Source organism: Trichosurus vulpecula, chromosome 2 (genome assembly GCF_011100635.1).
Source record: "Trichosurus vulpecula isolate mTriVul1 chromosome 2, mTriVul1.pri, whole genome shotgun sequence".
NCBI classification, from domain to species: Eukaryota; Metazoa; Chordata; class Mammalia; order Diprotodontia; family Phalangeridae; genus Trichosurus; species Trichosurus vulpecula.
Window position 1 is genome coordinate 461,877,948 of NC_050574.1, and position 1,153,433 is coordinate 463,031,380.

Genomic DNA, 1,153,433 nt, shown 5'->3' on the forward strand with positions numbered 1-1,153,433 from the left:
ATAGTTTCACATGTGTTTTTCCCCTCTGAAAACAATTATTTTGTTACTAAATAAGCCCATTTATGGCTTTAGAAATGTTGAGAATTTAACTGCTGAAACTACAAGAGAGAAAACATTTCACAGCAAATTATTAAGTAAAAAATGGTCCCTCTGCCCTTACAGTGGTTATTCTATGTAGTATTAAGTCCATTATTTTTTTCACAAGTAGCTATCAAGAGATTATGCCTGGAGACTTATCAACTGTTATTAGGCACTAAAAATGCTTAGACATAAAGGCTGTAATAACACTGAAGTGATGTTTAAATAAATACCTTTATTTTCCCTTGGATAAGGTGTTTCTTTAAAACATGGGCTATATTAAACTACATGCCTCCTAAATTATTAATTTGTAATTACCTAGAGGCTTTTTCTTTTCTAGCAAGCACTGCATTTATAAATTCTCCATATTACTTTTGTAACTTTGCTAGTAAGTTTCAATATTTATTCATTAAACTTTCATTAAGCACCTACTGTGTGCAAAGCACTGGGGACATGGCAATTCATATGGTAGAGACTGTGTTCTCAAAGTGCTTACAACAGGCGTATATCTAAGTTTCTACCATCAGCAGCAGCAACATCATTTCCAAAGAACAAACTCTAAGATTCAAAGCTATTCATACCCTAAATGACTTGAACACTGTGGATACGAGACATGGGTGTTTGGGTTTCAGAGAAATGGAAAAATAGACATAGTGGATGGTAACAGAGAAGAATGCTTCATAAGAGGGAAGAGTGGTTATTGTTGTTGTATGGTCGTTTTCAGTCATGTCCCTGTATTTGTGACCCCATTTGGGGTTTTCTTGGTTAAGATACTATGATGCTTTGTCACCTCCTTCTCCAGCTCATTTTACATATGAGGAACTGAGATAAATATGGCTAAGTGACTTGTCCAGGGTCACAGAGCTAGTAAGTGTCTGAGGCCAGATTTGAAATCAGGAAGAAGAGTCTTCCAGATTCCAAGCTGGGTGCTCTGGTCCACTGATCAACCCAGCTGCCTTAGGGAAGAGTGGAGTGTAGAAAGCAAATTTTAGAAAATGCAAATTCCTGGTAAAAAGTTGTCATCAGGGTTCCTTATTAGGTTTCTTATTAGGAACCATGAAGCAGGTAAGTTGAATGGTTGTTCACAATAAGAAGAAAGATAGATTATAAGAAATGCAGCATTCTGAATTTTTAAATTTTAGTAATGTTCATGACATCAGTAACCACAGATCTTTCTTTTCCTGAAAGCACTTCATTTATAAAACAAAGCAATTAAACCACTCTAAAACAGAAAGGGGAAAAAAAAACTCCACAGCTTTCAATGGGATTTGGATAATTTTGAAAAGAAAATTATTTGTGATATAGATTTGAAGGACTCAGATCTTGTCAACACTAAATCAGCGTGACGCCTTGATTGGTGGGAGCAGTTTGATATCATAGGGATTTGGGGGGAAATCTTTTACATATCACAAACTAGAGAAATGTGAATGAAGAAACCTTTTCAAGGATTCCAAATAGACAGAACTTGTGTAAGAGACTTTAGAACAACACCAATGCTGGCTACTTCAGCTAATTCACACATTTTGTTATACATAAGGAGGGTAAAATTAAGACCATGAGATACCATGTAGACATCCAAATCCCAACATGTGATTAAAATTGACTATTGATTAGGTAAAGGAATTTGGGGACTTTTAACTTTTTAAGTAAATGTAAGTCTAAGTCAAGAGGTTCAAATATAAGCAACTCTTTAAAGAGTTACAGTCTTATCAGACAAACAAAAATTACAGAGATACAAAGACTAACAAACTGGTGGAGAGGTGCAGTTATGATAAGTAAGAGAAAGAATAGCTTAATTAAAATGGAATGATAAGAAACAGAAGAAAAAGAAGGGAAATGATAGGGCAGAGGAAGAAAGCAGAAAAGATGTGATATGGGAATTGGAAGGAGAGCCAGAGAAAGGACAAGTTGTTGTTGGCTACCCACCAAAAAAGCCTTCACAAACCATTCTGTGTCATACCTTTGGACAAAGTAAATGGCTTCTTTCAGCTTTATGGTGCTCGTGGAACTGGCAGTTCAATTTCTATACATCACATAAATGGATACATTGTGTAAGGAGAATAAAATATAATCAGAGATTTTAAGACTTTTTAGATACATGAACTTCTCCAGAAAGGGAAAACATGAAGCTCAAACCAGAATGATTCAGCATTGCACAGGTCAACCTTCTAAAATGGCCAAATGAAATGGAGCGTGTCATGTACATATTTTTAAAAAGCAACCAGTATCTTTAACTTGAACCTCTTCTAATATGGACTACTATATTTAAGTAAACTTAAAATGATTTAGTGCTACTTATTCCCCACCCCCTCAGGGTATGGGAAGATGCTTGTACAGAAAACTGAATTATAAGCTTCCCCAACCTTTCACTATCTTCAATCATCCTTTTGAATGGTATGAGTGAAGACCAACCACCGTGCCAAATTGTGCCAAATTGCATGTTGCACTTGCATCACAGGTGGTGTGCCAAATGCCAGGGTTAAGGAATTGAATTAGATATGGTTCGTTTAGATTTCAGACCAAATCTTTATAGGGAGAGATGAAAAGGAGATTTCTTCTGCATCTGTCATGTCAGAATAAGAAGCAAATGCCAACTGTCTGTTAGAATCAAGTGCATGAATTAAAGTGACTTCCTATTAATTTGGTTAACACACAGATCTACTTTTAAAACTGGCAGGAATTTCTTGTTAAGTAAAGTGCCCTCTAAAAACCCAAACAAACATGCAGAAGGATCTTAACAAGAAACTTCTGTAAACATAATGCTGCATTTCTCCAAAACAAAGCCTGCAGAACACCACAGTATATGGAATTCTCTGTGAAAATGTTATGAAATCCAAATTTCAACAGCAACTGTCAAGCTGCATCGCTAACTCAGTCCATCAATGCAGTAAAACACCTACATATCCATCTGCTAAAATGACGCTTATCTTTTACTCTAAAAACTAGGAACATAACATAACTAGGAACAGATTTCATGTGAGAGCGACCTGACTGAAGTGAGTTTTTGGTTCAGGGGGGTATTATTTGTATTTTTTTTACTTGGGGGAGGGGCGAGGAAAGACACACAAAAAGCAGCCAGAAACAAAAACAAACTAAAATCCAAATTCACATTTGAGATCTTAGCTCTTCTTTAACCATAATATCAAATGAACATAAACTAGCCACATATGATTCTATTTTCAAAATTCTGCTTTTCATACTTTTTCCTTAACTTTTTTAACATTGGTAATTTTGTAGACACTATGTTAGGTTTAGGAAACAATGGTCTTTTCTGGGTGAGGAATAACATTTTCTATGTTTCTTATACTACCATATCTTGAAACATGATTGACATTACCATGTTGCTCCAAGAAATATGTTTAACCCATTTCTAAATTAATATCCAGTTATTCTTAGGCTCCTGTAGATGGGACATATTTATTTTTAAATTTCTAGTAATTTCTAGTAATTATGCGTTTTTACATGTAGTTATGAAATAGCTTGTGTTCATTCCCTAATTAGTGAACACAGGAGCAGGTAGGTGGCACAGTGGATAAAGTACAGGCCTCAGACACTTACTATCTCTATGTGACCCTGAACAAGTCACTTAACCCTGTTTGGCTCAATTCTTCATCTGTAAAATGAGCTGGAGAAGGAAATGGCAAATAACTCTAGTATCTTTGCAAAGAAAATCCCAAATAGGGTCACAAAGAATCAGATACGACTGAACAACAATAGAAGGAGAATACAACTCATTGGTCTAGGTTTTGAGGTCCCAGTCATGCACTAAGAAAGGTCATTCATTCTGTGTCTTATTATGTTCTCATGCTGCAAACCGGGCACCATAAAGAACAGTGTCAAGACTATAAGTCTTTATGAGAAATAATATCATATCCTGCAAATGTATTCTTTAACATAATTAAAACAAAACAAAGTAGGGGTAAGGCAAGGATTGCTCTTCCTTGAATCTGATTTTTTTTTCCTTCTGCATTCCTGCTATTGGAGTGAGTACAAGTGATGAAATAAAACTTGATCACTTATCTCTTCACTGGAGCATTTAGAAGCCATCATAGATGGAAAATAAAGGTGGCCATGGACAGCCTGTTGCCATGGGATAACCTCACCCTTTTCCTCCTCTTCCTTCAAACATCAGCCATAGCAGCACATAAAAAACCCCACCTTGCCTTCTGAGGACTAACCTCCAGTTAATTTCTTTTCTTTTCAATAACTACAAACCTCAGGGGCGTCATAGCCAGGCACTTCTTTGTAGAGGTGTATATAAGGAGGATTTTGTCATCCTGTAAGAGTTCGGTTCTCAGGATCCACGGCCACGGCAATGTCTAGTTTCCAGCTGTTAGATAATAACTCCCAGAATAATCCCAAGGATCCTAGATAGTAATTTCTAGAATCATAGTGATAGGCCGTCCTACTGAGGCTGTGCCATGAGATATAGAGGTGACATAATTGACATTTACTATGCTTGCGCAGAATGACGATATTGCTAAAGTTAACTTGTAAATTTAATGTTGTCAAGATGCCTTCTTTGTCTGTTGCAATATAAAGCAAGTGGGCACTGGTCAGTGATTGGGGAATACACAGGTAATACATAGAGAAATGCCTGCCTCAACCAGCCCCCATTGAGGCTTGAGAGGATTTAGGGGAGTGCACAAGCTGCGCTTGTATCGATTGACCCTGTGGAGACATGGGGTAGTTGCCCCCACTTCTCACCAGCCCCTGAGAGAAGAGTGATTAGGGAATGCTGCAGGAGTTGAACTTCTCAGCAACCCTTGTGAGAAGAGAGGACTAGAATAAAGCTGATTATTAACCCCTCAGAAGGTATCTGCCTGTCTGACCAGATCAAGTGTGAACCTGTTAGAGACCAGAGTCTGAAAACTCCACTGCGTCCTGTGCATTATCTGTGAAACAAGAGGTTAATAACTAGTATTTTGTTCAAATACTTTACTGAAGTGAATGTAGAACATAAAAAGAAAAATGAAAATGCTATATTATCTTCTAAGATAATTTCTCAAAGCATCACCAAATGATCACGTTTTCTTAGGAGATAAAACTGATGCTGGAAAGTATTCTTAAGGCAAGAGTGTCAACAAAAAACATATTTTACAAGATAAAAAAAATCACTTATAGTGTATTTATTTATTTTGGTAAAGGAGACGTGAGCAGAACAGTTCCTGTGATTTCATCTGTGTAGGGAACCTCCAGTGAGGAAATTTCCTCCATGAATACTGATGTACAACACACGTCTTTGTGTTGGTAAGCAAAATGGCCTTTGTTTTCTTTGAGTAACTCAGTTTATTTCATTAAGCCTTACTAGGTGCTGGGCTCTTGGGGCCCACGGTAGGGCTAACTCCAGGGAGGGCCTAGTTTACATGTCTGGGACAGCAGAGACTTTCAGACCACGTGGGTTTAAGTCCGCCTCTTTGTGATGATTCATGGGGCTGGCTAAGGGGGGGTGTTAACTCCAGAGCCATGCCCTATTGGGTGTTAACCTAATCTACGTGGAGGTGAACCTCCCAGGGTCCTAAGGAGAGGGGCCAACTCAAGAACCAATCGGCTCTAGTCATTCAGACGACGCTTGATGATGTCAAAAACACTATAAGAGGAAAGAAGACAGCTTGAAGATCCCTTTTCCATTGGAGCAGCAGTTGTGGTGAGCGTGACTCTGGGCCAGCCCTTGTTCCGAGCTCTCGGGCTGAACCTAGATGTTGGTAACTATGAATTGTATTGGGTCTGTCTGTTGATGTTTGTAATTTGTATTTTGTTCTGAAGTTCAGGGTACTGGTCTCTTCCCCTGAAGTAAGTGAATGAATCTGTATTTGGTCTATCCGTTGATGTTTATAATTTGCTTGTATTTGTTCTGAAGTTCAAGGTGCTGGCTTTTTCCCCTGAACTAACTGAATGCTGTCTGTATGCTCTCCTGAACTAAGTGAATGCTGTCTGTATGCTGGATTAAAGTAAGCTTGTCAACCCCTTCACCTTGCTTTCCTTGGTTAAGCAGATCAAAAGAACCCGTGCTTTCCTGGCATGCCTGCAGCTTTCTGGGTGCTGGCTGTGGGTGGATCTTACACCCCCACAGAAGCTGCTAGCCGAATTGTTAAAACAGTCTTAGAGCACTGTGTGAGTGAAGAGAAGGTAAGAGACTTGCTATGGTCAAATGGCTTGCTGTTGTTTAATCTTTTCAGTTGTGTCCACCTCTTTGTGACTCCATTTGGTTTTTGTTGTTTTGGCAAAGATACTGAGGTGCTTTGGCATTTCCCTCTTCCAGATAAGGAAACTGAGTGTGTGAGGCCATATTTCAACTGTCCATTGTACTACCTCTCTGCCAGTCACCTGGTTAATATGCATCATATGTACTTAACTAGGCTCTAAGACCAGCTCTCTATTCTCTACCAACTTGCTTCTCTGCTCATAGTTTAAGGAAAAGGGGAGAATCCTCTATTCCAAAGACAGTAACACCTTTACCTTAGTTAAATCAGTTTTCTAAAGTCTTACGAACATTGGAGTAAGAAACAGCAGAAGAAATGAAATATCTTTTTTTTAAATCATCTTGAAAAAGGAAAAAAGGCAAGAAGAGTAGGTAGGAACAACCAAGAGATTCCAGAGCAGAGAGCAGAATAAATGTAAGCCTCTAGGGCACAAATGAAACTCCTGGAGAATACTCTGACTTCAGCTTAAGCCAAAGCAAACTAGATGCAGCAATTGTGTTTGCATACACCAAAAGAAAACTACTCTATTGTATTTATGAAATTATTTACTTGACTTGTAGTTGAATACCCTAATGCAAAAGGAAAAGTTATCTTGACATCTATTTCCCATAGCTGTGATTTCATGAGAATTGGAGCTAATTGCCTGAAGAGCTGGAACAAACTTTCCTCTTTAGACAGAATTGTTTGAGAATAGAGGAAGCAGAAAAGGAACCAATAGGAAAAAAAGCAATAAACCTCTGGGGAAATGTATCAGGTAAGCAGGCTAAGCTAAAAATGACTCAGCAAAATAATACCATAAACAACAGACTATTGAGCTGGATACACATTTCAGAATAAGCAGCTCCCTAATGCTGAAAGAAAACACCCATACTTGGATATGCACATTCTGGCCACCCTCTGTCCTCTAGCTTAACAGTCTCTGACAAAGAAGGTACTATGCTAGCTGAAGTTCCCAGTGATGGTATCATACCTTCCCCTGTGCTGTCTTACACTGACTGAATCTAATCTTGCACAACATTAGATAGGATGATAGCAGCATACAAAGCAGGTTGATGTGGTACATAAACTATGCATGCCATTTCAGGTTTTCTTTGAGAGTTTCGGCAGTCACTCCTTCTCCTCCCACCTTTTTATATTAAAAAGATAGCCAGCCATCTTCTCTAGGACACAATCAGCTGCTCCAAAAATAAAGCAGCATGCATCATGCATAGAAACAACCTCAAAACGGTCATCATTCTTCACCCGGGTCAATGAAGACAATCTATTTGGGGTCATCTCTTAGAAGTAAGCTAGAAACCTAGAAATATTAGCATGATCCTGGATACCATTTTAAAATGTTAGATTTCTATTTTGAGATCCAAAACAGCCTTGATTCTTAAAGCCTTTTTATATTATCATTAATCTGTCCTCAGAGCCATAGAAGAAAGGAAGAAAAGGAAAAAAAAAACCAACTTTTAGCATTCTAGTTATGACAAAACAGTAATATTTTCTTAGAAATGCTCATATTGACATTGTAGATCTCAGAAATTCCTCATCAAAAAAGGATCTCTAAATAATTTAAGAAATTTATTAATAATGATCTCTGTTTCTTCTCTAAGGGACAGATGAATACACTATTTGCCTGAAATGATTTTATTCTTATCCTCACATATCTACAAGATTAAGGCTTTTAAAAAAGTTTTAAAATGTTCATCAGGTCAACACTGTAAAATGCAACTTCAAATATCATTTTTAGTGAATATAAAAACAAATTACAATCACATGACCCAGCTTTATAGTCATAGATGGAGGGCTGGAATAACCTTTGAAATTAACCAGTCTAACACCAGCTTTTAAAGATGAAGCAAAGGAGCCACAAAACGATCACACCTTTGCCCAAGGTTACAGAGGTACTAAAGTTGCAGAGTTGGGATTCAAATCTCTGTCCCCAGATTAAAAATCCAGCCCACTCCTCTGCTTGTTACCACATTAATACCTACCAAGTATAATCCTTCACTAATTGTAATCACAATGCAGAGGTATCAATTGTGAATGCATTAAAATGTACCCCCAAAATATCTGAATAAACAGAACAGATCTTTTTTTTTATATGTCCTGAATCAGACTTCTCTTTCTATTCTTTATAGCACTTCCATTATAATCAACAATCCTGAAGTTCAAGCCCTTTCAATGAATAATGGAGAAAATTTGCAGATTAAATTTAAAGCTTTTCTTTTTAGATAGACTATTCACAAAATCACAAAACCTTACACTTAGGAAGTACCTAAGAGTCTGCCTAGTCCAACTTTCATCTGACCAACAATCTTTTTTTTATGATATTCCTAGTAAGTATCTAGCCTTCATTTGAAAACCTCAAGTCAAGGAGACACTATTAACTTCCAAGGAAGACCACTCCATGCCTGTAGTTAGGAAGAGACAAAGGGCTATTCACATAAAAATGGATATCTGGTCAGTAATCAGGATGATGCACTGGTATGCCAAAAACGTGAGGAGAAAATAAGGATGGTCTCAGCATATTGGGTGGGCTTCTCCATTGGTACATATGGACGGGAGCCCCCTACGTGAATGGATGGTTTTCAATATGCATTGATTTTAGTATCATCCAACTTGATGAGATCACAAATTCATTTGAATACTGAGAATACCTTCATTAAGCCAAAACATTTCTACCCTTTGTTCCTAGTTCCGCCCTCAGGGGGAATACATGTACCAAGCAGAACATTTCCAATCCCTTGTCTGTCGGATGTCTCCTCAAATACTTGAAGATAACTTGAGTCTTCTCTTTTTTGGCTAAACAAGTCTACATCCTTCAACAGGTGTTCTTTATAAATGTGACCTCCGGCCCCTAAACTGGTCAAACTCACTTTTTAAATGCTTTTGAGCCTTTGATATCCTTCCTGAAATGCAACACCAGAAATGAATACCATATTTGAGATGTGGCCTGATCAGGCCACTGTACAGGGGGACAATCATAATCTTGACACCATTTCTAACCTAAATCTGTATTGTTTGTGTTGTAGTGTTTGAACTTTGAACTTCTGACTGATTTTGAGCTTACCAAATACTAAAACCCCAACTTTTTTTTTTATTTGAACTTGGAAAGTATATATTTACAACAAATTGCAAGACTTTACTTTTGTCTATATTAAAATTCATCTTAGTTGAATTCTATTTAATGTAGTGAACTATTGAGGTTTTTTTGGATAGTGTCATCCAACACATTAGCTTACTCCTCAATTATTCATGTGATCTGCAAATCTGATAAGGATGCCATCTAAGTATTTATCCAATCCTGGGTAAAAAAAAATGACATAATGCATTTCTGAGGCACTCTAGTAGAGACTAGATCCAAGATGAAACTAAGCATTAGCCAAGAATCTTTGAGTCTTTTTATCCAACCAATTCTAAATCATAACTATTGTGGTCTAACCTACACCTCACCATCTTATCTGCAAAGATAAAATGAGTATTTGTTAAATTATTTGCTGAAAATTATGTATTCCATATCTACAGCATTTACTTGACCTGCTTGTTTATTAACCCTGTAACAAATTTGAGGGAAAAAAAGTTAGCCTGCTGGGACCTGTACTTGACCAAGCCAGGTTGGCTTTCAGTGATAACTGGTTCCTTTAACTAGATATTTGTTAACCATTTTGATAACTCAAACTCTTTGGTATCTTGTTTTCAGACTGTACTCTCTTCTTTAAAAAAAAATGTCTGCCTTTATTTAAGATTGCAAACACAATCATATATATGTTACTTCACACAATATGCTTAAATGTAGTTCATCTGGACCTGACCATGAGAAGAAAAAAAAAAGCAACCACTTCCCCCCCCCCCCAAAAAAAAAACTAAACAAACCAAAACTAGGTGTTCTCTCAATATCTCCACTCTTACTTTGGATATAAATTCTTTCTTAACCTCTTCTTTTTGCTTTGTTTTGTACTTTCTGATCCCAAGATTATTCTCTTTGGCTATGAAAATAAAAGAAAAAAGTGAGTCTGAGGTAGGGAACCTGCCTCCTCGAGACCACATGTGGCCTGCTAGGTCCTTGGGTGCAGCCTTTTGACTAAGTCCAGGTTTTATAGAACAAATCCTCAAGTGCGTCCCTTTGACTAAATCTAAACTTCACAGAACAAATCCCCTTCATAAAGGGGATTTGTTCTGTAAAAATGGACTTAGTCAAAGGGCTGCACTTGAGGATCTAGAGGGCCACGTGTGGCCTCAATGCTGCAGGTTCCCCACCACTGGCCAGGAGTTCTGCCTTATCTCCATCATGGAATCAATCCCAAGCAGTAGGTCATCTCCATTTCTTTGGTACAGGCTTCTCTTCTGCTTAGCATATAGAAAGAACTCTTTGTTATTATTGCTGCTGCTTCTGCTTCATTATTCCTAGACAAGCTCAACTCATTCTGAGCTTTAGAACTGCTTACTTTATCTTCATAGGACCATATCACACATTATTCTGGTATTTATACTGTTACTTTCTTATGATTTGATCCTCTCTGCATATCTTAAAAAAGAAGCCAGCTTTCTCAGTGATTTTCCAGTGTATCATAGTGAACTCTTTTGTCAGCTACCCACAGGGAGGAAATTAATACTCCACCCTAGAGTTTGTGATAAAAGAGAGAAAATCTTAGAAGATGATGACATGTACCACAGATTTTGGGAAAACAGATTTTAAAGGGTTAAGAGGACAGATATACAGGGTCCCATGGATTAAAATTAATCAGGAGAAGTCAGCCTTAGGTAGAAGGGAGAGGCTCAGGAATGAATTTCTGAAAATACAATTCCCAAAAGGAGGAAAAAATAGGTATTAATCTGAAGAGAATGATGGACGTGCACAGGGAACTCAGCAACTAATTTAGATTTTTAAAAATGTACAGAAGATGGAAAGCAAGGTCAGGTAACAAGGATGAATACAAGAACTTGATACAGTCCTGTAAAAAGAGTCAGGAATATTTAGTCCTACAAAAAGAGTCAGGAGTGTTAAAACTCAGAATGAACTTTTGAAATCTATTGGGGGAAAACAATGAAGATCAAAGAAGGATCTCCTTTTGGTTAGGGTAGATGAAATGAATGTAATTGACCACACAGATAAGGCAGAGCTTCTCAAATCTTCATTTTTGAATTTAATTGTATTATGAATTTAAACACAAAAATTACATTCTATATGCATGCATTCTATATGCATATGTGCATATATACATATATGAAACAGTAAATCTCTATTAGGTAGATACTGATTTTCTTTTTAAATATATCATAAATTCAACTTGAAACTTCCAAAGTTGTCCTACTTGTCTTTAATTACTTCTAGCCTTTCTTCTCTTACCTTTTGTACAATAAATAAATGTTTAATTACTCTCTAGACTTTATTTTCTTTTTCATTTTTTGAACAACTTTATCCTTATGCTCTTGCTCACTTCCAACTCCTCTGACCCATTGAAAAACGAACCACTTATTAGAAATATGCATGATTAAGCAAAACAAATCCCAATACTGGCCATATCTGCAAATGCATGTCTTATTTTACATCTTGAGTCCATCAAGTCCATCACAGTGAAGGGATGAGCGATATGTTTCATGAATGATTGGTCCCCTGGAGTAGTGGTTATTCATTGGGTCAATTAGTGTACTTAGGTCTTTCAAAGTATTTGTCTTTCTAAAGTTATTTTCATTATATAAATTAGCTGCTCCATATTTATTTTGTTTCTGTTTTCTCTGTAAAGTAGAAAGATTTTTACACAGAAAATGACAACAAAATTACCAACAAGAAGTGGATTTAACAGAAAGTTAAAGAGAGTATAAGGATGCTTCTAGTTCATCTTAGTGAACTAAAGTCACTTGCCCAGATAGACTACATCCTCAGCGCCTGAAAGAACTAGTCCAGCAGTTGCTGGACCACTACTGGTGATGACTGAAAGTTCATGGAAGATTGGAGTACAAATGTCCAAATTTTCAAAACGGGGAACAGTGATTTCGGATCCTGGGGAACTTTTTGAACAGATCATATTCAAACAAATAGAAAATGTAGCTGCATTTATTTGTTTATTTCAATACCTATTGCTCTATGTAGCTAGCTAGCTGTTGGCTGGGTCTCATTTTCTCACCCAGGTAAGAGGTGCAGTAGTCTTTCATGTGTTCAGTAATGATAGCTAATAATAGCACTTGCTATGTTCCAGGCACTGTGCTCAGAGCCTTTCAATTATTGTCTTCTGTGATCCTCACAACAACCCTATGAACTAGAGGCTATTATGATCACTGATGAAGAAACTGAGGCAAACATAGGTTGAGTGACTTGCCCAGGGTCACTTACCACCTAGCTGCCCTCTGTTCAATCCCAATATGAATCAGTACTAAAGCTTTAACAAGCTCCATTTTTTCCTAATGTGGGCTGGCTTGTACCTCTTTAGATAGCCACATATTCTTCTACTTCCAAAGAGCTCATGATATTAGTGCTAGACTTAGTGTGGACACCAGTTCAGTTTTAGCTTACTATAACTCTGAACTTCTGAGTTCAAACTATCGGTCATCTTCAGCCTCCACCAGTAACAGAGATCGCATGTGTGTACCCCCATTTATAAGAAAGTTGTGATTATAAAGAGTAAGTATAGCTTCATCAAGAACAGGTGATGCAAACTAACCTGATTTCTTTCTTGGCCAGCCTACTAAACTAGAAGAAATGTGGGCTAGTGGATAAAAAACGAACAAAACAAAACAAAAACTTGTCCTCACAGCTAGGAAGATTTGTCTTCAAGTCCTTCATCTACCATATATTATCTGTTTGACATTGGGCAAACCATTTAAAATCACTGTATTCTAGGCCAGAGGGGTCAAACATAAAACCCGTAGGCTGGGCAATTCTGCTGAGTCATATTAAAATGTAATTGGGAAATATTTAACAAAATAAATAAAAATACTATATATATATATATATATATATATATATATATATATATATATATATATATATATGTATGCATGTATATAAACATTACCTTTTAAAACTGAGTCAATATGTTATATATGGGAATCTTTATGTATACATTAATGATCACCATCTCCCCATGCTATCATAGGTCAGTCCCTAACTCCTATCCTACTGAGCTGATATTTGTAAAGCATTTGGAAAAAGTGGGCACTATATAAATGCTTATTTTCTCCCTTTCCCTCCACTTTTCTGACTAGAAGATGAGAGGTGTACTGTGGTTAATGTTTGCTAAAGTTTTAGCAAAGATTTTGCTAAAGGATCTCATGCTATTCTTGTAGAGAAGATGGAACGATGTGGATTAGAGGAAATTACAATCAGATGGATTTGGAACTTATATTTGTCAGGAAGACTCTTGAGGATCAATCTAAGGATCTGTCCTTGGCCTTGTGAGGTCTAATATTTTTATCAGTGACTTTGATCAAGACACATATGGAATGCTCTTCAAAGCTGCAGATGAAGCCAAGCCAGGATAGAGAGTTGAGACAATGGGAAACAGAGTCAGGATTCAAGACCTTGAAAAGCTAAGATTGTTAGGCTGAATATGATTAGAATACGTGTAACAAGGAGAGATGCCTAGTTTTGCATTTGGCTTTAACTGAAAAATTAACTTCACAATAAGATAAGGGAGGCATAGATAGAAGTAGTTCTGAAAAGGATATGTGGGTACGAGGGGATGGCAAATTCAACACGACTCAGCAGTGTGGTGTGGAAGCCAAAAATGATGATGCAATCCCGGGTTATATCGAGTACAGTGTAGCTTCCAGGAATAGAAGGGTGACAGACCTACTGTATTCTACACTCATCAAACCTTATCTTGAGCGCTAGGTTCACTTCCATGTTCTGCGGTTTAAAATGGACAACGGTAAACTGAAGAATGTTAAGAGGAGAGCAAGCAGGAAAGTGAGGCACCATCATGGTACATAATGATAAGCTGAAGGCACTGAGCATGTTTTGCATGGATAGGGGAAGACTAAGAGGGCTTGATATCTGTCTTCCAGTATGTTAAGGGTGTCAAATGGAAAAGGGATTAGGCTTGCCCTTTGTGCCACACAAGGCAGAATCAGGAGGAATGAATAGAAGTTGCAAAGAGCCCAGTAAAATGATTTCATATCAATAGAACAGTTAGTTCAAAAGTGTAACTGGTACTTTGATAGATGATTTTGCCCTTCTGTGGGCATCTTCACCCGGAGACTAGAAGACACCATGGATTCTTTTCATGTATGGGGACGCACTGGATGGCTCCTGTGTTACTTTCCGCCTCTCAAATTCTGTGATTCCATAATGGAGTTTGCACTCCATTAGAAGAATAAAACATAAGGACACAGAAGTATAATAAATACTACTGCATGAAAAGAGAGGTAAAAGACAAAGTGCTACATATTTGAAAAGATTAAAATCTCTAATTGCTTTTAAAGTGACTAAATTGCTAGAGTCTAAGAAAAAAAAAAACTATAAAAATCTTCAACAATTATTTCTATCCAAAGGCAGTCCCTATACTTTAATAATTAAATTTCTCTTCTTATGTGTGGGCATATGTGTATGGATGCACCTATATACATAAATACATATGTATATCTCTCTCTCCATATATAATTATTTTACTTATAGTGAAGCCGGATTATTTTTTCCAAAAGAGATAGATAGAATTCACATTATAATACATACATATATATATGTATATATATATATATATATACACACAATATAACATTTATATATGCATCCATTTTATCTTACATTAAGGAGGAAGATCCTCTGTGCCTCGTGGGGTTTTAATTCATTCATTCTAGCAGTAAATAGCATTTGCAAAAGATTATAGTTTATAAATTAGCAGAGCTTCTAGACAGTAGCCCTAATTAAACTCACTATGAAACACAGGAAAGAAATTTAATAATGTAGTTTTCCATGTAGGAAATATGCCACTAATTCAGTAAAAATGTGAAATTGTACTCTAAGTATAATACAATTTAAAAAAAAAAGAAAGAAAGAAATCAGAAACAGGCAATCCTTACTATCTTTTGCGAATTATATCATACTCAAATGTCCTTCCATTAGATTGTTAGTTTACATGAAAAGTAATATTAGCATAATTAATTATAATGCCGGTGAGTCACTCTCCTGATAATAGACTTAGCAATATCTGTCATAAAAGAATCTTCCAAAATCCCCAACAGCCAAATGGTCTTAATTTAGAGTGGATTAAAATTCATATATATGTGCACATACAGAGTTTACCAAAGACCTGCCACTTCCCAACTAACAGCAAATAGTCAGATAAAGTTATTATGACATTAAGTGTCGAGTGAAGGAAGAAGAAAGGAAGACGTATGAAATGTTATGGCAATTCTGAGAAATAAAATAATTACTCAGTTTTCAAGAAATCTATATACCATCACTGTTTTGATTAAAGTTTGTTTTGAATGAGTTGGGGAAAGAAGAAAGTTTTCTGCAGTTGAAGGGAAGAAAGGGCTGACATCATCATTTGTATTCTCTTCCCATGAAGTTCTTAATCTCCAAACTGGTTATTTTTTAATCCTTGTTTCTTTCTTTTATGAAGATGATTTTAAAATTTCAAAAACAGATCCTACTTTCTTTTGGTCTTTATGGCCATCTTTTCTCAGACAGCATAAGAGTGTAATAATTGGTCTTTTCCCCTCTTAAAACATGATAACTCTTTCCCCAACACCCTCATCTTTACCCTATCAACACTCTTAATACAATTTCCTGGACTCATTCACAATCTATCACCCATGGACAGCTGATGGTTATAACTCTTGCTTAGTAAGCAGCATCCCTCCAGCCCACCCTTCCCATAATAAAGAAGCTAAGAACAAAAGAGGAATAACAGAGGGAAATACCAGAAGCTTATGCTAACAGAAGGTCTGAATAGCAATTCTAGAAGTTAATAAGATGAGAAAAACCTTTAAAACAAACTTTCTGGTAGGCAATTTTAAAAAATAAAACCTTGAAAAAAGTAAACATCCATTTGGTTTTTTCTACACAAATACAAATAAATAAAAAATAAGAATCATAGGATCTAGAATATTAAAGATCATCTAAATCAACTGTTCCACTTTACAGATAAAAATACTGAGGCCTAAATGCTATGCAATGACTTGGAAAAGCTCAAAGGGATAGTTAGTAGAAAAGAAAGTAGTAGAGCACGTCTGACCTCCTTCCAGTGTGTTCTTGCTAATCCAGCATATTGTCTCTTCACTATCTACATGTTCTTTTTTAAAAAAAGGCATGAAGCAAATTGAATAAACGTCAAAAACTAAGTATTCCCTTTGGGAGGAGGTAGACCTCTGATTTCATCAGTGAAGGAACTCCTACTGGGGAAACTCCATTTAACAATGCAGATTAGCAATCCTCTATCATCTATCCTAGGGTTAAGGGATTAGCCTTGCTAGACAGCCCAATATCTATCAGATATATGACTCGAACCCAGGTCCAGTGCCCCTGTCTCCAGGACTTACACTCTAACCACTGTTCAGATCTTCATTACTGCTATTTATATGGGGGTTGATACCCTTTTATTAAAATTAAATCAGCTTTAAAATGATTTTAATGATACTTTTTAAAAAGCAAACTTTTTTGTAAAGTTAATAGTTGCTATACTGATTCATAGGTCTCCAAAGCACTTTAAAATACCTCATGTTTCCATAATCCCTTGGCCAAAATATTAGGCCCCGGGGTCCTTTATTGGGTTCTAGTTTCTGATACTGATAATAACGTTTTGATGTTTTGAACTAATCCTTTCACCCAAATGACAATATCATTAGATACAGTTGTTCAGAAATACTTTCTGCGGTCCTAGAATATAATATTGTTGTATTTTCCATACACCTTAGATCAGCATTGAATGCCCTGAGAAATCGGAATACAATTGTGATAATCCTCCCAACGGTATATATAAGTAGCTACAGAAGCACATTTAATTGCATTCTTTTAAAAATATATATTTAAAAAAACTGAAATAATTCACTAATGATGGACTTCATTTAGGCTCTGATGATACTCCCCAGCAATGGTGATAGGAGATTATATATATGTATGTGTGTGTATATATATATATATATATATATGAAATATATGTATATGTATGTACACACGCACACTAAGCCATCCACATTCTCTCACTAAATTTCCCAATTTTTATACTGTACAAAACATGTATTGTTTTGATTTGTTAATAAAATCAAACTTCTAATTTGATTAGATTAATTCCGTAAAATACAGGTTTTCTTTAATAACTCTCTAACTAGTATTAGATCTATGGGCATGGGGGTAGAAATGGGGTACCCTAGGACTCAACCATTAAGTATGTGCTCAGTTCTTATGCATGCCTATGAATAAATTTGTCCTGGTGTAATTTAAATGGAGAAAAAACTTTTCTCACATATCTAGAGCATAGTTGCATTTTGATGAAAATTAATACATGTGCTAAAGTATTGGAGAAAAAACCCTAATTCATTCCTTTTCCATCTCTTTTCTATACTTTTGAGTACTTAAGTGAGAAATGCTTAAGATACTTCAAAACTAGACAGACTGAAGTTCTATCTTTGAACTGACTTGCTATTCTTAATATTTTATTTCTTTGACTCTAACATGAGACACAGAAAGAATAAATCTGAAAACATAAGAATCTACCTTTTTTGCTATATGACTGTTAAATTTTTCTCCACATTTATGGCTGTATAGAGAAAACTGAACATTTTTGCTTTGGAAAGTCAATGTTTTGAAAGTATGTGTTCCTCAGGTAAATGTTATGAATGAGCTTTGAGTATTTTAATACAAAAAGATGATTTGTCTATCCCCTTCTCTGCACAGATATCAATTTTTAAAAATTTCTAAATATTAGAGAAAACAAGGTAGAAAGACTGTAACCAAAAAAAAACCTAAAAATGATCACTTGGAAGGACTGTTTTATATCTGTGAGAAACCACACTAATAATATAAATAATAAATAAATTTTACTAAGAAGGATAATAAAAACCCTCAAAATTATGCTAACATCTGTAGAAATGTGGGATATCACAAGCAAATTAGACTGCTTTTCTTATTAATGCAGATTCTTTGGGGGGAAAGCACACACATAGCAAGTCTTATAAAGATCAGCATATTATGGTACTAACCTGGAAATTCAGTGCATCTAATGAATGCCACCAAGAATTCACTATTCCTTCCTTGGATTCAGGAAAAAAAAATCCTTTCAAAGATCAAGATCTGTAATAGGGATAGCAAGAACTAAATTTGCCAGGATTGCAAAGGTGCTGCTATCAATTCGAAGCAAGGAGCAATTTTCTGCTGTTATAAAAAGCAAAACAACTAAGGAAAAACCTCTTTGTGCCTAAAATTATACAAAATGGGCTGGCTGGTTGACAACAGAACTCATTTTCTTCCAGTTTTACGTGTTGGATTTTATTTCAGTCTAAGATGGATTAAAATGGAATGAAAATTATTTCTACAAAAAGAAAAGACTTCCTCGTGGATAGTTATCTTCTCAGTTGCCTCTTCTGCCTCCGTTTAGTTTTATTTTTTTTGTTCTTCCTCAGTGAGCCTCCCTGTTCTCTTCTTATTTCTGAGCCAATAAGAAGAATTTCCTTCAGACCTTTCAGTCTTGTATCTGTTACCATAGAGACAGTCAGCACAAGAGAGCTGCTCAGTAGCATCCTCATGGAAATGAAGTAAGAATCCAATACTGCTATTTCCAGGGCAACTGGTGAGCAGAAAGGATGTCCCTCCCATGAGAAACAAAACAAAACAAAAAACAAACCAAAACTGGATAACTTTAGTTGCATAATTATAGGAAAGAGAGGCAATTTAATTTAATGCTTTATGCTGGTAAATTTAGGGTCCTTTGAAACTAGTGTTTATGATTTTCTATACTGTTCGAAAGAAATGTTACTACCCTCTCACTCCTTGCAGGGAAACTTGTCATCACCAAACTTTCAAGTCTAATACATACTATTTATATGCATATTCCTAGCAGACTTTCATGCCCTAGTTCTTTTAGAGTCTGTATTTATCTATCTTTTAGGAAGAATCAGGATAACAACCACAACTTTGGGGCAGGTAAATATTTGAGAAATAAGCTCACTTTGCCTTTTCCAATTGTAAAATATGTAAAACCCACTTTTTTGCAAGGTAGACACAACTTGAGGAGTATTTGTGCCTTCTGAGGTTCAAAAAATAGAATTAGAGGTGATTGCTCATTGCTCTGACCCTGGTGTCTTACGTTTTTATTTTTTTTATTTTTTGACAATTGCTTTATCCAGAGAGGACCTACATAAAAGAAAAGCTTCAACAAACTAAATAACTGGCTTTCAGCAAGGACAGAATTCCAGAAAACCATAGGGTTTAGCCAAAGTGATTATTATATATAAATAAGTGACATAAAATTCTTATAAAATCAGAAATGATCCTTCGCCATTATCAGAATCTCCAAATTTGGATGGAAAGTATGACGGGAGAATGCTGACTTCCATTTTGGTCATTTGGGGTCCTTTTAGTGTCTGTCTGAGTCCTGAGCTTCTCCATCTGTGTGCAAGACCTCAGCTGCTATTTAACTTAAATTTAATATTCTCTGAATCCTTGACCTTAAACAGCAGTATCTCATCATAGCACAACAAACTCAAACAGAATAGTGGGAGTTGGGAGGTGGAGGGAATCAAAGCCAAATCTGAGAAAGTAGTAGCTTCCCAATAAACAGAGGAGAGATCTGAGACGGCTGCCTGTCATTTTCATGCAGAAAAATTGTAGAGACTATCACCCTGCAATGCTTTTAGTCTTTTCAACTACCCTGATTCCTAATGAAATCCCATGGTGCAGGAAAACACTGTATATATGCTCTGGAAATATTGCATTAAAAATAATACTAATTTGTCTTTCCTGAAGATATGTGACCCTCAATTTTACTGCCACCTATCTGCCAAGAACAAACCAAAAATCCTAGGGGAATAATTAAGACTTGTTGATAGAGGAGAGGCAGAGTAATATAGTTTTAGCCACTGAAAAACCTAATAAAGAGGAAAGAAGGTAGGTACAATGGGTATAGGTATAATAATTTCTACACACGTCTACTTAAATGAATCAAAACAAAGGACAAGGGTTTTATTAAGAGAAAGTTTTTGCTAATAGCCACTGTCAACACTAAATAGCAAGTTTTAACAGCCATTTCCAGTCATCTTACCACCCAGTTGGTCATGATAACCAAATTTTCAGTATAGTATATGGGACTGTCCTATATTTCAGAGGCTTCCACTGATTTTAACTAGGTCAGGACCCACAATAGTTCAATATTTGAATCTGGGTCATCAAATGTAACCTATATTCTCTAAATAAAATCTGTGTTAGCCTTCAGAACCCAAATTATCAATGGCAGGAGAAGTGAGTTTCCCATGAAAGACATAATAAAATATAATCCCTGCCTTCAGTGAGTTTATTATTTAGAGAAAACAGCCTCAAAAACAGGGCTAGAACACTTGAAGGGTACATAAAAAGAAAGGGAAATGTCAAAGAATAAAAAATACTCATATGACCTTTTTGTTTGTTGGATTCCCTTGAATTTTTCATATTCCCCCGAAGTGTTCAAATTATTACCAAGACGTTAGCATTGATCAAATGCCAGTTCAATGCTGGCCCTTCAGAAGGGTTTGTTCCCATTCATGAGAATATGCATCAAGCCCTAAATTTTTCACTAAAAATCATTATTGTCTCTGCAAAATAAAAATTCAGGCAGGTACCTCGTAGTAAACATATTCTCAGCATCCATTATCTCGGTTCAGCAGTTTAGTACTGAGACTGAGATGTGATTCTAACAAGGCAGAAGTCACTAGTTCTATTCCTCTTGATTTCTCTGTGTTCTAAAGTCAGTCAGTGTGGTGTGAAAAGAACATCAGACTCAAAGTAGGAAGAAACCTGAGTTCAAGTTCCAGCTCAGGCCTTTAAATGTAGGAGCAAGACTATTTACTTCTCTCAATCTCACTGTGCTTATGTGTAAAATTGCAATAAATAATACTAGAACTATTTAATTTGCAAGATTAAGATGAGCAAATGTGCTTTACAAGCTTTAAAATATGAGCTATTATTATTATTTGTTTGGGACAGACTGTACCAAGATCCTCAGGGAGGCACATTGTTAATGTACACCCTTAGTCATAAAGTGAATGGAATACCCACATCTATTGACCAGTGCACGGAGAAATCATTAGAACCCATGCCTTAGATCAAGATCATTATTTTTATCTATAAAAGAGAATACTTCAAAGGCAACCCCCTTTATAACATCATGCATTTACATATGGAGTCTTCATATGGTGCTCATGTGAATTTGGTAGTGGCAGATCATTTTTAACAAGGACAATGAAGAAAATGGAGAGAAAACATGTATTACATCATATTTCTATTGAGGACAACTTCATAGAATCTTTGCAATACAGTTATTTTTGTTCCACTGAGCAAATAGGGGTATTAAAACAGAACATTTATTTTTATAGAATTAAAAGGGTAGCAAAGCCTATTTGGCTTTTGCATAACTTGGCAACAATATCTACAGATATCTGGGCAATGAAAACCTGGCAAATGATAGTCCTAATTAGAAAATATATCCTAAACTTGATAGTCTGCCTCTTTTCTTTTCCCTTTCTTTTTTCTTCTTCATATATTTTCCTACCTTTCCAAACACATAAATTCCTCATCTGATTCCAGAATTCTTTTTCAAACTAGTGAGTAGAAGCAGGGATAGAAAGTTGGAAGAGAAGGGCCCATACAAGTCAGCCATTTTGAATACCAAAGTTTTGCTAAACCCACCAAGATTGGCTTATACTTTTCATTATAATAATATGGCTTATAATAAAAGTGATATTGCTTTCCAGGTGTGTTATCCTAAGCTCTTTTCAGTTCTCTGAAAAATCAACTGCTAGCTCCACCTAGTGTCCTCTTCATTCATTAATGAGATGAACTACACAATCACTTTTAAGTCTCAAAATAAACGAAGTCATAAAAATAATGGTTTTAGGTAGCTGGGTTTAAGGGTCATTTTAAATTATGACATCACAATTGAAGTACATGCCTTTAAAGTAATAATAATAACTGAAGCAAGATGTTAGTTAGAAGCAAGAACTATTTGGACAAGGAAGAGATTGAATTCTCATGGCAACTAATAAATATTTGTAGGCACAAGAGTTTTTACCAGTGATGTGAGATGTCACTTACTTTGTTGACAAGAGTTAACCCTCAATTTGGTAACTGCAAAATGAGTGGACCAAAGTCAAATCCACATTCTCAGAAATATCTTACTGATAAAGTTAATTGTTATCAACAAATTTTGAAATAATTCCACTACAGGTGAATAGAAGCATTGGCTGTCATTTTTCTGTGTTCCCTCACATTAACCAAATACTGTAACATGCTATTCTAAAAACTTCAAAAGAGGTCTGATTAGAGCATGACATGTAATATAACTGATTAACTCTTCCTTGTTTGACATCATGGACAACTTGCTTGCTATTAACATCTCAAATCTATGTGGGCTGCTTTAGTGTTTCTTCCCCTGTACTGACGGAGTATATATTATGTAGCCAGAGTCATGGATATTTCAAGGTTAAAAGTGTTCATCTAAGTCCTTTGCTATTCACAAATACATTAAGTTGCTGATAATCTGGAAAAATCCAAATGCTATAATCATCCCTCAGCTTTTATTCAAGAGTACTAATAAACACATGGCATTTTAATTCATTCTTAGGAGGAATACGTAATTGAAAAACATGGACTAACATTCAGGGGGAAAAGTTATATAACAGATTGAAGTGTTATTTGGCAAAACGATGAAGACATTAACATTTTATAAAGAATAGATAGCATCTGTGAATAAGAGTATATATTAAAAATAAAATTAGTATGATTAGCTGAAAAGCTATTAACTTTGCTGTTACTTACATAGAATATTTAGAAGGGGTAGGAGAGACTTCTAGGAGATTTTGGAATTGGCAGCTAGTTTCTTAAGAGACTTTTACTTTGTTCTCCTTAGGACAATCAATACTAATATTATCTGACAACTGTTTTAAACAATCATCTGTTAAAAATTGCTTCAGGATTCTTTTTTCACCCTAGTGGTGATGAAAAAAAATCAGTATATCCAGTACAATATAGACTTACCAGCTGATCATCATGGCAATTAATGTTAATGGTACAGGAAAACGAGGTTCATATTCAACACAGAAGCTTGTAATGTACCCTAAGCCCAACTTTTTTTCTAGAGTCAGTTAAAATCCATGCTTATGAATTGTTTATCTTAAAGTATTTTTAAGTTCAATATAAAGGTTTTGTAGGAAGTAAAAATATTGCAAGGCAAAATACAATCTGACAACAGAAATTCAGTAAACAATATAAGGAAATAAAACCTCAGTAAGGTTCCCACCCCTAATAAAAAGGGACTGCAATTAAAAAAAATATTGAGCAGTTTCTGTCATTCCTCATTAATAGCTTTCAAAGCTTTATCTGAAATAAGCTGATACAGGGGAAATTAAGAGCAGTGATCAAGTGAAAAATGACAGACCAGATGGGTAGATATCAACTTGGCAAAACGTGAATACAGTTCAATAGCTGAAACAGATGCTAGAGTTGTTGAAAAACCCTGCAGGAGATACTGATGTATTTTCTTCACATAATACAGAACAACTGAATAAATGTCAAGAGCTAAAAACTGACGAGAAGACTGACAGCCAAACTCTTTTCTGAAACAGAAACCCACTCTAATGTTTTTCATCCTATGTCAACATTCCATACATGCATCTTCATTTCTCTCACTGTCTGAATATGCCAACATATCAATCACCCTCATGCAACTACGCTGTATGAGTCTGGCTAGTGGCAGAATCCTTGAGGATTTTGTTTTTCTTCTATTATCATATACCTAGAGCTACCCAGACTCTGAGGAGAGACTTTATTCCAAAATTTCCTAACAATAATTTCTATAATAGAAGTGCTTCCTAAAGATGGGAAGCAAAGCACCCTCCCCCCAAAAAGAATCTAACGCAGCAGAATGCAATTTAGAATTCTATTCTCTGAAAGGAACATTGTTTTCAGAGTTTTGGGTCCTCAGCCGCAAACCCTTAACCAACAACAGCTGCTTGTTCTAACAGATGCTTTGTCATGGTCAGTTCCTAATTGTATTCATAATGATGTAATAGCTTTAATAATCCTACCTTCCATTGCCAGCTGCTTTTCCTGTCACTCCATCATGCCAATAAGTTGGCTGCTGTAACAAATCAAGATAGTGCAAAACAGCATCTTTTCCCTGATTCTGTCATCTTCCTGAAAGCATTCTATTACTGCCGACTGCTGGGGACCAGAAAGTCTATTTGAATTCCAACAGCTCCCCTTTCGCATGATTCAAGTTAGGTTAGGTGGGCATGCCTAACATGATTCTCTCAGTCATTTATTATGCAGCTGCTACATCGTCAGTGTGGTAACCACTCCGACTATCTGATACGTCAGTCTAACAGAACCTACATCTCCGTGCAAACACACGAACCACAGCAAGCATCCTGCCTGCGTTTAATGGACGAACATTCTTCCTGCCTCAGAAGCAGGGTATCTGCAAATCTCTTCCAGTTTCTCTATGTTCACTCTGTCCTCCACACTGATGCAATGGTTTTGCATTGTGCTCTCTAATTACATGGGAAGCACAGTTCTTTTGGTACACTCTCGGATTATATATGCTTAAGTCAAACGTGGGCTCATTCGTACTGAATTACACTATACCCTCACTGAAAACTCTCTTCTGATTGTACTTCAGAAATAATGATTCTGGTGTGTTCAGCACCTTTCAACTCTACTTTATGAAAAAAAATGTCTTTAGAGTATGTTGGTTTACAAATAACATGTGTTCTAATAAAGGTCTTCTTAAAGAGGAAAAAAAGTTTTTGCATATTTTCCAGGACAAACGAATAATAGTTTTATAATAAAATAAATTTAAGGCTTATATTTGTGTTTTCTCCAAAGGACAGGAAAAAAAAGAAATACACAGATTTTTAGAGGTAGGAGGGACTTGAGTCTAATCACTTCATTTTTCAGGTGAAGAAGCTGAAGGCTAGAAAGATGAAATAACTTACTCAAGGTCACACAGTCTAATTAGTGGCAGAGGTAAGACTACAGTTCTGGTCTCTTAGCTTCAAGTGAAGTACTGCTCCCCTTAGAGTAGAATTTAAGCATCAATGATTTCAAACTCAAAATGATATTTTTACCACATAGAGTGGTACTGTGAACCATATACTTCTAAATTAACTTCTCTCAAATAGTGTCTTGAAACTGTTAGAATCTGTCTTGTGGTCCCTCCCCCTCCCCATCCCAGGGAATGAGCTGCTTGGGCAGAAGCTTCAGGAGACAGATTTCAGCTTCATTACAAGAAGGGGAGGGGACTTGCTGAAAATCAGATTTATCCCAAAGTAATTTCCCTTCTTGTAGATCTTTAAGGGATGGCTGACTGCTAACAACCTTTCAGAAATGTTTGTTGAATTAAATATTGTTTAGCTATTAGTTGGACTAGTTAGCCTCTGAAGGCATTTATAACTCAGATTTTGTGATTCTCTCATTTATGCTGAGAAATCATCAAGATTGAATATAAAACTTAAGATATTTCTTACTTTAGATCACAACTATCCAATCTTACAAGGGATACTATATATATATGTATACATATATATATATATATATACACATTAGCATGTTCACAATAAAACACATAGAAAAGGAAATGTCTGAATGTCTTCCTCACTAGAAATAATTTTTTTTAAGCAGGACAAGATTTTATCTTTGTGTATGTCTTTCTGTACCTTTGTTTTATGTAATACACTTTTGCCTTCATCCCCAAAGGGAAATAATTTTATGTACCTTGAAAGTAGACATCTACAAAATTCTTTATCCAGAAATATAGACTGTCAGCACCTTGCTATTTGTTGTTCATGTCATGTAAAAACTCTTAAAATAAATCAAAATAGATACCTTGAGTCCATTTTCAGATGCACAAAGGTTGTTCTTAATATCATATACATGTATCTGCATCACATATTTGGAGACATTTTATCATTAACTTATTGTTGCTTAGCAAAATAATAGTTTGATTTGACTACATACATATATTTCAAATAATTTTCAATGAGTTAAAATTTGAAATGGATCTATGATAAAAAACAGAGTCAATATATACCATCATTATTCTATGTAGGTCCAAACTGTAACAGACATATCTCTGCTTAAAAGAAATTCAACTAACAAAATTACAGCTTATGGAGTAATTAATGGTACTAAATATAATCTTAAAAAAGCACTCTGTATATATAAGTGATAGATGCCACATCATGATCTTCAGAGTGAGTATGTCACAACTCAACTAAATGGCCCATCATGCCTTTTCTCATTGCCCCACAATTCTATATTTCAGCAGACATTGGGATCAGCCTGTTTTGCCAAGAAAGGATTTAGAAAGTTGAAGTTTACCAGCAGTTTACCTAAAAATATAATTTCAAACTACACAAGCACTATTAGGGGAGGATGACTTTAAAGAGTCACAATTAAATCATGGCGTAAAGATTACCTTGAATATCAGGTAATAATGGTAAAGTACTCCAGGGCTTGTGAATAATTATCCAACACACAGGAGCATTAGGTATTACCGTTGCTGTGATGAGAACAATGTGATGAAGACATCTATAATTTCAATGATTCTGAGGCTATCTGTATTTTCATCTACTTTGAATATTACTGTTATTATTTGGCTGTCCATATGTGAATTGAAAATATTCCCAATGTTCTTAAATATAATTTTATCACAACTGAGCGGCAGTTTTTCTACAAGAATATATCTCTGATTTAAAAATGTGACTTTGTGTAAATGAAGAATTCTCTTAAAAGAAAGTTAATTTTATGCAAATTGGATGACATGTATCTAGTCTACTAATCAACAGAGAACTTTTCTAAACACAAGCACACTACATACTATTTCTTTTCAGTTCTGCTGCCTGAAAGATCTAGCTCTTATGTTGTCAAAGCATATTCTCTGGCCTAACTCTTTAAACTTTCACTTCCCTTGGAAAGTTGGGTTCCCAGGGGGAAATGACAGTTTTCTCCTTGGGCTTCTTGGTTTAACCATCATCATCAGACTGGAGTGAGAAATGGTTTTCTTTTTTTTAATCATTAATTATTTATTTAGTATTTTTAGTTTTCAGCATTTTCACAAGAGTTTGAATTACAAATTTTCTCCCTATTGCTACCCGCCCCCCACTCCAAGATGGCATATATTCTGATTGCCCTGTTACCCAGTCAGCCCTCCCTTCTGTCACCGCACTCCCCCCATCCCCTTTTCCCTTACTTTCTTGTAGGGCAAGATAGATTTTTATGCCCCATTGCCTGTATATCTTATTTTCTAGTTGCATGCAAAAACTTTTTTTTGAACATCTGCTTTTAAAACTTTGAGTTCCAAATTCTGTCCCTTCTTCCCTCCCCACCCACCCTCCCTAAGAAGGCAAGCAATTCAACATAGGCCACACACGTATCATTATGCAAAACCCTTCAACAATACTCATGTTGTGAAAGACTAACTATATTTTGCTCCTTCCTATCCTATCCCCCTTTATTCAATTTTCTCCCTTGACCCTGTCCCTTTTCAAAAGTATTTGCCTTTGATTACCTCCTCCCCCTATCTGCCCACCCTCCTATCATCCCCCCTTTATGATCTTCTTCCTCCTTCTTTCTTGTGGGGTAAGATACCCAATTGAGTGTGTATGTTATTCCCTCTTCAGGTCAATTCTGATGAGAGCAAGATTCACTCATTCCCCCTCACCTGCCCTCGTTCCCTACCAACAGAACTGCTTTTTCTTGCCACTTTTATGTGAGATAATTTACCCCATTCTACCTCTCCCTTTCTCCCTCTCTCATCCCTTAATTTTTTTTTAGATATCATCCCTTCATATTCAACTCACCCTGTGCCCTTTATACACATCATCTTTCCATGTAGGAATGTAAACAAAACAGTTCAACTTTAGTAAGTCCCTTATGATTTCTCTTTCTTGTTTGCCTTTCCATGTTTCTCTTGATTTTTGTGTTTGAAAGTCAAATTTTCTATTCAGCTCTGGTCTTTTCAGCTCTGGTCTTTTCACTGAGAAAGCTTGAAAGTCCTCTATTTTATTGAAAATCCATATTTTGCCTTGGAACATGATGCTCAGTTTTGCTGGATAGGTTATTCCTGGTTTTAATCCTAGCTCCATTGACCTCCAGAATATACTATTCCAAGGCCTTTGATCCCTTAATGTAGAAGCTGCTATATCTTGTGATATTCTGATTGTGTTTCCACAATACTCAAATTGTTTCTTTCTGGCTGCATGCAGTATTTTCTCCTTGATCTTGGAGCTATGGAATTTGGCGACAATATTCCTAGGTGTTTTATTTTGGGGATCTTTTTCAGGAGGTGATCGGTGGAGTCTTTCAATTTCTATTTTACCCTCTGGCTCTAGAATATCAAAGCAGTTCTCCTTGATAATTTCTTGAAAGATGATATCAAGGCTCTTTTTTGATCATGGCTTTCAGGTAGTTCAATAATTTTTACATTATCTCTCCTGGATCTATTTTCCAGGTCAGTGGTTTTTCCAATGAGATATTTCACATTGTCTTCCACTTTTTCATTCCTTTGGTTCTGTTTTATAATATCTTGATTTCTCATAAAGTCACTAGTCACTTGGTTTTCTATCACAATAGCTCATACACTCTTACAAGCTTGCATCCTCCTGTTAATTAGCTGTTATACTCAATCTGCCAGACTTAACTCACTTTTAGAAAGGGATATTTATTAATGTGGTATAGAAAAAAAAATTTGAACAAACATCCCCAAAGGTGTGTGACAACTAGAAAAATGCAAATTAAAACAGCTCTGAGCTATCACTTTATACCCCTCAGATTTGCTAACCTGACAGAAAAGGAAAATGAGAAATGCTGGAGGGAATGTGGAAAAAGTGGGACACTAATGCACTGTTGGTGGAACTGTGAACCAGTTCAATCATCCTAGAGAACATTCTGGAACTATGTCCAAAGGGTTATAAAACTGCATACTTTTATATACATACATACATACATACATACATATATATGTAAAGTGCATCCTTTTGATTCATATCCTATACTAGGTCTGTATCCCAAAGAGATCACAGGAAAGGACGAAGGACCCATATGTACAAAAATGCTTATATAGCAGCTCTTTTTGTGGTGGAAAAGCATTAAAAATTGAGGCCATTTCCATCAATTGGATAATGACAACAAATTGTGATACGTGATTTTGATGGCATACTGTTGTGCTGTAAGAAGTGACATAATGGATGGTTTCAGAAAAACCAGGAAAGACTTACACAAGTTGATGCAAAGTGAAATGAGCAGAACCAGGAGAACAGCAATATTTTTTGGGCAGGGCAACTGGGGTTAAGTGACTTGCCCAAGGTCACACAGCTAGTACATGTGTCAAGTGTCTCAGGTCGGATTTGAAATAGGGTCCTCCTGACTCCAGGGCTGGTGCTCTACTCACTGCGCCACCTAATTGCCTGAGAACAGCAATATTGTAACAATAATCAACTGTGAAAGACTTATCTACTCTGATTAATACAATGATCCACAACAACTACAAAGGATTCATGGCGAAAAATGCAATCCACCTTCAAAGAGAAAAATGATGAACTCTGAATGCAGACTGAAATATATTTTCTTTTACTTTATTTTTCTTGCTTCTGTTTTCACATGGTCAATGTGGAAATTTGTTTTACATGATTTTATATGGGTATATGGGTCACATATCTCCACTTTTATTATCGGTGGGGGGAGGGGCTGTGGTGAGGCCAACAACTTGGAACTGAAAATAAAAATTTTAAGACTTTAAATGTAAAAACATTAAAAAAACAAAGGTATGCTTCATAGTGTTTCACCAGCACACACAGAATCCAAGGGAAAGTGTGCTAAAGTTTAGTGCATACATGTACAAGAGTGATTTACAACTTCTGGAAGTTCCTGTTCTTTTCTTCCGTTCATGTGGAATTTATCAAGTTCCCCTTAGGTATGGTATAACTTTCTGCTCAGGTTCTTACAAAGTCTTAAAGCTGACTCCCCTTAGTGTGTGCACTTTGTTCTCAGCTCCTAATGCCAGTAGCCACAGCTATCCTGGGAATGCTGCTAGGGTGCTGATCCTACAAAACCTACCAGGTCCTTCTCTTGGATCAACAGTAGGGGGAAGCAGAGAGAGGCTCCAAGTGGTTGCCTCTCATTGGGATGACTTCTTTCCTCTAACTTTTAGCCTGCTCAAATGTTGGTATCTGAATTGGTTTACTATTTTATTTTGACTGAATTTCTTCACTCAATCCCAACACACTTCCTGTAACATCTAGTTGAAATGTGACATTTCTTTTCCTGTGGAAATGTCGAGGCCTTATGAAGACCTAGTCCATACCTCTGATTGATTGAGTCAACAGAGAAATGACTCCAGCCCGTACATCACTGTAGTAAAATTCAGGCAAATAGCTACAATCCAATAATGATAAATGCAACAACAAAAGTTTTGATATCCTATCAGTACCTAATGGGGAAAATAATAAGAGGTCAGGTAAAATGCAACTAAATTTATTTTTTTTTAAATTATCAATATACAGGGTGTTCCTAAAGTCTGGACACATAGGCAAAAATGCATATTTTCAAGAAATGAAATGAATGAAATTTTCAACAACATTTTATTTAATTGGAATATTAACAAATAACATCTTCAATATGATTTCCATTATTGTGATGCAAAGGTTGATCTGCTTTTGCAAGATTCATGTGAATTCGATGCAATAACTCCACATTGCCTACATGTCCAGACTTGAGGGACAACCTGTATACAAAGTCCTCTAATTTTGTGATCAGATGTTAGTTGGTTATTATGCTACAATTTGCTCCAATAGACACTGGGGTAATTTTTAAATGTCTTTAGTTTTAATACATATCAAAGAAGATTAGGTTAAGATTCTAGAGATCTGGATGCTAGTCCTGGCTCTGCTAAAATTCCATATGTGTATCACTGGAAGAAAACATTTTGAGAGGATACTTTTCTATAAACAAGGAAGTTTGATTATATGACTTCTAAGATCCTATTTATATCTAAGGTTATATGATTCTATCTTTACAACAACACAAACTTTTAAAAAAGTGTCTATTAAGTACAATGCATTTTGCTAGTTAATAGGGATACAGAGGTTAGAAAAAAAAGATAGTCTTAGGAAGGAGAAAAGTCAATAAGAAAGGAGGAGGGGAAGGTGAAAAGAGAACAAGAATTAGGGAAGTCCACCAAAGAAGTAGCAACCAGGCTGTTCTTTTAAAGGAACTGGGAATATTTAACTGGGAAAGGAGATGATCTAGGTAAACGATGTTTATTTTCCAGTTCTGAAGGACTGTTGTATGGAAGAAGGCTTAGCCCTGCTTTACTTTGCTGTAGTGATTAAAACTAGGAGTGATTAATAAGTTAAAGTTGAACAAAAATAGATTTTGGCTTAATATATTTATGGAAAAACTTCTTAATAATTAAATGTACCAGAAAGTAGAATTAGCTTTCTTAAGCCTGCGTTTGTTGAACTTCAAAACAGGTCTTCAAGAAAAGGCTGGACTTAGTAAGGAAAATTGAAGGGGGAAGGGTTTCAAACCAGACTGACCTAAGGCTCTTGAGGTTCCTTTCAACATTGGGATTCTGAGACAAGTTAGAGTATGAGGCAGGAGTGCATTCCAGTCATGAGGGATAGACTGTGAGAATGCTTATAAACAAAAGAAAACTTATCAGGTTTAAGGATCATTTAGGAATCTAGTTTAGCTGGAATATTGAGTGTAACATGAAATAAGGCCATGAAGGCAAGGTGGAGCTAATGTGTAGAGGGTCATAAGTGATAGGCCAAGGAATTTGTATTTTATACTAGTGATGATATAGAGCTATTGACAGTTTCTACATAGAAGGATGACTTTGTGAGACATTTCTATCAAGAATGTTATTGATCAATAAAGGATAATTTGAAGAGAGGAAAGACTAATGAGTAGATTATTATAACAGAGCAGGTAAGAGTTTATAGGGTACCTGAATTAAGACAATGGTGGTTAGAGAGGAGAAAGGGGTGCATTTGAGATATAGTAGAGGAAAATTTAACTTTTAAAGTAGTTATCAAATCTAATCTTCCTTGTACAACTAAATAGTTAATTTCTTGGCCACTCTACTCCTTCCTGGAGCCCTTGCTTCAAGTATCAGTAGTTGATTCCAAATCTTATTGTCAAAAATTGTTTAATTAATTAATTAATATGGAAAATACCATAGGATTTCTACCATTATTACATATATATTATATATTGTATAATATATATGGCACTTCTGTGAGCATTATAGTAATATCCTATTATGTTTGGAGTCCCACTCTGATTTGAAGTCATAGGCCGGATGTTCTACACCAGACATGTTAAACATGTGGTCTGAAATACTCCTAAACCAGATTAAAATGTAATTGAAAACTATTTAACAAAATTAGTAAAAATAGTATAGAACATAGATAATAATAACATGTAGCTTAGTTTAATAAGTCAGTATGAGGCCTGTAAGGATCATCATGTGTGGTTTAGTGGCCCCTGCTTTGATCTGAGTTTGACACTACCAGTCAACATCATGTCTCCTCTGCCAGCAGGCTGCCTGGGACTGTGGCAGGCCCTAAGTTATATTATGCAGCCTATTATCATTTTGTTCAGATGACTAGCTAATGAATAATCCTTTGTAGAAACAAACAAATAATGTGAGACCTCATTATTATGGTTGCTGTTGTTTTCATTACTTCTATTTGTAATAATTATAGCAATTTAAATATATTGCATGACATCATAAAATATGATTATAACTAATATTAATATTATTAATAATAAAAACAACCAATATAGATATAATTTAGTTACCTTGTTCAAGCTTTCCCAGTTATTAATGAGAAGCATATGAGAACTCATGAAGGCTGGCTAATTCATTGGTCTTACCACTGTACTTCCATTTTATATTTCTGCTTTTCTGTCCATCTTTTCTATTCCTATCAGGCAAATTTGATTAATGGCCCACTGTTATCTTATCACTGCACTACTTCTTCCAGGCCTTCTCCCAAAGTATACCTTATGACTAGGATTCTCTTTCCTTCAGCTGTCTTCATCCCATCATTCAGAGTCCTTGAAACCTTTGTCCTTCCCTTACTAATTACAAGAGGGGCAAGGATTCCCTGGATTATAAAATTCTAACATTTATCAGTCTGCTTGTGCAAAAACACTTGTTTCACTTATTCCAATGATTGCTCCATATCTATCTATCTATCTATCTATCTGTATATATATATATATATATATATATATATATATATATATATATACTTGATTATTTATGGCTAGTACTTTGTGACTTAACAATTAAAATCAGACGGATTATATTTAACTTGCATTGCATAGGGATCACATAAGGAAATGTACTAACCTGCAGTATTCTGGTGATAATGATGTCAGTAACATTATGAGATGATTAGAATATGTGTTAGCTGCTAATGAATAAGTGCTGACCATAGGGTTCACATACTGAATGAGTAAATTTGGCCTCAGTATCCGTTATTCCCCTGTCCTCAAGGACCCATGAACCAAATTAGTTGTCCCTGCTGCCTTGACTAAAATAATATTTTACTCAGTTTTGTTGATTCTTTTCTCTTTTAAAATATTTGTTAAAAGGGAAGTTTCTTTGAGAGGGGAGAGTAAAACCTATAGGAGAAATTTAGTCAATAAAAATAAAACATAGTAATAAAATTCTTTGTAAAAAGAAACAAAATAATTCTGTAAACTAACCATAGGTTTTTGGAGGCGTGTATTTTGGAGAACATCTTTTCCAGTATTTACATCTTACAGGTATGGTGTAGAGTGGAAACTTGCCAATAGTAGCATGGTTAGTTGTGAGAAAGCCAGGATCAGAACTATGCTCCAGATTCCTATGCCTCTGAAATTTTTGTTTAAGATTTTACTTTAATTTTTTTAAGTTAATTCTAATGAGGAACTCCCCAAGTCAGTGCATATGGGCACCTTTTCCAGATGTCATACTCTTAGAAAGCTTCATGGTGCTCTGAGATGTTAAGGACTTGGCTAGGGTCAAACAGCCGGTAGATGCCGGAGGTGGAAACTGAACCAAGCATGTTGCCCCAACTGTGGTTACCTGGAGACAAAACTATTCAAAGGAATGACTTTTATGGTAGAAATTACAGAATGATTGGAGAATAAATAGTTTAGTTCCATGGAAATAGCTTTAAATCTGGAGATAGTCTAGACTTTGCTATATACTGATGGTATAACCTAAAATTTAATCCTATTATCTTATTCAGTCACGGCAAAATAGACATTTGGGCAGTCAGAGCCTTGTAGCAGGGCCTTGCTGCTAAGTGGTACAGTAGAAAGTGTGCGGGACTTGGAGTCATGAAGATCTGAGTTCAAATGTGACCTCAGAAAATTAGCTGTGTGACCCTTGGCAAGTCGCTTAATCTCTGCCTACCTCATTCAGTTTCCTTAACTATAAAATGGGGATAATAACAATATGTACCTTTCAGGGTTATTAGGATCAAATTAAATAATATTTGCAAAATATTATTTAGCACATTGCCTAGATGCTAGGCATCCTTCTGTTAAAGGTTTGGATTCAGTCAAAGGGTTGCACTTGAGGACCTAGAGGGCCACAAGTGGCCTCCAGGCCAGAGGTTCCCCACCCCTACTCTAGCACATAATAGGCACCATATAGATGCTCATTCCCTCCCCTTCCCTTCATATAACATTAATAAGCGTTCACTTATTCTGAGTACATATGTTTTCTTGTTACTGACAGTTTAAAATAGAAAACACCATCACAAATCATCACACATTCCCTAGGAAACATTTCATTACTATGTATCTTCAGTGTTTACTTATTAATTAAATCTCAATTTATTTAATCTCTGATGCCTTACTGGAACTACTGCCTTTTATTAATGCCTTGAGTATACCTGTGATTTCACTGGTACAGAGAATTGCAGTAACAAAACTCCCTCTACCAATAGCCACTTGATCTGTAACTTAGAGTTAAGAAACTTGCTCAGGCTCATAAAACTAATTTTTGTCAGAGGTGAATCTTGTTTTCCAGAATCCCATGTTGCTTCTCTAAATCTGAATGAGAATATAATATCTATGTGTTTACATTTTTATCTCTTGCCATTAAATTAAAAAATCAACAATTATCCTTTCCCCATTACACAAATCAAAAATTAAATACTCCTTGGAACATAGTAGGCATTTTAATACTTGTCCCACTGAACTAAAGTCCTTAGTAGTCATTTAGGGAAATAGGAGTCAAATATCTCAAACATCTCACTCTTTTAGTGTTTTAAATAAACTCAATTCTTTTTAAGCTGATAGAACACATAAACATGTCTTAAAATGGAAATTTTAAGGAGTCATAGAACTAGAAGAAAGGCACTTCTGCCACAATGAGCAAAACAACCTAAGATTACATTTACTATGAGTAGTGAACACTGTGTATTAACTTTATAATTACCTTAGAATAATTAATGGCTGTGATCGCTTTCTTCTCCACATCTCTACTCAACACAAGATTTATTGTAAATAAAAGATACAATTTTGACTTACAGGTAATTCCTCTTTGCTCCAAGACTGAATTGTACCCACCCGAAACTACTTCTCCTTCCTGTTCTTTGGAACTGAAGCTCATACCCTCTGCTATCCTGAAACCTGAAGCCCTTGCTTTCCTCTAACAAGGATTACAATTGATTGCTGGATCCTTTATCTGTAGACACGTTACTAAATTTGCCTTCTAGAGTCATTGCTTCATTTCTTTGTCACTCTTCTTGCTGCCTTTGGACTTATAATGATTTAACATCAGCAAGAAAGGAAAACAAATTACAGGGAAAGGAGCTGAATGCATCAAGGATGGCCTTCTGCTCGATCTGGGGAAAGCTGATGCCCTTTGTAGTTTCTGTAAACAAAAGTAACTGCTACTTAAAAATGGAATATGCCTTTGATTCAGTGTGAACATCTATTCCCTATGCAAAATGTGAATTTTGATTTCACTTAAAGATGCTTTTTTGTATTTGTGTGTGTGTATGTATATGTTCATGTTTCATGCACCCAAACAAGCAAGCTGAAACATGAAAAAAACCTGCATAGAAAATCCACTTTAAGTAATATCTATAACTCAGAGATTTGTCTTCTTTCCAACTTCTAGGTGCGTTGGACATTTTAATTTGTAAGATTTCTCACAAATTCAGGGCTATCAACTTGATCCCTTACCCAAGCAAAGAGTTGCAGTTGGTTTGTGAAGCAGCCAATTTGTTTTCATGACTTCGATTTATGTGACAAGTCTGAGATTTGTTTTTAATTTAAAAAGTCAGATTGGGTGCTCAACTTCCTCACTTTCACTCATGTTCCCCCAAGGTATCAAAAAAAGATGATAAAAGTAGGTAAAAGTTTCCATAAATATGGGGGTTTCCTATTGGCCAAGCACCCCAGGTAATCAGCTTAAATAGGAAGCAGAAGATACAGCTGGAAGTGAGATGTGCACAAGATTTTTCCTTTATGATAAACAGTAGTGTCATGTTTATCTTTGTAGCTTTATTAACTACTGATGCAATTCACTGCGTGAAATCAACACTTAACAAATGTTGAAGACTTTTTCCTTTTGGTCCAGAATTATGATTTCGTTGTTAAAGGAGCTGTCTGGTGAGAATATTCCTTCTACCAATGCAGATTAATGACTGTCCTGCAATTTCTAATTCTTTCTTTGCCACTGAGAAGTGATGTCAAGGGTCGCATAAGCAGTAAAAGTCAGAGGCAAATCTTGAGTCCAGCGCTTAACTCCCGGCTCTCATTCCACTGTCCCATACTCCCTCCCACTTAGTGAATAAATGAACTAATAAATCTACTTGATAATTTAAAGAATTAGAGATATTTAGCTGGTTATAACTCATACATATACAAATATAATTATATTGAATTTCTGCTAATACCTCTAAACTTTGAGACATCATCAGTTCTCTTTAGTCCATTTATTCAGCTCCCTCGTAGGGCTTTTTCTTTAAGTAACAAAAAAGTCTATAAAATAAAAGCAGGCAAGCAAGTCTAATCAGAATGTGAGTGAGAACCTGCAGCTGCCTGCTTTCGTACTCTCTATTAACACTATTACTAGACAGAACACACTGACAAACACTAAAGCACTATTTTGTAATAAGCCAGACAGCTTTCCCTAATTCTTTGACTTATTGGACAAAAAATCACTAGGAACCACTACTTAAAGGCATTCTGTCAAATGAGAAGAGAGAAAGCTGGGGAAAACCCAGCAAAGCCATCACGGGAAAAGGTTAGAGAAAAGAATGAAAACATAGTTGTGGTAAGTCACCTTGTATGTCCCAAATATCTGATGTACGTGCTACTGCCCGAAATGCAAGCTGACGTAGGCATGCAAACATATAGCAAATTCATTTTCTGTAATGGTTAAGTAATGCTACACTGTTTCACGCTTTCATGATTCACTACATGTAATAGGCAGCTGAAGAGGAAGTGGATAGAGTGCTGGGTTGGAAATGAAGATGCCCTCAGTTCAAATTTGACCTCACTCAGACATTTCCTGGCTTCTGGCCGTGGGTAAGTCATTTAACCTCTGTTTGCCCCAGTTTGCAACTGTAAAAAGGACTGTCATGAACACCGAATAAGATAATATAAAAGTGCTTAGCACAGTCCCTGGAACCTAGTAGGCACTATGTAAATACTATTTGTAGTTTTATTTCTATGTTATAATACAACTTAGCAAATACTAATTCTCTTCTCTTCTTTCCTTTCACAGTTCAAAAGTATACTCACACATTCTCTCTAGACAACAATTAAATCACAAATTTATGAAAATTTGAATTAAATCTGACACGCGACATGGATATTCCATCACACACACACACACACACACACACACACACACACACACACACACACACACACACGTATTCCCCTCAGGTCTGTGCACCTGTGATAATTCATAGTATTGAAATGCCATGTAAAGAATGAAGGACTGAGATTCTTGTATCTTCACCTAGTCTTGGCTCTGGTTCATATCAGTTACATAATCTTGCACCCACCATCTATTCTAGTCCCCTCATTTTACACAAGTAATCGTGATGCCAAGGCAGCATGGTGTTATAAAGAGAACACCTGATCCGAATTCAAAACTCACCTTACTAGTTAGTGTGGGCAAGTGACCTGTGCCAACTAACTTCACCTGTCTGGGCCTCTGTTTCTTCGTCTGACGAAAGGGATCTTTGACCCTACGACCGTGTGATGTGAAGTGATTTGTACAAAGTGCATGAGTGGAAAATATCAAAACTGGGATGTGAACCTTGATCTGATTTCATGTAAAAGGCCTCACTTTGTCCATATAGAAGGATTAGTTGATCTCTAAGGTCTCTTACTAGTTTCATTGACTATGTTCTATATTCTGTGACCTTTAAGATCTTGAAGTATCTTAGAGACATGACTATAAGCAATTATTACAAAACTTTAGGACTTCTGGGAGCCAAGACGGCGAAGTAAGCAGTAAGTTGCTCTCACTCTCTCTTACTGATCTTGAAAAACCCAGGAAAAATCCTGGAACAGTGGAGCCAACAGACAGATGGGGTTTTTTTAGCTTGTGAGGCTAGGGGGATTAGCGGGAAAGATCCCTCTTGCTGTGGCTGAAGGGGACCAGGTCAGAACGCGAGGCTTCCCGGCACGCCAGCAGCAAGCCCCACCTAAGCAGACCAGCAGGAGATCCTGAGCCCCAGGGTGGTGGAGTGGGCAAGAGCCAACACCAGGGACCTCCCATGTACCCTCACACAGACAGGGGAACTGGCAGAGAACCACCACTTGCAGTGCAGATGGGTGTCCAGCAGTGCCTGAGCCTACCCCTGCTTCAGCACAGTCCCGGTACCTCCAGCGGTCCGACGACAAATATAGTCAATCCATAACGACCTATGCTCAACAGAATGTCAAAATAAAAAAAATACTGAGTTAAAAGACCTCATCAGGATTTATATGACTGTAGGATAAATTTTTAAAAATAATCACTTACTAATTACCTACTACGTTCTAATCCATGTGTTACTTTGCTAAGAACTGAGGATAAATGGGCAAAAAATGAAATTCTTTGCCTTCAAGCAGCTTAGCTCCTAATATTATCATAATGGCAGCTTCTTGGCGTGCTGGATAGAGTTCTAGATTCAGAGTCAAGAAGACTTGAGTCTACATTCTATCTCAGACACTTACTGGCTGTGTGACTCTGGGCAAGTCACTTAACCTCTTTCTGCTTCAGTTTCCTCTTCGACAAAATAGGGATAATAAATAACACCTACCTAAAAAGACTTTTATGAGAACCAAATGAAATAATTTACATAAAATTATTTGCAAACCATAAGGCATTAATGGTAGATATAATATCATCATCATCCATACTGATACTAGCCACTTCACTAGAATTATATACCCAGCAAAGGCTAGTTTATCTCCAAGTCACAGATAGAAGTGATATCCTCTGGCATTTGCGCCAAAATTTAAGCTCAAAATAAAGCTTTAAGGCTGCAAATTTATTTCTGAACATTGACTGGGTATGAATTAAATATTACCAAGCAATGATGGAACTTATGTCCAAAATAACACAGGAATTCCCTTAGTGCAAACTCTAGGTGGAATATGAAAAATTAAATGACTCATAGTTGGAATACAGTGCCATGATAATAACACCATTAAAACAATTTGGTTTAAATCAGCATCTCTGGCAGTCTCTGCTCGAGGGTGCCCAGGGCTTAAATAGTAGCTCCAATGTTACATGTATTTACAGAAATTCATAGCAGTTTACCCAGATTGTATAAAATGAGTTTTATTTAGTACCTGCCTTAGTTGACTAAAAAATCTGAATTTCTGAAAGCTTATTATTCCTTTAAATCTCATAGAATCATAGGATTTAGTGATGGACAGAAATCTAGCATCATCTAATTCAACCCTCTTATTTTAGAGATGAGGAAACTTGGGTCCAGTTATCTTGTATGGCTTATCCAAATTCACAAGGAGGACAAGTAGCAGAGCCAGGATTGAAGTCTAGGTCTTCTAAGCCCAAATTTAGTGCTAATTCCACGACAATATTTTGCCTACATGTACTTTGAGTTAAGCACATTCCCACATCGTTCTTGACCCTTCCTCTTTCAATCACCCATATCTAAATACTTTAAAAGCATCATCAATTCTATATGCACAAATCGCCAACTTTCAACTACTTTCCCCCCGCTTTCAAAGTCACAGCCTTGGAGCAAACCCTCATCATCTCTCACCTAAACTACTGCTTTAGCCTCCTAATGATGCTTTCAGTCTCCATCTTCTCTAATCCATTCTCCACACAGAAGAAAAATTAATGTTCTTAAGAAATAGGGTTGACCATGCCAGTGCATTGTTCAAAGAATTCAGTTTCCCTATTGCCGATAGGACAAAACAAAATACTTCAGTCTGACATTTAAAACCATCCATACTCTGCTTCCATATAACCATAGAGACTTATTTCATATTATCCATTTTCACACAATAAGTATTAGATGCAAACTAACCTTCAACTCCACAAATTCTCTACCCTGTACATTTTGGCAGTCTAAAATTTCATGTTTTGAAAGTCTCGCCTTCTGTCTGTCTGCCTCTTAGAATGATGCCTGCCCGTTTTTGCCCAGATCAGGCATTATTTACCCCACAAATCTTTCCTGATTGCCCCCTCCTCACCTTATCAGTTTTCTCTTCATCCTCAAATTATCTTATATTATTAGTGTACACCTCTTCGGAGCAATGTAGATTATTTGAGATCAGAGACTTTAATGTTTGTGTTTTTATCCCCAGCACCTATTACACTATCTTAGACACCATAAACACTTAACAAAGTGTGCTGAATTGAGTACAGAGAAGTTTCATTTACACAGTAACATCAAAAAGACTGTGTACAATGACATAGAGAGGCACAGGACATCACTCTTCCCAGTGAGCCACTTTACTCAGTTTGTAACTAAAGCTCTAACATGGTGATGGAGAAGGATAACAGCCAGTGTTCCACACTTGTGCCCTTGATGTCCCTCTATCTGTTCTATGATTTTGTTTGCCAAGAGTTCTCTCTGTACCTCTCTGTCAATGATCTAGGGATCCACCATGATTACCTTTTACTTTGGGCTTGTATTATGAGTCCATATTTCAGTATTATCACTCAACTCCAATACTTCTGCCGTGTTCTTTAAACATGATGCTCCTTACCATCTCTGTAGGGTATTAACATAATGTTATAGGTTTTTCATTTCCCTAACTCACATTTCTTCAAGAATTTTGAAACTGATATGGCACAGACAAGGCAACATTTTTGGTTACTATGCAAGTTTATTTGCCACAGATACACATCAGAGGGATTTATTCTGTTTTCAGAGCAGTGGATCCCAAAGTGTCAGAGAATGGGCTATTTATGCAGTTATAGATATAAGGTCATGATCATGAATGGGAAATTAACAGGCTTTAGTGAGGTCAGAAGCAGAAAGAAGGGTGGGGGATGAAAGGACAAATGTGGTTCTCATCCCAGGGGTTCACTGATGTCCTAGGAAGTGGCAATGATAAGTAGAGGGGTGTGCGACAAAAATGTACAATTCATCTGTCCAAACAAGATAAGGGCACATTTGTGATTCCATGTATGGGAATGATGGGAGGTAGATAGGTACATCTAAAAGATTCTAAATTCTTGAAAAGCTACAGTTGAGGAAGAAACAGTGGTCATAAGTATTTGTAAGAAAAGCAACAGTTTTAAAAACACTAAAGAGAGAAGAAAGGTACAACAAGGGTTAATTAACTTATCATCTCAGCTAATCTGATTGTACAAATAGAAGACCATACAAACATGGAGGAATGGATTGGTAAACTAGAACTACTTAAAACTCACTTTCATCTGAATAGGTCAAAGCAGTGTAAAATGTGCACAGGCAAAAAAAAAGTGTGTGTGTGTGTGTGTGTGAACATACCGTCAATTCAACAGGGAAGTTAAACGGAACTGGTAGAAAAGAGGAAAGTATGACAGGGAAGGTTAATCATAAGCAGGCGGATTGTGATGAGTGATTAAAAATCAAAAAACCAAAGACTAGGAACAATCATATGGGGTCTGGGAAAGGGGAAGAGAAGAAAGTTGGCTGATTGCAAGCAGACCGAATCAAGAAGTGATTGCCAGTACTGAGCACATTATTTCTGTCACACTATTTTCTTCTTTATATAGAAGAGGTGGGAAGGGAGGAAATTATTTGAAAAAGTACAAATGAAGAGGAGGAATGGAAATAGACAGTCAGTGTTCATAACTGTGGATCTGAATGGGATATATTTGCTCATCAAGTAGAAGAGGAAAGCAGAAAGGATTAGAAAGCATAATCCAATGATATGCTGTTTATATGAAATACTCTTGAGACACAGAGATTCACATAGATTTAAAATAATGAACTTGAAAACAATCCTTTATCTTTCATCTTAAAAAACTTAAAAAAACTTAAAAAAAGCAGAGGGGGTATAACTTCCAAGAGCCAAGATGGTGGAGTAAGCAGCAAATCACTGTGGCTCTCCCATATTCACTTCCAAAGAACCAAAAAACCATAAAATAGCACCCTAGTGCAAATCCTGTAACAGCAGAGCCAGCAGAAAGATGGGGTAGAGTGGTCTTTTAGCCCAGGAGACTTGGAGGATCAGCAAGAAAGTTCCATCTCACTAAGGAAAAAAGGGAGCACATTCCAGGACAGGAAGCATCCCAGCAAGCCAGCAGCAAGCCCCACCTCAGCAAACCATCTGGAGATCCTGAGCCCCAGTGAGGAGGAGCAGGCAAAGGCCAACACCAGTTAACCCCCCATGCCATAGCATATCAAGGGGAAGTGACAGACTCCAGATCCAAGAACCACCACATGCTTTGGTGCAGTCCCAGGAGGGCAGGCATCCTACAGTGGCCAGACTTCCACATACTTCAATGTATTCATGGCGAACCACAGAAAAACCTCACTGTGCCTTGGCACATGCCAATCACTACCACTAGGACCCCAGCTCAGCACCAGGTAAGCTGCCAAACCCCTATGGCCTCTAGCAGCACCAGCCAACCCCAACCTATTCACATAGCACAGCACCAGACACGAAGGTCCCCCATGCACCTCAAGGCAACATCAGTGCAGCACCAGGTAAAGAGTCAGGGCCTGCAGCCCCCAATACAAGAAGACAGCAATTGCCCCTTCCACCCTGGGAGCAGAGGTCAAATTGAAAAGAAAGCAAAAAGGCCAAAAAAAGGGTGGGGATGAGCAGAAAATAACAAAAAAGAATCTGACCATAAAAAGTTATTATGGTGACAGGGAAGAACAAGACAAATTCAGAAGCGGATACCAATGTCAAAACACCTATGGGCAAAACCCCAAAGAAAATTGGAAGGTGTTTCAAGCCCAGAAAGAATTCATGGGAGAGCTCAAAGAGAAGCTTAAAAACCATATGAGAGAGACAGAAAAAAAATGGGGAAAAGAAATGAGAGTGATATAACAGAATTATGAAAAAAGACCCAACAGCTTGGAAAACTGCTTAAAAAAGTAGAATTGGCCAGACTGAAAAGGAGATACAAAAATCCATTGAAGAAAACAAGTCCTTAATGGATACAATTGGCCAAATGGAAAAGAAAGTATAAAAGTTAATTGAGGAAAACAACACCTTAAAAGTTAGAATTGGGCAAATGGAAGCTAATGACTCTATAAGACATCATGAATCAAACAAGTTCAAAAGAATGAAAAAAATGGAAGAAAATATAAAATACCTCATGTTAAAAACAACTGACCTGGAAAACAGGTCCAGGAGAAACAATATTAGAATCATTGTACTACTGAAAGCTATAATCAAAAGGAGGACATGGACAGCATCTTTCAAGAAATTATCAAGGAAAACTGTCCCAATATCCTGGGACCAGAGGGCAGAATAGGCATTGAAGGAATCCATCAACCACTTCAGAAAGGGATCCCAAAATAAAATTCCCAAGGAACATTATAGCTAAATTTCAGAACTATCAGGTCAAGGAAAAAATAATGCAAGTGATCATAAAGAAACAATTCAAATATTGGGGAATCACAATCAGTATCACACAGGACTTGGTAGCTGCAACATTAAAGGATCAGAGGTCATGGAATATTATATTCCAGAGGAAGTGAAATTAAGCATAATACATCAAGGGAAAAACGGTCATTCAACTAAATAGAAGGATTTCAAGCCTTCATACGGAGAAGACCAGAACTAAACCAAAAATGTAACATCTAATACCAGTAGCCAAGAGATGCATAAACAGCTAAAAAGTGAAAAGTAAACAAGGGATTCAATAGAGCTAAAATGTTTACATCCATAAATGGGAAGATGACACCTGTAACTCTTAAAAATTACATCACCAACAGTACAGATAGAAGGAATACACATAGACAGAGGGTATGGGTATAAGGCATATTTGAGGGAAAGACATAAAAAAATAAAGGATGAGAAAGAGGAGTAAAATGGGTGCAGAAGGAAGGGAGAGGTAGAATGGGGTAAATTTTCTCACATGAAGAAGTGAGAAAGATCTGTTACAGTGGAGAGGAGGATGGGGGTGGTGATGAGCATTGCTTGAAACTTACTTTCAGTTTCTTTTTTTTTAAATTTTTTTATTTAATATATTTAGTTTTCAGCATTGATTTTCACAAGAGTTTGAATTACAAATTTTCTCCCCATTTCTACCCTCCCACCCACGCCAAGATGGCATATATTCTGGTTACCTTGTTCCCCAGTCAACCCTCCCTTCTGTCACCCCACTCCCATCCCATCTCCTTTTCCCTTCCTTTCTTGTATGGCAAGATAAATTTCTACGCCCCATTGCCTGTGTATCTTATTTTCTAGTTGCACGCAAAACTTTTTTTTTGTTTTTAAACATCTATTTTTAAAACTTTGAGTTCCAAATTCTTTCCCCTCTTCCCTTCCCACCCACCCTCCCTAAGAAGTCAAGCAATTCAACATGGGCCACATGCGTATCATCATGTATAACCCTTCCACAATACTCATGTTGTGAAAGACTAACTATATTTTGCTTCTTCCTAACCAATCCCCCTTTACTGAATTTTCTCCCTTGACCCTGCTCCCTTTTCAAAAGTGTTTGTTTTTGATTACCTCCACCCCCATCTGCCCTCCCTTCTATCATCCCCCCTTTTTATCTTCTTCCTCCTTCTTTCCTGCGGGGTAAGATACCCAATTGGGTATGGATGGTATTTCCTCTTCAGGTCAAATCTGATGAGAGCAAGATTCACTCATTCCCCCTTACCTGCCTTCTCTTCTCTTCCTACAGAACTGCTTTATCTTGCCACTTCTGTGGGAGATAATTTACCACATTCTATCTCTCCCCATCTCCCTCTCTCAATATATTCCTCTCTCATCCCTTAATTTGATTTTATTTCTTTTAGATATCTTCCCTTCATCTTCAACTCACCCTGTGCCCGCTCTCTCTCTCTCTCTTGCTCTCTCTCTCTCTCTCTCTCCATACATATATATATATATATATATATATATATATATACACACATACACATATACATACATACACACTCACATATACATATATATACATAAACATATATATATATATATATTATATATATGCATATTCCCTTCAGCTACCCTAATACTGAGGTCTCATGAATCATAAACATCATCTTTCCAAGTAGGAATGTAAACAAAACAGTTCAACTTTAGTAAGTCCCTTGCAATTTTCTTTTCTTGCTCTTTTTCTTGATTACCTTTTCATGCTTCTCTTGATTCTTGTGTTTGAAAGTCAAATTTTCTGTTCAGCTCTGGTCTTTTCACTGAGAAAGCTTGAAAGTCCTTTATTTTATTGAAAATCCATATTTTCCCTTGCAGCATGATACTCAGTTTTGCTGGGCAGGTGATTCTTGCTTTTAATCCTAGCTCCATTGACCTCCGGAATATCATATTCCAAGCCCTTCGGTCTCTTAGTGTAGAAGCTGCTAGATCTTGGGTTATTCTGATTGTGTGGATTCTTTCAATTTCTATTTTGCCCTGTGGCTCTAGAATATCAGGGCAGTTGCTTGAAACTTACTTTCATGAGTATTGGTTCAAAGAGGGGATAAAATATACAATCAGATGAATACAGAAATCTATCTTACCCAACATAGAAGTAAGTAGAAGGGGAGGAGATTAAATAAAGGGGTGGGGCAGGGTAGGGACTAACAGGAAGGAGGGCACATACAGGGAGGTGGTAGACAGAAGTGAAATATTGGTGATGTGGGACAGGGTGAAAGGAGAGAGAGAACAGACACGAGGAAGAATAGGATAAAGGGAAATATACAGGTAGTAATCATAAATGTGAATGCGAATGGGATGAACTTTCCCATAAAATGGAAATGGATAGCAGAGGGGGTCCAAAACCACTATCCTACAATATACTGCCTACAGAAACCCTTGAAGCAGAGAGACACATACAAAGTAAAGGAAAACCAGGAGACTTGTGCAAACTGATGCATAGTGAAATGAGCAAAACCAGGAAAACACTATACACAGCATCAGAAATATCATGTGATGATCAACTATGAAAGACTCAGCTTTGCTCAGCCACAAAATGAACCAAGAAAGGTACAAAGAACTCATGAAGGAAAATGCACCCATATCCAGATAAAGAATAAATGGACTCTGAATGCAGATCAAAGTATATTTTTTCACTTGCTTTATTCTTTCTCATTTTTTTTTACTTTTGATCTGTTTCTTCTTCCACAACCATGATGAATATGGAAATATATTTTACATGATAGCATATGGAGAAACAATGCCAAACTGCCTACCATTTTCAGAATAAGGGAGGGAGAAAAATTTGTAACTCAAAATCTTGTAAAAATGAATGCTAAAATTTGTAATTGTGGGGAAAATGCTATTAATTAGCATTAAGAGAATAATTAAGAATCATTGAACTACCTGAAATCCCTGATCTCACAAAAAAAAACAATAGCTAAAAGTGCGTTTGACTAAAAGGAATAAGAATTAAAGAAGCAAATTACATTATGCTTAAAGTTATGTTACTTAACATATGTGCATCAAAAAACATAAAATATAGAGATGAGTAAGGGTAAACCAGTTAAAAGGAACAATAGATAGTAAGTTAATAATTGCTGGATATCTCAATGAATCCCTTTGAGATCTAGACAAATCTTTTAAAAAATAACAAGAAGTTAAAAACCTGAATTAAATTTTGGAAAAGTTAGATAAAAATAATTATAGAAAGGGGGTAAAAAAGGCTATCTACCAAAAAAGAAAGAAAAAGAACAACGAAAAACAACAGGTATGCCTGCCCCAACTCCTAAAGGGTCTCCTCAGTGGCTCCATTTCTTTAATCTTAAACTGGGAGCACTTGAAGTAAAACGATACATTGCTTATGGCAAGCATGGCCTGATAAATTCATAGACAGCAAGCAAGGGCAGGCTGCCGAACCACATGTATCCTCTCAGGAGATTTTTTTTCCTTTCAGTCACAATAAATAAATTAATAATTCCATAAATGAATTGATAATTCATAGCCAAATAATACTTTAAAAGAAAATTTATATTTCTAAACACTTTCATAATCAAAAGACAGAAAGAGAAAATTAGGCATGCAACTAAAAAAAAACCTAGAAAAGCAAAAAAATTTTAAAATCCTATTAAATCACAAATCAGCAATGGAAGCCCTATTGTCCTGGCTCAGCAGGCCAGTGGCATAGCAGGTCAGCTGTGAGGCCTCCAGTCTTAGAACATAAGGCAAGCTGCCAGCCCTGGAACCCCCAGGAAAACAATCACAACTAGGCCGGGCCACCCCAGCTCAATGGGCAAGCCGCCAGCACTCAAAGCCCCAGAGCAGAATGCCAGTGACCTGGCTACTGGCTCCCCACACAAGAAGCTTTGGAGAGTATCTCCCTGTGTCCCTGGAGCAGAGCTCAACCTTAAAAGTAACAAAATAGGTTAAAATGAGCAAAAAAAAAACCCAGAGCTCTGACCATAGAAATGTACTATGACAACAGGGAAGATCATAAAGCAAACTCAGAAGAGGACAACATTGTCAATCTGCCTATATCCAAAACCTCAGAGGGGAATATGAATTGGTCTTAACCCCAAAAAGGCTTCTTGGAAGACCTAAAAATCAAAAAAGTGAGGTAGAAGAAAAATGTGAAAAGAAATGAGAGCTATGCAAGCTTGGGAAAGGAACGGTAAAAATTTACTGAAGAAAACAATTCCTTTAAAAGTACAATTGGCCAAATGTAAAAGGAAGTACAAAAGCAAAGTGAAGAAAATAATTCCTGAAAAATTAGAATTGGGCAAGTAGAAGCTAATGACTCTATGAGACATCAAGAATCATTCAAACAAAGTTTTTTTTTTTAAAATGAAAAAATTAGAAGAAAATGTACAATACTTCATTGGAAAAACAACTGACCTGGAAAATAGATCCAGGAGAGAATAATTAAGAATTATTGAACTACCTGAAATCCATGACCAAAAAAATTATCCTGGACAGCACTTTTCAAGAAATTATCAAAAAAAAAACTGCCCTGATATCCTATAAACAGAGAGTAAAACAGTCATTGAAAGAATTCACCAATCACCTCCTAAAAGAGATCCCAAAATAGCTCTAAGGAACACTGTAGCCAAATTCAAGAATTACCAGGTCAAGGAGAAAATACTGTAAGCAGCCAGAAAGAAACAATACAAATATCAAGGAACCACAGTCAGGATTACACATGATTTAGCAGCTTCTACATTAAAGGATCAGAGGGCTTGGAATATGATATTCGGTAAGGCAAAAGAGCTTGGATTACAACCAAGAATCAACTACCTAGCAAAATTGAGTAAAATGTCTCAGGGAGGAGATGTACATTCAGTGAAATAAGGGACTTCCAAACCTTCCTGATGAAAAGACCAGAGCTGATCAGAAAATCTGATCTTCAAGTACAAGATTCAAGACAAGCATAACAAAGTAAACAGGAAAGAAAAAACAAACAAGTCATTCAATAAGGTTAAATTGTTTACATTCCTATATTGGAAGGTGATACTTGTAACTCTCAAGAACTATATCTATTTTAGGGGAGTTAGAAGGCATATACATAGAAAGAAGGTGTGGTTTTAAGTAGATTTTGATGTGATGACAAAAAAAATCAAGTGGTAAAAGAAAAGGATTACACTGGGAGAAGAGTAAAGGGGGAGGCAGAATGGGGTAAATTACATCACATGAAGAGGTATGACAGACCTGTTATGGTAGAGGGAAAGAAGGGAATGGGTGAGCTTTGTTTGAACCTTATTCTCATTGGGTTTGGTCCAAAGAGGGAATAACATACACACTTGGTTGGGTGTAGAATTTTATCTTACCCTATAAGGAAGTAAGAAAGGGGAAAAAAGGGAGGGGGATGATAGAAAGGATGGCAGATTGAGGGAGCCAGTGGTCAGAAACAAAACACTGGTGAGGAGAGACAGGGTGAAAGGAGAGGGGGAAGTATAAACAGGAGGGGAAATAGGATGGAGAGAAAGAGACAGTATGACTGTGAATGTGAATGGAATGAACTCTCCCCCAAAACAGAAGTGGAAGCAGAGTAGATGTAGTAGCAATTAGATTTGAACATCTTTCCCACCCATTAATAGGCCATGTGACCTGCTTATGTCACGAGAAGCCTAAGTTACTTGTGGTGGGAGGAGCTTCCTGAAAGGAAAAGGAAGTTATATCACAGAAAATGCTGGGACAGACAGGTGTTATGGCTACGAATGGCTGCCAATGGCCACCCTAATGATATTTAGAACTGAACAGGCTGATTTAGCTGTACTGTGAGTTTGTCTTTGGGGAGACCCCAGCATGGGGTTTGAGAGGTTTGGGGATGGCAAGTCTACAGTCTGTTATATGGTGTTTTAAGTTCCTTGCTGTTATGAAAATGTGGACTGACTGGCTGTGAGAACTGAGCATTTGGTTATGAGATATGGTTCTCTGGCGTCTGAATAAATGGTTTACTTCTTCTACCTTCTATGTGGAAAGTCTCATATACTTTGCGATACAGAACTACATAGGCATTTTGACAATTATCATCGACATTGTTATTATTGCCTTACTGTTTCAGTAGACTGAAAAACAGAATCCTACAATATGTTGCTTACAGACAACACATTTGAAGCAGAGAGATTCATACAGAGTATAGGTAAAAGGCAGGGGCAGAATATATTATGCTTTAGCTGAAGAAAAAGTAAAAAGTGGGGGTACCAATACTGATTTCAGATGAAGCAATGGCAAAAATAGATCTAACTAAAGGGAAACTATATCTTGCTAAAAGGTACCACAGACAATGAAGTTATAATAATACTAAATATGTATGCACCAAGTCGTATAGCATTGAAATTCTTAGAGGAGAAGTTAAAAGAGTTACAGAAAGAAATAAATAGCAAATAAATAGCAAAACTATACAGAAAAACTATATCAGTGGGGGATCTCGATCCACCCCCTCTCAGAACTAGATGAATCTAACCACAAAACAAAAAAGAAATAAGTTAAGGAGGTGAACAGAATTATATAAAAGTTAGATATGATAGATCTCAGGAGAAAACAGAATAGAGATAGAAAGGAATGTACCTATTTTTTCAGTGGTACACAGCACCTAAACAAAACCTGACCATGTAATAGGGCACAAAACCCTCACAATCCAATGCAGAAAGGCAGAAATATTAAATGCATCCTTTTCAGAGCATGATGCAATAAAAATTATATGTAAAAAAGGGCCATGGAAAGAGAGATCAAAAATTTATTGGAAACTGAACAATCAAATCCTAAAGAACAAGTGGGTTAAACAACAAATCATAGAAACAATTAATAATTTCATCAAAGAGAATGACAATAATGGGGCAATATACCAACATTTATGGGATACAGCCAAAGCAGTACCTACGGAAATTTTCTGTCTCTAAATGCTTACATGAATAAAAGAGAGAAAGAACAGATCAATGAATTGGGCATGCAACTAAAAAAAGTGAGAAATAGAACAAATTAACACCCCCCCAAATTAAGTACAAAATTAGAAATTCTGTAAATCAAAGGAGAGAATAATCAAATTGAAGGTAAGTAAACTATTGAACTAACAAATAAAACTAACAGCTGGTCTTATGAAAAATAACCCAATAAAACAGATAAACCTTTGGTTAACATGATTTAAAAAAGAGAGAAGAAAACCAAATTACCAGCATCAAAAATGAGAAGGCTGAATTCACAACCAACTAAGAAGAAATTAAAGCAATAATTAGCAGCTATTTTGACCAACTGTATGCCAATGAATCTGACAATCTAAGTGAAATGGCCATTTATAAAAACATAAATTGCCCAGATTATCAGAAGTGGAAATAAAACAAATAACCCCATTTTAGAAAAAGAAATAGAAAAAGCCATCACTGAACTCCCTAAGAAAAAATCTTCAGGGCCAGATGGATGTACAAGTGAATTCCACCAAACATTTGAAGAACAATTAACCATATACCATAATAAAGTCAAAATGGGTTCATGATTTAGGAATAAAGGCTGAAACTATAAGCAATTTGGGAGAGCAAGGAATAGTTTACCTATCAGATATATGGAAAAGAAAAGAATTCATGACCCAACAAGAGATAGAGAGCATTACAAAATGCAAAATGGATAATTTTGATTATGTTAAATTGAAATGTTATTGCACAAAAAAAGCCAATGCAACAAAGATTAGGAGGGAGGCAGAAAATTGGGAGAAAATCTTTACAACTAGTGTCACTGATAAAGGCCTCATTTCCAAAATATACAGGGAACTGAACCAAATATATAGGAATACAATTCATTCCCCAACTGAGAAGTGGTCAAAGGATAGGAACAGGCAGTTTTTGGAGGAAGAAATTAAAGAGATCTATAGGCATATGAAAAAATGCTCGAAATCACTACTGATTAGAGAAATGCAAATCAAAACAACGCTTAGATGCCATCTCTCTCCTGTCAGATTGGCTAAAATGACAAAACAGGAAAATGATAAATGCTAGAGAGATGTGGGAAAATTGGAACACTGTTATATTGCTGGTGGAGTTGTGAACTGATCCAGCCATTTTGGAGAGCAATTTGGAACTATGCCCAAAGGGCTATAAAAATGTTCATACCCTTTGACCCAGCAATACCACTCCTAGGGTTGTATCCCAAAGAGATCACACAAGTGGGAAAAGGACCCATATGTACAAAAATATTTATAGCAGCTCTTTTTGTGGCAGCCAAGAATTGGAAATCAAAGGGATGCCCATCAACTGGGGAATGGCTGAACAAGCTGTGGTATATGAAGGTAATGGAATACTATTGTGCTATAAGAAATAGGGATGATATGGACTTCATAACAACCTGGAAAAACCTACACGACATAATGCTGAGTGAGCGGAGCAGAGCCAGGAGAACATTATACACAACGACAGATACATGGATTCTGTGATGACCAACCCTGACAGACTTCGCTCTTCTCAGCAACACAATATGCAGAGACAGCTCCAAAGGACTCACGATGGAGAGTGCTATCTACATCCAGAGAAAGAACTATCAAGTATGAATGCAGATCGAGGCATATGTCATGCTTGCCTTTTTCTCCCCCCCCCTTTTTTTTCTCTTTTTTATTTGTCATTGGGTTGTGGTTTTTTTTTTGTTCTGTTTCTTCTTTCTCATGATTCATTCCATTGGTCATAATTCTTCTCCACAACTTGACTTGTGTGTAAATTAATTCAATGCAAAGTTAGACATGGAAGTTATATGGGATTCCATACCGTCTTGGGGAGGGAGGGGAGGAATGAGGGAAGAAAATCTGGAACTCAAAATTATGTAGAACCGTGTGTTGCAAACTAAAAATAAAAAGAAAAAATATATATAAAAATAAATAAAAAATAAATCTATGATCCTATGACTCAACAGTAACAATAGCTAGCAATTATATAGTGTTTGCCATGTGACAGGTACTGTGCTTACAGTTTTATAGTCATTATCTCATTTGAGCCTCACAATAATCCTGGGGGGTTGGTGCTATACTAAGGCAGAAAGAGGTTAAGTGACTTGCCCATTGTCATGCAGCTAGTAAATATCTGAGGCCTGATTCGAACTGAGGTTTTCCTGAATACAAGCTCAGAGTTTTAACCACTGCACCACTTAGTGACTAGATGACATGTAAGGTCTCTTCCACCTTTAAAATCTACGATACTGCTCTTGGTGCTACAGTCGTTGTTTTATTTGTTTGTTTTTTAGTCATTAAGCACCTATTAGGACAAATAAGAGGTAGCAAAGGAAATAATTTTCCTCATGAAAGATTGCTGTTCCAAATAACTAGGATTAGAGAGGGAGAAGGTAAAAATGTGTAAGTTATAAGTTTAGGCAAGTACCAAGTATGGAGAAGCTTGTAAACCAGATAAGCCTAATGTGTCTGATGAGAAAATCAGAACTCTCTGTTGATGTCATCTCTAAGGTGCTTGATGTAGCCAATGAGATTGTGTGATGAGAGGGACAGTGGGTTCTGCTCTTAGGTGTAACTTTGCTGTTTCATCTATCCCATGTCCTTGGGGAGAACGTGTGCTTTCAGTAATAAGCCACCGTCCACAGGGACCTGTTCCAGCATGGTGAGGAAAACCTGTTCAGTAAAGGAGCAGCCGTCACTTCTCTTCCGATCCATCTGCTCTGCCATAATTTTATTTCTGAAGGATACTGCAGATTATGCAAGGACAGAGGAGGGACATTAGAAATCATCCTGCCCAACCACTTCATTTTATAGATGAGAAAAATGGGCCCAGAGAAGTAAAGAGACTTGCCCACAGACACACAGCTAGTAAACAGCCCAGTTGGGATTTGAATGCACAGTTTCTTGACTCCTGGCATCCCTGTCCTTAACTGATCACTTGGTAATCTCTGCTAGCCCAGCTCTCTCATTTGATGCTCTCAAAAGTAAAAACCACCATAGACTTTAATTTACTATTCAGGGCACCCCACCTAAGGATCAATAAGACAGGCATATATATGAAAACAAGGTCTAAAGTTAAGTAATTTGCTCAGGGTCATCCAAGGAATGGAACTTTCAGTCCCTGCCAAGTGCTATCTAATTAACTCTACCAGCATATGTAAGCAGGGCAGAGATTTTTTTAATTACAAGTAGAAATAAGTTTGGTATTCTTAGCACATATTTCCATGTCAAATTTAGGAGACATCAAATCCCAGGAATCCAACCCTCTAGCTGTGATTTGCTATTTGTGATGGCCAGTTGGCTCATTCAATCACAGAAAGATCAAGCACATATTAACTGCTAAAGGGCAGAGTTGTGAGGTAAGAGCAAATAGTCAGACAAAAATAGAAAGGATGCTTCCCCAGATGGCCTTGATGGTCAATAAGATTTTTGAGAAGGTGCAGGGAACTGTTTATATAATATTCAAGAATATCTCATCAACATGTAATGTGGGAAAACTCACCGACAGGCTCTATTCCTCAGAGCATATATAGATATTCCCCGCTTGATTCTATTTAGCTGCACAGAAACTCAAGGGCTGGAGAGCCTACCTGTAATCATGCATGACTAACGGGCTTGCACTTGGTGATGATGAAGAGTTCCCTAATTGGCTATTGAGCCAGAACTCGTTAGTAACAGACAAGAGGCAACTCATCCCTCTGTCATTCTCTTTCCTTCTCAATAGCAAAGGAGATTCGACTTGTTTGAGCTTCCTCCTGAGAAGTGGGGAGGGGATGGGCAGCTGGTCCTTTCTCCCTGCTGGCATGGAGGTTGTGAACACATGGCTGCCCTGTCTTACGTGTTCTTTCCTAATCTCAGGCAAACATGGATCCCAAGATGGCGTGTCCAAGTAAAACTGTGATTTCTGAAAGGTCTCAGAAAGCCTGTGAGACAGAAGTGGCAGTATCCCTGGAGAAGCAGTGGCAAATGCTCAGGAAAGTCTTTGCATCAACAAAGCAAAGTCATAGTGATAGTCACCAGAGGAAACATAACCTTGTGGGAGGGAAAAAATGTCAGCTACGGGCTCAAGAAAGGCACAATTTTTTGGAAGCCAGCTAAGCAGCTGACCCCAGAGACAACTATAACCATGGTGTATCATGCCTCTACTCAGAAAGGCCTTCTACTACCAGGACTTGTAAGTTTCTACCTGAGCAACCTAGTTCACATATTCTCCCTCCTCTTGACTCACATAGCTGTCATCCTAGTACAGGCCCTCATCACTTCTCCCCTGGATTACTGCAGTAGCCTTTTAATTGTTAACCTTGCCTTATACCTTTCCCCACTCCAATATACTCTCCATTCATCTGTCATAGTTATTTTCCTAAAGGATGGTTCTGACCGTGTCATCACACTCATCCCCCTAACAAAATCCATTAGCTCCCTATTGCCTTCAGGATCAAATTTAAATTCATTTGTTAAGGCCATCATGGTCCATTCCAGGGGTGGGGAACCTGTGGCTTGGGGGCTACAAGTGGCCTTCTAGGTCCTTGGGTGTGGCCTTTTGACTCAGTCCAAGTTTTACAGAACAAATCCTTTTATGAGGGTGATTTGTTCTGTGAAGTTTGGATTTGGTCAAAGAGCCACACTTGAGGACCCAGAGGGCCACCTGTAGCCTCGGAGGTTGAAGCTTCCCCACCTCTGGTATTCCTTCCTTTGCAGTGCTCTACTTCACACCTTCAATAAACACTGATCCAGTTCCCCGGCCTATTTGCTATCCATTCCTCGCACATGTCACTTCATCTCTCCAGACAGCCAGGTGGTGCTGGGGATGGAGTCAAGGGCCTGGTTTCAGGAAGACCCAAATTCAAACGTGACCTCTGACACTTACTTGGATGTGCAACGCTGGGCGAGTCACTTCACTTCTGTTTACCCAAGTTCCCTCAACTACAAATTGCGTAATAACAGCACCTACCTCTCAGGGTTGTTGTCAAGACCAAATGAGAAAATATTTGTTAAAACCATTTCGGGAGGAGTGAGATGGCTGACGCTAGCTCTGGCGGAGCAGCGGGATCCGAGGTGGAGAAGGACCTGGGAGTGCAGCGCCCCGGTCCTGCGTCAGAGAAACTGAGCCCGGCCCAGAGGCACTTTGTGCGGCAGGTGGAGCTCTTCCTGTGGCAGAAAACGCTTCTGCAGCGGCCTGAGCATCGGGGTTTTGGTGTTGCCCATTTACGGCTACGCATTCTACTCAGTGGCCAAGAAGGGGGTCCTAGATGATTTGGAAGACAAGGCCAAAGGTGCCAGAGTAAAAGCTGCCGGAATCAACAGCCCCTAAAGCCCAAGTGGGTGCTCAAACTCTCTCTCTACCCTGGATGGAACTTCTTCAAAATGAGGATGGATACCTCCACCTTCTGTACTTCCCCTCCTCTCTGAAAAAAAAAAATAGACTTCCACTGGGATAAGGAGTGTTTTAACCTTGGGATGATGTTTGGTTGTGAAGTCCCACCCTACTTGGGGAATTTTGTATGCAGCCAGTTTGATAGGAACACCTGTATCCCCCCCCCCAAAAAAAATAAAAATAAATGGAGCCCTTGTCACCATAGGGAGGAGGCACAGCTAGGACACCCCAGCTTTGCCAGTAGCGCCTTATTCGCGTCTTCATAGCTTCTTTCCACTGTAGAGATTTGAAGCCATTGTTGGGGGCAAGTTCCATACCTCTCTCTTTGTTGAAACCTGATATGGCCATGATGGTGGTCAGGTTGAGGGCTGATTCACAATAAAGCGAATCATCTGTTCTGCAAAAAAACACACTTCGGACGGTACCTGGCATGTAGTATAAACGCTTATTCTGTTGTTCTCCCTGGGAGAGCTTTCGCAGTAACTGTTTCTGATACATGTAGCCATTTGGTTCCCTGGCTTCCTTTAACAATCAGCTCAAATCCCACTTTTTTCAGGGCTTTTGTAAATCGGCCCTCCTTGCCTTTCCTCAGCTTCTAGTTCCTTTCCTCTGAGATTACTTCCTACCTACTCTGCATGTGCATTCAGCTATGTGTGTCTATATGTGTGCCTGTGCGTATGTGTGTGCGTGTGTGCGCGCGTGCATGCACACACACACACAGTGCACATATGTATGTATCTTCCCCATTAATATGTGAGTGCCTTAAGAGCAGAGTCAGTGTTTCTTTCTTCGCTCCCTCTGCCCTTAACAGTGGCACATAGTGAAGGCGTAATAAAGGTTCACTGACTAACTGCTATATGTTTTCCATACTTACATGCCTCACTATTTTTCTCTAAGTTTCATCCTACTTTTTTCACTAACACTGCATGCATTTGTGAGACAGTAATCCCCAAGTTTATGAAGGGAACATTTTGCACAAACTATTCATATTGTGCTATCTTAGTAAATCCTTTTCTAAAAAACTTTTTTAAGTCTTGGATGGTTGTTGGGGGAAGTGCATCGGTGGGGGGACTCACTAGTCATAGACCCGCAGGGCTATCCCTGGATCGGTTAAGAGTCCTTGATTTGTGGAGACCCCAAAACATGTATGAGTACATTTAGAGTAGTATCCCAAAAGGGAATGCTACTTGTTTATAGTGGGCTTGCCTTCCATGGTGTAGTCCCACTGGCAAAATTAATTTAGGGAAGAGGGGAAGGAAGGGAAGAAGATAAGCCTTTATATAGCTCTAAAATGTGCTAGGCACTGGGCTAAAGGCTTTTCAAATGTTATCTAATTTGATCTTGACAACAGTCTTGTGAGATACATGCTGTTATTTCCATTTTACAATTGAGGAAACTGAGATAAACAGAAGAAGTGATTTTCCCAGGGTCATGCAGCTACTAAGTGTCAGATGCTGGATTTGAACTCATCTTCCTGACTATAGACCCAGCATTCCATCCCTTTTCAAATCCAGCTGTTTATCATGGGGAACCATTCTGATTTAATGATACCATTATGTGTATAGACTGACAAACTATATCAGACTATGAAAGACTGCCTATAATTCTATTCTTTTTTAATCAAAAAGTTTCTTAACACATATATCCTTTTTCTAAAAGACAAAGTAACCAGCAGAGTACAGGCACCAGTTACCTACATACAGGACTACTTTTCCATATGCTTCCTCAAGTAGGTGCCAAAACCACACAGAGACAACAGCTGTCAGTAATGTATTTGAAATATGAGAGAACTGAGAGAATTGTGTAACCAAACTGACTCTATCTTGTAAAACTGACCCTATTTTGAGACTTAAATTTCATTTTCCTATAAATTCCACCTTCTTGCTGATAAGAGGATTAAGTGACATCCTATTTCTAAATTAGTATTTTCTTCAGTGGTCTTTTGGACCTCCTTTTCCATTTGGCTAATTCTGCCTTTCAAGGCATTCTTCTCCTCATTGGCTTTTTGGAGCTCTTTTGCCATTTGAGTTAGTCTGTTTTTTAAGGTGTTGTTTTCTTCAGTGTATTTTTCGGTATTTTTTTGGGTCTCCTTTAGCAAGTCATTGACTTGTTTTTCATGGTTTTCTCGCATCCTTCTCATTTCTCTTCCCAATTTTTCCTATACTTCTCTAACTTGCTTTTCCAAATCCTTTTTGAGCTCTTCCATGGCCTGGGATCAGTTCATGTTTTTCTTGGAGGCTTTTGGTGTAGGCTCTTGCACTTTGTTGACTTCTTTAGGCTGTATGTTTTGGTCTTCTTTGTCACCAAAGAAAGAATCCAAAGTCTGAGACTGAATCTGGGTGTGTTTTCGCTGCCTGGCCATATTCCCAACCCACTAACTTGACCCTTGAGTTTTTCAGTGGGGTATGACTGCTTGTAGACTAACGAGTTCTATGTTCCACATTTGGGAGGCAGGTGCCAGCTCAGTCAGACCTGCACTACTCCTTCCCCAAGAACCCCCAGTCCAGACTGGGCTTAGATCTTCAGCAGGCTGTTGCACTCCTACTCTGATCCGCCACTTAATTCCTCCCACCAGGTGGGCCTGGAGACAGAAGTAACAACAGCTGTAGCTGCCCCACCTCCGCTGCCTCCGGCGCGGGAAGCCGAACCTTGAACTCCTTCTACTCCCGCAGCTTTTCCCACTAACCTTCTCCACAGTCTTTGGTGTTTGTGGGCTAAGGAGTCTGGTAACTGCCGCAGCTCACATATTCAGGGCGCTAGGGCCCCCTGCGCCCGGCTTCTGGTCTGGATGGTCCACGCCGTTCAGGCTGGGTTCTGCTCCACTCCGTTCCCACCTCCCAGCTCCCAGTTCCGTGTGGGATAGACCTCACCCAGAGACCATCCAGGCTGTCCTGGGCTGGAGCCCTGCTTCCCTCTGCTGTTTTGTGGGTTCTGCCGATCTAGAATTGGTTCAGAGCCATTTTTTATAGGTTTTTGGAGGGACTCGGTAGGGAGCTCACACAAGTTCCTGCTTACCAGCCGCCATCTTGGCTCCACCCCCCGACATCCTTTTTCACATCCAGGAAAGTCTACTTGCTGGTTCTCCCCTCTCCCAACTCTCAAAACTCACTTATCTCCCTCCCCACTCTGAAAATCCTTTTTCTTTCTACCAATTAGTAATCAGATTACCTAGTCGTCTACCCTGATTTGTCCTGTTATTTTTCTTTTATCGCACACAAATCTGTCTCTTCCTATATATGAGGTCCAATGCCAGCTGAGTGGCCTGGTCCCAATTTTGTTTTGCTATTGTCATGCATTGTTTAATAAATCAATATACTTAGAAGTTTGAACCTTTGTTTCCTCAGTTATTTAAGATTTCATCCGTCGTAATTTTTGGTGAAGCCAACCAGGTCAAGATAAGACTCAGATTACCAGGACGAGGTTTCAGAAAAATTTCCTAGAGCACTCTGGACTTCTCACTGAGGGACTTCTTTGTGAGAGACTGAGCTAGAGGTTGGACTACCCTGCCCCCCCCATTCAATCTCAAATTCTCCCAAGTTAAGGTAAGGTTTACCCCCACATTGATGGGGATGGTTTATCTTAATCCTGCTGGAGAACAGACAATCTCTTTAACAGAATGATGGGTTCTAGAAATAATAAAATATTTAGAATTCCCTCTGGAAAATTTCTTTTCACCCAGGACTAGGAAAAGAACATTCCCTTAAGGACATCCCTTTATTTAATAAAGTCCTCATTGGCCTGGAAACAGACATAGCTTTTCCTAGAAGTGGAGAAGGTGACTAAAAGATAGAACTCTCAAATTATGCTAAAATACATAAAAATTCAAATGGGTCCTAAAATTGGCCTGAAAAAGGGACTTTTAATTATGGCAAATTAAAGACTTTCAGATTAGACATTCAGTACAAGATAAGGAGGCTAGCAAGTATGTATTTGTCTTATCATTTTGTCAGTGTTTATGTTTTTTTAATGCTCAGAAAAAATTGTCTTGTGTTTGTATATTTTGCTACCTTGAAAGATTTCTAATGGGAAAATGCAGCCAGCCACAAATATTGCTGAAAAGCTATAGCCAAAGAGTTTAGTATACTGGGGAAAATCAATGAAGTTTCCTATTTGAAGCAATTCTCCCAACTTTCTATAATCTGATGCTAAACTTTCTGTCTCAGTAAGCAGAACTAATTCCCACTTTAGGCTTTTAGCAGGAGATTGGGTTAAGAAGAAGAAAAAAATACTCCAGAATACTTTCTTTCTGTCATTTCAGCCTTGGTCAGATTGGGGTTATAGACATAAAGTCAGATAATCAGAGAAAGGAAAACTTTTTCTTGGTTTGTAGAAATTTATGGCATTACAAGTGAATTAGAGAATGAATTTGTAACTGAAATATATCTTTACAGTAGATTTCCAAATTATGGTGCTGCTAAAAACATTGTACTAGATTTTAGAAGTTTGTAGATTAGGTTTAAGCACCTTGCTCCCCTTTGTGGAAGCAAGGATTTGGAGTCGGGAAGAAGTCTGAGAAGGGTTTATTAATGTTACAGGGAAAACTTAGACCTCTTATCACTCATTCCCTGGGACTGATAGGGCTGTTGTTTTAGGGCAATAATTTCAGTGATCTACAAAGAAAAAAAATGAAAAATGAGTTTGCAGTGAGTTTAAATTTAGCCTTTGCTTAAGAATTTCCTCTTATTAACACTTTCTCGACCACAAAAAGAGAAAAGCTTGCTTAAATTGGGGAGCAACTTAAAAATGATTAAAATTTAATTGAAGTATGAAAATAGAGATTTTTAACAAAGAGGAGACATGAGGTGAGAAGACCAAACCCACCCCCACCTCTACTGCCTAGACCCAGACCCTGTTCTGGATAATGGAGATAGGTATTCACAGTGATGGGAGGGAAAATGTGACCAAGAACTAGCCAAGTCTTTGGGGAAGTCTTAATTAGAATTTTCAAAGTCTTATATAACAGAATTAATTATTTAGGTAAATGAGAATCAATGTCGCCAAAGAATACTGGAAAGAAAAGGGTCTTAGAAACCCCAAAAGGCAATAATATTACAATTACTTGGGATTGTTTGAAAATATTTTACTAAATTACAGAAGAAAACTACAATAAGATTAGTTCTTTAGATATTCTGGAATATGATTGGTAAATATGGAACTTTGCACAATTTTAAGGATGAATTCTAATCTGTGAAACCTCCCAAGGTCCAAATCATAGGATAAGAATTCCAGGCAAAGCTTCTACTTGGAGCCGTTCCCTATCTTTCACTTAGGGGTTGAAACTGAAAAAGCCTCAGGAAAAGGTGAGAGGATGCAGCTTGGTTATGAACATAAAAGGAACTGATCTGGCTTTTTTGGTGATTTTTTTTAAATTTATTTTTTTATTTTTAGTTTGCAATACTCAGTTCCACAAGTTTTTGTGTTCCAAATTTTCTCTCCCTTCCTTTCCTCACCTCTCCTCTCCAAGACAACATGTGATCCGACATAGATACTACGTATACCTTTGCATTAAACTTATTTACATAATAGTCAAATTGTGAAGAAGAATCATAACCAATGGAATAGATCATGAGAAAGATGAAATGAAACCAAAAAAAAAAAGAAGGAAAAAAAGAGAGCAAATAGTTTGCCTCAATCTGCATTCAGACTCCATAATTCTTTCTCTGGATGTACATAGCTTTTTCCATCATGAGTCTTTTGGAGCTGTCTTTGAACTTTGCATTAATGAGAAGAGCCAAGTCTATCCAAGTTAGTCCTTACAGGTACCTTATGTCTGTAATCGTGTTTAATGATCTCCTTTTTCTGCTACCCTCACTCAGCATCAGTTCATTTAAGTCTTTCCAGGTAATAGTGAAGCCTGTCTGCTCCTCATTTCTTATAGCACAGTAGTATTCCATTACAATCATGCACCACAATTTGTTTAGCCATTCTCCAATTGATGGGCATCCCTTTGATTTCCAATCCTTTGCCACCACAAAAAGAGCTGCTATAAATAGTTTTGTACGTACTGGTCCATTTGCCACTTGTGTGATCTCTTTGGGATACAGCCCTAGAAGTGGGATTACTGGGTCAAAGGGTATGCACATTTTTATGGCCCTTTGCAAATAGTTCCAGATTGCTTTCCAGAACAGCTGGATCAGTTCACAACTCTACCAACAATGTAACAATGTTCCAATTTTCCCACATCCTCTCCAGCATTTATCATTTTCCTGTTTTGTCGATGTGATACCTAAGAGTTGTTTTGATTTGCATTTATCTAATCAATAGTGATTTATAGCATTTTTATATGACTATAGATATTTTTAACTTCTTCCTCTAAAAACTGCCTGTTCATATCCTTTAACCATTTCTCAATTGGGGAATGACTTGTACTCCTATAACTTTGATTCAGTTTTCTGTATATTTTAGATTTGAGGCCTTTATCAAAAAAACTGGTTGTAAAGATTCTTTCCCAATTTTCTGCTTCCCTCCTAATCTTTGTTGCATTGGCTTTGTTTCTACAAAAACTCTTCATTTTGACATAACCAAAATTATCCATTTCACATTTTGTAACACTGTCTCTTGTTAGGTCATGAATTCTTCCCTTCTCCATAAATCTGACAGGTAAACTATTCCTTTCTCTCCCAAATCGCTTGTAGTATAAGCATGTATTCCTAAATCATGAACCCATTTTGACTTTATTTTGCTATATGGTATAAGATATTGGTCTATTCTGCCATACTATTTTCCAGCAGTTTTTGTGAAATAGTGAATTCTTAACCCAGAAGCTGGACTCTTTGGGTTTATCAAAGAGTAGATTGCTGTAGTTGTTTACTGCATCTTCCACTGATCCCACTGATCCGCCACTCATTTCTTAGCCAGTACCAAGTAGTTTTGGTGACTGTTGCTTTATGATACAGTTTAATATCTGGTATGGCTAGACCACTTTCCCTAGCATTTCTGCTCATTAATTTCCTTGATATTCTGGACCTTTTGTTATTCCAGAAGAATTTTGTTGTTATTTTATCCAGTTCTGTAAAATAATTTTTTGGGTATTTTTGTTGATTTAAAAGGAAAGAAAGAAAATGTTGTAGGGAACTGGGAGTAGTACTGAGAATCTTTGTACTATAAAATTATGAAGTGCTGTCAACTAACAGCTTTTGGGAATTTTTTTGAGATTGTAAATATTAATATTAGTGACTAAAAATCCCTGATTTATTTAGATGAAATTTTGTTCTAGAACTAAATAGGATAATTGTGGTAAATCAGAAACTAATACAAGCTGCAATTATTATGTGACATTAAGGAATTTATTAACTGTGTGACTTTAAGCAAGTAACTTTACCTCTGTTTACTAATTTGTAAAGGGGATAGGATTAGCACCTACCTCCCAGGGTTCTTCTGAGGATCAAATTATATAATGATTGTGAAGTGATTATCATATGTCAGGCACAGATTTTAGCAGAATTATGTAGGAATCTCTACAACTAACTTGGGACCAGAGATGCAGAGCTCTTTTTAGAGCTATCTTGGAAATGAGACCTATTCCTGAATGTCCAAGAGAAGATATTTCCATGGACCAGATGACTATATGGGCCACCTGGGACTTAAGACAAAACGTACTGATTAAATGGACATCAAGAGTGGGTTTGTAGGATAGAAAGAGCCTTGATGTTATTTAATATTGATTATTTTTTGGCCTTTTGCTTCATGGTGTTTATGTTTACTGAAATTACCTAAGTGACATGTAAATCTCCCCTCTCAAAATTAGTCTATTATGAGCCCTCTAAGTAGTTTGATCTGTAGCCTGACTTAGTTAATTTATAGCCTATTTAACAAAATTTGTCTCCTTAGAGGGTACCATCATCATCGTTATTAGGCTTTGTAGTAGCTGTTGTACTAAGCTATTTGATAGGTTGCTTCCCAGTGGTCTTTCCTTGATACAAAAAGTTGATAGCGAGCATGAGAACATTAGAAACCTTATAGATCTGGTTTATAGATAAGTGACTCAGAAGGTAGGTGAGTGGGCTAGCCTCCTTCCCAATGAATTAAAAGGGGGGTTGGAGAGAATTGTCAGAATTGTGTGAACCAAACTGACTCCATATTGTTAACTGACTCTAGTTTGAGACCTAAGTTTCATTCTCCTATAAATTCCATCTGTTTGCCAATAATGTGAGTTGAGTGACATCCTGTTTCATATCTGGGAAAGTCCACTTGTTCTTTCATTCCCTCTCTTAAGTCAGGAAGTTCCTAATCTTTCCTCCAGTTAGAAATCAGATGACCAAATTTTGCATCCTGATTTATATTCTGTCAATTGTTTGCCTTTAACGCACAAAAATGTGTTGTCTCCCGTACTGGGGTCTGGTACCAGCTGAGGAGTCTGGTTCTGATGTGTTGTTGAAGTAGGCATGCATCGCTTAATAAATCAATATGCTTGGAAGCTCAAACCTCTGTTTTCTCAGTTATTTCAGATTTAACCCTTCACAAAAAAACATTTCTGAAATACTCCATACTGAAGATTAATTTCCAATTCAAATCAGAACATAGACCCTTATTATAAAAATAGCCCCAAAAGAATTCCCTGATGTGTATTAAGTAGCACACATCTTTTCTGCTGTGCACTTGCAGCTTGCAAGATTTTCTTTCCTTTTTAAAATATTAGAATTTAACTATGATCTGTTTCTGTAAGATGGATCATGAAATTTCTCTGATCAATATCCTGAGTGTTTTCTGAATCACAAGAAGCATGATGTCACAGAAAATGTCTATATTTGGCATCAGAAAAGCTAGATTAAACATTCCATTTCTAACAATGCTTATCTGTGGGGCCGGAGGCAAGTAATATAAAGTCTCTGAATTTCACTTTTTCCAATCATGAAATGAAGAGCTTGATCTAGATAAACATTAAGGTCCCTTCAAGCTCTAAATTTAAGATATTATGAATCAATGTCATGCTGAACCCCCTCCCACTTATTTTACATTATCTGAAAAAATCCATTGCTTATATAAAGTAAGGTTGTTTTTAGTTAATTTTATATTCTTCATATTTTTCTACTTTTTATGAAAGGACAACTTCCTGAACATTAGGTAAATCTTCTTTGGAGAATTCATGGGATTATATAGGGAATTACATATTATAGATAACAAAAAGGCATGAAGAGAGAACAATAAGTATGATTGAAGGAAGTACTTATTTCTTGAGAATACCAATTTTTTGAAGTATTAATATAAGTCTTTTTGAAAATCCATTTTACTTCCCATCAGTGTTGCCAATGTGGTTTCTGTGGGGTATGTGAGGAGCCTATACCTTCCATTTTCTCATTCCACTGTCTTGATGGAAATCTCCCAGCAGACAATCTTCTTCCAACAGTCTAAGTAGTAAGTGAAAAGGCATAAAAAATAAAGTCTAAAGTGTAGAATTCCGCTTTGAGAAGCCATTGTGTTGAGATAACTGGACATCTTTCGGGTAAAGAACTCATCTCTTCCCTACACAGTGATTAGGTATTTAAAGTAACAGTGTTATTTTCTTCTCATTTTGTATGGAAATATTAACAAAAAGGCATGCTCATTAAAGCATGGAGACAGATAATCTGCAAACAGAAATGTGACATTCTGGTACTTAATAAACTATGGTATTTGAATTGTCTTCAATCTTTTATCAAACCCTAATAAACTGAAAAATTATTTCTAATCTTGATGATTTTAGAAACTTTTGTTTCATCTTAAAGAGAGCACTTTTTCCATGAAAATGAAAATCAGAAAAAGTGTCAAATACTTGTTCTAATCTGAACATGTTCAAGGGATACTTCTATTATATCTTGATGCTGTAGCATCTACTTTGTCCTTAAGAACCCATGATTTCATCAGTGTGGGACTCTGCCTGTGGATATAGATTGCATCCTCTTCCATACTTTTGTAGGTGACATTCATGAATTGCTATGTATCAGAAAACACTTGCTGGTGAAGCATAAGGACATACAATCAGGATACTGGTACCATGTTTCTGACTGCTATGAGATCTCTTGTGCATTGAGGATTTGGGGAATGCTTTGATTGAGAAGGCCCTAGTTTCAAACTATGTTTCTCCATGGTGCCTGAAATTCTACCAAATACTTACTAGCCTTAGGAAACATTCTCTTTTAAAAATGCACATATCTTGAGAACTTAATTTCACACATTTCTGGAAATTAGTTTAATCATATTGCTTGTCTCCAGGCTACTGGTTTGGGGGGATGTGATCTTTAATTATAGGGAAAGTGGTTAGAGAAAGCCTGGGTAAAGGTGCTGAAGTGGAAGCTTAAGGCGGCCTTTAGTCCCTGGACATCTAAAGAGAGAGGCCTTAGCAGGGTAAGAAAGTTAATTAGTTGAAGGGGATGTGCAAGTAGTAATAGATAAAATTTGCCATGCATAGACATCTATATGTATTTATCTTGTCCCTTATTAGACTGAAAGCTCCATGAGAATAAAGGGGGGGGGTTCTTTTTGTTTCCCAAGTCCCCAGAATAATTCCTGGTACATAGTAAGCACTTAATAAGTTCCTGCTTATTTGAATAATTATACTACCACCACCATTGCTAATGGTACTGCGTGCTTTTCTAATATTACTACTCATTACATCTTACTATTTTTATTCACTTAAAATAACTTCTCTTATTCATGCTTACTTTTGTCCATAGAACTAATTGAATAAAAGTAGCAGGGTAGGGTCTTATCCCACAACCTTTTCCATCTGAACCCCCATGGGGAAAAGAGATGAAAATGAGTTGATGATAAACAATTAATGAAAAAACTTATTAATCAGAAAGTCTCTTCCCTCAAAGGGTTTACATTCTAACAGGGAAGATAACATATAGAGGAGGGGTGCCAAGGGAGGGTTATTTTGCTTTGGAAAGTCATAGGGACGGGCAATAGAGACATAGGGGAGTTGATTGTCACACACTCTTTAGTAGCAAAGGTAATATTAATTTGATTATAGTTCCAGATGCAGTTTGATGAGGCAATCAGAGGAGATCAAGACCTCATGGCATAAATCCTAGAGCTGAAAAAAATTAAGGTCTTCAGGCCATCCTTCCTGATTTTCATCAAAAACTGACTGGGGAGGTAGAGCCAAGATGGCTTAAGCTCTCTCCCAAATCACTCCAAACACCTGTAAAAATGTCTCTGAACAAATCCTAGAGCTCAGGAACCCACAGATAGCAGAGGGAAGCAGGTCTCTAGCCCAGGACAGCTGGGAAGGTCACTGGGAAGGGTCTATCACACTGTGCTGGGAGTGGAGGGCACTCCAGCATGGGCTGTGCCAGGACCAACCAGACCAAGAGTCGGGTGGGCAGAGCAGGCCATAGGGCCTTGATTCACTGAGCTGTGGCAGTTACTAGATTTCTCAACACACAAATGCCAAAGACCACAGAGCAGGTTAGTGGGAAAAATGCTGGATTGGGGTGAAAGCAGTCAGGTCCCAGCCATGGGGGCAGCAGAGGTGACATAGTGGTGGCAGCAGTGGTGGCAGCATTAGGAAGTTCCTGTGACTGCTTCCAGAGCTCCACTGTCAGTTGCTTCCAGAGTCCCTGGCCCACATGGGGGAGGAATCAAGCGGCAGATCAGAGTGGGAGTACAAGGAATGCTCTGCTGTTGCAGAGGCAGAGTTCTCTTGCTTTACCCTGCTTGGGTCTGGGTTGCAGTCCTGGTTGGCAGTTCTTGGGGGAGGAGAAGCGCTGCTGTGGCAGAACTTGTGGTGATGGTGGAGTAGAAGTAGCTCTGAAAACAGCAGCACAGCCCCTAAAGCTTGGGACAAAGCACTCTCTACTCTACAAGCAGTCATACCCTGACAAAAAGTTCAAAAGTCAAGTAGTTGGCTGGAAACATGACCAGGCAGAGCAAAAGGATTCAGATTCAAACTCAGACTCAGACTATAGAATCGTTTTTAGTGACAAGATCAAAACACACAGACAGAAGTCAACAAAGTCAGAAAGCCTACATTAAAAGCCTCTAAGAAAAATATGAATTGGTCTCAGGTCACGGAAGAGCTCAAAAAGGATTTGGAAAAGCAAGTAAGAGAAGTAGAGGAAAAATTGGGAAGAGAAATGAGAGTGAGGCAAGAAAATCATGAAAAACAAGTAGACTTGCTAAAGACCCAAAAAAATACTGAAGAAAATAACACCTTAAAAAATAGACTAACCCAAATGGCAAAAGAGCTCCAAAAAGCCAATGTGGAGAAGAATGCCTTGAAAGGCAGAATTAGCTAAATGGAAAAGGAGGTCCAAAAGAACACTGAAGAAAATACTACCTTAACAATTAGATTGGAGCAAGTGGAAGTAGTGACCTTTTGAGAAACCAAGATATTGTGAAGCAGAAACAAAAGAATGAAAAAGTGGAAGACAATGTGAAATATCTCATTGGAAAAAACACTGTCCTGGAAAATAGATCCAGGAGAAAAAATTTAAAGATTATTGGACTACCTGAAAGCCATGATCACAAAAAGAGCCTAGACATTATCTTTCAAGAAGTTATCAAGCAAAACTGCCCTGATATTCTAGAACCAGAGTAAAATAGAAATCGAAAGAATCCCAAAAAGAAAACTGTTGCCAAATTCCAGAGTTCCCAGGTCAAGGAGAAAATACTTCAAGCAGCCAGAAAGAAACAATTTGAGTATTGTGGAAACACAATCAGGATAATACAAAATCTAGCAGCTTCTACATCAAGGGACTGAAGGGCTTAGAATATGACATTCCACAGGTCAATGGAGCTACGATTAAAACCAAGAATCACCTACCCAGCAAAACTGAGTATCATGCTCCAAGGCAAAATAGAGGACTTTCAAGCTTTCTCAGTGAAAAGATAAGAGCTAAATAGAAAATCTGATTTTCAAATACAAATATCAAGAGAAGCATGAAAAGGTAAATAAGAAAGCGAAATCATGAGGGACTTAACTAAAGTTGAACTGTTTTGTTTACATTCCTACACAGAAAGATGATGTGTGTAATTCATGAGACGTTTCTCAGTATTAGGGTAGTTGAAGGAGATATACATACATATAGATAGAGGGCACAGGGTGAGTTGAATATAAAGGAATGATATCTAAAAAATAAGATAAAATTAAGGGCTGAGAGTGGAATATATTGAGAGAGGGAGAAAGGGAGAGATAGAATGTAGTAATTATCTCACATAAAAGTGGCAAGAAAAAGCAGTTTGTTGGAAGGGAAGAGGGGCAGGTAAGGGGGAATGAATGAATCTTGCTCTCATCAGATTTGCCTTGAGAAGGGAATGACATGCACGGTCAATTGGGTATTTTACCCCACAGGAAAGTAGGGGGAAGGGAATAAGAGAGGGGGTATGATAGAAGGGAGGGCAGATCGGGGGAGGAGGTAACCAAAAGCAAACACTTTTGAAAAGGGACAGGGTCAACGGAGAAAATTGAATAAAGGGGGACAGTATTAGATGGAGGGAAATATAGCTAGTCTTTTACAACATGATTATTATGGAAGTGTTTTGCATATTGACACATGTGTGGCCTATGTTGAATTGCTTGCCTTCTCAGGGAGGGTGGGTAGGGAGGGAAGAGGGGAGATAATTTGGAACTCAAAGTTCTAAAAGTGGATGCTCAAAAAAAAGTTGTTTATGCATGCAACTGGGAAATAAGATATACAGGCAATGGGGTATAGAAATCTATGTTGCCCTACAAGAAAGTAAGGGGTAAAGGGATGGGGGTGCGGAAAGTGGAGTGACAGAAGGGAGGGATAACTGGGAATGGGGCAATCAGAATATATGGCATCTTAGAGTAGGAAGAAGGGTAGAAATGGGGAGAAAATTTGTAACTTAAAATCTTGTGGAAATCAATGTTGAAAACTAATATATATTAAATAATAAAATATGAAAGGGTGACTGGCAGAAGATGGCCAGGGAGTGATGAAAGCTGACATCTATGCAGCATTTTAAAGTGTACAAAGAACAATATATACATTATCTCATTTGACTCTCACAATAATCTCATGAGGTAGGTATCATTATCCCCATTTTGCAGATGAGAAGATGTAGGATTAAAGTGGTCAAATGATTTGCTCATTGTTCATTAATTGACAAAATAAATAATCTATTTTATATCAGTATATTTCAATATATCCAGTGTGCCCAATACAAAATGGGTCTGAAATAAAATGCCTCGATTAACTTCTTTGATTAAAGATAGGTGACTTTAAAATGAAAGCTGAGGGGCAAGCCAGGTGGTCAGAGGTCACAAAGGCCAAGGCAAGGAGCTGAGTTGTTTTAGGTTCATATTAGGCAATAAATGCTCACTAAAAAGCATTTGTACATCCTCTACTGAAACTATCCAGACTTGAAGGCTATGCCAATGGAACACGAATTTTGGACCGTCCTATGAAACTGTAATGGTTTAGAATATAACCTTGACAGCAGCTTATTTGTCATAAGAGCATTAGCCTAATTAAGTTTGGAAGCATAACACAGAAGAGAACAGAACAAAATTCAGAAGAAAATGGAGAAGAGCAAGAAAACTGGTAAAATAACATGTTGCATTTATTATATACTTTAGAGCAAACTGTAGATAATAGAGATTTGTAGGTTCATATATAATACTATTCTCTCCCCCCCCACCCCATTGTATTCTGCATATGGAAATTTGATTATTTGGGCTAATATTTGGTAAGTTCCAAATGAAAAAAAAATTCTAAAAAAGATGCAAAACAAAAAAAGTTTAGAAGTATAATCTTCGAAGGGCAATAATTTGGGTGGGAGGATTGGAGGATAAACTAATTCACAGAAAGCACTGGAAAAAATACTAAACTTGGGGTCGCAATACCTAAATTCGAATCCTTGCTCTGTTACTATGTAATCTTGGGACAAGTGACTTAGCCACACCAGGCCTCAGTTTCTTTTGTCAAATGAGGGGCATAGATCAGATGAACTCTGATTTCCTTTTTACCTGTTTATGGTGATTGGTGGTTATTGGTATTAATTGAGGGAGCATTCACTCTAATCTTTTGAAATTTTGATTTCTATCTCATTCAAATAGAGCACACAGCTTTGGGAAAGAAATACATGGAGCAAAGAAGAAAAACGACAACCACTGAGCCAGGCGGCTCAGCCAAATCAACCCCAGCAATCAATTCAATGACAGATGTCATAGCCAGACCTCCCTCACATCTGCCCTGACATTTTCAAGTACTGTTGTTATCTAACACAGTCCTAAACATCATGAGAAGGAGCAAAGAGAAAATTAGATACTTTTACTGCTGGGTTCCTCCAGTAGGACCACTTCAGACTCAAGAATCTTCCTACTGGAAGAGAGCCAGTCATTTCCCAGCTTTGCCTACACTGGCAGAACACCACTGGGCTGTGGGTTCACAAGTACTGCAGTGATATTACAAATAAATGCAGCATCATTACGAAGTCATGTCATACCACCAGCTGAAAGATAGACTTGGACTTAAGCCAGTGGAGCTTTTTAAGGAGATGTCTCCTGGCAGGATTTCAAATACTCAGACTGATACTCATGAAGTTTTTTGTTTTTTGAGAGAGAGTAGAGAAAGTGAAGGGCATTGGTGTTCCATGTCTTATGCTTCCCCACCCTATGTTTAATTGAGTTCTCATAGAATGCATGAAATAGCAGCAGCACTGTATCAAAGTGCCCAAATATAGGCAGGAACATTGCAAACCCATAACTACACTCTATATTTGAATTTTTATGACAAAAATGTAAAAGCCTACTCCTATTTGATGGCTGCATGGATTTTTAAGCTGAGGATTAGAATATGTATAAACTAGCTCTGGACCACAAATAACAAATGTCCACAAGAGAAAGGTGACAACTGTGGAGCAAGATTGTAATCATTAAATTACTAGCTCCTTGGAAACAGGGACTGTCTTTTGCCTCTTTTTGTATCCATAAGCAATTAGAACAGTGCCTGGCACACAATAGGTGCTTAATAAATATTTATCAATCATTGATTAATTAATGAGAATGTTTCAACATTTACAGTATCAGGTTAGAATATAAGATCTAGGAATTCTGAGAAGCATTTTCAAGTTGTTTAAGCTGTAGTAAGCTTCATTTCTAGTCTAGGAAACCCTGTCATTCTGTTCCTGGGCAACTCTTAAGCAAAAAGATGCCAAGATCACAGTTGTTTTGGATGAAACTGTTACAAAGGGGGAAAAGATCCAAGTCAACACCTTGAATTTCACCCAGGATGAGTTTGGTATCTGGGCTGGATATAATTCACAGGAGTTGCATGCTCCATACCCTTAGCCTAACCATCTGTTCTGCATCATTCTGATTTTGTGTAGGGAGCAATTCAGTCAGTTCATTCTCAACCAACCATGCAAATTGGACACTGGGATCATAGGGCCAAACCATCTGACTTAAATGAGCAAGTCCAGCTTGCCTTGGGAGAGCATAAGTGTCTGATGTGAATGTTTCTTGAGCCAAAACTGTCTCAGCTTGTTGCTTTAGAAAAATAAAGTTGTGCATTTATCATCACTTTCATTCTTGGATTAGCAAGATCTTAGAGATGAAAGAGACCACAAAAGTTATTTGGTCTAATATTCCAATCAATGCAGCAATCCCCTTTCCAACACTCCAGAAGACCTTATTCCAACAATTGCTGTTACTAATACTTATATGCTACATCCATAAATCACTTTATAATTACAAAAGGCCTTATACCCATTGCATATTTTGATCTTCACAACAACCCTGTGAAATAGGCAGCATAATTATCCCTCTGATATTGTTCCATAGAGAGGTTAATGTCAAAGTTCTGTTAAATATGGACAGTGATGCTGTACATAGCTGGAGGAAGTCCTGCAAGTTTATTAACTGGGTACACACCACCATCTATGTAGTATTCCAATTTTCAAACCACAGTCATCCTTGCCTCTTCGCCTTACTAGTCTTCACATAGCTAATCAATTGCCACATCATGTCTATTCTGCCACCATAATATCTCTCATACCCAGTCCTTTCTCTCTACATGCATGATTGCCACTTTAATTCAGGGCCTCATCACCTTATGCACCTTGAAAAGTGCAGAAGTGTCTTGATTGATCTTCCTGCCTCAACTATTTTTACCAGTCCGATTCAAACTCCATACAGATTCACAGCAATCTTCCTAAAGTAGAGGCCTGAGTATGTCAGTATCCTGCTAAATAAACACCAGTGGAGTCCTATTACCTTAAGGGCTAAATAGAAACTCTTGCTTGGCAATAAATCCTTTCACAACTTGGCTCCAAACTGCTTCCTAATAGTGCTAGTTTAATTATACATTATTCCCCTTTATTCACTCAACTAGAAGAAATCCAAGCTTTAGCCAAACTGGCCATATTGCTGTTTCTCACACATGGTGTAGAATCTATCATCTATATGCCTCTGCGCAGACTTTCCTAGATGCCTGGAATCCACTCCCTCTTTGCCTTTGCCTCTTAGAACCACTAATTTCCTATAAAGTTTAGGTCAAGTGTCAGGTCCCCAGCTACTGCTGCCTCACTCCCTAAATTGAATTTTTTAATTTTATTTTTAGATGTTTAAATATAAATGTACATTATTTTATCCTCACATAGAATATAAGCTGCTTGAAGTCTGAGATGGTTTTAGTTTTGACTTTGTACTCACAGTATTGGTTGTCACACATTTTCTAGAAACATAGGAGGCATTTAAGTGATTATTAATTGACTGATGGTGAACTCACTATTTAATGAAGAAGACTGTTCCACTCAAATCAAGATCTGTCAGGAAATTCTCCCCTTAACTAAGTTGAAGTCAGAAATCTCCCCTAGAACTTGTATCCATTTGTTCTAGATCTGTCCTCTGGAAAGAGACAGAATACATATTGTTTAAGCATTCTTCCACATATATTTACAAACATAATAATTTTATATCTTAATTATGTTTTTTTCACCTGACTTAACATTCACAGTTCTTTCAGCAGGTCTGCATATGACATGGTGCTGTCAGGCAAGATTGGTAGCATAGGTGAAGCCCTGATGGCCCCATACTTGGAATGTGGGCATATTCGCTAATTACCAATTTCTCCTTTTAACGTACTTTAGAAGCATGACTTTCCTTCAGTTAATGCCTGCACTCAGTCTCTCATTATGGAGAGAGCAATTTCACATGAAAGGAGATAGTGAAGGGACTAAAACCTGCTTTCACCAAGCCCTTACAATGTTGTTGTTCTTCAGTTGTTTCAGTTATGTCTGACCCATCATGGCCCCTTTTAGGGTTTTCTTGGCAAAGAGACTGGAGTGGCTTGCCATTTCCTTTTCCAGCTTGTTTTATAGATGTTAAGTGACTTGCCCAGGGTCATATACCTGGTAAGTATCTGAGCCCAGATTTAAACTCATGAAGAGGAGTCCAGCATTCTATTCACTGTACCACCTAGCTGCCCCAATGCCTTATATGGCACATGTCTGTTGACTCAAGACTCAGTACCCTATGAAAGAAGATGGTCCAGAGTTGTTTTGTTTTATATAAATTTTAAAGAAGAAGAAGATGTAGTAGTAGTAGTAATAGTAGTAATAGTAGTAGTAGTAGTGGTGGTGGTGGTGGTGGTGGAGGAGGAGGAGAGGGAGGGAAGCAAGCAAGGAAGGAAAGAAGGAAAAGATCCCTACCCCCACACTGGAGAAAAAAGACCATGGAAACAAATGTGCATATTTAAGCAAAACAAATTCCCATATTGGCCATCTAGAAATGTGTAGTGGTTTTCTAATCTAACCCTTGATTTCATAGATGAGGAAACTGAGGCATGGAGTTATTTCTTTAGGGACATTGAACTAGTAAGTGTGAATTAGTCTTGCCGAGCTGTTTCCCTCCCTCTCTCCACCACTTTATAAAAAGACAAAAATCTTTATTATAAAGAATGCCACCCTGAGTTTTGAATCTAGCTCCTCTTGGTTTGATTTCTTTCTATTATAACATATGATTTTTCTTTTCAATCCTGCAATTCTTTTACAGATTTGGTGACCATATCTTCTTCTTTTTTTTCTTTCTAAAAATATTTTTACATTTTTAAAGTTTTGAGTTCCAAATTCTATCCTTCCCTCCCTTTCCTTTCCCCCTTCAGATGGTAAGCAATTAGATATAGGTAATACATGTGCAATTATGTAAAACATTTCTCATAGTAGCCATTTTGCACAAGACGACTAAAAAAACCCATGAAAATAAGGAAGTAAAAAATAGTATGCTTCAGTCTGTATTCAAACAATACCACTTCTTTCTCTGGAGGCATATCATTAGTCCTTTGGGATTGTTATTGCTCACTGTATTGCTGGGAATAATGAGTCATTCATAGTTCCTCATCAAACAATATTGCTGTTACTGTGTACAATGTTTTCCTGGGTCTGCTTACTTCACTTAGAATCAGTTCACATAAATCTTCCCAGGTTTTTTTTTGAAAGCATCCTGTTCATCATTCCTCAGTAGCAAAATAGTGTTCCATTACAATCATACACCATAGCTTTTTTAATCATTCCCCAATTGATGAGCATCCCCTCAATTTCCAATTCATAGCCACCATGAAAAGGTCTACTATAAATATTTTTGCACAAATAGGTCCTCTCCCCTTTTTTGGAAGTCATGTTAGCCAATCTGATAGGTGTGATGTGGTACCTCAGAGTTGTTTTGATTTGCATTTCTCTAATTAACAGTGATTTAGAGCATTTTTCATAGATAGTATTAATTTCTTCTTCTGAAAACTGCCTGTTCATATCTTTTGACCATCAATGGGGGAATTATTTGTATTCTTATAAATTTAACTCAGTTCTCAATATACTTGAGAAATGAGGTCTTTATCAGAGATACTCGTTGCAAAATTCTCCCCTAGTTTTCTGCTTTCCTTGTAATTTTGGTTGCATTGATTTTGTTTGTGCAAAAACTTTAATGTTATATAATCAAAATTACTTATATTTTGTAATACACGTTATATCTTCTTTGGGCCTAAATTCTTCCCTTCTCCACAAATCTGACAGATAAACTATTCCATGCTGTCTTAATTTGCTTATGGTATCACTTTTTAGGTGTAAATCACATACTCATTTTTACCTAGTCTTGGTATATGATGTGAGATACTGATCTATACCTCATTTCTGTGATACGGTTTTCCTGTTTCCCCAGCAGTTTTTGTTAAATAATGAGTTTTTGTACCAAAAGCTTGAGTCCTTGGGTTTATCTTGTACTACTTTACTATGATCATTTACTATAATGTATCTCATCTATTCCACTGATACACTACTCTATTTCTTAGCCAGTACCAGATTATTTTGATAATTTTCATTTTACAGTACTGTTTGAGATCTGCTCTGGCTAGATCACCTTCTTTTGCCTTTTTTCGTCATTGATTCTCTTTATATCCTTGAGCTTTTGCTTGTCCAGATGAATTTTATTTTTATTTTTTCTAGTTCCATGAAATCATTTTCTGGATAGTTTGATTGGATGGTAGGTAGGCTCCCAACTATTTAATACTACCTACAGTTATTTATTTATTTACTTGTTTGTTTGTTTTGTGAGGCAAGGGGATTAAGTGACTTGCCCGGGGTCACACAGCTAAGAAGTATCAAGTGCCTGAAGCCAGATTTAAACTCAAGTCCTCCTGACTCCAGGACTGCTGCTCTGTTCACTATCCTACCTAACTGCCCCTTTACAGTTATTTTAAATGGAATTTTTCTTTCTATCTCTTGCAGCTCGAATTTTTTGGTAATACATAGAAATGCTGATGATTGATGTGGGTTTGTTTTGTATCCTGCAACTCTGATAATATTGTTAATAATTTCAAGTAGCTTTTTAGTTGACTCCCTAGATTTTTCCAAGTAGGACATCATATTGTCCACAAAGAGTGATAGTTTTGTACAAAATATTTTTAGATGCATAAAATATATGATTTCAAAGGAAACAACACATAATGATGTATTTTTAAATTAAAAAAATCTGATCTAGTTTAATCCTCTCATTTCACAGATGAGGAAATTTAAGCGAGAACCATCAAGGGACTTGTCTAAGGTCACAATGCAGTTTATAGCCCCCTATATTATTGACTGTGCTGGAGTAATTTTTGCATTTTTAAGAATTAGATGAACAGGGAAAGGTACTCAAATAGAAATTAGAAAGATTTGAAAGATGTAAATTGCTGAAAAAAACTGATATTAAAACTGGTTACATTATTGTAAATTTGCCTAAGCAATTAGAGGACTTGGACTATTGTGAAACAGCAAGAATTCACAAATGTGCAAAAGGTACAATAGAAAAGTCTAATTCACCAAAGTTTTAATTATTTACTCTTCAAAATTTAAGCCACATTCTGATATGGTTATAACAAAGTAGACTGCTGCTTAGTACAAACACTCATTTAAATTGCCAATACTTATTTTTATGCAAAAGAGTTGAATTTAATGACCTCATTATCAGTGATAAACAATTACTTTGCAGATTTCTAGACAAGCTATGTCTTCATTTTATAAAAAAAAGATGCTTTTTTTTTTTTTTTACCAGTGATAGGCATCTGAATTAACAAAAAAATGAAAACCTCCAATCAACATGAGCTGAATGTAATGAATGGGTACCACTGTCTACAATGCAAAACTGATAAGTGGTTGAAATACTGAATATTCTGTGTTGCTATATCTGGCTGAAAGCATAATCAGTCACAACAACCCACTGTAAAGTGAGAAGATACTGGAAAGTTAAATGCCTAAAATAAATTCAATGGCAAAAGCTTTTGTCAGTGGATGGAAAGATATCCTTTTTCAAAATCAGATATTTTCAAATCTATGATGGCTTATTTTGATAGAAACCAGGATTTATCTTGTAATATCTCTGTAAAAACTGGTGAGAATTGAGGATTGGAGACTGAGAGATCCTAGCTGTTCTCATTTGCCTACTGATAATTCATACCAATTTCTGGGAGAGTAAATATATAATTAGGGTGGTGGGAAAAGGAAACTTGGGGGAGTGCAGGAGGAAAGGGTTGGAGGAAAGGGAACTCATAAGACCATGGAGAGAGAGGTTTGTGAGTGCCTTAAGGAGAGAATGAGAGGTTAACATTCTTCTATTTTACATTGAGGGAGAGTGAAGTGTAAGAACCATTGAAGGTGATGCTATGTAGCTGGCTAGGACCCTAATTTCAAGGTATGACATTGAGTAGAATAGAAACAATGGGTATCCATCAGTGAGGGGCTTCTTTTTAATCTCCATCTTAAATATTCTACCCTTCTTTACCCAGAATTATCCTTGTTTGCTGTCTTATTAAACAACTTCTGGATACAGAGCTCCAGGAAGAAAGAGATGGGCTGATGTTACCCTTAGAAATGTGCTTGGAGAGTTTTGTTTTTAAGTTTTGCTTTAATCCTTCTCCCTCTCCCTCTTCCTGTACCTCTCTCTCTGGGGCTCCTTCTCCCTCTCCCTCTTCTCTCTCAAACAGACACACTCAAACATACATACACCCACACACCCACACACACACAGACATAGTCACAAAATCCTATAGGGCACATTTACAAGACATGTTATAGCCAACATCAAAAGATCTATGAGATAAGCTTTATTGGAGACTAATTCATTACTATTACTGTTATTTTGTTAATCTGGGCACTCCTGGCAGAATGGAAACTGGATGGTAATAGTCCTTTGCTCTCTATACTGACAGTGTCACATACACCCTTTCTTACCTAGCCTCCTGTCAGTAATCAATCAGTAGATATTTAAGTACACATAGGTGAAGAGCATTGTATAATATGACGCTCTATAAGATTACAGAGAAATAAATTAAATTCTCAGTTATTTCCAGGAAGAAAAAAAAATCTGATATCCTTCCTAATGTAAGTAAGCCCTGATTAAAAACAATAAAATAAGTCAAATATGAGTAGCCTATAATTATCCTGTATATAAATATACTAGAAAATACCTTATTTGCAAAGTTAGCCAAAATTGCCGGGCAAATAAAATGATTAGCTCTTTAAACAAATCAAATTTGATCACATGCGGAAGACTACTTGACACAGTCTTAAGTTAAATTTAGGGGCATCAGTACAATTCTTCACTTCCAGAGTAAGATCAGAGTGCATTATCATGTTTGGGGACTTTAAGTTCATAAAAAGCAGAGTACTTTCTAGACATATGATACTTTTATAAAATACTGGGGTATGATTCCAGTCTAATGGTATTGTTCTAGGATGTCTAATTTTCCCATATTTTATTTATTATGCTCTAGGCATTAAGAAACCAGGGGATATAAATAGGATTCATGAATATATATTGAAATTAAAATTTGGTTATATGCAAATTTATGAAATAAAAAAGTGCCACGTTTCTCAAAGCAAGGAGCATATTTTGTCCATGACATATATACATAATAATGTATAGATCTGAAAGCCAAAGAAGTTGTGTATGAGAAAATGAAAGTAACCAAATGGAATCCTTTAAATGCCAACATGCTGTAACACAACATATTAAAACTTGGGGAGGGAGATATGGAGAAAGCTCCTATACTTTATGAGGTTTTAAAAGCTTTTTATACTTTTATGTAATTAGTTGGTAAATTTCGTCCATTAAAGAGAACTCAATTTACTTCAACTGGACTTGCACTGGGAAAAAATCCTACTAAGTTTTAGAGATGAAGACACATTTATAAAGATAAAGTGGTAGCTGTATGGTCAGAGTAGGTTTGCAGAATAGTATAGCCTAGCAATTGGATCTTTCCCCCCTTTGTAATCCTCCTTCTCCTAGCCTGCCAACTTTGGAGTTCTTTTTCTTTTTTTTTTTCTTTTTGAGTAAGGGTGATCTTATTTGGAAGTACAATTACTACTCTACTGCTGATGAGCAAGGAAGTTTTGACCTGCTCTGCTTGCTATGCCTCCTTAGGCAGAATTGTACTGCCTACATCCTGGGGCCTCACTGTGGTGTTGCTGGACTATAATGCACATGACATCTTAGTGTTAGACATACTGGTACTTAAAACTCCCAAATAAAGACATCTATCAGTCTCAACATCCACCAGCAACAGGGACTATGAAGGTATACCACCATATCTGGCTACTTCAATTGTTAACATTATGAAGGGATTATGAACTAGAGCATTGCCCAATGATCCAGCCCTGAAAGAGTCTCACCATAGATCAGCACAGAATAGTATTTAAATAGAGTAGTCTTGCATTATGCAGGTTAAGTTAGAGGTGAAGGAAAAAGCAAAGGAGAGTTAACAAATGTTATCACCCTTATTATTACAGTAGGTGCCACTTATAATCTTCAGAGTTCCCTTTGTTCATTTGGCTTATCAATCTCAAGTACCTCTTTACCATATTTCTAGTATATATCGTTGATTATCAGAAGATTTTTTTTGAAGAATGAACTAAGACAAAAGAGAAATTCAAAATGTTTCAACATCATCCATAGTGACAATGAGAATTTGTCCTTTTTGCTAAAACATGGCCTAAAAATATTGTTCCAACAGTGAAAGTTTTTCTAAAACAACAATCCTATGGCAAAATAACAGAACTACAGTGGTATTTTGTCAGTGGAAAAAAAATTAGGGAAAAAAATTGTTACAGTAAAATTGCCCTCATTAAAATAAACTCCTTAAATTCTAGATGGGAAAAAGGATTAAAAATAAACTTTCACAGTTTGCTCACAAGGAAAAAAGGATTAACATACTGATTTAAAATAACAAGGAACGATCAAGAAAATAGAGAAAGAACACCTTAACGAATTGGACATGCAACTAAAAAAAGCTAGAAAAAGAAAAAAAAATAAAATCCCCAGTTAAACACCAAATGGGAAATCCTGGAAATCAAATGAGATATTAATAAAACTGGAAGTAAGAAAACTGTTGAACCAGGAGCTAGTTTTATGAAAAAAGCAATACAATAAACATTTCGTTAATCTGATTAAAAAAAGAAAATCAAATTACCAGTATCAAAAATGAAAAGGGTGAATTGACCATCAATGAAGATGAAATTAAAGCAGCTATTAGGAGACATTTTGCCAAATTATAGGCCAATAAATCTAACAATCTGAGTGAAATGGATAAATATTTATAAAAAATGTTTAACCCAGATTAGCAGAAGTAGAAATAGAATACTTAAATAATACTATCTTAGAATAAGAAACTGAACAAGCTTAAATGAACTTCTTAGGAAAAAATCTCCAGGATCAGATGGGTTTACAAGTGAATTCTAAAATATTTAAAGATCAATTCATTTTAATACTAGATAAAGTATTTTGAAAAATAGGCAGTCACACCAAATTCTTTTTTTATGACAAAAATATGGTTCTGATACATAAATTAGAAAAAGTGAAAACAGAGAAATAAAACTTAAGGCTAACTTCCCTAATTAACATTGATGCAAAATTTAAAAAGAAATACTAGCAAGAAGAATATAACAAAGATTATGACCAGATAGGATTTGTGCCAGAAATTTAGGGCTGGTTCAATATTAGGAAAACTATGAGCATAATTAGCCATGTCAATAACAAAGCCAACAGAAATCATATGATTACCTCAGCTGATGTAGAAAAAGTTTTTGAAAAAAAATACAACACTTAGCCCTATTAAAAATAAAACACTAGAAAACAGAAGAATGAATGGAGCTTTCCTTAAAGCCCTATATGATATCTATCTAAAACCATCAGCAAGAATTATCTGTAATGGGGATAAACTAAAGGCCATCTCAATAATATCTGGGGTGAAGCAAGGATGCCCATTATCACTACTGCTATTCAATATTGTACTAGAAATGCTAGCTATAGCAATATGGTGAGGAAAATAATTTTTTTGGTATTTTGTTTCCTCAATTACATGTCAAAACAATTTTAACATTTGTTTTCAAAACTTTGAGTTCCAAATTCTCTCCCTCCCTCCCCACCTCCCTCACTGAGAAGGCAAGCAATTTGACATAGGTTATACATGTGTAGTCACGCAAAACTTGTTTCCATATTAGTCATGCTATGAAAGAAAACACAGATTGCCCCCCCCAAAAAATCTTGAAAATTAAAGAAAGTTAAAATTACACACACACACACACACGCACGCACGCACGCACGCACATGCACACATACTTTAATCTATATTCAGAAATCATCAGTTCTTTGTCGGGGGATGGATAGCATTTTTCATCATAAATCCATCCAAGCTTCTTGGATCATTTTATTGTTAAGACTAGCTAAGGATCATGCTACAATATTGCCGTTACTTGGTACACAGCACATTTCACTATGTATCAGTTCAAGTAATTCTTTTCAGATTTTTATGAGAGCATCTTGCTCAGCATTTTTTTACAGCACAATAGAATTCCATCAAAATCACACAGCGCAATTTGTTTAGCCTGTCTTCAATTGATGGACATCTCAGTGTCTAATTTTTTGCTGCCAGAAACAAGCTGATGTAAATATTTTAGGACATATAGGTCCTTTCTTTTTTCTTTTTGATCTCTTTTTGGATACAGACTAATGGTGTTATTTTTAGGTCAAAGAATATTCATGGTTTTATAGTCCTTTGGGCATAGTTCCAATTTGCTCTACAGAATGGTTGAATCAGTTTACAACTCTACCAACAGAGCATTAATGTCTCATTTTCCTCACATCCCCTCAAACATTTCTCATTTTTTTCTTTTCTGTCCTATTAGCCAATCTAGTATGAGGTATACCTCAGAATTGTTTTAATTTTCATTTTTCCAATAAATAGTGAGTTAGTTTTTTTTAATATGGCTATAGAAAACTTTGATTACTTCATCTGAAAACTGAAAAAAAACCCACCAAAATCTTTTGACCTTTTATCAATTGAGGAAAGGCTCTTATTTTTATAAATTTAACTCAGTTCTCTATATAGTTGAGAAATGATGCCTTTATCAGAGAAGCTTCCTTCAATTTTTTTTCACAGTTATGATTGCTAAAAGTATTTCCCTCCATTCTATTTCCCCTTTATTCTATTCTTTTGCTTCACCCTCTCTCTTCTTAAAAGTGTTTTGCTTTAACTGCCACTTCCCCCAATCTGCCCTCCCTTCTATAACCCCCGTTCCCTTATCCCTTTCCCCTCCTATTTTCCTGTATATTAATATAGATTTCTATACCTAATTGAGTGTGCATGGTATTTCCTCTTTTAGCCAATTCTGATGACAGCAAGGTTCACTCGCTCCCCCCAACCTCCCCCATCTTCCCTTCCACTATAAACGCTTTGCCTTTCTCTTTTATGTGAGATAATTTACCCCATTCTACCCCTTCCTTTCTCTTTCTCCCAGTGCATTCCTCTTTCCCACCCCCTTAATTTTATTTTTTTTACATACAATCCCTTGATATTCAACTCATACCCATGTCCTCTGTCTATATATACTTCTTCTACCAGCCTTAATAATTACAATTATTTTATGAACTACAAATATCATCTTCCTATGTAGGAATATAACAAATTTAACCTTTTTAAGTCCCTTATGACTTCTCTGTCCTGTTTATCGTTTTATGTTTGCTTTGCATCTAGTATATGAAAAACAAATTTTCTATTCAGCTCTGGATTTTTCATCAAGAATGTTTGAAAGCCCTCTATTTCATTGAATATCCATCTTTTCCCCTGAAGGATTATACTCTGTTTTTCTGGGTAGGTGAATCTCGGTTGTAATCCTAGCTGTTTTGCCCTCCAGAATATCATATTCCAAGCCCCTCAATCCTTTAATGTAGAAATTGCTAAATCTTATATTATCCTGACTGTGGTTCCATGATACTTGAATTATTTCTCTCTGGCTGCTTGCAATATTCTCTCCTTGACCTGGGAACTCTGGAATCTGGTTATAATATTCCTGGAAGTTTTCATTGTGGGAACTCTTTCAGGTGATCCATAGATTCTTTTGATTTCTATTTTACCCTCTGGTTCTAGAATATGAGGCAGTTTTCCTTGATAATTTCTTGAAAGATGATGTCTAGGCTCTTTTTTTTTAATCATGGCTTTCAGGTACTGGCTAAGAAATAGAGTGTTATATCCATGTAATAGATAAGGAACACAATGCAGAGTAGTAAATGATCATAGTAATCTTATTTTTGCTAAACCCAAAGATGCAGGCTTTTGGAACAGGAACTCACTGTTTTACAGAAACTGCTTAAAAACTGGAAGTTTGAGAGAAACTGGTGAAACTAGTTGTAGAACACCACCTTACACTGTATACTATGAAAGGTCAAAAAGAGCACATGATTTAGACATAAAAGATGACACATTAAGGAAATTATGGGAGAATGGAATAGTTTGCCTGTCTGCTCTACTGGTAAGGGGAGAATTTATGCCCAAACAGGAAAAAGAGGGCATTATGAGATGTGAAACAGATCATTTGAATTATATTAAATTTAAAATTTTTGCATAAACAGAACTGATGCCACTAAGATTAGAAGGAAGGGGGGAAGCTGGGATTTTTTTTTTACTGCAAACATCTCTGATAGAGGCCTCATATCTCAAATATATAGAGAAGTGACCAAAATTTATAGGAATATAAGTCATTCCCCAATTGAAATATCGTCAAAGTATATGAAGAGGCAGCTTACGGATGAAGAAATCTAAGCTATATATAGTCATATGAAAAAGTGACCTAGGTATTGATCAGAGAAATGTAGATTAAGCCAACTCTGAGGGACCAATTCACAACTATCATATTGGATAACATGACAAAACAGGAAAATGACAAATTATGGACTGGATGTGGAAAAATATAGTTTGTGGAGCTGTGAACTGATACAACAATTGTGGAGATCAATCTGGAACTATATCTAAAGGGCTATAAATCTGTGTATACCTATTTACCCAGCAATAGCAGTACTAGGCCTATATACTAAAGAGATGAAAATAAAGGTGATAGAGATATTTATACAAAAATATGTATAGCAACTCTTTTGCACTGGTGAAGAAATGAAAATCGTGGGAATGCCTGAACAAATTGTGGCACATTATTGTGATGGAATATTATTGTGGTGTAATAAATGACGAGGGGGATGGTTTCAAAAAAAACAAAACCAAACAAAACATAGTAAGAACTTCATAAACAAATGTAAACTGAAGTGAGAACTGGGAGATAATGGTGCACAGTAACGGCAATGCTGCAATGATGACCAACTGTGAAAGATTCCACTACTTTCATAAAGGAAATGATCCAAAACAATTTCAAAGGTTGAATAATGTAAAAATGCTATCCATATCCTGTAAGAGAATTGATGAACTGTGAGTACAAATTGAAGCAAAACTGTCTCACATATTTTCTTGCTTTTACTAAAAAATATAGGCAATATAGGGATATTTTTACATGATTTCACATGTATTATGGATGTCATATTGCTTATCTTCTCAGTGGATAGGGGAGGTGATGGCATGGAAGGAGGGAGAGAATTTGGAACCCAAAATTAAAAAACAGACTGTTGAAAATAAATATTTTTAAAAACAATTTATGGGAGGAAAGAGAAAAGAAAACTAAACTAGTGGAAGTCCCCAACTTTCCCATCTTAAAGGCAGATAAATTTAACCATAAAATAAATGAGAAAGAAGTTAAGGAGATGAATAAAATGTTAGAAAAGTTAGATATGATTGATCTCTAGAGAACACTAAATGGGAAAAGAAAAGCTATACAAGCAACTCTGCAAAAAGTGACCACATATTGTAGCATAGATACCACATACAATAATACAGAAGAGCGGAAACATTAACTACACTCTTTTTAGACTATAATTCAATAAAAGGCTATAGAAGAGAAGATTAAAAATTAATTAGGGGGAGATAGGTGATACAATGGATGGCCCTGGAGTCAGGAGAGCCTGAGTTCAAATATGATATGAAATGCTTACTTGTTTTGTGACCCTAGGCAAGTCACTTAACCCAGATTTCCTCCAAAATAAAATTACATTGAAAACTAAATAATGTAATCCTAAAGAAATCACGGATTAAAGAACAAATGACAAGACCAATAATCCCATTAAAGATAATGATGACAAGAGACAACATAAAATTTGTAGTATGCAGCCAAAACAGTATTTAGGGGAAATTTTATATCTCTAAATGCATATATAAATAAGGGGGGGGGAGAGAGAGAGAGAGAGAGAGAGAGAGAGAACAGATCGATTAACTGGGCATACAACCAAAAAAAGCTAGAAAAACAATTTTTTTCATTTTAAATATTTTATTCTTCCCCAATTACATGTAATAACAATTTTAATATTTATTTTTGAAGTTTGGGCCCCTAATTCTATCCCTTCTTTTTTCTCCTTTTCCCCCTTCCAGAGATGGTAAGCAATCTTTTATAGGTTATAATATGTGCAATCATGTAAAACATTTCTACCTTAGTCATTTTGTGGAAGAAAACTTGAAAGAAAGAAAGAAAAAGTAAGAAACAGAAGAAAATGAAAAAAAATAGTATGCTTAGGTTTATGTTCAGATGCCATCAGTTCTTTCTCTGGAAGAAGATAAGCATTTTTCTTCAGGGATTCTTTGGATCACTGTGTTGCTGAGACTAGCTAAGTCGTTCATAGTTCTTTGTACAATATTGCTGTTACTGTGTACAATGTTCTTCTGATTCTGCTTACTTCATTCTGCATCAAGTCATGTAAGTCTTTTCAGATTTTTTTTTCTGAAATCAACCTGTTTGTCAATCTTTTTGTTTTTTTTTTTCTTTTTTTCAAGGAAAAAAAGACAAAGTTTACTGAAGATTCACCATATTGGGTTGTCTTCAGAAATCTTATTCTTTGTGATGCTTGTTTTCACAAGTGGGCCAGATTCAATCTACTGAGCTAGATTGCATCTGAGACTGTCAATTCTTATAGCACAGTAATATTCCATTACAATCGTATACCACAACTTGTTCAGCCATTCTCCAATTGATGTCATCCCTTCAATTTCCAATTCATACCACTACAAAAAAGAATTGGTATAAACAATTTTTAATGAAAAGGTTGAAAAAGAACAAATTTAAAATTTCAGTTAAACACCTGCATGGAAATCCTGAAAATTGAAAGAGAGATGAATAAAATGTAAAGAAAAAAAATGAATGAACAAAAACAGAAGCTGACTTTATGAAAACAAAACCAATAAACAGATAAAAGATTAGTTATTTTGATTTAAGAAAAAGAAAGATGAGCAAATTACCAGTATCACATATAAGAGGGTAGCTACACCACCAATGAAGTTGAAATTAAATTATTAGGACTTATTTTGCTAATTATATACCAGCAAAATAGACATTCTAAGTAAAATGGATGAATATTTATGAATTGCCAAGATAAATAGAAGAGGAAATAGAATACTTAAAAATCCTATCTTATACAAAGAAATTGAACAAACCATAAAAGACAAGGTGGATTAACAAGTGAATTATACCAGAGAACTTAATTAAATTTAAAAGAATACAAATTATTCCACAATTGATATATGGTCAAAGGATATGAATAGAAATTTTTCAGATGAAGAATCATATGAAAATATATACATAACATATATACATAATCATATGAAAAAAGTTCTCTAAATCACTATTGATTAGAGAAATGCCAGGTAAAACAACACTGAAGTACCCACATCACATTTATCAGATTGGCTAATATGACAAAAAACAAAAATGATGAATGTTGGAGAGAATGTGAAAAATAGGGACACTGATACAAACATTCTGGACAGCAATACAACTGGTGGGTTTTTACCTCAAAAAGATTTTAAGAAAAGGAAAATTGTAAAAAAAAAATATAGCAACTCTTTTTATGGTAGTGAAGAAGTGGAAATTGAGGGGATGCCCATCAATTGGGGGATGGCTAAACAAGCTGTGGTATATGATTGTGATGGAATACTGTTGTTCTATTAAGGAATGAAGAACAGGATGTCTTCAGAAAAAAAAAAAACAGAAAGATTTACATGAACCAATGCGAAATAAAATGAGCAGGAGAACATAGTAACAGCAATATTGTATCTTGATCAACTGTGCACAATTTACCTATTCTCAGAAATACAGTGATCCAACACAATGCCCAAAGGACTCATGATGAAATATGCTGTCACCAGAGAAAGAACTTACATGATATGAATACAGACTGAAGTATATTATTTTTCTCTTTCTTTCTTTTTCTTTTTTTTGAGTCTTCTTATACCAAATGACTAACATAGAAATGCTTTATATGATTTCACATATATAACTTATATCACATTGTTTGTCATCTCAAGGAGGCGGGAGGGAAGGAAAGAAGGGAGAGATACAATTTAGAACTGAAATCATTAAACAAGTTAAAAATTTTTTGAACAAGTAATTGGGGAAAATAAAGGTGAATTATACCCAACATGTAAAGAAAAATCCCAATATTATATCAACTATTTTTTAAAAAAGGTACCAAAAGAATCCTACAAAATTATTGTTATGAGACAAATATGGTGCTCATACCTAAACCAGGAAGAGTGAAAACAGAAAAAGAAAACTTCAGACCAATTTCCCTAATGAATATTGATTCAAAAATTTTAAATAAAATACTAGCAAGGAGACTACAGCAACATGTCACAAAGATTTACCAGACAGGGTTTATATGAGAGATGTAGGACTGGTTCAATATTAGGAAAACTATCATCATAATTAACCATAACCATAACAAAACGAAAATCATATGAGCATCTCAATAGATGCAGAAAAAGCTTTTGACAAAATACAATACCCATTCATATTAAAAACAGTAGAAATCACAGGAATTATCAAACCCTTCTTAAAATGATAAGTAGTGTCTATCTAAAGCCAAGAGCAAGCATAATCTGTAATGGGGATTGACTAAGAACTTTCCCAATAACATCGGGGTGAAGTAAGGATGTCAATTATCAACAGTATTTTTTGGTATTGTACTAAAAATTCTAGCTATATCAAGGCAAGATACATAAATTGAAGGAATAAAAGTAAGCAATGAGGAAACAAAACTATCACTCTTTCCATAATAGTATACTTAGAATACCCTAGAAAATCAACTCAAAAAGACCAGTTGAAGTAACGAACAACTTTAACAAATTTGAAGGATATAAAATAAATCCACATTCATCATCAGCATTTCTATATGTTACCAACAAAGTCCAGCAGCAAGAAACAAAGAGAAATTCCATTTAAGATAACTGCAGTCAATATAAAATGCTTAGGAGTCTGCCTGCCGAAATAACCCAGTGATGATATTAATACCACTATAGAACACTTTTCACACACAAAAGACAGATGTGAAAAACTGGTTTTGGTAGGCTAAGACATGTAATAAAAATTACACTTCTGCATAGATTATTACAACTATGCTTTGCCATACCAATCAAATTACCAAAGAATTATTTTATAGAGCTAGGAGAAAAATAACAAAATTCACCTGGAAGAATAAACTGTCAAGAATATTAAGGGAATTTAAAAAAAAATACAAAAAGCTGAAGGATGATGGTCTAGAAGTGCCAGATTTCAAACTACATTACAAAGTAAAACTGATCTGACACTGGGTAAGAGATAAAGTAGTGGATTAGTGGAATAGATTAGTGATACAAGACACAATAGAAAATGATCATAATAATCTGGTGTTTGATAAACCCAAAGATTCAAGCTTTTGGGTCAGGAACACACCATTTGACAAGGATTTTTGGGAAAATTGCAGGGCAGTTTGGCAGAAACTAGGCATAGATCAACGTTTCATACAATATACCAAGATAAGATCGAAATGGGTACATGATTTATAGGTAAAGGGTGATATCAGAAATAATTTAGGGGAGCGTGGAAAAATTATCTGTCAGATCTATGGGTAAGGGAAAAGTTTGAAAGCAAACAAAAGATAGAGTGTATCATAGGAAGTAAAATTAATAAAATTTGATTACATGAATTTTTTAAAAAGTTATTTTATGCAAAAATAATGCCAACAATGCCAAAATTAGAAGGAAAGCAGGAAACTGGAGAAAGCTTGGATAGCAAGTTTCTCTGAAGAGGCCTTCTTTCTCAAACATATAGAGAACAATGCCTAATATATAAAAATAAGAGCATTCTGTAATTGATAGTCAAAGGTTAGGAATGGGCAATTTGCAGAAGAAGACGTCAAAGCTACGGATAGTCATATCAAAATGCTCTAAATAACTATTGAGTAGAGAAATGAAAATTAAAAAAAGAACTTTGAAGTACCAGCTCAAACCTATTATATTACCTAACATGACAGAAGAGGAAAGTAATAATTGCTGGAGGGGTTGTGGATAAATCATTTTACTAATGCATTGTTAGTGGGATTGTGAAATGGACCAACCCAGAAATACCACTACCAGGATTATATCCCAAGGAGATCAAAAGAAAAGGAAAAGGATTTCTATGTACAAAAACATTTATAGTAGCTCTTTTTGTGGTGGCAAATAATTGTAAATTGATGGAATGCTGATCATTTGAGGAATGGCTAAGTGTGTTGTTGCATATGATTTTTTATGGAGTTGTTTGTCTTTTGTTTTCAAAGAAGTCCAATGGCATCATGGGGTGCTTTTTTGATTCACATGTGAAATGGAATTAAGTGATTCAGAGTTTCACAAAACTGTCAGCTTCACTCTCTCTTCCTAAGTCATCAAAATCCAGTGGGAAGATCAAAGTGAAGATGACTGGCCATGGTCTGGAATGCAGTGGATTATCTTGTCATCTTCAGTATCTGAGAGAGCTCTAAGCACTCAACAGCACCTGCCTCAGTCACCTTTATGGTCATTGGAATGCACTCTTCTTATTCACCCTTTTCACTGGGGAACATCTTTATATAATGCTTGGGTTTGACATCTCCTTAACTCATCTTCCTGAGATTAAATCTGGCCTCAGACACTCATTAGCTGTGTAAATCTGAGCAAGTCACTTGCCTCTATTTGCCTCAGTTTCCTCATCTGTAAAATGAACTGGAGAAGGAAATGGCAAACCACTTGAATATCTCTGCCAAGAAAACCTCAAATAGGGTCATAAAGACAAGACAAAAAACACATGAACAACTATAAAAATTAATTGATGATAAAATAAAAACACAATTGTAGGCAATTATTTCTGATTTTTGAGTTTTCCTATATACTGGGAATACCATAAATTGTCAGAAGTTTTAACTCTTGCCCTCACTGTCTAATCAACAACCAAAGCTTCCAAAACTTCTATAGTGCTGAATATCTAAACTTATATGATATAATTTTATTCTTAAGAATTACTAAGGAAAACCAGATAGAGGTATCATCATTATGGTATAATGTTAGTTACATTTTAAATAGAAGTAAATGCCATCTAACTGATAGGCATTCTGATAAACATCAGAAGACTAAATGTTACAACTGTACTTTTGAAAATGAAGTTACCATTGCTCATTTTAGTGACTTTCAAGGATACCATGGAATTGTTAAAGATGGATTAGGAAGTTTGAAACGGACAAATATGTTGTGTTTGTAATGTTCCACCACAAGGTAATTGATAGAAAGCCAGAACATACATTTTGTAAATAATAATAATAATAATGCTATAAATGCTGATTTAGGAAGCAGAGATATAATCTGGTTATATTATACTTTTCATTTGATTCCGCCCAGATTTTCATTGCCATATGTCTGATGCCTCCAAACCAAGAGTGTTCTGTAGTCATTTCATGCCTGCTCATGAGAGTTATTTGTTAAGTTTTCATTATGAGCATTTAAACTTCAGAAATATGCAAATGCTACAAATCAGGGCTTGATATATTGTTTCGTTAATTGTCTAGACTTAAAGTGATGAAAATGCTAATAAAGCAGGTTAAATTTAAAAGTATGCCAACTGTGTATTTTTTTTCCTAGAGAGCTGGTTTTTAAAATATTTACCAGCATACCATTACTCCAAATACACTCATGTCTCCTGCATACTTGGAAAAAATAAATTCATTGGGTCCTACTCTGTCCTCTGTCATTTCATATTCTCTTCCCTTTCTCAACTAAACTCCTTGAAAAGACCATTTTGGCTTAGTGCTCCCTCTTCTTTTTTATTTATTCTATAGAGTTTACTAAATCGAACTGAGGCTCAGCTAAGTCTGAATAGTTTCTCCCTCCTGAGATTTCAAATATATAGACTTCAGCCAGTTAGGAAACTGGAACTTTCTAGACTGAGAGCTTCTAGTCAATCAATAATGCTTTATTAAGTACCTACAGTGTATTGTGTACTTTACTAGGAAATGTAGATGCAAATTCTCAATTGAATCCTGGCCTTGAAGAAGCTTACATTCCACTGGGAGGATATGAAAGCTTCATAGATCAATAAATATACGATAGATGAGAAAGAAATACATTGGGGATTTGAAAAATGTGAACACTGACTCGTACCTGGAGGAGTCAGAAAAGGCTTTTTGAAGGAAGGTGCACTTGAGCTAAGCTTTGAAAGAAGTCATCGATTCCAAAAAGTGGATGGGGGGGGAGGGGCGAAGGAAGGGAGAGGCTAAGAGAGGGAGGGAAAGAGTGGAGAATACAATGTAATGTAGGGGAGTCAAAAAGTAGGTCAACCTGATTAGATTGTAAAGCATGAGGAAGCTAAATGTAAAATCATCCTGGTTACATAGGCAGGAGACATAAAGTAATTGAAATATTCAACAGGGGAATTTTTATTTTATCCAAAAGGAAATGGGGAGCCATTGTTGTTTCCTAGACAGAGAAGTGATATAGTAAGACCAACACTTGATAAATATGTTTGGTAGTGATGTAGAAGCATAAAAGATTCATTTGTGGCTGTGTAGTCTGTTGAAATGTCGGAAGGGTGTGAAGAGATGTGGCTAGAGCCTATGCAAACTGTAGGAGAGACATAGATCAGACCTGAAAAATTCATCAGGCTTTTACAAACTATCTCAGAACTGTCTTTGAGAGGAAATTCATTAAAAAGGAAGAACAGCCAACTCTTCATTTGGTCACAGAACAATTCTACATCTGGACTACCTCTTCATGCGATACATTGAGGAGAAGCTTGAAAGGAGAGAAGAGGAAATTTTTGGGCAACTGACTTATCTTTTTTCTCTTGTTAGGTATGGGACTAGGTCTTCAGCTGAGATACGGGGTGTAGGGAGTGCTAAGATAGGCTAGAGGAGAAATGAGAAAGTTTTAAAACAGTCTGGCGATAGGGCATAGCAAATAATTCAAGGAGGAATAACAAAATTATTTTTGCTGCAGTGAGAGCTCACTTGAGGTTAGAAAATATAAATTTGTAAAGGATCTATTTGGGGTAGTTTCGTATCTTCCAGCTTGGGCTCAGCGGCACACGCATAGAAGTGGAAGACTTTCACTCCAATAATGTCTGTCATGCTATTTCCCGTTAGTCCCTTGATTTTCTCACATGAGCATACCATAATCCCAGTCAGAATATAATAGGTGCATGAAAGTCCAAACACTGGAACAAGATGTGATATTTATAGAGGGAAGAATCACATCTAGCTGGAGGGATCTGGAAAAGTCCCTGAGATGGGCTTTGCAGAACAGGAAGGATACTCAATTCATAAAATACTGCCTGTCCTGAAAAACAAACAAACAAACCAGCAATGCAAAGTGAACTTTTCCAACATTTTCCAAATAATAACCTCAATATTTTAATGATATAGAAGCATCTTAGAATTCTTAACACTATCATGTTACTAACATTTACTTTTTTTTACAAGGAACTAGATTTTCCCATTGTCTACATTCAAGGTAGGATCTAGATATTTTTTGAACTCAAAACATACATATTTAATTATCCCTTCTTTGTTCCCTTCTCTTCAACAACTTGCTTTTAAGAAAGAGAACTGAGTCAGGATATTCTATACTTGGGGAGGAAATAGGGAAAGCATCCAAAGAAGGAAGAAGAAAGGGAAGAAGTCTTTTGACTTTATATGCCCTTCTAACTGCACATGGCTAAGACTCCATAGAATCTTGTTTATTCTGGCCCTGCCTAAGCAGTTCCTCTCAGAAAATTAACATCTTCTGAAAGTTAACATCTTAACTCTTTCAAATGACTGAAGTACAGACAGTTCAATAAGTAACTTGTGTGTACTAATTGTTAATCTGGGAGCTTGTAGAAGTTACCTCAGATTCAAAGCCTTTATAGAAGAGAATAAGGCTTATCACTGTTAAGACCTGAAGCATTTTTGTTTGAACATTTGCTAATACCTAGAATCAGTGTCTCCACGTTTACTTGTAGTTTTCTCCAGGTCACAGTATAATTCCAGACACACAACATCAAAATGTCCCTGAATCACTTATCTTGCCATGGCATGTCCTAGGGAGCTCATGCCCATTATTTCCTTAAATTATTTAGTAAGTGGGTTTGTCAGCTTTTGCTAACCTGTGATTTTCTATCACTCCTTTTCTTGGGAATGTCACTAAGAATGAAAATAATAGGGAAGGAGGAGTGGAGCTTTAGCTCATTCTATTTCAGACTTGTCAATTACTTTCCCATGAGATCTAGTCTGTTGATCAACTTGTTAACAGGAGCCCAGAAAAGAAAACAACATACAAGAACATGTGGCCAAGGTAGACTGATGACATTTAGATGATATTTCCTTGTACTGTTCATCACCCTTAATTGGCAACACAAAGCAGCAGAAATAAACCAACATTGCAGGGCTTTTTGTGTTTGGAATAAAAATGGCATTTATTTTTCTGTGAAAATATGTATAGTAAGAAATAATTCATCTCTGCCATAGGTAAAATTTCCATTTTCATAATTTATTAAAAAACAGCGTACCCATCCTTAGTGTACTGGTGTCTATAGTTTTTCTGTAGAATCAATCGATGCAGATACACTTTCAATGAAGCAAAACACGACCAATGAATCATTTCTTGTAGATTTCCTTTAATAAAACACTAACTCGAGACATTCTTCTAGGCATTTCCACATTTCTTGGAATCTAATGAAGCACTCGTATTTTCTATTCCCTGTTCCATACCTTAGATTACATAATGAACTCAACTCCTTTTCTCAGGACATGTTTCCTCGATGATATACCAGTGGAACATTCTGGCTGACTCTATTATCATTCATTTTTATCATGTTAATAGCTCATCTTTCTGCCGCTTAATTTCTTGATGTTATCCTTTGCTTCTGTTGTTTTTTTTTTTTAGTTTCTCATTGGTTATATGCTGCAGCCCACACCTCTCCACTGCCTTCAGTGTGATACTTATAATTGGCATTTTTAGTTCTTTAGAAAGAGTGTTCATCCACATCTCACTCACATGTAGCAACACCATTAAAATGTCAGTATTGAAAAGATGGCCCTTGGGGGAGCCAAGGTGGTAGAGTGCAGAGACCATTAAATTTGAGCTCTCCCAACACTCTCTTCATAACTAATTTAAAATAACACCTTAAATTCAATTCTGGAGTGGTATAGCCAACAAAAGGTCAGGGTGAGACATTTTTTTTCCAGCTCAAGAAACTCATGAGGTCAGAAGGAAAGATCTGTGATACTGGGGTGGAGGCTGGCCTGGCGCCAATGTAGTGGCAACACCAGCTATGGGCTTTGGAGGCAGCTGTGAGAACAGAAACTCGCAGCCCAGAAATGGCAAGGAAACTGGAAAAGTGGTCAGGAAGATATTCCAGAGGAATCTCGTTCCAGCACTGGGCGCAGGGCTGGATGCTTTTTGGCGACCCCATTGTCTATACAAATCCCAGGTCAGATTCTAGAGTGGAGAAGAGTGCTTTCAATTACAAGGCAGCAGGGGTTCTTCCTATGTAAGGACAAGAGTTCACATGAAGAGAGCGGTGACAGAACCTCTCCCCAGATCACACCAAATTTTAGGCATCAAAAATGTACAACATCAAGATAGAGAGTGTTACAAAATGCAAAATGGATAATTTTGACTATGTTAAATTGAAAAGTTTTTATATAAACAAAGCCAATGCAACAAAGATTAGAAGGGAGGCAGAAAATTGGGAAAAAAAAGTCTTTACAACCAGTATCTCTGATAAAGACCTCATGTCTAAAACATACAGGGAACTGAACCAAATTTATAAGAATACAAGTCATTCCACAATTGAGAAATGGTCAAAGGATACAAACAGGAAGTTTTTAGAGGTAGAAATTAAAACTATCAGGGGCATAGTGAGTAGAGTACTGTCCCTGGAGTCAGGAGGACCTGAGTTCAAATGCGGCCTCAGACACTTGACACATGTACTAGCTGTGTGACCTTGGGCAAGTCACTTAACCCCAATTGCTCTGCCCCCCCAAAAGAACTTAAAGCTATCTACAGTCATATGAAAAATGCTCTAAATCACTATTGATTAGAGAAAGGCAAATCAAAACAACTCTTAGGTATCACATTTCTCCTGTCAGATTGGCTAAAATAACAAAACAGGAAAATGACAAATGCTGGAGAGGATGTGGGAAAATTGGAACATTGCTATACTGTTGGTGGAGTTGTAAACTGATCCAGCCATTCTGGAGAGCAATTTGGAACTATGCCCAAAGGGCTATAAAAATGTACATACCCTTTGACCCAGCAATACCACTTCTAAGGCTATATCCCAAAGAGATCATACAAGTGAGAAATGGACTTGTATGTACAAAAATATTTATAGCAGCTCTTTTTGTGGTGGTAAAGAATTGGAAATCAAGGGGATACCCATCAACTGGGGAATAGCTAAACAAATTGTGGTAAATGAATGTAATGGAATACTATTGTGCAATAAGGAATGAGAAATAGACAGCCTTCATTATGACCTGGAAAGACGTATCTGAACTGATGCTGAGTGAGGGGAGCAGAAACAGGAGATCATTATACATGTTTAAAGACACACGGTATCTGTAAGGACTAACTTTGATAGACTTGACTCCTCTCATCAATGCAAGGTTCAAAGACAGCTCCAAAAGACTCATGATGGAAAAAACTATGCACATCCAGAGAAAGAATTATGGAGGCTGAATGAAGATTGAGAGAAACTGTTTGCTCTCTTTTTTTCCCTTCTTTTTTGGTTTCATTTCTCCTTTCTCATGATTCATTCCATTGGTTATAATTCTTCTTTACAATTGGACTATTATGTAAATATGTTCAGTGTGAAGGTAAATGTAGAACCTACACTGGATTACATGTCATCTTGGGGGGGTGGGGTGAGGAGAGGGAGGGAAAATTTGGAACTCAAAAACCTGTGGAACTGAATGTTGTAAACTAAAACTAAAACAAAACAAAACAAAAACAAACTTTCAACATCCCGGAGGTAACTACAATAACAGCAGAGCAAAAAAAAAAGCCTGAAGCTTGGGAGACTCTATCCTCTCCACACCCCATATCAGTTCAGCAGAGCCAAACTTTAAGATAAAGTTCAAGGTCAGGAAATAGACTGCAAAAATCTGTAAATAATCACTACTGCAACCAAGTACTTGATCCTAAAAACATACTATGGTGACAGATAAGAGCAAGGTATAAACTCAGAAGGTGACAACAATGTGGAAAGAGTCACAAGCAAAGTATGAAAGACAACTGCAGATTGAACACAAGACCAACAAGAATCCCAGGAAGAGCTAAATAAAAGGGGACAAAATATTAAAAACAAATAAATTCATTTTGCTGAATTTTTCCTCTTCTTTTTTCTCTTTTTTTGTATAGTTATTTGTCATAAGGGATGGGTCTCTGGTAGAGGCACAGGGAAGAGGAAATCTGTGATTTAAAAACAAAATATATTAATAAAATACTTTAAAATATAAGAAAGGTACAGTACATCCATTACATTATATTATTTTAGTTTTTTTTTTGAGATTATATTTCCCTCTTTTGTCCCAGCAGAGAGATCAACAGCCACTCTAGATTGGCCATTTCCCATTGTTGATCTGCATTGGAGCTTTGAACTACTCAATTTCCAATATGGGTCTGATTGCCCCTCCCTAGGCACTTTTTTGCCTCAACCTCATGCCCCCTATCTTAGGGGCTCATGATATTGGTGGCTCAACTTACTATGGACACCTTATTGGGTTTATTTCATCTCAAAACTCTTGAGATCATTTATTTTCAACTGCTTTCTGGTAGTTCTTCTTGCCATTGATATTACTATTCTCTTACCATTTTCCCCGCTTGGCCTAGCTCACTTTGCATCAGTTCTTATTTTTTTCTATGCTCCTCTGAGGTCACCATATTCAACATTTTTACAGCACATTAAATTTCATTTATAAAGATTGGTTTAAGCCATTCCTTAGTTAATGGTGTTTCCAGGTCTTTACAACAACAACAATGCTGCTACCAATATTTTCATATATATATATATATATATATATATATATATATATATATATATATATATATATATATACCCTTTCTTTTTGTCAGTGACATCCCTGGATTATATCTGTAGCAGCAGAGTTTCTGACATAAAGAGTATAAACCTTTTAGCCAATTTATCTGAATAAATCTAAATTGCTTTCCAGAATTGCTGTGGTAATTTAAAGCTCCACCAACAAAGCATTAGTGTCCACATATCCTGTCTTTTGTAATCTTGCCCAGTTTTCTTGGTGTGAGATGAAATTTCAGCATTTTTATTTGAATTTCTCATATTCCCTTCTTATATTTTAATCAAGTATATGATTGAAATATGTGTAAATAATGAAGAATTTTAGAGGAGAGAATGAAAGCAAATGACTTAGTAGATATTTATGTTCCCTACTAGAAGTACATTTAATTAAAATATATGAGTCTATCCTGCAAATATCTTCACATCCCTATTAAACTTCACAGAAAAGAGGTTAAGAATAATAATAATTATAAAACAAATATCAATTAATGACCAATCTAATAAATTTCAAATTACAGTTTTCCCTGAACTCATGATTTGATGACCTTTTCCAAGATATTCTTCAAGAAATCCTTTAATATGGAATGAAATCAATGATTTTGTTTGGCTATTCTTTCACTAGCATTACCCATTCTATGACTTCCTCATTATGCACACTGATGGAAACAACCTATTTCTTGCCATCCAGTCGATTTCTCTGCTTGAGAGAACTTTAGTCAGACAATAATTTCAGTCTTTAAAAATCCTTCACCATTTCATTTCCAAATTAAAACATTCCATTTCAAATGTCAAAACACATTAAAACACGCAACACTCAGGCTGGAAAATTATTCTTTTTAACAGTAGTAACATATCCATAATTCAAAGTCCTAAGCTAATTAAAAAACAAAGAATCCTTGCTACTCTTTTGCCTAATGACCTTGGACACATGTATGTATCTCTCTCAAACAAACACACAGATATACAGACAAACACACACAGATATACAGACACACACACACACACACACACTTAACTATGAAAGAATTTGTACTTTTATTATGTGATAGATGATGATAGTGGAGGTTTGATTTGAATATGTTTGCATGGAAAAATAACTTTTTTGGGGGGCTGGAAGAGTCAAGATGGCAGAGTAGGAGGTCACAACTGCCAAAAAACCCCAAAACAACAAACTTTTTCTACAATAAGCACAGAAAATGCACCTAACTGAATCCTGAATGAAAAAGCCAAGAAAAAGTTAACAGTAGGTGACTTTTCCAACCCAGTACAACTTAGGAAGACAGAAAGAAGGGTATACAGACATCAAGGTTGGTGCTTGCCAGGAGCACAGAACAGTATAAGTGGCACCAGCAGTGGTGGCAGCACTGCAATGTGGGTGCCGAAGTAGTGGCAGTATCTGCCCATGACCCAGTTTTAGTAACAGTATTGAAAAGTGAAGCAGAAATAGATTCCAGGGGCTCCATGTATTAGTACTGGTGGCAGGATTGAGTGCCATTTAGCAGCTCTTTCGCTCATTACCCAGTTCTTTGTCTGTAAGGCCAATAAGTAAGTGAATAGGCCTCAGGTGGGGCCAACAGAGAGTAAAAGGCCACACCCTTTTACTAACTAGATGTGAGGCCTCAGGCCCACACCCTTTTACTAGTTAAGCCCATGTGGGCATGAAGCCCTCAGGGCCCTAAGGGGAGTTGCCAGAGCCAATGGTATGTGCACTGAGGTCTAGTCAATCAGATGCTGGCTAGGACTTTATAAAAAGAGAGCCCAGAACTGAAAGCAGTAGAACTGAGAACAGTAGGACTGAAAGCAGCCTGATTCAGGAGACATCAAGAGGACACTGAGGCAGCAAGAGCTATAGGAATCAGAATTGAGCCCAAGCAGAAGGAGCAAGAACTCAGAGTCTACAGAGCTGCAGAAGAGAGTACTGAGCAGAGTTAGGATTCATGAGTGATTACTTACAGGAAGGCCCTAGCAGGGGGGAAGGTTACTGGATGACTTGGCTCCTTGCTATAATATTGTGTTACAATTTCCTTGTTGCTACATTGAGGTGGGCTTACTGGCTTTGGAATGTTATTGCTGCTATACAGAATTGGAATTACTGTTCCTGGGATTGGCTTCTCTCCTGTCTAAATAAATGTTATACTTCCTCTGCCTTCTACCTAGAGAATTTCTTATAATTCGTGATTCTGAACCATTCAGGCATGTTCATAGTCATCCTCGAGGTCGTGCATCTTGCCTTACTGATATAGGGTCACACACAGTTCGAGGGTAGAAAGGAGCCTTCTAGTTTGAGAGGGAAGGGGCCCTACCTGTGTATGTACAAGAGCAAAGACCATGAGACCAGCGCATAGACATCTCTTTAAATCAAAAAATGTTGCAGCACCCCCCCCCCACCCAAAGCTGTGAAAGCAGTTGTTCAGTCGTTTCAGTAATGTCTGATTCATCATGACCCCATTTGGGGTTTTCTTGGCAAAGATACTGAAATGGTTTGCTATTCCCTTCTCCTGCTCATTTTACATATGACGAAACTGAGGTAAACAGGGTTAAATGATTTACTCAGGGTCACACAGCTAGTAAGTGTCTGAGGCCAGATTTGACCTAAAAAAAGTGTTCCTGACTCCAGGACCAGCATTTTATCCACTGTGCCACATACCTGCCCCGTGAAAGCAGCAGCAGGACAAAAAAATCAGAAGATCAGGTCAGATATTACCCATAGACGTGAGCAGAGCCCAACTCTGACATAAAGGCCAAAGTCAAGAAGTGGGATAGGAAAATGAACAAACAACAATAAAAGAATGAGATTATCGAAAGCTATTATAATGACAGGGAAAGCTCAAGGCACAAACTCAGAAGAAGAAAATGACTGAAAAACATCTACAAGCAAAAGCTTAAAGAAAATTCAGATTGAACAGAAGCCCCATTTTTCAGAGGTAAAGAAAGATCTTTTAATAGAGAAAAAGAAATTTCAAATTAAGAGCAGCAGAGGAAAATGTTTCAAAAAGAAATCAGAGTCATGCCAGAAAATTATGAAAAGAGAACCAACAGCTTGCAAAAAGTCACAAAAAATACTGAAGAAAATAACTCATTAAAAATCAAAATTGTCCAAATGCTTAAAAGACACAAAAATATTAAAGTAAATAACTACTTAAAAATTAGAATTGGTCAAGTGGAAGCAAATGACTCCATGAAAAAATAAAGTGATACATAATCAAAAGAATGAAAAAAAAGCAGAAAATATGAAATGTCTCATAAGAAAAACAACTCATCTATAAAACAGATTGAAGAGACATAATTTAAGAATGTTTAGTCTACCTGAAAACCACAAAAAACAAAAGACACTTGATATCATATTTCAAGAAATTACAGAGGAAAATTGTCCAGATATCTTACATCCAGATGGCAAAGTTAAACCCAAAAGAATATACTGGTCACATTCCAAAAGAAATCACAAAATGAAAACTCCCAGGAATATTAGAGTCAAAATTCAGAACTCCTCAGTCATGGAGAAATATTTTATCCATCCATAAAGAAAGAACTTAAATACTGTGGTGCCACAATCAGGATCACACAGATTTAACAGCTTCCACAACAAAAGAATGGAAGGGAGGAATTGGAGTGTGATGTTCTGGAAGGCAAAGGAGCTAGAATTAGAACAAAGAATAATCTACCCAGAAAAACTGAATATAATCCTACAGAGGAGAAAAAATAGACATATAATGAAATAGAGAATTGTCAAGTATTTCTGAGGAAAAGACCAAAGGAGAACAGAAAATTTGACATTTAAACACAAGAATCAATAGAACCATAAAGTGGTAAACATAGAAATAAGTGATTAAAGGTTAAACTCTACATTCTTATGTCATAATAATACATATAACCCCTAAGGACTTTATCATATCAGGGCAGTAAGGATTCCGCTTAGAGTGCATAGATATGAATAAATAATTTTGGGAAGATCTCAAAAGAAGAATGAAAGTATGAAAAAGAGGAATGCACTGGGAGAAAGCAAAAGGGAGAGGAAGAGTAGGAAAATTTTTCTTATATGAAAGAGTTTATACAATGGAGAGGAAAATACTTGAAGGGGAGCAATAAATGCTTGAGCCTCGCTCTTGTCTGAACTGCTTCAAGGAAGTATATGTGTGTGTGCACATGTATATATGTGTGTATGTACATGTGCACACACACACAAAGCTGGGTACAAAAATTCATCTTATTCAGTAGAAAAGTAGGGGGAGAAGGGGCTAAGAAGAAGGAAGAATAAGAGAGTGGGTAGATTGAAGGAGGTTTAGAGGCAAAATATGTTTGAGGAGGGGGCAGGGTAAAAAAAAAGAGAAAAAATCATAAAAGAATAGAAAAAAGGCAAATACACAGAGAGCGATCATAACTGTGAATGGAATGAACTCACCCACAAAATGGAAGAAGGTAGCAGAATGGATTAGAAGTTACTGATTGATTGAATCACAATCCAACAATATTTTCTTTACAAGAGACACGTGGGAAACAGGAAAATTCACACAAAGTTAAAATAAAGGGCTAGAGAAGAATCTCTTATGCTTCAGTTGAAGTAAAAAAGGAAAAAATAGCAATCATGACTTCCTACAAAGCAAAAACAAAAATAGAAGAATTTAAAATAGATGATCAGAGAAACTATATCTAGCTAAAAGCTACTATTGAAAATGAATATCAAATTGCATAGCATCCAAATTCTTGAAAGAAAAGTTAAATGACATACAGGAGGAAATAGCTAGCAAAAATATACTGGTGGGTAACTCAATTTTACCACTCTCCCACCCAGGTAAATCTATGTATAACATAAAAAAGAAAGAAAATAAGGAGATCAACAGAATTTTGGAAATTTTAGATATAATAAACTTCTAGACAGTACTGAATGGGAATGGCAAGGAATATATGTTTTTGTTCATTTGTACATGGAATCTTCACAAATATTGATTGTGCATTTTGACAGAAAACATTACAAACAAATGCAGAAAATGAGAAATATTAAATCTACCTTATTCAGACTTTAATGCAACAAAATGTATTTAAAAGGTTCTTTGGAGTATTGATTAAAAATTAATTGTTGTTTAGTCATTTTTAGTTATGTCTGACTCTTTGTGATCCCTTTTTTGGGGGGACTTCCTTGGCAAAGATATTGGAGTGGTTTGCCATTTCCTTCTCCAGCTCATTTTACAGATGAGGCAAACAGTATTAAATGACTTGTCTAGGTTCACACAGCTAATAAGTGTCAGAGGCTGGATTTGAACTCAGGCCTTCCTGATTCTAGTCCCAGCACTCTATCCACTGCACCACTTAGCTACCCTTAAAAAATTGGAAGCAAAATAATCTAATCTTTAAGGATGAGTGTATCAGAGAACAAATCATAGAAAATCATAGAAAAAATTAATAATTTCATTCCAGATAATGGTAACAAATGAGACAATATATAACACTCATGGGATGCAATGAAAGTGATTTTTAGTGGAAATTTTGTATCTCCAAATCTTTTGTTAATAAAAGAGAGAAAGAACAAATAATTGGGCATGAAATGAAAAATCCAAGAAAATGACAAATTTAAAATTCCCAATTGAATGCCAAAATAGAAATTTTGAAAATCAAAGGAGAAATTTTAAAACTGAAAGTTAAAAAGCAAAAAAAAAAACCTCCAAAACTAGGATATCATTTTATGAAAATTTAAAAAAATAGATAAACCTTTGGCTAATTTCATTTTTAAAAAGAATTTAAAAAGAATTACTAGTACTAAAAGGAAAAAATACATAAATGCACAACCAATGAAGATTCAAGAAAAGCAATTGTTAAGAACTATTTTTCCCAAACTATATACCAATATACCTGATAGTCTAAATGAAATGAACAAATATTTAAAAAAATATAAATTTCCCAGATTAACAGATAAGAAATAAGACACTTAAAAAACCCTAATCTTAGAAAAAGAAACTGAATTTCATAAATGGACTTCCTATGAGCAAAACCCCAGGATCAGATGGATTTACAATTGAATTCTACCAAACATTTAAAGAACAAATTATTTCAAATACCATATACCATTTTTTTTAAAAAAAGAGTCCTACAAAATTCCCCTTCTATGACACATATATGGTTATGATACCTAAACCCAGGAGTGTAAAAATAGAAAAAAATAAACTATAGACCAATTTCCCACCATGAATATTTTTTTCTTTTTTTCTCAGGAATATTTACATAAAAACTTGAAATAAAATACTAGCAAGGAGATTACAGCAATATATAGAGTAAAGTTCATATACTATGATAAGACTGGTTCTATACCAGGAATTCAGGGCTGCTTAACATTAGGAAAACTATAAGTATAAATTATCATATCAATAAGATAGAGCAAAAATAATTTCATTCTATCAATAGATGCAGAAAAGACTTCTTGAAAATATATAACACCTATTCATCTTTCAAACACTATCCATTCAAACATTCATCATTACTCCTGGAAGTTCAAGAAGGCAAGTTTAAAACCTTTAGACTGTGGGCTGCAAGCCTCAGGAGTAGTTGTTCTTGCAGCCTCAGGTGCTGCACTGCTTAGGACCAACTTTTTGAGAAATAATGTGATGGGTAGTTCTGTATGGTCTTGAATGACTCTCTCTCTCTCTCATTCACATACACATATACACATGTACATACATACACACACACACACACACACACACACCAATATAAATTCCTGAGTCAGGAATGTATAGTAGATAGATCATTAGAAATTCCCATCAGGAAAACCTGGGTTTAAATTCTGCCTTAAGACCCATATGTACAAGGATATTTATAGTGGCTCTTTTTGTGGTAGCCAAGAATTGGAAATCAAAGGGATGACCATCAATTGGGGAATGGCTGAACAAGCTGTGGTACACGAAGGTAATGGAATACTATTGTGCCATAAGAAATGGGGATGATGCTCTCTCCTTCTGTCGGCGCTGCCCGTGGAGGGGCGGCTATCTCTTCGCCGGCGCCATGCCTGCCCTCAGACCCCTCGTGAAACCTAAAATCGTCAAGAAGAGGACCAAGAAGTTCATCCGGCACCAGTCCGACAGATATGTCAAGATCAAGAGAAACTGGCGTAAACCAAGGGGCATTGACAACAGGGTGCGAAGACGATTCAAGGGCCAGATCTTGATGCCCAATATTGGTTATGGAAGCAATAAGAAGACAAAACACATGCTCCCGAGTGGATTCAGGAAGTTTTTGGTGCACAACGTCAAAGAGCTCGAGGTGCTCCTGATGTGCAACAAATCTTACTGTGCTGAGATCGCTCACAATGTATCCTCTAAGAATCGGAAAGTTATTGTTGAGAGAGCAGCTCAGCTCGCCATCAAGATCACCAATCCAAATGCTAGACTGAGGAGTGAAGAAAATGAGTAAAGAGCTTTGCAGATTTTTATTTGTGTTAAATAAATCCTGGAAATGCTAAAAAAAAAAAAAAAAAAAAAAAAAAAAAAAAGAAATGGGGATGATATGGATTTCATAACAACCTGGAAAAACCTACACGACATAATGCTGAGTGAGCGGAGCAGAGCCAGGAGAACACTGTACACAACCACAGATATATGGATTACGTGAGGACCAACCCTGACAGACTTCGCTCTTCTCAGTAACACAAGGTACAGGCACAACTCCAAAGGACTCACGATGGAGAATGCTATCTACATCCAGAGAAAGAACTATGAAGTTTGAATGCAGATTGAGGCATACTTCATGCTCGCCTTTTTCTCTTCTCTTTTTGGGTTGTTTTTTTTTTTTGGTTTGGTTCTGTTTCTTCTTTCTCATGACTCATTCCATTGGTCATGATTCTTCTCCGCAACTTGACTAGTGTATAAATTAATTCAACGCGAAGTTATTCGTGGTAGTTATATGAGATTCCATGCCGTCTTGGGGAGGGAGGGGGGAGGGAGGGGAGAAAATCTGGAACTCAAAACTATGTAGAACCGTCTGTTGTAAACTAAAAATAAAAATAAATATTAAAAAAATAATTTGACATACAATTATTTTAATAGGATAAGAAGCTGCTCTAAAATATAATTTGCTAAAATAAAAAAAATAAATTCTGCCTTAAATACTTGCTAGTGAGGTGACCCCAGGAAAGCCACATTAATTCCATGTGCTCAATTTCTACATTTGTAAAATATAAAAGTTGGATTTGTTGGCTTCTAAGGCCTCTGTTAACAATACATTTATTATCCTGTGATTACTAAGATAAAGGCTTGAAAAAAATCAAAAGTGACAACTTTCCTTTAATACATCATTTACTAAAAGTGATTAATGTTAAATTACTAATTAGATTTTAAGACTAATAAAACTGAAACTCAATAATATTCTCCAAAATGTTTCTCATATCATTTTAATTGAACTAGTTGCTTCATTTCAGTTAAATTGATTTTGGATTTAAATCCTCTCATGAGCTTTTTATATTTCATTTAAATGTTAAAAGTAACTGTTTGCAAACTTTTTTAATGAATAGGTTACTATGATATCACTAGATTATTTTTACCCTTATTTCCAGGAAGAATGGAAAGCCAAGAATTAAATATTTTAGACTCCCTCTTTGAAGTAATGAATTTGGTGTTTCCTTTTCAGGATGGACTCTATAGCCTTAAAAATAAGTATTCATTGGAGGGCGGAGCCAAGATGGTGGCTGTAAAGCAGGGATTAGCATGAGCTCCACCCCGAGCCCCTCCAAAAACCTATAAAAATGGCTCTGAACCAATTCTAGAACTGCAGAACCCACAAAATAGCAGAGGAAAGCAGGGTTCCAACCCAGGATAGCCTGGATGGTCTCTGGGTGAGGTCTATCCCATACAGAGCTAGGAGTGGAGCAGAGCAGAAGGGAGCAGAGCCCAGCGTGGGCAGCGCGGACCAACCAGACCAGGAGCCAGGCCAGAGGGGCCCTAGCGCCTTGAATCAGTGAGCTGCAGCAGTTACCAGACCTCTCAACCGACAAACACCAAAGACAACAGAGAAGGTTAGTGGGAAAAGCTGCTGGGGACAGAGTTTAAAAAAGAGTTCCCAGTTCGGCCACCACCCCAGGGGTGGAAGAGGTGCAGCAGCTACAGAACTACAGCTGCAGTTGCTTCCAGCCCCAGGCCCACCTGGTGGGAGGAATTAAGTGGCAGATCAGAGCAGGAGTGAAGAGCCTCTTGAAGATCTAAGTCCAGTCCGGGTTGGGGGTTCTTGGGGAAGGAAGAGTTCAGGTGTGGCAGAGCTGGCACATCCCCCCAGGCTTGGAACATAGTTCTCTTAACTCTACAAGCAGTCATACCCCACTGAAAAACTCAAGGGTCAAGTTAGTTGGCTGAGAATATGGCCAGGCAGCGAAAATGCACCCAGATTCAGTCTCAGACTCTGGAACCTTTCTTTGGTGACAAAGAAGACCAAAACATACAGACAGAAGAAGTCAATAAAGTCAAAGAGCCTACAACAAAAGCCTCCAAGAAAAACATGAACTGGTCTCAGGCCATGGAAGAGCTCAAGAAGGATTTGGAAAAGCAAGTTAGAGAAGTAGAGGAAAAATTGGGAAGAGAAATGAGAAGGGTGTGAGAAAACCATGAAAAACAAGTCAATGACTTGCTAAAAGAGACCCAAAAAAATACTGAAAAATATACTGAAGAAAACAACACCTTAAAAAATAGACTAACTCAAATGGCAAAAGAGCTCCAAAAAGGCAAAGAGGAGAAGAATGCCTTGAAAGGCAGAATTAGCCAAATGGAAAAGGAGGTCCAAAAGACCACTGAAGAAAATACTACCTTAAAAATTAGATTGGAGCAAGTGGAAGCTAGTGACTTTATGAGAAATCAAGATATTATAAAACAGAACCAAAGGAATGAAAAAATGGAAGACAATGTGAAATATCTCCTTGGAAAAACCACTGACCTGGAAAATAGATCCAGGAGAGATAATTTAAAAATTATTGGACTACCTGAAAGCCATGATCAAAAAAAGAGCCTAGATATTATCTTTCAAGAAATTATCAAGGAGAACTGCCCTGATATTCTAGAGCCACAGGGCAAAAAAGAAATTGAAAGGATCCACCTCCTCAAATAGATCCCCAAAAGAAATCTCCTAGGAATATTGTCGCCAAATTCCAGAGCTCCCAGATCAAGGAGAAAATACTGCAAGCACCCAGAATGAAACAATTTGAGTATTGTGGAAACATAGTCCGAATCACCCAAGATCTAGCAGCTTCTACATTAAGAGATCAAAGGGCTTGGAATACGATATTCCGGAGGTCAATGGAGCTAGGATTAAAACCAATAATCACCTACCCAGCAAAACTGAGTATCATGCTCCAAGGCAAAATATGGATTTTTTTAATGCAATTTATTTATTTAACATATTTAGTTTTCAGCATTGATTTTCACAACAGTTTGGATTACAAATTTTCTCCCCATTTCTGCCCTCCCCCCCCACTCCAAGATGGTGTATATTCTGGTTGCCCTGTTCCCCAGTCAGCCCTCCCCTCTATCACCCCCCTCCCCTCTCATCCCCTTTTCCCTTCCTTTCTTGTAGGGCAAGATAAATTTCTACGCCCCATTGCCTGTGTATCTTATTTTTTAGTTGCATACAAAAAGTTTTTTTGTTTTTGAACATCTGATTTTAAAACTTTGAGTTCCAAATTCCCTTCCCTCTTCCCTTCCCACCCACCCTCCCTAAGAAGTTGAGCAATTCAACCTTGGCCACACATGTATTATTATGTATAACCCTTCCACAATATTCATGTTGTGAAAGGCTAACTACATTTTGCTCCTTCCCAACCCATCCCGCTTTATTGAATTTCCTCCCTTGACCCTGTCCCCTTTCCAAAGTGTTTGTTTTGATTACCTCCACCCCCATCTGCCCTCCACTCCATCATCCCCCTGCCTTTTATTTTTTTTTTATCTTCCTCCCTCTTCTTTCCTGTGGGGTAAAATACCCAACTGAGTATGTATGGTATTCCCCCTCAGGCCAAATCTGATGAGAGCAAGGTTCACTCATTCCCCCCTCACCTGCCCACTCCCCTCCTCTCCTAGAACTGCTTCCTCTTGCCACCATTATGGGAGATAATCCACCCCATTCTATCTCTCCCTATCTCCCTCTCTCAGTAAGTTACTCTCTCATCCCTTAATTTCATTTTATTTCTTTTAGCTATCTTCCCTTCATCCTCAACTCACCCTGTGTCTGCTCTCTCTCTTTTACATATATATATATACACATACATACACATACATACATATACACATAGATACATGCATACATACACATTCACTTATATATATACATAAACATATATATATGCATATATATATATATATATGCATATTCCCTTCAACTACCCTAATACTGAGGTCTCATGAATCATACTCATCATCTTTCCATGTAGGAATGTAAACAAAACAGTTCAACTTTAGTAAGTCCCTTGCAATTTCCGTTTCTTGATTACCTTTTCATGCTTCTCTTGATTCTTGTGTTTGAAAGTCAAATTTTCTATTCAGTTCTGGTCTTTTCACTGAGAAAGCTTGAAAGTCCTCCATTTTATTGAAAGTCCATATTTTGCCTTGGAACATGATACTTAGTTTTGCTGGGTAGGTGATTCTAGGTTTTAATCCTAGCTCCATTGACCTCCGGAATATCGCATTCCAAGCCCTTCGATCTCTTAATGTAGAAGCTGCCAGATCTTGGGTTATTCTGATTGGGTTTCCACAATATTCAAATTGTTTCTTTCTGGCTGCTTGCAGTATTTTCTCCTTGATCTGGCAGCTCTGGAATTTGGCAACAATATTCCTAGGAGATTTCTTTTTGGGATCTATTTGCGGAGGCGATCTATGGATTCTTTCAATTTCTATTTTGCCCTGTGGCTCTAGAATATCAGGGCAGTTCTCCTTGATAATTTCTTGAAAGATGGTATCTAGGCTCTTTTTTTGATCATGGCTTTCAGGTAGTCCAATAATTTTTAAATTATCTCTCCTGGATCTATTTTCCAGGTCAGTGGTTTTTCCAAGGAGATATTTCACATTGTCTTCCATTTTTTCATTCCTCTGGTTCTGTTTTATAATATCCTGATTTCTCATAAAGTCACTAGCTTCCACTTGCTCCAATCTAATTTTTAAAGTAGTATTTTCTTCAGTGGTCTTTTGGACCTCCTTTTCCATTTGGCTAATTCTGCCTTTCAAGGAATTCTTCTCCTCATTGGCTTTTTGGAGCTCTTTTGCCATTTGAGTTAGTCTATTTTGTAAGGTGTTGTTTTCTTCAGTGTATTTTTCAGTATTTTTTTGGGTCTCCTTTAGCAAGTCATTGACTTGTTTTTCATGGTTTTCTCGCATCCTTCTTATTTCTCTTCCCAATTTTTCCTCTACTTCTCTAACTTGCTTTTCCAAATCCTTTTTGAGTTCTTCTATGGTCTGGGGCCAGTTCATGTTTTTCTTGGAGGCTTTGGTTGTAGGCTCTATGACTTTGCTGTCTTCTTTAGGCTGTATGTTTTGGTCTTCTTTGTCACCAAAGAAAGAATCCAAAGTCTGAGACTGAATCTGGGCGCGTTTTCGCGTCCTGGCCATATTCCCAACCAACTAACTTGACCCTTGAGTTTTTCAGTGGGGTATGACTGCTTGTAGATTACAGAGTTCTATGTTCTACATTTGGGGGGGAGGTGCCAGCTCTGTCAGAGCCGCACTCCTCCTTCCCCAAGGACCCCCAGTCCAGACTGGGCTCAGATCTTCGGCAGGCTGTGCACCCCTGCTGTGATCCGCCACTTAATTCCTCCCACCAGGTGGGCCTGGAGCAGGAAGTAACAACAGCTGTAGCTGCACCACCTCCGCTGCCCCCGGGGCTGGAAGCCGAACCTCGAACTCCTTCCACTCCCGCAGCTTTTCCCACTAACCTTCTCCGCAGTCTTTGGTGTTTGTGGGTCGAGGGGTCTGGTAACTGCTCACATATTCAGGGCGCTAGGGCCCCCTCCGCCCGGCTTCTGGACTGGATCGTCCACGCCGCTCAGGCTGGGCTCTGCTCCACTCCGTTCCCAGCTCCCAGCTCCCAGCTCCGTGTGGAATAGAGCTCACCCAGAGACTATCCGGGCTGTCCTGGGCTGGAGCCCTGCTTCCCTCTGCTGTTCTGTGGGTTCTGCCGTTCTAGAATTGGTTCAGAGCCATTTTTATAGGTTTTTGGAGGGACTCGGGTACGGAGCTCACTCTAGTCCGTGCTTACCAGCCGCCATCTTGGCTCCGCCCCCCAAAATATGGATTTTTAATAAAATAGAGGACTTTCAAGCTTTCTCAGTGAAAAGATCAGAGCTGAATAGAAAATTTGACTTTCAAACACAAGAATCAAGAGAAGCATGAAAAGGTAATCAAGAAAAAGAACAAGAAAAAGAAATTGCTAGTGACTTACTAAAGTTGAACTCTTTTGTTTACATTCCTACATGGAAAGATGATGTGTATGATTCATGAGACCTCAGTATTGGGATAGCTGAAGGGAATATGCATATACATATATATACACATATCTTTATGTATATATATGTATATGTGAGTGTGTATATCTGTATATATGTATGTATATATATATATATATATAGAGAGAGAGAGAGAGAGAGAGAGAGAGAGAGAGAGAGAGAGAGGGTACAGGGTGAGTTGAAGATGAAGGGAAAATATCTAAAAGAAATAAAATCAAATTAAGGGATGAGAGAGGAATATATTGAGAGAAGGAGAAAGGGAGAGATAGAATGGGGTAAATTATCTTGCATAAAAGTGGCAAGAAAAAGCAGTTCTGTAGGAAGAGAAGAGAAGGCAGGTGAGGGGGAATGAGTGAATCTTGCTCTCATCAGATTTGACCTGAGGAGAGAATACCATACATACTCATTTGGAGGAAAAAAAGAAGGAAGATAAAAAGGGGGGATGATAGAAAGGAGGGCAGATGGGGGTGGAGGTAATCAAAAACAAACACTTTTGAAAAGGGACAGGGTCAAGGGAGAAAATTCAGTAAAGGTGGATAGGTTAGGAAGGAGCAAAATATAGTTAGTCTTTCACAACATGAGTATTGTGGAAGGGTTATACATAATGATACACATGTGGCCTATGTTGAATTGCTTGACTTTTTAGGGAGGGTGGGTGGGAAGGGAAGAGGGGAGAGAATTTGGAACTCAAAGTTTTAAAAACAGATGTTCAAAAACAACAACAACAAAAAAAAGTTTTTGCATGCAACTAGAAAATAAGATACACAGGCAATGGGGTGTAGAAATTTATCTTGCCCTACAAGAAACGAAGGGAAAAGGGGATGGGAGGGGAGTGGGGTGACAGAAGGGAGGGCTGACTGGGGAACAGGGCAACCAGAAAATACGCCATCTTGGAGTGGGGGGGTAGAAATGGGGAGAAAATTTGTAATTCAAACTCTTGTGAAAATCAATGCTGAAAACTAAATTAAAAATAATAATAATAACTGAAAAAGATGAGCATTCATTGTCTATTTTCTCTCAAAAGTTCTTTCAAATAAAGAGGCCCAAGGCTCTTTTCTCTTAAAAGATTTAGTGATTTTCATTCCTGACAATGTTCTCCACACTTTTCTGCACTCTTGATCCTTTCTGTTAATAGACCAGACGAATATACCCCTTCTCTGAGAGGTCGTAACATCTAGAATTTCCTCTATACTGTTCCTCACACAAGTTTCTCTCAGTAATATCTCAAATGATCTATTCTTTTCACAAAGTTCAGCAGAATCGTTTTCAACTGGAAAAGTGCTCCACCTTGCCAAAAAGGATTTCAGTTTTAATCGATACACTTTGTTAGCAGGATATATTTTGTTTTTATTAGATTCAAGTGTGTATCAGGGTATAATTACTAACCAAACATTCATTCCCAAGTCAACAGATTGCTATTAGGGAAAATCTGCACACGCGCACACACGCACACACACACACGCACCCACACACACACACACACACGCAACACAACCACATTTTCCCCTTCTACCCCCCAACACAAAGGAAAGAATAGATTTCAATATTGAAATTTTGTCCTAAGACATTTCTTTTGTACACAATGTAGAATGTGTTTGGTAAGTTACTTCAGGATGTATATCTTGTTTGTAGAAAATTCCTTAAGGGCAGCTATCCACCTTAAACATAACTGAATAGCCAAGAAAATTAATGAAATCTTAAAATGTATTTATTATTAAGAGAATTATAATGAGTTGGTGTGGTGGCCCACAGCTGATGAAGTTTAGGCTTCCAGATCACTTGAATTTTAGAGTTCTGATCTAATGTGGGTTTTGCTGATTAAATTAACCCCTCTCTCCTATGCAAAAAGCTACAGACACTGATTCTTCTCAATGAAATGAAAAAATAAAACAGGGACAGTGGGATGGAATTATTTGGGCTCAAAATCCGTTGTCCTGTGACTGAAGGTTTGTGCTAAGGTAAGGTCCTCCTAAGGCTGCAATAAAGACACCTCTGTCCAAATACCCTCTTCTGTCCTACTTCTCCCTACCCCCAAGAAACAGTAGGTGTTGATTTTTCCCAGTCAAGTGAAGAACAGGGGGAAAATAGTGAGAGGTATAGGACACAGCACTAATATGGGTGACAGCACCAGTGGGTGACTGCCTTCAGGTCTGAAAAAGGGGGACAAAATCCAGCTGCACTACCAGTTCCTTGTCTCTCCTCACCACTCTCCTCCTATCCTAGTTTCTAATGTTAAGGACCCAATCCATAAGTTCCACAACCTACTTGAAGAGGGTTTGCTCAACAATGAAGAAAGAAACAGTGAAGAAAGAGAAAGCAAGCTATAACTAGAGAAGAATGTAGAAGGAGAGGGAGAGGGAAAGAGAGAGGAGAGAGAGACAATGAGAGAGACATAGAGAGAGGCAGAGACAAAGAGAGAGAGACAGAGACAGAGAGAGAACCTACCCTCAAAGAATTAGTATTCTAATAGAGGAAGACAGGAAGACAACACATAGAAGGGGACTAGTGGCCACTGAGGGGGGCTTGGTCTGGAAATTTGCAGGGAGGGGCAGTGAGTAGAATCATAGGGCAATTAATTGATTCATCTTGTGAGCAATGGTGTTGATTTTTGAACACTGTTCCCAGAGGTGGAGATGGGAAGGGGGAAGTTTGCAGTATCCTATGTTGGTGCATGCCTGGAATAGCGCATAACATGAAAAGAGTGTTAAGAGAAAGATTTTGGTATGTCTCAGTTGTAGCTAAGTATAATGAGTGTTCACCAATGAAAACTCCAGGGATCCTTGTTTGGGAGGTGGAGTGGGTGAAGAAAACTACTGAGCTTCTGAATGGATCAAAAATTCTTATAAGATTACAGATGTCAGCTGTCTTCAAATGTTAGATAGTAGAAGTTTCTTGCACTTCCCCTTAGGTGGAGAATATCGGATCCTCATGGTTCCTGACACAAGTTAGGGGAATAGACTAGCCAACTGGACAAAAGGTATTTTCTTCATGGTGGGTCTTTCTTAGTGACTTTTGCAGACTCTGGTCTGGCCAAATGAAATCTTCTTCTAGATGACTCTTCCACAATTCATCATATCTTTATCTTTTTTTCTAGATGCTTTGGACATTGGATTGATAGTCATTTATTAAGATTTTATATTTCACTTGTAGGGTTGTGCTATTATATTTAGGACTAGATCAAACTCCTAGAGGTCATCTAATCAAAGCTCCTTCTTACAGATAAAGGAAACTGAGGTTCATGAAGGTAACGTAATATGCTTAAGGTTAGATAGGTAATGAGTATTAAGATAAGATTGGAATCAAGTACTGACTCGGTCACAGCACTGTTTTCACCTTGTCATGTTGCCAAGATGAAGATGACAGTTTGATATAGGTTATGACAAACTATTATGGAGATGGAGTTATGTCTACTATTAGGATTCCATGGCAAAATAATGTGGATTTTTACGAAATAGTCTACAACTATAGGTATTCCCAAAATAGCCAATCATTTACAACTTACTTTTGGATAAAGGAACAAGTGACTAATAGCAAGCATGTTTTACAACTGTTTCATGTGCGTGGAAATGACAGACATACTTCTGTGTATCTCTCTGGAAATATAAATTTAAGCAAGTGATTTTCTAGGATAAAACATTTATAGTTCATTTTGTAGACCTTATATATATCCTGCAGGGTTTAATTCCCAGTCTGAAGACAGGATCTAAGAGAATAATGAGCGCTTGTGAATGTCTGATTATTCCATTATCTCTTTACAGCTGAGTTTTAAAAACAGTCCGCTACCAGCAGTGATGAATTAAATTTTTACCACTAGATCCAATCTCTTTCAAATATTTCACTACTGTTTTTTCCCATCATACTAGATTCACTAGCCATGGACATATGAATACTGAGCCTTGCTCCCTTACTCTTTGTATAGGAATGACTTTTCCCTATTCATTCTTTAAAATTTTCATTAAGTATTTAAAATATTATCTCAAGTCTCTCAAGAACTTGAAGAGGTAAGTGTATTACTATTCTTATTTTCCAGTTGACTAAAAGGAAGAAAACAGAGGTTAAGAGACTTGAGCAGTGTCTCACAGCTAGTAAGTGTTTGAGAGAAAATTTGAAATCCAGTCTTCCTGACTTCATATCCAATATTCTATCCACTACACTACCAGACCAAAAAATTCACACCTATATGTGAACAGAATTAATGGCTCTATCACCCTGCCTTATTAGTCGATGACAATTTCTTTGTGTTCCTTGTGTTTGTGTGTGTGTGTGTGTGTGTGTGTTTGCAGTACAAACACACACACACACACACACACACACACAACAACAATACCTTCCACTAAGAAAGGTAGGATCACAGCATCAAATATGTTGACACTGACATTGACATCTATATATATATACATATACACATGAATATATATATATATATATACATACACAATACACGTACTCATACATATGCACACACACATACAGATCGATATAGATATAGATATAATATAAGGTACTCACAAAGTCTTAATGCAGTTTAAAGGTAATAAAGTTTTAGCAAGTTTCATTAAGTTTTGGAGATACCCTGTATACATGTGTATATGTGCACACACACACACATAGGAAGTGCAATGCTGAAATCAAATTAGCCCTGGACATGGAGTTGGGAAAAAGCTGAGTTTTACCATTAACTGAAAATTGCTCCTTGTGTGAACTGTAACTCATCTAACATGACTAAGCCTCAGAGTCTTCATCTGCAAAATGGGAATATGCATATTTGCAGTATTTAAGTCACAGAATTATTATAAGGAAAGGTACTTATTTACCATAAGATGCTTTTTATAATAATTTTATATGTAATATGTATGTACACTGTCATATTAGCCCCTGGATAAAGATTGATTAATCAAATCTATACAAACTCTCAAACATTGATATATAGTATTCAAGAAAGCTTTTTTTTACATGTCCTTATACTTTTTCTTTAGATGTCATTTTCTACACTGTACTCTCCATCTTTAAAAAAATTCATAGAATTTAAAAAGGGTTAAAGAGTTTGATTCCCAGTCTTTTCCTCCCATATCCCCATTTTATAAAAAGAAAATTTTTTCTGACCTTGATGTCAAAGTGTTAAAAACAAATTTCTGCTGCACTGATATTTCTTTTCTCTGTTTCTAAAAAATAACTGTTTAAACTTTCTCTACGGATTACTGTAATGATCCACTGACTTTTTTATAAGTACTAAAAAGGAATAGAAGAGATGCTTATTCAGGAAAGTGTTTTTCTGTTACTAGCACATTAAAAAAATATGTGTTCAGTGAGACAACCCTGGTAGGGGCATGTATAGTGCCTTAGAGTTGCTGGTATTCATAAAGATTTTCTATCTCTTGACAAATAAGAGTTCCTCTGATAATATTTTTTGATGATCTCCTACTTTAAATCTATAAAACAAACCTAATTCATAAAGGTAGAAAATAAATCTTAAATTGTTGGTTAGAAGCAAGCATGACTTTTGATTGACAGTTGTGCCATTGATAGAACAAAATATTGTCAGTAGTAAATGGAAAACATTCACTTTGTGATTTTTTTGTAATCATATGTTTAGACTACAAAATACATTTTAATTAATGCCAATTGTGTGCTATGAATAAAAATAGACCATGTAAAGTACAATCTTAATTTTTGACATACATACCCACATATAAATACACACACACACGCGTGCGCGCGTGCACACACACACACAATAGACAAAGACTAAAAGGCAAAAAAGGAAATGGGATGTGACTTGCAGAAGAAAAAAGGAAAATATAAGCTCATTTTTTAAATATATTAGCAACAAGAGAAATATTGATTTAGCTCAAACAAAACAGGATTTTATTGCTTTTGTAACCTTTATGCAAAAAGTCAATTGAGCTGGTATCCAGAATAGATACCAAAAGAAATATGATGGCAGGAAAACAGATATACTAGGGAAAAGCCTGCAGAAGATTTGGAGAAAGATTAATTTAAAGAACAGGCATATTAAAATCAGACAATCCTGGTATCCTAGAAGTCTAAAGAACTTTTAATTCTGAAAACCTGTGATGATTAGAAGATTTATTCTTCAGGTGGAGGGTAGCCAGTTTGTTGCAGTCTCTACTTAAACATAATAAGAGGGTATACATTTTAAAATGTTCCTGATATATACATTTATATACATATTCATACATACATATATACATACATACTATACACACATATATGTGTGTATGTGTATATATGTATATATACATACATATACACATATATACATACATGCATACATATATACATACATATACATATATACATATATATACATATACACACACATAGTACTATGAGGTTATTGACTAAAATCATACCGTGGGGAAGTTAGGGTAGCTACATGAAATAACTTTTTGATGATAGTGGTTATTAAATTTTGCCATGTTACCAAAATATGATTTCAAAGCACTCTTTTGGGTGGTTGATGAAAATAGTTAAGATTCCAGTTTGTCTTTGATGATCAATAAGATGTCATCCTAAATAATTGCAACAGGGGGATGGACTAGATGGAGCAATTTTAACATTTTATCTGTAAATCTTTGAAATTATGAATATATTTTGTATTCGTTAGATGTTCAGCTATCATAAACCATTTGATTTTAATTTTAAAAAAGAAACTGAAGGAGATTTGAGCTGTGATTACTAACTGTATTCTCATTGTTATACGATGTGGACTTTTTGCTTCAGAATAAGATCATTTTTCATCAGTATTTTGTGAAAATTAATGATAATTCACAGGGAGATGAATGAATATCCCAGTTCATAATAAAACACTACTAGGATGATAATAATGATACAGCCACATATAGAAATGAGGAATGGGCGATGAGAACAGCCTAAAAAAACACAACTGGAAAACTTTTGTCATATTTTAATATAGTTCCCTGAGGGCAAAGATTGTCATTCATGTCTTCATATTCTCAGTGTCTTATGCATAGTAGGTTCTTAATCAATATTTGAAAGATTGAGATGCTGAATCTAAGTACCAGATGATGCATCAGTTTTATTTTGGCAAACTACATAAACTTGACAATTCATGATCTATATTTCAATCTAAGCCTTACAAAACACTTTACTTATAACAATCCCAGCAAGCAATAGTATTATTTCCTTTTAAGGGATTAGGAAACTGAGTCTCAGAGAAGCAAAGTGACATATTCACAGTCATGCAGATAGGGAGAGTCAATGATATACCTCTGTCTCATGGTTCCTGAGATCACTATTTCTTTTTTACAGTTGCTACAGAGCCCCTCCGTATTCATACATTTCCCTGTATCATTAGGAGATTAGGAGGAGGAAGGGCGTGGCCAAAGAACTCCAATTTTCCTTAGATCTCAATTACACCAGGAATTGGAGTTTCTGACCTTTTTTGTTTCACATAAATCAACTGTCTTTCATTCTAGAAAATATAAGAAAGCACTGATATATCATTTTTATAAAATGTAATACTACATTTTCTTTCCTAATTTCGCTACTCCTTCACCATTGATTTTTTTAATGTAAAAGAGACAGAGAATGAGATTTGTTGATATTGGTTTCACAAGGGGAACCTGGAAGAAAACCAATTTTCAAAAGACCCCTTAACACATCTGGACAATCATAGTATGTAAAGCTAGAGATCTGAGTTTTAATCCTAGGCCAACTGCTTGCAACCTGGGTGTTTTTGGTCAAATAGCTTCAATTTTCTTGATTTCTATTTCTTAATTTGTAGAATAAGGGATTTGAATTATATGGCTGATGACTAAGGGAGAGAGGCAGGAGAGGAAAGAGTGAATGGGTATTAGTGCTGAAACCAATTATCTATGTGTTTGTATGGATTGACAGTTGAGAAAACATTATATATCTCTATCTCTATCATCCGTCTAGCTATCTATCTATCTCACAATAGTCAGACGTGTAGGTGCTACACAGAATAACTTCCTTAAAGAAATAAAAAAGTACCATTTTAGAAAAAAATAATATAGGATATTTTAGGTTTCACTTTCTGTAGGAATAAAATCTTCTGAAATACTAAGTATGAAATACTAAATAAGATTTAACTCAATTTCTCAGAGAAACTAAGTGATTATGATCTCTAATCCTATGATTTTTTTTACTTAAATGGCACAAAGGCACAAAAGCACGGACATCTACAGAGCAGTTGACTTATAATTAACTTCATGTCTGAACAAACAAAAAATCCAAGTTGCTACTTAAAAGTCTGGACAATTAAGATAGAATACTGGAGTCTGAGAAGGCTTTAAACCAGTTCTGAGAAATGTCAACAATTGACAGGTTTATAGTTTGAATTAAATCATTGTGGGCTTATGTGATAATCAGATGTGAGAATGAAGACATTGCATTTACTCTCATTCAGAATAGGAGACGTTTTCAGGACTGGATATGTCCAGATATCACCCAGATTTTCATAAAGAGAAAGAAGTGAATCATCCAAACTATAGGCTTGTGAGCTTAAATTCAATTTCTGGGGAAATTTGAAACATTATTGAAAGCATGGATTGGAAAAAAGTGAGCACTACAAGACAGTATGAGCTTGTGAGTACAAGTCATACAAGCCATGATGGGTTAAACTCATTTATTATGAGAGCAGGATAGGGTAGAAAGGTTACTGTGAACCTAATGGACATGGATTTCAATAATGGATTTGATAAATTCTATCCTGAGAGAGACTCTGGTCTTTGCAGGTAAGACAGAAAAACGTGTAATGGGTGATAGTAAAATTAAGCATTGTCAGAACTGATCCAGATTAGTGATGGTTGGGCCAACATTGACTTGGAGGGAGTCAATTTTGGAGTCAATTAAGTATTTCCCATTTTATTCAATATTATAATCAATTATTTTCTCAATGATCATGATAATGATAGAAATTCACAGATTTCACTGAAGTGGGAAGGAGAATTAGTGTGATGGATGATAGAATAAAGAACCCAAAAGATCTCAACAGTGAAATAATGGGTGGAATCTAGTAAGATTAAGTTTACTAGAGATAAGTGGACTTAAGTAATCAGCTAAACACATATATGATTGGAGATTTGTGCTTAGATTGTGGGTCATGGGAAATGAATCTAAGATTTTAGTGGTCTTGCAGCTCAGTGAGTAAAATGTTTGTCGTGTGACTAAAAATGATACTGCTGCTGACACTGATAATGAAAATCATAATAATATAATCTCAGACAGCAACAAATGAAGCATAACGTTCAGACCAAGAGAGAAAATAGTTACACTGTACTTAGTCTTGACCAGAATAAACAGAATATTGTGTCAAATTCAGGCCTCTACAATTTTGTAAGTATATTTTCAAGCTGAATAAGTCTGGACAAGAGTAACCGAGATACTGGGGGGAGAGAAAGATTGAAAGAAGTCCTTATAAGGTTCAGTGCAAAGAACTATGGAAATTTATTCAGAAGAATACATTGATCATGGCAGTTTGGATATCAAGTATTTAAGTTGTGCTTAATGATAATGATAAAAAATGACTAATAATGCTGTCCAAAGTAGAATAGACTGCTTCAGGAAAAGAAGCACACTGTTATGGAGGCTAAATGATTTGTTAGAGACATTGTGAGGAGGATTCCCATTATGTATCAATTATGGTAATTGATCATAGAAATCCATTTTCATGCTGAAATTCTAGATTTCTCTGATTCCTATCTCTAGATTTCTGGGACCTCTCACATTTGTAATCTTTTGGTTTTGGCCTTTTACTTGAATCTGTATGAGGAGGGAAATGCTATCTATTTGCTGCAGATAACTTATGCATGTTCTATTAACTACATGATGTGGTAAAGAACAATGAAGCAAAACACATAGGTTTTAGCTGCAAGAGAGATGGAAAGGTCCCATGGTCCTTGGGATGAAGCAGTGCCATCAGCTACCTCCTGTAGTATATCATCAGTATAAATTCTAATAATGTATGTATGTATATTTGTAACTTTACTAAGCAAAATATCTAATAACTGATCCCAGACTCTTTTAAACCACTTTTGTGGTAATTCTCCTGGAACATTAATCATGTAATGCTTTACATATGTGTAATTGGTTTATCTTTTCTGCTGTATTTTAAAGTTTTCAGGCCATTAATAACCATGTAATATTAATATTCATACCTAAGTCTTGCCACTGACCATTCTACTATAACCTAAGAACTTCAAGCATTTTAATTATCCTTAAACTGAACTCTATTTTTTTGTGTTGTCTCCTCTAGAGTAGGAGCTACCTGAGAGCAGGAATTCAGCTTTTCCATTTATATCCCCAGCACCTAGAAGAGTCTGGCAAAACAGTAAGCACTTAGTATTTTTTTCTTAATTCAGGCTCAAGAACTATATTTTGCCATACTTGTTCACACACAGACACATACACACATGCGCGGATGTTTTACGCCTGATCATGGTTGTGGGTGCATAGCAAATCACTGTGCTTGGTATTTAAAGAGGTATGAATATGACATGGACTGTGGTTTCAATGAGCTTCTAATCTAAGATATTGGTCCACTCCCAATATGTAAACTTCCTCTACTTATGCAAATGAGAACATTTTCCATAATTTAGTCTTTAAATCACATGGGGAACTAAGATGTTAAGTGAGAATGCTTTACTTATGTTAAAAGAGCCAGGATATATCAGAGGCAGGACTTGAACACAGGTCTTTCCAATGCCATGACCAGTCCTCACAGGGAATTTATGGCATGATGTCACTTTTTGCTTCAAAATTACATATTGCATAATTGAATAAAACTTTGAGTGGTGGAATATTTTGCTTCACAAAACAATATCCACTCACCATGGATTTTCCACTTCAGGCATTTCATGGTAAAACATAATTAGGAAGTGACTCACTGATCAACAGATTCATAGATATTCTCCCAAAATAGGAACAATCAAATCTCAGAGCCACAGAGTTAAATGAATGACAATGAAAACAAAAATTGTGTGTATGTGTGTGTGTGTGTGTGTGTGTGTAAAGAAGATTATAAAGAATGTCTCATTCATGCGTTTAAGGGAAAATAAGCCTTGGAAGGTAATTTTTCAGTACAATCTATGTTATTTGCTTGTGCATTTGAATCTACTAATGAAAATATTGTTGGCTTCTTACATCAGTGACCCTCTGCTCTGTCCTCTTGAGTATGTTTTTCTTTTCCTTAAATGAAATTATTCAACTACAATTACCTGGCCCTATGCCTGTTATTCACTCATCACTCACATCTACATCACAGAGTTTCAATTGTGTTCAATCAAGTCCTTGAAATGCTGATGCTTTGGGCATTTTGGACAAGTGTTTTTCTTCAGATTTCCATACAAAATCATCTTCAGTTTCCATTCTCATCACGTGTTGGACAAAAGTTGCTGTACAACAATGAGAAAAGCTTTCGGTGACTCTGAAGAGTGGTGACTGGAAAACTCTTACCACTTGAGGTGAAGTTTGTTTATTTTGAAAACAAAACTCTTCCAAAGCCTAGGGGTATAACAAAATGGCTTGCTCATATCTTAAACAAATATTGTGCCTTGGACAGCACCATCTGTATGTAGCCTTGCCTGAAGCTAAGTAAATGTACAGAGGTACTGAAGAATACTATTATTTTATCCCATGGAAGTTATATATTCATCATCTCTTTTTATGAAATAGGTGCACAGCAGAAAAATTGTACACAACAAAACATATTTTAAGTGTTGTTAAAGGATTCTGGTTAAAGAATATTAACTTGGAACTGTGGAATTTTATCAGCCTCCCAGCTACATATGTACATATTAAACATTCAGCAATTTTCTTCAAGGGAACGGAAATTGGTCCCCTTTCACTATATTTGTCTTTTTGTGCTATCCTGCAAATAGAAAATTTACAGCTGGTCTCTCTTATGCTGTCAGAGCAATTTAGTAGTGCTCTAAGGATTTGACAAGAGGGAATATTCTTGTCTTGATTGACATTAATAGCAATGTTACACATGTATGTCAATTGTGAATGAATCTCAAATGTTTTAAATAGGTTCATGTAAAGAAATGCTTTGAACAAAGGAAGCTGAAAATGACACCAAGGGAAGGGAGGTAGTAGTCCTCAGCCGCTATATATTAAACTATCTCAACTGAGGTTTTATGTGGCAAAGGAAGAAAAATAAATCACATCCAGTCATATCAGGCATATGACATAAGATTAAAAAATTACTCCTGGTTGCATATTTGTTTTTGTCTGGTTTTTTGTACAGAGATTAGAGGGATTTTAATCATGAAAAATGTCAGGACTCAAAAAAAAAGAAAATTAAGTCCTCTACAAAGATAATACTTTATACTTGCAATATGCTAATTCCTATCCTTCCTAAATCACTGTTTCTTAGTATTGACTAAAGGTCAAAGGAAATATACAGTCTGATCTAATCATTTTCTTGAGATGTGTATTCAAAGAACCATTACATTCATGCCTGATATAGAGGCAAAATTATTTGCTGCAGACAATTTATTCATGTTCTCTTTACTATATGATATAGACAGTGGTAGAGGACTATTAAGCTACTCAAAAATTTTGTGTTTTATCAAAGAATGAATGAATGAAATAATTAATTTTTAAAAAGCATTTCTGAGTCCTGACTATATAAATAGCATTGTGCTAAGAACTGAGGACACAAATGGAATGTCCATACTTTTAAAGAGATCACATTCTAATGTGGGAGACAACACATATGGAAGTTTTAGGTACAAGTCAGATGGAAAGGTCCCATGTTCCTTAAAATGAAGCAGTGCCATCTGCTACCTCTTATAGTTTATATAAATATCAGATCAGGTTTGAAAAAGATTGGTTTAACCATTCACAGTAGAAAAACAAAGTGAAAAAAATATTTTACAAATCACAGAATAGATATAGGATTGAAAACAAAATCATCCATCATCTATCCAACCCTCCTTTTATAAACGAGGAAACTGAGCCACTTGCTTGAGGACACTAAACTAGTAAGCATCAGAATCAGGATTCAAATGATTTCCTTTAACACCAAATTCAATCTTCAAACACCGAGTTAATCTATACATATGTGGGAAAGATTTAACATATAGTGAATGACATGGGCTCAGAATTACAGAAGAAAAGACCAGTTTAGATGTTATTTGCAAAAAACCTATACTGCTTTAAATGATCCTAATTAACTGGATACTATACAAGTTCATTTCTATCAAACCAATATTTTCCATATGTTGATAGATAGCCATGAAATGTGAAATTCCATGATTTCATTTCCTCTACACCTGTCATGATTTTATGGATTTCTGATCCTGCAATTAATTGGCACATTTTGTACATTTACTTACACTTTTACAGGTTTGTCTAGCACCCCTCCCAAGCACTTTGTGTACAATTTGTATTTACTTTTATGTGTAAAATGCCAGCTCTGTGTAGATAGGTACTGTAACATTTCTTTGTTTCTACCTTGGTGCCTAAAACAGTGTGTGTTATATGGTAGATGCTAATAAATACTTGTTGCTTACTGATTTCTAGACTCCAGGGTCTCTACCTTTTTTGAAGTCTATTCTAATGGGCAATATAAAACAATTCCTTTATTCTACTCCTTCATTTTTGATCTTTCTTTAGACATAGTAAACTAGGTAAAAATCTGTTCTGCAAATATAATGAATTATTGGAATTAGTATATTAACACACTATGGCATTCCATAGCCACACAACTCCATTTGTAAGTTTTGATCAAGAACAGGAAAATTGATACCTATGAAATTTCCCACCTTTTGCTCTAACACTTAGTACTTACTGTAAAACATATATTCTGCTTTGTGTCAGCTACATGATTTCATTACTATGGAAAAGACAGTGAAGATACTCCCTTCCTTCCCCCACTGGTATCATAGTCATGGTAAATTGCCTAGGCTACTGAGAAATGAACTGTCTATTTAGTGTCAGAGGGATGTGTTATTTAAACCTAAATTTTTCTCATTAAAAATGGACCTTCCATCTACATGTCCCTCCAAACTGTGTTATGACCCTTTTTATTTGAGTTGATTTAATGCTAAATATTAACATTTGTTTTCTCATTGTCATCCTTCTCTACTCCATATTAGCTCTTTGGATAATTTAGGTAATTTTGCACAGATGTTGTAAAATGCTCCCAAACTCTTGGCTAGAATCAACAGAATTCTAAATGTTCTTTCACACTTTGACATTGCATTTAAGTTTTTATTTCTAACAAAACATTTTCAGAAATTATTATACTTCTGTGAGTGAAATGATGGTTCAAATAGAATAAATAATTGGTTTCTCTCCAATGTAAACTTTTTTTCTTTCAAAGAAAGGGAAAGAGTGAGCATTATCCAAATTGAGAAAATGTTCTATGTTTACAAATGAATGCATTTTTTGGCTTGAGAGGAACAGCAAATAATCTACAATATATGCCATTTGTATATTTAAAAATATCCAAAATCTTTGACTGAATGAAAAATAATTTTATCATTGTCAAAGAAAGTTTGCCTATAGAATAAAGTTTAGGTGGATATCCAATATACCAATCCTTATTCAAGTGATTTTGTTTTCCCTTTGCATTCTCTAGTTTTAAAATATTTTCCCCTTTTCTGCTTTAGTTATTTTACTTAACAAAATGTCAAGGTCAAAAATCCTTGTTTGCTTTCCTATGAATCCTATAGTGTTTTCTAATACTCAAGATGCAAATGAAATATACATAATATGAGTCTCTATTAAGGCCAATTTATTAGTTTGCTTTCAAACCAATGAAAACCCATATATTCAAAGAACAAGATAAACAACTCAAACTCACAAACACTTTGTAACTGTCTTTTTCTTTACAAAAAATAAGAACTCTCTCATCCACCTGCTACCACTGACTAATATGGAATTGATTAAAATACCTTTATGATTTGTTCCTTCTCTGAATGCCTATAGCACTTTGCTTGATACCTGAAATCTCAAGCTATAATTAAATTTGTACATTGAGCTTATCCCACTCCTCTACTAATAGGATATGAGTGCAAATAGTACCAAATTTCTTCTTCCTACAGAGGTTGCCTTGTATATGCTTTGAAAAGATTTTTGCATTTATTTATCTGTACATATGCCCCATTGCTCTCTTACAGTGAAATAACCAAGGATTTTCATTTTTGCCTTTGTGTCTCTGGTACACAGCACAATGTCCAGCAAAAAGTAAGTACATCTCTGTATACTGTTAGTATCTAAAAGTTTTTTTTTCTCTTTGCAAAAATACGCCAAATTCAGGAGGAGCTAACTGGTACAGTGGATAGAAAAACTGGCCCTGGAGTCAGGAAGACTTTAATTCAAAGACACTTACTAGCTGAATGAGCCTGTGCAAGTCACTTAGCTCTGACTGAATCTAAAAAAGTGCCAAATTCATATTTAGCCCAATCATATGCCCATCTTTCCAAGGGATGAAAGACTATATAATATGACCTGGATAACTGCAAACTCACATCCATCCTTCATTGAACCTGACTTCTTTATCCTACAGTATAATTTTTATTATGTTCATTTTTAAAAAGTGAGACAAAGGGGGGCGGAGCCAAGATGGCAGCTGGTAAGCAGGGACTAGTGTGAGCTCCGTACTGAGTACCTCCAAAAACCTATTAAAAAAAAGGCTCTGAATCAATTCTAGAACGGCAGAACGCACAGAACAGCAGAGGGAAGCAGGGCTCCAGCCCAGGACAGCCTGGATGGTCTCTGGGTGAGGTCTATCCCACACGGAGCTGGGAGCTGGGAGCTGGGAACAGAGTGGAGCAGAGCCCAGCCTGAGCGGCGTGGAACAACCAAACTTGGAGTCAGGCGGATGGGGCCCTTAGCGCCCTGAATATGTGAGCTGCGGCAGTTACCAGACTCCTTGACCCACAAACACCAAAGACTGCCGAGAAGGTTAGTGGGAAAAGCTGCAGGAGTGGAAAGAGTTCCCGGTTAGGCTTCCAGCCCCGGTGGCAGCAGAGGTGGGGCAGCTACAGTTGCTGCTGCTTCTGGCCCTAGGCCTACCTGGTGGGAGGAATTCAGTGGCAGATCAGAGCAGGAGTGCACAGCCTGCTGTAGATCTAAGCCCAGCCCGGGCTGGGTGTTCTTGGGGAAGGAGTAGTGCTGGTGTGACAGAGCTGGCACCTCCCCCCCCAAACGTGGAACACAGAACTCGTTAGTCTACAAGCAGTCATACCCCACTGAAAAACTCAAGGGTCAAGTTAGTTGGTTGGGAATATGGCCAGGCAGCGAAAGCACACCAGATTCAGTCTCAGACTTTGGATTCTTTCTTTGGTGTCAAAGAAGACCAAAACATACAGCCTAAACAAGACAACAAAATCATAGAGCCTACACCAAAAAAGCCTCCAAGAAAAACATGAACTGGTCCCAGGCCATGGAAGAGCTCAAAAAGGATTTTGAAAAGCAAGTTAGAGAAGTAGAGGAAAAATTGGGAAGAGAAATGAGAAGGATGCAAGAAAACCATGAAAAACAAGTCAATGACTTGCTAAAGGAGACCCAAAAAAATACTGAAAAATACACTGAAGAAAACAATACCTTAAAAAATAGATTAACTCAAATGGCAAAAGAGTTCCAAAAAGCCAATGAGGAGAAGAATGCCTTGAGAGGCAGAATTAGCCAAATGGAAAAGGAGGTCCAAAAGACCACTGAAGAAAATACTACTTTAAAAATTAGATTGGAGCAAGTGGAAGCTAGTGACGAGAAATCAGGATATTATAAAACAGAACCAAAGGAATGAAAAAATGGGAGACAATGTGAAATATCTCCTTGGAAAAACCACTGACCTGGAAAATAGATTCAGGAGAGATAATTTAAAAAATTATTGGACTACCTGAAAGCCATGATCAAAAAAAGAGCCTAGATACCATCTTTCAAGAAATTATCAAGGAGAACTGCCCTGATATTCTAGAGCCACAGGGCAAAATAGAAATTGAAAGAATCCATCGATCGCCCCCTCAAATAGATCCCAAAAAGAAATCTCCTAGGAATATTGTCGCCAAATTCCAGCACTCCCAGATCAAGGAGAAAATACTGCAAGCAGCCAGAAAGAAACAATTTGAGTATTGTGGAAACCCAATCAGAATAATACAAGATCTAGCAGCTTCTACATTAAGAGATCGAAGGACTTGGAATGTGATATTCCGGAGGTCAATGGAGCTAGGATTAAAACCTAGAATCACCTACCCAGCAAAACTGGGTATCATGCTCCAAGGCAAAATATGGGCTTTCAATAAAATAGAGGACTTTCAAGCTTTCTCAGTGAAAAGACCAGAACTGAATAGAAAATTTGACTTTCAAACACAAGAATCAAGAGAAGCATGAAAAGGTAATCAAGAAACAGAAATTGCAAGGGACTTACTAAAGTTCAACTGTTTTGTTTACATTCCTACATGGAAAGATGATGTGTATGATTCATGAGACCTCAGTATTAGGGTAGTTGAAGGGAATATGCATATATATATATATATATATATATATATATATATATATATATATATATATATATATATATATATATATATGTTTATGTATATATATAAGTGAATGTATATGTATGTATATATCTATGTGTATATGTATGTATGTGTATGTATGTATATATATATATGTGTATATATGTAAAAGAGAGAGAGCAGACACAGGGTGAGTTGAAGATGAAGGGAAGATATCTAAAAGAAATAAAAAGAAATTAAGGGATGAGAGAGCAACATACTGAGAGAGGGAGATAGGGAGAGATAGAATGGGGTGGATTATCTCGCATAAAGGTGGCAAGAGGAAGCAGCTCTGTGGGAGGAGGGGAGAGGGCAGGTGAGGGGGGAATGAGTGAACGTTGCTCTCATCAGATTTGGCCTGAGGAGGGAATACCATACATACTCAGTTGGGTATCTTACCCCACAGGAAAGAAGAGGGAGGAAGATAAAAAAAATAAAAGGGGGGGGATGATGGAGGGGATGGCAGATGGGGGTGGAGGTAATCAAAACAAACACTTTGGAAAGGGGACAGCGTCAAGGGAGAAAATTCAATAAAGCGGGATGGGTTGGGAAGGAGCAAATTGTAGTTAGTCTTTCACAACATGAGTATTGTGGAAGGGTTATACATAATGATACACATGTGGCCTAGGTTGAATTGCTCGACTTCTTGGGGAGGGTGGGTGGGAAGGGAAGAGGGGAGAGAATTTGGAACTCAAAGTTTTAAAAACAGATGTTCAAAAACAAAAAAAAAAGTTTTTGCATGCAACTAAAAAATAAGATACACAGGCAATGGGGTGTAGAAATGTATCTTGCCCTACAAGAAAGGAAGGGGAAAGGGGATGAGAGGAGAGGGGGGTGATAGAGGGGAGGGCTGACTGGGGAACAGGGCAACCAGAATATATGCCATCTTGGAGTGGGGGGGACGGTAGAAATGGGCAGAAAATGTGTAATTCAAACTGTTGTGAAAATCAATGCTGAAAACTAAATGTGTTAAATGAATAAATTTAAATTAAATTAAAAATAAATAAATAAATTAAAAAAAAGTGAGACAAAGAACTGCATCTTTCAATTAAGCCGTGTAGTGTGATGTTTTACTGTAACCTAGGGGTGGACAGTGTAATATTTTCTGCTACCCCTTAAGGATGTGTTGTGCTAGGGAAGACCCTAGACTGGGACTCCATGCTGTGTAAATAACTATTTTGGGGAATGCTACTGCATTGATATATGATCATTGAATGCAATGATATATGGCAGGGCTGTCCAAAATACGGTGCGCGGCCACATGAGGCCCACAGTGCCATTTTATGTGGCCTGCCTGTGGGTTTTAATTTTCACAAGCAAAAAAATAAAATAATAATTTGCATGGAATGTGTATTAAATTTTTTAGTTACATCACTAATAAATTATCTCACTGATGTTAATTTTCTTTGGTGTTTTTAAGCAGTATTATGGACAGAACATATCGCTCAGAATTTTCAATCAATCTGTGGGATGCATTCTGTCTGTACAATGCAGACTAGTCTGTTGTGTTGTCACTTTGTTGTTTTGTGTTTGCTTTCATATGCCTTCACCTGTCATATCGATGATGCGCATTCCCCTACTTTCTATTAGTGTATTTTATTTTTTATTCTGGGTGGGGCCCTCGAATAATTATTTTATTTTAATGTGGTCCTAAGATGATCTAAGGTTGGACAGCCCTGATATATGCTATGCACCATATGATATACCGAGTGTTATGATATACATACACACACATATGTGTGTATGTATATATTATATATATATACATATATATATTAGATGATATGTTATGATTTAGTTTATTGAACAGTGCTTAGTGCTGAATAGAGAGTTCATTATACTATGCAATTAGACCCTTGAAATTATTCACAGCAGCAGCAGTCCTCAGGTGTGCTGCTGTGATTGGTATAACAGAAGAGAAAGGAATATACCTATTTCTTAGCAGCACAAGGCACCTACACAAAAGCTGACCATATATTAGGGCATAAAAACTCAAAATCAAATGTAGAAAGGCAGAAATATTAAATGTATTTTTGACCAAATGCAATAAAATTATATTCAACAAAAGGCAGTTGAAAAATAAATTAAAATTAATTGGAAAACAAATAATCTGATCCTAAAGAATAAGTGGGTGAAAGAAAAAATCATAGAAACAATCAAAATTTCATTAAAGAGAAGGACAACAATGAGACAACATAGCAAAATTTATGGGATACAGCCAAAACAATCCTTAGGGGAAATTTATTTCTCTCAATTCTTAAATGAATAAATTTGAAAAAGAACAGATCAATGAATTGAGCATCCAACGAAAAAAAACCTAGAAAAAGAATAAATTAAAAATCCTGAAGTGAGAACCAACTTGCAAATCCTGAAAATCAAAGGGGAGATTAACAAGATAGAAAGTAAAACAAACAAAAAAGCAAATGACCTATTGCACTAATAAATAAGTGTAAGAGCTGGCTTCATGAGGAAAAAAAATAGATATGCCACTGGTTAATTTTGTTAAAAAAGAAAGAAAGAAGAAAAATAAATATCCAGTATAAAAATGAAAAGGGTGAAATTACCACCTATGAAGAAGAAATAGAAGCAATAATGAGGAAATATTTAACATAATTATATGCCAATAAATCTGACAATCTGAGCAAAATCAATGAGTATTTACAAAAATATAAATTACACAAATTAACAGAAGAGGAAATAGAATGACTAAATAACCCTATCTTAGAAAAAAATTAAACAAACCATTAATGAATTCTCTAAGAAAAAATCCCCATCGCCATATGGGTTCAAAAGAGAGTTCTATCAAACATTTAAAGAATAATCCATTACAATACCATATAAACTATGTGGAAATATTTCTACAAACTCCTTTTATGACAAAAATATTGTGCCGAAACCTAAACCAAGAAGAGCTAAAACAGGGAAAGAAACTTATAAAACAATTGTCCTAACGAATGTTGATGCAAAATACTAGCAAGGCAATTACAGCAATATATCATAAGGATTATACATTATGATGAGGTAGGATTTATACCAGGAATGCAGGGTTGGTTCAATATTAGAAAAACTAACAACATAATTGACCATATCAATTAAAAAACCAAAAATTAACAGAAAGCATGATTATCTCAATAGATGAAGAAAAAGCTTTTGACAAAATAAAGCACCCATTCCTACTAAAAACACTAGAGAACACAGGCATAAAGTGAGCATTCCTCAAAATGGTAAGCAGTATCTATCTAAAACAACCAGCAAGCTTTATCTGTTATGGGGTTTACAATGAGCCTTTCCAATAAAATCAGTGGTGAAGCAAGGATGTCTATTATCATCACTATTATTCTATTCATACTAGAAATATTAGCAATAGCAATAAAAGAAGAAAAAGGAATCGAGGGAATTAGAATGGTAATGAGGAAACAAAACTTTCACTATTTGCATGATGATATGATGGTATACTTAGAGAACCCACGATAATCAACTAAAAAAACTACCTGAAAGAGTTAACAAGTTCAGCAAAGTTGCACGATGTAAGATAAAGCCACATAAATTACCAGCATTTCTTTACATGCCCAACAAAGCCCAGCAGCAAGAGATAGAAAGACAAATTCCATTTAAAATAACTGTAAACAATACTTGGGAGTCTACTGGCCAAGGCAAACCCGAAACTACATGAAAACAATTACAAAAAAACCTTTTCACACAAATAAAGTCAGACCTAAAAAACTAGAAAAATATCAGTTGCTCATGGTTAGACCAAACCAATATAATAAAAATGATAATTCTGTCTAAACTAATTTATTTATTCAGTGCCATACCAATCAAATGATCAAAAAATTATTTGATATAGCTGGAAAAAACAACAAAATTCATCTGGAAGAGGAAAATGTCAAGAATATCAAGGAATCAATTAAAAAAATACAAAGTAAGTTGGCCAAGCAATACCACACCTCAAACTATATTACAAAGCAATAAACACCAAAACCATCTAGTACTGACTAAGGAATAAAGTGGTGGATCAGTGGAATAGATTAGGTACACAAGGCACAGTCACCAATGACCATAGTAACCTAGGGTTTCATAAACCCAAAGACCCCAGTCTTTGGGGGAAGAACTTGCTATTTGACAAAACTGCTGGGAAAACTGGAAAACACTGGGACACAAATGATGTACACACACAAACACTCACATATATGTGTATATATGTATGTATGTATATACACAGATACACATACATGTACATGTGTATGTATGTTTATAAAACAAGATAAGGTCAAAATGAGTACATGATTTAAACATAAAGGGTGATACCATAAGCAAATTTGAAGACCATGGATCCTTTTTGTCAGACCTATGGGTAAGGGAAGAATTCATGACCAAACAAGACAGTACAAACAAAACGACCGCAACTAAGACTGGACAGAAGGGGCAGCTAGGTGGCGCAGTGAGTAGAGCACTGGCCCTGGAGTCAGGAGGACCTGAGTTCAAATCCTGCCTCAGACACTTGACACATGTACTAGCTGTGTGACCTTGGGCAAGTTACTTAACCCCAATTGCCCTGCCAAAAAAAAAAAAAAGACTGGACAGAAAATTTAAAGGTGGGAAATAATCTTTACAGCAAGTGTTTCTAATAAAGGCCTCATTTCTCAAATACATAGAGAACTGAGTCAAATTTATAAGAATAAAAGCAAAATCCCAACTGATAAATGGTCGAAAGATATGAACAGGCAGTTTTCAGATGAAGAAATCAAAGCTATCTATAGACATATGAAGAAGTGATTGAAATAACTTTTGTTTAGAGAAATGCAAATTAAAACAACTCTGAGATATGACTTCACACCTATCAGATATGGCAAAAAGAGGAAAATCAGAAATGTTGGAGAAGACGTAGGGAAATTGTGACACTAATGCACTGTCAGTGGAGTTGTAAACTGATCCGAACATTCTGGAGAATGATTTGGAAGTGCACCCAAAGGGCACTCCAACTGTGATCCAGCAGTATCACTACTAGGTCTGTATCCCAATGGAATCATGAAAAAGGGAAAAGGACCTACATTTGCAAAAATATTTATAGCGCCTCTTTTCACAGTGACAAAATGTTGGAAATCGAGGGGATACCCATCAACTGGGGAATGGCTGAATATATAAATGTAATGGAATACTGTTGTGTAATAAGACATGATGAACAGGCAGATTTAAAAAAAACCTGGAAAGACTTGTACGAACTGGTGCAAAGTGAAATGAGCAAAAGTAGAATGGCATTTTACACAGTATCGGCAACATTGTGTGACGATCAACTATGAAAGACTCAGTTCTTTTCAGTAACACAATGATGCAAGAGAAGTACAAATAACCCGTGAAGGAAAATGCTATCCACATTCAGATAAAGAACTGATGGACTCTGAATGCAGATAAAAGGATATTTTTTCACTTTATATTTTTGTGGGTTTTCTTTTTGATCTCTTTCTTCTTTCACAAATGTGATTAATATGGAAATATGTTTTACATGATAGCACATATACAATGTATATCAAATAGCTTACCATTTTCAGGAGGGGGAGGAAGGGATGGAGAAAAATTTGGAACTCAAAATCTTGTGAAAGTGAATGCTAAAGTTGTCTTAACATGTAATTGGGGAAAATAAAATGATAACAAAATAAGCAGAAATTATATTATTATCTCCACAAATGTAGAAAAAGTTTTTGACAAAATATATGATGAAGAATAAAGGAGATTGAGAAAAAATGTTTGGACACATGGGAACATAAGTGAGAGGGAGTAATGTCACAAAACAGCAGAGAGGGAGAGATTGTCTAGGAGGATAAGGCAGAAGACAATGTCCAAAGCAGCAGAATCAAGAAAAATGAGGCCTAAGACAAGACCATCAAATTCAGGAACTGAAAGATAACTGGCCACTAAGGAAAGTAGTTTTAGGTGGAAGATAAAAATGGAAGCCTACTTGCAAAGGAAGTAGAAGTGAAAGAAGATGAAATATAAGTTTTTGTTTGTTTGTTTGGTCTTTTTGGAGTTCGACAGCGAAAGTAAAGAAAGATAGACCTAGTGCAATAATTTCCACCAAATGAGGATCTCTTTAAGAGGGAGGATAGCTGGGCATGTCCGTGGAAATCAGAGAATGAGCCAGTAGATAGGGAGGGATTGTTGATTAGAGAAAAAGTAGGACAGGTTATAAGGGCAAACTCTTTGAGAAAACTAGTAGTTACGGTATTATCACTGGTCATGCCAACAAGAAGGGCCACTTCTTAGCTTATCAACAATATGAGCTTACCAAAAGTGGAATGTCTTGCCACAAGATGTGGTGTTTCTCCCCCTCCCTGGAGCTCTTTCAGCAGAAACAGGATGAGCACTGGTGATATATTTAGGGCTTCTTAAACTTTTTCCATTTGAGACCCCTTTTTGTACTTTGGCAGTGTTCACTGGTGCTGTGTGGGCATGATGGCACACGCAGATAGAACTGCATATGTTGTGTGTTAAGAACTAAGGCTGCAGTGAAGTTTTGTGATGCAACATGGGCAAGTCCTGCTAGAAACACCTCAGATTCGTTAGGCATTTGATTTTTAATTAATTTTTGGTTGTTGCATGTTCAGAAACCTTTTAATGTCGTCAAATGTTTTGTGACCCCATTGACCCACAGTTAAAGAAGTGCTGACATTTCCTTTATTTACTGAGTGGACTAGATGGCCACTGAGGTTGCTTCCAACACTCAAATTTTGTGATGCTTCATACAGAAATTATGTAAAGAGAGAATAAAGACTGATGCCAAGGGTTTTTGACATGCAGGATAAGGGAAAAGCGAGGGACTTCAAGACAAGTGGTTTCTATTTTCTGAATAAACTCTGAAGTAAAATACTCAGCTGAGAGTGTGAGGAGCGTAAGTGCAATGGAGACTTGGGGGAGAGGAGAAGTTAAAGGAGGGAAGGAAGAGAGGCAGGAAGGAAGAAAAGGTAAGAAGGAAGGAAGGGTTAAGAGAAGAGAAATCCTCTTGAAATGTAACCAGTAATTTCTATTTCAAGGACATATTTTAAAAATGTATTCTATTATGTGAAAGCAAAATGAAATATACTATTTGTGTTTCTCAGAATTATAATGTCTTAACCATTTTATATAGTTGTACAAAGAAAATTGCACTCATAGTTGCAACTGCTAAGGCAAATTTTAAAAAAAAAATGTAATTTAAAATAGTCAAGATATTAATCCTTAAAAAGACAGATGATAAAAATTATGCAATTAAAACCAATGGAGTAATAAAAAGAGAAAAATTACTTCTGTCTTAGCCTTCAATCAACATTAAGCAGTATCAATAAGAGCTGTAAAAGTACATCAAATCTTTTTTTTACATGAAAACTGTCTAAAACCCAAAGTTCTGACTTTTCCATTATTTAAAGTACTCTTTTATTTTAAAATCTGAATTATTTGGGGTTATACTTCTATGGATTTTTCTACATAATTAAGCATAGAATTATAATACCAAATAATTATACCTCTACTCCAATTAATGTAATCATAAAAGGCCCACACAAATATAAACTGATATTAATAGCTAGAATTTACACAGCATGTTGGAAAGAACTTGGTAAATATTATATAATGTTATCTTCTCAACAATCCTAAGTGGTAGATGGTACTACAAACCCATTTTATAGAAGGGGAAACAGACAGAGCTTAAGTAACTGAAAAAAATAATACAAACCTTTGAGCTATGTAGACAAGTAGCAAGGTAGTTTGGAGCCAGTCAGGCAAGTCAGGTTTGAATTCAGTGGTGAGAGAAATCTGAAGTCTGAAAAGGAGCTGTCCTCGGAGGATTAAAGAAGTTTGTTTCTTCCTTTCTCTTCCTCAATGGTCAGTGAAAAACTTTAGAATTTTTACAGGATTGCCCATTGAAAATGGTAGCAATGTATAACAAAGCCATATACTGTATAAAGGAAATATCTTCTGGATTGTAAAAGCGCCCTGAACCTCACAGCTCAGCAGGCAGCTACACAACAGGCACTTCATGAGGATTCTGCAAAGGGACAAAAAGATACCCGGTAACCAGGAAACCAGGAGCTACAGGTTTACCTTTCCGTAATCTCTGAAGTTTGAACCCAACTCTCCCCAGGAACTTTGAATGTGCAATGGCCGAGTTCACCTGGGGTTTACCGAGGTATTTCTGCAGCCGCTGTCCTTGCTACACCAGCTTAATACTATTTGTACAAGCTTTTGTGTCACGATTTTGCGACTTTTAGCTTTGTAAAAACTAATTAGTTAACGTGGAGCATATTAATTGGGGATGTGTGGGTGAGATTATTGGAAAACCCCATCCCCATTAGAGTTGGCCCTAAAACCACAAAGAGATTAGTAATTAACCGCTCTCTGGGGAGTGATACCATCAGTTCAAAGGGTAGCAAGGAAAACTGCCCCAGGGGAAGTGTTACATATGTTTCATCAAGAAAAACCCCATTGAAAATAAGTGTTTTCTGTTCTCTAGGATTTCTAAGTGAAGACAATGGCAGCAAAACAAAGCAAAAGCTCATCACAAAAGAGAAACAAAATTAAGTTGTATTGGTCAGTTCAGAGGCAAGGTGAGAAGCAGTAACGTGAGAAGCAGCGTGCCCAACTAAAAGCACGTTCAAGTGTGGAATAAAACAGTGAGTGTTAATTTGCTCCTCTCTAATTGAATGAAATCAAGTCTTAAGCAGCAATCAACCAAGTTTAAATATCCTTGGAAATATAGCAACAAAGGAAGAAAATGTGAGTAGTAAGCTTGCTAGGTACTAAAATGAAATTTTAAATTGTGTGTGTTTATAATATGGAAAAAAATCTGACAAAGAAGCTCAATGTATCTTTAGCTCCCAAGGCTATGGCTAAGTATGGATAAAACCTTAGAACGCCTCTTTCATGGAGAACGTTTTAAAAGGAGGTAGATCCGAACCCAGATCCCTCTGATTCAGGGTTCAGCTCTCAATGTACCATGTGATTCTTCTTCTCAAAGACATTTCACCAACGTAAAGCAATAATGATGAAAGAAAAAGAGCCTCAGCATACCTTAGTCAGCAAACACTTGATTTACTTGCCAAGTGGATCAATGTGGCTGTCAAGGGCATTTTAGAATATAAACTCCTTCATAAAATCTCACAAAGAAAGACTGGGAAAACTCATAATGCAGCAAAAATCAGCGGAAGGAAAACAAATTTAATGAAAGTTTGGCAGAATATTCAACTAAGAAAAGTCATCCTTAGCACATTTGCAGATGAAATAGGGAGAAAACAAATATGTGAAAAATGAGGGAGGGAGAAGTCTGTAAAGATTTTATAACAATCCCTCCATCAACAATGACATTGGAGTCACCACATTTAGATTCTGTCATCATCTTTCCACATGTGCTCACAGAAGAAGTTAAAATGGCGCTGGAGAAAACAAAGATGGCAAAAGCAGCTGTAATAGAAAATATATATACAGAGGAGGAGATGACACAATCCTGGAGACGCTTATAGATTGATTCTGAGGGTTGATTGCTAAAGGAGAAGACACTAAAAGGCATAGGGAAAACCAAACTAAACCAAACCAAGCTAGATTTTATTATCATAAAGAAAAAAAAAGTTGCCTGAAGGCAAAGCAGTACTGGCCACCAACTAGTAAACTAGTAAGCCTACTTTTCAATCTATATAAAATTTTCATGAATATATATATATATGTATATATATGTATATATATATGTATATATATATGTATATATATATATGTATATATATATGTATATATAGAATGTACCCCTCATGATAATATAAGAATTGAATAAGCAGGTTTTTGAAAGAAATATTCCCCTAGATGTTGTATCTTAACTACCACACAGTTAAATAAAATGATGTAGAGGACAAAAGATTCTATTGCACTTGTTTCCACATAACAAAATGCTATTTTAACAATATTGAAGATTCCTTAAAAGCTATAATTGCTTGTGAAATCATTACCAGCAAATGAAGAACAATATTTGGACATAAGCTGACATAAAGTGTTGGCCGTTGTTCTATTTGCAATTTAGTATCTGGTTTAATTGTAAAAGGGATTTCCTATAGAAAGTGACATCTTTCAGATGTTTCTCTGGCACATGAAACTATGCTCATTTCATCAAAGCCAAAATACTGTAGATAACTGCGGGACATATGAGATTCATATTTACTAAACTGAGTTTGACTTTAACTGTTTAGATACGGAAAAAAAAACAACCCTCAAATACCATATTTCCCCATGTATAAGACGCACCTTAATTTTGGGGCCCGAATTCGAAAAAAAGGTATTACATAAAGTTATTGAACTCAAGTTTTATTCATCTGCTCATAGCTTTCAGGCATCTTTTGGGCAAGTCTGGTGCATGTACACATGCTTAGTCCATTCTGTTTCATGAACCTGAAGCACCAATTGTGTCCTCTTTTGAAATCAGTAACTTCATTTTCATCAGCAATTCTTCTTGCCTCATGCTGAACCATCTTTGTGGACACAGGAATTCCAATTGCCCTTTGCTCTTCAATCCATATCTTTAATTCCCTCTCTAAATCAGGCCATTTTGCTGACTGCTTCTCATGGCCTCCTTCTGCCATGGAGTTTTCAGTAGGGTTTCTTCGTCCCGTAGCCAGTCTCAGATTGTTTTCTCAGTTGAAGGAGGACCAAACAGTTCAACAGCACGATTTCCATACACTTTTGCAAACTGGATCACTTTTAACTTGAATTCAGCACTGTATGAAAATCTTTTCTGAACCATTTCTGGCAGAATGTGGCAAAACGTAACCTAATATACCGGTAACAAATGTGAAACAATGAGCGCAAAGACAACAAGAGCAAAAAAGCGGGAAATGCAAGTAAAAAAATCTACAACCACTGTATAAGACACATCCAGTTTTTAGACCCCAAATTTTTCAAAAGACGATGTGTCTTATACCTGGGGAAATACAGTATATGATAAATGCTTAATGTCCACATGTATGGACAACCCATAGAATTTATTCATCAATATAAATGACTTGGAAAGAAACAGCATGTAGACAATAATTTGGGCCAGAGCTTAACAGAAGAAGAACAGGTGTGTTTGCCTCTGGGAAATTGCAGAGTTGTTTTTGTGACCCCAAAGGTCTATCTTGTTAATACCAATGTTTTCTTGTGCTACCATATAGTTCTGAGTTATGTAATACTACCATCTCTGAATACATGAAGTTGAAGATCAACCACAGGTTAATGGAGAGGGGCAGGGGGGAAATAACCAGTCTGTCACACAATATAAATAAGGAAATGTGGTGGAAAGGACACACACAGACACACACATATGCACATACATGCATAGATAATTATAGATATAACATCATATGTTACATATGTATCTATACATATATGTATTTTATACTATCATGAAGGATACATATACTGCATGTAATATATATATATATATATATGTGTGTGTGTGTGTGTGTGTGTGTGTGTGTATAAAACCAAAAATGTAGCAAAAGCAAATTTAGTTAAACAAAAACTTAGCATTTTCCATTTGTACCCCTAATGATGCAAAGAGAATCAAGGAAAACTCCTAACATATTGGGCAGGCTTCCTGTGCTGAGCCTATGAGAGGACATGGCCAAGGTTTATATAGGATAGGCAACTAGTGATGAACTTGTAATCTGAATGCTCACTTTTATGAGATTACAGATCCAATAGGATACAAAATATTTTGCCATTTCGCTCATAGAGAAAGCACTTTGTCAAATTTAAGACTTGATAAAAACATAATATAAAGTATTATTAATAGTATTAGAAGTAGCAATACTTGTGGTAGTACGAGCAATAGTTGGTATGCCTTGCAGTATACTTAATTTTTTCAGAAGATATCTATTCTACACAAGTAGTGTTATACTTTGGATGAAGTATTTATCATGGAGTCAGGAGTATCTGAATTCAAACCCTGTCTCTTACACTTTCTGGCTGTATGACCCTTGGCAAGTCACACAATTTCTCTGGGCCTCAGTTTCTTTAAATCTAAAATAATAAGGTTAAATATAGAGTTCCTAAGGTCCTTTTCAGGTCTAAATATATGAAATACAAGGAAAATTTTTACTCTGTAGAAGGCTTCCAATATCAAACCCTATTCTTCATCCACACTATAACCTCCAGTACCTCAATCCTTCACTTCTCCCTCGGGCCATCAACCCTACATGAGTTACACTCTCTTCCTTTCTTTATCTTGACCTTTTGAAGATCCAATCAACTTTACACTGTCTTTTTCTCTTGAGTCCACTGCCACCTTGCCTTGCCAACGCTCACCCCATTTATTGTGCACATGATACTAAACAAAAGGTGGAGAAAACATGAAACCTTGCTGACTGGGTCTACTGTGAATTCATGCTACAAGACCTCAACTTGGTCTTCACTGCTATAAGGAAATATTTTTATACCCCCTATTTAATTCATTACTCTCCTCACTACAGTACATCTTGTACCCCTTTTCATTCCTCCTCAAACTTCCCATCCCTTGGGGCGTAGCTGAGAACCCTGCCTTTTATTTTACTGAAAAATTAAGACTATTCACCCAAAGCTTCCTTTTCTCTCCTCCTCCTTATCTCACATCACCTAGATGCCTTCTGCCACTATCTTCTCCTTCAGCCCTGTCTCATATGAAGGGTGTCCCTTCTCACTGTCAAGGCTACCCTGTTGTAGGCAAAAGTGGAACTCATTTCATATCATCTTTTCCAAAAGACAGCCTCCTTTATCATACTCACTCTCTCATTTATTGTCAATCTATCTGTCTACTGCATGCTTCCCTACTGCCTACAGAGATTCCTATGTTTCCTCCATCTAAAAAACATCCAAAATCAATAATCATTGTTTAATCAGTCTGGGGTTAAACTTTTTGATCGGGATGTATATGTTAGGCCTTTCCACTTCCTCTCCTGTCACTTCTGCAATCGGCTATAAATGTCATCATTTAACTAAAACTCGTGGTGGAATTTAGCTGGTTTGCACCAGTTCAGCAGAACCAGTACCTAATTTTAGGTTGAGTTCAGTGAGCCAATTGTTAGCGGAGGTGGGGCCTGCACCCACCAAGTCAGTGGTGGTGGTGCCTCAGCTTGGTGGAGAACCGATTGTTAATTTATTTGAATCCCACTACTGAATAAAACTATGCATTCCAATGTCACTAGTATTTTTTTAAAATTGGCAAATCTAATAATCTTTTCTCAATTCCCATCCTTCTTGGTCTCCCTACAGCCTTTCATACTGTTAATCACCTTCTTCTTGTTATTATCAAGATAGTATCTCTATAGGTTTTCAGGACAGCACTTTTTCCTGATTCACTTACAGCCTGTAGGCCTTCTCCTCAAACTTCTTCCTTGGCTCTTCACCCAGGTCATACCGAATTACTGTGGTTATTTCACAGGGCTCTGTCCTCGACTGTCTTCTCCTTTTTCTTTATATCATTTCCCTTGGTGCTCTCATCAGCTCCTAAGGATTCAATTATAATCTCTGTGCTGCTAATTGTCCAATCTACTTATGAAGTCCTAACTTCTCTCATGCTCTCCAGCCCTGAATCTCCAATTGTTCTGAGTCAACATGCATGTCCAAGACATGTCAAACTCAAATACCCAAAACTGAACTCATTATTTTCCTCTCCAAATCCTCCTCTCCTCCACTAATTTATTGTTGTAGAAGCACCACCCAGATTCCCAAGCCCACAGCTTAGAGGTCATCTTCACTCCCTTTCATCCTCCCCATATCTAATCCATTGCCTGTCCATTTTACCTTTACGATATTTCTCACATATTTCCCCTTCTCTCCTTTGGCACTGCCATTACTCAGGTGCAAACCCTTGTCATTTCACACTTCGTTTACTGAAATAGCCTTCTGGGTCTATTGGCAAAAAGTTTCTTTCCATGTCACTCCATTCTAGTGATCTTTCTAAGGAACAATTCTCATCATGTCATGTTCTTTACTAAATAAACTCCTGCTGCTCCCTATCCTCTCCAAGATCTAATAAAAACATCCCTTAATAAACTGTCCCCACCAATTTTTTGGTCTTCTTACAACATATCCCATGCCACATACTTGACTATCCAGTGACACTGGCTTTTTGTTCTAACAATTCATGCTGTCTCCTGACTCTGGGCGTTTTTGCTGGTTCTCCAACATGTATGGAATGACCTCCCTCTTCACATTTGCCTTTTGGCTTTCCTGACTTCCTTCAACTCAGAGCTAAAACCACTTTCTACAAGAAGACTTTCCCAATCCCTCTAAATTTTAGTACCTTCCTGCTGATATTTTCTAACTAAACCTGTATATAGCTTGTTTGTACTTATTTTCATAATGCCTCCCCCAAGGAGATTATGAGATCCTCAAGGTCAGGGACTGCCTTTTACCTTTGTTAGAATTCCTAGTGATTTGCAAAATGCCTGGTGCACAATAACAACTTAATAAATGTTCACAGACTGACTGTCTAATATATTGAAGTATGCAACACGGAGTCATGAAAATCTAGGTTCAAATCCTACCTCTGATACTAACTGTGTAAGTTTACTAGGTCAAGTAATTTAAGCTCTATGTGCCTCAGAAAACTTCTTAGGTCACAAATAATTTATAATCCACATATTTGGGAGTGTTTCCCACCCAAGAATACCTTCTGCTGATCAGATCCAAAATTCTATATATGTGGATTGAATTTCCACAAATTCCAGTAATTTTATTTAAATATTTATTTAAATTCATATTTAAATTTTATTTAAATTACATATATACATATATAAATAATATTTAAATTTTGTAACAGCAACGTTACTTGCAACTACTGTGAGGTGTCAGGACAATAACACCAGCACACAGGAGGGTTACTGGCACAGGCTCTTTGATCTGCTTTTCTAATAGAAAGTAACTGTAAGGGGTTAACAATCTTACTTTAATTAAACATACATATATCATTCACTTAGTTAAGGGGAAAAAGTCAGCACTCTTAACTTCAGAGCAAATAGAAATAGAAATTACAAACGGAGGAAATAACACAAATCAAAGGACAGGCTTCTAGCTGTTGGACTATAGCAATACATACATAGTTACCAGACAGAAGCACCAACATCTGGGTTTTCAAAGCCAGGGGACTCCTTAGTGCCTACGCAGAGTTTTGTCTGGCCAAATCACATGAACACTCTTCCAATGAGTGAGCCCCAAAGCAAAATGCTAACCTTATTTATCCCAGTGATTTTATTTTTTTTCAGCCATTCTTTATTTTTTTTGTTTTTTTTTTTAAATTTACATTTATTTACTTAATATATTTGGTTTTCAGCATTGATTTTCACAACAGTTTGAATTACAAATTTTCTCCTCATTTCTACCCTCCCCCCCACTCCAAGATGGCTTATATTCTGGTTGCCCTGTTCCCCAGTCAGCCCTCCCCTCTATCGCCCCCCTCCCCTCTCATCCCCTTTTCCCTTCCTTTCTTGTAGGGCAAGATAAATTTCTACGCCCCATTGCCTGTGTATCTTATTTTTCAGTTGCATGCAAAAACTTTTTTTGTTTTTGAACATCTGATTTTAAAACTTTGAGTTCCAAATTCTCTCCCCTCTTCCCTTCCCACCCACCCTCCCTAAGAAGTCGAGCAATTCAACCTAGGCCACACATGTATCATTATGTATAACCCTTCCACAATACTCATGTTGTGAAAGGCTAACTACATTTTGCTCCTTCCCAACCCATCCCGCTTTATTGAATTTTCTCCCTTGACCCTGTCCCCTTTCCAAAGTGTTTGTTTTGATTACCTCCACCCCCATCTGCCCTCCCCTCCATCATCCCCCCCCTTTTATTTTTTTTATCTTTCTCCCTCTTCTTTCCTGTGGGGTAAGATACCCAACTGAGTATGTATGGTATTCCACCTCAGGCCAAATCTGATGAGCGCAAGGTTCACTCATTCCCCCCTCACCTGCCCTCTCCCCTCCTCCCACAGAGCTGCTTCCTCTTGCCACCTTTATGCGAGATAATCCACCCCATTCTATCTCTCCCTATCTCCCTCTCTCAGTATGTTGCTCTCTCATCCCTTAATTTCATTTCATTTCTTTTAGATATCTTCCCTTCATCTTCAACTCACCCTGTGTCTACTCTCTCCCTTTTACATATATATATATATATATACACATATATATACATACATATATATATACACATATATACATACATATATAAAAACACACACACACATATATATATACACATACATACACATACATACACATTCACTTATATATATACATAAACATATATATATATGCATATTCCCTTCAACTACCCTAATACTGAGGTCTCATGAATCATACACATCATCTTTCCATGTAGGAATGTAAACAAAACAGTTCAACTTTAGTAAGTCCCTTGCAATTTCTGTTTCTTGATTACCTTTTCATGCTTCTCTTGATTCTTGTGTTTGAAAGTCAAATTTTCTATTCAGTTCTGGTCTTTTCACTGAGAAAGCTTGAAAGTCCTCTATTTTATTGAAAATCCATATTTTGCCTTGGAACATGATACTCAGTTTTGCTGGGTAGGTGATTCTAGGTTTTAATCCTAGCTCCATTGACCTCCGGAATATCGCATTCCAAGCCCTTCAATCTCGTAATGTAGAAGCTGCCAGATCTTGGGTTATTCTGATTGGGTTTCCACAATACTCAAATTGTTTCTTTCTGGTTGCTTGCAGTATTTTCTCCTTGATCTGGGAGCTCTGGAATTTGGCGACAATATTCCTAGGAGATTTCTTTTTGGGATCTATTTGAGGAGGCGATCGATGGATTCTTTCAATTTCTATTTTGCCCTGTGGCTCTAGAATATCAGGGCAGTTCTCCTTGATAATTTCTTGAAAGATGATATCTAGGCTCTTTTTTTGATCATGGCTTTCAGGTAGTCCAATAATTTTTAAATTATCTCTCCTGGATCTATTTTCCCGGTCAGTGGTTTTTACAAGGAGATATTTCACATTGTCTTCCATTTTCTCATTCCTTTGGTTCTGTTTTATAATACTCAGTTTTGCTGGGTAGGTGATTCTAGGTTTTAATCCTAGCTCCATTGACCTCCGGAATATCGCATTCCAAGCCCTTCGATCTCTTAATGTAGAAGCTGCCAGATCTTGGGTTATTCTGATTGGGTTTCCACAATACTCAAATTGTTTCTTTCTGGCTGCTTGCAGTATTTTCTCCTTGATCTGGGAGCTCTGGAATTTGGCAACAATATTCCTAGGAGATTTCTTTTTGGGATCTATTTGAGGAGGCGATCGATGGATTCTTTCAATTTCTAGTTTGCCCTGTGGCTCTAGAATATCAGGGCAGTTCTCCTTGATAATTTCCTGAAAGATGGTATGTAGGCTCTTTTTTTGATCATGGCTTTCAGGTAGTCCAATAATTTTTAAATTATCTCTCCTGGATCTATTTTCCAGGTCAGTGGTTTTTCCAAGGAGATATTTCACATTGTCTTCCATTTTTTCATTCCTCTGGTTCTGTTTTATAATATCCTGATTTCTCATAAAGTCACTAGTTTCCACTTGCTCCAATCTAATTTTTAAAGTAGTATTTTCTTCAGTGGTCTTTTGGACCTCCTTTTCCATTTGGCTAATTCTGCCTTTCAAGGCATTCTTCTCCTCATTGGCTTTTTGGAGCTCTTTTGCCATTTGAGTTAGTCTGTTTTTTAAGGTGTTGTTTTCTTCAGTGTATTTTTCAGTATTTTTTTGGGTCTCCTTTAGCAAGTCATTGACTTGTTTTTCATGGTTTTCTCGCATCCTTCTCATTTCTCTTCCCAGTTTTTCCTCTACTTCTCTAACTTGCTTTTCCAAATCCTTTTTGAGTTCTTCTATGGCCTGGGGCCAGTTCATGTTTTTCTTGGAGGCTTTGGTTGTAGGCTCTATGACTTTGTTGTCTTCTTTAGGCTGTATGTTTTGGTCTTCTTTGTCACCAAAGAAAGAATCCAAAGTCTGAGACTGAATCTGGGCGCGTTTTCGCTGCCTGGCCATATTCCCAACCCACTAACTTGACCCTTGAGTTTTTCAGTGGGGTATGACTGCTTGTAGACTAACGAGTTCTATGTTCTACGTTTGGGGGGGAGGTGCCAGCTTTGTCAGAGCCGCACTCCTCCTTCCCCAAGGACCCCCAGTCCAGACTGGGCTCAGATCTTCAACAGGCTGTTGCACTCCTGCTCTGATCCGCCACTTAATTCCTCCCACCAGGTGGGCCTGGAGCCGGAAGTAACAACAGCTGTAGCTGCCCCACCTCCGCTGCCCCCGGGGCTGGAAGCCGAACCGCGAACTCCTTCCACTCCCGCAGCTTTTCCCACTAACCTTCTCCGCAGTCTTTGGTGCTTGTGGGTCGAGGGGTCTGGTAACTGCCGCAGCTCACATATTCAGGGCGCTAGGGCCCCGTCCGCCTGGCTTCTGGTCTGGATCGTCCATGCCGCTCAGGCTGGGCTCTGCTCCACTCTGTTCCCAGCTCCCAGCTCCGTGTGGAATAGACCTCACCCAGAGACCATCCAGGCTGTCCTGGGCTGGAGCCCTGCTTCTCTCTGCTGTTCTGTGGGTTCTGCCATTCTAGAATTGGTTCAGAGCCATTTTTATAGGTTTTTGGAGGGACTCAGGTACGGAGCTCACTCTAGTCCATGCTTACCAGCCGCCATCTTGGCTCCGCCCCTCAATCTCCTTCTGTAATTCTGAGAGATCTTGATTCTCAGTTCTCAATTCTCTGGTTCTGTTTTATAATATCCTGATTTCTCATAAAGTCACTAGCTTCCACTTGCTCCAATCTAGTTTTTAAAGTAGTATTTTCTTCAGTGGTCTTTTGGACCTCCTTTTCCATTTGGCTAATTCTGCCTTTCAAGGCATTCTTCTCCTCATTGGCTTTTTGGAGCTCTTTTGCCATTTGAGTTAGTCTGTTTTTTAAGGTGTTATTTTCTTCAGTGTATTTTTCAGTATTTTTTTGGGTCTCCTTTAGCAAGTCATTGACTTGTTTTTCATGGTTTTCTCGCATCCTTCTCATTTCTCTTCCCAATTTTTCCTCTACTTCTCTAACTTGCTTTTCCAAATCCTTTTTGAGTTCTTCTATGGCCTGGGGCCAGTTCATGTTTTTCTTGGAGGCTTTTGGTGTAGGCTCTTGCACTTTGTTGACTTCTTTAGGCTGTATGTTTTGGTCTTCTTTGTCACCAAAGAAAGAATCCAAAGTCTGAGACTGAATCTGGGCGCGTTTTCGCTGCCTGGCCATATTCCCAACCCACTAACTTGACCCTTGAGTTTTTCAGTGGGGTATGACTGCTTGTAGACTAACAAGTTCTATGTTCCACGTTTGGGGGGGGAGGTGCCAGCTCTGTCAGACCCGCACTACTCCTTCCCCAAGAACCCCCAGTCCAGACTGGGCTTAGATCTTCAGCAGGCTGTTGCACTCCTGCTCTGATCCGCCACTTAATTCCTCCCACCAGGTGGGCCTGGAGCAGGAAGTAACAACAGCTGTAGCTGCACCACCTCCGCTGCCCCTGGGGCTGGAAGTGGAACCGCGAACTCCTTCCACTCCTGCAGCTTTTCCCACTAACTTTCTCCGCAGTCTTTGGTGTTTGTGGGTCGAGGGGTCTGGTAACTGCCGCAGCTCACATATTCAGGGCGCTAGGGCCCCGTCCGCCCGGCTTCTGGTCTGGATGGTCCACGCCGCTCAGGCTGGGTTCTGCTCCACTCCGTTCCCAGCTCCCAGCTCCCAGCTCCGTGTGGAATAGACCTCACCCAGAGACCATCCAGGCTGTCCTGGGCTGGAGCCCTGCTTCCCTCTGCTGTTCTGTGGGTTCTGCCGTTCTAGAATTGGTTCAGAGCCATTTTTATAGGTTTTTGGAGGGACTCGGGTGTGGAGCTCACTCTAGTCCCTGCTTACCAGCCGCCATCTTGGCTCTCCAGTGATTTTATTTAAAAACAAAACAAAACTATCCTTTCAAATAATGGTCTCAGGTATCTTCCCTCCCAAAATTAAATTAAGAAGGTTGCTCATATTTTAAAATTATGTATTTTGTTTACTTATAAAATATTGATAATATTCAAGCTCCTGAGGCAGTTGAACCTTGATATTATGTAGATCATAATTATGTAGATTCACATACAATTGCTATGAAAATCATGTTCTTTTGAATAAATTTGATCAAAAGCATCTGAGTCAGCACTGTTCTATTTAACAATTTCAAAGCCTGCTTACCCTTTTGAACGCTCTAAAAGTGCCACTACCCAAGGATTTTAAACAGGCTTGTGACCTCATAAATGGCCAAAATGTAACTGAAGTTCTACAAGCAATAATATTCTCTATCTGTGCTATGTCCACTTTGAACATCCTCTTCCTTCTCCTCCTCTTTTACCTCTTCTTCCTCTTCTTCCTCTTCTTCTTCTTCACCTTCTTCTTCTTCATCATTTTCCTCTTCTTCTACTACTACTCCTATTAATAATAATAATAATAATAATAATAATACTCCTTCCTCTCCTCCTCCCTTTCCTCTTTCCTCATTCCTTTTTCTCTTCAACTTCCACCTCTTTTTCTTCTTCCTCTTCTTCTTCTTCATCATCATTACCAGCACCAGCACCATCATTATTATGGCAAGTTCTTGGCATATCCACAATACTAATATTAATACATCTCTGATTTTGACCTTAAAAGGAGCTTTGAGATTTTCTATCAAAAGCATCATTTGACAGATGAAGAAGCAAAGAATCAGAGAAGTAAAGTGCTTTGCCTAAGATTGTGGATAAGGACTGGGGAAAGCTAAAATTTGAAGACAAGTTCTCTTACTGCAAATTCCATGTTCTTTCCAATTTACCAAATGGTTTCTCAAATTGAAAACGACCAAGAAAATCACACTGTGTTGGTTATGATTGATACGTTTCCAAAAATGATTTGCAAAATTTTCACTTCTATTTTTAATTAGAATTTTCAAAATTTCAGCTCCAAAGTATCTCCTTACCTCCCCCCACAATTGAGAAACTAAGAAAAACAAAACTTATTACAAATTTGTACAGTGAATAAAAAAAATTCTTTCATTAGCCATGTCAAAAAAATAGGTTTCAATCTGCACATTGAATCTAATACCACTTTATCATGCACACAGTGGATAGTTCTCATCTTAGAGTTCTAAGTCTTTGAAAGTTGTTTGTCTCTACAATATTGTTGTTACTGTACAAATTATCTCTGGGCTCTCCTTACTTCACTTTGTTTCAATTCATACAGGTCTTCTCAGGTTTCTATATGACATTTCCCTTTATAATTTGTTAGAGCACAATGGTATTGTATCACATTCACATACTATAACCAGTTCAGTCATTTCCCAAATGATAGGTACTCCCCTCAGTCTACAATTCCTTGCCACCATGCTGCCCAAAATATTTTTGTATATTTGTATCGCTTTTCTCCTTTCTCAATCTCATCGAAGCAGAGAATAAGTAGAAAGCAATGTGCAACTTAATAGCTTCTTAAGCATTATTTCAAAATTGCCCTCCAGAATAGCTGGACTAGGTCACTGCTCGATCAACAGTACTCTAATATACCTGTTTGTTTGTTTTTTCTCACTTCCACTTCAATATTTGTAATCTTCTCACATTGTCAACTTTGCCAAATTGATGGGTGTGAGAAAGTTTCTAATGTGCATTTCACTAAATATTAAAAATGTAGATATAATATAATATAAATATATTACAAATTATAAGTTTATATTATATATAGTGAGAAATCATCCCTCACACCCAAATAGACACAGTAAATTAGATAGACTCAGGATGACTGAAGCAGTTAAAACTTTACTACATCTTGCAGGGTGGGTGTGGGTCCCAACAGGAGCTCCCACACACCCTACAGAAGCAAGAGTGGATCTTTTGTACCTGTTCTTGGCTGCCAGTTCCTCCTCTGATTGGTGAGAGTCAGCATAGTTCACAGGCTTCCCAGAATGCCTACTACATGTTCCCCTTAATATGTTCCCCCTTCCACCTCAGTTGAAGCTGTTCATGCTAACCCCTTCTTAGGAGTGTGTAAGTTAACATGCATAAACCATCATAAAAATGATGACACTTAACCTTTGTCCTACTTTTGTCCCCTGGAACCCCTAGGCTGTTTTCCTAGAACTCTCTCACTCTTCCTTTTATGGCGCCATCTCCTAATACGGAAAACATAGCCATTAGCCTAACAGGGCATATTGACTGCATTCCTTGTACAGATAACCTTTGTGGAAACAGAACTCATCCTGCTAACTCTTACATACACAAATATATATTATACGTATAATATAAAATGATATAAATAGAGAATTTTCTCATGTGGCCACTGATTGCTTCAGTTTCTTCCTCTGAAGACAATTTATTCATATCTTTTAACCATATGTCAGTTGGTAAATGGATCTCTTCTTACACGTTTTAATCATTGTTCTCTATATCTTAGAAATGAGACTTTTATCAGAGAAATTTGCTTGAAATATTTTTTCTCTATTTCTTGCTTCTCTTCTAATTTTAGTTGCATTGGTTTTATTTATGCAAATGTTTTTCATATTTTTGTATTCAAAATTTTCCATTTTTGTGAACATTTTTATTTCTTATTTGTTCATGCACTCCTTCCCTATCCATACGTCTGATAGGTAATCTTATCCATCACTAATTTATTTAGAATATTACCCTTTATGGGACTGCTAAGTGGTGCAGTGGGTAGAGAAGTCAGGAATACTCATCTTCATGAGGTCAAGTTAGATCTCAGATACTTAGGAGCTGTGTGATACTACACAAGGCAATTAACTTTTTACCTCAGTTTCTTCTTCTGTAAAAATGAGCTGGAGAAAGCAAGGGCAAACCACTCCAGTATTTTTGCCAAGAAGGCCCCAAAATGGGGTCACAAAGGGTCAGATGTGACTGAACAACAGCAAACTTTATGTCTAAATTATTTTATCCATTTGGAGATTACCTTGCCATATGGTGTGAAATGTTCTATACTTGTTTTCTGCTAGACTACCTTCCACTTTCCCTCACTGTTTTTCCTGAATAAAGAGTACCAAATTGATCCAAGGTTTATGGATTTATACTACAGTTGGATATCTTGTGTAAACTTATTTTTAGAGATGAAAAAAGGGTAAGATATGAATTAAAAGTAAATATCAAAGGTCAAGAGATTCTCATCAAGAAATGTTTAAAAAAAGAAAATAGGGAAAATGTTAGCAATATGGTCAGTTAATAAACATTCAAATATTCAGGATCTTATTTTTCCCTAATAAAGTTTTTATATACCTTTAGGAATGATAGCTATATCTGTTGGAACCTATATTACAATTAACATAATAGTCATTATCTGTTCTTTTATTAACCAGATATGCTGATATTAGGTAGCAAATATGACTGTTGACAGTTTCCTTTTTTATCCAAGAAATATCCAGAAGTGTAAGACTTAACACATAAATATGTGTAATATTTGTAAGAATGTTTTTCTTCCCATTTCCCTCAAGAGTGGCATATCATTTTCACTTATTTTTTTCATCATTTTTTTTCCTAAAGGTGTTCTTTTTTGAACAATGTTTCTAGCTTGGGATTTTGACAACTGAGGGCAATTTGTGCTTATTACATATCAGACTTAGAAGCATAAATAATGTCTTCTTATTAAGCCTTTGGACAGAAACCTTTCAGTGAATTAAATAAACCTGTTTTCTTGTCTTGCATATCTGTAGATTTTAATGGTCTTGTTGCTTTCGTATGGCATTAACAATAGTTCCATTATCACATATACCCATTATGAATTGAAAATTCACTTTCAAATCCACAGATTGATTTCACAGAACTCGATGGTATATGGCAGTGGTTTTCATTGTGCTTAACACTTTTCATTAATCAATGAGCATTTATAAGCAACAAATCCTAGGTCTTTTCTTCATGATACATTTTCTTCAAGGTAAGAAGTGAAATTTTCAAGACTGCTACTAGGTACCTATTTTTCCATCTTCAAAAATATGGTGGCAAGTAAGGAATCAGAAAATATTGTCTGCTCATTAACACACATATTGGAACCAGTTTGAAAGGGTTAATCTACTGATAAATAATTATTCCTCACTAATGCTTTCCCTCTCACTAAAAATGTGGTTTCAGGTAAAAAATAAAATATATAGTAAGTTGGTTAACTTGGAAATTTCAATGGATTGAAAAATAGATGATATAGATATTTATGATGAAAATTATAACATTCCAAAGTTAAAATCAAAACATTTATTAAAAAAAGTTTTTCAATTCCTTAGAAAGCTCTTTAGAAGGATAACAAAAATGTTATGTTAATGAAGTCCAAATTATTACGACCATTATACCTTATGTTTTTCTATCACCTTACATTTTACATGAGTTTAATACAGATTTTTTCATTTTTTTTCATTTTTTCATTTCATTATCATTCACAATAACCCAATGTTGTTTGCTAGTACAAGTATTAACCCCATTTTATAGATGAGTATCCTAATATTTGGAGTAGTTAAGCAACTTGCTCAAGTTCACAGAAGTTAATGTTAGAGATAAGATTTTTACCTAGGAATCATTATGCACACTTCACAGACAAGAAAATACAACAATTCTACACTGAGAATATTATGTTATAAATGAAACAATATTTTTATTTCCAGCCAAAAAACAGAAAAAATAAACAAACAAAATGCATAGGATCAGTTAGAAAACAGCATATAAATCTATTAATCCCTGTTGGGATTAAACAATTTCTTTGTATTTTGTACTTGCCAAACATCACATAATACATAATTGAATACTTACATGCTTCACTTATGGGTTTCAAGCATTTTCTCAAACAAAAGTGTAAGCCTTTTTTCTGTAGCAACCTAACTTTTTAGCATCAGAGTTAAAAATACCACTTGTCTGCCAAAAGAATAAGCCATCTTCATAAAACTAAACCGTTGGAGGAAGTCTTCCCCAAGTCAATTCTGATGAGTCCCTGTAGTACAAATTATTCAACTCCTATGGCATATTAGATAGATCATCAGTCTTAAAGTCAGAATCACCTGGCACTAAATCCTAAATCCTGTTTCTGGCACTGTGTGACTATGGGCAAGTCACTTAACTTCATTAAGTTCATTAAGGGTTCCTGTAATACTCACCAGATTGCTATAACAAGGATCTAATGAGATCATAGATGTAAAGAACTTAGCACAACCTAAAGTTATGTAAATGGCAGCTACTTTTATTGTCTATTCTAAAGAAGAATAGTGGTGTAACTAATAAAAAGTTTAGATAATTTAGAACAAAGGCTTTCTTTTATGTTGAAGGTAACAAATCAAAGATTTGATGAATTAAACAAACTACCTTTTTATACACGAGATTCATCTTTCTGATTCCACTTTAATTTTGTCAATATTCAGATTAGTTTGCATTTCCTAAATTATACCGTAGAGAGGAAGATACTTTATAGTCTGTTGGGATGAAGAAAGAAAGCGACCTAAAATTAAAAACTACAAGGAACATGTAACAAATCCCTCCATGGATAACTGAGAGTCAGCCTAATATACAGTTCAGTATTCCACTGCATTTAAAGAATTAGCATGTAACAATAAATACAGCCCTCATGTTTTTGTCTGTATAACCAACCAAGCTCTATTCCTAATTGCTATCAAACTCAACAATCGTGTATCCAACGAGGGATCTGAAAAGGCCTTTCTGTAACAATGGTCTATCTGTGAAAACACTGTAATAGAATAAAAAGTGTTTCCAAACTGTAAAAACTTACTGGACAGATTTATGATTTCATATGAATCTCTATGTACTCCGAAGGGAACATAACCAAGAAAACAAAACCCTTTCTGTTTATGAGATTTCTTGTTACATAAATTCTCCCTCAAGTGGTTTCACCCTGTGTGTGGGTGGATACTTATGTCTCTCCACACAGAGAGAGTTGAATATGAACTACATGTGAATAAACAGGAACTATTTTCCTCTCTCTAGCTGGCCTAGCACCCATGCCAAGTTTTCCTGTTTCCTGGAAAGTGTCTCTGGTCATAACCTAGTTTAAAATAGCTCTGGCTTTCTTTAGATCAGGGAGGGCTCTACTCAGAGAGTATAATCTCATTAAATCTTTGCAATTTGTTTACATTAACCCATGTAAGAAACCCACACGAATACATGTCATTTCAACTAATTTGATAGTGAGTTTATTCATAAAGATGACAAAATCTAGAGTTGATAGGGATTATTAAAGACCATCTGTTTCAACTTCTTCATTTTATAGATGAGGTAAAAGGCCCAAGAAGTAGCATGGTATAGTTCTGTGCTATAAAATGCAAATAGAAATGGGGCCACTATACCATACATAAGAATCCCTGCTGCTAAATATTGACTTAGGAAACCATATATTAACATGATCTTTGTTCTCTTCTTTTTATTTATTTTGTTAAATATTTCCCAATTGCATTTTGATTTGGTTCTGATACATTCCAGAGTTGCTACAGCATTTGGGTTGCATGTTTGAAACCTCTGAGTCTAAATGCTAGGTTTCTTCCATTACAAAACATACTGCCAATTAAGTAAAGGTATGACTAGAGAAATGAAGAAGCTGATATTTTTGACATTTATGTGCTGCCTTTTGGAGATGTATCTATAATAATTGCTATTCTAAAAATTTAATATAATTATTTAATATCAATAATTTATAATAACTAACTCACTATGTTCCAGGCACTGTGCTAAGGGTTTTAAAATTATTATCTCATTTCATCTTCAAAACAATGCTGGGAGGTAGGTGCTATAATTATCATCCCCACTTAACAGATGAAGAATCTGAAGCAAACATATTTACTCACCCAGGATCACATATCTAATAAGTAGCAGAGGTCAAATTTGAACTCAGGTTTTCTTGACTCCAGCACTGGCTAGCACACTATCCACCGTACCCCCTAGCTGCCCTAGCTGTAGGCAGAGGAAATCTGTGAACGATAGCAGTCCATTGGCTGAGGATACTTAGGGTCTAGTAGCTTAAAAAGTACTGGTTCCTTAGAGCTTATAAAGGTGGTAGAAATTTTACGTTTCATATAGAAGAAGGCAGAATTATGTTAAAATATGTAAAGGGAGACGCTGCTGAAACAGCATGAGATTGTTAGAATGCTGAAGAGCTACAAAGACAGGTGCATCTTCTCTCCCTGGCACCATGGGACAGAAATGATGACCAGAAAGAGACTGGCCAAGCTTGTCTTTTGTTGGGTGAGCTTCAGATCATGAGGAAATACCTCTGTGGGAGAAAGGTGGATGAATCAATGCTATTAAAGAACTGAGATAACCATTTATAACGAATAGAAATACCCTGAAGAGCTTAAGTACAGGGTCCCTGGCCTTATCTTTTTCATTGTTGTGTTGCTCAGGAAGTTGGGCTCCATCCTTGACCCTCTGGACTTCCACCACTATGCCATGGAAGCCTCATCACCCTGGAAGTTCCTTCGGCCCTTAGCCTTCTCACCCTGGAAGTTCCCTCTGGGCCTCAGCTTCTCACACTGGAAGTATATCCTGCCTCCACAAGCCCTTCCTCTGAAAGTCTCCATCTTAAGAAAAGTGCCCAGGCCAGCTATGTCTTTACAACTCTGTAATCTTCATTCTTGGCTCTTTCAGGATTTCATCCATCTTACTATGACACTCCAACAACAACCTCCATCCCCTAACCCTTTCAACTTCTTTTATGTGTTGTCTAGAATAGAGCTTCTTAAGGGAAGGAACTATCTTTCGTCTTGTATTTTCAGCGCTTAATACAATGCCTGACATAAGTCAGTGCTTTAAAAAATGCTTACTGAGTTGACTTAAACTAAACTGCCACTGCCACTCTCCAAGTGGTTGATCTGAGAAAGACCAACTAGGTTTCTGTCTCCAACTCCCATTTCCCCCCACATGTTTGTTATTAGACAGTGGTTTAATATTTGTTTCCCTATAATATTCTAAACTCATTTTATTGTTATTCAGTTTCTCTTCACTTAAAACATCTGTGGTCTATACAGAAATGTGATTTTTAACTTGATGGCATTCAACTATCTGAAAAACTCCTTTCCAGATTAACAGCAGTGGCCACTGTGAGACTTTGCCATCTATGCTTAGCTTATTTATTTACATATTTTAAAATGATTCTGTAAAATTCCATAGACATGACTTTAAAATGGAATATGAAGCCATTGCTTCTGGATTATTGAGTCTGTTGATATAATCTGGATTATACCAGATGGGCTCATTAAATCCCCAACTCTGAGAAAAGGTGAGGGGAAGAGATCATAGCTCAGGAACCTTGAGGAGAAAAATCTCCAAACCTCACCTGAATTGGCGGGGGGAGAGAGAGTGGGGGATCGAGATGGGAAATGGGAAGACAAGGGAGAGGGAATATAAGAATGGAAAGTCCCACCTCTGAGGTTGCCCGAGTGCAGGGTCTGGAGGGATTTAATTATGCCCCTTTCCTTGGAAGAAGAAGAGAGTACCAAATAGCAAAAATATCACCACCATTACAATTGCAACACCTGTGGATTACCTTTATATCTAGATGTGATTTGTTTACAAACATCTAATGACGATACGAACACACTGTTTATAATGTTGTATTGTTATACACGCCAGGACGTTCATTTCTGCAGCAGTAATGCTAGCCAGCACACGCAGCGTACAGCACTTTCAGGGAAGCAGGCGCTTTACTTGGGGCGTCACATTTGAGACTTGTGATAACCCTGGGAGTTGGCTGCTATTATCATCTCCATTTTCCATTTGAAGAAACTGAGGCAACAAAGTTTAAATGACTTTCTTAGTCACACAGCTAACGAGTGTTAGGCAGGATTCGAACTCAAGTCCTCCTGACTCCAGGCCCAGAACTCTGTCTACTATAACAACCACCTATTCAGGGAAAGATTTCTAGAGAAAGAATTCTTATGCCTTTATCAGGAAAGCTAAAGTGAAATGTGTATGGAACTGTTTAGTGCAGCTTCCTATGTTGTATATCATCTTGGTCCTTAAAAGTAAGGGAATGTTTATCATATGGAGATTATCAAAATAATTAGTAAAAAACTTAAATTATTCATTTGATGTGATTTTGTTTAAAGTAACAAGATCGAGAGCTAGAGGTGTTTTTGAAGGGAGTGAAGTAGGGTTTACAAAGGCAACTCGTTGACGTAGACTGGCTGTTGGTCCTGAAATGTTCTTAATTCTTTATGGCTCAGACTATTTTCTAATAAACGTTGCTGCTCTGCACTGGTAAAGGGAATCTCATCGTTAAGCTGTTACTATAACAATGAAATTGTAGCAGGTGTGTATGTGTGTAATACAGGTTTGTGTACATACAAATATATGTGCATATGCACACATGGATACATACATACATGCTGCACACTTACATGCACACACACATGAGAATATGTATCATTTGACTGTGAGCTCCTGGAGAACATGGACTGTCTTTTTACTTTTCTGTCCTTCAGTGCTTATTACAGCGCCTACCACATAGGAGTTATCACAGGCATACGTACATGGTTTTGGTGTGAAATGGTAAAATTTTTGCCCCAAAGAATGCTCCCATCTTCCAGGGCAAAGAGCTTGTTTTGTTTTCTTTTCTTTGTTCTTCATTTCTCCAGTGCTTAGCCAGGTGCACAGAAAGTTTTCGGCCCACTTATAACCGCTTGTTGACTGACTGACAAAACTGGGTTCATTATCCCACTAACATAGCACATGGGAAGCACCAACAGGAAGAGGAGGCTCAACTTTAAAGACCCAAGGTAGTAAGGCATGTGTCTAGAGCACACATATGCCCATTCAGCAGTAGCAATCCCCAACTCATGGTGATGTATGGCCTGAAAGTCTGGCCACAGTATAAAGGCTTCGAAATTTTTGGAAAGAGAAAATCCAACGAAGAATCCTAAGATGATGTCTTAAATCAACATTGATAGCCTCCATCGCTGTACAGATACTCCAGAATCACTGCCGGCAGTGGCTACAGTATCATCCCCTATTTGTCATTCATTAATGATCACATACCAGCCCTTTTTTATGAAGACCATGATGCTGTCGTGAACAGAATTCTTTCCAAAATGAAGGTCAAATGTACACAGTTTGATTTGTTTCTTGCTTCACGTATTATATCTACTTAAACTGAACACAATGAGGCCATCATTCACTGTTCCATTTTACAGGTAGTCGATGTAAAATATGAAGCCTACTGAAGTTGTAGATTAGTAACAGCAACCATAATTAAAAATGAGCCCTTAACTCACCTTTATGGTTTGCACATTACTGTATACGTTAACTCATTTGATCTTCACAACAACCTGTTGTTGTAGGTAGGTGCTATTATTATCATCATTTGACAGATAAGGAAATCGAGGTATAAAGGAAGGTCAAGTGACTTGTCCAGGGTCACAAAGCTACTATGTTTCTGAAGCCTTATTTGAAATCAGGACTTCCTGACTTCAATTCTCAGTCCTAACTTCTACTACCTAGATACAGTAGTACCTAAAAGTCACCAAATTGTATCTCTAAACATGTTTAGCATCTAATTAAAATTATATTTTAAATGAAAATTACATTATGTGACATTTTATAAAAGCATTTAAGCATTATCACCTAACATTATAAGGCTTTTAAATTATGGTCTATCATTTGATCCTCATAACGCTGTGAGTTAAGTGTTATCACCCACATTTTATAGTTAAGGAATCAAGTTTAGAGATTAAAAGACTTTGCCCATGGTCGCACAGCCAGTAAGTATCAGAGGCTGTAACTGGGCAGGTTTCTCCTGACTCCATGCCTGCCATTCATTCCACTCCCTCATACTACAATAAAGAGAGAAAACAAAATAAACTGTTTAAGACTTAAAAGCCATAAAACCTTCATACTAGTCTTATTCCTCTTGGTATATAAGCTCCATCATTATTTAATTTGTTCCTGGAACTCTATTTTTGCAATCCACACACTGGATCACAGGATCAAATTGTTATTATCACTTTAACTTAGGTGATCCTAACTAGATGCTAATTCAAAGCACACTTTTAGAATCCTTGACTTTATACTGTGTACTTAAAAAACTGCTTCAGTGAGAACAATTTTGCTACACCATTACTGAGGTATTACTGAAAAAAAAGCCCAAGGCAATGTCAGTGTGGCTTTCTAATACATCTGACATTTTGGTAATTCAAAAAGATAATGAACAGTAATTAGCTTGTAAGTGAGCCCTATACTAGTCACATCTCTTTTACTGAAAGAACAATGCGTTCCTGTCAGTTACAGTTTCTGCCCTAAAATCCCATGCAGTCACTTGGGAGAATTAACTGGGCCACTATCCTATTGTGAATTTCCTTCAGTAGGTGACCAACATCTATTACATCAAAGCATGTGATTAAAATATAACGTACCACCTCTGCCAAATCAGGTCTTCTACACAAATGTATGTCTGAGGTTAGCAGCTTATATAATTTCCAATGAATTGAGCCTTTAATTTGGAAGGCTTAGGCAACAACATAAATAATCTTATTTTAAGAAAGAAGTCATTAAACTCTCTATTATTCAAACATGGAGTTTTTTCTTCACTAATTGCTTTCTTGAGAGATTTCAAATATATCGTTCCCTGTTCCAGTCAGCAACTCAGGGAAAAATATGTCGAATGTAATTTGGAAAAGAAAGCAAAACATTTAGAGGCTGATAAACTCTTTGCATGTTCCATTTAATACAGGTAGTTGCAAGCAGAAACATTTCATTCCTGAATTAAAATTACCTGTGATAAGCCTCCAGATGGGGCACTAACAAAAAAAAACCTGGGAAAAGAGATCTGTAAATTACAGTTTACCCACTACAGTCAAACAATCAGTTAAACACTCTTTTCTCCCCGCATAAAGACAAGGTGGGAAAAAAAAAACTTCCGAATATTAAAACAATGCTTTTTTCCCCTTTAGGTGTTCATTTTAAGAATTTTATCACATTTAAGAAAATGCAAACACCCCACTAATTCTGCTTTTGCATTTTAAGCATGATAAGCCAAGCTTAATGATATATTTTTAAAAGACCCAATGTAAAATGTATTGAATTATTAAAGTAGCTAATTTTCTTAGTCATTATTGGTAACTGCTAAATGAATGAGTTTATAGAAATGGATTATGGGAATCCCAAAATGCTGATTATATATAATTCACTTTAACTTCATATTTAACTTATCTCTTCACCCCTTCTTGCCTCCTCCAAAAAAGTCTTATTTTTTAAGCTGATTTCATTTTGAAAGGTAAACTTGGGAGCCAGGATGGTAGAGTAGAGAATGTGGTTAGCTAATCTCTCCCAACATTCTTTTCCAAACTACTTTAAAATAATCCCTCAAATAGAATTCTGGAGTGGCAGAGCCAACAATAGGTCAGAGTGAGACATTCTTCTTGCCCAAGAAAACACGGGAGAGATTTGGCATGGGGGGAGGAGGCTGAACCAAAGCACATATGGATGAAACACGAATGATGGGATGAGGTGGTGGCAGCAGAAGCTTAGGGAGTTTAAGGGGACCTGGCAACTGGTCAGAAAGAAATTACAGTGAACTCCTATGCTAGCACTGGAAACAGAACCAGAAGTTGTTTAGTAATTTCATTGCCTATACCCATTTCTGTGTCATAGGTCAAGGGCAGAGAGGAGCAATTTTGGTCAAGAGGGAGTGGAAACACTGAGGAGCAACTATTTGGCACTCCACTCTCTATACCCACATTTGAGTCATAGTTCAAACGCAGACAGGAGCACTTCCATTCAAAAGGAAGTGGAAGCCCTGACGGACACTATCACTTCTGGTTCCAAGTTATCAGGACTCTGAGGAACAGTAACATTTCTGGTCTCAAGGGAATATGGGCCCTGAGTAGCAACATCAAATGTGATCCCAAGGGATGTGGAACAATTGTATAAACAATATAGTGCAGACCAGGAGAGCAGTGACCACACCTTTCCTCAGATCACACCCCATTGGAAGCACTGAAAACTTCCAGCCCCCAAGAACTAGCTCTGAAAACAGAAGAAGCAAAAAGCCTGAAGCTCGAGGCAGTGCTCCTTACCCTTTCACCCCCATGCCAGGAATAAATGTCAGAATTAACATAAAGTTCCAAATCAAGAAATAGGGTTGAAAATTATCCAAAAAAACTTTTGAAAGCCCAACACAGAAGAATCTGACCATAAAAAGTTACTATGTTGACAAGTAAGATCAAGACACAAACTCAGAAAAAGATAATGAAACCAAAACAGCTACAAAGAAGGCCTCAAAGGAAATGAAAAAGTGAATTGTAGACAAACCCAGCAAGGATTCCTGAAAGAATTGAAAAAAATCATTTTCAAAATTACAAAAGAATGGTAGAGGAAAAATTAGGAAACGAAATGAAAGCCAAGGACGAAAATTATAAGACAATTGCCTGGTAGGTAAAAGAGGCACAAAAAATACTGAAGAAAATAAAACTTATAAAACAAAATTGCTAAATGGAAAAACAGGTGGAAAAATTTCATTGATGAAAATAATCCCTTGAAAAGCAGAATTAGTCAAGTGGAAAAAGAGGTACAAAAGCTTAGTAAATAAGATAATTCCTTAAAAATTAGAATTGGGCAAGTAGAAGCTAATTACACCATAAGACATCAAGAAATAACAAAACAAAATCAAAGGAATGAAAATTAGAAGCAAATGTGAAATATCTCATTACAAAAACAACTGACCTAGAAAACAGACCAAGAAGAGATAATTTAAGAATTATTGGAGTACTTTAAAGTCATGATCAAAGAAAGAGCCTAGACCTCATCTTTCAAGAAACCATCAGGGAAAAATGCCCTGATATCTTTGAACAAGAGGGTAAAATAGAAGTTGAAAGAATCTACTAATAGTCAACTGAAAGTCCCCAAATGAAAACTTCTAGGAATGTTGTAGCCAAATTCCAGGGTTTTTTGGGCAAAGAAAAAATAATTCAAGCAGCCAGAAAGAAACCATTCAAATATCAGGAAGCATTTGTCAGCATCAGACAAGATTTAGCTGCTACCACATCAAAGGAGGAAAGGGATTGGAATATGACATTCTGGAAGGAAAAAGAGTAGGGATTCCAAACAAGAAAAAACTGCCCAGCAAACTGAGGATAATCGTTGACAGGAAAAAATGAATTGTTAACAAAATAGAGGACTTTCAAGAATCCCTGATAAAAAGATCAGAGCTAAAGCAAAAATTTTGTTTAGAAATACAAGACCCAACATAAGCATAAAAAGGTAAACATCAAATAAAAATAATAAGGGACTCAATAAAGGAAATTATCTTTCTATATTGTCAGATGAGATATGTATCTTACATAGAAAGTGTGGCAATGAGTTAATTATGTTGGTAATAGAAATACACACACACACACAGAGTCAACAAAGATGACCAGCAAGAAACAGAGAGAAAAATTAAACTTAAAAAATAAATGTAGACAATATGAAATAAACTCTGTCTTAACCAGATGGATTTATAGTTGAATTCTACCAAACAAAAGTATTATCTGTAAAATATATATATAATATATGTATATATGTATGTGTATATATATATGTATATATATGCATGTGTATATATATATGTATGTGTGTATACATACATATATATGTATATATATGTGTGTGTGTATGTGTATATATATATATATACTAGAAATGCTAACTATAGCAATTAGAGAGGAAAAATAAATTGAAGTAAATATAGTCAATGAGAAAACAAAACTGCCTGCATTGCAGATATGATTGTATACATAGAGAACCATAGAGAATAAAATTTTAAAAAATGTTGAAACAATCAACAATTTCAGCAAAGTTGCCAGATATATAAAAAACCCACACACACAGCAGCAGCATTTCTATATACTACCAAGAAAACCACAAGAGTTAGAAGGAGAAATTCAAATGAAGATAATGACAGACAGTATGTAACATTTGGGAGTCAACCTGCCAAGACAAATCTAGGAATTACATGAACATGATTACATTTTTCTCACTAAATAATTAGATAAATATTAAGTACTCATGAGTAGGCCAAACTAATATAATACAAATGACACTTATGCCTAAGTTAATTTGCTTATTCTGTGTCATATCAATCAAAATACCAAAGAATTATTTTATAAAGTGAGAAAAAATACTAATATACAGAAATATAATGTTTCTCTGATAAAACTCATTTCTCAAATATTTAAGGAACTGAGCCAAATATATAAAAATAAAACCTATTCCCCAGTTGATCAATTGTCAAAGAATGTGAACAGGCAGTTTTAAGAAGAAATTGAAGCTATTATTAGTCACATGAAAAAATTCTCTGAATTACTATTAGAGAAATGCAAATTAAAACAGCTCTGAAATACTACCTCACGGCTATCAGATTGACTAACCTGACAGAAAAGGAAACTGACAAATGCTGGGAGGGAGGTGCAAAAATTGGATCACAAACACTGTTGGTGGAATTGTGAAATAGTTCAACCATTCTGGGAAACAATTCAGAACTGTTCCCAAAGGGCTATAAAACTATGCATACCCTTTGACTCAGAGATATAACTTCTAGGTCTCAATCCAAAAGATATCAAACAAAAAGGAAAAGGATGTATATGTACAAAAATAGTCATAGCATCTCTTTTTGTGATGGCAAAGAATTAGAAATAGAGGGAATTTCCATCAATTGAGGAATGGTTGAACAAGCTGGGCATATAGTTGTAATGGAATACTATTGAGCTATAAGAAATGATAAGCAGGGTGCTTTCACAAAAACCTGGGAAGTCTTGTAAGAACTGATGGAAAGTAAAGTGAGCAGAACAAAGAAAACATTGTACATAGTAACAGCAATATTGTAAGAATGATCCAACTGTAAAAGACTTAGCTTCCCTGATGAAGACAATGGCCCAAGACAATTTGCAAAGGAACCATGATGAAAAATGCTACCCAACTCCAGAGAGAGAACTAATGAATTCTGTATGCAGATTGAAACATACTTTTCAAAAAAACTCTATTTTTATTGTTTTGTTTTTCTTTTCTTTGACAACATAGCTAATATAGAAATATATTTTGCATAAATTTATAGCTTTTATTGCCATCAAATTGCTTGCCTTCTCAGTGAAGAGGGAAAGGTGGAAAGGAAAAGAAAGGAAAAGGGAAAGAATTCAGAACTCAAAATGTGTGAGTTTTAAAAATAATCTACATGTAAATGGGAAATATTTAATGAAATAAAATTTTAAAAAAGGAAATCTTCAAAATCAAGGCAACTGGTAACAAAACTTCAGAAAAAGAGTAAGTTTTATCAGAGAGTAAAGAAAAAAAGAAAAAAATGGAGTGCTTATCGGAAGATATACAATATGAAGGTCAATTATTAATGTCACAGAAACAATTAGTGCCAGGGCAGAGCCAAGATGGCAAAGCAGAGGATGAATCTTACCAGAACTTGCCCAAATTTTCCTCCAAACAACTTTAAAATAATACCTCAATTGAAATGCTGGAGAGGCAAAGCCAACAAAATGTTGGGTGGCACACAAGGGTTGTGATCAGGCCTGGAGTGCAGAATAGGCCACACTGCAGCAAGGCTATCAGCAGGCCCTTATAATACCTACAGCAGTAGCAGCTGTGGGAGCTCTTAACACACAGATGGGAAAGGGCTCAGTCAACTGGTCAGAAAGAGATTACAGGGGACTTTTGGCTTGCACTGGGTTCAGGACCCTGTGGCATTGCTCAGACCCGGTTCTCATTCACAGTTGAAGGGCAAAAAGAAATAGCTACCAGAGAGCAGGGGCCCTAGTCTCAGTTTCAAGCCAGAAATGAGTTAATCAAGGTAAAATCTCATTGGACTGTAATTTGATATTATTCTGAGTTTGATTTCAGGTATAATCCTCCAAAGTGTCATTAAGTCACATGTGATACCCAAAGGGATTGCAATCTAAAAACTGATACAAGTTGATGCCTATGCCTGGGAAGGTAAATATTTATCCATTTCACTTAGAGTATCAATTTTGCTGGCATATAAATGGGCAAAATAACTCCTAATTGCTTTAATCTCATCTTCATTGCTAGTACATTCACCTTTTTCATTGTTGATTTTGGCAATTTGTTTTTTTTTTCTTTTAATCAGATCAACCAAAGGTTTATCAATTTTTTTTCAAAAAACTCTATTTTAATTTTATTTATTAGCACACACATATTTTAATTTTATATATCTCTGTTGATTTTCAGGATTTCCACTTTTGAATTTAAATGAGGATTTTGAAATTTGTTCTTTTTCTAGTTTGTTGTTGTTGTTTTCAGTTGCATGCCCAATTCATTGCTTTGCTTTTTCTCTTTTTCACTGAGGCATGCATTTGGAGATATAAAATTTCCCTGAAGTATTGCTTTGGCTACTGTTGTGTCATTGTTGTCATTCTCTTCAATAAAATTACTGACTATTTCTATGATTTGTTCTTTGACTCATTCATTCTTTAGGATTAGACTGCTTACTTTCCAAATAACTTTTTTTTCCAGAGGGGAGGTTAGTTGTTTTGCCTTTTCTTGTTATTTTCTTGTGCCTTTTTTTAGATTTTGGTTTAATTCTGTACACTAGGTTTACTGTTAAACCACACAACAGATGTCCTAGTCAGTGAATCTGGAGAAGTATCTTTGGAGTCAAGATTAGAGGAGAGGCTCCCTGTAAATGCCTATGCTAACGGAAGTGGTTAGGAATATGAGTGTATGGTATTCCACCTGGGATGGGCCACAGTGATTGGGAGAATAATGATTTGGGTATTCCTTGTTGTTTGTCTTTAACAAGGTCACTCTCCCACCTCAGTGGATGTTCCCTGATCAAAGCTCATATGCTACCAAGAACTGAACAGGGGTATCTCAGCTCTGGAATTCAAGTGCATGAATACATGAGCTGCAAAATAGCACTTTTAAAACATCAATCTGACAAATTCAAATCTGACTGTCATCCAGTATGTTTTTTGGCTTCTGTTCTCTTCTTTCTCTTTGTTTTTCTTTCTTTTTCCCCAACAGAAAAAAACCTCATACAGACAGTCTTTGGAGGGGGGTGGAGGTTGCTTCACTCCCCTTGAAAGATGAGGGATGGCTCGGCTCTCAGTGCACTTTGTATAGTTCTTGGGAAAAATGCTTTGGCATTTTGCCAGCTACTTATACTGGTGCTAATCACTCTCCTTAACACCCATCACCCATATTAATTTGTACTATAACTCACAGAACTGGCTATAACAGTTCAAATCATCCCCCTAACTCTACTCAGGTATGTATATATATATATATACATATATATATATATATACATACATATATATATGTATATAAAATATGTTGGGTTTCAAAATTCCTTGTCAAGTCTCTAAGGTTACCCTTTACTGTACTTGTGTCACATATCCTTTAGTTATGCTATTTCCAATTGACTTTTAATCTATGCTTCCACAGCTCTTTACTTCAGAACATGAAATTTTCCCATCTGGTTAATTCTAAGCCTGGCTTTTGATACCCTATGAATAATGTGGAACTTTGCTGCTTGATTTGCTGTGAAATATGTCTCATGTATGGAATCAAACAGAGTTAAGGGAGTTTTCCCTCTTTATGGCTTTTCTCAGATCAGTCTGTGCCCTTGAGAGGACAGTCATTCTATGATCATAACCATGTTCCTCTTTCTATTAAATAGCAAGTTTCTATAATCAGGGGAGGTGAATTGCAGGGTTTTTTTTCATTTCAACGTTATATTTATCAATATATTGATGCTATTAAGTCTGATCTATAAATATATATATATATATTTGTATTTTTAATCTTATTTTGCAGTCAGCTCCATATGCTAGGCAACTAAGTAAATGAGTTCTTAGTCTTCCCATGCTATTCATATATACGTATACACACACATATACACATACACATATATGTATGAATGCATATATATATACATACATACATACACACACACACACATATATCCTCAAATTGAGAGGGATAAGGGAGATGAGATGTAAAGGCTTTTGTTTTTAATTTAATAGAATATCAAACTTTGAGAAAGCAACAAGATTATATTATTTCTTTAAGAACTATGAGATTAGATACATATGATTAGGAAAGTGATATATATATATACACACACACACATGCATATTCATAAATAACACATATGTGTATATGTATGTGTGTATATGTAAACACACATATATATGTGTGTGTGTGTATATATGTATATACATGTGCTTATATGAATGATTGTTTTCCAAATATTTTTAGTGGAATATAATGGACTTGAATATGTTTTAGTAATAAGTTATCAAAACTGGATGAAGGTTTTTACATTTAGAATTACATTAAATATTGTCAAGGAGATTATAACCAGTGGTGGGATTCAACTGGCACCAGTTTGATAGAACCGGTACCTAATTTTAGATTTAGTTCTGTGAACTGGCTATTAGTGGAGGCAGAACCTGTGCCTGCCACATCAGCAGCAGGGGTGGTGCCTTGGATTGGTTCCATGGAGAACCAGTTGTTCATTTATTGAATCTCACCACTTATTATAACAATATTTGAAAAGGATCATACACTGTCAGCAGCTGGAATTTATACCAGGAAAGCAGGGCTGGTTCAATATTAGGAAAGCTATCAGCATAATTGACCATGTCAATAAGAACACCAATAGAAATCATGATTATCTCAACAGATGCAGAAAAAGCCTTTGACAAATTATAACATCCATTCAGAGAAAGAGAGAGAGAGAGAGAGAGAGAGAGAGAGAGAGAGAGAGAGAGAGAGAGGAAGGAAGGAAGGAAGGAAAGGAGCAAAGAAAGGAGAAAAGAAGGGAGGGAGCGAGGGAAGGAAGGAAGGAGGGAAGAAAGAAAGAGAAAAGTAATAAGCTTCAATCTGTATTCAGAAAAAGTCAGTTCCTAATACTGGGGATCATTATTGTATTACTTTGCCTTTTTGTTTCATGATGTTTGTGTTTGCCTGGAAGGGATATATACCTTAAATTCATTTCATTTATTGCTAAGAATCAAGGCAATTCTTCCTGCAACTTGTGGTCCAATGAAAGTTTTTTATTTATATTAATCTCACCTGACAAAAATGACTTATGGAATAATAATATTAATTTTCAACATTCCTCATGTAGAAGCCAATGGGAAGTTTGAAGCTCCCCAAAATGATTTAGTTATTGCCCTATTCAACTGTATAAGAGAAGATTTCTCTGACAATGAGTTTCTTGGCTACCAGGGATTGTGTGTTGTTTGTATTTACAATATCTCCTTTGTTACAAAGAACTGATGCCCCAGCCAACCCCCAAATTACAACCAAGAGAGATTAGAATAATACAGCTGAGGATAGAGGATCAATATAGGTCAATTGTGGTGCTGTGCCATGATTATGATTAACACCAAATGGAGGATTGTGGGAAAGTTAGCTATTGTGCTGAGTAAGTCACAAGCCTTCAATTTAAAACCTTGTTTTTTAACCTTGAAAACATGACAGACGGCTGCCTTTAAAATGTTGGGGTACATGCTTCTTAACTTCATCACCTCATTTGAAATACGGCCCTATCAAAATACTTCAGGAGGAGCTGAGGTGGCACTAAACCTACCTCCTCAAGCAAACATGATCCAATCAAAATATCTTTGCCCTTATATGGAAGACATTTGATCCTGTTTATAAAAGCTTGATTGGGTTGGAATGCAACTGGCCCTCTCAAAGCTTTGTTCCTTGGCATGTTGAATAAACTTCTTTTAACTTGCAGAGTCTTCCTCTTTAATCAGGGATAAGGACTGAACTTGGATTTCTTTTAACAGGATGAAACCAAGACTAGTCCTCTCCATGAATTCAAAGAAGTGAGATAGACTTAAACAGCCAAAAGAAATGAAGAAAAAAATAGAGCAATAGATCTTGAAACCGGAATGCTAACCTAGTGTATATGAACTATTTAAAAATAGGCAATTTTGACTCAGATTCAATCTAGCTCAGCTCAGATTGATCTGGCCCACTGGCATTAGTGTCACAAATGCTCAGGCTCCTTAGAGTCTACCCCATATGGCGAGTCCTTAATGAAGTCTTTTTCCTTGGCTGAGAAGGCTTGAGTCAAATTCATTCAGCAGTACCCAGTGTGTGGTTTGGGGTCTCGAGCACCCCTCAACCCTAAACCTCATCATTTTGATTCCCCGAGACCAGGAATACTGCTAATCTCAAGTTCTTCTCCAGCCAAGACTGGAAGATATGTAAACCTCCCCCACTCCCTATCCCCTTGTAGCTTTCCAAGTACCTTGGAGGTGTTTTTTGGGCCTGACCTTAGCAGGTCCCAGTAGGTCAGACAGGTAGGAGGCTGTTTTGTACTCAGCCTGATGCTCTCAGGTGGTTCTCAGTCCAGTGGTTATATCAGAACTAGGCACAGCTTCTGAAGCAAGGAGGACATGGACAGATGCCTCATCCAGAAGTGTATGCCAGATTCTTTCAACTCTCTTCATGCTAGGGAATTGGGAAACTCCAGCAGGTATGTTCTTGTGGGTTTTTTGTCTTGTTTTATTTTCTTTGTCTCTCTACACTTAATCCTAACTTCTACCTTTACTATGGAGGAAAAGACTTCCAGCCCAAAAGCCCCGAATGGGTCAATCCTTTTCAGTTCCTACAAGTTCACCTTTGGGCTGTCTCTTGCAAAACTGGGAAAAATCTAGTTTCTCTAAAGAACTTAGAAATAACCCCATCCTCAGAAAAGGTTGTAAGTTGCTTGTAGCTAGAGTTGCCCCATAAAGGGGCAATGGGGGTGAACAGCACGTTTTGGATGACCCCTTTCTTATGGCCCTCAGGGCTTCGGCCCCTCCCCCCTTGGTGACCCCTGCTCAGGTCCCAGTCAAGGGTCTTGTTGAGGTGCCTCCCTCTGTGGCTCCTTCCCCCGAAGAGACCCCTACTCAGGTTCTGGCCTAGAGGCCTACCTCTACTGCAGGCTCTTCAGTATCTACTACTGTGTGTCTTGCCCCCATGGCAGTCTCTGGAATATCTCCCCCACTGCCCTCTTCCCCTCCTCAGATGCCAGCTGACCTTTTCCCTTGCCAGCTGGATCCCCAGGTCTTGCAGTCCAATCTAGTTCAGCTGCTACCCCCCAGGTCCTCCCTCACAAGAAGCAAGACTTCTTATATCCCTCCCTAAGCCTCAGTTCCCACAGGGCCTTCAGGGCTTTTTCTTTTTTTTTTTTTTCAAATGATAAAAAGTATTTTTATTTTGACATCTGAATAAGTGTTGACTCCTCAGGACACGGCCTTTGGCATCTTTTTCAACTTATTCATCAGCTTGTTGCACTGTGCCTTTTTCAGAAACATAAATGCCATCCAAAAATTTTCTGATATCCTTGTTTTTGACTGTTGTGGCCTGTTGGATCAGGGCAGCTGAGTTTGAAACAAGTTCAATATCATTTCCTTCAAGAATTAACTCATCTTTTTGGGCTTGAGAAACAGCACAAGCAACACCTGGTCTCATGCGCACTCTTCGGATATATTTTTCACCCAAGAAATTTCTAATTTCAACAAGTGAGCCATTCTCTTGAATAACAACATTGATGGGGAAGTGAGCATACACAGACCTCATCTTGTAACGAAAACCCAGGGTAACGCCTTTGATCATGTTTTGTACATGACTACAGATTGTGCGCACGGTTGCAAGTTCTTTTCTATTTCCCCACCATTTGTCCACCCGGAGCCTCTTTTTCTTCTTTCCAAGGAGACTGAGCTCAACATTGATATGGTTGAAATCCCTACGGAGGATTCCTCTGGGCCCCTTCACAATGACTGTCCGACCCTTAAGAGAGATGTCAACATTTTCTGGGATGTCGACAGTCTGGTTGCTTAGAATGGTCTTCATTCTGGTAGCGAACGGGCCAAAGAGCAGGGCTTTTTCCCATCAGCTAAGTGCCTGCCTCACCGTGTGGGACAATCAGAGCACATGTTCCATTCTCCACTTCAGATCTCATTAGGGTTAAAGAGAAACTAGGGAGATACTCAGAAGACTCCAGTAAGTTTACTGAGGGTTTTAGGGATCTGTCCCTACAATTCGAGCTTTCTTGGGGTGAATTGCATATCCTCTTCTCCACCTCTTGTACTACTGAGGAGAAGAGGAGGATCTGGGAACAAGCCCCCAAATTTGGGGATCATTTGGCTAGCGATAACCCCACAAAATATCCCCCAGGTACAGCTGCTATTCCCACTAGTGATCCAGGATGGAATTATCAAAAGAGTGAGGATAGGGGAGAGACCATATGGTAATTTACCTGTTAGAAGGCCTAAGAGCAACATTTCAAAAGCAGATAAATTTTCGAAAAGTTAGGGAAATTACTTAGGGAGAAAAGAAAAACCCTGCCCTCTTCCAAAACCAGCTAGTAGAAGCTATTAAGAAATATACAAATTTGGATGCTTATTCTATAGAAGGGATGGCAATCCTTAGCATGTATTTCATTAATCAGTCTGCCCCAGATACGAGGAGGAATCTGCAGAAATTGGCAATGGGACCCCAAATACCTCAGGCCCAACTACTGGAGATGGCCTTTGGAGTCTTTAACAACAGAGACCTAATTGCAGCAGAGGAAAGAAAACACAGGGAAAGGGCTAGAGACAGAGAACATGCTCAATTCTTGGCTGCTGCCATGGCCAGGAAAAGACCCAAGGAGTGCCCCTCCAGAGTCTGGCAACTTGAGCAGTGGGGAAACCTGCTTTTGATGCCACAAAGAGGGTCACTGGTCCAAGGAGTGCCCCTCTAGGTTACCCCCCCAAGAGGAAGCCCCCATGATTGACACTTCCAGGACTGTGCCCAGCATGTGATCAGGAAGGACATTGGAGGAAGGATTGTCCCCAAGGTTTGAAAAGTGGTAGAGTTGCGTCCCAGTACCCTGTCCTCCAGTCTTCTCAAGACTCAGAAGGAGGGAAAAGCCTGGGGCATGGCAGCGCTCCCACTTTCTCCCCACCTCTCTCACCGAGCCCTGGGCAAAATTGAGGCCAAAGGTACGGTTACCCACTTTATTACAGCTACATTCTCTTGTCTTAAGTAATTACTCTGGCCCTACACCCCCTTCAGCCCATTGAGTCATGGGTATCGAAGGGGAAATTAAGGGATGTCTCCCAACATACCCCCTCCCCAGTCTACTTGAGGATCTGTTATTTGAACACTCCTTCCTTATGATCTCCTTTTGCCCTGTCCCCCTGATGGTGAAATTGGGAAGTCAATTTTCTCTAGTAAATCCTCCCACCTCCCTTTTCCCTGTGTTTAGCAGACCTCTTCATGTTTCCCCTGAGGTGTGGGAGACAGTGGAGCCAATTGTTTAGGATCAGGGAATTCCTGGGCAAGCTACTTCTGCCACCCCAGCCATAGTTCCCCTCCATTGCCTTCAATATCCAATTAAGCCCAAGGCTTGGGAGGGACTGCAACCAGTAAATGCTACTCAAGACCCAGACTCACTCCCTGTAGACTCCCTGTAGAGTGGGGCCCAGACCGGGCTAAAGCTTTTGAGACTTTGAAAGCTAAATTGACCACCACTCCAGCATTAGCTTTACCTAACCTAGAAAAACCTTTCACTCAGTATGTTGATGAAAGGAGAAGACAGGCTTTAGGAGTCCTAACCCAGTCCTTAGGACCTGACCCCAGGACAGTTGCCTGTTTTTCAAAACAACTAGACTCCCTGGCTGCTACAGCCATTCTAATTGAGGAAGCTTCTAAACCTCTAGTTGACCAGCCTTTAGAAGTTCTGAATCCCCATTGAGTTCAGAGCATCCTAGAAGCAGAGAGCCACCAGTGGCTAGCTAGCCACAGGCTCACCAAATATCAACCCTTGCTCTCAGATACCCCTGACCTAATTTGGATGTGCTACACACTTCTGGACCCCGAAGCAGTGTGGTACACAGAACAAGTGTTTAGGAGAGCTAGGTATGAAATAGTCATCTGCAATAACCTCCAGGGAAATTTCCCTTTCTCTATACTCCTAGACTTGCCTTTTTGGTTCTTGTTTGCTTAACCTCTTTGTCAGGTTTGTCTCCACCAGGCTCCAAGCCATCACCTTCCAGATGACTGCTCAGATGATGTACCCCTTGAACGGGACCCACTGAGGCAGGGACAGCTCTACACCCCTTGCCAGCAGGAAGCAGTTTCAGAAGCTGAGACCTTCATCCCTGACCCCAAAAGAATTTGGGTCCCATTCATTTGAGGGGGGAATTATGAGGTTTAGACTGTGGGAACCCCCTTGAACTCCACCCTGAATCTTCCTACTTGATCTGGCTTTTCATGCCCAAATAGCCTAGCCTAGCCTAGCCTAGCCTTTAATTGTCAGGCTACCTCTGGATTGCATTCTGACTGTTTCCCACCTTTGATCCTGATCAAAATATCTATACCCTAGCTCTGTTACCCTAGCTCTCTTATTGTCTATCATCTCTAGGTAGCCTTCAGCTATTTCCCACCCTGGAGTCTGACCTCACCCTAGGCAACGCAGTCAACTCTAAACCCCTCCTCTAGTCATCCCAGACTACTCAAGACCACCCCTCAATTCCTCACATAATCTTTCTGTATATAAGTCTCATCTTGCCTCCATGAAGGAACTCAGATTCAATCTAGCTCAGCTAAGATTGATCCGGCCTGCTGGCATTAGCGTCACAAATGCTCAGGCTCCTTAAGAGTCTATCCAGAATGGCGAATCCTTAATAAACTTTGTCTTTTTCCTTGGCAAAAAAATAGGTAATTTTGATAACTATTTAAATATAATTTGTTTTCTGTGTAACTCTGTGTTTTAGTTTATGCATTTAAAAATATCCTTCTGAGAAAGAGTTCATTGGTTCCACCAGACTGCCAAAAGGATTCACAGCACAAAAACACTGAAAACTTCTGTCCTAAAAAGATGCATAAATAGTTTACTGTCCTGTATGGCTTTTAGGTCTGCTGCCACATTTTCCCCACTTTCCTTGTGTTTTCAATAGGCCAAATAGTTTTAACCTCATCATATTTTTAGGCCATGTCCCTCACTTCCCTTTCCAATATTCCCATTTCAATATGGGAAATACTTCCCAATTTGAATTCTGGTTCTACTGGTCTATACAGTATCCTATTCTCTCTTGATTTTTACTGTCACTATTTCCTCAGATCAAAAGTTATTTTCTCTTCTTGCTTTTCATTTATATCCTATGTAATTTGTCCATCTTCTCTGTAAAGCCTTGCCCAAACACTCCTGTCCCCAATGATGTCTTCCTTCACTGAACGTAGAATTTATATAAACAAGAAGATACCAGGACAAGGCAGCCTATGATATGCCTGATCTTACTACCTGAGCAATAAGAGGAAGGCTTATGTAATGTATTTCATCTCACAGCACTCAGGAAAGCATATTTGAAATAGCAAACAATAAATATTTGATTTGAAGTAACTGAATACAGGAGAAAGTGTGTTGGCATCTCAAGAATAAAGCTTGAGTGAAATCTCTGATACTGAGTAGCCATTGTTACCTTGGTCCAGTCACTTCAAATTTTGTGAGCCTCAGGTCCTTTCTCCATGAAATAGGAATATTTTAGATAGCATAGTGGATAGAACAGTAGGCCTTGAATCCCAAAGACCCAAGTTCAAATATGGCCTCAGACACTGACTAGCTTGTGACCTTGAGTAAGCCACTTAATCTCTGTCTGCCTCATTTTACTCAGCTGTAAAACAGGAAAATAACACCTACATCACACGATTGTTATTAGGATGAAATGAAATATTTTTAAAATTCTTAGCATGGTGTATATCACATAGTAGGCATGTAATAAATGATTATTCCATTCCCTTATTCTCTTCCCCTTCCTTTCGCATAAGTCCTACCTCACTGGAGCACTGTGGGAAAATTCCCTGTAAGCTACATACAGCTACTGATGAAACTGGCATAAAAGAAAAACAGTGTTCTCTGTTCATAAGACCAATATAAATTTTAGAGGCTGAACAGAATTTTTGTTGATCCTATGTATTTTCTAAGGAACTTTCTTCGTTTAAGTGATTAGAGAGACTGGAGCCTATCCTAACCTTTTGCCTATCTTTCCTTGGAAGATATCTCTATCTCTTGTTAAAGATACTCTGTCAATTACTGCCAGAAATTCAAAGTACTACCCTCTCCTCTTTTCTCCCACTCTTTTCTTTCTTCACTCCATTTTATTCAGAAGTATCAATTTAAAGAACAAGAATTAGAATTTCATTTCAAAAACTATTACATCTTTGATGCTTATAGTAACTTATTTCAACAAAACCTCCAAGTAGCAAAGCTTTGTTGCTCCAACTACTTGCTTATTTTTGGAGTTGTTATTCCTGTGGAGAAGTTAAAGGGTAGCTTTATATTAACAGAACAGATTGAACTTGTATATCCCAAATGATAAAATTGAAAGTTCTGTACGCTGTCCTTGTTCAATTGTTTGTCATCAGACTGCAATGTCTTGTCTGTAATCCACATCTGCAGTATCTCAGCAGACTATCCCACCTCCTAACATTTTTCACTGCACATCAGTTTTCCTCACAGTATTCAGAATTCTCTCATCATGTTCTTAAAACTGACTTCCTTAGTTGCATTTTTCTGGATAGAAGCATATCAGCAAATTGAGGAATATTGTTTTTCAGGTTCATTCTGGGAAGATAAATTTAGTAATCTTGCAATCCAGAGATAGATAGACAGATATGATAGATAGACAAGTAAATGAATGAATGAATAAAGATATGTATCTATGCACGTATGTATGTGTGTCTGGTGTATACACAGATAAGTATAATCAAGTCAGGGTGATACATAGGAGAATTGGATTTGACATCCCAGGAGAGTCACAGAAACTCAATGCACGTATTTTCAGTTGTTCAACAGTTTAGATTCAATCAAGACAGACTACATTTACATGAAAATGCATGATAAAACATATTTACTTTTTCCCTTAAAAATACTTCCAATGAAGAAATGACAGCTAGCTTTGTCACAATGTAATCTATTTAATGAATCCTTATGGGAAAATGCAAAGCTATCTCAAAAGGAAAATCTTACAGGCTCTCAAAAAAGTAAATTGAATAATATCTCTCATGTTCAAATCCTTTTTAACATCCTTCAGAGATCTTAGTACATTGTTAGCTTTCAATATTAAATAGTAATGAGTTCAACCCTAACATCTAACAATATTCTTCCGACAAAAGTTAAACTCTAACTGAATCATTAGTCCAACTGAAGAAAAATACACCTTTCATGTTTCTTTTATTCCACTTGACTAGGATCTGAAAAATTTTCATTCCTTTCATAAGCTTGTTCATCACTTCCTATCAGCAAATTATTATAAAAACAAAACCTGGAGAAATCAATAGCCTTTACCCAACATATAAAATGTTCTGAAAATAATGGAAAGAAAAAAAACACCATCACAAGTCATCAATAATAAATTAGTTTGTCTACAGTAAAGTGACATCAGGCCAATCTAAGAGGAAAATACATTTTGATTATCTGAGCCTTTAAATATGATGAGAAGGAAAAAAGCACCTTCACATAAATAGCACTATTTGAGTGTATAACTGAATTTCCACCCCACCCTCATTTTTTCTAAAGTTTAGTGTCTCAATGTAGAAATAATTTTATGTGTTTTCAAGTTCTAAGTGTTAAGTCTCTTTTGCAAAAAGTAACTGGAGCCTCCATCCCAAATCACAGACAGGTCTAGGACCATGTCCTTCTTTAAAATAAGGTTTTATTGATGTTTTCTGTTTGTTATATCGCCTTAGCATCCCATATATTCCCCACTACCCCAGAGAATAATCACATATGAAAACAGTATTTTTTGGAAAGGGAAACAAAGCAAGCATAACTGATCAATACACTGAAAGAGTCAGAAAAAATGTGCAATGTGTAATAAGCATGCACCTGCCCCCTCCTCAAAAGGGTGGGTTGGGGGCGTCTTCTTGTGTCTCTTCATTTGAGCTGCACTTGTTCTTTATAATTTTGACTTTCAGTAGCCCCTTCAGTGGTTTCAACACCTTCCTGCCAGGACAAGTAGACTTTCAAGCACCAGATTTCCTAGGCCATATTCAATGTAAGGCCCCCATCTTCCTTCACTAATCATCCCTTCACCTACACAGGCATTTGTTAAGAGAATCTTCTACCTTCAAAGTAATGATGCCTAACTCTCCCCACCCCTTTTTAAAATTCTCCCCTTGTTTTTACCCATTCCCCTGTAGGTTTACCTCTTTCTGAGATCACAAAGGTCACCTTGCCCTCAATGCCAGCCCTTGATTTGACCAGACACATCACATACTCCTCCAATGACCCTGCCCCCCCTTTTTTATGTGCCCTCCCATGCTGTAACGTAGTCTGATAAAAGAAGCCTTCACTTGTAGGCACGGTGTCACCAGGTTCTGTCCATAATGCCTCCTGTCCACCTTTTCACTGTTACCTCTACTGGACTGCCACCTTCACTCTTGTTTCCTTGTGTATATTTAGAAAGAAGTCTCTTATTGTTGTGCTTGCCTGCTGCATTTATTTGGTCCTGCATTTCTGTCCTTTGGGCTGTTTGAGAAGCAAATAATCTTGTTAGTTCTGGTTTTCTTCCTAAAAATGTTTCAGATTCATTTTTATTATTGAATGTCCATATTTTTCTTATTTTGTTAAGATTTCCAGTATTGGTCACCCTTGGCTGCATCCTGAACTCTATTGCTCTTCAGAATACATTAGTTCATTCCCTCCTCTTTTTTCTAGTAGGTGCGGAATAGTTTTATTCTAATGTCCTTTCCTTAGTATTTGAAGGTCTTCCTAGTGATGGTCTGCACAACCTGTTTCTGAATTGAATTGTTCAATTTCACTGAAATGTCTCAGCATTTGTAGCTTTTTTTTGGAGGCAATCTGTGAACTCTTAATTAGCATTTCATTTTCTATGTCCAGAAGTTCTAGGCAGCCCTCTTCTTTTGTTTCCTTCATTATAGTGTTAAGGTGTTTTGTCTTGTTCTCTTCTTCTAAGAGATATATTATCCTCCTATGATCCTTAGGTTGTCTTTTCTCATTCTTTCTTTGAGATTAGTATGTTTGCTTGCATAGTAAGTATATTTTCTATTAACTTTATTGGTTTTTTTGCTCCTCTTCTTCTAGATTGTTCTTGGCTCCTGTGTATTTATGTTCCCAATCCATTGTTCTCTCTTTTGTTTCTTTGCTGAGGTTTGACACTGCAGATTCAAGGTTTTCTATTCTGTTTATAATTTTTGTGATGTAGGTCATAAATTCTGCTCTTATAATTCTCATTTCTCATTTGAACCACTCAAGAACTTCAGGAACAGTGTGTTATAGTTCTACGTTCTCCTCAAATTCCAAAGTCCCCTGTCTCATTTAATCTTGGATCATTTTCCTTCATTTTGTAATATTTATTCAGATAAACTTGTTTGCTAGATCTGGATATATCTTTCTATTATTTACAGCTTTTCATGTTGATGTATCTATTTATGTACAACATCTTTGAGATTTCTTTTTCCTGAAATCTGTGGAACTTTCAGTCTCCCTCTCCCCACTTTATTTCCTTTATCTGTTACTTCCTTATTCCCTCCCCTTTGTAGTTTCCTTGAGAGCTGGTTCTCAAATTGTTTCGACTTCCTTCTGTACTAGGCAATTCAGAGTTCGCCAGGTTTTTTTTTTAAATTCAATATTAACTTTAACAGCCTTTTTGCCAATTTGAATACATTCATAAGATGTCTCTGAGCACTTTGCCTGAGGCAAACCATGAGCTATGGGCAAACATCTAGAGGGCTTTTATGAAGGCAACCTAGTATAAGTGGTGTCTCTCCTGGTTTGGAGACAGGTTTCAGGGTACTTTTATAAAGGAGGAAAAGGATGGTGGGGAGATTTTTGTTACAAGGCTTAGTTCAATCAGGATTTATAGGCAGAAAGAAAACTGCTTGTCTCTTTGTCTTTTTGGGGGGGTGGGGTTTAAAGTCTAAGCCCTAAATGATTTTAGATAGTCAGAATTGGCCCTAGCTAGGTGCTATGGACATTTTCTCAGGTTTGCTGGAGTACCACACAGCATCTGGCATGCAGAGTGTCCTGCCCTGATAACCTGTCCCACTTGCTCTGTTTCTCAGTTCTTTGGCTTGGCACTGGCAGTTTAGAGGTTTGCAGCACTGGTGTTTCTAGGAGGACTCCCTTAATAGGTTTTTATTCCTGAAGAGCTGTGGCCAAGTTAGCTGTCTAGGCCTGAGCAAATATCTGCAATCTGAAGCTGGTATCTTCATGGCACTGGAAAGAGGGAGTGGGGATCAGGGTGCAGGGATGGATTTTGATGTAAACCTTTGGTCGTAGGTTTTGATGTAAGCCCAGGTCTTCTGCTATAGCTTTGCTGCTGGGAAGTGGGGGAGGTTTTCTGAGCAAGCTCAGGGTCAATGTGTGTCCTTTCCTGATACGCGTGTATTTTTTTCCTCAACCTTCTTTTGCATGCTGGGTGTCCTAGGCCATGGAGCTAGCAGAGGTTGTGTCATGTTTGGTGTATAATTTCTATTTTGGAGAGATCTGAGAGGTCATGGCTGTCACAAAATAGGTTTAGTTTGCCATCTTACTGGTAATATGACTCAGAAGATCATATGTGTTCTTTAGATTATGAAGTCAAAATATTGGAAGAATTGCTATGACTATTTCAGGCCCTTTCAGATTTCAGATGGGTTTCTTATACTTTGTTTCAGTATCAATGAGAAATTAGCCCACAGCTCATGACTATTCCTATCTTGACTAGACACATATTTCCCTTTACTTTCTTTTATTTGTTTGTTTTATTTTTAATTTATGGAGTAAAACAAGCATTTCCATAGCATAGTATAATTAAATATGATTGCACACAAAACTGCAAATCTATTCTAGACAACTTGCTATTCCTTTTAAATATAAAATAATCATGTAAATTTATTTTTTCTTTTTTTTCTTTCCTTCCCTCCCCACCCACTACAGAGATGGCTACTATTAGACTATATGTAAACACATGCACACACAAATATATACACACATGCATATGTACATACATATGCATATTACATACATATTATATATACATTACATATATACATAATACATACATATTATATATGTTGTGTGTTTATATGTATATGTGTGTACATACTACACCCATACACACATATGTGTAGTTATGTAACTTATATATAATTATTCTATACAAACTTCTATTTATTGCTTCTTTCTCTGAATGCAGATAGTGTTTTTCTTCATGTGTCCTATATAGTTAATTTGGAATTTTCTTGGTATTTTATAACATTCATTTTTAAAGCTTTGAGTTCCAAATTCTCTCCCTTCCTCCCTCCCACCCCACCCTCATCAAGAAGGCAAGCAATTAAATATAGGTTATACATGGATAGTGATGCAAAACATATTCATAATAGTCATATTGTGAAAGAAAATGTAGACAAAAAAATTCAAGAAAAATAAAGTTAAAAAAAGTATATTTCAATCTGTATTTAGACATCATCAGTTCTTTCCTCTGGGGATGGATAGCATTTTTCATCATAAGTCCTTCAGAGTTGTCTTGGATCGTTGTATAGTTTGGACATTTGTAAGAGTCAAAAATGAGTTATTCTCTTAATGTCATTCTTAAAAAAATTGCTGTTACTGTATACAATGTACTTTTGGTTCTACTCATTTCTCTCTTCATTATTTCCTGCAAGTTTTTCCATATTTTTTCCTAAGATCATTGAGTTCATCATTTCTTATAGTACAGTAATATTCCATCACAATCATATATGATAATTTGTTCAGCCATTGTCCATTTGATGGGCATCCCTGAAATTTCCAGTTCTTTCAACTATAAAGAGAACTGCTATAAAAATTTTAAAACATATAGATTCCTTTCCTTTTTCCCTAACCATCTTTCTTCTAAATTTAATTTTTTTCTTTCTGCTTCTACATATTCAGTTATCTTTTCTCTCCCTTTGCTCCAAGCACATAGTAATTTTAAGAGAAAATTAAAATATATAAAGAAAAGGAACCAAAAATTTATAGAGTATTTAGTGTTCAAAACAAATACAAATATTTCCAATATCTATCACAACATAAATCCATCCCATAATATATTGCATTCCAAAGTTCTTAAGGAACTTGGAGATAAGACCCAAAATTCTGTATCCAGAATTTTCTGAAAAAAAGTTTGGAGAACAAGAGGAAGGCAGATATTGTCATAAGTTTCACAAGGGAAAATGGAAAGACATTATCTCTACATACTGCATGTGGTTGATAATGACAAGTGGCAAATTATTTAACTGATTATTAAACACATGATTTTTGAGCCTTTAGAAAAGAATAACAGCCTTTTTTATAACCTCAAGATATCAATGAATTCATAAGTCCCTTTGCCCATCAATTCCTAATCACAAATCTCCACATCTTAGCAGACAGTTATTATGAGTTGCTATTTAGGGGCAGGGGGTGGCATGCATTAACAATGCTCACCCTTTTGGTAACAAGTGACTCAATACTTGGCTAGACTATATCCCAGATGAAAAGAAAAAGTGGGATGCAACATGAAGTTTGGCACATGTAATTTTCTATCATTGCTACAGACAATGGAAGATTATCTTTATGCTGTAAAAATATAGTGAGTAAAGCAATAATAGATTATGTGATCACAAGGAACTGGATAAGGTTCAAGACAAAGGAATCATCCCAAGGTAGACTAATTTTCATTTTTTAAATGAGTGTAATTTGGATAATACATCAAATATCATTGTATATTTCTTGATTTCAGCAAAATATTTGATTTCATAACATCTCTTAGTGATGGAAAAAGATAATATTTTTATGTGTACTTACAATCTTTTACAAAAATATACCTCAAGAGTCCAGTTAGTATTACTTGGTAAATTTGGTCCTGTATTATTCAATATCAATCAGTGATTGGGTCAAAAACATCAAAAGTAGAAAAGAATATATGACAAAACTTAGCAGAATAAAAAGAAGGCAGAATTAGGATTAAAATTATTTCAATAGGAAATTCAATTCTAGCAAAAATATAACTTAAGAGGGGTTAATACAAAGTTCTGCAATCAATTGTATGACTATACAATGCAAGAGAACTAGTTTTTGGCAATTCATTAGCTGTTGTGGAGGTGTAAGGCCAATAACACCAGCATGCAGGAGGGCTGCTAGCACAGGTTCTTTGATCTGCTTTTCTAAGGAAAGCAACATTAAGGGGTTTACAATCTCACTTTAATTAAACATAAATATATCATTCACTTAGTTCAGGGGAAAAAGTCAGGATCTTGAACTTCAGAGTAATTACAGACAGAAATTACAAGCAGAAATTTTATAAACAGAGCAAATAACACAAATCAGCAGACAGGGCTTCTGTCTGTCCATAGCAATACATACATAGTTACCAGAGAGAGAAGCGCCAGCATCCGGGTTTTCAAAGCCAGGGGGGCTCCTTAACAACTACGCAGAGTCTTGTCTGGGCAAATCACATGAACACCTTTCCAATGAGTGAACCCCCAAAGCAAAATGCTAACTTAAGAGTATATATACTGTTTCCAATCAAGGAAGCTTGATTCAATCAAAGACTCTTGACTCAAACAAAGGCAAGACTCAATCAAAGGCACTTCTGCCTTAGTGCTGAGAAGCACTCCAAAAGAAAAAGCAGCAAAAAGTTTCACTTTGCTTGCCATCACATTCATGTAGAATAGAACTAGGCACTTAAATTACAAGTTTCATATAACAGTGCAATGCGGTTGCTAAAGGCATAATACCAAATTGTCTTTATCATTCCTGGTATACAATTCTCCATTTACTTATTATAGCATTGCACTTTCCCTGACTGTTATCCATGTCTAGAATTAATCCTTCCTTCCTTAAGCTTCTTAGAAGCCCTTGCATTATTCAAGGCTTAGATCAATATCACCTTTACCTGAAATCTTTCTTGTTTTTACTCCTTCTTCCATTTCCTGGTGAACTTCCACTCCACTACAATGACCAAGTATGTATTTTTGTCTGTATTTATCTACACATATTGTCCTTTCCCACTAGATTATAAGGTCCTTGATGACAGAAAATGTACTCCTGTTTTTGGTATCCTCAGTATCTAGCATAGTAGGAACTTAAATAATTCTTGGTGTATTTACTGATTAAAGATAACACAGAATACATCTTTTTAAAAAATGTATGGAATTAAGCTTTTCTATATCATAGGACAATAAAAAAGATGATTGCACATGAAACTTCAAATCTACTATGCACAAGTTGCTATTCTTTTCAAATATATAATCAAGTTATCATGTAAATATCTTTTTTTTTCTTTTTTTCCTTCCCTTTTCCCCTCCCTAGAGGTAGTTACCATTAGACACTATATATCTATATATCTATATCTATATCTATATATGTGTGTGTGTGTGTGTGTAAAATTATTCTATACATTCTCCCATTTATCAGTTCTTTCTCTGGATGCAGACAGTGTCTTCACATGTACTTTATAGCTAATTTGGATATTTATAATAGACAAAATAACTTATTCACTCAAAGTCATTCTTAGAACTATATTGCTGTTACTGTATACAATGTTTTTTTGGTCGTGCTCATTTTGCTCTTCGTTGTTCCATGCAAGTCTTTCCAAGATTTTTTTTCCCCTAAAATAATTCAGCTCATTATTTCTTATAACACAGTAGTATTCCATCCCAATCATATACCACAACTTGTCCAGCCATTCCCCAACTGATGAGAATCTCCTCAAGTTTCAGTTCTTTGCCACAACAAAGAGAGCTGCTATAAACATTTTAGAACATACAAGTTCTTTTTCTCATCTTTTGAAATAGAAGAAGTGGTATTGCTGGGTCAAAATGTATAGGACGAGGTAATTTAATAACTCTTGGGGCATAACTCCAGATTGCTCTCCAGAATGGTGGCATCATTTTAAAATTCCAGTAACAATGAATTAGTATCCCAATTTTTCCACATCCTCTCTAACATTTATCACTTTCCCCTTCTATCATTTTAACCAATCTGTTGGATGTGAAATGATATATCAATGTTGTCTTAATCTGCATTTCTCTAATAATGATTTAGAGCATTTTATGATGAAAATTATTTTGATTTCTTCATCAGAAAACTATCATATCCTTTGACCATTTATCAACTGGAGAATGATTTATATTCTAATAGATCTGATAAAGTTATTTATATATTTGAGATATGAAACCTTTATCTGGTAAACTGTCAATAAAAAATTCCCCACAATTTTCTGCTTTCCTTCTAAACTTGGCTATTTTTGTTTTATTTGAACAAAACATTTTGAATTTAATGTAATCAAAATTATCCATTTTACACCTAACTTTGCTCTCTATCTCTTGTTTATTTATAAATTGTTCACTTATCCATAAATCTGATGAGTAATATGTTCTATGTGCTTCTAATTTTCTTGTCAAATCTCTATATCTAGGTCATATATCAATTTTGGCCTTATCTTGGTAAATGGTATGAGATATTAGTCTATGCCCATTTTTTCTCTACTGCTTTCCAGTTTTCCCAACAATTTTTTTTTTTACTAAACAATGAATTGTTATGCCCAAATATTAAGTTTTTTACACTTGTCATTATGTTTACTTGTTGCTGTAAATTGTATGTTTGCTGTATTCCATTGATCTACTTTTCTCTTTCTTGGTCAGTAACAGATAATTATGATAATTACTGCCTTTTTATATAGTTGAAGATCTGGTCCTGCTAAGTCTCCTTCCTTTACTCTTTTTTCCCATTATTTCCTTTGATAGTCTTGACTTTTTCCTAATGAATTTTACTATTTTTTTCTAATGCATTTTTTGGTAATTTAGTTGGGATGGCAATGAATATGTAAATTAGTTTGGTTAAAATTGTCACTTTTACTATACTGTCCCCATCTACTCATGAACAATTAATATCTCTCCAATTATTTAAATCTGATTTTATTTGTACAAAAAGTATTTTCTTTTTCTTTTTATAATTGTGTTTATACAGTTTTGGGGTTTGTTTTGGCAGGTAAAATATATTAATAGAATTCTAATGTCTTTATCATGAAAAGTACTCTCTGTGCTTAACTGAAATACACACACATATATGCACACATATATAATGTATATATATATATATATATATATACATAAATATATACATATATACATAATATCTGTGTTTGTGTGCGTGTCTGTGTATTCATTCCCGGTTACTAAGTGTTAAGACAGGCATTTACCAATTAGAATGCATTTAAAGATGGTCACTCAAGTTGTCAAGATGACTGGAAATCATATTATAGAATGAATGGCTGAAGAAACTGGGAACACATACCCTAGAATCATTGAATTTGGGCAGAACATGATAGCTGCTTATAGTTTTCCAAAAACAGGAAATTATATGACAATTTCACCTTGCTACATGAAAAATTGTTATTTCTAACAATTGTAACTATCTAATAATGTCCTGTCTTGTGAGATAATAAGCTCTCCATTACCAAATCTTTTCAAGCATCAGCTGAATGACCATCTATTATACATTATATAGAAAGGATGATTTTATTGGATGATAGGCTAAAGGATATGATTTCTAAAGTTCTTTTCAAGCCTAAGATTCTGTAAGTAAATTAGAAGACCATATATAATGTTGTATTCTTTTTATATACAAATTTAAATGAAAATACCAAATGAATACTCATCATAGAAAAAAAAACATAAAAATATGGTTTGGTAGCAAGTAGGATGACAATTTGATATTCAGCTACAATTCACATTAGCATAACCTTCTGTAGACCTGATATATTTTTCCCTTAATCTACCGTCAGTGCCACAACTTCGAACCAATTCAACGTCAATAAATCAGGAGTTCCAATTTCCCTCCTTTCTTTGTAAAACCAAAAAAAATTTAGCTTTTAAACCATTAACCAAAAATAACCTCACACACTTGGCCAACAATTCCAATATTTTTCCAGACCTATAGACCAGAACAGAAAGCTCAAAAAAGCTGGGTACTTAATCTGCTCTATCAATGAAAAGGGAAAAAATGTCTCATTCAATCATTAGTGACTCTAGAGGAAGGAAAGTTACAACCCCACTTTACAAAAACAGTAACTAAGATATGAGGCAAATATTTAATGTTTATACTCCATACACTAGTCTCCTACATAGGTAGTCACCTGATTTTATAAGTTTTTATATTTAGTGAAATATTATACTCAGTAAAGAATATACAGCTTTCCTTGGCTAACTCCAACCAACTTTTAATTTAACTTCTCTGCCAAGAATAATGATAGAATTGAGAATAGAGTCACTTATGGGTATATTTTCTTTAGTCGAGTTATTTTCAGAGGATACAATGTTAGAGATTTGTTTTCACTTTTATTATGAGCTATTTTTCTTTTCAGGCAATAAAAAAATTGAATAAGAAGCAGCATGGTATAGTGGAATGACAGATGGCCCTAGAGTTAGAATAACCTGTGTCCATGTCAAACAGCTGATACATAACTGTGATGCCCCTGGGAAAGGCACATACCCTCTCATAGCCTCAGGCAACTCTCTCCAACCACAAATTTCTTTAGTAGGAAAAGTTACACATTGGGGGTTCCCCTTTACCAATGCAATCAGAGGGGCAGAACAAAGCAATTAAGCAAACAGAACAGAATAAAAAAATCTATATATCTAACTTCCTGATTTATAGCTTCAGAGGCCCCTGTCTTGTCCTTTTGGGGCAGGACTTAGTCTCAAACATGAGATGTAAATGAAAATAGTTAAAGGTAGAAGTGGAACTTGAGATTGCTTTTAAAAAATAAGATTCACATCATCAATATCTCATAGTAATTTAATAGCTGGACATATGCAAATATAACTGCTCAAAAACAGAAAATAAAATAGCTGTTTATTATTATTGTTATAATTATTTTAAACATTCTTCAAAAACTAATTAAGATATAACCCTAAGAGGACCTCCCTAAACACACACACATAAAAACTTTTTAACCATATAAAGAAACAAGAATAACAGAAGTTTTAACTTGGTCCTAAATTTTTCTAAGATGTTTCAGATTTCCCAGACTTGCTTTATCAAAAAATCTAGAGATACTCTTAGTTAAAAGTGAAATGATGGAATATTCTTTTTTTTCTGGGTCATACTGTATTGGGGATCCTTGAAGAGTTTGGCCTTTGTTTCCTTTGATTAATTCAGTATCTTTGATTGAGTCTTACTAGGTGCTAAGCCCCAGGACCAAACCCCTGTCTATTAGGTGCTAAGCCTACGTTGGTGTGAATTGGTAACTAAGGTGAGGCTCCAGGTGGGGCCAATGAAGGGAGGTGTTAACACCAGAGTCAGTCATAGGAGCCTAAGTTCTGGTCGCTCAGATGATGTTTGATGACGTCTGAAATTGTATAAATGGAGAAGACAGAGCTATTTGCTTAAAGCTCTCACTCCTGGAGGCGCAGGACTCTGGGCAGCTGCTCTAAGGGCCTTCAGCCTGAGCTCAGATGTTGATGGTTTTCTTGGTAACTATGAATTATATTGGGTCTGCTTGTAATTTGATTTATTTGCTCTGAAGTTCAGGGTGCTGGCTTTTTCCCCTGAACTAAGTGAATGATACTTCTATGCTGGATTAAATTGAGATTGTTAACCCCTTATCGTTGCTTTCCTGAGTAAAGCAGATCAAAAGAAGCTGGGCTTGCAGCCTTCTGTGAGCTGGTTGTTGCTGGTAGCAGCAGCTGCTAGCTGGATTGTTAAAACATGTAATCAATTCTAACAAGTTTAGTAAGTCAGGCTCAGGATTAGAATGCAGTGAAGCACAGAGGGATCATAAAATTACTTTACTATTAAAGGATAAAAAAAGAAACATTTTCTACTATATAGAAAGATACTTAGTATTTCAAATAAAATACTACTACCTGCCTACTCCATGGGTAACTGGGCAAATAGGTAAGAAATGTTGTCATTGAAAGTAGCTAGTAAATACCCCTCTAAAATTGCCTTAGCATAAACTCCTTAGTCCTGTGGGGAGCCAATCAAATCCTGAGAACAACCTCTCTGCCCGTATAAAGGAAAACTAGCCCGGCCTCCATTGAATACATAATACTCCTGCTAGAATTTTGAAATTATTCTGTTTCATGTTGATTGGCCTTCATGAGGTCCTAAGTCTGATAAAGACAGAATCTCCTTTTTGATTCACAGTATATTCCTTAGCCAATTCATACTCTAAAATAATAGGTAAAACTTATTTTTCATGTGAATAAATCCAAAGATTAAATTTGGATGACTAAAATTAGCAGTGTCTTAGATATTTTTCTAAAATATTTTAACATATAAATTAGGATTGATCTTTTGTCTCAGTGGAATTATATTCTCAGATTAAATCTTCAATCATATATAGTCAGAACAGAAACTGAGTTTGAATAACAATTAAAAAAGTATAGATAGAAATTCAAATGGCTTAACCCAAGGGATTATATGATGGTAGAAATAACTTTCCTAGCCTATCTTTAATTCATCACACGGAGCTTAACGATTCAGAACTGTGTTCCTGGATGAGTTCTAATTAAGTTAATCATGTATGTAATAATTATAATTTATTTGAATGCATCCAGTCAAAGCTAGTTTCTAAAATACTGTAGGCTGGTAAGTAAATTATCAGTTCTTATACTTGTTTTATATTCAAAGTAGGACTATCTCCTCAGAACAGATCAGGCATATTTTTCACAATATTATAAGGAGCTTTAATGAGAGAGAACATGAAAATGACCTATTTTACCACATAAAATGTGTCAGTTTTGCAGAAGGTGTTCCCTAGAAATCAAGGATATCTAACAAGAGAAAACAGCAGTTAAAAAATATTGCTCATCTCAAGCCCTTATATACTTCTTTCAATACTGTATTCCATTTTTATTAGAGCATCCTAATTTGGCAAAAAAACAAATCTAAAACATTATTTAAAGTGGCATATCATGGTTTGGGACAATATATACTTTTGATTAACTTCATAGGATCTAACACAGGAAATAGCCCTAAACAGGATTCCACCTACATCTTATCTCCTTATTCAACAGATGGGAAAACTAAGGGCCGCAGAGGTAAAATGACTTGTTTAAGGCTAAACAAGTAGCAAGTATCAGAGTTGTCTAGGTCCTCCAATTCAGTGTTCTTTTTCTTACCCCCAGTAAAAGTTACGAGACAAAAGAAATTGGATAATCTTTATTTGAAAGTTGCTGCTCCAAGATGCTTGTCCAATAGTTAATGAGTAGGCAAAATTTTTGAAGAACTGAACCGTATCAATCTTGACTCTCTTGCTGTAAATTAAACCAATCAATCAAGTAGCATTTATTAAGCACAAACTGTAGTAGGCACTGTGTTTTGCCTCTGGGGATATGAAGACATCATTGTTATCATCATCATCATCATCATTATAATCTTGCTCTCTATTAGTTCTGTTCCTGGAGACAATATGTATATAAATAGATACCAAGCAAAAGCAAGGCAGTTAAATACACAGCATTTAAATGCAGAATTAATGTCCTTAGGGCAGGAAATATATAAAAGGTTGTGCTTAAGCTACATTTTGAAAGAAATGAGGGCCTTCATGAGGCAGAAGGGAAGAGGATTGCATTTCAAGTGTGGAGCTAGACACTGCAAAGGCACAAAATAGGAGATAGAATTCTAAGTGCATAGTTCAGGATGGCTTGTAATAAAGGAGATAAGCCAAGACAGTATGGTTGGATGGATCATTGGAGGGAAACATTCATGAAAACGACAACCAAGAAATAGTGTAGTCAAATATACAATAAACTTATATGGTTTCAAAGGTAAAGCTTGCAACAATTGGACTTTTTATCCAACAATTACTTGGGGTCTTTTCTCATCTTCTCTCAGTTTACCTGTTCAAACATCATTCTAATTTCTCCCTAATGGGAACCTCTCACTCTGGTTTCAGGATGTTCCACCCATGGCCTGCTTATTCCTCCATCTTTGTATTTTTTTCACTTGAGTATGTTTTGATGTTTCAAATACGAAACTAACAACAGATTAAGTCTGCTTTCTAGGAATAGAGCCAAATAAGTTCAGATAAGCTTTTCAATAGTAGGCTGCCATATGGATCATGGCATTTTTGGTCATGGCAGCACTTGAATCAAAGAAAAATCTGAAATTGTCCATAAAATTAGAATAAATGACTAAATCAGTCTATCATCTAGGCAAATATCAGTATCAGCTTTGTTATAATGTTTTAAAATACCCCCTTTATCATGTCGATTTTATGGTTCAGTATGTTTTTTATTGAACATTTTAATTCATGGATCTTGGTCAGATCACGGGTATGAAATTTACTTTCTTCCTCTTCCAACTCAAACTCCCTCTCTCTCGCCTTTATGACAATGACTTTTCTTCTTTAAGAAGATTTTTTCCTCTGGTTTCCTTATTTAGATTGTAAGAGAAGAAAACATAATTCATGGAAATATAATTCCTTATTAATTGGTCAATTAGAAGAAATAATAGCTATGCTACCTACATCTTAAAAATATATTTAGGTATTTTTATTGATCCAAAGAATATTAAATCTCTTATAACTATATGAATAAATTCTAATCTCTAATAGGTACATATTTTATGTGGACTTCATTAAGGACTTTATTTAGACAAACAGGAGCAAAATTCTGCCTAAAGCTGAATTGCATAACTGCCTAAAAATAGTGTTAGGAGATTTTATGGTTATTTTTTTCCCCCTTGCCACTGTGTGATGCAGCAGATGAATTCTATTTATAAATCCTAAAAATAAAGGCTAATAAAACTATCACTTAATATGATGTTCCTACTTTTAAAAAACAGTAAACTCAAGCACAGAATTAGTTCTAATTCAATTGGGATATGTATTTCTGTGACCTATATTGAGCTCCTATGTGCATACATTATTCACAGGCATACACATTAACCCATATTGATTTAATAGAGAGATATAGAGCTTCTACTTATTCAATACAAAGTTTAATTATGCAACTTTCATATAAGTTGATTAATATAAACTCTTTGCTATCATAGCCCTAAGGAAAACATAATAGTTAAGTAATGAAGGGTCAGTGTAGTTGAGCTCCAGAGTATTCAGTGTTAAGATTGACTTTAGTGATAGATCTAGGATTGGTAGACAGTAATTCCAAAGTGGATCAATAATAGGGATCCGATGAGGTTCTGTTCTAGGACATGAAATTCAGCATGAGTGAGAGCAGACCATTCCTACCTGGTAGATACATTTCAACACATCCTCCCCTTCCCTTTTCCTCTATGATCGTAGTGTTGCATTGGAGAAGTTGAGCACAAACACCGAGTAAGAGACCTGACCCCCAACTTTTTCCCAACTAAATTTGTATCAAGCTTAGTTTCACCTAATTTTGAGCTTATGAAAAAGAACCAAAAATAAAACTAACCCACAATATGGCCATCACACTAAATAGTTACTTATATAATTTCCTTCTTCAAATAACAACAAACATGATTTTAAAATGTGTATTATGTTTAGGAGTAATTATGTTAATGAAGATGGATTATGGAGTCAACATGCTATGTCCCACAATAATCTCTCTGTTCTCTGGCCATAGACCTTCAGTCAATCAACCCACAAATTCTTGCCTTTCAAACTTAGGAGTAAATAACAATCAAGGAAAAGCTGACATATTGTTATTGATCCATTGTGACTAATGGGAAAATAACTCATGTCCTACAAAACTGAGTGTCATTTGTATAATAACTTCATAAAGAAAAAAGGTTAAGAGTATTTATTTCATAAGACATAACTCAATACTTATTAAACTGGAAAATGACTACATAAATTCAACTTTTATGATAATAGATTTCTTCAAAATATGTTATAAAACTGTCACTATGTGATAGACATAAAGATATAAAATATGAACATATACAATATGGTGATATAAAAGTGACCTCACGTAAAAGAAAGGAAAGACTATAAAAATTCATTCCAACTTTAAGCCACAACTTTGTTTCATAGGCTATGTGAACTATCTGCTGGCAGATTCAATGTATAGGTTAAGAATCTTAAATCCTTTTGAACTGCATAGATCAAGCCAACATCTAAGACATAGACAGGCCAATATCCATCTTTCAAAAAATCAGTGAATATGTGTTAGTTATATTCAAATGTCTCAATTCGTTCAACCAAATCAATAAGCACTTATAGACTGTATTAGGCAGTGAGGTATTCTAGTCAACTGAATACTAGACTTGGAGTCAAAGCCTAATCCCAAATCTTGCCTCAGATACTTGTGTTTGAGCAAGTCATTTCATTTCTTTCAGCTTTCATTACCTCATCTGTAAAATGTTGGTAACAACTGCAGGGTAATTGAGAAGTGAAAATTATATTTACATACATACATACATACATACATACATATACATATATATATATAGACACATACACACACACACACATATGTACATTCACACATCCGCATGCACTCAACCACAAAAATAAACAAATAAATATATGGAAATTTTAAAGTTGTCTGGGGTGACTAGAGGAGGTATTTAGGGAGGGTCTTGAGGAGGAGTCTAAGGAGGATCATGATGGGACTGGGGTTACTAGAGGTCAAGGCTCCAGGAAACAAAAGAATGGGATTTTGATGGGATCAAGGGTGGGAAGCAGTCAGATGATAGCTAGGTAAAGATTTGGGCCTAGTGATAAGGAAAGGCTTATGGCCTAGGGGAAGGCCGGATCTGGTGGAAAGATTTGAGGAGAGTACAAGGGGGTTCCCAGAGGCTGTACCCCCATCACTGCCATTAAGTGGAGCTTGGGAAAGGACCTATTGTGGTCCAACCTATGACCTTCAGAGTGAACTGAGTCTAAGGTTTTGAGAAGGAAGGAAGGAAGAAAGGAGGGAAGGAATGAAGGAAGGAAGGAAGGGAGGGAGGAAGGGAAGAAGGGAGGGAGAGAGGAAGGAGGGAAGGAAGGAAGATTGCTACCCCTGCTTTTTTGTTTGTTTATTTGTTTAGCCAAAGCATATTAGTTTCTACTCCAGGGCCTTATTTGTCTTTCTTTAACAGGTTTCTCTAGCTCTTTTCAATTCTCAGTATTACCATCCCCACTATTCCTCAAGACCCTCTTCCACCCCACCCCCAATATACACCACTTTCACACCATGCCCCTTCCTTTTTTCTGGTAACTCCTCTTGAAAAAATATACATTGGATTCCAGTTGTCTATACCTTAACCAAACATTCAATGCCTTTAACAAAATGGCATCACTTTACCTTTCCAAAACTGTTTCACACTATTCTTGTTGATGTACTCTATGCAAAAACAAAACAAAACACCATCCTATAGCCCTGGTCATATTCCTTCTCACATCACTACCCTCTCCCCTCACTGAAACTTTCAAAAACTCTACTCATGTCATTTATTTTATTCCTGGAAACCTCTGTATATCTCCCTCTCTGCTCTGCCTTTGCAACCCATCCTTTCAAACCTAACTCAAATGAGAAATCCTAAGTCAAGTGAGAGATTCAAGATGGGCCAGAATCCATTTTTTTTGTTTGTTTTCTTTTTGCACCATCAGTTGATAGTAACATTTGCTTCTAACCTTACATAGCATATCTTTCCTACTTCTGTTATGCTATACTATTCATGAATTATAACTATTCCTATAGGTGCCAAATTTCCCTGCTGGACTGTAAAGTCTATTATGAGGGATAAAACTATATATCTTGTTCACTTCATGTTCAGTATTCTGCAAAAGGCTGGTGTTTAATGTTTGCCAAAGTGACCTGACCTGGATGTCGGGTTTTAAAATGGAAACAGGAAACCACATTATCTATATGCTGTTTCATTTCATCCATAATGAATGATATATAATATATGCATATATATATATACACATACACATATATGTCTATATATATGTATATATATATATATATTTTCCCCAATGAATATCTATCTATCTATCTATCTATAATTTCCCCAATGAATCCTGAGTCTCAGTAACCTTTACGTAAGAAATCCCATCACATGTCACATTATCATTGTAGTTTAATTTCTTACTAGTTTTTAATTTACTCTACAATTATAGAATCAAGGAATGTCATATATGGACATTATTTTCATCACAGTTCCTTTATATGTCACCAAGACAGTTTCTTTAACCACCAAGACATATCCTTTAATGGCTAATAACTCAGATTCTTTTTAAATGATACTGCATAATTAAAATCCTTGAAATAATAAAATAATATTGTCTTTTTAAAAAGGAAATATAAATAGAAAAATAAAATAAAAGGTGGTCAATTATTCTTTTGAACTATTTTCAATGGAAAAAATATTGGATTGTAATATAAAAGTTTCTTAAACATTTTGGCCAATATATTTTTTTTAAATAATATTACCTTATTAAGAAATGTTTTCCCTCCACAAAAGTTATCCATATCATGGAGGCCAAACATTGATGAGTGTGCCAGGAACTGTACTAAGTGTTGGGAGAATTGGATGAAAACAGAGAGAAAGCCAGTTTGGGTATATTGAAAAGTTCAAGACAGAGAGTAATGTACAGTGCACAAGGTTGTGAAAGGCTTTGAAACCTGAACAGAGAAGGCATTTCAGGTAACTCTATTGCTTAGTATCTGGTAGAATTTTTGGTAATTCTACTGCATAAGATGCTAGGGGAAAAAAAAATAACTATCGTCAAAGGGAAGCTGGTAAAATTTTGCATGCTATATAATACTAGGATTTTACTTTTTAAAAATTTATTTTATTTTCAATTTATGGAATAAAACAAGAATTTGGATAACAGTATAATTTAAAAATATTTCACATGAAACTACAAATCTCTTATGTATAACTTGCTAATTCCTTTTAAATACATAATAAAGTTATCATGTAAATGTTCTTTTCTTTCTTATTCTTCCCTCCCCACCCTAGACTATCATTTTTCAAAAGACCTTCTCTATAGCTAGGGGAAATGGATATGGAAGATCTAAGACACATTTGTAAAAAAAAAAATCAGGGAAACAGACTTCTTGATCTCTAGGTCCCATTTTAACTGTAGTAAATCATTGCAATGTCATTCAAGGCTTTATTTGCTACTGATCACATAAGATGGTAGTAAAGAATAACAAAGATTGTTTTCCCTAACCTTCATGCTACTACCCTATAACAGGAGTTCTCAGAACACTGGTAAGCTATACAAGCAGTACAATGGCTCATGCCTTAAGTGTACATATATTCAGACTGTGACAATTTAGATTCAGAGCTAAAAGAGAGCTTAGGCTCTTAACCTCCTAATTTTGTAGATAAATAAACTGAAACTCAGAGAGTCAACTTCTGATGGTTACATAGGTAATGAGACAAAGAGGAAGAATTTGAACCCAGGTCATTTGATGTCAAATCCATCATTTATTTAATTGCACTGCATGAGTTAGAGGAAAGATCACATACTCCCACAGAGACAACTATCATTGATTACTTTAGCCCAGGGGTAGGGAACCTACAGCCTCAAGGCCACATGTGACTCTCTAGGTCCTCAAGTACAGCCCTTTGACTAAATCCAAACATCACAGAATAAATCCCCTTAATAAAAGGATTTGTTCTGTAAAACTTGGACTCAGTCAAAAGGTGGCACCCAAGGACCTAGAAGTCCACATGTGGCCTCGAGGTCGTAGGTTCCCTGCCCCTGCTTTAGCCTATTAATCCCAATATGCTATCTCTTTGCAGGGTTATTCATAGATACATATTTCCAATCTTATAACCTTTTAGATCTTTAAAACAATTGATATACATTATACCTTCCTTTTGTTACAAACAATAGTTTTACAAGATTTGGCACTGTTTGCAAGATTGTGTGATGCACTTACTTTACTTCTTCATCATAAAATCAACCTTTTCTCACACCAGATAGTGAGCTAACCTTTGTCAAGTAGTCAATTTTCACAAGCCTACACTTGCATATAGCCCATAAATTTATAATAGGGATTAAATCAGATGAGTTTCCAGATCATTTCTTAACTTTTTATTATGTGTGATATACTCCAAGGCCCTATTACAGAATTATATTTCCATTTGGGTATTTCTTACTTCTTGAACAATACTTGTTTTTAGTATACATAATTCCTCAAATCAGTACAAAAATTTCGATTCAACAGAAATAAAATTTCCCAATTTTTATTTGGTTGTATGTTTTAAATAAAATCTACAAGATCTTGCAGATATGGCTTTGAATGAAAAAGAAATGAACTTCATCAATAAAAAAGAACTTTTTTCCAATCTTTAGTCTTCCGACATTTGTACTCTCTTGCCCATGACAAATAATATTTTTATTCTTAGCAGCTATTTTTTGTTTTTATCTTTATTTTTTTGCTTTTTGTCTTTTTTGTTTTGGCTGACCCGGTCATTCTTCCCAGAATCCTGTGCCACCCTGAAGAGGAATCAGTAACAACTTCTCCATATCTCAGCTACCTTGAAGATATTTTTTCTGAGGATTATTTAGTGAATTTCATTGTGGCAGTTTGCCAGTTCTTCATGGTGTTTTGTTTTTGTTTTTGTTTTTTTTTTAATTTACAACCATACTTTACACGGTGCTTTCAATGTCACTGGTTTTGGTTCATTGTATGCTTGAATTATTCTGCAAATGTTTGACTTTCTTACACCAATAGCCACTGTCATCCAACACTCACTGATATGTGCTCTTTCAGAACTATAACTTTTGTACATTTCTTTAGAGTAGTAGCCATTCTTTAAAATCACATTAAAACCAATTAAAAAAACAAAAGGGCAAAATGAAACATGTGCGCTAGGCATGAAATCTAGCATTCAAAAGATGCAGCATTAAGGATAAAGCAATTAGTTCAATAGTATTTAATCTGGTCAAAGTCATAAATATGTGTCAGCTTAGAGACTATACATACATATCCACTGCTGTCACAGAATGAAACCCTATCAATATCATTGCTTGACTCAAGAAATTCACAAACCACTATAATTAACCTTTTGTTTATGTGTTTTTCCCTTAAAAGCTTTTCAATTACTCTTTCATCCATGCAGAATTATATAAAATCCTTTTTTTCCCTTTTCTCACTTGTCTAGTCAAAGTAAAAATAAAATAAAAATAATCCTTTTGATGGGATAAAAGATTTTTTTCTAGTAGCTAACAAATGCTTTCTTTAATGGGAAGCTCAAAAGTTAAATTGAAGCAATGGGGAAAGAGTACTAGCTGTTTTCATCCATGAAATAAAAATGCCATGCAACTGTATGGTTAATAATGACATAGCTTCAAGGGGAGCCATATAATTTAAATACCTTATATGGCATTTTGAGAGGCAATTTTGTATATGAAAGAGGTGACCCTAATGCCAGGAAAACATGGATGTCCAAGTCCCAATTCTGATTGGATTTGTGAACTTTGGCAAGGTATTTCATTTCAGTGCTCTAGGCACCTCTCTAAGACTATGAGTTCCAGAAAAGATGCTGATCTATACATTGGTAGATGGATGTTCCTATTTTGAAAATTATCTAAATTAAATAAATTACAAATTCAGTCTGTATCCCCATGCAGAATTTTAACAATTAATTTTACAGTTATATTCAAACCCAAATGTTTTTTAAGCATATACTGTACCTTAGAACTATTACTGTCCCAAATTTAAAAAGTTATTACAAGCTAAAAATGATGAGACTATAAAGTATATAGAATTCACCATAATGATAAGGCTTGGAAATTCTATGTTAATGTAGTTCTATCATTCTTATTACTATCTAATTTCTACATATAGAGACATGGCCACCTTAGGACCCAGTGTTTAAGGAAAGAATTATTAATGTGCAGTCTATAATCATTACATATATATGTATGTATGTATGTATGTATATATACACACATATACACATTTGTATAATAGTATTTCAATAAAATTGCTATCAGTTGCAATACTATATATTTTATTTATTTAAAAAGTTTTTTTGAGAAGATTTCTAGAGATTTTAACCAGCCTACCTAAGAAATTTAGCACCTGAAAAGTTCCAAACCTCTGGTCTGAGAAATACTGTAGAGAAACTAGCCGCATCTTGGCACAATAGTAATCAGGATAGAGGCAGGGTTTCAAGAAAATTCCTGCTGAGGGGTCCTGATGTAATTATTTAGTGAGCTAACATTAATAATGAGGTCAGTTGCCTTTCTGGGACATAACTATTCAGGGCATAACTAAAGCCTTCCAAGGCATGTCAAATCTGATAACCTATATCCACTTCTGCTGAATCACATGAGGGCAAATGATATTGTCAAAAGAAAACTTGGCAGGGATTACAAAGCCCTGGGAAAGAAACTGAAGATTTTAGGTACTCCTTTCATCAGTATTATTGATTTAGGTAAGGGATATTGAAAGAGAAAAAACAACTTTGACAACTGAACGGTCAGTTCTGAGGTATCTTAGGAAATGATTTGGCTTTCTCTACTAAAACTCAAAATAATGGGATGTTAAGCAATGATTCAGTGGATCAAATGCTTTTAGGTAAACTTTTTATTTGTTTTTGCTTAGAGGCTTGGAAATATAATCAAGTAGTCTTTAAACTGAAATGGAAGAGGAAAAGATAAAACAATGCTTACCTATCATAGAGAGTAGCCACTGTGACATAGATATATGAATAGTAGGAGAAACATGCAGTCAAAAAGAGGAGACAAAATCCAACAAAGATATCAGAAATATAATCTACATCCCCATACCTACAGAAATTTTAGGAATTAAGCAGGGCAGACTATAGATCCTAGTGCAAATTTGACTTTCATGTGTCACTGATTCTTATAGCAGAGTAATCATGAAGAGAATATAGATCTTGTTAAATACTTTATTGAGAGGTATACCTTATATAGAAAGGAAAGTAACAGATAAAAAGGGATATAAAGGGGGGGGGAATCAAGATGGCAGCTGGAAAGCAGGGACTAGAATGAGCTACCCCTCAAGTCGCTCCAAAAACCTATAAAAATGACTGTGAACCAATTCTAGAACTGTAGAACCCACAAAATAGCAGGGGGGGGGGGGCTCCAGCCCAGGACAGCCTGGATGGTTGCTGGGTGAGGTGTATCATGCACGGAGGTGGGAGGGGAGTAGAGTGGAGTGGAGCAGAGCCCAGCATGGGTGGCTCGGACCAACCAGACCAGGAGCCAGGCGAAGTGGGCTCTAGCGCCCTAAATCAGTGAGCTGTGGCAGTTACCAGACTTCTCAACCCACAAACACCAAAGACAACAGAGAAGGTTAGTGGGAAAAGCTGCTGGGAACAGAGTGAAAGGAGTTCGCAGTTCGGCCACCACCCCAGGGGCAGCTGAGGTGGGGCAGCTACAGAACTGCAGCTGCAGTTGCTTCCGGCCCCAGGCCCACCTGATGGGAGGAATTAAGTGGCAGATCAGAGCAGGAGTGCAGAGCCTGCTGAAGATCTAAGTCCAGTCCTGGTTGTGGTTTATGGGGAAGGAGGAGTGCTGGTGTAGCAGCACATCCCCTCAAGCTTGGAACATAGTACTCTTTACTCTACAAGAAGTCATACCCTGCTGAAAAACTCAAGGGTCAAGTAAGTTGGCTGGGAACATGGCCAGGCAGCAAAAATGCACCCATATTCAGTCTCAGACTCTGGAATCTTTCTTTGGTGACAAAGAAGACCAAAACATACAGCCCGAAGAAGTCAACAAAGTCAAAGAGCCTACATCAAAAGCCTCCAAGAAAAACATGTACTAGTCTCAGGCCACGGAAGAGCTCAAGAAGGATTTGGAAAATCAAGTTAGAGAAGTAGAGGAAAAATTGGGAAAAGAAATGAGAAGGATGCGAGAAAACCATGAAAAACAAGTCAATGACATGCTAAAGGAGACCCAAAAAATATTGAAAAATATACTGAAGAAAACAACACCTTAAAAAAATAGACTAACTCAAATGGCAAAAGAGCTCCAAAAAGGCAAAGAGGAGAAGAATGCCTTGAAAGGCAGAATTAGCCAAATGGAAAAGGAGGTCCAAAAGACCACTGAAGAAAATACTACCTTAAAAATTAGATTAGAGCAAGTGGAAGCTAGTGACCTGATGAGAAATCAAGATATTATAAAACAGAACCAAAGGAATGGAAAAATGGAAGACAATGTAAAATGTCTCATTGGAAAACCACTGACCTGGAAAATAGATCCAGGAGAGATAATTTAAAAATTATTGGACTACCTGAAAGCCATGATCAAAAAAAGAGCCTAGATATCATCTTTCAAGAAAATTATCAAGGAGAACTGCCCTTATATTCTAGAGCCACAGGGCAAAATAGAAATTGAAAGAATCCATCAATCGCCTCCTCAAATAGATCCCAAAAAGAAATCTCCTAAGAATATTGTCTCCAAATTCCAGAGCTTCCAGATCAAGGAGAAAATACTGCAAGCAGCCAGAAGGAAACAATTTGAGTATTGTGGAAACACAATCAGAATAATCCAAGATCTAGCAGCTTCTACATTAAGAGATCGAAGGGCTTGGAATGTGATATTATGGAGGTCAATGGAGCTAGGATTAAAACCAAGAAACACCTACCCAGCAAAACTGAGTATCATGTTCCAAGGCAAAACATGGATTTTCAATAAAATAGAGGACTTTCAAGCTTTCTCAGTGAAAAGACCAGAGCTTAATAGAAAATTTGACTTTCAAACACAAGAATCAAGAGAAGCATGAAAAAGTAATCAAGAAAAAGAAATTGCAAGGGACTTACTAAAGTTGAACTGTTTTGTTTGCATTCCTACATGAAAAGATGATATGTATGATTCATGAGACCTCAGTATTAGGGTAGCTGAAGGGAATATGCATATATATATGTGTGTGTGTGTGTGTGTGTGTGTTTGTGTGTGTGTGTATGTATATATATGTATATATGTGGGTGTATGTGCGTATATATGTATGTGTACATATATGTGTGTGTGTGTGTGTGTATATATATATATATATATCGAGAGAGAGAGAGAGAGAGAGAGAGAGAGAGAGAGAGAGAGAGGGCACATGGTGATTTGAAGATGAAGGGATGACATCTAAAAGAAATAAAATCAAATTAAGGGATGAGAGAGGAATATATTGAGAGAGGGAGAAAGGGAGAGATAGAATGGGGTAAATTATCTTGCATAAAAGTGGCAAGGAAAAGCAGTTCTGTAGGATGAGAAGAGAAGGCAGGTGAGGGGGAATGAGTGAATCTTGCTCTCATCAGATTTAAGCTGAGGAGGAAATACCATACACACTCAATTGGGTATCTTACCCCACAGGAAAGAAGGAAGAAGAAGATTAAAAAGGGGAGATGATAGAAGGGAGGGCAGATGGGGATGGAGGTAATCAAAAACAAACACTTTTGAAAAGGGACAGGGTCAAGGGAGAAAATTCAATAAAGGTGGATAGGTTAGGAAGGAGCAAAATATAGTTAGTCTTTCACAACATGAGTATTGTGGAAGGGTTATACATAATGATACTCATGTGGCCTATGTTGAATTGCTTGACTTCTTAGGGAGGGTGGGTGGGTTGCGTGCAACTAGAAAATAAGATACACAGGCAATGGGGCGTAGAAATTTATCTTGCCTTACAAGAAAGGAAGGGAAAAGGGGATGGGAGGGGAATGGGGTGACAGAAGGGAGGGCTGACTGGGGAATAGGGCAACCAGAATGTATGCCATCTTGGAGTGGGTAGGGGAGGGTAGAAATGGGGAGAAAATTTGTAATTCAAACTCTTGTGAAAATCAATGCTGAAAACTAAATATATTAAATAAATTAAATTTTAAAAAAAGGGATATAAAGTAGTAAAATTCCATATAGAGAATACATCTGTATAGAAGTACAGGAACCAGGCTAGAGAATATTGGTGAAAAACATTTATGTAAAAATGAGAAAAGGTAGAAAGAAAAGCAATATCATCATGGGAGTAGACTATAGACTACCAAGAGGAAAGAGAATATGGATGAGGCATTCAAAAAAGAGGTCACGATAGCATCATAAAGATGTGACTGAATATTGCAACTTTCAAAGACTCGGATGGAATGTTCTGCCAAAAATAAAGCATTTCAAAAATCTTGACTTACCTTCATGACAATTTTATTCTTTGGCACATGCCTGAAACTACAAAGACAATTGCTCTTCTCAACCTAATCCTAATCAAAAGTAAGGAGACTGGAGCAGGTAGGTGGCACAGTGAGTAGAGCTGTGGCCCTGGGGTCAGAAGGACCTGAGTTCAAACCCAGCCACGTGACACACTACTACCTGTGTGACCTTGGACAAGTCACTTAACCCCAACTGCCCTGCCTTCTGGCCTCACAAAAAGTAAGTAGATGATGAAATAGAATCAGTATAAGCCTCGTGGGGTACATGAGCATATTAGATTTTATAATAATGAGAAAGGCTGAGAATAGTCAACTTATACTCTAAATTGTATAAGAGTAAATTTAAAAGAATTCAGAAAAAATGGCTAAGATTCTACAGGGAAAGTTAGTTTAGGAGGGATGGCATTTTCAAGAATGAAATTCTTAATATACAAACAGAAATAATTGTAATGAGAAAGAGAAGGGTCATCAGTCTAAAGTGGCTGATGTGGATATATAGGCAATTTATCAACCAGGGTAGATTTTTAAAGTCTGAAACAGAAAATAGAAACAAATGTAGTTAAACTGGATAAATATGGAAGACTACAACAATATAGTATAAAAATACTGTCAGAAGCATAAAAGCTCCAAATGGACTGAGGCTGCAGAGAAGCAATAAAGACAAATAAAGACCTTGCTTAAAACTACCTTGGGTAAAAAGATAAGGTCTAAAGAAGTGATTAATATATGGGGGAATGATAAAAGACTATTTAGGGAAGGCAGAACTACAACTATTATTTTCATTTTGCTTTCTCTGTAGAAAAGAATTATCCTTGGTTGGTGTGGAAAGAAAAACTAACTGTATATCAATTTATCATATTTAATGAATCAAAACCTAGAATTGTGGCAAAGACAAAAATGGTTAATTGGGAATCTAAACTCAAGATGAGAAATCAGAGTCTAAAGAAGCATAGAGCTACCTTGGGAAAATTCAAGTCACAAAACCTAGCTGAACTAAATTCCAGAATATGAGTTGGGGGTGGGGGATGGTGCATATGTTTGCTGAGGTAAAGCTGGTGATCTTTCCAAGATCAAGCAGAGTGGGACAGACTAATATTAGAAATGAGTAACTGCAGAGATATTCATTTTGGGAAAAAAAGAAAAATATTTCAATCTTCAAATTAATTTTCTGTGAGTTTGTCTTAGGTCCCTAAGCAAAATTCCATGTATAATGAAATACTACTAAAGGAATGGGTCAGAAACATTTAGAAAGAGAATCAAGAAGTCATGGCAGACTAATTTTGTCAGAACCTGACAAGGGTGATAAAATAAATTATGTTAATCTCATTAAAATTACAGTCAGTTCTACTATGTCATATATTTTAAAAATCAGAATTGATTCCATCAAGATTGAAATATTAGGGAGAATTTTGAGTATAATGCACATTTCAAATTTTCTTTTGAGAGAAATAGTGAGAATATAAAGCACTACAACACTTCATAATAACGCTCAAGCTGCAACCCTTCCCACACACGCTTTCACAAGCAAACTTCTAGTCTTTTTCAAAGTAAGGTGTTATGTTTATTTTGCATCTTCTAATGCAGTAGGAGCTATGAGAAGAGAAGTCCTGGCCCCCATTACCCCCACCTCTATCCTCTTCTACCATGGCCTCAAGCCCAGGACCAGAGCTGCAGACCGCACAATTTGCTAGTCCAGGCTGGGCTCACGCTAAGCAGAAACTGAAAGACATGGATGAGGTCACTGTTTATTGTGGCATTTATGTATCTCTTAGCCACTTACCATATATAAAACTATACTGCCATTTCATTATATATTATTACTATTATTATGCTGTTTTTGTTTTAATGTTTCACCTGTGAAGTTCTTGAGCATTATGCCCCCTCACTCATTTTCTCCATAAGATCTGAGGTTTTTATTGCCTGATTTTTCTTAGAATGGTGATTTTGGGGAACATATGTGTTATGCTATAACAGAATGGATTGTAAACCAATTTATTATATTTAATGAATCAAAACCTAGAATTATGGCAAAGATTAAAGTCATATTGTACATATCTACTGTTTCACTGCAATTTTATGTTCCAATTTGGATATGTGACCAGGGCCATAGTTTCCTCATCTACCAAATGACAGGTTTGGGCAGGATGATCTCTGAGGTCCTTTTACATTTTAAAGCTGTAATACCAGAATCCATGCTCTTGTCTCCACATTTAATCCAAACTGGTTCCTGAAACCCCAGAGCAAAAAGCAGTTTTAGCAATTTAAAGGGAAGTTGAGGCCAAGAATAAAAACAAAGCTATCTTCCCAACACAAATAAGATGCAGTGAGAAAGCTGTTACTGACTCATGAATAAATTTAGTCTTCTACTAAGGGAATATAAGGTAAACCTGATAGCAACAATAGAAGGAGCTAGAGTAGGCTTAAACACTATTGCCATTTTATGACCTATCCCGAAGACTATTCTTAAATGCCATCTCATTTCTTCAGGCCTAGAGTAGTCAAGTAATATCCAGAAATCCCTGGGAATATCAATACCATTAAATAAATATATATTTATATAATTGATGATGTTCTGGATTAAGGTTTAGAGAATCTGACACGTGTTTTAAAATATTCCATAAAAGTCATAATATTTTAGTTACTCCCTTTATTTCTCCGGAACACATTCACCTAGTAAAAGTTTGAAAGGATTCCCAATCTACCACCAGGGACTTAACTGTCATGCCGAAGAATTATGTGTCCCTTTTCCAAGTAGTCAGTTTGTAGAATTATTGGACGCGGATATGAAAGATGATTACAGTTTTTCTTTATGAGGTAGTACCATCCAACCATAAAGAAACAAGCAACAACACACTTCTCAATTTATGGCCAGTTATAATAATATAGATGGGTTACAAATACTTGCAGCCATGGGTCTTGCTAAGTGATTGATGCACCATTCTAAGGTGTTCATTTACACAGTAACCATTTATAATAAATCTGTTGCCACCCAAAGTAACTCATAGAAATAGGGGGAAAAATCATGACAATGGTAAGTTTCACACTGGGACCATTAATATGATTTATTCCCACTTAAAATTAAGCTTCAAATAATGAAACTTGATTTCTCATAACAGCTAGTTATAATTTGGAGTGCCAAGAATCAATCAAGAAGAAGTAACCAAGCAAGCATGAATGTTGCACCCCATGAAGCCCTTCCTCTGAACAGTATACTTCATATTTCACTTAGAACATTTTCCTTTTATTATACTTTTTGTAACTGTCTTATGTTTATGCTATAATATCTCACTTATCTTTCTATCTATATCATCTAGTCTTACATCTTGCACATCATAGGCGTTCGATAAACATTTCTTTAATTGCATCCCACGTCAGACAGCCTAGTATATTCCTCATATCACGATGGATAAAAAAAGTAGTAGAAGACAAAATATATATATCATTGACAAATTTGCCATCTTGTTAGTGAGAAAGGACAATGAGGATGAAAAAAATGACATTTTCTTTCCTAAAGTCAAAATCTAATGCTTCATTGCTGTGTAGAGAACATCCTAATGTATATATAAATTCTAGAAGGTTCTACCAAAATGGATGGTTTCTAGATGTTACCTATGTGGAAAATGTGTTTATTATCCAAAGAGGAGAAGCTTACCTTTTCTGTTGTTGTTTTGTTTTGTTTTGAACTTTATATACGTATTGTCATGACTTCCTATATGCACAATAAATGCCTGCTGAATTTATTTAATAACTTATCTACTTCTTTTGAAACCTGGACTTTTAGCCAAACCTTGAGCATTTTTCTTGAGAATTTCCTAACTGGCACTGTGTATCTGAATGAGGGCAGGAGTTGGTGTGAGAGTTTTGGAAAGGAACATTCATCACATTCTCTTCAAAAGGACGTAGCTGACTTATAATAGAAAGATGCACACAGAGTTAAAATAAAGGGCCAAAGAAGAATGTATTATACTTCAGATGAAGTAAAAAAAAAGGCAAAGGTAGCAAAAATGATCTCAGACAAAGCAAAAGCACAAATAGACCCACTTAAAAATAATCAAGGAAATTACATTTTCCTAAAAGGCATCATGGACAATGAAGAAATCTTAAAAAATTATAGCAAGCTTATTTCTCACATATATAAGCGAATGAGTCAAATTTATAAAAAAAAAATAAGAGCTATTCCCCAATTGATAAATGGTCAGAGGATAAAAGTTCAGAAGCAATTTTCAAAAGAAGAAATTAAAGCTATCAATATTCATATAGAAAATTAATCACTATTGACTAGGGAAATGCAAATTAAAACAACTCAAGTACCACCTCACAACTATCATATTGGCTAACATGACATAAAAGGAAAATAATAATGCTGGAATGGATGTAGAAAAGTTGGGACACTAATGCACAGTTGGTAGAATTATGAACCGGTCCTGCCATTTTGGAGAATAATTTGGAGCTGTGCCTGTAGGGCTATAAAACTGCCTTTGATCTACCAATGCCACTACTAAGTCTGTATCCCAAGGAGATCACAGAAAAAGGAAAAGAACCTATACATACGGAATTATTTACGACATCTTTTATGGTGTCAAAGAATTGGAAATTAAGGGTATACCCATAAATTGGGGAATGATTGAAGAGTGTGGTATATGATTTTGATGAAATACTATTGTGCTATAAGAAATGATTAGGGGGATGGGTTCAAAAAAGCCAGAGAAGAACAATATGAACCAATGAAGAGTAAAGTGAACAGACCAGGAAATCATTGCACACGCTAACAGGAATATTACAATGATTATCAACCGTGAAAGACTGAGCTACTCTGATCAATACAATGACCCAAGATCATTTTAATGGATTCCTGATGAAAACTGCTATCAACCTCCAGAGAGAGAGAACTGACGAATTCTGAGTGCATATTGATGTAAAACCTTTTTCACTTTAAAAATTTTTTTCTTGCTTCTTTGTAACAGGGCTAATATGGAAATATAGTTTGCATGATTTCACATGTATCCTTGATATCATATTGCTTGCCTTATCAATGGGGGGAGGGGCTTGGAGAGAATTAGACACTCACATATTTAAACAAGGATATCAAATAAATAATAAATTGAATGTTTTTAAAACTAAAAATTGAAATGTGTGGTACCAAACTCTTTGGGATCCATTCTAGATGTTTGGAGAAAGACAGACAGAAATGTAAGGGCAACTAGTTCCTTGACATATACCTGATTTCCATTCTACCTTCCTAGAGACTCTGGGTATTTTCTCCTGGGATTTGATTGGGTAACTCTTTCTTGGTTTTATTTAAAATTTCTCACTTCCAGCAGGAGAACTCATTAACTCCATATTTTCAGGTATATTTTGATCTGTATAACTTCTCAGATTTCTATTTCCTATCTTCTTGAATAAATGGGTTTGCTTACTATTCATTATTTCTGATAGTCTTTTATAAAACTGATGTTTGGCAGAAATGGGTCAAAGTGGTGAGTATAATTTGGGATCAGCCCTCCCCTTTTAAAAATATAGTTTCTAGGAGAGTATTTTTTTTAAATTGAATATGTACCAGAAACATATTGCAGGAGGGGCAGACAGATATAATTCTATTCTGATACCAACCTCAGAGACTGGAAAAAATAACATTCAATCTCATTGTCCTTCTGGTCCTCTCAAGGAAGGAGTCTCAATTTCATTTGGGGAAGGTTGGTCAATATTCCAGAGATATAAATTCCTGTTTCTGAGCTTCTTATTTACACATTTAGAAGAGGGATTTTTAACCTAGGGTCTTTGAAGCCAGGTTGTCTGAGAAAATAGATGGAAAAAAATATATATTTATTTTCACTCCCTTCTAACCAAAAGATAGCTTTTCCTTAAAATTAAATTTTAAGAGGGATCCATAGCCTTCATCAGACTGCCAAATGAGTCAATGACACAAAAAGTTGTTTCTGTGGTTCTGAAATCCCATCCATATTTATACCTATAATACCTGGACACACACCAAACTTATACTTTTATCAAGGAATATTGTTTGACTTTAAAATAGAATGAAAGCCCCAAACTCCCTCATTAACTAATGTTTCCAAAGAAATTTAATTAAAAGGGCAACACAATCCAACCACCCAGAAAAGAAACAGTCACCTGGATTATATGAGACTACTGAAGCATTTTATGCAGTCGCTGAATCCAATTGTTAATATTGTGAATCCATTAATTTCAGTTTATCATTATTTGGTAGTCAACACACTAATTTACTAAATATTACATATAATCAGAAGGTATGATTTTAAGTCTTTATTTTAAAACTTATTAGGCAAATAACTTCAGTCAAATTATGGAAGGTCATAGTTTCCTTATATATAAAATCCACGTAATCATGTATGTCATGAAAGGCAGTGAGGCACAGTAGACAGAGACCTGGATGTGGAGTTAGGAAGATTTGGAGTCAGTTCTCCCTTCTGACACAAAATGGTTCAGTAATCCTGGACAAGTTACCTAGCTGATCAATGCTTCAGGCAACTTTAACTTCCAGAGAGGAGTTGCTGATCTTTATTGATAAAGTGAGTTTCCTCCCTGAGGGATCCCAACAACGAGTAAACCACAGATCTAGACAAAAGCAGACATACTACATAGTGTATAAGGAAAGAACTTAGTAAAAGAGAAAACACTTTAAAATGCTAATTTTCTTATTATATTTAGAGAGAGGCAGTTGTTGTCATTGTGCTTGTCCTTCCTTTTTGAAGAGGACCATAACATCAGGGAAATCATGACAAGACTTGCAGTTGACTTTGATTTGAGTGAGGGAGGGCTGCGAAAGGTCGCCAGTTTCATTTTCTCCTCCAGAGACATCTGGATCCAGCGACCAGATATTCATCAGGACGACTGTAGATGACCCAGGATGCAATGGGAGACCCTGGCCCTTTTAGGCTCAGGCCTTTTCATATACTCACTTAGAGTAAGGTAAAGGACATTTCAGTGAACAGGCCTCTTTAAGAAGTGAGTCAAGGGATGGCCCTTTTAATTAGAAAAAAAGAAAAAAAATCAAGCCGGGAGGGGAAGACCCTCAGGGTTGCTGTTCCAAAGAGAAAGTATTAACATTAACATTCACTCAAAGCCAGGAGGGCCCAAAATACAGCCATTAAGTGGAAGTTGGGCAGGGACCTTTTGTGGTCCAATCTACGAGCTTCAGAGTGAACTGGGTTTAAAGTTCTGATAAAGAAAAGACAGAGAGAGAGAGAGAGAGAGAGAGAGAGAGAGAGAGAGAGAGAGGGGAGAGAAAAGAAGAAGAAGAAGAAGAAGAAGAAGAAGAAGAAGAAGAAGAAGAAGAAGAAGAAGAAGAAGAAGAAGAAGAAGAAGAAGAAGAAGAAGAAGAAGAAGAAGAAGAAGAAGAAGAAGGAAGGAAGGAAGGAAGGAGAAAGAAAGAAAGAAATCTAGCCAGTAAGCCCCAAGTTAAATGGGCAGCTTCTGGCCATCAAAATCTGCCTTTCTTTGGAGAGGAGAAGGAGATGAAGGGAGAGGAAGAGGGAGAGGGACAGGGAGATCACGAGCTGAGTTACCCAGTTAGCTGTGTCCCGTTTCAGGTAGCTTGGTCTACTCACAGGTTGTGCTTGTCCTTTGTTTTTGAAGAGGACCCTCTCCTCCTTCTCCTCTCCAAAGAGAGAGGCAGTATGACACAGCTGGACTCAGATCCTGGAAGCCTTGGGTTTGAGTTTTGTCTTTGTCACCTACTGGCTGTGTAACCCTGAGTGAACTAGTCCCCTGGACAAGTCACTTAACCTCTCAATGCTTTAGGCAACTCTCTAAAACCATAAATTGCACAGAAAGTGCTGACATTCATTGATAGAGGAAGTTTCCTCATTCAGGAATTCCCTTTACCAATAAAATCACTGGTCCAGTCTTTATCACTTTTATATCTAGAAACTGGTTGGTATTCCATTTTTTATAGATGAGAAACTGAAAGTCAGAGAAATTAAGAGATTTGATCAAGATTAAATAGGTAAGATTTGAATCCAAGTCCTTTGATTCTGAATCCAACATTCTTTCCACCACAATTTTGACAAAGGCTAAACAGTTTTGAATCCAGGTTCTGGAGGACAAGAACACAGATTCTAAACATTTGGCATCCCCATGGTGTTTAATACAACACAAAAGGGCATATAATACTTTTTAATTGGAAACTACAAACTGACAAATAACTGGGCACTCAGATAAAATTGAAATTGGAATGGGTGATCTGCTGGCTCACAATCATTTTTGTGATACCTTGATTGTTGAGCAGGGAATTATTTCTACCCTTCCCCCGCCCCAATTCTTTCACCTGATCCGTTTATTGCATATTTGTTCACATAAATTCGAGAGAATGTTGTTTTTTTCATAACAGTTTTATTCCTCAAAACAAGACAAGACTTTGACTTGTTCCTCTTACCACCAGTTGCTCACAAATGGGGCATGCTGCCAAAATACTCAGTGACATTCATAGCCTGCAAGGCCAGTGTGAGAAATCACTCTGAGTAGAATGGCTACAGCATACCTCTAAGGACTTCCAACTGTGCAACACTCTTTACATGGCTGCTTGAATGTCACTTTTTTTCATCTTAAAAAATAATGAAAGAAAAAAAAGTTCTAAAGAAGAAGGCAAAGTGAAGTGAATCTGAAAAATTCCAGAGGTATGCCTTCATGATACAGTGGTTTTGTTTCCAAATGCAGAATTCTGAGTATTTTGTTCACAGCCTCATTGGAATGACATTATTAATTTTGTTAATAAAGCAGTCAAATAATGAACATGATCAACAACTAAAAATAAGTACCCCTTTCATTGCTATATGGTATTTCCTTCCATTTTATGTAACAAAAGAGAACATTACATTAAGATTCTTTTTAGAAAAAAAATAGGTGGATAAAATTAGCTGTTCTCTCTTTTCCCCCACACTCTAGCAAAGTGTCTTCTACATTTTGGACGTATATGTCTTCTCTTTTTTTTATGCCATCTACTTCTACAAGACAGAATGCCAATGCAGTCCTATCAAAAAGGCCTATGAAGACATGTATTTCATTTTGTTCTTTCAGGTTTATAAAATTACATCTGCAATATTGAATCAGCACCAACCTCTTATAAGTTTTTCCTACATTGAAATTAGCTTTTGAACTGTAATGCCTCCATTTTAAGTGAAATATGCTAAGTTAAAATTGAACACATCTATGCAAACACTTCAGTAATGATGGTGCCGATAAGATTTGTTGACTTTCAATTCTAAAGTTACCCAGCTTGGAATCCCTTGATGGCCTGGTATCCATGGATACCTCAGACCACTACTTCTTTCATCATTTGACTAAACTCATGAATAGAGACTGAGGTTGCTATATTAATTAAAAATAGAGCAAAGTTTTTTTTTTTTCCTCCAGAATAAAGAAATAGGAATTATAACTTGGCATGACATAATTTTAGTGAATAGTTCATATTGTGAAATTATTTTCATGCAACGGTAAATGAAGCCTTTTTGTGTTTAGGGGAGGATGATTAAACCTCAAATACATTTTCAATACTAATACAAGGGCAATGATATTGAAGGATATTTAATAACTGACAGGTTAACAGGTTATAAAAATTTACCTTTGCTTTTCCAATCAGAAAAAGCCTAATTTTAACCTATTAAATATTACTTAGCTCTCTGTACAGCATTCTGATTTTTGTAACAGTTTCTAAGATGGAATATATTCAAATGGTTCACATCTGGTGTCTGAGAATTCCCATGGTTACCAGGTGAATCACTGGCAATATTTTTCTTCTTGGAAAAAGGCAGAAATACCTACCTAACTTTTATAATACTCCGTGCAGATAAGACTGGGCTCAATCCATAAGCAAAAATTATGTTTTTCCCTCGATCATATTTTAATTTATTACAGTATTATAGGAATAGTTTTACTGGCTATAAATAACATTCTTTGGTTGAATATTAAAATGGCCAAAATAAATGACCTTCCTGGTAATTACTACTCAAAACGTTGATTGATAATCAGCAGTACTGTTAGGATCTATGATTCAATACAATGGAAATCATTAAATTGCATCTAATAATTTGACTAAACAAAAACCAAGATTTCACAATATGAGGGGGAATACAGGGGCAGTGGTCATATCAGGAAGGAAGCTCACTACTTTTGATGTCAGCACCCTGGAGCAAAGCTTCATTTCCCAGGAGGAGACTTCTGACTGTCTTCTGTAAAGGCTTGTAACCACTCTTATCCTCTTTCTTATCCTACCTTCTCCTATCCTCATCTTGCCCTGTGTCTATCCTGAGATTAAAAAAAATAAAGGTAATATAATTGAAACTCAGACATCCAGAGATTTTGGGAAAGGGGTCGCTGGATTGTACAATCGTAAATATAGAACTGAAAGGGACTTTAGAAGCCATCTAGTCCAAATCTCTCATTTAATAGATAAGGAACCAAAGCCCAAAGAGGTCAAAAAAAAGTTCTAGACCAGGGCTGGGGAATGTGTGGCCACGATGCCACATGTGGCCCTCTAGGTCCTCAAGTGGGACCCTTTAACTAAATCTAAACTTCATAGAACAAATACCCTTAATAAAAGGATTTGTTTTGTAAAACTTGGACTCAGTCAAAAGTCCTCAACCAAGGACCTAGAAGGCCACATGTGGCATTGAGGCTGAGGGTTCTGACTCATACTGTAGGGCATATAAGATGTGAATAGCACAGCAAAGATTTGAACCTTGGTCCTCTAACTCTGTAGGCAACGTTCTTTTCTCTGATGAGCAGAAATATTTTCCAGATTGCTTAGAATGTAAAGCAATAAGTGCCATTAAAAAAACAGCACCTCATTCCTGCATAACACTTTGGATCAAAATATTTTAAAAATACATTACATACTTCTTATTCTCCTGGAAAGAATATATGAAACACAATTTATCCTTATCTTGGTGATTCACTACCATCAAGCATAGTTCTGAGCTGTCCTGATTGATGAGTGTAAATGTATTCCCAACTATATCTAGGCAACCCCTGCCACTTCTGTTTACCTGGTCATTTTCTTCCTACCCATCATGCCTCTATCTTCTCTGCCTTCATATGGTTCCAATTACCATTGCTGTCACTCTGACACCAGGGCTTCCACTCCCTTCTATGTGTTGTGTCCTTTTTTAATGGAAGATCCTTGAGAGCGGACTGCTTCATTTTTTATAATTTTTCCCCCTTCATACTTAGCATTATGCTAATAGTAGTTACTAAAAGTCATCCCCACCCATTCATTTTGTATTGAAGTTTTCATTAGAAAGGTCTCTGAAGCCTGGTTCCTCTTTCTACTAGTTCTTTCACCTTCCAATAGTCACTTATCTTCTCTTAAATGTCAATTTGAACCTTTGTGAGTAGGGATGATAAGATTTCTTCTCCCTTACCATGCAGTTATGGGTTCAAATGTGATGATATATGTGAAATGCTTTAAAAAATAAGATTTTATATGAAAGTAAGTTTTTACTTTTATGCTGAATATCACTTATTTTATTATACTGTAACATAGTCATTCTTCCAACTTACTAAAGTACAAAGGGCTGCTTGCCCAGTGCAAAAACTGTCACATATTAATTTTTTTGAGGTAGTAATAAACAATACTATTTAAAGCTTATCTTTCTTATTGCTGGATTGTGCCTTAACTTGTCTCTGCCACTAACATCTCACTCTTCCTCTGCCACCTACTTCACTTCAACAAAATGCTGCTTCTAATCAGCTATGGCTTTATGAAATGGACAACTGAGGTTTTAAATTTTTTCACAATTGAAAAAATGGCATCTGACAGAATGAAAGCTCCCTGGAAGCAAAGGGTATTTACTCTATTTTTTCTTCATAACCCTAACATCAATTATAGCAGTAGGGGCTCAAAAAATGCTTGTCTCTGATTGAAAGTCTGATTTCCTCTGCTGTTAGTAAATTCCAAGTGTGTTAGTCACTTCAGAATTCTTCAGCCTCCAATTCCTTCCCATTTAAGAATTAGTTAAGCTAAGCCATCAAATTTAGTTCATGCAATAGGCAACATATTTTACATTCCAATTAGAGGGACATGATATGAATTTGTAATTTGCACCCAGTGCTGTCCATTTTATTTGACCTTGGCTTTGGTTCTCCCAGTGATATTTTTGTTTATATTATTTTAGTCATTGTTCATATTGTTCTCCTAATTGTAAATCAGTTCATGCAAGTCTTTCCTTGTTTTTCTGGATTTTCACTTTCATTATTCCTTATGACACAACAACATTTCACTGCATTCACATACCACAATTTGTCTGGCCATTTTCCAATCACCGGGCACAAGTTTGTTAAGAGTTTTGACATTATAAATAATGTCATTATGAATATTTAGTTACATATGGGAACAGACTTTATGTAATTGACCTTTTCAGGGAATAAACCCATTGATTAATAGTTTAATGGCTCCTTTGCTGGATCCTCTTCCAGATCATGCCCTCTAACCACAGGTGTCCCTCAGGATTCATTCCTGCTTCTCTTCTCCCTTTATACTATTTCTCTTCATTATCTCAACAGTTCCCATGGATGTAATCACAATTTCTGTGCTAATGATTCTCAAATCTACTTATCCTGCCCCAAACATTTGGATGACCCCTAATATCATACCTCCAAATGGCTTTCAGACATTTCGAACTATACGTCCAATAGATATCTTAAACTTAGTATGTCCAAAATGAAGCTGCTTATATTTTCCTCTAATCTTCCCCCCTTCCTACTTTTTCTATTATTACAGAGGGAAATATCATCCTTTTAGACCCTCAGGTTCAAAATCTGAGTTATTGTAAACTCCTCACTCTCTCTAACACCCCCATGTTCATCAGCAGCAAAGGCCTGCTGATTTAACCTTTGCAATAGATCTTAAATATGTCCACTTCTCTCTTTTGACTCTGTCACCACTTTAATGCAGTCCCTCCTTATTTCACACTCAGACTAATAGCTTGGTAATGGGGCCCCCAACTCAAGTCTCTCTCTACTCCAATCCAATCTCTATTCAGCCACTAAAGTGCTCTTCCTAAATTTTAAGCCTGGTCATTCCAACCATCCCCCAACCAGATAAACTCCAATGTCTCATAGAATGTCTATAGAATCATACAAAATGCTCTGTTTGGCATTCAAAGCCCTTCACAACCTAGTTTCCTTCTACCTTTCTAGTCTTCTTACATCTTCGTAACTTTGATTCAATGAAAATGGCCTCCCGCCTATTCTATGAACAAGATACTTTACCTCTTGCCTCCAGTAATTTTCTCTCACTGTCCCTCACATCTGGAATTCTCTTCCACCTTTGCTCTCCCTACTCACCTCCCTAGCTACATTTAAATTTTTTTTAATTTAAAACAATATTTATTTTTGGTTTTCAACATTCATTTGCACAAGATTTTGAGTTCCAAATTTTCTCCCCTTCTCTCCCCTACCCCCCATCCCAAGAGGGCATACATTCTGATTACCCCTTTCCCCAGTCTGCCCTCCCTTCTATCACCCCCCCTTATCCCCTTCCCCCTTACTGTCTTGTAGGACAAGATATATTTCTATACCCCATTGCCTGTATATCTTATTTCCCAATTGCATATAAGAAACAGTTTTTAACATTTGTTTTTAAAACTTTGAGTTCCAGATTCTCTCCTTTCTTCCCCCCACGCCCTTGAGAAGGCAAGCAATTCAACATAGGTTATACAAGTGAAGTTATGCAAAACATTTCCAGAATAGTCAAATTGTGAGAGAATAACTATATTTCTTTCCATTGTATACCCCCATTTATTCTCTTTTCTTGTTTGACGCTGTCCCTTTACAAAAGTGTTTGCTTCTGACTACCCCTTTCCCAAATTTGCCCTTCCTTCTATCATGTCATCCACTCTTCTCCCCTACTTTCCTGTAGGGTAAGATACCCAATTCAGTGTGCTTGTTCTTCCCTTCTTAAGCCAAATCTGATGAGAGCAAGGTTCACTCATTCTCTTTCACCTCTCCCCATCTTCCTCTCCATTGTAACAGCTTTTTCTTGCCTCTTTTATGTGAGATAATTTACACAATTCCATCTCTCCCTTTCTCTTTGTCCTAATATATTCCTCTCTCACCCCTGAAATAATTTATTTTTAAATATCATTCCTTCATATTCAACTCACCCTGTGCCCTCTCTGTCTATATATATAGACAGAGAGGGCACAGAGAGAAAGAGAGAGTAGAAAAGATACTTCCACAAAGGCAGATGTAGAAAGAAATCTAGTTATATTATACTCCTAAACTCTGAGTATACATATATATATGTGTGTATATATATATATATATATGTATATATATATACATATATATATTCCTTTCAACTATACATACACATACATACACACATACATACATATATATGTATATATACACATATATATACATATATATGTGTGTATATATATGTATATATATACATATATATATATTCCTTTCAACTATACATACACATACATACACACATACATACATATATGTATATATACACATATATATACATATATATATGTGTGTATATATATATGTATATATATATACATATATATATATTCCTTTCAACTACACATACACATACATACACACATACATACATATATATGTATATATACACATATATATACATATATATGTGTGTATATATATATGTATATATGTATACATATATATATTTCTTTCAACTATACATACACATACATACACACATACATACATATATATGTATATATACACACATATATATACATATATATGTGTATATATATGTATATATATACATATATATATTCCTTTCAACTATACATACACATACATACACACATACATACATATATATGTATATATACACATATATATACATATATATATGTGTATATATATGTATATATATATATACATATATATATATATATATATTCCTTTCAACTACTCTAATACTGAGAAAAGTCTCATGAGTGAGTTACAAATACCATCTTTCCATGTAGGAATGTAAAAAGTTGTTCAACTTCAATAAGTCCCTTTTGATTTCTCTTTCCTATTTAACTTTTCATGCTTCTCTTTAATCTTGTGTGTGAAAGTCAAATTTTTTCATTTAGCTCTGGTTTTTTCATCAAGAATGCTTGACAATCGTCTATTTCATTGAAAATGCATTTTTCCCCTGAAGTATTATACTCAGTTTTGCTGGGGAGGTGATTCTTGGTTTTAATTCTAGCTCCTCTGACCTCCAGAGTTTCATATTCCAAGCCCTTTGATTCCTAAATGTAGAGTCTTTTAGATCTTGTATTATCCTAATTGTGTTTCCACAATACTCAAATTGTTTCTTTCTGGCTGCTTGCAATCTTTTCTCCTTGACCTGAGAACTCTGGAATTTGGCTACAATATTTCAAAGAGTTTTCCTTTTGGGATCTTTTTCAAGAGGTGTTCAGTGGGTTCTTTCAATTTCTATTTTACCCTCTGGTTTTAGAATAACAGGGCAGTTTTCCTGATCATTTCTTGAAAGGTGATGTCTAGGCTCTTTTTTTGATCATGGCTTTCAGGTAGTCCAAATAATTTTTAAATTATCTCTCCTGGATCTATTTCCCAAGTTTTCCAATGAGATATTTCACATTTTCTTCTATTTTTTCATTCTTTTGGTGCTGTTTTATAATTTCTTGATATCTCATAAAGTCATTAGCTTCGATTTGTTCCATTCTAATTTTTAAGGAATTATTTACTTCAGTGGTCTTTCGGACCTCCTTTTCCATTTGTCCAATTCTGCTCTTTAAGGCATTCTTCTCCTCATTGGCTTTTTGGAACTCTTTTGCCATTTGGGTTAGTCTATTTTTCAAGGTGTTAATTTCTTCAGTATTTTGGGGATCTCCTTTAGCAATCTGCTGACTCTTTTTTTATGATTTTCTTGCATTACTCTCATTTCTCTTGTCAGTTTTTCCTCTACTTCTCTTACTTGATATTCAAACTCCTTTTTGTGCACTTCCATGGCCTGTAACTAATTCATATTTTTCTTGAGGCTTTGGATTAGGATCTTTGACTCTTTGACTCTGTTATCTTCTTCTGGTTGTATGTCTTGATTTTCTTTGTCACCAAAGATTCTATGGTCTTATTTTTTCCTGCTGTTTGCTCATTTTCCCATCCAATTACTTGACTTTTGAGCTCTTTGTCAAGGTATGACTCTGCTTCCAGAATGGAAAGTGCTCTATCCCAAGTTTCAGGGGTTTTACACAGCTGGTGTCAGAGATACTTCTAGGCACCTATAAATTTTCAGTTCATCTGAGGTGATATGATCAAAGGAGAGCTGTTTACTCCTCTCCTGGCATGTGCTCCACATGTGACCACAAGCACTCTTCTTTGCCTTGGAACTGTGAGGAGGATTCCTTTTCCACAGCCACCACAAGCTCTGCCATGCCAGCAATCCTCCTCACCCCAGGACTGCCACCCAGAACTGTGATCCTGATTCAAGCAGGGCAAAGCAAGAGAATCCTGCCTCAGTGCCAGCAAAGAGATCCTTATGATGCCCCTCTGATCAGGCACTCAGTCCCCACATTACTTGTGCACTTGGAGCTCTTGGAGCAGCCACTGCTGCCACTGCCACCACCTCTGCCACCCTGGGGCTGGGGCCTGACCGTGCTCTTCTCTCACTCAGGTCCAGAAGAGTTTTCCCACTGACCTTCTCCTTTGTCTTTGTTGTTTGTGGGTTGAGAAATCTGGAAAATGCCACAGCTGCCACTGATTCCATCCCCGAGGCCTGTTCTAGCCCCATCTGTGCTGACATGCTAGATGCTGGACTGTGCTCCGCTTCTAGCTGGGTCTGATAGACTCTTTCTGTCAGCCTTCTAGGTTGTCTCAGGTTGGAAATTTGTTATACTCTGTCATCTTGTGGATTATGTATCTCTAGAATTTGTTTAGAGTAATTTTTACAGATATTTGGAGGTATTTGGGGGAGAGCCCGAGCAAGTCCCTGCTTTTACTTCGCCATCTTGGCTCCTTGTGTCCCTGGCTACTTTTAAGTCCCAATTAAAATCCTATCCTTTACTAGAAGTCTTTCCAATCCCTCTTAATTTTCTTGACTTCACTGTGTTAATTAAATCCTTTTTATCTTTTGTATAGCTTACTATATATATATATGTATATATATATATATATATATACACACATACATACATACATATATATTTGTTTTCGTGTTGTCTCCACTATTAAATTGTAAACTCCTTAAGTACAGGGAATGTCTTTTGTTTCTTATTGTATTCCTGATGTTTAGACCAGTGTCTGGCACATAGTAGGTGACTTAATAATGTTCATTGATTTTTTGATAGTGTCTTATTTAACAGGTCCAAATCATTTTTACAGAATATTAGACCAATTTAGAACTCTGTTAACTATGTTAGTGATGGGGTGTTTGGGTGCTTGTGCTTGGACCCTGATTCTAAAATCACATATCTCCCTAGCTTCAAAGCATTGGCCCTAGTAGATTCTCTCTGGTTCAAGGGCAGCATGCCTTAGCCAAACACTTATCTCTCCTCCTGATGCTGCAGCCAGCTGTACCTATAGAATTTATTAGTTTAGACTCCCTATGTATTGCTAATTGGCTGTGCACTGGGACATAACGGTATTTACTGCCTACTGACCTTACTGATATATATCTTAGACATAGTCAAATTTATACTCCCTTACATTAATCTTGACTAACAAGACACTTGATGGAAGCAAGCTGGATATCTTCAGCTAGCCCTGACTGTTGGCTGATTTAGTAACATTTCACAGACAAAACCACACCTCCTCCTAGCCCCTCTTTGGGCTACTTCCCAGTGAACTCTGGGTAATAAGCCTGCGCGATAGATACTAAAAGTGCATGTTCTTTAAGAACTAACTACTCCTTAACAATGCCTTAACCACTCCCTCATCCTACCCCAAAACAACTAATGAAGACACTTGACACGTTTCCCCCCAAAATTCCCTATATAAGATATGACTGTGTCCCCTTCTAGTTTGCAAGTTCCCTAAAAACTCTTGTCTGCTATAAAGCATAATAATAAACCTTTGCCAAATTGACTTGAAGATTGTGTAGGTCTGTGAATTCATTTCAGATGACCTTGCCCTGGGACCTGAAGTTTGGGATCCCTGAATCCCTGGGGTTTTTCCCCCCTCAACATTAGCATGCTGGTTGTTTCCATAATCTTTATAAAATTTAGTTTTTTCCATCTTTTACAAATTCATTTTTAATATGCCGTTATTATTTTACTTTTCCTTTCTCTGATTGTTAGAGGTTTTGTACTATTTAATGTGGTTGTTTATATTTTTATTTCTTTGACTGAAAAATGTATTATTAGTTCTCTTCTAACAAATTAGGAAATGCCTATTAGGCTTGTAGAAGTGTTTCAATGCCTTACAGACTTTGGATGTTAGGCTTTTATCACAGACATGTGAGACTATAGTTCCTTTCCAAAACAAATATTTTCTCCTTGTTCTGGTTGCCTTGATTTTACTTGTGCAGAGGCTTTTTAAATACTTCTTTTATAGAAAGTTCCCAGAATCACAATCTTCCATTATTTTATAACTTTTCTATTATGAATTTTTATATCTAAGATTGTTTATTCATTTGGAACTTATTGGGGTATATGGTATAAGATGCTATTATATAGCTATATTCTAGGTAAACCACTTTTTGGTTCTTCCAGGAAGTGTTATCTTTTTTCTCCCCTCCCTCCAGGAATTTTGTTATTGAGTTTATAAATAACTCCATTGTTGTTCATTCATTTTTCAGTCATGACCAATTCTTTGTGAGGCCATTTGGGATTTTTTTTGGGTAAATATACTGGAATAGTTTGCCATTTCCTTCTGTAGCTTATTTTACAGATGAGCAAACTAAGGAAAATATGGTTAAATGACTTGTCCAGGGTCATACAGTTAGTAAGTGTCTGGGGCTAAATTTGAACCCAGATCTTCCTGTCTCCAGGCCCAGCGCTCTGTCTACTGTGCCACATAAATGCCCCCTAAGAACTAAGTAGCTGTAGGTATTTGGTTCTAGATCTTTATTTTTTAAACATTAGCAGTAGTTTTGATGATCATCAATTTTTAATTTTATGACTAGAGACATTTAATTAATACATTTTCCATTATTTCTTTTAAAATTCTTGCCCTTTATTCTTCCACATGAATTTTATAATTGATTTGTTTAATTCTATGAAGTATCTCCTTGGTAAAATCACTGATGTAGTATTACATCTACAAATTATTTTGGGTAGTAAAGTTTTTATTGAGATCAGACTAGTCATGAAACTCTTGAAGTATTTAGTTATTTCTGAAAACTTATTTTGTAGTTACATTTATATGTCCAGTGTATGTCTTGCTAAGTTAGCTCCCAGGTTTAATGCATTTTGCAGTTATTTTAAATTAAATTACTCATTATATCTTTTCCTCCTACTTTTCTATAGCAGTGTACAGAAACAGTGAAGATTTTTGTGGATTTATTTTGTATCTGCTACTTTGCTGAAGCTATTAATTGTCTCAATTAATTTTTTCATTGCTTCTCTAGGGCTAAGTAAACCATCATATCATCTTACAAATAGAGATAATTTTGCCTCCTCTTTTCCTGTGCTTATTCCTTTAATTACTTTTCTTTGACTTATTGCAAAGCTAACATTTTTAGTATTATGCAAAATAATTGTGCAGAGGGAAGGTATCCTTTCTTCATGTTTTATCTTACTGTGAAAACCTCTAATTTTTCTCCATTACAAATACTGTCAGTTTAAGTTTTATGTAAATGATTCTAATCATATTAATGGATGACCCCTCTATGGCTTTATTTTTTCTGTAGCATGTTAATATAAATAAGTTCAGTATTTTGACAAAGTTTTTCTACATTTCAGGCTACACAGAAGCTATTGGTGAGAGATCATCTAGTTATGATCAGAGAGGGAAGAAAGGGATTAGTACAGGGAGGTGACATCCCACTCAGAGGTAATGAAGCAGCTATTTGTTGACCAAAAAACACAGAATAACATCTTGTCTTTTCAGGCCTCACATCCAATACATAAGAGAGAACCTCCCATGGTATATAAAAATAGAATACTACTTATCAATCCTAGAATTGCACAGGGGGAGCCTAGTGTCAAACAAATAAACTGAGTCACTTGTCAGTTGGGTTTAGGATTCATATAGAAATACATTTATTAGTTTTATCAAGTAATTACTTGGAGGATTTGTGGTCATAAGAGTCCCCATACCAGCCAAGAATCCCAAGGTCACAAAGCATGTCAAAGGTATTTATATACCCTCACAAGGTATTTTAAAGTAATTTTAAGCAGTTACATCAGGCCACAAGAGTCTGCAAATCAGTTAGGATATTTATCCAACAGAATGGGAAAAGAAAGATATATTTGCAATGGTAATTCATGATAAATAAGCAGCATATAACTTTGAGGACTCTGTTATGTGATAAAAGTGCTGCTAAGTACAGATATAAACAATTATGAATTATTAAAACAGGACTAATTGTATTTGGTCACATTCCAAAGATAGAATTCCCAGTACCTTGAGGTCTGTATCCATATTAGCACATAGGAAATTAATCTGGATCAAGAGGGAGTGATTTTATGTTAGAGTCCAGGATACATCATTAAAGGTAAAGGATCGTTTGCATTCCACTTTACAAGTTTGACACTTTAATATTCTGTGTCTTCGGTAGTAAATATTACCAAAGATTATAATGTACTGAGCAAGAAAATGAAGCCCATCAGGACATAGATTATATTTCCCTTACTGCTGTCTGTCCATTGAATACAGGGATATAATAAAGAAAATGTGATTTGGAAGTACACAGCTAGTCAAGAAGATGGTGTTGAACAATGAGATTTAGATATTGAGACCACAGATGCAGATATTGAAAAGACAGTATTTCATGACATTATGGAATAAAACTATCAAAGCTGTTAAGTGTGTGTTTTCCTGGAGCCATGAATATCTAAATAAGAGAGAGGGCTTTAAAGTCAGGAAAAGATGGAGGAGGAAGAAGCCTATCTATGTAAAGCCATCTAACTTGATTCTACGGAAAGTAGCTACAATGAATGAAGAAGTGAGTGAAATACCTAGAAGTTCACAGGGGGGAAATTCTAAGAAAGGAGATGGTAGTAAAATGCATGGGTCCAAATAGGTATGTAAAAAGTCCCAAATCTTAAGCAAAAGAGGAACTAGTGATCTCAATGGAAGAAGGCAAATTTATGTATATAGGTCTCATTGAGTCTTAGTTTGGTGAAACCCACGCATAAAATATGTATCTGAATGGGCAATCTTTTTTAAAAAAAAATAAAAAAACAAGCAAATACACAAAAAACCATGAAAAACAGGGTAGAGTAAGATTGGTTTGGTGGGGTTCTTTTGTATATTAAGTAATATTTATATAATATTTATATAAATCAAGTAAATTTTAATGGAAGGAGAAAAAAGTTATTTTGTCATCAGAATATACTGCAGACCATCTAGACAGAATGAAGAGATGGGGATGACTTTGAAAAAGAAGTCAGAAGCCTAACATAGAAGCATGATGTGATAGTGAAGCGTACTTCAAATATACAGAAATCTGCAGAAACTCTGTTTGCCAGAATTAGAGCAGCTAAAAGCACTTTGATTGCTCTCCCCAATGATTACATTATTCCAAATTAGTAGGAATCAATGAACTTTAAATTGTATTCTGTACACTATGACTTATAGGAAACTGAATGCAGGGGTGAAAAAAAAAAGTAACCTTGGGGGGAAGTGATCAGTGCTCCCTCTAGTTTTAGATAGAGTATGGCAGGAAAGCTAGGCATTGTCATGTACATTCTAGATGTCCCCCAAAATAAGCAAAGGATATCATGGATCCAAGTCCTACACAATGAGTCATATCAAGAAGTTTCAGTAACTCCTGAGAATTAAATTCTGAATATATAAAAAAGAAATTATTTCAAATAGAAAGAAAAAAATGGGAATTGTTTGAAAAGTCCAATGTGATATACAGGAATGCAACAATGAACTTATGTTTTTTAAAACATATGTGCATAGTAAGAAAGGAGTTGAAGCAGGCTTTTCATGAAAATCTGTACTTTGCAGATATGCTTGTTTCTGTAACATGGTAATATTCATCTTTCATTGTTTTATAGTTGTCATTTTCCCCATTTACAACATTGTAGCCATGTGTGAATATTTCTTTCTTGGTTCTGCTTATTTAAGTTTTTATCAGTTCACATAAGTCTTTCCATGTTTCTCTGTATTTATCATTTCTTATAGCATTATAATACTCTATTACATTCTCATACCACAATTTAGCAATTTCTCAATTAATGACCATGTACTTTATTTCCAGTTTTTTTTTCTATGACAAAATATCATGCTATAAATATTTTAGAATATATGGACTTTTTTCTTATCAATTACCTCCTTGAGTTAGATGTCTAGTACTGGAATTTCAGGATCAAAACATATGGAGTTTTCATCACTTTATTTACATAATTCCAAATTGTTTTCTAAAATTCTTATAATTTACAACTCCACTAACAATTAAAAAGCAGACTTATTTTTCCAGAAAATATCTTTTAAAAAATCAAAACTGGAGGGAAGAAGAGGATCAAAAAATGGAATGGGTCTACCCTATGGTGTAAATCAGATAATAACTGAGAAGTCAAAACTGCTCAATTCTTAATTCATTTCTGTTTTATCAATTAAAACAATGACCTTTTCCTCCAGAAGTGACAGGCAAAAATACTTAATAAAGAGTTGCTATTCAAGATAATTATTCAGCTAGAAAAAATGACTCAGCTACCCTTGAGAGAATCAGTCACCTGGACAAGATGAACTATAGATCTGGACACTGAAAGAATTGGTAAATGTGAATGTTAAGCAATGATCTGTGCTATCCGAAAGACTGTGGAGAATGGGAGATTTATTGTAGAAATGGAATATAGCAAATGACCATTTTTTTAACAGGAGAATTTATTTAATAGCAGCTGCAAATTATCCAGGAAATTTGATTACCAAGACCAAACATGGCTTCATCAAAAGCAAGTCATGACAGATTAACCCCATTTTCTTATTTGACACTGATTCCCAAACTTAGGGGAATACTATAGACACAGTTTACTTATATTTAGCAAAGTTTTGACTTCTGGGAGTGAAGATGGAGGACAAAGCAGCAGATCACTGTCCCTCTCCCATTCTCATCTCCAAACAACCAGGAAGATAGCAACCCAGAACAAATCTTGGAACAGCAGAGTGGGCGGAAAGATGGGGTGGAGCACTCTCTTGGTCTGAGAGACTTGTAGGAGTAGCGAAAAAGGTCTGTATTACCTGGGTAAGAGGAGAACACAGTCCAGGACAGGAGGCATCCCAGTGAGCCAGGGACAGGTTCTCCCTCAGCAAACTAGTGGGAGATACTAAGCCCCAGAGTTGTAGAGCAGGCAAACACCAACAAAAGGACCCCAACACACTCCTTAGCACAGCCAGGGGAACCAGCAGACTCTAGCTCAGAGAATCACTATGTTCTTTGGCATAGCCACAGGCAGGCAGGCATTTTCCAGCAGCTGGACCTCCCCCTGCTTAGGTGCAGCCCCAGGCAGCCAGCTTTCCCACAGCGGCAGCACCTCCACATGCTTCTGAACAGCCCTGGGTGGGAAGGTGTCCTTCCGCGGCTAGACCTCCACTTGCTTCAGTTTAGCCTAGGTCAGTCAGGCATCTTCTGGGTGCTGGACCTCCAGGTGCTTCAGTGCAGCTCAGGGCAAACAGGCACCCTCCGGGGGATCAGACTTTCATGCGCTTCAGTGTAGCCCTGAGGAAATGCAGAAAAACCCCACCTGGCCTCACCATATGCCAGACACCACCACTAGGATCCCAGCTCAGCACCAGGTAAGCTGCCAGATCCCTATAGCCACCATCTGCCAGCAGCTAAGGCTCCAGTGTAGAAAGCCAGAGGCCAGGCCCCTGACCCCCAGCACAAGAAGCTTGGGACAGTGTCCCCAGTTCTCCAGCAGGAGAGCTCAACTTTAAAAGTCAGGAATTAGGCAAACAAGATAAGGAAAATGTAAAACAAAACAAAGCAAAAACAAACAAACAAACAAAAAGCTTTGACCAGAGAGAACTTTTATGGTGACAGGAAAGTTCAAAAAACAAACTCAGAAGAGGACAACATTGTCAATATACCTGCATCTGAAACCACAAAGGTAACTATGAGTTGGTCTCAAGCCCCAAATACCACCTCAGAAAGGTCAAAAAGGATTTTAAAAGTCCAACAAATGAGATAGAAAAAATAGAAAAAGAAATGGGAGGTATGCTAGAAAGAATCAACAGCTTGCAAAAGGAAGGATAAAAATTGACTGAAGAAAACAGTTCCTAAAAAAGCAGCATTGGCCAAATGGAAAAGGAGGCACAAAAGCTAACCGAAGAAGATAATTCCTTAAAAACTAGAAATGGGCAAATGGAAGCTAATGACTTTATAAGACATCAAGAATCAGTCAAACAAAATCAAAAGAATGAAAAAAAGAAGAAAATACAAAATACCTCATTGGAAAAACAACTGACCTGGAAAATAGATATAGGGGAGAAAATTTAAAAATTATTGGACTACATGAAAGCCATGATTAAAAAAAAAAAAGTCTGGGCAGCATCTTTCAAGAAATGACCAAGGAGAGGCAGCTAGGTGGCGCAGTGAGTGAGTAGATCACTGGCCCTAGAGTCAGGAGGACCTGAGTTCAAATCCAGCCTCAGACACTTGACACATGTACTAGCTGTGTGACCTTGGGCAAGTCATTTAACTTCAATTGCCCTGCCAAAAAAAAGAAAGAAATGACCAAGGAAAATTTTCCTGGTATCCTAGAACCAGAGGGTAAAATAGTTATTGAAAGAATCTACCCATCATCTCCTGAAAGAGACCCAAAATGAAAACTCCAAGGAATATTGTAGCCATATTCCAAAAATGTCAGGTTAAGGAGAAAATACTGCAAGCAGCCAGAAAAAAAATACAATTTAAGTATCATGAAATCACAGTCAAGATTACATAAGACTTAGCAGCTTCTACATTAAAGGATTAGAGGGCCTGGAATGTAATAGTCCAGAAGCCAAAGGAACTTGGATTACAACCAAGAATCAACTACCTATCAAAATTGAGTATAATATTTCAGGGTAAAATATGGAGGTTCAATGAAATAGGACTTTCAAACATTCCTGAGGAAAAGACCAGAGCTGAACAGAAAATTCCATCTTCAAATACAAAACTCAGAGAAGCATAACAAGGTAAACAGGAAAGATGAAAAAAAAAACATTTTATTCAATAAGGTTAAATTGTTAAAATCCCTGCACAGTAAGATGATACTTATAAGTCTTAAGAACTGTATCTTTATTATAGCATTTATAAAAAAATTCATCTGGAAGAAGAAAAGGTCAAGAATATCAAGGGAATTAATAAAAAGAAATGCAAGGGAATGTGACCAAGCCATACCTAAAAGTGTGTTATAAAGCAGCAATCATCAAAATTATTTGGTACTGGCTAAGAAATAGAGTGGTGGGTCAGTGGAATAGGTTATGTACACAACACACAGGTCAATGACTATAGTAATCTACTGTTTGATAAATCCAAAGACTCTTACTTCTGGGATAGGAACTCATAATTTGACAAAAACTACTGGGAAAGTTGGAAAATAGCATGGCAGAAACTAGGTATTGTAACAACAGTGTTGCTTGCTGCAGCTGTGGCTGTGTAAGACCAACAACACCAGCCACAAGAAAGCTGCTAGTACAGGTTCTTTCATCTGTTTTTCTAAGGAAAGCAACTTTAAGGGGTTTACAATTTCACTTTAATTAAACATACATATATCACTCACTTAGTTCAGTGGAAAAAGTCAGCACCCTGACCTTCAGAAAAAACCCAAACAGAAATTACAGAGACTATATGAACTGAAACCCATTTTAGTCTAACCAATTCACAATATACATAGTTACCAGAGGAGCACCAACATCTGGGTTTTCAAGCCAGGGGGCTCTTAACAAGAGATGCCTAAAGTCTCCTCTAGTAAAATCACAGGACACTCTTCCAATGAGTGACAGCCCCAAACAAAATGCTAAACTCTGAGTTTATATACCCTTCTTAGGGCCCAAAGGCTTCATTCCTAATCAGGAAAAGGGTGTGGGCCTGGAGATTTGCACCTGGTAAGACTTAATCAAAGACACTCGATTACTTTATATTCTAAAAGAGAAAATAGTAAAAAAAAAAAAAAGTCCCATCTTAATTACCGATACAGGTATAGACCAATATCTTACACAGTATAGCAAAATAAGGTCAAAATGGGTATATTATTTAGACATAAAAGATGATACCATAACAAATTAGGAGAGCAAAGAATATTTTACCTGTCAGATTTATGGAAGAGGGAAGAATTTATGACCAAACAAGGGATAGAGCACATTATGAAGTGCAAAATAGATGATTTTGATTACATTGAATTAAAAAAAATCACACAAAAAAGCTAATGCAACTAACATTAGAAGGGAAGCAGAAAACTGGGAAACAATTTTTATAGCTAGTGTCTCTGATAAAAGACTCATTTCTAAAATATGTAGAGAACTGAGTCAAATTTATAAGAATACAAGTCATTTTCTAATTGATAAATGGTCAAAGGATATGAACAGGCAGTTTTCAGATAAAGAAGTTAAATCTATCAACAGACATATGAAAAAAGTGCTCTAAATCACTATTGATTAGAGAAATGCAAATTAAAACAGCTCTGAGGTACCACCTCACACCTATCAGATTCACTAATATGACAAAAAAAGAAAGTGATAAATGTTAGAGAAGATGTGGGAAAATTGAAACATTATTGTGGAGTTGTGAACTCATCCCATAATTCTGGAGAGCAGTTTGGAACTTTTGGGGGGTTTTCAAAGAATTAGAAACTATAGGGATGCCCATCAATTGGGGAATGGATCAACAAGTTGTGATATATGAAGGTAATGGGATATTATTGTTCTATAAGAAATGATGAGCTGTAGGAATTCAGAAAATCCTGAAAAGACTTATATGAACTGATGTTGAATGAAGTGAGCTGAACCAGGAAAACATTGTACACAGTAACAACACTGTGCCATGACTAACTCTGATAGACTTAGCTTTTACTTTAGCAATACAATGATCTAAGACAATTTCAAAAGATTCAAGATGGAAAATGCTATCCACATCCGTGGAAAGAACTATGGAGTCTGAATGCAGATCAAAGCACACTATTTTATCTTTCATTTTCTTTCTTGCAGTTTTTCCCTTTTTTCTGATTCTTCTTTCACAAAATGAATATGTGGAAATATGTTTAATATGATTGGATACATATAGCCTATATCAGTTTGCATGCAATCTTGGGGAGGCAGGAGAAGGGGTAGGGAGAAAAAAATTACAGCTCAAAATCTTATGAAATTTATTGTTGAAAACTAAAAAAAAAATAAAACTTAAAAAAATTTAAGACCAAAAAAAAAAACTTTGACAAAATATATCATACTGTTCTTGTAGGAATGTAGAGAGATTCCAAATAGGTCACACAATCAAATGGATTTAGAATAAGGTGAATGACTGAACTCAAAAAGTAGTCAACTTGTCAAATGTCAGTGTTATGCCTCAGGGATGTCTCTGACAAATATATTAAAGCATAAAGGGAATGTTTTGGTTAAAGATATGGATATCATGTTTATCAAATTTACAGATGATTAAATTAAGAGAAGGATAACTAATACTTGACAACAGAGCTAGGAAGCAAAGGGTATTGACAGTTTAGATAATTAGACTAAATCTAGTAATTTGCAATTCATAAAGGATAGAAGAAAAGTCTTATTTTGGGGTAGAAAATTAACTTCACAAGTACAGGATGTAGAATCATGGATAGAATGATCTAGAGGTTTTAGTGGACTATTAGTTCAATATGTATTGGCAGCATTTTGTGGCAACTAATGTGGTCTTGGGCTTCATTAAAAGAAGCATAAATTCTGGGAACAGGAATGTGATAATCCTACTATGCTTTACCCTCCCCAGATTACATCTCTAATATAGTGTTCATTTCTGAGCCACTTGCTTATATGAAGGATACTGATTATCTGTAGACTGCCTAGAACCCAAAATAGTGTTCTAGTATGATGATGGGTCTTAACTCAATGACATTTAAAGATAGGCTGAAATTATGTTTAGACTGGAGTAGAGGAGGACCAATGGGAACAAGATGTCTTACTTCAAGTTACAGAAGGGCTGTAATATGGAATGTGATTAAACTTGCTTTGTTTGGCTCCAGAGGGATGAACCAGGAGCAGATGTTGAAAGTCAGAAAGAGGCAATTTTTTTTATCTGAAGTCAGGAAAACAAAACAAAATATTTTCACAATTAGAACTGTCCAAAACCAAAATGGCCCCTTGGAAGAAGTGGTGGGTTCTACATCTGTGGAGGTTTTCAAGAAGATGCCATTTGTCAGTAGATGTTATAATGGGTATTCCTTCCATGGAAAAACTAGATGTCAACAGCAATCCATTTTAAATGCCAAATTCTGTGAAGATATTGGCATATTCAGGCAAGGATCTTCAAATTTTTCTTAACATGTATTTCAACAGTTAAAAATAAGTAAGGATATGCCCAGTAACTATTTATTGAAAAATCTCTCTCTCTCTCTCTATGTATATATATATATATATGTATATATATATATATATATATGTATATATATATATATATGTTTTACTATATGTTTTACTATAAATAATTATAAGCATTGTAAACTTATATAAAATAAAAAATTAAGATAATATGAAAAATATTTTGAAAATGTTACATTTATTCATAGTATAACATTTTTGCTTTTGCTAAATTATTAAGGATATTTTAGTGGGGGAAATGTGTTTATATATGTATATATGTATACACATATACATGAGCATATATGTATAAATGCGTATGGATGCATATATACATATATGCATATATACATCCACACATCCACACTATAAACTCTGCTTCAGAGATCTCAGCTCTGATGGGCTGGTTATGTTGTTCTAATGCAAAACATACACTTGACAAAAAGACTATTTTATGGAGAACTCACACAGGGCACGTGGTCACATGGTGGTCAGAAGAAGCAATACAAGATCTCTCTCAAGCAATACAAGGTCAAGGTCTCTCTCAAGAACTTTGGAATTGATTTGTGTGTGGGTTGGATAATTGTGAAGACTTCACAGGGTATGTCTAATGGAGAGGTTTTGGGATTTGGCCTTGTAATTTTGGGAAGGCATGCCCTTCCCTCTCTCTCTCAGATGTTAGAAGATAATGAACTTCCTGTGAGCTATTTGTTCTCTGCTCTGGGAAGGGTCTCTCCTTCCCCCATCCCATTTCTCCTCCTAGACTTTCAGATGCCACCCTGGCAGTTGAGTTCTGATAGGGAAAAACCTGAACGAACCGGATCAATTTTGGTCCTCTGTGTAGTTTTCGTGCCTAGACTGTAAGCCCACCCACCCCAGCCAATGGTGAGAAGGGATAGAGGTGGGTGCGAATCTTCTTCATTAAGACTATAAATTAAGGAAGGTTCTCTTTTACCTTGCCTCCTCCCTTATGGAGGTGTGCCCAAGTTTTGCAAGGTTTGTAGAATAAATTTACTAATAAATTTACTTTGTTTCTCTAAAGATGTCTCTCCTATTATTTAAAAATTTCTGTCCCATACATTTGTGACATGAGAGACACTGGCACAGGACTGTTGAGCATGGTGTTCCCACTTCAGAGAAGGTGCTGTGCTCTATGGGTAAAGTGGAATGGAAATAGCTCAAAGGAAACACAGGATGCACAGATTTAGAATATCCACCCCAAATGTTCACATGGACCATTTGTGCCTGACATGTGGTAGAGCATTCTGTGCTCATATTGGTCTTATCAGCCATAGTTGTACACATTGAAATTTTACTCTAGCATAGTTATATCATTTTGGTCCTCTTTAAGAATGAAGAACACCAACCAACCAACTATATACATATGTGTGTGTGTGTGTCTGTTACATATCTTATTTTTAAAACTTGGTTTAAAACTCTATCTATCCATCTATCTATGTGATAATTTGGTTTAACAATTTTTCCTTCTATTTGGGACAATAGTGCTGTTCATGAAAGCAGACCCCAAAATCTGAAATAGTTTTAGAAAGAAATTTATTAGATCATATGGTAGAAGAGAGAGATTCAGGAAAGGAGGTGGTGGCGCTTTCTTGTCCAGATTCTGTACAATTTATATTTTATAGGATGTAGTGTCTTATATCTTATGAGTGTCCAGACAGCAACTACATGTGCACAGTGAAGCAATTTTGCTGCAAGGGCAACTTGACTAAAACACAAGGGAATCCAAAACAGAAGTTTGGGTGGATCATAGCAAGTCTTGGGTGTGGAAACTGAAAACAAGAAGGATTCTGGTAGATCCAGGACCTGGGGGAACCCCAAATACTATAATCATCTCTAGATTTCCTAGAGAATTACTGTGCTCAGAGGATATTCTGGGTGTAGACAACTTTCTATCACATAGGATTGGACATAAATTTTATGATTTTTCCTCAGGAAATATAAAAAATCATTTTTCCTACAAATGTTAAATAATGCTACATGAATGAAATATAATATTAATATTTTTAAAATGATGAAACATTATTTTATAGGAAATTGGGAAGATCTCTATGAACCAATGCAAAACACAGCAGAACAAGAACAATTTCTATAGTGACAACATCTTAGTGAAAATGTTTTTAAAAGATTTTGAAATTATGATCAACAGTTGCTTTAATAAACCATAAATAAGAATGACTGAAGATGAAATAGTCCACTCACCTCCTGCCTTTGACATTATCCACTTGAAATTCAGATAGATATTCGTTTTAGGCTGAGTCAATGTGAGGATTTCTTTTACTAGACCATGCATATCTATGACAAGTGTTTTGTATTTTCTGGTCACTGTTGTCTTTTTTATTCAATGGAGGAGAGGCAGAAAAGGTCCAGATAATAAATATATGTAAAATAAATGAATATTTCTAAAGTAAATCTTGCTTTTATAGAGAGCCAAATGGAAGTATTTTTTGTGGTTACTAAATAACGATACTCATTTTCCAGTCCCATCCACCGATTTTGTGAAGGTTTATGTTGATAGTAGTCAAGTAAATTAGCAATCTTTGAACAGAGAATGGATTAACAATTTGCCTGGGATTTTAGAGTAGAGATAACTTTTCTTATATGGTTTGAAATAAATAGCCTTCCAATTCTGAAAAATTGATCAACAAGCATTTACCAATAAAGAAGCCTGCTTATTCTAGGATCCTTTATCATATATACTCATTTGGTTTGAGGCATTATTAAAGATGTTTAATGATCTTATTTGTGCTTAATTATTCATACACCTCACAGATACAATTAACTCATAAAGAATATTTTTGATATGTTGATGTTATCTATTTGATGACATTTAGCAAGTTTTTCATTAAATATTTATTACTTTAGTAATTTTTCCTCTTTTTTCCCTCTGATGTAGGTGTCAAGAGCATATTTATCTCATAAAAGAATTTTATTGAACTGACATCTTTTATTTATTTTAGAATAATTATTATAGTTTAAAATAATTACTTTAAAACGTACAATAGAATTTAATTTTAAATCTCTACGTATCAGGAGTAATCCAAAAATTCCTCATTCCTACTTTGGGAGACCATTTATGGCATGTTCAGTTTCCTGACCAAGAAGTAGTCTATAGATACACACATACAATATAAAAGAATCACATATAGGAAAAAGAAGAATCTAGAGCAATGAACTACAAACCTCCTGTTTCCAGAATCAATATTAGGAGTTTTGAAACACAGGGCTAATTCCAGATTATCACTCAAGACAAATGGCCCACAGAGGATCCTTAACTTGGGGAGGGCAGTTAAGTAGCAGATCAAGACCTCAAAAGATGGGGAGATGGAGATCCTGAGATACCAGCACGTGGCCACTGTCAGTGAAACAAAGGAAGGTCCAGGTTCTCTCTACTCTACAATCTGATAGCTTTATATTTCAAGTAATTATTTTCATGAGGGGTTGATCTCTGCTTTTTTCAATGTGGCTAAAGGATTCCAAGTACAGTTGGCTCCTTCTAAGTTTGATTCCCTGTAGTCAAGGAAATTAATGCCTTCCAGTTACATCCCCGTCTATCTTTCTTTCATAACCAAATGATCCTGAACATTGCTGTCAGATTGTTTCCTAATACATTACTGTAGTCTTATAATTCACTGGATCAAAACCCTGAAGTTTTTCTTTTACCTCAATAGAAACAAAAACAAAATTAGCAAATCTTTCCACATTTACAGCTTTGATTTTCACAGTACCCCTACCGTGTGAGCCTCCATTGGACTATTATGGAGAAATTATCACATTATACCGTAGCTTTTCCTCCACTGAGACCCTAATTGATTGCCTCATCATGGCATGAAGATAGGTATTGTTGTCACAGTAGTTGTTGTTCAGTTGTATAAGCCTCTTTATGACCCCATTTGGGATTTTCTTGGCAAAGATACTGGAATGGTTTGCCATTTCTTTCTCTAGCTCATTTTACAGATCAAGAAACCGGGGCAAGCAGAGTTCTGTGATTTGCCCAGGGTCACATTGCTAATAAGTGTATAAGCGTAGATTTGAACTTGGGAAGAGGAGTCTTCCTGACTTTAGGCACAGGACTCCATCCACTGAGCCATTTAGCTGTCTTAAGTAGACGGAGACAGGAAGCATTCAATTTTCAAAGTCTTTACTAGTGGATCATCCGCTCTGGCAGATTGTACACATCTGGAAAGATCTCTTTGAGGACTGAGCCCAGGTAAGGGACTATTGCCTGTTATGTGATGACCAGGCTAGCTAAGTTCAAAGCTGCTTATCATGCTAGATGTGGACACCAGCTGATGTACTTTTTTGATGATAGTAACTCTGGAAACCACCTACTGAAAGGATCAAGGGGATTGTAATCTGTCTCTGTGTTGAGAGTACACACACCCTGAAAAAATCATGGATCCCTGAAGTATAGAATTGTCAAAGCTTCTAGTTCACTTATAAAAACCCATGTACATGTGGTTCTATCACTTTAAGTATATATTTTCCATTTTAAGTTTGTGTTGTTGTCATTATGTAGCTGTTCTTAGCTTCTTAGAACTCCCTGTGTCTAAGAAAGAGGAAAAATACATAGAGTATTGAAAAGAATACTCTGCTAACTACTGCCTGATAAAGAGTCAGCATATCTTTTCTTACATGGAGTCAACTAGATAAGTTACCATATGTCCCACACAAACCTAAGATATTTCTTCTGTTGAAGTCTTTGCTCTGTGAATAGATATAAGAAATTCTTTAAAAGAAAATCTGAACATACATGGAGATATTTTTTCCTGAATCTAAAACAAAATTCATCACTCCTTATTCCTTAGATACCAATCATTTATACTCCTGATATCAGGCCCCCAATGTTGTGCCCTAATTAATTAAATGTGTCTACATACATTGACTTCTCTTCTCATTTTGCAAAGAATACACATATTGCACTTTGAATCAAATGATAAAGAAATTGTGTTTTGGAGTTATTGTGTGTAGCAGTTCAAAAGTGTTTTGTGATGCAGACTATTACAACTCATTCTATATGAGACAATGATCTTCAGACAGATTCGTACAGAAAATAAAATGTTAAAGAAATCAGTAAAGTATAAAACAAGATAAATACTTGTCAATACTATTTCTTTCTCATCTTGGGTCCTTATATTTAGAGAATTTCATTGAATTTTAAATTAGCTGCTTAGGCGGAGCCAAGATGGCGGCTGGTAAGCAGGGACTAGAGTGAGCTCAGTACCCGAGTCCCTCCAAAAACCTATAAAAAATGGCTCTGAAACAATTCTAGAATGGCAGAAACCACAGAACAGCAGAGGGAAGCAGGGCTCCAGCCCAGGACAGCCTGGATGGTCTCTGGGTGAGGTCTATTCCACACGGAGCTGGCAGCTGGGAGCTGGGAGCTGGGAGCTGGGAATGGAGTGGAGCAGAGCCCAGCCTGAGCGGCCTGGACCATTCAGACCAGAAGCCAGGCGGAGGGGGCCCTAGCGCCCTGAATATGTGAGCTGCGGCAGTTACCAGACCCCTCGACCCACAAACACCTAAGACTGCAGAGAAGGTTAGTGGGAAAAGCTGCAGGAGTGGAAGGAGTTCACGGTTTGTCTTCCAGCCCTGGGGGCAGCGGAGGTGGGGCAGCTACAGTTGTTGGTACTTCCTGCTCCAGGCCCACCTGGTGGGAGGTATTAAGTGGCAGATCAGAGCGGGAGTGCAACAGCCTGCTGAAGATCTAAGCCCAGTCTGGACTGGGGATCCTTGGGGAAGGAGGAGTGTGGCTCTGACAGAGCTGGCACCTCCCCCCCAAATGTAGAACATAGAATTCGTTAGTCTACAAGCAGTCATACCCCACTGAAAAACTCAAGGGTCAAGTTAGTTGGTTGAGAATATGGCCAGGCAGCGAAAACACACCCAGATTCAGTCTCAGACTTTGGATTCTTTCTTTGGTGACAAAGAAGACCAAAACATACAGCCTAAAGAAGACAACAAAGTCAAAGAGCCTACAACAAAAGCCTCCAAGAAAAACATGAACTGGCCCTAGGCCATGGAAGAACTCAAAAAGGATTTGGAAAAGCAAGTTAGAGAAGTAGAGGAAAAATTGGGAAGAGAAATGAGAAGGATGCGAGAAAACCATGAAAAACAGGTCAATCACTTGCTAAAGGAGACCCAAAAAAATACTGAAAAATACACTGAAGAAAACAACACCTTAAAAAACAGACTAACTCAAATGGCAAAAGAGCTCCAAAAAGCCAATGAGGAGAAGAATGCCTTGAAAGGCAGAATTAGCCAAATGGAAAAGGAAGTTCAAAAGACCACTGAAGAAAATACTACTTTAAAAATTAGATTGGAGCAAGTGGAAGCTAGTGACTTGATGAGAAATCAAGATATTATAAAACAGAACCAAAGGAATGAAAAAATGGAAGACAATGTAAAATATCTCCTTGGAAAAACCACTGACCTGGAAAATAGATCCAGGAGAGATAATTTAAAAATTATTGGACTACCTGAAAGCCATGATCAAAGAAAGAGCCTAGATACCATCTTTCAAGAAATTATCAAGGAGCACTGCCCTGATATTCTAGAGCCAGAGGGCAAAATGGAAATTGAAAGAATCCATCGATCGCCTCCTCAAATAGATCCCAAAAAGAAATCTCCTAGGAATATTGTTGCCAAGTTCCAGAGCTCCCAGATCAAGGAGAAAATACTGCAAGCAGCCAGAAAGAAACAATTTGAGTATTGTGAAACCCAATCAGAATAACCTAAGATCTGGCAGCTTCTACATTAAGAGATCGAAGGGCTTGGAATGTGATATTCCAGAGGTCAATGGAGCTAGGATTAAAACCTAGAATCCCCTACCCAGCAAAACTGAGTATCATGTTCCAAGGCAAAATATGGAGTTTCAATAAAATAGAGGACTTTCAAGCTTTCTCAGTGAAAAGACCAGAGCTGAATAGAAAATTTGACTTTCAAACACAAGAATCAAGAGAAGCATGAAAAGGTAATCAAGAAACGAAAATTGCAAGGGACTTACTAAAGTTGAACTGTTTTGTTTACATTCCTACATGGAAAGATGATGTGTATGATTCATGAGACCTCAGTATTAGGGCAGTTGAAGGGAATATGCATATATATATATATGTATATATATGTATATATATATGTTTATGTATATATATATATATAGGTGAATGTGTATGTATGTATGTATGTATCTATGTGTATATGAATGTATGTGTATGTATGTGTATATATATGTGTGTGTTTTATATATATGTGTGTTTATATGTATGTGTATATATATGTGTATGTATATATGTATATATATATATATATATATATATATATGTAAAAGAGAGAGAGCAGACACAGGGTGAGTTGAAGATGAAGGGAAGATATCTAAAAGAAATAAAATGAAATTAAGGGATGGGAGAGCAACATAGTGAGAGAGGGAGATAGGGAGAGATGGAATGGGGTGGATTATCTTGCATAGAGGTGGCAAGAGGAAGCAGTTCTGTGGGAGGAGGGGAGAGGGCAGGTGGGGGGGGAATGAGTGAACCTTGCTCTCATCGGATTTGGCCTGAGGGGGAATACCATACATACTCAGTTGGGTGTCTTACCCCACAGGAAAGAAGAGGGAGGAAGATAAAAAAAGAAAATAAAAGGGGGGGGATGATGGAGGGGAGGGCAGATGGGGGTGGAGGTAATCAAAACAAACACTTTGGAAAGGGCACAGGGTTAATGGAGAAAATTCAATAAAGCGGGATGGGTTGGGAAGGAGCAAAATGTAGTTAGCCTTTCACAACATGAGTATTGTGGAAGGGTTATACATAAAGATACATGTGTGGCCTAGGCTGAATTGCTCGACTTCTTAGGGAGGGTGGGTGGGAAGGGAAGAGGGGAGAGAATTTGGAACTCAAAGTTTTCAAATCAGATGTTCAAAAACAAAAAAAGTTTTTGCATGCAACTAAAAAATAAGATACACAGGCAATGGGGCGTAGAAATTTATCTTGCCCTACGAGAAAGGAAGGGAAAAGGGGATGAGAGGGGAGAGGGGGTGACAGAGGGGAGGGCTGACTGGGGAACAAGGCAACCAGAATATAGGCCATCTTGGAGTGGGGGGGAGGGTGGAAATGGGGAGAAAATTTGTAATTCAAACTGTTGTGAAAATCAATGCTGAAAACCAAATATGTTAAATAAATAAATTTAAATTAAAAAAAAATAAATTAGCTGCTTAAAATTTTTTTCTTAGATTATGGTGTTAGCATTAGGATCATGAACAAATAGATGACAAACTGAAAATAGAATAAATCTTCATGCTTTGCCTTAGAGAGTGATGGTACTGCACCTTAATTTTAAAAGGTAAAAGATGTTATGCAAATAAGCAACAACAATGACCATATGCAAAATCAAATAGAAAATTCCCAATAAAGTCATCCACATATTTTTTTCTTTTTACCCTTCTTCACAAACAAGGAAAAAGAGATCATATGTTGTATCTGTCTTATGAAAAGAGGTAATTTTATTTTATTTTTTTTGCTTGGCTATTGGGGTTAAGCAACTTGCCCAAGGTCACACAGCTAGTACATGTATCAAGTGTCTGAGGCCGGATTTGAACTCCAGGGCCGGTGCTCTACTCACTGTGCCACCTAGCTGCCTTGAAAAGAGATAATTTTATAAGTATATATACCTATATTGTATATATGCACATTTCATAGGAGTCAAGCTACTTTGTCTAAATTTTGTCTTTCCCCTATTGTTTCACAGCAGTATGTACACAATAGGTGATTAATATTTGTTGAATTGAATTAACACCATATTATATAAAATCTTCCTAATTGAGGAATATCTTTTATGACTTGTTATTAAACATAGACTAATGGACGAGACCTAGATCAGTGAGAGATAAGGAGAGTGGGACAAAAGTGATCCACCACAGTGAGGGTGAATTTGGATAGAATGTAGGTGGAAAAGCATTTATTAAGCACATACTATTTGCCTAAGCACTGCACTAAGCATTAAGAATAGACATAAAAATTCCAATAGTCCTTGGTCTCAAACAACTTACTGAAAGTGATTATTATTTTCTATTATATTAATAACGCATCATTAATTAGGATCCAGACTTTTCAATTTTTCATTCAGTAATCATTCCTTACAGATTAGTACCTCAGTCACTGAAGGACAAGGCTGCTTGATGAGATTGGTCTAATCCTCAGGGCACATGATTCATGATCTTGGGAGAGACAACACCCAAGAAGGAGATCTTACTTTTGTTTAGAATGTAATCAGAATCTAAATCTAGATGAATTCCAGCCCCAAAGCATCACATCTATACACTTAAAACTTTCCATTAGAGTTTAGAGTAACACACGTCACAAAGAAGAAAACCAACCTTAGTGGTCTGGGTGGGGATGAATTCCTTTGTCTAAATTACTACAGGCAGTTGAGTCTCATGATCAAGCAATGTTCTCAGCTGGAGAAGATAAAGACTTTCAATCCACATCCTCATGAATATGCCTATCCTCTCATTAACTATTCATCAATCAGGGTTAATTTTCACCTGTCAGGGGTACCCCTTTTCCTAAAGGTGTTTAAAAGCATTCATTGTCTCCATGTTTTTTTCTTTTGGTTACCAAGAGAAAGAGCTGACCATCGCTGTATTGATTATTAGTTAGCCTAATTAATAAATTGATTATTAATTGCCCAGAAACTCTATCTCCTGGGTTTTTTTATTTGACTTATTATATTCTAATTGGAGAAGATGCCACATATAGGCTACATATAGCTACAGGGCAGCTAGAAAGGCCCATGGCTTCTTAGGGTACAAGAAGCAACTTGTAATGCAAGATGAAATTTTGACTTCTCTGCCTTAAGGAAACAGACCTTTTGCTATTCTTAACATGTCTTTGTCTAAAGTTATTTTGAGAAATTTCTGTTAAGACTTCCATTCCACAACCACCCCCACATGCCACTTGCAGTAATGAAGTTTCCCATCAAAATAGTCAATTAATTCTGCTACCCTTTCTATCTACAATTCAGTCTCTCCTTTCTTATCACAAACCTCTTCCATGTTGTACTTTACACTCACTGTGTCCTTTGATTCTTACTTTCCTTCTTAATTTCCTTCTTTTTTTTCCTTTCCTCCAGTTCTTTCCCTCCTTCCCTGTCCTCTGAAAGAGCTGACTAAAACACAGTGAAGTTAATTGATTTCTCTAGAGTCACATGACCAGAATGCAGCAGTCAGAAGAAACCTGACATTTTGTTATATTTTGTTCCATTCAAGACCAGTTAAGATATCCCAAACATCCTTATTTTATTGTAGTTAGCACCAGTTTTTTGTTGTTTTTAAACAGAAGAAACTTTTTCAAGTGATGTCTTTAAGCAGTTAGTTACTCCTAAAAATAAAATTTAAAGACATTTTCTATATACATATGCAAAGAAGAGAGTCCATAAAATAAGAAAGAGAGAATAAATTCTTGGTGAACTAGTCTTTTTGTGTATTTAAAATATAGTTAACCACCATCAAAGACACATCTGATTTTCATACAGCCCTTTAAGGTTTATTCTCTACTAAAGCCCCACTCTGAAGTCTCCTTAAATCTTTAAGAGAAGTTTGTTCTTAAAGGCTTTGCCTATAAAGTGCAATTTCTAGCAAGCACTACAAAGCTGGAAAGCACGACTTTGCATGTCAATCCTCTGACATGCTCCTCCGAGGAGCAACCCAGCTGAGTATGGAGATCCTTAGCACAAGTTGGGACCTTGGATGATGGATTTTTGGTGACTACTATTCACAAAAACATCTAATAAGGTATAGAAAAGGTCAATCTGCATCTGTGCAAGGACTACACTGTTAAAATTGATGGTTCTTGGAGACTCAAAGTAGAATGTTTAAAGTTTGCAAAGAATTTTACATCCTAGATCACATTTGATTCTCACATCAATACTCTTAAATAAGTACTACAGGTATCACCATTTCCACAGATGAAGAAAAGGGGGTTCAGAGAAGTTACGTCACTTGTTGGTAATGTTATGTATCAAAAGCAGTTTGCAAGTCTAGATATTGCCTGAATCCAAGTTGAATCTTTTCAAGACCATATACTTGCTATCAGCTTACTTAATACAAGTTTATAGGCAAGGCTGAAGATAAATACTTATTTGCTAAACATTTATAAGATTAACTGGACAAAATTGGGGAAATAAAAGGATAAAGGCCTTTATCCTGCATGCAAATCAAATATAAAAGAAGGTACTGTAATCTATTTGGGATGACAAATAATAATATGATAAAATTTAAGTGAATACTACAGCGCTAAGATCAGATTAGAAAGTAGTCTGTTTCCTGGAGAGCCATGGGATTGTAAGTACACTCTGAAATGGTTCAGAGTATTCTATCTCAAATTGATTCCATGATATTTGCTATACATGATCCTAAATCATGAGGAATGCTCCAAAAATGGAGAGCAGTAAGATCTGGCAAGGAGAATGACCAAGGACAACTATGAATCCACCCTAGTTTAGTCATTCATCATCCTAAGGCCTAGGCTTGTACTATCTCAACACCTATAAGAATAGCTGGATATTTGCAATCTATCATGCATCTGACAATAAATCATCACATTGTGCCCAAAATCTGTCAATCATTGGTAGGAGCATTGTAAATGGAATTACTCATGGCAGCACATCCAATGAGTTCTCAATGCTTCACCAGATATAGTGGCTAGAGATAAATGCAATGTAAGACATAAATCCCAGAGCTTTGACATCTTATGCAGTTGCAGACAGGATACTTTAATAATAGATAATAGCTAGAGAATGATGTTGGACACCAATTGATCTAGTGCTATTTTGGGAGGTACAGGTTTGTGCTATGTAATGGGCATTCTTTGATCAATTTTTCCCTATTCAAAGCATATATACTAAAACTTTATTTTCATATAATGACAACAAGCATTTAGTTTTGAAGTCACATGATAAATATTTCCATATTAATCAAATTGCAAAAGTATTCAAAAAAGCAAAAAAAAATATAAAGAAAAATACATGCTTCAATTTGCACTCAAAGTCCATCAGTTTTCTCTCTGGAGGTGGATAGCATTTGTCATCATGAGTCCTTTAGAACTGTCTTATCAGAGCAGCTAAGTCTTTTACAGGTGATCGTTATTGCAATATTATTATCGTGTACAGTGAACTCACTTCGCTTGACATTAATTCATATACATCTTCTCATGTTTTTTAAAACCATCCCCCTTGTAATTTCTTATAACAAAATGCTTCACAAACTTACAACACAGATACAAGACATTTTGGGTGCTCAGAAGACTAGCACCTCTGGTGTGAGGGCTTGCCAAGACCTTTTCAGGGCTGCTCATCCACCTTTGGTGTCCACCTGGAACCCTTAACTCGTGGCTACAAGAAGCTGTAAAATGTGCAGCAGCCATATCCTGGTAAAACTGTCTCAGCAGACAGGCTAAGTCAGTGGGAGGTAACTGACAGGGCTCAAACTTGTTGGTGTGTTAAGAGGATGTCCACCCAAAGCCTGGGAAGGGTTGCCCTGGCAGAATGCCCAGATGACAACAATTGGTTCCAATGGCAATGAAGGTGGCCAAAGCAGGCAAGGTAGAGCATTTAGAGCTTGGTCAGAAGCTGAAGATTCCAAAGTCATCCATTGAATCTTGGGATATTGCCAGTAGTCTTGACTTTGTTCATGCCAATGAGTGTGATGACTCAGGAAGAGAGAATGAGACTGATGACTCTGTCCAACTCTGCCTCACTTAAATCCCATTCAAGTGTGAATCAAGACATCACCCCCATAATGTCATTGGTTCTCTTTGAAAAAAAAGAATCAAGAACAATTCCATCACAATCTTATAACACAACTTGATCAGCCATTCCCCAGTAGAATGGCATCTCCTCAATTTCCAGTTCTTTATCACCAAAAAATTGTTTCTTCAAATATTTTTGTGGGTATATATATATATGCACATATATGCAATGTCTTTTTCCCTATTCTTCAATCTCTTTGGGATACAGACCTAACAGTGGCATTCCTGGATCAAAGGGTATGCATAGTTTTATGGTCCTTTGGGCATAGTTCTAATTAGGTCTCCAATGGTTGGAATAGTTTACGACTCCATACCCTCCATCATTTGCTATTTTCCTGTCTGTCATGTTAACCAATCTGATTAGAGTGAGGAAGTACCTCAGAGTTATTCTGGTTTTTATTTCTTGAAAAAATATAGAGTTAGAGCATTTTTGTGGAAGTATTGATAGCTTTGATTTCTTTGAATGAAAACTGCCTGCTTATATCCTTTGACAATTCATAAATCGGGGAAGGACTCTTATTTTTTATAAATTTAGTTCAGTTTCCTATATATTTGATAAATAAGGCATTTATTAGAGAATCTTGCTGTGTTTTTCCTTAGTTTCCTCTTTCCTTGTAATATTGGCCATATTGATTTTAAGGAAAAAATAATTTCATTTAATCAAAATTATACATTTATCTTCCTGTGATCCTCTCTATCTCTTGTTTGGTCATAAACGCTTTCATTATCCAAAGACCTGACAGGTAAAAGTTTCCATGCTCCCCTAATTTACTTATGATACCACCAATCTGAAATGTTCTGTAATGAGGTTCATTTGCTGGTTATGGTTGATGGATATTTTTCTTAGACAATCACAGGATTCTGGAAATGACATTCTTCTATTTTTAGTGCTCTCTTAAGTGTATAAAAGTAATTACCACCCAAGGGGAAGGGTCCCTGATTGTGAGGAAGACCATGGAATCAATTAATTTGGGACTCCCTAACAAACCGATTAATCATAGTTGGGGTTCTCAATGATTTTGTTATAGTTTAGAATTTTCTGGCCCATGGTACTTAATATATTCTTGGTACTGAATTTGGTATATAAGTACAAAAAATGAAGCAATTCTGATTCTCAAGGAATTTACATTCTATCAAGTGAGATGAAGAGTGTGTGTGTATACACATATATTACATAAACATATATTTAACTGAATATATTTATATCTACATAAATATATTAAACATGAATAAAATTAAATGTAAATATGTACAAAGTATTTAGATACAAAACAGTTTGGGGATAAAAGGGCATTAGAGGTTGGCAGACCAAGAAAGACTTTCTGTAGAAGGCAGAATTTGAGCTGTGTTTTAAAGACAGATAAGACTCAGAGGGAGGAGTCAAGATGGTGGAGTAAAAATAGGTACTTGCTTGAATTCTCCCCCCCAAAAAACTGTAAAAAAATGACTCTAAACAAATTCTAGAGCAGCAGAACCTGCCAAATGACAGAGTGAAAAAAATTTCCAGCCCAAGACAACTTGGAAGGTCAACAGGAAAGGTCTGTTGCACCAGTCTAAGAGAAGAGCACAGTCTAGGGTGGGCCATGGCAGCATAGACAGGGCAAGAGCAGGCCTCAGGGCACTGAATAACTGGCAGCTTTTGGGGTTTCCAAATTTCTCAACCCACAAATGCAAAAGACAACTTAGAAGGTCAGTGAGAAAGGTCTTTCAGACCTGGGTGAGACTGGAGGCTGGTCCACTGCCTCCCATCCCCTTCCCAGGCAGTGATAGCAGAGGCAGCAGTGGCTGCCTTTGGAGCTCTAGGCCCACAGAGAGTGGGGGGATCAAGTGGCTGATTGGAGGGGGATTTCAGGGATCTCTTTGATGGTGCTGAAGCAGGATTCTCTTGCTTTGCTTGGATCTGGGTAGCAGTCCTGGGGTGAAGAGGAGGAGCACTGGTGAGGCAGAGCTTGTGGTGGCTATGGAAAGGGAATCCTCCTCACAGTTCCAAGGCAGAAAAGAGTGCTTGTGGTCACTCACAGACCAGGAGAGGAGTAAATACCTCTCCTTTGATCATACAACCTTGGGAGAACTGAAAATTTACAGGAGCCTAGGAATATCTCTGAAAACAACTGCACAAAACCTCTGAAGCTTGGGACAGCACACCCTCCACACTGGAAGCAGAGACCTACACTAACAAAGAGCTACAAAGTCAAGGAATTGGCTGAGAAAATGAGCAAACAGCAGAAAAAATCAGACTGTAGAATCTTACTTTGGTGACAAGGAAGATCAAAACACACGAGCAGAAGAAGACAACAAAGTCAAAGATGCTACATCCAAAGCTTCCAAGAAAAATATGAATTGGTATCAGGTGATGTGAGAGTTCGAAAAGGATTTTGAAATTCAAGTAAAAGAAGTGAAGGAAAAATTGGGAAGAGAAATGAGAGTGATACAAGAAAATCATGAAAAATAAGTCAACAGCTTGCTAACGGAGACCCCAAAAATACTGAAGAAATTAACACCTTAAGAAATAGACTAACCCAAATGGCAAAAGAGGTCTAAAAAGGCAATGAGGAGAAGAATGCCTTAAAAAATTGAACTGGCCAAATGGAAAAGGGGGTCCAAAAGCTCAATGAAGAAAATAATTCTTTAAAACTTAGAATGGAGCAAATGGAAGCTAATGATTTTATGAAAAATCAAGAAATTATAAAACAAAACAAAAGAATGAAAAAAGAAGACAATGTGAAATATTACTTTGGAAAAACAACTGACCTGGAAAATAGATTCAGGAGAGATATTTTTTAAAAAATGGACTATTTGAAGGCCATGGTCAAAAAAAGATCCTAGACATCAAAAATCAAGAAATTATCAAGGAAATCTGCTCTGATATTCTAGAACCAGAGGGGAAAATAGATATTGAAAGAATCTACCATTCACCTCCTGAAAGAGATCCCAAAAGCAAAACTCCTAGGAATATTGTAGCCAAATTCCAGAGTTCCCAGGTCAAGGAGAAAATATTGCAAGCAGCCAAAAAGAAACAATTTGAGTATTGTGGAAACCCAATCAGGATAACATAAGATCTAGCAGCTTCTACATTAAGGAATTGAAGTACTTGGAATATGATATTCTAGAGGTCAAAGGAGCTAGGATCAAAACCAAGAATCACCTATCCAGCAAAACTGAGTATAATACTTCAGGGGAAAATGAATTTTCAATGAAATAGAGAACTTTTAAGCATTTTTTATGAAAAGATTAGAGATAAATAGAAAATCTGACTTTCAAATACAAGAATCAAGAGAAGCATGAAAAAATAAACATGAAAGGAAAATCCTAAATGACTTATTAAAGTTGAACTGTTTACATTCCTACATGGAAAGATGATATTTATAACTTATGAGACCTTTCTCAATCTCAGGGCGGTTGGAGGGAATACACATATATAGATGGAGGGCGCGGGGTGAGTTGAATATGAAGGGATGATACCTAAAAAATAAAATTAAGGGGTGATAGAGGAATCTAGTGGGAGAAGGAGAAAGGGAGAGATGGAATGGGGTACATTATCTGACACAAAAGAGGCAAGAAAAAACTTTTACAATGGAGGGAAAGAGGGGGGAGATGAAAGGGAATGAGTGAACCTTACTCTCATTGGATTTGGCTCGAGGAGGGAATAACATACACACTCAATTGCATCTGAAAATCTATCTTACCCTACAGGAAAGTGGGGGCGGGGGTTGGGATAAGAGAGGGGGTATAATAGAAAGGAGGGCAACTGGGAGGAGTGGGTAATCAGAAGCAAACACTTTTGAGGAGGGATGGGGTCAAAGGAGAGAATAGAAGAATAGAATAAATGGGGGCAGGATAGGATGGAGGGAAATTAGTCTTTCACAACATAATTGTTATGGAAGTGTTTTGCATGGCTACACATATATAACGTATATCAAATTGCTTCCCTTCTCAATGAGGATGGGTGGGGAGGGAGGAAAGGAGAGAAAGTGCAACTCAAGTTTTAAAAATGAATGTTAAAAATTGTTTTTACAAGCAACTGGGAAATAAAATATACAAGCAAAAGGATATAGAAATCTGTCTTTGCCTAAAGGAAAATAGAAGGGAAGGGGATAAGAGAAGCGGTAGGGAGTGATCAGAATGCATGCTGGGTTGGGGTGTGGGGAGGTGAGAGATGGGGAGAAAATTCGGAACTCAAAATCTTGTGGAAGTGAATGTTGAAAACTAAAAATAAATAAATTAATAAAAAGAAAGGATTCTCAGGTAGATATAAGGATGAAATGCATTGTAGGCATGTGAAAAGACCAGTGCAAAGACATAGAACTGGGAGATAGAGTGCCATATGTAGAACAGAAAGAAAACCAATTTGCCTGTCTTCCAAGAGGGTGAGTAATGTTTAATGGGGACAGCTATATTAAGGCAAGATTGTGTAGATATTTAGAGGCTAAACAGAGAAATTTATATCTTATGCTAATGTCAATAGGGAAACACTGGAGCTAATTGTGTCAGAGAAATCATAGACGAAATATACAGATTTAACAAATATTTTTGGACATAGCCAATTTGAGATTTCTATTTTTTGCTTCATATTTGTTACAAGGGCATTGTTTATCTTCTTCATTTTTTCTTTTTCCCCCATAGGCAATGGAAGAAAGAGAAAAATGCAAATTCATTGAATATATATATATATATATATATAATATGTATATATGTATATACATATGTATGTATATATGTATATTGTGTATATATATTTGTTTGCATACATGTGTTTATATATACATTTGTAAAATATATATACATATATAAGTATGTATATAATTGTAAAATAAATGAACAGCTTGATAATTCCCTTTCTACTTCAGAAATGTAAAATGACCAAGAAGAATGCTTGTACCATATTGGTTAGACCATTTTGGTATATTTGTGGAAGAATATGAAAGAGAATCACACTTGGTAACAGATTACAGATAGGTTGAAATTTGCACTAATTGAAGGAAAAATCACATTGGTGAGAGAATAGATCATATAAATAATGAAGGACTCCCCATTACATGCTAATCAATTTGGAACTAGAAGATTCTTAGAAATCACTAAATACCATACCATTAGCTCAGATGTGGTAACTGAAACCCAGGAATTAAGTGACTTTCTTGGGCCTATATATTTACTGTGGCAAAGATAAGAATTGAAGTGTTGTAAACTCAGTAGCCTTCCCTTGTTAAGAATTCATGTCTAAGCTATTAAGTACATAATGTTTAAAGGAACCACCTAACCAAATTAATGTGATTAATAAAAGATATAGAACAGTATCTTTAGTATTAGCTTAGTGAAATAGGTGCTACACTAGTAACCTTGAAGCACCAAAACAGGTCCTATGATTATCCTCTACTTGCTGAAATTTTTTGCTTGAAAGAAATGAAAATTTTAGAATCATTTACTTATTCAAGCAAGACTTTGGACAGTGGGATATTTTGGACTACTGCATATTAGTTGAGACCATCAAGTATGCTTAATTACCCATGTCATTATCCAAATTATCAGAGCTGCAAATATTGATAATTATAGGATTATCCCAGAGTTAATTTTCAAAGCTTCATTTTACTCTGCCTCAACTTTCTGAAACAGAGAAACCTCAAGCCTGCAAAGAGTCATTTCTTTTATTGGTCATAAGAAATTACAAAATCATTGTCCTGATTTTTCAAGCATTTTGTGTATAGGAATTTCAAAAGAAAAAAATATATCTGCTTTATTTGCTGTTATAATTCTACTGATCCAACCCTTTTGTTGCAGATCCAGTTCTCAAACCCTTCTCTAAAGTGATTCCTTGAGGGTAGGATGCAGATCAAAGATTGTAGATTGAGGGATGCACTATCTCTGTTCCCTTAACTGGTTAGGGTCTAGTTAGGTGAAAAAACCTTGGTAAGCACCATAGAATACAATATAGCCCTTCCTCTTCCATTTTCTTCAAAGTAACAGGAATCATATTTTGGGACCTGTGCTTTCTTAATAAAAATATGTTTTGATCAGAGCCAGGTTGGGTCCACACTATTTATGATAAATTAAATAAATATTTCCTGGACAAGAGCTTCAAGTTTAGAACATCTTTAATGGGTACAAAAGTGTGGCCATATATGTCTTTTATTATTGATTCAATAATGACATTGATAAGCTTCACATCTAGAAGATGTGAGTGACAAACCTTGTGATCATGACATATGATTTGAAGGAGTTTGAAGGAGTGTTGGATGAAGAGAAATCTAGGTGGGGTTTAGGGGTCTGTGGATTATAACTGTTTTTAAATATTTGAAAGGCTATCACATGGAAAAGGTGGTCGATTGATTTTGTTTTGTACCAGAGGACAGATCTAGGAGGAGAAAAGAGAATTTTCCAAGAGACTAAAAATTTAAGCTTCATATGAGGAAAATGTTACCAACACTTTGAACTTTGCACAGGTAGAATTAGCTTCTTTTGGAGGTAGCCTTTTCCCCTTATGAGTTCTCAAACAAAGTTTTGGTGATTACTTCTCTGTTTTGTTTGTTTTTAAAGAGAAGGAATGAAAAAAGACAAAAAGAAAGAGAGACAGTGAGAACACAATTACAGGGATAATCTGCCAGAAGAGATGGGATCAATGGTGCAAGAAGAGCAAAGTCTTTGGACTTGGTGAGAAGGGTTACCTCTTTATCAGGTATTTAGAGTGAAGGAAATCTTATATGAAGGATTTGAAATGTAAATAAGAACTTACAGTGATCATCTTTTATTTTTTTCAGCAGGAAGGAACTTCTCAAGTATGGTGAAAGGTAGTAGCTAGATGTGTCAGTAGAGAAGAGAAGATTTAGAAGACCTGCTATGAGAAATGCCTTGGATAATCAGCAGGGAAGGAGAGAAATAATTGCCTTGTTTCAGTGAGCATAATAGTGAACAGAGCTGAATGAGTAATTAATAGAAAAAGATTTTTTTTAAAAAAATCTACCATTGCAGGGTGATATATTAAAAATCATGAAAAGGGGGGCAGAGCCAAGATGGTAGCTGGAAAGCCAGAATTTGCTTAAAGCTCTCCCCCAGGTCCCTCCAAAAATGTCTCTGAACAAATTCTAGACCTTCAGAACCCAAGAAATAGCAGAGGGAAGCAGGGCTCCATCCCAAGAAAGCCTGGATGGTCTCTGGGAAGGGTGTATCACATGATGCTGGGAGTGGAGCAGAGCACAGCCCAGCATGGTCCGCGCCAGGACCAACCAGACCAGGAGCCAGGCAGAACAGGCGGTAGGGCCCTGAATCATTGAGCTGTGTTAATTATCAGACTTCTCAACCCACAAACGCCACAAGCAACAGAGGAGGTTAGTGGAAAAACTGCTGGATCAGAGTAAAAACAGTGCATGGTCGGCCCTAGGGGTGGCAGAAATGGTGCAGCTCCGGGGCTGCTTCTAGAGCTCCAGCTACAGTTGCTTCTGGCTCCAGGCCCACCTGGTGGGAGGAATTAAGTGGCAGATTAGAGCGGGAGTGCAGAGCCTGCTTGGATCTGGGTTGTGGTCTTGGTTGATGGTTCTTGGGGGGGGGAGGAGCACTGCTGTGGCAGAGCTTGCTGTATAGAAATAGCTCTGAAAACAGCAGCACAGCACCTAAAGCTTGGGAAAAAGTACTCTGTACTCTACAAGCAGTAATACCCGGATAAAAAGTTCAAGCATCACATAGTTGGCTGGGAACATGAACAGGCAGCAAAAACAGACTCAGGTTCAGACTCTGACTTTAAAATCTTTTTTGGTGACAAAGAAGATCAAAACATACAGCCAGAAGAAGTCAACAAACTCAAAGAGCCTACATCAAAAGCCACCAAGAAAAATATGAACTGGTCTGAGGCCATGGAAGAGCTCAAAAAGGATTTGCAAAAGCAAGTAGGAGAGGTAGAGGAAAAATTGTGAAGAGAAATGAGAGTGATGCAAGAAAATCATGAAAAACAAGTCAATAACTTGCTATATATATAGACAGAGGGCACAGGAATATCTAAAAAAATTAAATTAAGGGATGAGAGAGGAATATATTGAGAGAGGGAGAACGGGAGAGATAGAATGGGGTAAATTATCTCACATAAAAGTGGCAAGAAGGACTTCCCAAGTTTTATGGGGCAGCTAGGTGGCGCAGTGAGTAGAGCACCGGCCCTGGAGTCAGGAGGACCTGAGTTCAAATCCGGCCTCAGACACTTGACACACGTATTAGCTGTGTGACCTTGGGCAAGTCACTTAACCCCAATTGCCCTGCCAAAAAAAAAAGCAAAAAAAAAAAAGTGGCAAGAAAAAGCAGTTCATTGCAAGGGAAGAGGGGGCAGGTGAGGGAGAATGAGTAAATCTTGCTCTCATTGGATTTGACTTGAGGAGGAAATAACATATACATTCAGTTGAGTATCTTACCCCACATGAAAGTAGGAGGAAAGGGATACGAAAGACGGGATGATAGAAGGGAGGGCAGAGAGGGGGAAGAAGTAACCAAAAGCAAACCGTTTTGAAAATGGACAGGGTCAAGGGAGAATATTGAATAAAGGGAGACAGGATAAGATGGAGGGAAATATAGTTAGTCTTTTACAACATGACTATTTATGGGACTGTTTTGCATAATGATACATGTGTGGCCTATGTTGAATTGCTTGCCTTTTTAGGGAGAGTGGGTGGGGAGGGAAGAGGGGAGAGAATTTAGAACTCAAAGTTTTAAAAGTAGATGCTAAAAAAAGTTGGTTTTGCATGCAACTGGGAAATAAGATATACAGGCAATGGGGCATAGAAATATATCTTGTCTTACAAGAAAGTAAGGGGAAAAGGGATGTGGGGTGGGGAGTGGGGTGAAAGAAAGGATGGCTGAGTGGGGAATGGGGTGATCTGATTATATGCCATCTTGGAGTGGAGGGGAGGGTAGAAATGGGGAGAAGATTTGTTACTCAAAAGCTTGTGGAAATCAATGCTGAAAACTAAAAAATTATTAAATAATAAAGTATGGAATTCAAAAAAATCATGAAAAGCAGGAGTTATTGGATAACTACTGACATATTCTGTCAGACATCTGTATGCCATGTATGTGTGACAAACATGAGACTTCATAGTTTAAGCAGGGTAAGAATCAGTTTTAGAGGGTCATAGTAAGACCAATAAAGATAGTGAAAGAAGTTAGTTATACAGTCAGTAAACTTAAGGCTTAATTACAATTTTCAATCTTTCAAGTATTATAATGAAAAATTTGCAAGGTGTTTCGTGACCATGATAAGGCAAAATGAAAGAAGGATCTAGAATCCAGGGTTAAATTTTAAGGAAGAAAAAAATTAAGGCTAGCACCTGGTAAAGAACATTACGCTTTTAATTTTTGATATGCGCTTATGACTCTTCTAGTCAAGACGGCAGGATTATCTCTCATTGATAATTTGTGTTTTATCCCATGTCTCTGTACACAGTAGGCTTTAAAAGAAATCAAATATGATTTACGGTTATTTGAGGGTGTGTAAAAAGATCACTCAGGAAAACATAGTAAAAATGAAATATTTCACACCATAGAAGGGCATTGGTATCAATTGTACTGGAATTGGAGGCAGAAGAACTGATTTTAAATCCTGGGCCCAGTATACAATCTGTGTGATCTGTGAAAGTCATTTAATTTCTTGAGGATTTATTTTCCATACTCTCCCTCTCAGCTACTGGTTCTGAGATTTCTGTTGGGCTAAGGTTTTTGTTTCTGCCCTGTGTTATTTATCCTGAGTTTTTCAGTGTTATCTATGGGAAGTGATCAGGATCAGACTGGTAGTTTGAGCCATGGTCACCCTGAAACCAGGATTCCAGGTAAAAATTGCAGTCAGCCAGCCCTGCAGGAAAGCCCAGAGGAGAAAGGTACATTATATCAATCTCTTATATGGTATGAAATGCTTGATTTATTAGATAGATACATACACACAGATATCTCTGTGTGTATGTGTGTGTGTGTGTGTGTGTATACACACACACACATATATGTATGTATATACATATATATATATATATGTGTGTGTGTGTGTATATATATATATATATATATATATATATATATATATATATATATATATATAAAATTTATTGAATGACTTTCTACTCAACACAAATAACCAGAAAGGGTGTGTTGTGGAAGTGGGGGTGGGGGTCAGAAGCAAAATACTTTTCAGGAGGGATAGGGTGAAAGGAGAGAATGAGAAAGATAAAAGAAAAATATGTTCTATAAGCAAATTAAGAGTGCACAGAAGAATTTACCTGTCAGGTCTATGGATAAGAAAATACTTTATGATCAAAAAAGAAAGAGCATTATATGATTAAAATGGATAATTTTGATTATATTAAATTAACTTTTCCCCCACAAACAAAATCAATGCAGCCAAGATTAGAAGGAAAGCAGAAAACTGGGGGTAGGGGAGAGGGATTTTTACAGCAGGTCTCTCTGATAAAGGCCTCATTGCTCAAAAATATAGAGAACTGAGACAATTCTATAAGAATATAAGTCATTCCCCAAATGATAGTAAGAGGATATAAACAGACAGTTTTTAGTTAAAGAAATCAAACCTGACTCTAGTCATGAAAAAAATCTCTAAATCACTATTCATAGAGAAATGTAAATTAAAACAACATCGAGGTTCCACTCCATACCTATCAGATTGGCTAATGTGAAAGAAAAGGAAAATGACAAATGTTGGAGGGGATGTGGGAAAATTGGGACAAAAATTGGTGATCCAACCATTCTGAAGAACAATTTGAACTATATCCAAAGGGCTACAAAACTGAGCAGTCCTTTTGACCCAGCAGTACCAGTGTTAGGTCTGTATCTAAAAAGATGAAAAAAAGTAAATGAACTTATATGTACAAAAATGTTTATGGGACCTCTTTTTGTGGTGGCAAAGAATTGAAAAATTGAGAGAATGCTCATTAATTGGAGAATTGCTTAACAAGAAGTAGCATATGATCCTGATGGAGTACTATTGTATTATAAGAAATGATGAAAAGGATGATTTCAGAAAAACCTGGAAAGCCTTACATGAACTGATGCAAAGTGAAGTGAACAGAACATTGAAAACACTGTACACAGTAACAGCAATGGTATATGCTAATCAATTATGAATGACTTAGCTGTCCTCAGCAACACAATAATCCAAGATAATTCTTAGTCTTATCATCAAAAATGCTATCTACTGACTGAGAAATAACTGATGGAGTCTGAGTGCAGATCAAAGCATACTTTTAAAAAATGTTTTGTTCTTTATTAGTTTTTTTGGGGGGGAGCTGTGCTTCTCCCCCAATATAACTAATATGGAAATATATTTTGCATGATTACACATGTATAACCAATATCGAATTGCCTTTTCATTGAAGAGGGAGTGAAGTGAGGAGGGAGAGTATTTGGCATTCATTTTTTAAAAGAGCATGTTAATTTTTTTTACATGGAATTGAAAAAAAAACAAAACATTTAATTTTTTTAAAAAGAAAGTGGGGGGGGGGGCAGAGCCAAGATGGCCGCATGAAGGCAGCATCTTACCGGAGCTCTCTCACAAGGTCTGTCAGATTCCTATAAAAAAGTGAATTTGAGCAGATTTGAGAGAGTCAGAAACCGCGAGGAGTCTGCGTGGTGCAAATTTCCGAGCCGGGAGAGTCTGAAAGGCCGGACGCACGAACCTGTAGGCTCAGAGAGTGCTCGGTGCGGAGCTGCTCCAGACCAAGGCGGAAGCAACTGGCCGGGAAATCCATGAGGGAGACAGGCTGGGAGAAAGCTGGGCACCCGAAACCAGCGGAGATCCCCAGGCCTCCCAACACAGGATGGCAGTCTGTGGAAGCGACGAGAGGCAGCGCAACGCCACCGGCCGTGAAATACCGTCTCCAGAAGTTTGTAGCCCAAACATATTAAACGCAGATTCTTGAACTTCCGGGACGCTTAATGGCCAGGTAAATAGCTCTAATCCCTCCCCTCCCCACCCAGAGAATCCCTCAGGGAAAAAAAAAAAGAACGCTAGAACTGAGCAGAAAGTAGTGGGGCTTCAGTGATCAAATAGCAGAAGTTCATTAGTCCCATAGGGGCAAAGTCGGCAGGGGTCAACGCCAGGAGCCCAGACGTAACCTTGTTCCCCCAGGGGAAGTGCCAGACATCAGCTCAAACAACAAACAGCTGAGACCATTGCTGAAAAGCAAGTGCTGAAGAGCACCCACAGGGAGTGAGATGCCAGGGAGCCAGCCATTTTGGAGAGCAATTTGGAACTATGCCCAAAGGGCTATAGATATGTTCATACCCTTTGACCCAGCAATACCACTTCTAGGGTTGTATCCCAAAGAAATCACACAAGTGGGAAAAGGACCCATATGTACAAGGATATTTATAGCAGCTCTTTTTGTGGTAGCCAAGAATTGGAAATCAAAGGGATGCCCATCAATTGGGGAATGGCTGAACAAGCTGTGGTATATGAAGGTAATGGAATACTATTGTGCCATAAGAAATGGGGATGATGCAGACTTCGTAACAACCTGGAAAAACCTATACAACATAATGCTGAGTGAGTGGAGCAGAGCCAGGAGAACGTTGTGCACAGCCACAGATATATGGATTCCGTGAGGACCAACCCTGACATACTGCGCTCTTCTCAGCAGCCTAAGGTGCAAGGACAACTCCAGGAGACTCATGATGGAGAATGCTGTCTTCATTGAGAGAAAGAACTGTGAAGTTTGAATACAGATCGAGGGGCACTACATGCTCGCCTTTTTTGCTTCTCTTTTGTTTTTGTTTTTGGGTTGTTTTTTTGTTTTTGGTTCTGTTTCTACTTTCTCATGATTCATTCCATTGGTCAAAATTCTTCTCCACAACTTGACTAGTGCATAAATTAATTCAATGCGAAGTTATACATGACAGTTTTATGAGATTCCATGCCATCTTGGGGAGGGAGGGGGGAGGGAGGGGAGAAAATCTGGAACTCAAAACTATGTAGAACTGTGTGTGGTAAACTAAAATAAATAAATAAATTAAAAAAAAAGAAAAAGAAAGTAGGTATACTTGTGATTATCCCTTTTGAAGTAAATATTTCTTTGTAAGAGCTAATCCAATTATTAATGATTAAATGGAACTGGAGTGCAGAGGACACCACCTACACTTGAAGGAACACCATCAGAGGTGACTGGGTTTATTGGAAGAGTGCTTAACTACTCCAAATTTCCTTAAGGGTACCTGAGAACCCTGGGGTAGGTTTGAAATGTAATATATTTGGCCTTGGCAGTAGGAAACAGGTAGTCAGTGTTTCATCAGTAATAGGAAAGTTGGAAAGAGAGAAAGGTTTTATGGAAAGGAAATTTATTTTTGCTTTTGCTATGTTAAGGTTGAGGTACCTATAGAATATGCCTTTTAAAGAGTCTAAAAGGCAGTTGTTAATTTAAGACTGGAGCTCAGGAGGGAGACCCGGTTTAGGTAATGGAATTATCTGCATAGAAATGATAATTAAGACCATGGAAACTAATGAACTAATCAGACACTAAAACCTATGATCCACATAAAACTTTTAAATTACAGTAATGAGAGAAAACATGGCAATAGTGTATGGAAAACTGGCCTCAAAGTCAGGAAGGCCTGGATTCAAGGCCTACTTTGATTTATACCTGGCTTTGTGATCTGATCAATTTACTCAAGCCCTTAAGTTCCTGGCAAATCTCCAAGACTATTAAGTTTCAGAGAAGGTGATGATTGCATTGGTATAGGGAGTTCTTACTGTAGAACATCGTATATTAATGAAATATTAAACCAAATTCAGAAATTGGATTAGGGGATGCAAGATTTTTGTAGGATCGTGTGACAGAAGAGTTAAAAAGCAGCACAATGGAAAATGGTTCTGGAAGAGCTTGGCATAAGACTCAAAGGAGGTAACAAAAAGACATTAAGTGTTACAGAACTGCCAGCATTTCTATGGACATGCTTTTCATCAGCAATGGCAATATAGCTATCACATTTGGATTCTCCCTCCTCAGTTTATGACATATTATATGAGAATAATATTAGTGCTTAGAATGAAGTTAGCAATGTACAGACAAAACAAATCCATGCTGAAAACAAATATAATTTTAGACTCCTAGAGATAATTTTAAGAGATCCCTAAGATGGGAAAATATCAAAGTTCAGAAAAGATCATGGATACCGTTATTACAATTAAAAATGGAAAACTGCTACTTACACATCTTCCTATATTTTTCTCTATGGAATAAGAAAAAAAAATTAGGCTACCCATGATGAAAATATTGAAAGCAATGGGAAGGCTTTTGAAAATAACTTTCCATAAAAGAATACACCTTCAGAAAAAGTAACTGATTAGTAGATAAAATGCAGCTCTCCTTAAATGGGTTATCTCCCATATGTTGAGATCATGCAAAATTTGATGACACATTAAACCATAGGAATAATTTTTAATGATATGGTAAGTAATATCATATAAGCCATGAGAAAGGAAGACAGGTGCTCACCATGTTTTTCAAGGTTATTGAGGATTACTTTGAGAAACTTGAAATACAAAAGGAAATCTCTACTGAACAATTCTATAGATGTTCTTCTTTGCTGTGAGACATTATACTGAAATCTTTGAGCCTCAGAAAACTATAAGGCCTGCTCTATGAAATCCAGTAACTCAAAATGAATTGGCAGAGAAAATTCCAGGAAGATGGTGGAATAGGTCAGAAAATTCCAAGCCCTCAAGATGTTCCCTGACAAAAGAGATAAAATAGCACTTCATGGAAAACGTAGAGCAGTAAGCCTAATTAAGAGTAGGAGCAGAACAGGGGTCCTCCAGGGACAATCAGAGAATATCTGAAGAAAAAGTGCGAGACAAGGCTTGATCCCTGTCAAGAGCAAATATCTCTAGGCTAGGATGGCTTAAACAACAAGTGGCAAGCCCTGAGGTTAGCTGGGTTGGGAGGCTGCTTGGCCCCAGCCACACGTACTTTTACCCTGGGGAAAGTGAGGGGAGTTGGGCATCTGAGCCCAGAAACATCAAGGGAACTTCTGCTGACAAGGAACACCAGACCCAGCTGTGCTGCAAAGATGCAGAAGGGGCGAGACAGAACCAGCACACACTCAGAGAACATAGATGCAGTGGGGTGAGAATATTCCTGGCTATGGGCAGTTACAGGAGGCTGGAGGTCTTTGTTTTGGTTCCAGCCCAAAGACGAGAACTGAAGGAAGATCTGAGACCAGAGGCACTATTCCCAATACCCCATGAATAGAGGTGATTACAAAAACTAAGCTACTACAAATAAAAATAAATGCACAGGAAAAGAAGAAAGAATCCAACCATAGACAGTTACTATGGAAATAGAGAAGACTGGAGTTCATCTTCAGAGAAGGATACTGGAGCAAAGAAACCCTCTTCTACCCCAAAGAATAATGTTGAATGGTCTCCTGCCCCAAAAGAATTCATAGAAGACTTTAAAAATCAAATGAGAAGGATTCAGAAAAAAAAAAAACTTCAAAAAGCCATCAAAGGAAAAAAATAAGATTACAAAAAGTAAGTCAACCAATTAGAAAAGGAGATGTAAAATCTTAAGGAAGAAAAAGTCTCCTTGATAAGCAGAATTGGGCAAGGGGAAGCCAGCAAAGTTCTAAGAGATCAAGAAACAATAAAATATAAAGAACGAAAAAATAGAAGAGAATGTGAAATATCTCATAAGACAAAAATGATCTAGAGAACAGATCAAGAAGAGAAAACTTAAGAATAATCAGACTACCTAAAAGCTATGATCAAAAAAAGAACTTTAATAAAAGAAATAAATTGTCCTGAAGCACTAGAACAAGAGGACAAAGTAGAAAAAGGAAAAACATCCACCAATCATCAACTGAAAGAGATCTTATGATGAATACCCAGAGGAATATTATAGTCAAATCCCAAAACCTTCGGCTCAAGGAGAAATATTATGAGCAACAAGAAAAAAAAGTATATATGGTGGCAACACAGGTCTTGGAACACTATAAATTGAACAGCTAAAGAGTTGAGGTTCTGGCCAAAAATATCATACCCAGCAAAGCTAAACTTAATCCTGATTGGAAAAAAGGATATTAGATGAATTATCAGACTTTCAGGACTTTGTTAAACAAAACATACAAAACAACTTGAATTTAATAGAAGATCAGACATAGAAGAGTGAAGACATACCAACGACTAGTTACAAGGCACTCAATAAGGACAGACTGTTTACCTTTTATATATATAAAATGTATGTCTAGGATTGGTATTAGTAATTGGGTAGTTCATAAGAAAGACTGAGGTAGATCTGAGCATGATATTATTTTCAAAAGTAAAACTGCTTAAGAACAGCTAAAAAGAGTAATTATACAAGTGAGGTGGGAGAGAATGAACTGATACAGAGGAATTAGATGGGGGAGGAGGGCTGCTAGTTCTAGAAACCTATTTTCATTGGGAATTGGTTCAAGAGGGAACACTACATTTATAGATAGATATAGATAAATACCTACATCTATCTATCTGTAAGAGTATAAATGCTTTCTAAATCAGAAAGAAATAAATGCTAAGGGGATAGGGAGGGGGAGAGGATAAGGGAGGGATCTCTAGAGGGTAGGGTGAGAGAATAGGTCAAAGGGGGGTATAGAAGGTTGTTTTTATTTATGAGAATGGTAGGATAAGGGAGGGATCCTTGGAGTGGTAGGTTAAGTAAGAAGAGACCAAGGCAGCAAGTAGAAATAAAGTAGAGGAGTTAGAAGGGATAGGAAAAAGAGATATACAAAAACACAAAAACAAAGATCAGGAGTAGAATTTGTTAGGGGAAGTATAGGTCTACATATGTATGTATGTATATGTATATATCTATATATAAATATATCTGTGTTTAATTGTAGCCTTCTTGGGGGGGAAGGGAAAAAAGAAAAAAGCCAAAAATGCACAGCAGAGAATAAAAAAATACTTGAAAGGAAGCAAAGAAAAGATGGATAACTCTCAACACAACATGAAGTATTTGTTATATAGATTTTGTTGTAATGGAAATTTATTGCTATATATTTTGAATCCTCTCTCATCTTCTGCTGTGCACACAACATAATTTTTTTGTTAATTTATGTTTAAGTTTCAATGTTTAAGTTCATAATATGTTTATTTGTTTCTTTTCTCAATTATATATTTAAGTCTAAAATTTAAAAAATGGAACAAAATTAATTGGCATACACATTGACAAGGAAAAATCAAATTGGATAACACATATGGCTCAAGGTTAACATCAACTTGATGAGTTAATCTATCATTACATGGACCTTTAACATGCACCACTAATGGATGATGAGTTTGTCCCAGAATTGAAGAGGAATTCAGATTGGAGCAAAACTGTCAAATTATCATTCAGGGGAAAAAAATTCAGTGGTTTCCCAGTAGCTCACTGCCAACAAAGACCACTTTCCAAGCCTCGATATTACTCAAGTGACGCTATATGTTTATGACTCTCATAACCATTCAATCTCAGAAGAATTACAATTGCAGATGACCCAAGGGGCAGGGGGAAAAATGTACTTTAACAAATGACAAGGAATTATTATGTAAGTCCATTACAGTCTGAAGTAAATTGCAGAGCTGTGTGTGTATGTGCATATGTACACACACGCATAAACACATTATGTGTGTATATAAATTTGTATATGTATATACATTACAAACACTATATATTATATGTACATACATATATGTATATGTACATTATATATATGTATATATAATGAGGTAGGTGGGAATAAGAGATAACCAATGAAGTAACAAGTATATACAAAATATTGGAGTCAGGAATCCTTCACTGTGGTAATTGGATTTTGTATGAAGGAATTAGAGAAAGATATGACTAATAATCATGTAAAATTAGAGGCCATGGATGAAACTGTGATTTATTCAGGGAACTGGAATATTCTATGCTGATGAACTTGAAGACCATTTGAAGTTTTATATGTCAAAAAAAATACTTCCTACCTCTCACAGTGTCAGCAGCAAACTACTCTAAATTACAGTGTGCAATCTAAAAAAGAACTATTTCCAGTTCAGTTTAGCTTTGTGTAATCAGTATGACTTTACACATTTTAAAAATGGATGAAGTAATTTTTTTTGTATTACCACTTGTGATTCTGATAAAAAGAAAGAGATTAACACCACCTTGAGGTTCAATAGGACTTAAGGATTATGGTAACCGATCAAGAATGCCTAGAACTTAGTACTAATAAGGCCAAGTATGGAGGGTTAAAATCCCTATGGCTTAGTAATTTTCACTTTGTTTTATGGCAACAGAACACAATTTAGTGTTATAGATGTGTTTTTGGTCATAAGGGAAAAAGTCAAGGCAATGTGGATAGAGGAGGATAAATCTATGGGAAAATATGGGTTTTGTTGACCATGGTGTCATTTGACATATGAAACCGATGCCTTTGAGAAAATATAGTATCTCCCAAAATAAAATCTAAATTTGATTCATTTTAGATGTGTAAAATGTAGTAGAAAGGGAATAATATAAAAGTACACACACACACATATAAATGTGTACATACACATGTATGTATGTGTGTATGCATGTGTGTATGTGTGTGTGCCTGTGTACGTGCATTCATCTTGCAATTGTCCATGGTATTCAGCAAAGCCTCAGTTTATAGAAATCCCTAAGATGGATACAATCTGCTTTTTGAACTTTTTGGTGTTATATTGAATTTCTCTTTTAGTAGGTTTACTTTCTTAAACATTTTCTTAGGCTAATGTTGAAATGCATTTATACTCTCTGTGCAGAGAGAAAAATTGCTGATTGGGTGAATGAAAAGTGATCCAGAAATACTAGATGGCAAAAACAAGACGACCTGTAGTTTATAAGTTTTATTGATCTCTATACATTGATAACACAGTTGACTGTAGCCCCCTCCTTTTTTTAAAAATTCATTTTCTTCAGTCACCACCTAAATTAAGTATTTCTCATTTTGCAACTTATAATTTCCTACTTGAAGAGTTTTCTCATACATACCTCCTGACAATATGGTCTATTCTGTACATTCTAAAGGAGAGAATACTATACTGGGGAGAGATCTGGATTCACATTCTACTTGGATGTTTATTGGCTGAATGACCTTGAGCAAATCACTTAACCTCTTTAGCTTCAGTTTCAGAACCACAGGGTTACTATGAGGAAGAAATGAGAATATATGTAAAGCTCTTTCTGAATACTAATTCATTCTATGTCAGCTATAATTGCTTTATAGATATTAAAGTTGGGTTAATTTTGAAATTAAAAATGATGTGTAAAGACCATGATATCAAAGAGAGAAAAACCTTCAGCATAGTGCATTGATTTAATACTTTGTTTGACTTTCTTTTAGGTTTTATTTGTTTGGTGGATTAATTTTAGGGCTAAGCTACTCTAGCCATAAAATACAAAAGATTATTACAATTATTTACTTATCAACAAACCAGCAGGGGATTCATATAACATTCATTAAGGGATCAAGGAATATATGAGGAACTAGGAAATTATATGCTCAGCTTGACTGAAGCTCTACTAAACTTTTGAGGAACTCAATAATAGAATTCTCAAAAGGGGGATCATATGGATGACCAGATATCTTGAAAGGAAAAAAAAAACAACAAATTTTAAAATAAACATCTCTCAAAGTCTATTCTAAACAACTTAGTTTAGGTACATAAAATATGGAGCTATTTAAGAAAGGCATTGTGTTCTATCAATCCTAACCAATTAACTTATTTTACCTGATAATGACCTCGGATTCCACAGATGTGAGATACTCTTTCCAAAAGGGAAGATCACAACACCTCCTCACATTCAATTCTTCTCCATTTCTTCTTGTAAATCCTACTGGGGGCAGGATGGGAGAAGAAAGGCAGGGGTAAGAAATCTACCCAGTCCGTTCATCACCTTTGTCTAGAGCTCTAGACAACTGGTCTGTAAAGCAGCTTATGAAGAGAATCTTAGAATTTTATTTAGGTTTAGTCTTAATCTTTCCACTGGTTAAGATTGATAGAACACAATGCCATTATTATAAAGCTCCATAGCTAAACTGGTAGTAGTAGAAATGAAAATTATTACTAATTTTCATAATTACTAATTGTAATAATAATAATAATAAGTAAAATAGTGACCAACATATATATAACACTTTAAGGTTTGCAAAATGCTTTACAAATATTGCCTTATTTTATACTCACAATGACCCTGGGATGTAGTGATATATCCCGAGGTGAGGAAACTAGTATTTGTTAAGTGACTTTCCCAGGGTGATACAGCTAAGAAAGTATGTGAGGCTAGATTTGAACAAAAGTCTTCTTGAATTGAAATTCAGTGCTTTGTCCACCGTGCTACCTAACTGCCTTTATTTTGTTTTATTAAAATATGAATTTATTTAATACATGAATTGCTAGTCATATCTTCATCTCACTGTTATGTCATAGAGTCAGGTGTCGTGTATGGTATGCAATTTATACTGAGAGAAGAGTCTGAGTCCCAGGACATGGAGGCAGTTGACAATAGCACCCTCAAATGGTCATACTCTTTCAGTATCCTGTGGTATACTGCATTTTTGTTGTTACTGAGATGCTTCAGTCATGCCTGACTCTTTGTCACCCTGTTTGAGATATTGGAGTGGTTTGCTATTTCCTTCTCTACCTCTTTTTACAGAAGAGGAAACTGAGGCAAACACAGCTAAGTGATTTGCCCAGGGCCACACAGTTAGTCTGAGGTCACATTTGAACTCAGGTCTTCCTGACACCAGGCATACATAGCACTCTATCCACTGTACCACCTTACTTGTGAGTGATTAAGAGGATTTTCAGATTACATTATTTAATTTCAACTAAACTGATCTTATCAAAAGAGCAAGTTTCTTAAAAAGATTTCTGCAAAGCAATCATTAATTTAGGATAATACTTGTTGTTATGTTTGTTGTTTGTTTTTGAAGAGGACCATGACATCAGGGAAATGATGACATGACTTGCAGTTGACTTTGATTTGAGTGAGGGAGAGTTATGCAAAGCCATCAGCCTCACTTTCTCCTCCAGAGCCATCTGGATCCAGTGACCAGATATTTATAAGGATAACTGGAGCTGACCCAGGATGCAATGGGAGACCCTGGCCCTTTTAGGCTAAGGTCTTTCATTGTACTTACTTAGAGTGAGGTGATACCCATTCAATGAATAATACTATTTATTCAAGCAAAGCAAACAGCAATAAAAATGTCAAAAGTTAGAGTTCTCCTCCTAATAGAGCTCTTCATTAGCCATGTTGAAGTAAAACAGTGACAATCTAGTTAGATAAACCAGACTGAAAAACACCACCACCTACAAAATCATCAACATCATTGAAATATGTATTTCCATCCAATCTTATTAATGATAAACTGTACTTTAATAGTACATTATGCCTTAAGATATTAGCTAAGGAGAATATGAAGCTATTGTTATCAGCAAAACATTTAAGAACTAAGCTTTTGCTGCTGGAAAAGGTACGTGGTCTTCTATAAAAATCACCTGCACATAAACTTGGAAATACACTATTCTGATATGTTCTAAAATCTTAATGAAGAGTTTCAATTGGGATCTGAACACTTTATAAAATATAAGTATGCAATATTTTCTTATTATTTTTAAAGCGCTAATTGACATTAAGGAAAAAGAAAATTCCCTAGATGAATTTCAATTAAAAAAACCCTACTGCATAACTGGTAGATAGGATTGAGAAATGGATAACATGATTTAGACTCAAGCTTAAATGATAACTTAGCGATCCTGAAACAGTTTTTGCTATAATATTCAAGATGTGCACCTCAGATACAGTGTAAATTTTTCTGCTGGCTTTCACTTGAATCTTCTGTTCATTAAAATCTGTTCTCAGCTCCTTAGCTTACAGATGCTCATTTCCAAACTAGCTTTATGACATTACCCAAGCACTGCAGAGGATGGCCAAGTCTCTCAATGAAATCCAAATGGAATTCCTTATATATCTTTTTGAAATACTTTGATTGAACAGATATTACTGACCTTAATCATAACACTTATTGGTTGGTTCAACAGAGATTGGTTTTCACCTGACAAAGATATCAGAGTAGCCTTTTGTCAGTTAAAGTGGAAAGGGGATAATTTGGTTGACTCAACCAACACTCACTCTTACATATGTATAGACTGACCATTTCTAGCCTGGAAAAGGCATTCTTCATCCATTTGTTTTCTTGTATTGGCAATTTGGAAGAAAAAAAAAAACTTTTGGATCTCATTGCGGAATCTCTGCAGTCTTTTTTTTCTTTTTTTGCTTGTTGAGCCAAAAGTCATTCACTAAAAAGAAAATTTGGAACTTATCTGTAGGACAGCCCTCTTCCACGTGGACTTTATGCTTGATACCCTCCAAGATAGTAGAAAATACTTTTGGTAAACATATGTTTCCCCATTTTGTGCTTTGTCTTGATAGTCCTTATAAAAGATTCATTAGGAAAAGAGAGCTTTGGTTTCGCATCTTTTAAATATTGGTAGGATTTTAACATGCACATGGGCTACACATTATATGCAGTGAGCTTTGAAGACAGTATTTTTCTTTAAGGAACCAAATGTTTTTGTTTGTTACTCTAGAACAATATTTTCCAAATGTATTATCCATGTGTGTATATAAAAATAAGCATATACACAAAAGTATATATTACATATTTAGAAACATATGTGTATTATGTGTGTGTGAATACATATGCATATATGTATATACCTAATTAAGCATGTATTTATTAAATCTGGATATCAAACCTCTTTTGTCAAATTTCTTTATCCTCTGCAACAGATTTTATCACAAATGCCACAATTTACCTTGACATGCTTCTAAGTACTTATCATAAGCACTGCAATACCAAATGACCAAATGTTCCATGGAACATTGTTTTGAATGCATAATGAAACCAATTCTGCCAATGCTTGTATTTGCTTTTCCCATAAGAGGAGTCATCCCTCCATAACTTCCTTTCATCTTCTTGTTTCGCTTACGAGAATGTCAATATTACTATCATTCAGTTCCTCTAGTGCTGTCTAGTCAGGTCACTGAATAAAATATCAAAAATCAATATTAACACAGTATCAATTATTTCATTAATACTTAGATATGGTCTAAAAACTAGATGATCCTTATATGTTCTAACTGTTCTCTTGCCATCCTGTTACTGACTGAGAAGAAGGAAGAAGGGACATTTGACTGAGGACCATTTAGTATTTTTATTTGTTTTATCAGGTGCTGGAGCTAAATAATTCATCTACTGTTGGTAAGCTTACTGGACCTGAATCTGTTGACATTTAATTAGGCCAGTTCTTGGAAGGCAGATACAGTCTTTTTCTGTGACTATATTCAGAACTTTTGTGCCATGATGGAAAAAGCCAGTGCTTGTGTTCCATTAGCATATGCTTCAGGAACCTAGGAGCTCCATATCATGATGAAGCATTGATACGGAATATTGTGGAGGGGGATTGGTCATCTTAGAAAAAAAGGATTAATATCTCCTGCGTCCATCCCAGACAGAGGTATCATTGCTAAACCTATTAAGTTGCTTTGTAAATATATACTATTCAGGGGGGTGGAGCCAAGATGGTGGCTGGAAAGCAAGGACTTTCATAAGCTCCCTGCCAGGTCCCTCCAAAAACCTATAAAAATGGCTCTGAACAAATTCGAGAACTGCAAAATGCACAAAATAGCAGAGGGAAGCAGGGCTCCAGCCCAGGACAGCCTGGATGGTCGCTGGATGAGGTCTATTGTGCACAGAGCTGGGAGCAGAGGGGAGCACAGCCCAGTGTGGGATGTGGCAGGACCAACCAGACCAGGAGCTGGGCGGAACAGGCCCTAGCACCCTGAATCAGTGAGCTGTGGCAGTTACCAGACTTCTCAACCCACAAACACCAAGACAACAGAAAAGGTTAGTGAGAAAAGCTGCGGGGGACAGAGTGAGAGGAGTTTCCTGTTCAGCCAACAGCGGGCAAGGGTGGGGGGGTGGGAGGCACAGCAGAGGGGCTGCAGCTACAGAACTACAGCTACTGTTGTTTCAGGCCCCAGGGCCACCTGGTGGGAGGAATTAAGTGGCAGATCAGAACAGGAGTGCAGAGCCTGCTTAAGATCTGAGTCAGGTCCAGGTTGGTGGTTCTTAAGGGAGGAGGAGTGCTAGTGTGGCAGAGCTGGCTGTATAGAAATAACTCTGAAAACAACAGCGTATCCCTTCAAGCTTGGAACAAAGTACTCTTTACTCTACAAGCAGTCATACCCTGACAAAAAACTCAAGGGTCAAGTAAGTTGGCTAGGAACGTGGCCAGCCAGCGAAAATGGACTAAGATTCAATCTCAGACTTTGGAATCTTTCTTTGGTGACAAAGAAGACCAAACCATACAGACAGAAGAAGTCAACGAAGTCAAAGAGCCTACATTGAAAGCTTCCAAGAAAAACATGAATTGGTCTCAGGCCATGGAAGAGCTCAAAAAGGATTTGGAAAAGCAAATTAGAGAAGTAGAAGAAAAATTGGGAAGAGAAATGAGAAGGATGCGAGAAAACCATGAAAAACAAGTCAATGACTTGCTAAAAGAGACCCCAAAAAATACGGAAACTAGTACTGAAGAAAACAACTTCTTAAAAAATAGAGTAACTCAAATGGCAAAAGAGCTCAAAAAACTCAATGAGGAGAAGAATGCCTTCAAAGGCAGAATTATCCAAGTGGAAAAGGAGGTCCAAAAGACCACTGAAGAAAATACTATCTTAAAAATTAGACTGGAGCAAGTGGAAGCTAGTGACTTGATGAGAAATCAAGATACTATAAAACAGAAACAAAGGAATGAAAAAGTGGAAGACAATGTCAAATATCTCATTGGAAAAACCACTGATCTAGCGAATAGATCCAGGAGACATAATTTAAAAATTATTGGACTACCTGAAAGCCATGATTAAAAAAAGAGCCTAGATATCATCTTTCAAGAAATTATCAAGGAGAACTGCCCTGATATTCTAGAGCCAGAGGGTAAAATAGAAACTGAAAGAATCCACAGACCACCTCCTCAAAAAGATCCCAAAAAGAAAACTCCTAGGAATATTGTTGCCAAATTCCAGAGCTCCCAGATCAAGGAGAAACTACTGCAAGCAGCCAGAAAGAAACAATTTGAGTATTGTGGAAACATAATCAGAATAATACAAGATCTAGCAGCTTCTACATTAAGAGATCAAAGGCCTTGGAATAGTGTATTCTGGAAGTCAATGGAGCTAGGATTAAAACCAAGAATCACCTTCCCAGCAAAACTGAGTATCATGCTCCAAGGCAAAATATGGATTTTCATTAAAATAGAGGACTTTCAAGCTTTCTCAGTGAAAAGACCAGAGCTGAATATAAAATTTGACTTTCAAACACAAGAATAAAGAGGAGCATGAAAAGGTAAACAAGAAAGAGAAATCACAAGGTACTTAATAAAGTTGAATTGTTTTGTTTACATTCCTACATGGAAAGATGATGTGTGTGATTCATGAAACTTCAGTATTAAGGTAGCTGAAGGGAATACGCATGTGTATATATATATATATATACATATATATATGTATATATGTATATATGTATATATGTATATGTGTATATGTGTATGTATATATGTGTGTGTATGTATATATGTATGTATATATACATATATATACATATACATATATACATATACATATGTGTGTGTGTGTGTATATATATATATATATATATATATATATATATATATATATATATATATATACACAGAGAGCACAGGGTGAGTTGAATATGAAGGGATGATATCTAAAAAAATAAAATCCAATTAAGGGATGAGAGAGGAATATATTGAGAGAGGGAGAAAGGGAGAGATAGAACGGGGTAATTTATCTTGCATAAAAGTGGCAAGAAAAAGCAGTTAATTGGAAGGGAAGGGGGGACAGGTGAGGGGGAAGGAGTGAATCTTGCTCTCATCGGATTTGACCTGAGGAGGGAATACCATGCACACTCAACTGGGTATCTTACCCCACAGGAAAGAAGGAGGAAGAAGATAAAAAAGGGTGGATGATAGAAGGGAGGGCAGATGGGGATGAAGGTAATCAAAAACAAACCCTTTTGAAAAGGGACAGGGTCAAGGGAGAAAATTAAATAAAGGGGGATAGGTTAGGAAGGAGAAAAATATAGTTAGTCTTTCACAACAGGAGTATTGTGGAAGGATTTTACACAATACACATGTGGCCTATGTTGAATTGCTTGCCTTCTTAGGGAGGGTGGGTGGTGAGGGAAGAGGGGAGAGAATTTGGAACTCAAAGTTTTAAGAACAGATGTTCAAAAACAAACAAAAAAAAAGTTTTTGCATGCAACTAGAAAATAAGATACACAGGCAATGGGGCATAGAAATTTATCTTGCCCTACAAGAACAGAAGGGAAAAGGGGATGGGAGGGGAGTGGGGTGATAGAAGGGAGGGCTGACTGGGGAATGGGGCAACCAGAATATACACCATCTTGGAGTGGGAGGTGGGGCAGAAATGTGGAGAAAATTTAAAATTCAAACACTTGTGAAAATCAATGCTGAAAACCAAATATATTGAATAAATTAAATAAATTTAAAAATATAGTATTCTGCAGACCATACGATGGGCTATCTGCTCTTCACACTCTCCATCATAATTCAGAGTATATAACCTGTTGAGGGTAGGTCAGTAGCATTATTTTCCATTTAAAAATAGTATTTAAAACTCTTTCTTGTTGTACTTGTTTAGTCATTTTCAGTCGTGTACAACTCCTCATGACCCCCTTTGGGGTTTTCTTGGCAAAGACCCTGGAGTGGTTTGCCATTTCATTCTCCAGCTCATTTTAAAAATGAGGAAGATGAGGCAAACACAGTTAAATGACTTTCCCAGGGTAACACAGCTAGTAAATGTCTAAGATTATAGCTGAACTCCATTCTTCTTTATTCCAGGGCCAGCAGTACTCTATCTACTTTGCCACCTAACTGCCCTATTTCAACCCTACTTTTTAAAAATTAGCTGAGTGCTAAGATTCCATGTATCAAGACACTATTTAGCTGAACAAATCACAGGCTTAGAGATAAATGTAACAGATGTCAAAAGAGAATTCATTTAGCTCTTTACTACTTTTTTTTGAATAGCAAATCAAAATGGATGTAAATTAAAATGGATGATGTCATGAGGAGAGACCCAAATACATTTGGAAATCAATTTTAATACATAACAAGTGCCAAGGGCAAAAATATGCCACATGTTTATGTTACAAAATCTGATTTAAAATGACTCCTTCAAAATACATATGGCTTTGGAGGCAGAGCCAAAATGGCAGAATGATAGAGAACAATGTGATAAGTTCTCCACAAACTCCTCCTAACAAATCTAGAAAATGCACCAGACCAAATCCTGAAGGAGGAATCCAGAAAAAGTCACAACGTGTGATTTTGTGTAGTCTAGGTCAGCATAGGAAGATGGACAGGGAGGTCTTCAGACACTGGAATCTGAGTTGGTGTTATGATAATTAGGGTGGGACTGTTTTATTGTTTTCTCTTTTGGAATGCTGAGGTAATCAAGAACTTTTGATGAGTTTTGCTTTTCAAATGTAATGGCAAGCAAAGTGGACTTTTTGTTGTCTTTGTTTTGGAGTGCTTCTCAGCACTAAGGAATCTTTGATTGAATGGGAGGGGTCGTGGTCTTTGATAACCTGCTTATGTCAAAGGAAGGCCTAAGTCACGTGGGTTTGAGTCACATGGTTGTAAAGTCCTTTGACCCTGAATAAGTATATATAAACTCAGAGGTTAGTGTTTTGCCTTTGGGGGCATGCTCATTGAAAGAGTGTTGGGGGCAAGACCCTGGGTAGCTATTGAAGAGCTCCCTGGCTTTGAAAACCCAGATGTTGGTGCTTCTCTCTCTGGTAACTGTTTATGTATTGCTTGGACAGATAGATAGAAGCCTGTCTGCTGATTTGTGTTACTTTGCTGTTTATATAATTTCTATTTGTAATTACTGTTTGTGTTTTCCCTGAAGTTAAAGGTGCTGGCTTTTCCCCCTGAACTAAGTGAATTTTACTAAGTGAATTAAACATGTATGTGTGTGTGTGTGTGTGTGTGTGTGTGTGTGTGTGTGTGCTTAATTAAAGTAAGATTATTAACCCCTTAAAGTTAACTTTCCTTAGAAAAGCAGATCAAAGGACCTGTGCTTGCAGCCCTTTTGTGTACTGGTGTCATCGGCCTTATACAACCACAGTAGCTGCAAGTAGCAGCATTGTTGTTACAGTTGGGCTAGGAACATGCTGCACAGATGACTCCAGCACCTAGGGAAAGCCTGTGCACCAAGGCCAGAAGAGATTTCAGACCCATACTAGGACACTCCCTGACCCATTGGGAATGTTGCCAAGTGGCAGATTTGTTTCTCAATACCTTAATCCCATGTGGAAGAAGGGAAGAAGGAATTAATTCAAGTGCTTAGGAGTCATGGTAAGGCTCACATACAATTTATCAGCCACTAATATAAAGGAACAGGCAACTTGAAATATGACATTCCAGAAGCCAATGATATGGGATTATAGGAAAGAATAACTTATCCAGCAAAATTAAATATACTACTACTGGGGTGGGTGTGGGGTGAGGGAATGGATCTTTAATGAAATAGAAGACTTACAAGTATTCATGAGGAAAAAACAAACACACACACACACACACACACACACACACACACATGAGCTGTGGAGAAACTTTGAAATACTAATACAGAAAGAAGAAAATATAAAAAGGTAAACATGAATGAACAATGATAAAATGCCAAAAAAAGGTAAACTTCTTTATTCAAATATAAGAAGATGGTCCATTTGTCCTCTCTCATCTCTGTTATTATCAAGATTCATAGAAGGAGTCCAATTAGACAAGGTCTGGTGATGGTTCTATTATGCCTTAATATTAAGAATGGAGAAAGAGAGGGGAAGAAGAATATACTGAGAAGCCATGAAAGGAAGGTTAGAGAAAATTACTTCACATAATTAGGGTGTTGCAACAATATGGCTAGCAGCTGTGTGGGGGTGAAAGACCAACACAAGCCCAACAACAAGGATGCTGCCAGCACAGGTTATTTTGATCTGCTTTACTAAGGAAAGTAACATTAAGGGGTTAACAATCTTACTTTAATCCAGCATATATATATATATACATATACATACATACATATATATATATATATATATATATATATATATATATATATATATACTCACTTAGTTCAGGGGAAAAAGCCAGCACTTCAGAGCAAATACAAACAAATTACAAACAACAACAGACAGAGCTTGCCTGAGTCAAATCTCAATTCATAGTTACCAGGGTTTAATAAAGTCCAAACATCTGGGTTTACAAGCTGGGGGCTCTTAACAGCTGCCCAGAGCCTCTTCCAGTCACATGCCACTCTTCCAGTGAGTGAGAGCTCCCAGAAAATAGCTCTGTTCTCTCTTTTTATACAGTCTTTGGGTGTCATCTAATGTCATCTGAGTGACCAGAACTTAGGCTCCTACTATTGGCTCTGATCTTAACAACTCCTCTTAGAACCCTGAGGACTTCACGCCCACATAGGCTTAGCACCTAGTAGACAGGGGTTTGGGCCTGGGGCTTTGCACCTAGTAAGGCTCAATCAGAGACAATCAATTTCATTTTAAAACAGTAAGAAAGTCCCACCTTAGTTGCCAATGTAGGTATACAAGTAGACATCTATACAAACAAGTAGGAAGGAGTGGGAAGGAGTATCTGATACTTGAACATCATTCTCATCCAACCTGGCTAAAAGAAAGAAGAATGCATGCCCATGCACATGCCCCTCCCCCCCCCCAAGTTGGGTACAAGAATACATTTCACCCAATAGTGACATTTCTTATCTGCATACATTCCTTTTGGACTTCTTTGGCTTCTCTGCCATGCCCCCAGTTAACGTATCATTGGGAAATCTCATACTCTTGCAAGATCCAATCAGCCTTATAACTCCTACCGCATTGGTACTTTTTGCCCTCTGATTGGATGATGGAGAAATAAACTCTGCTATTTAAAGAGAAAGGACAGAATAGACATCTCAGATATCTCCTTATTTCCTACCTGGTTGCAATCATTTTGTACTTTAATTTTTCCATTACACCTCCTGCAAGTGGTAACTCCCAGCTTTTCAACTTTCTTTTTTATGTTGTTTTCCCCCATTGGATGGTAAGCTCCTTGAGAGCAGGTATACACACACACACACACACACACACATCCTCAGTGCTTAACACAGTGACTAGTTGTAGCCACAATCTGCTAGCAGCTTCTGTGGCTATGTAAGACCCAACAAGACCAGCAACAAGAGCTACTAGCATAGGTTCTTTTGATCTGCTTTACTAAGGAAAGCAACTTTAAGGGGCTAACAATCCACTTTAATTAAACATACAAATATCATTCACTTAGCTCAGGAGGAAAAGATCAGCCCCCTGAACTTCCAGGCAAATACAAAAAATTACAAACATACACAATATAAACAGACCAAATCACAATTCATAGTTACCAGGAAAGCATCAATATCTGGATTTACAAGCCGGGGGCGGGGGGGCTGTTAGCAATGGCTGCCCAGAATCCCATGGCACTCTTCCAGTGACTGAGATCCCCAAGAGAAAACACCAAACTCTGGGTTTATATATTCTGTTCAGGATCAAAGGGCATCACAACATGCGACTCACCCATGTGACCTAAAAGTGTCACATACATTCAACTCAAACCCATGTGGCCTAAAAGCCTCAGGCATCAAAAACATGTGTCTCAAACCCATGCAAACCAGCTTTCCCTTGAGGCAAGAAGGTCATCAAAGACTCCTGATCAAATCAAAGAAACAAAGGCCAGATTCTTCAATGGCACTTGATTAAATAAGTGCTAAAAGAGAAGACAGTAAAAGAAAGTCCCACCTTAATTACTGATACACTAGTAAACTTGGATGATCAATAAAAGTTTATTGATTTTATTGAGGAGGGAGGAGGAATTGGAAATAAATTGTAGATTATGGAAGTGATTAATCCTAAGCAGGACAAATTCTAAAGATTTATAAACAATATTTACAGATTTTTTTTTGTTTTGGCAAAGAACGAGAATCTGAGAAGGTACTCAGATATTGGGCAAATGGATGAAAAAGTTAGGGTATATAAATGTGATAGAACACTATTGTGCTGCTCTCTTAACAAGCATAATGACTGGCAGAATTACAGAAAACTAATGATGAAAAATGTTACCTACCTCCTGACGGAGAGGTGAAGGACTCAGAGTGTAGAAAAAAAGAAATACTTTTAAAGATATAGTCAATGTAGAAATTTCCTTTGATTCTCTATACATGTGTGTAACAGGATTTTATGTGTACTCAATGAGTGAGGAAGGTTTAGGTGAGAGGGCAAGAAGACAGATCTTGGCTAATTAAAATAAAAAGTTTTTAATAAGAGAGAAAAAATTGGGAACTCTGATCAACACAATGACCAATTATAATTCCTGAGGTCTCATGATGAAATATGCTATCTCTAGACAGAGAGGTGATGGATTCAGAGCACAGAGTATGGAACACACACACCCTACTGATCCTTATTATTCTCATACTGAATATTGGTGTTCACCTATGCACTAAAATTTATTTGTAACCACCAAATCAATATTTGGCTTCCTTTCTTGGTCACTCCTGGATTTGCATAGAGAAGCAAAAAAAATGAGTGCAGGCATGATCCCAGATGATGCTGAACAAGGTGATGATCTGCCTTATTGGTTAAGTACTCATACTCTAGGTTTCAGGACACAACTCTCTCTCTCTCTCTCTCTCTCTCTCTCTCTCTCTCTCTCTCTCTCTCTCTCCCTCCTTCCCTCCCTCCATCCCTTCTTCCCCCTCTCTCTGTTTCCCTTGATCTGACCAGTCCCTCTTTCTTCCCTTTGCTGGATTCTTCTCCAAATCATGCCCCCTAACCATAAGTGTCCCTCAGAGTTCTGTCGTGGGTCCTCTTATCCCTCTCTACTACTTCACTTGGTAAGCTCATCAATTCCCATGGCTTTTGCCATTCTTATGCTACTGATTCTTAAATCTACCTTTCCTGTCACAATCTCTCTGCTGGCCTTCAACCTCATGTCTCCAACTGCTTTTCAGATGTTACAAACTGGATGTCTAGAAGACAGTTTAAATTCAGTATATTCAAAACAGAACTCATTAGCTGTCCTCTTATACCCCCTCCTCCACTATCCCTATCACTGTAAAGGACAACATCATCCTTCCAGTCCCTCAGTCTGGGAACCCAAGAGTCATCTTGGATTCCTCACTGTATCTTACCCCCTTCATATCCAAGCTGATGCCAAGGTATACCCATTTAACCTTTACACCTTCTCCTGAATATATGTCCTTCTCTCCTCTGACAACCTCCAGTCTAGTCCAGGACCTCATGCCTTGAATACTGCAATAGACTGCTAGTGGGTTTGTCTGCCTTAAGTATCTCCCTACTGTAGTCCACTATATTCAGCCACTAAAGTGATATTCCTAAAATTCAAATCTGATCATGTCAAATCCGTTTTCAATAAATTCCATTGGCTTCCTATGGTGTCCAGGTCCAAATACAGAATGCTCTGTTCCACATTCAAAGTTGATTATAACGTGCTCCCTTCCTTCCTTTCCAGTCTTCTCACACCTTACTCCCCAACACTTACTTTTTGATCTGGTGACATTGGCCTCCTGGCTGTTCCACAAACAAGACATTCCATCTCTAGGCTCCCAGCATTCTCTCCGGCAGGTCACCATGCCTAGAATGTTCTCCTTCCTCCATTCTGAATACTGGCCTTTCTGGCTTTCTTTAATTATCAACTAAAATTCTACCTCTTATAAAAACCTTCCCAAACACCTCTTAATTCTAGTTCCCTTCTCTCTGTTAATCATTTCCTATTTATGATGCATGTAGCTTAATTTTTATATATTTGTGTGCATGTTATCTTCTCTATTGGAATGTAAGCTTCTTGAGGGCAGGGACCATCATTTGCATCTTTTTGTTTCCCCAACATGTAGCCCAGTGCTTTGCACACAGTAAGCACTTGGTACATGTTTACTGAATTAATAAATGAACAGACAGGAAACCTTTTCATGGTTTATTTAGTGCCATTACTTTGTTTTGTTTTGGAATTTTGCCCATTTTATTGGTGATTTCACTGCTTAAAATGGCACCCAAGGGTAGTTCTGATGCATTCTTAAGTGCAAGAAGGCTGTGATGGGCCTTACAGAGAAACTAGTGTGTTAGATAATCTGCATTCAGCCATGAGTGAAAAAGCAGTTGGCTGTGAGCTCAGTGTAAATGAATCAACAATATTGTACATCTAGAAAAAAGAAGAGAAAATTTGCCAATTTGTAGATGATGTCACTCTGATAAGTGGTGAAGTAAATGTTGTGACTAGGGCCTCACAGAAACCTTACCCTGTATTTTCCCTCAGAACAGTAGTACAGTGTTCACTAAAGCAGTATTCCTGGGAGACTTTATAGAACAAAACTGTAGTAAATCACAAGAATTAACTCTCTAACACTCTCTCTGTCTCTCTCTGTCTCTGCCTCTCTCTCTCTGTCTCTCTCTCTGTCTCTGTCTCTCTTTCTGTCTGTCTCTGTCTCTCTGTCTCTCTCTGTCTCTCTCTCTTCCCACCTCCTCCCCAGCTAAGAAAATTTATTTTGCTTGAGTATGAATTCTGATAACAGGGGTTTCCTTTTTCTTGATTTCTCAATGGGAGGAGAGGGGAGAGAGAGGGAGAAGGAGAGAATTGATATTTGTTTTAAAATGAACTATAATATTGTAAATATATAATATATATATGAGGTTTCTAGCACCCATGAGCTGCTGCCATTTTCATTATTGAGCAGTATTGACCAAATTTCTTTTTTTATATTTAATTTTTTTTATTTTTAGTTTACAACACTCAGTTCCACAGGTTTTTGAGTTCCAAATTTTCTTCCCCTCCCTTCCCTCCCCACTCCCCCCAAGACAGCATGGAATCCGAAATATGTTCTACATATACCTTCGCATTAAACATATTTACACAATAGTCAAGTCATAAAGAAGAACCATGATGAATGGAGTGAGTCATGAGAAAGAAGAAACAAAACCAAAAAGAAGATATAGAAAAAAAAGAGAGAGCATATATATTTCCTTCAATTTGCATTCATACTTCATAGTTCTTTATCTGGATGTAGATAGCTCTTTCCATCATGGGTCCTTTGGAATTGTCTTTGAACCTTGTACTGCTGAGAAGAACCAAGTCTATCAAAGTTAGTCATCACAGAATGAATATGTTTGTGGTTGTGTACAACATTCTTCTGGTTCTGCTCCTCTCACTCAGCATCGTATCATGTAGTTCTTTCCAGATTATTATGAATTCTGTGTCTTCCCCTTTTCTTATAGCACAATGATATTCCATTACATTCATTACCATAACCTGTTCAGCCATTCCCCAATTGATGGGCATCCCCTAGATTTCCAGTTCTTTGCTATCACAATATGAGCTGCTACAAATATTTTTGTACCTATGGGTCCCTTTCCCCCTTGTGTGATCTCTTTAGGATACAGCCCTATAAGTGGTATTGCTGGGTCAAAGGCTATGCACATTTTTATAGCCCTTTGGGCATAGTTTCAAATTGCCCTCCAGAATGGCTGGCACAACTCCACCAACAATGTAACAATGTTCCAATTTTTCCACATCCTCTCCAGCATTTATCCTTTTCCTGTTTTGTCATGCTAGCGAATCTGACAGGAGAGATGTGGTACCTAAGAGTTGTTTTGATTTGCATTTCTCTGATCAATAGTGATTTAGAGCATTTTTTTCATATGCCTATAGATTTTTTAAAAAATTTCTTCTTCTGAAAACTGCCTGTTTGTATCCTTTGACCATTTCTCAATTGGGAAATGACTTGTGCTCCTATAAATTTGGCCCAGTTCCCTATATATTTTAGATATGAGGCCTTTATCAGAGACACTAGTTGTAAAGATTTTCTCCCAATTTTCTGCTTCCCACATAATCTTTGTTGCATTGGCTTTGTTTATATAAAAACTTTTCAATTTAACATAATCAAATTTATCCATTTTGCATTTTGTAATGCTCTCTATTTCTTGTTGAGTCGTGAATTCTTCCCTTTCCCATAAATCTGACAGGTAAATTATTCCTTGCTCTCCCAAATTGCTTATAGTATCAGCCTTTAATGCTAAATCATGAACCCATTTTGACTTTATTTTGGTACATGGTGTAAGATATTGGCCTATCCCTGGTTTCTGCCATACGATTTTCCAATTTTCCCAGCAGTTTTTGTGAAATAGTGAGTTCTCAGCCCAGAAGCTAGATTCTTTGGGCTTATCAAAGATTAGATTGCTATAGTAGTTGACTACTGTGTCTTATGTACCTAGCCTATTCCACTGATCCACCACTCTGTTTCTTAGCCAGTACTAAATCATTTTGATGACTGCTGCTTTATATCACAGTTTAATATCTGGTATGGCTAGACCACCTTCCTTAGCATTTCTTTTCATTAATTCCCTTGATATTCTGTACCTTTTGTTCTTCCAGATGAATTTTGTTATTATTTTATCCAGCTTGTAAAACAATTTTTTGATAGTTCAATTGGTATGGCACTGAATAAGTAAATTAATTTAGGTAAAATCATCATTTTTATTATATTAGCTCCGCCGAACCATGAGCAACTAATGTTTTTCCTTTTGTTTAGATCTGACTTTATTTGTGTGACAAGTGTTTTGTAACTGTGTTCATATAGGCCCTGGGTTTGTCTTGGCAGGTAGACTCCCAAATGTTTTATAGTGTCTACAGTAACTTTAAGTGGAATTTCTCTTTCTTTTTCTTGTTGTTGGGCTTTGTTGGTAATATATAGGAACACCAGGGATTTATGTGGGTTTATTTTATATCCTGCAGCTTTGCTGAAGTTTTTTATTATTTCAAGTAGTTTTTTACTTGGTTATTGATCAAATTTCTAATAGAAAAAAAGATGTGATTTACAGCTAACTCTATAAATAATACTGTTCAAGATTTGAGGAAGGTTTTAGAAGAAATCAAAATATTAGAAAAATATTATTTATTTTATTAGGAAAATGTGTACTCTATGTGTTTCCCTCCCATCTCCAAATGGTACTACAATATGTTTTGCCAATGTATGGATAAATGGGAGGGTAAACCTTTTAAATAAAATATGTACCTTAACATAAATAAATGAATTCCTCCATATTAAGGATATAGTCCAAAACTCATTCTTACTAGTATCACAGCTAGGAAAGTCATTAGAAGGCAGCTGGTGACTGAAAAGGAAGCCAACATGAATATTTCACTCTCAGTTCTCGCTACATTCATAGGGAATACTGGTTTTAGATATCCAGATTCTCACATCAAACCTAAGCAGTGAAAACTTCTTGACCTTTTACAAATGGGCAACCTCCTGTCATATTTAAGTCATGTGATTATTCTGATGATCTCAGCCATGGTTTAAAGCCCCTTGTGTGCAAATGCCTCATAAGCTTGAGGCCAAAAAATGGGTTCAACAGATTATAATTAAGGTGCTAATTAGGCCAGAAAAGCATATATTGAAAAAGAAATTGGCTAGTAAATTGGGAACTACTCTGAATTTTTCAACCTATTATATAGCTATATAGCTTATCTTTAATGTATTAAACATTTAGAGGAATATAGAAGAAGTTGAAGTGCTCACAATAGAAATTGGTATTTAATATATTAAAATGTATTAAAGATTTAAAAAAAAACATTACTAATATGGCTTAACTGTGAAGTAAAAAGTTTACACACAGAGAGAAGACAATGTCACTGTACAAGCAACTTATATTCATCTCTGACTCTATTAGCCATTTATAATTATTGTATGATATACACCACAATATAAACATTGATTTTAAATTGTATAATCAGAGAAGGAGCCAATATGGCAGAGAAAAGGTAGGGATTCCCCAGGGCTTTCTCTCAAACCACTCCAAATGCCCTTAAATGACTCAGAACAAATTCTAGAGCTGTAGAACCCACAAAAAGTTGGAGAAAAACAATTTTCCAGCCCAAGACAACTTAGAAGGTCAACAGGAAAGGTCTTTCACACCAGGATGGGAGAGGACCTCAACTTGCAGACATAGCCCTGTGATGTCAATCAGTGATTAAAGATCTTCCCCATCCATTCAATAGGCCTCAGATGCGACTAACTGAGGGAGCCTTGATTAGAGGCAGACCTATACCCTTTACTTGCTAAGTGCTAAGTCTCATTTGCTGATGGGGTGTGAGGCCCTGAGGCCTTAAGAAAAGTATGTATACCCAGAAGGTGGCCATTAAGGTCAGAATGCAGGTCAAGGAGAAATAAGAACTCTGAGATTACAGAGCTGAGAATCTGCAGACTAGAGAGCTACACAACTCAGAGAGCTGCAGAGAAATGAGAGAGAGCTGCAGAGAGAGAGCGAGTGGAGACCAGAATGCTGCAAGGGTGGTGGGAGGGGAGAATGTAGACAGTTGGGATGTGTGAGTGTTTATAAGAAGGCCCTAGCAGAAGGGAAGGTTACAGGATGGCTTGCTTTTTTTGTTTTGTTTTTTGTTTGTTTGTTTGTTTGTTTGTTTGTTTTGCTGTAATATTGTGTTATAATTTTCTGGTTGTTACATTGAGGTGGATTTACTGGCTTTGGGATACAACTATTGCTATGTTGGATTGAAGTTACTGGTTTTGTGATTTAATCCTCCGATTTCTAAATAAATGCTATACTTCTCCTGCTTTCTATCTAGAGAATCTCTTATACTTTGTGATTCCAAATTATACAGGCATGCACATGGTCATCTTCAAGGTCATGAATCTTGCCTTACTGATACAGGCCGCAGCGAACAAGAAGCAGGCCTCGGGATGACTGAATCAGTGGCACCAGTGTCTATTTCCAGACCTCTCAGCCCACAGATTGTATGGGGATTGGACAGTAGGTGGCAAGGAGATTTACAGGGGTCTATTTGCTGGAACCAGGGGCAGGACTGCCACATTTCCTATACTTGCATCTGGGTCACATTCCTTAGTGTGAGGAGGAGCACCAGCATAGCAGACCTTATGGCTATAGGGGAGCAGGGGCCTTGGTCACAGTTCCTGGGTTGAAAAGAGTGCTTGTGGTCATACACAAACCAGTGCACAGTATGGGAGAGTAGTAATCACAGCTCTCCCTATATCATACCACCTTGGAAAAGCAAAAAACTTACAGGTGCCCAGAATTACCTCTTAAAAGAGCTACATAAAATACCTGAAGCTTTGGACACTGACTCTCTATTTGGGAAGAAGAGCCCCACTTCAATATAGAGATAAGTCACAAAATAAGCTGAAAAATGAGTAAACAACAAAAAAATCTGACCATAGAAAGTTGCTATGATGACAAGGCAGATCAAAAGACATACTCAGAAGAAGAAAATAGAGTCTGTAAAATTAATATGTCCAAAGTCTGAAAGAAAAAAAACAAATTGGTCTCACACCAATTGTTTTTGAAGAGCTCAAAAAGGATTTTGAATATCAAGTAAGATGAAAAATTGAGAAGATAAATGAGAGTGACACAAGAAAATCATGAAAAAGGAGTCATCATCTTGGTAAGGGAAGCATGAAAAATAGCACCTTAAAAACCAGAAAAGGCTAAACGGTAAAAGAGGCACAGAAACCCAATGAGGAGAAGAATTCCTTGAAAAGCAGAATTAGAAAATTCACTGAATAGAAGAGGTCCTTAAAAAAGTAGAATTGGCCAAATGGAAAAGGAGGTACAAAAGTTCACAGAAGAAAATAGTTCCTTAAAAGTTAGAATTGGGCAAATGGAAGCTAATGACTTTATGAGACACCAAGAAACAATCAAATAAAATCAAAAGAATGAAAAAATGGAAGAAAATGTAAACTGCCTCATTAGAAAAACAAAAAAATATATAATGTAAAAAAACCTTGCTATCTATGTACAACTTATGTCCCCCAATTAAATGTATGCTCCTTGGGGATGGAGACTGGCTTTGTATCTACAGTGCCTGGCACATAATAGACTTGTCATAATTGCTTGTTGATGGATTGATTCCCTTCTCTTCGCTCCCCTGGTATCCATTGCTTCCATGTCAGATGTTCTTGTCCTCTCTCCTAACAGATCTTCTCAGCCATTTGGCAGTAACATCTATAGGGGATGTGCCTGTAGGATATAGTGTTTCTACAAGGACTGACAGTCCTAGGACCCTGTCTTGTTGGCCTCAATGTCAGCCAATTCTTTGATGGGCTGACCTAAGGATGTGATGCAAGACACAGGAAAATAGATCCAGTAGAGATAATTTAAGAATTACTGAACTACAAGAAAGTCATAAAAAAGAGCCTACACACCATCTTTCAAGAAATTATCAAAGAAAACTGCCCTGAAATTCTAGAACAAGAAAGTAAGATAGAAATGGAAAGAATCTATCCAACACCTCCTGAAAGAGTTCCCAAAATGGAAACTCCCAGGAATATTAGAGCCAAATTCCAGATCTTCCAGATAAAGGAGAAAATACTTAAAGTAGCCAAAAAGAAACAACTCACAGTTAGGATAACCCAAGATTTGGCAGCTTCTATATTAAAGGATGAAGGGGCTTGGCAAATGATATTCCAAAGGGCAAAAAGTCTAGGATTACAACCAAGAATCACCTACACAGCAAAACTGAGTATAATGCTTCAGGGGGAAAATGGAAATTCAATGAGATAGAGGACTTTAAGCATTGCTGATAAAAAGACCAGAGCTGAAGAGAAAATTAGACTTTCAAGTATAAGATGCAAAGGAGGCATAAAAAGGTAAACAGGAAAGAGAAATCATAAGGGATTCAACAGTTAAACTGTTTATATTTCTACATGAGAAAAATGATATTTATAGCTCCTAAACACTTCCTCATTATTATGGCGGTTAGAAGAAGTATATATAGACATAAAGCAGAAATGTGAGTTGATGTGATGTTATGATTATCTAAAAAAATGAAATTAATAAATAAGAAAGAAGAATGCATTGGGAGAAGGGGAAAGGAAAAGGTAGAATGGTGATAACTTATCTGACAAAAGAGGCCTCAAAAAAGACTACAGTATATTGGAAAATGGGGAAATTATGGAGGGAAGCACATGAATTTTACTTTCACCAGAATTGGCTGAAAGAGGAAATAATATTCTCACTAAATCAGGTGTAGAAATCTATCTTACCATACAGGAAAGTAGGAGGGAAAGGTATAAGAGAAGGGGGGGGGGAGTGGCTGATAGAAGGGAGGGCAGTTAGAGGGAGGTAAAGGTCAGAAACAAAATACTTTTGAGAATGGATGGGGAAGGGGAGAGAGAGAGAGAGAGAGAGAGAGAGAGAGAGAGAGAGAGAGAGAGAGAGAGAGCTCAGGAGAGAAGGATAAATGGGCAAAATAAGATGGGGGGAAATACATAGATGGCAATCATTACTGTGAAAAAAGTGTACTGAGTTTCTTTGATAAAGACTTCACTTCTCAAACACACAGAAAACTGAGTCAGATTTAGAAAAATAAGAGCCATTCCCCAAATGATAAATTTTCAAATTATATGAACAGGCTTTTTTCAGAGAAAGTGATCAAAGCTATGTATAGTCATATAAAATGCTCTAAATAATTATTGATGAGAGAAATGAAAATTCAAACAACTCTGAGCTACAACTTCACACCTGTTAGTTTGTCAAATATGATAGAAAAGAACAATGCCAAATGTTGGAGGGGACGTTGTATACTGATTCAACCATTCTGGAGAAAAATTTGGAACTATGTCCAAAAGGCTATAAATCCATGCATATCCTCTGACCAAGTAATACCACTCCTAGGTCTGTATCCCAAAGAGATAAAAATCAAAAAAGGACAAGGACCTATGTGTACAATAATATTTATAGCAGCTCTTTTAGTGTTGACAAAGAACTGGAAATTGGGTGATGTCCATCATTTGGGGAATGGCTGAACAAGTTGTTGGGGTCTTTAAGAAATGATGAACAGGATGGTCTCAGAAAAGCATGGAAAGATTTACATGAACTGGTGCAATGTGAAATGAGCAGAATCAGGAGAACATTGTACATAGTAATAACAATATTGCATGATGATCTACTATGAATAATTGCTATTCTCAGCAATACAATGATCCAAGACAATTCTGTAAGACTTATGATGAAAAGCTGTTTTTTTTTGTCACCAGAGAAAGAACTGGTAGAGTGTGAATGTAGATCAAATATCCTTTTTATTTATTTTTAAAATTTTTTTCTTGTTTTTTGTCTGTTTCATTTCATAGAAAGACTCACATGGAAAGGTGTTTTGCATGACTACACATGTATAAACTATGTCAAATTGTTTGACTTCTCAATGAGGGGAGAAGAGAAGGGAGTGAGAGAATTTGGAACTCAAAATTTGGGGAAAAGGATGGGGAAATTGCTTTTACCTGTAATTGGGAAAAATAAAATATTAAATAAATAAAATTATGTAATCAAAAGGATGATTAAAACTACATAAACCATTAATAATTGTTGTTTTTGAGTCACAGATGACTCTTTGTGACACTATTTGGGGTGTTCTTGGCAAAAATATTGAAGTTCTTTGCCATCTCCCTCTCCAGCTCATTTTACAGATGAGGAAAGTGAGGCAAACAGGATTAAATGACTTCTCCAGAGTCACACAGCTAGTGTCTATGGCTAGATTTGAACTCAGGAAAATCAGTATTCTTGACTTCAGACCTGGTGTTCTATCTATTGTACCACTTAGCTACCCAGATCACTGATAAATCACCACCAGAAAACATATCTTGTTATTTTAGCTAAGTATAAAAATTTCAATTTTATATAAACCTTAACACATCAAGTAACAAGAAAAAGGTAATGATGTTCACATAGGACCAGATAAATTATGTATCAACATGCCCTAGCCATGTAACAACTTAGGTCAAGGGTTCTAATCTTTTCTCTGTGTGTCATGGACCCATTTGGGAATTTGGGAGAGTTTGTAGACCACTTCCCAGCTTAATTTTCATTGCCTACATTCATAATTAAAAGAAATACCAAATTTCAGTTAGAGGTCCCCCCCCCCCACAGCCAAGTTCACAGACCTCTTGTAATCTCTTCTTGTTTTCTTGGGCAGTCCCTGTATCCCAGGTTAATACCCCCTGTCCTAGATGAAATTTCAATCAGTGTATAAATCCTCTTGACAAAAATTCATGACAGCATAATATCACAGCTTTCACTTCATCAAGATCTTAAAGAGGATCATATTTATGAAAATATGAAAAAAGTGAATGAATAAAGATATCAATTTATCCTATGCCTTTAATAGTTAAGCTAGTCCCTTTTGAAGTGTTTAACAATAACCACAGACAGAGTAGTAAGTGGAGAGAGATGCTATTATTGTATGTGTGGGGGGGGGTAGATTTTGACTGTAGACTGCAAAGGGCCTAGTTCATTAATCAATATTTCTGTTTTCTGATAACATATGAAGCTTTGCAGAGGAGACAGTAAACCAGCTTAAGAATCAGAAAAACCTGAGTTCAAGTCCTGCTTATGACACATACTGGACAAGTGATTTTGGACAAGTCATATAACTTCTTAGGGCCTCCAGATAATCCTCTGAGACTATATTTACAGAAAAGGTGTTGCATAGCACTGAATAAGTTAAGTTTCCTCCATGGCAGTTGTCTAAATCAATGAAATCAGAGGTTCATATCAAAACCAAATATAGCCCTTTAACATCAGGTGTACTGTGATGCAGAATACTTGAGTAAAGAAAAACTCTGCTTAATATATGTAAGTAGCATGTTCAGTCTACACAATCTATTTCTCTTTAATTAATGTATTTTTAATAAGGTGGGCATTTAAGTCTATGGACAGGGGTCCATGACTCATGGGTTAGGACCTATTGATCTAGAAGTTTGGAACAAGTCTTTAAAAAATTCTTTCTGCAATTGATATTTACAAAAGGATTCACTGCAGACAGCATTCATTTAATATAAACAAATACACTATAATTTGTCTATTTTGTAAGGTTAGAGCTTCACATGTATAGTTTTCTTAGAGCAGTGTATACTTCTATGGAACTATTTTTTATGTGCGTATGTGTGTTTTAGCTGTGATAAACTTAACTGCTTCTGTCATCTTAATGAGCTTCTGTTATCTTAATGAGGCTGACTTCAAGATTGCAACATTTTTTTCATTTTTTGTTTCAGTCTATGAACATGAGACTTGGCACAATGAATATTTATTCAGATTCTCTACTTGAAATATGGACTAAACAAGATTTTAGAGCTATGATTCTCAATGAATAGTTGGGTATTCGATCTCTGAAGAAGAAAAGGTTGAAGTTTGTATTTGCTCTTTCACTCCACAACCATTAAGTATCTGCCATACGTAGACACCTAGTGCTAAGTACTAGGGAAGATAAGAAGTTGAAATGAGACAGGTTCATGGACCGTACAATGGTACAGGAACAAGATAGAAAGACAGAAAGAGAGAGAATTACAATATCCAATAAAATATGGTAAGTGAAATTCGTGATTTGAAGAACCACTTGTGAAATTTAAAAGAGAATTTTGGGTGAAGAGGAGAGAGACACTGAAGGAAGACATTAGTAGTTTGAGACAGCATTCATTGTGAAAGTGTCTCAACAGCCAAGATATGCTCATTCTCCTTGGACGAGGTTTTAATGGGAAGAATCTCCAGGATGAGAAAAAGCAGTATGTCCTTTCTGATATGGCATTACAGGAAGATGGCTTAGAGGAGGACTTGGGCCATTTACACCCCCCACTCACTTTTTGGAGGGGGAAGCACATGTGTATTGTTGTTACTATCATTACCACTATCACGATACTATGACTACTGCAACTACTATGACTAATACTACTAGTACTTCTACCTTGACTATTGCAACTACTATAGATACACTACTACTGTCACCATTACTACTACTACTACTACTACTATTACCAATACTACTACTACTACTACTACTACTACTACTACCATTACCACTACTACTACCAGCAACATCACCACCAGTACTACTACTGTTGCTGCTGCTGTGGTTACTGCTACTACACCATAAAATGCTCTTTTCTCAAACAATATTCATGAGTAAAATAATGATGCTTACAGTTTTTTTCTGTTATGACTTTCAAAACTTTTATTTCATTTTAAAAACCAACAATAAATACAAGGTATTATCTCATTGGATTTGGAGACAGGATTTGAATTTTGTCAGCTACTTACCAAAAGTGTGAACCTTGGAAAAGTCACTTAAACTTCCTATGCCTCAAGGGGCAGCTAGGTGGCACAGTGAGTAGAGCGTAGGCCCTGGAATCAGGAGGACCTGAGTTCAAATTCCACCTCAGACACTTGACACACTTACTATCTGTGTGATCATGGGCAAGTCACTTAACCCCAATTGCCCTGCCTTCCCCTCTCAAAAAAAAACTTCCTATGCCTCAATAACTCATCTGTAAAATATGGAGTTTGAATTAGATGGACTCTAAGTTTTCTCCCATTTCTAATTCAATGTTCCTCTGGCCCTATGGAGATAAATATATAGGAAATATAGCTGAAATTTGAGAAATGACAGAGACTAAAAGCCTATAGATGATTCAGAAGCTTCCTTAATCATTGCTATAGATAGACTTCTAAAAGAGTTGGCGGGTTCTTCGAAAGCTGAGTACCTACAACATAAGAAAGAAAGAAAGAAAGAAAGAAAGAAAGAAAGAAAGAAAGAAAGAAAGAAAGAAAGTTAGAGAAATCAATTGTATCTGAATAGACAGGAACTACCAAGGTACTAATGGGAAATCTTATCAGAATCAGCAGTCTGTGCTGGCAGACTATTGAGTATTTAGAGAAAAGGTGGAAGACAACATTAGAGTATTGGATTCAAGAAAAAATAAATATGTAAAGACACTTCATAGATTTGCAGAAGTTGAGCTATCTGTAATGAATGAGTCATTAACACTGAAAGATGGGTAATAGAAATAAAGCAAATATGCCAGCATACTTATATTGCATGCCCTGCCAAATCACAACTGACACAAAACAGTAGACACAAAAAGGAGTCCAAAGAGTCACAAAAGCCACCTCAGCCAAAATCTTGATCTTCTTCTCAAGTGGAGTGATGTAGCATTCAAGCCATTTAGAAAAAAAACTTTCATTTGTAAAACACCATAGGAAAGAATTGCAAGTAATGAAAAACAGAGCAACCCTGCAAAACCTTGAATAAGAGAAATTAACACAAAACTTATAGAAAATTTACGTGAGATTGCTTTAGATCTCAGACATATCGTCCCAAGATCATTAATAGAGGAAACCAGCAAGATGATTTCAAATAGATGGAAAATAGAATAACTTTGACAACATTTTATAATGATCTATTTTCATCATCAGCAAGAGTGAACTACAATATTTGCATCCTAACCTTGTTGTTTCTCATGAGATAGATAGATAGAAAGATAGATAGATAGATAGATGATAGATAAATAATTGAAATAGCACTTGTTAAAGTCAGAAAAAAATAACTGAACCAAACCAAGCAAGAACAAAGGAATCTGCTTTGTAAGTGGTATGATATTAAAATCACTGAATAATTGTTTTACACTATATATGCTATAGAGAAGATATCAAAAGTTATTTGAGGAAAAGCCAATACCATTGCTGCCCCTCAAAAGCAGTTCAAATAAAACCTGCCCATATTTGCCTCATATTTTACAAAATTTGCCCCATATTTACAAAGTGATGCGTAATTGATTAAAATGTGAAAAAGTTAGGTAAGCATTTTAAAACTTTTTTATAGCAGACTGTGTTTTTTTTTTTTGGAGGGGGAAGGCAGGGCAATTTGGGTTAAGTGACTTGCCCAAGATCACACTGCTAGTGAAAGCATGTCAAGTGTCTGAGGCTCGATTTGAACTCAGGTCCTCCTGACTCCAGGGCCGGTGCTCTACTCACTTCACCACCTAGCTGCCCCTGACTGTGTTTTTTCAGTTACATAATTGACTAAAAGACATATAGAATAAAAGATCTTCCGTCTCGTTGTCTATGGATAAGGAGAAAGTACTCAACTCAATAAAAAAGCATGCATCTTTAAGGAATCTTCTCCAACAAGCATTCTGTTGTGTATATGTTGTGATCGTGCAAGATTACCTTCTAAATGCCATAACAGTGACTGTTTGATAAGTTGTTAACATCAAAGAAGGCATTAAACTGAAATAGACAAGGTCTTACCAAAGGTGTCCACTTCTGTCATAGAACATTTTTTTGCCCAAGTCCCAAATAGAATAAGTGATTTCCTGTGGTTAGAGAGGTCCTCCAAATTCTATTTTTGAATGTTATTGTACTGATTTCATCAACTGCTGGAATGTTATAGAGCCTTTTCAAAGAAATCCATGGTTATTTCAAAGCGAATGGGGAAAAATCAAAAGAGAAACAACTAAATAAACGAAACATGCTGTTATTTAAAACATGATATGAAGTTAGATGTGACTACATTAGTACATGTGCCCTGGCCAGCTACTAGAGAAGGAAAATGACTTGGGACCAGAAATTGATATCAAACTGGGTTATATCTGAGAAAATCACTCATTCTTTTAACGATTCTGAAATGCTCTACTGGGCACATGCCAGCAAAAAAATCTTCTGGTGATATGTTATGGCATAAATTTTAGAATGCAATGATATCTGTGGTATCAAAGTTGTGGATAAAAAAATTGAAATGTAGAGATGACTGGAGGTATAAGTAGGTAGTCTATAACTTGCATCTGTTGAAGTACATACACACAAAAATGTTGTGTATCTGTATCTGTGTATCTGTGTGTATGCAAAAAGATCTGCAATTGTGCTATCATATAAAGCTGTGTAAATCCTTATGTCGGGAATCCCTATTTTCAATCTCCAAAATAGTCTAGCCCCATGCTGTATTTGCAGATAAACACACACAGTATTTAACTCTTTTCACCACAAATCCATCACTTAGAAAATATTGACCTGAATGCCAGCCTATAGTTGCATCAATTTTTAGGGAAATGGACCATAAAAAAGAGGACAAAAAGAAACCCTAATACTCTATACATTACAGAAATAGTGTAACATGTAGGACAACCTACTATTAATCTAGTTTCAGATCTATACTGTAGGCAGCATAAATCAGCTCCATAGAACAAGGTGTACTTTCTTACCATGGCTGTGCTTCATGGATTATGTATGTAGTCTTTTTTCAATAATTAGAATTTTCATTAGAGAATCACTTACAAGAGAGTATGATTTAAACATGAAAATGGTATAAATATTTTATGTTTGTAAATTAAGAATATTCTATAATGTAGAACCCATTAGTTTTACCAATTAACCAATTTGCAAATTAAAAATTCCTCTTTGTACAGACCACCTCTTATCACCAGTCAATCAAATGAGATTTTACTACTGATTTTTACTTTTCTTCATTTTATAACTGAAAAAGCTATTAAACACACACACACACACACACACACACACACACACAAATTCTCTTAACTAAAAATCCTCGATAAAAACATGATTAACAGGAAAGCAATTCAGTGTTTCTATACTTATTTTCCCCAGTCTGTAGCTAAGTACCTTTTCTTATTAAGAAGCTAGTGGTATTACAAAAATCTCATTCCCCTTTCAAATGAAGAACGTTTATCTCAGGGTAAGTTGTGGAGTATTACCATTACAATTTCATAGGAAAGAATGAAAAGGAAGTGCAGCTTATCAAAATGATCAAATGGGGCCAATGCTCACCATAAATTCTATTTTCCAGTTAAAATGATGCAAAAAATAAAGGAATGAAAACTGAAAAATATAGAGCAGATGGCAAGAAGTTGCTGCCTTATTTGGAGGTTGTTTAAAATATGGTTTAACTGAAAATATTTTAACACAACAAAAGTCCCTATTTTCAATCATGACAAGATCACATGGTTGCATGGACTAATCTTTAGTTTAGACAATCAGGAGACCTAAGATTTCTAGTCCATTCAATTACTCAATCAATAAGCATTTATTAAACCTACTATATATTCTTTTCACAAGCGATTTGCTGGGCAAATCTGGAAATTATCAGAAGCCAAGACTCCACTTTTGCCCCCAACCCATCTGAGAAGGTAAGAATTTTGCCCTGTCTAGCTGGGAACCATTCTTCTTCAGCAGACTCCTTGCCATGCCTACAGGAAGTACCCTGTTTAGCACCCCTTTCTGTATTGACTTTCAGCAGAAAAATAAAACTTTTTGAACTCAGGGTCAGTCATGTTTATTTTTGCATGCCCATTGCTTGGCACAGTAGTTAGCACCAGAGACAGTACTTTAAAACATCTCTATCCATTTCTCAGTACTTGCTTGCTAACTTATCTGAAGAGTTTTTAAGACAAATAGTTTTCTTAGAAACCCCCATGAAAACTTCAGGGAAGAGGAGTATCTCCAAATAAAGTGGTGGTGATTAAAAAAAATAAATTGATCTCATTTATTTGTTTAGAAACAGGCCAATATAAACATGATTTTCAATATATCAAACTTCAAAAATATGATGAAATATAAATTATGGCTTGTGAATACTTATAGCGTTTGGCAAACTATACCTTAATAACTATTTTAGAAAAGGTTCACCAAAACAATCAGAACAGGGCCTGAGGCTGAACTTTAAGGAGTTTCCAGAGGTTTCTCGAGTGATTTAGAATGATTAAGAAAATAACTTCATCTAACCTCCAATATTGTGGCCCAAAATACTTCAGTTCTCTTCCGCTCTCATTTCAGGGGATTAATATACTAAGGCAATTAATTGTATAACAATTTAGAAACTGTCTTTTTTTTTTAAATTGGATTTGGTAAATTAAAAAAGCAAAACAAGACAAAAACACCACTTATTCTATTGTCTGATTTACATGAAAAATTAATCTTTAAAAATATATATATAAAAAACTACAATTAAAACTGCATTTAAGGCAAATGTTATTTTTAAAAAGCATACCTTATACCCTCTAAAAAATATAAATATGTATTTCAGTACCAAAGAATACATTCTTGGGACTTCAAGGAGCCAAGAGGGCAGAATATGCAGTAAGTCACTCTCACTCTTCCTTATTAACCTCTAAAAACCCAGAAAATATCACCCAAGGAAAAATCATAGAACAGCAGAGCTAGCAGAAAAACAGGGAGGAGCATTCTATTAGATTGGCAGGCTTGGTAGTTCATCAGGAAACATCCCTCTTGCTCTGGCGGAAGGGGTGCAAAGTCCAGGGACCAGAGGTGTCCCAGCAAGCCAGCACCAAGCCCCACTTCAGCAAAGCAGTGGGAGATCCATTTTGTGTTTTATAATGTTCTCTATCTCTTGTTTGGACATATATTCTTTCTTTCTCCACAAATCTGAACTACTCCTTGATCCCCCATCTATCTATAGTCATACGAAAAAAAAATGTTCTAAATCACTATTGAGTAGAGAAATGCAAATCAAAACAACTCTGAGGTAGCACACCACACCTATCAGATTCACTAACATGACAAAATAGGAAAATGACAAATGTTGGAGAAGATGTGTCAAAATTGGGACACTAATACATTGTTGGTGTAGTCATGAACTGATTCAACCACTCTGGAGAGTAATTTGAAACTATGCCCAAAAAGCTATAAAACTGTGCATACCCTTTGACCCAACAACACCACTTCCAGAGATGTATCCCAAAGAGATCATACAAATGGGAAAATGGCCCACATGTGCAAAAATATTTATAGCAGCTCTTTTTGTGGTAGCCAAGAATTAGAAATTGAAGAGATGTCCATCAGCTGGGGAATGGGTGAACAAGTTGTGGTATAGGAATATGATGAAATACTATTGTTCCGCAAGAAATGATGAGCAGACAGACCAGAAAAACCTGGAAAGACCTATATGAACTGAAGCTAAGTGAAGAACCAGGAGAGCATTGTATACATTAACACCAACATTGTGAGATGACTCACTTTGGTAGACTTATCCACATCCAGAGAAAGAACTTTGGAGTGCTCTGAATGCAGATGGATACATACTATTTGCTCTTTTGTTGTTGTCATTTTCTTCTTATTTTCTCATGGGTTTCTCCCATTGGTTCTAATTCTTCTCTACAACATGACTAATGTGAAAATATGTTTAATATGAATGCATACATATAACCTATATCAGATTGCATGCTGTCTTGGGAAGAAAATGCAGAACTCAAAATCTTATAGAAGTGAATGTTGAAAACTAAAAATAAATAAATAATATTTAAAAAATACATTCTCACTTAAAAAATTATTAGTCTTTCTGTCAATGATTTTTTATAGAAATAACTTGGGAAGAGAAAGGGTGTCAGGCAACACATACCAAGAGAGATACCTACTATGGTAGTCAGACTTTACTAGATCACTGCTCCCAATGCAGTACACCATTTGGAATGTGTGTTTGGGTGTGAAGTAAGTTATGTTCATACCTCAATATTATCTTAATTCATATCACATTCCTCATCTGTTGCCCCTCTATGACTGAAATGATTTTCCATATGGTCTAATAAGATGACAGCTCTTAAATGCATTTAGGAATTTGCGTTATTAAGTGGTTACTGGAGTGGCAGTGGGAACTTTGTCCACATCTAGATCACAGTGTTAATCTCTGGATATTATATTTTAAGAAATATTTTGATAAGCATAAACATATCCAGAGGAGAGGGTTCTAGGAATGTAAAAGGCCTAAATTTTGGCCATGTGAGAATAAGTTATGAGTGAAATAGCATAAGTTACAGAAAGGCAGATTTCTGCTCAATGTAAGGAAACACTTATAAACAATCGAGCAATCCAAAAATAGAATGCATTTCCTTAGGGTGTAATGGGTTTTCTGTCATTGAAAAACTTTAAGAGTAAGCTAGATGACTACTTGTCAGATACACAAACATACATCTATACACGTGACATAAATACATATCCATATATGTATATATGTATGTATGTATGTATGTATGTCTATGTAGGTATATGTGAATATACACACACCTATCTATCTATCTACCTAACATACACATATATACTATGTTAAGGGTAGGTAGGTGGTAGAGTGTTCAGAGTGTCAAGTCTGGAGTCAGAAAGAGTTGAGTTCAAATCCAGCCTTACTAGCTATGTGACCCTGGGGAAGTTATTTAATCTCTGTTTACCTCAGTTTCATCATCCCAGAAATGTTTTGTCGATCAAATGAAATGAAATCATAAATCACTTATCATAGTGCCTAGCACATAGTAATCTCTATATAAAATGTTAGCTATTACACACACACACACACACACACACACACACACACACACAGAGGGAGGGAGGAAGGGAGGGAGGGAGAGAGAGAGAGAGAGAGAGAGAGAGAGAGAGAGAGAGAGAGAAGATAATTTTTTAGTCAATGAGTAAAAAGAGGTTATTGAGGGTCTGCTATATGATATGCTAGATCCTATTGTAGATAAAAATGCAGTTTATAAAACAAACTCTACTTAGAAAGACCTTAGGTTAGATTACTTCAGAGGTCTCCTCCAACCTATTGATTTTATGATTCACTCACCTTTCAAAAACAAATTTGGACCTGACCTCTGATTTCAGTGCCATACAAAATTGCTAGTGGGGGCATTTCTTTAATGCCTGTCAGTATCTTCTCTGTAAACTATAGTCTTAAAGTATTCTAGTGCAGTAGAGAGGTTACGTGACTTTCTGACTGTCATATAACCAGTATGTGGCAGAAGCAATACTTGAAAGTATGTTTTTCTGACTCCAAGGCTGGTTTCACATCCACTATACAATCCTGTCTCCCATGACCACCTATACACAGATACCTACATACATATGCATGTATGTATGAGTACATATGAGAAGCATATACCTTCAAAAATAGCGTCAGAAACAGGCGTGTGTGCATGCATGTGTATATATGTACATATACATATATATGTACATATATATATATATGCCACACACCCAAACCCTCATCCACCCCCAAAGACACCCACCCCCACCGCCAGCCCTACACAAACACACACACACACACATAAGAAAGAAATATTGTTTACCTTGTTTAATCTACACCTGACCTAATATGAAATTTAGTTACTTTTTTTTTGGTAAATCAGAAATTTTTAAAGCTATAAATTCAGTGAGGGAACAAAGAAACTACAAAGAAATTAATATGTAGGAAGTTTTTTGAAAAGCATATAATTCAGAAATAACATAAACATAAGAAAGATAAAGAGTTACATAACCAAGGATGAATAAAAAGGGAAGAATGTGCTTTTAAAAAGTACCAGAAAGGTTAGCGCTCAATATAAGGCTATTAATACTAATGACAACAAAAAGGTTTTTTTTTTAAGTACAATTTTAATGACACACATTACTAGATCTAGCTCAGTGTTTGGGAGACTCTGAAGGAAAGTATGGGAGAGAAGAAGGTATTACACTGACTACCAAACTGAAGGCCTATGGAGCTATTGTACTGACCTCATTGTTGTATGCCTGTGAAATCTGGACAGTCTACCAGTACCATGCCAGGAAATTGAATCACTCCCATCTGAATTGTCTTAGAAAGATTCTGAAGATCACCTGGCAAGATAAAGTACCGGACACTTCTTAAGTTGAAGTATTCAAACTCTGTGACAGATAGCACCACTCTGATGGACTGGCCTTGTTATTCCAATGCCAAACATATGTTTGCCCAAAAGACTATGTTACAGAGAACTCTCATAAGGCAAGTACCCAGATGGAGATCAGAGGAAGTGATACAAGGACATTCTCAAGGTCTCTCTGAAAAACTTCGGAATTGTTTGACGTGGGAAACACGGGCACAGGGCCACTCAGCATGGTGTGCCCACATCAGAGAAGGTGCTGTGCTCTATGAGCAAAGCAGAATTGAAGTAACTGAAAAGAAACATGAAATGCACAAATTTAGAGAATCGACCCCAAGTGCTCACATTGGCTATTTGTGCCTGAGCTGTGGTGGTACATTCTGAGCTTGTACTGGTCTGATCAGCCACAGCCAGACACAAGATAACTTGACCCTAGTGTATTGGTGTCCTCTTAAAAAACCAAAGGACAACCACCACCACCAGAGAACTGAGTTGAATGCATAAAAATAAGAGCCATTCCATAATTGACAAATGATAAAAAAGATATGATCAGTTTTCAGATGAAGTAATCAAAGCTATCTCTAGCCATATAAAAATACTCTAACTCATTATTAGAGAAATACAAATTAAAATATTTCTGAAGCACTACCTCAGACTTATCAGATTGGCAAATAGGACAGAAAAGGTAAATGACAAATGTTGGAGAGGATGTTGAGAAAATTAGACTTTAATGCACTGGTGGTAGAGTTGTAAACTGATTCAATCATTCTGTAGAGCACTTTGGAACTGTGCCCAAAGGGTTATAAAACCATCCTTTGACCTAGCAAAAACACTACTGGGTTTGTATCTCCCCAAAAAGACAAAAACAAAAAGGAAAAGGATCTATATGAACAAAAATATTTATAGTAAGTTTTTTCTTCTGGGGGTAAAGAATTAGAAGTTGAGGGGATGCCCATTGATTGGGGAACAGCTGAACAAGTTGTGGTATGTGATTATGATGAAATATTATTGTACTATAAGAAATGATGAACTCTCAGAAAAACCTGGAAATATCTGCATGGGCTGATGAAAATGAAATGTACTGTGTACAAAGTAATACCAATATCGTAAGATGATCAGGTGTAAATGACTTAGCTATTCTCAGCAATGCAATGCTCCAAGACAACACTGAAAGACTTATGATGAAAAATGCTATCCAACCCCAGAGAAAGAACTGATGGTGTCTGAATACAGGTTGAAGCATGCTTTTTAAAATTTTCTCTACATTTCTTGACTTCTTTTCTATGTTTTCTTTCACAAAATGAGTATTATGTATGTGTTTTGCATGACTACACATGTATAACCTATATCAAAATGCTTGCCTCCTCAATGAGTGGGGGTGGGGAGGGAGGAAAGAGAGAATTTGGAACTCAAAAACTTTAAAACAAATGTTAAATATTGTTTTTACATGTAACTGGGGAAAAATAAAGTACTTAATAAAAGCTAAAAGCTAAATAAAAATATAGACTAAATATAAAGTTTATACATACAAAGTATCTTTATACATATAAAGACACAAAAGTAATTGCTCTTTGACTCAGTAATATTACTACTAGGTCTGTATCCCAAAGAGGTCAAAGAAAAATGAAAAGGACCATCTGTATGAAAATATTTACATTATGTCTTTTTGTGTTGACAAAGAATTAGAAATTGAGGGGATGTCCATCTATTGAAGAACAGTCAAACAGGTAGTGGTATATAATTTTGATGATACACTATTGTGGTATAAGAAATGATGAAAGGGATGATTTCAGAAAAACCTGGAAAGACATATAAACTGATACAAAGTGCAGAGAGCAAAACCAGGAAAACCTGTATGGTAACAGCAACATTGTAATCATAATCCACTGTGATTAATACAATTAGCTATGACAGTACCAAAAGACTCCTGATGAAGAATGCTATCCCATTCTTTTTTTGGGGTGAGCAACATGGCTAATATAAAAATGTTTTGCATAACTTTATATACATGCATACATACATACACATACATGTCTGTATGTGTATGTAGGTATGGATGTTTCATGTTGTTTGTCTTCTCAGTGGGTGAAGGAAGTGTTGGAGGGAGAGAGAAAGAATTTGGAAACCAAAAAAGAAAAATAAATATTAGAAAATTTATTTTTTTAGATACAGAAGTTTGAGAGGGAGGACCTGGTAATTAGGGGATCAGGAAAGATGGTAGCTGAGCTACTTTGCTTCATTACCTCTTCCTCATAGAGTCACTACATTAACATACTGCTGGACACCAACCCTTCCTCATTCCTCTAAGTGCTAGTGCCATCCCTCTCAAACTACTTTGTATTTAACTTCATTGTATGTTTGTATTCATCATTTTTGCATTTATGCTGCATATTTTTATATAAACTTTTCTCTCCCATTAGTATGTAACCCCATTTTGAGCAATCAATCCAAATTTATTGAGCCTCTTATGTGCCTAGCACTGTGATAAGTGCAAGGAAAGATTTGTTTCATTCTTTGTACTTGTACTCCCAGAGCCTAACAGTGCCGGGCAAATAGCTGGTACTTAATAAATTTAATTGCTAAATGAAAAAAACAACTGATAAAAAGAAGCCAAAAAGACAAGTAAAATTATTTGAACAAGTACTAGCAGATTTGTTTCACTTCTCTATAGGTATTAACAGGGCAGGTAGGTGGCATATTGCCAAACCTAGAGTCAGGAAGATTCATCATCCTGAGTTCAAATCTAGACTCAGACACTTATTAGGTATGTGACCCTAGAAAAGTCACTTAACCCTGTTTGCCTTAGTTTCTTATCTGTAAAATAAGCTAGAGAAGGAAATGACAAACCACAGTATCAAAATCCAAAATGGGGTCACAAAGAGTTGGAAACAACTGAAATGACAGAACAAAAACAGTAAATAGGTATTGACACTTCGACAGGGGACAATACCTTATCATAATAGGAATTAATTTTAATGAATGATCTCCAGACATAAAACACACATAGGTTATAGACATTTGGAGGGTTGGGGACAATGCATGGCCCATTCATCATCTCACATAAACAGCTATATACTTTGCTTATTTTAAGGATGACATTTTAAATCATAACAGGTTTGACATTAACTTACTCCAGAGACACTTAGTTATCAACAAGAATTAATTACTAAGCGCCAGAGCTTACAAAAATGTGATAGTCCCTTTTTTCAGGAGTTTACGAATACTATGATGTTAATACATGCACATACCTTGTATTTATTTGTGTATAAGTAAGAACTAAATGATTTCAAAGATGGAGGACACTACGTAGGGGAGTCAAGAAATGGGTCTTGAAGAAAGTGACACGAGTTGAATCTTGAGGGCATCCAGAGGCATCTAAGACATGGAACTGCAGAGGGAGAGCATTTAAGGCATGATCTCTGCAAAAGCATTGTTTTTGATAAAACAATGTCTTGTACGAATAATAGCAAGGAAGTCAATTTGGGTGGAATAAGGGATTCAGCAGGAGTAAAGTGTAATAAGTCAAAGGCAACAAGCATTCATTATGTGCTTACTATGTGGGAGTCACTGGTGATACATACAGGAGCAAAAAAAAAAACAGTTCCTGAAGTCAAGTAGCTTACATTATAAGGTAGGAAGACAACATGTAAAAGGGAGCTAAAGTGTGTGTGTGTGTGTGTGTGTGTGTGTGTGTGTGTGTGTGTGTGTGTTTTGGGGAAGGTGGAGCCTAAACAAATACACAGTGTTGAAGTTTCCTAATTCAAGCATTGCTGATCTGGGCCTTCCTTAAAATGGATGTTCTTGGAGGAAATATTGATAAGGTATAATTGACAAAACTTGACAACTGATTGAATATTGGGGATTGGTAGAATGAAGGGTCAATGATGATTTCTGAATTGTGAATATGGGAAGTTAGGGGGAAGGGTGGGTTTAGGCAGAAAGATAATGAGCTAAATTTTGGACATACTGAATTTGAGTTCCTATAGGGCAGCCACATAGAAATGTCTAGAAGGTATAGAACTGGAGCTCAAGAACAAAGATATGGGCTAGTATATCAACAATTCGGCTAGCAGCTGCTGTAGGGGTGTAAGACCAATAACACCAGCACACAGAAGGGCTGCTAACACAGGTTATTTTGATCTTCTTTACTAAGGATAGAAACTTTAAGGGGTTAACAATCTCACTTTAATTATACATACAAATACCATTCACTTAGTTTAGGAGGAAAAGCCAGCAACCTGAACTTTAGAGCAAATACAAACAAATTACAAACATACACAATATGAACAGACCAAATCACAATTCATAGTTACCAAAGAACCAACGGGTCTGGGTTAGCAAAGCTGGGGAGTAGTTACAATGGATTGCCCAGAGTTCCATGCCACTCTTCAAATGACTGAGTCCCCAGAGTCAAACACCAAGCTAGGATCTTATATATCCTTATCAGGGCCCTGGGGCACTTGATTACCTCAGTGCTGAGAAGAACTCAAAGAACAGTGAAAAGTCCCATTTAGAGTGTGGAAAAGTTAATCCCTAGTACCACCATATACAAGTCAATAACTCCTGATTGTTTTAGTGCTGAGAAACATTGCAAGACAAAAAGATCTCACTTTACCTGCCCCATTCAAACAAAGGCCAGAATCATTAAAGGCACTTAAGAGAAGAACAGCAAAACGTCCCACCTTAATTACTGATACAGTTGGATATAGATGTGGATAATGGTTGAAGCCATGGGAGCTGATGGGATCACCAAGAGACAAAGTAGAGGAAGAAAAAAAAAGTTATAAGACAATTACCTGGGGTTCCACAGAGGATAAGACATAGATGCTGAACCTTTAAAGGATACTGAAGATTATTCAATAAGTAGGGAAATGTTTTAGTCTTTATTGAGCAATAAAAGAGGACATTGGTGACCTTGAATAAAAAAGTTTGATTTAAGTGATGGAAAAGAAACCAGAAAATAAAGAGTAGAGATATAAGTGAGGGATAAAAAAAAAAGAGGAAACAAGGGATAGAGATAACTTTTTCTAGGAGTTTGGCTATGGAAGGAGTAAGGGGTATAGGATGACAGGATCAAAGATTTAGAGCTCAATAATATCTAAAAAGCCCAATCCCTTCATTTCACAAATAAGAAAATTGAAGTCTATAGCAATGAGGTAACTGGCCCAGGGTTACACAGGCAGTGAGAAGCAGAACCAGTGTTTGAACTTCCATTCTTTGACTCTAAATTCTGGAGCTCTTTCTACACTTTGAGGGAACAAGAGTCAAATGACTTCTAAGAATGGCTGAGATCTGGGGATGTTTATAGGAAGCAGGAAAATTGTCAGTGGATGAGAAAAGATTAAAAATTTGGAAGAGATGTTTTCAAGCTATTTAAAGCATGGATTCAAATTTATAGGAATAAGTGCCATTCACCAATTGATAAATTGATCTAACAAGATGAACAGGCAGTTCTTGAAGGAAGAAATCCAAGCTACATGTAGCCATATAAAATATTATATAAATTATTAATAATTACAGAAATGAAACAGAGATTCTGAGATTTCACCTGAAAACCAGTGGCAAAATTGATAAAAACAAAAAAAAAAGACATATGCTGGAGGTGATGAAGTAAAAAAGGTACAATAATGTACTATTGATGGATCTGCAAATTTATAGAATAATTCTGCAAAGCAAATTGTAATTATGTCCCCAAAGTTACCAAACTGTGCGTATTCTTTGACATAGAGATAACATTACAAGACCTAATACCCTAAAGGAAAAGGGAAGGCTCCTATATGTATGTAAGAAATGGGAGGAGGAGTTTTGTTTCCACAGAACTAAAGGTGTGCTTCCCTGCCCTCCCCCATCCCAGCTTTAGCAGAGACCAAGCCTCAAGGTTGATCAGGTGAGAGGTCAGAGGCTTGTACCCATGTGCATACTTTTTGAGAAGGCAGTCTGGGGAATTAGAGAGGCCAAACCCACTTGAACCTGTTCAAGCTTATCTAGGGTCTGGTCTTAGTCAAGAATCCAGGCCTACTGATTTGCATCACTTGCATATGTTAAAGAGGGAAAGTAGGGGAAGTAAAAGAAAATAGTTTAATCCTAAACTAAGACAAGGAAAATCTAATTAACTTCACTTTTGCTTCTGTATCCTTATTGTGCTATTTATATAAACTGTATAACCTAGGAAAACTATGTAAAAAAACAGATTGTAAACTAACCATGACTCTAGCAGGAGTGGAGGGAATGGTTACCCCTGCTCCTGCAGCTGTATCAGCGTGAGTGTTCCCATAAGCACTACACCCGCTCTCTTGAGGAGTGTAATAAAATGCCTTCCTCTGCCCATTCTGGTCCTGAGTTCTTTGGGTGTGAATGGGCAAATCACATGGATTTTCCTAAGGTCAAGTGAAGGGAAGCAACAGGCAGCAGAAGCTCGCTGGGCTTACTCCTGGATCTTGTCTTGGGGTGTCCTGTGATCCCCACTGCGGTGTTAAGAGGGCTACCACTCTGGATTCCGTTGGGGAACCCTGTGGTCTGCACGGCCTTCTTAAGGGGACATCACTTGGGACTTCCGGCCCTGTCTCGGGAGCTTTGTGATCTTACCACCATCCTAAGGGGCCATTGCTTGGGTCTTCCTTAGGGTCTGACCCCTAGGAGGCCCTGTGATCCCCACGGACTAAGGGATGGCAACCACTTGGTCTTCCTCTGGGAGTCCTGTGGTCTGTACAGCCTTCCTTAGGGATTATCATAGGGTTCTTCCTCAGGACTTTGGCCCTGCCTAGGAAGTCCAATGATCCCCAAAACCACGTTTCTCACAATGTAGAAAATATTTATAGCAATCCCCCGTTTCTTCTTCTTTTTTATATAAATTTATTTTCAGTTGTAAACATTCACTTCCACAGGATTCTGAATTCCAAATTTTCTCCCCATGTCTCCCTTTCTTCCACCCCAGGAGAGCATGCATTTTCATTACTCCTTTCTCCAATCTGCCCTCCCTTTTATCACCCACCACCCCCTTCTCTTATCGCCTTCCCTTCTCTTTTCCTGTAGGGTAAGATAGGTTTCTATACCCCGTTGCCTGTATATCTCAGTTCCTAGGTGCATGTAAAAAAAAATTTTCACATTGACTTTTAAAGCCTTGAGTTCCATATTCTGTCCTTTCCTCCCTCCCCACCCACCTTAATTGAGAAAGCAAGCAATTCAATATAGGTTATACATGTGTAGTCATGCAAAAGATTTCCATAACAATCATGTTGTGAAAGACTAACTATGTTACCCTCTATCCTGTCCCTCCCTCCATTTATTCTGTTCTCTCCTTTGACCTGTCCCTCCACAAAACTGTTTGCTTCTGAATTGCCCCATCCCCCAATCTGCCATCCGTTCAATTATCTCCCCTCTCTTATCCCCTTCCCCCGTGCTTTCCTGTAGGGTAAGATGGATTTTGATACTCAATTGAGTGTGTATATTATTGCCTCCTTAAGCCAAATTCAATAAGAGTAAGGCTCACTTATTCCCTCTCACCTCCTTCCTCTTCCCCTCCATTGTAAAAGCTCTTTCTTACCTCTTTTATGTGAGATGATTTACTACATTCTATCTCTCCCTTTCTCTTTCACCCAGTACATTCCTTCAACACTTAATTTTATTTTTTAGGTATCATCCCTTCAAATTCAGGTCACCTTGTGCCCTATGACTACACACACACACACACACATGTACACACACACACACACACACACACATATATACAAATAAATATTCACACATATGGATATACACATACACACATATACATATATATACATACATACACATACCCATATACATACATACATATGTACATACACACACACACACACACACACACACACACACACCCTCTAAATACCTTAATACTGAGGAAGATCTCTTGAGTTACAAATATCTTTCCATTTAGGAAAGTTAATAAGTCCCTTAAGGCTTCTCTTTCCTGTTTACCTTTTCATGTTTCTCTTGATTCTTCTATCTGAAAGTCAAAATTTCTTTTCAGCTCTGATCTTTTAAACAAGAATGCTTAGAAGTCCTTTATTTCATTGAAATTCCATTTTTCTTCTTATTTTTTAGTTGTGGTTGTTGTGTTTGGTTCATGTTTTGATTTGCCTTTCTTATATTTCAATTATTTTGGATGCTTGGAAAGCAATTAATTTTTTCAGATCTGATTTTCTATCTAGAAGTTCCACATACCAATGATATCATAGATCCAGTCTCTATCCCTGATAAGGAAGAATTTATTTGTTTGTTTGTTTGGGGGAGGGAATCAGGGCTAAGAGACTTGCCCAAGGTCACACAGCTAGTCACTGACAGAGATTGGATTTGAACTCAGGTCCTCCTGACTCCAGGGCCAGTACTGCCCCAGGAGCTATTTATTTATTTATAAAATTAGATGTTCAAAAATGGGATATTTATTTTAATTGTTGTTATTCAGTTATTGTTCAGTCATTTCTGATTCTTCCTGACCCTATTTGGAGGGATTTTTTTGGCAAAGATAACAGAATCGTTTGTCATTTTCTTCTCCAGCTCATTTTACAGATCAGTAAATTGAGGCAAACAGGGTGAAATGACTTGCCCCAGGGGCATACATCTACTAAGTGTCTGAGGCCAGATTTCAACTCAGGAAGAAGAGCCTTCCTGACTCTCTGCCTGGCACTTTATCCCTTGTACCTCCTAGCTGCCCCATTCATTTTAATAGTACAGATTAAATAATGTCTTCAACTTTGCTTTGTAATATTTAGGATGTTCTGTATTATGAACATTTTACCTTATGAATATTAAGTAAAACATAAGTCTCTAAAACATACTGGGGTACTTAATAAAATTTTAGGAAAAGTGAAGATAATATTATACATATAACATTTGCTCATTTGTAGCTGAAGATAATTTCAAATCTTGGAGTAAGTAAATAATATAAATTGAGTTAATTTATAATATATAAGTTCCTGATTGTACATATGAGAAAACTAAGTATCTGTCAAGCTAAGTGACTTGTGCAATTCTCAGATGTGAGAATTGAACCCAGGTCCTCTGACTTTAAGAGCCAGTGACACTGGCTTCCGCTATACTCTGCTATCTCATATAAATGACTTTTAAAATATATTCCTCAGCTAATCTCTTTATGTACATTTTCCTCATAACATGTGAAAGTTAGCGTTTTGGGGGCACTGGTGTCGTATTTCACTGTTGACTGAATTAGTGCTGATTCTTAATGAAACTATTCCTCTTTTTTAAAACAAGTTCCTATTTGTTTTTCATTAAAAATTTAAAGCAATGGTTATGAGAAACACTTAATATGAAGTCTTGCATACCAGGAAAATTTATCCTTTCTCTTTCCTCTCTTGCTTTGATCTTGTCTTCAACAATAGCTAATTATACATCTATCATATTGAGAAGTTACCAAGGGCTGCATACTTGAGATGTAGCAGTATGTATGTAGCAGTATGAGTCCTGGCATAAAATGACCAACTCATTTACTGGTAAGAAAAACATAGTAACAACCCACACCTTCATAGGGATTCATGGCAACCAACCCCTATACATCCACAACCCCTATACATCCACCAACCCCTATAATCCAATTTGTACTCAGAAGAAATCTGTGAGAAATGCATTGATAAAATTCTCATTTCCATTTCACAGATGACAAAACTGTTGTTCAAAATTACACAGGTTCCAGAAGCAGACTTAAGATTCAAACTTCAATTTTGCCTCTAAATCCAGTGTCACCACTGCTATATCACAACTTTCTACCTACTGTAAATGAAGAAATGGCATATCTGACTGCCACAAATAAGAAATATTTCTACTTGGAAGACTTCAGTTTTGATATATTCTCAGTTGTTTTGAAGATTTTGACATACATTTAAAGTCCAAATCACTAAGCAAAACTTAAGGAAGTTTTTCTTTTCACCCACCAACAACCTTACCATTGGCAGTAACTGACTTTCTTCATGGGGTACCAAGCATTTGTGAGTGGGAGATATTCTCATGAAGATTTCACAGAGGGAGAATATAGGAATTATTTTCTTTTCCTATCGATAAAATATTGTTGTATATATTGAGATAACATGTAAAAAACTATAAAATTTAAAGCACCAAATTTTATTATAATTGTTATCTTCAGTTATTATTGCAAATACACATTGATTTTTTCTGAGAATTGGGAAAGTAACACAATACTGCCTTTCCCTTCCCTTAATTTTGCAAGAGCACTCCATTGCTCAGGGGGCAGGAATGGGTCAGCAGGCAGGACACTTCAGCAGGTTCTTTTTGTGGCACTCTCCTTCATATGTTTTAGATGTATGTGACTTTCACTCAGTCCTAGAAGAGAATGCATTGTCTTTCTCCTATTTGAATGTGATATGAATATTAGAAAATTGAAGGAATTAAAGTAGTAAAAGGAAATGATGGAGTGAAATATCAAGGGACATTTATGGAAAATCAGAGAAAAATTCCTAATATCAGATATAGTGGAATAATGGCAAGTTCAATAATATGACAGGAGGGAAAAATAAAGATTATATTATAATAGGATCTAATATCAGGTCATGTAGTGTGTAATTGGCCTTGTGAATTATAAAGTCGTGACTAAATGTAGCAGAGACAATTATATTCTATTAAACTTAGAAAATCATTTTAAATATAAATTCTTTTGTTAAGGCAGCTTTATATTACAAGTAGCATATTCAAAGTGTCACTTTTCCTTTATTATCTGTTGTATAGCACACCAACAGCTACATGCTCAGCTAATATGGGAGTAGCAAAAGCATTAGGGAAAAACATAATCACCCCATTCTACTTGACAATGACAGCATAGGTCCTAGGTGGCATTAAAAAGTGAAGTTATTACAGACCCCTCACGCAGCATTTAATTGCACTTTTTCTAGTTCTACAAACAAGGATACATTACACAGTTAAATCTAATTTTGAGCTACATGATATTCGGGTAAATATACTGAATAATTTATGAAGATATGTTTAAAGAAAATGCTGAATGACTTCACCACTTTAATGGCTCATAATACAAGATCAGCACCAAAGTAAGAACTGAATTCTCCCCATGAAATAGAAAAGTCTCAAACTGCAATTAACACTCCACTTCTCTCAGTGACTTCTCACCCTGGAAGATAGCTGTGTCCCTGAGACCCCCTCCTTCCATTTATGAGTTACTACTGGAACTTCTGAGGAGGGAGAAGCACCCAGGCCAGTCCTCCTTCACTCCTTTCCTTTCAGTTAAGCACACTTCTCCTTTAGCTCCATTTTATTTGTTAAATTCCCCCATTGAGTGTAATGTCCTTAAGGGAAAGGAATGTCCTTTTTGTATTTGTATTGTCAGCACTTAGTACTGTACTCGACACATTTAATAAATGCTTGTGGGCTTGTTGATTTCTCCCGCATCTCAGCTGATGTAGTTACAAATCATGAGGTTTTACTGTGGGAAAAAGACATTAAATCAACTAAAACTGGGGTCATACCTTATTGAGGTAGAACAAGTCTTTTAAGTAAGTCAGAGGTGAATAACAAAGTTGGCTGAACACATATTGATTACTCCACTGGGAGTTTTAAATAGATAAGAACTGAAGGGCTTTTGGGATTCCAGGCACAAAGAGTGCTTTGGCGCAGAGTCATGGGGGTGGTGGTGGTAATTTTCTCTTCTCCCTTTCATTACTGACAGGGGTATCTGTAAACCCCTTGCACAGGAGGAGGCACCCTATCCATCAATCTGAGAGTGCATCAGTTCAAGAGACTTCGATTCATATTTGAGGGAACAGAGAACCATATTCCAGGCTTGACATATAAAAACAGTCATTTGTTGGAGGAATTAGTTTTTTGGAACAGGACCCCTAGCAGTAGAGAAGTGAGCTCGTCATTGAGAAGACCTTCAGACATCAACTGAACAACCTGCCCAACAAAGGTGATACACTCAAAGGGAGCTATATGAGTACTCTATGAGAAGAGTTAAAGAATTTCCAGTTACTTTGTAACTGTAATTGTGAATTACTCTTAACACTATAGATTTTGAATGAGTCTACTGACTGCCATTATACTCCAAGTTTGAGCTCTTTTCTTCCCATGGATGTTGGGTGAGAGAGGGCACACAGATTACTATTATCACTGTAACATTTTAGTGTAGTTTGCTAAGAGGCAAACTAGTCCATGCCTCTCCACAGTTTTTCACCAAGAAATCCTCATGGACAGTATGAGCCAAAGGATCACGAAGAGTCTGACAAAATTAAGTGACTGAACAGCAATGAAACTGTTAATGCAACACACATTGGAGGGGGCTTGTAAGCTATATTATTAGGAGTGCTGATTTAGACAGTTGCTACTAGAACAAGAGTTAGCAGCTACCTTCTGGGGACCCAACCTATGAACGTAAGTTGAATAATTCATAGCAGGTGCCAGATAAGCACAATGTCTAAGTTTTTACGATTCTGAGGGCCATTCATACACACACACAAACACACACACTCTTAAACAAAACACTTATATACATATACCAATATCAAAAAGAGAATTCTTAAAAGCACCATTAAAAGAAGAATTGGACATTTTGAGCTATTTATTTCAATAAAACAAAACAACAGCAACAAAAAATTTTGAGAATTATATCTTGAATTATAAGAATAACTGTCCAAATGTTCTGTTGGTCTTGGGAATTTTCTTTTGTGAACTTAGTGTTGTGTTAAATCTCTTCCTTTTTATAGAACTTTTTTTCCAGGACATAATTCAGTCTCATTCTTACCCTTATAAAATTGAAACCAAAATAAAACACAGTACTAAAAGTAAAACCAGAAATAAATGCAAGTGGGAAATAAATAGGAAGCAACCAAACTGTGCTTTTTATTCTGCCTGTTTAATTTTCATAATGACACATTCTTGTAGATAAAGAAATATATTGCCATTATCCTTTTATTTAGAAATTTGTTTCATGGTTCTTTTTATTTCTCTTTCTTCTAATGACTAAGTGAAGATATCTTAGGAGTAGCAATTTATTTACAGATTAAAATCATTTAAAATTTTGCCTTATTTCAAATTTTAAATAAATAAGAGTAAAATCACTACATATTTTTCAACATTTGCATCTACTTTTTGAACACAGATCCTAAAAGTCACAAATAGAATTTCCTTCTGGAACCTTTGTATGAGAAATATGATATAATTTTCGACTGGTGATCATGATTATTTTAATTGTTTCTTCTGCTGCTGTTTTTAAGCCTCCTCAAAATCCAGTCCATGTTTTGTTGGAGGGAGCAAGGGGAAATAACTAAATGCTACCTAGAATTTGTGTGTTACCCCTAAATTGTTTGATGACCAGAGGAGGATATGAAATGTTGTCCAATTGGGCTCTGGCTTTCAGATTACAGGAGTTGAACCAAAATATCTTAATAATCACTTGATGGTCACTGGAAATCAAGTTATAAGTATGTAATCTTTTTCCAGTGATATTAAAATGTCATGCAGTAAGTTTAAATACCCGAATGTATACTAAGAAAAGATAGAGACTGAAGGCTAAGAGCTTAAATGTTCAATGTATGAAGGTGACACCTATAAATCCTCTGGTCTATTCTTGGCAAGACATGTCAAACATAAAAATATATAGATTAGAATCAATTTCCATGGATGAAATATACATAAAATCAGCAAAAAAAATTGTCAACAAAAAAGCAACAAACATAGTTGAGTCACATGAATTTATTTTATCCCTTTGATCCAACAATATCACTACTCTAATGTGTATCCCAAAGAGGTCATAAGAAAGGGAAAAGCACCCACATGAACAAAAAAATTTATAACAACTTTTTTTGTGGTGGTTAAGAACTGGAAATTGAGGGGATGTCCATCAATTGGGGAATGGCTGAACAAGTTACTGCATAAGAATGTAAAGGAATACTATTGTTCTATAAGAAATGATGAGTAGGCAAATTTCAGAAAAACCTGGAAAGACTTCCATGAACTGATGCTCAGTGAAGTGAGCAGTACCAGGAAAACACTGTACATTGTAACAGTAACATTGTGCAATGATAAATTACGATAAACTTAGTTCTTGTCAGTAATACAATCATCCAAGAAAAATGGGAGAATTGAATCAATAAACTATACTAGAACCAAATTATTTTTACAGATATAACTATTGCCCATGGTTTCCTAATCACAAATCAATAAAAGAGAAACATTTTTATTAGGTGATTCCCTGCCAAATATTAATAGGTGTTTTCCCATCTTTTGATATTTCTGCATTTGAATTTGTGTTTATTCATAACATATATTCAATAGTATCAAATGAGTTTGAAGTGAAATCTTTTTAATTTAAAATATTTCAATCATTTATTTTTTCCTCCTCCTCACCTAGAAAGCATAAGGATAATGTAAGAAAGTGATGGAAAATGCTACCCACATCCAGAAAAAGAACTATGGAGTCTGAATGCAAATTTAACCATTTGATTTTCACTCTTTTGTTTATTTCTTTCTTTTGGTTTTTCCCTTTTGTTCTGATTCTTCTTTCACAACATGACTAATATAGAAATATGTTTTACATGATTGTACTTGTATAACCTACATCAGATTTTTTGCTGTCTTGGGGAGTGGGAGGAAAAGGCAGGAAAGAGAAAAATTTGGAACTCAAAATCTTATAAAAATGAACATTGAAAACTATCTTTACATATAATTGAAAAAGAACATTCTGTTAAGGAGGGGGAAAATCTGGAGAACTGAATAAATAAACTATACTGGAACCAAATTATTTTTACAGATAAAACTATTGCCCATAATTTCCTAATCATACATCAATAAAAGAGAAACATTTTTTTAGATGACTCCCTACCAAACATTAAAAATCTCCAACCTATATGGGGCAGAAATCTTTACGAATATGGAGACCAAGCACAGGAGTCGAAAGTAATATGGGAACAAACTGAGACAAATATCAACCTTGTTGTCCTGTCTGCCACTGGAATTGTAATAAGGATTCTTTCAGTAAGCCTATAGAGAATAAGCTTGTACTGTGGTATAGATTCTACAGTATTTTCTAATTTCTACAAAAATTTAAGTTTTCGATGAATCTTCTCCCACAAATACCCACATATACCATGTTTTTCTTCTTAATGGACTTGTTAATAGCTGTTCAAGGTTATTCTCTGAATAAAGACTTTGCAACAGTAATTACATTTATAAGCTTTCTACATAGTGTACATCTTCTGATGACTTATTACGTGACAAAGCAGTTGTTTTTAACAATCTGTGTTCAGGGAAAATTAAATATAAAAGAATGACAGCAGGATGGCAACTTGTCACAGGACCATTTCTTTCTGAATCCAATCAAAAAGGTGAAAATGAGAGAACAATATTAATAATGCACTTGACCTTTATGTATCATTTAAATAATTATCAACTGCTCTTTTGTATTGGTTCATTTGAGTAACCATAGTGACCCCTATTTTATTTATGGCAAACCAGGGGTGTGCTGGTAACTATTTAACAATTCGCTCTTTACAAAAAGAAAAAAAAATGCATGTTTGGCATACTTTTAGTTTTATTCAGCTACGTTATTCTATAACTTCTAAAGTCTAGACAAATTACAAAATAATAATTCCGTACCTGGTTTGTGCTATCTGCCAATTTCCTAAGTATGAATGCTTCCACTAAAAATTAATAATTATTCCTCATGAGCTTGTACAAGCTGCCTATGGGCCTGGGTAATCCAAAGATTAGAGAGAAGTATCTTGGCTTAGGATAACATAGCAGCTCTTTCGCAGCTAATGTTCTATCAAATGCTTTTCTACTTTTTTAACTGAATGATACACTGTTGGGGTTATATGTCTACCCTAGCCTAGTTTTCTTCATAGACTTCATAAACCATTGGGTCAGCCACATTGGCTCGCACATTTTATGGCCATTGACTTATGTCAACAGGATCATTATCTGCATCGATTTTTTTATGTCAAATTGTGTTTTCCTATCTTTTGATGTTTCTGCATCTCAGTTTGTGCTTATTCATGACAGATATTCAATACTATCAAATGAGTTTGAGGTGAAATCTTTTTAATTTAAAAGATTCCATTCACTCATTTTGTTCCTCCTCTTCACCTAGAAAGTGTAAGGAAGAAAAAAAATATTAATTGAGAAGCAGGAGGATAGGAATGGAGTGAGAAAAGAAAAGGAAAAGGAGGAGGAGGAAAAGGAGAAGGTGGAGGAGAAAGGAGACAGAGAGAGGCAGAGGGAAGCAGTCAGATGTAGTGAGCAGAAAGAATTGGAAAAAGAGATAAGCAGAGAGACAAAGACACTCACAGAGACACAAAGAGACACACAGATAGAGATAGATTGATACTTTTCAAGTCATGACTGAAAAGATGGAAGACTATAATTTTTTTTCCCTCCTAACTCCCCTTGACTTTCTCTTCCCCTCCATCTTCCCCTCCTAAAGGAATTATGTACCATAAGTAGAGCAATTACATTTTTCTTCACAGACCAAGAAACCAAGAAGCCAAAAAATATGTCTTATGAATTGATACTGGCAAATGTTAATCTCAAACTCATTCTTTCAGCACCCTCTCTGTACTCTATAAGGACACAAACTCAATCCACCATGTTTGTGCTTAGTGAGATTTTCTCATCAATTTCCCTGCTCCTACTATGATCTGACACAGTACACCCTGCCTCTGTCCTCACTCTCTGCCAATTTGTGCAATAAATAGTAAATTTCAGCCTATCAGTCCACTTGCAAAAGAAGAGGGAGAGGGATAGGAGGACAAGAATGCTCTTCCTGGGCTGGGCACAGAGATATACATGTAAAGAGGTGAAGGAAATGGAGAAGAGTTTCAGCATGTGGTGCTTCACTGGGACTGAAAGAAAGGTGATGGGAATCCAACTGGGGTTAGCTCTGTTCCCCTAGAAATCACTTGTGATGGGACTGAGGCCTATAAACAGAATTTTCGTAGGTGGCCAAAGGATGATATGATTTTGACATTCATTTTCAGGTGGTAAACCCACCATAAAAGGAGAAGAAGAAAGTGAGCTACCGGGGAATATAATGAAAATATGCTAAAATCACAAAGGGTTAAACAATGAAGAAAACTCATTTTAAAAGCTAGAGTAGAAGATGGCGGCTGGAAAGCAGGGACTAGCGTGAGCTCCATACTGAGTCCCTCTAAAAACCTATAAAAAATGGCTCTGAAACAATTCTAGAACTGCAGAATGCACAAAACAGCAGAGGGAAGCAGGGCTCCAGCCCAGGACAGCCTGGATGGTCTCTGGGTGAGGTCTATTCCACACAGAGCTGGGAGCTGGGAACGGAGTGGAGCAGAACACAGCCTGAGCGGCGTGGACCATCCAGACCAGAAGCCGGGCGGAGGGGGCCCTAGTGCCCTGAATCAGTGAGCTGCGGCAGTTACCAGACTCCTCAACCCACAAACACTAAAGACTGCAGAGAAGGTTAGTGGGAAAAGCTGCGGGAGTGGAAGGAGTTCGCGGTTCGGCTTCCAGCCCCGGGGGCAGCGGAGGTGGGGCAGCTACAGCTGCTGCCGCTTCTGGCCTCAGACCCACCTGGTGGGAGGAATTAAGTGGCTGATCAGAGCAGGGGTCCACAGCCTGCTGAAGATCTCAGCCCAGTCTGGGCTGGGGGTTCTTGGGGAAGGAGTAGTAGTGCTGTGACAGAGCTGGCACCTCCCCCTCAAACGTGGAACATAGAACTCTTTAGTCTACAAGCAGTCATACCCCACTGAAAAACTCAAGGGACAAGTTAGTTGGTTGGGAATATGGCCAGGCAGCGAAAACACGCCCAGATTCAGTCTCAGACTTTGGATTGTTTCTTTGGTGACAAAGAAGACCAAAACATACAGCCTAAAGAAGACAACAAAGTCAAGGAGCCTACAACCAAAGCCTCCAAGAAAAACATGAACTGGTCCCAGGCCATGGAAGAGCTCAAAAAGGATTTTGAAAAGCAAGTTAGAGAAGTAGAGGAAAAATTGGGAAGAGAAATGAGAAGGATGTGAGAAAACGATGAAAAACAAGTCAATGACTTGCTAAATGGAGACCCAAAAAAATACTGAAAAATACACTGAAGAAAACAACACCTTAAAAAATAGATTAACTCTAATGGCAAAAGAGCTCCAAAAAGCCAATGAGGAGAAGAATGGCTTGAAAGGAAGAATTAGCCAAATGGAAAAGGAGGTCCAACGGACCACTGAAGAAAATACGACTTTAAAAATTAGATTGGAGCAAGTGGAAGCTAGTGACTTGATGAGAAATCAAGATATTATAAAACAGAACAAATGGAATGAAAAAATGGAAGACAATGTGAAATATCTCATTGGAAAAACCACTGACCTGGAAAATAGATCCAGGAGAGATAATTTAAAAATTATTGGACTACCTGAAAGCCATGATCAAAAAAAGAGCCTAGATATCATCTTTCAAGAAATTATCAAGGAGAACTGCCCTGATATTCTAGAGCCACAGGGCAAAATAGAAATTGAAAGAATCCATCGATCGCCTCCTCAAAAAGATCCCAAAAAGAAATCTCCAAGGAACATTGTTGCCAAATTCCAGAGCTCCCAGATCAAAGAGAAAATACTGCAAGCAGCCAGAAAGAAACAATTTGAGTATTGTGGAAACCCAATCAGAATAATCCAAGATCTGGAAGCTTCCACATTAAGAGATTGAAGGGCTTGGAATGCGATATTCTGGAGGTCAATGGAGCTAAGTTTAAAACCTAGAATCACCTACCCAGCAAAACTGAGTATCATGCTCCAAGGCAAAATATGGAGTTTCAATAAAATAGAGGACTTTCAAGCTTTCTCAGTGAAAAGACCAGAACTGAATAGAAAATTTGACTTTCAAACACAAGATTCAAGAGAAGCATGAAAAGGTAAACAAGAAAGAGAAATCACAAGGGACTTACTAAAGTTGAACTGTTTTGTTTACATTCCTACATGGAAAGAGGACATGTATGATTCATGAGACGTCAGTATTAGGGTAGCTGAAGGGAATATGCATATATATATATATATATATATATGAATGTGTATGTATGTATATATCTCTGCATGTGTGTGTGTGTGTGTGTGTGTATATATATATATATATATATATATATATATATATACATATATATAAGAGAGAGAGCAGGCACAGTGTGAGTTGAAGATGAAGGGAAGATATCTAAAAGAAATAAAATCAAATTAAGGCATGAGAGAGCAACATACTGAGAGAGGGAGATAGGGAGAGATAGAATGGGGTGGATTATCTCACATAAAGGTGGCAAGAGGAAGCAGTTCTGTGGGAGGAGGGGAGAGGGCAGGTGAGGGGGGAATGAGTGAACCTTGCTCTCATCAGATTTGGCCTGCGGAGGGAACACCATACATACTCAATTGGGTATCTTACCCCACAGGAAAGAAGAGGGAGGAATATAAAAAAATAAAAGGGGGGGAAGATGGAGGGGAGGGGAGATGGGGGTGGAGGTAATCAAAAACAAACACTTTGGAAAGGGAACAGGGTCAAGGGAGAAAATTCAATAAAGCGGGATGGGTTGGGAAGGAGCAAAATATAATTAGTCTTTCACAACATGAGTATTGTGGAAGGGTTATGCATAATGATACACATGTGGCCTATGTTGAATTGCTTGACTTCTTAGGGAGGTTGGGTGAGAAGGGAAGAGGGGAGAGAATTTGGAACTCAAAGTTTTGAAAACAGATGTTCAAAAACAAAAAAAAAATTTTTGCATGCAACTAGAAAATAAGATATGCAGGAAATGGGGCGTAGAAATTTGTCTTGCCCTACAAGAAAGGAAGGGAAAAGGAGATGGGGGGGTGATAGAGGGGAGGGCTGACTGGGGAACAGGGCAACCAGAATATATGCCATCTTGGAGTGGGGGGGAGGGTAGAAATGGGGAGAAAATTTGTAATTCAAACTCTTGTGAAAATCAATGCTGAAAACTAAATATGTTAAATAAATTTAAATTAAAAAAAAGATAAAAAAAGCTAGAGTACAATCAGATAAAAGACACTGAAATTACAAAGGGAATACGGTTATCCAAAATATCCAAAAGACTACAAACTTCTCTAAATATTGTTACACTAAGAAAATTGAATCACCACCTACTGAAATATCTACCTTTGTGGATACCTAAAAAAATATGGAATGCAGCAGGATATTCCTGATTGTTTCCAGACAAAAAAAAATTTAAATATCATAAGAAGTTAAAAGGAAAAAAATAGCAGAAATTTTGGCCTGTGCAGAAGGAATAATTAGCAGAAAATAAACAAAAACTTGAAACCACGGTGGTGAGACACTCAAACTCTTAAAAAAAACATAAGTACTATGGAATACAATACAATAAGTTGAAGGACAATCTGGGAAAAGAGAAGGAAAAATCAATACTATTAAAAGGTGTCAACAAAGGACACATGAAATACATCCAGCCAGCCACCCCACCCCACCCCACCCCACCCCACCTCACACAAATTGATCCTGAAAACAAGGCATGTATACATAATTCAAAGTTACATGGCTCCCCAGAAGGACATAAAAAGTTTTTAAAAAGTGCAACATCATATTGTAAGCAATAATGTAAGAAAACTGACTAGAACTTTAAAATACAGAAAATCAGCACCAATTAAGTAGATCCATTGATCTCTTCTGGGGAGCGGTTGAACCTATACCTCAAGTTCTAAAAAAATCCAGTTCTTATATTTAAAAATTTCAATGACAAAAAACCCAACAAAACAAATTCCACAAACAATAAAGGGAAAGATCTTCAAATATAAAGGCAAGGGGTTTCAAATAGCATGTAACCATTGTACAATTATTGGAAATCCCAGATGGGAATTAAATAATATTTTATGAAAATCAAAGAAGCTCAAAATGCAATCCAAAATGATAGCATGCAAACTTGAATCCATTATAATAAAAGATGGAATTTCAATGAAAAGCAATATTTGAAACATTCTTTCACACAGAAAATGGACATAAGCTGATTATTTAACTTGCAAATACCCAAAACAACAGAAGCATCTTGTAAGAAATGTAAATAAATATAACTACCAAGGAAACCTGAGAACAAAAGATTTTACCCTATATTTTGAGACTAAACAACTAGAAAGAAAAAAGTAACCTGTGGCATTAAGAGATATCAAAAGATGGACCATTAAAGGATTTCATTCTAAAAGTACACAAGGGGATAAAGTTGAAAACAGTATTTAAAGAAATAGAAAGGGCACATTGAATTGCACCTATAGAGCAGGAAAGACAATGAGGAAACAGATGTTTATCTCCTCTGTGTCTATCTGAAGGTTTTATTATTTTGCTTAAAATAAACTGTGGCAAATTTACACATTGAAAAATAAAACATGAATTATATTCAGGTTACCAACCATTTGGCCTTCCCTTTATTGAAGTTCCCAATCCATTACTGTAGATAAAAGTTACACAGTTTAGAGACAACTGATAAAAATAATTATAATAATGAAATCTTTGAAGGTGCTTATAAAAATTCATCTGATAATATCCTAGTCACACTGCCATATGCAGCTTCCTCCTTTCAATAAAGAGTAAAATGAAAACACATACTCACAATATCCAGGTAATGCTTGTGAAATAGTTCTACTATTCCATTGCTTTGTTGAAATTTCAACTCTTATACTTGAAGAGTTTGTGTACATATATTAAAAACATTCCTTTAAAGAAGGCACTCTAGATAGGAGACTTTCAGGAGACAAAATGGCAAAGTAAGCAGTAAATCACTGTCCCTCTCCCATATTTACCTCCAAACAATGAAACAACCATCAAAAGCACCCCAGAACAAATCCTGGAACAGCTGAGCCAGTGGACAGACAGTTTAACTCAGGAGAATTGGAGGTATTTCTCACTTGGGTAAAAGGGAAATGCAGTCCAGGACAGGCAGCCTGCAGCAAGCTCCACTTCATCAGACCAGTGTGAAAGCCTGAGCCCCAGTGTAGTTGAGCAGGCAAATGCCAATACTAGGACCTCCATGTACCTTAGCATAGCTAGGGGAACTGGGGGACTCCAACTCCAAGAACCACCATGTGCTTTGGCATAGCCCAGAGAAGGTGTCCTCCGGGGGCTGGACCTCCATGTGCTTCAGTAAGAGCCCAGGTCAGAAATCCTTCAGGGGTCAAGTCTTCCCATGTTTCAGTGTAGACCCTGGGAAACCCAGAAAAACCCCACTGGGCCTCAGTACATGCTAAACACTACCACTAGGACCAGGTTAAGGACCAGGTAAGCTGTCAGACCCCCATAGCTTCCAGCAGCACCTGCCAAACTCCACCCCAGCACAGCACCAGACATGTGGGTCTCCATGGATGTCAAGGCAACATCAGTACAGCACCAAGTAAATAGCCAAGGCCTGTAGCCACTAGCACAATTTGCCAGAGACAATGCCCCTTTCACCATGGAAGCAGAGCTCAAATTTAAAAATAAAGGAAAAGGCCAAAAAAAAGCACAGGTAAGGGGAACAAACAGAGAATAACAAAAAAAGAATCTGACTATAGAAAGTTATTATGGTGACAGGGAAGACCAAGACACAAACTCACACAAGGATAACAATGTCAAAGTACCTATGGGCAAAACCTCAAAGAAAACAAAAGGGAAGTTTTTTCAAGCCTAGAAAGAATTTAAAGAAGAGCACAGAAAGGAGCTTAAAATCATATAAGAGAGGTAGAAGCAAAATTGGGGGAAAATGAGAGTAATGCAAGAAAATTATGAAAAAAAGACTCGACAGCCTGTCAAATGCTTAAAAAGTAGAATTGGCCAAATGGAAAAGGAAAAATTCACTGAAGAAAATGACTCCTTAAAGAGTACAATTAGCCAAATACAAAAGCTAATTGAAGAAAACAACAACTTAAAAGTTAGAATTGGAAAGTGGAAGCTAATGACTCTATGAGACATTATGACTCAATCAAACAAATTCAAAAGAATAAAAAATGGAAGAGAATGTAAAATACCTCATAGGACAATAACCGACCTGGAAAATTGACCCAGGAGAGACAATATCAGAATCACTGGACTACTTGAAAGCCATAATCAAAAGAAGGACCTGGACAGTATCTTTCAAGACATTATCAAGGAATACTGCTCAGATATCCTGGAACCAGAGGGCAAAATAGGTATTGAAAGAATCCACCAATCACTTCAGGAAAGATGAAAACTGCAGGGAATATTACAGCCAAATTTCAGAAATATCAGGTCAAGATAAAAACGCTGCAAGTGGCTAGAAGGAAACAATTCAAATATCAGGGAGTCACAATCAGGATCACACAAGACTTGGGAGCTGCAACATTAAATGATCTTAGTTGATAGAACATGATATTCTGGAGGGCTAAAGAGCTAAGACTACAATCAAGAATCACTTATCTGGCAAAATTAAGCATAATACATCAGTGGGAAAAAATGGTGATTCAATGAAATAGAAGGATTTGAAGCCTTCCATAAGAAGACCAGAACTAAACTACAAATATGACTTCCAAAATCAAGACCCAAGAGAAGCATAAATAGGTAAAAACAAAAAGGAAAAGGAATTCAATGGCACTAAACTGTTTATATCCCTACATGAAAAGATGATACTTGTAACTCTTAAAAAATGTATCACTAACAATACAGATAAAAGGAATAAACATAGACGGCAGGTATGGCTATAATGTACATTTCAGGAAATGATATAAAAAAATAAGAGATGAGAAGGAGGAGTAAAATGGGTGCAGAAGAAAGGGAGAGGTAAAATTTGGTCAATTATCTCACATGAAGAGGTGAGAAAGACCTATTACAGTGGAGAGGAAGATGGTGGGGGGTGCAGCACAGGCATTGCTTGAACCTTACTCTCATCAGTATTGGCTTAAAGAGGGAATAATATACACAACTGGATGAATATAGAAATCTATCTTACCCAACAGGGAAACAGGAGAGGAGGAGGTTAAAGGAGGGTGCCAAGGGAAAGGGAGGGCAGACCGGGGTGGGGCTGATAGAAACAAAAAATTGGTGATATGGGAAAGAGTGAAAGGAAAGAGGATACACAAGAGGAATAATAGGAGGGAGGGAAGCATACAGGTAGTAATCATAATGGGGAATGTGAATGGGATGAACTCTCCCATAAAATGGAAGCAGATAGCAGAGTGAATTAAAAACCAGTATCCTACAATATATTGCTTACAAGAAACACACATACAGTAGAGAGACACCCACAGAGCACAGGAAAACCTGAAAAAGATTTGTATGAACTGATGCAAGATGAAATGAGCAGAACCAGGAAAACACTTTGAACAGTATCAGCAATATCATGTAATGATTCAGCTTTTCTCAGCAGCACAATGATCTACAACAGGTACAAGGGACCCAGGAAGCAAAATGCTATCCATATCCAGCTAAAGAACTGATGGACTCTAAGTGCAAGTGGAAGAATTTTTTTTTCACTTATTTTATTATTTCTTGTGTTTTTTTAAATTCTTGATCTGTTACTTTTTCCATGATGAATCTACTGTGATGAATATGAAAATAATTTTTACAAGATGAAATGTGTATAAACTATATCAAACTGCCTACCATTCTCAGAAGAGGGAAAGGGGAGGAGGGAAGGAGGGAGAAAAATTTGGTGCATACAATCTTGCAAAAAATGAATGCTAAAAATTTTATTGATTAGTAAGTTTTGGAAAAAATAAAATACTATTTAAAGCAAAAATAAATAAATGAAAATGAAATAGCATTTGTACAAGTAAATATTTCCATTAAAATAGTAAGATACACCATAAAAATAAAACTAAGGTTGTGTTTAGTTTGATGTCATACCCTACTTACCAAAAAAGTCAAGGACCCAGAGACAGGGGCAGCATCATCCCTAATCAAACCCTTTGATATGTTCCATGACTTAACATGGGGCAACTAGGAGGCACAGTGGATAGGGTGCCATGCCTGGAGTTAGGAAAACCCATTTTCCTTTGTTTTCCCAACTGTATAATGTGCTGGAGAAGGAAATGACAAACCACTCCAATATCTCTGCCAAAAAAAAACTTCAAATGGGATCATGAAGAGATGGACACAACTGGAAAACAACTGAACAACAAAATGTCCGTATACATTCTTTAAGTTTCAAGGCAGCCCACACTATGATTCTTTCCCTAGAAATAGATACAACAAAGGACAAAAACAACAAACCAACAAATATAGCTAGACACATTCAATTGGTATAATTCAAACATGCCAAGTTCTTACCTAGCTCTTTTGCTCTATAGCCACTAACACGAGGGTCAATTTAGAAACACTCTCCAGAACCTTGAGTAAACTTTGAGCCCATGGAGAATTTTGGAGAAGTGGAAGAGGCTGGTACCTTTTTTAGTGTTACTCTCAATGACTGCTGTCCTTCTACTCCACAAATCAAATGCTCCACATTCCCAGTTGTACTTATACCAGATAGATAAATACAAATCTATAGCCCTCGAAATCAAGTAGGTAACAGGACTTAGGTCAATAAATTCTATTAGCAAAGCTATTAGTGAGTTTGAACAAAAGATCTATTACAAGGATCTTCCCTAACAGAGATCATAAATACTGAAATTGAGCCAGTCATGATCTCACTTCGTGATTCTTCAGCCTTCTAGCTTAGCAGGAGTTGTGGCTTGAATAAAGCAGAGGTTCAAAAGCAAAGACTGTGGGAGTCACCATTCCTGTCTTGAAAAATTGAAGAGGTAAGCTAGTACTATATAGTCAGATCGGAGCAGCAGGAATCAAACACAGAGGATAAGTAGGCTTTTGAGTGATTATTCATGTGTTACGACTATCATATTTGTAATGAAGGCTTTTATTTAGCTTTGTTGATTTCCACATGGAGAAACTATGTTCCAGAATATATATCCTATATCAAAATAAAGCATTTCTATTCATGCTGAATCTGATTAAAAGAGTTCATATAAATGAAAGATTAACATGTGGTTAAATTCAGTACAATTCAGTCATATGCCAAGAGAGCTAAAGTCATCCCTCCTACTCATACCCAATATTCTAGGAGCTTGACAGTCTTCAAAAGCAAGATTTGGATTTCCTTCGTTGGTGCCAATATAGTAATCATAAATATCATGTTAATCCTTCAAGGAGCCATGGTTTAATCATTATGAAGATTATCTCTACTGATGCAAATTATAAATTTATATCTTAAAAAACTTTTGTTAGTTGCACTGGAAAAACTACAAACAAGTGGATGGATGAATGAATGAATGAATAAATAAAAAACATCACCAAGTCAAAATTTCAATGGTTAAGAGTCTTTCTGAATTTATTTAGGCTAGTCCTTAGATGAAATACCCAGAGTCCATCATTATGTTTGTACTTTAATTCTCTCTAGTTTACAATGCAGGGGGCTATATTTAGGGAACACAGGGCCACTTCCTTTGCACAACAAGGTATTGACTATAGTGGATGTAGATAGATAATAATAAAGCAAATTGTATTTTACCAATTAAAGGTTGAGTGTACCAAGAGATATTTGCTAATGTACTACTTAGAGACTTCTTTATCATTTTTTTAGTAGACAAATGAATCAAACGTAGAAATATGGGAACAAACCACTAAGACACATTCTTCTTTCACATCATATGGTACATGGCACTGGTTCAATTTCAATCCTTTCTAATGAAATAAAACAATAAACAAAAACTTGAAAGTATTTTCTTCCTAATCAAATGATTGCCAAAAATTAAGATAAAAGTAATGTCTTCTAAGCAAAATAGCACCACAAAACAGTAGCAACTTATTTCCTCATTAAAACAACAACAACCAAAGTTGCTATATTCTATAAACCCACAAGGTTATCACGAAGCTCATTCCCAAAATAAAATAGCCAAATGATTCACTGTGACCAAGGCAAGACTTCTCAATTACTTTCCTTATTTTATATAATAGCACATACTGTTGCCAAACACAGGTCAGAACTATTCCTCAGGAAAATCTAGTTTTGTCTTTGAATTCAGGGCACCTCACACAGTTACAGTTACATAGTAGGTGATTTATAAATGCTTCTTGAATAAGTAACATTTGCTCTGTGCTTTTTAAAGTATTTTCTCCCCAGAGTTAAGGGGACATAGTGTGTATGGATAGGTATGGATATATATGTATCTATATCCATATATTTAATTTTAACAATGATTTCATTGGTATAGATAACTTTGATTGAGATACAACACCTACAGATATTTATAATTGCTTATTCAGTGTGTGGCTTGGATGAATGAGAGTTTAAGTGACTTGCCCAGATTCCATGGCCAATAATGTGTCAAAGATAGAATGTGAATCCAATCTTCCTGTGAATCTAGATCTATTCTATAACACTATGTATGCATATAAGCACGTGTGTATACATATGTGTATATATACACCCATAATTCAGTGCATATGTGTATATTCATACACATATGTGTATGCATGTACATGTGCTCACATGCACATATACAAACAGACATATATGGAACAAATATTTATATAGCACCTACAACACACCGGGCATTGTACTAAGTAATTTACAAACATTATCTCACTTTATTCTCATAGCAACTTTGAGGCAGGGTCTGTAACTATCTCCATTTTGTAGTTGAAGAAACTAAAGCAAACAGAAGTAAAGTGACTTCCCCAGGACTGTACAGTTTGTAAATATCAAATTCAGGTCTTCTTGACCCCAGGCCCATTGCCCCACTGTATCACCTAGCTGCCTTATATATTTGTGTACACATACAGTTTATACTATATATACACATATATACAATACATGTATATACATTCCATAGGTGTATGTGTATATGCACATGTGTTTATATACACATGCATGTATACATATATAAATATTGCTGTATGTATGTTATGTGCATGCAAACATGTTTATATACATATATTCCTACGCACTTACATGCATGCCCATGTGTGTATGTGTGTGTGTTACAATATCCTTGTTCCTCGTTGCCTCTTCCAGGCTCACCCTGTACCACCATCACTGTAATCTCTGCGACTTTGGAATATTTACCATCCAAATCAATCTTTTGGCAGTTGTTGTTTATAGACTTCTAGAGCATCCTCCTTTCCTCACTGAGTTTATTGCCTGGCTCACAGTCTTTCTATCCACCCCAATTCCTGCATTCTTACTAGTAAATTTCAATGTACATATTTCTACTCTCTCAAATGCTGTAGTCTTCTAGTTCCTCAACTTACTTTTGTCCCATGACTTACTCCCTCATGCCCCTTATGTCTGAACTGGTTCAACTTACTTCCCTTCCTTATCTTGACCTATTGGTGAATCAGTTCTGACCTCTTCTTTGAGGTCCTACACTGCTTTATCTTGTCAATAATCTTGTTATTCCATACCTCAGCCTTACATTACTCTCTACATTACATACCTTTGCTGCTACTTATTTTCTATTGAATGAATTTGGAGATCATCATCTTCTACATAATTTCAACTGTGCCCTCACTGAAACAAGGAAATAATTCTATATAACCCTAATCAATTCACTATTCCACTCACCACACCTTTTCCCAATCATTTCATCCTTCTAATTGCTAAGCCTAACTCCTCTACACATACAAGTGATACCATGTCTTCTGGTCTTTTCCAGGATTTTCTCCTCTCTACCCCCCAACTCTTGCATTAATCTTTATTTTCTTGTAATAAACTTCTTGTAAACAAGCTTTTTGTAACAAACTCTTTCCTGGTTCTCCAACTCTTTGGCTAATTTATCTTTTTCATTCCCATTCAATGGATTTTTATTCACATCAAACCTTTTAACTGTAGTTGTGCCCTCAAATCCTATCCTGGAACTTCTTTTTCCTCAATATTATTTCATTTGGTTATCTCTCATTCGCTTTCATGGATTCAATTATCATCTCTATACTGGTGATTCTTATATCTGCTAATCCAGTCCTAATCTCTCCGCTGACTTCTAATCTTCCATTTTTAACTTCCTATTTAGTAACTTGAACTGGATGTCTCCCAGATATCTTAAATTCTATATGTCCAAAACTGAACCCATTATCCTTCTCTCTAAGCTATCGCCTCTTCCCAATTTTCATGTTTCTGTCTTGGACACCACCATTTTCCCAGTCACTGAAACTCCCACACTGTAATGATCCTGGTCCAGGCTCTCATCATCCTATGCCTTGACTACTGCATTAGTCTGCTGTTTTTTATCCCTGCCTCAAGTCTCTCTCCTCTAATGCATCTTATACTCAGATACAAAGTTTTTATCGTCCTAAAACATGTCTGACTATGTCATTTAATCAGCTCCAATGACTCCCTATCACCCCCAAGATCAAATATAAAATTCTTTGCTCAGCATCAAAGTCCATCATAATCTACTACAGGCCCATACACAACTTAGCACAGTGTACTTTAACCTTATACCCCCACCCATATACAGCCTTCAAATTACATTGACTTCCTTGTAGTTCCTTAAAAAAGACATTCCATCTCCCAACTATGGGCACTTTCAGTGACTGTCCCCCAGGCCTGGAATTGTCTTCCACCTTTTTTTCATCCCCTGTTATCCTTGGCTTTCTTTAAATTCTAAATTTCCACCTTCTACAAGAATCCTTTTTTCTTTCCTTCTTAATAATAATACATTTCCTCTGTTTGTTATCTTCATTTGTTCTTCTATTTTGTTTATACATAATTGTTTTTAAGTTGTCAGCCCCTCAGAGTGTGTGCTCCTTGAGAATTAACACTCCCCCCCCCCTGCCCTTTTTTTGTATACTTGTCACTTAGCACATTTCCTGGAACACAGTACACCCTTACCAAACATTTGCTAATGGACAAAACCCCCATGACTATGGTATCAAAAATATGAATACCACTAATGGCTTCTAGAGTTCTGATATTTAAGTCAATGCTTACCATTGAACTTGTTTCAAGATAATACAACTGTGGAAATCTAACAGCAAACACTAGTGCCTGAGCATTCCCTACGTTGTAGAACATTTTATTGGGTAGCAGGAGGCTATATAAGGGATACGGATTGGATACATGATTTCATTAGTAGCAACAATTAACAGGTGAGGAATCCTCCCTCTGCCAATGCAGGTCATCACCTTTCCCTGAAATTTATTGTCTGAGCAAGTTGCCTAGAGCAGTGCTGTCAAACTCAAATAGAAATTGATCATCAAAGGCCACATAATGACTTAGAGAAATACAAATTAACATTATTTATGTTGTATTAACACTTCTCAATTGCAATTTAGTCTGGTTTCTGTGCACTCTGAAGTTTTATGGGCCTTGTGTTTAATACCTCTTCTCTAAAGCACTGAGTCTTTATGTGACTTGGCATAGGTCACACAGCCACTTACATGCCAGAGGTGTAATTTGGACTCTTTTTTTTTCACCCTTTGCTTCAGAGCTTTCTCTGTGATCACCACACTATGAAGCATCTCAACAAGGCAGGCAGAATAAAGATTTTCTCTATCTGTAAGATGTTTACAGTTTCATAGGCAAGACAAACAGAAATATATGTACATAGAAAGAAACAAACTTGTATACAGTTATCTGGGGGATTCCCAAAGTCAGTGCAGTTTTAAGCTGTATGCTTAAACTATGTTAAAAACTTAAAACTGTACAATGACTTTGGGGATGTCCTATATATTTTAAAGTTGAAATAATTTCAAAACTTATATCTACTTTGTACTTATCTAAATTATATGATATGGATATAGGGGTAATAGAAAGAATGAAAATCTTCTAGGCAGAATTCCTTTAGCCTAACAATTCAAGAAAATCCAAAAGCACACTTTGAAATAAAGATATGCAAGACTCCTAAATTCAGTTAGTTTGCTTATCACAAACTCCAGATAGCTTCATCCCAAGTCATGCTACTTGTTCTAAATATTTTATTCATGCCATCAAGATTTGCATTTTTAGACTAGGAGGGGAAGCAAGCCACATAGAAAGCATCAGCGTAATGGCTATGTGCATACATATATAAAATAGGTAAAGTACAAACAGAATACCACTATATTTTTCTTTAAATTTAAATCATTGACTCCAATTTCACTGGACTCCTATAACAATAGATATTAACCTTGAAAAATTTGGGAACTCTAGAACTGCAGACCTAGTTTAAAAGCATAGAAAAGAGATGTTAGTGTAAAAAGGTATACAACGAAAGTGAAATATCACATGCATAACTCCATACTAGCTATAGCTTCTGAGAGGAAAGAAAGGGTAAAAGTTGAACATTGCAAATTAAGTTAAATGAGTTTAGATCATTGTTCAAACTTAGGTGAGACAAATTCAGTAGCCCATAGAATGTTAGAGATGAAAGAGATTTTAGAGATCAATTATTCCACACCACTTATTTCTCAGATTGATGAGCTGAATTAAACTGAATTGAAATGACTTGCCCAACGGCCGGGCAATAGCTAGAATCTATATCTCCTGTCTCCTCACCCAGATCAGGGGTGGGAAACCTGGGCCCTCAAGGCCACATGTGGCCTTCTAGGTCCTTGGGTCTGGCCTTTTGACTGAGACCAAGTTTTTAAAAAATATATTTTTATTAGGATGATTTGTTCTGCAGTCAAAGAGCTGCACCTAAGGACCTAGAGGGCCACATGTGGCCTTGGGACCACAGGTTCCCCATGCCCCCACTAGACTACGCTTTGCATTCTTTTTCTCTCTCTCAAGAAATGTTGAGTACTTATGCTAAGGAGGACATTTGTAATAGATATAAAATACTGTTCTTATTCTTAAGAAGCAATAATAACCATGGAAACACAAATTAAAAACTAAGAGACTAAACAGCTTAATTTTAAACAGTGAGTGAGGTTAAAGAACAAATCATGGAAATAACCAATAATTTCATTAAAGAGAATGACGTCTATGAGACAACATATCACAACCTATGGGATGCAGTGAAAGCAGTAATCAGAGGAAAATTTATATCTCTAAATGCTTATATCAATAAAATAGAAAAAGAACAGAATAATGAATTAGGTATGCAAAAAAAATTAGAAAAAAGAAAAATTTAAAAATCCCCAAATGTACAAATTAGGAGTCTTAAAAATTAAATGTTAGATTCCTAAAACTGAATGTAAGAAAACCTTTGAATTAATAAACTACACACACACACACACACACACACAAACTGCCTAGATTAACTGAAGAAAAAACAGAATATCTAAATAGATCTATTTTAAACAAAGAAATTGAACAGGCCATAAATGAGCTTCCTAATAAAAAAAAATGGGACCAGATGGTTTTACAAGTGAATTCTACCAAACATTTAAAGATCAAATGATTCCCATATTTAAAAAAATCTTTAATAATAGTCAAAGAAGGAGTTGTACCAAACTTCTTCTATGAAACAAGTATGGCACTGATACCTAACCCAAGAATAGGAAATATGGAGAAAGATAGTTACTGACCAATTTCATTAATAAATATTGATGCAAAAATCCTAAATAAAATATTATCTAGAAGGCAACAACAATATTTACAAAGATTATAAATTGTGACCAAATGAGATTTATACTGGGAATGCAAGGATGTTTTTAACATAAGGAAAATCATTTATACAATTGATTATATCAATAACAAAACTAACAAGAATCATGATTATATCAATAGATGCAGAAAAACCTTTTTGATAAAATACAGCACATTTCTATTAAAAATACTCGAAAGCATAGGTATAAAGGGATTTTTTCCCTGTCAAATGATAAGAAGTATCTATCTAAAACCATCAGCAAGTATTATTCATAGTAGAGATAAGCTACAAGCCTTCCCAATCAGATCAGGAGTGAAAACACAGTTGCTCATTGTCACCAATAATATTCAATATCATATTAGAAATGCTAGCAATAGCAATAAGAGAAGAAAAAGAAATGAAAGGAATTAGAATGAGCAGTGAGGTAATAAAACTATCCTTTTTGCAGATGATATGATAGTATACTTAGAAAATCCTAAATATTCAAGTAAAAAGTTAGTGGAAACAATAATTTTAGTAAATTAGCAGGACATAAAATAAACCCTTATAAATCATCAGCATTTCTATATATTATCAACAAATCTCTGCAAGAAGAAACAGTAAGAGATACCCCCTTAAAATATTTGTAGACAATATAAAATACCTGGAAGTATCTCTACCAAAACAAAACCAGGAACTGCATGAATATAATTATTAAACACTTTTTATACAAATAAACTCAGATTCTAATATCTGGAGACATATTAATTTTTCATGGATAGGTAGAGCCAATATAATAAAAATGACAATTTTACTGAATCTGTTCAATACCATCCCAATTAAATTACCAAAAAAGTTTACTGAGCCAGAAAAAACTAATAACAAAATTAATTTGGATGACAAAAGGTCAACAATATCAAAAAATGTAAAGATGTAAAGGAAAGAGGCTTAGCAGATTTTAACCTGTAGTTTAAGGCATTAATTATCAAAGCTATCTGATATTGGCTAAGAAATAGAAAGGTAGATCAGTGAACAGAGAAGACATAGAATACAGAGCAGCAAATGATTATACTAACCTTGTGTTTGACAAATGTAGAGATTCAAATATTTGGGTGAGAATTCATGATTTGGTAAAAAAAAATATATATATATATATATATATATATATATATGTATGTATATATGTATATATTATGAAACTTGGAAAGCAGTCTGTCAGAAATTAGGCGTAGACCAACATCTGACACCATTTACCAAGATAGCGTCTAAATAGATACATGACCTAGATATAATGGGAGCTAGCATATAAAATTAGAAGAATATAGAACATAGTACCTTTTCAGACTTATGTATAAGAGAATAATTTATGAATAAACAAGAGATAAAGAACATTGTAAGATGTAAAATGAATATTTACAATTACATCAAATTTGAAAGGTTTTGATTAAATAAAAACAACATAGCCATGATTAGAAGGAAAGCAGAAAATTAGGAGAAAAAATTTATAGAAAATTTTTCAGACATGTAAAGAACATTGTCAAATTTATCAGAAGACAAGTTATTCCCTGATTGATAAGTCATCAAAGGATATGAACGGGCTGTTTTTATATGAAATCAAAACTATATATAGTAGAATGAAAATTGCCCTCAGTCGCTGTTGATTAGTAAAATGCAAATTAAAACAACTTTGACATATCATCTTACACCTATCAGTTTGGCCAAAATGAAAGAAGGGCAAAGCAACAAATGTTCAAGGAGATGTGAAAACTGAGGCACTAATTCACCTTTGTTTGAACCATCAACTGATCCAACCATTTTGGAGAGCAATCTAGAATTATGCCCACAGAGTTATGGAACTCCCTATACCCTTTGACCCAGCAATAGCGCTGTTAGGTCTGTTTCCCAAGGTGATTAGGAAAAAAGGGAAGGGATTTATATGTTCTAATATGCTGATAGCAGCTCTCTTTGTAGTGGCAAAGCACTGAAAATTGAGGGGATGGCTAAACAAATTGTGGTATATGATTGTGATGAAATACTACTGTGCTATAAGAAATTGTGAGCTGGTTGGTTTTAGAAAAGCATCAAAAGCCTTTGTATGAAATAATGAAGAATGAAAGAACCAACAGAATGTGATACAACAGCAATATTGTTCTAAGGACAACTTTGAATTACTAAGTCATATTGAGTACTATAAATATTCGAATCAACTACAAAGGACCTATGAAGGAAGATGCTACCCACCTGCAGAGAAAGAAATGCTAAATAGAAGTATGTACAGTACGGTTTTACGTTTTCATACATATACACACATACATACACACACATATTTGTGCTGATGGCAGCCTTCTCTAGGCTGGGGTGGGGAAGGAAGGTAAAAAAAATTAAAAGTGCACAGCAAAGAACAAAAAAACCTTAGAATGAATCATAGAAAAGCAGAGTAGTTTTGAAAATGATTTGTAGTATTTATTGCATAGTTGTTTTTTCAAAACAAGTAAACAATATGAAATGGAAATTCAAGGTTTCATATTGAGTCCTCTTTTTGATGGTTTGCTGTGTGCACATTTTTTATCTTTTTGCATTTAATTTCAAAATGAATAAATTTTTTAAAAAAAGAATAAAAGAAAGATATGTAGATATATAGAAGTACATATACATTTTTCTACCTGCATACATATCAAAACACACAACATACATATATATATTCTTTAACCCATATCACACTGGAATAAATTATGTACCAATATTTAACTAATAAAATGTTTCAATACCTGGGAAATGGGCAATGTTTCCAGAATGCATACTGAAGATGTCATGTGTAACTGTTTCCATTGACATGTATACTCTTTGACATTGATATGTACTTTCTCCTAACCCTTGTGAGAGGCTCCACTTGGTTGCTCTATATAGAGAGTTAGTAGCTGTCCCCTTCCTCCACCAGAGAGACTCCCAAAAATTGACATCCAATGTCCTTTCGCTCAAATGAATCAGAACTTGCTCAGTTCCATTTCCTGCACCCTTCACAAGTCAGTCAAAGATGAAGATTGGAACCTAGTTCAGCATAACACTTCTTAAATTTTGCCGAGTTCTGCAAATGGCATAAATTGTCTTTTTTGAAGTTCACAATTCATCAAATTTTAAAAATCCCTACCCAACTGCTAACCTATTATGTAAAATTAAATTATATTGCTTTAAATTTGATTTAGATAACATACCTAGATGGTTTAAAGATAAATGTTATTAATAGGTTGAGTTTTATAAAAATCTGGACCATTTACCCTCTTAAAACATGTCTCTGAATGTTTTACAGAATATGTCATTGTTTATTCATGCCATCATAGACTTGTCAATTTGGGTGATCTCACCAAACATGCTGTAGTTTCTAAGACTGAAACTCTTCTCTGCCACCTTCACTCACCCTGACTCTTTAACATTCATGATTACAAATCTAAGTCATGGAGGGATAATTTTACTTTTCCTTACAAGACAAATATAGTAGGACTCATTTATAGGAAAGAACACAAATCATAAATTACCACAGTTATTTGGGCAATAAGAGCCAAGGAAAATTATTTGTAACTATAGATCAATCAGTAATAACAACTTTGAAGATGTCTGAGTATATGTTCGCTATTACAAGAATATACCATTACGAAACTTTTATTGCCCAGAAGCAGTGCTAGTAGTTTCCAGGATATAAACTTTTGCTTCCTGGAGATTAGAACACATTATGTGAATGTCTTAATAGGACTTCATTTTCTGACTATAGTAATAATGCAGATGTGCACTACCACTTTTTCTGCTCCAAGCCAGACACCTTTAGAAATTACAGCTGTTTCATCCTAGATAGGCTTTCGATTGACTCAAAAAAAATAAATTATTCCCAATTTTAATTCAGGTCTCTTTTTATTCCAGAATTTTTAATAGTGGCAATTACACGCTGCATGAAATAAGGTGAGAGAGGGGATAGGAAAGAGAGACATTAGTAAAAACATATCCCAAAAGGCTTCTGCCTAAAAGGGAATGAATCCTTTGAAGTTGACTAAATTTTTATTAACTTCTTAATGATAATAACAAAAATTTATATTGTGATTTAAGGTTTGCAAAGCTTTTTACATATTGCCTCATTTGAACCTCACAATCTTATGAGATCAATTATCATTATACCTATTTTAAAGATAAAAAAGTAAGTCTGAGAAAGGCTAAATTTCTTGCCCAGGGTCATACAACAAGAAAGTACCTGAGGCATGATTTGAACTCATGACTTCCTAATTCCTAGTATATCTCTCTATCCATTTGTCCATCTACCTGACTACGCACTAGGCACAGGAGATAAAAAATCCAATATTTATACATATGTGCATATGTTTGTGTGCCTATATGTGATGTCCCAATTAGTGCAAATAATAAATCCCTTGAAGTGGCCCCATATATTCAAGTTTACATTATTTAAAATCATAATTATATAAAATTTAGTAATAATAAATAGTGTAAATTTGAATATACAACCACTTCAAAAGATTCATTATTCACACTAGTTGGCAACTAGATGTACCCACATCTAAGAGATTAGATATATACATATACATGTATATATATACACGCATACATACACATATATACATATGCACATGCATGTATATTTGATATATACATAAATGTGCATTAATATGTGATAAATTGCACATACATATATACTCATCTATTTGAATACGTGTGCATGTATGTGTAGGTATATGTGTACATATACATACATATATGAAGACACACTTTAGATTAATTTCTCTTTAGATGTCAATAGGTTCTCCACAGTTTACCCCTCGTTCTCCCCACAAGACAGATACTTTTTTTGTGCTTACATATTTCCTTGATGACATCCTTTAGATACACTTTTCAATAATTCCTTATTTGTAATGTGTTGTCTGTTTATCCCTGGGGCATGCCCCTCTTCACTCCATTCAAGTGACCCTTGATTCCTATGAAGGCATGTGTATAACTGATGTCATCAAGGAAATGAATGAGCAGAAAAAGTACAGGCTGATCCTGAGGGGAGAGAAAGGGATAAACAATGAAAAACTGATTGATGGGTGAGATGTGCCGAGAAATAGTGAAGCAGGTCTTTGACAGCAAAGTAGAGAGGACACAGATGAGAGATGCCTAAAATTACCAGGCACAGATAAGTTATGATCTGTATTATTGGGCATAATACTCTAATGACATGATGGATCCGATTGAATATACCTACTTTCTCAGCTTTACAAAATCATTGAGGATGGTCTTACACATGAGGGCATCCTTAACAAAATTGAGAAGGGAATAGGCAAGGTTTTGCAAATAAGTTGTTTTTTTTTTCACAGAATATGCCATTTTATAGTCACATAATTATCCAATACTTATAGTATCATATTATCATGCTTTTGTTTATCATAATCATAATACTACTAATTATTATGATTATTAGTGGTGTTTGGCTCAATAAGACAATACGTGGCCTTAATGTCTCTCCTCCAACAAGATATCTCCTATGATTATGGCAAAATTGATGAGCCTCCTTGAAAGAGGTAAGAGAAATATTTTTGTTTAGTTATCCTCTGATTTCTAAAACCAAGGTTGGTGCATATTCACTAACGATTTTTGCTGTGGTCACAGAAAGTGCATTGGTCAGGGTTGAAGTGGAAAAATTCCGTAGAGATGATAAAGTCGATTAATATTACAGACTTTATAATGATTGAATGAAATAAAAATCCTTATAAAGTCTGTAAAATTAATGGACCTCCTAAATGAGATCCTTAAATATTTAAATATTAAAGGCCCCCCCCATCTCTCTCCCTCTCTCCCTCTCTCTCTCTCTCTCACACACACACACACACACACACACACACACACACACAAACAACAAAAACAATAAAAACCTAAAGGCATAAAAAATTTCTTATTGGATTGGGATAATCAATTCAGATAGGCAATGAAAAAAGCTCATAATTAAAAGAAAAGTGTGTGAAAACCTGCATTTGAGACACTGTGCTATGCTTTTTATGGATGTCATCATGTTCCTGAACAAAACAAGCCAATATTTTTGAATAAGCATTTTCTCTTGGTGATGTGGTCATGAATTTTGGAAAACAGCAACATTCAAAGAAATGAAGCTGGGCAGGGGAAAAAACAAGGAAAATATGCATTAATCTCTAATGAAGACATCTAAGCAATAAGTGATGCAATGAATATCATTAATGAAAATGTCTATGAACAGACAGGAAAGTGGGCTGGTCATGTAGCTAGAGCAAAAGGTAGCAAGAATATAGACAAGAAAACTGTGCTTGCACTCACTTCCTAAAGGAAGGCCTTCTCCATGTCCACTGTTATCTTTGTGGAAGAGCTGTTTAAGACCTTCAAGAAGAATCACACAGGATAAGAAGATACGACTGCACTGGGATTTGTACAGATGGAAAGGATATAACCAGGTTCTGACTCGTATGAATAATGAAGCTTTTGAAGTGGTCCCAAGTATTTGAATTTTCACTATTTGAAGTTATAATTATATAAAATATGATAATTTGATTCAGCCCAAAGTAAATATGTAGTATGAATTATAATAATAGTAATAATAATAATACTAAAATATTTATATAGCACTCATTATGCGCCAGACATTGTGTGCTAAGTTCCTTACAATTATTATCACATTTAATGCCCATAACAGCCCTGGTTGGTAGGTCTGATTATTATTTTCATTTTAAAGATTATTAAATACAGGCAAACAGACTTTAAATGACTTACCCAGGGTCACACAGCTAGGAAGTACGTGAAATCATATTTGAACTCAGATCTTCCTTACTCTAGGGTCAATGTTCTATTTACCAAATCACATAGATGACCTCAGGGGATTCATTATTTTCCCTACTTGGGACCAATATGTATCCAGATTTGTGAGATCATGGAAGTATTAAAGTAGATTAGAGATGAGAAAACCAAGACTAGGAATATTAAATGACTTGCCAAAGGTAACAAGGCCAGGGACAGCTGGAGCTGGATCACAAGGTTCCTTAACTGTAAGTATATTACTTTTTTCTATTATACTCTGTGAACCTAAAGTATACAATGCACTGAAACTTGACTATAATGTTGTTCTGAAGTACAATGCATTAGTAATTATTGTATAGCCAAGTCTAGACTAAAAGTAAGGTTTTCTTTAATTATTAGAAGCCTGAAAGCTGTATCAAAGGGAAAATCTGATCAGGTCGCAAATTAAATATTCTTATGTACAAGATCTCATCCCAATTCAAGAGTGTGTATATTTTGATGCTTAGTCACATATACAATTTATCCAAATATCTAGCTCACCTCTGAGTATTACAAAAGAACTTCAGGCTCTAAATTTCCTATCTAGGTTTTAGACTATTTTTTGTAGTAGCTGTCCCCCATGTCAATCAGGTTGAATGTGGTCCCAAAAACTCTCAACTGCAGCACGAAACAAGTTAAAATCTGCTTTGATATTATTTCAATATGTTAATTTATTAATAAAGAAAAAATAGACAAACATATTGGTTTGTAAGTCAATGGGCAGGCCTTAAGGATCCTTATGTACAGTTTAGTGGCCCCTCTTTTGATTTGCATTTGACGCCACTGTTAATGAACACATTAACCTCTTCTGCCACTTAGAAATGTTTCCTTCAATATTTAGCTCAAGCACAACCTTCTATATGGAGCCTTTCTTGATGATCTCATTTGCTAGCACATTCCCCATAAAAATTACCTTGCGTTTACTTTGATTATCTCTGTATGTAGAACTCTTTCCTCCACAATAGAATATAAGATTCTTATGCTCAGAAAGTTTGTGTGTGTGTGTGTGTGTGTGTGTGTGTATCTTTAGCATAGTGTCTGGCACAACGTAGGTGCTTAAATTTTATCAATTCACTGATATCAACTCTGCTTTATACCAGAAAATTTCAAATCATTTGCTTTCCCACTATATTCATCGAGTTCCTAATAGGATGCATAGCATGCATTTAGTATATATTTAATGTCCTTAAGGTTAGGAGAATAAGCCAATGACCGAAAAGGAGAAAAAAAAGAAAGGAGACGAGCTCTCCCCCAAATCCCTCCAAATACCTAGAGCAGCATAACCCACAAAAAGACAAAATGAAACAAATTTCCAGCCCAAAACAACTTGGATGGTCAACAGGAAAGGTCTGTTGCACCAGGCTAGGAGAGGAGCACAGTTGAGGAGTGGGCTATGCCAGCACAGACCAGGCTCCAGCAAACCCAGAGCAGGCCTCAGGAGACTGAATAACTAGCAGCTGAGGCAGTTTTCAGGCTTCTCAGCCCACAAATGCCAAAGACAACACAGAAGGTCAGTGGTAAATGTCTGTCGGATCTGGGTGAGAGAGGAGGGTATACCAGCCTTGGTCCCAGTGAAGCCCCAGAATGGAGGTTGTGGTGACAGCAGCTGTTTCTAGAGCTCTCAGTCCATAGACAGTAAGGGGATCAAACAACTGGACAGAAGGAGATTACAGGGATCTCTTTGCTGGCACTGAGGCAGGATACTTTTGCTTTGCTCATACTGAGATCTGGGTCACAGTCCTAGATGGCAGTCCTGGGGTGAGGAGGAACACTGGCATAGCAGAGCTTGTGGCACCAGTGGAGAGGGAACACTTATCACAGTTCCAGGGAAGGAAAGAGTTCTTGCAGTCACTCAAAGACCAGAGCACAGGACAGGAGAGGAGCAAACTCCTCCCCTTAGATCACATGATCCTAGAAGAACTGAAAGCTTACAGGTCCCTAGAAGTATCTCTGAAGACAGCTGCACAAAATCCCTGAAGTTTGGGACAAGTGATTGGATGGGAAAATGAACAAACAGTGGGGAAAAAACCTCAGACTATATAATCTTACTTTGGTGACAAGGAAGATCAAAACATACAATCAGAAGACAAAGTCAAAGCTCCCACATTCAAAGCCTCCCAGAAAAATAAGAATTGGTCTTGGGCCATGGAAGAGATCAAGAAGGATTTTGAAAATCAAGTAAGGGTAGTAAAGGAAAATTTGGGAAGGGAAATGAGAGTGATGTAAGAAAATCATGAAAGGGGGTGGAGCCAAGATGGCAGCTGGAGAGCAGGGACTAGCGTGAGCTCCCCGCCAAGTCCCTCCAAAAACCTATAAAAAATGGTTCTGAACCAATTCTAGAACTGCAGAACCCACAAAACAGCAGGGGGAAGCAGGGCTCCAGCCCAGGAGAGCCTGGATGGTCTCTGGGTGAGTTCCATACTGCACGGAGCTGGGAGCGGAGCAGAGCAGAGCCCAGTGTGAGCGCTGCAGACCAACCAGACTAGGAGCCGGGTAGAGCGTGCCCTAATGCCCTGAATCAGTGAGATGCAGCAGTTACCAGACTTCTCAACCCACAAACACCAAAGACAACAGAGAAGGTTAGTGGGAAAAGCTGCGGGAGTGGAAGGAATTCCTGGTTCGGCTACCGTCCCTGAGGGAGGTGGGGCAGCTAAAGGACTACAGCTGCAGTTGTTTCCAGCCCCAGGTCCACCTGGTGGGAGGAATTAAGTGGTGGATCAGAGCAGGAGTGCATAGCCTGCTGAAGATCTAAGTCCAGTCCGGGCTGGGGGTTTCTGGGCAAGGAGGAGTGCTGGTGTGGCAGAGCTGGCACAGCTTGGAACATGGTTCTCTAAACTCTACTAGCAGTCATACCCCACTGAAAAACTCAAGGGTCAACTTAGTTGGCTGGGAATATGGCCAGGCAGCGAAAACACACCCAGATTCAGTCTCAGACTTTGGATTCTTTCTTTGGTGACAAAGAAAACCAAAACATACAGACAGAAGAAGTTAACAAAGTCAAAGAGCCTACAACAAAAGCCTCCAAGAAAAACACGAACTGGTCCCAGGACATGGAAGAGCTCAAAAAAGGAGTTGAAAAAGCAAGTTAGAGAAGTAGAGGAAAAATTGGGAAGATAAATGAGAAGGATGTGAGAAAACCATGAAAAACAATTCAATGATTTGCTAAAGGAGACCCAAAAAAATACTGAAAAAAATCACTGAAGAAAACAACACCTTAAAAAATAGACTAACTCAAATGGCAAAAGAGCTCCAAAAAGCCAATGAGGAGAAGAATGCCTTGAAAGGCAGAATTAGCCAAATGGAAAAGGAGGTCCAAAAGACCACTGAAGAAAATACTACCTTAAAAATTAGATTGGAGCAAGTGGAAGTTAGTGACTTTATGAGAAATCAAGATATTATAAAACAGAAACAAAGGAATGAAAAAGTGGAAGACAATGTGAAATATCTCATTGGAAAAACCACTGACCTGGAAAATAGATCCAGGAGAGATAATTTAAAAATTATTGGACTACCAGAAAGCCATGATCAAAAAAAGAGCCTAGATATCATCTTTCAAGAAATTATCGAGGAGAACTGCCCTGATAATCTAGAGCCACAGGGCAAAATAGAAATTGAAAGAATCCATCGATCGCCTCCTCAAATAGATCCCAAAAAGAAATCTCCTAGGAATATTGTTGCCAAATTCCAGAGCTCCCAGATCAAGGAGAAAATACTACAAGCAGCTAGAAAGAAACAATTTGAGTGTTGTGGAAACATAATCAGAATAATCCAAGATCTGGCAGCTTGTAAATTAAGAGATCAAAAGGTTTGGAATATGATATTCCAGAGGTCAATGGAGCTAGGATTAAAACCAAGAATCTCCTACCCAGCAAAACTGAGTATCATGCTCCAAGGCGAAATATGGACTTTCAATAAAATACAGGACTTTCAAGCTTTCTCAGTGAAAAGACCAGAGCTAAACAGAAAATTTGACTTTCAAACACGAGAATCAAGAGAAGCATGAAAAGGTAATCAAGAAAAAGAACAAGGGAAACAAATTGCAAGAGACTTACTAAAGTTTGTTTACATTCCTACATGGAAAGATGACATGTATTATTCATGAGACTTCAGTATTAGGGTAGCTGAAGGGAATATGCATATACATATACACACACACACACACACGTATATGTTTATGTATATATGTATATGTATAAGTGAATGTGTATATATGTATATATGTATGTGTATATATATATGTATGTGTGTGTGTATATATATATATATATATATATATATATATATATATATATATATATATACACAGAGAGAGAGAGAGAGAGAGTAGGCACAGGGTGAGTTGAAGATGAAGGGTAGATATCTCAAAGAAATAAAATCAAATTAAGGGATGAGAGAGCAACATACTGAGAGAGGGAGATAGGGAGAGATAGAAAGGGGTAAATTATCTTGCATAAAAGTGGCAAGAAAAAGCAGTTCTGTAGGAAGAGAAGAGAAGTCAGGTGAGGGGGGAATGAGTGAATCTTGCTCTCATCATATTTGACCTGAGGAGGGAATACCATACATACTCAATTGGGTATCTTACCCCACAGGAAAGAAGAAGGAAGAAGACAAAAAAAGGGGGGGATGATAGAAGGGAGGACAGATGGGGGTGGAGGTAATCAAAAACAAACTTTCTAAAGGGGACAGGGTCAAGGGAGAAAATTCAATAAAGGGGGGTAGGTTAGGAAGGAGCAAAATATAGTTAGTCTTTCACAACATGAGAATTGTGGAAGGGTTATACATACTGATACTCATGTGGCCTATGTTGAATTGCTTGAAATGGGGAGTAAATTTGTAATTCAAACTCTTGTGAAAATCAATGCTGAAAACTAAATATGTTAAATAAATAAATTTAAATTAAAAAAAACCACCACCACCACAACAACAACAACCATGGTTCTTAACTATTTCAAGCAAATAAAATAATTTAGTCCTGGATCTGAGTATCACATATAATCTAAAAAATTTTAAAAATCATGAAAAATGAGTGAACAGCTTGCTAAAGGAGACCCCAAAAATACTGAGGAAAATAACGTCTTAAAAATGGACTAGACCAAATGGCAAAAGAGGTCCAAAGGTGAAATAAAAAAAGAAAGCCTTAAAAAGCAGAGTAGGCCAAATGGAAAAGGAGATGCAAAAGCTCCTTGAAGAACATAATTCCTTTAAAATTAGAATGGAGCAAATGGAAGCTAATGACTGTATGAGAAATCAAGAAACTATAAAGGAAAACCAAAAGAATGGAAAAAATACAAGTTGATGGGAAATATCTCATTGGAAAAACAGTTGACCTGGAAAATAGATCCAGGAGAGATAAATTTAAAATTATTGGACTACCTGAAGACCATGATTAAAAAAATTCTTAGATATCATCTTTCAAGGAATTGTCAAGGAAAACTGCCTTGATAGTCTAGAACCATGGAGTAAAATAGAAATTGAAAGAATACACTCAACACCTCATGAAAGAGTTCCCAAAAGGAAAACTCATAGGAATATTGTAGTCAAATTCTAGAGTTCCCAGATCAAGGAGAAAATATTTCAAGCAGCCAGAAAGAAACAATTAAAGCACTGTGGAAACACAATTAAGATAACATGAGATTTAGCAGCTTCTACACTAAGGGATCAGAGGTCATGGAATATGATATTCTAGAGGTCAAAAGATATAGGATCTGGGTTTTCAAAGCTGAGTGGGCTCTTAATGGCTCCCCAGAGTCTCACCCAGCTGCATCACATGAATACTGTTCCCATGAGTGAGCCCCAAAGCAAAATGCCAACTTCCAAATATATATACACTTCTTCAGGGTCAGAGGGCATCACAACCTTGCGACCCAGGCTCATGTGACTTAGGTTTCCATGTGACTTAAGCAGGTCACATGGGCCTATTAATGGATGGGAAAGATCAAACAAAAAAATACATTAACAATACAGGTAGTTGGAGGAAATATATATAGACAGAGGACACAGGGTGAGTTGAATAGGAAAGGATGATATCTAAAAAATAAAATTAGGGGAGGAGAAAGGAATGTACTGGGAGACAGAGAAGGGGAGAGGTAATATGGGGCAAATTATCTCTCACAAAAGAAGCAATAAAAAGCTTTTACACTGAAGGGGAAGAGGGTGAGATGAGAGGGAATGAGTGAACTTTATTCTCATAGGTATTGGTTTAAGAAAGCAATAACATGCACAATCAATTTCATATGGAAATCTATTTTCCCTACAGGAAAGTAGAAGGGGAAGGAGATAAGAGAAGGGGATGATAGAAGGGAGGGCAGACTGGGGGAGAAGGGTCATCAGAATGCATGCTGTCATGGGGTAGGGTAAGGGGTGAGATGGGGAGAAAATTTGGAACTCAAAATCTTGTGGAAGTGAGTGTTGAAAACTAAAATAAATAAATTAATTGAAATGTGGGGAAAATAATTTTGTACCTCCTGTATTTATGGATGGGGCAGCTAGGTGGTGCAGTAGATTAGAATTCCAGGCCTGGAGAAAGGAAGACTCATCTTCCTGAGTTTAAATCTTGCCTCATACACTTACTAGATATGTGATCCTGGGCAAGTCACTGCAACAACAATGCTGCTTGCAGCTATTGTGGTTGTGTAAGGCCAATAACACCAGCACACAGAAGGGCTGCTAGCATGAGTTCTTTGATCTGCTTTTCTAAGGAAAGCAACTTTAAGGGGTTAATAATCTTCATTTAACTAAACATACATATATCATTCACTTAGTTCAGGGGAAAAAGTCAGCACCTGGAACTTCAGAGAAAACACAACAGAAATTACAAGCAGGAATTACATGCAGAGAAAAATAACACAAATCAACAGACAAGGCTTCTAACCATCTGACCATAGTAATATATGCAGTTACCAGAGAGAGAGAGAGAAGGGAGGGCAGATTGTGGGAGGGGATAATCAGAAGAAAACACTTTTGATGAGAGACAGGGTCAAAGGAGAGAATAAAATAAATGGGGAGAAGGATAAGATGGAGGGAAAGATAGTCTTTTACAACATGACTATTATGGAAGTATTTTGCATGATTACACATGTATAACCTCTATTGAATTGCTTGCCCTCTCAATGAGGGTGGGAGGGGAGGGAGGAAGGGAGTGAATTTGGAACTCAAAGTTTTAAAAAAACAAATGTTAAAAGTTGTTTTCAAAGCCGAGGGGGAGGAGGGGCTCCCTAATGGCTACCCAGAGTCTCAATTGGTCAAATCACACAATGCTCTTCCAGTGAGTGAGCTCCCAAAGCAAAACCTCTCCTCCCACAGTTCTGAGAGTTCTAGCTACCCTCAGAGTATATATACTGTTTTTCAGGGCCCAAGAGCTTCACACCTCTCAAGGGTTTCACACTTCTTGAGGGCTTCACACCTCCCATGACCTAATTAGCAAAAGGATATGGGCCTTCTTACAAAGGTAAGACTCAATCAATGGCATTTGATTGCCTTAGTGCTGAGAAGCATTCCAAAAGAAAAAAAGAGTAAAAAGTCCCACTTTGCTTGCCTTTATAGTCCTTGCCTTTAAGCCTATTAGCTTAATTTTTTTCATCTGAATAACGAGCTGAAAAGGAAATGGCAAACCACCCCATATCTTTGCCAAGAGAACCCCAAATGGGGTCACAAAGTGTCAGACATGACTGAAACAGCTGAACAACACAAAATAAAAATAATCTTTATGAATGTTGTTAAGGAGTCTTTCTCATTACATAGCAATTGTTTTAAGTAAATTGTATGTCTTCACCAAAAAAAAAAGAAGAAAACGAGAACTATGAGATAGGGGATATGCCAAGATTTAACTATCCCAGAGAGAAGTATCATAACTTTGAAGGTCCTTGGTGGAGATAGGTAAAGATATGTTATAATGTGTATATACAAACATCTATCTATCTATCTATCTATCTATCTATCTATCTATCTATCCATATCTATCTAACTATATGGATGAAAAATAAGTGGTTTTATTTTGCTTAGAAATATTTTTTGGTATAAGGATGTCAAAAGTTCCCCAGCCTGCTTTATGAAAACAGTCTAACATAAGAGTAAGCATGTTCTAATTGGTCCATTTGACTTAAGTACTGGAGGTAACTATGATTCATTATTCACTTTTCTTCATCTTAAAACTGGAAGTAAGACCAGACAACAACTTTTATCATACTCTGAAATTAATGATCATGGTAGTATTTGATATGCATCATGTTCCCAAAGAGATCGAGCAGTTTTCAGGCATTATAACCTAAAAAACTAAGAATTTAGAGACATCAAATGACAGTAATTATTATTTCAGTTTCAATTAAATTCCCAAGAATAAAAACTATATGAAAGGAAAATATTTTTAAAGGTCTTAGCATATCCTATTTTAATCAAAGTGTTCATCACCATAAAGCTATCAAAATGTCCATATCACATCTGCCTGTACATTGTTCTTTGAGATAGAAACTAAAGCCTAGGGAAAATTGGAGTATCAATTTATATGTCAATATCAAATGCCCATTCTCATTACCTTGACTGTATTACAAAATGTCTCTCCTAAGGATACCCACACCACATTTTATGATCACCAGGTCCTTTCAATTATGAGGACTAAATCAGTAACTATGAAAACATATGATTTAGAATTATGAGGGGAAAATAGAAATCAAACTCTGTCATGTTACACATGAGGGAATCATCATTCCTAACGGAGTGATGTTCTATTACTTAATCCTTAGTTTCACATGTTACTATTCTACCCAGTGAGCATTATTGATAAAATGACTACTTTTTTATAAGTATTTTGCAAATAATTTAAAATGAGTAACTTTATGTAGTTTTGAAAATTATCTCCTAGACTTCTGGGCACAGTGCCAATATGGCCGACTGAAGGAAGCAATAAGTTGAGTGGTCTCAACATTCCCCTCCAAACAACTTTAAAATAATGCCTCAAATTAAATTCAGGAGTAGTAGAGATAAGAAAAGGTCTGACTGAGACAGTCTTCCAGCCCAAGACATATTAAAAAGTTGGAAAGCTAGATCTGTGACATGGAGGTGGAAGCTGGCAACATCAGTGGTGGGACTAGGTGGTGGCAACAGAAAGAAGCATCAGAAGCGTTGGGAGCCCTCAAGCCAGAGATATCAAAAGAACATGGCAATAGATCAGTAAGAAATTACAGGTGACCCTTTTGCTAGCACTTGATGCAGGACCAGACTTTTTTTGGAAAATCCATTGCCTATGCCCTCTTCTGAGTCAAGGGCTGAATAGGGAATTTCTGGTATGAAAGGAGCAGTGGCCCTGGTGAGTGGTGTTGGTAGCAATCCCAAGGGAAAAGTGCTTTTCCTGAGTAAGTACCAGAGTGCAAACTAGAAGAGCAGAGATTATACCTTTCCTCACAGCACAGTACCTTGCAACTACTGAAAACTTCCAAACCTCCAGACCTAGCTCTGAAAACAGTAGTGTGGGGGTAAAAAACAAACAAAAAACATGAAATGCCTCTCTCTCCCAGTCTCCATGCTGGCAACTGAGCCAAATTTTATTATCAAGTTTAAAATCAAGAAATATGGTGGAAAAATGAGCAAAGAACAACAATGACAAAACCTGACCATCAAAATCTACAATGGTCACAGAAATGATTAAGACCCATCTCAGAAGACAATGAAGTCAAAACAACTACAAGCAAGACCTCAAAGAAAAATTTGAATTAGGCACAATGCAACAAAGATTCTCGGAAGAGGTAGAAGTTGCAGGATATAAAACAAACCAGCATAAATCATCAGCATTTCTAAATATGTGCCAACAAAACCCAGCAGCAAGAGAAAGAGAAATCACATTTAAAATAACTGCAGACAGTATAAAATATTTGGGAGTCTACCTGCCAAAACAAACCTAGGGACCTATGTTAACATAGCTACAAAATGCTTTTCACACACATAAAGACAGATTTAAGAAATTTTAGATATATTGATTGCTAATGCGTAGAAAGAGCCAATATAATAAAAATTAAAAGTCTAAATGAATTGACTTATTCAGTGACATATAAATCAAATTAACAAGGAATTATTTTATAAAGCTAGAAAATAAAGTGGTGAAAACCATCTAGATGAACAAAAGGTCAAGGATAAAAAGGGAATCACTCTTTAAGACAGAGAGAAAGAAGGCAGGGTAGCAATATCACATTTCAAACTATATCACAAAGTAGTAGGTATTTTTTCATATTAAACATATTTTCACATTTGTCATATTGTACAGAAGTATTAGAACCAATGAGAGGAACCATGAAAAAGAAGAAACAAAACAAAACAAAACAAGAAAAAAAAAGAGTAAGTACTATGCTTCAATCTGCATTCACATTCCATAGTTCCTTCTCTGGATGTGGACAGTATTTTCTATCATGAGTCTTTTGGAGTTGTCTTAGACCTTTAGATTTCTGAGATGAGTCAAATCTATGAAAGTTAATCATTGTACAACATAGCTGTTACAGTGTACAATGTTTTCCTGGCTTTGCTCATTTCACTCAGCATTAGTTGATATGAGTCTTTCCAGGTTTTATTTTTGAATTCTGCCTGCCCATCATTTTTATAGCACAATAGTATTCCATTACATTCATATACCACAGCTTATTCAGCCATTCCCCAATTGATAGGCATCCCTTCAATTTCCAATTCTTTATCACCGCAAACAGAGCTGCTACAAATATTTTTGTACATGTGGGTAATTTTCCCATTTGTATGATCTCTTTGGGTTACAGCCCTAGAAGTGGTATTGCTGTGTCAAAGGGTATGCACAGTTTTATAGCCTTTCTGGGCATAGTTCCAAATTGATCTCCAGAAGGATTGGATCAGTTCACAACTCCACCAACAATCCATTAAAGTTCAAATTTTCCCACATCTTCTCCAACATTTATCATTTTCCTGTTTTCTCATGTTAACCATTCTGATAGGTGTGATGTGGTATCTCAGAGTTGTTTTTATTTGCATTTCCCTAATCAATAGTGATTTAGAGCATTTTTTTCATATGACTATAGACAGCTTTAATTTCTTCATCTGAAAACTGCCTATTAATATCCTTTGGCCATTTATCAATTGGTGAAAGACTTGTATTCTTATAGATTTGACTCAGCTCTCTATATATTTAGAAATAAGGCCTTTATCAGAGACACTGGCTGTAAAAATTGGTTGCACTGACTTTGTGCAAAAACTTTTCAATTTAATGTAATCAAAATCATCCATTTTGCATTTCATAATGCTATCTCTCTCTTGTTTGGTCATAAATTCTTCCCTTCTCCATAGATCTAACAGGTAGTCTATTCCTTGCTCTCCTAGTTTGCTTATGGCATCAGCCTTTATATCTAAGTCAAGTCCCCATTTTGACTTTATCTTGGTATAGGGTATAAGATGCTGGTCTATGCCTAGTTTCTGCCATACTATTTTCCAGTTTAACCAGCAGTTTTTGTTAATTAGTGAGTTCTTATCCCAGAAGCTGGAGACTTTGGCTTTATCAAACAGTAGATTACTATAGTCATTGACTATTGTGTATTGTGTACCTAACCTATTCCACTGATCTACCAGTCTATTTCTTAACCACTACCACAGAGTTTTGATGATTGCTGCTTTATAATACAATTTAAGATCTGTTGTGGCTAGGCCACCTTCCCTTGCATTTCTTTTCATTAATTCCCATGATATTCTGGACCTTTGGCTCTTTCAGATGAAATTTGTTATTATTTTTTCTAGCTCTATAAAATAATTTTTTTGGTAATTTTGTTGTTATGGCACTGAATTAAGTAAATTATTTTAGATGGAATTGTCATTTTGATTATATTTGCTTGGCCTACCCATGAACAATTGACAGTTTTCCAATTATTTAGATCTGATTTTGTGTGAAAAGTGTTTTATAATTGTATTCATATAGTTCCTGGGTTTCTTTTAGCAGGTAGCCTCCCAGATATTTTATAATGTCTATAATAACTTTAAACGGAATTTCTCTGTCTCTTGCTGCTGGTCTTTGTTAGTAATGTATAGGAATGCTGATGATTTATGTGGGCTTATTTTATATCCTGCAACTTTGCTGAAGTTGTTTATCACTTCTAGTAATTTTTTTTACTTGATTCTCTAGGATCTTCTAAGTATATCATCATATCATATGCAAAGAGCGATAGCTTTGTTTCTTCTTTACCTATTCTAATTCCTTCAATTTCTTTTTCTTCTTTTATTGCTAAAGCTAACATTTCTAGCACAATATTGAGTAACAGTGATGATAATGGATATCTTTGTTTCACCCCCAATCTTATCGGAAATGCTCCTAGCTTATCCCTATTGCAATGATGCTTGCTGATAGTTTTAGATAGATGCTACCTATCATTTTAAGGAACACTCCATTTATCCTATGCTCTCTAGTGTTTTTAATGGGACTGGGTGTTGTATTTTGTCAAAAGTTTTCTTTTCTGCATCTATTGAGATAATCATATGGTTTCTGTTAGTTTTGTTGTTGATATGGTCAATTATGCTGATAGCTGTCCTAACATTGAACCAGTCTTGCATTCCTGATATAAATCATAAAAGGTCATAGTGTATTTATCCTTGAGATGCTGTAATCTCTTTGATAATATTTTATTTAAAATTTCTGCATCTACATTCATTAGGGAAATGGATCTATAATTTTCTCTGTTTTGACTCTTCCCAGTTTGGGTATCAGCACCATATTCGTATCATAGAAAGAATTTGGTAGGACTCCTTTGCCTATTTTCTCAAATACTTTATATAGTGTTGGAATTAGTTGTTCTTTAAATGTTTAATAGAAATCACTTGTAAATATCTCTTTTCCTGGATGGAAGATTTTTTCTCAGAGAGTTCATTGATGGCTTGTTCAATTTCTTTTTTTTCTGATATGGGGTCATTTTAAGTATTTTATTTCTTCTTTCCTTAATCTGAACAATTTATATTTTTGTAAATATTCATCCATTTTACTAAGATTGTCAAATTTATTGCAATGAAGTTGGGTAAGAAAGCTCCTAAATATTGTTTTATTTTCCTCTTCATTGGTGGTGAATTCATCCTTTTCATTTTTGATACTAGCAACTTGGTTTTCTTCTTTCTTTTTAATCAAATTAACGAAAAGTATTTATTTATTTATTTATTTCATGAAGTCAACTATTAGTTTTATTTTTTGTTCAGCAGTTTTCTTAATTTCAGTTTTATTAATCTGTCCTTTGGTTTTCAGAATTTCTACTTTGGTATTTAATTGGGGATGTTTAATTTGTTCTTTTTCTAGGTTTTTTTTAGTTGCATGCCAAATTCAATGATCTCATCTTTCTCTACTTTATTCATGTAAGCATTTAGAGATATAAAGCTTCCCTTAAGAACTGCTTTCATTGCACCCCATAAAGTTCGGGATGTTCTCTTACGATTGTCATTTTCTTGGATAAAGTTATTTATTGTTTCTATGATTTGTTGTTTTACCCACTGATTTTTTAGGATTAGATGATTTAGTTTCTAATTAATTTTTAGTCTGTCTTTCCATCGCTCTTTATCCTATGTAATTTTTATTTTATCATGGTCTCAAAGGATGCATTTAATATTTCTGCGTTTCTGCATTGGATTGTGAGGTTTTTATGCCCTAATACATGGTCAATTTTTGTGTAGGTGCTATACACTGCCAAGAAAAAGTATATTCCTTTCAATCCTCATTCAGTTTTTTTTCCACTACCATATTCAACTTTTCTAAAACTCTATTCTTCTCCTTAACTTCTTCCTTGTTTATTTTGTGGGTAGATTTATCTAGCTCCCTGAGGTGGAGGTTGAGGTCCCCCACTACTATAGTTTTGCTGTCTGTGTCTTCCTGTAACTCCCTTAACTTCTTTTCTAAGAATTTGGATGCTATACCACTAGGTGCATATGTTATTAGTAATGATATTGTTTCATTGCCTATGGTATCTTTTGGCAAGATTATCATTACCTCTTTTAATTAGATATATTTTGATTTTGCTTTGTCTGATTTTAGGATTACTACTCCTGCATTTTTTACTTCAGCTGAAGCATAATATATGTGTTTCTTGTAAACAAGATATTGTGGGATTATGGTTTTTAATCCACTCTGCTACCTGCTTCCATTTTGGGGGAGAGTTCATCCCATTCACATTCACAGTTATGATTACTATCTGTGTCTTTCTCTCCATCCTATCATTCCCCCATTTATGCTTTTTTCTCTCTCCTTCCCCCCATTCCCTCCTCACTTGAATTTTGCTTTTGACCACTGCCTCCCTCAATCTGCCTTGCCTTCTATCAGCCCCCCTCCCTTTTCTTCCCCTTTTCCCTTACTACTTCTTCTCTCCCTTCTATCCATCCCCTTCCTTTTCTCCCCTCCCACTTCCTATAGCGGTAAGTTAGATTGCTATACCTGATTATGTTATTCCCTCTTTGAGCCAAATCTGGTGTAAGATTCAAACAATACTCATCTCCCTCCCTTCTTTCCTTCTACTGTAATAGGTCTTTGTGCTTCTTCATGTGATATAATTTATCCTTTTCTGCCTCCTCCTTTCCTCTTCACCAGTATGATCCCTTTCCTCCACTTAATTAGATTTTTTATCATCACATAAAAGTCATCTTGTACCCATGCCCTCTCTCTACGTATACCCCTTTTAAATATCACAATAAAGATACAATTTAGCCAATTCTACTTTTTAAGGAGCTGTTTTCTACAGTCAATTTTTGTCATTCCTTTTCCAAGCTATTGACTCTTTCTTGTATACCTCTCATTTATTCTTCCAATTTTTCTTCTACCTCTTTTATTTGACTTCACTTTTTGGGCTTGAGACCAGTTCATATTCCTCTTTAAGGTTCCAGATGTGGGTATGTTGACAATATACCTCTTATGGATTTGTGTTTTGATCTTCCCTTTCCCCATAGTAAGAATCTATGGTCATTGTCCATTTCTGCTTTTTGCTCATGCTGTTTGCCTATTTCCAGGTTTTGTAAGTTGAATTCTCCTGCTGGAGCACAAGGGGCACTGACCTAAATTTCTTGTACTGGAGGTCAGAAAACTGGTAACTGGCTTTGTTTGCTGGGGCCACAGGTGCAGGCAGCTGGAGTCTGTGGGGGTCTGGCAGTTTAGCTGGTGTTCAGCTGGGGTCAGTAACACTGAAGCTCTGAGGGTAGGGGGTGGATGTCTGGCCCCTGGAGGATGCCTGTTGACTTGGGATGCTTTGAGGCATTGGAAGATTTGGCTGCTGTAAGATGCCTGCCAGCCTAGAGTTGTGCTTCCTGAAATTGTGCTGAAGCTCGGGGAGGTTTGGCTGCTGGAGGATGCCTGCCCACTGGTGCACATGGTGGTTTTCCAAGCTAAAGTCTACTGGTTCCCCTGCCTGTGCAAGGGAATTTAGGGGTCTGCTGGTATTGGCAATTTCCTATTCTACCACCTTGGGGCTCAAGATCTTCCTCTGGTTTGCTGAGGCAGGGTTTACTGCTGGTTTGTTGGGATGCCTCCCATCCTGCGTGGTTCCCCTTCCACCAGAATGAGAAGGAACTTTCCTATTAATACTCCAAGCTTCCAGGGCTACAAGAATGCTGCACCCCATCTTTCTCCTTGTTCAGCTATTCCAGAATTTTTCCTGGGGTAATATTTTTATGGGTTTTTAGAGGTCCTTAAGAGAGAGTGAGAGTGATTTGCTTCTTACACCACCATCTTGGCTCCCAAAAGTCACAAAGTAGTAATTATGAAAACAATCTTACACTTGCTAAGAAATAGAGTGAAGGGTCAATGGAATGAATTGTCTACATTGTGTGTGTGTGTCTGTGCGTGCATGTGTGTATGTGTGTGTGTAATGTTCAGAGTAATCTAGTGTTTCATAAATCCAAAGATCCCAGCTTTTGGAGTAAGAACTCACAATTTAAGAAAAATTGCAAGGAAAACAAGAAAGGAATTTGGAAGAAAGTAGGTATAAAATGACATCTTATGCTGCTTAAAAAGATAAGCTCAAGATGGATAAATGATTTAGATATAAAGAGGAGTGTTATAAGTAAATTTTGGAGGCATGTAAAATGTGCTTGTCAGCTCTATGCATAAGGCAAGAGTTTATGACCGAACAAGAGATAGAGAGGGTCACTGGAAATGAAATGGATAATTTTGATTATATTAAATTTAAAAAAGTTTTTCCACAAACAAAAATAAGGCAGCTAAAATAAGAAGGAAAATAGGAATCTGAGACAAAAAAATTTATAGCAAGTATGACAAAGGTCTCATTTCTCAAATAAATTGGAAACTGATCCAAATTAAGAAAAAAATAAGAATCATTCCCCAGTTGATTAATGGTCAAAGCTATGAAAGGCAGTTTTCAGAAGAAAAAAAATTGAAGGTATCAATAGTCACATGAAAAAATGAGCTAAAACACTAGCAATTAGAGAAATGAAAAGTTATACAACTCTGAGGTACCACCACATGCCTATCAAATTGGTCAACATGACAGAAAAAGATAATGGAAAATGCTGGAGGGGATGTGAAAAAACTGGGATACCAATTCACCGTTTGTGGAGTTATGAACTAATCCAACCATTTTGGGAAATATTTTGCAACTACATCCAAAGAGTTATAAAACTGCATATGCTATGACCCAGCAGAAACGCTATTAGGTCTGTATCCCAAAGAGATCAAAGAAAGAGGGAAAAGACCTATTTGTACAAAGGAATTTTTAACAACTGTTCCTGTAGTGGCAAAGAATCAGAAATTGAGGGAATGCTCACCAACTGGTGAATGACTGAACAAGCCGTGGTATATGATTGTGATAGAATACTATTGTGCTATAAGAAATGACAAGCAGAATTGTTTCAGAAAAACCTGGGAAGACTTATATGAAATGATGCAAAGGGCAGTGAGCAGAATCAGGAGAACGTTGTACACAGTAACAGCAACGTAAAAACAATCAACCATATACGACTTAAGTACTCTTATCAAGAAAATGATCCAAGACAATTCCAAAGGAATCATGATAAAAAATAATCCTCACACCCAGAGAAAGAACTGATAAACTGTGAATCCAAACTGCAGCTTACTTTAAGAAAAAAACCTTTATTTTTTATTCTTGTTTTTGTTTTGTCTATTTTCTTTTGCAACATGGCCAATATGGAAATGTTTTACATGACTTCACATGCACAATCAATATCAAATTCATTGCTTTCTCCAGGAGGGGGGAAGTTTTGGAAGGAGGGAGAGAATTTGAAATGCAAAATTTTTAAATGAGTGCTTAATTTTTTGCATGTAATTGGAAAATATTTAGAAATACAAATAAAAACATATATAAGAAAAAGAAAATTATCTCATTTGTTTCACTCTCTCCACCTTTCTCCATTAGAATACTTGTCAACATGGTTTTAGGGGAACAAAGGGGGACACATTGATTTTCAAAATCAATTAAAATTATAGGCAAATATGAATTTAACCCAGTAATTTATCAATTTCATGACTATAGTTTTAGGTCTTTTCTTATACAGGCCACATTTTATTTTATATCCTATATATAAGGTCACCATTCAATTTACCTAAACAAGTCCTGTTATAGAAGAGGCAAGATTACTGGGTGGTAAATAAAGGAAAATGAGATTTTGCTTCACATTTGCATAAAACAAAGTCTCCATAAATATTTCTAAAATTTCTTTACATTTTAGTTAGGGTTCAATGGCATAACAATATGGGGGTGGGGAATGACAGAACATGGTAATAAGTAATAGCAATATCAAAAATAATAACATAGCATTATTTAGATCCTACTATGTGCCAGGAATTGTGCTAAGTGCTTTAAAAAATTATCTCATAAGATGGCAGCTGGAAAGCAGGGACCAGCTTGAGCTCCCTGCCGAGTCCCTCCAAAAACCTATAGAAAATGGCTCTGAACCAATTCTAGAGTGGCGGAACCCACAGAACAGTGGAGAGAAGCAGGGCTCCAGGCCAGGACAGCCTGGATGGTCTCTGGGTGACGTCTATCCCACACGGAGGTGGAGCTGGGAGCTGGGAAGGGAGTGGAGCAGAGCCCAGCCTGAGTGGCGTGGATCAACCAGACCAGGAGCCGGGCAGAGCGGGCCCTGGTGCCCTGTGTCAGTGAGCTGCGGCAGTTGCCGGTCTTCTCAACCCACAAACACCAAAGACTGCAGAGAAGGTTAGTGGGAAAAGCTGCGGGAGTGGAAGGAACTCGCGGTTCCGCTTCCAGCTCTGGGGGCAGCAGAGGTGGGGCAGCTACAGTTGCTGCTGCTTCTGGCCCCAGGCCCACCTGGTGGGAGGAATTAAGTGGCAGATCACAGCAGGGGTGCACAGCCTGCTGAAGATCTAAGCCCAGTCCGGACTGGGGGTTCTTGGGGAAGGAGTAGTGCTGGTGTGACAGAGCTGGCACCTCCCCACCCAAACGTGGAACATAGAACTCGAAAAACTCAAGGGTCAAGTTAGTTGGTTGGGAATATGGCCAGGCAGCGAAAGCACACCCAGATTCAGTTTCAGACTTTGGATTCTTTCTTTAGTGACAAAGAAGACCAAAACATACAGCCTAAAGAAGACAACAAAGTCATAGAGCCTACAGCAAAAGCCTCCAAGAAAAACATGAACTGGTCCCAGGCCATGGAAGAGCTCAAAAAGGATTTGGAAAAGCAAGTTAGAGAAGTAGAGGAAAAATTGGGAAGAGAAATGAGAAGGATGCGAGAAAACCATGAAAAACAAGTCAATGACTTGCTAAAGGTGACCCAAAAAAATACTGAAAAAATCACTGAAGAAAACAACACCTTAAAAAATAGATTAACTCAAATGGCAAAAGAGCTCCAAAAAGGCAATGAGGAGAAGAATGCCTTGAAAGGCAGAATTAGCCAAATGGAAAAGGAGGTCCAAAAGACCACTGAAGAAAATACGACTTTAAAAATTAGATTGGAGCAAGTGGAAGCTAGTGACTTGATGAGAAATCAAGATATTATAAAACAAAACCAAAGGAATGAAAAAATGGAAGACAATGTGAAATATCTCCTTGGAAAAACCACTGACCTGGAAAATAGATCCAGGAGAGATAATTTAAAAATTATTGGACTACCTGAAAGCCATGATCAAAAAAAGAGCCTAGATATCATCTTTCAAGAAATTATCAAGGAGAACTGCCCTGATATTCTGGAGCCACAGGGCAAAATAGAAATTGAAAGAATCCATCGATCGCCTCCTCAAATAGATCCCAAAAAGAAATCTCCAAGGAATATTGTTGCCAAATTCCAGAGCTCCCAGATGAAGGAGAAAATATTGCAAGCAGCCAGAAAGAAACAATTTGAGTATTGTGGAAACCCAATCAGAATAACCCAAAATCTGGCAGCTTCTACATTAAGAGATCGAAGAGCTTGAAATATGATATTCCGGAGGTCAATGGAGCTAGGATTAAAACCAAGAATCACCTACCCAGCAAAACTGAGTATCATGCTCCAAGGCAAAATATGGACTTTCAATAAAATAGAGGACTTTCAAGCTTTCTCAGTGAAAAGACCAGAACTGAATAGAAAATTTGACTTTCAAACACAAGAATCAAGAGAAGCATGAAAAGGTAATCAAGAAACGGAAATTGCAAGGGACTTACTAAAGTTGAACTGTTTTGTTTACATTCCTACATGGAAAGATGATGTGTATGATACATGAGACGTCAGTATTAGGGTAGCTGAAGGGAATATGCATTATATATGTTTATGTGTATATAGGTGAATGTGTATGTATGTATATGTGTGTGTGTATATATATGTATGTATGTGTGTGTGTGTGTATATATATATATATATATATATATATATATATATATATGTATAAGAGAGCAGGCACAGGGTGAGTTGAAGATGAAGGGAAGATATCTAAAAGAAATAAAATCAAATTAAGGGATGAGAGAGCAACATACTGAGAGAGAGAGATAGGGAGAGATAGAATGGGGTGGATTATCTCACATAGAGGTGGCAAGAGGAAGCAGTTCTGTGGAAGGAGGGGAGAGGGCAGGTGAGGGGGGAATGAGTGCACCTTGCTCTCATCAGATTTGGCCTGAGGAGGAAATACCATGCATACTCATTTGGGTATCTTACCCCACAGGAAAGAAGAGGCAGGAAGATAAAAAAAAATAAAAGGGGGGGGATGATGGAGGGGAGGGCAGATGGGGGTGGAGGTAATCAAAAACAAACACTTTGGAAAGGGGACAGGGTCAAGGGAGAAAATTCAATAAAGCGGGATGGGTTGGGAAGGAGCAAAATATAGTTAGTCTTTCACACCATGAGCATTGTGGAAGGGTTATACATAATGATACACATGTGGCCTATGTTGAATTGCTTGACTTCTTAGGGAGGGTGGGTGGGAAGGGAAGAGGGGAGAGCATTTGGAACTCAAAGTTTTAAAAACAGATGTTCAAAAACAAAAAAAAAAGTTTTTGCATGCAACTAGAAAATAAGATACACAGGCAATGGGGTATAGAAATTTATCTTGCCCTACAAGAAAGGAAGGGAAAAGGGGATGAGAGGGGAGAGGGGTGATAGAGGGGAAGGCTGACTGGGGAACAGGGCAACCAGAATATATGCCATCTTGGAGTGGGGGGGGAGGGTAGAAATGGGGAGAAAATTTGTAATTCAAACTATTGTGAAAATCAATGCTGAAAACTAAATATGTTAAATAAATAAATTGTAATTTAAAAAAATTATCTCATTTGATACTCACAATGACCCTGGGAGGAAGGTTCTATAATTATTTCTATTTTGCAACTGAGAAAATTGAGACAAACACTGGTTAAATGATCTGTCCAAGGTTGAAGAAGTAGTAAGTATCTGCCAATGGATTTGACCTGAGTTCTTCCTGACTCCTATCTCAGCAGTTTTTCCACTACACCACTTAGCTTGCCTCCAAGCTAGCATCCTTTGTGCTAGATATAACCAGCCTCATCAACTTTTTTTATTTCCTTTTCATAGAACAGTGAATTCCAAGTGATTGATATTTGCCCCAAATTGCTCTTTCTTCTGTAACTTATCAATGTTCATCTAAAATATACTTTCCATATAGACTACCTGACAAGTAAGTACCTCAAGTAAGTAAGTTAACTTTTCTTCCCAGAATTTTAATCCAAGCCAAATCATAAGTCTTGTATGTAATTATAGTAGAAGTCTTTTCCAGGTACCACATTTCATTTAGCCTGACACATTCTCAAGTATTTGCAAAAAGAATAGCCCATACTAAAAGATAACATGTCAGTGAACAAAATATAAAGCCAAGCTTTCTATATATGTGGTATAAAAAGAGATGCTGTGAGTAAACACACATTCTTTGGGGGCTAATTTTAGCAATTATAAGAATTTTCCGTTTTTGATTCAGAAGATGGGTGCTTCTAAAAAAAGATGTGATGAAAATAATTGGCTATATATAACTCTAGGAGAAGAAACTATAGTTCATAAATAGGACCTGATATATTATCCTAAAATGAAATGTTATGATGGTGTATACTTGGTGTTAGAGATTTTTTAAAGGAGGAAGGGATGGTTCCAGATATGTGGTTTCATCAGATTAGGGAACTCTTTCCATTCAGGTTGGTGATTTGAGTGAATTTATCATTTTAGATTGTTACTTAGGGCAGTGAGAGATTGAGGGTTTTGTCTATGGTCATATAGCTAGTATGGGACAGAGTCAAGACTTGAACCCAGATCTTCCTTCTTGTAAGGCCTTCTCTCTCTATTAAATATGCAACATTGTCTATGGAGATTTTTGTATGCTTGGAAGAATAGCGACTACACTGCTTTTCAGCTCCCAAAAACCCAGCAAGGTGTAATATTATCAGATCATGTAAATTCACTATAATTCTCATAGTACAATCAGCATACAAGTTGGAGCAACACTGAATTAAATAACTGTACCAATACGCAAAATGTTGCTTTTTATTTCAGTCTACAGTCAATTCCATTAATATTTGACTTATAAAAACAGTCATCCAAATCCTAAGAGTCCATTGGCTTATTATAAGAAACAAAATTGTTGGGGCAGCTAGGTGGCGCAGTGAGTACAGCACCAGCCCTGGAGTCAGGAGGACCTGAGTTCAAATTCGACCTCAGACACTTGACACATTTACTAGCTCTGTGACCTTGGGCAAGTTACTTAACCCCGATTGCCCTGCTCCCCCACCCCAAAAGGAATAAAATTGTTTGGGTACTGGCTTATAAGTGACTCTATCCCATTGATACTCACCCTATGATCCATACATTCTCTCTGGTGTAACAATATTGGCTTGTTTATGAGTTGCCTGCATTTACATTGTTTTAGCTGTTATTTATGCCTAATATAATCTCCCTCCATTCATGTACATAATTGGATTTCTATTTTTCTTTAGGTAAACCACAAAAATGTACTTTTTGGAAGAATTCCTGATTTGATGGGTAATAACATATTTTTCTGGCCCAACATTACCTATTCAACACTTTGTAGGATCGAACATATACATCCCCTAGAAATGCAGCCTGGCACACGCTTCTGTGGGTACTACAACTGCAGTTACTGAAGATGCAAAAAAAGTTAATGCCATCAAAGTTCTTGGCTCTGTTGGATGGCTCAATATCAGGAACTGTTATGTCTCTATCAGCAGAAATCACATTAAAGAAGGGCAATTGCCGTGTATTTTGTGCTATACCTTAAGGACCATGGAGACTTTCCATCTGACTTGTAGCTGAAATTTATGTGTTGTCTCGCCTCATTAGAATGTGAGCTCCTGAGAGCAGGGACTGTCTTAATTTGAAATTTGTACTCCCAACACCTAGCACAATGGTTTGCACATTCTAAGCACTTCATCAATGTTTTTCATTCACTCATTCTCCAACATAAACTACTAAAGTGTTTCTGTATCACATATCAATTACTTTTGAACTCATTTCCCCTGGAGTCATGATAAATACCAACTTTAAGCATTAAAAACTATGTACAATTGGTCATTCCAACATTCCTAGACCAAAATTTGGCCCCAAGTATTCCGTCATGATGCACATAATGTACTTGTCTGCTGGTATGCCTGTACTTGTGGCCATCTGTCACAATAAAATTATGCTCATTTAAAATGAAAGTTTTAGAAGACCAATTGGAAGCATCTTTTGCTGGATTGCTTAACCAAATGCAAAATGTAAAAGGTAGTGCCAAGTGCCAAGACCTTTCTTGCCATACCAGGGATATCTATCCACCACAGATAACTCTTAGTCACCATACCGTGAACATATATAAAAATGATTTCTTTTAAACCAACATGTTAAAAAAAGGAAAAATATTGTAACCTGTCATAAAATAACCTGTCATAAAATAACATGAGGCCAACTGTAGAAAAATATTTTTTTTTCCATGAGAATGACTTTAAGGTGACAAATTATAAGCAATCTAGGTATTCGAGGACAGTCTTCAGTTTCTAAAGATCCATACTGTAGGCCAGGAGTCAGGCAAGACTAAGATGCTATTGTGTCACAGCTCCAGTTCATAAGGGATTTCTTCTATATGGATGACCTGGGATGCAAGTACAGGTTTCCGTGTAAGCAAGCATTCAATCGGAAAGGGTCTGCTGAGGAACATGTAAGGACTGCAAATACTTGTCATCTTCACACATGTGATACCTCTCACTCAGAGTGGACCAGTTTTCTCCTGGGGGTCATCGAGTACAAAGACAAAAGGAAAGTTATCAGAAACTGTGCTCACTACATTCTCTTTTGCCATCACGTAAGATCCATATTCTCTCTTAGTAAATCAACTGTTTACTTAAATACTAAGGCTTTGCATATTCTCCCCATTCCATGGTACCAGATCACAACCCTGGGTAGACTGTTTGTCAACATGCAATTAAATTAAGCTCCCTATCTCCTTATGTATTTTTTCCTTATCCATGAAATACTTCCATGAGTCACATTACACTTATTGAAATAACTGTAATCATTACGAATACAAATGTAAACTCTTCAATCAATTGCCTTTATGGAGGCTACAACCTGGAACAGGTCAAGGGGGAAATTAAAATCAAGGAAGAAATTGTTAAAGTGTAAGCAGCTACTAGAATATGTATAACCTCAAAGTTGAATTTTATTGATTGTTCTTACCCTTGACTCAAATATCTGTATGATTTAATGTTACCTATGCAATTCGGTGTTTTTAAAGGGGAAGCTGTGTTAGTTGACAGTATTTTTTAAGTGAAAAGCCAATGAGCTGTATTCAGTGAATGAATAGCACAAGTATATAGTTTGGTTCCTCCAAAGCTATACATCTGTATCCTCATTCTGGAATTAAAATGAAACAGCCCATATTCCAAGTCTGTGGTCTCTCCATTCCTTTAAAAAAAGTCACTCCTTCACATTTTGATAAATTATTCCATGCAGGAAATTTAAATTGTTCTGTTGAAAAATTCAAATATCTATCCTTGTTTCATTTATTTCAATTTGTAAAAAGTTATGTTTTGAGGGGAAATTAGATTACTTGATACTTACCAAATTGAATGATGTTGAAAAAAATGTAAGAGCCGCCATAGTATTTTTTTAACTTTCTCACAACAATTGGTCAATTTCAATCAAGCTTATTTATGTTATAAACAAGTAGAGCACATAACACAATGAGGACTCTTCTATGTCATGAACCTACCAGTGGAAAGAGGAGATTATGTCCAAATAGCCATTCAATGTGTGCCCTTTTAATTTTTAAACTTTGATTTGAACTGTTTTCAATGAAAAGATCAGATGCATTTTGTGGTTATTTTAACAGAAAATATCCAATAATTTTTCCTCCCTTCCCAGGTTCTTGCACTTTTCTCCAAGGGACAGGTACAATTATTTGAAAAGTTCTGGGCAATAGGTCATTTTAGTCATTCCCAATTAATTGAAACAGTGAAATAAAACACACACACATATTACACACAATTTAGCAGTTATATTCACATGACAAATGCAAAATTTGTAGGGTATGATTCTGTTAGGATTCATCAAGAACGAACAGGAGCAAAGAACAGGAGAAACCAATGTAGAGACATCATCAACCATTCCTGCCACCAGCAGCACCATCTACTGACCACCTGTCACTGACTGTCAAGGAAGCCCAAGATTCCCAGAAACAGCAATATCCCTCAGTCTCCCAGCTCTACTTCCAGTCTGGCCCCTACAGTCATCATACAGAGCAAGATGTCCAAGGCAAAGAAACTACCATCCCTACCACTACCAGCAACTTCATCTGCAAACCCATTGCCACTAATAGGGCAGGTGAACTAACCTAGGTGAAACAGCAAAGAATTCTGAGAATTAGACAAGGAAGCAGCATATGCTAAGCAGGTTCAATTATTGCCACCCCCTTGACCACCACACCATAGATATAGGTGGAGATAGCCCAGGGACCCTGAGCCCCAAAGCCCTGGGAATGGCAGGATTCTCCCCATCTTACCACCACTGCCCATTACCAAATCTGCTTCAAGGACATTCTTACAGTCATCTTCCACAGGAATGACTGCTGTGACGCTCAAACTCAGTGACTGCCTCTGAACGAGCCACAGCCCTTACCTCCTCAGCAACCAAAGCCACTGAAGGCCCAGAAAATCAAATTCTCACTACCATGACCAAGGTCCATGGAAAATCAAATGGTGCAAAGTCAGAAATGAATGTGACATTATCAACAGAAATTACATTAAATAGAATACGTTACTATCCACTTTGCCATTGACCCCTAATGATCACTAGGCCTGTTCATCTGACCTGAAGCTCAAATTTCCCATGTGCTGTCTCTCCCTATTTGAATATCAGCTCCTTGAGAGTGAAGACTGTCTTGTTTTCATATTTGTATGCCCAATGATTGGTGCTATACTTTGCACATTTTAAGTGCCTAGAAAATATTTTTTTCTGTCGTTCATTTATTTCTACCATACCAATATTTAGTAAAATCAAGGGTAGGGGGAGAGTGTTTTTATTTAAGTGTAGGTTTGACCTAGCAGTGAAAAGGCTCCCACAATTGTATCATACATGTACCAGGAACTTAACAATTTGCTGAAGATTTTCTAAGAAAATCATGTTCCTTTATAGGATCTATTGCTAGAATGAACTAGATATGATTATACTCCCATGTTTCATTTTATAAGCAATTGAAAGAATTGGCAGTTTCTGAATGGATGGTTTATTTAGAATATCTCTTGAATTTTTTCCTTTACAAAATATACTTGATTGTCTTCCAATATAATATTAAATCATTTCTGGAAATTATTATAAACTGAAGTGTCCTTTAGGAGTAATGCTACATTTTAAAAAAATCCAATTTAACTTTTTCTTCTGGTGTTTAACAATGATAGTTAAAAACTTCATGCCAAACATGTCAAATAAGCATTTAACCATTTTTTCTTATAAAAATTACATTCAGTATTTCTTTTCCAGTGTTAGAGTAAAGTATATGGAAGTCTCATTACACTAGGTCCTGCTCAGTTATAACCTTTGATTAACAGTGGTCTTTTCAGTATACGCTTTAAGGAAACTTAAGTACTTTACTTGTTAGAAAGGAATTTTTTGAAGAGGCTTATCTTAAAAATGAACAAAAACAAGAATGCAAGGAATAATCTGGAGGAATATTCTCCAAGGTCAGATTTCAAGGAAGGTATTCTAGTACATTAAAATTATTCTTTGGTGGAGGAGGCAGGTAGGAAGAACCCAAAAATTACTTATGAGTGTATCGAAATACTTAATAACACTTAATATTACTTAATGTAACACTTAAATAATACTTAATACTTAAACATATAATAATACTTAAACATAAACATTCTGCAAATATCAAGAACTGATTTTTAGCCATTAAAAATGTGAACATTTGGTTATTGAAATTTATTTTGCATAATTTGTAACCATTTATTGATATGTTTTGTTAACAAAATATCTACCCATAAAGCAAGAAGGATTGTCTAATAAAACATAGAGCATAAAAAGAAATACTCGGCTAGCTGAAGTTATATCTGATTTGAAGACATAATAGAGTTTTTGCTTTTTTGTATGTGGTTCCATCTTCATTTACAACAAAATAAGCTGCCAAAATTGTCATTTATCTTAAATAGGGACTACTTAAACATATAAAATCAATTAAACAGATCAATGCTTTATTTTTTTCTTAAGACATATAATGATATTACTAAGAATCAGTTAATGGAAACATTTTTTGAAGGATACTTATGGTGAATAACAAATTTACTTAAATGATTCTATAGTGGTTTACATAGGCCCCTACAACATAAATCTTCTGAAACAATTGCAAGAGACTAATAAAACTGTAGTTTCTGTAACTTCAGGCAGAAAGAAATGTCAAAACAATAATTGGTACACTACATAATTTATATTGGGCTTAGAATCCTCATCATGCATTGACCACCCAATTAAAAGCACTATTGTACAACTTGATTTGTTTTTATGATATAAATATATTCTCCAAGTATCATATCTGTACATTTTTGCATTTCCAAAATCCTATTAAAATGTCAAAAAGAAATTACACACAATAGCATCACTAAAAATCTCATTACCTCTCTTAGGTAAGGTTCATTTTCACATCCTAGGAGGTATGTTTGGTAGCAAAAGTTGACACTTTTGTGACTTAATGGGCTCTAAAACTATAAGGTATAAAATCAAAAGAGAGCAAGGAGATAAAAGAGGTACTGATATTTTGCCCAGATGTTATTAAGTTCCCCACTTTGGTGTCAGTCCTATATATTACATTTTTAAAAGTAGCTTATGCCTATCAATCATCTCCACAAATTAGTGATTGACCACTAGCAACATATGATTGTGAATGTTCACTAATGAAGCTGAAAGTCTCCTAAAAATATGTATATAACATGAAAAACATTAGGATACAAATTCTTACCATTTAATCTTTAAGATTAAAGAATTAAAAATTAAAAGTCATTAATGAAAGTATCCCAAAAGGTACATTCTATGCCTAGCAAATATTTATGTGACAACATTTAAACAGACTGTTCTGCTAGATTAACCATCAGAAAACTGTTTGGAATTATCAGTTAGAAGAAAGACTTTTCTACCAATTGTATCACAGGTGCAGTGTTTACCCCATTTGACTTTGTTTCCTTTCTCAGACAAACCTAAAAAAATAATCAAATATTAGTGGGCCAAACTTTATAAAAGTTGATACTTATTTTTTCTCTTTTTCTCTCTACAGAGACCAATTTCCCCCTTTGCTTCAGGTGTATTTTCTTTTTCAACAAAACATTAATAGTACCGCATACTTCCATTTCCCTCTCCTACCCCCCCACACACCCAAAATATTCTTGGTCAATGTAGATCTAACTGTAATGTTAAATAATTATTCTGACAGACTCTTTCTAACATATGACCTATTTCCAAACATTGGTCATATTCCCTTTACGTTAGGGTGAGGAAAATAACTGATGAAAGAAAGAATTAAATTAATCTTTATTCCGCATACTGTTTATTGAGATTAGAGCTTTTTGATTCTGACAATATTGCCTGTTTAGGCAATGACACATAAAACCCTATAAACGAAGTATAGATACCAGGTCAAACACTTGTGAGTGTCAAGTGTGTATATTTGGCTTTCAATCTTTAGTGGTCTTTTCTAGGGACTTAAAGAAAATAACTGTTTTTGGCTGATCTTTAATTTTCCCATATAATTAATTTCAGGGAAAAATGAATGGAAACTGTATTTCTTTGGGTCCATATTTACAAGAGTAAAAAGTAATTGTGAACAGTTATGAATTTATCTGCTGTTTATTCGTTGGTGCAATTCCAAGGGTAAGAATAGAAAATTCAGGCATCTGTGAAACTTTATCCTTTAGGGGAAAACCAACAGCTGCTTCCATTTACAACTTTAACGACCTACCCTCTGGTATACAACAGTTTGCATGTCTGCCATATCACCAAACATAGGTTTATGATAAAAAAAAATTTTGACATACAAAAGGGAGCAGGGAATGGGGGTGGGGGGAGGGGGAGGAGGTAGAGTAGAAATATTTCAAAATCCCATCGTTTATTTTTAAAGATCCTCTGACTTGATTACTACTCCTCAAACCATACACTTCTCTCCCTTACTCTGTTACCCTAAATTTCCACGTTTACCACTTCTGACATTTTGGTAATTTTCCTGGGCACTTCTATATTTAAAGCGTCAGGCACCCTAGCTTGTGTCCCTTCCCTTCTACACTCTAATCTTAGCCTCAGCTAATCTGTAATCACCACCACCTCGTCAAGCTTCTTGACTCAGGATGATTTTACCTTTACTTCTAGAGGTGAAAAAAATAAACGCAGTAATACGAGCACCTATCTAGAAGCTAAGACAATTCCCCATAAGCCAAACAAGCTAAAGCAGCTTCTCCAAGTGATGCGGCCCTCTCTACCCAACTTTGCACCCTGCCTGGGAGGCAGGCGGACTTGCGTTCCTGTTTCTGCAGGAGGGACGTCGCCTGTTCACAACCACACCCACATGGGGCTCTATGTCAACAGCCCTGGCTGGATGGCATCTGGGTGTAACCGAGCAACTTTCCCCAGCACAGCATCAGCTTCCAGGGAAAACCCATGGCAGGGGAACCCCGCGGCGGCTAGCGGATCACCAAGTCCCCGACCCCCACCCCGAGTCCCCGACTCCCTCGCTCCCTGTCCCTATAAAGGGGGACAGGATCCTACCGGAACGGATCTTGATTATATCGGTGAACTCGTCCCCAGCAGCATCTTCTTGAAGCTCTTCTGGCCATCCCCGCCGAGCCATAGCGATTCAGTGATTCCAAGGAAACCTCCCCCGCTATTTCTGGCTCCCCACCGACGCCCCGCCAAACTTTGAGATGCTGCTGCTTGGGTTGGGTTTTGTTTAGTCCGGACTCCTGCAGAACTCGGCAGGGGGAAAGAAAGACGGTGTGTCCAATGAACGGATTTACCTCTGCCCGGTTGGGTCCATGGGGCACAGGGGTGAGGGTTGGAGGAGGGCACAGAATGGGAAAGGCCAGGACTTGTCTCTTTTGGATGGGGTGTATGGGTGGGGGTGGCGGGTGTTGCTGTCAAAATGCCTAAACTTTCTTCTAAACGCGAGGAAACAGGTGCCGTGTACCCGTGTACCCAGCCCCAAAATAGAGCCTGGAGTCCGAGAAGGTGAAAGCAGAGGAGGTTGACTGCGCTCGATAAATCAACCCGCAAGTTGGCGATTCCGGAGACTGGCTGCTTCGTGGGCTCGGGATTGCAAAAACAGGAGCAATTAGGGAGCAAATTGCCAAAAGCAGAGCACGAGATCATGAATGATTTAGCATTGCAACTTAAGAGAATAATAGGAGGGAGGTCATTGGCTTTAGCACTGGAGATGGCTTGCTCAGGGTGAACCCATTGACTTCACTCCTTTTGCCTAAACTCCCCGAGAGGGGGACTTTTAGAGCTGTGGATGGCCAGTTACCTCTCAGGTGACAATCATAGAGAGAACTTGCGTTCAAGGCTTTCACAAAAGTGGTCCCAGTCAGTTATTTCTCAACAAATTCTGATTGCATTGAAGCTGAAAAGGGCTTCCCACACTTCACCTGAGGACAGAATCACCAAACACCCCGAACCAGCTTGTTCTCCTTTTTAACTTCAAAACGGATACATTAAGCAGCATATTACATTAATGTATAGAGAGCTAGCCACCCTAGCTAAGAAGACCTGGGTTAAAGTCTCACCTTCTACACATACTAGCTGTGTGAACTCAGGCAACTCACTTATCTTAGGGTTCTATAGAGGTTAGAGGTATCAACAGAAGGCATAAAACACTTCACCAGTGCAGCCAGAACTAGATTAAAATGTAATTGGGATTCATCAAACATACAAAAATACAATAAAATACTATTACGTTTTAAAAATAAGTCAATATGTGGCTGCAGAAATCCTTGTACAATTGGCATCTCTTCTATTAGAGTTTCACCTAACTGCTAAGATTGTAGATTGCTTTAGGGTCAGCCTTTATTGGTAAAGGGGATTTCTTCACAGGGTTCCAAAGTCCTTATCCTTCTATCCCTAACAGACACCTGGAGACTGCTGGCAGAAGGGCAAAGTAGCTGTACTAAAAGCTACCCTTTTTCCTACCCTCCTAACCTCCTGCTTTCACAAAAGGATAGATACCTGAACTGCAAATTCTATGAATAAAAAAAAAATTAGATGGGGAGGGTCTACTCCCAAATTGACATAAGGAACAGGAAAAACAAAGCAAAACAAGAAAACAAACAACAATCCCTTTTTTCTTCTTCTGGAATTCCCTTTCCACATACAGATTTCTCCTCTAAGAGTTGATGTTTAAAGCTATTAATCAAGAAATAAGGCCATACTTAGCTACACCTTTTCTTTCGTACAGCTGTGGAGTAGGCAAATATTAATGCTATAGACATTTCCTCTCCACTTTGTTTTACCAATTGCTTCTTTGATACTTAGGTACTTTGGTACACTTAGGGAAATCCTAAGTGAGAAAATTCCCTCTGTCAAAGTAGGCTAGAAAATTATTTTCAACTTAGAGTTTTAGAGAATTGCCTATGGAGCTCCGAGAAGGTGACTTACACAGCCAGTATGTCTCAGAGGGCAAATTTTGAACACACTAATGTTGTCTCTCATAACAACTATTTATAGCTATGAATATGATATCATTGTGGATATTTCCTAGTGAAACCATAAAATATGTGCAGGTGACTATAACAGTAGAAAAAAGTCAGTTTCTTTTAGAAATGGGTAAAGGAGACAAGCTTTTCCAGAAGTCTTATGGGACCCTGAGCTGGTGACGTTTGTGTTATTCCAAGAAATAAGTATAAGTAGTTAGCTATGAGGTGACCAGTTAATGTGTGTGTGTGTCTCTATCTTCAAAATGCCATTAGAGCTGGCAAACATGACAATAATATTACAGGTTTGTGGTTTGTTTCAATCAACTCACCAAAATGGAGAGGAAAAATTGAGTAAGCAATTTGGAGCAAATGTTTACAATGATTGGAGAAAAACAAACACATTCAACTGTGTAAGCACCCATAAAGGGCTATGACAAGAGTCTAAAAGTAACCAAAGATCCAGAAGTTGCTCCAAGTGATGCCGATCTAATAGACCACATGCTTAGGAAGTAGCTATTTCTGCTGCAGGGACACATCCTGAAAACAACCATCCTCAATTCAGGTTCCATGTCAATCACGAGTAGTACAGCTACTGTTCTTCCTAAAAAGTAATAAAGTACTCCTGCTGGCCTCAACTCTTTGAAAAGTTTGAAGACTTAATATTTATTTCATCACATATGCCAATTAAGCAGAGTTTACATTTGCTCTTCTGTACCATTGAAATTTCAAAGATAATGCATACTCTGCTGCATCCTTTCATTAATAAAAGACATTCTGCTGACTTTTTGTTCTCTGTTTGGAGATATTTGCAGGTATAAAGACAAACATCACTGTAAATCATATTATGCTGCATGGTTTCAGATTACTAAGTAGGTTTATTATATGATTCGGCCAACTAGAATATGGAATAAAAGGTATGATCAATAGAAACTATGCCAATCTATTTGATAAATAGCTCAGTACATCCTAGAAGCTATCTGATACAGTTCAAAGATGTTACATTTAAAAGCTATAGAGTAATCTTTTTTGTACCATCAGAGACTTATAGAATATTAGAGCTATAAAAGACATTAGAGAATTTCTAGTCAAAGTCCCCCTTTCAGCAGATGAGAAAACTGAGTGCCCAGAGTGATTATAACTTTTCCCAAAGTTTGCTGTAGTAGAGGACAATACTGAAATCTATCTTTGGTATACATTTTATGTACTGTCACTTTATTTTTTTTGCGGAGGTCCCTCTTGGTATCGGTAGAGAGGATCAGTATGATCGTGGATCGATGTGTTCATTAGGTGTCTCTCTTTTTTATAGGATGATTGCAAATAATGCAGTTAGAGACAAAAGTGTTAAAGTGTGCCTGGAAAATGCATTTTCCCATAAGAATAGAATTATGTATAACCCAAATTTGTCATCTTTTAAATTCCAGTGGCATATTCTGCAATTTTTCTAATTGGCATATTAAATTCTTCAGGCAATTTAAAACTTCATAGTTTCCTTTTCTCCCACATCTTTAGTTTCTTCAGTTTGTACCAGATGTGAACATGTTCCAGTAGATGAAGAAAATCTGCACTAGGAGATCAAGATCATTTGGGCCATGGTGTATTTATAACCAGTGATGTACAAATCCCATTCCAATTATAGGCAACCATTAAAAAACTCCAGTGGCTTAATTAAGCAAAATACCCCACAGATATTGACTTTCTCTGAACTTTTTTGCTTCAGGGGTTGAAGCAAAAGACAAAGGAAAAGGAATGAGAAAAGTTCTGAGAAAATTCTATTAGTAACTTTTTGGCTAAAATCCCTACATCTGGATATGTGTGTTTACACATATATGTGTACATCTCTCTACATATATACATATACACATACACATGTAAATATATTATACATGTAATATATTTCAATTGCTACCTTAATTTAAAAGAAAAGGACAAAATTAAAAAGTTTATTTTTCAGATTCATAGACTTAATTTACAGGATGAATTTTATATTTGTTATCTAATAAATGTGGATAAACTTTGAGTCACTGTGAAGAATATTTTTTTGTTCCCAAAGCATTTTACCAGTATTCCAAGTAAAAATATTTTATAGAAATATTGAATAGTTTTAAAATAACTTATTTTAAATCTCTTTGAGAGCTCATCCAGAAAAGAGAAAAACATATTTGGTATATTGACCAACAGCTAGCTACATGGTATTGGGGGGCATAAAGAGAAATTAAATCCATATCATCATAAACATATCTCCATTTCTTCATTTGTAAAGAGAAAAGGTTGGAATAGATAACTTCCAAGATCTTGCATCTCTGAATGTCAGTGGGCCTATCATTCTAAGATGGTAAAAAAAAAATAAAACAAACAAACAAAACCCACTTCCCCTGAAGGAGTTCTCTTCCAACTATGAAATTGTGCAATTTTATAATCTTGAAGGAAAGCTAGGAAATAAGACAATTTTAATGCTGGACAGTGTGTGTGGATGGATTTAAGACTGGTGCATATAATTTTAGGAAATCCAAGTCTGGGGATCATATTATATGCATTATCCCTACTATTTTACTAAATCTATTATTTTATCATTTGGTATGTTCTCTCCAATGATGCAGATCGAAAACCATCTTTGTCCTCTTGTGTAATTCCGTTCCACAGACTTTTATAAAGTCAAAAAAGATGGGTCCTGGGGTGGCTAGGTGGCGCAGTGAGTAGAGCACTGGCCCTGAAGTCAGGAGGACCTGAGTTCAAATCCGGCCTCAGACACTTGATACACTTATTAGCTGTGTGACCTTGGGCAAGTCAATTAACCCCAATTGCCCTGCCATCCCCCCTGCAAGAAAAAAAAAGATGGGTCCATCCAGTACGCTGATTTCTTTTCTCTAATTGTCTTGATATTGTCAGCTTACTGGTGAATCACTTGGACAGTTCATCAATTACCCTATCTTCAAACTTGACTGGCTGTCATTCAACTGGCTATATGTATACGTGTATATGTATATTTACATACATATACACATATATATACACATACATATATATGTATGTATATACATGTCCGTGTGTGTGTGTGTGTGTGTGTGTGTTTCCCCAAGGATCTCCTTTATCCTGTTTCTCTTATACAATATTTTCTCAATAATATGCGTGAATGTACTCACACCAACCATACACCTCTCTACTGCTTTTCGAGTAACCTTTAACTTTAATTCTTTGGAGTCTGTAGCTTTCCATGACTTAGAGTCATACATCATCACCAGAACAATATTGATGGGCCTTTATTTTGTACAGAATCTTGGAGCCATTAAAAGCATTACATAATTTTCCAAAGAGAATTTAGCCCTCACTTCTCCTCCTCCTATTAAATTCTGGGCCCAATTTATTGCACATTTGCAGGGCCTTTCTGATGGCAACTAGGTGTCACAATAGATAGAGTACTAGACCTGGACTCAGGAAAACCTGAGTCCAAATTTGTCCTCAGACACTTGATAGCTGTGAGACCTTGGGAAAATCACTTAACCTCTCTTTGCCTCAGTTTCCACAATTGGGATAACAATAGCACCTACCTCTCATGGTTATCGTGAGGATCAAATGAGATAAGAATTGTAAAGCACTAGGCACAGTGCCTTGGTCACAGTAAGTGCTAACGCTAGGCATTATTATTAAGCAATTTGCCATCCACTCGAATTTTCTTTTTATTTTGGTCAGAAGACAAGATATCATTCATTTTTTATTTCCCAAGTAGGATGGTAGGCTTTATCTGTTTTGATGGATTATGGATCTTACCTTATTTAAAAGGTTCTGAAAGGTTCCAGGACTTGATAAAACCAGCACATGACAATAGTATTACCATCTAAAGCAATTACCTTTTCAATTTGTTATCTTGCTAGATATTCTCCATTGATAAGCCCATGTCAACCATATTTTATGCCTCTCCCTATTACAATAATCAAAAGACCAAAGTTGTCTCCTTGTGGAATATTTTAAAGAACTTTGCATAATTTTAAAATATACAGTGAAACTCCTTGTTGGAGAAGATTAAAGGGTGGCATCTTGTTATACTGAATCAAATGAGTTGTTTTTTATAGACAACAAACAATAAGATAGCGGGATTTTCTATCTTTTATTCTTTTTTAATCACTGTGTCACTGTAAAACTATGGTCAACTATAAAATATTATTTGGGAAAACCTGCCTATTCCCTTTCATAATTTCATGAAAGATACCTTCAATACACATGAAATTTTCCCATAAAAAAGCTCATACTGATACATAAGTAAGTAGGCATTTGGTTTGGTAGCTAATATTCTCTTAGTCACTTTTTTCTACAACAAAAATATCTAATATTTTTTCCCTTCCAAGGCTTTCAGTTTCTTTCCCCTTTTAATATTTTGAAACTGAACACCTAAACAAAATCAAAATTATGTTGACTTTAAGTAAGGGCAAACAAAGTGGGACTTTTTACAATTTTTTTCTTTTGGAGTACTTCTCAGCACTAAGGCAATCAAGTGCCTTTGATTGAGTCTTGCCTTTGTAAAAAAGACCCACGCCCTTTTGCTAATTAGGTCACAAGAGGCATAAAGCCCTTGAGAAATGTGAAGCCCTCAGGAGGGATAAAGTCCTTAGGCCCTGAAAAAGGGCATATATATACATATATATATATATATATATATATATATACACACACACACACACACACACACACACACATATATACACACACATACACACATGTATATATACATATATATACATATACATACATATATACATATATATACCTAGAGGATAGCCATTGAACTCAGAATCGAGAATTTAGAATTGATAACTCTCAGAACTGCCAGAAAAGAAATTTTGCTGGGGGCTCACCCATTGGAAGAGCGTTCCTGTAATTTCTCCAGTAGAGACTATGGGTAGCCACCACAGAGCCCCCAGCTTCGAAATCCCAGATATTGGTGCTTCTCTCTCTGCTAACTATGGTGTTGCTATGGAAAGACAGCTAGAAGCCTGTCTGTTGATTTGTGTTATTTGCTCTGTTTATATTTTCTCTGTTTGTAATTTCTGTTTGTATTTTCTCTGAAGTTCAGGGTGCTGACTTTTTCCCCTGAACTAAGTGAATGATATATGGATGTTTAATTAAAGCGAGATTATAAACCCCTTAAAGTTGCTTTCATTAGAAAAGCAGATGAAAGAATCTGTGCTAGCAGCCCTCGTGTATGCTGGTGTTATTGACCTTACACAGCCACAGTAGTGGCAAGTAGCATTATTGTTACGCTTTAGTAGAAAACTTCTCAGTATACTTCCTCTGGTCCAGCTGCTCTTCCTACCTCAGTCCTAACCCTGTGTCTGTTGATTCCATTTCTGCTTCTTTACATAGCTTTTCAAGTTCTGTAACATGAGTCCTAATGTTACGGTTCCACTGTCATTGACAGTTAGAATAACCATAAAATCTTCACATATATTTAAAATTTTTTCTCCTTTGAACATCATCCTTAAGGAGTCTCAGGAAGATTTTGGTTAGTTGGGTTCTTAAATAAACCACGGTAATAAATGCAAATATATATGTGTATATGTATGTGTGTGTGTATATGTGTGTGTGTGTGTGTGATGAAAGCATGATGATTAGCATATTACACTAGCCCTAAGAAAATGATTTGCCCCCACATCATTTCTATTTAGATACATCATATTTCTCACTTTGGCAAATCTAGATAAATCTGTATAAGTAGAATTTTGTATAAGGAAAGACATTGAAAATCTTGAGAGCATACCCCTCATTGCCATGTTCTTGATTTTCTGGATTTTAAATTTGAACCTCCCTTAGTTACTTGAGTGCCCTCACCATGGAGTATCATCATCACTGTGGCCTGCTCACCATGTAATGTCTCTTCATGAATTGTGCCCCTTTTCTCCCATTTTGCAAAAAGCCTTTGTTTTGTAAAGAGGCCCAGGCCAGCCTGCCTTCATTCTCTTCGAAGCCCTGTTTCTAACTTGTTGTACTTAAAGCACAAAATACTTTACTTTCCCTCCCCACTCCCTTCCATTTTCAGCTCTTTTATATATTTCCTTTGTCCATTAGACGGTAAGCTTCTCTAGGGTAGGAGATGTTTTTCTTTTTGCTTGTGTTTGTTTCCCCAGCTGTTAGCACAATGCATTGGAACATAGTAAAAAACAGCAAATACTTATTTCCTCCCTCCCTCCCTCCTTCCCTCCCTCTCTTCCTCCCTTCCTTCCTTCCTTCCTTCTTTTCTTCTTTTAGGAAAGGCAACCCAGATAATAAAAGACACTGAGTTCATGACATATTAAAATCAATTTAAAGAACTGAGGCTCTTTAGTTTGAAGAATGACAAGGAAATTGGCTATTATTGATTACTTTGATTTATTTTGATTTTGATTATAGGATTAGACTTCCTTCTTTAGGAAAAACGAGGCCTAACAGCTAAGCCAGACTAACATAGATAGTCTCTGAAGTCTGGGTTACCTATAGATTTAGTGAATGGATAGATTGAGAAGACTATCATTTAGTAGCAGATAATTTAGAAGAATAAAATAATCAAAAGATTATAAAATGTTTTTAAATTAATTTATTTTTAGTTTTCAATATTCATTTCAATTTTAAGGTTTTTAAAAGGCTGGATTTCCCTTTCTAAGAGAAAGGAGGTTTGGCTAAAGGATAACTCCCCCTTTCCAGAGAAATGGGGAATGACTAGAGGCTGTTCCCTTTTCTGGCAGCTGGATAAAGGTTAACCAGAGGTTAAGTTTCTTTTTCCAATCTTAGAGGATAAGCTACCCCATTTTCCTTGAGCGACTGTCTAAGTTGAATAATGGAATCTTTTAAAAGGGGGGAACTGTTAACTATGGACCACAAATTCCTCTTTCCAGTACAATTTTTGGTTATAAAAGTCACCCCCTTGCAGGAAAGGACTTCTGGCAAAGGATTTAGAAAGTCTGGGAGAAGCTAACTATTCAGGTGACCTGTCTTGTCCGATTGAATTATGTTCAGTATAATTTTCTGTATGATTTTATTCCTCTTTTCTGTTATAAAAATCCATTTTGTAAATCACCCCTTGTCTCTGACCACTGAGGAGTCAGGTAACCTATTTTGATATGCAAAAGCTAGATTTACACATTAAGTCATAGGTGGCTCAGTAACTTTGTCTTCTAAACTTTTTATTTCAGATAATTTTAACAACAAGGAAAAAAAACTCAGCATGGATAGGGCAGTCAAGTATTTGAACATGGTTGTCATGGGGATGGAATGCATTAATTATGTTATATTTCCCCCCAGAAGGCAAAACCAGGTAGAGTTGCAAAGAGAAAAACTTCTTTCCATCATGAAAACTCTAATAATGATTGGTGACCAAAGTGGAACAGATGCTTGGAAGTCATCATGAAGAGGATGGATGTCATCTTAGGGTAAAGACTCTGCCTCAGGTGTGAGTCAGATTAGATGGCAACTCTAAAATTTTGTGTTTCTGTAATATGCCTTAAAATAATAAAATATCGACAGCATGCTTATAATGAGTAATCTTATTGTTCCCTTGAATACATCTGGTAACTTACAATTTGCCTACAACATTGGTAATATTGCCTCTCACCCTACATGGGCATATGTTAGAGTATTTCCAAGGATTTTCATAGAATTATCAATGTGATATGCACAAAAGCGATTATAATCTACATTTCTGAAATGAGGAAATTGAGGCTCAGAGAGTTTAAGTGATCAGATAAAGGAGTAGCCAGCCTAGATTATCAAACTCCTCATCCACTAAACTTTCCACTATTCAAGAGAAGATTAGGACAAAGATTTGAATAGTACACAGAAAGAGATGGTTTAAAATGACAAACAGGATGCTATGCCAGTACTCAGAAAAATACAAAAAGGAACTGGTTGATCAGTCTAAATCTCAGGCTTTCATGATTATACTATTTCAAATTAAAAAATTAAAAAGTGAGCTTTTAAAAATATATAGCACAGATATTTTACCCATCTCTACTTCCCATCTCCCCAAACATCCAGCCAAAGAACCCTCCCTTATTGTAACAAGGAGAAACAGTTAAGCAAAATCAACCAACAAAGAGATCTGACATCATTTGGCACATTACACAGCCATATTTACCCAGTTCAGCTGAGAAGAGATATGTTTCCTCAGTTCTCTGCCTCAGAGATTGTTAATTACAATTGAAAATAATTGTTGATTATTGAAAATAATAATAATTGGTAAGCCTTTTAATGTTATTTTCCTTTACAGTATTGTGGTCATTATGTATAATTGTCCTCCTGATACTGCTTACTTCACTCGGCATCAGTTTATATATCATCCCATGTTGTTCCCACTTAATTTTCAATCACATTTTACCTGTCTGTATCCAAAATACTTCTAATAAATTTACTCCTACAGACTTTCTCTTAAGTTTAAAATCCATAGCCAATTTTAAAAGTAAACCTAGGAGAATAAAGGTCACAATGGCAATTTACAAAGAAATGCTCTTGCTCATCCTACTGAAATATATAGTTTTACAAACTATTGAACAAGATGAGATAGATACTGCAATTTTTAGTGCTTTCATTATGCAAGCTCTTTCTTAATAGTGTGGTATATTAGTTTATTATACAGTTACAACAAAAATTACTTCCTTTTCCTTAGTTATAAGTATATTCTTGTGGTGCTCTGTCCTAAAAATGTGGAAATAGGATATCTTTACCATCTTTGAGTTTAATATTAACATTTACATATTTCCTGTTAACCTGGAATTTCTCACCAGACTGCCCTATGACTTCTCTATCATGCCACTGATGCCTTTTCTTCCTTGAAGATCACTTCAGCCCTCAGAATTCACACCCCAAAAGTATCCTCTGTTCCTACAAATTCTCCCTCTAATTGGAATGCTTCTCCCAGAATCTTCATTTAAGAGGTATCCAGGTCACCCATCATTCCTTTCTTTTCTGTCATGGTCCCACCCCATGTAACTGCTCCCTTTCTTAGCTTTCTTTTGTGTACTGTCTTCCCATATTAGAATATAAGCTTCTTGTGGGCAAACACGTTCTTTCTTTTAGCTTGTATTTGTATTCCCAGCATTTAATACAGTTCCTGGCACTAGTAAGTTTTTAAAAATGTTTGTTGACTGAGAAAATTTGCTGAAAATTGGTTAAAAATTGTAGCCTATTTACACATGAAAAGGAATACTTCTAACCAACCATTGGAGAAAAGTATGTTGCTATAGTGATTTTTCAGTGCGTTGCATTTAAAATATACTTAATACCTTTTCAGGAAGCTTTTCTAAAGGAAGAATTACTGGGTTGCCAGGAACTGGGATGCTGTTAGGCTAAAAGGGAATGGATGAAGGTCACCTGTAGATCTCCAGGGCTTTTTAGAGCATCAGAAAATAGCAAAAGTATCAGGGTTCAATTACGGAGATTAAGAAACTAGCCTGTAGGCAATGAATGAGGGAGAACAGAAAGAACATTAGAGATTATGAGTCCTTTCTAGTAACATATGGATTAAAAATTGCAGTGATTAAAAAGCCTTCTCAAGGTGTGAGTGCAAGGGAAGCCAAGTAGAGATTTTACGTAGGAGAAATAGGGAGTCAGTGCATGCTTTGTAAGTACACTGCTCAGGAGCTGTTTTGGTACATGGTCTGAGAAAGTCTATGTGTATCTATAACTCATTATAAATCACTTTCATTGATAAACTCTAGTCAAGTGAAACTGACCTGCTATTTCTCACATATGACACCCCACCTCAGCGTTTTCTGATTTTCACTAAATAAAATGCCAGTGATAAAAAATGATAACCATCATTCTCCTCAAATACTAACCGCAACACTGTCTTTTTTTTTCCTTAGGGAACTTAAAGTATTTCTTCGCCATGTTTATTAAACTATCATATGTTTGTAGCAAAATGTGAGGGGCAAGTTCTGAAACCATTGCCATTTGAAGTTGGGGGAAACTGGAAAGGAGATGAAGCAATTTGATCATTACTAATTTATTTACAAATTTGGACAGTGTAGTATGGAGAAAATAGGCTGAATTTGGGTTCCAGCTCCATTTCATATGACTTATATGTGTCTCAGTTTCCTTACTTGGTAAAGGGGAAGGATAACTTTTATGCTTGCTATCTACTTGGCAAGTTTATTGTTAAGTATATAAATATACATTTATGTATGTATATGTCTGTGAATGTAAGTGCAGCTGTGTACATGCATAATTGTATACATACACATACACACTCATACACACACATATACATATACTTGTAGACCATCTATCACCTATAAATACTAATTGTGAGATGTTTGGCTTCATAATAATAGTGTTGCATGTTTAATTTATTAAAAGATAATAATCAGTATGTTTAGGCTGCAAATAATCCTTAGTGCCATCGTAAGTCATTTACTCTACCTCTATTAAACCAGGAACATGTAGTTTTACATAAGCTACAAATCTTAAACAAAAATCACCTGAAAAATAACGTTCAAATCAGTCAATATTGTAATATTACCCTGTCACAGAAATAAACCTGAAAAAAGCCCTGACTGCATTTAGTAATGAGATTAGAAATCAGTGATCATCACCAGAATTAAGATATTGGAGGCTGAAAGACAATCATGACGTTGGATTCTGGGACCTTGGATCTCTTCTCCTACTATATGTTCCTATTCCTTTAAGTAGCAGGTCCTCTTGAACACAATTAGGTAGGTCCCCATAAGGAATCACAACAATTCTCTGTTTACCTGAAAAAGCTTCAATTTGCAATTTATTTAATTGTAGAATTTGTCTATCATCCTTGCTAAAGTGACTTTTATTCCTGCTCTCTTGGTTTGACTACTACCTTCCAAGAATTAGATAAACACTCACTACTTGAAATGATGTTTTGGTGAATGTGTGTGTGTGTGTGTGTGTGTGTGTGTGTGTGTGTGTGTGTGTCTTTGGTTTTTGTATCATTTACATTTCCCAGTGCATTCCTCCTCCCCCATCTCCCAGAAGGCAATGCCACATAATGAATATAGAAGAAAATTCACTACTCTGTTTTAGATAAAACATTGACAGAAGCAATTATTTTTTATTAATTTAGATTTTTATCATTTAAGCATTTCAACTTAGAGAGAAAGGACCAAAAAATGGAACAAAGCTACTATATAACTATAAAATTCTCTGACAAGCCCTTTCTTGGTTATAATTCATATATTCTTTAGTATCTAGTTCATGTTACAACATTTTAAAGCTCGGCATAGTGGATAGAGAGGCAACTAAGTATGCTAGATAGAGAGTTGGACTTGGAGCCAGGGAAGTCCTGCCTCTGACATACACCAACTGAACGACCTTAGATAGGTCATTTAATTTCTCTCAATCTCAGTTTCTTTATCTGTAAAATGGTGGTATTGGAATTGATGGCCTAATATGGTTCAACATTGGGAAATTGTATTATTCTATCAGTGCAAATGACATTAAAGATTATGATTTATCATTTTCTTTAATGCTGCATTCCAATGATCATGAGTTCTTTTCATCTGATTTTACAGTTGAAATCATCTTTCCCCATTAGAATGTGAGGTCTTTGAGAACATACTATTAACCAGAAATTTGTATTTCTATTACTTTGTGTATGGAAAGAGGTTAAGAGCTTCCTTCCTCCCTTCCTTCCTCCATCCTTCCTTTCCCCTTCTCTCTCTCTCTCTCTCTGTCTCTCTGTCTCTCTCTGTCTCTGTCTCTGTCTCTCTCTCTCTCTCTCTCTCTCTCTGTGTCTCTGTCTCTGTCTCTGTCTCTCTCTCTGTCTCTCTCTCTCTGTCTCTCTTTCTGTCTCTCTCTCTGTCTCTCTCTCTCTCTCTCTCTCTCTCTGTCTCTCTCTCTCTCTCTCTCTCTCCCTCCCCTCACAATTTTTATAGATTAAAAAATTCTGAACCATAAAATTAAACAAGGGATATTTATGGTACGACACAAGGAAAGTGCACTGGATTTGGATCAGAGAACTTGGGTTCAAAACCAGACTCTGCCCTTTGTTAACTGTATGACCTTAGGCAAGACAGTTAAACTTTCTAGTTCTCAGCTTCCTCTTCTGTACATTCAAAGAATCAGATTAATGACCTCTTCCGGCTTGAAACCTATGACACTTGAACCCCATACAACTCTGACCAGTTTCAAAGATCAGAAGGAAAATTTCTAGATCAAAAATGGTTAATAGTTAGGATTAGACATTTATTATTCTAACCAAGAAGAATTTTCTGTATTGGTGTGTATTCTCTATATTCTATCTACTGATTCATCATAGATCCAGAGCAGGTGCAATCTTTGTTAGAACCAGGTGGTTTGTCAGCCATTCAGTAATAATTTCTATAAGCATAATATGGAATATGTGCCTGCATCCTTGCATCATCCATAATCTGCCATTTGCTGCTTTGATGCTCATAAGTATTCTCCATATTCCAGAAACCAAAGGTTTTTCTCAGTTTTTTTTTTATTTTTTAAATCAGATATGCTGCTCAGCAACTAAATGGGAGCTGGGTCAGAAAAGAAGGATTCCTTTATACATCTGTTTCTGTTTATAGATTCCGGTTGGTGGCATGCTGAATGTGTTTAGGCTATAAACATAGCTTAAGACTAATAGCACTCAATCGAACTACTTACTCCTGTTGAGATGCCATCATATTGACAAATAAAAGTATAGCTGACTAGGTCTGCCAGCAAGAGAACTTCAAATGCTACAAATGGATGAAAAGAGGTGTCATTTCCAAAATATCTTACAAAGTCCTCCTTTCTCAGAATAGATTCTCTGATTCAATACATATTCCACCCACTCAAGGGGTGGGATAATTTAGTGATTCTCTTGCAAAATTATAACAAAAATGAATTTCACTAGTCGCATGGATGATATAATTGGGCATTTTAAACTCAATATGCTCTCTGTATTTTCCACAGCACTATACATTCACAAAATCACTATAATTAATCTATGCCTCTACATTCTCTGGACTAATTTAAGCTTTGTACTTCACTGATTTGTAGACTCTCACTAACATAGTATTTTCACTGTCCTTTAAAAGGGACAGGTCCAAGACACTGCATGGGTGAAGGGTAGATTCTCCGGAATGAAATTCAGTATCTTTCTCTTTTGTATTACCTAAAAGTCAGCCAGGTACAAGCATTTTGGTGAACAAACACAGATGGTATAGTTTTTGTAGAGTATACTTTATCAACCATATTGCTAAACTGAATTGGTTTTAAAAAATCAATCTGTAAATCCCAGTTTCTTAGAATAGAACAACTTTCTACAGAAAGGTAACTTTTGATGTGACATTAAAATGGGTATTCGGATTACCACTCCTTATTTTCTGTAAGAAAGTAGGTGAATGCTTTTCTGGGAGTTTGGATGAGAAAAAAAAAACTAGCTGGATAACCTAGTAAATTTTTTTTTGGAGGGGTGGGTGGAATCTAGTAGGATTCTCAATAGGGGAATGTGAATCTGAAGATCATTATAAAAGAATTCAATCATAGAAATTGAGTGGGAGGCATCCTAAAAAATATCTTTGAGTCCAAGGGTTCGTAATCTGGGACACATAAGCTTATTTTCAAAAATATTTTGATGACTGTATTTCTTTATTCTTCTCAAATTACATGCAAAAATAATTTTTGTCTTTCATTTTTAAAATGTTCAGTTCCAAATGATCTCTCTCCCTCCCTCTCGTTGAGAAGGTAAGCAATTTGATATACATTATACATGTGCAATCATAAAGAAAACATAGATCAAAAAAGAAAAAAAGAAAGTTTTAAAAAGTATGCTTAGATATGCATTCAGACTCCATCAATTTTTTCTCTGGAGATTAACAACATTTTTTCATCTTAAGTCCTTCAAAGTTATCTTGTATCCTTATGTTGCTGAAAATAGCAAAGTAATTTACAGGTGATCATCAAGCAATAATGGTCTTACTGTATGCAATGTTCACCTGGTTCTGCCCATTTTGCTTTGCATCCATTCATGCAAGCCTTTCCAGTTTTTCTGAGACCTTTTTCTTGTCATTTCTTGTACCAGAACTTGTTCAGCCATTTATAGGCATCCTCTTAATTTCCAATTCTTTGTAGTTACATAAAGGGTTGTTATAAATATTTTTATAGATGTAAGACTTTTTCCATTTTTTTAATCTCTTTTGGGTTACAGACATAGTAGTGGTATTGCTGAGTCAAAGGGTATGCATGGTTTTATCGCCCTTTGGGCATAGTTCCAAATTGCTCTCCAGAATACTTGAATCAATTTACAACTCCAACAAAAATGCATCAGTATCCCAATTTTCCCAATCACCTCCAACATTGGTCCTCTTTCTTTTCTGTTATACAAGCCAATCTGATAGGTACGGAATGGAACCTCAGAGTTGTTTTGATCTGTGTTTCTCTAATCAATAATGATTTGGATAATTTTTTTATATGATACTAGATAGTTTTGATTACTTCAATTGAAAACTGCCTGTTCATATCTTTGGAGCATTTAGCAGTTGGGGAATGGCTCTTTTTTGTATAAATTTGTCTCAGTTCTCTATATATTTTTAAAATAAGGCCTTTATCAGAGAAACTTGCTATATTTTTTTCATAATTATGATTACTAAATGTGCATTTCCCTCCAACCTATTCCCCCATATGTTCTAATTTCTCTCTCTGTTCACTATTTAAATCCTCAAAAGTGTTTTGTTTCTTACTACTCTCCTTTCTTTTAGCCTCTCCTTTCTTTTATCCTGTCCCTTCCTACTTCCCTATAAGGAAAGATAGATTTCTCTACCTGTGTGTGTATGTTATTCCATCTTTGAGCCAATTCCAATGAAAGTAAGGTTGAAGCTTTGCCCACCTCCTGATTTTCCCCTCTACTGTAAAAGCCCCTTTACCCATTTCTTATGTGAGATAATTTGCCCCATTCTACCTCTCCCTTTCCCCTTCTCCCAGTGCATTCTTCTTTGTCATCCTTTAATTTCATGTTTTAAGATAATAATCCCTCATACCCATGCCCTCTGTCTATGTATATTCCTTCTAGGTACCCTAACAATGAAAAAGCTTTTAGGAATTACAATGTAGGAATGTAAAAAGTTTGACATTATTAAATTCCATATGTTTCTCTTGATTTTGTATCTGAAGATCAAATTTTCTGTTCATCAGTGGTCTTTTCATCAGGAATGGTTGAAAATCCTCATTACATATCTATTTTTTCCCTGAAGGATTATACTCGATTTTGCTGAGTAGGTGAATTTCAGGTATAATCCTAGCTACTTTGCCCTCCAGAATATCATAATGAAAGAGGTCCAATACTTTAATGTAGAAGCTGATAAATCTTGTGTTATCCTTTCTGTGGTTCCACAATTTTCCGAATTTTCATTTTGGAGGTGATGGGAGAATCCTTTTAATTTCTTTTTTACTCTCTGGTTCTAGAATATGCAGGCAGTTTTCCTGAGTAGTTTCTTGAAATATGATCTCCAGCCTCCTTTTTTAAAATTTTGATCATGATTTTCAGGTAGCCCAATAACTCTTAAACTATCTCTCCTTGCTCTATTTTCCAGGTCAGTTGTTTTCCCAAAGAGATATATCAAGTTTCCTTCCATTTTGTCATTCTTTCGATCTTATTTTATTGTTTCTTAATGTCTTGTGGAGTCATTAGATTCCACTTTCCCAGTCCTAGTTTTTAAGGAATTATTTTCCTCATTGAGCTTTTTTTTTTACCTCCTTTTCCATTTGCTAATTCTACTCTTTTTAAGGGGTTGTTCTCTTCAGTGAATTTTCATACTTTTTTCCATTTGGCCAATTCTGCTTTTTAAGGTGTCCTCTTCACTGACTTTCTGTACCCCTTTTACCATTTGGCCTATTCTGTTTTTTAAGGTATTATTTTCAGTATTTTTTGAATACTTTTCCAAGACACTGCTCTGTAATGATTTTCATGCATCCCTCTCATTTCTTTCCCCAATTTTTTCTCTACCTCTTTTCTTCAATTTTTAAAATCATTTTTGAACTCTTTCAAGAATTGTTTTAAATTCTGACTAATTCATATTTTACCTCTAAGCTTTGAACATAACAATTTTGACTTTATTGTCTTCTGAGTTTTTGTTTTACTCTTCCCTGTCACTATCATAACTTTGTGTGGTCAGAGTCTTACTGTTGTTTGCTCATTTTCCCAGTCTATTTCTTGACTTTTAATTTGATGTTAAAATTGGGTTCTGCTCCCAAGGCTTTTTTTCCTGGCTGTTTTCAGTTCTGAGGTAGGGATCTGTATTTTTTTGGTCCTTCAAACGTGGTATTATCTAAGGAGAGATGTGGTAATTGCTCTACTGGCCTATGCTCTGGTCTCTGAGTGAATACAAACACTTTTCCACCCTTACAAGGGTTTTAGCTCCCCTCTGGTTGCCAGCTCTGATGTGCTAGTACCTTTCCTCCCCCTGGGACTGTGCCACAGGCCTGAGATCTGGATCTGTGTTGGTTGTTCTAGGTTCTCAAAGAGGACAAAAATGACATCTCTATGAGTTAATGAGGTTAATCAAGTTTCAGTGTGTCCACCTGTGGCTGATCAGACCAATATGAGATTAGAATGCTCTATTGCAGGTCAGACACAAATAGTCCATGTGAACATTTCAGGTGGATTTTCTAAATTTGCACATCATATGCTTCTTTTGAGATATGCTTCAATTCTTCTTTCCTCATAGAGTACAGCACTTTGTTTTGGGAGGGCACACCATGCTGGGCAGTCCTGTGCCAGTGTCTCCTATATCACACAATCAATTCCAAAGTTTTTAAGAGATAACTTGAGAGTGTCCTTGTATTGCTTATTCTGACCGCCATCTGAGCACTTGCCTTGTGTGAATTCTCAACGAAAGAATCTATTATGAAAGTGTACATTTGGCATTGAACAATGTGGCCAGTCCATCTGAGTTGTGCTCTCTGCAGTAGAGTTTGCATGCTCGGCAGTTTAGTTCAAGAAAGGACCCTAATGTCTGATATGTTAACCTGCCAGGTGATCTTCAGAATCTGCCTAAGACAATTCAAGTGGAAATGATTGAGTTTTCTGGCATGGAACTGGTATACTGACCAGGTTTCACAGGCATTTAACAATGAAGTCAGAACAATGGCTGTATAGATCTTCAATTTGGTAGTCAGTCTAATACCTTGTCTCTCCCACACCTTCCTTTGGGGCCTCCCAAACATCGAGCTAGCTCTGGCAATGTGTGAATCAACATCATTATCAATGTGCACTGGGAAGTATACTGCCAAATTAAGTGAACTTATTCACAGTATTCAAAACTTCTCCATTTGCTGTAACTGATGGTTACATGTATGGATGGTGTGCTGCTGGCTGATGGAGCACCTATGTTTTCTTGGTGTTAATTGTTAAGCTAAAGTTAACACAAGAGCAGAGAATTAATCCACACTTTGTTCCATTTCAGCTTCAGAGGTGACACTGAACACACCATCATCTGCTAACAAAAATAATCATGCACCAACAATCCCTCCACGTTAGTCTTGGCTTGTAGCCTTGTCAGTTTAAATAATTCACCATCAGTGTGGTAGCTGACCTTGATGCTGTATTTGTCCTCATTGAAGGCATCTGACAACATTGCTGAAAACATAATGCTAAAAAGCTTGGGAACAAGCACACAACCTTGTTTCACACCATTGGTGACTGGGAAAGTGTGAGAGCATCATCTATTATCCAGATCTTGGCAAGCATGACATGATGAAATTTATGCACAATACTGAAAACCTTCTCCAGGCAATCAAATTTTCACATAATCTTCACGACTAACAGTGTCAAAGGTCTTCATCAGATTGACAAAGCTATAGACCTCGATCCTGCTCCTGGTAATTCTCCTGGAGTTGTCAGGCAGCAAGCACCATATTGACTATTTTTTGGCCCTTTTTGAAGCCACATTGGCTCACAGGTAGATGACCATCTTCTAGGTGATGTATCAGCCTACTAAGGAAGACTGTAGCAAGAATCTGGCCAGCCATGACTAGGAGAGAGACCTCCTCTGATTGTCACAAGACCATCTATTTTCTTTACTTTTATAGACATGGACAAAGGAGACATCCTTGAATTCCAAAAAGATAACCTCCTCTTGCCATATAACAAAGAAAATTTCAGTCAACTTTTGTCTGAGCAATGTATCCCCTGCCTTGTAAATCTCAGCTGGATAGAATCACCACCAGGTATTTTGCCACAGGAGAAGAGCCTGATGGCATTCAAAACCTCTTCTTCAGTTGATAATTTCCCCAGAGAACAATTTACTTCAACCTGAGGTAAATGGTCAATGGCTTCAGCACTGATTGCTGATGTTCTGTTGGGAACACTATCGAAGTGTTCAGTCTATCTCTTCAGGATCGTGTCTTTATCACTAGTCAATGTGGCTCTATCAACAGTGAGTAGTTGGGATATACCATACATTTTTGGCCCGTAAGTAGCCTTCAGGGCATCATAAAAGTGCTTTGGATTGTTACTATCAGTATAAAACTGAATTTTATGTTCCTTCTTGCTAAGCCAAGAACACTTCCTCTCTCTAAGCTTCACTTGTACTTTACTTTTGATGGAGTTAAATGTTGCATTCTTAAAGATGGATGAACTAGACTGCTGGTAAATTCTGTGGATTTCTAATTTTTCATTTAGCACCTTCTGCATTTCCCTATCATTTTCATTGTCAGTGTTGATATTTGTAAGGGTTCCAACCAATATGAATATATGAAGTGCTGTATCCCATGTCTCTGAAAATTGCCCACTCCTTTTCTGTTCCACTGTTGCCAATCGTGTCTTGGCTTAACTTTCCCTCCAAGTAAACAATAAGCTGTCCTTGCTCAGAAAAATATTCTAATCTGTTGATATTAAGTCTTCTGATAGTCGTCTTGCCTTGGGTCCACCACTTTTGTTGAATGCAAATATTTAGCTTTGAGAGAATGTCTAAAATCAGGCCAGCGCTCTGCACCACACATTGCCCTTCATCACTCTCCCATCCTCTCTGTCTCTTCTCTTTACGATGATGTAGTCTATTAAATGCTGTTTGCTGTGAGAGTAAATGGAATTCCATTCCTCCCACCTAATCCCTGCTAAGTTTGGTAGTTGGAGCGTACTCTTGCATTAAAGTCACCCAGAATTATAAGCTTGTCCTCTTTTGGCAGGTTGATGATGAATGTCTCCAGGTCTTTATAAATTTTTTCTTTGACCACATCAGGGTTTGTCATTGTGGGCGCATATGCGCTGATGATGGCATCATGGATCTTTCCTTCAAGTGGTAATTAAAATGTCATAGACCTGTAGTTCACTCCTTTTGGTAGGCATACAAGTTTGTTGGCTAGATTGCAAAACCTATGCCAACTTCCTAGTGATCCCCTTCACTGTGACCACTCCAGAAAATGTGTACTCAGCTCCGACTTTGATAAGCTGTCTTCATTTGCCAGCCTTGTTTCACTCCGAACTGCTATTTGGATGTGATAGCTGCTGAGTTCTCTCATGACAAGAGCTGTTCATCTTTCAGGTCCACTGGATTTTGTGTTGTCCGTAAGTGCATGCACATTCCATATCCCTATGGTGAGAGGAATAATTTTTGCAGAAGTTTTTGTACATTGTTTGTGTGTGTGTGTGTGTGTGTGTGTGTGTGTGTGTGTTTTGACTGCAGGGTGGAATAGCCACTTGCCATAATAAATGGGGTAGAGTTGGGTAAGCAGACAATTTTAGAGTACTTTTTCTAGCCTCTTCCTCACTCTAGGAGGTGAGCAGTGTGGACTTTGAAAGGCTGCACAGACACCCAAAGGGTTGCCGAATCCCACTGCTGCTTCCAGTGAGAAGCTGACTGGCTGTACGGTCTGGGCCACCTGTGTGCAGGATTGTGACTATATATCACAGTGTATTCACACCTGCTGCTTTGTTACTTTCCTGTTGTCCCAGGACTTTGAGATAGGTAAATATGGGAATATGGTATGGTTGATGTCTTTTGATTTGGACATAAGTTGGATTTTAGTGAGGGAGAGTTACACAAAGTTGTAAGCCTCACTCTATCTTTCGGAGTCATCTCAGTCCAGTGGTAGGACAGAGTCAAGATGATTTTTGATGACTCTGGATTGCAGTGAACAACCTTCGTGTCTTCAATGTGTAAAAAGGCTCTGAGTACTTTACAGGGCCTTGTCAGTTTCCTTCATGGCCACTGGAACAAATTGTTTTCATCTGTCCATTGTACCAGGTTAAATCTTCACATGTGTTGGGTAGACACCCCACTTAATTATCAAAGGATTTGAGACACCTCAGTTACCCTCATCTTGGTTTTCCTGTCTGCCAAAATGGTTTGCTAGGATATGGCCATTGTGCATGCCACAGCTTCTTAAAGCAACAGGTGAGAGTTGGGTGAATTAGGTAGATATCAAAAGCAGAAAACAGCCCTTACACCAGAGGTACTAGTCTTCCCTGAACATGCCTTATAGCTCTATGTATTGGCAATTCAACAGCGTCCTCCCCCTAATGCAAGAAAATGTAATCTTCAAACTTCTTCTGATCAATTTTCCCACTTCCATACTGTTTGTGGGCTGAAAGCTCTAGAAGTCATCCCTGTGCCACTGCTTCAGTTGCCCCCAATCATTGCCGCTGCTGTGCTGGGGTGTGGCTTGAGCTGGAGTAGCCTGGGCTGTACAGTGATACTCTCAGCACAGTGGGACAGACCTTTCGTATTGACCTTCTAAGTTATCTTGGGCTGGAAAACTGTTTCACCCCATCCTTTTGTGGGTTTTATTGCACCAGAATTTGTTGAAAGTTCTTCATAGGGTAATTTGAGAGAGCTCAGGGAAGTACCTGCCTCTTCTCCATCATCTTGGCTCTTCTCCTTGAATGTATTTTAACATGATGTTTTACCTTTGTAATACTATCTATTTGATTGTATACATTTAAATGTATTACTCTGACTGGGAGTAGTGGCACACTCCCTGTTGTGCCTTGGGCAGGCTTAGGCTGGTAGATCACTTGAGGTCATGAGTCCTGAGTTGTAGGGGGGATAAAGCTGATTGGGAGTCTGTGCAAATCTTGTACCAATATGGGAGTAAGGCCATCAGACTGCCTCAGGAGGGTGAAACAAGCAGGTTAAAGCTTCTGTGTCGATGAACAATGGGATGTAGTTGCTGCTTCCATTCTGACAAAGTTCAGGAGATCCATTTTAAAATAAAGAAACAAATAAATAAACATTCTTCTGACATTGTTGCACAGTCCTGTCTAACTCTTTGTGACCTCATTTGGAGTTTTCTTGGCAAAGACACTGGAGTGGTTTGCCATTTCCTTTTCCAATCCATTTTACAGATGAAGAACTGAAGCAACCAGGTTTAAGTGACTTGGTCAGGATCACACAACTACTGTGTATGTTTGAGGCCAGATTTGAACTCAGGAAGATGAGTCTTCCTGACTCTGAGCCCAACACTCTATCCACTGTGCCCCCTTAGCTACCCCCTTTTACTAATAAGGGGATCATCAATTCCAACAGACTGCAAAGGGGTCTATGACACTTCCAAAAGTTTAAAGACCCCTGTTCTATTTGAATTGGTTCATTCTCTCAAATTACAGGTAAGGGAACTGAAGGTTAGGTGACTTAAATGACTTGTCCAAGGGTGCACAACTATGTATTAGCACAAATAACATTCAAAATTGTTCCACAACTCCATGTTACCTCCTGAGGGTGGAAGGCAAGGCAATTGGGGTTAAGTGACTTACCCAAGGTCACAGAGGTAGTAAGTATGTCAAGTGTCTGAGGCCAGATTTGAACTCAGGTCCTACTGACTCCAGGGCTGGTGCTCTACTCACTGCACCACCTAGTGGCCCCTGACAGCATACTTTTAACTACAATTCAATGTAATAATGAAAATTATGAAATAATGTAACATCACATAATCAACATAATATAACATAAAATAACAACACAGCAGCACAACATAAAACAAAGTCAAATTTTGTCTGTTTGTAATTATTTTAAAATTATTTGTTTATTTAATAAAAATTTAGTAATAATTAAAATCCTATCCCACAACTCCTTATATCTCCTTGATCATTAGTAGAGTATCTTAAAATAAGACAATGTCTTGATCTTGACATGAAAAGAAAAGAAGAAATTAAAAATATATACCATCCCAAGATGAAATGTTTGACTAAAATCTTCACTTGAACAGAATTCTCTATATTGTTGATTCCTTGTTCACAGAGGCATTATTTACAGATCATTTCTGAAGGATCAAAAGAATTTTATGAAATCTAATTCTTCAGTATATTTTAATTTTAAAATCAGTAACAATTCTAAATTCAATCTCATTCTTTCATGGTCCAAATTACAAATACTTGCTTAACAACTGATATGGTAACATATTTGAAAAACAAACAAAAATTCTATGAAAGAAAACATTCAAAGAGTTTCCAAAAATCACTTTAAGTTATGCAAATGACTTGACATACAATGTCTCATTGTTATTTACAACAACATTGTGACGGGGAGTGCCATTGTTTTCCTCATTTTATGTTTGAGGAAAACCATGATAGACGTAGTAAGTGACTTGTTATGGATCAGACAGTTAATAAGTGAGGTAGGCATTGAACCCAAGTCTTTGTAAACTCCAAGTCCATGTATCAGTAAGGCAAGATTCATACCCTCAAAGATGACCATGAATGTTCCTGTATAACTTGGAATCACAAAGTATAAGAGATTCTCTAGGTAGAAGGCAGAGAAAGTATAACATTTATTTAGAAACCAGAGTATCAAATCCCAGAACCAATAACCCCAATTTGACATAGCACTGTTTGTATACCAAAGCCAGTAAGTCCATCTCAATGTAACAACAAGGAAATTATAACACAGTATTACAGCAAGGAACCAAGTCATCTTGTAACCTTCCCCCTGCTGGGACCTTCCTGTAAACACTCAAGAATCCCAGCTTGATTGCCTGTGTTCTCTCCCCCTCAGTTCTCTGGTCTCCACAGCTCCCTGGTTTCCATTCTCCACTCTGCACTCTCTCTGCAGCGCTTTGAATCAAGTTATTACTCCTTCTCTTTGGCCTGAATTCTGAATTTACAATGGCTACCTTCTGGGTATATATACTCTTTTTAGGGCCCAAAGGCTTCATGCCTAATAAGCAAAAGAGACTTGAGGCTAAGTGGCTAATAAGTAAAGGGTGTAGACCTGCCTACAAAGAAATCTCTAATCGACCTTCCCTTAACTAGCCCCACCTGAGGCCTATTGAATGGGGGAGAGGGAAGGTCTTTAATCACTGATTGGCATCACAAGGGTGTAGGCCTGCCTCTAATCAAGCCTCCCTTAACTGGCCCCACCTGAGGCCTATTGAATGTGCAAGAAAGATCTTTAATCATTGATTGGCATCACATTCAGCCCCAAGATCTTTCATGTCCATTACATATGTACCTTGTGTCTGAATAGGTACTAACATTTCTTGAGTACAACAAAATCCCCTCAAAATAAACACATCACATTTGCAAAATACTTAACGTAATATCTCATCACCAGAGTGGCCACATGGCTCACTGTTGGCCCCTAGATCTTTGTATCCATTACATTGGTCAATGGGAAATTGGTGCCAACAATACCATAAGAGTTTAATAATACAACAAGGATAATGCAAAAATAGGTATACAGAAGAATATTGTCATTACCCCCCTCAAATGAGTAGGGCTCAAAAGATTGGGGTAAGGGGCCAAGCTCTTGTCTTCCATAGCTTCTTTCTTCTGAAGCTGGACATAAAACTGTCCCTGTCCCAAGAGGTCAAGAGTCCTATTTGAGAGATCAGTTCTTTAGCAAGTTGGCATCTGGAACTCGACACCAGATCCAGGGATGACACATCACAGTCATGGAGAGGGTGATGTCTAGTATTAGCAAAATGGGTCTACCAGACAGCTGGCCATTTAGTAGTCCAGGCCGCAAATCAGTGGGCATAGAATCAATGTATTAGTATCTCTCATGCATTGTTAAAACAAATAATATAGGAGTGTTGTATATGCCAGTTGGAAAAAGAATGAACTGTTCCCAGTGTAGTAACTGGAGAAATAGCAAGGGGAAAAGTTCCAGCCCAAATTTGGCGGGTAGATTGTATTGGACCACTACCCCAACATAAAGGATGTAAACATATATGCACTTGTCTTGGCACCTATTCAGTATCAATTCAACCTCACAGCCAAACTCAGGTGGGAAACATTTCTTTTCAAAAGGAACACAATGAGAAAGATCCCATCCTAGACAGAGCCTAAGATTGTCCTCACAGGTTTTTTTTTCCCCAGATACAAACTTCCACTTATTAATAGTACAGGAACACATTCCCTCTGAGTGGCTTGTGGCATTTATCAGCATTAGCCATGCTTCTGGAGTCCATAAGCCCACTACCAAAGCCCTGTTTATGGTAAAATTTATGAGTCAAGGGCACAATTTGGTAATTATCATTTCCTTAATAAACAACTGTTACTATATTGTCCTTCCCATGGGCCATGATTTCTGCAACCTTTGGAACATCATCTGGCTTCCATTTTACCCACACCTTAACTCTCAGTTTTTTCTATCAATAGAACCAAAACCTTCCATTCCTCTACTAGTTATTTTGGAAGAAGAGTCAGTTCTCACAATGGGTATTTTTTCACAAGGGATAATGATCACTTGAACAATTCTATCATTTCTACAAAACTATACAAGTTCTTCACCCAAATTCTGGAGTATCATATCAATTTCTCTTTGATAATTAGAATCTATCACTCCAGGCAATACATGTATTCCTTGAGCTGCTGATCCTGGTTTAGGTAATATCCATCCAAAGTGATTCTTAGGGATTCTCATACATATCCAAGTCAAGGTTTTTCTTATCTCTTTTCTATTGAACCTAAAGTTCTCTATACAATGTAAATCATGTCCTGCCAAACCAGGTATTCCTGGATGTGGTAGTGGGACATCTTCTCTCATAGTACAAAACTCAATATTTTGGATCTCATGTGTTTGCTGTTTTCTAATTGGGGTCATTTTTCAGATTTGGGGTCATCATTCTAGATAGAGGTTTACTTCCTCCTAAGAGTCTATTAATCAAATTACATAGGGCAGTAAACAAATTATCCTTCCAATGGTGGTACAAATTATTGGAGCTTAATTTTCTCATCTGTTCTTTCCACAATCCATTCTTTCAAATAACCCAGATGCTTGTGGGTAATACGAATATGATATACCCACTTTATATTATTCAATACACAATATCCCTTCATTTCATTACCCTTGAAATATGACCCATTGTTGCTTTGAATCTGCATTGGGATTTCCATAATATAGACTTACAATATCTAGGGTTTTACAAGTGTTTTTCTGAGTTGCATTCTTATAAGGACAAGCCACTTGTATACCAGAAGTGTGTGTGGGAGGAATGATGACATTGTACTGTGTACTTATTTTTGCATTATCCTTGTTGTATTATTATACTGCTATGGTATTATGGGTACCAGTTTCCCATTGACCTATGTAATAGATACAAGGATATAGGGGCCAACAGTGAGCCGTGTGGCCACTCTGGTGTCGAGATGTTATGTTAAGTATTTTGCAAATGTGACGTGTTTATTTTGAGGAGATTTTGTTGTACTTAAGAAATATTAATACCTATTCAGATACAAGTTGCCTATGTAATGGACATGAAAGATCTTGGGGCTGAATGTGATACCAATCAATGATTAAAGATCTTTTCTGCCTATTCAATAGGCCACAGGTGGAGCTAGTTAAGGGAAGCTTGATTAGAAGTTTCTTTTTAGGCAGGTCTACACCCTTTACTTATTAGGCACTTAGCTCTGAGCCTACACTCTTTTGCTTATTGGGCATGAAGCCTTTGGGCTCTAAAAAGAGTATATATACCCAAAAGGTAGCCATTGTAAAGTCAGAATTCGGAATTTAGCCCGAAGTGAAAGAGTAAGAACTTGAGTCAACAGAGCAGCAGAGAGAGTGTAGCACGTAGAGTAGAAACTAGGGAGCTGTGGAGACCAGAGAACTGAGAGGGGAGAGAACACAGGCAAGCAGACAGTTGGAATTTGTGAGTGTTTATGGGAAGGCCCCAGCAAGGGGGTGGGGGGGAGGCGGGGCAAGGTTACAGGACAACTTGGTTCCTTGCTGTAATACTATGTTATAATTTCCTTGTTGTTACATTGAGGTGAACTTACTGGCTTTGGAATACAATTACTGCTATGTTGAATTGGGGTTATTGGTTCTGGGATTTGATACTCTGGGGTCTAAATAAATGTTATACTTCCTCTGCCTTCTACCTAGAGAATCTCTTATACTTTGTGATTCCAAACTATACAGGCATGTTCGTGGTCGTCTTCGAGGTCATGAATCTTGCCTTACTGATAGAGCCCAACACTCTATCCACTGGTCTCTGCTGCTCTAGATAGAAATATACACTGAGTAGTTTGTTCTACAGTCATTTGACCTCTTCTATCACCTTTTTACAGCATATGTCCAACGTATTTATGTTCTCTTCACCAGTCATCAAAATTTGCTTTCAGATGTCATCCAGGCTTAGATTTACACTAAGGTAAAAATATTTATCCTCCTTTTCAGGAATTTGCATTTCAATGAGTGATAATAATTTAATATAATGGAATGGAACTCTAAAGGGGAGGCATTTCAGTAGTATAGATTGGTTTGAAAGGGCCTTCACAATCCCCTCAAATCATACCAAGGGCTTGGTCTGATGTGGTTTAAGTTTGGCACTTCTAATTTATCAAAATAAACTCTTGGAGTCGCAATTCAAAATTGTTCTGAAAGTCAATTGTATTTAGCAAAAATTTAATGATTGGGTTAGGTATGCAATTTGCATTATTAAAGGGAAGATTGATATTCCTGTGAAATAAAGAATGATTATGAAAACAAGAATTCTTTTTAAAAGTTAAGATTCTGAGTAATAATGAATATTTTATATAGTTTCACAAAAGATGAATTATGAACTTATAAAAATAGCTTTATCTAAGTAGACAGTGAAAAGATAAAGTGACTATGGAACATTAAAAGTGAACTTTATGATTAGCAAAGAATTTGGAGATTCAAAGTCTAATTTCATGCTTCTTCCTGGGAGAACACTATGCCTATTCCATCGTGGACAGTGGAAAAAAATTTTTGGAAATTTTTTTTTTTAACTTTCTAGGACCACTTTACTAATACGTAACCACTTTTAGATTTCCATAGACTCTTGCCAGCATCACCTAGCATCCTTTCTGTTTGATTTGCACTACTGGAACAACTGAAGAGGATTGGAAGATGCCTTGGTAGACAAGATCAATACTTGAATGTAAAATCTGCCTAAACATAGTACTCATAGTACACATAGAGCTTACTTCAAGCACTAAGCAAGTGGGAGTAAATGTCTGTTTTGATTTCTTCCTTCATGTCTTAATTGCTTGACTCTTGTTCTTGTTCTTGCTCCAGGGAATATCTTTATGTGACATTGTGATTCATGTACCCATTTTGACCTTATCTTGGAATATGGTGTGAGATATTGGTCTATGCCTAGTTTCTGCTATACTGTTTCCCAGTTTTCCCAGTATTTTTTAAATCAAATACTGAGATGTTATCCCAGAAGCTGGACTCTTTCGGTTTATCAAACAGTAGATTACTATAGCCATTTACTACTGTCTTGCATACCAAATATAGTCCGTTGATCAACCACTCTATTTCTTAGACAGTACAAAATAGTTTTGATGATCGCCACTTTATAATATAATTTTACATCTGTTATGTCTGGGTCACCTTCCTTTTCATTTTTCATTAATTCCTTTGATATTTTTTGACATTTTGTTCTACAAGATGAAATTTGTTATTACTTTTTCTAGTTATATAAAATACTTTTTGGTAGTTTGATTATTATGGCACTAAATAAATAAATTAATTTAGGTAAAATTGTCATTTTTATTTTATTAGCTTGGCCTACCATGAGCAATGGATATTTTTCTGATTTTTAAATTCTGACTTTATTTGTGTGAAAAGTGTTTTGAAATTATATTAATACACTTCCTATGTTTGTCTTGGCAAGTAGACTCACAAATATTTTATATTGTCTACAGTTATTTTAAATGGAATTTCTCTTTCTGTCTCTTTCTGCTGGCCTTTGTTGGTAATATATAGAAATGCTGATGATTTATGTGCATTTATTTTATGTCCTGCAACTTTGCTAAAGTTGTTAATTATTTCAAGTAATTTTTAGTTGATTCTCTAGGATTCTCTAAATATAACATCGTATCATTTCCAAAGAGTTGTAGTTTTGTTTCATCATTGCCTAGTCTAATCCCTTTGATTTCTTTTTTCTTCTCCTATTGCTAATGCTAACATTTCTAGTACAATACTGAATAATAGTGGTAATAATGGGCAATCTTGTTTCACCCTGATCTTATTGGGATAGATTCTGGCTTATCCCTATTACATATAATCCTTGCCAATGGTTTTACATAGATACTGCTTATCCCTTTATTCCAATGCTCTCTAGTGTTTTTAATGGGAATGGGTGCTCTGTTTTGTCAAAAGCTTTTCCTGCATCTAGTGAGATAATCATATGATTTTCGTTGGTTTTGTTATTGATAAGTTCAATTATGCTAATACTTTTCCTAATGAATCAGCCCTACATTCCTGATATAAATCCCACCTAGTCATATTATATTATTCTAATGATTAATTGCTGTATTTTTTGCTATTTAATTTAAATTTTTGTTTAAATTTTTTGCATTAATATTCATTAGGTAAATTGGTCTGTAATTTAATTTCTCTCTTTTGGCTCTTCCAGGTTTCAGTATCGTAGCCCTATTAGTATAATAAAAGAAATTTGGTAGAATGCTGACTATTTTTCCAAATAGGCTATATAATATTAGAATTGATTGTTTTTTAAATGTTTGGTAGAATTCAATTGTAAATCCATCTGTCCCTGGAGATGTTTTCTTAGGGAATTCATTGATGGCTTTTTCTGAAATGGGGCCATTTAAGTATTTTATTTCTTCTTCTGTTAACATGGACAATTCGTATTTTTGTAAATATTCATCCATTTCACTAAGATTGTCAAATTTATTGGTATGCGACTGGGCAAAAAAGCTCCTAATTATTGTTCTAATTTCCTCTTCATTGGAGGTGAATTCACTCTTTTCCTTTTTGATACTGGTAATTTTGTTTTCTTCTTTCTCTTTTTGTTAAGAAGTTTTTTCTTCAGTCAATTTTTGTCCTTCCTTTCCTTTCTTTCTTTTTTTTAATTGAATTTTATTTTACCAGAACAAAATACAAAATAAAGAAAAGAAAAAAAACATATCATAATCTTAAATATTGAAACTTAAATATGAAATAAAAAAGTAAAAAAAAGCATGTCATGTGCATAGCAGAACATAGGAGAGGGTTCAAAGTATTTCACAATAAATTTTCATTTCAAGAAAGCCTGTATGATAAATAATACACCTTGTGTTGAGATTGTCCATCTTTTCTTTGCTTCCTTGTGTTTTCTTTTCTTCTCTGCTGTGCACTTTTTAACTTTGTACTTTTTCCCCTCCCCCCACCCACCCAGAAGGCTACAATATAATTTAGATATTTCTTGATATATATATATAGACACACAGATGTATATATACACTTATACAAATATACATGCATATATAGACATATAGTTTCCCAAACATAATCTACTCCTGATCTTTGTTTTTCACATTTGTACATATCTTTTGTTTCCTATCCTTCCTGCCTCCTCTACTTTAGTTCTACCAGCTATATCACCTTCCTATTACTTGCCTAACCCCCTCCTCCACCAACCACTCTGCCCCCTTATTACTTGCCTTCCCCCCTCAAGGCTCCCTACCCTATCCCCCCATTTCCATTAACCTAAACTCCCTTTACCTATTCCCTCATCCTCCCCTCTAAAGATCCCTCCCTTGTCCTAATCCCTCCCTTGTCCTCTCCCCCTTCACTAAACCCCTACCATTTTAATTCTTCTAAATTTAGAAAACTTTTATACTATTCTAAATATATACATAATGTTCCCTCTTAAGCCCATTCCCGATGAAAGTACGTCACCAGAACTACCAGCCCTCCTACCCCATCTTAATCCTCTGTGTCCTTTCTTTTTCTTGCACCTCTGTTGTATAAAAGTTACTCTTTTTAGCTGTTTCTAAATGGTTTTACTTTTTAAATTTATATCATAGTCAGGTTTGTCCCCCTCTTTCTTATAAGCCCAACAATTATTAATAAGAATGTTAGACATACATTTTACATTTTATATTATATAAAAGGTAAGCAATTTATTCTTGTAAATCCCTTATAGTCAGTCTTTGGTATGTACCTTATGTGTCTCTTAGTTCTTGTACGTCAAATCTTCTATTCAATTGATGATTTTTTAAAAAAAAGTCTTGAAAGTCTGGGGGTTTGTCAAATGTAAAGTTTTTTCATTCAAAATAATACTGAAATTTGAAGGGTATGATATTTTCAGTCGGAGCCCCAGGTCTTTTGCTCTTCAATATGTTGTGTTCCAAGACCTGCGGTCCTTCAATGTCTCTGCTGCTAGGTCTTGTGTAATTCTAATTATGACACCATCATTTTTTGAATTGTTTTAATCTTGATGCTTTTATTATTTTATCCTTGATCTGGGGATTTCAGAATTTTACTATGATATTGCTATGAGTTTTTCTCATAGGATCTCTTTTAAGTGGTGCTCGACGGATTTTTTTTCTATTTCTACTTCCTTGCCTTGTTCTAATGCTTCAAGACAATTTTCTTTAATTATTTCTTGTATTAATGTATCAAGATTCTTTTTTTGGTCATGACTTTCAGTTACTCTGATTATTTTTATATTATCTCTTCTTGATCTATTCTCCAAAATCTGTTGTTTTTCTTATAAGATGTTTCACTTTCTCTTCTATTTTTTCATTATTTAAGTTTTGTTTAATTATTTCTTGATCTCTTATAATTTCACTGGCTTCACTTTGCCCAACTCTAATTTTCAAGGTGTCATTTTCCTCCTTGAGATTCTGGATCTCCTTTTCTAATTGGTTGATTTTCCTCTCATAACCTTGTTTTTTCTTGGATTATTATTATTATTATTATTATTTTAGTTTTTACTCCATCTCTGTCATTGGATTTTTAAAGTCTTTTTTAAGATCTTCTATAAATTCTTTTTGGGCAAGTGACCATTTAACATTACTCTTTGGGGATTTCTTTACTTCAATGTCCTCCTCTGAAGATGAACCCCGGTCATCTCTATTCCCATAACAGATTTCTATGGTTGGATTCTTTCTCCTATGCCTATGCATTATTGTTGTGGTAATAACTTGATTTTTATAATCACCTCTAGCCCTGGGGTATGGGAAATGGTGCCTCTCGCCCAGATCTTCAGTTCTGCCCTCTAGTCTGCAACCAAATCCAAACCTCCAACCTCCTGTAAGTGCCCACAGCCAGGGCCTTTCTGCCCCACAGCTTCTGCACACACCAGGCCTGTGTTGGTTCCTTTTCCCCCCACTGCTCTTCATATCACAGCTGGGTCTGGCGTTCCTGGTCATGAGAGGTTCCTGCAGTCCTCCTGGGCTCAAAGGCATGACTCCTCTCACTAATATGGGGTAAAAAGTTCCAGTGGGTGAGGCCGAGGCACCCACTCAAACCAACTAACCCCAGGGTTTGCTGCTTGTTGTTAAAACAGAACCTAGCTTGGAGGTGTTTACTCCTTGCTGGGACCAAACCCAGTCATGGGGTTCTTCTTCAGATCTTCTCAGACTGTCCTTGGAAGATCCTGGTTGTGCACCTATTCTTCTTTGTCTCCACCCCACTTTGTTTGCCCTAAGGTATATTTAACTCTTTTGTGGGGGAAAATTTTGAGAGCTTGGAATTTTCTGACCTACTCCGCAATCTTCCAGAATCCTCTTGTCCTTCCTTTTCTAAGTTGCTGACTCTTGTTTCATAATTCTCTTGCACAAATCTAGTTTCTCTTCCCAATTTTTCTCCTACCTCTCTTTTTTAAAATCCTTTTTGAGTTCCTCTAAAAGGACTTTTTGGGTTTTAGACCAATTAATCTTACCCTTTGAGGTTTAACATTTAGGCATTTTGACATCGTTGTCCTCTTCAGAGTTTGTGTTTTGATCTTCCCTGTCACCATAGTAGCTTTCTATGGTAAGGGTTCTTTTTGTTTGGTTGGTTTTTTGCTCATTTTATAAAGTAGAGCGTTAGGGTAGCTAGGGTACAGGGGATGCTGACCCAAGTTTCTTGCACCAGGTCAGGGGCCTGGTCACTGTTTTGCTGTGGTGGGGCCTCTGGGGCTGGTGACTTGCCCACAGTGGTACGGTGGCTTGGCCTGGTCATGCCTGTTTTGCCAGTGTTCCAGAGCTGGCAAATTGCCTTCTGCACTGGGGCTGGAGGCCTCACAGCTGGCCTGCTGTGCCACTGGCTTGCTGATCCAGGACAGCTTGACCTCAGTTGCTGTGGTTAAGAGGCTCCTGCTGGCTTGCCAGGACACCACCCCTTTTATCTAAGTGAGACAGACCTTTTCTGAAGTTCTTCTAAGTTATGTTGGACTGGAAAATTGTTGCACTCTGTCTTTTTGTGGATTCTGTTGATTAAGTATTCTTTTAGAGGCTTGATTTAATGATGTTTTGGAGGGAAATTGGGTAGAGTTCAGGCAACTTCCTGGCTTCTCTCTACCATCTTGGTTCTGCCTTTCAAGGGCCATATTCTTAACTTATAAAAGGATCAGATGACTTGTACACTTTTTTATGTTGTTTAATATTTTATGAGCCCCCTCCCCCTTTATTGTGTGTGTATCAGCAAAGTCCTGGGCTTCCAAGCACCAACTTCCTATATACTTAAATGCAGGTATTTTGTTTTTGTTTTTACTTTTTTTCTCCTTTTCTAACTCCCTTTCCCCTCCTTCCTCTCCCCCCACCCTCCCACCCTTGCCCCAGATCATAAGGTTCTCCAGGGTAGGGACACTTTTATTTCAGCCTTTATATTCAAAGTAACTAGCTCAATGTCTATCATATAGAAGGTGCTTATGGATTGATTGATTATGCTCTCTGTTTCTGGTTTCACCTGCCTGCATGTGTAGCATTTCACCTTTGTTAAATGACAGCACTTTACAAACACACACACACACATAGACACACACATAGACACACACACACACACACACACACACACACACACACACACACATTGAACTCCACTTGGCAATCCTCAGTTCTGCCTGGATAAACCCTATTATATCCCCTTTACTGTTTATACTTAAACTGCTTGAGTGTTAATGGAGAAATTCACAATATTAAGTTAATGTCACTCACTACTCATTTAATCCCATATAACCTCAGTTAAGACCTCACAGTAACTTCTGTATATAATCTATTTATAATCTTTCTATTCTACTTGTCATTGAGTTATCATATTCCAAAAGTGATTATTCCAAATCCTCTCTTTCCTCAAGCCCAGTATCCCTAAACTCAAGTTTAAAGAGCAAAAGTCTCCAATTAAACTAAGTTCCTTGTCCAGATTTCAAAATTTCTTGACTTTATCATGACAGAAGCATATTTATTTAAGCATCTATTATGTGCAGAGAATTTTCCAAAGTCTTCAGAGAGCAACAAAGTTTAACTTAGGCAGTCAGGTGTTTCAGTAGAGACAATGCTGGACTTGGATTCAAGAACATCTGAGGTCAAATCCAGGCTCGGAGACATGTTGGCTATGTGACTCCAGACAACTCGTTTAACCCCTGCTGCCTCAATTTCCCAAACCATAAAATGGCAATAAAAATGCCATAGGCTTCAGATATTTGTGAGGATCAAACGAGAACATATGTACACAGCTTCACAAACATGTAAGCACTATATAAATGCTAGTTATTATCATTATTATTTTCATCATAATAATTATTATTAACATATTGTCCTTGCCTTCATGGAGCTTTTAGTCTTGTAAGGTACTAAAACAGCAATATGAATAACCATCATGTGCAATAGTTAATAATGAAAACATCAAAGTTTCAAGACAAGGAACCATCCTAGTCATTGCTTCTTTTACCTTTCAATAAGCTCTGATTTTTAGTACTTAAGACTTGACATTGCACTTCATTTTGGACATTCTAATGCACTCATCAGTCCTTATTTTGTATTATAGTTATCTATTGTTTTTGTTACTGTTCCATCATTTTTTTAAGTAGCATTGGACTCTTTGTTATCCCCTTTAGGGTTTTCTTGCCAAAGATACTGAAGTGGTTTGACATTTCCTTCTTCAGCTCGTTTTACAGAAAAGGAACTGTGGGTGGAATTACGTGACTTACCCAGGTTCACACAGCTAGTAAGTGTCTGAGGCCACATACAAACTCATGAAAATTAGTCTTCCTGACTTGAGACCCTGTGCACCACCCAGTTGCCCAGATTATTTTCTATGCATGTGTCATATTGCACTAACAGTTCAATGAATCCAATGTGATATTTTATCTAAAATTTGCATCTACCCCCATGCTTAGCAAAGTGAACTGTGAGCACAAAGAATTAAATAAATATTTGTTAAGTTGAATTGATCAAACTAAATTGATCTCCTCATAGCCCCTTGGACAGAGCTCAGCACACAGTCATTAGAAATGTTTGTTGGTTAGCATTTCATATTTTACAATCGACAATGTCACATACTAGCATTCTCGTCCTGCAGTTTAAGCACATTTCTTCTAAAAGATAATCATGAAATTAACTTTGTCAAAAAGAAAAAGGAACTCATTATTTATAATCCTAACTAATGAAGGGGAAAAGTTGGACAGTTAATAAAAAATGAAGATTAATTTAAAACCATTATTGGGACAACAAGGAGGCCAGTGGATGCAATGCTTCAAGAGATTAAGAAAGTGTGTGTCACATTTATTATTACTTAATGTGTTTGGGTTTGCAAATGCTGCCCTGGGAGGGTCTGAACCAGCCCATGAATGGGATAATTTGTTAGGTGACAATGCTTTGAATTATGCCTATTTGGTCCAATGTCAGGCTTTCCCACATTATGGATAATTGAGAAAAGAATATGATCCATCGAATTATGCATCTTTTATGAAAGTATAATGTTTGGAGGAGTCAGAAGGAAGAAAGGTAAAATACAGTACCACTGAAGTCATGCATCAGGGAAACAACTGAAAGGGGGAGAAAGCATTCACTCCTATCAGAATTATTTTCTTTTTCGAGTTTTATGGAAAGCTTTTGTTTTCATATAACCTTTCTTTCAGAATGTGCCTTTGCTATACTGCCTTCTCTACCCCAACAAGCAAGCCCTAGCAACAGAATTAAAAAGATAAAGAAAAAAAGCAATGTAATAAAAGTTTGTTAAATCCTGCCTCAGACATTTAGTAGCTGCTTGAACCTGGGCAAATAACTTCTTTTTTCTCACACTCAATTTATTCATCTATAAAATGGGGATAAGAACAGCTTGCAAACAATATAGCATGTGAAATGCTTTGTAAATCTCAACAAGTATCAAAACTTCAAATCTCAAATAGTAATTATCAATATAGCTGATATTTGTGTAGGGCTTTGAGGCTCATCATCATGCTGTTTGATCCTTGTAACAACCCTGTGAAATATAACCCCCATTTTACAGATGAAAAGATCACTATACCACCTAGCTACCGTAATGACGATGACGACGATGATGATGATGAGTTTGAAATACTATGTATTATTATCATTATTTTCAGTACTACCTCTGAGTCTTATAGTATACATAGTGTTCCACACCTAGTCTTTCAAGAATGGATGGAAAAGTAGAGGGACATACATTTTTTCATGTCTTTTCTGGGCCAAACCTGGTCATCATAATCACTTAACATTTTAATTTCTTTTCTACTTTCCCCTTCCATTGTTTTATTCATTGTGTATGTCAGGAAATTAAATATCAGTAGTAGCATCCTCTAGGAACTACCTTGAGGCTAATTTGAATATAGCTAAATTATTAATTTGAACTAAATTTTTGCATTGTAATGGAACTGTAAAAATACTTACATTCCAAATCATTAACTGATTTCTGAAAAGCAGTACATTATAATGGAGAAAGTGTTAGTCTTTGAGTTAGGAAGACCTGGATTTAAATGTTACTGCTGCTGAAGCATGTGAAATATCCAAGAGTTTGCTGAAGGGAGCTTGTAATGTTAATGTGATTGAAGATCTTCCCCACCCATTAATAGGCCTCATATGGAGTCCATTAAAGGAAGCTTGATTAGGGGAGGCTTGTTTTGTAGGAAGGCCCACACCTTTTGCTAATTTCTAATTAGGCCCTAGGTCAGGAGGGTTGTGATGCCTTCTAGATCTAAAGAAGTGTTTACATACTCAGAGGTTAGCATTTTGCTAACTCTGGAAGAGTGTTCCTGTGATTTGTCCAGATGAGACTCTGGGTAGCTACTGAGAAGCTCCCCAGCTTTGAAAACATAGATTTTGGTGTTTCTCTCTCTGGTAACTATGTATGTGTGATGTTGCTCAGACAGTTGGATATGTCTGTTGATCTGTGCTAATTTCTCAGACAGTTAGAAGCCCTATCTGTTGGTCTTTATTTTTCCATTTGTAATTTCTGCATATAATTTCTGTTTGTATTTTCTCTGAAGTTCAGGGTGCTGATTTTTCCCCTGTACTAAGTGAATGATATATATGTTTAATTAAAGTAAGATTGCTGAACCCTTTAAACAACTATCTTTATGAATAAAAAAGATTTAAGAACCTGTGCTAGCAGGCATCCTGAGTATGCCAGGGTGGTTGCCTTTACATAGCTCCACCCAGCCTATAAGAGTAAATTTTCAGTTTGAGTATTTCTACCTTAGAAACTGGAAATCACTACAAATCATGACTGTTATTTTTTTCATTATCTAAACTCAAGGAAATGGAAATGATGCAGATTTAACTTGGGTGTTTGAGCATACATTTTTTCCAGACAGTTTGGTTGTTAAACTTTCACTAGCACACCCTTGTACTGCCCTACAAGCATCATTTGAGTGTACAGGAGTTAAGAAGAAGGATCAAAAGATAAAAGCCATCACTAGACAGGAAGCCTGGTGAGCATAGAATGATGATGATGATGATGATGATAGTAACACATTTATAGAGTGAGGTGTGCAAAGTATTTGAAATATATTATTTCATTTGAGCTTCAAAAGACCCCTGTATTTGACCATGGGAATGCCATTATCATACAAGAGCTCTTAGACAAAGAAGAAAGAAAAAAAAGGAAAAAAGGAAGGGAGGAAGGAAGGAAGGAAGGAAGGAAGGAAGGAAGGAAGGAAGGAAGGAAAAAAGGAAGAAAGGAAGAAAGAAAATCTACAAATCCTACTCAAGACTACCTAAATGCTCTGCATAACAAAGGGATACATCATAGCACAAAGTTACTGAAAAAACTTGACTTGGGTGCAAATCAATTGTGTTTTCCCACTATGTGTTATGGCTCAGCTTAGTAGTCTTAGAGTCATGGCTGAGGCAGAGATTCAGAACAACAATGAATCCGAAATGCCATGTTAAATGTATCAGAATGATCTACCAACAAAATTTGCTTCCACTTGAAATCCAAGTCCTTACCACCAACCCTCATCATAGCAGACAAGTTGAGAAGCAGAATAGTGATATAGATATAACACTCTATTCCCCCATTTGTCTTTCTGCAGAAGCAGTAAACCAAAAAAGACTCACAGTAATGAAACTTCCCAGGAAAGTCAAAGAGTATAATCATGCCCTTCGCAGGACTGACTTGGGTTTGAACCTTTTCTTGGAAAGAATCAATTTATCCTAAAGTCAAGAAAATTAGTAGTAAAGATGATAATAATAAATCTTGAACATGAGATGTGATAATGATTTTATCATGAGGAACAATTCATCATGGCAAGAGCTATGGTTTTGGAGTCAACGATCCTGGCTTCAAATCCCAGCTCTGCTGCTATTGGTATGAAGATGGGTAAGTTGCACAGTGGATAGAGTACTGGGCCTAGAATCCAGAAGATTCATCTTCATGTAGTCAACTTCAGCCTCAGATACTTACTTAGCTGTGTGACCCTGGGCAAGTCACTTCACACTGTTTGTTTCAGCTCCTCATCTGTAAAAGGAGATGGAGAAGAAATTCAAAAACCATTCCAGTATCTGCACCAAGAAATCCAAAATAGAGTCACAAAAATATTGGATACTACTGAACAACTGAACAAACACACACACACGCATACATATTGCTTCATTTTTCTGGTTCTTAGTTTCTTCATCTGTAAAACATGAAGTAGTGGAAGTAGTTCGAGGAGATGATCCTATTACAATATTAGTTTGCAATAACTATTACGTCAAAAGATTTGCTTAAAGGATACATCTTAGAAAGACACTGGCCTTTGCATAGGTATACCAATAATTTCTGAAGTCTAGGGAAGGCTGCTCTGACTTCCTCCTTCTGACTTGTTAGCTGAAATTTTACCACATTAATTATTCCTGTCCTATCCCTTGCCCCCAGTTAAAATGGAAATACCTTTTTGCCAGGACTAATACTTATCTATCTCTTACACCTGAATGTAAAAAAAATTTATCGCTCCCTTCCTGGAAATGTTATTTTGATACAGGGAGTATGAAGAGAACATGAGTCAGCTGCATGCCTGAGGGTAGGGGTTAGAGGAGACCTTGAGAATACAGAAAGGAGAGGCTGTGGATTTTTAAGAAAAAGTTTTCTTATTTCACAAATTTGCCTAGAGGTGACCTTACTCTATTACTTGCAAGTATTTTGGAGGAGGAACATGGGAAATGCTACCCAATTAAACTGAAACAAAGGAAAATGCAGTGATGACTTTTTTTTCCAAAGGAACATAGAAATAGTCCTAAAATTGATGTTTTAATTGGAAAAAATAATGAGAAACTGAGATTTAAGGAAAATGGAATAAGAAGCAATAAATAGAATGGTAGGGTAACCAAGTTAAAAAACAAAAAACAAACTTATAGCTGATCTTTAATAGTTATAAGGAACAACCTACAATTTATTTGGATTTAAGGGAAACATTTGACAGAGAATTACTTTTGTTTCAAGCAATATAATTAAAATTAACTGGATAGAAAAAGTGTTCGAATCATTTTAAAGAATATTAACACAGTAATTTAATGACATTTGAAAATATAATAATAATTATTATTTATATTTAATAATTTGAGTTTGCAAAGCACTTTGAATATATGATCTCATTTGCTCCTCACAACAATTTTGATACTCCATTTTATAGATGAGGAAACTGAAGCAAAAAGAGATTAAATTGTTTCCCTAGGGTCACATTATACAGAAGCTGTATTTAAATTTGGGTCTTTCTGACTCCAAATCCAGCATTCTCCACATTAAAACGTGTAGATACCTGCCTCTACAATTATTCAGTAATATCCATACCTAGTAATGGCTCACACTTATATAGAGCTTTATTTCAAAGCTGGTTTCTCACACAACCCCATAAGGTTGGTGATGTCATGGCATAATAGAAAGCTGGGTTTGGAGTTGAGAGATCTAAATCCCACTTTCTACCCATGACACTATTTGTGTGAATGGGGTAAATCACTTTGCCTCTAACACCAATCTTGGGCATCTAAGTGGCTCAGCGGAATATGGTGCCAGGCCTGATGTCAGGAAAACCTGAATTTAAATCTGGCTTCAGACACTTACCAGCTATGTAACTCTAGGCAGGTCACTTAATCCCATTTCCCTCAGTTTCCTCATCTGTAAAATGAGCTGGAGAAGGAAATAGCAAACCACTCTAAGATCTTTGCCAAGAAAACCCCAAATGGGGTTATGAAGGGTAGAATATAACTAAAATGATTGAACAACAACAAAAACCAATCTTAAATGTTTGTCATGAAAATCAAGAGGGTAACATATAAAGTTATTGGTCAACTTTAAAGCCCTGTGCTCTATTTAGGCAGTATGGCATAATTGATAGATTTCCTGCCCTGGAATTAAGAAGGCCTTGGTTCAAATCCCTCTTCTGACACTGTATAGCTCTGAAAGGTAATTTTTCCTCTCAGTGCCCTAGAAAATCCTCTTAGATTATACATTAGGTGCATATAAGGTATAGACCTACATCCCTAGAGGGAGTTTCCACTTAGAAAATGCCCCATACCACTAAAAATCACAAGTCTGGCACTAAATGAATAAATGAATGAATGAAATAAAAAATACATCATTATAAGTAATATTAATGGAACACTTTAATAACAATTTATAGTTTTCACTATGTTTTCATTACAAACACCTTTGGTTGATTTCTTTGGAGAAGGGAACTTCTGATTTGAAAACCCCCTCTGTCAATACAGATTTCCAATCATTCTGCAATTTATAGACTTAGAGAGCTGGCTGAGGCAGTGAGAGGTGAAGCATTTGCCCAAGGCAACACAAGAATGTGTCAGAGGCTGGGCTTGAAATTAGATATCACTGACTCATAGGCTCACTGTATAGGATTCCACCTCTCAAGTCCAAAGGTTATGGCACACATTTTAGAAAAGAGGAATTTAAGGCTCAGAGACATCAATTATCCAGCATGTGTCAAAGGTAGGATTTGAAATCGGGTTTTGTGGTTTCTGATGTAGTACTTTTCCCACCACAGTCACAGTATATTTCTGGGACATGAAGAAGACAGCTTGATATACACTGTGAAAATAAAAATGCTATTTGTGAGTGTGGGGGATGGCTAAAATTATGGATACCTAACCGGCTTTTCTACTGAGCAGCCATACAGTGTATAACAGTTAGCCTGAAATACAGCTTTTTAAAGTTCAATTTTAGAAACCAAGTTCAAATACATCTGTAGTGCTACATTTGGTTTGAAGTATAAATCCTAACAACTCACGGGGCACTCAAGAGAAATACGGATCATAAGAATGTTCATTTTTTTGTTTCTAACCTTAATATTCCAATGGATTAGTGCCCTAGGAAAAGCAAAGCAAAAAATTAGAATGTCACTGACACATGTACTAGAGAAACTTCTAGGAATGGTCTTAGGACTAGTACAAATTCAGCTAAGTAGTTAATTAGAGGTAGTGAATGCTGTGGTTTTTTTCTCCAAAATGCTATTATTGTAAAGAGTTGTAAAATTCTGGTAGCAACATCGTGGAGTGGTTAGAGGCTGGCCTCAGGGTCAAGAATAAGTAGTTTGAAGTTTTATCTCTTACACATCCTCCCAGCAAGACATTTACAGTCTCATTATCCCAAGGAAATCTCTAAGTCTCTAAATTACCGCCTGGTTGGTGAGCTTTGTTGGGGGATGCAGTTTCCATACTGGAAGATACCTACCTGTATAAAGATAGAGGTGTGAACTAAATATAAATTAAAAGAAGTATGACCCTCAAAAGTGAAGCACAGGTTGTCTCTTAGTAAAATGTCTTCCTGAATTTCTGTACCCAAAAAATTCATAAACTGGTTCCTAGGCCTCCTGGGTCACACTTCCTTCAGTAAGCTCTACTTGTCTTAGAATGTCATACAGTCTATCACCTGATCTTTGCAGCTCACTGGCACTTCTTAGGGTTGCATTCTGGGATAGCTTTCCAAAACCATGGTACAACAAGAGTTTACTCTGGACAAAATGATGATGTCAAAATTTCAGACAAGTCCAGCTTCTTCTAGAATCACCTCAGGATTAAGGAGAAATAAATCCAAAAGAGATGAGCCAAAAAAACAGGAGAGATAAACTAAAGAGAATACCAGTGACATAAACCCCCAAGAGAGATTATAAAGAGAGAAGTATAGAGAAAAAAACAGACAGAGATAACACAGAACAATTCTACAAGGTCCAGATCTTCACTAATACTGTGGAGCCTTCTGTCCCCTATACCCCACTATGAAGCTATATCCACCATTCTGGGAGGGGTCAGGATACAAAAAACAAGATTTTGGCTTCAGCATCTTAATCCCTATATCTTTCTTTTTTTTTCGAAGCAAAAGTGCTTATTAGAATATCATTCTAAGAAAAGTAGCAATGAAATACCTCCTCCCCCTCATACACGTGGGGTATACTCTTCCATATAATACACACTGAGTCAGTAGGAAGATCGGATGCCCATAGAGTTGACAAGTGGAGAGGCACCCATATGATGAATGTATGTTATTAAGGCAAGTTGTATTTACAGAATTACTGGTTGCCCTAATGTCTTCTTGGGATGTCCTTGCACTTTTCCTTATGGGATCTGTTGGGTAAGTCATTCCACTAGATGCCCTGGTCTTGGTCTTGAGTGAGACATGTGGTCCTGATGCTTGGTTGTGCTGTCTCTAGTGTATCTAGCTTTAGGATCAGCTGAAATCTTGGCTTAGGGTATTGCTATGCACATTTGGAAAGAACATAAACTCATAACTGAGGACCACTTGGACTCAGCTCTGTGGCCTGCTACCCTGAACAGGACTCCAGCTGTAGGTCATTGATTCTCAACTCCTCTTGCCAATTTCACTCAATTAGACTCTTCAATTGGACTTTACTGGGTGCTCTCAGGTGTTTGTGTTGCTAGATGCCAAAATCAGTAGAGCTGGGGGTTGGGTAAGGGAAAATTTTCCCTGCCCCTTGTTGAATTCTTTTCATGCTTCTCTTGATTCTTGTGTTTGAAAGTCAAATTTTCTATTCAGCTCTGGTCTTTTCACTGAAAAAGCTTGAAAGTCCTCTATTTTATTGAAAATCCATATTTTCCCTTGGAGCATGACACTCAGTTTTGCTGAGTAGGTGATTCTTGGTTTTAATCCTAGCTCCATTGACCTCCGGAATATTGTATTCCAAGCCCTTCGGTCCCTTAACGTGGAAGCTGCCAGATCCTGTATTATCCTAATTGTTTTTCCACAATACTCAAATTGTTTCTTTCTGGCTGCCTGCAGTATTTTCTCCTTGATCTGGGAGCTCTGGAATTTGGCGACAATGTTCCTAGGAGTTTTCTTTTTGGGATCTATTTGAGGAGGCGATCTGTGGATTCTTTCAATTTCTATTTTACTCTCTGGCTCTAGGATATCAGGGCAGTTCTCCTTGATAATTTCTTGAAAGATGATATCTAGGCTCTTTTTTTGATCATGGCTTTCAGGTAGTCCAATAATTTTTAAATTATCTCTCCTAGATCTATTTTCTAGGTCAGTGGTTTTTCCAATGAGATATTTGACATTGTCTTCCATTTTTTCATTCCTTTGGTTCTGTTTTATAATATCTTGATTTCTCATAAAGTCACTAGCTTCCACTTGCTCCAATCTCATTTTTAAGGTAGTATTTTCTTCAGTGGTCTTTTGGACCTCCTTTTCCATTTGACTAATTCTGCCTTTCAGGGCATTTCTTCTCCTCATTGACTTTTTGTAGCTCTTTTGCCATTTGAGTTAGTCTATTTTTTAAAGTGTTTTTTCTTCAATATTTTTTTCAGTATTTTTTTGGTTCTCCTTTAGCAAGTCGTTGACTTGTTTTTCGTGGTTGTCTCGCATCCTTCTCATTTCTCTTCCCAATTTTTCCTCTACTTCTCTAACTTGCTTTTCCAACTCCTTTTTGAGCTCTTCCATGGCCTGAGACCAGTTCATGTTTTTCTTGGAGGCTTTTGGTGTAGGCTATTTGACTTTGTTGACTTCTTTAGGCTGTATGTTTTGGTCTTCTTTGTCACCAAAGAAACATTCCAAAATCTGAGACTGAATCTGAGTGCGTTTTTGCTGCCTGGCCATGTTCCCAGCCAACTTACTTGACCCTTGAGTTTTTCCTCAGGGTATGACTGCTTGTAGAGCAAGAAGTACTTTGTTCCAAGCTTGAGGGGATGCACTGTTGATTTCAGAGCTATTTCTATACAGCCAGCTCTGCCACACCAGCATTCCTCCTTCCTCAAGAACTACCAACCCAGACCTGATGCAAATTTTAAGCAGGCTCTTCTCCTGCTCTGATCTGCCACTTAATTCCTCCCACCATGTGGGCCTGGGGCCGGAAGTAACTGCAGCTGTAGTTCTGTAGCTGCACCTCCCCCACTGCCCCTGGGGCAGTGGCTGAACCCCAAACTCTGTCCCCCACAGCTTTTCCCACTAACCTTCTCTGTTGTCTTTGGTGTTTGTGGGTTAAGAAGTCTGGTAACTGTCACAGCTCACTGATTCAGGGCGCTAGGGCCTGTTCCAGCCTGCTGCTGTTCTGGTTGGTCCTGCCGCCGCCCATGATGAACTCCACTCCCCTCTGCTCTGTGCCTGATAGACCTCATCCAGTGACCATCCAGGCTGTCCTGGGCTAGATCCCTGCTTCACTCTGCTATTTTGTGGGTTCTGCAGTTCTAGAATTTTTTTCAGAGCCATTTTTATAGTTTTTTGGAGGGACATGGCGGGGAGCTCACACAAGTCCCTGCTTTTCAGTCACCATCTTGACTCTGTCCCCAGTCCCTATATCTTTCAACCTATTTATCATTGTTGCAAAGGAGAAAGGAGCAGAGCCTAGCCCTGAGTATCATTCCAGTCTGGGACTGAAGGAATGCATAATCTTGGATATCAGGCTTAATTGCCACAAAACAAGGTTGCTATAGGGAATAGGACTCTATGGTTATACCACCTGGCAACTGTGTCTGTAGGTGCTTCTTGATAACTACAGCTACTCAAAATTCAGAAAAGAAATATCTTGATACCAAAATCCTTGGTATTGTCAAATGGTTTAAAATCAGAAAGGCATAATTTTTAAAAAAAGGTATATTACCATCTGCTTTAGTGATATACTCTAAAGATTGTGAGACATTTCCATATGAAACATCTTTTACATGTTGTTTTCTTCATCGGAATGAAAGTTGCTAGAGAACAGGATGTATCACTGATTTTCTCTTTGTATCTCAAATACTTAACAGTAATTGTGAGAAAATAAATTCTTAAGAAATGTGTTTTCATTAATTTGTTCATTTACTCATTCAAGAATTTGGTATCATTTAGACTTATTGCCTGAACTACTTTGGCCTGAGGATTGAGTTCCATGTTGCTGCATTTAGTCTTCCTTTCCCACTCCATGTCTGTCCCTGACAGAATAAAACAATAGCTCCAAATAGCTGTAAGTTAAAAAGAAACAGGAAGGAGTGGCACCTTTGGCAGCTAACTCTTGCAGAGAAGGCTGAAGACCTAAGCAAACAAAATCTAAAAGAAAATACAATAAACTACCATGGGTTAAAAGAAAATGAAAACAAATTCAGGAAGAAAAGGGTACAAAGATTACAAACACAACTGCAAGAAATAAATGGACAGGTCACAAGGACTAGAGGACAGGATGAATTAAATCAATAGACAAATCATGAAATTAAGAGCTTTTGGAAGGAGAATAAACAACCTAAAATAAAAACTGGAAAGTGTAAACAGGCAAATAGACACCTGAAAAAGCAGAATGGAGCAAACAGAAAAAAAACAACAGCAAAATAATCAAGGATATAACAGGAAATATTAGAACAAAATAAAAAGAACTGAAAAATCAGAAAAAAACAAATGACATATCTACTAGCAAAAATAGCTGACCTACAAATCAATAAAGGAGAGATCATTTAAGAATTAATGGAATACTTGAAAACAGTGCTAGAAAAGAAAATTTTGATACCAAATTTAAGTAAATCAAAGAAAACTGTTCTGAATTGCTAGAACTTGAGGGAAAATAAAAATAGACAGAACGGACAGCTTGATATCAGAAAAAAATAGCACATGCAGATTTGTTAATGCCAAACTTCAGATTTTCTAGATCAAGGGGAAAATACTCTGGAGGAGAAATAGATCAAGTACCAAAGAGACACATTCAATATCACACAGCATTGTACAGCCAATATCAGAAAGAAAAATAAATTGGGAGGTATTATTAAACTAGAACAAAATCAGAAAAGAGTGAATAGGATGCTGAAAGGATGCCAAACCATGTCATAAGAGATTTGTTGAAGGAACTTGGGACATTTAATATGGAAAAGACTAAGGGGGTCTGCAAATATTGTCTCCAAATATTTCAAGAATTGTTACCTATGCGCCTTCAAAGGCAGAAATGTATGAATAGGTGGAAGTTATGGAAGATTTCTGAGTGTTCTATTATAGTGTACAATCTAGCAAATACTAGATGACCATTTTTTTCTGGGATGCTGTACAAGGAAGGAGACAGATTCAATGAAAGCAAGATGAACAAGAAGTTTCTTGTCCAAATATTAGACAAATTATATCTCAAAATATTTGCGTTAATTTTTCCTTGCTGAATTGGTCATATATTTGGTGATCAGGACTGGTGGGGGTATAAGTCCATTTTTCTGAGGCTATTAGATGTAAACTTCACTTTGTCGGTATTTTCCCTTTCTCATACAAGGCAGAATTTTTATTGTTTATAGTCAAATATGTTAAATGTAAGTGTATCAAGTAAACAATCTGATTGACAGCATAGATAAAGTGGTAGAATAGGAGTCAATAGAAACTATGTTGAGTTCTTGTCATTTGTGATTTGAGTTTTTTGTTTTGTTTTTAAATTATACCATTGAGGTTCCAAGAGTCAGTAAATCTTTTGGGAGAGCACTACCATTGATTTTCACTTAGTTTATGGACTGCTATACTAAGGCTACATTAAAAAAAAATAATACCTCCGAGCATAAAAATCGCATGTTTGAGTTCAAATTTTTTGGACCAATTTATTATTACTATTTTTCATCTCTTGGATTTTTGCCCAGGTTTAAAAACTAAACTCTTGTGCTGATATCTTCTTGAGTAATATTCCTTTGTAAGAAAAAGGCATTTAGTGGTATCTAATTTTAATCTATCCTAGGTGAGTCCTTGGAGGAAGTATATCCCCTCCATAGTTTCATAAAGATAAATTTAAGGTCCTTGAATTTATTAATGAATGTAGGAACTGTAATAATTGACCCATCAGTTTAATGAGATAGCTCTGCTCCTTTGATAAATGTGATGTCATGTTAGTCCATGATGCTTACGTCTTTTAGAAACATCAAAGTTACCCAGACTTTGATAATGGTCTATTGATAAAAACTGGAGTGTGCCCAGAAGAAGACAACCAAGATGGTAAAGGGGCTTGAATTCACGCCACTGGGGTATCATTTGAAATAATTGAGGTTGGTAAGCTTAGAGAAGAGAATATTCAGAAAGATATGATAGCTGCCTTCAGTTACTTAAGGGGTAGTCATGTGCATGACACAATAGACATGTTCTGTTTGTCCTCAGGAGGAAGAACTAGGAGTACTGTGTGGAAGTTTGAAAAAGTCAGTCAGGTTTTATGTGAGGAAATCCCAACACTTAATGTAAAAGTGGAATGGGATGCCTCAGGAGGTAATGAGTTCCCTCTCACTGGATGTCTTCATGGAAATCAGGTAGAATGAATGGCTACTTGTTGGCTATGTTGTAATAGGGCTTATTTCTGAAGAGGTGTAAGTTGAATTAAATGGCAGGCTGAGGTTCAATCCAATTGTGAAAAGCTGGGATTCTGTGATATTTCCAAAATTGCTGCATTTTCCTGGTATCTGTTTCAGTTATGCATTGCCATCCTATTTCCACGATCAAATTAGACTGTATGTTACATGCTGGGTTATTTTTGTTGTTGTTGTTGCTATGGGATGCTGGGTAGTCTATTATCTCCCTCCAAATGCTTGCCTTTAAGGCTTCCCATGGTGCATCTTCTAGGGTTTCCAGGCCATTGTTTTTAAAATGTGTTTGGATCTTTTTCAGTAAATTGTTGTTAAAGTATTGTTTGTGAAGGAGCATAGCTTTAGAACACTACAATCTGTGCTGCTGGAGAACCATTTACAGTTACTGCATAGCTATTAGCAGTCAGTGGCCTTAACAGCTTCTTAGGAAATACCATGCTTTTTACCTAGTTAGTAACTGCTCTAGAAAGAATAGGAGAAGGCAACAATATTTCTATGTATGTTATGTATGGTTCCTCTAATCCTAAAGATTTAAAAGAAAATTTGCATCTCATTCTTTTCAAAAATCATTGTACTGCAGTAGTCCAGATGAGAAATGATAAGGGCACTGATAAGCTACATGGTTTCTAGAAGCTGAAATCATAGTATTCTGCTCAGAACAGTTATTATTCAGGAGACTGATAACTAGCCTTCTAGAAAAGGTGAAACCCATAACTTCTACTATGTGCTGAATCTTTTGCACTCTAAAATCTTTTGGAAGCCAGTACTTCTGGGTCCTATGGGCCCTTGTTCATAGCATTCCTGCAAAGACAAACCCCACAAAATAACTCTGGGTTGTATAGTTATAGTTCATTACAATGAAATCAAAGGAGGTTTAATATTAGGGTAAAACAATAAAATGTTAAAGTGTTTCTTAATATTCCTCCCCTAGACTATGTGAGAATGTTCCCCAAGGTTTTGGTTCCAAACTTCTTTTTATTTTTTTTATATCTTCTATTTTTGCTTCAATTATAACCTCTATGAAAATGATGCCAAAGTCTCCATCTATATTCCCAATCTGACTGGTTTTGTGTCTTTAGCAATGCTATTAAATGCCTTTAACTTTGGAAGCCATATGGGCATCCCTTCAAATCTTCTCCTAGTTCTTGATAAATGTTCTTGTTCAAGCCCAGCAAGTCAAAAGCTGAGCCTATCTCCTCCCTCTCACTTAAGCTGCCATTCATAGGATAATGTATTTGAGAATGTCCAAAGACGATTAGAAATAAAAGGAAAAGAACCTTTGTACTCTAAAATGTTTATAGCAGTTCTCTTTGTGGTAGCAAAGAACTGGAAATTGTAGGGATGCCCCTCAATTGGAGAATGGATGAATGAGTTGTGGTATATGATTGTGATGGAATACTCCTGTCCTATGAGAAATTATGAGTGTGATGATCTTAGAAAAAACATAGATACACTTGCACAAAATAGTGAAAAGCAAAAGAGAAGAACAAAGAGACTGTTGTATACAGTAACAGCAATATAGTTTTAAGAACAACTCTTAGCAAATATGTCATTTTGACTACTCTAAATATCCAAATTAACTACAAAGATCATATGAAAGAAGATGCTATCTGCATCTGGAGAAAGAACTGAAAAATAGAAGCATGTGTGGAGTGATTTTACATATGTGTTTGCATGTCTAATGGTAACCATCTCTAGGGTGGTGGGGAGAGGGAAGCGATAAAGGGAAAAAATAAAGAAGAAAAGAGAGAAATTTATATGATAACTATCATATATTTAAAAGGAATAGCAAGTTATACATAGTAGATTTGCAGTTTCATGTGTGATCTTTTTTTTTAATACTATGGTATGGAAATGCTTATTTTATTCCATAAGTTACAAATTAAGTAGATTATAATTTTAAAAAAGAATTGTAGGAAAATTTAAAGAAAACCTTGTTTTACAGATTAGGACACTGAAGTTCAAAGAAGTTTAAAAAAAAAACTTTCCTAAGGTCATACCAGTAGCAAGTAGAAGAGCCATTATTTAAGTCCAAGTTGTCCAGCTCCCAATATATCACTCTGCTTTACTATTTGTGTCCCTCTTCCTCCTTGCTCCTCCCTCCCCACCCCAAATTGCCCATTTCTGTTAATTGAGCTTATCAGTCACCCAACCTTAGAACCACAGTAATCTTTACCTCTTTCATGCACACTCTACCTCCCAGCCCCTAAATGTAAGCTCCTAGAGAAGAGGAACTGCTTGATTTTAATCTTTGTGACTCAAGTACATTGCACATTATGTAATATATCGGAGGTGATTAACAAATTTGTTGCATGAATGAATTCTACATTTGGACCACTCTCTCTTTTTCATACACACAGACACACACACACAGACACACACACACACATATATATATATATGTGTGTGTGTGTGTGTGTGTGTGTGTGTGTGTGTATACATGTTATAAATATGTTATGAATCTCCTTTTCTATTTTTATTCATTGCTTTTATTTCTTCCTTTTGGAACAAAGCTGATAAAGTCTCATCCCACTTCCAAATGGCAGATTGTCAACTACTTGAATATATTTCTCTCTAATTTGTCTCTAGTCCACATTCAGCACCCACAGTCCCTTTATCTTGGTTCCAATTTATGTTTCCAGGCTAATTATACTAGGCCTCTTAGGTATTTCATGTTCCAAACAAACTGAGCTGCTTAATATTCCCCAGTCTCATTCTACACTCACTTAATTCCTGGTATTTGTGTAGGTTCTCCCTAAACCTGAAATACACACTCTCTTCATCTCAGACTGTTGAAATCCATCTTGTCCTCCAAGACCTAATTCATCTGTTTTTCCTCTTCCACAAATCCTTGTCATTCCCCAACCCACCTGCAATCCCCTAGTTAAAAATACAACTCTGCGCATGTGCCTAGCTTATGCTCAAATTCTCTTACGTTACTTTATCTGCACTCCTGATTCATCCCTATAGCATTTAACCTAGAATCATGCTCATTTGTGTGCACATCACATCTTTTCTTTCTTTTCAGATCGGCCACTAAGTTGCTTTTCACATTTATATATCTCTGTCTCCTGGGAATGTAGGTAACAAATAATTGTTGAATTGAGTTAATTTCACAGAATCACAGACTTTAAAGGGTGTAAAGCCTATTATCGTGATCCTCTACACAGAAACCATGTGTTATAGTTGGAAGAACACTGAATCTGGAGTTAGAAGAACTAGTTAAAACTAGGCTGTGATATTGGTTATCTGTGTGACCTTGGGTAAGTCATTGAATTTCTCTGGGCCTCTGTTTCCAAATTTGTAGTGTTGAGCTGGACTAGTTTATTTCTAACTTCTTCCGAGTCATTGACATCAAGGGCCAAGTGATTGGATTTGGAAGCCTTAACATGCTGTCACATGTACGGTCCCCTCTTACCCTGGTTTGTTTCATTGAATCATGTGGTAAAAGCAACTACTATCGTGAGCTTGGGTAGGGTAAGGTTGCCATTATACCACAAGGGTAGGTGCTCTCAGGCCTAGTAAAGTGACTGAGTTTGGAGGTTATCCTTCTTCCTACACCTGGTAATGTTGTCCTGCAGTTGATAGCTATAATTTCCTGAGTTACTGAAATACTATAGCCATGCCTCACAAATGGATGAGAAAAAGGTGTATCCCTTTCCATTTCCATATCTATTTCTATTTCCATTTATTTCTCTCTAGATATCTATCTATAGCTTATTTAAAGTTCTATTAACTTCTTTAACTTTCTTATTTACTCATTTGTGTCCAATGACAGACATCTCTAAGGCAGGGTCATTAGTGAGTGCGTTGGGTGAGAAGGGAGGTAGGGAGGAGGAAAAAGAGAAAAAAAGAAATTTACATGATAATTTTTAAAAAAAAATATTTGAAAAGAATACCAAGTTGTGCATAGTCTACTGCAGTTTCTTTTGCAATCATCTTTCTTGATTGTATTATGTTATGGACATGCTTGTTTTATTTCATAAATGAAAAGCAAAATAAATTAAATAAAATACTATAGCCATCTATAACTCCCAAGTGGTAAGACAGCAGATATCTTGCTATACCAAGCCCAGAGTTTCAGATAGCATGCCTCTCTCTTCCACACCTCTGCCCAAGATCAGAGCATTCAGAAGAAGGACCTCAAATGTGAAGTGCGATGAGGAGCCAAGTATATGCTCTACAAACAAGGTATTCTCTTACTGTGTATTATTTCACGACATCTTGCAATGAGCCAGAAGAACTGGTACTAAATGTGAACTCAGCCAGTCAGTAAATAGATATTTAACAAGTCCTTACCACATGCCTGGAACTGTGCTAACTAGTAGATTTACAAAGAAAGGTAAAAAAATTGGTTTTTGACCTCAGGGAGCTCACATTCTAATGTGAGACAATATATAAAAATTATACATACAGGAAATATACAGTGTAAATTGAAGGTGATTTGAGACGGGAAAGCACTAGTGATGTGGAGTCGGGGGGTGGGTAGAGAATTAGAAGAGACCCTTGCAGAAAGTAGGATTGGAGATAAGTCTTGAAGGAAGCCAGGGAAGCCAGCAGGTGGTAAGGGGGCATTCCAGGCATGGGGGACAGCCAGTGAAAAGACACTGTGACAGAAAAAGAAGTATCATTTACTATGATCAGCAAGAAGGTCAGTATCATTGGATCATAGCACATGTGGAGAGAAGTAAAGAGGAAGAAGCCTGTAATGTTATGAAAGGGAAACATTGTAGGGCCTTAAAAGCCAGAAGAAGATTTTATATTTGATGCTGGATGCGAGAGGAGGGGCATTGGAATTTATTTGTTGAGAGGAAGAGTGTTACATTTTCACAACACTTTAGGAAAAAATCACTTTCAACTCACTAGGCTGGAGAGGGGAGGGGCTTGAGACAAGGCAAACAACATTTGGGCAATTCTATTAGTTCAGGAGATAGGGTCTATATGAGTCAGGAATTCAGTAAGTTAATCAACATTTATTAAGTTCCTACTATGTTTTAGGCACATTTCCTGGTATACAAATAGAAAAAAAGAAAATCTGTTCCTGCCCTCAAGAGCACAATCTAGTTGAGGAAGACAAGATACGAAATGGAACTGAAAAGTGAGAGGAAAAGAGAAAGTATCTGGGGTGGGATCATGATGGAATCCAGTCCAAAGAATGCAGCAAGTTGGGAAATGAAGATGTGACTGCTTGGTGGTGGCTTGGTGGTGGAATTATTTGCCCCATTCTCCAGCTCCCCAAACAGAGGGGAGCAGTGGGTGCTGAGTATGCTGATGAGGTATCAAAGTGTGAGTACCAAAGCTGTCGAAAGGTGGTCTTTGTGGGAGTGGAGAAAAGTGAATTTGTGTGACAGATGTTATGAGGGTAGAAATAATAAGACATGGCAACAGATGGGTGAAAATTGCACAAAAGTGCTTATCCTGGGTGACAGGGAGGACAATGGTACTGGTGAACTGATCACAGTGCGTTTATTAACCAATATTCTAATATGAAGTCCCTTCTTTCCTGATATTTTAGAGAGAACATTTCTAAACCTGTTCTTTTTCTTCAAAGGATCTTTGAAGCTGAGAGATTCAATAAAATGGCGCTGCCCCTCAAACTCCTTCTTCATCTTCTCCCATCATTGAATTGCAGCATTGGCATCTACTCTGGCTAAACCCTTACTTGGGATAGATAGACTGGAGTAAGATGTCCTGGTTGCAAATTTTGCCTCACATGTTGATTTCCTTATGTGACAATGGGCAAGTCACCACTTCCTGGGCTCAGTTTCATCATCTTTTAAAATTAAGAGGTTGGACTTAAGGACTTTGAATAGAGTTTGCTTCTATGTCTAGATCTGACTCTATTCTCCAGTCATCTCTATACTCTAACTTCATCCACTGTGTGCAAAGAGGGACTTTTTACTGTTTTATTTGTTTTGGAATGATTCTCAGCACCAAGGCAATCAAGTGCCATTGATTGAGTCTTGCCTTTGTTTGTAAGAAGGCCCACACTCTTTTATATATACTCTGAGGTTAGCATTTTGTTTGGTGCTCACTCACTGGAAGAGTGTTGTGTGACTTGACCAGACAAGACTCTGGGTAGCCATTACAGAGCCCCCCGCATTTGAAAACCCAGATGTTGGTGCTTCTCTCTCTGTTAGCTGTATGTATGGCTTTGGTCAGACAGCTAGAAGCCTCTCTGTTGACTTGTGTTATTTGCTGTGTTTATATAATTTCTGCTTGTAATTTCTGTTTGTGTTTTCTTTGAAGTTCAGGGTGCTGACTTTTTCCCCCTGAACTAAGTGAATGATATTTGTGTGTGTAAGAAAAGTGAGATTATTAACCCCTTAAAGTTGTTTTCCTTAGAAAAGCAGATCAAAGAAACTGTGCTAGCAGCCCTTCTCTGTGCTCGTGTTATTGGCCTTACATCTCCACAGCATTTGCTAGCAGCATCGTTGTTACACTATGCCCTTTGGAACACACCCTAATTCTAACTTTAACAATTTTTTCTTCATCTTGGATCTCTTCTTTTCATACTTCTTTCCATTTTATCACACCTATGGAAATCTAGTTCTCCCAAGAAGACATTATAAACCTAGATAAAACACTGGTTACACCTCATCTTGTGCCTGATAATGCAATGAACAAGGAGAAGTCATACTACTTGCTCCTCATTGCAGTTTCCAAACCTTCCTTCTGCCACTATCACTTAGCACTTATACTCTCTTTGAGACTGATTCATTCCATCTATTGACATCACCATGTCCAGATGTTTTTTTTTCCAAATATTTATTGGCTCAAGTTCATTCTGATGCTTTTTTTTTTTTAAAAAAAGGAGTTTAATATGTCGTTCACAGTTTTACTATCCACCTAACAAGTACCCTCATATTTGTGTTCTTCAGTAGGAGAAGGGAATGGAATAAACCTTTATTAAATAGCTACTATCAAATGGCATAACCTCTACTAAGTATTTTGCAAACATTATCCCATTTGATAACAATTCCGTGAGGTAGATGATATTATTATCCCCATTTTTTTTCCAGTTGAGGAAACTGAAGCAGAGATTAAATGACTTACCCAGGGAGGCACAACTAGTAAATATCTGAAGCTGGATTTGAAGTTGTGTTCCTGAATCCAGGCCCAACTGTTCGACCCAGCTACTTCTACACACACACACACACACACACACACACACACACACACACACAGAGCAAATATATACTTATACACAGACCGACCTGTATATGTCAGTTATATATGTTATACAAACATATATGCACTTATAAAATATGTATATCCACACATACTCAAGCACCTCCCATTTCATCAACTTCCCCAACTCTCAAGGCCATCATGCACAAACAGGAATGGTCAAACATTTATTCTAATCATTTCTTATAACTTTTCTAACTCCACGATCCAGAATGCAGAATTTCCTCCCTCCAATCACAGCATCTTATTCTTCTATTTCTTCTTCTACCTACTTATTCTTAAACTTATTTTTCTTCACTATAACCTCTAGTCAGTGTCCCTTCTTTTTCCTACTGCTGCACTCTGCCCTAATCTATCAGCCCTTCTCTAGCCTCATTTATTTCTTATTCCAGTCTGAACTCTATACTTTACCAGTTCAAATATATATTGTTTTTAGTTTCAACTGTTTTGCCAAGTTTCCCTTTAACCACTCATGCCATGATAAAACCTATCCCTGGTTATCCACTATAGTGGATAGATGGTAATGACCATCTATCCACTATAGTCTCATCTAACTAATGTCAAACATTGCTGAAGGAAATCACTGCCACCCTTGTCAATGCTTTTTTCCCCCTTGATTGATTCTCTGTTGCATATCCCACAGCAGTTATTCCAAAACTTCCCCCCTCTCCCCAAGCCTCCTTTACAACCTCCCTGCCATTTTATCTGAGGAGTTCACTTTCGACATTGATGAGAAAAACAGAAGGTGTCATGAAGAGCTCCCTCTCCTCTACCTCATAAACCTGTGACTGCCATCTCTTATTTTGTCTTACAACCTTTGCTTCAGAGACATCCAATCCTTGTACTTATGCCCTTGATCCCATCTCCTCTTCTATCTTTTGAGCCTTTGAATATTCTCCTGCTTCAATCAGTGATTACATACTAGATACTTTCTTGATTACTAAAAGCATGCCCAGGTTTCACCATTCTACAAAAACTTTTCCTTGACCTTGCCATCTCCCTCAAAATACCAGCTCTTTTTAACAACTAGTAGTAGTCAGGGCTTGAACAAAATTCCATGAACCCGTAATCTAGTTTTCTAGGCCACCAAACATCTCAGAGTAATAAACATTATCTAATTCTTCCCATCTTGAAGGTTTTCTTATTCAGGTTCATTTCCCTGAAAATTTCTCTTACTAAAATGAGGATTTCTTTAAAAAAAGAATCCTAAAAATCCTAAATTTAAGATGAATTTGAGGTTTATAATATTCAAATTACGTAAAATGAATTGTTGAAAATAGGCAATTTCTCCTAGATAATAAAAATGGGTCATTCTCCCAGGGAATTTTTGGTGCAAAATTGTTGGGAAATGACTTTTCTATATAAAATTTAAAAGTCATTTATTCTAAGGAAATGTGGACATAATCATCAAATACAAAATATCTGAAAGAATCTTTTTTTATGTAGGATAACAGTTATTGGTAGTAATTAAGATTTCCAGATTCCAGTAAAAGTGAACAGTTAGGTTTGAAATGATAGGAACAGATAGGACAGCAGGATACATAAAAATGTGACAGAAGGAACAGATGGCAGTACAAAAGTATCTCCCCAATTGGAAGGAAACTTTTCCTTTGGGAAAACCACTTTCAAGCTTATTTAAGTGTCTTTCATGTGAAATTGCATGAACAACAGAATCTAATTATAATATTCTTGAATCTCATATGAATTGAAAGGTCATTTAACTGGTAGATTTCAAAGGAATTCAATGTGTGCTTCCTGTTTCTATACTTCATGCCTAGTAGCACCATTCTGAATGTCAACTAATACTTATATACAATCTGAAAGTTGTAGGAGTTGTATCAGTAATTAAGGTGGGGCTTTCTTTTACTGTTTTCTCTTTTAGCACTTACTGAATCAAGTGCCATTGAAGAGTCTGGCCTTTGTTTCTTTAATTGGATCAGGAGTCATTGACTTGTATATGGTGGTACTAGGGTTTAACTTTCCCACACCCTAAATGAGATTTTTCACTGTTCTTCCTTTGAGTGCTTCTCAGCACTGAGGTAATCAAGTGCCCCAGGGCCCTGAGACAGGTATATAAGATCCAAGGTTGGCATTTGACTTTTGGGGAACACTCATGGAAGGAGTGTTGAGACTCTGGGCAAGTCATAATCGATCCACAGCTTTGTAACCCAGGTATATGTTGGTGATTCTCTGGAATTGTGATTTGAATCAGACAAGGTCTGTCTGTTGATGTCTATAATATATTTGTATTTCCTCTGAAGTTCAGGTTGCTGGCTTTTCCTCCTGAACTAAGTGAGTTTATATATATGCATGTTTAATTAAACTGAGATTGTTAACCCATTAAAGTTACTTTCCTTAGTAAAGCAGATCAAAAGAACCTGTGCTGGCAGCTCCTGTTGCTAGTCTGGTTGGGTCTTACACCCTACAACAGCTGCTAGCCAAATTGTTACAGGAGTGATGCTTTTGTTTCCTACAACTTCCTAATTTCTGAGATATTACTAAGAAAGCTTCTTTCAAGAAACCATTATAGAACTAGAATTGAAATTATATTTAAGACTAAAAACTTAGAGACCACACTACTGTCTCCCCCACACATACCTTTTCTGCATTTCAAACCAATTCATGTGTACTAAATTTGGGATAATGTGGGATAATAATAATATAAACCATGTTATTAATATATTTTGTCTTTATATCATATTTATTTCAAAGTTTTACCTTTGATTACGTCTCCCATTTTGACAATTATTTTTCTTACACAATTAAAGGAATAGACTATTTTTATATTTCTATTTCCCAGGTCATCACCAATCATCTTGACTTATATCTTGCCAATGGATTTCAATGAGTCTAGAGCAGAGAGTAGGGCTGACAACTTTGTATAGCTCTGTCTCATTTAAATCCAATTCACGGGCAAGTCAAGACATCACCCTCGTCCTCGTTAAGAACAAGGGCTAGCAACAATAATAAACAAACAACAAAATCTATATCTATAATCTATGGATGCCATTTTAGTATAAAGCAGTATCATTCATCTCTTTACATTTTTTACTTTCAATTAGGTTGGGATATCATCAGTGACATTTAATTTTCATGTGTAGGTAGCAGTAGGGTAAGCTTAACCCATTTTTTTTCTGTAAGAATCTGGTTTTTTTTTTCTGGAGTAAATACATTTTCTGTAACTAACATATTGTTTTATTCTGCTTTTTAATCCATTCTGAAACTCCTTCTCGCTGTTGTTGTTGAAGAGGTAATTCTGTTTACATCGTTAGGGTTATGTTTGAAAATTTGCTTTTAAATAATATATTACACAACTTATTAGGAAATATAAACTTTCTTATTCTCATTACTTCCATTATTGTCAATTTCATAAAAACATTCATAACAAAATTATGTGAACTTATATTAGTTTCACAGAATCACATGATTCTAGAGTTGGAAGGCCATAAAATTCAACCAATAAATGCAAAGAATCTCCAGTATAACACATCTGATAAGCAGCCATCCAGCCTTTGTGAAACCCTCCAGAGGAGGCTGAACTCACAATATTTTGAGGTAGGCCATTATACTTTCAGACAGGTAGCAAAGGAAACATTTATTAAGTAACATTTTGTGCCAGATGCTATGCTAAATCCTTCATAAACATTATCTAATTTGATCCTCACACCAGCCCTGGGAGGTAGGTGCTATTATTACCCCCATTTTACAGTTGACAAAACAGAGGCAGTCAATAAATCTTCTTCTTCTTCTTCTTCTTCTTCTTCTTCTTCTTCTTCTTCTTCTTCTTCTTCTTCTTCTTCTTCTTCTTCTTCTTCTTCTCCTCCTCCTCCTCCTCCTCCTCCTCCTCCTCCTTGTTCTTCTCACATGAAACTGCAAAGCTGTTATGTACAATTTGCTATTCCTTTTAAATATATAATAACATTATCATGTAGATTTCTTTTTTCCTTTATCTTTCTCCCTTCCTCCCCCCATAGAGATGGTTACCATACTTCTATCTATTAATCTTGATTCTGCCCTTTGGGGCCAAAATTAATAAATTCAATCCCTCTTTCACATGAATTCCCTTCAGTTACTAGAAGGTATCTATTATGCCTTCCCCAAATCTTCCTTTATCCAGGCTAAACATCTTTAAGTCCTCTAATTGATCCTTATATGACATGAGCATAAAACTACTCACCCAATTCCCCTTCTCTAAACATTCTATAGCTTATCTCTGTCCTTTTTAATATGTGCTGCCTAGAATTAAGCACAATTCTCCCCTCTATGAGGGAAGAAGGTATGCTTCCTTTAATGCAGTCTGAGGTCAAATTCAGGGGGTTTTTGACCACCACATCATACCGTTAACTCAGAAAATTTTCAGAAAAAAATGACATCCATTCATGCCTCCCCTGTATTGTATTTAGAAAACTTTTTTGTTCCTATGTTTAAGACTGTATATTTATGCTTAATGAATACCATTATATTAGATTAAGTCTAGTTTTGTAATATCTTTTGAGATAATCCAGCATTTTATCTTTCTCTCTTGGGCTCGTATCAAATTTGATTTCACTTTGTCCAAATCATGATAAAAAATGTTAAATAGTATTTGAGGCCCAACAGAGAGAAAACATTTCTGTCTCTCTCTCTGTCTCCATTCGTCTATAGCTATATCTATATAAATATAAATATGTTGATATATATGAATAAACTACATAGATATAGCTCTAGATATTAGCTTGGAATTTCCTTTATCAAAGACAGGAGCTTTCCTTTGAGATTACCTTGTCCCCACCCCCTCCTACCTCTATTTTTCTATATTTCTATATTTTTCTATATTTCTAGAGGTCCTCCTACCTCTATTTTTCTGAAATATACTACTAGAATATTTAGTAATTTAGCCAATACCATACTCTGGTTCTTGCATTTTGTCAGTTCCTAATTTGTTGTGATTTAAAAATTATTGTGAATTATTTTAAGTATTTATCTTTTTGGCTTGGAGACTTGATTGTCAGAATTCCTTGATGTGCACGTCTCTTTGCAAAATTTTCAAACTCTAAAGCTTATAAAATATCTGAATAATGCCTTCATGTTGTTGATATACTATATTTTTCTTGGTTCATAATTCTTGGGTTTTGATTCATAATTTATCTATGACCTTTGCCTCAATTTTCTTATACTGCAATTATCTGGTTGTTTAAAAAGCCTGACATGATATTGAATTATGCTCTTTGATATAATATTAAATTGTTATGTTTTTGCAGCTTGCAATATTTCTTTTATGTATACTATAGGAGTTTAATAAGAATAAGTGTAGGAGTTTTCTTTTCTTTGTTGAGTTCTTGAGCATTCCTGACATTTGTATAGTTCTCCTTGCTTAATTTTGAAAAAAAAATTGAAGCATTTCCTGGAATATTGTATCCAAGTACTTTCTGGGGGGTCAATTTCTCTGGATATCAGCAATGTAGATATTGTTGCATCTTAACTTTTTTGTGGGTTTGCCTCTTGAATCTATTTTCCAAGTGTTTTCCTTCCTGAGCTTTTCTTCTCCCCTCCCCAAATTTTGCCTTCATTGTCTGCAATTCTCTTTTCATTTGACATAAGTCTCTTTTGGCTATACATCTCTATTGAAAATAAATTCTATTAGTTAAGAATGTAATATTGTTTGATTTTTTCCCCTACTTTCTATAACCTGTTCCTTTATATCATCTCGGTATTTTATTACTCTAGTGTATATTCGTGCTGTCTATAAAGATGTCACTTTTTTGTTTAGGACATGTTTTAGTTTACCTAACATCATTTTTTTCCCTATTGACTTTGCTTCTGGTACTTTAGTTGACTTAATTGTTCTGTAGTATATTTTTTTCTTTTCTTTTTTTTTTCTTTCAAGAGCCAGGCATCTGCTAAACATCTGCCTCCCCCTTTTATGCCACTTTTGATATTGATAATCAGTAATTTTGGATTGTTTACTTTCTGTTTTGGATGATTTTAATTTTGTGTGTGGTTTTCAGTAATTTGTCTTCTTTTTGATATATACACCATATGTGCATATTTGCATATATATGCAGATATGCATGTATGTATATTATATGTTCTGTCTTGACTGGAAAATCTACCTTGACATTTCAATAAATTTTTCTTCTCTAATTTTGTGAAATTTTTACTTGTAAATAAAGAATCAGCTTTATCTTTGTACATTCCAGAGGTACCATCAATCTGGATGGCATTATAAGTGTGTACTAGGATTCCCACATGCTGGTTTCACTGTGCCTTTTGCTTCTGCCCTCAGTGTTCCCAGAACACTTAACAGGATGTGATTGATGTTTTCTGTCTGCAGATGTTTGTGGGGATGTCAAGGCATGGTTCTAGAATCTTTCACGGCTGCTACATAATGTTTTTTTCTCTGAGCACTTTGATTAGAAAACCTTTACTCTGATTAGCATATATTCTGACAGGAAGCCACACAATAATTATGTTATAAAAATTTGGCCATTGTGTAGTTACTATGATTTTGTGTTGGATAGGCATATAAAATTGAAAACAACAATTGTATTGATTGTTTCTACCTTTAGTTCACTTCAAGTGTCAAGATACCAAACATAATGCTTTCAGAGATTTGCTACTGCTTAATTTTCCCAAGTAAGCACTTATTGGCAGGACCCTTGCAATACCTGGAATGTTTTGCATTTTCTCTGCCTCTCTCTGTCTCTCTGTCTCTTTCTCTCTCTCTCTCTGTCTCCATCTCTGTCTCTCTCTGTCTCTCTGACTCTGTCTCTGTGTCTCTTTGTCTCTCTGTCTCTCTCTCTTTCTGTCTCTCTGTCTCTCTCACTCTCATCGATCCATCCATCCATCTATCCATCCATTTATCTATCTATCTGTCTATCTATCCATCTATCTACCAATGTATACAACAGCTACTATTCAGGGCTAGTAGCATCTATTATTTTCTGATACAGTTTTCACTTGATCTATATTCCAAAGTCATGGAGGATTGCAGGATTATTTTTGTAGTCATTTATCAGTAGACTGTGAGAGGCAATGATCATCTTTATATATTTTGCAAGTGGTCACATATTATTTGATGTAGTATTCCATTGATAAATACTAGTCTTGAAGTTTTGGTTTGTTTACAGCCACTCTTATACCAATTGTCTGGCTTTTAGTGAGCCAGGCTCACTCAGTTCATTGGAGTCCAATGTTGTTTTGGGTGTTGTTTTGAGTTTTTTGTATCATTTTGAGTTTTTTGTTTGTTTGTTTATTGTTGCCAGAATCTTAGGTTGTTTGACTGTAATCAGAATGGCCTTTGTTTTCTTTGAATGACTCAGTTTATCTCATTGAACCTTGCTGAGTGCTGGGCCCCAGGCCCAGAGCCCTGTTAGGTGTGGAACCTTGGTAGGGCCCAAGGTAGGGCTAACTCCAGGGAGGGCTTTGTTTACATATCTGGGACAGCACAGGTTGTTTGACCAGGAGGGTTTAAGTCCGCCTCTTTGTGATGATTCATGGGGCTGGCTAATGGGAGGTGTTAACTCCAGAGCCAGGCCCTATTGGGTGTTAACCTAATCTACATGGATGTGGACCTCCTAGGGTCCTAAGAGAAGGGGCCAACTCAAGAACCAATCGGCTCTGGTCATTCAGGCAACGCTTGATTATGTCAAAAACTCTATAAGAGGAGAGAAGACAGCTTGAAGAGCTCTTTTCCGTTAGAGCCAGAGACAGCTACAGCCGAAGCTGAAGCAGGAGCTGCCGGTAGCAGAGCTGACCCACGTGTGGACCGAGGAGTGCTGAGCAAGGACCTGAGGCCAGTGAGTAATATTTTTACTGTAGAGGGGAAGCATGTATATGATTTTGCTTTATACCACCATGCTTCTCTGTGGCCTCCTGGTTACTCTTGTGAGGCGGACTTAGTGGGCCTGGAAGCTTTTGATCAAAATATCAAAATGGGGATGCTGGTTCGTGGGTCTGTTACTTTGGAGCTTAAATACATGCTTTAATTCTTCTGCCCCCTACCTAGAGAATTCCTTATATCCTGCGGTTCAGAACCTTTCAGACATATATATGATTCTCTTTGAAATCATAAATTCTGCCTTCATAATACATTGACATCTGCAGTTTATTTCAGTACTAATCATCCCATTTCAACCCATGTATATGGGTTCAAAAGCAGATTGCTTTTCTCATTGATACATTTCATGGTATTTTATTACTGTGTTGACATGTCTTCTACCAGGGAAACTTGGGGAAATCCCTGCATACTGAAATTCCCTCTCCTCCCTTCAAACCCAATGTATACCTAGAATACCAACACCCAAACCACCTTTTACAAGTATGTGGTTCAAAATATTAAAGAGGTGAAGTTTTGTTGAAAGGTCAAATAAAACATATAGCTAAAATCTCATCTAAATCTATGATCCTATGAAACTAAAACTCACAAAAAGATGTCCAGGAAAAAAATAATAGCAGTTTCAGAGAAGTGTCAGAGTATTTGTATGAACTGATACAGAATGAAGGGAGTAAAACCAGGAGAACAATTTTAAAGTAATAATAGTGTAAAGACAAGTAACTTTGAAAGACTTAAGAAGTCTTTCATGATTCCAGAGGATGGATAAATGGATAATGAAGTATTCTACCTACCTCTGAAGGGGTGCTTGGGTGTCTGTGCTTGGGCCCCAATTCCAAGATCATATTTCTCCCTAGCCTCAAAACACTGTCCCTGACAGTTTCTCTCCAGCCCAAGGTCACTATGCCTAACAATTACTCATAAATGGGCCCCAGCAAAATACTTATCTCTCTGCCTGTTACAGTAACAAACTGTACCTATAGGATTTATTAGTTTGAACTGGCTTTGTATTGGCTCATAAAGATATTCAGTACCCACTGGACTATCCATAACAACTCCCTACCTCATTATATGCATCCTGGACATTAGACATATGTATATTCCCTACATCTATCTTGTCAAACATGACATTGATGGGTGGCAGACTGGGAATGCTTTAGTCAGCCCTGACTGCTAGTTGACTTAGTGACATTGAAGGCCTAAAAACCATACCTCCTTGTAGCTCAGTGAACTCTGGGTAAAGTGCCTGTGCAGTAGATCCAAAAAGTGCATGTTCCTTTAAGAACTGATCACTCCTTAACCACTCCCTAATCACACCCTAAATCACTTGGTTAGCATATTTGGCACATAAGTTTATCTTATATAAACTTTAACTGTACCCCTCTAAGGTTGCAAGTTCCCTAAGAACTCTTGCCTGCTGAAAAGTGTAACAATAAATCTTTACCACCTTGACTTAAAGAATACTTGAGTCTGTGAATTCATTCCTGATGACCATGTTCAGTATTCTGGTCTTTGGGGGTAGGGCAGACGTTCCCTAAACCTCTCCAACCCCATCACCTCCTTACATAGAAATGATGGAGTCAGGTTGAAGAATACAACTTTCTTCTTTCTTTTGTTTTCTTTTCTCTCTGTCTCTCTGTCTCTGTCTCTGTCTCTGTCTCTCACTCTCTCTCTCTCTCTCTCTCTCTCTCTCTCTCTCATCAAGATGGGGAGTTGTTTTGCTGTACTATAAATATTTGTTGTAAGAGTTCCTTTTTTTAAGATGAAAGGGGAAGGTGGTGGCAGAGAACATTGATTTTTTCCTTTAAAATATTAAAAGAAATTTAAGAAGAAATTGAACTTTCCATTGAACATCTTTCTATCCCAAATCTCAGACACTTATGGTCATGAAGCTGCAGGTTCCTTCCTTGATGCTCTCATCAGTGTTTGCCAGGAGCAGCTTTGCTGACAGTTCTGCAGAGCTTGCTATAGGTGGTTTCAGACATTGCTCTTTTCAGGGCTCTCAAGCATGTAATTAGGGGCACCTAGTGTTGCTCTAGGGAGTAGGTTATCCTTTTGCACTTCTTCAAATGCTCCTTTGAGATCCAGCAGGTGCTTCTACATGTTGCCCTCAGACCAGGACAAATGCTCTTAATTCTTTTGAGTAGTTCATTCTTTACCAAGATGGAGGAAAGGAAAGCCCCCAGCATTTTCCTTGTCTGGCAAAATATAATCTTCCCAGGGTTACAGGATTTTTGGATCATGGACTTCCTCTTACTAAGGCTATTGCAGATTGGTTTTTCCTCACTAGTCTCTTAGAGAGCAGAACCACACACCCTGTCTTTGAAAGAGTCACAGTCACTTAACTGCATGTCCAGGTTTGGTGACTGCACATCCTGAGCTCCTTTCTATGCATCCTAATCAAGTTTAGGAATCAACAAAGCACGCCAATTTGTTTCTAATTATTTCATTTAAGGACCAAAGAATATCTTTGAGGCAAGTAAGTGGCTTTATTCAATTCAAATTCAACCAAGGCTGTCACCAGCAGCACAGGAACTAAAAAAGGGGAGGGGAAGGAGAATATGTGCCTTTTCTTTGCTTTTGCAGCATTAATACCCTCAGGGAAAACCAGGGAGTGTGGGAGATGAGAACATGTCAAAATATGAACTTCACATATTGTTATATGGGAAAATGCCATAAGTGTTACAATTTAACTTTGGACCTTATCTTATAATGAGGGAATCATTTTAACCTAAAAATGACACTTCCCTTGAAGTGGCTGAATTCCTCTATTCTGGGATTTGGTATTAACTTAAATTGTACACCTGACACACTTTACAATTTTTATTATGCTTTTTTATTAAGAAACCCACCAGAGCTTAATACCCTATCCATAAAATGTCTTGGTGAGGTAAGTTTTGATTTGTAGTACAAGTCCTTCCAAATGTGGGTCCTTGGGGCCTTGTAGATGACAGAGCTATTTCTGAGTGGCTGCCAGGCTGTTTCGATGTTTGATGTGAAAGCTTTTATAGCTGGTTGAGGAGAATGGGAATGTTTGTGTATGTCTATAAACATTTCATACATGCAAACATGCATCCATATACATATATATGTACATACTTTACATATGCTTACTTGTGTGCACATATCCCCCCAGTGGCTTATCCTAGAACTTTTTTTCACACAGACATACATATATATGTATACACACACACATTCATACACAGTATGTATAAAGGCCACATGATGTATTGGCCAGAGAGCTGACATCACATCTGGATTCAAGTCTAACCTCTTATGTATACTGGCAATGTGACTATGGTAAGTCACTTTACCTTTCAGTATCCCCAGGTAACTTTCAAAAGCTAGAATTTCCAGAGATGTTAATGGTATGAATTTGTAAAGAAACTAACTCTTCACTAGAAAGTAAATCATTCAGTCAATAAATATTTATTAAACTATATAGCAGACATTATTCTAAGTTCTGGGGATAGAAAGAAAGGCAAAAATCAGTCCATGATCTCAGGTATCTCACAGCATGACTGGGGGAGGGGAGGAAGGTGATAATATGAAGCACAAATCTTATAAAAAGCCACACAGAAAAAACACATGAAAAAGTGTATGTATGTACATGTGCATGTGCACGTGCTCGTGTAAAATGTCTGTGCATTATATAACACATATATGTGCATATGTATATATATATATATGTCTCTATTTGTGTGTATGTATTACCAAACTGACTTATTATCCTGAAACTTTTGATCAAGAAGTGCATACAAATAATTTTTAGTGCCTTAAAAATAAGATAATTTAAACTTCAGCCTCAAAAATCTTTTATAAATTTAGTTATAGATGTTAGTAAACATTTTTGCAGATGGAAGCATACTTTTTTACTTTACTTTTGTTGTTTTTTAATTTTTAATTTATGAAATAAAACAAGCATTTCCATAACAGAAATTTTAAAAAGATGATTCAGCTTTAAGGAATATTATTATAAAATCAATTAATCAAAAGGCTAATCATTGACAATAGTGATTTTAAAAAATATATACAAAACTGGAAAACAGGTTTTGAGATTTGCTGCCCAATTTAAGTATTAAGGTGGCAGAAAGTAGAGTATTGGATTTGGAATCAGAAGGATCAGGGTTCAAATTCTTCCTCCAGTACTACTTTGATGTGTGACCATGAATAAGATACAACCTTTGTTATCAAGTTTCCTCATCCATAAAATCGGGAGAAAAATGTATATAGTACTTATCTCATATGAGTATGTAATGTGCACTTTGTGTCAAAAAGCACTACCAAATATCAGTTATTTATATTTATATTATTGCCTCATTTAAAGTTTTTCAGTGCATTTTAGAATTTTCTCTCGAAAAACACATTTTGTGGTATTTTATTACTCTATTGACATATCTTCCACCAGGGAAACCTGGGGAAATTCCTGTATACCGAAATTCCCTCTCCTCCCTTCAAACACAATGTATACTTAGAATAGCAATACCCAATCCACCAAAAAGTATGCAGTTCAAAATATTAAAGAGGCAAAGTTTTGTTGAAAGGTCAAATAAAACGTATAGTTAACATCTCATTTAAATCTATGATCCTACGAAACTAAAACTCCCAAAAAGATGTCCAGGAAAAAATAATAGCAGTTTTAGAGAAGTGTCAGAATATTTGTATGAACAGATACAGAATGAAGGGAGTAAAACCAGAACAATTTTCAAAATAACAATAGTGTAAAGACAAGTAACTTTGAAAAACTTAAGAAGTCTGATGAAGGCAATGGCCAGTCATGATTCCAGGGGATGGATAAATGGATAATGAAGTATTCTACCTACCTCTGATGGGGTGCTTGGGTGCCTGTGCTTGGACCCCAATTCCAAGATCATATTTCTCCCTAGCCACGAAACACTTTCCCTGGCAGGCCCTAGGAAAAGTCTATATCATTTTATAATTCTTTCATACCTAATGTTTTGCAAACTAGGCAGCTAGGTGGTACAGTAGATAGAGTGTGGAAGCCTAAAGTCAGGAAGACCTGAGATAAAATCCACCTTTATACACTTCCTAGCCATCTGCCCTTGGGCAAGTCACTTAGGCTCTGTCTGCCTTACTTTCCTCAACTCTAGCACATACCTCACAAAATTGCTGTGAGTATCAAATGAGATATTATCTGTAAAGTGTTTAGTTCAGCACTGCATCAGTGAGTCAAGATTCATGACCTCAAGGATGACCATGAACATGCCTGTATGGTTCAGAATCACAAAGTATAAAAAACTCTCTATGTAGAAGGCAGAGGAAGTATAATATTTATTTATACACCAGATGATCCAATCCCAAGACCAATGACTCCAATTTGATATAGCAATAAATATATTCCAAAGCCAGCAAGCCCATCTCAATATAGCAACAAGGAAATTATAATACAATATTATAGCAAAGAATCAAGTCATCCTGTAATCTTCCCCCCTGCTAGGGCCTTCCCTTAAATAATGGCTCATGAATCCTAACTGTCTGCTTGCCTGAGTCCTGTCCTGCAGTTCTGAAAGCCCTTGCAGTTCTGAGTCCTTGCAGTCTTCTAGATTCTCTTGATTCTCCTATCTCTTGATCCTGTCAGTTCTCAGCTGTTTCATCTCCACAGGTCTCTTGTCTGCACTCTCCCTTCTGCAATCTCTCTAGACTCTGGCTGCCTCAATGTCTTCTTGATGTCTGCTTCTCAATTCTCCTTCTCTCAATTCTTCTGCTCTCAGTTCTGCTGCTCTCAGTTCTGCTTCTCTCACACTCTGGGCTCTCCTTATATATAGTCCTAGCTGGCATCTCATTGGCTAGAACTCAGTGCACATACAATTGGCTATGGTCTTAACCCCTCTTCTTAGGTCGCTGAGGGTTTTGCACCTCTCATGACCTAAATGGCAAAAGGGTGTAGGCCTAGGGCCTCACACCTAGTAAGTAAAGGGTCTAATTAAAGGCCCTACTGAATGGGCAGGAAGATCTTTAACCACATTAACACTACAAGCACCTGGTACACAGTAGGTACAAAACAAATGCTTGTTTCCCATTGCACAAGTGGATAAGATAGTTTTTTTCCTAATTGAATAAAAACAACACAATTCTCTGTAGACTCACCTGTGGCAACTATGGTACAACAGATATGATCTTTACTTTATCCTATTCTCATATAAGTTTGATTCCTTTGCATCCCATCTCTCCTGACTTTTGTGGCTAAATACCTAGAGAAGGTCGTCTACAGTAGGTGCCTCCTCTTCTTCACATGTCATTCTCTTCTTAACTCTCTAGTTTGTTTTCCTACCTAATTATTCAAAGGAAACCACTCTCTCTAAAATTATTGTCTTTTACTTGCCAAATCCAATGGCTTTTTCTCCATCCTCATCCTTCTTGATTTCTCTGCAGCCTTTGATACATGATCATGATCTTCCACCTGATACTCTCTTTTCCCTAGGTTTTCATGACTTCACTCTCTCCTTATTCTACTTCTATCTATCCTACCACTCCTAGTCTCCTATGTTAGATCGTTATCCAGTTTATGTCTGATAACCATGGCTGGCCCACAGGGCTCTCTCCTGGATACTTTGCACTTTTCCCTCTATATCACTTTCCTTGGTGATTTCATGAGCTTCCATGGATTCAATTGTCATCGCTAGAATGATGGTTTTCAAATTACCTTATCTTGTTACTTCCAGTCTTACATGTCCAATAGCCTATTAGACGTCATAAACTGGATTTCCTAATGACATCTTAAACTCAACATGTCCAAAGCTGAAATTATCTTTCCTCCAAAACCTTCTGCCTTTCAAACTGCCTTATTACTGTGGAGGGCACCATTATCTTCTCTGTCCCATTGGCTCACAACATGGGTTGCTTCCTCAACTCTTCAGTTGCTCTCACCACCCATATCCAATCTGCTGCCAAGGCCTGTTGGTTTTGCCTTCAGAACATCCTGAACCTATGATCTCGCACTCCTCTGACACTTCTACCAGACCAGTATTGTCTCCTGGACTATTGCAATAACCTACTGGCTGCTTTTCCTGTCCCAAATCTCTCCCCACTTTAGTCTATCCTCCACTCAGTAGTCAAAGTGATCTTCCTAAAGTACAGATCTGAGCAAGACCTCTCCTCACTTCACCCCTATACACACACATACTCAATAAAATCAAGTGTCTTCATATCACTTCCAAAATAAAGTATAAAATCCTTTAGTTGGTATTTAAAGCCTTTCATAACCTTCCCTCTCTTTTATATTTCTAGGCTTCTTCAATATTACAACCTACCACACTCTATGATTCAGTGACACTGGCCTCCTTGCTCTTCTTTGATCAAAATGTTCCATCTTCTGACCCCAGGCATTTTCACTGGCTATCCCGTAACCATGGAATGTCCCTTAATCACCTTCTCTAGGCTTTGCTGGCTTTCTTCAAATGCTAGCTAAAATCCAGTGATATAACATTCAAGTCCTTAAGAATGTGAATTAGCTAGCTAATGATGTGACTTTTCAATATCTTTTGCAGACCTTTATAGCTTTCTCAAACAACATCTGCCCTGGTGATTTTTGATTCCTGTACTTAAGGATATTCCTTGATCATTGCTCATTTCTTTCTATGGCCCTAATATCATAAAAGCTGCTACATATGTGATTGTATACAAGTATTTAAATGTTTTTTTTCATTTTCTGTAATATATTTGGAAGAATGAATTAATCCATGATGGTTGTTGCAAATTTCACTTTTTTAAGAAAAATGATAAATACTCTGTTTTAGTATTTTGGTCTACTAATTTTGTTTATGACATCAAACACAAAATGATTTGTTATAATAGGTAAGACCTGACTCAGGGCAGTCAATTGATAGTTTAAGTTCAATATTGGAAAAAATGAAACAGATAGAAGATCTGACAACTGGCAAAATATTTTTTGGGGGGGCTTATAAGAGGGGAAAGATATTTAGTATAGATATTTGGTGAAGACACCATGTTTATTCAACAGATTGAAGCTCTCTTGCCTTTCATTGCCCATGGTGATCCATTGGTCAAGGCCCGGTTAGAGTTCCTTGTAGTTTTTTGTAGTTAGGCAACCAGAAAGTCATGTAAAAATCTGAGCCTTATTCCGTTGAGCTAAGTAAATCTCTGAAAGTTTCAAGGACTCTTAAAGAAAAGCATCAACAGCAACAAACTAGTCTAGCTCACATAGGGCAAGGCCTCAAGATGTTGCTTTCCATGAGCATGTTTCAACATTCGAAGTATAAGTTAATAGTCCTCAAAATATTTGGAAGCATTTGTCAATCATATACTTATAACATAAAATTTCTTGAATTGGCATCTAGTGTATATTTTTAGTAACTTCATATAATTCAGCTTTTCTGTATTCATATTTAAAGTTTTTTTTCAATTTGTGCTGCTATTTCATGTAATCTAGATTTAGAAACAGAATTATTTCTTACAATAGTTATACATTTACCTATAATGAATTGTCATATTATTTCTAGTTTAATGTATTATTGGTCAAAATCAGTGAGGATCATTTGTGTGTAGCCGGTTCAATGCTTTTTAAGGTGCAATATATAATGAAAAATTAATATGTATGATTCATTTTTATGTGTATTTTTCATTCACCTATTTTAATGGTAAGGATTTTCTGCACCTAAATATTTCCAGAAGCTGGGTAATGGTATTTTTAATTTGTTCCAGTTCAACTTACCTTCTTGTGGTCCTAGAACAAAATGGAGCACCACTTACTCAACAGTCATCATGTGTCAAGCTGATCACTGCAACCATTCTGAGTAGCACCAGTCTGAAACTCTATATATCTTTTATTCTTTATTTGATTCTTATGGACAATTGTGTCACATTATCAGAAATACTAACCTAATCAGTGCTATTGCCATGGAAAATTGGCCAGTGCTTTAGATATCTTGTCAGTTCATAATAGTTATTATAACAGTCTTAGAGCATACAAAGTTCCTGGCTTGTAACCCACTACTTAGATACAACCCCACTTCCCTACCTCCAAGAAGGATGAAATTAACTCTTTTAATGCTGGGAACATATTTCATGTTGTCTGTCACATAGTAAGAAATATTAATAATAAAAACAACAAACTTATGTAAGATCTATAAAATCCTTTCATGTATTTTTCTCATAATCAGAACAACCCTATGATGGTACAATACAACAAACATTTATTAAAGATCTATTATCTGCCAGGCACTATGCCAAGCATTAGGATACAAATGAGGGGAGTGAGGGAAGGACAGTGACTGCCTTCCAGAAGCTCACAATCTAATGGGAGAAGATGACAAACAAGCTGAAAAGGGAGAGGGAGAAGGTACCTAGGGTAGAGACATGATGATATTGGTGTGGAATTAGAGGAGTACAGCTGGCAGAAATGAAGAATTAGCTTGGCTTCTGGGCATTCCTTATATGTAGGCTTTGGAAGCAGTTTTTGCTCCAGCCTTCCAATCAAAGGGGAAGAGTCTACTGAGGATGCTGATGAGGCATGAGTACCAAACTTTCTATGTCCTTGCTCACACTGGGGATTAAGGAGAAAGAGAAAAGCCTTTGTAACAAATATACATAGTTAATCAAAACAAATTTTGAAGTGACCACATCCAAAAATAAAGCTGTCTCAGTTTTTGGTGAGTACATCAATTCCTGGCCAGGGTGTATGTAGAATGCTTCATCATAAGTCAATCAATAAATAAACTTTTATTAAGCATATCATAAGTCCTTTGGAATTGTCTTGGATCATTGTATTGCTGAGAATAGCTAGGTCATTCACAAATGATCATTATACAATTTTGCTTTTATTGTATACAATGTTCTCCTGGTTCCACTCACTTCACTTTGCAGAAGTTCATGTGAGTCCTTCTATGTTTTTCTGGAAGCATTCAGCTCATCATTCCTTATAACACAATAGTATTCCATCACAATCATATGTCTTAATTTGCTCATCAACTGATGGGCATCCCCTCAGTTTCCAATTCTTTGCCACCACAAAAAGAGCTGCTATAAATATTTTATACATATAGGTCCTTTTCCTTTTTTTAACCTCTTTGGAATATAAAAGCAGTAGTGGTATTCCTGGGTCAAAGGCTATGCACAGTTTTATAATCCTTTGGGCATAGCTCCAAATTGTTCTCCAGATTAGTTGGATCAATTCCATCAACAATGCATTGGTCCCAATTTTCCCACATCTTCTTCAACATTTTTTTGTCACATTGGCCAATCTGATAGGTATGAGGTAGAACTTTAGAGTTGTTTAATTAGCATTTCTCTTATCAATAGTGATTTAGAGGATTTTTCATATCACTATTAAAAGCTTTAATTTCATATGCATTGACCATTTATCAATTGGGGAATGACTTCTTTTTTTATAAATTTGACTCAGTTCTCTGTATATTCGAGAAATGAAGCTCTTAGAAAAAATTGCTATAAATCCCCCCCAGGTTTCTGCTTTCTTTTTAATTCTGGTTGCATTGGTTTTGTTAGTGAAAAACCTTTTTAATTTCAAGTAACCAAGATTATTAATTTTACATTCTATAATCCTCTCTATTTCTTGTTTTGTCATAAATTTTACTCTTATTCATAGGTCTGACAGGTAAACTATTCCATGCTTCCCTAATTTGCTTATCCTGCATGTCTAAATCATGTATCCATTTTGACTTCTTCTTGATGTAGGGTGAGATGCTGGTCTATATTTTAGTTTCTTCAAAACTATTTTCCAGTTTTCCCAGAAATTTTCATCAAACATTGACTTCTTTCCTCCCAAATTGGGCTCTTTGCATTTATTAAAAACTAGATTAGTATGGTCATTGTCTACTGCGTATTGTGTACTCTTTCTTTTCCACTAATGAACTACTCTATCTTTTGGCCAGTAGCAGATTATTTTGATGATTACCACTTTATAATACAGTTTGAGATATAGAAAGACTAGGCCACTTTCCTTTGCCTATTTTTCTTGTTTCCCTTGATATTCTTGACCTTTTATTGTTCCAGATGAATTTTGTTATTATTTTTTATAGCTCTATAAAATATTTTTGGTAATTTCATTAATATGACACTGAATAAGTAAATTATTTTAAACAGAATTGTCATTTTTATTTTATTGGCTCAGCTGGCCTATGAGCAAATAATATTTTTTCCTAATTTTTTTCAGAACTCTTGTAGTATGAAAAGTGTTTTATAATTGTGTTCATATACATCCTGGGCTTGTTTTGGCAGGTGGATTCCCAAGTATTTTTTAAATTGTCTAAAGTTTTATTTTTTTAACAGAATTTCTCTTTCTGTCTCTTGCTTCTGGACTTTATTGGTAATATAAAGAAATGCAGATGTTTATGTGGGATTTTATTATATCCTTCAACTTTGCTAAGGTGTTAATTATTTCAACTAGTATTTTAGTTGATTCTCTAGGATTCTCTGAGTATACCATCATACCATCTGCAAAGAGTGATAGTTTTGTTTCCTTATTGATTATTCCAATTCCTTCAACTTCTTTTTCTTCTCTTATTGTTTTGAGTAACATGTCTAGTACAATATTGCATAAGAGTGGTCATGATAGGCATCCTTGCCTTAATCCAATCATATTAAAAAGACTTCCCTGGTATAGATAATACTTGCTGTTGGTTTTAGAGCAATGCTACTTGTTATTTTAAGAAAAGCTCATTTTAGTCCTATGCTTTCTAATTTTTTAATAGAAATGGTTGTTATGGGTTTTTTTGAGGGGGGAAGGCAAGGCAATTGGAATTAAGTGACTTGCCCAAGGTCACACAGCTAGTCAGTGTGTCAAGTGTCTGAGGCTGGATTTGAACTCAGGTCCTCCTGACTCCAGGGCCAGTGCTCTACTCACTGCACCACCTAGTTGTCCCAGTTCTTATGTTTTTTTTCAAAAGCTTTTTTTCTGAATCTACTAAGATAATCATATTTTTTGTTCATTTTGTTATTGATATGTGGAATTATGATGATAGTTTTCCTAATATTGAGCCAGCCATACATTTTTGATATAAATCCCACCTCATCATAGAGTATGATCTTTATTGTATAATACTATAATTCTGTTGCTAGTAATTTATTTGTATTTTGAATCAATATTTATTGGGGAAAATGGTCCATACTTTTTTATGTTTTTGCTCTTCCTGGTTTAAGTATTTTTGTCATAAAAAGGAATTTGGTAGGGCTCCTCCTTAGCCCATTTCCCCAAATAGTTTATATAGTATTGGAATTAATGGTTCTTTAATATTTGGTAGAATTCACCAGTAAATATATCCGGTGCAGGGAACTTTTTCTTAGGGCTCATTAATTTTTTTCTAAGATAGGGTTTTTTAAGTATTCTATTTCCTCCTCTGTTTTAATCTAGGCTATATATATATATATATATATATATATATACATATATATATATATGTATATATATATGTATATATATATATATATATGTATTCATCCATTTCACCTAGATTGTCAGATTATTAACATACAATTGGGAAAATAGTTCCCAATAATCCATTTAATTTCTTCATTGGTGGTGAGCTCCCCTTTTTCATTTTTGATACTGGCAATTAGATTTTCTTCTTTTTTCTAATCAAATTAACTACTGATTTATCTATTTTATTTACTCATTTTTTCATAAAGCTAGCTCCCCTTTTTATTTATTAGTTCAATGGTTTTCTTACTTTCAATTTTAATAATCTCTATTTTGATTTTCAGGATATTCACCTTGGTGTTTAATTGGGGATATTTAATTTGTTCTTTTTTCTAGTTTTTTTTTTATTTGCATGCCCAATTACCTAGACTAATCTTTATTTAATTGTGTAAGCATTTAGAGATAAAAAGTTCTTCCCAAGTACTGCTTTTGTTGCATCTTACAAATTTTCACATTTTGTCTCATTATTATTATCTCTTTAATGAAGTTATTGATTGTTTCTATGATTTATTCTTTCTGCCACTCATTCTCTAGAATTAGATTATTTAGTTCCCAATAGATTTTAAATCTATTTTTCCATGGCTCTTCATTGAATAAAATTTTTATTGTTATGATCTGAAAAAGATGTATGTGATATGTCTGCTTTTCTTCTTTTGTATAGGCTTATACTCTAATACATGATCAATTTTGTTTAGGTGCCATGTACCACTGAGGAAAAAAAAAATTATTTTCTTTTCTATTTCCATTGAATTTTCTCCAGAGTTCTATAATATATAAATTTTCTAAAATTCTTTTCATCTCATTTTTTCTTGTTTTTTTTTGTTACATATATCTAGTTCTGAGAGGGGAAAGTTGAGCTCCCCCACAAGTGTAGTTTTACTGTCTATTTCTTCCTGTAATTCATTTAACTTCTTTAAATATTCAGGTGCATCCATTAGGTGCATATGTGTTAATATTTACGTTACTTCATTACCTACAATATCTTTTAGCAAAATGCAGTTTCCTTGCTTATCTCTTTTAGATCTATTTTTGTTTCTACTTTTTCTGAGATCATGATTGCAACCTTTGCTTCTTTTTTTTTCTTTCCCTGTCTTTTTTCTTCTTCTTCTTCAGGTGAAGCACAATAGATTCTGCTTTAGTCCCTTAAATTTACTCTGTGTGCATCTCTCTGATTCAAATTTGTTTCTTATAAATAACAAATTATAAGATTCTGGTTTTTAATCCACTCTGCCATCTGCTTCCATTTTATGGGATAGTTCATCCCAATCACATTCATGGGTATGATTACTATGTATTTCTCTCCATCCTATTTATCTTTCTCTATCTCTCTCTGTCTCTGTCAATTTCTCTATGTCCTTGTCTGACTCTATCTATCTCTGTCTCTGTCTCTGTTTCTCTCTATTTCTGTCTCTCTTTCTCTCCAGCACCTTTCACCTTTCTCTCCTCAAAAGTATTTTGCTTCTGACACTACTTCCCCCAATCTTCCCTTCCTTCTATCATCCCTTTACCTTCTCCTATCCCTGTATTCCCCTCCCTTCCTGCTTCACTGTAGGGTAAGATAGATTTCTATACCTGACTGAGTGTATATGCTATTCCCACTTTCAGCCAATTCTGATGAGAGTAAAGTTCAAGAATTTACCACTCCTATCTTCCTCTCCACTGGAAATGCTCTTTCATACCTCTTTTATGTGAGATGACTTACCCCATTCTAGCTCTCCTTTTCCTCTTCTCAGCTCATTCCTCTTTCTCACCTCTTAATTATATATTTTTTGGATATCATCCCACCATAGTCAACTTACACCCTTGCCCTCTATACACCTTCTAACAGCCTTAATAATTATAAAGTTCTTAGGAGTTACAAATGTCATCTTCCCATGTAGAGATGCAAACAATTTAACCTTATTGAATCTCTTGTGATTTCTCTTTCCTATTTACCTTTTTCTGCTTTTCTTGTATTTTAAAATCAAATTTTCTATTCAGCTTTATTCTTTTCATCATCAGCATTTGAAAGTCCTCTGTTTCATTAAATATCCATTTTTACCAGAAATATTATACTCAATGTTGTTGATTCTTCATTGTAATTATAGGTCCTTTGCCTTCCTGAATATCGTATTCCAAGTCTTATCATCCTTTAATGTAGAAGCGTTTAAATCTTGTGTTACAGTGACTGTGGCTCCATGATATTTAAATTGTTTCTTTCTGGTTGCTTACAGTTGCTCCTTGACCTGGGAGATTCGGAACTTGTCTAAAATATGCTTGGAGTTTTCATTTTAGGATCTTCTTCAGAAGGTGAAAGGTAGATTCTTTCAATTTTTTATTTAACTTCTAATTCTAAGATATCAGGGAAGTTTTCCTTATTTTTTGAAATGTGATGTCTAGGCTCTTTTTTTTATCACAGCTTTCAGGTGAACCAATAATTCTGAAATTATTTCTCCTTGATCTATTTCAAGGTCAATTGTCTTTGCAATGAGATATTTCATATTTTCTTCTATTTTTAATTCTTTTGATTTTGTTTTATTACTTCTTGATATCTCACGGAGTCATTAGTTTCCTCCTGCCCAATTTTATTTTTTAAAGAATTATTTTCTTCAGTGAGATTTTGTAACTCCTTTTTCCATTTAGCCAATTCTACTTTTTGAGAAGTAGTTTTATTCACGGAATTTTTATACATCTTCCCCCCCCTGCCATTTTTTGTTATTCCTTTACCAAAATTTTGATTCTTTTTTCATGATTCTCTTGCATCATTCTCATTTCTTTTCCCAATTTTTCTTTCACTTCTATTCTTATTTGATTTTTAAAATCTTTTTCATCTCATCAAGCAATTCATTTTTGTGACTGACAGCAATTTACATTATACTTTGATGCTTAGCATGTAGCTATTTTGACACTGTTGTTCTCTTCTTAGTTTGTGTTTTGATTTTCCCTGTCATTATAGTAACTTTTTATAGTCAGGTTCTTTTTTTATTTTTGTTTGCTCATTTTTTCCTACCTATTTCCTGACTTTTAACTTCATGTTAAAATTGGGCTTTGCTCCTGGAGTGGACAGTGCACTGTTCCAATCTTCAGGTTTTTTGCATTTCTGTTTTCAGAGCTAATTCTGGAAAATTATGTTTTCAGTTCTCCTAAGGTGGTATGATCTAAGACAGGCTTGCACAACCTGTGGCCTCTCAAAGGGTTTAGGGTGGCCTCCACCTGATCTAAGAAGAGGTCTGCTCACTGCACTCCTGGCCTGTACCCTGTTCTGTGAGTTACCATAAGGAGTCATTTTCTTTTTCTTAATGTCAAATTCTTTTATTATTTATATTTAATATTTTAGTTTTCAACATTGATTTCCACAAAATTTTGAATTACAAATTTTCTCCCCATTTCTACCCTCCCCCATGAGGAGTCATTTTCACCCAGTAACTCTCACCAGTATCGCTGCTCCACTGCTACTGGGAGCTTTAGTGTGCTAGTGCTCTTCCTTGTGACTGGTCCTGAAACCTGAATTCCCTTATGAAAAATGCAACAGAGTCCTTCACCCAGGGCCAGCAAATTTCCTCACTAATCTCCTTCTGACATGCTGTCTGGCCTCCTTACTATCTTTGGATTGAAAACTATGGAAGTTGCTACTGCCTTTCTAGTCATCCTCAAGGCCTGCAGTGGTTTACTTGGGCCCAGCCTACTGCTGTCTTGATAGGTGCTGTCCAGGCTGGTTAGGACTTCACTCTCACCCCAGTGAGATACTCACCTTTTTGTCAACCTTTTAAGTTGTCTTGGGCTGGAAAAAGTGTTTTATCCTGTCTTTTTGTTGATTCTGATGTTTCACAATTTATTTTGAAGCATCTTATTAAAGTTTTTTGGAAGGGAATTTGGGAGAGTTCAGGCAAATCTTTACTTTTACTCTGCCATTTCACATCCTGTCTTTATTTCTATAAACTTATTTTTTGTAGTTATATCCATAAAGATATTGTGTTTATTAGCAAGTACTAATAGTTGTTGTTGTTGTTATTGTTGAGGTGTTTCAGTTGTATCTGACTCTTCATAACTCCATTTGGGGTTTTCTTGGCAAATATACTGAAGTGGTTTACCATTTCCTTCTCCAAATCATTTCACATATGAGGAAACTGAGGCAAACAAGGTTAAATGATTTGCCCAGAGTCACACAGCTAGTAAGTGTTTGAGTTCAAATCTGAAATGAGGCATTCCTAATTCCAGGGCTGGCATACTATCCACTGTGTCATCTAGCTGCCTGATTAGCAAGGAAACTCTCAGATATTTAGACTGTCTGCAGTTATTTTAATTGGAATAACTCTAATACTTCTTGCTAGATTTTGTCAGTAACTTATAAAAATAATGATAATTTATACTGATGTATTTATGATCCTGTAACCTTGTTTATACTGTTATTTAATTACTTTTAGCTGAATCTCTAAGATTTTCTAAACAACCATTATATCATCTACAAAAAGCAATGATTCTCTTCCCTCTTTGACCACGCTTATTTCTTAAATTTATTTTTATTCTCCCATTGCTATAACTAGTACTTTTATCACTATATCAGGTAATTGTGGTTATAATGCTTTTGATTTTGATGTAAAGGCCTCTAGTTAATACTCATTTCAGATATTTTTGGTACATCTATTTAGATAGATATTATGTATCATATTTAAGGTTAGGTATATTTATTTCTTTCTTCTAGTGCTTTTGACCAAAATGAGTGTTCTATTTTTAAAAAGCTTTTCATGCATCTATTAATATAATCTTATGATTTTAGTTTTTATTGATAATATGATCTGTTATGTGAATAGTTTTCCCAGTATTGAACCAATTCCTCATTTCTGATAAACTTATCCTGGTATAAAATCTTTGTTATATGTTACTGTCCTTGCTATGGTTTTATTGAAAATTTGCATTAATATTCACTAAGAATATTGGTTGATTGATTACTTTCTCATTTTGTTCCTCCCCCATGTTCAATATCAAGATCATAGTTGTTTTTTAAAAGTAACTTGGTACTAATAATTCTGCTATTTTTCATACATTTTATATATTATCAGAATTAAATATTCTTTGAATATTTAATAGTATTGGATCAAAACTGCATTTTCCCCATGTTATGGTTTTTTGGGGTGCTTATTTATAGTTCATTTAATTTCTTTTCCCAAGATTGACATAATTAGGAATCTATTTCTTGTTCTGCTAGTCTTGGCATTTCATATTTTGGTAAATAAATATTTATTCCATTTATCACATCAGTTTTGTTGGCATATAATTGGGCAAAATAGTTTCTAAAAATGTTCTTTCATTTATTCTTCAAATTCCATGAATACTTACTTTTCAGTTTCCAATTTGGTCATTTGGATCTCTTCTTTAAAGGCAAAATAGCTAACATTTGTTTACTTTATGTGGTTTGTTCAAAGATTAAACTAGTTTTATTTAATTAACCCAGATATATTACTTTTAATATTGTTAATTTTCCTAGATTTTTACAATTTATATAGTTGAAATATTTAATTTAGGTTTCAAATATTGTTGGTTTTCGAATTTGCCTTCTAACAATTTTTCTGCCCAATTTATCAATCTATTCATTCAACTTTTCATCTTTTGTTGATGAAATGTCTAGAAATATAAAATTTCTATAAATAACATATTTGTTTGCATCTCAAGTATTTTGGTTAGTTGTCTCATTGTCATTCTCTTCAATTAAAGTATCCCTTGTTTCCATGATTGGATTTTTGATCAAAATTTAAGAATGTCATTTAAGTTCTAATTCATTTTTACTTAATTCTTCAGTATCTTTTTATTAAATGTAATTTGTTGCATTTTTGTTAATAAAAATATTTAATGTTTTCTGAATTTGTCAAGTTCTTATTTCGTAACACTTGAACACATGGTCATGTTTTATGCAGGTGTAATTACTACTAAATTTTACACACACACACACACACACACACACACACTTATTTCTATTTTTCTTCAATAATAGAGAGTTCCATATTTAATTTTTTTCTAAAATTTTACTCTATTTTTATGTCTTTATTATTTATTTTTAATTAGACTTGCCTAAATCTGAAGAGTATAGAGAAATCCCCTGCTACTTTATGTATTAATAATTATTTCTTCCTATAACTCACTTTGCTTTTTCTTTAAATATTAAGATGCTCTGCTATTTAATGAATAAGTATTGATATCAATTCATTGTCAGTGGTATATATGCATTTCAACATAACATTGTTTCCTTGTTCCCTTCTTTTAATTATGTATATTTCAATTTAGCATTTCCTTTACCTTCTTAATCTTAATTTTAATCATAATAGATTTTGCTCCAGCCTCTTGTTTTAATTTTGTGAATCTCATTCAAGTGTGTTTCTAACAAACTATGTATCATAGGATTTTGCTTTCCAATTCATTCTATTATAAGATGATGTTTTATCACTGTGTTTATCGCATTCACATTCCCAATTATGATCATTAATTGTGTACTTCTCTTCTTTCACTCATTTTTTGTTTTCTATTCTCTTTTCTTCAGTCTCACTCTTTACATAAAAAGGCAACCAAAGTGACCAGGGAGTATGTTCAGCATGACTTTAATGATTGATGCAAAGTGCTTCTGTTCCCATGACCTTATTATTTTCTGTCCTTGTACAAATAACTTTGTGATCCATCCCTGTGATTAGAGTTTATTTTGTTTGTGACTTGATATATCCTCTCTCTGATCCTCCCTTTATCCCTCTCCCTATTTCCATCTTTCCTTGAGCCAAATGTATTTTTTCACCCAACTCTGTATGAGCATACTTTTTTTCTGACCAAATGAAAATGACATTCAAGTTTCACTTCCTCCATCTACTTCTTCCTTATTTCTTTAGTCTTATATTTGTACACCCAGATTTTGTGTGATAATTTTCCCACCTTTCTACCAACTATTTTTTCCTATTATCTGTATCTATCTATCTATCTATCTATCAATCACTATTTCTATCTCTGTCTCTATCTCTATATCTATATATCTTTTCTGCTCCGTGTCCTTCTTTTAATGTCATGAAAACATAACAAAACCATTTCCATGCCCTCTCTTATTTATCTTCCTCTATGACCCCTGCCTGATGGTTTATGGTTTTAAAGGGAAACTTTCATCATCTCTGTTAGAACATAAGCACTTCATCTTAATTTAGTCTCTCCTAATTTCTTGTACATGTTTTCCCCTTTATGCTTCTCCTGGCTCCCATGTTTATATTTCAAACTTTCTAATATGTCCTGGTATTTCCATTAGCAATGCTTAGAAGTTTTCAATTTTATTAAAGGTTCATTTTTTATGTGTATGAAATATCTTTTTGTTTGGTGGATTATTTTTGGTTGTAATTCCTTTTTCGTAGAGGTTGCTAAATCTTTTTTGACTGAGGTAAAATTAGACTGAGGTAAAATTAGAATTAGGTATCTTTCTGACTTCTCTGTATATATGTATGTATATACATATATATGTGTGTGTACACACATATACATATATCCTTTAAATTGGAGAATTTGGATTATTCAGCTATGACCTTCCTGTGAGTTTTAACTTTAAATTTTCTTTCAGGAACTGATCAGTCTGGTAGGTGACACTATCTAGAAAAAAAACAAACAAACCCAAAAGCTTTTAGTTGCTACAGAGAAGTCAATTAGAACAAAAATTGAGAAAAGTCCATCAGAATTGTAAATTAAAGTATAATTACTTAACTGGGAAACAGTAATTTCATTTCCATGATGGAGTTTGAATTAAAATTGAGGAAGTAGAGGGAAAGAGAACAGATGAATTTCCTCTTAGGGATTTAGCATGATGTTGATGTTAGTAAGGAGAAGAGCTTCTTGTTTATAAGATTCTGAAGTAAAGGAGAGAAAACATTGATGGTGCAAAGCCATCTTGAGAAGATCTCAAAGATCTCCATTCACTCAGAAAGTTGAGAGGATAAGAGTGAGGGTGGTATGGCTGACTTGAGGAGAGAAGATATTTGCAATGTTGTAGGAACTTTTTTTGTATTCAATGGACTAAATTCAGGTGGATTAAAAAATTGTCTTGTAGTGATGTAACACTTGAGAAAAATCACATTCATTCGTAAGGTTCTCAGTACCACTGAGTGGCTTCTAGTGTTTTTCAGTAACTTAACACTTGAGTAATTAAGTTAGCAGATGGTAGAAATCTTACAGATCTGATGTTTAGCAAGACAGGAAAAGCAAAGAGATAATGGGAAAAGGTATTGAGAGTAGAAAACAGCCTTAGGTTGAACTAGTCAACAATAAAGTCTTCGATTCCTCATGTTTATTGCTTCCAGATGAATGCAATGGTACTTCCCTTCATAGAATCTGCATCCCATTTTCTCTCCCTAAATAAATATTGCCTACCCATCCTTACAATACCTTAGATCAATACCCACCTATTTCATGATGCCCTTTTCGAATAATCTTTTGATTTCTATCTATCTCTTTTCTCTAAGTTCTATAATCTCTTTGGTTGTTCACATATAATGCCATATTCTGGAACATTAAAATATCTGAAGTTTCTTTCTCAACAATGGTATTTCATTATTGCATATTGGAGCAGACACTAGGAGCTGAGGGAAAGGCAAGAGTTGATGGGGGGAAAATGAGAACATAGGAAGGAAAAAGAGGAGAATAAAGTCAGCTTTTAAGTGTTCCTTTAAGAAGTAAGAACATGTGTGATAAATATTTTTCAGACTGGTAAAAATTGCCTATGGAATATTCCAGTCTAAGAAATAGGAAGCCCTGGACTATGCCACTTATTCTGGAATTTTGTACATACTATTATTTATTTTTTTCATAAAATAATACAGTTGTCAAGAATAGTTGGCAGTCCTCATGACACCTAAATGAGTGGTAAGGCACAGAGTAGGCACTCAATTTTGGCTGCTGAATGGAAGGAACATGGATTATTTTGAGTCTTCATCAGCATATGGAATAATAGTTAACTGGAAGAAAATTAAAATCAGACTAGATAAACTATGCATATAAGTGATATTCTGTAGTGAATAGATAAAACAAAGGATAAAGGGTTAACTTTAATTATATTTCTGAGTTTTCATTAGAAGTTATATATAACTAGTTTAATTAAAGTGAGATACACATTAGTGTTGCAAATAAAAGATTCGGGTTATGCAAATTTACTTATGTAACAGTGCTCAAGGATATAACACTTTTCAGTTTAAAGTGACCCTTCAGCAGATATTTGAAGGAAATTAGGGATTAGAAGAAGTAGCAGTCAGGAGGGCAGGAACTCCAGAAATGGGAGATGGCAAGTATGGAGTTACAGAGATGTAGATGAAGTGTTATATATCAGAAACAGCAAGAAGGCTGGTTTGGCTGGACAAATGTATGGCAGGGAGAAATGCATAATAATTGAGGAACCAGAAGCAAAGAAATATTGATCTTGTTTGCCAGGTTTTTGCTGTTCCTCAGGTTATACTATTATTCCTTTTAGAAACCTTGTTATTTCAACATGCTTAATGTGAATGTATATGTAAAGCCTGTATCAGATTGCATGCGGTCTTGGGGGAGGAGGCAGGAGGAGGATAGGGAAGGCGAGAAAATTTGGAACTCAAAAGCTTGTGGAACTGAATGTTGTAAACTAAAAATAAATTAATTAATTTAAAAGAAAAAAAAGAAACCTTGCTATTTCAAAGACTGCATCATGAAAAATCCCTAAAATATTTTTGAAAAAAAAATTTTTTGTAGGGGAAAAGGACATGAATGGCATGAGTTGTTGGGTAGTGATAATAATTCCAGGTGTAACTGTGTGTGTGTGTATTGGTTTGGATGGGTGGGTGGGTAATGTTGCACAAAATAGTTATGTACATCCACATAAAAAGAGTAGAAGAGAGAAAAGAGAAGTGATGAGTTTTTTAAAGACAGATACACAGAAAGGAAGGAAGCTCAAAAGAGAATACAAATGACCACTTTGTTAATCTCCTGTTAAATTTAATGTGCTCTCTAAAACACAAGATGTCTATAGTAAAAATTAGTTTTAATACAATCCTCTGTTTTTGTTCTTTGTATATTGAAATATTCATTATTGTTAATGTTTGTCAAGTTCATAACAAGAAAATATAAAAGAAAGGGGATGTGATAAAAACAAGACATGATTTAACATGAGAAATTAATCAGTGAGTAAATAGGCTATGCCATTCATTCAATTATGGAAACACTTATTAAGCACCTATTACGTGCATAGCAATGGACAGAATGGCATATATGTTGATATTTAATAAAAGAGGTAACCTGCTTATAAAAATTCCTGAAAATATTACCCAGGAATAGTTATGTGTTACTGTTAAGTAATATAAGGGAGACGGTGAAAGGCAGCATGTCATGATAGAGAACTGGCTTCAGAATTGGGGTAACTTGTCTGGCTTCTGACCCATACTGCTTGCGTAACCCAAGGCAAACTCTCAGTGTCCCAGGACATTCTCTAATACTAGAAACTGCAGACTAGCTGCTAATGCACTTTGTAGAGAGGAATTTCCTTAATGGGAACATCCTATGCCAATAAAATCATATATCAAAGGAAAACCACTTTTTAATGTTAGCAATGATGGTACAATGGAAAAAGTGTAGAAATTTATGCCAGAAGACCTAACTTTAAAGTCTGATTTTGCTACTTATTATGTAACCTTTTTTGTACATAGTAATTTATATCCCCCATTAGAACGTGAGTTCCTAGAGGGCAAGGATTATCTTTTGCCTTTCTTTGTATCCCCTGTGCTTAGCACAGTGCCAGGCACACAGTAGGCACTTAATAAATGCTTATTGACTAGCTCACTGAGTATAGTACTAATAAGGCCAAGGTCATGTGTTTAATTACTCCATCATCCAATTAGCTTCACAAAAGAAGAATGGTCATATTATTCTATCTCAATGGTGTAAAGTAATCAATGTCTTCTTCCCCCACTCCTCTCATGAATATGCCATTGAGTCATAAGAGCACTAGTCACTGAAAACCATGCACATATATTTAGGGGTTCAAGTCAAGAGCTACTTAGAATACATTTACTTCATATGAGAAACAGCAATGGTCTAGTGCCCCAGGGGTGGGGAACCTGTGGCCTCGAGGCCACTTGTGGCTCTCTAGGTCCTCAAGTGTATCCCTTTGACTGAATCCAATTTTCATAGAACAAATCCCCTTAATGAAAGGATTTGTTTTGTAAAACTTGAATTCAGTGAAAAAGCTGTACCCAAGGACTTAGAAAGTCATATGTGGTCTCAAGGCTCAGGTTCCCCACCCCTGACAGTGGATAAAAAGCTGGCCCAAGGGCAAGGAAGATAGGATAATTTTTTTTCCTTTGACATATTTGCACTATATGACACTAGTCAAGTAACTTAATTTTTCATTGCTCTTGGCAACTCATTGGTGTCAGCTTATTAGTAGTAGAAGTTTCCTCATTGGGGAACTCCCTGTATCAAATTACATTTTTTACTCTTGCTGGCCCTACAGAATAGAAGGAGGATAGGTGCTTCAGAGAGGCAAATTTAAGAAAAAAAAGACTCTGAAACATTAAAGCTGCCCAATAGTAGAATGGACTACATGGAAAGTCAGAAGATCCTGCTTTCTCTTCCCTATGGAGTGTCCTCAAAGACTAGAAAACTACTTGTTGGATATAGTATAGAAATATGTTCTGGTGGAGTAATAGGTTGGACTAGACATGACCTGTGTGGTCCCTTCCAGTTCTGAGATTCTCTGACTCTGTGACCCACCTCCAAAATAATCAATGACTAAGAGTGCCTGTGATCCACCTGGGTGGTCCTATCCAAGTGACCCCTTTATCTACCTATTGCTTTCTTACTCTTCCTTTGCTTCTCTTGTCCCCCAAATCAGTGTGTCTTTGTTCCCTGAATATATTGTTTGGGTCCAATTTTAAAAAGGGATCTATATCATTCTTCCTTCTTGTTCAGCCCTAAAATCAGTGAGTAAATGAAAATTGATCTCTGGCACTATGAAGCCAAACCAAGAGTATCACTGTGATATTATATAATATGGAGAGCAGCATATTTACTATTCAGTGCCATTCGATTTATGTCTCAGGTTAGTCAATAGCATGTCTATGTCATATGGCACATGAATATCAAGAAGAACAATCAAGATCCATCCCAATCCAGTCACCAGTACTGGAACTTAACTTGTCATAAGATAACTTCACTGCTCTGGCACTAGACGAAGAGAGAAAACAAATGGAATAATTGATGTACATAAATATTTCATGTGACTATTGGATTTAATTGAATTGAATGCTGTTCAGACAGCTGGAGAAGAGCTGATCCAGGACTAGTGGACAGAAGAAAACACTTGAAAATATTATTGTGAATCATAATTTTGAATGTAATCATTGCAGGAAACAACATGAGAAGAGATAATGGTTTCATCTAGTGTCCTTAAATAGAGGTAGAGGCACAGACTCTTAATGATTCATAAGACAGTTTTTCGAATCATTGAACTAGATTCAAATAAGACAACACTTAAGAAAATTATTGAAACAGTTTAACATAGTAAAAGGTCTTTTCTATTTTCTCTTTAAATTAGAAAAAAAGAGTTTAAAACCCATCCATCTTATTTCAATATTTCAAAGTTATGACCTTAAAAGTTCTGAAGCAGTTTATAGATTTAACATTTGTGGAGTGTTATAGCACTAAAGCTTACTGCTTCAAGGAATCATTCTTAATTATGCAAATTAAAAAAATGAAGAACATTCAGTACCTATGGCCCATGGTCAGTTTGATTATTTTTTCCTGTTTAATGGAAAACTCTGTGGTCTAAGCACACAGTGAATTCTCATATTGTTGTTGCTGATTTATGTGAAATTGGGTGAGTCACTTAAGGGAGTTAAAGCTCAGAGGTTATCAGAAAAATGTAAGCTATAATAACCCGACTTATGTGATATGCTAAGGCACCATTTCTCCTGACCCCCCAAAAATTGTTTCAAAATTCATGCTTAATGTTGATGAAGCAAATGAATCGTATTTTGTAGAGTTTTTAAAAATACATCATCCTATTAATTCCACAATAATTATGGTTTCCAATAACACGGCTTAAATTTTTATTTTCTATCTTGTCCAATCTTTTGTCTATTAGTCTTCATCAAAGTCACTGCTATTGTGACATTAATTCAAAATGTGAATATTCCTATAAGACAATTTCAGGAAACATCCAGGGAAAAAGGTCAGGTATTCTGTTCAGGTATTTGAAAATTATTCTTCCCTGTAAAATTGTTGTCTTATGCTGGAGATAATTCATTTACAACCTGTCCAACTCAGTTTTTTTTCCCTCCCTTTTTAAGGTAAGTAATCATGTTGTTGCACTAACTAATACTGGGTTTCTTTCATTTGTATTGGCATATTTTCTTGCATGACTTCCTTCCTCTTTAGCATGTATTATATTTTTCAAAATAGGATTCTGAGTTTATTATAAGGGTAAAAATTTCTGTGTGCTAAGTGTGGTGGTAAATAAACCATTGAAATGCATAGTCTCTGCCCCAGAACTCCTAAAGTCTTGATAAGAACAGTTGAAGAGCTGTCCAATGGTTAAACACTTATTTTCACCAAACAAGGTCATACAGGCATTTCCCAATTTTACTTACTACCCAGGAGAGAGGAAAATGAGGAAAGAAAACAAAAGGTTCATGTGGTCCCGAAATAGGACGGGGGAGGATAGAGAAGAGGATACGTAAAAGAGAGAAAAAAATGTAAAGTACTAGATAAAACTATTTACCAACACAGAGCCTCAAAGGCGATATTGCTTTTAAAAAGGATAACAATTACAGAGCGCAAATTAAGATCTTAGAAACATATACTCTCAGAACTGGAAAGGACCTTTGAGGTCATTTAGACCCACCCATACACAAAGCCACTTAGATCTACTATTGTCTTATACTATTCTGCTCAACTGTGTATTAGACAAATAGAGATATGTTTAATCTGCAAAGTCTAAAGACGGGTTATTTTGTGAGCTTGACAGGCTTGGAAATTAGCACTAGAGTTAATAATGGACTCTTTAGTAAATGTTTATTCATAAGGTAACTTTAGCAATTTCTATGCTGTATTTTAAGGTAAATTCAGTTGTAAAGTTGTAAGAGGTGGACAGATCCAGGGATGCTGTTCTCTCTCTCTCTCTCTCTCTCTCTCTGTATGTGAGTGTGTGTGTGTGTGTGTGTGTGTGTGTGTGTTGGGAGAATTGTCAGGGAGAATGAGAGACTCCTCCATGGGACTATAAGGACTGAGAGTATCCTCTAAATTTCAGTGTGTTAGGACAAAATTCCAGTAACTTCCCCCTAGTTATAGCTTTGGAAATATGTGAAGAATATGATAATATCCCCATTCACAATTTTGAAAAGCAGTAGGAAGAAGAGGATCAGATCTACACATATATTCTTTACTAAACCTAGTTCCAATTTAAGGACAGTGTTTTTACAAATTTGAAGGTGGGGGGAATCATATTTTAGAAGGACAATTATCTTAGTGGGATGAAATAAAATATAGAATAAAAGGATAGTTCCAAATAGCCCATAACCTATGGATGAGTTCAATAAAGTGGAGAGGATGGTAGCTGTGGAAAGAAAGTTTGGAAAATTTTCTGAAGCATCCTGCTTGTGTTGGAAAACAAGGCTATAGCCACAGCTTTTCCATTGATATGATGGCATTGTTTCAATTGGGGCTTGGAGCAGTGGCTGCTTGCCAGGTTTATGTACATGCATCCAGTTGTTCTGACAGTTATAGGCCTTAGGTTGTAATGGCTGAGGGACTGGCAGCCATTCAGTCTGCCTCCTAGACACAAGTGAATATCCTACCAGACTATTTAAGACTTAATATGGTAGTCATTAACAGTTAGAGAAACTGGGAGAAATGCAGTGTAGTTGATTAATCAGAAATGCTCAATAGATTTAATGCCTAGGAGGGGTTCCTTCTTAAATCTATTTGCCCTTACCATTTTAATTTGTTTAAGTTACTGCGGTTCCCTGAACATTCGAACCTCTGATTTTGACACATTAAGTCAACTAAATCTGCTATTGAAAACACACTATTGTTCAAAAGGAGGGGGAAAAAAGTTTATATTTAATTTTTTTTCCAGAAACCTTGGACCTGAAAGAGATTATTACAGAGTTCCCAACTGATTAATTGTTCTCTTCTTTTTAATTAACACTCAAAGTTTTTAGACAGAAGGAAATAATAAATTCTGTATTCTTTTGGGGACTCTCAATTCGTTCTCTCATACTCATCAAATAAAAATTTCTTAGTTCAATGAAATTACTCAGCAGCAACTTATTAATGAAGAAAAACTTGAGAAAGGAATGGGAAATTATGACTATGACCACGTTTGCCTTGGGAGTTTCTTAAGAACTTTCTATTGTATTCTTGCCTTGTGGTAGCTTATACCTAAATTAGATCAGGTGTATGGGTTTCAGTTTTTTTCTTCAGATCTGAGAGAAATAGCAATTATGACAGAATGAAATAATTAATAGTCAGTCAGTAGGTAAGACATAGATAAAGTCTTTCACTTAGGTTTGAAAAAGAAATTAGTACAAGGATAAGGTGGAGATTTAGATTGGATGGAGTTTGTTCAAAAATGACCTGAGGGTTTTATGTGGCTACAAGATAAATGTGAGCCAAAAGTATGATGTGGCTGCTAAAAAAAAAACAACCAAACAAACAAAATGCCACCATATTTTTGAAGACCAAAAATGATCTTTCTTCTGTGTAGGAAACTACAGTGAGGAAATCCCATGGGTTGATGCAGAAAGGTGCTTTCTCTGCCATTTTTTTTCCTTTTTGGCAGGGCAATTGGGGTTAAATGACTTGCACAAGGTCACATAGCTTGTACATGTGTTAAATGTCTGAGGCCAGATTTCACCTCAGGTCCTCCTGACTCCAGGGCCGGTGCTCTACTCACTGTGCCACCTAGCTGCCCCATCATTCAGAATTTTACTTAGAGAATTGCCTATGTCAATTAGATCAGAGGTGTCAAACATGCCTCTGGCAAACTGCGGACTGCTTGCAACACTCCCAAGTGGGACCAGAACCAAATCAAAATGTAATTAGTAGAGTATTTAACAAAATAAATAAAAATAATATGAAACAGATATTGTCACATTTTGAAAATATTCTGGGCCATCGCCTGCAGTCTTGACTTTTGTCTTGCCAGTAGACTTTGATGACTCTGGAGGAGAGAGTGAGGCTGATAACTTTGCTCAGCTCTGCCTCACTCGACTCCGATACACTTGCAAGTCAAGACATTACCTTCCTGATGTCATTGGTCTTCTTTGGGAACAACAGCTGAATAAATATGACAAAATCAAAGAGTTCTGCATGAAGTCTCTACATAGAGAGAAGGACTTCCAGAAGAGGTGTTGTGAGTAAAACTTATGTCACACACAATTGGCATATATGTGCCTAACCAAGGTCTAAATACAAGCTTATTCCTCACATGGATGCTGTGCGTATTTGTGGGAAGGAGTGAATCAGGTTTGGGGGGGATTTTTTTAAAGACCTTTTGTATTAATTCTCTTTACTGTGTCATCTGAGAGTAGAAGTGGCTCCCTCTGGGGGCCCAACATGCCACCTTGAGTAGAAGTTGGAGAATGCTGCTATCCTTCTCTTCCTTTTTCTTTGCCTTCTTCCTCTTCTTCTTCCCTCATCACAAGAAAGATTTTTTTTAACTTTTTTTAATTTGTGGGCTAAATTTTAAAAAATCTTATTTAATTCATTATTTTTATTATCTTTTTTTTAATCATTTTTTAAAAGCTGGGACAGTTGACTATTGGTCCTGTGAAATTTTAAAATACCATTGTACTTCAAATGAAGCTACCTTTAAACCCAAATCAATGTGGCTGTCATTGAATGGCTAATAATAGTCCTAGGGCGGAGGGGGCCCTAGTGCCCTGAATATGTGAGCTGCGGCAGTTACCAGACCCCTCGACCCACAAACACCAAAGACTGCAGAGAAGGTTAGTGGGAAAAGCTGCAGGAGTGGAAGAAGTTCACGGTTCGGCTTCCAGCCCCGGGGGCAGTGGAGGTGGGGCAGCTACAGCTGTTGTTGCTTCTGGCTCCAGGCCCACCTGGTGGGAGGAATTAAGTGGCAGATCAGAGCAGGAGTGCAACAGCCTGCTGAAGATCTAAGCCCAGTCTGGACTGGGGGTCCTTGGGGAAGGAGAAGTGCGGCTCTGACAGAGCTGGCACCTCCCCCCCAAACGTAGAACATAGAACTCGTTAGTCTACAAGCAGTCATACCCCACTGAAAAACTCAAGGGTCAAGTTAGTTGGTTGGGAATATGGCCAGGCAGCGAAAACGCGCCCAGATTCAGTCTCAGACTTTGGATTCTTTCTTTGGTGACAAAGAAGACCAAAACATACAGCCTAAAGAAGACAACAAAGTCATAGAGCCTACACCAAAAGCCTCCAAGAAAAACATGAAGTGGTCCCAGGCCATGGAAGAACTCAAAAAGGATTTGGAAAAGCAAGTTAGAGAAGTAGAGGAAAAATTGGGAAGAGAAATGAGAAGGATGCGAGAAAACCATGAAAAACAAGTCAATGACTTGCTAAATGGAGACCCAAAAAAAGACTGAAAAATACACTGAAGAAAACAACACCTTAAAAAACAGACTAATAATAGTCCTAGCCTGAGCCTCCAAGGCTCATTGTAAGGTTGTCATGGCTTAGAAAGAGTGTAAATAACAATGCTTTCAATTATGGACAGAAACTCTAAAGATTTTCAGATCATTATTTTGGCAAAGGTAAATTGGGTCATCTTTTTTCTTAATTCTTGCCTAGCCTTTAGTCATTGAATGGGTATTGCCTGTGACCTGGGAAAAATCTTAATTTAGAAAGGCTAAGGTCACCAACTGCATCCTGGGCCATTGCTAGTTGTCTTGACTATTGTCTTGCCCCTGGTCTTTGATGACTTTGGAAGAGAGAGTGAAGCTGACAAATTTGTGCAGTATGCCTTATGTGCAACAGCACAATGAAGAGTCCAGAGTCTGAGCCAGAAATCAGAAAAGGCATTTTTTATTCTTTCTCCTGAGAAATGGTATCACCCAAGCGGTAGAGGTTGGGGTATGCTGAGCAAAGGAAAAAGCCTATACTTATGGTCCTAATGCAAGCCCCCTCCCCACTTCTCCCCCTTTCTCCCATTGGCTGGGATTTAGGGTGCACAATCTAAACATGGATAGACTTTGCCTAGAAACCATGAGGCAGGTGATCTTTATCTGCCAAGTCTAGGAATTCTGCTTTAGAGATAAAGGGTCAGAAAGAGCTTTATTGTCCAGCTACTTCACTCCCTTGATACTATCAATATCCATGCCCTCAGCTATTTCCACCCTTGATCTCATTCTCTTGGTTCCTGGAGTCTGACCTCAGCCCAGTGCCATCAAGCTCCTCCTTGGACTCCTCCTCAAGACCCTCCCTAAACCCCTCTTCTAGTCACCCCAGACCACCCCTCAATCAAGGCTAGGTAGAGATTTGGGCCTAATGATAATGTAAGGTTATAGCCTCAGGCCAAGGCCTGATCCAGTGGGAAGATTCAAGGAGAGTTCAAGGGGGTTCCCAGAGACTGTGGCCTCATCACTTCCTTACATTCATCTTGTCTAACAAGACATTTGATGGAAGCCACCTGGATGTTTCCAGTAATCCCTGACCGTTGGTTGACTTAGTGATGTTCCACAGTCAAAATCACACCCCCAGGTAGCTTTCCCCCCACCTTGGGTTATTTCCCAGTGAACTCTGTGCAGTAGATACAAAAAGTTCATGTTCCTTTAAGAACTGACCACCCCTTAACCATTGCCTAATCTTACCCCAAAACACCTAATTGACATGTTTCACCCTCAAATCTTGTATATAAACTTTCCTGTGCTCTTGTAAGGTTATACGTTCCCTAAGAACTCTTGCCTGCTGTAAAGTGTAATAAATCTTTGCCACCTTGACTTAAAGAATGCTTGAGATTGTGAATTCATTCCAATTGGCCCTGACCCTCTACAGTACTCAGGTCCTTGAGGGGCATTCCTCCTCAATGACCCCATCTGTGAACTCCAATCTTGGGGTTCCTGGACCTTGTCTTCCTCAACCCTCAACAATACCACAAAAATAAAAGAACTCAGGTCAAGTCAGGGAAGATTCCCTCTGTTCAGTGTTCATGATTTCACATACAAAGTACTACATCCATTTCTTTGTAATATAAGTTAAGAAGGAAATTGACCATTCATGACACCACTGGGCACACAAGTAAATAAAGGGGTCTGAAAATCTTTTTTCTTATGGAGAATGGTTGAAAGAATAACGAATAGCTAGCCTGAAGAAAAGAATTGCTTTTCTGACCTATTTTAAGCATTGGCATGAGGAAAGGGGAATTTTATCAGTAGATGTAGTATCAAAAGGTAGAAGTTCCAGGATGGCAGTGATGAGGTTTAGACTGTGGGAACCCCCTTGAATTCCACCCTGTATCTTCCCACTTGATCTGGTTTTTCATGCCCAAATGGCTTAGCCAAGCCATCCATCGTCTGGTTATCTCCAGACTGCCTTCTGGCTGTTCCCCACCCTTGGTCTGGATCAAAATATCTATACTCAAGCTCTGTTACCTTAGCCCTCTATTGCCATCTCTAGGTAGCCTTCAGCTATTTCCCACCCTGGAGTCTGACCTCACCCAGTCACCCCAGTCTGCCCTAAACTCCTCCTCCCATCACCTCAGACTCCACAGTCTTTCTGTATATAAGCTCCATCATGCCCCCATGAAGATGCTCAGATTCCACCTACCTCAGCTCAAACTAATCTGGCCCACTGGCATTAGTGTCACAAATGCTCAGGCTCCCTAAGAGTCTACCCAATATGGAGAATCTTTAATAAATCTTGTGTTTTTCTTTGGCTGAGAAGGCTTAAGTTGAATTCATTCGGCAGGACTCAGCATGTCGGTATTTTGGGATCTCAAGTACCCCACAACCCCAAACCTCATCAGCAGATTTTGGTTCAAAGAGCTATCCTAGAATGTAATTAGATGCTTTGTCAGGTAGTGAGCCCTTCATCACGTAACTATGGGCCCAGCATCTAGAAAACAATAGTGAAATAGTATATGGTATTGAAAGGCAGTTAGTTGGCATAATGGATAGAGTGCCAGTTCTAGAGTCAAGAAGATTCATCTTCCTGAGTTCAAATCTGGCCTCAGACACTTACTGGCAGTTTGATCTTGGACAATCAGTTAACCTTATTTTCCTCAGTTCCTCGTCTATAAAATGACCTGAAGAAGGAAATGGCAAATCACTGCGGTATCTTTGCCAAGAAAATCCCAAATGGGATCACAAAAGTTGGACTTGACTGAACAGCAACAAAATAGGGGGTTGAAGGCACCTGGGTTAGTAGGAAGACTAACTATGTCTTAAATAACCCCCAAAGACATTGGGGAAGAAGCTTTCTTTTTGTATCTTTTTCATTCAGGGGCCTCCATGGACATGATTCACCTAGCCTTCACTCTTCTCTCTGTCTTTTACTTAGGAGTAAATGGAGTCCTATAAACCAGTGGGCAGAACAATGGGGTACCAAAAAAAAAACCACTCTCTAGAGCTTACTGCCTCTGAAGGAAGTGTCTTATTGTTTACTAAGTCTCTTTCCCTGAACCAGTATATCAGCTAACACGTGCCCAGGGGAGAAGGCTGGATCCATGCTTCTCTGCTTTGGAAAATTAGGCTTTATAAAATATGAAATCAACAAGAATTTCTTACAGGTCCAGAGCCACCATCCAGGGAATAAACTGTTTCCCCTCTCTGTTTACCCTTCCTTCGCCCCTTTCTCTCTTTTTCTGTCTGTCTCTCTCTCCGTCTCTGTCTTTTCTCTCTATCCCCCCAAAAATGCCTCACTGCCCCCCTCTTTTGTAGCTCCCCATTTACAATAGCTAAACTCACTAATCACAAGAAATTATAATTATCAAAATTTTAAACTTGTATTTGAAATTAAACATACACACACATAACATACACACCCATATACATTTATCTACTGATCAGTGAGTGAGCTTCATTGTGATAAATGGAAAGTTGCAAAAGATAGTGGCAATGAGGTATGCACACATATATTTGATTTATTTATATATTTATATTATATTTATTTTATATAATATGCATATATAAAATATGTACATGCTTATATACAGGATATATATTTAGATTACATATATTTATAGGATCTATTTACTTAATTTGCATATATAATATAACCTCTCCCTATCTCTACTTCTTTAGAGAATTAGAGAAAAGCTGATAAACTGTGGGACAGTGACTCACTCTTCCTAGGAGGGGGAAGATGAGATGGGGAGAGGGGGAAACCTCACAAGCACACATACAGCTATGCTTTTTCAGTCCTTGAAAATGTCTGTCTAGTCTAGCCCATGGTTGGTGAATCCGCTCCTTTGAGGCCACAGGTGGCTTTCCAGGTCCTCAAGTTCCCCACTCCTGGTCTAGCTTCAGATTGTGGCATTAGCAGTGACAGGCCACTCTAAAGTAATCTCCCTTTCTCTCATGCTTTCTTATTCAAATTTCCCAGACTGACTCCTGTCACCAAGGTACTCTTCCCTGCACCCTTGATCATTTCAAATGTCTTTCTTCCAGGGATAGGAAAAATAACCTATCTTTTAAAAGAGTCACAAAGTTCCTACATCTCCCAGAGGCTCATGTTGCCTCCTTGTCCCCTGCTTTCATATTGGCTCTAAGACCGTACTATATATGTATAACAGCAAGTAGCCTGGCACACCCAGTATGGCCTGTTAGCACAGGTTTGTTGATCTGCTTTTCTAAAGGAAAGACAACTTTTAAAGAGGTCAAGAATCTTTAATTACAGAGAAGTAGAGAACACGAGTAATCAGCACAGAGATTCAACACACAGGTCTCCAACTGTCTGAACAAAGCAATACAATCACTTACATCTACCACCAGATAGAAGAAGCGTCAATATCTGAATATTTGGGAGGGGGGAGACTCTTAACAAACAGCTACTTAGAGTCCCATCCAGGGAATCGAAAGGTCTTTCTCATGAGTGAACCCCCAAAGCAAAATCTCACCTCAGAATATATATTCACTTTTGGCTAATAGTCTCAGAGCCAGAAGGTATCACAACCCTCCTGAGTCAGTGCCTAATTAGGTTAGTACTAAAATGTGTGGAAGCCTTCCTGTAAGCAAGCTTCCCCTAAGCAAACTTCCTCCCTTAATGGGCTCTATGTGACTCAGGATGTATCACAGCTGTGATTGAACACGTATGGTCACATAGGCCTATTAATGATGGGGAAGATTTTCCTATTTCATTAATATTACAATATGTCAGGAACTTTAGGAATTTTGGAATCTTTTGAAAAATCAGATGAGATATACTTGATAAATGGAATTATATATCATAGTATTAAACAGCAGCAATGAACAAAACAATAATTAGTAACTTAGCATCTCATCTTAGGGTAGCATTCACAACAATCATTCACCAATAATAGATCTAATAGACGTAAGACAGTGGAAAGAATGACTTGACAATCTATTTTTCATGACTACAGGAGTGAGTTACAATAAGGATATATGTGATGAATATGTCAAAGCAATAAAGCATATCTAAAGAGCACACAAATAACAGCAAAGCAATACGGAGTAGTAACGTTGCTGAGCTTACAAGATATCAAAATATTCTAAAATAGCATGTAAACAGAAATAAACATCAAAGCTATGCATAGTGATGTGACTAAAATAAATGTGTAATTCTAAGCCAGAGCAAATAAATATATATAAGAAAATAATAAAAAAAGAAGCAGTAGTATGTATATCAATAAAAAGAGGCAATTGCTTGAAAAGCATACAATACATGGGCAAATATGAGCATTTTTGTCTGGTTACACACATAACCATTTCTCCACTTTCTCTCAGAATGAGAGTTTTTTAATCAATTTTATTTTATTTGCAAATCTGCCTTTCTCTTCTACCCTTCTTTCCATGAGAAAGCAAGAAAAACAAAACATTTTATAAAATTGTGCAGTCAAGCAAAAGAAATTTCCTCATTGGTAATGTCACCAAAAAACAAAAACAGAAACAAACATGAGCTTTGATCTATACTCAGTGTCTCACCTCTCTATCTGAAGCTAGGTAGCATGTTTGATTGCAGGTCCTATGAACTGTGGTTTATCATTGTGTTGCTCAGAGTTCCTAGGTCTTCCAAAGTTGTTTGTCTTTACAACATTGTTATTATTGTAGAAATTGTTCTCCTGATTTTAAAGAGTAGGAATTCTTAACCTGGGGTATGTGAATTCATTTTTTCTCCCCATATTTCAATACAAATGGCTCCTTTGAGTTTCTATGTATTTTATTTTATGCATTTAAAAGTTTATTCTGAGAAGAGGTACAGAGGCTTCACTTGACTGCCAATGAGGTCCATGACCAAACAAATGTCCAGAATACTTACCCTTTGGTCACTGGCTGAATAGGCTTAGCTCTCCTGTGACTTGCTTATCTATCTGTCCCTATACTTCAACTTCATGGTTATTTGTGATGATCACAATCCTCACCAGAATTATAATCTTATATTTCTTAATCTGAATTTGTAGAAGGCCTAGGATGGCTAGCAGTGTTATCGACCTGTGGATTGTAGTGATATTGTACCCTAGGCATCTCTATTGTTGAATTCAATCTTCTCCCATTATTTGAACTTGTTGTTGGGTTATGATACAGTCTTCCTAACTTGGAATATCTGTTTCTGAGTCATTGTCTGGATTAGGTAGTCTTTGCATGGTTGGCACATTATCCCTTTTGCTTAGAGTCTGGTGATATAAGAGTTCTCTACCTGCTCATCCAAGAGTCCCACCAACTCACCTTAGCATCTATGACAATTTTTAAATAGGCAAGTTGTCTAGATTTTTCCCAACTTGCTAAAGAGTAGCCTTCATAGATTTGCTCATTCTTGTACTCCACAAAATGATTTCTTTGTCACTTTCTTGAAGATCTTCATAATGAAAATTATACATCATATCATCATTACATTTTTGTTAGTTGCCAATCCATTGCCAAGTTCTGTTGATACTATCCTCATAGTACCTCTAGTATATGCCTTCTTCCCCGCTCTGATACAACCGTGATACAGGTCTACATCACCTTGTGCCTCAAATATTGCAGTAGTCTGCTTGTTGCTCTCTTTGCCTCAGAGTCCTCCACACGTCAGGCCATTCTCCACTCAGCTGTCTTAGTGCTACTCTTAAAGTACAGGTCTGTTCATTCTCTCTCTCTCTCTCTCTCTTTCTCTCTCTCTCTCTCTCTCACGCACACACACACACACACACACACACAGCCCACCCATTCAACAGACTCCACTGGTTCTCTATTACTGATGGAGTGCTTGTGCTTGGACCCTAATTCTAACATCACATTTCCCCTTAGCCTCTGCTTGGGTGCCTGTGGCTGTGGCAAAATTCCAATTTCAGAACACATCTAGTTCTCAAACATTCTTTCCCAGGCAGCCTCTCTCTCTAAAGGGCAGTATGCCCCCAAATTATCTCTACTTCTTCCTTAGTAAGCAGCTATGCCCAATTATAGTTTGATTCCCAGGTGTTGATAACTGACCACATACTGAGTCTTACATGTATCCTAGACATAGTTCAAATGTATACTCCCTTACATTAATCTTGACTAACAAGGCACTTGATGGAACCTAGCCAGTATCTCCAGCTAGCCCTGAACTCCCGGTGACTTAGTAACATTACACAGGCAAAACCACATCTCCTGCGAGCCCGCTTTGGGCTATTTCCTAGTGAACTCTGGGTAAGATACCTGCGCAGTAGATACAAAAAGTGCATGTTCCTTTAAGAACTGACCAACCCCTAAGCACGCCCTGACCACTCCCTAATCCCACCCAACACACCTGATTGACAGATTTCACCCCTAAATCTTGTACTTAAACTTTCCCTGAAGCCCTGTATGGTTGCAGGTTCCCTAAGAACTTTTGCCCGCTTTATTAAAGCATAATGAATCTTTGCCTCCTTGACTTAAAGAATGCTTGGGTCCGTGAATTCATTCCAGGCAGCCTTGCCTTGGGAATTTTGGTTTGGGATTTCTGCATCCCTGAGTTCATTTCTCCCTCTACAATACCTCTAGGATAAAAAATGAAATCTTCCCACTTTTAAAGCTCTTCAGAATATGGCCCCTTACTACCTTTTCAGTCTTCTTGTGCCTTATACCTTCTCTACTGTATGATACAGTAGCACTATTCTCTTTGCTGTCCACTACAATGGATGCTCTGACTGCCAATGGTGCACTTTCATTGTTTACCCACCAAACCTGGAATTCTCTTCCTCTCCGTCTCTTTTTTCAAGTTTCAGCTAAAATCCTACTTTTTTCAAGAAGCTTTTCTCTGCTCTCCTTAGTGATAATGTCTTCCCTCATATCTCCAATTTATCTTGTATATATGTCTACTTCTCTGTCTCTGTCTCTGTCTCTCTGTCTTTCTGTCTCTCTGTCTCTGTCTCTCTCTCTGTCTCTCTCTCACCATACCCAAATATCAGAAGGTAATGGATCAAGCCAGAAGCTTCATTCTTGGTGAGGTTGTGCTCACTGGCCAGAAAAGCCACATTATTGTTCTACTGAAGTTTGTATTCTTTTATTAGTATCCCTAACTTAAATCAACATATGGTTGATATGGTCAGCTTTTAGATCCCACTAATGGTGGTAAGTTCTAGATTTCTTGATGTTGGTAAAAGTTAATATATTTTTCCCCTTTTTGAATCAGATTTATTTCAACCACCAAAACTTAAGAATAATAATTTTAATTGCACAAAAGTATAAAAAATCTTGATAATGTTTTCTTATAAATAAATTTCAGGTTATTTTGTGTATTGGGTTATTTTAGGACAAACTGTGCATTTGGCCACATAACAGATAAACCTCACTGCAAAAATTCTAATGTTCTATCTCTGTGGAAAAAGCAACCCCTTGGGGTCTAGGTATCACCCCAGTCCCTGGGACATCAAATTTTGCATTGATGTGAAAAAGAGCAGATCACTCATCTATATCAATTGTATCTTTCTAAAGAACCCAAAGTTTAGAGATGAAGTTGATTTTGAGCTCATTAGGTGAGTCCCTCAATGTCCCTGCAAAATAGGAAGCATAAAGGGGACAAATAGAGACCTTAAAAAAGAGATGGGGGAGGAGTTAATAACATAGTGCTGCAGCCCCAGACACATGGCAGATGGATTCCAGGCCCAGAGAAGCTGAGGCTCAGCTGTGGCTGATTTAGATCCTAAGAGTTTAAGTTTCTTTAGAATGTACCATGAGTTTAGTCAGTCTCTTCTTCCCCCTCTCTCCCCTCACCCCTTTTCCCTCTCCTTCTCTCCTCTCCCACCCTCTCCTCCTCTTTTTTTTTCCCCTAAGTTGACATTCACCTTGCCCTCTGAAACCATAATCGTTTTGTTCCTACCAGTGTGTTTTCAGTATCTTTGCCTTTGTTTGAATGAATCCTTTCAGGAAATTCATACACAGAAATAGGAAAAGTTTCTAGGAAACTAGGAAAGTTTCTAGTTTTCAGTTCATGGTGCCTTGTAGACTGGTTAATGACCATTAGTATATATGGTTTATGTTTTTCCTATCTTCTTTAAAACACAGGCATCTTTCAAAAGTCTCCCCGCCCCTTCTGTTCTTCAACTATGTAGCATAAGTTGGCAATACTTTATGTAAACAATAAACACCAGTCATACTCCTGGGTAACATTTGTAACAATCTCAGGCCTGCAGAATCTGTTTCTTACTAGTTCTTGGGTTCTTTCTTGACCCATGCATCTAAGGTCATCATAAAGCCATATGTACATATATGTATATATATGCACACACACATACACGCATACATATACATATATACACATATATACATACATATATATACACATCTATACATATATATATATACACACACACATGCATATATCCTTTATAGTCCTACACATATCCCTATAAATTGAGTATCACCACCTGCTTCCTGTTACTATGTGTGGGATCAGTGAACAATCCTTTACAACAATCCATTGCACACTTCTAACCCCTACCATTGTCTCATCATGCCTTCAGGAGACTAATGAGTTCATTATAATCACCATTTTACTTCTTCATTTGTATCACTTCTCACATTCCTCCTTCATTCTCTGTTCTAACCATCAGTCTTCCATAGACAACTGAAGTAAAGAAATTTGGTTCATCAATGCAAGTTTAATGTGTGCTGCTTGCATGCTGTTTGTTGGGAGTTCCAAACTTTCAGCTATATTGTCACTTGTTTGTCACCCAGATTCTTGGATACATTCCTTCTTTAGGTATCACCACAACTCCTTAAATTAATTTTGGGACAAGGCATATACAGCCACATTAATCTTTCCTAGCTAATAGTGAATTCTGAATTTATAGCTGGCTATTGTTGCTAACCATTTTTTGCAAGCAGTATCTAACTTTGTGCTAGTCAGAATATATAAGTGGATTTAAGTAGATGCTTTTACTTTATTCCCATATAAACAGTCTCTGAACTTTAAATTTTTTGCTCACTCCAAAGCCAAAACTCTAACATGTGTATGGAGTCTCATTACTCAAACCTTTGCTAGAGAATGCAACTGGTTTCTGGTGACCATTATTATTTTTTTCACACAGAACTGTTGCCAAGCCCTACAGGCTGGTATCTGTGTAAGCAGAAGAAAATACTTGCTTGTTTCTACACAGGCTAACACTGATACACATGTGACGCAATCCATGAAGTTTGTGAAAGCTTCTTCACATCTGTGCATATATCAGAATGTGAAGGGCTTTTAAGACAACTACACATTTCTTGCCCTTCTATCTCTGTGCTTCATGAATTAAACTTGCTTAAGTGAAGATATTAATTGTATTGGCAATAGCAACATTATACTTAACATATAAAAAATAATTATAACCATCGTATCCTAGAAAAATCCTTAAATATTAAGGACTTTTCAGACATGGCTAGGTAATGAACATATATGTTTTATGGATCCATCCTTACAGTTTGTTCAGATACTTTGTAATTTAGAAGCTCCAGAAAACTGGTGCTTGCCAATTGAAAGTTTCAGGCTATTGTCTGCTAACAAATCCAAACAATTCAATCAATCTCTACATTTTCTCCTAGTGTCTTCCCAAAGACAGTAATGTTGTCAATGTATACCAACACTTATAAGGTGATCATTTCTCCAACAATTTTTTCTATCAATTTGAGGAAGTGATGGGTAACCCTGACTTGCTTAGTGCCCAAACTTGCAAAATCTAGACATCTAGTAGCAGCCACCATGCAAATCCAGTCTTAATAACTACAGGTTACCTAGTTTAGGGAAGCTGAAATATTGGTATTATGTGCAGATCCACTCATCCTTTGGCTCAAAGTCTGGTAGTCTACACACACACACACACACACACACACACACACACACACAAAGACAGACAGAGACAGAGAGACAGAGACAGAGAGAGGGAAAGACATGACTAGAAAGAGCCAGGATTCCTTCATTAAGAATAAATCATGCCAGGATAGCCCCATTTCCTTTTTCAATATGATTATAAGCTAGTAGATGAAAAGAATATTTTAGAGGTTGACTATATCTTAGCAAAACTTTGGATAAAGTATCTCTTGCTATTCTTGAGCCAAAAGTGAGATGGATTAGATAATAATTCAATTGGATGGGTTCACAAATGGTTGGATAACCAGACTTGTATAATTGATGGATAATATACTCATCAAATTTGAAGATAGCATGGAGAAAAGGTATAGATAACACATTGAATGAGAGTCAGTACTCAAAAGGATCCTTACAGACTAGAGAATTGGGCTGAATCTAAAAAGATAAAGTTGAATAGAGATAAAAGCAGTCTCTTACTTGGAGACAAAACCAAAATTGGCCCCATAAATATTAGATGGAGGAGGCATGGATCAACATGGTTGTTCTGAAGAAAGATCTGGGAATTTTAGTGGCCCACAAGCATCAATATGAGACAGTAATATGATGGGCTAACCCCAGTCCTCCCCCAAAACACACAAACACAACTAATGCAATATTGGGGCATAGCTTTCACCAAGGAGGTGATAATTTCATGATACTCTCCCTGTATCAGACATCATCTGGAGGATTATGTCCAGTTCTGAGCACCACAGTTAAAGAAGAACAGTAGAGGAGAATATTTTTGTAGCAATCACCTTAAGTTTCAGACCGAGAGAGTTGAGAAGAGTGTGCTCCTTATTTGGGAGCTGTTATTCTTTGATTTCTTGCTCCATCTGCTCAGTAAGTATCCTTTCATATAAGCTAATTGATAAGAAGTGGTTAAATGATTTAGGGCAATGTCGCTTATTTGTGATTGGTATTGGGGGTGGCATATTAGATGAAGGTTTGTTAATAATAGAATTAGGACACCCACCTAACTCTTCAGCTTTTTCCCTAGAGCCATGACTGGACATCTGTGCTCTGGGGACAAGATCTGCCAGTATGAAGTTAATTTGAGAGAGTGAGCCCAAAAGATGCTTTAGAGAAAAATAAATAAAATGCACATTTTAAATTAAGAGTATTGATGAGCTTAATATTTAGGCAATATCTGAAGTCTTATGGTAAAGATCATTAAAGGATCTCAGTTCTGTGGAATAGATCATACTTGAGTTGATCTTTAAAGGATGGGCAGGACTATTAGGTCTATATATTCCAAAGTTATAGCATTGTATCAAAACATAGCAATGATATATTTTGCATCTTCATGTGTCTAAAGCAAGTGATTAAAAAAAGACACCAGTCATTCAAACGCCTATTCAGGATTGAAGTATTACGACTTTTGATATGGTTTAAAATGAATAATATTTTCATAGATTTAGAATTGAATGAGTCTGAAGACACTAAAGGCCATTCAATTTAACTGTCTCATTTTATATGTGAATAAACTGAAGCCGAGACAGACTTACCCAAGGATTACCCAAATAGTAAGTGTCTAAGACAATGATCTTCTTGATTTCAAGCCCAAAACTCTATTCACTGACGCTTAGCTGCTACAAAGAAACACTCCCTTGTTCTTATGTGAATCATTAGTTCATAGTTAATTTAGAACTGAAAAGAATCTTAGTATTCATCTAGTTTAATCCATTTCTTTTAAGATGAAGCCCACAGAGTGTAATTGAATTTTCCAGGGTCCCACTCTCTAACATATTTTCCAGTCTAAGAGGGCATTAATCAATGCTCCAGAAATTTCACAGTTATAGGCCATGGAAGTTCCACCCAAAGTTGGAGGAGAAAAATAATGTAGGGATGAATAACATAAAGATAATTTAAAAAAAACAAGAAATCTTTTTAGATCAATTTTATATTGGATCTAACAATGGTAAAAACAACTTATTTACTTCAAAGGTTTGTATTTTCTTATTTTCCCCTGCTACATTAATAAATATATGATTTCATCGTTCTCAGCATAGATCACAAGCTGTCCACACCTTTCCAGCATGTTTTACCTGTGTTCTTTGAAAAATCAGTGATAGAAATTTACTCAGTGTGGCAGACATTTTCCTCTAGCTCTTTTAATATTTTTTAATTATCAGTGCATATATCATATTCTAAATCCTGAGTTCTTATTTATCTTTCAGCTTCAACACATCAGTTGCCCACTTTCTTTTCTGATTATAGAATTCATTTTATTGCTTATACTATGTCATAACTGAATGAGCAAATTCTGCATTCTAGTCACATTTGAGAATGACCCACAATTTTTATTCTGTTGACATCATGGTTTGTCATAATTAACAGCCATATAGTATAAAACTCACAATATGTAAATGGATTTGTGTCTCATCTATAAGAACAGGCTATGGCATTGATTCAGATTACAACCCATCCTGCTTATACTCAAGTATAACTATTCTATATTTCCCCCCCAGAAATTTGCCTCAGTGCTGGGGTAGATGTTCTACCAGTGACCCCATCCTTACTTTCTCCTGACTGCATTAAGATACCAGTGGAGAATACAGAATGTCTAATCTTTATCCATTGCTTGAAACATGTCACCAATCAGTCTTCCTCCTTGGTCATAAATTTCCCTGATGGCATCCTTTACTCTGGTTCCTTGAAGTTATTTATTTGTTATATGTTGTAGTATGCTCACAAATCTTCTATTTCTCTCCATTGCCCTGTATGTGATATAGAAGCTGAAATTATTTTCACAGGTTCTTTTCAAAAATAGTTAACAAGAAGGCAGTACTGACTGACTACCCGCACAAAATGATGGGGTTTTTGTTACCTTTGAGTAAATATTACTACCACCACCACCACTACCACCACTACTACCACTATTACTACTACTACTACTACTACTACTACTACTACTACTACTACCATTACTCCTCCTCCTCCTTTTCCTACTACTCCTCCTCCTCCTCCTTTTCCTACTCCTCCTCCTCCTCCTCCTCCTCCTTTTCCTACTCCTCCTCCTTTTCCTACTCCTCCTCCTCCTCCTCCTTTCCCTACTGCTACTACTACTACTACTACTACTACTACCACTACTACAGGAGAAGCTCTCATGCATACTTTCATTAAAGTATAATTTTCTTACATCTCTTAATTTAATTTATAATTAAAACATCAAAATTTATGTGATTTGGTTCCTTATGAATGTGTGCACCTGTTGTTCCTTGGACAAGAAATCAAATATTATATTATAAATAGCTAAGTTAAAGTTGATTGATCATATAAAATATGTGATTTTAGCACCCTTTGCCTTTGTCTTCTCTCATTCTGCCATTGTTACTGCAGGGGAAAAAAGGTTCATACAATAGTGGGGCAGGGATGTGGTGTCATTTTTTTCTCCTGGCCAAAGATTTTATGAGCTTTTTCTTATAAGGCTGTTCTGGACTTTAGAAAACAGAATGTATTACTTGGACCATATAACTAGAACACTTTGGTTTAAGAAATAAGTCATACTACAATAATTCCTCTGTTACTTATTCCTATTGAATTTGTTCTCCCTATGTTCCTTCGTACCATCTCTTCCTGAAACAGCAGGTACATGACATTAGAAACCCATGAAAAATATATGTCATGTAAAATAGTATCTGGTTTTAAATAGTTTTTAATAATTGTCTTTCTACTATATTTAGAGGAGAACCTAGAATCATGTCACCAGTCTGCCTTTTTTGAAATCTCTCTCACATGTATTCCAATCCACAAACCAGTTCTCTAGCTCAGAATTTGCCAATATATTCATTCTTTTGCTCTCCTATGAATATTACCTGAAATAATTCTCATACTAAAGTCAATTCCCAATAACCTGTCAAAATCAACATTCACTCAACATATTCTCTTCATGAGAATTATTCCTTCTTTTATATCCCCACCATCATCATTCCAGTCATTTCACTGCAAGTGCTTCTGTTTATGTCCCTGATAGTCCCACTCTCATCATCCCAGTCTGTAATAATCACTGCATGGACACACTAGTGAAGCTGTTTGTGTATACTCTTAAATACGTCCATGGATTTTTAGGGATGGGCCTACTGGAAGGATCTGCAGGAGCAGCTTCTTCTTTTGACCCTATAGACACTGCTCTCCCACTTTACAACAAGTATTGTTTGTTTGTTTGCCTTTAGTGTTTCCCAGGAATCAATAGATTTACTGCTGAAAGAGACCTTGGAGGTGATTGAACCCACCTCCTTTATTTTACAGATAATAAAACCATATGAGGGAAGACATGGAACATTTTTACCTCTGAAGAAATAAAGATGAGTATCACACAGAGGGCAATGGAAAAGGGGTATGATGGATGTACAAAGGCTGTTACATAGAACTAATGAGGAACACACACACACACACACACACACACACAAACACACACACACACACCCCAGAAGCAAAAAAAAAAACATCATTGAGGAGTCCCAGAATGTGAAGCAACTTTGACACAAAACTAATAAGTGTCTGTGAGGGGATTTGAATGTAGCTAATCTTACTCCAAATTCAGGGCCCTTCTCTCCTGTGCCATGGAAGAAAGCAGCTTGGGACATCTGAAAGCATTATGCAATTTCCTAAATGCAATCCTGCTTTGTTCTTTCTGTTCAATTCTTTATTCAATTAATTGGCTACCTTCAGTTTCACAAATAGATATATGTATCTATGCCCTAACTCAGAGGACTACACATTCAACTAACTTCAACTGACTCCACTCTCCATCCACTTAGTTTTCCTATGTAAATCTTTATATTGATTTCTTTATAAAGCTTATACACTGTACTAGGAGGGTCATACACTATAGTTTTTTAAGAGTTGATATAATCCAGCATCTCTGTCATGGGCAAATAATATATGACAGATTTTATAAGTTATAGCAACTTTTTTCAAGTATTAAGTTCTCATTTTAATGTAACTCTGAGGACCTACATGTGATAGGATGTACTTTTATAATATAAAAATTGTGGGATAATGAAAAAATGTCTAGGTAAAGTCAGGAAGGACCTAAACCAGCTAGCCAATAAATCAGTCAATAAGCATTTATTGAGCACTTGTTACATGTAAGGCACCAGTTCAGGGTGGGAAGCTCAAACCCCTTTCCACTGTTACAGAGTTTAGTTCCTTAATTGGGAGCATAAGTGTAAAATATTTCATAATTATGCTTCTGACTTTAGAACTCCGATAAATTCAGGATATATATTTATAAATCTACCTCATAAACTTGAATCAAGATTGCACAAATATTCTTACCCCTTCCATGACCAGAGAATAATCCACTGTAATACCAAATTAGAGAAAGAGAGAGAGAGAGAGAGAGAGAGAGACAGAGAGAGAGAGAGAGAGAGACAGAGAGAGAGAGAGAGAGAACTGTTATTTAAAAAAAAAGAATTAGCCCATCATCCAAGTTTGACCGAGTATGCCATATCCATATGTGTACTCCTCTAGCTCTGCAAAAAAGAGAGGAAAGATTTCTTTTTCCCCGCCCTTCGGTGCCAATCTTCTCCAACCTTAACTTGGAGTCATCCTCATTTCTTCACTCTTTCTCATCCCTAATATCCAATCATTAGTTGACAAACCTGTTCATTTTTACTTTTACCATATCTCTTTAATCTGTTTCCTTCTCTCTACTTATGATGTTCCCACTCTGGTTAGGGCCTTCACCATATTTCAATAGTCTTCTCACTGGTTTCCCTGCCTCTTGTCTTTCCTTTCTATGATGCAATATCCCACTCAGTAGCCAATATAATTTTCTGAAACCACAGGTATGACCGTACTCCTCCTCAATGCACTGAATGTGATGGCTCCTTATTCCTTCTAATGGAAACCCTCTAGCACGTAAAGTTCTTCATAACCTTTCTCCACTCTACTTTTCCAGTCTCATTACACTTTTCTCTATATTCTTTTTCTCTATTACTTCAATTCTCTCTACAATCTAGCCAAACTGAAATGCTTATTTTTTTCTTTATAAAAGAGAATATTCTCTATCTCTGCTTTTGCCCAAGCTATCTTTTATCACTTGAATATAAAGTATATGGCAGAGAGTAAAATGTTAGAAGACTAGAAAGGTAGGAAGCAGCTAGACTGTAAAAGTATTTAAAATCCAAAAGATGATGTATTTGATTCTGGAGATAATAAGGAGTTAGTGGAGTTTGTTGAGTAGCATGATGATGTGGTCATACCCTGACTTTAGCAAAATAAATTTGGCAGCTCAGTTGAGAATCAGTTAATGGGAAGATATTTGTGGTATGAAAATGAGCCAGGTCAGTGCAACAGTCCAGGTAGGAAGTGACAGGGGCCTGTGCCCGTGGTGCTGGATGTATCAGAGGAGATATGGGCTGATATATAAGTGATGTGGCAAAGGGAGAATCGACAAGATTTGGGATGAGAGAGGGAGAGGAGTCAAGGATGACATCTTTGTTGTTATCTATGACACCTACAGTAGCCATGGGGACTTGTAAGCTAAGGTTAATCAGGTGGACCACATTCTGTCTAATGATGAAGCACAATCCCTTCCCAGAGCAGAGTGACTGCTCCTGGGGCAAATGTCTCCCTGTTTCAGCTGATATGACTCAACTAAAGAAAAATAAAGATATTTCTCAAGATTAATGAATACATGAATTAAAGGGGAAACCCCACACAATATTTATCAAGTTATTACAATGTGTGAATACAGGACACTAAAATTCAAATTAAGGCAATCCCTTCTCTTAAGAAGTTTACTTTCTACAAAAAGAAACCACCTATAGAGTGTTTCTTGAGATGGATTTTTACAGAGAAGATATACCAAGTTAATACATTAGAGTAGTTTCCTTCAAGTAATTTTTATTAACAGTTATTACTTTCCCCAATGTTTTATAATTTTGGATTTACTCAAATGCCAGAAAGTGTTACATTTTAGTTCTAATTCTGCATCATTTATTCTTTCCCATTAATCTATTTTTCTACTCCATATAACACAATAAAGTATGGATAATTAGTGCTTCATGCTTTTCCCCTTTATTTGAGGGTGAAGTTGGACTAGCAATTTAATTTGCATAGAGAAGCCCATCTTACTAACATAGATAAGCAACTACTCTGCATTTTTTTTTAATTTTTAGGCAAAGATTCCCAAAGTGGGCAATACCACTACCTGGGGAGCACCGTAATGGTCTCGGAGATGGTGGTAGCAGCCTCCAGTCCACTTAGGGGGCATTGAATAAAAATAAGAAGCAACGGAAGCATAGAGAAAGAAGAAAAGAAATTTTTGAAAAAACTGTTCATACATCTTTCATCAGTTGTGTAACAGAGTTAAAGTCATAGTGATTACATTATTTTCCAAATAAACACACAAAGTACAAGTTATAACTGATCAGTGGTCTGATCTGCTGGCAAGTGTTAACAAGCAAGTGTTGGCAGGAGAGCTTGTCCCACATCGTTTGGAAATCCAACATGCATTGGCAGGAATATGTGCATGAAATGACTTGTTTACAATACAATACTATGTGGTTATATGATGCAATATTCCATCACTAAAATTTCAAGGAGGAACAAAAACACACAAATTTACAACAAATTATTAAATTTAAGATGCATCATTTAAAAAATGTTTCTTTTTTTTTTTCAAAAATGATGTGAATTTAAAAAATGTTAAAGGGTTAAAAAAGTAGACTTCCAGGGAGTGCTGAGTAATTTTTTTTTTAAAGGAGGTAGGCCAGATAAGTTTGGGAATCTCTGTTTTAGAGAGTTGACTGAAGTATTGAAAGGTAAAGTAATTCGTTTGAGGTCGTATGCCATGTTCCAGAGGTAGGACTTGAAGAATCTAGATCTTCTTCATTTTGAGGGTCTTCTTTATCCATTAAGCCATGCTGCATTCCAAATTATAGTCTTTCTTTTTTGAAATCTGAAAATGCTTGTCTTTCTTATTCAGTTTCTCAGAGAATTATACAAACCTATCATTTTCTTCAAAAAAAAAAAATCTTATCTTTGTGTCCAGGTCTTTGAAGCAGCGCATTGGTATTGTGTTTATTCTTTACATTAATTTAGATAGTATTGTCATCTTTATTGTCTCAAAATGGCCATTTGTATTCTAGTTCTGGTTACTTAATTCTTCAATTTTATACATTTAACTTCTCCTAAAAATGCCTCCATATAGGACTATGTTTCTCAATAGGTTTATGTCCAAATATTTCACTTATATTGATATTATTAAAGTAATATTTCTTCTTCTAACAATGTCCTGATTGTGCTTAGGGATAACTTCTGGTGCTTTAGCATCTAATATATAAAGGGCATATAGAAAAGCAGATGATGTTTATGGGTTTACCTTTAAATACACTTTCTTGCTAAAAACAAATTTATAAAATATTGCATTGATCATTCGTGTTGCTTTGTCATTTTTTAGATTTTCTAAATACTTTATTTTGAGATTGATCATGAAGAACTGTTCTGAAATAATTTGTAAACTTATGGTTCAAGTAGGTTTTTCATGTTAAATATATTCTACTCATTTTTACCTTTCAATTCTCTATTTCAACCTCTGATTAGCACAAAAATTTTAGCCATGAGAATTCTCTAAAAATCCATTTTTAAAGTATCTGATAATAATTTATGAATAGCAATTTCTGAGGTGTTGCCTTTATAACTGACATTTTTTGCCCTTGGGCAATAGCCAAGTAGGATCCTTTTCACAATCTATTAACAACTTGTTCCATAAAATATGTTGAATATTCTCATTTGGCAGGTCTCATTATCACTTATAAGCTTTTGTGAGGCTTGTAGGAAAACAGGTACATTGATGCAATCATTACTGGTGGACTTGGAAATGGTTATAATCATTCTGGAAAAAAATATGTAATTACGTACATAAAGAGTTGCTAAAAATATTGATTTGACCCAGCTGTACTACTTTTACACCTATTCGCAAAAGAGACATTTTAAAAATAAGAAAAGGGACTACACACACACACACACATATATGTATATATATGTATATATACATACTTAAAATATATTAATAGTAGCAAAAATAGTGGCAAAAACAAAAACAAACTGGAAACTAAGGAGAAGCTCAACAATTGAGAAATAGTTGAACAAATTCTGATATAAAAATATGATTGAATACTATGCTGAGCTTAAAAAAATGAGGAAACATAATTTCAAAGAGACATATGTACTGATGAAGAGTGAAGTAAGCAGAAAAAGATCATGCTATAATAAAATTATAATTAATTCAATACTATAATTATATTACAAAATTATATAATTATATTACAAAAGTGAATAATTCTGAAAACTTCTATAAAATGATAAAAATTGAAATGTATAGAACCAGGAAAATGATTTATTCAATAAGACTATAATGACAAATAACACTGAAATCTTTAAGAACTATGATCATAAAAATGACCATCCATGATATCGTAAGACCTATGATAAAGCACACTATTGACTTTGTGATAGAGAACTAATGGATTCAGGGTACAGTATAAGACATAAGGCAGCTAGAGGGCTCAGTGGCTAGAGTACTGGGCTTACAGTCAGGAAAACTTGAGTTCAAATCTGGCCTCAGACTATTAATATTAGTGTGGCCCTGGGCAAGTCACTTAACCTCTGTTTACCTTAGGAAACGGCAAACCACTCCAGAATCTTTGTCAAGCAAAAATCATATGGGGTCATGAAGAATTGCAGTGATTCAACAAGATAAGACATATATTTTAAAACATGGCCAATGAGGAAATTAGTTTTGTTTGGGCACATATATTTGTTACAAAGGATTTAATTTTTTCCTCTTTCTTAATGATGGTGTGGGGATGGAAAGGAGAGAAAATAGGTCTGTCAATTAAAAATGATTAAAAAAGGAAAAAGATGCGTTGTGAGGTGGGATGATTATGGGAAATTCCTCTTTTATAATTTTTTTCAATCTATGGAACTTTTAAAATGCTCCTACCACCCAGTGATGGACTAATATTCTTTTTGTACAGCAAATTATTTATTGTAATCAATTCATTTTGGAAAGTATTTAAGGAGGGAAACTCCCTGCTGCTTAAATTTGTTTAAATTTTTAAAAATGACTTTTCAATTCAACAAACATTTATTAATTGTCTTGTGGAGTTCTCCATTAAAGTTTTAGCCCAATGTCTCATCATACCATGGAAGTGAGTTCTCAAAGGAATGTGCCACATCAGTAATTTCAGTTAATCTTGCTTTGAAATATCATTGAATCAACAGTAGAAATTGTAATTAATCTCAGCATCATTGTACTCATGTAGATGAATTGGCTGCTGATACCTTTGGAAATGAATCTCATTGAAAATATTTCATCAAAATTAATTTTCTAGAGCAAGCCTTGCATTTAATTTTGGAGACTTCCTACCACAACAAAGAATTGAATTATATGATCTATAAATTGAGGAGGATTCTATGCAAAATTATTTTCTGTTGTTCTCCCCATGACAAATGTTTTCTTTTTTTCTTTTCCCTTTATAAAGTGCTGTTTTGGAAGGAAAATGAAAATCTTGATTTTCTTCTTCAGATTACCACTGTGGCAATCCTCATTAGAAGATTTTCATAGTGGCTACTCCAAAAGCATTAATTTCAGCAGTATGGCGTTCAACCCTTTTGAAATTAGGTAAGGGAAATTCCTTCCGTAAGGACACAGCAAGTTAGTGATAGAATATGCTTCTCCCCCTTGAGTTTCCAGTCGGTTGTTTAATCACTCAACCATGTGATCTCCCATACCTCCTAGTGTGCTACATTAATGCTTTCTAAATGGCTGCTTAGCAAGCATAAGAAGGAGAGAGAATATCAGGCATGAGATTGATGCTCATCTCTTTTCACTTACAAACCAGTTCTGCAACTGACTGACTGGAGAGAATTTTTATCAAAATAAGTCTACTCAGGGCCCTCATTTTTTGAGCAAGGTTTTATATCTTGCAAAATTCAGGAATTGTCTTTCCTAGAAAAGTTTCTCTTTGCCCCATCAATGAATATAATACTTAAAAAAATACACCTCAAACCCATTCTAGGCCCTCAATGCCATCTGGCCTGCAGTTGCATTTTCTCAGGGGTGACGCTGAAATTTTGAGTTTCACTGCACAGCTTGACCTGATCTGGCTTTTAGGCCTCCTTAAATAGAGTTTGTATGCAAGACAAAACAGTACCACCTAGGGATCTATTTTTTCTACTCAGTTAAGATTTCCTTTCACTGTACTTGCCAACTTAAAACATTAATGACATATTTTTTTTTCTGTAAAACAGTCGCTCCTTTTCCTACAAACAACAGGGCTTCTGCTACAACGATTATCAAGTGGTTCTGAAGTTTCTCTTGTTAAGATATATTTTAAACACCAAATGATTTCTACTTTAACTATAACACTTGACCATTATAGATACAACAAAGGATCTTTTTTTCTTTAAAAAACAAAAAAAGAATCACACCATACAACTTTTAAAAGTAAACAAGAAAATTTGTTAAATATTTACTATTTATCAAGCATTGTTTTAAGTGCTGGGATACAATACAAATACAAAAGCCAAGACAGTTCCAGCCCTCAAGGAGTTTGTATCCTATTAGAGAGATACAAAAAGGAGAATCATCCAGAAAGTTGTAGAAATAATAAGTGGTACCACAATGGAGTAGATGTTAACCCCCTTCCCCTGTTCCCTTTTCAATAAAGGAAAAGTGTCAGTCAGATGCAAGATTATTCGATCTTAGTTCAGGCTCCATAAATGCAGGAGTATAGCATTGGGAGTTGGGAAGAGGGAAAGGTCACTCAGAACCATTGTACTTTCAAAGCAATTAATTTAAATGTGAGGTTCTTAACCAGGGAGCTATTCTGATTGGTGAGTCAGTGAGCTCAAACTCATCTTGCCCATAGGCTACTAGAAGAGGTTTCTAACTATCTATTCCTGTGTGTGTGTATGTGTGTGTGTGTGTGTGTGTGGGTGTGGGTGGGTGGGTGGGTGCAAGCATGTATGCATGCACCCCTCCCTCTACCTCTTGCTTTTGGACTTGTAATCAAGTTAGTCCTGGTGTTTATTCTAGAAATGATATTGTAATAGATTTTTCTGTCTTTTTACTCACCACTCTTGTAACTTTGCAGACCAAAATACCCTTCTTTGGCCACCACTCCTTTATATGTGTTGTCTCTCTTACTGTGTAATGTAAACTCATTGAAGTGAGGGACAGTATCACTTATATGTTTATATACCCAGAAATGAACAATGTTCTTCTTTCATGCCTCTAACATTTTTTAAAAATAGCATACATGCACTCACAGTGAGTAGAGCACTGGTCCTGGAGTCAGGAGGACCTGAGTTCAAATCTGGCCTCAGATACTTGACACACTTACTAGCTGTATGACCTTGGGCAAGTCACTTAACCCCAATTGCCCTGCCTTCCTCCTCCAAAAAAAAGTAAAAAAAAAAATAGCATACACATACAATATTCTATGGCATGTGTATATCACAATTTGTTTAGCTATTCCCCAAAGGCATGGGAGGACAGCTCAACAGTACAACTACTACTAGAAATGTGAACTGGTCTGAAAAGCAATTTGGAACTAAACACTTAAATCATTAAAATATGATTTACCTATACCTTTGTGCCCGGGATACCACTTCTAGGAAAAGAAGATACAGAAAGAGACAAAAGCAGCAGAAATAACCTAAATGTAGGTATATGTTATATTAATATATTTTTGTAAATAAATTACATATGTTTGTATTATACAAATGTATATGCATATGTGCATAGATATGTTATATTTAAATATTTTTAATGTAATACCATATATATTTAATAATTATTTTGTATCAAATATTATATTTTTAAAAAGTATTTATTCATTAATTGGGAACTGGCTGAACAAACTGTGGTATATGAATATAATATAATATAATATAATATAATATAATATAATATAATACACCACATGAAATGAATGATGAGGATGACATATTCAAAGAAACATGAGAAGCTGTGGATGAACTTATAGACATTGATCAAAAACAGTGATAAAATTATTTTAATATAGTAAAAAAAATCAACTTTGAAAGATTTAAGAACTCCAGTTGATATAATGATCATTAACACTTTCAAGAAAACTAACAATGAAACACGGTTTACATTTCTAGAAGACAGATCTTGGATGTTTCATTTCTCTTGGCAGAAAGGTAATAGGTATAGAATCAGACACATTTTCAGAAATGACATAATGTGTGAATTTGTTTTGTTTGACAATATTGGTTAACAAAAAATCCAGACATTTTGGGGGTGTGAGGGGAAAGCGTCAGAGGGAAGGTTGTCAGTGGCATAAGAGGGTAGTGACAATAAATAAAAAGAAAGAAAAGGATGTAATACACACACACACACACACACACACACACACAAACAATATTTCATAGGAGAAAAGGGGACACAGGCAAGCAGAGCAGTTTGGGTAGTAGTGTATTAAATTTGAACAGATTTTGAAATATCTTTCATTTTTATGCCACCTGCATTTTCACCTCTCTCTTTCCTTTCTCCTCTCAGAAAGCTACACCTTGACAATAGTTTTGTTTTGTTAAAAAAGGAAGTAGAGGGGAAAAAATTAGCAAAACAAATCAACACATCTAAAATATTTGATATTCTTTGTAATTTTCCGAACTCACCGGCCCTAGGATATGTCTTCTAATATCTCTTGCTAAGGGCCAAGTTTGGTCTTTATAATTTATTAACATAACAGTTTTCATCATTTTGTGTTTGAGTCATTTCTTCCACTTAAATTAGTTGTATATTTATTTTTTCCAGGTTCTGCTTAATTTGCATCAGTTCACATGGTTTTCCATGCTTCTCTGTATTCATCATTTTTTGTTTCTTACAGTACAGTAATATTGCATAACAGCCATGTACCATGATTTGTCGAGTCGTTCTGCAGCTGATGGGCTTCTACTTTCTTCCCAATAGCTCTCATCCTGTTCTTTGATACCATTAAAATTGCTACTATGTATTTTATGGGTATTCCTGGAGCCATTCTTTTTTTGTCATTGACTTCTTCGGGGTTTGTACCTAGCAGTAGATTCTCTAGAGTAAAGGGTAGGGACAATTTAGTCACTTTATTTGCATAATTTCAAATTGCTTTCCAGAATGGATATAGCAATTCATTACTCTATTGAGAATGCATTACTGTGCCTTTCTTTCCACAATGTTTTCATCAAGAGCTATTCTTGTCATTTTTAACCATTTTCTGGGTATGCACCATGTTAAAAATATACGTTTAAAAAAGACAGATACAATAGAAAGTCATAGGTATAAAATTGTCTTTTCTATTTCTTCTTTTATATAAAAACATTCATCTTTATGTTTAAGTTTATAATTAAAAAACAGGAAATTTTGTTTTAAAATTGTTGTTCCTAACATTTGGGTAAACATAAACCCTTTATCTCAGTTTTTGACCTTCTGATATATGTCCAATAGTGATATAAACATATAAATATCACATAATTCTAAAATCTACACTGATTTTTTTATCTGGTAGGTCAAAATTACTATGATTTAAATGAGTTCAAATAATAGTTGTTTTTTTAGAAGCTTGGATGAAGAATGATCTTTTGGAAAAAAAAAACATATCAGGACAGAAGCTAGGAATAAACCTTCTTCAGCTAGATTTCTATGCTCTCTCCTTGAGTGAAAACCTGCTCCTGCTGATACAAGGTAGGCTAGTTCCTCTGACCTTTTTCAGTAAAGCCTTAATCATCCTAAAACTCAGTAATCATCCTTACAATTCATTTCGCATTTTGGGAAACATAGTGGCTATTTTGCTTAGAGCATTGTCCAAGACAACATGACAACTGAAAAAAATTATCTGATATCTAACGAGCCCTTTGACCCTTAAAAAAAGGATGTACTTAGGGTTCAATACTTGGCCCTCTTGTCATTCCCCTTATTCTCTTCTGTGATCTTATCCAATGTCATAGATTCATTTATTACATTTTAACAGATGATTCCCAGTCAATTCCATCACCCCCAATTTCTTCTCAGAAATTTAGTCCCATTTTCCACTTGCTTGCTGGATATTTCCACTTGGATATCCTAAGTGACGCCTCAGCCTTAACATGTCAGAAAACTGATATCATCTCCTACCAAAACTCTGTCAGTCCTGCATTTTGATGGTATTGCCATGCTTCTAGTTACTCAGGCTAATGATAGAATAATCTGCAACTTTTCCCTTTTCTTCACATCAAGTATTCAGTGAGTTTCCTAGTTCTACCAATTCTACCTTCTTTTCACGTCTTCTTTTCTTCTCAGCTGTTATGATTGCCTTTTAACTCCTTATGATTCTATACCCTTCACACTGTTACTGGACTCAACTTCCTAATTTACTCTTCTAATTATGTCATTCCTACGTACATAAAACTTCAGTAGCTCTAAATTAACTACAAATAAAATATACACTCCGATTCCTAACTTTCAAGACACTATAAAGTACCTTTCTCACATAGGCTAGGATTTTTAACAGCTGCATTATCCTCCGTCGTCACTAGAGGACATTTGCCTGCAGGTTCTTAGACTACTCTGCCCCTTCCCTCCCTTCACTATCCCAGGGATAACTAGATGGAAACACGGGGGTCTGGAAACAGCTTTGCTTCAATTAAGTGGTCTGTCCTTGTATTCACCTCCACTCCACTGCAAATCCTACCGATTGTTGGAGGATCTAATCTTTATCATCTTTCACTCCTCTCTTCTTCTGGAAAGAGGGTATGGGAAAGGAGGGACTAAATCACCCCTCACTTTTTTTCCTGCAATTTCTTCATGATTTCTTTCTATCTCTTCTTGACTGGAAGTTCCTGGTTCTCAGTCTAGACTCATCGGTAGAGCTGAAGCTAGTATAACTGTGGCCCAGAAAACTTACATGTTACCTAAGTCCTAAAACTAATTAGCATCAGTGTTGGTATAAGATTGTAGAGTAATGAACAATGCTGAAATGTAGTAGTGCCAGAACCAGGGGAAAGCATAGTATTTTGAGGTTCTAGTAAACATCTAATCCTAAGAAGAGAGATAAAAATCAGTGAGTAAGCTAGTTACATCACCTGTGTAATTTTTCCTCCTAAACAGAAAATGCATATGCCTTCAAAATTTAGCTGTGACGTAAAAGCTATCCTTCCACCAATTTATTTAAAATGACAACAATTTTTTTTCTCCTCTCCCTGAAGAGCCATAATTAGGACAGGGCAATAAGGGACTTTCCCCAAGGCTCCAAAATGTATAAGATATTATTTTCATTTCTTTTCTTAGGATCTTCAGCAAGTTACTTTATTTACCTGGGCCTCAGTTTCTTCATTTCTAAAATGAGGGCATTGTACTCAGTGGCCTCCAAGTTTTCTTTAAGGTTTAATTCTATCATCTTGTGATCTGTAAGTGGATAAAAAAACTGACCTTTGCTTCTAGAAAAAGGGAGAACCAAACTTGTGATTTCATTGGAATAGTCAACTAATGGTGATGAAACTTCCTCTACCAAAATATGTCTCTACCTGCTATGCAACTTATTTTATTTGAGAGTTGCCTAAGACTTTTAATAGTTAAATGGTTTACCCCTGGAGCACATATCTAGGATAAGTGAACAGAAGCACTGAAACCAGATCTTTCCGAACCCGAGGACAGTCCTCTATTCACTACACCATAGTCTCTTGGAAGCAAGAATAATTACTTAGAAATTATAATCTACCAACAATGTACTAGCTCTCCCAGTGGCTACACCCCTGATTAATTCCTCCCTGTCCTTTCCTGTGATTCCTTCTCCCAAGGCTACCCTAACAGTGACTTCACAGTGTCCAATATCATCCATAGTTTTTTACCCATTTTTTGTGTATCTTACCTGGGAAACAATTCTGATCTCTCCCAAAGAACTGTTTCTCCTGCCACATATGACATTGTCTTACAAAGCTTATGTGAAGTCACCTTTTGTGCTGCTTTTCCAGGTGCCAGCATTGTTACTTAAGAATTTTGTATCTGCCTTTATTTTTACAAGTCTGACATATGGTGATATGTTCACCCAATATCTTCGACAATTCCTGAGTTAAGCTTCTTGTTTTGTTTTGTCTAAGTGGTTTTTCAGATTGCCAATGGCTATATAACTTTGAATAAGTCATTATATCTTAGTAAATAGAAATAAGAATTGCAAAGATTTATGAAAGTTGCTTAATTGTGTCAGTAAATCAGACCCTGGACACTTGCACAATTTCTCCTGCTCTTTATAAGAATGAATGATATGAGGGAAAGAAAGGGATTCACACACACACTATCTTGAAATCCTATTAGGTTTTTCAGTGTCTTAATGTTAGAAATGAGCCCACATCTATAAAGAATTCAACTAAGAAATTCAGTCTATTTATTTAGCAAATATGAACATGTTAATGAATTGTATCGCACGGGTACACTGTCTTCCATGGATGGTTAGTATTTGGGCTTGCATGACTAAGAGTGATAAATGAGCTCTAGCTACAAGATAATTCTTAGGCTATGAAAGTCATTAGAAGCTATGTATTAGTTTGACAAAATTTAATCTATCTCTACTTATTTTTTTTTACAAGTAAAACATAGTCATGAAAAGAAAATCGGGGCTATAGGAAAATAAAATTGAGCACATTTTCCCTGACCAAACAAAGAAAATGAATTAGTGCATTTAGTTTGTTTCCATTGTAGTTAAGCTATTTATAGATATTTTAACTATTTCTATGGCATATGGCATATATTTTTCTTTACTGTATCATACATAAAAGGATTCTTTCACTATTACTCTTCCAATGTCTTTAATAATTTAAGCAATCATTCTCAATGGGAATGTTATTTTGATTCTTCATTGTCACATGGAGGTAACATCTGGTTCTTAAAGGTAATGTTAGGGATATCTAATTCTGCATTGGTTTGCCAAGACGGAAATCTTGGCTATAGTGCTGGACTCTGTCTTCTTTCCTAACACCACCCTAACTACCTAATTATAGGAAAGGTCATCACACACAGGCTCATGAGTAGTTTGTAAATTATTTTGATGTAATGACCTATGGACACAAACATAAATTTATGTATTTAATTAAAATATATACAAATATAAACAAAATTACAAAATGGCTTTCACTTTCATGAGTACCTTTAGTGCAAATAGTTCCAAGAACCACACATTTTTAGACCACATATAAATGTGAATTTAAATATGATTACTATGTAGAGGAGTTCTGCATTCTTGACATAAATGGAGGAGACAATCTGCAGAAAACTATATACAAACACAATATATGCAGGATAAATTGGAGATGGTCTTAGAGGGAAGGGCTTAAGCTTAAAGAGGATCAGGAAAGGCTTCTTTATTGAAGGTGGGATTTTAGCTAAGCCTTAAAGTAAGCCAGGAAAGTTAGGAGTCAGAGATAAGGAGGGAGAAAGTTCTGGTCATGGAGGATAAACTGAAAATTCCCTGAGTCTGGAGATGAAGATCAGTGTAAAGAAGAGCAAAAGGCTGCATTAGCCTTACTAGTCACCAAAAGGGATTTGCCTCCAAGTTCTTAGACTGCTCTCTCCCTTGATGTTAGTGGTAATAGGAAGCCATTGGAGTTATTGAAAGGAAATGGGGGTGTATGTGTGACATAGTCACTACTAAATGCTTGTAACATTTTAAATCAATATAAACTTTTTGAAAAGCATTATGTAATAGAAACTGTAAGATTATTCATTGACCCTTGATCAAGTGGTCCCAGTGTTAGGACTATATCCTAAGAATGTTATTGAAAAAGGTGAAGGGGAGGGGAGGGCTACAACAATCACTACTAAAATATTTAAAGCAGCATAATTCACAATAATAAAAAAATCCCAGTAACAAATCATGTTTTAAACACCTGAGGAATGGATGAGTGAACTGTGTTATGCAAATATAATAAAATGTATCATATCAATAAAAAAGTACTAATCTGAAGAAAAATACAGTGTCACCAAGTTATCGCTTATGTAAATTGCTCTCACTCACATCTAAGTTTAAATCCCCTTGTTTCCTAGCATCTTCTTCCCTAGAGGAAACTATAGGAAGCTGAGAAACTTGCTATTCATATTTGCTGAACAACAGAGTGTCTGAGCAGAGTCCTCAGCGTGATTTTCTATTTGTGATGTTTTATGTTAGGGGACTAAGACCCAGAACAAAGAACATCCCCTGGACAAACACCCGTAGTATGTCCCCACACCCCCAGTGGAGCTTCAAGAAGCAACCTTCTCACATTCTCATTCTTTTTCTTGTTACTAAGGCTCCAGGTCCTGACACTCCTACATACATGCTGATTCTCTAAAATTCTCTCTGCTCCTCTTGAATCAACTGTTATTCTCTACTCAGAATGCCAGTCTCTTTCTTTAAAACTTTGTTACAAAAGATGACTTTGGGGCTATCAATAACCCATAAAATAAAGCTTCTACTATCCTCCAAGGTATTTTCTCCCACAGTGCCTAATATCAGTATTGAGGGTATGCTCCAATATTATTTAAGTACTGTAGGACCACAAAAGAATAGGCACAACCTCCAGGGACCAATTGTTCTACCATTCTCATCCCCACACTCTAATAGCATCCCCTCTCCAAGCATCAACTCTCTGAGTCCCTCAGGGTTACTGCTTGTAGGGAACTGTGTGTTGTTGCAGAGGAAAAAAATTGTTGTCAGACTTGTTTGGTATTTTCTGTAATAGTTCATGCTAATGGAAACTATTACTCCCTGCAAATTTGTGACTACCTTGACCTATATTCAACCAGATAATAAATCCTTTAGATTGTCTCAGATACTATTGCTTATTCCCCAAAAGCAACATTGAGGAGGCAGTTTGGTACAATAGCATATTGGACTCAGGAAGACCTCGGGTCAAATCATTCCTCAGACATACTAGTTGTATAAACTTCACTGGGCTTTCATTTCCTCATCTGTAAAATGAAGGCCTCTTAAAAAAAAATCATTCTCTTTACTTTTGCCTTCCACTCTGGAGCTACTCATGCCTTGAGATCTGTTCTCCTCTTTGCTGAGTATTTCTGTTAGGCCACCATTTCATAAGTGGCCCCAAACATATTCTACTTTATTCATTGTTCAATTCACTCATTATACTTCTCTATTTCCTCACCAGCTATCTCCACTGCTTTCCAGATCTTCTCTGCCTGTTGTCTTCCTCTATTAGATTTTAAATTTCCTTAAGGTAGGACCCATTATGTTTGCTTTTATTTTATCCCAAGAGCTTAGCAGAAGTCCCTGAAACACAGCAAAAAGGTAATTAGCATTCCATTTGTCTGTCTGTGAATCTATCTTTGTACCTATGTGCCTATAGACCTATGGTCCTGTACTCTGCCTGTTACACTCTCAAGTAATTCTAGAAGATTATAGATTCTGCTTGCTGTCATGTCTGCATTTGGAGTTATAACCAGAAAAGGTCCATTCATCCCTCACTGTTCTTCACTGACACGGTGCTACATAAATGTCTCAGCAGAGAATAGGGATTGTGAGAATTCAGGATTGACTTTGTGACTTAAGCATGTTTTTCTATTTCAGTATCCTTGATAATAATTAGTATTTTTAAAATTTGTTTTTAAATTGATGCCTTTTGTTGCTACACTGCAGTCATTTCTGAACATACTTCTCTCTCAAACTCAGATGGTATTTCTTGTAACAAAAATTTTAAAAGAAAAAAAAACCTTTCAGAAAAAAACATTATGTTGAAAAATGACTGACATCTCCCTTCCGACCTCAGGTGATAGGATATTCATCAAGGATATTACATTCAACAAAAAGTTGGAATTCTAGAATGATGAATATTGACATAGATGCCGTTGAGGCTAAAAATGAGGTGGAATTGTAAGAAAAAGCATGGCTAATTAATCAGGTATTGGAACTCCAGCAAACACTTAAAGTTGTTTTTGCACGTGTAGATTCAATCAAAGAAGTAAGTCTGAAAATGAAATCAGAAAACCAAGTTCTTAGTTACAGAAAATGTTGTCTGCTTCTAGTGTTTTCCAGACAACAGATAGAAAATGAAAACCAAACTAAGGCTTTTGTCCCTATTTTACTACAAAGTATTGCTGCTGGGTTTATTTTTCTCCTTTTCCTTCTGCACAGGCTTCACAAATTAAAAGCCATAGTTTGTGACCTAATTGAATGCTTTTGAATATAAGAGCAGACAGAGGAAGAGTTAAGGACACTGACATCATTATTGGAGGTGTCAGAGAGTTTGGGTATTATGTTAGTTTTTGAAAGTGTGCAAATACACTTTGTCATTAGGATGATATATATTTGTTACAAAAACCAAAATATGGATATTTTGTTAATACTGGATTTGGGGGTTAATCAAATGGTTGATTAAGTATCTCCGAAATCTGATAGGAAAAAAAAACAACTTCTACTTTGTAGAAAAGTGACCAAAATCATATTCTAAATTGTCATCTAACTTACCAACTATCATGTCTATTTTCATTATATCTCTTTGTTCTCATCATCAGCTACTCTAACACACAGTCATCCACCTATTAATCACATTTATATATGAGAACTCATAGTAAAATAAAACCTCTCCTCTCCTGGGACATAGAGTGCACTATCATTTGCTGAGTTAGGCCTGTTGACTTGCCCCTAACAAACCGAATAGACAAATGGTGTAAAATATTAAGATTGCATTAAGGAAACTGTATTTGTGCATTTTCAGAATAGGAACATGTTTCACAAACTAAGTATAAATTTCATCTCAAAAAAAATGTAAGCAACTGAAAACCAAATGAACTTCAAATATATCCCAATTTCTGAGCTAACAAGTAGTCTCATTGATCCATGGCCAGGTTGGATTGTCATTTCAGAGAATCTATGATAATTATATATTATGGTTAAAGCCTGAATGACTATATATTAAGCAAACGTCAGTCTTCAAGATTTCCAATTATTGTGAGTAAATTCAATAAAAGTAAACTGAAGCATATACTTTGAGCAAAACCAGTTTATTAACAGTGACATGTATAACTGTTAACAAAATGGGTTAGTCTGACCACCTCAGTAAGTCCAGAGGCCTCAGTGAGAAGGGGGTACCCTCTTTATTGACATGCAGGAAAGAAGTGGTCTTGGTAGTTGTAGAATATTATAATAGGCTATACTAAGACAAATAGGTTGGCATTCAGGTGTGGCTAATCATGTCCTTCTCTCACAATTAAGGAATGTTCAGTATTTTATGAGATCCATCTGTCTCTTGTAAACTTTACTAGAGGATCAAAACTATCTGACTTGTTGTGCCCTTGGAAAAAGATAAAATATTGAACAAGGCCAGGCAAGGCCAGGTGATATAACTTTTGGGGAATGAAACCTGGTTAAGCTTGTTGGGGCTTAAAGACAAACAAGCAGATGTTTTAGAAGCTAAAAGTAGGGTAAAAGAGATAAAAACTTTTCTTTTAGTTACACCTTTCAACTAGCTTGAAGGGAAAAGTGCATCACTGATCTTAACTGAAGGATGGAGAAATGTGGTTTGAACAATCATACAAAATGGGGCACTAATGCCCCATTTTCAATTTTCAATAATTTTAAATTATTATATGATGGGGGGCAGAGCCAAGATGGCAGCTGGAAAGCAGGGACTAGCATGAGCTCCCCGCTGAGTCCCTCCAAAAACCTGTAAAAAATGGCTCTGAACCAATTCTAGAACTGCAGAACCCACAAAACAACAGAGGGAAGCAGGGCTCCAGCCCAGGACAGCCTGGATGGTCTCTGGGTGAGGTCTGCACGCCATGGATCTGGGAGCAGAGCAGAGCCCAGCATGAGTGGCAAGGACCACCCAGATCAGGAGCTGGGTGGAGCATGCCCTAGCACCCTGAATCAGTGAGCTGCAGCAGTTACCAGGTTTCTCAACCCACAAACACCAAAGACAACAGAGAAGGTTAGTGGGAAAAGCTGCAGGAGTGTAAGGAATTTGCAGTTCGGCCACTGCCCCGAGGGCAGTGGCAGTGGGGCAGCTACAGAAGTACAGCTGCAGTTGCTTCCAGCCCCAGGCCCACCTGGTAGGAGGAATTAAGTGGTGGATCAGAGCAGGAGTGAAGAGACTGCTGAAGATCTCAGTCCAGTCTGGGTAGGGGGTTCTTGGGGAAGGAGGAGTGCTGGTGTGGCAGACATGGCACATCCCCCCAAGTGTGGAACATAGAACTCTTTAGTCTACAAGCAGTGATACCCTGCTGAAAAACTCCAGGGTAAAGTTAGTTGGCTGGGAATATGGCCAGGCAGCGAAAATGCACCCAGATTCAGTCTCAGACTTTGGATTCTTTCTTTGATGACAAAGAAGACCAAAACATACAGACAGAAGAAGTTAACAAAGTCAAAGAGCCTACAACGAAAGCCTCCAAGAAAAACATGAACCCATCCCAGGCCATGGAAGAGCTCAAAAAGGATTTGCAAAAGCAAGTTAGAGAAGTAGAGGAATAATTGGGAAAAGAAATGAGAAGGATGTGAGAAAACCATGAAAAATAAGTCAATGACTTGCTAAAGGAGACCTAAAAAATAATGAAAAATATACTGAAGAAAACAACACCTTAAAAAATACACTAACTCAAATGGGAAAGGAGCTCCAAAAAGCCAATGAGGAGAACAATGTCTTGAAAGGCAGAATTAGCCAAATGGAAAAAGAGGTCCAAAAGACCACTGAAGAAAATACTACCTTAAAAATTAGATTGGTGCAAGTGGAAGCTAGTGACTTTATGAGAAATCAGGATATTATAAAACAGAACCAAAGGAATGAAAAAATGGAAGACAATGTGAAATATCTTATTGAAAAAAACACTGACCTAGAGAATAGATCCAGGAAAGATAATCTAAAAATTATTGGACTACCTGAAAGCCATGAAAAAAAAAGAACCTAGACATCATCTTTCAAGAAATTATCAAGAAAACCTGCCCTGGTATTCTAGAACCAGAAGGTAAAATAAAAATTGAAAGAATCCACTGACCAACTCTTGAAAAAGATCCCAAAAAGAAAACTAAGAATATTGTCACCAAATTCAAGAAAATAGATCCAGGAGAGACAATTTAAGAGTTATTGGTCTACCGGAAATTCACGATGAAAAAAAGAGCCTTGACAGTATCTTCGAACAAATTATCAAAGACAACTGCCCAGAGGTCCTAGAACCAGAGGGCAAAATAGTCATTGAAAGAATTCACCAATCACCCCCTGAAAGAGATCCCAAACTGAAAACACCAAGAAATATTATAGCCAAATTTCAGAGCTATAAACTCAAGGGGAAAATACTGCAAGCAGCCAAAAAGAAGAAATTCAAATATTGTGGAACGACAGTCAGGATCACGCAGGATCTCTCAGCTTCCACATTAAAAGACAGGAGAAATTGGAATATGATATTCCAAAGGGCAAAGGAGCTGGGACTACAACCAAGGATCAACTACCCAGCAAAACTAAGCATAATTTTCCAGGCAAGGCGATGGACATTCAATGAAATAAGGGAATTCCAGACCTTCCTGATGAAAAGGCCAGAACTCAATGGAAAATTTGATCTCCAAATACAAAACTCAAGAGAAACATAAAAAGGTAACCAGGGGGAAAAACCCCACAAACCTTATTAAACAATAAGGGCAGGTTGTTTACATCTTTATGTGGGGTTATATCATCTTATATATGTTTATATGTTTATATATATATATATATATATATATATATATATATGTATATATATATATATATATATACACATACATATATAAGTCATTCTTGAGAATGGTGCAGCTATTACGACAATTGAAAGGGATATACATAGGTTGTGAATGCCTGTATAAATTAACTGATGTAAAGATATAAAATATAAGTAAGAGATATAAAGGGAGGGCTATGAGGGAAGCGGTAAGGAGGTAGTAGAAAAGGGTAAATTACACCAAATTAAGTAGCACAAAAACATATTACAGTAGAGGGAAAGAAGGGAGGGAGAAGAGCAGTATTTGAGCTTTACTGTCATCTGATCTAGTTCAAGAAGGGAATAACATACTCTGATAAGTTTAGAAATCTAACTTATCCTACGGGAAGTGGGAGGGTAAAGGGGGAAAAAGGGAGGGGGGTGGCCAGAAGGGAGAGGAGAAGTAGCAAGTGGGTAATGGTAAGATAAGGGAGGGAATAAAGAGAGAGGGTTAACTGAGGAAAGCGGTGGTCAAAAGCAAAACTTTGTTGAGGAGGAGAAGGGGAAAGGGAGAAATAAAAGCATAAACAGGGGGAATTAGGATGGAGAAAAAGACACAGATAGAAATCATAACCCTGAACGTGCAGGGGATGAACATTCTCACAAAACAGAATCAGATAGCAGAATGGATTAAAAACCATAATCCTACAATATGCTGTTTACAAGAAACGCATTTGAAACAGGGGGATACACGTAGGGTAAAGGTAAAAGGCTGCAGTAAAATATATTGTGCCTCAGCTAAAGTAAAAAAAGCAGGTGTAGCAATCCTAATCTCAGACAAAGCAAAAGTAAAGATAGATTTAATTAAAAGAGATAAGGAAGGACATTATATCCTGCTAAAAGGCACCGTAAACAATGAAGCAATATCATTGTTTAACATTTATGCACCAAGTGGTAAGGCATACAAATTCTTAGAGGAGAGGTTAAGAGAGTTACAGGAAGAAATAGACAGCAAAACTATAATATTGGGAGACCTCAACCTCCCCCTTTCTGAACTTGATAAATCTAACCTCAAAATAAATAAGAAAAAAGTTAAGGAGGTAAACAGAATTTTAGAAAAGGTACATATGATAGACCTCTGGAGAAAACTGAATGGGGATAAAAAGGAATATACTTTCTTCTCAAAAGTACATGGCACATACACAAAAACTGACCATGTATTGGGGCATAAAAACCTCACAATCCAGTGCAGAAAAGCAGAAGTAGTCAATGCATCCTTTTCAGATCATGATGCAATAAGAATCATTTTTAATAAAGTACCATGGAAAAATAAGCTAAAAACTAATTGGAAACTAAATAATTTAATTCTAAAGAATGAGTGGGCCAAAGAACAAATCAGAGAAACAATTAATAACTTCATTCAAGAGAATGACAATAATGAAACAACATACCAAAACTTATGGGATGCAACAAAAGCAGTTCTTAGGGGAAGTTTTATATCCCTAAATGCCTACATGAATAAAATAGGGAAAAAGCTAGAAAAAGAGCAAATTGAAAACCCCCAATTAAATACCAAATTAGAAATAATGAAAATCAAAGGAGAGATTAATAAAATTGAAACCAAGAAAACTATTGAATTAATAAATAAAACAAAGAGCTGGTTTTATGAAAAAACCAATAAAATTGATAAACCTTTGTCCAATTTGATTAAAAAAAAGAAAGAAGAAAATCAAATTACCTGTATCAAAAATGAAAAGGGTGAGGTCACCTCTAATGAAGAGGAAATCAAAACAATAATTAGGAATTATTTTGCCCAACTGTATGCCAATAAATTTGACAACCTTAGAGATATGGATGAATATCTACAAAAACATATACTGCCCAGGCTAACAGAGAAGGAAGTGAAATTTCTTAATAACCCCATCTCAGAAAAAGAAATTGAGCATGCCATCAATAAACTCCCTAGGAAAAAACCTCCAGGGCCAGATGGTTTTACATGTGAATTCTATCAAACATTTAAAGAACAACTAATTCCAATACTTTATAGACTATTTGGGAAAATAGGTGAAGAAGGAGTCCTACCAAATTCTTTTTATGACACAAATATGGTACTAATACCCAAACCACGTAGAGTCAAAACAGAGAAAGAAAATTATAGACCAATTTCTCTAATGAATATTGATGCAAAAATTTTAAATAAAATATTAGCAAAAAGATTGCAGCAACTCATCACGAGAATAATACACTATGACCAGGTAGGATTTATTCCAGGAATGCAAGGCTGGTTCAATATTAGGAAAACTATTAGCATAATTGACCATATCAACAACAAAACTAGCAGAAACCATATGATCATCTCAATAGACGTGGGAATAGCCTTTGACAAAGTACAACACCCATTCCTACTAAAAACACTAGAAAGCATAGGAATAAGTGGAACCTTCCTCAAAATTATAAATAGCATCTACCTAAAACCTTTGACAAGCATTATTTGTAATGGGGATAAACTAGATGCATTCCCAATAAGATCAGGGGTGAAACTAGGATGTCCATTATCACCCCTATCATTCAATTTGGTAGTAGAAACGTTAGCTGTAGCAATAAGAGAAGAAAAAGAAATTGAAGGAATTAGAATAGGAAAAGAAGAAACTAAATTATCACTTTTTGCAGATGATATGATGATTTATCTAGAGAATTCTAGAGAATCAAGTAAAAAACTACTTGAAATAATAAACAACTTTAGCAAAGTTGCAGGATATAAAATAAACCCACATAAATCCTCAGCATTCCTATACCTTACTGACAAAGCCCAACAGCAAGAGATGGAAAGAGAAATTCCATACAAAGTTACTGAAGGCACTATAAAATATTTGGGAGTCTATTTGCCAAGAGAAACCCAGGGCCTATATGAACATAACTATGAAACACTTTTCAAGCGAATAAAATCAGATCTAAATAAATGGAGAAATATCAGTTGCTCATGGTTAGGCCGAGCTAATATAATAAAAATGACAATTTTACCTAAATTAATCTATCTATTCAGTGCCATACCAATTGAACTACCAAAAATTATTTTACTGAGCTGGACAAAATAATAACAAAATTCATTTGGAAAAACAAGAGGTCTAGAGTATCTAGGGTATTAATGAAAAGACATGCTCGAGAAGGCGGCTTAGCCACACCAGATATTAAACAGTACTACACAGCAGCAGTCATCAAAACTGCCTGGTACTGGTTAAGAAACAGGGGTGTGGATCAGTGGAATAGGATAGGTACACAAGTAGGAGAAATCAACAAGTTTAGCAATCTACTCTTTGATAAACCCAATAAGGCCAGCTTCTGGGCTAATAATTCACTATTTCACAAAAACTGTTGGGAAAATTGGAAAATAGTAGGGCAAAAACTGGGCATAGACCAATATCTTACACCATATACCAAAATAAAGTCAAAATGGGTTCATGATTTAGGAGAAAAAGCTGATATTATAAGTAATTTGGGAAAGCAAGGAATAGTTTACTTATCAGACTTATGGAAAAATAAAGAATTCATGACCCAACAAGAGATAGAGAGCATTACAAAATGCAAAATGGATAATTTTGATTATGTCAATTTGAAATGTTTTTGTACAAAAAAAAGCCAATGCAACAAGAATTAGGAGGGAAGAAGAAAATTGGGAAAAAATCTTTGCAACTAGTATCTCTGATAAAGGCCTCATTTCTAAAATATACAGGGAACTGAGCCAAATATATAGGAATATCAGCCATTCCCCAATTGAGAAATGGTCAAAGGATATGAACAGGCAGTTTTCAGAGGAAGAAATTAAAGCTATCTATAGGCATATGAAAAAATGCTCTGGATCACTACTGATTAGAGAAATGCAAATCAAAACAACTCTTAGATACCACATCTCTCCTGTCAGATTGGCTAAAATAACAAAACAGGAAAATGATAAATGCTGGAAAGGATGTGGGGAAATGGGAACATTGTTGCATTGCTGGTGGAGTTGTGAGCTGATCCAGCCATTTTGGAGAGCAGTTTGTAACTATGCCCAAAGGGTTATAGATATGTTTATACCCTTTGACCCAGCAATACCACTTCTAAGGTTGTATCCCAAAGAAATCACACAAGCAGGAAAAGGACCCATATGTACAAGGATATTTATAGCAGCTCTTTTTGTGGTAGCCAAGAATTGGAAATCAAAGGGATGCCCATCAATTGGGGAATGGCTGAACAAGCTGTGGTATATGAAGGTGATGGAATACTATTGTGCCATAAGAAACAGGGATGATGCAGACTTCGTAACAACCTGGAAAAACCTACATGGCATAATGCTGAGTGAGCAGAGCAGAGCCAGGAGAATGTTGTGCACAGCCACAGACATATGGATTCCATGAGGACCAACCCTGACATACTGTCCTCTTCTCAGCAACCTAAGGTGCAAGGACAACTCCAGGGGACTCACGATGGGGAATGCTATCTTCATCCAGAGAAAGAACTGTGAAGTTTGAATACAGATTGAGGTGCACTACATGCTCGCCATTTTTTGCTTCTCTTTTGTTTTTGTTTTTGGGCTGGTTTTTTTTTGGTTCTGTTTCTTCTTTCTCATGATTCATTCCATTGGTCAAAATTCTTCTCCACAACATGCCTAGTGCATAAATTAATTCAATGTGAAGTTATACATGATAGTTATATGAGACTCCATGCCATCTTGGGGAGGGAGGGGGGAGCGAGGGGAGAAAATCTGGAACTCAAAACTATGCAGAAGAATGTGTGGTAAACTAAAAATAAATATATAAATTAAAAAAAATTATCTCGCATAAAAGTGGCAAGAAAAGCAGTTCTGTAGGAAGAGAAGAGAAGGCAGGTGAGGGGGGAATGAGTGAATCTTGCTCTCATCAGATTTGACCTGAGGAGGGAATACCATACATACTCAATTGGGTATCTTACCCCACAGGAAAGAAGAAGGAAGAAGATAAAAAAAAGGGGGAATGATAGAAGGGAGGGCCTATGGGGGTGGAGGTAATCAAAAACAAACACTTTCGAAAGGGGACAGGGTCAAGGAAGAAAATTCAGTAAAGGGGGATAGGTTAGGAAGGAGCAAAATATAGTTAATCCTTCACAACATGAGTATTGTGGAAGGGTTATACATAATGATACACATGTGGCCTATGTTGAATTGCTTGACTTCTTAGGGAGGGTGGGTGGGAAGGGAAGAGGAGAGAGAATATGGAACTCAAAGTTTTAAAAACAAATGTTCAAAAACAGCAACAAAAAAAAAGTTTTTGCATGCAACTAGAAAATAAGATACACAGGCAATGGGGTGCAGAAATTTATCTTGCCCTACCAGAAAGGAAGGGAAAGGGGGATGGGAGGGGAGTGGGGTGACAGAAGGGAGGGCTGACTGGGGAACAGGACAACCAGAATATACACCATCTTGGAGTTGGGGGGAGGGTAGAAGTGGGGAGAAAATTTGTAATTCAAACTCTTGTGAAAATCAATGCTGAAAACTAAATGTATTAAATAAATTTTAAAAAAGAATAAAAAAAAGAAGGCTGATGAATAAAAATTATTTCTGAAGCTGCCCCTAAAAAATTATTTTATGATACATAAATATTTAATTTCTAAACAACATCCAAAAAGAATAACATTTTCAAGAAAATCTTGGAATTAATCATTATGATGTTCATAATATGGCAGTCTTGCATGTAGTACAATTTTGTTGTCTTTATCAGTTTTTGAAAGTCAGCAGTTCTCACTGATTATCTTCAAATGCAGAAATTTGGGTTATAGGGTTTTAGGCAAATTTTGCTTAAAAAGATACTCCAGCATGGATTGTACTTAGCATGAAAATCTGACTATTTTTTGAGAATTAAATGTAAAAAATCTTTTAGTTACAGCAATTAAAAAGAGATCAACTATTGTCAGGTTATATAGTCCTATTAGCCTAGAGCCACTTTTAATCAAGGAATAATCCTATGTTTGTTTTTGTATTGATACGAAATTATACAAAGTGATTTTAGCTATGTGAGTGTATGTGTATATACTCACACAGATATACACACAGAGATATAAATATTTTGCATCCCATTTGTTACCTTTCATCTAAATTATGAATACTTAAAATTGCATTCCATTTTTGAATTTCTGTTAGACAAAATATATTTTAATTTTTTGTGTGAAAAAAAGAATTGAAACACCTAGTAGCATATGCTATATCACCTACCCATAACCTATCACCTCTATAATGATAGTGGGGGATATATTTTTTCTACTCTTCTGTGGAGGTAAACTTGGGCTTTTTGGTTTAACAGTGTTCAATTTTGTTGTATTTTTATTTCTGTTTAGTTATACTATTTCATATATCATTTTCCTGTTTTCGCTCACTTCACTCCATATCGTTTCATGTTGTACGATGCTTCTTTAAATTGTTCATATTTGTAATTTCTATTATATATATACAATAATTTTTTCAAGTGATCAGGTGGTTAAGTCCTACTGTACTGGCATAGTTGACAAGATTAACATTTTGTTGGCTCAAGCAAGTACACTGATATCATCTGTGACATATAAAAAATGTAAAAATATGGTTTCACTCAGTGTCCCAATGGCATCCATGAAATAGTATAATTCAGAAGAAGGCTCCAGAACTTTGGATTATCTCCCTTCCACTCCTTTCCTCCCCTCTCCCCTCATCATTTCACTGGTTTAGGGAGCGTACTGGGTAGGAAACTGCCTCTACCAATGCAGATTTGCTCCTTATAGTTTTAGAGAGGTATGTGAGGAAATAGATAAAAATTAAACAGGATAAGAAGACATGAAAAGGTAGAGGTAATGGTAGTGATAATACTCACATCGACATTACAAAGAATTGACTTTTAAGACCAAAATTATTGTTTTGTTTATATTTTAATGGCATAGATTTACTCTCTTTTTTAAAATTTCTAAATACAAAATCCTTGGTTCTTTATTTAGTAAAATTAGAAGTGCATGTACTATTATGGTATATATATGTAATGTTTTTCTACTTTAATTTTAGCTATTGCCATGAACCCCTTTGGCAGTCTTTGGAAGCCTATACCTCTCTTCTTAGAATAATATTTTAAATGCATAAAATAAATGTAGATTTACAAAGTAAACCAATTGTATGGAAATAAAATTATCAAAATAGTTTTTTTAAAAAAATTCATAAAACCCTGGTTAGTTCTTATATTATCTATAAATACCCTAAACCTAGGAACTATCAATTTCTCATCTTTGTATTATCAGTGCCTAGAAAGTGCCTTGCATGTAATAGCTTCCTAAGAATTGTTTATTAACTCAAATCAGGTCTCTCTTTTCCACTTTCCAATTATTTTCTATATTATAGTTAATTAGTCATGTTCGCTCCTTCCCTACTGTAAGAACAACGTTGCTAGCAGCTGCTGTGGAAGTGAAAGTCCAAAATAAGACCAACAATAAGAGCACACAAGAGGGCTGCTAGCACAGGTTCTTTGATCTGCTTTTCTAAGGAAAGCAACTTTAAGGGGTTAAGAGCCTCACTTTAATTAAATATACATATATCATTCACTTAGTTCAGGGCAAAAAGCCAGCACCCTGAACTTCAGAGCAAGTACAAACAGAAATTACAAACAGAAATTGTATAAATAGAGCAAATAACACAAACCACTAGACAAGCTTCTAGCTGTCAGTCCAGCATCAGGGTTTTCAAAGTGGAGGAGGGCTTCTTTCAGCTACCCAGAGTCCCACTACTGACACTCTTCTAATGAATGTGCCCCCAAAGGAAAAATGCTAACCTCTGAGTATATATACACTTTTTCAGGATCAGAGGGTGTCACAACCATGGGACTGAAACCCATGTGAACTAGGCCTTCCCTAGACATAAGCAGGTCATCAAAGGCTCCCAATTCAATCAAAGATTCCTTAGTGCTGAGAAGTACTCCAAAACAATGACAACAAAAGGTGCCACTTTACCTGCCCTATTCAAACAAAGGCAAGACTTATTAAAGGCATTTGACTGCCTTAGTATACCGAAAGAGAAGACAACAAAAAAGTCCTACCCTAATTACCATAACACTTCACCCCTCCAGGATCCTTGGCCTACACAATCTAAATGGACATGGATCCTAGAACAAAATGAGGCATTATACATTTCCGTCCCATCAGGGAACTAACTATAACATTCATAACAACATAACAAAACATATCATTCAGTATCAGTCCCCAAAACACTTGTTTACAATACAAACACCATCCACCCCTAGATGACAGCAAGTTACTCTCTCTTTAGTCAATACAGAGTGTCCAAGTAAAGTTCTTCTTGAGGGTGTGTCCTTCTTCACACACTGCCATTGAAGGCTTTCTCTGGGCATCCTCAGGTACTGAGATGCTTTAATGAACAAAGTCTCCAGACAAACAAAAAAGTACAAATAAAGTTCTCTTGGGGATGTGTCCTTCTCCTAACACAGCTCCAGCTCCCCTCTTCCAAGTCCTGAGGGGCAGCTGGGAAACAAAGCCAACAGGGTGGGTTGCTGGGGGTCCAAAGAATTTCCCCCTACCCACCATAGGCAATTCCACCCTCCGCCTGGGTCCCAAAACATCCCAGGAGAAGGCAGCAAAAGAGTACACTCAGTGACTCATTGCAAAGTTTTTGTCTTGCCCGGGCCAAATTCCAAGCTACAAGGTTCCTTGTCCTCCGCCATGATCCTGCACCTCCTGGCTTCTGCCTGAGTCCCTGTTCAGGCACCTCTGTGTTCGTACTCTCTCCTTTACAAAGTTCTCGCACAGGCAGTTCTCTGCTGCTACTTCAGGGTTCCACATACAACACAATCTCAGGACATTCACCCCTCCAGCAGAGTACAGAGCTGGGCTAATCCACTCAAGCCTTGTTTCTGGTCATCCTGGCCTCACCAAACCTCTGCTTGTTTTACTCCCACAACCACTGCCTCTAGCCTGTCTCCTCCAGAATGATAGTGGGGTAGGGAGGGGGAAGGAGAGCTTATCTCCCAGGGCCCCTGCTCTGGGATCCTGGGAAACCACTTCCATCGTTGCTACTTGCCTATTTTCCTTCAGGCCTCTGCTGCTTCTGGGGCTCCACAGAATCATAGCCACCACAAGTATAAAGAACAACCTAATAACTGGTAAACATCCAACCACTATCCCAGTACCCCAAGCTCCATACTTTCCTTTTAATTTGCAGATCCTACCAACTACACCATTTAGGGATCCAGGCCACAAATCGATGGGCATGGGATTGAGGTATTACTATCACTCATGCATTGTTAAAACAAATAACAGAGCAGTGTTGTATATGCCAATTGGAAAAAGAATGAAATATCCCCAGGATAGTAACTGGAGAAATATCAAGGGGAAAAGTTCCAGCCCAAATTTGGCAGATAGTTTATATTGTACCAGTACCCAAAGATAATTTCTTGAAAGATGATGTCTAGGCTATTTTTTTGATCATGGCTTTCAGGTAGTCCAATAATTTTTAAATTATCTCTGCTGGATCTATTCTCCAGGTCAGTGGTTTTTCCAATGAGATATTTCACATTGTCTTCCATTTTTTCATTCCTTTGGTTCTGTTTTATAATATCTTGATTTCTCATAAAGTCACTAGCTTCCACTTGCTACAATATAATTTTTAAGGTGGTATTTTCTTCAGTGGTCTTTGGAACCTCCTTTTCCTTTTGGCTAATTCTGCCTTTCAAGGCATTCTCCTCATTGGCTTTTTGGAGCTCTTTTGCCATTTGAGTTAGTCTATTCTTTAAGGTTTTATTTTCTTCAGTATTTTTTTGGGGCCTCCTTTAGCAAGTCATTGACTTGTTTTTCATGGTTTTCTTGCATCACTCTCATTTCTCATCCCAGTTTTTCCTCTACTTCTCTTACTTGCTTTTCCAAATCCTTTTTGAGCTCTTCAATGGCCTGAGACCAATTCATGTTTTTCTTGGAGGCTTTTGATTTAGGCTCTTTGACTTTGTTGACTTCTTCTGGCTGTATGTTTTGATCTTCTTTGTCACCAAAGAAGAAATCTAGAGTTTGAGTTTGAGTCTGAGTACACTTTTGCTGCCTGTTCATGTTCCCAGACAACTACTTGACCCTTGAACTTTTTGTTGGGGTATGACTGGTTGTAGAGTAGAGAGTACTTTGTCCCAAGCTTTAGGGTCCAAGCACTGCTGTTTTCAGAGATACTTCTACTCCACCATCAGCCAGTCCTTCTATACCAAGAAACAACAACCAGGACCATAATACAGATCCAAGCAGGGCACAGCAAGAGAACCTGCCTTTGAGCCCACAAAACGCTCCTTGCACTCCAGCTCTGATCCGCTTCTAGATTCCTCCCATCATGTGAGCCAGGGACTCAGAAAGCAGCTGATGCTGGAGCTCTGGAAGCAGCCTCAGGAGCTTCCTGCTGCTGCCACACCACCGCCACCACTGCACCACCTCCCTCACCCCCAGGGCTGGTGGCCAGACTGCTCTGAACTTGATCTCGCAGTTTCCCACTAATGTGCTCTTTGGCATTTGTGGGTTGAGAGGTCTGGTAACTGCCACAACTCAATGATTCATGGCCCTAAGGCCAGTTCTGGCCCGCTGACTCCAGGTCCTGTCTGTCCTGGAGTGGCCCATGCTGGGCTGCTCTCTGCTCCCAGCACCATGCGGTAGACCTTTTCTGGTGACCATCCAGGCTCTCCTGGGCTTGAGACCTGTTTCCCTCTGCTATTTTGTGGGTTCTGCAGCTCTAGAATTTGTTCAGAGCAATTTTTACAGGTGTTTGGAGGGATTTGGGGGAGAGCTTAAGCAAGTCCCTGCTTTCCAGCTGCCATCTTGGCTCCACTCCCTCCCCCTCACTACTCCAAGACAAAGGATGTAAATATATATGTGCATGGTTTGAAACCTATTCAGATGTACTAGTGGCTTGTCCTTATAAGAGTGCAACTCAGAAAAAAACAGCTGTAAAACTCTAGACATTGTAAGTCTATACTATGGAACCCCAATGCAGATTCAAAGTGACAATGGGTCATGTTTCAAGGATAATAAAATGAAGAGATGTGTATTGAATAATATAGAGTGGCTATATCATATTCCATATTTACCACAAGCATCTGGGTTAATTGAGAAAATGAATGGATTGTTGAAAGAACAGTTGAGAAAGTTAAGCTCTAATAATTCGCAACAACATTGGAAGGACAATTTGTTTATTGCCCTACGTAACTTGAATAATAGTCCCTTAGGAGGAAGTACACTTCTAGCCAGAATGATGATCCCCAAATCTGCAGATTAGAAAACAGCAAACATGAGATATCCAAAATATTGAATTTTGGACTGTGAGGGAAGATGTTCCACAACCTTGTGCAGGAACACCTCGTTCAGCAAGATATGATTTACACTGTATAGAAAACTTTAGGTTGAATGGAAAAGAGATAAGAAAATCCTCTACTGTAATATGTATGTGAATCCCTAAGAATCACTTTGGATGGATATTACCTAATCCAGGATTAGCAGCTCAAAGAATACATGTATTGGCTGGAGTGATAGATTCTAGTTATCAAAGAGAAATTTTTGTGACACTACAAAATTTGAATGAAGAACGTATACAGTTTTGTAGGAGTGATAGAATAGTTCAAGTGATTATTATTCCTTGTGAAAAAAATACCCATTATGAAAACTGACTCTTCTTCCAAAATAAGTAGTAGAAGAACAGAAGGGTTTGGTTCTACTGACAAAATAAAATTGGGAGCATAGGTATGGGTAAAATGGAAGCCAGATGATGTTCCAAAGGCTGCAGAAAACCTAGCCCATGGGAAGGACAATACTGTAACAGTTGTTCATTCAGGAGAAGGTAATTACCAAATTGTGCCCTTGATTCACATATTTTACTGTGAATAGAGCTATGATAGTGGCCTCATGGAATGCAGAAGCTTGGCAAATGCTAATAAATGCCACAAGCCACTCAGAGGGAATGTGTTCCTGTACTGTTAACCAGTGGAAGTTTGTATCTGGGGGAAAAAGCCATGAGGACAATCATAGTGTCTATCTAGGATGGAATCTTCCTGGCTTAGTTTTCCCATTGTGCTCCCTTTGAAAAGAAACATTTCCCACCTGATTTCAGCTATGAGGTTGAATTGACATTGCATAGTTGGAGTCCCAACCAAAATGGAGATGACCTCATTTGAAGGATAATAGCTGATATTTGCCTGCTCTTTTTGCCCTTTGTTTTGCTTAACCTTTTTGCTAGTTCTGTCTCCCCCAGGTTTAAGTACCCTACTCCTGTGGAGGACTGATTGCATAAGCTGGACATCATCCACTGTCCATAACTGTGCTGTGTTATCCCTGGATCTGGCATTAATAGGGTTCTGGTTGACAACTTGATAAAGAACTGACCTCTCCAATGGAACTTTTGACCTCTTGGGGCAGGGACATCTCTATGTCTAATTTCAGGAGGAAGAAGCTATGGAGGATGAGACCTTCACCTCTTAACCCATGCTTTTGAGCCTCATCCTATTCAGGGAGGAATGATTATATTGTTCTGTACACTTCTTTTTGTATTATCCGCATTGTCTTGTCATACTGTTATGGTATTATTAGCACCAGTTTCTATGTAATGGATACAAAGATCTAGGGGCAGACAGTGAGCCATGTGGCCACTCTAGTGATGACATGTTATGCTAAGTATTTTGCAAATGTGATGTGTTTATTTTGAGGGGATTTTGTTGTACTTAAGAAATGTTAGTACCTATTCAGACATAAGTTGCCTATGTAAGGTCACTCAGTAAGTCAAAGATCTTTCTCAACCATTCAATAGGCTCAGGTGGGGCCAACAAAGGGAGGCCTGATTAGATGCAGGCCCACACCTTTGGGATGCCAATCAGGAATTAAAGACTCTTCCCACCCACTCAATAGACCTCAAGTGGGGCCAATTAAGGGAACCAAAATTAGAGGTTTGTTTATAGGCAGGCCTAATCCCTTTACTTACTAGCCACTAAACCTCAGGCCCACACCTTTTTGACTGGGCATGAAGCCCTTGGGCCCCCCAAAAGAGTACATACGCCCAGAAGGTAGCCATTGAGAACAGAGAATTGAGAATTCAGAAGTCAGAAGAGAAGCCAGAATTCAGAATTCAGCCTAAGGGGATGGTAGAGCTGCAGAAAGAGTGTGGAGCAGAGAGTGGAAACCAGGAAGCTTCAGAGACCAGAAGACTGGGGGGTGGGGCGTGGCCAGGAATGAAGGCAAGCAGACAGTTAGGATTCATGAGTGATTGTTTACAGGAAGGCCCTAGCAGGTGGAAAGGTTACAGGATGACTTGGTTTCTTGCTATAATAGGGTGTTATAATTTCCTTGTTGCTACATTGAGATGGGCTTACTGGTTTTAGGATATAATTACTGCTATATCAAATTGTAGGTATTGGTCCTTGCATTTGATCCTCTGGAGTTTAAATAAATGTTATATTTCCTCTGCCTTCTACCTAGAGAGTTTTCTATACTTTTTGATTCTGAACCATACAGGCATGTTCATGAATCTTGACTTACTGATACACCTACCAATCAGACAGTATGATCCCTGAGGACTGAGAGGACAGAGCTTTGGCTTCTTCTATCTTCACTTCTCTGGTGCCTTGTATATAGTAGATATTTTTTAAAATTAATCAAAATGAATACAAGGAAACACATGTCCTTTTCAGCTGAATTTTTTCAATAATGCTCTGCAAAACACCAGAGTCTTATCATAAAGAAATACGATAATGCAAAGAACAGTGATGATTAACAAGAATACCTTTCCTTTATTTAGAAAAGCTTTCATGGCATAGGAAGTTAGAAAAATAAACCCTTTAATTAGGCAAGGGTTCTAGTAATATGGATTCATAACACACTTAACACTTTATCTGCTGGGAATTTAGGGATGATAAAACAAATTAAACGTCAATCTATGACCTTCTTATAATAAACTGGATTTGTTTATTTTAAGTTGATTCAAGATTTTTAGCTCAGAGTTGGTTTTTGTTCTCCAATCATTTTAGTTATATTCCACTCTTCATGACCCCATTTGGGCTTTTCATGGCAAAGATACTGGAGTGGTTTGACATTTCCTTCTCCAGATTATTTTAAGATAAGTAAACTGAGGCAAAAAGGGTTAAGCTACTTGCCCAGGATCACACAGCTAGCAAGCTATATCAACAATCTGCTAGCAGCTGCTGTAGGGGTGTAATACCCACCAACAACCAGCACACAGAAAGCTGCCAACACAGGTTCTTTGATCTGCTTTTCTAAGGAAAGCAACTTTAAGGGGTTAACAGTCTCAGTTTAATTAAACATACATACATCAATCAGTTAGTTCAGGAGGAAAAGATCAGCCCCCTGAACTTCAAGGCAAATACAAACAGAAATTACAAACACCAACAGACAGACGTTGTCTGTTTCAAATCATAATTCATAGTTAGCAGAGAAGCAACAACATCTTATCTGTCTGAATTACAAAGCCGTGGGGCAGTTATGGCTTGCCCAGAGTCTCAACACTCCTTCCATGAGTGTGCCCCAAAAGTCAAACATGAAGCCTCAATTATATCCTGTTCAGAGCCCTGAGGGCTCTGACCTCACCCAGGCTGGGTGTGTGAAAGTTCCATCCATCCCCAGTATCATATCATATACAAATCAATGACTGTTGATTGTCTTGATGCTGAGAAATATCTGAGAAATATTCCAAGACAAAGACAGCAAAAGATTTTCCACCAATTCAAACAAAGGGGATACTTAATAATCTTAGCATCCCAAAAGGGGAGAACAGGGAAAAGTCTGATTGCCTTAACAGAAGCTTCTGAGTCTGGATTTGAACTCAGCTCTTTCTGACTCCAGGACTGGCATTCTATCCACTGTGCCACATAAGAGAAATGATTATTTTTCTCTTCTATCAATATCTAATTATTAAAATTGTGAAAACTCCAGCTGGTTTTCCTCCCTGTCCCATTTCCTTGACCTATCTGGGCTGAAGGAAGATAGGATTAACATTCTTCTCATTCTGAGTATTGCTACTCCACCCAACTAGCTCAGGCTTGGTTGGGGGGTTATAGATTCTTTGTCTAGAGTAACCAAGGCTGGGGGTGGTGTGGATATAGGGATAGTTTCTTTCTCCAAGACTCACATTATGTCACTCCCATCCCCTCATTGGAGTGAACTCACTTCTCTTTGTATAGTCCCATCTCTCATTAATTGTTAACCAATCTTAAGCCATAAGCCAGCTGCCATAAGGGTCTTTGGCATTCAAGAGTGTCACTGACCTTTTATTAAAAATGCTGGAATTATTAAAAATGATTAATTACCCAGAAATTATGTCTCTTGAACTTTTTAAACTTTATAGCCTCTTTGTCCCACAGAGTTGCTATTTTTTTTTAATGTTCACAGGTAAGAGAAAAGGTCCATATTGTAGTTAAACACCAACAGAAGTAACTGATATTTGAACAAATGATTTGTATCTATGTAATTACAAAGTTAAAACATGTCAACACATTTCTTCTGAGGGGCTCAGAACCTGGTGTGTGAGGAGCGTTTGTGTGTGTGTGTGTGTGTGTGTGTGTGTGTGTGTGTGTGTGTGTGACAGACAGAGAGAAAGAGAGAGAGAGAGACAGAGACAGAGATGGAGACAGAGAAATAGAGAGAATCTGAAACTAAGTGGAATTTTCTGGAGCTGCGAGACAAGTTGGTGAAATAACTTTGATCTCATCCTTAAGTCATTAAAATATATGTTTCACCTTCTCTTTTACAATCTCAACCTTAAAAGTTGAAAAAGAACTTGAGGTTGACATATTCTTTATAGAATGCTCTAGAATAAATAGTTAAATAACTATTTTGTGATCATCTAAAAAAAGAAATCATGATTTCTTAGAAAGCTTTATCCAAATCAAGCTTATTTTTTTTCTTGCAGAGCTATTATCTGGTAGATCAGGGAATTACAACAGAAACAGGCTATATGTATTTCAGCAAAGCTGTGAAAAAGTCTCTTGTGCTATCCTTTTGCTCAAGATGGAAAGGTGTAGACAAGATTATAGTACAGCTAGGTAGACTTCAAACTGCTTGAATGACTAGCAATCATGAGAATAATGCCAAATATAAAGGAAATATGTAGTTGAGTGCTTTATCTTCCTGCTGTTCAGCATTTCTATAAATGATACAAATGAAGGCATGTATGTGGAACTTATTAAATTGTTAGGAGATTACAAAGATATTCTTTGCCATGCATGTGATATGGTAAAGTCAACTGCCCTCCCCCAATATCTGGCTCAAAAATGGCTAAAAACATGGACCAAACTTAATAAAGTGAAATTTAATAGAGTAGTATTGATTTATACTTTGATTAAAAAAAATACTAAAGTTTAGTATGGGAGAGCATGAATGAGTGAAAAATGATCTTGGGGTTCATTAAACTTCCAGCTTAATATGAGTCAACAATTTGACATTCAGCTGCAAATGTAACATGACTTTAGGATTCATGAAAAGGAGCATAAGGGTCTAGAACAAGTGCGGCAGGTATCCTGCTGTACTCTTCCCTGGTCAAAGCATTTCTGGGATTATATATTCAGTTCTGGGCTCCACAGTTTAAAAGAGCATTGGCAAGCCTGAATATGTCCTAAGGAAAACAACCATAATGGGAGCTGGGGTGGGGAACTGAAGACTATGGTTTATGAAAATCACTTTAAAAGGATTGAGATTATTTGCCCCGGTGAAGAAAATTCATTAGGGGGTACATGCTAACTGTCGTAAAATATTTGAAAAGGATTTTGGAAGGATTTTATGTGTTCTGCTTAGACTTATAGGGCAGAACTAGCAGAAATGGGTGGACATTTCAGAGGAAGTTTTAGGCTCCACGAAGGGAAAACTTTTGAACAGCTAGATTCATTGCAAAGTAGGGTGGCCTACCTCAGGTGGTGATGGCTTCTCTATTATTGGATTTTAAGTTGAATGTGGATGACCAAGGATGGTGAAAAAGTCTTCTGTTCAGGTATACATTGGACTGCATTACTTCTGAAATCCTCTGGGATTCTGTAATAATAATCAGAGTTCACATATTATGCTTGTTATAGTTTTCAGTTAAATGTGAGAATCTAGCAGGAAGTCAATGATAATTTAAAAGAGCCCTTTCCTACCTTTGTAGTTTTCTCATACTTTTCTTCCCTCCACATTCCTCCTATATTCAAATGACAGTTACTTACTTCCTTGAGTTTCCACTGGTTATCACCCATGTCTAGAATGCTCTCCCTTCTCAGCTCTCTCTGAGCTCTTCCCTGGCTTCCTTTCAGACTCAACTCAAACCCCATCTTCTTCTAGGACCCTTTTCTGAAGTTCTTAGCGTCTAGTGACTTACCTCTGAGGCTAGCTTCCATTTTCACTGTATATATCTTGTATATTCATAATTAATTGCATGTTGTCTCTCACATCAGAATCAATAAATCAGGTCACAGGATACGAACAGGCAGTTTTTAGATGAAGATATTAAAGCCATTTATAGTCATATGAAAAAATGCTCTAAATCAATATTGATTGGAGGAATGCAAATCAAAATGACTGTGATGTATCACATCACACTTCTTAGTAGGCTAACACAATAAAACAGGAAAATGATAAATGCTGGACATGGGAAAATTGGAACACTAATGCATTGTTGGTGGAGTTATGAACTGATCCAACCATTCTAGGGAGCAATTTGGAATTAGGCCCAAAGGGCTATAAAACTGTATACCTTTTGACCCAGGAATACCACTTCTAGGGCTATATCCCAAAGAGATCATAAAAGCAGGAAAAGCACTGACATGTACAAAAATACTTATAGCGGCTCTTTTTATGGTGGTAAAGAATTGGCTGAACAAGTTGTGGCATATGAATGTAACAGAAAACTATTGTACTACAAGAAATGATGAGCAAGCAGACATCAGAAAAACCTTAAAAGACTTATATGAACTGATGCTGAGTGAAGTGAGAAGAACCAGGAGAACATTGTACACAGTAACAAGCACATTGTGCAATGACTGACTTTGATAGACTTAGCTCTTCTCAGCAATGCAAAGATCTAAGACAACTCCAAAAGACTGATGATAGAAAATGCCATCCGCATCCAGAGAACGTACTTTGGAGTCTGAGTACAGATGGAAGCATACTATTTGCTTTCCTTTTCTTTTGTTATTTTCTTTGTTCTTTCTCATGGTTCCTACCATTAGTTCTAATCCTTCTTTACATCATGACTGATGTGAAAATATGCTTAATATGGATGTATCAGTAGAGTCTATATCAGATTGCACACCCTCTTAGGGAAGGGGGGAGGAGAAGGAAGGGGAGAAAATTTGAAACCCAAAATCTTATGGAAGTGAATGTTGAGAACTAAAAATAATTTTAAAAAAGAATCAAGAAATCATTCAAGATGAGTACATATCAGGCACAGTTCTTAAGTATTGGGGATACAAAAAGATGAGGCAGCTAGGTAGGACAGTAGATAGAGTGCCAGGCCTGGAGTCAGGAGGATTGATCTTCCTGAATTTAAATCTCGTCACAGACACTTACTAACTGTGTGACCCTGGGCAAATCATTTAACCCTGTTTGCCTCAGTTTCCTCATCTGTCAGCTGAACTGGAAAAGGAAATGGCAAACCACTCCAATATCTTTGCAAAGAAACCCCCAAATTTGGTCATGAAGAGTCTGTCACCACTGAAATGACTTAATTAACAACAAATACAAAAGAGGCAAGAGACAATCTCTGCCTTCAATGAGTTCACACTCTGAGGAGAAAACAAATGTGCTTTCCTTGAGGGAAGGAGCCATGTTTATGCCTTTCTTTACATTCCCAATTTATATCATAGTGCCTGGGAAACACTGTGCTTAAAAATGCTTGTTGAATCAAAATCATGTGTGTACACACACACATACATATCTATAAATGCATACAAAATATTAGCATACAAGATTCTCCATTCCTTTTAAACCCATTCACTGTCAACCCAACTGTGATAGTCTTCAGAAACAGTGAATTGCTCACTGAATACAAGTTACGTCTGGATTCTTTCTTTTAGTGTCTTCTTTTATAACAGCATCAATGGAAAGAAAATGGAAAAGGATTTTCATCCACAAATTAATCTTTTCTAATGGCAAACTTCAAGATGCCATCAAGCAACATTAACAACAATTTGCATTATTCTTTACTGCAACAGGAAATGATGATTGAGGCTGACCACATTGTTATATTGTCAATTTATACACAATAATAGTCTATCCAAAAATAGTATAATATATTAGAGAGAAATGTATTCATGTCATGTCATAGTATCCAATAACCAAATTCTTTAGTGTACATGCATCCTGAATTGTAAGTAAAATTTTAGACATTTACTTCATAATATATTTACCAAATTTCTTTACCAAATCATTATTGAGTTTTTATAAATCTTTAATTACTAGAGAAAGCAAAACCATATTCTGATAGAAAATAAAATTATTGGACATACTTAGAAACACTAGATCCTATGATAAAACTACATAAATTTTGGACCAAATCATTTAATTTCTCAAAGCAAATATGTGAGAAAGAAATGGAGCAGAAGAAATGAGTAAACGTGCTCATGTGCAAAATTATTAGACCCATGTCCATAAAGCTGAAAATGATGTGTGGAAAGTAGTTGAATTAACTGTCCAAAAATTTTTACATTAAAGGGGATATTGTCCATATAACTAATAATCCTATTTAACTTTCTGATTTCAAAGCCTCACGGGTCTTTTTGGTCTTCTTAGAAATTGTTCTGAAAATGAGATTTCGTTCAATTTAACAAGTATCAAATGCCTACTACCTATAAGAAACTGAGGTAGGTGCTCAGCATTGAAAGATAAAACAATTCTTGCTCTAGAGGGGCTTCCCTTATACTGTACTATTACATAAATTATTGTACATGCAAAGCAAATTCAAGAGGAATGAGGATTGCTGGGGTGGGAGCTGGTGATCATAAAAGTGCACTTGAACTGCACTTTGAAGGAGGCTGAGGCTACAATGAAGGCTAGAAAAGGAAGGAATACATTGCAGAAATGGAAGGAAACATGCAAAGAAACAGTGGGAGATGGAATGCAACAGACAGCGAAGAGCTAGCACATCAATTTGACTCAGAAATTGTTTAACACTTGACTTTCATCTTAGTAAATATTTGATCACATGTGAAGAAATTTCCCAGGGGCCAATGAAAAATAAAAGCCAAAAGAAAAATAGACATCATCTTTTGGAAAATGTTTATTTTTCCCAATGCAGGAAAATACTTCTAAAAATTATATTTAAAATACAATGCATTAATATATGTAATCTATAATTAATATTTATGAATATAATCAAAGTATATTAATTTATGTTAATCAATAGAGCAGCCAGGTAACAGAGCTCCTGGCCAGGAATTAGGATGACCTGAGTTCAAATCTAGCCTCAGACATTTACTAGCTGTGTGACCCCAGGCAAGTCACTTAATTCTGCTTACCTCTGATTCCCCATCTGTAAAATGAGCTAGAGAAGGAAATGGCAAAGTGCCACAGTATTTTTGTCAAGAAAACCCTGAATGGGGTCTCAAAGAGTAAGACCCAATTGAAAGTACTGAACAACAACAAAAATTTCAATCAATGTTTCCCACAAAATTCTTTCTTATTGAAAATTTTAATCTGCAATAATTCCTCTCAGATCAATCAACAAACATACCTGTGAAACATTGTTATTCTTTTCCTGCATCATCTGCACTGTAGCAGTGATGAGAAATTAAGTTGACTATTAAGTGCTGTTATGTACCGAAGGAAGATTGTATGATTATACAGTACTCTGCACAGTAGAGAAGCATATTATAGTTTGGCTAACTTGTCTACTTGTATTCGTTGGAATGGAATTATACAGACTTTCTGGTATGGTTCTATGAGCACAAGCAAATGTAAATACATCTATACTCAAGATATGTGATTGTTCAAAGAATGCCAGATGTCCAAATGACTATTAAGAACATCTTTAGTCCTTAATTTTGGAGATTTTCAGACTGATGTGTCTTTTATAAACTGAATTAAGAAAAAAAACCCAAGCTTATTCCTGAAATAAGCCATGAGACACTAACATACATTGCCATATTCAGCTTTTTCTTAAGTAAGGAATGTCTTTAGTATTTGGCAAAGTAGTCAACCTTATAATTGTCCAGAATTAATTAGATGCAACCTATTATACTCCTTAATATTTGAATGGGTATGTGACAGCATTGATGTAAGTACTAACTCCAACAATGGAGATCACATTTTCTTTCATTTTTTTCTTGCCCTGTGCAAACTCTTGTCCATGGCTTCCCATAAGTGTGGTGTTAGGGGAAGTGGAGACAAGATAGCAGAGTAGTAGGAAAAAAATGCAGTGACCTTCTCCCATCTGCCTCCCTCTTCCAATAAATAAATAGATATAGAAAGCATAGAAAAAATCTGATGAGAAAATCTAAGAAAAAAGTCTTTGTGAGTCATTTTTTCAGAACAGATTCTATTAGGGAGAAAAACAGAGAAGTCTGTTGACACCAGGGTGGGGTTCTGGCTAGAAAACAGTGCATATAGCACTCTAGGACCCAGGTTATGAACCAGGAGAAGAGATCCCAGGCACATATAGGGCATTTTAATGGTTTGTTGTTATTCAGTTATTTTAGTTGTGTCCAACTCTTTGCTGCCTCATTTGGGTTTTCCTGGAAAACACACTGGGGTGGGTTGCTATTTCCTTCTCTACCTCATTTACAGATGAGAAAACTGAAGCAAACAGAGTTAAGTGACTTGCTCAGGGTCACAGAGCTGATAAGTGTCTGAGGTCAAATGATAGCTTCCCTCATCTCAGTGTAAAGGGAGATATTTTCATGTGGAGCAGGGAGTGAATACATGTCAAAGGACATCTAATGAAAGGGGAAGGGGCACACACAGCTTTACCTACTCCATTTAGCCACTGCTTTCCTCTCTCTCTCTCTCTCTCTCTCTCTCTCTCTCTCAATTCAAAAGACAGATTGAAGTTTGAATAAGCATTGGTGTATCACAAAAATTGCACAATTTCTCAATCTCTCTCTCTCATGGACTCATCTTCCCCACCCTTTTTAAACTGGAAAAAATCTATCTTCCTTCTCAATCTCAAATAATCCACTAATAGGTTTGGATGAGAATACTATAAATTGCTATGTACTATACTAGTGCATTCAAAAAGCACAGGCACACAGACACATACTTATAAAGGAATATAGTTTTCAATTGCAGACTGAAATAGATGCAGCAAGGAAGAAAAAGGGCTAGTGGAATAAGTACCAACCATCTAATTAGTCACAAATCTGCTATTTCATCCTGATCTACATGCTGATCCTCAGGCTTATTTTGGTTCTCCTGCATCTCACTCATGAGTTGTCAATATCTCATCTCTGCTCCCAATCTCCTCACCTTTGCTGTCTTCATTAGCTTCCAGGGGAGCAATTGCCTCTCCAACACTTTGTGTCCCAGTAAGCAAGGAAAGGGATGGAGAAGGAACATTTATTAAGTGCCAACTATGTGCCAGGTACTGTCCTAAGTAATTATTATTAGTTATTAAAATAAGTAAAATAAATGAAAAAAACATAATATTAATCAATAAATATCTTCTCATTTGATCCTCACAACAACCCTATGAGATGATGTTAAGGAAATCCCAGGTGACATGGAGCAGACCAATAGACTCTGCAGAAGCAGTGGTCTTCCTTCTTCTATGTCTAGACGTATGGCTTCTTTTCAGAAGTCCTGTCCTAGGCCACCTGAAATTGGTAGTAACTGAGGTTTCTCTGTGTGTCACCTGCACAGTCTAGCTGATGAGGCTTCCCTATTTCAGTGAAAATGTCTTTGGGGTAAAGGTTACATGTAATATGATGGGTTGATCAATAGAGAGAACAACAGTGACAGACAACAGATAGATGACAGATAATAGAGCAACACACAGAATACGACAGATAGGCAGACAGACAGATGGATGGATGGACAGACAGACGGACATATGGATGGGTGGATGGACAGATGGATGGACATAGATAGATAGATATAGATATATAGATAGATAGATAGATAGATAGATAGATAGATAGATCAAACCTTTATTAAGAGCTTACTTTGTGTCAGGTGTTATATTAAGGGACTCACAAAAGTTTTCTCTAGCACCACAGTTTAAAAGCATGATTCTGTGGTGCTCAGCTTTCCTTATAGTCCAAGTCTCACAGCCATACATTGCTACTAGAAAAAAAAAAACCCATAATTTTGCTAGGGAGTACTTTTGTTGATAAGGTGATAACTCTGATTTTTAGAATACTGTTCAGATTTGTCATGGTTTTCCTTCCAAGGAGTAAGTTGATTTTAATTTTGTGGCTTCAGTAGCTATCGGCAGTGATCTTTGAGCCCAAGAATATAAAATCTGACACTGCTTTCATTTCTTCTTCTTCTATTTGTCAGGAAGTCATGGGACAAGTTGCCAAGATCTTAGTTTTTTTGATACTAAGCTTCAAGCCAGCTTTTACACTCTCTTCTTTCACTCTCCTCAAGAGCTTAATTCTTTGTTGCTTCCTGCCATCAGAATGGTATCATTTGCATATCTGAGATTGCTGAAATTTTTCGTGGCAACCTTAATTGCAGCTTTTGATTCATCCAGCCTGGTATGATGCATGATGTAGTCTGCTTATAAATTAAATAAATAAAGTGACAATATACAGTCTTACTATACTTCTTTTCCAATATTAAAACCATCTGTTCTTCCATGTTTGGCTCTAACTCTTGCTTCTTGCATTGTAAACAGATTGCTCAGAAGACAATTAATATGATCAAGCACTCCCATTTCTTTGAAGACTCGCCATGTTTTGTTGTGATCTACACAATCAAGAGCTTTAGCATAGTCAATGAAACAGAAGTAGATTTTTTTGAAACTTCTGTGATCCAGTTAATTTTGGCAATTTGGTCTCTAGTTCCCTTACTTCTTCGACAACTTTCCTGCTTTTCTGGTAATTCTCACTTCACATACTGTTGCAAGGCTGACTTTTAGAATCTTAATCATAAACTTGTTGGCATGTAAAATAAGTGCAATTGTTCGATAATTTGAACATTTGTTAGCATTGCCCATATTTGGTCTTGGCACATAAATTGATCTTTTCCAATCCAGTGGTCACTTTTGAATTTTCCAAATTCCCTGGCACATTGAGTGCAGCACTTTAATAGCATAATCTTTTATGATTTTAAATAGCTCAGTTGGAATTCTCTCACCTCCATTATCTTTATTGTTAGTAATGCTTCTAAAGGCCCAGTTGACTTCATTCTCTAGGATGTCTGGCTCCTGTACATCAGAATCACACCATGATGCTTATTTGTGATGTTAAGAGCTTTCTTGTATAGTTCTTTGGGTATCCTTGCCACCTCTTCTTAATATCTTCTGCTCTAGTTAAGTCCCCATATTTTTGTGGGCTCATTTTTGCATGAAACATTCCCCTGATATCTCTAATTTTCTTGAACAGATCTCTAATCTACAGGTTGCCAAAGGATAGAAAAACTATATGTGTAGTGGATCTATTTCCAGGCCTTGAGTCAGGAAGACCTCATTTAAATCTGGTTCCAGACACTTCCTAGCTGTGCGGCTCTGGGCGAGTCATTTAAACTCTGTTTGCCTCAGTTGACTCATCTGTAAAATAGAGATAATAATAGTATCCATCTTCCAAAATTGCTGTAAGGATCAAATAACATAGTAGATGTGAAGTGTTTTCAAAAGTGTCTGGGACATAGTAAGCACTATATAAATGTTAGCTGTTAGGTATTATTACTAGTAGTAGTATTATTGCCAATGCAAACACCTGTACATGATTCCATTATGTTCTATCTTCTCCAATCGACTGCCCCCTCTACTGTCACCACTCTCTTATTTTCAATTTCTCTTTAACTACTGACTGCTTCCTTGCTGTCTATAAAGATACTCATGTCTCCCACATACTAAAAAATTTAAAAATATCTCAATGATTCATTCCCTGGCTTCTTTCAAGTCCCAACGAAAAATATACTTTCCACAAGTATCCTTTCTTCAACCCTCTTAACACTTGTGCCTTCTTGTTAGTAATTGTCTTCAATTTAATATGAAAGGAGAAAAATATGTCCGGAATGTCAATGTCTTTTTTTTAATGGGGGTGAAGGGGAATTACTGTGATACTTTCCAATTATTTTAAAATCAATCTCAAGAGGAGGAAAATTTTGAGAAACGATACCTAATGAATTTTTGGGAACGGCAAAATAGTACAATGCAATGATTGGGGTCAGAAGAGTACTTACATTAAATGATGCCTTAAACACAATTTGTGTATAGTATTTATTCACATGCCATATATTTTTATTGCACTTTAGGATTCCTGAAATTTTGATTCTTGGAAAATCCTGATGTTTAATGGTTCTCATCCATGTAACATTCCAGACAGAATGTTAATATAAATAATTTGGCTCTTTTGGGTAGCAAATAACATAGGCTATTGAAAAGATTACATACTTTTTCAAATTTAATTTGGCCCAAAATTAAATTTTTAAATTTAATTTAATTTAACATCTTCCTCCCATTCAATGTTAAACTTAGCTCATCGTTCATCTGTCAACACACACGTATGTATGTTTAAATATGTATATATACATGATCATACATACATACATACACACATATATACGTGCGTATATATTTTGTTGTTGTTGTTGTTCAGTTGTGTCCAACTCTTTATCATCCCATTTGGGATTTTCTAGGCAATGAAATTAGAGTGGTTTGCCATTTCCTGCTCCTGATCATTTTACAGATAAGGAAACTGAGGCAAACATGGTTAAATGAGTTGCCCAGGGTCACACAGCTATTAAATGTCTCAGGCCAGATTTGAACTCAGGTCTTCCTGATTCCAGATCTGATATTCTATCCACTATGCCACCTACCTGCTGGCATACACATACAAACACATATGCTCACACACAAAGTCCAGTATGTGTGTGTATGTATGTATATATATATATATACACACACACATATATATACACACACACATATATATGTATATATGTGTGTATATATGCATATGTATGTCATATATGTATATTTATGGCACATATATGACAGATGGACAGTGTGTATGTGTGTTTGAGTAAATCAATAGGGTGCCCATTCATCTGTATGTCATAATATAGGAAATATGTGCTTTTCATTTGCTTTGTTTTTTCAAGTGCAGATAAAATTAGGGCCTTCATTGAGGAAGCTTTTGAGGTCTAAGTGAAATTGATCTAACGCCATTTGTGAATGGAAGAATTGTAGGAAAACTTGTCCATTTGTAGAGACTTCTTTTGCTTTATGAAGGACATGTTCCTTGCCTTTGGCAAACACCTTTGGTTGATCTATGGTCTTTTATTACTTGCTATGTGCCTGTGCTTATAGAATAGTTATATCATTTCAGTGATGATACAGAATGTAAAAAACTATTGACTGACAAATTGTATTGATGAAGACTTTTTATCTTATTGGAAACTAATCTAAACTAGTATAGCTGCTGATTCAACATTTAATGCTTATTGCTCTCTCTGCTCCATTTTCTTTATCCAGTCTAGTCAATAACTACATAGGAAGAAAAGCTTATTTAAGATATCATGGGGTGGGGTGTATTCAAGATGGTGGCTGGAAAACAGGGACTTGCTTAAGCTCAGTATTAGGGTAGTTGTAGGGAATATATGTATCTATAGACAGAGGGCACAGGGTGAGTAGATGATATCTAAAAAAAATAAAATTAAATTAAGGGTCGAGAGTGGAATATATTGAGAGAGGGAGAAAGGGAGAGATAGAATGGGGTAAATTATCTCACATAAAAGTGGCAAGAAAAAGCAGTTCTGTTGGAAGGGAAGAAGGGGCAGGTGAGGGAGAATGAGTAAATCTTGCTCCCATCGAATTTGACTTGAAGAGGGAATAAAATACACACTCAATTGGGTATCTTACTCCACAGGAAAGTAAGGGGAAGGGGATAAAGAAGTGGATGAGAGAAGGGAGGACAGATAGGGGGAGGAGGTAATCAAAAGCAAAGACTTTTGAAAAGGGACAGGGTCAAGGGAGAAAACTGAATAAAAGGAGATAGGATAGGATGGAAGGAAATATAGTTAGCCTTTCACAACATAAGTATTGTGGAAGTGTTTTACATAATGATACATGTGTGACCTATGCTGAATTGCTTGCCTTCCTAGGGAGTGTGGGTGGGAAGGGAAGAGGGGACAGAATTTGGAACTGAAAGTTTTGAAGCAGATGCTCAAAAAAAAAGAGTTGTTTTTGCATGCAGCTGGGAAACGAGATGTATAGGGAATGGGGCATAGAAATCTATCCTGTTCTACAAGAAAAGTAAGGAGAAAGGAGATTGGGGAGAGTGGGGTGACAGAAGGGAAGGCTGACTGGGGAACGACCATATGTACCATCTTGGAATGGGGGGGAGGGTAGAAATGGGGAGAAAATTTGTAACTCAAAATCTTGTGGAAATCAAGGTTAAAAACTAAAATATTAAATAAAAATTATTAAATTAAAAAAAGATATCATGGGGTATTGTTTCTATCTACAAATATCTTCAAGCCACAATAGTTGGGTATGTATATCAGTATGGCAAGATTCACGATATCAATGGTGACTGTAAATATACCTGTATGGTTCAGTATCACAGAATATTATAAAAGACTCTCCACATAGAAGGCAGAAGAAGTAAAACATTTATTCAGACACCAGAGGATCAAATCCCAAAACCAATAACTCCAACTCAACATAGCAGCAATTGTATCCCAAAACCAGTAAGTCCACTTCATTATAACAGCAAGGAAATTAAAACACAATATCGCAGTTGGGAGCCAAGCTGTCCTGTGACCTTCCCTTCTGCTGGGGCCTTCCCATAAACACTCACTCACAAATCCTAGTTGTCTGCTTGCCTGTGTCCTCTCTTCCCCAAGTTCTGGGAGCTTTCAATTCTGAGAGCCCTAGCAGTTCTCTCTCTGTCTCTCTCTGCCTCTCTCTGTCTGTCTCTCTGTCTCTCTCTGTCTCTGTCTCTGTCTCTGTCTCTCTCTCTCTCTCTCTCTCTCTCTCTCACACACACACACACACACACACACACAGAGCATTCTCTCTGAGCTTAAGGCTACCCTGGGGGTATATGTGTATATCTATCTATCTATACCCTAAAAAGGGTATGCCCTTTTCAGGGCCTGAGGGCTTTGCACCTCTTGTGACCTAATTAGGAAAAAGGTGTGGGCCTGGGGCTTCACACCTAGTTAGCAAAAGGTTATGAGCCTTACTACAAACAAGCTTCCCCTAATCAAGCTTCCCTTAAGTAGCTCCACCTGAAGTCTATTAAAGGATTAATTACATTAACACCACAGTATGAATGGGTAAACTTTAGTAGAAATAAAAGCATATTAATCTTGCCACAGACCATAATGTGGAGCACAAAGAGCTTATTAAATATTTGTTGATTCATCAAGAGGCTTGTAAGATAATATCTTCCAATGTAATAATTTCCTGATCCTTTATATGACTCATTTCCTTGTGTCATGATATATCTAAATCTTACCATACAATGATTTGGATAATAGAAAATCTTTTTAGTGTCCTAAAAGTTCACTTTGAAGCTAAGGAGTCTCCTGAAGGCTAAGGTAAAAGCTGCCCTCATTCTTCCAGAATTTTCCAGAATTCTATACCAATACTGTTTATGAGAATTCCCCTATTAAAGAGTGAGTTGCTTGATAGCAGAATTTTTTTTTTTGCTCCCCCGTTTTATTTTTATATCTCCAGCACTCAGTACATTCTAGTACTCAGTACTATTCAAGGTAAAGCATTGTACTGAGTGCTAGAGATACAAAAAAGGGGGGTGGCATCCCTTGCCTCACTTCCTAAAGAGGCCTATTCACTGAATGGATGTTACCTCACTCAAAGTGAGAACCTGAAAACACCTTAGCCTAAAAGGGCCAAGGTGTCCCCTTGCATCCCGGGTCATCTCCAGTCATGTTGATGAATGTCTGGCCACTAGACCCAGATGGCTCTGGAGGAAAAAGGGAGGCTGGTGACTTTGCAGAACCCTCCCTCACTCAAATCAAAGTCAACTGCAAGTCATGTCATCATCTACCTAATGTCATGGTGCTCTTTGAGAATGAAGGACAAACACAACAACAATGCTTTACACATAGTGGGTGCTTAATGAATTCTGCTAGATTGACTGAATGTTCTGCATATTCTCCAGAATGATTCTCATAAATGCCAGGCATTTGGACTACAGCCCTTTTGTTTGACCAGTCACAATGATTTTTGTTACTTCTTCATAGCAGCACAGGGAAGTATGAAGCAGAAAGCATAAGAAAGAAAACTAGACCAGATACCCTACATTTATTCTCCTTGTTTCAACACTACATTTCCATTTATTGCAGAATGCTTTTTCTCTTTTTTGTTTTTGTTATCCCATAGCTCTTCCTTAAAGAGTTAAGAGGTAAGTAGGATTCTCTACTCTCCTTCCCAATAAGCCTAGGTCATGGTCCATAAGGATTTGGTGTGCAAAGCATGTCACTTCCCAGTGACAAAGCATAGCATGTCAGAATCCCAGAATTTTGAGATGGAAGGAAGGAGTCTCGGAGGCTTTCTAATTCAAATTATATGTGAACAAGAATTCCAGTCTTTTCAATCATGGCTTCTGACTGGTCTATAATTCTCTCTGTCTCTGTCTCTCTGTCTGTCTCTCTCTCCTTTCTTTCTTCTCCCTCTCTCCCTGTCTCTCTCTTTCTCTGTCTTTCTATCTCTCTCTCCAATTTAATATTCATGCTGCTAGTTTTATAGGACTATGCCATACTCTTTTACCTGCCTTTGAATTCATCTTCTTGACATATATTTTTGTTTGTTTATTTATTTGTTCTTGGATGCAGCTTTCAAATGTTTTATTCACTCCGTTGGATGTACTATAAATAAGTGTGTTCCACTATGAATAGGAATGTTATAAGTCCTGTAGATGAGTGGGAATGGGCTTGCTGAAGACATCTTCAAAAAGGTAAAAACTTAAAAAACAACCTGGAGGCTGAAATACGGTTCTTTATATAATGTCCCTTGTTTAAAAAAAATAAAGAAAGAAAAATAAAGAAAATAAAAGGAAAGAAGGTGAGGCCCACAAGATGATTTATTTCGGTAACACATGCTAGTCCTTGGTGGCCTTCTCTAGTGCCTCTGGGCTCTCAGACTTCCTTCTTTCTCCTCCTTCTTCTCCTTCACTTACAGCTCTAACAACTTCTCCACCATTTTGTCTGTGCTGCTTTCTTTGTCTGCTCCTGCTCTTTTCCCTTTCTTTTGCCTCATACCTGCATTCTCCAAATTTTGCCTTGCACTTCTTGGCATTTTCTGCATTTAGGAATTGAATAGCCAACCATTCAGGCTTGGGACTTTCATCAGCAAAGTTAGCATGTGTGTTCTAGACCCTGTCAATGCCTGCGTTGGGCTTCAGCTCCATCAATGGTGTTTTACAGTGATTTACCCAGATCTTTAGAGTTTTGTTCCTTCTCATGAGGAGGTGCATCGTCCCTTTCTCTTTGTGTTTCAGCAGCATCATGTTACCAGGCTCTTATTCTTTCTTTCCATTCTAGAAGGTCATTTTCAGATGCAAATCAGAACAAGTTGGCCTGCATCTTAAAGAACTCTTCTTTAGCTTCTTCAAGGCTCTTAATCTCCTGCTCAGGAAGAGGCACTATGGGTTCAAACTGCGGACCATGGTTCTAGTCATCCATATTCTCTGTAGAGGTGTCGTGTTTGTCATAAGCTTCCTTGGCGGAGTGGAGGATATGCCGCAGTGCAACAGTGCTCGGTCCAGTCCGGTCAGGTGGGGTCTGTACCTCATCTGGTGCTGGCGCCTCTTCTGGCACTTACCTTAGCTCAGCCCCACTGCCCACGCGGGCAACCTGGGCCCTTTGGCCTCGGTAGCGGTAGCGGGAAACACGCCCCCATCCCCCTCAATATATATTTTAAAAATCTAAACTGGTTAGTAAATTCCCAGTACACCCACATCCATCTCCTTAGATAAGTCCCGTATTTCCAAAATTAGACATAACAAAGGTTCACAATTTCTTATTCAGTATCTTTCTTGTTCTTTGCATATTGAAATATTTATTTACTGATGATTATCTAGTTTCCATTAAAAGATTAAAATCAAAAAGCAAAGAAATGCATCTAGGGCTCAATTAGTGTGAACCATGAATTCTATGAAGTGGTCACATGTATCTTAATTAGTTCTATTTGAAGTTTTAATAACATAAAATAAGGTAATTGCTCCCAGCCCAATGAAAATATATAGTGTAAATTAAAATAATTCAGTTACTTCTCCAGAAACATTGTTTGTACTAATTGGGACCTAGCTATTGTTCCCATTAATTCTGTGCTGACTTCCTCTGTACAACTTTGTGGGCTAAGTTCCTACTTAATATTGTTCAGAAGGCTTTGGAATCTGTTACTCCCAAATCAATGATCTATGTTATATTATGCCCAGTTTTCCTTTACTTCTCTGTTATAAACTCTAGCATAGAGTGGACACTTAGGTACTTCCCCCCAAAGCTTCCCATTCTTTTCACTCTAGCAACATTTTTCTTCCTGTTAGTGAAAGTCATATCTAGAATTCAGAGTCTCATGATCTCTTCCACCATTTAAAAGATAAAATTATCATTAAGGCAAATAAAAGAAGCTAATAGCTTCATAGTTTTTGGCAGAGAAAGATTCAACAGATGTCTGGATAATTGAAGTTCTTCGTTGCCATTATGTCAGGCACCTCTGCCAAGATTATAATGCCATTTTTCTGTCCAAGTAGTTTGTATGACAAAAATTGCTTTTTTTTCTCCCTTCTTTGATCTTAATCCAAATGCTCCTCCAATTCTCACATGCAGGGTCATATTTCAGTCATAGGATTTATAACAATGTCTCAATGATACTTGTTAGGTCAAATTGACTTCTTTGCATTGGGATTTATAGTTCATCATGTTTGTTGCCTAAATTTGAGTACTTGAGTATAGACATTTGAAGCTATGTTTTTCCTTTATTTCCTTTGTCTTTTTCTTAAGCACTGTCTTCTTTTTTGTGTTTTGTATTCTGTGAATATCTGAGTATGTGAGCCATTAGTCCTCTTTCTTCATTGTTGTGACTTTTTTATATACAAATAGCTTTCTTCCTCCTATATTTTTATATTAAAGTCCTTTTTATTTCATTTGCAGGTGAATAGTAAATATATTCTTTACATCCTTTGCTATTAACAACCCATTCTGGGATAAGAACCTATCATTCTTTTATCTTAATCCTCTGAATCCCATTCTCAGACAACAGCTTTTTAGTTGTTCATTTCTTAAATCAGTTCTTCTCTTCCGTATCCCTTGTCTCCACTGTATAATAGTGAGGCAACCTTTTGCTCCTATGGCTTTTAGTTTCTTGCCCAATACAGTCATATTTAGCAAGATGTGAAAGGTTCCTTCTCACACTACTGTTTATGCCCTCATAAATCAGAAAGAATGGGTAATAGTCAACTATTTCTAACAGTTTGGGTAGTATTTCTGTTATGTCACTGATATTTGCCCCAGAAACACAACAGAACTCTCCATTGTTATTACCAGGATACCAAATATCTGGCTTTGTACTTCTGAGTGGAGAATTACCAAACACCATAACTTTTTTGTTCTTTTTCTGATCTGTACTGAATATTTTTCTTTATAGCTTCTGTGGCTTTATTTTATCATTCCCTGGGAGATGTACAGTTGCTTCCTCTGCAAAGCATCTACCTCCTTTGTCTTCTTAAAGATCCTCAAATTTCTTTTTCTTACATAGAGATATATACTTTTACTTTTCTTTGCCTTTTCCTTGGAGTAGCATCCTTCAGTTCTTCAATCTCTTGACCTAGATTAACTTTTCTTCTCCCATGGTAGATGATTTTACTTCACTGAAGCCCTATTTCCATTGTTTGTCTGGGAACACTTGTTTGTTCCTGACAACTTCCTCTGTGGAGAGAGGTTGATCCTTTTCCCTTTCCCCAGTAGGAAAGAGAACAGACAATATTGGAAACTTCAACAGCATATACACAAGGGACAGGCAAATCTACTGGACTAGTTATTTCAGTGGTATAGGAAATTTATGATGTGGAAACTTAGCAATATCAATCGGCACCTTCTTTGTAATTTGTATTCTTAGACAGTTACCGAGAGTCTAGAAAGTTAAAGGACTTATCCATGGTCATAGAGTCAGTAATTCAGAGGCAGGAACTGAATGTATATCTTTCTAGCTTCATGGTCAGCTCTCTACCAACTACTATGATGCCTCTTCACACAGTGCAATTCACTGCAAAATTCTACCTTCTCTCCTTATTGTGATTCCAAGAATTGTATTCTGGGCTATTTTTCATCAACAATTTTATCTGCTAAGCTTTTCATTAAGACGTTTGTAGTTTTTTAAACCCTTAACAGCTTGACAACTACACCTAACCTCCTTTCCTTTATCATAACCTATTTCTTTTTTAAGCATTATTTTATTTTTTGGTAAATATTATTTTTTTTTCAAATTACATGTAAAGATACTCTTCAACATTCACTTTTTATGAGATTTGAGTTTCAAATTTTTGCCCTTCTTTGCATCTCCCCTCCCCAAGACAGCAAACAATCTGATATAGTTTATAAATGTACAATCATGTGAATGTATTTCCACATTAGTCATGTTCACAGCAATTTTCTTCAGTGGAAAGATGAATTGAGAAATTTAATTTTGAGAACATTGAGAAAGAAAAATAAATCGACAAAACCCAGGTATCAATTGTTTATTCAATAGAATCACACTATTGCATACTCATACCTTGGGGATTTATTCTAGCTTAATCTGTCCTCATCAAGCAGTTGCGATACAAGGTATTTGAGAGTTTATTTTCGGCTCCATTATGTGTCTAGCAAAGAGGTTCCAAACAAGAAATAGCAAGTGAATTCTAGTGTCAAGTGGAGGGCATAGTGTGCCCTAAGTTTAATAAAGTGTGTTTGAATATGTAAGTTTCCAAGGCGGAACATTCCCAGTGACTATTAAACATACTTGTGATATATACAGCAAGTAAGCCATATGGTAAAAGCTCAAATACATTCTCTCTTTGTTCTGATTTTTTTAATCTAATATATGTTATCAGCAATAAAACTGGAATAATGTCTTTTCATCTCTGTTGGTATCTTTAGGAGGTAGGAAAAGCAATCATAATCCCAAATGCCCTAGGAAAGTATTGCTTATGTTGTCTATTTACTCACACATCAGCTATGTATATTTGATGCTCATTGGATGATGCATGGTCCCTGTAAGAAATGGGAGGAGGAGTTTTGTTTCCACAGAACTAAAGGTGTACTCCCCTCCCCTGCCCCAGCTTTAGCAGAAACCAGGCCTCAAGGTCAGTCAGGTGAGAGGTCATAGGCTTGTACGCATGCTCATGCTTTTTGAGAAGGCAGTCAAGAGAATTAGAGAGGCCAAATCCCTTGAACCAGTTCAAGCTTATCTAGGGTCTGGTCTTGGTCAAGAATCCAGGCCTACTGATTTGCATAATTTGCATATGTTAAAGAGGGAAAGTAGGGGAAGTAAAAGAATGTAGTTTAATCCTAATCTAAGACTAGGAAAATCTAATTAGCTTCACTTTTGCTTCTGTATCCTTATTAACCTACTTATATAAACTGTATAACCTAGGAAAACTATGTAAAAAATAAAGATTGTAAACTAACCGTAACTCTAGCAGGAGTAGAGGGAATGGTTACCCCTGCTCCTGCAGCTGTAGCAGTGTGAGTGTTCCAGTGAGCATTATACCCGCTCTCTCGAGGAGCGTAATAAAATGCCTTCCTCTGCTCACTCTGGTCTTGAGTTCTTTGGGTGAGAATGGGCAAATCATATGGATCTTCCTAAGGTCAAGTGAAGGAAAGCAATGGGCAGTGGAAGCTTGTCCCAGGCTTACTCCCTGATCTTGCCTTGGGGTGTCCTGTGATCCCCACTTCAGTGTTAAGAGGGCTACCACTCCGGATTCCCTTGGGGAACCCTGTGGTCTGCACAGCCTTCTTAAGGGGACACCACTTGGGACTTCCGGCCCTGTCTCGGGAGCTTTGTGATCTTATCGCCGTCCTAAGGGGCCATCACTTGGGTCCTCCTTAGGGTCTGACCCCTAGGAGGCCCTGTGATCCCCACAGATTAAGGGGGGGATACCACTTGGTCTTCCTCTGGGAGTCCTGTGGTCTGCACAGCCTTCCCTAGGGATTATCACAGGGTTCTTCCTCAGAATTTTGGCCTTGCCTAGGAAGTCCAGTGATCCCCAAAACCACGTTTCTCACAGTCCCACAGCTTCTAAAGTTCCAACTACATATGTGGAAATTATTGCCATAATAACATCTGCCTTGACTCTTGGGAACTTCCCTATATTTGGATTTAAACTATAAAGATTTTGCTAATAATGATAATTATCTAACAAGCATAATCTATGCAAGAAAGTTAAATTTTCATGAGCTGAAAGATCAAGAAATGCACTTGCAGTGTGATATAATAGTTTAATAAGGTGATGACTCTTATTTGGGTGTTTTAAAGGTAGAACCTACAGTATGAGTCTCATGCCACAGGATAGTAAAGTTCACACTGATTGCAATGATGAAGAAATATAGTTTAGTGGAATAATCACTGTTGAAAGAGCCGGTTTCCATTTTCAGCTGCATGTTAACCTTGTCTTCATTTTCTAAAAGTTCAGGATGAGGAAAAAAAAGGAACAAACTAAACAATTAAAAAAAAAGCCCCACCACCAACTGAACAGTCCTACCTTCTTTCATATGTTAATATGCCATTGCAAGCAAAACCTTTGGGTTCAATCTCTCAACACCACTTGGACTTGTGGGTTTCCTGAAGTCATCTATCAACCTTTTTTCTTCGGGATTCAATGAGGAATTTTGAGGGACCTTGGGGAGGGGGTCCTTGAACTCTCATGGACCCCCAAATGTATGCTTCCCATGTATTATCAGATGATATCAACTCTCCAGCCAGACAATTAGCTTTTAGAAGCAGATATTTAGTATTACAATATTATAATGCTAAAAATTGTTTTTTTACAAAACACATCCCCTCACCCAACCATAGTGCATCCTTTTTTTTTACAAGTATATTTAGAGTACACAGTAAAATGAACTCAAGCTCAGAGAATATGTATGACCAGGAAGTATTGATTGACATGGATATGAAAACCTAATTCTAATTTCTTTTTGAAATTTGCAGTTTTTCTGTGGTTCACAGGAAGTGGGAGAGGAGTTAAATAATCTATTTTTATTTACCTCCTACCCCATCAAGTAATTCTCTCTGAGTAACATGCTGAAGGTGCTATATCCTAAGATTAGCCCATGACTAGAATTCCTGAGTCTGTTTCTTTTTTTTCTCTTAAATCTAAGCCCCATTATAGTTTTTATGTTTGCACCTAGATTACACATTTAATTGAATATTTGTGTAGTTCAACCAAAAATATGTTCTCCTTTAATAAAAGTATCAGGATATAGAACATTTTGTTAATTACTTTAAGTGGGGTGCGATTTATTGCTTGCTTCATTTTGCTACCTCCAACCTTATAATTCTATAGTAACCTTATATGTCTTTATTTTTTTGTCATTGTCATTCTCAGTCTTCAAAATCCTTTCACAAAATGAATTTCTTCATCTCTCCAAATCTACTTCATTTTATTTTTAAAGCAATTGATAGAATTCTATTTATACCTTTCTATTTGAGAAATCTCATTAAAGAAAAGACCTTGCAGAAGTGAAACATTCATTGAATGTATTATACTGTGATTTTGTCATATAATAAACTATTGGTGTCACAACTGGTACTTAAGGTTGGAGAGATGGCACAACATTGTCAGGGTTTCAAAAAACATCAACAACTGGATGGAACCATGAGCTAGGGGGAAAAAATCATCTCCTTTCATAATGACAAGTTAGCAAAGACATTACTAGTCAAAAGCATGGGGCTCATACTGCTCCTGCTCAGGAAAGAGGTTTGAGTGAGTTGCCAAGATGACTAACACAAAAGGAAAAAGAAGAGGGATGTGATACTCGTTTTCTAGGCCCTTTTGAAAACATGGTGTTGTCCCTTTGCATACATATACACTAATACATAAAAAAGGTGATAATGTAGATATCAAGGGTATGGGCACAGTTCACAGCAAGAACAAATGTTACCATGGCAAGACTGGATGGGTCTATAATGTTACTTGAAATGCTGTAGGTATTGTTGGAAACAAACAGGTTAAGGGCAAGATCCTAGCTAAGAGAATTAATGAGCATATTGAGCATATTGTGTTCTAAGAGCAGATAGCTACCTGAAGCAGGTAAAGGAAAATGATCAGAAGAAGAAGGAAGCCAAAAGGGGCAGAGCAAAGATGGCAGAGTAGAGGGAGGGACTCAGCTGAGCTCTCCCGAAACCCTTAGAAATACTTATTAAAAAAATTCTAAGCAAATTCTAAAGCAGCAGAACTCACAAAAAGACAGAGTGAAACAAATTTCCAGACCAAGCCAACCTGGAAGGTTGACAGGAAAGGTCTGTCGCACCAGTGAAAGCCATGCTAGCACAGACTGGGCCCCAGCAAACCCAGAGCATGCCCCGGGGGACTGAATCACTAACAGATGTGGTGGTTTCCAGAATTTTCAACACACAAACACCAAAGAGAATTTAGAAGGTCAGTAGGAAAGGTCTGTTGGACATGGGTCAGAGAGAAGCACAGTTCAACCTCAACCCCAGCACAGCCCTGGCCCCAGCAAATGAGGAGCAGGCCTTGGGAGTGACTGAATTAGCAGTGGTGGCAGTGGTGGTGGTAACTGCAGCAGTGACTGCTTCCAGAGCTCTCAGCCCACAGAAAATAACAGGTCAGAAGGAGATTACAGGGGTCTCTCTGCTGGCACTGAGGCAGGACTCTGTTGTTTTGCCCGTACTTGGATCTGGGTTGCAGTCTTGGGTGACAGTGGGGCAAGGAGGAGCACTGCCATGACAGTGGCAGCAGTGGAGAGGGAACCCTCCTCATAGTTCCAGGGCAAGAAAGAATGCCTGTGATTGCTCACAAACCAGAGCACAGACCAGGAGAGGAGTAAACACCTTTCCCTAGATCATACCACCTTGGAAGAACTGAAAACTTACAGATCCCTAGAAGTATCACTGAAAACAGCTGCACAAAACACCTGAAGCTTGAGACAGTACACCCTTCACACTATAAGCACAGCTCTACCTTAACAAAAAGTTTAAAAGTCAAGTAATTGGCTAGGAAAATGAACAAACATTTGGGGCAGCGGGGACCCAGACTATAGAAACTTACTTTGGTGACAAGGAAGATCAAAACATACACTCAGAAGAAGACAACAAAGGCAAAGTTCTTACATCCAAAACCTCCAAGAAAAAATATGAATTGGTGTCAGGCCATGGAAGAGCTCAAAAAGGATTTTGAAAATCAAGTAAGAGAAGTAGAGAAAAATTGGGAAGAAAAATGAGAGTGATGCAAGAAAATCACAAAAAAAAGTCAACATCTTGGTAAAGGAGATTGCAAAAAATACCGAAGAAAATAATACCCTAAGAAATAGACTAGGGGCAGCTAGGTGGCGCAGTGAGTAGAGCACCAGCCCTGGAGCCAGGAGGACCTGAGTCAGATCTGGCCTCAGATACTTGATGCTTAATAGCTCTGTGACCTTGGGCAAGTCATTTAACCTCAATTGCCTTGCTTTCCCCCCTCCGAAAAACAAAACAAAACAAAACAAAATAGGCCAGACCAAATGGCAAAACAGGTCCAGAAAGTCAATGAGGAGAAGAATTCCTTAAAAAGCAGAATTGTCAAGCCAAAAATAAACTAATAAAGAAGAAAAACTTTTTTTAAAAAAAGCTTAAAAGAGCACTTAGACTTATGGAACACCTTGTATTTGGTTAGTACTGGTAGAGTAGACACTTTGCCCAAAGTATCCCTTGATATTATCACATCACTAGTTCCCTTCTTTTTCTAATTTTATGTTTTCTTACTGATATCCTTTAATATAGAGGATTCAAACTGCAGCCTGCAAAACTCCTGAGTGCAGCCCAAACCTTGCATTGAAATCCAGTTGAGAATGTAAAATGTAATTAAAATGTTTAATAAAATAAATAAAAATTAAAAAGCAGAATTGGCCAAATGGAAAATGAGGTCCAAAAGGTCACTGAAGAAAATAATTCCTTAAAAATTAGAATGGAGCAAATGGAAGCTAATGACTCTATGAGAAATAAGGAAATTATAAAACAAAGCTGAAAGAATGAAAAAAAGGAAGACTGTGAAATACCTCATGGAAAAAATAACTGACCTGGAAAATAGATCCAGGAGAGAGATTTAAGAAAAAATTATTGGACCTAAAGGTAGTCCAATGATCCAAAACATAGTCTAGACGTTATCTTTCAAGAAATTATTAAGGAAAACTTCCCTGATATTCTAGAACCAGAGGGTAAAATAGAAATTTCAAGAATCCACTGATAACCTCCTGAAAGAACCCCCCCCACCATGAAAATGCCAGGAATATTATAGCCAAATTCCAGAGTTCCCAGGTCAGGAGAATATATTACAACAGCCAGAAAGAAACAACTCAAGTATTGTGGAACCATAATCAGGATAACACAAGATTTAGCAGTTTCTACATTAAAGCATCAGAGGACTTGGAATATGATATTCCAGAGGTCAGAGTTAGCTAGGGTTAAAATTGACCCAGCATAACTGAGTGTAATCCATGAGGAGAAAAACATTGATATTCAATGATGAGAAGATGTTTGAGATGAGACCAGATCTAAATAGAAAAGTTGACTTTCAAATATACAACTCAAGAGAAGCATGAAAAGGTAAACAGGAAAGAGAAATCATAAGGGACTTATTAAAGTTGGATTGTTTACAATCCTACATGGAAAGATGATATTTGTAACTCATGAGACCTTTCTTATTATTTTTGGAGAGAAGTATTTGGAGGGAACATTTATATAGACAGAAGGCACAGGATGAGTTGAATATTAAGGGATGATATCTAAAAAAATAAAATTAAAGAGGAGGAGAGGAATGTACTGGGAGGAGAAAAGGAGAGGTAGAATGGAGTGAATTATCTCACATAAAATAGGCAAGAAAAAGCTTTGAGAGTGGAGGGGAAGATGGGGAAGGTGAGAGGGTTTGAGTGAATCTTACTCTCATGAGAATTGGCTTAAGGAGGGAATAACATACAAACTCAATTGGGCATGGAAATCTATCTTATGCTGAAGGAAAATAGGGGGTGAGGGGGTATTGATAGAAGGGGGGGCATTTTTTGTGGGGGAGTCAGAAGCAAACACTTATGAGGTGAGACAGGATAAAAGGAAAGAGAGAATATAATAAATGGGGGGGGTAGGATGGAGGGAAATAGAGTTAGCCTTTCCCTACATGACTATTATGGAAGTGTTTTGCATGACTACACATATATAACCTAAATCAAATTGCTTGCCTTCTCAGTGGGGGGTGGGTGGGAGAATTTGGAAACCAAAGTTTTAAAAATAAATGTTAAAAATTGTTCTTAAGTGTAACTGAGAAATAAGGTACAGAGCCAATGGGGTATAGAAATCTTCCTTACTCTATGAGAAAATAGAAGGAGAAGGGCATAAGAGAAGGGAGAGGGGTAGTAGAAGGGAGGGCAGATAAAGGGAAGAGGTAATCAGAAGCAAAACACTTTTGAGGAGGCACAGGGGGTAGGGGGAATAGGATGGAGGGAAATACACTTAGCAATCAGGGGGTAGGGGGAATAGGATGGAGGGAAATACACTTAGCAATAGAAACTATGAAAAAAAAATTGAAGCAAGTTTCTCTGATAAAGGCCTCATTTCTCTAACATATAGAGAACTGTGTCAAATTTACAAGAAAAAATAGGAGTCATCCCCTAATTGATAAATTATCAAAAGATATGATCAGTTTTCAGATGAAATAATTAAAGCTATTGACAGCCATATGAAAAAATATTCTCACTCACTATTGATTGGAGAAATGCAAGTTAAAACAGTTCTGAGATTCTACCTCATACCTACTAGATTAGATAGTAGGACAGAAAAGGTAAATGACAGATGTTGGAGGTGATTTTGGGAAAAAAAAATGAGACATTAATGTACTGTTTGTCAGAGTTGTGAATTGGTTAAACCATTCTATAGAGCAATTTGGAAGTATTCCCAAAGGGCTATAAAACCATTCATATCCTTTGACATAGCAATACTACTACTAGGTCTCTATCCCAAAAGAGATAAAAAACTAAAGGAAAAAGGACCTATATGTACAAAAATATTTAGAGCAGCTCTTTTCTGGGGGTAAAGAATTAGAAATTGAGGGGATGCACATTAATTGGGGAATGGCTAAATAAGCTGTGGTTCATAATTCTGATGGAATACTATAGTACTATAAGAAATGATGAGCAGTATGCTCTCAGAAAAACCTAGAAAGACTTACACTGTATGATGTAAAGTGAAATTGACTGGGTACAAAGTAACAGCAATATTGTAAGATGATTAGTTTTGAATGACTTAGCTATTCTCAGCAATACAATGATCCATGATAACCCTGAAGGACTTAGGATGAAAAATGCTATCCATCCATCCCCAGAGAAAGAACTGATGGTGTCTGAATACAGATTGAAGCAACTTTTTTTTCACTTAATTTTCTTGAGTTTTTTATCTTACATTTTCTTTCACATGACTATTATGGCTCTGTTTTGCATGACTACACATATATAACCTATATGGAATTGCTTGCCTTCTTCATGAGGGGGTGGGAGTGGGAGGAAGGGAGAGAATTTGTAACTCAAAGTTTTTTTTTAATGTTAAAAATTGTTTTTACATGTGACTGGGGGGAAATTAAATACAAAAAAAAAAACTTTAAAAAAAGAAGGAAGCAAAAACAAACAAAACAATTTTTGTGTTTAACTGAAATGCCAGCCTGCTCCACGCAGAGAAGCATACTTTGTGAGAACCAGTGGCAAGGAACCTACACTCTTGGAACCAATCCCCTATGAATTCATGCCATAAATGAGTTTTTAAAAATAATAAAATTCACTGGATTATGAAATAAAAGCAGCAGTAGTAGCACCACCACTACCACCATCATCATCAGGAGAAGCAGCAGCAGCAAGTGCAGAAGCAGGAAAAGAAGATCAACCAAAAAATGAGTAGGAGAAGGAAAAGAACAAGGGAAAGGAGAAGGAAAAGGAGTTGAGTGGGAGAAGGAGGATAAGAAAGGGGAAGAGGAAGAGGACAACAAGCATTCAAGGCTTTTTGTCAGGAAATAAAAAAGTAATGACTTACTTCTAGAGTTTTTCAAGTGAGATAATATTTGTCAAAAGCAGTTAAAATAATGCCAGATACATAGTATAAATGCTTATTCCTGGCACTTTATCTCCAGACAATATTGAATGGTATTAGAAAGAAGAAGCCATTTTTCTCAACTGTACATGGCACATTCACAAAACCTGAATATGAATTAGGTCTTAAAACCATGAACAAATGCAGAAAAGCATAAATGTTAATTTGTTTCTTTGTCCATAATATAATAAAGTTATATCTAATAAAAGTTCTTTGGAGCAAAAATTTAAAATTAATTAGAAACTAAATAAGCTAATTTACTTTTATCTTCAGTTCCAAGATCTCTCCGCTTCCCACCATTTCCATGATCCATTGAGAAAGGAAGAAATACAAAACTCATTACAAATATGAAGTTACACAAAAGAAATTTCCACATTAGCCTTGTTACAGAAACAAAGTAAAAATGAAAATAAATGCTTCATATTTGTAGTCTGAATCCATCAATTCTCATTCTGGAGTTGGATAATATTTTTCATCATGATGGGTTGTTGTGTTGTTCAGAGTTAGTAAATCATTCACAATTGATTATCTTTTCAGTATTGTTGTTATTATGTAAATTATCCTCATGGTTCTGCTCACTTTGCATCAATTCATATGTCTTGCCAGGTTATTTTGAAGCTATCTCCTCCATCGTATTCCATTACATTCATATATCATAGCTTATTCAGGTATTCCCCAATTGATGAACATTCCCCCACTTTCCAATTATTTGCCATCAGAAAAAGAGCTGCTATAAATATTTTATACATATATGTACAAAGGTCCATTCCCTTTTGCTTTTATCTCTTTGGGGTATAGACCTAGGAGCAGTACTTATGGGTCATAAGGTATACACAATTTAATAGCTTTTAGACCATAGTTCCAAATTGCTTTCCAGAATGCTGGACTATTTCACATGTCACCAACTATGTATTAGTGTACCTTTTTTCTCACACTTTCTCCAGCATTTGAAACTTCATTTTTCTCTCATATGAACCAATGTGATATTTGGGGTGGTGTCTTAGATTTGTTATAATTTGTATTTCTCTAATTATTAGTGATTTAGAGTATTTTTCATATGAGCCATTTGATTACTTTCTCTGAAAAATTGTTTTTCATATCCCTTGATTATTTACCGATTGGAGAATGACTCATGATTAATAATTTTTATCAGTTCTCTATTTATTTAAAAAAATGAGACCTTTATCAAAGAAACTTGCCATAATTTTTTTCTATTTCTTGCTTTTCTTCTAATTTTAGCTGAAATGTATTTCTTTGCAAAAGACTTTTTAAATATGATACAAATTGTTCATTTATCCTCCCATGAACCTATCTCTTATTTCATCATGAATTCTTCCTCCAGTCATAGATCTGATGGGTACATCCTTCCATGTTCCATTAATTTGCTTGTGATATAACAATGCCTAAATTATTTATCTATTTTGAACATATCCTGGTATATGATGTGAAATCCTGACCTATGCCAGATTACTTTCTAGCTTTGCCCTCAGTTTTTGTCAGATGGTAAGTTTCACCTGAATAGTTGGCACTTTTTTTAAAAATCAAACACTATGTTACTATTTTCATTTGCTTCCATATATTGTGTCCTTAATTTGTTCAATTGATGCACTATTTTATTTCTTAACCAGTACTAAATTGTTTTTATTACAGCTTTGTAGTATAATTTAAAATCTTCTACTGCTAAATCCACTTCCTTTATATTTTTTTTTATTAATTTCCTTGATATTGTTGACATTTTCCTCCTCCAAATGAATTCTGTCATTATGTTGAGGGAGAAATGAACCCCAGGGATGTAAGAATCCCAAACCAAAGTTCCCAGGTCCCCTGGAATGAATTCCCAAAACCAAGCATTCTTTAAGTCAAGGAGGTAAAGATTTAGTACGCTTTCTGTAAATAAAGTGGGCAAGAGTTCTTAGGGAACCTGGAACCATACAGGGCTACAGGGAAAGTTTAAGTACAAGATTTAGGGGTGAAATCTGTCAATTAGGTGTTTTGGGGTGGGATTAGGGAGTGGATAGGGAGTGTTTAAGGAGTGGTCATTTCTTAAAGGAACATGCACTTTTTGTTTCAAATGTGCAGGGTCTACCGTTGGGTGTGGTTTTGACAGTGAAATATCACTAAGTCACCAAAAGTTCATGGCTGACTGGGAATATCCAGGTGGATTCCATTACATGTCTTGTTAGACAAGATTAACGTAAGGGAGTATACATTTGACTATGTCTAAGATATATGTTAGACTCAGCATATCATCCAGAATCAATCTATAATTGGGCATAGCTGCTTACTCAGGAGCAAGCAGAGATAAGTTAGTTGGGGCATGCTGCCCTTTATCTAGAGAGAGAGAGACTGCTAGGGCCAATGTTTTGAAGCTAGGGATAGATGTGATTTTAGAAATGGAGTTCAGGCACAGGCATTGAAGCAGAAGCTAAGGAGAAATGTGATGTTAGAAGTATGGTCCAAGCACAAGCACCCCATCAATTATTTCTAGCTCTTTAAAGAAATGTTTCAATAGATTTTTGGTATGATGCTGAATAAGTTGATTAATTTAGGTAGTATTGTCATTTTTACTATATTGGCTCAGCCTATCCTTGAGCTACTAATATTTCTCATATTATTTGGATGTCTTTGTGTGAAGGATATTTTATTTATTTAATCACTTATTTAATATTTTAGTTTTCAACATTGATTTCCACAAAATTTTGAGTTAAAAATTTTCTCCCCATTTCTACCCTCCCCCCCCACTCAAAGAGGGCATATATTCTGATTGCCCTGCTCCCCAGTCACCCCTTCCTTCTGTCACTGCACTCCCCCCCTCATCCCCTTTCCCCTTACTTTCTTGTAGGACAGGATAGATTTCATGCCCCATTCCCTGTATATCTTATTTCTCAGTAGCATGTAAAAACAACTTTTTTTTTTGAGCATCTGATTTTAAAACTTTGACTTCCAAATTCTGTCCCCTCTTCCCTTCCCACCCACTCTCCCTAGGAAGGCAAGCAATTCAGCATAGGTCACACATGTATCATTATGTAAAACACTTCCGCAATACTCATGTTGTAAAAGGCTAACTATATTTCCTTCCATCCTATCCCATCTCCCTTTATTCAGTTATCTCCCTTGACCTTGTCCCTTTTCAAAAGTCTTTGCTTTTGATTACCTCCTCCCCCTATCTGCCCTCCTTTCTCTCATCCACTTCTTTATCCCCTTCCCCTTACTTTCCTGTGGAGTAAGATACCCAATTGAGTGTGTATTTTATTCCCTCTTCAAGTCAAATTCGATGGGAGCAAGATTTACTCATTCTCCCTCACCTGCCCCTTCTTCCCTTCCAACAGAACTGCTTTTTCTTGCCACTTTTATGTGAGATAATTTACCCCATTCTATCTCTCCCTTTCTCCCTCTCTCAATATATTCCTCTCTCGACCCTTAATTTAATTTTATTTTTTTTAGATATCATCTACTCACCCTGTGCCCTCTGTCTATAGATACATATATTTCCTACAACTACCCTAATACTGAGCTTAAGCAAGTCCCTGTTTTCCAGCCACCATCTTGAATACACCCCACCCCATGATATCTTAAATGAGCTTTTCTTCCTATGTAGTTATTGACTAGACTGGATAAAGAAAATGGAGCAGAGAGAGCAATAAGCATTAAATGTTGAATCAGCAGCTATACTAGTTTAGATTAGTTTCCAATAAGATAAAAAGTCTTCATCAATACAATTTGTCAGTCAATAGTTTTTTACATTCTGTATCATCACTGAAATGATATAACTATTCTATAAGCACAGGCACATAGCAAGTAATAAAAGACCATAGATCAACCAAAGGTGTTTGCCAAAGGCAAGGAACATGTCCTTCATAAAGCAAAAGAAGTCTCTACAAATGGACAAGTTTTCCTACAATTCTTCCATTCACAAATGGCGTTAGATCAATTTCACTTAGACCTCAAAAGCTTCCTCAATGAAGGCCCTAATTTTATCTGCACTTGAAAAAACAAAGCAAATGAAAAGCACGTATTTCCTATATTATGACATACAGATGAATGGGCACCCTATTGATTTACTCAAACACACATACACACTGTCCATCTGTCATATATGTGCCATAAATATACATATATGACATACATATGCATATATACACACATATATACATATATATGTGTGTGTATATATATATGTGTGTGTATATATATATATACATACATACACACACATACTGGACTTTGTGTGTGAGCATATGTGTTTGTATGTGTATGCCAGCAGGTAGGTGGCATAGTGGATAGAATATCAGATCTGGAATCAGGAAGACCTGAGTTCAAATCTGGCCTGAGACATTTAATAGCTGTGTGACCCTGGGCAACTCATTTAACCATGTTTGCCTCAGTTTCCTTATCTGTAAAATGATCAGGAGCAGGAAATGGCAAACCACTCTAATTTCATTGCCTAGAAAATCCCAAATGAGATGATAAAGAGTTGGACACAACTGAACAACAAGAACAAAATATATATGCATGTATATATGTGTGTATGTATGTATGATCATGTATATATACATATTTAAACATACATACGTGTGTGTTGACAGATGAACGATGAGCTAGGTTTAACATTGAATAGGAGGAAGATGTTAAATTAAATTAAATTTAAAAATTTAATTTTGGGCCAAATTAAATTTGAAAAAGTATGTAATCTTTTCAATAGCCTATGTTATTTGCTACCCAAAAGAGCCAAATTATTTATATTAACATTCTGTCTGGAATGTTACATGGATGAGAACCATTAAACATCAGGATTTTCCAAGAATCAAAATTTCAGGAATCCTAAAGTGCAATAAAAATATATGGCATGTGAATAAATACTATACACAAATTGTGTTTAAGGCATCATTTAAAGTAAGTACTCTTCTGACCCCAATCATTGCATTGTACTATGTTGCCATTCCCAGAAATTCATTAGGAATCGTTTCTCAAAATTTTCCTCCTCTTGAGATTGATTTTAAAATAATTAGAAAATATCACAGTAATTCCCCTTCACCCCCATTAAAAAAAAGACATTGACATTCCGGACATATTTGTCTCCTTTCATATTAAATTGAAGACACTTACTAACAAGAAGGCACAAGTGTTAAGAGGGTTGAAGAAAGGATACTTGTGGAAAGTATATTTTTCGTTGGGACTTGAAAGAAGCCAGGGAATGAATCGAGATATTTTTAAATTTTTTAGTATGTGGGAGACATGAGTATCTTTATAGACAGCAAGGAAGCAGTCAGTAGTTAAAGAGAAATTGAAAATAAGAGAGTGGTGACAGTAGAGGGGGCAGTCGATTGGAGAAGATAGGACATAATGGAATCATGTACAGGTGTTTGCATTGGCAATAATACTACTACTAATAATAATACCTAACAGCTAACATTTACATAGTGCTTACTATGTCCCAGACACTTTTGAAAACACTTCACATCTACTATGTTATTTGATCCTTACAGCAATTTTGGAAGATGGATACTATTATTATCTCTATTTTACAGATGAGTCAACTGAGGCAAACAGAGTTTAAATGACTCGCCTAGAGCCGCACAGCTAGGAAGTGTCTGGAACCAGATTTAAATGAGGTCTTCCTGACTCAAGGCCTGGAAATAGATCCACTACACATATAGTTTTTCTATCCTTTGGCAACCTGTAGATTAGAGATCTGTTCAAGAAAATTAGAGATATCAGGGGAATGTTTCATGCAAAAATGAGCCCACAAAAATATGGGGACTTAACTAGAGCAGAAGATATTAAGAAGAGGTGGCAAGGATACCCAAAGAACTATACAAGAAAGTCTTAACATCACAAATAAGCATCATGGTGTGATTCTGATGTACAGGAGCCAGACATCCTAGAGAATGAAGTCAACTGGGCCTTTAGAAGCATTACTAACAATAAAGATAATGGAGGTGAGGGAATTCCAACTGAGCTATTTAAAATCATAAAAGATTATGCTATTAAAGTGCATCTGATTTTAAAACTTTGAGTTCCAAATTCTCTCCCCTCTTCCCTCCCCAACCACCCTCCATAAGAAGGCAAGCAATTCAACACAGGCCACACATGTATCGTTATGTAAAACACTTCCACAATACTCATGTTGTGAAAGACTAACTATATTTCTGTCCATCCTATCATGTCCACGTTTATTCAATTTTCTCCCTTGACCCTATCCTTTTTCAAAAGTGATTGCTTTTGATTACCTCTTGCCCCATCTGCCCTCTCTTCTATGCCCCACCTTTTTATCTACTTCCTCTTTCTTTCCTGTGGGGTAAGATTGAGTGTATGTTATTCCCTCCTAAGGTCAAATCCTATGAGAGCAAGATTCACTCATTCTCCCTCACATGCCCCCTCTTCCCTTCAAACAGAACTGCTTTTTCTTGCCACTTTTATGTGAGATAATTTACCCCATTTTATCTCTCCCTTTCTCCCTCTCTCAATATATTCCTCTATCATCCCTTAATTTAATCTTATTTTTTTAGATACCATCCCTTCATATTCAACTCACCCTGTGCCCTTTGTCTATGTATTTATGTATATTCCCTTCAACTACCGTAATACTGAGAAGGGTCTCATGAATTACACACATCGTCTTTCCATGCAGGAATGTAAGCAAAACAGTTCCACTATAGTAAGTCCCTTATGATTTCTGTTTCTTGTTTACCTTTTCTTGCTTCTCTTGATTCTTGTGTTTGAAAGTCAAATTTTGTATTCAGCTCTGATCTTTTCACTGAGAAAGCTTGAAAGTCCTCTATTTTACTGAAAATCCATGTTTTGACTTGGAACATTATACTCAGTTTTGCTGGGTAGGTGATTCTTGGTTTTAATCCTAGCTATGTTGACCTCCAGAATATCATATTCCAAGACCTGTGATCCCTTAATGTAGAAGCTGCTAGATCTCGTGTTATCTGGATTGTGTTTCCACAATACTCAAATTGTTTCTTTCTGGTCGCTTGCAGTATTTTCTCCTTGACCTAGGAAGTCTAGAATTTGGCAACAATATCCCTAGGAGTTTCCTTTGGGAATCTTTTTCAGGAGGCGATAGGTGGATTCTTTCAATTTCTACTCTAGAATATCAGGGCAGTTCTCCTTGATAATTTCTTTAAAGATGATATCTAGGCTCTTTTTTGATCATGGCTTTCAGGTAGTCCAATAATTTTTAAATTATCTCTGCTGGATCTATTTTTAGGTCAGTGGTTTTTCCAATGAGATATTTTACATTGTCTTCCTTTTTTTTCATTCCTTTGGTTCTGTTTTATAGTATCTTGATTTCTCATAAAGTCATTAGCTTCCACTCAATCCAATCTAATTTTTAAGGTGGTATTTTCTTCAGGCATCTTTTGGACCTCCTTTTCCACTTGGCTAATTCTGCCTTTCAAGGCATTCTTCTCCTCGTTTGCTTTTTGGAGGTCTTTTGCCATTTGGGTTAGTCTATTTTTTAAGGTGTTATCTTCTTCAGTTCTTTTTTGGGTCTCCTTTAGCAACTCATTGACTTATTTTCCATGGTTTTCTTGCATCTCTCTCATTTCTCTTCTCAATTTTTCCTCTACTTCTCTTACTTGCTTTTCTAAATCCTTTTTGTGCTCTTCCATGACCTGAGACCAATTCATATTTTTCTTGGAGGCTTTTGATGTAGGCTCTTTGACTTTGTTGACTTCTTCTGGCTGTATGTTTTGATCTTCTTTGTCACAAAAAAAAGATTCTAGAGTCTGAGTCTGAGTCTATGTCCTTTTTTTGCTGCCTGGCTATGTTCCCAGCCAACTACTTGACCTTTGAGCTTTTTGTCAGGATATGACTGCTTGTAGAGTAAAAAGTGCTTTGTCCCAAGCTTTAGGAGCTATGCTACTGTTTTCAGAGCTACTTACACTCCACTGTCACTGCAAACTCTGCCACAGCAGTGCTTGTCCTCCCCCAAGAACTGCCAACCAGGATGGCAACCCAAATCCAAGCAGGGCAAAGCAAGTCTTGCACTCCTGCTCTGTTCTGCCACTTGATTTCCTCCCACCAGTGTGAACCAGGAACTCTGGAAGCAACTGATGCTAGAGCTCTGGAAGCAGCTGCAGGAGCTTCCTGTTGCTGCTGTCACCACCACACACCACCTCCACCACCCACAGGGCTGGGGCTGTACTGCTTTCTAACCCAATCTAGCAGTTTTCCCACTAACCTGCTCCATGGTCTTTGGTGTTTGTGTGTTGAGAAGTCTGATAACTGTCACAGCCCAATGATTCATGGCCCTAAGCCCTGCTCATGGCCAACTCCCAGTCTGATGTGTCCTGGCACAGCCCACACTGGGCTGTGCTCTGCTCCCAGCACCTTGCGATAAACCATTCCCAGTCACCATCCAGGCTCTCCTGGGCTGGAGATCTGCTTCCCTCTGCTATTTTGTGGGTTCTGCAGCTCTAGAATTTGTTCAGAGCCATTTTTTACAGGTGTTTGGAGGGTCCTGGGGATAAATTGTTCATGGGTAGGCAGGGCCAGTAAAGTTAAACTGACACTTTTGCTCAAACTAATTTATATTTCAGTGCTATCCCAATTAAATTTCAATTTTTTTACAGAATTAAAAAATAACAAAATTATTTGGAAAAAAACAAAGTTAAAAATATCAAAGGGAATAATGGAAAAAAAATGTAAAGAAAGGAGATTTAGCATTACCAGATCTTAAACTATATTTTAAGGTGGTAATTATTAAAACTATCTGATAATGGCTAAGAAATAAAATGGTAGATCAATGGAATAGAATAGACATACAATTTGTAGTAACAAATAAAAACAATAGCCTTATATTTGAGAAGTGTGAAAACATGAGATTTTTGTATAAGAATACATTTTTTTTTGGTAAAAATTCTTGGGAAAAGTAAAAAGAAGCATGGTAAAATCTAGGCATAGATAAGTATCTTACACCATTTACTAAGATAAGGTCAAAATGGATATATGACCTAGACATAAAGAGAGAGTTTATAAGAAAATTTGAAGAACACAGAATACATTGCTTATCAGACATGGATAGGCAAAAAATGTATGCATTAACAAGGGATAGAGAGCAAAGACAGATGTAAAATGGATAATTTTGATTACATTAAGTTAAAAAGTTTTTGTATAAATAAAACCAATGGGTGGTTCTTGGGGGAGAAACAGTGCTGGTGTGGCAGAGCTTGCTGTGTAGAAACAGCTCTGAAAACAACAGCACAGCCCTTCAAGCTTAGGACAAAGGACTTTCTACTCTACAAGCAGTCATATCCCAACAAAAAGCTCAAGGGTCAAGTAATTGGCTGGGAACATGAACAGGCAGTGTAAAGGGACTCAGATTCAGACTCAAACTTTGGAGTCTTTCTTTGGTGACAAAGAAGATCAAAACATACAGGCAGAAGAAGCCAACAAAGTCAAAGAGCCTACATCAAAAGGCTCCAAGAAAAACATGAACTGGTCTCAGGCCATGGAAAAACTCAAAAAGGATTTGGAAAAGCAAGTTAGAGAAGTAGAGGAAAAATTGAGAAGACAAATGAGAATAATGCAAGAAAACCATGAAAAACAAGTCAATGGTTTGCTAAAGGAGAACCAAAAAAATACTGAAGAAAACAGCACCTTAAAAAATAGACCAACTCAAATAGCAAAAGAGCTCCAAAAAGCCAATGAGGAGAAGAATGCCTTGAAAGGCAGAATTAGCCAAATGGAAAAGGAAGTCCAAGAGACCACTGAAGAAAATACTACCTTAAAAATTAGATTGCAGCAAGTGGAAGCTAGTGACTTGATGAGAAATCAAAATACAATAAAACAGAACCGAAGGAATGAAAAATGGAAGAAAATGTAAAATATCTCATTAGAAAAACCACTGACCTGGAAAATAGATCCAGGAGAGATAATTTAAAAATTATTAGACTACCTGAAAGCCATGATCAAAAAAAAGAGCCTAAATAAAACCAATGTAGCCAAGATTAAAAGGAAAACAGAAAGATTTGGAAAAAAATTATTTATAGATGATTTATCACATAAAGGTCTCATATCTAAAATATATGAAAACTTAGTCAAATCCATAAGAATGTGAGACTTCTGGGAGCCAAAATGGTGGAGTAAGTAGTAAATTACCATATTCCTCCCTTACTCACTTCCAAATAACCATAAAATAATTCCCCAAAATAAATCCTGGAACAGCAGAACCAGTGAAAAAAGGGGTGAAATGATCTTTTAGCCCAAGAAACTTAGAAGATAGGCAAGAAAAGCCTATCCTACTTGGGTAAAAGGGAAGTACAGTCCAGGATAGGAACTGTCCCAGCAAGCCAGAAGCAAGCCCCACCTCAGCCAACCAGTGTTAGATACAGAGCACCACGGCAGTAGAATAAGCAAACAACAAAACCAAGACTCCCCATGTGCTTTAGCATAGCCAAGGGAATGGCAGATTCTAGATCTAGCACCACCGTGTGCTTCAGTGTAGCCCTGGGCAAACAGGCAACCTCCAGCAGCTAGATTGCCATGTGCTTCAATGTATCCCTAGGGAAACACAGAAATGCCCCACTGGCCTCAGCACACACAAGACAACAGCACCAGATCCCAGGCTCATCACCAGGTAAGCTGCCAGATCCCAATGGCCTCCAGCAGTGCCAGCCACCTCCCAGCCCTACAGCACAGCACAAGACACAAGACATGAGCCTCAGGGCAGCATCAGTGCAGCACCAGGTAAACAAGCAGGGACTGCAGCCCCTGGCACAAGAAACTTGAGACAGTGCTCCTTCCACCCTGGGAGCAGAGCTCAAATTTAAAAGAAAGGAAAAAAGCCAAAAAGTTGAGCAAAAAAACAACCAAAGGGGCGGAGCCAAGATGGTGGCTGGAAAGCAGGGACCAACCTGAGCTCCCTGCCAAACCCCTCCAAAAACCTATAAAAAATGGCTCTGAACCAATTCTAGAACGGCAGAACCCACAGAACAGCAGAGGGAAGCAGGGCTCCAGCCCCGGACAGCCTGGATGATCTATGGGTGAGGTCTATTCCACACGGAGCTGGGAGCTGGGAGCTGGGAGCTGGGAACGGAGTGGAGCAGAGCCCAGCCTGAGCAACTTGGACCATCCAGACCAGAAGCCGGGCAGAGGGGGCCCTAGCGCCCTGATTCAGTGAGCTGCAGCAGCTACGAGACTTCTCAACCCACAAACACCAAAGACTGCTAAGAAGGTTAGTGGGAAAAGCTGCGGGAGTGGAAGGAGTTCGCGGTTCGGCTTCCAGCCCCGGGGGCAGTGGAGGTGGGGCAGCTACGGCTGCTGCTGCTTCTGGCTCCAGGCCCACCTGGTGGGAGGAATTAAGTGGCAGATCAGAGCAGGGGTGCACAGCCTGCCGAAGATCTGAGCCCAGTTCGGGTTGGGGGTCCTTGGGGAAGGAGCAGTGCTGGTGCGGCAGAGCTGGCACCTCCCCCCCAAACGAGGAACATAGAACTCGTTAGTCTACAAGCAGTCATACCCCACTGAAAAACTCAAAGGTCAAGTTAGTTGGCTGGGATTATGGCCAGGCAGCGAAAACGCACCAAGATTCAGTCTCAGACTCTGCATTCTTTCTTTGCTGACAGAGAAGACCAAAACATACAGACAGAAGAAATTAATAAAGTCAAAGAGCCTACAACAGAAACCTCCAAGAAAAACATGAACTGGTCCCAGGCCATGGAAGAGCTCAAAAAGGATTTGGAAAAGCAAGTTAGAGAAGTAGAGGAAAAATTGGGAAGAGAAATGAGAAGCATGCGAGAAAACTATGAAAAACAAGTCAATGACTTGCTAAAGGAGACCCAAAAAAATACTGAAAAATACACTGAAGAAAACAACACCTTAAAAAACAGACTAACTCAAATGGCAAAAGAGCTCCAAAAAGCCAATGAGGAGAAGAATGCCTTGAAAGGCAGAATTAGCCAAATGGAAAAGGAGGTCCAAAAGACCACTGAAGAAAATACTACTTTAAAAATTAGATTGGAGCAAGTGGAAGCCAGTGACTTTATGAGAAACCAGGATATTATAAAACAGAACCAAAGGAATGAAAAAATGGAAGACAATGTGAAATATCTCCTTGGAAAACCACTGACCTGGCAAATAGATCCAGGAGAGATAATTTAAAAATAATTGGACTACCTGAAAGCAATGATCAAAAAAAGAGCCTAGATATCATCTTTCAAGAAATTATGAAGGAGAACTGCCCTGATATTCTAGAGCCACGGGGCAAAATAGAAATTGAAAGAATCCATCGATCGCCTCCTCAAATAGATCCAAAAAAGAAATCTCCTAGGAATATTGTCGCCAAATTCCAGAGCTCCCAGATCAAGGAGAAAATACTGCAAGCAGCCAGAAAGAAACAATTTGAGTATTGTGGAAACCCAATCAGAATAACCCAGGATCTGGCAGCTTCTACATTAAGAGATCGAAGGGCTTGGAATGCGATATTCCGGAGATCAATGGAGCTAGGATTAAAACCTCGAATCACCTACCCAGCAAAACTGAGTATCATGCTCCAAGGCAAAATATGGATTTTCAATAAAATAGAGGACTTTCAAGCTTTCTCAGTGAAAAGACCAGAACTGAATAGAAAATTTGACTTTCAAACATAAGAATCAAGAGAAGCATGAAAAGGTAATCAAGAAACAGAAATCGCAAGGGACTTAGTGAAGTTGAACTGTTTTGTTTACATTCCTACATGGAAAGACGACATGGACGATTCATGAGACCTCAGTATTAGGGTAGCTAAAGGGAATATGCATATATATATATATACATATATGTTTATGTATATATATAAGTGAATGTGTATGTATGTATACATCTATGTGTATATATATGTGTGACACAGGGTGAGTTGAAGATGAAGGGAAGATATCTAAAAGAAATAAAATGAAATTAAGGGATGAGAGAGCATCATACTGAGAGAGGGAGATAGGGAGAGATAGAATGGGGTGGATTATCTCGCATAAAGGTGTCAAGAGGAAGCAGTTCTGTGGGAGGAGGGGAGAGGGCAGGTGAGGGGGGAATGAGTGAACCTTGGGCTCATCAGATTTGGCCTGAGGAGGGAATACCATACATACTCAGTTGTGTATCTTACCCCACAGGAAAGAAGAGGGCGGAAGAAAAAAAAAAATAAAAGGGGGGGATGATGGAGGGGAGGGCAGATGGGGGTGAAGGTAGTCAAAACAAACACTTTGGAAAGGGGACAGGGTCAAGGGAGAAAATTCAATAAAGCGGGATGGGTTGGGAAGGAGCAAAATGTAGTTAGTCTTTCACAACATGAGTATTATGGAAGGGTTATACATAATGATACACATGTGGCCTAGGTTGAATTGCTCGACTTCTTTGGGAGGGTGGGTGGGAAGGGAAGAGGGGAGAGAATTTGGAACTTAAAGTTTTAAAATCAGATGTTCAAAAACAAACAAAAAAAAGTTTTTGCATGCAATTAAAAAATAAGATACACAGGCAATGGGGCGTAGAAATTTATCTTGCCCTACAAGAAAGGAAGGGAAAAGGAGATGAGAGGGGAGGGGGGTGATAGAGGGGAGCGCTGACTGGGGAACAGGGCAACCAGAATATAAGCCATCTTGGAGTGGGGGGGGAGGGTAGAAATGGGGAGAAAATTTGTAATTCAAACTATTGTGAAAATCAATGCTGAAAACTAAATATGTTAAATAAATAAATTTAAATTAAAAAAAAAAACAACCAAAAAAGAATCTGACCATAGAACATTACTATGTTGATGGGAAGATCAAGACACCAACTCAGAAGAGGATAACAATGTCAAAATACCTATGGGCAAAATCCCAAAGAAAAATGGGAAGTGGTCTTAAGCCAGAAAAAAACTCATGGAAGAGCTCAAAAAGGAGCTTAAAAATCATATGAGGGAAGTAGAAGAAAAATTGGGAAAAAAGTTGAGAGTGATGCAAGAGAATTATGAAAAAAGAGTCCATAGCTTGGGAAAAGAAAACAACTGGTTAAAAAGCAGAATTGCCCAAATGGAAGAGGAGATACAAAAATCCTCTGAAGAAAACCACTCCTTTAAAAGTATAATTGACTAAATGGAAAAGAGAGTACCAAAACTTACCTTAAAAGTTAGATTTGGCCAAGGGGAAGCTAATGACCCTGTGTGGATTGTCAAGAATCAATCACACAAATTCAAAGGAATGAAAAAAATAGAAGAAAATCTAAAATACCTCATAGGAAAAAAAATGACCTGGAAAATAGATCCAAGAGAGACAATGTCAGAATCATTGGAATATCTGAAAGCCATAATCAGAAGAAAGAACTGAACAGCACCTTTCAAGAAACTGTCAAGGCAAACTGCCCTGGTATCCTGGAACCAGAAGGTAAAACAGGCATTGAAAGAGTCCACTTTTCACCTTGGGAAAGGGATCCAAAATAAAAACTCCAAGGACTATTATAGCCAAATTTCAGTACTACCAGGTGCAGGAAAAATACTGTAACTGGACAGAAAGAAACAACTCAAATATCACGGAGTCACAAATCAGGATTACACGGGACTTAGCAGCTGCAACATTAAAAGATTAGAGGGCATGGAACATGATTTTCCAGGGAGGCAAAGGAGTTAGGATTACAACCAAGAATCGCTTAACTGGTGAAATTAATCATAATAATTCAAGGTGAAAAAAGGTTATTCAATGAAATAGAAGGATTTAAAGCTTTCATAAGGAAAAGATGAGAATTAAATCAAAAATTTGATCTCTATTATCAAGACCCAAGAGAAGCATAAACAGGTAAAAAAAGGAAAAGATAAGAGATTCAATGGAGCTAAACTGCTTGCATCCTTAGATAGGAAGATGATACTGTAATTCTTAAAAATTATATCACTAATAATACAACTAGAAAGAATATATTCATAGACAGTGGGAGAGGGTATAACGTGAATTTGAGGGAATGACATAAAAATACTTATGGATGAGAAAGAAGAGTACACAGGGTGCAAAAAGAAGGGAGAGGCAGAATGGGGTAAATTGCTTCACATGAAAAGGCATGAAAGACTTATCACAATGGAAGGGAAGATGGGAGGATGGCCAATGCGCATTACTTGAACCTTACTCATATTAGTATTGTCTCAAACAGGGAATAATATACAGTCAGTTGAGTATAAAAATCTATCTTACCTGACAGGAAGGTAGGAGGGAAGGAGATTAAGTGAAAGTGGGGGGGGGGGGACAGACTGACAGAAGGGAGGGCAGATCAGGGGAGAATGGTAGACAGAAGCAAAACACTGGTGAGGAGGGAAGGGGTGGAAGGAGAGAGAGGGCAAATAGAGGAAAAATAGACTGGAGGGACATAAACAGTAACTATAACTTTAAATGTGAACAGGATGACAGAAGTGGAGAGCAGAGTGGATCAAAAACCAGAATCCCACAATGTGCTGCTTACAAGAAACATACCTGAAGCAGAACAATACACACAGAGTAAAAAGGTGAGGGGCTGGAGTAGAATCAATTATGCTTCAGCTGAAATTTAAAAAAGAAAAAGCAGGAGCAGCAATCCTGATCACAGAAAAAGCAAAAGCAAAAAAAGACATAATTAAAAGAGATAAGGAAACTACATCTTGCTAAAAGGTACCCTAGACCATGAAGTAATATCAATAATAAACATATGTGCACCAAGTGGTATAGGATTCAAATTCTTAAAGAAATTAAGTAAGAAATAGTGCAGCAATAGTACAGAAATAGGACAAATTCCATAGTAAAAAATAGACACCAAACCTATACTAGTGGAGGACCTCAACTACCCCCTTGCACAACTCAATAAATCTAACCAAAAAAGAAACTAAGGGGGTAAACAGAATATTAAAAAAAAAAGTTACACATGATGGACCTCTGGAGAAAACTGAATGGGAACAGAAAGGGATATACCTTTTTTCTCAGTAGCATATGGTACCTGCACAAAAATTGACCATGTATTAGGAGATAAAACCTCACAATAAAACGTAGAAAGGCAGAAACATTAAATGCATTCTTTTTAGGCCAAAATGATTGAATCCTAATAAAGCTGCCCTCAACCCCAATATTCCAATTTCCTTATGGGCCCTACTGAACAGCAGGTTTAACCACACAATCTGGCTTTAACCACACCTCAGGCCCCCAGACCCGATATAGCCACTGCCCCTAGCTAACCACTGCCTTTAGACCCAATTTACATATTTGAACAGGTGTGTTCTTGTACTCAACCACAATCACATCATCCATTTAGCCCAAGACAGGACCATAATACTTAACTATCCATCTTGACCTGACAGAACCACAATAGCTAGCCAATTGGAGGGCAGCAAGACCAGGATGTTTGGCCACCACCAGGATGCTTGACCACTGAACCATAAAAGGCACCCCACCCCTATTACCTAATCCCTTGACAAACTCCTCCTGCCTTTTTAATATTCATAATTTCTGCTATGTAATTGCATTTTTGCCCAATAAAAATCCATGTTACTTCCTCTGAAGTTGCTGGTTTCTCTTGGAACTTAGGCTGCTTCATGAGAGGCACCAATCTCAATAAATGCTTGTACTTGGACTAGAGGTGGTCTGACTCTGAATTCTTTGAGATGGTTCCACCACAACACATCATGAAAATGCAACAGTTTTTGGTATCCCGGGGGGGGGGGCAGAGGCTAACCCTAATGGTTTTGGTGTCCCTGGGTGAGCAAAGACTAAACCCCAACAAAAATACAATAAAAATTACATTCAACAAAGGATAGTGGAAAGATAGATTGAAAATTAATTGGAAGCTAAATAACCTAATCCCAAAGAACAAGTGGGTCAAAGAACAAATCATAGAAATAATAATTTCACTAAAGAGAATGACTACAATAAGACAACATACCAAAATTTATTGGATGCAGCCAAAGCAGTGCTTAGGGGAAACTGTATTTCTCTAAATTCCTAAATCAACAAAATAGAAAAACAATGGAGCAATGAATTGGGTATGCAACACACACACACACACACACACACACACACACACACGCACACACACACACACCCCACACACATGCACACACACCACACACTAGAAAAAGAGCAAATTAAAAATCCCCAGTTGAGCACCACATTGGAAATCCAGTGAAGTAGAATTGGTCAAATGGTAAAAGAGGTACAAAACTTTGCTGATGAAATATTTATTTAAAAAATTAAAAAAAAATAGAATTGGCCAAGTGGAAACTAATGACTCTACAAAACATCCAGAAATAGTAAAACAAAATAAAAAATAAAAAATAGAAGAAAAATTGAAATATCTCAAAAGAAAAAAAAACACAACTAAACTGGAAAATATATTGAGGTGAGATGATTTAAGAATTATTGGACTACCTGAAAGCCATGATCAATAAAAGAATGTAGGCATTATGTTTCAAGAAAGTATCAAGGAAACCCAATGTCTTAGAACCAGAACCAGTGGCAAAATACACATTGAAAGATTGTGCTGGGGCTACTGAGTGCCAAGATGACAGAGTAAGCTTTAAGTTGCTCTCACTCTCCCTTACCGACCTTGAAAAACCCAGAAAATACCACCCCAGGAAAAATCTGGAACAATGGAGCCAGCAGAAAGTTGGGGTGCAGCAGTTTTTTAGCTCATGTGGCTAGGGGGATTAATGGGAAAGGCCCCTATTGCTCTGGCTGAAGGGGACCACTATAGGATGGGAGGTGACATGGCAAGCCAGTGGAAGATCCTGACCCCAGGGTGGTGGAGTGGATAAATGACAACACCAGGACCCCCCACATCCCTTTGCATAGACAGGGGAACTGGCAGACACCAGTGTGGAAAATCACCACTTGTACTTCAAAAGGGTGTCTAGCAGTGTTTGAGCCTACCTCTGCTCTAGCACAGCCCCTGGTGAAGAGCCTTCAGTGGCCAGACCAACCTACCCCCACACCTGACACCATGGGCTTCAGTGTAACTTGGGGGAAACAGTAAAACCCCACCTGGCATCAGCACACACCAGCCCCCACTACCAGCTCCATTTCGGCACCAGGTAAGCTATAGCCTCTACAGTCTCCAGCTGCCAGAACCTGAGGCCCCAGCACACAAAGGCAATAAGCAGGCCCCTAGACCCCAGCATAAGAAGTGTGGGACAGTGTCCCTTGTGCCCCAGAAACAGAGATCAACTTCAAAATCCAGGAAAAGGGTAAACACCCTGAGCAAGAAGCAACACAGAAAAACAAAGAAAACAGATTCTTATTATGGGGACAGGGAAGATCAAAACACAAATTCAATACTTTGTAGACTATTTGGGAAAATAGGTGAAGAAGGAGTCCTACCAAATTCTTTTCATGACAAAAATATGGTACTAACACCCAAACCAGGTAGAGTCAAAACAGAGAAAGAAAATTATAGACCAATTTCTCTAATGAATATTGATGCAAAAATTTTAAATAAAATATTAGCAAAAAGATTGCAGCAAGTCATCATGAGAATAATATACTATGACCAGGTAGGATTTATTCCAGGAATGCAAGGCTGGTTCAATATTAGGAAAACTATTAGCATAATTGACCATATCAACAACAAAACTAGCAGAAACCATATAATCATCTCAATAGACGCAGAAAAAGCCTTTGACAAAGTACAACACCCATTCCTATTAAAAACACTAGAAAGCATAGGAATAAATGGAACCTTCCTTAAAATTATAAATAGCATCTACCTAAAACCATTATTATTTGTAATGGGGATAAGCTAGATGCATTCCCAATAAGATCAGGGGTGAAACAAGGATGTCCATTATCACCCCATTATTGAATTTGGTACTGGAAACGTTAGCTGTAGCAATAAGAGAAGAAAAAGAAATTGAAGGAATTAGAATAGGAAAAAAAGAAACTAAATTATCACTTTTTGAAGATGACATGATGATTTATTTAGAGAATCAAGTAAAAAAACTACTTGAAATAATAAACAACTTTAGCAAAGTTGCAGGATATAAAATAAACCCACATAAATCCTCAGCATTCCTATACCTTACTGACAAAGCCCAACAGCAAGAAATGGAAAGAGAAATTCCATACAAAGTTACTGAAGGCACTATAAAATATTTGGGAGTCTATTTGCCAAGACAAACCCAGGGCCTATATGAACATAACTATGAAACACTTTTCACGCAAATAAAGTCAGATCTAAATAAATGGAAAAATATCAGTTGCTCATGGTTAGACTGAGCTAATATAATAAAAATGTCAATTTTACCTAAATTAATCTATCTATTCAGTGCCATACCAATCGAACTACCAAAAAATTATTTTACTGAACTGGACAAAATAATAACAAAATTCATCTGGAAAAACAAGAGGTCTAGAATGTCTAGGGTATTAATGAAAAGAAATACTAGAGAAGGTGGCTTAGCCATACCAGATATTAAACTGTACTACAGAGCAGCAGTCATCAAAACTACCTGGTACTGGCTAAGAAACAGAGGTGTGGATCAGTGGAATAGGATAGGAATACAAGATGGAGAAGTCAACAACTATAGCAATCTACTCTTTGATACACCCAAAGAGGCCACCTTCTGGGCTAATAATTCACTATTTCACAAAAACTGTTGGGAAAATTGGAAAATGGTAGGGCAGAAACTGGGCATAGACCAATATCTTACACCGTATACCAAAATAAAGTCAAAATGGGTTCATGATTGAGGAGTAAAGGCTGATACTATAAGTAATTTGGGAGAGCAAGGAATAGTTTACTTATCAGATTTATGGAAAAGAAAAGAATTCATGACCCAACAAGAGATAGAGAGCATTACAAAATGCAAAATGGGTAATTTTGATTATGTTAAATTGAAATGTTTTTCTACAAAAAAAGCCAATGCAACAAAAATTAGGAGGGAAGCAGAAAATTGGGAGAAAATCTATACAAATAGTATCTCTAATAAAGGCCTCATTTCTAAAAATATACAAGGAAATGAGCCAAACATATAGGAATACAAGTCATTCCCCAATTGAGAAATGGTCAAAGGATATGAACAGGCAGTTTTCAGAGGAAGAAATTAAAGCTATCTATAGGAATATGAAAAAATCCTCTAAATCACTACTGATTAGAGAAATACAAATCAAAACAATTCTCAGATACCACATCTCTCCTGTCAGATTGGCTAAAATAACAAAACATGAAAATGATAAATGCTGGAGAGGATGTGGGAAAACTGTAACATTGTTACATTGCTGGTGGAGTTGTGAGATGATCCAGACATTTTGGAGAGTAATTTGGAACTACGCCCAAAAGGGCCATAAAAATTTTCATACCCTTTGACCCAGCAATACCACTTCTATGGTTATATCCCAAAGAAATTACACAAGCAGGAAAAGGACCCATATGTACAAAAATATTTATAGCGGCTCTTTTTGTGGTAGCCAAGAACTGGAAATCAAAGGCATGCCCATCAACTGGGGAATGGCTGAACAAACTGTGGTATATGAAGGTAATGGAATACTATTGTGCCATAAGAAATGGGGATGATGCAGACTTCGTAACAACCTGGAAAAACCTACATGGCATAATGCTGAGTGAGCAGAGCAGAGCCAGGAGAATGTTGTGCACAGCCACAGACATATGGATTCCATGAGGACCAACCCTGACAGACTTCGCTCTTCTCAACAACACGAGGTACAAAGACAACTCCAAAGGACTCACAATGGAGAATGCTATCTCCATCCAGAGAAAGAAGTATGAAGTTTGAATGCAGATTGAGGCACACTTCATGCTCGCCTTTTTTTCTTCTCTTTTGTTTTTGTTTTTGGGGTTTTTTTGGGGGTTCTGTTTCTTCTTTCTCATGATTCATTCCATTGGTCATAATTCTTTTCCACAACTTGATTAGTGTACAAATTAATTCAATGTGAAGTTATATGTGGTAGCTATATGAGATTCCATGCCGTCTTGGGGAGGGAGTGGGGAGGGAGGGGAGAAAATTTGGAACTCAAAATTATGTAGAACCTTGTGTTGTAAGCTAAAAATGAAATTAAAAAAAATAAAAAAACAAAAAAACAAAAAAACAAAAAACACAAATTCAAAAGAGGACAGAATTGTCACTATGCTCACATCTGAAACCTCAAAGGGCAATATGAACTTGTCTTAAGCCCAAAAATTCTTCTTGGATAGACTCAAGAAGGATTTTAAAAGTCAAATTAGAGAGGTAGAAGAAAAAATGAACAATTCCTTTAAAAATGCAATTGGCAAAATGGAAAAAAAATCACACTGAAGAAAACAAGTCCTTAAAAAGTAAAATTGGCCAAATGGAAAAGAAGGTAGAAATGCTTACTGAGGAAAACAATTTGTTAAAAATTGGATTTGGGCATGTGGAACCTAATGGCTCTATGAAACATCAAGAATCAGTCAAAAAAAAAGAATGAAAAAAATAGAAGAAAACATAAAATACCTCATTGGATAAAAACAAGTGATCTGGAAGATAGATCCAGGAGAGATAATTTTAGAATTATTGATCTACCTGAACGTGTTGAAAAAAAGAGCCTGGACAGCATTTTCCAAGAAATCATCTTGGAAAATATCCCTAAGTCCTTCAAGCAGAGGGTAAAATAGTCATTGAAAGAATCCACAAATCACCTCCTGAAAGCGATCCCAAATTGAAAATGCCAAGAAATATTATAGCCCAATTCCAGAATTATCAGGTCAAGGAGAAAATACTGCAAGCAGCCAGAAAGAAACAACTTAAATATTGTGGAATTACAATCAAGATCATGCAGAACCTTGCAGCTTTCACATTAAAAGATTGCAGGAAAAAAAAAAAAAAAAAAAATAAAAAAAAATAAAAAAAATAAAAAATAAATAAAAAAAATAAAAAAAATAAAAAAAAATAAAAAAAAAAGATTGCAGGGCCTGTAATATGATATTCCATAAGGCAAAGGAGCTTGGATTACAATGAAGGATCAAGTACCCAGCAAAATTGAGCATAATATTTCAGGCAAGGAGAGGGACAATGAAATAGGGAACTTCTAGACCTTCATGATGAAGAGAACAGAGCTTAATGGAAAATTTGATCTCCAAATACAAGACTCAAGAGAGCCTTATAAAGGTAAACAGGAAAGGAAAAAACAAATGTTATTCAATTAGGGAAAACTGTTTACATCCCTACCTGGGAAGATGATACTTATAAATCTTGAGAATTGTATCTTTATTATAACATTTAAAAGGGATGTACATAGGCAGAGGATGTGGGTATAAATTAACTGATATGATGATAAAAACATAATTAAGGGATGAAAAAGGATTGTAATAGGAGAAGAGGAAAGAAAAAGGCAGAAAAAGGTTAATTACATCATATGAATAGAAGTATTACAGTAGAGGGAAAGAAAGGAGAAAGATGAGCATTGTTGGAACCTTACTATCATTGGATTTGGTTCAAGGAGGGAATAACATACTCAGGTATAGAAATATAACTTGACCCACAGGTAGTAGGAGGGGAAAGGGAAAAGAAAAGGGAGGGGTGGTTAGAAGAGAGGGAAGAAATAGTAAGGGAAAAGAGAAAGAAAAGGGAGAGGGTTGATAGAAGGAAGGAAGATTGAGGGAGGCAGTAGTCAAAAGCAAAATTCTTTTGAAGAGGGAAAGGGAAAAGGGAGAAATAAATCATAAATGGGGGGAAAATAAGATGTAGAGAATGACATAGATAGCAATCACATCTGTGAATGTTAATGGAGTGACCCCTCACATAAAATGGAAGCGGATAGCAGAATGGATTAAAATCCCAAATCCTACAATACGTTGTTTAAAAGAAAGACATTTGAAACAGGGGGATATGCACAGAGTAAAGGTAAAAGGCCCAAGTAGAATATATTATGCTTCAGCTGATGTAAAAAATAAAGCAAAAAAACCCCTCAGGGTTAGCACTTATGACCTCAGACAAAGCAAAAGCAAAAATTGATATAATTGAAAGAGATACGGAAGGAAACAATATCCTGCTAAAAGGCACCATAGACAATGAAGTAACATCATTACTCAACATATATGTATCAACTGGTATAGCTTCCAGATTGTTGGAGGAGAAGTTAAGGGAGTTACAGGAAGAAATAGACAACAAAATTATACTAGTGGAGTACCTCAACCTCTTCTTCTCTGAACTAGATAAATCTAACCATAAAATAAACAAGAAAGAAATTAAGGAGGTGAACAGAGTTTTGGGAAAGTTAGATATGGTAGACCTCTGAAGAAAACTGAATGGGGATAGAAAGGAATATACTTTTTATCAGCAGTACATGGCACCTACAAAAAAAAAACTGACCATGTACTAGCGTAGAAAAACCTCACAATCCAATGCAAAAAGGCAGAAATATTAAATGCAATAAAAGTTATATGTAACAAAAGACCATGGAAAAATAGACTACAAAATAATTGGAAACTAAATAATCTAATCCTAAAGAATGAGTTCATCAAACAGCAAATCATAGAAACAATCAATAACTTCATCCAAGAGAATGACAATAATGAGGAAACATACCAAAATTTATGGAGTGCAGCAAAAGTTTCTCTTAAAGGAAGTTTCATATCTTTGAATGCTTACATGAATAGAATAAAGAGGAGATCAATGAATTAAGCATGCAACTGAAAAAGCTAGAAAAAGAACAAATTAAAAACTCCCAATTAAATACCAAATTAGAAGTACTGAAAAACCAAAGGAAATATTAGTAAAATTAAAATTAAGAAAACTATTGAACTAGTAAATGAAACTAAGAGTTGATTTTATGAAAAAATAAATAAAATATATAAACCTTTTATAATTTGATTTAAAGAAAAAGAAGAAAACCAAATTACCATTACTAAAATGAAAAGGTTACATTCACCACCAATGAAGAGGAAATTAAAACAATAATTAGAAACCATTTTGTTCAACTCTATGCCAATAAGTTTAACAATCATAGTGAAATGGATGAATTTTTACAAAATTATAAATTGCTCAGATTAACAGAAGAGGGAGTAAAATACTTAACCTCATCTCAGAAAAAGAAATTGAACAAGACATCAATGAAATCCCTAGGAAAAAAATCTCCAGGGCCAGATGTATTTACAAGTGAATTTTACCAAACATTTAAAGAAAAATTAATTTCCAGTTCCATTTCAGCCACCACCTCAGGGGACCCAGGGGGTGGTGCAGCCACAGAACTACAGCTACAGTTACTTCTGGCCCCAGGCCCAGCTGCTGGGAGGAATGAAGTGGCAGATCAGAGCAGGAGTGCAGAGCCTGCTTAAGATTTGCATCAGGTCAGGGTTGGTGGTTCTCGGGGAAGGAGGACTGTGGGTGTGGCAGAGCTGGCTGTATAGAAATAGCTCTGAAATCAATGTCACATCCCCTCAAGACTGGAACAAAGTAGTCTTTGCTCTACAAGCAGTTATACCCCACTGAAAAACTCAAGGGTCAAGTAAGTTGGAACATGGCCAGGCAGCGAAAATGCACTCAGATTCAGTCTCAGACTTTGGAATCTTTCTTTGGTGACAAAGAAGATCAAAACACACAGCCTGAAGAAGTCAAAAAGTCAAAAAGCCTACACCAAAAGCCTCCAAGAAAAACATGGACTGGTCTCAGACCATGGGAGAGCTCAAAAAGGAGTTGGAAAAGCAAGTTAGAGAAGTAGAAGAAAAATTGGGATGAGAAATGAGAATGAAGCAAGAAAACAATGAAAAACAAGTCAATGACTTGTTAAAGGAGACCCAAAAAAAATACTGAAAAAAATATTGAAGAAAACAACACTTTAAAAAATACACTAACTCAAATGGCAAAAGAGCTCCAAAAAGCCAGTGAGGAGAAGAATATCTTGAAAGGCTGAATTACCCAAATGGAAAAGGAGGTCCAAAAGACCACTGAGGAAAATACTACCTTAAAAATTAGATTGGAGCAAGTGGAAGCTAGTGACTTGATGAGAAATCAAGATATTATAAACCAGAACCAAAGGAAAGAAAAAGTGGAAGACAATGTGAAGTATCTCATTGGAAAAACCACTGACCTGGAAAATAGATCCAGGAGAGATAATTTAAAAATTGTTGGACTACCTGAAAGCCATGATCAAAAAAAGAGCCTAGATATGATTTTTCAAGAAATTACCAAGGAGAATTGTCCTGATATTCTAGAGCCAGAGAGTAAAATAGAAATTGAAAGAATCCACAGATCGCCTCCTCAAAAAGATCGCAAAAAGAAAACTCCTAGGAACATTGTTGCCAAATTACAGAGCTTCCCGGTCAAGGAGAAAATACTTCAAGCAGCCAGAAAGAAACAATTTAAGTATTGTGGAAAAACAATCAGGATAACACAGGATCTAGCAGCTTCCACATTAAGGGATGGTAGGACTTGGAATGCAATATTCTGGAGGTCAATGGAGCTAGGATTAAAACCAAGAATCACCTACCCAGCAAAACTGAGTATCATGCTCCAAGGCCAAATATGGACTTTCAATAAAATAGAGAAGTTTTATGCTTTCTTAGTGAAAAGACCAGAGCTGAATAGAAAATTTGACTTTCAAACACAAGAATCAAGAGAAGCATGAAAATGTAAACAAGAAAGAGATATAATAAGGGACTTACTAAAGTTGAACTGTTTTGTTTACATACCTACATGGAAAGATGATGTGTATGATTCATAAGACCTCAATATCATAGTAGCTGAAAGAAATATGCATTTATATGTATATGCATATATATACACATGTGTGTCTATGTACATATGTAGGTATATATATATATACATATATATGTTAGAGAGAGAGAGAGAGAGAGAGAGAGAGAGAGAGAGAGAGAGAGGGCATAGGATGAGTGAATATGACGGCATGATATCTAAAAAAATAAAATGAAATTAAGGGATGAGAGAGGAATATATTGAGAGAAGGAGAAAGGGAGAGATAGAATGGGGTAAATTATCTCACATAAAAGTGGCAAGAAAAAGCAGTTCTGTAGGAAGGGAAGACGGGATAGGTGAGGAGGAATGAGTGAATCTTGCTCTCATCAGATTTGACCTGAGGAGGGAATACCATACACACTCAATTGGATATCTTACCCCTTAGGAACGAAGAAGGAAGAAGATAAAAAAGAGGGGATGATAGAAGGAAGGGCAGAGAGGGGGAGGAGGTAATCAAAAACAAGTACTTTTGAAAAGGGACAGGGTCAAGGGAGAAAATTCAATAAAGGGGGATAGGTTAGGAAGAAGCAAAACATAGTTAATCTTTCACAACATGAGTATTGTGGAAGGGTTTTACATAATGATACGCATGTGGCCTATGTTGAATTGCTTGCCTTCTTAGGGAGGGTGGGCAGGGAGGGAAGAGGGGAGATAATTTGGAACTCAAAGTTTTAAAAACAGACGTTCAAAAACAACAACAAAAAAGTTTTTGCATGCAACTAGGAAATAAGATACACAGGCAATAGGGCATAGAAATTTATCTTGCCTTACAAGAGAAGAAGGAAAAGGGGGATGGGAGGGGAGTGGGGTGACAGATGGGAGGGTTGACTGGGGAGTGGGGCAACCAGAATATACACCATCTTGCAGTGGGCAGGAAGGTAGAAATAGGGAGAAAATTTGTAATTCAAACTCTTGTAAAAATCAATGCTGAAAACTAAATATATTAAATAAATTAAATTTAAAAAAGCAAAAGAAAAAAAGGAAAATTAATTCCCATACTACATAAACTATACTATTTGGGAAAATAGGCAAAGAACAACTTTACCAAATCATTTCTATGATACAAATATGGTACTGATACCTAAACCAGGAAGAGTCAAAACAGAGAAAAAAAAATTATAGATCAATTCCCCTAATGAATATAGATGCAAAAATTTTAAATCAAATATTAGCAAAAAGATTACAGCAACTTATCACAATTATAATATTCCAAGATTGGGTTGGATTTATACCAGGAAGGCAGGACTGGTTCAATATTAGGAAAACTATGAGCAGAATTGATCATAACCACAACAAAATAACAGAAACCAAATGATTATCTCAATAGATGAAGAAAAAGCTTTTGACAAAATACAATACCTATTCTTTTTGAAAACACTAGAGAGCATAGGAATCAATGGAGCCTTCCTTAAAATGATAAGTAACAACTACCTAAAGCCATCAGCAAGCATTATATGTGAAGAGGATAAGCTAGAAGCATTTTCAATAAGATCAAGGGTGAAACAAGGATGTCTATTATTACCACTGTTATTCAATATGGTACTAGAAATGTTAGCTTTAGCAATAAGAGAAGAAAAAGAAACTGAAAGAATTAAAATAAACAAAGAAGAAACTAAGCCATCACTCTTTGCAGATAATATACTTAGAGAATTCTAGAGAATTGAATAAAAAACTACTTGAAATAATAAACAACTTTAGCAAAGTGGCAGGATATTAAAAAAATCATTGGCATTTCTTTATATTACTAACAGAATCCAACAGCAAGAGATAGAAAGAGAAATTCCATTTAAAGTTACTGTAGACTTTATAAAGTATTTGGTAGTCTACCTGCCAAAACAAACCCAGGACCTATATAAACAGAATTACAAAACGCTTTTCACACAAATAAAATCAAATCTGAATAATTGGAGAAACATCAGTTGCCCAACGGTAGGCTGAGCTAATATATGGGAAAAATGACAATTCCACCTAAATTAATTGAATTATTCAGTGCCATGCCAATCAAACTACCAAAAAAAATTTATAGAGCTGGAAAAAATAATAGCAAAATTCATCTGGATGAACAAAATATCCAGAATATCAGGGGAATTAAAGAAAAAAATGCAAGGAAAGATGGCCTAGCCATACCAGATCTTAAATTGTATTATAAAGCAGTGATCATGAAAACTACTTGGTACTGGCTAAGAAATAGAGTGGTGCATCAATGGAATGGGCTAGGTACAAAAGACACAGCAGTTAATGACTATAGTAACTTAATGTTTGATAAACCCCCATACTCCAACTTCTGGGATAAAACCTCACTATATGACAAAAACTGCTGGGAAAATTGGAAAAGAGTATGACAGAAACTGGACAGAGTACAATGTCTTACACTGTATACCAAAATAAAGTCAAAATGGGTATGAAATTTACATATATGAAGGCTGATAATATAAGCAAATTAGGAGAGCAGGGAATAGTATACCTGTCAGATTTTTAGGGAACAGAAGAATTTATGACCAAACAAGAGATAGAGAGCATTGTGAAATGCAAAATGGAAAATTTTGATTACATTAAATTGAAAAGTTGTTGCACAAAGCCAATGCAAATAAGATTAGGAGGGAAGCAGAAAATTGGGAAATAATTTTTACAACCAGTGCCTCTGACAAACGCCTCATTTCTAAAATATATAGAGAATTAAGTCAAATTTATAAGAATACAAGTCAGTCCCCAATTGATAAATGGTCAAAGAATGTGAACAGGCAGTTTTCAGAGGAGGAAATTAAAAGTATCTATAGCCATATGAAAAAATGCTCTAAATCACTATTCTTTAGAGGAATGCAAATCAAAACAACTATGATTTACCACATCACACCTATCAGACTGGTTAACATAACAAAAGAGGAAAAATATAAATATCGGAGAAGATGTGAAAAAATTGTAACACTCATGCATTGTTGGTGGAGTGGTGAACTGATCCAACCATTCTGGAGAGCAATTTGGAACTATGCCCAAAGGGCTATAAAAATGCATACCCTTTGACCCAGCAATACCAGTTCTAGGTCTGTATCCCAAAGACATTAGACAAATGATAAAATGGCCCTCATGTACATAAAATTTTATAGGAGCTCTTTTTGTGGTGGTGAAGAAATGGTAATTGTGGGGATGCCAATCAACTGGAGAATGGTTGAGGAAGTTGTGATGTATGAATGTAATGGAATACTACTGTGCTATAAGAAATGGTGAGCAGGTGGACTTCAAAAAACCTGGAAAGACTTATATGAACTGATGTTAAGTGAAGTGAGGAAAAGCAGGGAACATTGTACACAGTAATAGCAACATTGTGCATGAATGACATTGATAGACTTAGCTCTTCTCACCAATGTAAGGACCAAAATCAAATTCCAAAACACTCATGATGCAATATGTCATCCACAACCACAAAAAGAAATATGGAGTCTGAATGCTGATTAAACCATACTATTTGCTCTTTTTTGTTTTGTTTTGCTTTGTTCTCTTTCTCAGAGTTCTTCCCATTCATTCAAATTTTCTGTGTAGGGGGGCGGAGCCAAGATGGCAGCTGGAAAGCAGGGACTAGCATGAGCTCCCCAACGAGTCCCTCCAAAAAACCTATAAAAAGTTGCTCTGAACCAATTCTAGAACTGCAGAACCCACAAAATAGCAGAGGGAAGCAGGGCTCTAGCACAGGACAGCCTGGATGGTCTCTGGGTAAGGTCTATCCCACACGGAGCTGGGAGTGGAGCGGAGCGGAGCAGAGCAGAGTCCAACATGGGCGGTACAGACCAAACAGACCAGGAGCCAGTCGGAGCATGCCCTAGCGCCCTGAATTGGTGAGCTGCAGCAGTTACCAGACTTCTCAACCCGCAAACATCAAAGACAACAGGGAAGGGTAGTGGGAAAAGCTGCAGGAGTGGAAGGAGTTCGTGGTTTTGCTACCACCCCGGGGGCAGCTGAGGTGGGGCAGCTACAGAACTACAGCAGCAGTTGCTTCCGGCCCCAGGCCCACCTGGTGGGAGGAATTAAGTAGCAGATCAGAGCAGGAGTGAAGAGCCTCTTGAAGATCTAAGTCCAATCCGGGTTGGGGGTTCTTGGGGAAGGAGGAGTGCTGGTGTGGCAGAGCTGACGCATTCCCCCCAAAGTTGGAACATAGTTCTCTTAACTCTACAAGCAGTGATACCTTGCTGAAAAACTCAAGGGTCAAGTTAGTTGGCTGGGAACATGGCCAGGCAGTAAAAATGCATCCAGATTCAGTCTCAGACTTTGGAATCTTTCTTTGGTGACAAAGAAGACTAAAACATACAGCCTAAAGAAGTCAACAAAGTTATAGAGCCTACACCAAAAGCCTCCAAGAAAAACATGAACTGGTCTCAGGCCATGGAAGAGTTCAAAAAGGATTTGGAAAAGCAAGTTAGAGAAGTAGAGGAAAAATTGGGAAGAGAAATGAGAAGGATGCAAGAAAACCATGAAAAACAAGTCAATGACTTGCTAAAGGAGACCCCAAAAATACTGAAAAATACACTGAAGTAAAGAACACCTTAAAAAATAGACTAACTCAAATGGCAAAAGAGCTCCAAAAAGCCAATGAGGAGAAGAATGTCTTGAAAGGCAGAATTAGCCAAAAGGAAAAGGAGGTCCAAAAGACCACTGAAGAAAATACTACCTTAAAAATTAGAATGGAGCAAGTGGAAACTAGTGACTTGATGAGAAATCAAGATATTATAAAGCAGAACCAAAGGAATGAAAAAATGGAAGACAATGTGAAATATCTCCTTGGGAAAACCACTGACCTGGCAAATAGATCCAGGAGAGATAATTTAAAAATTATTGGACTACCTGAAAACCAGGATCTAAAAAGAGCCTAGATTTCATCTTTCAAGAAATTATCAAAGAGAACTGCCCTGATATTCTAGAGCCAGAGGGTAAAATAGAAATCGAAAGAATCCACCAATTGCCTGCTCAAATAGATCCCAAAAAGAAATCTCCTAGGAATATTGTTGATAAATTCCAGAGCTCCCAAATCAAGGAGAAATTATTGCAAGGAGCTAGAAAGAAACAATTTGAGTATTGTGGAAACACAATCAGAGTAACTCAAGATCTAGCAGCTTCCACATTAAGAGATCGAAGGGCTTGGAATACGATATTCCGGAGGTCAGTGGAGCTAGGATTAAAACCAAGAATCACCTACCCAGCAAAACTGAGTATCATGCTCCAAGGCAAAATATGGATTTTCAATAAAATAGAGGACTTTCAAGCTTTCTCAGTGAAAAGACCAGAGCTGAATAGAAAATTTAACTTTCAAACACAAGAATCAAGAGGAGCATGAAAAGGTAATCAAGAAAAAGAACAAGAAAAAGAAATTGCTAGGGACTTACTAAAGTTGAACTGTTTTGTTTACATTCCTACATGGAAAGATGAGGTGTATGATTCATGAGACCTCAGTATTAGGGTAGCTGAAGGGAATACGCATATATGTACATATGTTTATGCATATATATGTATATGTGAGTGTGCATGTATGTGTATATGTATGTGTATAGAGAGAGAGAGAGAGAGCAGGCACAGGGTGAGTTGAAGATGAAAGGAAGATATCTAAAAGAAACAAAATCAAATTAAGGGATGAGAGAATATATTGAGAGAGGGAGATAGGGAGCGATAGAATGGGGTAAATTATCTTGCATAAGTTCTGTAGGAAGAGAAGAGCAGTCAGGTGAGGGGGAATGAGTGAATCTTGCTCTGATCAGATTTGGCCTGAGGAGGGAATACCATACATACTCAATTGGGTATCTTACCCTGCAGGATAAAAGGAGGAAGATGATAAAAAGGGGGGATTATAGAAGGGAGGGCAGATGGGGTAGGAGGTAATCAAAAACAAACACTTTCAAAAGGGGACAGGGTCAAGAGAGAAAATTCAATGAAGGGAGATAGGTTAGGAAGGAGCAAAATATAGTGAGTCTTTCACAACATGAGTATTGTGGAAGGGTTATACATAATGATACACATGTGGCCTATATTGAATTGCTTGACTTCTTAGGGGAGGGTAGGTGGGAAGGGAAGAGGGGAGAGAATTTGGAACTCAAAGTTTTAAAAACAGATGTTCAAAAACAAAAAAAAAAAAAGTTTTTGCATGCAACTAGAAAATAAGATACACAGGCAATGGGTCGTAGAAAATTATCTTGTCCTACAAGAAAGGAAGGGAAAAGAGGATGGGAGGGGAGTGGGGTGACAGAAGGGAGGGCTGACTGGGGAACAGGGCAATCAGAATATACACCATCTTGGATTGGGGGGGAGGGTAGAAATGGGGAGAAAATTTGTAATTCAAACTCTTGTGAAAATGAATGCTGAAAACGAAATATATTAAATTAAAAAAAGAAAAAATAGGAAAAAACAAAAAAAAATCTCTATGTAACGTGACTAATGTAAAAATATGTTAACAAGAATGTATCGGTAGAGCCTATATTGGTTTCCATACTATCCTGGGGAGGGAGAAAGAGAAAGAGGTAGAGAAAATTTAAAACTTATAGAAGTGAATGCTGAAAACTAAAAATATGTAATTTGCATAAAAAAGATTGCAATGTTCACTTCCTGAAAAAAATTCCCCCCCCAAAACCTCACAAGAATATTATAGCTAAATTCCAGAGCTCCCAGATCAAGGAGAAAATATTTCAAGCATCCAGAAAGAAATCAATTATATACCATTAAGCTACAGTTATATTCCATTAAGCCACAGGATCACATAAGATTTAGCTGCTACTACTTTAAAGAATTGGAATATTATATTCTGGGAGGCAAAGGAGCTAGGATTATAATAAAGAATAACCTACTCAGCAAAACTGAGTGTAATCTTTCTTGGTTTTGGGGGGCATGTGGAGAGTTAATTAAATAGAGGACTTTCAAGACCTTCTGATGAAAAGACAAAAGCTGAACAGAAAATGTAATTCTCAGAGACAAGAGTCAAGAGAAGAATAAAAATGTAGACCTGAAAAAGAAATCATAATAGACTTACGAAGGTTAAATTGCTCACATTCCTATATAGGCAGATGATACGTGTAATTCCTGAAAACTTCGTCATTACTGGAGCAGTTAGAAGGAATCTGCATAGAAAGGAGCACATAGGGGGGTTGATTATGATGAAGTGATCTAAATAAAATAGAGGGTTGAGAAAGAGGGACTCAGTGAGAGAAGGGGAAGGGAGAAGAAGAATGGGAGAATTATCTTACAGAGAAGAGGCATGCAACAAAGAGTTTTTACAGTGGAGGGGGAAATGGTGGAGGATGCAAGCAAAGTTTAAACTCATTCTGATCTGAATGATTTCAAAAAGGCAAGAGCACGCAAGTGCACACACATACAAATTCAGTTTGGTATAGAAATATATCTTATCTTACAGAGAAAGTAGGAGGGGAAGGGGATAAGATGAAGGGGGTGGTGATAAAAGGGAAGGTAGATTAAAGGTGCAAGTAGTCAGAAGCAAAGCAGAATTTTGAAGAGTAAGGTAAAAAAAAAGAGAAGGTAAACAAAAAGTAAGATGGAAAGAAATACGCAGTTAGGAATCATAATTGTCAATTTGAATGGTGATGAACTAACCCATAAAATGGAAACATAGCAAAATGGTTCAAAACCAGAATTTAACAGTATGTTGTTTATAAGGAACACGCTTGAAACAGAAACACACAGAGAGTTAAAGTAAGGGGTTTAAACAAAATATTTTATGCTTCAGCTGAAATTAGGAAAAAAAGCAGAGCCATGATCTCACACAAGAATAATCAAAGAAATCACATTCTGAGGAAAAAATATCATAAACAATGAATTCATATCAATGCTGAGCATACATACACCAAATGTCATAGTCTCTAAATTCTTAAAGAAAAAGTTAAATTAGAGATACAAGAAGAAAGAGGGGAACTTTAATTTTCCACTCTTAAAACTAAATGAATATAACAAAAAAGTAAATAAGAAATAATATAAGGAGATAAACAGAATTTTGGAAAGTTAGGTACCATAGATCTCTGTAGGAAATTGAATGGAAATATAAAAAGAGTTTACCATTACAGCTTTACAACAACAAACAACAAAAATGATGATTATATAAAAAAGATGTATAAAAATCGTGTAAGAAAATGCAATAGCCATTTCTCTTAAAAACACTAGAAAGCATAGGAATACATGGAGCCTTTTTAAAAATGATAAATAGTATCAAAGAGCAAGTATTATACGTAAAAAGGACAAACCACAAGTCTTCCCGATAAGATTGAGGTGAAGGGAGAGTGTCCATTATCACCATTATTATTCAGCATTGTACTAGAAATGCTAGCTATAGCTATAGGACAAGAAAAAAGAAATTGAAGGAATAAGAATCGGCAATGATGAAACACATTTATCATAATTTGTAGATAATATACTTAGAGAACTCTAAACAATTAACTTACAAACTAGCTGAAACAATAACTTTACCAAAGTCAGAGGATATAAAATAAACCCATTTCTATATACACCAACAAAACTTAGCAGGAAGGAATAAAAAAGATAAACCTCATTTACACTAAGTACAGACAATATAAAATACCAAGGAGTCTACCTGCCACGACAAAATCAACACAACTACAAAACACTTTTCACGAAAACAGATCTAAACAATTGAAGAAATACTAATTGCTCATGTGTCTGCTAAGTCAATATGATAAAAATGAAAATTTTACCTCAATTTACTTATTCATTGCCATGTCAATCAAACTAACAAGGAATTATTTTGTAGAGCTAGAAGAAATAGAAACAAAATTAATTAGGAGGAAAAAAATGTTCAAGAATATTAAGCAAATCAAATTTTAAAAAATTGAAAGAAGGCAGCCTAGCAGGTTTTTTGGAGTGGAGTGGGGGTCAATCAGTTGTGTCCAACTGTCCACGATGCCATTTGGGATTTTTTTGGCAAAGATGCTGGCAAAGATACTTTGTCATTTCTTTCTCCAATTTATTTTACAGATGAGGAAGCTAAAGCAAATAGGGTTAAGTGGTTTGGTCAGGTCACACAGTTAGTAAGTTTAAGAGGCTGGACTTGAAGTGAAGTCCTCTTGACTATCCATTGTGTCACCTAGCCTAGCACTATCAGATTTCAAATGATATTAGCAAGTGGTATTCTTCAGAACTATCTGTTGCTGACTAAGTAATAGGGTGGAGGAGCAGTGGAATATATTAAGTATACAATACATAGCAGCAAATGGCTATGGTAATTTAGTGTTTGATAAACCGAAGATCCAAGCTTTTGAAGCAAGCACTTATCATTTGACAAAAATTGCTTTGGAATTGGGGCAAATACATGGCTCAGTAGATAGAGTGCTGGGCCTGGAGTCAGGAAGAGTCATCTTATTAGCTGTGTGACCTTGGGAAAGTCACTTAACCCTGTTTGCCTCAGTTTCCTTGTATGGAAAATGAACCAGAGAAGGAAATGGCAAAGCACTCCAATATCTTTGCCAGTAAAATCCCCAGTGATGTCACAGAAAGTCAGACATAACTGAAAGCAACTGAACAAGAACAGCAAAGTGGGGAAACTAGAAAGTGGTTTCCCAGAAAACCAAGCATAGACCAACTTCTCACAATTTATCTCAAGACAAGATTAAAATAGGTACATGATTTAGACATAAAGGCCAATTTGGCCAATTCTTATTTTAAAGTCTTTTCTTCAGTTTTTTTTAAATGTCTTTTACTAAGTTAGTATCTTATAATAATTTTCTTGCAAAGCATTCATTTCTTTTCCCAGTTTCCCTTTGCTTTTCTTATTTGATTTTTGCACTCATATTTTAATTCTTTTTATATCTTTCTTTAATTATTTTAGTAGTTCTTGTTGGTTTTATGTCCAATCTGCATTTTTCTTTGAGGTTTTGCTTGTAGATACTTTCATCTACAGATGTCTTCTTTGTGACTTGAACTTTCCTGTCACCACAGTAGATTTTTGGGGTGAAGTTATTATTATTTTTCTATTGCTTATGTCTCTGAACAAATTTTTGGCTTCTGACTTTATGTTAGTTTTGTCTTCTGTTCATCTCTGGAGGAGCAGCATGTCTGGCTTCACCTTCTGTCTTTTGTGCCCTTTTGGTGCTTTCACAGCTCATCCTGGTATTCTCCCTGGAAAGATGTCTATTCATTAGCTTCCCTGTCTGCAAATTCCTCACCTGGTTCAGGAATGTTGGCTTGTTTGTAGTTGTGTTTCCATAAATTGCTACTTGACTCAGTCACAGTTAGCCCCTCTGTGAGATTCTGCAGGTTCAGAGAAACTTACATTCTGGCTTCCCTTTGGTTTTGGTCTCTTACCCTCATTTATTCCATTGTAGGCTTATTTGCAGGACTGCTTAGAATTCAGTTAAAACTCAAATTAGAAAAGTTAGATCTGAGTCCCCTCTTTATCTGTGGGCTAAGAGCCACACAGCTACGGTTCCTGAATTTATCCTTTGCTCTTTATGTGATAAGGCCTTTTTCTCATGAACTTGTAGCTATTCTTCTCTGAGTTTAAACTGTAACCTTAAACTAAATAATGGAAAACAGAACTGCCAGATGGCACTGATTTCCAAACCCAGTGTTACTAAAAGGTTTCTCTGAGATTAACTTCTGCCTAGGCAGTCAGTCCCTTTACCATCCTAGGGAACCTGGAAACTCCATATTGCTATCACTGATGCCTCTACCCTAGCCTGTTGTTGATTCTGCCTGTTATGGTATTGCTGCTACACTGAGCTCCTGCTAACTCTCCATTCTATTGTCCATAGACCAACTTTTCTGTCTTCCTGAACTTCCCTGGGGAGGAAGATTGATTTATTTGTGATTTATTTGGCTTTCCCAATTGGAATTATGCCTTTATCTAAGGAAGAGGTGAATGAACTAAGGCAAAACTGCTATCTCTCATTCTACCTCTTGACTCCACCTCCTTCCAAAGTAGGCTTTAAACCTAAAGAATTTAATTCTAAAGAACAGGTAGATCAAAGAAAAATTAATAGAAACAATCAGTTTCGTTAAAGATAATGACAACACTGAGACAAACCAAATTGGGGAGGGGGATGCAGCCAAAACAATACTTAGAGGATAATTTATGTTTCTGAAAACTTTTATCATTAAAAGAAAGAGCAGATCAATGAACCATTTCTGCAACTAAACAAACAAAAGAAATCTTATGAAGTTAAACAGCTAAAATCCCTAATTAAAGACCATCATAGAAAATCTGAAAACCAAAGGAAGAATTAACAAAATTAAAAGTTAAAAAAGAAATAATAAATACAACTAGGAACTTTTCAAAACAAAATATATGACATTAGGAAATTTGATTTGTAAAAAGAAGAAAACAAAACCAGCAGGAACATTTTTTAAGTGAATTCAAAACCAAGGAAAGAGAATTAACTGCAGTGATTAGGAGCTAGTTCCCTCAACTATATATGAATAAAACTGACAATTTAAATGAAATGTATGAATATTTACAAAAATATAAATCACCCATCTTAAAGGAAAAGGACATAGGATACTTAAATATCCTTATCTTAGAAAAAAGAAAGTGAATAAGTCATAAACAAATTCTCAAAGGAAAAAAATACAGGAACAGATTTATTTATAAATAAATTCTACCCAATATTTTAAAAAATCTAATACTACATGAATTGAAAAAAAATAGGTGGAGGGACTTATAAGGGTTAAAAAAGAAGGGGTTCTTTCAGTGAGACAAATATGGTCATGATACCTAAATTAGGGAGAGCCAAAACAGAGAAAGAACGCTGTACAAATTCCCCTAATAAATATTAATGCAAAAAAATAAATAAATATTAGCAAGGAGACTATAGCTATATGTCACAAAGTTCTATACTCTGACCAGGCTAGATTTATCCTGGGCATTCAGGGATGGTTCAATAATAGGCAAACTATAAACATAACTGACATGTAGAACCTGCATTCAATTCCATGCCATCTTGTGGGGGGAGCAGGGAGGATAAGGAGGGAGAAAAAATTTGTAAACCAAAAACCTGTAGAACTGAGTGGTGTAAACTTAAAATAAAAAATTAATTTGTTAATAAAAAATTGTGTAGTTAGATAGACAAATGAAGTAAACATCCAGATAAGCAATATACAGCTTAAAAAAAACATATCTGACCATATTAATTTCAAATTAAAAAAGGTTATTTCAATAGATGAAGAGAAAGTTTTTAATAAAATATCCATTACCTTAAAAACACTAGAAAGTACAGCAATAGCTGTAGAATCCATAAAATGACCTCTCCCTAGATATGAAAAATAATTTATTCTGCATTCCCCTAATTTATTTGTGATATCACCTATTCTTTATGAGTTTGTCTTGGAATGTGATGTAAAATGCTGGACTATGCTTAATTTCTGTCACACTACTTTTTTGTTTCCCACAAAATAATGTCAAATAGTGAGTTTTGTCCCAGTGACAGGAATGTGGGGTTTTTTTGGACCCTATACTATTTTGTTCATTTGCCTCTATATGTTCATATACCTAATCTGTTCTATTACAAATCATTTGATGATTATGGCTTCATAGAGTAGTGTGAAATTTGATACTGATAGGCCCCCTTTCCACCTTTTCTTTGTTATTAACCTGAAAATTTTTTACCTGCTTTTTTTCCTTTATATGAATGTCATTGTCAGATTTTCTGGCTCAATCAATTAATCCTTTGGTAATGTGATTGTTGTCACACTAATTAATTTAGATAGCATTATCCTTTCAATTATACTGATATAGTTTCCTTAAGCTCAATTAATATTTCACTAATTATTTAAGTCTGTCTTTATTTCTCTAAAAATGTTTTGTAGTTGGACTCACATAGTGATTGTGTATGTTATGGTAGATGAGTTCCCAGATGTTCTATAACTTCTGCAAGTATTTTAAATGGATTTTCATTCTCTGTCTCTTCCCTTGGATTTTCTTGCTAATATATAGGAATCAATCCCTCCCATATCTATTTCTTCACCCAATTCAATTAACTTTTCCTTTTAAGTATTTAAATACCAAAGAATTCAAATTCCACCTCAGACACTTACTAGCTCTGTGGATATGGGAAAGTTCTTATATTCTCTCAGCCTGACTTTCCTTGACTTGCTATGTTGTTGTGAGGAACAAATGAGATTACATACATAGAAAATTTTCAAATTTTAAAGTTATATAAATGATAGCTATTACACATTAAGTAGTGGTATTGATTTATGAGCAATTGTGCTTCTTTGTATAATGTAGTTTCCCAACTTTTCTCTTTTTGTGATGTTTATCCTTAATGTAGGGATTGTAGGATCCCTTATCTGGGATCTTGATTTCTATTCTTGATTGATTTTTTCTTGTTATTGGCTGAAGCATAATTGATTTTGCCCCATAACCTTATTTTTATTGCATGTTTATCATTGTGTTCTCTCTCCCTTCCTTTCCCTTCTCTTCCCCTCTTGCTCTCATTTCCTCTCCTCTCCTTTCCTTTCTCTCCTCTCCCCTTTTGTTTTTTGTTTTCATGGTATGTTAATGTACCCTCTCAGATTCATGTCATCCACCATCTCAATAAGCATGCTAGGCATACTTGTATTCAAGTATCTGTCAAGAATCTTACACAGAGCTGAAGATATTTTAGAATTAGTTCCATCAATCTGATGATCTTTTTTAATGAAATTACTTCTGAAATACTCAATCCTGCCTTGCTCATATACACATTCTAACAGTGTCTCTTGCTCTGAAGCAAATTCCATGTCTGTCTTTGCTATTTAAGTCCTGTAGTGGCCTTGGGCCAGGAATCATAAACTGTGATCTGAAAGGAAATATTTCTTTATTCTTGCACTGGAAAATTAAAGTAGTACAGCTTCTACTAACATATGATGGTAACATGATATAATAATGCATAGGAATAAATCCATTTGAGTATATCTGACTGTAATAGCAATAAATATCTTCCTCTAAAGTGTGATTTTAGCTTTTTAACTCCCATTTCCAAAATAGTGAAAGATATTAAAAATGGTCTTTATTTATACTGTTTATCTAATACTCATTTGAGAAACATTTATTAAGTATACTGTCTAAAGAGACTGATGTGATGTAGTGTGAACTCAGCATCCAATTTAGATTTTAAAAAGGAATTCATATAAAATGCAAGCAAGCACTGGTGATGGAGGATATAACAAAAATATGGCATAATCCTGTAAGAATTGTGCTAAAGTGTTAAAGATCAGGATCAACTAAGGCTAGACCGGGACGATCATTACAGCAGAAAGGGTTTTGTTCTTATTGCGATTTGTTTTACTAGAGAAAAAGAGGAAGATCAAAGAAGAATTTAGGGTGGTTGCTCAAGGTGTAGGTGATGATGGCAATCCTCCCTTCCCCCAGGAATAATGATTGTTGGACTAGAAAAGAGAGAAAATAATAGCTCAAAAGGAGTTAATAATGACCAAGTTAACACAGAGATATTAAAAGAACATATACCTGGATTTGATGACTTCAAGTTGTCTGAATCAGAAGAACTGCATTCCATTGTAAAGAGACTATGGGTAGGTGATATTGCTAAGCCATTCTCAGTGATCTTTAAAAGATGATGAAATATAGGAAAGAGTTATCCACTTAGTAGAATGTCAGGTCCTTGAATGACTGTTGTACCTTTGTATTTTTATCTCAAAAAGCTGGTACAGTGCCTGGAATAAATTAGTTAGTTAATAAATGCTTATTACTTGTTTGATCGCTTGATGAAAATACCTGTTTTAAAGTTTAAGACTCTAGCTTTGTTACAGGAAACAGGAAAACAGTGGAGTCTACATCTATGAATTTGACTTCATAAACAGGGAAATATTCAAAAATTAACTAAAGTGCTATTTAGCAAATATTTAAAAAGACAGCAAGGATAAAATTAAAGTTAATATGTTTCACCATAAAAGGTCATTGCAGAATGACCTCTTTTACATGAGTGGATGTTTATTATATGTAGATACAGTTGATATAACTTTTATCAGATAATTTGATGAAATTTCTAATACTATTTTTGTGGAAAAGCCAGTAAGTAAACAAGCTCATATCCCAATGGGAACAAGAGTATAATACAATTAAGTGGATTTAAAAAGGATTGTATGACTCTTCTCAGAGAATAGTCATTAATTAATTGAAATCAACTTAGAGGCATCTGGCGGTTCAGTTGATAGAGGACTGAACCTAGAATCAGGAAGATCTGAGACCAGATCTGGTCCTAGGTACTTACTATTGTTATGACCTTGTCAAGTCATTCTACCTCTATTTGCCTCACTTTTGTCATCTGTAAAATGGGCACCTAATTTCAGGGTTGGTATGAGTTTGAAATGAAATATTATTGGTAAAAATATCTTAGTTTAGTGGCTAGCACATATTAATTGTTATATAAATGCTTATTCTCTTTATCAGCTTTTTGTCCTAGGTATCAATGCTTGACTCTGCTCTTTTTTTTTTACACTTGTATTAGTGAATTGCAAAAATGTTCAGATGGCTTGCTTATGAAAAATAAAAGTTAGGAAGTCTACCTAATCTATTAGATGGAGATTCAGAACACACACAGGCACACACATAAGAGAACTCTAGAGGGTAGAACTTTGGGCAGAATCAAAGGAGAAAAAATTTAATGGGGGTAATTGTGATGGATTTAAGATGCAAAGAAGTCAACTTAGGCTTGACATAATTCAGTCAGTAAACTAGCATTTTAAGCATTGATTATGTACTAGGTTTTGTGTACTTAGAACTGTGGACAAAATGAAAGTAAAACTGAACAAAAATAAAAATAAAAAGTTGAAGCTCTCAAGGAGCTCATAGTCAAATGGGAAAAAAATAGACAAATTATTATGTACAAACAAGATAAGTTGGGGAAAGATGCTAAGATTAAAGAGGCCTGAGAAAGGCTCCTTGCAGAAGTTGGGACTTTAGCAGAGGCTTGAAGAAAGTCAGAAAAACTAGAAAGCAGATAAGAACGTAGAGGGTTCCAGGCATTGGGCACAGCCAGTTATCTTGGTAGAAATGATGGGGTGCTTCTGCTTGGACCCTAATTCTAATAGCTTCTGCTTGGGTGCCTGTGCCTGAAACCCAATTCCAAAACCACATCCAGTTCTAAAATCATATCTCTCCTTAGCCTCAAATTACTGTTTCTCTAACTCAAGGGCAGAATGCCCCAGCAACACACTTATCTCTACTCCTTTCACAATAGGCAGCCCTGTGTACAGATAATTGGCTGTGCACTGGGTCATGATGATATTCACTACTTACTGACCTTACTGATATGTATCCTAGATATAGTCAAAAGTATACTCTCTTACATTTATTTTGTCTAACAAGACATTTGATGAAAGCCACCTAGATATATTCAGTCATCCCTGACTGCTAGTTAACTTAGTGACATTTCACAGTCAAAACCACACCTCCAGGTCACCCCCCTTGGGTTATTTTCCAGTGAACTCTGGGTAATAGGCCTGCATGGTAGACACAAAAAGTGCACGTTCCTTTAAGGACTAACCACTCCTTAACCACACCTTAACCACTCCCTAATCCCACCCTAAAACACTGTGTCAGTAGGCAAAATGGCCTTTGTTTTCTTTGAATGACTCAGTTTACCTCATTGAGCCTTTCTGGGTGCTGGGCCTGCTGCTTCTCTTCTGGGGCAGGAAGCCCAGAGACCCATGCCTGGGAACAGAGAACTTCCTGTGTGACGATTCAAGGCCCTGGCTGAGGGGAGGTGTTAACCTAGTCTACGTGGACGTGAACCTCCCAGGGTCCTAGGGGGAGGGGCCAACTCAAGAACCAATCAGCTCTGGTCATTCAGGCGGTTCTTAATGATGTCAAAAACTCTATAAGAGGGGAGAAGACAGCTTGAAGATCCTTTTTTTTCCCTTTTTTCAGTTGGAGCAGCAGTGGGAGCAGTGGCGAGCGTGACTCTGGACCAGCCCTTGGGCTGAACCTAGGTGTTGGTAACTATGAATTGTACTGGGTCTGTCTGTTGATATTTGTAATTTGTTTGTATTTTATTCTGAAGTTCAGCATGCTGGTTTTTTTCACCTTAACTAAATGAATGTTCTAAAGTTCAGGGTGCTGGTCTTTTTCCCCTGAACTAACTGAATGTGGTCTGTATGCTGGATTAAAGTAAGCTTGTCAAACCCTTCACCGTGCTTTCCTTGGTTAAGCAGATAAAAAGAACCTGTGCTTCCCCGGAGTGCCAGCAGCCTCCTGGGTGATGGCTGTGGGTGGACCTTATGCCCCCACAGAAGCTACTAGCCAGATGGTAAAAACAAACACCTAATTGACATGTTTCACCCCTAAATCTCTTATAAAAGCTCTTTTCACACCCATGTAAGCTTGCAGGCTCCCTAAGAACTCTTGCCCCCTGTGAAGCATAATAAATCTTTGCCACTTTGACTTAAAGAATGCTTGAGACCATGAATTCATTCTGGATGGCCCCGATCCTCTCCAGTACTTGGGTCTTTGAGGGGTACTCCCACTCAACCATGAACTACAGTCCTGGGAACTTTAGTTTTGAGATTCCTGAATCCCTGGTTTTTTCCACCTCAACAGAAATAGTAACTGCAAACATATGAAATAATGTGATCACTGAAATGAAATAGTGTAGAGAGAGAAGAGAAGAGGACTCTAGATAGAGCCTAGAAGGATTCCCTGCATTAGGGAGTATGGCATGGATAAAGATTCAGCAAAGGAAACAGTGAATGAGTGGTCGAACAGGCCTTCATAAAATTTTTCTCTGACTTTATCAGGATTTACTGATAATGGTGGCATGGCATTTTCTTGCAAATGGCAGTTGAATTGTTGCGAGCCTGTCATTTACTCCTTTTGGAAGGTATACAAGCCTGCTGACTCAATTAGATCTTATTATAAAGCCTTTGCCAGCTTCATGGCCTTCCTTATCACACATTCCAGAAAAATGTGTATCCAGCTTTGACATCTATATATTTACAGGCAATAGGGAAATAGAGAGCAGACAGGGAGTGACTGAAGATTAGTGAGAGAATACCAATGATGGAGGAGTGGAGTGGTAGAAATCTTCTGGAGGTGATGGACTGGGACAGGGTAGACTCACTTGTAGATATAAAGGAATTTGCCTTGGCAAAGAGTATGGCTACCTCTTCCATGTGAAATAGAAGTGAAGGAGATAGTGACTTAAGGCTTCTGAATGGTATGAGCAAAGGAACTTAGAAAAAGAGAAAGCTCTTTTTGAAAGCCCTCAATGTTTTCAGGGAAATATGACATATTTTCTCAGCTGAGAGAATGGAGGGAAGTGGAATCTTGGGAGATCTGAAGGAAGATGAAGAAGTTTGGAAAAAAAAACCACTGTGGGGAGTGGGACAGTGAATTGATTAGGGAGATATAAAATGACAGCCTTGATGCAGTGAGGGTCAAGTTGAAAATATTTAACAAAAACCTGTAGTAGACTCAGTCAGTGTGGTTTTGCATCTTTCTCTAGTTTCATTCAGTAACATATGGTAGGAACAAAGGCCAAGGATGGTGAAAGCAATACAAGGCTGGAGTGTGGCAGGGCAAGCTCTTAAATAAGATAAAGGGTCAAGGGACTTGAGAAAAGAGGATACTGCAAAGTTGAACTGGAACACCAAATTTTCAAGATGAAAAAAGAGTGTTTCCAATATATAAATGATGACCTGGTAAAGAACTGAGGGTTGGAATGAATACAATATTATAGCAAAGTCATCCTGTAACCTTTCCTGGCCATCACCCCCCCACCCACCCAGCTAGGGCCTTCCTGTAAACAAATGCTTCCAAATCCTAACTCTCTGTTCAGCACTCTCTTCTGTAGCTCTGTAGACTGGGAGTTCCTGCTCCTTCTCCTTGGGGTGAATTCCAATTCCTGTAGCTCTTGCTGCCTCAATGTCCTCTTGATGTCTGCTTCTGAGTCCTGTTACTCTCAGTTCTGCTGCTCTGCTGCTCTCAGTTCTGCTGTTGTCAGGTCTGGGATCTTTTCTTATACAGTCCTAGCCAGCATCTGATTGACTAGAACTCAGTGCACATACCATTGGTTCTGGTCTTTGCAACTCCCCTTAGGGCCCTGAAGGCTTCACACCCACAACAGCTTAACTAGCAAAAGGGTGTGGGCCTGGGAGCCTCCCTTTGTTGGCACCACCTGAGGCCTATTCAATGGATAGGAAAGATCTTTTACTTACTGATTGGCCTTACACAGTGAAACTTAATAAAAGGATTTGGATGTACAAGGGAGAAAGATAAGTGGAACGGCAACAGATTATGACCATATAAAGGCATTTCAGAGTTCATGAACATGAATGTGATATGGTTGATGGTGAAGTAACTATCTCTGTATAGCTGCAGTGAGGTAGAGGAGTAGATCATGAGAACTGAGTAAATTGAGGAAAAGGAAGGGCAGAATGTTTGAGGGAGCATAAATACATGTGTTGAATTCCTCTAATATAAGGGCAGGCTCTGGGGAAAGAAAATATCCTGGAGGTCTGTAGACAACAGCTACCAGATTCTTAACTGGATAATAAACATGGATTGAATGAATCTCAAAAGCGGAGAAGTTATTGCCATCAGGTGGTGGAGGGAGACCTTGGAATAATTCAGGAATAATTCAGCTCCCTTGTCATGAGAAGTGATTCAGAGAGTATGAATTAGAAAGTGGAGGGAGCAAGAAAGGAAAAAAGTTTGAGATGAGATCTAACTTGTCATCACTAGAATCAGAGAGTATAGTGCAAGGGCTGAGTCATTTTAAAGTAGAAGTTTTTGGGGAAGAGGATTGTTATGTTGAGGGACATGAGGATAAGGTATGTAAGGAACAACTTTCTAAGTATTAAAACTTGCTAAAAGTTAAATGTGTTGGCTTGGGAGGTGGTGAGTTCCCTGCTATTCGAAGATTTTAAGCAAAGTCTGGATGGCAATTTGTCAAATATTTTGAAGAGGGCTTTTTGTTCAGGGATAGGTTGCAGGGATAAGTGATTTCTAAACTTGCTCTGAACTCGGACATTCTGTGGTTTAATTTCTGAGTCAATGGACTTTGCATTTTATCTTTACAAAGATAAATAAGACAAATAAGGCAGGGATCCTACCCTCGGGGAGCTAAAAATCTTGTTGGTTTAAAAGACACATACAAAAATTATATCACAAAATAGAATATAATAAATTCATAAATGAAGAAGAGAGGTCCAATCAATTGCCAAATATTGGTGTTTCTATCTCCATAATATTTTGCATGTGTTTCCTTCCTTCTACAGATGCAGCTACCTTTCTAGTTGAAATCCTCTTTACTTTGTCCTCTAAATTATTGAGAAAGCCACTTAATTATTTTTTTAAAAAAAAATTTATTTAGTATTTTATTTTCCTCCAGTTACTTGTAAAATCAATTTTTAACATTCATTTTCATAACTTTGAGTTCCAAATTCTCTCCCTTCCTTCCTCCCCACCAATCCTCATTGAGAAAGTAAACAATTCAATATAGGTTTTATATGTGTAATCCTACAAAACATTTCCATAATAGTCATATGGTGAAAGAAAACATGGACCAAAAAAATAACAAAAGTAAAAAATGCTTCAATGTGTATTCAGAGACCATCAATTCTATCTTTGGGGATGGATAACATTTTTCAGAAGTCCTTCAGAATTGTCTTGGATCATTGTATTGCTGAGAATAGGTAAGTCTTTCACAGCTGATCATCTTACAATATTGCTGTTAATTTGTATGCAGTACATGTCACTGTGCATCAGCTCATGTAAGTCTTTCCAGGTTTCTCTGAGAGCATTCTGCTCATCCTTTCTTATAGTACAATAATATTCAATCATAATCATATACCACAATTTGTTCAGCCATTCTCCAATTGATGGTCATCCCTTTAATTTCTAATTCTTTGCCTCCAGAAATAAGCTGCTCTTAATATTTTTGCATACATAGGTCCTTTCCCTATTTTATTTTTTATCTCTTTGGGACAAAGATCTAGTAGTGGCGCTGCTAGATCAAAGGTTGTGCATGGTTTTACAGCCCTTTGGGCATAGTTCCAAATTATTGAATCTGTTTACAACTCCACCAATATCTCATTTTTCCCACATCAACTCCAACATTTCTAATTTTCTTTTCTGTACTATTAGGGAATCTAATAGGTATGAAAATTGTTTTAACTTGCATTTCTCCAATCAATAGTAGTTAGAGAATTTTTTTCATATGTCTATAGATAGCTTGGATTATGTCATTTGAAAACTGTTCATATCTTTTGATCATTTATCAATTGGGAAATTGCCCTAATTTTTATAAAATGTGACTTGGTTCTCAACATATTCGAGAAACGAGGCCTTTATCAGAAAAAAAAAAAACTTGCTTCAATTTTTTTCAGTTATTATTGTTAATTGTATTTCCCTCCATCCTGCTCCTCCCCACTCCCCATTTATTCTATTTTCTCTTTCACCCTGTCCCTCTTCAAAAGTATTTTGCTTCTGACTGCCCCCTCCCCCAATCTGCCGTGCCTTCTGTCACTCTCCCCTTCTTTTATCCTCTTCTCCTCCTACTTTCCTGTAGGGTAAGACTGATGTCTATACCCAATTAGGTGTATATATTATTCCCTCTTTGAGCCAATTCTAATGAGTGTAAGATTCATTTACTTCCCCTCAGCTCCCCCTCTTCCCCTCCACTGTAAAACATTTTTCTTGCCTCTTTTATGTGAGATAATTTACTCCATTCTTCTCCCTTTCTCCCAGTACATTCTTCTGTCTCTCCCCTTAGTTTTTTTAGATATCATCCTTCATATTCAACTCACTCTGTATACACATATACACTCTCTCTCTCTCTCTCTCTCTCTTACACTCTCTCTCTCTCTCTCTCTCTCTCTCTCTCTCTCTCTCTCTCTCTCTCTCCTTTTAACTCTTCTAATAAGTAAAAGTTCTTATGAGTTACAAGCATCATATTCCCAAGCAGGAATGTAAATTGTTTAACGTTCTTAAGTCCCTTATGATTTCTCTTTCCTTTTTACCTTCTTATTCTTCTCTTGAATCTTATATGTGAAAGTTACATTTTCTATTCAGCTCTGGTGTTTGCATCAAGACTGCTTGAAAGTCCTCTATTTCATTGAAAATCCATTTTTTTTTCCTGACTATTTTTTCTCATGACCTGCTGGGTAGGTGATTCTTGGTTGTAATTCTAGTTCTTTTGCCCTCCAGAATATCATATTCCAAGCCCTCAGATCCTTTCATGTAGAAATTGCTAAAACTTGTGTAATCCTGATTGTATTCCCATACATAATACTTGAATTGTTTCTTTCTGGCTGCTTGCAATATTTTCTCCTTTGCCTGGGAGCTCTGAAATTTGGGTATGATATTCCTAGGAGTTTTCATTTTGGGATCTCTTTCATAAGGTTACTGGTGCATTCTTTCAATTTCTATTTTACCTCCTGGTTCTAGAATATTAGGGCATTTTTCCTTCATAATTTCTTGAAAGATGGTGTCTAGGCTCTTTTTCTTTTTATCATAGCTTTCAGGTAATCTAATAATCTTTAAATTATCTCTCCTGGATCTATTTTCCAGGTCAACTGTTTTTTTTTTCAATGAGCTATTTCACAGTATTTTTTTCATTTTTTTAAATTTTGTTTTATTGCTTCTTGATATCTCTTTAAGTCATTAGCTTCCATTTGCTCTATTCTAATTTTTAAGGAATTATTTTCTTCAGTGAGCTTATGGACCTCCTTTTCCATTTGACCGATTCTGCTTTTTAAGGCATTCTTCTCATTGGCTTTTTTGAACTCTTTTGCATTTGGCCTAGTCTGTTTTTTAAGATGTTATTTTTTTTAAATTTTTATTTTTTGGAGGGGGGAAGGCAGGGCAATTGGGGTTAAGTGACTTGCCCAAGGTCACATAGCTAGTAAATGTGTCAAGTGTCTGAGGCCAGATTTGACCTCAGTTCCTCCTGACTTCAGAGCCTGTGAAGGTGTTATTTTCTTCAGTATTTTTGTGTGTGTGTGTGTTTCCTTTACCAAGCTGTTGACTCTTTTCTCATGACCTTCTTGCACCATTCTCATTTCTCTTCCTAATGTTTCCTCTACCTCTCTTACTTGGTTTTCAAAATCCTTTTTGAGCTCTTTCATGCATTGAGACCGATTAATATTTTTCTTGGAGGCTTTGGATATAGAAGCTTGACTTTTTTATTTTCTTCTGAATGTGTGTTTTGATTTTCCTTGTCACCACAGCAACTTTCTATGCTCAGAATTTTCTTCTGTTGTTTCCTCATTTTACCACCCTATTAGTTGATTTCTAACTCTTTGTTAAAGTAGGGCTCTGATTCCAGGTTGGAGGGTAAGTTGTCCCAAGCTTCAGGGGTTTTGTGCAGCTGTTTTCAGAAATAGTTCCAGGGACCTATAAGTTTGCAGTTCTTCCAAGGTGGTATGATATAAGGAAAGGTGTCTACTACTCTCTTGGACTGTGCTCTGGTCTGTGAGTGACCACAATCACTCTTTTCTGCCCTGGAACTATGAGGAGAGTTCCCTCTCCACTGTGGCCACAAGCTCTCATATGGTAGTGATCCTCCTTGCCCTGGGACTGCCACCTAGGACTGTGACCTGCATCTGAATATGAGCAAAGTATCAGAGTCCTTACTCAGTGCTAGCAAAACGACCCCTGTAATATTCTAATCAGTTGTTTGACCCCCTCCCCATCTCGGGGCTGAGAGCTCTGGAATCAGCTGCTGCACCTGCTGATTCAGTGGCTCACAAGGCCTGCTCCTGGTTTTCTGGGATGAGGCTCTGCTTGTGCAGACTCCATTGGATTGTGCTCCACTCTTGACCTGGTGGCATACAAGTTCCTGCTGAACTTATAAGTTGTCTTTTGCTGGAAAATTGTTTCACTTTATCCTTTTGTGAGTTCTGCCTCTCTAGAATTTCTTTGGAGTCCTTATTTAAAGGTATTTGGAGGGGACTGAGGGAGAGCTCAGACGAGTCCCTGCCTTTACTCCATCATCTTGGCTCTGTCTCTGCTACTTAATAATTCTTTCTGCCTCAAATATGTATCTTCTAAATTTTATCCTACCTTACAGCTAAAGTCATGCCATCCCCTTATTTAATAAATTGTAATGGCTCTCTCTTGACTGGAGAATAAAATATTATTTGGTGTTTTACCTTCATAATCTGAATTTTGTAAACCTTCTCTATTACCCCCTCTTTGTATCCTATATTTTAGCCAAACTGCCTTATTTGCTGTTGCCTACACATAATCCTACATCCCCCAACCCCACCTCACCTTTGTACTACTTGTCTCCCATTAAATGGAAAGTACTATCTCCTCGCTTCCATCTCTTAGAATCCCTATATTTTTAAAAACACAGACTGCCATCTCCTACATGGAGCCTTGCCCTATCCCCAACAGTTTTGAATGCCCCACAAGTATCTTGTATTTATTTTGTGTCTACTTTTACAAGCACATATTGTCTCCCTTTTTGAAAATTAATCTCCTGAAAGAAGTTTCATTTTTGTCTTTGAATTCCTAGAGCTTAGTATAGTCCCTGATCCATTGTAGAGATTTACCATATGCTTTATTGATTACAAAAAGCCATGACATCAAGGGAGGGAGAGATCTCTATCTCCTGAAAGGAACATGGAGGGCTTTCCTTAGAAGTCATTTTAGTCCTTAATGGATTCTTACCATGTCATCAGACTGAGATGGAGGTGAAGGGCATCCCACCTGGAGGGCATTTTTCACTCAGTTTTCTCAGTCTAAGTCAGAATACCTTAAAATGTCCCATATCACAAATGCACGAGCACCCTAAGAATTATTTGCTTGTGAAAATGACATTATTATAGTTAGGTTATTATTAATGTAAAATCAATCAGTCAGCAGTATTTATTAAGAGCTATTATGTTCCAGACACTATTCTAGGCAAATCAGTACCTATGGTTTGTCAGCACCTCATTTTAAATTATCATAATAGGCTAGATTTTCCAATCTCTTACAAAGAATTACTGGGACCTTTATGATAGGGGATTAAAATATATTAGTTGTTAGTGATAGCATAATCTCTTTTCTTTATACTTCATAAACCACTGGTGACATATCTTGCAAGTCTTTTTGAAGGTTCATAAGCCTGGCTTCCTAGCAACATGAATTTATTAGTATAGTATTAGAGTATGATGCCAAAATCTCACTTACTCAGTAGACAACCTGCTTGCTCATTTCAAAATTGTTTGATAAGCTGGAGAAAGAGAATAGCTTCTTCACTCAACACAGAACTAGACAGAATCAATTTTCCTTTTGAAAATATCAATCTAAGCTAAGCAAATATTTAGTGCAACATTTTTTACTAAACTCTAGACATATATTTGATTGAAGATATTTACAATTTCATGTGATTTATCTGTCAGACAATAAAATGCTCCTTATAAGTGAGTTTTCTAGATAAGTGAGGCTTGGCCCTTGAAGCACAAAGATTCTTTTATATACAAGCACACGCACATGCACACAGACACCCCTAAGAAATCTTCCTAGACTATGTCACATAATATCTTGATATTTTAAACTGAATATATTAAATACAATTTGAGCTTTAATGGCTAAAGGGTAATCTTTATCCTATATAAACTTCTCTGTCATTTAAAGCTCTTCATTTCAAAAGCTCAGGGATTTTTCCTGATCCGTTCAAGTTATCACTATTTTCCTCTCTGAGTTTTCCTTCTGTCTACTCTTTATGTATCTTGCATTTACCTATAGATTTACATGTTGTAAGCCTGTAGAGGGCAGGGACTGTTTTTGCTTTTTCTTTTTATCATCAGTGCTCAGTACAGTGACTGGCACAGAGTAAGAGTGTAATAAATGCTTGTCAATTGACTAATGTTACATATTCCTTTGTGCTGTAATACTGTGACGCCCTTAGAGAATATTGACTTAAGTACTTTGTTCAATTTTGATGTAATCTGTATAGGGACAACTGCTGAAGTAACTCCCTGTCAATGCAGATCAGTGAATACTCTGCATAGAGATGCTTGGAGTTGCCCTGTATGATGAAAGATTAAATAATTTCCCCAGGGTCAAAAAGGCAATCTGCATCCATCAGAAGAGGGATTCTAACCTAGGCCTCCCCGACTTTAAGGCCAGCTATCTAATCATTATGATATACAACCTCTCATTGCTTATCTAAAACAGATAATTAAATATGTGTTAAATTAATGTTTATGACAATACCCAAAGGACTGCAAACTGCTATGCTTCTTAAGATTCTCATGTTTTTTTTCTCTTTCCTTCCTTGCTGTTAGTCAAGGAAGATCAGGCATGTAGGAAGATGTCTGACATCTCTATGTGCTGATGTCTCTGTGAGGCTCCTCTCTGTGCCTCCATTTTTTTTAATCCTAATGTATCTATGCTTTGTGATAAACAAGTTTATTAGATTGATCATTAAACTGTAAGTAAAAAAGCTCCAAATGAGGGCTTCAGCTATCTGCCTATGAAGCAATTCTGTGGCTATTTCTAGGCAACAGACCCCATCAAAACTGAATTTCAAATGCATTGGAAGCATTCTTTTCTAGTCTTTGTAGATACTGTCTATGTGTCTTGTAATAAAAGTTTTGTAGTGGAAAGGCAAAACTATCTTTAGAAAGTATAGAGTTATGAACTGAATATGTGTAAATTTTCATTTCAATAATCACATGAATATATTTATGAGATTTTTGGTCTTTGTGTAACCGTGAACATAAAAGGCATAACATTCATTTCCACACAGAGGGAAACTAATTTGGCAATTAAACATAAAATTCTTAGATTTGAAATATATTGACATAAGCCATAAATATTGACCTAAAGGGCTCGGGAATATAATAATGTTATAATCATCATATTTATCAACATCCTTATATTAAGTCAACCTCATCCTCCCCCTCCTCATAGTTAGTATTTGAAACCAGTTTTACCACACTAAATGGTTCATATGCTACCACCAAGGCAAATTAGCAATTCCTCTATAATTTTATAGTCTTGTAAAGTTGTGTGTTAACACTAAGGAGGCTGTTTCCTTTTGAAAAGATCAATCTGAGCTAAGCTAATGTAATTTAGTGCATCATCTTATGTGATTAGACACACACATTTAACTGAAGCTATGTGCAATATCACTTATTATATCTGACAATGTTGAATTTGCCCAGGTTGGCCAGGATTGCACAGTCAAGACATATCATCAACCAGGTCTTCCTGACAATAAGACTGGTCTCCATCCATTATGCCACTGTGCCTCTCAGAATAAAGGAAGATACAGCAAATTTTAGGGTGAAAATTAGTCCAACTTTGCATGAAAAACCAAGTATTTTGAAATACTAACAGAAGTCCCCTAAAACTGAATAGATCATTTGTGTAGAATTTATTATTAAAATTGAAAAGTCATGAAGAAGCTGTATACTCTCCCACACCAATGAAATCATAGACCTTATGAAGAATCAAAGTATACAATTTAGTATTTGAGAAGTGAAACATCTCTCACATCAAAATTTTTACACTGATTCAAAGTGGGAAATATCTTCTATGAAGAGAATCTGGCATCTCTGTATACCCAGCAATCTAATGCTTTTGTGTTGTGTTTTCTGGGGTTAGCAGTTGTATTCTATGTTCTCCTCAAACTTTTGCAGGCCCAGATCTTTTCGTTTGAAGTCTGAGAATATTTTACTTCTCACAATTGCCCTAAAGCTTTGACTTATCTCCCAGTAAATGGAATTTTAGAATGAAACTTTTAAAAACTCACCTTTCCAAATGAGTTGACAGCATGATAACACATGCAATAACTTTTACACATCTGGAACCTTACAGTTGTGCAGAAATAAGGTAGTCTGATAATCTACATACAATGCATACCAATAGGCAAAGCAAACCCATGCTTCTGTAAGTCTTGTTGGCACGACTTTAGAGTTCAAACGAAGACTCCGTAGCTCTTCATTGACCAGGTTTTCCATTACTCTCCTCAACATTTACAAATTGCATTCTTCCAAAATTTCTTAGCTTTTATAAATGCAAAGAGCAGAAAAATGCACACAGTGCACCAATAGCTAGAGATGCTGTTTGGCGCTGTAGTTAATGACTAGGCAGTGTTTGCATAAAGGCAATTCTGAATGCCTGGAGAGCTGATCCATGAGTATAGTTATATCCTTGCTTCTGGGAAGTCATTTTATTTCCCCTGCTACTTGAATGGCTTCCATTCTTTTGGGAAAATCTCTTAAGTGTCTACTGTTTTCTCCAGTTATCATTTCCATTTATCTTGCTTTGGAGCTGTTATCATTCCACGGCTCTTGGGGCTACTTTGGCTTCCAGGATTTTAGTATCTGCCTTACCTTTTTTCAGAACTGCTTTATTATTGACAGTAGGTAGACAGGGTAGTGAAGTGGCAGGGTCAGGTCACACAGGCTGTGGTATTGAAGGAAAGGAATTCGTCTCTCCCTGTAGTTAGATGGTATCATTGATTTTCTCAGTGTCCCAGGCAACATTGTTTCTCTTTCATCAAAAAGGTCTTAAATTGGACTTGGATAAAGCTCAGGCACTGAAAACAGGGGAGATCAGGTTTTCTCTGTCTTATGATCTCTATCTCGTTCCTAAATATAATGGCATTCACATTAACAGGGAGGATTTTAAGGATTTCTTTTTCATTTTGAGTTTTAGCCAGTGGCTCTACTTTTTGCTTCTTTTCCCAAGTTGCTTATCAGTTAATGAAAAAAATGTCCTTGGGAACCCAAACAACACTAGGGGGTGGGAAACAAAACTCTAAAACCACTCCTAAAGTCAATTAGAGTATATTTTTTATTCTTTTACGTATCTTTCTCATTTTAGGTCTAAGGTCATGAATCAACCTTGTGTTTTAAGGCCCTCCCAGCCTTTCCCCAGATGTACAAGCTTTCCTCTGTTAACCACATGAGGCCACCTTCCCTCCGAGTATGACTTCATCTGGCTTCCATTTTACCCATACCTTAGCTCCCAACTTTATTCTATCAATGGAGCAAGACCCTTTTGCTCCTGTTTCAAAACTCCATGTACAATATAATCTCAGGACATTGGCCCTTTCAGCACAGTCCTCCAGGGCCAGGCTTATCAGTTTAAGCTCTGGGAGGAAGGGATTATCTCCTGCTCTGGGCCCCTGTGAAACCTCGCCCAGCACTTCCACTCGCCTGTTTTCCTTCAGGCCTTCCTTGCTCCTAACGCTCCAAAGTACCCGCCTGTTTTCCTTGCTCCTGAGGCTCCACAGAACCATAGCCACCTCAAGTACAAAGAGCAGTCCAAAAACAGGGAAACATTCAACCAACCCAGCACCCCAAAACGCCATGCTCTCTTGTTAAAGCCAGATTCTGACCAAGACTACGCCATATGTTTTAACAACCCAGCTAGCAGCTTCGGTGGGGGCATAAGATCCCTCCCCCACAGCCAGCACCCAGGAGGCTGCCGGGAAAGCACAGGTTCTTTTTATCTGCTTAAACAAGGAAAGCACGGTGAAGGGGTTGACCAGCTTACTTTAATCCAGCATTCAGTTAGCATACAGACAACAACCATTTAGTTCAGGGGAAAACGCCAGCATTCAGTTAGCATTCAGTTAGATCAGGGGAGCATACAGACAAGCATCAAGAGACAGACCAAATACAGATTCATTGACTTACTTCAGGGGAAAAAACCAGCACCCTGAGGTTCAAAACATTCATTTAGTTCGGGGGAAAAAACAAACCAGCACCCCAAACCTCAAAAACAGAATACAAACAAATTACAAATATCAACAGACAGACCCAATACAATTCATAGTTACCAACATCTGGGCTCAGCCCGAGAGCAAGGGCTGGCCCAGAGTCACGTTTGCTTGCCGCTGCTTCCCACACCAACCGGAAGAGGAAAGAGAGAGCTTCAAGCTGTCCTCTCCCCTCTTATAGAGTTTTTGACATCATCAAGCACCGCCTGAATGACCAGGGCCGATTGGTTCTTGACTTGGCCCCTCCCCCTAGCGTAGACCAGGTTCTGGAGCTAACACCTCCCCTCAGCCAGCCCCATGACTCATCACGCAGGAAGTTGTCTGCTTCCTGGCATGCTCTTTGGGCTTCCTGCCCCGGAAGGGCAAGCCACAGTGTCCAGAGGCTCAATAAGGTAAGCTGAGTCATTCAAAGAAAACAAAGGCCATTCTGGTTACACCTTGATCAATGCTTGACTTAGGATCAGTGGGTGTTATTCAGTTGTGTCCAACTCTTTGTGACCCTGTTTGGGGTTTTCTTGGCAAAGATAATGGAGTTGTTTGCCATTTCCTTCTCCACTTCACTTTATAGATGAGGAATCTGAGGCAAACAGGGTTAATTGACTCGGCCAGGATCACGCAGTTAGTAAGTGTCTGAGACCAGATTTAAACTCAGTTCTTCCTGACTCTAGGCCCTGCAGTTTATCCACTGCACCACCTAGGGCCTTATTTCAAATTTAGGTTCTCTTTGATAAAGTCATGTAATCTCTCTGAAGTTCATTTCCCTCAACTGTAAATTAGGAAGGATAACACTTGCTTTGATGGGATTCCAGATTTGGAGCTGAAAGGGATTGTAGATGCCATGTAGAGCAATCCTTTCATTTATAGAGGAGGAAATCTCAGAGAGATTAAGTGACTTCCCCAAAGTCACCTATCTAGTGAGTAGCAAAGCAAGTATTTGAATGTAGGTATTATGGGGTTTGTGCCTGCGCTTGAACCCCAATTCCAGAATCACATTTCTCCCTAGCCTCAAAACACTGTCCCTGGCAGTGTCTCACCAGCCTAAGACAGTATACCCTAGCAAAAACATTCATCCCTCTTTGTGATTGTTGCAACAATTCGGCTGGCAGCTACTGTGGCTGTGTAAAACCAACAACAACCAGCACACAGAATGCTGCAAGCCCAGGTTCTTTTGATCCACTTTACTAAGGAAAGCAACGTTAAGAGGTTAACAATCTTACTTTAATCCAGCATACGAATATCATTCACTTAGTTCAGGGCAAAAAGCCAGCACCCTGAACTTCAGAGCAAATACAAACAAATTACAAACATCAACAGACAGAACTTGTCTGATTCAAATCTCAATGCATAGTTACCAGAATTTAACAAAGTCTGAATATCCGGGGTTACAAGCTGGAGGACTCTTAACTACAGCTGCCCAGAGTCTCCACATCAGCACGCCACTAAGAGTGAGAGCCTTCAGCAAATAGCTCTGTCTTCTCTTTTTGTGCACTCTTTAGCCATCATCAAACATCATCTGAACGACCAGAACTTAAGCTCTTACTATTGGCTCTGGTCTTAGCAATTCCCCTTAGGACCCTGGGGACTTCAGGCCCACATTGGCTTAGCACCTAGTAGCTAGGGGTTTGGGGCCTACTTAGGAGTGAAGATGTAATCAGACATCCCTTCATTGGCCTCACCTGGAGCCCCCCCTTAGTTATCACTGCACTGATAAAGTAGCCAGATGCACCTATAGAATTTATTAGTTTGAACTGGCTGTGTACTGGCTGAACTGGCTGTGTATTGGATGAACTGGCTGTGTACTGGCTGAACTGGCTGTGTACTGGGTCGAGATATTTACTACTCACTGAACTATCACGTCTCCCAAACTCCTCATTATGTGCATCTTAGACTTAGATATATGTATAGTCTCTTCGTTTTAAATATATGTATACTCCCTTCATTTATCTTGTCTAACGAGACATTGATGTGGGGCAGCCTGGGTATTTCCCAGTCAACCCTGACCTTTAGTTGATTTAGTGGCATTTCAGGCCTCAAACCATACCTCCATATAGCCCTCCCCACCCCAGGCTATTTCCCAGTGAACTCTGGGTAAAATACCTGTGCAGTAGATACTAAAAGTGCATGTTCAATTAATAACCGACCATTCCTTAACCATTCGCTAATCCTACCCTGAATCACCTAGTTAGCATATTTGGCACGTTTTGCTATAGTTTATCCTATATAAATGTTAACTGCACCACCCCCAAGGTTGCAGATTCTCTAAGAACTCTTGCCCTCTGAAAAGCATAACAATGTATCTTTGCCACCTTGACTTAAAGAATGCTTGAGTCTACAAATTCATTCCAGACGGCCCCTCCCTGGAAACTTCTGTCTTGGGGTTCCTGTATCTCTCCTAACCCTCATCGGGTACTCTGACTTTCACCCCAATGGGCTGTCAACTCTACCAGGTTGCCTCTTATCATTAGCTGTTATAAGAAAAGTGCTTTACGAACCTTATGGTACTATTAGCCAATAATTATTGTAGGTCTTTGAATGTTATCAGTAGATAAAGTACTGGGGATCTTTTGACCAATTAATTTTCTACCAATTTTCTCCCCTCCTATAACCCTAAAAAAGTTCTCAATGGAACCACTGAACATTTAAAATATAAGTATAAAATATACGATCTCATTTCTAAGATACTATTTTGGCTTCTCTAAGTTTTAGAACAATTGTTTATCAATTCAAGAGAAATTTGGATTGATCCTAATCCAGAGGATCCCTGGGAGTGGGTAATTTTATTAAGACTTGCTTTGAGGATGAATCAAATGACCTGAGTTATATTATCTGTTTTATTTTTTAAAGGCCTCCCTCACTAGGAGAAACAGTGTGTAGGAAAAAGAGCCCTGGATAAGAAGGCAGAAAACCTGGGTTCAAGTTATAGCTTCATTATTTGCTAGGTGTGGAAATGAATCATTTAGCTTCAAGAAGCCTCACCTTTCCATTTGAACGACTTTCCTCACAAAATTGTTGTGTAATACAAAAAGAATTTACTGAATTGACCATTCATGGAGGTTGTGCTTAGAATTACACTGGAAAAAAAATGAGGGCAAACAACCCCTGACCTCAAGGACCTTATATATTCTGTTGGGAAATATAATTGTTAATCAGGTAAGTAGATACAAAATAACCTGGAAAGAAAACAACAACAAAAAACCCACTATTAATTAAGGGGATCAAGTAATTAAGAAAGGCCCACCATAGGAGATAGTACCTGAGCTTTGATGTGAGCCAAGAATCCTAAGAGGCAGAGACAATGAAAGAATATGTAACATTTCATGAATTTCCACGAGAAGATAAAATAATAACAGTGTAACTCCTTTGTCATTTTTGTCATTCCAAAGCTCTATATAAATATGTTATTGTGACTAAAACTGTAGAAAGGCCAGAATGAACCATCCTTGTTGTGGTCCTGAAGTTCTTAAAAAAAAAAAAAAAAGGACAATTCTGAAGTCATTTATTAAGAACCTGCTCTGACCTAGTGCAGGTATACGCACAAAAACAAAACAGGACTTATTCTCAAAGAATCTATATTCTATAAGTAACACAGGTAAGAATACAGGTAGTGTGTTTTTCTTGCTTATTTTACAGTTATTCTTTTCTGTGTCCAGTTTGGCAAAGGATGTCAGTGTGTCATCTCATGCTGTTGTATTTCTCTTAAGCTTTTTGTCAAGGGTCATGGTGGTAGAATGTAATGCCTTGCCTGCATTCCCTTGAGTTCTGGTGTTTCGTTCTTTTGGAATTCCTGTTGTGGCATGCTCTAGTGATTTCTAGGATAAGGGTTTTATGCAAGGGAATACTGCAACAATCTAGTCTGTTTTTTTCAAGGTCTGTTTATCCCTTGCCTAAGCTTATCTGTTTACCCAGAACAAAAATACCTTAGCTCATCAACCTGTTACCCTCCAGAGAAGAAGTAAGAATCACTCATTTATTAATCACCTACCATGTGCCAGGCATTGTGTTATATGTTTGCAATACAGCACCACTGTATTTAAACACTGTATGAAACTATTCCTTCTTACCAGGAGCTGACATTCAAACAGGAGAGACAACAAAGACACAAATAAGTATATAAAGAATACCTGTAAAGAGAAGAAACAAAAATTCATTAATTATTCATTGTTAATTACTAAAGTAGTTAAACCCAAGATAGTTTTTGAACCTCTTGGTATGCAACATTGTCAGATAAGGTATTAACCTAACTAATATTCCTCCCCTTTTTTTCTTTTTTATTCTTTGTTGTCTACCTTTGATGGTCCCTCAGATAAGGGAGTGAGGGAGCCATATATTTAAAATGAAGGTAATATAAAAACAAAAGATGTCATTAAAACTTTTTTAATGTTCTCCCTCATAAAGGAAAATCTCTTATAGTCATTAGCACCTGCCACAAGGCCTCCACATGTTTTTGTACAACCCAAGCTGAGAATGTATTTTACATTTTTTAAATAAAGTTTTACAGTATTTAAAAATATATTTTAAAAAAGCTCAAAGGCTATACAAAAAGCGGCAGGGCCCAAATTTGCCAACCCCTGTTAAAATGTAAGGATTGTCTCATGAATCATACACGTCATCTTTCCATGTAGGAATATAAACAAAACAGTTCACTTTAGTAAGTCCCTTGCAATTTCTGTTTCTTGATTACCTTTTCATGCTTCTCTTGTGTTTGAAAGTCAAATTTTCTGTTCAGCTCCAGTCTTTTCACTAAGAAAGCTTGAAAGTCCTCTATTTTATTGAAAATCCATATTTTGCCTTGGAGCATGATACTCAGTTTTGCTGGGTAGGTGATTCTTGGGTTATTTTTTTTAAATCACAACATGTACATTTTTATTTTTTTTGTTTTGTTTTTTTGTTTTTTAAAATTTATTTATTTAACATATTTAGTTTTCAGCATTGATTTTCACAAGAGTTTGAATTACAAATTTTCTCCCCATTTCTACCCTCCCTCCCCACTCCAAGATGATGTATATTCTGGTTACCCTGTTCCCCAGTCAGCCCTCCCTTCTGTCACCCCACTCCCCTCCCATCCCCTTTTCCCTTCTTTTCTTTTAGGGCAAGATAAATTTCTACGCCCCATTGCCTGTGTATCTTCTTTTCTAGTTGCATGCAAAACCTTTTTTTTGTTTGTTTTTGAACATCTGTTTTTAAAACTTTGCGTACCAAATTCTCTCCTCTCTTCCCTTCTCACCCACCCTCCCTAAAAAGTCAAGCAATTCAACATAGGCCATATGTGTATCATTATGTGTAACCCTTCCACAATACTCATGTTGTGAAAGACTAACTATATTTTGCTCCTTCCCAACCCATCCCCCTTTACTGAATTTTCTCCCCTGACCCTGTCCTCTTTGGAAAGTGTTTGTTTTGGATTACCTCCACCCCCATCTGCCCTCACCTCCATCAACCCCCCCTTTTTTTATCTTCCTCCTTCTTCTTTCCTGTGGGGTAAGATACCGAATTGGGTGTGTATGGTATTCCCTCCTCAGGCCAAATTTGATGTGAGCAAGATTCATTCATTCCCCCCTCACCTGCCCTCTCCCCTCCTCCCACAGAACTGCTTCCTCTTGCCACCTTTATGTGAGATAATCCACCCTGTTCTATCTCTCCCTATCTCCCTCCCTCAGTATGTTCCTCTCTCATCCCTTAATTTGATTTTATTTCTTTTAGATATCTTTCCTTCATCTTCAACTCACCCTGTGAGTTGAAGATACATATACATATGTAGATACATATGAAGATACATATACATATGTATATATGTATACATACATATATACATATATGCACATTCACTTATATATATTATATATACATAAACATATATACATATATGCATATTCCTTTCAGGTACTATGATACTGAGGTCTCATGAATCATACACATCATCTTTCTATGTAGGAATGTAAACAAAACAGTTCAACTTTAGTAAGTCCCTTATGATTTCTCTTTCTTGTTTACCTTTTCATGCTTCTCTTGATTCTTGTGTTTGAAAGTCAAATTTTCTATTCAGCTCTGGTCTTTTCACTGAGAAAGCTTGAAAGTCCTCTATTTTATTGAGAATCCATATTTTGCCTTGGAGCATGATACTCAGTTTTGCTGGGTAGGTGATTCTTGGTTTTAATCCTATCTCCATTGACCTCCGGAATATCGTGTTCCAAGTCCTTCGATCTCTTAATGTAGAAGCTGCCAGATCTTGGATTATTCTGATTGGGTTTCCACAATACTCAAATTGTTTCTTTCTGGCTGCTTGCAATATTTTCTCCTTGATCTGGGAGCTCGGGAATTTGACAACAATATTCCTGGGAGATTTCTTTTTGGGATCTATTTGATGGATTCTTTCAATTTCTATTTTGCCCTCTGGCTCTAGAATAAAAAAAATGTAAGGATTGTTTTCTTCTGTATGTATTTCAGAGTGGTATTGCTAAAAGGGTTTGTCTTATATGGACAAAACTGAGAATTTGTACCTAAAAAACATGAAGCAGCCCTGGGAGAAACACCTACTCATAAGATAATATTCTTAATAAGTATCTGCTTGTTGCCTTTGGAACAATCCACTGACTTATAAGTTGCGATTGATTGTTAATGTACCTTGTCAGTATGATTATTATTGCAGATGTGAGCAGTCCGAGTAGATTTTTTTCTCCTCACTTTTTGATTCTTGGGGAATAGTAGGGTGAATGGTGGAGGAAATAACTCCAGAGTGCCATTTTATACTTATATTGCTTTGGTATTTCTTTCTACTTCCTCATTTCTGTAGCCTCCGAAGTTTCATTTACCTAAATCAGCCTTAGGCTTCACATATCTCTAATCCCCTCAAATCATGTTTCAACTGATGACATAAAGCAGCGATCTCACTTCAAATTTACTTAACCTTCCATTTCAGAAGTTGCAATGTATTTTTTTTTTCTTTTGACTCGGGCAATCACACACTTTAAGTTGGTTCTTTGGTAGAAGCCTTCAGGAGGCACTTAGAAATTTCCATTAAGAGCTTGAGTAGCAAGCCAATGGCTAGGTACCCTCTTAGCTTTCATGGCTGAGTTCCTGGGGCTCACTAGTGTGGTGAACAAATAATTCAGTGTAGCTTCAGGTAAAAAGAATTCTACTAATCTCTCAGATACTATTTCCTAAGCATTTTTTACCGCACATTTCCTCTTTTAAATGTTTCTATAGATATCTCTTTTTGAAATTTCATTATCTCCCTATCCACTAACATTTCCTTTATTTTTCAAAATCCTCTAGTTTTAGAATCAAGCTAATTAATATTTAAGATAAAGAAATATTTTGAAATAATTTTTCGTAGCCCAAGTGTGTGTGTGTGTGTGTGTGTGTGTGTGTGTGCGTTTGCACACTTTTAGGGGGAAAATTAAGGAATATAACCTTAGGATGAAATAGAAAAAGGACATGTGACACAAGCTAACTTTTCTGAAACAGGGAGAATAGAAAATTTTTTTCCTCCTTTGGGCTTCGTATAAAAACAAGGCAGTTATTGAGGTGGGAGACAGTGTCAAACTCTATGTCCTAAAAATAGTTTTCTAACTGGGTGGAAATCTTTCAAACCAAGGAAGCAGAATTAAATTTGTTGTTTTAAAGAGCTCTGTAGAAACTGAAAAAAAGTACTTCTTTGACGAATGAATGATTTTAGAACAGATAGGATTTTGGTTTGGTTCCTATTTTTTTAAAAAAAGTAGTTTTCTTATTGTATGTGTCATTTCCTCTGGGTACATAGTTGGTGAGGGAGAAAAAAAGTTGATTTAGCTGCAAATGATATTCTGGTTCATCCACTTGCCCTCCATCTATTTGACTAGGTAAAGCTGTCAGCAGTTGGAGTGGATCCATTCTTTCCTTATTATTAATAACTAGGAGAACAATGTTTTGGCTTCTGGGAAACTATTCCCGGGTAAACACTTCTAAGATTTTCAGTCAGGGTCAATATGGGCCAGTTACTGACTTAAGAAATTAGCATCCATATCTTTGATAAAATGACTGTTTATAGCTAAATAAAGTCATGGGAACTGGGCCAACCAGAGGATCCTCAGGGAATAAAAGGGTATTTTAAAAGGAAAAGATTTTTAATCCCACCATCTCCTTTCAACAAACAAGGATGACTTTCAATAAGAGATTATCAAAGTCAGGAAACTAGAAGTGGTTATGATAAGAGATAAACTATAAACATTCACCTTTGAGGCAGTGTTGACATGCTTTTCTACTACAATTTCTCCATCATATAATATTAATGTTTTCTGGAATATTTTCTAGGGTTCTATTCTGTAATATCAACTAGGATACAGAGTAATGAGAGTGTAGGCATGGAGTCAGGAAGAACTTAATGTGAATTTTGTCTTAGACACCTAGTAGGCATGTGATCCTGGGCACATCACTTAACGTACACTACACACACACACACACACACACACACACACACATCTTTTGGAGTTCACTTACTAGCTGTGTGACCCTGGGCAAGTCACTTAACTCTCTTTGCCTCAGTTCCTCATCCATAAATGAGCTGGACAAGGCAATGGCAAACCACTTTAATATCTTTGCCAAGAAAACCTCAAATAGGGTCATGAGGAGTCAGACATGACTGAAAAATGACTGAGTGTATATATAAGCATGCACATATGTATACATAGATGTTTATACATGTATATAAATAGTGTTTTACAAACCTATATTTATTATTGTAACAGTAAGGCAATAATAACAACATAGATGCTAATTGTCAAAATCCCTATGTAGTTAAGTATCTCAAAGTATATGAGACTCTCCACATAGAAGGTAGAAGAAGTGAACCATTTATTCAGACGCCAGAGAACCGTATCCCACAAGCCATTTATCCAGTCTATCACAGAGTAAAGCGTTCCACACACAATATCACAACCATCCCAAAATCTCTCCGACTCCCTGCTGGGGTCTTCCCAAAGACAAACTCACAGTACAGCTGAGTCAGCCTGTTCAGTTCTAACAGTCATGAGGACAGCCATTAGCAGCCATTAGCAGCCATAACTGCTCTCTCTGCATTTCTTGTGATATAACTTCCTGACAAGAAAGTCAGGAAGCTCCTCCTACCACATGTGTCTCAGGCTTCCTGTGACTTAAGCAGGTCACATGGCCTATTAATGGGTGAGAAAGATCTTCAAATCCAAATTGCTACTACAATTATGTAAATACAAGTGTGGTTTTTTGTTTTGTTTTGCTTTGTTTTACTATTAAAGAGATGTTTCAGTGGTAGCGTTGGATTAGGAGTCACAAGTCTTGGCTTCTGACCATGACTGTAACACTCATTAGCTGTCTAAACTTCCCTATGTCTCTATTTCTTCATCTGTGAAATAGGAATAAATACACCAGCCCAACCTTACTCTTAGGATTGTTTCATATGAGTTCGATATATGTGAAGCTACTTTAAATTTTAGAAAATATTTTATATAATTAAGGCATGATGCTGTTATGCTATGTGGTTTATCTCCTGAATACCTAGGTCTCAGTTGGTGATAGAAGAATATTAGACTGGTGGAAAAGGGATATCTGAGATCCAGGGACCAGACATATCCACAAGGACAGGACAGATGGTCCAGGGAATTTCCATTGACGGACAATAGGAATAGGTCAAAGTAGGCAGCTGGTATTAGCGAGTTTAAAATAATATGCAATACATCAACATCCTGATGGGTGGATGGAACATTAATAGTGTCTAATGTCAGACAATGAGCAAAAGTTTAAACAAGAGAGACATCTGGAAGAAGGTGCTAGGGAACGATTTATGAGGACTATCTTTCAAGGGCATGTCTCTAGGTCATAAAAGGATTATAGAGGGAAGAAAATAGCACTCTAGTCACAGAAGAGATACCATAATAATAATAGCTGACACAGCAATTTAAAATTCATAAGCAACATAAAGGTGATTGCATAAGTAATTCTAGCTTAGGCTATGAGAACAGGGTTGAAACAACGTCCCTCCATTTCTTATGACAAAGTGATAGCAAAGACACCTTTCTGCCTTATAAGCTCAAGTAAACAATAAATATGTGAACATAATTTTGTGTGTTGTCACCATCATGGAAATGTTTTAATGTACCTCCCAAAGTTCAGTTATTTACCAATGAGTAGATTCTTACCTTCTGGATGATCTGTGCTCTTCAGCAGCTGCCAGAGGTTAGAGGTAGAAATAACTAAAGTGTGGCCTACTGCTATGGGGTACTGGACAGTCAGGAATGAACTTGATCAGTAAGAATATGAGTGTCCTGAAGGTAGGTATTTTGTAAATGATACAAAAAAACGTGTTAATGGAAGTCAGCTGTCAAGCTCTGACCTTGTTCCTATGCCCTTACTGATTCAGAAAAGTGCCTGTACCTGTTTCTGTTAATGAGTCCACTGTTTTTCTGTTCATCCTAGTTTGATTCTCACATTCACCTTTGACTCCTCTCTGTCAGCTCCAACATATGAACAGCTGCTAAACCTTCACAATTCTTTTTCTCAAGAGTTCAGGTAGAATAAGCTGTTTTCCATGCTACAAAGTCATCTGCACTTCCCAAAGTCAGTGTCATCGCTTTTGATGTTTTCTTAACCTAAAATGTGCTTCATTCCTTATCTTTATCTTTAAAATTTTTGCCATTAAAAACAAAACAAAACAAAACAAACAAGCAAACAAAAAAAACAACCTAGCTCTAATGCCTCCTCCCCCCAGATAAAGGAGGAAGCATTCTATTGTGTAGTGAAAAGAATTCCAGACTACAATCAGAAGACATGGTTTGGAAGTTTGGGCTCTGGTTCCTACTCATTGTGTGGCCTTGAACTTGTCACCTCTTTGGGACTCAGTTCTTCAACTGAATTTAATAAGTACCTAAATGCCTACTATGTGTTTAAAACATACTGGCTATGTGACTTTACACAAGTGACTTAACCTCTCAATACTCCGTGCAATTCTAGAGACTATAGTTTGCAGATAAGGTTCCACCTTACAATGGAAGAAGCAGGTTACTCAACCATGAGTTTCTAGTACCAATTAAGTCATAAATCTAGTCTCTATCCCTATTGGCCATGCTGTAATGACAAAAAATTGAAAACAGTTCTTGTTTTCAAGGAGTTTATGCTCTATTGTTTTTTCCCCTATGTGAAGAGATTGGATAAAATGATATGTAATGCCCAATTATCATCAAGGAATCTGGGGATAAAAAGGTTCCTATGGGTCATTTAGTCCTTCCTTTGAGATGATGAAAGTGAGGTCCCAAGTGATGTGATGTTCCAAAGATAACTGAGATGGTGAAGAGCAGAGCTGGGATTTGTTCTGACTCAAAGCTCAGTGCTTACAGTTTATTGTTTTATGCTTGTTCTGGATTCTGATAATCTTTAAACACCTCAATATAATACCTCCATCCAATGAATAAATGAACCCTTAAGTATTTAGTAAAGCCCCTTTATGGCCAAGCACTCAACCTAGAAGTAGAGACACAAACACAATGAATCAAATAATCTCTACTCACACTGAGCTTAGGTCCTAGTGGCGAGATGTAGAATAAAAATAAAACTATTAAATACAAATTTAACTACAGGGTCATTCAAGAGGAAGGGCATAAACATTTAGGAAGATCAGGAAAGACTTCTTTTAGGATGACTTTAAACTGCATCTGGTAGAGAGAGAGGAATTCTATGAGGCAGAGGTAAGGAGGAAGTTCATTCCAGAAATATAGTATGGCAAAGGAAAAAGTTTGATGATATTTACTACTGTATTTAAAGAATAGAGAGAAGGGTAACTCTAGATCAGTTGGAGATGGAAAGTAATATCTAATTGGTCTGCAAGGAGAGGTTGAGGAAAGGCTTTAAAAGCTAAGTAGGGAAATTCATATTTTCTCCTAGATGAAATAGGGAAACATTGGAATTTATTGAATACAGGAATTACATCTTTACTTAAGAAAAATGGAACCAACATGGTCTAGAGAAGCCAGAAAGTTGCCTGAGCTCTCCCCAGTTTCTCTCAGACACAATGTTATTCAAACCTTTAAATGCATTCTGGAGAGACGAAACCCAAAAAGACAGAGTGAAGCAATTTTCTAGCTTAAAATAACTTAAAAAGACTTCAAGAAGGAGCTGTCTCACTTTGATAAAAGAAGAGAATAGCCCAAGATGGTGGTGTCCAGGCAAGCCAAGGGAAACTCATAGCCCCAGCACAGAACAGTAACTGAGGTCCTGTAGCACTGAGGTCCTGTAGCAGCAAGCACTGTAGAATACTCAGGATAGCTGCTAGCACAGGTTCTTTAATCTACTTTTGTAGGGAAAATTGCTTTAAAAGGGGGTTAATGATCCTACTTTTAATTACATTTACTACTTCAGAGGAAAAGGCAGCCCCCTGAACATCAGAGAAAATACAAGCAGAGAAAACACCAACAGAGAAAAAACAAGCAGAGAAATTAGCACAGAGATCAACAGACAGGGCTTTGAATGCCTGAATCAAAGCAATATTGCTGTAAGCTTTACATACAGCACTGGATAGAGAGAGCATTTACATCTGAGCAGTCAGTGGGGTTTGAACATGTGGCTACTCAGAGACTCAACCAGGGAATCACAAGGTCCTTCTCATAAGTGAATCCCCAAAACAAAATACCAACTCATAGTATATATATATATATATATATATATATATATATATATATATATATACTTCTCAAAACCAGAAGGCATCACAACCCCTGTGACTCAATGCCTAATCGACTTAGTACCAAAAGGTGTGAAAGCCTTCCTACAAGCAAGCCTCCTCTAAGCAAGTTTCCCTTAATGGGTTCCACATGAGGCCTATTAATGCAAAGGGAAGATCTTTATATCCCATTGACATTACAGGCCCCTCAATCCTGGTTTAGCAGGCTAGTGGCACAGCAGGGCAGATGGGAGGCCTCCAGTCTCAGGACAGCAGGAAAATTGCCAGCCTAGGAACCCTGGCACAACAGGCAGAACTAGGCCAGGCTGCCCCAGTGCTTCAGGGAAGCCACAAACAAATGAAGCCCTGGTGTGGAAAGCCAGTGACCAAGCCCTTGGCCTCCAGAACAAAAAGCTTGCGACAGTACCCTCTGTGCCCCACAAGCAGAGCTCAACTTTGAAAAAAGAGCAAAACACCAAAATGAGCCCTGACCATAGAAAGGTAATATGGCAACAGTTAAGCTCCAAACACAAAGTCAGAAAAGGAAAACAATGTGAAAATGCGTACATCTGAAGCTTCAACAGAGAATGTGAATTGGTCTGAAGCCCAAAAGTTCTCTTAGAAGAACTCCAAAAGGATTTTAAAAATCAAGTAAGAAAGGCAGAAGAAAAATTGGGAAAAGGAATGAGAATTATGTAGAATTATGAGAAAAGAGTCAATAGCTTGGAAAAGTAAACACAAAATAAAATTTGACTAAAGAAAACTTAAAAAATTGAATTGACCAAATTGGAAAAAAAATCCACTGAAGAAAACAACTCCTTAAAAGGTAGACATGCCAAATGGAAAAGGAGAATCAAAAGCTCACCGTAGAAAATGATTCCTTAAAAATTAGAATTGGGCAAGGGGAAGCTCTACAAAGCATCAAGAAACAATAAAACAAATTTGAAAGAATGAAAAAATAGAAGAAAATGTGAAATACTTCATTGGAAAAAACACCTGACCTGGAAAATAGGTCCAGGAGAGATAATTCAAGAATTATTGGACTACCTGAAAACATGATCTAAAAAAGAGCCCGGACAGCATCTTTCAAGAAATTGTCAAGGAAAGGTGTCATGATATTCTAGAACTAGTGAGTAAAATAGTCATTGAAAGAATCCACCAATCAATTCCTGAAAGAGATCCCAAAATGAAAATTCCCAAGAATTCTGTAGCCAAAATCCAGAATTATCAGGACAATGAGTCTTTCCAAGCATCCAGAAACAATTCAAATATTAAGGAACCACAATCAGGATTACACAGGACTAAATTAAAGGATCTGAGGCCTTGGAATACAATATTCCAGAAGGGAAAGGAGCTTGAAATACAACTAGGAACCACCTACCTAACATAATTGAGCATAATCATTCAGGAGAAAAGATGGACATTCAATGAAACAGGGGACTTTCAAACACTCCTGATGAAAAGACCAGAGCTGAACAGAAAATTCAATCTTCAAGTAAGACTCAATAGAAGCATAAAAAGTAAACGGGAAAGAAAAAAACACATTATTCAATAAGGTTAAGCTGTTTACATCCTTACATGGGAAGATGACACTTGAAACTCTTGATAACTGTATCTCTATTAGGACAGTTAGAAGGAACATACCTAGAGGGAGGCTGTGGGTATAAGTTGATTTTGAAGTGATGATATAAAAAAATTAAGAAAAAAGGAAAGAGTGAAAAAAATTTAAAGAAAAACATTAAAGAGTGGAAAAAGTATAGTATTGGCAGAAGGGAAAAGGCAGGGGGGGGGATGCAGAATAGGATAAGTTAACATCACATGAAGAGGACCAATAGACCTGTTATAGTAGAGGGAAAGAAGCGAGGGAGTGAGCATTGTTTGAACCTTACTCTCATCAGCCTTGCTTCAAAGAGGAAATAACATACACATTTAGTTGAGTATAGAAAACTGTCTTGCCTTTTATGGAAGTAGGAGGGGAAGGAGAAAGAAAACAGAAGGGAGATGATAGAAGGGAGAGCAGATTAGGAGGGAAATGGGGAAAGAAAAGGAGGAATTGATAGAAGGGAGTGAATATTGAGGGAGGTGGTGTTGAAAAGCAAAGGACTGGTGAGTAAGGGCAGGGTGAAAAGTGAGAGAAAAGTATAAGCATGGAGAAAATAGGATGGAGGGAAATATACAGTTAGTAATTATAACTGTGAATGTGAATGGGATGAACTTTCCCCCCCTCAAAAACAAACAAACAAACAAACAGAAGTGGATAGCAGGGTGGATTAAAAACTAGAATCCTACAATATGTTGTTTACAAGAAACATATTGGAAGCAGAAGATCGTATACACATAGTAAAGGTAAATGGCTGGAGCAGAATATATATTATGCTTCAGGTGAATTTAAAAAAAAAAAGCAGGGGTAGCAACCCTGATCTCAGACAAAGCAAAAGCAAAAAGAGATAAAATGTAAAGAGATACATCTTGATAAAAGGTACCACAGGCAATGAAGTAATATCAATACCAAACATATATGCAACAAGTGGTATAGCATTAAATTCATAGGGGAGAAGTCAAGTGAGTTACAGGATGAAATAGACAGCTAAACTATACTAGTGGGGGAACTTAACCTTCCACCTCTCATAACTAGATAAATTTAATCACAAAATAAACAAGAAAGGAGTGAAAGAGGTGTATTGAATTTTAGAAAAGTTAGATATGACAGACCTCTGGAAAAAATTGAAAGGGGATAAAAAGGAATATACCTTTTTTTTCCTCAGTGGTAAAGGACATCTACACAAAAATTGATCAAATATTACAGTATAAAATGTCACAATCAAAAGCAGAAAGATTAAATGCACCATTTTCAGATCATGATGCAATAAAAATTATGTAAAGTGCCATGAAAATATAGATTAAAAGTTAATTGGAAACTAAATAATGTAATCCTAAAGAATGAGTGGGTCAAACAACAAATCCTAGAAACAATCAATAATCACAAAAGAGAATGACAAACAATGAGACAACATGCCAAAACTTAAAGGATGCAGCCAAAGCAGTTCTTAGGGGAAACTTTATATCCCTCAATGTTTACATGAATAAAATAGAGAAAGAGGAGATCAATGAATTGAACATGCAACTAAAAAATCTAGAAAAACAACAAATTAAAAACCCACAATTAAATACAAATGAGAAATTCTGAAAACCAAGAGCTGGTTTTATGAAAAAAAAAACAATAGAATAGATAAACTTTTGGATAATTTGATTTAAAAAAAAAAGAAGAAAACCAAATTAGCACTATCAAAAATGAAGGGGGAATTAAAGCAATAATTAGGAGCTATTTTGCCCAATGTATGCCAATAAATCTGACAATCTAAGTGAAATGGTCAAATATTTACAAAAAATAAATTGACCAGATTAACAGAAGAGGGAACAAAATAGTTAAATAACCCCATTGTAGAAAAAAGGAAATTGATATTGATTAGAGAAATGCAAATCAAAACAACTCTTAGGTACCATGCCTCACCTATCAGATTGGCTAAGATGACAAAACAGGAAAATTATAAATGCTGGAGAACATGTGGGCCAACTGGACACTAATGCATTGTCGGTGGAGTTGTGAATTGATCCAAACCTTTTGGAGAGCAATTTGGAACTATGTCCAAAGGGAATAAAAATGTGCATACCCGAAGATGGCAGCTGGAAAGCAGGGACCAGTGTGAGCTCCCCACCAAGTCCCTCCAAAAACCTATAAAAAATGGCTCTGAACCAATCTAGAACTGCAGAACCCACAAAACAGCAGAGGGAAGCAGGGCTCCAGCCCAGGACAGCCTGGATGGTCTCTGGGTGAGGTCTATCCCACACGGAGCTGGGAGCTGGGAGCGGAGTGGAGCAGAGTCCACTTTGAGCAGTATGGACCAACCAGACCAGGAGCTGGGTGGAATGTGCCCTACCACCCTGAATCAGTGAGCTGCGGCAGTTACCACACTTCTCAACCCACAAACACCAAAGACTGCAGAGAAGGTTACTGGGAAAAGCTGTGGGAGTGGAAGGAGTTCGCGGTTCGGCTTGCAGCCCCGGGGCCAGCCGAGGTAGGGCAGATACAGTTGCAGTTGCTTCCTGCCCCAGGCCCACCTGGTGGGAGGAATTAAGTGGCGGATCAGACCAGGAGTGCACAGCCTGCTGAAGATCTAAGCCCAGTCCGGGCTGGGGGTTCTTGGGGAAGGAGTAGTGCTGGTGTGACAGAGGTGGCACCTCCCCCCCAAACGTGGAACATAGAACTCTTTAGTCTACAAGCAGTCATACCCCACTGAAAAACTCAAGGGTCAAGTTAGTTGGTTGAGAATATGGCCAGGCAGCGAAAACGCGCCCAGATTCAGTTTCAGACTTTGTATTCTTTCTTTGGTGACAAAGAAGACCAAAACATTCAGACAGAAGAAGTTAACAAAGTTAAAGAGCCTACAACAGAAACCTCAAGAAAAACATGAACTTGTCCCAGGCCATGGAAGAGCTCAAAAAGTATTTGGAAAAGCAAGTTAGAGAAGTAGAGGAAAAATTGGGAAGAGAAATGAGAAGGATGCAAGAAAACCATGAAAAACAAGTCAATGACTTGCTAAAGGACACCCAAAAAAATACTGAAAAATATACTGAAGAAAACAACACCTTAAAAAATACACTAACTCAAATGGCAAAAGAGCTCCAAAAAGCCAATGAGGAGAAGAATGCCTTGAAAGGCAGAATTACCCAAATGGAAAAGGAGGTCCAAAAGACCACTGAAGAAAATACGACTTTAAAAATTAGATTGGAGCAAGTGGAAGCTAGTGACTTTATGAGAAATCAAGATATTACAAAACAGAACCAAAGGAAAGAAAAAATGGAAGACAATGTGAAATATCTCATTGGAAAAACCACTGACCTGGAAAATAGATCCAAGAGAGATAATTTAAAAATAATTGGACTACCTGAAAGCCATGATCAGAAAAAGAGCCTAGATATCATCTTTCAAGAACTTATCAAGGAGAACTGCCCTGATATTCTAGAGCCACAAGGCAAAATAGAAATTGAAAGAATCCACCTATCGCCTCCTCAAATAGATCCCAAAAAGAAATCTCCTAGGAATATTATCGCCAAATTCCAGAGCTCCCGGATGAAGGAGAAAATACTGGAAGCAGCCAGAAAGAAACAATTTGAGTATTGTGGAAACCCAACCAGAATAACCCAAGATCTGGCAGCTTCTACATTAAGAGATCAAAGGGCTTGGAATGCGATATTCCGGAGGTCAATGGAGCTAGGATTAAAACCTAGAATCACCTACCCAGCAAAACTGAGTATCATGCTCCAAGGCAAAATATGGATTCTCAATAAAATAGAGGACTTTCAAGCTTTCTCAGTGAAAAGACCAGAACTGAATAGAAAATTTGACTTTCAAACACAAGAATCAAGAGAAGCATGAAAAGGTAATCAAGAAAAAGAACAAGAAAAAGAAATTGCAAGGGACTTACTAAAGTTGAACTGTTTTATTTACATTCCTACTTGGAAAGATGACAAGTATGATTCATGAGACCTCAGTATTAGGGTAGCTGAAGGGAATATGCATATATATATATATATATATATATGTTTATGTATATACATAAGTGAATGTGTATGTATGTATATATCTATGTGTATATATATAAAAGAGAGAGAGAGAGCAGACATAGGGTGAGTTGAAGATGAAGGGAAGATATCTAAAAGAAATAAAATCAAATTAAGGGATGAGAGAGGAACATACTGAGAGAGGGAGATAGGGAGAGATAGAACAGGGTGGATTATCTCACATAAAGGTGGCAAGAGGAAGCAGTTCTGTGGGAGGAGGGGAGAGGGTAGGTGAGGGGGGAATGAATGAATCTTGCTCACATCAAATTTGGCCTGAGGAGGGAATACCATACACACCCAATTGGGTATCTTACCCCACAGGAAAGAAGAGGGAGGAAGATAAAAAAGGGGGGGTTGATGGAGGTGAGGGCAGATGGGGGTGGAGGTAATCCAAAACAAACACTTTCCAAAGGGGACAGGGTCAGGGGAGAAAATTCAGTAAAGGGGGATGGGTTGGGAAGGAGCAAAATATAGTTAGTCTTTCACAACATGAGTATTGTGGAAGGGTTACACATAATGATACACATATGGCCTATGTTGAATTGCTTGACTTTTTAGGGAGGGTGGGTGAGAAGGGAAGAGAGGAGAGAATTTGGTACACAAAGTTTTAAAAACAGATGTTCAAAAACAAACAAAAAAAAGGTTTTGCATGCAACTAGAAAAGAAGATACACAGGCAATGGGGCGTAGAAATTTATCTTGCCCTACAAGAAAGGAAGGGAAAAGGGGATGGGAGGGGACTGGGATAATAGAGGGAAGGGCTGACTGGGGAACAGAGCAACAAGAATATACGCCATCTTGGAGTGGGGGGGAGGGTAGAAATGGGGAGAAAATTTGTAATTCAAACTCTTGTGAAAATAAATGCTGAAAACTAAATATGTTAAATAAATAAATTTAAATTTAAAAAAACTGCAAAAAAAAAAGTGTGCATACCCTTTGACCCAGTAATACCACTTCTAGGGCTGTATCCCAAAGAGATTATAAAAATGGGAAAAGGACTCACATATCCAAAAATATTTATAGCAGGTCTTTTTGTGGTGGCAATAAATTGGAAATTGATGTCCATCAACTAGCAAATGGCTGAACAAGTTGTGGTAAATCAATGTAATGGAATAATACTGTGCTATAAGTAATGATGAGCAGGCAGACATCAGAAAAAACCTGGAAATATTTACATGAACTGATCCCGAGTGAAGAGAGCAAAACCAGGAGAACATCGTACACAGTTACAGCCACATTGTGAGATGGGTAACTTTGATAGACTTAGCTCTTCTCAGCAATGCAAGGTTCTAAGACAACTCCAAAAGACTCATAATGAAAAATGTTATCCACATAGCAAGAACTATGGAGTCTGAAATACAGATCAAAGCATACTATTTGCTCTATCTCTCATTTTCTGTTTTGTTTTGTTTTGTTTCATTTCTTCTTTCTTGTGCTTCATCCATTCTAATTCTTCTTTACAACATTACTAATGTGAAAATGTGTTTAATATGAATTTATATGTAGAGCCTATATCAGACTACATGCCATCTTGGTGAGGGAGGAGAGGAAGGAGGTGGAAAAAATGTAAAACTCCAAAGCTTGTGAAACTGAATGTTCAAATCTAAAAATAAATTTATTAGTTGATTAAAAAGAAAACAAAACAAAAAGAAGTTGAACAAGCCGTCAATGAACTCCCTAAGGAAAAAAAAATCTCTATTTACAAATAAATTCTACCAAATATTTAAAGAAAAATAATTCCAATACCATATAAATTATTTGGAATAAATAGGCAAAGGAGCAGTCCCACCAAATCCTTTTATGAGGCAAATATGGTGCTAATATCTAAACCAGGAAGAGTCAAAAAAGGGAAAGAAAATTATAGACCAGTTTCCCTAATGAATATTGATGAAAAAATTTAAGTAAAATATTAGCAAAGAAATTACAATTCATCACAAGGAAAATGCACTATGACCAGGTGGGATTTGTAACAAGAAAGCAGGGCTGGTTCAATGTTAGGAAGATCATTTGCATAACTTACCATATTAATAACAAAACTAACAGAAATCATATAATTATCTGAATAGATGCAGAAAAAGCTTTTGACAAAATACAGCACCCATTCCTATTAAAAACACTAGACAGCATAGAAATAAATGGAGCTTTCCTTAAAATGATAAGCAGTATCTATCTAAAACCATCAGCAAGCATTAACTGTAATGCAATTAAGCTAGTAGCCTTCCAAATAATATCAGATCTGAAACAAAGATGCCCATTATCACTGCTGCCATTAAGTATTGTACTAGAAATGTTAACTTTAGCAATAGGAGAAGAAAAAAGAAATTGAAGGAATTAGAATAGGCAACAATGAAATAAAACTATCACTTTTGCAGATGACATGATGGTATACTTAGAGAATTCTAGAGAATAAATAAAAAAAACTAATTTAAACAATTTTTACAGCCAATGTTTCTGATAAAGGCCTCATTTCTCAAATATATAGAGAACTGAATCAAATTTATAACAATACAAGTCATTGCCCAATTGGTAAATGGTCAAAGGATATGAACAGGCAGTTTTCACATGAAGAAATTAAAATTATTAAAATTAAAAATTAAAGGTATTTATAATCATATTTTTAAAATGCTCTAAATCACTATTGATTAGAGAAATGCAAATTAAAACCACTCTGAGGTACCACCTCACACCTATCATATTGGCCAATATCACAGAAAAGGAAAATTTCAAATGTTGGAGAAGATGTGGGAAAACTAGAACACTAATGCATTATTGGTGGAGTTGCAAAATGATACAAGCATTCTGCAGAGCAATTTGGAACTATGCTCAAAGGACTATAAAACTGTGCATACCTTTTTTTTTATTTTTTTATTTTTTATATATTTATTTGCATTATTTATAGTTTTATTTTATGTTACATTGTTTTATATTATACTATGTATATTGTATTAAATATTTATCTATTATATTTGTATTTTGCATTTTCATCTGGCTCATGCTGTACAGTGTTGCAGGCTACAACCATGTGTTTTATAATGATGTTCTGCAGTGATATGTGATATGTGATAAACCTGGACTTACACAAGAGATACAAGGTTGACTTTCCATTAGACAGCTTTTTTTTTTAAATGCAATTTATTTATTTAACATATTTGGTTTTCAGCATTGATTTTCACAACATATTGAATTACAAATTTTCTCCCCATTTCTACCCTCCCCCCCACTCCAAGATGGCTTATATTCTGGTTGCCCTGTTCCCCAGTCAGCCCTCCGCTCTATCACCCCCCTCCCCTCTCATCCCCTTTTCCCTTCCTTTCTTGTAGGGCAAGATAAATTTCTACACCCCATTGCCTGTGTATCTTATTTTTTAGTTGCATATAAAAACTTTTTTTGTTTTTGAACATCTGATTTTAAAACTTTGAGTTCCAAATTCTCTTCCCTCTTCCCTTCCCACCCACCCTCCCTAAGAAGTTGAGCAATTCAACCTAGGCCACACATGTATTATTATGTATAACCCTTCCACAATACTCATGTTGTGAAAGGCTAACTACATTTTGCTCCTTCCCAACCCATCCCACTTTATTGAATTTTCTCCCTTGACCCTGTCCCCTTTCCAAAGTGTTTGTTTTGATTACCTCCACCCCCATCTGCCCTCCCCTCCATCATCCCCCCGCCTTTTATTTTTTTTATCTTCCTCCCTCTTCTTTCCTGTGGGGTAAGATACCCAACTGAGTATGTATGGTATTCCCCCTCAGGCCAAATCTGATGAGAGCAAAGTTCACTCATTCCCCCCTCACCTGCCTTCTCCCCTCCTCCCATAGAACTGCTTCCTCTTGCCACTTTTATGCGAGATAATCCACCCCATTCTATCTCTCCCTATCTCCCTCTCTCAGTATGTTCCTCTCTCATCCCTTAATTTGATTTTATTTCTTTTAGACATCTTCCCTTCATCTTCAACTCACCCTGTGTCTGCTCTCTCTCTTTTACATATATATATATATATACATATAAACACATATATATATACACATACATATACATACATATACACATAGATAGATACATACATACACATTCACTTATATATATACGTAAACATATATACACATATATACATATGTGTATATATATATATATACATATATATATATACACACACATATGCATATTCCCTTCAACTACCCTAATACTGAGGTCTCATGAATCATACACATCATCTTTCCATGTAGGAATGTAAACAAAACAGTTCAACTTTAGTAAGTCCCTTGCAATTTCCGTTTCTTGATTACCTTTTCATGCTTCTCTTGATTCTTGTGTTTGAAAGTCAAATTTTCTATTCAGTTCTGGTCTTTTCACTGAGAAAGCTTGAAAGTCCTCTATTTTATTGAAAATCCATATTTTGCCTTGGAGCATGATACTCAGTTTTGCTGGGTAGGTGATTCTAGGTTTTAATCCTAGCTCCATTGACCTCCGGAATATCGCATTCCAAGCCCTTCGATCTCTTAATGTAGAAGCTGCCAGATCTTGAGGTATTCTGATTGGGTTTCCACAATACTCAAATTGTTTCTTTCTGGCTGCTTGAAGTATTTTCTCCTTGATCTGGGAGCTCTAGAATTTGGCGACAATATTCCTAGAAGATTTCTTTTTGGGATCTATTTGAGGAGGCGATCGATGGATTCTTTCAATTTCTATTTTGCCCTGTGGCTCTAGAATATCAGGGCAGTTCTCCTTGATAATTTCCTGAAAGATGGTATATAGGCTCTTTTTTTGATTATGGCTTTCAGGTAATCCAATAATTTTTAAATTATCTCTCCTGGATCTATTTTCCAGGTCAGTGGTTTTTCCAAGGAGATATTTCACATTGTCTTCCATTTTTTCATTCCTTTGGTTCTGTTTTATAATATCCTGATTTCTCATAAAGTCACTAGCTTCCACTTGCTCCAATCTAATTTTTAAAGTCGTATTTTCTTCAGTGGTCTTTTGGACCTCCTTTTCCATTTGGGTAATTCTGCCTTTCAAGGCATTCTTCTCCTCATTGGCTTTTTGGAGCTCTTTTGCCATTTGAGTTAGTCTGTTTTTTAAGGTGTTGTTTTCTTCAATGTATTTTTCAGTATTTTTTTGGGTGTCCTTTAGCAAGTCATTGACTTGTTTTTCATGGTTTTCTCGCATCCTTCTCATTTCTCTTCCCAATTTTTCCTCTACTTTCTCTAACTTGCTTTTCCAAATCCTTTTTGAGTTCTTCTATGGCCTCGGGCCAGTTCATGTTTTTCATGGAGGCTTTGGTTGTAGGCTCTATGACTTTGTTGTCTTCTTTAGGCTGTATGTTTTGGTCTTCTTTGTCACCAAAGAAAGAATCCAACGTCTGAGACTGAATCTGGGCGCGTTTTCGCTGCCTGGCCATATTCCCAACCTACTAACTTGACCCTTGAGTTTTTCAGTGGGGTATGGCTTCTTGTAGACTTACGAATTCTATGTTCTACATTTGGGGGGGAGGTGCCAGCTCTGTCAGAGCCGCACTCCTCCTTCCCCAAGGACCCCCAGTCCAGACTGGGCTTAGATCTTCAGCAGGCTGTTGCACTCCTGCTCTGATCTGCCACTTAATTCCTCCCACCAGGTGGGCCTGGAGCTGGAAGTAACAACAGCTGTAGCTGCCCCACCTCCGCTGCCCCCGGGGCTGGAAGCCGAACCCCGAACTCCTTCCACTCCCGCAGCTTTTCCCACTAACCTTCTCTGCAGTCTTTGGTGTTTGTGGGTCGAGGGGTCTGGTAACTGCCGCAGCTCACATATTCAGGGCGCTAGGGCCCCCTCCGCCCGGCTTCTGGTCTGGATCGTCCACGCCGCTCAGGCTGGGCTCTGCTCCACTCCGTTCCCAGCTCCCAGCTCCGTGTGGAATAGACCTCACCCAGAGACCATCCAGGCTGTCCTGGGCTGGAGCCCTGCTTCCCTCTGCTGTTCTGTGGGTTGTGCCGTTCTAGAATTGGTTCAGAGCCATTTTTATAGGTTTTTGGAGGGACTCAGGTACGGAGCTCACTCTAGTCCATGCTTACCAGCCGCCATCTTGGCTCCGCCCCCTAGACAGCCTGTGCATACCTTTTGATCCAGTAATACCCACATGTACAAAAAAATATTTATAGCAGCTGTTTTTGTGGTAGTAAAGAACTGGAAATTTTGGTGATGCCCATCAGTTGGGGAACGGCTGAACAAGATGTGGTAAATGAATGTTCTTTCTCTGGATGTGGATAGCATTTTCCACCATGACTCTTTAGGGATTGACTTAGATCACTGTATTGCTAAGAGCTAAGTGTATCAGAGTTGATCATCACACAACATTGCTGTTACTATGTACAATATTCTCCTGGTTCTTCTCACTTCACTCAGCATTAGTTCATATAAGTTTTTCCAGGTTTTTCTAAAATCGATGTGCTCATCAATTCTTAGGGCACAGTAGTATTCCATTACTGAATGCAGATCAGAGCACACTATTTTCACTTCTTTTTCTTTCTCATGATTTTTCCTTTTGTTCTAGTTCTTCTTTTACAACATGATTAATGCAGAAATATATTTAACATAATTGTACATGTATAACCTATGTCAGATTTCTTGTTGTATTTTGGAGGGGGTAGGGAAGGGAGGGAGGGAGAGAACTTGGAACTCAAAATCTTACAAAAATTAATGTTGAAAACTATCTTACATATACTTAAAAAAAATCTTAAATGCACAATAATTGAAGTTAAAACAAAAAAAAAAAGAAAATAATCACTTTGGCAGCACTGTGAAGGATGGCTGAGATGTTAAGAGACTTGGGGACTGTCCAATTAAAAGGCCATTGCAATAGTCCAGGAAAAATGCAATAAAGATCTGAATTAACATGGTGGCTGTGTGAGTAGAATAAAAGGGGTTATAAGTGAGAAATTGTTGTACAAAATTTGACAATTGATTGCCTCCTTCTCTGAAGTCCTAGTTTCTTGTTCATATTTGGGAACACAAATATTATGCCCTATGCTTTAATCATTTTTCTAGACCTTATTTTCCATTTTTATGCTATTATATTCCCTCAGAGAAAAGGGAAATACTGTGTGTGTTCTGAACATAGCATCTTGTATTCCAACAAGTGTTGGACTTATGGTCAGAAGACTACTGCCATTACTAGCAGTGACCACCAGAAAGTCATATTAAAAAGGGCAGTAACTGCTGAAATGTTTATCATGCTTTAAAGTTGAGAAATTGCTTTGCAATCATTATTTCATTTTATAACCTTTCTTAACTTTAATCTCTTTTTTCTGGATATAATCCTGCCTAGTCTAACTTATAGTGTTTTTCCGAAGAAAGTGCTTTGTATACCATAAAATGCTATATAAATATGAATTATTATTATCATCATAGTTATTATTATTACAATTTATCTTTGTTATCCTGGAAGTTCTTTTCATAGTAAAGCTGTCTTTGATTCCTTTTGCTAGCCTTTACTTAAAACATCCATTCCATTTCTTGCAAGTAGTTGACATCATTTTGAGTTCCTCCAAGGGAAAAAAAAGACATCCTGCTTCACTGAATATTTAGTGACTTTAAATATGAGGCATCCAGGGGTGACTAGGTGGTGCAGTGAGTAGAGGTCTTTTTAAGTTTAGGAAACAAGTTTATGAAATGAAATATTTAATGAAATTGCATTTCAGATTTTTTAAAGTTTCTGTTACCCTTCTTAGTTTCAGTCTATTTTGCTGATTAATTATCTATATAATATACACTCACTAACTGTGGTGGAAAACCTGTATTCTGTCTTTGGCTCTTTTCTTTCTATATTCTCTCCTTGGTGACCTCATCAGCTTCCAGTGATTCACTTATCATCTTTTTGAAAACACTTCCCAAATCTATACATTCATCCCAAGATTCTCTCCTCAGTTCCTATCCACATTGTCAACTACCTATTGAATCTTTGGAAGCTAATGTCTCTTAAGAATCTCAAATCAATATGTTCTCAACTGGATCAGAACCATCCTCTAATCTAGGTGTTTGGCTGGAGCCAAACAAATAGTGCAGGCTAGAAGCAAGACAGTCAGGATTCAAACAGAAGTTTAATTAATTTCAGAATTAGGAAAATGATGTATGCTTATGGAAGCCTCCCCTCCCCTAAGAAGGAGGGCTTAAAGCTGCTAAGGGCTGGAGCCGCTTATATACATGAAAAGGATTGGCCTACAACACAGCCCTTCTTAGATCTTGATGTAGTTCTCTTCATTAGCACTTCTTAGGACAAAACAAGCATCCTTGGGTCCCGTGGGAACAGGTCTTGAGGGTCATGACCATCTTATCAGGTATAGAACCAGAGTTCTATGACAGGAACAGGAGTACAGTACCTGACAGTGACAGGGAACAGGAATTGTGAACACATGATGGATGGCCCTGTGAAATAGGAGCTAAATCCCTCAGTGAACACCTGGTGCTGGTCCAAGTAATATGCTTTACCAGAGGGTGAGGTCATCCTGAGTGCAAAGGATTATTGTTATGACAAGCTCAAGACACAGTGTGCTTACTGGGACTTATCTCTGGGAAACAGGGTATCTCCAAAATGTTTTGACAATGTCCAAAACATAACTCATTATCTCTTTACCTACAAAGCTATTCTTCTGGTTTTATTCCTGACCCTTTAATCTCTCTAACCCTATGTGAGAAACCAGTTGCATAACTTTATTTTATTTTCTAAGACATCTCTTGCATATGTCCCGTTCCCTCTTCTCACATAGTTGTACCATTAATTCACCTCTCACCTGGAGTAATGAGTAGCCCATTTTTTGTCTCCCTCTCTCAAGTTTCCCCAAACTGCAATTGTTTGTCTTCATAGTTGCTAAAAAAAATTCTAGGGTCTGATGATATCACCGTATCTACCTTGTCCCTCAGTGAACTCCAGGGTGTACCTATTGCCTCAAGGATCAAATATAAATTCTTTTGGGGGGCATTTTGATACCTTATCAGGCTGGCTCCTTCCTAATTTTCCAGTTTCCTTAAACATTGCTCCAATCCTCATATTCAATGATCTAGCCATATTGATCTCCGTGTTCTTCCATATACTCAAACATACCCAATATTCCATCTCTCATCTCTTTGCTTTTATTGTATATGCCACTTAAACCTGGAATATGCTCCCTCTTCATCCGCACCTTTTTGAATTCCTGGTTTCCTTCAAGTAAAGTGAAGTACCAACTTCTTCATGAACTTCCTCCCCAAACTTTACTGTATTCATTTTGTATCCATCCCATGTATACATGTGCTTATGTATAGTTCACACACACAAATTATCACATATATACATGTATGTATGACACATATATCATCCAATATACTAATATTTGAATGTATGCATATATTTGAATTTCCTCTTAATCTAGAGAACAATATACTGGACAAACCCTCATATATATGTGTGTGTGTATATATATATATATACATATATATATATATATATATATATATATATATATATATATATATATATATATATTCATAGAGATATTTTTGTACATGTATGCATGTCCTTGTCTCCCCAATTGAGACATGAACTCCTTGAGGGGCAAGAATGGTTTCATTTTTATTTTGTATCCTAGCATTTTGTAGACTTTCTGGAACATAGTAAACATTCAATAAATATTTGTTGACTAATTTATTTGTAGTAGTTATTTATTTGTGTCACTCTATTGTATTTATTTGATTATTTGTTTGTATTAATATGGTAGTAATAAAACCACCCTATTTGTTTTTCCCCATCTGAACTACTTTGTATTTTCTTCAATGTATTTACAAATACCTTATTCCCTTTTCTTTCTTTTTTTAAACATATTTATCCATCCCTGCCTATCCACATAAATGGAAGTACCTTCTTATAGTAGCTATAATCAAGCAAAACAAATTAATGCATATGTCATTTCTGAAAATGTATATCTTTATCCTGCACCTCTAGTTCATCAACTCTCTTCCAAGAGGTGGAAGACATGCTTCAACATTAGTCTTCTGAAATCATGATTAGATTCTTTGTTGATCATAGTTCTGATGTCTTCAAAAATTGCTTTTCTTTTTATCATGTCCATCATGTCAATTGTTTTCCTGGTTATTCTTATTTCACTCTGCATAAGTTTATACAAGTTTTCCCAGGCTTCTCAGAATCCATGAAACTTACCTTCTCTCATTTTGTAATAATATTTTTATTATTTGTAATTATTATTATTTGTAAATTTTTATTATTTGTAATTATTATTATTTGTAAATATTATTTGTAATAATATTTTTATACCTCAATTTGTTAAGCCACTCCCCAAATGACCAGTACTCACATGACTTCTATTTTAAAGTCTTTCTATAATTATATTATAAAATAAATATTTACTGAGCACCTGTTACATTCAAAGTATAACAGGAAAATTGAATATTCTAAAAAGTGCCTTAAAAATTGTTGACTGCATTATAAACACAAAAATTGAGAGCTCTTACGATATTTTTGTTTTCTCAAATAGCTGGCAAAATTAGCAGTATTTTGTACCTAACATATTCTATTAAGTATATATCTGATCCTTGTTTCTGGCTACTCTTCATTTTTTGAATAACAAAGAATATGTTTGTTCTTTTACATATACTGTTCCTTCTTTTTCTGACTTAATATGAATTTTAGTCTATATCATAACCTTTTTTCACAATAAAAATTATCAGTAGCTGCAGAAACTTTATATTAAGTTTTGTAGCTCCTAATGCATCTATTTTTCCTCGTGTTATTAAGAAACAATATTAAGGGATGTCAGGTAGATTATAAATAAAATTTAACCACTTCAATATACAACTATGATGTTGAAAATTGCTTGGTTACAGTTAACTAACTGAAATGTAATATAACAAAAATTAAATGCTAAAAACATTTCAAAAGTCTTTCATGAACTATTTACCTTAATCATTTTGGGGAAATGCATACACTGTTTTCCTATATTTTATGTTAAATATGTAAGAATTGAATCAATATTAAAATCATAGTTTCACTGTAAATTTCACATTGGTACATAGGTTACTATGTGTCATAGCTTTACATTCTTGGGAAATACTCAAAATCACAAGTAAGTGAACATAAAATTGTCTTAATCATGCAGGTTCACTCATTGTTTCTAAATTTTTAGCAAGAATTGTCTAAGTTGTTTGTGTAAATTGATATGAAGAAAAGGTTTCTGACTAATAGATTGTAAGTTGAATAAAATAGGTAAGGTGAATAAACATGTGTAATGCTGAGACCCCATTGATTATTTCACCCATTTAAAAGTAATTACCAACACAATTACAAAACACTTTTCACACAAATAAAGTCAGATCTAAATAATTGGAAAAACATCAGTTACTCATGGGTAGGCCCAGATAATATAATAAAAATGACAATTCTACCTAAATTAACTTTAGTGCCATACCAATCAAACTACCAAAAATTATTTTATAAAGCTAGAAAAAATAACAACAAAATTCATCTGGAAGAACAAAAGGTTCAGAATATCAAGGGAATTAATGAAAAGAAATGGCAGGGAAGGAGGCCTTATCTTATCTTAAATTGTATTATAAAGCAACAATCATCAAAACTACTTGGTACAGGCTAAAAAAAACAGAGTTGTGGTTCAGTGTAATAGGTTAGGTACACAAGACGCAGTAGTCAATGACTATAGTAATCTACTGTTTGATAAACCCAAAGACTCCAGGTACTGGGCATAGACCAATATCTTACACCATATACCAAAATAAAGTCAAAATGTGTTCATGAGTTAGGTATAAAGGCTGTTGCTATAAGCAATTTGGGAGAGCAAGTAAGATTTATGGAAAAGGAAAGAGTTTATGACTAAACAAGAGATAGCGAGAGTCAAAAAATGCAAAATGGATACTTTTGATTATGTTAAATTGAAAAATTTTTGTACAAACAAAGCCAAAGCAACCAAGATTAGGAGGGAAGCAGAAAGTTGGGAAACAATTTTTACAGCCATTGTCTCTGGTAAAGGCTTCATCTCTAAAATATACAGGAAACTGAGTCAAATATATAGGAATACAAGTCATTTACTAATTGATAAATGGTCAAAGGATATGAACAGGTAGTTTTCAGAGGAAGAAATTAAAGATATCTATAGGCATATGAAAAAAATGCTCTAAATCACTGTTGATTAGAGAAATGCAAATCAAAACGACTCTTAGGTACCACACCTCACCTGTTAGATTGGCTAACATGACAAAACAGGGAAATGATAAATGCTGGAGAAGACGTGGGAAAACAGGAACATTGTTGGAGTTGTGAACTGATCCAACCATTCTGGAAAGCAATTTGGAACTATGCCCAAAGGGCTATAAAAATGTGAATACCTTTTGACCCAGCAATACCACTTCTAGGGCTATATCCCAAAGAGGTCATACAAATGGGAAAAGGACTCATATGTACAAAAATATTTTTATCAGCTCTTTTTGTGGTGGCAAAGAATTGGAAATTGAAGGAATGCCCATCAATTGTGGAATTGCTAAACAAGTTGTGGCATATGAATGTAATGGAGTACTATTGTGCTATAAAAAATGAAGAGCAGGTGGACTTCAGAAAAACCTGGAAAGACTTTTATATGAACTGATGCTGAGTGAGGTGAACAGAACCAGAAGAACATTGTATGCAGTTACATACACATTGTGTGATGACTAACTTTGATAGACTTGGTTCTTCTCACCACTACAAGGTTCTAAGACAAATCCAAAAGACTCATGCTAACCACATCCAGAGAAAGAATTATGGAGTCTGAATGCAGATTGAAGCATACTATGTGTTTTCTCTCTCCTTTTTATTTTGTTTCTTCTTTCTCTTGGTTTATTCCATTGGTCATAATTCTTCTTTGCAACATGACTAATGTAAAAATATGTTTCATGTGAATGTATATGTAGAGCCTATATTGGATTGCACGCTATCTTGTGGAGGAGGAATGGGGGAGGGGAGGAAGGGGGAGAAAATTTGGAACTCAAAAGCTTGCGGAATTGAATCTGTAAACCCAAAATAAATAATTTTTTAAAAAGTAATTACTTTTGTTAGGGAAGAAAAGTTCTTCATTAAATCAATCAGAAAAATGGTATGAATAAAGCCTTCGTACTGCCTCAAATCAAGCAAATCCATTATGTGAGAAACTTGTTTGTACCCTAAGGCATTTGTATAAAAGGGAGAGATATCTGAGAACTACATAGATATTGCTGGTGTCTGGAATGGGAGAGTAAAGAATGTAGTGATACAAGAACTCTCTACAATGCCCCAAACAAGAAAGAGAATTAGGACTCTGCTGTGTAGGGAATGAACACATTGAGAGAAGACATCTCTATAGGCATCTCATAGCAGAATAAATGGGTTAATGATGCCACCTGTCTACCTACCTATTCCATTACTGAGTGGGTAAGTCCTTTGATGCAGTGACAAACCATGAGTCCGGAAGACTAAGATTAAAGCATATTATCAATGTGCTGACATAGAGGTAATTGACTTACAATGAAAAATGAGATATTCATTGTTGACATGAACAATGAGGGAATTTATTTTACTCAACAATGGATATGTGTTATGATTTTTTATTCTTTTATTATTGCTCAATGAGGCAAGGTGGGGGTTAGGAGTGGAACATAGAGAAAATAAACTCTTTAACAGGAAGATAAAATGCCTACAGTTAAAGACATACAAGATCAAGTTTTGTAATCAGAAAGTCTTAAAAAATTTTTATCACACCATATTCCTTAAACTATTTTCCCCAAGTATGTCCTTATTTCAAAGTAATTACAACATCAGTGCAAACAAGACAAGTAAATTTGATGGATGGTTCCTTGGGATAGTTGATGGATGACTCCCTTTACCAAAAAGACTAAAATGATATCATGAGTAGAACACAAGGTTTATTTTTTTACTTCTGGATGATACAATGGATAATTTAGATTTTCTGAGGCACTGAACTTTGTACTTCAATATTGCAATATCTTTTATTACAGGTTTACAGTATCTTCACAAGCATTTTAAAGATTTGTATTTTTTAATACAATTCCCTCTATGTAGTTTTGTTTTTCTGAATCATTGAAGTCAGGCAAGCTCTGACACTTCTGTTTATTATTAAGATCAAAGCTGCCCAAATTAGCTTAACAGAAAATCACTTTGGAATCTCTGGAGAGTCAATACCTCAGCAACGTAATTTCAAAGGTTTCTCATTTCAAAGTTCTGCCTCTAGTTTCCAATCTTCCTTTTGATTGTTTTGTAGACCTAGCATCATTTTGTGTATCAAATATTGTTTTAACTTTGATATGTTCCTTCTTAAGAGAGACTGAATTTTCTGCATTGTGCCTTCCCTGAGATTTTTCTGTATTCCCAATCAGCAATTTTAACTGTTATACTATTATGGCCTTTGCACTTCACCTGTTTTTGTCTAGTTTCAAGATCTTTTGAATGAACTTTTGTTTATACTAATCTGTAATGATTATATTCTAGAGAGAAAAGGTCAGAAATGATATATATTATTCAGGAAGTAGTAGGTAAAATTAATAATACAATGACTAGTCTGTATCAATGAAAACTCAAGTCACATTCTAAGAATGAAACAAAGAATTAACCATGTATATTATGTTAAGATAATATTTTCTTTTTCTCTACTTTCTAATTGTTTTCTTCTGATTTTATCTTGCCTTCAAAGATAAAATCTTCATGTACTCAGAAAAGCTATTTCCTTCCATAGGACATACTTCCTCTTCAGTCCATCATCATTCATTCAGTAAATAAACCTTTAGGAAGCACCTGGACATTGTGCTGAAGTCTGATAAATACTAAAAAAAAAGGCAAAAAAAGACATTGTCCTTGAGGAGCTCTGATGGGGAAGACAACATACAAATAACTATATTCAAACAAGTTATATACAGGATAAATAGATGATAATCAACAGAGTGAAGGCAATAGAATTAGGAGCCATTATGTTTTTTAAATCCTACAGAAGGTGAGAATTTAACTGAGATTTTTAAGGACTTTAGGGAATCTTGAAGGCAGAAATGAGAAGGAGAATATTCTAACCATGAGGAACAGCCACTGAAAACATCAGAAACTGGGAAATGGAGTGTTTTGTTCAAGTAATAGAAAGGCCACTGTCTGATAAATAGAAGCATGTATAAGATAATTTTACATATATACATATAAATATAAAATATATTTATACCTATTTATGTCTAATAGTAGGTAGCTATCTCTATGGTGGGGAGTGGGGTGAGGGAAGAATAAGAGGGAAAAAGGAAATTTACATGATAACTTTGTGGTATATTTGGAGAGAACAAGTTGTAAATGGTAGATTTGCAGTTTCATGTACAATCATCTTTTTTTAAAATTGTATTTATGGAAATATTCCATCAATTGCAAATAAAATAATTTTTTTAAAAAAGAATACATGTGTGGAAGGGGTGTGATGTTAAAGACTAGGAAGGTAGGAAATGGCTAGATTATGAAGGGCTTTGTATACCAAAAGAGATTTGATTCTGGAGGTGAGAGAGAGCTGCTAAAGCTTATTAAGTAAGTGAGAGGAACATGGTTTGGACTTGCATTTGAAGAAGATTACTTCAATATCTGAGTGGAACATTGTAAGCATAAGCAAAGTGGATTTTAGTTATTATTCCTTAGAGTTTAGTTTCCCAGGATCCAAGGCCATAACAATTTCCTGTTCCCAGGCATTTTGCCTTGCCAATCAGGTGCTGAGTCACGTAGGCTTTCATGCTTTTTGGCACTGAGGCAATCAGGTGCCAAACCTTTATTTAGAAACTGTATATATTCTGGGAGATTGGTATTTTGCCTTGGGTGCTTGCTCATGGGAAGAATTCATTGCCAGAGGTCTTTTTGATTTCCTAGGTGAGACTCTGGTAGCCATTAAAGCCCCTCCCCTGCCATGTGAACTCAGATGTCCTGCTCTCTTGGTCTGGTGATGTATGTAAATACTTCTGTTATTTTGTTGAGCTATATGGGAACTATGTTGGGCAATGGTAAAGTGTGTACTAGGATTGCTAGACAGTTGGAACCTTGTCTATTGGATCATAATTAAAAATTGATAATTGTTAATAATTGATTTTCTCCACTTTCAGGGTGCTGACCTTTTCCCAGGAACTAGTAGATGATATTAGCCTTTCTTGGGGATTCACTTCTCTATCTTTCTGCATTGTTTAATTAAAATAAGATTAATAACCCCTTTGCTAACACAAGGGTGAACTGGAATGGGGAGAGACTTGTGGTGGGTAGATCAGCCAACAAGACATTGGCAAAAAGTTCAGGCAAGAAGTGAGGAAGGCCTGCAATAAGGTGGTTGGGGGCAAGATCAAAAGAGAAGAGTGCCTATTGCAGATATGTTGCAAATGTGATAGAGCCGGGACTGGTGACATTTAAATTGCTGGGGAGGAAGAGGAAGAGAGACTTTCATGAACTGAGGACAAAAAAAGCTCATACAACATAAGGTCTCATCCTGTTTCCCTTTCATAGCAGCCAGTACCCATTTTTCTACAAATTTTCAATTCTTATTTTTTTTTTTTTGCTTTTTGGCAGGGCATTTGGGGTTAAGTGACTTACTCAAGGTCACACAGCTAGTACATGTGTCAAGTGTCTGAGGTCAGATTTGAACTCAGGTCCTCCTGACTCCAGGTCCAGTGCTCTACTCACTGCACAGCCTAGCTGCCCCAAATTTTCAATTCTGCTTATTTGCCAACACATATAATGGGCTACACTTAGAGTTTTGCCTCTCTCATTGATTCATGGGATAATATCCACTGGTTTCTAAACAAATAGTAGAAAAAATATTCCCAATTTTAATCTTCTTTAAGGATTAATAAGAGATTTAAGACATAATTTTCATGAAATCATTTTTCACAAAGTAGGAAATTACCATTTTTCATACTGTTAATTTTGTTTTCTTCCTAGAAAAAAATCAAATTAGTTGTTAACTGTTGCATTTTAAAAAAAACCTGATTTTATTTCTTAATTTAATTGTTTTGTTTTTATTTTCAGCTTCATTAATTTCATTTTAAATTTCGATATTTCTAGTTTGGAATTCAATTTTCTTTTTTAGAAACTTGATTTTCTATTGTATAATTTGTTGATCTGTTCTTTCTCTTTTTTTTCAATTAATGCTTTAAAAATATAAATTTTACTTGAAGGATATATAAGATGTGTCACAAAAATGTTTGTATATTAACTAATTGGTGTCATTTTTTTAAATAAAATTATCTATCATTTCAATTGTTTGTTCTTTAATCCATTGATTCTTTAGGACTTTTTAGTCACTAATTATTAAGTTTTCTTTTTCTAATGGTCCTTTATTGAATATGATTTTTACTTCATTATGTTTCAATAAAGTTGTATTAAGTATTTGGATTTTTCTCCTTTGTTTTTAGGTTTTGAATCAGTCAATAAACATTTACTAAGCAACTATTATGTGCCAAGCTCTACTAAGCACTGGGATACAAAGAAATGCAAAAAAAAACAATCCTTGCCCTTGAGGAATTCAAGGGAGACAACCTGCAAACAACTACCTACGAACAAGTTTTTTGTGTTTTTTTAATATGATATATTTTACATTTTTTTCTAGTTTTTAAACTTTGTTTAATATTTCTTATTATCTTAGAGAGTCATTAACTACTATTTAGTTATTAACATTTTCAAAAATTATGTTGCATATGTATGGTTTTATACTTTTTGTACTCTCTAAGCTTTTCCATAGATTTCATTTATTTTCTAATTCTTTCCTCTAACACTCACATTTCATTTTTAAAATCACTTTTAACTTTTTTAAACTCTCACTTCATTTATTCAAGGAATCCTAGTTGAACTTCTATACAAGATTTGATTTCATTTATTATTTATTTATTTACTTATAGATATTTTTACAGTCATTCATTCCTTCTGGGTTGGTGACTTGGGGGTCTATTACAATAGTATTGGTAATGCTGGGGGCGGAGCCAAGATGGTGGCTGGTAAGCAGGGACTAGAGTGAGCTCCGTACCGAGTCCCTTCAAAAACCTATAAAAAATGGCTCTGAACCAATTCTAGAATGGCAGAACCCACAGAACAGCAGAGGGAAGCAGGGCTCCAGCCCAGGACAGCCTGGATGGTCTCTGGGTGAGGTCTATTCCACACGGAGCTGGGAGCTGGGAGCTGGGAACGGAGTGGAGCAGAGCCCAGCCTGAGCAGCATGAAACAGTCAAACTTGAAGTCGGGCGGATGGGGCCTGTAGCGCCCTGAATATGTGAGCTGCGGCAGTTACCAGACCCCTCGACCCACAAACACCAAAGACTGCAGAGAAGGTTAGTGGGAAAAGCTGCGGGAGTGGAAGGAGTTCACGGTTCGGCTTCCAGCCTCGGGGGCAGTGGAGGTGGGGCAGCTACAGTTGCTGCTGCTTCTGGCCCCAGGCCCACCTGGTGGGAGGAATTAAGTGGCAGATCAGAGCAGGAGTGCAACAGCCTGCTGAAGATCTAAGCCCAGGTTGGGCTGGGGGTTCTTGGAGAAGGAGTAATGCGGGTCTGACAGAGCTGGCACCTCCCCCCCCAAACGTGGAACATAGAACTCGTTAGTCTACAAGCAGGCATACCCCACTATAAAACTAAAGGGTCAAGTTAGTTGGTTGGGAATATGGCCAGGCAGCGAAAACGTGCCCAGATTCAGTCTCAGACTTTGGATTCTTTCTTTGGTGACAAAGAAGACCAAAACATACAGCCTAAAGAAGACAACAAAGTCATAGAGCCTACAACCAAAGCCTCCAAGAAAAACATGAACTGGCCCCAGGCCATAGAAGAGCTCAAAAAGGATTTGGAAAAGCAAGTTAGAGAAATAGAGGAAAAATTGGGAAGAGAAATGAGAAGGATGCGAGAAAACCATGAAAAACAAGTCAATGACTTGCTAAAGGACACCCAAAAAAATACTGAAAAATACACTGAAGAAAACAACACCTTAAAAAACAGACTAACTGAAATGGCAAAAGAGCTCCAAAAAGCCAATGAGAAGAAGAATGCCTTGAAAGGAAGAATTAGCCAAATGGAAAAGGAGGTCCAAAAGACCACTGAAGAAAATACTACCTTAAAAATTAGATTGGAGCAAGTGGAAGCTAGTGACTTTGTGAGAAATCAGGATATTATAAAACAGAACCAAAGGAATGAAAAAATGGAAGACAATGTGAAATATCTCATTGGAAAAACCACTGACCTGGAAAATAGATCCAGGAGAGATAATTTAAAAATAATTGGACTACCTGAAAGCCATGATCAAAAAAAGAGCCTAGATACCATCTTTCAAGAAATTATCAAGAAGAACTGCCCTGATATTCTAGAGCCACAGGGCAAAGTAGAAATTGAAAGAATCCATCGATTGCCTCCTCAAATAGATCCCAAACAGAAATCTCCTAGGAATATTGTCGCCAAATTCCAGAGCTCCCAGATCAAAGAGAAAATATTGCAAGCAGCCAGAAAGAAACAATTTGAGTATTGTGGAAACCCAATCAGAATAACTCAAGATCTGGCAGCCTCTACATTAAGAGATCGAAGGGCTTGGAATGCGATATTCTGGAGGTCAATGGAGCTAGGATTAAAACCTAGAATCACCTACCCAGCAAAACTGAGTATCATGTTCCAAGGCAAAATATGGATTTTCAATAAAATAGAGGACTTTCAAGCTTTCTCAGTGAAAAGACCAGAACTGAATAGAAAATTTGACTTTCAAACACAAGAATCAAGAGAAGCATGAAAAGGTAATCAAGAAACGGAAATTGCAAGGGACTTACTAAAGTTGAACTGTTTTGTTTACATTCCTACATGGAAAGATGATGTGTATGATTCATGAGACCTCAGTATTAGGGTAGTTGAAGCAAATATGCATATATATATATATATATATATATATATATATACACATATATATATATATGTTTATGTATATATATAAGTGAATGTGTATGTATGTATATATCTATGTGTATATGTATGTATGTGTATGTATGTGTATATATATGTGTGTTTATATATACATATATGTATATATATATATATATGTAAAAGAGAGAGAGCAGACACAGGGTGAGTTGAAGATGAAGGGAAGATATCTAAAAGAAATAAAATCAAATTAAGGGATGAGAGAGCAACATACTGAGAGAGGGAGATAGGGAGAGATAGAATGGGGTGGATTATCTCGCATAAAGGTGGCAAGAGGAAGCAGTTTTGTGGGAAGAGGGGAGAGGGCAGGTGAGGGGGGAATGAGTGAACCTTGCTCTCATCAGATTTGGCCTGAGGGGGAATACCATACATACTCAGTTGGGTATCTTACCCCACAGGAAAGAAGAGGGAGGAAGATAAAAAAAAATTAAAAGGGGGGGGATGATGGAGGGGAGGGCAGATGGGGGTGGAGGTAATCAAAACAAACACTTTGGAAAGGGGACAGGGTCAAGGGAGAAAATTCAATAAAGTGGGATGGGTTGGGAAGGAGCAAAATATAGTTAGCCTTTCACAACATGAGTATTGTGGAAGGGTTAATGATACATGTGTGGCCTAGGTTGAATTGCTCGACTTCTTAGGGAGGGTGGGTGGGAAGGGAAGAGGGGAGAGAATTTGGAACTCAAAGTTTTAAAATCAGATGTTCAAAAAAAAAAGTTTTTGCATGCAACTAGAAAATAAGATACACAGGCAATGGGGCATAGAAATTTATCTTGCCCTACAAGAAAGGAACGGAAAAGGGGATGAGAGGGGAGGGGGGTGATAGAGGGGAGGGCTGACTGGGGAACAGGGCAACTGGAATATATGCCATCTTGGAGTGGGGGGGAGGGTAGAAATGGGGAGAAAATTTTTAATTCAAACTGTTGTGAAAATCAATGCTGAAAACCAAATATGTTAAATAAACAAATTTAAATTAAAAAAAAGTATTTGTAATGGTAGGATTTTTTCAACTTATTTATATAGCCTTACTTCCTGACTGGGCTTTGTGTTAGGGCCAAGCTCAGCTTACCTCTGGAAGAAATGTCTGGCTTTGCTCAATCCTGGGTTTTATTCTCTTGGGACCTGTGTTCTTCAAAGATTTCAGGAGTAGCTCAGACTGTAGACTTATAATTATACAGTAAACACAAAATAGCTTTATCCAGAGTAACGTCTGATCACTACTCTCAGAGTCTGAGCTTTGTAAGCTTCTGGCAGATTTGGGTCTGAGAAAATCAATTGTAAGCTTGCCCTGAATAGAGGTCCAGTACACTACTGTTCAACACTACTATACTCAGTGTGAAGTCTCTTCAGATTCAGAGACATAGAACGGCAGGCTAACCTTTCCTCTGATTTATCTTTAGGCTTCCAACTGGCCTGGGGCAGAATATGAGCTGACCTGCTTCCAGAGTTAGAACCATACAGCTACTGATTGCTTCTGTTCTGGCTTCTTGACAAGAATGTACCTTCAGGCCCAGGTCTCCTTCGTGTCCTAATTCAGCACATCTAGATATAGATCCCTCCTCTTTCCACACTAGATCTGCAAACCAGGCATGGGGTTACAAGCTTCAGAGCTACTCATTGAGAACGCTTCCTGTTCCCTGCAGTGAGGCCTCTTTGTGCTGGATCAGGGACCTCTTCTTGCCCTAACGCAGAGCTCCAGGTCTCAGTTCTATCCATGTGCTAGAGGGCTCCTCTTTATACCCCTTCTATCAGACCCCATTTTATATCTCTGCATACCTTTGTCTCCCTACGCCAATGGAGACTGGCAAAATGACTCAGTGCAATTTTTCCTTGAATTTTCCAAACAGCCCTCAGTCTACCTATTTTCTAAGTCTTTTGGGGGGGGCGGTATTGCAGAATGGAGTTAAGCAGTACTACTTCCATCTATTCTAGCATTTTGACTGGTCTCTTAAATTGTCAACTTTTAAGTGTTTTTTCCCACTTTTTAAATCCAATTGTATAGTATATAAAGATATTTTGGATATATTAAAGATTTTATATATATGGTATATATTATATATAATATGTTTAGATATATTAAAGACTATCTGACCATGAGGGCTCTACAAAAACTTAATGGCAATGTAATTCACTAAATACACTATTAAATCATCTAAATCATATGGAGTTGTTAAATAAGCCTTCATTAAAATAAAAGGATGTTGCTGTATCATTAATGTTTATAAATAGTATTTCTTTATAACTTTTCTTTGGTAAGCTGTGAGCTTGATGAACATTGATTGCTCTGAAAGAGATTTTATGTTTTATTCTGTCAATTGAAGTACAGTATATTTGTAATAATGATCTAGAATCAGTGATAAATAGCACATTAACAATTTTCTGTATTAACTTGTATTTCTTTTTTCTTTTTTTAAATTCTTATTTTATTATTTAATATTTTATTTTTCAGCATTGATTTCCACAAGATTATGAGTTATGAATATTCTCCCCATTTCTACCCTCCCCCAGCTCCAAGATGGCATATATTCTGATTGTCTCATTCAACAGTTAGCTCTCCCTTTTGTCACCTCACTCCCCTCCTCCATCCCCTTTCCCCTTACTTTCTTGTAGGGCAAGATAGATCTCTATACCTCATTGCCTGTATATCTTATCTCACAGCTGCATGCAAAAATAAACTTTTTTCTTTTTTTGAGCATCCAGTTTTAGAACTCTGAGTTGCAAATTCTTTCCCCTCTTCCCTCCCCACCCACTCTCCCTAAGAAGGCAAGCAATTCAACATAGGCCACACATGCATCATTATGCAAACACTTCCATAATAGTCATGTTGTGAAAGACTAACTATATTTCCCTCCATCCTATGCTGTCTCCCTTTATTCGATTTTATCTTTTGATCCTGTCCCTTTTCCAAAGTGTTTGCTTTTGATTATCTCCTCCCCCTATCTGCCCTCCTCTCTATCATCCCTCCTTCCTTATCCCCTTCCTCCTACTTTCCTTTGGGGTAAGATACCCAATTGAGTCTGTATGTTATTTCCTCCTCAAGTCAAATCTGGTGAAAGTAAGATTCGCTCTTTGCCCCTCACCTGTCCCCTCTCCCCTTGCAACAGAACTGCTTTTTCTTGCCACTTTTATGTGAGATAATTTACTCCATCTATCTCTCCTTTTCTCCCTCTCTCAATATATTCATTTCTCACACCTTAATTTTACTTTTTTTTTAGATATCATTCCTTCATACTCAAGTCACCCTGTGCCCTCTGTCTATATATATGTATATTCCCTTCAACTACCCTAATACTGAGAAAGGTCTCATGAATTACAAACATTATCTTTCTATGAAGGAATGTAAACAAAACAGTTCCACTTTAGTAAGTCCCTTATGATTTCTCTTTCTTGTTTATCTTTTCATGCTTCTCTTGATTCTTGTATTTGAAAGTCAAATTTTCTATTTAGCTCTGGTCTTTTCATGGAGAGTGCTTGAAGGTCCTCTATTTTATTAAAAATCGGTATTTTGCCTTGGAGCATTATACTCAGTTTTGCTGGGTAGGTGATTCTTAGTTTTAATTCTGGTTCCTTTGACCTCCAGAATATCCTATTCCAAGCCCTTCGATCCCTTAATGTAGAAGCCACTATATCTTGTGTTATCCTGATTGTGTTTCCACAATGCTCAAATTGTTTCTTTCTGGCTGCTTGCAATATTTTCTGCTTCACCTGGGAACTCTGGAATTTGGTGACAATATTCTTACTTTTCTTTTTGGGATCTTTTTCAAGAGTCGGTCAGTGGATTCTTTCAATTTTTATTTTACCTTCTGGTTCTAGAATACCAGGGCAGGTTTTCTTGATAATTTCTTGAAAGATGATGTCTAGGTTCTTTTTTTTTTCATGGCTTTCAGGTAGTTCAATAATTTTTAGATTATCTTTCCTGGATCTATTCTCTAGGTCAGTGTTTTTTTAATAAGATATTTCATATTGTCTTCCATTTTTTCATTCATTTGGCTCTGTTTTATAATATCTTGATTTCTCATAAAGTCACTAGCTTCCACTTGCTCCAATCTAATTTTTAAGGTAGTATTTTTTTCAGTGGTCTTTTGGACTTCCTTTTGCATTTGGCTAATTCTGCTTTTCAAGGAATTATTCTCCTTTTTGGACTTTTTGGAGCTCTTTTGCCACTTGGCTTGGTCTATTTTTTAAGTTGTTATTTTCTTCAGTATTTTTTGGGTCTCCTTTGGCAAGTCATTGACTTGTTTTTCATGGTTTTCTTGCATCACTCTCATTCCTCTTCCCAATTTTTCTTCTGCTTCTCTTACTTGCTTTTCCAAATCCTTTTTGAGCTCTTCCATGGCCTGAGACCAATTCATTTTTTTCTTGGAGGCTTTTGATGTAGGCTCTTTGACTTTGTTGACTTCTTCTGGCTGTATGTTTTGATCTTCTTTGTCACCAAAGAAAAAAAGATTCTATAGTCTGAGTCTGAGTCTGCATCTTTTTTCACTGCCTGGCTATGTTCCCAGCCAACTACTCGACCTTTGAGCTTTTTGTCAGGGTATAACTGCTTGTGGAGTAGAGAGTGCTTTGTCTCAAGCTTTAGGGGCTGTGCTGCTGTTTTCAGAGTTACTTCTACTCCACCCTTACCACAAGCTCTGCCACACCAGCACTCCTCCTCCCCCAAGAACCATCAATCAGGACCCAGACCCAGACCCAGAACCAAGCAAGGCAACGCAAGAGAACCCTGCCTCTCCACCACCCAAGTGCTTCGTGTACTCCTGCTCTGATCTGCTGCTTGATTCCTCCCACCAGATGGGCCTGGGGTCAGAAGCAACCACAGCTGGAGCTCTGGAAGCAGCCACAGGAACTTCCTGCTACTACCGCTGCACCACCTCTGCCACCCCTGGGGCTGGGGCCGGCCTGAGCATTTCTCTCACCCTGATCCAGCAGTTTTACCACTAACCTACTCAGTTGTCTTTGGCATTTGTGGGTTGAGAAGTCTGGTAACTGCCACAGCTCAGTGATTCGTGGTCCTAAGGCCTGCTCTGCCCGACTCCCAGTCTGGTTGGTCATGGTGGGGCCCACGCATGATGTGATAGACCCTTCCCAGCCACCATCGAGGCTCTCCTGGGCCAGAGAACTGTTTCCCTCTGCTGTTTTGTGGGTTCTGCAGCCCTAGAATTTGTTCAGAGCCATTTTTTACAGGTGTTTGGAGGGATTTGGGGGACAGCTTAAATGACGCCCTGCTTTCCAGCCACCATTTTGGCTCCTCCCCCTCCTTAACTTGTGTTTCTAAGAGCCCCCAATTTAATATTATCAGAAAATTTTACTGAAGAAACCAATAGACATAACCTTGAACATGCTTGCCTATAAATGATAGATAACTTGTGTCTTAATTAATCATTTCACTGTAGATAATTTGCTTTAAAATTCCTGACAAGGAATCTATATATCTTTTAAACAGAGGGCAAGCACCCAAGAAATGAATTCTCAAGATACAAACTGAAACGACTTCAATCACAAAAAAAGGAGAAGCTTTCTAGAAGGACATTTTAGATAACAAGAAACTGTCTACAGACTTGAACTTACAAATATGTATAGAAGATGTGAGCAGGGATATGTCAGTGAGAGGAAATACAAAAAAAAAAGTGGCATGATTCTGTAGAAAGTGTCAGGCAGTTTTAAAGTTCAGAATGAGCTGAAGCAGTAGATGAATGCTAGGACAACAAAGAGAACCTTTTTTAAAAAAAGCAGTATTGGAGAAAAGAGAGAAAAAAGATGAGATAAGGTTGTGGTTTTGATGGAAAAGGGCAAAATTACTCAATTCTTAATTTGATTCTTCTTTTTTTGACAAGGAGAATAATATAGGAACTAGAAATTTGAACAAGAAGTTGAAACTCAAGAAAAGGCAAGACATATTGAGAGTACACATCTACTCTTAAGTAATTCAAGACATCAAGCCCAGATGAAATATACCCAAGAATACCGAAAGAAAAAAAAAGAAAGGTACTATAGTCAGTGATCTTGAAATACTCCATGGATCAGAAAATATGCTGTGAGACTAGAGAAGCTAAAATTACTTGATTTTTTTTAAAAAGGGTGAGAGTTGAATTTTGAAACAAAGTAAGAATTGTAGTTAGACTTTATTTCCTGGGAAAATTCTAAAATATAATATTAAAAGAAAAGTTTTGAACTTCTAGGAAAGGATGTAGGAACCATGAAGAACCAGTATAGTTTGATCAGAAACAAGTCATGAAAGAATAAAAGTATTTCTTTGTTTGACAGGGTTGCTAGACTTATCAATCAAATTAATTCTATTAATTCTGTTTACTTGAATTTCAGCAAATTTAAGGATATCTCTCATGCTCTCCTTGTGATCAGGAAAGGAAAAAGTGATATGCACTGGTGTGAGAGCTTAAGGGTTTGAAAGAACAGATGTTTAAAATTTTCAGTTCAAGTTTTTACACCTTGCATTCCAACAGTGCCTCAAGCTGGGTCTTGATTTATTTTTTTTTGATTGTCTAGACTTAGGAAAGTGATGGATAAAATGTCAATAATGCAGACTAAACTTAAAAGTGTATGTATTTCCTACCCTCCATTCCCTTAGAGAGCCAACCATTAAATGTTTACCAGTACAGCACTAGACATAGGGTAGTTAATCATATTATTAAGTCTATTTAGAATTGGTTGAATGACTAGTCACAAAAAATAGCCATAAATGGGTTAATGATCATTTGGAGGCAAGACTTTAGGAGAAAACCTTTGGGAATTCATCTTAGCTCTATCTATTTAGCATTTCTACCACAACTTAAAGAAGTAAAGGCATAGTTGACAGCTTTATCTATGTTGGATGATTGGGATCCAAAAAAATTCATGACAGTTTACTATTACAAGGTGAAACCATTAAGATAATATATTAGAAGTATAAATCTAAAGTCCCCCGCCATGCCCCCACCACCACAGTTTTACAAGCATGGGAAAGACATTACAAAGTAGTAATTCATATTCTAAAAAAATCAAAGTATTTGAATGAAAACTTGTTATGGGTTAGAAATATGCAATGGCACCAAAATGAGTAAGCTGATCACATTTGATAAAGAGAAAAAGACATGTAGAAAATCATTGGTAATAATTCTGCTGTAATCTTGCCTCAGTTAAACCATATTCAGAATTCAGTTCTTAGTGCTGTCCTTTATAAGGTACTTTGACAAATCTTATTTTTGGATTGATGTCATTCTTCTTTAATTTGCTGACAGTTGACTAGGTATTCATTGGATGTCCATATCAAATGCCAGCACTGGCTTTAGAAACCAAGATTTGGCATACTGATAGGATTAATTCTCAAATTGACTGTTGAATCATTTTCTTTTTAGAAAGTAGAAGTGATAAGAAAATTGTTGAGTGAAGGACTAAAACTGAGAATGGAGAGAACTGTTAATACACTTTCTGTGGGAAAATACACTTGTGTTCCTTTGGTTTAACTGACTTTCAGCCACAATTATGAAATGTAGATTTAAAGCATCCTTTGATAAGCCATTCAATGTGTCCATTTTCCCACCTTTTAATTTAAATAGGAATTTAAGGTTTCTACCTTATTAGAGCAGGGATTCTTAATTGTGATTCTGTGACACCTTCACATATCTAGTAAAGGGTGCTCGTTTTCTGGGTATAGCGTGTGTTCAGGGAAGACTGGTGTGATGGCTGCTGAGCCCTTTTCAGGACTGTTTTCCACCTTTTTGGTTTTCTACCTGTTTGACCTAACTCTCACCTGTGACTCCAAGGAGCTGGAGCATGCAAATACCAGTAAACCATTTGGGCAGACAGGCTAAAACAGGTTGAGGGTAACCAAGGGGTCTTAAATCTGTTGGAGAGTTAGGGGGTGTATACCCCAAGCATGTGAAGACTTTCACTGGTGGGATGTGTAGATGAGAACAATTTGTTCCAACAGCCATGAAGGCAGCTGAAACAGGTGCTGTGGAGCACTTAGAGTTTGGTTAGACATCAAAGATCATCCACTGCATCTCGAGCCATCACCAGTCATCTTGACTCTGTCCTGCCACTGGACCATGATGACTCTGGAAGAAAGAGTGAGGCTGATAACTTCATGCAATGCTGCCTCACTTAAATCCAATTTATACATGAATCAAAAGATATCATCCATACCATTTTACCATTTTTACCTATCTCAAAGTCTTGCAGCTACAGGCAAGTGATGAAGCAGCAGGAGTGAATTCACTTGGAGTTATAGGTACAAACCTGCATGTAGGTGACCCAGGCCATAGGGTTGTCTTCTCATTGGAAGTAGAAGTGTGTTATTTGGCAGCTCCCTGTATGTCTGAATAGCCTCTGAAGGATCCTACTACTTACCTCCTGGTGCAAGGAAGGGTCTGGAAAAAGTGCTCCAAAAATTATTTGTTTACCCAACCCTGGTCTGATTACCACGGTAGGTGGAGAATCCTACTCTGTGTTTGAAATGAAAAAAAAGTATGAAAATATCTGCAAAGATGATTCCACTCACCATTGGTACATGGAATGCATGCATACTTATAGACAATACAAAATTTAGTAGACCTGAAAGACAAACAGCACTTGTTGTAAGAGAAGGCATCATGTCCAAATAGCAGACCTGAGTGAAACAAGGCTGACAAATGAAGGCCAGCTTACTGAAGTTGGAGATGGATACATTTTTTTCTGGAGTGGCCACAGCGAAGGGGAGTGCTGTAAAGCTAGTGTAGGTTTTGTAATCAAAACTAATCTAGTCAGCAAGCTTATATGCCTACCAAAAGGAGTGAATGACAGGTTCATGACAATGCAATTGCCACTTGCAGGAAAACATCATGCCACCATCATTAGTGCCCATGTTTCCACCATGGCAAATTCTGATGAGGTCAAGAAAAAATTTTATGAAGGCCTGGAAACCCCTATCATCAATGTGCCAAAAGAGGACAAGCTTATAATTCTAGGTGACTTTCATACTAGAGTAGGCTCAGAATACCAGAGATGGCAGAGAATCCTAGGGAGGAATGGAGTTGGAAACAGCAACAGCTGTGGTGACTTACTACTGAAGACTCATGTATCTCATGACCTCATCACCAACACTGTTTTCCATTTACCTGAATACAATAAAACTTCATGGATGTACCCTCCCAGCAAACATTGGCATTTAATAGACTATTTGATTGTAAGGAGAAGAGACAGACAGGATGTGAGAATGACAAAGGGAATGTGTGGTGTAGAGTGCTGGACTTATCCTCTCCAAGCTAAATATTTGCATTCAACAAAAGCAGCGTCCCCAAGGCAAAATAACTACCAGAAGAATTAATGTCAACAGATTAAGCTCTTCTTTGAGAGAGAACAATTTGTTGCTAACTTGGAAGGAAAGTTGAGCCAACACACAGTTGGCAACAGTGGAGCAGAAAAAGAGTGGGCAGCTTTCAGAGATTTGGTGTATAGCACTGCATTTGCTCATCTGGGTCAGAACACTTGCAAACACCAAGACTGGTTTCATGAAAATGATGGGGAAATTTAGAAGCTGCTAAATGAAAAATGAGAACTCCACAGGGCTTACCAGCAAGGTAGTTCATCCATCTCTAAGAAGGCAGCATTTAATTTCATCAAAACTGAAGTGCAAACAAAACTTGGAGAGATGCAGGATTCTTGGATCAGTGAGAAGGCAGATGAAATTCAGTTTTATGCTGATAGCAACAATGCAAAGTACTTTTATGATGCTCTGAAGGTTATTTATGGGCCAAAGACCTATGGTGCATCTCAGCTACTCAACTGATCCTAGAGAGGTGGGCTGAACATTTCCAAAGTGTTGTCAATGGACCATCATCAATCAATCTCAGGTTGAACCTCATCAATCCATCCTAGCTGAAGTTCCAACTGAAGAATAGGTTTTGTATGTCATTAGGCTCTTCTCCTGTGGCAAAACACTTGGTCCTGATTCTATTCCAGCTGATATTTACAAGGGGCCATTGCTCATACAAAAGATGACTGAAATTTTCCAGGTTATATAGCAAGAGTTTAAGGATGCTTCCATTGTCCACCTCCATAAAGGTAAAGGAAATAGAATTGTCCTGTGACAATCACAGGGCAGGGGTCTCTCTCTTAGTCATTGTCAGAAAGTTTCTTGTCAGAGTCCTCCTAAATAGGCTGATCCTTAACCTGGAAGATGGTCATCTACCTGAGAGCCAATGTGGCTTTAGAAAGGGCTGAGGAATGTTTGATACAGTGTTTGTTGCCTGACACCTCCAGGAGAAATGCCAGGAACAGAAAAAGTTCTGTGCACAATGTTTGTAGATCTGACCAAGGCCTTTCATACTGTTAGTTGTGATGCCTTATGGAAAATTATGTCAAAGTCTGGTTGCCCAAAGAAGTACATCAGTGTTGCACATCAATTTCATGACAGTATGCTTGCCCAGGATATAATGAATAACGGACAAAGCTCTCATGCTTTCCCCATCACCAATGGAGTGAAACAAGACTGTGTACTTGCTCTCATGCCTTTTAGCATGATGTTTTCAGCCCTGCTGTCAAATGCTTTCAGTGAGGATGAAAATGGCATCACAGTCAGCTACTGCACATGAAATTCTTCAACTTGAAAAGGCTACAAGCCAAAACCAAAGTGGAGGGAGTGATGGTGCATGATTTTCTGTTTGCTGATGATTGTGTACTCAATGCACCCTCTGAAGCTAAGAAACAAGTATGGATCACAGCTCTGCTGCTTATGCTAATTTTGGCCTAACAAATAACATCAAGAAAACACAGGTGCTTCATCAGCCACCAATACACCATCCATACATGGAAACATCATTTACGGTAAATGGTTAAGCCTTAAATGCTGTGGATAACTTCATTTACCTTGGTAGTGTGCTTTCCAGAGATGTACACATCGATAATGAGGTTGACACATGCATTGCCAGAGCTAGCTCAGTGTTTGGGAGACTCTGAAAGAAAGCATGTGAGAGAAGAGGTATTAGACTGATTACCAAATTGAAGGTCTACAGAGCCATTGTGCTGACCTCATTGTTGTATGCCTGTAAAATCTGGACAGTCCGTCAGTGCCATGCCAGGAAACTGAAACATTTCCATTTGAATTATCTTAGGAAGAGTCTGAAGATCACCTGGCAGGCTAAGGCACACTGAGGCCCTTACTTGAACTAAACTGCCAAGCATTCAAACTGCTTCAGAGAATGCAACTCTGAAGGGCCAGCCATGTTGCTCAAATGCAAAATATACACTATTTTATGGAGAAGTCACATATGGCAAGCATTCACATGGTGATCAGAAGAAGAGATATAGAGACAATCTCAATGTCTCTTTTAAAAACTTTCATACTGATTGTGTGACATGGGATACATTAGCACAGGACTTTTCGGCATGTTGTGCCCACTTCAGAGAAGGTGCTATGCTCTATGAGCAAATCAGAATTGAAACAATTCAAACAGGATGCACAAATTTAGAGAATCCACCCCAAATGTTTACAGGGACTATTTAGGCCCGACCTGTGGTAAAGCATTCCGAGCTTGTGTCCAATCAGCTGTATTCAGACACACTGAAACTGAACTTAACCATAGTGAGGTCATTTTGGTCCTCTTTGAGAATATAGGACAATGACCAGCCAGCTAGTTTTCTAATTTTCAGAAATGTTGTAGAAAATTAATTCTTAATCAGACATGGTGCTTAGGTCTCTTTAGATTTTGAATTTGTGTGTTTCTGTGACACTCCGGGATGGTGTCTGTTAATTTTAAGGGGTGGGGGGATTTTAATATTCTCCAAACCCAATTTATTAAAGTATACTTGTAGGTGTGCATGTTTAGATTCACATATCTATATACATATATACATATATATATGTATATGTATATCATTCCAGGAATATTCCATTAATATATTAATGGCAATGTTCCAAAATTAAACAGAGAGTGGTAGATCTTGAAACTCCCAAAAGGTAAGGTAGAGAATCAGCTCTTAATAGCTATGTTCAGCTAGTGGCCCTGTTTAGTTAATTGTGAAGAAAGGAGCACTGGATGCAGAGTTAGAGGATCAGTGTTTTAATCCTTGCTCTGCCATTTGCTACCCTCAGTGGTTTCCTGGCCAGAGTAACCTCTATGGGGCAAGGATTGATTCTGGATGAGTTTCTAGTACCCTTTCCTGAAGTTTTAGCAGTCTCTTCTCTCTACCCCACCCTGTCCCAGTTGTATTCCTTTTCCTTTGTGAGACTGAGCAAATGAATCAATGCCTTTTTGCTTAATGGAGGGGAGTAAGTGTGTGTCACTTTCATGGGTCACCTAAATAGCAGACCCACAAGTAGATCCTTAAACACAAGCCTACAGGTTGTGGGAGGAGGAGAAGGGGGGAGATCTACAGTCATCCACTAGACCCAGATGGCTCTGGAGGAGAACTTGGGTCTGGTGATTTTGCATAGCCCTCAGGCACTTAAATCCAATTTACTTGCATGTCATGGCATCACCTTCCTGAATTCATGGCCCTCTTGGAGAACAATAGACAAATAACAATGAACACCAACAGGTTGCTACAAGTAGTCTGTTTTGCAGAGCATGTGTAATAAGCCAGGCATAAGTCAGCAGTTGTCACTTCACAGGGCCTTTACTTTATTCCATGTTTATATCTTAACTTGTGGATTCAGCTATAATTACTCCCTATTTGGTGTATATTTTGTTGTTGTTGGGATAATTAGATTGAAGAGATGGGCAAAAAATTTTTAAAAAAACCAGCTGTTTTATCATCTTACAAATCACATATTTCTTGCACTTTAGCATACTTTTAAAAAGATTAATAATACAGAAGGCAGAACAAAGAAAATACCACTTGCCACATGAACTTTACTAGTAATTATGTGTACTTATGTAATGTTTGTAATACATCACTGTCCTCTCTCTCTCTCTGTCTCTCTCTCTGTCTCTTTCTCTCTCTCTCTCTCTCTCTCTCTCTCTCTCTCTCTCTCTCCCTCTCTCTTTTTCTCTCTCTCCTTATTCATGTCTCTCTGTCTTGATCTCTGTCTCACTCTATCTCAGCTTTCTCATTAACTTTCAACTTGCACTGGTACATCCCGGTTACCCAGAGGGACAATTACTACAATTATTCTCGGGGTTTGGGTGTTAATCCTGATGGGTGGTTATGTGCCTAGTAATTAAGCTCTTAAGTCCCCACAACTACACTTCCAATTAACCAGCTGACTCAATTAATTCTTAAAAACTTATTTATTCAAAAGGCAAAGAAAGAATATAATTTCACAGCATTTTATACATAAAAACAATGTCCCTGAGGGACAGTGGGCAAACACTTAAAGTACCATATTAATGAAGGGGAGTAAGTGCGACCCAAGTGTGACCAAAACAGCTAACATCTCTGGGACTATAGACCATAATATTCTTTCTCCTTCTCAGGGAGTGTCTTTACAAAATTCGCTAATGGGTATGGTATCTTTGTTGGATGGATAACGCTATAGCTTGGCTGGCTATTTCATTGCTAGGTCAGAATCCTCACTGTGGGTCTGGAACACTGTACTATTGCAGGGGAGGGATGCTTCTCTGCCAGGTTAGGCCTTTCTGCTGTCTGGATAGTTCTAAAATCTTTCAGAAAAGGACAGAGATCCTTAGCCTAGATATTCAGAAGGTTCTCTGATGTTATTGTCGTTGTTTTTCCCTACAAGGCAGAAGATGGTTGTGCAGTATATGATTGTCTCTCTTCAGTTCATATCTGAAGTCTTATTTCAGACTAACCAGTTTTAGTTTAGGGCTAGATTTCCTTAGTGAGAAACCTCATTCTTTCATATAGTCATTTTCCAGTGTATTACAAAAGTTTTATCTCCGTTAGCTAGGCCATAATGAGACAATATGTATTTGTCAATAATTGCAAGACGGTTCCATGATTCAGAGTTTCACAATTAATAACTCTGAAGGTCTGCTGTTGGTCATATGTAAATGGGCAGTTGAAAAAAATAGGAACTTATTCAAGTCTCTACCTTGGGTAAGTGTACTGTCTCTGTGGGCTCCTTCCTTACTGTTTTTCATATACAAATCTCACATTTTTCTTTGTTTTTTCCTCTTTTCAATAGAAAAAATATAAAATGATGAATGGGGTATATGTATAGATATTATACACATATACACATAGTTATACGTTCATATGTGTATATACGTATATATGCATATATACATGCATGTATATATACTATATATGTATATATTCCCCTGTGGATTTTCATGCAAATTTGTGAGGCAGTTATTATTCATATCTCTATCACTTTGATATAAATTTATATTTTAGATATATAGATAGCTATCTATATCTATGTATCTCTTTATATAGACATCTGTATGTACATCTATATATAGATGTATATAGATAGATGAATCTCTATATTTATATCTCTCTCTATATATATGCATGTGTGTGTGTGTGTGTGTGTGTGTGTAGATGGGGGGGAGAGAGAGAGAGAGAGAGAGGCAGAGAGAGAGAGAGAGAGTAACAGAGTTTGAGGAAGGAAATAGACCCAGTCCTTTCTAACTTGCATTCAACATACTATGTGCTACATCAAGTTGTCTCTAAGAGGATCCAAGGGTGGGAAACTCTAGGCCTCTGGGCCACATGTGGCCTTCTAGGTCTATGGGTGCAGGCTTTTGAATGGGTCCAAGTTTTAGAGAACAAATCCCTTTATTAAGGAGATTTGTTCTTTGAAGTTTGGATTCAGTCAAAGGGCTGCACTTGAAGATCTAGAGGGTCACATGTGGCTGAGAGGCCACAGCTACTGCAAATAATGTAATAGTTACTACAAAAGAGTAATAAAAAATGGTGTTACTTCTAAGTCTTTAAATAAGGGGAAACAAGCTGTTTTCAATTGAGTTGATAGAACCAGGAATTGTTTGTTATTTAGTAAAAATAATAGAAGGACATCTATCCTTAGAAAATTACATCTTAGGATGTTTCAATAATATAGCTAGAGACATTTAATTTTAAAAGAAAATTATCCTCACATTAATGTAGTAAGGATTTCTGTCCAGGAAATTCTGCTAATGTGGTTTATATAACATGAAAAATCAGGGTCACAATTATACCACTTAGATTCATCAGACATCTGGTTATAATCACTGGCATATAAATTGATTAATTTGATAGCTGGAGATAAACATTTATAGTCCACATTGCCAAAGAACCATATCATAATGATTTTGTTTTGTGAAGTGAGAAGTCCTTCTATGTTAGGCTACTAGTGACTTAAGCCAAAAGTATGAAAACTTATATTATATTTCCACATACTTCATTCACAAAATCTTAGAAAACTGGTGCTCTTTTACAAGACTTCTCTAGGAAATGAATATGAAAGTAATATTTTCTGTTTTAGCAATATTTTAAACATCCATTTCTGGAGCAAAGATCATGGAGTAAAGGCAGGGACCCACCTGAGCTCTCCCTGAAACCCCTCCAAATATCTTTAAATAATGACTCTAAACAAATTCTAGAGTAGTAGAACCCATAAAAAGATGCAGTGAAACAACTCTGTAGCCCAAGACAACTTAAAAGGTTGGCAGGAAAGGTCTGTTGCACCAGGTTGAGAGAGAGCACAGTCCAACACAGGCTGAGGCAGTGCAGACCAGGCCCAAGTGAACCAGGAGCAGGCCTGGGATGACTGAATCCATGGCAGTAGTGATGGTTTCCAGACCTCTCGGACCACAGATTGTAACAGAATTGGACAAGGGGTCAGAAGGAGATTTACAGGGCTACCTTTGCTGACACCAGTGGCAGGATTCTGTTTTATTGCCTATACTTGGATCTGAGTCACAGTCCTGGGTCTTAGTCCCAGTGTGAGGAGGGGCATTAGCATAGTAGAGCTTGTAGTTGCAGGGGAACAGTGACCCTAGTCATAGTTCCAGCGTTAAAGAGTGCTTGTGGTCACTCACAGACCAGTGCACAGTAAAGGCATGTAGTAAACATACTTCTCCCTAGATCAGGACTTCTTAAACTTTTTCCACTTGTGACCCCTTTTCACCTGAGAAATTTTTATGTGAGTGAGTATAAAGGTAAATAAAATAGGTATACAAATAAAATATTTACTGATAATAAATCATAAAGGAATTTATTTTAAAACAATTCTTTGGTATACATATTATTTTACCATTTATTAACGATGAAAGCAAGTTTGCATATTAACAAGAAGGATGTGCCTGTTTATTTTTACATAAAGTATTAAATCTTGGTGGAATAATTGATACTGAAGGACTTAGAGCATCTTAAACATTTTTGAGAGTTAATTGATATTTTGATTTTATAATTGTCAATTCTGAGAACATCACTTTGTATAAATATGTAGTACAAAATGGCAGGAGTATGTTTTAAGGTCATTTCAGAAATTGTTGGAAATGCTGTCCTACTCCAAAGTCAAAATTCTTTTAATGATTTTTTAAAGAAAATTAAGCTTTAAACATGTGTCTCAATAGCTTGGCAAATTCTTCTTGAACTTCTAATGGTGGATGACTGTTGTTTATTATTTCAATTGAGTATAATCCAACTTAGTTTTTTAGAAACAAAATTTAAGGGGAAATATTTCTGAAATTGTGTCTCCAGGCACTTCAGATGATTAGTTATATCCTTCACAATTAAATATTTGGGAAGGCTATTTTCAATTATAAAATTATCTGTACCTGTAGATATTTCTGAGGAACGATTTTTCCACCCTATTATTCCATAAGTTAAATTTTTTAGCAAAACTTTCAATTTTACCTTTTAACATAATTATGTTACAATTTTTTCCTTGAAGTGGCATGTTTAAATCATTTAGTTTTTTTTTAAATATCTGACAAATAACATATTTATGAAAGTCATAAGTCATCATGAAAAAGATAACAAGATCAGATTTCTGTTCAGTCAAAAATATAACAACTTCATCTTTCAGTTTCAATAATTTGTGAGCCACCTTAGCTCTGCAAGTAGTAATAAGCTTTTGTAATCAGAGTCCATTTCCTTCCAACAATTTAAAAAACAAACAACTGTTAAGGGCACAACTTTTTAATAAAGGTAATGATTTTAATAGTATCATGAAGCATATCATCTAACTTTGGTGGTGATATTTTTTAGACTATGAGTGCTTCCTGATGGACCATGCAGGGAGTAAAAGTTATATGATCACTGCCACCAACTTTAAGTTTTCCTACAATTCCAACATTCTTACCCATCATTCTGCCAGAACTGTCTATACAGACTCCAATGCAATTTTTCCACTGTAAACCTTCATTTGTGAAAAATGCATCAACTTTAAGATATATATATATATCTATATCTGCATATATATCTATATATGTATACATATATATATATTTAGATATATATCTTCCCCTCTTGTGCGCCCTTCCAAAGTGTGACAAAATGATAATTCCTCATGTATGCTTCCTTCATAAACATATCTTAAATAAAGCAACAACTGTGCCATGTTAGAAATATCAGTGGTTTCATTTAACTGAATTGCAAACATTGGGCTGCCCTTCGACCTAGTAATAAGCTGCTAGAATTGGTCATTAATAATTTCAGAATTTTTTTTAGATATAGTATCATTCAATAAAGGAATTTTATGGATTTTATCCCATACTTTGTCCATAAACTATTTCTGACATTTTAATAGCAGCAGGTAACACAAAATCTTCTCCTGTCATTTAGGGCATTTTACTTTCTGCAATTAAATAAGAAATTTCATAAGATGCAAGACAGTAACAAATTTTTAAAAACACTGTTTTTCTTTATTTGCAGATTTTAAAAATCATTCAAAATATTCTTTTGGTTTATTGTAGTACACTGCATGCTTGGTATTAAAATGTCATTTTAGTTTGGCTGCTTTCATGCTCTCTTTAGCCAAAACTTCATTACAAATTATGCATTGAAGTTTTTCCACACTGTCATAATTATTAGAAGTAAATCAATATTGCAAAAATGATTTGGGGGGGGCAGAGCCAAGATGGCGGTTGGAAAGCAGGGACTAGCGTGAGCTCCCCTGCCGAGTCCCTCCAAAAACCTATAAAAAATGGCTCTGAACCAATTCTAGAACTGCAGAACCCACAAAACAGCAGAGGGAAGCAGGGCTTCAGCCCAGTACAGCCTGGATGATCTCTGGGTGAGGTCTTTCATGCACCGAGCTGGGAGCAGAGTGGAGCAGAGCAGAGCCAAGGGTGAGCAGCATGGACCAACCAGACCAGGAGCTGGGGGGAACATGCCCTAGCACTCTGAATCAGTGAGCTGCAGCAATTACCAGGCTTCTCAACCCACAAACACCAAACACAACAGAGAAGGTTAGTGGGAAAAGCTGCAGGAATGGAAGGAGTTTGAGGTTTGGCCACTGCCCCAGCGGCAGCAGAGGTGGGGTAGCTACAGAAGTACAGCTGCAATTGCTTCCGGCCCCAGGCCCACCTGGTGGGAGGAATTAAGTGGCAGATCAGAGCAGGAGTGAAGAGCCTGCTAAAGTTCTAAGTACAGCCTGGGTTGGGCGTTCTTGGAGAAGGAGGAGTGCTGGTGTGGCAGAGCTGGCGCATCCCCCCAGACATGCAACATCGTTCTCTAAACTCTACAAGCAGTCATACCCCACTGAAAAACTCAAGGGTTAAGTTAGTTGGCTAGGAATACGGCCAGGCAGCAAAAACGCACCCAGATTCAGTCTCAGACTTTGGATTTTTTTTTTGGTGAAAAAGAAGACCAAAACATTCAGACAGAAGAAGTTAACAAAGTCAAAGAGCCCACAACAAAAGCCTCCAAGGAAAACATGAACTGGTCCCAGACCATGGAAGAGCTCAAAAAGGATTTGGAAAAGCAAGTTAGAGAAGTAGAGGAAAAATTGGGAAGAGAAATGAGAAGGATGCAAGAAAACCATGAAAAACAAGTCAATGACTTGCTAAAGGACACCCAAAAAAATACTGAAAAATACACTGAAGAAAACAACACCTTAAAAAATAGACTAACTCAAATGGCAAAAGAGCTCCAAAAAGCCAATGAGGAGAAGAATGCCTTGAAAGGCAGAATTAGCCAAATGGAAAAGGAGGTCCAAAAGACCACTGAAGAAAATACTACTTTAAAAATTAGACTGGAGCAAGTGGAAGCTAGTGACTTTCTGAGAAATCAAGATATTATAAAACAGAACCAAAGGAATGAAAAAATGGAAGACAATGTGAAATATCTCATTGGAAAAACCACTGACCTGGAAAATAGATCCAGGAGAGATAATTTAAAAATTATAGGACTACCTGAAAGCCATGATCAAAAAAAGAGCCTAGATACCATCTTTCAAGAAATTATCAAGGAGAACTGCCCTGATATTCTAGAGCCACAGGGCAAAATAGAAATTGAAAGAACCCATCGATCGCCTCCTCAAATAGATCCCAAAAAGAAATGTCCTAGGAATATTGTCACCAAATTCCAGAGCTCCCAGATCAAGAAGAAAATACTGCAAGCAGCCAGAAAGAATCAATTTGAGTATTGTGGAAATACAATCAGAATAATCCAAGATCTGGCAGCTTCTTAAGCTGCTAGGTTAAGAGATTGAAGGGCTTGGAATACGATATTCTGGAGGTCAGTGGAGCTAGGATTAAAACAAAGAATCACCTACTCAGCAAAACTGAGTATCATGCTCCAAGGCAAAATATGGATTTTCAATAAAATAGAGGACTTTCAAGCTTTTTCAGTGAAAAGACCAGAGCTGAATAGAAAATTTGACTTTCAAACACAAGAATCAAGAGAAGCATGAAAAGGTAATCAAGAAGCAGAAATTGCAAGGGACTTACTAAAGTTGAACTGTTTTGTTTACATTCCCACATGGAAAGATGACATGTATGATTCATGAGACCTCAGTATTAGGGTAGCTGAAGGGAATATGCATATATATATATATATCTATATATCTACATGTTTATGTATATATATAAGTGAATGTGTATGTATGTATATATGTATGTGTATATATATATATATATGTATGTATATAAATAGAGAGAGAGAGAGAGCGGGCACAGGGTGAGCTGAAGATTAAGGGAAGATATCTAAAAGAAATAAAATCAAATTAAGGGATGAGAGAGGAGCATATTGGGAGAGGGAGATAGGGAAAGATAGAATGAGGTGGATTATTTTGCATAAAGGTGGCAAGAGGAAGCAGTTCTGTGGGAGGAGGGGAGAGGGCAGGTGAGGGGGGAATGAGTGAACCTTGCTCTCATCAAATTTGGCCTGAGGAGGGAATACCATACATACTCAATTGGGTATCTTACCCCACAGGAAAGAAGAGGGAAGAAGATAAAAAATGGGGGGGGGTGATGGAAGGGAGGGCAGATGGGGGTGGAGGTAATCAAAAACAACCACTTTGGAAAGGGGACAGGGTCAAGGGAGAAAATTCAATAAAGGGGAATGGGTTGGGAAGGAGCAAAATATAGTTAGTCTTTCACACCATAAGTATTGTGGAAGCGTTATACATAATGATACACATGTGGCCTATGTTGAATTGCTCGACTTCTTAGGGAGGGTGGGTGGGAAGGGAAGAGGGGAGAGAATTTGGAACTCAAAGTTTTAAAAACAGATGTTCAAAAAAAAAAAGTTTTTGCATGCAAGTAGAAAATAAAATACACAGGCAATGGGGCATAGAAATTTATCTTGTCCTACATGAAAGGAAGGGAAAAAGGGATTGGAGGGGAGTGGGGTGACAGAAGGGAGGGCTGACTGGAGAACAGGGCAACCAGAATATATGCCATCTTTGAGTGGGGGGCAAGATAGAAATGAGGAGAAAATTTGTAATTCAAACTCTCGTGAAAATCAATGCTGAAAACTAAATATATTAAATAAATCAATGAATAAATATAAATGAAAAAAAAGAAAAAAAATGATTTGACATATTTTCTTTTTCTTATCAATTTAAGTTTACTGCAACCTGGTAGCAAAGACTCTGCCACATTGTCATCAGTGTTTTAACCTCTTTTGTCAAAATTTAGTCACTTATCCATAACTGAAAAATATTTTTCCAAAATATCAATAAATTTTGCTAATTATTTCTCAAATAAATACTAGCTTTAGTATATGAATTTACATTTTTTGTGCTAAATTTTTTTTTAATTTAAATTTATTTATTTAACATATTTGGTTTTCAGCATTGATTTTCACAACAGTTTGAATTACAAATTTTCTCCCCATTTCTACCCTCCCCCCCGACTCTTTCTTGTACGGCAAGATAAATTTCTACGCCCCATTGCCTGTGTATCTTATTTTTTAGTTGCATACAAAAAGTTTTTTTTGTTTTTGAACATCTGATTTTAAAACTTTGAGTTCCAAATTCTCTTCCCTCTTCCCTTCCCACCCACCCTCCCTAAGAAGCCGAGCAATTCAACCTAGGCCACACATGTATTATCATGTATAACCCTTCCACAATACTCATGTTGTGAAAGGCTAACTACATTTTGCTCCTTCCCAACCCATCCTGCTTTATTGAATTTTCTCCCTTGACCCTGTCCCCTTTCCAAAGTGTTTGTTTTGATTACCTCCACCCCCATCTGCCCTCCCCTCCATCATCCCCCCGCCTTTTATTTTTTTTATTTATCTTCCTCCCTCTTCTTTCCTGTGGGGTAAGATACCCAACTGAGTATGTATGGTATTCCCCCTCAGGCCAAATCTGATGAGAGCAAGGTTCACTCATTCCCCCCTCACCTGCCCTCTCCCCTCCTCCCATAGAACTGCTTCTTCTTGCCACCTTTATGCGAGATAATCCACCCCATTCTATCTCTCCCTATCTCCCTCTCTCAGTGTGTTGCTCTCTCATCCCTTAATTTCATTTTATTTTTTTTTAGATATCTTCCCTTCATCTTCAACTCACCCTGTGTCTGCTCTCTCTCTTTTACATATATATATATAAACACACATATATATATACACATACATACACATACATACATATACACATAGATATATACATACATACACATTCACTTATATATATACATAAACACACACACACACACACACACACACACATATATATATATATATATATATATATATATATATATATATATATATATATGCATATTCCCTTCAACTACCCTAATACTGAGGTCTCATGAATCATACACATCATCTTTCCATGTAGGAATGTAAACAAAACAGTTCAACTTTAGTAAGTCCCTTGCAATTTCCGTTTCTTGATTACCTTTTCATGCTTCTCTTGATTCTTGTGTTTGAAAGTCAAATTTTCTATTCAGTTCTGGTCTTTTCACTGAGAAAGTTTGAAAGTCCTCTATTTTATTGAAAATCCATATTTTGCCTTGGAACATGATACTCAGTTTTGCTGGGTAGGTGATTCTAGATTTTAATCCTAGCTCCATTGACCTCCGGAATATCGCATTCCAAGCCCTTCGATCTCTTAATGTAGAAGCTGCCAGATCTTGAGTTATTCTGATTGGGTTTCCACAAAACTAAAATTGTTTCTTTCTGGCTGCTTGCAATATTTTCTCCTTGATCTGGGAGCTCTGGAATTTGGCAACAATCTTCCTAGGAGATTTCTTTTTGGGATCTATTTGAGGAGGAGATCGATGGATTCTTTCAATTTCTATTTTGCCCTGTGGCTCTAGAATATCAGGGCAGTTCTCCTTGATAATTTCTTGAAAGATGGTATCTAGGCTCTTTTTTTGATCATGGCTTTCAGGTAGTCCAATAATTTTTAAATTATCTCTCCTGGATCTATTTTCCAGGTCAGTGGTTTTTCCAAGGAGATATTTCACATTGTCTTCCATTTTTTCATTCCTTTGGTTCTGTTTTATAATATCCTGATTTCTCATAAAGTCACTAGCTTCCACTTGCTCCAGTCTAATTTTTAAAGTAGTATTTTCTTCAGTGGTCTTTTGGATCTCCTTTTCCATTTGGCTAATTCTGCCTTTCAAGGCATTCTTCTCCTAATTGGCTTTTTGGAGCTCTTTTGCCATTTCAGTTAGTCTGTTTTTTAAGGTGTTGTTTCCTTCAGTATATTTTTCAGTATTTTTTTGGGTCTCCTTTAGCAAGTCATTGACTTGTTTTTCATGGTTTTCTCGCATCCTTCTCATTTCTCTTCCCAATTTTTCCTCTACTTCTCTAACTTGCTTTTCCAAATCCTTTTTGAGTTCTTCTATGGCCTGGGGCCAGTTCATGTTTTTCTTGGAGGCTTTTGGTGTACGCTCTATGACTTTGTTGTCTTCTTTAGGCTGTATGTTTTGGTCTTCTTTGTCACCAAAGAAAGAATCCAAAGTCTGAGACTGAATCTGGGCACGTTTTCGCTGCCTGGCCATATTCCCAACCAACTAACTTAACCCTTGAGTTTTTCAGTGGGGTATGACTGCTTGTAGACTAATGAGTTCTATGTTCTATGTTTGGGGGGGAGGTGCCAGCTCTGTCAGAGCCACACTCCTCCTTCCCCAAGGACCCCCAGCCCAACCTGGGCTTAGATCTTCAGCAGGCTGTTGCACTCATGCTCTGATCCACCACTTAATTCCTCCCACCAGGTGGGCCTGGAGCCGGAAGTAACAACAGCTGTAGCTGCCCCACCTCCGCTGCCCCTGGGGCTGGAAGCTGAACCGCAAACTCCTTCCACTCCCGCAGCTTTTCCCACTAACCTCTCTGCAGTCTTTGTTGTTTGTGGGTCGAGGGGTCTGGTAACTGCCGCAGCTCACATATTCAGAGCGCTGGGGCCCCCTCCGCCCAGCTTCTGTTCTGGATGGTTCACGCCGCTCAGGCTGGGCTCTGCTTCACTCCATTCCCAGCTCCCAGCTCCGTGTGGAACAGACCTCACCCAGAGACCATCCAGGCTGTCCTGGGCTGGAGCCCTGCTTCCCTCTGCTGTTCTGTGGGTTCTGCCATTCTAGAATTGGTTCAGAGCCATTTTTTATAGGTTTTTGGAGGGACTCGGGTACGGAGCCCCCTCTAGTCCGTGCTTACCAGCCGCCATCTTGGCTCCGCCTAAATTTTAAAAAATGATATTTGCATTTACATGTACATACAGCAGTGATAGTGGAGAAATGTTATTAAAGGGTTTTTGTCTTGCTGCAATTAAACACTTATGTTTCTGTAAAAGAAAGCAACAATAATTTTAAAAATCAAACATTCTAACATAATGCAATCCAAAAATATACTAACTTGATCTTTCACATTTGAATCATGATAGGGAAATATTAAAAACCAAGCAAGGAGAGAAAGCGGCCGGCAACACAGCTTTCAAGTAGCTTGGAATACGGCCGAGTTCCTGCGCAATGCACTTGCTGCCATTCTAGCCTATGGGAAAAGACCCATTGGGCAAATGTGCCATTTGCCCCCAACTTTCTCAGCGGACTCCGAATCACCGTATTGCTCCTTGCAGGGGACAGGGACCTTGATGCATTTGGCCATGCTGTTCAGCTGGATATTTTCCATAATTAAACTATTATGTTTCTGTAAGAGCAGAAAACTTTGTATGTACAGAAAAAACACTGCAGTTCATAACATACAATTGTCTTGAATCTGAGCTGAAGTGTTTCTGGCAGCATTTGTTGGCATTCTGTGATGGGATGGCATGTGCAGTGCAAAGTATATATGCTGTATGTTCAGAACCAAGGCTGCACTGAAGTTGTGAAATGCATCACAGGAAACACTGCCAGAAACACCTTAGATTCATCACAAATTTGATTCTGGATTAATCTATGGTTGTTGCACATTCAGAAACCTTATACTTTTGTAAATTTTTTGCAACCTGCACATTCGGTTTACACCACTCCATATGGAGTTGCAACCCAAAGTTTAAGAAGCATTGCCCTAGATCATACCATCTTGGAAGAGCCAAAAACTTACAGGTGCCCACAGTTACCTCTGAAAACAGCTGCATAAAATACCTGAAGGTTGGGACACTGTCCCTTCCACTTGGGAACCCCAATTTAGTATAGATTTAAAAGTCATGAAATAGGCTGGGAAATGAGTAAACAACAGAAAAATTCTGATTATAGAAAGCTACTATGGTTAAAAGGAAGGTTAAAACACACACTGAGAAGAAGACAATAAAGTTAAAATTCTGGCACCCAAATCCTCAAAAAAAAAATATGAATTGGTCTAAGGTCATGGAAAAGCTCAAAGAGGATTTGAAAAATCAAGAAAAAATAAAGGAAAAATTGGGAAGAAAAATGAAAATGATGCAATAAAATAAGGGAAAAAAAGAGTCAATAGCTTCGTAAAAGAGGCACACAAAAAATACTGAAGAAAATAACACCTTAAAAATAGAATAAGCTAAATGATAAAAGAGGCACAAAAATACAATGAAGAGAAGAATGCCTTGAAAAGCAGAATTGGCCAAATGGAAAAAGACATGCCAAAGCAGTGGAACCTAATGGCTTTATGAGACATCAAGAAACAGTCAAACAAAATCAAAAGAATGAAAAAAAAATAGAAGAAAATGTGAAATATCTGGAAAAACTACTCACCTGGAATATGGACCTAGGAGAGATAATTGAAGATTTTTTGGAATACCTGTAAGTCATGATCAAATAAGGAGCCTATCAAGAAAATCTGCCATAATCTTCTAGAACCAGAAGTTAAAACAGAAATTGAAAGAGTACATTGATCACCTCTTGAAATAGGTCTCGAAATCAAAACTCCCTGGCATATTACAGCAAATTCCAGAGCTCTCAGGTCAAGGAGAAAATACTGCAAGCAGTTAGAAAGAAACAATTCAAGTATTATAGAACCACAGTCAGGACTACACAAAATTTAGCAGCTTCTACATTAAAGGATCTGAGGGCTTGGAATATGATATTCTGGAGGGTCAAAAATCCAAAAACCAAGAATTGCCTACCAAAAAAAAAAAAAAACCCAAAACAAACTGAGTGTAATCCTTCAGAGGGAAAAATGGATATTCAATGAAATAGAGGGCTTTCAAGAATCCCTAATGAAAAGACCAGAGCTGAATAGAAAATTTGACTTTCAAATACAAGATGCAAAAGAAGCATAAAAAGGTAAATAGGAAAGAGAAATCATAAGGGAATCAATACAGTTTAACTGCTTATATTCCTACATGGGAAAAAGATATCTATAACTCCTAAAAACTTTCTCATTATAGGGCATTTAGAAGGAGTATACAGAGACCAAAAGCAGAGGGGTGAGTTTAATGGGATGGTAAGATTATCTTAAAAAACATGAAATAGAGGGACGAGAAAGAAGAATGCACCAAGAGAAGGGGAAAGGGGGATGTAGAATGGGAAAAAATTCTCTGACATAAATGAGGCCTGAAAGAGATTTTACAGTGGAGGGGGAAATAGGGGAATTAGGAAGGGGAGCACATGAACCTTGCTCTCATTGGAACTGGCTCAAAGAGGGAATAATGTACATGTTCAGTTGGGTATAGAAATCTATCTTACTATTCAGGAAAGTAGAAAGGGAAAGGGATAAGAAAAGGGGGTAGCTTATAGAAGTGAGGGCAATTTGGGGAGGTAAAAGTTAGAAGCAAAATACTTTTGAGAATGGATCGGGTAAAAGGAGAGAGAGTAGGATAAACAGAGGGAAAATAAAATGGAGGGAAATACATAGTTGGTAATTTATTACTTGGAAAAAAATACAGTGAGTTTCTCTGATAAAGACTTCATTTCTCAAACATAGAAAACAGTCAAATTTAGAGAAATGAAAGACATTCCTCAACTGATAAAGGGTCAAAGGATGGGAACAGACAGTTTTCAGAGAAAGTAATCAAAACTATCTATAGTCTTTTGAAAAATATGCTCTAAATCACTATTGATGAGAGAAATGCAAATTAAATATCTCTGAGCTACTACCTCACACCTGTCAGATTGGCTAATATGACAGGAAAAAAATGACAAGTGTTGGAGCAGATGTGAAATTAAAACACTAATTTACTATTGGCAAAGTTGTATACTGATTCAACCATTCTGGAGAGCAATTTGGAAGTATGCCCAAAGGGCTTTGAACAAACAATATCACTATTAAGTCTGTATCCAAAAGAGATTAAAAAAAAAAAACAAAAGAGAAAAGGATCTATGCATACAAAAATATTTACGGCAGCTTTTTCAGTGGCAGCAAAGAATTGTAAATTGAGGGGATATCCAACAATTGGGGAATGGCTGAACAAGGTGCTGTATATGATTGTGATGGAATACTATTGTGATTTAAGAAATGATGAACAGGATGCTCTAAGGAAAAAAAACATAGAAAGACTTACAGGAACTGATACAATGTGAAATGAGCAGAGCTGGGAGCAGAGCAGAGCAGAGCTGTATACAGTAACAGCAATATTTATGATGATCTACTATGAATAACAGCTATTCTGAGCAATACAATGATCTAAGATTAGTCTGTATGACTTATGATAAAAGGTGCTCTCCATCTTCAGAGAAAGAACTGATAAAATCTGAATGAGATAAAAGATACTTTTTCTTTAATTAATTAATTAATTTTTGTCTGTTTTTTTTTTCCCCAAAGAATGACTTACATGGAAATGTGTTTTGCAGGACTACACATGTGTAACCTCTGTCCAAATGCTTGCCTTCTCAATGAGGGGAGGAAGGGAAAGAGGGAGAGAATTTGGAAATTAAAATTTGAAAAAGAAAATGTTGAAATTGTTTTTACAAGCAATTAGGAAAAAATAAAACATTAAATAAGAAAAAAATTAAAAGCAATTTCTTCAAGGAAGAATAAACTTAAGTAACTGAAATGGTTTTAAAACTGAGTTAATTACTATATGAAGAAAGCTGACATGACTTTAAAAACCTACAAAATGTTCAAATTATTAAGGTGATGAATCTGAATTTATAGGAATTGTTTTGACAGGTATAATTGCATAACTGTTTTGAGTTGTTTTTGCTGTTGTTGTTCAGTCATTCAATTCAAGTCTGACTCCTCATTACCCCATGAACCATAGCACACCAGACCCTTCTACACTCTGATAACTCCCAAAGTCTAACCAAGCTCATGTTTGTTCCTTCCTTCCATGACATTGTCTATCCATCTTATCCTCTGCCTTCCCATTCTTCTGCCTTCAGGGTCTTTTCCAATGAGTCCAATCTTCTCATTACATGGCCAAAATTTTTAACCTTCAATATCAGTATTTGACCTTGCAGTGAATAGTCTTAGTTAATCTCTTTAAGTATTGACTAATTTGATCTTTTTGCTGGATTCTCACAGACATACATTGCTACTGGAAAAACAAAACAAAAGAAAACATAGCTTTAACTGTACAGACCTTTGTTGGCAAGATGATGTCTCTGCTTTTTAGAATGCTGTCCAGATTTGCCATAGCTTTCCTTCCAAGGAGCAAGCATCTTTTAATTTCATGGCTGCAGTCATCATCTGCAGGAATTTTTGAGCCCAAGAATATAAAATCTGACACTGCTTCAATTTCTTCTCCTTCTATTTCAGGAAGTAGTGGGACCAGTTGCCAAGATCCTAGTTTTTTGATGTTGAGCTTCAAGCCAGCTTTTACAATTCTTCTCTTTCACCCTCTTCAAGAGGCTTCTGAATTCTTCACTTTCTCCCATCAGAGTGGCACATCTGCACATATGAGATTGTTGATATTTCTCTCAGCAACTTTAATTCCAGCTTTTGATTCATCCAGCCTGGCATTTTGCATGATGTACTCTGCATATGTTAAATAAATAAGGTGACAATATACAGCCTTTTCATACTCATTTTCCAATTTGCTTCTTGGCTCACATAGAAGTTGCTTAATACACAAGTAAGATGATCTGATACTCCCATCTCTTTGAAGACAAGTCACAGTTCTGTTGTTATGCACAAAGTCAAAGGCTTTAGCATAGTCAATGAAGCAGAAGTAGATCTTTTTTAACTCCTTTGCTTTTTTCCATAATATAGCAAATATTGACAATTAGGTCTCTAGCTCTGTGCCCCTTTGAAAACAAGCCTACTCTTCTGGAAATTCTCAGTTCACATATTGCTGCAAGCCCTTGTAGAATCTTAAGCATAACCTGAGTGGTGTGTGAAATGTGTAGTTTTTTGATAGTTGAACATTCTTCAGCATTGTCCTTTTTTAGGATTGGGATGTAAACTGATCTTTTCCAATTCAGTGGCCATTGTTGAGTTTTCCAAATATGAGTTCAGTGGAATATTGAGTGAAGCACATTAACCACATAATCTTTTAGTATTTTAAATAGCTCAGCTGGAATTCCATCATTCCATCACCTATACTAGCATTATTGTTAGGAATGCTTCCTAAGCTCCACTTGACTTCATTCTCCAGGATGTCTGGCTCTAGATCAGTAACCACACCATTGTGGTTATTGGTGATATTAAGATCTATCTTCTATAGTTCTTCCATATATTCTTGCCACTTCCCCTTTATCTCTTCTACTTCTATTAAGTCCCTACTATTTTTGTCTTTTATCATACCCATTTTTGCATGAAATGTTCCCTTAATATCTCTAATTTTTTGAAGAGTTCTTGTCTTTCCCATTCTATTGTTTTTTCCTATTTCTTTTCATTGCTTATTTAAAAAAAAAATAAACACCTTATCTCTCCTTGCTCTTATCTCAAATTCTGCATTCAGTTGGGCATATCTTTCCCTTTCTGTTTTCCCTTTTGTTTTCCTTCTTTCCTCAGAAATTTGTAGTCTATTTAGATTTACATTTTGCTTTCTTGCTCTTCTTTTTCTTTATTTTTTTTTCTTTGCTGCCTCTTGTACAATATTGTGAACATCTCCCCATAGTTCTTCAGGCACTCTATCTACCAGATCTAATCCCTTGAATCTATTCATCACTTCCACTTAATTTTCATAAGGGACATTATTTAGGTCATACTTAATATTCATAAGCTATGTTATTTAGGTCATAGTTGTATGGTCTGAAGGTTTTCTCTACTTTCTTCAATTTAAGTCGGAATTTTCCCCTTGGGCCAGTTGAATAAACAACACAAGAAAATGAGTCTTATTGTCACAGCAAAGGTTTTTTTTTTCTAAAGTGAATATATAATAACAACTATTATTTTTATAGTGTTTTTATTTGAAAAGAACTTTACACACCTTACTTTCATTTGATCCTCATGGCTATATTGTGAAGTAGGTATGTATGTATGTGCGTGCGCACATGCATACACATATACACACCCACAAATATAATATCTACATAAAGCTTTGAGATTTGTCAAGTATTTAACAAGTACTATCTCAATATATCCTCTTTGTAGGTAGGTGCTATAATAACCATCTTAAATATGTGGAAACTAAGGCAGAGGGAAGTTACACATCTATAAATGTCTGAGACCTGTTTTGAACTTAGGTCTTGGTGACTCCTGCTCCAGAATTCCATCCACTGAACCACTTAGCTGCCTTTTACCATGATCTCTCTTTTGACCAATACTCACTGCTTCAGTTTCATTTTGGTATAGTTTGTCATTGATGATTTTTACCTTGAAATGCATACCAAGTGTGTATTTATTGGTTTGTCAGTTTGCTTCCTATTTTATCAGTTTGCTAACACTTTTCAAGAGTTGTTGATAATCCAGATGAACATTTCATTTATTGAAAACTGGAGATCAGAAGTTTAAGAAATGTAGTCTATTACATCTACCTGCATATTAGAAATACAAGTTTTTATATAAGATCAGTCACACTGCAGGGGCCTTTTGAACAATCCAACAGTTTCCAGGTCCAGAACCAATCCCAGCAGGTATGTGTAGCCAGAATGGACTTTGTTTTCTTTGAATGACTCAGCTCGCCTCGTTGAGCTTCCCTGGACGCTGGGGCTTGCTCTTCCGGGGCAGGACCAGAGCTTCCTGTGTGATGAGTCATGGCGCTGGCTGAGGGGAGGTGTGTTAACGTGGTCTACGCTGGGGGAGGGGCCAAGTCAAGAACCAATCGGCCCTGGTCATTCAGGCGGCGCTTGATGATGTCAAAAACTCTATAAGAGGGGAGAGGACAGCTTGAACATCCTCCTTTCCTTTTCCGGTTGGAGCCAGAGACGCCTACAGCCGAAGCTGAGCTGCCGGTAGCAGAGCTGACTAGAGGCTAGTGGGTAATCTTCTTACCGTAGAGGGGAAGCATGTATACGATTTTGCCTTATACCATCTCGCTTCTCTGTGGCCTTCTGATTACCCTTGTAAGGCGGACTTATTGGGCCTGGAAGCTTTTGATGAAAATATCAAAATGGGGACGCTGGTTTGTGGGCTTGTTATTGTGGAGTGTAAATACATGCTTTAGTTCTCCTGCCTTCTGCCTAGAGAATTCCTTATATCCTGCGGTTCCGGACCTTTTAGGCACATATGAGATTCTCTTTGAAATCATAAATTCTGCCTTCCTAATATATTTGGCGACGAGGTGGATGGGATCGCTAGATATAAGATCTCTGTTCAGAAGCAGAAGAACTTCAGAGGAAGAGATGAATATCCCAGGGTGGGAGGATCCATTTTATTCCTCCTTAGCAAAGGAATTGGCTAAAAAAGCCGGACCCTGTGAAAACTGGGAACCAAGGCTACAGAGAGGAGATCCTAAGGATTTGGAAAGGTGTTTACAAGAGGTTGGGATTCAGTCAGGGGCATCACTATCTAGGCAAAGCTGGATAGTGTTATCAGCCTACCGGCTAGTATATGAAAGATTGAGATTAAGTGAAAGAGAAGGGGGCACTCCTACCCCACAGCAAGAAGGGGAATCTCAGATAGCAGGAGAACAAATTGCTGCTCAGGAACCCACTGACTCAGATGAGAACTTTTCTATTAATGTGGCTAGGAGCAACAGGAGGCCAAATAAGCCAAGAGTGCATCCCAACTCAGCCCAGACCAAGCCTGACTGCCTGCTTTGTCCTTGCCATGGTGGCAGGGGAAGCGAGTGGGGGGAAAATGAGACAATGTTAGGGGCTGAGAGAGAAAATGCTACTAGGGTTCAGGACATCCCTCGCACAGAGAATGGGAGATGGTTAAATACTCAGACAAGCATTCGTCCCGTAGAGAGGAGGAGGACAGAAACCCGAGGTGGCAATTTAGTTACGAGGGAATTTCAGGAAGATTTCTCACCACAAGAGGTCACAGATATTTTGAGTAGATTCAGCCAAAGAGTAGGAGAACCATTAATATCTTGGATGGTAAGGCTCAGTGATCAAGGGGCCGGTGGAATATTAGTAGATAAGAGGGACTGTATGAGATTCATAGGTATCAGCCACGATCCTCTAGTTCAGCAAGCTTTTAGGGAACATCATCAGCAAGGAGATGATGCTAGCAGGACTACTCTGTTGGCATTAGCTGCTGTGGGATGCAATAAGAGATATACTAATGATTCTATGTGGCCCACTGAGCACAGACCCTGGTATTCACTTAAAGATTGTATCATGAGACTAAAGGAGGAGGTAATGAAGACTGCTATTATGACAGGAACTGCAGACAAATATTACAATGATCCCATAGGAATCCCTCATAGGAATTTAATAATTAGGACAGCTCCCCCTGCTTATAAACAACTAATTTTGAATCTGTTACTTGGGGAAGTAGGGAGCCATCTTACAGAGGTGATAAATAAGATTTTACAGTTACATGACTTAGGAGACTGGGGAAGGGATAGATCTCCTCAAGAGAGAAGGGTGAACAGCCAGCAAACTTGGCGCCAAAATGGAGTGACAAGAAAAGAAATGTTTACTGCTCTATTGAGAGCAGGGGTAGGTTTTGAAATGATAGATGCCATTCCAACCAATGAATTGTACAGGATGTACTGAGATAAAGGACTTTATAACAGGAGAGATAGGGAAATAAGAACTGCTCCTGCAAATGCTACAGATGGTGAACCTTCATACCCAAGTGAATCACATGCCAGGGAATACTAGGAAACAGGCCAGGCCCCAGCCCAAATTAAGGAAATACGTAAGCTGGATTGCAGACCTCACATTAACTTGACCATATATTGGAAAAATGGGTCAAGTACAGTAACTAGGGCATTGATAGATACTGGGGCCGAGGCCACGCTTATCTATGGGAATCCAGACAAATTCAGCCATGGAACTCCCATTACCATCACAGGACTAGGAGGGACTGAAATATCAGCCAGACAAGTTAAATTGATGATGAAAATTGGACAGTTGCCCAAGAAAGAATATAGTGTGGTTATTGTGCCTATTCCTGAATACATCATTGGAATAGACATTTTGAAGGGTATGACCTTAAATTTACCTGAAGGGAAATACCAATTTGCTGTGAGGAAAATAGGCATTAATGCAGTCTTAGTGGGGAAAATCAAGATGGATCCAATCACTTTGCCCGAACCTTCTGAAGTAATTACTTTGAGGCAATATCGTGTGCCAGGTGGGCAAGATGAAATTGCCAACACTATAAGAGAATGTGTTGAGGCAGGAGTGTTAGTCCCTACAACTACTCAATGAACAACCCTGTCTGGCCAGTCCGAAAGTCAGATGGGACATGGAGGATGACAGTAGATTATAGACACCTGAGCAAAGTGACTCCTCCCTTGTATGCTGCTGTTCCAGACACGGTTATCTTAATAGAGAGAATACAAAAACATGAAGGGACTTGGTATGCAGTTATTGATTTGGCCAATGCCTTCTTTACAATCCCAATAGACCCCAAGCAATGGAACCAGTTTGCTTTTACTTGGCAAGGCCGACAGTATACATTTACACGCCTGCCACAAGGATATATTCATAGCCCAACTATTTGCCACAGGATTGGAGCTGAGCATTTGGATGAATTAAAGCTACCTGGTGTACAGCTTACACATTACATAGATGACATCATGATACAGGGAAAGAATATAAAAGAAGTGGAGGAGAGTTTAGCATTATTAACTGACCATATGAAAAGCAAAGGATGGGAAATCAACCCCGCAAAGGTTCAGGGGCCAGCTCAAACTGTAAAATTCTTGGGGATACAGTGGAATAGAGGACTGCGAGAAATTCTCCCACAAGCTCGACAAAAAATTCAGGATTTTCCCACCCCTACTAATAAGAAAGAGGCCCAAAAGTTCATAGGGCTATTTGGTTATTGGAGACACCACATCCCACATTTGGGACAGATTTTGAAACCCTTGTATAAAGTCACCAGAAAGAAATATGAATTCGATTGGGGCCTTGAACAAAGTAGAGCTTTTGAGGAAGCAAAGGCTGCTATACAATTAGCTCTGGACTTATGGCCTATGCAAAATGGGCCAGTGGAGTTACAAGTGACTGTACAAGATGACTATGCAAATTGGAGTCTGTGGCAAAAACAACAGAGCCGAAGTGTACCTTTAGGCTTTTGGTCAAGGAAACTGCCCTCATCTGGAGTGCAGTATACACCTTTTGAGAAGCAGCTGTTAGCTGCATATTGGGCTTTAGTAGAAACTGAGCAACTAACCCTGGGTCATGAAGTGATATTAAGGCCTGGAATTCCAATTATGACTTGGGTAATGAGTACCCCAGCTTCTCACAGAATTGGACATGCACAAGAGGCGAGCATAATCAAATGGAAGTGGTATATTCAGAATAGGTCCAGAGCAGGCAAAAGTGGAGTTTCTGCTTTAAATGAATCGGTGGCGAACATTGGCACTGAGAGAAATGAAAAACCCATTGAATCTAAGCAACAGATGGTGCCATCCTTAGTGAAATGGAATAATGGGTATGATGGACTAAGTTGTAGGCAGTAGCCTATAACCCCTGTACTAGGCGAACTCTGGAAAGTTCTGGGATAGGGGGAAGTAGCCAATATGCTGAACTGATGGCAGTACATCAGGCCATCAGAATGGAGAAGGGAGGACAGTGTCATATATTTACTGATTCATGGGCGATAGCTAATGGATTAGCTACTTGGATGACTATATGGAGGAATCAGAATTGGGAGATTCATGGCAAACAAGTTTGGGGTAAAGAGTTATGGGAAAATACATGGGACATGTCTTTGATTACGGATTTGTCAGTTTTTCATGTTGATGCTCACGCTACCCTGACCACACCAGAGCGTGAGTACAATGCACACGCGCATCGACTAGCAAAGATTGCCACTGAATGTATTGTCCCTACTCCAACTCCAGCTGATGACTCAGCCTTAGCAAGATGGGTCCACCAGACCGCCGGCCATTTAGGGGTCCAGGCCACCTACTGATGGGCACAGGATCGGGGTATCAGTATCTCTCATGCGTTGTTAAAACAAATAGCAGAGGGGTGTTGTATATGTCAATTAGAAAAAGAACGAACTCTTCCTAGGATAGTAACTGGAGAAATAGCAAGGGGAAAAGTTCTAGCCCAAATTTGGCAGATAGATTATATTGGCCCACTACCCCAGGATAAAGGATGTAAATATGTATGTACGTGTGTTGACACCTATTCAGGTGTACTAGTGGCTTGTCCTTATAAGGACACAACTCAGAAAAACACCTGTAAAACCCTAGATATTGTAAGTTTATACTATGGAACCCCAATGCAGATTCAAAGTGACAATGGGTCACATTTCAAGGGCAAAGAAGTGAAAAGATATTGTGTGTTGAACAATATAGAATGGATATATCATATTCCATATTGCCCACAAGCATCTGGGCTGATTGAAAGAATGAATGGATTGTTGAAAGAACAGCTGAGAAAATTAAGCTCTAATAATTCATATCGACATTGGAAGGATAATTTGTCTATTGCCTTACGTAATTTGAATAATAGGCCCTTAGGGGGGAGTACACCTCTAGCCAGAATGATGACCCCAAATTTGCAGATTAGAGAACAGCAAACACGTGAGATCCAAAATATTGAATTTTGGCTGTGAGGGAAGATGTCCCCCTACCATGTCCAGGAACACCTGGTTCGGCAGGATATGATTTACATTGTATAGAGAATTTTAGGTTGAATAGGAAAGAGATAAGAAAAACCCCTACTGGAGTATGTATGAGAATCCCCAAGAATCATTTTGGACGGATATTACCTAAACCAGGATTAGCAGCTCAAGGAGTACATGTATTGGCTGGAGTGATAGATTCGAATTATCAAAAAGAAATTGTTGTGACACTCCAGAATTTGGGTGAAAAACCTGTACAATTTGGTAGGAATGATAGGATAGTTCAAGTGATTATTATCCCCTGTGAAAAAATACCCTTTGTGAAAACTGACCCTCCTCCCAGAATAACTACTAGAGGGGCAAAAGTGGCTTGCTCCACTGATAGAATAAAGTTGGGAGCTAAGGTATGGGTAAAATGGAAGCCAGATGATATTCCAAAGGCTGCAGAAGTCATAGCCCATGGGAAGAACAACACTGTAACAGTTATCTATTCAGGGGAAGATAATTACCAAATCGTACCCCTGAACCATATATTTTACCATGAATAGGGCTATAATATTAGATTCATGGACCCCACAGGTATGGCTGATGCTGGTAATTGACACAAGCCACTCAGAGGGAAGGTGACTTTGTGTGATTAACGGATGAAAGCTTGTACATCTGGGGAAAGGCTGGGAGGACAATCCTAGTCTATCTAGGATGGGATCCTCCTGGTTTCCCTTGTACATCTGGGGAAAGGCTGGGAGGACAATCCTGGTCTCCATCTAGGGTGGGATCTTCTTGGCTTAGTTTCCTCATTGTGTTCCGCTTAAAAAGAAACATTTCCCATCTGAGTTTGGCTCTGATATTGGATCTCTGCATAACTGAAATTTCAACTAAACTGGAGATGATTTTATTTGAAGGATAATAGCCCATACTTGCCTACTCTTTTTGTTCTCTGTTTTAGTTAACCTTGTTGCTAGTTCTGTCTCCTGCAGGTTTAAGCACCCTGCAGTTTCCGGTGACTGCCTAAGCACATAGCATTCTTGGAATTCCTGCCAGCTCGCTAAAGAACTGAACTCTGGAGTTGGACTCTTTCGGGCAGGGACACCTCTACATCCAATTTCAGCAAGAAGAAGCTATGGAAAATGAGACCTTCACCCATTACCCCAAGATTTTGAGCCCCAATTGTTTGAGGGGGGGATGATGATAGTGTTCTGTGTACTTATTTTGTATTATCCTTGCTATATTGTTTTATTGTTATGATATTATTGATCCTATGTAATGGATACGAAGATCTAGGGGTGGACATTTGAATTATTAAGAATTATTTTGGGATGATTGATTGAAGAGATTATCTGGCTGGGATCTAGGGGTGGATCACATTTGAATCGTAAACCAATATTTGGGAATATCACTGAATGATATGTTTTGCTTTATTGTGAATGATATGTTTTAGTTTCCTGCATAATTGGATCACAATGTTCTAGGATATATAATTTAATTTGAATTATGATTGGATTGTGCATCCTAGAACCTTGTGAGGGGTGGAGTGTAGCCAGAATGGACTTTGTTTTCTTTGAATGACTCAGCTCGCCTCGTTGAGCTTCCCTGGACACTGGGGCTTGCTCTTCCGGGGCAGGACCAGAGCTTCCTGTGTGATGAGTCGTGGCGCTGGCTGAGGGGAGGTGTATTAACGTGGTCTACACTGGGGGAGGGGCCAAGTCAAGAACCAATTGGCCCTGGTCGTTCAGGCAGCGCTTGATGATGTCAAAAACTCTATAAGAGGGGAGAGGACAGCTTGAAGATCCTCCTTTCCTTTTCCGGTTGGAGCCAGAGACGCCTACAGCCGAAGCTGAGCTGCCGGTAGCAGAGCTGACTAGAGGCTAGTGGGTAATCTTCTTACCGTAGAGGGGAAGCATGTATACGATTTTGCCTTATACCATCTCGCTTCTCTGTGGCCTTCTGATTACCCTTGTAAGGCGGACTTATTGGGCCTGGAAGCTTTTGATGAAAATATCAAAATGGGGATGCTGGTTTGTGGGCTTGTTATTGTGGAGTGTAAATACATGCTTTAGTTCTCCTGCCTTCTGCCTAGAGAATTCCTTATATCCTGCGGTTCCGGACCTTTTAGGCACATATGAGATTCTCTTTGAAATCATAAATTCTGCCTTCCTAATATAGTATGGAGAGGGCAATCAGTGGCTCTTGAGTGCACAAAGTAGGACAAGCCAGAAACATAGATGAAAGCTATTGGGTGATGTACAATGAAACTCATAATGCTGTGACCAGAGTTATTCTCTTAGGCCTCATGCCATGTGCCTGCTTTTAAATAGGTGAGCTTTAACTCTACTATGGTTACTATATGCAGACAAGCATTATGCAGTTTTTGTCGATCATTATTTTTAAAAATTACTCTGCCTATCCTCACAGTCCTTGAAATTACCACAAATTCCAAAAATCTTATCTCTACCCTTAATATTATACTAGCATTTGTTGCTATCAAACCTGTTCCATACACACACACATACATGTATATATGTATATAATTTTCATAAGCAATAAAATGCATTTAAAAGTAGTTCAAAAAAACATTGAAAATTGTTTCTTTCTTATGAAGCTCTAAGTATCTGTCTTTATACTAGCCATTAACCTTAGACCAGAGCAGCATAATTAGCTTTGGTAATTACTTTCAGTTCTTCAGAAATAATTGAAACTGTTACATATCTCCCTCAATCACAAATTAAACACAGATCTGTTTTATTGGATCTTTATACAAAACCCTATGACCTCCCAGCCTACTGCCTTTCAACACGCTAAAAACTTTCAACCATAACTAATGAAAAGAGTATCTTTCAAGATTTTTTTTCTTTGTAGCAAAGCCCAATAGTCTAAATGCACCAAAGCATATTTAACTCAAAATAGTTAATTATTAATCATACCAAGGATGATTATATTAAAGCATCTCTAACTGTAACTTTTTATTTATAGGCTGGAGGACTTTCTCTCTCCTCCATAGTCAAACACCAGCTTAATCAAAGCAAGGAGAGTGACTGAGAGCCTCGGGAACATGAAGTCTTACAAAGGTCTCAAAATAAACTGCATATGAGTGTTCATGTGCCCCGAGAAGCATCTGAAATTGTTATATTTTAAATAGCCTCTGATAGATCTGACAGTACAGTCAGCTGTTAACTATGGCCTTAATGGGAATAAATTCATTTTATTATTCTTAAGTTCCTGAAACAAAAGGAAAGGTATACTCATGTCAAATATTCAGTGGTGCTGTTTTCCTAGATCAGTAGGGAAACGGAAGGCTACACATTTTGTAAGGCAACCAGTTTTTATTTGGATTTATTAGCTTCCAGAAAACTTTTTTTTTTAATTTATTTAATATATTTAGTTTTCAGCATTGATTTTCACAAGAGTTTGAAGTACGAATTTTCTCCCCATTTCTACCCTCCCACCCACTCCACGATGGCGTATATTCTGGTTGCCCCATTTCCAGAAGACTTTTGAAAATTGTTTACTTACACTTTTATTTCATCAAGCAACTTGTTGAAACCTAAATACTCTTGGAAAAACCAATTAATTGACAAAAATTTGTTAAGCACGTACTGTGTGACAGTTGCTAGAAATATAAAGACACAAATGACATAGTTCTTACTCTCAGGGAACTTACAGGCAACTAGGGGAAAGGAGGTGAGATTTAAGGGAAGGCCATTATGAAGAACATAGAGGATGTGGTACCTGCCCATAAGGTTATAAGCTCATCAATCTTTATATGAAAAATACATGATATCTAATGAAACTTTGAAATTAGACAAAGTTAATTATGATTTTACTGGTGTGCTTCTGGGAACCAAATACCAAATATAGGAATGCTAAAGAAGAACGCGAATGAAAGGGAGAGACCTCCCACATCATCTTATTGGCATTAGAATTTACAAACTGAAATTGTTCTCTCCAAAGTTACTAGTACTTTTCTAACTGCCAAATCTGATGGATTTTTCTCAGTCCTAATATTTCTTGCCCTGTTGACTCTCTCTGAGTTCTTGTGACACTCCTCGCTCTGGGCGGTCCTTCTACCTATCTGACTGCACCATCTCTGTCTAATGTGCTGCTTCAATCAAACACCTGAGTTCTCATTGCTCCCCAAGGTTCTGTTCTGGTCCTCTTCTCTTCTCTTTCTATACTCTCTTTTGGTAATCTCATCAGCTACCATGAGTTTAACTATAAACTCTGTGCAGATCACTTCTAGATTAATGTAAGTAGCCAGAGAATCTCTCTTCACCTTAAATTCTGAATCACTGATTTCCTGTTGGATACTTCTGACTGGATATTGTGGAGACAAGTCTAACACTGATGTCATTGTCTGCCCGCCTCCATACATTCCCCCTGTTCAAACTTCCCTTCTGATGAGGCATCACTCTCCTTTCAGGGTCTCAGGCTTTAGTTTTATTATCATGCTAGACTTCTCACCCTCCTTCACCTCATATATCTAACCAGATACCAAATCATGCCATTTCTGTCTTCACAATATTTCTATTATCTGTCCACCTACACAAATACTCCCTAAGTTTAGGACCTCATGACCTTGCAACTAAATTATTCCATTAGTGTCCTACTGAGACTCCTTGCCAGTCTCCCATCACTCTAGTCCCATTGTACATATTGCTGGCAACATGATTTTCCTTAATACTGGTCTGACCGTGTAGATCTCCAACCCAACAAACTCCCATGACTTCCTGTTACCTCTAGGTAAATTACAAACTCTTCTGTTTAGTGTGTAAAGCCCTACACAGCCTCAATCCAACCAATTATCTTTCCAACCTTGTCGATTGTTATCCCCCCTCCCTCTTTCTGTGATAGAGCCAAGCTATGTTCGTATACAGCATGCTTAATCTCCTATTTCTGTGCCTTCACAAAAGTCATTCCACATGCATGCAATGAACTCCCTTCTTATCTATACCTCACAGAGTCCTCTTCCTTTAAGATGCAGTTCATATAATCATCTCCACAAAGCCTTCTCTGATCCCCCTCAAACTACACTGCCGTAAATAATTTTATACCTTTCTGTTTATTAAATTTTCGTTTATGCTTGATATATTTTATAGGTACCTGTTGTCTCCTCCAAGACAATGTAACCTCAGGGTTTAGCCCAGTGGCTGGCACATGGTAGGTGCTTAATAAATATGTATTTGTTAATTGATTTTAAGGTATTTTCCCTCCAAAAAAATCCTCTAAGGTAAGTAGTACAAAGATCTAGACATTACAGTTGAAGATGCTGAGGCTTAGAGAAATTGAAAATATGACTTAGAGTCATATACCTTGTAAATGATAGCCCTGGAATTCAAATCCAGATCTTATGATTTAAAGCTTCATGTTCTTCCCCTTATGGTGCAGAATGCCTCTGATCTGATGAAAATTTGTTGTTGTAGTACAGTTAGGGAAAAGGTAACAAAAGTATCCACAGTAACTTTTAGATTTGTATAGGCACATGGCATCATACAAGCTCCTTAAGGACAGGGATTATATTTATTTATGTATTTATCTTGGCATTTGTTTATTCATTCATTCATTCCTTTTTTTTATGTCTCTGATGAGTAACTCATAGCTTGGCACATAGTAGGTGCTTAATGAATTTTTTTTTAAATTAAACTGAATTAAATCCGAAAGTAACAAACAAAATTAATATTGTTACTAAGGATAAACAGAGTCTGAATAAGTAGAACAAAGACCCAATGGAGCATAAATGAGAATAGAGCTGAAAGTGAAATCTAGTGCTGCCTATTAAGGAAAATAATGGAATAATAAAGGCTTGGAGGAATCAAATCCACAAAGGCAAAGGAGGAAATGAGATGCAACTTTCTGGAAATGGAAGAAATTACATTGAAAAGAGCTGCATTATAAAAGTTCAACAGGCATAGAGAGTGACAAAGAAAAATATTGCCCCTTTGTTAGCTACTTAATAAGAAATGATGATAAAAAAACAGAGGGCTATTTTACCTCAACTTTTATCAAAATAACTAATTCATAATCTACTCACATGTGAAAGGCTCTCTGGAGATTCCAGTGCTAGAAATGCAAATGAAGGGCATATTTCCTCCTCTTCTGTGTTAAATATAATTTGAAAAAAACATTAAATTGCAAAAGAGATTGATATTAAGCAGTGACATGGCCCTCCCCTCTTTAAAATAAACCGTAATTTCACATTTACGGTAGCAGAACTTTCATCATTAAAGATAATAAAAGTCTCACAAATTATGAATGAAATACTTCAGTTAACCTCTAAGACCAGTTTTCTCATACATGGAGTCAGGAAACTTTCATTATGTGTCTTTTGTGTGCCAAGCACACAGATAAGTATTAATGATAAAAAGAAAAGAAAAGATATTCCCTTCCTTAAAAGAATTCACAGTCTAATGGAAGACACAACATGGAAACTACTGTATACAATCAAGGGACATAAGGATAAATTGGAAATAATCAACAGAGGGAAGACACTAGAGATAAGAGGTATCAGGAAAGGCTTCCTGCAGCAGGTAGGCTTTTATCTGGGACTTGAAAGACACCAGAGAAGCAAAGAGATGGAGAGGAAGAGAAAGACCATTCCATCCACCTGACAGTCAGTGAAAATGCCTGGAGTTTTGGGAGATGGAATGCCTTGTTCAAGGACAATCAAGGAGGCCAGTGTCACTGGATTAAAGAATAAAGGGGATGAGGAGGGGTAGGGGAGTGGCATGATGTAAGAAGCCTAGGGGTAGGGTAGATTATACATGGCTTTGACCACCAAAGAGGATTTTAAATTTCATCTTTGAGGTTATAACTAACTTGGAGTTTACCGAGGGGGTGTGTGTGTGTGTGTGTGTGTGTGTGTGTGTGTGTGTGTGTTTGAAACAGAGACAGAGAGAGAGAGAGGGAGGGGGAGGGAGAGGGAGACAGAGGGAGAGAGAGGGAGAGAGAGGGAAGGAGAGAGGGAAGGAGAGAGGGAAGGAGAGAGGAAGGAGAGAGGGAAGGAGAGAGGGAGAGAGGGAGAGAGGGAGGGAGGGAGGGAGGGAGAGAGGGAGAGAGAGATGGTTATACCTAAGCTTTGGGAAGATCATTTTTGACAGGTGCGCAATGAAGAAGTGCCAGAGAAGAGAATGATCTGGGGTAAAGTGACTTCAGGTTTATCAATCAACCGATAATCAATTGAAATGTTTTATTGAGCACCTGGTACATATAAGGCTTGTTTAGGTGCACTTTTAAGCAGAAGTTTCCATTCTATTTTGATTGCATGCATCATCAGTAAAAATATTTGGAGCATATAACCTCAATATGTGCATATTTACTTATATACAAATAATATAAGGACAGCTAGATGGCACATGGGCTGCTGGATAAAACTCTTTCCACAATGCATGGGGTAGAGCACTGGGCCTGAAATCAGAAAGACCTGAATTCATATCTGGCCTCAAATACTTAATAGTTGTGTGACCCCTGGCAAGTCTCTTAACTATGTCTGCCTCAATTTCCTCATCTGTAAAATGATCTGAAGAAGGAAATGGCAAAGTATTCCAACATCTTTGCCAAGAAAACTCCAAATGGGGTCACAAAGGGGTGGACATGACTGAAATGACTAAACAACAAAACGTTATATAATCAGTTACTATAGTGTAATGTGCAACAAAATTTACACAAGAATTCAAACTTCAAAAGGATGAAATGATAGAATTATGTTTGATCATAGAATCAATAAGGAGCAAATGGATTTTATTCAATAGGGGAGTGTCACAGTCAGATCTGTGCTTTTGGAAAATCACTTTGGCAGCTGTCTTTCATTAAGTCAGTAATCATTTATTAGGTACCTTCTATGTATCAGGCTTTGTGCTAAGCATTAGGGAGATCGAAAATCTCTCCTCTCAAGGAGTTCACAGTCTAATGAGGGAGGCAATATGAAAATTACTATGCTATGCACAGGGCAGATTGGGAGATGATCAACAGAGGGAAGGCTTCTTGAGGAAGGCGAGATTTTAGCTGTGTGGCACACAGACTAAAAAGAAGAGAGGTAAGGGAGAGAGATCAATTAAAACATTATTGTAAAATTCTGAGTAAGGAGTGATGAAGATCTGAACTGGCAAGGGGATTGTATGAGTAGAAATAAGAGGGACAGATGTAAGGTAAAAATGATTAGATGTGAGAGGTTACCCGAAGGATGGTACATACTTGACCGCTATAAGGATGTTTGGAAGATATGTGGGCTTTGGAGAAAGGGATAATGTATTGAGAAATGTGTGATGCAAATCATAAATCATCTATTCCTGGGCATCCTATCAGACTCATCCTTCCCCAACTACGATGGAAAAAGCAAGGGCAGAGCACTTACCAGTTGCTGTCTTCCATAACCTCTGATGGGCACATGCTAATGCCATGAAGTGTTCTGGGGGACAAAAGGTGGCTGTGTTGGGGCAGAAAATTTTCCCAATGATATCTGTTTAGCTGTTGCCTAGTAGTGACTAGGTTATAGTGTCCCTGAGGAACCTGGGGCCAATTTATAAGGGGCAGAGTTTATAAGGAGTAGAGATGGAGGCATTGCTGGCTTGAATGATGGAAGAAGGAGTTTGTGTGAGTGAGTTTAAAGGATAAGGATATTTGTGGTTGTGACAGAGAAAAGCCCGATGATTAACTATCATGGGAAAGATGAGATGTGTCCCAACTTCCCACCCTCTGATTTGTTGGTCAAACACCCCTTGGGGCGAAAACATGTTCTCCTTGCATTCAGACCCACCCTGGAGACCCCTGTTCTAAGGTATATGAACTATTGACTACAATATGTGTTCTCAAAGAGTTTATGATTGAATTAATGATGCATATAGCCCCTGTGCCTGAAATCCTCTCAAGAGAAGAAGGACCCAGATATATTTGAAGGATTTTCTCACCCTCTTGCCTTGAATGTCTTTACCCAGAATTCCTGGGCTGACATATTCGTAGCACCTGAGGACAATTTTCTACCTGCCCTTATACTGTTCAGAATATTTTAAAATTTTATTCGCAGGGAAGAAATGACACTTAAATCACATAATGAATAATTATTGCTCCCAGAGGTATATGTAAATATCCCTAGACTCATTTATTATCTTCCGCTTTAGGGCCACCAAATCCTGTCATGGCACCAAGAGGAAAGGATAAAAGTGCTTCTCTTCTTCTTTTATTCCATCTTCTCTTCATGATTCTATAGGCTGACTAGCTAAGCCTATTTTTCAGGCCTTCAAAAGAGAAGCTCTATAGTGTCCCCTATTCTTTTGTATCAATCCCTCTTGGGTAATTTGAGGATGCCTTCTCCCCCTACCAAAAAAAAAACCCAAAACAGTAAGAAGACTTGTCCAAAGTCATACAATTAATATGTCTCAAAGTCTGGACTTGAACCTAGTCTTTCTGGCTATAAGTTGTTGTCAAGTCATTTTTCAGCGACCCCATTTGAGATTTTCTTGGCAGAGATTCAAGAATGGTGTGCTATTTCTTTCTCCAGCTCATTTTATAGATGAGCTGAGGCAAACAGGGTTACCCAGGTCACCCAGGTCACCCAGGTATACTTGCGTCTGAGGCCAGATTTGAACTCTTGAAGTTGAGTCTTCTTGACTTGAGGCCCAGCACTCTATCCACTGAGACACCTAGCTGCCTAGCTGGCTAAAAGGCCAGCTGTCTATCCAGTATGCCACAGATGCCCCTCACCTATGTTCTCTAACATAAGTTTTACTTTTGTCTCTTCCTTATTATCATTTCCAGCAAATGGTCATCCTCCCCCAGACCTATTGCCTCTCATTTCTTCTTATTGGTTCATCAATAACCAAGTGTGTGCTAAGAGAAAGATACTCCATTCTTCCCAGTTTCTCAAAACTGGAATCAAAAAGAAAATATCCCATCTCTCACTATGGACATATGTCAAGAATTTTAAGTCCAAGATAGAAAAGTCTCACATGTAGCACAAGCAATTAGTAAGTAGAATTGATAAGTGTGACTAGATAAAGAGCCCTATAAGCTCTTCACGGAATTCCCTAATTACATAGAGTATGTAATGTTTGGAACATGGGCTTTGGATGAAAAGGATAGCACATAAGCCATCCCTGAAGACAAGATAGTGTTAGCAATGGTGTAGAAATCATAATGTTCCAAACCAGTTCAAGGGATAGTAAATAGAACAGTCTGACTACAGGAAAGGATTCAAACAATGTAGTACTGGGAAATAAATTTACAAATATGGGTACCATCCTAAGGAGTCTGGACTGTATTCTTTTAGGAATATATGTTTAAATCAACAGATGAATTGCATTTGTTCCCAGAAATCACTGGTAAGAGGCAGTTACAGTGTAGTACAAGGTGTCAAACTCCCTCCCTCCAGGCTCCTTTAATGAACCAGATTATGTTGGGGTCCTCTACCCCCAACACCCAACTTGTTGGGGTCCATTACCCCCCCCCAACACCCAGGCCTTTGTCCAGCAAAGAACCTGATCTCGCGGACAATGAATGGGGCGGGAGCTGAGATGGTCAGTAACTCCAATTTATTCAGGTTAGCAGCAAACTTTTATATCTTTGGTGATGTAGGTACTATCTTTGGTTACGTAGGCACTAGGACCGCCCTGGTTCTGCCTACTCTCCTCCCCTTCTCTTCCTGCGCTAACCCGAAGTTCCCAGGCAGTCCCGACAAAGAACCGGAAGCTCCATGTGGTCTTAGCAAGCTCAGACAAAGAGCCGGAAGTCCCATGTTGGCAACAAAGGCGAGACCACTCCTCCTGTATCTCAGAGCCCTGAGTTTAATTCAGCAGGCCCTGGATGTGGAGGTCCGAGGAGGGCAGGGGTCGGCTCTAACTCACCCCGTAACAAGATTAAAATGTAATTGGGGACAAAGAAGGAAAATGATAAATATTGGAGAGCTGGAAAAATTGGAACACTAATGAATTGTTGGTGGAGTTGTGAACTGATCCAACCATTCTGGAGAGCAATTTGGAACTATGCCCAAAGGGCAATCAAACTGTGCTTACCTTTGATCCAGCAGTAACAATACTAGGCCTATATCCCAAAGAGATCATAAAAATGGGAAAAAGACTCACATGTACAAAAATATTTATAGCAGTTCTTTTTGTGGTGGCAAAGAAATGGAAATTGAGAGAATGTCCATCAATTGGGGAATGGATGAACAAGTCGTGGTACATAAAATATGGAACTATGTTTAATATGATTGTACACGTATATCCTATATCAGATTGCTTGCCATCTTGGGGGAGGTAACAGGGGAAAGGAGGGGAGGGAGAAATACATTTGAAACTCGAAATCGTATAAAAGTGAATGATGAAAACTACATGAAATTGGAATAAGTAAAATTCTATAAGTAGAAAAATATAATTGGGAAATGTTTAACAAAATAAATAAAAATACACAGTTAACATTGTTCTGGTTTTCTAAGTGAATATGTGACCCAGAGGCATATGTTTCTATTTGACTTTGATACCATTGGTGTAGTGGGTAGAAAGATGTTCTCAGAGACAAGAAGGCTTACCTGGATTCGAGTTCTACCTATCAGATATTGTAACCTTGGGCAAATCATTCTACCTCCATATGCTCAGACACTTGGCCTGAGGGGCACCATTGTGGCTGCAACAATCTTTAGTGAAACTTGAATCAGATTAAAATATAATTAGTAATTATTTGATGAAATAAATAAAAATGCAATTGAACATAGCTAATGTTAATGTGAGGTTTTCTATGCCAATATGTAGCCTTCAGGGACCTTACTGTAGGTTTTAGTGGTCCCATTAGTATTTTATTTATTTATTTGTTTGTTTATTCATTCATTTATTTATTTTGCAGGGGGCAAGGCAGGGCAATTGGGGTTAAGTGACTTGCCCAATGTCATACAGCTAGTAAATGTGTCAAGTGTCTGAGGCTGGATTTGAACTCAGGTCCTCCTGACTCCAGGTCCGGTGCTCTACTCACTGCGCCAGCTAGCTGCCCCTACCATTTTATTTTTTACATCATTGTAGACAATTCTCTCAAGACGATAAGTTATAAGAAGCTAAACTAGAGGGAGTTCTTCACCTAGGAGTTAACATCAGTAGAATAACGAGTCTAGCACTTAGTCCTATCCTGTTATAATTGGCCAAAAGGTATTGAAAAGAGTAGAGAGATGAGAAGGAAATTGAAAAAAGGTCAAAAGAAAGATGACTGAAAAGACAGAGTGGCATGGATGATCTTTTATTTTATTTATTGCTTATACACACACACACACACACATATATGTATGTGCATATGTATGATTATATAAGTATTATTGTTGTTGTTGATGATGCTGCTTAAAGAAAGCAGGAAAGAGGCCAGGGCCAACGACCAGTTTCCCATATGAAGGGTAAAGTTCCCTAGAAGTCAAATATGAAAACAAAGAGTTAGAAACAGAATTATAGGCATCTTTATCTCACAGACTTTTTATATTTTTCTTTTACTTTCCTCCAGGCTTTGTACTTTTTTTTTTTTAAACCAGACCTGTGATTTCATTAGCATAGGGAATTCCTGAAGGGAGAAACTCTCTCTCTAATGCAAATTAGATCTTACTCTGTAACTACAGCTTTAGAGTTGCTTGGGGCAATTAGAGATTTTGTGACTTTTCTGATCCCAGAACCAGTATGTGTCGAGGTGGGACATGAACTCAAATCTTCCAGTATAACAGTCCACTTTCTATCTTCTTTGCTGTACAGCATTTCTCTGTCTGGAGCTTGTTGACCTGAAAGTTTGGTTAAAGGAGGCAAACAAGCTAGGTGATATGTAAATTCTTGTTTACTCCCTTAAAGCTACGGGAGCTAGCTTACTTGTATGTACAAGGAGCCAGAACTTAAGTTCCAACTGTCTGAACAGAAGTTCGAGAAGGTTTAAATACATCTTTAGAACAGTCGCAACTCAGCATGTCTATGTTACTCAATTTTATGATCTCCATGTATGTTTAACCATGATAAAGAAAAGGACTTTTCTAAATTGAATAGGCTATAAATACAATAAGTCAAGATTAGGGTCTCATTCTTAATGGCCAGAGGAAAGAATGTTCTTAAGTCAGCCCAATCTGGTCTTGTTGACATAGGAAGAGGTGTTCTCTGAGTTTACTCAGAGAAGAAAGAAGTTGTTAGGTTCAGACTCTTCTTCTGGCTGATCAGTTCAGTCTCTTCCTCTGATTAATCAGTTCAGCCTCTGACCCTTATTGATGTTACAAAATTGATATTAAATGATTGTCAAGCTCAATGGATACTTAATAAAAGTTTGCTGAATTAATGAATCTGTGTAACCTTGTAAAGTCACTTAACCTCTCTGAGGCTCTAGATATTTGAAATGAAGTCCTTATATTTAAAATAAAGTCCTCAGACCTGATGACTTCCAAGTTTCCTTCTGAGTCTATATCTGTTATCACATAATTCTATGAAAGCAAGAGTATGCTTGTTGGGAAATATGGAAAAAAGTAAGATAAGGATAGAAGTCTTGCCAGAACTTTTTAGCCTACCATGTTTGTTTACAAAAGGACTTTATACTCAATATTATCAATTTTGAATTTTTACATTGTATTTTTGCTCCTCGTGATTTATTAACATCTGAACACTACTTATACTTGGAACATAAATATGCCTCAAGCATTTATTTTCAAAGTGTTTTGATCTTTATCCTATGAGACACACGTTTGAAGTGTCCAAATGGAAATATTTAATCTTTACTCAAATGGTGTTTAATAAATGCTCAAGATGAAGTTGAGTTCTAATTTAATTTCTTTTTTTTTCCTTGGGCAGGGCAATTGGGGTTAAGTGACTTGCCCAAGGTCACACTGCTAGTAAATGTGTCAAGTGTCTGAGGCTGGATTTGAACTCAGGTCTTCCTGACTTCACGGCCTGTGCTCTACTCACTGTGCCACCTAGCTGCCACCTAGCTGACCCCTCTAATTTACTTTCATATCAAATGCATACAATGCATGGTATAATTCATTCTATTCTGTAATATCATTTTTAAGCTGATGCTACTAAGACTCTACTTTTATTTATGTTCTGAAACTGCCTTATAAATAGTCCTTTAATGTCCATCAGGGATCTTGCTAGGCATCGTGCCCAATAATTTTTAAAACCTTTGAGCACTCCATTGTGAGTTTTAAAAATTATGTTAAAAATCTTTTATCACCTATATAATATAGTCACAAAGCACTTCCTAGAAATGACATTGAAATACTCGTACATACTTCCTCCTTCTTCAGTATTGCTTATAATCTTAAAAGAAAGCTATAAAAATAATTTATCTTCTCTTTCCTTGACTCAGAATCCCAATCACACAATGATAATATAACAGGCCTGGCAAGGCTTGGACAGGGAGGGGCCCCTTGTGGAGGGGCCCAAGAAAATAAAGACCCTGGAAACTGTTATTTTTTTTCTCAAGTCAGGAAGGCAGCAAGCCAACATCAGACAGATCAGAACTGGAGGCAGTCTTCTACTTTAGTGGATACAAAAGAAAAAAACTATATATATATATGTATATAATTAGATGAGAGTGATGGTACTTTCTCTAAATCAGTGGAATAATAGGGCACTGCTGAAGCAATGTTGGTGATACTACCAATCCCCTTCCTTAAACCTGCACCATTAGGGAGACTGGACAGATGGAAGCTAACAGAGGCAAGCATTAACTTGTAAGTTGTTTGATTGTTTTACGCTTTTTGGTTTTTCTAATGTGTAGGAAGAGGGATGGTGCTGAGCTGAGAAAGATCACAGGCCTTGGCACTACTTGGATACATTAGACTTCCCATAATATAGAATTCTCTTAAACTTAGACTAATGTAAAGTGGGATCCTATGGGTTTGAAAAAGCCCCAACACTACTTCTGGCAACAATTCCTCTATATCCAGACGAGTGTTCTTCATGTAATAATAGTAACTCCCATGCTGTAAGGTTTACAAAACCATATGACAGCTTGCTTTTTAAAAATAAATCCCTAATGTCAACTTTATTTGCTTGTTAGTTCTTTCTCTCTTGTTAAAGTGGGGTGCAAAAATAAAATTGTGGTATTTTGTAGCCGTGAGTGTAAAAAACACCCTGCTATCTCTGTGACTCCTATAAATTCTATAAAGAATACAGCAGTGAAACAAATGTTTGTATCTTGCAGAGATTTTGTGCAGGCATGCTTGTAGGGCAGGGGAGTAGGGGACACCTTGGCTGAATGAGAAGGGGGCATGACCACATCATTCCCATTTTTAAAAGCCTCAAGTGGTTCCCTATTGTCTCTAGGAAAAAATACACAACCTCAATTTGGTACTTTAAGGTCCTCTACTTTAACCTATTTTTATAACCTTATCTCTCTTTATTCCCTCTCATGAAGTCAGTGTTTTACTCAGAGTGAATTATAAGCAAACTCTCCAACTGAGTGGCCACTTGTTCCAAAGTTGCCAGCATTTGTACTTCAATAACAGTTCTTCCTAGTTTCTGTGGCACCTCCCCCAGTCAGGTCCAGAACAAAAATTCCTTTGTTATTCCCTCTATCTTTTGAAGAATTAAACTGTCATTAAGTTGAATCAGTATTATCTGTTCAGCTTTTGATAAAGGGAGAAACCTCCAGTATAAGTGATGAAGTTTAAAGGTAGATTGGGACTGAACTTGGAACACCTGACTTGAAATCCTACATCAGAAATTTATAAACTGTAACCCTGGGTGAACTGTGTAAACTTTATGTCCCTCAGTTTCTTCTTCTGTAAAATGAGAGGGTTAGACTCAATACTTTCTAAGATCCCTTCTAGCTGACAAAATTGTTTATGTAATTGTTGATGGAATGACTGAAAACTGTTAATACTGATTCTAATATGGACTGCCTCAACCTCTTAGTCATCCTGACCAAGTCAGAATTCTAGAGATGCCCTTACATTTCTACCCTTAAAGACAATGAAATTGGGTTAAGCTGAGCCACACCTTAAACCCCCTACCCTGGAATCTTTCCTGGTAAACAAAACCATCTCTAGCCAGGTGGTCCTCCTGACATTCTTGCCGCCTTCCACTGGAATTCATAGCATGAAGGGCCGAACAGCTGGAAGGAGGGGTGGCTTTCCTTTCCCGGATTGCGAGGGGCACCTAGGATCTCAAGGCTAGGCCTTGCTCCCTCATGATGCCTTCTCCCGCCTCCTAAAACTATAAAAACTTTTTCAAGGGTCTCTTTGGCTGGAAAATTCGCTGGACATAGCCAGGGGTAGTAAGTTGACTATCTTGTTATCTCATAGATTGGACCACAATAGGTCCCTGCCCAAGCTCCACTTAATGGCTGTATTTTGGACCCTCCAGCCTTAGAGTGAAAGTCAATGGTAACTGTTTCTCTTTGGAACAGCAACCTTGAGGGTCTTACCCTCCCATCTAGATTGTTTTTTATCTTTTTTTTTTCTAATTAAAGGGGCATCTCTTGACTCACTTCTTAAAGAGGCCTATTCACTGAATGGACTTTACCTCACTCACACAAGTGAGTACATGAAAAAGCCTTAGCCTAAAACAACCAGGGTCCCCCATTGCATCCTGGGTAATCTCCAGTCATCCTGATGAATATCTGGTTACTGCATCCAGGTGGCTCTGGAGGAGAAAGTGAAACTGGTGACCTTGCACAGTCCTCCCTCACAAAGTCAACTGTAAGCCATGTCATCATTTCTCTGATGTCATGATCCTCTTCGAAAATGAAGGACAAACGCAACAACCTATCTCAATGAAAGAGGCTTTATTCCTCAACTCATGCCTTTGATGTATTTCAGGACTTGACATAGTGATGTATTTCTAACAAGCAGCTGAACGTTACAGTGATTGCATGAAGCTGGAGAATTGATTTTGACTTGCCCTGTAGTCAACAGATTTTGCCAACCTCACCAACAGATCTCAAGCAACTACTGGAAAGAGATGACTGCAAATGATCCTATGATGATCAATCAGCTGGCATTTGTTATGTGCTTACCATGCACTAGATTCTGTTCTAGGTTCTGCAGAAGACAAAAACAACCCTTGGACTTGAGGAGTTCATATTACCTGAAGAAATGAATTCTGTATTTGTAAGTACAAAGAGGACTATAATACCTCTTTCAGTCTTTAATTGGTTACATTTCCTTATGAAAAGGCCAAGGGGATTTATGGAATAGGGACTGGTACCAGTTCTCAGAGTTTTCCAGCTCCTTCTGTCTATTGGCAATATTTTGACATACCAACTTCAGGCTTTCCTGCACCACCCCAGAGTTGTTAGCATAGAAAGAACAAGCCTCTCCCAGGGCCACACATAGGCCACTCTGCTTGAGAAAAAGAAGGTCAAGGCCTCTGCAGTTCTGGAGGGCCACCTCCACCAACGAGTCCACTTGTTTTTCTAGGACTGAGATGGACTGCTCTATGTGGGAGAGGTCAGTGTTTACCTGTGTACTTAAGGCCTTATAGTTGAGATCCCCTTTGACTAGGGCTGCTGTTCCAGTGGCAGCAGAGTCCATAAGCCCCAGGCCCACTAAGATGGGTATGAGGAGTGGTACTGATCGCCTTTGATGGTAACTTGGTTGCCCTTCGGGGGAAAAATAGCACCAGCCTTCCTCACCCAGGAGGAGGGAAACCTGGGGAATTATGGCCACCAAGATGCACAGGGGGCCCTCCGATGTTGTTGGTGTCTGAGGAACACAGTAGCAGAGACACACCGGTTAAGGCTGTCGGAAGTCCACCAGGCTCCTGGAGGGGCCGGGAAGTAGTCTGAGCTGGAGGCCTGAATCTCCTGAGTTTGTTTGCAAATGGTGCCATACTGAGAACTGGATAAAGTGGTGTTAGATGATGTAAGGCAAAGGCCTGTTCCCTGTATATCCCCAAGGGTGAGCCGTGGTTGGTTCCACTCGCAGTTCTCCATGTTGGAGGTAGGGGTGATGGAGGCATTTAGTGCCACTACTACATAGTAAGGAGGTTGGGGCTTAACACAGATACAACAATTTTTGCCCAGTATGTGGTTAGAGCTGTTAAGTATCTTATGAACAGCCGATAAAAGGGCAAGCAAGGAAACCTGATAGGTGTGGGGCTCCTGAGTAATAGGTGTTGGGGCAGGGATGGCTAGGTTCCCTAATGGGGCAGGGATGGCCTGGTCCCCTATTGGGCCAATGGGATGGGGACCTGGTAAAGGCTTCTTGGTTACAGTCAGGGTCACCGTCTCTCCCACGTGTGCAACCCCTTGGTCACCCAAGGGATAATAATGAGTCCCAGTACCCGAGATATTGGGCCTCTCCAGGCAGGGTCAAAAAGGTTTAGGACAATAAGATTGAGTTTGGGGTGCCAGGGGTTGGACTTGATTGTACGGATATGGAGTAACAGGTCTGAGGGTTGGTTGGAGCCCCTAATGTCACTAAGGTCAGTTGAGGGGAGGTTGTAGGCCATGATACAAGGGCAGGCACATGTGGTTGAGCATCCTGAAGTAGAACAGAGCAGGTAGCCTGCATCTGCTGGTGGGGCCTCAAACGGACTCGGCTGGGGGAATAGGGTATTGAGGGGGAGATGTATGTCTTTGTGACTTTGGAAAGTCCAGGACTGTTTGTTCCCTGTAGTGATTTACAAGTAGAGCTTAGCTTGGGGGCATGGGGATTGCCAGGGACCACAGAAAGGGTTAATAGGAAGGGAAGGGGTTAATAGGAAGATCAAGAAGGGGGGGGGCAGTCAGAACAGCCTTAGCTTTAGGGGGTTGTGGAGGGGCTCTGCCTTCCATTGTGTGGATATAGCTACTTTCACACGGCTGTGTTGGAGCTGGACCCGAATGGAGTTAACCTTGAATGCAGAGGGGGTGGTCAAGATGACAGTGTAAGGGTCCTTCCACTTAGGCTCGAGGCCAAAGGCTGTATATTTTCGGACTAGGACAGAGTCCCCAGGCTGGAAGCGGTGGAGGTGGTCAGAAGTTGGAGTAGGCGGGGCTTTCCGTACAGATTTATGAAGCTGAGACTGGGTATGCTGCAGACCCTGTAGGAACTTAATGAGGGAAGCGTTAATAGGAGGGGGCCGCCCAAAAAGAATTTCAGAGTAGTTAAACCTAGTTTATTAGGGGTGCATCGGCTACAGAGCAAGGTCAGAGGGAATAGAGTGACCCAGTTCTCCTGGGTTTCCAGGACAAGTTTAGATAGAAACTCTTTAAGGATGCGGTTTGCTCATTCAACCTGACTGGAGCTCTGGGGCCGTTGGCACACCTTAAGAAACTTTGGCAACAAAGCTGGGGCCATTATCTGAGCTGATACTAAGGGGAAGGCTGAAATGGGGGATCAATTCATTGAAGAGTCTCTTTACAACCACTGGGGCTGTCTCTTTCTTCAGCAAGGACCAAGAGACATTTAAAACCTACTGCTGGTGGTTTGACTTCAGCAAAATCCATTTCCCAATGTTCCCCTGGTTGCGCTTCCCCGGCAGCCCCACCCCCAGTGGAGCTGTCTTTGTCTATTTGGCGTTCACTTGGGCCCAGGACCGCATTTGGTGACTGTGCTGGTAAGGATGTTGTCTAAGTGATGGATGTAATATCTGTCACTGAGTAGCTTTCCCACCAGCGGTGTGATCTGATGGAGTCTTCCCACCCAATCCCTCTCCAAGACCTCAGGAACAAAAGTTTGGCCATCTCCCAAAACTTACCACTCCTTCTTCCCCGCCCCCTTTTTTCTTCTGGCCGCAAAGGAATCATCCGAGGGTGAATAGGAGGGAGGAGGGGTGGCAGAGGGGAAGGGGTCTGAAACAAGAAGAAGGGGGGCGGCTTCCGAGAGGGGTGCTGCCCGGGCAGCGGCATCGGCTGCGTGGTTGCCGATTACTTCAGGGGAGTCACCTAGTTGATGGCCAGGGCAGCGGACAAGGGAAACTTGGGAGGGGAGCCAAACAGAGTCCAGGAGGGCGAGGATCTCTCCCCTGCCTGCAACTGTCCTACCGGAAGATGTGAGGGGGCCCCATTCTTTGTAAATAGATGGAAAAATCGTCGGAGTCAGGAAGGAGCGTGGCAGGGTTAAGAGCAGAAGACTCAGAAAGGGTAGGGCTGGGCTGCTCTGCCACAAAAAGATGAAAGGGCTTAGTGATGTCAGGGAGAGCAAATGCGAGGACAGTGGCGAGGGCCCTTTTTAGGGGGTCAAGGGAGTTTTGTTCCGTCGGAGTCCAGACTAGAGGGCCAGACCCATCAGTAGAAGAGTAAAGGGGTTTGTCAAGGTCAGCAAACCCAAGGATCCAGCAGTTCACGGACCTGCTTCTTGGTAGTAGGAACAGGAAATGTTTAGGTTGTCTTGGATAGAGCTTAAGAGAGAGAGATTTCCAGCCTCAAGGCAGTGCCCAAGGTAGGAAACAGACGTGCAACAGATCTGCACGGTAGCCCAGGGAATTTAAAAGAGACAGGAGAGAGCAACCACCTTCAGTGGATGTAGCTAACAAGAGATCATTAACACACTGAATGAGGGAGCAAGAAGTGTTAGATTCCGGGAAAGGCAAGAGATCCCAGTGGAGGGCTTCATCAAAGAGGGTGGGGGAATTTTTGAAACCCTGAGGCAACCTTGTTCAGGCCAGAGAAGCCCGAAGAAGGGTTGACTCAGGTAAAAGTGAAAAGGGGCTGGCTTGCAGGAGCCAAAAGAATGAAGAAGAAAACACACAGTGTGGGAGGGTAGCAAGAGGCTGAGGAGGGTGTAAGGATAGCTTACTGACCTCCCAAAGATCTTGCATTGGCCCAAAGTCAGAAGTGCCAGGCTTTTTAACAGGAAGCAGAGGGGTGCTCCAGGGGGACTGGCACAAGACAAGAATGCCAGCCTCCTTTAGGTGGGAAATATGGAGAGCTACTGAGGAAAAAGAACGAATTTGTCTGGAGGCTAGAAAAGCAGTTTTGGTCCTGGGGGAGGGCCACTGGAGGAGAGAAAAGCAAAGAGCTATGCCCCTGTGGGCTTCAGAAGACATGGGATACTGATGAATAGAAACTGGAGAAGCTGTGGCTAGAAGCCAGGAGCGTTAGATTCGGCCCAAACCCCAGGGACCAGGGAAAAAAAAAGCGGTCCAGGTGGGGGCTGGCAGAAGCTGACTCGGTTGGCTAATGAAGGAGGAACTTAGCACAAGAAGGGCAGGTGGGGCGGGGGGCAACAGGAGGGGAGGTCGGGGCTAGGTCCAGGGAGGCTGACTCACCATGGTCATGGTATCACAACTTGACAATACTAGCAGTTTTTCTTTTAAAAGCTTTTACCTGGACCTAACAATCAAATTTTGATTTTTAAAAGAATATCCTAAAAGCCAATTGTTAAAAATTAATCCTACTGACTTTAAAAGCCAGGTTCAGAGGTCAACTAGTTTCTGACTCCACTGTTCTCTTTTCTTTCAGTAAAAACTTCCACTTCCAGGCTTTTCCCAACTTATTGTACAAATAGGGATCCCAGTACTGCTGTTACAAAACCTGGAGGTTTATAACTTCTTAAATTAAACTTCTTTAAAAGACATGGTCATATGAAATGACTTAACAGTTTCCTAATCCATTCATTATTTTAACAGTACAATTGTCAATCTAACAACACTTAGAGAAATTGTTTCTCTGACAGCACAGATGAACGAAACAGTTGTTGCCTAGCAACATGAACTTAATTTGTCACCAAAAAATGTAAAAAAATTTAGAAATACAACAATATAATAAACAGATGTAAAACTTTAGAATCATAATTAATTAATTACCAATCTGGCTGGATGTATTTTCACCTTCATCTTATCACCATTGACATAAACTTCACATCTGAGAATATTCACATATGAAGCAATTATATTTAACTTGAATGTTTGTTTTTGCCAATCAATATACTAAATAATTTTACAGTTAAGAATACTGTTACAATTTGGAATCACCTGTTATAACCAGGTCAGTTTAAAGTGACATACTGGACCAATATTCATGTTAAATTTAATAGAACCTACTCACAGATCTAGTCCAAAAGGTGGGTGGACATAATTCTCTTCCATCTCTCTATAACTTCATCTATTGGGTTTTTAACTCAGGCTGTCAAGACTTTTACTCTAAGCTGCTTGCTCAAGATTTTAATTTACTAATCTTCCACTGTTATCACAGTCTCTCTTTTCCTTTTCCCATAAACTTTAGTGACAAGAAGTAAAATGAACTCTAATTTATCTTAAGCATTAAATTAGGAATCACACATTTTCACTTTTCACTTCCTTACTGGTTGGGTCCCATTACACAAAAACTTTTTCTGCTTTTTGTAGGCAGAAAAAGGGTTAAAATACCTCTCTAGTTGTTTCCCTTTTTGATCTTAGGGAGGAGTTAACTCTTCCTTATCTTGAAACTTTTAGTGCAGAGAAGTTCAAAGGAACTTCTCCCATGTACCTTTAAGTTTTTCTCCTGAGCGATTACCTTTAAGTCTTTCTGCTCGGATAACTCTGCCTTTTGAGCAGAAGTTATGCCAGAGCCCTGAGAACTCGGTCTTAACACTTCTCAGGCTTTCTTTTCTCACATATACAGTTTTTTTTTTTCCCCGTCTACAACATAAATCAATCTCCCCCGACAACTTGACTTTAACTTTTGGGCATTTCTCCTTCCGGTGTTAAACATTAACCAGACTAGGGACAAATAGCCTGCTCTGCTCCCTCCTCAGGAATGCCAGTGTGATAGGGAGGGGCAAGGGGGGAGTTTGCTGCCCGCTGCTGCTGCAGCAGCAGCTGACAGGCTACTCTCACTCATTCACAGACACACACGTACGGGCACGGACAGACGGACAAAAATACACAAAAAACAAAACACAAAACAGACAGACACCCCGGGACGTATACCAGAAACCAGAACAGGCAGAGGCCTAATGACTTAGCGCATGCCTGGGAGATTGGTATTTTTTTCAGAAGGTGCGCCTGTCAGACCAATTAGGTCTGTCTCCCAGCCTTACTGACAGCTAAAGCCACATCTGCCCCAAATCTCCACCAGAACCAGAAGGGAATTCCCACCAGAAACCAGAAAACAGAAACCTGACTCAACTTACCCTCTGGGGCTCTGGAGCGTCTCAGAGTTGGATTTCCCCTAGAGGTTTTTTTTCTGGATCCACAAAAGTCCAAATAGAGGGCAAGTCGGCGTTGGGGGATGGGTTAGTTCTTCTTCCTCTCGAGCTCCAGGGGCTCTGAAATGTTTGGAATGTCTCAGAGGCCAGCCCCCCTAGAAAATGGGAGGAAGAGATGCCCACTACCCAAGGATGAGACCCTACCTGGCCCAGGTCTGTGGGTGCCACAGACCACCCCCAAATCTCACTGGGGCCTCCAGAAATGTTGTGCAGAAAAAAAAAATGAGCAAGATGCGGATATAAATTTAGATGTGGATTTATTGAAGTGCAGGACTGTTCAGAGTAATTACTCAAATTGAACAGCCCTGAGCAAAGGGAGAGAAAGAATATTTAAAGGGAAAGAACACAATTGGATATCCGTGGAGATGGGGACACAAACAGTGGGACAAGCTGAGGCAGGGATGGAGAAACTGAAAGGGGGGGGAGGGCATAACAGTCAGAAGGTCTTTGTCACCCAGTTTGGTGTTTTCTTTGTTTTGTTTTGTTTTGTGTTTTGTTTTTAAGGGCCATCTCTTGACACACTTAAACAGCCCTAGTAACTGAATGTATATTGCTTCAGTCAAAGTGAGACGTTAGCTTAAAAAGGCCAAGGTCTCCTGGGCCATTTCCAGTTGTCCTCATCTATATATTGCCACTGGACCCAGAGGTCTCTGGAGGAGAAAGTAAGGCTGGTGACTTTGCACAGCACTTCCTCACTCAAATCCAATTCACTTGCAAGTCATGGCATCATCTTCCTGATGTCATGGTCCTCTTTTAGAATAAAGGACAAACCACAACCTTCCCCTTGTTTAGAGGATTGGAGAGTGGAGTATCAATCCCCTCCCAAAGCCTTCTTTTATAGTGAGCAGAAACTGCACTCAGTTCCCTACTCCACTTGTATCTTCTTCCATTCTTGGTTTCAACTACCTGGAACAAGATGCCCCCTGGTGTCTTGTCCCTACTCTCCCCCTTTCCTGCTACCTTTGGTAAGTTGTCTCTCTCTTTATATTTTAAGTTCCTTAAGGTCAGTAACTGTCTTTCTTTTTATTAATTGTATCCATAGCGCTTAGTGTCTGGCACATAGTAGGCATTTAATAAATATTTATTAGATTGGATTGGATTGGTTTTGTACTCTGGAATTCTTGTTGTCCCTCAAATTCTATCTGCTCACTCATCTAAATGTGAGAAAGGAAGAGACTTAGGGGTTACAAACTAGGGAACACTGAACAACAAGGTAATTTAGTAGCTATTGGCTAAATAAAATGGGTGTTAGATATTTTGTCTCCCCTTCTTACATTATGTCTATAGCCTTGGTGGTCCATTTCTCAGGCTACTCATTTAATATCTTCTTCTGTTCAGATATCCTGGAAATATTACTTATTTCTCTCTCCCTTCTCTGCTTTCTTTCTTCCTCTTCTCTTGCTCAAATAATTTCTACCATTTTCTGCCTCTCTCCAGGCCCAATATTCTTGGATTTCCTCACAAGAACCTATTTTCTTAACACACTGTGCTGTTTCATCATACCTTTTCTCTAATGCGTTCCTTTTCAATATGGTTGAGCCCATCATATTCCATTTTTGAGTCAAAACCCACCAGTTCTCAGTGTTTTATGATTCAGTCACTCATAGTCCTTCTGTTGTCACTCAAGCTCCAAGCTCTCTGAGTCCTCTTCTCCCTTTATATCACTTTTGCTTGCATAGAGGGCAGAGATTTAACTTGTAATTCAGATAGGCCCTACCAATAGTGTTATCAATACAAAGTATAGAGCAACAGAACCAAGAATAAAGACCGATATTGCCTCCCTACATACATTCACAGAGTCTGAGCTTAACTGAAGATGCTGCAAGGAAGAGACTCAGTATAGTAAATACTCTGCAAAACTGCCAGGGTTCAAGGATACTGAAATGCCTTTATTCTCTCCCATACCATCCTCTGAATGATCTTCTGTACTATATTAAATCTTGTCAGACTTAAAAAAAAGGTATATAAATGTAATGTACCTTTTTACATCACCAGGCGACCCAGGGCCAGTTTTTCCCAATGCCTAACACCAGTCCAAAACGTTCTGATACCTCCTTAATACTCCTGATGGGGTGATGGGACCCAGACCCTTAAAAGAAGAAAGACCATTTCTTTGACAGCAACCAAGTCACTGAATTTTTCCACACATTTCAGCAGCCCAGATCACTGGGGTCTTGCCCAAGGCATCTGGCCCACCCCAGCCCACTTAGATACTTGACAGTTCTTTCACAGTTCCTCTTGACCCAGCCCAGACTACTTAACATTCCTTTCACTATTGCACTGTGGCCCACCCCAGGCTACTTACCACTCCTTAATTCCATCCAGATCTTTCACTGTTCCTTTTTTGTATGTAAGTATTGGTCTCACTCCCATTAAATTACAGATTCTCATCTGCGCCTATTGGCATTACGATAAACCTTGCCACTTTGACTGGAAGAAGGTTTGAGTGAGTGAGTCCTTTCCAGGTGGATGCTGCTGGTGCCTTGGCCTTTTGGGCTTCCCAGAAACCCCAAACTGCATCAGTGTGGTTCCCAGCACCTTAAACCACATCACTCCCATGGAATAAATAACTGCATGATCCTACGACTCTAAATGTCTTTTTCTTTCCTAGCCAAGTGCTATTATTCTAATTTTGGGGTGTGACATAAAAATCCAAATCCAATTCTCAGACATGGTCTTCTTAGATAGTGGTTCATATGCCAAATGTAACTTTTCCCCCTAATCCCTTATCTTTAATCATCAGTTATGATGAAAATCGTTGGGTTTTTTTTTTTGTCAAAGATATATTTATTTTTGTTAAGAACTTTTTTTAATATAATTTGTGCCTACATGACGAGGATCTCTCTTCTCTCCTTGCCTTGTGTTCCAGGAAGAGAGTTGACCTCTCTATTAGATGTCAGTTGAGAAATAATTGCTTCAGCACCCTTCAATTAGTTGTTGCCAGTCACAGCTACTCATTGCTTCGTCCCAACATTTCTGATGATCAGATTCCCATCTGATGTCACATATGGATCTACGTCATTATTCATTAGAACACAAGATGCTGCTTCCCCCAACAGCATTCATTGCTCTCAAACTTATTATTACTTAGCTCCAAATGTTCTTCTTCCTTCCTGCTTTTTCTTCTCCTCTTGCCTCATAGGTTTCCTCCCTATCCTCTGGAAATAAGTTAATATTCTGCATACTCCTCATATTCTTTTTCTTCCTTGTTGGATCCTGACATTTCTTCCATTCTTTCAATAAGCATTTCATTTGCCTTGAAAACCTGGAGAATATATTAAAAGGATTATTTGTAGTAATAGTAATAGTAATTCACTTATTTAATACTTTAAGTTCTGCAACTAGAGGCAACTTAGTGTCATAGTATATTAAGCATTGAACCTGGGTTCAAAAAGGGGGCACCTAGGTGGTGCAGCGAGTAGAGCACTGGCCCTGGAGTCAGGAGGACCTGAGTTCAAATCTGGCCTCAGACACTTGACATGCTTACTAGCTGTGTGACCTTGGGCAAGTCACTTAACCCTGATTGCCCTGCCTTCCCCCCTGCAAAAAAAAAAATAGGGCAGCTAGGTGGTCACTTGGACTCTGTCTACCATCGTTTCCACACCTGTAAAATGAAAATGATCATAGCACCTACCTATCAGGGTTGTTATAAAGATAAAATGAAATAATATGTGTCAGTTACTTTGAAAACCTTAAAAACTTATATAAATGATAGTTATTATTATTATCATTATTATAAGCCCTTTCATCTTTCCTGGGTTGGAGACCAAATTACATTTTCTACTTAGCGAGCTGTTATTTAGGACTCGTAAAAACAAATATGCACACTCTGCAAAATATTCTCTGCATTTCACCCCTGCTTGAAATAGGACCATCAACTCTTTGTCAGGTCAGGGATCCATTAGTATTTACTTTGATCATTTTCCTTCCTAGTCAAAATCAAGCTATCACTCAGATTTCAATATGACTAATAATTTCTGAACAGAAAAGAGAGGTCCATTAAAAAAGAAAAACAACAGTGAGTTAGAAAGAAGCAGGTTCCTTTTCACAGTTATCATTGGGTTTGATATGACTTGAGGCTTCCACATAGGGCAAAAAAAGGGAACACTCTAGTGCTGATTGACTCCAGTCTTTCAGGTAATGATATTGTATAACATCAGATCCAAAAGTTAGGGCCTTCCCTTGGACGTGAGGCCAGACCTACCCAAAAGAGTTCTACCAGAAGGTTTGAATTATTTGAGTCTTCCATGAAGGTGAAGCTGGAAGTGACGTCATTGTGATATTTGCCCATCTGTGGTGCAGTGGATCTAGTTCTTGTATTGAATAAATCTCATATTGCTATAGATTTTTGAATCAACAACTGTGTGTATATGCAGGCTTCTAATTCAGCTTAAATTATGACCCTTACAGGCAGAATAGAAGGATTCCTACTGAGTAGCAGAACTTGCTGGAAGTCATTAGCTAAGAATATGTGAACCATTACCTCCCACATGATTACAGTTTTTCCTCAGGCCTCCTAATCAGCACACACCCCTGAATAAATGGATTTACACATTAAGTAACTAAGAGATATCATCCTTAGGAGAATACATTGATTGAATACTAAGAAATAGCTCACTTGACTTTCCCCATTGCTACTGGAAGCATCTCCTTTTTCTGTCATTACAAAAAAGGGAGGTAAATTATGATCCTGTTTCACCTATCATAACCTGAATGAGATCACATTCATGTGCAGTTCTGACTTCCTTTGATCTCTGCTGTTTTGGGTAGAGTTCAGGGAGCATGAACCTATCCCAAGCTGGACTTCTGGGGTACATGTAATCTTCCTAGATTTAGGGCAATGGAAGATAACCTTTCAGTCATGGCTCAGAAATTATGACTATCTTGTCATAAAGTTATGACTAGCTTTCAGATTGAGTAACATACTTCTGACCTTCTAACATTCAATTAATGAAATTTGGCAAATCTTGACCAATATGTCCTGGCCCACTAAGGTGATATTTTGATTTTTTCCCAATATGAAAAGAAACAGTGACCAGGTCCAAGAAATATTGATCAAGTTGCCTGGCCCTCATTTGTATTTTAAGCTCAAGAAGTTCCTCCAAAACCAATTAACTAATGTTCTGAGTCTTCTCTTCTGTGTGCAAAAACATTTCAGTTGACACAACATACATTGGCCATAAGAGGCTGAAGTTCTGCCAACATGCATTAAAGCTAGGCAATATGTCTTAATGATGACAAGCTTTCAAAGAGAGTTCTTTAATGATCCTGAAAGCTAAAAGAACTTCATAATAACTTACAAATGGAATGTCATGTAAAATGAGATGTCAGGGAGGAGCAAGCTGATGTGGTGTTGAAAAGGGATTTTGTGGTTGAGCCAGACTATGGGGATTTGTCCTTTTATTGAGGATGAAGACACCTCGGGAATAGCTATTGAAGAAGTAGTCATGGCTCAAAATGAATCAGAAAGAAAGGGTAGACAAGAAGCTGAGGTTGCATGTCTCCCAATTATATATTATTTCTGCATTTGATTTTTACACAATAGAATTATACTATGATGGCCTAGGAGCTGCTAGATACCAAATGTACCTTAGAAAACCAACAGCACAACTTAACAAGAGATAGGCATCCACTTACAGTCTTAAGAGTATATAAAAACTCAGTGTATTTCAAACAATCCTGAATTTTACTGATCCCTGCTCCAAGGACATGATTATTTTTGTGTATTTTTTCCTTTAAGTTTAGGGTTCCTAATTTTTTGTGTCAAGGACCTTTTTTGGAGACTTGTAAATCCTATGGACCCCTCTTCAGAACAACATTTTGAAACACTTAAACTGTATAGGATTGTGAAGGAAACTAATCATATTGAAATATAACATTCAGTTCATTTAAAGTTAATGGAACTTAGATAAAGAATCTTTTTTTCTAAGTGATCAATGCAAGCGGTCAAAATGAATTTGATTTGTGAAGCATTTATGAAATGCCCTCAACATTCAAAGCACTGTATAAGATACCTGAGCTTTCTGATGAGGTTTTTTTTGAAACTTTAAATATGAAGAGTCTAAAACACAGTGTGTGTGCGTGCCTGTGCGTGCGTGTGCGTGCGTGTGTGTGTGTGTGTGTGTGTGTGTATGTGTGTGTGTGTGCGCGTGTGCAACGGCAAAGAATTATGAATGACAAGCCACAGGTCATCATGCAAAGCATTGTAGAGAACATGTCTAGTAAACTTACCATAGCTCTTTATTGACCAGATATATTAAGGAATAATGGGTCAAATATTGAATATACAGTGTTTTTATTGACTTGACTGGGCATGGGCTGCTCAGTCTATGTCTACTCAGTGACTGGTGTCAGCATATGAAATGACTCTTTTGGAATCTATTTGAACTCTTACATCAATCATTTGTACTACCTTGAGTCTGGCATCAAGTGAGGCATGATTTTTATATTTGATTTTTCATGTATAAGAGAAGTCAACAAGTATTTATAATGTGTCTATTATCTACCAGTCACTGTAATAAGTGTTGGAAAATCCAAAGAAAGGTAGAAACAATCTCTACTCTATCAAGGAGCTAGTACTTTATTAGGGGAGACAATGTGCAAACAAATGTGTACAAAGAACACATATGTATATGTGTGTATATAAATAAATGTATGTATATATGTGTACATGTATACATATATGTATATATACACATACATATACACACATATGCATACACATATATACACATATATAAATTTGAGATAATCATAGAGGCGAGGGACTAGTCATAAAGGGTACTAGGGCTTTCCTGAAGAAAGCTGGACTTCAGTTTATACTAGAAGGAAGATAGAAATAGTTCCAGGCATGGGGAAGAGCCAATGAAATTTCCCAGAGCTGGGTGATAGAGTACCTTTTGGAAGGAACAGCAATGAGGCCAGTGTCATTGGATTGTAGAGTATATAGAGGGAACAAAGTATAAGAAGCTTGGAAAGGTTAGATTATGAAGTGCCCTAGAGCTCAAACAGGGGCAGCTAAGTAGCTCAGCAGACAGAGCGCTGGGCCAGGAGTGAGGAAGACTCATCTTCCTGAGTTCAAATCTGGCCTCAGAAACCTACCTGGAATTATCTCCCTCCTAAACTCTGCCTTCGGGATTCTCTGGCTTCCTTCTAGTATCAACTGAGGTCCCACTTTCTTCAGGAAAGTCCTAGTACCCTTTATTTCTAGTACCTAGCCTCTGTGATTATCATGAATTTTCATCACACACATATTCCTTAGACATTTGTTTGCATATTGTCTCCCCCATTAAATTGTGAGGTCCTTGATGGTAGAGATTATTTCTGCCTTTCTTTGAATTCCCAACACTTAGTACAGTGACTGGTAGATAATAGATACATAATCAGTGTTTGCTGACTTCTCTTGTACTTGATAAATCAAACATAAAAGTCATGCCTCACTTGATGTCATACTCAACATAGTAAAAATCCTTGATTTAAGAGTTCCCAAAAATTCCAAAAGTCATTTCATGTGTGACTCTCAAGTCACTTTACCCTTTTGGCCTCAGTTTCCTCATCTGTAAAATTAGCTAGAGAAGTAAATGACAATCTGCTTCAGTATCCTTGCCAAGAAAGCCCCAAATGGGGTCATGAGATGGACACAACTGAAAATGACTGAACTAAAAGGCACAAACAGAACTTTCTATTTAATCCTGAAGGCAATAGGGAGCCACTAGCATTATTTTACTAGGGGGTGAGATAACATGGTCAGATCTAAATTTTAAGATCATTTTGTTAGATGAGGGGATGATGGACTGGAAAGAAGAGAGATGAGACAAGGAGACTAATTAGAAGATTATTGCAATAGTCTAGACATGGGGTCATGAGGGCCTGGTTTAGGGTAGGGCAGTGTCAGACAAAAGAAGGGGGAATATATGAAAAATGCTATAAAAATAGAATTGACAGGACGTAGAAGCATATTGGACTTAAGGGAGGAGATTGAATTAGGAGCCAAAGATGACACCTAGGTTGAGAACCTGGGTAACTGGGAGAATGGTAGTACCTTTGAGGTTACAGGGAAGTTCAGAACTGGAAAACATTTTGGAAGAAAAATGAGTTCCTAGAGAATATAGCAGACTCCTTCTACAGAATGTAACACTTTGTTCCCCACACCGGGAAGACTGACTCAGTAATTAACACTTTATATCTCAAAGAGGCGGAATTCTTTTAAATTCTAATTATGACAGGACTGACTAATCCTAGTGCATATAGGACTGATAGTAGAAAATGAAGTATGGGAAATGAAGTTGCATTGAGAATTTGATTGATAGTATAATTTGCTTAGAGGGAAGGGTACTCTGGAGGACCACACAAGGTAGTTGGTCAAAAATTGCTATGCAAAGGGCAGCTAGATAGTGCAATGGATAGAGCATTGGTGCTGGAGAAAGGAGAACCTGATTTCAAATCCAGCCTCAATAGCTTACTAGCTGTGTGGCCCTGGGCAAGTCACAACCCCAATTGCCTCCCCTCCCCCACAAAAAAGAAAAAGAATAAATATGCAGAGGAGTTGTAGGAGGCAGATACTGTCAAGATCATGCACTGAAAAGTTTACAACTTAGTTCATTCTGGAGCCAATTATATCTGTTCTCTATTGGTCTGTCATTTTGTGCATGAGAAGACTATGTGTATAAAAACTATTTCAGAAAGAGGAACCAATATCTTCTTCTCATTGTAGTTTCTTTGCTACTTGGAGTCTTTTGGTAGATTTCAGTTGTTTGTAGAAAGAGTTCAAACCTTGGCTATGCCTTTTAACGTCTGTATGAATGTGGGTAAGTCAGTTAACAATTCTTGGCCTCAATTTCCTCGTCTCTGTAGTAAAAGGGTTGGACTAGAGGACCCACAGTTCTGTCTAACTCTAAATGTGGTGCTTATCCTTCAGGCTTTGAGAAAAGAGTGGCTGTATTATTTATGATCCCATCCAGATTACTGTGATACGGATGTGTCTCTCTGAGTACGTTGACAGCTGGAAAGGCAGCCAGAGAAACTTTATATCATTTTTTTTGTTGTCTGTCTGTGGGTTAGGCAAACCTATACTGGTGAGACCTTTATAAAAGCCCACACTCTGTCACTTACAGCGTTATTTTCTAAAGCTGTTGACCTCAATGTATGTTTGAGAGATCTAAATACGAAAGGTGATTTCATTTCATTACCATTATTATATTGAATTGCAAACACTTGTACTCCTTTAACTCTTGATTCTAGCCAAGGTTCATCTAAGAGATTTAGATAAGGGAAATCTTTTGTTCTTCGTATGCAATTTTGAAACATGAGGCTAAAGAAATATAGCAAGAATTTACTAAACACTCAAAACATTGTTTTCCTAGTAGATCATTTCTTTGTAAAACATACACAAAGAGTTATTACAGACTTTTTACCTAAGGCCTCTTAACCATAGACCTGCAAATGATAGTCACTTGGATTGGCCAGGCCTTTGCAGATTCTTCCCATGCTGGTATATTTTATAATTACTTCAAACTTATTTGAAAAAAAAATAGCAGAATATGTTTTGCCCTTGGATTTGTAATGATAAGTTTCTCTTGTCAATTTAAATTATTTCATTCCCACTGACAGTCATCCTCTTTATAAAGGCATTTTCATTCTTGGATTTAAGAAAAACAAAAACAACCACATTATATGGTATGGTAATCTCAAAATTTCCAGTTGGGTAGCTTTATTACAGTATCTTTATTTACAGGAACATATGCAACAGGGCATTTATCAAAATACAGACAAGACAAACTACAAGTGCTTAATATCAGTTCTCCAGAGATCCATTTTTCTTGGTAAATTGAGGTAAATTCACTGTAATATTTTACTGAGAAATTATCAAGCATATAAAGCAATTTGTCTAATTAACCTAAGACTATGTATTGCAATAAACCTCTATAAATTTTTGTGAATGTCACATATATAAACATATTTTGTATAACCACATTTGTCTTGAAGCCATTAGATATTTGGGGATTCTACCTGATAAGAATTTAATGTGTAACAATGTGCCCCTGAAAAGTCTGATTCTCCAGCAGTTTGGTAGTTTTCCTGGGGTTCAATGCAGATTCTTTTAGGTAACCAAAAATCCTGATCATTTACCAATTTACAGTGAATCAGTGAATTCAAGAGTCAGAAGTGGATAAGAGCAAGCAAAGTGGGATTTTTTGTGGTCTTTTGTTTTGGAGTGCTTCTCAGCACTAAGGTAATTAATGCCTTTGATTGAGTCTTGCCTTTGTTTGTAGAAAGGCCCACACCCTTTTGTTAATTAGGTTAGAGAAGTGTGAAACTCTTGAGAGGTGCAAAGAGCTCTGACACCAAAGAAGTGTATATATACTCTGAAGTTAGCATTTTGTTTGAGGCTCACTCATTAGAAGAATGTTGGTGTGGAGACTCTGGCCAGCTCTTAAGGAGCCCCCTGGCTTCGAAAACTCAGATGTTGGTGCTTCTCTCTCTGGTAACTGTGTATGTATAGTTTTGGTCAGACAGCTAGAAGCCTGTCTGTTGATCTGTGTTATTTGCTCTGTTTATATTTTCTCTGTTTGTAATTTCTGTTTGTATTTGCTCTGAAGTTTAGAGTGCTGACTTTTTCCCCTGAACTAAGTGAATGATATATGTATGTTTAATTAAAATGAGATTGTAAATCGCTTAAAGTTGTTTTCTTTAGAAAAGCAGATCAAAGAATCTGTGCTAGCAGGCCTCCTGTGTGCTGGTGTTATTGGCCTTACACCTCCACAGCAGCTTCTAGCAATATTGTTGCTACAAAGTGACATCAGCAGTCATTAAGCCAAGATCATACATGAAAGCGATATCTAGTACAATATATACCCACTACAAATAGTCATGTGGCTTCTACCTGAAAATCTCTAAGGCTGGGGAATCTACCCCATCTCAAGGTTGCCCAGTCCACTTTTGAATAGCTCTATTGGTTAGGAAGCTAGCCTCGAGTGAGTGCAACTTTCCCTCTTTGGAACTTATGCCTTCTGCTTCTGGTTCTGCCCTCCTAAGCCAATCAGAGCAAATCTAATTTCTCCTTTCACATAATAGCCCTTCAAATATTTGAAGAAAGCGAAGATGGCCACATGAAAACAGCGTCTTACCGGAACTCTCTCACAAGGTCTGTCAGATTCCTATGAAAAAGCGAATATGAGCAGATTTGAGAGAAACCGCGAGCAGCCTAAATGGGGCAAATTTCCAAGCCGGGAGAGTCTGAAAGGCCGAAGGCACGAATCTGTAGGCTTGGAGAGTGCTTGGCGTGGGGAGCTGCTCCAGACCAAAGCGGAAGCAGCTGGCCGGGAAACCCACGTGGGAGACAGGCTGGGAGAAAGCTGGGCACCCGAAACCTGCAGAGATCCCCAGGCCTCCCAACACAGGACAGCACTCTGCTGAAGTGAGGAGAGGCAGCACAGCGCCACAAACCGTGAGATACCAACTCCTGAGGCTTGCAGCCCGAAGGTATGAAATGCTTCTTGAACTTCCGGGAGACATAATGCCCAGGTAAATGGCTCTAATCCCTCCCCCACTCACCCAGAGAACTCCTCGGGGGGAAAAAAAAAACAAAAAAAAATGCTGGAACAGAGGAGATAGAAGTGGGGCTTCAGTGGCCGAGTAGTGGGAGTACCTGAGTCCCAGAGGGGCAGAGCCAGCAGGGGTCAACAACAGGAGCCCAGACATACTCTGGCTCCCCCAGGGAAGTGCCACACACCCAGCTCAAACAACAAAGAGCTGAGACCATTGCTGAAGAGCAACAGTGCTGGAGAGCACCCCTAGGGAAAAAGACATCAGGGAGCCAGACCCCGCCCCCACACCTCAGGAAACTGAAGGCTATAATTCACAAAGACAACAACTAGACTCACAATCCCCAGAATAAGAAATCTGGGACAGAGAGCTCTGAGCCCCAAAGGCAAATATTTGAAGAAAGCTTTTATATCCCATCATGTCATATTGTGTTGTATCACGTAGTATCACATGCCATATCAATCATATCATATAACATAACACAGCACAGAATAACGTGTAACATAGCATAGCAATCTCCTTCTTGTCTCTAGGCTCTTCTCAGTTCCTTTAACTAATCCTCATAAGATATGCAATTAGGACTCTTCACTATCCTGGTTGCCCTCAAATGGATATTTTCCAGTTTATCAATGTTCATCCTATACTGAACTGCCCAGAAGTAAACACAATAATCCAAATGATTTCTGACAAGGTCGGAGTACAGGGGGACTGTCAATCCCACCCCTTCTTCCTGGAAACTAGGTCACTCTTAATGTAACCCAAGCTCACACTAGCATTCTTGGCTGCTACATTGCACTGATGATTTATCTTGAACTTATGGTTCACTTAAACACACAGATCATTTTTAGAACAACTACTATCAATCATGCCTCCCTCTCTTATTCTTTTGAAGCTTATTTTTGGTATGAAAGAGTAATACTTTACATTTATCACTGTTGAATTGCATCAAATTAGGTGCTCTAGGTTTTCAAGATCCTAATGGATACAGACTCTCTCCTCCAGCATATTTGCTGTTTCTCGCAGATTTGTATCATCTGCAAATTTGATTAGCACACCATCTATTCCTTTATTCAAGTAACTGAAAAAATGTCAAACTGCCTTAGACCAATGATAGATGCATAGAATATGTAAAAGAATGCCTCTTGCTGTATTGACATCGAGCCATTAAAAAACGAAGCATTTTGAGTCTAACCATTCTACCATTTATGAATCCATCTGATTCTATTATCATTTAATCCCTATCTATCTATCTATCTATGTATATCTTTTCCACAAGAATAGTATGATTCACTTTTTCAGTACTTTTATTTAAATCTAAGTAAACTATACCCACAATATTCCCTTCATCTTCTTTTTGAGTAATCCTCTAAAAAAAAAAACAACCCCCCCCCCAAAAAAAAGAAGTGACGTTACTTTGGCCTGGCCCATTCTTGATCTTCCACAAGATTTTGAATTCCAAATTTTCTCCTCATCTCTCCTCTCCCCCACCCCAGGACAGCATTCATTCTGATTACCCCTTTCTCCAATCTGCCTTTTCTTCTATCACCCTCCCCACTTCTCTTATCCCCTTCCCTTCTATTTTCCTATAGGGCAAGACAGATTTATATACCCCATTGCCTTTATATCTTATTTCCCAGGTGCATGTAAAGACAATTTTAAAAGCTTTGAGTTCCACATTCTCTCCCTTCCTAACCATCCTCATTGAGAAAGTAAGCAATTCGATATAGGTTATACATGTGTAGTCATGCAAAACACTTCCATAAGTCAGGTTGTAAAAGACTAATTGTATTTCCTCTGTTTTGTCCCACCCTCCATTTATTCTATTCTCTCCTTTAACGTATCCCTCCACAAATGTGTTTCCTTCTGATTATACCTTCTCCCAATCTGTCACATTGTCTTCTATTTCTTTTTCATTCTATTGGTTCTGTTTTATAACTTCTTGATTTCTTGTGGAAGTGAATGTTGAAAACTGAAAATAAATAAATTTTAAGAAAATAAAAAGAGAAATCATGGCTTTATCAAGAATGGGCCAGGCCAAAGTAACCTCACTTATTTTTTTTTTAGAGGATTACTCAAATAGAAGATGAAAGGAATATTGTGGATATAGTTTACTTAGATTTAAATAAAAGTACTGAAAAAGTGAATCATACTATTCTTGTGGAAAAGATTGCTCCATTCTAGTTTTTAAGGAATTCTTTTCTTCAGTGAGCTTTTGGACCTCCCTTTCCATTTGGCCAATTCTGCTATGTGAGGCATTCTTCTCCTTATTGGCTTTTTGGACCTCTTTTGCCATTTGGGTTAGTCTAATTTTAAAGGTGGTATTTTCTTTGGTATTGACTAGTTTTTCATGCTTTTCTTGCATCGCTCTCATTTCTGTTCCCATTTTTTCTTCTACTTCTCTTACTTGATTTTCACAATCCTTTTCAAGCTCTTCTATGGCCTGACTCCATTTCATATTTTTCTTGGCGGCTTTGGTTGTGTGAGCTTTGATTTTCTTATCTTCCTCTGATTGCATGCTTTGATTTTCCTCATAAGCAAGGATGTAAGAAAATACCTTTTCACCAAGAAAGTGATCTTCTATAGTCTCATTTCGCTGTTTGCTCATTTTCCCAGGCAATTACTTGATTTTTGAGCTTTTTGTTAAGTGGAGGGTGTACTGCACTGAGTTTTAGGGGTTTTGTGCAGTTGTTTTCAGAGATATTTCTAGGTACCTATAAATTTTCAGTTCTTTCAAAGTGGTATGATCAAAGGAGAGGTGTTTACTCCTCTCCTGTCCTGCACTCTGATCTGTGAACAGCCACAAGCACTCTTTTCTGCCTTGTAACTGTAAGGAGAGTTTCCTCTCCACAGCAGCCACAGGCTCCACCATGTCAGCACTCCTCCTGGCCCCAGGACCGCCATCCAGGTCACTTGTTTTCCCCACTATCTGTAGGCTGAGAGCTCCAGAGGCAGCCACCACTGTGGCAGTGGCTGCTGCCACCCTGAGAGTGAGGCTGGGGCTAGGGCCAGACCACCCTCCTCTCTCACCCCCACTGACCTTCAAAGCTGTCTTTGGCATTTGTGGGTTGAGTTGTCTTTAAACAGCCACAACTGCCAGTGATTCAGTGTCCTGAGGCCTGCTACAGCCTGGTCTGTGCTGGTGTGGCCCATGTTAGGTTGCATTCCACTCCAAGCTGGGTGCAATAGAACCTGCCTTTCAGCCTTCCAGATTGTCTTGGGCTGGAAATGTGTTTCACTCTGTCATTTAGTGGCTTTTGCTGCTCTCAAATTTGTTTAGAGTAATTTTTTACAGATATTTTGAGGGGTTTTGGGGGAGAGTTCATTCAGGTCCCTGCTTCTACTCTGCCATCTTGGCTCCATTGATTTCTCTTTTTAGTGACTCCCTATTTAAATACTTACCAACCAATTATTCAGATAATCAGTCAACTAGTATTTATGAAATATTTACTATATGCCAGGAAACATGCTAAGTGCTGGTGATACAAAGAAAAGTTAAAAACAATCTTTGCTCTCAAGGAGCACAGTATCCCATAGGGGACACAACATGCTTACAAGTACAAAGACATTAATTTTGGAGTTGTCTCAAAAGGAAGGCACTATACTTAAGGAGGACTGGGAAGGGCATCCTTTAGAAGGTGGAACTTGACACGAAACATTAAGGAAATTTGGAGAGCTGAGAGGTGGAGAGGAAGAGGAAGAGGAAGAACACTACAAATATAAAAATGCTCAGTATCAAGAAATAGAGTGTCATGTGAAATAAACAATAAGGAATTCAGTTTCACTTGATCACAGATCATGTGACTGAGGAGTAAGGTGTAAGAAGACTGAAAATCAGGAAGATTTCATGCTACAAAGGACTCTTAAAAACTGAATAGATGATTTTCTATTTGATCCTGGAAGTGATAGGGAGACACTGGACGTTATTGAACTGGGGTAGGGTATGATATAGTCAAGCAAGCAATAAAGGAAGATCAGTTTGCCAGCTGAATGGAGGATGGATTCAAATGGGGACAGATGAGACAGGAAGACCAAAAAGCAGGTTAATATAATTGTCCAGATGTGAAGTGATAGGGGTCTGCAAAAATATGGGGACAGTTTCAAAGGAGAGACAGGCATATATGAGAGATGTTACAATGGTGAAATTGATAGGTCTTGGTAAGAAATTGGATATGGGAAGTGATGGGAGAGAATAAGGAGTTGAAGATGTCACCTAGCTTGTGAGAATATGGAGGGAATGGGAGGGTTGGGTTACTCTTTACAATAATAGGGGCTAAGTTAGAGGGGAAGGTTTGAGGGAAAGATAATGAGACCAATTTTGGACATGTTGAATTTAAGTTTTCTATGGGACATCGAGTTTGATATGTCTAATAGGCAGAGGGAGGGTAAATAAGGGAAATCAGTAGACAGATCAGGGCAGGGTAAGTATGTTTAAGAAGCATCATCACAGAGATGATTGTTGAATCCATGAATGCTGATGAGATAATGAACTACAGTAATATTGAGGGAAAAGAGGCTCCAAGATAGAGCATTGTGTAACTCCAAAGGTTACTTGGCATGGCACAGAGGAAAATTCATCAAAGAAGAAACAGAAATAACAATCAGACGAGTAGAAGAACCAGGAGAGAACAGTGTCATGAAAGCCTACAAAGAAGAGAGTATCAGAGAGAAGTTGGTTGACAGAGTCAAATGATGCAGAGATATCAAGAAGGATGAGGATTGAAAAAGTCTATTAGATATGACAAATTGTGATTAAATGGTAAGTTGTAGACTGCAAAGAGTTAGGAAGAGAGTGGAAAGAAAAGAACTGAAGACACCTACTGTAGAAAGCAAACTGTTGGAGAAGATGGCATAGAATGGGATCATTTATGCATGTAGAGGTTTTGCTTTGGTTAGGATAAGGGTCTCCTTTTCATGTAAAATAGAGGTGAAGCATGAGTTAGTGGGGAAAAGTATCTGGGTGATGTGCTAATGAAAAGGAGATGAGAATATAGATCTCTGCAAATGACCTCAATTTCTTCAGTGAAATGTGAGGCAAAATTCTAAGCTGAGGTGGGCAATGGGAGCAGAAAGAACAACCATGGTAAGTTTGAGGAGGGATGAAAAGATTTAGAAGAACAGTTGCGTTAAGTGGGATAGTAATCAATTAGGATTTCTTGCCGCATTGAGGACTCAGTTGAAATTATGTAACATAAACTTGGAGTGGATCAAATTAGCCCTGGAATTTGTCCAAATTTGTTTAGCAACATGTGTAGGAGGACAGACAGCAGATAATGTGAGTTATCTAAGGCAGCAGTTTGTCAGGGCAAGATTTTGCGTAGGATAAAGGGCCAAGAGACTCAGCAGAAGGGAGTAGGGTAAAGTGGAACTGGCTTACCAAGGTGTCAAGATGGGGAAGAGAAGAATATAGGCAGTCCAGGGGAGATGGCCTGGGAAAGAACTGAGGCATAGAAAGACTTGGAAGTCAAGATATTGTTTTGTTTTGGTTTTAGGTGAGCAGCAGAGGAAGAGTGGAGTGATAACACATTATGATCAGATAAAGCAATCAGAGTTCATGAGCATGGATGTGGTATACCTGTGAATTATGGCAAGGTCAAGGGTATGACCATCTGTAGGTGGTGTTGTTTGTCTTCCTTTCTCAAATAGGACCAGTGACATCATGAAGACAATGTCTTGACTTACATGTAGAGTGCAAAGTCATCAACCTCACTCTCTCCTCCAGTCATCAAAATCCAGTGGCAAGACATAAATCAAGGTGATTGGATGATGGCCCAGGATGCAGTGGGTGATATTGTCCTTTCTAAATTAGGGTCTCAGTATAGCTGTAGTGAGTGGAGAATTAGGCTGTGGGGAATGAATAAATTAAATAATTGGGAGGTTAGGATGTTTTATAGCTTATCAATATGAATGTTTAAGTCCCCTAGTATGAGGAAAGAAGTTGAGTAGGAAAGGCTATGAACTTTGAACTTATTGAAGAATGAAAGAGAATGTCTTGAAAATCTGTGTACAGTAACTACAGGTCTTTATTGGGTAATAAATATGGACCAAATGAAACTGAGAGGAAAAGAGATGGTAGGAAGGAGGTAAGTGATGGTGGTAGTAGGAGAGCCTGGAAGTGGCAATGTGGAGCAAGTATTAATCCAGGTCTCCAACATTCCTAGTCAGTGGGTTGGAGTGAAATAGCAATTAATGCTAGATAAGATAACCAGGGAAGCTGTTATCAGAAAGGAGCCAAGTCTCAGTGAGTACAAGAAGATGTGCGTAGTGAGAAATGAAAAGTTTTTGGATGAAATCTAGTTTTTACCTATGGAGCAAGCATTCAAGAGAGTACAGTGGAAATGCTGGATAGCTTAAGAGTGAGAGCTGGGGAGTAGATTGAGGGTAATGGAAATAAAGAAGCTATACTTGGGGGTTTATTTATTAAACAATGAAATCAAGTGGTTCAGAATGACCTAGATAGGATGGGTGTGATGGGGTAGAAGCAGGAGTGAGCTGGTGAAAGTTTAACAAAAGATCACCAAAAAAAGGAAATGTGCACACTATATACTTTTATGTTTAATCTGCGTTGTTAATTTTTTTCCATAATTTTCTTAGGTCTAGACAATCAATAAATCAAGCCATGACTGATACCCAAGGTGTAAATGCTAGCAGTGAAAATCTAACAATTGGTTCCCAAAAGCCATTTGATGTAACCCCAGCACACTCTTGGGTAGAAGTATGTTAATCACTGAGGAATCAGTTTAGGTCCATTGTCATTGTCCACAGCAGCTTGGCCTTAGTGGAAGGGGTCTCAGGATATCAAGCAGTTATGTGTGGCAAGAAACCAGAGTGGTGAGAAGGTAGGGAGGGAGTAGGGAAGAATGTAGTCAAGAAAAATGGAGTCAAGCTCATCGGTTCACAGTTTGCAGAATTTGAATTCTTGTTCTTTTCTTCCTCCCCCTCCTCCTTCTTAAAAACTGTGACAATATTTGCCTTCCTACAATCTTGTGCTATTTCTACCATTTGTCTCAGCAATCATATGAGCCACTTATTCCACAGCTAGAGGATATCAGTTTTCTGGGCCAGGTTATTCAAATTCTTCAATGGCACCTAGGCATCTCTGAATTTTGGTTAACTAAAAGTTAGGAAATTTTCCTTACTTACCTAGAGAAGCAACTTCCTCTTAGTCTTTTTTCCTTTCTTTTTCTTTGTTGTTATTTTTTTTTTTGCTTTTGTCATTTATATAGTAAACCTCATTTTCTTTGTCAGAAGAAATGGAAAAAAAAATTGAGTTCTGCCTCATCTCTGCTGTAAATTTATCGTTTTCTTAGCCAACCCATGCAAAGTCCTATTCTTTTTTTCTTCTTTCTTTCATTATACCTAAAAAACACCACTTTGATTTGTTTCTCTCATAATCACCTCTTATTCTGAACTTTTTTTATAATGCTATGATAAAGGCAATGGTTAACATTTCTGTTTTTGCGAATTTATTTATTTATTTTTTGCTCCAAAATATTTATTGGGAATTTGCAAAATTCAGAGTGAACATAAACCCAAAGCAAAAGTACATGTAGACATGTCTATACAACTCTCCTAAGAAAGGGGAAGGGTCACAACACTGAGCTTTCTCCAAGCCACACACTGGAGGAAATGGGATTCTGGTTCTCTTTACACAGAATTCAAGGTTGACATACACATTCTACTAGTGTGGGAACAAAGAGGATTCTCTAATTTCTGAACAACTTTTAATTCTAACTATTCTAACTAGTCTTATTTAAAGCAGTGCCATTTCACACGCAACACTGGAGACACTTTGAGAAGACAACCATGATCACCATGATGATGAGGATCAGCTTCAATCCTCCTCCTGGTCTTTGTTGGCTGTCTGGAAAGGCAGGGTTCTCTGGCCTCTTTATGGGTCTCGCATTCGGAGTATTCTGATCAGTCTTCTTGGTGGAAGAGAGCTCATGTTCTGTGGAGTTAGCAGGATGAACTGCTGGTAGTGCTGGGAATCAGTCATCTTGAGGATCATGTCCATGGTGATTCTTCTATTAACCATGTCCATGTAGACATCAAATTCATCCAGGCATCGAAAACAGATGTATGAAGACTTCACGTTGAAAATCCATCAGGTTTCTGAATTGGCCAAGCCTGTGAAGGAAGAACTGAATCAGGCCTGTGCAGAGGTGGACACCCTGAAACAGTCACTGCGCCATTACGAGGAGAGGCTCAAGCAGCTTGTGGTCGCTCTCCAGGCGAAGAAAGAGGTGCTGGCCCAGATGGAGAGGGAGTTTGTAGAGAAAACTGCTGTGACCAAAAAGATCCATTCTTGACAGAGAAATTACTCGACTGAGACAGAAGATACAGACAGAAAGTGACAGTCATGGGGACAGGGAAGCGATCATCAGGCAGTACAAGGAGGCCAAGGAGACCTACCAGGACCTGGAAGGCAAAATGAAGAACCTGAAGAAGTTCATCAAATTACTGGATGAAATCATGACCCAGAAATACAAGACCTACCAGCAGTTCCGAAGGTGTCTCACCACATGGTGCAAATTGTACTTTGGCAACCTGCTCTCCCAGAGGGCCTACTTCGGCAAGATGCTCTTTGACCACAAGAATGAGACCCTGGTCATCACAGTCCAGCCTGGGGAGGGGAGCCAAGCCACTTTCAGTGACATGCGGTCCTTGTCTGGAGGGGAGCACTCTTTTTCCACTGTGTGTTTCGTTCTTTCTTTATGGTCCATCTGAATTTATTTTTAGTGTACAGATTATGACTGATATTTATAAAAATACAATATATTTTCAAATGACTTCCCTAATAATATCAATCAGCTCCTGAAAAAAAATGCTGGTATATATATTTGTTTGTATATATATATATATGTATATATACATGTTTATTCATATATGTATATACATATACACATATACATATATATGTATATATATATATGCACACATATATGTGTATGTAAAATGCTTCAATCAACATTTCTTTAAGGTTAAGTTTACACAATTTTAAAATTAATAAAATAAATAATTATGACTAAACATGAATACAGAAGGAAGCTTCTCAAAATGATAAATATTTCTCTTTTATAAAATATTTTGTCAGAATCTTCTTTTGGAGAAAAATAAGTTCCTATCATACAATATAAAAACTATGGAAACACTTGATTGGTTGTCAATGAGCCATACAAAGTCATATACCTTATCTCTCCTACCTTTCTATTGTCAAATATATAGATGCTACAAAGAGGAATATGAGTTTTTGAATAACACAACATTATGTGAAAATATTTGTTACTCTTTCAAACTCAAACATAAGGAATAAAAATTAAAATGCTTTAAATTATAGTTTAAAATTAAGTATTAGTAACTTACAGAATATAAATCTAAGAGAGGTGAATACAAAGCTGAAGACAAAAATTATACAATTATTTCAATTGTTAGAAAATTTAATATTTGTGAAATATATATTTGCCATTATAGAATCATAAGTCTTTCATAAAGTTTTGCTCAATGAGGAAGTCTTATTATGACACAGATGCATAGGTGTATTTGGAATGTTGTCAAGGTATATAGGCACATGAAGTATTATGTTTTCATTTTTCTCCAAGCTACACTACAAATTCTCTCTACTCAGAAGACCCAGAAACCACCATATCCTGGAAGTGCATTCCAGCCCTGAACTTTACTCATTGGAAGTACCCTCCCCCCATCAGCCTTCCTCCTGTTGATTAGATGGCTCCTCTCAGAAGCTTTTTTAAGGAGAATGCCAAGGTGCTCAGCCATCTACTCATTCCTCTCCAGGCTGCATTCTGTGTTCTTACAAGTTAGGTCAGCATAGTGAAGGTTTGTCAGGTCTTGCCAAGAAGCAAAGTTTTGAGTACAAGCCCAGTGATGTCTTCCATTATGGAGTTAGATTCAATCTGAAGAAGGTTATGACTTGAAGGATAGTTACTAAGCAATGAAGAGCATCTCATGTAGTTCATTTACTAAGGTGAAGAGGGATTAAAACCTTCATTGTTAGAGGGAGTAATCTCACGGATGAAATACCAGATCTTTTGAAGTAACTAAAGCAAAAATACTCCTTTCCATATAATATATGACTTCTAAATAAGAGATAATGAAAGTCCAAATTTTCAATTGCTTTGAAACTACAAATAAAAGTACACATAAAGTTTAATGATCATTTCATCAATTTCATCTCAAGCTAGGGTACTTATTTTTATAAACATTGCTGGGGCTATTCAGGCTACCCAGAATATCTGGAATTCAATTTTTGAAATAGCCACCTCTGAGCAAATTTGTTCAGTTCAGCACTGACTCAGGAGTAGGTAAATACTGGAGCATGGCTTAAGATGTGAAGGTAATTACTTTATCCAACAAAATGCATGAAAATTCTCCCCTGGCTATTAAAAATTGCATTTGTAAGGTTCCCAGGAGTTCTCATTTCAGGAATCCAAAAATCTTCTCCATAAGACCTTCTGACCACTACTATATCTAAACCTGACACCATTACCAAACATTCCCATGTAGGTTTTATATAACACTATTAAAATGCATTCAGGCATGTAGGTAATGCCATTTAAACCATTATCCTGATTTAAGTACCAGAAGAACCTCTACAGACTCTTTAAACTATTATAGCTAATTGAAATCTTGTATTTGAATGCAAGTGCACTGGTTTTAGTAATATGATGAAAACCACTTCTATAATAACAGCTAAGTAATTAGACTGTTGGGCAATGGAACACTCTCCCTTGGGAGAAGGGGATCCCTGAATGTGAAATCACTGATTGTGTTCCATTGAAGATGACATAGTCATTTTCTAAATATTCTGCAGAAGGAATTTCTTCTTTGAATTGGAGTTGGACTAGGTAACTTCTGAGTTTTCTTTAAATTATGTTAAGAATGCCTGTTATTCATTGATGGTAATTGTCATCTTGTATAGGTGTACTTTCAGACTAGATACAATGTTAACTGTAATTTCAAACATATAAAATATATGATTCTGAGCCCCTCCCATAAATGCATCTTTTTTGAACAAAACTTCTGTTTGTGAAACAAAGCAGCACTTATTGATTCCAAGAACCTTAGAGAGTCAGTTTGAACAAGATATTTTAATTATTATTTCCCGGGTTTATGGGATGATAGAATCATTCCAGAATTGAAGAGGACATTACAGACCAACTAGTTCAACCCTTTGATTTTACAGGTAAAGACACTGAAGACTGCAGAGGTTAAATCAATTGCCTAAGGTAATATAGGTAGTAAATAGCAGAGACAGAATTCAAAGATTCAAATAAAAATTCAGGGCTCTTTCTTCTTCAGTGGATTGGTTCTTTCTTTGTTAAATTATGCCAAAAATGCATATTGATACCACTATTCCAGCTCTGGCACTAAAGTGACAAAGGACACTTTAGACAAATAGAAATTAAATAAATGTGACACTGATTTACTGATTCAGTTGTGGTATTTTTATCAGTTACTATGTCCTGTAGTTAAAAGGAATGTGAAGCTACAGTGTTTGGATCTAATATGATAAGCAAAAGTGAGCTACTAGAGGTCCTTGAACAATATAGGAATGTACCTTTCCACTGACATGTTTCCACTTTGTTTCTTCTGTCTAATTTACCCTTGATACTACTACTTAATTAACCTTTCTTATGTGCAGACCTGATTGTGTTGGTGTAATGGTAATACAATTTGAAGATCTTCCCGTCCATTAATAGGCCCATGTGACCTGTCTGAGTCACATGGAAGCCTGAGTCACATAAGCCTGTGGTGGGAGGAGCTTGCAGAATGGGTGGAGCAGGAAGGAGTGGAGCAAGAAGGGTGGAGCAGGAAGGGTGGAGCAGAGCTGAAAGAAAGTGAGACAGAGCAGTCAGAGCTGGGAGACAGAGAGAGACACACATACACATACACACACACACATACACACACAGAGAGCAGCAGCTAGCATGAGTGAGAGCCAGGGAGTGATTTTGCTTGAGGGTGTTGGTTTGTAGGAAGGCCCTAACAGACAGAAGGCTTGGGGATGTTTGTGCCCCCGTATTGCTAATGTGTATAAATTTCTTTGTTGCTGTGTTGGATTTGGCTTTATGGTGTTGGGATTTGGCTTTCTGGTATTTGAATAAATGTTTTGGTTCTTCCTTCAATGAAGAGAGTCTGTTATATTTTGCAATTCAGAACTATGCCAGCATATTCATATCCACCATAGGCACTGTAAGTGTTGCATTGGTGCTACAGTTGGTCCTCCACTCAAAATTCTCGAATGACCCTTCTTGCCTTCCAAATTTCATCCAAAATGCTTTACCTATCATTCAAAGCTTGGCACACACTGTACCTTCATACATTTCTAGCTTTCTCTCACACTCTTCTCCTTTGTTTATACTGTGTAGTATGCCTCAACATAATTCACCTACTCATCATTCTTTGAGGATTTTTCTACTTTTATGTTTTTTTCATACCTTTCTCTGTAACTGAAATATCCTCATTCTTAACCTCCCCCATCTCAACCTTCAAAAATTTTACCTATCTTTCAAGGCCCTAATCAAACATAATTTTCTCTATAAAATCAACAAAACTCTCAATTGGAAATGCTTTTTCCTTCCTTAGAATTTGGATAATACTTTGCCAATGTATTATAATCTTTTTTTTCTATCATAGTTCTACATATTATAGAGAATTACATATTTGCAAATGTGTCATGGATCCCCATCCCTATTAAACTAAAACTTCTCTGAATATAGATACTATGGTTACTTATATTTGTTTCTTAAACTATCAATTTGCAAAGAAGGTGCAGACCAGCAGTGGCAGATGGATTTCCTACACTAGGAGATCCCTACACCAATGAAATTGAGTCTAGTCCCTATCCATGTTCATATCCTACTCTAACACTTAACACAGTGCTTCTTTGTTTGTCACAGGTACTTAATAAATGGTCAATGAATGAAGGAAAATAAGGAACAAAGAAGATAATTATGCTTGCAGTGAATAGGAAAAATGGCAGTAATAACAGACTAGAGGCAAGAAAATGAGAGAGCAGGTGGTTGCCCTAATCTAGGCATGAAATGAATAGGAGAGACTAGTAAATGATAAATTTCTTTCTACTCTTTTTTATTAGTAAGTAGTTTTCAGTTGTTCTGCTTATAATTGATATTTATTTTTGATTGAAAAGGAACACTATTGAGCTCATTGCAAAAACACAGCTCAGGCCAAATGCGAGATCTATAAGAGAAGACAAAGAATACCCTTAGCAGTCTCCTGACTCTTCATAATATACTCACACAGCTATGAAAACATACACTGGTCCTTATGCCCAAGGCCTTAAATAAATCAGTGCAGCTTAATGAGAATCAGGCAATAGGTCTAATGAGAAAATTTAAGTATCTTCTATCTTTTCTGTCCTTTTTGTCCACTTTTCATGGAAAACTATACTTTGGGGGACATGAACTAATGGTTTGGCTGCCTTTCATTTGCATCTCACATCAGATTTCCATGGAAATGTTAAAACTTTTCAATACATTTCAAAACCCTAGGTTCCTTTCTCCTGACCCCACTCATACTTAAGGGAGAAGATGGAGGTTATAATACCTGACACCCTTCAAATTTCCTCTTCCAGGGTCCAAGCCACTAAAACATTTTTTGCACATTTTTTCTTCCTTCCCTGAGAGACATGGCACTCAACTATTTTGGATTAAATCCTTTCAATTTTGACTTGATCTCTCCTCTAGAATTCTGTCACCTAATTATAATTTACAATTATATAGTGCATTTCAGTCAATGAAGTTATTTACATTCATCTCCTTCAATCTTCACAATAACACTTTGAAATGTTTCATAAATATTTTGTCTCTGTATTACAAATGAAGAGAGATTCACAAAATTTTCCAAGTTTTTATAGCTAGCAAGGGGTATATATTGTATCCAGGGTTCATCCCTCATTCAAAGAAATACAATTCACATCTATTAAGTACCTACTATCTGCAAAGCCCTTCACAAAAAGTCTTCTTCAATGCTTTAACATGAAATAAAGATAACTGTGACATCATGAAAGGTATTTCAGAAGAGCAGAAATATGACGGGTTCTATTTTTGCTGTAAATACTTGTAATATTGGTGTGGTGGAAGACATCCAGATTTCCAAGGACAAACCTAGAAGATCTAAAAAAAATCATCATTATTGGCAAATTGGACACTAAGTGCTGAGGAATTTGGCTCCTATGAACCAAAAACAAATATAAAATTAACTCTGTAGTTCCCCATTGTTTTGTTCTAAAATGGCCAAAGGTGCTAAGTATAACAATTTGCTGGATATTTATAAACTTAACTTATAATACTCAGTCTATGAAATCCTGGTCCAATGTTGACATCCAGTACTAACATATTGGTGAAAGAACTGATTCTCATTAATATTGCTATTTTTATTATAAATAAAACCATAGGTTAGGAGAAAGTTGCGGCAAAGATGGCAGCTGGAAAGCAGGGACTTGTGTGAGCTCCCCACCACGCCCCTCCAAAAACCTATAAAAAATGGCTCTGAACAAATTCTAGAACTGTAGAACCCACAAAATAGCAGAGGGAAGCAGGGATCCAGCCCAGGACAGCCTGGACGGTCACTGGATGAGGTCTATCGCACATGGAGTGCAGGGGAGCAGAGCTCAGCATGGGAGGCAGCAGGACCAGCCAGACCAAGAGCCAGGTAGAACAGGCCCTAGCACCCTGAATCAGTGAGCTGTGGCAGTTACCAGACTTCTCAACCCACAAACACCAAAGACAACAGAGAAGGTTAGTGGGAAAAGCTGCAGGGGACAGAGTTCATGGTTCAGCCACCACCCCAGGGGCAGCGGGGGAGGTACAGCTACAGAACTATAGCTGCAGTTACTTCCGGCCCCAGGCCCACATGGTGGGAAGAATTAAGTGGTGGATCAGAGCAGGAGTGAAGAGCCTGCTGAAGATTTGCATCAGGTCCAGGTTGGTGCTTCTTGAGGAAGGAGGAGTGCTGGGGTGGCAGAGCTGGCTATAACAGAAATAGATCTGAAATCAACACCACATCCCCTCAAGCTTGGAACAAAGTACTCTTTGCTCTACAAGCAGTCATACCCCTGCGAAAAACTCAAGAGTCAAGTAAGTTGACTGGGAACATGGCCAGGCAATGAAAACACACCCAGATTCAGTCTCAGACTTTGGAATCTTTTTTGGTGACAAAGAAGACCAAAACATAGGGCCTGACAAAGTCAACGAAGTGCAAGAGCCTACACCAAAAGCCTCCAAGGAAAACATGAACTGGTTTCAGGCCATGGAAGAACTCAAAAAGGATTTGGAAAAGCAAGTTAGAGAAGTAGAGGAAAAATTGGTATGAGAAATGAGAATGATGCAAGAAAACCAAGAAAAAACAAGTCAATGACTTGCTAAAGGAGAACCAAAAAAATGCTGAAAAAAATATTGAAGAAAACAACACTTTAAAAAATAGACTAACTAAAATGGCAAAAGAACTCCAAAAAGCCAATGAGAGGAAAAATGCCTTGGAAGGCAGAATTAGCCAAATGGAAAAGGAGGACGAAAAGACCACTGAAGAAAATATTACCTTAAAAATCAGATTGGAGCAAGTGGAAGTTAGTGACTTTAGCAGAAATCAAGATATAATAAAACAGAACCAAAGGAAGGAAAAAATGGAAGACAATGTCAAATATCTCATTGGAAAAACCACTGACCTGGAAAATAGATCCAGGAGAGATTATTTAAAAATTATTGGACTACCTGAAAACCATGATCAAAAAAAGAGCCTAGATGTCATCTTTCAAGGAATTATCAAGGAGAATTGCCCTGATATTCTAGAGCCAGAGGGTAAAATAGAAATTGAAAGAATCCACAGATTGCCTCCTCAAATAGATCCCAAAAAGAAAACTCCTAGGAACATTGTCGCCAAATTCCAGAGCCCCCAGATCAAGGAGAAAATACAGCAAGCAGCCAGAAAGAAACAATTAGAGTATTGTGGAAACACAATCAGAATAACCCAAGATCTGGCAGCTTCTACATTAAGAGATCGAAGGGCTTGGAATATGATATTCTGGAGGTCGGTGGAGCGAGGATTAAAACCAAGAGTCACCTACCCAGCAAAACTGAGTATCATGCTCCAAGGCAAAATATGGATTTTCAATAAAATAGAGAACTTTCAAGCTTTCTCAGTGAAAAGACCAGAGCTGAATAGAAAATTTGACTTTCAAACACATCAATCAAGAGAAGCATGAAAAGGTAAACAAGAAAGAGAAATCATAAGGGACTTACTAAAGTTGAGCTGTTTTGTTTACATTCCTACATAGAAAGATGATGTGTATGATTCATGAGACCTCAATATCATAGTAGCTGAAAGAAATATGCATATATATATACACACATATATATTTATGTGTGTATACATATATATACATATGTGTGTGTCTATGTATGTGTGTGTATATATATATATACACACACATACACACACGCACAAAGGGCACAGGGTGAGTTGAATATGAAGGGATGATATCTAAAAAAATAAAATCAATTTAAGGGATAAGGGAGGAATATATTGAGAGAGGGAGAAAGGGAGAGACAGAATGGGGTAAATTATCTTGCATAAAAGTGTCAAGAAAAAGTGGTTCTGTAGGAAGGGAAGAGGAGGGGCAGGTGAGGGGGAATGAGTAAATCTTGCTCTCCTTTGATTTGACCTGAGGAGGGAATACCATACACACTCAATTGTGTATCTTACCCCATAGGAAAGAAGGAGGAAGAAGATAAAAAAGGAGGGATGATAGAAGGGAGGGCAGATGGGGGGAGGAGGAAATCAAAAACAAACACTTTTGGAAAGGGACAGGGTCAAGGGAGAAAATTCAATAAAGGGGGATGGGTTAGGAAGGGGCAAAACATAGTTAATCTTTCACAACATGAGTATTGTGGAAGGGTTTTACATAATGATACAAACGTGGCCTGTGTTGAATTGCTTGCCTTCTTAGGGAGGGTGGGTGGGGAGGGAAGAGGGGAGAGAATTTGAAACTCAAAGTTTTAAAAACAGACTTTCAAAAAGAACAACAACAACAAAAAGTTTTTGCATGCAACTAGGAAATAAGATACACAGGCAATGAGGCATAGATATTTATCTTGCCCTACAAGTGAAAAAGAGAAAGGGGGATGGGAGGGGAGTGGGGTGACAGATGGGAGGGCTGACTGGGGAATGGGGCAACCAGAATATACACCATCTTGGAGTGGGGGGAGGGTAGAAATGGGGAAAAAATTTGTAATTTAAACTTTTGTGAAAATCAATGCTGAAAACTAAATATATTAAATAAATTTTTAAAAAGAGAGGAAAAAAAAAACAGAGAAAGTTGCAGGTAAATGGAAATAGACCAAAGATTCCTCTTTTAGAAGCAAGTAAAGGATTTGATAAAGTTGGGAGTGATGCAAGAAAATCATGAAAAACACATCAATGACTTGCTACAGGAGACCAAAAAAAAATACTGAAGAAAATAACACCTTAAAAAATAGATTAACCCAAATGGCAAAAGAGCTCCAAAAAGCCAATGAGGAGAAGAATGCCTTGAAAGGAAGAATTAGCCAAATGGAAAAGGAGGTCCAAAAGGCCACTAAAGAAAATACCACTTTAAAAATTAGATTGGAGCAAGTGCAGGCTAGTGACTTTGTAAGAAACCAAGAAATAATAAAACAGAACCAAAGGAATGAGAAAAACAACACTGACCGGGAGAACAGATCCAGGAGAGATAATTTAAAAATTATTGGACTACCTGAAAGACATCATCAAAAAAAAAAAGAGCCTAGACATCATCTTTCAAGAAATTATCAAGGAAAACTGCCCTGATATTCTAGAACCAGATGGTAAAATAGAAATCTAGATATAGAAAACAGAACAAATTAGGAAAAAATGCAATGGGCTACATATTCACAAATCAGAAATGACTAATGATTAATATGTGAATCATTTCGGAATGAGTCATCTTTATGTAATCAGAACATTGATCTGTGAGAATAAAGATGAAAATCCACAGTATATTACAAGAAGAAGTAACTGGACAAAGATAATGATATAAAATTAAGGCCTCTAAAATTAGACCTGTTTTACAAAAGTTTTGATTTCAAAATTATGGAAAATGGATAAAAGTACAATAGGCATTTACTATTATCATTTCCTTTGGAAGCTTATCCAATGAAAAGCAATTGCTACAATGAGTATAAAGGATCCCAGAAATTCCCCATCAGTAAATAATTAATCACTATGCAAAGAGTGTTAATAACAGCATAGAAAGTATAAAATATAATTTATTTGCATATATTATGGAACATGATAGGAAATAATCTGTATTATCTTATAAAATGTTGACAAGCAGGGAAATGAAAAAAGAGAGGTACATAGAAGTATTGGCATGAATCCAAATTATGGTAAACATTGAATAAGAGAAAATATAAGGATAAAAATTAAAGGAAAACAGATTTAAAAAATTAAGAAAAATGACCTCATCATGGTTTTTACATTGAAGTCATCACATTTTGATTTTAATATTGCTTCCTTCACTACGTTGCATGAGAAAGGCACATGCAGATACACAGAACCAAAACAGAAAGAGCAGCTGAATTATAATAAATATACACAGAGAAATTCTCAATTGGAAATGATACAATTTGGAAACATTGAAAGATTTTTTTCTAAATATATCTGAAAAAAGTGAAGAGAAGAAATAATTAGAAAAGGTCATATTTATAACTGCTGAAGAGGAAAAAAACTATTGAGAAGACAGCAAAAATTTCCAGTACTTCTTTCTCACCTCTAAAAAATACTCTTCTTATAGGCTAGCAGGCTACAAGGAACCAGAAACAAAACCCTGAAAGATTTCATCTTTTTGTGCCTGAAACTTCCAAAATAGAGCCCCACTGTCAAGATTGTTCATTGCTTCAGTTGCCGTATTTCACGTAGGACTGTCTTTTGTCACTCCTCTCTTCACTACCAAACCATGTCCTCGTCAATTGACATGACACCCTCTAAGTATGACCTTTCTCTGCCCCTCCAACTTGACTTCCAGTTCTGGAACCCCAGATGAATACTTGCCTCCCCCAAGTCAACAAGCATTTATTAAGATCTATGTGCCACACACTGTGCTAGAGAACAACTTTTACCTACCTAACTATTGTGCCTACATCTCACCTTACAAGAAAAGAGGGTGTGGTGAAAATACATGCCCCCAATCTCACATTTATCCCAAACAAAGCTGCCTGGCTAGGTGCATATTATCATTTCAAAAATCTCTCTTTCCTTCACTAATCTCTGTGTAGAAGATCTTGACACTGGGTTAGCTTAAAAAAATATGAATGCTTGAACAAAGGCCAGACTTATTAAAGGCACTTGATAGCCTTAGCCTCCCAAAAGAGAACAGCAAAAAATCCTGCCCTGATTACCATTATAGGGGTCCATGATGGAGAACTGCTATTCCCATAACATTGGTGTTTAGGGATTTATAGGATTTAGACCTGGAAGAGACTGTAGAAATCATTAGGTTTAACCCAATGAGGAAAATGAGACCTAGAAAAGAGAAGTGCCTGGGCTGGAGTTTCTCAGATAATAAACAATACATCTGAGATTTAAGTGCTATTTCAAGTCCAATGTTCTATCTACTATACTAACTCTTACAATCCCAAGAATTAAATTTTATGAATCTTTTAGATAAGGAAATTCAACCAATTTATAGTCATATAAAAATGCTCTAAATCATAATTGACTAGGGATATGTAAATTAAAGTAACCTTGAGATATTATTTTATATATATATATATATATATATATATATATCAGATTGGTTAATATGATTCAGAGGGAAAGCAACAAATGTTGGAGGGCATGTGGAAAAATTGGAACTTTAATTCATTGTTAGTAGAATTGTGAACTGATCCAAACATTATGGAGACCAATCTGTAATTTTGCCCAAAGAGTTATTAAGTTGCCAATACCCTTTGACACAGTAATGCCACTAGTAGATCTATTTCAAAAGATTATTAGAGAAAAAGGAAAAGAATCTTCACTTTCCCCTTTGAATTCCTATTTTAATTCATAAACACACATGCATGTATAAATATAAATACATATGTGGATATATACACACATACTGGTTGCCCCAGTTACCCCATTTCATACACACACTTATAAATTTAGGTGTGTGTATGCGTAAATATATATGTATATATACACATATGCACACATATGTATGTGTGTATAAGTACATATGTACATACATATGCATGCATGTATATATGTATATATGTAGTTGTCTTTCTTCTCAAAGAGGACCAAAAGGATATTACTATGCTAGGGTCAACTTTCAGTGTGTCCGATTGTGACTGATCAGACCAATACGAGCTCAGAATGCTCTATCACAGGTTGTGCACCAATACACGCACAGTATTCACACATATATATGTATGTATACAATATACTTACACATACATGCATGCATACATGTATGCATACACTTCATTCCCCAGTGGGCTTATTGCTGTTTGGTCATGTCAGTCATATCTGACTCTTCATGACCGACCCCATTTGTGGTTTCCTTACAAAGATACTGGAGTAGTTTGTCATTTCCTTTTCCAGGTCATTTTATAGGTGAGAAAACTGAGACAAACAGGGTAAAGTGACTCACCCAGGATGACACAGCTAGTTAAGTGTCTGAGGTCAGATTTGAAATCAGGAAGATGAGTCTTTCTGATTCTAGGACTGGCACGCTATCCACTGCGTATATACATATATGCACATATGTATGTGTATTTATGTGTGTGTTGCCCTATTTCCAGAACTAAATGGATTAATATAATGGCAACCACACTGGCACACCCAGGATGGCTGCTAGTGCAGGTTCTTTTATCTGCTTTACTGGGACAGACAGCTGTTTCAGGGGTCAATGATCTTCTTTAATTACATAAAATACCAACAGAGAAAATACAGAGCAGAGAAATAAAGACCAACAGACAGGGCTGTACCGCCTGAATCAAAGCAATATTGCTATATACTTTACATCCATCAGTGAATTGAGAGAGCCTTTACCTCTGAGCAGTTGGGGAGCTCTGAACATAAGGCTACTCAGAGTCTTGATCAGGGAATCACAAGGTCTTTCTTGTAAGTGGGCCCCTAAAGCAAAAGCTCACCTCTCAGAATATATACTCTTTTGGCTAATAGTCTCAGAGCCAAAAGGCATCACAACCCTTCTTACTCAGTTCCTAATTAGCTTAGCACTAAAAGGTGTGGAAGGCTTCCTACAAGCAAACTTCCCCTAAGCAAGCTTCTCTTAATGAGCTCCACATGAGACCTATTAGTGGGCAGGGAAGATCTTATTCCTCATTAACCTTACAATTAAGAAAGTCTATTGCCTAGACTATTGCATGAAGTGTAATTGGTTGCCTCATTAGTAAGTCAATAAGTATTAAGCCCCCACTATGTGCCAAGAACTGTACAGTATCTGGCCCATAGTGCCAGAACTAGTCCTAAAGATTAGGGATACAAAGAAAGGCAAAAGGCAACCCCTGTCTTCAAGGAGCTCACAATCCAATGAAAGAGATAACATTAAAAAAAAAGAAAAGAAACAGGAAAAATCCAGCTATGTGCAGGACAAATAAATAATTAACAGAGAAAAGGAGTAGAATTAAGAAGGATTGAGATGGGTTTCTTATAGGAGGTGGGATTTTAGCTGTGGCTTTGGAAGCCAAGAGAGAAAGATGAGGAGGGAGAACATTCCATGTGTGAGAAATAGCCAGTGAAAATGCCCAACAAGTTGATGAAGAATATTGTCCAAGGAACAGCAAAGATTTCAGTGTTATTGGATTGCAGAATACATACAGGGAAGTAACGTATACAGCACTGGACATATTGGGAGGTTATGAAGGGATAGAAAATCAAATAGAAGATATTATATTTGGTCTTTGAGATGATAATAAGCTACAGTGGTTTGAATGTATTTATGGGACAGGCAGAGCAGATAAAATAGTCAAACCTGTGCTTTAGTAGAATCACTGACTGCTGAGTAAAGAATGGACTGGAGTGGAAAGAGAATTGTGGCAGGGAGACCAAACAGCATGCTAATGCAATTAGTCTGGGCATGAGGAGTTGTTCACTTCTCATAACTATTTCTCTCCTAAAATGACCACCTTTAACTTGAAGCATGGCAAACCACCACCCTGAGGGTTTTTAGGCTCTTCCGGAGCACTTCATAATCCCTGCAGAAGCTTGATAACAGGAGACCTTAACCCAAAGCCTATGAACTTAAAAGAAAATTGATGACTATTTATATATATTTTTCAATATTTTTCCCATTTGGTTAGTTGACCAGTTCATTTTATTGGGCATGACTCATGTTTTTATAAAGAGCTGGACTCAATTGAATAAGATGAAGTGCGTTTGAATGCAGTTGGGAAATTTTGCAATGTTTTCAGTTTTCCTCAAAAAGAGTAAGTGTTCTCAATGGAAATGGACATTATTCAGCAGATTAGAATGTGTTTTAGAAGCATGGAAAGCTGAAATCTGCAGTAATATCCATATAATTATATTTCTAAGGTTATACACTTGTAAACATGAGAATTTAAATAGCAAGAGATAAAGGAGTTTTGTGCAGAAACTACAGAATTTTACCTGCTATGACTTTATGTATAAGAATTTAACTATTGTCAGAATTAGAATGTCAGAATTAGAAACAGATTTTGTTAAAATAGTGCATATTAGTGGTCAAAAGAAGAAAAAAACAAAATTGTGACTATCATCATTTCTTAGAGACTTGAACTATTGCAAAGTAGGCATCATTAGCAGCAGATCTAAAAAGTCTGTTACTTATCTCAGTCAACAAACATTTAACTTCTACTACAAGGAGTGAGATGTAATATCCAGTGGCAACACCAGTTTTGGTGGAAAAGCTGACATGAGGAGAGAGAAATTTGTGAGCAGTACCCAATTAAAAAACCTAAGGGAAAAGAAGCTTGTTGTGATGAGCAGCTAATTGAGATCAATGCCTTATAGACTACTTGTAAATAAAAATAAGAAAACAAACAAGCTAAATGAAACAGATTTTTTTAATATCCTTGTAATAATCTATTATCATTGTCTATGATACTGGAAATTCATATCTAGATTCTACTTTCTTAGTAGCTATTGTTTCTGAGGAAGTGTTTTTGGAAATTAAGGTAAAATTGGAATTAGTGTCAACATCTAAAATAATGCACAAAGCAGAAAACTATGTTGGAGGCAATATAATCTGATTTTCAAGAGGGAAGATTGCAAAAGATGAAAATGAGCGGAGATGATATTTCTCTCAAAAAATATACCACCAAAAATAAAATAAAAACAAAATTTTATAAACTCATGTTCCTACTTTCTTAGTCCTTATATGGTAAGGTCGATGAGGCTATGAGCTATTTGAACCTTGTATCTTCCCCTCCTCCTCCAGTAGTGCTCTTCACAATGTAGGTGCTTAATTGTTAATCTGGATAACATGGAGATAAAGGGGATCAAAGAATGTTAGATGGCTGAGAGAGTGAACCCATTCATTTTTTAATCCATTATTATACTTAGCTATAGAAAAGTAACAAGTAGTCAAATGATGACTGGCAAGAATAGTAGTAAATATATAGGTAGTGGCACTTAAATATAACAACAAAAAGTCAGGATGGGGCAAAGTGTGGGGAACTCCTTTTTTCTACTGACCTTGTCCAAAAGGACAATGCATAATTGGAAACTGGGAGAGGATATTTAGGTCTGGTAATCATCTGCATAGAGTTGATAATCCTATCCATGGGAGTTGGTGAGATAACCAAGTGAGATAGTATCTAGAGGAAAGAAAAGAGAACTTTGATAGAACTTTGGGGGGGTGGGGGCTCACTCTCAGAGGAGAGACATGAATAAAGATTTAGAAAAAGGAATCTTAGAAGGAGTGATAAGGAAGGTAGGAGAGGCAAGGGAGTGGTATTACAAAATCACTGACAGAAGAGTGAAAACAAATAATAAAAAGACTTCAAGTCTGATTAGGATTGAGAAAAAAAATAGGATTTGGCAATTAATAGATCATTTGTAACTATGGAGAAACCAGTTTCATTTTAATGATGCAGTTAGAAGCCATATTCCAGGGAGTTTACAAGAGAGTGAGAGGAGAAGATGTGGAAACACTGAACATAGACAGCTTTCTCAAGGAATTTACCCATGAAAACAAAGAGAGCTTGTAAGGATGGTGGAGTCAGTGAATGGATTTTGTTTTTAAAGATGGGGGTCAGATAAGAGCATTTTTGTAGGGCATGAGGAAGTATCCAGTAAATGGAAAGAGATTAAAGATAATTGATAGAGAGTAAGAATGATGGTAAGGTCAATCAGCTAGAGAAGTTAGGAAGGGATTTGAGCAAAGGTACAATTAGAGGAATTGACTTTGGCAAGGAGAACATTTTACTTGACAGACTGGAGTAAATGAGCACATAATGGGGAAGGTGACTGGAAGATATGAGATACAGGAGGGAGAAAATGAAGCTCTTGAAGAATGGCCTCAATTATTTTTGTGAAATATGACCTGAGGTTCTCAGATGAGAGAATGATATAAGAATTACAATAGGAGGATTGAGATTTAAAAAAAGGTTTCAAACACTACTCTGGAGGGGGGGAAAGAAAATCAATCAGAAATAATAAAATGTCTGTCTTGCTGTGGTGAATTCCCACTTGAGATCATATAACACAATTTTTAGTGCACTGATCAACTCTGTTTTATGATTTTTTTCAGCTCCATTCAGTAGCATGTAAATAGGAATGAAGTAGACAGACACTAAAAAGTAATTCCAGACTAAAGTTTGGCAAGGAGAGATTGGCGATAAGAGGACAAGGGAATTGAGAGTAGAGAATAATGCAGAAATGAGTTTATTTGCTAAGGTGCTGAGATAGGAAAGGGAAGAGAGTATGGCCGTGGAGGGGTGATGAACTTGGAAAGAACAGAAAGGTAGCATGAATGGATGGAGGTCCAATTGAGTCAGAGGATAGAGAGAGGTTCTGAGATTAAAGGTATGATGATCTCTGTACAAATATGAAGTGGGATATTAGAAATGATGGTAGTGTTGAAGCAAGTAGGTCTAAGGGAATGGTAAGATAGAAGTTGAGAATGTGTTTTGTACTTTGGCATCAAGGAGTTCCACACTGATTGGACAGGGTCAGTATAATGTTATAGGAGGGTGCTAACTATTATGGAGTAGTACAAGCAGAATATCAGGCATTGATTTGAGGGAATGAATGATAAATCGTTATATATAAAAGATCCTTCATATTATAGTGCAGGCCCAGCACATATGCAACAGGTTTTCTTCTGCATGAGCTCTCTCCCCCTTTAACAAACCTTCCGGACTCTCCTACTTGCAGATGTGATAAGCCTCCAGCAAAACATGATAAACCTTCAGACTTTTCCACTTGGAGACATGATAAGCCTTGAACAAAGGATATTTAACACTCTTTAGGTTAAACGTTTGGAGAAACTTCCGTTCTGGGGGCCTAGCCAGTTCCCAAGAATGATATCTCACATGACCCCATTGTGAGAGTTGGCTCCCCTCTCAACTGGAACATCCGGAGTAATTGGCAGTAAGTTTTCTTTGTTCAGGGCCTTATTTAGGTCTCCATGTGGGTGAGTCGTACTGGGGTCTCACCCATGGAGAGGACACTTTGCCTGGGATGTTCCCACTCAGGGCCCTGATTGAGCTGTGTACCCCGGGATCCCCCAGCTTTGAAGAATCAGGTGCTGGTCCCCCCCACCCCTGAATGGGTCACATATTAATGTATTGCTTTCTGTGCCTTTGTTGCTTTTGCTGTGATTAGCTGTGTTAGTTAGTTATTGTGCTGTAAATCCAATGTAATATTCCCTCTGTCTTTTAATAAAAACATTATTCCATTGGGAATGTGTTATATTGCAGGTGTGAATCCGAATCTAACTTAGTTTAACTTCACAGGGAAGAACACTATTAGATTTTATTGACTTTCCTCTACAATTTCGGTACTTGGTTCACAATTTTTCTCTTCACCACACTTGCCTTCACATCAGGGTACTTCAACATTCATATTGACTCTCCCTTAAGTACCTTAGCCACTCAGTTCTTTAAATTACTTACTTCCCAGTTATCTCAAATCTCACATCTCCATCTGCCTCTCAGATATCTTGAACTGGAAGTTTGGTAGACATCTTAAACCCTAACATCTTTCCCCTTAAACTTCTTCCCCTCCTGAAATAGCCATTATTGTCAAGGGCAACATCATCCTTTCAGTCCTTCAGGCTTCTCACCATTTCTTACCACCATTCCCTCATCCCCAATCTGTGGCCAATGCCTGTCAAATTCACCCTTGCTGAAATTTCATCTGACAAATGTGTCCCCTTTCTCTCCTCTGACACAACTATCTAACTCTGGTCCAGGCCCTCATCTCTTCATAACTGGCCTATTGCAATAGTCTGCTAGTGGGGGTCTGCCTGTCTCAAATCTTTCCCAAACCCAATAATCCAACAAAGTGATTTTTCTAAAGCTCAGGTCTGTCCATGTGAAAAATTTCAATGGCCCTCTACTGCTTCCAGGATCAAATACAAAATCCCCTATTTGGAGTTCACAGCAACTTATTCCACTCCTACTACCTTTCTGGTCTTCTTATGCCTTATTCTCCACCATATACTCTTTGATCCAGTGATATTGGCTTCCCTTGTTGTTCCTTGCACTTTACTACTCAAGCTGCAGGTATTTTTCTCCTTCTTCCCCATGCCTGGAATACTTCCTCTTCTCAACTGTGCCTACTGACCTCCCTGACTGCCTTCAAGAGTTAACTAAAATCCCATCTTCTGCAGGGTCTTTTCCAATCCTTCTTGATTCTAGCGCTTTTTTTCTGTTATTTCCTAATTTTTCCTCTATACAGCTTGTTTGTATATATTTGATTACTTACCTTCCCTATTACATTGTGAGTACTTTAAATAGAATTACTCTTTTGCCTTTATTTTAAGTTCCTGGCATTTAGCACAGTGCCTGGCACATAGTAGATGCTTAATATGTTTATTGACTGGCCTAATTATTGAATTTCACCTTGGTAATGTGTGAGAACCCAAGAAGTGTGCCTTAAAACAGGCAGGAGTAGGTGGAGATATGGGTTCCTAGTTAGCTTTACTTGCTCTGAAGAAGTCTATGGTATGGCTTGCTGCTGACATTCCTGGGACAAAGCACAAGAGGTTGGTTAGTGAACCTCAAAGTGAAACACTGCAGCTTACCTGCATGAAAATCCAACAGTTGGTCACATGGTGAGTTGACCACAGACACTCATAGGAACTCCGGCAAGGTAAATTTAAGACAAGAGAGACATAATGGCCTTCTCTGAGGGCTGAAGGATCTGAAGATCAACCCTTATCTACTGGTATGGATATGCCACATGTGCATGCACACACACACACACACACACACACACACACACAATGCCTTATCCACTAGTACAAATAGAATTAGTGTGATGTGCTGTCCTGCACAAAAAGAAGATGACAAAATCACATTTGGAAAATCATACAGTACTTCTAGTAGTACAAAAATACTCTAAATTACAAAAGTCCATCTCATTATACAAATATTCACCCAGGAATGCTATATAAAGGCCAAGCACACCATGATTTAAGAAGAATCAATGGGGCAGAGCCAAGATGGTGGCTGGAAAGCAGGGACTTGTGTGAGCTCCCCACCAGGTCCCTCCAAACACCTATAAAAATGGCTCTGAACAAATTCTAGAACTTCAGAACCAATGAAATAGCAGAGGGAAACAGGGCTGCAGACCAGGACAGCCTGGATGGTCGCAGGGTAAGGTCTATTGCATGGAACTGGGAGCGGAGCGGAGCAGAGCCCAGCGTGGGCCATGCCTGGACCAACCAGACTGGAAGCTGGACAGCACAGGCAGTAGGGTCCTGAATCAGTAAGCTGTGGCAGTTACCAGACTTCTCAACCCACAAACACCAAAGACAACAGAGAACGTTAGTGGGAAAAGCTGCGGGGACAGAGTGAAAGGAGCTTGTGGTTCGGCCACCACCCCGGGGGGCAGTGGAGGTAATGCAGCTCTGAGGCTGCTTATAGAGCTACAGCTGCAGTTGCTTCTGGCCCCAGGCCCACCTGGTGGGAGGAATTAAGTGGCAGATCAGAGCGGGAGTGCAGAGCCAGCTTAGATCTGAGTCAGGTCTGGGTAGGCGGTTCCTGGGGGAGGAGGAGTGCTGATGTGGCAGAGCTTCCTGTGTAGAAATAGCTCTGAAAACAACAGTGCAGGCTTTCAAGCTTGGGACAAAGTACTCTCTACTCCACAAGCAGTCATACCCTGATGAAAAACTCAAGGGTCAAGTAAGTTGGCTGGGAACATGGCCAGGCAGCGAAAATAGACTCAGATTCAGACTCAGACTTTGGATTCTTTCTTTGGTGACAAAGAAGACAAAAACATACAGCCTTAAGAAGTCTACAAAGACAAAGAGCCTACATCAAAAGCCTCCAAGAAAAACATGAACTGGTCTCAGGCCATGGAAGAGCTCAAAAAGGATTTGGAAAAGCAAGTTACAGAAGTAGAGGAGAATTGGAAAGAGAAATGAGAGTGATGTTAGAAAACCATGAAAAACAAGTCAATGACTTGCTAAAGGAGACCCAAAAATACTGAAGAAAACAACACTTTAAAAATAGACTAACTCAAAAGACAAAAGAGCTCCAAAAAGTCAATGAGGAGAAGAATGTCTTGAAAGGCAGAATTAGCCAAATGGAAAAGGAGGTCCAAGGGACCACTGAAGAAAATACTACCTTAAAAATTAGATTGGAGCAAGTGGAAGTTAGTGACTTTATGAGAAATCAAGATATTATAAAACAGAACCAAAGGAATGAAAAAGTGGAAGACAATGTGAAACATCTCATTGGAAAAACCACTGACCTGGAAAATAGATCCAGGAGAGATAATTTAAAAATTATTGGACTACCTGAAAACCATGATCAAAAAAAGAGCCTAGATATCATCTTTCAAGATATTATCAAGGAGAAGTGCTCTGATATTCTAGAGCCAGAGGGTAAAATAGAAATTGAAAGAATCCACAGATCGTCTTCTCAAAAAGATGCCAAAAAGAAAACTCATAGGAACATTGTTGCCAAATTCCAGGGCTCACAGATCAAGGAGAAAATACTGCAAGCAGCCAGAAAGAAACAATTTGACTACTGTGGAAATATAATCAGAATAATCCAAGATCTAACAGCTTCTACATTAAGGGATTGAAGGGCTTGGAATATGATATTCCGGCGGTCAATGGATCTAAGATTAAAACCAAGAATCACCTACCCAGGAAAACTGAGTATAATGCTCCAAGGCAAAATATGGATTTTCAATACAATAGAGGACTTTCAAGCTTTCTCAATGAAAAGACCAGAGCTGAATAGAAAATTTGACTTTCAAACACAAGCATCAAGAGAAGCATGAAAAAGTAAACAAGAAAGAGAAATCACAAGGGACTTACTAAAGTTGAGCTGTTTTGTTTACATTCCTACATGGAAAGATGTGTATAATTCATGAGACCTCAGTATTAAGGTAGCTGAGAGGAATATGCATATATAGACAGAGCGCACAGGGTAAGTTGAATATGAAGGGATGATATCTAAAAAAATAAAATCAAATTAAGGGATGAGAGAGGAATATATTGAGAGAAGGAGAAAGGGAGAGATAGAATGGGGTAAATTATCTCACATAAAAGTGGCAAGAAATAGCAGTTGTGTTGGGAGGGAAGAGGGGGCAGGTGAGGCAGAATGAGTGAATCTTGCTCTCATTAGATGTGACCTGAGGAGGGAATAACATACACACTTAATTGGGTATCTTACTCCACAGGAAAGAAAGAGGAAGGAGATGAAAAAGGGGGGACAATAGAGGGGAGGGCAGATATGGGAGGAGGTAATCAAAAACAAACAGTTTCAAAAAGGGACAGGGTCAAGAGAGAAAATTGAATAAAGGGGAATAGAATAGGAAGGAGCAAAATATAGTTAGTCTTTCACAACATGAGTTTTGTGGAAGTGTTTTACATAATGACACCTGTGTGGCCTGTGTTGAATTGCTTGCCTTCTTATGGAGGGTGGGTGGGGAGGGAAGAGGGGAGAGAATTTGGAACTCGGAGTTTTAAAAAGAGATGTTCAAAAAAAAGTTTTTGCATGCAACTAGGAAATAAGATACACAGGCAATGGGGCATAAAAATTTATCTTGCCCTACAAGAACATAAGGGAAAATGGGATGGGGGGGGATTGGGGTGACAGAAGGGAGGGCTGACTGGGGAATGGGGCAACCAGAATATATGCCATCTTGGAGTGGGGGTGGAGGGTCAAAATGTGGAGAAATTTGTAATTTGAACTCTTGTGAAAATCAATGCTGAAAACTAAAAATTTTTTAAAAATCAAATAAATAAATAAATAAATGAAGAGTCAAAATTTAAAATTATCCAGAGGATATTATAAAGATGCATAGTGAGTGCAAGAAGGCAGTAGCATGTTCCCAACAATGCTTTTAGTAGGAGAAGCAGTATAAAGGGCTTGATAGAAGATTTCTTTAACTTACAAAAGTCTTGGGCAAGTCACACAGTGAGGACAATGGCTATAAGATAGTCAGGGTGATGCTATGATACACCCAAGGATAAGGGGAATGTTTCTAGGACTTTGAGTGATCAATCTTTGGAGTAAACATTCCAGTGGAATGGAGAGAAAAATAATCACATTCGGTAAGGAGGCATCATAATGCTATGATCACATCAGTGGAGGGAGCACTATACAATAATCATGGGGGTCTCAAAAAACATGCAGCATACAAATTTTATCCTTGAGCTTGATGAAGGGAATGCAAGATATTAGAAAAGTCTTAGCGCAGTTTTCAGCTTCAGTTATGTTCTCCCTCCTTCCTTCCTTCCCTCCCTCTCTCTTTTTCTCTCTTCAAATAAATCTTGTTTTTTTTTTTTCCCATTGTAGAGTGCTTTCTGTGAGTAAACCCCTCTACCAACACATAGTGGTAGCTTTGTTGAGGTTTAGGCGTGCTTGAGACCCTAAAATACCAGCATCCCAGGTCCTGATGAAATAAATTCAACTCAAGTCTTTCAGCCAAAGGAAAACAAAGTTTACTAAAGATTTGCCATATTGGGTAGATTCTTAGGGAGCCTGAGCATTTGTGACTCTAGTGGCAGTGGGCTGGATTAATCTGAGTTGAGCTAGATTGAATTTGAGCACCTTCACGGAGGCAAGATGTATCTTTATATACAGAAAGGTTGTGGGAGGGACCTAGGGTGGTCAAGTAGTCTGGAGTGATTCAAGGAGGGGTTTAGGGAGGACTGGAGTGACTGGGATGAGGTCAGACTCCAGGGTGGGAAATAGCTGAAGGCTAGCTGGAGATGACAGACAATGGAGAGCTAGGGTAATAGTCTTAGGTATAGACATTTTGATAGGATAAAGGGTGGGAAATGCCCAGAGGGTTATCCAGGTAACCAGACAATGGAGGCAGCAGACAACAAGTTTTGGGCATGAAAAGTCAGATCAAGTGGGAAGATTTCAGGAAGAGCTCAAGGGAGTTCTCAGAGTCTATATCCCCTCAGTATCAGTAACCTATACCCCATCAGCTTCTCTACATAGCATAGTCCTAAAGAGTTGCTGGGATGGGTTGGGGAAGAGGGGATAGGGAAGTTAAGTGATTTGCCCAAGATCACAAACAAGACTTGAACCCCAGTCTTTCAGACTCTGACAAGCTCTCCACCCATTATGCCAGGCTGCTTACTCTAAAAAGTATTATGTTGCCAAATAGTTTCAGGTTCTATTCTCTCTATTTTAGTCTTGTCAAAGCTATCATATATTTGATTCAATCAGAAGAACAAGATTCGGTTACAAAGTAAAGCAAAGTAGGTACACTAATATTTATGTATAGTATATGAATGTTACTCTAGACTCTCTTCTTCTGATAGACTGTGCCCAGTCCTCAGAGCTTTTGAGTACTCATTCTCTTAATTGTTCTTTCAGTATGTTTCAAAACCAGCCTTTCTTTGCCATTTTTTTAGAAGCATCTGCCCCTCCCCTATTTTAAAATCAATCTTTCAAAGCTATTTTAGAAAGCAGCCTTTTCGAATCGTGAATTGGTACTTACTTCAAGTAAGACTGTGAAACACACAGACAGACACACACAGACACACACACAAATACCCCCAAAGCCACCCTTTCTGAAGAAGATGGTGATTGCATCTGTGTGGGCTGCAAAAAAAGAGAAACATGATTCATTCTCAGCCTTAGTTTTTCATCAATACGAGAGGAACTTTTTGGAAGCCAGTTGTCTCCACTGTCCAGGGAGAAGCAAAGACTTCTGTAGGGTGATCTTTCAGAATGATCTGGAGGCTGCCTTTAGACAGGACTCTGATTTTTTTCACCTAGATGTCAATGAATCTTCTTTCTCTTTTATTAATAGAGAGAAAGGTACTTGAGGCCATCAACTTGGCTTTTCAAATTCATTGCTGCTCTTTCCCCCAAGTGCATTGTGTTGTTCAATTTGTTTTGGTTCTGAGTGCAGGGCTGCTGAGGCTGCTGCAGTGCTGGGCATTGCACTTAAATTTAAGCCATGGGGGTAGACTTCAGACTGTTTCTTTAGGGGGTTTCACTTTTGATGCTTCTTAGAGTAGAAAGAGAGGAATTGAATGGGGCCGCCTGTTCACTATCTATTATATTTTTCCTATCCCTTGAGCCTGCTTGGCTCAAGATCTTAGCACTTTTGGTCTCCTACCATTCCATTATTTTCCTTTGTTGCAATAAAAAGAAAAAAAGAAAATAAACATTAAGAGCCCCTTGACTCTTTCATTACTAGCCTCTGCATTCTCTTTCTTGTCACAGTAAAAAGCAAACACACATATAATAAAAGTTATTACTACTGGCATCTCTAAAATGTAAGGGAAAAAGAACCTCCTAATTGTATGGGACAGAAATTTTAAATAATAGGAGAGACATCTTTAAGAGAAACAAAGTAAATTTATTATACAAACCTTGCAAGACTTGGGCACACCTCCATAAGGGAGGAGGGAAAGTAAAAGAGAATCTTCCTTAATTTATAGTCTTAATGAAGAAGATTCCCACCCACCTCTATCCCTTCTCACCATTGGCTAGGGTGGGTGGGCTTACAATCTAGGTGCGAAAACTACACAGAGGACCAAGATTGATCTGGTTTGTCCAGGTTTTTCCCTATCAGAACTCAACTGCCAAGGTGGCGTCTGAAAGTCTAGGAGGAGAAATGGAATGGGGGAAGGAGAGACCCTTCCCAGAGCAGAGAACAAATAGTTCACAGGAAGTTCATTATCTTCTAACATCTGAGAGAGAGAGGGAAGGGCATGCCTTCCCAAAATTACAAAGCCAAATCCCAAAACCTCTCCATTAGACATACCCTGTGAAGTCTTCACAATTATCCAACCCACACATAATTAAATGAACAAATGTAATACTTTAAGGGGACTTTGCATAAGGAGGTGATTTAAGCCATGTCTATATTTGATGAATTAATAACATTTATCATCTAAGTGAATTTGGATTTCATCCATCTATACCCAGTGAAAAAACCATAACTCTTTTGTGTGTATCTCTGTTTGTATCTATCTGTCTGTATGTGGAGGAGGGAGGAGTTGACCTAATTTACTCTTATCTAAGCTATCTGAATCCCTACCTACATGCCAATTGAGAGGACAGTTAAAAAGGTTTCAAAATTGGCCATGACTTTGGACAATATTCACTCCCTAAACCACTAGTATTATGACAAAAACTGTCCCCTATCTTCTTTTATTTTATTTTTATCTAGAACGTCTTGAAGCACCTCAGATCTCATTCTTTTTTCAAAATGAATTGAATGATTAAATGATCATTCTTTCTAAACAACTCAGTGATGGGGTCAAAGTACATAGAATCAATTGACTGTTAGAAGAAAATGACTGTTTAACCTAATGTTTAATGCCTAGAAATAGCCCAAATGAATGAGAATTTCCCTTTATATTCAGCATAAAAGTGAATCAAGAAATGCAAAGCAATGATAACAAAAGAAAAATTTGATGGTTTCTTGCATCTACCTCTGTAGAGCTACTATGAAATTTCTACATAATATGAACATTCATTTATTTAAAGCGAAGGTTCTTAACTTGGGGTCCATCAACTTGTTTTTAAAAATTGCTTGGATAACTGCATTGTTCCCTTTGTAATTTTATGTATTTTATGAATTTGAAGAAAAAAGATTAAGAAAAGGAATCTTTATGTTTCAACAGACTGCTAAAGGGACAAAACATGATGCATACAAAATAAATGTTAAGTACCCCAGGTTAAGGTAGTTGTGCTACTACTTGTGTGTGAATTTAGAATGAAAATTCCCAGAATCCAGGTGCTGCAGTATTTGACTTGCTTTATACAATACACAGCACAGCCCTGTGTTCATTAAGGCACTTAGGTTGGCAGAGTAAATAGAGTGCCATCATGGAGTCTGGATAGAGATGAGTTCAAATCCAACCTCAGATGCTTGCTGGCTGTGTGACTCACAGCAAGTTACTTAACTTCTGTAGAGTCTGGTAGATGTAGACAATCAATAAATACTACTTTGTGCTAATGATTGGTTTATTGGAAATCTGGCAGCAAATAGTCTGGTCTTTCCTTCTGACATTCTTTTTTTTAAAATTTTTTTAATTTTTATTTTTAGTTCACAACACATGGTTCTACATAATTTTGAGTTCCAGATTTTCTCCCCTCCCTCCCCCCCCTCCCCAAGATGGCGTGGAATCTCATATAACTACCACGTATAACTTCACATTGAATTAATTTATACACTAGTCAAGTTGTGGAGAAGAATTATGATCAATGGAAAGAATCATGAGAAAGAAGAAACAGAACCAAAAAAAACCCCCAAAAACAAAAACAAAAGAGAAGAAAAAAAGGTGAGCATGAAGTATGCCTCAATCTGCATTCAAACTTCACAGTTCTTTCTCTGGGTGTAGATAGCATTCTCCATCGTGAGTCCTTTTGAGTTGTCTTTGTACCTTGTGTTGCTGAGAAGAGCGAAGTCTGTCAGAGTTGGTCCTCATGGAATCCATATATCTGTGGTTGTGTATAATGTTCTCCTGGCTCTGCTCTGCTCACTCAGCATTATGTCGTGTAGGTTTTTCCAGGTTGTTATGAAGTCGGTATCATCCCCATTTCTTATGGCACAGTTGTATTCCATTACCTTCATATACCACAGTTTGTTCAGCCATTCCCCAGTTGATGGGCATCCTTTTGATTTCCAGTTCTTGGCCACCACCAAAAGAGCCACTATAAATATTTTTGTACATATGGGTCCTTTTCCCGCTTGTGTGATTTCTTTGGGATATAACCATAGAAGTGGTATTGCTGGGTCAAAGGGTATGAACATTTTTATGGCCCTTTGGGCGTAGTTCCAAATTACTCTCCAAAATGTCTGGATCATCTCACAACTCCACCAGCAATGTAACAATGTTCCAATTTTCCCACATCCTCTCCAGCATTTATCATCCTTCTGCTTTGTTATTTTAGCCAATCTGACAGGAGAGATGTGGTATCTAAGAGTTGTTTTGATTTGCATTTCTCTGATCAGTAGTGATTTAGAGCATTTTTTCATATGCCTATAGATAGCTTTAATTTCTTCCTCTGAAAACTGTCTGTTCATATCCTTTGACCATTTCTCAATTGGGGAATGGCTTGTATTCCTATATATTTGGCTCAGCTCCCTGTGTATTTTTAGAAATGAGGCCTTTATCAGAGATACTAGTTGTAAAGATTTTCTCCCAATTTTCTGCTTCCCTCCTAATTTTTGTTGCATTGGCTTTTTTTGTAGAAAAACATTTCAATTTAACATAATCAAAATTATCCATTTTGCATTTTGTAATGCTCTCTATCTCTTGTTGGGTCATGAATTCTTTTCTTTTCCATAAATCTGATAAATAAACTATTCCTTGCTCTCCCAAATTGCTTATAGTATCAGCTTTTACTCCTAAATCATGAACCCATTTTGACTTTATTTTGGTATATGGTGTAAGATATTGGTCTATGCCCAGTTTCTGCCCTACCATTTTCCAATTTTCCCAACAGTTTTTGTGAAATAGTGAATTATTAGCCCAGAAGCTGGCCTCTTTGGGTTTATCAAAGAGTAGATTGCTATAGTTGTTGACTTCTCCATCTTGTATTCCTATCCTATTCCACTGATCCACACCTCTGTTTCTTAGCCAGTACCAGGTAGTTTTGATGACTGCTGCTTTATAGTACAGTTTAATATCTGATATGGCTAGGCCACCTTCTCTAGCATTTCATTTCGTTAATACCCTAGATATTCTAGACCTCTTGTTTTTCCAGATGAATTTTGTTATTATTTTGTCCAACTCAGTAAAATAATTTTTTGGTAGTTCAACTGGTATGGCACTGAATAGATAGATTAATTTAGGTAAAATTGTCTTTTTTATTATATTAGCTCAGCCTAGCCATGAGCAACTGATATTTTTCCATTTATTTAGATCTGACTTTATTCGCATGAAAAGTGTTTCATAGTTATGTTCATATAGGCTCTGGGCTTGTCTTGGCAAATAGACTCCCAAATATTTTATAGTGTCTACAGTAACTTTGAATGGAATTTCTCTTTCTATCTCTTGCTGTTGGACTTTGTCAGTAAGGTGTAGGAATGCTGAGGATTTATGTGGGTTTATTTTGTATCCTGCAACTTTGCTAAAGTTGTTTATTATTTCAAGTAGTTTTTTACTTCATTCTCTAGGATTCTCTAAACAAATCATCATATCATCTGCAAAAAGTGATAATTTAGTTTCTTCTTTTCCTATTCTAATTCCTTTAATTTCTTTTTCTTCTCTTATTGCTACAGCTAACGTTTCTAGTACTAAATTGAATAGCAGGGGTGATAATGGACATCCTTGTTTCACCCCTGATCTTATTGGGAATGCATCTAGCTTATCCCCATTATAAATAATGCTTGTTGATGGTTTTAGGTAGATGCTATTTATAATTTTAAGGAAGGTTCCATTTATTCCTATGCTTTCTAGTGTTTTTAATAGGAATGGGTGTTGTATTTTGTCAAAGGCTTTTTCTGTGTCTATTGAGATGATCATATGGTTTCTGCTAGTTTTGTTGTTGATATGGTCAATTATGCTAATAGTTTTCCTAATATTGAACCAGCCTTGTAATTCCTGGAATAAATCCTACCTGGTTATAGTGTATTATTCTTGTGATAAGTCGCTGCAATCTTTTTGCTAATATTTTATTTAAAATTTTTGCATCAATATTCATTAGAGAAATTGGTCTATAATTTTCTCCTTCTGACATTCTTAATGAATGATAGGAAAATTAAAAAAGTCTTGCTTGGTAACCATACCATTGTGTTTCCAGGACTCTTCACTTTGATGACAGACAGGAAGAAAGGAAATAAACATTTATTAACCACTTAGTATGTGCCAGGCACTGTGTTAAGTGCTTTACAAATATTATCTCATTTGTTCCTCACAGTAATCCTGGGAGAAAGGTGCTCTTATTATCCTCATTTTATCGTTGAGGAAATTGAGGGAAACTGAAGTTAAGTGGTATGTCCAGTGTTGTACAGCTAGTAAGTGTTTGAGGGCAGATTTGAAACCAGGCCAGTTTCTAATCTAGCTACTGTACCATGTCACCACCTCTCATATATAGTATACAGGGTGCAATACGAGTCTCCTTTCCTCACTGTGTTGGGCTGATCCTTGCAATGAAGAAATCATTGGCGACTTTGGGGAAAGTAGTTTCTGTTGAGTGATGAGGTCAGAATTTAGATTGCAATGGATTTGGAAAGAGAGTAAACAGAGGGGAAGTGGAAGCAGCAAATGTAGAAAGCTTTTTCAAGGAATTTGCCTGAGAGAGGAAGGGTAGATATAGAACAATTATCCAGAGATGGTAGAATCAATCGAAAGTAATTTTAATTTTTTTTTAAGGGAAGGGGGACACTTGATTATGTTTGAATGTAATAGTAAAGGAACCAGTGGATTGGGAGAGATTGAAGATTCAATAGAGAAAGGAGATAATTAAGGTTGCAATTTATTGGTGAAAATGGTAGGGATTGGATCAAGTGGACAGGTGGATGGGTTGGCTTTGCAAAAGAGAAGGGCCACTTCTTTTTCAGTGATTGACCAGAGAGTGGAAAATGATGTCAAGTGATTTTGAATTAATGAGAGAGTGAGATGTGAGAACTCTTGTTAAATGGGTCCAATTTTCTCAGTGAAGCAAGAGGTGAGACACATACTAGCTCTGTGACCCTTGGTAAATCACAACCTTTCAGTCCTCAAGGCAATCCTTTTAAGTCTGCAAGTCACAGAGAAAGTCCCAACCTGAATCGGTGGATTATCTTATCTGGTAGTTCCCTGTATCAATGAAATCATAAGTACAGTTCCTAGTCCTGTCCTTATATCAATTAAATTCAAATTATATCTATAATTATGTCTAAGCCTATGCTTAGAGTTAAGTATTAGAAGAAATGCAATTCAATTTTTTTCTTATATAATACCTATTTAATAAAAATTCACATGATTGAAAAAATCAATGATTATGTAGAGAGACAAACCTAACATCATTGTGTTTTTCCTTAGTTATGACTCAATGGGTTTATTCTCCCTAATTCTTGGTTAGAGAATTGTCACATTCTGTTTCCTGACTTGTTATTGCCCTCTGTGTTTCTGGAGTGAATTGAGGTTCAGTTAAAACTTGAGTGTGTCTGCCACCTTCAGGTGCTTAATCTTTTGCCTTAATGTTGCCTTTTTTTTTTCAATTACTGGTTGAACTGATGAACTGTATGAAGACTCAGGGAAGCAGAGATAACGAAGTTGCTCAATTCTAACTGGTTGTGCATTGCTTATAAATTCTTTTCTTTCTCTTTCCTCTTTTTCCATCAAACTATGTGCAAATTATAAGTTTATGACCTAATGGATGATAAATTTTTTTGAGGCTGTGGAGTTTATAAAAATTCTTACATACCACTGAGGTCCAATTTTTCAGATAAGCAAACCAAGGTTCAAAGAGATTATGACTGGCCAGAGGTCATACAGCCTCTGGGGTTGTATGCAGAGCTAGCTATCAAGTTTCCTTTACTGCTAGTAGCTTCGGAAACAAATTCAGATAATTGAACCAATTACAGTAAAATTTGAGGCAATTATCCAGAATTTTCTTTTTAAACAACAAAGCACATATACTTTTATTATCTAATTCAGGTCAGGATCTCCTTAAGGCAGAACTATCTTGATAAAGGCAGTGATTTCCCACTTTATTTTGTCTATGTAGACAGAGCCAAAGAGGAAATCACTATGTCCTGAGTGGTGTTATTCATAGCAGAAAAGCCAACCCCATGTCTAGAGATCCACTTTCTTATAATTTTCCATGCAAAGGAAAGGGGTGGGGGAAAGTGTCATACTCTATCAGTTTCAGACTATGCAAATATTATTAACATTTATAAAGAAACTTTTAGAATACTGATTTCGGAAAGATTACTTTATAGTCTAATCTGATGGGAAATCTCTTGTTTCATTTAGAAAACTTTATGAGCCACCTCTCTTGGCAAATTAGCAATCATTAGCGATCTTTGTTTCTTTTGAAAAAAAAAAAGAAAAACAACTCATATTCAATAAGTCACATAGAAATAGCCAGAAAAGTTTCTTTGTTCCACAGTGGTATGGAAGACTCTCCTTGCTTTAGCTATGGCTGAGCAAAGTCATTCTACTAATCACAAAGTAAAAACAAACCTTGGAAAAAAAAAGGTTTGTAGTATAACTAGAAACAGAGAAACTGCAAATGTTGGCCAATTATGGAGGAAGGAAGAATTCATCAAATTTTCCTTTCTTCAGACTTCAATATCAGAAATAATTAAGAATGAGAGAAGTGTTTGATAGACTGCTTCTTCAAAGGGCATGGAAATCTATACTTTTTTATTATTTAATGAAAGGTTAATAAGGCTCTGCAACTTTATTTGCAGAAAATTAAGCTATTTGGACCAATGTGAAAATAACTCTCTCTGGTCTGTAGCAGGATAATGAAAATAGCAGGAACAATTTATATATGCAGATGTTTGGCTGCTTGTGATCTGGAAAGAGAACGAATAATGTAAGAGCTCCATATCCTTGAAATTTTTTGAAGATAAAATAAGCATGCCATTTTTGTGGTCCTATATTATGTGATTACATCTGAGTCCATTCTAGGGAAATCACTGGCTACACTGGGATTGGCGCAAAATTGTTTCTAATAGGAAGGACTGGTGATTTTTAGTCTCTTCAGTCCTTTTCTTTTTGCTGATTCAGTACTTCGCACAGCAGGTGATATGCTTCCATAGTCAAAGAAGGAGGCCTTCAAGAAACTAGCCATCCAGAAAGTAGCTATTAAAGTAACAGGAAGAAATTTACCACCTTGTAAGTCACAGGGAAATGATGTTTTACCAAAAAAGATGCCAAGAAACTGAAGGAGGGAATCTTTCATTTATAACAAAGCTATTGTAACTTAAAGTTTTACTGTAGGTACATTGTAGCAATTACAATGTACTATCCTTATAAATTTTTTCATTTGGCCATTGATATGCTATTGAATGTCATAGTTTAGATTTCTTATTTCATGTTTTTGCAGAGTAAGGCCTACTGAATGGTGAAGTCCTCCATATGTTCCCTTTAAAATGAGGTTATGCTGTTCATATTAAGCTCTTTCAAAGTGTAGAGGCTTGAAAGAGGTTGGTAACAACTCAAAAAGGTTTAGCCTAACCATCCACACAGGGAAAAAACAACCAAAGAAAAATGAATAAATCATATCTATTGTGTAGATTGATTATGACATATAGTTCATCCTCAGTGTACAAATAATTATGTTTTTGCACATATACACATACACATGCACAAATGCAAATGTATTTAAATATGATGGGAAGTACTCTACATATATACACAGGCATATACGTACGTATATGTGTATATGTATGTACAAGTTTATATATACATATACACATCTATGTATGTATCTATTATAGATTAACAAAATCAAATGGACAATGATTTGGCCCTAGAATTAAATACAATGAGAGTAGGTTAGATTGTCTTGAGGAAATTTCATTTAGTGACTCCAAGCTTCTCCGGGAAACAAAGGTCTTTATTCTTAATGGCAACATCCTCCTGGTGTGGCATGGTTATAAGTCACGGAGCACTTTTATCTCTGAAGAATTAAAATGGAGTGGTAGATAGAGGGTGTGGATGGTTTGTAACATAATAAATAAGGAACTACAACTACTATCAAAGAAATGGAAGAATGATAAAGAAAATGAGTTACTCACATAGTGAGAATGAGGGGACAGGTATAGGTAGATATAGGACTGTAATTTACTTTAGAGGACCTCTAGTTCAAATCCCTCTTTTACAGGTGAGGAAACAGACAAAGAACAATTAAATAACTCATCCAGCCAGGATCACACAAGTTGGACCTCTCCCTTTTTTTATTTCTCATGGTATAAGAAAGATTATATTCATAAATTACACTTTCTTCTGGCCTTCCTCAATTGATTTGTACTCATTTTGGTAACATTTTTGTGTCATGAACAATAAGCTCAGCTTCACTACTCCTCCAGGTAACAACAGATCCTCTCCACTCTCCCTTCTACTCCCTGTCCCTGTAATCTGATCACCTGACATCTCATTATCATGAAGAATGACTCAGGATTGTATACTATACAATTTGTCAGCTCACTCTGTTTCCACTCTTCTCTGATTGGAGGGCTGGTGCCCCTCCCTACCCCCCACTTTTTTAATGGCGGGCTCACAGCCTTCTTGGTGACTCCATTCTCCGCTAGCAGCTCTGTTTGACTTTCATTCCATAGAAAAGCATACCTCCTTGCTTTTTAGTTTCTGTTATGTGTTGTCTTCCTTCGTCAGATTGTAAGCACCTTGGGTGTAGGAATTGTTTCTTTCTTATTTGTATAAATAGCAATTTGCACAGTGCCTGGAATAGAATAGGCACTTAATTAAAGCTTATTGAATTGAATTGAATTGAATATGGGTTCCCTCCATCTTTATCTTCTTGGATCTATACACTAGTAATGTTATTGCTGGGCCCAAGCATAAGTGTAGTTTAGTGACTTTGGGGTATAAGTCTAAGGTCCTTTACAGAATGGCTGTAAATATTCATAGATCAATAAATAGTTCATCGGTGTCCTAGGCCTCTGTCATTCGGTAAAATAATTTTTAGGCACTATCTATTTAAGAAGTATTAAGTTGGCATTCCACAACAGATATTCTAAGCTCTTCAATTCATCTCCTTTAGAGCACATATATTCTCTACATTCTTTGGGCTATGTATGATTTATCAGTGGTTTGAAACCTCCAATTAGGTGCTAAAGCAGAGAAGCTGAGGATTCAGATGTAGCTTCTGGCTGTCAAGGTCTTCAGAGGGAGTTTTCAAGAATACAGGATCTGATTTTAGTTAGGGGTGGAGGGCAAAAAGGATATTTTCTTTACCCACAGTTTTGGCAGAGGTAGAGCCTTTGCTATCATTACTCTCCATGTGGGGCATGGACTTAATGAGTTGGAGTTGTACCAGAAACCCCAACTGCTTTACCTCTCCATTTGTGACTCCAACTAGCATTGACCTTATGGACCTTTAAAAGTCTTGGAAAGCCTTTGAGGGTTGGAGACAAGGGTAGTGATTATTGGAGCACTTACAGTTACAGCAGTTGTAACAAGATGGGGCTTTTGACAAGGAAAGATTTGACATCTGAGTGGGATACCATCAGACAAAAGCATCTTTATTGGATCTGACTGGGATGTTTGGATATTGTCAATGAAAAATTAAATATAAAACAATTAATTAGTGGCTTTCCAAATATTGTATTTCATTGTGGCAGAAGAATTTGGCTTTCAAGTGATATTTACTTGTAGTGATAAGTTACTGGATTTTGTACTAATTATTCTCTGAAAATTTATCACTTAACATTCCATTTCTATGTAGAAAAAAATCCCTGTTTCATGTTTGTTGTATTGAGTGATTTTTTTTTAAACTTTCCCCACTTCCTGGGGAAAACTCCACACTCCATTTTCATTACCATTTCTATAATTAGCAACTCTATAAGTAGCAATGGATGTCAATCTTATATGGGAAATTGGCTATACAGGATTTTCCTATTGAACTTCCTCCCATGAATCTAACTATGTTGATTTTGTTTCTCTGAAAACTTCCAGTTTTAAGAAATCAAAATTGTATCACCTGTAATTTTATTTATCCCTTATTTGGTCATTAACTTGTCCCCTAACCATAGTTATGGAAGAAATTTCCTCCCTTATTTTATGATATAAACATTTACATAGGTTGTGGAGCTTGTGCCATATGGTATAGAGGTTTGTCTAAACCTAATTTCTGACACACTGCTTTCTAGTTTTCCAAGCAAGAATGAAATTTTGCCCTTGGAGTTTGAATCATTTAATATATATCAAACACTATTTAATGGTAATCACAGAAGGACTTTTTTTTTTAGTGTTTTCTCTCTTGGAGCACTTAGGTAATCAAGTGCCTTTGGTGAGTCTGGCATTTGTTTCTTTGATTAAATCAGGGGACTCTGATGATCTGCTTATCTGGAGGGAAAGCCTTTTGACTCTGAACAGGGTATATACACTCAGAGGTTAGCATTTTGCTTGGTGTTCTCACTCAAAGGAAGAGGGTTGTGTGATTGGACCAGATGAGACTCTGGGTAGCTGTTAAGGAGCTCCCTGGCTTGAAAATCCAGATATTGATGCTTCCCTAGTAACTATGTGCCAAGATTTGGATAGAAAGCTAGAAGCCTGTCCACTGGTTTGTGTCATTTGATCTGTTTATATTTTCTGTAATTTCTGTTTGTATTTGCTCTGAAGTTCTGGGTGCTGGCTCCCCCCGCCACCGAACTAAGTGAATGATATGTGTATGTTTGATTAAACTGGGATTATTAACCTCTTAAAGTTTTCTTAGAAAAGCAGATCAAAGAACGTGTGCTAGCAGCCTTCCTGTGTGCTGGTGTTATTGGTCTTACACAGCCACAGCAGCGGCAGGCTGCATTGTTGTTACAACTATGCAACAATATTCAATTATTTCAGGGTGTTGTATACAAAATCTTTACCAGTTATCAACTTTTCACCTGCTTAACCAGGACCAAATAATTTTGAAAACTATTCCTTTGAAATTTCTGTTGTCAACCCTTATTCAAATAAAAGTTTGAAAGGACATACTATCGAGACTGTATTGCCAGAGTTTACCGTAGTGCTTTGCACCTAAAAAGTACTCAAAAAAAGCTGTTCCATGCCATCCATTTGCAATACATTTTAATATGGATACATTTCTATCATTGTCTTTACTATTTCCCTTGAGATATTGGTCTTTCATTTCTTCAGCCAAGTTTTTCTATTTTTTTCTTAATTCTAAGAAGGAACATTTCATAGGGAGGATTCTGGGAAGATGGTGGAATAGGTCAGAAAGTTCCAAGTTCTCCAGATTTATCCCCACATATAAAACAAAATAGCATCTCAGGGCAAAGGTAGACTAGTAAAAATAAACAACAGTTAGGGTAGAACGGTGGTCCTCCTGGGCCAACCAGACAAGATCAGAAGAAAAACCCTAAAATTTAAATTTGTTACATGGGAAATGTAAACACCTCCAGACCAGTTCCACTGAAAGAACAAGCAGCAACCCATGAAGATGTCTGTACTGGAACCCTCAGTCTCCAGCCTCCAACAACAGAAATTCTCACCTCCCAGACAGTGTAGGGAGTCAGGTGTCTGAGAAGGTGAAGATTGAGAGAAGCTCTGCTAATAAGGGACACCAGGCCCAGCTATGCTGCTGATATGGGGCCCTGGGCAAGAAGGTACCAGCACATGTTGTGAGTGCAGAAGCAGTGGGTCAGGGATCACTTTGGTTGTGGGCACTTATAGGAGGGTAAAATTCTTGGTTTCAGTTCTATGCCAGAGGTAAGAAATGAAGGAGGATCTGAGGCCAGAGGCACCATTCCTCCATGCCCCAGGACTAGAAGTTATTAGAATAATAAGTTGTTAAAAATTAAAAAAATGAGCAGGCAAAGGAGAAAGAACCCAACTATAGAAAGTTACTACGGGAATAAAGAAGACCAGGGTTCATCTTGAGAGGACACTCAAGCAAAAAAAGCCTCTCCTACCCCAAAGGGTAACATCAAATGATCATCTGCCCAAAATGAATTCATAGAATAACTTTAAAAGACTTTAAAAATCAAATGAAAGTGTTTGAGGAAAAAAATAAAAAAAATCAGAACAATCCAAGAAAAACAAGAAGATTATAAAAAGAAAGTGAACCAGCTGGAAAAAGAGATTCAGAAACTTAAGGAAGAAAAAGACTCCTTGAGAATTAGAATTGGGCAAGGGGAATCCAGCAAAGTTATGAGACCAAGAAATAAGAAAACAAAATAGAAAGAATGAAAAAATAGAAACATCTCATAAGGAAAACAACTGATCTGGAGAACAGATCAAGAAAAGAAAACATAAGAATAACTGGATTACCTGAAAGCTACAATAAAAAAAGATTCTTAATGCAATGATATGTTTAATAATTAAAGAAAATTATCTTAAGTGCTAAAACAAGAAGGGAAAGTTGAAATAGAAAAAATCCACTGATCACCATCTGAAAGAGGGCCTACAAGGAAAACTTGCAAGCTCAAGAAGAAAATATTATAAGCAGGAGCAGCAACAACAACAACAACAACAAAATTCAAATATGACAGAGCCACAATTAGACTCATATAAGAACTAGAAACAATGATCCTAAAAGACTGCAGGTCTTGGAGCATTATATATCCAAGAGCAAAGAACTAGGGGTATGACCAAAATATCATACCCACCAAACTTAAGCATAATCTAGAATGAAAAAAAAAAGTATATTCAATGAATTAGCAGTCTTTCAGGATTTTATTAAAAAAAAAACAAACAAACCTGCACTCAATAGAAAATTTGACATACAAGAGTCCAGAGAAATATAATACAGACATCAAAGACTAATTACAAGGGACTTAATAGGGGATTTACTTTTTACATGAGGAAATGTAAAACATATGTGTAAGATTGATATTAATAATTGGGTAGCTCAAAAGAAAGATTGGGTAGACCTGCCTATGATGGGATTCTAAAAAGTAAAACTGTTTAGCAAAAGGTGAACAAAGAGTAATTATATTATACGAATGAAGTGTGAGAAGAAGAATCGACATGAAGGAATTAGGTGGGGGGGAGGAGGGCTGATAGTTCTGGGACCCAGCTCTCATTGGGAATGAGTTAAAGAAGGAAATTATACACACAAACATAACTATATAAACACACACATATGTATATGTATATATGTATATATAAAAGTCTTCTGAATTCAAAAAGAAATAATAGGCTAAGGGGATAGGGAGTGGGGAGAGGATAAAGGTGGGATTTTTAGAGGGAATGCTATTCAAATCAGATCTGAGGTAAAGAGAGAATATATACATTTACAAGGGAATAAAAGTCTCCTAAATTTATAAAGAAATAAGAGGGTGAGGGAATAGGATAAGGGGGGCAGTATAGAGGGTGTTTAGATTAATAGGATTGGGAAAGAGAGGGAATAGCATATATTTGGAAGGCTATAGAAGTCTTTTAAATTCAGACAGAAACAAGAAGGTAAAGTGAAAAGTGGTGGTGGGAGAAGTTAAGGGAGAGAACTTTGGAGGGGGGGGGTAGTAGGTAAAAGTAGAGAAGTTAGGAGGGATAGAAATAAGAGATGCACATATTAAATAAAGCTCAGTAGTAAAATTTATTAGGGAAAAAAGCAGGAGTAGTAATCATGATGTCAGAGTCAAAGCTAAAATAGATTTAATCAAAAGAGAAAACTACACTATATGTCAGCCATATAAATCAAGATTAGTTTAGACTATTTAAAATAACTAGACAGCATAAGGTTGGAATATTGCTGTGGTGTAGAAAATGATGAGTTGGTGGTCTTAGAGAAGTATGGAAAGGAAGATATCATCCACCCTCAGAGAAAGAGGACAAACAAGTATACTATTTTCTTACATAGATGCATAGAATGTCTCTGTCTCTCTTTCACTCTCTCTCTCTCCCTCCCTCCTTCCCTCTCTCTCTCTCTCTCTCTCTCTCTCTCTCTCTCTCTCTCTCTCTCTCTATATATATATATATATATATATATACATACACACACACACACAAATATAAATGAGTATGATTATAGATATCTAAGTATATGTATATGTAAGTGTAGGTGTGTATATAGATTTTTGTGTATATATGTGTATGTATCTATGGGCATGTGTATGTATATGTATCTATGGATATATATGTGTATATACATCTATATACTAAATATATATGTTTATAATATATACATGTGCATAGACACATACATACATATATACATACCACACACACATATCCATGTTTAATCGTAGCCTTCTTGGGGGAGGAGGAAAAGAAGGGGGAGGGAAAGAGAACAAAGTAGAAAGTGTACAGCAGAGAACAAAAGAAAACTTACAAGGAAAGAAAGATGGACAACTCTGAACACAATGTGTAGCATTATATAAACTTTCTTGAAATGGAAATTTATTGCTATATATTTTGGATCCTCTCTTACATTCTGCTGTGCATATGGCAATGCTTTTCTTTTCTTATTTTGTATATGTTTCAGTATTTAAGTTTATGTTTCTTTTTCTTTTCTTATCATGTATTTAAGTTTCAGTATTTAAAGTTTTGAATAAATTAAGAAAAAAGAAAGTAACATTTCAGTAATATGTTTGGTATGAACTGGATCTGTAAATTAATATAGGTAATGTAGTCATGGTATAACTATACATCTGTTAGTCTACAAAATTATTTTTTTGGCTTTCCTTATTTCTGCAAATAATATATCATAGTTGTATTCACATAATTCCTGGATGCATATTGGCAGATGGATTCACAGTCATTTTGTACATTTTAAGAATTTTTTGAATGAAATTGTCTTTTTTTATCTTTTCCTGATGTTTTATTTTTAAATACAATGAAATGCTAATGAATTTTAAATATGCAAATTCTTTAAATTTACTTTTAGTTTTCAACATTCAACAAATTTTCTCCCCATCTCTACCCGCCTCCCCAGCCCAAGGTGGAATGTATTCTTATTGCCCCTTTCCCCAGTCTGTCTTCTCTTCTATCACCCCTCTCTCCCCCCAACCCTTTTTCCTTTACTTTCTCATAGGGCAAGATAGATTTCAATACCCCCTTGCCTGTATATCTTATTTCCCAGTTGTATGTAAAAACAATTTCTTTTTAACATTTGTTTTTAGAACTTTGAGTTCCAAATTGTCTCCCTTATTCCCTGCTCACCCACCCTCCTTGAGAAGGCAAGCTATTCAATATAGGTTATACATGTATCATTATGTAAAACAGTTCTATCATAGTCATGTTGTGAAAGATTAATTATATTTCCCTCCATCCTGTGCTGTCCCCACTTTATTCAATTTTCTCTTTTGACCCTATCCCTTTTCAAAAGTGTTTGAAATACTAATGAATTTTTGGGCTTACTTTATATTTTATTTTATATCCAGTTACTTTACAAATTTTTTTACTTTACTTAAAACTCTAGGTTTTTTAAATTCAATGATAATGACATTTGGAAAAAAAACAATAACTTTATTTCTTACTTGTCCATGTTCATTTCCTAAATGTCTTTTCTTCTTATTGCTATAGCTAGCATTTCTTGATTTATATCAAATAATAATGGAGACAGTGTCCATTTTTTATTTCAATTTTATTTTATCTTCAGGTCCAAATTTTCACCTTACCTCAACCACTGAGAAGGTAAGAACTATAAAACCCATTACAAATATGAATATATGTAAAACAAATTTCTCCATTGGTCATGTTCTGTGGGGGGCGGGGAAGGAGGGGAAAAGTAGAGAAAAAAGTGTTTCAAATCTGCACATAAGTTCTATGTTTGGAAGTGGACAGCATTTTCCATCATAAGTCCTTTGGAATAGTAATGAATCATTATGCCGATCAGCAGGACTAAGTTTTCTCAGTTGATTATTTTAATGCTTTCACTGTGTTAATTTGTTTTCCTTTTATCTCTTTGGAGTATAGATTCAGTAGTGGTATTTCTGGGTCAAATGATATTTAATCACTTTTGAAGCTAGGTCCAAAATGATCTCCAGAATGCTTACAATAATTCATAGCTTTTTCAACAGTGCATTAGTGTATTATTTTCCAATTTCTTTTCAAGCAATTGCTATTTTTTTTCTTTTCTGCCACCTTAGCCAATTTGATGGATATGAGGTGGTACCTCAAATTTCTCATAATTATTAGTAATTTAGAGAATTTTATTCACATGATTATTGATGGCTTTGAATTCTTCCTCTGAAAACTGTCTGTTCATATACCTTGATCATTTATGAATAGGGAAATGACATTTTTACTTTTGTAAATTTGACTCAGTTCTCCTATACTTGAGAGAAAAAAATCTTTATTAGAGAAAATTGCTGCAAAGATCCCCACGCATATCTTCCTTTTTGTTTTCTAATTTTAATTGCTTTGGCTTTGTAGATATATTAAAATTTTTATCAAAACTATTCACTTTATCTCAAGGGAAACTACCGCTTTTTTGGGTCATAAACCGTTCCTTGATAGGTAATTTCTTCTATGGCCTTTTAATTTGCTTATATTGGCATTTGCATCTAAACAATGTACTCTTTTTCTATTATTAAGATTTTTTATTTTTAGTTTACAACACTCGGTTCCACATAATTTTGAGTTCCAGATTTTCTTGAACCCTCCCTTCTCCCTCCCCCAGATGGCATGGAATCTGATATATTTTCTACATATAACTTCTCATTGAACTTATTTACACAATAGTCAAGTTGTAAAGACGAATTATGACCAATGGAATGAATCATGAGAAAGAAGAAACAAAACCAAAAAAAAAAAAAACAAAACAAAAATAAATGAGAAAAAAAAAAAGGAAAACCAAGGGAAAAAAATGGAGAGCATACAGCATGCCTCAATCCGCATTCAGACTCCATAGTTCTTTCTCTTGATGTACCACTCTCCATCATGAGTCCTTTGGAGTTTTCTTTGAACCTTGTTTTGCTGAGAAGAGCAAAGCCTATCAGGGTTGGTACTCACAGAATCCATATATCTGTGGTTATGTATAATGTTCTCCTGGTTCTGCTCTGCTCACAGCATTATATCTTGTAGGTTTCTCCAGGTTATTATGAAGTCCTTATCTTCCCCATTTCTCATAGCACAATAGGATTCCATTACCTTCATATGCCACAACTTGTTCAACCATTATCCAATTGATGGGTATCCCCTCAATTTCCAATTCTTTGCTACTACAAAAAGAGCCGCTATAAATATTTTTGTATATATGGGTCCTTTTCCCACTTGTGTGATATCTTTGGGATACAACTCTAGAAGTGGTATTGCTGGGTCAAAGGGTATGAACATTTCTATAGCCCTTTGGGCATAGATCCAAATTGCTCTCCAGAATGGCTGGATCAGTTCACAACGCCACTAGCAATGTAACAATGTTCCAATTTCCCCACATCCTTTCCAGCATTTATCATTTTCCTGTTCTGTTATTTTAGCTAATCTGACAGGAGAGATGTGGTGTCTAAGAGTTGTTTTGATTTGCATTTCTCTAATCAGTAGTGATTTCGAGCATTTTTCATATGCCAATAGATATCTTTAATTTCTTCCTCTGAAAACTGCCTGTTCATATCCTTTGACCATTTCTCAATTGGGGAATGGATTGTATTCCTATATATTTGGCTCAGTTCCCTGTATATTTTAGAGATGAGGCCTTTATCAGAGACACTAGTTGTAAAGATTTTCTCCCAATTTTCTGCTTCCCTCCTAATCTTTGTTGCATTGGCTTTTTTTTGTACAAAAACATTTCAATTTAACATAATCAAAATTATCCTTTTTGCATTTTGTAATGCTCTCTATCTCTTGTTGGGCCATGAATTCTTCCCTTTGCCATAAATTTGATAGATAAACTATTCCTTGCTTCCCCAAATTTCTTATAGTATCAGTCTTTATTCCTAAATGATGAACCCATTTTGACTTTATTTTGGTATATTGTGTAAGATATTGGTCTATGCCCAGTTTCTGCCCTATAATTTTCCATTTTTCCCAGTAGTTTTTGTGAAAAAATGAATTCTTAGCCCAGAAGCTGGCCTCTGGGTTTATCAAAGAGTAGATTTCTATAGTTGTTGACTTCTCCATCTTGTATAGCTGTCCTATTCTACTGATCCACAATTCTGTTTCTTAGCCAGTACCAGGTAGTTTTGATGACTGCTGTTTTATAGTACAGTTTAATATCTGGTATGGCTAGGCTACCTTCTCTAGCATTTCTTTTCATTAATTCCTTAGATATTCTAGACCTCATGTACTTCCAGATGAATTTTGTTATTATTTTATCCAGCTTCGTAAAAATAAATTTTTGGTATTTCAATTGGTATGGCCCTGAATAAGTAAATTAATTTAGGTAGAATTGTCATTTTCATTATATTAGCTCAGCCTAACCACGAGCAACTGATTTTTTTCCCATTTATTTAGATCTGACTTTATTCACATGAAAAATGCTTCATAATTATGTTTATATAGTCCCTGGGTTTGTCTTGGCAGATACACTCTCAAATATTTTATAGTGTCTACAGTAACTTTGAATGGAATTTCTCTTTCTATCTATTGTTGTTGGGTTTTGTTAGTAATGTATAGGAATGCTGAGGATATATGTGGGTTTTTTATATCCTGCAAATTTGCTAAAGTTGTTTATTATTTCAAGTAGTTTTTTTTTTAGTGTGAAAAGAAAATTTAATTTTGTAGTGTTAAAAGAAAGCTGCTTGCCAAAAACCAAACAATGTTAATATAAAATATTATGCAGTAAGTTCACAAAAGGTACAAGTAAAAGTTACATGAAGTCTGAGGAAAGAAAGGTCAGTACTAGCTGGGAGACTCAGAGAAAGCTGCATGGAGGAGTTAGCATGTGAAATGGGCTCTAAAAGGTAGGGGACCAGAGGAATGATAGTGCCACCAACAGAAATAGAAACACAGATGAAGTAGTGGATAGTTTCCTAGTTTTGGAGTTCAAGTCTGGCCTCAGACACCCACTAGTTGTGTGACCTTGGGCAAGTCACTTAATCCAGTTTGCCTCAGTTTCCTCATCTGTAAAATGAGCTGGACAAAGAAATGGGAAACCACTTGAGTGTCTCTGTCAAGAAAACTCCAAATTGGGTCACAGAAAGTCAGACAAGATTGAAACCATTAAATGACAAAAAGTAGCACCTGCCTCTCAGGGTTGTTGTGGGGATCATAGGAGATCAATGAAGACAGAAAATCCATCTAGATCCAAACCATTTCTAGCTGAGAGACAGACAGACTGAGACAGATAGAGAGATGTCCAAATTAGCATAGCCCTTCATGCCCTCCAAGGTGACTCTGTCCCTAGAAGAATCTTTTCATGCTTCTCTTGATTCTTGTGTTTGAAAGTCAAATTTTCTATTCAGTTCTGGTCTTTTCACTGAGAAAGCTTGAAAGTCCTCTATTTTATTGAAAATCCATATTTTGCCTTGGAGCATGATACTCAGTTTTGCTGGGTAGGTGATTCTAGGTTTTAATCCTAGCTCCATTGATCTCCGGAATATCGCATTCCAAGCCCTTCGATCTCTTAATGTAGAAGCTGCCAGATTGTGGGTTATTCTGATTGGGTTTCCACAATACTCAAATTGTTTCTTTCTGGCTGCTTGCAGTATTTTCTCCTTGATCTGGGAGCTCTGGAATTTCACGACAATATTCCTAGGAGATTTCTTTTTGGGATCTATTTGAGGAGGCAATCGATGGATTCTTTCAATTTCTATTTTGCCCTGTGACTCTAGAATATCAGGGCAGTTCTCCTTGATAATTTCTTGAAAGATGATATCTAGGCTCTTTTTTTCATCATGGCTTTCAAGTAGTCCAATAATTTTTAAATTATCTCTCCTGGATCTATTTTCCAGGTCAGTGGTTTCTCCAATGAGATATTTCCCATTGTCTTCCATTTTTTCATTCTTTGGTTCTGTTTTATAATATCTTGCTTTCTCACAAAGTCACTAGCTTCCACTTGCTCCAATCTAATTTTTAAAGTAGTATTTTCTTCAGTGGTCTTTTGGACCTCCTTTTCCATTTGGCTAATTCTGCCTTTCAAGGCATTCTTCTTCTCATTGGCTTTTTGGAGCTCTTTTACCATTTGAGTTAATCTATTTTTTAAGGTGTTGCTTTCTTCAGTGTATTTTTTAGTATTTTTTTGGGTCTCCTTTAGCAAGTCATTGACTTGTTTTTCATGGTTTTCTCGCATCCTTCTCATTTCTCTTCCCAATTTTTCCTCTACTTCTCTAACTTGCTTTTCCAAATCCTTTTTGAGCTCTTCCATGGCCTGGGACCAGTTCATGTTTTTCTTGGAGGCTTTTGTTGTGGGCTCTATGACTTTGTTGTCTTCTTTAGGCTGTATGTTTTGGTCTTCTTTGTCACCAAAGAAAGAATCCAAAGTCTGAGACTGAATCTGGGCGCGTTTTCGCTGCCTGGCCATATTCCCAACCAACTATCTTGACCCTTGAGTTTTTCAGTGGGGTATGACTGCTTGTAGACTAATGAGTTCTATGTTCCACGTTTGGGGGGGGGGAGGTGCCAGCTCTGTCACACCAGCACTGCTGCTTCCCCAAGAACCCTCAAACTGAACTGGGCTTAGATCTTCAGCAGGCTGTGCACTCCTGCTCTGATCCGCCACTTAATTCCTCCCAGCAAGTGGGCCTGGGACCAGAAGCAGCAGCAGCTGTAGCTGCCCCACCTCCGCTGCCCCCGGGGCTGGAAGCCGAACCCAAACTCCTTCCACTCCCGCAGCTTTCCCACTAACCTTCTCCACAGTCTTTGGTGTTTGTGGGTTGAGAAGTCTGGTATCTGCCACAACTCACTGATTTAGGGCACTAGGGCCCCCTCCGCCTGGCTCCTGGTCTGGCCGGTCCATGCCGCTCAGGCTGGGCTCTGCTCCACTCTGTTCCCAGCTCCCAGCTCCCAGCTCTGTGTGGGATAGACCTCACCCAGAGACCATCCAGGCTGTCCTGTGCTAGAGTCCTGCTTCCCTCTGCTGTTTTGTGGGTTCTGCCATTCTAGAATTGGTTCAGAGCCATTTTTTTATAGGTTTTTGAAGGGACTCGGCAGGGAGCTCAAGCTGGTCCCTGCTTTCCAGCTCCCATCTTGACTCTGCCCCCTCAAGTAATTTTTTACTTGATTCTCTAGGATTCTCTAAGTAAATCATCAAATCATCCGCAAAAAGTGATAATTTAGTTTCTTCATTGCCTATTCTACTTCCTTCAATTTCTTTTTCTTATCTTATTGCTACAGCTAACATTTCTAGTACCAAATAGAATAGTAGGGGTGATAGTGGACATCCTTGTTTCACTCCTGATCTTATTGGGAATTTATCTAGCTTATTCCCATTAAAAATAAAGCTTGTTGATGGTTTTAAGTAGCTCCTATTTATAAATTTAAGGCAAGCTCCATTTATTCCTATGCTTTCTAGTGTTTTCAATAGGAATGGGTGTTGTATTTTGTCAAAGGCTTTTTCTGCATCTGTTGAGATGATCATATGGTTTTTGCTAGTTTTGTTGTTGATATGTTCAATTATTTTTTTCGTTTCATTTATTTTATTTTTCAATGTGATGGTATAGTGAATAGGTGATAGACCTTGTCACCAGAAAGACTTGGGTTTGAATTCTGACATGAAAATAGACAAGTCTCTTTAACTATTCTGTGTCCCAGGCAATTCTCTAATTTGCAGATGAGTTGCAAATCTGTATCAATAGAGTGAGTTTCTACATCACCAGTGAAACCCCTAGACAAGACCAAAAAAATTTTTTTTATTTATATGTTTATTTCATGTAGTAAATCCAGATGAGCTGCACATAAATCAGAGACTATTTAGAGATGGAAGATATAAGAGATTGAGTCAAATCTTCTTATTTTGCACATTATGAAACAAAGCCATGGAGCTTTCAGGATTTAAATAGGCATTAAAGCTAGAAGGGAATTTAAGGATAACCCAGCCAATAGTCTAATTTTATAGATGAAGAAACTGAGACCCAGAGAGGTGATTTTTCTAAGATCATAAGAATAGTAAGTGACATCATCTTCCCATGGTGTTCATGGTGCAACTGAAATGATGGCTGGAATAATCTTAAAGCTCAAGCATGGTTTTTCCCCTAATTCAGAGCCATAAGTCTGAGATGCTGTTTTCCCAGGAAGTTCTGGTAGGAAATGGACATGAGCTTGCTTGAATACCAATTTAAATGTTTTGTTTTTCAAATGTGCGTTCTTTGGTTTGGTCTATTATTTTTTATTTTTTTTATAAATTTCTTTATTTATTTTTAGTTTACCACACACGGCTCCACATAGTTTTGAGTTCCAGTTTTTCTCCCCTCCCTCCCCCCTCCCTCCCCAAGACGGCATGAAGTCTCATATAACTATCATGTATAACTTCACATTGAATTAATTTATGCACTAGTCAAGTTGTGCAGAAGAATTTTGACCAATGGAATGAATCATGAGAAAGAAGAAACAGAACCAAAAAAAAAACAAACCCAAAAACAAAAACAAAAGAGAAGCAGAAAAGGCGAGCATGTAGTGTGCCTCAGTCTGTATTCAAACTTCGCAGTTCTTTGTCTTGATGAAGATAGCATTCTCCATCGTGAGTCCCCTGGACTTGTCCTTGCTCCTTAGGTTGCTGAGAAAAGCGCAGTATGTCAGGGTTGGTCCTCACGGAATCCATATATCTGTGGCTGTGCACAACGTTCTCCTGGCTCTGCTCCGCTCACTCAGCATTATGTCATGTAAGTTTTTCCAGGTTGTTATGAAGTCTGCATCATCCCCATTTCTTATGGCACAATAGTATTCCATCACCTTCATATACCACAGCTTGTTAAGGCATTCCCCAATTGATGGGCATCCCTTTGATTTCCAATTCTTGGCTACCACAAAGAGAACTGCTATAAATATTCTCCCTAGGAAAAAATCTCCAGGGCCAGATGGTTTTACATGTGAATTCTATCAAACATTTAAAGAACAACTAATTCCAATACTTTGTAGACTATTTGGGAAAATAGGTGAAGAAGGAGTCCTACCAAATTCTTTTTATGACACAAATATGGTACTAATACCCAAACCAGGTAGAGTTAAAACAGAGAAAGAAAATTATAGACCAATTTCTGTAATGAATATTGATGCAAAAATTTTAAATAAAATATTAGCAAAAAGATTGCAGCAACTCATTACAAGAATACTACACTATGACCAGGTAGGATTTATTCCAGGAATGCAAGGCTGGTTCAATATTAGGAAAACTATTAGCATAATTGACCATATCAACAACAAAACTAGCAGAAACCATATGATCATCTCAATAGATGCAGAAAAAGCCTTTGACAAAGTACAACACCCATTCCTATTAAGAACACTAGAAAGCATAGGAATAAGTGGAACCTTCCTCAAAATTATAAATAGCATCTACCTAAAACCATCAACAAGCATTATTTGTAATGGGGATAAACTAGATGCATTCCCAATAAGATCAGGGGTGAAACAAGGATGTCCATTATCACCCCTCTTATTCAATTTGGTACTAGAAACATTAGCTGTAGCAATAAGAGAAGAAAAAGAAATTGAAGGAATTAGAATAGGAAAAGAAGAAACTTAATTATCACTTTTTGCAGATGATATGATGATTTATCTAGAGAATCCTAGAGAATCAAGTAAAAAACTACTTGAAATAATAAACAATTTTAGCAAAATTGCAGGATATAAAATAAACCCACATAAATCCTCAGCATTCCTATACATTACTGACAAAGCCGAACAGCAAGAGATAGAAAGAGAAATTTCATTCAAAGTTACTGAAGGCACTATAAAATATTTGGGAGTCTGTTTGCCAAGACAAACCCAGGACCTATATGAACATAACTATGAAACACTTTTCACGCGAATAAAATCAGATCTAAATAAATGGAGAAATATCAGTTGCTCATGGTTAGGCCGAGCTAATATAATGAAAATGACAATTCTACCTAAATTAATCTATCTATTCAGTGCCACACCAATCGAACTACCAAAAAATTTCTTTACTGAGCTGGACAAAATAATAACAAAATTCATTTGGAAAAACAAGAGGTCAAGAGTATCTAGGATATTAATGAAAAGACATGCTAGAGATGGTGGCTTAGCCACACCAGATATTAAACTGTACTACACAGCAGCAGTCATCAAAACTGCCTGGTACTGGTTAAGAAACAGAGGTGTGGATCAGTGGAATAGGATAGGTACACAAGTAGGAGAAATCAACAAGTTTAGCAATCTACTCTTTGATAAACCCAAAGAGGCCAGTTTCTGGGCTAATAATTCACTATTTCACAAAAACTGTTGGGAAAATTGGAAAATGGTAGGGCAAAAACTGGGCATAGACCAATATCTTACACCATATACCAAAATAAAGTCAAAATGGGTTCATGATTTAGGAGTAAAAGTTGATACTCTAAGTAATTTGGGAAAGCAAGGAATAGTTTACTTATCAGATTTGTGGAAAAGTAAAGAATTCATGACCCAACAAGAGATAGAGAGCATTACAAAATGCAAAATGGATAATTTTGATTATGTCAAATTGAAATGTTTTTCTACAAAAAAAGCCAATGCAACAAGAATTAGGAGGGAAGCAGAAAATTGGGAGAAAATATTTGCAACTAGTATCTCTGATAAAGGCCTCATCTCTAAAATATACAGGGAGCTGAGCCAAATATATAGGAATACAAGCCATTCCCCAATTGAGAAATGGTCAAAGGATATGAACAGGCAGTTTTCAGAGGAAGAAATTAAAGCTATCTACAGGCATATGGAAAAATGCTCTGGATTGCTGCTGATTAGAGAAATGCAAATCAAAACAACTCTTAGATACCACATCTCTCCTGTCAGACTGGCTAAAATAACAAATCAGGAGAATGATAAATGCTGGAAAGGATGTGGGGAAATTGGAACATTGTTGCATTGCTAGTGGAGTTGTGAGCTGATCCAGCCATTTTGGAGGGCGGTGTGGAACTATGCCCAAAGGGCTATAGAAATGTTCATACCCTTTGACCCAGCAATACTACTTCTAGGGTGGTTTGGTCTATTATTAAAGTAGATACTAAATAATTAAGTTCTTCCTGAATTCCAATTCAGCTCTCTATTCACTGACTCCTTCAATTGGCCCTGATGCCATATGTAGTTTTCTTTTTTAATCATTATTTATTTATTTAATATTTTTAGTTCTCAACATTAATTTTCACGAGTTTGAATTACAAATTTTCTCCCCATTTCTACCCTCCCTGCCACTCCTAGATGGCATATATTCTGATTGTCCCATTCCCCAGTCAACCTTCCCTTCTGTCACTGCACTCCCCCACATCCCCTTTTCCCTTACTTTCTTGTATGACAAGATAGATTTTTATGCCCTGTTGCCTGTATATCTTATTTCCTAGTTGCATGCAAAAACTTTTTTTTTGAACAGCTGCTTTTAAAACTTTGAGTTCCAAATTCTCTCCCCTCTTCCCTCCCCACCCACCCATATGTTCAATTATGCTGATAGTTGTTCTAATATTGAACCTGCCTTGCATTCCTGGAATAAATCCTACCTGGTCGTAGTGTTGCAGCAAACTTTTTGCTAATATTTTATTTAAAATTTTTGCATCAATATTCATTAGGGAAATTGGTCTATAATTTTCTTTCTCTGTTTTGACTCTACCTGGTTTGGGTATTAGTACCATATTTGTGTCATAAAAGAATTTAGTAGGACTCCTTCTTCACCTATTTTCCCAAATAGTCTACAAAGTATAGGAATTAGTTGTTCTTTAAATGTTTGATAAAATTCACATGTAAAACCATTTGGCCCTGGAGATTTTTTCCTAGGGAGTTCTTTGATGGCTTGCTCAATTTCTTTTTCTGAGATGGGGTTATTTAGGAATTTTACTTCCTCTTCTGTTAGCCTGGGGAATTTATATTCTTGTAGGTATTCATCCATATCCCTAAGGTTGTCAAATTTATGGGCATACAGTTGGGCAAAATAATTCCTAATTATTGTTTTAATTTCCTCTTCATTGGAGGTGTATTCACCCTTTTCACTTTTGATACTGGTAATTTGATTTTCTTCTTTCTTTTTTTTTAATCAAATTGATCAGAGGTTTTTCAATTTTATTATTTTTTTCATAAAATCAGCCCTTGGTTTTATTTATTAAATCAATAGTTTTCTTGGTTTCAATTTTATTAATCTCTCCTTTGATTTTCAGTATTTATAATTTGGTATTTAATTGGGGATGTTCAATTTGTTCTTTTTCTAGCTGTTTCAGTTGCATGCCCATTATCTCCTATTTCCCTATTTTTTCATGTAAACATTTAGAGATACAAAACTTCCCCTAAGAACTGCTTTTGCCACATCCCGTAAGTTTTGGTATGTTGTCTCATTATTGTCATTCTTTTGAATGAAGTTATTAATTGTTTCTCTGATTTGTTCTTTGTTGCATCATGATCTGAAAAGGAAGCTTTGACTACTTCTGCCTTTCTGCACTGAATTGTGAGTTTTTTATGCCCTAGTACATGGTCAGTTTTTGAGTATGTGCCATGTACTGTTGAGAAAAAAGCATTTTCCTCTTTATCCCCATTCAGTTTTCTCCAGAGGTTTATCATATCTGCCTTTTCGAAAATTCTATTTACCTCCTTAACTTCTTTCTTGTTTATTTTGAGGTTAGATTTATCAAGTTCAGAGAGGGGGAGTTTAAGGTCTCCCATTATTATAGTTTTTCTGTCTATTTCTTCCTGTAACTCCCTTAACCTCTCCTCTAAGAATTTGCATTTCATACCACTTGGTGCATATATGTTAAACAAGGATATTGCGTCATTGTTTATGGTGCCTTTTACCAGGATGTAGTGTCCTTCCTTATGTCTTTTAATGAGATCTATCTTTGCTTTTGCTTTGTCTGAGATTAGGATTGCTACCCCTGCTTTTTTTTCACATCAGCCAAAGCACAATATATCCTACTGCAGCCTTTTACCTTTACCCTGTGTTTATCACCCTGTTTCACATGTGTTTCTTGTAAACAGCACATTGTAGGATTGTGGTTTTTAATCCATTATGCAATCTGCTGCCATTTTATGGGAGAGTTCATCCCATTCACATTCACAGTTATGATTACTGTCTGTATCTTTTTTCTCATCCTATTTCCCCCTGCTTATGCTTTTATTTCTCCCTTTCCCCTTCCATGTCTTAACAAAGTTTTGCTTTTGACCCCTGCTTTCCTCAGTTTACCCTCCCTCTTGATTCCCCTCCTTTATCTCACCATTTTCCACTTGCTATTTCTTCCCTCCTTTTTTTTCCCTTTCCCCTCCTACTGCCTGTAGGACAAGTTAGATTTCTATACTTATCAGGGTATGTTATTCCTTTCTTTAACCAAATCTGCTGAGAGTAAAACTCAAATACTGCTCTTTTCCCTCCCTTCTTTCCCTCTACTACAATAGGTTTTTGTGCTTCTTCATGTGATATTATTTATCCTTTGCAACTACCTCCTTACCTCTTCTCCCAGAACCATCCCTTTATATCTCTTAATTATATTTTTAATCATAATATTGGTTATTTTATACAGATATCCACATTCTATGAATACCCCTTTCAATTGTCATAATTAGTATACTGATCTCAAGATTGACATATCTATATATCTATCTATATATATATCGTATATATAAAATAAAATAATCATATATAAGGATGTAATTAATTGGCCTTATTGATTAACTAGGGGTTCCCCCCCCATTTACCTTTTTATGTCTCTCTTGAGTTTTGTATTTGGAGATCAAATTTTCCCTTGAGCTCTGGCCTTTTCATCAGGAAGGTCTGGAATTCCCTTATTTCATTGAATCTCCATCTCCTTGCCTGGAAAACTATGCTCAGTTTTGCTGGGTAGTTGATTATTGGTTGTAGTCCAAGCTCCTTTGCCTTTTGAAATATCGTATTCCAAAAATCACATACTCATTTTGACCTTATATTGTTATATAATGTGAGATGTTGATATATGCTCCATTTCTGCTAGACCACTTTCCAGTTTTCCTAGAAGTTTTCATCAAATAGTGAATTCTTGCTCTAATGGTCTGGATCTTTGGGTTTATCAAACACTAGGTTAATATTGTCTTTTGTTTTATATATTGTGTTCATAATCTCTTACATTGACCTTCCATTCTTTTTTCCAAATGCATTTTTTTATTCAGTGCTAAATTATTTTGATGATTATAGCTTTGTAGTATAATTTTAGATATAGAATTGGTAGGCTTCCTATATTCCTATTATTCTACTTGATATTCTTCATTTCTCCACATGAACTTTGCTATTATTTATATAGCTGCATAAAGTAATTCTTTGTTAATCTGAGTAAGTAAATTAATTGAATCAGTATTCAACACTCACTGGATAAATTAATTTAGAGGAAATTTTCATTTTTGTTATTTTGGCTCAGATCACATATTGACAGTTAATATTTCTCCAGTTATTTAAATCTGCCTTTGCTTGTGTTCTGTGATTGATTGTGTTGATATAGTTTATGTGTGTGTGTTGGCATGTAGAATCCCAAATATTTTATCCAGGTTGTAATTATTTTAAATGGAATTTTTTTCATATCTTCATTCTGGGATTTGTTAGCAATATATAGAAATACTAATGATTTTTGTGGACTTATTTTACGTCTTGCAACTTCATTAAAGATATTAATTATTTGAATAATAAAATTATGGGCAAAATTGATAATTTTCTTCTTCATTGAATTTCTTTTTTTGTCTTATTGCTGTACTTGGTATATATAGTACAACATTGAATAATAATGGTGATAACATATGTCTTTGCTTCACCAATGATCTTAACAGAAAGGTTTCTAGTTTATGTCTATTATAGATAATGCTTGGCTTGGTTTTAGATAGCATTTATTCTTTTAAGACAAGCATAATTTCTTTCTATTCTTTCCAGTGTGACTTTTTTTTAAACAGGAGTGATTGTTATATTTTGTCAAAGACTTATTCTACACATATTAAAAAAAGTATGATTTCTGTTATTTTTTTTCCTTTTCCTGGTTCTTTTTATTTAGTCATTTATTCATTCATTTATTTATCTATCTATTTATTTATTTATTTATTTATTTATTTATTTGTCCATTCAGTCATTTATTTATTTATTTATTTATTTTGTTTTTAGTTTACAACACTAGGTTCTACATAATTTTGAGTTCCAGATTTTCTTCCCTCTCTCCCCCACTCCCTCCCCAAGGTGGCATGGAATCCCATATAACTTCCACGTATAACTTTGCATTGAATTAATTTACACACTAGTCAAGTTGTGGAGAAGAATTAAGACCAATGCAATGAATCATGAGAAAGAAGAAACAGAACCAAAAAAAAAAAAAACAAAAGAGAGAAAAAAAGGGGGACAAAAGGAGAGCATGAAGTGTGCCTCAATCTGCATTCATACTTCATAGTTCTTTCTCTGGATGTAGATAACATTCTCTATCATGATTCCTTTGGAGTTCTCTTTGCACCTTGTGTTGCTGAGAAGAGCAAAGTCTGTCAGGGTTAGTCCTCACAGAATCCACATATCTGTGGTTGTGTATAATGTTCTCCTGGCTCTGCTCTGCTCACTCAGCATTATGTCGTGTAGGTTTTTCCAGGTTGTTATGAAGTCGGTATCATCCCCATTTCTTATAGCACAATAGGATTCCATTACCTTCATATACCACAGCTTGTTCAGTCATTACCCAATTGATGGGCATCCCTTTGATTCCTAATTCTTAGCTACCACAAAAAGAGCCACTATAAATATTTTTGTACATATGGGTCCTTTTCCCACTTGTGTGGTATCTTTGGGATACAACTCTAGAAGTGGTATTGTTGTATCAAAGAGTATGAACATTTTTATAGCCTTTTGGGGATAGTTCCAAATTGCTCTCCAAAATGGCTAGATCAGTTCACAACTCCACCAGCAATGTAACAATGTTCCAATTTTCCCACATACTCTCCAGCATTTATCATTTTCCTGTTTTATTATTTTAGCCAATCTGACAGGAGACATGTGGTATCTAAGAGTTGTTTTGATTTGCATTTCTTTAATCAGTAGTGATTTTGAGCATTTTTTCATATGCCTATAGATATCTTTAATTTCTTCCTCTGAAAACTGCCTGTTCATATCCTTTGACCATTTCTCAATTGGGGAATGGCTTGTATTCCTATATATTTGGCTCAGTTCCCTGTATATTTTAGAAATGAGGCCTTTATCAGCGACACTAGTTGTAAAAATTTTCTCCCAATTTTCTGCTTCCCTCCTAATCTATGTTGCATTGGTTTTTTTGTACAAAAACATTTCAATTTAACATAACCAAAATTATCCATTTTGCATTTTTTTAATGCTCTCTATCTCTTGTTGGGTCATGAATTCTTTTCTTTTCCATAAATCTGATAGGTAAACTATTCCTTACTCTCCCAAATGGCTTATAGTTTCAGCCTTTATTCCTAAATTATGAACCCATTTTGACTTTATTTTGGTATATGGTGTAAGACATTGGTCTATGCCCAGTTTCTGCCTTACCATTTTCCAATTTTCCCAGCAATTTTTGTGAAATAGTGAATTCTTAGCCCAGAAGCTGGCCTCTTTGGGTTTATCAAAGAGTAGATTGTTATAGTCATTGACTTCTCCATCTTGTGTATCTACCCTATTCCACTGATGCACAACTCTGTTTTTTAGCTAGTACCAGGTAGTTTTGATGACTGCTGCTCTGTAGTACAGTTTAATATCTGGTATGGCTAGGCCACCTTCTCTAGCATTTCTTTTCATTAATATCCTAAATATTCTAGACCTCTCGTTCTTCCAGATAAATTTTGTTATTATTTTATCCAGCTCTGTAAAATATTTTTTTGGTAGTTCAATTGGTATGGCACTGAATAGATAGATTAATTTAGGTAAAATTGTCATTTTTATTATATTAGCTCGGCCTAGTGATTAGCAATTGATATTTTTCTATTTGTTTAGATCTGACTTCATTCACATGAAAAGTGTTTCATAATTATGTTCATGTAGGCCCTGCATTTGTCTTGGCAGATACATTCCCAAATATTTTATAGTGTCTACAGTAACTTCGAATGTAATTTCTCTTTCTATCTCTTTCTGTTGGGTTTTGTTAGTAATGTATAGGAATGCTGAGGATTTATGTGGGTTTATTTTATATCGTGCAGATTTTTGTTATTTTTGATATTGATATGGTCAATTGTGCTTAAAATTTTCCTGATATTGAGTTAAACCTGTCCTGGTCATGTGGATGTCCTTTACTCCCAATTTTGTTGGTAAGTCTTCTAGTGTTTCAACATTACAAATAATGTTAGTTCTTGGTTTCTGACAGGACTTGCCATGTTAAGTGATAGTATTTCTATTTGCAGGATTTATTTGCCATATTAAGTAATAGTCCCTTTACTCCTATGATTTGAAAAACTTTCTGTGTATTTTGTAATTTTTTATGCATTTTGTTTTTTTCAATATTATTATAATTTTCACTTGGTGTCCCATTTCTTGACCTCTCCCTGAGATTATACCACAATTCAAAGAATATATTGAAATATAAAGGAAGATGTTACAAATCAACCTAAATGGTACATTGAAAAGATCTGAAAATATATACAATGCCACCCTTATGTAGAGGCATGAGATGGGTCAATTTTTCATATCTTTTCTTTGAAATCATGCTTTTAAAATTTTTCACATATACTTTTGATTTTTCTCCATTAAAATTGTGATCACATTTGCTTTGTTTTAATCAAAACCACTAAAAGTGTATTTGTAACCTGTCATAGGATCCCTTCACCATCAGTAGTGAAAAGGCCTCTAATAGTGTGACCTCAGTCCTTCAGATAAACTCCACAATCCTTTGAAATCTGGTGTGTCAAATCAGAAAGAAATGGAATTTTTGTTGTCCCAAGGCCTCCTTGCTTCCTAGGTGTATCACCAGAGCATGTAACCACTTCAGCATTTATAGCTTTGAATTCTTCAATTCTGTCAACAAAAGCAATAATTTCAGTAGGACACACAAAAGTGAAGTCAAGTGGATAGAAGAAAGCCAAATATTTTCCTTGATAATAGGTTAATTTGAACTCCTTAAATTCTCCATTTGTCACAGCTGTTCCTTCTCAACAAAGTTCTGACTTAGAGATCTTGGCCTTGCTGAGGTGTAAGGAGTGGTCCAAAACAGGCCTCCATGGGGCCTCCTCCCCCAGGTACACTTGACCTCCCATGCAGAGGTGTGTATTGGTAATTAAGATGGGCTTTTAACATTTATTCAATCAAATGCCTTAGAAGAATTTCGTCTTTGTTTCCTTGAATAAATTAGGAGCCCTTGATGACCTCCTTGCCTTAAGGAAAAGCCTAGTTTACATGGGTTTGTGTGACATATTTGTAACATCAGAGACTTTTAGACCGCATGGGTTTAAGTCACATTTTTGTGATGCTTTTAGGTCACATGGGTGAGTTGCACATGTGACTCAACTTTGACCCTGAACAAGATATATAAACCCAGAGGTTGGCCTTCTCCCTTTGGGCTGTGAGCCACAGGAGGAGTGGCTCATGACCCTGGGCCAGCTGTTGTTATGAGCTCCCCGGCTCCTGAACTCAGATGTTGATAATTTCCTGGTAACTATGAATTGTATTTGGTCTGTTTATAACGCATGTTTGTAATTTGTTTGTATCTGCTCTGAAGTTCAGGGTGCTGACTTTTTCCCCTGAACTAGGTGAATGATATTTGTACGTTGGTTTGAAATAAGATTGTTAACCCCTTAATGTTGCTTTCCTTAGTAAAGCAGATCTAAAGAATCTGAGCTGGCAGTGTTCTTGTTGTTGGGCTTGTGTTGGTCTTTCACCCCCACAGCAGCTGCTAGCTGAATTGTTTTAAGAATCCTTTTTTAAATAAAATATGACTTGCCCAAGGTCACACAGCTTGTAAGTGTGTCAAGTGTCTGAGGCTGGATTTGAACTCAGGTCCTCCCAACTCCAGGGCAGGTGCTCTACTCTACTCTATGGGACTCTACTCAGGTCCTCTTGACTCCAGGGATGGTGCACCACCTGGCCGCCCCCTAAATGTTTGCTTTTCAAATCTATCTAGCTCTATTTTTCTTTTCCTTTAGGCATGACTTTATGGCTTGTTTAATTATTTCTTTTATGGAACTTATTTCCATTTTCTATTTCTTGGATCAATTTATTTTATATATATATATATATATATATATATATATATATATATATATATATATATATTCATCTTCTTTATTTATTATCACCTTTGTTGGCATATAATCAGGGAAATATTTTCTAGTTGTTTCTTTTATTTGTCCTTTATTTATTGCATATTCTACCTTTTCATTTTGATGTTGAGAATTTGGTTTTTGTCTCTTTTCCTAAAATCATATCAGCTATTTATTTTATTAGTTTCATTAACATGACCAAAGTAGCTTTGTCAATTAAAATTTGGGTGTTTTTTGTTTTTAGTTTTGTTTATCCTTTTTCTAATTTTCATAATTTCTATTTTTTAATATTTGGGAGGCTTCTTAGATCTACAGCATTTTTTAATAGTTTAGTGACCACTTTATTTTTTGGTTTCTTTTGTTGATGGAAGTGTTTAGAGAGATAAATATTCTGTTAAAGATACTTTGGTGACATTTTTTTAATGTTGTCACATCGCATCATTTTCTTTGATGAAATCTTCTGTCACTTCTCTGTGTTGTTCTTTGAATTGCCATTTTTTTGTCTTTCTTTTAGGATTAAGTTATTTAGGCTCCTTTTGAGTTTGAATTCTTTCATCAAAGATCTCATTGATTTAAACATTTATGTTGTATTAAATCAATCGATCAACAAACATCTATAAACTACCTACTATGTGCCAGACATTGCTAAGCAATGAGGATATGAAAAGAGGAAAAAGATAGTGTCTGCCCTTAAGAAGCTCACAATCTAATGGGAGAGATGAACAAAGAAATATGTAGAAAAATGCTACATACAGGTTTAATACATACAGGAAATAATAAAGAGAAAACAGTAGAATTGAGAAGGGTTGGGAAAGCCTTCTTTTTTTAGATTAATTAATTTATTTTGTTTTCAACATTCATTTCCAGAAGATCTTGAGTTGCAAATTTTCTCCCCATCTCTCCCCTCCCCAACCCCAAGATGTCATGCATTCTGATTACCCCTTTCTCCAGTCAGCCCTCCCTTCTATCACCAACCCCCCACATCCCCTTCTCCCTTACTTTCTTGTAGGGCAAGATAGATTTCTGTACCCCATTGCCTGTGTATTTTGTTTCCCAGGTGCATGTAAAGACAATTTTTAACACTTATTTTTAACACTTTTATTTCTAAATTCCTTCCCTTCTTCCCTCCTCACCCACCCTCATTGAGAAGGCAAGCAGTTCAATATAGGTTATACATGTTTTGTTATGTAAAACACTTCCATAATAGTCATGTTGTGAAAGACTAACTATATTTTCCTCCACCCTATCCCCCCCCTCATTTATTCTATATTCTCCTTTGACCCTGTCCCTTTTTCAAATGTGTTTGCTTCTGACTATCCCTTCCCCTAATCTGCCCTCCCTTCTATCATCCTTCCCCATCCCCTTCCCCTCTACTTTTCTGTAGGGTAAGATACCCAACTGAGTGTATGTGTTATTCCCTCCTTAGGCCAAATCAGATGAGAGTAAAGTTCACTCATTCCCTTTCACCAGCCCCTCTTCCCTTCCATTATAACAGCTCTTTCTTGCCTCTTTTATGTGAGATAATTTACACCATTCTATCTCTCCCTTTCTCTTTCTCCCAATATGTTCCTCCCTCACCCCTTAATTTTACTTTTTAGATATCATCCCTTCATATTCAGCTCACACTATGCCCTCTCTGTGTGTGCATGTGTGCATATATATATATATATATGTATACATATGTATACATACATACATATATATGTACATATATATATATTCCCCTCAACTACCCTATTACTGAGAAAGATCTCATGAGTTACAAATATCATCTTTCCATGTAGGAATGTAATCAGTTCAACTTTAATGATTTCTCTTTCTTGTTTACCTTTTCATGCTTCTCTTGATTCTTGTATTTGAAAGTCTAATTTTCTCTTCAGCTCTGGTCTTTTCATCAAGAATGTTTAAAAATCCTCTATTTCTTTAAAAATCCATTTTTTTTTTGCCCTGAAGTACTGTTCTCACTTTTGCTGGGTTTTAATCCTAGTTCCTTTGACCTCCAGAATATCATATTTCAAACCCTTCAGTTACTGTAGAAGCTGCTAGATCTTGTAGTATCCTGATTGTGTTTCCACAATACTTGAATTGTTTCTTTCTGGCTGCTTGCAATATTTTCTCCTTCACTTGGAAACTATGAAATTTGGCTACAATATTCCTAGGAGTTTCCTTTTGTGATCAGTTTCAAGAAGCAATCAGTAGATTCTTTCAATTTCTATTTTAACCTCTAGTTATAGAATATCAGGGCAGTTTTCCTTGATAATTTCTTGAAAGATGGTGTCTAGGCTCTTTTTTTCAATCATGGCTTTTAGGTAGTGCAACAATTTTTAAGTTATTTCTCCTGAATCTATATTCCAGGTCAGTCATTTTTCCAATGAGGCATTTCACATTGTCTTCTATTTTTTTGTTCTGTTGGTTCTGTTTTATAATTTCTTGATGTCTCATAAAATCATTAGCTTCCATTTGCTCAATTCTGATTTTTAAGGAATTATTTTCTTCAGTGAGCTTTTGGACATCCTTTTTCCATTTGGCCAACTGTGCTTTTTAAGGCATCCTGCTCCTCATTGGCTCTTTGCACCTCTTTTGCCATTTGTGTTAGTCTATTTTTTAAGGTGTTATTTTCTTCAGTATTTTTGGGGGTCTCTTTAACAAGCTGTTGACTTGTTTTTCATGATTTTCTTGCATCACTCTCATTTCTCTTCCCAGTTTTTCCTCTGCTTCTCTTACTTGATTTTCCAAATCCTGTTTGAGCTCTTCCTTTGCCTGTGACTGATTTAGAATTCTTGGAGACTTTGGATGTAGGATATTTGAGTTTGTTGTGTTCTTTGGGCTGTATATTTTGATCTTGTCACCAAAGTAAGATTCTACAGTCTGATATTTTTCTACTGTCTCCTCATTTTCCCCTCCAATTACTTGACTTTTGAGCTCTTTGTCAAGGTATGATTCAGCTTCCAGAGTAGAGAGTGCTCTGTTCCAAGTTTCAGGGGTTTTGCACTGCTGTTTCCAGAGCTACTTGTAGGCACATGTAAATTTTCACTTCTTCTGAGGTGGTATGATCTAAGGAGAGATGTTTACTCTTCTCCTGGCCTGTACTCTGATTTATGAGTGTCCTTAAGCACTGTTTTCTGCCTTGAAACAGTGAGGAAGTCTCCCACTCCATAGCCACCACAAGCTCTTCCACACCAGCACTCCTCCCCACCCCACGACTGTGACCCAGATCCAAACAGGGCAAAGCAAGAGAAACCTGCCTCAGCAGCAGCAAAGAGATCCCTGAAATTCTCCTCTCATCAGCCACTTTATCCCCCCACCATCTGTGGGCCTGAAGCTCTGGAAGCAGCTGTTCTTGCTGCAGCTGCTGCAGCCACTACAGCCAACTCTGTCACCCTGGAGCTAGGTCAAAACCATGCTCTTCTCTCACCCAGGTGCAACAGAGTTTTCCCACTGACCTGCTAAGTTATCTTCGGCATTTGTGGGTTGAGAAATCTGGAAACCAGCACAGCTGCCAGTGATTCACTGCTCTGAGTACTGTTCTACCTGGTCTGCTCTGGCCCAGTATGTGCAGGCACAATCCACACTGGGCTGCACTCCACTCCCAGTAACAGGCAATAGAAATTCCCATCAACCTTCCAGGCTCTCTTGGGCTGGAGACTTGTTTCATTTTGTCATTTTTGTGGGTTCTGTAGCTCTAGAATTTGTTTAGAGTCATTGTTTACATTAATTTGGAGGCATTTGGGGGAGATCCCCAGATGTTTTTACTCTGCCACCTTGGCTCCACCACCCGGGAAAGCCTTCTTATGGAAGATGGGATTTGAGTTCTGACTAGAAAGAAGCCAAAAAGCCAATAGGAAGAGATAAGGATAAACATTCCAGGCATGGGAGACAGCCAGAGAAAATGCCCAGAGTCAAGAAAATGCCCAGAGTGTTTTGTTCATGGAACAGCAGAGAGTCCAGAAGCACTAAATAAAAAGTATGCAGCATGGTTTAAGCATAAGACAATTGTAAATGGGTGAAGGGGTTAGGTTATGCAGAGTTTTAAACCCCAAGCTCAGGATTTTGTATTTGATCCTGGAGGTAAGAGGGAGTCACTGGAATTTATTGAGTAGGAAGGTGACATGGTTAGACTTACGATTTAGGGAAATCACTTCCATAATTGAATGGAGGATGGGATTGAAGTGGTGAGAAACTTGAGGCAGGCAGACCCACCAGCAAGTTATTGCGATAGTCCAGATACGATGTGATGGTGCCTGCACCAGGCTATTTTAGAGGAGAGAAGGAGTGAGCCTAAGGGATTGGGAGGATGGTGATGATCTCAACAAGAATAGGTAACATAGGAGGAGGGGAGAATTTAAGTGGAAAGGTGATGAGTTTGTTTTTGGATTTGTTAAATTTAAGATGTCTACTGGACATCCAGTTGGATGACTGAAAGGCAGTTGGAGATGTGAGATTTGGTGTCAGCAGAGGGGTTGGGACAAGACAAGAATCATCAGCATAGAGATGGTAATAAATCCCATGGGAGCTGCTGAGATCAGCAGGAGAACTAGTATAGAGAGAGAAGAGAGGACAGGACAGACGCTTGTGGGACAACTATGGTTAGAGGGCATGATCTACAGGGTGTCCCTGTAGATCATAGGCAAAAATTAACAACATTAAATTTATTTGATTGGTGTGTGGTGATCAAATTTTTTTTAGTATATTAAAGTGCCAAACTCTTCTTTCAAAAGATGAAGTATGAAATATGAACTTGACATTTTCACATGGATGCTTGCTGATTTAACCCAATACCAAGTTTCTCATTTTTGCTTTTTGTTCTGAGTATAGGTACATAGATGAGCCAATTTATGAATTTTCTCCTATTGAAAATCCTCCTCCTCCTCTTGCTCCTTTTCCCCCTTTCTCTCTGTCTCTCTGTTTCAGTATCAGTCTCTGTCTTTGTCTCTCTCTCTCTGTCTCCTCTCTCTTTGTCTTTTGGGAGCAAGGAAGTTTTTAAAGGAAAAAAATGGCAGCAGAATAGCTACTCAAATGAAGCTTGATTACCATGGTAATCACCAAACTGATCACCAAACTGATAGTCTAGCCTTCAAAAATGGTTTCTGTTTATGCAAAATATGCATAAATAACAGAAGATTGGGAAGAGTCTGTCAATAATGAGAATAATACTCATAATAGCGCTGTACGATTTATAAAATAATTGATTTATATTATGTGGGGTAGAGATCATTGAATATGAAAGTTGGAAGTGACACTGAGGTCAGCTAGTCAAATCTATACTGAAAAAACATGAACTCTGTTAGGGGCGCTCTGGGCCTGGGCCCCCCGAGAGGGTAGTGAGACGCCAGAGAGTCTGGACCTGCTGACGGCAGTGCCCGTGTGGCTTCCACCACGTCAGTACCGGGGCGGCTCTTACTGGAGGAGCTCCACCCTCGGGGAGGAACTGGGGAGGAGCCAACCCGAAACACCCAATATAAGGCGCTCCCCAGAGAGGGTCAGTGGGATTTGTGTGAGATTTCTGGTACGCCATGCAATAAAGCTGTGTGTGTGTTGACTCCGGTGTTCTGCCTGGTGATTCTCCTCTCGCATCCCCCGAGAGGAGCCGGAGACGTCCGAAGACCCGAGGGCAGGGTGAGTGATAGGCGGTAGTCGGGGAGTACGGGGTGCCAAAGTGGGGCACATCCCGTCTGGCCCCCGACAGCTGGCGCCCAAACGTGGGGCTTGACCAGTGAGGCCGCTCCTGCTCCCCATATACGGGGGAGCGGAAGACCAGGCAGCCTCAAGGGACAGGTTGAGCCCTTGGGAAGATGGGACCAAAGGTCTGTGAAGCCCGTGTTGAGCCGGAGGACAAAGGCGTACTCGCCTGCCAGATCTACAAGGTCTGCAAAGAACAAGGCGTTAACAGTTACATAAGGACATGTAGAGAGTGGGTGGAGAAGATCTGGGTGGTCAGCCCGTGGCTGGAGCACACCGGGGTGGATCTGCCCGTCTCCGCGGCAGGCGGAGTGCTTAGGAACCGCCACGGATCAGGCCACATTCATAAGACTCATATACAAGATGGCCAAGATCAGGGGTGTACAATCACTCCCCGAATTACAGATGTGGCTACCGGAACAGAGCAAGAGGAGGAACTTGCACACTTGGTAGACTCCAAGGACAAGATACCAGAAAAAGGAAAGAATGAAGTAAAGTTCTGAAGAAGTTAGTCCCAATAAAGCACGGCACCTGGCCTCCGTTACATCAGAGGGCCAAGCAATTTGTGCATAGGATTCAAAAAATCCTCTCTGTGTTTTTTGTCTCTGTGTCTGTGTGCTGTATCTGTGTTTCTGTGTGTGTAATCTGACACCCTGTAATGTCCACTATCTCTTTCTCTCCCTCCCTGACTCCAGTCTCTTCAGAGGAGCGGGAGGGCGGGGGGGGGGGGGGGGGGGGGGGGGGGGGGGGAGTAGGAGAGAGGAAAATGTCTTCTTGTTTAACGGTTTATAGTTGTTGGAAATAATGCTCTTTCTTTCTCCCTTCATCCCAAATCTGGCCAATTTGGAATGTGAGGAGAGATAAGAAAGGAGGCGGGGACCTTTTCCCTGAAATTCAAATGTGTTACTACTGATTTGATGCTTAAGATAAAGTCAGAATTTCTCATACCATTTGGCACTAAGGCAAATTCGGAAAATGCATGAATCTCTACTAAAGAGACACTTTGAGCTCCCCAGTGTGAGGAGAAAGGGACATGGTACCACTGGATTTTTTCCAGAGTCCTACTCACCTTTGACTGGCAAATTCAAAGCTCTCTGTTTCAAAAAGTTTTAAGCTGTTGCTCATTTTGATCTTTAAGTTTTAAGGTGAAAAGTAAGCCAGCTGGGGATAGGGAAAGCTGGGTGAGTGTGTAATTTATTTGCTTGAAATGTTCAAGGTAGTTTGGGAAAGAAAGATTGTAATTGGAGATACAGAGGGTAAAAAGAAAAAGAAAAAAGTTAAGGTAAAAGTTTGGGAAGGTGAGAGAGGCTGGTATGGAGGAGTTTGATTGTGGGGGGTAGAAGCTGTAGTTCAGTCCATGTGGCCTCGGGGTCCACGTGGCTTGGGGGCCATCCCCTCCCCCCCACTCCACCTTAGGAGCTGAAACTAAAAAACTTGTAACCTGTAATTAATGATGAAAGGTTTTAGTGTATCTCTGGGTATTTACTATCAGAAAGATTTTGATTCATTAAGCTCTATGTAAGGTATGACTGTGTTAAAAATGCTTAAATTTTACCATTGGTCAAGGAAGCTCCCTGCCTGGGAAATTAACATAAGCAGGCTCTTTTCTTTTTCTAGGGGACTTCCCGACCCAAGGTAATTTACCTGCGGCTGAGATTTTTATCATGGATAATCCTGAGTTCCTTTTTTAACTCACCTTTGCCAGTTCTGCTCAGCAACTGAAATTGTTTTAGCTTGCTCTTTTTGCTTGAAAGGAAGTGGCTATTATATTCATTCAATCTTGCCATTCACAGACTTTATGGGACTGTTAACTGACTGTTTTTCTGAGTCTAACTCCAGGTGTGAGTCTTTCTCAGCCTTGCTAACCCTACCTTGTTAAGATCACAGCTAAAACACTTCTGCCAGCACTTAGGAAACTTGTAAGATTGTTAACTAGGTTATTTGGGATTACTGTTTTAGTGTTAAAAACCAATTAAGTTCTGAAGAGATAAAAGAAATTATGTCACCCACCTTTTGACCTAGATTTGTGGGTGGGTTCTATTAAATTTTATACAAATATTGATTAGGGTAAAGATGTTGCTTATTATGAGTTGTTATGATTGCTGTTCAATTAATTATAACTATATAGCCCCAAGAAAATTCTATTTACTGTAGTTTGCTGTTCAATAAGGGAATGGTGGTGGAATCCATTCCCAGGGATGTTACAAAGATCGCATAATTGTAATAAGATACATGCTATTTAAATGTAAACTGTTTTAAGTTAAAAATAATTGCTTTATATTAATTTTATGTGGATTTTCTTCAATGTGAAGTTTTGGTAATGAGATGAATGATTCTCTGTCTTAAGCAATTTGGGGTCATATCTGACTGCGGTAAAGCCACCAAAATGGAAATTAATTGGTCTTGGTTTTCAAGTTTAAATGGATGATAATTATGGTTTTTTGATATTTTGTTATACGTCTCAAATTTTTCTTATTGTGTAAATTGGTAAGCAGCTATATCATCTGTGTTGTTAGAAACGCAATTTCTTTTATAATCTAACTGTTATTAGGTTCTGAATTGTAATTTGAGAAATCTTAAATTACCAAATTTTGTCTTTAATTGTTTTGCTATCATTTGGGAAATTTGTGAGATCATTAATTAAGCTATTGATGTTGTTGCTTAGAGATAGTATTTACTATGGTGAGTTTAGTTTTCCTTTTTTAAGATGTGGAGAAGGTGGAAATTAATAATATCAGGATAAATTATAAGCTGTCTGAGAAAGAGAGATTTTTATGAAGGAAAGTTTTGTGCACTCCTTTGCATAATTTTTGGTAAGACTCGACCTTGAATAAGTTTGCTCAGAGGAACAGCAACAGATAGCACACAGAGTTCTCTATGTAACCCCTTCCTAGAGACCATGTTGCTTCTCCTTATTTTGTAACATTGCCAAGGCCCTTGGAAACTCTCTGCACGGGCAAGGTCATCAGCCCAGAAAAAGAACTTGTTTGAGTTATGTGGGTCCTAAACAATGCACTTGGCTTGCTGAGGAACTGAAAGTTTATGTACAATAGATAGAAAGGATTCTAATATTTAGCCTTTACACCGGGACAAGTTTCACGTAGAGAATGAAAGATGTTTAATTAAATCCCTTATGTATGTGACTCCTATTGTCATAAAACAAAAAGGGGGAATGGCGGGGAGGCTGACCCATGCGCAGCTTGCTACAGCCACCTTTACTGCCAATTTTTTGCAATTCCGTGACGATGGCCTCACACCTGCGTTAAAATACTATGCTGGGGACCCGTGTGAAAAACAGGAACCAGGCCAAAAGGAGACACCACCAACTGCGTGCCTTCAAGGCAGCACGGTATGGTGGAAAGATGAGAAAGGGGAGTGGCACAGGCCGGGAAGGGTCGTAATCAGAGGGAGAGGGTATCTTTGTGTCTCTACAGATGACGCCACAGGAGAACAAGTCTGGGTGCCCATCCGCCGGGTCCGTGAGGTTGCGCCCCCATCGACGCCCAGGGAAGAACAGGACCGTCCGGAGACAGAGGGCTGCCTTCAACAACGCCCTTAGCTGCCTGCTTGCCATGATCCAGTTGGCGACCCCATCCACAGCTGCTCCTGCCGTCTTGCCACCCCTGGCAGTGACTCCCACGCATTGGGCCCTTACCCCGAATCTACAATTCAATGGCGACCGGGACAAGAACTGTAACAACGCCAAGGACTGGTGGGACACTCTTCATGTCCATCAATTACTCCAATGGGCCTCCATTGGGGGGTTTGTCCTCGTCCTTGCCCTTCTCACCTGTTTGTGCTTACCCTGCCTGACTTCTTGTATGATTGGGGTTCTGCGCTGCTCATAAAACAAAAAGGGGGAGATGTTAGGGGCGCTCTGTGCCTGGGCCCCCCGAGAGGGTAGTGAGACGCCAGAGAGTCTGGACCTGCTGATGGCAGTGCCCGTGTGGCTTCCACCACGTCAGTACCGGGGCGGCTCTTACTGGAGGAGCTCCACCCTTGGGGAGGAACTGGGGAGGAGCCAACCCGAAACACCCAATATAAGGCGCTCCCCAGAGAGGGTCAGTGGGATTTGTGTGAGATTTCTGGTACGCCATGCAATAAAGCTGTGTGTGTGTTGACTCCGGTGTTCTGCCTGGTGATTCTCCTCTCGCATCCCCCGAGAGGAGCCGGAGACGTCCGAAGACCCGAGGGCAGGGTGAGTGATAGGCGGTAGTCAGGGAGTACGGGGTGCCAAAGTGGGGCACATCCCGTCCGGCCCCCGACAGAACTCTTTCTATAATATCCTTCACAATCAACCATCACGCACTTGAAGATCATTCCTACCCACTCTCACCCCTGTGATGAAGAGCTTACTTCCCCTAGAAGCAGCCAATTTTATTTTTGGACAGTTCTAATTATTTGGAAGATTTTTCTTTTTTTAAAAAATGAAATCTATTTCCCTGTAATTTCCACCATGTGGTTCTAGTTCTGCTCTCTGGAACCAAACAAAGTAAGACTAATCCCTCTGATTAAAATCAGAGGAACCCAGAAAGGCCATCAGACAATCCCCACCCCTTCCCTGGCCCCATAATCAGTCTCGGAAGCCACAAGATAAATTACTCTTAGTAAGGAGAAAATAGAAGTAAACTCAAGCTAGAAATGAGTGATGTGATTCAGTATTGACCGTGAGAAAGAAGACTCTCTCTTAATTCATGTATAATATGTCTTTAGGAAAAGCAAAAGACAAAAGAAAAATATTAACTGTGGGAATTTGTTTTAAAAAGGGGGAAAAAAGTATTACTTATATGTATCAAAGGATTACTCTTCTGATACTGTGTTTTCTTATATGATATGATCTTTAATTTTGGTGTATATTTAATTTTTTGGTTGTTGTAATAAAGATAATGTATATATCTTCATATAAAAGTGTTTAGAATTTAAAAAAAAGTCTCATGAATTCTCCATAACAGTTAAATAGCTTTGAACTAGTTGGTGGCTTTGCATAAGTATTTCAAGGGCAACCACAAATTCGAAATATTTATCATTCGGGTACCAAGAAAATGATCGCTGAGATAATAATTTGTGACACTCCTAAATTTTACTTCGGCATAGAGAAAAAAAAAAGATATAACATCTTTCAGAATAACAAATAAGCTCCTAATTCCCAGAATACTTTCCCATCTATGGTTCTTTAGTCAGTCAATAAGTATTTATTAAGTATCTCTCAGGCATTGAATTAAGTACTGGCAAAAAGGGAAGAAAATGATCTCAGTTGACTACATTCTAAGGTGAAAGACAAAAAACAAACAACCATGTATATAGAAGATACATACACATTAAATTGGATGTAATAAAAGTGGAAAGTTTCTGGCTATGGGGTAGAATTGGGAGTGATAAAATGTCACTTACAGAAGGTAGGATTTTAGGTTATACTTGAAGAAAGCCAGGAAAGTTTGGTGCAAAGAGACAAGAAGGGAAAGCATTTTAGGCATGAAGGAGAGCCAGGGAAAATGCACATGATTAGATGATGGGGAGTGTTTAGTAGAGTAAAAGATAGGAGGCCAATGTTACTACCTCATAGAATACAGGTAGGTGAGTAAAGTGTAAGAAGTTTGGAAAGGTAGAAAGGATATTTAAGAAGTTTAAGCTAATGTCTTTGCTACTCTCTTTATGTTTCCTACTATCAGTTTTTCTATGAAGACAGTATCATACTTGCTGTCTTTTTGCAAACATATATTTTTTTGTTTTTAATTTTATTTTCAATTCTAAATTTTTTCCATCTCCCAGTCATCCTATACTCATTGGAAAAGCAAGAAATTTGATGCTTATTACACATATGAAGTCGTGTCATACATATTTTTCCACCGGCCATGTTTCAAAAAAATCAAACTAATAAAAATTATGTTTCAGTCTGCACTCTGACTCTATCGCTTCTATATTTGGAGGTGGAGAGAATTTTTGATCGTGAGCCATTTAAAGTTGTGGTGTATTGATCAGAGTCACTAAAGTCTTTCACAATAGATTAGCATATTGCTTTTACTGGGTACAATGTTCTCCTGGTTCTGTTCACTTCACTTTGCATTAGTTCAAATAAGTCTTTCTATGTTTCTCCGAAGCTACCCACTTTGTTATTTCTTACAGCATAATAGTACTTTATCACAATCATGTACCATAACTTGTTCAGGAATTCTCCAATTTGTGAAGATCCCCTGACTTTCCAATTCTGTGTGACTATAAATATTTGTGTGTGTGTGTGTGTGTGTGTGTGTGTGTGTGTACACAGGCACACATATACACACATATACATACATACACACATATGTATATATGTGTATATATTCTTTTCCTTTTTCTTTGATCTCTTTGGATTATAGAACTAGTAGTATTTCTAGATCAAAGACTATGCAGTTTATAACTCTTAGGGCTAGTTCCAAATTGTTTTTATGACTGGGCAAGTTCACAGCTCTCCCAGCCATATATTAGTGCTTTGTTTGGTCAACCTCACTGTCACACAGATACCTTTAAATATAATCTTTTTTCCAATCTGAAACACTCCCTTCTTGTTCTTGTCCTTATCTACATCTTACTCATCTTTCAAGGTTCCACAGTAATTCTACATTTTTGTGAATCCATACCCAACTACTTGTAATCAGGTCTCAAAGCCCATTAGTGGAGATTGATTACTCAATGTTCTGCACCTGCATGAGTAGCAGAATTTAGAGCTTGGGAGAAGAGAGGAAAAAGAGAAGACTTTTAGCTTTAGTCTTTGAGAGAAAAGATTTATGGTTTCAGATTATGTTCAGGAAAAAGTCCTTTGAGAGACAGAAGGACTACAGGAAGAAGCCAACAAGTAGAGGTGCCAGCAACTCAATCCTATCCTATTCTCAGTTAATATTAACAAAGATTTTGAAGAATTTCCCCTTGGATGAGATCTGGGATGCTTTCTCTCTTAATTGAGCTAAGATATCTCATTTCCAAAGAGAGAACTCATTTACTCTCTATTTCTGGTATATTCTTCTCTATATAACTTCTATTTCTGCTTGCCATTAGCTTGGATAAATGGGCTTATTGCTATTTTCTATATGTCGTCTTGTGTCACTGATATAATGGGAAGGAAACAAATCCTTAGATAGGTCCCTTGGGACAATACTTTCACATTAAAGGATTATAATCCACATGAACATGAATCTAAAAATTATTTTGCCTACCCTAACAATGTTTGGGGCTGGGAGGTGGATATATCTAATTCTAGCTCAGCACTCTCTCTGAGTAGACAAGAATGGCCAGCCTCATTTCATCAATCTACTTCTCCCTTCCTGGTTAAAAATCAATCTCCTTTGGTGGAGTGAGAGGAGGAGACTCTAGAAATCCTAACATAGGCAGGCATAAGCTGTACATGGGCACTTTTGTGGTGCAGTGGTTAAAACACTGCTACTGGAGTCCAGAAGAGCTTAGTTAAATCTGGCCTTACAATCATTCAGCTTTGTGACCCTGTTAGCTTTAATTTATGATATCCTTCTCATAATAATAATAATTATATCTATTTGACTGTGAAAAGTTAGGTGAAGAAAGGAAATAAAATAATTATTTGTCATTAAAAAAAACTAAAGAAATTCCTTTCTTCTAAGTTGCTCTCAAAATTGAAGCATACGTCCTCTAGACAAAAATGATTTTTACATTCTTTGATTTTTATTTCCCAGATTTTACATAATACATTTTATTTTTACTGTATTATTTCTTTAATATTTACTTTTGATGACACACATATTATAGTCTCTTCTAGGTTATATGGTTTATCTTATGTCTCTTGTATTTCCAAAGCACCTACCACCATGCAAGGAATAGAAGTACTCAGGAAACATATGTTGATTGAATGACCATTTGTACTTTCTGTGTCAAAGAAAGCTAGGGTTCACTACTGCCATATCAGAATATCAAGTAAAGAAGATTGTTAGGTTATTTCAATTAGTTACTACCTCTTAAATAATTTTAAGTTAGTTAAGCAGAGCAATTTTTTGTGATCCAATGAATTTTATATGATCCAAAAGCACTTTGAAATAAGATGGGTCATCAAAGAACATCAGAGGAAAAGTATGGCAGAAAAAACAAACGGTCCAGTAATGGAATGAATGTGTGGAACAATTTTAATGTCTTCTAGTTATCCAAAATGTGAGAAAGATCTTTAGAACAGAACATGTACCCCATAGAGCATGCTGATTGCAGGGCATGGTTTTAAATATAGATTCATTGTAGTAATGAGATATTTTCTTATCCACTCTTTACCCCTCTCCTCAATCCATAGGACAAGGCAAAATTAATTCTTAGGAACTCCTTAGCTTGTCAATATGGTCTGTAACAGAAAGAAGTTGATATCTTTATTGTCTTTTCCCCTATGAATGTACGATCATCTCTCCTTTTTTCTTTTTTTTATTTTAAATTTATTTATTTGACATATTTAGTTTTCAGCATTGATTTTCACAAGAGTTTGAATTACAAATTTTCTCCCCATTTCTACCCTCTCTCCCCATTCCAAGATGGCGTATATTCTGGTTGCCCTGTTCCCCAGTCAGCCCTCCCTTCTGTCATCCCACTCCCCTCCCATCCCATTTTCCCTTCCTTTCTTGTAGGGCAAGATAAATTTCTACGCCCCCTTGCCTGTGTATCTTATTTTCTAGTTGCATGCAAAAACTTTTTTTTTGTTTTTGAACATCTGTTTTTAAAACTTTGAGTTCCAAATTCTCTCCCCTCTTCTCTTCCCACCCATCCTCCCTAAGAAGTCAAGCAATTCAACGTAGGCCACATGTGTATCATTATGTGTAACGCTTCCACAATACTCATGGTATGAAAGACTAACTATATTTTGCTCCTTCCCAACCCATTCCCCTTTATTGAATTTTCTCCCTTGACCCTGTCCCCTTTCCAAAGTGTTTGTTTTTGATTACCTCCACCCCCATCTGCCCTCCCTTTCATCATCCCTCCCTTTTTTATCTTCTTTCCTGTGGGGTAAGATGCCCAATTGAGTATATATGGTATTCCCTCCTCAGACCAAATTTGATGAGAGCAAGATTCACTCATTCTCCCCTCACCTGCCCTCTCCCCTCCTCCCACAGAACTGCTTCCTCTTGTCACCTTTATGCAAGATAATACACCCCGTTGTATCTCTCCCTATCTCCCTCTCTCAATATATTCCTCTCTCATCCCTTAATTTGATTTTATTTCTTTTAGATATCTTCCCTTCATCTTCAACTCACCCTGTGCCCGCTCTCTCTCTCTCTCTTTATATATACATACACATACATATATACATACATACACATTCACTTATATATATATATACATAAACATATATATAAATAAACATATATATATATATATGCATATTCCCTTCAGCTACCCTAATACTGAGGTCTCATGAATCATGAATCATACACATCATCTTTCCATGTAGGAATGTAAACAAAACAGTTCAACTTTAGTAAGTCCCTTGCAGTTTCTTTTTCTTGTTCTTTTTCTTGATTACCTTTTCATGCTTCTCTTGATTCTTGTGTTTGAAAGTCAAATTTTCTATTCAGCTCTGGTATTTGCACTGAGAAAGCTTGAAAGTCCTTTATTTTATTGAAAGTCTATATTTTACCTTGGAGCATGATACTCAGTTTTGCTGGGTAGGTGATTCTTGGTTTTAATCCTAGCTCCAATGACCTCCGGAATATCGTATTCCAAGCCCTTCGATCTCTTAATGCAGAAGCTGCAAGATCTTGGATTATTCTGATTGGGTTTCCACAATTCTCAAATTGTTTCTTTCTGGCTGCTTGCAGTATTTTCTCCTTGATATGGGAGCTCTGGAATTTGGTGACAATATTCCTAGGAGATTTCTTTTTGGGGTCTATTTGAGGTGGCAATCGACGGATTCTTTCAATTTCTATTTTGCCCTGTGGCTCTAGAATATCAGGGCAGTTCTCCTTGATAATTTCTTGAAAGATGATATCTAAGCTTTTTTTTTGATCATGGCTTTCAGGTAGTCCAATAATTTTTAAATTATCTCTCCTGGATCTATTTTCCAGGTCTATTTTCCAATGAGATATTTCACATTGACTTCCATTTTTTTCATTCCTTTGGTTCTGTTTTATAATATCTTGATTTCTCATAAAGTCACTAGGTTCTACTTGCACCAATATAATTTTTAAGGTAGTATTTTCTTCAGTGGTCCATTGGACCTCCTTTTCCATTTGGCTAATTCTTCCTTTCAAGGCATTCTTCTCATTGGCTTTTTGGAGCTCTTTTGCCATTTGAGTTAGTCTATTTTTTAAGGTGTTGTTTTCTTCAGTGTATTTTTCAGTGTTTTTTTGGGTCTCCTTTAGCAAGTCATTGACTTGTTTTTCATGGTTTTCTCTCATCCTTCACATTTCTCTTCCCAATTTTTCCTGTACTTCTCTAACTTGCTTTTCCAAATCCTTTATGAGCTCTTCCATGGCCTGGGACCAGTTCATGTTTTTCTTGGAGGCTTTTGTTGTAGGCTCTTTGACTTTGTTGACTTCTCCTGACTGTATGTTTTGGTCTTCCTTGTCACCAAAGAAAGAATCCAAAGTCTAAGACTCAATCTGGGTGAGTTTTTGCTGCCTGGCCATATTCCCAACCAACTAACTTGTCCCTTGAGTTTTTCAGTGGGGTATGACTGCTTGTAGACTAAAGAGTTCTATGTTCCACGTTTGGGGTGGATGCGCCAGCTCTGGCACGCCAGCACTGCTGCTTCCCCAAGAACCCCCAGCCTGGACTGGGCTTAGATCTTCAGCAGGCTGTGCACTCCTGCTCTGATCCACCACTTAATTCCTCTCACCAGGTGAGCCTGGGGCTGGAAGCAACTGCCACTGTAGATGCCCCACCTCCGCTGTCCTGGGGGTGATGGCTGAACAATGAACTCCTTCCACTCCCGCAGCTTTTCCCACTAACCTTCTCCTCTGTCTTTAGCGTTTGTGGGTTGAGAAGTCTGGTAACTGCTGCAGGTCACCGATTCAGGGCGCTAGGGCCCGCTCTGCCCGGCTCCTGGTCTGGTTGGTCTGCCCTGCTCACACTGGGCTCTGCTCAGCTGCGCTCCCAGCTCCCAGCTCCCAGCTCCCTGCTCCGTGTGGGATAGACCTCACCCAGAGACCATCCAGGCTGTCCTGGGCTGGAGCCCTGCTTCCCTCTGCTGTTTTGTGGGTTCTGCAGTTCTAGAATTAGTTCAGAGCCATTTTTTATAGGTTTTTGGAGGGACTCAGCGGGGAGCTCACGCTATTCCCTGCTTTCCAGCTGCCATCTTGGCTCCACCCCCTCCTTTTTTCTTATAATAATATTATCTAATAAAATCAATGTCCCTTCACACTAATTAAGGAAACACTATATGACTAACTGACATTGATTTCTGCCTTGTTACTCAATGACTTTCTCCTTGGAAAGTTGTTGTATTGATGCTGGGCTTATTGAGACTAACACACACACATACACACACACACATGTAATTGAAAGGAAGTAAACTTAATTAGGGAAAGTTCAGGTAAGACTACTATTACAGTGGTTTGAATGGGAATTAGATATTAAGAAACAAACATAGTGCATGGCAGAATATGAGCATCATAATTACAGGCATTCAGAGAACTTGGGCTGTGTGTGTCCTAGCATCCTAAAACTATTCTATTCTATACTCCATGTCTTCCTGTAGCCATGATACTGGTGTAAGCAACCTGTATGTCAGAAATCAGAGGAGGTAAGGATCACTCTTGGCTGATTAAATCATTAACAAATCTTTTAGAAATCCATTGAAACTTACATTCATGCTTTGTCTCCAGGTCTTCTCATCCCCAGGAATTCTCTTTTACCAGGAGAAGACTGATAGAAGAGGGGTTCATAACTCTCTACCATTTGAATGTGTATCTGTGATAGGGGAAATATCCAAACAGCAACCCTCACCCCCATGTAGGCTAGTTAAGGTTTTTTTTTCTTAAAGTGATTTGAGTAATTCCTGGTACCTTGGTGAGCTCAGGAGTTTGAGGGCTCAGACTATTGACATCATCATCTCCAAAAAACTAGAATTTCTCCCATGAAAAGGCCCTAGACAATTTGCAGACTCTTATTTATTAATTAGGTGGTCACACAAGGGGTATCTGATTCCATTTCTTGATTTATTAAAAATAACCACACTTGATATTTGATCTAGCTATAACTTTAAGGTTTGCAAAACTTTTTTAATAAACATTATATTTGAGAGGCAGTTACTACAGATATTGCTAAGACTAATTCCTAGATGAGGAAAGTTAAGCTCAGAGAAAGTTAATAAGTGTGAATTAAAACTCATGGCTTCCTGACTCTAAAGCCTTAAATCCATAATTCTATTCTTGATGCTTCATTGTCTTCCTTCCTCATCCCCCACAAATTTAAATTCTCTTTAGAAATACATTCTTGTGGACTGCACATGGAATGATCCACCAACTATCATTTACTCCTTTTCAATTTTTTTTTGTGTTTGTTAATCTCAATAAGCCCAGCACCAACCATCATGTGAACCCCTACAACCTCCACATACACAAACCAGAAATTTAAAGAAATCCTCACACAGACACTCCCACAAACACATAGACTCACATTCTTTCAGCTTCCACACAATTGTACCATTTTCTTTCTTACTCATTAATCACTTTCTGACTCACACTGTTAATGATTTCAAGTATAACACTAAGTCTTAATTCTCACTCTTTTCTCCCTCATCAGCAATCCTTCCCCCCAGGGCTGATTTCCTCACTATGTCTGCTGTCATGATCACCATTATTTTATAGCTCAGAGAGTAATCAATAACTATGGACAACTGAGAACCCTTGTCAACACTGGAGCAGACATTTTTCTTCCAGTCTCTGTAAGCTCCTTTGAAGAGGAAGTATTGGAGGGATATGGAGCGTGCTGACAAAGATGCAGGGGAAGAAAATCCCAAGTTGATGGTTTAGCATGATCATACCAGGGAGATGAGAAAACACAGAGTGGTCTGGGAAAGTTCACCATCCAGTTTGTAGATTTCAGAGCATGTGTAGGTAGCTATAGAGAATAGAATTGATAAGAGAAGCTGAAGTAATGAGGTGAAGGATAATGAATGTGAGTGTGGCTGCACTCATGCCAAGTTATTCTATAAAATTATTTTACAGTTGTTAGTATATATATGTATACACATACATACATACACAAATATATACATACATATACATATACATACATACACACATATACATATATACATACATATACATACACACATATACACACATACCTATACATATATACATACATATACATGTACACACACATATGTATATGTGTGTATGTGTGCGTATAGGAGATGGCAAATTGTTGCTGGGTATGGAGACATCCCTACCCCAATTTAAATCAATCCATGTGTCTCAGGCAAATCAGGATACTTGGCTCCAAAAGATTCTGAGCAGAATATATGAGTTAGGAATAGAAGTTGCACAGATGGCGTATCAAACAATTAATATGATTTTGATTAATTTTTAACATTTCCTTTTTGACAGCCGAAGAAGTACTACCATTCTTAGTAAACTCTCACTTCCCAGGTAATTCTTAAGAATAAATTGCAGAATAGTGGCCTATCTGTATTAGAGGTGAGTTTCATAACTGAGATGTCTCAAATCTGAAATGAATGTCATATGTGTATGTATACTTAACTATGTACATGTTACCCCTTCCATTCCCCCCAGTAGGATGTAAACACCTTGAGAACAGGGACTTACTTCATTATTTTGCTTTTTATCCACAAGTGGCACTGTGCTGGACAGATAAAAATGCCTGTTGTAATGAGGAGAAGGAAGGGAATGAAGATGAGGTGGCCAGTTAAATAAAAGTAAATTTGAAATGTGTTATATTTACAAAGATTTAAAAATTTACAGTCAATTTTTATACCAATTGCGGTGAATATTTATCATGATTTTAATTCAACTTAATAAGCACTTATGAAGCACCTACTATGAGCAAGGCACGAAGTCAGTTATTATAATTTATTTTTGAGCCTTTAGAGATAAATGGATCAGGGATTCAATTATAATGAGGATGTGAGAATTAAAGAAGTAAGTTCTGGTGTTAATATTAAATATATACCTCTGGTAGTTTGCCTAGTATTCTACAGCTGGTAGAGTGAACCTCACATCAGAGATTTTACCTAATATTTCTGAAAATATGCCAGGCTGAATTAGTAATAGAACTCAAAAATATGTGAGTGTTAAAGCCAAAAGGGAAAAGGTATCATCCATTGATAAAAGTAGTGTTTCACATAGCTTTTGATATTTTCAGTTTGTTTGTTGTTTGTATGAAATCCCTAAACCTAATAAATTTCTGGCAAGGTTATAATTCATATTCATTGAAGGGAATTGTTGATCCATTTCTACGAAAGCACAAAGGGTGGTAAATAAGAATGTTGTTGCTATGTAGCTTACAGCCCTTGACCGTATCCCCATGGTAACAACTAAAAGTCATTCATATTTCACAGAACTATTAAAAAGATAAATGATACTAATTCTCCAGTATTTCCTGCTTACAATTAAGACATATAAGAGAGCATCCTAAGGGTTAAATGTTGTAAACCCTTGTAGGAGTAAGATGCCATGCTGTCATTTATTCACAGACTTCTCTTACACCTTTGTTTACTCATTTCACTGTTAGAAGTAAATTCTGGGAGGTTCCAAAGACTACTATAACATGAAAATAATTTCCATTTTCTCCATTAATCATTATCTTATTTAATTTTTTTTCTGTATCTGCTAACTACTAACATGGTATATAACCATGAACTTTTACCTGCAAATCTTTTGCTTCTGACTTCATTATTTTTGTTGATGGCATCATTTGGCCAGTCTACCACTTACAAAACCTTATCGATAACTTCTAGTTCTTCCTCTTCCCTACCCCACACTTTTTTTTCACTACCAGGTTCTGTTATTTTTGTTTCATTTAACATTTTATTTTTCCAAAAGTTACATGTAAAAGCAATTTTTAACATTAACTTCTAAAACTTTGAGTTCTAAATTTCTCTCCCTTCCTGCCTCCCCACCACCATTGATAAGGCAAGCAATTTGATGTAGGTTATACATATGTAGTCATGTAAAACATTACCATAATATGTTGTGAAAGAAAATATAGACTCCTCCCACCAAAAAAAAAATTTAAAAATGTATGTTTCAATCTGTACTCAGACATCATCAGTTCTTTCTCTGGAGACAGGCTGCATTTTTCATCATAGGTCCCTAAGAGTTGTCTTGGATCACTGTATTGCTTTATTCACAGCTGATCATCACACAGTATTGCTATTACTTTGTACATAATACATTTCACTTTGCATCAGTTCATGTAAATCTTTCCAGGTTTATCTGAGAGTCTCTTGCTCATCATTTCTTATACCACAATAGTATTCCATCATAATCATATACCACAATTTGTTCAGCCATTCCCCAATTGATGGACATGCCCTCAATTTCAGTTATTTGCCACCAGAAAAGAGATGTTATACTTACTTTTACACATATAAGTCCTTGTCCTTTTTGTTTTGTTTTTTTCTCACTTTTGGGTAACAGAGCTAGTAGTGCCAATGCTGGGCCAAAGGGTATGCATGGTTTTATAGTCCTTACAGCACAGTTCCAAATTGCTCTCCAGAATGGCTGAATCAGTTCACAACTCCATTAACAATACATTAGTATCTCATTTGTTTCCAACATCCCCCCCAACATTGGTAATTTTTCCTTTTCTATTCTACCAACCAATCTAATACTCATGACCTAGTGCCTCAGAATTGTTTTAATTTGAATTTATCCAATCAATAATGAGCTAGAGCATTTTTTCAGATGGCTATCAATAGGTTTGATTACTGACAACTGATCATATCTTTTGATCATTTATTAATTGGGGAATGGTCCATATTTTATAAATTTGACTCAATTCTCTATATGTTCGAGAAATGAAGCCTTTATCAGAGAAACATCTCAATTTGTTTTTCACAGTTACTATTGCTATCTGTATGTCCCAACATCTTACTCCCCACCCCCTTTATTCTATTCTCCTTTTCTTTTCACCATATCCCTCCTCAAATAGGTTTTCCTTCTGACTACCCGCTCCCCCAATCTGCCTTCTCTTCTATCACACAAAACTCCTCTTATCCCCTTCCTCTCCTACTTTCTTAAAGGGTAAGGTAGATTTCTATGCACAATTCAGTGTGTATGTTACTCCCTGTTTCAGCCAATTCTGATGAGAGTAAGGTTCATTCACTCTCCTTTCTCTCCCCCCTCTTCCCCTCCACTGTAAAAGCTTTTTATTAACTCTTTTATGTGAGACATTTAACCCTTTTCTACATCTGCCTTTCCCTTTCTCCCAGTATATTCCTCTCTCACCCCTTATTTATATTTTTTATATATCATCCCTTCATATTGAATGCACACCTCTGCCCTCTATCTATATATAATCCTTCTAAATGCCCAAGAATGAGAAAGTTCTTATGAATTATGAATATCATCTTCCCATATAGGAATATAAATTGTTTAACCTTATTAAGTCCCTTATGATTTCCCTTTCCTGTATACCATTTTATGCTTCTCCTGAGTCTCATATTTGAAAGTGAAATTTTTCTATTCAGCTCTGGTCTTTTCATCAGGAATGCTAGCAATTTCTTTACTTCAGTGAACATCCATTTTCTGCCGTAAAGGATAATACTGAGGTTTACTGGGTAGGTGATTCTTGGTTGTAATCCTAGTTCCTTTGTCTTCCAGAAAATCATATTCCAAACCCTGAGTATTTTTAATGTAGAAGCTGCTGAATCCTGTATTATCCTGACTATGGCTCAGTGGTTCTAGGCTCTTTTTTTTTTTCTATCATGGCTTTCTGGATCTATTTTCCTGGATCTATTTTCCAGGTCAATTGTTTTTCTAATGAGATATTCCATATTATCTTCTATTTTTTCATTTTCTTGGTTTTACTTTATTGTTTCTTCATTTCTCATGAAGTCATTAGCTTCCATTTGCTCAATATTAATTTTGAAGGAATTGTTTTCTTCAGTGAATTTCTGTACCTCCTTTGCAATATGGCCAATTCTATTTTTTAAGGAGTTTTTTTCTTCAATGAATTTGTGCCTATTTTTCCATTTGGCCAATTCTGTTTTTAAGGCATTCTTCTCCACATTGGAATTTTGGACCTCTTTTACCATTTGACCTAGTCTGTTTTTTAAGAGAGTATTTTCTTCAGCATTTTTTTGTGTCTCCTTTAACAAGCTAATGACACATTTTTCATGATTTTTTTACATCACTCTCACTTCTTTTCCCAATGTTTCCTCTGCCTCTCTTACTTGAATTTCAAAATCATTTTTGAGCTCTTCCATGGCCTGAGATCAAGTCATATTTTTCTTGGAGGCTTTGGATGTAGGAGGTTTTAGATGTAGGAACTTTGGTTTTGCTATCTTCTTCTCAATGTGTGTTTTGATTTTCCTTGTCACCATATAACTTTCTATCATCAGAATTTTTTCTGTTGTTTGCTCATTTTTTCCAGCCTGTTACTTGACTTTTATCTCTTCGTTAAAGTAGGGCTCTGCTTCCACAGTTGAGGATTCAGTGTCCCAAGCCTCAGGGGATTTGTGCAGCAGTTTTCAGAGATACTTCTAGGGACTTGTAAGCTTTCAGTTCTTCCAAGGTGGCATGTATGATATAGGGAGAAGTGTTTACTACCCTTCTGTATTGTGCACTGGTTTGTGAGTGAGCACAAGCACTCTCTTCTGCCCTGGAACTGTAGGGAGGTTCACTGCTCCACTGTGTCCACAAGCTTTGATGTGCTAGTGCTCCTTCTTGCCCTGGGACTGCCACTTGGGGCTGTGACCCAGATCAGAGTATGGGTAAAATAATAGAGTCCTGTCCTCTGTTCCAGCAAAGGGACCCCTGTAACCTCCTTCTGATGAGTTGTTCAACCCCATTATCACCTAAGGGCTGAGAGCTCTGGAAGCAGCCACTGCCACTGCTGATTCAGTGGCCCCCAAGACTACTCTTGCTTTGATAGGGCCTGGTCTGTGATGGTGCAGCCAGTGCTAGACTGTGCTCCACTCTCACCTAGGTGCGACAGACCTTTCCTACTGACCTTCTAAGTTGTCTTTGGCATCTGAGGGCTGAGAGTTCTGGATACCACACTGCTGCCACTGATTCAGTTGACCCAAGGTCTGCTTCTGGTTTTGGGGGTCTGGTCTACCATAGTGCTGCCAGTGCTGGACTGTGCTCCTTTCCCACTCTGATGCAACAGACCTTTCCTGTCAACCTTCTAAGATGTCTTAGGCTGGGAGATTGTTTCACTCCATCTTTTTGTTCATTCTGCAACTATATAACTTGTTTAGAGTCATTATTTAAAAAATATTTGGATAAGTTTGGGGGAGAGCTCAGGTGAGTCCCTCCCTTTCCTCTGTCACCTTGGCTCCTCCTCCCAGGGTCTGTTTTTCAACCTCCAAAATCTCTCTCACATTTCCTATCCTTTATTCCCACCACCAACACTCGAGACTCTCTAGACTTGCCAAGATTACTGCAGTAACCTTTCAACAAGTTTTCCACATTCCCTTTACATCTCCTTGCAATCTATACTTTACAATGCTAGTAGACTTATTTTCCTCATGCTTAGATCAGTCATCCTACTTATTTGTTTAAAAACCCTTCAATGTCTCCCTGTTGCCTGCCAATTAAATTTCAAACTCTGTCGCCTGACACTACCCCACTTTCTCAGCTTTGTCATCTACCACTTACGCTATTGTGCATCTAATTTGGGCAACTCTTTAACTCCAACTATACCCTTTACAATTCTATTGGTATACTCATGCTCATTTTTTTTCTGATCCCTCTTCCTCATCATTCTCCCTCTTCTTCCCCTGCATCTGTGTTTCATTGATAGCCATGTTTAAAAATTCAACTCAAATGGCATCTACTACACAAAGCTTTTCACAACCTTTGCACTTATTAACAACCAATTCCCCCATGACCTTCACATTTAATTTTATTTTTTTCACCTATATAGTACAGTTGTCATTATATCATTATTTTTGTATATTGTTAACTGTGTGAAACACACTTTTATGGGATTATTTCTCCAACTCCCACTTGAATTGTTAAATCAAATCCCTGGAGGACAGATGACTACTATTCTAAGTGTTTTAGGGGATAACTCTGGGGGCCTGGATTTCTAGTGTTATAAATCATAAGACCCCACTGTTGTGCTTCTTATTAAAAATCAGCCACATTTAGTTATCTTTTAACAAATATGTTTATTAAGATGTTATATGAGAGTAGTAGCTCAAAAATATTACTATTAAAGACTTGGCAACACTCTTTCACAAATTCACATAGGGTCTGTGAGATAAAGTGGACAAAAAATACCTAAAAATGCAAAGATTGTTAGGCATATAGGTAGAGAAGACCTATAGCAAAGCCATGACTACAAATTTTGTGATTACTTAAAGTCCTTTTCTTTCTTGTGAACTTTTCCTTGGGTTTAGTAGCTTTCTAAAGTGCTGCAAAGATCTGTGTCTTTATAAAGTACATATCTCTACGATAAGCTGTCATATAGTTCCTGAAGCTACCCTTCTTCAGATGATTATCCCTCTTAATTAAATGTATGATTTCTTATTGATCCTGTTTTTTAATCCAATCTAGACACGCTGTGCAATATTGGTCTATTCATTCTGATAACATAGTCAATGGGAAAGGGGGAAGAGAGAGAACAAAACATCCTTCACCTTCCACATATTCCTCCAAGAGAGATTCATTTTCATTGGCCTGGGCCCCAGCTTTCCAAATGGAATCTTCTGAACTGTAAATCTTCTACCACTGGATTGATTTATCACTTATCTGTGCAACTCCAAACTGGCTTGTTGTCTTTATATATGGCACAAGAGATGTGATTTGTTCTCAAACAATCACAAAATGCTTCCCCTGTGGCTTATGTACTTTTTGTCCAATGATCAAGACTCTAAAATCCCTTTCAGTTTATTAAAGACTATTCATGGATAGTTTATATATTTTTTAAATTTATCAGTTGATTAAATTAAAGTACTTTGGCCTCATAATTACATTAATTGAGGGTGGAGAAGGAACTGCTATCTGTGCATGTGTCACAAACTCCAACTTGACAGCAAATTTCATGAGGGGAGGACCAGAGGTCATAGCTATTATAGTGTTCTACACCTGGTAGGGACATACTGAATTTTTCCTGAATTGAGTTGCTAGAGTTAAATTGAATAATTGAAATTTTAAATTCAGTGAAATGTTATTCAATTCAATAAGCACATTATCATCATTATTATTATTATTAGGTATAGACAGAAGTAATGGGGGGAATTGAAATTGCGGTCAAAGGATCTGATCTCTGTTTTAATTCTGGCTCTGCCTGTTACTACCTGGGCGACTTTGAACTGAACCTCAGTTTCTGAAGACAATTGAACTAGACAATTTATAAACTCCCATCCAACTCGATATTTATGTTTCAATGAATGTATGATAATGAATAAAGTTATACTTTGGGAGTCAAGAAGCCATTCATCCAACTCTCATCTCTGAAACTGACTAGCTGAGTAACCTTCAGCAAACCACTTAATCCCTTAGACAGTTCCTCAGGCCTTATGAACCAAGTCATTTATGGATTATGATCTGTAGATACACAGAGAGTCATTATACTTCCTGTATTCATGTATATGCAAGACATTTTGTGGCAGGCATTTTTAAAATCTTCCCTCTAATATTTCAGGGATCTCTGTGTTCATTGGTGTGAAAATATTTCCTTCATTAATACAGCTCAACATCTTGCAACTCAACTTTCCCTATGCCCCAAAAGTATCCACTGTGGCAGGCAGCCATTACTATTTTCTAAGCCAAAAGATCTTTTAAACTCATGGCCAACCTTCTTTTGACGAATTGTTCTAAGCTTACATATGGTCTTTCACTGGAATTATAATCAGAGCTTTTATGTCTTGTTACAAATTGCTACAGGTTTGACTCTCCTGGTAGACCCGTCAAGAGCCCAGGCTCATCTCCAATGCATTATGAGGCATCAGAGTAAAACTATATGGAAATTTCATTTTGTTTTTCTCATCTTAAAGATAATTTAAACTTTTAAGTTTTGTCTGTACACAAAATGCAAAGTAATAGAATCCATGAAAAACTAAAATAAAAAAAACATTAAATGTAATCAATCAATAAACATTTATTAAACACCTACTCTATGCCAGGCACTGTATTAAGTACCAAGGATACAAAAGTAAAAGATAGTTTTTTTCCTCAAACTTATGGAAAGAAGCAAATTTTCTCTTTTGCCCACATGATATCAAATAATCAATTAAACAAAATATTTAATATTTTATTTTTTATACAGTCATAGGGATTTTCCTGTACATCACAGAAAATGTCAGTTCTATGACATTTTTTTCTCTGTTTAGCTAGGATACCATAGAAAGTTCCACTGTTCTGTATGTGCCTGTTTTAGTAACCATAAAGCATTATACAATACATGAAGTCTGTAGACAAAGAATTTTAATAGATGAACTGAGGTTAATGGACTTGTATAATGTTTCACAGAAACTCTTTTGTAGATGATACAGAGAGAAAATTATATTTTGTCTGTTTGACATTTGTGGAATGGATGTATAATATCCCTTAGCTCTTCTCATATTTATGTGATTCTTCTAAATATTTTGTCCATTGGCACTCACCATAGTATCTAGGCAAACAACTTTCTTTTTAGTTTCATAATATGATAAGCTGTGCTGAGCTCAGGGAAGTAGGATAAACTTAAGAATATATCTATGCCATCCTCCTATTCTTCACACACATATTATACACACATGTGTTCATGTGTGTATACATCCATATTCTGACTGTCCATTGACAGAGAAACTGCTACCTTGCAATACAGTAATTCCATTATTTAACAATTCAGGTTACTAGAAAAGTCTTCCCAATAATAAATAAAACTTGCGACTCAGTTACTTCTAATTATTATACTTCCATTCATGGTTTTCTTCCCTCTTGAACTTGACAAGGTAAGTTATATAGAAGGCCTTCTATGCTGATATATTTCACAAAATAGAACATTATTCTTTTCCGAAGGATTAACAATTCAAGTCCTTTAAATCATATGACATACCTTTTCTGCCTTGGATCATTATATATTTATACAATGCTGTACTTGGAATCAGAAAGACCAGGGATAAAATTCTACCTTCAACCCTATGAACAAAGTAAAGTCTTAACCTCTCTGAATCTTAATTTCATCATCTATAAAAATAAGATGATAATGACACTGTTCAACTATGATGAGGAGTGTGCCAGAATAGAAAGAGGGCTAGTCTTTTAGTCAGGAAGAGCCAGACTCAAGTCTTTTTCTGACATTTATTGACTGTGAGATATTGGACAAGTTATAAAATCTCTTAGTGACCCAGGTAGTTATAAAATAATATAAATAGAAGACCAATTATTGAAGTGTATTGGGAGAGGTAGCTTTTTCTAGGTAAATTTCTTACACTTATGAAATTAGGGATGAATTTGCCATAAAATGACCTATGGAAAATGTCATGAGAAAGAGGATGTGTGTCAAGTGCTTTGCAAAACGTAAAACATTACATGAATATCAGTTGCTATTATGCTTGTTGATGCCTTTGGATCACATTTGCCTGATGAATATAAAAAATATAATGGGCCTACCAATTCTCTTGCTCTAGAACAGTGGTCTCCAAACTTTTTAAAAAATTGAATACCTCTATCAGTAAAGGGTTTTTTTTTAAACATATACATTGCAATACATGCATATTTGTTCATTGATAAATCATATAATGTAATACTCTATTAGTTAGTATATGCTTTATAGAAATTACATAGAAATTGAAGTTGCAAAAAGATGAATCAAAGATGAAATAACATTCAATCCAACAGGCGAAGTGCCATCATTGGTATTTAGTGAGTAGAGAAGAGACATCATCACATCTAAATCACTTTGACAATTGTAAGAAGGATGGATTGGAGAGAGGGGAGACCTGAGGAAGAAAGAACACTTAGGTGTCAATGGCAAGAGTTGAGATGAGAGGTTATGAGCAGCAGAACTAGGGTTGTGGCCCTGTGTGTAGAGACATGGGCACAGAAGAAAGATATGGTGATAGAAAATACTATTTGGCAATATTTGGATATTTGGTGTGTTGGGAATCAATGACACTGAAATTGTGAAACTAGGTGTACAAGAGTAGTGCTTCTCTCAGTTGCATTAGAGAAATTTTGAAAAAATGGTGTGTTTGGAAGGAAAAATAATACAAAAATGTGTGATACATATCATACTAATGCCTACTTATTCTATATAATTCCTTTTATTCCCCTCTTTCCCACCACCAACCACACACATATACACAAACAAAATTGGAAGTGGGGCTCTTACTTATCTATCCTTTCCTGGGACCACAAAGTTTATCCTCCAAAGTGTTATGAGATGAACTGGGGACCATGAGCTAAGGAGAGGGGGACGCTGGTGCTGTGTGTACCTGGCTAATGGTTAGCCTGTAATTTGCCTTAAGAACCAATGCTTGGAGCTTTCACAATTAAGTGAGCAAGCAAAATGGTAAAGCATAGTTGTATGAGATAAACCACATTGGTTGTACTGAGGTGGGATGTGACCTATCTTTTCAACCTGTTATTGGTTGATCACACATCCCTTTGTGATAGACTTTGGTCCACCAGGTTCCAAATTCCCTATTTTGGAGATAACTTCTCTAGACACTAAACTATTCATAAAGCATAAATTTTGGCATCCATGTGACCCCGGAATAAACAATGAATTTATGTCAACTAAAACACATGGGGATTATTAAAATGTTGATGACTATAAATAAAGTCTACCTCAATTTCTGCCATTAATTTTTTGAACCTAAATGTAAGAGTTTACATTTATCCCTATTAAATATAATTTTGTTTTATAGCATAATATTTTTATCTGATATCTCCACATATTCAACTGTATTGTAAACAGAAAACATGATAATCTTTAGCATCTACTCCTTGTTTAAAACTGTGGCACCACAGGCTAGTGTGGACCCATTAGAAGAATTTAAAATATGTTACATGTGAGAAGATGTGCCAGACACAATCTAAAACATGGACTGGCAACCACAGTCTCTATCACACCATAAGGAAAGCTATATTAAAAGTATCATGGGAAGAATGAACTGGTATGCTAATCAGTGTACTTTTAGCCCAATTCCCATATGCTCGGAAAATGCCAATGAATAAGAAAATTAATGCCTTTTAGATGCTCCATAATTTAGTCACTTTTCTGGGGGAGGTTTGTATACACCACAAGACAATCAGACATTAGGGATTTATGTGACATCAAAAACTCAGACATAGGCACTTCAATTTTAACAAACACTCTGCTGACCATTATAACTTCAGGAGTTTAGAATATTTATTTTAAAATATGTTAAAAACCACTTGATAAACTCAGCTCAATGCCTCTTGCAGGTTATGATGCAAATGCAACATGGATGCAGATATTGATTTGATGTAACAGAATAAATTAAATGTATAATGGTAATTACATACTTAGCTACAAAAATGACAAACACATGAGATCTACTTTTGTATAGTCTAAGTAACTAGAAAGATGCAATGTTAGGAAGAAAAGCTTCCTTAAGATTGAGCAGAAGTGAATAAGGGAAAGAGAAGAATTAGAAGAGGAAAACAGATCACTGAAAAATAATAGATGTGGGTTTCTTCCTGAAGAATAGGCATCTGGACATTCTGAGAGAAAAAAAAACACAAAGGTATTTCTATTTAAAGTAGTAATGATATGGATCCAAAGGTGCCATCAGGTGAGAGATCACAGGATGAAGTGATGATAAGTAAATCATTGCCAAGTCGTATTGAGACAGCTATTTATTGGCCTATGATTAACATAAAAGGATTTAACAACTGTATACCCTGTGTAGCCCATGTGAAAGGCTATGTTGTGACCTCCTAAATTACTTGAAAATGACCCCAGATCTCACCCCTCTCCATCTGTATAGGCTTATTTCCTTATTAATATTTAATGGGTTTGGAAGGCATTCAAATGGTATGTTTTGATATTTCCTCAGAAATTATTAGAAATGTGCAGTCTTACTCATTAATTAATCACTTATTTCTGAGCAGCATCCCATTTTATAAATGAACTAGAAAACTTTCTTTTCCCTTAAGATTTCATTCATTTCTTTCAAAATAACAAACTCTTTCCATAGGAGTAGATAAACTGCAATATTATTGATTATACATAATTTAAATTTTTAACAAATAATGAAAATGTAAATTTAAATATTTCAATAATGTAGAAAATGAAAAGATCTAACCATCAACCTTACTGATTGCTAACTTCTTCACATAGATTAGAACAGAACCACAAAGCCACCATTTAGATCCCTTAGGATGACTGTGAAAATCTCTCAAGAATTTGCTTCAGGGTATCTTCTCAACAGGATGTTTTCTCTCTAGGATGCGTTTTCTTCTTCCTCTCATCTCTTCTCACAGAATATTTTCAAACTATGATTAACACAATCTCTTTCAGCCACTATAGTTAGTTTTCTCCAGATGACAGTTATAGTCTCTAGTTTAAAAATCTTATATCCTTTCTCTTAAAGATAGGGACAGTGGAGGAAAAAGGATAGGGATAAGGACTGAACTTTTGATTTAATTGATATACTTACCTTCTGGATGAGGTAACTATCTCTCCTAATGAAGTCTAACAATTTTTCAGAAATGTATGCTTTTAGAGAGTTAGCTAAAATATTGACTAGTTAAATGACTTGCTCAGAGTCTTGTAGACATGTCAGAGGCAGGATGTGAACTCAAGTCTTTCTGATTCTGAGTTCAAACATCTATCTAATTCCCTGCTATTGCATTAGAATAACAATAAGAAAAGTCTATGAAAGAAACTTCAAATGAAGATTATACTAACAGCATAACATTCTTCTTCATTCCCAAGATATGTATCCAATACATGATAATGAATATCCTAAAACTTGTCAGACCTGAGGACTAGTAGTTCCTTTGTTGATCAATGTAGTTACAAATGATATGATCACAAGTGTTCTTACATAATGAGGTTTAGACCTAGAAATTGACAATGTTTAAGCCCAGAAATTGACAATGTTTAGACCTAGAAATTGAAGAAGGGAGTAGGTATTATTTTCCCCAATACTATTGATCAATTGAAATAGCTTCAAAAAAGGGAGGCCATCTTGGGGAATAGTTGGTGATTAAGAAGATGTTATCTGAGAATAAGTTTTGGATTTCTGGACCACATTTTAAAATATAGTATTGATAACTTTTTGGGGACCAGGACTATTCTTCACCACATATAAGAATATCTGATAGCATATTTGTTGAATTTCCTGATATGATGGATGCATAAACAGGAGAAAACCTACCCAACTCCCCTATACTTATATAAGAAAGTCTCTGAAGTTTGCACTAGATTTAATAATTCTGAAGAAATCCAATCAGAAACTGCTTTAAGTGAAATCTACTACAGAATTATGAAAAAAGTCAGCCATGATCCAAAGGAAAATAGGAAAGTGTTTTTCCTTCATTAAAGCAGGAGACAGAGTAACCAGAGAGGGGGCACATATACCAACAAGACTCTGTCCTGTTGAGAAGTTAGGAAGAGCTGGGAGATTTCCTGAGAAAACCTCTAAGTAAGGAATTTTAAAGTGCCAACAAATGGCATTGGTAAATGCCCAGAAAGCATCACTCAGATTAGATTACCCACACCAAAGGAGGGGCTCTAAACTCCCTAAAATTCTTCCTGAAGATAGAAATCACCATCTGAAAGAAATCTGAAAAGTCCAAGGAATTCCAAAGACAATATACAGAGCACCTACACATAGAAAATATTTGCAAGTATCCAGATAGACATACCAAGTTTCAAGGAACTACAATCTGGATGACATAGCTTCTACTAAAAAAATAGAGGAGAGCTTAAAAATAGGCTTACAATCAAGAATAACTTTCTCTGTAAAGATGGGTATAGCCCTTTATGGAAAAAATAGATTTTTAATCAAATAGAGGACTTCTCACATTCCTTATGAAAAGACCAAAGCCAAAAAGAAACACTAAAAGAGAAACGTGAAAGTACAGAGGAACTCAGAAAGTTACTTTCATTTAAACAATTGCAAAACATATATGATGATGTAGTACTAACATCTATTACAGATGGAAAAAAGTGCCCATTAAAAATTTAATTTTATTGAAGGTGATTAAGGAAACTAAATAAGAAAATGGATGGATGGGTTGTTCTGAGAATTTGAAGAAGAGAAATGGAAAAGCAATTAAAAGGAATTTACAAGTGTAGAGATAAACAAAAAATGGGCTAGGACTCAATATTTGTCGTAATTGGATTTTGTGAAAAGAAAAGCATACAAACATGGAAGAAGGGGACTAGGATATGAGAAAGCTCTCAATCATTTTTTACAGAAATGGACAAGAAGGGTTAAACATACAATTACATACACATAGACAAATACATATAATTTAATGTTGTGATTTATTTCCCAACGAGGAAACACAGAGGGACGGGCATGAAGAATTAACAGGGAAGGGGGGGCAGAGCCAAGATGGTGGCTGGAAACCAGGAATTAGCATGAGTTCCCTGGTGAGTCCCTCCTAAAACCTATAAAAAATGGCTCTGAACCAATTCTAGAACTGCAGAACCCACAAAATAGCAGAGGGAAGCAGGGCTCCAGCCCAGGACAGCCTGGATGGTGTCTGGCTGAGGTCTATTCCGCAAGGAGCTGGGAGCAGAGAAGAGTGGAGTGGAGCAGAGCCCAGCATGGGCGGTGTGGACCAACCAGACCAGGAGTCGGGCACAGCGCACCCTAGCGCCCTGAATCAGTGAGCTGCAGCAGTTATCTGACTTCTCAACCCACAAACACCAAAGACAACAGAGAAGGTTAGTGGGAAAAGCTGCAGGAGTGGAAGGAGTTCGTGGTTCGGCTACCTCCCCGGGGGCAGCGGAGGTAGGGAAGCTACAGAAGTACAGCTGCAGTTGTTTCCGGCCCCAGACCCACCTGGTGGGAGGAATTAAGTGGCGGATCAGAGCAGGAGTGAAGAACCTGCTGAAGATCTAAGTCCAATCTGGGTTGGAGGTTCTTGGGGAAGGAGGAGTGCTGGTGTGGCAGAGCTGGCGCATCCCCCCAAGCTTGGAATATAGTTCTATTAACTCCACAAGCAGTCATACCCCGCTGAAAAACTCAAGGGTGAAGTTAGTTGGCTGGGAACATGGTCAGGCAGCGAAAACACACCCAGATTCAGTCTCAGACTTTGGAATCTTTCTTTGGTGACAAAGAAGACCAAAACATACAGCTAGAAGAAGTCAACAAAGTCAAAGAGCCTACAACAAAAGCCTCCAAGAAAAATATGAAGTGCTCTCAGGGCATGGAAGAGCTCAAAAAGGATTTGGAAAAGCAAGTTAGAGAAGTAGAGGAAAAATTGGGAAGAGAAATGAGAAGGATGTGAGAAAACCATGAAAAACAAGTAAATGACTTGCTAAAGGAGACCCCAAAAATACTGAAAAATACACTGAAGAAAATAATACCTTAAAAAATAGATTAACATAAATGGCAAAAGAGCTCCAAAAAGCCAATGAGGAGAAGAATGCCTTGAAACGCTGAACTAGTCAAATGGAAAAGGAGGTCCAAAAGACCACTGAAGAAAATACTACCTTAAAAATTAGATTGGAGTAAGTGGAAACTAGTGACTTTCTGAGAAATCAAGATATTATAAAACAGAACCAAAGGAATGAAAAAATGGAAGACAATGTGAAATATCTTATTGGAAAAACCACTGATCCAGAAAATAGATCCAGGAGAGATAATTTAAAAATTATTGGACTCCCTGAAAGCCATGATCAAAAAAAGAGCCTAGATATCATCTTTCAAGAAGTTATCGAGGAGAACTGCCCTGATATTCTAGACCAAGAGGGTAAAATAGAAATTGAAAGAATCCACAGATTGCCTCCTCAAATAGATCCCAAAAAGAAATCTCCTAGGAATATTGTTGCCAAATTCCAGAGCTCCCAGATCAAGGAGAAAATATTGCAAGCAGCCAGAAAGAAACAACTTGAGTATTGCGGAAACACAATCAGAATAACCCAAGGTCTAGCAGCTTCTACATTAAGAGATCAAAGGGTTTGGAATACAATATTCCGGAGGTCAACAGAGCTAGGATTAAAACCAAGAATCACCTACCCAGCAAAATTAAGTATCATGCTCCAAGGGAAAATTTGGATTTTCATTGAAATAGAGGACTTTTAAGCTTTCTCAGTGAAAAGACCAGAGCTGAACAGAAAATTTGACTTCCAAACACAAGAATCAAGAGAAGCATGAAAACATAATCAAGAAAAAGAAAAAGAAATTGCAAGGGACTTACTAAAGTTGAACTGTTTTGTTTACATTCCTACATGGAAAGATGTTGTGTATGATTCACGAGACCTCAGTATTAGGGTAGCTGAAGGGAATATGCACATATTTATATATGTTTCTGTATATATATATATGTATATGTGAGTGTATATGTATGTATGTAGATATATGTGTATGTATGTATATGTGTATATATGTATATGTGAGTATATATGTGTATGTATGTATATGTATATATATACATATATATATGTATATATATATATGGAGAGAGAGAGAGAGAGAGAGAGAGAGAGAGAGAGAGGGAGAGAGAGAGAGAGAGAGGGAGAGAGAGTGAGAGAGAGAGCAGGCACAGGGTGAGTTGAAGATGAAGGGAATATATCTAAAAGAAATAAAATCAAATTAAGTGATGAGAGAGGAATATATTGAGAGAGGGAGATAGGGAGAGATAGAATGGGGTAAATGATCTCACATAAAAGTGGCAAGAAAAAGCAGTTCTGAAGGAAGAGAAGAGAAGGTAGGTGAGGGGGAAGGAGTGAATCTTGCTCTCATCAGATTTGACCTGCGGAGGGAATACCCTACATACTCAATTGGGTATCTTACCCCACAGGAAAAAAGGAGGAAGAAGATAAAAAAGGGGGGAATGATAGAAGGGAGGGCAGATGGGGGTGGAGGTAATCAAAAATAAACACTTTGGAAAAGGGACAGGGTCAAGGGAGAAAAATTAAATAAAAGGGGATAGGTTAGGAAGGAGCAAAATATAGTGAGTCTTTCACAACACAAGTATTGTGGAGGGGTTATACATAATGATACGCATGTGGCCTATGTTGAATTGCTTGAATTTTTAGGATGGGTGGGTGGGAAGGGAAGAGGGGAGAGAATTTGGAACTCAAAGTTTTAAAAACAGATGTTCGAAAACAAAAAAAAGTTTTTGCATGCAACTAGAAAATAAGATACACAGGCAATGGGGTGTAGAAATTTATCTTGCCCTACAAGAAAGGAAGGGAAAATGGGATGGGAGGGGAGTGGGATGACAGAAGGGAGGGCTGACTGGGGAACAGGGTCACCAGAATATACACCATCTTGGAGTTGGGGGGAGGGTAGAAATGGGGAAAACATTTGTAATTCAAACTCTTTTGAAAATCAATGCTGAAAACTAAATGTATTAAATTAAAAAAAAGAAATTAAGAAAAAGAATTAACAGGCAGATAATAGGGAGGGAATAGTCATAAACATTCTGTTTTTATAGGCAGATTAAAGGAAGAGGGAGAAAAAAGAGAAAGGAACCTGAATTTAAGCGAGTTCTTTAGATTATCCTTTAGATAGTTGGGAAATATCTGAATAAGCTGTGTTATATTCATATAATAGACTATTATTGCATCATAAGAAATGACAGAAGAGATGATTTTACAGTATCCTGAGTTCTATGAATTGAAGTAGAATGAAGTGAGCAGTACAAAGAGAACAATTTCCACATAAACAATGACATAGTAAAGCAAAACAACTGGAAGATTTAGGAACTGTGATCAAAGCAATGGAGAGGAAGGAAATAGACATCTGTAAAGCACCATAAACTATGTGCCAGATACTGTGCTAAACAACCCTGCAAGGTAGGTGCTTTTATTAGTCCCATTTTACAGTTGAGGAAACTGAAGCAAACAAAGGTGAGGTGACTTGCCATGAGTCACAGGGCCAGTAAGTGTCTGAGGTTGAATTTGAATAGGGTTCTTCTGAGCCTAGGTCTTTTGTTCTATCCATTGTATTACCAAGTACCCCTGGACTAACAAGTGTCCAGATGAGCTGTGAGGAAGCATGCTATTTACTTGCTAACAAAAAGGTGATGGAAACAAGATTCAAAGACATAAATTTTAAACATGGCTCTTGTGTGGATTTGTGTTGTTTGATTATGCTAATTAATTAAAATGTTTTTCTTTCTTCTTTTCTTTCTGCTAATTGGAAGAGAGATTGTGACACAAGGTGAGCAAAAGTAAAAGTAATGAAAGAGTGAGACCAAGAGAGAGAGAACTTGTAAAATATTTTTAAATACAAAGTAGAGACTAGAAGGGAATTCAGAAGAACAGACCAGCAGGAAAGTTTTGAAACCATACATGTATTTTAAGAGAGTTCTTTTTAGTTCTGTGTTTATAGTAATTTTATATTTTGGTGATTAGATTCAAAAATTTTAAAATGAGTTGTATGAAGTATTTTGGGTCTAATCAAAGGAGTTGCCTTCTTTAACAGAAGAGAGGAGGAAGAGATAAATTTAGGAGACTGTTTTAAAAGCTCCAAATCTATGATATTATGATCTTCAATATCAGTAGTCTCCAACTTTTAAAAATTTTACACTCTATTCAGTTTGTAAAAAGTAAACATGCATTTACATTATGTCTATATTTACATACGTACAAATTATATACATATATATACACACACATACATACAACTATACTAATCAGCTAGTCAATAAGCATTTATTGAGTACTATCATGCTTGATAATTTATTAATTGTGATGAAAAGATAAGAGTGATTCAGTACCTGACCTTAAAGAACTCACAGTCCAATAAGGGAGACAACATGAAAATGACTATATCCATCTATCTATCTTGGTGTGTATATATACATACATTTATACCTATATACATACATATATGTATGCATGTATATTAATATAGACATACACATTCACACAATATGTATACAGACACACATACATACATATGTACATATATATGTATGCATGCATGCATGTATGTGTGTATGTATGTAAAAATTAACAGAGGGAAGGACTTAGCATTAAGGTAGGTTGGGAAAGGCTTCTTGTAAAAAGTGGGAATTTATCTGAGACATGAAGGAAGCCAGAGAAGTTAGGAAGCTGAAATGAGTAGGGAGAGGTCTATGTATGGGGGATGGTCAATGAAAATGTTAAGAGTTTGGGGATGAGGTTTCATGTGGGAGGAACAGAAGGGAGGCCAGTACCATTGGATAACAGAATAGTGGAAGGAAATAAAAAGTAATAGAACTAGGAAGATAGCAAGAGGGCATGATATGAAGGACTTTAAAAGCTATATTTGCTCCTGGAGGTAATTTAGAATCACTATATTTCATTGAGTGAATCAAGGAGGGCATAGAGTAACATGATCAGACTTGCACTTTAGAAAAACCAGTGACACAGCTGAAAGGAGGGTGGACTGCAGTGGGGAGAGTTGAGGAAGGGAGACCTAAGTATTGCAATAATCCAGGAAAGAGGTGATAAGGGGCTGCACCAGGATCATGACAATGTCAGAGGAGAAGAGGGAATATATACAAGAAATGCCATGGAGGTTGAAATGACAGGATTTGAAATGTGTGGGTTGAGAGATAGTGAAGAGTTGAGGATGACATCTAGGTTGTGAGTCAAGTTAACTAGAAGGATGATGGTACCTTGAACAGTAATAGGGGAGTTAGGAAGATAAGGGAATTTTAGGGAAAAGATAATGTAAAGTTTTCAGTATGTTTAGTGTAAGATGTCTATAGGATATACATTTTGAGATGTCCAATAGACACTGTGAGATGCTTAATGGGAAGTCACCAGAGAGGCTAGAGCTGAGTAAGTGAATTCTAGAATTATCTACATAGAGATGATAATTGAAATTACAGGAGTGGATGGGATCACCAAGTGAAATGGAATAGAAGGAGAAAGAAGCAGGCCCAGAGCAAGGCCCTCGGTAACACCCCCCTCCCATTAGTGGGTATGACCAGAATAAAGATCCAGCAAAGGAGCCCGAGAAGGTATTGTTGGATACATGGGAGAACAAGATTTGTTTCATGAAAACTCAGAGGATGCTGTACCAAGGAGAAGAGGGTGATTAACAGTGTGAAAGGCTACATAGAAGTAAAAAAGGATGAGAATTGAGAAAAGACCATTTTATTTGGAAATTAAGAGAACCTTGGTAATTTTGGAAAAAGCAGTTTCAGCTGACTGATGAAGCTGGAAACCATGTTGTAGACAGTTAAGAAGAGAGTGAGGAGAAAGGAAGTAGAGACAGTAATCGTAGGTGAACTTCTCAAAGAGTTTATCCTCAAAATGAATAAGAAAAAAGGATGAAAATGGAACAAATTGAACAAATCAAGTGAGTACTTTTAGAGGATGTGGAAGACATAGACTTATTGTCAGAAGAGAAGCAGCCAGTATACTGAGAAAGACTGAGGATAAGTAGGCGAGTTGGGGTGATAATAATCTGTTGAAAAAAAATGAGATGAAATTGAATCACTTTTCCATGTAAAAGCATTTTCTTTGCTAAGGAGGACAATCTTGTCTGGTAAGACAGGTGTGATATAGAAGAAAATGGAAGAAGGCACCTAGAAGCATAGCTTACAACAGGAAATACAACTATAGATATTAAAGAGAATTGGGTACTGATCAGTGGTTATGTATTTGAGGGTGTGCTTTATTCCAGGTTCTTTGTTATGAAATAAAAGTATATATTCCCAAGGAATTTTGAAATTACATACATATATAAATGTATTTATATACATATATAAAGTTAGTATTTTGTTTTTCACTAAAATGCTATTTTTAATGAGTAATGTGATTAAACATCAGTCATCATATATACATATGTATATATATATGTATATATATATGTTTGTATGTGTGTGTATATTTCAATCTTTGTTTTAATACTTTTTTGTATTCAATTCAAGAATCTGGCTAAAAGTTTACTTTATCCCAACACTTAATTTTAATGGCTGTCATAACTAAAAATGATGACTCCTAAAAATATGTAATTCCAAAAGGAACAAGTGCATCATTTGGACAACTTATAAAATCACAATACTTAATTTTAATTTTGTTAAATAATTATTCTATACTTTTTGTTGAAATTCAGCTAGTCATTTCTATTTTTCCTGATGTCAGTCACCCATTCTTGTAAAATAATTGGAAATTGTGGGATTTATTTGTTTTTAAACAAATGGTACAAAATCTGATGAAATTCTTTATTTGGGTAATTTGTAATTGTTAGAAATAGTATTTGTAAAACAATTTAAGTGTGCAGATGGAAGATTCTTTATTTTTATTTTTAATTAGATAACAATGCATTATTTTCAGCTGTTGAGATAGAAGACAGTAAGTTTCTAGGAGATGATGACGGTCAAGCCTGTCAAATATTCAAGGAGGCCTGGAAAGATGCAGAAAGAGAAAAGATCACCATAATTGACAACTGAGAGATCATTCATAACTTTAAATACAATAGCTTCAATTGAGTGAGGATTCAAGCATAATGAGGCAGCTGATAACCTGGGAGCCTGTAATGATTGTGAGATCTTCAACAGACATAGTCAAATCTGGAAAAGGTACGGATTTGAAGGGAATGAAGAAGTAATGAAATCTGCAATGAAAGGTAGAAGCCATTCATACCTGTTCATCTTAAGTTACTCACTTCACTCACTGAAATATTAAAATTTAATGTGTTGGGGTAGGGCATGGAAGAGAGGGAAAGGTGATATTATCACTGGCCATTGCCTAGTGTGTAGAATTTCATATTAAAGGATACCTGAAGTAGCTTTACAGTCAATAAGCTGGGCTGCATTACAGTTGAACTTTAGGGAAGGGAGTTTCCTGAGCAGCTGCTTTGGGTGCCTTAGGCAAGATTAAATTAAAACCATGGATGCATAATTGCTGGAGTTGTGAACTGGTCCATCCAACAATTCTGGAAAATAATTTGAACTGATTTTCATAACCTGACAAAAAGCTCAAAGGTCAAATAGGTGGCTGGGAAGATGGCCAGGCAGTGAAAAGGGATGCAGACTCAGACTCAGACTCTAAAATCTTTTTTTGGTGAAAAAGAAAATCAAAACTTACAGCCAGAAGAAGTCAACAAAGTCAAAGAGCCTACATCAAAAGCCTCCAATAAAAATATGAATTGGTCTCAGGCCATGGAAGAGCTCAAAAAGATTTGGAACAGCAAGTAACAGAAGTAGAGAAAAAATTGGGAAGAGAAATGAGAGTGATGCAAGAAAATCATGAAAAACAAGTCAACGACTTGCTAAAGAAGACCCAAAAGAACACTGAAGAAAATAACACCTTAAAAAATAGACTAACTCAAATGGCAAAAGAGCTCCAAAAAGCCAGTGAGGAGAAGAATGCCTTAAAAGGCAGAATTAGCCAAATGGAAAAGAGGTCCAAACAGAACCAAAGGAATGAAAAAATGGAAGACAATGTGAAATATCTCATTGGAAAAACCATTGACCTAGAGAATAGATCCAGGAGAGATAATTTAAAAGTGATTGGACTACCTGAAAGCCATGATCAAAAAAGAGCCTAGACATCGTCTTTCAAGAAGGTATCAAGAAGGTATCAAGGAAAACTGTCCTTGTATTCTAGAATCAGAGGGTAAAATAGAAATAGAAATTGAAAGAATCCAATGATCACCTCCTGAAAAAGATTCCAAAAAGAAAACTCCTAGGAATATTGTATCAAAATTCCAGAGTTGCTAGATCGAGGAGAAAATACTGCAAGCAGCCAGAAAGAAACAATTTGAGTATTGTGGAAACACAATCAGGAAAGTACAAGAACTAGCAGCTTCTACATTAAGAGATCAAAGGGCTTGGAATATGATATTGTGGAGGTCAAGGGATCTAGGATTAAAACCAAGAATAACCTACCCAGCAAAACTGAATATAATGCTCCAAGGAAAAATACAGATTTTCAATAAAATAGAGGATTTTCAAGTTTTCTCAGTGAAAAGGCCAGAGCTGAATAGAAAATTTGACTTTCAAACACAAGAATCAAGAGAAGCGTGAAAAGGTAAACAAGAAAGAGAAATCACAAGGGAGTTACTAAGGTTGAACTGTTTTGTTTACATTCCTACATGGAAAGATGATGTGTGTAATTCATGAGACCTTTCTCAGTATTAAGGTAGTTGAAGGGAATATACGTATATATAGACAAAGGGCACAGAGTGATTTGAATATGAAGGGGTGATATCTAAAAAATAAAGTTAAATTAAGGGATGAGAGAGGAATATATTGAGAGGCAGAAAGGGAGAGACAGGGTGTGGTAAATTGACTCACATAAAAATGGCAAGAAAAAGCAGTTCTATTGGAAGGGAAGAGGGGGCAGGTGAGGGGGAATGAGTGAATCTTGCTCTCATCAGATTTGACCTAAGGAGGGAATAACATACGCACTCAATTTGGTATCATACCCCACAGGAAAGTAGGGGAAGGGGATGAAAAAGGGGGAATGCTAGAAGGGAGGGCAGATAGGTGGAGGATGTAATCAAAAGCAAACACTTTTGAAAAGGGACAGGTCAATGAGAATAGTGAATAAAAGTAGACAGGATAGGATGCAGGGAAATAGAGTCTTTCACAGCATGAGTATTGTGGAAGTGTTTTACATAATGATACATGTGTGGCCTATGCTGAATTGCTTGCCTTCTTAGGGACAGTGGGTGGGAAGGGAAGAGGGGAGATAATTTGGAACTCAAACGTTTAAAAGCAGATGCTCAAAAAAAGACTTATTTTTGCATGCAACTGAGAAATAAGATATATAAGGAATGGGGCATAGAAATCTATCCTGCCCTACAAGAAAATAAGGGGAAAGGGGATGGTGGGGGAGTGGGGTGCCAGAAGGGAGGGCTGATTGGGGAATGGGGCAATCAGAGTATATACCATCTTGGAGTGGGGGCTGGGTAGAAATGGGGAGAAAATTTGTAACTGCAAATATTATGGAAATCAATGTTGAAAACTAAAATATTAAATAGTAAGAAAGAAACCTAAAAAACTAGGTTATGTCTGTGAAAATTTTAATATTTTTCTTAATTATTCAAAATAAAGATCATGATTGATCACATCAATAAAAAAACATGGTCCATGTGCTTAACTATATATGTTTGAAGAAAGGATCTTGGTTTCCTTCCTTTCTTATTTGAGATGGATTTGGATATTAAGAGTGAGAAGACAGAAATATTGATCTGGAAATAAAACTTATTTTTAAAAATAAGTTAAAACCACCTCTATCCATAAGAAGCCCATGGTAGGAGAGAGTGGGTTGGGAGAGGGTTGAAGTATAATGTATAAAAAGGGTGATTTAATCATGTTGGAGATTAGCCCAACATCAAATATCATAGGGAGGTTAGGATGTAGCCCAACTTCCTGCCCTCTGATTAGTTGATCAAATAATCCTTAGAATTAGACCATGATCTCCTTGCAGTAAGACCATGGCACCAAAAGGGCAGTAACCCAACTGCTCCAACTCACCGAACCCAAGTTTAAGCCCTGACATCTTGACTCCAGTCTAATTGGAATTTCAACAATTAAGACTATGTGCAACTTTGTCAAAAATGCCATAGGTTGAACAGAAAATACAGGGATAATTGAAAGAAAAAGAGAGTAATGGAATTATTATTTTTATTCATTTATTTTAAGCTTAAATATTATTCTGTCTTTATCCCATTTCCATTAATGTAGACACCTTTCTAATCTTCACTTATCCTATTCCCTCACACTCTTATTTCTTTAGAAATTTGGAAGAATTTTTTCCCTTCCAAATCTACATATTGTTTTCTCTTTGACTCATATCCGATATGAGTAGGATTCCCTCTAAAAAGACCTCCTTTATCCTCTTCCCCCTCTGTATCCCTTTAGCCTTTTATTTCTTTCTGAATTTAGAAGATAGTTATACCTTTCTATATGTATATATATATATATATATATATATATATATATATATACACATATATAAATGTATTGTTACCTCTTTAACCTATTCCTGATAAGAGAAGGGTTCCAGAACTACCAGCCCATCTAATCCCTCTGTGTCAGTTCTTTCCCCATTCAGATGCCCAACTCCCCACAATTTCCAGGGTAAAAACTCTTGTAGCTGGGGATGAGGCTACATCCTAACCCAGCTAGCACCAGGGCTTGCCATTTGCTGTTTCAAAGGAATTACCCTAAAGGTGTATAGAAATCAAAGGGACAAAATCTTGGTCACAAGAGAACAACAGAAATGTCATTGGTGGCACTTTTATGAGCTGGCATTACATCATAAGAATTCTAACAGGGAACTGATTTGTAATAAAATTAAAGACTGCCAAGAATCAGAATCCAGTGCCCTGTTCTTTTTTTTTCTTCCAGGAAGATCTTTGTTTATGATCAGAAACAAGCCAAAGGGCTTACCACTGCTTAAAACAACCAAATCATAACTTGTCACTCCCTAATCATAGCTGTAGATAGAGTTGAATAAAAGTGTATGAAAACAATGTTTGACAACTAATGTCACTTGGAGAATCATTCTAACACTCACCTGTTTACTGTCCAGATAAACCTTAGAGCACATATGATAATATCACTCAAAGTCTTCAAGAAGGACATACTGCCTTCACTATTAAAATGATATAAATCTTTTTTTGAGGGGGGAAGGCAAGGCAATTGGGCTTAAGTGTCAAGTGTCTGAGGTCAGATTTGATCTCAGGTCTTTCTGACTCCAGGGCAGGTGCTCTACTCAGTGTACCACCTAGCTACCCCAAGTGATATACTCTCTTTAAACATGATTCTTTCTTGTGCAATAATTTGGAGTATATATGAAATTATTGTAAAAGATCAACATTTTCCTATATTTTTATCACTGTCCCTGTGGAAATATTGGAGATGCTTTAGCAGTTTTTTAATCATAGGGATTCCTTACTGTATGGGTTGAAGTAGATGAATTCAGAATCCTTTTCCTACTCTTAAATTCTGTAATCCTGATTGTTCTTTAATGTTACTTGTTTACTTTGACCTCAGGAAGTCAGTTACTAAGCATGCTGCAACATGTGTTCATCACTGATGATGAAGAAAGACAAAGGAGATAGAACAAAGAGGGCAGAATAAGGCACAGACTCCCTTAAACTCTCTGCAAAACCTATCCAAATACCTTTAAATAATGACTCTAAACAAATTCTAGAGTGGAAGAACTCACAAAAAGATGGAGTGAAACAATTTTCCCATCCAAAACAACATAGAAGGTTAGCAGGAAAGTTCTGTTGCACCAGGTGAGAAAGGAGAACAGTAGAGCACAGGCTATACTGGTGGAGACTGGGCCCCAGAAAACCAGGAGCAGGGCTCAGGGCAACTGAATCAAAGGCATCAGTGGCAGTTTCAGGACATCTCAGCCCACAGATGTCAAAGACAACTTAGAAGTTCAGCAGGAAAGGTCTGTGATACCTGGGTAAAAGTGGAGCACAGTCTGTGGAAAAACAGCCCTGGCCACAGTAAAGCAGGAGCAGACCTTGAGATCCACTGAATCAGCAGTGGCATCAGCTGCTTCTGAAGCTCCTAGGCCACAGACAGTAAGAGGATTGAACAACTGGTCAGAAGGAGATTGATTACAAGTTTCTCTTTGCTAGCACTGAGGCAGGACTCTGTTGCTTTGCCAATACTTGGCTCTGCGTCTCAGTCCTGGGTGTCAGTCCCAGGGCAAGGGGAAACACTAGAACAACAAAGCTTAGGGCTGAAGTGGAGTAGGGACCTACCTCACAGTTCCAGGGCAGAAAAGAGTGGTCGTGGTCACTTACAGACCAGGAGAGTAATAAATACCTCTCCTTAGATCATACCACCATTTAAGAACTGAAAACTTACATGTCCCTAGAAATATCTCTGAAAACAACTGCAGAAAAGCCCTAAAGCTATGTTCAGTATGCACTCCATCCTGGAAGAAGAGCCCTACTTTTACAAAGAGTCAAAAGTCAAATAAGAGCCTGGGAAAATAAGCAAACAACAGAAAAAAATCTCACCATAGAAAGTTACTATGGTAACAAAGAATATCAAGACACACTTAAAAGAAGATAACAAAGTCAAAGCTCCTAAATCCAAAGCCCCAAAGAAAAATATAAATTGGTCTCTGGACATGGAAGAGCTCAAAAAGGATTCTGATGATCAGGTAAGAGAGGTAAAGGGAAAAAATGGGATGAGAAATGAGAGAAATAAAAGAAAATAATGAAAAATGAGTCAACAGCTCAGAGACACAATTACTGAGGAAAATAACACCTTAAACAAACTAGGTCAAATGGTAAAAAAGATGCAAAAACCAACGAGGAGAAGAATGCCTTAAAAAACAGAGTAAAAGAGGTACAAAACTTCACTGAGAAAAAAAAAACACCTTAAAAGTAGAATTGGCCAAATGGAAAAGGAGGTCCAGAATCTCACAAAAGAACATAATTCCTAAAAAATTAGAAATGAGCAAGTGGAGCTAATAACTTTCTGAGAAATCAAGGAACAATAAAACAAAATCAATAGAATTTAAAAAAAACAGACAGTGTGAAATATTTTGTTGGAATAAAAACTGATTTGGAAAATAGACCCAGGAGAGATAATTTTAAAACTATTGGACCATCTGAAAGCCATGATCAAAAAAAGAGAGACGAGACATCATCTTTGAAGAAATTATCAAGGAAAACTGTTCCAATATTCTAGAACCAGAGGGTAAAATAGAAAGTGAAAGAATTCACCAATCAGCTCTTGAGAGAGATCCCAAAATGAAATCTCCCAGGAATATTCTAGCCAAATTCCAGAGTTCCCAGGTCAAGAAGAAAATATTTCAAGCATCCAGAAAGAAAAAAATCAAGTATTGTAGAGCCACAGTCAGGATATCACAAAATTTAGCAGCTTCTACCTTAAAGGATCAGAGAGCTTGGAATATGATATTGAAGGGGCTGGGAAGGGGGCAAAGGACCTAAGTTTACAACCAAAAATCACCTACCCAGGAAACTGAGTATAATCTTTGGGAACAAATTGGATATTCATTGAAATAGCAGACTTTCAAGCATTCTTGTTGAAAAGACCAGAGCTAAATAGAAAAATTGACTTTCAATTTCAAGACTCAAGAGAAGCATAAAAAGGTAAACAGGAAAGAGAAATTATAAAGGGCATAATTATGTCAAACTGTTTACATTCCTACATGGGAAGATGGTACTTGTAATTCATAAGAATTTTCCCATTACTATAGCAGTTACAAGGAGTATATATAGACAGAGGGCACAGGTCTGAGTTGAATACGAAGGAGTGATATCTAAAAAAATAGAAATGAAGGGTGAGAGAGGAATGTAGTGGGAGAAATGGAAAGGCAGAGGTAGAATAGGGTACATTATATCACATAAAAGAGGCAAGAAAAAGCTTTTATAGTGAACGGGAGGAAAAAGGAGATGAAGGTGAGTGAGTGAAACTTACTCTCATCAGAATTGTCTCAAAAAGGGAATAACATACATACTCAATTGGGTATAGAAAACTATCTTACCCTATAAGAAAGTAGGAAGAGAAGGGGATAAGAGAAGGGGTGGTGGTGATAGAGAGAAGGATAGATTGGGGGAGGGGGTAGTGAGAAGCAAAACACTTTAGAGGAGAGACAGGTTGAAAGGAGAGAGGGAATAGAATAAACAAGGGGGAATAGGATGGAAGGAAATAGTTAATAACAATAATTGTGAAAACATTTTTGAAGCAATTTCTGTAGTAGAGGCCTTATCCCTCAAATATATAAAGTACTGCATCAAACTTATAAAAAATAAGAGCCATTCCCCAACAAATAAATGATTAAAAGATATAAACTGTGTTGAGGTGAAATAACCAAAACTATTTATAGACATATGAAAAAATGCTCCAACTCACTATTGATTGAAGAAATACAAATCAAAACAATTTTGAGGTACTACCTCATAACTATTAGATTGGCTAGCAGGACAGAAATGGAAAATGACAAATGATGGAAGGGATGTGGGGAAAATGAGACGTTAATGCACTGTTAGTGGAGTTGTGAACTGATTTAACCATTGTGCAGAGCAATTTGGAACTATGTCCAAAGGTCTGTAAAACCATGCATACCCTTCAACCTAGCAGTACCCCTACTAGGTCTGTATCTTGAAGGAGATAAAAAAGAAAAAAGAAAATAACCTCCACAAATAGCTATTTTGTGTTGTCAAAGAATTGGAAATTGACAGGATGCCCATAAATTGGGGAATGGCTAAACAAGTTGTGGTCTATGATTATGGTGGAATACTATTTATCTATAAGAAATAATGAGTAGGGTGCTCTCAGAAAAAGCTTAAAAGACTTACATGAGCTGATGCAAACTGAAATTACTGTGTATAAAGTAACAGCAATACTGTAAGATGATCAGCTATGACTGACTTCTCAGCAATACAATGATCCAAGGCAACTCTGTAGGATTTAGGATGAAAATGCAATCCATTCCCAGAGAAAAATGTGATGGTGTCTGAATCCAGATTGAAGCATACTTTTTTAAAAATTAATTTTTCTTGAAATTTTTTCCCTGGTGTATGTTTTCTTTCACAATGTTACTATTATGGAATTGTTTAGCATGACTATACAAGTATAATCTGTACTGAATTTTTTGCCTTCTTGCCCAGGGTCTGGGGATGGCGGGAGGAAGGTAGAGAATTTTGAACACAAAATTTCAAAAACTAATGCTATAAATTGATTTTACATGTACCTGGGTAAAAAGAAAATACTAAACAAAAAATAAATAAAATAACTGTGTAAAAAAATTAAGGATAAAAAAGTCCCTGCTCTTGAGTTCACAATTTTATGGGGGAGACAATATGCAAATAACTATGCAGAATTAATAGGAGATAATAAACAGAGTACATTTTATCCACTTCGATTTTGTCTTCTTTTCTTTTCTTACCTTTAAAATATGTAGTTTTTTCCCCTTCTCTTCCTTTAAGTATATTCTACTCTTCCTTACCCTCATAGATAAATTTCTTGAAAGAGCAAGTCCTAAGTAAATTAGGCAAGTAAATTATATATCTTGAGAACATTTCCACTTCTCTCTGCCTTTCCATTCATTCATTCATTCATTCATTCAATAAGTATGTATCTATCACCTTTACATATAAAATGGTATGCTATGCTATCCTGACAGGTGTTGGGGGAAACGGAGCAAAAGGATAAATAAGAAACCACCTTACCTTTAAAGAGCTTTAAAATTGAGTAAGCAAGCTTTGTTTTCATGGATTCTTTCCTCCCTAGATTTTGACTGTGCCCTGGATTGTTCTCACCTTGGAAGCAAGCTTTGTCATTCTTGGGCAATGCTCTGTGAGCTACAACTACTTCTTTGCCCTCCCCAATATGAAAATACATCTAAAGTGGGTACCATTCCATAGAGGTCTACTCTCAGTCAGTCAATATGTTGAAAATTAGATAAGCTAATTCACATTGAGGCTGGCCAAAAATGGATTATAGGACTAAATGTACTGTGGACATTTTCATTTTTATAGGGAGCAGTGACAGTTCAAAGGAGTAAGGTAGATTGATTCTGTCCATAAGGAAGATATTACTTGATATCTACACTTCTCAAATTATTCCCATAGAGGCAACCCATAAGAGGCACAAGGACTGCCCTTTTCTTCTACTCTTACTATTTACTTACTCAGTTTAATAGTTTATTGTGGGCTATGGGCAGCTAAGCTGTAGTTAAGGGAGTGCCCAATAGGCTTATTTTAAGTTCACTCTTTCGTTCCATCCTCCAATATCACTCAACTTGTTTTTTTTTTATAAGAACAGGTTTCAATGATACTTTCAGATTAGATTACTTTTGGAAAGTATTATACAGATAAAACCATAAGAAGAAGCTGGTATGTTGAATTGATAATCAACTTATGAAATTAGGAATGGAAGCAGGCATGCCTGGTTTTTTGAGTATTTTCCTGGAAAGACCACAATGGCAGTGGGAAATATGGCTGTAATCACCCTTTTATGAGAAACAGAAGGCATGGATAATAACATATCAAGAAATAAACAACTGGTGAAGTAACATTGTAGGCAGGGATAAAAAAGTCTCCCAGAAAGTAATTGATTTTCTTAAGTTTAAGAAAGGAAATCCAGCTAAAGCTTATGCTGTCCCCTCCAAATCACAATTCCAGTTTCATGTCAGGGGATCATATGGCCTTCATCATTTAAAAATTTTATGCCAGCTTAAGGGTACTCTTTTTGCATGGTAGAGCAAAGTTAGTGGCTAGAGAAAAAGTCACATCTAGTGGGAAGAGAAGGAATGTGACAAGAAAAGCCTATTAATGCCCATATTTTATAAGAAAAGACCAGAGGGAGAAGAAGTAAGAATTCTAGTGCTTCTCCAGTAGCAGTGCAACAGAATCTTAAAAAATAACTTTATACAAAAAAACCTATAACAGAGACATGCTACCACAGCAAAGACTATAGCATAAACTCCCAGGAATTTTAATGAATTTCTACTGGGTAACTCTACTACTGTTTACATACCATGTTGACACTTACACCATAGATAATTAACAGATTCACTTTTCCCCCCTGCTTTGAGAATGTATGAAAAATAAATTAATAAAATTCTTTTTCATTTAGCTCCATGGTCTCCAGTTGGGAAGATCTTGACAATTTTCAAAAGTATCTATATTTCTTTTCCTTTGTGCCAACCAGTGCAACTCTCTCACATTCAATTCCCATTAGTGAGATACTCATCAAATAGAAATTACTACGGCTACTCACAATTTTGCTTAACATGGGCTTCCAATGCTAGTTGAACACAAATGAAAATGAATTGTAGAGAACAGGCAAGCTTTCAAATTAATATACATTTTCCCAGGAAAGAAGAGAAGGGAGGAGAAGTAAGCAAAACAGAGCCTTATATCAGTTGTCTCAGATTTAGAGTTCAGCAATGACTTTTCTATCCACATATGCTACTCCCAAGGCTATTGAAATGCAAATGGTTACCACTGGTATATGCTAAAATGCCAGCTGCTATAATTACATTGGGAGTCACCAGGACATGTAGAGGATAGCGTGCTGGGCCTGGAGTCAGGAAGATCCATCTTCCTGAGTTCAAATCTAGCCTCAGACATGTAATAGCTGTGTTGCTCTGGGAAAGTCACTTAATCCCATTTGCCTCAGTTTCCTCATTTGTAAAATGAGCTAAAGAAGGAAATGGCAAACCATTCCAGTATCTTTACAAAAAAAAAAAACCCAAATGGGGTCACAAAGAGTCAGACACGACTTAGTAATGACTGAGAACCAACATTAAATTATCATATTAGCCTCTCTCAAAACTCCCATTCAGGAAATCTAAACTCCACCCTGTGTCATTGCATATGTCACCTCTCCTGAGCCTTCTCCTCTAGGCTCAAGGGAAGATAACAATGTCTCATTAAGGGATTATTGAATTAAAAATAAACTCCAAATTTCTTGCCCATCCAGCAGACTTAATCTTAGTAGCTCTAAAAACTGCTGGTAGAGGGACTGACTATATCGAGGGAAAGTAAGAGAAATAATAGTTATAAGATGTCCTTCCCTGATTGCGAACCCCTCTAATGGTGCCAGTAGGATAGCAATACATTCTGCTCCTCTCACCTGAAAATGTTGGCTTTAAAGTGGTCTGAAATGTACTTTTCCCACTCCTTTTTAAAGAAATTATACATCTTCTTTTAGTAGATAGGATATATAGCAAAGATATATTCATATCTTGTCATCAATAACAACATATATGGAACAACGGGTACATTTTTCTGAATATTCATATCTATTCAACATAGGCTATTACTTCAGCTTTGATTTGACTAAGTCATGAATACATTTAGTTTTATATAAATTATATGTATATACACACTCATAACACATTTGCCATATGTGATACGTATGTGTATATGTGTGTGCATGTATATATATGCATACATACATGCACACACTACATATACATATATACACATATGTACATATATGAATTCCCTTTTTGTTGTTAGTAGGATAGCCAATTTTTGATTATTTAGGTTCTGAAGTATTAGACAATATAAAATATTACCTGTGTATAATGCCTGCTGATCTTTTTAAAAAAAATTGTCTCAGCAAAGCAAGATTCTTAAGTTTCTCTTCCAACAAAGTTCATTCATGAATATCTGAAGATAATACAAAATAACTTAATGGATGAAATTATGGTGATTATTTAGCCTCAAAGATTTATTGATTGCCAGTTATCAGAACATGAAACTTGTACTAATAGCATGCCAAAAGATATCTAAATGAAGGCCTGAATAGCATTATGGAGAAGCTGTATGAAGGGTTTTTAAGAAGGCATGGGAAAGAATAATAGAGGATAAACACAGAAGGCTTTCATGGGATGTCACGTGCTTCAGATGAGAGCGCTAATTCATCTAAGTACAAAAGGTCATACCGCTTGTGAATTATGCAGACCTTTGAAATTTTTTTCTTTTATAACTTGTTTTTAATCAAAGGACTAGAGAAAGGAAAGGAGGTAAAACTCAAAATGCATTAGTCTTAATTCTTGGTAGCAACTCCAAGAAAAGTTATGAAGGGGAGGCGATAAAAAGTAATGGCATTTTTAGATTTTGTATTTCATTAATTTATGTCCTCTCACCCTAATTAACATAGATATTCAAAAAGTGCCTACTTAAAATCAAAAGCAGAATTCCCAAATGTGGATTCTTCATCATCATAATTATTATAATCATCATCATTAAGTAGTTGCTGAGCAGCCATTCTGGGCATAAGCCTGAAATTTCAGAGAGAAATTAGAACTTCCTGATTTATGACATGATGAAACACAAAAGATATGTACGTATGTAAATACATATATGCACATGTATAATATACACTTGTATATAACATACTCTTGCTTATAAGATACACTTGTATATTATACATGTGCACATATGCATATGTGTGTATTTCATGTATGCATGTGAACATGTATATATTATATATCTTGCTTCACTACACGGCAAATTCGCATCTATTTTGTGATCCAGAACCTCTCCTTCAGCCCTTTCAGCATCGCTGCTTTCCAGATGTCTCTGAATCACTGCACTCTGAATCACTTAAGGTACTTTTCTCCTGAGACTTTCCCATCTTGAATTTCTTTACACACACACACACACGCGCACACACACACACGCGCACACACACACACACACACACACATCCTTAATATTTTTAAACAAATAAAAATGGATCTTTTTTTTTCTCTCTGGCCATAGGATTTTAGACCTTAAAATTCAAGGCCCAATTTTTATTTCTGTTTAGAAATAATGCTTGGAATTGGTCTAGGGGCAGCTAGGTGGAAGAGTGGATAGAGCACTGGCCCTGGATTAAAGAGGACCTGAATTTTAAGCCAGGCTCACTTACTTGCCGTGTGATCCTGGGCAAGGCTCTTAACTTTGAGTACTTCAAACAAAATAAATAAAACAAAACAAACAAACAGCAACAATAACAAAAATGAACTGGTTTGTCTCCTGAATCTTGAATGCTAAATTTCATGTTTTTCATCTAAACTTCCTTTCCTTAGTAATAAGCATGTTCTTCACTCTCTTATATTTATCATCTTTTTCTATATTTTTATCTCCAGCATTTCATTCTTTTGCTCTTTTGATAATCTATAAGTTCTATTGAAATTCATAACCTATTTTTGTTCTTATGTACATAACATTCCATCATTTTTAGGGGGGGGTTAGACCATGGAATGAGTGAGTACTCTATTTTGTAGTAGATATCATTGCAAGAAAATTACAGTTCTTTCACTGGAATTGTATGACTTTGGACAATTTAAGAAGTTTGATTCTTGGTTTTCTCAACTGTAAAATAGAACATTTGAAATAGAAGACCTTTAGAATCTTTAAAAATTTGATGTAATACAATGAGCTTTTGACTTTTAAAATCTATTTTTATTTTGCTTTGAACCAGACCTGGGATTCTATTGGGGAGTAAATTCCCTCTGCTGATGCAGATTTGTTATTGTTCTTCAACTGAAACTCTTAAATTTTTTTCCTGGAATATTGTAACAACAATGTTGCTTGCAGCTGCTGTGGAGGTATAAGGCCAATAACAGTGGTGCAAAGGTGAGCTGCTAGCACAGGTTCTTTGATCAACTTTTCTAAGGAAAGCAACTGTAAGGGGTTCACAATCTCACTTTAATTGTATATACATATATCATTCACTTAGTTCAGGGGAAAAAGCCAGCACTCTGCACTTCAGAGAGTATACAAACAGAAATTACAAGCATGCATTATACAAACAAAGCAAATAAACACAGACCAGTAGACAGGCTTCTAACCATATCACTATAGCAATACATACAGTTACCAGAGAGAGAAGGATCAATATCCGGGTTTTCAAAGCCGGAGGGCTCCATCATGGCTACCCATAGTCTCATCTGTTTAAATCCATGACACTCTTCCAACGAGAGCCCCAAAACAAAACACCAACCTCAGATCTTATATACCCTTCTCAGGGTCAGATGGCATTACAACCATGTGACTCAAACCTGTGTGAACTAGGCTTTCTTGTTTCTTAAGCAGGTCATCAAAGACTCTTGGTTCAATCAAAGAAACAAAGGCAAGATGCCTCAAAGGCCCTTGATTACCTCAGTGCTGAGAAGCACTCAAACAAAAAACAGCAAAAAGTCCCACTTTACTTTCCATCATATTTGAAAGGCAACACTCAAAGGTACTTGATTACCTTAACATTCTAAAAGAGAAAACAGTAAAAAAAAAGTCCCACCCTTCTTACCATTAAAAATATGAAGACCGTAAGAGACTTGCTCAAAGTCACATGGTCAGTATGCATCAAAAGAAAGAATTAAACCCACATATTCCTTATATAAAAGGGTCTATTTTCAGTTATACCATGTGATCTCCTTGTTTATACTTCTTCAAGGAATAATTAATATATTAGATTAAATTCCTGAGTATTAATCATGAAACGAAGAAAGTTTTAAGCTACAGAAAACACAACATCTAGATTCTCTTCCAGAATCCAGTGTGAATCTCACACTATGGCATGAACTTGATAATTACTTTTTAAAAATTTCCATAATTCCTTAGGAGGCTGTCAGTTTTCAATATGTCTTTAGAAACTGAGTGCCTCTAGTAAATGATGAATTTACTTTTGCTCACCGATCAGTCCAAATTTAATGATTTTTTTTTCATTTACTTGTGTGTGCCAGCTGGATATACAGAAAAGCTTTCTTTTTTTCCTTTATAATATCATATATTGATCTTGCAAATTGCCAGAGAAGAGCTTGAAACATTTGCTGGCAGTTAAATGTGAAGTGCTCTTAAAAAAATTCCTACTTTAGAATGCATTCAAATGGTTGAAAGACAGTGAACTTCATCCATAGAAGGCAGACATCCACACATTAAGCAGTAACATAGAAATAATGGAATATATTTGACAAGTGATGCATGATTATTCCAGTAACAAAAATTTTTTGACATGTAATTATAATTCTCAGAACTGTTTTAAAGAGCCTATATTCATCTCTGGAGTACATGTCAAAGACTACACTAGTCTTTTTCATTCATAAACTTATTCACAATGATAAAAAAGGACAGATTGATGCAAAGGTTGACATCTAAGGAAATATATTACTGCTTAATGAAGATTCTTTAATAGTGTATAGTAATTTCACTCAATTCACCTTCCCCATCTCCTCAAAATCAAGGTGACATTAAAACATGAGATTTGTGGTTTAAAAAAAAAAAGAAAGATCAGCCTGATGACCAATAAATGCAGAAATAATAATTTGGGAATCACTAATACTAAGGAGTTCCCAATATTTGATTCCTTTTTCATTGAGATTTTATTTTATTAGGTTTATTTCTATTTGAAATGATTAAATCACTTCATTTATTAAACAAAAGATCTTTAAATAAATAATATGTAAAATATGTAATTTTTATCATCTACAGAGCCTAATTCCAGTTATCTCTCTGTCTCTGAACTGCCTATAATTTCATTTTAAAAAAAATTTTATTTTTAGTTTACAAAACACAGTTCTACATAATTTTGAGTTCCAGATTTTCTCCCCTCCCTCCCCCCTCCCTCCCCAAGACGGCAAGGAATCTCATATAACTACCATGTATAACTTCGCATTAAATTAATTTATACACTAGTCAAGTTGTGGAGAAGAATTATGACCAATGGAATGAATCATGAGAAAGAAGAAACAAAACCAAAAAAAAAACCCCAAAAACAAAAACAAAAGAGAAAAAGGCAAGCATGTAGTGTGCCTCAATCTGCATTCAAACTTCACAGTTCTTTCTCTGGGTGTAGATAGCATTCTCCAACTCCCTTGGAGTTGTCCTTGCACCTTGCGTTGTGGAGAAGAGCGAAGTCTGTCAGGGTTGCTCCTCATGGAATCCATATATCTGTGATTGTGTACAATGTTCTCCTGGCTCTGCTCCGCTCACTCAGCACTATGTCGTGTAGATTTTTCCAGGCCTTTACGACGTCCGTATCATCCCCATTTCTTATGGCACAATAATATTCCATTACCTTCATATATCACAGCTTGTTCAGCCATTACCCAATTGATGGGCATCCCTTTGATTTCCAATTCTTGGCTACCACAAAAAGAGCCACTATAAATATCTTTGTACATTTGGGTCCCTTCCCCTCTTGCGTGATTTCTTTGGGATACAACCCTGGAAGTGGTATTGCTGGGTCAAAGGGTATGAACGTTCCTATGGCCCTTTGGGCGTTTTCTCCCATGAAAAGTAAAACAGTTCAACAAAACTAATACAACCACAAAACATGACAATAAATGTAGTCTCCTACTGTATAAAGAAAGGAGTAAAGGTGCATTTTCTTATCTCTTCTTTGTGACCCATCTTGGTATTATAATTCCCACAGCATTCAATTACTTCTTTTAAAAAAAAAACCTCATTTACATTGATGTAGCCTTTATATATGGTAGTTTTCCTAATTCTGTTTATTTCACTTTTCATCACTTAATTATTCATGTTTTCTACATCTTATAATCCAGTAAAATTCAATTACATTCATGATCATTTGTTTAGCCATCTACTGATTGATACACCTTTAATTTGTTTTTATTTCTTTGCTACCACACTAACAGGATACTATGAGTATCTGGAGGATATGAGACCTCCCTTTCCCTTTTTGACTGTCTTTCAGTATATGCCTAAGTAGTGGTATCTCTGGATGAAAGAAGATGAACATCTTTAGTCACTGTCTGAGAATAATTTAAAAATATTTTCCAGAATGTTTGGAAATAATTAAAAGCTTCACTATAGATTTGTTTTCCTGCCTTTCCACATTTTTTTAGCAGTGGGTGTCCTGAAACTTTTTTTTTTAATCTTTGACAATTTTCTGGGTATGAGTTGAAACTTCAAATTTATTTTGAATTGCATTTCTGTCACTATCCATACTTTAGAGTAATCTTTGACAAAGTTTATTATGTGTAATTCATCTTTTGAGAACTCTATTATCCATTAATGCTTTGGGAAATATCTCTTGGTTTTATATATTTGTATAGGTAGCCTATGAAAGGTGTCCCAGAAAAACTTCTACCAGTTTTAAATTTTAGTAGCTTAAAGCTATACTAAGACTTTTGGAACATTATGCTTATATCTTGTGTATCAGACATATCAAAAATATTTAACAAAAAATTTTTCTTTTGACATCTTGTTATCTTAGCTGCATTGATTTTGTTTGTGAAAATATTTTTCAATTTTGTTTAATGAAAATCATTTATTACGATTAAGAAAACTATCTTTAACCACAGCTGTAGAAAACACTCTCTCTCTCTCTCTCTCTCTCTCTCTCTCTCTCTCTCTCTCTCCCTTTCTTTTATTTTGTTCTCAATATCACGCAATCATTTTGTTCTTATTCTGGTATAAGGTAATAGTTTGGTATAAAATTATTTTATGTTAATCTGCTTTCCAGTTTTCTTATCATTTGTTGTACAAAAAGGGTTTTCCCCAAGAAATTAGAATTCTAATGTTTTTTTCTGAATGCCAGGTGATTTAGTTCAATTCTTTCTAATTTTTCTAAGTTATCCCACTGATCTACTTTTTTATTTGCTTAGTAGTGCCAGATTTTTTGCTTACTATTTCATTATATAAATTGCAGACTGTAAGTATTTTTCTTATTTTTGCTACTTTATTTTTTCATTTCCCTTAATATTATACACCTTTCCCACTCCATATGAAATTTGTTATCATTTTGCCTAGGTTGTTAAAATACATCCTTATTGGTTTGAATGGTATAATAATAAATATGTGACTTAATTTGCTTAGTATCATGATTTATATGGGCAGCTAGGTGATACAGTAGATATTGTCACTGGACTTGAAGTCAGGAAGATCAATCTTTCTGAGTTCAAATTTCCTGAGTTCAGACACTTACCAGCTATGCTACTCTGGAGTTCAGACACTTACCAGCTATGTTACCCTATGTTTACCTTGTTTGCCTCAGTTACATCATCTATAAAATGAGCTAGAGAAGGAAATGGCAAATTATCCCAGTATCTTAGTCAAGAAAACTCCAAATAGCATCACAACATAATAGAACAATATGAAATGACATAAAACAAAAACAAGAAAATCATTTATATTATTTTGGTGTGGAACAATACAGAAAGGTTAATATGCCTTCAACTATAGAAGCTGTCTTTTAAAAAAAGTTCTTTAAAGAGTGCTTTCCAGTAGCATCTGTGTAATTCCTGACTGCTTTTCAGTAGAATGATTCATAGATATTTTATGTAGTGTAATTATTTTTGAATAGGGTTTTCCTTTTCAGTATTTCCTGCTGGATTTTGCTATCATGATATAGAAATGATGAGTTTCTAGACTTATTTTACATCCTGCTTCTTGTGTTTTGTGAACTGCTACCAAAACCAATAAACCAAACAAACTTTTTCACCTTTCAAATCATTCATCAGTTTTTTTCTTTCTTTTTCATCATTTGAACAAGTGTGTATATTCTTGGCAAAGATCTAGGAATAAATTTAATAATATATCAGGACCTAAAATAAAATATATCAATCATCTGATTTCATTCTTTATGTCAGGCACTCAGCTTCAAACAGCAGAATATGCCTGGATTTCATGTTCAGATTTATAAAGACCTGAATCATTGCAAACCCACTATGTGATTATGGACTCCAGATCCTCAACTTTGAGTTGGGAAGGTTAAGGAACACCTTTCTTTTCTCTACTCTGCAAAAAATCTACTCCTTTAACAACCTGGTACCCATGATACTTCTGTACAGTTGTTGGTTTTTCATATTTGAATGTTTCTAGGAGTCTGATGGTAACTGCTTAACAACTGAATGAAAAGCATGAGATACTTTGAAGTTTGATTTCCATCATTAGTATTTTCTCTATAATTTTTTGCAGTCTGGACAATGAAATATCAAGTCCTAATTTTTAGGTTTGTAGATTATTGAGATATAAATGCTCATGCTGAAAATTTAACAATTAATTTCTCTTGAGACATTATGGGCTGGCTCCAGTACACCCTTAAATGTTTCCATTTATTACTTTAGGACATTTGTCTAGCTCTTTCTGTTACAGATTAAAGAATAGTTAGCATATTTCTTCATAAACCAAAGTAAAAAATATATATTTTTATATTTAAAAATTTTAGAAAGTAGCTGGACATCTATTGAAAATTTATCATCTTCATATCTAAGAACAACAGTAGCTTAGATATGCTCCACTGGGAATTTTCAGGACAGAGAAATTCCCTCAGTCTTGGTCTGGGTCAGGTCACTATCATCAGGCTGTGGCCAATGAAATGGTTGTGAGAATCACTTGAGTTATTCAGAGTTTGTGAATGAAATGGGCAAATATGTGTGGGTTTGCTCTAGTGTCTTCAAATCCTCACATCTTAGTTAATGTGGAAACAAATTAAGCAAGAAAACTTAAGGAAGAAGAGAAGAGTAAAATAGAGGTTTTGTCAGATCTTAAGTATTTTCATGGGAAGAAAATCATTTTTTGGTGGGGTGGGGCCAAGATAGTGGCTGGAAAGCAGGGACGTCCTTAGGCTCTCCCCCAGGTATAAAAAATGGCTCTGAACAACTTCTAGAGCTGCATAACCCATGAAATAGCAGAGGGAAGGAGGGCTCCAGCCCAGGAAAGCCTGGATGGTTGCTCGGAAGGGTGTATTGCATGGAGCTGGGAGCAGAGTGGAGCAGAGCCCAGAGTTGGCTGCACCAGGACCAACCAGGCTGGGAACTGGGCAGAACAGCCTATAGGGACCTGAATCATAGAGCTGGGGCACTTACCATACTTCTCAACCCACAAACACCAAAGACAACAGAGAAGGTTAGTGGGAAAAGCTGCTGGGACAAAATCAAAGGAGTTTGTGGTTGGCCGCTGCCCTGGGGCAGTGGAGGTAGTGCAGCTCTTAGGCTGCTTCCAGAGCTACAGCTGTAGCTGCTTTCACCTCCAGGACCACCTGGTGGGAGGAATTTAGCAGCTGATTAGAGTGGGAGTGCAAAGTCTGCTTTGCCCTGCCTGGATCTGGGCTGCAATCCTGGTTGGCGGTTCTTGGGAGAGAAGGACTGCTGGAATGGCAGAGCTTGCTGTGCAGAAATAGTTCTGAAAACATCAACGCAGCCCCTCAAGATTAGGACAAAGTACTCTCTACTCTACAAGCAGTCATATCCTGACAAAAAGCTCAAGGGTCAAGAAGTTGGCTGGGAACATGAATAGGCAGCAGGGACAAAGGTCTCAGACTCAGACTCAGACTTTGGAATCTTTTTTTGGTAACAAAGAAGACCAAAACATACAGCCAGAAGAAGTCAGCAAAGTCAAAGAGCTTACATCAAAAGCCTCCAAGAAAAATATGAATTGGTCTCAGGCCATGGACAAGCTCAAAAAGGATATGGAAAGGCAAGTAAGAGAGGTAGAGGAAAAATTGGGAAAAGAAATGAGAGTTATGCAAGAAAACCATGAAAAACAAGTCAATGACTTGCTAAAGGAGACCCAAAAAATACTGAAGAAAATAAGACCTTAAAAAATAGATTAAACTCAAATGACAAAAGAGCTCCAAAAAGCCAATGAGGAGAAGAATGCCTTGAAAGGCCGAATTAGCCAAATGGAAAAGGAGGTCCAAAAGACCACTGAAGAAAATATTACCCTAAAAATTAGATTGGAGCAAGTGGAAGCTAGTGAATTTATGAGAAATCAAGATACTATAAAACAGAACCAAAGGAATGAAAAAGTGGAAGACAATGTGAAACATCTCATTGGAAAAACCACTGACCTGGAATATAGGTCCAGGAGAGATAATTTAAAAATGATTGCATTACCTGAAAGCCATCATCAAAAAAAGAGCCTAGATGTCATCTTTCAAGAAATTATCAAGGAAAACTACCCTGATATTCTAGAGCCAGAGGGTAAAATAGAAATTGAAAGAATCCACCTATGGCCTCTTGAAAAACATCCCAAAAAGAAAATTCCTAGTAATATTGTCGCCAAATTCCAGAGCTCCCAGATCAAGGAGAAAATATTGCAAGCAGCCAGAAAGAAACAATTTGAGTATTGTGGAAACACAATCAGAATAACACAGGATCTAGCAGCTTCTACATTAAGGGATTGAAGGGCTTGGAATATTGGAAAATTCCAGAGGTCAATGGAGCTAGGATTAAAACCAAGAATTACCTACCCAGCAAAACTGAGTATCATGCTCCAAGGCAAAATATGGATTTTCAATAAAATAAAGAACTTTCAAGGTTTCTCAGTGAAAAGACCAGAGCTGAATAGAAAATTGGACTTTCAAACCCAAGAATCAAGAGAAGCATAACAAGGTAAACAAGAAAAAGACATCATAAGGGACTTATTAAAGTTGAATTGTTTTGTTTACATTCCTACATGGAAAGATGATGCGTGTAATTCATGAGACCTCAGTATTAGGGTAGTTGAAGGGAATATGCATATACATGTATATATATACATATACATTTGTGTATGTATATACAAAGGGAACAGGGTGAATTGAATATGAAGGGATGATATCTCAAAAACATAAAATCAAATTAAGGGATGAGAGAGGAATGTATTGAGAGAGGAAGAAAGACAGAGATAGATTGGGGTAAACTATCTCACATTAAAGTGGCAAGAAAAAGCAGTTCGGTTTTAAGGGAATCGGGGGCAGGTGAGGGGGAATGAGTGAACCTTGCTCTCATCAGATTTGACCTAAGGAGGGAATAACATACACACTCAATTGGGTATCTTGCCCCACAGGAAAGATGGCGGAAGCGGATAAAAAGGGGGGACAATAGAAGAGGAGGCAGATAGGGGGAGGAGGTAATCAAAAGCAAAGACTTTTGAAAAGGGACAGGGTCAAGGGAGAAAATTGAATAAAGGGGAACAGGATAGGAGGGAGCAAAATATAGTTTGTCTTTCACAACATGAGTATTGTAGAAGGCTTTTGCATAATGACACATGTGTGACCTATGTTGAGTTGCTTGCCTTCTTAGGGAGGGCGGGCAGGGAAGGAAGAGGGGAGTGAATTTGGGACTCAGAGTTTTAAAAGCAGATGTTCAAAAAAAAGTGTTTTTGCATGCAACTGGGAAGTAAGATATACAGGCAATGGGGCAAAGAAATCTATCTTGCCCTACAAGAAAGTAAGGGAAAATGGGATGGGGGGTAGTGGGGTGACAGAAGGGAGGGCTGACTGGGGAATGGGGCAATCAAAATATATGCCGTCTTGGAGTGGGGGGATGGTACAAATGGGGAGAAAATTTGTAATTCAAAATCTTGTGAAAATCAATGCTGAAAACTAAAAATATTAAATAAATAATAAAATATACATTAAAAAAAGAAAAGCATTTTTGTTAAATCGCTACCCATAGGTCTGTTTAATAAGACATATTCATTTTTCTCTTAATTGCAGTTGTTAGTGGTTATAAAAGATCTTGAGCATTGTGTAGTTAACACATATGTAGACAATTTTTAGTCAATAACTTTGTCGTATTTCAATAATGAAGCAAAGTATTTTCTGTTTTTAATCAATTATTTCTAACTACATACTGTGAGGGTGCAATTTTTAAGTTCTAAAAAGTTCACTGATCTTTGATAAATGTGTATATTCTTATATATAAAAATGGTCTATATCAGATTGTAAGAAAAGCAAAGGAATATTGTTTTAAAAAAGGGTATTTTAAAAATTCATTTGCTTCAAAATACATAACTTTTGACCCTAGTCTCATGGAATGTGTATTTCCAAATTTTATACCAAAGATCATCAGAAGAGAATCAGATTATTTCTTTTTAAATGATTCTTACTAAATATCATCTCCCTTGGATAGGGATTTGAGAGAAAATGGAGAGTATTAAGGAAATATTTAGCAATTAGTATTCTTGAGAGTTTTCTCATCGCTTATTGTATCAATAGAAGTTGGAAATACAAAGACATTGACAAGGCAGAGATAGGCCAGAACAGCTCTCCCAGAAAAAAAAAAATGGGTCAGAACGGGTCACTGGGCAAAATAAATTATCGAATACTCTCTGGAGTACTGTGCTAATTTGGATAGGTAGAAAATATGAGGCCCTCACATTCTCTCTTTTAAAAAGATAGGTCAACAACCCTGACATACTGCGCTTCTCTCAGCAACCTAAAGGGGCAAGGACAACTCCAGGGGACTCACGATGGAGAATACTATCTTCATTCAGAGAAAGAACTGCGAAGTTTGAATACAGACTGAGGCACACTACATGCTCGCCTTTTCTGCTTCTCTTTTGTTTTTGGTTTTGGGTTTTTTTTTTTTGTTTTTTTTTTTTTTTTGGTTCTGTTTCTTCTTTCTCATGATTCATTCCATTGGTCAAAATTCTTCTCCACGACTTGACTAGAGCATAAATTAATTCAATGCGAAGTTATACAGGACAGTTATATGAGACTTCATGCCATCTTGGGGAGGGAGGTGGGAGGGAGGGGAGAAAAACTGGAACTCAAAACTATGTAGAACCGTGTGTGGTAAACTAAAAATAAATAAAGGAAAAAAAAAATAAATAAAAAAAAAAAGATAGGTCAAGAACAAGAAAAAAGAAATCAGGGACAACCCACAAAATTATTTTTTTTATTTGCCCAGTATTAAAGAGAGGCCAAAATTTATTTTTTTCCTATCTATTTTTTTATACTTGGCTGAAACAGCTTCATAAATATCAATTGATTTAGGTCTGCAAGGAAACTTCTAGGTAAATTAGTCAAATATCTTTGTTTTACTAATGATGAAACTAAGACCCAAAAAGAACAAGTGACTTGTCTAAGGTCATACCAGTTAGGAAGTGATAAGACCAAGATTCAAATGCAACAACAGAAACAAGTGATGTTGCTGGATATTGTTTCAAACTCCAAGTTTTAAGAAGTTTTTCAAAGCACAAGACTGAAAAATCTTTAATGACCCCCTTTTGGATTTGGCACACCAAAATTAAATTTTCATTTATACATTCATTATGCTTTTTAAAATCATGACATCATTGCAAAATTAGGATTTTAAAGCTAGAAAGCATATTTATCAAAAACATATTTTTCTCCTATCAAAAGAGAAATATACATAGAATGCTTTGCAAAATTTTAAAGCATTATAAAATGATGATTATTAGTTAGTACACTTTGAGTAACACAGAAGCCTATTTCTGATGCCCTGTCCTCACCTGGATTTGCCTTGTGATGGTAAAAAGCACTAAATAATGAGAGATTTATGTTGAGAAAAGGGGAAAATATTTTGTTTTTATCATTTTAGAAAAGTGCAGTTGTTTCATGTTGTCTTAAAGAAATTATAAAATTGTATATACTATACATTAATCATGAAAGAAAAGTCCCAGTAGCACCTAGAATGGAAGATATGAAGGAATTCAAGGTAGTGAACAACAGTGACAAAATCTCCTCAGTGCTTAAAAGAAAGACTTTGAATCTGCCTTTACAAATGATTGTATTGCAGTTCAAGTGAAACTGAAGTCAAATGTCAGACTTCCCCTATTGCACCCAGATCTTTTCCTTTAAGTTTTGTTTGTATGTCAGTGTTCTGCTATGCTTCCCCCTAGTGGATGATTGAATTAAGTTCTTTTTGGTATGGCTCATACTTAGCAGATGTCTCCATTTTTGAACAGCTTCTTATTCTACTTGCCACCACTCTTCGAAATGTGAAAGTTTGCAGGCCTCTGGTGTCTTTTTAACCAATTCTTTTTGGGTAACTTTAATAGCACTAGCTTACTCCTTATGGCTATATTATCTTGGGCACTTGGCTAGGTGAAATGCAACATGTCCTCAGAAAGGATATTGGGAACAAAACAGAATGTACGAGGCTGTCCTTGTCCAAATCAGAGTGTCCAACACTGGTCAGCAATGTATCATTTCCATTTGTTAAACCTCAAAGTCACCATAACAGAGTGGAAAAGTTCTCAGAGAAGGGCACCTAAAATTATCAAGAGTGAGGAAGAACTTTTACATGAATGATGACAACAAAAAATAAAATAAATTAAGTATTAATAATGAAAACATTTAATCAATGTTGAGAAGGGATAAATCAAAGTATGTAAAATCATTAAGGAGGTGGATGAGGTGAATAAATGAATCCTATAATGGCATTCTGGGTTAACATGGACCAGCACCTAGCTTGAGAGACTGACCACAAAAGGAATCAAGTTCTCTTTGGCTTATTATAATTTCCACTTGGTTTTCTTCAGGAAAACCTCTGAAACAAAATGTAGAAACGGTTCTTGTCTATAGTTTTGTTAAATGTTAGCATTAGGCTACTTTCTCACAAAAAAAAATAATCAGTTATGACAGTGTTATCTGGTATGAGACATTTAAAAATTTGACCACAGAAACCACATAAGATATATAAGTTTTAAATGCATATATGAATAAATGTAATTCATATAAAACACTAAAGTAGCCCAGTACTCTTATTATATTCAGCATACTTCCCACCAGTGAAGAGCAAATATAAGTTGTATGATTATGGAACAGATATTTTGCATTCTCCTAAGACCTGCATTATCTGAGCAACTAACAACGATTATGGGGGAGGGGTAGTTTGGCAAGGTGCAGATTTGTTGCCAAGCTGTGGCATAGCTTTAGTCGTTCACCTACAGTATCTTACTATTAGCGATCCTCTTCTCCAAGGAGTATGCTATTAAGGAAATCTCATTTTTGTTTGCTGGTACCTATATTCTTGATTCAGGAACCATCAACTCAGGAAGTAAACCCTGAGGCTCAAAACTTCCATTTTTTCCCAGATTGTTCTACAATGATATGAATCCATAAAAGGAAGCAGAAAGTGAAGAGAAAGCAACTAGAACTGTGAAGACTGAGAGTCTGAGACTCACCTGGGCAAGCACCTGTCTCCATCTTCATGTGCTTTTGCTATAATCATCATTGCTGTTAAAAGTGGTGGAGTGGAGAAGCACCCTCCCCTCTCTTTCCTCTCTTCATTTGCTAATAATCTTAAGGGCAGAACCATTACCATGGCTCACTGATATAGGTCGTGGGCCTGGGGGTTGGGCAAATTGAAAGGAGAGTTTTCTGATTAGAGTCTGATCACCTCGGACTCTCACCTATCATCCTTGAGCCAGTACCCATTAATTAGGACACAATCAACAGGTCTCAGGGGTATAAGAGCATGAGTTCAAAGTATACTGTAGCTCTGTGGGAGGTGCCGCATTCTAACAAAGGCCTATTCTCTGTCATCTCATTATCTATAGTGAAGAACTCAACAAATTAAGCAGGGGTTCTCATCACCCATGCTATACTAATCAATCCCATCCTCCTGCTCCTATTACCACTTTCGTCCTTGATTTCATTCATAATTCTTCTTCCATCTTCTGGCACTAAGTGAAGCCTGGCTTTACCCTATTGCTCTGCTGCTCCACAATCTTCCTGTGCAGCAAAATATGTCCTCAACGTCCCACTACTTAAGCTCTCTAGAGTCCAACTCGAATCTATCTTTCCTGTTTTATTTCCCTTAATATTTATAAAGTACTTAAAGGTATAGAAATCAATTTACAAATATTATCTTATTTTATCATTACCACGGTCCTAGATGTTAGGTGCTATTATTGTCCCCATTTTACAAATGAAGAAACTGAGAGAAATAGAGATGGCAAATCATGTCCCTAAGGTAACAGAGCTAGTAAGTGAAAGGGGCTGGATTTGTACTTAGTAATTGTACTTATTAATTTGTGCTTAGTAAGCCTGGATTACACAATCACAATGCTATCCAATGTGTGTATAGCTACCTTTATTCACTATCTCACACTACATTCCATATGCTGTATGCAATTATGTTTGGGACACAAAGACAGAAATGAAAGTCTCTACTTGCAAGCATCTTACATCTTAGTGAAATTAAAAGACCCTTCAGTGCAAAAGGTATCAGTTGCTTTAATAAATATGTGTTGAATCAAACTACATAGAATTGAGTAAGACAAAAATTAGAGACAAATGCCCAGTTGAGAGGTATGTAAATGAAAGTTTTAGATGACAAGTCCATAATGTATTAGTGGGGGAAGCTAACCATATTTGGAGCCTTTATTTTCTCTCTGAGGTTGAAGTTATATATTAAGACCCTCCACAAATTTTCCAAGATATTATAATCAGAGGCGAAATCCTGGGCAGGATGGTCCATGACCCAAGCTGCCCACTGGGGACCAAATTTGCAGTTGGGCGACATTTTCTTCCTTCCTTCCTTCTTCCTTCCTTCTTGCTTCCTTCCTTCCTTCCTTCCTGCCTTCCTTCCTTCCTTCCTTCCTTCCTTCCTTCCTTTCTCCATCCCTCCCTCTCTCTCTGTCTATTACTTTTTCTTTCTTTCTTTCTTTCTTTCTTTCTTTCTTTCTTTCTTTCTTTCTTTCTTTCTTTCTTTCTTGCTTCCGTCCTTCCTTCCTTCCTTCCTTCATTCCTTCTTTCCTTCCTTCTTTTCTTTCTTTCTTTCTTTCTTTCTTTCTTTCTTTCTTTCTTTCTTTCTTTCTTTCTTTTTTCTTTCTTTCTCTTTCCCTTTCTTTCTTTCCTTCTCTCTTTCTTTATTTCCTTCCTCCCCTCATAGGATATCACACTTCTACTTCCAGATTCTACATCCAAAGGGAATGTAAATTTTAATCTCTGAAACTTTTTTTCTTGTTTTTATTTTCTCTTAAAGACTACCTAAACCTCAAATCACTACGGTTCCAGACCAAGCCCTAGTTGGTCACTATTTGGACCCTGATTGGGTCCTAATGAATGTAAATAACAATTGTTTCTGTTTTCACCAGAAATCCTAAGGGTCTTCTCTTCCCTGATCTATTTTTTTAAGAGGCCATTGTTTGCATCATTTCATTAAGCCTTAATCACTGAATGGGTTATGCCTCAATCAAACTGAGACCTGTTAAAGACCTTAGCTTGAAAAGACTAAGGTCCCCTACTGCATCCTGGGACATCTCCAGGATTGTCCCGATCCATATCTGGCCACTGGACCAAGATGGCTCCAGAGCAGAAAATGAGGCTGGTTGGCTTTGCATAGCCCTACCTCACTTAAATCCAATTCATTTGTATGTCATGGCACCACCTCCATGATGTCATGGTCCTCTTTGAGAATGAAGGACAAAGAGCAGCAAGCAATGGAAATTCTTATATTAAATTATTTGGTGGCTACAATTAATGATTAATGTAATTGTTAAATATATAATGAAAAACACATTCATAATTCTATTTCAGATCTTCATTCATTCCATAAAGAATCAATTTATTTACTTTTAATAAATGTATTGACTTTTTTCAGGAAACTACAAAAAATCACAAGTTTACAATTTAATACAAAGGGGAAGACATGTGGTCCCTTTCATATAATTTCATCTTGGGGCTTTTACCTTAAACATCCAGAAAAAATCTAAAAAGTTTGTGAGCCAAGAAGTTTGTTTGGATCTTAGAACAAGGATACTGTAGTAGCTAGGTTCCAAAAGTATTGCTAGTCCCATGTTGAAAGCAGTGATTTGATTGTGGAACCCAATTTAAAACTTTGACATTACATCAGCTCTCCAAACTTATTGGCCTAGCCTGATCATTAATTCAAGAAAGCCAGACATGACATTTTACTTCTAGAATAAGTAAACAATTATACTCCACCAGATTATTTTGATGTCCACGTCATAGGACAGCTTGGGGCTAGATAAAAGGTATATCTAACACAATCTAAAACTCACCTAATGATTACAAATGTTGATACTTTTGTTTTACGAATTGGGAAAGATTCATTCTCCAAAGATTGTTGTATCTATCTTTGCACACTAAAAGTCTTTTACCAAATAATCTTCCACTGCCCGCAAAAGGTTAATTAATGTGTTTCTGAAGAAATTCATTATTACTTCCTCGCTGATGTCATCTTGCCCAACATTTTGTGCTCTGAAAATTAATAAAAATCTTCAGTGTTTAAAATGGTTCTTGGGCACATATACTCATTCCATCACTGATAAATAGAACTTGCTGTTTCTTTCGGTCACAATACAATTCATTTCTACTTCAAAGAGGGATCTTCAGGTCATTATGTATAATTACCTATACCCCTCCCAATGTTCCCTTCAGGAGAGGATCTTACCTCAAGTTTTTCACAGAAAATAGATTCCCATGATTTCCCTCTTTTCCCATATTTTATACATTTATTCCCTTCCACTTCAAATTCCAATTTTCCTCCCTTTTGTTGCCCCATCTGGAGAAGTCTTCCTTCTCCATGACATTTCTTTCCCTTCTTATTATTTATACCAGCCAATTTCATCTTTTTGCATCTTCATTGATTTCCTCCCTCTCTATATTCTTCAATCAGCATTTATCTTATCAATTGGCTCATTTACACACACACACACACACACACATACACACACACACACAATGCCAAATTCTATTACATCTTTAGAAACCTTTCATTTGACCCAGAAATCCCTTCAAATTATTTTTTTCTATATTTGCCTTCTCCCTTAGAGTTAAATTCATAGAAAAAAAAATCTACTGTGGTTATCTTCACTTCTTAATTCCTCAGTCACTTCTCAAACCTTTGTAATCTAACTTGTCTGAAATTGCTCTCACCTAGGTTACTATTTCTCTTAATTTTTTTAATTTAGATTTTATTTTTATTTTCAGTTTTATCTTCTCCCCCTCCTCCCAAGCATCCTCTATCCATTGATAAAGGAAAAAAATGACACTCATATACAAAGTCATGAAAAAAATATATTTTCAAATTAGCCATGTTTCAACATAAAAAAGCAGAAGGAGAAAAAAAGGATAAAGATATACTTTAATCTACACTTTGAGTTTATCATTTCTCTCAATGGAAGTAGATTACATTTTATATCATGAGTCCTTTGGAGTTGTAGTAGATCATCATATTGATCAGAATTATTGTCTTACATATTTGATTTTCTTAACAATATTGCTATTACTGTGTAGATTTTTTCTTGGTTCTGTTTACTTTACTTTGGATAAGTTCATATAGGTCTTCCTCTGTTTTTTTGAAACCATCACCTTTATTTTATATATGCATATCCACAATATACATATATAATACACATACATACATACATACATACTTGGAGGGAGGCAATTGGTGTTAAGTGACTTGCCCAGGATCACACAGTTAGTAGAGGCCAGATTTGAATTCAGGTTCTCCTAATTCTGGGCCAGTGTTCTATCCACTGAGCCACCTACTTGCCTCTTCATCATTTCTTATAACACAATAGTATTCTATCACCTTCATGTATCATAATTCCCTTAGTTTCTAATTCTTTGCCAACACAGAAAATAGATACTTTAAATATTTTACACATAAAGATCATTTTCCTTTTCCTTTGTTCTTCTTAGGCTATTGCTGAGTAAAAAAGATATGCATAGTTTTGTAGCCCTTTTAGTAAAATTCCAAATTCATCTCCAAAATGTTTGTACTAGTTCATGGGTCCATCAACATTGCATTAATATACTTATTTTTGCCACATCACCCCCAACATTTTCCATTTTATTTTTCTGTCATCTTAGTCCATCTGAGGGGTATGAACTACCTCTGAATAGTTTTTAATTTAGCACTTCTCTAACTGTCAGTGATTTAAAGCATTTTCATGCAATTATTGATAGCTTTAATCTCATCCTCTGAAAACTGCCCATTCATATTCTTTGGCCATTTATCAATTGCATAATGGCTCCTTTTTAAATATAAATCTGTCTCAATTCTCCATATATTTGAAAAATCAGACCTTTATCAGAAAAACTTGTTGCTAAATTTTCCCACTTTGTTACTTTTCTTTTAATTTTGACTATATTAGCTTTGTTTGTGCAAAACATTTTAAATTTAATGTAATCAAAATTACCCATTTTCCCTTCTGCTAATGTTTCTATTTGTTACTTGTTCATGAACTCTTCCCTTATCTATAGATCTGGCAGGTAATTCCTTCCATGCTCCCCTAATTTGCTTATGATATCATCATTTATGTTTAAATCGTATACTCATTTTGAGCTCTTCTTGATGTACGGTATGAAAAGGTTTTGGTCTATGCCTAGTTTCTTCCAGACTACTTTCTAGTTTTCTCAGCAGTTTTTGTTAGTTACTGAGTTCCAACTATATAATTAAAAAAAATCTAGCTTCCCCCCCATTACTACTCAACAATCCTTCCAAATTATAAAAAAGGAAAACAAGAAAAAATATTATAAAGCAAAACAAGCCAACACATTGGCTATGTCTGACAAGATAAAACTCATTTTGAACCTATGATATACCACCTTTATGCTCAGAGAAGAGAAGCATACCAACAATCTCTTTATTTGTATACCTAATGTACTTTCTAATATCTCAGCCTTGCTGACCATTATGCAGCATTTGGTATGCTTCATCCACCCTTCCTTCTAGATATTCTTTCCTTTACTTTCTCCTCTCCTTCCTTTTGACATTCATGACTGTTCTCAAGGACTCAATTATCATATCTATGCCAATAACTCCTCAGTGTCCATACCCAGACCTTCTCTCTCTTATCTCTAGTCTCATACTTATAACTAGATGCTAGTAAGAAAACTCTGCATGTTTAGAAGAGAACAGATAATGTTTTCCCTATATCCCCTCTCTTTCTCCTCACTTGCCTATTCTATTGATGAGACCCATTCTTCCAGTAATCTACATTTCCAACCACTGAGGCAATCTCATCTCTTCATTGTCCTTCTAATCACATCTGTAATCAATTTCCAAATCTTGTCAATTTTACTTTCATAACATTTATCTTCTCTGTCTTCCTTTCTCTCTTCCAATAACCATCACTCTAATTCAGCTTCTCATCACCTGATTTATATATTTTAGAGTTAGAAGTGGCTTTAGAGGTAAATTAGATCAATCGAGTATTTTAGAGATGACAAAACTAAGGCCTAGAGAGAGAGAGAGTTCTCAGAGTGACTATTATAAAAGTAGTCTAATTTGGTTTGCTGCTGCAAGTCTCTTCTCTCTCCTCCATTTAGTGGCCAAATTGATATTCCTGGGAGGATTTCCAGTTAACTTCGTCTAAGTTAGATCACAGAAGAGCTTATATCTCTCACATATATTTCAGGGGAAAAAAGATCCCTAGATTGAATAATGATCAAGAAATCCAAAAAGAAACTGTATTTCATGCCTTTATCATACCCCAATTTGTGCACATTCACACACACACACACACACACACACACACACACACACACACCACACAGACTACAGAAACTCCTTTGGCACTTGAAAATTATGTTCCTTTGTACCCAGGGTCAGGCATTGCAGAGTGTTAGGAAAAGGGAGTTCAGGGGTACAGGGCAGTGCCATGTAAAAACTCAGAGGCCCCTGGTAACTCTCAAGATGGACTTGGGGCTAGGACCCAGCTGAGCCTCAATAATTTAGGAGGCATGGAATTTCACAGCACTCTGCATTGAAACTCTTTACAAGGCTCTGAGCACACATTACACTTATGACTTGAAATTTACCAGTAGTATAGCTGTTCTGCAAAAGTGGAAGGCAGAAGTCAGAACCCAGGAAACCAAGGTTAACACAAAATATGTCCTCACAGCAGGATTCAAGAGTGCAGGGGAGGGGGGGAGGGGAAGAGCCTGACTCTTAAACAATTTCCTAAATCAAAAACTGAAGTTTGATATGTGAGTAAATAGAAGAAGACAACACTATAAATTATGGCCAAAAAGAGTTTGGGGAGTTATTTAATTATTTTATTTCATCTTAATTAATTTGCATGCTATTTTACCAGAATCCAAGAGTGATATATTGGTTGACTATAACAACTCCCAAAGATGATAACGTGAATTGTAGAGAGGTTGTAATTTTTATCAGTATTATTTTTATAGCCACCATGTCAAAATCATAGAGGCTTAAAATGTTGAAGTCCATCATTTCAAACTTACACATGAATTCATGATCTGTGATTTGTCAGCATTAAGAACTCCTTCTACCATTCTATGATTTAATACATAAGTCTGAGAATTTTTTAAACCACACAGAGGTTTACTAACTTGCTCAAGGTCATACCTCTAGTAATTGTCAGATAATGTATTTGAAACCTATTCTTCCTAAGTCCAAGCTCCACACTATGCTGCATTGTCTGTGGCATCTTAAGCTTACCCTTTGAAAAATGGCTTAGCTTCAACTTAACCACATTGCATCGATTGCTGTGCAGTGAACCACCTATCCTCAGCTTTCTGACTCAGGAAGGCATAATTCACTCAAGAGTAGTTTTACCTCTGTACTATAATAGTGATTATTGTGAGAGACTTTGAAAATAGTCTAACAGGATTATCTGCCAAAGAGACTTGTCAGCATCAGATTTAGTTTTCCTCCTTATATATTTCCTTTTTGTTTGGATCTAAGTTCTATTTGTTAAGGATACTTTTTAATGGAAAATAAATTACCTGCCACAAATTTCTTCAGGAAAGTAATCCATTATCAATGTTTCTTTTTCACTGTTTAGCAGTTTCCTAATCTATTTGCACAATATTGTACAAATTGGAACTGTTAAACATTTTAAAGTGCTGTCTTGGCTAGGTTGAAGTGATTTTCACCTTTCAGTATTTGAATCTTCTTTCTTTACTTAATTCACATGACAAATTAAACAAAAGAGCAGATGAAATCTCACTGTGTAGACATTTCATTAGTTTCTTCATTATTCCAGTGGGCATATTCATAACTCACCAAACACAACTTTCTCTATGGTACATGGGAGATGGTTGGCTGAATTTGATACATTAATATATTTGTAGCTTTCTGGTTTCTTTAGATTTTTTGATGGAATAAAAATGGACACTACTTTATTATTCTTTCCATTCCCAAAGTCTAAACAGGGAAAGAAGGGAAGAGGAGGTAGATATCCCAATAGTAGACTGCCTCCTATCCAATCACTTTAAATGTTAAACAGAGATGTGTGTGTGCGTGCGTGTGTGTGTGTGTGTGTGTGTGTGTGTGTGTGTGTGTGTGTGTAAATGGATATGTATGTGTATATAGATATAGACATAGTTGGCTATGTTTACTCAATTGTAGCATTCATATTATACCATCAGAACACTGAACTAGGTAGCTTTCAATTGTAGTTTTCTTAAAATAACTGAATAAGGAATAAACTTTGTCTTCTAACTTCCCATACACAATTAATTTCCACATTTCTATGCTTTTATTTCCAATTTAACATTTCCTTTCCTTTAAATTTCTTTGCCTATTAACATTTAAACCATTAACCTGGCTTAAAAATAGAATTGAATATTAAATAAACATGAATCAGATGTTATTTTAACTTTTCTTCTGACATTTTCCTGAAGCTCTAAATAGTGCTTTTTTCTCTCTCTGGATCATAATCTCTTCATTTTTTAAAAAATCTTTCATGTGGAAAATATGAAAATAGTCCTTTCTGAAGACTGAACATCATTTCTAAAAAGAAAAAATCAATGAATTGGATTCCTTGGGATAACATTACAATCATCACAGCATACTATCTTTATGGATTATCATGGTTTTAGATCCAGATGGTTTTCCTTGAAGGAAAGAGAAGAGCATGCATCCTATAAACCACAGTTTTATTCTGAATAGAATGATATTACTTTGGTTTTCTCAAGTTTCTTCTTAATTCCTTATTTCAAGATCTTTTTTTTCTTAAACATTGACCTAGATTTCCAGGCTCTCTGTTTTCCCCCTTTATATTTTATCACATTCTGGATGTTCTTTTTCAAATGATGAGAAATATACACATATTTACAAAACATACACACATACATACATTTATGAATAAAAGAATATTTATATATATATAAAGGTAAATGCATTGATTAACTTCTAACACAACATGAAACAATGCATTTTCCTTCACATTTCCTATGCAGGTGTAATTACCATCTTTTAATCCACACTGTAGTAGAAAGGGCACTGGAACTGGTCAGAAGTCTTCGGTACAATTTCTAGTTTCCCTTAAGGAAATGTTTTTCGGAGAACTTATCTGTGAAGACCTACTATGTGAGAAACAGTATTGCAAAGTGAAATACAAATTAAGCTTAGGGTCAGGAAGACGTGGGACTATGTTCTGTTTTTGGCATACAAAAGACTTTCTTATTTAGATAAAATCATAGATCTGAGCAGTCTTTCAATCTTTGTGGCCAATACATTTTTTCCCAAACTTCCATCTATTTATCTATTGACCCATCTCTCTCTCTCTCTCTCTCTCTCTCTCTCTCTCTCTCTCTCTCTCTCTCTCTTTATCTCTCTCTCTCTTCTCTCTCCCTCTCCCTCTCTCCCTCCGTCCCAGTTACTTCTTTCTGATTTTTAAATAATCAATAGACACTATTGTCTTAGGAAAAAAATCCAATTATTCTGTTTGATGATTTTTGAATCTGTCTATTCACGAATTCATCATTCATTCATTCATTCATTCATTCAACATGTCCTCAACACACATTGAATCATTTAACAAACATTCTTGGGGACTTCTAAATGCAAATCAATGTCTTATTACTGTGAACAAAATAAATAGCAATAAAACATGGATAATGCCCTCACAAAAGTTAACAGTTACTAGGATATATGACACCTGCAATAGATAAAACTTGAAGAGTGGGTAGGAACTAAATTGTGGAGGCCTTTGATTGGCAGCCTAAGGAAGTTTAATTAGTTTAATTTTAATAAGTAGGCAATATGGAGCAATGGAAGGATGTGATCTCATCTCCACTAATTAATTAAGATGCTGCAGAGTAGCTGGCCAATTTTGTCATAATATACAGGGCGTCCCTAAAGTCTGGACACATAGGAAATCCCATTAACATCTCATTAACTGTTTCAATGAAGACTCTGCACTGTTCAGTGACTTCTTTTTCTGGAGTATGCTAAAGGAGAAGGTGAATGAAAATGAAAATCACAGATGCAACACACTTGATTGAATGCATTAAGAGTGAATGTGCTAAAATTGACAGCAATGTGGTTATTGCATCAAGTTCATGTGAATCTTGAAAAGCACATCAACCTTTGCATCACAAATGATGGAAGTCATGTGGAAGATGTTATTTGTTAATATTACAATTAAATAAAATGTTGTCGAAAATATCATTCATTTTATCTCTTGAAAATATGCATTTTTGCCTATGTGTCCAGACTTTAGAAACACCCTGTAGAACATATTCTTAAAGTCTCAGCTTTTGATAATGTAGGTGACAGTGAACTTTGATAGATGCTGATAAACCACACCTGAAGCACTCTGTAAGTAAGACAGCTATTCTATCTCACAGCAGCATGGAGAAAGTGATATAGGAATCAAGATAAGATGGATTTAAGTGCTTATTACAAAGGATTTTGTCCATTTACAGAATGTAAGGCATAAATGATTAAACACTAGAGAATCTTATGTTTGGATTTATTAACCACGGAATTCTGTTCCACAATGGCAGGTGAGTGGGCTCATTTTATTTGTGATGGAATGCGATATAGTAGAAAGACTGTCTGGTTTGTTACCAGATGAGCTGAGTTCAAATCCTTTGTTACTTGGTCAATTCACTTAACTTGTCCTGTCCTCTGCTTCCTCATCTGTAAAATAAAGAAGTTGTACTAGATGACCCCTAAGGGTCCATCTAAATCGAATTTCATAATTCTATGATTTTTCAGGTTTAGCACTACAGTTTTTTTTAGGTTAACAGAGACAATTTTGGTCTCTATGTCCTCACAAGAGTGGAACTTTATTGTGAAATCACTTGGGAATAGAAGCATTGAGACATATAGTCAATTGGTTAGTTTTCTAAAAGTTAATACCAACTGATGAGGGTTTCTTCAGTTATAGTCTGTATAGATACATGTCTCAGAATATGCTATCAGTCCCTCTTGGACCTAGAAATAAAGGTAAAAGTCAGGGAAGATGTGCTGCGTTAGTATTGCAGAGATAGAATTTATTGGGTCTGGGGACTGCATTAATATAGATAATAAAATGGAGTCACTGATGACACCAAGTCTCCAAGAGTCAGGGACAGGAACGGTAGTGATAACATTCTTGCAAGATAAGCATAGTGTAGAAATGAGGGGTACATTATTAGATTCCCAAATGGTATCCATAACCACTCAAACTAGTTTAGCCTTACTACTACCATAGTTAAAAAGTGAGTAAAGAATACCATTATTTAGAACAAGCAGTTACATGGACAAACCACAGTACTTGTCCACTCTGTACATATATCATGTATTTTTAGCCACTGCAAATGGATAGAAAACTGTGCCCACAATTGTAAAGGAATTAGAAGGGGTTGGATCACTTTAGAGAAACTGAATGCTATTTTAGTGATATCAAGTTTTTTTTAAAGTGAAGTGTTGTTGATTTTATTTTGTTTTTGTTTTTGAGTCATTTCAGTCATGTCTAATTTTTCATGACCCCATTAGGGGTTTTCTTGGCCAAGATACTGGAGTGATTTTTTTGTTTCCATCTCCAGCTCATTTTATAGATGAGGAACTGAGGTAAACAGGGTTAAATGACTTGCCCAGGGTCATACAACTAGTACATTTCTGAGGCTAGGTCAGCTGGTGCAGTGAACAGAGCACTGGCCCTGGCAGAGTCAGCAAGACCTGAGTTCAAATAGGGCCTCAGACACTGGACACACTTATTGCTGTGTGACCTTGGGCAAGTCCCTTAACCCCAATTGCCTTGCATTAACCTTTCATAACCCCTTCAAAAAAAGATACAAGTTTCTGAGGCTAGATGTGAACTCAGGAAAGATTAGTCTTTTTTACTTCAGGCCCACACTCTATCCAGTGCACTGCCTAGTTGCTTTGAAGCAAAGGATGAACTCTTTAATGCTCATGTTTTTGTTACATTGCTATAAATCAGACAACTCTGAAATTTCCTGTACTCCCCAAAGAACTATAGTAGAATTTCATCAAAAGAGAACTGAAATAGTTCATGTTAGACCTGAGAAAGTCATAATGTTTAATAAACAAGGACCTGAGAAAGAGAAGCATTGTGAATGATGTCATCTGACAAATATAGAATGAGGAAAAAAAGAGTGTGTGTGTGTGTGTGTGTGTGTAAGGAATAAGTACATATCTGCTCCATTAATATCCATACAATGTCAAGAGAGCTCTAGGAAGAACCTGAGTATATTGGGTGGACTCCCTGTGGCAGATTTATGGGAGGCCGTAGACAAAAGTATGACAAAATAGGCAGCCATAGATGGGTTGTGATCCACATTGTTGGAAGGAGAATTGTCATGAATGGGATCACAAATCCATTGGAGCATTAGAGAATCATTGGCTCAATTGGAGGGGACATGACTCCTCTCCAATGAATTAAATCTCAGCATCAGAAGATCCTTGTCCTTGATTGCTCTTTGCTCACCACTTTTCACTCAATTTCCTTCTTAAAACTGTTTTGGATGCTCTTCCTTTCAGAAAACTATGGTTTGGACTGGACAGTGTTTCAAGTTTTTTTTCCGATTTTCCCATTCAGTTTTACATCCCTGCCATTATGTATTTATTTTTACAAATGAGACTGAGTGTAAGAATAATAGTAATTTTTCAGGGGATGCTCTCTTTGACAGGATGCAGAGAGAAACAAGCAGAAGAGAGCAATTTAAAGAATGACAGCATCATTGTGGTAGAAAACATATGTACATATTTAATCTCTTTGGAAATGACATGAGGAAATTATTTTGACTGGGATATGTGTCATTATTATGAGGTTTTTTTTTTCTTGATTGTTCTATTGGTTGTTGGGGCTGGATGAGGAAAGATAATACATGTCTTTAAAAATTAAAAATATAACTAATTTTTTAAAAGAATAATTGTCACAAAGCTTCACCTAATGACCAGTTCCAACAGTCAGGCCAAGCTGATAATAGCAGATTGGAGAATGCCTTAAGTAATATCCCTGAAATTTGTCAGGCAGGCCTGAAGAAACTGGGAATAAATAGAAGAGGAATGTGCACCTTAATACCTATAAGAAAAAACAAAGAAACACAAGTCCCAGAGAAAAAGATATCTATAAGACATGAGTATTCTCATTTGTTCAGTTGGGAAGGAGAATATGTCAGAAGTATTTTAGTAGCAACAAAGTATTAGTAAAATGTATACAAGCTATACTTTAAAAGCTAAAGCTCAGCTAAAGCTAGTTTTATAGATTTATGGGGTTTCAGAGTTCAACTAATTTACCTGTTTATATCAACAGAGATCACCTCTAGAGCATGAAGTAGCAGGACAGAGTTAAACAGTAGATTAAAAGTGAATAAGAACTAGAAATAGAAAAATAGGACTGGCATGGATGGAAGGGAAGGTTGAATTGTGAAGCATCCCCAAACATGGCTCCCATCAAAGAATCTAAGGATGCTTGTATTAGAATGAAAAAGAACTGAGGGGTGGAAATTGGGGAGGAGTCACAATCTCCACCTCATAAGAGGTCTTTAAGTGAAGGGTGAGCAACTGTTTGTGAAGAATATAGATAACATTCTTCTTTAAGTACGGGTAATACAATTAGGCCTCTTAGGTCTTTTCTTGCTCTGGGATGATGGCATAATGTCAAACATTTGGATCTGTTAGAAAGGGAGTTTTCTATTTCAAGGAACATCTTTTTTTTCTGAAGAATTCTTGGAAGGTGAATTTTGGTTCCAAAGCAACAAAAAAAGATACAATTCTCACTCTTAAGATGCTTATAATCTTAAATAGGAAAAACAAGGCATACCCATAAAATAAAAGTATAAAGTGGGAATAAAAAGGAACTCTTAAGGTGATGACTTACATTTTTTAAGATTTTTAATTTTTGGTTATTGTAAATTAGACAAAAAGCAAATGTGAATATTTTCATATAAGAAGATAATACAAAAGTGAAGACTTTTTTGATACCATGAATTGCTATTGAATACTATTTTTAAAAAGCATATATAAAATTCAAAGCACTTTTAAAATTGTCCTCATTCTCTTTTTTCCTCTAAACTTCCTTTTGTTCACTTCTATGAATTTTTAAAATGTTTCCTTTAAGCTTTTTGCATTATTTTTATTTATTTATTTTAGGGTGACTATCTCTAGTCTGTTCTTCATGTGAACACCACCAGCTACCAAAAAAAAATTCTTTCCTGTAATAAGCAGTCAAGGATAACAAATCCACAGTTGCTCATGTGTGGAAATTTATGTCATGTTCTGAACTTCTAGGCTATCATGAGTCCATTAGTAGTTGGGAATATGCTTCATTTCAGTCTTCTGGAGTCCCTGTTGGTCATTTCTTTCATTAAATCTCTTAAATTTCCCAAAGTTTTTTTTTTTTCCTGTGCAATCTTGTAATCATTTAACAAATTGTTCTAGTTCATTCTGTGTACTCTACTACACTTCAGTTCATACACATCTTCCCACAGTACTCTGAAATTGTGCCTTTTATCATTTCATACAGAGCATTAATATTCCATTTAATTTAAATATTTCATGACTTAAGTCCTAAAGTCTTTTTAAAATTTTTTTTTAAATTTATTTAATATTTTTAGTTTTCAACATTGATTTCCACAAGATTTTGAGTCACAAATTTTCTTCCCATTTCTACCCTCTTCCCACCCTAAGATGGCATAAATTCTGATTGCCCCTTTCTCCAGTCTGCCTTCTCTTCTATCACCCCATACCACCATCCCCTATCCCCTTACTTTCTTCTAGGGCAAGATAGATTTCTATACCCCATTTCCTGTATATATTATTTCCCAGTTGCATGTAAAAATAACTTTTTTTAAACCTTTGTTTTTAGTATATTGAGTTCCAAATTCTCTCCCTTCATCCCTCCCCACCCACCTTTCTTGAGAAGGTGAAAAATTCAGCTTAGGCCACACATGTATCATTATGCAAAACACTTCCATAATAGTCATGTTGTGGAAGACTAGCTATACTTCCCTCCATCCTATCCTGTACCCCTTTATTAACTTTTTTCCCTTGTCCCTGTCCCTTTTCAAAAGTGTTTGCTTTTGATTACCTCCTCCCCTGATCTGCCCTCCCTTCTCTCATCCCCCATCTCTTACCCCCTTCCCCCCTACTTTCCTTCAGGGTAAGATACCCAATTGAGTGTGTATGCTATTCCCTCCTTAAGTCATATCTGATGAGAGCAAGATACACTCATTTCCCTTTCACCTATTCCCTCTTCCCTTCTATTATAACAGCTTTTTCTTGCCAATTTTATGTGAGATAATTTACCCCATTCTATCTCTCCCTTTCTCCCTCTCTCAATATATTCCTCACCCACCCCTTAATTTTTTTTAGATATAATCCTTTCGTATCAAATTACACTGTGCCCTCTACTACCCTAATACTGAGAAATGCCTCATGAGTTACAAATATCATCTTTCTATGTAGGATTGTAAGCAACACAGTTCAATTTTAATAAGTCCCCTATGATTTCATTTTCTTGTTTACCTTTACATGCTTCTCTTGATTCTTAGTATTTGAAAGTCCAATTTTTCTATCCAGCTCTGGACTTTTCATCAAGAATGCTTAAAAGTCCTCTATTCTATTGAAAATCCACATTTTGCCTTGGAGTATTATACTCAGTTTTGCTGGGTAGGTGATTCTTGGTTTTAATCATAGCTCCTTTGATCACCAGAATATCATATCCCAAGCCCTTAGATCCCTTAATGTAGAAGCTGCTAGATTTTGTGTTATCCTGATTGTGTTTCCACAATACTCAAGTTGTTTCTTTCTGGCTGCTTGCAGTATTTTCTCCTTGGCCTGGGAACTCTGGAATTTGGCAACAATATTCCTAGGAGTTTTCTTTTTGGGATCTTTTCCAGGAGGTGATTGGTGGATTCTTCCAATTTCTATTTTACCCTCTGGTTCTAGAATATCAGGGCAGTTTTCCTTGATAATTTCTTGACAGATGATGTCTAGGTTTTTTTTTTTGATCATGGCTTTCAGGTAGTCCAATGATTTTTAAATTATCTCTCCCGGATCTATTCTCCAGGTCAGCAGTTTTTCCAATGAGATATTTCACATTTTCTTCCATTTTTTCATTCCTTTGGTTCTGTTTTATAATTTCTTGATTTCTCATAAAGATACTAGGTTCCACTTACTCCATTTTAATTTTTGGAGGCAGTATTTTCTTCAGTGGTCTTTTGGACCCCCTTTTCCATTTGGCTAATTCTGCCTTTTGAGGCATCCTTCTCCTCATTGGTTTTTTGGAGCTCTTTGAGTTGGTCTATTTTTTAAATGTTATTTTCTTCAGTATTTTGGGGGGATCTCCTTTAGCAAGTCGTTGACTTGTTTTTCATGATTTTCTTCCATCACTCTCATTTTTCTTCCCAATTTTTCCTCTACTTCCCTTACTTGCTTTTCCAAATCCTTTGTGAGCTCTTCCGTGGCCTGAGACCAATTCATATTTTGCTTGGAGGCTTTTGATGTAGGCTCTTTGACTCTGTTGACTTCTTCTTGCTGTATGTTTTGGTTTTCTTTGTCACCAAAGAAAGATTCTATAGTCTGAGTCTTTTTGTGGTGCTTGCTAATTTTCCCAGCCAATTACTTGGCTTTTGAGCTTTTTGTCAGGGTATGACTGTTTTCAGATTGGAGAGTGCTTTTTTTCCCAAGCTTCAGGGGTTTTGTGCTGCTGTTCTCAGAGCTACTTCTCTTCTGAGGTGGTATGGTGATCCATTCCTGGCCTGTGTTCTGGTCTGAGAGTGCAAACACTCCTTTCTACCATGTAACCACCAAGAGGACTCCCTCTCCACAGCCAGCACAAAGCTCTGCCACACCAGTGCTCTTCCTCCCCTAAGAACGACCAACCAGGACTGTGACCCAGATCCAAGCAGGATAAAGTAAGAGAACCTTGCCTCAGAACCCGCAAAGCTATCTTTATACTTTCTTTCTGATCAGCCACTTGATTCCTCCCATAATGTGGGCCAGGGTCTCCACAAGTAAGCACCACACTGCTGCTGTTGCTGCTGCTGCTACCGCCACCCCTGCAGCCACATCTGCAGCTACCTCTGCTGGCGTGGGGCTGTGGCTGGACTGCACACTTCTGTCACCCAAATCCAGCAGTTTTACCACTGACCTGCTCAGTTGTCTTTGGCATTTATGGGTTGAGAAGTCTGGTAACTGTCACAGTTCATGGATTCATGGCCCTGAGGCCTGCTCAACCTGGTCTACTCCATACCTGGTCTGTCCTGGCATGGCCCATGTTGGGCTGTGCTCTGCTCCCTGCACGGTATGATAGACCCTTCCCATCAACCATCCAGGGCTAGAGACTTGTTTCTCTCTGTTATTTCATGGGTTTTTTAGCTCTAGAATTTGTTTAGAGTCATTTTTACAGGTGTTTGGAGGGATTTGTGGGAGAGCTTAAGTGAGTCCCTGTTCTTTTTTTGTTCCATTTTTTTATTTTTAGTTCACAATATTTGGTTCTACATAATTTTGAGTTCCAGATTTTCTTCCCTCCCTCCCCGGCTCCCTCCACAAGATGGCATGGAATCCCATATAGCTTCCATGTATAACTTTGCATTGAATTAATTTGAATACCAGTCAAGTTATGGAGAACTGTTATCAATGAAATGAATCATGCAAAAGAAGAAACAGGACCAAAAAAAAAAAAAACAAGTCAAAAACGAAAACAAAAGAGAGAAAAAGAAAAAAAAAGGTAGGGGGGGAAAGGCTAGCATGAAGTATGCCTCAATCTGCATTCATACTTCACAGTTCTTTCTCTGTATGTAGATAGCATTCTCCATCGTGAGTCCTTTGGAGTTCTCTTTGCACCTTGTATTGCTGAGAAGAGCAAAGTCTATTAGGGTTGGTACTCACAGAATCCCTATCTGTGTGGTTCTGTATAATGTTCTCTGCTCACTCAGCATTATGTCGTGTAGGTTTTTCCAGGTTGTTATGAAGTCTATATCATCCCCATTTCTTATAGCACAATAGGATTCCATTACCTTCAAATATCACAGCTTCTTCAGCCATTCCCCAATTGATGGGCATCCCTTTGATTTCCAATTCTTAGCTACCACAAAAAGAGCCACTATAAATATTTTTATACATATGAGTCCTTTTCCCGCTTATGTGATTTCTTTGGGATACAACCCTACAAGTGGTATTGCTGGGTCAAAGGGTATGAACATTTTTATAGCCCTTTGGGCATAGTTCCAAATTGCTCTCCAAAATGGCTGGATCAGCTCACAACTCCACCAGCAATGTAACAATATTCCAATTTTCTCACATCCTCTCCAGCATTTATCATTTTCCTGTTCTGTTATTTTAGCCAATCTGACAGGAGAGATGGTATCTAAGAGTTGTTTTGATTTGCATTTCTCTAATTGGTAGTGATTTAGAACATTTTTTCATATGCTTATAGATATCTTTAATTTCTTCCTCTGAAAACTGCCTGTTCATATCCTTTGACCATTTCTCAATTGCAGAATGACTTGTATTCCTATATATTTAGCTCAGTTCCTTGTGTATTTTAGAAATGAGGCCTTCATCAGAGACACTAGTTGTAAAGATTTTCTCCCAATTTTCTGCCTCCCTCCTAATTTTTGTTGCATTGGCTTTTTTGTACAAAAACATTTCAATTTAACATAATCAAAATTATCCATTTTGCATTTTGTAATGCTCTCTGTCTCTTGTTGGGTCATGAATTCTTCCCTTTGCCATAAATCTGATAGGTCAACTATTCCTTGCTCTCCCAAATTGCTTATAGTATCAGCCTTTATTCCTAAATCATGAACCCATTTTGACTTTATTTTGGTATATGGTATAAGATATTGGTCTATGCCTGGTTTCTGCCCTACCATTTTCCAATTTGCCCAACAGTTTTTGTGAAATGGTGAATTACTAGCCCAGAAGCGGGCCTCTTTGGGTTTATCAAAGAGTAGATTGCTAAACTTGTTGATTTCTCCTACTTGTGTACCTATCCTATTCCACTGATCTACACCCCTGTTTCTTAACCATTACCAGACAGTTTTGATGACTGCTGCTCTATAGTACAGTTTAGTATCTAGTATGGCTAGGCCACCTTCTCTAGCATTTCTTTTCATCAATACCTTACATATTCTAGACCTCTTGTTCTTCCAGATGAATTTTGTTATTAGTTTTTCCAGCTCTGTAAAACAATTTTTGGTAGTTCAATTGGTATGGCACTGAATAGAGAGATTAATTTAGGTAAAATTGTCATTCATTACATTAGCTCGGCCTAACCATGAGCACCTGATATTTTTCAATTTATTTAGATCTGACTTTATTCGCGTGAAAAGTGTTATATAATTATGTTCATATAGGCCCTGGGTTTGTCTTGGCAAATAGACTCCCAAATATTTTATAGTGTCTACAGTAACTTTGAATGGAATTTCTCTTTCTATCTCTTGCTGTTGGGCTTTGTTAGTAATGTATAGGAGTGCTGAGAATTTATATGGGTTTATTTTATATCATGCAACTTTGCTGAAGTTGTTTATTATTTCAAGTAGTTTTTTACTTGATTCTCTAGGATTCTTTAAGTAAATCATCATATCATCTGCAAAAAGTGATAATTTAGTTTCTTCTTTGCCTATTTTAATTCTTTCTATTTCTTTTTCTTCTCTTATTGCTACAGCTAACATTTCTAGTATCAAATTGAATAGTAGGGGTGATAATGAACATCCTTGTTTCACCTCTGATCTTATTAGGAATGCATCTAGTTTATCCCCATTACAAAAAATGTTTGTTGATGGTTTTAGGTAGATGTTATTTATAATGTATGGAAGGTTCCATTTATTCCTATGCTTTCTAGTGTTTTTAATAGGAATGGGTGTTGTATTGTATTTCATCTATTGAGATGATCATGTAGTTTCTGCTAGTTTTTTGTTGATGTGGCCAATTATGTTAATAGTTTTCCTAATTTTGAACCAGCCTTGCATTTCTGGAATAAATCTTACCTAGTCATAGTGTAATATTCCGGTGATAAGTTGCTGCAATCTTTTTGCTAATATTTTATTTAAAATTTTTGCATCAATATTCATTAGGGAAATTGGTCTATAATTTTCTTTCTCTGTTTTGACTCTACCTGGTTTGGGTATTAGTACCATATTTGTGTCATAAAAAGAATTTGGTAGGACTCCTTCTTCACCTATTTTCCCAAACAGTCTACAAAGTATAGGAATTAGTTGTTCTTTAAATGTTTGATAGAATTCACATGTAAGACCATCTGGCCCTGGAGATTTTTTCCTAGGGAGTTCATTGATGGCATGCTCAATTTCTTTTTCTGAGATGTGGTTATTTAGAAATTTTACTTCCTTTTCTGTTAACCTGGGCAATTTATGTTTTTGTAGATATTCATCCATATCTCTAAGGTTGTCAAACTTATGGGCATACAATTGGGCAAAATAATTCCTGATTATTGTTTTGATTTCCTCTTCACTAGAGGTGAACTCAACCTCTTAGTTTTTGATACTGGTAATTTCATTGTCTCCTTTCTTTTTTTAAATCAAATTGACCAAAGGTTTATCAATTTTATTGGTTTTTTCATAAAACCAGCTTGTTTTATTTATTAATTCAATTGTTTTCTTTGTTTAAATTTTCTTAATCTCTCCTTTGATTTTCAGTATTTCTAATTTGGTATTTAATTGGAGTTTTTCAATTTGCTCTTTTTCTAGCTTTTTCAGCTGTATGCCCAGATTATTGATCTCCTTTTTCCCTATTTTACTCATGTAAGCATTTAGCGATATAAAACTTCCCCTAAGAACTGCTTTTGCTGCATCCCATAAGTTTTGGTATGTTGTTTCATTATTGTCATTTTCTTGAATGAAGTGATTAATTGTTTCTCTTATTCATTCTTTGGCCCACTCTTTCTTTAGAATTAGATTATTTGGTTTCCAATTAATTTTTAGCTTATTTTTCCATGGTTCTATGTTGCAAATAATTCTTATTGCATCATGATCTGAAAAGTATGCTTTCACTACTTCTGCCTTTCTGCACTGGATTGTGAGGTTTTTATGCCCTAGTACATAGTCAGTTTTTGAGTATGTGCCATGTACTGCTGAGAAGAATGTATATTCCTTTTTTCCCCATTCAGTTTTCTCCAGAGGTCTATCATATCTGCCTTTTCTAAAATTCTGTTTACCTCCTTAACTTTTTTCTTATTTATTTTGAGGTTAAATTTATCAAGTTGAGAAAGGGGGAGGTTGAGGTATCCCAGTCTTATAGTTTTGCTCTCTATTTCTTCCTATAACTTCCTTAACCTCTCCTCTAAGAATCTGCATATCTTACCATTTGGTGCATAAGTGTTAAACAATGATATTGCTTCATTGTTTATGGTGCCTTTTAGCAGGATGTAGTGTCCTCCCTTATATCTTTTAATTAAATTTATCTTTACTATTGCTTTGTCTGAGATTAGGATTGCAACACCTGCTTTTTTTACGTTAGCTGAGGCACAATATATTTTACTCCAGCCTTTTACTTTTACCCTGTGTGTATCCCCCTGTTTCATATGTGTTTCTTGTAAACAGCATATTATAGGATTATGGTTTTTAATCCATTCTGCTATCTGCTTCCGTTTTATGGGAGAGTTCATCCCCTTCACGTTCACAGTTATAATTTCTATCTGTGTCTTTTTCTCCATCCTATTTCCTCCGTTTATGCTTTTATTTCTCCCTTTCCTCTTCCCCTCTTCAACAAAGTTTTGCTTTTGACCTCCACATTCCTCAGTTTACCCTCCCTCTTTATTCCCTTCCATTATCTTACCATTTCCCACTTGTTACTTCTTCCCTCCTTTCTGACAACCCCCCTCCCTTTTTCCCCCCTTGCCCTCCTAATTCCTGTAGGGCAAGTTAGATTTCTATACTTATCAGGGTATATTATTCCCTTCTTGAACCAGATCATATGACAGTAAAGCTTAGATACTGTTCATCTCCCTCCCTTCTTTCCCTCTACTATAATATGTTTTTGTGCCTCTTCATTTGGTGTAATTTACCCTTTTCTACTACCTCCTTGCCTCTTCTCTCATAGCCCTCCCTTTACATCTCTTACTTATGTTTTTTATCCTTATATCAGTTATTTTATACAGGCATTCACAATCTATGTGTATCCCTTTCAATTTTTATAATAGCTGTACTATTCTCAAGATTGACATATATATGTATATATAGAAAACATACATAAGATTATATAATCCTATATAACGATGCAAATAATTTGCCCTTATTGATTAATAAGGATTGTGAGGGTTTTTCCCCCTGTTTATCTTTTTATGTCTCTCTTGAGTTTTGTATTTGGAGATCAAATTTTCCATTGAGTTCTGGCCTTTTCATCAGGAAGGTCTGGAATTTCGTTGAATGTCCATCTCCTTGCCTGAAAAATAATGCTTAGCTTTGCTGGGTAGTTGATGCTTGGTTGTAGTCCCAGCTCTTTTGCCCTTCGGAATATCATATTCCAATTTCTCCTGTCTTCTAATGTGAAATCTGAGAGATCCTGCGTGATCCTTACTGTAGTTCCACGATATTTGAATTGTTTCTTTTTGGCTGCTTGCAGTATTTTCTCCTTGACTTTGTAGTTCTGAAATTTGGCCATAATATTTCTTAGCGTTTTCAATTTGGGATCTCTTTCAGGGGGTGATCAATGAATTCTTTCAATGACTATTTTGCCCTCTGCTTCTAGGACCTCTGGGCAGTTGTCTTTGATAATTTCTTTGAAGATACTGTCAAAGCTCTTTATTTCATTGTGGATTTCTGGTAGACCAATAACTCTTAAATTGTCTCTCCTGGATCTATTTTCCAGGTCAGTTGTTTTTCAAATCAGATATTTCACTTTTTTTTATTTTTTCATTCTTTACATTTTGTTTTACTTCTTCTTGGTGCCTCCTAGATTCTTAACTTCCACTTGCTCAACTCTAATTTTTAATGAGTTAATGTTTTCACTTTGCTTTTGAGTCTCCTTTTCCAATTGGCTGATTTTACCTCTCAAGGTGTCATTTTCTCTCTTCAGATTCTGAATCTCCATAGCCATTTCGCCAATCTTATTCTTCAGGAACTTGATTTCAACAGTGGATTTTTTTCCATATTTTCTTTTAGCTCTCTAATTTGGTTTTCAAAATCCTCCTTTAGCTCTTCCAGCAGTGCTTTTTGGGCTGCAGACCAGTTCACATACCTTTTGAGGTATCAGATGTATCTATAGTGTCATTGCTGTCCCCTTCCAAATTGGCATTTTGATCATGCCTGTCTCCAAAAAAAAGAATCAAAGGTCTTCCGTTTTTTTGTGTTCTTCTTCATGTTGCTTAGCCTTTTCCTGGCTTTACAATAAATTTCTGCCTTTAGGGTTCGGTGCTCTCTGTCCCAGTTTTCTTATTCTGGGAATTGTGAGTCTAGTTGTTGTCTTTGTGAATTATAGCCGTTAGTTTCCTGAGGTGTGGTGGAGGGGTCTGGCTCCCTGATGTCTCTTTCCCTAGGGGTGCTCTGCAGCACTGTTGCTCTTCAGCAATGGTCTCAGCTCTTTATTGTTTGAGTTGCTGTGGGCACTTCCCCTAGGGAAGCAAGATTACATCTGGGCTTCTGGTGTTGACCCCTGCCTGCTCTGCCCCTCTGGGATTAATGAACCTCTACTATTGGGCCACTGAAGCCCCACTTTTATCTCCTTTGTTCCAGTGTTCTTTTTTTTTTCCAAGGAATTCTCTGGGTGAGGCGGGATGGGATTAGAGCCATTTACTTGGCCATTATGTCTCCCAGAAGTTCAAGAAGCCGTGTTTCATATCTTTGGGCTGCAAGCCTCAGGAGATGATTTTTCACAGCCGGTGGCATTGCGCTGCCTCTCGTTGCTTCCACCGACTGCCATCCTGTGTTGGGAGGCCTGGGGATCTCCACCGGTTTCGGGCACCCAGCTTTCTCCCAGCCTGTCTCCCACATGGGTTTCCTGGCCAGCTGCTTCCGCTTTGGTCCTGAGCAGCTCCACACGCCGAGCACTCTCCAAGCCTACAGATTCGTGCCTTCGGCCTTTCAGCCTCTCCCCACTTGGAAATTTGCCCCACTCAGACTGCTCACAGTTTCTAACTCTCTCAAATTCACTTTTTTTATAGGAATCTGACAGATCTTCTGAGAGAGCTCCAGTAAGATGCTGTTTTCAAGTGGCCGTGTTGGATCTGCCTCCCAAGTCCCTGTTTTCAAGCCACCATCTTCACTCTGCTCCTAAGTCCATAATCTTTTGAGGTGTTACTACAATGTAATTAAAAATCATTCTGCAAGTTCATGTGAAGATAGTAAAATATCCAAATTTAAGATTTGGAATAGAATTCAATTGTCATCTAGTCCAAAACCACAGAAACAAACGTGACAATTTGTCACATTTTAGAGGAACCCATTCCCTCCCATGAAATCCCTTCCACTTTTGGATCAGTTCAATTGTTGGAAAGGTTTCTGTTTTTTTTTTTTCTTTCTGACCTCAAACCATAGTGACTACTTGCAAATTACATTTATTCTTACTTCATTCAGGTGCCAAACATAAAGCCTAATCCTTCCATTTTACAGTCCTTCAAATATATAATGAGACCTACCATGTCTTACCTAGAACTTCTATTCTACAGACTTTAAGAAATTTAGATTTTAAATAACCCTCACATGGTACACACTTGAGACCCTGCACATTACTTTGGCAGCTCCCCCCATACTCCTACCTTATTAACATATTTCTTAAACTATGGCATTCAGAATTAAATACAATTCTAAGTGGGACCTGAGCAGGGTAGAATCCATAAGAACAATGATTAATTCCTTAATTCTGGAATATGTGTTTATGTTATACAGGCCAAAATCACATTAGCTTCTTTACCTGCCAAATCAGCTACTGATTCATATTGAGCTTTTCAGTCCACTGAAACCCACAGACCTTTTTCAAACAGCTAACCATGCTTCTCCCTTTTTATAAATGTGGGGCATTATTTTTGAACCGATGGCAAAGTTTTACATTTTTCTTTATTAAAATTAAACAATTATATTCAGCCCCTGATTTAGCCAATTTATCAATATCTTTTTGATCATATATTTATTATCCAATATATTAGCAATTCCTCTAAGATTTATACCATTTGCAAATTTGCAAATAATTAAGCAAACCATTGATAAAAATATTAAAAACAGCATAAATACAAATCCCCAGGACAATCTACTGGAATGAATCCAGGAATGAAAAATCATTTATTAAGGGCAGACTATAGGTGCCAAGCACTGGGAATACTAATATAAGAAGGGAAAGGAAAGAAGGAAGAAAGGAAGGAAGGAAGGAAGGAAGGAAGGAAGGAAGGAAGGAAGGAAGAAAGGAAGGAAGGAAGAAGGGAAGGAAAGAAGGAAGGAAGAGAAAAAGAAATGGAAAAAGAAAGACAAAGAAAGAAAAAGGAAAAAAGAGAAAGAAAAAGAAAGAGAAAGAAAAAGAAAGAAAGATAAAGAAAGAAAGAAAGGAAGGAAGGAAGAAAAAAAGAAAGAAAGGAAATGAAAGAATGAAGGAGAAAAAAGGAAGGAAGGAAAGAAGAAAAAAAAAGAAAAGAAAACCCTTTCTTCCAAGGACTTTATCTAATGTAGAAGTCAGCAAACAAAGGATAGTGGTAACCAAAGAGGCACATTTTTGTCTCAAAATTGCAAGTCTGCCCACATCACACAACTCCCATTCAATTAACTGCAGTGGCTCCCATTAACCCTAGAAACAAATTTTAATTCTTCCATTTGCCTTTGGCTTTAAAATTCTTTCAGAAATTGGGCCATGCTTACTTTTACAGTCTTCCTTCTAGATGTTCTATGATCCAAAGATACTGGCTTCTTCACTATTCCTTGAACACGACACTCAGTCTCCTGACTCCAAAACTTATTGTTGGCTGTTTCATTCCCAGAATTCTGTTTTCGTCTTTGCTTCATATTTTCTCAAGATTCCTTTAATTTTTAACTAAAATCCCACCATCTGCAAGAAGACTTTCTCTGTCCTCTTTAATTCTAATTTTTTTCCTCTATGATTATCTCCAATTTATCTTGTACATACGTTTTTGTACCCAATAGCCTGCATGGAACTTCCACCACTAGAATGTATTTTTTTGAAGTCAGGGACTTTTTTTTGTCTTTTTCAATATATATCTAGGCTTTAGCACATTACCTGGCACACAATAGGCAGTTAATAAATGTTTGTTGCCTAAACTTTACTGGAAACCTAAAAGGATGGTTAGGAGGGATATACAGAAATAGATAACCTCACTTCATCCTGGACTTTTGTTTTTGCAAATAATTTGATAATGATTAAGGGACCCAGAATTGGAGTGTCTATGGGGTGAGCAAAGTTCCCCTTGGGGATATGTTATCTGGTAAGGAAATGGAGAAAACTGGAGATTGAGAGAGAAATAAAGCATAGGTAGGAATGATTTGAAATTGTGGCTGAGTAGAGATGGTTTTTGCAGACACTCTGCCAAAATGACATTGAACTGTTAATGACTGTACTTTGAATCTGTCCATTCTACAAATTTCAAATAAATTTATATTATCACTTAGCCAACTCTATATTTTACAAAGGAATAATATGGTAATTTACTAAAAGCTTTGCTAAAATGTAGGCAAATGATATCCATAGAATTCTGACTGAATTTGGCTTTTTGGATGCTTGGTCCATGGATAACAGCTTGATTTTTACCTAACACCTGTTTTCATACTCATTCTATTTAATGAGATCTGGTTCCTTCATGATGATATTTAATCTTTAGTTACCCTTTCATGTACTGGTTATGTATTCTTTTACATCTTTCCCTCAACTCATTACCCATAATGGAGGAGTCAGGATATCACTTTCTCCCCATTATCCCATTACTAACTTGTCTTATGGTAAGTAGGAGGGGAAGGGGGAAAAAAGGGAGGGGGTGGTCAGAAAGGAGAGGAGAAGTAACAAGTGGGAAACACTAAGATAAGGGAGGGGAATAAAGAGGAAGGGTAAACTGAGGAAGGTGGCAGTCAAAAGCAAAACTTTGTTGAGGAGGAGAAGGGGAAAGGGAGAAATAAAAGCATAAAAAGGGGGAATTAGGATGAAGAAAAAGACACAGATAGAAATGATAACTCTGAACGTGCAGGGGATGAACATTCTCATAAAACAGAAGCAGATAGCAGAATGGATTAAAAACCATAACCCTACAATATGCTGTTTACAAGAAACACATTTGAAACAGGGGGATACACATAGGGTAAAGGTAAAAGGCTGGAGTAAAATATATTGTGCCTCAGCTAAAGTAAAAAAAGCAGGTGTAGCAATCCTAATTTCAGACAGAGCTAAAGATAGATTTAATTAAAAGAGATAAGGAAGGACATTATATCCTGCTAAAAGGCACCATAAACTATGAAGCAATATCGTTGTCTAACATATATGCGCCAAGTGGTAAGGCATACAAATTCTTAGAGGAGAGGTTAAGGGAATTACAGGAATAAATAGACAGCAAAACTATAATATTGGGAGACCTCAACCTCCCCCTTTCTGAACTTGATAAATCTAACCTCAAAATAAATAAGAAAAAAGTTAAGGAGGTAAACAGAATTTTAGAAAAGGCACATATGACAGACCTCTGGAGAAAACTGAAGAGAGATAAAAAAAGAATACACTTTCTTCTCAAAAGTACATGGCACATACTCAAAAATTGACCATGTATTAGGGTAAAAAAAACCTCACAATCCAGTGCAGAAAAGCTGAAGTAGTTGAAGCATCCTTTTCAGATCATGATGCAATAAGAATCATTTTTAATAAAGAACCATCGAAAAATGAGCTAAAAACTAATTGGAAACTAAATACTCTAATTCTAAAGAATGATTGGTCCAAAGAACAAATCAGAGAAACAATTAATGACTTCATTCAAGAGAATGACGATAATGAAACAACATACCAGAACTTATGGGATGCAGCAAAAACAGTTCTTAGGGGAAGTTTTATATCCCTAAATGCCTACATGAATAAAATAGGGAAAAAGGAGATCAATGATATGGGCATACAGCTGAAAAAGCTAGAAAAAGAGCAAATCGAAAACCCCCAATTAAATACCAAATTAGAAATAATGAAAATCAAAGGAGAGATTAATAAAATTGAAACCAAGAAAACTATTGAATTAGTAAATAAAAGAAAGAGTTGGTTTTATGAAAAAACCAATAAAATTGATAAACCTTTGGCCAATTTGATTAAAAAAAAGAAAGAAGAAAATCAAATTACCTGTATCAAAAATGAAAAGGGTGAGGTCACCTCTAATGAAGAGGATATCAAAACAATAATTAGAAATTATTTTTCCCAACTGTATGCCCATAAATTTGACAACCTTAGAGATATGGATGAATATCTACAAAAACATAAACTACCCAGGCTAACAGAAAGGGAAGTGAAATTTCTTAATAACCCAATATCAGAAAAAGAAATTGAGCATGCCATCAATGAACTCCCTAGGAAAAAATCTCCAGGACTGGATGGTTTTACATGGGAATTGTATCAAACATTTAAAGAACAATGAATTGCAATACTTTGTAGACTACCTGGGAAAATACGTGAAGAAGGAGTCCTACCAAATTCTTTTTATGACACAAATATGGTACTAATACCCAAACCAGGTAGAGTTAAAACAGAGAAAGAAAATTATAGACCAATTTCTCTAATGAATATTGATGCAAAAATTTTAAATAACATATTAGCAAAAAGATTGCAGCAACTCATCACGAGAATAATACACTATGACCAGGTAGGATTTATTCCAGAAATGCAAGGCTGGTTCAATATTAGGAAAACTATTAGCATAATTGACCATATCAACAACAAAACTAGCAGAAACCATATGATCATCTCAATAGACACAGAAAAAGCCTTTGACAAAGTACAACACCCATTCCTATTAAAAACACTAGAAAGCATAGGAATAAGTGGAACCTTCCTTAAAATTATAAATACAATCTACCTAAAACCATTGACAAGCATTATTTGTAATGGGAATAAGCTAGATGCATTCCCAATAAGATCAAGGGTGAAATAAGGATGTCCATTATCACCCCTATTATTCAATTTGGTACTAGAAACGTTAGCTGTAGCAATAAGAGAAGAAAAAGAAATTGAAGGAATTAGAATAGGAAAAGAAGAGACTAAATTATCACTTTTTGCAGATGATATGATGATTGATTTAGAGAATCCTAGAGAATCAAGTAAAAAACTACTTGAAATAATAAACAACTTTAGCAAAGTTGCAGGATATAAAATAAACCCACATAAATCCTCAGCATTCCTATACATTACTGACAAAGCCCAACAGCAAGAGACAGAAAGAGAAATTCCATTCAAAGTTACTGTAGGCACTATAAAATATTTGGGAGTCTATTTGCCAAGACAGACCCAGGGCCTATATGAACATAACTATGACACACTTTTCACGCGAATAAAATCAGATCTAAATAAATGGAGAGATATCAGTTGCTCATGGTTAGGCCGAGCTAATATAATAAAAATGACAATTCTACCTAAATTAATCTATCTATTCAGTGCCATACCAATCGAACTACCAAAAAATTATGTTACTGAGCTGGACAAAATAATAACAAAATTCATCTGGAAGAACAAGAGGTCTAGAATATCTAGGTTATTAATGAAAAGAAATGCTAGAGAAGATGGCCTAGCCATACCAGATATTAAACTGTACTACAGAGCAGCAGTGATCAAAACTGTCTGGTACTGGTTAAGAAACAGGGGTGTGGATCAGTGGAATAGGATAGGTACACAAGTAGGAGAAATCAACAAGTTTAGCAATCTACTCTTTGATAAACCCAAAGAGGCCCGCTTCTGGGCTAGTAATTCACCATTTCACAAAAACTGTTGGGAAAATTGGAAAATGGTAGGGCAGAAACTGGGCATAGACCAATGTCTTACACCATATACCAAAATAAAGTCAAAATGTGTTCATGATTTAGGAGTAAAAGCTGATACTATAAGTAATTTGGGAAAGCAAGGAATAGTTTACTTATGAGATTTATGCAAAAGTAAAGAATTCATGACCCAACAAGAGATAGAGAGCATTACAAAATGCAAAATGGATAATTTTGATTATTTCAAATTGAAATGTTTTTGTACAAAAAAAAGCCAATGCAACAAGAATTAGGAGTGAAGCAGAAAATTGGGAGAAAATCTTTACAACTAGTATCTCTGATAAAGGCCTCATTTCTAAAATATACAGGGAACTGAGCCAAATATATAGGAATATCAGCCATTCCCCAATTGAGAAATGGTCAAAGGATATGAACAGGCAGTTTTCAGAGGAAGAAATTAAAGCTATTTATAGGCATATGAAAAAATGCTCTGGATCACTACTGATTAGAGAAATGCAAATCAAAACAACTCTTAGATACCAAATCTTTCCTGTCAGACTGGCTAAAACAACGAAACAGGAAAATGATAAATGCTGCAAAGGAAGTGGGGAAATTGGAACATTGTTACATTGCTGGTGGAGTTGTGAGCTGATCCAGCCATTTTGGAGAGCAAATTGGAACTATGCCCAAAGGGCTATAAAAATATTCATACCCTTTGACCCAGCAATACCACTTCTAGGGTTGTATCCCAAAGAAATCACACAAGCGGGAAAAGGATCCATATGTACAAAGATATTTATAGTGGCTCTTTTTGTGGTAGCCAAGAATTGGAAATCAAAAGGACGCCCATCAATTGGCGAATGGCTGAACAAGCTGTGGTACATGAAGGTAATGGAATACTATTTCACCATAAGAAATGGGGATGATATGGACTTCGTAACAACCTGGAAATACCTACACGACATAATGCTGAGTGAGCGGAGCAGAGCCAGGAGAACTTTGTACACAACCACAGATATATGGATTCCGTGAGGACCAACCCTGACATACTTCACTCTTCTCAGCAATGTAAGGTACAAGGACAATTCCAGGGGACTCACGATGGAGAATGCTATCTCCATCCAGAGAAAGAACTGTGAAGTTTGAATACAGATTGAGGCCCACTACACGCTTGCCTTTTTACCTTCTGTTTTGTTTTTGTTTTAAGGTTTTTTTTTTTGGTTCTGTTTCTTCTTTCTCATGATTCATTCCATTGGTCATAATTCTTCTCCACAACTTGACTAGTGTATAAATTAATTCAATGTGAAGTTATACATGGTAGTTATATGAGACTTCATGCATCTTGGGGAGGGAGGGATGAGGGAGGGGAGAAAATCTGGAACTCAAAATTATGTAGAACCGTGTGTGGTAAACTAAAAATAAATAAATTAATTAATTAATAAAAAAAAGAAATCAAAATGTGCCATAGGATTATGAGAGTCCATACTTCTCAATGATCTTTAAAAGTCAGTTCAGTCGTCTAGGAGAAGAAGCCTAAGTAGAATCCACAACTATACGAGGTAAATAGTAGATGTGGAACTGGAGAAAAGGAAACCTTGAGAAGCATATAAAATTGGGAGCGAAGAAATACAAATAGTTTTAACTGCCACCAATAGAGCGAGTAGTAATCTGGGATAAAGACCATGTAAGCTGATTCACCATGAAGTGTGTCAGGAAAGAAATTGTGCTGCTAACCACCCCTACCCAGTCTAGTCTCCAAAGGGGAAAGCAGTTTCTTCTTTCTCTTCTTGAAATTTTCTATGAAAGACAGAAGTATTTTCTTCTAAGTATGGGGAAAGTCCATTCAGCTTCCTTTAGTATTAACTAACAGCATTTAGTAACTCAGGGTATATATGGAGTAGAGCTTCTCCCTGAAGGAGAAACACCCCTAGAGAAGCTTTGTCTCTGTCTGGGAGTTTAGAGGAACAACAAATCAATAACAATAAAGAACAATAACGAAGAATAAACAGAATGGCAAAGACTCTTTTCCCAGAGTATGGAAAAAAGGAAACACTCTCTGGTAATTAGTCAGTAGTACAGTAAGGAGCAATTATAAAGAGTTAAACAACTGTCAACCACACCCTGCTCCATACTGTTACACTCAAACCACATTCACTTGGCCTTACCATCTCCTGATAACATCCACTCTCTTCTATTTCTCAGCCAAATATCTAAAAATAGCTGTCTATAATAATTTAATTTTCTTGTTCTCTCACTTCTCAACATTTTGAGATCTGGTTTCTGACTTCTTTTCTTTACTGAAATTGAACATTCCACAATTATCATTGACCTCTTAATTGCCAGACCTGATTTTTCCCTCAATCCTCATCCTTCATGGCCTGCCCACAACATGTAATGTTACTGACCATTCTCTATCTCTGTATAATTTTTCCCTTGTGAAGTCTTATGAAACTTCTGTCTTGCTTCTCTTACTACCTATTTCACTGCTCTCAGTCTCAACTAAGTTATCACTTATATTATGCCTGATGAGTGTGGGTACACCTCAATGCCCTATCCTAGGGCTATTTCTCTTATCACTATATATTCTCACTTGATATCAGTTCCTATGGATCTATTTATCATCTGTAGGTAGATGTCTCCTGGATCCACATATTCAGTCTATTTCTTTTCTTCAAACCTTCAGTTCTATAACACAGCCTGCCTTTGTAGTTTCCAAACTAGGGGTGCACTAGATAGCTCCAAGTCAGCATGTTTAAAATCAAAATCATTAATATTTTCCCAAACTTTTCCCTCTTCAAAACCTCTCTATTAACCTCAAAAGTATCACCATCCTTTCAGTAATCTAGGTTACAAATTTTCTCTCATCTTTGTTTCTTCCCTTGTGCCACACAACATATCAGTCGCCCAATTGTGCCTTATGGCATTAGCCTCCTGGTAATATTACAAAATGTTACAATCTTCTAGGACATAAACAAGATATAAAAATGCATAAAGATTGAAATATCATAAGTATTATTTGCAAATAATTAAATAAAAAGTTAATCTCTAAGGGTAATAAAAGGAAAGGACACCAACTTCAATAGAAATGAAGCAATGTTACCTTAAATTCACAGCATCAATGAAAAAACTCATAAAAATAATCAAAGGATTAGGAAAATACTACCAATGAGATAACATATCCAATATATATTTAAAGAAGCTCTTAGGATAATATTTATGTCTCTGAACAATACTATGAATCAAAGGGAAGGGAATAAAGAACAATGTACTAAGCAAGCAAGTAGTATTAACAAATTATTCATCTCAAAAGAATCACAGAAGTTGAAATTTTGAACTTCAAAAAAGAGATTAAACACTTGGTTAGGCAGCTCAGTCAACCGAGTGTTAGACTTGAGGTCAGTCATACATACATATATGTGTAAATATGTGCGTGTATGTGTGTGTGTGTGTGTGTGTGTGTGTGTGTGTGTGTAATGGTAAGAAGGGGGGACTTTTTTATTGTTTTCTCTTTTGGGATGCTGAGGTAATCAAGTGCCTTTGATGAGTCTTGCCTTTGTTTCTTTGATTGAATCAAGAGTCTTTGATGACCTGCTTAAGAAACAAGAAAGCCAAGTTCACATAGGTTTGAGTCACATGGTTGTGATGCCCTCTGAACCTGAAGAAGTGTTTAAGTCACAAGAAAGCCTAAGTCACATGGGTTCGAGTCGCATTGTTGTGACACCCTCTTTCCCTGAGAAGGGTATGTAAGATCTGAGGCTGATGTTTTCATTTGGGGTTGTCACTTACTGGAAGTGGGTCCTGCGATTTGACCAGACAAGACTCTGGGTAGCCGTCATGGAGCCTGCTGGATTTAAAAAACCCAGATGTTGCTGCTTCTCTCTCTGGTAACTGTGTATGTATTGCTATGTCTACTGATTTTTCTTACTTTGTTCTGCTTATCTAGTTTCTGTTTCTATTTGCTCTGAGGTTCAGTGTGCTGACTTTTTCCTCGGAACTAAGTTAATGATATGTGTATGTTTAATTAAAGTGAGATTGTTAACCCCTTAAAGTTGCTTTCCTTAAAAAAGCACATCAAAGAACCAGTGCTGGCAGCCTTCTTGTGTGCTGGTATTATTGACCTTACATCTCCGCAGCAGCTACTGGCAACATTGTTGTTGCAGTGCATGTGCATACACGCACACACATACATACATACGTATATATATGTACACATACATACACACATGCACACACACATATATACACATATACATACATACATACATACATACATACATACGTGTGTGTGTGTGTGTGTGTGTGTATACCTACACCTAGGTAGAGAGGAGGAAACATTAAAATGTAGAGAAGGTTTTCATCTTTATTCTTTTTTTAATTCAAACTTGATTTTTTATCTTTGCTCTAAAAAGTTGAGCTTACTATATTCAAATAATTGTTTTGGAAATTATTTCCCTCAAGTTAAAACAATGTTTTCCTGTCTATTAAAATTAACTATTTAATTTTTTATATTATCAGTTTTTTTTTCTTCCAAAAGAAAGAATATATGGTAGAAATAAAGCTTTTTTGTAGTCTATAAGCCTCTGGTTTCTTTGTTTTCTTTTCCATTGAACTATGCTTTCCAACTTTTTTTGGTCATCTTCTCTGATACCCTCCTTTGCAATGAAGTGACTAAATATTAAAATTATGTCATTTTCACTTGGAGTATCATATAAAGATCTTTGTAGAATTTTTCTATCTCCTTATTCTCAAAAACAGATGTTGTGCGTTGCTCACAAGGCTCTGGAAAGACAAATGGTAATTATGAAAAGACTGTTTCATATTCTCAGTGATGATTGGGACAAGAGAGACATCATAAGAAACATCATCAGGGATAAGATGCCTGCTAAAAATGAAATTGAGAAATAACTATTAAGCAGACTATACTCTCCAGTGGTATTTCTTTTTTTTAAAATTTATTTATTTAACATATTTAGTTTTCAGCATTGATTTTCACGAGAGTTTGAATTACAAATTTTCTCCCCATTTCTACCCTCCCCCTCACTCCAAGATGACGTATATTCTGGTTGCCCTGTTCCCCATTCAGCCCTCCCTTCTGTCATCCCACTCCCCTCCCATCCCTTTTCCCTTCCTTTCTTGTAGGGCAAGATAAATTTCTATGCCCCATTGCCTGTGTATCTTATTTTATAGTTGCATGCAAAAACTTTTTTTTTTGTTTTTGAACATCTGTTTTTAAAACTTTGAGTTCCAAATTCTCTCCCCTCTTCCCTTCCCACCCACCCTCCCTAAGAAGTCAAGCAATTCAACCTAGGCCACATGTGTATCATTATGTATAACCCTTCCACCATACTCATGTTGTAAAAGACTAACTATATTTTGGTCCTTCCCAACCCATCCCCCTTTATTGAGTTTTCTCCCTTGACCCTGTCCCCTTTCCAAAGTGTTTGTTTTTGATTACCTCCACCCCCATCTGCCCTCCCTTCCATCATACCCCCCCCCCTTTTTAAATCTTCTTCCCTCTTCTTTCCTGTGGGGTAAGATACCCAATTGAGTATGTATGGTATTCCCTCCTCAGGCCAAATTTGATGAGAGCAAGATTCATTCATTCCCCCCCTCACCTACCCTCTCCCCTCCTCCCACAGAACTGCTTCCTCTTGCCACCTTTATGCAAGATAATCCACCCCATTATATCTCTCCCTATCTCCCTCTCTCAATATATTCCTCTCTCATCCCTTAATTTGATTTTATTTCTTTTAGATATCTTCCCTTCATCTTCAACTCACCCTGTGTCCTCTCTCTCCCTCTCTCTCTCTCTCTCTCTCTCTCTCTCTCTCTCTCTCTCTCTCTCTTGTATATATATATATATATATATATATATATATATATATATATATATACACACACATACATATATACACACATACACATTCACTTATATATATACATATATATACATAAACATATATATATATGCATGTTCCTTTCAGCTACTATGATATTGAGGTCTCATGAATCATACACATCATCTTTCTATGTAGGAATGTAAACAAAACAGTTCAACTTTAGTAAGTCCCCTATGATTTCTCTTACTTGTTTACGTTTTCATGCTTCTCTTCATTCTTGCGTTAGAAAGTCAAATTTTCTATTCGGCTCTGGTCTTTTCACTGAGAAAGCTTGAAAGTCCTCTATTTTATCGAAAATCCTTATTTTGCCTTGGAGAATGATACTCAGTTTTGCTGGGTAGGTGATTCTAGGTTTTAATCCTAGCTCCATTTACCTCCAGAATATCGTATTCCAAGCCCTTTGATCTCTTAATGTAGAAGATGCCAGATCTTGGGTTATTCTGATTGTGTTTCCACAATACTCAAATTGTTTCTTTCTGGCCACTTGCAGTATTTTCTCCTTGATCTGGGAGCTCTGGAATTTGGCAACAATGTTCCTATGAGTTTTCTTTTTGGCATCTTTTTCAGAAGATGATCTGTGGATTCTTTCAATTTCTATTTTGCCCTATGGCTCTAGAACATCAGGGCAGTTCTCCTTTATAATTTCTTGAAAGATGATATCTAGACTCTTTTTTTGATCATGGCTTTCAGGTAGTCCAATAATTTTTAAATTATCTCTCCTGGATCTATTTTCCAGGTCAGTGCTTTTTCCAATGAGATATTTCACATTGTCTTCCATTTTTTCATTCCTTTGGTTCTGTTTTATAATATCTTGATTTCCCATGAAGTCACTAGCTTCCACTTGCTCCAATCTAATTTTTAAGGTAGTATTTTCTTCAGTGGTCCGTTGGACCTCCTTTTCCATTTGGGTAATTCTGCCTTTCAAGGCATTCTTCTCCTCATTGGCTTTTTGGAGCTCTTTTGCCATTTGAGTTAGTCTATTTTTTAAGGTGTTGCTTTCTTCAGTGTATTTTTCAGTATTTTTTTGGGTCTCCTTTAGCAAGTCATTGACTTGTTTTTCATGGTTTTCTCGCATCCTTCTCATTTCTCTTCCCAATTTTTCCTCTACTTCTCTAACTTGCTTTTCCATATCCTTTTTGAGCTCTTCCATGGCCTGAGACCAGTTCATGTTTTTCTTGGAGGCTTTTGGTGTAGGTTCTTGCACTTTGTTGACTCCTTTAGGCTGTATGTTTTGGTCTTCTTTCCCACCAAAGAAAGAATCCAAAGTCTGAGACTGAATCTGGGTGTGTTTTCACTGTCTGGCCATATTCCCAACCAGCTAACTTGACCTTGAGTTTTTCAGTGGGGTATGACTGCTTATAGACTAAAGAGTTCTATGTTCCACATTTGGGGGGGATGTGCCAGCTCTGCCACACCAGCACTCCTTCCCCAAGAACCCCCTACCCAGACTGGGCTTAGATTTTCAGCAGGCTGTGCACTCCTGCTCTGATTGGCCACTTAATTCCTCCCACCAGGTGGCCCTGGGGCCAGAAGCAACAGCAGCTGTAGCTGCCCCACCTCACTGCCCCAGGGGTGGTGGCTGAACTGTGAACTCCTTCCACTCCCGCAGCTTTTCCCACTAACCTTCTCTGCTGTCTTTGGTGTTTGTGGGTTGAGAAGTCTGGTAACTGCTGCAGCTCACGGGTTCAGGGTGGTAGGGCCCACTCTGCCCGGCTCCTGGTCTGGTTGGTCCGAGCAGCTCACGCTGGGCTCTGCTCTGTTCCCAGCTCCCAGCTCCCAGCTCCCAGCTCCGTGTGGGATAGACCTCACCCAGAGACCATCCAGGCTGTCCTAGGCTGGAACCCTGCTTCCCTCTGCTGTTTTGTGGGTTCTGCAGTGCTAGAATTGGTTCAGAGCCATTTTTATAGGTTTTTGTAGGGACTTGGCAGGGAGCTCACTGCTTTCCAGCTGCCATCTTGGCTCCACCCCCGGAAATCCCCTCCAGTGTTATTTCTATAATGTCAAGGGAGTTAGAAGAAAACACCCAGGATGGTGAGTGGATCTATACTGAAAAACGTATGAGAAAAAAGAGTAACTTAGGATTAAAAGTGTGGATATATTTAAATTTGCAACATTGGAGAGAGTTATTATTGTTCAGTCATTTCAATTTTGCTTGACTCTTTGTGATCCGAATTGGAGCTTTCTTGGCAAAGATACTAGAGTGGTTTGCCATTTCCTTTTCCAGCTCTTTCTACAGATGAGGAAACTGAGGCAATTAGGGTTAAGTGAGTCACTCAGGGTTGCACAGCTAATAAGTGTCTGAAGCCACATTGGAGCTCAGGAAGATGAATCTTCCTGACTCTTGGCACAGAGATATATCCACTGAGCCAGCTACCTGTCCAGTGAAAGGAGTGCTAGTATTTATGAGTTTACAAATACAACAATAAATATTTTTAAATTGGGTGTTTGTTGAGAAGAGATAGAAAAATAAAGTGTTTCAACAAATTTAATAAAATAACCAATAAGTTAATTAATTTGCAACATGCTCAATATCTCCTTAGGATGAAATGAATTATGAAATTTGAAATGACAATACACTTTCTTCTTCCTTAAGTGGCAGGTGCAAATCTTCCAGAAATGTTAGACTTTTTCATTTGGAAAATGATTCAAAAGATCAATTCCTTTCTTTTAAGAGAAAAAAAAATTCTTTCCAAAATTTCTAAATTAAATGAAAAGAATCCAATGTTATTCTTTTTGACTCATTGGAAGATACTATAAGATTTACTGGAGTGCAGACTGTTGAATGATTTTTATTCCTCTGCAACCTACCAAGGGTTATGGGCTTTTCACTGTTCCAATGAGCAAGTAAGAGATTTGTGTGGGAAGAGGTTCATGGCTTTGAGTACTCTGGTTCTGAAATATGTTTAAAAGAAGGGAATTTATTTCTCAGTAAGACTTTTGACTTTAAAAAGAAAATCATTCCCTAGTCTATTGAAACTCTTGACCTTATTATTTATTTTCTGCTTTTCAAAACTACTGTCCTCAACCACACATATGCTACAGTGGCTTGCTCTATTCCCTGCATTCAAAGCAGGTTTTCATAGCAGTGTAATGAAAATAGAAACCTAGAGGAATGTACACTGAAAAAAAAGGTTAAAAATCAATATATTTACTGGAGAGGAAGCAAATGTATTCCCACTTTGAGTTCTAGTTGCATTAGGTATGCTATAAATCTCTTCCCAATTCTAGAGGAAAGAACTCATCCCAGACATTTTGGAACCTAATTCTTAACAATTTGATTTGAACTGGTGGAAATTCAGGCTTTTCACTTAACTGCATCAAATTCATTTTGAACAGCAGGCTAATGACAAAAATTGTGGTTGAGGAGAAGCAAAATGTGAAGTGCTTCCATATTTTATCTTTCCACATGATCTTTTATATCCTCATTTAGTTTTTAGAATACAAATCATGTGCTTATGCAGAGGACAAAAAACAAAAAATGAAGAAAATGACTAAATAAATGTTTCTTTAAAAATTGCAATTAAAGATTGTTAGCTTCTAGTCAATTATTAGATTTCTAATATTGGAATGAGTTAATCACACAAGAGCATTTATTAAGCACCTTATATATGCTCTAATTGCTAATGCTGCCTTCCAGGAATATAGTCTAGCTACCACATTCCATAGGAGGTTCTCCTTGATTACCTTAATTGTTAGAATTCTTTCCATTTTTCAGTATTTTCCATTAAAATATTTCTTTACTTACGCACATTATTTTCTCCAGTAGAATGTAAGGTCTTTGAGAGCAGGGGATATTTTCTTTTTGTTCTCTTGCTTGATACATTGTAGAGGCTTGAGAAATTCTAACTGAATTGATTGCATATTTGTGGAAATAAGGTTAATAAATTTGAATCAATTATGGAATAATAGAAAATAATATATAAAGTGCTGAATTGTCATTCAGAATAATTTTATAGGAGTTCAGAGAGAAGGAGAAACTGAGTTTCAGAGTAGACAGAAACTAGGAGGCAGACATGAAATTTGAATTTACTTGGGCAAAAAAGAAAAGAGGAGTCAATTCTGGAGAAGGCAAAAACAGGAATAATGTCAGAGAGATGGAAATTTACTAATCCAATATACTTTTATGAAGCTCTTACTACATAACAAGTTTGTTGTTATTCATTAAGAAGTCCCATATCACATTTATGGGACAATGAAAATAATGTCTTGATCAGAATAGAAGGTGGGTTTAGTCAAAATAAGATGTTACTTGAAGGTCTAAGTTGGGACAACTTATGAAAGGTTTTTTTTTTTAAATCAAACAGTATTCAATTTTAAAACAACAACAACATAAAGTGAATATTGTATGCAAGGAACCAGATTAGATGTTGGCATTAGGAAGATAAAAATAAAAGCACTTACATTTTATGTACTCATTTTACTTGTACGATTCCAAATTGTTATTATTGATTCATAGCTCCAATACCAAAAAACACTATTGTGCCTGTCTTCCCACAACCCTGTAACATTGATTTTTCATACATTTGTCATCTTTGCAAATTTGCTGAATATTAAATAATATTAAATAAAACCTCAAGGTTACTTTGATTTTCATTTCTCTTATTACTGTATCAAAACATTTTTCCCCACACTACTCTTAATTATCTGTAATTTTTGCTCCACATCCTTTGATCATTTTTCTATTAGATAAAAGTTTTGGTCTCACTTATCCACAATATAGTAGAGAGGTGACTTCACAGTCAAGAAAACCTGGGTTCAAATCTCATCTCTGATATATAGTGGTTGTACAACCTTGGCAATTCAATTAATCTCTAATTTAATAAAGAAACTAAGACTATTAGTTGCAAACAATGTATCAATCTGTGTTGATGGAAGGATTCCCTCACAGGGATCTCCACAGAATAAAGAAATTACAAGGAAAGAAAGAAAGGAAGGAAGGGAAGACAGGGCCAACATGTGGAACAATTGAGCTCTTCCCCAAATCCCTCTAAATACCTTTGAATAATGACTCTAAAAAAATTCTAGATTGGCAGAAACCAAAAAGGCTGAAGTAAAACAATTTTCTATCTCAAGACAACTGTTTCAACAGTCTGGCTAGTAGCTGCTGTGGGGGTACAAAACCAACGACAACCAGCTCATAGAATGCTGCAAGCTTGGGTTCTTTTGATCTGCTTTACTAAGGAAAGCAACCTTAAGGGGTTAACAATCTTACTTTAATCCAACATACAAATGTTATTCACTTAGTTCAGGGGAAAAAGCCAACACCCTGAACCTCAGAGAAAATACAAACAAATTACAAACATCAACAGACAGACCTTGTCTGCTTCAATTCCCAATTCATAGTTACCAGAGTTTAACCAAGTCCAAACATCCAGGCAAGCTGGAGGGCTCTTAACTACAGCTTCCTGGATTCTCCACATCAGTGCACCACCAAGAGTGAGAGCCCTGAGCAAATAGCTCTGTCTTCTCTTTTTGTGCACTTTTTAGCCATCATCAAATGTCATCTGAGTGACCAGACCTTAAGCTCTTACTATTGGCTCTGGAGTTAGTACCTCCCCCTAGGACCTTGAGGGCTTCATGCCCACATGGGTTTAGCACCTAATAGCAAGGGGTTTTGGGCCTACTTGGGAGTGAAGATATAATCACACCTCCCTTCATGGGCCCCACCTTAGTTACCTAATTTAATCAAGGAGATAAAGGCCAAACTCTTCAAGGGCACTTCATTTAATAAGTGCTAAAAGCCCTCCTTAATTATATATATGACAACTTAGAAGGTCAGGAGGAAAGATCAGTTGCACCAGGGTCAAAGAGTAGCATAGTCCAGTGCAGTCCATTTGTGCCAGTGTGGACCTGGCAGCAGCAAACCAGGAACTAGAGTTGGGAGCCACTGAATCAACAGTGGCAGCAGCTGCTTCTGGAGCTTTCAGGCCACAAAAAGTAAGGGGGTCAAACAACTTGTCAGAAGGAAATAACAGGGGTCTCTTTATTAGCATGGAGGCAGGATTCTATTGCTTTACTCATACTCAGATGTGGGTTACAGTCCTGGGTGGTAGTCCCAGGGTGAAGGGAAACATTAGCACACCAGAGCTTGTGGCGACGGTGAGCTGGGGACACTCCTCACAGTTCTAGGGCAGAAAAAATTGCTTGTGGTCACTCATAGACAAGAGCACAGGTTAAGAGAGCAGTAAACATGTCTTTCATACTGCCTTGGAAAAACTGAAAACTTACTGGTTCCTCGAAGCATCTCTGAAAATAGCTGCACAAAATCCCTGAAGCTCAGGACAGTGCATCCTCCTCACTGGGAACAGTCTCACTTTAACAAAGAGTTAAAAGTAAAGTAATAGGCTAGGGAAATGAGCAAACAACAGAAAGAATTCTGAGCAAAGAAAATTACTATGAGGATAAGAAAGATCAAAACACATACTCAGGAGAACGTAAAAAAGTCAAAGCTCCTACATCTGTAGCCTTGTAGAAAAATATGAATTGGTCTCAGGTCATGTAAGAGCTTAAAAAGGATTTTGAAAATTATGTAATAGAGATAGAGGAAAAAACTGAGAAGAAAAATGAAAGTGATGCAAGAAAATCATGAAAAATGAATCAACAGCTTGGTAAAGGAGATACAAAATATACTGAACAAAATAACACCATAAAAAATGGTAAAAGAGGTACAAAGGGCTAAGAGGAAAAGAATTCAAAAAAGATAAAGGGACAATTGGCCAAATGGAAGAAGAGGAAGAAAAATTCCTTAAAAAGTAAAATTGGCCAAATGGAAAAGGAGGTGCAACAACTCTCTGAATAAAATAATGTCTTAAAAATTAGAGTTGAGCAAATGGAAGCTAATGACTTTATGAGACATCAAGAAACATTAACACAAAACTAAAAGAATGAAAAAAAAAATAGAAGACAAAGTGAAATACCTCATTGGAAAAAAACTGACCTTGAAAATAGATCCAGGAGAGATAGTTTAAAGATTATTGAACTGCCTGAAAGCCATGATCCAAATAGAGCCTACACATCATCTTTCAAGAAACTGTCAGGGAACCTGATATTCTAAAACCAGAGGTTAACACAGAAATTGAAAGAATCCACCAATAACCTTCTTAAAGACATCTTAAAATGAAAACTGCTAGGAAAATTCTAGCCAGTTTCCAGAGCTCCCAGGTCAAGGAGAAAATATTGCTAACAAACAGAAACAATTCAAGTATTGTGGATCCATAGTTAAGATAACACAAGATATAGAAGCTCCTATGTTAAAGGATTGGAGGGCTTGGAATGTGATGTTCTGGAGGGCAAAGGATTACAACCAAGAAAGACCTGCCCAGCAAAGCTGAGTGCAATCCTTCAGCAGAAAAAAAAAATAGAAATTCAATGAAATAGAGGACTTGCTAAAATTCTTGATGAAAAGACCAGAAAAGAATAGAAACCTTGACTTTCAAATACAAGACTCAAGAAAAGCATAAAAATTTAAAAAGGAAAGGGAAAAGGACTTAAAAGATAAAAATGTTTACATTTGTACGTGAGAAGATGATACTTGTAATGCCTTATTAAGGTAGTTAGAAGGAGTGTATATAGATAGAGAACACAGGTGTGAATTGAATATGAAGAGATGATATCTAAAAAAATAAGGGGTGACAGAAGAATGTACTGAAAGAAAAGGAAGAGAGGTAGAATTGGGCAAATTATCTCCCATTAGAGAGGCAAGAAAAAGATTTTGCAGTGGAGGGGAAGAGGAAGGTATTAAGGCTGAGTGAATTAACCTATTCTCATCATGATTGGCTCAAATAGGAAATAACACACATGCTCAATTCGTTATAGAAATCTATCTTACCACAACACAAAGTAGGAGAAGATGAAAAAAAGAAGGGGGATGTGATAGTAGGGATGGTAGATTGGTTTATAGGGTAGTCAGAAGCAAAATATTTTTGAGGAGAGACAGGGTGAAAGGACAGAAAGAACAGAATAAATGGATTGGTGGGGAAATAGGATGGAGGGAAATACAGTCAGCAGTAGTAACTGAAAAAAAATTGAATGAAGTTTCCCTGATAAAGGCCTCATTTCTCGAATATATGAAGAACTGAGTCAAATTTGTAAAAAGAAGTGTCATTCCTCAATTAATAAATCATCAAAAGATATAGACCATTTCAGATGAAGTAGTCAAAGCTATCTATAGGTATATGAAAAAATGCTCTAACTCACTATTGACTGGAGAAATGCAAATTAAAACAATTCTGAGGTACTTCCTCATACTTATTATATTGACTAATGGGACAGAAATGGAAATTGACAAATAGTACAAGAGATGTGAGAAAAATGGGACATTAATGCATTGTTGGTGGAACTGTGAATTGATTCAACCATTCTGTAGAGCAATTTGGAGCTATGCCTAAGGGTCTATAAAACCATGCATATCCTTTGTCCTAGCAATACTACTACTATGTTTGTATCCCAAAAGAGATAAAAAAGGAAAATATACAAAAATATTTATAGCAGCTCTTTTCTGGTGGCAACAAATTGGAAATTATGTAATTGGGGAATAGGGGAATGTCTGAGCAAATTGTGGTATGCAATTATGATGGTATACTATTGTGCTATAAGAAATGATGAGCAGGAAGCTCCCAGAAAAAAAACCTGGAAAAACTTACATAAGTTGATGCAAAGTGAAATGAACTGTGAACAAAACAACGGCAATATTATAAGACGATGAGCTGTGAATGACTTAGCTATTCTCAGCAATACAATTATCTAAGACAACTCTGAAGGACTTAGGATGAAAAATGCTGTCCCCAGAGAAAGAACTGATGATATCAAAATACAGATTGAGAGATATTATTTTTCACTTTTTCTTGAGTGTGGTTCTCTTTTCTTTTTTTTCTTTTTTTGGTCTATGAGATTTTTCACAATATGACTATTATGAAAATGTTTTACATGACTACACATATGTAACCTTTATTGTTTTCCTTGACTTCTCATTGCAGGGGGTTGGGGAGAGGGGAAGGAAGAAAATTTGGAAATCAGAGTTTTACAAATGAATGTTAAAAAATATTTTTACATATAACTGGGGAAAGTAAAAGAATAAATGAAACAAAACAAAATCTCAAACAAAATTCCAGGGGCTTAATTCAAAAGCTGGAGTGGGAGAAAGGGCTAGGAGGAAAAAAATCCCAAAACAAAGCTAGACTCTCATTCTAAGATATTGATAAATATGTAATTTTTACAGAAGCATAAAAATACTAAATAAAAAAGAAAAGGAAGCAAAAAAGAAGAGGAGAAAGGGATGAAGGGAGAGAGGGAGAAAAGGAAGGAAAGGACAATGCTTAAAAGAAGGAAAGAAAGAAGGAAGGAAAGAAGGAGAAAAATAGAAAAAGGAAGGAAGAAAAAGAGAAAGAAGCAAAGAAAAGAAGGAAGGAAAAAGTCTACAGCAGAAAATAAAGAAAAAATCCAAAAGTACAAATATAGGCACAAATGAAACAAATTTATTCCTGTTGTCAGATGATATGACTGTATAGTTGGCAAATTAGAAAGAATCATCAAATAATCTATTATTTAATTATTAATTTCAGTAAAGTAGCAGGATACCAAATAAATTCATAATAATCCTTCAATAATTCTACACACTACTAACAAAAATAGCACAGAGAGTGGCAATAAGAAAGAGTTTATTCACAACAATTATAAAATGCATAATATGTGAGTTAGTCTACTGATAGCCACACAAGATTTATATAATGGAATGAAGAAATAATAAATTTTCTTTTATATTTAAAAATAATTTTGATCTATTTTTAACATCACTGTCATTTCCTTTCTTATATTTTCCTCTTCTCTTGCAAAGACTTATCCCATATAAATAATATTTTAACCCCAAAATGAAGGAAAAACATTCAGCATTATTAGGGAATACATATAAAGTCTGACTATGTGTGCACTGTACACTTGTGGACCTCTTCCCACTACAAAGTTGTAGAGTGGGAGTCGCCTTCTCACATCTCTTCTTTCAGGTCATGCTTGACCTTTGTAATTTTATACCATTTAAATATATATTTGTTCCTTTTCATTTACATTGTTTTTGTCATTGTGTATATTGTTTCCTTGGCTCTACTTACTTCACAGTGCCTCAGTTCATGTAGATCTTTCCATGCTTCTATGTCTTCAACATAGTCATCATTAGATGGTGATTGCATGAAAAAAAATGTATATCTTATGGCATATTTTTATATAGTAGTAAATTAAATGTATAGGGAATTCAAGAAAAAACACATTTGAGAATTCATACAAATCAATATAAAGTAAAATAAGAATAACTAAATATGTCATAAACAAAGTCTATAACAATGCAAATGGAAAGATAAAAAAGCTATGATTAATTGAAAATAATTGCCTTATAATATGCTAATGAATTAAGGTGCTGATAGGGCAAAATATATCCTTTGATAGACATGGTCACAATAGTATATGTTTGGGATTAAATAATTGTTTTCTTTCTTTTAAAAGGAGGCATCAAATATGCCCAAATTCCTTTGGTATAAACACTGGGATATCAATGAAAGTGTGTGTGTGTGTGTGTGTGTGTGTGTGTATATGTATATACACACACACACACACACATATATACACACACATATACACACATGTATGTATATATACAGACATATGTATATAAATGTATACATACATACATACATACATGTGTACATACATGCATGCATAAAAAGCTTCATGGCTCACATAGTCTTTCTAAAGCAAGTACTTAAGGCTGAGTTTAAGGAAAAGGAGTACCAGGAAGACAATTATACCTTTTGCTACTATAGATACAACTCTTCCAGTTGTTCCTGCTTACATAAAATGTATTAGTCAGACCCCAGAAAATTATGGGATCTAATCAATGAGATCCATAGTGACTCAAACGATATTAGCCAAACATACATAAGGAAATAATGAAGTGAATGAAAAATACCTATTTTCTAGTGGATGAAATATGTTTGGATGGTGAATCCATTTAGATAGGGTATTAATGAATATACCTGAGACATTGTATCAACAATCCAGCTAGCAGCTTCTGTGGGGCTGTAAGATCCACCAACAACCAGCACCCAGAAAGCTGCCAACACAGGTACTTTTGATCTGCTTTACTTAAGGAAAGCAATGTTAAGGGGTTAACAATCTTGCTTTAACCCAGCATACAAATAACAGGCAGCACCCTGAATTACAGACCAAATACAATTCGTAGTTATCCACATTCAATGAAATTCCATAAGGGATATACCTTAAGAATATATGGTGATAAAGTGAATCTGTCAGCTATGTAATAAGAATAAAAGCTAATAAAAGACAGAAGTTAATAAGTAAATGTTCCACTAGTATCCATGATTTTTTTGAAGATAAATAGAAGAAAGTCACTGACCTATTAGCTAGTTCCTCTGTTAATGATTAATCAACATGAAAATAACTGAGCAAGATGAAGAGGTTTGCCTCATTCATAACCTGAATCAATCAACTCATAAATCCATTTGAATACGGGGAGGAGCCAAGATGGTGACTGAAAAGCAGGGACTAGCATGAGCTCCCTGCCGAGACCCTCCAAAAATCTATAAAAATGGCTCTGAACCAATTCTAGAACTGCAGAACCCACAAAAGAGCAGAGGGAAGCAGGGCTCCAACCTGGGACAGCCTGGATGGTCTCTGGGTGAGGTCGACCGCACAGAGTTGGGAGCAGAGCAGAGAGGAGCGAAGCAGAGTCCAGCGTGAACGGGGTGGACCAACCAGGCCAGGAGCCAGGCAGAGTGTGCCCTAGCACCCTGAATTAGTGAGCTGCAGCAGATACCAGACTTCTCAACCCACAAACACCAAAGACAGCAGAGAAGGTTAGTGGGAAAAGCTGCAGGAGTGGAAGGAGTTCGTGGTTTGGCTACTACCCTGGGGGCAATGGAGGTGGGGCAGCTACAGCTGCAGTTGATTCCAGCCCCAGGCCCACCTGGTGGGAGGAATTAAGTGGCAGATCAGAGCAGGAGTGCACAGCCTGCTGAAGATCTAAGCCCAGTCCAGGTTGGGGGTTCTTGGGGAAGGAGGAGTGCTGGTGTGGCAGAGCTGGCACATCCCCCCCAAATGTGGAACATAGAACTCTTTAGTCTACAAGCAGTCATACCCCACTGAAAAACCCAAGGGTCAAGTTAGTTGTTTGGGAATATGGCCGGGCAGCAAAAACACACCCAGATTCAGTCTCAGACTCTGGAATCCTTCTTTGGGGACAAAGAAGACCAAAACATACAGCCAGAAGGAGGTAACAAAGTCATAGAGCCTACAACAAAAGCGTCCAAGAAAAACATGAACTGGTCTCAGGCCATGGAAGAGCTCAAAAAGGATTTGGAAAAGCAAGTTAGAGAAGTAGAGGAAAAATTGGAAAGAGAAATGAGAACATGAGAAAACCATGAAAAACAAGTCAATGACTTGCTAAAGGAGACCCAAAAAAGTACTGAAAAATACACTGAAGAAAACAACACCTTAAAAAATAGACTAACTCAAATGGCAAAAGAGCTCCAAAAAGCCAATGAGGAGAAGAATGCCTTGAAAGGAAGAATTAGCCAAATGGAAAAGGAGGTCCAAAAGACCACTGAAGAAAATACTACCTTAAAAATTAGACTGGAGCACGTGGAAGCTAGTGACTTTCTGAGAAATCAAGATATTATAAAACAGAACCAAAGGAATGAAAAAATGGAAGACAATGTAAAATATCTTATTGGAAAAAGCACTGACCTGGAAAATAGATCCAGGAGAGATAATTTAAAAATTATTGGACTACCTGAAAGCCATGATCAAAAAAAAAAGAGCCTAGATATCATCTTTCAAGAAATTATCAAGAAGAACTGCCCTGATATTCTAGAACCACAGGGCAAAATAGAAATTGAAAGAATCCACAGATTGCCTCCTCAAATAGATCCCAAAAAGAAATGTCCTAGGAATATTGTCACCAAGTTCCAGAGCTCCCAGATGAAGGAGAAAATACTGCAAGCAGCCAGAAAAAAACAATTTGAGTACTGTGGAAACACAATCAGAATAATACAAGATCTAGCAGCTGCTACATTAAGAGATCGAAGGGCTTGGAATACGATATTCTGGAGGTCAATAGAGCAAGGATTAAGACTAAGAATCACCTACCCAGCAAAACTGAATATCATGCTCCAAGGCAAAATATGGACTTTCAATACAATAGAGGACTTTCAAGCTTTCTCAGTGCAAAGACCAGAGCTGAATAGAAAATTTGACTTTCAAACACAAGAATCAAGAGAAACATGAAAAGGTAATCAAGAAAAAGAAATTTCAAGGGACTTACTAAAGTTGAATTGTTTTGTTTACATTCCTACATGAAAAGATGATTTGTATGATTCATGAGACCTCAGTATTAGGATGGCTGAAGGGAATATTCATATATATATATGTTTATGTATATATATGTATACGTGAGCGTTATGTATGTATATATATGTGTGTGAATATATATATATATATATATATATATATATATATATATATATATATATATATATATATATATACAGAGAGAGAGAGAGAGAGAGAGAGAGAGAGAGAGAGAGAGGGCACAGGATGAGGTGAAGATGAAGGGAAGATATCTAAAAGAAATAAAATCAAATTAAGGGATGTGAGAAGAATATATTGAGAGAGGGAGATAGGGAGAGATAGAATGGGGTAAATTATCTTGCATAAAAGTGGCAAGAAAAAGCAGTTCTATAGGAAGGGAAGAGAAGTCAGGGGAGGGGGAATGAATGAATCTTGCTCTCATCAGATTTTACCTGAGGAGGGAATACCATACATACCCAATTGGGTAACTTATCCCACGGGAAAAAAGGAGGAAGAAGAAGATAAAAAAGGGGGGAATGATAGAAGGGAGGGCAGATGGGGGTGGAGGTAAACAGAAACAAACACTTTAAAAAGGGGACAGTGTCAAGGGAGAAAATTCAATAAAGGGGGATAGGTTAGGAAGGAGCAAAATATAGTGAATCTTTCACAACATGAGTATTGTGGAAGGGTTATACACAATGATATGTATGTGGCCTATGTTGAATTGCTTGACTTCTTAGGTAGAGTGGGTGGGAATGGAAGAGGGGAGAGAATTTGGAACTAAAAGTTTTAAAAACAGATGTTCAAAAACAAAAAAAAGTTTTTGCATGCAACTAGAAAATAAGATACACAGGCAAGGGGACGTAGACATTTATCTTGCCCTAGAAGAAAGAAAGGGAAAAGGGGATGGGAGGGGAGTGAGTTGACAGAAAGGAGGACTGACTGGGGAACAGGGCAACCAGAATATGTACCATCTTGGAGTGGGGGGGAGGGTAGAAATGGGGAGAAAATTTGTAATTCAAACTCTTATGAAAATCAATGCTGAAAACTAAATATATTAAATAAAAAAAATAAATCCATGGGAATACTCAAGTAACAGGAATTGAAAAAAAATACTTCTTACTGTTTTATTTAATCCAACTGTGTTTACAACATTCTCCTAGACTAGGCTGTAATAAGGGGTTCGTTGAAATATAGAATATTCCTTCTGTTTAGCAAGAAGCCATATTTGGAAGCTTCCCAACACCAATTGTGTGGGTCCTGCGATATGCAATGTTACTTCAAATTTCAAGATTAGTAGTGCCTATTTCTTTACAAAAAACACAATTAGAAAAAAAAATTCAGGCCTTCAATTGATAATTGTTAATAAATCATTCCTGTAACTTCAGAGGCATTAGCAGTTCATGATTTAGTAAAATGAATTTGGTCTTACAAATGCAGAGAAAAAGAACAAGATTGCTCTGGCATTGTCGTTTAATTCCATAAGCAAAGTGATTTGTGAGTGAATTGATGGAATTCTACATAATCATTGAGGCAAATCTTCTAAACCTATTGTTTTCAAAAACATAATTATATAACTTCTAACAACTCTAAACTAATCAAATAGAAAAAAGAAAAAAAGAAAAGGTATTATGTGGCTGAATCCAATCTCCATTTAATTCTGAAAACCAAGCACTAACATATTTTAGCTAAAAAAACCAAAAAACCCATATGAAAAGCATCATTTTCCTGCCAAAATTGAAGCATGGTTTGTCCTTGGATTTCTCTCCCCTCCATTACCACCCTATCCCCTTCATTTATTTAAAACATTTTTCAGGCTCAATATGCTGGGATTTGTTATTTGCATTACCTTGACATTGTTTGATTTTGTCTTATTTTCAAAAAGAATATTTCTTCAGCTGGAGGTCTTGTTTCTGGGGTTTCTTTATTTTTTTTTTGTAAATGGTATTTTTTTCCCCAATCATATGTGAAGATTATTTTCAGCATTCATTTTTAATAAGATTTGGAGTTTCAAATTTTTCTCCCTCCCTCTTTCTGCTCTCCCCTCCCCTAGATGGTAAGTGATCTGGTATGTGTTATGCAAGTGCAATCATGTAAACATGTTTTCACATTAGTCGTGTTGTGAAATAAGAAACAGAACAAAAGGGGAAAACCATGAGAAAGAAAAACATAAAATAAAATGAAAATAATATGCTTCAAGCTGCATTCAGACTCCATAGTTCTTTCTCTGTTTGTGGATGACATTTTCTATCATGAGTCTTTTGGAATTGTCTTGAATCATTGTATTGCTGAGAAGAGCTAAGTCAATTGTAGTTGTTCATCACACACCATTGATTTTACTGTGTACAATGTTCTGGTTCTGTTCACTTCACTTAGTATCAGTTCATGCAAGTTTTTTTCAATTTTTTCTTCTGAAATCTGCCTGCTCATCATTTCTTATAGTACTGCAGCATTCCATTACATTCACATACCACAACTTTTTCAGTCCTTTTCCAGTTTATGAGCATCACCACAATTTCCAGTTCTTTGCCACTGCAAAAATAGCTGCTATAAATATTTTTGTACAGTTAGGTCCATTTCCCTTTTTTATGATCTCTTTGGAATACAGACCTAGTAGTGGTATTGCTGGATCAAAGGGTATGCAAAATTTTAAAGCCCTTTGGGCATAGTTTCAAATTTATCTTTAGAATGGTTAGATCAGTTTACAATTCCAGCAGCGATGTATTAGCATACCAATTTTCCCATGTCTTCTCCAACATTTATCTTTTTCCTTTTCAGTCCTATTAGCCAATCTGATAGGTATGAAGTGGTGCCTCAGCAATGTTTTAATTTGAATTTCTCTAATCAATAGTGACTTAGAGCATTTTTATTTGACTATATATAGCTTTAATTTCTTCATCTGAAGACTGCCTGTTGATATCTTTTGACTATTTATCAATTAGTAGTTTGATTAATATGGCACTGAATAAGTAATCTGATTAAGGTAGAATTGTCATTTTTGTTATGTTAGTTTGGCCTACCTATGAGCAACTGATAATTTTCCAACTATTTAGATCTGACCTTATTTGTTTGATTTATGTGAGTTTATATTACATGTATTCTTATAAATTTGACTTAGTTCTCTCTATATTTGAACAATGAGGCCTTTATCAGAAACTTGCTGTAAAATTTTGCCCCCATCTTTCTTCTTTCCTTCTAATCTTGGTTACATTGGCTTTGTTTGTACAAAATCTTTTTAATTTAATGTAATCAGAATTATCCATTTTGCATTTCATTATGTTCTCTATCTCTTGTTTGTTCATAAATTATGCCCTTCTCCATAGATCTAACAGGTAAACTATTCCTTGCTCTCCTAATTTGCTTGTAATGTCACCATTTGTGTCTAAATCATGTATCCATTTTGACCTTATCTTGGTATATAATGTAAGATGTTGATCTGTGCCTAGCTTTGGTTATACTAGTTTCCAGTTTTCCCAAAAGTTTTTGTTCAATAATGAGTTATCCCAGAAGCTGGAGTCTTTGAGGTCAACAAACAGTAGATTACTATATTCATTTACTGCTGTGTTTTGTATACATAATCTATTCCTCTGATCCACTATTTCTTAGGCAGTAGTGAATAGTTCTGATGATTGCTGCTTTATAATGTAATTCTAGATCTGGCATGTCTAGGACACTGTCCTTGGTAGTTTTTTTTTCATTTATTCCTTTTATATTCTTGACATTTGGTCCCTCCAGATGATTTTAACTCTTTTTTTGAGCTCTATAAAACAAAATTTTTGTAGTTTGATTCATATGGCACCGAATAAGTAAATCAATTAAGGTAGAATTGTCATTTTTATTATGTTAGCTTGGCCTACCCATGGGCAATTGATAATTTTCCAACTATTTAGATCTGACCTTATTTGTTTGAAAAGGTTTTTTGGAATTGTGCTCATATTGTTCCTGGGTTTGTCTTTACAGGTAGAATCCCAAATATTTTATAATACCTACACATATTTTAAATGGAATTTTTCTTTATAACTCTCGCTGATGGGCTTTGTTGGTAATGTATAGAAATGGTGATGATTTATTTGGGTTTATTTTATATCCTGTAATTATTTCAAGTAGTTTTTTTAGTTGATTCTCTAGGATTCTCTAAGTATATCATCATATCATATATAGGTGGTGATAGTTTTATTTTCTCACTGCCTGTTCTAATTCTTTCAATTTCTTTTTCTTCTCTCACTGCTAAGTAACACTTCTACTACTATACTAAACAATAGTGGTGATAATGGGCATGCTTGCTTCACTCTGATCTTACTAGGAAGCTTCTAGCTTATCCGCATTACAGACAATGCTTGCTGATGATTTATCATTTCAAGGAAAGCTCCTTTTATTCTTATACTCTTCAATGTTTTTAATAAGAATGGGTGCTATATTTTGGCAAAAGTTTCTTCTGCATCTAATGAGATAATATATGGTTTCTTTTCATCTTGTGATTGATATGGTAAAATATGCTAATAGTTTTCTTGATATTAAACAAGCCCTGCATCCCTGGTATAAATCCCACCTGGTTATATTGTATTATTCTGGCAATAAATTGTTGTAATCTCCTTGCTATTGTTTTATTAAAAAAATTTGAATCAATCTTAATTAAGGAAATTAATCTATAGTGTTCTTTCTCTATTTTGTCTTTTCTTCATTTATGTATCAGTACCATGTTTGTTTCACAAACGGAATTTGGTAGGACTCTCCTTCACCCCTTCTTTCCTCAAATAGTTTATATAGCATTGGAATTAATTTTTCTTTAAATGTTTGGTAGAATTCACTTGTAAATCGATCTAGCCCTAGTTATTTTTTCTTAGGGATTTCATTGATGACTTGTTCAATCTTTTTTTCTAAAATTGAGCTATTTAAACATTTTATTTCCTCTTCTGTTAATCTGGGCAATTTAAAAAAAATATTAATCCATTGTACTTAGATTGTCAGATTTATTGGCATACCATGGAGCAATATAGCTCCTAATCATTGCTTTAATTTCCTCTTCCTTGGTGGTGAATTCACTCTTTTTATTTTTGGTATTGGTAATTTGGTTTTCTTCTTTCTTTTTCTTAATAAGATTAACAAAAGTTTCATCTATTTTGTTTTTTTCATGAAATCAGCTAGTTTTGCTTATCAGTTCAATAGTTTTCTTACTTTCAATTTTGTTAATTTCTCCTTTGATTTTCAGAATTCCTAATTTGATATTTAATTGAGGATTTTTAATTTATTCTTTTTATGGCTTTTTAAATTGCATGCCCAATTCATTTTTTACCTCTCCTGTTTATCTTTTTCTATGCTTCTTTTAAGTCTTGTAGTTGAAAAATTTTCTGTTCAGCTCTGGTCTTTGTTTCAGGAAAATGTGAAAGTCCCCCACTGAACATCCATCTTTTCCCCTGAAAGATTATTCTCAATTTTGCCAGGTAGTTGATTCCTGGTTGTAATCGAAGATTTTTCTTTTGCTTTCAGGAATATTATATTCCAAGTCTTTGGATCCTTTAATGTAGAAGCTCCTATGTCCTGTGTAATCCTGACTGCTATCTTGATGTTTGAATTGTTTCTCTCTGGTTGCTTGCACTATTTTCTCCTAGTTCCGGAATTTGGCTACAATATTCCTTGGAGCTTTTTATTTGGTATCTCTTTCAGGAGATGATCAGTGGATTCTTTCAATGACTATTTTACCCTCTGGTTCTAGGATACCAGGGCAGTTTTCATTGATAATTTCTTGAAAGATGCTGGCCAGACTCTTTTCTCTTCCTTTTTTTTTTTTATCATGTCTTTCAGATAGTCCGATAATTCTTAAATTATCTCTCCTGGATCTATTTTCCAGGTCAGTAGTCTTTTTCCAATTAGATATTTTACATTTTCTTCCATTTTTTCATTCTTTTGATTTTTTTGACTGAATCTTGATGTCTCATGGAGTCATCAGCTTCCACTTGCCCAATTATAACTTTCAAGAATTTAATTTTCTTCAGTTAGCTTTTGTATCTCCTTTTCCATTTGACCAATTCTAGTTTTAAATGAGTTGTTTTCTCAGTCAATTTCTGCTCTTCCTTTTTGAAGCTGTTGACTCTGTTTTCATAATTTTCTTGCAAAACTCCCATTTCTTTTCCCAATTTTTCTCCTACCACTTAATTGATTTTTAAAGTCTTTTTTGAGCTCTTCCAAGAGGACTTTTTTGCCTTGATGCCAATTCATGTTTCCCTTTGAGGCATCACATGTAGGCATTTTGATATTGTTGTCCTCTTTTGAATTTGTGTTTTCATCTTCCCTGTTCCCTCCGTACCTTTCTATGGTTAGGGCTTTTTTTTTTTTGTTTTTTCCTCATTTTTTTAAAAGGTGAGCTCTGCTACTATGATACGGGGGTCACTGTCTTAAGCTTCTTGCACTGAGGATCAGGGGCCTGGTCACTGTATTTCTGTGCCAGGGCCTCTAGGGCTTGCAACTTGATCTCTGTGCTAGGGTGACACAGCTGAGTTGAAGCTGTTGTAACCTGGATTCTGGGGCTGGCAATTTGCCCACTGCATTGGAACTGGAGGCCTCATAGCTGGCCTTTTGTGACACTGACCTGCTGAGCCAGAACTGCAGGCCCTCAGTTGCTGATCTGTGCTGGGGCTAAAGCTTCCTACTACATTGCTTAGATACTGCCTATGCTGGGCTGTACTCCCCTTTTACCGGTGAGGCAGACCTTTCCTGAAGTACTTCTAAGTTATCTTTTTTTTTTAATTTAAATTTATTTATTTGACATATTTAGTTTTCAGCATTGATTTTCACAATAGTTTGAATTACAAATTTTCTCCCCATTTCTACCCCCCCCACTCCAAGATGGCATATATTCTGGTTGCCCTGTTCCCCAGTCAGCCCTCCCCTCTATCACCCCCCTCCCCTCTCATCCCCTTTTCCCTTCCTTTCTTGTGGGGCAAGATAAATTTCTACGCCCCATTGCCTGTGTATCTTATGTTTTAATTGCATGCAAAAACTTTTTTTTTGTTTTTGAACATCTGATTTTAAACCTTTACATTCCAAATTCTCTCCCCTCTTCCCTTCCCACCCACCCTCCCTAAGAAGTCGAGCAATTCAACCTAGGCCACATACGTATCATTATGTATAACCCTTCCACAATACTCATGTTGTGAAAGACTAACTACATTTTGCTCCTTCCCAACCCATCCCACTTTATTGAATTTTCTCCCTTGACCCTGTCCCCTTTCCAAAGTGTTTGTTTTGATTACCTCCACCCCCATCTGCCCTCCCCTCCATCATCCCCCCCCCCTTTTATTTTTTTTTTATCTTCCTCCCTCTTCTTTCCTGTGGGGTAAGATACACAACTGAGTATGTATGGTATTCCCTCCTCAGGCCAAATCTGATGAGAGCAAGGTTCACTCATTCCCCCCTCACCTGCCCTCTCCCCTCCTTCCACAGATCTGCTTCCTCTTGCCACCGTTATGTGAGATAATCCGACCCATTCTATCTCTCCCTATCTCCCTCTCTCAGTATGTTGCTCTCTCATCCCTTAATTTCATTTTATTTCTTTTAGATGTCTTCCCTTCATCTTCAACTCACCCTGTGCTACGCATATATATACACATAGATATATACATACATACACATTCACTTATATATATATATACATAAACATATACATATATATATGTATATATATATGTATATATATATATATATATATATATATGCATATTCCCTTCAGCTACCCTAATACTGAGGTCTCATGAATCATACACATCATCTTTCCATGTAGGAATGTAAACAAAACAGGTCAACTTTAGTAAGTCCCTTGCAATTTCCGTTTCTTGATTACCTTTTCATGCTTCTCTTGATTCTTATGTTTGAAAGTCAAATTTTCTATTCAGTTCTGGTATTTTTTTTTAAATTTTTTATTTATTTATTTTTATTTATTTTAGCATAGCCCTTCATGCCCTCCAAGGTGACTCTGTCCCTAGAAGAATCTTTTCATGCTTCTCTTGATTCTTGTGTTTGAAAGTCAAATTTTCTATTCAGTTCTGGTCTTTTCACTGAGAAAGCTTGAAAGGCCTCTATTTTATTGAAAATCCATATTTTGCCTTGGAGCATGATACTCAGTTTTGCTGGGTAGGTGATTCGAGGTTTTAATCCTAGCTCCATTGACCTCCGGAATATCGCATTCCAAGCCCTTCGATCTCTTAATGTAGAAGCTGCCAGATCCTGGGTTATTCTGATTGGATTTCCACAATACTCAAATTGTTTCTTTCTGGCTGCTTGCAGTATTTTCTCCTTGATCTGGGAGCTCTGGAATTTGGCGACAATATTCCTAGGAGATTTCTTTTTTGGATCTATTTGGGGAGGCGATCGATGGATTCTTTCAATTTCTATTTTGCCCCGTGGCTCTAGAATAACAGGGCAGTTCTCCTTCATAATTTCTTGAAAGATGATATATAGGCTCTTTTTTTGATCATGGCTTTCAGGTAGTCCAATTATTTTTAAATTATCTGTCCTGGATCTATTTTCCAGGTCAGTGGTTTTTCCAAGGAGATATTTGACATTGTCTTCCATTTTTTCATTCCTTTAGTTCTGTTTTATAATATCCTGATTTCTCATAAAGTCACTAGCTTCCACTTGCTCCAATCTAATTTTTAAAGTAGTATTTTCTTCAGTGGTCTTTTGGACCTCCTTTTCCATTTGGCTAGTTCTGCCTTTCAAGGCATTCTTCTCCTCATTGGCTTTTTGGAGCTCTTTTGCCATTTGAGTTAATCTATTTTTTAAGGTGTTGTTTTCTTCAGTGTATTTTTCAGTATTTTTTTGGGTCTCCTTTAGGAAGTCATTGACTTGTTTTTCATGGTTTTCTCGCATCCTTCTCATTTCTCTTCCCAATTTTTCCTTTACTTCTCTAACTTGCTTTTCCAAATCCTTTTTGAGCTCTTCCATGGCCTGGGACCAGTTCATGTTTTTCTTGGAGGTTTCTGTTGACTTTATTAATTTCTTCTGTCTGTATGTTTTGATCTTCTTTGTCAGCAAAGAAAGAATGCAGAGTCTGAGACTGAATCTCGGTGCGTTTTCGCTGCCTGGCCATAATCCCAGCCAACTAACTTGACCTTTGAGTTTTTCAGTGGGGTATGACTGCTTGTAGACTACAGAGTTCTATGTTCCACGTTTGGGGGGGAGGTGCCAGCTCTTCCAGACGAGCACTGCTCCTTCCCCAAGAACCCCCAACCCAAACTGGGCTCAGATCTTCGGCAGGCTGTGCACCCCTGCTCTGATCTGCCACTTAATTCCTCCCACCAGGTGGGCCTGGAGCCGGAAGCAGCAGCAGCCGTAGCTGCCCCACCTCTGCTGCCTCCGGGGCTGGAAGCTGAACCGCAAACTCCTTCCACTCCCGCAGCTTTTCCCACTAACCTTCTCAGCAGTCTTTGGTGTTTGTGCGTTGAGAAGTCTCGTAACTGCCGCAACTCACTGAATCAGGGCGCTAGGGCATGCTCTGCCCGGTTGCTGCTCTTGTTGGTCCACGCCGCTCAGGCTGGGCTCTGCTCCACTCCGTTCCCAGCTCCCAGCTCCCAGCTCCGTGGGGGATAGACCTCACCCAGAGACCATCCAGGCTGTCCTGGGCTGGAGCCCTGCTTCCCTCTGCTCTTCTGTGGGTTTTGCCGTTCTAGAATTGGTTCAGAGCCATTTTTTATAGGTGTTTGGAGGTTCTCGGCAGGGAGCTCAGGCTGTTCCCTGCTTTCCAGCAGCCATCTTGGCTCCGCCCCCTTCTAAGTTATCTTAAACTGGAAAATTCTTTCTCTCCATCTTTTTGTGGATTCTGTTACTTCAAAATTCTTTTAGAGGTTTGATTTAACATTGCTTCTGAGGGAAAGTGGGGAGAGCTCAAGCAACTTCCTGGCTTCTCTCTACTGTCTTGGCTCCACTCCCTCTTTCTTTTTGTGGCTGTTCCTAATGTGAAAATATACGTTATTAACTACTTTGATATCAGATCTTAATATTGAACAAGAGAATGAAAATAGGCTGCATAAAAGAGTTAATTTTACATGTATTGTATATAGGTAATATTTATTCACATACAAGACCTGACGGTTAGGAATTAGAAAATGGAGTTAAGTTCAATAGGAATTTAGTAAGGCTAACTGTGTCTCAGGTACTGTTGTAGGCACTGTTTATGGAAAAGCAAACAAAAATCTAATGGAACAATTGTTTACCCACAGTTAAGTAATATAAATTATGTGCAAAAGGAATAGGAAATAATTTCATGAGAGTGGAGAGATCAGGAAATGTTTTCTATAAATGGTAGTATCTGAGCTGTGCTTTAGAAAAATGCTCAGGATTCTATCAGGGGTGAAGCAAAAAACATTCCATACATGGGAAACTGCCCATCCCAAAGATATTAAAAATGAGATGTACTTTGGGAAGAACAGCCAGGAAACATGTTTTATTGCAATGTAGAATCCCTTTGGGGAATAGTGTAAGATCACCCTGAAAAGATAAGTTAGAGTAAGAATGTGAAATGCTGTAAATGGTAGACAGAGAAGTTTACATTTTATCTTATAGGTAATAGGATGCAGCTACAGTGTATTAGGCAGAGGAACAACTTGGACAGACCTGTGTATTAGGAATGACAATTTGCCATCTTTGAAGGCAGAAGAAAAGAGTAACTTCAGTTAGGAAAACAAGTGATGAAACTGTTGAAACAACATGTATGTTTGTGCTCAACTTTTATTTGGAAAAGTTTTCTGTGAAAGAAAAAATATTGTTTTTATTTAGTTTTTTGATCCAGTAATTGATTATCTCCAAGTTCCCAAACTTCCCTCTAAGGAGTTAAGAACTTTTTCCAATGACCAAGTCAATAGAAATAGAAATCCAACACTGCTGACATCAGCATGAACCCATCTTTCCACCTACTCATTAGAGATTATGAATAAAAAAAATTCAACAAGTATCTGGACACCAACACAGGCAAAAAGAGATAAGGATAAACAGAAAAATATGATGGAGGAAAATAAACAGTAATTATAACTGTGAATGTGAATGGCATGAACTCACCAATAAAATGGAAGCAGAAACCTGAATAGGTTAGAAACCACAATTCAGCAATATATTGTTTACAAGAAACACATTAGAAACAGAAAGACACACAGTTAAAATAAAGGTCTGGAGTGGTATTTATTATGCTTCAACTGTGGTAAAAAAAAATGGAGAGTTAACAATCAGGATCTTAGACAAAGCAAAATAGAAAATTAAAGAGATACATTTTGCTAAAAGCTATCATAGACAACAAAGTTATAGTAATACTAAATAGATATGGACCAAATGGCAGAGCATACACAGTATTAAAAGAAAAGTTAATGAGTTATAGGAGAAAAATAGAAAATACAATTATACTGGTAGGTAACCTCAAATTTCCCCTGTCTGAGCTAGATCAATTTAACTATAAAAATAAATTAGAAAAATGTTAAGGAAATGAATAGAATTTTAGCAATTTGTTTTTTTGTTGTTCATCCTTCAATTTTGAAGAGGATCAATGACAATCATGAAGGTGATGTCTTGACTTGAGGATGAATTGGATTTAAGTGAGGCAGAGCTATGCAAAATCATCAGCCTACCTCTCTCCTCCTGAGTCAACAGAGTCTGATGGCAAGACAAAAGACAAGACAGCTGGTAACAGCCAGTGATGTAGTAGGTGACCTTGGCCTTTCTAAACTAAGGTTTTACCCAGATCTCAGTATATCTGAGGCAATGCCCATTCAATTATTAAGGGCTACATAAGGATTGAGACAAAAGATGGCCCATTTTGCCATCAGAAAAGAGTAAGTTTGGGAGGAGAAAACCCTCAGAGCTTCTCAGGAGAACACTAAACAATTGTTATTTGTATTCACTCTAAGCCATCAAAACACAAACTACCAGCAAAAGAGCCTTGAGCTGGGACCAATTATTGACCATTCAATGAAAGTCAGAGTGATTTGGACTTAAATGCCTAGTCAAGTAGCACCATTTGAATCACAAGGGGCTTTTTCAAAGCTTGTTTTTCTTGAGTTATATTTCATAAGTGAAAACTTCCTAAGACAAAGAGATCATTATCCCAGCTTTTTGAAAAAATAAAAAGGAAATTAAAAAAATCTAGCTACCAAACACCGAGATATCTTATGTGAATAAAAATTATATTCCATTGGACAGAGCACTCACATATAAGGATATGATTCTCCACATGGACAGAGGGACCATAGGAGGAGAAGAGGAGAAGGAGGAGGAGGAGGAGAGGGAATTCTGTGGTCTAGGAGTCTTGGGAACCCTGAAATGCAAGGGCGAAGGTTCAGTTCTGCCTCAAAAGAATTTGACCACTCAAGCCTTCTTTCAGTCATAGACAAGGTTTATTGTGTTGCCAATAGAAGTGGGTGAGGTTTTAATAAACTGTGCTATTTAATTGGAAAAGACTGACCTTTCTTCTTTTTTTAAGTAGATTTTTTATTTTTAGTTTACAATACTTAGTTCCACAAGTTCTGGAGTCCCAAATTGTTTCCCCTCCCTGCCCTCCACCTTCCCCCCAAGATGGTATGGAATCCGATATGTATCTTACATATACCTTCACATTAAACTTATTTACACAATAGTCAAGTTGTAAAGAAGAATTATAACCAATGGAATGAACCATGAGAAAGATGAAGCAAAACCAAAAAAAAAAGAGGACAAATAGTTTGCCTCTGTGTGAGGTAAATAAAATATGAAGACTTAACAGGGAAGATATGTATATATATATATATCTATATCTATACTAAGAAATGTTTAAAAATCAAGAAACAGGGAAATAGGGAAGTGGAAAAATTCTGAGGCCATTAGAGTCTGATGGCTCAGCCTCTGGGAAAGTTTATCCTGACACTTTTTGTTTTTTCTTCTGGTTCTGGTTTAAAGATTTTTTCAGTAAGAATAGGGTCACTGTGACCTGCTTTCCTTTACTGTAAAAGCACTGTAAAAGGATGGAGAGTGTCTCTTCCTCCCCTTACCCTATTCTCCCTCTTTAGATTTATAGGTGTCACCTCAGTTGTAATCATTAACTAAGGGAAGGGGAATTGGAGTTTCTGTGCCTCAATTTCCCAGTTCTTTGTCTAGCTTTTGTGCTGAGATTGTAAACCTGCCTCCCAGCCAATGGTGAGAACGGTCAGAGGTGGGCAGGAATTCTCTCATGTTAGGTATAATTATGGGTGCTTTGCCTCTTGTAAAGTGCCTCCTTTGCTGACTTTGCTCTGTGCTACCAGAGGATGCCCTATTCTAGAGAAAGGAATAAAATTATTTCTGTTCCCACCCTGAGATGGCTCCTTATTATAAATTAACTTTTAATTGGTGAAGGTCTTTCATCCCACACAGCCTCAATCTGAATTCAGACTCCATAGTTCTTTCTCTGGATGTAGATAGCTCTTTCCATCATGAGCGGTCTTTGAACCTTGTATTGCTGAGAAGAGCCAAGTCTATCAAAGTCAGTCATCACAGAAGCAATATAACTGTCATTGTGTACAATGTTCTCTTGGTTCTGCCCCCCTCACTCAGCATCAGATTATGTAGGTCTTTCCAGGTTGTTATGAAGTCCATCTGTTTCTCATTTCTTATAGCACAGTAGTATTCCTTTACATTCATATACCATAGTTTGTTTAGACATTCCCAATAGATGGGCATCCCCTTTATTTCCAATTCTTTGCTACCACAAAAAGAGCTGACATAAATATTTTTGTACATACAGGTCCCTTTCCCACTTGTGTAACCTATTTGTGATACAGCCCTAGAAGTGGTATTGCTGGGTCAAAGGGTATGCACATTTTTATAGCCCTTTGGGCATAGTTCCTAATTGCTCTCCAGAATGGCTGGATCAGTTCACAACTCCACCAACAATGTAACAGCATTCTGATTTCCCCCTATCCTCTCCAGCATTTATCATTTTCCTGTTTTATCATGTTAGCCAATCTGACAGGAAAGATGCATTACCTAAGAGTTGTTTTGATTTGCATTTCTCTAATCAATAGTGATTTAGAGCATTTTTTCATCTAACTATGGATATCTTTAATTTCCTCCCCTGAAAACATCATATTCGTGTCCTTTGACAATTTCTCAATCAGAGAATGCCTTGTATTCCTACAAATTTGGCTCAGTTCCTTGCATATTTTAGATATAAGGCCTTTATCTCCTAATTTTCTGCTTTCCTCCTAATCTTTGTTGCATTGGCTTTGTTTATACTAAAACTTTTCAATTTAGCATTATCAAAATTATCCATGTTACATTTTATAATGCTTTCTGTCTCTTGTGTCATGAAATCTTCACCTTCCAATAAATCTGACAGTAAACTATTCCTTGCTCTCCCAAATTGCTTATAGTATCAGCCTTTATTCCTAAATCATGAACCCATTTTGACTTTATTTTGGTATACAGTGTAAGAAAGAGGTCTACACCCAGTTTCTGCAATAATATTTTCTAATTGTCCAAAGAGTTTTTGTGAAATAGTGATTTCTTAGCTGAGAAGCTTGATTCCTTGGCTTTATCAAAGAGTAGATTGCTATAGACATTGACTACTGAGTCTTCTGTATCTAACCTATTCCACTGATGCACCACTCTGTTTCTTAGGCAGTACCAAATAGTTTTGATGTCTTCTCCTTCATTATATAGTTTAATATCTGGTAAGGCTAGGCCACCTTCCCTAGCATTTCTTTTAATTAATTCCCTTGATATTCTGCACATTTTGTTCTTCCAGATGAATTTTGTTATTATTTTATCCAGCTCAATAAAATAATTTTTGGTAGTTTGATTGGTGTGGCATTGAATAAATGACTTGATTTAATTATATTAGCTTGGCCTAACCACAAGCAACTGATGTTTTTCCATTTACTTAGGTGTGACTTTATTTGTTCAAAGTGTTTCATAATTATGTTCATATAGGCCCTGGGTTTGTCTTGGCAGGTAGACTCCGAAGTATTTTATAGTGTCTACAGTAATTTTAAATGGAATTTCTCTTTCTATCTCTTGCTCTTGGGCTTTGTTAGTAATGTCTAGGAATGCCAAGGATTTATGTGGGTTTATTTTGTATCCTGCAACTTAGCTAAAGTTGTTTATTCTTTCAAGCAGTTTTTTACTTCATTCTCTAGGATTCTCTAAATCATCATATCATCTGCAAAGAGTGATAACTTAGTTTCTTCTTGGCCTATTGTAATTACTTCAATTTCTTTTTCTTCTCTCATTGCTGAAGCTAACATTTCTAGTAGCAAATTGTCTAATAGGGGTGATAACGGACATCCTTGTTTCACCCCGATCTCATTGGGAATGGATCTAGCTTATACCCATTACATATAATGCTTGCTGATGGTTTTAGGTAGATGCTACCTATAATTTTCAGAAAGACTCCATTTAATCCTATTCTTTCTAGTGTTTTAAGAGAAATGGATGTTGTATTTTGTCAAAAGCTTTTTCTGCATTTATTGAGATAATCATATGGTTTCTGCTAGTTTTCTTGTTGATATGATCAATCAGGCTGATAGTTTTCCTAAAATTGAACTAGTCTTGCATTCCTGGAATAAATCCTACCTTGTCATAGTGTATTATTCTCATGATAAGTTGCTTCAATCTTTTTGCTAATATTGTATTTAAAAATTTTGCATCAATATTCATTAGGGCAATTGGTCTATAATTTTCCTTTTCTGTTTTGACTCTTCCTGGTTTATGTATTAGTACCATATTTGTGTCATAAAAAAAATTTGGTAGGACTCCTTCTTCACTTATTTTCCTAAAGAGTCTATAAAGTATGGGAATTAATTGTACATTAAATGTTTGATAGAATTCACATGTAAAACCATCTGGCCCCGGAGATTTTTTCTTAGAGAGTTCATTGTTAGCTTGCTCAATTTCTTTTTCTGAGATGAGATTATTAAGGTATTTTACTTTCTCTTCTGTTAATTTGGGCAATTTATATTTTTGTAAATATCTGTCCATTTGCCTCAGGTTGTCACATTTATGAGTATACAATTAGGCAAAATAATTCCTGATTATTGTTTTAATTTCCTCTTTTTTGGAGGTGAATTCACCCTTTTCATTTTTGTTACTGGTAATTTGATCTTATTCTTTCTTTTTTTGAATCAAACCAACCAAAGACTTATTGATTTTATTGTTATTCTCATAAAACCAGCTCTTATTTTTTTTATTACTTCAATAGTTTTCTTGATTTCAATTTTTTTAATCTTTCCTTTGATTTTCAGTATTTCTAATTTGGTATTTAATTGTGGATTTTCAATTTTTTTTTTAGATTTTTCAGTTGCATGCCCAATTTATTGATTTCTTTTTTCTCTATTTTATTTATGTAAGCATTTAGAGATATAAAACTTCCCCTAAGAACCACTTTCGCCGCATCACACGAGTTTTGGTATGTTGTTTCATTATTGTCATTCCCTTGAATGAAGTTTTTAATTGTTTCTATGATTTGTTCTTTGACCCACTAATTCTTTAGGATCAGATAATTTAGTTTCCAATTAATTTTTAGTTTATCTTTCCATGGTCCTTTATTAGAAATAAGTTTAATTGCATCACGATCTGAAAAGGATGCATTGACTATTTCTGCCTTTCTGCATTGGATTGTGAAGTTTTTATGCCCTAGTACACGGTCAGTTTTTGAGTATGTGCCATATGCTGCTGAGAAAAGGCATATTCGTTTTTATCCTCATTCAGTTTTCTCCAGAGATCTGTGATATGTACCTTTTCTAAATTTTTATTCACCTCCTTGACTTCTTTTTCCTTTATTTTGAAGTTAGATTTATCAAGCTCAGAAAAGGGAAGGTTGAGATCCCCCACTAATATAATTTTGCTCTCTATTTTTACCTGTAACTCCCCTAATTTCTCTAAGAATTTGTATGCTATACCACCTGATGTATATATGTTAAATAATGATATTGCTTCATTGCCAATGGTGACTTTTAGCAAGATGTAGTTCCTTCCTTATCTCTTTGAATTAGATCTATCTTTGCTTTGTCTAAGATCAGGATTGCTACTTCTGCTTTTTTTTATTTTACTTTAGCTGAAGCATAATGTATTCTGCTCCAGCCTTTTACCTTTACCCTGTGTGTATCTCCATGTTTCAAATGTGTTTATTGTAAACAACATGTTGTAGGATTATAGTTTTTAATTCATTCTGCTATCCACCTCCATTTTAAGGGGGAGTTCATCCCATTCACATTCACAGTTATGATTACTATCTGTGTCTTTTTCTCCATCCTATTCTCCCTCTCCCATTTATGCCTTTATTTCTCCCTTCTCTCTTCCGCTCTTCAAAAGAGTTTTGCTTTTGACCACCATCTTCCTTAATTTTCCCTCTCTAATGACCTCCCTCCCTTATTTTACCCTTTTCCCCTTGCTACTTCTTCCCTCCCTTCTGACCACTCCCCTGTTTTCTTTCCCCTTTCCCCTCCTACAGCTTGTAGGACAAATTTGATTTCTATACTTATCAGAATGTGTTATTCCCTCCTTGAACCAAATCTGATGGGAGTAAAGCTCAAACATTGCTTTTCTCCCTCCTTTCTTTCCATTTATGTTTTTGTGCCTCTTCATGTGGTATGATTTACCCTTTTCTACCTCCTCCTTACCTCTTCTCCCAGAACAATCCCTTTGCACCTCTTCATTATGTTTTTTATCATCACATCAGTTACTTTATACTGACACCCTCAGACTATGTATATCCCTTTCAAATTCTGTAATAACTGTACCATTCTCAAGATTGACATATATGTTATGTAAATCAATGTAATTCCACATAAGGATATAAATGATTTTCCCGTATTGAATAACTTAATTTTCCCCCTGTTTACTTTTTTATGTCTCTCTTGGGTTTTGTATTTGAAGATCAAATTTTCCATTGAGCTCTAGCCTTTTCATCAAGAAGGACTGGAATTCCCCTATTTCATTGAATGTCCATATCTTTGCCTGAAAAATTATGCTCAGCTTTGCTGGATATTTGATTCTTGGTTGTAGTCTAAGCTCCTTTGCCTTTCAGAATATCATATTCCAATTTCTCTTGTCATTTAATGTAGAAGGTGAAAAAAACTGTGTGATCCTGACTGTAGTTCCATGATATTTGAGTTGTTTCTTTCTGTCCGCTCACAGTATTTTCTCCTTGACCTGATAAATCTGGAATTTGGCTACAATAATCCTTGGAGTTTTCAATTTGGGATCTCTTTCAGGGGGTGACAGGTAGATTCTTTCCATGACTATTTTACCCTCTAGGACCTCCAGGCAATTTTCCTTGATGATTTCTTGGAAGATACTGTCCAGGCTCTTTTTTTCATAGTGGTTTTCAGGTAGTCCAATAATTCTTAGATTATCTCTCACGGATCTATTTTCTAGGTCAGTTGTTTATTCAATTAGATATTTCACATTTTCTTCTATTTTTTTCATTCTTGAGATTTTGTTTGACTGATTCTTGATGTCTCAAAGAGTCATTAGCTTCTACTTGCCCAATTCAATTCTAATTTTAATGTATTGTTTTCTTCCTTTAGCTTCTCTACCTCTTTTTCCTTTTATTTAATTTTACTTTTCAATGAGACATTTTCTCCATTCATATTCTGAACCTCCTTAATCATTTTGCCAATTTTATTTTTTAAAGATTTTTTCTCATCAGTGATTTTTTTTTCCATTTTTTCCATTTTTTTCTTTTACCTCTCTAATTTCGTTTTTAAGGTCCTCCTCGAGTTCTTCTAGGAATGCTTTTGGGCTGGAGATCAGTTCACATTCCCTTTTTAGGTTTCAGATGTGGGTATAGTGTCAATGCTGTCCTCTTCTGTGTTGATATTTTGATCTTCCCTGTCTCCATAATAGGAATAGATAGTCTTTCTTTTTCTTGTCTGTTTTTTCATGGTGCCCCTCCCCCCCAGCTTCTAAAGTGGATCTCTGCTTCTGGGGCTCAGCTGGCTCTGACCCAAACTTCTTGTGTTGGGAACTGTGGGCCTGCTCACTGGCTTTGTGTGCTGTGGCCTCTGGTTTCATGAGGTATGGGGGATGGGTGGTCTTGCAGCTGGAAGTTTCCTCTTCCCCTGGTGCTGCTCTGTAGCATGGGTGGTGTCAGCCATTGCCTGTGCTGGTGTGTGCCACTTCCCCTGGGTTTGCTAAGGCACATCTGGGGTCTTGGTGTTTATGTTTGCTAGCTCCACCCCCTTGGGGCTCAGGAACTCCTACTGTTATGTTGAGGTGGGGCCTGCTGGGACACCTCTCTTCCTGCACTAGTCTCCTTCCTCCATCACAAGAAAGGGACTCCCCAATTTCTCTTACTAAAAGGCTACTGATGTCAAGCACAACCTGGTGATCTGTGACAAAGGAATGTTCAGATTGCACCCCTCCTCTGCCCCAGGCCCAGACTTCTCCAAGGAGAACAGCAAACCTGAAGTGCCAATCAGAGGTGCAGCCATCTTCTACCAACATCTGCTAGCCACCATTGGATGGAAGCAGTCCTCTACTAAATGCAAGGTGGAAGAAATAGAAGTAGATGATTTCTATGATGAAATCAAGTGTCTCTACAATGAAGATAATGCTTCAGAAAATGTGGGTTCTGTGTGCAGCACTGATTTATCAAGGTAAGAGGGAAATGCCATTCGTCCACCTTTGAAGCCTGTTTCTGTAAAATAGTAACAGTAAGTATTACCTCTAAGTAAACTGAGGAAAGCTACTCTGGGAATAAAAACATGCAAAACCAAGCAAAGATGTATAAGGGGGCATACCTTATCAGGCTGAACTGAAGTGAGCTAGACAAACCTTGCTTTCCTATGCAGCTAATTCACCTATTATTTAAGCACTTAAAACATTTAAAAAGTATAAAAAATTATAAAAGATCCAAAAAGCTAAAACAAAAAAGTAGCAAAAAGTTTCTTTCTAGTTCCAGTTCTCTGCTAAAATTTAATATAACCTGTTGTTCATGTCAAAGTTCATATTTAGTATTAAGAAAATTTCTTAGCCAGATGGAGCCTGTCTAACAATCGGGTTTCCATTTCTGTTTGCTTCAGCCTGCTCTTTCCTTTAAATTAAACTCGTGCATGCTGTTTTATCTGTTGACCTCCAGTAAAGAGCTCATACCAGAAAATTTATCTCCTTTAGCACTTTGGCATTTAAAGCTGTTGCAAGTGATAGATGACCCAGATTCAGATTTTAACTAATCTGAAAAAAGTGCTTCCAGATTTGCACATGTGCTAGAAGTGCTAGACAAGGTCTGCAGAAGGGATCAACCACATTGATTAGGATTTCAATGTGGATGTAAAAAATGTTGGATCTTTTGGATCTCTTCATATTGAAAACTAAATTATTGTGTAATTTTTTTTAATTTTAAAGAGAAATCTAAGAGTAAAATGTGATTAAGGCAGTCTTAATTTAGATTTCTAAAAATCACTTTTAGAATTTGTAAAAAGTCTGTGATTAAGTTATTCATATTTTGGGGGTACATCAGATAAACTGCTGTTTTGTAACCAATCATACTTTTCACTTGATTATAATCAGTAAGAGATACTGCTTGTCTAGATGTTGGAGCAGTTGTTTGATTTTGAATCTTGAATGTGTTTATTATCAACTTCAGTACTTAAAGTTTTATTTTGTTTGAACTAAGAAAATCCTGATAGCCTTTTCCCTTCCTGTGTGTCATCTCTTAATGACCCCTCCTGGATCTTGAGCTCTCTCCACAGTCTGAAGAAGGTATTGCGTTCAGAACCATGGTACTGATGAAAGCCTTCTGGTATCAATAAAAAGTTGTCCTTGTGAAAAAAAAATGTTACTAAAGCCCTACTTCTGGCTCCTCTATTTCAGAGTTTCTCCCAAGGGAGTATTATCTTGGTGCTGAAGGGAGGGATGAGAGCTGTTTTACCTGGTCATCATGGCTCCCAGAAGTTTAAAAAAGATGAGTTTCAAACTTTTAGACTGTGAGCTGGAGGCCTCAGTGGTAGCTGCCCCCAGGGCTGCAGGCTCTCTACGGGTGTCTTCCATAGCTCTGACAGGCTCCTATTCTGGGCTCAGAGGCCTGGGAATTGACCGCCACTGTAGGCCTCCAGCCTGCTCCTGCTCCAGCATTTCACCTTCTCAGCATTCTCCACAGACCCAAGACTTACCTTTTTTAAAGGTAAAAATATTGTGGGGAGATTTGGATGGGATTAATTAGTGGCAAATAGCCTGGAGTGACCTGGAGGTAATACAGAGGGCATCTAGATGGGATTAAAGATGGGAAGTAGCTTGGGGTGGTCTGGAGGTAACAGGCAATGCAGAACAGAGATGGGTCAGAAGAAAAGAGAATTGAAGGTTGGGCTAGGTCAGGGCCATAATGAAAGGGCAGTTGAAAGGATTATTGAATATCTATGTGGGGATGTGTGGGAATGTTCAGGAGCTGGGTTGTTTTTTTGGGGGGAGTCCATGTCCCATACTCCATCAGGAGAAGGAGGAGGAGAATTTTGGAATATAATTTTAGAAATCTGTCTTTGTTGTTCAGCCTTCATTCTTAAAGAAGACCAATGACAATCTTGAAGGTGGTATTGATTTTCAACCTCAAGAGTGAATTGGATTTAAGTGAGGCAGAGCTATTCAAAGTCATGAGCCTCACTCACTCCTCCAGTTATTGGAGTCCAGTGGCGAGACAAAAGTCAAGAAAGCTGGTGATGGCCAAGGATGTAATGGGTGACCTTGGCCTTTCTAAACTAAGAAAAATTCTATTCCAAACTGGCAAGTTGGGTCCCCAGATGGCATGCAGGTGATGGGGTAGAGGCTCTGGGAACCCACTTGAACTCTCCTTCAATCTTCCCACTTGATTTAGAGTTCACCTGAGGCCATAAGCCTTCAATTATCAGCTAGGCCCAAATCTCTGTACTCATTACCTAGCCTAGTCCTCCATTGTCTGGCTACTTCCTGTCCTCAATCCCGTGAAAATATCTATGCTTCAATCTGTTAAACCTTAAACTAGCCTAGCCTTCCATTGTCTGTTACCTCCATTGTAGCCTTTAGCTATTTTCCAGCCATTCCTGGAGTCTGACCTCTGGTCAGCTCAGCCTCCTTAGACTCCTCATCAAGACCCTCCCTAAATCCCTCCTCCCATCACTCCAGACTACTTGGACAACCCTAGATCCCTTCCACAATCTTTCTGTATGTAAGATCCATCTTGCCTCCATGAAGGTGCTCAGATTCAATCTAGCTCAGCTTGTCAATCAATAAGAACATCCCAAATGGGGAGATTTCTTAAGATTCTACCCAATGTGTCAAATCTTTAATAAACATTGTTTTTCTTTTTGCCTGTAAGAAGGCTTGGGTTAAATTCATTTGGCCAGGCATGTTGGTATTTTGGGGTCCTGAGCACCCCTAAACCTCAATGTATGGTTTTCTGACCTCAACACAGCTACCAGTATTCTCAGATAATGTGGTAAAAATGTTTAATAAAAAACCTCCTAGTTCATACCATAATTGCAGTCTTGCACACATGTAAGAAATATGTGTGACAAGGTTTGGCTTACATCATCTGCTCTGGAGATCCTTCTCTCTGTGTAAAGACCTCATGGAGAATGCTTGTTGCTGTTTTTGTCATCCTTTCTTCTCAAAGAGGACCAATGACATCATTATTATGGAGTTTTGACTTGCTTGTGAATTAAAAAAAATAGTAAGAATACCTAGCATTTGTATAGCACTTTAAAATTATATCATTTTATCCACACAACTCTGGAAGTATTTGCTATTATTATCTTCATTTTACACATGAGGAGACTGAGGCAGACAGTGATTTAGTAACATACTTACACAGTTTATAAAAATTTCAGATCATATTTGTCCTCAGGACTTCATGATTCCTGCTCCAACACTTTACCCACCATGTCACCTTGCTGCTTCAATTTCCTAGTAATTAAAGATCTTCAAGTAGAATTTGGATAATTTCTTTTGGGGAGTGTTATATAAGGACATCTTGTTCATATACTTATTGGATGAGATGCCTTTTAATGTCAGTTCTAACTCCAAAATTCTGATTTTATTATTGTAGATATGATTTGGACAGATAAGATTTGGACAGTTTGAACTGTTGCAAACACTTTCTAGAAAAAGTGTTTTCATCAGCATGCTGGTAAATGTTTAGTAACTAGCTCTGTGGTTGTGTACACATGGCATGCTTTTAAGTTTAATCTGTATTATTAATAATTTTCTCTATCAGTTTTTAAAAATCTAGGTAATCAATAACATAATAAATCAAGCCCTAATTTGTAGTACTTTCTGATATTCAAGGTAGAAATACTAACACTAAAAATTAAACAATTATCTCTCAGTAGCCGTACGAGCTAGATCCAACATACCCCCATGAATGTATGAGAAAATTTATTTTCCATACGACTTAAGTAATTTATCAAAGAAACATAAATATAAAGTTAAAACGGACCTCTAAGAAACCTTAATTCACATTCTTCATTTTACAGATTAGAAAACTGGCTTTCCCAAGGGCACACTAGTTTGGAGCAGAATTGCTCGGTGCACAATCTTCTTTTGTTTTTTTTTTCTGTTGTTGTTGTTTGTTTGTTTGTTTTCAAACACAACCTGTGACCTCCACTTTCAACATTATAGCAAAAATAATGTGTACATTTCTTAGAGCATGTGTCCGTACTGAGTTTTGATACAAAAAAACTAAAACAAATGAATCCTTTCTTTGTCTTTGTCTCTGTCTCTGTGCCTGTCTCTTTCTATGTGTCTCTGTCTTTATGTCTGTCTCTATGTGTCTGTGCCTGTCTGTATTTTTCTCTCTGTTTCCCTTTCTCTCTGTCTCTCTGTTACTGTCTGTGTCTGTCTGTCTGTCTGTCTGTCTGTCTGTCTGTCTATCTATATACCTATCTATGCTTCCTCTCTCTCCTTCCAGACTAGGCATGACAGTTTGGCCGTAGCAACAGCCAACTGACTGCCTCCAAATGTCTTATTTTCCCAGCCAGCATCTATATGGCTATGGATTTATGGTGCTTTTGTCTTTATTTTTCTTTTGTCTGTCCTGTCATGTCTTTCCTCATGGAAGTTCCATGAAAAAAAGAGATGAAATGGAGAAAGTTACATACCTGTATGTATTGAAAGGTTGAGAGAACCATTGATGGTTCTCTGAGCAAGCTAAAGTCAAGAGTAGCAGGAACACAATCTGATGAGGATTCAGTTCTGCTACTTCACCTATTACCCCTCCAACCTTTGGGAGATTCTAGCTCTGTGATTTCATTGGCTTAGGGAACTCCCATACTAATCCAGATTGCCAATTCATAGTCTTAGAGAATTGCCTGAAGAACTGAGAAATAAAATGACTTAATTTCCCCTTATCATTTACAAAGCATATGCACACACATATTTTATTTTATCTTCACAACTTTGCATGGTAGGTAGAGGAATTGTTATTAAGCATATTAGCCCTCCCTTTCCTCATTTTTAAGTTGAGGAAAACAATTCTTGGAAACATGAACTGGTTTAGTTGTTTTTTGTCTTTCGTTTTTGAAGAGGACCAGAGACATCACAATGTGATGGGTGGTGTCTTGCGTGTAAACTGGTTTTAAATGAGGCAGAGTTGTGCAAAGTCATCAGCCTCATTCTCTCTTCCAGAGGCGCTGAAGTCCAAAGGCAGGACAAAATCAAGATGATTGGCTAATAGCCCAGGATGGAATGGATGAGCTTGAGGTTTTTAATGTCTGACCAAGCTCTAAGTGCTTCACAGCACCTGTTTCAGCTGCCTTCATAGCCATTGAAACAGATTTTTCTCATCCACTCATTGGGCCAGAGGCTGTCATCACATGTTCGGGGTAGATATCCCACCAATTCATTGATGGTTTTGAGGCCTGTTGGTTACCCTTAACCTGGTTTAGCCCTATCACTGAGACAGTTTTACCAGGGTGCGGCCACTACGAATGCTACAGCTTTTTGGAGCCATAGATGAAAGTTGACTGGCAGGTAGACATCAAAGATGGGGGAGCAGCCCTGATAAGGGCTTGGGAAGACCTCACACCATAAGTACTGGTCCTACCTGAGCACTGATATAGCCAGTGGTGGAACCAAAATCTTCTGCCTCTTAATTCAGCAACTGCTTCTCATATTATTATTGATTTGGGTAAAAAAATAATCAGTGTGCCATGCTGACAGGAAGGAAGGGACTAATTTAGCTAGACAGAAGGAAGTGACAGGTCCATAAGCCAAGTGAGGTTGAGGATAAGTCTTAACACTGGTCTATAAATTCCATGGAACCAAGCAGTTCTGGATACATGGAAAAAAGAAAATATAAAGAGTCTGAGCATAAGGCAGATACTCTGGACAACAAGGGGTAATGTGTCTGGATAGCAGGATTTATATTAGGTGTCTAGGAAATAGGCAAAAAGAGTAGGAATGGGCCATGATACTTACTCAATCACCTTCTCACTTAAGGGCTTTTAATATTCTTCTTCCCCAGGGTCAGAAATAGTTCCAGGATATTAGTTGAAGGCAACAAATGCACTACTAGGTAAAGTAGAGCATTACTTGCTTAAGATCACTCAGACAGAAAGTGGCAAAATTTTGACTCAAACCTGGGATATTCTGGTTCCAAGTCCAGTATTGTATTTATGACAACAATAGCTGAACAAATGAGGTTAAATATGTGCAATACTTTGTACACAAGAAAGGCTAAATATCATAGGATCACAGACAGACATTGAAGTTACATAATCTACCCAAGAATATTATTAGTTTTCCCTTATATTTACTTCCTATTCTCTCTTTCTGTTTTAGAGTGGAACATAGTAAAACAAGCTCTTGTTGAGAAATAAACTGAACCTTGCTTCACTTCTGGATTTATCATGACCTTGCAGTTGATCATCATCAAATTTCTCCAAATTTCTAATATTTCTGATTTCTAATATTAAAAGGGGGTTAGACTAGATATTGTTGTTGCTGTCCAGTTGTTCAGTCATGTCTGACTCTTTATGACCCTGTGGACTATACTGTCTATGGATTTTTCTTGGCAATTTTCTTGCCATTTCTTTCTCCTGCAGATTAAGACAAACAGTTTAAGTGACTTGTCCAGTGTTGCACAACTAATATGTGTCTGAGGTCAGATTTGAACTTAGGTTTTCTTGACTCCAGGCCCAGTGTTCTAGGCATTGACACATCTAGCTGTCCCCAAACTAGATATTACCTATAACCAAAGATATTATCTATCTATCTATCTATCTATCTATCTATCTATCTATCTCTCTGTGTGTATGTGTGTGTGTATGAACAGTTCTATCCTTTAGATGAGATATTACCTGTGTCCAAAGAACGTACTTCTCATACTGCTCTCCTGTTTAATAAACTCTAGTACCTCCCCATTACCTCTAAGTTCAAGTATAATCTCTGGAATTCAATACTCTTTAACTTGGTACTAACTCATCCTTCAAGCATTATTAAGCATTACTCTTCTAGATCTAGAGAAACCGACTTTCTTAGTGTTCACATAAAAAGCTGCTCTACCATGACTCAAATCCATTCCCTCCATACCTTTATATCTTAGAATTCACATTTTGCATCAAATTCAATTCAATTGCCATCTCCTACCTGATGCCCCCAGGTGCTACTGCCTATAACCACAATGTACCTTTTCATTTGATATATAATTTGTTCCTACTTTTATGAGTATATGCAACCTCTCTTGATACATTAGAAGCCTCTCAAGTAAAGTGGCTGTTTCATTTTTGTTTTTGCTTCCTGGCACATAGCACAGTGCCAGGAACATAATAAGTAGTTCATAAATGTTTGTTGATTGAAAAATCTAAATATCCTTTTAAGAACTTCTAAAATTCCATGCTTCTTCCCCTGGGTTTTTGTTTCTTTGCCTTTCCCCAGCCCTGATCTCCATTCCATGGAATTCTCTCTATACCCTTTTTATTTGTTCACTCTTAACTTCCTGAACAGAAATTAGAAGTTGTATCACAATAAGATAATTGTAAATAGAGTTAGACAATTAACTGGAATTCTAAGATTTGTAAGTCTCAGGAGAAAAATAAACTCTGTTATATTCTGGAAAGCAATATAAATTATTTGATCTGAAGCCATGCTTCAGATATTAAAAGAAATACATACCCTGGGAAAGATTAGGTGAAAAAGGAAAAAGGAGGTTGACATATTACATAGGCCTACTCTGGACTTGACAAGCTAAATTGGAAAGCACTAGTGTTTTTGAGGCATGCTCTCCCACCACCACCAATATCACTATCACCAACAATAGCAAAAATAAACAAAACTGAAAGGAAGGCATTCCAGGTTGCAACCAAGAAAGGACAAATAGGTGTGTCATGGATATAAGGGCATGAAGGTACTTCTTCAAGTGTCATATCACAGAGGATTTGAAATAAAATTATTAGTTGTCCTCTGCTCTTCAATGACTACTTGCTTTTTCCTCAACCTTTCCTCCCTCTGCCTTTTCTGTAATAGACACCACATTATACACTGCTTGCTTCTTTTATCTAAATGATGCCAGTATCCTGATATTGGCTCAAATATAGAGAGCAGAGTGGTTAACAGTAGGCATATAAAATTTCCATTAGGGAATAGAGAAAACTCTCTATTTGAAAGTTAAGACCTTCCTAACTGAGGACTTTGAGCCATTGTGATTATACTGTTATGTTATTGTCCTATATAAACTCCATAAAACAGCAAAGGAGGAGAACATGTGACTTGAGAACCACTATGTTGTTCCTAGGCTAAAAAGTGAATTATTTTTTGTCACAGGGTTTATTTTATTTTTTTATTTTATAATTTTTATTTGTAATTTTGGAAGTCCAATTTGAAAGATATTAATGCAGCAGCATAGATTTAGATCCAAAAGTTCATAGTTCCATATACAGAAAGCTGCAAGGGGTCTTAGATGTTCCCTAACTCAACCTCTTCATTTTATAGATAAGGAAACTTAGGCCAAGAGAAATCAGCTTGCAGGCTCAGGATTTGAACCTCAGTTCTTTGACTATTTCAAATCCAGCACTCATAATATTGTACCATGTTATTGACTTATTAAATCTTGAGTGAGAAAAGATTTAGAAGGGAGGAATGGCTAAAGAAAACAGCTAAACCACCTTAAATGAATCAACTCTCTTTCCTCTACCTCTAGGAGATAGCTAAGGCCTGGGAACATCTGCCCCTATTCAGCAGGGAAACAAGAACAGAAAGGAGCAAGTGCTGAAAAGCTAACTACAGAATGCATAGTAGCACCCAGTGGTGTTACTTTGTGTTCATAGTGGAGGAAGGCGTATCAGACACAGACATCAGGGAGAAGATATCAAAGCGGGGGAGGAATGACTAGCAGCCGAATTTACTTGAATGAATAGCAAAATTGGATGTGACAATAAATAAAGAGATAGGGAAGAGAGAACAACAGAAAAAAAGGAATGTAAACATGAAAAACATTGTACTAAAATGTACCCTAGATTCCTTCTTACAAGAGATGTTTGTCAAAAGTAGCTTTTCTGTGTATCTGGGGAAGACTTCATGAAGTATCTGTGTAAGCTCACACTTAAAATATTAGCTTGGTTTTTACATAGCATAGCAAAGTTTTATGGATACTTGAAGCAATAAAGAGAATAATGTATTAAAGCAATATACGTAGAATATATATCCACCAAAGCAATATGCTTTCAGCATTATTATGAAATATATAGCCTATGCCAAAAACTAAAGGCACTAAAGCTAGTAATAGTGGTTGAAACTCTAATTAATATTACATAATATTCTTAGTTAAATGCTAATTTTTAGACTATATAATAAATACATTAATAAGATTATTCACACATTTCACAGCAATTGAATTTCTTCATAAGGTCTGAAAAATCAACCAAAAGCTTAGTTAAAATATTTTTTTCACAAATGTGTGTAGGACAGAAACCTAAGATCATTTAAGGCCAAACCCACAAGACTTTACTTTTCTCATCCTCCTAGTTTTCAGTTTTCTTTTTCCTTTTAAATTGCTTTCTATCATTCCATACACACTTTTATTTACTTTCTTTTATACATAATAGGTCCCTTTTCCTACTAGAAGTATAAGCTTCCCCCCTAGTGCAATATAAACTTCTTGAGTGCTAGAGTGGTTTCATTATTGTCTTGGCAAAGTGGTTGCACATTGTAGATGCCTAGTAAATGTTTACCGAATTTTGTTGGAATACAGATTGTTATCAAAACCCCTGAAAACCACAATAACAACAACAACAAACAGTAACAACAAGGACCATGTTAAAAACCAATAGGCATTTAATATGAAGACAGGACTAAACATATTCCATTAGTATGAGAGCAAGAATATTGCATATACATAGAATCAGCTGAAATTTACAACCAAGATCAAGCTTATAAACTTAAAATGTATTTCACAGCATTTCATCGACAGTTAAAAAAGTGATACTATAAAAATTTCTGCATATTTTATTGTTTATTTGGAAGGTGATACTGAACAAGAGGCAGTTAGGTGGTACAGTGGATAAGAGTGCTGGGTCTGGACTCAGGAAGGCTCATCTTCATGAGTTCAAATCTGGCCTCAGACACTTACTAGCTTTGTGATGCTGGGCAAGTAACCTAACCCTGTTTTTTTCAGTTTCCTCCTCTATAAAATGAACCACAGAAGGAAATGCAAACCACTTCAGTATCTTTGCTGTGAAAATCCCAACTGAACAACAACAGAAGCTATGAACTATGATATACTATGCCTTTGGTATTTTAATTAAATTATCGAAACAATATTTAAATATTTGGGAAAAACACAGATTGAGTTTTTAAGAAATTGTTTTGGAATTTTTGTACATATTTATATGTATGTTTCACATTAACTTATAGGTTGAAGTCTAATTGACTATCAGGTTTAGTGGTGATAAACATGTTGAAACTAGGTGGTGTTTTAACAGTAAAATACTCTCCATCTTTATTCTCAGACATGTCAATAAGAAATATGAAATGCTTGTCACGAGACATATGGCTGGTGAATTTTAGGCATAAAAGGTTAAGGCTGTTTGCTGGAGTCTTGGCCAGATGTTGAGAATCCAGAACATACCAAATTAAGCGATAATTAGTAAATTAAAACTTTCTGATTAGCACTTTGTAAAAATTAAATAATTGTTAATGATATCAAATCCCTATAATTAATGTCAGGGGGGTTATATAATGTTTGCTACTCCCTCAGATAATTTAATTAAATGTGAGAAAGTCATCTCAGACAACCTCCTAATTTCCTTATCAAAACAACACAAAAATGACTACCTCCTTTTATCCTGGCTGTTTCTAAATTTCTACATCTCAGGGATATGAAATATGTTTTGACTCGTGTAGGTCTCTAAAGACACATAATATGCAGACTTTTGAGGATCCCCAAATGATAGATGTGACTCAAAGAAGAATCATATTTCTCATTTTAACTGGCCCTTAAATTACTTTGCAATAATATATTGCTCACATAGAATATAGTTATTACATTAGGAAAGGCATATTTGGGATTTACTGTTCTCTTGACTGACATTAATACTTAATACTTTTCAGCCTGTCACATTATGAATGGAATCCTTCCAACAAAGGGTCAACTTAAAGTTAAAAACTTGTATGCATACAAATGTGTACATTTAATATTAACATAAATAATAATTCTCAGATATTTTATATGCAAATTCTTCAAAATTAAGTTTCAATTATGGGTTTAATATCCTTTTCTGTATATTCTAGAAGCATTTGGCAGTCTGGAGAAGCTTATAGACCCTTTCTCAGAATAATGTTCTTAAATCTACAAACTGAAATACATAGGATTGCAAAGAAAACATATAGAAATATAGTTTCTAGATACATAGCTACCTAGTGATTACCCAGCTTTCTATGTCTATGTCTGTATATTTGTCAGCCTATATATATCTATATATCTATACCATCTATATATTTATTAGTGAATTCTATCAAAAATTCAAAGAACAATTACCTAAAGTGTTTGTAGAGCCAGGAAAAAAGGAATCCTAGTAAATTCCTTCTAACCCAGTGTAGCAGCAATGCTGCTTGCAGCTGCTGTGGAGGTGTAATGCCAATAAGCAGCACACAGGAAGGCTGTTAGCACGGGTTCTTACATCTGCTTTTCTAAGGAAAGCAACCTAAGGGATTTACAATCTCACTTTAATTAGACATACATATATCATTCACTTAGTTCAGGGGGAAAAGTCATCACCCTGAACTTCAGAGAAAACACAAAAAGAAATTACAAGCAGAAATTATATAAACAGAACAAATAACACAAATCAGCAGACAGAGCTTCTGTCTGTCCATAGTAATACATATATGCAATACATATATATTTACCAGAGAGAGAGAAGCACCAATATCTGGGTTTTCAAATTGGGAGGGGTGGTCCTTAACAGCTGCCCAGAGTCTAATCTGGCCAAATCATATGAACATTCTTCCAATGAGTGAGCCCCCAAACAAAATGCTAACCTCAAAGTATATACACTGTTTCTAATCAAGGACTCTTGATTCAAACAAAGGCAAGACTCAGTCAAAGGCATTTGATTGCGTTAGTGCTGAGAAGCACTCCAAAAAAAAAAAGCAGCAAAAAGTTGCACTTTGCTTGGCATTACACCTGAAATTACAGTATTTTTACCTGAGCCAGGGAGAAGCAAAGCAGGGAAAGATTATAGAACACTGTCATTAATGAATATTGATGCAAATATATTGAACACAATATTAACAAAGGAGGCTATCAAGACAATACAATATTAGCAAAGAAACCTATCAAAAGTTTTATATAGTGGGACCAAGTAATATTTATACCAGGAAAGCAAAGTAGTTCAATATTAGAAAAACTAGAAACAAAATAATCTATATTAACAGCAAATAAGAGAACTAACAATAAAATAATGTTATTTCTCTGGACCTCACTTTTCTTATCCGTAAAATGAGGAGGTTCAAACAAATAACCCATAAATTTTATTTTATACTTTGATTCTGTTATTTCTGAACTTCTCCCTCAAAATCCACTACAATGTTTTGTTATTACAGGGGTAATACTCTTACCTATCATGGCCTCCACTAGGAAGTTTGCTAGGAATTTGCAGAAATGATTTTATCCCATGACTGTCCTTTTTAACGATTTATTTTATTTTCAATTCACAAAACAAAGCAAGCATTTCCATAACACAATAGAACACCAAAAAAAGACGACTACACGTGAAACTACAAGTCTACGAATTCTCTCCAAATATACAAAAAAAATCATGTAAATTTTTTTCCTCCCCCCCCACCCTAGAGATGGCTACTTTTAAAGACAAAGAGGGGTGTGTGTGTGTGTGTGTGTGTCTGTGTGTGTCTGTGTGTGCATGTGTGTGTGTATCCACATAAACACATACACACACATATATATAAACATACTTTTATTTGTCAGTTTTTTCTCTGAATGCAGATAGTATCTTTTTTCGTGTCTTTATTTTTAATTTGTGTATTTATAACCATCAAAATGACTTAGTCACTTAAAGTCATTCTTAAAACAATATTGTTGTAACTGTATTGTATACAATGTTCTCTTGGTTGTACTCATTTCACTCTTCATTATTTCGTGCAAGTCTTTCCATGTGTTTCTAAGATCAGTGAGCTCATCATTTCCTACTGCACATTAGTATTTCATCATAACCATATACCATAACTTATTCAGCCATTCCCTAATTGATGGGGGTCCCTGCAATGTCCAGTTCTTTGCCACCACAAAGAGAGCTTCTATAAATATCCCATTCAAATTAAAAGTTATAATTACTGTTTGTGAATTTCCCTCCACCTTATTTTTTTTTAGGAGGAACAAAGTAAATTTATTCTACAAACCTTGCAAGATTCAGGCACACCTGTAACCAGAATGGCCTTTGTTTTCTTTGAATGACTCAGCTTACCTCATTGAGCTTCCCTGGACACTGGGGCTTGCACTTCCGGGGCAGGAAGTCCAGCGACCATGCCAGGAATCAGAACTTCCTGTGTGATGAGTCATGGAGCTGGCTGAGGGGAGGTGTTAACTCCAGAGCCATGCCCTATTGGGTGTTAACCTGGTCTACGCTAGGGGGAGGGGCCAGCTCAAGAACCAATTGGCTCTGGTCATTCAGGCAGTGCTTGATGATGTCAAAAACTCTATAAGAGGGGAGAGGACAGCTTGAAGAGCCTCTTTCCTTTTCCAGTTGGTGTGGGAGCAAGCAGGGAGCATGACTCTGGGCCAGCCCTTGCTCTTGGGCCGAGCCCAGATGTTGGTAACTATGAAATGTATTGGGTCTGTCTGTTGATATTTGTAATTTGCTTGTATTTTGGTTTTGAGGTTCGGGATGCTGGTTTGTTTTCCCCCAAACTAAATGTTTTGAACCTCAGGGTGCTGGTTTTTCCCCCTGAAGTAAGTCAATGAATGTATATTTGGTCTGTCTCTTGATGCTGGTCTGTATGCTCCCCTGAACTAACTGAATGCTAACTGAATGCTGGCATTTTCCCCTGAACTAAATGAATGTTGTCTGTATGCTAACTGAATGCTGGATTTAAGTAAGCTGGTCAACCCCTTCACCGTGCTTTCCTTGTTTAAGCAGATAAAAAGAACCTGTGCTTTCCTGGCATCCTGTCAGCCTCCTGGGTACCGGCAGCCTCCTGGGTACCAGCTGTGGGGCAGCGATCTTACGCCCCTACTGAAGCTGCTAGCTAGGTTGTTAAAACAACACCTCCATGATGGAGGAGGCGAGGTAAAAGGGAATCTGCCTTAATTTATAGTCTTAACGAAAAAGATTCCCACCCACCTCTATCCCTTCTCACCATTGGCTGGGGGGTGGGCTTATAGCCTAGGCGTGAAAACTACACACAGGACCAAGATTGATCCGGTTCATTCAGAACTCAACTGCCGGGGTGGCCTCTGAAAGTCTAGAAGAAATGGGGTTGGGGGGGAGGAGCGACCCTTCCCAGGGCAGAGAACAAATACCTCACAGGAAGTTCATTATCTTCTAACATCTGAGAGAGAGGCAGGGAAGGGCATGCCTTCCAAAATTACAAGGCCAAATCCCAAAACTTCTCCATTAGACACACCCTGTGAAGTCTTCACAATTATCCATCCCATGCAGTCCCCCCTCTTCTTATGCTAATCTGAAGACTTCACACATCATTGCTGATATAAGTTGCGTCCCCATTAACCTTTTCTAAGGTTTCCATTCCTCAAAACCTCTGATGCACTGACAAACCAAAGGGGGCAGTCCCCTTTTTAATTTATTTATTTATTTTCAGTTTGCCACACACGGTTCTACATAGTTTTGAATTCCAAATTTTCTCCCCTCCCTCCTCCCTCCCTCCCCAAGATGGCATGGAATCTCATATAACTATCATGTATAACTTCGCATTGAATTAATTTATGCACTAGTCAAGTTGTGGAGAAGAATTATGACCAATGGGATGAATCATGAGAAAGAAGAAACAGAACCAAAAAAAAAACAAAACCCAAAAACAAAAACAAAAGAGAAGCAAAAAAGGCGAGCATGTAGTGCACCTCGATCTGTATTCAAACTTCACAGTTGTTTCTCTGGATGAAGATAGCATTCTCCATCGTGAGTCCCCTGGAGTTGTCCTTGCACCTCAGGTTGCTGAGAAGAGAGCAGTATGTCAGGGTTGGTCCTCACAGAATCCATATATCTGTGGCTGTGCACAACGTTCTCCTGGCTCTGCTCTGCTCACTCAGCATTATGTCGTGTAGGTTTTTCCAGGTTGTTACAAAGTCTGCATCATCCCCGTTTCTTATGGCACAATAGTATTCCGTCACCTTCATATACCACAGCTTGTTCAGCCATTCCCCAATTGATGGGCATCCCTTTGATTTCCAATTCTTGGCTACCACAAAAAGAGCTGCTATAAATATCCTTGTACATATGGGTCCTTTTCCTGCTTGTGTGATTTCTTTGGGATACAACCCTAGAAGTGGTATTGCTGGGTCAAAGGGTATGAACATATCTACAGCCCTTTGGGCATAGTTCCAAACTGCTCTCAAAAATGGCTGGATCAGCCCACAACTCCACCAGCAATGCAACAATGTTCCAATTTCCCCGCATCCTTATCAGCATTTATCATTTTCCTGTTTTGTTATTTTAGCCAATCTGACAGGAGAGATGTGGTATCTAAGAGTTGTTTTGATTTGCATTTCTCTAATCAGTAGTGATTTAGAGCATTTTTTCATATGCCCATAGATAGCTTCAACCTCTTCCTCTGAAAACTGCCTGTTCATATCATTTGACTATTTTTCAATTGGGGAATGGCTTGTATTCCTATATATTTGGCTCAGTTCCCCATATATTTTAGAAATGAAGCCTTTATCAGAGATACTAGTTGCAAAGATTTTATCCCAATTTTCTTCTTCCCTCCTAATTTTTGTTGCATTGGCTTTTTATACAAAAACATTTCAACTTGACATAATCAAAATTATCCATTTTGCATTTTGTAATGCTCTCTATCTCTTGTTGGGTCATGAATTCTTTACTTTTCCATAAATCTGATAAGTAAACTATTCCTTGCTTTCCCAAATTACTTACAGTATCAGCTTTTACTCCTAAATCATGAACGATTTGGACTTTATTTTGGTATATGGTGTAAGATATTGGCCTATGCCCAGTTTTTGACCTACCATTTTCCAATTTTCCCAACAGTTTTTGTGAAATAGTGAATTATTAGCCCAGAAGCTGGCCTCTTTGGGTTTATCAAAGAGTAGATTGCTAAACTTGTTGATTTCTCCTACTTGTGTACCTATCCTATTCCACTGATCCACACCCCTGTTTCTTAACCAGTACCAGGCAGTTTTGATGACTACTGCTGTGTAGTACAATTTAATATCTGGTGTGGCTAAGCCGCCTTCCCTAGCATGTCTTTTCATTAATACCCTATATACTCTAGACCTCTTGTTTTTCCAAATGAATTTTGTTATTATTTTGTCCAGCTCAGTAAAATAATTTTTGGTAGTTCAATTGGTATTGCACTGAATAGATAGAGTAATTTAAGTAAAATTGTCATTTTTATTATATTAGCTCGGCCTAACCATGAGCAACTGATATCTCTCCATTTATTTAGATCTGATTTTATTCGCGTGAAAAGTGTTTCATAGTTATGTTCATATAGGCCCTGGGTTTGTCTTGGCAAATAGACTTGCAAATATTTTATAGTGCCTACAGTAACTTTGAATGGAATTTCTCTTTCTATCTCTTGCTGTTGGGCTTTGTCAGTAATGTATAGGAATGCTGAGGATTTATGTGGGTTTATTTTATATCCTGCAACTTTGCTAAAGTTGTTTATTATTTCAAGTAGTTTTTTACTTGATTCTCTAGGATTCTCTAGATAAATCATCATATCATCTGCAAAAAGTGATAATTTAGTTTCTTCTTTTCCTATTCTAATTCCTTTAATTTCTTTTTCTTCTCTTATTGCTACAGCTAATGTTTCTAGCACCAAATTGAATAAGAGGGGTGATAATGGACATCCTTGTTTCACCCCTGATCTTATTGGGAATGTATCTAGTTTATCCCCATTACAAATAATGCTTGTTGATGGTTTTAGGTAGATTGTATTTATAATTTTGAGGAAGGTTCCACTTATTCCTATGCTTTCTAGTGTTTTTAATAGGAATGGGTGTTGTACTTTGTCAAAGGCTTTTTCTGTGTCTATTGAGATGATCATTTCTCTAGTTTTGTTGTTGATATGGTCAATTATGCTAATAGTTTTCCTAATATTGAACCAGCCTTGCATTCCTGGAATAAATCCTACCCGGTCATAGTGTATTATTCTCATGATGAGTTGCTGCAGTCTTTTTGCTAATATTTTATTTAAAATTTTTACATCAATATTCATTAGAGAAATTGGTCTATTATTTTCTTTCTCTGTTTTGACTCTCCCTGGTTTGGGTATTACTACCATATTTGTGTCATAAAAAGAATTTGGTAGGACTCCTTCTTCACCTATTTTCCCAAATAGTCTACAAAGTATTGGAATTAGTTGTTCTTTAAATGTTTGATAGAATTCACATGTAAAACTATCTGGCCCTGGAGATTTTTTCCTAGGGAGTTCATTGATGGCATGCTCAATTTCTTTTTCTGATATGGGGTTATTAAGAAATTTCACTTCCTTCTCTGATAGCCTGGGCAGTATATGTTTTTGTAGATATTCATCCATATCTCTAAGGTTGTCAAATTTATGGGCATACAGTTGGGCAAAATAATTTCTAATTTTTGTTTTGATTTCCTCTTCATTAGAGGTGACCTCACCCTTTTCATTTTTGATACAGGTAATTTGATTTTCTTCTTTCTTTTTTTTTAATCAAATTGGCCAAAGGTTTATCAATTTTATTGGTTTTTTCATAAAACCAGCTCTTTGTTTTATTTATTAATTCAATAGTTTTCTTGGTTTCAATTTTATTAATCTCTCCTATGATTTTCATTATTTCTAATTTGGTATTTAATTGGGGGTTTTCGATTTGCTCTTTTTCTAGCTTTTTCAGCTGTATGCCCAGATCATTGATCTCCTTTTTCCCTATTTTATTCATGTAAGCATTCATTTTACTCATGTAAGCATTTAGGGATATAAAACTTCCCCTAAGAACTGCTTTTGCTGCATCCCATAAGTTTTGGTATGTTGTTTCATTATTGTCATTCTCTTGAATGAAGTTATTATTCTTTGGCCCACTCATTCTTTAGAATTAGAGTATTTAGTTTCCAATTAGTTTTTAGCTTATTTTTCCATGGTACTTTATTAAAAATGATTCTTATTGCATCATGATCTGAAAAGGATGCATTGACTACTTCTGCTTTTCTGCACTGGATTGTGAGGTTTTTATGCCCTAGTACTTTTGAGAAGAAAGTATATTCTTTTTTATCTATATTCAGTTTTCTCCAGAGGTCTATCATATGTGCTTTTTCTAAAATTTTGTTTACCTCCTTAACTTTTTTCTTATTTATTTTGAGGTTAGATTTATCAAGTTCAGAAAGGGGGAGGTTGAGGTCTCCCAATATTATGGTTTTGCTGTCTATTTCTTCCTGTAACTCCCTTAACCTCTCTTCTAAGAATTTGTATGCCTTACCACTTGGTGCATAAATGTTAAGCAATGATATTGCTTCATTGTTTATGGTGCCTTTTAGCAGGATATAATGTCCTTCCTTATCTCTTTTAATTAAATCTATCTTTACTTTTGCTTTGTCTGAGATTAGGATTGCTACACCTGCTTTTTTTACTTTAGCTGAGGCACAATATATTTTACTCCAGCCTTTTACCTTTACCCTATGTGTATCCCCCTGTTTCAAATGAGTTTCTTGTAAACAGCATATTGTAGGATAATGGTTTTTAATGCATTCTGCTGTCAGCTTCTGTTTTGTGAGAATGTTCATCCCCTGCCCGTTCAGGGTTATGATTTCTATCTGTGTCTTTTTCTCCATCCTAATTCCCCCTGTTTATTCTTTTATTTCTCCCTTTCCCCTTCTCCTCCTCAACAAAGTTTTGCTTTTGACAGCTGCTTTCCTCAGTTAACCCTCCCTCTTTATTCCCCTCCCTTATCTTACCATTACCCACTTGCTCCTTCTCCTCTCCCTTCTGACCACCCCCCTCCCTTTTACTCCCTTACCCTCCCACTTCCCGTAGGACAAGTTAGATTTCTAAACTTATCAGAGTATATTATTCCCTTCTTGAACTAGATCAGATGACAGTAAAGCTCAAATACTGCTCTTCTCCCTCCCTTCTTTCCCTCTACTATAATATGTTTTTGTGCCACTTCATTTGGTGTAATTTACACTTTTCTACTACCTCCTTACCACTTCCCTCATAGCCCTTCCTTTATATCTCTTACTTATATTTTATATCTTTACATCAGTTAATTTATACAGGTATTCAAAACCTATGTATATTCCTTTCAATTGTCATAATGGCTGTACCATTCTCAAGAATGACTTATATATGTATATGTATATATATATATATATATGAAACATACATAAGATGATATAACCCCACATAAAGATGTAAACAACCTGCCCTTATTGGTTAATAAGTTTTGTGGGGTTTTTCCCCCTGGTTACCTTTTTATTTCTCTCTTGAGTTTTGTATTTGGAGATCAAATTTTCCATTGAGTTCTGGCCTTTTCATCAGGAAGGTCTGGAATTCCCTTATTTCATTGAATGTCCATCACCTTGCCTGGAAAATTATACTTAGTTTTGCTGGGTAGTTGATTCTTGGTTGTAGTCCCAGCTCCTTTGCCCTTCAGAATATCATATTCCAATTTCTCCTGTCTTTTAATGTGGAATCTGAGAGATCCTGCGTGATCCTGACTGTAGTTCCACGATATTTGAATTGCTTCTTTTTTGCTGCTTGCAGTAATTTCTCCTTGAGTTTATAGCTCTGAAATTTGGCTATAATATTTTTTGGTGTTTTCAGTTTGGGATCTCTTTTAGGGGGTGATCAGTGAATTCTTGCAATAACTATTTTGCCCTCTGGTTCTAGGACCTCTGGGCAGTTGTCTTTGATCATTTCTTCGAAGATACTGTCAAGGTTCTTTTTTTCATCGTGGATTTCCGGTAGACCAATAACTCTCAAATTGTCTCTCCTGGATCTATTTTCCAGGTCAGTTGTTTTGCCAAACAGATATTTCACATTTTCTTCTATTTTTTCATTCTTTACGTTTTGTTTTATTACTTCTTGGTGCCTCATAGATTCATTAGCTTCCATTTGCTCAAGTCTAATTTTTAATTAGTTAGTGTTTACATTTTGCTTTTGAGTCTCTTTTTCCAATTGGTTGATTTTGCCTCTCAGGGTGTCCTTTTCTCTCTCTAGATTCTGAATCTCTGTAGCCATTTCGCCAATCTTATTCTTTAGGGACTTGATTTCATCAGTGGATTTTTTTCCCCTTTTTTCCATTTTTTCCATATTTTCTTTTAGCTCCCTAATTTGGTTTTTAAAATCCTCCTTTAGCTCTTCCAGCAGTGCTTTTTGGGTTGAAGACCAGTTCATATTACCTTTTGAGGTATCTGATGTGTCTACAGTATCGTTATTTTTCTCTTCCATATTTGTATTTTGATCCTGCCTGTCTCCATAAAAAGAATCTATTGTCCTCGGTTTTTTCGTGTTCTTCTTCATGTTGGTTTGCCTTTTGCTGGCTTTACAACGAATTTCTATCTGTGGGCCTCAGGGCTTTCTGTCCCAGCTTTCTTATTCTGGGGGTTGTGAGTCTAGAATTATAACCTTCAGTTTCCTGAGGTGTGGGGGAGGGGTCTGGCTCCCTGGCATCTCACTCCCTGTGGGTGCTCTCCAGCATTTGCTTTTCAGCAATGGTCTCAGCTGTTTGTTGTTTGAGCTGATGTCTGGCACTTCTGCTGGGGGAGCAAGGTTACGTCTGGGCTCCTGGCGTTGACCCCTGCCGACTCTGCCCCTATGGGACTAATGAACTTCTAGTATTTGTCCTGTGAAGCCCCACTACTTTCTGCTCAGTTCCAGCATTCTTCCCCCCCCCCCCAAGGGATTCTCTGGGTGGGGAGGGGAGGGATTAGAGCTGTTTACCTGGACATTAAGAAGTCCCGGAAGTTGAAGAAGCCACGTTTAATACGTTTGGGCTGCAAACTTCTGGAGACGGTGTTTCATGGGTGGCATTGTGCTGCCTCTCGTCACTTCCACAGACTGCCATCCTGTGTTGGGAGGCCTGGGGATCTCCGCCGGTTTCGGGCGCCTGGCTTTCTCCAAGCCCGCCTCCCACGTGGATTTCCCGGCCAGCGGCTTCCGCGTTGGTCTGGAGCAGCTCCGCACCGAGCACTCTCCGAGCCTACAGGTTCGTGCCTCCGGCCTTTCAGACTCTCCCAGCTCAGAAATTTGCCCCACGCAGACTGCTCGCAGTTTCTCACTCTCCAGTCCCCTTTTTAAATACAGATACAGAGACCCGAAGGAAAACGATGATGCAGTTGTCCCTTTAAGAATCAAAAGTCTTTTCATGTATAGCTGTCCGGCAGGGAGCACCAAAAGTCTTTTGGTCCTTGGCATTTGCTCTCAGCATAGCATCCCAGCACCTTCCTCTTGTCTTCTTATTGGAACCAGCTTTCTGTCCGTTCTCCTACAAAAGTCACCTTAGCACAATTTTAAGTTACCATTTCTAATCCTTATAACCCTAATCGTTTTACAAATTCAAAACTGGAACCTTGACCAATTGTTCTGTTTAAGAAATTCACATCAGAACCCAGTTTCTTACATTTTACATTCAGTCATTATTAATTTCCTCACCAGGAGGATGATACCTCATTTAAGGAGTTAACAATGGACTCCAGCACACACATAAACCCATTAAATAATGAATTTTTATCACAGTACATACAATATCATAAACTTTTGTCATGCCATGTTTCTTTGATGGCATTTACAGAATAAGCCACAAGCCATTCTTCTTTTAGCATTACTAATTGTAACAAAGCTTTAGACAAGCCTGATATTAACCAAATAGAAAAATAATATTCTTCCAAGCCCTTGACCTAATTATCTCTATACCATTACTGAGAGAAAATCTAACTCATATACGGACCTATTCAAAAATGCCACTCCCAGTCCTATAGTAATCTAAGATGTTCCATAATCAATATATTAATGGATTTTTTTACTGTACTTAAAAAACCTTCTGATTATAGAAATTTGCCACAAAGAGAGCAGGGACTCAGAGTAAGGGGACCATATTTTCCCCAGCTTCCTATCAACTCCAGGCAGAAGTTATGTAAAACTGCAGGCTGCATTGAGCCAGGCCTAGTCTGCCAGGTTTCAGTTAAAAGAATCAAGTCAAAAGGGTCCCACCTCAGCACATGCTGAACAGTTGCCCTCTCAACTTGCCAAGAAATCATACCTGCAGCTCATGCCTGCCCTCCCACAGGGCTGCTGGCATCTTGGGTCAGCCTTCCTGGATACTCACAACTGGAGTTAAGCTCAGAAAAACTGTCAGTTAACAGTCCCATTAAGTCTTTGAATGACAAGATTGAATGAATATAATCTCACATTGCTTCAGGAACATCCTTAAAACTAGCTTTAAATAGCTTGCATGCATTTCCTCCCTTATTCACAAAGTCTTCCTATTAAAATCAGAAGTTATTGCTCTAACACATTTACATTAGTTTCTCTTCTATTTTTCTATTCTTCTCTAATTATGCCTGATCTGAAAGAATTGAGCCATAACTTTATTTTTATGTTTTAGACTATGGAATGAATTCAAATCCACATTTAACTTTTCCCATCAATACGGAAATATTCTACAACTTATCTCTCCTAAAGAGACTTACATTGAAATTCTTTTCCCTAAACTGAAGATGTGCCTGATTTAGTTCAAGTGATTAATTACACTATTTGTATTAATATCTAGTTGCTCTTTTATCACTTTAAAACATCTAAGAATTCTATCTCACATAGTTACAATATAACTTTAAAATCCCAGCCTTAGTCTATGGGATAATGATTCAACCTTACACTTGTAAACCAATATTATCTCATAGAACTTCTTTTCCCTTTTCCTCAAATTATTCCCATTAATACTTTAGAAACCATATCATCTTTCATTTGGCTATACAAGAGTACCAATGTAGCTAGTCATTTGATTAAAAACAACAAGATTTCACATATTTGCATTTATCCAATTTTCCCATAATTCCCCATAAAATCAACTTCTTTCACAATGGTAACAGATTCTGGCAGATAACTTCCCTTTTGTCACTACCTGCTTATTTCTGATTAAAGAGATCTGCCATCACATCTCCCCCTGAGGGTGGGTTCTTTCCCATCAGACGGCAAGCTTCACTAATAAAAACTGTATCCTTAAGATCCACATTCTCAAAACCTAATCTTATTCTAAAAACCTATCACTTTTGCTGACTTTAAAAAGCCAGGTTTGGAGGCTTCTGACCTCTACTGTTCTTTCTATCAGTAAAAACTCAAATCCCAGTAATTGTTGTCCCTCCCCCTTCCTTCCCTTCTGACAGGTGGGCAAAGGTAGAACTCTTTCTTCTTATTTAAACTGAGGCGGGGGGGGGGGGGGGGGGATGAGTAAGGAATGCAGACTGCCTCCTTACTGAAAAATGTAGAATAAGACATTGAATGGGCCTTTCTTGGGGTACATAAAACACATGCTTTAACCACCCTCCCCCAAAACTTCTACCGATAAGGTTCTCACCCAGAACTTTGAAAACTCACAGTAGGAACTGCAACCAATTAGCTTACAGGTGGAAATTCAGCAGGCCTTTCTGAAAATCATACAAAAAGATTTTACAGAGCATTTTTCAAAAGCATTTTCCCGTCTTTAAAACAGTTTAAAATTGATCCTGATATAAACAGGGATTGTCACTAAACTTTCACGAAGAAAAATTATTTGGACAGCTCTAAAATGAGATGTGTCTCTCTCCTTCTTAAAGCAAAATAACCTTTAAACATTGGGATTCATTCAAATTCCCAATGTGTCATCACCAATTAGTCCATAAAGCTCCAGATTAACGTACATAAATACATCTTTAGATAATACAGGCTTGAAAATCATACCCCTATGTTTTCAAAGTATTATAACAACTCAATTCTTTGTTATTACAAAATTTCCAGATATAGCAAAAACAATTTCAATTGAACTTTCAGAGAAAACTTGAAAGTTATAATTTCTTAGGTTACAGCAATAGTCCAACTTCTTAAACTAATACAACTCTAACAAAAATTATACTATAGAAATGTAATGCCCTAAACATTATTATGTATGTAAAATTTGAACTACTTATTTCAGTCTAGGTAAATACATTTCTAAACCAAATATGACAGTTTAAAATCATCAAATTTTCATCACATCCTTTAAAAGCACCCAATTCACATATATCAAACTCAGACTAAAATCACAAAGTGGTAAATACAGAAACAATAAATGTCAGATGACATCAATTGCAATTTTAGGTTATCACATATAGGAATTGTTGATCCTATTACTTCTGGTATTTCTATATTAATACATTAATATATAAATACATGCATAATATATATTAATACATTAATATCTTAAATACACTTTATTTATTTAGCTGTATATTCTTCAACACCCACTACCTCTGGCCCAAGCATCAGGAATATTTGCCTGGCCATGAATGAACTTATTAAAGAAAGAAAACTTTATTTCATATCATTATCTGCTTTCATGAACCATCCAGGTTTGACTTTGGTACCCTGCTTTCTCCAAGCTTCATCTTATGCATACTGGCAATTAACAAAATGCCTAAAAGGATTTTTTGGGGGGAAAGGGTGCAGGCACTTCTCTTAAAAAAAACCTTTTGGACTCTTAAGAAAGATAAGAGGGAGTGGTCCTTAGGAGCACATGGGTTTTGCAACTCCCCCACTCATTCTTTCTACCAAGCTAAAATATTTTCTGTTTCCCCTCCCTTTGTCTGCCTCAGATAACATAGAGGGGAAAAATCCCTTTTAAATGCTGAGGAGGATTGACAAAGGTGAATTGAAGATCTCAGTCATAGGTAAATTACTTTGGGCCCGGCATCCCTTTGAGAACAAAGGAGCCAGCCTCTTAGACATGCTAATTTCCTATTCCTAACCATTATCATATGGCTTCAAATCATGATTTTATATAATCTCTGTGAAAACAAAATTCAGTAATACCTTACATGGGCAAAGCTTAATGATTGTACAAATCAAAATCTTTCTTATAGTAAATACCCAGAGATTCAATAAAACCTTTCATCACTCCCTATTTCCCAATCAAGTTACAAGTTTCTTTTAGCTTCAGCTCCCCACAGTCTTTCAATGTGGAGGGTGGTGGAGGGGTGTGGCCAGGAGCACATGGCAGCTCAGAGCAACAACCCCTCACCTAAATTCCTTCATACAAGTTTCTCTCTCTTCCCCAACATTTACCTTAACTTTTTTTTCTTTTCTTTTTACCCTCTGTATCTCCAATTTCAATCTTTCTTTCCTAATTTTTGATCCAAACCACCTCAAACATTTCAAGTAAATAATAAATTACATACTCACCCAGCTTTCATTTTTCTGAGCTGCTTTCTTTTCACCTTAAAACTTAAAGGTTAAAGTGACTAACAATTTTAATCACATCCTAAGCAGACCACTGAACCTCTGAAGTGGTCATCCAATTTTTCATACAGACCACCCAGTTTAAACACTTGCTTGATGTTAGATAGGCTAACTCAATACAAAATACACAGATTTTTCCTTTAGAATCTAACCAACCCTTAATTCAGAGCCCCCAGCCCTCCCGGCTGGCAGCTTCAGCTCTGATTCCTTAGCTAACAATTTTCATACCAAAGGAGCCCATTTCAGTCTACTACAGTTAAACATTTTTACCTGAACATAGAACAGAAAAACACAGAAAAAACATTAGTCAGACAGACATTTCACACGAACAAATTCGAATTCGAATTCAGATCCACTTCCAACATTACCAGGGGAAACCCATTTTCCCCACCTGAGTTAAATTAAGAGCTCTTTCCATGGCCATTCCTTTCTACTTTGGTACAGCACATTAGGGCTATCCAAGCCCTGAGATTTGCAACCAATTAACACGAGACAGGTCACCCTCGTCTCTGGGTTAGATTCCAATCCCCTGGCACTCCAAGGCCAGGTGGTTTGGTTTTTCCTAAGACCTCGCGATCTTAGCTCAGTCCCCAAGTGTCTTCTCAGAGTCCTTAAATCTGTCAGTCGACACTCTTGGATTGCAAAGAGAGAGAACACTGAGGATATACCCTCGGTCACACAGTGTATGACTGTTCATGACTGAAAATTTCACGGCCAGCCGATTTCCACTCAGTGCATAGTGCACTCAAATTTCCCCTTTTTACTTTGCTTCTCTGAGTTCCTCTCCTCCTGAGTTTGTGACTTCCCAGTGAGACCAGGCCTGCCCTCAGGCACTCAGCTAGTTGGAGAAATCTCCAGCAGGGTGCTGGCTAAGCCCTGAGCCAGATGCCTGCCCACATGGAGAGTGCAAATCTCGGTGGGACCTCCAAATCTGTATGGGACAGAATTTTTAAATAATAGGAGAGACATCTTTAGGAGGAACAAAGTAAATTTATTCTACAAACCTTGCAAGATTTGGGCACACCTCCATAATGGAGGAGGCCCCCCACCTTATTTTTACTCACTATTTTCTCTCAGGCTCTTTTATCCCTATAACTGTTAGCTTATCTTCTCTCCCCACCCACCTACACCCAACTTTACCCACACCTCCAAGAGTTCTCCTCTCATCTACCCCCACCCTCCCAAATCTCAATCCTCAGACCTCTCTAAAAATCCCTCCCCCACCCTGTGCCCCAGTTTTCTTACCTTTCTACATGTTCAGAAGACTTTACATCCTTGCAAACGTATACTTTCTTCCTCTTCAACCTGGATGAAAATAATTTTTCCACATTTCCTGCCCTCCACCCCCAGCTGCTTCCTCTGTATTAGTTCTTCCTTTTGTATCCCATTTTCATAATAGAATTGCTCATTTTAACTTTTTCTACCCATTTTTTTTTTTACAATCAGCCCATGTAGTAATAATCTTGCTAGCGGATTCTGTGGGGTTGTAAAATTCACCAACAACCAGTACCCAGAAAGCTGCCAACACAGGTTCTTTGATATGCTTTACTGAGGAAAGTAACTTTAAGGGGTTAACAACCTTATTTCAAACCAACATACAAATATCATTCACTTAGTTCAGCAGAAAAAGCCAGCACCCTGAACTTCAGAGCAAATACGAACAAATTACAATACAATGTCAACAGACAGACCTTGTCTGATTCAAATCATAATACATAGTTACCAGTACCAACATCTGGGTTGCAAAGCTGGGGGGCAGTTTGCAACTTGCCCAGTCTCAACATTCCTTCCATGAGTGTGCCCCAAAAATCAAATGCCAAACTTTCCTCATTTATATCCAGTTTGGAGCCCTGAGGGCTCTGACCTCACCCAGCCTGGGTCTCAGAAAGTTCTCCATCCCCAGGATCACATCATATACAAATCAATGACTCCCAATTGTCTCAGTGCTGAGAAATATTCCAAAACAAAAAGATCCCACTTTATCTGCCCCATTGAAACAAAGGCCAGAATAATTAAAGGCACTTAAGAGAAGAAAAGTAAGATGTCCCACTTTAATTACTATTACACTCCATCATACACAACCTTTCTTTCAAACTACCTTAGTAATGATGACAATTTTAAGAATACTGATAACATTTTCAAATATATAATAAAAAGCAATTTGACCTTTATGAGTGCATTATTATTTGCCTTTAATATTTTCCTTATATTTCTTCTGCATTTTTTATATCAAATTTTCCATTGAGTTCTGATCTTTTTGTTACAAATACCTGAAAGTCTTTAAGTTCATCAAATTTCCATGTTCTTTTTTCACAATCAAGATTATACTTGGGGGGTGGAGCCAAGATGGCAGCTGGTAAGCAGGGAATAGTGTGAGCTCCCTACGGAGACCCTCCAAAAACTTATAAAAAATGGCTCTGAACCAATTCTAGAATGGCAGAACCCACAAAACAGCAGAGGGAAGCAGGGCTCCAGCCCAGGACAGCCTGGATGGTTTCTGGGTGAGATCTATCCCACCCGGAGCTCGGAGGTGGGAGCTGGGAACGGAGTGGAGCAGAGCCCAGCCTGAGCGGCGTGGACCATCCAGACCAGAAGCCAGGCGGAGGGGGCCCTAGAGCCCTGATTCAGTGAACTGCGGCAGTTATGAGACTTCTCAACCCACAAACACCAAAGACTGCGGAGAAGGTTAGTGGGAAATGCTGCAGGAGTGGAAGGAGTTTGGGTTCGGCTTCCAGCCCGGGGGCAGCGGAGGTGGGGCAGCTACAGCTGTTGTTACTTCCGGCTCCAGGCCCACCTGGTGGGAGGAATTAAGTGGCAGATCAGAGCAGGGGTGCACAGCCTGCCGAAGATCTAAGCCCAGTCCAGGTTGGGGGTTCTTGGGGAAGGAGCAGTGCCGGTGTGGCAGAGCTGGCACCTCCCCCTCAAACGTGTAACATAGAACTCTGTAATCTACAAGCAGTCATACCCCACTGTAAAACTCAAGGGTCAAGTTAGTTGGCTGGGAATATGGCCAGGCAGTGAAAACGCAGCCAGATTCAGTCTCAGACTTTGCATTCTTTCTTTGGTGACAAAGAAGACCAAAACATACAGACAGAAGAAATTAATACAGTCAAAGAGCCTACAACAGAAACCTCCAAGAAAAACAGGAACTGGTCCCAGGCCATAGAAGAGCTCAAAAAGGATTTGGAAAAGCAAGTTAGAGAAGTAGAGGAAAAATTGGGAAGAGAAATGAGAAGGATGCGAGAAAACCATGAAAAACAAGTCAATGACTTACTAAAGGAGACCCAAAAAAATGCTGAAAAATACACTGAAGAAAACAACACCTTAAAAAATAGACTAACTCAAATGGCAAAAGAGCTCCAAAAAGCCAATGAGGAGAAGAATGCCTTGAAAGGCAGAATTAGCTAAATGGAAAAGGAGGTCCAAAAGACCACTGAAGAAAATACTACTTTAAAAATTAGATTGGAGCAAGTGGAAGCTAGTGACTTTATGAGAAATCAGGATATTATAAAACAGAATGAAAGGAATGAAAAAATGGAAGACAATGTGAAATATCTTATTGGAAAAACCACTGACCTGGAAAATAGATCCAGGAGAGAGAATTTAAAAATTATTGGACTACCTGAAAGCCATGATCAAAAAAAGAGCCTAGATACCATCTTTCAAGAAATTATCAAGGAGAACTGCCCTGATATTCTAGAACCACAGGGCAAAATAGAAATTGAAAGAATCCATCGATCACCTCCTCAAATAGATCCCAAAAAGAAATCTCCTAGGAATATTGTCGCCAAATTCCAGAGCTCCCAGATCAAGGAGAAAATACTGCAAGCAGCCAGAAAGAAACAATTTGAGTATTGTGGAAACCCAATCAGAATAACCCACAATCTGGAAGCTTCTACATTAAGAGATCGAAGGGCTTGGAATACAATATTCTGGAGCTAGGATTAAAACCTAGAATCACCTACCCAGCAAAACTGAGTATCATGTTCCAAGGCAAAATATGGATTTTCAATAAAATAGAGGACTTTCAAGCTTTCTCAGTGAAAAGAATAGAAACCGAATAGAAAATTTGACTTCCAAACACAAGAATCAAGAGAAGCATGAAAAGGTAATCAAGAAACGGAAATTGCAAGGGACTTACTAAAGTTGAACTGTTTTGTTTACATTCCTACATGGAAAGATGATGTGTATGGTTCATGAGACCTCAGTATTAGGGTAGTTGAAGGGAATATGCATATATATAAGTTCATGTATATATATATATAAGTGAATGTGTATGTATGTATGTATCTATGTGTATATGTATGCATGTGTATGTATGTGTATATATATATATATATATATGTATGTTTTATATATATATATGTGTGTGTGTGTATAGATATATATATAAAAGAGAGAGAGCAGACACAGGATGAGTTGAAGATGAAGGGAAGATATCTAAAAGAAATAAAATGAAATTAAGGGATGAGAGAGCAACATACTGAGAGAGGGAGATAGGGAGAGATAGAATGGGGTGGATTATCTCGCATAAAGGTGGCAAGAGAAAGCAGTTCTATGGGAGGAGGGGAGAGGGCAGGTGAGGGGGGAATGAGTGAACCTTGCTCTCATCAGATTTGGCCTCAGTTGGGTATCTTACCCCACAGCAAAGAAGAGGGAGGAAGATAAAAAAAAAATAAAAGGGGGGGGGATGATGGAGGGGAGGGCAGATGGGGGTGGAGGTAATCAAAACAAACACTTTGGAAAGGGGACAGGGTCAAGGGAGAAAATTCAATAAAGCGGGATGGGTTGGGAAGGAGCAAAATATAGTTAGTCTTTCACAACATGAGTATTGTGGAAGGGTTATACATAATGATACATTTGTGGCCGAGGTTGAAGTGCTCAACTTGTTAGGGAGGGTGGGTGGGAAGAGAAGAGGGGAGAGAATTTGGAACTCAAAGTTTTAAAAACAGATGTTCAAAAATAAAAAAAAAGTTTTTGCATGCAACTAAAAAATAAGATACAAAGGCAATGGGGCGTAGAAATTTATCTTGCCCTACAAGAAAGGAAGGGAAAAGGGGATGAGAGGGGAGGGGGGTGATAGAGGGGAAGGCTGACTGGGGACCAGGGCAACCAGAATATATGCCATCTTGGAGTGGGGGGGAGGGTAGAAATGGGGAGAAAATTTGTAATTCAAACTGTTGTGAAAATCAATGCTGAAAACCAAATATGTTAAATAAATAAATTTAATTAAAAAAAAGATTATACTTAACTTTGCTGGGTGAGTTATTCTTAGATGAAATCCCAGCTCTTTTACTCTTCAGAGTATAATATTCCAAGACCTACAGTCTTTTAAGATAGAAACTGCTAGTTCTTCTGAAATCCTGACTGTATTTCTGCAGTATTTGAATTCTTTTTTTTTCCTTATTGCTTATAGTATTTTCTAATTAATCTGGACACCTACAGGCCATCTCCACTGAATCAGGAAATCAGGAAATGCCCTGAGAGCAACTTCTTTGAGAAGCAAACTGGACCTCAATTAATTTCACCTCAACATTTACTTCACTCACAGCCTCAAGAAATTTCACCTCACAAACATTTACCTCAAGGCCTCAGGAGCTTTCATCATATGTAATTTTACCTCATAAATTGTCATCTAAGGAAGAGCAGAGGGCTAAGGGGGGGAATATTGAGGACTCCTGACTGTTTCCAGATGCCAGGCTTGTTGGTGCTGGTCAGACCTGATACAGGGCTGTTGCTGTGGGAAAGGAGGAGCAAAGTGAGTGCAGTACCACAAGGGACAAGAACATTTTTCAAACAGCATAGCTGAAGGGACCTATGCATAGCCTAGGGGAGGAGTCCCTGAAGTTGAGCTCCTGGATAGAATTCAGAATATGCCTGTAAGGAGAAGCAGAAGCCAAGGGGAACATTACCCATAACTTGGGATTAAAGCCTGATTATAATAATAAGCCACAAAAAATGAAATAAATCATACTGAAAATAAAAATGAGCAAGCAAAGGAAAAAGAACCTGACCATAGATATCTACTTTGGTATAAAAGGAGATCTGGGTTCATATTCAAGGGAAGATAGTAAGCCACTCCCACCCCAAAGAGTAATATCAAATGGTCAGAAGCCCAAAAAGACTTCTTGGAAGAACTTCAAAAGGAATTCAAAAATCAAATAAGAGAAATAGAGGAACATTGAGGGGGGAAAAAGCAACTCAAGAAAATTGTTGTAGTAAAGTTAACTAAGTAGAAAAAGAGGTCCACAATCTTAAGACAATAACTCCTTAAAAACTGAAATTGGGCATGAGTTTTTTTTTGGTTATTTAAAAAGCTGTTATTTAAATTTATCATATATGGTTCTTATATCAAACACAATTAAAGTATTACAGAAGGGGGCAGAGCCAAGATGGCACTGTGAAAGAAGGGAACTACTGGAGTTCTCTCACAAATTCTGTCAGATAAGTCTAAAAAAGTGAATCTGAGCAGATTTGAGAGAGTTCAAAGCCACTAGTAGGCAGGAGCACTGGGCATATGGAAAGGCACCAGACCACACCAACCAGGAAGAGCAGAGGAGCCCAGCCACTGCGCCAGACTGGGAGAGTGCTGAGTGAGTGAAATGCAGGAACAGGAGCAGGCCCAGGGTGGAATTACTGGTTACAGGGGCAATCAAGTCCCAGCCCTCTCAGCCCAGGTTGGGAGTCTTTCAGAGCTAAGGGGGGACAGCAGCCCAAAGCCTGCAGCCCTGGGAGCAGCTACCCTGGAGGTCTCCAGCCCACAGCCTAAAGGTATGAAACTCACCTTCTTGAACATCTGGGAGCCATGATGGCCAGGTAAATCGTCTCTCCCTCCCTCACCCAGAGAATACTCCCTTGTGAGAATCAGAGGAGCCAGAAGTGCGGCTTCAGTAGCCTTTTAGTGAGAGAAGTTGGGGAGAGGGCATTTCTTATGGTGGTGGAAGGAGACTAGTGCAGGAAGGAAGGTGTTTCAGCAGGCCCCACACCAGCAGAACAACAAGAGCTACTTAGCCTCAGGGGGGTGGAGCTAGCAAACACCAACACCAGGACTCAAGATGTGCCTTTACACAGCCAGGGGAAATGGCAGACACAAGCACAAACAACAGCTGAGACCACTCTACTTTAGGGCAGTTTCAGGGAATAGGAGACTTCTAGCAACCAGACCACCCATCTCCCACACCTCATGAAGCCAGAAGCCATAGCACACAAAGCCGGTGAGCGGACCCACAGTTCCCAACACATGAAGCTTGGGACAGAGCTTCCTGAGCCCCAGAAGTAAAGATACACTTTAGAAGCTGGGGTGGGGGGGAGGGTAAAACACAATGAAAAAGCATACTAAAAAGCTAAACACCATTGATTCCTATTATGGAGACAGGGAAGGTCAAAATGCCAATTCAGAAGAGGATAGCATTGATACTATACCCACATCTGAAACCTCAAAAGGGAACGTGAACTGGTCTCCAGCCCAAAAATCATTCCTAGAAGAACTCAAGGAGGAACTTAAAAACAGAATTAGAGAGGTAAAAGAAAAAAAAATGGAAAAAAAATCACTGATGAGAACAAATCTTTAAAAAGTAAAATTGCCAAACTGGTAGAGGAGATTCAGAATATAAATGGAGAAAATGCCTCATTAAAAGTAAAATCGGGGGGCGGAGACAAGATGGCAGCCAGAAAGAACGGACCAGCGTGAGCTCCCTGCCGAGTCCCTCCAAAAACCTACTAAAAATGGCTCTGAACCAATTTTAGAACTGCAGAACCCACAAAACAGCAGAGGGAAGCAGGGCTCCAGCCCAGGACAGCCTGGATGGTCTCTGGGTGAGGTCTATTCCACACGGAGCTGAGAGTTGGGAGCTGGGAGCTGGGAACGGAGTGGAGCAGAGCCCAGTGTGAGCCACGTGGACCAACCACACCAGCAGCCTTCGCAGCGGGCCCTAGCACTCTGAATCAGTGACCTGCGGCAGTTACCAGACTTCTCAACCCACAAAAACCAAAGACAGTGGAGAAGGTTAGTGGGGAAAAGCTGCGGGAGTGGAAGGATTTCCTGGTTCAGTTTCCAGCCTCGGGAGGCAGCGGAGGTGGAGCAGTTACACCTACTGCTGCTTCTGGCCCCAGGCCCACCTGGTGGGAGGAATTAAGTGGCAGATCAGAGCAGGAGTGCACAGCCTCCTGAAGATCTAATCCCAGTTCGTGTTGGGGGTTCTTGAGGAAGGAGCAGTGCTGGCGTGACAGAGCTAGCATATTCTGCCCAAACGTGGAACATAGAACTCTTTAGTCTATAAGCAGTCATACCCCACTGAAAAACTCAAGGGTCAAGTTAGTTGGTTGGGAATATGGCCAGGCAGCGAAAACGTGCCCAGATTCAGTCTCAGACTTTGCATTCTTTCTTTGGTGACAAAGAAGACCAAAACATACAGACAGAAGTTAACAAAGTCAAAGAGCCTACAACAGAAACCTCCAAGAAAAACATGAACTGGTCCCTGGAAGAGGTCCACTGGAAGAGCTCAAAAAGGATTTGGAAAAGCAAGTTAGAGAAGTAGAGGAAAAATTGGGAAGAGAAATGAGAAGGATGCGAGAAAACCATGAAAAACAAGTCAATGACTTACTAAAGGAGACCCAAAAAAATGCTGAAAAATACACTGAAGAAAACAACACCTTAAAAAATAGACTAACTCAAATGGCAAAAGAGCTCCAAAAAGCCAATGAGGAGAAGAATGCCTTGAAAGGCAGAATTAGCCAAATGGAAAAGGAGGTTCAAAAGACCACTGAAGAAAATAATACTTTAAAAATTAGATTGGAGCAAGTGGAAGCTAGTGACTTTCTGAGAAATCAAGATATTATAAAACAGAATGAAAGGAATGAAAAAAATGGAAGACAATGTGAAATATCTCATTGGAAAAACCACTGACCTGGAAAATAGATCCAGGAGAGATAATTTAAAAATTATTGGACTACCTGAAAGCCATGATCAAAAAAAGAGCCTAGATATCATCTTTCAAGAAATTATCAAGGAGAACTGCCCTGATATTCTAAAGCCACAGGGCAAAATAGAAATTGAAAGAATCCATCGATCGCCTCCTCAAATAGATCCCAAAAAGAAATCTCCTAGGAATATTGTCGCCAAATTCCAGAGCTCCCAGATCAAGGAGAAAATATTGTAAGCAGCCAGAAAGAAACAATTTGATTATTGTGGAAACACAATCAGAATAACCCAAGATCTGGCAGCTTCTACATTAAGAGATTGAAGGGCTTGGAATACGATATTCCAGAGGTCAATGGAGCTAGGATTAAAACCTAGAATCACCTACTCAGCAAAACTGAGTATCATGCTCCAAGGCAAAATATGGGTTTTCAATAAAATAGAGGACTTTCAAGCTTTCTCAATGAAAAGACCAGAACTGAATAGAAAATCTGACTTTCAAACACAAGAATCAAGAGAAGCATGAAAAGGTAATCAAGAAACGGAAATTGCAAGGGACTTACTAAAGTTGAACTGTTTTGTTTACATTCCTATATGGAAAGGTGACATGTATGATTCATGAGACCTCAGTATTAGAGTAGCTGAAGGGAATATGCATATAAATATATATATACATATATATATATATGTTTATGTATATATATAAGTGAATGTGTATGTATGTATATATCTATGTGCATATATATATATATATCAAAGAGAGAGAGCAGACACAGGGTGAGTTGAAGATGAAAGGAAGATAGCTAAAAAAGAAATCAAATTAAGGGATGAGAGAGGAACATACTGAGAGAGGGACATAGGGAGAGATAGAATGGGGTGGATTATCTCGCATAAAGGTGGCAAGAGAAAGCAGTTCTGGGGGAGGAGGGGAGAGGGTAGGTGAGGGGGCAATGAGTGAACCTTGCTCTCCTCAAATTTGGCCTGAGGAGAGAATACCATACATACCCAAATTGGGTATCTTACCCCACAAAAAAGAAGAGAGAGGAAGATAAAAAAAAAAGGCGGGTGATGATGGAGGGGAGGGCAAATGGGGGTGGAGGTAATCCAAAACAAACACTTTGGAAAGGGGACAGGGCAAGGGAGAAAATTCAATAAAGCGGGATGGGTTGGGAAGGACCAAAATATAGTTAGTCTTTTACAACATGAGTGTGGTGGAAGGGTTATACATAATGATGCACATGTGGCCTATGTTGAATTGCTTGACTTCTTAGGGAGGGTGGGTGAGAAGGGGAGAGGGGAGAGAATTTGGAACTCAAAGTTTTAAAAACAGATGTTCAAAAATAAAAAAAAAGTTTTTGCATGCAACTAGAAAATAAGATACACAGGCAATGGGGCATAGAAATCTATCTTACCCTACAAGAAAGGAAGGGAAAAGGGGATGGGAGGGGAGTGGGATAATAGAGGGAAGGGCTGACTGGGGAACAGGGCAACCAGAATATATGCCATCTTGGAGTGGAGGCGAGGGTAGAAATGGGGAGAAAATTTGTAATTCAAACTCTTGTGAAAATCAATGCTGAAAACTAATATGTTAAAGAAATAAATTTAAATCAAAAAAAGTAAAATCAACCAAATGGAAAAGGAGATAGAGAAGCTAAAGGAAGAAAACAGTACATTATAAATTAGAAATGGGGAAGTAGAAGCTAATGACTCTATAAGACATCAAGAATCAGAAAGGAATGAAAAAAAATGGAAGAAAACATTAAATGTTTAATGTGAAAAACAACTGACCTGGAAAACAGATCCATGAGAGACAATCTAAGAATTATTGATCTACCTGAATGCCACTATGAAAAAAAAGAACCTGGACAGTATCTTCCAGGAAATATTCAAGGATACTTCCCCGAGGTCCTAGAAACTGTGGGTTAAATAGTCATTGAACGAATCCACCCATCACCCCCTGAAAGAGATCCCAAATTGAAAACTCCAAGAAATATTATAGTCAAATTCTGGAATTATCAGGTCAAGGAGAAAATACTGCAAGCAGCCAGAAAGGAAGATTCAAATATCACAGAACTACAGTCAGGATCACACAGGATTTGTCATCTTCTATATTCAATGACAGGAGAAATTGGTATATGACATTTTGAAATGCAAAGGAGCTTGGATTACTACCAAGGATCAAGTACCCAACAAAACTGAGCATAGATTTTCAGGCCAGGAGATGAACATTCAATGAAATAAGGGAATTCCAGACCTTTCTGTTGAAGAGGCCAGAGCTAAATGGAAAACTTGATCATCAAATACAAAGCTCAAGAGAGACATTAAAAGGTAAACAGGGAGGAAAAACCCTTGTTGATCAATGAGGCAAATTATTTACATCCTTATATAGGATTATATTTTTTATATATGTTTTGTATATATGTCAATCTTGAGAATGGTACAGTTATTATGACAATTGAAAAGGATATACATATACTGTGGGTGTCAGTATAAAATAGCTGATATAGTGATAAAACATAATTAAGAGATATAAAGAGATGGTTCTGGGAGAAGAGGTAAGGAGGTAGTAGAAAAGAATAAATTACATCACATGAAGAGGTGCAAAACATAGTACAGGAGAGGGAAAGAAGGGAGGGAGAAGAGCAGAATTTGAGCTTTATTCTCATTGGATTTGGTTCAAGAAGGGAATAACATACTCTTTAAAGTATAGAAATCAAACTTGTCCTACCGGCAGGGTGCTGGATTTTCCCCCTGAGCTGAGTGAATGATATTTGTATGTTGGATTAAAGTAAGATTGTTAACCCCTTAAGGTTGCTTTCCTTAGTAAAGCAGATCAAAAGAACCTGGGCTTGCAGCGTTCTTGTTGTTGGACTTATGTTTGTTTTTCACCCCCACAGGAGCTGCTAGCTGACTTGTTGAAACAGAAGGGAAGTAAGAAGTAGCAAGGGGAAAAAGATAAGATAAGGGAGGGGAATCAAGAGGGAAGGTAAGCCTAGGAAGGTGGTGGTCAGAAACAAAACTCTTTTGAGGAGTGGAAGGGAGAAGAGAGAAATAAAAGCATAAATGGGTGGGGCAGGGGATAGGATAGAGAAAGAGACACAGAGAGTAATCGTAACTGCGAATATGAATCATAGGAACTTTCCCATAAAACAGAAGTGGATAGCAGAATGGATTAAAAACCATAATCCTATAATATGTTGTCTACCAGAAACACATTTGAAACAGTGGGATACACAAATGGTAAAGGTAAAATGCTGGAGTACAACATATTGTACTTCAGCTAAAATAAAAAAAAGCAAGAGTAGCAATCCTAATCTCAGACAAAGTGAAAGCAAAGGTAGATCTAATTAAAAGAGATAAGGAAGGACACTATATCCTGCTAAAAGCCACCATAAACAATGAAGCAATATCATTGTTTAACATACATGTACCAGTGGTATAGAATGCAGATTCTTAGAGGAGAAGTTAAGGGAGTTACAGGAAGAAATAGACAGCAAAACTATACTAGTAGGGGATATCAACCTCCCCCTCTCTGAACTTGATAAGTCTAACCTCAAAATAAACAAGAAAGAAGTTAAGGAGGTGAATAGAGTTTTAAAAAAGGTAGATATGATAGACCTCTGGAGAAAACTGAATGGAGATAAAAAGGAATATACTTTTTTGTCAGTGGTACATGGCACATAATCAAAAAAATTGACCATGTACCGGAGCATAAAAACCTCACAGTCCAGTGCAGAAAAGGAAAGCGGTAAAAGCATCCTTTTCAGATCGTGATGTAATAAAAATTATTTGTAATAAAGGACCATGGAAAAATAAACTAAAAACATTTAAAGTACAATTAATTCCTATACTTTATAGAATATTTGGGAAAATAAGTGAAAAAAGAGTCTTACCAAATTCTTTTTTATGACACAAATATGGTAATAAATACCCAAACCAAAAACAGTCAAAACAGAGAAAGAAAATTATAGACCAATGTTCCTTATGAATATTGATGCTATAATTTTAAATAAAACATTAGCCAAAAAGATTGCAGCAACTTATCATGAGAATAATACACTATAGCCAGGTAGGATTTATTCCAGGAATGGAAGACTGATTCAATATTAGGAAAACAATCACCATATTTGATTATATCAACAAAAAACTAGCAGAAACCATATGATTATCTAAATATATTCAGGATGCCTTTGACAAAATACAACACCCATTCCTATTAAAAAACAGAAAAAATAGGAATAAATGTAGCCTTCCTGAAAATTATAAATAGCATCTACCTAAATCCATTAACAAGCATTATTTGTAACGGGGATAAGCTAGATGCATTCCCAATAAGATCAGGGATGAAACAAGGATGTCCACTATCACCCCTACCATTCAATTTGGTACTAGAAATGTTAGCTGTAGCAATAAGAGAAGAAAAAAATTAAAGGAATTAGAATAGGCAAAGAAGAAACTAAATTATCACTTTTTGCAGACAATATGATGATTAACTTAGAGAATCCTAGAGAATCAATTAAAAAACTACTTGAAAGAATAAACAACTTTAGCAAAGTTGCAGGATATAAAATAAATATAAAATAAATTCACAAAAATCCTTGGCATTCCTAGACATTACTAACAAAGCTCAATAGCAAGAGATAGAAAGAAAAATTCCATTTAAAGTTACTGCAGACACTTGAAAATATTTGGGAGTCTACCTGCCTAGACAAACCCAGGGCCTATATGAATATAATCACGGAACACTTTTCACACAAATAAAGTCAGATCTAAATAAATGGATAGACTGATCTAGTATAATTTAAAAAATGACAATTTTACCTAAATTGATTTACAATATTTTACAGATCTTGATAAAATAATAACAAAATTCATCTGGAATAAACAAGAGGTCCAGAATATCTGGGAAATTAATGAAAAGAAATGCTAGGGAAGGTGGCCTAGCCATACCAGATATTACACTGTATTATAAAGCAGCAGTAACAAAAACTACTTGGTACTGGCTAAGAAACAGAGTGATGGATCTACGGAATAGCTTAGGTACACAAGACACAGTAGTCAATGACTATCGCAATCTACTCTTTGATAAACACAAAGAGTCCAGCTTCTGGGCTAAGAATTCACTATTTCACAAAAACTGCTGAAACAATTGGAAAATGGTAGGGAAGAGACACTGGGCATAGACCAATATCTTACATGGTATACCAAAATAAAGTTAAAATGGGTTCATGATTCAGGAATAACAGCTGATACAATAAGAAATTTGGGAAAGCAAGGAATAGTTTATCACATTTATGGGAAAGGAAAGAATTCATAACACAATGAGAGAAAGATATTTTGCAAACTGCAGAATGGATAATTTTGATTATGTTAAATTGAAAATATTTTGTATTAAAAAAGCCAATGCCACAAAGGAGATAAGTACAAAACTGGGTGAAAAACTTTACAACTAGTGTCTCTGATAAAGGCTTCATCTGTAAAATACACAGAGAACTGAGCCAAATTTACAGGAATACAAGGTATTCCCCAGTTGAGAAATGGTTAAAGTATATGAACAGATAGTTTTCAGAGGAAGAACTTATTGATATCTACAGGCATGTGAAAAAGTGCTCTAAATCTCTATTGATTAGAGAAATGCAAATCAAAACAACTCTTAGGTACCACATCTTTCCTCTCAGATTATCTAACATGACAAAAGAGGAAAATGATAAATGCTGGAGAGGATGTGGGAAAATTGGAACACTGTTACATTGTTGGTGGAGTTGTCAACTGATCCAGCTATTTGGTACTATGCCCAAAGGGCTATAAAAATGTGCTGGTCCTTTGACCCAGTAATACCACTTCTAGGGCTATATCCCAAAGAGATAAAAAATGGGCAAGCATGTACAAAAATATTTATAGTAGCTCTTTTTGTGGTAGCAAAGAATTGGAAATCAAGAGGATGCCCATTAATTGGGGAATGGTTGAACAAGTTGTGATCTATGAATGTAATGGAATACTATTGTGCTATAAGAAATGGGGAAGATACAGACTTCATAATAATGTGGAAAGACCTACATGATATGCTGAGTGAGTGAAGCAGAACCAGGTGAATGAACATTGTACACAACCACAGATATATTGATTCTGTGATGACTAACTTTGATAGACTTGGCTCTTCTCAGCAATACAAGATTCAAAAACAACCCAAGGACTCATGATGGAAAGAGTTATCTACATCCAGAGAAAGAACTATGGAGTCTGAATTCAGATTGAGGCTAACTATTTGCTCTCTCTCTCTCTCTTTTTTTTTTTTGGTTTTGTTTCTTCTTTCTCATGATTCATTCCATTGGTCATAATTTTTCTTTACAACTTGAGTATTGTGTGAATAAGTTTAATGTGAAGGTATATGTAGAAGATATGTCAGATTCCATGCCATCTTGGAAGGGAGGGAAGTGGACAGTTAGGGGAAGAGTATCTGTAACGCAAAAACATGCAGAAGCAAGTGTTGTAAGCTAAAAATAAAAAATCTTAATTAAAAAAAATAATAATTAAAGAATTACTTTGTTTTCCATTCTGATGTTCATCTTGCATCCTGACAAAAAAGCACTTAGCCCAGTTGCCTGGCATATATTGGGTGCTTTACAAATGCTTAATCCCTTTACCTTTCCTCTCCACCCACTAAGTGAGAACATTTGTTTTTATCATAAAAGGAGACTGTATACAACATACATTTTAACTATGTGAGAATACATGGAAGAATGTGTAATTGCCATTTAAGTTAATACTGTTCAGGTGTAAAATACATTTTTATAGCATTCAACAACCTATATTTGTAAATACTTAAAACATCTAGGTAAGGGAAGGAAAATTATGTGTACATCATATCAAGCAGCTGAACAAGAGGGCACAGTTGGTTCATTTCTTACTTTGCATACATTACCTAAAAGAAATATTTGTTAGGACTTTATTCACATTAAAACAGATTTAAAATTCATTTCAAATATTACTTATGGAAAATAGAATAATGGAACAATATAAATTAAGATAAATTGTGCTCTGATGCTATTTGTTCAGTTGTTCATACAGGGACTGTTAAACACTAGGGATACAAATTGGTCACATACACACACGCACACACACAGAGTCATAGACACAAATACATGCAGACATACATAAATATTCATATATATGCAATACACATATGCATACATTATTAATATTTAAATGTGTGTACACATATTTATATGTACATGTATACACACACATATGTATGTATGTATGTGTACATGGTTCCTGCTCTCTAGGAGTTCATGTTCAAATTGTTCAATAACAGATAATCAACAATGTACATACAAGATTTATGGAGGGCAATATCAAAAGAGAGGAGAAGGTAGCATTTAAGCTGACTATCTTGAATGAAGTCAATGCAGCCAGTAGGGGTGAGGAAGGAGAGCATTCCAGGCATGGGAAGGGCCAATAAAAATGCAAAAGGTTGAAAAGATGGGAGTGTCTCTGTGAGTAAATAAAAAGTAGGGCATATGGAGAGGGATAACATTTAAAAAGACTGGAAAAAAATTGGTAGGTTTCAAGTTGTAAAGGACTTCAAGTGCCAAAGAAATGATTTTATATTTGATGCTGTAAGTAATAGGGAGACAGTGCAGTCTCTTCAGAGGTGGGAGTGGGGGAAGATTTATGCAGTCAGACCTATAATTCAGGAAAATTGCATTAGCTTTTCAGAGTAGAAGAGAGTGAAGTAAGGAATACAGTCTTTGAGTTTTCATGGACTTTTCTCCTGCAAGAATGGTTTCACCTTTTTTTTAAATTTGTGGTTTAGACTGATACTGTTTTATATCTTCTATCAAAAAATCATTAAGCATATCTTTGTAAATTATATCATAGAGAATAGTTTAAACAGATATATTCCCTGACCTTTGAAAAAGCTCTTATAGGCATCATATTAGCAGTGGATGAACTATAATGGGTACAACGGAAAGAATGCTGCTTTTGGAATTAGAGGACTTAGTTTCAAGTTCAGCCTCTGTGAGTTGCTATCTATGTCACCATGGCAAAGTAACAACTTTTCTCAGCCTCAAAACCTCAATTATAGAATTAGTAATTTGGACTAAATTCCCACTCCAAAACTATGATTATGTAAGTATTTTCATCGGCCATAGGCAGAGAGGCACATACATGTCATTAAATAATGGGGAAATGGATGTGCATGGTGGATACCTGTCAAATGGCACGTGATCATTAGAAAGTTGTTGCCCCTTCTAATTAATTTAGTAGGGACCGACTGCATTGTGACCCTGTATTTTCATGCTTTAGGTGTTGTTTGAACCAATGGGGGAATGAAGGGAGAATGCTTTTTGAATTGTGGAGGGGAGTATTATTTTATGTAAAAATTCCTTCCTAAATGTATAACAAAAATTTAGCATGTAATCTCCTTTTTACTGAGATAAGAATTATAACTCTGCATTCATATGTGGGCTATGTAATAATTAGCTGAATCATTATCTAGCTATGTAGGGTTGGTGGCACTCTATATAATCCAATCAGCAGTGGAGTGACATAGATTTATGAAACAGGTTCAATTTTATTTGATTAGATTTAAACAATCTTGCTCAATGATATAACAAGAAACCTGGAAGTAAGTGTCAGCTTAGTATTCTAGGTGTCTGGGGAAACTCTTCCAGTTTTATAACCTACAAATAACTATCAGAAGTCTATAAGACAACTATCAATTGAGTTCTTTTTTGTATTAATAGGAAGCTCCAGGAATCTATTTTAAAGGTGCTTTGATTTGTTGTGTAAGCTTCAGAATACTGTGATGATCAAAAAGAAAATATATGCCTTTTTAAAATTATCCTAGATATTTATCAATGATTGAAAGTAGAGCAGGATAGGTACAAGAGAGCAAGGATTAAAGAATCATAGATCAGAGGTCATCTTGTCCAATCCTCTTATGTTAGGAAGGGAAGAGAGGAGTTATGAAGGATAATACAGGCCAAACACAGGCAAGAAATGTGGATGATTAAAGAGATACTGGTAACCAATACTCAAATAGCAACAGTTATCATGGGAATTGAAAAGGCTGGTCTGTCTTACCCATGAATTTTAATTTTGAGGCGATGATGAAGAAAATGAACACCAGCTGGTGTAACAACAATGTGATTAGAAGCTACTGTGGCATTGTGTAAGATCAACAACAACAGCACATAGAAGGACTGCCAATACAGGTTCTTTGATCTGCTTTACTAAGGAAAGTAATTTTAAGGAGTTAACAATTTCAGTTCAATTATATATATATATATATATGTGTGTGTGTGTGTGTGTGTGTGTGTGTGTGTGTGTGTATACACATATATATGCTTATATATGTGTGTGTGTATATATATATATATATATATATATATATATATATATATATATATATATATATATATATATCATTCACTTAGTTCAGGAGGAACAGATCAACTCCTTGAACTTCAGGGCAAATAACAGAAATTATAAGCATCAACAGACAGACCTTGTCTGATCAAACCATAATTCATAGTCAATCATCTGTCTGGGTTATGAATGCTGGGCGGGGGAGGTTTATTTCAAGGGCTTGCCCAGAGTCTTGTCACCCTTTCAATGAATGTACCCCCAAAAGTGAAATGCTAACCTTTCAACACATATACCCTGCTCAGGACCCTGAGGGCTGGGGCCAACTTAGCATTTAGAATGTGGGAAAGCTCCAACCACCAGCACCATATCATATACAATTCAATGACTCTCCATTGTCTCAGTGCTGAGAAGCACTTCAAGACAAAAGATCCCACTTTACCTGCCCCATTTAAACAAAGGCTAAACTCATTAGAAGCACTTCAGAGAAGAATGGCAAAAACCCTGCCCTGATTACCACTACAGCTATCTGGGTCCAATGTATCACTATTACAGAAAATAAAGGCTGCAAGATTTAAATAGGGCAGCTTCACCTAAGTCAAATTCCTGAAGCCAAAAGCAGAATGCAAACAAAATATAGTGATTTGAGAAATAGAATGTGGGGGAAATGGAAGGTGGTGGAGCGACAGCTGGATATTAACTTCAGCATGGCTTTTTCAGTGAATTGTAGTTTTACACTAGCAGTAAACTAAGCCCTTGATTTAGAGTAATAATGACTGAGGAGAAAGATTACAAACATAACAGTACTGTCCTCTTCTCCAGGCTTATTCCCTAGACAGAAGAGGAAGGAAAAATTTGAGAGGCACAATCTCAGGCAGGAGTCTAATTAGCCTACCCTAAGGCTAATTTTTATTAATAGTCATCAATCCACGGATCCAACCAGCTTTAGATAATTCTCATGTTCCTTTTTAACACCCAGTGACAGACAGGTTAGCTCCTCTTCCTTCAAGGGCCCTTACTCTCCTGGAATCACAATGACAGAACACATCTTTCTAGTGCCTATCTCAAAGAGAGAAATACACAAAGAAGGGAATGAATATGCTACAGAAACAGAATGCCTCAGAACACAAAATCCTTTATGAGCTTTCTGGTTTGTAATTGCTAGATCACCAGTCACATAACAACAAAAGTCATAGACCCAGATGAACTATATTCATGGCTATTGCCAGTTGTTTGCATATGCTATTGCTTTATCCCTACTATGCAACTGATCCCTCACTTGTTCATTGATAATTGATTCTGTAGAGTTTATGACTGCCTGGTGGATGTTGCTTTAATGTAACATATTTTATTGAGCCTTTTTTTTTTCCTGGACCCTGTTTTCAACTGCAATAAATCTGAAATCCTGACAAAGTCAGTATAGAACACCCAAAAGAGTGCTTATGGTTTTCTTTATGTTTAAAGTTTTGGTCCTTATTATAATTAAGTAAATTTCTTTTGGTCAAAGGCTATATCATTCTTGCTTTTGTGTCCCTCAGACTTTAGCACAATGCCTTGCATGTATTTAGCACTTAATAATTTCTCTAAATTGAATTGAATTGCATCAGAATGAATTGGGATGAATCCTATTATTTAAGATCTGGAAGGGTAGATGGTCATCTCCTTCAATCTAATTATTTTCTTTCCCTCCCCCTAGTAACATATAAGGAGAATAAATAGGGGTTACAAAATGATAATCAAGATCTCTTAACAACTTAGTGGTAGTGAAGAGGGTTTGGGGTGGGGGGTGCTCAACACCCCAAAGTACCAACACACCAGGTCCTGCTGAAAGAATTCGACTCAAGCTTTCTCAGCCAAGGGAAAAGACAAAGTTTATTAAGAGTTAGCCAAATAGGCCTGCTCCAAGAGATCCCACCCCTTGGGATGCCTGTAATGAAAGTGGGCCAGATCAATCTGAGCTAGATTGAATCTGACCCCTTCATGGAGGCAAGATGGAGATTATATACACAAAGATTGTGGGAGGGATTGAGGGGTGGTCTAGGGTGATCAGAGGAGGGGTTTACAGAGGGACTTGAGGAGGAGTCTAAGGAGGAGCTTGAAGGGACTGGAATGAGGTCAGACTCCAGGGTGGGAAATAGCTGAAGGCTACATGGAAATGACAGACAATAGAGGGCTAGGGTAACAGAGCTAGGGTATAGATATTTTGATCAGGATTAAGAATAGGAAACAGGATTAAGGGTGGGAAACAGCTGGACAATAGAGGGCTGGGCAAGGTAGGCATTTGGGCCTAATGGTTATAGCCTCAGGCCAAGGCCAGATCAAGTGGGAAGATTCAAGGAGAGTTCAAGGATTCAAGGGATTCCCAGAGACTGTGCCCTCATCAGTAGGATTCCTAAAAATTAAGTCTTCGTACATCTGTCCAGTCTCATTTTTTAAGTCTATTTTCAAACTATATTCAATTGACATGCTGCATGATCTTATATTTACAATTCTGAGTAACATAGTGGCCTTCTGGGAAAGTTAACTTCTTTAAGTCAAACCTATATAAAGTGACAACAGTATAACATGAGTATCCTGAAAACTGCTGTACTGAATCAATGGGAACTTCCATATGATAGGACTTGTCAACCTAGAGCTTAGTTAAAGGAGGCAAACAGACTAGGTGAAATAAAAATTGGTATAGATTTATTCCCTTCAAGCTAGCAGATATGTGATCATGAAATCGGAAGCAAACTTCTGATTGATTTGAACAAAGAAAGCAAGTTCTTAGGTAAGCAAGGCAATTGACAAGGTAGAGTCACTTAGAGACGAAAATGTCTCTAGCCCACAGCTCTGGCTACCGACTTTCTGTCATCACAGACAATAAAGATACCCCTGGTCTTTGAAGTTGCTGAGGCAGGAAAAGGGGATTTTTAGAATAAAGCAAAAGCAGTTTGGATTATTGGGGTTCAAATAATCTGAAAAGTTTGACAGACATAACATTCTTCCTTACTATTTTTGAATAAAAGGTAAATGCTATATATTCATTGATCATTTTATGGTATGACCACATCATAGGGGTCTATACATCATAATCCTGTGACCCTCAGGGTCAGTTCATGACAGTGTTTTTCATTTTCATCTGGTTATGTTCCCTTGAATTTCTCCATCTCGCCTCCTGGAACATTGTCATAAAGAGCCTCATCCTCCTGAAAAATCAAATCAGCATTAGCATTCAGAATTCATCAGTACCCCTTCACACTGACTGTAGGGAGAAACAAAGACCTACTCCTCAATTCTCCATTCATGGAGGGTACCCTGGTCAGTAAACTCATCATTTCCTGCCTAACTATATGCATTTAGATTACTTCACCATGCCCCTTGCCCAGTCCCTTCCCTCCTCCTTTGAACTTCCTTTTGTGTATTGTGTTCCTCTTTTAGATTGTAAATTCCTTGAAGGCAGGGACTGTCTTTTGCCTTTCTTTCTTGATCCAGCACTTAGCATAGGACTTGGAACTTAGTATGTGCTTAACATATATTTATTGAATGTCTTACTGTTCTTGGAATATGAGCACATTTGTCAACTTTTGTAAGATTATTAACGAAATGATGATTTCCAGCCTGGAGAAACCCATCATCTTGTGACTATTTCATGACTCCCTAGAAAAGTCTCCAGGTTTGTATAGCATCTTGATTTACTATGCCTCTGGAGGATGCAGTAAAAACTTCAAAGAGATTAAGAGTTGCTTTACAAAGTTAGATGAGTATAAAGATGAGTATTCTCATGAAGATTTTGATATGGAATCCTAAAACAAGGAAAAATGTTTAAAATATGAAAAAAACTCTTTAATAGCAGGAGAGAGAGGGTGGCTATTATTAAATTCTACTATTTGAATAGATACAATTAAGCAATTAAGGATTGATACTGAGATACACAGCATCCAGTAATCAAACAGTGGTAACAGGAATATATGTCAATCCAATCCAAGAAGTATTTATTATGGGCATAGAAATTGAATGAGGTGCTTAAAAATGCAAGAAATAAAAATAAAAATGCAGACAAAAATGCAATAGTCCTTGTTTTCAAAGAACTGTGGCAGTACCACGCAATAAGGGCTAGTTGGAGTGGAAAATATTGTTAATAATGTACATCTACCTTAAATATTAGGAACCATAAACTATATACTGTAGAGCTAAATATGAAAAAAAATCAGGATAATTGCTTTTTCATTCATGTTCTTGCATTCTTTTGAAAGACAGGTAGTGTTCACACTTGAAATCACCAACAAAGGACTTGGAAAGCAACTTCTTATCCCTATTTGTGATTTCTCAGTACTTTGAAAATATACATATTAGGATTATAGTGAACATATGTGTGAGTGTGTGTTTAGTCATCTCAACATTTCACTGTGTCACCAATCATTTTTTTAATAAAGGTGATGAAATAAAGTCTTCAATTTCATGCAGATAATAATGAATTCAATTAACAGCTAATAAAACAATTTCCGAACACTTTACTTATACAATGTGACAGAAAAAAAAACAGGCAAAATAAAGGAATTGGGAATTGTGTGTCTCATAGAAATAAAACACTGCAATTTAAGAAGAGAAAATAATTCAAAAAAATTGAAAATAGTTCCTAATATAATTTACAGTTGATATTTGCCAGTAATCTCCACCTTTCTCTCCAGTATATAAAAGGTAAAAACCATATATTCATTGATCTTTTTATGGTATGACTACTTCATAGGGATCCACACATCATAGTCCTGTGAGTCTCAGGGTCAATTCAAGATAGTGTTTGTCATTTCACATCTGATTATGTGTCCTCTCTCATTACATTTCTAGTGTTTTATTCAAATATCATAACAATGTTTATTTAATGTTCATAATATACTTTGCTAGGCACTATTACAGAACACTAAACTTCACAAATTTTTTCCTTTCTAAATCAGTGTCTATTTTACAACAGAGAAACTGATATGGCAAGGAAGGGAAGGGCAGAGCAGAAGAAATACAATTAATGGAATAAGGTGAAATAGCAGAATGTGAAAAAAGAGTGTATAGCTTCAATAAGTTAAATCAAACATTATTATCATGTGGGAGGCAGCTTGTTAACTTACTTTAACAATATTATAACCAAGTCCTAAGAGGACTGATCTGGCCATTTTGATGGATTAGAAAAGGTTGCTAAACATATGTAATAAGAAACCATTTATCTTAAACAAAAATCAAACAGCTTATACATATATGCTCAGTCTTAGTTAGACTTCCTCAAAATATGTGATCTAACAAAGACAATGATAACTCACATTAATATGGAGCTTTATGTATGTTATCTCATTTCATGTTCACAAAAACTCAGTGAGCTTATTTTAAAAAACACACATCCCCATTTTAGAGATGAGGAGACTGAGACAAGTTATGTGAGGTAGGTAAAACAGTAATAAATAACTAAGATAGTACTTAAGCTCAGATTTTTTCTGAGTCTGGGCTAAGCTCCCTAACCTCTTTGCCCCCATAGAGAGGACAATGAAGGTTTTAGTGTGATTGCATGTCACCTTAGGGAAGAAATTATCATTGCCTGTGGGGTATTCCAGAAAACCACAAAGTCTGGCCAAGTCCTCTTAAGTAGGAACATCCTCAGTTTGAGTGGAGAGAATAGACTTATCAATCAATCATCCAAAGAATGGCTTAACTATTGTAAGTTCATAAGAGTTTGATGAAGGTATGAAAAATCTCTAAAACTACTTGATGATGGCAATACCTATACTGGTGAAATCTCATATCCTTGAGGTATTGAAAGTGAAAGTTAGGTAAAGATTCTGAAGAAATGAAGTAGTGCATAGGCCAAGCTAAGTTATTACAAAATACAGAGAAAGAAAAAGGAGATTGAGGGTGTAAATGGAGGCAGCCAAACATCTTAACTTTAGACTCAGAAGGGATTTTTCAAGGCCATCTGATTTACTATCTCATTTAAAAAATTTAAAAAATTTAAAAAAATAAACTGGCAGGTTTATATGACTTGTTCAAAGTACAGAGGTAGCAACTGGACCAAAGAATAAACAAAAGATTTCTGTCTCCAAATTTCTGTCTTGATGCATTGTGCAACATTTGCAAATAAGCATCTTTGGTCCTCACATTCATTACACAGCATAGCTGGTATAATGGAAAGAAGACTTCAATGTCCAAATCATTAACAAATGTTCTTTAGCAATTAAGAACTTATATGTAGGTATCTAATAATAAGAATGTTCATGAGGAAATAAATTTGTAATAGTCTGTCAGTCAATAAGCACTTATTAATTGCTTCCTATGGAGAGCTCGGTGGGTACAGTGGAAAGACCTCCAGCTCTGGAGTAAGGAGGAATTGAGTTGAAATCTGGCTTCAGGGGGCAGAGCAAATATGGCAGCTGGAAAGCAGGGACTAGCATGACCTCCCTGCCGAGTCCCTCCAAAAACCTATTAAAAATGGCTCTGAACCAATTCTAGAACTGCAGAACCCACAAAACAGCAGAGGGAAGCAGGGCTCCAGCACAGGACAACCTGGATGGTCTCTGGGTGAGGTCTATCCCACATGGAGCTGGGAGCAGAGGGTAGCCCTGGGGAGCCAAGCCTAGCCAAGCCCAGTGTGAGCTGCGCAGACCAACCAGAGGAGAAGCTGGGCGGAAAGTGCCCTAGCGCCCTGAATTAGTGACCTGCGGCAGTTACCAGACTTCTCAACCCACAAACACCAAAGACAGCAGAGAAGGTTAGTGGGAAAAGGTGCGGGAGTGGAAGGAGTTTGCTGTTTGGCTACCAGCCCGGGGGCAGTGGAGGTGGGGCAGCTACAGCTGTTGTTGCTTCTGGCCCCAGGCCCACCTGGGGGGAGGAATTAAGTGGCGGGTCAGAGCAGGAGTGCACAGCCTGCTGAAGATCTAAGCCCAGTCCGGGTTGGGGGTTCTTGGGGAAGGAGCAGTGCTGGTGTGGCAGAGCTGGCACATCCCCCCCAAATGTGGAACATAGAACTCTTTAGTATACAAGCAGTCATACCCCTCTGAAAAACTCAAGGGTCAAGTTAGTTGGTTGGGAATATGGTCAGGTAGCGAAAACACACCCAGATTCAGTCTCAGACTTTGGATTCTTTCTTTGGTGACAAAGAAGACCAAAACATAGAGCCTAAAGAAGTCAACAAAGTGGAAGAGCCTACACCAAAAGCCTCCAAGAAAAACATTAACCTGTCCCAGGCCATGGAAGAGCTCAAAAAGGATTTGGAAAAGCAAGTTAGTGAAGTAGAGGAAAAATTGGGAAGAGAATTGAGAAGGATGCGAGAAAACCATGAAAAACAAGTCAATCACTTGCTAAAGGAGACCCAAAAAAATACTGAAAAATACACTGAAGAAAACAACACCTTATAAAATAGACTAACTCAAATGGCAAAAGAGCTCCAAAAAGCCAATGAGGAGAAGAATGCCTTGAAAGGCAGAATTAGCCAAATGGAAAAGGAGGTCCAAAAGACCACTGAAGAAAATACTACTTTAAAAATTAGATTGGAACAAGTGGAAGCTAGTGACTTTCTGAGAAATCAAGATATTATAAAACAGAATGAAACGAATGAAAAAATGGAAGACAATGTGAAATATCTCATTGGAAAAACCACTGACCTGGAAAATAGATCCAGGAGAGATAATTTAAAAATTATTGGACTACCTGAAAGCCATGATCAAAAAAAAAAGAGCCTAGATATCATCTTTCAAGAAATTATCAAGGAGAACTGCCCTGATATTCTAGAGCCACAGGGCAAAACAGAAATTGAAAGAATCCATCGATCGCCTCCTCAAATAGATCCCAAAAAGAAATCTCCTAGGAATATTGTCGCCAAATTCCAGAGCTCCCAGATCAAGGAGAAAATACTGCAAGCAGCCAGAAAAAAACAATTTGATTATTGTGGAAACCCAATCAGAATAACCCAAGATCTGGCAGCTTCTACATTAAGAGATCGAAGGGCTTGGAATACGATATTCCGGAGGTCAATGGAGCTAGGATTAAAACCTAGAATCACCTACCCAGCAAAACTGAGTATCATGCTCCAAGGCAAAATATGGATTTTTAATAAAATAGAGGACTTTCAAGCTTTCTCAGTGAAAAGACCAGAACTGAATAGAAAATTTGATTTTCAAACACAAGAACGAAGAAAAGCATGAAAAGCATGAAAAGAAAGAAAAAGAACAAGAAAAAGAAATTGCAGGGGACTTACTAAAGTTGAGCTGTTTTGTTTACATTCCTACATGGAAAGATGATGTGTATGATTCATGAAACCTCAGTATTAGGGTAGCTGAAGGGAATATGCATATATGTATATATTTTTATGTATATATATATATATAAGTGAATGTGTATGTATGTATCTATCTATCTATATATATATAGATAGATAGATAGAGAGAGAGAGAGAGAGAGAGAGAGAGAGAGAGAGAGAGAGGGAGAGAGGACACAGGGTGAGTTGAAGATGAAGGGAAGATATCTAAAAGAAATAAAATTAAATTAAGGGATGAAAGGGGAACATATTGGGAGAGGGAGACAGGGAGAGACAGAATGGGGTGGATTATCTTGCATAAAGGTGGCAAGAGGAAGCAGTTCTGTGGGAGGAGGGGAGAGGGCAGGTGAGGGGGCAATGAGTGAATCTTGCTCTCATCAGATTGGGCCTGAGGAGAGAATACCATACATACCCAATTGGGTATCTTACCCCACAGGAAAGAAGAAGGGAAGAAGATAAAAAAAAGGGAGGGATGATGGAGGGGAGGGCAGATGGGGATGGAGGGCATCAAAAACAAACACTTTGGAAAGGGGACAGGGTCAAGGGAGAAAATTCAATAAAGGGGGATGGGTTGGGAAGGAGCAAAATATAGTTAGTCTTTCACAACATGAGTATTGTGCAAGGGTTATACATAATGATACACATGTGGCCTATGTTGAATTGTTTGACTTCTTGGGGAGGATAGGTGGGAGGGGAGGAGGAGGGAGAATTTGGAACTCAAAGTTTTTAAAAACAGACCTTCAAAAACAAAAAAAAAAATAGTTTTTTACATGCAACTAGAAAATAAGATAAACAGGCAATGGGGAGTAGAAATTTAGCTTGCCCTACAAGAGGGGAAGGGAAAAGGGGATGGGAGGGGAGTGGGGTGACAGAAGGGAGGGCTGACTGGGGAACAGGGCAACCAGAATATACGCCATCTTGGGGTCGGGGAGGGGAGGGTAGAAATGGGGAGAAAATTTGTAATTCAAACTCTTGTGAAAACCAATGCTGAAAACGAAATATGTTAAATAAATAAATTAAATTAAAAAAAAAGAAAGAAATCTGGCTTCAGACAGATCTGTATGACCCTGGGCAAGTCACACAACCTTGTTTGCCTAAGTTCCTCATCTGTAAATAAGTTGGAGAAAGAAATGGGAAACCACTCTGGTATCTTTTCAAAGAAAACCCTTAATGTGGTCACATAGAATGAGACATAACTGAAACAACTCAACAGCAAAAATGGGTCAGGCAATAGAGAGTGGCCAATTAATACAAAATCTTCCTAATAAGGGTAAGTGATTTAAGAATCTCATAAAATAAAGTTATAATGTGTAATTTGATTTCATGATAACATACTGGAATTTAAGGTATTAAATATGACCTATAGGCAGGATTTGGGAGTTATAAATTTGATAACATCCAATTTTGATTCAGAAAAAAAAGTATTATCAGCATTTATCCATCTTGGTTAGAGATCTTAGAAAAAGATTCTCATCCATTTGACTTATTTTCTAGCTTATAAAAATGTGATAATGCTTTATATGATATAGACATGCCTGTCAATGACATTTACTGTAAGATGATGAAAAACTGAAATTAAATTTCAGATTTTCACATCACATTTCACTCTCCAGAGCTTTATAAAGGATGATGGATTACCGTTTCATATATGGTATTAGATTATTGAAGTGAAAAGTCCTGAGCCATTTCTTAAAGGACCCCAGTCTGTTTTTTAATTGTTTAGTATTTTATTTTTACCCAGTTACATTTTAAAACAATTTTAGTATTCATTTTTAAAATGTTGAGTTCTACTATGCCCAAAGGGCTATGAAAATGTGCATACCTTTTGACTCAGCAATACTTCTTCTAGGGCTGTATCCCAAAGAGATCACATAAGTGGGAAATGGAGCAGCATGTACAAAAATATTTATAGCAGCTCCTTCTGTGGTGGCCAAGAACTGGAAATTGAGGAGGTGCCCATCAATTAGGTAATGGGCTGATCAGGTTGTGATATGTAAATGTAATGGAATACTATTGTGCTATAAGACAAGATGAATAAGTGTACTTCAGAAAAAGCCTGAAATGACTTATATGAACTGATGCTGAGTGAAATGAACAGAAGCAGGAGAACATTGTACACGGTAACAGCCCCAGTGTGTGAGGACCGACCTTGAAAGATTTAACGTTTTTCAGTAATGCAAGGACCAAAAAGGACTTCCCAAAGGACTCATGATGGAAAATGCCATCCACATCCAGAGAAAGAACTATGGAGTTGGAATGCGGATCAAAACAGACTATCCTCTCTTTTGTTTTGTTTTGTTTTTCTCATGGTTTCTCCCATTCATTATAATTCTTCTATGTAACATGACTAATGTGAAAATGTATTTAATAAGAATGTATGTGTAGAGCCCATATCGGATTTCATGTCATCTTGAAGAGGAAGGGGGAGAAAATTTAAAACTTATAGAAGTGAATGCTGAAAACTGAAAATAAATAAATTAAAATTTAAAAAAATGCTAAGTTCCATATTCTCTCAGTTCCTCCCTCCCTGTCCCTCCACCCCTCATTTAGAAAGTGAGCAATTCAATATAGGCTATATATGTGTAGTCATGAAAACTTGTAATAGTCATGTTGTGAAAGAAAATATAAAACACAAAACAACCCAAAAAAGATGAATAAAGTTAAAAAAGTATGCTTCAACCTATATTCAGATACCGTCAGTTCTTTCTCCTGAGGTGGATAGCATTTTTTATCATTGGTCTTTTAGAGTTGTCCTTCAATCATTGTATTGCTAAGACTAGTTAAGTCATTTACAACTGAGTATCTTACAGCGTGGCTGCTACTTTGTGCACAGTACATTTCACTTCATATCAGCTCATGTAACTCTTTCCAGGTTTTTATGATAGCATCATGCTTATCATTTCTCATTGCACAATAGTGTTCCCTTGCAATTACCTACCACAATTTGTCCAGCAAATCTCCAATTGATGGGAACTCAATTTCCAATTCTTTCCCACCAGAAAAGAGCTACTATAAATATTTTTGTACATATAGGTTCTTTTTCTTTTGAAAAAAAAATCTTTTGGGATACGGACCTAGTAGTGGTATTGTTAGGTCAAAGAGTATGCATAATTTTACATCCTTTTGGACACAGTTGCAAATTGCTCTAAGGAACCATTGAATCAGTTCACCACTCCAGCAACAGTGCAATAATGTCTCATTTTTCCCACATTCCTTCCAACATTCATCATTTTCCTTTTCTGTCCTAGTAGCCAATCTAGTACGTAGTACCTCAGAATTGCTTTAATTTGCATTTCTTCAATCAATGATCATTTAGAACATTTTTATATGGCTATAGATAGCTTTGATTACTTCATCTCAAAACTGTTCATATCTTTTGGTCATTTATAAATTGGGGAATGGCTTATTTTTATAAATTTAACTCAGTTTTCTATATGTGTGAGAAATGATGCCTTTATCAGAGAAACTTCCTTCGAAATTTTTTCACAGTTACTGTTGCTATTTCCCTCCATCCTATTCCCACTCCCTGTTTATTCTATTCTCACTCTCCCTTCACCCTGTCCCTCCTCAAGCATTTTGCTTCTGACTACCCCATCCCCCAATTTACCCCCCTTTATATCACCTCCCCCACCTTCTCTCATTTCCTTCCCTTCCTCCTTTCCTGTAGAGTAAGATAGATTTCTATATCCAATTAAATGTATGTGTTATTCCCTTTTTGAGCCAATTCTCTCCCTCCACTGTAAAAGGTTTTTCTTGCATCTTTTTTGTGAGATAATTTGCACCATTCTTCCTCTCCTTTTCCCTTTCTCCCAGGACATTACTGTCTCACCTCTTATTTTTATTTTTTTAGATATTATCCCTTCATATTCAATTCACACCTGTGCCCTCTATATATACTCCTTCTAACAGCCTTAATAATGAGAAATGTCTTGTAAGTTACTGTGTCAACAACCCGGCTGGCAGCCTCTGTGGGGGTATAAGATTCACCCACAGCCAACACCCAGAAAGCTGCCAACAGCACAGGTTCTTTCGATCTGCTTAATTAAGGAAAGCAAGGTGAAGGGGTTGACAAGCTTACTTTTAATTCAAATATCATTCAGTTAGTTCAGGGGAAAAAAACCAGCACCCTGAACTTCAAAACAAAATGCAAATTACAGACATCAATAGACTTTGTCTGATTCAAGTCCCAACAGATAGTTACCACAGTTCAACAAAGTTTCAACATCCGGGTTTACAAGCTGGAGGGCTCCTTAGCTACAGCTGCCCGGAGTCTCCTCATCAACACCATCTCCAGAGCCCTGCACCAATAGCTCTGTCCTCCCTTCTTATAGGGCTTTAGACATCATCAGACATCATCTGAATCACCAGAGCTCAGGCTCTGGTGATTGGTTCTTGAGTTGGCCCCTCCCTGTAGGACCCTGGGATGTTCACATCCACATGGATTACATTAACACCTAATGGGGTTTGGGCCTGGGGCTTAGCACCTAGTAAAGCTCACTGAGATAAATTGAGTCACTCAAAGAAAACAAAGACAATTCTGGTTACACACCACCCCTTGTTCTAGGATACATAATCTAATCAGCCATGTATCCTAGAACATACATTGTGATCCAATTACAAAGAAAACTAAAACATATCATTCACAATAAAGCAAAACATATCATTCAGTGACATTCCCAAATATTGGTTTACAATTCAAATGTGATCCACCCCTAGGTCCCAGCAAGATAATCTCTTCAATCAATCATCCCCAAAATAATTATTAATAATTCAAATGTCCACCCCTAGGTCAAAGCAAGTTAATCTCTTAAACTCATAAAGTGTCCAAATAAAGTGCTTATTCAGCAGCACACTGGCATTGCAGGCTTCCACGTGGCACCCAAAGTCCCAATTTCAAAGAAAGAGTTCAAACAAAGTTCTTTTAGGGTCTGTTCTCCCCATTAAGTTCCAGTCCCTGGTTCCAAGTCCGGAGGGTCTGCTGGGCAATAAAGCCAACAGGGTGGGGTCCCTGGGGGTCCAAGGCACTTCCCCCACCCCAACAAAAACAAATCCATGCCTCCCTCCTGGATCCCAAGCAGCCCAATCTGAAGGGACCAAAAAGGCAGACTCAGTGCCTTGCTGCAAAGTTTTCATCCTGCCCCAGGGCTGGATTTCAGGCTCCTGGGTTCCAACTCCAGCTGGCCTCACCTGGCTTCTTCTGGAATCCTGATGTAGGTGGTTCCCCATCTTTGTGCTCACCTCACCCAAGTCAGCTGGAAAGCAGCTCACTGCTCTCACCTTTCCAAAGTTCTTATGCAGGTAGTCTCTTGGATCAATATTTTGGCAGCTGCTGTCTGCTTCTTCTTTCTCCTCACCAGCCCCTCCTCCCAAATCTGTAGGAAGGCCATTCTCCACCTCTCCAAGGCCATTCTCCACTCCTGTTTCAAAACTCCATATACGATATAATCTCAAGACTTTTACCCTTTCAGCACAGTGCTCCGGGGCCAGGCTTATCAGCTTAAGCCCTGGGAAGAAGGGATTATCTCCTGCTCTGGGCCCCCAGGAAACCATGCCCAGCACTTCCACCGGTCTGTCTTCCTTCAGGACTTTGTTGCTCCTGAGGCTGCACAGAACCATAGCCACTCCAAGTACAAAGAGAAATCCAAAAACTGGGAAACATTCAACCAGCCTAGTACCCCAACACCCCATGCTTCCTTGTTAAAGCCAGATCCTGCCGACTACGCCATATGTGTCAACAACCCGGCTGGCAGCCTCTGTGGGGGTATAAGATTCACCCACAGCCAACACCCAGAAAGCTGCCAACAGCACAGGTTCTTTCGATCTGCTTAATTAAGGAAAGCAAGGTGAAGGGGTTGACAAGCTTACTTTTAATTCAAATATCATTCAGTTAGTTCAGGGGAAAAAAACCAGCACCCTGAACTTCAAAACAAAATGCAAATTACAGACATCAATAGACTTTGTCTGATTCAAGTCCCAACAGATAGTTACCACAGTTCAACAAAGTTTCAACATCCGGGTTTACAAGCTGGAGGGCTCCTTAGCTACAGCTGCCCGGAGTCTCCTCATCAACACCATCTCCAGAGCCCTGCACCAATAGCTCTGTCCTCCCTTCTTATAGGGCTTTAGACATCATCAGACATCATCTGAATCACCAGAGCTCAGGCTCTGGTGATTGGTTCTTGAGTTGGCCCCTCCCTGTAGGACCCTGGGATGTTCACATCCACATGGATTACATTAACACCTAATGGGGTTTGGGCCTGGGGCTTAGCACCTAGTAAAGCTCACTGAGATAAATTGAGTCACTCAAAGAAAACAAAGACAATTCTGGTTACAGTTACACATGTCATCTTCCTATGATGGTATATAAACAGTTTCACCTTATTAAGTCCTTTATGATTTTCCTTTTCCCCTAAATGTTGTGTTTGAAAGTCAAAATTTCTATGCAGCTCTGTTCTTTTCATCAAGAATGCTTGAAAGACCTCTATTTCACTGAATTTCCATCTATTCCACTGAAGGATTATACTCAGTTTTTCTGGGTAGGTGATTCTAAATTGTAATCCTAGCTCCTTTGCCCTCTGGAATATCATATTCCAAGCTCTCAGATCCTTTAATATCAAAGGAGAGGTGTTTACTCCTCTTCTGGCCTGTGCTCTGGTCTGTGAGTGGCCACAAGCACTCTTTTCTGCCTTGGAACTATGAGAAGGATTCCCTCTGCACAGCTGCCACAAACTCTCCCACTCCAGTGCTCTTCCTCACTCTAAGACCACCACTCAAGACTGTGACCCAGATCCAAGCAGGTGTATTAACAACCCAGCTAGCAGCTTCTGTGGGGGTGTAAGATGCACCCACAGCCAGCATCCAGGAGGCTGCTGGGACCCAGGAGACTGCCAAGACCCAGGAGGCTGCCAGGATGCCAGGAGAGCACAGGTTCTTTTTATCTACTTAAACAAGGAAAGCACGGTGAAGGGGTTGACCAGCTTACTTTAATCCAGCATTCAGTTAGCATTCAGTTAGTTCAGGGGAGCATACAGACAAGCATCAAGAGATATACCAAATACAGATTCATTCACGTACTTCAGGGGAAAATGCCAGCACCCTGAGGTTCAAAACATTCATTTAGTTCGAGGGAAAACAAACCAGCACCCCGAACATCAAAACCAAAATACAAGTAAATTACAAATATCAACAGACAGACCCAATACAATTCATAGTTACCAACATCTGGGCTCAGCCCAAAAGCAAGGGCTGGCCCAGAGTCACGCTTGCTTGCTGCTGTTCCCACACCAACAAGAAAAGGAAAGAGAGCTCTTCAAGCTGTCCTCTCCCCTCTTATAGAGTTTTTGACATCATCAAGTGCCGCCTGAATGACCAGAGCCAATTAGTTCTTGAGCTGGCCCCTCCCCCTAGTGTAGACCAGGTTAACACCCAATAGGGCGTGGCTCTGGAGCTAACACCTCCCCCCAGCCAGCCCCATGACTCATCACACAGGAAGTTCTGATTCCTGGCATGGTCGCTGGACTTCCTGCCCTGGAAGAGCAAGCCACAGCGTCCAGAGACTCAATGAGGTAAGCTGAGTCACTCAAAGAAAACAAAGGCCATTCCAGTTACAGCAGGACAAAGCAAGAGAATCATGTCTCATCGCCAGCAAAAGATCCCTGCAATCCCCCTCTGAGTAGCAGCTGGATCCCCCAACACCATCTGTGGGCCTGGAACTCCAGAAGCAGCAGCTGCTTCTCCTGCCACCACTGCCACCTCCACTGCCCAGGGGCTGGATCATGCTTTTCTCTCACACAGGTCCAACAGAGTTCCCCCAGTGACCTACATTTTCTTTGGCATTTTTGGGTTGATAAGTCTGGAAACCACCACAGCTGACAGTGATTCAATCCCCTGAGGACTGCTCTGGCCAGGTCTGTGTCAGGGTGGTCCGCACTGGACCACTCTCTGCTCCCAGCCCAGTATAATAGACCATTCCTGTCAGCTTTCCTGGTTGTCTTGGGCTGGAGATCCACTTCACTTTATCTTTGTTGGTTCTGTAGCTCTTGAATTTGTTTAGAATCATTTTTATAGGCATTTGGAGGGGTTTGGGGGAGAGCTCAAGCAAGTCTCTGGTTCCACTCCTCCATCTTGGCTCCACCCCGCTCCTTGAAACATTTTCTCCTTGTCCTGGGAGTTCTAAAATTTGGCTAGTGTATTCCTGACAGTTTTCATTTTAAGATATCTTTCTTGAGGTGTTTCTCTTATTTTCTGTTTTATCTTCTGATTCTAGAATGACAGGGTAGTTTTCCTTGATAATTTCTTGAAAGACAATGTCTAGGCTCCCTCTCTCTCTCTCTCTCTCTCTCTCTCTCTCTCTCTCTCTGTCTTTCTCCTTCTCTCCCTCTCTCTCTCTCTCTCTTTTCTGGATCATGGCTTTCAGGTAGTCCAACAGTTTTTAAATTATCTCTCCTATTTTCCAGGTCATTTGTGTTTCCAATCAAATAGTTCATATTGTCTTCTTTTTTTCCATTCTTTTGGTTTTGTTTTATTTTTTCCTGACTTCTGACAAAGTCATTAGTTTCCACTTGCTTAATTTCAACTTTTAAGAAATTATTTTCTTTAGTAGGCTTTTGTACCTCTTTTACTATTTGGTTTAGTCTATTTTTTAAGTTGTTATTTTCTTCAGTATTTACTTGTCTCCTTTACCAAGCTGTCGACTGCTTTTTCATGATTTTCTTAAATCACTCTCATTTCCCTTCCTAGTTTTTCCTCTACTTCTCTTGCTTGATTTGCAAAATCCTTTCTGAGCTCTTCCATGGCCTGAGACCAATTCATATTTTTATTGGACTCTTTGGATATAGGAGCTTTGACTTTCTTGTCTTCTGAGTATGTGTTTTGATCTTCCTTGTCACCATAGTAGCTTTCTATGGTAAGAATTTTTTTTCTGTTGTTTGCTCATTTTCCCAGCCTATTTCTTGACTTTTTAACTTTTTGTTAAAGTAGAATTCTGCTTTCAGGGTAGAGGGAGCACTGTTGCAAGCTTCAGGGATTTTGTGCAGCTGTCTTTAGAAATATTTCTAGGGACCTATAAGTCTTCAGTTCTTCCAAGGTGTTGTGATTTAGGGAGAGATGTTTACTATGCTCCTGTATTTTGCACTGGTTTATGAGTGACCACAAGCACTCTTTTCTGCCCTGGAACTGTGACAAGGGTCCCTGCTCCACTGTTGCTCCAAGCTCTGCTATGCTAGTGCTCCTCCTCAGTGCCACCCAGGACTGAGACCTCGATCTGTGTATGGGCAAAACAATAGAATCCTGCCTTAGTGCTAGCAAAGAAACCCCATGTAATCTTTTTCTTATCAGTTGTTTGAATTTACCATTTGTGGGCTGAAAGCCCTGGAAGCAACTGCTGATTCATTGGATCCCAAGGTCTGCTCTTGGTTTGCTAGGGCTGTGCTCCACTTTTACCCACATGCAATTGACATTTCCTGCTGATCTTCTAGGTTGTTTTTGGCTGTAAACATTATTTTATCCCATCCTTTTGTGGATTCTGCTGCTCCGGGAATTGTTTTATGGCATTATTTACATATATTTGGAGGGGTTTGGGGAGAGCTCAGGAGAGACTCTGCCATCTTGACTCTGCCTCCCTCCCCCAGTCTGTGAGAATTAGTTGACTATCATCTTTGCCAAAGTTCTGTAGTCAAAAGAGAGGAGGAAGACTTGGTGCTGTCAATGTGGCAAGTTACAAAACAGAGGAAGCAGCAAAGTTACAGCTTTTGGCTGAATAGAAAGATCCTTGATAGTTGAAACCTGACAGATCACTTTGTGGTCTCACCCTTCCCACACTACCAACACTTCAATAACAGCTGCTTGATCCTCAATGATCATTTTTAGGGACAACCTAGTATTTAAAACGGGATGCTCATTCAGTGTATGAGGTTCAGGCGATTTATGCCTTTTTTTAAAAATAGAAAATTGCCCACAGATGAAGAGAAAACACTAAAGAAAGCTAGAAAAAAAATCCAGCAGAGAACCATCAATTTATAGGCATACTTTCTTCCTTGGGCAAGAGAAAAGTGAACACAAACTCTAACTTGAAATAAATAGAGCAATGTTACCATGCTAAATGAATGCATACTACAACCTCCAACTGTACTTTATAAAAGGGCAGTAGGACAGTTGGTGGAAAGAAGTCAGGGTAAGGAGATCTAGGTATTTAAAACAAATAAAACCTATACTTGAGGAAAGACATAATTGTATTGTCAAAATAATATCAGACTGGGAGGTAGGAGACTTGGTTCTGGTATTTCCTGCTGAAAGACCTAGATAGAATCAGGAAAAGTGACATCTAGACTTGGAACTGGATGTAATTCGAGGTACTCATTCAACCCTTCTAAATCATAATTTCTACACATGAAAATGAGTGCAATGCTACTGACCATATTAAAACTCAAGTGATTATTATGATGATCAAATGATAAAATGGAATATGAGAAAGCATTTGGAAAATCAAATTGTATTATATTATACAATTATAATGTATTAATATTACTACCAATATTAATTATTACCATTGGCAATATAACCTCAAGATCTCCCTTGCCCTTTCATTTCTTTGAAAATTATATTCCTTAGGGTATATGGTAATGATTCAGAGAGAAGGAAACTATCAAACCAATTTCTCATGATTCTTACACAAGAAAGGATAATTATTGCTCTCCAATCCAATTCTTCCAAAGGACCAAGTACCATGACATATAAAGTGGACATAATCTATACATTTTAGTATTAAAATTGTTTCCTTCCTTCCTTCCCTCCTTCCTCTGTCCTGGTTCTTTGATGACACATGATGTGGATGGGTATGGTTTGGACTTTATCTGTGCATGCTGCTTATGCTGCTTGCTGCCCACTTCTGCTGCTGTCAGACATCCAAGCTAGTAACTGGGACCATGGGGGGAGGCACAAGGAATATGCTATTCTTGAAGCATCCTTTGTTGAAGCCAAGAATTCATGAGATATAGGTGAGGAGAGGCCAATGAAGTGGGAGAGATACTGATCTGAATGCAGTGATAAGGAAGACAGCCACAAGAAGAGTTGCTGAAATTGCCAGTTTGTCCTCACAATGTTTCTTGCTTTCAATTGATTCTAGTCTGTGATTCTGAGGTGGAATTTGGACACCCTTCCCTTGTTCCATTCCTTCTTTTTCCCCTATGAGTTGCAAAGGTATATGATTGGAATCCTTCAGTTATATCCATCAAATTAGGGAGGGTAACTGAAGTTTAGCAGATAACTGGAGGTTGATGTGTTCATTTGGGAGTGATGTTCTATTTCAGTTACACTTAATAGGCACAAAACAGTGTTAAGTCTCTGATTATGTGAATGATGTGAACTGAAAAAGTAGCCCAAATTGGGTGACATGTAAAGATCTAGATAAAAATAGCAGATTTTATATTTTAATGACTTACAAATACTCTATTTTATCTGCTAGATCAATTTTAGACTGGATAAAAGAAGTTTAATCCAAATTCTGAGCACTTTGGCCAAAATAAAGGCTTGATTGTGGCTGAAACAGTCTAGCTATTTCTGAACTGAGTTCCCTCTACTAGCGAGCCTCTGGGAATAAGAAGACTGTTATGAAGATTATTCTGGAATACATCGTAGAGAAATCAAACACCGTGTTAATAGCTGAAGTATCATGCTATGAGGTGGGCAATTTAGATATTTTACTCCCCTAATTAAATTGCTTTGCTGGACAATTAATTTAAAGATATTTTATCTTCCTGTAGGGAGCCATATGACCCAAGGGCACCAATTAAGGGGGCAGGGTTTATAAGTGTCAACATCCTATTATTACTACTAATACTAATGATGATAATGATGATGACAATGATGATTGTAACAGTAACTTCCTTTTAAATGGAAGAAAGGAAGCAGTTGTAAAAAAAATAATCAGCTGATGTAGAATGCTAAAAGAGTTAAAATTATAAAGCTATATGATTTATAACTGAGACTGTGTAAATTGTCTAGTCGTTGCTCTTCATTTTGCTTAAAAGAGTACTAGACATGAAACGTGTATTTTTCAAAATTACATAGATAGTGAATAGCAAAACCATGAATCAAACTCAGGCCATCTGACTCTAAATCAAGTGTTTATTCTACTATACTATAGAATAAGAGAGAAAGGATTATAGATTTGCTTTGGTAATTGACAGGTTGATGAAAAGATTAATCATGACATGTCACTGTAACTTTCCTTTGTTTTTTCTTTTTTTTTTCTTTTTATTTTTTATTTTTTTTTAAATGCAATTTATTTATTTAACATATTTGGTTTTCAGCATTGATTTTCACAACAGTTTGAATTACAAATTTTCTCCCCATTTCTACCCTCCCCCCCCACTCCAAGATGGCGTATATTCTGGTTGCCCTGTTCCCCAGTCAGCCCTCCCCTCTATCACCCCCCTCCCCTCTCATCCCCTTTTCCCTTCCTTTCTTGTAGGGCAAGATAAATTTCTACGCCCCATTGCCTGTGTATCTTATTTTTTAGTTGCATACAAAAACTTTTTTTGATTTTGAACATCTGATTTTAAAACTTTGAGTTTCAAATTCCCTTCCCTCTTCCCTTCCCACCCACCCTCCCTAAGAAGTTGAGCAATTCAACCTAGGCCACACATGTATTATTATGTATAACCCTTCCACAATACTCATGTTGTGAAAGGCTAACTACATTTTGCTCCTTCCCAACCCATCCCGCTTTATTGAATTTTCTCCCTTGACCCTGTCCCCTTTCCAAAGTGTTTGTTTTGATTACCTCCACCCCCATCTGCCCTCCACTCCATCATCCCCCCGCCTTTTATTTTTTTTTAATCTTCCTCCCTCTTCTTTCCTGTGGGGTAAGATACCCAACTGAGTATGTATGGTATTCCCCCTCAGGCCAAATCTGATGAGAGCAAGGTTCACTCATTCCCCCCTCACCTGCCCTCTCCCCTCCTCCCATAGAACTGCTTCCTCTTGCCACCTTTATGGGAGATAATCCACCCCATTCTATCTCTCCCTATCCCTCTCTCTCAGTATGTTACTCTCTCATCCCTTAATTTCATTTTATTTCTTTTAGCTATCTTCCCTTCATCCTCAACTCACCCTGTGTCTGCTCTCTCTCTTTTACATATATATATATATATATACATATATATAAACACACATATATATACACATACATACACATACATACATATACACATAGATATATACATACATACACATTCACTTATATATATACATAAACATATACATATATATATATACATATATATATATATGCATATTCCCTTCAACTACCCTAATACTGAGGTCTCATGAATCATACTCATCATCTTTCCATGTAGGAATGTAAACAAAACAGTTCAACTTTAGTAAGTCCCTTGCAATTTCCGTTTCTTGATTACCTTTTCATGCTTCTCTTGATTCTTGTGTTTGAAAGTCAAATTTTCTATTCAGTTCTGGTCTTTTCACTGAGAAAGCTTGAAAGTCCTCTATTTTATTGAAGCTCCATATTTTGCCTTGGAACATGATACTCAGTTTTGCTGGGTAGGTGATTCTAGGTTTTAATCCTAGCTCCATTGACCTCCGGAATATCGCATTCCAAGCCCTTCGATCTCTTAATGTAGAAGCTGCCAGATTGTAACTTTCCTTTTTAAGCTTAGGAATTAACCATGCTACATGAGCAAAACATTCTGGAGACTAGACTAGATCATTTCTAAGGCCTCTTACAGCTGAAATTTTTATGATCCTAAAGAGAGCTTAATTAAAAGGCTTTTTTTTGGTGGGGATTTCAATTGCTTGGGAATCATGCAATCAAAAAGTGATGTAATCCCTTTAATAGTATTGATAGGTTAAATCTAATAACAAGTCAATAAGATTTTGCTTCATCTTTGATCTTTGTGGGGCTAGGCTGATTGTTAAAAACAAGCTGTTCTGAATTCTTTAGTCATGTGCCCTCATGCTAGAATGATGAGGGCACAGCAAAATAGTGCTTTTATGCAATATTTTAAAGTAATTTGAATTTTCCCAAATTTCTCTGAGTTAATATCATAATCTACTTTATTGTTCTGAATCCTTGAAAATGAAGTTAACATCATTTTGTTAGCAACTACCATAGGGTGATTTGTGAACCAAAGGATAGGATGGAGTTGAAAGTATGATTCAAGACAGCATTGACTGTCTCATGAGTCCCTACTTGGATCAATTGCCAATGACACACATTCCACCCTTGGACCATTCTCCATTCTTTTTTCAATTATTCTTTCTTTTCTCTATTCTCTCCTTTTTCTTCTCCTTTCTTCTTTCCTTATTCCTTTTTTTTTTGCTGACTTCATTTCTTTCCTTTTTATTATTTCTTTATCTCTCCTTTTTTATGTTCACCCTTCCTCTATATCTCCCCTTACTTCTTCTTTCTGTTTTTCTCTCAGGTCTTTTTATCTTACAATCTTTTTGGAACTACTACCTTAATAATGAAATTTTATGTATATATATATATGTATCAACTCTATGGAATGTCACCTTTGTCATTATTCAATTCAATTTAATTAATAAATCTGATTATTTTCATTTAAACATTTAAAAATACTTCATTTATGCTCTGTTTCAGAAATTCAATCAATCAATAAACATTTATTAAGTGCCTACTATGTGCTAAGTAGACAACTCTTGGCCTCAAGAAACTTACAAACTAATTGGGGGACTACATGCAAATAAATTCATTCACAGTGAACTATATACAAGATAAATAAGGTATAATTAACATAGGATATAATATAGGATAATAGGATACAATCCAGAAAGGTCAGTTGGAATGGAGGACAGAAAGTGTTCCAGGCATGGGAGGTAGCCAGAGAAAATGCCCTGTGTGGTTCATGGGACAGCCTTTATACCAGTGTCACCAGTTTGAAGAGAATGTGTGAGGGAGTAAGGTGGTAAGGCATAAGAAGACAGGAAAAGTAGGAGAAGGTGTTAAGGCAATGAATGAATGAGATCTTTCCCACGCATTTGAATAGGCTTCAGGTAGGGCTCCAGGTGGGGCCCTTGAAGGGAGGTCTGATTACGTCTTTGCTCCCAAGTAGGCCCAAAACCCCTAGCTACTGGGTGCTGGATGTGGGCATGAGGCCCCCAGGGTCCTGGGGGGAGTTGCTGGGACCAGAGCCAATAGTGGGTGATCAGGATCTGGTCACTCAGATGATGTTCTAGTTGATTGGATGACATCTAACGACTGTATAAAAAGAGAGAACACAGCTTAGAGATTGAGACATGGTGGAGGCAGGAGAAGGAGGAGCAGTGGAAGCAGCTATGGAAGCAGCAGAAGCAGGGGAAGCAGCAGCAGCAGAAGCCGAAGCAGAAGTTGAAGCAGTAGGTACTGCTGAGAGCAAGACTGACCTGCGTGCAGACTGGAGAGCACTGAACAAGGGCTTGAGGCCAGTGGGTAATCTTCTTACCAGAGGGACCTAGCATTGGGGGGAAGCACAAATATGATTTGGCTTACCATCATAATGTTTTTTTTTTTTTGTAACCTCTTGGTTACTATTGTGAGGCAGACTTATCGGGCCTGGAAGCTTTTGGCCAGGAGGATATCGAGTTGGGGACATTGGTCTGTGGGTCTGCTACTTTGGAGCTTGAATAAATGCTTTAATTCCTCTGCCTTCTACTTAGAGAATTTCTTATATCCTGTGATTCTGAAGCATTCAGGCATATTTGTGATTTTCTTTGAAACCATGAAATCTGCCTTCATGATATAGAAGGTTAGGGCTACAAATGTCAAAAAGCATTTTATATTTGATCCTAGAGGCAATAGGGAGCCACTGGAGTTTACTGAGTAGAGGGAATGACTTGATTGGACCTAAACTTTTGGAAGATACTCTTTTCGTATAGGGCTAGCTAAACTTTGTTTAAAAGATGGTGATACTATGAAAAATCCTGGAGCCATAGGCCTATATCATGCTGAGATGATTACAGATGTTCTCATTTACAATTAAAAAAATCACTGCTGGCCAATCACCCAACTTAGCTGCTTCATCTTGATACAAAGAAGATCAAAGTGGTAATCGTGAAGATCTAAAAGTAAAAAATCAAAATTGGAGAACACATTTTCCCACCTTATTTAAAAAGGCTATCATTTTTACTCTCTTTCTTTCCCTTATCTAATTCACATAAATGTCCTTCTCCTGTCAGTTATTCAAAATTCACTTAAATTGCTATATGTATGTAATGTGCATGTGTGCCATATTTTTTTTCAGGCAGGCCTAATTTGGAAATACTTTTTTCCTAAAATGCTACTAAACAAAAATTATCTAAAATATGCTATTCAGACTAATCATAAAAATGTTAAAAGCTTTCTATAATCTTTTATTAAAGGCGAGAGGCTATTGAAGATTGCATTGAAACCTATGTGTGAATTATTTATTTAAAGGTCATTTTCATCTTTTCCCCCCAGTGGCAAAGAGAAAACAGAGTCATTTAAATCCCAGAAATAATTATGAAGGAGGACAGAGTGCACTAAAGTTCTTGATAGCGGGTATGATAGGGAGCCCTGTTGCCTTCAGAGACACATTTCCCTTAATATGTTAATTCATAAGAGATCTTTCAACTCATTTAAACTCCTTTTAGTTGCCATTTGTAATACTCTCCAGCTATATTTAACAGCTTGGAAATCTATTTCTTTTTCCCACTTGGCCCTTTCATGCTGGCATGTTAATCACTTTGATTTAACTATTTCAAAACCCTGTGGGAGTTAAATACTTTATATGAACTCACTTAATAACATTTGTTGAACAACAGACATTTCCTAACTTCAAAACTACATTGCTTACATAGCTAGAGTAATCATAAACATCATCCATTTACTGTTTTTTTTTTGTAATAGAACAGATCAATTAATTCCAAATGAACTAGTAGGTTGAGTTGAATATGGGAACAAAATCCACTTAAATTATAAAAAGGGAGCTAGTATGCTAAAAAATGTTATCTGTATTTCTTCTACTGAACAAAATTTGATCATCATTTCCCCCTTCATCTTATCTGAACCATTATTGGAGTTAGCTTTAAAAGTTCCAGTAGCTTTCTCAGTAAATATCATGGCTAGAAAAGCAGCAAAACTGGCCATGGTTTAATAATGTTGGACAATTCTTATTGGAATTTGAGGGACATAGTGAAGCTGAGAGGAGAAGAAAGAACGGTTACCGCTGGCAGTAATTAGGCTACTTGCATCTGTGGATGCTTTCAGCACAAGTTCTTTGTGAAGAGATTCTTTCTCAGAAAACATCTGGCATTATGAAAGTATGTGGCAGAACTATTTGGGATCTCTGACAACTTCTCTGATGTAAAAATATGTCTCTCCCAGGGGCAGCTAGGTGATGCAGTGGGTAGAGTGCTGGTCCAAGTGTCAGAAAGCCCAGAGTTCAGGGGCAGAACCAAGATAACAGAGTAAAATCAGGGTCTTACTTGAACTTTCCCCTAAACCCCTCCAAATACATATAAAATGACTAAACAAATTCTAGAGCTATAGAACTCACAAAATGACAGAGTGAAACAAATCTCTAGCCCAAGACAACCTGGAAGGCAGACAGGAAGGGTCCATCACACAGCCTAAGAGCTGAACTCAGTCCAAATTGGGGGCCACGAGGACACAGACCTGGCCTGAAAAGGCCTCAGGGGATTGAATCACTGGCATCTGGTTGGTCAAGTTTTCTGTTTAGCTCTGGTCTTTTCACTGAGAAAGCTTGAAAGTCCTCTATTTTATTGAAAATCCATATTTTGCCTTGGAGCATTATACTCAGTTTTGTTGGGTAGGTGGTTCTTGGTTTCAATCCAAGTTCCACTGACCTCCAGAATATCATATTCCAAGCCTTTCAGTCCCTTAATGTGGAAGCTGCTAGATCTTGAATTATTCTGATTATGTTTCCACAATACTCAAATTGTTTCTTTCTGGCTGCTTGCAATATTTTCTCCTTGATCTGGGAGCTCTGGAATTTGGTGACAATATTCCTAGGTCATTTCTTTTTGGGATCTATTTGAGGAGGTGATTGGTGGATTCTTTCAATTTCTATTTTGCCCTGTGGCTCTAGAATATCAGGGCAGTTCTCCTTGATAATTTCTTGAAAGATGATAGCTAGGCTCTTTTTTTGATCATGGCTTTCAGGTAGTCCAATTATTTTTAAATTATCTCTCTTGGATCTATTTTCCAGGTCAGTGGTTTTTCCAATGAGATATTTCACATTGTCTTCCACTTTTTCATTCCTTTGGTTCTGTTTTATAATATCTTGATTTCTCAGAAAGTCACTAGCTTCCATTTGCTCCAATCTAATTTTTAAGGTAGTATTTTCTTCAGTGGTTTTTCTGGAACTCCTTTTCCATTTGGCTAATTCTGCCTTTCAAGGCATTCTTCTCCTCATTGGCTTTTTGGAGCTCTTTTGCCATTTGAGTTAGTCTATTTTTTTTTATTTTTTATTTTTTATTTTTTTTTCCATTTTAATGCAATTTATTTATTTAACATATTTGGTTTTCAGCATTGATTTTCACAACAGTTTGAATTACAAATTTTCTCCCCATTTCTGCCCTCCCCCCCCACTCCAAGATGGCGTATATTCTGGTTGCCCTGTTCCCCAGTCAGCCCTCCCCTCTATCACCCCCCTCCCCTCTCATCCCCTTTTCCCTTCCTTTCTTGTAGGGCAAGATAAATTTCTACGCCCCATTGCCTGTGTATCTTATTTTTTAGTTGCATACAAAAACTTTTTTTGTTTTTGAACATCTGATTTTAAAACTTTGAGTTCCAAATTCCCTTCCCTCTTCCCTTCCCACCCACCCTCCCTAAGAAGTTGAGCAATTCAACCTAGGCCACACATGTATTATTATGTATAACCCTTCCACAATATTCATGTTGTGAAAGGCTAACTACATTTTGCTCCTTCCCAACCCATCCCGCTTTATTGAATTTTCTTCCTTGACCCTGTCCCCTTTCCAAAGTGTTTGTTTTGATTACCTCCACCCCCATCTGCCCTCCACTCCATCATCCCCCTGCCTTTTATTTTTTTTTTATCTTCCTCCCTCTTCTTTCCTGTGGGGTAAGATACCCAACTGAGTATGTATGGTATTCCCCCTCAGGCCAAATCTGATGAGAGCAAGGTTCACTCGTTCCCCCCTCACCTGCCCACTCCCCTCCTCTCCTAGAACTGCTTCCTCTTGCCACCTTTATGGGAGATAATCCACCCCATTCTATCTCTCCCTATCTCCCTCTCTCAGTAAGTTACTCTCTCATCCCTTAATTTCATTTTATTTCTTTTAGCTATCTTCCCTTCATCCTCAACTCACCCTGTGTCTGCTCTCTTTCTTTTACATATATATATATATATACACATACATACACATACATACATATACACATAGATACATGCATACATACACATTCACTTATATATATACATAAACATATATATATGCATATATATATGCATATTCCCTTCAACTACCCTAATACTGAGGTCTCATGAATCATACTCATCATCTTTCCATGTAGGAATGTAAACAAAACAGTTCAACTTTAGTAAGTCCCTTGCAATTTCCGTTTCTTGATTACCTTTTCATGCTTCTCTTCATTCTTGTGTTTGAAAGTCAAATTTTCTATTCAGTTCTGGTCTTTTCACTGAGAAAGCTTGAAAGTCCTCCATTTTATTGAAAATCCATATTTTGCCTTGGAACATGATACTCAGTTTTGCTGGGTAGGTGATTCTAGGTTTTAATCCTAGCTCCATTGACCTCCGGAATATCGCATTCCAAGCCCTTCGATCTCTTAATGTAGAAGCTGCCAGGTCTTGGGTTATTCTGATTGGGTTTCCACAATATTCAAATTGTTTCTTTCTGGCTGCTTGCAGTATTTTCTCCTTGATCTGGGAGCTCTGGAATTTGGCAACAATATTCCTAGGAGATTTCTTTTTGGGATCTATTTGCGGAGGCGATCGATGGATTCTTTCAATTTCTATTTTGCCCTGTGGCTCTAGAATATCAGGGCAGTTCTCCTTGATAATTTCCTGAAAGATGGTATCTAGGCTCTTTTTTTGATCATGGCTTTCAGGTAGTCCAATAATTTTTAAATTATCTCTCCTGGATCTATTTTCCAGGTCAGTGGTTTTTCCAAGGAGATATTTCACATTGTCTTCCATTTTTTCATTCCTCTGGTTCTGTTTTATAATATCCTGATTTCTCATAAAGTCACTAGCTTCCACTTGCTCCAATCTAATTTTTAAAGTAGTATTTTCTTCAGTGGTCTTTTGGACCTCCTTTTCCATTTGGCTAATTCTGCCTTTCAAGGAATTCTTCTCCTCATTGGCTTTTTGGAGCTCTTTTGCCATTTGAGTTAGTCTATTTTGTAAGGTGTTGTTTTCTTCAGTGTATTTTTCAGTATTTTTTGGGTCTCCTTTAGCAAGTCATTGACTTGTTTTTCATGGCTTTCTCGCATCCTTCTTATTTCCCTTTCCAATTTTTCCTCTACTTCTCTAACTTGCTTTTCCAAATCCTTTTTGAGTTCTTCTATGGTCTGGGGCCAGTTCATGTTTTTCTTGGAGGCTTTGGTTGTAGGCTCTATGACTTTGCTGTCTTCTTTAGGCTGTATGTTTTGGTCTTCTTTGTCACCAAAGAAAGAATCCAAAGTCTGAGACTGAATCTGGGCACATTTTCGCTGCCTGGCCATATTCCCAACCAACTAACTTGACCCTTGAGTTTTTCAGTGGGGTATGACTGCTTGTAGATTACAGAGTTCTATGTTCTACGTTTGGGGGGGAGGTGCCAGCTCTGTCAGAGCCGCACTCCTCCTTCCCCAAGGACCTCCAGTCCAGACTGGGCTTAGATCTTCGGCAGGCTGTGCACCCCTGCTGTGATCCGCCACTTAATTCCCCCCACCAGGTGGGCCTGGAGCCGGAAGTAACAACAGCTGTAGCTGCCCCACCTCTGCTGCCCCCAGGGCTCGCGAACTCCTTCCACTCCCGCAGCTTTTCCCACTAACCTTCTCCGCAGTCTTTGGTGTTTGTGGGTCGAGGGGTCTGGTAACTGCTCACGTATTCAGGGCGCTAGGGCCCCCTCCGCCCGGCCTCTGGTCTGGATCGTCCACGCCGCTCAGGCTGGGCTCTGCTCCACTCCGTTCCCAGATCCCAGCTCCCAGCTCCCAGCTCCGTGTGGAATAGAGCTCACCCAGAGACCATCCGGGCTGTCCTGGGCTGGAGCCCTGCTTCCCTCTGCTGTTGTGTGGGTTCTGCCGTTCTAGAATTGGTTCAGAGCCATTTTTATAGGTTTTTGGAGGGACTCGGGTACGGAGCTCACTCTAGTCCGTGCTTACCAGCCGCCATCTTGGCTCCGCCCCTAGTCTATTTTTTAAGTTGTTATTTTCTTCAGTATTTTTTTGGGTCTGCTTTAGCAAGTCATTGACTTGTTTTTCATGGTTTTCTCACATCACTCTCGTTTCTCTTCCCAATTTTTCCTCTACTTCTCTGACTTGCTTTTCCAAATCCTTTTTGAGCTCTTCCATAGTCTGAGACCAGTTCATACTTTTCTTGAAGTCTTTTGATGTAGGCTCTTTGAATTTGTTGACTTGTTCTGGCTGTATGTTTTGGTCTTCTTTGTCACCAAAGTAAGATTCTAAAATCTGAGTCTGAATCTGAGTTTGTTTTTGCTGCCTGGCCATGTTCCCAAACAGCTACTTGACCCTTGAGCTTTTTGTCAGGGTATGACTGCTTGTAGAGTAGAAAGTACTTTGTGCCTAGCTTGAGGGGCTGTGCTGTTCTTTTCAGAGCTATTTCTACACTTCAAGCTCTGCCACACCAGCACTCCTCCTCCCCCAGGAATTGCCAACCAGGACTGTGACTCAGACCTAAGCAGGCTCTGCACTCCTGCTGTGATGTGCCACTTAATTCCTCCCATCGGGTGGGCCTGGGGCCAGAAGCAACTGCAGCTGTAGCTCTGTAAGCAGCCTCACAGCTGCACCACCTCTACTACCTCCAGGGTGGTGGCTGACCCAGAACTCCTTTCACTCCATCCCTGCAGTTTTTCCCCACCAAACATCTCTGCTATCTTTGGTGTTTGTGGGTTGAGAAGCCTGGTAACTGCCACATCTCATTGATTCAGGGAGCTAAGGCCTGATCCACCTGGCTCCCAGTCTGTTTGCTCCTGGTGCAGCCCATGCTGCACTCTGCTCCCCTCTGCTCTCAGCTCTATTCCATAGACCTTACCCAGTGACCATCCAGGCTGTACTGGGCTGGAGCCCTGCTTCCCTCTGCTATTTTGTGGGTTCTGCAACTCTAGAATTTGTTCAGAGCCATATTTATAGGTCTTTGGAGGGTGCTGGGGGAGAGCTTTAGGCGGATCCCTGCTTTCCAGCCACCATCTTGGGTCCATCCCCTCAAATAGTATTTTTAAAAACTAAAAGAAGAGGAAAAAAATCAGCCCGACTGGTCAATACATTGAACAATGGCAAAATCATGTTCAATGTTTAATACCTATGGACTCCCTACCTCCATAAAGAAGTGAATTTGAGGTTTTCTCACATACCTGTTCATTCAAGTAGTGGGCAATCTTTATAATTTTGATACATTCACTTTTAAAATTTGTTTCTATGTGGGTCTTCTTTCCATTTATATTATTATTATTATTGTGTATGTTGTTTTCTTGGCTCTGCTTACTTCACATCAATTCATGTATATATTCCCATATTTTTCTTAAATCATTACATAGATAATTTTATTTTATAGAACTGTGATATTCTATTACATTGATGTACAAAAATTTGGTAAACTTTTCTCCAAACAATTGGCATTTACTTTGTTTTCAATTCTTAGCTCTCACAAAAAGTGCTACTGTAAGCATTTTGGTGTACCTGATAAATTTCTTGTCGTCAAAGCTTCCTTGTCATAAGAAAACCTAGAAATGGATTCTCTGGTACATTTTAGTCAGTTTAATTACATAATTTCAAACCCCTTTCTCAAATGGTTATAACATTTTGCAGTTCCACCAACAATGTCAGTCTGCCTTTCACTTCACTGCACCTTTAACATTGACTATTGCCATTTTTTATCTTTGCCAATTTGTGGAACCTGATATAAAACCTCTCGATTACATAATTTTTTTCTTATTATTAATGATTTGGAGTACCTGTTATGGCTGTTAATATTTTGCAATTCTTTTGAGAATTCTTTTTTTCATTGTCTTCTATCATTAATCTGTTGAAGAATGGAGACGTGCATATGTGTGTGCGTGTTTGTGTGCGAGATCTCTGTATAAAACTTTTCTGATAAAGTTTTAGTGGCATATATATATATATATATATATACATATATATATACACACACACATATATATATGTATATGCATATTTGTCCCCCATACATACATACATACTTGCATATTTGTCCCACATCTTAAATATCAACTTCAAAAATGCCTTTTAGCAACATTAAGACTTTAGAAATTAATGTTTAAGAGAAGCAGTCAAGGGGGGCATATTCATATCAAACTTCTTTGATAAGAGGATGTGTGTGAGTGTGTGTATGTGTGTGTGTGTGTCTGTGTGTGTGAACATATACACATATGCCAGGGGTATATGGGGTATTTATGGAACACTAACACCTTTGGTGTGGGGGCTTGCTGAGCCCTTTTTAGGGCTGCTGATTGACCTTTGGAATTTACTTATCAGCCAATTCTGATCTTTGGCTCCAAGCACCTGTAGCATGTTCAGTGGTTTCACTACAGTAAAAACATTTTGGCAGATGGATTAAACTAGGTCTAGGGTAACTGACAGACCTTATGTCCATTGGTGAGTTAGTGGGATATCTATCCCAAGCATGTAAAAACTTTCCACATTGGAATGTGCAGATCACAATTTATTCAACAGCCATGAAGCTGGCTGAAACAGGCTCTGTGGAGTGCTTAGAGCTGGGTCAGACATTGAAGATGCCAATGTCATTGACTGCTTTCCAGGCCATTTGTATGTCTTGACTTCTGTCTTGCCACTGAACTTTAGTGACCCTGGAAGGAAGAGCAAAGCTGACCACTTTGTGCAACTCTGCCTCAACTGAGCGTAATTCATACATAAGTCAAGACATTACCCCATGATGTTATTGGTTTTCTTTAAAAATGAAGAAGAAAAACAATATGCATTCCACCAAACTCTTTCCTGAGAAGTCTGATATGAAGATATTTTCCCCTCATTTGACCACTTCCCTTGATCATAACCTTGTAAGTTCCACTTGGTGTTGACAAGAGGAAGCTTTGACAGTGATATTTAAGATAGGGGATGAATGAAGAAATAAGAGATCAATGAGAAAAGGATCTTGTTTCTTCAGACCTAGACAGAATGTTATGTAACCACTCATTTCTTATAGGATGGCCAAAAGGGAAAACAAGCAGATTCAGTTTTTCATAGAGAACAAGGGAAAAAAAGTAATTGCAAATTATTATATCCCCAAATCTATATAGCTATAAATGGTATATTTGTTATTTCTTAGGCTACGATGTGCCAAGGTGATTGCATTATTTGCTTGTATTATCCTGCTTCTGATTATTTTACCTAGCATTATAGAGAATATAGGAGAAAATTAATTTCCTAAACTGAGAAATGAGGATTTTTTAGTCAAGTAAAAGAGGTTTCTTGATAATTAACATAGAAAAATGATTCACCTGATTAAATTCACCTGAATATTTTAGATTAAAATGATAAAGAGTTCCTACCTATGCTATAACCTCAGATATTCCTTCTTCAAAATCAAGTGTGTCTATTTCCGAGTGTAAAGTTAGGAAATGAGAAATTATCCTTTGATACAGCCATACTCAAATTATTGGTCACAATGAAAGGTTGCCTATGATAATGCACTGATGTGGTTTATAACTACCTCCATGAAATAGCAAGCAAATTGTTGAGAATGACACGTGGTTTTGAGGGAGCATTGATAAGAAAAAAATTAAGATAATGCACCTTGAACAATATAATCATAACACTGAATAGATTTTTACTGGTGTAAGATTTGCAGGCACTAATGGTTTATGCTATGATGGCCTCTCTTAAGGTAAGAATGAAAGAAATTAATAGTGAATACCACAATTTGGAAGAGGTTGCTAACAAGGAAGAGCCCAACCAGTTCTTTTCCCATCATGACTCTGATTCTTGTATAAACTTGCCAAGTATCCCACTCTACCTTAGGAATTTATGATGCTGTCAGACTAGAAAGGATAGAATGAAAATGTTTAACAAATAATTTTTAAAAACCTAGATAAGTAAGAACTTAATAAGAGAAAACCTAGCTGGCATCAATGATGATTTTTATCACTTAATCCAAACAAATGCACTCCAGGATAGCAAAAGAATGTGATAGCTTAGTTGATGTCTTTGAAAGATCATGGAGAAAGGAAAAAGATCCCACAACTGGAGAAGAGAAAAAGCTATTCTTTCTTTCAAAAAAAAAGCTTAAAATATACACAATTAAATATATTATTGCAAATTATAGGCTTCTCAGCTTGACTGTTTCTGGCCAAAGTTCTAAAATGTATTATTAACAAGTTGAGTAATTAGAAAAGTTAAAGATCATCATTAAAAGAAGTATAACTGGGAGAGGCAGAGCCAAGATGGCTGCCGGAAAGCAGGGACTTGCGTGAGGTCCCTACCAGGTCCCTCCAAAAACCTATAAAAAATGGCTCTGAACAAATTTTAGAACTGCAGAACCCACAAAATAGCAGAGGGAGGCAGGGCTGCAGCCCAGGACAGCCTGAATGGTCACTGGGTGAGGTCTATCGCGCACAGTGCTGGGAAGAAGGGGAGGGGAGGTGGGTGGAACTCAGCTTGGGCAGTGGCAGAACCAACCAGACCAGGAGCCGGGTGGAACAAGCCCTAGTGCCCTGAACCAGTGAGCTGTGGCAGTTACCAGACTTATCAAACCACAAACACCAAAGACAACAGAGAAGGTTAGTGGGAAAAGCTGCGGGGACAGAGTCCGTAGTTCTGCCACTGCTCCAGGGGCAGCGGGGGTGGTGCAGCTACAGAACTACAGCTGCAGTTACTTCCGGTCCCAGTCCCACCTGGTGGGAGGAATTAAGTGGCGGATCAGAGCAGGAGTGAAGAGCATGCTTAAGATTTTCGTCAGGTCCGGGTTGGCGGTTCTTGGGGAAGGAGGAGTGCTGGTATGGCAGAGCTGGCTGTATAGAAATAGCTCTGAAATCAACAGCATATCCCCCCAAGCTTGGAACAAAGTACTCTTTGCTCCACAAGCAGTCATACCTCATGGAAAGCTCAAGTATCAAGTAAGTTGGCTTGGAACATGGCCAGGCACCGAAAATGCACTCAGATTCAGTCTCAGACTTTGGAATCTTTCTTTGGTGACAAAGAAGACAAAAACATACAGCCAGAAGAGGTCTACAAAGTCAAAGAGCCTATGTCAAAAGCCTCCAAAAAAACATGAACTGGTCTCAGGCCATGGAAGAGCTCAAAAAGGATTTGGAAAAGTGACTTAGAGAAGTAGAGGAAAAATTGGGAAAAGAAATGAGAAGGATGTGATAAAACCATGAAAAACAAGTCAATGAGTTGCTAAAGGAGACCCAAAAAAATACTGAAGAAAATAACAACTTAAAAAATAGACTAACTCAAATGGCAAAAGAGCTCCAAAAAGCCAATGAGGAGAAGAATGCCTTGAAAGGAAGAATTAGCCAAATGGAAAAGGAGGTCCAAAAGAACACTGAAGAAAATGCCACCTTAATAATGAGATTGGAGCCTCAGTCTCTATACAAAATGTCTAGGAGAGTGAACAGAAATGACATCAGGGGAATCCAGTGTATTTCAGGCGTGGTGTATGCATTTAAGCCTCTGCCCCAATTCTTTCTATTGTTTAGTTCTCTGGCTACACTGAAACAGAATCTTCTTATTAGGGAAGGATGGAGTGGATATTTGGGAAAGAGCCTCTGAAACTTTGGGGTTTCCTTAGCCTAGGAGCTTCTTAAGGAAGTAAGAAATCTGATTCTTCCTTCCTGTACCTAACTGTTCTTCTAGTGTGACTAAGCAGAGTTATTGTATGGTCTTCATTACAACTGGAAAATGGAGGAAGAACAGAAGTATAGTGTGCTAGAAGAATATCTGCAGCAATATGGAAATCTCTTAATAGATCTCAAAGTATAATCCAATGAGTTGGTTTGTGCACCTTCAAGAGTATGCTAGGTGAAGTGGGGTGGTGGTTGTAATGGCTAAGCATTTTATAGCTTAGTATATTTACTATTTATTCATAAGGCTCAACTGGTTGGGGCTTTTGCTTTCTTATCTTGCAAATACAGTTCTAACTGCTCTGCCTCTGGCACATATTTCCTAGTTCTCGTTTGTTGTTTTTGTTGTTATTTTAAAGTTAATGGACAATAGAGATAGTATTTAATTCTCTATCTTCTTAGTCACTTGACCAGGAAGTCCAGAGTCTATTAATTATTAACATTTTAGATTTCTTTTCAATGGAATGAAATTCAAATATTAATTCTTTCTTTTTCTGTCTTCTTTTCCATCATTTAATTTATATCCATAGACAACTTTCTTTGTCATCTTTGCAAAACCTGCACTTCAGTATCTCTGTATTACCTAAAAGTCTTTGTTCCAGTGTCAGGATAATCTGTTCCATCCCTTACAACTAAGAACAAAGACAACCTTTCTAAAGAATTCCTCTGTAGTATGACTTATCATGATCTCCTTCATAACTAATTCATATCTAATAGTTAAACACACTCCCTCTTCTTATGACATATATATGTATATATATAAATAGTATAAATAATATAATATAGTATAATATAATATAATGTAAAATGATGTATTGTAATATAATATAATATAATATAATGTAATGTAATGTAATATAATATAATGTAATGTTATGTAATGTAATATAATATAATATAATATGATGTAATGTAATATAATATAATATAATGTAATGTAATATAATATAATATAATGTAATGTAATATAATACAATGTAATATAATACAATATAATACAATATAATGTAATGTAATATAATACATTGTAATATAATACAATATAATACAATACAGTATAATACAATATAATGTAATGTAATATAATAATAGAAATTTTGTTCACAACTCTTTACAAAGTATATGATCATATATTTATAGACAAATGAGTTTCTGTACTGCCCAAATTTATCTTTTCTCTTCACTTCCTTCATTCTATTTTCAGAGGGATCAAAGGGTTTATAGCAGGAAGAGAACTAAGATATCACCTAGACCAGCCTTCTTTAACAGATGAAGAAGCAGAGGGAGACTGAGATTAAATGGCTCACCCTAGGTCACATAGCTAGTATATATCAGATCTTAGATTCAAACATAAGTCTCCTCTGCTTCCAATCCATAAAGACTGAGCACAATGTTCTATGCCTGCCCAGTGGTGAATATAATTGATGTGTACCAAATAGCATCAGGGCAATTTGCTAGTTTTAATTATGGTCCTTAAACAAATTACCAGCTTAAGAAATGAATGAAATGTTAAAATTCGCGTTTGCATGCTGACCTGTTTAAAGCAATGACTCATTCTAACTTGAAAGCTTTACTCCATAGGGTTCAGAGATGAATTTTAATAGTGAAAAAGCAAAATAACTGAAAGATTGCAAGCCAAGGTAAAGTGGCTAAAGCAATGGCTCATTTAGGAGGTTCTGTGTGGTGGGAAAACAGAGAGCCTGCTGTTCTGTCTGGTCTTATTTAATGTCTTCATTAACAATCTGGAAGAGGGAGCAAATAGCAATCGATTAGATTTTCCTGGGATGTGAAATTGAGAGGTTGTGTGAAAATTACTTAGGAAGGAAATAATACAAAAGGACCAGAAGTACAAACAGGAAATGTGATAAGCATTGACCTGAATACAAGAGAGTATAAAGCATATACTTGGAGAAAAAATCAGATTTTTAAAGATATATTTAAATAATCAGAAGTAAAAGTCATTAATACACAGAAAAAAAGTCATGATGCTAGCAAGCTACAATTAGTATTTACAAGTTTACATGTATTTAACTTAAAAACAGCTTACAGTATGCAGGAGGCAAAACCAGTATGAATTTCATTTGCATTAGCAAACTTAACTGACAAATTTTTTGCTGTGTTTATATTACACTCATTATATCCAGTATGAAAGTATTTAATTCAAAACTGGTAGACATTCCATGTATATTATTTGTAAAATTAATCATATGATTCAATTTTTAGCAGTAAAGATTTGCTTAATGTTTTATTGCAGATTGCTGTAAATATGTTTACAGGTATTTGACTGAAAGGTTAAACAAAAAATAAATAAAGGTTGAATTCTAGCCTCTACTTACTGAATACAAAATGGAAATGGTAAAATATGTTTGTTTTAAATGTTTCATGGGCAAGAGAGAATTTTGTTGTTGGTATGTAACAGGTGACTGTGTTGAACAAAAATCAAAATATCAATGCTAAAATTCCTATTGCCTCAGATCAGTTTGCCTGTATATATTCTGGAACAAATGGAAAAGTTTAACTGAATGGGAATGGTGAGAAGGCTGCTTTGGAATTCAAACTAGGTATAAGTCAGAAATTATTACTGTCATTGAAAATTCTGACTTGCCTTAGCACAGATGCATATGGATAGAGCAGTCTAACCAGGTCGCATAGGAAATTTTAGTTCCAATTCAGTCTTGTCATGCCTGATGAATGTGTTAAGAACATGGAAGCTCATGGCAAGGGGTAGGTAGGCCTTAAGATAAGAATAACTCTAAGACTTAGGATTCTGAAAAATTTAATATATGGTGGCTCTAGCAATAAATTACTTGTGCCTCTGCTATACCTGGGACATTCTCTAATCTTTTTGAGCTAAAAAATGGAAAATAACTTCTTGGATGAAATATTGATTTCTAAATTACCTTTAATGATGGGCTTTAATGAGGAAGAACATCAAATATAGAAGTACAGAAGTAAAAATTTAGGGCATACTTTTTAAAAGTCTCTTAAAGTTTTATTATATCTAGCCTACTGCTTATAGTCTTGTCACTGAAATCAATCATATAACTAGAACACTGTTGCTTAGTAAGGAGGTTGGGGATCCCAAAATCTTCTGTGCAGAATTCCAAGGATGTCTCAGCATCCAATGTTATAAAATTCCAAACAATTATGTCAAGATGTTGAAGAGGTTATTTGAATGATGTAAGCTCTCTTACATAAACTTTAGCACCCTTCATCTGAATTTCTTTCAGCTTTAAAAATATGATAGTATTCTTAGAGAAATAAATTAACTCCATAATTCTCGGTAGATATTTTGTGGTAAAAGCACCCGCAATGGGGCACTTTGATTATTGTGCACAGCTTTGATGAAAGGATTATACAATCTCTATGGAATTTCAGAAAGTTAAGAGTTGAACTAAGAAGATTAAGAATTACTTTCGAAGATGATGGCAAAATGTAACTCTATTGATTTTTAATTACCCAAATCATAAAATGAATCAAGTTGCAAATGTACATTTATAAACAATTTGGATAATTTGATTTAACTCCTCATTTTGTATTCAAAGTATGATGTTCTTGAGCTTAAAACTAGAAGGCAAAAGCTTCAAAAATCTCCTTCTCTTCTGTATCATGTTCCCACTCCTTCTCCCTCTTCCTCCTCCTCCTCTTCCTGCTTCTCTTCCTGCTCTTCCTCCTCCTCCTCCTCTTCTTCTTCTTCTTTGGCTTCATCTTCTCCTTCTTTATCTCTCCCTTTCCTTATTTCTTTTCGTTTTTGAAACTGAGTCTCCTTATATTACCCAGGATGAAAGTGCAGCAGCCACATACAGGTCTAATCTTGCCATTGATTGGCATGAAAACTTTGATCTGTTTGTTTAGACTTGTGCTGGTTTGTCCATTCTTAGAAAACATGATGCCAGGGGCAGAGCCAAGATGGTGGCTGGAAAGCAGCGACTAGTGTCAGCTCCCTGCCAAGCCCCTCCAAAAATGTATAAAAAATGAATCTGAACCAATTCTAGAACTGCAGAAGCCAGAAAATAGCAGAGGGAAGCAGGGCTCCAGCCCAGGACAGCCTGGATAGTCTCTGGGTGAGGTCTATCCTGAATGGAGCTGGGAGTGGAGTAGAGTGGAGTGGAGCAGAGCCCAGCATGGGTGGCATGGACCAACCAGACCAGGAGCTGGGTGGAGTGGGCCATAGCACCCTGAATCAGTGAGCTGCAGCAGTTACCAGACTTCTCAACCCAGAAAAACCAAAGACAACAGAGAAGGTTAGCGGGAAAAGCTGCTGGGGACAGAGTTATAAAGGAGTTCTTGGTTCAGACACTGCCCCAGGGGCAGAGGAGGTGGACTACAGGACTACAGCTGCAGTTGCTTCTGGCCCCAGCCCCACCAGGTGGGAGGAATTAAGTGGCATATCAGAGCAGGAGTGAAGAGCCTGCTGAAGATCTAAGTCCAGTCCAGGTTGGGGGTTCTTGGGGAAGGAGGAGTGCTGGTGTGGCAGAGTTGGTGCATCCCCCAGGCTTGGAACACAGTTCTCTTAACACTACAAGCAGTTGTACCCCACTGAAAAACTCAAGAGTCAAGTTAGTTGGCTGGGAATATGGCCAGGCAGCGAAAATGCACCCAGATTCAGTCTCAGACTCTGGAATCTTTCTTTGGTGACAAAGAAGACCAAAACATACAGCCAGAAGAAATCAACAAAGTCAAAGAGCCTACATCAAAAGCCTCCAAGAAAAACATGAACTGGTCTTAGGCCATGGAAGAGCTCAAAAAGGATTTGGAAAAGCAAGTTAGAGAAGTAGATGAAAAATTGGGAAAAGAAATGAGAAGGATGTGAGAAAACCATGAAAAACAGGTCAATGACTTGCTAAAGGAGACCCAAAAAATACTGAAAAATATACTGAAGAAAACAACACCTTAAAAAATAGACTAACTCAAATGGCAAAAGAGCTCCAAAAAGCCAATGAGGAGAAGAATGCCTTGAAAGGCAGAATTAGCCAAATGGAAAAGGAGGTCCAACAGACCACTGAAGAAAATACTACCTTAAAAATTAGATTGGAGCAAGTGGAAGCTAGTGGCTTGATGAGAAATCAAGATATTATAAAACAGAACGAAAGGAATGAAAAAATGGAAGACAATGTGAAATATCTCATTGGAAAAACCACTGACCTGGAAGATAGATCCAGGAGAGATAATTTAAAAATAATTGGACTACCTGAAAGCCATGATCAAAAAAAGAGCCTAGACATCATCTTTCAAGAAATTATTAAGGAGAACTGCCCTGATATTCTAGAGCCACAGGGCAAAATAGAAATTGAAAGAATCCATCGATCGCCTCCTCAAGTAGATCCCAAAAAGAAATCTCCTAGGAATATTGTCGCCAAATTCCAGAGCTCCCAGATCAAGGAGAAAATACTGTAAGGACTCAGAAAGAAACAATTTGAGTACTGTGGAAACATAATCAGAATAATCCAAGATCTAGCAGCTTCTACATTAAGAGATCAAAGGGCTTGGAATAGAATATTCCGGAGGTCAATGGAGCTAGGATTAAAACCAAGAATCACCTACCCAGCAAAACTGAGTATCATGTTCCAAGGCAAAACATGGATTTTTAATAAAATAGAGGACTTTCAAACTTTCTCAGTGAAAACATGAGAGCTGAATAGAAAATTTGACTTTCAAACCCAAGAATCAAGAGAAGCATGAAAAGGTAATCAAGAAAAAGAACAAGAAAAAGAAATTGCAAGGGACTGACTAAAGTTGAACTGTTTTGTTTAAATTCCTACATGGAAAGATGATGTGTATGATTTATGAGACCTCAGTATTAGGGTAGCTGAAGGGAATATGCATATATATATATATATATATATATATATATATATATATATATATATACACATGCATATATATACATGCATATATATATCTTTGTATATATGAGTGTGCATGTATGTATATATATGTGTGTGTGTATATATATATATATGTGTGTATATATATATATATATATATATATATATATATATATACAGAGAGAGAGAGAGAGAGTGAGAGAGAGAGAGAGCAGGTGCAGGGTGAGTTGAAGATGAAGGGAAGATATCTAAAAGAAATAAAATCAAATTAAGGGATGAGAGAGGAATATATTGAGATAGGGAGATAGGGAGAGATAGAATGGGGTAAATTATCTTGCATAAAAGTGGCAAGAAAAAGCAATTCTGTAGGAAGAGAAGAGAAGGCAGGTGAGGGGGAATGAGTGAATTTTGCTCTCATCAAATTTGATCTGAGGAGGGAATAACATACATACTCAATTGGGTATCTTACCCCACAGGAAAAAAAGGAGGAAGATGATAAAATAAAGGGGGAATGATAGAAGTTGGGGCAGATAGGGGTGGAGATAATCAAAACCAAACACTTTCAAAAGGGGACAGGGCCAAGGGAGAAAATTCAATAAAGGGGCGTAGGTTAGGAAGGAGCAAAATATAGTTAGTTTTTCACAACATGAGCATTGTGGAAGGGTTATACATAATGATACGCATGTGGCCTATGTTGAATTGCTTGACTTCTTAGGGAGGGTGGGTGGGAAGGGCAGAGGGGAGAGAATTTGGAACTCAAAGTTTTAAAAACAGATGTTCAAAAACAAAAATAAAAGTTTTTGCGTGCAACTAGAATATAAGATACACAGGCAATGGGGTGTGGAAATTTATCTTGCCCTACAAGAAAGGGAGGGACAAGGGGATGGGAGGGGAGTGGGGTGACATAAGGGTGACTGGGTAACAGGGCAACCAGAATACATGCCATCTTGGAGTTGGGGGTAGGGTAGAAACGGGGAGAAAATTTGTAATTCAAACTCTTGTGAAAATCAATGCTGAAAACTACATAAATAAAAAATAATAAAAAAAAGAATAACAGCAACAGTAAAAAAAAGAAAAACGAAAACAAGATGCCTCACTTTTGGGTGCTTACCATATTAATATCAGATTTTCTGTGAACATCTGATCAGCTCAAGTCCCATTTGAAGCTCAGAACTCTGAGCTCAATTGATACACCAGTTTCAGTCTCCTCTAGTAACAGGGATTTAAGTGGTGCACCATCACACCAAGCTTTTGAGGTTCAATTTCCATAGAAATTACCATGGTGTGTAGATTGATGATTTAATTGCAAAAGGCATTTTCTCTATTTTTTAAGAGAGCAAATTTTCTGCAATTTTTCATACTGTTCAGTTTTGGTCCATATTTAGCACTCTCTCTTAACTACCACCCCAAAACTTACTTAGAAGTTGCTTCCTAAAAAGTCAATTGTTTGCACAGATTTCAGACATAAAACTATTGTTCTGCAAGATATCTTATAAGATTTTATTAACAATCAGTTGGTAGATCACTTTAGTAAAGACATTTACTATAATGTTATAGGACATAAAAGTTTGATATAGAGCACAGCAAATCTTATAAACAAATGTAATTGAATGTTTAAATATAGTGCATAAGGGACTGAGAATTACATATTTTGCATACCAATTATACAAACCCCCTTCACAAGAAACAACTAGTTCATTTCATTTCTGTCGTTTTTTTGCAAAAATATACACAGAAAAATGCAGTGATTTTATTCTGTTTAAAATTACTAAAAGTATAGCAATAAATTATTATTTCTCTCATATGATCAACAATATGTAGTGAAAATATAGATTAGATTATTTGTAATAAAGAAAAAGTTTATAAACATTTTGCATGAGATCAAGGGTAAAGCAAGGATATCCCTTATTTGTTATTCAGTAGTGTTTGACATTTCATGATGTTTTTTGGACCATATCATGCCATGGGGTTTTCTTGGCAAGGATATTGAAGTGGTTTGCCACTTCATTACCTAATGGATTAAGGCAAACAGAGGTAGCCACTAGTTCAGGGACACATAACTATTAAGTGTCTGAGACTATATTTAAATTTCGGTCTTCCTGACTCCAGGCTTAGCACTCTATGCACTGAGCCACATAGCTGCTTCACAGCTATTATTATTTGATATAGTTCTATAAAGACAGGAAATTGTATTATAAAAATGATAAAGATATTTAATAAGTACAGACAAAGAGAAAATTAAAATCATCTCTTTTAGAAGATGATATGATGATCTACTTAGAGAATCTAAAGAATAAAATAAAAGTAATTAAAAATTAATAGCATAACAAAAAAGAATTATAGAAGTAAACTCACAGAACTAAATTTCTGTTTATATTCACACACAAAAAAATCTTAGCAGGAAGTGGTCAAAAGAGAAATTTCATAGGAAATAACTACCAAATGTATAAATTATTTGTGAGTCTATCTACTCAGAAATATGAAAGTGCTTGCTTAGGTAGCACATAAACTGAAATTGGAGCATTTAGAGGAGATTAGCATGGCTCCTGGCAAGGATGACATGCAAATTCATGAAGCATTCTATATATTTGTTTTTTTTTTCTTTCTTATGGTCCTAATTCTAATTCCCATTCATTATAATTCTTCTATATGACATGACTAATGTGAAAATATTTTTAATAATAACATATATGTAGAGCTTATATTAGATTGCATGCCATTTTGCATAGGAGAGAGTGGAGGGAGGCAATTTAAGAGAAAATTTAAAACTTATGGAAGTGAAGGTTGAAAACTAAAAATAATTAAATTAATTCATATAAAAAAAGAAAAGAAAAAAAGAATACAAAAGAATCCTATGATACAAATAGAAAACACTTTTTAGAGAAATAACTAATGACATAAATAATTGAAAAGATATTTTCCCTCAAGTTAAGGCCATTCAAACATAGTTTTGAAAATAACAATAGAACTTGAATTAAATTGTTTATTCAGTAATATGTCATTCAAACTACCAAAGGATTACCCTATGGAGCTAGAAAAACAATTTCAAAAAATTCACCTGTAGGAATAAATCTAAAACATTTCACAGAAAATAATGTAAATAAAAGTAAGAATGGAAGAGCTTAGAAGAACCAGATCTCAAATTATACTGCATGCCAGTAATTATCAAAATTACATGATGTTGTTTCACTTAAAAGAAAATATGAATGGGACACATAAGGAACATAAAATCCAGAAGCAAATTAATATAGAAACATAGTGTGGGATAGAAAAGGATTGACTATTCAAAACAAAACATAATTTTAAAAACATTTGGCAGGATTTAATTGTATGCCAACATTTCACATCATATGCCCTAATGAATTCTAAATGGATATATTTGTTATTTAGTCATTATCAGTGACGTCCAACACTTTGTGACCCTTTTTTGGGTTTTCTATGCATTGGTTTGCCACTTCCTTGTACAAATCATTTACAGACAAGGAAACTGAAGCCAATAAGATTAAGTGAGTTGCCCAGCATCACACAGCTATTTCTGAGGCTAGATTTGAACTCAGGAAAAGGAGTCTTCCTGACTCCAAGCCTGGCACTTTACACACTGTGCCACCTAGATGCTCTAATAATAATAATATACTGAGAAAAATGGGATAGTCATTGTTCATATTGTCTTGGAGGAGCTAAGTGGCATAGTGGATTGAGTAACAGGCCTGGAATCAGGAACACATGCATTCAAATTTGGCGTCATACACTTGCTATTCCTTATCTGTAAAATGAGCTGCAGAAGGAAATGACAAACCACTCCAATATCTTTGCCAAGAAAACCCCAAATGGGGTCACAAAGAGTCAGATAAGACTAAAACAATATAACAACATAAACAATAACAAATTCTGTTTTTAGATCACCTTCTCAGTGAGTTATTCACATCTTTTATCTTATACATTTGTTGTCTACAAAAACATTGAAAAAAAGACCTGTACCCCACTAGTCTTCTCTAGACTTCATAAAAATGAAAAAGTTTCTTAGTTCTCTTCTAACGGTAAATGTCATTCATGACCAGGCAAGTGTCAGAAGTACATAATAGTCATCAGCTCGGAGATTCTCTGTTTTGTCTTAGGCACATCCTCTAGTAAGAAAATAAGTCTACAAGTATTCAAATGTGCAAGAACATATTAGACATTCATTATGTGACAAGGAGAATGTCTTCTAGTTATATTGTTGTGACTTTAACTCTCTGCTAGACAGAAAACTATGTGATTTTAGTTATTCCTTTTTTCAACCTTAAATTTCCTATAGTGGCTAGTACAGGCATCTGTACACAAATCCTTGTTTGCTTCCATTTTCTCTGCCCAATAACATGATATTTAGACTGGGAAGGATATAATAAAGAACTGAGAGGCAAAATGAAGTAAGAAATTAAGAGAAAGCATAGGTTTCCTCAGTTCAAGTTATCAAGTCCAAACAATGTTAATATTAAGTATGGCAAGGCAATGAACATGTGATTGTGGGATAGCTATTGGTGACTTTAATGAATTGGTTGGGAAAAAAAAATATCCTTCAGAACTGGAGTCAGTGAAACATATCTTTAAAAAAAAGAATAAACGTGGATGCTATAAATTATTTTTTAAGGTTAATTTGATTTCTGGAAAATTTCTAAAATGAAGATTTGTAAATCCTTTGAAAGGGAAGTAACAATACTAATGGACTGATCAAGGACAAGTTATTTCATGCTAACCATATCCTCCAACCCCCATTTTTAACAGAAGAAAGGAATTCTAAAAACAGAGTGTAATGTGATTTCAGCAAGACATTTGACAAAATCTTTCATGATGTCTTTATGGACAAGTGAAATGATGTGCATTGATAACTAGTGAAATGACCAGCCCCACAGAATGGTGATTAATGGATCAATTTTAAATGAAGGGATGTCACAGGCTTCAGTGCTCAGCTCTAGTGTGATCAACATTTTTTATCAACCCCTTTGGTGAAGGCATAGCTGATATGCTTGTCAAATTTGTGCATGGTACAAATATCAAGGAAAAATAAATTTAAAAAAATGGATGATAGAATTAGGTTCGAAATTCTTTTTTAAGAGACTGGAATGAAAGGGTAAATTAAACAAGGTGAAATTTAATAAGGATCATATATGAGAAAATCCTAAGTCTGGGTTATAAAGGACATTGGAGAGCTTATCTTCCTTGTCCTTACTTTTAAAGATGAGAAATGAAATTATGATCTCAAAGAAATGATGTATGTTTTTATATTTTAAATCTATAAACTATGTATGAGGAAATGCAATATTTAAATATGATAAAAATATAAATATATCTAAAGACATAGAAAATATATGTTGTAAAACATAAAGACAGAAAAATTGTCATAAATTGTATATTTCTTTAAATTAGTTTTTCAGGTTTTCCTATGACCTTCAAGTGATAATATATTTTTTAAATGTAGAGTCATTAGGAAAATAAATACTAGAGTTTCTCATTAGATTTGAGAGGTAGTTACACAAACAGTTCTAAGGTATACATGTTTGGAGTATTATGGTGTTACCCACAGAAGAAAGAAAGTTAATGTTGTCTTTGTGTTTATGTTTCAATGAAAGGTTTCTTTCAGTTTGAATTAGAATTGGAGTTAGAAATGCTCATCATTCAACATTCACTGTAGTGACTCATTCTGTGAAGACTAGGAGGCAGAGATGAAGCAAAATATGTATTCCTGCCCTTAGAGAACTTACACAAATGTTGAAGATATAATAAATAGTAAAAGTACATATGAAAGAAACCTAAAAACAATTTCTAACCATATATAGTCATACCATTTTACAGAAACAATGAGTAAAACAATGAGCAGAATAAAGACTAGAAAGCAAGTGGACCTATCTGATGTGAAGTTCAATTCAACATGATCATTTAATGAGAATTTCCTAAGGGCTTCCCTCTGTGCCATTTGCTGGGGTTACAAATACAAAAGTGATACATCTCTTAACATCAAGAAGTTTCCACTCTAATAGTGGATATAGCTCATATAGGGAAACAGCAACTGGAAACAAGAGTTTTTGTCAAAAGCTTTAGACAATCTAAGGAACTGTGGGTGCAGTAGTAAGTCACACACTTATTGGGGTGTAAGGTGTGTTCAGGGAAGACTAGTACCTCAGATGTGAGGGCTGCCGAGCTTTTTCAAGTCTGCTTTCCACATTCAGTGACCACCTGATTCATCTAACTCTCACCTGTGGCTCCAAGAAGCTGTAGCATGCCCAGGGGACACACTCCAGTAAACCATTGTGCAGATGGGCTAAACCAGGTTGAGGAGAGGCAAGGGTCTCAAGCCCTTTATCTAATTGGGGAGGGGTATCTAACCCAAGCATATGAAGACTTCTTCAGGCAAAATGGGTAGACAAGAACAATTTCTTCCAGTGGCCATGAAGACAGCTGAAGCTTAGAGTGCTTAGAGCTTGGTTAGACACCCAGGATTCCGAGATCATTCATTGTATCTTGAGTTATTGCCAGTAATCTAGACATTTGTTTTGCCACTGTATTCCAATGGCTCTGAAAGAAAGAGTTAGGTGAACAACTTCACACAACTCTGCTTCACTTAAATCCTCTTTATGTAAAAATTGAAAGACATCACCCATATTGTACTGTTTTACTAGTTTTACCTACAATCAAAGTCCTGTGGCAATAGGTAAGTGATGAAACAAGAGATGCAGATACGTTGGAAACGATAATCAAAACCCTACACACAGGTGGCCCAGGCTTAGGGTTGATTTTCCAAGGGAATAAGATTTGGCAACCTTTGGGCATCTGAGAAGCCTTGCCTAAGGACCTCACCGTTCACCTCCTAGTATGAGGAAAGAGCTAGAAAAGATGCCCTAAAAATATTTTGCTTCACCCAACCCTGCCTTGCAGCTCATACACACACACACACACAAACATGTACAAAAACTTTTGGCAAAGGCGATTCCATTCACCATCAGTATGTGGAATGTGCATACATTTATGGACAACATGAAATCTGGTAGATCTGAAAGATTTTTGTCGCAAGAGAACTTAGCAGGTATCACATCCAAATAGCAATTCTGAGTGAAACAAGGGTGACAAATGAAGGCCATTCTACCAAAGTTGGAGCTTGATACACATTTTTTCTAGAATGGCTGCAATGAGGGGGAGCACCATGAAGCTGGCATAGGTTTTGCAATCATAACTAATCTAGTTAATAAGCTTGTATATCTACCAGAAGAATTGAATGACAAGCTCATGATGTGATTTTAACTTTCAAGAAAGTGCTACGCCACTATCATCAGTATATATGCTCTCATCATGATGTAGTATTTGATGAGGTATTTTAATGAAGAACTGGAGTCCCTCATCATCAGTGTGATGAAAGAGGACAAGCTTATAATTCTGAATGACTTTAATGCAAGAGTAGGCACAGACTATACCATGTATCAGGGAGTTCATGGGAGGACTGGGGTCAGGGACAACAAGAACAACAGTTACTTATGACAGAAAACTTGTGCATCTCATAACCTCACCACCAATACGTTCTTCCATTTACCTAAATACAATAAAACTTCATGGATGCACCCTCTCAGCAAACATTGGTATTTAATATATTATGTCAATGTGAGGAGAAGAGACAGACAGGATGTGAGTGTGACGAAGATGATGTATGGTACAGAATGCTGGATCAATCAATCACAGACTTTTCCTCTTCTAGCTAAATATTTGCATTCAAAAAAAGTGGTGGCCCAAAGGCAAGATTACTACCATAATACTTAATGTTAACAGTTTTGAGTGCTTCTCCTAGTGGGAACAATTCATTGCTAAAGTGGAGGAAAAGCTGAGAAAACATATGGTTGGCACCAGTGGAGAAGAAAAGGAGTGGGCAGCTTTCAGAGATTTGGTGTACAGCACTGTATTTACTCATCTGGACCAGAACACTCACAAACTTCAAGACTGGTTTGACAAAAGTGACGAGGAAATTCAGAAGTTGCTAAACAAAAAATGAGAACTCCACAGGGTCAACCAACAGGATACTTCATCCATCTTAAAGAAGGTGGCATTCAACTCCATCAAAAGTAAAGTACAAATGAAACTTAGAGAAATGCAGGATTATTGACTCAGTAAGAAGGCAGATGAATTTCAGTTTTATACTGATAATAACAATTCGAAGAGCTTTTATGATGCCCTAAATGATATTTGTGGGCCAAAGACCTATGGTGCACCTCAACTCCTCAGTGTTGCTAGAGCCATACTGATTAGTTATAAGGACATGATTCTGGAGAGATGGACTGAACATTTCAAGAATGTTTTCAATAAACCAGAATAAATCAGTGCTGAAGCTATTGACCATTTACATCAGGTTGAAGGCAATCCCTCTAGACAAATTTCTAATTGAACAAGAGTTTTTTGAATGCCATTAGGCTCCTCTTCTGTGGCAAAGCACCTGGTGCTGATTCTACTCCAGCTGAGACTTTCCAAGTGGGGGGTCCATTGCTCATACAAAAGCTGACTGAAATTATTAAGTTATTTGGCAAGAAGAGGTTATCCCCCAGGATTTCAAAGATGCCTCCATTGTGCATTTCTATAAAGGTAAAGGAATTAGATTCCCCTGTGACAATCACAGGGTAGTCACTCTCTTGGTCATTGCTGGCAAAATTCTTGACAGAGTAGGCTCAATAGGCTAATCCTTCACCAGGAACATGGTCATCTACCCAAGAGCCAATGTGGCTTCATTGAAGAATGAGGAATGATTGATATAGTGTTTGCTACCTGACAATATACATATTGCTAGAACTACCATAGTGTTTGGGAGAGTCCAAAGGAAAAGTGTATGAGAGAAGACATATTCAACTCCCTATCCAATTAAAAATCTACAGGGCCATTGTGCTGATCTCATTTTTGTATACCTATGAAGCCTGGACAGTCTAACAGCTACATGCCAGGAAACAGAATCTCTTCCATTTGAGTTGCCTTAGGAAGATTCTAAAAGTCATCTGGTAAGAAAAAGTACCAGATACTGAGATTCTTTCTTGAGCTAAACTGCCAAGCATTTAAACCTTACTGTAGAGAGTTCAACTCTGATGGGCTGTCCACATTGTTTGAATGTCAAATGCATGTTTGTCTAAATGATTATTTTACAAAAAAAAAAATTTACACAAGTGAAAAGTGCTCACCCAGAGATCAGAAGAGTCAATGCAAGGACACTCTCAAGGTCTCTCTGAAGAATTTCAGAATCAATGGTGAGACAGGAAACAACCCATGCATGGCATGACCAAATCAAATAAGGCATTGTACTCTATAAGCAAAGCAAAATTGCAGTAACTCAAAAAAAACATGAGATGTGCAAATTCTGAGACATCTCCACACCAAATGTTCATGTTGTCTGTTTGTGTCCGATCTGTGGTAGAGCCTTCTGAGCTTGCATTGTTTTACTGAGCCACAGGTAGACATACTGTGCCTTAATTATAACATATTGATGTCATTTTGGTCCTCTTTGAGAATAAAGGACAACAGCAAACTACACCCATTCCAATAACAATCAGAGGATTACTTTAATTTCTCTAGTTGAAAGAGAACATCCATATGTCACACAGAGCAATTGGCAAAATGCTTGTCTATATAGGCCCTGATATCATGGTTAGTATGAGCCTAAGCATGATCTCTGGCTGTCTTGATATGACAGGTTCTTTGAATTTTTACCTACTACTCATGATGGCTTAATCTGAATGTAGAATCTTGAAGCTGACTTCATTGACTCTTCTAGGATGGATATATATAGACATTGATTTTTTTTAATGAAAAGAATGGTCAAAGTTCTCTCTTCTGTATGTATGACCAATGGGAGTGATAACTTCCATTTAGGGGAAATGGAAGCAGCTAGGAAGTGTGTCTGGATTTTCAATGAAGTAATGAGTAAGTGAATGCATTCTTGTGCACTCACTAGTCAAATGTTGCCAAAATAAATAAAAATGCAAATTAAAGACTTCTGTGACAAATCACATGACTTAGAATTAACCCATAAAATGTGAAGGGATTGGGTCTAGCCATTCTCCCTTGTCCATATACCCTTAAGAATATTTGCTGCCCTTCTATTATTAATTTGTCCATTAAGTCTTCATTTGATACTCATTTTTACTAGACCCCACCTGTGTAATAATTTTATGTCTGAGCGATAACCCATGGTAACTGGCTCTGGGCTTGAATCTCCTTAGGGAGGCTCACTAGGAATAAAAGATATGATGTCTCAGAAGGCAGTGAGTTAGTGAAGGAGATTTGCTGGAGCACAGTGAAGGCTGTGAACCAGGAAATAGTAGAAGGTGAGAGAATCCTCGTATTAGATATTAGAGGAACTTATGTCTTACAAAGAGGAAAATAAACTTGGTACAATAAAAAATTCAGTACATTCATTGACTTTAAATAAAAAAAATCAATAAAGCCCCAGCTTCTTTCTAAATGATGCAGATATATATCTAACATTTATAAAACCATTCAAAAACATAATGTAGGGCATTATATAAAGAAAAGGCATCATTTTCATTAGTCATTTTGAGGTATGTAGTTGATAAGGCTGTGGTTCAAGGTATCCAAATTAGAAAGTAAGATCTATTTAGCATCTGGCATTTCATAAGGAAAATTACACAGCTGTTCAGTGAACTTCCTGTCTAGGCCTAACATGTTTAGTCTTTCATAGTTTGTGATTATTATAGAAAACATTCATTAGACAATGTGCTGTAGTAAGCAGGGGAATTATTGTCCATGAAGACATTCTTGATTTGTAAATTTTTAAGAAAAACTATTTATAGCAGCTCTCTTTGTGGTGGCAAAGAGCTGGGAATTGTGGGGATGCCTGTCAACTGGGGAATGTTTGAACAAGTTGTGGTATATGATTATGATGGAATGCTACTCTGCTTTGAGAAATGATGAGCTTGTTGATTTTAAAAAAAGAACATGGATAGATTTGCATGAAATAACAAAAAGTGAAATGAGCAGAATTCAAGAGAATATTGTTATACACCAATAGCAATATTGCTTTAAGAACAACTTAGAGCAACTAAGTTATCTTGACTATTACAAATACCCAAAATTAACTGCAAAAGACATATGAAAGAGGATACTGTCTGCTTCCAGAGAAAGAAGTGAAAAAAATAGAAGTGTGGATAGAATGATTTTACATACACACACGTGTGTGTGTGTGTGTGTAATATGTATGTGTATGTATACATATACATGTATGTATATACACACACTATATATATACATATATATACATATACATATATATGTGTGTGTGTATATATATGTGTATATATATATATATATATAAAATTTGTGTCTAATGATAGAACTCTCTATAGTCTGGGGGAGGGAAGAGAAAAGAAAATTATGTGATTACTTTATTATATACTTAAAAATATAAAAATTGTAAATAATAGACTTGCAGTATCCTGTTCAATCATCTTTTTAAAATTCTACTGCTATGGAAATGCTTATTTTATTTCATAAATTAAAAATAAAATAAACATTTTTAAAGAGAGAGAAACTAGCTGGATTTGTAAATAATGCATTCGCTTTTAACATTCTGAATAAAATCCCAATAGATTTTCACTAAGGAATCAAAATTGAATGTCAATTACAATTTATGATCACTGGGATTCTCAATTGTCACAAGGGGACAATTCACTTCCTTTCCCTTGTCTTCCCTTGCCTTCCCTTCCCTTCCTTCTCTCTCTCTCTCTCTCTCTCTCTCTCTCTCTCTCTCTTCCTCTCTCTCTCTCTCTCTCTCTCTCTCTCTCTCTCTGTCTAGTCCAATGTCACTGTGTATCTATGGAAAATTTCAATCTGAGTGTCCCATATCCATCTCAAAATCAACTTATCTATCCTGGAAATCATTCTTTCCTTCTTACTTCCTTTCCCTTCTCATGTCTGTATTCAGGATACCACCAGCCTTTCAGTCTCTCAAGGTAACAACCCTCCTCCTATTCATCATCTCTAAGCTCCCATATCCAAACATTTGTCAGACTTGTCAATTCTACCTACATGGCATATCTTTCATTTGTCACTCACACATTCACCACCTTAGTTCAAGCTATCATCACTGCTCCTAAAATCTATTGCAATGATCTTCTAATTGTTCACGCTACTTCCAGTCTTTATCTCCCCACAGATGCCAAAATGATATTCTTTACAAAGTAGTCCTAATGCATAACTGTACCACATTAAATGATTCAGTAGATCTCCAGAGTTGCCAATAGGATGAACCACAAACACTTCCCTTTGGATTTTAAAGTTCTTCATAATCATGCATGTTTGGAAACAAACATGTCTTATAGTACTCTCACATAATCCAAACATTCTGCTCCCTATACATGATGTTCCATCTTTGCATAAATGCCTTTGTGCTCCAAGACTGAAATGCTGTCTCTTCTCCTATGCTTTATGAAATCCTTAGTTACTTTCAGGTCTTACTGGGTTTAGGTGCTTTTGATTGATAAGGTCTTTGCTGACTTCCCATTTGCTAACTTTACTTTGCACTCTGAAAAACAAACTACATAATTATATTTCCTTTACATGCATTTTTTATTTGTATTTATATGTTATGTTTCCTTAATGGTGTCCATGTGGCACCCCTCAATGCAAACCTACAATGGGACTCCTTGGTGGCAGGGATTATCCTGTTTTTACCCTTTTATGCTCAGTAGGAATCAGCCTTTACTTATAGCAGGTTCTTGATAAATGCTTCTTCACAAATGCTGGAGAAAAAGTGGAAAATTGGGAGACTAATGCACTTTGTGGTGGAGTTGTGAACTAGTCCAACAACTCTGGTGAACAATTTGCAACTATATCTAATGGGCTATAAAAGTCTGTAAAACTTTTTACCCAGTAATACCAGTACTAAGTGAATCCCAAAGAGATCAAAGGAAAAGCGAAAAGGCTGATATGTAGAAAAATATTTATAGCAGCTCTTTTTATGGTGGCAAAAAATTGAAAATTGAGGTGCTGTCCAGCAACTAGGGAATGGCAGAACAACTTGTGGTATGTAATCATGCTGGAATATTACTGTGCTATAAGAAATGATGATGGGGACAGTTTCAGAAAAATCTGGGAAGACTTATACAAAATCAAGAAAGAGGAAATGAACAGAACCAAGAAAACATTGTAACAACAATATCATAAAATAAATAACCCTGAAAGATTTAGAAATTCTAATCAAAACATCTATTCTCTATTACAGTCCTCTATACATAGAGTTTAAGTACAAAAACACTGCACTCAAAATTCTAGGAATATCAGCTAAAGTTAAAATAAGTGGAAAAAATCTTCAGAGATCTTACAAATTTTTGACCCCTTAACTTAGTTATCTGCTTTTGTTACCCACATAATCCTTTAAAAAGCAAAATAGAAGCAGGTTAGGGGCCCAATTGCAAAGGTGAAAAATGATATCTGATAACAAAGAAAGATGGAGAACATCTATAAAGCAAATAGAACTATTCTGAGTGACCCAGAGCACTAGTGTCAATCCTTATAATGATGAGCCTGAGATAATCCAGTAAAAGTTAAATTAGGTTCCACATGTGATGTTTGAAAAGGCAGAGGAAAATACATTTCCTAATTTTTTTCTTCCACTTAATTTAAATTAATCATATTTTTGCTTTGGGAAGGATAAGCTTCAGTTATCCAGAAAATTCACTTTAGGAACTCAACTCACTTCTCACTAATAGAGCAAGAATGAGGTGTTCATTTCCATGAATTTCATTCTCTAGCTTATAGTCATATCTAGCTAGGTTCTCTTTTGGATGACTAGGATGACATTTTGTAAATTATTGCTAGAGTCTTTTGAATCTTTGAACTTTTTCTCCAGCCTCTCAATCTTTTCTGCAGGTCCACTTTTGTTCTTTTCACCTTTCATTTTCATTCTTGTCCTTTAGGCACTTGTCACTCTTTTTTCCCCCTCTGGGAGAAAGAATGGTAGTTGAAAAAGAGAAAGTATATTTTGGATAATGTAGTGGACCTTTTATCCCAAAGTCCAGTTGTCTGATACATTCATTTCATTAATTTGAGTCATTTTTTGGACAGGAAACTCTTAAGGGGATTACAGCAACAACAGATAAGTTAAGGGATTTCTTCATTTTCCCATAAAATATTCTTTCTAATCAAATTCTGTTCCTCCTGTTATTTTAGGATTAAGATACAAAGCACTGATCTTTTTTTCTAGAAGGGAGAATTCTTTTTTTTTTATCATTATGCAGAATGGTGCACTCATTTGATTTCAATTACTATATGTAACCGGAATGGACTTTGTTTTCTTTGAATGACTCAGCTTACCACATTGAGCTTCCCTGGACACTGGGGCTTGCTCTTCCGGGGCAGGAAGCCCAGCGACCATGCCAGGAATCAGAGAACTTCCTGTGTGATCAGTCATGGGGCTGGCTGAGGGGAGGTGTGTTAACCTGGTCTACACTGGGGGGAGGGGCCAAGTCAAGAACCAATCGGCCCTGGTCGTTCAGACGGCGCTTGATGATGTCAAAAACTCTATAAGAGGGGAGAGGACAGCTTGAAGATCCTCCTTTCCTTTTCCGGTTGGAGCCAGAGACGCCTACAGCCGAAGCTGAGCTGCCGGTAGCAGAGCTGACCAGAGGCTAGTGGGTAATCTTCTTACCGTAGAGGGGAAGCATGTATACGATTTTGCCTTATACCATCTCGCTTCTCTGTGGCCTTCTGATTACCCTTGTAAGGCGGACTTATTGGGCCTGGAAGCTTTTGATGAAAATATCAAAATGGGGACGCTGGTTTGTGGGCTTGTTATTGTGGAGTGTAAATACATGCTTTAGTTCTCCTGCCTTCTGCCTAGAGAATTCCTTATATCCTGTGGTTCCAGACCTTTTAGGCACATATGAGATTCTCTTTGAAATCATAAATTCTGCCTTCCTAATGTACTATATAGTTAGTCCATTACGTTAATGAGACTATTCAAGGGTTACATGCCTATTTTATTATTTTCATCTTTGAGAAATATCATGTGTTATATGCCAATCCTAAAAGAAAGTATTGTCAAAGAAACTTATTCTATCATTAAAAAAACCCTCTGGTTAATGTACTTTTATAAGCTTTTGAAGATCTTGTAAAAAAGGTTACAAAAGTGCTTCAAAATAATGATAGCTTTTATTTGTGTAGTGCTTTAGAAATCCTCATGTCTTATTTACAAGCTTCCTTTCAGATTTCCTCTTTGCTACTTTCTTCTATTTTTCAGCACTATTATGTATGTTTTCTTCCCCCACTAGAAGGCAATCTCATTTATAGCAATCACTGTCCTTTCTAGTCATATTTGTACTCACAGTCCTTACCATGCATAGTACTTGGCAAATAGGAAGCACCTAAGTAATGCTAGCTAAATGACTGATTGACTTAAATTTTTCAAAATTCTTTATATTCATTATCATATTTGATCCTCACAGCAGCCTTGTGTGGTAGGTGGTAGCATCATTGCTACTTTATAGATATAGAATCAGACATTCAGTTAAGGGACTTACCCAGAGTCATAGAGTTAGTGAGTTACTAAGGCAAGATTCAAATCCAATTCTTTTTTATTGCAAGTCCAGTATAATAATTAATATATACACTATGATGATACATATGTAGATAAACATATATACACATACATACACACATATGTGTATGTAATGTTATATTATGTGTATATGTATAACCCTAAAGAACATTTTTATGACAGAAAAGTTTAGGCCAACCATTTTTATTGGTGTTATTGACAATGACATTGGCAATAAGTGCTATATCATTTTTATGTCCATTTTGCTTCTAAATTTAATATCTGTTACCTATTCAAAAGAGAAATACAAAACCTGATGGTGATGAAATAAAATGCATGTGATAAGGAAAAAAAATAATGACTGCATTGCAACCATTTATTCCATTTTCTAATATTTCATTTGCTAAACTAAAGTCCTAAGACACTATTTCTATTAGGACCCTGCTGTACAACCATCATTAGACACTTCATTACCTTCTACCTATTTGGAAGGGATTGTAATAATGCAACTGAGATCCAGCTCATCTCCTTCTGTAACAATAGTTCTCAGAAAATGGGCCAGCAATGGGCCAAGCAACTGAATTACAGAAATGGATGCTGATGCTGTTAAAAACCATTTTTTTATAAATTTTGAAACTGCCCTGCCTCTAAAAGAGGGGTGATTTCCCCTAAGTGAAGTAATTGATCACAAGAGTTACCATTTATCTTGGAGTGCAAAAGATAAAAATTTACTTTGAAATTCAGGGAATATTTATTGGGATTAAGATCTGATGAAGGTAATTTTGATGAACTATATTATATGTGACCTAACTTTCAGGCTCTGGTTCTGACTCTCTCCTAATCATTCCCATTTCCCTTCTTGCCTTCCTCTTTTCCTTCTTTCTGTCATCATATGGTGCTATTTTGCTTATCTGTCTTTTGCAGGGTGATCACCTCAACAAAAGGGTTGGGATCAGAGAAGGCAGGGGAGTTATGGATTGGACTTTGATACTCTCACCTCCTCCAGTTAATTGGTTTGGGCTAATCTGTTCTCTCCTCCCTTTTGATCTTTATTTTATTTTTTAAATAAAATTATCAAACTTTTGTTTTTCTCCTTTCCACCAGTGGGGGTGGGATGGGCAGAGAAAAGAAAAACAAAATTCTTATAACAAAAAAAAAAACACAGTCAAATAGTCAGCTAGTATTTATTAAGCACCTATATGCTATTTGGTTCCACTTAACCTGGTTTAGGCTCTGTGACAAGACAGTTTTACCAGAGTGTGGCAGCTGTGCTTGCTACAGCTTCTTGGAGCCATAGCACAGAATTGAGTGGTGGGTGAACACCAAAGGCGCATGAGGAACCCTGAAAAGCACTCCACAAGCCCCAAGGAATAGCACAAATAGTATGAGGGCTGCAAAGACCTTCTCAGGACTCATTCACCTTTGGTGGCCACCTGACACTGAACTCTGACCTGTGGCTCCAAGAAGCTGCAGCATGCTAGGTGGCCACATGTTGGTAAAACTGTCTTGGCACATGGAATAAACCAGGGTGAAGAACTGATAGGCCTTAAACAAATCAGTGAGGTAAGGGGATGTTACCTCAAACATTGTGAAGACTTTTCCCCAGTGGAATGGGCTAATGAGAACAATTTGTTCCAATAACCATAATGGCGGCTGAAGCAGGTACTGTGTAGCATTTAGCACTTGATCAGATATTAAAAATACCAAGATCTTCCATGGTATCCTGACTTATGTCTTTCCACTTGACTTCAAGGAATCTGGAATAAAGAGTGAGGCTCACACTCTGTGCAACTCTGACTCACCAAAATCCAATTCATGGGCAAGTCAAGAGATCATTCACAATGTCATTGGTCCTTTTCAAAAAATGAAATACAAACAACAGCAACATTATATGCAGAAACACTTGACTTATTCTGCATATTAGTATACTATGTATCCAGAGTCGAGCAGTATTCTTCCTCATTCATACTCAGGAAATATCATTAATCATTATATTGATCCAAGTTCTTAAGTTTTCAAAACTCGTACATTCAGAATGTTCATGTCATAGTATAAACTTGTTCTAATCTCATTTCCCTATGCTTAAATCTATACAAGCTATCTTAGCTTTCTTTGAACATATCTCATCATTTCTTTTTTCATATTGTATTATTTAATATTTTTATTTTTCAACATTGATTTCCACAAGATTTTCAGTTACATATTTTCTCCCCATTTCTACCCTCCCCCCACACCAAGATGGCATATGTTCTGATTGCCCCATTCCACAGTCTCTCATCATTTCTTATAGAAAATCACATTCATATGCAGCTATCCCTTCTACATTGTGATTTTCCCCATAGCAGTTTTGACATATTGTAGGTGACTGTAAAAAATTAATTGGGAATTTTGGGGGAGTTCTGCATAAGGTGAAGACAAGAAGTAAAGGCCAGTAGGCAACAAAGAAAAAGTTTAGAAAATCAGAAATGCATAACATATAAGTATAATATGATGTAATATCAACATATTTCTCTTTTAATACCATAATAATTTGGATTTCCTTTTTGGTAGGGAAGGCCAAAAATTTATGCGGATATTCTAGATTGTTGGTACACCACTCCACTAACCCCTGGTATGTGGAAGGGATAGTTATATAATTTATTCAGTCATTTTACACAATTCTGTGTCAGCACACAAAAGCTAATACGAACACTTTTGTATGTAATTGACATTTTCCTATTTGCCCGATTTCCTTGAATATAGGCCTATTAGTTTATTGTTGATTTAAAAAGCATTCAGTTTAGTTACTTTAGGAGCATAGTTCCAATTTACTGTCCAGAATGGGCTGGACCTATTTGAAATATAATAGTCCACTAATATGTTTGCTTTCCTATAACCTCTCCACTTTTTCATTTTTTTTCTTTTTTTTTTTTTTTTGCAAATATCTAATGGGTGTGAGGATGAACCTTTGAATTTCTTTGATTTGTATTTTTAAAAATTTAGTGATTTGGAACACTTTTTGTGTGGCTAAGGATTATTTGGATATTTGTCCCTTGAGCACTGCTTTTTCATATCATTTGAACATTTATCGCCGATTCCTGTAAACTTGAATCAATTCTCTAAATATCTAAGAAATGAGACCTTTATCAGAGAAACTTACTCTAAAATGCTGCCCCTAGTGATTTTCCTTTTTTAATGCAAAATTTAAAATTTTTACATAATCAAAATGCATTCATTTTTTTTTCTGTGATCCTCTTTATTTTGTCTTTGGTCATTAACTCCTCTCTCATACATAGATCTGAAAGAAAATTGATATGACTTTATTTGTCTGGATCATGTTTACATCCGGAGCTTATCTTGATGTGAGATATTGGTCTTAACATAATTCTTGCTTCATTATTGTCTAGTTTCCTAAAAGTCCAGGTTAAACAGTGACTCCTTATGCAAATAGCTAGAGTCTTTGAGTTTACTAGCACTGAGCCATAAAGATTTCTTTGATTCAGCATATAGTATACTTAATTTGTTCCACTTATTGAACTCTTTATTTTTTAACAATATTAAATGGTTTTGATGATTACTATGATTACTACTTTGCACTTGGTTTTGATATCTAGTACCATTTTCCTGCCCAATTGTTTCCATTATTTCTCTTAAAATTCTTGGCCTTTTATTCCTAGAAATGAATTTCATTACTACTTCTTCTAGCCCTATAAACATCTGTTACTTGAATTTTATGACACTGAATAAGCAAACTGATTTAGTTAGTAATACAAATAACATCTTCACTTATTTATTTATAAATATCTTTATTTTCATAAGCTGTATTTGGGGAAGAGGAAGAGAATAAGCCTTTATATAGTACTTAGTATGTATTAAGCACTATGCTAAGCATTTTACCATTTTTTTGAAATTACATAATATTATTTCTGTATTTATTTTTTTTTCTAAATGAAAGAAAGCAAGTGAAATATACTATGCTTCAATCTGTATTCAGACAATACCAGTTCTTGCTGTGGAGGTAGATAGTATGCTTCATCATTAGTCCTTGGGGATGGTCTTGGATCATTATAAAATGACAAGCAGGATGAGTTCAGAAACACCTGGAAAGTTTTGCCATTATTAATTCATTTTATCTTCACAACACCCCTGGGAGGTAAGTACTACCATTATCTCCATTTTAGAGTGGAAGGAACTGAGATAGACAGAGGTTAAGTGGCTTCCCCAGGGCCACACAGCCACTAAGTGTTTGAGGCTAGTTTGAAACTCCGGTCTTCCTGACTCTTGGCCTATAGCCCTATCTGCAGTCCCACCAGCTGCCTCTGATTACATCCATATACTTTGTGTATGTGCCTTGGAGGGCAGACTCTCAAGTATTTTATGCATTCTATAGTCTTTGTGAATAGAATTTCTCTATCTCTACCTGCTGAGTTTGGTTACTAATATGCATTAACACATGCAATTTGTTTGTATTGTATTTATATTTCTCAACATTGCTGTATCTATTAATGGTTTCCATTGAATTTTAATTGATTCTTTAGGGTTTTCTAAGTTCACCGTCATATTTGAAAAGGGATACTTTCATTTAATATGTGCTGGTTCTTATTCTTTCAATTTCCTTTTCCTATCTTATTGCTACAAGTACCACATGCAGCAGTATGTTAAACAGTACGTTGAATATATACATACTGCTTTATTTCTGATATTATTGGGAAAGACTCTAGCTTGTTTTCCATTACCTATAATGTTGGCTCATAGTTTTTTCCTGCATTAAGAAAGGACTATTATTTCTAGATTTTCTAGACTTTTTTATACGGGTATTACATTTTATCAAAAGGCTCACAGTATGTATTTATGAAATCATATAATAACAATTACTGGTCTGCTTGTTAATAAGGTCAATTATATTTATAGTTTACCCAAAATAACTAAAACACTACATTCTTAGCATAAGTTGAATCTAGCCATTTGGTATAAACTATGCTTTGGTCCATTCTCTTGCCCTCCTGCTCTTCCCTTTACTCATGACCCAATAACAGATACTTATGCTTCATTTTTCCCTTTTATTTTTTACATTTAATTTATTTTCACTTTTTGGTATTGACTTCCATAATTGTTTTGAATTTTCTCCTCCTCCCTTCTCCCTCCCTCCCCAAGATGGCATGCAATCTGATATGGCCTCTACACATGCGTTCCTATTAAACACATTTTCACATTAGTCATGTTGCATAGAAGAACTATAAAGAATGGAAGAAGCCATGAGAAAGAAATCAAAAGAAAACAAAACAAAAGAGAAGAGTCTGCTTCACACCATATTCTGACTCCATAGTTCTTTCTCTATATGGGGATGGCATTTTCTGTATGGTGTTGGCATTTTCCATCATGAGTCCTTTGGAAAAATTTTTGGTCCTTGCATTGCTGAGTATGGCTAAGTCTATCAAAATCAGTACTGGCATACTGTGGCTGTTACTGTGTACCATGTTCTCCTGGTTCTGCTCACTTCACTCAGCATCAGTTCATATAAGTCCAGATTTTTCTGAAGTCCATCTGCTCATCATTTCTTATAGTACAATAATATTCTATTGCATTTATACACCACAATTTGTTCAGCCATTCCTCACTTGATGGGCATCCTCTCTATTTCCAGTTCTTGGCAACCACAAAAAGAGCTGCTATAAATACTTTTGTACATATGGGTCCTTTTCCCATTTTTATGATATTTTTGGGAAACAGACCTAGAAGTGTTATTGCTGGGTCAAAATGTATGCACATTTTTATAGCCCTTTAGGCATAGTTCCAAGTTGCTCTCCAGAATGGTTGGATCAGCTCACAGCTCCATCAACAATGAATCAGTGTTCCAACTTTCCCACTTCTCCAACATTTATCATTTTCCTGTTTTGTCACATTACCCAGTCTGACAGGAGAGATGTGGTGCCTCACAGTTGTTTTCCTTTGCGTCTCTCTAATCAATAGCTATTTAGAGCATTTTTTATATGACCATAGAGATCTTTAATTTCTTCCTCTGGAAACTGCCTGTTAAATTCTTTGATAATTTATCAATTGGGGAATGACTTGTATTCTTGAAAATTTGACTCAGTTCTCTATTTTAGAAATGAGGCCTTTATCAGACACACAAGTTGTAAAATTTCTTTCCCAGTTTTCTGCTTCTGTCCTAATCTTGGTTGCATTGACTTTATTTGTGCAAAAACTTTCACTTTACTCCAATCCAAATTATCTACTTTGCATTTCATAATGTTCTCCATCTCTGTCTCTAGCTTGGTCATAAATTCCTCCATTTTCCATAAATCTGACGGATAAACTATTCCTTGCTCCCTTAATTTGTTTATACTATCAGCCTTTATACCTAGATTGTGTACCCGTTTGGACTTTATTCTGGCATATGATGTCAGAGGTTGGTCTATGCCCAGTTTCTGCAATACTGTCTTGCAGTTTTCCCAGAAGTTTTTGTCACACAGTGAGTTCTTATCCCAGAAGCTGGAGTCTTTGGTTTTATCAAACAGTAGACTGCTATAGTCATTGACTACTGTGTCTAGTGTACCTAACTTATTCCGTTGATCTTCCCCTCTATTTCTTAGCCATTACCAAGTGGTTTCGGTGATAGCTGCTTTATAACAGAATTTAAGATCTGGTATTGCTAGGCCACCTTCCTTAGAATTTATTTTCATTAATTCCTTGATATTCTGGATCTTTTATTGTTCCAGATGAATTTTGATATTATTTTTCTATCTTTATAAAATATTTTTTCAGTATTTTGATTGGTATGGCACTGAATAAGTAAATTAATTTAGGTAGAATTGCCATTTTTATTATATTAGCTTAGCCTACCCATGAACAACTCATGTTTTTCCAATTATTTAGAAAAGCATTTTGTAATTGTGTTCATATAGTCCCTGGGCTGGTTTTGGCAGGTAGGCTCCTAAATATTTTATAGTGTCTACAGTAACTTTAAATGGAAGTTCTCTTTCTATCTCTTGCTGTTGGGCTTTGTTAGTAATATGTAGAAATGCTGAGGATTTATGTGGGTTTATTTTATATCCTGCAATTTTGCTAAAATTATTTATTATTTCAAGTCATTTTTTACTTGGTTCTCTAGGATTCTCAAAGTATACCATCATATGGTCAGCAGAGAGTGATAACTTAGTTTCTTCTTTGCCTATCCTAATTCCTTCAATTTCTTTTTTCTTCTCTTATTGCTGTAGCTAACATTTCTAGTACAATATTGAATAACAGTGGTGATAACAGACATCCTTGTTTCACCCCTGATCTTATTGGAAGTGCTTCTAAATTATCACCATGACATATAATGCTTGCTGATGGTTTCAAGTAGATGCTAGCTATCATTTTAAGGAAAGCTCCATTTATTACTATTGTAATGGCAAGCAAAATGGGACTTTTCACTGTTCTTTGTTTGAATGGGGCAGGTATGAGTGGGACCTTTTGCCTTAGAATGTTTCTCAGCACTAAGACAATGGAAAGTCATTGAAATGTATATGATGTGGTGCTGGTATTTGGACCTTTCACCCACTGTCTTTTTATGCTCCAAATGGTGCCCCAGGGCCTTGAGACTGGTATATAAGATCAAAGTTGCATTTGACTATTGGGGGTACACTCACTGAAAGAATGTATGTGCGGAGACTCTGGGCAAGCCATTCAATCTGCTCCCCCAACCCCAGCTTTGTCATGAAGACAAATAGATGTTGGTGCTTCTCTGGTAACTATGAATTGTTTTTTTTTTTTTTTTTTGACTCAGACAAGGTCTGTCTGTTGATGTTTGTAATTTCTGTTTGTATTTGCCTTGAAGTTCAGGGGGCTGATCTTTTTCCCTCAGAACTAAGTGAATGATATATGTATGTTTGATTAAACTGAGATTTTTAACCTCTTAAAGTTGCTTTCCTTAGAAAAGCAGATCAAAGAACCTGTGTTAGCAGCCCTTCTGTGGTGCTGGTTGTCGTTGGTCTTACACAGCCACAGTAGCTGCTAGCCACATTGTTGTTACAACTATACTTTTCAATGTTTTCTGTAGCAATGGGTGTTGTATTTTGTCAAAAGCTTTTTTCTGCATCTGTTGAGATGGCCATATGGTTTCTGCTAGTTTTTTTTTTGTTGACATGATCAATTACGCTGATAGTTTTCCTAGTATTGAACCAGCCTTGGAGTCCTGGTATAAATCCTACCTGATCAAAATGTATTATTCTTGTGATGTCTTTTTAAAGTCTCATTTCTTCTTAAAAACTGTGTTTTTCTTTGATTTTTTTTTTTGCCTATAGCTGTTCTGGTTTGCGTTTTGGGTCTTATTGGTATAATAAAGGCCCTTTATTTTTATTGTTTTTATACACTCATTTTTTAGCTTTGCTTCTTGGATTGGGATTTTTTGGTTAGAAAGAAGCCCTGCATTTCTAGTGAGACAGTTATAGTCTTTTGCGATCCCTTGGTCTTTGGGTCTGATCTAAGGTCCTGCTGCTATATTCTTTTGGTACTAAGTTCTCTTTTCTATAAATATAGGGGGCAAAGAGGACAGGAAGGAAGAATGAGTAATAATGTTCAGCAAGTTTATTGAAGACTTTCAGGCTCCTATGTTCTCAGCCCTCCTGGGTTTCCTAAATCCATCTCCTGGTATTTTTTTTCTGGTAAATAAAGTTGTAACTTTCTCTTTAGTGATATTCTAGTAGACAGTAGTTGGCCTAAGAACCTTTTCTGAAGCACTTTTAGAGAAGCTGAACTATTCCTATCAAACTATTGGCCTATCCCTATTTTGGACCAAATGCTAAGACCATGACCAACCCATTGGAAGTATGGCACTGCTGACCAAAACCTGTTCTGAGCCCAGGATAGAATCTGTGTTCTATTCTGGGGAACCTAAAATTGTTTGTTTTGGCCTGGGGACTGAGTCCACAGTCTGCTCTCAATGACCCTATGCTCAGGATTGTGAGTATTAGCTTTTTAATTCTGGGACACCACATACTACTGGTCTATAATAGGGGCTAAATACAAGATCAGCTTACAACTGCTAGTCTAGATCCAGCACTGAGTCAGAGATCATCTCCGCCATCTGCATGCTGCTGGCCTACATCAGTGCTCTGTGCACTCAGTCTGCGATACTAGTATACTCCTTTTTCAATGTTCCTGCCCTAGTAATTTGTCAGTATGTTAAACTTATGATGTTGAGTTATAAAGATGACCTACTATGTATTCTCCATCAATTTCTTTTTTTATTTTTTTACTTTATTTATTTAGTATTTCATTATCTCCAGCTACCTTTAGAAACAATTTTTTACATTAGTTTTGAAAACTATGAGTTACAAATTATCTCACTTCTTCCTTCCCCACTCCCTTCCTCTTGAGAAAGCCAAGTCCTGCCTCATTGCTAGCAAAAAAAATCTTCTTCTAAACAGTTGTTCAACCCCTTTACCATATGTGGGCTAATAGCTCTGGAAGCAGCCACTGCCACTGCTACTGGCACTGCTGATTCAGTTACTTCCAAGACCTGTTTCTAGTTTGTTTTGGCCAGGACTTTGCTGACATAGCCTGTGCTAGACTGCTTTCCTCTCTCACCATGGTACAGCAGACCTTTACTGCTGACCTTACAAGTTGTCTTTGGCTTGAAATTTGTTTCGCTCCATCTTTTTGCTGGTTCTGCTGCTCTAGAACATAGAGTCATTTCTAAAGGTATTTGATGGGGTTTGGGGGAGAGCTCAGGTGCCTCCTCCATCTTGGCTCTGCTTCTTAATCAATTTCTTAAAATAAATTGATCTGACATTCTTAGACTTCCCCCAACAGTTACTCTTCTACTCTACCATCATGATGACTGGTCCTCCACTCCAATTCACACTGCGTAGTCTATCTGATCATATCTTATTTTAGCTGGTCAGCATTTTATTTCTTTTCTTTTCTTTCTTCTATTGTTCCCCCCCACCATAAACACATGGAATCTGATTAGAACAACATTATTTCCCAGATCTGAAGGCACAGAAACTTGGAGAGCTCTGGCTAATGGCTGTGCACAGACACTTCCCTAACCTACCAAGTCCCCACAATAACATTAATAGTAAAAGGAGTTTCCTTCCTTCCTTCTTTTCATCCTTCCTTCCTTTCCTTCACACTACTCCTTAATTTTTATCTGTGCATGTATAAAGTCTATTCTGTATTTGCTATGTTGAGAATCTTTCCTATACAGATCTGAAAAAAAAAACAATTGTAATGAAAAATGATAATGTTTCCCTGCATCTCAGGAAACCATTCTGCATTGAGAGTATGGAAAATGTTTTCAAAAGGCACTCTAGCCACTTTGCCATGGATGCCAAATATTTGGAAGTGAACATAGTGGGGCTAATATCTTGTAGCCATCTTTGAAAACTTGAACACATTCTGCCATGAACTAAGGTGGGGAAATATGTATCCATTTATCATGGAGAGGGAGATATGGGGGAAAGAGAGAAGAAATTTCTTTCTACTTCTGTCCTTGCTATAAGTTCTTGGTAAGTTTTTTTTGTATAATTCATACATATATGTGTGTATATACACATATATATGAGTATTTAGCTTATATATTAAATAGTGTATATGTATATGCATACATACATATGACTGGTTGCTGTTCTTCATGCTCAAATAGGACCAAAATGACATTACTACATTGAGTTCAAGGTACACTGTGTGTGACAGACTGATCAGACCAATATGAATTCAGAAAGTTTTATCACAGGTCAGACCCAAATAAGCCATATGACCATTTAGAGTGTAGGTGACTCTAAATTTACACATCTCACATTTCTTTTAAGCTACTACATTTCTGCTTTTCTCATATAGAACAGGACCTTTTTTGGTGTGGGCATGCCATGCTCAATGGTCCCATGCCAGTGTCTCCGATGTCTCACAATTGATTCTGAAGTTCTTCAGTGAGAACTTGAGAATGTCCTTGTGTAGCTTCTTCTGACCTCCATGTGAGTATTGTCTTGTGTGAGTTTTCTGTATCTCTCTTTTAGGCAAACATACATTCTAACAGTGTCACAAGACCACCAAAGCTGTGCTCTCTGCAGTAGAGTTGGAATGCTTGGCAGTTCAGCTTGGAAAAAGACTTCAATGTCTAGTATCTTATCTAGCCAGGTCATCTTCAATATCTTCCTAAGACAATTCAAATGGAAGCAATTCAGTTTTCTGCCTTGGTGCTGATAGAATGTCCAGGTTTCACAGGCATCCAACAATGAGGTCAGAACAATGACCCCTAGACCTTCAGGTTGGCAGGCAACCTACATACCTCCTCTCTCTCACATTTTTCCTTTAAGGCCTCCTAAACACTAAGATAGCTCTTGCAATTTGTGCATCGACCTCATCATCGTTGGATCCATCCCTGGAAAGTACAATGCCAAGGTAAGTGAACTTAACCGCAGCATTAAACATATAGATACCTACCTGTACATATTTATATACACACACAGGTATGTATGTATATGTTCATTTTGTCAATAAATATTTTATTAGGAATCCATAGGCAGTGTGGTAAGCATTGGGGATACAAAGAAAGGCAAAAGATAGTCTTTTCCCTTGAAGAACCCATGATCTAATAGAGGTTATGACAATCTAATTCACATAAATTATTGTGATAATTTCAATAGATAGAACATGTAAAAGGAAAGAAAAGTATATTCTGATGAGGGAAGAATTTGTTAAAAGTCAAGAGCATGTTACAGAAGCCGTTCAAAAATTTTAGAATTAGGGAGCTGAACTTGGCAGGAAAAAAGAGAATGTTAAGTACAAAGGGCATTACTTTAAGAATCTACTTTAAGAAAGAGGAAGATTGTGTTTAATGGGCAAGGTTATGAAAAGGGAAAATGGATATATGAAAGGGTAATTGCCTATTTTACACTTTTGATTAGGATTGACCCAGACCAACCCATCCCTACATAGCTGCACAGATCTATTTTTATAGACTCTAAATTTGGAATGATTGGAGATTATATCCTGACTGCAAGAGGGAATGGATGCCTGAGTCAAACATCAAAGTTGAACTGTGAAATTAGCAACTTTCTACTTGCAGTTTCAAACATATGCACATTTTGTTAGTTTTGTTAATGCTACTTTGGTATGAAATGTACTGCTTTTGCCAGGAAAACAGAGGAGACAACATTGTTATCTCCTTGGCTTTTGTTATTTTGAAATAGTTTGCTTAATTATCTAAGTGGTATGCTTTTTATCAATACTTCAAACATGGCACTTTGCTCTGAGCCCAGTCCAGTCTTATCTTAAAGAAGTTTCCATTAAAGTGTGAACTGCGTCAGACAATAATTTAATTAACTCATGGAAATACAGACGCTTTGACTTTGATTTTTAGTATGTCTTATGTGGATCTCATAATCTGAGTTCCGGATTTTACAGGAATATCTCAAAGGAAACCCTCCATAAGTGCTGTAAGACTGCAGAACATGATCATCATTCTCTTTCTGTATTAAGTAATAATAAGCACTCTATTCTATTGTATAAATACAATCTAATAGGAAAACTTGTATTGCTGGAACTAACATCCATTATAATGTTATATCAAAACTCTTATTGCTTGGAGATACTAAAATGACATGTTGTTTCTCCCTTTAAATTAGGCTGTGGATCCTAGGGAAATTTTAACTTCTGACTTTCTGTCATCCTGCAAGGAAGAAAAGATTAACTTATTACACTGCCACCAAAGAGACCAGTTTTAACAGAGAAGAAAGTCATGCTTAAAATATCACCTGCATGGATTTTTATTTTCATAATAGAATTAGGGTTATTTTAAGGTATAAAGCTAACTACAACCTTAGAAAGGTTTAATTCAGTTGTTTAACATGCTAATTATTCTATAAGAATAGGATGTGATAGCTTCAACTAAGTATAGGGAGGGTGATTTTGAAATTTGTTGTCCTGACTAGCATACTATGAAATTATTTCTAAGACACAAACACTTTAATATCCACTTATTTTAATATGGTAAAAAAAATCATAAAATTTTGGAGGAAAAAACAAAACAAACAAAAAACAAAGAGAAAAAAAGATAAAAAGGAGAGCAAATAGTTTGCTTCAGTCTGCATTCATACTCCACAGTTCTTTCGCTAGATGTAGATAGCTCTCTCCATCATGAGTGCTTTAGAGTTGCCTTTGAACCTTATATTGCTGAGGAGAGCCATGTTTATCAAGGTTAGTCATCACAGAATCAATATATCTGTGGTTGTGTATAAGGTTCTCCTAGTTCTGCTCCACTCACTCAGCATTAGGTCATGTAGGTTTTTCCAGGTTATTATGAAGTCTGTATCTTCTCCATTTCTTATAGTACAATAGTATTCCATTACATTCATATACCGCTATGCACTTTTCAATCCAATGACACTGATATCCTTGCTCTTCCTAAAAGGATCCCATCTCCAGACTCCTGGCTTTTATTTTTCAATGGCTATCCCTCCTGTATGAAATGCTTTCTCTCCTCTCTCTCTCTCTCTCCCCCTGCCTCTCTCTCTCTCTCTCTCTCTCTCTCTCTCTCTCTCTCTCTCTCTTCCTCTGTCTCTCCCTCCCCCTCCTCTCCCTTCCTGCTTTATTTCCTGGATTCCCTGGCTTCCCTCAAGTTCCAGCTGAAAAAACTCATCTTTTATGGGAAGTCTTTCCTAATTTCTCCTAATTTTATTGTCTTCCCAGGGTTGATTGTTTCCTATTTATCAAGTACATAGCTGATTTGTATAGTTGTTTGCATGCTGTATCCTCAATTAGTTTTCTGATAACAGGGACTATCGTTTGGCTTTTTTTTGCATCCCCACATTTTAGAACAGTGACTGGCATATTATGCACTTAATAAATGTTAACTGACTGACTATCATACCTATACAATATTCTTAACAATTGATCATGTGACATTTTTTCAGTGATAGGAGACCAATTAATTCCCAAGGTAACAATATAATCTGAACTGGCATAGCTCTAATAATTAGGTAATTCTTATTTATATTAAGATGAACCAATAATGTTACTGCCTGGCATTTATATAATTCTTTGAGGTTTGTATAGAGGTTTACATACATACATGTATACATCAATTCTTCCAGGGTGGAATTTCCATCTGCCATGTAGGATGCCAAGGTTTGAATCCCCACACATCCAGAAGCCTTGAGAAAGGCAAAATTAGATAATGCAGTGGTTCTCAAAGTCTAATCTGCACACTCCAGGGGATTCCCAAATGCCTTTCAAGGGGTCCACAAAGTCTAATTTACTTATTTTTAAATTTTAAAAATATTTATTTCATGTTTCATTTTCCCCCAATTACATGTAAAAACAATTTTAACATCCAATTTTTTAAAATTTTGAATTCCAAATTCTCTCCCTTTCTTCTTCTTCACCCCCTTCATTGAGAAGGCAAGTGATTTGATAAAGGTTGTACATGTACAGTCATACAAAACATATTTCCCTATTAATCATATTATGAAAGAAAATGCAGACAAAACCCCCAAGAAAAATAAAGTAATAAAAAGTATGCTTTGATCTGCATTCAAACTCCATTTCTTTCTCTGCAGGTGGATAGCATTTTTCATCGTAAATCCTTCAGAATTGTCTTAGATCATTATATGGTTGAGCATAGCTAAGTCATTCACAGTTGAACATCAATACCATACTGTCACTTGATATAATGTTCTCCTGATTGGCTGATTTCACTTTGCATCGGTTTATGCAAGACTTCCCAGGTTTTTCTGAGAGCACCATGCTTGTCATTTTTAATAATATAATAGTATTGCATCACAATCATAGACTACAATTTGTTCAGCCTTTCCCCAGTGGATGGGTATTCCCTCAATTTTCTTTTTTTTTAATTTTAATTTTTAGTTTACAACACATGGTTCTACATAATTTTGACTTCCAGATTTTCTCCCCTCCCTCCGACCTCCCTCCCCAAGGTGGCAGGGAATCTCATATAACTACTACGTTTAACTTTGCATTGAATTAATTTATACACTAGTCAAGTGGTGGAGAAGAATTATGACCAATGGAATGAATCATGACAAAGAAGAAACAGAAACAAACAAAAAAAGAAACAAAACAAAGAAACCCCAAAAAGAAAAACAAAAGAGAAGAAAAAAAGGTGAGCATGAATTGTGCCTCAATCTGCATTCAAACTTCATAGTTCTTTCTCTGAATGTAGATAGCATTCTCCATCGTGAGTCCTTTGGAGTTGTCCTTGCACCTTGTGTTGCTGAGAAGAGTGAAGTCTGTCAGGGCTGGTCCTCACGGAATCCACATATCTGTGGTTATGTACAATGTTCTCCTGGATCTCCTCCGCTCACTCAGCATTATATCGTGTAGGTTTTTCCAGGTGGTTATGAAGTCCATATCATCCCCATTTCTTATGGCACAATAGTATTCCATTACTTCCATATACCACAGCTTGTTCAGCCATTTCCCAATTGATGGACATCCCTTTGATTTCCAATTCTTGGCTACCACAAAAAGACTTGCTATAAATATTTTTGTACAGGGGTGGAGCCAAGATGGCCGCATGAAGGCAGCCTCTTACCGGAGCTCTCTCACAAGGTCTGTCAGATTCCCATAAAAAAGTGAATTTGAGCAGACTTGAGAGAGTCAGAAACCGTGAGCAGTCTGCGTGGGGCAAATTTCCGAGCCGGGAGAGTTTGAAAGGCCGGAGGAACGAACCTGCAGGCTCGGAGAGTGCTCGGTGCGGAGCTGCTCCAGACCAAGGCGGAAGCAGCTGGCTGGGAAATCCATGTGGGAGACGGGCTGGGAGAAAGCTGGGCGCCCGAAACCGGCAGAGATCCCCAGGCCTCCCAACACAGGACGGCAGTCTCTGGGAGCGACGAGAGGCAGCGCAACACCACCAGCCGCGAAAACACCCAGCCCTGACGCTTGCAAAACCCAGGAACTCGGCTTCTTGAACTTCCGGAAGACTCAATGGCCAGGTAACCGGCTCTAACCCCTCCCCCCCTCACCCAGAGAATTCCTCGGGAAAAAAAAAAAAAGAGAACTGAAACAGAGGAGAGAGTAGCGGGGCTTCACAGGACAAATACTAGAAGCTCATTAGTCCCAGAGGGGAAGAGTCGGCAGGGGGCCAAGCCAGGAGCCCAGACATAATCTTGCTCCCCCAGGGGAAGCGCCAGTCATCAGCTCAAACAACAAACAGCTGAGACCATTGCTGAAAAGCAAGTGCTGGAGAGCACCCACAGGGAGTGAGACGCCAGGGAGCCAGGCCCCTCCCCCACACCTCAGGAAACTGAAGGTTATAATTCTAGACTCACAACCCCCAGAATAAGAAAGCTGGGACAGAAAGCCCTGAGATCCACAGATAAAAATTCGTTGTAAAGCCAGCAAAAGGCAAACCAACATGAAGAAGAACACAAAAAAACCGAGGACAATAGATTCTTTTTATGGAGACAGGCAGGATCAAAATATTGACATAGAAGAAGATAGCAATGACACAGTAGATACATCAGATACCTCAAAAGCTAATATGATCTGGTCTCCAGCCCAAAAAGCATTGCTGGAAGAGCTAAAAGAGGATTTTAAAAACCAAATTAGGGAGGTAAAAGAAAACATGGAAAAAATGGAAAAGTCCCTAAAGAATAAGATTGGCAAAATGGCTATGGAGATTCAGAATCTAGAGAGAGAAAAGGACACCCTGAGAGGTGAAATCAACCAATTGAAAATGGAGGCTCAAAAGCAAAATGTAAACACTAACTCATTTAAAATTAGACTTGAGCAAGTAGAAGCTAATGAATCTATGAGGCATCAAGAAGTAATAAAACAAAACGTAAAGAATGAAAAAATAGAAAAAAATGTGAAATATCTGATTGGCAAAACTACTGACCTGGAAAATAGATCCAGGAGAGACAATTTGAGAGTTATTGGTCTACCGGAAATCCACGATGAAAAAAGGAGCCTTGACAGTATCTTCGAAGAAATTATCAAAGACAACTGCCCAGAGGTCCTAGAACCAGAGGGCAAAATAGTCATTGAAAGAATTCGCCGATCACCCCATGAAAGAGATCCCAAACTGAAAACACCAAGAAATATTATAGCCAAATTTCAGAGCTATAAACTCAAGGAGAAAATACTGCAAGCAGCCAAAAAGAAGCAATTCAAATATCGTGGAACTACAGTCAGGATCACGCAGGATCTCTCAGCTTCCACATTAAAAGACAGGAGAAATTGGAATATGATATTCCGAAGGGCAAAGGAGCTGGGACTACAACCAAGGATCAACTACCCAGCAAAACTAAATATTTTTGTACGTATGGGTCCCTTTCCCACTTGTGTGATTTCTTTGGAATACAACCCTAGAAGTGGTATTGCTGGGTCAAAGGGTATGAACATTTTTATGGCCCTTTGGGCGTAGTTCCAAATTACTCTCCAAAATGGATGGATCATCTCACAACTTCACCAGCAATGTAACAATGTTCCAATTTTCCCACATCATCTCCAGCATTTATCATTTTCCTGTTTTGTTATTTTAGCCAGTCTGACAGGAGAGATGTGGTATCTAAGAGTTGTTTTGATTTGCATTTCTCTAATCAGTAGTGATTTAGAGCATTTTTTCATATGCCTATAGATATCTTTAATTTCTTCTTCTGAAAACTGCCTGTTCATATCCTTTGACCGTTTTTCAATTGGGGAATGGCTTGTATTCCTATATATCTGGCTCAGTTCCCTGAATATTTTAGAAATGAAGCCTTTATCAGAGATACTAGTTGTAAAAATTTTCTCCCAATTTTCTGCTTCCCTCCTAATTTTTGTTGCATTGGCTTTTTTTGTACAAAAACATTTCAATTTAACATAATCAAAATTATCCATTTTGCATTTTGTAATGCTGTCTATCTCTTGTTGGGTCATGAATTCTTTTCTTTTCCATAAATTTGATAAGTAAATTATTCCTTGCTCTCCCAAATTACTTATAGTATCAGCTTTTACTGCTAAATCATGAACCCATTTTAACTTTATTTTGTTATATGGTGTAAGACATTGGTATATGCCCAGTTTCTGCCTTACCATTTTCCAAATTTCCCAGCAGATTTTGTGAAATAGTAAATTCTTAATCCAGATGCTGGATTCCTTGGGTTTATCAAAGAGTAGATTGCTATAGTTGTTGACTTCTCCATCATGTATTCATATCCTATTCCACTGATCCACGTCTCTGTTTCTTAGCCAGTACCAGGTGGTTTTGATGACTGCTGCTCCGTAGTACAGTTTAATATCTGGTATAGCTAGGCCACCTTCTCTAGCATTTCTTTTCATTAATACCCTAGATATTCTAGATCTCTTGTTTTTCCAGATGAATTTTGTTATTATTTTGTCCAGCTCAGTAAAATAATATTTTGGTAGTTCAATTGGTATGGCACGGAATAGATAGATTAATTTATGTAAAATTGTCATTTTTATTATATTAGCTTGGCCTAATATAATCAGTTGCATGAGCAACTGATATTTTTCCATTTATTTAGATCTGACTTTATTCGCATGAAAAGTGTTTCATAGTTATGTTCATATAGGCTCTGGGCTTGTCTTGGCAGATAGACTCCCAAATATTTTATAGTGTCTACAGTAACTTTGAATGGAATTTCTCTTTCTATCTCTTGCTGTTGGACTTTGTCAGTAAGGTGTAGGAATGCTGAGGATTTATGTGGGTTTATTTTGTATCCTGCAACTTTGCTAAAGTTGTTTATTATTTCAAGTAGTTTTTTACTTCATTCTCTAGGATTCTCTAAACAAATCATCATATCATCTGCAAAAAGTGATAATTTAGTTTCTTCTTTTCCTATTCTAATTCCTTTAATTTCTTTTTCTTCTCTTATTGCTACAGCTAACGTTTCTAGTACTAAATTGAATAGCAGGGGTGATAATGGACATCCTTGCTTCACCCCGATCTTATTGGGAATGCATCTAGCTTATCCCCATTATAAATAATGCTTGTTGATGGTTTTAGGTAGATGCTATTTATAATTTTAAGGAAGGTTCCATTTATTCCTATGCTTTCTAGTGTTTTTAATAGGAATGGGTGTTGTATTTTGTCAAAGGCTTTTTCTGTGTCTATTGAGATGATCATATGGTTTCTGCCAGTTTTGTTGTTGATATGGTCAATTATGCTAATAGTTTTCCTAATATTGAACTAACCTTGCATTCCTGGAATAAATCCTACCTGGTCATAGTGTATTATTCTGGTGATGAGTTGATGCAATCTTTTTGCTAATATGTTATTTAAAATTTTTGCATCAATATTCATTAGAGAAATTGGTATATAATTTTCTTTCTGTGTTTTGACTCTACCTGGTTTGGATATTAGTACCATATTTGTGTCATAAAAAGAATTTGGTAGGACTCCTTCTTTACGTATTTTCACAAATAGTCTGCAAAGTATTGGACTGAGTTGTTCTTTTAATGTTTGATAGAATTCACATGTGAAACCATCTGGCCCCGGAGATTTTTTCCTAGGGAGTTCATTGATGGCCTGCTCAATTTCTTTTTCTGAGATGGGGTTATTTAAAAATTTTACTTCCTTTTCTGTTAACCTGGACAGTATATGTTTTTGTAGATATTCATCCATATCTCTAAGGTTGTCAAATTTATGGGCATACAATTGGGCAAAATAATTCCTCATTATTGTTTTCATCATCACCCTTTCATTTTTAATGGTGGTAATTTGATTTTCTTCTTTCTTTTTTTTTAATCAAATTCACCAAAGGTTTATCAATTTTATTGTTTTTTCATAAAAGGAGCTCTTGTTTTATTTATTAATTCAATAGTTTTCTTGGTATCAATTTTATTAATCACTCCTATGACTTTCAGTATTTCTAATTTGGTATTTAATTGGGGATTTTCAATTTTCTCTTTTTCTAGCTTTTTTAGCTGTATGCCCAAATCATTGATCTCCTTTTTCCCTATTTTATTCATGAAAGCATTTAGGGATATAAAACTTCCCCTAAAACTGCTTTTGCTGCATCCCATCAGTTTTGGTATGTTGTTTCATTACTGTCATTCTCTTGAATGAAGTGATTAATTGTTTCTCTGATTTGTTCTTTGGCCCACTCATTCTTCAGAATTATATTATTTAGTTTCCAATTAATTTTTAGCTTAGTTTTCCACGGTTCTTTGTTACAAATAGTTGTTATCGCATCATGATCTAAAAAGTGTGCTTTGACTACTTCTGCCTTTCTGCACTGGATTGTGAGGTTTTTATACCCTAGTACATGGTCAATTTTTGAGTATGTGCCATGTACCACTAAGAAGAAAGTACATTCCTTTTTATCCCCATTCAGTTTTCTCCAGAGGTCTATCATATCTGCCTTTTCTAAAATTCTGTTTACCTCCTTAACTTTTTTCTTATTTATTTTGAGGTTAGATTTATCAAGTTCAGAAAGGGGGAGGGTGAGGTCTCCCAATATTATAGTTTTGCTGTCTATTTCTTCCTGTAACTCACTTATCCTCTCCTCTAAGAATTTGTATGCATTACCACTTGGTGCATATCTGTTAAACAATGATATTGCTTCATTGTTTATGGTGCCTTTTAGCAGGATATAATGTCCTTCCTTATCTGTTTTAATTAAATCTGTCTTTACTTTTGCTTTGTCTGAGATTAGGATTGGTACACCTGCTTTTTTTACTTTAGCTGAGGCACAATATATTTTACTCCAGCCTTTTACCTTTACCCTGTGTGTATCCCCCTGTTTCAGATGTGTTTCTTGTAAACAGCATATTGTAGGATTATGGTTTTTAATCCATTCTGCTATCCGCTTCTCTTTTACGAGAGAGTTCATCCCATTCACATTCAGAGTTATGATTTCTATCTGTGTCTTTTTCTCCATCCTATTTCCCCCTGTTTATGCTTTTATTCCTCCCTTTCCCCTTCTCTGCCTCAACACAGTTTTACTTTTGACTGCCACCTTCCTCAGTTTACCCTCCCTATTTATTCCCCTCCCTTATCTTACCGTTTCCCACTTGCTACTTCTCCCCTCCCTTCTGATTACCCCCCTCCATTTTTCTCCCCTTCCCCTCCTACTTTCCATAGGTTAAGTTAGATTTCAAAATATCAGGGTATGTTATTCTCTTCTTGAACCAGATCAGATGACAGTGAAGGTCAAATACTGCTCTTCTCCCTTCCTTCTTTCCCTCTACTATAATATGTTTTTGTGCCTCTTCATTTGGTGTAATTTACCTTTTTCTACTACCTCCTTACCTCTTCTCTCATAGCCCTCCTTTTACATCTCTTACTTATGTTTTTTATCCTTATATCAATTATTTTATACAGGCATTCACAATCTATGTGTATCCCTTTCAATTGTCATAATAGCTGCACCATTCTCAAGACTGACATATATATACATATATGTATATATATATAAAACATTCATAAGATGATATAACCCCACATAAAGATGCAAACAACCTGCCCTTATTGGTTAATAAGGTTTGTATGGGTTTTCCCCCTCACTACCTTTTTATGTCTCTCTTCAGTTTTGTATTTGGAAATCAAATTTTCAATGCAGTTCTGGCCTTTTCATCAGGAAAGTCTGGAATTCCCTTATTTCATTGAATGTCCATCTCTTTGCCTGAAAAATTATGCTTAGTTTTGCTGGGTAGCTGATCCTTGGTTGTAGTCCCAGGTCCTTTGCCCTTCGGAATATCATATTCCAATTTCTTCTGTCTTTTAATGTGGAAGCTGAGAGATCCTGCATGATCTTGACTGTAGTTCCACTATATTTCAATTGCTTCTTTTTGGCTGCTTGCAGTATTTTCTACTTGAGTTCATAGTTCTGAAATTTGGCTATAATATTTCTTGATGTTTTCAGTTTGGGATCTCTCTCAGGGGATGATCGGTGGATTCTTTCAATGACTATTTTGCCCTCTGGTTCTAGGACCAGGCAGTTGTCTTTGATAATTTCTTCAAAGATACTGTCAAGGCTCTTTTTTTTCCATTGTGGATTTCTGGTAGACCAGTAACTCTTAAATTGTCTCTCCTGGATGTATTTTCCAGGTCACTTGTTTTCCCAATCAGATATTTCACATTTTTGTCTATTTTTTTATTGTTTTCATTTTGTTTTACTACTTCTTGGTGCCTCATAGATTCGTTAGCTTCCACTTGCTCAACTCTAATTTTTAATGAGTTAGTGTTTTTATTTTACTTTTGAGTCTCCTTTTCCAGTTGTTTGATTTTGACTCTCAGGGTGTCATTTTCTGTCTCTAGATTCTGAATCTCTGTAGCCATTTTGCCAATCTTTTTTTCCATATTTTCTTTTAGCTCCCTAATTTGGTTTTTAAAATCCTCCTTTAGCTCTTCCAGCAGTGCTTTTTGGGCTGAAGACCTGTTCACATTACCTTTTGAGAGATCTGATGTATCTATTATGTCATTGCTTCCCTCTTCCATATTGGTATTTTGATCCTGCCTGTCTCCATAAAAAGAATCTATAGTCTTCGCTTTTTTGTGTGTGTGTTCTTCTTCATGTTGGTTTGCCTTTTCCTGGCTTTACAACAAATTTCTGCCTTTGGAGTTCAAGGCTCTCTGTCCCAGCTTTCTTATTCTGGGGATTGTGAATCTAGAATTTTAGCCTTCAGTTTCCATAGGTGTGGGGGAGGGGTCTAGCTCCCTGATGTCTCACTCCCTTTGGGTGCTCTCCAGCACTGTTGCTCTTCAGCAATGGTCTCAGCTGTTTGTTGTTTGAGCTGATGTCTGGCACTTCCCCTGGGGGAGCAAGATTATGTCTGGGCTTCTGGTGTTGACCCCTGCCAACTCTACCCCTCTGGGACTAATGAACTTCTACTGTTTAACCACTGAAGCCCCACTTCTTTCTCCTCTGTTCCAGCATTGTTTTTTTCCCAAGGAATTCTCTGGGTGAGGGGGGGAGGGATTAGAGCCGTTTACCTGGCCATTATGTCTCCTGGAAGTTCAAGAACCCGCATTTCATTCCTTCGGGCTGCAAGCCTCAGGAGTCAGTGTTTCCCATTATATTAGGAAGGCAGAATTTATGATTTCAAAGAGAATCTCATATGTGCCTAAAAGGTCCGGAACCGCAGGATATAAGGAATTCTCTAGGCAGAAGGCAGGAGAACTAAAGCATGTATTTACACTCCACAGTAACAATCCCACAAACCAGCGTCCCCATTTTGATATTTTCATCAAAAGCTTCCAGGCCCAATAAGTCCGCCTCACAAGAGTAACTAGGAGGCCACAGAGAAGTGAGATGGTATAAGGCAAAATCGTATACATGCTTCCTCTCTACGGTAAGAAGATTACCCACTAGCCTCTAGTCAGCTCTGCTACCGGCAGCTCAGCTGTAGGCATCTCTGGCTCCAACCGGAAAAGGAAAGGAGGATCTTCAAGCTGTCCTCTCCCCTCTTATAGAGTTTTTGACATCATCAAGTGCCGCCTGAACGACCAGGGCCGATTGGTTCTTGACTTGGCCCCTCCCCCAGCGTAGACCACGTTAACACACCTCCCCTCAGCCAGCGCCACGACTCATCACACAGGAAGCTCTGGTCCTGCCCTGGAAGAGCAAGCCCCAGCGTCCCGGGAAGCTCAACGAGGCAAGCTGAGTCATTCAAAGAAAACAAAGTCCATTCTGGCTACACTCCACCCCTCACAATGTTCTAGGATGCACAATCCAATCATAATTCATATTAAATTATATATCCTAGAACATTGTGATCCAATTATGCAGGAAACTAAAACATATCATTCACAATAAAGCAAAACATATCAAGTCCCTTCATGTTTTTGTATTCTCTCTATTAAAGTAACCGTGTCTGGAACAGCAGCATACAAGGGAGGAGTCACTTTGTTCAGCTGTCTATAATCTACTGTCATCCTCCATGTCCCATCTGACTTTCGGACTGGCCAGACAGGGTTGTTCCATTGAGTAGTTGTAGGGACTAACACTCCTGCCTCAACACATTCTCTTATAGTGTTGGCAATTTCATCTTGCCCACCTGGCACACGATATTGCCTCAAAGTAATTACTTCAGAAGGTTCGGGCAAAGTGATTGGATCCATCTTGATTTTCCCCACTAAGACTGCATTAATGCCTATTTTCCTCACAGCAAATTGGTATTTCCCTTCAGGTAAATTTAAAATCATAACCTTCAAAATGTCTATTCCAATGATGTATTCAGGAATAGGCACAATAACCACACTATATTCTTTCTTGGGCAACTGTCCAATTTTCATCATCAATTTAACTTGTCTGGCTGATATTTCAGTCCCTCCTAGTCCTGTGATGGTAATAGGAGTTCCATGGCTGAATTTGTCTGGATTCCCAGAGATAAGGGTGGACTCGGCCCCAGTATCTATTAATGCCCTAGTTACTGTACTTGACCCATTTTTCCAATATATGGTCAAGTTAATGTGAGGTCTGCAATCCAGCTTACGTATTTCCTTAATTTGGGCTGGGGCCTGGCCTGTTTCCTAGTATTCCCTAGCATGTGATTGACTTGGGTATGAAGGTTCACCATCTGTAGCATTTGCAGGAGCAGTTCTTATTTCCCTATCTCTCCTGTTATCAAGTCCTTTATCTCGGTACATCCTGTACAATTCATTGGTTGGAATGCCATCTATCATTTCAAAACCCACCCCTGCTCTCAATAGAGCAGTGAACATTTCTTTTCTTGTCACTCCATTTTGGCGCCAAGTTTGCTGGCTGTTCACCCTTCTCTCTCGAGGAGATCTGTCCCTTCCCCAGTCTCCTAAGTCATGTAACTGTAAAATCTTATTTATCACCTCTGTAAGATGGCTCCCTACTTCCCCAAGTAACAGATTCAAAATTAGTTGTTTATAAGCAGGGGGAGCTATCCTAATTATTAAATTCCTATGAGGGATTCCTATGGGATCATTGTAATATTTGTCTGCAGTTCCTGTCATAATAGCAGTCTTCATTACCTCCTCCTTTAGTCTCATGATACAATCTTTAAGTGAATACCAGGGTCTGTGCTCAGTGGGCCACATAGAATCATTAGTATATCTCTTATTGCATCCCACAGCAGCTAATGCCAACAGAGTAGTCCTGCTAGCATCATCTCCTCGCTGATGATGTTCCCTAAAAGCTTGCTGAACTAGAGGATCGTGGCTGATACCTATGAATCTCATACAGTCCCTCTTATCTACTAATATTCCACCGGCCCCTTGATCACTGAGCCTTACCATCCAAGATATTAATGGTTCTCCTACTCTTTGGCTGAATCTACTCAAAATATCTGTGACCTCTTGTGGTGAGAAATCTTCCTGAAATTCCCTTGTAACTAAATTGCCACCTCTGGCTTCTGTCCTCCTCCTCTCTACGGGACAAACGCTTGTCTGAGTATTTAACCATCTCCCATTCTCTGTGCGAGGGATGTCCTGAACCCTAGTAGCGTTTTCTGTCTCAGCCCCTAACACTGTCTCATTTTCCCCCCACTCACTTCCCCTGCCACCATGGCAAGGACAAAGCAGGCAGTCAGGCTTGGTCTGGGCTGAGTTGGGATGCACTCTTGGCTTATTTGGCCTCCTGTTGCTCCTAGCCACATTAATAGAAAAGTTCTCATCTGAGTCAGTGGGTTCTTGAGCAGCAATTTGTTCTCCTGCTATCTGAGATTCCCGTTCTTGCTGTGGGGTAGGAGTGCCCCCATCTCTTTCACTTAATCTCAATCTTTCATATACTAGCCGGTAGGCTGATAACACTATCCAGCTTTGCCTAGATAGTGATGCCCCTGACTGAATCCCAACCTCTTGTAAACACCTTTCCAAATCCTTAGGATCTCCTCTCTGTAGCCTTGGTTCCCAGTTTTCACAGGGTCCGGCTTTTTTAGCCAATTCCTTTGCTAAGGAGGAATAAAAAGGATCCTCCCACCCTGGGATATTCATCTCTTCCTCTGAAGTTCTTCTGCTTCTGAACAGAGATCTTATATCTAGCGATCCCATCCTCGTCGCCAAATATATTAGGAAGGCAGAATTTATGATTTCAAAGAGAATCTCATATGTGCCTAAAAGGTCCGGAACCGCAGGATATAAGGAATTCTCTAGGTAGAAGGCAGGAGAACTAAAGCATGTATTTACACTCCACAGTAACAATCCCACAAACCAGCGTCTCCATTTTGATATTTTCATCAAAAGCTTCCAGGCCCAATAAGTCCGCCTCACAAGAGTAACTAGGAGGCCACAGAGAAGCGAGATGGTATAAGGCAAAATCGTATACATGCTTCCCCTCTATGGTAAGAAGATTACCCACTAGCCTCTAGTCAGCTCTGCTACTGGCAGCTCAGCTTCGGCTGTAGGCGTCTCTGGCTCCAACCGGAAAAGGAAAGGAGGATCTTCAAGCTGTCCTCTCCCCTCTTATAGAGTTTTTGACATCATCAAGCGCCGCCTGAACGACCAGGGCCGATTGGTTCTTGACTTGGCCCCTCCCCCAGCGTAGACCACGTTAACACACCTCCCCTCAGCCAGCGCCACGACTCATCACACAGGAAGCTCTGGTCCTGCCCCGGAAGAGCAAGCCCCAGTGTCCAGGGAAGCTCAACGAGGCAAGCTGAGTCATTCAAAGAAAACAAAGTCCATTCTGGCTACACCCATCAGATGGTGTTAGGCTGCCTCTGGTCGCTTCCACAGACTGCCGTCCTGTGTTGGGAGGCCTGGGGATCTCTGCCGCTTTTGAGCGCCCAGCTTTCTCCCAGGCTGTCTCCCACCAGGTCTAATTTACTTTAAAAATATTTCTAAGACATAGTTTGACTACTGAAATATTTCTCTCTTTTCCAAAAACCTATCTGTATGAGGGTAGATTTTCTTCACATACATCACCAAAACCAAAATATATTTTAATAGTTCAAATGAAGAAGTGTATCTGATGATCCTGATGATCTTCTTATCCAGACTATGAAAGAAGATTTTGAAAACTATGTAAAATAATGTCACTGTTCTCACTACATATTTGTTTTGGAAAATATATACTTATTTTTTATTAAAATGAGCATTTATATTAACACATAATGAATTTGTTATTATTTTTGGATAAATGAATACTTAAAATTTATCGATTTTAACTTTTAATATGATAAATATTGATAGATAAAACCTACATGAACAAAAGTTTTTGGGTTTCTAAATAATTTGGCAAGGAATAATTTATACAATAGCAGCAATTTATAAAAAAAAATCAACTTTAAAACACTTAGTAACTCTGCTCAACACAATGACCACCCATGATTCCAAAGGACTCACACAATGAAACATGCTATTTATCTCCAGATAGTGAGGCAATGAACTAAGTAAATATTCAAATACATTTTTTTCTCTTCTTTTCACTTCTTTTTTCCTTTTTCTTCCTTCCTCCCTTTCTCCCTCCCTCACTTCCTTCCTCCCTTCCTTCCTTCCTTCCTTCCTTCTTTTCTTTCTTTTCTTTCATCACTCCCTGCTTCTTTTTGGATAGGACTAATGTAGAAATGCATTTTGTATCACTATACTTATTAGTAATAGGATTTGTTTTTCTTACCTTATCAATTTGTAAAGGAAACAAGGGGGAGGGAAGACAATTCAGAACCAAAAATAAAATAAAATTGAATTAAAAAAGTAAAGAGAAGCTGAAACCTAGAATTCTGAGAATTTCAGACATAGTATATAGGTCATTGAACTTTGAATCTGCTAAACCTGTGTTTAACCTCAGATTTTGGCTGGCTATGTAACACTAAGCACATCACTTAATTCAATGTGTCTCAATTTCTTCATCTTTGAAAATAAAGGTTTTGTCTCGATGTACCCCAAAAGTTACTTCCCGCTCTAAATCTATGATCCTATGAAGATAGAAGGTATTGGCAGTGTCACACTGCCAATACCTTTGAAGTTGGATTTGAAACCCATTCTCAATACATACAAATATGTTGTGCTCACCACAGCTCTTTAAGATAAGTGTTAAAGGTGTCATTATCTCCATTTTACAATCAGGGACCCAATAGTTATGTCTAAGTGCCTACCAAGTGCCTGACACTTGTTAGATGCTAAAGATAAAAATAGAAAAAGGAAACAATTCCCATACTCAAGGAGATTAGAGATGGGAAAATAGAAGCTCAAGAGAGGGCAAAGTCATTTGCTTAGATACAAACAGCTCGTAAATATCTGAGGTCATATTTTGATCCTGGTCTTCCTAACTCCAATGTCAATACTATATATACAACATCATCCACTTAGCTTCTTGTGACTCATTTGCTGGTCCTAGTTCTGCTAAAAGTAATACATGACTCAGTATCTTATTCAATATAAAAATGTAATTTGACTTGTTTTTTCCCTTATAACAGATTATGTTGCAGGAACCTAATGCCCTTAACTTTATTCTGTTTCATACCCACACACTAAACATCTAACTTATGCCTAAAATTTCAAATAAATATATTATTAGTCATAAGCAGAACTTGGAGTGGCTTGTAACTTACTATGGTTAATAGAAAAACAACTCAAGGTGAGTGTATTACTGAGCAGATCTAAAGCTTTCTTTACATGAAGCTTGGGAAATCATGAAAACACAACTTATTTAAGATTGATTCATGGATTTGGAATTTGAGCAAAATTCTGCTCCATCTTTAACATTTAAAATGTTTTGTGAAAATAGGCCTAAAAGTGATTTCTCAATGATTTGAGATCCATTCATACAAGAATTGCAAGCAATTAACAACCAGATTGTTTTAAATCACTAATAATAAGAGAAAGCAAATTAAATCAAGCTGAAGTTTAATTTCATGTCCAGCAAAATCACAAAAATGACAAAAGATGGGAATAGCCAATTTGGAGAGATTGTGGAACAATAGACACACTGAATTGGTATTGGTGGCAATGTGAATTGATCCAATCATTCTGGAAAAAAATTTGTAATTATACTAAGAAAGTGAATAAAATTCCCTTTGCAAAGATCCCATGGCAAAGCATGAACAGCAGGAAAATTGAAGGTAGAATTAAAAGTCCAATATACACCAAAATATTTAGAGGAGTACTTTTTGTGGAAGCAAAGAAGTAGAAATAAAATAGACTAACATTGATTCAAGAATTGGGTAATAAACTGTGCCACATTCATTCATTGTTGTCCTTCATAGTTGAAGAGGACCAAAAGGAGATCATGATGTTGATGTACACTGTGACTGATCAAACCAATAGGAGCTCTGAATGCTATACCAAAAGTCAGGCTCAAATAGTCTATATGAACATTTAGAAAGTATATGTCTCTAAATTTGTGCATCTTGAACTTCTTTTGAGCTACTATAGTTCTGTTTTGCTCATAGAGCACAGAACCTTCTTTGATGCTAGCATGGCTTACTGGATGGCCCTGTGCCAGTGTCTCCCATGCCTCACAATTGATTTTGAAGTTCTTCAGTGAGACTTTGAGAGTGTCCCTGTACTGCTTCTGCTGACCTTGTTGTGAGCACTTGCCTCATGAGAACTCTTGGTAAAATGGTGTTTTAGGCAAACATACTTTTGAGATTTAAACAGTGTGACCAGACCATCAGAGTTGCCCTATTTATAGTAGGGTCTGAATGCTTGACAATTCCATTCAAGAAAGGAACTCAGTATCTGGTACTTTGATAGATGATCTTCAAAATCTTCCCAAGACAAACCAAATGGTAGTGATTCAGTTTTCTGACATGGTGCTGTTGGACTGTCCAAGTTTCACAGGCATACAACAATGAGGTCAACACAATGGCTCTGTCAACTTTTGGTAGGATAGACAGTAGAATATGTCTTCTCTCACACACTTTCCTTTGGAACCTCCCAAACACTGAGGTAGTTCTGGCAATGTGTGTCAACCCCCATCATCTATGTGTACATCCCTGGAAAATGTACTGCCGAGGTAAGTTAACTTTCCACAGCATTCAATATTTCTCCATGCACTAGAACCAATGGTTCCATGTGTGGATGATGTGGTTCTGGCTTGTGGAGAACCTCTGTTGTCTTGGTATTAATTGTTAGGCCAAAATTAGCCCTGGAGATGGAGAATTGATCCATACTTTGTTGCATTTCAGCCTCAGAGGCTGCATTGAGCTCACAATCATCTGAGAACAAAAGAAAATGCATGAACTCTCTCTCCACTTTAGTTTTGGCTTGTAGCCTTATCAAATTAAGTAATTTACTGTCATATGGCAGCTGACATTGATGCCACTTTTGTCCCCATTGAAAGTATCTGACAGAATTTCTGAAAAAAATCCTGCTAAAAAGCATATGAGTAAGCATAAATCCTTGCTTCACTCCAATGGTGGCATCCATTATCCAGAATCTGGGCAAGCATGTCATCATGAAACTGATGTACAATACTGATCTCTGGCCAATCACATTTTTCATTATCTTCCCTTCACAAACCCTCACAACTGACCATAACAAAGGCCTTGATCAGATCAATGAACACTGTATACAGACCTCTGTTCTATGCCTGACATTTCTCCTGAAATGTTCAGGTAGCAAACACCATTTCAACCATTTCTCAGTCTTTCCTGAAGCCACACTGGCTCTCAGGTAGATGACTATCTTCCAGGTAGAGGATTAGCCTATTAAACAGGATTCTGTCAAGAATCTTGTGAGCAATAGCTAAGAGAGTGACCACCCTGTGATAGTCATGGGGAAATCTATTTCTTCTACCTTTATAAAAGTGGACAATGGAGGCATCCTTGAACTCCTGGGGGGTAACTTCCTCTTACCATACAATCAGAAAATTTCTGTTAGCTTTTGTGTGAACATTGAACTTCTTGACTTTTAAATCTCAGCAAACATAAATCAACATCAAACAATTAGTCACAAGAGAGGAGCCTATTAGCATTCAAAAAACCTCTTCTTCAATTAGAAGTTTGACTAGAGATGGAATGACTTCAATCTGATGTATATGGTCAATGACTTGAGCACTGATTGGTTGCAGTCTGTTGAGACTATTGTGGATGTGTTCAGCTCATCTCTATAGGATCATATCCTTTTCACTAATCAATGTGGCTCCATCAGCACTGAGAAGCTGAGATGTACCATTGGTCTTTTGGTCCATGCCTTCTGGGCATCATAAAAAACCTTTTGGATTGTTACCATCAGTGTAAAATAATATTTCACCTTCCTTCTCAGAGCCAAGAATCCTGCACCTCTAAGCTCACTTACTCTTTACTTTTGATGAAGTTAAAAACTACCTTCTTGCACAAACTATCTTGCTGGTAAACGCTGTGGAATTCTCATTTTTCATTCATTGACTTCTTTCTTTCCCTATCATTTTCATCAAACCAATCATGATGTTTGCAAGTGTTCTGACCCAGAAGAGTTATGCAATGTTATACACAAAAGCTGCCTACTTCTTTTCTGCTACATGTTTGCCAAACGTGTTGGCTCAGTTTTCCCTCCAAGTTAGCAACACATGGAGAAATGCTGTAATCTTTTGAGGTTGAGTCTCCTATTAGGCATATTGCTTTGGGGGATGCCTCCTTTGTTACATATATACGTATAGTTCAGAAGTGATGTGTATGATTGATCCAGCATCTGTGTCACACAATCTCTTCATCCATCTTGCATCTTGCCTGTCTTTTCTCCCTACAATGACATGGTCTGGTAAATGCCAATGTTTGCTGCAAGGGTATATACAAGAAGTTTTATTTTATTTAGGTAAACAAAAGACAGTATTAATGAATAGCAGGTCATGTGACATATTGATATTATGGAATAAGTATAAATAATACAAGGAGGCCTGGTGAGACTTATAAGCTGACACAAAGTGCAGGAATCAGATCCGAGGGAAAAATATACAATCTTAAAAGAAAATAATATGGATAGGGAGTGGACATGATATATTACTAGTTTCTTCCCAGTTAAGGAAATTCCCTCTTCCAAAGCAGATTAATACATTTTTCCCTGCAAATTGTGGTCTGAAGGTCCTAGAACCCTGAGATTATAAGTAATTTGCTTATGGTCATACAGCTAGCATATGTCAGAGACATGGCTTGATCTTGTGTCTTCCTGGTTTTGAAACCTTTTCTCTCTTCACCACACTATGCTGCCTTTTATTGATTAGCAAACACAAAATTGAAATTAATTTTGTAATTTTAATGGAAAGCTCATCCCAAAAGAAGAAAATTTGTCTACACTTCTGTCCTTTCTTTACACAGATGTGGGACTGCTGATTATGAACACTAAATGTGCTGTAAGATTTGATTGATGTATCAATTTATTTTTGCTGATTTTCTTTTTCTTTTCTGTTCTCAGTTAAGAAGCGTTGGCTGTATGAGTGAGAAAGGAGAAATGTTTGGGAAATTAAGTTATATAAAAACAAAAGGTATCAACAAAAATCAAAGCAAAATTAAATTGATAGACTGTAGCATACATTCCTTGATCAGGAGAAAGTATCCACAGGTCTCATCTTCTCCCATTCTATTGATAGCTGACATAGATGCCAACACTAATGATTTTCTGTATGATAGAAGTTACAAAATACTACCTAGCATCATCACTTTATAGGTGTCAGTTTTTTTTCAGGTCTTCAACTATAAGCTTCATGATGATAAGATGATGAAAATACTTTTTTCTTGTTCATGTTTTAATTTTTCTCCTACTTTGCACCTAATAAACATTTAGTAAATATGTTTTAAATTTTGTTATGAATGAATGAATGAAAACAATTTTGGAAATGAATCAACAAAGAAAATCCCTGCATTCCTAGGAGATGGTACATAGATATCAAATAAAGCTCCCAAATATAAGGCAGGGCTAGCCATATACATATATATACACACACACACACACACACACACACACACACATATATATACACAAACATACACACACACATATATCATATATATATATATATATATACATATGTACACACATACATACATACTCTGACTCCTACTTTCAGCTGTGAAAATTGACAGAGGATTGTGGATTTAGCTCAAATCGGTTTCTAATCCTAGGTGTCAAGTAATTAAACTTCTCTATATAAATTCTGTATCTTTCTACTCACTTATAAATAGTGGTAAATAGAAGTGGGCACATTTACAGGGTTTGGTATATTTGGTAATTTCAGACTAGGTTTGAAAGCAAATTAGATGCAGAGTATTCATGATCACATGAAGGAAGAACCAACAAGACACCAGAAATCCCAAGTGAATTAAACTTCTCATTTCACGCAGTTGTAACCATCAGCATACCTCAACTACATCAATCTTTGCTTAGGCAGTAAACATAGCAATAGTAACAGAAGTAATAGAAAAATACAGCTGGATAAATGAAAATTCTGTACAACTGCTCACAAAGTTTAACAGATACATTTTGCTTTAAATTTTTTAAGTCTAAAATGTAAAATCAACTATTTTCTATAAAATAAAACTTGAAGGAATAAAAAGTTGAGAAAAATGGAAATGGCTTTAAAAGAAGACAATGAAAACAGAGGGGTAACTACTTTAAGATTTAATAAAAAATGAACTACTTAAGGGAACAGTGTGAAGTGGTGGTGGTTCCCAAACAATTTGGATATTTTCTTTCTCCAAATCAGATTTGTCATCAAGAATACCTTTTGGAATAGAATCACCATGTTTTTACCATTATTTTTAGTTCCAATAAAGAATAACTTTCTAAACAAAACATTCCTATTACTAATGAAAAGGCAAATTTTAGATTGGAACACCATATGGTTTAGTCAAAAGAAAACCAAAATACTTTGGTGGTACTTTTATCTCATTAATATAGGTACTACAGTTAATGATACAGAACACAACCCATCTATGTATTCTCGAATACTTCCCCATAAATCTCTAAAGTGTCCATCAAACATGCCAAGCATCTTCTTCTAATCGGTGGGCCAATTATTTAACATCATCATTCTTTTTTTTTCTTTTTCTTAGTTTATTTTTTTATAATTTCAGTTAACAACACACACTTCCACAAGTTTTTGAGTTCCAAATTTTCTCTCTCCCTCTCCCCACCACCACTCCCCAAGATGACATGTAATCTGATATAAGTTCTATATACCCTTTTTTGGGCTGAGGTATTCCTTTTTCTGCACAGATTTTTCTTATGAATACATAGAAAAGGCACCAGAAAGTAAATGTAAACTTAGCAGTTCAATAGGAATTGTACAACTGATGCCTGACTATCCGTGGAAGGGAGTAACATAAGATATCATCCCCAAATTATTCATAATCCAATGGTGTGTATTACTTTGGAATATATTTTATGAAATTATTTCCATTTTTTTCTTTTTCTTTTTTCTTTTTAGTTTACAACATTTGGTTCTACATAATTTTGAGTTCCAGATTTTCTTGCCCCCCTCCCTCCCCAAGATGGCATGGAATCCAATATATCTTCTATGTATAACTTCGCATTGAACTTATTTACACATTAGTCAAGTTGGGAAGAAGAATTATGACCATTGGAATGAATCATGAAAAGAAGAACCAGAACCAAAAAAAAAACCCAAAAATGAAAAAAAGAGAGAAAAAAAAGGCAAGCATAAAGTATGTCTCAATCTGCCTTCATACTTCATATTCTTTCTCTGGATGTAGATAGCATTCTCCATCGTGAGTCCTTTGGAGTTGTCTTTGCACCTTGTGTTGCTGAGAAGAGCAAAGTCTATCAGAGTTAGACCTCACAGAAACCATATATCTGTGGTTGCGTATAATGTTCTCCTGGTTCTCCTCTGCTCACTCAGCATTATACCGTGTAAGTTTTTCCAGGTTGTTATGAGGTCCACATCATCCCCATTTCTTATAGCACAATAGTATTCCATTACCTTCATATACCACAACTTGTTCAGCCATTCCCCAATTGATGGGCATCCCCTTTATTTCTAATTCTTAGCTACTACAAAACAAGCCACTATAAATATTTTTTTACAGATGGGTCGTTTTCCCACTTGTGTGATCTCTTTGGGATACAACCCTAGAAGTGGTATTGCTGGGTCAAAGAGTATGAACATTTTTATAGCCCTTTGGGCACAGTTCCAAATTGCTCTCCAGAATGGCTGGATCAGTTCACAACTCCACCAGCAATGTAACAATGTTCCAATTTTCCCACATCCTCTCTAGCGTTTATCATTTTCCTGTTTTGTCATTTTAGCCAATCTGACAGGAAAGATGTGGCACCTAAGACATGCTTTGATTTGCATTTCTCTAATCAGTAGTGATTTAGAGCATTTTTTTCATATGGCTGTAGAAATCTTTGATTTCTTCCTCTGAAAACTCCCTATTCATATCCTTTGACCATTTCTCAATTGGGGAGTGACTTGTATTCCTTTAAATTTGGCTCAGTTCCCTGTATATTTTAGAGATGAGGCCTTTATCAGAGACACTGGTTGTAAAGATTTTCTCCTAATTTTCTGCCTCCCTCCTAATCTTTGCTACATTGGCTTTTTTATACAAAAACATTTCCATTTAACATTATGAAAATTATCCATTTTGCATTTTTGTAATGCTCTCTATCTCTTGTTGGGTCATGAATTCTTTTCTTTTCCATAAATCTGACAGGTAAACTATTCCTTGCTCTCCCAAATTGCTTATAGTATCAGCCTTTATTCCTAAATCATGAATCCATTTTGACTTTATTTTGGTATATGGTGTAAGATATTGGTCTATGCCCAGTTTCTGCCTTACCATTTTCCAATTTTTCCAGCAGATTTTGTGAAATAGTAAATTCTTAATCCAGATGCTGGATTCTTTGGGTTTATCAAAGAGTAGATTGCTATAGTCATTAACTTCTCCATCTTCTGTACATATCCTATTCCACTGATCCACAACTCTGTTTCTTAGCCAGTACCAGGTAGTTTTGATGACTTCTGCTTTATGTTACAATTTAATGTCTGGTATGTCTAGGCCACCTTCCCTAGCAATTCTTTTCATCAATACCCTAGATATTCTAGACCTCTTGTTCTACCAGATGAATTTTGTTATTATTTTATCCAGCTCTGTAAAATAATGTTTTGGTAGTTCGATTGGTATGGCAATGAATAGATATATTAATTTAGGTAAGATTGTCATTTTTATTATATTAGCTCATTCTAACCATGAGCGTGATATTTTTCCATTTATTTAGATCTGACTTTATTCGCATGAAAAGTGTTTCATAATTATGTTGATATAGGCCCTAGTTTTGTCTTGACAGATAGACTCCTAAATGGAATTTCTCTTTCTATGTCTTGCTGTTGGGCTACGTTAGTATTGTATAGGAATGCTGAGGATTTATGGGGGTTTATTTTTTGTCATGCATCTTTGCTAAAGTTATTTATTATTTCAAGTAGTTTTTTTTTTACTTGATTCTCTAGGTTTCTCTAAGTAACTCATCATATCATCTGCAAAAAGTGATAATTTAGTTTCTTCTCTTCCTATTCCAATTCCTTCAATTTCTTTTTCTTCTCTTATTGCTACAGCTAATGTTTCTAGTACCAAATTGAATAGTAGGGGTGATAATGAACATCCTTGTTTCACCGCTGATCTTATCGGGAATGCATCTAGCTTATCCCCATCACAAATAATGCCTGTTGATGGTTTTAGGTAGATGCTGTTTATAATTTTAAGGAACACTTCGTTTATTCCCATGCTTTCTAGTGTTTTTAATAGGAATGGGTGTTGTATTTTGTCAAAGCCTTTTTCTGCATGATGATCATACAGTTTCTGCTAGTTTTGTTGTTGATATGGTCAATTATGCTAATAGTTTTCCTAATATGGAACCACCCTTGCACTCCTGGAATAAATCCTACCTGGTCACTGTGTATTATTCTCCTGATAAACCGCTCCAATCTTTTTGCTAATATTTTATTTAAAATTTTTGCATCAATATTCATTACGGAAATTGGTCTATAATTTTCTTTCTCTGTTTTGACCCTACCTGGTTTGGGTATTAGTACCACATTTGTGTCATAAAGAGAATTTGGTAGGACTCCTTCTTCACCTATTTTCCCAAATAGTCTACAAAGTATTGGAATTAGTTGTTCTTTAAATGTTTGATAGAATTCACATGCGAAACCATCTGTCCCTGGAGATTTTTTCCTAGGGAGTTCATTGATGGCTTACTCAATTACTTTTTCTGAGATGGAGTTATTTAGAAATTTTACTTCCTCTTCTGTTAACCTGGGCAATTTAGGTTTTTGTAGATATTCATCCATATCTCTAAGGTTGTCAAATTTATGGGCATACAATTGGGCAAAATAATTCCTCATTATTGTTTTGAGTTCCTCATCATTAGAGGTGACATCACCCTTTCATTTTTAATAGTGGTAATTTGATTTTCTTCTTTCTTTTTTTTAAATCAAATTGACCAAAGGTTTATCAATTTTACTAGTTTTTTCATAAAACCAGCTCTTTGTTTTATTAATTCAATAGTTTTCTTGGTTTCAATTTTATTAATCTCTCCTTTGATTTTCAGTATTTCTAATTTGGTATTCAATTGGGGATTTTCAATTTATTCTTTTTCTAGCTTTTTCAGTTGCATGCCCAATTCATTGGTCTCCTTTTTCTCTATTTTATTTATGTAAGCATTTAGAGATTTAAAACTTCCCCTGAGAATTGCTTTTGCTGCATCCCATGAGCTGTGGTTTGTTGTCTCATTATTGTCATTCTCTTGAATAAAGTTATTGCTTGTTTCTCTGATTTGTTCTTTGGCCCACTCATTCTTCAGAATTAGATTATTTAGTTTCCAATTAATTTTTAGCTTAGTTTTCCCTGATTCTTTACTACAAATAATTTTTATTGCATTACTATCTGAAAAGTATGCTTTGACTACTTCTGCCTTTCTGCACTGGATTGTGAGTTTTTTATGTCCTAGTACATGGTCAGTTTTTGAGTATGCGCCACGTGCTGCTGAGAAGAAAGTATATTCCTTTTTACCCACATTCAGTTTTCTCCAGAGGTCTATCATATCTGCCTTTTCTAAAATTCTGCGGGGGTGGAGCCAAGATGGAGGCTGGAAAGCAGGGACCAGCATGAGCTCCCGGCTGAGTCCCTATAAAAACCTATAAAAAATGGCCCTGAACCAATTCTAGAACTGCAGAACCCACAAAACAGGAGAGGGAAGAAGGGCTCCAGCCCAGGACAGCCTGGATGGTCTCTGGGTGAGGTCTGTCCCACACGGAGCTGCGAGCTGGGAGCTGGGAGTTGGGAGCTGGGAGTGGAGCTGAGCAGAGCCCAATGAGCGGCATGGACCAACCAGACCAGGAGCCAGGTGGAATGTTCACTACCACCCTGAATTAGTGAACTGCGATAGTCACCAGACTTCTCAACCCACCAACACCAAAGACAGTGGAGAAGGTTAGTGGGAAAAGCTGTGGGAGTGGAAGGAGTTCATGGTTCAGCTTCCAGCCCTGGGGGCAGTGGAGGTGGGGCAGCTACAGCTGTTGTTGCTTCCGGCCCTAGACCCACCTGGTGGGAGGAATTAAGTGGTGGATCAGAGCAGGAGTACACAGCCTGCTGAAGATCTAAGCCCAGTCTCGGTTGGGGGTTCTTGGGGAAGGAGTAGTGCTGGTGTGACAGAGCTGGCACCTCCCCCCGCAAACGTGGAACATAGAACTCTTTAGTCTACAAGCAGTCATACCCCACTGAAAAACTCAAGGGTCACGTTAGTTGGTTGGGAATATGGCCAGGGAGTGAAAACGCACCGAGATTCAGTCTCAGACTTTGCATTCTTTCTTTGGTGACAAAAAAGACCAAAAGACACAGACAGAAGAAGTTAACAAAGTCAAAGAGCCTACAACAGAAACCTCCAAGAAAAACATGAACTGGTCCCAGGCCATGGAAGAGCTCAAAAAGGGATTTGGAAGAGCAAGTTAGAGAAACAGGAAAAATTGGGAATAGAAATGAGAAGGATGTGAGAAAACCATGAAAAAACAAGTCAATGACTTGCTAAAGGAGACCCAAAAAATACTGAAAAATACACTGAAGAAAACAACACCTTAAAAAATAGACTAACTCAAATGGCAAAAGAGCTCCAAAAAGCCAATGAGGAGAAGAATGCCTTGAAAGGAAGAATTAGCCAAATGGAAAAGGAGGTCCAACAGACCACTGAAGAAAATACCACCTTAAAAATTAGATTGGAGCAAGTGGAAGCTAGTGACTTTCTGAGAAATCAAGATATTATAAAACAGAACCAAAGGAATGAAAAAATGGAAAACAATGTGAAATATCTCATTGGAAAAACCACTGACCTGGAAAATAGATCCAGGAGAGAGAATTTAAAAATAATTGGACTACCTGAAAGCCATGATCACAAAAAGAGCCTAGATATCATCTTTCAAGAAATTATCAAGGAGAACTGCCCTGATATTCTAGAGTCACAGGGCAAAATAGAAATTGAAAGAATCCATCGATCGCTTCCTCAAATAGATCCCAAAAAGAAATCTCCTAGGAATATTGTCGCCAAATTCCAGAGCTCCCAGATCAAGGAGAAAATATTGCAAGCAGCCAGAAAGAAACAATCTGAGTATTGTGGAAACCCAATCAGAATAACCCAAGATCTGGCAGCTTCTACATTAAGAGATTGAAGGGCTTGGAATACAATATTCCAGAGGTCCATGGAGCTAGGATTAAAACCTAGAATCACGTACCCAGCAAAACTATCATGCTCCAAGGCAAAATATGGATTTTCAATAAAATAGAGGACTTTCAAGCTTTCTCAGTGAAAAGACCAGAACTGAATAGAAAATTTGCCTTTCAAACACAAGAATCAAGAGAAGCATGAAAAGGTAATCAAGAAACAGAAATTGCAAAGGGCTTACTAAAGTTGAACTGTTTTGTTTACATTCCTACATGGAAAGATGACATGTATGATTCATGAGACCTCAGTATTAGGGTAGATGAAGGGAATATGCATATATATATATATATGTTTATGTATACATATATATAAGTGAATGTGTATGTATGTATATATCTATGTGTATATATATATATATGTATATAAAAGAGAGAGAGAGATCAGTCACAGGGTGAGTTGAAGAGGAAGTGAAGATATCTAAAAGAAATAAAATCAAATCAAGGGATGAGAGAGGAACATATTGAGAGAGGGAGATATGGAGAGATAGAATGGGGTGGATTATCTCGCATAATGGTGGCAAGAGGAAGCAGTTCTGTGGGAGGAGGGGAGAGGCCAGGTGAAGAGGAATGAGTAAATCTTGCTCTCATTGGATTTGACCTGAGGAGGGAATACCGTACACACTCAGTTGGGTATCTTACCCCACAGGAAAGAAGAGGGAGGAAGATAAAAAAGGGGGGAATGATGGAGGGGAGGGCAGATGGGATTGGAGGTAATCAAAAACAAACACTTTGGAAAGGGGACAGGGTCAAGGGAGAAAATTCAATAAAGGGGGATGGGTTGGGAAGGAGCAAAATATAGTTAGTCTTTCACAACATGAGTATTGTGGAAGGGTTATACATAATGATACACATGTGGCCTATGTTGAATTGCTTGACTTCTTAAGGAGGGTGGGTGGGGAAGGGAAGAGGGGAGAGAATTTGCAACTCAAAGTTTTAAAAACAGATGTTCAAAAACAAAAAAAAATGTTTTTGCATGCAACTAGAAAATAAGATACACAGGCAAGGGGGTGTAGAAATTTATCTTGCCCTACAAGAAAGGAAGGGAAAAGGGGATGGGAGGGGAGTGGGGTGATAGAGGGGAGGGCTGACTGGGGAACAGGGCAATCAGAATATATGCCATCTTGGAGTGGGGGGGAGGGTAGAAATGGGGAAAAAATTTGTAATTCAAACTCTTGTGAAAATCAATGCTGAATACTAAATATGTTAAATAAATAAATTAAAATTAAAATTTTGTTCACTTCCTTCTTTCTTATTTATTTTGAGGTTAGATTTATCAAGTTCAGAAAGTGGAAGTCTGGGGTCTCTCAATATTATAGTTTTGCTGTCTATTTCTTCCTGTAACTGCCTTAATCTCTCCTCTAAGAATTTGTATGCCATACCACTTCGTGCATATATGTTAAACAATAATATTGCTTCATTGTTGATGATGTCTTTTAGCAGGATGTAGTGTCCTTCCCTATCTCTTTTAATTAAATCTATCTTTACTTTTGCTTTGTCTGAGATTAGGATTCCTACACTGGCTTTTTTTACTTTAGCTGAAGCACAATATATTTTACTCCAGCCTTTTACCTTTACCCTCTGTGTCTCCCCCTGTTTCAAATGTGTTTCTTGTAAACAGCATTTTGTAGGATTATGGTTAATCCATTCTGCTATCTGCTTCCATTTTATGGGAGAGTTCATTACATTCACATTCACACTTATGATTTCTATCTGTGTCTTTTTCTCCATCCTATTCCCACCCCCCCCCATATATGCTTTTATTTCTCCCTTTCCACTTCCACTCCTCAACAACGTTTTGTTTTCCCCACTGCCTTCCTCAGTTTACCCTCCCTCTTGATTACCCTCCCTTATCTTACCGTTTTCCACTTGCTACTTCTTCCCTCCCTTGTGACCACCCCATCACCTTTTCCCCCTTTCCCCTCTTACTGCCTGTAGGACAAGTTACATTTTTATACTTATCAGGGAACATTATTCCCTTCTTGAACCAGATCTGATGACAATAAAACTCAAATACTGCTCTTCTTCCTCCCTTCTTTCCCTCTACTAAAATGTGTTTTTGTACCTCTTCATTTGATGTAATTTACCCTTTTCTACTACCTCCTTACCTCTTCTCCCATAACCCTCCCTTTACATCTCCTAATTATGTTTTTTATCCTTATATCAGTTATTTTATACAGACATTCAGTCTATGTGTATCCCTTTCAATTGTCATAATAGTTGTACTGTTCTCAAGATTGACATATAAGTATATATATATGAATATATACATATATATATATCATGCATAAGATGATGTAATCCTATATAAAGATGTAAATAATTTGCCTTTGTTATTGATTAATAAGGTTTGTGGGGTTTTTACCCCCTGTTTACCTTTTTATGTCTCTCTTCTCTTTTGCATTTGAAGATCAAATTTTCCATTGAGTTCTGGCCTTTTCATCAGGAAGGTCTGGAATTCCCTTATTTTGTTGAATGTCTATCTCCTTGCCTGAAAATTTATGCTTAGTTTTGCTGGGTAGTTGATCCTTGGTTGTAGTCCCAGCTCCTTTGCCCTTTGGAATATCATATTCCAATTTATCCTGTCATTTAATGTAGAAGCTGAGAGATACTACATGATCCTGACTGTAGTTCCATGATATCTGAATTGTTTCTTTTTGGCTGCTTGAAGTATTTTCTCCCTGACTTTGTAATTCTGAAATTTGACTATAATGTTTCTTGGTGTTTTCAATTTGGGATCTCTTTCAGGGGGTGATCGGTGGATTCTTTCAATGACTATTTTGTCCTCTGGTTCTAGGATGTCTGGGCAGTTTTCCTTGATAATTTATTCAAAGATACTGTCAAGGCTCTTTTTTTCATCATGGATTTCTGGTAGAACAATAATTCTTAAGTTGTCTCTCCTGGATCTATTTTCCAGGTCAGTTGTTTTTCAAATTGGATATTTCACATTTTTTCTACTTTTTCATTCTTTACATTTTGTTTGACTACTTCTTGATACCTCATAGAGTCATTAGCTTCCACTTGCTCAATTCTAACTTTTAATGAGTTGCTCTCTTCATTTTCCTTTTGAGTCTCCTTTTCCAATTAGTTGATTTTACCTCTCAGCGTGTCGTTTTCTCTATTTAGGTTCTTAATCTCCATAGCCATGTTGTCAATCTTATTTTTTAAGGACTTGATTTCATTAGCATTTTTTTCCATTTTTTTCCATTTTTTTTCTTTTGCCTCCCTAATTTGGTTTTTAAAATCCTCCTTTAGCTCTTCCAGTAATGCTTTTTGGGCTTCAGACCAGTTTACATTCCCTTTTCAGGTATCAGATGTGGGTATAGTCTCATTGCTATCCTCTTCCAAGTTAGTATTTTGATCATGCCAGTCTCCATAAAAAGAATCAATGGTGCTCAGTTTGTGTGTGTGTGTGTGTGTGTGTTCTTCCTCATGTTGGTTAGCCTTTTTGTGGCTTTACAATGAATTTCTGCTTTTAGGGCTCAGCGCTCTCTGTCCCAGGATTCTTATTCTGGGGATTGTGAGTCTCCTTACTGGCTTTGTGTATTGTAGCCTTCAGTTTCCCGAGGGGTCTGGCTGCTTGAAGACTCCTCTTCCCCTGGGGCTGCTCTTCAGCACTGTTGCTCTCCAGCAATGGTCTCAGCTGTTTTTGGTTTGTGCTGGTGTCTGCTACTTCCCCTGGTGGTGCAAGTGTATGTCTGGGCTCCTGGTGTTGACCGCTCCTGGCTCTGCTCCTCTGGGACTCAGGAACTCCCACTGCTCAGCCACTGAAGCCCCACTTCTGTCTCCTCTATTCCAGCATTTTTCCCCAAGGAATTCTCTGGGTTGGGGGGGAGGGATTAGAGCCATTTACCTGGCTGTTATGTCTTCCGGAAGTTCAAGAAGATGTGTTTCATACCTTTGGGCTGCAAGCCTCAGGAGTTGATGTCTCACAGCCAGTGGCATTGCCTTGCTGCCTCTCATCCCTTCCACAGACTCCCATCCTGTGTTGGGAGGCCTGGGGATCTCTGGCCAGTTTAGGGAGCCCAGCTTTCTCCCAGCCTGTCTCATACATTGGTTTCTGCTGCTGCTTGTGCTTTGGTGCTGTCTGGAGCAGCTCCATCTATATATACTTTGCATTGAATTAATTTTCATAATATTCCTGTTGTAAAATAAAATTATAACCAATGGAACGAATCATGAAGAAGAAGAGATGAGACCAAAAAAGGAGAATAAAAAGAGAGAGCAAATAGTTGGCCTCAATCCCCATTCAGACTCCAGAATTTTTTATCTGGATATGCATAGCATTTTCCATCATGAGTCTTTTGGACCTGTCTTTGAACCTTGCATTGATGAGAAAAGCCAAGTCTATCAAAGTTAGTCCTTACAGATACTGTGTGTCTGTAATCGTGTATTACATTCTCCTGGTTCTGTTCCCCTCACTCAGCATCAGTTCATATCAATCTTTCCAAATTATAATGAAGTCTGTCTGCTCCTCATTCTTTATAGCACAATAGTAATCCATTACTTTCATATACCACAATTCGTTTAGCCATTCCCTAATTGAGGAGCATCCCCTTGACTTCCAATTCTTCGCTGCCACAAAAAAAACTGCTATAATTATTTTTGTACATACTGGTTGATTTCCCACTTGTATAATATCTGTGATGCAGCCCTAGAAATGGTATTGCTGGGTCAAAGCATATGCACATGTTTATAGCCTTTTGGGCATAGTTCCAAATCGCTCTCTAGAATGGCTGGATCAGTTCAACAATATAACAATGTTCCAATTTTCCCCATCTCTCCAGCATTTATCATTTTCCTGTTTTGTCATGTTAGCCAATTTGACAGAAGAGATGTGGTACCTAAGAGTTGTTTTGATTTGCAGTTCTCTAATCAATAGTGATTTAGAACATTTTTTCATATGACTATAGATATCTTTAATTTCTTCCTCTGAAAACTGCCTGTTCATATCCTTTGACCATTTCTCAATTGGGGAATGACTTGTATTCCTACAAATTTGACTCAGTTCCTTGTATATTTTAGATATGAGGCCTAACATCGCCATTCTTCTAATCATGCCATAGGAGGACAACTTATGAAATATCGTAGTCTCCAAAGAATTAAAATTGTCGCTCATCTAAAAAACAAGAGGAACATGAAAGGTAAGCTAACATGATAAGATCACTAATGAAGAACTACTCACACAAAGTATCATAAAGATGCTAGAGATATACTACTAGAAAAGGAGGTTAGTCATGTATCAAGACTGAATTATAACTCCTGGATAGAACATGGGCTCGTGCATATAATTATCTATATTATAGCAATTATTATATTATTCATATAATATAAAGAGATCTAATTAAAAACAAGAAAAATAATTGTTCCCAAATTCAACAATGGAGTGAGATCTCAGGTTTGAATGAAATAGCAAGTAAGACAGATAGAATTGATATGGATGGTTTTGAGTGAATAGGAAATTGTGGTCACAGAAAGAATAGTCTACAGTACCCTATAACTCAGAAAAAGAGTAATATTTATTTCACTAATAATTCCTGATTGAGAAATAAAATGTGTTTAGGCATGGAAATTTCATGAGTCTGGGAAAGCAAATCCCTGATCAAAGCTGAAGTCAGAGGAGTCTTAGGGTATAGATCAGAGATGGGGAACTTGCAGCCTCGAGGACATATGTGGCCTTCTAGGTCCTTGGGTGGAGCCTTTTGACTGAGTCCAAGTTTTACAGAACAAATCCTTTTAATAAGGGGATTTTTTTTCTGAAGTTTAGATTCTGTCAAAGGGCCACACTTGAGGAGTAAGAGGGTCACATGTAGCCTCAATGCTTCAGGTTCCCCATTTCTGGACTCCAGATGATAATAGAGGGTTTCTGCAACCTTTACTCAGATCAGTTCTGCCCTGGGATTCACTCATTCATTAAACTTTAGGTCACCCCAGCTTCATTTCTGAGCTATGTGACAGTTACCTTTTCCCCTACATTGAAAGGTAGGCATGAGGGTTCAAAATGTGTGCTTAGCATTGTGGAGAAAGATAGAAGTTACCACCATTAATGCAAAAAAAACTAAGGTCTCTATGGTCCCGTGCAGTGTGGAACAGACATAAGGGCATGAATACTTTTTTGTTAATATTTTATTATTTAGTTATTATTTTTTGTTTTCAGCATTGATTTCCACAAGATTTTGAGTTACAAATTTTCTCCTCATTTCTACCCTCCCCCCACTCCAAGATGGCATACATTCTGACTGCTCCATTCCCCAGTAAGCCCTCCTTTCTGTCACCCCAATTTCCCCCATCCCCTTTTCCTTTACTTTCTTGTAGGGCAAGATAGATTTATATGCCCCATTGCCTGTATATCTTATTTCCTAGTTGCATGCAAAAGCAAGATTTTTTTTTGAACATCTGCTTTTAAAACTTTGAGTTCCAAATTCACTCCCTTCTTCTCTCCCCACCCACCTTCCCTAAGAAGGCAAGCAATTCAACATAGGCCACATGTGTATAATTATGAAAAACCCTTCCACAATACTCATATTGTGAAAGACTAACTATATTTTGCTTCCTCCTATCCTGTCCACCTTTATTCAATTTTCTCCCTTGACCCTGTCCCTTTTCAAAAGTGTTTGTTTTTGATTACCTCCACCCCCATCTGCCCTCCCCTCCATCATTCCCCACTTTTTTATCTTCCTCCCTCTTCTTTCCTGTGGGGTAAGTACCCAATTGAGTGTGTATAGTATTCCCTCCTCAGGTCAAATCCAATGAGAGCAAGATTCACTCATTCCCCCTCACCTGCCCCCTCTTCCCTTTCACCAAACTGATTTTTCTTGCCACTTTTATGAGATAATTTACCCCATTCTATCTCTCCCTTTCTGCCTCTCTCAATATATTTCTCTGTCATCCCTTAATTTGATTTTATTTTTTTAGATATCATCCCTTCATATTCAACTCACTCTGTGCCCCACTCTCTCTCTCTCTCTGCATATATATATATATATATATATATATATATATATATATATATATATATATATATGTACATGTATATTCCCTTCACCTACCCTAACACTGAGGTCTCATGAATTACACACATCATCTTTCCTGGTAGGAATGTAAACAAAACTGTTTAACTTTAGTAAGTCAATTATAATTTCTCTTTCTTTACCTTTACATGCTTTTCTTGATTCTTGTGCTTGAAAGTCAAATTTTCTATTCAGTTCTGGTCTTTTCACTGAGAAAGCTTGAAAGTCCTCTGTTTTTTTGAAAATCCATATTTCACCTTGGAGCATTATTCTCAGTTTCACTGGGTAGGTGATTCTTGGTTTTAATCCTACCTCCACTGACTTCTGGAATATCATATTCCAAGCCCTTCAATCTCTTAACATAGAAGCTGCTAGTTCTTGTGTTATCCTGATTTTGTTTCCACAATACTCAAATTATTTCTTTCTGGATGCTTGCAGGATTTTCATCTTGATCTGGGAGCTCTGCAATTTGGTGACAATATTCCTAGGAGTTTTCTTTTTGGGATCCTTTTTAGGAGGCGATCGCTGTATTCTTTCAATTTCTATTTTACCCTCTAGCTCTAGAATATCAGGGCAGTTTTCCTTGATAATTTCTTGAAAAATGATATCCAGGCTCTTTTTTGATCATAGCTTTCAGGTAGTCCAACAATTTTTAAATTATCTCTCCTGGATCTATTTTCCAGCTCAATGTTTTTTCCAATGAGATATTTGACATTGTCTTCCATTTTTTCATTCCTTTGGTTCTGTTTCATAAGACCTTGATTTCTCCTAAAGTCACTAGCTTCCACTTGGTCCAATCTAATTTTTAAGGTGGTATTTTCTTCAGTGGTCTTTTGGACCTCCTTTTCCATTTGGCTAATTCTGCCTTTCAAGGCATTCTTCTCCTCATTGGCTTTTTGGAGCTCTTTTGCCATTTGAGTTAATCTATTTTTTAAGGTGTTATTTTCTTCAGTATTTTTTGGGTCTCCTTTAGCAAGTCATTGACTTGTTTTTCATTGTTTTCTCACATCACTCTCATTTCTCTTCCCAATTTTTCCTCTACTTCTCTTATTTGCTTTTCCAAATCCTTTTTGAGCTCTTCCGTGGCCTGTGACCAATTCATGTTTTTCTTGAAGGCTTTTGATTTAGGCTCTTTGACTTTGTTGACTTCTTCTGGCTGTATGTTTTAGTCTTCTTTGTCACCAAATTAAGATTCCAAAGTCTGAGTCTGAATCTGAGTCTATTTTTGCTGCCTGTTCATGTTTCCAGCCAACCTTTGAGCTTTTTGTCAACTAATGATTGCTTGTAGATTAGACAGCACTTTGTTCCAAGCTTGAGGGGCTATGCTCCTTTTTTCAGAGCTATTTCTACACATCAAGCTCTGTCCACCAGTGCTCCTTCTCCCCTAGGAATCACCAAGCAGGGTTATGGCCCAGATCAAGGCAGGGCAAAGCAGGCTTTACACTCCCCCTCTAATTTGCCCCTTAATTCCTCCCATCAGGTGGGCCCTGGGCCTGAAGTAACTGCCGCTGTAGCTCTGGAACCAGCCTCAGAGCTGCAACACCTCCGCCACCCTGGGGGAGTAGCCAACTGTGAACTCCTTTCACTCTGTCCCAGAAGTTTTTCCCACTAATCTGCTCTTTTGTGTTTGGCATTTTTGGCTTGAGAAGTCTAGTAACTGCCACAGCTCAATGATTTAGGGCCCTATGGCCTGTTCCACCTGGCTCCCAGTCTAGTTGGTCTTGGTGTTGCTCATGCTGGGCTCTGCTCTGCCCTGCTCCCAGCTCTGTGAGATAAACTCTTTCCAGTTAACATCCAGGCTTTCCTGGGCTGGAGCCCTGCTTCCCTCTGCTATTTTGTGGGTTCTGCAGCTCTAGAATTTGTTCAGAGCAATTTTTTAGCAGTGTTTGGAAGGACCTTGGGGAGGGCTTAAGCAAGTCCCTGCTTTCCAGCCGCCATCTAGGGAATGAATTCTTAATACAGCTTTAAGTTGCTTTTTCAGAAGGTTTTTTAAAATGAATGGAAATTTTTCCAACTTTACCTCTTGATATTATTTTAAATATTACATATTTGATTAATTACTTGTTGATTGAAGTAGTGGGTATGTGGCAGTTATACTGAAAACAGGCTTATTCCTCCTTCTTATTGGTCTTAGAAACTAGCTTAAATCTCTTATTAATAAATTACAGTATTGTTATTCACCAAGATCATTATGTGACTTGGAATGGAAATGGAATTTATAAATATAATATAAACTTTCTATTGTAATTTCCTTTTAAATTTCTACTAAGTTAATCAATATCTTAAAAAATTACCTTTGTATATTTCCTGCTTTACAGAAGAGGAATCTTGAAGAGATGAGCTATACCATTGATGGGCCATGCTTTCATGGCAAGCCTATAGATGGAAGCAATTAAGAAAATTTCTCAGTAACAGAGCATCCATAATTTATATTTTATTGCTAAAAATGGCTATCATATTAGAAGTGCCATCCTTCTGGGAAAAGAATCAAATAGTTCTGTCATAATCTGCATCTGAAGAAGGAAGAACAAGGATGGGGATACTCCTTTTTAAAGGTCTACTGAATAAGAGGCTCTTCCTACTCCTAATGTTCTTCATTATCTCAAAGCACACACATTTTAACAGTGATTCATACATGGCCCTAAAGTATCTAAGAGTTTCCAAGGTATCTCTGATGAATGGTACCTTAGATGGATATTTGTAATGGAGCCAGATCCTACAGTGAGAGCCAGTTGTTAACTTTTCACTATATTTGCACATCATAAGTCAACAGAGGCTACAAATAATTGAAGATGACTGGCATTAAGGAGGTCATTCTAATGTCCTGTACTTCAGTTTTCTCATCAATAAAATGGGGTTGGACTAGCTTGACTTTAAGGTCCATTCCAGCTCTCAATGATCCCTTTTTTCTGCCTAGGAGAATGATCTTTGGATAATAAGGGACAGAAAAAGGCTATTTGACTTGATACACAAGATAAGAAAGGAAATAATAAGAAAGCACCTCATTGCCCTAGAACCAGACAGAACATTATCCAGTAAGGACTAAATATTTTAAATTCTATATCATGTACAGCAGAGGTAGAATTGGAAGTTGCACTCCCAGGAATGTGTGTGGGGATGTGTATATACATGCATACATACATATATATATATAGTCAGGGTATGTTTGTAAAGGCTTAACAACCAACTCTCCTGAAAAGAATATTTATGATACACTTTTTATTTTGACCTGGGGTGTATAGGTTGTTCATGGAGAGCTAACACCGCTGGTATGAGAGCTTGCCAAACCTTTGTCAAGATTGCTCATCTACCTTTGGTGGTCACAAGGCCCTCAATTCTCACCTGTGGCTCCAAAAAGTTGTAGCATGTGCAGTGGCCACATCCTTGTAAAACTATCTCAACCGATGGGCCAAACCAGGTTGATAGTAAAAACAGGTTTAAACCTATCACTGAGTTAGGGGGATGTCTGCTCCAATCATATGAAGACTTGACAGATGAGAATAAATTTTTCCAAGGACTATGAAGGCAGCTGAAGTAGGAACTATGGAGTGCTGCTTGGTCAGACATCAAAGTCACCAAGATCATACATTACATCTTGAGCCAATGCCAGTCATCTTGATTTTTGTCTTGCCATTAAACTTCAAGAAAAGGCAATGAGGTGCATCACTCTGGATGAGAGAGTGAGGCTGATGACTTTGTGAAGCTCTGTGTGATTCAACACATCCAGGATGTCATTGGTACTCTCCAAAAACAAAGAGTAACAATGACAGCCAACTTAATCTGCATTATTAACATTTTCTCCATCATTTTCTTAAGTCTAGATAATAAACAAAACAGTAAGTAAAGCCCTTATTTGTAGCCCTTTTTTGATTTATGATGTGCAAATACAGTGAGAAGTTAACAATTGCCTTCCACTCTAGGATCTGGCTCCATTACAAATATCCATCTATCCATTCATCAAAGATCCCTTGGAAACTCTTAGAGACTTCAGGACCATGTATGAATCTGTCAAAATGTTTGTGCTTTGAGATAATGAAGCACATTAGGAGTAGGAAGAACCTCTTATTCAGTAGACCTTTAAAAAGGAGTATCCCCATCCTTGGTCTTCCTTCTCCAGATATAGATTTTGACAGATCTATTTGATTCTTTCCCCAGAAGGATGGCACTTCTAATATGACAGTAATTTTTAGTGACAAAATATAAATTGTAGATGTTCTGTTACTGAGAAATTTTCTTGATGTAGATCCAATGAAACTGCCTAACATAAAGGGGGTCAAGATCTTTAAACAATCAGCATAGAATAATGACAATGGTTCATTTTATTTGGAGTCAGAGACCTGGGGCTCAAATTTGCATTCTAGTTGTTCTCATCAGCAACATATGTATTGAAACTGGAAAAATGAAGTGAAGATTATTTTAGCCCCCATGTAAAGATGATGTGCTCATTCATGAACAGATATATGTATACCTATGTATATGTATGTATGTGTGTATATATACATATATAAATTTATCAATATCAATATATACATGTCTATCAGTTTAATCTACCTATACTGAAAAGGAAAATAGTAAATGCTGTGGGAAAATAGGTTCATTAATGCACTATTGGTTGAGTGAGGAATAAGTCCTGCCATACTGGAAAATATTTCACAAATACCATCCCAAAGTTTACTAAATTGTGAAAATCCTTTTACCTAGCCATACCACTATAAGCTCCATACCCCGAAATAATCAAAGAAAGTGAAAAATAATTTACAAAAATATTTATAGCAGCTCCTTTTTTGTTTTGATAAGGAACTAAAAACTAAGGTGGTGATCATCAATAGCCAAATGGCTGAAAATTTTGGTAAAACATTAAAATGAATAGTAATTTTGCTGCTAGAAATTATGAAGATGGTTTCAAATGCTTGTATGAACTGATGCAGAATTAAGTAAGCAGTATAAGGAGAAAAATTACTAACTCTAATCAACGAAATGAATAACCAAGATTTCTGAGGACTCATAGTGAAGCATAAAGCATGCTACCCCCTTTACTGAAAATGGATTTCATGTTCAGATTACATATATATGTATGTATAGATAATTCAGGCATCATTTTAATTGACTGTTTCTTATAATAGTTTTGTTTTTCTTTCTTTACCAGTGGAGAGCAGAAGAGAGATGGATGGAAAATAGATTTTTACTAAAAATAAAGAGAAATTTAATTACTGTCCCCCCCAAAATTACCAGTTATTCCATGTGTGATTTTTGACAAGTTATTAAAACTGTCTTGGCTTTAGTTTCCTCACTTGTAAAATGAGGAGGTTGGATAATATTGCTTTTGGGTCCCTTTAATAAGTAGACTCATGATTTTTAATCAGTTGGACCCTAGATACTGACCAAACTAACTCCCAGAGTAGTATCTGTATTGATCCTATGTACAATGCCATTCAAGAGCTATTTACAAGAGGCCAAATCCTCTTCATAGAGAGAGAATTGCCTTCAAGACAACCTGACTACCTGTAAGTAACTTTCTCTATCAATTTGGCAGAGTTATACAGCAGTGCATCACTCTCCACACACCTAACTTGGGTGCATGCTCTTTGTCAATGCCAAATGAGGCCACATAGTAGTAAGAAGCAGTGGCAGTTAATTGTGAAGTCTTAGAAGAAGATGGAGTCAAATGCCCCATCCTATTCCTTCATGAGGAAGCAGACAATTCTTCCATACTGAGTCCCTAAGACCTCAAGTTCCTTGGCTCAAAGTTCTTAGACACACTTGAATAGAGACAATGGACTAACTTCTTAGCCCAAAGGATTGCAGTTGGGGAAAGCAGAACCCAGTGGTGAGAACTGTTGAACTCCAGCCTTCTGGCAAATTGTCATACCCAAAGTGAGGATGTAACATAAGGTCTAGAGCTGGAACAACAGTAAGGGACCTTACCAGAGTACAAAAAAGAAAGAAAGAAAGAAAGAAAGAAAGAAAGAAAGAAAGAAAGAAAGAAAGAAAGAAAGAAAGAAAGAAAGAAAAAAGAAAAGAAAGAAGGAAGGAAGGAACGGAGGAAAGAAGGAAGGAAGGAAGGAAGGAAGGAAGGAAGGAAGGAAGGAAGGAAGGAAGGAAGGAAGGAAGGAAGAAAAGAAGGACCCATACTTTTCCTTCTGCTACTACTTAGCAATATTTTAAAAGTGTAAGTCTAAGAGAAAGAAGGTAGCCTCTCTAGCAACCCAGAGTTTCTTTCTGTACAAGGGCACAAGCCCTTATGATAGTAATATAGGTTTGAAAGGCCCCATGTGGATCAGACTTGGAAAAGAAAGACCTACCAAAATGTGGAGGAATGACTCTTAGTAACCCTGTTTGTTTTCCAAACCCCAGAATCACTCAATGAGTATATAGGAATTTCAATGAATAATAAAGGGTTATGGAAACCAGGCTCTGAAAAAATGTCCTCTACAGTCCTCTCAATGAGATATATAGTCTGGACATTCCAATAAAAAAGCTTTATCTTCAAGTTAACTTCTAAAGTTATGAAGTTTTCCTCATCAATGATCTATAGGAACTTAGATACATGGTTTTAATACAAGGGTAGTGGAATTCAAACTCCGTTTGTGCATACAAAATTTTAAAACACTTGACCAATTTGTTAAAGTTTGATATTTAACAGCAAGCAAACAAAAACCACACATGAATATTTGCAAATCTGTGTGTATGTATGTGTGTGTATATATATATACATATACATATACATACACACACACACACACACATATATATACATATATATATATATATGTATATATATATATATATATATATATATATATATATATATATATACATATATACACACATCTCCTTCAGGAAAGCAGGTCAGCATTTGCTTTCCTTGATTTCTTTCTTCTCCTTTCTTCTGAGTTACTTCTCCCATGCTTGTGAATAACTATGACGTTGAAACTGCTTATTAGAAGACATCATCATTTGTTTGATATTTTGATTGCCCTCAGCTTTGGATCAAATATAAGACATACAACATATATGTCATGTGCACTAGGCTATAAGATAGAACCTTAGTACTGTAACATTTGACAATGAGCCAGAAGGTTGAGTTTCAGAAATCCTAACCAATAGATTATAAGGCCCCCTTTCCCCAGCTGCACAACACCACTCTTTAAATATTACATACAGAGTTCACATTCTTAATTTGTAGAGTGGGCAGAGGAGAACAGGAATATGAATGTGTCTGAGAAGTTTGAATACAATTTTGTCTCAGAAGAATGTTAAGAAAGGAAATCTACTGTAAGGTAAATACATCTCTGTTCAAACAATGTAGCAGATAATCATTTAGTTTTCAACACAAAGGCCCTATTGAAATCCTCCAGAAACAGTCATAAACTCAGTACCTAGATTGTCAGTCTATCCTCCGGGTTCTTATTATGTGTGTCAGGCTGTTCCCTGATGACATCTATGGACCGGGCATAAGTTCTTTGCCAAGATACAATGAAATCTAAGGGCTCTCTGGATCCTTCAGGAAGCAAATGGAAGCTGTCCTGGGAGCTTGGCTGCCTATAAACAATAAAGAGTTGGCAGAGGGAACAGACAGAGTTGGAGAGGGGATAATTTAAATAGCTTCCATGGGAAAGGAGACAGGGACTTTACAAAACATAATATGCAATCAGTACTCAATAAATGGTTAATAGGCAAGATAATCAATAAATCTTCATAAAAACCAATGGAAAAAAGTATTCTGAATAAAAAATGTTTTCATAGCAAGGATAAATGTATGAAAGGCAAAGAAACTGAGAATACAGAAGTGAGAGAAGGAAGAACAAAATGAATAGAATTCATACAAAAGTATAAATCAAACAATAAACATTCATTAAGTTCTTACTACGTTCCAAGTGCTGTTCTAAGTGCTGGTGATGCCTAAGGAGGCAAAAGACTGCCTCTGCTCTCACAGAGTTTAGGGGGAGACAACATGTAAAAAAATCAATCTGTCTATCTATGTATAAAGCAAACTAAGTACAATATAAATAGGAAATAATAGAGAGGGATAACACTAGAATTAGGAGGATTTGGGAATGGCTTTGTATAAAAGATGGACTTTTTGTTGTTTTCCAGATGTTTCAGTTGTGTCTAACTTTTCATGACTCCATTTGGGTTTTTCTTGGCAAAAACACTGGAGTGCTTTGCTATTTCCTTCTCCAGCTCATTTAACAGATGAGTAACTGAGTCAAACAGGGTCAAATGTCTTAACTGGGGGGTCACAGTGCTTATAAATGTCTGAGGCCAGATTTAGAATCAGGAAGATGAGTAATCCCAACTCTACACCCTCCACTCTATCCACCATGACACCTAGCTACCCCAATGGAATTTTAGTTGGGATGTAAAGAAAATCAGAGAAGTCAGCAGGTAGATTTGATGAGGGAGAAAATTTAAGACATAGGGACGCAGCCAGAGAAAATGCCAAACAGATAATTTTCTATTCGATTCTGGAGATGATAGAAAACGTCTGCAGCATAACGAGTAAAGGAGTTACATGGTTGGACCTTCATTTTAGGAAAATCACTTTGATGGCAAAAGAGAGGATGGATTAAAGTAGAAATAAACTTGGGGCAAGCAAACTTCCCAGCAGAATATTGGATGATGAGGACTTAGATATAATTGTGTGCACAAGCCTAAGGAAAAAAACAGAATGAATTATAAATTTGCAGTTTAATAAATGAATTCACAACTCATTTTGTGAATACAAGGATCAATCAATATACCTTTATTAAATATGTTTACATTCAAAGAATCCCACAATCTGAAAATTAGAAGATACCTTTGTGATGATCTATTCAGACTACACAACATTCAAATATCCATGACAAGAGGTCATCCAGCTTCTGTTCAAAGACCTCCCAATAAACCTTAAACAACCCAATCTACTTTCAGATAACTCTGATAGAAAGATTTTCCAGGCATCAATCTTAAAAGTACCCCTTTGAAATTTCAACTCCTTTCCCTATAGACAGATAGCAACATCCAATCCTTCTTCTTCAGAATAGTCTTAAAATACTTGAAGACAAATACAATGGCTTCTATGAATCTTTTTCAGACTAAATGTATTTAATTATTTTGGCCTATCCTCATATGACTTTCAGTCAAGGCTCTACTTCACCTTTTGCTTTCTTTATATAACTTCAAACTAATTGATGCTTTTTCTAAATTGGGATTTCTGGAAACCCCATTCTAGAAACACATTACTCCAGTTAGGGTCCGACCAGTTAAGCAAGATGATATATCTGAAAAATGGCTGGTTGTAAGATTCAAAGGAAATCAATGTATTGAATGAACAAGATAGTTTGACCATAGGATCCTTAAATAGGGAGTTTTAGGACTTTCAGGAGCCAAGATGGTAGAGTAAGCAGTAAATCACTGTTACTCTCCCTTACTGACCTCTGGGGAAATAAAACCCAGAAAACAGTACCCCAGGAAAAATCCTGGAATAACAGAGCCAGTTGAAAGGCAGGTTGGAGCAGTCAGCTCATCCAGGAGACTTGGAGGAAGAGCAAAAAAGGTCTTTATCATTTGAATAAAGGAGCCATGTATGCCAGGGCAAGAAGCATCCCAGCAAGCCCCACCTCAACAAACCAGCAAGACATCCTCAGCCTTAGGGTTATGGAGCAGATAAAAACCAAAACCAGGACCTGGATGTACTTTAGCATAGCCAGGGAAACTAGCAGACTGCAGCTCAGAGAACTACCATATTCCCTGGTGCAGCTCTGGGTGGTCAGGCATCTTCCAGCTGCAAGACCTCCACATGTTTCAGTACAGTATCAGAAAAACACAGAAAAAGAACACCTGACCTCAGTACCTGCCAGACACCACCACTAAGACTCCAGTTCAGCACCAAGTAAGCTGTCAGACCCCTACAGCCCTCAGCTGCCAGGAACAAACACAACACAAAATGCCAGTGAAAATGTCTTTGCTTTCCAGCATATGAAACTTGATACACTGCCCTCTTTGCTCCAGCAGGATTGGCTCAAGTTCAAAGGCCAGGGAATAGGCAAACAAGATAAACAAGAAACAAAATCAAACACTGACCATTGAGAATTACTATGGTCACAGGGAAGATCAAAACAGAAACTCAGAAGAGGACAACATTGTTAATATACTTATATCTGAAACCACAAAGGGGAATATGAATTGGTCTTCAGCCCAAAAAGACTTGTTGGAAGAGCTCCAGAAGGATTTCAAAAGACAAATAAGAGAGGGACAAGAAAAATTGAAAAAAAAAAAAGAAATGAGTGGTATGCAAAGAGAGTCAACATCTTTGGGGGGGGAGGACAAAAAATGACTGAAGAAAACAATTCCTTAAAAATTAGAATTGAGCCAATGGAAGCTAATGACTCTATCAGACATAAAGAATCAGTAAAACAAAATCAAAAGAATGAAAAAAAATAGAAAAATGTAAAATATCTCATTAGAAAAGCAACTGACCTGGAAAATAGAGCCGGGAGAGAAAATTTAAAAATTGTTGGCCTACCTGAAAGTCATGATAAAAAAAAGAAAACAGCTTTAACAGCATCTTTCAAGAATTATCAAGGAAAATTGCCCTGATAGCCTAGAACCAGAGGATAAAATTGTCATTAAAAGATTCTCCTGATCACCTCCTGAAAGAGATTGCAAAATGAAAACTCCAAGGCATATTGTAACCAAATTCCTGAATTATCAGGTCAAGGAAAAAATATTGCAAACAGCCATAAACAAGTTAAATAATACAGAAGCACAGTCAGGATTATGCAGGACCTGACAGCTTCTACATTAAAGGATCAGAGGGCTTGGAATGTGATATTTTATAAGGCGAAAGAACTTGGATTGAAACCAAGCATCAAGTACCCAACAAAACGGGGTATAATCTTTCAGGGGAGTACAGATGGGCATTCAATGAAATAAGGGACTTCCAAACTTTCCTGATGAATAAACCAGAGCTGAATAGAAAATTTGATATTCAAATAAAAGATACTAGAGAAGAATGCAGAGGTGAACAGGAAAGGAAGAAAAAAACATATTATTCAATAAAGTTCAATTGTTTATATTCCTACATGAGAAGATAACACTTGTAACTATTTAGAGCTCTATCTTTACTATGATATTTAGAAGGGGTATATATAGACAGAAGATGTGGGTATAAGTTGACTGTGATGTAATGATAAAAAAAGTAATTAATTGAGGGATAAAAAAGGATTATACTGGGAGAAGAGTAAAGGAGGAGGAAGAAAAGGGCAAATTACAACATGTGAAGAGGCACAAAGAGTTATTACAATAGGGGGAAAGAAAGGAGGGAGGCAAGCATTTTTTGAACCTTATTCTCTTTAGATTTGGCTCCAAAAGGGAATAATATGCCCTGAATTGGGTATAGAAATCTATCTTGCTCTACAGGACGTAGGAGGGAAAACGGTAATGAAAAGGGAGGGGAGTAGATAGATGGGAACTTAAAATGGAGGGAAGAAGTAGTAGGCTAAAGGGGAAAGAAAAGACAGGGCAGATTGAGGGAGATGGCGGTCAGAAGCAAAATACTAGTGTGGAAGGAAAGGGAGAAAAGAGACAGAAAAACATAAAAGGAGGCAGAGAGAATAGGGTGGAGACAAAGATACAGTTAGCAATCATATCTGTGAATGTGAATGGGATGAACATTTCCATAAAATGGAAATGGATAGTAGAGTGGATTAAAAGCCATTGTCCCACAATATGTTGTTTACAAGAAGCACATGTGAAATGGAGAGATACACACAGAGTAAAGGTAAAAGGCTGGAGCAAAATATAGTATGCTTCAGATGAAGTAAAAACAAACAAACAAAAAAAAACTGGGGGAGCAATCCTGATTTCTTTCCTTTTTTTGGAATGCATATAGTATTTTTTAATTCTATCACTAACAAATAATCTCAAGGATGTTAGTTTTCTTTGGCGTTTTTAAGCAGTATTATGGATGAAACATATCGCACAGAATTTTCAATCAATCTGCGTTCCGTCTGTATGATGCAGACTACTCAGTATGCACCTACTTATATTTTTTTTATTTTTTATTTTTTGTAATTTTTATTTTTAGTTTACAACACACGGTTCTACATAATTTTGAATTCCAGATTTTCTCCCCTCCCACTCCCCTCCCTCCCCAAGACGGCATGGAATGTCATATAACTACCACGTATAACTTCACATTGAATTAATTTATATACTAGTCAAGTTGTGGAGAATTATGACCAATGGAATGAATCATGAGAAAGAAGAAACAGAACCAAAAAAAAAAAAAAACACAACAACCCAAAAACAAAAATAGAAGAAAAAAAAGGGGGAGAAAAAGGCGAGCATTAAGTGTGTCTCAATCTGCATTCATACTTCATAGTTCTTTCTCTGGATGTAGATAGCATTCTCCATCATGAGTCCTTTGGAGTTGTCTTTGCACCTTGTGTTGCTGAGAAGAGCGAAGTCCATCAGGGTTGGTCCTCACAGAATCCCTGTGTCTGTGGTTGTGTATAATGTTCTCCTGGCTCTGCTCCGCTCACTCAGCATTATGTCATGTAGGTTTTTCCAGGTTGTTATGAAGTCCGTATTATCCCCATTTATTATGGCACAATAGTATTCCATTACCTTCATATACCACAGCTTGTTCAGCCATTCCCCAATTGATGGGCATCCCTTTGATTTCCAATACTTAGCTACCACAAAAAGAGCCACTATAAATGTTTTTGTACATGTGGGTCCTTTTTCCTCCTTGTGTTATTTATTTGGGATACAACCCTAGAAGCGGTATTGCTGGGTCAAAGGGTATGAACATTTTTATAGCCCTTTAGGCGTAGTTCCAAATTGCTCTCCAAAATGGCTGGATCAACTCATAACTCCACCAGCAATGTAACAATGTTCCAATTTGTCCACATCCTCTCCAGCATTTATCATTGGCCTGTTTTGTTATTTCAGCCAATCTGACAGGAGACATGTGGTATCTAAGAGTTGTTTTGATTTGCATTTCTCTAATCAGTAGTGATTTAGAGCATTTTTTCATATGCCTATAGATATCTTCAATTTCTTCCTCTGAAAACTGCCTGTTCATATCCTTTGGCCATTTCTCAATTGGGGAATGGCTTGTATTCCTATATATTTGGCTCAGTTCCCTGTATATTTTAGAAATGAGGCCTTTATCAGAAATACTATTTGTAAAGATTTTCTCCCAATTTTCTGCTTCCATCCTAATTTTTGTTGCATTGGCTTTCTTTGTACAAAAACATTCCAATTTAACATAATCAAAATTATCCATTTTGCATTTTGTAATGCTCTCTATCTTTTGTTGGGTCATGAATTCTTTTCTTTTCCATAAATCTGATAAGTAAACTATTCCTTGCTCTCCCAAATTGCTTATAGTATCAGCCTTTACTCCTAAATCATGAACCCATTTTGACTTTATTTTGGTATATGGTGTAAGTTATTGGTCTATGCCCAGTTTCTGCCTTACCATTTTCCAATTTTTCCAGCAGATTTTGTGAAATAGTAAATTCTTAATCCAGATGCTGGATTCTTTGGGTTTATCAAAGAGTAGATTGCTATAGTTGTTGACTTCTCCATCTTGTGTTCCTATCCCATTCCACTGATCCACATCTATGTTTCTTAGCCAGTACCAGGTAGTTTTGATGACTGTTGCTCTATATTACAGTTTAATATCTGGTATGGCTAAGCCACCTTCTCTAGCGTTTCTTTTCATTAATACCCTAGATATTCTAGACCTCTTGTTTTTCCAGATGAATTTTGTTATTATTTTGTCCAGCTCAGTAAAATAATTTTTGGTACTTCAATTGGTATGGCACTGAAAAGATAGATTAATTTAGGTAAAATTGTCATTTTTATTATATTAGCTTGGCCTAACCATGAGCAACTGATATTTTTCCATTTATTTAGATCTGACTTTATTCGCATGAAAAGTGTTTCATAGTTATGTTCATATAGGCCCTGGGTTTGCCTTGGCAGATAGACTCCCAAATATTTTTAGTGTCTACAGTAACTTTGAATGGAATTTCTCTTTCTGTGTCTTGCTGTTGGGCTTTGTTAGTAATGTATAGGAATGCTGAGGATTTATGTGGGTTTATTTTATATCCTGCAACTTTGCTAAAGTTGTTTATTCTTTCAAGTAGTTTTTTACTTGATTCTCTAGGATTCTCTAGATAAATCATATATCATCAGCAAAAAGTGATAATTGAGTTTCTTCTTTTCCTATTCTAATTCCTTCAATTTCTTTTTCTTCTCTTATTGCTACAGCTAATGTTTCTAGTATCAAATTGAATTGCAGTGGAGATAATGGAGATCCTTGTTTCACCCCTGATCTTATTGGGAATGCATCTAGCTTATCCCCATTACAAATAATGCTTGTTGATGCTTTAGGTAGATGCTATTTATAATTTTAAGGAAGGTTCCATTTATTCCTATGCTTTCTAGTGTTTTTAATAGGAATGGGTGTTGTATTTTGTCAAAGGCATTTTCTGTGTCTATTGAGATGATCATATGGTTTCTGCTAGTTTTGTTGTTGATATGGTCAATTATGCTAATAGTTTTCCTAATATTGAACCAGCCTTCCATTCCTGGAATAAATCCTGCCTGGTCATAGTGTATTATTCTTGTGATAAGTTGCTGCAATATTTTTGCTAACATTTTAGTTAAAATTTTTGCATCAATATTCATTAGGGAAATTGGTCTATAATTTTCTTTCTGTTTTGACTCTACCTGGTTTGGGTATTAGTACCATATTTGTGTCATAAAAAGTATTTGGTAGGACTCTTTCTTCACTTATTTTCCCAAATAGTCTACAAAGTAGAGGAATTAGTTGTTTTTTAAATGTTTGATAGATTTCACATGTAAAACCATCTATCCCTGGAGATTTTTTCCTAGGGAGTTCATTAATGGCATGCTCAATTTCTTTTTCTGAGATGGGGTTATTTAGACATTTTACTTCCTTTTCTGTTAACCTGGGCAGTATATGTTTTTGTAGATATTCATCCATATCTCTAAGGTTGTCAAATTTATGGGCATACAATTGGGCAAAATAATTCCTAATTATTGTTTTGATTTCCTCCTCTTAGAGGTGAACTTACCTTTTTCAATTTTGATACTGGTAATTTGATATTCTACTTTCTTTTTTTTTAACAAATTGATCAAAGGTTTATCAATTGTATTGGTTTTTTTCATAAAACCAGCTCTTTGTTTTATTTATTAATTCAATAGTTTTCTTGGTTTTAATTTTCTTAATCTCTCCTTTGATTTTCAGTATTTCTAATTTGGTATTTAATTGGGGATTTTCAATTTGCTCTTTTTCTAGCTTTTTCAGCTGTATGTCCAGATCACTGAACTCTTTTTACCTATTTTATTCATGTAAGCATTTAGGGATATAAAACTTCCCCTAAGAACTGCTTTTGCTGCATCCCATAAGTTTTGGTATGTGGTTTCATTATCGTCATTCTCTTGAATGAAGTGATTAATTGTTTCTCTGATTTGTTCTTTGGCCCACTCATTCTTTAGAATTAGATTATTTAGTTACCAATTAATTTTTAGCTTAGTTTTCCATGGTTCTTTGTTACAAATAGTTCTTATTGCATCATGATCTAAAAAGTGTGCTTTGACTACTTCTGCCTTTCTGCACTGGATTGTGAGGTTTTTATGCCCTAGTACATGGTCAATTTTTGAGTATGTGCCATGTACCGCTGAGAAGAAAGTATATTTCTTTTTATCCCCATTCAGTTTTCTCCAGAGGTCTATCATATCTGCCTTTTCTAAAATTCTGTTTACCTCCTTAACTTCTTTCTTATTTGTTTTGAGGTTAGATTTGTCAAATTCAGAAAAGGGGAGGTTGAGGTCTCCCAATATTATACTTTTGCTGTCTATTTCTTCCCGTGCCTCCCTTAACCTCTCCTCTAAGAATCTGCATGCCATACCCCTTGGTGCATATATGTTAAACAATGATATTGCTTCTTTGTTTATGGTGCCTTTTAGCAGGATGTAATGTCCTTCCTTATCTCTTTTCATTACATGTATCTTTACTTTTGCTTTGTCTGAGATTAGGATTGCTACACCTGCTTTTTCTACTTTAGCTGAGGTGCAACATATTTTACTCCAGCCTTTTACCTTTACCCTGTGTGTATCCCCCTGTTTCGTATGTGTTTCTTGTAAACAGCATATTGTAGGATTATGGTTTTTAATCCATTCTGCTATCTGCTTCCGTTTTATGGGAGAGTTCCTCCCATTTACGTTCACAGTTATGATTTCTATCTGTGTCTTTTTCTCCTTCCTATTTCCCCCGTTCATACTTTTATTTCTCCCTTTTTCCTTCCCCTCCTCAACAAAGTTTTGTTTTTGACTGCCGCCTTGCTCAGTTTACCCTCCCTCTTTATTCCCCTCCTTTATCTTATTGTTTCCCACTTGTTACTTCTCCTCTCCCTTCTGACCACCTGCCTCCCTTTTTTTTCCCACCTTCCCCTCCTACTTCCCGTAGGACAAGTTGGGTTTCTATACTTATCAGGGTATGTTGTTCCCTTCTTGAACCAGATCAGGTGACAGTAAAGCTCAAATACTGCTCTTCTCCCTCCCTTCTTTCCCTCTACTATAATATGTTTTGTGCTTCTTCTTTTGGTATAATTTACCCTTTTCTACTACCTCCTTGCCTCTTCTCTCATAGCCCTCCCTTTACATCTCTTACTTATGTTTTTAGCCTTATATCAATTATATTATACAGGCATTCACAATCTATGTGTATCCTTTTCAATCATCATAGTAGCTGTACCATTCTCAAGACTGACATATGTCTATGTATAAAACATACATAAGATGATATAATCCTATACAAAGATGCAAATAATTTGCCCTTATTGATTGATAATGTTTGTGGGGGTTTTTCCCCCCTGTTTACCTTTTTATGTCTCTCTTGAGTTTTGTATTTGGAGATCAAATTTTCCATTGAGTTCTGGCCTTTTCATCAGGAAGGTCTGGAATTCCATTATTTCATTGAACATCCATCTTCTTGTCTGAAAAATTATGCTTAGTTTTGCTGGGTAGTTGATCCTTGGTTGTAGTCCCAGCTCCTTTGCCCTTTGGAATTTCATGTTCCAATTTCTCCTGTCTTTTAATGTGGAAGCTGAGAGATCCTGCGTGATCCTGACTTTAGTACCACAATATTTGAATTGCTTCTTTTTGGCTGCTTGAAATATTTTCTCCTTGACTTTGTAGTTCTGAAATTTGGCTATAATATTTCTTGGGGTTTTCAGTTTGGGATCTCTTTCAGGGGGTGATCGGTGAATTCTTTCAATGACTATTTGCCCTCTGGTTCTAGGACCACTGGGCAGTTGTGTTTGATAATTTCTTTGAAGATACTGTCAAGGCTCTTTATTTCATCGTGGATTTCTTGTAGACCAATAACTCTTAAATTGTCTCTCCTGGATCTATTTTCCAGGTCAGTTGTTGTCCCAATCAGATATTTCACATTTTTTCTATTTTTTCATTCTTTGCATTTTGTTTTACTACTTCTTGGTGCCTCATAGATTCATTAGCTTCCACTTGCTCAACTCTAATTTTTAATGAGTTAGGGTTTTCATTTTGCTTTTGAGTCTCCTTTTCCAATTGGTTGATTTTGCCTCTCAGTGTGTCATTTTCTCTCTCTAGATTCTGAATCTCCGTAGCCATTACACCAATCTTTTTTTTTCCATATTTTCTTTTAGCTCCCTAATTTGGTTTTTAAAATCCTCCTTTAGCTCTTCCAGCAGTGCTTTTTGGGCTGAAGACCAGTTCACATTACCTTTTGAGGTATCAGATGTGTCTATAGTGTTGTTGCTGTTCTCTTCCATATTGGTATTTTGATCCTGCCTGTCTCCATAAAAAGAACTGATGTTCCTTGGTGTTTTTTTTTTTTTTTGTGTTCTTCTTCATGTTGGTTTGCCTTTTCCTGGCTTCACCACAAATTTCTACCTTTTGGGCTCAGGGCTCTCTGTCCCAGTTTTCTTATTCTGGGGATTGTGAGTCTAGAATTCTAGCCTTCAGTTTCCTGAGGTGTGGGGGAGGGGTCTGGCTCCCTGATGTCTCTTTCCCTAGGGGTGCTCTCCAGCACTGTTGCTCTTCAGCAATGGTCTCGGCTATTTGTTGTTTGAGCTGATGTCTGGCACTTCCCCTGGGGGAGCAAAATTACGTCAGTGCTCCTGGTGTTCACCCCTCCTGGCTCTGTCCCTCTGGGGCTAATGAACTTCTACTGTTTGACCACTGAAGCCCCACTTCTTTCTCCTCTGTTCCAGGGTTCTTTTTTTTCCGAGGAATTCTCTGGGTGGAGAGGGGAGGGATTAGAGTCGTTTATCTGGTCATTATGTCTCCCAGAAGTTCAAGAAACGTTTCATACCTTTGGGCTGCAAGCCTCAGGAGTAGGTGTTTCACAGCTGGTGGCATTGCACTGCCTCTCGTGGCTTCCACAGACTGCCATCCTGTGTTGGGGGGCCTGGGGGTCTCTGCTGGTTTCAGGTCCCCAGCTTTCTCCCAGCCTGTCTCCCACGTGGGTTTCCCAGCCGGCCACTTCCGCTTTGGTCTGGAGCAGCTCCACACACCGAGCACTCTCCAAGCCTACAGATTCGTGCCTTCAGCCTTTCAGACTCTCCTGGCTCAGAAATTTGCCCCACTCAGACGGCTCATGGTTTCTAACTCTCTCAAATCTGCTCAAATTCACTTCTTTATTGGAATCTGACTGACCTTGTGAGAGAGCTCCGGTATGATGCTGTTTTCATGTGGCCATCTTGGCTCTGCCTCAGCAATCCTGATTTCAAAAACAAAAACAAAAATAGATCTAAGTAAAAGAGATAAGGAAGGAACCTATATCCTGCTAAAAGATACCATAGACAATGAAGTAATATCAATACTCAACATATATGCACCAAGTGGTTTAGCATCCAAATTCATGGAGGACCAGTTGAATGAGTTACAAGAAGAAATAGACAACAAAACTATGGCAGGGGTTAACCTCAAGTCCCCCTCAGAACTAGATAAATTAACCACAAAATAAACAAGCAAGAAGTTAAGGAGGTGAAAAGAATTTTAGAAAAGTTAGATATGGTAGAACTCTAGAGAAAATTGAATGGGAATAGAAAGGAATATAAGTTGTTTTCTCAGTGGCATATGGCACCGACACAAAAATTGACCATGTAAGTTATAAAAAACCTCACAATTCAGTGCAGAAAGGTAGAAATATGAAATGCATCCTTTTCGAATCATGAAGCAATAAAAATTATATGTAATAAAGGGCCATGGAAAGATAGACTAAAGATTAATTGGAAACTAGATAATCCATTCCGAAACAATGACCAGGCTCAACTACAAATTGCAAAAACAATAATTTCATCCAAGAGAATGACAATAATGAGACAACATCCCAAAACATGTGAGATGTAGCCAAAGCCCTTCTTAGGGGAAATTTTATATCTCTCAATGCCTACTTGAACAAAATGGAGAAAGAGGAGATCAATGAATTGGGCATGCATCTAAAAAAGCTAGAAAAAGAACAAATATAAAATTCCCAACAAAATTCCAAATTAGTAATTCTGAAAATCTAAGGAGAGATTAATAAAATTGAAGTTCAGAAAAGCACTGAACTAATAAATAAAACTAAGAACTTGTTTTATGAACTGAACAACAAAATAGATATCAAAAGAAAGAAGAAAATTAAATTACCAGTATCAAAAGTGAAAAGGGTGAGTTTACAACCAATGACATGGAAATAAAAAATAATTATGAGCTATTTTGCCCAATTGTATGCCCATAAGTTTGACTATCTTAGGGAAATGGATGAATATTTACAAAATATAAATTACCAACATTAGCAGAAGAGAAATTAAAATACTTAAATATCCCCATTTCAGAAAAATACATTGAATAAACCATCAATCAACTCCCCAAGAAAAACATCTCCATGGCCAGATGGATTCACAGGTGGATTCTACAAAATTTATAGAATAATTAATTCCAATATTATATATAACATTTGGGAAAATATACAAAGAAGGAGTCCTACCAAATTCTTTTTGTGACACTAATGTGGTGCTTTTTCCTTAACCAGAAAGACCCAATACAGAGAAAGACAATTATAAACCAGTTTCCCTAATGAATAAAGATGCAAAAATTATAAATAAAATATTAGCAAAGAGATTACAGCAATTTATCATGAGGATAATACATTTTGAACAGGTGAATTTATACCAGGAATGCAGGGCTGATTCAATATTAGGAAAACTATCAGCATAATTGATCATATCAATAACAAAATTAACTCTATAGGTGCAGGAAAAGCTTTTGACAAAATGCAACAGCACTTCAATTTAAAACACTTGAGAGCATAGGAATCAATGGAGTTTTGCTTAAAATGATAAGTAGCATTTAACTAAAATCATCAGCAAGCATTATACGTAATGGGGATAAGGTAGAAGCATTCTCAATAAAATTAGGCTTCAAACAAGGATGTTTATCATTATTATGGTTATTGAATATTATACTAGAAATGATAGTTTTAGGTATAAGAGAAAAAAAGGAAATTGAAGGAATTATAATAGGCAATGAAGAAACAAAGCTATCACTCATTGTAGATGATATGATTGTACACTTAGAGAATCCTAGAGGATAAACTGAAAAGCTACTTGAAATAATTAACAACTTAAGTAAAGTTGCAAGATATAAAATAAACACACACAAATCATTGACATTTCTATACATTACCAATAAAGCTCAACAGCAAGAGATAGAGAAATTCAACTTAAAGTAACTATAGACAATATAAAATATTTGGGAGTCTACCTGCAAAGACAAATCCAGTAATTATATGAAAACAATTACAGAACTCTTCTCACACAAATAAAGTCAGATAAAAATAATTGCAAAAATATTGGTTGCTCATGTATATTCTGAGCTAATATAATAAAATGACAATTTTGCCTAAATGAATTTACATATGCTGTGTCATACCAATCACATTTCCAAAAAATCATTGTATAGAGCTAGAAAAAATAAGAGAATTCATCTGGAAGAATAAACTGAATATCAAGGGAATTAATGAAAAGAAATGCAAGGGAAGGTGTTGCAATAATTTGGCTAGCAGCTGCTGTGGGGGTGAAAAACAACACAAGCCCAACCACAAGAATGCTGCCAGCACAGATTCTTTTGATCTGCTATACTAAGAAAAGTAACATTAAGGGGTTAACAGTATTATTTCAATCCAACATAGAAATATCATTCACTTAATTCGGGGGAAAAAGTCAGCACCCTGAGCTTCAGAGCAAATACAAATGAGTTACAAACATCAACAGACAGACCTTGACTGATTCAAATCTCAATGCCTATGTATTGCCAGGGTTTAACAAAGTCCCAACATCCGGGTTTACAAGCTGGAGGGCTCTTAACTACAGCTGCCCAGAGTCTCCACATCAACATACCTCCAAGAATGAGACCCCCAAGCAAATAGCTCTGTTCTTTCTTTTTATACACTCTTTCTCTGGTCAAATGTCATCTAACCTCCAGACCTCAAGCTCCTACTATTGTCTACTAAGGCTCCCCTTAGGACCCTGAGGGCTTCACGCCCACATAGGCTTAGCACCTAGTAGATAGGGGTTTGGGCCTGGGGTTTAGCACCTAGTAAGACTCAATCAAAGACACGCAACTTAATTGACATTACAGAAGGTTACCTAGCTGAACCAGATTTAAAACTATATTATAAAGCAAGAATCATCAAAACTATTTGGTACTTGCTAAGAAACTGAGGGGTGGATGTGTGGAATAGGTTAGGTATATACGATGCAATGTTCAAGGACTATAGCAATCTACTGGTTAAATCCAAAGACTTAAGCTTTTGGGATAGGAATTCATTGTTTGACAAAAACTGCTGGAAAACTGGAAAACAGTATGGCAGAAACTAGGCATAGACCAATATCTTACACTGTACACTAAGATAAGCTCAAAATGGGTACATGATTTAGGCACAATGGGTGAGACTATAAGCAAATCAGGAGAACAAGGAGTAGTTTACTTGTCAGATTTAGACAGAAGGGAAGATTTATGACCAAACAAATGATAGAGAGCATTATTAAATGCAAAATGGATAATTTTGATTATATTAAATTAAAGAGCTTTTGCACAAACAAAGCCAAAGCAACCAAGATTAGAAGAGAAACAGAAAGCTAGGAAAAAAATTACAGCCTGTGTCTCTGATAAAGGCCTCATTTCTAAAATATATAGAGAACTGAGTCAAATCTATAAGAGTCATATATATGTAAGTCATTCCCCAATTGATAAACAGTCAAAGGATATGAACAGGCAGTTTTCAGATAAAGAAATTAAAGTTATCTATAGGCAGATGGAAAAATGCTCTAAATCACTATTGATTAAAGAAATGCAAATTAAAACAACTCTCAGGTACCACATCACATTTATCAGATTGGCTAACATGACAAAACGGTAAAATTATAAATGTTGGAGAAGATGTGGAAAATTTGGAATATTAACACATTGTTGGTGTAGTTGTAAACTGATCCAACCATTCTGGAGAGTAATTTGGAACTATTCCCAAAGGGCTACAAAACTACGATAGCCTTTGATCCAGCAATACCACTAATAGGCCCAAAGAGATCATTAAAAAGGAAAAAGGACCCGCCTTTACAAAAATATTTATAGTAACTCTTTTTGTGGTGGCCAAGAATTAGAAATTGAGGTGAAGTCCATCAACTGGGGAATGGCTGAACAAGTTGTGGTATATAAATATAATGGAATACTGTTATTACATAAGACGTGGTGAACAGGCAGACTTCAGAAAAAACCTGCAAAGACTTAAATGAACTAATGCTGAGTGAAGTGAGCAAAATCAGGAGAACATTGTACACAGTAACACCAGCATCATGCAATGACTGGCTTTGTGCTGCTCTTTTGAGTAATGCAATGATTTAAGACAATTATTCCAAAAGACCCATGATGGAAAATGCTACCCACATCCAGAAAAAGAACTATGGTGTTTGAATGTAGATCGAAGCATGCTATTTTCTCCTTTTTTCTTTCATGTGTTTTTTTTTCCTTTGTGTTCTGATTCTTCTTTCACAAAATGACTAATGTGGAAATATGTTTAATATGATTGTACATGCGTAGCCTATATCAGATTGTATGCCATCTTGGTGGGGGGTGGGGTATTGAGAGGAGGGATGCGGAAGTTAGAGTTCTAAATCTTATAAAAGTGAGTGTTGAAAACTTAAAATAAATATTTTTAAATAGGAATTTTTAGTCTTTTCTTGTCATTATTTGACTGATTGTCTATAAACATCCTTTCAGCTATATATTCCAAAGTTTCAATAGATCTGTGATCTTTGTAATAGGAGTGCTACCTTCATCAATGGGGATCAAAATTCATCCACATCTTCTCACATTGTGAAGATTTTGCTCATGTCCTCATATAAATTCTCAATAGGTATGCACTGAACTCGGAGCATTCCAAATAGACATTGGGAGAAAATACCAAATTTGAAGTCAGAAAGCATTGCCTCCATGACCTTTGGCAAGACATTTAACTGCTCAGAGCTTCCTCTTTCTCATCAATAAAATGAGAGGATTGGACTTGGCAATCTGTAAGTCTCCTTCTGGCTCTCGATATCTGATCCTATGAGTGTAATACATTCTTGTACCTAGTCTGGTATGACTTCTGATATAGTTGTCGTGCACAGTGAAGGCAAGAGTTAACATATCTACAGAAACGCTGTAGTCTTAGCATCAGGTTAGACCATGATTGATTTAATTGACTGCCGTATGATGCTGACTGGCCTGATGCTGATTGAGAGCTGTGTGGGGTGGTGAGAACACCCAAGTACCCCAATAATTCACAGAGGCTTCTCAGGTAGGGACAGAAAAGGAATTAATTTTATTTTACAAATCTCATGAGATTTGGGCATCACCTCCACTAATGCAGACTAGTGGAAGGAGACGGATCACAAAGGCAAAGCACCAACATATATCCTATTATCCTATTCAATACCACCACTATCCCTCCTCTCCATTGGCTGGGAGGCGGGCTTACAATCTGGGTGCAAAAAGCTAGGCAAAGAACCAAGAAATCAAACACAGCCAATCTAAATCACACAAGGTAAAGAGGAGGAATGAGGAAAAGGGGGGCGGGGCTTCCAGGAGTAGGGAACAAACAATCAGTATGGGGTTCTTTTGTCCTTATTTGGTAACCACTCTTTGACTAGTACCAAGGGAGAGAGGGAGAGGCACTTCTTGCCCCAGGCCCTGCATTCCTGAGAGTTAGGTTCCTACAAGGTCAAACCCTGAGTCCATTCCATCTTCTCACTGCCCCTGCTTATTCCAGAAACAAAAAAGAAGTAATTTTTGTATTTTGTCTCTCTGTGGAGTCTTCACAAGAATCATCTCCCACTCAGAGCTCAGTTAAGTATTGGTAGGGGACATAAGAGTACCTGAATGATCCGGATTCATTTTTCCCAAAATCACAAATGTAAAAAGAGAACTGTTGTCAAAAGTCTGAGGATTTACAATGCATATTATTCATGCTAAAATTCCAAAACTACAATGGATATGACTAGAACCTCAGACTTTTAATTGTCCCTTTACCCCTTGCTAAAGTATCTAGGAGAGAAGTTGTCCACTTTCACCTTGGGCCTGGGCACCTCAAATTGGAACAATGTCCTCATATTGTGACTCTCCCCACCATAATCCCCATCCCCACTGGGGATATGAGTAGTATTAAGTTGACAACCTGGAATTGAAGTCATCTTTTTAATCCTCAGAAATTATGTCAGATTGGCTAACATGACAAAACAGGAAAATTATAAATGTTGGAGAAGACGTGGGAAAATTGGAACACTAATGCATTGTTGGTGTAGTTGTGAACTAATCCAACCATCATTAAAAAGGAGAAAGGACTCACCTTTACAAAAATATTTATAGTAGCTCTTTTTGTGGTGGCCAAGAATTAGAAATTGAGAGGATGTCCATCGACTGGGGAATGGCTGAACAAGTGGTGGTATATCAATATGATGGAATACTATTGTTCCATAAGAAATGATGAGCAGGCAGATTTCAGACTAACTAGAATTGCTATTCAGATATTCAATACAGCATCTAGTGAATGAATGAATGAAAATGTTTTTATTAAGCACTATATTCAAAGCACTATGCCTTAATACATGGTTGAAGGATACAAATAAAAAATGAGGTAGTTCCTAATTTCATTGAGTTTAAATTCTAATAGAGGGAGTACAAGCCTTTACGAATATATAGCTTCAGGGTAGATTTAAAGACACAATAGGATGCAATGAAAGCAGATCAGTCTACCAAGGCTTATCATCAGAGGGCTCACCATTAGCGTATCAATTTATCTTCCAGTATAGCATCTCATGAAGTATATTCTACATCCAAGGCTGTCAGATTTAGATCTGGATAGGACCTTAGTTGTCATCTAATACTACATGTTTGTTACAAATGAAGAAGCTGAGGCCAGAGAGATTGTATCCTTCAACCCTATATTAAGGTATAGTGCTTTGAATGTCCATGGTCATATAGGTAGCCAGTGGAATAGTGCAAAGGCACTATTACTACTAAACCATTAAGAGATTGTGTATCCCATTGAAAAAAGAAATGCCCATACCAATTAAATAATGCATCCTAAAAATCCAAAAGTATTAGATAAGCTGCATATCTTAGAAATTTTTTAAATTGATTCAATGCATAGAGTTCTCCGTGGTTCACAGATTTTTCTTAATGGATTTTTCTGTAATACAAGAAAACCAGCATTAGGCTTCCACCTGTCTCTGATAGTGGATAGTGGAAGAATTTCTTTCTGACTTACATGCTTTCCACCTTTACATGACAAAACTGAGGGCCCAAAATTCAGCCCTTAAGCAATTAATAGAAACTACTTCCATAGAAATGGCTTGAATCCGAGCAATTGTAATAGTAATTAAGGTGGGACTTTATGTTGTTCTCTTAAGTGCCTTTAATGATTCCAGCCTTTGTTTGAATGCAGCAGATAAAGTGGGATCTTTTTGTCTTGGAGTGTTTCTCAGCACTGAGACAATTGGGAGTCATTGATGTATATATGATGTGATACTGGGGATGGGGAACTTTGCCAAACCCAGCCTGGGTGAGGTCAGAGCTCTCAAGGCTATGAACAGGATATAATTGAGGAGAGGTTGGCATTTGACTTTTGTGGCACACTCATGGAAGGAGTATTGAGACTCTGGGCAAGCTCTAACTGTCCCCTAGCTTTGCAATCCAGATGTTGGTTCTTCTCTGGTAACTATGTGTTGCGATTTGAATCTGACAAGGTCTGTCTGTTGATGTTTGTAATTTCTCTTTGTATTTGCCCTGAAGTTCAGGGTGCTGATCTTTCCCCCCTGAACTGTGAATAATATTTGTATGTTTGATTAAACTGAGATTGTTAACCCCTTAAAATTGCTTTCCTTAGAAAAGCAGATCAAAGAACCTGTGTTGGCAGCTTTCTGTATGCTGGTTGTTGGTGGGTCTTACACCCCTAAAATAGCTGCTAGCATATTGTTGCTACAGCAATATTTGAAACTTTCCAGAAAATCAATCTTTGGCTCTAGAAATGGAAAGAGTTGATCTTTGCTTCTCAGAAGCATAGTGATTCATCAGATGTTTTCACTAGGAAACCAGTGTTGTGAGTGCTAGAAGTAGCAGAAGACTTTTCAAACTTCTGAGTAGAGTGACATCAGCTCTACTCTAAAGGAACAACTCCAACCTCACCCACAAACTCACATCAAGTAGTCTACTTCTATTGTAGATTATCTAAGAATTCAAAGAGACTTCTTATATCCTACTTGGAACCCAAATTACCAATCACTGGATTTGCTAGTTCATTCATTCATTGGGGAACAAAATAAAATAAGGCCTCCTTAATGATTCTTAGCCTAGACATGAGCATATTTGGCCTGGTTGATCAGTTTTTAGAAGATTTTATTTTAGGTTTCTATGTTTCAAACACTTATTATTTTGTTAATATTCATATTCCATTCACCAACACATATTGAAACTTCTTCACAACTTAGTAGATGGTCTTTGGAGACTTATGGGGGCCAATATGATTCATCATCCCCTAAACTCAACTAAGTGGTTGTTCAAACATAAACATATAATCCATCAATGGGTTTAGACTTGATGTATGACATTTCAGCCATACAGAGTCACCTCCAAAAATCAAAGGGGCATTGGAGGAGAACCACAGTTAAGGCAAAACAACTGGTCTTTCTCCTCCAAGGCTGTCAATATGTTTTCATGTATATGTGTCGATGTGTGAGGGTGAGAGGGGCATGAAGGGTACCATGCTTCCTCCTCAGTCTGCTCTTCTAGCACATCTCTACTCTATAGAATGGTTCTCTGATCATTTTTTTACTCGATGACTTTGTAATTGTTTTGAAGCCTGTCTTTCATCATGCGCATCCTTCCTGGCATATATGCCCTCACCACTCCTCTCTATGGGTAATTGTAGGTGAAAATGTCTAGCTAATATATTGTACTCTTTCTATAGCACATGTCTGTGCTTTGCCATTGGTATTGGATTTCCAGGAACCATGATTAAAAAAAGTTCCATGTTGATAATGGCTTTCACATCTTAAATGGCTCTTTTGCTCTGCTTAATTCATTGCAGAAGCTAGATAAGGTGAAAGGTGCTATAATATAGAGCAGAATCTTTGGGAGAGGTACCTCAAATGCAGAAATGAAAAACTGCTGTAAAATTTTTGCTGAAGTTTTGGTCTTCAGAGAATATATAAGTGGTGATATACATATATAAAGGATTTTTAAAAATATATGTTGCTTATAACTAGGAAATGGAGAAAATGCTGTTGATTAAGCTATAATATTCTGTAGATACAAGAAGGAAGAAATTGTATCCATACATAAAAGCAGATTAGGAAACAGGAATAGTGTTATTAGTTGACAGACTACTTTTATGTCTAATGATAGTAGCCAAATTGTTTCTGACTACCCAAAGGGGAAGAAAGTGACAACCCTTTAGGAACTACTGAGACACTATGTATAAAGAGAGAACTTTTCAAATATTTAAGTACTATATATGTTGGTTGTATGTATTAATGTAGTATCTATTAGCTATGATGAGGCAGGTAGGCCACAGAGTAGATAGAGTATTGGATCGGAAGTCAGGAAGATCTTACTTCAAATGTGATATTAGACACTTATTAGCTATGTGGTATTGGTCAAGTTGCTTAAATTCTGTTTACCTTGGTTTCCCAATTTGCATAATGGGGATAAAGTAACACCTATCTCCCAGAATTATTGCGAGGATTAAATGAGACATTTGCAAAACCCTTTGTAACCCATGAAGTGCTATATAAGTGCTAGATGATACTGATGATGATGATTGCTTGACTTCTCAATATCAAACTCTGATTGTTTCACTGTAGTTTCAACTCTAATTCAGTAACAGGATAGATACCATCCCATGGGTTCAAATTCCTGAGGGAATATCAATCGAGAAGGCCAAAAAGCATCAGATTAAGCCTGTAATAAAGAAGCTGTATGACATCGATGTGGCCAAGGTCAACATAGTCGTCCGGCCTGATGGAGAGAAGAAGGCCTATGTTCAACTTGCTCCAGACTATGATGCTTTAGATGTTGTCAACAAAATTAGAATCATCTAAACTGTGTCCAGCTAGCCCACTCTACCTCCAATAAAAAGTTTTCCAGTCAAAAAAAAGAAAAAAGATATCAAAGAGCAGAGATGTTAAATTTGCAGCTCACAAAATTCTCGAGTGTTGCCCTAACCAACTTAAAATGAAATCAGGAAATACTTAACTCAATAAGCACAAAAAATCCCTAATGAAACAGATGCTTTAAATTATTTTTCCAACTCAGTATGTGGCCTGCTGAGATTTCCTTCCCGTGATTTTGACTCCACTATCACAGAAGGAAACTATTCAGGTATCAGAGTAGCTGGCTTCTAAGATCTCATGTAATCTTTCCAATCGATGGGTATGTGAATATTATGAGATAATAATTCAATAATCATTTCTGCTAGCTTTTTAAGAAGCCTATAAATTAATTTGCCTAAGCCACTGACTTAAATTCACCAAGGGCAATGAGATGATGCATGATTACTTTTTTTTGCTTGATTGAGCATTCTTCCTTTGAAATAATTTTTTATAATAGTTTCCTAATCTGAATATTATTCTCTTTGGGGGAGATAGTAGAAACAATGTAATGATTAACTATTTTTACTTTTTTTCGACCACCCATTATTATCATTTATCTATTCTGAACTATTCTGAACAGATCTAATACTTTCTTGGTGGGGGACGGAGGTATCAAACAGGAAATTTATGAAAACTCTTTTTATTTTATTTGGGATTTGTTACTCCTCTCAGCTCCTTCTAATAGTTAGTGTGCCTACAACTATTCTTCCAGCACTGTGTCACATTTGTGTGTTAATCCTCAATTACTTTTCTTTGCTTTTAATTCCTATAATGTCTTTTTAACATGCTCATCAATGAGCTCTCTGTGAACACAAAATGGTCTTTTTATTTTTGAAAATTCCCTATTTTCTTTATCATTGGAAATATTAGTGTTGGTGTCATCAAAATGCACACATTCCTCTTTAACATTTTTAAGAATATAGTCTTACATTTCCTTGTTCTAATCTCTGAAATTTGGTCTCCAAAAATCTTGAATAGATGTCTCACTTTCATCTCTTTTCAAATACATAATAACAAGATAAGGTCACGATGTCTTCCCAAGTTACCAATCATTTATACTTCAACATTCAGACCTTTTTGACTGGTTTTGATCATATTCAGAACAGTGCTTTTGTTCATTAAATCAATAACATTTTTGAAGAATAAAATAATCATTGAACCAAACCAAGTCAATAATTATTAGCTAGACACTGAGCTGAAATATAAAAGTGAAAACATCACATTAAGTCAGACCCTTTGAAGAAGTCTGGGGGGAAGGAAGGAGGAAATGCAACGGATAAGGAAAATGGCTAAAATTTAGACCAACAAATGAAATTTAAAGTACCCAAATTTTTATATAAGCTTAGCATGGCAGAACACTTATGTGATTAAAAACCCTGTAAAGCAATAGGATTAGCTAAAATATCTTAAAAAATGGAAAGGAGAGAGAGAGAGAGAGAGAGAGAGAGAGAGAGACAGAGAGACAGAGAGACAGAGAGAGACAGAGAGAGAGAGAGAGAGAGAGAGAGAGCATGAGAGTGAGCCCAAATATCCTTAGCTATATTTCCATGTGAATGAATTATGCATTCAAAGAAATTAAGTGACAATTGGTCAACAAGATCAAAGGTCAGCTTGAAGAAAGGAAAAAAGAAACCTGAAAGAAATCCTAAAATAGCAGAGAATAATAATGCGTATGGAACATACAATAGAAAACTACAAAAAATCTTTAGAAACTATCAATTATTATAATAGAAAATGGAACTGAACACAATTCAGAGAAGCTAAAAATATAGGGCAAAATGCATCAAGGAATGAGCAAAACTACTGAATATAGGCAGACCCAAATTCTAAATCTGTAGGATGCAGTATATAGTGTTACTGGTATTACAATGCAATAAGAAAAATTTACAAAAAGAATGAACACCATATTAAAAGAAACCTTGAAAGGAAATATTCTATAAATGGTCAAAAACAAGTTAAGCAAATCTAAGAAAAAAAATCACATATTAATAAGGAAAAAATGAGAAATAATAGTCCTAAATATATAATAATTAAAACTACAACAACGTTAAGGAAATATAATACAAGCTTGCACTTATTCGGGAATAATTTATAGAATCACAAAGGAAGGTAAGGAATAATTGCCAAAATGGGAATAAAATATTTATTTTTAAGGAAATAAATATATTTAACTATACTTTGTTTTTAAATTAATTTCTACAATTCCCCATGAAGAATGGCATGAGGTGGTTTCTGAAAGGCAGTTAAGCAATTTGCAGCTAATTAAACATACCTGGGGATGTCTTTATTGTTATGCCACCATAATGTCTAAATATCAAGCTCCATTAGTCAACAACATTAACCAATTCATTTCTTTGGACATATGTAAACCAAACCTACAGGTGAGTATCCCCATTTGATTTCTTCCTCTGTACTAGCCAGAAATTCTATCATTCAATTGAGAGAACTGAGCAGTTCAGATGTTCTGAGATTACCAGTGAACCTACAGACTATGGAGATAGTAACTATCTATACAATTGATAAGCTTATGATATAAAACCAAAATTATCTATTCAGCAACATCCAGTATATAATTTTAAGAAAAGAAATATATATATTTTAGAAGCCAACATGCTTATTAAAAATTCTGAAAGACATTCACTTCAAAGAATTTTTTGAAAGCAAGGCTCTAAGGGAAAAACAAAATCTCAGTACTTAAGTATTTAAAATAACCAGAATTGTGAGATTCCTCAGAGTAACATAGGGTTGGACCAGAGGGCTCCTAAAGTCCTTCCCAAGTTTGAAATTCGATCATTTTATTGAATAAATCATTTTAGAAGGTCATATTATACTAACAAAAGGAAAAGATAAAAAGTTGAGGAGAAGGAGAAGAGACAGAATAAAAGCTGCTATATTTGAAGAAAATCAAACCCAATTTAAAACATCCTATCTAATTATTAATACAAGGAATGAATTTGGTAGAGACTAAAAAAGGAAACAGTAAGATTAAAGAATACTTTATACTCCTCCAAAAGAATGATAGAAAGGACCAACTTAATTGTAATTCTAAAGGCAAATGGTCTAAACTCCTCAAAAAATAGAATGAAACTGACAGAATAGATTAACAAGAAAAAGTCAACAATATCCTGCTCAGCAGATACATATGTAATTCAGTAAGATCTTAGTAAATTCAATATGTATATTAGGAAGGCAGAATTTATGATTTCAAAGAGAATCTCATATGTGCCTAAAAGGTCCAGAACTGCAGGATATAAGGAATTCTCTAGGCAGAAGGCAGGAGAACTAAAGCATGTATTTACACTCCACAATAACAAGCCCACAAACCAGAGTCCCCATTTTGATATTTTCATCAAAAGCTTCCAGGCCCAATAAGTCTGCCTTACAAGGGTAATCAGAAGGCCACAGAGAAGCGAGATGGTATAAGGCAAAATCATATACATGCTTCCCCTCTACGGTAAGAAGATTACCCACTAGCCTCTAGTCAGCTCTGCTACCGGCAGCTCAGCTTCAGCTGTAGGCGTCTCTGGCTCCAACTGGAAAAGGAAAGGAGGATCTTCAAGCTGTCCTCTCCCCTCTTATAGAGTTTTTGACATCATCAAGCGCCGCCTGAATGACCAGGGCCGATTGGTTCTTGACTTGGCCCCTCCCCCAGCGTAGACCACGTTAACACACCTCCCCTCAGCCAGCGCCACGACTCATCACACAGGAAGCTCTGGTCCTGCCCTGGAAGAGCAAGCCCCAGCGTCCAGGGAAGCTCAACTAGGCGAGCTGAGTCATTCAAAGAAAACAAAGTCCATTCTGGCTACACCTAACCATGGAACTACATCTCTTCATAAGGAAGTCAGAAAACTGTTACTCAAATTTTTAGTCTAATTTTTTTCTTTGAATGTTGTTTGGTAAATGAGCTATTGCAAATGGATCTAGTTAAATTATGGGCCACTGCCTATCAAAGAGGGTAGAAGATGGTAAATACATGGCAATTCCTTATAGCGAGGCTCTTGGGAAATATAGTTCAGAATGATCAAAATCATGACCCACTGAAAACAACATGTGCCTACGATATCCATCATGGAGGCTGAACTCAGTGTTCCAACAAAAAGAAACTAGAAAATAATAATGGCTATAATCATTCAGTCAATTACTCAACAGGAATTTATTGTTTATTATGTGCCAACTACTGAGCATACAAAGACAAAAAAAGGTCCATCCTTTAGATAGTTTACATTATAATAGAATCTCTTTATATCTCTCTCTCTCTCTCTCTCTCTCTCTCTCTATATATATATATATATATATATATATATATATATATATATATATTATACAATTTTAGACTAAATCTATGCAAAATAAATAAAAAATAACAGAGGAAGATCCTAAATTTTGTATTTTACCAAAACCTAAAGGAATCAATTTTTAGCAGCCAGGCACATATATGGCTATTTGTTCTCCATGAAAGTGGTTCTATTGAATTATATAGTGGACAGACAACCAGATCTGGAACCAGAAATCTTGGTTTGAATCCTTGAATTGCCATTATGTATATGGCCCTGGAAGAATTACTTCATACTTCTTTCTTCATGTTTAAAATGAAGGGGTTTGTTGAGGTCCTCTGCCTCAACAGCCAACTTGGGGGGTCTGTTATCCCCCACACCCAGGCCTTTGCCTAGCAAAGGGCCTGATCTCCCAGACAATGAATGGGGCAGGAGCCAAAGGTGGTGAGTAACTCCGTTTAGTGTTTCAGCAAGCAGCATTTTTATATCTTTGGTTACATAGACATTAGGGCCTCCCTGGTTCCGCCTACTCTCCTCCCCTTCTCTTCCTGCTAACCCAAAGTTCCCTTTGAACAGGCAGTCCAGGCAAAGAACCGGAAGTTCCATGTGCTCTGGCAAGCTCAGACAGAGAGCCAGAAGTGCCGTATGGTCAAGCAGGTCTGGGCAAAGACCTGGAATTGCTGCTACGGAGGCAACAAAGGCGAGACCCCTCCTCCTGGCTCCACCCGTATCTCAGAGCCCTGAGTTTACCTCAGCAGGCCCTGGGAGTGGAGGTCAGAGGTGGGCAGGGCTCAGCTCTAACTCACCCCATAACAGGGGTTAGACCACATGGCCTAGAAGTTTCCTTCTAGATCTAAACTAGATTTTTGGAAATGCCTACACTATCTGTAAAACACAAATAGGTGAATTAGTTTATGGCTTGTTTAGCCACTATTTGGTATCTGAAAAATACAGGCAGGCCAGTAAAAAAAACAAACATCTTTTTTTCCCAGAGAAATTATTTTGCTAGAGTCTTCCTGAGACAAGACAAAGGTAACGAGGAGATTCACTGTTTCCTTCTCTCTGATGTGTTGCTTGTAGCTGAAAACAAAACCTTTTCCATCATTTTTCCAAATGGAAATGGCCATAAATACATCTAGATTATATGTGATACTCAGATCCAGGACTAAATTATTTTATTTGCTTGAAATAGTTAAGAACCATGGCTGTTGTTGTGGTAGTGGTGGTTTTTTTTTTTAATTTAAATTTATTTATTTAACATGTTTAGTTTTCAGCATTGATTTTCACAAGAGTTTGAATTACAAATTTTCTCCCCATTTCTACCCTCCCCCCCCACTCCAAGATGGCATATATTCTGGTTGCCCTGTTCCCCAGTCAGCCCTCCCCTCTATCACCCCACTCCCCTCCCATCCCCTTTTCTCTTCCTTTCTTGTAGGGCAAGATAAATTTCTACGCCCCATTGCCTGTGTATCTTATTTTTTAGTTGCATGAAAAAACGTTTTTGTTGTTGTTTTTGAACATCTGTTTTCAAAACTTTGAGTTCCAAATTCTCTCCCCTCTTCCCTTCTCACCCACCCTCCCTAAGAAGTGAAGCAATTCAACATAAGCTACATGTGCATCATTATGTATAACCCTTCCACAATACTCATGTTGTGAAAGACTAACTATATTTTGGTCCTTCCCAACCCATCCCCCTTTATTGAATTTTCTCCCTTGACCCTGTCCGCTTTCCAAAGTGTTTGTTTTTGATTACCTCCACCACCATCTGCCCTCCCCTCCATCATCCCCCCCTTTTTTTGTCTTCCTCCCTCTTCTTTCCTGTAGGGTAAGATACCCAATTGGGTATGTATGGTATTCCCTCCTCAGGCCAAATCTGATGAGAGCAAGGTTCACTCATTCCCCCCTCACCTGCCCTCTCCCCTCCTCCCACAGAACTGCTTCCTCTTGCCACCTTTATGCGAGATAATCCACCCCAATCTATCTCTCCCTATCTCCCTCTCTCAGTATGTTCCTCTTTCATCCCTTAATTTGATTTTATTTCTTTTAGATATCTTCCCTTCATCTTCAACTCACCCTGTGTCTGCTCTCTCTCTCTTGTATATATATATATATATATATATATATATATATATATATATATATATACACATAGATATATACATACACATTCACTTATATATATATATATAAATAAACATACATACATGCATATTCCTTTCAGCTACCCTAATACTAAGATCTCATGAACCATACATGTCATCTTTCCATGTAGGAATGTAAACAAAACAGTTCAACTTTAGTAAGTCCCTTGCAATTTCTGTTTCTTGATTACCTTTTCATGCTTCTCTTGAATCTTGTGTTTGAAAGTCAAATTTTCTATTCACCTCTGGTTTTTTCACTGAGAAAGCTTGAAAGTCCTCTATTTTACTGAAAATCCATATTTTGCCTTGGAGCATGATACTCAGTTTTGCTGGGTAGGTGATTCTAGGTTTTAATCCTAGACCTCTGGAATATAATCCATTGACCTCTGGAATATCGTATTCCAAGCCCTTTGATCTCTTAATGTAGAAGCTGCCAGATCTTGGGTTATTCTGATTGGGTTTCCACAATACTCAAATTGTTTCTTTCTGACTGCTTGCAGTATTTTCTCCTTGATCTGGGAGCTCTGAAATTTGGTGACAATATTCCTAGGAGATTTCTTCTTGGGATCTATTTGAGGAGGTGATCGATGGATTCTTTCAGTTTCTATTTTGCCCTGTGGCTCTAGAATATCAGGGCAGTTCTCCTTGATAATTTCTTGAAAGATGATATCTAGGCTCTTTTTGTGATCATGGCTTTCAGGTAGTCCAATAATTTTTAAATTATCTCTCCTGGATCTATTTTCCAGGTCAGTGGTTTTTCCAATGAGATATTTGACATTGTCTTCCATTTTTTCATTCCTTTTGTTCTGTTTTATAATATCTTGATTTCTCCTAAAGTCACTAGCTTCCACTTGCTCCAATCTAATTTTTAAAATAGTATTTTCTTCAGTGGTCTTTTGGACCTCCTTTTCCATTTGGCTAATTCTTCCTTTCAAGGCATTCTTCTTCTCATTGGCTTTTTGGAGCTCTTTTGCCATTTGAGTTAGTCTATTTTTTAAGGTGTTGTTTTCTTCAGTGTATTTTTCAGTATTTTTTTGGGTCTCCTTCAGCAAGTCATTGACCTGTTTTTCATGGTTTTGTCACATCCTTCTCATTTCTCTTCCCAATTTTTCCTCTACTTCTCTAACTTGCTTTTCCGAATCCTGTTTGAGTTCTTTCATGGCCTGGGACCAGTTCATGTTTTTCTTGGAGGTTTCTGTTGTAGGCTCTTTGCCTTTGTTAACTTCTTCTGTCTGTATGTTTTGGTCTTCTTTGTCAGCAAAGAAAGAATGCAAAGTCTGAGACTGAATCTGGGTGCGTTTTCGCTGCCTGGCCATATTCCCAACCAACTAACTTGACCCTTGAGTGGGATCATGACTGCTTGCAGACTAAAGAGTTCTATGTTCCACGTTTGGGGGGAAGGTGCCAGCTCTGTCACACTGCACTACTCCTTCCCCAAGAACCCCCAACCCGGGCTGGGCTTAAATTTTCAGCAGGCTGTGCACTCCTGCTCTGATCCACCACTTAATTCCTCCCACCAGGTGGGCCTGGGGCCAGAAGCAACAGCAGCTGTACCTGGGTGGTGGTTGTTTTAATGTTAATAAGGAAGAGGAGGAGGAAGAGGTGGAGGATGATGATGATAGGAAATCCACACCTCAAATTTTAAGCTTGAAAGATGTTATTATGTTATGAATTCCTGTTCCCTAGTAACCAGAGTCAAGATGCAATAGTTTATTTTTTTTAGTGATTTCAGCTTGATTAAATATGTTAAAGAACCATAAAGTATTCCTTCATAATTAGTAGTTAGGAGTTCTGGCAGTATGCTTGGGAACCTGTATAGAGGACAGCAGTAACTGTCATGAAAATGAGTTGGATAGTGTGTAATCATGTAAGATTTGAGATTGAAGTCCAGTGCAAGCGGAACTTGAAAGTCACACACCTGTGTGTGTGTGTGTGTGTGTGTGTGTGTGTGTGGTGTGTGCATGTGTGTGTGTGTGTGTGTGTATCTGCTTAGAAGAATAGGCACAGAGACTGTGATTGTGGCCAGGGGTAGCAATGAGATCTGCATGTTAATTGTCTTTATCTTGCTGGACCCCTGCCAGGAGAGAGTTCTGAAAAGTAGTGAGATCATATTTTGTCTAGGACAGGGGTGGTAATCCTGTGGACTCGAGGCCACATATGGCCCTCTAAGTCCTCAAGTGCAGCCCTTTGACTGAATCCAAACTTCGCAGAACCAATCCTTTTATTGGAAGCTCCTGGTCTAGGATAATATATCTGAAATTTGAGATTCTGAGATTTTTCCTGCCTTCTGTTTCATGTACAAATTCCCTAACTAAAATTGTCATGGTTGTGTTGGTAAGAGGGAGTGTGTATGTGTGTGTGTGTGTTTGTGTGTGTGTGTGTGTGTGTGTGTGTTTATCATAGAGCAATAAGCTCATGAGCTCATGATAGTATCGAGTTCTTGGGGTACTAATAAAACATAATTAAACACTAATCCTATTTAATGGCTTTTAAAATTAAAACTATGTTTCTAAAACATGTTGTCTTTACCCATTAGGTTGTAACCTCTTCGAAGGCAAGGACTATCTGTCTTTTTCTTGTTTATATCCCCAGTGCTTAGACAACTCCACCCCAAATTCTCATATGGACTATTTGTGTCTGACCTATGGTAGAGTCATTTAAGCTCATATTGGTCTGAGTAGCCACAGTTTGACACTTCAGACCTTGATACCAACACAGTGATATCATCTTGGTCCTCTTTGATTGTGAAGGACAACAGCTAGCTAACAGTGCTAACAGTGTCTGGTACATAATAGGCACTTAATATTTTTTAATTAAATTGAATTATAAAGATAAAAGTTAAAATTTTAAATGATATTGACCTTTGAGATATATGTATCTCAAAATTTTAATATCATTTAGATCACTATATCTAGCACTAATCTCTCAAAAATTATTCCTATATATTGAAGGTATCCCTGGATACAACTAATTGTAAATGTCCTACTATTCTAGTGCTCAACATAACATATGCAGAACTCATTATATTTTCCCCAAAATTTTCTTCCTCCAAACTTCCCTATTTTTTTGTCCATGACATCACCATACTTTCTAACATACCTCTGTCTCCCTCACATCTCATTAATTTCCAGGACTTGTTCATTGTACCTCAACTATGAAGCCATCTAGTCCCACTCCCTCATTTTTTAATGCATTAAGAAACTGAGACCTAGAGAGGCTGTGGTTTCCCCATAGATGTGAAGCTAGTAAGTTTTTGAAGTGGGATTTGAATTTAAGTCTCCAGAACTGAAAGTCCAGAAGCATATACCACTAAACCACTAGGTCTCTCAATGTTCTTTGAACTGGAAAACTGTCATATAACTCTGTGACTTTGCAAAGACTGTCTATCATGATTGAGATGTGCTCCTATGTTGTTTACATATTTTAGAATCCTTAAATATATTCAAAACTTAAATGAACTCTACTTTGATCTTTGATTATTAATGGTTTTGCCTTCCTAAAATCATTTTATATTTACACATCTTTTAACATACTATATCCCTCAATATTGCATAAACTCTTTAAGGGAAAGGATTTTTTTTCTTTTTCCTCACCTTCATATTCCCAAAATGTAGCATAATGAATGATATATAGTAGGCACTTGATACAGTTTCACTAAAATTAATCTTTTAAAATATTTTTGTTAGCAATAAGAATGATTTTTCCGCATTTGCTGTTTGTTTGATTTTAGGGTGACTTCTGATTTAATAAATGTAAGGAATTCTTAGTGAGGAAATATCCTCTACAAACACAGACTGATCAATTATTCAATGATACTATGGATAAAAAGACAAAGAATGAAACAATATCAATTCAGAAGAAGTTAATAGTCTAATGATTTCAATGGGCAGGGAAATACACACATACAAACAACATATATAGATACACATGCATGTGTATATAAGATAAATATATACATATGTGTGTATAGTTTTATATATACATACATTCATACATACAAGTTAGATGAGGACACTAACAGCTAGGGAGATCTGAAAAGAGACTTCATGTCAATAGTAGAAAATCTACCAATTTTTGTTAAGGTACTTGTGCAGGGTCTCACAATCATTTCATGGTGAAAGTAATACTTGAACCAAAGTCATCCTAACTTAGGCTAGCTCCCTATTAAACCAAAAAGCTTCTTAAGAGAATGAGATTCTGAATTTTACATTTTCTAGAGCTGAGCAAATTTTCTTCCACATTCGATCTTTGGCAGAAGTAGGATGGTTAAGAGATCAATCTCCATTGAAGTGAATATGTTTTAATAAGAAATTTCACTGTTAATAATTACCAATGATCAACTTTATAAAAAGAGGAGAAAATGGAGAAAATGAAACCAAAAAAACCCTGTGCATTCCATAAAGAAATTATTTTATAATTCATTATCCTTTCCATTAGTGTTTTTTTTTAATTTTCTAAAATATATTTCATTACAGTACAGGTAACTAAAAAGATAATTACCAAGATCACTCTTTTTCTCTTCCAAACCTAGCCTCTCCTTTTCAGCATTTTCTGAATGTTTATGTGCTCTTGAAAGAGATTTGCTTCTACAAATGTGTCTTATCTGTCCAGTCCTAGAATCCTAGTAATTCTCATTCCAGCAACTATGCTGTTCAATGACTGTGACTGATTATGAGACTTAATTAACTTGTCAAGGAGAAAGATAGTAACTCAGTCAATTTGTGCTTTTCCATATGGCAGAAAATGAAAAGCCACCACCCCCTTGCAGGTCAGCTCCTCTCTCTCTCTCTCTCTCTCTCTCTCTCTCTCTCTCTCTCTCTCTCTCTCTCTTTAACACACACACACACACACCACACCACACCACACACCTATATATGCCATGTGTATGTATATCAAGGTTTTGTTTGTGGAGTGAATAAAAATTGCCTGTTTTGCTCCAAGGAAATAGAAAGAAGGATTGTAAATAAACAGTAATTATGTTTAAGTTAAGTGTTGCTTTGTCTAAGTTTTAAAGGTGGAAGGGAGCTGTAATAAAAATTTCATGGAGGGGGGCCTTTGAGTTGAGCTAAGAATGTAATAACTGGAATAGGAGAAAAGTTATTCCAATAAAGTATGTAGTATGAATAATGGTAAGAAGGGAAGGTGTGCAAATGCAGTCTTTTAAGGGGAGAGCAAATAATGCAGTTTGACTGAAACGTGGAGAATGGGAAGGGGGATTATATGGCATGAATTCTGAAAAGCATAACAAGTTCTATGGTGGGAGATTTTGAGTACCAGCAAAGAAGCTAGAATTTTATTTGTTAAACAACAGGGAACCACCAAAGATTTTATTCATCTTTAAAATGTCCCTGTAAATTACCTGGCACAACTATTAATCTCCCTCATTTTATGAATTAGGAAACTGAGGCTCAGAGAAGAGTCTTGTGATAGCCATTCATCAAAGTGTCAGACCTAAGATTTGAACCTAGGTCTTCTGACTCCAAGTCTATGCTTTCTCTATTGCACCCTCTATCTCCTTTCAAGCAATGATGTCTATATTTAAGTAATTTCTTCAGTTTTCTTTACCTCCCAAACAGTTTTCATTTTATTAACTACCAATATTTCTTTCTAGGATCTTGTCCCCACCTCTTAGCCCATTAAGCTTTTAACTCACAGGGCAGAGAGAACTTAAACTATACTTTATGAACAAGAGGGCATTCTTTCTTCTATCTTCCATGCCTCCTCTTTGTCCTTTCTTACCACTGATTTAATCTCTGCTTATAAGAATCACTTTTTCTATCTCTGGTTCTACTCTCTCAATTTCAGAAGCATCACAGGCCTTCAAAAAATTTAAATACTCCTAAAAACTGTACAGTTCCAGCTATTTTTTGTTTTATACAGATTTGTATAGTCATCCTAGTAGTGCATACAGTGTAGTAATCTCCATGAGTTTAGGATTCCTGCTGTCCAATCAATCAATAAATCAACAACCACTTATTAAGCATCCACTATGTGTCTGGTACCAAGCTGGCCACTGCAGACACAAAGTTATAGTCCCTGCCCTCCTTCATATATCCACCAGTATATAGAACATTTTCCTGCACAGAGGAAGCAATTCAGTCTAATTCAACAGCAATTCACAAAACTGTGACTAGGAAGTGAAGTCAATGCATTCTATTCTGTGCAACTAATTATTCTGACAGCCCCTTCTGCCCATCACCTTCAGGGTTAACCAAAGATGAAGAGGGAGGCTGCCAAACAAAGAGAGCATGGTGGATATTTTTAATGTCAATCATGTGACTATCACTCCCATTGTTTGGTTATGGGACTGAATGGCCAAATAGCAATCCAATGCCAGAAAAAAATCTAGTTGTTTCTGACAGAAGCCAAAAAACAAAAGCTATTTCCATGACTGTTCAGGGATCTTTTGCATATTTATAATCATTCTGGCTGTAGAAATATACATTCATTTTTTTTCATTGCACCATGTTTTCCCTGAGGTTTTAATCCATGCCAGAATGTTTTTGTTTGTTTGTCCTACCTCTTTTACAGACTTGCCTTTTTCACTGAAAGTAATCACTGTGTCCAAAACATGTTTGTCTGATAAAACAAGAGTTACCACTCTCAGTTCTTTATGGTAAATTGTGTACATCACAAGAATCTAATAAATGTTTGTGATTGAGGTAAATTTACATCCTTGGGTTTCTTCATAGCTACCCCAGCAGAGCTGGGCTAGTCTTGAAAGCAACTCTTTTTTTGGTGGAGGGGGGGCAGCACAAAATGCTTTATTGGAAGAACATCATTTTTGAGTCCTTAAACACAAATTCAATCGGTTCCTGAATTCCTCAGTTCAATTTGGTATCCAATAGATGTTTAGCATATTAATGCAAAAGATTATTTTTATCCTATGTCACATATGCTGCCACACATACTGTAGTCTGTATACTAGTCAATGACTTTGGATAAAAATGTTTTTTATCCTGCCGAATATTAATTATGCTGTCAGGGCAAAGCTACTTCTACATGATGACATAATTTTCAAGTAGAATATTGAGATGTCACATGGTGCTTTGTATCTAACTATATAAAGAACAATAAAACTAACTACAATTAATATTTGCATGGTGCTTAAAGCTTATTAACACTTTGCTCACTGTAAAATAGATAGTGACAATATTTTTATCCATATTTTATAGATGAAGAAACTGGAATACCAGGGAACCTGGGACTTAAAATGAGGCCTTCTGAGTTTGAGTCTAGTCTCTTGCTCTTTTCATTATGCTTATTAAATGATCATATGCACACACACATATATGTAGAAAATATATGTGCATATATGTATGTATATATGTATGCATGTATCTGTGCACGTATCCACAAGAGAGACATCAAGACATAGTGAATAGAGCTGGTCTCAAAGGCAAGAAGAATTAGATTGAAATTTTGCCTCTGACACATAATGACCATGTGACCTTAGGCAATCTGATTAAGTCTCAGAGCTCTTAAAAACTCTCTAAGATTATTGTTTGCAAAGAAGGCACCCACCTGCAATTGTAAAAGGGTTTCTTCACCAGGTATTCCCTATTACATGGAAATCACAAATCATCCTTATCTCTTTATACATCCTCTTCCTGTATACTTTATCTGTAGAATAATTTGACATATCCTTCAAGGCTCTGGAGTGCCTGGAGATCATATGATGAAATAAAAATCTTCCCTTCACTATCTTTCATTTTTCCAATTCAGTGACCATGACATCTGAATTCTTTTTTTTTTTATTTTAGTTAATATATTTAGTTTTCAGCATTGATTTTCACAAGAGTTTGAATTACAAATTCTCTCTCCATTTCTACCCTCCAGCCCACTCCAAGATGGCATATATTCTGGTTGCGCCATTCCCCAGTCAGCCCTCCCATCTGTCACCACACTCCCCTCCCACCCCCTTTTACCTTCCTTTCTTATAGGGCAAGATAAATTTCTATGCCCCATTTTCTGTGTGTCTTATTTCCTAGTTGCATGCAAAAACTTTTTTCTTTGTTGTTGTTTTTGAATGTCTGCTTTAAAACTCCAAGCTCCAAATTCTGTCCCCTCTTCCCTCCCTGCCCACCCTCCCTAAGAAGGCAAGCAACTCAACATAGGCCACATGCGTATCATTATGTAAAACCCTTCCAGTATACTCATGTTGTGAAAGATTAACTATGCCTTGCTCCTTCCTAACCCATCCCCCCTCATTGAATCTTCTCCCTTGACCCTGTCCCTTTTCGAAAGTGTTTGCCTTTGACCACCTCCTCCCCCCATCTACCCTCCCCTCCACTGTCCCACCCCCTTTTATCTTCTTCCTCCTTCTCTCCTGTGGGGCAAGATACCCAATTGAGTGTGTATGGTATTCCCTCCCCAGGTCAAATCCAATGAGAGCAAGATTCACCCATTCCTCCTCACCTGCCCCCTCTTCCCCTCCTAGAGAACAGATTTTTCTTGCCACTTTTATGTGAGATAATTTACCCCATTCTATCTCTCCCCTTCTCCTTCTCTCAATATATTCCTCTCTTATCCCTTAATTTGATTCCATTTTTTTAGATATCATCCCTTCATATTCAACTCACAGTGTGCCCTCTGTGTGTGTGTGTATACATACATACACATATATATATATATATATACACACCTACATATATACATATATAGACACACATATGTATATATATATGTATACACACACACACACACACACACACACACACACACACACACACACACACACATATATATATATATATATATATATATATATATATATATATATATATACATATATGCATATTCCTTTCAGCTACTACGATATTGAGGTCTCATGAATCATACAGATCATCTTTCCATGTAGGAACATAAACAAAACAGTTCAAATTTAGTAAGTCCCTTATGATTTCTCTTTCTTGTTTACTTTTTCATGCTTCTCTTGAATCTTGTGTTTGAAAGTCAAATTTTCTATTCACCTCTGGTTTTTTCACTGAGAAAGCTTGAAAGTTCTCTATTTTATTGAAAATCCATATTTTGTCTTGGAGCATGATACTCACTTTTGCTGGGTAGGCAATTCTTGGTTTTAATCCTAGCTCCATTGACCTCCAGAATATTGTATTCCAACCCCTTAGCTCCCTTAATGTGGAAGCTGCTAGATCCTGTGTTATCCCAAGTGTTTCTCCACAATACTCAAATTGTTTCTTTCTGGCTGCTTTCAGTATTTTCTCCTTGTCCTGGGAACTCTGGAATTTGGCAACAATGTTCCTAAGAGTTTCCTTTTTGGGATCTATTTGAGGAGGCAATCTGTGGATTCTTTCAGTTTCTATTTTACCCTCTGGCTCTAGAATATCAGGGCAGCTCTCCTTGATAATTTCTTGAAAGGCGATATCTAGGTTCTTTTTTTGATCATGGTTTTCAGGTAGTCCAATAATTTTTAAATTATCTCTTCTGGATCTATTTTCTAGGTCAGTGGTTTTTCCAATGACATATTTCACATTGTCTTCCACTTTTTCATTCCTTTGGTTCTGTTTTATAATATCTTAATTTCTCATAAAGTCACTAGCTTCCACTTGCTCCAATTTAATTTTTAAGGTAGTATTTTCTTCAGTGGTCTTTTGGACCTCCTTTTCCATTTGGCCAATTCTTCCTTTCAAGGCATTCTTCTCCTAATTGGCTTTTTGGAGCTTTTTGCCATTTGAGTCAATCTATTTTTTAAAATGTTGTTTTCTTCAATATTTTTTTCAGCATTTTTTGGGTCTCCTTTAGCAAGTCATTGCTTTTTCATGGTTTTCTCACATCCTTCTCATTTCTCTTCCCAATTTTTCCTCTACTTCTCTAACTTGCTTTTCCAAATCCTTTTTGAGCTCTTCCATAGCCTGAGACCAGTTCATGTTTTTCTTGGAGGCTTTTGGTGCAGGCTCTTTGACTTTGTTGACTTCTTTAGGCTGTATGTTTTGGTCTTCTTTGTCACCAAAGAAAGATTCCAAATTCTGAGACTGAATCTGAGTGCATTTTTGCTGCCTAGCCATGTCCCCAGCCAACTTACTTGACCCTTGAGTATTTCATCGGGATATGACTGCTTGTAGAGCAAAGAATACTTTGTTCCAAGCTTGAGGGGATGTGCTGTTGATTTCAGAGCTATTTCTATACAGCCAGCTCTGCCACACTGGCACTCCTCCTTCCTCAAGGACCACCTGATGCAATTGTTAAGCAGCCTCTACACTCCTGCTCTGATCCGCCACTTAATTCCTCCTACCACGTGGGCCTGGGGCCAGAAGTAAGTGCAGTTGTAGTTCTGTAGCTACACCTCCCCCACTGCCCCTGGGGCAGTGGCCGAATCTCGAACTCTGTCCCCCACAGCTTTTCCCACTAACCTTGTCTGTTGCCTTTGGTGTTTGTGGGTTAAGAAGTCTGGTAACTGCCACAGCTCATTGATTCAGGGAGCTAGGGCCTGTTCCAGCGTGCTGCTGGTCTGGTTGGTCCTGTCGCTGCCCATGCTGAGCTCCACTCCCCTCTGCTCCGTGCACAATAGACTTCATCCAGCGACCATCCAGGCTGTCCTGGGCTAGATCCCTGCTTCCCTCTGCTATTTTGTGGGTTCTGCAGTTCCAGAATTTTTTCAGAGCCAATTTTTATAGTTTTTTGGAGGGACCTGGTGGGGAGCTCACGCAAGTCCCTGCTTTTCAGCCACCATCTTCGCTCTGCCCCCCATCCTGAAAGCAACTCTAACCACCCGATGACCAGTTTCACCAGCTAAGGAAGGAAGGAAGGGAGGAAGGAAGAAAGAAAGGAAAAAAGGAAGGAAAGAAAGAAGAGAAGGAGGAAGGAAAGAAGGAAGTAAGGATGAAAGAAAGGAAAGAAGGGTGGAAGCAAAGAAAGGTCAGGAGAATTCAAGATTAGTTAATCAGGTTAGTGGGAAAGATTTTTCTGCATAAGTAATTGAAGAAGGCTGATATGTGTTGTTTAAACTAGAGGGACACAGAGAGGAATAAGCAGGTTCTGTTGGCCATTTGTATTGAGCAACCTATTTAAGTCAGCCTTCGTAGTGTGTACATCCTTTTAGTCTATTTGCTTGAGGGTGGTGAGGGGTGGGGTAATCATGAAAGCTCAGATAAGATTCCTGCCCCTAAATTCCTCAAACAATATATTTACATACACATAGTCAACAATAGAATCTGGCAATGTGGAGTGGAACTGTGATGATGGCTGGAGTAGATAAACACTTAGGTGCTTTTCTGTTTGTTTTTTGTTGTGTTCTTAAGGTGGGGAAAATGTCTAAATAACATGCTGTATTGTTTTAACAATATTTTTGATTGGCAACTAAGAATAAATTACAAATCAGTTTAACACACACAAATATATAGGTAAATGCACAACTAAATAGATAAATGATAGAATGAATGAATGGATATAGAAATGGCTAAATAGGCAAATAAATAAATAATAAATCAATAAATAAATGAGGGGAGGGAGGGGAGAAAGACACAGACACAGAGAGAGAGAGAGAGAGAAAGAGAGAGGGGGGGGAGGGAGGGAGATGAAAGACTGCTGTGAACTGACTCAATTCAGTGACTTAGGACAATAAGCTCTTACAGGGAATGACACTGAACTAGAGTCTAAAATGTCAGGCTGACCTACAAATTTGGAATTTTGGCACCTGTGGCAAATACATTTGAATTGATAGAAGTATGGGTGTGAGAGGAATGGGACCAGAGAGCATAGGACACTGCAACAACATGGGGTTAGTGGAAGGTGAGTTGTAGGAGAGACAGTCTAAGAGTGATATGACATAACATAGGTATGCATATGAGTGTGGCAAGGTGGTGGTGGGTGGAGGGGAATTAGGTCAGGATCAAGCGAATTAGGAAATTGGCACACTACCCCAAGAACACCAATGTATATAGAAGCATCACTTCAGGAATATTAGCAAAATGGAACAAAGTCTCAGTGTTCCAACGTTAAGTGTATTTATGGTGTCTGGACACACTATTTGAAATAAGCTTTTTAATATTTATTTTATCTTTTGTTTTTAGTTGGTTCCAAGATACTTTCAGGGAAGAAAGTTGATATTTCTGTATTGTAGACTCAGTTTGCATAGAAATAATTTCAATTATAAACATCCCCTTTCAAATGGTGTATATGTACTGTTTTCCTTTATTTTCTTCATTTAGTTACAATATATCAAAATTCCAGATAAGGAAATGCATGCCATGCACACACATACACACACACATGCATGCATGCATGCACGCATGCACACACACATATATGATTACTACTGATATATGTTTGAATTTAAATATGAACTTAAATAAACTTTATAAGATGGCTGATGTAAAAAAAAAACTTGATCAGAAAAAAAAACACATTGCTTTTTACTAATTTTTAGAGTTTTATCATGACATACCACAAAAGACAATTTTTAAAAAATCAAATAATAATTCCAATCAAAGAATTTTCTCCTTTTGAAAAACCATTTCTCATATTAGGGTGGTGTCAAGAACTCAGTGGGACAAAATCCATAACTGATCAGAAATTCACAGGGCTTAATGAAATTCACAACTAAATTGATATCACAGCTGTATGTCTTAGATAAAATGGATATATCCCACAGTTTTCCTTTATACTATCATATATATAAATACTATTCTTTGAAACAAGTCTATCTCCAAAGATGCTGTGGTTGAAGGACTTTTTACAAACACAGTAATAATAGTATGGACTTTTTCAAAGATTTTTAAGGACGAGTGTTTTGGAAATTTTATGAATACCATTTTCTGAACAAATTTGTGACTATAAAACATTGAATCATAGAAGATAAAGTTCAGAGAGAATTTAGAGATTTCTCTAGTAAATCAAACACCTCATTTTTCAGAAAAACAAACTGGCCTAATAAGAAATGACTTGCTTATATCAGATAAGACTAAAACGTCTATATAACTGTATGTATCTACCAGTAATCAAATTAACTAGATTCACTTGGATTGTAACAAACTACTTCTTACTCCAATGGAATCATGATTTCATCAAGTTGTCCTACCTCCAAAGGTCCATTTGTCCCTTCTCATTCTGTTAATTTTTAATATAATATTAATCACAACAAGAATAATACCAAAAGCTAGCATTTATCCCAAATGGGGTCTCAAAGAGTCAGACATGACTGAAAAATGATTCAAGTACAACAAGGTCATTTATTCCATATTTTAAGGTTTGCAGAGGTTTTTTCTAAGTCAACTCATTTGATGCTTTGATCCATACAACAATGCCGTTGTTTCAAAAATCCAGCTAGCAGCTTCTGCGGGGGTGTAAGATCCACCCACAGTCAGCACCCAGAAAACTGCCAACAGCACAGGTTCTTTTGATCTGCTTAACTAAGGAAAGCAAGGTGAAGGGGCTGACAAGTTTACTTTAATCCAGCATACAGACAGCATTCACTTAGTTCAGGGGAAAAAGCCAGCACCCTAAACTTCAGAACAAAATACAAAGTACGAACATCAACAGACAGACCCAATACAGATTCATAGCTACCAACATCTAGGTTCAGCCCAGGAGCTCAGAACAAGGGCTGGCCCAGAGTCACTCACACCACCACTGTTGCGCCAAAGAGCTCCAACAAACAGACAGCCAACCCCTGGGTTTTATATCTTTTTCAGCGTCTGGGATGAGTCACACATGCGACTCACCCAGGTGACCTAGAATCGTCACAAAGAGGTGGACTTAAACCCACCTGGTCTAAAAGCCTCTGCTCTCCCAGACATGTAAACTAGGCCCTCCCTGGAGTTAGCCCCACCATGGGCCCCACCTTAGTTGCCAATCCATACCCACCAAGGTTTTACACCTAATAGGGGTTTGGGCCTGGGGCTTAGCACCTAGTAAGGCTCAGTGAATTATTCAAAGGGAACAAAAGTCAAACTCTTCAAGGGCACTTGTTGAACTAAGTGCTAAGGAGCCCATTTTGCTTACCAACACAGCTGTAAAGTAGGTTATCATAATTATCATTTTACAGATGAAGAATCTGAAGTATAGAGAAGTTAAGGGATTTTTCCGGGATCACTAAACTAGTGAGAGTCCGAAAAAGGATTCAAACTCATATCTTCTTGACTCTAAGACCTCTCTTTAAGTAACAGTGCCACCTAGTTATTAGTATTATAAATGTAGAAGCACAAAGTAACTCAGAGACCACCTAGCCCAACTGCCTCTTTTTATAAATGAAAAAACGCAGTGCCAGAGATGCTTAGTTAAATTGCCTGTCACATAGGTAATAATTATCATATGGCAAAATTGAAACTCAGAGACTCTGCCTTCTCCTTCCATCGTACCACACTGCCCTTTCTCCATGCCCTCCCATAAATCTCCCATGGTGTTCTAGCCAGTGTTATGAAGCCCTTCTTCTAGATCATTTAAAATATTGTGGTTAATAGTTCAGTATTTAAACTTTTCATCTGCTTCTCCCTCACACTATGACTTCCTTTTCTGACAATGTGCCCCGCATATCATGTCATTTATAAAATTTCTTTTGCTCAAGTCATCTTTAGCAATGCTATTTAGCCTTTTCATACTCAATACATTTTTCTCTTTGAGGGGCTGAATGTGCTCAATATTCATTTGCATGTCTCCCCAGTCCTGTCAAAAACCAGGGAGATATTAATGACCTTGATCTTCCCTATCTCTCTACTTCTTCAGCAGTGTTGCAACAATTCGGCTAGCAGCTGCTGTGGGGGTGAAAGACCAACACAAGCCCAACAAGAAGAACAGTGCCAGCACTCATTCTTTTGATCTCCTTTACTAAGGAAAGTAGCATTAGGGGGATAACAATCTTATTTCAATCTAACATCAAATATCATTCACTTAGTTAAGGGGAAAAAGCAATCAACCTGAACTTCAGAGCAAATACAAACAAATGACAAACATACTTTATAAACGGGCCAAATATAATTCATAGTTACCAAGAAAACATCTGGGTTAATGAACCAGGAGGCTCTTACAGAGGCTGCCCAGTGTCCTACGCCAACACTCTTCCAAGAGTGACAGCCTCAAGCAAATAGCTCTGTTCTCTCTTTTTATACAGTCTTTAGACATCATCAAACATCATCTGAGTGATAAGAATTTAGGCTCCTACTCTTGGCTCTGGTCTTAGCAACTCCCCTTAGGACCCTGAGGGCTTCACACTCACATAGGCTTAGCACCTAGTAGATAGGGGTTTGGGCCTCTGGCTTTGCACCTAGGAAGGCTCAATCAAAGAGACTTAATTAATTTATCACTCTAAAACAGTAAGAAAGTCCCACCTTAGTTACCATTGCAAGCACTCATAATCTTTTCAGTAGAACTTCATTATTGACTCTCTTATGTTAGTCACTATTTTTTTCAACGTGTTAATCCCATCTTCCCAACTAGTATGCATGATTTCAGAAGACAGGTTTCATTGCCTCTACTTGATAATAACTAATGTTTATATAGCACCTCAAGCTGTGAAAAATACTTTATGAATATCTCCTCAGTTTTTTTTCCTCATGTACTATTATTATCCCCATTTTGCCTAGGTAGAAACTGAGGTACAGAGTGACTCACCAAGCTAGTAAATGTATGAGGTCAGATTTGAACTCTCACGGTATGTTATACAGGACTAGGAGCAAGTAAAAGTTTAGTAAATATTTTCATTTGATAATGTGGGCTAAAAAAGCTATAACTTAAGCATAGTATGTTTTAGTCAAAACTACAGATTCAAGTAACTCAAGCTGTAGTCTCACTCTTTGTGAAATATTACTGTGAAGAAAGCTGTGCATGTGAAAAGAGATTTTTTGTGTCAAATTATTTCCTGTTCGAGATTGTGATCATATTGACATAGGGAGCTGCCAATAAGGAAATTTCCCTGACTCAGGGTTCCTTATCTTTTTCTTTGTTATAGACCCCTTGAGCAGTCTGGTAAAACCTATGGATCCCTTCACAGAATAATGTTTTAAAATGCATGAAATAAACACATAGGAGCACAAAGGAAGCAATTGTACTGAAATTAAAATGCATTTTTTCCCATCTAAGTTCACTCACCATTAAATTTACGTGGACTTCAGGTTAAGAATCCTTGCTCTACCAAATCATATCATCCACCTCCTTCTGTGCCTTTTATTTTTGCAACTTATTGATTAAAAGCTTGCCAGAGCCATGAGAGTTTATGTAATCTATGTGATCACACAATGAGTAGGTCAGCATATTCAGGCCTTCAACAATGTTCCACACACAGCAGCTAGTTACTTAACCATTGCCCAAAGCGGCCTCTCTTCAGAGCTCTTCCTTAAGGAGTTCAGTTTTTGCATCATATACCTGGAGATAGCTTAAGAGGTCCAAATTAGATGTACCTGGAAAAAGACATGGAGCTTCTGGTATAAAGTGACATTCAAATATTCAGAAAAGGTGATCTGTGGTAAGCAGAATACCAGAGAGGAACGACTGTTTTCAAAAGGGGACTGCTACGTTCTACCTCAAAAGAAAGTTTATTTCAAGTTGTTGAAAACAAAAGAATAATAATAATATATAGCAACAATAATGAAGGGTTACTTTTGGGCTGTTATACATGGACTTTTTTTCTCCAGGAAAACCATAAAAAAGACTTTCTGCTCTGAGAACCAAGGAAGATGTCAGCTAGCATGCTGGATTGAAAGTGACTTGATTCTTATTTGTTTTGAATTAACTAAGATTAGAATACTAAAAAATGACTTTCAAAAATTGGCTTTTTAACTACTTAACCTAATTAAGAAGAGGAACAGGGAGAAATTGAAAACAGAATAGGCACAATGCACACATTCTGATTTAGGAACTTTTATAAGTAATACTTTCGTCCTATTGTACAGCATTACTAACTTTTTTTTGCACAAGTATGATAAATACATTTAAACACACACAAACATGCTTACATACTCAGGCATATGATTTGTTACTTTAAACTGACATTTTTATATGCACATTACACAACAATGAAGAATTTTCCTTGAATTCCTTACATCTCTTATCTCCTCAGTTTAGGCCTGAACCTCTATACTAGATTCTAACGCTCCAATGTTGATGATGTGAGGGACGGTTCAAAGCAAGAGATAGAAGAAATCCCTTTTAAGGAATAATCCCATATTGAGAGGTAGTCTGTCACAGTGATTAATGTCTGGACTTGGAGTCAACAACAAGACCTCTGTTCAAATCCTGTCTTTGATGTTAAAATTCCATGTGGCCATGGGAAGAACACTTAATTTCTTTTACTCAGTTTTCTCATTTGTATGTAGGATGGGTTAATCATTTAATTTTCAGTGTCATTTTCCTTGTATTTCTAATGGGGATTAGTATTAATAGCTTTCAGATTCAGATGAGATTATGAATACAGGTATTCTAAAATGTCCTGAATGCAGACTTGGTGAACATTAAAGAATTACATCATTATGGAAATGTCACAGTTAAAGATTCTATTCTCTGAAATCTTCATGAAATTGTTCTTATATATTTAATCAATGGGAAGGATGGATAAGGAACAACAATGGAAAACCTGCTAAAGAATAATTTTTAAATTGTTTAAAGTTAAAGTCCTTGTATAGATTTTAATGAGTTAGAGAGAGATTTTCTAATCCATTGTGGATTTCAGATTTCCTATGTTGCTGATAAAAAATGTTAACAAATACTATGTTAAAAGATCCTCTACCTTTTTAGAAGATGCACGGTTGATAATTTTTGATTTTCCCCATCTTTGTGGATTTCTTAATCTGAAATCTTTTTTGATTCTTTATCATTTTTTAGTATAAAGGAATGCATTTTGGAGATGAAAGAAGTTAAATATATTCAGGAAGCACTGAGGATATTTTTTCTTTCTTATTCCTATTATTTCTAATAGTATCAACATAGCAAGTGAATCTCATAAAAGATGTGATTAATCTTGATCCTTGTCTTACATTCCACATTTAGCAAAATATTATTATTATGTAATGCAGATGGCTAGGAGCCTGGAAAATATAGCAATCAAAAAGTTCTCATATTTATTTTTCTTGAATATGCATATCCTTTCCTCTATCCACCCACTCCCTCCTCTACCCAAGTGCCTTCTGCCCTCCATTGCCATTCACAGGGCAGTATTGTAGTTCCACCAGAATGTTTTCCTGTTTCTTGCGTTTGCATCAAGCCTCTCTGTCTATGAACAAAGTGAAGTAATCACATGGAATTGGTGGAACTAATTTGACCAAATTAACTATGAATTTGGGGATATCTAGCCCAAAGGAAGATTTACAGAATACCAGGTTAATGTGGTTTAGTTTTCTCATCTGATCAATTTGACCAGATATTTCCAGTTCACATCTAGTGGCCAAAGGCACAGTAATTTTGTACCTTGTGGCAACACAATTCAAATGATTTGCCTGACAGTTTCAAAAGCAGTTCACTTGAGTCAAATTGCCTTTGTCTGGGTGTTTGTGGGTTGCCAAATAACCAGACTGATTGCAACTTTCATTTGTAACAAGTTGTGCTTCAGCTGTGTTCATGGAAAGCAATTTTAGATGAGCTGGTGTCAAATTGATAAGATTTTACCATAATTATAGCTATCTCATTTATTGAGTATAAATTATTGAAGCAGAATTATTCTTCAAATGAATAAAAAGACAAGTTCTAAAGCTGCTTTTGGCAATTCACAAAAATATACCTTGTAGATTCCCTAAAATTTAAATGGAAACAAGTGATTTACAGGCAATAAGTCAGGGTGTCAGTAATTTAAGCTTCAAGTAAACTCTTGCAAAGTTCAGTGATAATCACTGCATGATTCTGAATCTATCTCAACCTCACTTTGGACAAGCCAAACTATTAATTTCTACATCTGACCTATTATGCTATTAGCATAATTGTTTCTTTTGGCATGTATGTAGATAGCTAGCAAATCAGACAAAAAAAGATAGCCATAAGGAAGTGTGGAGTTACAGAAATACAGACTAATGTATATATATATATATATATATATATATATATATATATATATATATATATATAGCTATAGAGATATAAACTTCTATCATTTATATGGATATATGTGTGTATATGTGTGGGTGCATCCATAATTCCTTATGGATATCTATTTCTATTCCTATTCTGCTAATGTGTCATGTATATGTATCTACCTTTTTTATCTATCTATCTATTTGTCCATCCATAATCTATTTAGGTGTCAGTGGTTTGACTTGTCTTAGTATTTTAAATGAAGGCTGCATTCTAGTGTAGTTGTGTGAGCCAAATCTTTCAATATTATTCATGTACTGGTCAGATTGTCCTTGAACTCACTTTCCTCTTTGTAGCTGATTTGATAAAGAGCAAAGAGGACAGTTGCATGAATATCAGGAGGAAAAAGAAAAGTGTGAGGCTGAGTAGAATAAACCTTTGAAGGTCAGAGCAAACAGTTTCAATTTGATCTGTGAAATGGTAGCATGAGAATGGAAAAATGCAAACTGGGAAAAGTTTGAAATACCATCCGTACTCATCTGAGTGATATGACTGTTTTCTTTGTCAAATCCAGAGCTACCTGCCTGCCTCCTATCAGGGCATTCTTGGAAAAGAATAGGTTTTCAAAACTTCTGAGTTATCAGAATGTCTTAAGTCCACTAACACAAATGCTCTGGCAAGCTACAGAGGACACTGACATCTTTGAAATGCTGCCCTTTACTACTGAAAATACAAAAGAGATAAAGGAAGTAAAATAAAAAATACCATGCTCGGAAAAAATAATAATGATCCCAAAGGTAGCCTCTCTCTCTCTCTCTCTCTCTCTCTCTCTCTCCCCCTGTTTCCCACCTGTTATTTTCTTAATTGCTTACAATGAAATAATTGGCTTTTCAAGACAGAGACCTGAGCTTCAGCTTGCTTAAAATGTTCTGTAATTGGACATGTCGCCTTCATCATAGATCATTCATTCTTAAATAACATGAACGGGAACTATTACCAGAAAACATAACAGACTTGTAGGCAGTGAGCCAATTTTGAAGAGATTCCCAAGTTGTGATTCATTAGGATTGATGAAGTATGTTGTGAATGGTAAGTAAAGCATTTATCACGCCCAAAGGAGTTATGTTCCCTTCAAGTATGCTTTAGGTGATATCATCTGATTCCTCCAATAAAACTCTTGCTCTTTCAGGCTGATTCTGAGCCTGTTTATTAGCAATGTCAGTCCATATATTATTAAGAACTTCTCCTTCCCTGAAATAATATTAAGCAGTAACTTTCAAAAGGCTAATCATTCTTTATGCATTTCAAAGAAGTTAGAATTATATCTTAGTTATATTATTATAATATTATATCTTAGTTAAAATCTAATCACAACAAGCAAGTGAAATTTTATTCTAGTTAATGAGCAGTCTATCGATATGCAAGTTGAAAAATCAATTACCTTGGAAATTAAAATTTCACTTTATGAAATGTTTATATCTATTTCATAAGGATATACATACACATACACACTTATATTATATATGTACATATGCACATACATATATAAATTCAATAAGGCAATTTTAAAATAAAGTTACATGTATACAATGAATATATTTAAATATATATATGAAAAGATGTATATATCTAAAATCTATATGGTTGATGTAGTCTCTATATTTTCAGTTACATAGCAGCTTAGTGACTTATATCATCATCAATACTTACTTTAAAAAAACATAAATTAATAGGGATACTGAATGTGTTGAGCACCAAATGACAACTCAACGAATGAAATGGACTACATTATAATAGACTAGAAAAGACTCATTCTGTACTGGGTGCTAATCTTGTATCAATTGTTTGTGTGTATACTCAGACCACCTACTTGTCAGAGCTAGTATCATGACAGGTAAAAACCAGCAAGAATCATACTTTGGGAAAAAATGTTATGACATTTATTTAAAACAATTTAAACATCTTATTTATTCATACCTCACCCATTAGATTTCCAGGTTGAGGCTCTTTTTCCTTTCTTTGTTTCTCTAGTACTTAGCAAAGTGCCTGACACACAGTAGGCATTTAATGAATATTTATTGACAATGGCTAATCAAGTTATTGTGCTAAAAATTTTTAAATGGGCAAAACAAATGACATTTTCCTTGACCATATTATTGCTTTTAAAGTTTTAAGCAATGCAAATTGATCATCACAACTAAGAGACCAAAAGAACACACACAAATATTAGCTTTATTTATGTGTGTGTGTGTGTGTGTGTGAGAGAGAGAGAGAGAGAGAGAGAGACAGAGAGAGAGACAGAGAGAGAGAGAGAAACAGAGAAACAGAGAGAGACAGAGACAGAGGCAGAGACAGAGGCAGAGACAGAGCGACATAGTAAAGGAAACATGTTTGTAGAATATAAATAGGTATAAGATCTTATAAAGAAGTATGACAGATCAGAATGAGCAGTACAATCAAAGGAAACAGAAGAAATGGAGGGAAAATGAAAACATTTGAAGAAAATGTAGTAAGATATTTTACTTGAGAAAAATTACCCAAGGGTTAATCAAAGATAAGAATAAGTATAATGAGAAGACACTTGGATAGGATTTGAAAAAAATCATCTCAACATTGTTTTTTTGCTTTTGTTTTTGTTTTTTTTTTTCCTAATAAGGCTAGTGGACCTGGGGGTTTAGGTGTAACATCAAAGTCTCTGAGATATTTATAGAGGAGGTTCAAATCTCACTGAGAAAACATATGCAAAACAAAACAAACAAACAAAAACAGCTGTATTGAATCAAGTGAAAATACAGGAAATTCATGCCAACTGACCATGATACAATTCTGAAAGCTTATAGACTGATATACCAGGTATCTAAATGTGGGAAAGCTACTTTTCAGTTGTTTTTCAGTTAATTCTGACTCTTCATGACCCCATTTGGGATTTTTTGGGCAAATTTCAGCCATTTCCTTTTCCAGCTCACTTTACAGATGATGTAACTGATGAAAAGAGGGTTGAGTGACTTGTTCAGGGTCATAAAGCTTATAAGTGTCTGAAACCAGATTTGAACTCAAGAAGATACATCTTCCTGACTCCAGGTCTGGCACTCTTTCCACTGTGCCATCCAAGCACTCCTAAAGGCATGGGTCAGGGGCCATTGCATACCATCTTAATGCTGAATAAAAGTAAACAAGAGAAACTTAGTAACTACCAACCCAAAGACCTATTTTCCAATTGGTTCAAAATTTTTGAGTCGCTTATAAATGAATGAATCAATGACCTCATGAATGAGATAGGAGTGAAAAAGAACACTTGTTCCCAAACTATATTCTAAAATGGACCTCATATTTACCATCTTGCAATTAACTGAATTAATTTCTTTATAAATATGTGTATGTATAAAAAAATATATGCATGTGTATGTGTCTGTTTGTGTGAGTGTGTGTTTATTACTAAGAAAAAAGCAATTGAGTTATAAAACAAAAAAAAAAAAACAACACTGCTGGCAGGTCCCTTTGGCAGGGAATTTTTTTTTCCTTTGTTGTAGTTCTGACATTTGACTATGATTTTCTTTTGGAGTTAAACTTGAGTTTTCTGATGGTGTTACGTGGATTCTCTCAATTTGTATTTAGCCATCTGTTTCCAAAATGTGTTGCCTTTTAACCCCCAAAATATCTTGAAATAGGAAATTCCTGGGTGTTTTTTTATGTTTTTCTTGAAATTTTATGACAATTTATCTTTACAGATCTTATCTTTATGCTCATTATTCATGTTTTTAGAAGTTCTCATTTTTTCCTTTCAAACTTTGATAATTAATTTCATTATTTTCTTTTGATTTCATCATTTTATTGTAATTCTTTAATTTTCTTTCAATTAATAAATGTGTGAAAGAATGAAATGAATGAATGAAAAATTAAGATTTTACTACATACAAAACACTGTACTAAGTGCTAGGACACAAAAAGAAAAGTGTGAAAATATCTGCTCTCAAAAACACAGTCTAATAGGAGGAGATGATAGATATGAGATTGACTTTAACGTAATCTATTAGTATATTTTCCCCATCTTTTGGAGTGTATTATGTATTGACAGAATTGATTATTGGGTAGCCAAACCCCTAATCTGTCTTTATTTCTTTGACATTTTCACTTTTTTTTTTTACTTTTTTCTGGTACATTTCTTATCTTTTTCAGAGTTCATTCTTTTTCATTTCAAAGGGACTTGAAAAACTCACTCTGATACTTTCATCTTTCACAGGGAATTTTGACTCACTTGTACTCTGATTCATTGAGGAGAATCTTTTCTTCAAATGCTCATTCATTTGCACTTTTTAGTCACCTTTTTAGTCACCTGATCAATCACTGTGCTGATTTTTTTAGGTGTGTCCTTGAAAGTACTTCTGTAGTAATAATACTTTGGACTCATTTACCCAAAGAAAGACCAGCTATATCTTCACCACGAGCCTCTAGGGTTACTCTGAAGTTTGGAGTATTTCTTCTCTATTTCCATAATCTCAAATCCCCACCAACTGTTAAGCATAAGTGAGTGACCCAGCTTCATTTAACCTCAACAAAAATTGCTTTCTAAAAAGGGAAATTTACTTTGAAGATAAACAATAATAAAAATACAAACATCTCCCAAACTCCATTATGCTTCTTTCTTTTTTTCCTTCCTTCCTTCCTTCCTTCCTTTCTTCCTTTCCTCCTTCCTCTCTTCTTCCTCCCTTCCTTCCTCTCTTCTTCCTCCCTTCCTCCCTCCCTCCCTTCCTTCCTTCCTTCCTTCCTTCCTTTCTTCTTTCCTTCCTTCTTTCCTTCCTTCCTTCCTTCCTTCCTTTATTCCTTCCTTCCTTTCTTTCTTTCCTTCTTTCTTTCTTTCTTTCTTTCTTTCTTTCTTTCTTTCTTTCTTTCTTTCTTTCTTTCTTTCTTTCCCCTGCCTTCCTTCTTTCTTTTACTTTCTTTCTTCATTTTTCGCTTAATTTTTTTATTTAGAAGTCCAAATTCTCCCCCATTAATAAAGCAAGCAATATGATGTCGATTATAAATGTGGAGTTATGTAAAACATATTTCCATATTAGCCATGTGTTTCGACAATCCAGCTAGCAGCTGTTGTGGGGGTGAAAGACCAATACAAGCCCAACAATGAGCATGATACCAGAATGCAGTAAAAGCCCAGGTTCTTTTGATCTGCTTTACTAAGGAAAGCAATGTTAAAGGGTTAAACAATTTTACTTTAATCCAGCATACAGACATCGTTCACTTAGGTCAGGGGAAAAAGCCAGCACCCTGAACTTCAGAGCAAATACAAACAAATTACAAACATCAACAGACAGACCAAACACAATTCATAGTTACCAACATCTAAGTTCAGCCCTGGAGCTCATAGGTGGTGCAGTGAGTAGAGCATTGGCCCTGGAGTCAGAAGGACCTGAGTACAAGAGCTGTCCCAGAGTCACACGTGCCACCATGGCTGTGGGTAAGAGCTCCAAAAAAGAGAAAGCCAACCTCTGGCTTATATCTTTTTCAGGGTGAAGGGTGACTTACACATGTGACTCACCCATGTGACCTAAAATCATCACAAAGAGTCCCCTTAAACCCAAGTAGTCTAAAAGCCTCTGATGTCCCAAACATGTCATTCAAACTCATGTGTAAACTAGGCCCTCCCCTGAGGCAAGAAGGTCACCAAGCACTCCCAGTCTAATCAAGGAAACAAAAGCTAAACTCTTCAAGGGCACTTGGTTGAACCGAATGCTAAGAGCCCATTTTGATTGCCAACACACCATGTTGCAAAAGAAAAAAATAAAAAGCAAGAAAGTATAAAGAAATATGTACTTTAATATACACTCTGAGTTCATCAGTTTTCTCTCTTGAGGTGGATGACACTTTTCATTAAGAGTCCTTAGAAATTGTGCTGATCACAGTAGCTAAGTTTTTGGTTTGTTTGTTTTCTACATTTGATCATTGTTATAATATTGCTATTACTGTGAACAATGTTCTGTTTCTGCTCAGTTTGCTTTGCATCAATTCATATATAGACTTCCCTGCTTTTTATGAAACCATCCTGCTTTCATTTCTTATAGCAAAATAGTATTCCATCACAATCAAGTGCCACAATTAGTTTAGCAATTCACCAATTGATAGGCATCCCCTCAATTTCTATTTATTTTGCCACACAAAAAGATTTGCTATAAATATTTCTGTACATATAAGTTCTTTTCCATTTTTTTGTCTCTTTGGGATATAGACCTAGTAGTGATAATTCTGGGTCAAAGAGTGTGGACAGTTTTATAATCCTTTGAGCATAATTTCAAATTATTCTTTCAGAATTGTTGGATAAGTTCACAACTCCACCACCAATGCATTAGCACACCTATTTTTCCATACAGCCTCCAGGATTTATCGTCTTCTATCACATCAGTCCATCTGATAGGTATGAGGCAGCACCTCATAGTTGTTTTAATTTGAATTTGTCTAGTGAATAGTGATTTAGAATTGTTGTTTCTTATTTGGCTATCGATAGCTTTAATTTCATTTTCCGAAAATTACCGGGTCATACACCTTGGTGATTTATCAATTGGGGAATTGGTCTTATAAATTCGGCTCAGCTCTCTCTATATGTAGATATGATCCCTATCAGACTTGTCAAAAGTTCTCCTCCACCTCCTACTTTCCTTCTACTTTTGTCTACATTAATATTGTTTCTGCAAAACAATTTTGTTAAATTGTTTAATTGATTATTTTTTTTCTTTAATTTCATGCAACCAAAATTATCTATTTTACTTCCTGTGATTCCCCTATTTTATTTGTTCACAAACTCTTCCATTATCCACATATTTGATGATAAATTTTTTTTCAGGCTCCTCTAACTTATTTTTATAGCACCCATAATATTTAAATTATGTACTCATTTTGACATCTTGATATGTGGTGTGAGATGTTGGCATATGCCTAGTTTCTGCCAAATTACTTTTCAGTTTTCCAAGCAATTTTTTTTTCAAATGATGAGTTATTGCCCCAAAGCTTGAATCTTTTGGTTTTTCAAACACTAGATTAATATCAATATTTACTGTGCCTAATCTATTCCACTAATATACCACTTTATTTCTTGACCAGTACCAGATTATTTTGATGAGTACCCCTTTACAATACAGTTTGAAATCAGATATTGCTAGGCCATCTTGCTTCACATTTTTTCATTGATTCCCTTGATATTTTTGAACTTTGGTTCTTCCAGATAAACTTTCTTATTATTTTTCTAGATCCATGAAATAATTTATTGATTGTTTGATTGGTATAGCACTCAGTTAAATTAATTTAGGTAGAGTTTTCATTTTTATTATAATGACAGCCTACTCAAAAGCAGTTAATATTTCTTCAATTATTTAAATGTCTTTTTTTCTTTTTTTTTATTTTTGGTTTACAACACACGGTTCTACATAATTTTGAGTTCCAGATTTTCTTCCCTCCCTCTCTTCCTCCCTCCCCAAGATGGCATGGAATCCCATATAACTTCCACATATAACTTTGCATTGAATTAATTTACACACTAGTCAAGTTGTGGAGAAGAATTATGACCAATGGAATGAATCATGAGAAAGAGGAAACAGAGCCAATAAAAAAACACAACCCAAAAACAAAAGAGAGGAAAAAAAGGGGAGAATAAGGCAAGCATGAAGTGTGCCTCAATCTGCATTCATACTTCATAGTTCTTTCTCTGGATGTAGATAGCATTCTCCATCATGAGTCCTTTGGAGTTGTCTTTGTACCTTGTGTTGCTGAGATGAGCAAAGTCTGTCAGGGTTAGTCCTCACGGAATCCATATATCTGTGGTTGTGTATAATGTTCTCCTGGCTCTGCTCTGCTCACTCAGCATTATGTCGTGTAGGTTTTTCCAGATTGTTATGAAGTCTGTATCATCCCCATTTCTTATAGCACAATAGTATTCCATTACCTTCATATACCACAGCTTGTTCAGTCATTCCCCAATTGATGGGCATCCCCTTGATTTCCAGTTCTCAGCTACCACAAAAAGAGCCGCTATAAATATTTTTGTACATATGGGTCCTTTTCCCACTTGTGTGATTTCTTTGGGATACAACCCTAGAAGTGGTATTGCTGGGTCAAAGGGTATGAACATTTTTATAGCCCTTTGGGCATAGTTCCAAATTGCTCTCCAAAATGGCTGGATCAGTTCATAACTCCTGCAGCAATGTAACAACGTTCCAATTTTCCCACATCCTCTCCAGCATTTATCATTTTCTTGTTTTGTTATTTTAGCCAATCTGACAGGAGAGATATGATATCTAAGAGTTGTTTTGATTTGCATTTCTCTAATCAGTAGTGATCCAGAGCATTTTTTTCATATGCCTAGAGATATCTTTAATTTCTTCCTCTGAAAACTCCCTGTTCATATCCTTTGACCATTTCTCAACTGGGGAATGACTTGTATTCCTATATATTTGGCTCAGTTCCTTGTATGTTTTGGAAATGAGGCCTTTATCAGAGACACTAGTTGTAAAGATTTTCTCCCAATTTTCTGCTTCCCTCCTAATCTTTGTTGCATTGGCTTTTTTTGTGCAAAAACATTTCAATTTAACATAATCAAAATTATCCATTTTGCATTTTGTAATGCTCTCTATCTCTTGTTGGGTCATGAATTTTTTTCTTTTCCATAAATCTGATAGGTAAACTATATTTAAATGTCTTTATTTGTGTGAAAAGTATTTTGTAGTTGTTTTCACATAGTTCCTGGGTTTGTCTTGACAAGTAAATTCAATATTTTATATTGTCTGCAGTTATTTTAAATGGAATTTGTCTTTTTATTTCATGCTGTTGGGTTTTGTTGGTAATACAAAGACATACTGATGTTTTATGTGGGTTTCTTTTACATCCTGTAATTTTGTTAAAGTGGTTAATTGCTCCAATGAATTTTGGTTTATTCTCTAGGGTTTTCTAAGTATACTATCTGCAAAGAGTGATAGTCTCTGTCTTTTTTCTTTTAAACTGCCACTTCTTCCTTAGGGCCTAGCATATATGTGGTCCTCCACAGTCCTGGCCACCTATTTAAATGTGATCTATAACCCTTCAGGGGTAAAGAATGACAGTTGGAATGTTTTGACAGAGAATGCTGTAGTTCAGTATATTTTGCTCATTTAAGAGCCCCATACTAGTGGGCCCTACCTTCCTTTCTGGAACTGACTTTCTTGAGTGACTAGGCTGACCCTTGGTGGCTGATCATGAAAGGAGGGAAGAACCCCCAAGATATGCTTTTGTTGGGTATTCTAGGAAACCATTTCAAATCTGGATAGAATCCTGGACCTAGAGTCAGGAAGACCTGAGTTCAAATCCAGGCTGAGATAGTTACTAGATATGTGACCCTGGGCAAGTTACTTAGCTTGTTTGATTCAGTTTCCTTGACAATTTGAAATTTATATTCCTATAGGAATACATATTCCTATAATTCCTATATTCCAATATAATTCCAAATAGGAATTTATATTCCTATAAAATGGGGATAATAATAGTCTTTGTCTCCCAGTGTTGTTTTGAAGATCATATAAAATAATTATATTTTAAAGTGCTTAGCACATTTCCTAGAACTATATAAATCTCACAGGGTTAAGGAATCTGTGGCCTTGAGACCACATGTGGACCTCTAGGTCCTCAAGTGTGGCCCTTCCACTGAATCAAAACTTCGTAGAACAAATCCCTTTAATAAAAGGATTTGTTCTGTAAAACCAGGAGTCATTCAAAAGGCCACCCCAAAGGACCCAGAAGGCCACATGTGGCTTGAAACTGCAGGTTCCCCACTCCTGCTTATCTTCCCAACTCTTCTCTACTCTTCTCTTACTTCTGCCAGCTGCCAGTTTCCTCCTGTGTCGTTGTATGAACATCACGCTGCTGTTCTACTCCTAATCCCTAAATTTCTTCTTCTGTATTCTATGATCATCCATTCTTAATTTTCCTTTTATTCTGTCTCATTTGTAGATTCCTATCCAGTCAAACAATGGCATTTCTTGTAGGATCATGTAAGATATTGAGAGAGAGAGAGAGAGAGAGAGAGAGAGAGAGAGAGAGAGAGAGAGAGAGAGACAGAAAGAAAGAAAGAAAGAAAGAAAGAAAGAAAGAAAGAAAGAAAGAAAGAAAGAAAGAAAGAAAGAAAGAAATGAGCCTTTCATGATTGGGCTGCACACATCAGCCTAGAAACTAAAGTAATTCAGTCTCAGAAATAATATAAGGCCCAGTGGAATAGGATTGTTAAATACAGTAAACTTGCTAAACTATGGTGCTCTCTGTCTTTATATGCACCTATATGTATATGTGCATGTATATATTTACACATAAATTCATGTATATGTGTGCATGCATATACTTAAGTAGACCCATGATTTCATTGATATAGGGAGCCAATAGTGAAGAATTCCCTCTATAAAGACTCCTCCGTTCCTTTTTCATTCCCAACATTGCTGAGTCAGGATGTACCAAGCCAATATTCCACAAGCATTTAATAAACACTAACTCTTTTCTAAACACTGTTTTAAGTGCTAGAGATACAATTAAAAAAGCAAAAAGAGCCTCAGTTCTCTAGAATCATACATTTGAATGGCAGATAGAAGATCTACATCAATTGGTTAATCCAAATTAAATGGAGATAAGATAAAAGTCATCCTTAGAAGGGAAGCTCTAGCAGGTGACCATACTAGGAAAGGACTCCTGCATAAAGTGCTCGTTTAGCTGAGTCTTAAAGGAAATATTGAATTCTAAGGGTTGGAGTTGATGAGGGAGCACATCAGAGGTGTGGGGAAGAGCCACTACAAAGGGATGAAGATGTTATTTGCAGTGTTCTGTGTGAGGGACAGCAAATTGGTCAGCATGGTCAGATTGTTGAGTATAAGGAGAGAATTGATTCATTAAAATAATGAAAAATACTGAAAAAGCCAAGTTTTGGAGAGCTTATAATGCCAAAAAGAAAAGTTGATGTTTGATCCTATGAGTAATAGGGAGTCAGTGGAGTTCATTGATGACGTGGGGTAGGACATACATATGCTTTAGGAAAATCACCTTAGCAACTGTGTGGAATATGTATTGGAACGGGATGAAAAGAGTGGAGGAGTGGAGGGACATAGGTAGTACTTGAAGCATGAAGAACAACTAGAAGGTGGATGTAATAATCCAGGCAAGTGGCGATATGGGCCTGAACTAGAGTCTTGGCTGTATGACAGACAGAAGGCAGTATAAATGATGTATAGAAAATGTAGGATATAAGAGATGCTGTAGTGGAAGAAATGAGAAGATTTGACAACTGATTGGATATGAAAAGTGAATAAGAGAGCCAAAGATGACACTGAAGTTGCAAATCTGTAGGGCCAAAAGAGCAAATGGGTTTTGGCCCATAAGAAGAGTTTAGAACATTTGTGAACTACAGAGAGAGAGAGAAAAAAATGAGCTCTGTTATTTTAGACAAGCTGAGTTTGAGATGCCTATAGAATACCCAATTCCAAATGTCCAATGGATAGTTGGTGACATAGGACAAGAGCTCAGGAGGGTCAGTAGTAGAGTATGTATAATACATATGTACATACACATGCACACATATATACATATATGTAAGTATATATGTTGGTGTGCATATGTATGTATGTGTATATATGTTTGTGTATGCAGTATGTGTGTATATATATACATATATATATTTATACATACATACATTTATAATTCGTGTAGCCATAATAATTAAACTACTGGAAAGTGGCCTGGAATTTAGGAATATCTGGTTTCAAGGGATAATCAACTAACCTCTTAGTGTTCCAGATGAATCTCTAAATAATTTTGCTTTCAAATAGTTGTTCATCTATTTTGGTCGAAAGAATTTCCTCACTGGTAGGAATCTATACCCATGAAACCACAGGTTCAGACAAAATATACATACATACATATATATGTGTATACATATGTGTGTACATATATATATATGTGTGTGTGTGTGTGTGCATATACATATATATATATATATATTATTTATTGAAATTCTTTGAGCATCTAAAGGAGAAATATTCTCTTTGAGTCAAGGTATTAGCCATGTCATTAGTTTATCTAGGAATAAAAAATAAAGCCATTGTTTATTTTTTTTTAGCATTGGATAACTATTCTCAAAGAAACTTGATAATTCATTTCAGTTTGAACAAAAGCAAACTTAACCCTTGAGGCTTTCTCATTCCCTCATTCCTATCTTCCTTTCCTTGCCAAAAAAAAGATAGTATCACTACTGAAATGACTAGAGATCCTACTGGCATGTTATTTTTCATGCCATATCATATAGATGTGGGCTGAGTTGAGAAGAAAAGAATAACGAGAAAGTGTGAAAGTGACTCATAATGCTATGTTCACGTTATTTTCTATAAATAAAGAAGATAACATGCATCAGCCTCATCAGTATAGCTGTGGAATCAGTTTGTCTCTAGTGTCAAGCTGCATTATTTCTTATTTTATACCATTGTTATGAATATTAACTTTGAAAGCTTTAGTAAAGAGCCAAGTGATTTTGAAGATATGCATCTTTTCTTGTAAAAGACTTGCAATTTCTCTTCCTCTAATGGTTGTTGCTGCTGAAATATAAAATACAGCCTGATGAATATCTACCCAGGTAAAACATGATCCTGCTTATGAGAGATAGTTTGGATGTTTCTGCTTCCTTCAGGAAAGAGAAAGAAAATTCCTGTATTGTTTACTATTTCATTTTCTGGTTTGTACATTTGATGGTGAATAATAGGAATGATAATGTACATCTTTATTTCACCTCCTGATCTTATTGGAAATTCATCTAGTTTATCCCCATTACATAAAATGATTGCTGATGATTTTAGGTAGATGTTACTTAGATTTTAAGGAAGACTCCATGTATTCGTATGTTTTCTAGTATTTTTGATAGGAATGGGTGTTGCATTTTTTTCACAAGTTTTTCTGCATCTATTGAGATAATCATATGGTTTCTGCTATTTTCATTATTGATGTGATAAATTATGTTGATAGTTTTCCTAATACTAATCCAGCCTTGCATTGGTGCAATAAATCCTATTTGATCATAGTGTATTATTTTCATGATAAGTTACTGTAATCTTTTTGCTAAAATTTTATTTAATTTTTTTGCATCAATATTCATTACAAAAATTTGTCTATAATTTTCTTTCTCTGTTTTAACTCTTCCTGGTTTAGGTATTAGTAACATATTTCTGTCATAAAAAATAATTTGGTAGGGCTCTTTCTTCACTTATTTTCCCAAATAATCTATAAAGTGTAGGATTTAGTTATTCTTTAAATGTTTACATAATTCACTTGTAAATCCATCTGGCTCTGGAGATTTTTTCCTAGGGAGTTCATTGATGGCTTGCTCAATTTCTTTTTCTGAGATGGGGTTATTTAGGTATTTTATTTCCCCTTCTGTTAACCTGGGCAATTTATATTTTTGTAGATATTCATCCATATCCCAAAGTTTGTCAAATTTATGGGCATAAAATTGAGCAAAATAATTCCTAATTATTTTTTAATTTCCTCTTCATTTGGAGGTGAATTTACCTTTTAATTTTTGATACTGGTCATTTGGTTTTCTTCCTTCTTTTTTTTAATCAAATTGACCAAATTTTTATCAATTTTGTTAGCTTTTTAATAAAACCAGCTATTAGTTTGATTAATTAGTTCAATAGCTTTCTGGATTTCAATTTTATTAATCTCTTCTCTAGTTTTCAGTATTTCTAATTTGGTATGTAATTTCAATTTGTTCTTTTTCTAGCTTTTTCAGTTGAATGCCCAATTCACTGATCTCCTTTTTCTCTATTTTATTCATGTAAGCATTTAGAGATAAGAACTGCTTTTGCTGCATCCCATAAGTTTTGGTATGTTGTCTCATTATTGTCATTCTCTTGAATGAAATTATTAATTGTTTCTATGATTTGTTCTTTCTCTGACTCATTCTTTAGGATTAGGTTATTTAATTTTCAATTAATTTTTAGTTTTTCTTTCCATGGTCCTGTATTACAAATAATTTTTATTATATCATGATCTGAGAAGGATGCATTGACTATTTCTGTCTTTCTGCACTGGAATGTGAGATTTTTGTGCCCTAGTACATGGTAAATTTTTGTGTATGTGCCATGTATCACTCAGAAAAAGGTCTATTCCTTTCTATCCCCATTCAGTTTTCTCCAGCGGTCTATCATATCTACCTTTTCTAAAAATTCTGTTTACCTCCTTAACTTCTTTCTTGTTTATTTTGAGGTTTGATTTATCAAGTTCAGAAGGGGGAGGTCAAGGTCCCCAACTAGTATATTTTTGTGATCTATTTCTTCCTGTAATTCTGTTAACTTCTCTAAGAATCTGTATGCTATAGAACTTGATGCACATATGTTAAGTAATGATATTACTTCATTTTCTATGATGCCTTTTAGCAGGATATAGTGTCCTTCCTTGTCTCTTTTAAGTAGATCTATCTTTGCTTTTCCTTTGAGATTAAGATTGCTATGCCTGATTTTTTTTTTACTTCAGCTTATACATAATATATTTTATGCCAGCCTTTTGCCTTTACCCTGTGTGTATCCCCCTGTTTCCTATGTGTTTCTTGTAAACAATACATTGTAGGATTATGATTTTTAATCCATTCTGCTATCTGTCTCCATTTCATGAGTGAGTTTATCCCATTCACATTCACAGTTATGATTACCATCTGTGTCTTTTTCTCCATCTTATTTCCCTCCAGTTATTCTTTTATTTCTTCCTTCTCCAACTCCTCAAAAGAGTTTTGCCTTTGACCAACACCTTCCTCAATTTTCCCTCTCTATTGACACCCCTCCCATATCTTACCCCTTTCCCCTTGCTACTTTTGCCCCTCCCTTTTATTTCCCCTTTCCCCTCCTACTGCCTTTAGGACAAGTTTGATTTCTATACTTATCAGAGTATGTTGTTCCCTCCTTGAATCAAATCCAATGAGATTAAAGCTCAAACACTGCTCTTCTCCCTCCCTTCTTTTCCTGTAGTATAATATGTTTTGTGCCTTTTCATGTGATGTACTTTACCTTTTTCTACCTCCTCCTTATGTCTTCTCCAAGAACAATCCCTTGATACCCCTTAATTATGTTTTTTATCATCATATCAGTTATTTTATACTGACACCCTCAGTCTATGTATGTCCTTTTTAATTGTCGTAATAATTGTACCATTCTCAAGATTGACATATATAAAAAAAAGATCCTATTTAAAAATGTAAACATCTTGCACTGATTGAATAACAAGGTCCCCCCACCATGTTTACCTTTTTATATCTCTCTTTAATTTTGTATTTGAAGGTCAAACTTTCCATTGAGCTCTGGCCTTTTCATCAGCAAGGTATGGAATTCCCTTTTTTCATTGAAGATCCATCTCCTTGCCTGAAAGATTATGCTCAATTTTGCTGGGTAGTTGATGCTTGCTTGCAATCCAAGCTCCTTTGCCTTTCAGAATTTCATATTCCAATTCCTCCTGTCTTTTAATGTAGAAGCTGCAAGGTCCTGCATGATCCTTACTGTAGTTCCATGATATTTGAATTGTTTCTTTCTGGCTGCTTACAATATTTTATCCTCAATCTGATAATTCTGGAATTTGGCTACAACATTGCTTCGAGTTTTCAATTTGGGATCTCTTTCAGGGGGTGATTAGTGGATTATTTTGATCACCATTTTGCCCTCTATTTCTAGGCCCTTGTGACAGTTTTCCTTGTGATTTCTTGGAAGATACTGTCAGGCTCTTTTTTTCATCATGGCTTCCTGGGAGACCAATGATTCTTAGATTATCTCTTCTGAATCTATTTTCCAGTTCAGTTGTTTTTCCAATAAAATATTTTATGTTGTCTCCTTTTTTTTTGATTCTTTAGATATTATTTGACTGATTCTCAATGCTTCATAGATTCATTAGCTTCTACTTGCTGATTCTAATTTTTAACAAATTGTTTTCTTCATTTAGCTTCTGTACCTCCTTTTCCATTTGGTTAATTTTACTTTTCAAGGAGCATTTTCTCCAATTAGATTCTGAACCTCCTTAACCATTTCACCAATTTTACTTTTTAAAGATTTGTCCTTATCAGTGATTTTTTTTCTTTACCTCTCTAAGATTATTTTTACAATCCTCCTTGAGCTCTTGCTGGAATGCTTTTTGGGGCTTCACACTAGTTCACATTCCCTTTTGAGGTTTCAGACGTGGGTGTAGTGTCAATGCTGTCCTCTTCTTAATCTGTATTTTGATCTTCCCCGTCTATAATAAGAATCAATTGTCCTTGGTTTTCTGAATTACTTCTTCATGTTTGTTGTCTTTTTCCTGGCTTTTAAAGTGGAACTCCACATCTGGGGCCCAGGGGGCTCTGTCCCAAGCTTTTTGTGTTGGGACCAGTGGGCCTGGTTACTCGTTTTGTTTGCTGTGGCCTCTGGTTTTGTCAGATAGAGGCTATATAATAGTGCCACTTACCTGGTGCAGAGCTGGAGCTGGCTGATGTGTGAAGGTGGAGGCCAGGTGGATGTCTTTCAGATTTCCTCTAGGTTACACTGAAGCTCCTTGCGTGAGGTGTGGGGGAGGGATGGTCTGGCTACTGGAAGTCTCCTCTTCCCTTAGGGCTGTGCTAAAACATGGGTCATCTCAGCACTTGTCCACAGTGGTGCCTACCACTTCCTCTGGCTGTGCAAAGGCAGGTCTGGGGTCCTGGTGTTGATGCCTGATGATTCCACTGCACTAGGGCTCAGGAACTCCCACTGGTCTGCTGAGGTGGGATCTGCTGGGACACCTCTCTTTCTGCACTACTCTCCTTCTGCCACCACAAGAAGAGCCATTTCCCTAGCCTCCTGAGTTAAAGGCTATTGAAGCCTCACTTTTGGCTCCTCTATTCCAAAGTTTCTCCCAGGGCAGTATTCTCTGGGTGAGGAAGGGATGAATGAGAGCCATTTTACCTGTAAACACACACACACACACACACACACACACACACACACACACACATATATGTGTGTGTGTGTGTGTGTGTGTGTGTGTGTGTGTGTGTGTATTTGGTTAAGAGAATGGAGCTTCTGACTTTGTGTCAAAGTTTAAAAGGTCAGAAGACACCTTGGCATCCTGGAACTACAGATTTTTTTCCATCCAGTAGAGTCGCAACACCCCTGAGGAACAATGGAATGAGGAACCTTTGGAATGATCTAGACTAGGGGTGGCAAACCTGTGGCCTCAAGGCCATATGTGGACCTCTAAATCCTCAAGTGCAGCCCTTTGCCTAAATCCAAACTCCACATAACAAATCCCCTTAATGAAAGGCTTTGTTTTGTAAAACTTGGCCTCAGTCAAAAGGCTATTCTCAAGGACTGAGAAGGCCACATGTGGCCTCAAGCCTGCAGGTTCTCCACCCATGTTTTAGCCCCAAGCCAGCAGAAGCTGAGATGAAGACTCATGAAGTTATTCTGATGTCTCTGAACATGTGGGACTAACGCTATGAAGGAAGTGAGTTAAGTTTTGAGCATATTCATCCTAGAGTCCAAGTTGGTATAAGAATGAACATGCCATGAGAAGCTGGTATGAGCATTTATACTTCATTCTTGCTTTAAAGTAAATATACCTTTGTGAAAACTAATTTATTTAAAATGATTCCACCAAACTGGGTACTAGCTACTGGATCCTATAAAGAAAAGAGAATACAACTGTTTTGAGCCACCAAAAGTAGGAAAAAAAGAGGTACTCAGAGAGTCCTTAGGATATCCTGGAACCCAGAGAAGGGTGGTACAGCTGCCTGGATCTGGGAAAGGAAGCCAGGATATATATGTTACTTTAGGATCAGTATTCAGTCTAATTAGAGTCAGTCCAAAGAGGAACATCTAAGTCTAGAGTTGGCATTTAAATAGATCTGACATGGTACAGATCTTCTTTACTCTTAGTAATTTGTCTCAGCTTTAGTTCCTACCTAGAAGAGATGAGAGTAAGATTATTATTTACTTAACAGGATTATTGTGAGAATCAAGGGATAATGTATGTAAAGGGGTTTGCAACAAGAATGACTATACATTTATATTTCTGGGAGCACTTTTTATTAGAGAGAAAGTGGAATAGGGGATGTGGCAATTTGAGATGGAGGTTTTTTTAAATTCCAGGATTACTTATAATATCCTTAATATTCTTTGAGCTCTTTTGGATAACTATGTCACCTTCTTGTCCCCATCATTTCAAGAAATAAAAGTGAAATATACCACTTATCTGGAGTCATGAAGGCAAAGGCAACATCTTCCTATGCCTGCACAGCTACTTTTCTGAGGTAACCTATTGTATACCCATAGGTATCCTATGTACTTAGGATAGTACTGCAACCAATCACCATATTTTCCAATTTATACAAGAGATGAACACCTGCAAAGGTGTGTATAGATTGGATTTTTGTAAATCTAAATAGATTTTAATGTCTAATAGGAAATTACAATTTGAAGGTATCCTACTGTCAACTATTTACATGAAGAATCCTCTTATAAAGTAATCATCACCCTCTAATTTAGCTTCTGTATGAGTAGTGTAGAGATTTTAAAATGTTATGTTAGGTTTGGTTAATGAGGAACTGTATTGTGTTCTTAAAGAAAGTGATATGATTAAATTCCAAGCCAATTAGAAAACAGCCTGTTTTTTATGTCATTCATGATGTACCACCTTGCCTCAGACATCCTCTCACAGAGGTCTGAGCCAAAGAGATTTCTATTGTTGTTAGTTTTCATGATGACAAGAGCTCTGACCTGAACCACTTCACTATCTATAAGTAATTCCCTTGGTATCACAGAAATTTCCAGAACTATACAATAGAAACTTCATTGCTGCTAACAGCCTCCTCTGAGCTTCCTCCTTTCATTCTTTTTAACTTTTATGTTTTAGTTACTTAATGGTTAAACTTGAAATCTTTTAAGAAATCCCCTACTACATGCAAGCCCGGCAAACAAAGCATTTTGATTATGTATTTTTTCCCCAAGAAACAATGTGAATTTGAAATCAGAGCTCCTGGCGGATCCTAGCTCAGTCACTGTCAGCATGACTCTGAGCAAGTAGATTTACTTCTGGGCCTCAGTTTTATCTGTTAAATGATGCAGGTGATGAGAAGAGGGAGTCTTACTCCCTAAGGCTCCTTCCGTCTTTCAGTCACATGACATTATGATCCTCTTCAGTTAAAGGCATATCAGAAGAGTTTTCTCGCACACCAAACCAAGTGACAAGGCATAACACATCAATAATGGATTTATAAAATATATATATATATATATACACACACACATAGAGAGAGAGAGAGAGAATTGAATCTAGTGATGCTACACACACACACACACACACACACACACACACACATCTGATGCCAAGTACTGTTTGTACTGTTTAATAGGACCAAGTCAATTGATAAAAGAAAGGCAGTTTAAAAGACCAGTGGCTTGAGAATCCAGAGACATGTGTTACCAATCTTGTCCTGTCACTAACTTGGGCAAATAATTTTCACTCAGAATTTTCTCATTCAAAAAAAATCAAAGAGTTGGACTAAATGATCATTAAGGTCTCCTCCAGCTCAAGATGTGTGGGATTCTGTGAAATTTGGAATATGAAGGTGATTGGTTTGTAGCAGGTGAAATGCATGGGGGAATAATTTCATATAGATAAAGAGACTGGTAGTAGTGCCTAGCACATGCTTTCTGTTTTTACCATTCTTCCTTTCTAAAAGAGCTTAGACTTTGAATAATATTGATGAAATTGTCTGTTAGACATAAAAGTCCTTCTCATCCAAGATGTAGGAATAGGTGAATGTGAGAAGAGCCAAGGAATTTGAATACACTACTACATCTCAGAGGGGTAGATAGAAAAGCAACAGAAAAAGAGAGGAGATAGGGAGAAATTAAATAGAACTGAGTAGCGGCATAACTGCATTGATAGTTGGGTATTGCAGCACCAACCCTGGAGTCAGGAGGACCTGAGTTTAAATCCAGCCTCAGACACTTACTAACTGTGTACAGACCCTTGGCAACTCACTTAATCCTGATTGCCTCCAAAAAAATGAAATATAACTCAGAGATAATTTACTATGATCTCTATATATTTCAGATAACAAAACCAAGTCCCAGAAATATATAGACACTTAAATAATATCAAACATCTTGGAAATGAATGTTTAATACAAGGAAAATTAGGAACCCCTGAGAAACCCCTAGCTACTGACAAGCACCCCCAGAAAGAATGGACTCAGATATCTTTCGCATTTAGCAAACCCCCTAGGACTCCATGACTCTACCAAGGAATGTCAATAGATAGGACCATCCCACTGAAGGATAACCTGGCAGACCCTTTCTAGAAGATATCCCTGGGGCTCCGTGACTCCACCAAGGAATGTAAATGAGATTATCCCACTAGTACAATAACCTGACTGAATCTTTTGATCAGCCAGGACCTTTGTTCCTGTTCCCCCCCCACACACTCTGTACCCCCATATCCTATATAAGCCAAGCCATCACCCCAACACATTGCCATTGATTTGTGGTGCCGTACCCCAATGGCCACCGGCTAATAAATTCTCCACTTAAAACTTATACTCTGTGGTGTGTCTCGCTCGCTTCTGGTACAACAAATGAACTAGCATTTAAAGCTAGGTCTTCTCATTCAAAGTAATTTTTTTTCATAATATCATGTAAATGTGGGGATTTCATTCTATATAAAAGGTCAACAGAATCTTATATGCAGCACTAACTAATATTGAAAGTGTTAAAGTACTGATACAAAGGAAGCGAAATCTAGAATTTTGTTAAGGCCTTATCTTAGTTAACCCACATCAAAATCTGGCTTTGAGAGGTTCCTTGAGGGCTATTTAAAGAACAATATCTAAATGAACATTCCTGCTGATGACACAAGAGGAAAGGATTGAGAGAGAAAGAGGGAGCCATATTTTAACTGCTTTCCTTTCTGTGAGGACATCAGAAAAACTGAAAGAGAACAGCAGTATGTTCAGGTTTAAGGGAATATAGCTTCTCATTGAATTGGGAAGAAAAGAAACAGAGTTAAGACAATGAACAAGGCTTTAGTAAATGTGCCAGGTGGTGAGCAAAGTACAGAGAACACAAATACACATAAAGAGAAAGACAGTCTCCACCCTCAAGGAACTTACATTTTCATGGCCAAGAAGACTCATAAAAGGAAGCTGGTTCCAGGAATGGCTGTGGGAAACAAAAAACCCTGGCCTAGGGGCATGATAAACAAAGATCTTAGTAGAGCTAGAAGAGGAATGAGTCTTGACTTTGTATGGGGCACCCTCCTTAAATGAGGGTCCTGGGAGGACTCATCCAATCAAAGGGAAAAGTTGAAGGGGTGATTACATTGTATGAATTCCAGGCCTGTAGTGAAGCTGCAGAATGAAGGGCTAGGACGTAGCAAAGAAAGTCCAAAATGGAGCACAGAGAGGAATGACAAAGTATTAAGAGTAGTGAGATTATGTTCTGAATTTAGAAGACCTAGGTATAAATCCTGATTCAGCAACATGCTAATTCTGACTTGGTGGGGGCATCACTTGTCTCCTAAAGCCCACTTGAAACTTAATGAAAAGGAGGTAATAATATTCATATAACTTACTTCACTGAATGCAGTGAAGAATATATTTTGTGAACTATAAAATTCAGTATAAATGAGAGATATTGAAGGAATTCAAGAATAGAAAGGGCTAAAACAGAAAAATAACAGCCCTTAAAAATCTATTTTTTGTGGGGGTAGGGGTAGGGAATAGAGCAAAGATGATGGAGAAAAGGGAATAACTCTCCTGAGTTCTCCCAAAGTCCACTTCAGAGGACTTTAAATAATGCCTTAAAATGAATTTAGTAGTGGCAGAGTCGACAAAAGGAAATGATGAAACAATTTTGCAGCTCAAGACAACTTAGAAAGTTGGCTGGAAAGGTCTGTCTCAATAAGGTGAAAACAGAGAAGAGTCCATGTCTCAGCAAGCCAGCAGTAGATCTTAGAGGCACCTGAATCAGCAGTGGCAATACTGGCTTCCAGAAATCTCAGCCCACATGTGGGAAGGGGGTTAGACAACTGGTCAGAAGGAGATTACAGGGGTCCCTTTGTTGGTACTGGGTGCAGGCTATGTTGCATTACCCATATGTGAATCCAGGTCACAGTACTGGGTCACAGTCTGAGGGTAAGGAGGAGCACTCTCACACCAAAATCTGTGGCTTGCAGGGGAGTGGGGAACTTGGCCACAGTTCTAGGGTGGAAAAGAATGCTTGTGGTCACTCAGAACAGACCATTGGCCAGGAGAACAGTGAGCCCACCCCTTTGTGGATGTTACCACCTTTAAATAACTAAAATTTTACAGGCCCACAGAAATAGATCTGAGAACAACAGGAAGAAAGGCCTGAAGCTTGAAATGGTATGCCGTAGACCACAGGAACAGAAGCCCACTTTAACATAGAGTTAAAAGTCAAGAAATAGACTGAAAAAAATGAGCAATCAAAGAAAAAAAGCTTGCCCACTGAAAAGTTACAATGGAGAGTGAAAGGAGGACATGCCTGAGCTCTCTCACAAATTCTTTCAGACACCTCTTGAGAAGTGAATCTAAACAGATCTGAGAGAGGCAGAATCCACTAGGAGACAGAGTGGCAAATTTCCAAGCCAGGAGATTCCAGAAAGAGAAGGTTCTGGTGCTCTGGGCTGGAAGAGGACTAGGCACTTGGTAAGTCACCCGACCACACCAGAGCACCATACCACAACAGGAGCAAGCCCAGCCCATCAGCTGTGGTGTCAACCTGTGTTGGTAAGCAAAATGTGCTCCTTAGCACTTAGTTCAACAAGTGCCCTTGAAGAGTTTGGCTTTTGTTTGCTTTGATTAATTCACTGAGTCTTACTAAGTGCTAAGCCCCAGGGCCCAAACCCCTATTAAGTGTAAAACCTTAGTGGGTGTGGATTGGCAGCTAAGGTGGGACCCAAGGTGGGGCTAACTCCAGGGAGGGCCTAGTTTACATGTCTGGGAGAGCAGAGGCTTTTAGACCAGTGGTTTTAAGTCCACCTCTTTGTGATGATTCTAGGACACGTGGGTGAGTCGCATGTGTGACTCACCCCTGACGCTGAAAAAGATATAAAAACCAGGGGTTGGCTGTCTGTTTGTTGGAGCTCTTTGGCGCAACAGTGGTGGTGTGAGTGACTCTGGGCCAGCCCTTGTTCTGAGCTCCCGGGCTGAACCTAGATGTTGGTAACTATGAATCTGTATTGGGTCTGTCTGTTGATGTTTGTAATTTGTTTATATTTTATTCTGAAGTTCAGGGTGCTGGCTTTTTCCTCTGAACTAAGTGAATGCTGTCTGTATGCTGGATTAAAGTAAACTTGTCAACCCCTTCACCTTGCTTTCCTTATTTAAGCAGATCAAAAGAACCTGTGTTGTTGGCAGTTTTCCAGGTGCTGGCTGTGGGTGGATCTTACACCCCACAGAAGCTGCTAGATGGATTGTTGAAACACAATCCCCAGGCCTCTCCATGCAGAACAGGAGTCTGTGTGATCTAGGTGAGACAGAAGAGCAGAGGCTTTGGTGGCAGCATCGGCAGCTACTCCTGGAGCTATCATCCTACAGTCTAAAAGTTTGAAACTCGCTTTCTTGAACTTCAGGGAGCCATGATGACAAAGTAAACTCTAAGAGCTCTCATCCCTCCATTGAATAACCCAGATAATACTGCCCAAGAAGAAACCCTGAAATAGAGGAACCAGAAGTGAGGGTTTGGTATCCTTTTACTTCAGGAAGCAAGGGAGACCCCCTCTTGTGGTGACAGAGTGAAACCAGTGGAGGAAGGGAAGCAACCTGGTAAGGATGCTTAGCAACCAGCAGGAGCTCCTGAACCCCAGTGTGTGGAGCTGGCAAGTGCCAACACCAGGACCCCAGGCTTGCCTTTGCACAGCTAGGGGAATTAGCAGACACCAGCATAGACCTACAGCTGAGACCGCCTGTGATATATAGCGCAGCCCTAGGGGAAGAAGAGACTTCCAGCGCCCAGATAACCCTTCCCCCACACCTCAATCTATGAACTTCACTGTAACCCCAGGGAAACTCAGAAAGACTTCACTGAGCCTCGATCCTTGGCACACATCAGCTAGCTCCAGCTCAGAACCTGGTGAGCTGCAGCAGTATATATCTTCTAGATGACAAAACCAGAGGGCACAGCACACAAAGCCACCAGTAACCAGGCCACAAGACCCCAACACAAGAAGCTTAGGACAGAGCACACTGCACCCCAGATGCAGAGATAGATCCACTTAAAAAGCTAGGAAGAAGGAAACCACCAAGAAGACAAAAGCTAGAAAAGTAAAAAACAAAACAAAACATTGAATTGTATTAGGTGGACTGAGAAGATCAAAATATGAATTCAGAAGAGGACAGCATTGACACTGTACCTGCATCTGAAACCTCAAAAGGAAACATGTTGTGATCCCAAGCCCAAAAAGAATGGAAAGAGTGAAGAATGAAAAGAGGATTTTAAAAATCAAATTAGAGAGGTGAAAGAAAAATTGCAGAATCTAACAGGAGAAAATGAGTCTTTGAAAAGTAAAATTGGCCAAATGGAAAGGGAGATGCAGAAGCTATCTGAAGAAAATAATTTGTTAAAAATTAGAATTGGGCAAGTAGAAGCTAATGCCTCTACAAAGCATCAAGAATCAGTCAAATAAAAATCCAAAGAATAAAAAAAGAAGAATATATGAAATATCTCATCGGAAAAACTACTGACCTGGGAAATTGATCCAGGAGAGGTAATCTAAAAATTACTTGTCTTCCAGAAAGCCATGATGAAGAAAAGAGCCTTGACAGTATCTTCCAAGAAATCATCAAGAAAAAACTGCAATGAGGTTCTAGAACCAGAGGGTAAAATAGTCATCAAAAAAATCCCCCAATCAGCCCCTCAAAGAGATCACAAAATGAAAACTCCAAGAAATATTGTAGCCAAATTCCATAATTATCAGGTCAAGGAGAAAATGCTTCAAGCAGCCAGAAAGAAATAATCATGGATCTCCAGTCAGGATCGCACAGGACCTTGTAGCTTTTATATTACAAGATCGGAGGGAATGGAATATGATATTCTGAAAGGCAAAGGAGCTTGGACTACAACCAAGTATCAACTATCCAGCAAAATTGAGCATAATCTTTCAGGCAAGGAGATGGACATTCAATGAAATAAGGAAATTCCAGACCTTGCTGATGAAAAGGTCAGAGCTCAATGGAAAATTTGATTTTCAAATACAAGATTCAAAAGGGCATAAAAAGGTAAATAGGGGGAAAAAGAAAAAAAAAACCTTGCTATTCAACAAGGGCAAGCTATTTATATCCCTATATAGGAGGATGATATCTGCTACTTTTGAGAATGGCATAGTTAGTATGACATCTAAAATGGATATACATAGGCAGATCATGTGCGTAGAAACTAACTGATGTGATGACAAATAAAAACAACCTACTTACGGGATGAAAAGGGATTGTAATGGGCAAAGAGGTAAGGAGGAGACAGAAAAGGGTTAATTACATCAGTTGAAGAGTCACAAAAACATATTATATTAGAAGGAAAGAAGGGAGGGAGAAGCACAGTGTTTGAGCTTTACTTTCACTGTATTTGATTCAAGGAGGGAATAACATTCTCTGTTAAGTAAAGAAATCAAATTTGCCCTATAGTCAGTAGGAGTCGAAATGGGAAAGAAAAGGGGTGGGGTGGTTAGAAGGGAGGGAAGAAGAAGTAAGGGAAAAGGGTAAGATAAAGGGAAGGGGCTGAAAGGGAGGGAATATGGAGGAAGGTGGTGGTCAAAAGCAAAACTCTTGAGAACGGGAAAGGAGAAGGGAGAAACAAAAACAAAGAGGGGGGAAATAGGATGGAAGAAAGACACAGATAGTAATCATAACTGTGGATGTGAATGGGATGAACTCTCCCATAAAACAGAGGCAGATAGCAGAATGGATTAAAAACCAAAATTCTACAATATGTTGTCTACAAGAAACACATTTGAAACAAGGGAATACACACAGGATAAAGGTAAAAGGCTGGAGTAGAATAAGTTATGCTTCAGCTGAAGTTAAAAAAAAAAGCAGGAGTAGCAATCCTAATCTCAGACAAAGCAAAAGCAATACTTGTTTTAATTAAAAGAGATAAGGAAGGAAACTATATACTGGTAAAAGGCACCATAGACAATGAAGTTATATCATTACTTAACATCTATGCTCCAAGTGGTATAACATTCAAATTCTTAGAGGAGAAGTTAAGGGAGTTACAGGAAAAAATAGGCAGCAAAATTATACTAGTGTGGGACTTTGACCTCCCCCCTCTGAACTTGATAAATTTAACTTCACAATACACAAGGAAGAAGTTAAGGAGGTGAATAAAATTTTAGAAAAGAGATATGACAGACCTCTGAAGAAAAATGAATGGGGATAGAAAAGCATATATATTTTTTCTCAGCAGGATATAGGATATATTCAGAAACTGACCATTTACTAGGGCATAAAAACCTCACAATCCAGTGCAAAAAGGCAGAAATAGTCAATTCATCATTTTGAGATCATAATGCAATAAAAATTATTTGTAATAAGGGACCATGGGAATATAGACCAAGAATTAACTAGAATCTAAATAATCAAATTGTAAAGAATGACTGGGTCAAAGAACAAATCATAGAAACAATCAATAACTTCATTCAAGAGAATGACAATAATGAGTCAACATACCAAAACTTATGGGATACAGCAAAAGCAGTTCTTAGGGGAAGTTTTATATCTCTGAATGTTTACATGAATAAAATAGAGAAAAAGGAGATCAATGAATTGGGCATGCAACTGAAAAAGCTAGAAAAAGAACAAATTGAAAATCCCCAATTAAATACCAAATTAGAAATACTGAAAGTCAAAGGAGAGATTGATAAAATTGAAATCAAGAACACTACTGAACTAAAAAAATAAAACAGTGCTGATTTTAAGAAAAAAAAAACAATAAAATTGATAAACTTTTGGTCAATTTGATTAAAAAAGAAAGAAGAAAACCAAATTACCAGTATCAAAAATGAAAAGGGTGAATTCATCTCCAACGAAGAGGAAAATAACAATTAGGAATTATTTTGCCCAGTTGTATGCCCATAAATTTGACAACTTTAGGGAAACTGTATTTTTTTACTCTTGAACCTTACTCTCATTGAAATTGGCTCAAATGCTGAATAGAATACACACTAAACTGTGTATATAAATCTATCTTACCCTATAGGAATTTAGAAGGGGAAGGGGATAGGACAAGGAGGGCGCAGGGATGCTGATAGGAGGAAATATTAATTGGGAGAGGCAGTAGTCAGAAGCACAACACTTTTGAGGATGAACAGGGTGAAAGAAGAGAGAGAATAAGATAAATGGGGGTGGGTGGATAGGATGGAGGGAAATGCACAATTAGTAAGCAAATTTGAAAAAAAAATAAGACATGTTCCTCAACTGATAAATGGTCAAAGGATATGAACAGGTAGTTTTCATATGAAAGAATGAAAGGTATCTATAGTTACATTAAAAATGCTCTAAATTATAATGATTAGAGAAATATAAATTAAGACAATTCTGAAGTAACACTGCATAACTCTCAGATTGGTTAATATTAGAGAAAAAGAAAATTACAAATATTGGAGATAATATGGGAAAATTGAAACACTAACGTGTTACCAGTGAAGTTGTGAATTGATTCAGCTATTCTGGAGCACAATTTGGAACTGTGTGCAAAGGGCTATAATACAATGCATACTCTTTGATCCAGTAATACCACTACTAGGTCTATATCAGAAAAATATTTTTTAAAAAAAGGAAATAAACTTACAATAATACAATAATATGTATTATTTTAGCGGTGGCAAAGAATTGGAAATTTAGGGTATGTCCATCAATTGAGGAACGGCTAAACAAGCTGTGGCATATGATTGTGATGAAATATTATTATTCTATAAGTAATGATGAGCAGAATATTCTCAGAAAACTCTGGAAAGACATGAACTGTTGCAATCTAAAATGGGCAGAACCAAAAGAACTTTGTACATAGTAACACCAATCTTGTACAATGATCTGTTGTGAATACCTTAGCTGTTCTCAGCAATACAATTATCCAAGAAAAGTCTGAAGGACTTATCATAGAAAATGCTATCCATCTTTAGAGAAAGAAATGATGAAGTCAAAATGCACATCAAAGTAACTTAAAAAATATTTCTTTAATTTTCTTAGGGTTTTATCTCACAACATAACTAACGTGGAAATATGTTTTGCGTGATTGTACACGTATAACCTATATCAAATCGCATGCTTTCTGAAAGATGGACGAAGAGAGCAAGTGAGGGCCGGAATTTGGAGCTTTTTCAAAATTAAGAAAAAAAGTGTTTTACATGTAATTGTATAAAAAACAAAATATTAAATAAATATATTTTAAAAAATAAAAAATAAATTTAAAAATGTTAAAGGATGACTTGAGCCTCATTCCTACTTACTTGATTATTGATGGCCTAGTCCTTTTTGTTGTTTTTCTTTTATTGAAAAGAGTCACTTCAATGTAAGGTTTATATTGTCATTATCATATGACTTTTGGCTTCCAAATGGCAATTAAGAAGTAACTCTCTCCTTTTATTGTTGTTGTTTCTCAGTTTTTTTAGTGGTGTCTGACTCTTCATGACCCCTTTTAAGGCTCTTTTTTGAGAGGGGAAGGCAGGGCAATTGGGGTTAAGTGACTTGCCCAAGGTTACACAGATAGTGTGTCAAGTTTCTGAGGCCGGATTTGAAGTGAGGTCCTCTTGACTCCAGAGCCGGTGCTCTACTCACTGTACCACCTAGCTGACCCATTTAGGGTTTTCTTGGCAAAGGAAATTTTATATCGAATATTGAAGAAGGAGTTAAAATTAAGACTCTAAAGAGATGCTAAAGGCATCTGAGATAATGTCAAGTCTCAGCCACAGATATAGTGGAAAAAACAAACTTTTTTCTGTGCGTATCAAGTCAGACCTTCTCAGCTTGTGCAACTCTCACTCATGTCCTCCCATAAATCCTCTATATAGAGTTCACCCAGCACTGTATTACTAACAGCCTTCCTCTAGTTTGAACAGGAAATATGTAGAAATAGGAAAACTATAGATGTATATATAGACAGATATACACATACATACATACATAATTTAGATCTATCTATATATGTATATATTATGTATGGATACACACATACATACATAATTTAGATCTAAGTATATATGTATATATTACATATAGATACACACATATATTACATACATTATATGTAGATACATTATGTATAGATACACACATTGTGTATAGATGCACACATACATACATATATACAATAATTTAGATCTATCTATATATGTATATATTATGTACATACACTCATCTCTATATCTATATATTATTTGATTAGTTTCTGGCAAAGGACAAATATTTTGTGACAGGGATAAATAAGATAATAGGGAATTAAGATATGCCATTTTCCTTATTGGATTATCTTTACCTTTTAGAACCCCTTAACATGCTTTCTTTAGTAACTCATGATAGTATGAAACTGCACAAAATAATGGGATGGGGGCATCTAACACATTATTGGAACTGAATATTCATAGGACAATGATAAAATAAATGACATATATGATGTTAACAGTAATGAAATATATTTACGCCTTTTATTTTTCAGAGTTTCATTCATAAAAAACAACCACCTGAGATTAAAGCCAGCCATGAGCCAGATTATGAATTAAGTAAAGGTTACATTTGGAGTGTTTCATCTCTTCTTTGACATCCACCTTTTCTCTTAGATGCTCTTTGTTCTCCTCACCCACCTGAACCCAAAGCATGGCAAAGGGTCATTGCCAAGATGTTCACATGTGCTAATGGTGGTGGGAATCTGGGAAGGAAACCCTCTTATGTTGCGTATTTTCCTTTCAATGGGAGCCATTTGCAGACGTAGTGGTTGCACTCAAAAGAATGAGACATACATGGAACTGTGTCAGGGTGGAGGAGAGGATATTTTAGGTCAAGGTGGCACAGTTTGGGGCATCTCATCCATGCCTCATTACTCTTCTAATTCTACTTATGTCTAAGAACCTGGATGAAAATTACCTTTAGCACAAAATGCAGTGGTATGTTTTTAGATTCCTAGAAGGGGAGAAACAGTATATAGGGTATGTTCCGTAACATTCTCCCTCCCCACCGTGGAGTGCACCCTAGCTATTTCTCCTTACTCCAGTTTAAAGAAAGCCACCTGGTGCTCACAGAGGGTCACTGGAGCATGGGGGGCATGGAGATTTGACTGCCAAAAAAAATGTATGACACTTGAATTCTACCTTCCAACATATCTGTGAGGCAGAGCTGTTCTCATGGTGAAGGGCAAAGAGCATTCATTTACAGAGTTCTGGTATTTGAAAGTGGAGCACTGGAGCTTTCCATTGTTTTAATAATGTATATCAGGCCTGGAGTGTAAGGAAAAGAATTTGAATCCCTTCTGTGTGGTATTTTTCACCCCAATCTTTGACTCTATTGCCACCTAGTGGTATAATTTTAAATAGCAGAATTGAAACGGAAACAGCACTACATCTCAACCCAATTCAATGGTAGTTCATTTAGTGCCTTCTATGTGCTAGGTACTGTATTAGACAATAGGGATGTGAAACAACAAAACCAAACCAAATAAATCAAAACAAAATAAAATAAACCCATAATCCTTGCTATCAAGATATATATTCTATTGGGAGAAACAATATATCCACACATTTCTCCATCTCTACCTTTGTCTCTTTCTATCTCTATGTCTTTATTTTTCTGTGTGTGTGTGTGTGTGTGTGTGTGTGTACGTATGTATACCCAAGGGAAGATTTATTGGAACATTCCCAGTTGCAATGCCTTGTTTCCTATTGTTCCTGACCCCATAGGAGGAGCAGCCTCCTTCGACTGGCTGTGTGGCCAGAACAAGCAGTAATTTTAAAACTGCCAAACTTGGGGCAGTCTTACTTTCTTCTCTTGTGTGAGCTTTCCTGCTGCATCCAGAGAATGAAGATGACACACAGTTCTCTCACAGCACAGGTTCCATGAGCTGACCAGGGAAGGGGAAAAACCTTCCCTTCTGTCTCTCTTTAGGCCTAAAGAAATGGGCCTCAGGCATTTGTTTCTGTTCTATTTCATCTATTCTTTTCTTCTTATTGCAATTGATGATCCCCACTGGAGAGGACTTTAAGTCCTAGAATTTTTGAGCCAGGATTCCAGGCAGAATGTTGCAGTAACCCGCCCCTGGGATGACAAAGTACTTTGAACTAGAGACCAAAGGGGCTTTTCACTTAGAATTGGGGACTGTGCTTTAAATGAACTGAGCTAAGGTATGAAATTAATCCCCTTCTTCTCCTTAAAGGTGCTATTAAACCCCACATGTTGGGGAATAAGTTCGTATATTAGTAATAACTTTAAAGTAACTATTTCTTTACAAAAGCTAATCTTACTGTTAATGGTTAAATGGAACTGGGATGAAGGTCTATCATTGTGTGTCTAGATAAGAGGCAGAATAGGCATTTCCCACTTGTTCTCTCCCCATGCTTCTCCAAGGAAGAACCTAATGCAAGTCAGGAAGAGAAGCAGGAAGTTGGAACTAGAGGCATTCCACCTACCTAAAATTAAAGAAACATCACTGGTGGGGTCTGGAGCCATTGACTAAACTCTGAGGGAAAGATGAAATAGAATTAAAGTAGAAGATACATGATCTTCAGGTACTGTGTGTGTGTGTGTGTGTGTGTGTGTGTGTGTGTGTCTGTAAGATAGTTAACATTCTATAGGTTTGTATATAGAAATAAAGATGTATATGTCTATAGAGAAATCAACATGTATATTTATATAGAAAGAAATAAAAAAAACAAGGGGGTAAGAAAGGAAGGAATAATGTAGAAAGGAATGGAGGAAAGGAGTAAATATAGAGTAGTTGGAGGTACCAATAGGGAGAATCAAGAAAAGTCATTCTGGGGAGGTAGAATTTGTGCAGACTCATGAATGAATTAAGAGATTTTGAGAGGCAAAGGTGAAGAGGGAATAAAGTACAGGCCCCATGAAAAGTCATGGAGGCAAAAGATGGAGTGTTGGGTACAAAAAACCTCAAACAGGTAACTTTGACTAGAATATAGAGTGTGAGGGAAGTGACATAATCCTAAAACATACAATTCTGAGATGTAATCTATTTGGCAATGCACTTTGTAGCTATTGACTGTCCCTATTTTAAAAAAAATCGCAATTTGAAGAGTGAAACAAGACAATACAAGGAGGAGGCACAAGACAAATAAATAACATCTGTCAAAAAAGGCAATCAGCTCAAGAACAACAAAATCTCACTTCATGTAAGGCTTCCTGCTTTACTATTGACCTTTTTTAAAATCAGGATGTGAAATGAGATGGCTGGTTATGGCAAAGGAACTCAGAAGTTCTGCAATAACTACAAGGAAAAAAGTTCACAAGGGCTTAGAGAGACAAATCTGAGTTCTAGAGTTTCCCACCATAGTACACAGTCATTAAAATGTTGTTGATTAGTGGCAAAGAAACACATCTGGAATAAAAAATTTAAAAGAATAATGAACATAAGCCATAAAAAGCATTTATTAAATACCTACTATGTACTAAGCCCTAGAGAGAAGATAAAAACACAAAATATATGTAATGTTATTTAGCTGCTCAAGGTGACCCTTTGAAAATGATGCAATGGGAAATATTCTCTCCTGAGTTTCACTACAGGTCTTTGTCATCCCTGAGTACTCTTCATATGTGGAGGATACATAAGTAAAAATCCAGGAGAAGATTTAACCTCTTGGCAAGTGACGCTTCAGTAGCCATCTAGGCATTCAGGTAGTGAAAAGTGGAGAACCTTTCTTTTATAATTTGAATAATTATTTGTCCTTTTATGCACTATAAGCTGCAGGGTAGAAGGAGAAAAATAATCCTATTCTTCTTAAATGAGCTGAGTCAGTGCTGATGATTTTCAAGGCATCAGGTTAAGCAGCAAATTACAGATTCAAATAGGCAGCCCCCAAGAAAGAAGATGCTATTTAAAATGAACCAGCAGTACTGCTTCTGAAGAAGGAAATTTGCCTCTCAGCAGGGACTCCAACCTTATTTACATTTCTCATCACTGTCATGCGCTGTTCCCTTGTGTCAAACTTAACTATCCATTTACTTTTACTTTTCTCTGGGAGGGAGGCTGATGTGACATATTTCCAGTTCAGTAGCTTAGGGATAGGTCTGCATGATACTAGCATACCCAGCTTAAAAAATAAAATAAATAAAAAATGAGGAAAGTCAACCAATTACATAGTCTGTCTGATCCTGAGCAACTATTTGAATGATTTTTGTATAGTGGAATTACATGTAAATCCCCACCACCCCAAAAAAACCTTAAATCAACTGGGTAAACTCACCTTCTCTTGAAAGGAGAAAGAGTGGTAAAAACAAGTAGATTGGGGCCAAATGTGTTTTTCTGCCCTCCATCTTTTGGACAATAGAGGAAAGTTATTTATCATGTGTATTTCATACTTTTTCCATTGTGGTTTAGCTTTACTGAGTATCATTAAAAAAAAGTAAGAAAGAAGAGATTACAACACACACACATATGTATATATATATATATATATATATGTGTGTGTGTATATATGTATATATACAGTCTATATATGTATGTATGTATATTGTGTGTATGTATATATAAATATATGTATATATGTGTATGTGCAATATATGTGTGTATATATGCATATATGTGCGTACATATATATATATGTACACAAACATATATATATATATACACACACTCTATGGGATATTAGAAAATCACCAAGCCACAAAAGGCTAACTAGTCAATCAGCTATATTTTAGCGAACTAACAGCTTTATACAAATGATATTGCCAATAAAAGAATGAAGCATCAATGTTTTTGCTTTAATTTATCTATTTTTCTATATAGTATTTTATTCTTCTCCAATTACATGTCAAAACAATTTTTAGCATCCATTTTTATAAGATTTCAAGTTCCAATTTTTTCTATATTCTTCCTTCCCTGCCCTTTCTTCCTCCTAAAATGGTAGGCAATTTGATATAGTTATACATATGTTATCATGTAAAACATAGCCCCATATTAGTCATACTTGTGAAAGAAAGAACAGATCAAAAGGAAAAAAATGGAAAAAAAGTAAGGGGAAAAAGTAAGCTTAGATCTATATTCATAGTCCATCAGTTCTTTATCTGGACTTGGATAGCATTTTTTTTGTGAGTTCTTTGTACTTGTCTTAGATCATTGTGTTGCTCAGAACTGGGTCATTCATAGTTGATCATCACATAATGTTGCTGATACCAGTTACATTGTTTTCCTGGTTCTGACCATTTGATTTTTCATCAGTTCATACAAGTCTGTCCAGGTTTTTCTGAAATCTGGTTGTACATCATTTCATATTGCACAATAGTATTCCACTACATTCATATACCTCAACTTGTTCAGCCTTTCCCCAATTGATGACCATCCCCTAAACTTCCAGTATTTTGCCACCATGAAAAGGGCTGCTGTAAATAGTTTTTGCACATGTGAGTTATTCCCTTGTTATGATTTCTTTGGAATACAGACTTAGTAGAAGTTTTGCTGGATCAAACTCTTTGGACATAGCTCCAAATTGCTCTCCAGAATGGTTGGATCAGTTCACACCTCCACCAAAAGTGCATTTGTGTCCCAATTTTCCCACATCTTCTCCAATGGTTGTCCTTTTCCTTTTTTGTCATAATAACCAATCTGATAGGTGTGAGGTGGCACCTCAGAGTTGTTTTAATTTGCATTTATCTAATCAAAAGTGATTTAGAGCACTTCTTCATATGCCTATAGATACCTTCGATTTCTTCAAGTGAAAACTACCTATTCATATCCTTTGACCATTTATCAATTGGGAAATGGTTTATATTCTTATAAATTTGACTCAGTTTTCTATATATTTGAGAAATGAAGCCTTTATCAAGTGACACTTGCTATAAAGATTGTTTCCCAGTTTTCTGCTTTCCTTCTAATCTCAGTTGCATTGGTTCTGTTTGTGCAAAAGCTTTTTTAATTTGATATAATCAAAGTTATTTATTTTACACTTCATATTGAAATCTGTCCATTGTTTCCTCCTGTACCTGTAACTTACTTATCTTTTCCTTTAAAAATTTGGATGCTATACTGCTTGGTGCATATGTGTTTCATATTGAAATTATTTCCTTGTCCATGATACCTTTTAGCAAGATGCAGTTTCCTTCCTTATCTCTTTTAATTAGCTCTATTTTTGCTCTTGCTTTGTCTGAGATCAGGACTGTTATTTTTTTGTTTTGTTTTGCTTTTTTTCTTACATCAGCTGATGCATAGTAGATTCTGCTCCAGCCCTTTATTTTCACTCTGTGTGTCTCTCTCTGCTTCAAGTGCATTTCTTGTAAACAACATATTTTAGGCTCCTGTTTTTTTGCTCTCCTTTGCCATTGGTTTCCATCTTATGGGAGAGTTCATCCCATTCACATTCACAGTTATGATTACTAACTGTGCATTTCCCCCATCTTATTTTTCTTCCTGTATGTCCTCTCTTTCTTTTTGCCCTTTCCCTTCTTGACAGTATTTTGCTTCTGTCTACCACTTTTCCTGGTCTGCACACTCTTCTGTCAATCCCCCAAATACCCTTTACTTAATTTTCTGCCCTCCTACTTTGCTGCTGGGAAAGACAGGTTTCTATATTCAACTGACTGTATATTCCCACATTGAGCCAGTATTGGTGAAAGTAAGGTTCAAGCTATGCCCATTGCCCACCATCTCATTTTTCCCTCCACTGAAACAGATTTTTGGCACCTCTTCATGTGAAATAATTTACCCTATTCTGCCTCTCCCCTCCTTCTGCACCCAGTGTATTCCTCTTTCTCATCCATTAATTATTTTTATGTTATTCCATAAATTTCACTTTAAACCCGTACCCCCTATGCATATGCCTATTATCTGTACTATTAATGATACAATTTTTAAGAATTATAAGTATCATCTTCTGATGTAGTTATCTAGCCAGTTCAGTTTCATAGAATCCATCATGTTTTCTTTTCCCTTTTTTAACTTCTCTTGGGGCTTGGTATTGGAGAGCAAATTTTTGTTCAATTCTGGTCTTCTTCTTATGAAAGCTTGGAATCCTTTTTTAATTGAATGATTTTTTTCCCCTTTAAGTATTATGCTTAATTTCACCAGATAGGTGAATACTGTGTTGCTCACCTCTGATCCTTTAATATCACAGCTGCTAAGTCCTGTGTAATCTTGATTGTGGTTCCCCAATATTTAAAGTTTTTTTTTTCTTTCTAACTACTTGCAATATTTTTTCCTTGACCTGATAGTTCTAAAATTTGGCCATAATATTCCTTGGAATTTTTATTTTGAGATCTCTTTCTTGAGGGTATGGCTGGATTCTTTCAATCCTTATTTTGCACTTGGTTCCTGGATTATCAGGACAGTTTTCCTTGATAATTTTTTGAAAGATCCTGTCCAGGTCCTCTTTTTGATTATGACTTTCAGGTAGTCCAATGATTCTGAAATTGTCTCTCCTGAATTTATTTTCCAGGTCATTTGGTTTTTCAATGAGGTATTTGACACTTTTTAATTTTTTCATTCTTTTGAATTTCTTTGATTGATTCTTGATGTCTCATAGAGTCATTAGCTTCCACTTGCCAAATTCTAACTTTATCAGAGTGAATCAAGTTTTCAAAATTGCTTTCATACACACACATACATATATACACACACATATATGTGTGTATGTGTATGTGTGTGTACATTATGCTCTTGGTTCATTTTATTCTATATAAGTTCATAAGTATCCTCCCAAGCTTCTCTGAACTCATCCCTTTCATTGTTTGTTATAGAGCAATAATATGTCATTACATGCACATACCATGATTTTGTCAGCCATTGACCAGGGGTATGCTGGTAATCGCTTACCAACCGGCTCTTGGTGGGGAGTAAGTTTAATCTGCATTAATAATATTTTCTCAATATAGTTCATAGAATGCTGGGCATGAATTAAAATTCAGCCCCAAATATTTTCAGTGTGACCATGGGCAAATCAGCTAATCTCTGCTTCAGTTTCCTCAACTGTAAAATGGAGAAAATAGTAGCGCTTACCATTCAAGAATTGTTGTAAAGATTAAATGAGACAAAATTTCTACAGCTAATTCAAGTTTGTTCCTTCCTCTTCCTTCCAATAAAACAATTAATCAAGTCCTGTTTACTGATTTCTGAGATGTAAATGCTAGTGAAAATTATCAATCAACTCCCTCAAGTTTGTATGAGTTGGCTCAAATGCATAATTTTTGAATTGTCCAATATTCACTTGGCTTTAAGTCACAACAAAAAGTATTGCTACAAACACACACATATATGTATGTATGTATATGTGTATATTATAAATATACATATGTGTGTGTGTGTGTGTGTGTGTGTGTGTGTGTGTGTGTATGCACCTTTTCCTTCTCTCTTTGATTTATCTGCAGTGTGTTTGGCAGTGGTATCCCTAGATCAAAAGGTATGCATATTTTAGTGATTAAGGATGGGTTTAGGGGGCATTGTTTTAAATTGTTTTCCAGAAGAGCTAGACCAAGTCATAATGCCACCAACTGTGCATTACTGTGCATCTTTTCCAAAATTATAGTCATTTATTTTATTTTTTTCTGTTATTGTTCATTTCTTTCTGTCTGATAGGTATAAAGGGAAACTCAGAATTGTTTTAATTTTAACTTTAATTTCTCTTATTTATTTGAAGCATTTGTAACAACAATGCTACTATCAGCTGCTGTGGAGGTATAAGACCAATAACACCAGCACACAGGAGGGCTAATGGCATAGTTTCTTTGATCTACTCTCCAAAGGAAAGAAACTTTAAAGGGTTTAAATTTCATTTTAATTAAACATGTATATGTATATGTATATGTGTATACACACACACACACACACACACACACACACACACACATATATATGTATATATATATATACATATGTATGTATACATATGTATGTATATATATACATATGTATGTATACATATGTATGTATCATTCACTTGGTTCAGGGGAAAAAATCAGCAAATCAGCACCCTGAACTTCAGAGAAAACACAAACAGAAATTACAAGCACAAATCATGTAAACAGAACAAAATAACACTAATCAGCAGACAGGCTTCTAGGTGTCTGTCTAAGATATTACATACATAGTTACCAGAGAAAGAAGCACAAATATCTGGGTTTTTCAAAGCCAGGGGGTTCCTTAATGACTACCCAGAATCTTCACACCAATATTCTTCAAACAGTGTGCCCCCAAAGCAAAACCTCTCCTCCTGCAGTTCTGAGAGTTCTCAATTCTTGATTCTTGATTCTGGATTCTGAGTTCAATGGCTATCCTCTGGGTATATATATATATATATATATATACATATATATATATATATATATACCCTTTTTCAAGGCCTGAAGGCTTCACACTTCTCCAGGGCTTCATACCTCTTTGGGGATTCACAACTCTTCTGACCTAATTACCAAGAGGGTGTGGGCCTTCCTACAAACAAAGGCAAGACTCAATCAAAGGCACTTGATTGCCTTAATGCTGAGAAGCCCTCCAAAAGAAAAAAAACAGAGACTTCTGGGGGTGGAGCCAAGATGGTGGCTGGAAAGCAGGGACTTTCATGAGTTCCCCACCACATCCCTCCAAAAACCTATAAAAAATGGCTCTGAACAAATTCTAGAACTGCAGAACCCACAAAATAGCAGAGGGAAGCAGGGATCCAGCCCAGGACAGCCTGGATGGTCACTGAATGAGGTCTATCATGCATGGAGTGGAGAGGAGCAGACCTCAGCATGAGAGGCAGCAGGACCAACCAGACCAGGAGCCGGGCAGAACAGGCCCTAGCACCCTGAATCACTGAGCTGTGGCAGCAACCAGACTTCTCAACAAACAAACACCAAAGACAACAGAGAAGGTTAGTGGGAAAAGCTGGGGGGGACAGAGTTTGAGGTTCAGCCACCGCCACAGGGGCAGCAGGGGAGGTGCAGCTACAGAACTACAGCTGCAGTTACTTCTGGCCCCAGGCCCACGTGGTGGGAGGAATTAAGTGGCAGATCAGAGCAGGAGTGCAGAGCCTGCTGAAGATTTACATCAGGTCCAGGTTGGTGGTTCTTGAGGAAGGAAGAGTGCTGGGGTGTCAGAGCTGCCTATATAGAAATAGCTCTGAAATCAATGGCACATCCCCTCAAGCTTGGAACAAAGTACTCTTTGCTCTATAAGCAGTCATACCCCGCTGAAAAACTCAAGGGTCAAGTAAGTTGGCTGGGAACATGGCCAGGCAGTTAAAACACACCCAGATTCAGTCTCAGATTTTGGAATCTTTCTTTGGTGACAAAGAAAACCAAAACATATGGCCTGAAGAAGTCAACAAAGTGCAAGAGCCTACACCAAAAGCCTCCAAGAAAAACATGAACTGGTCTCAGGCCATGGAAGAACTCAAAAAGGAGTTGGAAAAGCAAGTTAGAGAAGTAGAGAAAAAATTGGGACAAGAAATGAAAATGATGCAAGAAAACCATGAAAAACAAGTCAATGACTTGCTAGAGACCCAAAAAGTGCTGAAAAAAATATTGAAGAAAACAACACTTTAAAAAATAGACAAACTCAAATGGCAAAAGAGCTCCAAAAAGCCAATGAGAAGAAGAAGGCCTTGAAAGGCAGAATTACCCAAATGGAAAAGGAGGTCCAAAAGACCACTGAAGAAAATACAGCCTTAAAAATTAGATTGGAGCAAGTAGAAGCTAGTAACTTGATGAGAAATCAAGATATTATAAAACAGAACCAAAGGGATGAAAAAATGGAAGACAATGTCAAATATCTCATTGGAAAAACCACTGACCTGGAAAATAGATCCAGGAGAGATAATTTAAAAATTATTGGATTACCTGAAAGCCATGATCAAAAAAAGAGCCTAGATATCATCTTTCAAGAAATTATCAAGGAGAATTGCCCTGATATTCTAGACCCAGAGGGTAAAATAGAAATTGAAAGAATCCACCGATCACCTCCTCAAATAGATCCCAAAAAGAAAACTCCTAGGAACATTGTCGCCAAATTCCAGAGCTCCCAGGTCAAGGAGAAAATACTGCAAGCAGCAGGAAAGAAACAATTTGAATATTGTGGAAAAATAATCAGGATAACACAGGATCTGGCAGCTTCCACATTAAGGAACCAAAGGGCTTGAATATGATATTCCGAAGGTCAATGGAGCTAGTATTAAAACCAAAAATCACCTACCCAGCAAAACTGAGTATCATGCTCCAAGGCGAAATATGGATTTTCAATAAAATAGAGGACTTTCGAGCTTTCTCAGTGAAAAGACCAGAGCTGAATAGAAAATTTGACAAGAATCAAGAGAAGCATGAAAAGGTATACAAGAAAGAGAAATCATAAGGGACTTCCTAAAGTTGAGCTGTTTTGTTTACATTCCTACATAGAAAGATGATGTGTATGATTCATGAGACCTCAATATCATAGTAGCTGAAAGGAATATGCATATATATGCATGTGTCTATGTATGTATATATGTATGTATGTATATATATATACATATATATATATATATATATATATATATATATATATATATATATATATATATATATATATACACACACACAAAGAGCACAAGGTGAGTTGAATATGAAGGGATGATATCTAAAAAAATAAAATCAATTTAAGGGATAAGAGAGGAATATATTGAGAGAGGGAGAAAGGGAGAGATAGAATGGGGTATATTATCTCACATAAAAGTGGCAAGAAAAAGTGGTTCCGTAGGAAGGGAAGAGGGGCAGGTGAGGGGGAATGAGTAAATCTTGCTCTCATTGGATTTGACCTGAGGAGGGAATACCATACACACTAAATCGGGTATCTTACTCCACAGGAAAGAAGGAGGAAGATGATAAAAAAGGGAGGATGATAGAAGGGAGGGCAGACGGGGGGAGGAGGTAATCAAAAACAAACATTTTTGAAAAGGGGCAGGGTCAAGGGAGAAAATTCAATAAAGGGGGATAGGTTAGGAAGGAACAAAACATAGTTAATCTTTCATAACATGAGTATTGTGGAAGGGTTTTACGTAATGATATGCATGTGGCCTATGTTGAATTGCTTGTCTTCTTAGGGAGGGTGGGTGGGGAGGGAAGAGAGGAGAGAATTTGAAACTCAAAGTTTTAAAAACAGAAGTTCAAAAACAACAACAAAGAAAAAGTTTTTGCATGCAACTAGGAAATAAGATACACAGGTAATGGGGCATAGAAATTTATCTTGCCCTACAAGAGACGAAGGGAAAGGGAGATGGGAGGGGAGTGCGGTGACAGATGGGAGGGCTGATTGGGGAACGGGGCAACCAGAATATACGCCATCTTGGAGTGGGGGGAGGGTAGAAATGGGGGAAAATTTGTAATTCAAACTTTTGTGAAAATCAATGCTGAAAACTAAATATATTAAATAAATTTTTTAAAAAAGGAAAAAAAAAACAGTAAAAAGTCCTACTTCATTTGCCCTTACAGCATTTTCCCCTTCCTGGCTATTGACAGGGAAGGCAAAAAAATCATACATCATTAAGACATTAACTTCACTAAGAAAATTTCCAGCCTTGTTAAAGAGAATAATCTATGCCAGAACAAAGCCCTCATCAGTGCAGACCAGGAGGACTCAGGAAGGACAATGCTTGGGAAAATCTATGTACTACATAGCCATAATCTGCTTCTCATTACTTTCCATATATTGGTTCTAGATTTAACCTCTGTGAACAAGCAGCACAAATATAGTCCCTCTCCCACAACAGTTCTTCAAATAATTGAACATAAGAATCATGTTCCCCCTAAGTTTTCACTGCTTAAAGCTAAAAAATAACTTATAAAACAACAAAACAAACAACAAACAAAAAACCCAAACAACTAGGTGGTAGCAAGGATAGAGAGCTTGGACTACAACCAGGAAGTATGTAGTTCAAATTTAGATTCAGACACTTACTAACTGAGTGACTCTTCAGAAGTTCCTTTTCCTCTCTCTACTTCCATTTCCACAATTTTAAAATGGCGATGATAATAACACTTCCATCAGTGATTTTAGCTATGGCATAGTAGTGGTTAATAAATGATTATCGCCTTTTTCACCTTCCAGAAAAGTGCCCACTGGTATGTAGAAAGGTTTGGCACTTTTCCATAATCTAAGTGTCTATGCTGATAAGGGTTGAGCTTGTGATGGAAGGCCTTTCAAAGAAACTTTAATTATACTACTCATTAAGAGATATTGGTTTATCATTCCAAAAGCGTATTTTGAAAACCTTAAAATAACAACCAATGTCTTTTCTAAGTAAGCCTAAATTACTATTTTAATAATAAGTTCTTTATTTATCAATCAGAAGCAAGCTTATAGTAAATTGCTGTCTTTCCTTCCCAACATTAATGGAGATAGGAATGGTCTCAGTTGCCCCCTGAGATCCAAGTAGAAGAGGGGCAGCTGGCCCTATTTCTCTACCTAGCCTCAGCGGCTAGGAGTACATGGCCACCTCTGTCTCTTTCTTCTTTCCTGACCTTCTGTAAATGAATATATTGAAATAGTAATATTCCAAACATTTTTTGATTCACAAAGGTCTAAATTCCAGGGAGGTTTGGACAGCAGTAGTTACAATTTTTCTAAGAGTGGTAGTAGCTGATGGCAGAAGAATCATTTGTACCCAGAGTAGAGAGATATTTCTCAGAGTAGCATAGGAACTTCCCCTAAGGATAATTGTGTGAGCATTTGATTAATGGGGAAAATGACTTACATACTCTTAGTAACATGGCCTTGTTCTATTTTTCTTGTATTTTAACACTTAACTTCATCCCCATTATATTATGATCTAGTGATACTAGTCTCCTTGAGGTTCCCTGAATACAATGATTTCATTTTGCCCACTCCCTACCACCCATATCTCCTTGATTGTAAAGACTTCCTTGAGTGCCTCTTCTACATGAGACAATTTTTCCCATTTTTTCTCTTCCTTCCCTTCTCTGCTAGCCTAGTGCATCCCCTTTTTTAACCCTTCCCATTTTCTTTTTGAGATTATTCCAATATAAAAGATCATACTCACACATTCTGTTTAAGTAGACTCCTCCTAACTTTCATAAGGATGATAATATTCATAGAGATTTCAGGTATTACATTCCCATATAATGATATATAGAGTTCATCATCATTAAACACTTTAGGACTTCCTACTTAGGCTGACCTTTTATGCTTCTCTTGAATCTTGAGTTTGAAGGTCAATTTTTTTATTCAGCTCTTTTTTTCCTTTTCTTCCTATTCAGCTCTTCAGGTCTTTTCACCGACAATGCATGAAAGTCTTTTATTTCATTAAATATTCCTTTTTCCATTCCAGAATTATACTTAAATTTGTTGGATAGGTTAGCTTTGCTTGTAATGCTAAGTCTTTTGCTTTCTGGAGTGTTATATTCCAAGATTCTTTTCCTTTAAAGTTGTAGTTGCTTAATTTTGTGTGATCCTGACTGTGGCTCCAAGGTATTTAAATCCTTCTCTCTATCTGCTTGCAGTATTATCTCTTGAACTGGGAGCTCTGGAATTTGGCTATTTTATTCCTGGGAATTTTCATTCTGGGATCTCTTTCAGGAGTGATTGTTGGACTCTTTCAATTTCTATTTTTCCCTCTGGTTCTAGATTATCTGGGCAGTTTATTTTTCGCTTTTAATAACTTCTTGAAACGTGATGCCTAAACTCTTTTTCAAAATTGTGGCTTTCAGATAACGCAAGAAATTCTAAATTACCTCTCCTTACCCTATTTTACAAGTCATTTGCTTTTGCTCTGATATTTCACACATTCTTCTTTTTTTGTTTTATTTTTTTCTTGATATCTCATAGTGACACTAGCTTCCCATTAATGAATTTTTAAGAGTTATTTTCTTCAGTGAGGTTTTATACTTTTGTACCACTTAGAAAATTATGATTTTTTAAAATTTTTGTTAAATTTATTTAGTATTTTGTGGTTTCTTTTATCAAATTTTGTTTTCTCTTTTCAATCTATTCTTACATTACTCTAATTTCTTTTCTTAATTTTCTTCACAACTAATTATTTAAATTTTTTTGCTCTTTTTTATTACTTTAGCTCTTCCAGAAATTCTTGCTAAGCTTATGCCTAAGTTATATTTTTCTTTGAGTCATTGGTTATTGCTGAGTCATTTATGGGTTGTGGGTTCCTCTTCATGTCCCCATTTGGAGTTTTCTTGGCAAGGATACTAGAGCGATTTTCCATTTCCTTCTTCAGCTTATTTTACAGATGAGGAACTGAGGCAAATAGGGTTAAGTGATTTGCCAATAGTCACACAGTCAATAAGTGTCTGAAACTGGATTTGAACTGAGGAACAGGAGTCTTCCTGACTCCAGGCAAAGCACTCTATGCACTGTCCTATTTACCTGCCCGTTTACTTATATATGTTTTCAAATCATTATCTTCTTCCCAGTTTCTGTCTTGAGCTTCCCTATCATCCTAATAGCTTTTTATAGAAAGTATTTTTCTTGTTATTTGCTCATTTTGTATACTTTGGCCTTTATGTTAAATTTCGGCTCTGCTATTTTCTGGGAGTGGGGGAATATCTGGCCATTCTAGTGTCATTTATATACTTCTGCTGCTTTCACAGTTAGGCATGGTGCTTCCAAAGTGATGTAATCTGAGGAAAGGTCCAGGCGTGACCACCTTGCTGTCCACCACTCAGATCCTTGCTCAGGTGGAGCCCCTGTTCCTTCATGGCAATGACTGCTCTTCTCTGCTCTGGAATATGACAATGGGTGGCAGAGCTGCCAGATAGCAGCTGTTCCTCTTCCTAATGCTAGTACAAGGGACTCTTTGGATCTCTTTCTGACCAGGTGTTCAGTTCCTTTACTGTCCCTGGATATTGGGCTACTCTTGGTGTCTCTGCCACCATAGATCACTGCTGGTGCTACTTGTCCTATGTAGCACTCCTGATTAGCCACAATACTAGTTTCTGCAGAACTCTTTCTGTCTTCCAAGCTGTATAAAATATGAAATTTTAAATGCATACCTGCTTTCCTCATGGTAGTGTTTTGTGTCAATTGTTTTTTACTTTATCATTTTAGTAAATTCCTTTAATTAAAGCTAGTTAATTATACTGTTTAGTTATTAATGGTAAGCACACTCATGTGAGCTTAGTAGGAATACAGTTAAGAATGGTCATCCACAGGTTTATCTTAGAATCCTAGGTGTTTAGTCAGCATGTCTTTGGGCACCCAACCTAGAAGGGTGAGAAAAATCTAGTGGAGTAATACCACAGTAAGTGTTACATAAGTAGTTCAGAGAAGTATGAAAAGCTGTTTCAGTTGATGATTAGTGACCTATACTGAACAACATACACAATGACTATGATTATGTGAAATTAAAAATCAAAAGTAATGTTCAATACCAGATGAAGATGATGATGATGATGATGATGATGATGATGATATTCAAGAATGGCTCTTGAGGGGAAGAAAATAAAATATGTATTTTTTCTCTTATTTGCAATGATGAAGGACAATGAGTATGGAAGACTGCATAAGCTGTCAGACTACATGATGTGCTGGTTTATTTTTCCAAAATGATATTTTTCTTCTTTCTTCCTTGTTATATAGTATTAAATATATGGGTAAGAGAGAAGAGAGGTTTAGATTCAGGAATCACTGATGTAAAATAAAAGATATGAATACTAATTTTCAATATGTCTCATGGACATATTTGCTGATAATGGTTCTCAATGATAAAAACAACCAAAGGCATATGATTATATTGATAGATGAAGAAAAAGCTTTTGATAAAATACAACACCAATTTCTACCTAAAAACACTAGAAATCATAAGAATAAATTGAATCTTTCTTTAAATAATAAGTAGTTTCAATAGAAAACCAAGAGCAAGCATTATTTTTATGAGAACAGATTAAAAGCTTTCCCAATAAGATCAGAGTAAAGTAAGGTTGTCCATTAACACAATATAATTCAATATTGTATTAGAAATACTAGGAAAGTAATAATATAAAAAATCAAAGGTATAAAAGTAGGCAATGAGGAAACAAAGCTATTACTCTTTGGAAATAATATGAGAATCAACTAAAAATACTAGTTGAACAATTAACAACTTTATCCAATTACAAGTTATAAAATAAACCCATCAGCATATCTATATATTAAAAAACAAAACTCAAGAGAAAGAGATAGAAAGAGAATTTTAATTTAAAATAACTACAGACAATCTGAAATGCTTGGGAGTCTATGTACCAAGACTAATGTAGGGACTATATAATTACAATTATAGAACACTTTCCACACAGCTAGAGATCTTTCTTTTCTCTATTACTTAATTATTTTTTTCTTTGTTTTCACCACCCTCTTCCAAAAGATTTTGAGTTCCAAATTTGCTCCCCATTTCTCTCCTCCTCCCATGCCAAGACAGAATGAATTCTGATTACCCCTTCCCCCAATCTGTCCTTTCTTCTATCACACACACCCCTTTCTCTTATCCCCTTCCCCTCTATTTTCTTGTAGGGAAAGGTAGATTTATATACTCCATTGCCTGTATGTCTTATTTCCCAACTGCATGCAAAAACAATTTTTAACATTTTTTTAATGCAATTTATTTATTTAACATATTTGGTTTTCAGCATTGATTTTCACAACAGTTTGAATTACAAATTTTCTCCCCATTTCTGCCCTCCCCCCCCCACTCCAAGATGGCGTATATTCTGGTTGCCCTGTTCCCCAGTCAGCCCTCCCCTCCATCACCCCCCTCCCCTCTCATCCCCTTTTCCCTTCCTTTCTTGTAGGGCAAGATAAATTTCTACGCCCCATTGCCTGTGTATCTTATTTTTTAGTTGCATACAAAAAGTTTTTTTGTTTTTGAACATCTGATTTTAAAACTTTGAGTTCCAAATTCCCTTCCCTCTTCCCTTCCCACCCACCCTCCCTAAGAAGTTGAGCAATTCAACCTAGGCCACACATGTATTATTATGTATAACCCTTCCACAATATTCATGTTGTGAAAGGCTAACTACATTTTGCTCCTTCCCAACCCATCCCGCTTTTATTGAATTTTCTTCCTTGACCCTGTCCCCTTTCCAAAGTGTTTGTTTTGATTACCTCCACTCCCATCTGCCCTCCACTCCATCATCCCCCTGCCTTTTATTTTTTTTTTTATCTTCCTCCCTCTTCTTTCCTGTGGGGTAAGATACCCAACTGAGTATGTATGGTATTCCCCCTCAGGCCAAATCTGATGAGAGCAAGGTTCACTCATTCCCCCCTCACCTGCCCACTTCCCTCCTCTCCTAGAACTGCTTCCTCTTGCCACCTTTATGGGAGATAATCCACCCCATTCTATCTCTCCCTATCTCCCTCTCTCAGTAAGTTACTCTCTCATCCCTTAATTTCATTTTATTTCTTTTAGCTATCTTCCCTTCATCCTCAACTCACCCTGTGTCTGCTCTCTTTCTTTTACATATATATATATATATATATACACATACATACACATACATACATATACACATAGATACATGCATACATACACATTCACTTATATATATACATAAACATATATATATGCATATTCCCTTCAACTACCCTAATACTGAGGTCTCATGAATCATACTCATCATCTTTCCATGTAGGAATGTAAACAAAACAGTTCAACTTTAGTAAGTCCCTTGCAATTTCCGTTTCTTGATTACCTTTTCATGCTTCTCTTGATTCTTGTGTTTGAAAGTCAAATTTTCTATTCAGTTCTGGTCTTTTCACTGAGAAAGCTTGAAAGTCCTCCATTTTATTGAAAGTCCATATTTTGCCTTGGAACATGATACTCAGTTTTGCTGGGTAGGTGATTCTAGGTTTTAATCCTAGCTCCATTGACCTCCGGAATATCGCATTCCACGCCCTTCGATCTCTTAATGTAGAAGCTGCCAGGTCTTGGGTTATTCTGATTGGGTTTCCACAATATTCAAATTGTTTCTTTCTGGCTGCTTGCAATATTTTCTCCTTGATCTGGGAGCTCTGGAATTTGGCAACAATATTCCTAGGAGATTTCTTTTTGGGATCTATTTGCGGAGGCGATCG

General features: G+C 36.9%; 2 protein-coding genes, 1 non-coding gene and 4 pseudogenes across 3 annotated transcripts; 5 read left to right on the plus strand and 2 right to left on the minus strand.

The window, feature by feature from the left end:
- Positions 1–56,425: 56,425 nt before the first annotated feature.
- Positions 56,426–56,720, plus strand: LOC118835832 (annotated as a pseudogene).
- Positions 56,721–105,895: 49,175 nt separating this feature from the next.
- LOC118838420 (60S ribosomal protein L32) lies at positions 105,896–106,364 on the plus strand. The gene has a single exon (XM_036745717.1). It carries the CDS (start codon positions 105,942–105,944, stop codon positions 106,347–106,349), a length of 408 nt encoding a protein of 135 aa, XP_036601612.1. The 5' UTR covers positions 105,896–105,941; the 3' UTR covers positions 106,350–106,364.
- A 65,723-nt stretch (positions 106,365–172,087) lies between these two features.
- On the minus strand, positions 172,088–172,759 carry LOC118838752 (60S ribosomal protein L9). The gene has a single exon (XM_036746116.1). It carries the CDS (start codon positions 172,741–172,743, stop codon positions 172,165–172,167), a length of 579 nt encoding a protein of 192 aa, XP_036602011.1. The 5' UTR covers positions 172,744–172,759; the 3' UTR covers positions 172,088–172,164.
- A 320,024-nt stretch (positions 172,760–492,783) lies between these two features.
- LOC118837362 lies at positions 492,784–493,013 on the plus strand (annotated as a pseudogene).
- Positions 493,014–526,841: 33,828 nt separating this feature from the next.
- Positions 526,842–532,360, minus strand: LOC118837363 (annotated as a pseudogene).
- Positions 532,361–710,897: 178,537 nt separating this feature from the next.
- On the plus strand, positions 710,898–711,549 carry LOC118837364 (annotated as a pseudogene).
- A 280,009-nt stretch (positions 711,550–991,558) lies between these two features.
- Positions 991,559–991,663, plus strand: LOC118840505. The gene has a single exon (XR_005009693.1). It is a non-coding gene; the product is annotated as a U6 spliceosomal RNA (small nuclear RNA).
- The last annotated feature ends 161,770 nt before the right edge of the window (positions 991,664–1,153,433 follow it).

Coding starts and splice junctions, on each gene's coding strand:
- LOC118838420 (XM_036745717.1), top strand. CDS start 105,942: ATGCCTGCCCTCAGACCCCTCGTGAAACCTAAAATCGTCAAGAAGAGG.
- LOC118838752 (XM_036746116.1), bottom strand. CDS start 172,743: ATGAAGACCATTCTAAGCAACCAGACTGTCGACATCCCAGAAAATGTT.